This window comes from Lepisosteus platostomus, chromosome 3 (genome assembly GCF_059453375.1).
Source record: "Lepisosteus platostomus isolate fLepPlt1 chromosome 3, fLepPlt1.hap1, whole genome shotgun sequence".
In the NCBI taxonomy this organism is placed as follows: domain Eukaryota; kingdom Metazoa; phylum Chordata; class Actinopteri; order Semionotiformes; family Lepisosteidae; genus Lepisosteus; species Lepisosteus platostomus.
Genome location: NC_142613.1, coordinates 46,576,622 through 47,494,314, shown reverse-complemented (window position 1 = coordinate 47,494,314; position 917,693 = coordinate 46,576,622). Strand labels below are relative to the sequence as shown.

At 38.7% G+C, this 917,693-nt stretch overlaps 19 protein-coding genes and 1 long non-coding RNA gene across 60 annotated transcripts; 10 read left to right on the top strand and 10 right to left on the bottom strand.

The window, feature by feature from the left end:
* Nucleotides 1-25,589: 25,589 nt before the first annotated feature.
* Nucleotides 25,590-33,154, bottom strand: gpr6 (G protein-coupled receptor 6). The gene is made up of 2 exons (XM_088625806.1): nucleotides 27,608-33,154; nucleotides 25,590-26,976 (listed from the first exon to the last, which is right to left on the bottom strand). Exon 2 carries the CDS (start codon nucleotides 26,954-26,956, stop codon nucleotides 25,973-25,975), a length of 984 nt encoding a protein of 327 aa, XP_088481932.1. The 5' UTR covers nucleotides 26,957-26,976; nucleotides 27,608-33,154; the 3' UTR covers nucleotides 25,590-25,972.
* Nucleotides 33,155-33,306: 152 nt separating this feature from the next.
* Nucleotides 33,307-121,241, bottom strand: fig4a (FIG4 phosphoinositide 5-phosphatase a). 5 transcript variants are annotated; one of them, XM_088625801.1, is made up of 24 exons: nucleotides 121,136-121,241; nucleotides 120,205-120,325; nucleotides 115,625-115,723; nucleotides 114,511-114,634; nucleotides 109,022-109,178; nucleotides 107,092-107,142; nucleotides 105,599-105,744; nucleotides 105,324-105,452; nucleotides 100,308-100,408; nucleotides 99,951-100,113; nucleotides 92,993-93,090; nucleotides 88,739-88,872; nucleotides 87,701-87,817; nucleotides 86,713-86,758; nucleotides 86,261-86,409; nucleotides 84,887-85,053; nucleotides 69,581-69,719; nucleotides 67,722-67,780; nucleotides 66,058-66,205; nucleotides 65,009-65,092; nucleotides 62,873-63,068; nucleotides 57,993-58,078; nucleotides 54,831-54,917; nucleotides 33,307-34,084 (listed from the first exon to the last, which is right to left on the bottom strand). In XM_088625801.1, the coding sequence occupies exons 2-24, from the start codon at nucleotides 120,265-120,267 to the stop codon at nucleotides 33,907-33,909; spliced, it is 2,721 nt and encodes a 906-aa protein (XP_088481927.1). In that variant the 5' UTR covers nucleotides 120,268-120,325; nucleotides 121,136-121,241; the 3' UTR covers nucleotides 33,307-33,906. The 5 variants fall into 5 exon arrangements, with proteins under 5 accessions (XP_088481927.1, XP_088481928.1, XP_088481930.1 ...); XM_088625802.1 differs by lacking the exon at nucleotides 121,136-121,241 and adding an exon at nucleotides 120,990-121,122; XM_088625804.1 differs by lacking the exon at nucleotides 121,136-121,241 and adding an exon at nucleotides 121,049-121,109.
* A 545-nt stretch (nucleotides 121,242-121,786) lies between these two features.
* ak9 (adenylate kinase 9) lies at nucleotides 121,787-154,433 on the top strand. Of its 3 annotated transcripts, none has more exons than XM_088625799.1 (39): nucleotides 121,787-121,891; nucleotides 123,102-123,230; nucleotides 123,646-123,709; nucleotides 124,351-124,403; nucleotides 126,018-126,114; nucleotides 127,280-127,392; nucleotides 128,288-128,476; nucleotides 128,802-128,924; nucleotides 129,387-129,461; nucleotides 129,801-129,902; nucleotides 130,855-130,994; nucleotides 131,924-132,104; nucleotides 132,576-132,717; nucleotides 133,416-133,517; nucleotides 134,365-134,469; nucleotides 135,556-135,686; nucleotides 136,443-136,584; nucleotides 137,772-137,877; nucleotides 138,392-138,462; nucleotides 138,807-138,935; nucleotides 139,839-140,036; nucleotides 141,238-141,359; nucleotides 141,518-141,724; nucleotides 142,366-142,656; nucleotides 143,706-143,821; nucleotides 144,279-144,498; nucleotides 144,617-144,685; nucleotides 145,547-145,756; nucleotides 145,961-146,179; nucleotides 146,369-146,582; nucleotides 147,269-147,470; nucleotides 149,562-149,708; nucleotides 150,193-150,410; nucleotides 151,141-151,337; nucleotides 151,446-151,615; nucleotides 152,439-152,537; nucleotides 152,635-152,737; nucleotides 153,175-153,289; nucleotides 154,077-154,433. In XM_088625799.1, exons 2-39 carry the CDS (start codon nucleotides 123,105-123,107, stop codon nucleotides 154,286-154,288), a joined length of 5,520 nt encoding a protein of 1,839 aa, XP_088481925.1. In that variant the 5' UTR covers nucleotides 121,787-121,891; nucleotides 123,102-123,104; the 3' UTR covers nucleotides 154,289-154,433. The 3 variants fall into 3 exon arrangements, with proteins under 3 accessions (XP_088481925.1, XP_088481926.1, XP_088481924.1); XM_088625800.1 differs by having other exon boundaries at nucleotides 134,362-134,469; nucleotides 138,810-138,935; XM_088625798.1 differs by having other exon boundaries at nucleotides 134,362-134,469.
* A 1,714-nt stretch (nucleotides 154,434-156,147) lies between these two features.
* On the top strand, nucleotides 156,148-165,807 carry zbtb24 (zinc finger and BTB domain containing 24). Of its 2 annotated transcripts, XM_088625794.1 has the most exons (7): nucleotides 156,148-156,208; nucleotides 158,372-159,315; nucleotides 159,845-160,012; nucleotides 160,540-160,623; nucleotides 161,442-161,525; nucleotides 162,416-162,497; nucleotides 163,239-165,807. In XM_088625794.1, the coding sequence occupies exons 2-7, from the start codon at nucleotides 158,406-158,408 to the stop codon at nucleotides 164,122-164,124; spliced, it is 2,214 nt and encodes a 737-aa protein (XP_088481920.1). In that variant the 5' UTR covers nucleotides 156,148-156,208; nucleotides 158,372-158,405; the 3' UTR covers nucleotides 164,125-165,807. The 2 variants fall into 2 exon arrangements, with proteins under 2 accessions (XP_088481920.1, XP_088481919.1); XM_088625793.1 differs by lacking the exon at nucleotides 156,148-156,208 and having other exon boundaries at nucleotides 156,235-159,315.
* A 246-nt stretch (nucleotides 165,808-166,053) lies between these two features.
* ppil6 (peptidylprolyl isomerase (cyclophilin)-like 6) lies at nucleotides 166,054-171,076 on the top strand. Its single transcript, XM_088625796.1, has 8 exons — nucleotides 166,054-166,520; nucleotides 166,791-166,886; nucleotides 167,062-167,250; nucleotides 168,174-168,236; nucleotides 168,318-168,465; nucleotides 168,873-168,932; nucleotides 169,325-169,460; nucleotides 169,981-171,076. The coding sequence occupies exons 1-8, from the start codon at nucleotides 166,443-166,445 to the stop codon at nucleotides 170,090-170,092; spliced, it is 882 nt and encodes a 293-aa protein (XP_088481922.1). The 5' UTR covers nucleotides 166,054-166,442; the 3' UTR covers nucleotides 170,093-171,076.
* Nucleotides 171,077-175,038: 3,962 nt separating this feature from the next.
* LOC148674966 (uncharacterized) lies at nucleotides 175,039-185,588 on the bottom strand. Its single transcript, XR_015935423.1, has 3 exons — nucleotides 185,299-185,588; nucleotides 184,434-184,561; nucleotides 175,039-175,185 (listed from the first exon to the last, which is right to left on the bottom strand). It is a non-coding gene; the product is annotated as an uncharacterized LOC148674966 (long non-coding RNA).
* Nucleotides 175,205-210,224, top strand: cd164 (CD164 molecule, sialomucin). Of its 2 annotated transcripts, none has more exons than XM_088625792.1 (6): nucleotides 175,205-175,398; nucleotides 177,594-177,680; nucleotides 203,017-203,106; nucleotides 204,594-204,680; nucleotides 204,844-204,915; nucleotides 206,873-210,224. In XM_088625792.1, exons 1-6 carry the CDS (start codon nucleotides 175,335-175,337, stop codon nucleotides 207,037-207,039), a joined length of 567 nt encoding a protein of 188 aa, XP_088481918.1. In that variant the 5' UTR covers nucleotides 175,205-175,334; the 3' UTR covers nucleotides 207,040-210,224. The 2 variants fall into 2 exon arrangements, with proteins under 2 accessions (XP_088481918.1, XP_088481917.1); XM_088625791.1 differs by having other exon boundaries at nucleotides 175,207-175,404.
* Nucleotides 210,225-211,268: 1,044 nt separating this feature from the next.
* On the bottom strand, nucleotides 211,269-261,741 carry ccdc162 (coiled-coil domain containing 162). Of its 3 annotated transcripts, none has more exons than XM_088625788.1 (48): nucleotides 261,599-261,741; nucleotides 259,212-259,350; nucleotides 258,255-258,327; nucleotides 256,684-256,794; nucleotides 254,941-255,054; nucleotides 249,670-249,864; nucleotides 248,676-248,829; nucleotides 247,584-247,670; nucleotides 246,914-247,065; nucleotides 246,220-246,372; nucleotides 245,733-245,834; nucleotides 244,383-244,541; nucleotides 244,029-244,129; nucleotides 241,977-242,112; nucleotides 241,254-241,457; nucleotides 240,259-240,451; nucleotides 239,638-239,756; nucleotides 238,920-239,120; nucleotides 238,063-238,184; nucleotides 237,556-237,784; nucleotides 236,988-237,190; nucleotides 236,592-236,747; nucleotides 235,354-235,447; nucleotides 234,161-234,298; nucleotides 233,000-233,215; nucleotides 232,468-232,517; nucleotides 231,684-231,860; nucleotides 230,917-231,034; nucleotides 229,682-229,838; nucleotides 228,818-228,956; nucleotides 227,698-227,851; nucleotides 227,496-227,591; nucleotides 226,211-226,375; nucleotides 224,776-224,981; nucleotides 223,986-224,124; nucleotides 222,961-223,081; nucleotides 222,403-222,515; nucleotides 221,948-222,097; nucleotides 221,592-221,645; nucleotides 219,545-219,712; nucleotides 218,916-219,068; nucleotides 218,645-218,779; nucleotides 217,871-218,023; nucleotides 217,035-217,244; nucleotides 216,306-216,426; nucleotides 215,759-215,824; nucleotides 211,921-212,066; nucleotides 211,269-211,752 (listed from the first exon to the last, which is right to left on the bottom strand). In XM_088625788.1, exons 2-48 carry the CDS (start codon nucleotides 259,346-259,348, stop codon nucleotides 211,639-211,641), a joined length of 6,654 nt encoding a protein of 2,217 aa, XP_088481914.1. In that variant the 5' UTR covers nucleotides 259,349-259,350; nucleotides 261,599-261,741; the 3' UTR covers nucleotides 211,269-211,638. The 3 variants fall into 3 exon arrangements, with proteins under 3 accessions (XP_088481914.1, XP_088481915.1, XP_088481916.1); XM_088625789.1 differs by having other exon boundaries at nucleotides 224,776-224,978; XM_088625790.1 differs by having other exon boundaries at nucleotides 233,000-233,212.
* Nucleotides 261,742-262,722: 981 nt separating this feature from the next.
* cep57l1 (centrosomal protein 57, like 1) lies at nucleotides 262,723-276,077 on the bottom strand. Its single transcript, XM_088625787.1, has 11 exons — nucleotides 275,810-276,077; nucleotides 274,965-275,148; nucleotides 273,351-273,527; nucleotides 272,967-273,088; nucleotides 272,300-272,416; nucleotides 271,062-271,139; nucleotides 269,326-269,415; nucleotides 268,746-268,826; nucleotides 267,993-268,246; nucleotides 264,057-264,201; nucleotides 262,723-263,274 (listed from the first exon to the last, which is right to left on the bottom strand). The coding sequence occupies exons 1-11, from the start codon at nucleotides 275,828-275,830 to the stop codon at nucleotides 263,059-263,061; spliced, it is 1,485 nt and encodes a 494-aa protein (XP_088481913.1). The 5' UTR covers nucleotides 275,831-276,077; the 3' UTR covers nucleotides 262,723-263,058.
* A 940-nt stretch (nucleotides 276,078-277,017) lies between these two features.
* On the top strand, nucleotides 277,018-353,173 carry sesn1 (sestrin 1). 7 transcript variants are annotated; one of them, XM_088625779.1, is made up of 11 exons: nucleotides 277,018-277,128; nucleotides 277,413-278,424; nucleotides 346,108-346,173; nucleotides 347,306-347,506; nucleotides 348,201-348,383; nucleotides 349,233-349,469; nucleotides 349,686-349,833; nucleotides 350,148-350,263; nucleotides 350,377-350,567; nucleotides 350,724-350,868; nucleotides 351,084-353,173. In XM_088625779.1, exons 2-11 carry the CDS (start codon nucleotides 278,149-278,151, stop codon nucleotides 351,168-351,170), a joined length of 1,650 nt encoding a protein of 549 aa, XP_088481905.1. In that variant the 5' UTR covers nucleotides 277,018-277,128; nucleotides 277,413-278,148; the 3' UTR covers nucleotides 351,171-353,173. The 7 variants fall into 7 exon arrangements, with proteins under 7 accessions (XP_088481905.1, XP_088481907.1, XP_088481906.1 ...); XM_088625781.1 differs by having other exon boundaries at nucleotides 277,021-277,128; nucleotides 349,233-349,463; XM_088625780.1 differs by having other exon boundaries at nucleotides 277,021-277,128; nucleotides 350,151-350,263.
* Nucleotides 317,481-427,576, bottom strand: armc2 (armadillo repeat containing 2). 6 transcript variants are annotated; one of them, XR_015935421.1, is made up of 20 exons: nucleotides 411,242-411,343; nucleotides 407,547-407,799; nucleotides 406,491-406,563; nucleotides 403,296-403,461; nucleotides 399,881-400,070; nucleotides 389,269-389,345; nucleotides 387,326-387,430; nucleotides 384,254-384,429; nucleotides 382,407-382,509; nucleotides 377,954-378,177; nucleotides 373,585-373,730; nucleotides 372,841-372,940; nucleotides 361,000-361,312; nucleotides 359,592-359,714; nucleotides 358,514-358,627; nucleotides 357,653-357,782; nucleotides 357,125-357,279; nucleotides 355,304-355,462; nucleotides 353,202-354,088; nucleotides 317,481-317,495 (listed from the first exon to the last, which is right to left on the bottom strand). XR_015935421.1 is itself a non-coding variant. In XM_088625777.1 (19 exons), exons 2-18 carry the CDS (start codon nucleotides 407,759-407,761, stop codon nucleotides 355,308-355,310), a joined length of 2,565 nt encoding a protein of 854 aa, XP_088481903.1. In that variant the 5' UTR covers nucleotides 407,762-407,799; nucleotides 427,556-427,576; the 3' UTR covers nucleotides 353,048-354,088; nucleotides 355,304-355,307. The 6 variants fall into 6 exon arrangements, 5 of the variants coding, with proteins under 5 accessions (XP_088481903.1, XP_088481901.1, XP_088481902.1 ...); XM_088625777.1 differs by lacking the exons at nucleotides 317,481-317,495; nucleotides 411,242-411,343 and adding an exon at nucleotides 427,556-427,576 and having other exon boundaries at nucleotides 353,048-354,088; XM_088625775.1 differs by lacking the exons at nucleotides 317,481-317,495; nucleotides 411,242-411,343 and adding an exon at nucleotides 411,612-411,756 and having other exon boundaries at nucleotides 353,048-354,088.
* Nucleotides 427,577-442,578: 15,002 nt separating this feature from the next.
* foxo3b (forkhead box O3b) lies at nucleotides 442,579-521,654 on the bottom strand. The gene is made up of 3 exons (XM_088625771.1): nucleotides 520,040-521,654; nucleotides 452,105-453,600; nucleotides 442,579-445,708 (listed from the first exon to the last, which is right to left on the bottom strand). Exons 1-2 carry the CDS (start codon nucleotides 520,613-520,615, stop codon nucleotides 452,146-452,148), a joined length of 2,031 nt encoding a protein of 676 aa, XP_088481897.1. The 5' UTR covers nucleotides 520,616-521,654; the 3' UTR covers nucleotides 442,579-445,708; nucleotides 452,105-452,145.
* Nucleotides 521,655-540,333: 18,679 nt separating this feature from the next.
* afg1lb (AFG1 like ATPase b) lies at nucleotides 540,334-589,003 on the bottom strand. The gene is made up of 13 exons (XM_088625772.1): nucleotides 588,853-589,003; nucleotides 587,810-588,033; nucleotides 581,157-581,208; nucleotides 580,086-580,187; nucleotides 579,131-579,261; nucleotides 570,866-570,965; nucleotides 563,485-563,543; nucleotides 555,904-555,986; nucleotides 553,111-553,181; nucleotides 552,733-552,833; nucleotides 545,793-545,933; nucleotides 544,876-544,989; nucleotides 540,334-540,891 (listed from the first exon to the last, which is right to left on the bottom strand). The coding sequence occupies exons 1-13, from the start codon at nucleotides 588,965-588,967 to the stop codon at nucleotides 540,742-540,744; spliced, it is 1,443 nt and encodes a 480-aa protein (XP_088481898.1). The 5' UTR covers nucleotides 588,968-589,003; the 3' UTR covers nucleotides 540,334-540,741.
* Nucleotides 589,004-589,614: 611 nt separating this feature from the next.
* On the top strand, nucleotides 589,615-616,120 carry snx3 (sorting nexin 3). The gene is made up of 4 exons (XM_088625797.1): nucleotides 589,615-589,855; nucleotides 609,299-609,394; nucleotides 613,013-613,137; nucleotides 615,408-616,120. The coding sequence occupies exons 1-4, from the start codon at nucleotides 589,694-589,696 to the stop codon at nucleotides 615,511-615,513; spliced, it is 489 nt and encodes a 162-aa protein (XP_088481923.1). The 5' UTR covers nucleotides 589,615-589,693; the 3' UTR covers nucleotides 615,514-616,120.
* A 7,214-nt stretch (nucleotides 616,121-623,334) lies between these two features.
* On the bottom strand, nucleotides 623,335-633,851 carry nr2e1 (nuclear receptor subfamily 2, group E, member 1). The gene is made up of 9 exons (XM_088625770.1): nucleotides 633,632-633,851; nucleotides 629,701-629,846; nucleotides 628,668-628,755; nucleotides 627,257-627,492; nucleotides 626,743-626,889; nucleotides 626,164-626,260; nucleotides 625,635-625,784; nucleotides 624,935-625,040; nucleotides 623,335-624,462 (listed from the first exon to the last, which is right to left on the bottom strand). The coding sequence occupies exons 1-9, from the start codon at nucleotides 633,654-633,656 to the stop codon at nucleotides 624,300-624,302; spliced, it is 1,158 nt and encodes a 385-aa protein (XP_088481896.1). The 5' UTR covers nucleotides 633,657-633,851; the 3' UTR covers nucleotides 623,335-624,299.
* A 30,613-nt stretch (nucleotides 633,852-664,464) lies between these two features.
* Nucleotides 664,465-674,611, top strand: ostm1 (osteoclastogenesis associated transmembrane protein 1). 2 transcript variants are annotated; one of them, XM_088625769.1, is made up of 7 exons: nucleotides 664,465-664,937; nucleotides 665,929-666,043; nucleotides 666,559-666,656; nucleotides 667,429-667,542; nucleotides 670,259-670,424; nucleotides 671,282-671,377; nucleotides 671,552-674,611. In XM_088625769.1, the coding sequence occupies exons 1-6, from the start codon at nucleotides 664,551-664,553 to the stop codon at nucleotides 671,335-671,337; spliced, it is 936 nt and encodes a 311-aa protein (XP_088481895.1). In that variant the 5' UTR covers nucleotides 664,465-664,550; the 3' UTR covers nucleotides 671,338-671,377; nucleotides 671,552-674,611. The 2 variants fall into 2 exon arrangements, with proteins under 2 accessions (XP_088481895.1, XP_088481894.1); XM_088625768.1 differs by having other exon boundaries at nucleotides 671,282-674,611.
* A 10,598-nt stretch (nucleotides 674,612-685,209) lies between these two features.
* Nucleotides 685,210-688,530, top strand: LOC148674955 (uncharacterized). The gene is made up of 3 exons (XM_088625767.1): nucleotides 685,210-685,573; nucleotides 686,176-686,275; nucleotides 687,449-688,530. The coding sequence occupies exons 1-3, from the start codon at nucleotides 685,332-685,334 to the stop codon at nucleotides 688,367-688,369; spliced, it is 1,263 nt and encodes a 420-aa protein (XP_088481893.1). The 5' UTR covers nucleotides 685,210-685,331; the 3' UTR covers nucleotides 688,370-688,530.
* A 5,102-nt stretch (nucleotides 688,531-693,632) lies between these two features.
* Nucleotides 693,633-731,543, top strand: sec63 (SEC63 homolog, protein translocation regulator). Its single transcript, XM_088625766.1, has 21 exons — nucleotides 693,633-693,879; nucleotides 706,561-706,660; nucleotides 707,861-707,975; nucleotides 710,259-710,371; nucleotides 710,467-710,528; nucleotides 711,184-711,242; nucleotides 712,328-712,378; nucleotides 714,068-714,176; nucleotides 714,352-714,446; nucleotides 714,540-714,672; nucleotides 716,144-716,236; nucleotides 716,468-716,613; nucleotides 718,628-718,775; nucleotides 719,199-719,281; nucleotides 720,057-720,119; nucleotides 720,370-720,537; nucleotides 721,745-721,900; nucleotides 722,213-722,314; nucleotides 722,419-722,517; nucleotides 727,782-727,886; nucleotides 728,381-731,543. Exons 1-21 carry the CDS (start codon nucleotides 693,756-693,758, stop codon nucleotides 728,516-728,518), a joined length of 2,262 nt encoding a protein of 753 aa, XP_088481892.1. The 5' UTR covers nucleotides 693,633-693,755; the 3' UTR covers nucleotides 728,519-731,543.
* A 3,890-nt stretch (nucleotides 731,544-735,433) lies between these two features.
* On the top strand, nucleotides 735,434-804,431 carry scml4 (Scm polycomb group protein like 4). Of its 13 annotated transcripts, none has more exons than XM_088625752.1 (12): nucleotides 735,434-735,863; nucleotides 744,462-744,567; nucleotides 753,071-753,296; nucleotides 773,742-773,974; nucleotides 775,215-775,344; nucleotides 777,960-778,052; nucleotides 784,614-784,814; nucleotides 786,309-786,497; nucleotides 797,358-797,564; nucleotides 798,065-798,210; nucleotides 799,064-799,232; nucleotides 799,611-804,431. In XM_088625752.1, exons 3-11 carry the CDS (start codon nucleotides 753,107-753,109, stop codon nucleotides 799,187-799,189), a joined length of 1,515 nt encoding a protein of 504 aa, XP_088481878.1. In that variant the 5' UTR covers nucleotides 735,434-735,863; nucleotides 744,462-744,567; nucleotides 753,071-753,106; the 3' UTR covers nucleotides 799,190-799,232; nucleotides 799,611-804,431. The 13 variants fall into 13 exon arrangements, with proteins under 13 accessions (XP_088481878.1, XP_088481877.1, XP_088481882.1 ...); XM_088625764.1 differs by lacking the exons at nucleotides 735,434-735,863; nucleotides 744,462-744,567; nucleotides 753,071-753,296 and adding exons at nucleotides 756,158-756,172; nucleotides 759,521-759,638; nucleotides 761,468-761,757; nucleotides 761,854-761,945 and having other exon boundaries at nucleotides 799,064-804,431; XM_088625751.1 differs by having other exon boundaries at nucleotides 735,435-735,800; nucleotides 799,064-804,431.
* A 2,418-nt stretch (nucleotides 804,432-806,849) lies between these two features.
* On the bottom strand, nucleotides 806,850-905,445 carry sobpa (sine oculis binding protein homolog (Drosophila) a). 7 transcript variants are annotated; one of them, XM_088625746.1, is made up of 9 exons: nucleotides 905,032-905,445; nucleotides 891,963-892,098; nucleotides 883,282-883,482; nucleotides 873,769-873,920; nucleotides 842,185-842,280; nucleotides 835,420-835,518; nucleotides 823,814-824,822; nucleotides 822,788-823,720; nucleotides 806,850-813,735 (listed from the first exon to the last, which is right to left on the bottom strand). In XM_088625746.1, exons 1-8 carry the CDS (start codon nucleotides 905,125-905,127, stop codon nucleotides 822,798-822,800), a joined length of 2,712 nt encoding a protein of 903 aa, XP_088481872.1. In that variant the 5' UTR covers nucleotides 905,128-905,445; the 3' UTR covers nucleotides 806,850-813,735; nucleotides 822,788-822,797. The 7 variants fall into 7 exon arrangements, with proteins under 7 accessions (XP_088481872.1, XP_088481876.1, XP_088481870.1 ...); XM_088625750.1 differs by having other exon boundaries at nucleotides 823,061-824,822; nucleotides 905,032-905,444; XM_088625744.1 differs by having other exon boundaries at nucleotides 822,788-824,822; nucleotides 905,032-905,443.
* Between the last annotated feature and the right edge of the window lie 12,248 nt (nucleotides 905,446-917,693).

The following is a 917,693-nucleotide window of genomic DNA, read 5'->3' as shown; positions in this document are numbered from 1 at the left end:
CCACTTTGGAAGCACCTGTGCCACTGCAGAACAAGGACATATGGTGAATTTGTCTCGGGATGGCCATTGAACTTTTCAGTTGGAGCGTTATTTTCTCACGATGGTGGAATGCACCTTTGGGAAGAATGCATGAAATAATGATTTAAGTCATGTGTGTACCCATTCTTCATCCAACACAGGCTTGCTTTGTCTTTATAGACACAGCAATGGTGAACTCTTACAGCTCTCTGGATATTTCTAATTAGGCATCATAAATCAAGTGTAAGGGCTTTTTGTGCTGTATATTAAAGTAATTTTTCTTGGAACTTCCTAGTCCAATCTAAAGCAGCTATGGCAAATGAAATAAGAGCTCAAACCTGATCAATTCCATAGATGTGCTCAGAAAGCAAGGAACAGCACAACACAAACCGGCTGTAAATTGCTGTAATAGGTCTCTTGGAATGACTGGGGAGCTGATTGAAAATAACAGGGCTGCTGTATTATACACGTTATAGCTGGAAAATATTGTAATTGGATTTACGTGGGAAATGGGTTGTGCTTTATAGAAGTATCACAAATCTTTCTTCGTATGCCAACCGCGTTTTCAGCTCTTCGGAAAGAATAGCCATAAAAGAAAAGGGAGGAACAATTCACAATATATTTAATCTTCACAACGTATTGTCATTCTGATAGAATGTGTTACCGACAGCTTTTACCATTAATGAGCACTTACTGTACCTGCACTGCAACAAGAGATACATTTTGTTTGAATTGATTCAGTCTGAAACTCTGCATTAACGATAGAGTCCTTGTTTGACTCCTATGTACTGGGTTCACTTAGCCTTTTGAATCGCAGTTCTGTATCTGATATCGGGTCTCTGCGTAAAGTAAGGCTGTAGGTTGTGAGACACTTAGTTTTCTTCGCTATTAAATTTCAAGTTCTTTTGACAATGTTCTTGCTCCTTTCCATTATACAACTGGAGCAATAACATTTCCAGATGAGCAACATACAGTAGTTCATAACTTACAGTTCAAATGTAGCTTCTGTTCCCTGTAGCTATATCCCAGACATCCTCTTTAAAGCCCCCAAAGGGCCAAACAAGGGTGATTTTTAACACAAAATCACAGCATCAATATATAGTTAAAAATAAAATCCTAGCCTTCAGTATGGAGATTACACAAAAGACAATAAAAACTGACCAAAACGTACATCAAAAGTGTTAAAATGTGTCTGTCTACTATGGGCGTTACCTAAATTTAGGCGTTCATAATATACAGTTCCCATTATCCCATTGTATCTTCTGCTGTCCAAAGATCTGTGATGCAGCGTGTCACATTGGCAGCATGTACATAACTGTGACTGGGGGTGTCCCCAGCCACCCTTCAGAAGGAGAGAGTTTCTCCCCTCCACCTGTACCCTGTGATGATCTTCCTCCCATTCACCTGATAACCAGTGTGGCAGAGCTAGGAGGCACATCATAGCTGAACATCATTCTAGTGAAACAGTGATCATATTTTTTAGTTTATGTTTTTCTAATTTAATTGAAGTTATTTTTTTCCCAATTAAAATAATTTAGGTCATATTTGTACTGGGCTTAAGACTTTTCTGCAATGTGGGGGTGGAGGGGAAGCCTCACCTATATTACTTGATTCTCACCACAAAAATGTCGGGGAAAAACAATATCCCAGTAAAGGAATATGTTCTTTATTGTGTTGTTGATGATAATTCCTGCTTTTATAGTCTTACTTTTCTTACACTTGTGGGTTAAGATTAGGGAATATTTTCATTCAGAGGGCTGCAACATACTGTGGATGATATTCTTGTGCTTTGTCTTGACCTGTTGCCAGTCTTCCCACTGTGGTCCTGCTACTGTAAATGCATGAATTATCTGCTGCATGAAAACAATATTGTACAACTATATAATGGCTTAAGGAGGAGCTCTGCTTCAATGCCTTAATGTAAGTGAAGTTAGCCAACACATACATGCATATTTATGTGAAGTATGAAGTAAGCCAACTATACATTTATAGTTTTCTTATCTTGAGATATTTCATGGGATTTCATAATTAACTTCCACATTAAATTTGGCAATTCTCTGCCAGGTGTATTCTCTGGCTTTTGCAGTGTGTACAATATAGTTTCTCGCTGTTCAAACAGATTTCATTCTCATAGTTTTCCACAGGGGATCGTAATTCATGTTCACTGGATTAGGATGCACATTCTTCCTCTGTGATTTTGCTGGCACAGATATTTGATGCTCAACCCTCCTTGCCTACTGAAGTGCAGCACGAACACATAATCAGATTGCTAAAGCCTGAATCGTTTTAACCAGATAACTTAATCCAGAGCTTGCCTTTGTGAAACTGGAGTAATTCTGAAGTCAGTTATCAGTTTAATTCAACCTGACTATTGAATAAAAAATAGGAAGCTATAGAATTAGGTAAACCTGCTTTGTGAAACAGCCCCAGGAGAACAGTGTTTGTCTAAACCAATGCACAAAAAATAACTCCTTTTCTAGCTCTTCACAATATAGTTCCTTATTGTCACACAATGGCCTGAGGAAGGCCAAAGTAGGTCCGATTTATAAGAGAATGGCACTGCCGCAAAAACACTCAAGTAAAATAAGTGCAGTTTATTTACAGTGCTCCCAGTCTCCCAAACCAGAAAACAAAATCCCAAAAAGAAACAAAACTAATTCTTCAAATGAAGATAAATCCTCCTTATTACTATCTCTGTTTTCAATCACACTACCTGACATACCAACCACCAACAACCAACAACCAACTCCCTCTTAGGCTGAGGAGCCATCTTAAATAGCTTGTAAGCCCCCCCCCCCTCTGGAACAAACCATTTCTCCAATCCAATGCATGGTTTTTCCCATCTCCTTAAATCAGCCTTGAGAAGTGGGGTTAGGTTTGGCCTTCTGAGGCCACCTTAGGCTGACCGACCCTGGAAGTACTGACACCAAACTTACAGTGAGTATCATCCATTTTGAGAGCGCTCTCCATTCACACCACAGTACTCACTCATGCCTGTGTTTAAGTATGTGAATGTATATGAAATTAATTAATAGCAGTTACTAGTCAAGCTCTGAGTGTGCACCCTCAGGAACTTATCTAGCAGCTGCTCAACGGAAGGTGTATGAATATGTATTTCCCGTGCTATCTGTACCTCATGATAGGCTCCTCTGTCACACTTATACATCCCAAAAATAGTCATAATATATAATTTTTTAAATTATATAGTCTAAATGATCTTATAATGAGTTGTATTCAATCAGGCTACTGTTCAAATTGCATGTGCTGAGAATAGGCATTTGGAAAAACTGATTTGAAAGTAAAAATAAAACTTGGTCATCATTAAAGTCGCAATCTGTGAATGTGAAACAGCAATCAAAATGTCCCAATTGCTGTGGTGTTTTTTGCTGGCCTTTTTTAGGTATTTGTCCAAAATAGGTTTTAAAAGTATTCAAATGTGAACTGGAATCGTTGTTCGTTAACATTGCTGTTCTAAGAATGGAAGCAGGGTTACATTGTTGGTTATGGTTAGTGTTGCATTAAGGAGCAACGATTAAGTTGGGCTTAGAGGTGCAGTCTGAGCTCTGGTTTGGGCTTGATGGGAGCTAAGGTAATTTTTGCAACATGAGGAAAATTAGGGGTTAAAATGAAACATGGAGTTGGAGCTCTGGAAGCAGTACAGTAGGGCTAGAGCTTACAAATGAGGCGGCAGTATGGCCCCTGTAGCTTGTTTCTTTGCTAGTAGGAGGTTAAGATGGAAATTAGGTGAGAGCTGGATTTGGAGGTAGGGTTATGGTCTGATCTAGAGTTATGTTAAATGTTAGGGTTGCATTTTCATTCTGAACAGTATATCTTAAGAAAGAATAAGCTGATTGACAGCAACCAAGCCAGGATGAACTCAGAATCCTCTGGTTTTGTGTTGAGAGCCATGTATATCTCATTTTACATACTCCCTGTCCCACATAATGGTAAAGGGGTATGAATTATAGAATGCAATATTTAATCTATACTATTCATTTTGATATTAATCCTAAATTATCTAACAAGGCTTTTTACCATTTTTGTTATGCTTCCATTCTGGCATTAAGTCCCTCCCCTTAGGAGAACATTCATAGTTTTCCTGTGTTAATGTCCTGCTGGTTGTAGCCCTTTCCTTAAGATATAAGAAAAAGGAGGGATTAACCAATTGAAATAGGAATTGAGAGTTAACCATTGAGTCTTTAAATAACACATGTCAATTCATAAGGTAAATCAGGAGTTAGAATTAACCATTAAATCTTCATAACCAAATATTCCTACTTCTAACTTCCATTAAAATAGAACAGCTCTTTCTTATCTCCAAAATACAGTTCTCAGCATCAAAGTAGCTATACTTTTAATAGTTAAAAAAATAATGATAAAACCACTATCCAACAGCTTCTGTGACTTGTGGAGCACGCTGGAGGAACTCTGGTGATGTGAATGTTTTTAATTTACTAAAATAAATTAGAGATTGGAACAGTAAATTGCAAGAGTGCTTTGATGACTGTTAGGATTCAATCAAACACAATAACAAGCAAGCGCACATATGAATTTTAAATATGCAATTCACAACCTATTAATACAACACCAAAAAAGAGTTGTAATCCATCACTAACCAATAAGAGCAATAATATACAGTGTATTCAAAACATCTGCTTTGATACAAATGGTTGATTGTTCACTGAAAGATTACAAATGTAATATTTAATCACATTAGGTTTAATATATATTGATTATAATATTTATTGTCCATCTTGCAAGTTATACAAGTCCCATTCTCAAGCACATGTATATTCTTAAAGACAAGTATACTGTATATTGATTTACTTAATGTGTTTAAAATAACAGTTCAACTCTCAGGATGGTAACGTGAAGATTATGTATATAGTGTTAATATTATACAGAATATATCTTATATAGTATGAGTTATATAACTTATATAGGATACGTTTTATACTCCAACCAAGACTGCTACCCTAGCGTTTCAGGATGTTTTGAATTTGCCACTGAAGATGGACCTGGCCTGAGCATCCAGCTGGCTGGCTCAGTACCAGGGATGACATAGAGACAGCTTTGCTTAGCTGGCTGCTGAAGACATCTCTGAGAAACTAGCAGTCTGCTAATCTTAAATTCTTAGAACAGACTGTGCACAGTGTCTGACTCTAGTCCAGCTGCAAAGTGAGACCAGAGTGGAGAGCTCAATTCGTCCCAGCTACAGCATTGTCACTGAATATGCTGTGATATTTAGGATGTTGACAGAAAGGTCCAACTGTATTATTTTTGTTGATCAAGCAAACTAACAATTGGCTCATGAAACACAAGATTTCTTCTGCTGCATTCTGCTTACATACGGACTTACTCTCTCAGCCTGGCATCTCGAATTACAAATTGAAGTCCTCAGACTCCAATGGCAATGGCTGCAGTTATGTGGTTGGTGATCTTCTCAGGTTGCCAGGTTTAATGGCAAAATAGAAGAGGAGCGAGTAAGAAAGTGAATCTGTTGGTGATTGGTGATGAAATCATTCGGTGTAGTATTTCTGTTCACCTTGCAAGTTACCCATCGGCTGGTAAGCCTTTAATTGAATGATCGTGACTTCTGACCTTTGGTCTCCCTTCATGGGCATTAGATTAAGAGGAGCCATATTGGACCATTTGTCATTAGGAAGATTGGAAAAAGGTTTGCATCCTGGATTGTTAGAGAAATAACATGGAGAAACAGACGAAGAGAGGCTGACCACATCACGTCACCAAATAGATTTGCCCCACCCCAAGACCTAGAATCAGATTTGCCAGCTCAATCCCAGAATACCTCCATTGTTGACCAGAAATCTCAATTACTGAATCCAAAAAGAGAAGTGGTGGTTGCTGGATACTCCATTCTCTGTAACTGAGGTTTGCCCCAGAGACCGTTAGACAATTTACTGTCTCACTGGAGCCAAGGTGACTGATATCATCCCTAGCGTTGATAGACCCTTACCTAGGGCAGGTGACAACCCAGCTGCTGGTGTCTCCAAACCTGACACCGGAATTAATACCACACTTCCAAACCAGAAAAAGTCAGGACTAGATCAGCTGCCCCGCAATTCTTGGGACCTCAGTGAACTGTGATTATAATATAACATGCTGTGACTAATACTTTGAAACTGTACAGGCTGAGGCCAGATCAAAGGTTTTAAATTCACAGGAAGCGGACTTTGAAGAAATGAGACAGTTTAACAAAAGTAAAATGGTTATGTTTGGGGTTAAAATTACAACTAGACTTGGAGTTAAAGCTGGAGGACGAGTTAGGATGTCTCTAGGGTGAAACCTACTGTAGCAAACCTTGTCCTGGAGGGCCGGTGTGTCTGCAGGTTTTTTAGATGTCTTCAAAGAACCAGCACCAGAAATGCTGGGGAAGGCTGTTAAAATGTTCCTGCTGTCCAATAATGAGCTGATTTCGGTCATTCCGAACTGGAATAAGAACCCCCAGACACATGAGCCCTGCTCATGAAGGGAAGAACTTTAGTGACTTCATAGCTAAGGGGGTGATGTCATCCCCTCACAGAAAACATTCAGAAAACAGAAAATCATTTAGGAGAAACTGCAGGACTCCCCCTTAGGTGGCTAGGAACCCCCCTGGACCTCACCACTTAGCACTACGAAATTGGGCATGTCCTGTCATGTTCTCATTTAAAATAAATTGCAATTCATAACCCTGAAAAAAGCAAACCCTTCTTTCAGTTTGCTTAATTCCAAGATAGTGTGGTTAAGGAAAAGGCACATGAATCAGCTGACCTTGTATCAAACACATTTAAATCACACCATTCAAATTCTGTTGACTGTTGCCCCCTGGTGTTCATCCTGCACCTTACAAGGAATTCTATGTACACATTTTCACATAATAATTGCTTACACTTATATAGCGCTTTACAGGTAATGGGGACTTACCTCCACCACCACCAATGTACAGCACCCAGGTGTAGTGCCAGAACGCTCACCAAACATCAGCTACTAGTGGAGAGGAGAGCAGAGTAATGAAGCCAATTCATAGACGGGGATTATTAGGAGGCCATGATTGGTAAGAGGCAATGGGAAATTTGGACAGGATTTGGACACCCCTACTTTTTTTGAGAAACACCCTGGAATTTATAATGACCACAGAGAGTCAGGACCTCTATTTTACATCTCATCCGAAGGACGGCACCTGTTTACAGTATAGTGTCCCCATCACAACACTGGGGCATTAGGACACACATGGACCACAGGGTGAGCGCCCCCTGCTGGCCCCACTAACACCTCTTCCAGCAGCAGCCTTAATTTTTTCCAGGAGGTCTCTCATCCAGGTACTGACCAGGCTCACACCTGCTGAGCTTTAGTGGGTTGCCAGTTGTGAGTTGCAGAGTGATATGGCTGCTGACATTAATCGTAAAAAAATATTGAAGAAAATGTTGAAAGATTCAAAAACTTTCAGGTGGATCACAAATATAACATGAGTGTGTTATTTGAGTAAAAGCTATGAGAAAAATATTAATGACATGTAATTGTTAAAAATTTACAACAGTCATTTCATGTTGCCTTTTCTTGAACATGACATTGAAGAGAAAATAACTTTGTTAAATAAATTAATTTATATTGTTTTCATTTCAAAACCAAGATGCAATACTCGCTTTCCAGTAGAAATGGAGAAATAACATAAAAAACGCAGAAGTGTGAATGGCATCCCTGCTGATAAGTAGCCCATTGGTAAGTAGAGAAAAATCACCTGGAAGGACTACTTACAGACAGATGTTTTGTTGGGAAATGAGAGAAGATGAAAAAATTCCTCAATTAAAAATCACAGAAGCAAATTTTGAATCAGTGAACTGTAACTGGCTAAACCAGAGAGTCATTCTTACACTTCCATTAAATTGCTGGTCTTTGCTGCAGCTAATCCTTAAAGTGGCCTGAGGTGATTAAACAGTGAAGAATAAATCCAGTTGTTAATTTATTGGAAGGTTCAAAGTCACGTGGTGTCATGGAATAGAGATGCCAGGCTTGATTAGCCCCCATCTAACAGTATGCTATTAATGTGAAAAACAAAATATACAGTAGATAGCAGAATGATCCAAATCTGCAGGGTACATTGTAGCTGACTAGGCCAACTTCTAAGAGTTTTTTTTAAGAGTGCTAAGACCCTTTTTCCTCTTAAACATGTCCTCCCAGAACCACCAGACCAGCACAAGAGTTGATTAGTACTATATAATTCCTCTTTTATTCCTCACAATCACTCACAGAAATACATGAACCCTCATGGATGCCAGTTACTCAAAACCAAATGTTCCAAATGAGAAGTCACGCATGGCTATTCTCCTGAAACTGCTCTGTCTAGCATGTACCCTAGCACGCCTCCTTCCGGTCCCAGGGTAGGAATTCTGTGTGGTCTTTTCAGTTCCAGGTGACCCAGACTATGTGTTCCCTTTTGCTCCCCCCTAACCTGCTAATCTGTTGTCTCCAAGTTCAATGTTGGGTAGAGGAATGAAGACGATGCTGGAGTCTTCCTCTACTGCTCACTGTAGAGTCCGCTTCTGGTGCCTGAGTCCTCTGCTGTCTCCTGTGGTACAATCAGGGTTTCCCTCAAGTCTTCTGTGTCAATCCTCCTGCTGTGTGCTATATGATGCTAACTGCTCAGGGCTGATTAACGAGCTGACAGTATGCAAATGGCCAAGTGGAAGGGAGCTCTGTCTCTCTTTTGTTTCCTTCCTGCCCCCCTTCTGCACAAGGTCCGGTCCACAGTGGCTCAACCCCACCACACACCTCAACACGCCACTCCTTACTGTGTAGTAATCATGTGGTGTCTGAGAAAACAACGTGCCCTTCAGTCCTTGGCAATTGGACTAGACTAGAATTCCTCTGACTTGGATTAGAGGGAGGAAATGGACACTAAAATTCTGGCCAATATATGCAGACCTAAGTCATTTTTAGTCTCCAGCGCCTGTTGCCCCACATCTGCTTTTGTCACTCTGTGACTTGCTCTCTAGCTGTTCTGTTAAATATATGTTCAGTTTTATTTGTGAGATTTTGTAGTGTGAAACAGAAAATATAAAACATTTTCTCTTTGCAAAACTTAAAATTATGGACAACAGTTCGAACCTTTAGCTTAAGGGTAGTCAAAACCGATCTTCAAGGACACCAGCTTAACCGGCTGATCTATTTAAACACAAAAGATGAGAAATTAGCTTGATTAAGCCTCATTAGAGAAGAGCTCAGATGGAGCACCAGGATTGGGAAAGACTAGAGCAAGGTACAGTATTGACATTTTACCCTATATGAAAACTCCCTCTGTAGAGACTTTATCTTCTACAATCTCACCAGCAGATGGCAGCATATACCCATAACTGGAAATTCTAAAAAAAAAATCCTATTTCACTTTTAAAAGTATTTAAAGTAAAACCAAAAGTTAACAAAGGGAGGGGAACAATAACCCAAATAAAAACAATGGATTAGAGTCCAGTAGAAGATACAAAGAGCAAACGCAGACATCAATTAAATGAAAGCTTTTCTGCAGAAGAAGGTTTTGAATCTGGATTTGAAAGCACTCAGGAAAGCTGGCTCTCTGATATCCTTGGGATAGAACTCCAGAGCTTTGGGACACAGCAGAAAAAGACCCTGTCACCTATTGTATAGTATGTAGACAAGCTTGGCATGAACATGAGACTAGAATCAGAAAAACGAAGGTTGTGAGGTTCGGAGTAGGAAGACAGTAAGTCAGATAGGTACCAAGGTGCCTAGCCATGAAGAGCCTTAAAGGTGAGCAAGAGGATTTTGAAGTCGACATGAAACCTGATAGGAAGCCAGTAGAAGGACTCCAGGACAGGAGTAATGTGATCACTTGCACGTGACCTGGTCATGATTCTGGCAAATTCTGGACATACTGAAGGATTTTAGACACCCCAGCAAGTAGGGCGCTGCAGTAAGTAATTCTAGAAAAGTCTAATTTGTTGACCAGCTTTTCTGCTACAGTCAGAGACAAAATTAAAAATAGTATGGTGATATTTCTGAGACAGAAGAATGATTTTATAATATTTGTCAGATTTGGATCAAACGTCAAGCCTGGATCAAATATTGCCCTTCAATTCTGCAATTTAGATTCAAGTACAGTGCCAGCCACAGACAGGGTTACTACATTGGCTTTACATAGTTGGTAGGTGCAGAGAAGCATGACTTCAGTCTTGTCAAAGTTTAATTGGAGGAAATTTTTAACTGTTAAAACTCTTGAAATTCAGCTTTTAAAAATTAATTAGTGTGAAGGCTGGACAGCAAGGTACAATCTGTGAAAAAATGTCAGTAAAGTTGAGGTTCCACTTTTGACCCGGGAATTAACACATTATTATCACATTAACATAGGTAATTACATTTGTCATGATAACTTTCACAATGGAACTGAAGAGAAGTAACACATTTTGAACTTTTGTTTTTGTAGGATATACTGTAGCACTATTAGTCTCCAAAATACGTGAACCAAGTTTTTTGTGGTTTTAAAATGATGGACATTTGGTTTTAGTACATTAAAGAATAACTTAAAAATAAAACAAGATGCCATTAAAAGGGTACAAAATTAATAAATAGTTATCACAGAAACAAAGCAGATAAAACATTAAACAATAATGTGATTAAAATGTGATTAATTTGATTGAATTATTACAACCCTTTCCAGAAAATCAATGAATAGGTCATACTAGACAGGCTACAGTTTTTAATCATCACACCATCTTGTCACTTTAAAAGACCTTCATATCTTCTCAAACCGTTTGACTGAATTGCTTAGAATAAATTAGTGGTGACGTTTTTAGTCTTGGAACAGATTGAACTTCTCAACTCATCCACCACTTCAAACCATTTAGTTTCTTTGAAAAATTCCAGTTGGATTTTCGTTAAGGTTTGAGGCTCCTTTTATTCTCATGGCTAATAGTCTACTGATAGCCGGTGAAAATTAAAGTTTGACGTTTTTTTTTTTATTTTACCATATCTTTCAGTGGCCCTTGACACTGATCACAAGACATTTTGACTGTTTGGAAACACTGAATGCGTCTGACACTGCTTCTATGTGGTTTAAGTAAGTTATCTCTCTGGGAGGAAAATGTATATTAATGGCAAAGGATCTAAGATGACTCTAAAAAACCTCTGATGTTATACAGGATTCAGTTTATTATATATGTAATTAAAATGTGTTCTCTGTGAGAACTTGTCTTCAGGCTTAGTTTTAATTTACACTTTCATGTGGCTGACAACCAGCTGTGCTCTGGGTTCAAAGGTCAGGCAACAGATTTTTCTGTGTGGAGCAACAACTTGTTTAGAAGACATTAAAGTCTGTACACATTCTAGCTTCCTTTTAGTGAACTATGATGAAAGAAGTTAGTTGTTTGTTAAAAAAATCTTCCTTCAATGACCCGTTTAGACTACATCTCTGTTGATAACTGTGAAACATTTTTGAAGCCAGATGTTGGAAAACTTTTGATTTTTACTAACTGAACTGAAATGTGACTATCATGTCACAGATGTTTGTAAAACATTCAATTTCCATGTTAGAGCAATTAATAACCATTGACCTAGACTTGATGACAAGTCAGTATTGACTTTTTTCCATGGATCACAAAGTACTGTACTACCTACTGCATGAAAGCCTTGGTCTGGAACAAAGCTGACAAAACAGAAAGCCTGGTAGAAAAAAATGATTTGATCATGGGGTTTCCTTGAAAAACACTTTGACTCCTTAATAGAATAGTACATCCATTGAATAATAAGTTTAAAATCAAATACAATGTCATACAGTAAATATCAAAGTATAATCTCCTGTCAAGTAGCCCCATGCTGAATATTAAGTAATATACTAAAATTAATGGATATGGACATGAATGAAATGAATAGTTTTTCTCAGAATAAAAGATGTAAAATGTTATGCGCTCGCAGTGTGTGGTAATTACTTCAGATGGTGGCATGTTCAGGCAGGAAGGAACCTTACCATGTTTAGATGCTCAAGGATATTTATTTGAAAGGAAAACCATGGCTGGGTAGCTTGTTCCAGACCAAGCAAAAGAAGTGCTTCCTGTTCTCCCTGGCGTTTTGGAAAGGCATTGCGTGGAATGGCCAGGAGGGCAAAACAGGGTGTTAACCTGGTGCTTGGCGGGTCTCAAGACATCCGATTCCTCAATGCTGAGTCAGGAGGAAAGGGTGAACTGGAAATACATAGCCCCACACAAAGACACACCGGAAGGACATGCAAAGCACAGGGAAGCTAGGAACAGGACTGAGTAGGAGCGCCCTCTAGCTGTAGAGTGCGTGACATGTCCTCTGGTTCATGTTTCACTGTTGATTCTGAAGATGTCAACTGAAGAGTTGATTTTGTCAGTGCCTCTGAAGATTCTGAATACTTGTATCAGGTCCATTTATAGTGACATGTCCTCTGGTTCATGTTTCACTGTTGATTCTGAAGATGTCAACTGAAGAGTTGATTTTGTCAGTGCCTCTAAAGATTCTGAATACTTGTATCAGGTCCATTTATAGTCTTCTTTTTTCAAGACAAAAAAGGTTCGTCCTGTCAGTCCTGTAGGACCTTCCATTGTTACTTTTCTCTGCACTGATTCCAGAGCAGCAATATCTATTTTTTTATCTTGGTGACTATAATTGTGCACATTATTCTAAATGAGGCCTTGTAAAGGCATTGTATGTCTTCATCATAACATCTCTTAAGTTAGTGTGGCATTACTGCCTCTCAGTGCTGGGGTCCTGGTTTTCCCGTGTCATATCCGCATGGAGTTTGAATGCTCCCCCCATGCTCGAGTGGCTTTCTTCTGGGTGCTGTGGTTTCCTCCCAGAGGCCATACTGGTAGGTTAATTGGCTTCTGTAAAAGCTGGCCCTGGTCTGAGTGTGTGTGTTTTTCTGTCTGTGTGCCCTGCGATCCTGCCCTGGGTGTATCCCATCTTGCACCCAATGCTTCCTCGGATAGGCTCTGGGCCACTGAGGCCCTTAATTGGATAAGTGATTATTAAGATGTCGTGATGTGATAATGATCCCTTAAAGGGGACTGTTATTTTTATATTTGGGGTTAGAAAGATACAGTAGATGAGTGTACACAAATAAATGAGTGTCTGTTCAATGTAATCTCTTTCAGGAAAGAAAAGTTTAGTTGTTTTTTTTTTAGATGTTTTTTGGGGACCATTTTTTTATCAGAGGAGAAAAGGGAATCAAATTAATGAAGCAATATTTAAGACAACACTAGTTCTCTTACTTGAAACCTAATTATTTTTTGCTGTGCTGTTTTTAAACCACCATTCTTTTATTTACGAAAAGAAACAAGTCATGATTTACTCCATACTTCAGACTCTGAACAAAAATGAATTCTTCTTCCTGAGAGCTACTCTTTTATGCTAGTGTACAATATCCAGGGCACCTGTATTTTATTTGATCTCGCACTCAACTGATCTATTTCTAATTCATCACATGTGTTAGCTTTGAAGCCCTCTGGTGACATTAGATGGCTTGACAGCTTACTGTTTTGCAGTTGCCTTGTCACACATGTGGTGGACCGGCTTCCCCTCAAGCCTACAGTATATCTTGCCTAGTGCTTATTGACTGCTACAGTATGTTATGCTCTCTCTGGCTGCAACCCTGTACTAGATTTAGCCATTACTGAAAATAGATGGCTGTATACTTTGCTTTTGCTACCTGCATGCAAAAATTTGCCTTTGTTTACATGAAGTTACATCTACCTAATGTTTGCCCGATCCAGAAAAAAATGTCTTTATAAGTTGTCTTTTACAATGTTTTTTCATCCTCGTATTTTGAGATCATCTGTAAACCTGACTAGTTTGCTAACTATACCTAATTAAGATCATTATTAAAAATCAAGAAGAGCAATGGACCTAATACAGATCCCAGTAGTACTCCACAAATTACCTCATTTCAATTTGTATTATAGTGTATTGGTCTATAATTACCTGATTTTGTTTTGTCACCATTTTTACAGGTGGACACCTCATTAGCAATTTTCTAGTCAATTCATATTACCAGTCTTGAGTAACTGATGGAAGAATTTAGAGAATAACCTGACAACAACCTCTCTTGTTGTTTTTTTTACCATAAACATGAATATCTACAAAACATGTCTTTTAAGAATTAACACATGCATTAATTAACAGTTAGCTTTGTTAAAATATGTGCTGTATTCATAGAATAAAATAATTCATTTTAAGCTGGGATGTTAAACTCAGTTCCTAGAAGGCTTAGAGTCTTATGGTTTTTCTTCCATCTTTGCTCTCAGTTATATACAGTCGTTCATTATGCATGTCAACTGCATGATAACTCCTAATGATATTTCAGTGTGACTAATAGGTAACTGCACCTTTAAATATACAAATATTTTGAATAATGAACAGTAAGGCCAGAGGAAAAATTGTACAGTGTATACAACTAAGAAAATAATTAAATCAATAGTTTAACTGACTGCTCGGGTTGGAACAAAAGCCAGAAGACACTAGACCCTCCAGGACCTAAATTTGATCTAAATTTACAGCAGTTTTTTTTATGAAACCACTTGATTTCTTGATGTTCAGAATGTTTTATACATAATGTTTTCTTCTTCTTTATTTTCAAACGTGTATGAAATGCCTGGATGAAGACTGATTTAAAGGGTTGTAAAAACTTTAGGTGAAGAGGCTGTTTCATGTTAGCTGGTCATATGGACTGAGATCCATGTGTCATATTCTGCAAAATGTGAGGAATCTGAAAATTGTTGTTCTATGAAACCAGACGCAATAGTAGTAGAGATTTGAAACTTGATGGGCTGTGTTAAGACATGTTCATGACAAGGTGTTTGGCCACCATAAGGGATATTTACAGAAAATATACAGAGAACTGGATAAGCAGATAACAATACAATAATCACCCAACTTCTCATCCATTACGTACAGTATACACATGATGGGAAATATGGTGTTGTAACATTCCCTACTGTGAAATTGTATATTAAAAATTGTAACAGGATAGTGAATTATGAATGTTTAATCGGGACACAAGAAAACTGAGCTTATGCTTTTTTGTTGGACATTCATTGCAAATGAACATTCTGGACTAATTTGCATACCATGAATTATAGCATTTGACAAGTTAGTATCAAATCATTCTGTCATCCACAGAAGTTTACAACTTAAAATAACTGCAGAATTATTATGCAACGTGGGATTTGGGGTACAATCACATTGACTATTCAGATTTTAAAAAACAAATGAAATGAAATTGTTCTTCCTGTAACATGAATACAAATTGTAATTGCTGTTAAAAATGAATCAGGATGACTTTTAACAGCTGTTATGACAGAGTTCTCAGACTAAAAAATTATATGCATATGTAGTTTCTATTTTGAACTTGGTTGACAGCTGAATACAATGGTCTTGGTGGAGAGTAAAATAAGTTAGGGATTCCTCTAAATGAAAGAGAATGTCAATTCTCTGACAATTCACTACTGTGTCCACAGGCTCACACTATTTAAGAAAAATGTATAATAATCTACTCAATTTAATTACTGTAACTTAATTATGACTGATGTTCTAAGGGTTTTGAAGATCTGTTCCTTACTTAAGAAGTGCCTTCAAGCTTTCTTGCTATCTAGGTAGGAAAATAGCAAGCTGGTATGATATTGTACAATATTGTCTAGTTTGATCAAAGCTTGCATCCTCTAATGATCTCTGCTGTCGTCTCCCTCTGTGACCAATTTGTATGCAGATCTCTTTGAAGACACTGTCAGCTCAGTCTTTATCCCTCCAAAGGCTCTGCTTTGGTCTGCTAATGTATTTTTCATCGTTTTATACCAGGTTCATGTTCTGACAGTGGTCTTAACTTTGTTTTAGCTTGGGAGCATGTAATACTTTCTTCTTTCTCTTTTTTGAAACAGTTTACCTGTTAACTTTCAGGTTTCAAAGATAATTTATATAATAAAGTCTGATTCATAAAATTAATTTTTCAGAAAATGTAGAAAGTCAACCTTTGATAACTAATGGGCATGCCCAATGAGTCACTACCTTGTTTTACAATTTTATTTCAAGATTAAAAATCAATCGATTGACTTACAGAATGTTTTTAGTGCACTTCTCTTTGCACAGGTGCTAAACGTTGCAAGTACAAATCGTTTAACAGAAATTGTACAAAAAATGATATCAAGCAATGGGCTATAGACTAAAGCACATTGTGTATAACCAGCATTTCTTTGCAGTATGACAATCTCTTTTTGTAAGTCTAAATATGTGTCAGGTATCTCCTACAAATGGTAATAGCTTTTTTCAGTTAAATGCAAAATAATCCTTTGGGTAAACAACCAGAAAATTACTATGACTCATGTACTGTAAACACTCTGGAACAACTTTCAGAGCTGCAGTTTCTTCGTTATATTGAATAGCAATTTTCTAGGCTTGTTTACAACATTCTCTGTTTCATCAGCTACTTTATTTCCTCTTAAGATATTTGAAATTGCAAAAGACATAAAAACAACTGTTAATAAAATTTCTGTATTTGTTTAACTTGTCAGAGGCCAGGATTTTGGCAAATATATTGTGCCATAAAGTGTAAGAAATGATGGAGAGGCAAAAGAAGAGTGTAAGAATGGAGAAGGAATAGGATACTGCTACTGTACATGCAAATCCATCATGCTCACAGGACTTCTGGGTAGCTCAGCATAAAGGCACTGACTAGCATACAGTGTGATCTATATGATCCAGGTGTTGCTAGTTCAAGCCTGTGGGATTCTCCAAAGGTACTGCAGTATTAATCAAATGATTTCCTTTGCTCCTAGCTGCCAGTTAGTGCAGATTTGTAGTATCACAGTCCCTTGCAGAAGTATTCAGACACTTTCTGTGAAATTACAAAATGATGCACACACATTTTTAAACTTAGTGTTGTATTCAAAACCTGAATGCTCAAACTGGAGGCTTCTAAAGATGAGAAAGGCAACAATAAAGCTTAGCAAAAACTAAAGTAAATAAAAAAATGTTGATTGTGTAAGAATTCAGACCGATGATCTCAATATTTGGTGGAAAGCACCTTTTGTAGTAATTACAGCTGCATATCTTTCTGGATGCCTCTGCCAATTTTGCTCAACAGGTTGGTGCAATTTCTGCCCATTCTTCTTGGCATGTTTGGGCTCCATTAAGTAGTTTGGGGATCTCTTTTGGACAACAATTTTAAAGTCTTTCCGCAGATTCTCTACGGAATTAATATAAGAGTTTTGATTGGGCCAGTGGAGGACATTCATTTTTCTTTGCCTTGAGCCAGTCTAGTGTAGCTTTGGCCTTCTGCTTCTGATCATTGTTCTGCTGGAAAGGTGAATCTTTGTCCCAGTTTTGGATCTGTAGGTTTTCTATAAGGTTTGCCAGCACATTGCTCCGCCTATGTTCCCAACAGTCTTGACAAACTTTCCATTGGCTGCTGATGAGAAGCAGAACTACAATATAAGGATGCCAATACCATGCTTAACAATGGAGATGGTGTTGACTGAGTGCTGCACTATGGTGGCTCCCCGTTAGAACCTAAATATTGAATTTTGTTTTGTCAGACCACAAACCCTTTTGTTAGATGTATGCAGGATCACTTAAATGTGGGATTTTAGATAAATGTTCCACTCTGACATATATCTGTAAGTCAAAGTTTTGTAGAGTGAGTGGGCTGTTGTTGACCGAAGCAGATTTTCTTCCATCTCGGCCATTGAACTCTGTAGCTCTTTCAAAATCAGTGGTGCCCTCACAGTTGCATCTCTAACCAGTTCCCTCTTTGACATAGCATTATATGAAGATAAAAAATACCATCTTTAAAGCATTAAATTGGTATTTATAATTTATCCTTCTGTAAGGTATCTATGTTTAGTGCTTATATTGCTAAAATGGCACTTGCTGTAACGTATTGGCATTAGTTTGACTACATCTACGCTTGTTCGAATTTATTTTTAACTTTAATTTTTTATACCTAAGCAAAGAAATGAGCTCATTTATTTTTGTTGTGTCATATCCACCTATAGTAACATCATTCTTTTTTGCAATGATATTTTCAGTGCAAAGTATGAAAACATCTGTATCTACATTATATTTGGAACAGAACATGTCATTGTTTGTCATTTATTGGGGATCTACAAACAAAGCTTAATAATAATTATAATAATAATAATTGCTTACACTTATATAGTGCTTTTCTGGACACTCCACTCAAAGCGCTTTACAGGTAATGGGGACTCCCCTCCACCACCACCAATGTGCAGCATCCACCTGGATGATGCGATGGCAGCCATAGTGCGCCAGAACGCTCACCACTCATCAGCTATCAGTGGGGAGGAGAGCAGAGAGTAATGAAGCCAGTTCATAGATGGGGATTATTAGGAGGCCATGATTGGTAAGGGCCAATGGGAAATTTGGCCAGGACGCCGGGGTTACACCCCTACTCTTTTCGAGAAACGCCCTGGGATTTTTAATGACCACAGAGAGTCAGGACCTCGGTTTTACGTCTCATCCGAAGGACGGCGGCTGTTTTACAGTATAGTGTCCCCGTCACTATACTGGGGCATTAGGACCCACATGGACCGCAGGGTGAACGCCCCCTGCTGGCCCCACTAACACCTCTTCCAGCAGCAACCTTAGTTTTTTCCCAGGAGGTCTCTCATCCAGGTACTGACCAGGCTCACACCTGCTTAGCTTCAGTGGGTTGCCAGTTGTGAGTTGCAGGGTGATATGGCTGCTGGCCATATTACCCTGGTGATAGCATAGTAGTCTATCTCTAAGTGTGGCTTAGCAGAATATGTTAAAATAACAGGCAATAATAAGACAGTGTGCTCGGTCTCAAATCTACACATCCCTGCCACTGAAGAACAAACGCTTAAAAACACTGTGGAATTGTACTTTCCCCCAGCATTAACCATAGATGTGCACAATGTAACTGTCAGCATCTGCATCTCACCCAGCAGGATGCACCTGTACAAGCTTCCTGATCCTGTGTCTTTGTCAGCTCTGATTTATGTTTAATAATCCCTCATACTGTACATGTTACCCATCAATCATGTACGTAAGTGATGGGACCCAAAATAAAACTAAATTAATAGTTTACTTCTTAGGAATTGACACGTTCTTAATCTCTTGGAGATTTCAAGGTTTTTAAGCATCATTTGTCTCTTTGGAGCATTAAAGCAACTGAAAAGGCTTAATTATGAGGTTCAGGTTTTTATCACGAGCTCCTAGGCATGAGACGTCTTCACAGGCAGTGTTAAAAACACCTACTGTAGATTCCTTCTGTTTGCTTCTTCTGCCATAAAAGGGCAAAGCCATAGGATTCCCTATGACTTTCACATCATGAACATCATAAACTAATGCAGAAGTCTGTACTGTATTTATTAGAGGGACACAGGTCTTCACTGAAGCTTTTTTCATGCTGAGTTCCAGGAACAGGGAAGTCAGAGATAAATGGCAGAGAAACTTCACATCTTGCCCTGCAAGCCAATTTATCTGAAAAAAAGAAAGAGAGAGAGCAGCACTCTGAATAAAACATCATAACAGTGGGACTAGGATGGCTACAAAATGAGCCACAGCAAATTAAATTTTAAATTTAGAAAATGCCTGTAATATAAATTATGAGTACCTTTGGGGGAAGGAGAATTCTTTAAAATGAGGACTTTAAATGAATCTCTATTATTGTCTTTCTGCACCAACACTTCAAAACTAAATTCAAATCTAGTTTTCTTTTTTTTTCCACTGATGACACAAAGAAAAAAATGAAACAATTATAATAATCTTTTCATTAGATGGTGAGTAAATGTTTGATTAGAAATATTTTAAGATAATTTGTGTGGTACAATAAAGAATTGCTTTTCTTGCATTGTTTTTCAAGGGACACAATTTTGATGATCGTGTAAAAAACATCCCGTGTACAGTACACCACTGGTATCTCTCATGGGTATACAGTTTAAGTGAGAAGGAAAAACCTGGGAGACTTTAGGCACAGGATTTACACAGCAGTTTGGGAGATTGGGAATACAGATTGATGTGGTCTTTGTCCAAACAAGCTCTGCTTTATTAACTCCTGTATTATTTTTTCTTATACTGGTCTTTCCCCAGGATGCTTAATACCAACAGGTCAACCCCAGTCTACACCAGACCTCCTGGGGAGTATCACAACATATCTATTCTTTTTTCTGGTTAATTCTAGTAATTCGATCAAAAAGAGGGACAAAACATTACCGTTCTTGCTAGCTGTTCTTTGTTCTCTCACTTATATCTTCATGGTCATTTCAAACACTTTAAAGCACCACATACCCTTTCTCTGTATTATTCATTATGGTGCAGTGCTTGATCACGTGAGACGCCATCAGCTCATAGTTTCCTTTGGAGGTCTGTAGAGCAGACCCACAGTGGTGTGTGATCACTTCCACCTTACCTTGGAACAGGCAACCCTACTCCCCTTATGAGATTGGCAGAATAAAAAAATCTGTTATCTAAACAGATTGAAGTGCATAGCCTCTGAAAAGAGGAGGGAATATTGCTCAATGGTATGTCAACATGAAATCAAAGAATGAAATCAATTTTCCTAATTACTGCAATATGTTCATGTAATCCTCTTATCATTTCTATCTGCTATACATACAACCCAACGGCATGACATGAAGGAGTTGTTGAGACAAATCTATAGTTGTTGTGGTTCCCCATTGGACGTAGCATCCACAGGTCCAGCTTAAAAGATTTTGTTTCATTTAAAGGAAAATAAATGATGCATGTTGAAGACTTATTTAATCGTTGCAAGGAATCACCATACACATTTTATGCTGCTGAAGACCTTTTACCAGGACACACAGGGGGGAGTTCCCAAGGGGAATAACATTCCTCTTCATTTATTAAACGCAAGTAAAACAAATGTTATTTCAGTAGTCTGGCTAGATCATAATAAAGGCAACAGAGACTAGATATGCAGAGCAGATATACTCTGATATACCTCAGCCTGGCTCAGGTACTGTAAATGGTAGCACTACCACAAGGATGAGGCTTGGTATGCAGAATATATTTAGTGTGGCTTGACTGGGTGAGGAAATTTTGGCCTCCTCGCCATCACGATGAGGCTGCCCAGACCCAGCAAAAGAATCCCCAAGAACACACGATGCAGAATTCAAGTTGCTGAACTAAGAGTAAGTAAGGTCAGCTGCGGAATCGCTGAAACTGATTTTTTAGCTGAAGTGCACACATGTAACAAGCGACAGATCCAGTAAGATGCAAGCTTGCACAAGTATGAGCACTTGCGTGGGTTTGAGAAGTATATAGGCTGTGGTTGCCGGATCATAAGTCAGTGAACAGTGAAATAGGGACCACTTGCTGATGCTTGCAGATGAGTAAGATGTTATTTTCTTCAGTTTCCTGTTTCCAGCTATGCCATATTTACAATGTTACAACAATGATGTCATTGTATTTGTGTCGGTTGCCATTGAGACGTGGAAGTACCCGTGTGGAGGTACAGTAGGTGACGAGGAAGTGGCAAACAGCACAAGATGCTGAGAGCCAGAAGAGTAGCTTGATGGGAAGTAGGAGGTACTAGTTTGAGATTGGTATTCTGTAGCTACAGCGGAAGATGCTGTCGACCTGAAGAGCTACTGACCCGGAACAGCTGCCAGATGCAGAGCACAGAAGAGAGATGCTGCTCGCAGACGTTTTCTGGATAGGATTGAATTTTGAACTAAATCCCCAAAAAGGGAGTAATGTTAGCAACGTTTAATAATACTTACACTCATATAGCGCTTTTCTACACACTCCACTCAAAGTGCTTACAGATAATGGAGACTCCCCTCCACCACCACCAATCTGTAGCCCCACCTGGATGATGCAACGGCAGCCATAGTGCACCAGTATGCTCACCACACACCAGCTATCAGTGAGGAGGGGAACTGAGTAATATAGCCAATTCATAGATAGCAAGTATTATGAGGTCTACTGCTGCGGGGGCAGCTACTGAGAAAGTCTGAGGGTTTGATGACATCAGGAGACCTGAAAGAAAATGTCGAAGGTATGAAGAGTGCAGAGCTGCTATCATTAAGTGAAGCACTGAGGCTGAAGAGGCGAAAGGGACTCCGATCTTTGATAAGTGCAATAAAGGTAAGGTCTAGGAAACGCCAAATGCGAGACATTTTTGAATGCGATGGTGTGTGTCAGAAAGTCCAGAGTGTGAGACTTATATAAGCAGGCAAACGGAAGTGCAAAATTAGTATGGTAACCTTTCTCCTGTTTCTGTATAACTTTGTTAAAATTTCGAAGATAGGTTATACGGTCTCCTCAACCTTTATTCATACTATGTTACACTGCAGGTACACCGCAAGTATTGCTGTGGCAGGCTGGCAGTCAGAGATCAAGTGCAGGGCTTTGTGTCTCCGTGAAGCAAACCAAGTGGAGCAGAAGAAGGAAAGGTAGGCAAGTGGACAGGACCAGAGTCGTGGGTCTGTCTTGAAAGCACCGTGATTAATTGGCTGGAAGAGGGCTTCTAGGAGTTAGTGCCATAGAGCAAAGCAGCTGTGAATAAAGATACTTACTGTAGGAGTAGAGCTGATTGGAATTAGAGCCAGATAACTGGCTGGAGCATAGCAGCTGAGAGAGATGTCTAATCCAGTGGGAAAAGACTGCCAGGAAGCATAGCCTTAGGTCTGGCTGGAGGGAAGCTATCGTGAGAAAAACCACATGTCATCATGTCTCTCTCCCTATGGTATAATGTTATAATGGCCATTGTGCCATTAGGGAGAGAGACATGTTGTCATCTAGCTGGCTTCCTGATGCGAGCCACTCCCAGCCAGGGTGTGATAGACCCCGATGAAACAGGAGCAAGAAACATCAAATAAAGACAAGACCGGATATAGATTGGATAATGTTCCTTGCTCAAAACATGTTATAAAGTAACATTAATAACTTTTCACAGAGCAAAGTCATTATGAAGGTTTTAAATCATTAAGTCCAAAATACATGACACTCAGGAGGTTTTGCTTCAGAGACGAAGAATTTGATCATTCCTCCATGTAGAATTGCTCAAAGTCCTTGAGGCCCTTCAGTTTCCATTTGTGACCTTTCATCTGGAGTTAGAATCTTAAATATTCTGCTGATTTAACATCAAGAGATTGAGAGATTGTGTGAAAAAAAATCTGTGTGCAATTAACCATTCCTGTGTTGATATGAATGCATGCTTTGGATCATTGTTAAGTTGGAACAGCTATTAGGGACCAAACCTGAGCTTCCTCACAGAAAAAGCAGGAGCCTGGCTAAAATGCCCAGATTCATGTTGGAGTTTATTATCTCCTTATCTTGACAGGGAGTCCAGGATATGTAGATGCAGAAGAACCCCAAAGTATTAAAAAAAAACTCCACAAGATTTTACATTGGGCTTTTCTCACCAGCTTCAGCTTTTTTTGCCAAACAAAACATTAATGACCACGTTCAAGAAGCTCAATTTTCATTTAATCTGACCATGAGATATCTTTGAAATGAGACAAAAGATTTTTTGGCAAGTTTGAGTATCCTCTTTTCATGATTTGACCTTAGAAGATGCTTTATACTTGCAACCAGCAATGAATGTCACATCGTGCAGGTGACTTTGAATGACAGTGTTCAATACTTTGTATCCTAAAAGTACCAGTGTGTATTGAAGATTTATAATTATTAATAATGGACACTACAGTGGAAAGTGGTGGATTCAGCTTTTTGTAAATTCTTTTATAGACATCCCTTAGTTTTATTTAGCTGTCTGTACAGTTGTTGTGTCGCACTGTTTTATCCTTGTTTTGTTCCATTTTTTTACTTACTTTTTTTACGACTGCTTGCCTGTAGTCGTCAACTTGATGGTACATACTATTGACGTGCGTTACCACTATTCTGTGTGTTACCACCTTTTATACCCCAGGGAGACAGTACACCTACAGAGACCTTTTTACTGTACATTTCCAGAGGCTTTGTTACTCTTCCAAAGGCTAGAATTTCATTGTATATTTGTTTTTATTGAGTTTTACTTAAAGGGATACTTAAGGGCTCTTGTTGTGTGGCATTCAATTATGTTTAACAGATACAACTTTCTTCCGTGTGATGTTAATATGAGTACAGTATAGCATTGTGTGAATTTTATAAATCACACACATTTTCCAATCCATAACCCTTTCTGATGTTTTGTTCCTATTTTAGTACTCATAATACATGGCAGCCACCCAGAATGGGGTTATGTATGATGGCTTGTCACCCATAATGTTACGAACAATTCCCTTGGATCTATTAATAACCACAAGTGGTTGGGGTCCCTCTTTAATGTCTCCTCCAAAGGACTGAGTTGGGGCAATTCAGTGAAAATTCTGGTCCCGAGAGAATAGGGCCACCTACAGGTCCACCATCACCACTTGCAGCTGTCCCCTGTCATTACATGAAGTTGGTTTCTACCCTTCGTACACTAAGAAGACACCACTTGGTGATACTGGAGGTACTGATATTTAAGGCCACAGTGGCTCAAATGAATGGAAGGATATAGTGTACAGGAACTGAAAAGGTCCAGTGCCCACTGTGGCAGTCCATAGACATACGTTCCCATTTATATGTGGACCAGCTTGTTTTGATTCAGGCTCCACTGTCATCTGAATCAGCCAACTGACTTTGTAAACACATACCACTTTTATTTAGCTGTCTGCACAACTGTTGTGTTGCACGGCTCTGTCCTTACTTTGTTCTGTTTAGGACAGACTTAAACTCATCAAGATCAGGAGGTTCACAAAAACAGAAATTTGCAAGTTCCGTAAATCGAGCTTCAATGAGAATATCTGATTGAATTCATTTCGTCAAAAAACATTTTTTTCTTTTTTTTTCTTTTGTAGTTGTATCTGACTACAATACCCCCTAACGGCGTGTAGCATTCAGGTGTTAGGTATTCCGTTCAGGTTTCCCTGCAGATCACACACTGCTTTCAAATGAGAGGCAGCGTTCTCCAGCTCTGCTGACGTCAGTTATACACTCCTCAACAGATTAAAACGTCTGTACTTACAACTATCGATAAAATTGGCCAACAGAAATGAAGACAAACTAACCGCTCTTTTTTCTTATTTCTTAAATCAAGGAGCACAACTGAATTCAATATATTGGCGTGGTTATTTTGATATACTGTAGTACGGGTGACTTTGATGCGCTTTCATTCATCCAGAACTGGACCTAATATTTTTAAAGCGAATGCATAAATATTCAGCTAAACATTCCTGTCATATTCCTTACACATACAAAGAAATATAAACGTGTACACTAGTGTATGTACTGGGCATCCTCTGACGTCTAATGTTGATGGATCGAAAACATAGGTATTTGCGTGCAATCTGTGATAAAACCTTCTTTCCTGCAGTAAATTCGGCACACGCACGGTACTGGGGTTAAAATAAAATATCAACAAAAAAGAACAGACAGCCGTGATGACACCTGTTTAAGATCTTGTTGAGCTACACAGCGATATTTATTGGCTTCCAAATGTTCAGATGGTTAAGGGTAATTAAAATTCAAACGAAGGTTTCAGCATTTAAAGAGTAAATTACACACTCGAGGCAAAGGAATTTCAGCCTTTTGCTTTTATTTCCGTTTCGTATAAAATATACATATATTGGCAATTTTACAAAATGCAAAACGGACCATCAGTATTGGCAAGTACGAAGTACGACGTTTTACAGGTATTCAACACTGTTTTGGCAGTTAAGAAAATAAAGTGCTTCCTTTTTTAGTAGTATTTAGAATACATTCACATCGCAAATGTACGATTCAAGAAAACTACTTCGTTCACAGTAATTTTGACCTTTCTCTGCCCTCAGAAGTACACTAAGGTAAAGTGCCAATGCGATACACCTCTTTACACGTTTCGTCTTAAACTCTAGCAGGCACAATGAATCGAAAAGCAGATTGTCGCTGTGCAACACAGTTACAAGCCAACACAGGTCACTTAGACTTCACTTGGAGATCTTGAACGATAAGACACATTAGTTTGAAAACAACCACAGAAGAGAACGAAGATTGATCTTTGGATCTCCTGGTTCCTGTAAGCATAAATTATAGGATTGATCATGGAGTTGTAAGTAGCTGGTAAAAGAGTAGCGTAAGTGTATACAGGTGGATAGTCGCGTTCGCCAACGAGACAGTAAATGGCAAAAGGGAGCCAGCTCGCTCCAAAAGTCCCTAAAATAATGGCAAGAGTCGAGACGCCTTTTTTTGTGGCCACATAGTGCGAAGCAGTGAAGAAGTGCTGTTGGAGAGCAATCTGGTGGGCGTGCCTGCACACTATTTTGCAGATCTTGAAGTACAGATGTAGCATGATCATAAATATAACAAAGAATAAGATTGCCAACAAAGTCACGTTGCTTTTGGTCAAAGGTTTGACAATACTGCAGGACAGTGGCTCGTCCAGACAGTTCCATCCCAGAATGGGCAGGAGGCCCAGACACAAGGATACGCCCCAGGTAATGACTAGCATCATGTGGATGTAGAGTACTGTCCTTTCCGAGAAGTAAGTCAGCGCGTTGTAAAGAGAGAAGTAGCGGTCAACCGTAATAGCCAGTAGGCTGCTGATCGAGGCAGTGAAAGAGGCCACTAGAAACCCTACTGTGATGAGGCTGATAGTTTCGGAGGGAATTAAATACTGGAATACGAAGTTCAATATCAATCCCATTCCTGCCAAGAGATCTGCAGTCGCAAGACTCCCGATTAGCACAAACATGGGTGTTCTTAATGTCGGCGTATAAAATATTATGGCAACAACAATCGCATTTTCGCAGGCAATCACAGTTCCTGATATGCACAGCATGATGTCCCAGGGGTTAATGGCGAAGTCCAGCAGCTCAGAAGAAAGCTCCAAGGTGCTGTTGCCATCGGTAGCTTCTATCCACGGGGCTGGCGCTGCCGTTTCATTTGACGCCAGGCTTCCATTCATCTCTTCAAAGTAAGCCGATCCTAGAGAAAGAAATAAAAACCAAGAAACAAGGTTACTTTCTAAATTCAGTTCACCAGGGGCGTGCCAAAGTTGAGATGACCATGTTTCGAGAAACTGGTCATTATAAACAAACACTGCCAATGTTAAGACTTTGAAACAAAGTGGCAATGACCGTTTTGAACTGTTTAAAGGTAAAAGTTACGGCAGAGTCGACAGAATGCTTCAAACCTGTTCAGTAGATGATAATGCAGTCATAGTAAAATGTAAACACTAATAGTAAATACTCGTTTCTCTAGATTTTGCTTTCCTAAAGTATTATGAACTATGTAGTATTAGTAAACAAAGTAGATGTAAAGATTTTTAATTTTATTTTTAACTTAAAGAGGAAGCAGGAAAACAAAAACAAAACAATGCTTTCTATTAATGCGTGGAATTGCATAAAGGCGTCAAAACCAACTAAACACCAACAGCGCTAGCCATGGTGCTGAAACTGTTCAGCCAGGGCTCCAGCATTTTATAAATCAAAGGTCTCATTAGCAATCGAAACATTATAAGCAATGTAGTTATAAGCAGTTATTTTAATAAGATAAAAATACATCGCAAATGCATTTGTTCTACACACTTGAACAATATAACGGATTCATTTCTTACCTGGTTTTGCACATGTAAACGTAGAATTTCATAAAGTTCTTTGATGCTTCAAGTAACAGCGGATTTTTTTCATGAACTGCCGTAGAGTCTGTTTTTGAGTAATGGAGGCATCCCGCATTCAAAATACTGTAACCATGCATGAGAGAAGGGGAGTGCGAAGAGTGGGACTGCAGACTCTTCACCGAGTGGAAAGGAGAATGGAGTGTTACTGATGTTGGTGTCTGTGCTCAGACTGCTAATAAACCCTAATGACGTCAAATGCAATGCACGGAGAGAATCTGGAAAGCGCCTTGCGATCACATGGTCGTTAAGAAAAATAGCTATAAGAAGATGGGAAAAACACGATGAAGATTGATTCTCTAGGGAATTAATTTCGGTGCTGCAGCTGCGGTATTCACATTTTCTAAGAATTTAATTTAGGATTTAGAACACACCCATCACTTTAAGTGATTATTGTTATCAAAGTCGGCAAATTTGCACAGGAGAAGTCCACGTGATGTAAATACACAAATGGCTGTGTTAATAAATTCAGGCTTCGTTACAGTTGAAGTATATGGCAAAACGCATTACACATTTGGCGTTGCTGGCTTCCCTTAGGACACGTTTCAAGACTGACAGTGAACTAATGTTCAGAATAGCGCATTTCTAAGTGTTTTTATAATATCTTGGCTATTGAAAATAAGCAAATGCATTGCGGTATTAACTGAATAAAGCTGCTCGATTTGGGCAACTTAAATGCGGTACAAGAGGCTGAAATATTCAGAAATAAAGAAAACCTATAATAACAGATCAAGAAAGATGACAGTATTTCAATAGAAACAGGACTTTACTTTTCAAACTTACGCTTATCTACTCCAGTGTTTTAACAGAGTGAGGTACCCAGTGCCCCCTGTTCCCCATACAGTTTAAACAATCGGTTTGGAACTGAAAAGCTGGGTTATTATCAGCTACATGAAGAAGGAGGAAAGCCCTTTCCGTCGCTCTGCAAAGAGCATATGACTCTCCAGGCAAGCGACTGTGGGACTGAAAATTCTGTGGGGTACAGAAGGCTAATATTGATTCATCAAATGACACCTCCTACTCCTTAAACCAATCTAAGTTGCCTGTGTCATCTGTATTTAAAGTTCGGATAGTTGGACATAGTGCGCTATCCTTCACCAGTATCAGTCCTTTTTAGTGTTTCACTTTGCTGGGGATAGCTTCAAAATCCTTACACACGGGGTCTAAAAATGATGTGGCAGAAAAGCAGTAATGACTTTAAATCTTATTCCTATACCCCCACAGGATTCTCTTTGTTGTGTGTCTCTTCTGCTCTAACATCTTTTGTACTTTGCTTCTTGGTCACCAAATCCTGTGTGTTTCAGCTGAGCCTCTGCTTCCTGTTCCTGCTCTCTGCACTCCAGTTGCCTTTTCCTGTGTACCTGGCATTAACCTCACGCACATCCTGAAAGATTGCTGTTCCTTCTCTGAGACATTCTCACTACAGTTGTTTAGTAGGCGGGCAGCTCTTGCCAGAATGAACAGGATGTTACCCAGACAACAGTGAACCATCCTCAGTTTTACTTCTGGGCTATGAACACTGACTACACAGCAATGGAGGTATTGAGTTATGTTACAATGTGAGGACAAGAGTTAGTTTTGCCTTAGCTGGTGGTAGTGGACAGCTTAGGTAAGAAATAAGAACAGTACTGTACTTAATGTATGTATAGTACAGTATTCCTGAATGGCTCACGAAGAAATGATTCCGTTCCATGCAAGAAAACTCTACTGTATTTCTTAAGTTGGAATACAGAATAAGACCAGGAATCATGTTGAGTTGGTCTGATTGTGATTGGATAACTCAGTCTTATGTCCCCAAATTGTCTTTTAGTTCTATGAGGCATCTGAAAAAGTGAAGTAGGGAGTGGAGTTGGAAAACAAAGTAATGGTAATGTATAACTTCATTAATAAGGAGCAGGGTGTGTGATACAGCAGGGGAAATGCATGGACCAAGTGCAAATCTCAAATCCACACCCACCAGGAAAAAAACCCCACAAGACCTACAGTAATTTAGTCAAAGACCTCTTACTTTAGAAGTCACACATGTAGAACTGTAGTCAATATTCTTTTTGTTTTAAAAGAACTGTAGAGAATGAGAATAATTTATTGTTAAGACATGAATATATAAAATTCTAAAAACCAGAGTGCCAATCACTTCCACTTTTATTTTGGTTACACTGCATCATGTTATAGTGATGATCAAAATTAATAATAAAAAAGTAATTTCTAAATACACTGTCTCACTGATCACATCTTTTTTGTGGATACTATCAGGCCTTTTAATATGTCTAGAGTTTCAGTTTCAATATTGTTTCAACAATATATTCTGATGTAATGCAGCAAAAAAAAATCAGTTCAGAATTCAGATGTATTAGGGCTGCTGGGAGCAAACTGCATATAAGCTTTGCTGAAAAATTAAAACTCTGTACACACTCTGGATGACCTGCAGTGTCATCAAGTTTTATATGAAAACATTATAAGTGCAAGGGAAACAAATGTGATGAACAGGTAAGTACAATAAAATAAACTGACATTAATGCAAGCATGGAGTTGACAACTGCAATGCAAGTGCAACAAATGCCTTCTCAAAAAACATCAAGCATACAGTATATACATATGTATTGTAGGAAGTGTAAATTCAAAATAGTAACAGGCACTCTGTTGGTATGTGCTCCATACTTATGAAGAATAAGAAATCATACTATCAATATTAGAACTAAAAACATTAAAGCAACCCAGTATAAGAGACAGCGAAGGATGTAGTTGAGAGGTGACTGGTTAGAGCTGTTGTCTAAACAGGTGGGTCTTAGACTCATCAGGTAACAAAGGTGTTCAAGGACTGAGCCGTCCCCATTTCCGAGGGTAATTCTGAGGTCTGTGGCTACCTCACTCCACTGAGGGGGGATGGTGGAGAATGAACAGGCTTTGGAAGTGGGGAAAATGGAGAGGGGGTAGAGAAAGAATGGTACGACAGGAGGGAGAGAGAGAGAGACTGAAACAAGGTACAGTAGGGGCAGGGGTTGGTGACTAGAGACTGGATGACAGATGGAAAATAGGAAAGTGTGGCAGAGGTGAGTTCTGACAAGAAGGATATGAGAAAATTGAGATGGAGGACCAAGGCAGATACAGTACCAATTTAGAGCTCCTCCATTTCTGTTAATTTGAATACTGCTTAGCTCTGGCTGAGTGGAGCTCAGGAACAGGCGAGGACGTGAAAGGACGAAGATGAGTTGAGGAAATGGTGAAATAAGGACTGCGAAAAAGGTGTAGGTAGCAGAGTCTGCAACACAATTTCATCAAGAGTTCTTTTACTTCAAAATGTTGTCTGCCTGTTCTTGTTGGCAGTGATCTGCAATGCTTGTAAAAAGTAACAATGACATACAGTCTCATATGAATCAAGTGTAAATTAGTCAGGATAATTTCTACCTCATTTGAAGGATTATATATTATTTTACATAAAATAATATGCTACTGCTTTTTCACAATAGGTGCTAGTGATTTGTTGACTTATTTCTATATTCACATAATTTTCTTGTTGTTTAGTTGTAATTTACAGTTTTGAAACAAACCTAAGCTTCTATCTCGGTATTAGAATTGTTGCTAATGTTTGTTTTAGTACAATACCTCAACCCTGTAATATTCTAGTCACTGTTTCAGATAGCCTCCTGGTATCCTAGCAACCCTGGTTGCTTCTTGTATGTCCTCTGGAGAAAGGAATTTTCAATATAACTTCAACAGTAGATGTAAATATTCATTTTCATTTCTCAGACACAGACAACGGAAACATGATTTAGAGGTCTTTTGCAAAAATATCTTTTGCTTTGGACTGTTAATGTGCTATATTCATATTTCTGCATTTTACACTGAACACCGCAATTTGCTTTACTTTCAACATTACCTTTTCAACTCACAAACCCTGCCATGCATAGGGCAGCTCCTGTTTTCAGATCTGTAAATAATCTCCAAATAACAGTTATTCCTTTTCAACGAACATGTCACAATGACACAAGGCCGGTGCAGAATGCAGTTAAAAACCAAATACAAACAGTACATCCCAACCAAAAACAGACCGGCTACTGACAATGTTTCACTGCTGGACATAAAAACGGATATGGCTGTAACCAGTCCAGCATTTATGATCTCTAACATTTACACTGCACATCTCCCACGATGGCTTTGATGTACGTGCTCATTTCAGTCCTGTCTTTCATTTTAGCTTCAGCAGGAGGAAAGGAGAGGGGCGAGAATTAGATAAGCTTGTTAGAACAAGATTGACATGTGCAGCACTTGACCACGCTCTTTCTTGCCTCGATGTGGTCAAGGTGGTAAACAAGTCATTGCTAATATCGAACACCTGATAAAATCACTTTTTATAAAGCCTCGTATCGAAACTCTGGCTAGGACTGAGTGGGTTTCTAAGCGGTCTGGGAGCAATGAAATACAGGAAATGGACATAGGTATAATGCAATTGCTTAGCTATACTTTCAGATTAACATGACTTGCAAAAAATAGGATTTGTTTTCTTTCTACAGGCTATTGCAATATTTCAGACTCAATAATGTTTTCTTCAGTGGGAATGAAGTCTTTGAACAGCACAACATTTCATGGGGGATAAATGTTTGTACGGTTTTAGCACACTTGAGATATAAGGGTAAAGAATATGCCTTTATGGCACAAAAAAAAAATCTCTTTTGAAAAATTGAGCAAACTACAGTCTTTTTTTGTGTGAATCCTTCTGTTTATCATCATTTTCTCTCTGAAACAATTAAGTTAAAAAATGAAATGCCCTGTAGACCCAACGCTCCTCCCACTATGCTAGAACTCTTACCCTGCCCTTTCATGTAATTCCACAGAAAGTGATCCTTCTGTATCTGTCTCCTTGGCAGCTGCTGCAGCATCACCTACACTTGAGATGAAAGTGGCCATCCATCAACTGCATTTACTAAGATGTGCTTCAGCAGTTCATTCATTAAAAAAGCTGTGCTTTCAAACAGAAGAGTGAGGACCTCTAGGAGCCTGTTTGATCCTCACAGCTCACGAGGCAGGGTGCAATGACTCCTTTGGTGAGGACAACGCAGCGAATTACTGTTAGCAGCATGATTGTGGAAAGTCATCTCCTCACATTGGCTTACACCTGCTCTCCACAGCTTGCCAGCCAAGCATGAGTTTTGCAAGCCCTCTGAAAGAGGTTCAGAACAGAAACCTGGATGACCTTTCAAAAGTGTCTTTCTCAGCAGTGCTATGCTTGCAGAATAAGTCATTTCAGGGCTAGGAGCAAAGCCTTTTTTTTTTGTTTGTTTGCTAGCTCTATAAAACATACCAAGTACAAAACCTTAATTCAAAGACGCCTTCATGTAAATCGGGTAAATGCTTTCCCAACTGAAGTTTTATTTAATCTTCAACGCTAAATAGTCACAAAGAGACACAAAATAGACAAAAAAAAAGCACAAATTAGTAGATTTGTAGATGCCAAAATCAAATTAAAATAATACAATGGAAGTCTGTTTGTGGAGAACATCCCCACATCTGATAACACTCAAAGTGAAGACATTGAAAAAAATCATCGGAAGCCAGAGGAGTTTGTGATATGGGTACATGCAAATAAATAGCTAAACAAACATGGTATATACAATACACACACTCATACACTGCATAAGCACTTTTCAATTTTAGTCTTAAAGAATGAACTTTTATTGACATTCCATTTAACTTATAGATATACATACAGTTAAGTGAAATAAATCTTCTTTGGCAGTTTTTTGATACATTTACATTTGTGACCTGTAAAGAAATTATTTACTGCCATTCACAGTGTACATAAGCAATCATTCTTTACCCTGGCTCCAACACTCTACTGACTGCCGAGATTCAAATCACCACTTTCAAAAGGTCCCATCCCCCTGCTGTTTAAACAACATAAAAGCAGCCAAAATTATAGCAATTACATAATTAAAGTGCTACAACACAGATTAGCAGTTTCTCATCCAAAGTGATTGCTGAATGAATACTGATCTGATGTGCTTGCACTGGGATGAATTACTGCCAGACTCTTCTGTACACACCCGTGTGTGGCTTATGATGACCTTCTGTCTAGAATCCAGACATGGGGCATATAAAAACATCCATGGTGTTTAATGTCAAAATAGACGGCGTGCTGGGCTGAAGATTCTTAGCTGAGCATGCACACACAAATCAGCAGCCTTATGCCAATAAGATGCAAATCGAATGAGCTCGATCTGTTTCTACTCATGGTCCTGTTGCTACATGTATCTGTTCTTGATATACTCCCTGTACATCAGAACATCTTCCCTGCACAGTGTCTGTATCAGGCCTCGACCCACCCGGATGTGGTTCTCAAAGATCTCTCGGGACTCTTTGTCCACTTTAGGGAGCTGAACTTCATATAAACTGTCCTGGGAGAAAAAAGAAACAGGGTGCCTGCAAAAAAAGAGAGTAAAAAAAAAAGTTTTCATTATAGAATGGAAAAATACATTGAAAAAAGCAGGATCTGTTCTCTTAAATATTGTGAGCACAACTTTTAGAATTTCATCAAAAGCACATATACTCCCATTAAAAGGAAAATCATATACTGTACGTGGATAAACAAAAAAGTCAAACTATCATAGGATTCACTGTTCCTTTGTTGATGGTCTCTTATAAATCTGAAAATAACAAAAACACGCAAATAATGCTCTTTCCTAGGGATTTACTGCTTCTGCTTTATAATACATTTGCACTGAAAGGCCAGGCTATGAAAAAAACTGACCATTACCTTTCTGTTGTGAAAGAAAGGTAGAAAAAGAGAACCAAAATTACACAGAATAAACAGAACAGAATAAGTCAAGGTCCCTCTGGATAAATAGCTTCTGAGAGAATATTTAGGGAATGCGAAGGCTTAAACCATGAAACACAGAACCGAACCAACAGTTAAATGCTTCTCCATGTATTAACATATAGAATAACAAATTAACTATCAGCAAACTACAAAATAAAAATAAAGTCATGAATGGAATTGGTGGCACCACAAAGATACACAATCTATTCTCAGGCTAAGCATGAAAAGTTTAAGTTTTATATAACACAATTACAGTCCAGTAGGGAAGTACAACAAAACACTGCTACAAGCTCATCTTTTTTCTACAAACTGTATCATATATTCTGTTTTATGCCATTCCTTCCAAAAATCCATATCTCAGTCAACTGCTCTGCTGGCCATAATGATGACAGTGCAGGCGTCAGCAGGTAGTGCACAACACCACTCACACCAGGTCTTCTCACAGTCTGCATCTCCTGACTCCCCAGATTCTTGTTATGGTGTATTAACAGAATAAGAGCCCTTGTATTCTGGGAGGATAACAGATCTCTACCCTAGATCTCCTGTTTTGCAGGCATTGGGTCCTGTAGCTTCCCGAATTGGACATAAAACCTTCCGTAACATCCATTTCACTTTGCAGCGTTGTGTCTTTTTTCCTCCCCTGTAAGGTTGCGGTTCTCATTCTGTTCCTTCCTGGAGATCAGACTGGAGATTGGCGGGTATTCAATGGGCTTCCCTCATGATTTGTCTGCTTCCTACCTCCTGTTGTAAAGAGGGCACTCTTGCTACCTGCCTCTCTCTCACTCGGTGGCTGAGCTGGCATCTCCTTTTCTTCAACTGAAGATCTATCAGAGACCCAAGAACTAGACTAGTCTCTTCCTTCATTCCCAAACTGCTTGTGAGTTTAGGGGAAGGAAAAAGAATCTACCTCTCTGTCCGCTCTTTAAACTTTACTGCAGATTTCCTCACATTGTCCCCTCTTCTGCCCCAGATATATCTGCCATCGGGAGGAAAGCAGTTCCGCTCCTTAACCAAGAGCGTCTCCGTCCACAGCTACTGTTTCCTGGCTCGCCTGATGTCATGGTCAGACAAGGCAAAGAACACTCCTTTTCCACACATCTGTCCAGTGCCAACCATGTGGTACTCTTGTGCAGAAATGCATCTTTGCACAAAACTGCCATCTCCTTTCAACGGTATGCTGGCTTGGATCAGGTGCCCCTGCCCGAGGTTTGGCCGCTCTCTTTCCTGAATGGCGTCTTTATGCACATCCTGCGTGGTTGTGCAGCTGGGGCCAATTCCACTTCAGTATTCAATGAAGTGTATATTCTCAAATGACAAGCCACGGTGCAACGCAAGTGTCCTGCTCCTCAGGGAGGTACCGTTGGCCTTGAATGGCCCCTCCTGGGAACACTGCTCTGGCTGCAGGGCCATCCTGCCACAGCATGTTTAATCTCACTGCTAAAGGTTTGTGCCTGTCAATCAGATGTAAGAATGGATTCTCTACAGTCAGACAGAAGGTCTTGCATAGCTGCCACAGGGATTTAGCTCTCATTAGTAACATCAGTCTACACTGTCACTACCTAATATAAGATCAACGAATAGATGGAAAACCAATTTATGAAACAAAAGTCAGTTCGGGAATATACCACACTTGCCCATCTGTATAAAAGGAATAACTAGCCTACTTACTGCCAACAGCAAGGCTATGCCAAGAGCCACTGGTTTCATAGCTAAATAGCTAGGTGTCTTACACTTATTGTGATTGTAAAGAAGTTTATTTTTCACTTGCAAATTGTGTCTCAAAGACTTTTAGAGGAAGATAATCTATTTCATATATCCTGGGAACAGTTAGCCAAGAGAACAGATGCAGAAGCAAAATCCCACAGAATAAACGGGTTTTCTGTATGTGATTTTTAAAGATAATTAAATAAAAGAGAAACCTCAAAAGGTGTTATTTAACAATGCTAAGAGAAAACCAATCATTTGGACATCACTGTGGTATAGACTTACATTTTTGTATCATTATATACATCTATTGCAAAATATTGTGTTTTTCAATGAAGACAGGGGCTTGGTGTTCTATATCAGTTGTCGATATAAAGCCTAATGCTATTTTTCACACTCTTCTTGTTTAACTTTAAAACATAATTTGACCATGTCACTTTGACTTTGTGAAAAGCACTTTAAAACAAGGTTTCGCAGGGTAGGGTTAATTGAGCTGAACGCACTCAGCCTTAAGAAGTATATTTGTTGAAGTAAAAATTATTTTATAATTTTCCTTCTATATGTAGTTGCCACTCTATCCTTAATTAATACGTAATGCAACTGATTTTGACAAATCAGGAAATGTGTACATCCTTAAGAAATGACACATAATATATAAAATCAAGCAGTTAAAATAATACATTTGCAAAATTAGTTCAGTCTGCATTTTTTAATTAATTTTCCCTTTACCTTTCATAGACAGTAATTTATTCATACTCTCAATACAGTGCAACTTAAAGTTGGTTGTAGCAAACAAAAATTAAAGTGTACATTAGAAATTAATATAATGAAAAAATACAGGCAACTGCATGTCAGTCGTCTTCTCTGATATTTCATTTGAACTGTTTGTAAATTATGGCACAACGAACAATGTCTTGTTCTCGGAGGTACTGTATTTATATAGTTTACCTATTGCACTAGTTTGTCAAATAGCCACTTATAAACGGAAGCTGCCATGCTACCCAAATTGTGTTGTTATTGGTTTCAAGCACGACCAACTGCTTCCCTATTTTTAAAATGCCAGCTTTTTAAAAAGAAAGCTTTCACATTTCAGTGATATTAGCAATAAATAAATCACCCGAAGAAGGCTCCAGAGCCAAAACGTTGTGTTTTCTTTCTTCTCTTTTCAGCATGGAATTAACCTATTATTTGTTCCTTTGCAGCTTACACATGCTGACACAGCTACCCACCTGAATAAATAAATCATACAGGCATGTGTATCTCTATACACTGCAGATCAGGACAAGGTAACAAAGTCCCATTTCTTTCAAACAAACATACAAAATCAAAATGACTGAGACAACATTATCTTTTTCTCTATTAAAAGTAAATGCTTTGATACCCACTGATGCTCTAAGTTACACTGCAGCCAAGGCAACTGCTGAAGTAAGTTCCAGTATCTATCTCTATAAAGCAACTTTTTTTAGAAGGTCAAAACCAGTCTATGCATGTTTGGCACAAAACGTAATGAGCACAATCGATGTTTTATTACAAAGACAATTTATTGGGATGCACCTCACTGGCTCACAAGAAACACTCGATTGTAAAAACGCTTGCAGTTATTTACAGTTTGCAAGTACGCACAGATAGGCAAATAATCTGTCTTGATCACAATCTATGAAGCAATGTCATTCCTTCACAAAGATATATCAGAAATGTTCCCCGTGATCTGAAGACCAACACTTCTTCACATGCAGCTCTTGGCACAGCCCCATCTGTTCACTGGACTCTGAGCCCAAGATACACAAGAACCCAAACTCATTCTGCAAATGGTCAACAGATTTCAAGTCTCACCAGTAGGGCCTCCAAGGCATAAATGTCACATTTTTATCTCATGTGAAAGCTGTTGTTACACAAGTTTTATCAAGATGTGTGCTGCCCTGCTGGGATTCAGTCTGAGGTCAGTCTGTAGGATGGGCAGCAAATGAGGTGTCAAAGCTTGACCAATGTAGCACTGTGATTGCACAGTGCCATCCATCACTACAAATGGAGCTCTGCAGTTACACACCACTAGACACTCCTGACCACACCATCAAACTAGGACCTCCCTATCAATGTGCTTAATAGTTGCACAACTGCAGGGCATCTCCCTTTTCACCCAAAACTACAGTATAAAGTTTACTACTCTTCTTAAAGGTATTCAGTTTAATCACATTCAACCATTAATGGTAGTTTGTATTGTATTGTATTTGGATTTTTAAAAATACTCATTTTTAATACTCATTTCAACCAAAAGGTATCTCTTTAACAGTCAAGTCATAAAATGAGATCTAAAGAGTAGTCAGGTAGTACTATCCTTATGTGAAGCAAGCTTTCATAAAATATATTGTACAAAAAAGAAATCTGACAGGTAGTTGAACAAGGTAAATGGAACTAAAACGATGTTATTATTAAGTATCAGGCATGATGTCCTTGTACTATATCATACTGTAATGCTTGCAGTGTTGATGTATGTGGGATGCTCCTCCACTCTTCCTATACAGTTGTGGACACATGGTGAATTCTGGCCAGTGGCAGTTATTGCCTGTTAATGTCATTAGTAAGTTGGTACCATAGAGGACTTGTGAGGAGTTAAGTGAGAAGACTATTTTTTGTCGTTGTGTCATTGCATTGTCTAGCTTGAAATTTGAAATGTCTGAGTTTGGATGGCTGAAACTGTAAAAGAAGTAAAACTGCCCATGATCCACACTAAAAGTGACCTTGTCTTAATGTAGACTCGTCCCAACATCATCACATTCCCAGTGCTTGATAAGCTGAACAACACAAAATGCAAATGTTAGCACAGAACTCATCATGATGTCTCCACAGGTTGTCATTCATTGGTGAAAAAAACATCTCATCAACCTCTGAGCATTTTCACTGGACAGTAGTCCCTGTGGAGTAGACATTGCAGCCTGAAAACAATTAATCTGACAGATGTGAAGGTCTTGGGCCACCATGATGACCCTCTATCTTCCAGAACATGATAAAGAGGCGGGTTACTGGTTTCCCTGGACTGCTGACTGAAAATGGTTCTTTTATTGCTGAAGCACAGCATCTCCTCCTAGCAAGCTCTCACACAGTCAAGGCCCCCTTCAGTCATGTTGAAAGCAATGCCTAAGGCAATATGTATTACAAGTGGAGCATCTTCATCAAACATCTTTCACTGTTCTTGCATTAATTAAAATGGCATTTTTAAAAAAAGATTCTTCTTCATCTCTCATTGTGCATCAGTATATTACTGTTTGCAACAGAAGAAATCACCTTCTGTTACAATCAAGGCTGCAAATCTAAGCTTTTATGTTTTCAGAATTACATATTTTTATGTAGTGCAATGTTTAAAAACTAGAACAATATTGAAGGCAGATACCCATGCTACTCTAGCTGACACTTACGCATCCAGTCATTATGGGTCAGAATTGAGCTAACATGTCCTATTTTCTTCAAATAGGAATGATGGTGTAAAATAAAAACCATTCTCAACAGGTTCATTATATGGTAACCTTGGAATGCAGCCAAAATTGGTCAGTAATACACATTAATTATGACTGTAAGCAGAGGCATTAGCAACAGTTATAAATGGAAGCACAGTAGTGCAATTTAATTAACCCTCTCCTTAACTGAGAAGCCTCAGGGAGAAAGAACAAAATCAAATGCCTGAAGTAAAGGCTAAACTTGTTTTTACTGCAAGACATTACAGAACTGCACTATATCACACAAAAAAATTAAAATGAATGCATGCGATTGATTAACGTGCAGCTTATTCATAGCTGGGATTTGGTCTTCAGCGTCTTGAGCCCCTCCCAGTCTCACAGCCCTTTGAAGCCATGCTGGAAAAATACATCTGCTGAGCTTAAGGTTCGTTTATCTGACCTAAGGAAGTTTGCAATGACTTTCAGGCTCCAGAGGGTGATGACACCACAGCAGGCTCCTACTGAACAAACCCTGTTACACAACCTACGTGACAGTGCAAATATGGCCTACAGAGTATTTCTAGAATAAAAAGAAATAGTCCCACACTAGGTGTATTTATAAATGTCCTAATTAATCAGAGAAATCATTACATTTTACTGGGGCATGGGCATGTCTGCAGCAGTTACCCATCAAAACTCCCACTGGCATTCTGACTAGAGTTTTAGGACATTTCAGTGGCAGGTTAGGTTTTGACTTTAAAACTTTTGCTTGTGAGCTAAACAGTCACACGATGAAAATCAAGTCAGTTAAGCTGGTGCAGCAAAACAACAGCTACCTGAAAAACGTAATTATCATGGGCTTCAAATTCTCTCAACACAGTCTTTATACAAGGGAGGGCTTTTAGCAATTTCAGAAACATTAGCAGACACTAAACGTACTCTCTTTTGAAGCATGAGTTTTGTTTCCTCAGAGACAGCGCTTTACAGGTCCCAGTGGGGATGTGTCTAAGAAGAAATGTGTTTAATTAAGGAATAAATAAAATATTCATTAGAACTTTTTAAATTTTAATTAAGAACTTAGCTTGGAGGCCAAAGGCTTCAAATAAATTAACAAGTATTTGTTTCAAACTCATACAGAAGTCTCCAAAATGTAGAGTCCCAAGTTTAATTTCAACCCTGTTTGTCTGCAACCCTTGCAGATCATAAACCTTTGATTTCCGTTAAAGCATGCATGGTACAGATGATTAAACAAGACCTCACACCCGACAATACCTAACCTTGGTGTCATTGTCAAATTTCCCCCTTGCCACTAATCCCCAGTTATGAATTGGCTCTCTGCTCTGCTCCCCACTGATAGCTGCTGTGTGGTGAGCGTACTGGTGCATTATGGCTGCCGTCGCATCATCCAGGTGGGGCTGCACATTGGTGAAGCAGGAGGGGAGTTCCTGTTACCTGTAAAGCGCTTTGAGTGGTGCGTCAAGAAAATTGCTATAATAATAATAGCTAATAAGGATTATTGTAATAATAATATTAAAATAATAAAACATTAGTAGTAGTATTTACTATTTTTTAAGAGTTTGCCTTTTGCCATCAATAAGACAAGGTGACTTTGTAGTTCTTTCTGAAGATCCTTCCTCTTCTGAATTTCTTTTCAGGAACATGCCCCTGAATTCTAGTGCTTTCTGTCTGAGTGACCATGCACTCATGTGAACTTGTAATCTGAGTCACAGCTGGTTCTAGTCACAGACATGTTGCAAGGTAATGTGCTTATCAACACCACCAGACATTCCCAGTATGCTCTTGTCACTTTGTCAGCTGCGTGAAGAATTAACTGAAATGCTTTCGTTTCAGTCTTAAAGGAAAATAAGGGCAGAGTGGAACTGATTCGATTCTCGAAAGGTACAAGTTTCTTCTGAGTTTTTCAGAACTAGGGTTTGTAGAGTAAATGGTGTATTTCTCAAGGTGTTTCCATCTTTCTCTTTTACTGTTGATTATGGAAAGTATACAATGGAAATTCAAAAAAGCATAAAGCCTCATTAATGTTTCAGACTGTAACAAGTACAGTATTTCATGGTTTCCGTTCCCTGTTTGATCTCATTTTAAATCCATAAAGTGGAATCAAAACACTGAATGTCCCTATACTGAAAATAAGACTTCAAATCAAGTTAAAGGGGGCATCAATGTGATCTTCTCTTGATAAATTGATTGAATAAATTATAAACAAATAACAGTACCAAAAGAAACAAAGCTGTATGGAATCACTGATACTGGACTAGGAGATGATAAGGTGTGAGTTATGAAGACCTTTCTTGAAAAATAGTGCTCACATCGAAACATGGAAACCTAACTTTGACTTCTTAGAATTTTAAACCAAATGTATTTTAAGAACTATTCACTTCTTTTATTTTGCACTTGATTCATATCATATTTTTGCGATTGCCTCTATATTTCAGAACTGTGGTTTATTTTCTGGCTGAAATCAAAAAGAGGGATAATCAAGCAGATAAAAGAACAAGTGGATGCATCTAATCCCTCTCTACTCCTATGAAATCAGCCTGGATTTAGAAGTGCAATTCCAACCTTTAGTTTGGAGGACACAAAGAATGAGAGATCAAGTTTTAACAAGCTTCAACATTGCCATTTCCTCATGGGTTTCCTGTTCAGGTTTGTATACATTTGCAACTTTTCTCACATTAACAGCAAACTTCTGATTTCACAAGACACGGTGTGAATTGCATGTTGGCACATAGGCTGTGGAGCTTGAAGCTTGGAGTTTTTTAGCATCAGCTGGGAAACAGAGTGGTGCGACAAGTGCACCCACACAGAGCCAACACCTCTTGTTACCTAACTTTCCCTGGAGCTCCTCCTACTGAGTCCAGAGAGATTCAAACAACACTGGCTTTCCAAAGACTGACCAAGATCTTATTGCTGCAAGATAAAACCAGCAGCAGCCATATCACTCTGCAACTCACAACTAGCAACCCCACTGAAGCTAAGCAGGTGTGAGCCTGGTCAGTACCTGGATAGGAGACCTCCTTGGAAAAACTAAGGTTGCTGCTGGAAGAGGTGTTAGTGGGGCCAGCAGGGGGCGCTCACCCTGCGGTCCATGTGGGTCCTAATGCCCCAGTATAGTGACGGGGACACGATACTGTACACAAATGCCGTCCTTCGGATGAGACGTAAAACTGAGGTCCTGACTGAAAGAGTAGAGGTGTAATCCCGGCGTCCTGGCCAAATTTCCCATTGGCCTTTACCAAAAATGGCCTCCTAATAATCCCCATCTATGAACTGGCTTCATCACTCTGCTCTCCTCCCCACTGAGAGCGGGTGTGAGGTGGGTGTTCTGGCTGCCGTCGCATCATCCAGGTGGATGCTGCACATTGGTGGTGGTGGAGGGGAGTCCCTATTACTTGTAAAGCGCTTTGAGTGGAGTGTCCAGAAAAGCGCTATATAAGTGTTAGCAATTATTATTATTATAAAATAGGTAAGGCCAGAGCATACTTCCTAAAATCAGGGTCACAGACAGGCTTTGACTAGACATTTAGTGTAAGCCTTTTTATTTTAAAAGGGCTATTTTGTGTGCTATGGATGCTATACATTTCCCTGTTGTAATGCTTACATCCCATAAATATGAGGCACAACAGCAAATATGAACCATTCCCTTGAAGCAACTTGTAAACAAAAAACGTCCTTGTCTTTTTACCTACGTCTTAGTATAACATACTGTACAAAAGCCAATATACAAGCACAGAGATTTTCTCTCCATCAAAACAGTACCAATTCAATTGTTAATAATTGTCCCAAATGATGCTTATAATTCATTGCAGACAAGTTCAACACTGCCTTAATTTTTTGGACTGACAGCTATTTGCCCTTGCTGTTCATTTTCCATTCCCAACTAGTCACTCAACACATGCACTGCCTGAACCCTGGAACCTGGTGTTACTTTAATCAGAAACCAGCTCAGACAATCAAAGGCAAAAGTCACAGCTTAACACCCTGGAATCACGAGCCATGTGTCCTGTGGTAAGAGATTCACTGTAAGTAACTGGAGTACTGGAAAGCAGTTTTCAGTGACTGCTGTAAGCATGAACCTGGCTCTCATTCACCTATAATCAATGTCATTTTCTCGAAGAATAACCAAATGTGTTGTGCTACATTTTTTTCTGCCAATCTGCTGTTAGTATTAAAAGGAAGCACAACACACTGAGAGCCATACAGTACAACCCTTTGTAAATCTGCTATATCCCATCCAGAATCTTACTATTTCACTTCTTTCATTTCTAATTATTTCACATTACCCTGTTAGAGAGCCATTACTTTCTCCATCTGCTTTAATATCTGGGCCATAAAAACGACACATTGTTCACTTCACACTGCAAAAATCTGCTTGACAAGAAAAAAAAGATGCCTTTTATCAGAGTATGTTATCATCTGGCCAATCATACTATTATGTAATCATTGTCAATAACTCACACCAATGCTAGTTGATGCAACTCCCCCGATGAAAGAGGATTTTAGTTGTGTATGAAACAGTACGATTGACAACAATGAAGACAACGGCAACAATAATATCTAGACACTACCACTGAGAAAACCACTATATTAACATTTCAGAAAGATGGCCTTACAAACATCGGACCTCAGTCTAAGGGCTATCCCCATTCAAACAGTTTGAGCTGCTGAAGTGTTGGGATATAAATGCCCCTCTGCCTTCCAAGGAGGCAACAAGATATCAGGCCTGAACTGTTTGCTCGGGTAGGATTATCATGGAGCTATACCTTTGTGGATACATACCTTTGACAGAATTTGATGTAACATCAAATCCATCCATAAATTAATTTTAACCGCTTCATCCTATCCATCCAGAGTCAAGGGGGAGCAGGAGCCTATCCTGCCAGCAAGGGGCAGGGGCAAGTCAGGATGCACCCTGGATGGGATGCCTGTCCCCTGCAATTCACTCAGTTCAGGGTCGCAGGGGAGCCGAAGCCTATCTGAGCAAGCAACAGGCGTAAGGCAGGATACACCCTGGATGGGACTGCTGTACGCCAGTCCATCGACACAAACATGTACAAACACACACCAGGGCCAGTTTACACACCATTTACAGAATGAAGTTAACCTACCACTACATCTTTAGACTGTAGGAAAAAAAACGGAGCACCCATAAGAAACCAATGCAAACACAGGAAGACCATACAAACTCCATGCATATAACACCCCAGGAATTGAGCCCAAGGCCCACGTACTGTGAAGCTGCAATGCTACCCACTGTGCCACTCGTATTCATAGTACACTTTAAATTATAGTGTAATTTCAATTGCCACCTTCTCATATTTCCAGTTACACATTAAATGAGAATTAAAACCTCTCCAGATACAAACTATACTGTACATAATCCTTCCAAATGCAAAAGAATATGCCTGTCCATTCTAAAATCAACAGCAAAAACAGTATTAGCACACATATGCTAGTTTTCAGAAATACATACTGTATCAGTTGAAGAATTTTATATGCATGAAAAATCATCTGTGCAACTACAAAATGTATTGTCATTCCTTCTGTTATTAGGCATATTTTACAGTTTGGTTCTAAATTATAAAACTAACCTAACCCCACAAGAAAAATAAAATCAAGAATGTATGAGCGGAGCAGATTTTATTATTCCTGTGACACATATTTCTGGGCAACGCAAGAGATTGCTTTGATAACACTTATACTGTAGCATGATGAAATGTAATGAAAAACACAGATTTGTTAACCAGAATGACTATTCTAAACTTTATTAAACAGAATTTAATGGAATTGTATTGCATTGAATCCATTACCATAGCACCATCACTAAACACAGCTGTTACCATAGAAACTTGGTGCTCCATCCAGGGTTGTGAGATAAATGTAAGAGGTGTGTTTTAGTAGGAATACAGCATATGCCAACAACACTAAAATATCAGAGTAAACGTGAAAGTTTTATTTGCTTCACTAGATAAAAATCTTAAAATGCTTTCAAGTGCATTTGTATTACAAATGCATTACATTTACAATAACATCATCGCAGTACTGTACAAATAGATTTGACAAAAATGGCAAACGTTTTCTGGCAAAAACAAAATATTTTTTGTTGTTTCATAACAAAACAATTTCTAGCTTACTGTAACACTGCAGAAGTTACTATTTCTGATTTATCTATTGATTTAAAGGAATAATAAATAAGAATTTGGATGATCATGAACAGTCATTGTTTAATTGATAGCTCATTGACAAGCCGAGGCCCCTCTGACCTTACCCCAAGGGTTTAAAATGCGAAGCCCCCAGGATCACTGATATTCTCTGGAGTAAGGACATCTTAAAACACCCCAGGGTGCCCATAAAAACAAGGGATCCAGCCATCCAGTCGTCAATCCTATTCACGCGTTGTGAGTTCCTGCACATTTTTCCATGGTTGATTGCAATGAATATTAAATTTTAGCACTTTTTCTTTATAAAGGCAGAAGAGCAGGCAAGGTGAGGTTTCAAGGTACATTACTGACCAAATGAAAAGCAGTATTTTTTATATTTGCCTCAGCTTTGAACAGAAGCAATAACTGAATAAGAAATAAGAGCATCTCATTTATTTCCAAGGACCTCTGTGACTATTAGTGGCATACATATACTGAGCAGGAGCTGTCCTTGCCAGGTGCTGTGAAAGGCAGCAACTCAACACGAAACGCTGCACTTGAGCAAAAGAGTGTTGCGGAAAAACTATTTTATCCATCCTGCTGTGGAAGACAATCTAAACTTTTTGAAGCACCTGAGGATAACAAGAAGGTAACTTTCATAATCCAATGCCAAAAGCAAAACTGCAGCCCCAAATACAAACACATCATTAAATAGATTTAGAGAAACAGTTATAAATTAAGCCGAGAGGTCCAGGTAAGCTCTAATTTAGTCCTGTGGGACATATCTAACACAGATACCCAATTGCTCTTTGGGGAGCAGAGGTCATTCCCAAAGGTATCCAGAGGGCTTGATGAGGAGCTGTTCTCTCCATCACCTTTCAAGATGTTCGTTTTTTTTCAGTTCAGTCTCTACTGTTCTTCTCCATCTGTTTCTTGGTCTTCATGTTTCCTTTTCCCCTGTGGGTTCCAAGTGAGGGCTTGCCTGGTGGTGTTAGTTACTGTTTTTTTCATTGTGTGCCTGATCCAGCCCCATTTTCAACATTTAATTTGTGTTTCAGTTTTTTCTTGGTTTGTGACCTTCCATATGTAAGCATTACTTATTATGTTTTTCCAGAGTACACTATGTATAGGATTTTTACTCTATATACAAATATTGTTTTTTGAAGTCTATTGCTTGAGTTTCTTCTTGTCGTCCATGTCTCTGCACTATAAAGTAAAACTGACTTGACACTGGAGTTAAATATTCATATTTTGGTCTTTGTTGATATCTGTTTGGAGTGCCTTATTTGTTGTAGCATTACGTAGCTAGTTAGTTACGTAGCATTTGCCACCATATCCATTGCTGCCTCAAGAATTTTTATGTTTTTCTGACAGACTATGTTGCACTATAAAGTTTAATTAAAAGACAAAAGGTTCTGGTGCCACATTGCCTTGCTGATCTTTTACCTTTCTTCTAGGAGATTTTCCTGTTTTGTTTTTGGAATCTTTCATGAGCATATCAAGTAAACATACAGTATATTCAGAAAATCATGCACAGTACATGCATTGAGACATTTAGATTAAAAGCTCTTGATAAAACCTACTCAATCCACAACTAGAACTGTAAAAATTAAATAATCATGCACAGTACATGCATTGAGACATTTAGATTAAAAGCGCTTGATAAAACCTACTCAATCCACAACTTGAACTGTAAAAATTAAATAGTCCCACTTATAGATCACAGCTGTGGTTATCTGGGACCACAGGTATTAATCAATACATGCATGGCCCAGCATGGTTATTTCAATGGACGGATGAAATCTAACTTTTAATTCATAGAAATGGTAGCAAATCAAAGTATCAGTTTTGAGTGCGGTTGAGTCAAAGCACTTATGATATCTTCACTGATTTCTCATTTTGATTGGTCATTACATGTAAATACAATTAGCTGCTGTACGTTTCTTGAAATAGGGTATTAATTTCTCACCATAGCAAAGAAATTGGAGAAACGTCTGTAACTTATCTCTCTGCATGTGAAACCTGGAGTAGCTTCTCAAGGAATTTCAAGCCATGCCAGCTCAATTACCAGTTCCCATGGTGTAAGTGTTCACAGCACTGGTCTCTACAGGACATACTACTATCATAGTATTCCCCACTTAAAATTGTAAGTACTATAGATGTGTTTACAGTTGTTTTAAATTGGCAAAAAAATCTGTCATAGTCTGTCAGAAAAACATCATAAATTGTGAGGCAGGAATGGATATAGTGGCAAATGCTACGTAACTAACTAGCTATAATGCCATAATAAATAAGGCACTTTCAAACAGATCTTAACAAAGACCAAAATATGAATTGAGTTTTACTTTATAATGCATAAACATGACTTAAGTATGACAAAATGTAAAATATGAAATTTCTCAAAACTTTCAGTTGTTCCCTGATACTTTTATTTAGCTGATGTGCATGAAATAATCTGTTGGTAGACCTTGTCATCAGAGCACCTTTAAAACCCTATAGAAATTAACAAGGGAAATGTTCTCTGGAAATCCTGAGGATTTAGGAAATTTGGAAAACAGATGACGTGCATGGGAGAGCCTTGGATCCAGTACACAAGTATAAAAGTGCAGCTCCAAGGAAGGAAAGTTAGTCTTCATTCTGTCTCGGAAGGACGGATCAGCTGCTGAACTGTTTTCCTTTGTTCAGTTAAAGAATTAACAGTGGCTTAAAAGCAGCTCTGTAATTTTTTTTCCTCAAGGTATTACAGACATTGGAGGCTTCCATTCATTAAGAACTATCTGACCTTAAAGCCACCTTCATAAAAAAGCTTGTAAAAAAACACCTTTGAAATAAACCACAAAGGGCGACTATAGTGAACCTTTAGAGGCAAGATGGCATCTGCTATCCAGGACAAGACATCATGTCACCAATTTTGAATACTTCTATCAACTGCCCTTGTAATCCTCTCTGTTGAGAACTGAAATAATTCAGCTCCTTTAAACTACTGTATCTGTATATGACTTGTCATTGAGACCTGAAATGATTCTATACTAATACACTGTACAATCTTACATTACTTCACTTGACTACAATAACCACTATGTTCTTTACATTTTGTTTTGTTTTTGATTTTTTAACTGCTACTCCATATTGTTTAGATTTGAAGAGTAACAATAAAAAGAAAAAAGTTATTTTTATAAGTTATCTCTAGTTCACGGTCTTTCATCAATACTTATAGAGTACATATTTACTACATTTAATTCACCACGTACGTCTGCCAAATTGTTTAGGTCTTTTTGTATTTCCTCAGTTACATCAGAATCTACAAGACTGATATGAATTACGAAAAGCAGAGGTCCTAATACAGATCTCAGTGATACACCACTAATTATATCATTCTAATAAGAGGTTTATTCTTTTATCACTACTGTCTTCCATGAATAAACAAGTACTTCTTTTACTTGGCTTCTCTGAGTCAAGACAACAGAAGAATCCTTTATTTTCCCATCTCTGCCAAACTGCTCTTCATGAAACTGAAGAAAGATTTTTTTTTTCAAGGTTGTGTCTCTTTTCTTTTGCTTTCAGCATGAAATAAACTTGTACCTGTTCCTTTCCCATTCACTTTGTAGCATCCAGATTTATATAGAGAGAATTGCTAATGGTAATATTCTGTGGGTTTAGAAGGCAACTTTATCTCTCTTGTTGGCTTGTGCAGGTATTGTAAAATATATTAATACTTGGTAGCAGTTGTTCTGGGTGGTCAAGACGTAGGCCTAGAACGCCTTGTTTTGTAAGTTGGTAAATGGTTTAACTTACCAGTATATGTTGTATGCTTATTCCATGCTGAAAAAAAGAATATTTTTTTCTCTTCCTTTTTTCAGCATGGAATAAACCTATTACTTGTTCCTTTGCAGCCTACGCATGGTGACGCAGCTACCCACCTGAACTACTATGTTGTACTGTATGCTTATGTTATGTGTTGTTCATTGTGTATATCCTCATTTTAATTCTTAATAAATATTTGTTTAAGCCAGTGTGCCTGGATTAAGACTCTTTTCATTAAAGCTGCGCCATAGCACAAAGAACAAAATTGTTTACAAGTTGGCAGTTATGAGTGATTTACTTATTGTCTTAACTTCTTGGCCTATTTCTGATATTTTCTAGGTTTGTAACCCATATTTGTAATAATATATCAATACACCTATGCAAGACTAATACCAAGCTAGAAGAAAAGCATACGCAGAAAGTGGGTCAAGTGTACATTAAGATAAGTGGTTTGAAGAGTAAAATATGATAACTTCCTGTTTTTAGCCCATTAAGAATTACTGCCATTTAAAGTCATATAAACCATTAACCATTTAAACTTTAGCATCAGCAACTATAGTGCCCTATAAAGGCACTGGACAGCAAAGTTATGTTCGCTTTGCAATCAAGAAATTTGTATTGGTGATCATAAGATTAATATAAGTACAATTTACATTTCTGCAATTCAAGCATACATTTGATCACATCTGGCCAAAGTTCAAGGTATATTCATTTTCAGTTAATTATAGAATGTGAAAGTAGTGAGCATTTGATTTCATATTCCTTTCAGGCAATAACTGTATGACGTCTGTGACACTGTTCATCAAACTTTATTGTATAATTATTTTAGATACTTTGCTAGGCCTTTGTTATAGCCAGTTAGTGTTGATCTATTCTTTGAGTGTTCCGACATAATTTGTTTTTTCTTCAGCATGTAAAATACCAGATTGATTGGATTGCCACTTTGTTCTCTGTAATATCACAAAGCAGTCTCCATGCTCATTGCCAATGTTAGACCGTACAGGCGCAGACTGCATGAATACTGAAGTGGGAGATGTATATATCTCATTAATCCAGCATCGCAATATCACCACTTAAGCACATTGTGAGAGGTGTTGCTGGGGTCTGTTAATTTAGACTTCAACAAAAGTTACGCTAAGATGTCATAAATCTGACTTGCTTTAGCAGCCCCAGTGACTTAACGCCGCGTAATAACAGACAGGAACATTACCCACAAACAGGATAAAGCAGATCAATGTCTGCTTCATATCAAAGGACAGAACCTAGAGCAAGACAGAGCAGGACAAGAAGTTAATTACATATCAAAGAACAGGACAAGCACTCAGATTGTGAAACAGACTTCTGAGTGTATATACAGTAAGAGCTGGGAAACCCTTGCAGTTTGTCTGTTCTGAGGGGCAGACCCAGCGCGCGTTGTTGTCATTATTGAGCTCAATAAAACGGAATCTGCACAAATCTGTGTCCTGCTCCTCTGATGAAGAATTTCCCACAACAATACATTTGCCACACGTCCACTGTCCATTATGCATCTTACAGGACTGCCATGGGAAGGCAGTGGGCCATCAAGACCCCCTTCGTGCTGTAATGCAGTATCTGCACATTAGCATGACAGTGTCACACGAACTAACGACAACACGTGTGCCGACAACATTCTTGTGATAAACTCCTTGGCTGCATTGGTCTATGTATTGAGTCAGTGTCAAGCTACATAGTGAAGTATCTCCTCATAAGTATGGAAGCATTTTCATCTACATAACCAGACAACATATTACTGTAAAATTCAGATTTAATTCTGTTGCTGCCATCATTAGTTACCTCACCAACCAAAAACAGCTCCAAGAGTCAGTTCCAAAGACTTCTATGCATACCCAGGTCATGACAATTTCTCCACCATGCATGACAGATGATGTGGTGTTCTTTGGAGAACCTGCAATTCCTTTCTTTCTCCATACTTTCCAACCTTTCCATTACTATTGCATACGTTCATCTTGGCCTCTTCTGTCCATTAAACACTAGCCGAACTCATCTGACTTAAGGTTTTGGTGCTGATGAGAGGTTTACATTTTGCAGAGCAGCCTTTGTACTTTAATTCTGATCTTGTCTCAGTCTTCCATGAATTGTGGATTTTGATATCCATGCAGATGTTTTAGAATATTCCTCACATGTCTGATCATTTCTGTCATCAGCTGGTATCTGGTAACTGTCTCATCAACCTTTCCTGGTAGTTTTCGACTAGTACTGCACGTATACTTGTCCTTTATGAGCCTAATTACTCAACAACAAACACCTGACCAACAAGGGACACCTCTGAGCCAATTTTCCCTACACTTTGGCTACCCTCAAAATATAGAGGTTCAACATTGTAAATCTGTATTTTTGTCAATCTAAAATTGTAAATCTAAGGGGTAGAACTTTCATGTTTTTTTCACAATATGTTATTATAAGAATTCATAGTGAAGTTTAGAATTCCCAGTACTTTTGGAGGCCTCAATGTACACTGTGTACATTGTTCATGCCAATCCACAAATGTGTGAAGTCTTCATTGAGGGAACATCATATCTGCATGGCTTTTAAATCACATATACAGTTTGCAGGTTAACAGATAAAACAAATCACCTTGGAAGCTTTCTTAAATAAGAAATGCATATGTTAAAACTTTAAAACTTCCCAAAGATGTCAAGTTTCTTCTTAAAGATGAAGACATTCCATTATTATGAGCTTGGTTACATACTTTTTTTGGGCCATATTTCATTAGACCCGACAATAGCACCTTGGTAAAAATCCAGACATCTCTTTACTATAGTGATTAACATCCATTTTTATGATACTCTACAAATGTCATTTGAAGGGGTAACCAAAAATAAAAAGGAAGATCTCTTTATTTTGGTTTTATTTGTTTTATGTATTTCTGACACAATGTACTTTGAGGATTTGTTTCCTTTTAGTCTCTCTTTAGTCTTTTTTCATTTTACTATAAATTTGGAATGGGGAATTATTTTGTTATAAACCCTCCATTTTTAGAATAGCTAAATGTGTGTTTACCAAGGATTTGGCACACAGATACAAACCTTGTAACCTCACTCAAGGGAGAAGGAGTAGGCAGACTCCTCTGAACAGCCCATGTTTGAATTGCTCATCTTTGAACACGTCACTGGTCAGGCAGGTTCGTGCTGGTGGCTCAGTGCACGCTGGAGGAGAGGCACATCTTTCACAGACGAGCTCAAAGGAGGGACCTGTGCTGCTTGGAGACAGCCCTGCCAGCTAAAAGCAACCCTACTCTTGGTGGCAATCTGCCAACTGTGCGCCACTGCTTGGGGAATCCTGGTCGCAGTTCATCGGTTGGATGACCCAAGCTCGAACCCACAGCACCTAGGTCAGAGACCTCAATCTCTGCTCACACAAACACCTTTGTCAGCTCAGCTACTCAGAAATCCTCCCCAAGAGCCTTAAAAGAAAGCAAGGTTGCAACTAAGTCTCTTTTTTTTTCACTCTCCCTAAATCGATTTGACCTATCTGATCTATCACTACAAACAGTGCCCTTTTTAGGTTTATGTACTGTACATACACATACAGTAGGTATAGAAAGTCACCTTTCAAAATGTGTACCTTATGTTGAATGACACCCCGAAAATAAAAACAAATAAAAATAGGCTTATTCCATTTTTATTTACATACAGTAACCCGTATTAGCCACGTGAAAATAAAGTTCTAAAACATTCTGAAAATTAATTAATATTACAAAAGTAAAAAACCCTTATTTGGATAAGTGAACACCCCCCACCCCCTTACAATTGTATTTGTAAACTTGCTCAGGCATAACCAATCACCTTACAAATTGCACAACCAACTAATTGGCTCCCACCTGTGAACAACTGTGGTGATTTTGATTAGTTCAGAATAAAAGCAGCTGTTTCTAGAGGATTCCACTGCTTGGAAGTGCATTTCAAAACAAATAATCCACTATGGGCAGAAGGGTACTTTCAAAAGAACTTTCAGATAAAGTTGTGGAAAGAAACAAGTGAGGAGATGGGTATAAAAAGATTTCAAAGGCTTTAAGTATCCCATTGAGCACAGTCAAGATCATCAATAAGAAGTGGAAGGCATATGACACCACCTAGATCTTGCCTAGATCAGGCCGTCCCTCCAAACTGGATGACCGAGAAAGAAGGAGACTGATCAAAGAGGCTACCAAGAGGCCAATGGCAACTTTGAAAGAGCTACAGGCCTTTATGACAAAGACTAGTCATTGTGTGCATGCGACAACAAGATCACAAGCGCTCCACAAATCTGGCCTGTATGGGAGGGTGGCAAGGAAAAAAACACTCCTTAAAGCCACGTCAAGTCTCGTTTATGTTTTGCTAAAAGAAACCTTAAGGATTCTGTGGCCAAGTGGCAAAAAGTGCTGTGGTCAGATGAGACCAAAATCGAATTTTTGGGCCAGAATGCAAAACGCAATGTCTGGTGAAAACCCAATACATCTTGGCATCCAAAGAACACCATGCCTACAGTAAAGCACAGTGGTGGCAGCATCCTGTTGTGGGGGTGTTTCTCCTCAGCTGGGACTGGGGCACTTGTCAGGACAGAAGGGAAGATGGATGGTGCAAAATACAGGTAAATTCTTGAAAAAAACCTGCAGCCCTCAGCCAGGATGTTGAAAATGGGAAGATGGTTCACCTTTTAACATGACAGTGAACCGAAGCACACCGCCAAAGCAAATGTACAGTGGCTAAGGATAGGAAGGTGAATGTCCTTGACTGGCCTAGTCAGAGCCCCGACCTAAATCCCATTGAAAATCTTTGGAATGACTTGAAGAGGGAAGTCCATCAACGGTCACCACGCAGCTTGACTGAGCTTGAACAATTCTGTAAGGAGGAATTGACAAATATTCCTCCCTCTAGGTGTGCAAAGGTGCTAGAGATGTATTCAAACAGACTCAAGGCTGTGATTCAAGCAAAATGTGTTTCAACCAAGTATTAATTCAGGGGGGTGTTCTCTTATCCAACCCAATGATTCTACTTTTTGTTCAGAAATTTAGCTTTCTTTTTTCACTTGGATGTTGCAAGGTACAATTTGTAAATAAAACTGGAAAAGGTCTGATTTTATTTGTCTTCTTTTTGGGCTTTAGGGCACCAAAAGGTGAACCCGTTGAAAGGGGGTGGTGACTTTCTATACCCACTGTACATACCACTAGACATTTGCCTTACAGCTTATAATGTAACGGCAAACAAAACAAGTGAGGAAGCAGCACTCACAGATTAATGAAATTCTCCGATTGTCTGGAATCAGTCATCGGTCTGCTTCTCTCCACTTTATGCTGGTTTTGACCAAGATGAACAAACCTGCAAAAGAGTAAACAAAGACACACAGGCACAACAATCATAATAAATCACTCAGCTTAACCGGTTTACTTTCAATAAAAATGTCTAAAATATATATGTTTTACAACGAGGAAAAAGAAAAAGAATTAAGGCAAAGCCATAAAATATACACTCCACTTTCTCATTACTTGCAAATTGACAAGGCTTTCAAAACACTTCATGGGGACACAAAGAGGCTGAAAAAAGGTCACAGGAATTCCAGATGAATTTGTTTCTACATGAAGGAGCACTGAGGCTGGTTTGTACCAGAAAGTCAACTATGTCAAAGCAATTTTTATGGAATATTCACTAGTTCTTCAAATGCAAACTAGCAATCTGACATTCTTTTCAAAATTAAAACCTTAAAGAAACACTAAATGGGTATCTCTTATCAAAATAATCCTTTTTGCTCTAATATCATTATTTAAGGCAATAAAAAGCAATTGCTTTTAAAAATCATGGGGTTCATTAACAGTGATGACTTTTTGCATCTGTTTTACTTACACTTGTAAAACACAGGGATGCATTAATTTAAGTACTTCATCTACATTTATTTCCAAGATTGCTTTTTTAAACCTAATAATGCATAAGGTTTATTCCTGTAACAGTGTCCGCATGATACCAGTATGCTTCCAAAGCAACATAAAAGAAACACAAAAGATTATTTCAAAAGATGAAGAAAAAACATAATAGATAAGACAATCTTTAATAAAATATTCCAAAAGTAATTTCAAAGCCCTTCTATCAGTGTTACTATATATTTCCCTCAAGAGAACTCAACGATCAAAAAAACAGATGGTATTTTTTTCTTTGCCAGCATTGTACCTAATCCTTAAACATCAAAGAGGTATCTTGAAATATGAAATACACACATGTACAAGAGGAGTTCATTTACGAAGATAAATGAGGAAACCCCACATTACCTTTAACACCAATTCAAAGCAGTACTTGACTTCAAAACCAATTTCCTCTTGGAGAGTTACACTGTACTTAAGGAAAATAACTGAAAATATACACATGCTTTATAGTGGTTTTATGAATATTCAAACATTTTAAATTTTGCCAAATGTATAAATACTAAATATTTAGCCACTTTTAGTATTTATTTCCAAAGTGCAACTTAAATGGTTGTCAGGGAGATTTCAACATGATGTTCATATAAGGATGATAGTATTTTTCTTAAAATGTATTTTGAGACCAAAAGACAAAAGATGAAGCCATATCTGGTAATATTCTTAGAACTACTAATTTACTAATATCATTCATTTTTTAGGCAAACGTTCTTAAATATGAGGTTTACTCAATATAATTAAAAAAAACGTTCATTTAGTCAACTACTGCCATTCACAATCATTAAAAAATAATGTGATACATTTGAAGGAACCTATATCTTGTTATGAATTATCAATTAATAGCTTTATTGTTTTGCAACATGAAGGGAACAGGGGTATTGGTTTGTTGCCAACGCTGACCTGAGCTAACTGCCTGACTCTCTGACCTGGCTTACACCTTATAAGGCAACAAACTGTTACTGACAAATCATACAAATGTATATTTTCGTATGAAAGTTTTGCTCACCATGAAGAATAAAAGACTGTTGTTCTGTTTGAAAACATGAGCGGGAGACGAGGTTAACCTGTTAATTTAATCTGTGCTCCTTTATTGCAATCAAATGATTTGATTCGTCAGAGCCGTGTATGGTTTTCTTTGTGGAGTCTATCACATTAAAATGTTAAAGCGTTTAAGTCCTTGAATTAAGAGATTACAAGGTTTGACATGGAATAATTTTTCCCCAAGTTACATTGATCATACACAGAATGTTAAATTCCCGTTTTAGTTTTACAGAATTCAAAGTACTATATGTGGTATATCTGGTTTCAGAAATACTGTGGTCACCAGGACAAAGGCAAACCTGGCAGTAAGAGATACAGACTGGCAGATAAGGAATGGATGGAAAGTTAAATGGACTGATGGATATCCACCCACTTACACACTAGATTCTCAGGGTAAGACACAAGCCCATTTACTGTACATCTGATTTCTGATAAAGCATGGAACTGCTCTTGATGGCCACAACTGAAGAAGAAATTAACACAGATATAACAAATCCAAAGACCTGTCTATTTATCTCCTAGCTTTAATATTAATGATAAATTGTGTGGAGTGCAGGCTCTTCCAATCACCCCCTTCACAATATTAAGAAACATTATCATGTGTGTCAGTGTAACTGCACTTCAGACTTTAATCTATTCTCATAACATTAAACATATAGAAGAGTGCATTAGAGTGGTTTTATTTTAAGCTTGTTTGCTCTTACTAGTTTGCTGTACACGCACAAGTGATACATGCGAGTCCACAAGTGTTATTTACATTTCAATAGAGCTGTTCAACTTCAAGTGCCTCATTTCAAGGTTCCTTAATTTGAATTAACAGAGGGAGCAGAGGGGTGGAACAGCAGGTTCAAGGTCTGGGTTACAAACTCATTCTGATAATTACATTACAATTAATCATGGGGGTTTATGAAGATGGAGCTTCAGTGCGACAACATTTTTTTCTGCTTGTTATCCCATTCTTAAATTATACAATTTTTACACTGCACCTTTCCAATATCCCTAACATACGTTTCAGAAACACATTTTTTAAGATTCTAATTTTGATAATGCCCATATGTTCAAAGTCCCTAAAGCGCACAATAGATACCTTCACGACTGAAGAGCTCCCCAGAAATTGTGCCATTTTCCAATTCACACTTCAGAAAAAAAAGACTCCTACTGTATATGTTATACTGGAAATAAACTGGTAGCATTTCCAAGGGTGCCTCTAGCATCCCTGGCTATGCAGAACGAGAGGCTCGTGGAAAGGACAAGGCCATTGTGAGGAAGACACATTACAAAATAAACATGTACTATAGTGCCACAGGCTTTACTACACTCCTCATTTCACATTCAATCAGGATATAAGGAATTAATCATACTGCCTTTTTAACCACACCCGCTGAAGTAAAATGTTTCCCATTCCCCCATGCAACCAAGCAACTTTCTGGATATGCATTATTACCTGTGATAGATGAGCATATCTTTTTCTTCTGGAAAATCACAGAGGTTGAGTCCATATGTTTCCTTCATGGGGTGCTGGAGAAAATCCTGCATGAAAACATAAGATTTATACATTTACAGTATATAGCAGGGCATTTACTGAAACAATTTGAGAAAAGTATCATATTATCACAACAGCACCATCCCACTCAGGATCTGAACATATGAATTAACATGACTGTTTTGAGCACTTGGGGTAGGTCTGCTTCATAGCATTCACTGGTTGAGATTAAAAACGTTCCAAAAGACTTCCATTTAGCCTGTACCTGTCTGGTTGCTCTGGTCTGGACTGATTCCAGAGCAGAAATATCATCTTTTTTTTTCGTAACAAGGTGACCACAATATGCTAAACATGGTCTTAACTAGTGCATTGTTTTGACATAATATCCTTTCATTTAAGAGACACATTTAGCTCCTCTTTTCATAAACAGATTCTTCCAGCACAGTGTTTTCTCCCTCTTCTATTTATAATACATGTTTCTGTTACTTGCATGAGATACTCTATGCTCTACTTCCACCCTGATGGAAGGGTTTTTTTTCCCTGACAATTGCAATATGAGATTCCGTCAGCAGTGGGCGGTGTGGTGGCTCTGTGGCTAAGGATCTGTGCCTGTGGCTGGAAGGTTGCTGGTTCGTATCCTGCAGCCAGCAGAGGAATGCTCCACTGGCCCCTGAGCAAGCCCCTTAAACCCAACTGCTCCAGGGGCGCCGTATAAATGGCTGACCCTGCGCTCTGACCCCAAGCTTCTCTCCCTGTCTCGTGTCTGTGTGTCTCATGGCGTCACGTTGGGGCATGCGAAAAGACAAAGTCCTAATAAAAGAAATTGTATATGGCTAATAAAGTGACTTAACTTCTCTCTCTCTTATGGTGTCCCCTGGAAGAAGGGTTGTCTATACACCCAATGCATAACCAGTCTGAATTGAGCTCAGGTGCAAAACAGCACTATTTCGATTTCAGTTGCAGATAAGGCGATTCATTTAAAATTCCTTCCGAGGGTGTGCCTGACCTACTGTATTATAAACAGCAAAGGAACAAGTAAAGGTTAATTCCATGCTGAAAAGAGAAGAAAAGAAACACAACGTTTCAGCTGTGGAGCCTTCTTCAGGTGTGCCATTTGTTCCTTTGCAGCCTACGCATGCTGACGCAGCCCCCTACTTGAACTAATATTATCACCAGGATCACCCGAAGCTACAGTGCCTGTAGAAATTCTACACACACTGTCCAGATTAACACATCATATGGCCTAATAGCCTGAAATGAAGATACATTTAATAATTTATTATACATTTATTTACACATTGTAACACACAACGTTTATTCTACAATTTCCTCAAAGAAAAACCCTGCTCTGGGCGAAATGAAAAGACCCCAGAATGATTTGTTTATTTACTGGATGTCCAGGACGTGGCACCAGACATGACAGACAAAAGGGAACCGGCTGCATTTGAGATTCTGCTATTTGGTTCAGCAGAAAAGACAACAGAAATACATAAGAATGCCAGTTGTTACTTTCCCAAATCATCTGTCCTCATTTTAGTAAACACCAGTAAAATAAATGTAGTTTACATTGTTGAGTCCTACCCCTTTTTTTCCATTTAGATTTAATTCCAAGAAAATTACAAACCACTTTCATGTAATCAGCAAATGATCTTCTTGACAATCCTACAGAATAGTAAAGCCTTCAAAATATGTTTTATACTAACTATACAATTGCCTATACACTACAACTTCAATCATCAAAACATTTTTCTTGTTGCAACAAGAATTTAACATCCTTATTCTAATTAGGTGTTTTGAAGCGTGTGATTCACGCTTTAAGCGACAAAACTTATGGCTACCAAAATGTGTTCTGGATAGCTTAAGCACTCCGAAGATTGCTCCCCATCCCCAAACAAACCAGTAAAACCAATGAGTAAGAGTTTTGTAGTATGTGCAGGTCATGTACATAAGCGTTTAAAAATATTTACAAGTTTAAATATACCAAATAACTTACCAGAAAGCAACATTCAACCTCAAAGCATTTTTAAGTTAAGACCACAATCTGAATCAAATCAGTTACTTAAACGTGGACCAAATCAAACACAAAACTTCATGGTGGCTTCAGTTTGCAAGAGGCCTTCTCTACTGTATATACCCCTCATATTTGAACGCCATTAAGGCGTAGATTTGTGTTTTGGGATTAGTGGGTGCAGTGAATTCGGATTTGGCTCAGACTAAATCTACAACATCTTCTGCTTATAGCATCTGTAGAAATCTCTCCAAGTAAACCACTTTTACTTAAATGTGTATAAATGTGGTTTATATTTTCATTGCATCAAACTTTACAATGCAGTGAAATCCAGCTATTTTCCCGTTACATGTAGAGCTCATTCGATGAAGTATGAGCGGAGTCTTACAAATTAAGAATATTATATAATATTACAAGCTATTAGGCAACTTCAGAATCAATATTGAGACACATCACAGCACCCAGCATATACTGAAACAACGTATTTGTTTTGCATCATTCACCTATAAAACCCCCTCCAAACCCTATCTTTCCAAATGCTCGTCAGTAATCAAAAACATGATTATGCCTTTGACTGAAATACAGTGGAAATTTTCACGGTTACTGAGGATTGTTCAGCTCTCTAACCCATTAGCCAGCATATCCCAGTATGTGTTCTATTCTATTACCATTGTTCATTTTCATCAGATCATACAAGACTTACCCACCATCAACAACTGCAATTGAGAAGAGGTAAGCCATGAATTGGCTTGGATTTACGTTACATCAAAACTAATGTATAACTTTGGGTAGATTTTCTTCACAATACATATTTATTAACATGCTGTACATCTACACACTCCTTTTCCGACATCTCATTATAAAAAAAAACTGCTCATTCCTGGTAATGGCCACATCAACCTAAAGTCTCTCCTGGGGCATGAAGCAGGAGGGGAGGGGACACCAGTCCATTTCAGGGCTTGCACAGACACTTCTTTGAGTGTGTGCAGAAATACGAGTGTCACCTTTCTTAAGTCTTGTATAAATTTATAGTAATGATTCAACATTGAGATTAAAAATAACAATTGACATCAGTAGGTCCTCATGCTTGCTATCTATTCCATGGGACAAATTGTATGTTATCACAAATGCCAAGCGTTCAACTTATTACTCATCAGATCCTGCTTTAGACACATGTACTAATTTGAGGTTAAAGGAGTATGGGAACAAGCTACTGATCATGCACTAATGTTACTAGTACAGTACACCTAAGGATTGTCACAACCAGGGTGCCTTCAAGCAGAAAATAGTGAGCATAGTCAGGTACTGTACCTGCACAGCAAGAAACACAGCCTGATACTTATATATCTGCAAGCCTTTCCTGGATAATTATTGAATGCAATGATTACATATACATTTCAAATATAAACACCCACAAATTCTAAGGTTCTGTATCTAACTGCTTCAAAAATGATGCACTACATGCCATCATTTTGATTAACTGATAATTCATGAAGGACCATGATATACAGTTGATATCAAAAGTCTACACACCCTTATTGACATATCATGTCAGATTATCATGACAGACATGTCAATAAGGGTGATTAGACTTTTGATATCCACTGTATCTGAATTACTTTTAAGATTAAATCACCTCATTAGGAAGACAGTTGATATTAACACAGCCAGCAGAAATGGAAACTAAATGGAAGTGCACTTAAATCTGAAAACAGGAGGCACCCTCTCTACACAAAGGATTGTGGGATTATGGAACAAGCTACCATGCCATATTGTGAAGCCACATTAATTAGATTGAATACCACGTGATTCATCAATATTACTCAGGTTTATATCTGCAGGTGATTAGGTGTGAATAAAAATATGCCTCGCATGTTTTCTGAAAATCAAATATTTCCAATAAGATAAGTATGGTTTTGCTCTATGCAATGCTACACAAAACATGGAAAAGGGGACAAAGCTACTGAAAATTAAAAATGTATTGTGATGGGTATGCCTCTAAGACAAACCAGTGAAGTTAAATTTCCCAACCATTTCATATATATTACCTTTTAAATTTGAAATAAAGAGGATTTTGTGTAGGCGTTTAGTATTTAAAAGAGAACCCGTTAAGACTACTACATTTTTCTGAAGTCCACGATAAACTGAAAGGTTCTCTTTTACTGCAGCTAATTGAACGGAATGAATTTCCATTGCAGAGTTTCCATGTAATTTCCGGTCTAAAAGAGAATCAAAGACAACTCTTGCAATTACTGCTAGAGCAATAAGCAAAAGCACAACCCTTTGAAATGGATATTCCTGCTCTTGCTCTTCTGCAGGCTGCCTGTGCTGTGAACCAAAAGCCCTTGGTTCGCAGGTTATTGTGACACCAGTGCAGCTAATTTGGCCATCGCAAGGATCTTGTTACAAGCCGTTAATAAACCAAGAGACCCACAACAAAATGGCTACCGAAAGATCCCAAAGAAGGAGCAGCCTCAAGTTTCAAGTTTTCTAGAGCAATTTCAATTTTTATTCATGCTCTCCGGCCCTGTATTTTCCAGTTTCCTGAAGTCTGGTCCTGCTGAATTCCGAACAGATTCTTCACGTTGCCTGTATCAACTAATCGGAGTAATCAGCACCATTGTCCGTGATGTTTTTGAAATGATTCTTCATGCACATGATATAAAAAAGCAAAAGCCTCAGAGGAGGAAGTTAACACAACAGTTACGAAAGGGCAGTCCCCATTCACTGAACCATCAGAGCATGCCTGGAGATGTAACCTGGTGCTGATAATGACAGATGTGATGCATAACACTTCCAAAGGATCTGAAATCTGCGGGAAGTAACTGCATACCTCCTGGCCCCGGGTGCTGTCTCCAGAGTCGGCGAACTTGACAGGCGTGGAGCGCTGGGACACTGCCCCCTCCTCTTCCTTGTCTGTGCCAGAGTCATCCTCGGAGCTGCTGGAGATGGCCTCTTCACTAGGTGGAGGAGGGGCGCTAGCAGCTGTCTTCCGCTGCAGGACTGCTTCTTCTTTGCTGCTCTTGTTGCTGAAACAGTGGAAAGTATGCTTTTTACATATGGGATGTACACTGTCAGGTTAGAAGGAGTGGATTGTTGTGAAAATCGATCTACTCCTAACCTAGTATTACCAGGTCTTAATTAGCCCTCTCTGTAATTCCATTTATCACAACTACTGTAAATTGCTGAGATTTAATATTGTTGACTTTACTATATTGAAAAGCAAAACTAGAAATGTCATCAAATGGGAACATTTGGAATTGTAAATTGGCTACAAGAGAAAGATCAAATATGGACTGCTCTTGGGTGCAAAATTTACTTTATGCTTTCAGATTTAACATGATATACAGTAGTAGCAACATCCATCTTCTAAGCCACTCTTTACTATCGTTTACTACTGAGTGCTAACTTTGAGAGCACCAACACTGTTACACTTCAGAGGTGCAGGTATCATGGATCACACAGTGAGCAGAGGCACGAAAAAGCAATCGTGCAGCTGCTCTGAAGTTTCAGTTGTGCTCTGTAATGACAATACCACGGTAAAGCAACCTTTTTGAGAAGGTCTGCTTCAAAGCTCAAAATACAAAGACCAGCTACTAGATATGACATTGACCTTTCTCTTTACTAGCCTAAATTGTTCACAATGCTACAATAAGAATACAGAAAATGGTGGTTAATTTAGGTTCCTATAACAACTTGCATTGAAAAGGGAATAAGAACTTATATTACTTATATTCATTTCTAGAAACAGTCACAGATTATGATTAGCACACTCTGCAAAACTATTTGAATCACAACTGTGTGAATCTTAGTTTAATAACCATAGAGCTTGTTTTGTTAATTTAAAGTTAATATAGTGTGCATATTCATATTAGTATTTACCATATTTATGAATGTATTATTTACAAGGTATTAAAGCATGTGAAATATCAGGAGTCCTTTTTAATTAATTCTACATTTACACATCACAGACACAAGTGGATGCCAAAGTATTACAATAACTCAATAAAGAAAAAAGTAAAGACCAATTCTATCATACAACCATTTCACAGTAAAAGAGCGTTTAAGAAGACTAAGTAAAAACTACTTACTTTAAGTCTAAATGTAGCTATTGACATTAAGTCAAATCTGAACTTCAATTCTAAAAATCTAAACTTTAATTATAAACTTTATTCCATTTATTTAAACTTTATTTCTCTTTATTTTATTTGGAATTGTAAACTGATTTTTAAACAAGTCTTTTTAAGGAAAAACAAACACAAATCAACTTTAAAATATGTACAATGTGGTCAGGTAAGGGTTTCTGATGTTTCTAAATAATGTGACTCTATATATTATTACCTACAAAGGTAATTACTGGTTAAACTGTGGGAGTCACATAACTACAAGGTTGTGAGTCAAAAGGATCTGACAAAAAGTCAAATTAATAAATTAATGAGTCTTCATAAAACAGGAAGCGTTGCCTGACTTGTACGAGTAATTGATCACAAAAGGGTCTTGACTAGCTCTAGGAAAAACAAACTGCCCAGGTCTTTTAGGATCAATAAAAAAGAAAAGTAACACCTGCTAAAAGGACACAAGGTGATGCAAATTCACATTTTCATTAGTAGGCAAAGCCGACACATGACACTGAATGTTTCATGACCAATGGCTCACATCTGTGGGGACAAAAATATTGTGTTGGGCAACGGAAATATATCTATCTGTGAAATATTCATCTTGCAGATAACATGAGAATATTAAAAAGAAAAAGGAACTCAACCCATAGCTACTGCATGGCTTCCCCACTGAAAAGCTATCCACGTGTTTGCTGTCCATGTGACTCTCCAAGCAAGGAGAACTGAGTGAGCTGGCATGCGTGGAGCACTGGGAACATGACAGATACAAACAACCCTGTGTTGCTCCACAACGCCTGAGCCGCGAGTATGGGCAGCAGCACCACACGAGGAAAGTAAGACAGAGGCTTTACCCTAAGACCGACTTCCCAGTCTCCTCCGGCTTGCGAACGGTGAAGGGGCTCGGATCAATTCCAACGGTCTTTGGCATAAACTCCCTGGAAAAATATTTTTAATTCACCAGGTAAAATACTCAAAAGTTGGAGTTCTTCTCATAGAAATCTCTGCACAAGATTTTCTTTTAAAAGAACATTGATTTAATTTGAATGAAGGTTTATCGACCATTTCTCACCACAGTATCAAGATTATTTTTGTGCTGGAATTTTCATGTAATTATGCCCTCTTTTTAGCAACTGCATTTTCATGTACTGTAAAACTTGTCATGCAAATATATGACTATCCACACAATCTGAATCATTTCCCAGGTCATACAGCCACAGACATAAGCATAGGTGCCCTGCATCTATGCAACCAAATTGTTCACTTATTTATCAGATGTTGCTGGTATATTTCTAGTGAATTCACTCATTTCAGACACAGAAGGTGAACATTAACATCCGTAACTTTACAGTCAAGCTTGCAGTGTTGTCAGAGAGGACTGCGTGGCTCCACCAGTCAGTACTAACTGAATTTTAACAAGATTCCTGTTAAATCATTAAACAGGTTATCTTAGCTGTGTTGAACATGTGCATGCATTAGACATTCACGATTTGGTGTTATGTTCTGACACTTAATGCATGAACATGTAACTTGTGTTGAAAACGCTTCCCTCACAATCTTTACACAGCTGCCATCAATTCTTTACATTGTGACTGCACTGCATTTTGGCAGCTCATTTCAATTGAAAAAAGTACATTTTGAGTCAGTGGCATCCAATGTGAGGCCTTTCTAAATGACTCCTACTGTACCTTAACACAGCAACTGAGAAGAGATAACCAGCATGCTAACCCAAAATAAAAAAAGAACAGAACAAAAGAGCAGTATTAAAAAAGGCAGTAGGAAGGGTGAAAATGTTGTGTATGAAGCAGTGATGCAAGTCTTTTCAGATTGCAATTCACCTGTGCTATGGATGGAATAGTTCTCAGTGGTATAAGAGGCTGAAATACCAAAGTAAACAACATACCGTGCTGAGTTCGTCATTGCCAGGCAGAAGGTATCGTCAAAACAGCTCAGCTCATAGGGCTTGAAGAACTCAGTATAGGTGTCGATGCTTTCATCGTATCTGTTGAGCCTCTTCACCATTACCTTCTCTCGGTTTTCATCACACGGGACTACGCATTTTGGGAATGAGAGGGAACCCAAGAGAAAAACCACACATCATGCAATGACAGGAGGTGCAGGTCTTTTAACACATCTCATTTAGTGTGGGCTTGAGAAACTGTGTGAGCTTGATCCTTTCAAAGTCAGTTATGTTCCCAGCAAAGAGGAAACCAAAAACTCCAGATTCAGAATGTATTACAGCTTGTCCAAAGAAGGTTTGTAATCACATAGAGCATAGCTGGAATATCTTGATGTAGTCCAGATTTCTATAATAATTTGTAAAATAAAAAGTCATCAGGATTTTGACTTTGAAGGATTGAAGGATTTGTGCTGTGAAACTACTTGTGTGTGCACTTCAGCTCTCTCTCCTTGGAATTATTGTCTTCAAAAATTCATCTTTGGAGACCTCAGGGAGTAAGAATGTGGCAGATTAGTCTGTGGCTGTGTTGGCCATTCTCTTCAAGAAAATCACATTTTAATATCGAACACTAAACAGAGAAATACTGTAGTGCTTAGTTGAAAGTGTTTTTGGTCTGTACATCTGGACTGTTTCACACAGTGGAGGAGCACCTTTTACGTGCTGCATGCGGCTTCAGGGGCATAATCAAGCTGTTTTGAAATGGTAAGAAATCCCCTGAGAAATATTTCAAACTACAGGATAAATTTGTGGAAATGCTAACCCCCCGAGCCACAATCCAGATTACAATTGGCTGCTCAGTCTCAAAAAGGCATCCATCACTGCAGGATTAGTCAAGAGGTCTTAAGTTCCTCTTTTCCTTTGAAACTACTCTAGACTCCTCTATTGCCCCAGAGGAGCCAGGACAGACCAATTCTTCTCAAACTACTCTTAATTCTCCATCTTTCCTTCTCACAAATTCTAAACTCTTTTTCATTCCCCAGAATTCCTGGCACACTCAGCTGGGCTCTCGCATCCATGACAAGTCTTCCCTTCACTGGAGGATACAGGTTCCCTGTCTCATCGGAGACCTACTTGTACGCCTTACTCGGCTTAACCACCGGTGCGGTTTCCAACTATAAACAGTAATCTATTACTGTACAAAAAACTATGGAGAACACCAGGAAAAGAGTTACACACTAGAAAACCAAATGCTAAATTCTCTCCGGATTCAGCTTTTCTTAATCCAAATTATGACAGAATCTCTTCAAACCTAAAACTGCCATTAGGACTGCCAGCTGGTTGTGGATATTGAAAACACAAAAGCTGGATGCTGTAAACATTCCTGTGTTATCTAAAGTTCCAACACGTTAGGATGCCACTAACACTCTTGCCCCCCCAATGCAGCCCCCCGCCCTCTGTACCTGACTGCTCCTATACTGACTTCTGCTGCACCTGAGGAATGTCCAGCTGCGCACAGGACCAACCAGATGAATCCTTGTCTGCCTGTGGAATTCCATTCCATTACAATGGAGGCCGATCAGTCAGTGAAGCCAGGTGTTCCATCCCTAGAAGGACTGCTCCATCACCAAATTACATTTGCAAGTCAACCAACAAAACCACATGCTTACCTTCATCATATGGTAAAGGCAGATAGGACAGAATTCCTTCAGTCCACCAGAATGTATAGCTATGGAGAAGAGGTAAACAAAAAAAGGTACTATTATCATGTTTTAACTTGTCCAATATAGTCAACTGCATCAGAAAGAGGTGGCAATTTAACACTGAAAGCAGCGCAGTGCGAAAGTTACCTCTGTTGGTGGCAGTCTTCGATTAAAAAAAAAAAATTATAATAAAAAAAACGTCTTAAGCAACAGCAGTCAGTACAAACATTCATTAAGAAAAAACATCATCTTTGGAAATAATTAACAGAATGGAGCAGGCAGACACACAGAGGTTTTCCTGGCAACCCCTTATCCATGTGCTTTCTCTTGCACACGCTACCAACATAAAAGTTGAGTAGGAAGACGAGTGCTCATTACTTGAGATCTTGAGCCTCTTGAACCTTCAAATCTGCCATATTTACTGCACTTTAGAGAACAGATGTTATTGCGTCAGATTCTAACTTTAATTTTTGTCTAAAAATCCATTTTTACTTGTGACATTGACTGGATTTGGATTCTCGGCCCCTGTGGATAAAGACTATACGAAGTTGGTCACAAAACCTACTTTCTCGGAGCCGACACACAGAGCGGGGTTCAACTATACCCTCTATTAGTTAAAAAAGTAGAAGACTTTCAAATCAAAGGTTGGTCTAGTACTTATGTGTTAAGTACTTCTGTGAAATTCAGCTTACAATATCCATAAATATCTTTTGTATTTACATAAAAGTCTTATTCTGGTTTCTCATCTTTTCTCATATTCATTTTCTTTATTATTCAAAAAGCTGGACATTCCATTATGTGCCCTTGACAGTCAATTTGAAATAATCTTTTTTATGCAATTTCTTGCAATTGTGTTTCTCATTATGCAAGCAATTACGCAGTTGATTTGGCTTATTGAACATGCATGTAAAATATAGGTCAGAAGACCAGACTCCTTTTACTATCAGTTCTTATTTATCATACCTGTTCTTTAACAATTTTCATAATAAAGATAAAAACAAAATATACAAAGGGGAAAACACTGCCATCACATGAAAAAATAAACAAAAAGAGACAGGACAAATGACTCATACAAAGAAAGTTAAGGAAATAGGTCACAGCTGTCCATGGTATTAGATAGAGAAGCAATGGAAAGCATATGTGTTTTACATCATGACATGACCAAACCCGACAGGAAGTGTAAGACCCTGGATGACTAAAAGCTTTAAAGGGGTCATCTGTGCTTCTCAGTCAGACAAGGCTAGACTGTGGTCAGGTGGAGTGATGGCTGTCGTATGGCCATGGGTACCTTGGAATACTTACAAGTTAACAATGTAGATCAAAACAAACAGCATAACATCAAGCCTCTTGAGTACTGTATCCTGTCTGCACTGAAACCTGGGAACCTACACTTCATGCATGAAACCAAACTCATTCAGTGACATTTTGAATGTTTTTGATTAAAATTATAATACAGTACCTCAGCAGATTTCACGTCTCCAGACAAATGAACTAACATAAGAAAATGCTGTAATTATAAAATATCACACTGCTGAGTACTATTTATTATTTTAGATGTGCCTCTTCTCATAAAGGGAGACCAGAAATGTCACAGTCAGATCTACTAATAAAAGACAATTCAAATATATCTTCTATTTGAACCAGAAAACATGGGCTCAAACAACAGAAGCAAGGAAATGACTTGCTCATTAAACGATTGCTCAGGTTATCTCCCTTAAACCTGGAAATGAGAAGCTCAGGCTTCGTTAAGGTACTGTCACGTCAGGTTAGACAAAGGGTATCAAGGTTGAGCTGTTGCCACAATTGTAGAACAAAGGTTCACACACCTGCGTCTTTCCTGAGGAAGCATCATGGTGTTCTTCTGATGCAGGTAGAAATCCGTGGGGAGCTCCCATAGATGTGGCTTCAATTCTGAAGGCTGAAACACCTGCAGGAAAAGGTTTATGGCATCCTGCCTGTCGGCATCTGTTTCAAGAAAGGGATGCACTAATTACGATGCTGAAATGTAGCTTTCTGATAAATATGTATTAATACAAAAATAGATCACTACAGGTATCCCAGTTATTCAACTAATATTAAGAATCAATAAACATTAATTTTGAGTGAGAGCTTTCAAAAGAATCACGTTGGTGATGGACATAGTTTTATCAGCTCTATTGAGGCAAAGACACATTAGGAAACTAAGAAAAAAAGTATAAGGGTCTCTGGCCACAGCACTCTATACACAAAAAGCCTAGCTGCTAGCTTAAAACGTGCAGAATTAGTTAAAGAAGATGAATAGTGGTTCACTGCATAATAATATAAAGAAAGGTTTACAGAGGGATGTTGGAAAAACAGGGATGTTTTTGACATGTGACAGATGTTTTATCAGATCGCCTACAGACTTTCTCATAAGGATCATTAAACTTTCTGCTTTCTCAGTGAGCCTCTTCACACCTCTCATGCCACTAGTTGTTGGTCACGTGTTCATTTATTCAGCACTATGTATATTTATCGCCGATAACAAAAGCACATAATTATTGAGTAAATAAAGAGAACATAATTACCTTCTTTGTGACGAACATTCAGTAATGTGTCAAAGTAATTCAAGCTTTGATTTCTTGAATAAACCAGCGCACTAATGCAGACAGACACTGGCACTCAGAAATCACTCACAGGCACACGTGACTTATTTAAAACCCAAAGAACGAATTTAGCTAAGACTCTAAACAACCTTAAAAATTAGTCAAAGCAAGGATCAAACAAGTTTTTTGGGAGAAAACAGAAGCACACGTTATTGTATCCCACTCTAGCTCAATAACGTGAATTAATCTACAGCTCTTGGTCATACATTAGGAACGGTGGATGTTGTTTAATTATCTTGAGGGGCTTTTTGTAGGTCTGCAGAATTGCATGTGGTCTAATCTGCACGCGAACCCAGAACACACTTTAAAAATCCTTATAAAAATGTTTAATTGAAACACAGCAGAGGGAGGTGCTGTGCACAGGGAGGTGCCTATTACTGCTGCCTCACAGCTCTTAGGTTCAGAATTGCAGCCTCTTCTGTGTGGAGCTAAGAATATTTACCCGCTGTGGATTTGGGAAAAGATCAGTGGAGCAGCGATGCTCGCCAGGAGTAAGCAGCTTCCCTAATACATACCGATGAACTGCGACTTTTACAGAGCACTCGAAAAGTGTTACACTGTTATCTAAACAAGGATTTTCCCCCTGAACTGTACTAATCATTTCGCATGACAAAAAACAGGAAAAAAAGATAAGTATAACTCGTAAATATTTTATGTTTAAAAAAGTGAATTCAGTTCTACCCACATGGGTCAATCTTAAACAATTTTCATTGTGTGGAACCTCTCCATTTCAAACACATACAGTAGAAGTGTGAGAACAATGGGCTGAAAGGTGTTTGTGGTTGAAAATGTTTGTTATTATGGGGTGCTTCAACGCACAGCATGACAATGACCCAAAAAAACACAACTAAGAAATTAATCAGAACCAAAACGGTTAAATCTCAGACTGACTATGTTTCGATCACATTCATATTTGAATCCAACCGAGCAAGCATTTTACATGCAGATGAAAGAGATTAAGTTGGAACGCCCACAGAATGTGGAACAACTCAACGGAGATAAAGTAAAGGTTTGGAAAAGCATCTAAATATAAATGATAATACAAAAGGTTTGGTAAGCCCAACGGGTGATAGACTTCATGCAGTTATTGTCTTAATGGTATAAGCTTTAACTCTCTGGAAAGTAAATAAAGAGAATGTGCTCCATTACTCATGATCACGTGAAAACATTGGCTTGAACATGAATATGGTTTTGTTCTAAGGTGATTAGAATAGATAAGACTTTATTGACCCTGAAGGGAAATTGAGATAAATAAAGCATTATTTATTTATTAAATGCATGCATAGAATTACTCAAAAATGATATATGTATATGTATCACTCATATTAAGCTCATGATCACATATACAAATTGCTTGAATGGAAAGCAATAATATTGGACAAACATTTGGAGGGCACAGCACATAAGAGAAGAGAAAATGATTCATCATTCGACATCTGGACAGCTAACTGAACGGATCACCTCAACAATGAAATGGAAAATTAAGAATTTCGGTTTAGGGCTGAGAGCAAGAAATACTGCTTTACACAAATCTCAGAGGGTATCTGGAATAAACTGCCCACGCATACTGAAGGGAATCACTTGAGTTCTTTTACGAAATGGCAAGATGTGATCCTTAAAACCATGAACTAAAATCAAACAAGCAAGTGAAAAGATCTAAACGGCCTCCTCTCATTGCTAATCTTTTTTTAAGTTCTTAATAAATCATGGCAACCACATTATAAAAATATTTGCTTTCACAATTCTGATATGTTCTAAAATGCCATAGATTCACAGCAGCAGATTCAGGATGTCAGACTCTTGCGAGGATCAATATCCCTCTACCTCATCCCACCCACTTGTAGAGCCACACCAGTTGACTGTCTCACTAAAAGCAGTTCGCAATGGAGCAAATCTGCACTTTGAATGATTGTCACTGTCCATCTATATATTATTGATAACAATTTTTCCCGGAACAATATTTACAGATGCTGTACTAACCTGAAGAGAAACTACATGTGGCCAATGTGTACAGGTGTTTAAAAGTACATGTGCCACACAGTAGAAAGCAATTTCCATGAATAATGTTCTTTTTTACATTGGACAATACATGTTTTTTTTAGAAAAATAAAGCTTTTATCAGCTAAGTAAAGATAGCAACAACAAATGAATCACCTTGGATGAATGAATCACCTTCCCTTTGGTTACTCACACACTGCTTGTGGATTCAACAAAGAGCCCATCATACTGCTTTATTTATTGGGGTCTGATGCAGTGGTGCACAATATTTCCACAGACACAGAAATAAGGCATTCAAGAATTCCAATAATATGATATGCACTGAATTTCAGAATGCTAATTTTAATGTTAATTTAATATTTAATGTTATTTTTTAAAGCATTATTACTACACAAATTCTATAGCACAATCATACTTTTTTAGAAAATTATTTTTTATAAATTGTATTTGATTATTAGGACTGATATCAGTTCAAATTACATACAAATCATTGCTTTTCATTTACGATCATTCAGATATTCTGTGACCAGTCTGGTCCAGTAATTTAAATTATTATTGGAGATGAATAATCATCCAAAAATGAATACAAAATTATCTTAAAGGAAAGACCAATGTCACTGTAATCCTGACTCTGGTGGCCAACACATATTTGTTTCTATGTAGAAATTTTAATGTTGTATATTATACATGAGTATAATCAGCTTTTTTGTTTTTCTTGGCACAGTTCACCACTGATGAACTGCATGTTCTTTACATCGTCTATGATATGCACAACATTTTGTACACCAGCAGCTCCTTCAGCAATCTGAAATCAAAGCTAAATAACTTTTAGAGTTATTAAAAAGGGACCCACATTATGAAGACAAAGTTAGAGTGCTGTTATCAGCTAAATTTTGTAGGGAATGGCATATACCGTACATCAATTTCCACATCAGATCTCTTTCTGTACATTTATTTAAAGTGCAAAAAGAATTATTACATTTTAGTTTTAGCTACAACCCATTATGCCCATCCCCCAAGTCCATACAACCGAAAGGAAACAAAAAAGTAAAAGACCTGTGCTTCTTTCAACAAGAAGATCCAGGAGATCACAAAGAAAGGAAAGATAAGTCTCCATTGTAAAGGAAAAAAAGGTCAAATGTGATGTTTCCACTCATAGGCTTTCTTCTTTATTTACTTTATATACAGACGAAGAAAGACTTTCAGATGGGAGACATCTCCCAGGAACTTTATGTCAACAGTTCAAGCAATGTTTTCCTCCTGCAGTTTGTATTATGACCTCCCCTTTACACAGATTTTCCTTCACTTATTTCCATGCTAGCTCTTCCACTCAGCTCCAAAAACCTGCATGTTACAATACCTTCTTTTAAAAGATCAAAGCTTTAAATAAAAAATAGCCATTGAAAGCATTGATGTGAAACAAGTAAATTAGTTAGATTTTTTTAAATTGACTTAAACCTAAAACAAAAACACAACAACAATATGTTTTTGACTAAATTTACCACCTTATCTATTAATAAAAAAATGATCACTTCTTCTTTCACAGATCAATCTTCAATAAAAGATCTGCAACAATTCTAAGAGGATGTTTATAACAAAGCTTGTGGTTAAGGTTGACTGAAAAGTTAACTGTTCTTTTTACTTCAGAGGTGTTGACAAACATGTCATTCTTAAGAGAAGCAACTGAAAATTATATTTACATACCATCTCATCGCCTCACGTCCCTGTCCTGCAATCAAAGTTTCACTGGAGTCAATACCACCTTATCGCGAAAGTTCTTTGACGGCACATTTTTCTGATGCATAACTTACCACAATTTTCCAATGAACTTCCTGGGGTCTTTAATCAAGCTGATAATTATGAATATTTTCTTAATCGGTGATTAATTTATGATGATCAGACACAGGCAGGAATGACAAGGTATCCAACATACCCCATGTCACAAAGTCTCTCTTTTTTCCTTCAGCAAAAGTCCAATTGGATACATTTCAATCAGCATATCTGAATGAGAGACTTTCTGAAACTCAGGAACTGGCAGAGGGTCCAGTCAAATTATAACTCACATATAAGTTTTGCAAAACGCTGAATTAAAGTCTAAAACACACTTAAATAAGAAAACTGAATCGATTTGCAAGTGGTTGAAAACTCAGCAGGAGCCGAACCTTAAGGAGACAATGGTGTCCCGGAACCAGGATGGGGGACCACTGTTCTGTGGGTTTTCTAGGTCTCTGTAGCATCTGAAACTGGGAAAAACGGTCCAATCAAGCCAGTAAGTCTGATTTAGCTCGTTAACAGCAGAGTGGAGGTGAGACAAAACAACACCTACTATACAAAAGAACAACCTCTTGGCTATATAAATAAGAGAAATGTTTTGTTGCAGTGTCTGCAGTGTTGGAGACTTTCATTTAGTTCCAGCAATGGATAAAACTGTACATGCCAGTATAATTTTTTGCATCTTTAGACTTAGAAGACAACAATATCTACAGCTTAAAACTGACACATCTAAAGAGACTGGCAAAAGCCCTGGTACCACAGACAGGAAAGGTATATTACACCGACAACTTTAATCCAAGAATGTAAGGTCTAGTCTAGATCTAGTCTAGGAGGTGAAAAAACATCATAATACTAAAATAGGGAAATTAGAGTTAAGGGAATTAAAACTGGGTTGGCCCGATCTAAACCCTGTTGCCACTTCCTGTATATACAGTATATAGTACCTATAGTATATATAGTACATGGTAAGACAGTAAGTGTATATACTGTAGGTCTTCTAAAATACATGACCTGATCGAAGATCTCCTATTGTATAAAACAAAGATATCGACTTAATTTTGATTTCACATTGGAATTCTGCAGGAACAATTTCCTCATATGGTCTATACATCAAACAAAACATGTTCATTCAGTCTTGTGTTACTACTTGTTCATAGGCAAAATATTGTAGCTGGAATATAAGTAAAGATACAGAAATACAAGGGGTTGACGTACACCCATTTGGCCCTGTTAACCTGTGTAAAGCCATATAGCACAATAGTTCCTAGCAAATATTCTCTTGTCTGCAGCCTGAAATTCTGGTGTCTAAAGAATACTACTGAAACCTTAATGTTAATGAAGTCTGAGCTCGCTTTACAGCTTAATTGTGTCCTAGTAAAAGTGCCATATTCCGCTAGTTTCTTTTCTCATAAAATTCAATTTATGTGGAAAATCCTAATCTGTGCAGAGTAACAGAGACAACGGTACACAAAAAGAAATGAAGCACTAAGAACTCAGAAACATAATGTCCTCTATCATAAAATTATACTTGTCACCCCCATTTTAAACTTCGGACGGCTGCCAAGATTAGCATTGCATTAAGTCTGCAACGCCATATAAATGACCTAGAAATTTCTGAAAATAGTCAGAGGACACGCTGACAGCAGACAGTCAGACAGAGATTTCCAGATCACAATTTATTTTCTTTTGTTGTTTGTTCTTGTGAAGGGGGGGGGGGGGGGGGGGGTCAAGTGTCAAATCATCCCTAGGAGCCTGTACATTCAGCTTCCTACTCCTTCTGTCTCATCCGGCCTTGCAAGGACACCTCTCATCTTCCTTTCAAGCAGCTGCTTCAGGTGAAGGCATGGTAAGATAAGCACGTGGAGCTGGACCAGCAAAAAAAAAAAAAAAAGAAAGCTTCCTGGACTACCTTCAACTTCTGGACAAACACATCAAGCAAATATAGGACTGCAACTCACTCACACTTTAAATGATGGTTTCTAATTAACTGGAAATCCTAAACGCTCAAACTAAATTACTGGGAATGCCCATGAAACTTCTCGGCTGCCACTATAGCCCCGGTCCAGTAGGTAACCTTTAAGTCATCTCTTTCTAAAGACCTGGAACAACGTAACCGTGATCAATTAAATAGGGGGTTTGTTTAGTTAAATATAAATAATAAATTTCAGCCCTCAAGGACCAAACCTCCCTTAGTTAAACAGGTTACTTGGTTCATGGTTCAACAGCTTACAAGTGTTCATAAGCGTTAATTTTAAAAAGGTGATTTAGGGAGATATGTAACACTAACTGGACAGTGATCTCCAGAACCAGAGACCCCTCTGCTAAACAATAACTGACAGCTTGTACTGGAAATCATGCAGCATGTTCTACCTGTTATTAACTACTGGAAGCTGTAATAATATTATTTAACAATAATAACAAAAACAAAGCTCCCTTCCCTTCCCATTTCCTTCCAGAAGCACTGCTAGAACAAATTATAGCCACTATTGCACATTGCTTAAATCTGACATACTGTAAAACAAATCAAATAAAAAGCATACCAACATGCAGTACAAATACATTTCTAACTACTGTAGGTCTGTGATTCTAAAAATACAAAGGTAACTAATTTTGGTAAAAATGTTGTTAGAATCAAATGTAAAGTCATTATTATGCCTAACCCATTCGTCTATGAACGACAAGCAGTAAATAATTTTATAGTAGCTAATATGAACATTTCCTTTATAATTAATTTCACTGAGAATCACACTGCGTTCTGTTTTGAGTGCTGCATAATTTGGATGCAGACCCCGTGATTAATCTTAATTGCTTCAAGGACCTATATATTATTCCCAGGCCTCACCAATTATGCCCAACATCAATTAAATTCCTTTGGAACACATTTGTAAGCTTAATATTGCATTCTTTTACATCACTGTGAGTCCTATTCAGAATGTCTGAGGTAATGAGGTGATGAATATTCCATCTAAATTGGCAATCAAAAAGGGAGCAACACACATTATGGGCTGTAAAATTAAACATCATTTCCACATCCGTCAGAATTAAAGGTTTTATGGCTCTTTCCGTGAAAAAAAAAACATTTATCCCCTTTGGCAAAAAAGAATAAACTGAAAATATTTGACAGGAATTACAATAAGACAGCTCTTTATAAAATACTTATTTCTATATAAAAACAATCAGGCGCCATTAAGCAAATTACATTATATGAAGTAGAACAGACAAGAAGAATCTGTAACACTTTACAATAACTGTATTTTTAATACAGTTGGAATCAAATGTATTTTTAATATAATTATATTTGAAGAAATAAGCAGACTCACATTTTACAAGGTAGTTAGGTTCCTGACATAGCATGTATACCCAAAATCACATATAATCAGAACACCCACCTCCATTAAACAATTAAAAACAATTGTAAGTGTATTAGTATGTCTATATGTGTATCTTAAAATAGTAATACAGCAAACACAAACAGTAATACAGCAAATACAGTATACAAAATAAATATCAATTTTAATAATAATAATACAATTTTAATACTGTAATAATAATAAAATGCAGAGAACACAGCCGATGGATAGCTCTCACAAATAGCCTTCTTTCTGTCCTAAATTGCACTAATAAATGATTTCACTCTTAACATACATGGGTGCCATCATCCCACCCTTTAACTTCTTCAAAATCTCGATTTTAAGTCCAAAACAGGCACTTTTTTTTATTTGCCTTTCTCTTTGCACTTGGTTCTTTCACCTCCATACTGGTTTTCGGTTTATAAGCCAAATTGAGGGTGATGCAACACGACGAAGGACGCATCAGTACAGAAAGCTATACAGTAGGCTCCATAACTAGTTCCCAAAGCACAGCTCAGGTGTCAGCCGCACCAGACTTGAATTTTCGAAAATTTTAAATTTTTGAAATTCCCTCATTATTTGATTTTTCATTTATTTTTTGTCACAGACTGCGTTTACAAAAATTCAGGTAAAAATATTTTGTGTAAAGCACGAGTCTACTGTAGTTTGCCATAATAACCTGTGAGTTCTGTTTTTTCAGAAGTGTAACTCGAGTTAACACCTGTCAGTTTTTGATTTCCGCCTCCGCATTCCCCATTAATAAATGGATTTCATACCTTAATTAAGAGAGAAATAGTAATTGCATCTTGAATTTAAGTCTTTTTTTTAACCTACCAAACAGAGAAAGTGATTCATGTCATCCTCCACTTCACAGCAGATTAGACAGAGACGTGAGCAATTACTTCATCTGTTGAAATATGGAGGAACGTCTAGGCTAGATTTTTTCAAGCCCAAATCAGAATCTTGTTGGGGAAAATAAAAGCACAATGCATAAACATTACATGGGAAACTAAATTAGCCAAATAAAAAAAACAAAATGAAAGTAAAAAAGAAATTCTATTTTGCAATCTAGTCCCTTCTCTCTCTTAAATGTGCTTATAAATCCTCCACAATTTTAAATTAAATTTGGGAATTTTCTCTATGAATTCAAAAACACTGATGTCTAACCAAGCCATTGAATAATGCTGTAATTGAAGTTGTGTCTTAAAACCAAGAAAAACGTACATACAGTATACAGTAAGACACAGAACTGTATAACAGCAGTCATATCACCCTGCAACTCACAACTGGCTATCCACTGAAGCTAAGCAGGTGTGAGCCTGGCCAGTACCTGGATGGGAGACCTCCTGGGAAAAACTAAGGTTGCTGCTGGAAGAGGTGTTAGGGGGGCCAGCAGGAGGCACTCACCCTGCGGTTCATGTCGGTCCTAATGCCCCAGTATAATGACGGGGACACTATACTGTAAACAGGTGCTGTCCTTCGGATGAGACATAAAACCGAGGTCCTGACTCTCTGTGGTCATTAAAAATCCCAGGGCGTTTCTCGAAAAGAGTAGGGGTGTAACCCCGGCGTCCTGGCCAAATTTCCCAATGGCCCTTACCAATCATGGCCTCCTAATAATCCCCATCTATGAATTGGCTTCATTACTCTGCTCTCCTCCCCACTGATAGCTGGTGTGTGGTGAGCGTTCTGGCGCACTTTGGCTGCCGTTGCATCATCCAGGTGGTGCTGCACATTGGGGTGGTGGAGGGGAGTCCCCATTACCTGTAAAGCGCTTTGAGTCCAGAAAAGCGCTATATAAGTGTAAGCAATTATTAATTATTATTATAACCTTAATGTGCAGTGATTTCAGATGTGCTTTTTATTATTTTAGAAAACAAATTGTAACCTACATCACAAATGTTAAACTTCAACTGGAAACCATATAGTTGCCTTGGGTTTCCACCCCTTTTCCACCATAAAAACCATAAAAACCCCACCCCTTTTCCACCATAAAAAAGGAAGCTTATTTAAGGCATCTACATAAAACTGTTAATAAATCACAGTCTACCCCATTAGTCATCCATGTACAGTTTTATGCAAAAGTTCGGGCACCCCTGGCCAAATTACATGTTTTGTTGATTTTTTAAGTGAAAAGAAGTTAACAACCTCTGCAGCAAATAAACTTAAAACTGACATATTTCTGCAAATATTAATGCACAGTTACTATTTAGTTGCTAAATTGAACAGATTGAAAAAATAAAACAGTAAATGTGGCTTGCGAAAAAGTTTGATCCATCCACTAGTGTTATTTTTTGTAAGGTCTCAGAACTTAATTGACCCATTAGGCCTTAATCTAAGTCAGGTGATGACAAGTCCAGAGCTTAATAAATTCTCTGAGTCTTCGAACCTCTCAGGGTGTTGTGCTTACACTCCACAACCATGGGCTCCTCTTAGCAGCTGACTGAGGATCAGAAAATAAAGATTGACTCATACAAAGCAGGGAAAGGCTATAAAAAGATATCCAAACGCTTCCTGCTTGCAGTTTCCACTCTCTGAAATGTCATTAAGAAATGGATGTTAAGGGGAACTGTTGAATTCAAGACGATCTGGAAAACAAGGAAAAATCTCAGACAGAACGTCTCGTAGACTGGACAGGAATACAAAGCAAAACCCCCATATCACTGCAAAGGACCTGCAGGAAGGTTTAGCTGGCACAGGGGTAGCGGTGCACCAGTCCACTGTGCAGCATTGCTCGCACAAACATGATCTGCATTGAAGAGTCATCAGAAGGAAACCTTACCTGCGATCTCATCACAAAAGCCAACATCTGAAGCATGCAACAAAACACTTAGCCAGATACAGATAAGCCAGAGTCATTTTGGAATTAAGTGCTGTGGTCTGATGAAGTAAAAATCGAACTTTTTGGCTACAATCATCAAAGGTACTTTTGGAGAAAAAAAAGAGAAGCATTTGAAGAAAAGAACACCTTGCCAAGTGTTAAGCATGGGGATGGATCTATTATGCTTTGGGTCTGTGTGGCAGCCAGTGGCACAGGACATATTGTGCAGGTAGAGGGAAGAATGGATTCTACTAAGTATGAACAAATCCTGGAAGCTAATGTCCTACTGTCAGTGAAGAAACTGAAGCTGAAAAGAGGTTAGACATTACATCAAGACAATGATCCAAAACATACCTCAAAATTAACCATGAACTACTTCAAGAAACAAAAGATTAAGGTTTTGGAATGGCCTTCACAGTCCCCAGACTTGAATATTATTGAAAATCTGTGGGTAGATTTCAAATATGCAGTGCATGCAAGACCACCTAAGAATATTTCTGAACTAGAAGTGTTCTGCAAGGAAGAGTGGGAAAAAATTCCTAAAGCATGAATAGAAAGACTGTTAGCTGGCTACAAGAAATGTTTGGAGGCTGTGATTTCTGCCAAAGAGGGTGTTACTAAGTACTGACTGATAGAGTGCCCAAACCTTTGCACATGCCACATTTACTTTTTTTTTAATCTGTTACATTCAGCAAATAAATAGCAACCGTGCATTAAAATTTGCAGAAATACTTTATGTCAAGTTTGTTTAAGTTTGTTTGCTGCAGAGGTTGTGTTACCTTCTTTTCACTTAGAAAATCAACAAAACATGCAATTTGCCCAGGGGTGCCCAAACTTTTGCATATACAGTAACTGTAGATATTCAATATTCAGTACAGGAACATGCATCTGTACTGTACTCTATCTGTGCAAATAATTCACAGCACACAGAATCACTATACAGCCAAGTAACAGCTAGGTATTGCTTTGAACTCGCATTGTATGTCTAAGCAACTGTTTAAGTGACCTAGTTATAAGTTTTCTAATATATTTAAGTGTTCGTATTAAGAGTACGATCCTACAGTATTTACCTCTTCATCACTGAACAGAAGAAAAAAATACTCTCCTAACATGGATAGAGATATTTTAGGTAAACCCAAGTACAAAATCTAATCTTTAATAAAAACATCATGGAAATAAGTTTTATTTTTCAAAAATAAAGTAAAAGGGTATGATCACATACGTTTCAAACAAAAACATTGAGGATGTCACCGGAAATCCTGCAAAAACAAGACAATGCATTCCGATCTTGAGAAGAGACAAACAAAAAGAACGAAACTAAAACTGAAGGTTTAATTTTGTATGTCCCAGATTTTAGCATTTAGATCACACTGAATTCTAAAATGGCAGACAGTGCCATTACCCAACACCCCTCATCCACAGACACCACAGGTGACCTCAGAGAGTGAGAAAACGGTCTCGGGACAGTAAGAACCCTCTATGTCTCACCATTATTTACAGGGGGAGGAGATGTATCCCAGCCTCTCCTAAGAGAAGTACATTCAAACAACATCATTACATAACATGCATGTTGCACTTGGAAAGTGTACAGGTTTATTCCTTACGGAAAAGCAAAAGGAAAGAAGAAAAAAAGTACTTTCAGATTTGAGACTGCCTTCAGGTGTGAAGAATTGTTACCCTTCCGAATGGAACTCTATTTGTTCTTCAGCAGTTTTCTAACACAGATCCCTACTCTAACCAAATTGTAACCGAGTATGGCAACCATGACTAATTTGTGAAAACTTTACGTTTTCTTCCCACGACACTTCATGTCCCTTGCAGCAAAAGCAGAACGGATGTTGCAAAATGCTAAAGTTTACAGAGCAACCAAAACCTCTACACATACCCAAAGATACCCCTCATGATTCCCCTTAAAATTTCAATAACCTGTAATGCCAGAACTTAACAGAGAATCATAATTCTCCCTTCAATTACTTAATTTAGGAGCAGATTTGCAGATTCTTGGTAATAAAATTTCGAAAGATTCTTTTTTTCCAGCATAGACTTTATATTATTTTACATAATTGGATATTTATTATTTAATTAGGTTTCAAATTTCTTAATTAGGAAAGTAATGCCAAACAAGAATACCATTTGTTTCATGGGTTTCATGCTGCTGTACATCACTATCTAACTCGCAACTCTCCACCTTTAAAAACACTGCAGTAAGAAGACTGCCGAAACAAGTCATTCTGCTATTATTATTTATGAGCATGAAAAAAAGAGTGCAGACGCTTTAGGTCTGAACACATGAAACGGTCTGTGGAGACTGTAAACGAAACTGTAATGTGAATCCAGTTCATCTGGCCTTTTGCCACTCACTGTGCTGTGGACAGGACACAAGCCCTTATTTAATGCACTTCATCCGTACTGCTGTTTCCATAGCAAACCAATAATGCTTGGAATATCTGGAAAATGTTGTCCAATGATATTGTCATAAATAAGAAATACAAACTCAATTTATTTTCAGAGCTATTTGTCTATGACCTTCTCAGTTCCTCCTAGACTTACATCTCCATTGAATAGGGCAAAGTTAGTAATATTAAGAAATAGTGAAAATCAATCCACACTGTATTATATATAACATATATGTGCATACATATATATTGACTTATAATGCATATACACATTTAAATATATTAAACATATAGACTTAAAAAAATGCTCACAAATATTTCAATTTTAATGGTAAAAGCACAGACAGAAATATATTTCAGAAGTATCAGGGACAGGGGCTAATAAACTTTCATGTTTAATCTAAGTAGAAGATATGTACTGGGTTCTTAAAATAATGCCATTCCTACTGTAATTGCTTGTTAAAATGCTTTTGAGGGCTTCAGTCATTTTAGTAAGAATGACTAATAAAGATCAATGTAAGCATTTAAATTAGTATACCAAATATTAAATCATGATAAATCATGAGGTCCTGACTCTCTGTGGTCATTAAAAATCCCAGGGTGTTTCTCAAAAAGAGAAGGGGTGTAACCCCGGCGTCCTGGCCAAATTTCCCATTGTCCCTTACCAATCATGGCATCCTAATAATCCCCATCTATGAATTGGCTACATTACTCTGCTCTCCTCCCCACTGGTAGCTGATGTGTGGTGAGCGTTCTGGCGCACTATGGCTGCCGTCGCATCATCCAGGTGGATGCTGCACATTGGTGATGGTGGAGGGGAGTCCCCATTACCTATAAAGCACTTTGAGTGGAGTGTTCATAAAAGCGCTATATAAGTGTAAGCAATTGTTAATGAATTATTATTATGATCATTATAGTAATTATTAATTTGTTTGACTGATACCATTATCCAAAGGAACTTCTATTTGCAACCTGCTGTTTGTACAGCTGGGCATTTTACTGAAGTACAATAATTTGAACTCACAAACCCAGAGACCTAACCAGTACTCCACATTGCTAGCCAATGAGAAAAGATTTAAAGCAGGAGATGAATCAGGGTTTCCCCACAGGAAAAAGCTTAGGCCAACAGCTAACAGCTAGATTACTGTACTAGCTTGTGAGCTACAGTAACTAGCTATCTTATAATTGTAACTGAGCATTATTGTCCTAAACAAGATGTTATCTGAGCATAACAACTATCTTGATTTCATAGGATTCATCAAAGACATAGTTTACTCATGATGCTCCCCTAGAAAGAGTTTTCTGCTTGAAACTTGTTGCAATTTGTAGGCATCTAGACAAATTGTGTTCTTGTTGCTATTGAGTGGCTGTTTATTATTTTGTGCTTATTGAGGCAATAAGTCTTTTTTCACTTTGAAAATTAATTGGCAAGTGACAGTACGTCTGTCACCCAACGATTCAGCTGCGAGAAAGCCCTGTGCTGTTTTTTCTTTGTCAATTACTAACAGAGCTCTCAAGGGTCGAAAACCCTTAATTTGTGAGATTTTTAATAAAAAATAGTGATGGCATACAATTTGAATCGATATGTTCTTCCACTGATATGCAAAAAAAACACTGGTCAATTGCTTAACAGAACTGCGAGTCTCTACAACATCTAAAAATCTTATGTGCCATACTTCATTATTTTAATCAACCTAAACTCGATCCAAATATGTGAAATTTGGTTCCAATGCATGAGACCTGAGAGCTATAGGATTACTTACTAGTTGCTGCTGCTGCTGGCTTGCAAATGACCTTTCAGTGTATTACTACAAAACACTATTTCAGTATAGATTCTGGTATACATTTTGTAATCATTCATGCATTTGTTTGGCCAGGCGCTGCCGATTTTTGACCAGTAGGCTCAACTGGCCTGTATACAACTGTTACAAACCCTGTAAACACTGATATTTTCTTATACTGTATGTTGCAGAGCTATTATGTGTACATAGTATGCAAGCAAACGGCATCATTCCTACCCAACGGAAATTCCATTTCATGATGCTTCAATTTGGAGTTGTTATCCATTTGTTCATTTTACTTTTCACCTCTATACATTTCATCCACTAAACAACATAGAGAGCAAAAGCTCTGTTCTGGGGGTCATTCTGTGACATGACAGTCTTCTTACCTGAGAAAGCATTACTGTAGTATCTGGAAAGGGTCTGCATGATGTCCTTGGAGTGCTGTGTCCAGGGAGCAATCTTTCTGTAGGTCTTCACCCTGTGAACAAGCTGAGAGCCCCCATACTGCAGAGACAGAGTGTCCCCATGGTCTTCATAGAGCTCCTCAAACAATCTAAACAAGCACACATCACACAAGCTTTCAGTACATTGTAAGAAACTTCATTTTTTAAATTCTTATTAAAAAATAGCTCAGCACAAATTCCTTTTCCTGGGTGGCCTCTATGAACTTGAACAGCATTCTTGCTTATTTAAACAGATTACTGGACACATTCCATAATAATGTGTGACTTTGCAAAATCAGCTTTTGAACCTACACACTTTATCAAATTTCTGTTTAAACGACTGTTGTATTTAACATCTAAGTGCCTTTGATGTTTTAATAGATAGATAACTTATTTATAAAGTACAAATATGTATATCTACACATACTTAAGTTAAAATAAAATTAATATTTATATTTAACTTTACTGTAACACATATATTTTCCATTATTTATATAAATTCTGATACTTGTCAGTGATTCTTTGGATGGTATGTACTATATTCCTTCATAGCACATTATTTTGATCTTTATAGCATGGCTATGGTAACTTTACTTAAAATGAATAACTAATTTGATTTAACACTGACCATTTTGTAACTGACAATTATTTCTTCACAGCTTGGCTAAAGGCAGCAGCTCCTGCCCTGCTCCTCTGACCCCTCTGCTCACATACCACAGACTACCAACTCCACAGCGCCTTACAGGAGAGCGTCTGTCACTTGTGTTCCTGCGAGCGCCCGCCAGCACATGGCCGGAGTCCCCGTTGAGCTGAGAGAGCCCTGGTGGGTTGGCCGCAACCCTACACCCAGGGGTGCTTTGCTCATTGAGCACACATGGGAAGCCTGGTCACAGTCAGCCAGAGAGACTGACCCAGGCGTGAACACGCACCCTTTGCAAAGACAGCTTTCTGAAGGACAGACATATAAACCTCATGCAAAAAGAAAAAGCCAGTGTGACTAAATAAACAATCAATATTTCCTTAACCTAACACTTCGCACTGGGAGTCTGGACTCTTCAAATTCCCATACAGAAGTTCTTCAGGTATAAACCAATTGAGGCCAAAGACTAATCTTAGAGTCAGGATTGCTGCAACTGCTTGTGGAGTACTGGGTCCACTAAGAATTGTTTCTTTCTCTTGTTTTTGCAATTATAAAACTTAATTACTTGCTTTATTTTTCTCCACATTTCCACATGAAGCCTGAAATATGTACAGATAATCCAACAGCGTAGGAATTTGGCAAAATAAACTTCTGTTGCCTAGGTTTTAAAGAATTACCTGACACAGTCCGTATCAAACTGTAATTTAGGCTTGTCAATCATGCCTAAAGCATACAGCTGATAGGCCAAAGCACACTTCCCAACCATGAACTGGGCTGTGTTTGTACGGTCCAAACAGTCCACACAGTTGGTCCGTAAGACGCCAGTCTGTTCCAAAGATCAGAGAAGGGAGAAGAAAGGTTTATTATTCCAAATACCATAAGACAGAGATAACCCATTAACTTGACAAAACAGAAAGAAAAAACACTAAACAACAAGATGGTAATTAATGTATTATTTAAAATTAGAACTTAAGTTTGATTAAAAATATGAATTTTAAGTGAATCTGATTAAAAGAGGATTTGTAAATAAAATGCTCATTCTTGCTTGTCTAACTGGCTTAAATTCAGTTTTACAAAAAAATGCATAAATGGTACAGTATATGAGCACTGACAAATTGTTTTACTGTACCTGCATGCACCCACTGGCTGTGACATATCCTCCCAGATCACCCCACCTAATCAAAAAGAAGATCTTTACCCAACGCAACCAGTTATGTGTTTCAGTAAGAGTCTTATTTCAAGCATTCATTTTCAAAACTAAATCAAAAGAGCTACTGTAAATACAAATTTCAGTCACCCTCCACAACACAGATAAAGCAACAATATCTTTTACCAGAAACACCTTACTTTTGTGTATTTCTGAATACATTCTGAATACATACATTCAATATTTCTGAATAGATCAACTCAATACCAACAAAGGCTGGGAATGCAAATCATATGAATGCGAATTACACAAAAGAGATTCACAAATTATTTCATAATATTCACATTCAATATAGGCCAATTGATGACCAAAGGACATGCGTATCCATGTCAAATATGCATAATTATATTTGTGCATTAACACAAGTAATTCAACAAGTTTAAAAATATTTTTCTGAAGTCACAGAAGTTGTATTGGTTTGTTCTGAGATGTTAATGGAGTAATACTAATTTTCCCAATTATGCATGGCACAGAACCCAGAGCAAACATTTAGCCTAACATGTACAGTTAACTGGACAGAATTCATTTATCAGTCCATCATTCCTTTTCTTTACTTTTTATTTAACAATGAAAGGATTTACAGATAGAACATATACAACATAAAATAATTTTCTACTTCCATATTTCATTTTACAATTATGTTTTTTATATATTTAACTATTTACATTATACCAGCATACATGGGAGTTATCTTATAGAAATAAAGTCAGCAAAAACATATCAAACAACCAACAATCCAGAAGAGAGATTACTTCATCTTCTTTCACAGAACAAAATCAGGTCTCAATGGGGTCACAATCCCAATCCAGGCTGAAAAGTTGATCTTTTCTGTTATATAAATATCCTTTACAACTTTGATCCATTGTTCTGGTGTTGGGGGTTAGGTCTATCAATCTTTGAAACACCTTACCTTTCATCAGGCCTCAGGGTATGGCAGTAGAAGTCTGGGCGATTCACAAAGAACCCCGTTCTTTTGACAACATTTTCTGCGATCAAGCTGAGCCGGTCCAAAACATTACATAGTTTGCTAATGAAAAAGGGGACATTTTAGCAATGCTGTAAAGCTGGAAAAAAACATTTATTGAGCTGTCCTACTGATGGTGTCTATTTTAACATGTGGAAAGAACTGTCCAGCTTTCATTATTTAAACATTTTACTAAGTCAATTTTATTTTTTTGCACTATTATTTCAATATTGTAAGAATAAGTGATGCTTCACTGGGCAATGTCACTCTGATTTTATGGGTATAATGAAATTGACTTGGTAGCTCACACACACATCCCACTTCTCTTAATCAGCTGTAAGCCAATGGACCCAACTCGTGACAGTCACCAAGACAGATGGCCAGAAACAAGGACTTCAAATTAAATTTAATAAATCCTTTAACTCACTAAAAATCAAAGTAGCACGATCTTCTTCAGGCAATCCAAAGATGTTAATATTTCTTTCACACACAGGACTACTTACTGTACAATTATGGATTGTTCAGAACCTAAATCTTATTCAGTGGGGTTTCAGAGACATTTTTCAAACTAATGCTTCATCTTAAGAATATGGCCTAATACACATCCTCTTGAAAATATGTTTTGTAAGATAATGTCATGGAGATAATTCAGTGTCAAAGCTGTTTCTCTATTCTACAGACTCAAATGAAGAAGAAAACTTCCTGGTCCTCATATAATAGTGGTATTTCTCACACTTTCTCAAGTTTGATAGTGACTATTCACTTAGTCACTACTGAAAATACAAAACAAGAATTTAGAAAGTGCAACAGAAATAGTGCAATAAGCAATTTCATATATTGAAATATTTAAATATAAATTACCTGATTAATAAAATAAAGCATTAAATAATTGTAATAATGTAACAATTATTAATACATAAAGCAATATTAATACATAAAGCAATAAAAAAATTATCTATGGGAACTGTGACGCCAGGTGCCTACCTCTTGGTGTACCTCGCCATGTCCCAGGCAATGTAATCAATGCAGTGCTCAGGGGGAAGGAACTGGTTGAGGTTCAGGATGGCTGGATAGAGCTCCTCGCTCAGAATCTTTTCATGCTTCCTCTTCTCCCGCTTCTAAATCGCACACGCAGACATTATCGATCACTTGTAATCAGCTAGTTCATAGCAATCAGGAAACGATCTGCCACTGGGTTTTCATGAAAGCTTTTCGGCTGCAGTGCTGGAAACATTGTTCCGTGGTTGTCCCAACACTGGCATTCACGAGATCACATCAACTGAATTTTTAAGGGGAACATAAACTAGACCCTCCAACAATGGTATTTTTGACAATTTCAAGTTAAGAATATAGTAGAATACTGAAATAATTATTGACCTAACTAAAGAATAACTTGACATTATAAGGGCAGAACCAACTGAAAAGGAACGATGGCACAAACTGTAATACTCATGATGCATCCTTTCTCGAGCGTGGTACCCGTACAGCATTGCCAAGGCTAACCTCACAAACCCTGTTAAGAGCTAACTTTCCAAGAATACAACTTTTGTTTTTGTAAAATATAAAGGTTTTGCATGATAAATTTATTAGATATGTAGCTGAAATATACAGTAACTGGAGATTTTGGACCTGGGCTTTTCTTTACGTGGGGAAGATGAAAGTTTCTGCTTTTCAACAAGGAGTGGTCTGCATTACAATGCATAGAGTTTTCTAGAGATAAAGCCTGTTTGATTTGCTCAATGATTTTAACCAAGGCGACTTACGTTTGTACCCATTTATACAACTGGGGATTTTACTGGAGCAATGCACAACAGTATAACGTACTGTACAGAGCTCTGTACTGTAAAAGTATCCAGAGACATGCACAGTTTTCACATGTTGTTACTATGAAGCTTGCACTCATTACACTCTGACATAGCAATTAATATTTGTTATATACACACAACGTTAACTTTGCTCAAGGGTACAACAGCAGAGTCCCAAATGGTATTTGAACCCTCAACCTTGCAGTTACAAGTACTGTATATGTTACCTTGTCTGCTAAATTAATAAACTTGGACTAAAACAGATCGTCCTTGAAGTGTGCGTCTCTCTCTCTAAAATTCCTTTTCAAGATGAAAGACAAGCACTTCAAAGTCCTCCACGTTCCATTCCATACTTCACAATAACAATACAATTCTGCTTATTACCCACACACAAAAAAGAAAAGAACCTATTAAACCTTTCAGTCAAAAGCAAAGCTGTTTACTTCCAATTCGCATTTAGTTGTCTGACATTTAATGTGCAGGTCTGGACATCAATCCCATGTGTCACACAGCTGCTGCTGCAGTGCATGGAGTTGTGAAGTGTTTGAAAGTCTGCAGTTTCAAAAGTTACACACCTGACACGTGCCTGAGGGTTAGCACTGTCTTTATTAAGGAATGCCTCCCACATTAGCACGAGCCATGAGCACAGGAAGCCCCACGGCCATGAAGGAGTAAAAAGCTTGCAATTAATATTTTAATCAGCACTCAGAGAAAATTATCGCTGATAAATTACACCGTCCTTCACAGCTAGAGAAAAGAAGATGGGCATCTACACTTTTAACAAAGCAATTTCCACACAATAGCATCCTGTGGGAATATCATTTTTGTGTATGCCAAGCCATGTGAAGCTTTTCTGCTGCTTTGTCACAAATGGTCTATTACTATACTATTTACTATACCCCATTACTTTGCTTTTTCAAAAAGGTCTCACACATACCAGCTTGATACCGTTTTCTATTTAAAACACTAGTGTCTCTGCTGTGTGTGGCCAACAGGTAAAGGCAGCTTTGTGAACAAGAAGTAATTATTGTTTTACAAGTATTTTATTTCTCCACGCAACTAGTCGTCAACAGGAGCCCCCACCCCAGCCCCGAGTCACATGGCTGGGCCTTGTGAATCAGCAGAATCCACTGAATAGCCATCGCGTTTCACACCTTGTGAGCGTCCACGTGAGCACATTCACCAGAACTCCAAAATGTCACACTGCAGCATTTGCAACAGCATGTGAATATTGACAAGCTAAATCTGTGTATGTTTTGCTTTGGATCTCTTTCAAGATGACTGATAGCAATCTCTGAAATCAGAATATTCCACTTCTTGTTCAGTCTGCTATAGCTACCATTTTTTTACAAAAAAAGTTGGGATTTACAAAGGTGGCTTGTGATTAAAGTTACATTTTATATTAATTTTAGAATGTTTTTCTACATGTCTTATAGGCATAGTAAGCAATGGAATCCATTCTTTTTCACGGGATAAATGCAATACTGTATATCAATATGTGAAATATTCAGCTGAATATACAACTTATGAATTTAAATATGAACTTCAAACATAATGAACAAAACTAACAATAACAACTGAAACACATATTTAATGCACATAGAGGTTCAAAACGTATAAGAATCATTAGAAGTGAACTGAGCATAAATTAAACTGCAGTGTATGTTTTTTTTATGAGTGAGATTTTTTTAAAAACAAGGCCTGTTTTAAGAAAACTTTACGGTTTGAATCATGGAAGGTAAGAAAGGGAAAAACCTATTTGCCAACAAAAAGTCTGGAAAATCACAAATACCTCGATGAGAATGGAGCAATCAGACTCATGCAGAGTGCGTGATGAACTGCTTCCTTAGGCCCTACTACACCTCAGGAGAGCATGTACGTACACAGACTACACTGCATTTGCACTGGTAGTGATAGTTCTGGAGATACTGTATCTGGAATACACTGAATAAACTGAGAATCATCATTATATACTGATATAAATGCAAATTGATTAATAAATATTTTTGTCCAACAAAAACAGAAAAGGTGAGGTGATTGCAAGCATTTTTCATTAACATTGCCCAACATGTAACAGCAATAAAAAATACTGTAAATATGCCCTAAGCATCCTGTTTACCACCATTAGTGGTGTGTCACTATCTTTGTCCCATTCAGCCTTAATCATGTCCATTTACATTTACATTTATGCAGTATTTGATAGTAACTTTCTTTTTCTTACACCTCTATTCATCACTCCCCATAACATTTTCAAGTTCAGCCAGCTGGGGACATTAATTTTACTGCGCGCTGTGTTGTTCATCTTTCTAATTTAAGTAATTTAGGTTTAGTCAGGCTGTGTGATTTTGTTCATTATCTTGTAAAAAAACAAAAACTTCAACCAATCTCACCTTTCTGGTAGTGTTGCTTAATGCTGAAGAACAAAATTATATTTTTCTTCTTCTACACATATTTTGTATACCTTTCATTTGCATAAGGTTATCAATGCCAAATGCGTTTTTATATATATAATTAACAAATACCAAAGATCTCCATGTTCAAATAATACTCTGGCAAACTTTCATGTTTTCCTTTACATTGTATTTCCTCTTCAGGCTGAAAACATTAAACAAGTTAAATGTGTCAATAATATTCTTCTTAACTATTGACATCCTCTATGGTTTAATGCCCATTCTAGGCATTGCTGATGACATTCTCTTTTTAGGAAAAGGAAAAAAGATTTTCACAGTAAAACTTTACACATCAAATTAGCCTCTTGAAGATTTTTCCTTTTTATATACAGTATGAACCTTCTTTCGACCTTATTTATAATACCATGTAGTTGCTATGCCCTGGTGAGCCAGAGCTCGCAGATCTCAGTCTCCTCGGAAAGAGGGCGCATTTTCCAAACACCTCCCAGGGCTGTTTGGACTCGTTCAGGCCAACTGTCCCAACAACCTTCCTCCCATTAACCGGTGCTTATCCCATCAAGTTCAGGATAAAGACCTGCTCTGCCACCAATCTGGGGGTAGTGCTCTCAGCATTACTAACCAGGTGGATGCTGCACATTGGTGGTGGTGGAGGGAAGTCCCCATTATCTGTAAAGCGCTTTGAGTGGAGTGTCCAGAAAAGCGCTATATAAGTGTAAGTAATTTATTATTATTATTATTATTATTATTATTATTAACCTGCGCCTCACAAGGACACTCAGCTCAAATCTTCTGTCTGTCAGAGTTTTACTTGTCTCAGCTGGTTCAGGTTCTCAAGGTGGTTTCACATTCTAGCATGGAAAGAACCCTAAATGAACATGTTCACATCCGTGCAAATTGGCACTCTTTACTTACCAGCCTTTACAAAATAAAGATTTCCAAATTCTAACCGAGACACAGGCATATTTTATACAAGCAATAGAAGACATCTGCGTGGGACAGAAAGGCAACACTGAGTACAATACCTTAACGAGATTGAGAATGATGATAGGAGAGCCAAACCTCTGGAGCATCTGATCAAAGTGAAGAGCTGCTACATGTGCATAGGGGTCTGCCTGGTCCACTGGAAGACGAGAAGAAATAATAGGTGACCTGAGCACGACACAACAAACAAATCCAGCCCCTACTAAGACTACAGAAAACTCGCCCTGCTCTCTAAATCCTTAAGTCAACTAAAGGAAGAAGGTTCACAAGTGAGGACTTTCAAAGCCAACAGAGGGAGTTGGTGTCGCAACTCGGCCACTGTTTTGCAAAGTCTTTCCCTAGCCCTGGCCATTCAGTCCAAACTCCTAACCACTGGAGCGATGAGTAACACTTCGCCAGCACTTGGGGAAGTCTTAAGTACTTTTAAAGGGGAACTGGGGAACTGCAGTGCCGATTTCTCAGACCCGTTATGAAAGCTCAGGAACAAAATAAATCCATTGATGGGACAGACGCATTTTACAAATTTCAAGTTAAGCTCAAAATCACTAAATGTGTGAAAGTACTGTAAGTCGCCATGTCGTCGAAAACTCCTGGTCTTGCCACGCGTTAGAGCGAGAGTTTGCGAGAATTGGAAGTTTTGTTGCCTTGTTTTGAACTGCAGTATATATCGCTGCATGTACCTGGAAATTATGTCTATTTTTTTTTTAACAGTGGAAGTTTTACAAGTCACCGTGTACTGTACATTTTATTTTCATTGTGGTTTGAAATGCACTCATCAATGCTGATTCTTTCTAACCCCGAAATATAAAAATAGCCTTGCAGTTCCCCTTTAAATGAAAGAACAATCTGAACAGATATATATATTTAACCATTAATGTCTAAAAATCTATTTATCCTATTTTTAAATCCATTTTTTCTTTCCCAATTTTGATTTAAAATTTCACATTTTTTAGGACACATTTTTGGTCCAAGATTTTTTTATTCAACAAAGAAAACACAAATTTTCAAGAAGCACCAATTTTCTTTACTGATGATCTCAGAAGTAAATGGTCTAAGAAATGTAGGGCATTGGGCATAAAAAGCTGCTTGCCAATTTTCAAGCATACCAATTGTTAGTCATTTCAATGGCACATCGATTTGGCTATTCAGGTAAATAATAATGATCTCCAGTATTCTTAACTATATTTCAAGAACAACCTGATTACCTTTTTGTATTAAATGTATGAGTCTCCAATTAGGGAAATCAGATGTACAGTATTTCTTTTTTGACATACAACAATGCAGTCACCTATTTTTTCCCATTTAAAGCCCACTTATTTTCAAAATCGTCTTGCATAACGTATTATTACTAAGGAATATGAACTTCTGATCCTAGAAGATTACTTAAAGCAATATAAACCAGATTCTTAAAGAAAGATTGACCTACTTTTTTAATTAAAACTCATTAGTTGTCAGACCTCACATAAGAGCCATATAAATATACTGATAACCATTGCATATTTAATACATGATGGGCCGAGAGTGAGAGCTGATAATTAATTTCTAGGAGAGACGGGCATACTAGATTCTACAGAAAGAGTCGAAATACATCTCAAGACAGCCTCTGTAAACAATCATAATAAACTTTATTTTATATAAGGCCTTTAAAGGTGGCTTCTCAAAGCGCTTTACAGAATGAGAACAAAAATAAATAAAAAGAATACACAAGATAAAACACAATTACAATATACTGTACAGAGGAGACCGTGGATGGTAGTACTAGGAAAAGCAGAGGGGTAAAGAATGGAACCAGTTAAGTAAAGGCTCTTCTAAAGAAGAAGGTTTTGAGTCTGGATTTGAAGGAGTTTTGAAAAGGTGACTCTATGATATCCTTGGACAGAGAGTTACAGAGCTTGGGGGCATAACAGGAGAAGGTCCTGCCACCCATACAATGTAGACATACAGTTAGGAGACCAGAATTAGAAGAGCGAAGGTTGCGAGGTGGGGAGTAAGGTGATAATAGTTCAGACAGGTACTGAGGTGCCAAACCATGCAGAGCCTTATAGGTGAGCATGAGGATTTTAAAGTCTACACGGAATTTGACTGGAAGCCAGTGCAAGGACTCCAGGACAGGGGTAATGTGATCACTTGCACTAGACCTTGTCATGATCCTGGCTGCTGAATTGTGAACATACTGCAGTTTGTTCAAAGTAGATTTAGATACCCCAGCGAGTAGAGCATTACAGTGCTCTACAGCATTACAAATGTTGCTGGTTTTGAGGTTAATGTTAATTGTTAACTAAATGTTTAGCTAACCTGAACTTACCCAATATTTAATCAAACTACAAAAAAAAAACTACAGGTTATACGCAAGAGCAATCAGTGATTATCTGCAAAATGAAAATGAACGAAATGTGCAATTATAGGGGCTGAGGCTGATTGCATGGGGAATAAACTTACAGGTTCTGGTAAGTTGTGTGATTCTTGTATGAGCAGTGTGTAATGATTATATACAGTATGTGTTGGTGTTTTTTATGTTAAGTTACATTTATTTTTAAAGTCATGCTTACTTGTAAGAGAGATAAGATCACTTTATTGGCCATATACAGTACTGTACAATTTCTTGTATTAGGAATTTTAATTTTTTCGCATAACCCAACTTATTCTCAGAGGGGTCAGAGCGCAGGGTCAGCCATTTATACGGCGCTCCTGGAGCAGTTGGGGTTAAGGGCGTTCCTCAGGGGCCCAACGGAGTAGGATTCCTCTGCCGGCCGCTGGATACGAGACGGCAACCTTCCAGCCACAGGCGCAGATCCTTACCCACAGAGCCATCCCACCACCAGTGCGGTTGAAACAGTTTTGTAAGTTTTTGTGTGTATAAAACATACTGTAGCTGCTTGGATACAAAACAAATTTCTGAGAAATCAAAGTACTGTTACAGCTGTACAGTAGGTGACTAGAAAGTGTCTTTAAGAGTTTAGATAATGTGTGTAACACCAATCTGTGTAAACATTTCCAGCTTCAAAGCAGAGGGGATTTTTGCTGTAAGGGGGCCCAGATTCTCAGATCAAAGCATTCATAAAGTTTACCTTGGTTTACCTTAATTAATTAAGTTCTGGGTAAAAGATTCCAGAAATACTCCATATAAGATCAGATCAAGACAGAGAAAGGAAAAAGTCATTCCATGCAAGACAGAGTACATAGGAGGAGACGTTGAAGCTTTTGCCAAGTTCTTTGTTCCCAGTTAGACGAAAGGACCCATCTGGAGCTAAGTATTTGAATCTTGCTTAGAGAGCTTGCAATTCTGTAGTTTTTAGGGAACGTGAAGCATTATTGAAGAGTTGAATGCTTAGTAACAGCCTGGGGTTTTCCCTGGTGCTCTGAAACGCCTTCTCTACAAACATGTAATGTACATAAGGAAACTTGTGTATTGTACGTTTACGTAGTGTGTGTAGCGTAGTGTTTGTATTGTCACTGTTAATAATTATTTGATTAACCAAGTGTGTCTGAATTTTTACTCTTTTCACCAATGCTGTGCAAGAGAATAAAGCCTACACAAGCCTCTCATTACTACAGCTCGGGTATATTCTTGGAGTAGGAGAAATCCTGGTAGTTATGATTAATCATTTTACTTATTGACTAAGCAGGTTTGTCAATTTGTGTTAGTCACCATTTTTGTAATGCCTCATTTGTAACAGTATTACAAAAGGGTATCGAACTACCCTATTCTGTACATTTAGAACAATGGGCATCCTCTGAATGTGCCAACAGCTGACACTTATCTGATCATCTCCCTTGAGGCAGTCATAAATGTCAAAGATCTAGGTGGTACAACTACCAAGCTGTATCACCACAGCCTTCAAAGGAATCAACCAAAGCATAAATACAGGAACAGACATACAGAGAGAAGAGTAAGAACAGAATGAGAAAGGAGGAAGTATAGACGTCATTGTCCATCATCCTCATCTTCATCAAAAGCTACTACAGAGAGATAGCTCCTCTTTCCAACTGGACTTGAAACCAGATTCTGTCCACGCAATCTGAACACTGAAAGGGACAGACGTTGAGCTTCTAACTAAAGAGAGCTTGCTGTCTTATTTTAATAGGAAATTCTGGTTTACTTTGGTGAGACATCTGCAGGTTAGAACAGTCTCTTCTATTTTTAGAGATGACTTTGTTTAGTATAGGGGAATTGGCATCTGTCTAAAGATGAAGATTTAGTCCTGGTTATAATCCATTTTGTTTATTTGGATGCCATATCTTTCTATGGTCTGTTAAAGTGGTTGGTATAATAATATCATGAGGAAAGAATGTCTATAGAAGGTAGGGATCCATATCTCACTGAATTATATACACAACTGTTACACTATGAATGTTGTGTTGTACAGTGTTAATAAATATGTTTGGCCTAGCTTTTGGTCTTTTTACTCTTGTATTATTAATTTGTGCCAGAGAATAAACGATCCACATACTTGGTAATATCTGACTTTAGGGGGTGAAATTATTAATATTTATATTTGCTTATATAGCAAGCTACTGTCAGGACCTGATTCCTATAATGATTTATAAAACTCCTTATATTATGATTTTCTCAACCCCAATTTGTAACAATGTGTTTACATTGTTTCTAAAAATAATAGATACATTGTGAGTTTCCTTACATTACCGCATTTTAAAAATAGAGCACATGCATTATAGTGCAACAAGTATGTTTAATCTCCAAATAGAGGAGAAACACAGTCAAGGAGGCACCATAATTACAAGGAAGCAGATGAGGTAAGATGTTAATATACTAAATTACTTTATAATAAGAAGGCTTTTGGGTGGGAATTATTATAGTAAAAGGGCAAATCTCTGTGTAATGGAGTCCAGAACAAAACTGTCAGATACAAAAATCATGGAAGCTGAGCAAATGGAAGCTCCTTTGACAGAAGCTGGAAATAATTAAAAGTCAAGATGGATGGAGTATGTGAAAGATCCAGGTTAACTGTTGTCCAACCAGCACTCAGCAGACAGGTACAATAATTTCACCCATAATAAATATCACATATGATGGGAAGCATGTGAGTTAAAAATTCTAGTACAGGCATTACACTATTAAGATTTATCAAAACACAAATGAAATAATGCCTGAATTTTTCATCTGAACGCTAGAGATTTTGTCCAGTAAAGCATGAAAGTAATAAAGTGAAGATTCTATGAAATCATGTATTAATAACCATTTTAACAGCACAATTCCAGTAATAACTATAAATACAATAGCAGACAAAACCTAATTATTTTAGTAAGACATCTAACAAATTGCAAAACTAATGTACTGTAACTGTTCCACACTGAAACTATGTAGGATGAGCCTTACAGGGCAGTGGAAATGAATGAATTAGAAATAACATACATACTGTGGAAGATCACCATCAATGCGTGGACAATACTATTTGCCAACAGAGACAATTCAACTTCTGCAAAAATGTGAATGCAAAGCTCCCCTTATGAGCTCGGAGAGAAAGAGTTTAAATCATGTTTAAACTAAAATGACAGCAAAACACATTTCCATTCCCAGTAAGCTTACATATATATTTATGTTTATAAATATATATGAAAGCTTACTGGGAATGTTTATGTATTACATCAGCAGCTCATTGTGTATATAATTTTACTGAGAATTTTTTTAAAATACCAAGTAAATAGGTATGCTGACTGTTTGAGTACCTTTATGCTTTAGGATAACACCATACTGAGGTCAACTCATGTGATTTCGTAAAAATGTCAGGTGTGCAATGTTTTGTATATTAGGAGAGTTAAAAATGCCTAAATGAGTTTAAGACATGATTTTAAGCATCAATGATGTATGGGTTGTGTTAATGTTTAGGGAAGTCATATCCAATACTAATTTTGTAATGTTTTTATTCTGACACTGTGTCACATTTCAAAGTAAAAACTTATCATGATTCTGTGATTTTCATGTTGACATTTTCTGTGATATTGATTGATGTCCATGTGGATGAAAATCATTAGGCCTCAGTACTGCTTTGCTTGCGTACCAGTATAAATGGCATCCTCGTGCACAATCTAACCTCTTTGTTGTATAATAAACTAATGGCTTGTCCAGGTGACGTCACAGATTTTACTGCCAATGACAGTGACGTTTTTGTGAAAATTCTTCCTTTCTTGTTTACATTTCAGAAAGAGTTCCAGGCTTCTTCCAAGCATCAGTATTTTAAAAACGTGGTACAGCATGGCTTGTGCAAAATATTCAGCTGTGATGAGCGATAAAAAGCTCCCTACTGAGTGGTTTCTAGCAGTATGAGATAACATGAAGAACGTGGCAATTAACACTGAGTACTTGTATGTAGATCCAGGCCTTAGGGACAGCAGCATTCAGCTCTGGATACAAAAAGTGTGAAATGGAGTCTGGAATCTCTTAACTTCAGGGACAAAAAAGCTAGTTGAACTTTCTCTATGACCTGATCTTTGTTTATTTCGAAAGAAGTTACTTCTAAAAGGTTATTGATCTCTGTATTATCTGCAGTGCTCTCAAAAGCTCAACAAATATGTACACCATAGAAAACAGATGATATGGACTTGATAATGGAAAGTCATTATCAAACAGAACTATGGAATAGAAAACCAGCGACACTGCAATGATCACAGTATTATGAAAAAACCTGGTGTCCAAATGCAAACCTTGGTTTTGGCCAAACCTTGGCCAAATGCAAAAAATGGTTTTGCTTTGAATGTTTGTAATCTGGTAATCTGACAATTGATAGAGGGCTATCAGTTCTGCTCGAGAAGATGGTGTTGGATCTGGCCATTGTCGAGAAGTTACTGTAAATGTCGGCTTACAACACTTCCATATTGTTCACTGTAGCACACTAAGCTAGATTCACAAGACAAACCTATAAAATATGCAATAACTATGAGCTTTTTAGCTCTAGTTAGGAATGGTTCAATAGAGATACTTCAAACCTACTGTATGTAAACCTCTCTTATTTTAGCTCTTCTGTAAAATTGATAACTCACATCGAATGGGTGGTTTGGGCATCATTGTAGAGATGTCCTGAGACCAGTAGAGAGGAACCGAACCTCTGACTTGTACATATGAGGAGTAACTTCCAGCCGTAAAAGACATGACTGAGGCATCGTGGATTATCTGCTCCGTTTCCACTTCATTAGCTACATCTCCCTGTTAAAAAGGAAAAAAAGATACACTCTGATAAAAGATACTAAATGAAAATAAAATCCATGAATGTGTCCTAGATTTGAAAGCATAAAGTAACATAAAAGGAAGAGTTGTAGATACAACATCAGCCACTGCAACAGCAAATCAATGAAACACCTGAGAAGTGATGAAGCCGACTAAAATGAAAAGCCCAATACCTCACAGTTCGCTCCCCTCTTCAGGAAGCGTGTTCCAGCAAATTTACTTGATCTTCTGGCAATCAAGGTGACATAAACCGGTCTTCCGTAGATCAGGAGCTCTTGAGTATTAAGGTTAGGGAAAGGAAACAATCTGACACCTGGGATGAATCACTAGGCATCCTCACAGAAAACAAGGCAAAAATCACTTCCAAGAATTTCACTGCAGAACTCTAATAGACATCCTGTTGTGAATGTACCATTTCTAGTAAACAATGTAATGATTCTATTCTATTTCTTCTTTTTAAGAAAGACCACTGTAGGATGAGAAGAGATTCACAATTACAAGTAGATATCTACAGAATTTATTCTGAAAGTAACACACACTATGGCATGAAAAAAGAAACTGTTGGCACGATCACTTGATATTCTTAGTTGTATTTGTAAATGTCAATGTTCTCTAAAACTGCAATACAGAAAACTGTGTTATTAATCCATCTATCCACCCATTTTCGAAAGTCTTTATCCAATTAACCTACAGTAACAGCATGTCTTTGGACTGTGGGAGGAAACCGGAGCACCTGGAGGAAACCCACGCAAACAGGGGGAGAACGTTTTAATATTAATATTAAATGGGAATTTAAAATAATATGTGTACTCCCATGTGTATATTGCTGAGAATTAAACTTTTAAGTTTTTGTAGAATATTTTTTCTAGGTGCTGCTTTTCTGTAATGCAGAATCAGTCTCCTTCATTCTCTGTATGTATTTGGTGGTGTTTTTCTTCATTCATAATAATATCAATTTTCTTCCTCAGAAACACTGTGAGACAGCTTGGAGGTATCATACTCCAATTACATGACACATGAGAAATACCAATAAGGACTATTTTAAAACTTCATTACAATTAACATGAGGTATTAATAGCTACTGTCTGACAAATGTACTGAACTTCCTCAGGAGGGATGGTGATTTCATTTTTTTTATTCTGTTTTTTTTTCCAAGTTTACTTACACAAAGACTCTTACGTGGACAATCCTGGTCATTCACACAACACATCCAGTACACGAGGCATATACTCAGGTTTAAAAAATCATCCTAGCCTCTTGTGGAAAAAAAACCCAAAGGTAATATGTTTCTATTGAACAGACACTAAAGCAACACAGTATTTAAGTTTGCAGAGTAAGATTTTCTTTAAAAATATACAGTAATAATGTTTGTGGATATGGAGCATATCATAGAAATCTAATTATTAGTTCCTAAGTCTTCAGGATGGAAAAGCTGAACCATGGAATTCAAAACAGAAATTTGCTGTATTAGTGCCATAACCCAGTGAACCTGAACTGAAACATAACGTGTCTTTTAAGAGAAATAGCTATGCTAATTAAAAAGTAGCACAGTCTTTCACTGTTCATCTGCATAATGTTTCTGTTTTTAATCATTTCACCATGTATTCCAAAGAACTAGTGTTTTGCTAAATTTGCTTGAACGCTCTTCTATTTGTCCAGTTGATTCAGGAAGAATATTTACAAAAGGTGATACAGAAAACAGCCAGCAGGTAAACCACACTGCTTAGTATTATCTTGTCCTTTCAGGGGATTTTCATATTTGCAAGTAAATACTTCAGTTGTGCATTGCTATTCTGAATTTCTGAAAAAAATTGGAATTTATGCTCCCTACTGAAAGGAAATAAATGAATGTTCTAATACAGGCCTCTTCTTAGTTTCTATACCTTATTAGCCCTGATAGTCTGCATCACTTGTCATAAATAAGGCCCTTATACAGGGAGAAAAACATATGAATTTGAGTATTCTGCTTTTAAAACGTGCAGCAAATTATGTATTTCATACTGGAAATTCTGCTGTTTCTGCATTGCCTTTTCAGAGATTCAAATCCCTCATAAACAATCCATCTATCTTTCAAAAGCAAGCATGAAAAAATTAACAAATTAAAATTGATTACAGCATCACATATCCAAAGCATTTATTCTCGAGTCACGGGAACTTTAACCTGTTTCATTTTTAATTCCTTAAAGCAATGTGCTGTTAATGGCTACAAAAACAGCAGAGCTGGCAACCAACAAGACTGACCTGCTACAAATCATTAAAGTTCCAGGAAAGATCATTTATCTCCAAGTAACAGATGGCTGTATTATGAAAGTGATTCACATATGACTCACTGTTTATACACTAGATTATACACATTATCATTTCATAATTGCAGTGCACGTGATGTATAAAGAAGAACAACAAAAAGTTCGGAAATGCAGATGAAGAATACAATGTTATTTTACATGTCAAGGAGCAAGCGAAATTTTTAAAGCAGTCAAAGTGCCTCTTTTAGCTTGTCATCCACACGCCATTCATTCCAAACGAGTTTATACACCAATGGGGGGAACTTTCTCCAATCCCATGTGCCTTACTGCAAACAGATGCAAAAATGCTCTGGATAAAATATAATGAGAATTCCTCATTGAAGTGTAGGAAACAGCAGGTAAAAACTCTACATTAACATCTATCAGGGGTAGAAAATTGCTAGTGTAGTACAACTCTACAGTATGTAGTGATCAAACCTCTATTACATGGAATGTTATGGAAACAATTAGAACTATGAGGATCATTCATACAGAAATAAGATTACAAAGCACAGCCAATATGGATTCAAAAATCTAGGTCTTGCTAAATCAACTTAAGAGTTCTTTGTGCAAACAACAAGAATAATGGACACACACGGAGCATATGATGTGGTGTATTTAGACTTACAGAAAGCATTTGATAAATTTCCTCATAAAATATTAATTTTCTAATTACAGGTGGCAGGTATTCTGGGAATACAAAATAGAGGGTTAATACAAAATAGAGGGTAATTAATTTATAATACTAAATAAATTTAGCCAGCAGCCATATCACCCTGCAACTCACAACTGGCAACCCACTGAAGCTAAACAGGTGTGAGCCTGGTCAGTACCTGGATGGGAGACCTCCTGGGAAAAACTAAGGCTGCTGCTGGAAGAGGTGTTAGTGGGGCCAGCAGGGGGCACCCATCCTGCGGTTCATGTCGGTCCTAATGCCCCAGTATAATGACGGCGACACTATACTGTAAGCAGGTGCTGTCCTTTGGATGAGACGTAAAACCGAGGTCCTGACTCTCTGTGGTCATTAAAAATCCCAGGGCGTTTCTTGAAAAGAGTAGGGGTGTAACCCCGGCGTCCTGGCCAAATTTCCCATTGGCCCTTACCAATCATGGCCTCCTAATAATCCCCATCTATGAACTGGCTTCATTACTCTGCTCTTCACCCCACTGATAGCTGGTGTGTGGTGAGCGTTCTGGCGCACTATGGCGCATCATCCAGGTGGTGCTGCACACTGAGGTGGTGGAGGGGAGTTCCCATTACCTGTTAAGCACTTTGAGTGGAGTGTCCAGAAAAGCGCTATATAAGTGTAAGCAATTATTATTAATTAATTATTATTATTATAGAGGGTACAGATAAGGGGAGAATGCAGAATGCTCACATTTGGGTGGTACAATAAGAGGACTACCATAGAAATCTGTACAATGACAACTGCTTTTCCTCATTTATATGAATCATCTACATTCCAGTATAGTTAGTACACTAGATGTGTGCAGATGATATGAAAATGGGTACATCAGCAAACACTTCAAAAACAGCTAAAGATTAAACAAAATGCAGAACTGGGCAAACACCTGGCAGGTGATTTTTAATGCAGACTAGTGCAGAGAATCACACGCAGGTACCATTTAGCAGATGTGGGGAAACAATAAAAAAGGTAAATAAAATGTTCGGGTCTATAGTTCAAAATAAAACCTTTAAATCAAAGGATATTATGTTAAATTTGAGAAGCACATTACTAAGACCTCATTTAGAATACTATGCACTATGTACTAATATTGGTCACTGTGCTTTAGAAATAAAATTGCTGCTCTGTAATCAGTCCAGTGAAGAGAAATCGTATGACTGCCCTACACTGAGAGGCTGAAAGAACTGAACCTTTTTAGTTTTGAAGAAAGAAGACTGCAACAGGACTTCATCCAAGTATTCACAATCCTCAAAGTCGACCTAGTGGATGTCTTCAGAATTGAAAAACACAAGCTTGGAAATACAAGTGAAAACTACATGGCAGTTTATTACTAAGAAATTAAAACCATGATGCAATACTTTACACAAAGATGTGTGGTGAGTGGAACAATCTACCCAGCCATGTTGAAGCTGACACTGGTAATTAGCTACCAACTACCATATGGGCAGAATGGCCTCCTTGTTTCAAATCTTTTTACATATTTTTGTCAAGTCACAGTGGTATACAGAAATAGCTCAAGCTATGTCAGCATGCGTAGGCTGCAAAGGAACAAGTAAGGGTTTATTACATGCTGAAAAGAGAAGAAAAGAAACAACGTTTCGGCTGTGGAGCCTTCACGCACACTTTTCTTCTCTTTTCAGCACGATATACAGAAATGTTTTCTACAAATTTTAACATTAAAATGCACTGCAAGATAACACAATATGTGTTCTAAACCATTACTAAATCATTAAATTCTGACTGATTTTATAACACATAGTATACAAATTATCTGATCTTCTGTCAATCAACCATTTTTGAGCTTTACATTATATCACAAAATCTTACCTTTCAGCAATTCTAAGTTTTTCAGTGCATTAAGTTCTCAACATTAAGCAACAATTTTCCTTTATCCTTTATTTCTATTGCTAAAACTTTTTCAAACCAATTTGCCTACAAAATGCCCTTGGGAGAACCACAAAACACATGCCTGGTCTAGTCTACCATGTGGCCTGTCAACACTCTGATGCTGCAAGAGAAAGCATTACGTTTTTCTAACTGGAGATCAGACACAGCTTCCACAAATACATCCAAATCCCACAGGCACCAGGCAAACACTGGTGGGTTTACAAAACTACAGAAAACCTGCAGGGGAGAAAAGGAGAGAAAAGCGGTACAAGTATAAAACACTTTTTCATTTTGTTCAATCATTTCTGAATGGCAAGGGGTGAAAAGGATACTCGACTGGCCACAGAATCCATGGATGATGTACATTAGCCAGTCCGGATGCACTGTTTCCTTGATCTTCTCCAGAAGCTTTACATTCCACACGTATTTTGCGTAGGGTTCATTTTTAATCCCATAAACAACTGCAGACGCCGACAAAAACAAATGTTTGGATGTCCGTCACATAATTCGACTCCACGGAAGATAACAGAGGACCTCTGGTCAAGCCTTATGGTTGGCTTTCTTAAGTGTAACTTTTATTTGTGTAAAAACCCAAAATGAGACCTACCTTGCGTAGGCAAACCTTCATCCTCGAAGATATCAAAGCTGTCTTGCCGGTTGTGTGTGAAGACCTCCTCAGTCTTCACTAGATCACATGTTGTCCTCAGAAGAGTGAGGTTGTACTGAAGAGAGTGGCTCAGGTCATAGCTGTAGCTGCAATAAGAGTTTGATAGGATAACAGTTTAAAATGAGGTCAGTATACTTTTAACATATGTCTAAAAACAGAAAACATAACAAGTAAGGTATTTTATTACTTATTACAGAAAACCTACTACAGTACTATATTGGTGAAAAACACTGTGACCTCCTTAAAAATATGAAACAGAGAACACATGGGGTAAAGTTAATTGGTCAAATTAAGAATAAAAAGCTTACACCTCGAAAAATTCTATCATTACTTTATGCAACAAATTTCTAATAAAAAGACCAGGATTTGAGTTGTAAGAGCATAACCTGCAAATTAATTTAACTATTATTGCTTGAATTTAAATTAGAAGGTCCCTTATTTTCTTTTTACATTGACAAGAGATAATAAATTAAATTACACATTTAATAGGCGGTGGAACAGAAAGCTCTGTATTAAGGCATTTTAAATTTCATGTCAAGCAAGTTTTTGTCACAATGACATTGGCTTATGTACTCACAGGAGAACATTCATAGGATAAACAATTTTGCTAAAATAAGAGCAGTTCGTTATCAGAGCATGGAAATAAAGCACATCAAACCTCTCGTGTTCTTTAGGTGGAAATAACCAGTTGTTAAAAAAGTGTCGTTATTAACCATAAAAAATATCACGATTTCTTACTACACTGGTAGGATGGAGACAAAAGTGCTACAGCCTGCTACAAGTGCTATAACCTAGAATGCAAGAAAGATAAAATTATAGCCAAATTCACAGCAGTTTGTCAGAGAACATTTAGATATACAGTTAAGGTGACAAGTTCATACAATGAACTAGGAGTGAGTTGATTGAATACATCATGGAAGAATGGCGCCATCCTTCCTGCAGAATTCCAGACACTGGGAGACTCTGTCATGGTGCACATAGGCTGTACTGGCTGCACATGGTGGCCCAATGCCCTAATAAGCAACACTACATTTGTTTTTCCATTTTTGTCCACGACCTGTATCTTTTCATGAGTAGCTGACTTTACATGTTGTCTGTCAGACGACCATCTGGATTTAAGGGCATTCACCAAAAAAGTTAATATAGCTGCTCTAAATGAACAAATACTACAACCACCACAAAATTTCCACAACCACCACATTCAGTAGGCTCACTTAAGAACGTGTGTACATTATGTTGGTTGAATTAAGGTCACTAACATCAAATGCCTAAATAAATGCACCATAGTAATTTCAAATAATAACCATGAGCTTTCACCAACACGCATTATAAATGTACAAGTTAACACAGCATACAGTAAACAAGTACATATGATCATTGAATTTAACAGACAACACTAAATCATCAAAAGAAAAAAGAATTAAAAAAATTACCTGAAGTAAAAATTGCTGGACAGATCCACATTTTGGAAAATCCTCACATACCTAGAAAGAGAGAGAAAAGATGAACTTGAGAAAATGTAATAATTATTTTATGATACTGGGGGCAGTAAAAAAAACAATGACATGGTCTTATGGGAAATGTTGCAGTAAAGGTTCAGATCACTCCTCTCACCAATCAGAATCCAAAGTAAATGCTTAGGGCATGATTTGGCACGTATGAAGACTGTCAGCTATGCCAATGAGAGAGTAGTGTGCGCTGTAAACGTGGTATGGGAATGAACATATGATGCTTATCGTAGCCACTAGAGGGCAATAAACACACAATTAGCGACAACACCCCTTTAATTTAGAGGAATTCTACATGTCTTTACAAAAGGAGCATCGCGCAACCTAGTAATCAAATGGGTTGCATGATGTTCCTGCCTAGGCTTATTTAAACAATACAGAAAGAGACAGGAGCATAAGTTTACTCTGGATATCAGTCATCTCCAGAATGCTTTAAACTTCAAAAGCTCCTTAGCACTAAAAGCTTCAAAACAGCAAAGACCCATCATCAGAACTCTGGTCTATAGAGTAAGACACCACCAAATTGCTCTAATATTTAAATAAGATTTTCTCAGACCTCCTCCAACACACTGGCTTGACCTAAATGGGAGAGAAATTCCAAAAGAACAAGTGACACTGAGGTACAGTAATCTGAATACATTTCATCTAGATTTCGCATTGAAGCAATTTAGAATTACTGTATGGCCACCATGAACTGGAAGAAGATAGACTTAACTGTACACTTGGAGAATGTGTTCAAGAGCTGCTTCCTGAACTACATACTGTCACAGAGCTGTTGCAGACCCTGCACCATCACAGGACATCACTTACACAAACACCCGTGGAAGACGTTTATGTCAGAAAATGTTTTGTAGACCTCAGACATGCGCTAAAACACAATGTGATCACAACAACTATTAGGAATCCCAGACAACTGAAGACTGGAAATCTCCAAAGCAAAAACATCTAAGAGTCCAAAGTTGCATAACTTAATGTCTCACAGTTAGTCATCAGCCTCCTGAGTTCTCAAGTTTTATTAATCCAAAACCATTTATTTACTCCACATTGCAGCCAAACTGTATGCCAAGCCAACCAAGATAATCTGTCATCATACTGGCAAATTCACTACTGACCACCATAAAAGAAACAAATATGGGTCTTTTCCGGTATAACTGAGTCAGCTCACAGAAACCATTGATAGGCTTGGTGGAACACCCCATCACATTGTGTAAAAAAGAGCTGTTACCTTCTATGAATCCTTTATATTTCAGAATGCCTAAAATGCAGAGGCAAACCATAGCATACAGTCACACAGTAAGGAATCAGAATGTACACTGTCATTATAATAAAAGTAAAACCCTAAATATAGTATCAAAACACTTCAAAAGAAGTCAATGTAAAAATACTGTGCAGAAATTAAATTCTATGAGCAAATTCGAACTGCAAACCTAATCTAAACACAATTCCAAACAGTGCTGATACCTACAAAGCTGGTGCCATTGCATGTAAACTCTGTTTAAAAAATCAGTGAGTCTATCAACACATTGTTTATCTTTAGAAACAATTTAATCAACAGTGACAATCTGATTTTCAACTTGGTCAGTTTGATTTCTCAAAAAGAGCTTTTGGTTATCAATTCTGTTAAATTATTCTATGTAATTTACTTATTCATTCACCGAGATTCATTTGGAAAATATTTGGAAAATGTCATAAACATTCCCCTGAGAACGCAAACTTCACATTGTAAACATGTCAAATACCCAAGAGTGACATGTGGATAAAAAAGCAAATGTAATGTGCGCTTTCACCAGAAACCAGAGAATCAGCCTGGTGTCATTACTTACATTTCCGCAAACAACATTAAGCATCGGGTTACCTGGCTTCATCAGGATGGGCTATCCGGACAGAGTCATTTGGAATGTATATCATGTTTGTGTCTTCTATTTTATATATTGAGTGTCCACCAATGTCAGCCATCTTTCTTCGCTTTGTGATCAGAATTATGTAATACCCTTCCAAAAATCGTACAAAACCTGTACAACGACAAAAAAACAATTATAGTCATTTCAAATTTCACTAAACAGAATATGTGTCACCATTTGCAAACTAAAGCATCAATACATTGCTTCACTGTAAAATCAAACCTTTTGGTCAGAACACTTAGGAATGCATGGACTGTGTTTATATTACAGTTTCCCACACTGAATTTATGCTGTAGGAAAAATACATGATTAAAATATCTCTGTTCTGGTTTTAAGTGTTAAATAAGCACTTTCATCAATAAAACGTTTAAAAAAAATTAATAAATTTACAGAGATGGAAAATGTCCTGTCCATTTAAGGATGTTAATGAATATCATGTTCTCACTAAATTATTTATTTTAAACCCATATGTTCATTTTTTTAGAATATTTTAATGAGTTTATGCCTAATTTGTGACATCAGAATAAGCAAGATTTCTCAGGATGTACCAGATCATACAACATGCAGCACCCAGTGGAAATTTCTGTTTACTCTGCGAAGTGTTGTAAATATACATATTGTGTATTGTGAGTGCCACGTGGCTTCTGTTACCTCATGATGTGGAAGATTAAGAAGCAAGACAGTTTAAAACAAACATTTGTGGGTGCTCTTCAAAGAGTTTGGGAGAGATCCATTGTGGGTCCCTGTGCTCTTCATGTGCATTTTTATTAATCTAAGTTAATAAAAAGGTGTCAGAGTTTGTGGGGGTAACATATACATAAGTTTGGGAGAAACCATTGGCAGGGCTTCTTTAAGCAGTTGAATTATAGTTGGAGAGACACCAGCTTCTTGTGTTTAATTAATATTTTAATCATTTTTACTTGGTGCTTGGCTCCAATTTCTCTCCCACATGCCCAGACAAAATCTGAGCTGGGTACTGTTATCTCTATCAAATGTGTAGCATGTGAGTCAAACAGTTCTTTAACCTCCTTTTGTACAAAAACAAAAGGATATAAAAGTGTTTGACAAATGAAATGAAATATGAAAAAAAAAGCATAACAATTTTGACTCTTGAGAGACAAAAATTAAGTCTGCAAGTAAGCAGGAAATCTGAATCAACACTGGTGTTCAGTAAGAAATGAAAAAGGCTTCTATGACAGTGGTTAAATGACTAAGGATTGTATTTTGAAAGTTTAATAATAATAAAAATAATTAATAATTGCTTACACTTATATAGCGCTTTTCTGGACACTCCACTCAAAGCGCTTTACATGTAATGGGGACTCCCCTCCACCACCACCAGTGTGCAGCCCCGCCTGAATGATGCAACGGCAACCATACTGCACCAGAACGCTCACCACACATCAGTTTTAGTTTAAGCCTTTAAAAGCACAATATGTTTTCAAAATATTTTCCTTAGTAATGTCGTTTTTAACATAAAAAATATTACTAATAACTTTATCCTGGGATTGATTTGTGCGACATCCTGCAGCTCCCACACTATTCTAAAAGTTCAAATGCTAGGTTTAACCAAGGACATATCTGACTTGCAGACAACAGTTCCACTTTCTTTTAAATTGCCTGAGCTCAGGCTGAGCTCTGTGATGAAGGTTTGGCCCTTGATTAGGTCACTAGCCCAATGCGACTGTGATTCTCCAAGTAGAGACGAACAATTAGCAGAAGACCATGGAGGGGATGAGGAATTAGCCCCAGCCAGGGTCCTCTCAGCTCTCAGTGACAGCTCCTGGTGCTGTCAGTGAAGGACACTTCTCCGATCGGTGAACCCCTGATACGGGGCTGCGGTGTCAGTGACATGTTAAGAGACAAGTGGCCCCAACTTTGGCCAAGTCAGAGGACTCTGCCTACACTCCCTCCATTCTCCCTTTGCGTGAGGTCGCAGGGATTTATGCAGATTATCTGTTTTAGTGCCTTTTTACTAGGTTACTTTCTATTTTGCCTCATTTTAGAGACAAAAATGGGTGCTCTTAGACCTGCGGCACTACCACTGCAAAGAGAACTAAAAGCGGGGCAAATGTGCAACGCAAGTGATGCCCCCCGCAGTCAGGAGCACAAATCCAACGCACTTCCCCTGGCCATTTCCTCTACTGCAGCCTTCAGGGATCTCTGCGCCTCCACGCTCCATTAAAATCACAGACAGTTGAAGCAAAAACAACAACAGGGAATCAGACACAGAATACAAAAACTGTCATAAACAGGATTACAGGAAACCGCAGGCGATACGCCCTACCTCTTTAAAAGCGTACACGCCATGATGGATGTTACATAAATGGCCTGAGTTTAAATGTGATTAATAAAATAACTCAGGCAGTGCCTGCTTATTTCCAATGTCAAAACAAAGACAAAACACCCCTCTCAATCGCTATGTAACATGATAGTAAAAGGTGAAGCTACTTGAGGCCAGTTAAACCCAAAAAGAAAGCCACCCACCTCAGTGTCAGAGAAAGGTGCAGACAGATGTCTTTGTCTTGAAGCCGTTTTTCCCAATGATTACTCTTCCTTTCACCATTCACTCTGACCTATATATCCTGCCATTTCTGCGTGCTTATTAAGCTTTTTCGAAACAAGATGATGCAAATTTAAAAAGGACAGAGGACTCAATTTTCTTCTCTTACATCAAAAAGAAAAAGGAAATGGCCAACATAAATACAGTCAATACACTGTATATGCCAATAAGTATTGGGTCATAAAAGAAGATAATCACATAACCAAAATAACTGCTTCTCAGGTAGAGTAAGAATTAGGTGAAGTCCATCCACCTAATTTGAACCTGCTTGTGCTGATGAGTTCACGAAGTAAATGATAAAAATATCATTTAATAATAATAATAGTCTTCAATCCCAATCCTGTCATTTAGAGAACAGAATTTACTTATTGAAGGTCAATGTGTCTCCCGGTCAAAAGCTCCAAACATGTTGTTCCCTGAGGAGGTTATTATGCTTTCCCATTTCTAATTCATCGCAACTACAATGTTTTTAACCATTTTGTTATCATTTTAAGGAATAATTAAAAAATAAATTAAACTGAAAATATATGGAAAAAAGACCTTAGATCACCAGTGCAAATTACTGGGAAGTACATTTATTCATTATGAAGCAAAGACAATGGGCTAAAGGCAGCACGACTCCTCTACACAGCTTTTAGGACACCTAAAGAAACATTCAAAGAAGCAAAAGAGGTTATATGAGCTCCTTTTGTTGGCAATCCTTCTTTTGTGCTCACATTCTTGCTTAGTTATACGTAACCTTCCTTTTAAATAAGATGTAGTTAATTAGGTCACATATCTGAAGCATGTGTTTGAGTACATTTATTACATTTATTCAGGGATTCCAGCCTAGAATAAATGTAGGGTAAAAACAAAGAATGGTACAGATCATTAGCACAGTCTGGGGTGCATCCTCATCATTTACTGACAGCTCATGGAGCTTTGCAATGACTATCTGCCTACTTTCATGTACGTATTTGTCCTGTGATCCATCAATTTACTAGTCTTGTTAGCAAAGCATAGGGTAGAGAGTGGATTGTATTTGTGTTAGCCGCATTAGACGTTTACTGAAGACAAAAGATGAATTAGAAAATCATGCTTAAGGCTGGACCAACTTATTAAATATTTATAAAGTTTAAGCACTATTAGACAGTATGTATTAGGGAGATTTAAGATGCTCGTTATTTTCTAGCAGTAAATTCACAAATAGGAAACGTTTCTTTTTTTTCATGCTAATTTGGTATCTTGTGGTGAAAGATTTTTTTATTATAGAAGAAGAGATATGAAGAAGTAGATTGATGTTACAAAGAAAAGAGTTGTCATTTCTTATTTCTTTGTGGATTTCCCAAGCCTGTCATTGGATGGTAAACTGCTTTTATCTCATCATTGCACATACTGTATACTAGTGGGGCAAGGTTGTTTGTAAAGGATTTAACTAGATTTTGTTTGGTCATTTTATTTATTTTGTTTGGGTTGTTTACTAAGTCTTCTACTTCATGGAAAACAGCTGTTAGCCCATGTCATTCTACTTTTACTGAGCACTTCACAGGACATGCTTTCACCTATGGGCTAGACTACGTGCCAAATGGAGTAAAGGATTTAAAGATTAATTTTAAGATCTCAGACATACTGTACAAATTCTTGCTCTTTTGCTTTAGCTTTCCTGCTTAAAGGAAGCAGGTGTCATTCCAGCTTTACATTACATCTTCACCATTTTTTTAACATATTTTTTAACCATCTGACAGCCATTTTAGGTGTTTGTGGTATCACATAGACAAAAATAAAGAATGAAATCTGCCAGAAGATTTGTTCTCTGGTTTAGACAGACATATTTAAAAAAGCACCGTAAGGACATGTCAGATTTTCATGTTTTTATTTTTTAGTTTGATTTTTGTTAATTAAAAAAAGATGAAAAAAATATGGTTCTCATTTGTCTACATTTCAACAATTACTGTAAACTTTACAGCGAATGAACAGTATTGTTTTTGAAGGATGCAGCAATAATCTGTTGGCTTCTATAAGAAAAAAAAATTAAGACTATAACCTACTACACCACATGGTTGGATCAAAGGTAATAATTGGTAATTACAATATTTGGACAGCTAACACAAATCAGCACCTGTAGTTCTTGAATATATAACTCCATTATCTTTATCTCCCTATTATCCTTCAAGAACCATGTGTCAAATTACTGATGAAAATGTGACAAATCTTCCTTAGGCAACAAGATACTGCTATCCTGCCTACAGAGAAAACAATAGGGATAGGTATTCCAACCATCATCTGCCAGCCTTAGTGATCCAGAGACCAGCGCTCTCCCTAATGATTTATTTTCAAGTACAATTTGGGAATGAGTACAACTTTAGATGGAAAGACTGTATTAAATATAACTAGAAATCCTTTCTAGTTTTCCATTATCTTTCATTGCTTGCTGAGTTAGGCTCCAGCTCCCCTGTACTGTACAAAGCAGTTAGAAAATGGATGGACAGTTAGCACAAAAATACCGTCTTTTCTACCCACCAGTACAATCAAAAATAATGTAAAAAGCCTTTTCTTAAAATTCTTTATTTTTAGCACTTGAAGCTTCAAGTAAGCGACTCAAAAGAGATAGATCAAGATTAAACGAAAATTAAAATTTTACAAATGGTTATTTTGCACTCCCTTTTGCCATTTCATCGTAAAGCATGACACAATGTTATTATATACAGTACTATTATATTACTATACTATTATTATATAAGTGACTGACAGAGCTCCTGTACTTTTCAACATAACTAAGATATATAAAGCATACCAGGTCTAATAATTGTCCTTTGTCTGGGATCTGAAGAAGTCAAATGAGCCCTGGTATGACTTCAGGGCACGGTAAGAGGTGACAGGAAAGTTTCTAGAGGTTCTTACCCACAATACCATAAGCTGATACCGCTTTTGATAAACCTGATGAGCCTTTCTGTCCAATTTTAGTCCTGTTCCCCAAATCCAAGCGCCCCAAAAGCTCCCTGACTTCTTGTTGACTGTAAACGTGCTGTAGAGTAAACATAAAAAGGCAAAAACAGGCAAGAGTGTTATGAAATATCTCATTATTACAGACAGTACAATAGTTTGAAGCCCCATGTTCACAAAACCTTGGTGTCCAAATAATTACCTGTCCAGCTCACATATACATTACCGTACATTTACTGGCAGGATGCTGCATTAACAGGAACTCAAGAAAAATCCACTCAAAGCTTACCCCCTGTAAAAGGTCTGCTACAACTGTAATGATATGTCATTTTTAAATGTTTAAAATCTCTATTGCTTCATCCGACACCTTCTAACAAATTAATGTGGTACATGTGCAGTATCCTGATATCAGAATGAGACAGGATTCCAATAAGGATGTGTAAACACTCCTATTCAAGGGAAAAATACTAAAAGACTCTGAAGGAGAATATACACATTGTGAGGACACTCACAATTAGATACTTATGACAATGACTAAGGTTTTTCATTTGACAAAAAAAGACTTCAATAAAATTATCACAAAGCAGCTGGTGTGCTTCTTGGTCAACTTATACTGTAACAGCAATGTGAACAGCCTGTTTGAAAAGATTTAAAAAGCAACACATTACACCATTGTACTATGGAGACTAGTACACATGCTTGACATAAGAAGGTACTTCAAGATTTGATTTGAAATCAATGAGGAATTGCTTTCTCATAGTTAACAATCAAGAAACATTGCACTGGACACAGGCATTCTTTTCAAAGACTAGGAACTGCTGAGGTCTAGAACGCAGCCTCACAGGTAAGAGAGTGGGTTACATAATCTCAGCGAGAATGAGAAAAATCAAAAACAATGTCATCTTTCAGGTCCAGAAATTTGCATAATTGGAATTCAAGACTCAACAGCGCTGGCAAAGTGTACTGCAAACAATTTATATTCAGGCCATGAAGAAATATTGCACAATATTTTGTGAACCAAATAACATTAGGCCTCTTATCACTTAGCATGTAGCAGCCACTGTGTACCTACCTTATCATCAATAATAACCAAGTCCTTCGGCTCTGTGCGATCAATTTTCAAAACACGGTGTTTGGTTTGTGCATGATTACTTCCAACAAGAAAATACCTCTGAAAAAAAAGGGATAGCTCCATGTTTTAGGTCATTTCATCCCTGCTTAATCTGCATGATAAAAACATGTTCTCCTATTTATAAACCGAAGAAAGCACAATATGGATAACAACAAAACAAAGTATCAAAACAATAAGAAAGAGCAGTCAACAGGAAATGTGCAGAATTAAACAAATTAGTAGAAAACATTATTAAATATTATTACATTACTAAAATAATAATTACATTATTAAAACATAATTAAATAAGGTATCCTTAGAGAATTATTCCTGTTAAGATAAAAAGACAGTCCCTTCAGAAAGTATTCACCCCCATTGATTATTTCTTGTTCCATTGTTGCAAAGTCAAATTAAAGAATATTTAAAAAGGATTTTTTCTACTCCCGCAGAAGTAATTTTCTATAATGTTAAAATGAAATAAAGTATTTAGATGTCTTTAAAATTATATTAAAAATAAAAATCTGAAAATTACTTAATTGATAAGTATTCACCCCCTTTGTTTTAACAACCTAAATCGGGTGAGGTATTCAATTATCTTGAGAGATCACACTAAATATGTTAACAAGGTACACCTGTGTTCCTTTCGAAACCACCTGTGTTCAATTGCTTGATTGCACAATAAATATCACTGACTTTGTGAGGTCTCACAACTAAAACAGCAGATCAGATAAGTCCTGCTGTTATGAAGACTAAGGAGCTGCCCATGGAACTTCGAGATGAAGTTGTCAGGAGGAAAAAAGCTGCAGAAGGTTATAAAAAGATTGGCAAACCTTTGAACCTTCCTTGGAGCACCGTGAAGTCCATTGTAACAAAATGGAAAAAACATGGCACAACCCAGACACTACTAAGATCAGGCCATCCTACCAAATTGAGCAACCGGATAAGAAGGGCAATTGTCAGAAAAGTGACCAAGAGGCCAGCTACAACACTGACAGAATTGCAGAGCTCTTTGGCTGAAATGGGAGAAAAAGACATCAACAATCTCTTCAGCAGTTCACATATTCGGCCTCTTTGGCAAAGTCACTAGAAGGAAGCCACTTCTGAGAAAGGCCAACATTAAGTCACGCCTGGAGTTTGCTAGAAGCCATGTGACAAAACCTAAAACCTTTCGAAAGAACACTTTGCGGTATGATGAGACTGAAGTTGAGCTATTTTGCCTGAAAGCAAAGCGCTATGTTTGGCGCAAAACAAATACAGCCCAACACTCAGGTAACACCATCCCTACCGTCAAGCATGGTGGTGGTAGCATCATGCTCTGGGGTTGCTTTTCAGCAGGAGGAACTGGAAAGCTTGTTGCCATCAAGGGCAACATGGGTGGAGCCAAATACAGGCAAGTCCTTGAGGAGAACCTGTTCAGTCAGCCCGAGATCTGCATTTAGGGCGAAGATTCATTTTCCAGCAGGACAACGACCCAAAGCACATGGCAAAAACTCACGGCTGTAATTGCTACTAAAGGACTACGTACAAAGTACTGACTCAGGGGGGCAGGGTGAATACTTTTGTAAATGAGAAATGTAAGTCTTTCATTCTGGAGAAACTAAAGTTCTTGAATAAAAAATATTTTTTGATTCATAAATGTGTTGAATTTATTGTGTTATCCAAGGAAGAAAAAAATATTTCAATGTGTTAAACTTTGGAAGTGTACAGGAACAAAATGCAAAAAAAAGTCAAGGGGGTTAATACTTTCTGAAGGCACTGTAGGTTGCAGGCTATTTAAAACATGTTTTAAATAACCTTGTAAACTCTTTGACTACCATTACCACTAGTACTACTAATTATAATAATTCATTGCTTTTTATCCCAAAGTGTTCTACAGATAGGCAGGACTCATTTAATCTACCACTGAAGTGCAACCCCCACCTGGAGACATGCAGCAGCTATCATGCATAACTAAAGTACAGAATGAGAACAATTTAACACCTGTTACTCTTTTTAACATAACTTGCATTTTCAGTATTATATATACACTATCAGAACAAATTAGTTCTTTTTTCGACCAATGCTTTTGATATTGTAGTTTAATCAGCATTTGGTTTTGATACAAATGATTTTCATTATTTTTTTCTTTACACTGCTTATTCTCTTCAAAAAAGCCCAACTGACAAGGCAAAGGTACAGTACGTTCAAAGTGGTACCTATGATTTCTCCTAAATTTGCTTCTGAACAAGAGATAAGTATGCACTATTCCATTCATGGGTTCTGTAAGAAAATTTGAAACATTGCTCATTCTAAAAAATACTAAACTAGACCAAAGGCATTTTGACTGTTCTTTAATCCCTTTAACCCCAGCCTCAATACTAACATGAGACTTTTTGGTAGATTATACTGTAGCTCTTAGTTAAAGCAATTCTGTAATGTAATCTGAAAATAAATGATGAGCATTTCAGACAAGCATCTCCATCATAGAAGTGATCATGTGGCTGATTGAACAGGTAATCGTAAAGCAAATCTTGTTATAATGTATAGATTGATAAAGGTGTACTTAACCTGTTTCGCACAATACTTTTCCAAGCCTACTCTGTGCTTTGGTCCAGTACTTTTATTTGCTGCCACCTAGTGCTTTTTCATTGAACTACAGAATTAAGATTCATGCGCCCGATGATATGCACAGGCAAATCAAGGATACTCGGTGGAAAAAAGTATACATTTGAATTTAAAAAAAGTATATTAATAATGTTGATGTTACAACAGTAGGTAAGAAAGAAACATGCAAATGGCATAGTTTGTGTTTGCTTTCAAACTTTACAAGGGTAGTTATCAGACTTAAAATATGAAATGCAACTGCACGGCTTGAATGTGAAGGCATACCTATAATTGGAATACTTATGCATGGGCCATGAGGTCATTGACCTTCAAAATGTTAAATCCTGGTGGAAATAAAGACTTAAAAAGAACAAACGTGTCCCATTTATCGAGAGAGCAATGCCGGCACGTGGGAGGCTTCAATAGTCACCTCAGGTGGAACTGCCAGCAGATGTCCCAAGTCGTCTTTAGTGAAGAATCAGGGCTTATGCAGAACAACCTGACGGACATCAGCCAATGTGGCATAGACATGCACGAACAATATGCTAACGGTTGTCTACAACTGACCAATCAGTGAAGAGGTACAAGTATCATGGTCTGAGCTGGAATGTCTAGTCACTGGAGAACTACTCGTAGTGACTGATGTCAGTCTGACTTCACTGCATGACACTGATCAGCTGTGTGGACCTTGCTTGCTATGGGCTCACCTTCATATGACAGCGTTACAGCAAGACCAAAATTATTCTGGTTCTGCAGCGATGTTTTGCTTTTTCCATAAGACAAGAAGACACATTTACAAAGACAGTTATACCCTAGAGGCTCTTCCCTCTGGACCTGGGCCGTTTTGAACACTTGTGGGGTGGCATGAGGCATCCAAGACTCATAGACCACTGTATAGACACATTCTTAACCAGGCTCCGAGAGAGGAAAGGACAGGAACACAGAAGATAACATCGCATATACACTGCTTGAACTGCTTCCAGCACTGCCCCCACAGGCCACTAACCTGGGCCTTTCAAAAGGGCAACCCCTAATTATGACAAATGTTCACCAGCATAACACATTTAGCTATGACACGTCTAATTGTCAAATATTTTCTGATGTCTTTTCAAAAGATTTTCTAAACTTCTACTCCAGTGAAAAAGTCTAGCTATTTCATCCTGAGACACATGATTTAAACGCTTAAAAAAATTATATACAACATATGCATAAAAACAACATCTACTTAAGAGTCTGACATCAAATATCTTTGGCTGTCTTTTCAGGACACGTTGGTCACAAACAGCTTCAAGGCCTGCCTTACCAAACACATATATACAATACCACATAGAATCAATATTTTGCAATGTATTGCTCAAAGAAACTGGATAAGGTCTAGTTTTTTAAACAATATTCAATTGAATATCACATGGATGCAAATGGGAAGTACTGTACCTATAGAATGAAAATGCTCATTTGCGCCCACTAGTGAAAGAAATAGTCCCATCGTGAATGTGCCTAAACACAACAAATTAAATTATACCTGGGATGACCATCTACAGTAAGTAACCAAGTTCAAATCACTCTTATTTCTGTGTTTTGATGGGTTTTGCCATTTGCTAAACATTCTCTTATATCTTAAAAGTATATAAGCCCTATCTGCCAAACACATGGGACAAAGGCACAGAAGGAAAAATTATGTACCTTTAAATTCCAAGCAACAGGTGTATGAACCCACTTTTGCAAATAACATACAAAGGTATCAGGAGGTAGTTAATAGAAAATGTGGCTCTCTTCATAGAACTGTAAATTACTCTTAAAAATGTCCTCACTTTTAACATTTATGGAGCATTAATCCTTATTAAATTACAATTCATATTTTATTTCTTTCAAAATCTACTGTCTTGGGGCTTATTGTGATAACCTTCACTTAAACAAGATAAACATTTCTTCCAATAAACAGGTTAACCGTTACTTACAGCTCTTGTTTCATACAGAACGAGCTTCTGCACACAGCTGATGACTGGAGCTGACAGAGGCATGATGATGGAGGCGTTGTGAAAATACCTCTAAACTCCTGAGAACTGTACTTTTCAAAGGCTGTAACCACCAGAAAAGAGGAGACATGTACTATTGTCAAACCAGCGTAATGAAAAACAGCTTACACATTAATTCTGCAAGATATGTTTATATAATGATCCAAATGTCTGGTGGACTAAATCAAGACGTTTTCCAAGTTGTTGTTTTTTTCCCAAGTTGTAAATTTCCTCAAGTAAGTAACTCAAAAACTATAAACATTCACATAATTCCCAAAGTTACAGATTTTACTTATAGACACTGATTTTTTCTGCATTGGGTTTAACTAGAAAAATTAGCCATTTTCATGTATTTGTAGATAGAGGCTTTTTTATGCATAATATTCGTAACCCCATATGGACTACTGTAAATTTAAGTCGGTGTTGTACGCTATCAAATGTACATCTTTTTACAGGTTTGAATCCAAATACGAAAAGAAAACATTTATATTGTCAATACGAATAACTAATGAATAAACCATTATTTGGTTTCCTGAAAGCTATTCTCACCCATTTTGGAATGTAAAGTAAAGGGATATATGCTAAGCCAAAGCGTGACAGGCCCGTAATTATTAACAAATAATTTCAAGGTTTAAAACGTAACCAAACGATTCCTTCTGCATTATCATCCAAAACTATCGGAACAGTACAAGAAGCAAGGAGAGATTCCGGTTGCACTGCTGTATTACCTACGCTATCATTCTGTAACCATTAACATACACACTGTTGACAAACACGGGTCACTAACTTTAATGCAAAATAAAAAAGCTCAGATTTCAGACGTATATGAAGAAATACCGAAAATGACTAGCTTAAACGGAATAAAATGAAATACCTCGTAATTAATGCGATCATGTGATTGTCATGGTGCCTCTCACCTGAGACGGCGTGTCGCTCATCCAAACAGAACGCGTTTGAAGAAAGCGATTTCGAAACAGTATCTGCCCAGGGGGTGACCTAGCGTTAGGTACCTAAAGTGCCCAGAATCACCGGGAAAAAGTGTTATAATTGAATTCATTGTTCAATGCTGTTGCATAATATCAAATAAGTATGATAAATACGATATTCTGACTTTGGATTAGAACTGTGTTGAAATTTATTGGATCTGTTAATGGCATATCAACCAACAATAAAGCACTACGAAAAGCCCTACATTTTTCTTCAAATAATCGTTGTGTTTTCAATATTGTAGTGAATTTTGTTTGCGGACTGATTCTTTCTATAAGCCTACACACAATCCACTGTGATTTTCTTGAGTTCTCATTTTAAGAAAAATAATTTCTTGTGTCTTGTGTCTGTTGTCTTCTTCGTATAAGAACGGTTTATTTAGCTACAATGTTCAAAGGCAATACAGATTTCCAGATGCACTTTTGTAAAACGCTCATGTTATTCTATAAAATTTGAATATTTACTCGTTATTATTAAGAACATTGTGAAACTACAATTGAGCAGTTAGACTACAATTCCCAGACCTAATAATACAAAAAGCAGTGCATTTCTGGAACCCATTTCCGGTATCGCCATGGTTACGGATGTACACAAATCTGTATCAAAGAAGGGAAATGAAGTTGAGTGGGCATAGTTAAGAGAAGTAAGTAAATTTGTGAATGCAAAATTCTAGTTTCATTTCAGTTTCCTTTTTTGGCTAAAGTTTACATTTGTTCGACGTGGATATTCTAAATAGTTAACAACTGTTTTCTTATATAATCGCCAGGAAAATGAAACACAGCTAATTTCATTTTATGGATAGAGATAGCTGATGTATATAAAATGTTATCATAACTTAGATACAATGAAGAGTAATTGTAAGCTATTTCTCAAGTGCAGGAAAACGCATATGCTGTTGGCTACAGTAACACAATCTTACTCTTTCGTATCTAATCATAATCTCCAGTTATTCTGAATTCTGTATACTCACAATATTCAGTACTGTACGGCTTCTAATTGTTGCAGGTACTGTATTTAATGGGTACCTGCAATGATCCTTTCGTATCAGATATCTTTCAGAGCTCCTCTCCGTTACAGTGTTACAGTTCTCAATAAGACATCAACTGTACCTTCTATCGGATCGCCAAACTCTTTAAACTTAGTAGCTTTTTATAGGCCATAACCTTTATTTGCTGTATTTTCGCTTTTAATTGAAATAGCAAAGGAAGCTTAAACTTTGCACATATAGTAAGGACTGTACTTCTTATTATAGTTTCTCAGCACTAGACTGGACAAGACTCTTGTTTCTCTTTTCTTATTGTTGTTACATCAGAACAAAATAATTGTTTCAGATGAGAAGTGGCATCAAGTTCATCCAGCCTATTTGGTTGCTAGTAGCTAATTGATACAAGGGTCGTGTACAGGCATTTCGTGAAAAAAACTCATTATAGCTTGTTCCAGACATAATTCTTTCTTTGTTCTCCCAGCTTTTATCTTCTAATATGCTTCAGTTTCCACAATCAGCTTTGCAGATTACCTTGCCACCTCTTCCCTGAAGTGAAATTTGAATTGCACTTACTGCTGTTGTAAAGAAAGAAGACAGAATATTCAACTTTGTGAAATGTCACTCTCAGAGCCCATATTGTGACCAGGGTGCAGCACAAATACAATACTAGTTGAACCATGTAAGAGTTCATTCAGTGCCTGGAATACTACTTACTGTACAATGAAAACCTTACTGCATGTAAAGACAGTAGTGATTAGCACGTAGTGTTAATATGCTTAGCAGCTTTCAAGTTGCTGAATTGTCACTTTAAAACTGTATGTCTTTTAATTTATACAAAGTGAAAATATTTTTTTTTATTTCTTTCTAGAAAATGGAACCAACAGAGCCTACAGAAGTCTCAGAATCAAATCCCCTTGTTGACTGTCTTAATGAAGATGAGTCTGAGAGAGAGTTTCTGCAAGCAAAACCCACTTGTTTTATAATTATTGGAAAACCAGTAAGTTTTCAGTATCTGATGTGCAGCTTTCTCTCATTAGATGTAATTTTACCAATAGGAGAAAATCACTGACTGACTTACCTATCCTGAATTTTTTAATCACTTCGAATATGTTATACTGTAGGTCAATCTACTGTATTTTCCCTTAAGGCTAAACTTGCCAATAACCAACTGTGCAGATATAACATTTCTTCAGTGTATCAGTCTGACAGTAAATCCCAAAACGTGTGTTCTGATTATGCATTATTACAAAGAGAAATGTGATGCAATAAAAATAAGAAAACCCCTCCTGAAGACAATGAAATAGACCATGTCAATTATTTTGAATTCACAAAAATTGAATTTGTTTTAAAGCTCCTTTTGGTTTGATAATAACATTTAGTTACACATGTTTAATAAATTCTCTGTTTTTCAGGGTGTAGGAAAATCTACACTTGCTAGAAGATTATCGCAGACCTGGAAGTCCATTCTCATTGATGGTAATTAACTCCTGAATATTTATGACAAAGGCATTTATCATGCATTTGTTTATATAGTATGTATTTTAACATCCATTTTAGTAGCTATATCACCTTCAACTCACCACTGGCAGCCCACTGAAGCTTAGCAGGTGTGAGCCTGGCCAGTACCTGAATGGGAGACCTGGGAAAAACTAAGGTTGCTGCTGGAAGAGGTGTTAGTAGGGCCAGCAGGGGGCGCTCACCCTGTGGTCTATGTGGGCCCTAATGCACAAGTATAGTTCGGGGTCCTAAAAAATCCCAGGGTGTTTCTCAAAAAGAATAGGGGTGCTACCCTGGTGTCCTGGCCAAATTCCCATTGGTCTTTACCAATCATGGCCTCCTAGTAAACCCCATCTATGAATCGGCTTCATCATTCGGTTCTGCTCTCCACTGATGTGTGGTGAGTGTACTGGCACACTGTGGCTGTCATCGCATCATCCAGGTGGTGCTGTACATTGGTGGTGGTGGAGGGGAGTTTCCATTACCTCTAAAGTGCTTTGAGTGGAGTGTCCAGAAAATCACTATATAACTGTAAGAAAGTATTATTATTATTATTATTATTATTATTATTATTATTATTATTATTATTATTATTATTAACATTAATATGTTGCTTTCAGACACAGAACTGATCAATCATCACATTACAACACAGACAGACCATGGCCTCAAGGTAAATGTTTAAAGTTATACATTTCCAATGCCATAATCTAACCATATACCGTAGAGTTTTTTTGCATAAAAAAATAGATTACATACAATGCCCATCTGTCCTTCATAAACCATTCTGCAAAGAATAGAAAGTAAGTGTAAAGCTAGAAAAAACATTTTGACATTACAGAAGCAGCCTCCCATAACATAATTCTGCTACCACCATCTTTTAGAGCGGGGGTTCTTAACCTGGGCAAGGGAGTCCAGTATGTGCAGGAGTAACATCGAATTCATTGTGATGCTTTGCAATTGCAATTGTAATAATACTTACCCAATATGCTTCAAACGTGCCGTCAAGATGATCAAACACCAGACTACTCCTCATCACCCATCGACATAGTGTTAAAATTTCTACTCATTTTGCTTCTGTTCTTTCATGTTCGCAGATCTTTCTATTGCCAGTGTTGGTACACTTGTTAACAGTTGCTATATAATGTACTCAACACTTACAATTTGCCATAAAATAAATATAGAAAATGTTTCTTTTAGAAAATGTTGCCTTCTAAATGTAATTTGTAATGTTTGATTTGACATATTATATATTTTCAATCCATTACACTATCTAAAAGCACAATCATAACTGATAACGACTATTTTTTTGGTGGGGGTGCAGGGTTACCATGTGTTGCTGTAGGGAGTGTGGGGCCTCTAAAGGTTATGAACCCCTGCTTTCAAAGTGCCTCATAGTGGCATCTGTAACCAATTTGAATGAGGAACTTCCTTCGATTTTCCAGCATGGAATTAACCTTTACTTCGCCCTGAACAGTTCTTCTTCTTTGCTGGCTGCTCAGGTTTGGACAGGGACAGCCTGATCTCTACATTATTTAGATGATACAATACATTGTGCATTTCTTAATGATCGACTTCAACACAATGGATATTCAGTGTCTTGAAAGCTCCTCATCTGGACCCTCGAACAACTTGAGCTCTGAGTTGCCCTGATAGCTCTTTGGTCTTCATTGTTGAATTCTTCCATTTTCTAATTGTTTTCATCCGAATCAGGGTCACAGGAGAGCCGGAGCTTATCCCAGCAAGCAAGCAGTGGGTGCAAGGCAGGATATATCGCAGGGCAGGCACAGACACACATACTCACACCACGGCCAAGTTTACCAGAAGCCAATTAACATATCAGTATGTCCTTAGACTGTGGGAAGAAGCCAGAGAACCCAGAGCAACCCAGAATGGGGAAAACATACAAACTCCACACAGATAGCATCCCAGGTCCAGAATTGAGTCCAGGGCCCCAGCACTGCACCACTGTGCCACCCTCATCCTTGCTTGAAATTCAGTTTCCGACAGAGGGATCTTACATAGATGTATACTCTGAAATCATAAGAACCACTGTGAATGCACATGTCCATTCAACAAATTGTGGGACTTGTCAAAATAATTTGTGCACTCTAACTAAGTTAGGTTTGCAATATAATTAGGTACATACCCTCATATTTACACAACAGATTTTAGTTTTTTGAGATGATTAGATTAATTTTTTTGTTTCTTTGTTTTCTTACATAATTCATAAAAGTGTTCAGTTTAAGAAATCAAGTTTTACCTTATTCTTGCATTCTTTTTCAAGTTTCTAGAGATTCTTCATGGAGGGAAAAGCATTCCTGAAGAAATGGTGACCGAGATCATTTTAGAAAAGCTCAAATCACCAGAGGTGGAACATTATGGTACTGAATGCATACTGTACTATGGTTGTTGTTTTTTTCAGAAATACTATAATTTCCTTCTAGATTAGCTTGTTTTTGCTACATTTCCTACAATAAATCTTAATTAAAAACGTTAATGAATCTCTTGTGTACTTTCATATGCAGCTTGTTTCTGTTATCATTGATGGCTCAAATCTTATTAGCTATTAGATGTAACAGTGGCAATGTCCACTAAGACTAAAATCCTACAGCTCAGAAATACCATAATGAAACCCTTAAATTAAGTTCAGTTTTTGATGCTGTTTGGGAGGGGAGCCAAATAAATTAAGCTGTTTACATTGAAAGTAAACATTTATATTTTTGTTCATAACTTTTTCTAAATATACAAGTTGATTAAGTATATTGTGAGGCACCACAATTATATGATTAGCTGACTTGGGAAAGAATGATGCTGTTATTAAATAGATTAAGTTGGAATAACATACAGTATATGATAATCATAAATCTTCAAAACTACTTGTGAGAAAGAGGCAATATATCCTAGTTATTTGCTTCAGATCTGCTTCACCTAATAAATCATCCTTTATCCAGATCGAATTTAAAATGAAATGAAAATCCTTCAAGTAAGGATGTAAATTAGGAGCAGTAGTCACAATGTGTTACAGGTAACAGTTCCATTTCCTGTAATGTGGTGATCGTACAAGAGCTGATTAATTTTCATACTTATAATGAAGAAGTGTGTTCAAAATAACATACAGTATCAGCCATATCGGGTAAAATAAGCTGTATCATGCTGATCCCCTCTATAATGATAATAAAGCCATTTGATGCTAAATTTGAGTGAGTTTGAGTGCACAACAAGAAATCATAAAACAAAATAAACATAAAATCATTAGTATTAATACCCCTAATTATTTTTTAAAGCACAGAATTAAGAATAACAACAAGTATGTAAGTAAGAAATTCAGTAAGAAATAAGAAGGGTTACAAACACCAACAGGCTATTTGGCCCATCTAATGTGTCTTTTAATTAGTAGCTAATGGATCTAATATTTTCAAAAATAATGCAGAAAGTTTTCTTTTAGATATTCTTAACTCTTTGCTGGAAAAAGACATTTAAAAAAATGTATGTACTGTATGTTGTGTGTTTTGTTCTATATAAAGTAACAAGAACATTGTGTCACAGGTTATGTTCTAAGTAGCCTCCCCTCTACGTCAGAGGAGTATCTGAAGATTCCAGAGCAAATAGAGATGATAAAGAACCTGAATCTGGTACCGGATTTCATCATAAACATCAAGGTGCAATTCTTTCATTTGTTTTATCTTTTCACTTTGCAAGTACCTCAGCCTAGAATAATATACAGTTATCTATTCAGCCATTGTCAAACATAACTGTAAAAAATATGTTTAGTAGTTCTTTACTGGAAAAAGACATTTTAAAAATTTATAAACAGAACAGATTTATAGACAGAACTAATTCTCTTGAATATGGGGTTCCAAATCTCTTTAATTTTACTTTGCATAAAAATAACATCTTGATTCATATTGAGCACCCTTTCATCAGTTTTGGATAAACAGATCATTTCTGTCCATAAAAGAGGGGACCCAAATTTTCAGCATGTTCTTAATAGATAATATTCTTTTCAGAAAGCTATGGTAAATTTGTATTAGGTTTGCTCTATTAATATTGCAATTTTCCAGTTTTCTTCTACTTGGGGCATGTTTTTGTGCTGCTGATGAGTTTAACCATGCTATCACTGACCTTGTCTGTATTTGGCTGTATTATGATTTGTCATTGTCTAGTCTAGTAGCATTAAGTCATGCAATGGTGATAAATAGTATTCTAAACCCATGGTAAAATACACAATTAATATTTTTGTAATTTTTCTAACTTATCACCAATTTGAAAAGTATATATAAACATTATTAACAATTGAATTCTTCTTTACTGTAGGCCATCAGGTAGGAGAACTGCAAAATACCCTTGCGATTGAAAGCTGCTAACTACAATCTGAATTAAAAACGATTTTAAAAAAGAAAGTTATGTCACATCTTGTTTTCTCTCATAAGTATGGAAGCCCGTACCATATGGTATGCATGTGATATTTTTAATTTAATTTTTCCAGTCTTGGATTTGGCATGAGTGGAGATGGTCTAGTATTATTAATGTCTACCTATGCCTCCTGTGCACCAGTGTCCAGATTACGACCTAAGCCGCCGGCTCTCTGGACAGCGGCAACATCCTGAAACGGGAAAGGTGTACCAGAAGGAACAGTGGGACCCTGTGAAAAAAGACAGAAAGAGAAGAAAAATAGTTGGGGAGGAAGAAGGAGAGGAGGAGGAGGAAGAAGAGGAAGAGGAGAACATGCAGGCAGCAGAAGAGGTCCGATGTCCTTTTTTAAGACCAACCTCACTGGGAGGTTTTCAGAATATACTTAGTTTTTGTCTGAGAAGGGAGATATCAGCAATGTCGGTGCACTTACACTTTCCTGACAGAAGTTATTTCAGATCATTTGTAAAGAGGTGTCAGATAGATGTATTTTGTATTTTCTGCAAACCGTTTAGTGATTTATTTTGTTTTCCTGTTTTATTTATTGATTGATTTATCTACAACCTAACTGACACTGAATGACACCTTTACTCAGACAAGATAACCCCATTCAATTCAGTGCTATTTCAAGTGAATGTTAATGGGACGTTCTTTTTAGGGAGAGGAAGGACAGTTCCAGAAAGACATGCATTCTCAGCTTGTGACACGGCCTGAAGATTTCCCAGATAACACCCTGAAAAGAATAGCACTCTACAAAGACACCATGCTTAGACCTTTAGAGGTAGGTAACATTCCAAATTTTTTAAAATTTCAAATTTAGTTGCTTTTCCTAATGTGTCTTTCTTTCCTAAAAATGTTTAATCTACCCATCTTTTTACAAACTGAAGTTTTGATTTACTCTATTGGGAATTTGAATGATAATGGCTGCCAGATTGTGAGTTATAGTAGGCAGCAATTGTTATTTTGCACATCTAATTTTAGATTAACATCTTTGGCAATATTTACCTGTTTTTAGAAAGTTCTGCACCTTATTGATCATTGTTAAGTACATGGGGTTTGGTCAAAATGCAGTGCAGTATTAGTTTTTAGTTTTAGTTTTTCCTATAATAAAGTAATAGCCCTATCGCAAGACTCACTATTGCCTGCTCCATTGATTATACTTTTCTTAATTGTGGCTGAAGAAATGCAATGGATGCATTAAAAAATATACAAGACCTTTACTTATGGATTTGTGCCTTTTCAGGATTATATGGCCGATCATGATCTTCAGTACCTGTTTGAGCTTGATGGAAACAAGAGCCCAAGTGAGCTGTATGTGGTGAGTGATGATCGCTGTCACTTACTTTCTGTGCTGCATTTCCACTACTCTTTGTCCACATCCTAGTGATTGTATTTGTTTTGATTGATTATTTTGTATTTTGAATGATTAAGGAATCTATCTTTCAATTAAATAATTTTAATTAAACTTTTTTAATTCACTCCATTATGCTGTGCGAAAAATTATGAGAAAAAAAGAAATCCGTGTAAACAAATGTCCATTAAATTGATAGACGGGCAGTTAAGTTTCATGGCACTTTTAAAGTGCTGTTATAAATCTACATATTTATCTTGAATGGTAAACTGTGACTAAAGCGACCCTATTCCACATGCCGGGCAGTCGGTGATGTCTCGCCTGGAGACAATGGCGGTTAGGAGTGCCGCCGTACCCATCAGGCTGCTGCAGCTGGAGGAAGAGGAGCTGCCAGAGGAGATCGACAATGTGAGTGGAATTTCACACCCTTCCGGTTTTATCAGAGTTCCCGAAACTCTGCCATTGTCCATCTGAGCCTTAATTCTATAACGTAAAGGCAGTTAAATAAAGATAGAAAACTACTAATGGTAACTAATTGCTTTATGAATTAAATGTATGCGTATTCATTTTTATATTTACTTTTATTTGAGACTTTTTTCCTTGTTCATGCTTAATATTAAAATAGTAAGTTATTGCTAAACCTTTTTTGCTATGATATTCTTATACTGACTTTTAGGGGATGTGAAACATGTCATTCCTTTTAACCAGGAAACAGACCAATTACTTCTTTTACTAAACAAGAATGGCAACAGTCAAGCTGTGAGTGCCATCTGACAGCATAATACAGCCTTCACTTAAACAGCCCTTCCCACTGTCCTGTCTCCTACATTAACTGATACAAAAAGACAAGAAGAGAAAAAATGACAAATATACAGCCTGTTTATGTCACACAACCAAAACTGACACCAACCAGGCAATTCTGCTCTGAGTTGTGGTCACAGCTTGGAACTGCAATAATGTCACTGTCGATCTCAGAATCCTTTTATTTGAGTAATTACTTAACAAACCCCTCCAGAGACCTAACTTTTTTTTTCAATCCATATATTGGTCTGTATCTTTTTCATTTCCATGCGTCAAAACCCAGACAAACAAATCATGCTTCAATGACAACACATCTCTTCTGAAAGAATGATATTTAATAATTTAGTTCAGCAATTTAGCCTGGTAGAAGAAAGTAAGGTGAAGTCTTAGATTTTCCCAGACAAAGCAAGTGCCTCTCAGTTACTAGGACTGGTTCATACTGTAGGCATGCAAAACCTGCTTATAAGGAACTTTAAAATGGGGTTTCATGCAGCCTGCATGCCAATGTTGGGTATAAAAAGCTTGCAGCTCCTGTCCATGTGTGCGGTTCTTTGTGCAGGAGGAGTTGCTGCGCACCTTGTCATCCAGTAAAATGGTGGCTCCCGGGTACAGGTGGAGAAGGAGCCGCTGGGGTCGTGCCTGCCCCGTGGCTCTGAAACAAGGCAACGTGATCATGGGAAAGCCCGAGTTCTCCGTTGGGTGAGAGGCCTTTGTCTTTGCATGTTTCAAGATGATTTATTTCCTTTCCCACTCACAGAGGAGGAGAAGAAGGACCAGTCTTTATTTTATGGAAATTGTCAGTCCCAAGTATTTTGAGAGCTTTCAAAACTATTATTTTTTGCTTTGCAGTCAAGAACCTGCATCTCAAATAATTAAATAAGTATGATGATCTCAATTGTATTGCCTCAAAGGATATGCAACCAAGTAACTTATAAATTTCTTTAAAACACAGTCTTTGTCTAGGGAAAATAGCCACTTGAAATCACTATGATAACAAAGTACGTGTTTGTTACAGGTTACAGGTTTTGTGACAGGTTACAGCTCTTCTTTCTTCACATCAGACACAAGATGATAAATGGGCAAAAGTCTTGCAAAGATCTAATCAAGCACTAAGAGCTTCAACTAGAGCCTGACATCATTTCAAGGAAACTAATAAAGCTAGATGTATTAAGACATATACTGCATAATTAATATTGTTACCTAAGTATCTTAATTTAATCAATTCAATTTAGATTAAATTTGTCTTTTGGAAAATAGCCTGCAATATGAAATTAATCACAATTCCTTATTTATTTTGTGAGCAATAGATGCTATATTTTAGATCTCAGTATGAAAACAGTCTCCTTTATACAGTACATGCTGTGTGTTTCAATACTAATGCTACTAGCACAGCTCATATACAAACTTATAAATGAGTAGTGAACTATGTGTTCCCAAGGATGCTTTTCTTGGTGTGTTTTTTTTTACTGATAATGAAAGTTACAGACCAAGGAGCTACTATCAAGAATCATTAAAACCCCCTACCCCTAAAAATATTGGTTTGTATTCTGAAGTATCTGTTGGTGGGCAAAATCACATTTTGAACAATAAGTCTTTGAAACTAACACTTCTTGTCCTTTTTTTTCTAGATTCCTGGATAAGATCTATGTTCTTTCATCACAAGAAGCTCTACAGAGCTTCATGGTAAACCCACGTCCATACCTGCTTCCACCTATGCCCAGAGCTCCCTGCAAAGTAGCAGTGATTGGACCCCCGTCTTCAGGGAAAACCACTCTTTGCAGGTTGCTTGCAGGAAAATACAGTGCTAAGGTAGAGTTTAACATTTTAACCACTTCCTTGTCCTGCTTTTAGCATTTTGGTCCATTTAACATTACCCACATGAAATTTATTACACCAGGGTTGAAAATATGTTAAATTAATAAGTGCATTAAATAATAATTATAATTATTATTTAAAGTCCTAAATAAAATATAACATTCAGTTTCAGCTCATTAAAAGTTGTTTAAATTTGAAGAAAACCATTTATAGCTGCTATAAAAGAGAATAATTTAAAGAATGGAAAAGAGACATTTTGGAGTTCAAGTATAATTTTAATCAAATAAATGTTTGTTTATAAAATCAGGAGCATTTTGTTTTTTTTCCCACAAAACATTGCAAACAGCATATATTTGAAATGCTAGAAAATACTTACTTTGAATTTTTATTGCAATTTAAAATTGAAATGGACTTTCCTGTCATTAAGAGAGAAATCACAGTTTGCTCTCCATGTTGCTGTTTAAGGTGATAGACATGGAGACACTTGTCCAACCTGTGGTTGCTGAGGAGCGAAAGTTAATCCTGGCGAAAGTCCGGGAAGAAGCAGTGGCTTCTGCAATAGAATATGTGAAAATAAGGGTCCAGCAAGAAGTCCTTAACAGAGATGGTGAGAAATTATCAAGATCTTACCTTAGAAATTACCTTATCATTTGTGGGCTATGGAAAATGTACTGCAATCTTACGGATAAGAAGTTTAGTAAGGACTGTGTGAAAACATCCTTTGGCACCAATAGTTAATTTCCTGATGGAATACATCCTAATTTTTCTAGTTTTAAATTTTCAAATTCTTTTGGGATACATATACAGTAGTCTCTTTAATATAAATTGGCTGTTCACTGTAAGAAAGTACTCTAGGTTTTCAAAAAAGACTTTCTTCACCAGAACAATAACAAATAAAGTGACTCATATTTTTTCTGGTGAAGCACAAGTCCTTTCTACAAAGGGGTGCATACTGTATGTTAAGGGGAACGCACAATAAAACATTTTTAGACAGACCAAGGAAACAAGCCTGAGCCCACACCACTACAAATAGGTGTACTATAAAAGGCAAATCTATGCAGGGCTTTAAAATTGCCAGACACACTTAAAATAATCTCTCTGCCTGTTCTCTGGTTATAAAGCCATCACTAAAATTTCCATTTTCTTTCAAGGAGGTTATTGATCTACTGAAGGTCCATGGCCTAGTGGCTTATAGCAATAAACCCTGCTTCTAAACTTAATTGCTGGAAATAACAAAATGGGATTACTAGGCTTTAGCAGAGCAGTAAACCTGTAAGGAAAAAATTCCCTCTAACCTTCATGCAGGGGAAGATACTACTAAGGCAGCCCCAGATGAGGAGCGTGAGTTTAATGGCAATGGGTTTGAACCCGGCCTCCCAGCCTCACCTACTGAAAAGAATATGGAAGGTGAGTTTCATCTGATCCAACTCTGTGAAATATATTTTTGAGACCCGTTTACACTAGTCAGGTATCTAGCTGGAAATGTGAGATCTGATTGCACTGATGAAAATCCTGCTTAAAAGCCTGTTTTCAGTCCCAGGTGAAGTCCTAACTTTGAAATGAATACTCTTGCAAATAAATTACCCTTGTGTTGCAGTTTATCATATGTAACTTATTTGAGTAAAGATACATGCTATAAAAATGGTATCTGCCTAAACGAGCAAGCAGCTGACAAGTAAGAATTTGCCATTCTCTTACATGTCACAAGAGTACAGGTACATGTAGTTACTGCTTTGAACCTATACTATGAACCACATTAATTAAAGTATATTTCTACATTACTAGAGTCATTGAGTTTGTTTCTATTTTGTGCTTATTTACAAGTCTATTATAAATTATTTTGCTAATACAATTACTTGAAAAATAAGAGTAACCTACTACAGTTAACTTCAATTCTCAATATATTTTGAATAAGAAATCTTTGTGATAATGATGCACAGAAAAATATGTTAACAAAGTAATTGTTTCTGCTTTTAAACAAAAACATTTGTACAGCTGATCTATGCAGGATTGTCTTCTGATCCTCCAGTTTAGGAACTCTTTATCTTCATTCCTATAAGTATAAGTATAAGTATAAGTATAAGTATAAGTATAAGTATAAGTATAAGTATAAGTATAAGTATAAGTATAGTGGGTGATGATATAGTGGTTGTGCTAACTTTAAGAATGATGGAACATGCCACATGGTGGCAGTCAAAGAGCACATGGGTAGGTCTTAACATTTGTTTAAATAATCATCCTTCTGCTGAAGTAGACAGTGCATCACTTCCAGTGGAGGTGGAAGAGGCAGCTCCTGTCATGTCTGAGGGGCAACCAGAAACAACTACAGCTTCCTCAAGTGAAAAGGGTGCAAATGAAGGTGAGCTTTTACATTCATTTTTAAAACTTTGTTTTACAGTAAAACATTTTTTTTTTCCAGAAAGAGAGGAGTTTTGCCAGCTAAGCCTGGAAAATGAAATTGTGCATCCATCCATTTTCCAAGCCACTTTATCCAATATAGGGTCGTGGGGAATGCCAGAACCAAACCTGGCAAGCAACAGGCACAAGGTGGGATACACATTCAGTGGGACGCCACTCCATCACCGGGCACACACAAGCACAAACTGCGCACACTCACACTAGGGCCAAGTTGTCCAGAATTAACCTACCAGTATGTGTTTGGACTGTGGGAAGAAACCGGAGCACCTGGAGGAAACCCACACAAAAACAGGGAGAACGTACAAACACCATGCAGAAAGCACCCCAAGAACGGAAGCAATGTACGAGGCAGCAATGCTAAAAACTACACCACTGTGCCACCCATATGAGCTTATATATACCATAATAAATCTATTTGAGACTAAAGCTATCCCACTTTTTAAATATAACCTTCCAGTGTAAGCTAATAATTATTACTTTTATTCGTTGATATGATATAGTTTATTTAAAATGAGTTATACATTTACACAGAAATGCATGTGATAAGAGAATATAATCAACTTTACTTTAGTTTCATTCCTTAACAGCTTTTGTTAAAAGGGATCAAAAGCTGTCCAAAATAAGGTTGATATTAATAATTTAAGATATATTATTTTAATTTCATTAATAACTATTTGTTTAGGTATGAAAAGATTTTATTAAATCAATATGCTTGAGGGAATATTTAATAATATAGTTTTATATATATCTTTGGTTCTCTTTGTTTCCTATGCTGTGTTGTTTACAAGAAGAAAATGTCTTACTGACCTTTGTTGGTACAGTACATCAAGGGTGTAACTGAAATGAAATAGATACCTTAAAAACACAATCTATTCTACCCAGTTAATAGACCCAGGGACCTTTTAGGTGTACATGAAAAGTATTTTTAATTTTTAAATACACTGAAAACTACACTCTCAAGAAATGTTTTAAAAAACTAAAATTGCAGTGGTGTTACAAAAAAGGTGAGGTTCTCCTGTCATTGTAGTGCTAGAGGTGACAGCTGAACACCCTGAAGTCCAGGCTCTTGTAAGTGAAGCTGTTAAGAAATCAGAGCAGAACCCTATCACACTCTCTCCAGAAGTGTATGTGGACATACTGGAGAAACACATCAAGCAGGTATGTAGAGAAATGTTTCTCAAAGAAAAGTGTTATATCAATATCAATAAATGTACATTCCATATGTTCAAAAATGTTTGTCCTTATAATAGAAGTTCCTTATGGCTCTTGCATGGAGCATAGATTGAGCTCTATGGCCCAGATATCACTGTTTCAAAGCTGGGGCATGTCTCTAGCTATCTGTAAGTACAGTTCTCCAAGAAACTGTGCAGTGTTGGATTACTGCCTGATGGTGTTGGGGATTAGTCTGATTAAATTAGATTAGACAATTCTGAACAATAGTAACTCCTGCGACTTGCTGGGTTCCTGCATGCTTGCGGTTAAATCAGTGAAAAACAAACAACTCCTCCAATCAGCACCAAATCTCCAGGCGGTTGCTGTGGAGCTTGTAACGTGAAATGATAAACATCTCTGCTGGTGAATGTGTTAGAGGAGCTTCTCCATACGTTCCATTCTGTCCCAATTAAGCACAGTAATCATTGCCAGAGAGCCGAGTCTTAAACGTTAGTAAATCCAAATTGGGTAGGTTTGTAATAAACAATTATTGGTGCTTCCAAATCTAGAAAAAATAAAAATGCCATTTCATAATTAATACATGACAGTGGTTGAGTACTTCAAAGAGATAGTCTTCCAAATGATTTTGTTAATTGGTTCCTAGAACTGCTGTAGATGATTATTGACAGTGAAAGTTTTATTAACTTGGGTGTCTAACTGATGTGACTGTAAGCTATTAGCAGACATATTTATCTTTTGCAGAGACAACTGGATACTGAAAATCAGACTGCAAGAGGATGGGTGTTGGATAACTTCCCAAGAAACAGAGATCAATTGATATTCATGCAAGAAAGGGAAATAATTCCAGATATGTTTATCTGCATAAGAGACAGTGTAGAAGATGGTAGGAAGATCTAATTTAGATATACTGTACTTGTAGGTTTCACAAGCAAGGGATGAATGCCCTGATCATGAGTATTCAGTACTGACATTGCTTGTAATTGCTATTACATCGGGATAATATGTCTTTACTTAGGAATCTCACAAAAGTCTAGAGGCAGTTTTCATTTATCAGCTTTGCATGTGGCACCTGCTAATTGACTTCATTGAGTGAGTGAAGGTATGAATGAGTACCTGCAGTGTTTCGTCCTTGAGTAAAAGAACTGCTTAAAACATGGTTATGGCAGCTAACATGAAGCTTTGTCACATAGGAGATGACAGGTCTCATAGTGTAAACTGTTGTGATTATATTACCCAGGAGTAATCAGATCTTTAGAGGAGTAAGGTTTTGGAGTAAAGACCTTTTGGTGTGCCTTTGCCAGGACTATGCAGGTTGAGGTAACTCTAAAAGACAGCTGTTCCAGTCCAGAGTCTGGACCATACACACTAGGTCATGTAACAAGAATAGCTACTGAAGCTGTGAGATATCTATAAGCAGAGTGTACTCACATTTTGTCATATACAGTATGAAGATGTAAATAAAACTAAAGACATGTAAATATACTGAAGATTCACAATAGCAAGGAAACAGGTGTTGATTAATGTTCCCCTAAAGTTGTTTTCCAAAATAACATATTAGAAAAATATTTATTTTGGATGTTGAAATGCAACTGTATTTCCAGATTATTACACTAATGTTTGAGTAATGATGGATTATGGATTTTGAATATAGATTAAATATTTTTTACCTGATGTTTGTTTAAATGCACATTGGTGATGGTGGAGGGGAGTCCCCATTACCTGTAAAGCACTTTGAGTGGAGTGTCCAGAAAAGCGCTATATAAGTGTAAGAAATTATTATTATTATTATTATTATTATTATTATTATTATTATTATTAATATTAAATAAATTAATTAAAAACAAATTAATTCCCCCTTCACCAATTAAAAAGGAAAGCAATATAAGCTGAAAGAGGCATGGCCGCTGTTTAGGAGTTTGGAGACGTGTACTGTATCTATGTGGACTTCCTTTCTTTGCTTTCTGAAAGAAATATTTATCAAGAAAAAGGTGAAGAAATATTATAAGTTAATAGAGTTGATATTTTACTGACGAATATTAATATAATTATATTGGTATGTTCTTTTTCCAGGTAAACATCTACTTACTAGAATCTATGAGAGTCACAAAGAAGAAATAAACTCTGCTGTACTAGAAAGATTTCAGAAAGAGCAACGATTGAAAGAACGTAAAGCACTGTGGGTATTTTCATTTTCTCAAGAAACAATTGATATATAATAACTTTAACTTTAATGTTTTAAAAAATTTAGAATCCGAATACAGTATTAAGCACCAGAGGTAATAGTGTACCAACTAGAAACTACAAGTCCAAGAACTGTCAACATGGCTATCCAACATCTTCATTAATAAAAGGAGATGTAACAAAGTCAGTCAGCAATGTGGATGAAGAACACAGTGCGTGATCAGCAGATCTTCTCACAGTGAAAAATGGAGAAGATGTCAAATCTTACTAGTGTCAGGATGCAGCTCTGCTTCGTGCCACAGTCAGTGATAACTCTGGATGATGTTTGATTGTAGTACTGTATGATTGTCTTCATTCCCACTCAATCCCATGGATTGCCTTCGATAAGGAAAGCACTTTTGGGTATGCAATCTCATAGATGTCACTTCTTTAAACAATTCTGACAAATGTGTGATTTTCATGAATGCTTTCTTTTGGTGTTGTCTGGCTTGCTGTGGTGTCCCCTGCAGGCAGGAGCTGCAGGAGTCAGGAGTGGAGCTTGAGCAGCCCAGACTGGAGGCTGTAATGGAAGAGCCTGAAGGTGTGGATCTCTGGAGCAATTTAAATACGTCTTTATGTGCATCACTTTTATGTTACATTTGTGTGATGAAAACAACAGTTATGACAATTCAAAGGAGAAATACCTGCCTATTGTAGACAGTCTTAATAACACATTAACACTGTTTGCTTCTTTTTGTAAAAATGATTAGGTTTTAAAGTTCACCACTTCATATTATGCAAAACTACACTTATTGGGACTAATCTGTACTTCACAAATAATTATGTGCACATAACTGTGTAAGAAAGTGTGGGTCCTGATCAACTAATAATCTGTCATATGTTTTTTAGCTTTTGAATATTATATTGCCTAGTTTTCTTCTGCAGCAGCTGAAACACCAGACAATTCCCAGCTTGATACTTTTCAAAACACACAAGACACACAGTCACAGATGGAAGAAGACACCCTTCACACAAGCTCCGAGCAAACTCCTAAGGTTATCCAGGAAATGAAAGGTGAGGCTGAGCCATAGTGACTTCCCTGTACTTCAATGCTTAGCTCTTAGGAAACAGCTCTGTGTATGTCTGGTCTGTATACGATGTAAACGTGTGTGTGCCATGATAACAGATTTACCACCTTGTTGCTGAATCTTCTCAGATCTTAGAACCTAAACAAAACTAGGACATGTCCGTACTGGAATCGGTGACCTCTAAGGAAAACCCAGTTGTTGCATTAAGTGATGTTAAGTGATGTTAATTTTTGCATTAAGTGATGGACTATAAGGTTAGACTTTCTTTTCTTCACCACAGTATCGAAACCAATGTGCCACCCAAAACAAAGTGAGCCCTGCCACCATATTTTGGATGAGACGTCAAACTGAGATCTTGGTCATTAAAGATTCCAGGGAATAGTTCATATCAGGAGTGTTAACCCTGGTGCTCTGGTTATATTCCACTAGGGGGCTTAAGTTTCCTTTAATTCAGTTAATGAAGTAATTCTCGACCAGTTCAGTTGTATAGTCTGGTGTGCCCTGGTGTGCCCTGTTACAGTCCCCTAGTTGGGTGCTGCTCCCAGAGGATACACAGGTGCTTCTTACTATATACAGTATTCTATATATTGGGATCCTTTTGGATGAAAATTTCTGTGCAAATTAGTAAATCAGTTAAATGATTATGAACAAATGTAATCCTGAATTTCATGGTAGGAAAATAATCTAAAAACTTAGATCTTATCTAGAGTACTCTAGCAGCTGGTCCAAAATTGATATATTTGGTAGATCTACAGTATGTTATGGACTGATACATGATATCTTCTACATATACTGTACTTGTTCCCCAATTGTTTTCATGTTTAGATTTAACCTCTCGAGAGGTTCACTCACAGGTGGCATTTTATATTCTTCTCTGTGAAATGCTTAGGTATAACATTGCCTTCGGTTTGGGAGAAAGGATTTCCAGAAGGCCCAGAGATGGAGCTTTTCAGAGAGCAGATGAAACTCTTTGTGCAGGACTGGGAAGCTATGGAAACATCCATCACCCCATCTTCTATCTGTCTCCTGGAGATTGCTGGGAAAACCCCAGAGAGTCTGCTGAGTGAAGCAGTCTATGACATGGAGAGTAAGTAGCTTTTCTTTGGAGTGACATAGCAATTTGACAAAGCTCATCCTACAAAAATTGCCCTACTCCCTGTGTTTCATTTTTCCATAAAAACACTTGTACAAAACAGCTCAGAATAATTTTACTGATTCCATCACAGTGTCTAATTTATCATAACATATTTCTGTATTCTAATTATTTTTATAAGGTATTTTAATAACGTAATTCAAGGATAGGAGTTAGTTAAAGATAATCTACTAAATGTATGAGATATTCACACAAACATAAAATCACAAAACACACGAAACTCATCTTTTAATGTCCAGGAGGTTTCCTGTCCATTATTTAATGATTAAAATGTTTTCACTTTGATACAATAGTTTAAGTTAAACTAGTTTTCTTCAAAATAATAATTATCATCTAATATTACAAGCTAAAGAGTTCCAACATTCACACTCCCTGTACGCTCCCTGCCCCAGCAATTATTTTTCTTCATTCAATGGCACACCCTTACAGATTGTACACAGAACAGCTATGGGACCATGTATATGAAGATAATTTAAATTATACACCCAAGTGAACAATATTATATGTCTTTGAATCCAGGAAATGACAGCCCTTCCATGGGACAACCTGGTACATAAACCTCACTAGTGGTATCACTGTATGGTACAGCAGTACAAACGGTTGTGGCAATGGCACAGAGGATTATAGGATGTGATTAACCATCAATCAAAGTGAGATTCACACCTGTTGCAATAAAGTCCAATCCATCATACAGGATCACAACCATCCTGGACTCAAACTGTTCTTCCCCCTGCACTCTGGCAAGCAGTACCGTACTATTAAAGTACGGGCTACTGGGCTTAAGAACAGCTTCTCCATCATAAACAGCTAACTGTGCAATGCCGCAGACCTCTATGCACCTCTGTACTATGCACTTTTGACTTGAACTACCATGTTTTTTTCACTACCGCATATTTATTGTTCTCTAACACGTATTTATTGTTCTGGTTGTTACTATTTATTCTGTAGTATTTTGTGATGTACAGTCTACATTGTTATGTGTTGTCTATTGTACTGTGTCATCTGCTGTACTGTGCATGTCCTGAGAGATCGGAGCGAATTAGAATTCCATTGTACATGTACATATAGCAATAAACTCCTCTACCTCTAATCCAAATTACTCTGCATGAAATCAGAATTAAATGTACCTTAACAGAGCCTTTCAAGTACATTGCCTGGGAGTTGTCTGGGGTGGACCTGGATGAGGAGGAGGAGGATGCTCAGGGAGTTGCTGAAACAGAAGAGGCAGAGGAGTTAGGAGAGGAAGAGGAGGGAGAGGTGAGTTCAGCAGTTCACTGTTTCATAAGTAAAGGTTTTTTACTTCTACTGTTCCCTTTAATTACTTTACAGATGACAAGCCTGTTTGTCCTTTGCTGGCAGTTATATCAGTTCTTATTATATGGATTTTTCAATGCATTTCATTGTTGTCTTTGAAGGAAGAAACTCGCTTGCCTAAGAGGCAGCTAGGAGACACTAAACACTTCTGCGCAGTGTCTCTAAAGGAGAAAAATGTACTGATTCCATGCACTGATGAATGTGCTGCCAAGTATCGGGAAAAAGCATACTACTTCTCCAGCCCAGAGGCCCGGGAAAAATTCCTGCTAAGACCAGAGATGTATGTTTCCCACACCAAGCTATTGCAAGTAAGAAATCTTGCTAAAGTATTTAGGAAAAATGATCATATTTTCACAGATACAAATTTATTATACTAAATGATATATTTGTCAAAGTCTATCGTACAATTCAGGCAAATGCATCTGTTTTTAACTCTGGCTGTAACCAGTTTAGTTGTTCCACTAAATGACTATGATTTTCTCTGACATTAAAATGAGTATTCTGTGACTGATGCAATACCATGTATGAGTGTATAACCTTTTACTTACTAAACTTAAACATGTTTTGTCTGTGTCTTGATATCTATAGCATCGTAGGAGGTAGGCTGGGGCTATACCTTGATTCTAAAATACCTTTTCAAAACTTCAAAACTTCACTGAGCTGCCCTGTGATTTATTGCATTCTTACACATTCATTTAGAGACCACAACGACTTTACAACCCATAAAAAAGTTTGCTTTTTGGATTTATTTTAAAGCAGTTAATCATTTTTCATAGTCTCAAGAGTCAACAATAATTGTGTTTATAGATTAAAAGAAGTGGGATATAATTTGTGATGTGATGTCATGCCAAATGCAAGTCTTTCTCAGTCAAAATGTCAAATAATATTTTGAAACATTCCATAAGACCCTGCCATACCGATGGAAAACTAATTAAATGTACTCTCCCAGGCTCCTCCTCTGAGGGTATTTCTGCTGGGTGCCCGTGGCTCTGGCAAGACAACACAAGGAAGATGGTTGGCCAGTAAACTGGGCATCTTTCACATCCAGTTCAGAGAGCAGCTGCAAGAGATGATCATTAAAAAAACCCAGAAAAGAATTCTTTTTGCCGACGAGGTGGAGCCGGAGGAGGAAACTCCTGAAGATGTGGAGGCCCTGCTGGCTGCGGAGGGCCAGAGTGAGCTTCCTGAGACTCAGACTGCGGGCAGTGGAGAGGAGAGCCCTGTGGGCATGCCTGTAGAGGTACGAGCTCCTCAGATCTCTCTTATGTGCATACTGTTTCATTGGAATGAAACAGGCTCATCCTTTTGTTTCTTGAAGTCTGAAGTTTTCAGTTGATAGTTTTACATTTTAAGATATTTAGGATATTTATTCACTTGAAAGATTTATTAGTATACATAGATTACACTATGTGGCACTATGGGGTTATGTCTTTGAAACTAATTGAATAATTGTAACCTAATGTATTCTGCTTTTCACCTTTGTTTCACTCTTTAATCAGTTTCCACCATAGAATGTGTAGTACTTGATTTTCATTGTGATCTATAGCATGCCTTGGGGTACATTCATCTACAATTCAGAGCTGCAGAAACTTTGAAGTGATTGTCTACTGTACCTCACATTTTAAACTTCATTATACATGGTGTGGAGTGGCATGGAGCTTTCGATTTGTAGATTTGATTCTTGAATATTTGGGACAGCAAATTTGTTTGGGAGTTAGAGCTTCTACCATACAGCTCCTTACAGCTGACTGTATGTGTGGAGTCTGCATGGTATCCCCATGTTTGTGTGAGTGTTCACTGGATGCTCCAGTTTCCTCCCTGGTATTCATGTTACTAGTAACTTAATGAAATGCAGATTACAAAAAGAACTATTAATGTATTTGTATGACAAAGTTTTGTGCTTCTCTGAAATCATTTTTTTACTTTTTCTTGCATTTCTTTGGTTTTGCTGTGTTTTGTGAGGTAGAAAATTCACAAAATTTGTTGGAATAGCAAATTAACTTTCTAAAATGCACAAAAGGGACAAGCAATATTCTAATATTCATTTGATTCTATGAGTATGTTTATTTTATGATACCACCAATGAAATGAAAATCTCCATTATCACTGTGGTAATATAAAAAATATTCACAGCACTAAAACAGCTTTGGGCTATAAAAAAGTAAAAGTAAAATTAAAGAAATCCACAAACACAGTGGGAAAATATGTTTCCTCCCACAAGAGCGTGCTTTGACTCATATTGTCCTCCTATTTCCTGTAAATTCTGTGCTATCTGCATCTCTAAACAAGGTCACACTCACTGATGAAGAAGAAGCAATCAAATCATACCTCTCTGATGGCAACCCCTTACCACAAGAGATACTGGACATGATACTTCCACAGTGGTGGGAGGAGGAACCTTTCAGGTAGCAGCAGATATCTTCAATAACGTGCAGCTTAAATTCTATCGCTCTTGCCTAACAATTCCTTCTGGTATAAATGCCTATTAGTGTTGGCAAGATTGTGAGCTAATATGTCCAACTGCCCTTCTTTTGATTATTATATAGCTTAATTACCGGATATTTCTTCACAGTGCCTTCATTGTAAACAGCAATTTAAATGTATTGTATTAAAATAAGCAAACTACTCACTTGTGAATTCCTTTAATTCAATCTAATACAGCACTGCTACCACCATGCAGACAACAGATGTTTATCTGCCACATTTTATTACTTACTAGTAGTTAATTTGCTGTCAGGGGAGATACTGTATGTCTCTGAGAATGACTACTTGCTAGATTAAATAAGTTTTCAGGTAAATTTTTTGGTTTATGGGGATTCTTTCCCAAATGTGTGATTGTATTTCATGTTTTTTTCTTTACAGATCCACAGGGTTTATATTAGAAGGATTTCCACAGAACCCGGAGGAGGTCCAGTACCTGGCCGAGCAGAGCTTCTTCTCCGATGCCGCAGTGATCATGACTCTGGAGGTCACTGATATAGTGCAACGTCTGCTGCCCCCTCGCTTGGCCAGGTGGAGAGAGAAGCGAGACAGGAAAATGGAGCTACAGAGAAGAGTCAGAGAAATAAAGAACAAAATGAGGGTAGAGTAATGTGCACGTCTTTGATGAAGATTAAAAAACGAAACTAGGATCATTTGCATGGATACAGTACATATTATGTAAGTGGTTACCAAGTGTGTTTCACTTGTTTTCTGTATAGGAAGAAGGGATTGCTAAAAGAAGAGCTGAACTTTTAGCTGAACAAGCAGAAAAACAGGCTGCAAAAAGAGTAAGACAACTTTTTCTTAATGATATTTAAATCATTGTATATTTGATCCACTACAGCTTCTAAACTCTGTGTGTCCTATTTTGAAATGTTCATTGCACAAAAATGATTTGTACAGTTTTTACTTACATTGTACATTACAACTTTTGTTTTAGCATTTTTCTTTTAGAATTGAACAGCTAGGTTTTAGCAACTACGTTGATCAAGATTAAACATTATTAAAAAAATACAAATGGTATGTACCGTAAATATTTCGTTAAAACTTTAAGTACAACAAGAAGATTATGATATAATGTCCCATTCATAATGGATAATCTATGGATTTCTATTATACATATAACTATATTGTTGTTTATGTTGTATTTCAGCCAATCATGAGTTTAAAGCTTTTAAACTCCTAAATTAGAGTGGAAAAAAAGTTTGTGTGTATACAAACAGAAGTTACAAACTTATGCTGGCACTTCCTGTCTGAACTTAGTAAATTACTACAGTACTTCTCACTCATCAATAATCTTAATTTTATAAGTGATAAACATATAAAGCTCAAATGACAAAAAGTACCTAAATGAAAATATTAACATGTTTCAAATGAAGGTGCCGGGTCTTTTGTATCCAGCTAGTGTATTACCTGTATCTAGGTGGTTGCAGGACTCACTTAGAAGAGCTTTGTGCCAGTAATTCAAAGATTTGGGTTTTGATCACTGGCCCCAACCCACTTAGCATGCTGAGTCATTGAGAAAATGCAGTACCAATAAAAATAGGTTGACATTTATAGTACAAATGCTTTCTTGGCTAGTTTCTTGTGGACCTTTAGATTCTTGATAAGACATTATGTCACCTGTCTTCTGTGTTCTTATTGTGCAGGCTAAACAGGATGAAGAGGGGGGCAGTGAAGGTGAGATGGAGGAGGAGGAAGAAGAGGAGGAGGGAATTGAGGCCTTGCTTCTGGAGGAGTTCCCTCAGGAAGATGAGGAAGAGGCAGAGGAAGAGCAGGAGGTCAATGCTGTAGAGAGACTGGAAGTGGAAATAGGAGAAAGATTTGAAACAGACACCACCAACCTCCAAAAATTGCAGGTATAGAACACTAACCACTATGTACATTTACATTCACCATTCTGTTCCAATGTATACTCTCCCAACATTGTGAGGTATTTTTGTGGCTTTCTGTGTAGTAAATACACTTATACTTATGGATAAACAAAATGTACCAATAACTCAAAAACGCAATAAAACTGACTACAATGTGTCATTTTTTAAAATCTATTTTCTCTTTTTTAGGATCTGTTAAGTGATCTTCATATACCACAGATCTCCATCAATGCTGGGCGGAAATCTCGTATTGTCCATTTCCAGCTGTATGAAAGACTGAAATCACTGGTGGAGAACAGGGAAGGACTGTTTGAGAAATGTTATCCTCTGAGTTTTACCCAAGCTCGCAAACTGCTGCGTCTGTCTTATACATTCAGCAGTGCTTTTGGGTGCTGGGACCCTGTCAGGGTAAGGTTTGAGCTCTCCTTTTTTTCACAATACTATGGTTTTAAAATGTTGTTTTTTCAGTAAGAAAGTCAGAATTCATGTTTCAGAAATTCCATCACCAATAACTTAAAAAGTGCTGTTTTTTTTTAAATAACCCATTTTACTGCTGCTCTCCTCTCTGTGATTTTTGAATATTTCTTTCTTTGACAGCTTGGTGAAGGAGATGTGATTCAGCCGATTCAAGGCCCCAATAACCCAACTTATCCTGTGCTCTACCGTCAGTTTGTTTATTTTTTTGCATCCAAAGACAGCCGCAACAAATTCATGCTGAATCCTATTAAATATCTTCGGCAACCGAAGCCTAAGCCTTCTTTGCCAATCAAAATTGCGGTGGTTGGTCCACCTAAATCTGGAAAAAGTACTGGTAAGATAATACTAAACCTATTTTCTTCTATGAATTCCCTCAGAGTGTGATGGCTTATTGTGATAAACTTCTAAGAATTTGTCTTAGAATTTGATTGTTCTTACTTAACAAAAGGAAACATTATATATAGTAGCTTTATCTCTTTATGTATCTTTGGGAAAAATGTCATTATCCTCATTGGTCCTCTAAATTTGATGTTGTTTTTATTTTACTGTGGTAATGAAATTAAAATATTATATTCTAGAAGAGACATTCTAGTCATGAAAACAGCTGTATTTTAGAGTAAGAACCTCAGCTTCTGAATACATAGTATGCAACAGTCTTTCCATATTATGCTTATATAAAACCATTTCCTTAATTAGCAAAGTTTTACTAAATGTTACTGATGATGTTGTATCTACCCATTTTTCAGTCTGTTTATCCAGTATTATGGATGGTGTTTTATAATAATTAAAAACCATTAATTTATATTTTGACTGAATGTGAAAGTTGAATCCACTTACATAATTGGGATAATCCTTAATGAAATGTCCTTGAAACATTTGATATAATTACTGTGCTGTACATCAATTAAAGTTAGATAAAAAGAAAGTGCTATTTTTACGAAATCCTCAGATTTAAAGCTCTGGAGTCTGAGAGCACTAAGAAGCGATTTTTATAACTTTTTGCCCTTTTATAAACTTCAGTGGCGAAGATGTTTGCGAACAAATATGGCCTACAGCAGCTGTCAGTAGGAGAAGCCATGCGTTTGGTGTTGTCCAGCCAGAAGCAAACAGAACTGGCATTTCAGATGAATAAATATCTAACCAAAGGCCAGACTGTTCCTGATGAACTTGCAATTCCATGTGTGGAAGTAGCTCTAATGGACCTTGTGTGCAGTACCAGAGGGTATGGTTTGTTTAAGATTCAAATGATTCCCTCCTGTCCCTTGTCTTTTTGTGATCAGACTTTAGTGTGGTTTACGTGCAGATTGTCAATGGATTGTTATGGTTATAGTTTTTGATTGTGTGAGTGTCACTTTTGTATTTGTACATTTAGTCAATGTTCTCCAGATTCATTCATATACCAAATTAAATAAGAACATAACAGAAATATTCTAATTGGATAAAGTGTCTTTCACAAAATGTTGTACTGCAGTCTTAAAAGCATTGTGCAAAGGAAAGTTATAATTGATGTAAATTTAAGTCCAGAAAACACAAGGATCGTTTTTATTCTCAACCACTTAATTAGTGTTAGCAATTACTAAATCCTCCTCTGACATGATTAGACTAACAAGACACCTCCTGTAATGTGTTATGGAGGACTGGCACTTCTGAGAGGGAGATATGTGACCAGTCTTTCATTAGGTCCTTCAGACACTTTGGTTTCCATGTGTGAAATGTTTCTTGAGTTTAAAAACAAATATTCAATGAGGTCAATGCAAACTGAGAACATTTACTTGTGGCAGCTACAGTAACCCATTCTTTGTCAATTAGGTTGCGTGCATTTGATCATTCTTGTTAGAATGCCCATATTCAGCCAAACTTAAGCTACTCTGCAGGGGGAACTAGATGTCTTACCAACATGTGCTGTACATGGTACCTGTTGGAATACATGATTTTCCCTATCTTTACTAGGATTTCAGGACCTATAGTTTTGCAACTGTAAACCCACCTCCCACAAAATTCCACGGTGGGCATGAGTGTTTTCTTAATGCTGTACCTTTTTAATCCCAAAAATAACATTGATAAGCAAGTTGAAAAACTCAATTTTCATTTCACCTGACCATTGCACGTGATATCCGCTGTAAATGTCAACCACCATTTGGTCAGGTGATTGAGAACAGTTACCCTGGAATTAGTGTCCTAGTTTTCCATGTATTTGAATATACTTTCTCATCTCCCCCTAGCCCTTTTTCACATTCTCTTTTATTTATTTTTTGATTGTATGCTTCCCTACCCATTTTGGAAAAGGCAGTTGCATGTACTTGATGCTTCAACTCACATTTGTAAACCCCATGTCTACATACAGGGGAGAATGAGGACGTGTATGCAGACTCCACCAAATCACTCACCTTCAAGCCATTTGTTATGTAATACATCACAAGCAACATAAATCCCTTACTGTTGTTTTGGTGCAATTTGGAGGAGAGACACATAGGGGTTACTTTGTCATGGAGAACCAAGACAATGAATGGATGAACAATGAATCCCTACCATAGGCAACACTCAGTCAATTGTATGCCGACACTTGACTGATCAAGTGACAGTCACAGTCACAGTCAGCTAGTGACATGACCAAGGCTTGAGCCCATGATCATAGATCTCAACCAGCACTTGAGAGCCTTTTTTTTGTTGTCCTGTATCCTCATTTTCCAGCTCTGTTCCTCACACTTTTCACCATGGCATTAACCTCTGCCTGTTCTGGCATGGTATTTTTATCCAGATTTTGTTAAATAATGTCACTTTCTCACCTTAAGAAAACTGGACAATTAACATTTTAAGAAAATGTTCCCTGTACCATATTTTCAAGTTAAACATGCATGTTCCCTTTATAAAAGTATGCAGGAATCCTCTCAAAAATGTTTGATGCTCTCATGATACTTGTATGTGGCAGCTTAATACACATAGTAAACAAACCATGTTAAGGGCATTTTTTTGTACAAAATGTTTAACATCAGACACTTAGGAACTTTTCAAAACCTTCTCAAATTAAATTAAATTGGTCAACATTTATTTTTTATACCAATACTTTAAGATCAAAATTAAAAACAAGCTGAAGTGAAAATACCAGTATTACTGTATTTCGTTATTGCTACCTTATAGTGTTGGATATCACTGTGAATGGGTTTCATAGATGATAATGATCTGTTCAAAATATTGAGTGCTGTTCCTATATACAGTGCTTAGAGTACTATCCACCACTGTTTTAAAGCATTAATACTGGTAATGTAGCACATAATAATGACTGTATGCTATGTATATACATCTGCGTTTGCAGATTTGTTCTTGATGGGTACCCTATGACAAAGAAGCAGGCAGATCTTATGGAAGCCCGGAGTATAATCCCTGTCAGAGTGCTGGAGCTGCAGGTGGACACAAAGGAGGTTTTAAGGAGAGGATTGATGGATAAAATAAACACAGTAAGGTAAAATCCAGAGTTTATCTTATCAGATTTCTCATTCATTGTTTGTTAAAGGTATAATTATATTTTTTGTGGTCACCACTACCCAACATATCCCTGCAATTATAGTTTTAATTTATTGTTATTAATTATTTGCTGAAACATAAACATTCCACTTCATGCTGCTTTGCATTCAGTTCCAATTGCAAAACATTTGAAATATACAGTAACCTGAGTATCCTAATTAAAAGATAATATTACTGTGGGCTGCTTTTAAGTTGTCAGGAAATGTCAGGGATTACAAAACAAAAAAAGATCAGTAGCAGATGGGAATGAATAATAGATAAGAGCATTTAAGGTAGGAGATACCATTTACATTGAGTTAGCCTGTGTTAACAAAGAATATCTCATTAGAGTCACACATACTCTGTAACGCAGTTGGTCAAAGATTGAAACATGACATGCAATATAACTCACTTTACATAACTATATTGCATTTCCCTGGCAGGTCCTACCCACTTCATGACAGTCCACAGATTCTCACCATCCGCAACTCCATCTACAAACGCGAAGTGGAAGCTGTGAGACAGTACTATCAGCAGCACTACCAGAACTGGGTGGTAATCGATGGTCACCGCAGCAAGTGGTGGGTGTGGAATAAAATGCTTGAAGAGTCCAGAATGAGTGTGAAGCATATTCAGAACTATCTGGAGAGGATCCGACAAGGTATGATAAGGGAACTTATCATGTCTCTTAAAATGGGTCTCATACTATATTTTGTTTTATTTGTACATTAATAGGGTGGCACAGCATTGCTGCCTCATAGTGCTGGGGCTCTGGGTTCAGTTCCTGGAGTGCTGTCTACCTGATGTTTATATGTTCTACTTGTATTTACATGAGTTTTCCTCCCACTGTCCAAAGATATACTGGTAGGTTAACTGGCTTTTGGGAAAACTGTCCCTGGTTATAAGTGTGTCCGTGTTTGTGGCTGTGTGTCTGCCCTGTGATGTGCCCTGCCTTGCGTCATTTGCTTGTCAGGATTCTCTAAATGTAAATGTACAGTATATGTTGTACTCTAAATAAAAAGGCAAATATTTAACATGCTATGGGTTTTTAAACATATCATACTATGTTCCTTAAACGCCTGTTCTTTGGAAATAACAGATTGGTGCTACATTAAATGTACATACTGTATGAGGCATGACTACAAAAAAAAACATGCAAACTAAACGTGAGTGAAAAACCTTCAAACACTAAAGAAGGAGATGTTTATTTTCACATTATTCTTCTTAATTCAGACTTGTCTTTCTACAGGAAAAGCTGTTATTCTGCTGTTCGATTTGTAAATGCTTCACTAACACAAGGCCATTCTCATAATTATTACTACTACCAACAACTGTGGGAAACCCTGTTTTATTTTGGCTGTGTTTTCATCCTCATTCTGTTGTCTGAGCAGGAAAGGCAGCCAGAATCGACCGGCTGTGCATCACGCCCCAGGAACTCCAATCCCGTCTGGGAGAGTTCGGACGCTACTGTCCTGTGAGCCTGGCCCTGCACAGGGAGCTCGTGGACTGCGCTGTCTCAGCTTCACTGGAATTTGCAGCAGAGTTCCGTGGCCACTATTACAAGATGGCTTCCAAGGAGTGTCTGGAGGTAAGAAAGGACAATAAGTATGTGTTTAAATATCAAACAAACTGGCCTGATGTTATGAATATTTTTCTAATACTATCACATATTTATACATTATTCTTTTTTCCCAAGATGTTCCTTGAAACACCGGAGCAGTTTGTCATCCCGTTAGCTCCACATCCTCTTCCTCCTCCCCACATGTTGCCCAAGAAGCTCACAGCAGCAGAGGTTAAGGCCAAGTTTCCCAGACAAGCTGAAATGAAGGGATACTGCCCAGTATCCTATCTTGATGGGAAACAAAGGTAAAGCTTTACTGCACAAACAGGCTCCATCTGTACAACAAAACTCTAAAAAAGACCAAATTGTAGTTTTTGTTTTAGGTTTTATATGTATTACTGAATTGTTCTTCATTTTCACAGTTTGCCATGAAGGAGATTTAACAAAATTATTAGCCTGTGTGCAGCTCCTTTCAATCTTTTAATTCTAACACTTGTCTCATATACTGTAGTGCCACCCAACCCTGATCATGAATGAACACTGTGCTTATTGTTATTGTTCTAGCTGAGTTTGTAGAATGGGTTAATTGTCAATTGAGGCATATTTTCAACTTGTTTTCAGCTCTTAAAAAGTTTAATTGCATTTGTAATTTTATCAAACTTCTGCCAAATCCTGAATTTCAGAACTACCCTATTTTCTGAAATGTTACCAACTGGACCTCTGCAGAGGAGAAAATGCTTATTATCAGAGTATAAGAGATCCCATGTGATTCCCTACCTCTTTGTTTTTATTATAAATTGATCATAATTTTGACCCTGCATGCCAGGTCTACATGAAAGCAAAAGTTTATACAAGCATATAAATAAATTGATTGATTAATTGATTAATTGATTGATTGATTGATTGATTGATTAACCCAGAGGTTAACAGCTCATTTGGAATGAAAACCAGTAGAAAGAGAGGAACCCCAAGACTGGGATTTGGAGCCACTGAAACTTTTACCAACACTAATTACTGAATTTCATTTGGGCTGTGTTATCAAAGCACATTGGAGTAGGCGGCGTTAAAATAGCTCTTTGAAGTAGCAGGATGCTGTGTGAAATTGCTGACTTCATTTTCTTCTTCTAGGTACGAAGCTCTTGTACCTGGAAACATTGAGCATTCTGTTGAGTACAGGGGAAAGATTTTTATTTTTGAAGATGAGGAAAAGTTACAGAAGTTCATGAGGTAACAATCTACAGTACCATCTGTCTTAACTTCTCAAAAGGGGAAGTCATACAATTTAAAAGCTGATTTCATCTCATCTGTATATACTCTTTACCAGGTTGCCTGAAACATACTGGAATCAAACACTCCCTAATAAACTTCCTCCAAAAAAAGAGCCAGTGCTGTTGACCTCTCTGCCCTTGCTTGGTTACCTTGAACAAGTAAGATACTTTTATTGTGCCACAGATTTAATAATATGCTTAGTTTGAATATTAAACAATAAAAAGGTAAATGGTAGTTTCAGACCAAGACTGTAATCATGAAGAGTGAGCTTCATACTGCCTGTATTTTTCTCATGAGCAGAACATTTGAATGAAGAATGAAAAATATCGATTATATATTATATAATTAGATTATTATTATTATTATTATTATTATTATTATTATTATTATTATTATTATTATTATTATTATATAGCAACCAATGAACAAGTTCTGTTTGACTCTGCAATCCTTAACATTCTATCTGATATACAGAGAGAATATTAATGAATATTACATTCCATTTTAAAAGTATTTTTGAAAGTATGAAGAAATATTAAATTTGAAGTTGATACGGGTGTAATTATTTTTAAAGTCTGAACTTTATTTTCAACAGGGAACTGCAACTACAGTAATAAAAGCTCTGACAGCTGTTGGTTGTCTGAAGCCGAAATATCCATTTCTTAGCGTGAGGAAATCAGCTCTTCTTTATGTTGCATGTCATTTAAAAGGTTTGTAAACAGTGCAAATACATTGAAAAGTTAACTACTGATAAAACTATGAGCTACGATTCTTAGAGTAACTGTGGGCAAGTTTTTGAAGGCCTGACACATGCAAAAACATCTTAGTTGAGTTATTTCTACTTTGTCAATAAAAAAAAATGATCGTGACATTGCAGCGCCATAATCATCTATATAGTTACTTGCTGTTTTTGCATGATCATTTTCACTTACATTTTTATCAGGGTCTTTATTTTAATGTATTTGGTTGGTTCTCTAACAAGATCTATGAGATATACACTGCAATTTGATTGATTTTGACACTTCAGATTTAAGATTCTGTTTAATTCAAACATCACAGAAACTGTGTAGAAAAGCTATACTGTATGTAAATCCCATTCATTTCTGGTGAGCTGATTATTAATTAATTAATTAGGGATGCTTGAACCGTAAGAGTTTTTAAGCTTAGGTTTTAACTATGTTTAGGTTCAGTTAATGTGTAGCTTATTCTGTGTGCCTGCTGGACAATATTTCTTTGTTGTGATAGAAGACTATATTACTCTACGTGTCTTGCACTTCGTAGATTTAAGTTACATATGAAATTACGATACTTTATTTTACCAACTAGATACAAGTTTTCTAATATAAATTATAATCAAGTCCAATGTACTTCATTGAAACCTGAGACAAAATATTATATATTATTATCTAGAAAAATATGCTTGTGAAATTTGAGATTGATTCTGATGGATTGGGGAGTTAACAATCCAGAAATTCAAAACATTTGATCTTTTTCCAGCATACAATCCCAGAAATTCAGACTACATTCGCAAGAAATATAAAAAGAAGCTGGAGAAATTTGAGGAGAGCTGTGAACTGATACCATACCTGGGATCACAAATGACTCAGAGATACAAAGAACCTCAAGAGCGTCCCATTGACTTTGATCACAAACTTCACACATTCCTGGCTCTTAAAGGCACTGAGCCTACTTCCACCTGGATTTTGTAACTTAATTCCCATCCAATTTAAAATTGGATGCCCTGTTGCTTTTACACAAAGGAAAATCTAAATACTTGTCTGTATAAGACTGTAATTCATATTTCTTATTTTCAAAGCCTAAATAAAACTTTTCCTGCATCGTATTCTTTTGAAATTTGCATTTCCAAGACTTTATGTTTCTTCTTGCATTATTAAAGGTTTTATTCATTAAATCATTAATGAAGAACTAATTCACAAATCTTTAAGCCTTCAGACTTAGGCACAAAAAATTTACTCTGCAGAGCTGAAACATGATTACGGCCAGGAAATGACTAAATGTAGTGAAAATTCTTTGTGAATATACAGTACAGTATGTGTCATTTTCATATACAGTATATATACACCCTTTATTGACCCACTATAAAAGCCCTGTACTGTAGCTCTATTATAACAAGCTGAATTCAAGTGTGGGTGTGAATCTGTTAAAAAGGCCCTGAGTACCAAACACCATGATTCCTAACAAATTTTTATAGCTTCTCCCATTTTGATACCTTAATAATAGCAGATTATCCCATCATGAAAACTTTGATAGATGATAGCTTTCAAGTGCAATTTTATCATCATGGTATTATGTCATGTGTATAGTAGCTAGGTCTGTAGTAGAAGAGTTGTCTCATTAATAGCTGTCACTGGTCCAGAGAATCACAAGTTCGGAGTAAGGTATATATTTACTACACAGACCCTTAGACCAAAATCTGCAAAATCCCAGATCTTTAAATTCTGTACTTAGATGCCAATGTTTGCAATTTTCAGTCACGATTCAAAAAAGGTAAGGAGAATGTAGGACACAAGTTCCTTATTGTTCAAAAAGCCATTCACCTGACTTCAATCAGTAGAATCAGTGGCCAGATCTGGCCTCAAACGGTTAGAGATGATAAGTCTTTAAGCATTAAAGTCCTAGATGCCTGGAGTACTGGAAATACAGATAAGTTCTCTTTTGCTAGTGTAAACTTTTTTTCTTTTAAGAAAAAGTGGGACACATGCATTGAAGTCAGGAGAAAGTAGTCTGAAAAGTGATGTTAAGTTCCTGGTTCTGTGCACTTGTAGGCCCATCTTTGTATGATCTGACTTGTAGACATGAGAAATACCAACATACATAATTATCCATACCCCCAGATTAAATAGGAACAAAAACATCAATAGAATAAAATGTCTCATTTTAAAAAGCTAATAATGGTATACTGTAATCATAATTGCATTGCACACAGCAGAGGCATATCTCTAATAAGTTACCCAAATTTCAGAAAAAAAGAGATCACACTTCTAATTATTACTTTGCATAAAATTCACACTGCAATTCATCATTTGCAGCTTCTTTGTTGACTGCATATCCATTAAAGGACAAAATTCATTTTTGTTATTTTGAGGGGGTTTACAAAATTAGGATAGGTCGTGTTGAGGTTCCAATAGGTGGTACGTTACTCTCTGAACAGAATGTAAACACCAACACCAACCTGGGGCACTGCCATTCTTCAGATGAAACATTCAATTTAGGTCCTACAACATGGTTAATGAAAGTCCTATAATAAAATCATTGTTATTAATTTTCGTTAGAGTAGGGCTGTTAATATCGAAAACAATACTTGCAAGGTAGGGGAAAAGGGAAATTTATGCTATGGTTACCATGAAATGATGGTGGAAGGTTGTCTTTCAAAAGTCAAACTTTAGAACTTGGGACTGGTTATGACTTGTATTTCTAAAAAAAGTTTATAATGTTTCTGTAATACAGTACAGAGAGTGCGTTCCAGTGCAACACAACTGCCTGAACGAAAACCTTTTAGTAATATGGTAATAAAAAAAACTCCCCGCCTCAAAAAATGTCGTCACACCGCAAACTCTCATCGCATGAAATCTCGCGATGTTTCTTCTGCCTGTGGCCATTTTAATAAGGTAAGGTCCTGGAAGCTTTGTATTTCCTTATTCAAAAGCATATGAAAAAAAGGTTATGAATACCCCGAGTTTGTCAGATTTGAGGGAAAATGGGAAAGAGAAATAAGGAAGCAAAATTTCAAATGGTATTCTGGAAGTATTCAACGCAAAAAGCAACGAAAAAAGGAGACCACTGTGTGCTGGAAAACGACACTGGCATGGCGCTCGGTTTAAACCGAAATGAGTGTTGCCGCTAACGATTTAACCTTTTGTTAGTAAAGAAGCACGACAGTGTTTAACAGATTTTCCTGTTAAATTCGTGTTTTACGGACTTACGAGCGGCTTGGTCATGTGTCCAGTACAACCATAGTTGCAACGTGTTTTCTAAATGCACTGTACTTAAAGTCTATAGTCTATGTTGTTCAATTCATACTGTTTCTAAATATATTGTAATGCAGATAAATGTAGCAACTTAATCAGTATGGTTTTGTAGTACATTTCCAGTTTATGAAATTTAGAAAAGACCTTCACTGCCCTTATTGTAAAAGATTCGCGAAGTCGAATTATTTAATGCACAAAAGAAATAACGTACTTGGAAAGGGTAGTTTTTTAGAATATTTTTATGGATTTTGCGTCTAAAAAACAAACCTTAACTTGATGCCAAAAAATTCTAATCCACTAAATTCTACAAATTACGCCACTAAATCGTGTGTTCCTCTCAACTAGAGGTATCAGACAAGCAATTTGTACTACTTTGGGTTTAAGAGCTTAAGATTTTGGTCTCATACTGTACCTACATGGTTAGGCAGCTAGCATCTGTCTTACATCTCTTGGGTCCTGTGTAGTTTGTATGGTCTTCCAGTACAAGAGAAGTTTCTTGCTCTTGTCCTTCCGACTCACAGAGATAGCTAGATTAATTGGTGCATCTAAATGGTCCCTATGTGCCTGTGTGTACTGTATGTGTCTGCCCTGCAAGGGACTGGTGTCCTACATGGTGTGTTGTCACTTTGGGCTCTGTTCTTCCAGATAAGGCTCAAGGTTATCACAGATAACAGGCAGAAATGTTTTTGTTATGATTGATTATCCCTAGATTTCACAGAGAAAAAATAAATTGTTAAAAATGTTAATTAATCATAAACCTATTAGTTTGGGGGCTATCCAGAACAAGGGTTCCTATTAACTAATTGATCCAACAATCTAATCTCTTTGTTTCTTGAAACAAGGCAGTGTATGGGCTTCAACAACCTGGTTGAATAGCTTCTCCCAGAACCAACTGTTTGAGTAAAGAAGTTCCTCCTTTTCATAGTTTTAAGTGGATTTCCATTGTTGATTCTGCAGTATTCTAAGAGGTTGGCTTTGCCAGTGGATTTGAAGATTTTGAAAACTTTTATCAGGTCCCCGCATCCATCCATCTTCTAACTGCCTCTTCTGGGTTACAGGGGAGCCAGAACCTATTTTGCAAGAAATGGGCACAAATGAAATAACATTTTCTTATTAATTTTGTCCTGAAATGTAATATTTCTTTCTCTGTCTTGGTCTTTCTGCTATATTTTTTACTATATTTTTTGCTTGCTATTTTATTCTTTTACTAGATTCTGTTCTCTTTAAATCATTTTAGAAAGCGCTTTTTTCTCCTTAGTCTTTTCCGAATAGATTTACTAAACCATTTGACACAGTGCTTTCTTACCTAGCATGTATGCATGGTTGGCATTAATCTGTTCTAACCTTCAAGGAGAATCTATTGCTTTCAAGTCTCCACTGTTTCCATTCTGTTCCATTGTACTTCTCTTACTTTCTTATTTATTCATAGTCTATTTTCCGTAAATTGTAAACATAATTTGGACTCTACCTGTACAGCTTCAAAGTAGTGCAGTACTTCAATGCATATCATTTTTTTGTATGATAACAATACTAAGATCAGAATCCAAGTTGTAGCAAGTTTATGATGTGAACTCCTTTTATATAATGTCACCAATGATTTTGTGGTTAACAACATTGTGATTAAAATTGAAGTGTAAAAATCTCACAATAATGTCTCTCTGCTGGTCATATAAAAAATACATTCCCATTCAAATAATAACTGCTTTGATCTGTGAAAGCCAGTCTTCCATCACTGCATCGGATAAGCTGAAATAGTCACAGATACTTGTTTCTGAGCTGTTTTCTCATCTTCATGACTTGTAGGTACGTTAAGACCCATCATTTTCTACATTGAAGGATGTCGGAATCTCTGCAAAACCCACCAACCTCTATTTTTGTCCTTTCCTCAAAAGCCTACAAGGAGACAATCTTAAACAGGTTTGAGGCGCTCAGGAAGAAGGATTTACTGTGTGACATCACTCTGATTGTGGAGGATGTGCAGTTTAAGGCCCACAAGGCCTTACTGGCTGCCAGCAGTGAGTATTTCTCCCACATGTTCACTGCTGAGGGCCAAGTGGGCCAGTCTGTCTACATGCTGGATGGGATGGCAGCAGGCTCTTTCAGAGCAGTGCTGGAGTTCATCTACACTGGCCATGTGTCAGTGGAGGAGAACACGAGAGAGCAGCTCCTGGCCATGGCCCAGTTCCTGAAAGTGACTGACCTAGTGAAAGCGCACACAGAGTGTCAGCACTCCCGTCTGGCCAGCGAGGAAAACAAAGGAGACTCGCAGGCAGGGCAAAATACTGAGGAGCCCACGAAGCCCAAAAGAAAAAGAGGCCGTCCAAGAAAAACTGAGGTAATTGCAGACGTCTCTGCAGTTGCATCTCCTGACTCAAGCAAGGCAACAGAAACCACAGGACTCGGAGCTCAAGTGACTGACAGGACAGCAGCACCGCAGGTTTCAGCAGAGGTCATGGAGGGTGAAGAAACAGCTGATTCAGACGTCCACGTAGATTTATCCAATGATACGGACGTGGACTATGACCCTAAAAAAGAAAAGCTGCAGCACAGCCGCTACAGCAAGCGTAAGATAAAGCCACCTCTCAAATTAAATGGTTTCCGGTTAGGAGAAGAGGTCTCTGACCAGGGACAGACCGGGAAACGAGGGAGGAAGAGGAAATACCCAAACACAGAGGCGCGTTGTGAGCAATGTGGAAAGGTCTTCAAAAACCATTTGTTTTTAACCATCCACCAAAGAACTCATACTGGTGAGCATAAGCAAAATGTTATGTTTCCTGTCAGATGCTAAAAAATACATTCAGCAACTACAAAGCTTGCACCCCGTAATGTCTTAATGAAACCTCTTTTAATTGTATTTAACTGTTCAGTACAAGAGGCAAAGAGTCATACAGGACAGGACACACAGAGTGTCTGAAATCTTGAGCTAAAATGAGCTCAGCCTTGTTTCACTGGAGAATAATGTGCATGTTAACTTTAATGCTAGGAGGATTTGCACAAAATAAGAGATTTTGTAGCTGTAACATGATAGTTTTTATTTTATTTTCTGCCTGCATTCGTTGCTCTCATTTTGATACCATAAATTGTGATGCCAAATAAGGTAGTCTGTTAAAAATCGTTACCTTGACCAAAATTGTATGAATTTGGAACAGAAGGACTGAGTTAAAATTGGCTTTCTCAAGACTTTGTGTTCATATTTTGTTTAACTGATTTGTTTGTGTGGGATAAAGCAAGTGCAATGGAGTTTCCCATGTCCTCTTGTTGTCTTTGTGTCTGCAGGGGAAAAGCCTTACAGATGCTTCGAGTGTGGGAAAAGCTTCACTCAGAAGCACAGTCTGCTGGTGCACCAGCGCATGCACACAGGGGAGAGGCCCTACATCTGTACAGTGTGTTCCAAGGCCCTGTCCACCAAGCACTCTCTGCTCGAGCACATGAGCCTGCACACAGGTGCCTTTCCCTGCAACATACTGTACTCACTGTGGTATTGGCAACTCTGAAGAATGTCACTGCGATTTGTTAATAAATTAATGAGAGTTGGGACACCTAATCCTGGTCTTATAGGGCTAGCATGTCTTCAGAGTTTATAAATCTCTAGAGCAGCAGCACCTGAAGAGCTGGGAGAAACAGTTAAACTCCAGTTGAGAGAGTAATGATCTGATTCTGGTAGCCTCCAGACACACCAGCCCTCCAATACTGGGACTGGAGACATTTGCCCATTACAAAAGGAAACTGGTATTACTTAGGATTCATTTATATATACTTTAATTGTATATAAAAGGAGCAAGCATTAACATTAAAATAATTTACTGTAAAATCAACTTCCTTAATCAAATATATACCTGACACGTTGAAATGTGCAACTTACAAATAGAGTTGTGAAATGTCTTCTTTCCTGTTTCGTTGAAGGTATATTAACTGTAAAGAATAAAAACTTTAGCTGAGCCTAAGATGTCATGTTGCTTTTGCTGTTTCAGAGCAGAAATTGTTTAGCTGCGATCAGTGTGGACGGACCTTCAGTCAGAAGAGGCAGCTGAAGAGTCATTATAGATTACACACAGGTAATGCCTAATTCTCCACAAGAGGTACCTTTCTGTAAATATAAATATATATGTAGTTAAATTTTCATTCCAACTCTGGCAAATTGTTTTATAGAAATTATGTGGTTAATCTTGCAAGTTTAAATATTTGTAGTAATTTATGAGGTTTGCTCTACTATCATGTAACATCAAAAATTGTGTACTGAAGCTTGTTTCTGGAAAATAAGTGCAGTCTGTGGCTTAAAACTGACCTACTTTTCACGTGTTGATGAGTGCATTTCTGAAGTAAACTATTTTTGTGCTTTTAGAAAAATCTATATTAGTGAAGCAGAGTGAAATGATGGAGTGGAGTGCTGAACTTTGCTACATGTGTATTTGTATTCCATGGCTCTGTCAGTTTTCTGAAAATTCACTCCCTCTCCCAGAAACCTAAAGACATGTGGTGCCTTTAGTATATAACCTGGGGGTTTGGTAGACCTATGGACATCGCATGATTCCACACTGATTTCTGATACTAATGTGCCTTGCTTTACGTCTGGACAAAATTATTATTTTAGACTGGTTATGTTTCTTTCATGCATAGAGTAGCTTATTTGTTTGATATATAGAGGTCTTATCTTAAAACACTGACAAAAATGTAAAGGATTAAAAAACTTCATATCTTTGTGAAATAAAAAAGTGACTAATTTGATCCCTGTTCAGTGTGAATACATGCTTTAACTGTGAGAGTAATGTTACTATGTACTTTTTTTGCACTTTCTTTTTAGCATTTTTAGATAATATCTTTTTATGTAAAGTAAGCATTTACTAAACTGATAAATTTCTTATGATGCCTATAGGAAAACCTTTACCTGAGTGTGCACAATGTAACCGCAGATTCATGGACGCTGCTCAGCTTAAGAAGCATCTGAGAACACACACAGGTAATATGAGTCTTACATTCACACTTTCCTGAAAGGCACAAGATTAAATACACATTAAATGAGTTTTTCATTATTTCACTTCTACATATTAAATGTTTAACTTAAACTTGATCACAAGTAACTGTGTGATTAAGAGATGTTCTTTGTGAAATATGTTTAAATTATGTGATGCGCCAAGAGCTCTCTGTAGAAAACCTGTTGGACAAAACATAGTGTTTTAGGAATTTCAATAGACACTTTCAAAACATGATTGAATATAGCCAAAAATGTGATTTTGAAGTGACAATTTGTAACAATGATTAATTGAGCAAGATTCAGAAGAGATTTAAAAACTTACTGTTTAATAATGATTTACATACTAATTTGTCCTATTTTACTTTGATTAATAAAATATTATAGGCTTAACAATGCTCAGATGAAAAGGAAATTACCCTTACGGTGTTCATTATGACAGATGTATCAATTGTGTAGGAGACAGGCACATATGTTGATTTCAGTTTTTATAATTTAATCAGCCTGTGCATGTGTCTTCATGCGCTCTTTACTAGCTTCCTATGTACCTTCTATCAAACCACCCTGAAGCCCCATAGTTAATGTGCTACATTTGTGATACATTTCTTACTAACAGCTACACTAGACTTTGCCATTTGAGTTCAAATCTCAGGTCAAACTTTTGGCATCTTTAGGTCTAGATCACAATGTTTCCACATAAACAGCAAAAAAAAAAATCTCTAATAAAGTGTCTGGGCACAGGAAAATTGTGACATTGCCTTTAATTCTCCTAAATTAAGGACCTTGAAAAAGGTTATCATTTCTTATGTGTAGTAAATTGCAGTTGCAGTTGTTAATTCTGCGCTCGAATCCTGAACTGTTTTTCAACCTTGTCACAGGGGAGAAGCCGTTCACCTGTGAGATCTGTGGGAAGTGCTTCACAGCCAAGAGCACGCTGCAGACTCACATCAGAATTCACAGGTGAGAGGCACAGTGGGCACAGGCTGAGACATACATCACACTGTTCAAACGTGCAGCTGGTCCGTTTCTGCTTTCTTGCCTCAGAAAAACTGCATGGCATAAAGGCTTATTAACTTATTTGCTTTTTTAAGTAAACTAGAAAAGGTATTGTCTATAAATGACTCAGCAGCTGCTGTTTTTACATTTAGAATGGCCTTTGTTTTATCATATACCCATCTAGAACTGTAAAACAAACATGTTAGCTCACAGCGGTGACCCCTGTGCTCTGAACTGCCTATGTATGCAGTCATTCATGTTGTGACACCATGTCAGCCCTGCAGCGATGTACAGGAGGTTCAGCTCTTATTGGAGGGAAGGCACATCCTTCACTGACATCACTATAGCCTTTAAGTAGGTTGCAAGGCTAACTCAGAGGTTGCAGTCCCAGATCTGTCCCAGCCCTGCTCCTGGCAGTGCTGAGGCAATTGTACGCCATTGCTTGGGAATTCCTGCTTACAACAGGCTGGTGACATGATCCAGACTCCAACTCATTAAAACTAGATTGTAATGCTCAATCTCTTTTCCTGATTGGGACACTCAAGAGCCCCCACAATTTACTTGAACCTATGAATGCTGCTTCTTTTGCCTTTTAACTTCATGAAATGACTTTTGGCAAGCTTTTGATTTTTCTTTTTCTCAACGAATCTGTTTAAACACGATCAGTTGCTGAATATGTCCCCACTTCCATGTGTTCTTGTACAGAGGAGAAAAGCCATACGTGTGTAGTGTCTGCAGCAAGTCCTTCTCGGACCCCAGTGCCAGGCGACGCCATGTGGCTTCCCACACAGGAAAGAAGCCGTTCACCTGCTCATTCTGTAGCCTCTCCTTCGCACGTCTAGACAACCTGAAAGCTCACACCAAGACGCACAACAAGGAGAGGCCCACAGACGCTCCCCGACAAGTCACCTCTTCAGAGAGCGATATGGGGGTGGAAGAGGTGCGCAGCATTCTGCAGCTGCAACAGTACCAGCTCCCCACATCGGGGGAGCAGGAGATTCAGCTGGTCGTCACTGGGGAGGTGGACAACATCAACTTCGTGCCGGGGCAGGAGCAGGGAATAAGCATCATCACTGCAGACGACACGGAGAATCTGACACCAGAGCAGGCGTCGGGTCTGACCCTGCTGACTCAGCCTTCGCCGCACGTGCAGAACCTGGCGCTGGTCACCCAGGGGGAGCAGCCCGAGCAGATCCAGGCTATCAGTGTCATGGAGAGTCAGGTCACCTCGGGGCAGCCCGAGCAGATGCATGTCATCACTCTCACCAAGGAGGCCATGGAACATCTCCAGGCCCACCACGGGACGCCTCAGCAAGTGCACATCACCCAGCGGTCCACACAGCCTCTTCACCTACTGCGGGAGCCCACTCAGCAGATCCCCCTTACCCAAGAGCCTCAGGCTCAGCAGCTCCAGATCAGCCGAGAGCAGCAGGGACAAGCTATACACATCAGCAGCCAGACAACGCAGCCCATTTCCATCAGCCAGCCGACACAGCAGATCCCCAGTCACCAGATACAAGGGCAGACGTTCCAAATCCAGGCAGGAACTGTCTCCTACCTTTACACCACCAGCATAACCCCACAAAACTGAAGGGTGAAAGGATTGATCTAATCCTTAGGGATTCCGTAAAAAAACAGACTTGTTTCAGTAATGGAAGGGCAGTAAATTCCCCATTGTTTGTAACTTGTGACTTTTACCAGCTTTTTATTTTTAAATGTTAGCTTGATAGCTGCCTTATCTTTTATTCTACAAACACTTTTCTAGTATCCACTTTTACATTTGAAGAAAATTTCAAGATCTATGTTGAAGATATAAAAGAAACAATTGAAGACTTAACTTTTTTGTCAGTGGGTAAATTTAACAGTTGCGATTTCATTAAACATTTTTTCATGAAATGATTAAAAATGTTCAATGGAATTTCATGGTTGGATTACTTCTTATGCAAAATGAAAACTGACAGATGACACGGATACCCCAGATTTTTAACGCAGGGAATGGATTGCAAAAAAAGAAGCTGAGGAAAAGGGAGCACAATCAATTAATTATTCTGTAAATCTCTGCTTCAGAGTGGCTGAACCCCAGAGCTTGTACAGCATGTTCAGAGCTATTGAACGCCTGTTGCCAGCTGTGTTCAAGAGCCATGATGCTCCTGTGCTACTGCTGAGTGCGTTTTGATGAAAGTTGAGGGCTTGTGCTGCAGAGGAGAAATACTGTATATCCTTTTTCATTTTCTGTCCTAAAAGCTTGTCTTCTTCTGGCCAGTTAGGAAGATTAATTTTTACTCTTCAGCATTTGCTTTAAATGTAAATGATCTTGGATAAAAAGCAGCATGTGTGATACTGCTGCTCAGGAATAAGCTGAAAGATGGGCAGCAATGTTAATTTGTGGCCTAAAGGCGTGTCTTATATGGTTTAAAGTAACGTAAATTCTTTTTAATAGCAAAGAGGAGACCATCTAGGACTTGATCATCAAATTTAAAATCACTAAAACATTTTCACAAAGCCAACCTGAAGGACTACATTAGCACCAGTTGAAACCAAGTCGAATTGTATGTAGCATTGAAATCTGGAAGCACTACTGTACACAAAGGGTTGTGGTGGTCTGGAACAAACTGCAGAGTCATGTTGTGGGGATCCATCAAGATAATGGATGAGACTGGATCCTTGGATCAGTAAGCTGCTACCATACAAACAACTGAGATGGGGTGACCAGCCTCCTCTCATTCGTAACTGTTCTTATGTAGTACAAACCAAATTAAAGTGTGCAATATTTGTTTTCAGTTATCCCAAAAAGGTTTGTGAATGCAGTAATCACAAGCTCGACGATGTGCATGAAAAAGAATGGAGCGTAGAATTAAAAATAAGATTGGTACAAAAATAAAATCATAAAATCACTGTCTTGTAAAATACATTTAAATGCAAATGTTCTTGAATTTTATAGTGGAAATAACTGTATATTTATTGGTTGGTGGAAAGTATTGTACAGTTCATTAAAGGTATTTGAAAACTTTTTGCAGACAAAAAACCTGCATGGTATACTTATCCATCTTTTTTAGTGCTATAATTATCAAAACTGTTCATTTTATAATAATTAAAAGTGTCCGTATTTAAATTGGAAATATTCAGACAATATAATTTTAACATTTTGCATTACTGTTTTGTAATGGCAATACTTTGTAATTCATATCCAAGTTATATCGAGGTAAACATTTTCTACTGTAAACAGTTCTTAAACACTGTATTAATAAATCTAATCTTACAGATGAAAATGAAATGTTTTATCACGAATATGGTCTACTGAGTTTATTTTTAACTTCATCTTAAAAAAACAAAATATTCAATTTTAATCTATAATAATTCCTTACACTTACATACTGTAGCACTTTTCTGGACACTCCACTGAAAGCGCTTTACAGGTAATGCAGACTCCCCTCCACCATCACCACCCCAATTGTGCAGAACCCACCGATTTCATCGCGTATTTCACGTCTATATTGTATTAAGTAAACCTTTTCAGTTAAATTCTGGATTTTGTGAATTGTAAATCCTTTGAAAAAAAATGTACGCACAACATGAATTCATTTTTCTCCTTTTGCTGTTTAATGTACTGTTCAACGTAGCTACAGTAGGACGTAAACTGATGGAGCAAAGCTTTTAATTTAAAAGGAAATCGAGTGGTGGTTTCTTCGTTGACTGGAAAGCCGGGACATTAAAATCTTTCGTTACCACTTCAACGGTTTTCGTAGTGTAAATCTCCGGAGCTCCGTGTCTGCAGCAGTGACCTGAAAGCCGTGGCTGAACTTCAGAAGCGTCTTCAGACTCCGGGACTCAACTGAAGAGGCTCCGCAGTTGCTTGGAGACGCCGGGTTTGTTGACAGCGGTGCCAGGCTGTGCGCTGCAAAGCCAGCCATGGCTTCCGAGGTGCAGGTGGAAATTGTGGGTCTGATGAAAGAGCCTAGTTTTCAGATCGCCAAGTGCATAGCAGAGGTAATTCTTAGCTGAACAGTTAAACCGGTGCTAACTAGGCGAACCGGCGCTGTTGGAGCAACCGTGCCCCCAAAACTACTACACACCGCGGGGAGATTTTCTGTAAAGTGAATTTTTCGAGGCTGCTCGAAATAAAATGCTAATTGTGACATTTTAATCAAATAAGAAAAAATGTCAATGGCTATGCACAGCGGTTGTAATTTTATGTTTTTTAAGATGCCTTATTTTCAAGTTAATGAAGCGGTTAACTAATGACTGCGTTATGAACAGGGTCTGAAGCAGAAGTTTCCCTCTTCGTTCTCCGAACCCGTGCTTCGTCCATTACTGGAGTGTGCCTGGTATGAATATTTAAATAATAAGAAAAAGGTAAGTTTGTGTCTCTTTTAAGAGGGTGAAGGTGGAGATGTTACGATTATATACTGATATACTGTATGTTGTGTCCCCCCAATGTCGAAAATAGATTTGGTTATTAAATTAAATTCCGTTTTAACGTCAATTATTAGTGTGCATACGAAAATGTTTTTTTATTTTATTTCAAAAGCAACTTAAAGGGGAGGTGTGGCAGTTTTCGTCCAGTCTGATGTGCTTCCTGAACGGCACGCTTCTCGGAGATGAGAAAGATCTGAAAAGCTGGGCAGAAGAACAGTGGGATTTCAGCTTCGTCCGGCCGCGGGCTCTGTACCTCGCTCTGACAGAAGACTTCTATTCCAAACACCTGATTAACACGAAGGCAAGGACGCGGCTTTTTCTCAAGCAGCCTTACAGATTCCAAGCCCTGTGTTTAGTCTGTAGTCCTTGAATGATTATTTTGCACATGTGTTTTTGAAGGAAAATAAAAGCAACAATGACAAAACCAATGCACAAACAAAGCTAAATAATAATAAGAATATTTAATTTACGTAAAAAAGCTAAGGATGATAACTGTCATCCGTTTGCATTTTGTGTCAACTGTGCACAATGGATTTCATTGTGCTGTGTGAGGGTGGTATGGTGGCATGCACTTCTGCCTCACAGTTCTGGGGTCCTGGGTTTGATTTGGGGCAGCGGATCCTTCTGTGTGAAGTTTGCATGTTCTCCCATGTCTGTGTTGGTTTTCCCGAGGTGCTTCAGTTACCTCCCACCTCACAAGGACGTGCTGGTCAGGTTAATTGTTGTCTCTATATTTGTCCCTGTCTGTGCCCACCATGCACTGGAGTCCAGGATAAGGTCTCACCTTGCAAACTAAGCCACCAGGCTAGACTAAAGGTTACTGTGACCCTCATCAGGAATCATTGTCTTTGCTCATTCTGAAAGTAGAAGTGCATTTAAAACTGAGAAGAGGAGGCACTTCTTTACCCTAAAGGTTGTGGGCATGTGGAACAAGCTACTCAGCAGACGTTGAAGCCGATACCCTGCTTTCTTTCAAGATCCTTAAACCAATTGACTACTCACTACCAAATGGGTTAGATGGGCCCAGTGGCCTGCTCTCATTTGTGACCGATCTAACGTTCATATGTATGTTTATATGGTTGTCTGTTTTGAATGTAAGATGCCTAAGATAAAGTTGTTAGCGAAATAAAGTTTAAATGATATTAATGGTGTCCCAAGACGGTGCAGGTAAGAGGTTCTTTAACTTTGAGATGCTCAATGTCTTTTCTTGTTCTTCATTTGCAGCACACATTTGTATTCATGGACATTGCAATCGAAGGAAACGCTGTAGGGAGGTTATTATTTGAGGTACGTAAATTTAACTTACGAAGCAAAAGTGGTTGATTTGAAAATGTACCAGCAACAGTGAATGACAGTCGTTATCCTTAGCTTTTTTCAGATCTGTGTCCAAAGACTAGCAAGAATTTTAAAGAGCTTTGTACAGGAGGGGCAGGTTTATCTCCAAGAAATGTCCAGTTAACTTACAAGGGATCTATATTCCATCGAGTGGTCTCCAATGGCTGGATTCAAGGTGGAGGTGAGGTTGCACTCTGGCTTTACTATATATAACAGTTTAACTTTGGAAAAAGTTAACTTTGGAAAAGGCTAGCTTTGAAAAAAGTTCAACTTAACTTGCAACATTTTAACCTCTTGAGTTAAAAAGAATGAATAAAAAATGAATTATCTTTGAGTTATGTTGAGTTTTGAAACTGATTCTTTGTATTATTTATTTATATTTATTCCTTATTATTAATTATTGATTAAAAGAAGTACATAAAATATTTCACTTTAACACATAATGCAAATTCAGAAGTTTACTTTTTATCATTCAATATTGTTCCACAATGAATAATGAATAATATATTTCTTTTGATAATCAGGTCCAGCTGTTGTAGATTTATAAATAGTAATAGATTTTGCTTTGTTAAAATTCTTGTGTTACAGACATTTCACCAGGTAGTAAAGGAAATGGTGGACAGTCCATTTATGGGCCAACCTTTGAAGGTACAGAACATCATCTTTTTAAACTGCTCCTTGAACTACTGGGCTTTTACCAGCAGATGATGCTATTCAATTTCTATCGACCATTCATTAACAATTTTCAAAGTCCTTAAGATCTGTGGATGACTTAAAAAACGTTTAGAAATGTATGTTCATACCGCTTTACATTGCAAAGTAATTAGTTGCATTATCTTTCTATGATTTTAACAGGACACGTAGTCTTTATTTTATAAATTGGAAGCAATCCTGATCATACTCCTGACAGACTGACAGTGCACCACTATCACTCTAGGCAAGCAAAAACTGTATCTGCTGTATGCTAATTGCAGGATTTAGTATTCTAAGAGTTGGGTCTGCCTCCAAAGTATATGGCTGTCTGTTCTCTGTTTTTAAAGATGAAAGCTTTGCGGTCTCTCACAGTAAAAGAGGGATACTGGGGATGGCCAACAAAGGACCCCACACAAACGGGTCTCAGTTCTTTATTACACTGCAGCCAGCCACCTGGATGGACAGAAAATATGTTGCTTTTGGGTATGTTTATCTTCTACTTTGTTCTTATTTTGTGTGGGTAATGCTAGATTTAATCTTTTGGACATCCTTTATTTCTACATTTGAGTCTGCATCTGTGGAAAACCGGCAGTTATAGGAGATTTGACTTTAAAACGTAGCTTAACGATTTATCCTAATTAGCACAACAAGATACTAGCATCACAATTTTCCTTTAGTTTGTTTGTAAGCACAGAGCCTTCAGGAACTGTACATGCTGTGTGTAAAGGGAACATTAATTGAAATGCAGCTTTATAACATGAGACTTGGACAGTTATTCTATTTTAAAAAGACTTTTATGCACATTTGACAGTCAAAACTATAACAGTAAGATAACTTTTGTGTTAGAATGTTTAGCACTTTGTAATTAAACAAAGACTCAATCCATGACACCCTATTATTTATGTCATTCATGGAGGAAACTGATAAGAAGACAAATTACTGTATGATGTAAAAAACATAAAGTATAGCACAAAAACATGAGAACTCTCTCTCCTTTTAATAGGCAGGTGATTGAGGGCACAGAGGTCCTGGAAAAGCTAGAAGCTGTCCCCACCTTCAATGAGAGACCCAAGCAGGAGTGTAAAGTAGTGGATTGTGGTGTATTTCTACCTTGATGTAAATCTTGTATGTCATTTTATTTTATTGAGTAACTGGGCATCATTTGCAGGATTTCTAATTTACATTTTTCATTCTTTGTTCATAATTGCCATAATTGCATACACAGGAAATAAAGACATTTTGATAAGACCACTTGCCATTGCTCAAACATCAAACAGGGAACGGTGTTAAAGTGTCCGAGACATGTCCTATCCATGTCTTGCATCATTCTAAACTTGAGGAAATCACAGGAAGAGAAAATAAAGAACACAAGGACCCTTTGTTTTCTACCTTGGGAGTAGAAACCACATATAGTGAGAACATTTTTAAGAAATGCACTTTAGTTGCATTTATAGTTGGAAATTAATCCAAAAAATCTTACTACTGATACTATTAGACAACACAGCCCTCCATCCATTTTCCAACCTTTTTTTTCCACTTGGTGCAAGGCAGGATATACTGTACCCTGGACAGGACTCCAGTCAATCACAGGGTAGACACAAAGACACAAACATGCACACACTCTCACTTGGGGCCACTTTTTGGCTTTGGACTGTGGGAGGAAACTGGATCACCCAAAGGAATCCCATGCAAACACATACTGAACATACAGTACAAACTCCACACAGGAATTGAACCCAGGGAAATATTCATTTCCATCCTAGAAAGTAGGAGTTAAGATGTCCTAGTGAATTAAATCGACAAATAGCATAAATCTGCTGCTCTGTAAACATTATGGATAAAAGTTTGCAGAAATGTATTATACTATATTGTATTATCAAAAAAAGCAAACTTCCAATGTACTTCTGTCAACAGATCTTATTTTCCTGTGATAGAAAACAATGGAATGGCATATCAAATATGTACATCATTATCTACAAAAAATGTTGTTTCTTTGGAAACTCTTCTGCTGTGCTGGTTTTAACACTGAAGCATGTCATATAAAAGCATGTCATGTTTTCTTTTTTCGTACAAGGTTAATAAATTCATGCTTGGTTTTATTGAAATGTGTATCCCTGAAGAAAGCGCTCTTAATGACTACTTGCAATAATAGGTTTGCAGAAACAATGTGAAGGTAAACATTCAGACTTGTTTAAACATGGTAAACACAGCAAGGGATGAAAACTGCTATGTTAGTGCTGTAGTATTTGTGTTACAAATGTGGACTAAAGTTTGCTGAATTATTGCTGATGGCGTTCTTTAGCACCATGATTTAACCCAAGAGACTCACCGTTCTCATAAATGAATAATCCTTTGTATTTCATTTTAGTTGCTGTTTTGTTAAACAGTAACTGTACATCCACTTTTAAGTTTCTGTTTTACAGTAGATTCGCACATTTTTAGAGAATATCAGTTTCACCAACAGGTATTAAAATATTTCTTGACCTTACTCTGTATTTATGGAATCCTCCATACCATTAAAATTGATGTAGTAAATACATTTACTGAGCACAAGTTATGATTTGTTACGACTTGTACTAGAAATAGCAGTAAGTCAGACACATACTATAGCAAGATGAGTGGATCTTTGTTGGAAGAACTGAACTGGGTCAAAAAAAATGTGTCTGCTTAAAAGGCCAGATGACATCACAGAGGGGTTGGAGGATCATGCTAGGCTAGGGAAGTGGAGAGGCTTAAATCTCATCAATCAATGTCTAGAAAGAAACTGACATTTACCCTGTGCCTTGCAAAACTATTCATACCCCTGCCAAGATTCCACATTGCTACTTTTAGAGCTTGAAATCAAGACACTTCAAAACATGATTGTGTCAATTCTAAATCCACTCCAGAATAAAGCTTATACTGTATAATTCTGATAATATGCAAATGAATTCCATTTTTAAAGAAAATCAGAAGATTCTCAATTGCATGAGTATTCAACCCCTTTTCTATAGCAACACGAAATCTTACAATGTGCAAATATATAATTTCAAAGATCACATCATTACTAATGGTTTCTGTGTGTAATCAAAATGGTTTCACTTGACTTCAGATGAATTGTATCTGTCGCTATAAATTCCCTCTCACAGATATTTAATTACAAGCCAAACTCACATAGTGATAGGAGACATCAACCATGAAGAACAAGGCTTTCCAAACAATTTAGAGATAGATGGTAGAGGAGCACAGATCAGGAGAAGGAGAGAACAGTGACGTCCATCATTGAGAAGTGATGCATCATGCCATATGCATCATGCCATCCAGACACTACCTTGACCAGGTCACCATTCCAAACTGAACTGCCTGATTACTAGAGGTTACTGCAAAACCAACAGTGACTTAAGAGGTTTTGCAAAGTTCTGTGTCTATGATGCAAGCAACTGTTCATACTTTGACAATATCCTGGTCCCTATTCAAAACTGGCTGACTACATGAGTAGAAAGAAAAAAAAGCTTTCACTGAAACTCATCATATAACTTGGGTAAGATATACTGCAGGCATGTGACAGAAAGAATTATGGTCAGACTACAGAATAATATATTTTTTTGGTTCCAATGCAAAGTATTAGGTTCACAAAAAAAGGTGTGTTTGTAAGATTATTAATAGTGTATTGTCAAGTTTTCTCAGATGCAGTAAGAGCTGTATGATTGGTGTTCTTGGCAAATAATTAAGCTATTTGATTGCTTTTGAGAGCAGGGTTGAGAGTATTTATTTTCTGAAAAGGAGAGCATATCTGACAACACCAATTCTCTGAGTGTAGATGAAACTAGGTCATTAGAAACTAAACCCAGTCCAAAAGCTACAGCTAACTCAAAGCCCAGCAGCAAAGTAATAAAAAGTATATTATTAACACTTGTTCTGTAAAAAAGCAAGGGGTTTTCTGCAGCACTTCTTTCTTGCCAGAGGATGCTTTCATGTCCAGCAGCTTACCTCCACACATTGCACACCATACTTTCCATACTGCTACCAGGAGATTTAGAGGTGGCTCAAGTACAAGTCCAGAGTTGTTTTCTCAGTACGTCTGAGCAATTGGCTCTTGAAGGGCAGAATGAGTTCACTTCCTTGTCATCTAGAACAACAGGCAAAGTGTCAGATATCAACAACACCACAGTTTTGCACCGTTGAAAAGACATTGGATTGAGAGGGATTCTAGAAAAGATGGGGGCTGAGTGCCTTGTTTCCTTTTAATTTCTGTAGGAGTGCTTCTAGAAAATATAGTTAGAAACCATTAAACAGTCTTGCAGTTTAGAAGGATGGCTCTGAATGGTGTTTATATAACAATTCACATAATGGGATCAAATAAACAGATTATCACAGATGTATTCTTTTTTTGCAGACAGAGCAAAGTGCCACCCTTAATGCCAATGACTTCTATATATTCGTAGATCACAGATAAGTCGCAAATGAGTCTTTTTAAACTAAACTATTGAAAGGAAACAGGAAAAAACAGAAGCAATAGAACACCAGAGAATGTTTTTGAACACATTGTGAAGTTAGAATAATGCAGCTGTGTACAGTACATACAAACTGGTTATATAAATACATTTACCAGTATATGTACTGTAGATGTATGTATGTGTAAACTGTGGGGATCTTTGTTTTGAATGTGGACTCACTTGCATCTTTTAAGAAAATAAGAAAGTGAGTCTCTCAGAGAATATCCTTGTGTCAGGCATGCTGCTCTACTTTCTGACTTTTGTTAATTAATCTGCTTTTGGAACAAATTCCAAATATTTTGTATTTTATAGTTCCTCTTTGTTGGTCATTTGTGTGGATCAAGCTTCATTTGAAACTCAAGATGTGCTTTCTCCATGCTTGAGAATGTCTAATCTCTTTAATGGGAGCCCCAGAGCATTCCAAAGTCTACTTCAATATGAACTGCAGCACAGCTGTGAAAACATACATACCTCTTTGTTTCTAAGAGTGTTGGGCTATGATTGCTACAGCCTGAAATGTGCAGTCTCTCAAAAGGATTCAAGCTGTGAGGCCATAACCAATGGTCTTTGTTTATCACACACATGAGTTCCTCTGGTGGATCTGTTTAAACACGGCACTTCTGACAAAGGGGAGAACGGTACCTTCTGAATCATGGAAAAGATGTATTTAATTGAGCCAAACGAAACTAAGGGCAAAAAAGGTAAATTTACAACAATTTGTTCCGGTGTTACCTTATTTGAAAACTTTGTTTTCACGTGTCTGTATGTAGTCTCTGTCTTTGGAAAGGGGATGTACAGTATCTAGTCAGTTGTCTTATTCAAACAACTGCATCAGGAAAATCATGTAGTGCACAGAAGCAGGATTTGCTACACATTCCATAGGGACCATAGGGTCCACTTTCTGATGGAAAAAGTCAATGGGAACATCTGGAAGCACCGTTTCGCCATGTCCTGATTTTACAGCACAGTTCTTCGAACATTTCATCAATTACCTGTGCACTCTTCAGACATTTGATCCCTTTCTGTCATATCCGATGGATGAGAGGCCTACAGATCCTATAATAGCTGAGGAGCTTCATAGTGAGCTTTTAGTGAGTCAGAAATAATGCATTTGAGTCTCAGCAGAGAGAAACATAAAAGCCTTTAATGAATATACATGAGATTTTTTTGGCTCGAATCAGATATCAAAAATGTTTAGCTTAGACCACTTATAAAGCTCTAGAAGGAAAATATAGCACCACTAGAACTTACTTTTTTTTTCGTTTGTGGCGTTACTGTAAAGCTCATTACCATATTTATGTAAAGGCAAAATTGCACAAGGGCCGAAACAAACTGAAATAACAGTTAATAGTAAATGTCTCATGTGTGTGGTTTCTCCCGAAGGATCCTAGAACATTGGTTTGAAAACTATGAGCCAGTGGGAAGAGCGCCACCTACTGGTCCATCAACACTACGTCCTGCAGAAGCTGCAGGAGCCCGGTGTTCCTAAAACTCTCCCACTCCAGTACTGCCCAGGCCTAGCCTCGCTTGTCTTCTCAGATCTAGCTACAGGGCGGCAATTCTATAATGAAATAAAGAATTATGTATTCTCTTTTAAAATAATCGCAAATTAAATACCCACTATGTATTTTACGCTTCTGTTGAATCCTCCAGCAAACGACGCAACAGCTCCATCACGCTCCTGGTACGGAACAGGTTAAAGGCACTGCAGGCTCAATGCTCGTCTCCTCCCTCTGCAATGAGTCAGTAAAAAGTGCCACATGACCTGCAAGCAGGAAGTATAGCCACAGAAACCCGTATACAGCAGAAACAGAAATCAACGTCTCACTTTTTAAACATTATATTCAGGTTTTCTGTCCAGTCACTGTAAGATAACGCAAAAATGCACAGAAGATTACTGTCCATCGCATTATCTCTTGTCCTGTTGGGAATTACAGGAGCTTCAGCACTAGGTAAAGTATTGAGTTACATTTTTCGCAAGTAGTAACTTGGTGTATCTAAGGTAGAAAAGTAGACTGTAGATACACCGACAGACTGGTAAGTTTATATTCTCATTTCATATATAAGAACTTCGTCTTATTATAGTCAGTGGTTTAAAAAAGAGTTGAGTTGTTGCTTGAAAAAGGGCGACGTACTAGAATGATTGGTCTGTGACTTAAACTTAAACGTTTGTTTGCTTTTTTGATAACCAATTTAAAATTAAATGTTACTGCTTGTAGTCCTCTAAATGGGGTGTATATCTGGCAAGTAGACTCCGATTAGCAAGTAAAGCAGAGGTACGTGTCAGTTCACGGTACATCTTCGGATGATAATAATGTCCTGTCTTGCGTTAGAAACCTCTTTAAATTAAGTTTGCGCTGCGCGCGTGGCCGGCGCTAATTCTTTCCGCGGCCGGAGCGAGACGGAGTGACGCAGACGAGCGCACTGCGCGCAGCCCGAGCTGGCAGCAGGACCAGGGTAGCGCAGGGTGACCGATTTCTCTCGCTCAGCCGAGAAACTGCGAGGGCAGGGTTGGCAGGAAGATTCGGCTTGCCTGCGGCCGCGGGTCGCCTCTGTCTACTCGTAACATGTCCCCTTTTACCGCTGAAAGAAAAGCGGCAATGCAGAGTTTAGCTTTTGAATTGCACGTATCAAATCTTCGAAATGACACACTTTCTATTCCCGCATGTCTGCCCATCACGTTGAACGTGTCTCAGTGGTAAAGTTACTAAACAACGATTTATTAATTTCCACCACTAGCGGTAACATATGAAAATTTTACTCTGAAGGGCAAGGTATGAGTTTTGTCGTGATTACTTAGCGTTTTCTGAGGTAGCGGCGTGACATTATATCAGTGGCATTAAATCATCAAAGTCATAAGAATTGTGCCTCCTGCTGAAGAGAATCAACATGATCTTTTAATTGTCCATTACCAGTCCATAAAAAGGTCTGGTACAGAGGCCTGCATTTTGAGCTGCTGTTTCTGGGGAACAGCCGATGTTCTTCAAGTCTCCAGCTGTAGCGAAAGACATTCCTGAGATTATTAAAATAGTAAAAATATCACAAATTCAGTGACTTAAATGATGTTTTGTGACTGCAGCATTTGTTTCAATGTTTTTCTGAAACAATGTTTGTTTGATTGTCTTAGTTTGGAGCGTTTCTCCCATTTTGAACGTTTCCCGAAAATGTTTTGTTTCTTTAAGGTGGATGAGCCAGTGGAAACAATGCTTAAACCTCAGTTGATATGCGTGTGCTGTTCCCATGATTGTGTCTAATGAGATTGTAGACTGCGAACAAATGATTAGAATAAAGAGTCCTTTGTCTGAGTTGGCCTTGTGTTGAGAAAAGATTGCAAAGCGTTCTGGTTGTTTTTGTGTGTGGAAATCATGATGTGTAATGATATTCAAGTTGCATATCAAGTGTAACTAAAGTCCATCGTTTGTAGTCCTTGTGCCGTTTTAAAAACAAAAAGTGTTCTCTCCTGTCATAGTCACAAAAGGTGCTCTTGAAGTCTGAACACAAACCATTTATTATTTAGCCTAATATATTCAGAAGTCAAGGCTTCCTTTTCAAAGTCCACGCAAGGTAACCTTTGAGACAGGACAAGCGTGTTCACCCTTGACTACAGTGTATATTGTGAAGGGTTGGTGCACTTGTCAGGAGTGGTCTTATTTCCCACAGATAAAGAGAGCCTGTTGACCTAGGAAGAGCACAGGTTTACACGATGTGCCGGCCATGAAGGTTGTAGCCTGGGTTTTAGAGCATAACACTCTGGCTTAAATAAAAATTCGCTTGTGCAACTGTGAAAATGTTACATTTACACAAATTACAGTCTCACAAAGCTTTACCTACAGTAAAGGAGAGGATCCACTTTAACCACCTCTGAAGTGAAATACCCACCGTTGCACACAGCACCGCAGCCGTGATGCAGCAGCAGTCCCACTGCTCAGCAGATCAGGTGAAGAAGTGAGAATGTGCTTCACTGGTTTTAAAGGGGACATGTAGAAGACCAGATTGAATCATTCTATAGCTGACTTAACCCCAGTGTCCTGGCTAAACACCTCGACACTTTTTGTACTAGACGTTTTCTTAAATATTTCACCCGCACTAAATCAAGACAGTTCTTTGTGGACAAAATGTCTTATTGTTTGCTTTCTTTCAGGTATTTGCTCAAATCAAACTACCTGTGATGAATGTGTACAACAGAAGATTGAAAATACATCGCTGTGCCATTGGATGATATGCTCTTGTAAGTAAATCTTTAAAAACAAAACATTTTTTAAAATGTGACTGGAGTTTTTTTAGCCCGTATTGCACTCCATGTTGGAATTCAGTTGTGCAAAATGAAACATTAAACTGAGGTAGTCCTGATTTCTCAATCCACTAAAGGCACAGATTCACTTTTCGCTCTTTTGTTATCAGAAACACGCTGACAGAGAATGTATTTCCAAACTCAAAAACTGCGTTCTCTTCACTTTGACGAGGTTCTCTGTGTAACAGGCTGAATGAGTTCAGAGAAAAGGCAGAACAGCTGTCTTCCTGTCGAGTAACAGACGTTTGTTTTATGGCTTCACTGACCTGAATAACACGGAGCTTCTGCGAGAAAAAAATAATCTCCCCATATATACAGTTGCTAACTGTGCGGCCGTCTTATTTTCTTCCTGCTTTTCAGTGTGATAACCCCTTCACCATGGAGTGTGAAATGAGCTTTATCAACAGTTTTGAGCAGCATCTGCTATACAAGACCATATATGAAAACTAAGGCTAAGATACTAAAGCAGTGCCTCTCGTCAGCCCCAATATCAGAGGAGAAAACCCTGTAGTTTATTGTCACTGGGGGAGCCCTGATTGTCTCTCCTTAGACAGTTGAGATAGGGAAGGCTGCAGAGAGCTGTTTCTGAATTTAATAAATCTGGGTCTTGTATATAATGGAAACCCTTTCGTCTAAGCAAAAGCAGTTTTTCATTTGCTTTCGTGATGTGATGGCTGGCAGATGACCTTTAGCAGTTTATTAAATCATGACGCTCACAAACGCTCCTCCAGAAGTGCGGGTGGGTGTGTGCATTGGGAGTGTGGGATGAACAAACGTGAAAACCTTTGCATGCAGTGGTTTGCTGGCAGACAAGAGGCGGTCGAACAGTCAGATATTCTTTTTTGGGTCACTTAAATATTTTGACCTCTTTCGAAACCGATTTCTCCCAGTCCTGGGTTCGATCGTGGTGACGTTCTGTGACATTCTCTCTGCATGTTGTTTGCATGTTTCCTGTGCATTTCCATAGATCTCTAGTTGGCTCCTGACAGCACAGATGCAGGATGTTGTGCTCTCAAAGAGCTCAGAACAGGCTGCCATGTGCAGAGTCCCTGATCAGGATATGTAGCTCAATGATAATGGATGGATAAATGAATGTCATTTAGAGTTAAAAAATCTTCAAATTGGCCTATGCAAATATTGCAGTACTGACAGTGTTTAGTAAATTCTTTTTTTTTCCTACAGTTCGTTCAGTAGTATTGAAATCCTTTAATTTGTAAACTTCGGAAATTAAATGAGCTGCAGTGATGTTTTTATCTGCTCAAAAAAAACTAAAAGGCTTTAATTACTATAAGTAGATTGAGTGAACAAATATAAATGCATTGTATTAAGTAAATATTATATATAATCTTAAAATGTCTTTGAGGGCTCCAGACTTAATTGAGTACCCAATAAAAGACCCAGTAAGTGACTTATACTTGCACTTTAATGTATACTTTGGGGCATGCTGGTTTTGCTTTGCATGGGTTAGAATTACAGTTTATTTTTCATTAATGTATTGGTAGAGTTTTGTTTTCTTAAATCAGCATGTACTTGTAGCCCGTATCTTCGTGGACATGTACTGTGCAGAGTTTGGACATATGGCAGAAGACCATTGTGAAGTACAGTGTGGTGAAGATCACAAAGCCTTTGTGAGGAACACAGAAGGTTATTGAAAATCTGTTGGCAAGTTGCAAGGAGCTTGGATAGGACAAACCCAGACAAGTTACTGGTGAGAAACAAGACTATTAGTCCTCGTGAGACTGGGGTAACAATCAGTAACAACTCAGATAACAATCCTGTGCTTAGTGTGATAACATGTAAAGGCATGTTTTAACAAGACAGGTTGCTGCTTACAGTAAGTCCAGGTGCACCTGACATATTTACAGTATGATGGACAGGTGTAGGCTGTTTATGCAAATATTCAGTTTCTCAGTAGTTTACCAACGAAAGCTTTTTTTGGGGCAAAAGGCAAGTAAGGGTTGATGACTTTGCATTTTGTAGATCCCAAATGGAAATAAAAAATCTTATCATCTCTGATTAATGTTTGTCCAAATGTGTTTAAAGCTCACAGAGGTATCTTTTTTCATTTGTCCAGAGACGTTGTGAGGTTTACATTAATGTTTGTAGGAATGAATATTGATTGACCTAGCAATTTCTAAACGCTTAATTAACGATTCAAACAATTTGCAATGCATATAAATTGAATGTGTAGAACACACTACTACTGACTGGGATGTCGAAGGTGTTATGTAATTTACACATCGCTAGAGCGGTTATATGAGAGAGTAGGCATGTCTGAACATTTTGTTGCATATTATTATGTGGTTAATAATACCTGTAGCACATAGATTGACATTGCAAATGTCATCTACAAACCTTCAGCAGTTGGAGCAGGCCACACAGAACATTGACTCTCAAAATGAAGTGCCTGATTGGAGTTTCCAAGTCTTGAGTGTCACACATTTAATTGTTAAACGAAAGGCACAGGGTGATTCTTTCGAAGATATGGTGGACTTTAGAATTTATTGTAACAGTCTTCTATAGTTAAATTGTTGAATGAGATTTATCATACTAGGTGCCTGTTCATGTCAAACACTGTATATAGTATTTGCATATTAATAATTTGTGATAAAGAATGGATCTTTTTCTATTTAGTGTTGCTTATTAATTGTATTAGATATTGTCCTTTATTTGATTAATTTAAAAGTCAAGTTTAATTATGTACTCTAGAGCCTTATTTTGTCAAAGTGAATAGTGACTAGGGAAGATTAAGAACTGGATGACAGTTAAATTGATGCTCTAGTTCCTAGTAATAATGAAGACAAAGAGTGAAGACTTGATGAGTAGATGTACAGTAGAGTGTGTCATACTCACTCTCATACAAATGCTACTTAGCACACCTGATCAAGCCCCTTCTCAATCAGTCAGATCATCAGTTGTCGTAACAACAAGATGGGGTCAAAAGTCACTACCACCTGCATGTAGTTCAATATTGTACTAACCTGTTGCCATTACAGTACCTAAGATCAGCCTCTCCATGTAGTCTAAGTGCTTGTCATGAGTCATGGCTTCCTTTACATGCTTGTTCAGATCTCCTGGTTTCAGTTGACTTGTTTCTCTGACTTTGTTCTCGGATTACTCCTGTAAGATCTCCTGTGTTTCGCACCCTGTGTTTCTCTTTGGTGCCTCAGCAGCGCATCTTCTCGGCTTGAACTTGGTTTGATACCGTTATGACTGCAGACAGTGCTTCACTGAAACTCTGCCTGTCTTCTCCCCCTGTTACCTGCTTGTCTCCTCTTGCTCCTGGATTCACTCACTAGACTGCTGTGTTCAGTCTGGTAAGTGCAGCGTGCTTACAGTGTGACAAGCATTTGCAGTATTTAGTGTCTAATGAAGATGGACAACGAAGAGTCAGAGGTTTAATGAGTTTTATGAGTAGAGCCAAGTGAAGAGCAACGAGGAAGCAAGAGAACTGTGCAGTTTTCTTCCCTGAGAGAGGAAACTTGAAAGAGAACTAGGGTCCAAAGACCAAAACAGGCCACTTAAGGAGACAAACTAGCAAGACTGAGATTATGGTGTTTTTTTTTTAAATTGAGATGCATTTATTGCAAAATTCCAGCAGGCAGTACTAAGTTAGTCAGAATTTTCAAACTTTAAAATATAATTTCTGGTTTTGTTGTTCCAAATGAGGACTATTGGGGTTAACAAATTTAAAGCAGTTTTTATGATGGGGTGATTAAGACAATCTGCTGGTCTGTGTTTGCTAAAAATGAGCATGCCTTTTTTGGAAACACCTGATTTAGCTGTGGCAGGTAGTTTACTATTTATGTAAAACGTCTTTTTCAGAATTCATTTTAAATGCTTGTATATAGTCTTTGTAAAGGTTTGTGCCAATTTTATTTTGATATGGAAAGCTGCCTTTCTCTTTGAGTTAATAAGAAAATTGATTTATAAGAGCTTGAAATGAGTGTGTGTTCCGTGATCATGTTAAGGAGATGAAAAGGTAGAAAGTGGACTGGCTGTACTGTGTGCATTTTTTGTGTTGCTCTTCCTGTGCAGCATTTAGGCTATTAAACTAGTATTACAAATGAGACAATTAGAGATTTTAATTTAAACAAGTTTGAATCCACCTTTTGTGTGGGTTGTTTTATTTTACATAATTGGAGTGGGAGATAAAAGAGAAAAAAGATAAAAAGAAGTTCAGCCGTTTCATTTTTGAACAGAAAAACTTTGTGCGTGGGAGCGTTTTTTTTTTGTTCTTGAACTTCCGTGCTCTGATAAAAGCGTCTCAAGAAAAGTTTACGAAGTACGAGATTGTTTTTTAGAGTGGAAGGCCTGCCTTGTCATGATGGCATGAACCCGGGTGGAGTAATTCGTAAGCTCCTAGGAGTGTTCTGTAAAAATTTCAGTTGAGTAAAACCAGCAACTCGTGAGGAGGTTTTCTGGGAGCCTCGGCAGGACTTGACAACTGTAATATTCGATCCTCTCTCTGGGGCAGACAGTTTAAATTCTGGACTCATCCTAAGTTGTGCGGTGTTCCAGAACTCCAGGAGTGGTGAAGGCGATGGCTCTTGATTAAAGCATGACACAGGGGTGGGAAGTCAATGAAAAGCCAGAAACATTCTAGATGCAGGTAAAGATTAGGCAGGAAGCTAAATTGCATGAAAACAACAACATCCCAAAACTGTTATGTAAGGACAGCAGGAGTGAGGAGATACGCAACAGTGTTTTTCCTGTTGGGATAGTTCCAGCTGGGAGAGGGAAGTTGGTATCCTCACACTAACCTCTCCTCGTCTAAAAGGGGTTGTGATGACTGGAGAAAAACAATCTGAACAGGATGTGGCTGAATGCAGTGAGGATTTCTCTTAGTTCCTCCGACTTACATTTGATCTCAGTTATTTTCTGATTCAAATTTCATATGAATGCTTATTAATGATTTGCCATTTTTCTGTTTCTGAAATTGTCAAGCAGTCTTAAGGCTGTACTTTCACCACGCTGCAGTTTAAGGCAAACAACCTGACCGGTTAGCACACCACACCATCCCACCATTTTGTTCTTTTGTGTGTCAAGCTGCAAGCTGCAGCTTGGAAGGATAGTTAAAAGGCAAGGCTCTGTCTATTTGTCTTCCATGCACAGCAGGAATGCCATTGCCTAGATGTGACATGTTACGTCCTCCGCCTCTACTCTTCAACATACTGCACAGTGGTCTTAGTTAGCTTAGTGCATTCTGAGCACAGTGACTCATCTCTTTCTCAGTGGCTCTCTAATTAAATTTACACCTTGATGGCTACAATTTGAAGTGAGAAGTAAGAGGTTCTCCATCTTCCTCCTCTTTTGATATACTACAGCACCTCCAGTGCCAGCATGCACATTTATTACTGCTCAAAACAGCCACTACTGTGGGTCAATGCTTTTATGCTTGAAAAATCTTAAACCTTTTAAGACTGTAGAGAAGAAGACCACTCCTCCTTCCACCTTACTTCAGCCCCTGTAATGTTGTCTGTTTCAGGAACTTAATACTAACTCTAGCTTTCCACTGGATATGCATCAATTCTTGTGATATTGTTGGCAATTTTTCCTCCTTAGTTAACCCTTCATTATTTTAAATTGAGGTCTTCCAAGGCTCCTCTCTGAATCTTTCTTCTCTGGGTATTTCTAAACCAGATCTGAACTACTTAACATTGCAGGAATCTCTTTTCTCCTAGGCAGCTTTCATTTTTATGGTAATTTATTACCTGTCTTTAGTACTGTAACGCAACGGGGGCTCTGGCGGGCGCCCTTGCCGCATCTGGTCGGCCCCATCCCGACTGGAGGCTCGAACCCGGGACTTCCGCGTCTCTCTGCAGCGACCTAGCCCCGTGAGCCAAAGAGAGATCTCTCTACAGCCCAGTAGCTGTGGTCCTGCTATCACAGGGAAGGGCGGTGACGTCACCCGCTCTGGTACGCCGGCTCTTACACAGCGCCCTGTCGGCCGTAAGCGTTACACTCTCCCCCGCTTAAATCGCCGTCCCCGGCGAAGGGCTATCCCGCCCCGCTTCTGACACCAATGTAACGCAACGGGGGCTCAGGCGGGCGCCCTTGCCGCATCTGGTCGGCCCCTGCACCCTCGGGGGCTCGGGCGGGCGCCCTTGCCGCATCTGGTCGGCCCCTGCACCCTCGGGGGCTCGAACCCGGGACTTCCGCGTCTCTCTGCAGGGACCTAGCCCCGTGAGCCAAAGAGAGATCTCTCTACAGCCCAGTAGCTGTGGTCCTGCTATCACAGGGAAGGGCGGTGACGTCACCCGCTCTGGTACGCCGGCTCTTACACAGCGCCCTGTCGGCCGTAAGCGTTACACTCTCCCCCGCTTAAATCGCCGTCCCCGGCGAAGGGCTATCCCATCCCACTTCTGACACCAATGTAACGCAACGGGGGCTCTGGCGGGCGCCCTTGCCGCATCTGGTCGGCCCCATCCCGACTGGAGGCTCGAACCCGGGACTTCCGCGTCTCTCTGCAGCGACCTAGCCCCGTGAGCCAAAGAGAGATCTCTCTACAGCCCAGTAGCTGTGGTCCTGCTATCACAGGGAAGGGCGGTGACGTCACCCGCTCTGGTACGCCGGCTCTTACACAGCGCCCTGTCGGCCGTAAGCGTTACAGTACTATAGACCTTTTATATGTTGGAGATCTAGATATCTTTTAAAAAACAGCATTGCTGAGCCAAATAACACACTAACCTTAGAGTGCAGGTACAGAAGTCTTTTGGAGGCTCATCAAGAAGGAACCCATCATAGCTGATTTTCTTTCTTTGCCTGTTTTTCACCTTGAACCTGTTCCATCGTGCTTTCACTGGTATACTGTGGTACTGAAAATCATAAGGTTACATTTTCCAGAGAAAAGTACAGTACTCCTGTCTTACTTGGATAACTTTGTTTCGATACATCAGAGAAGTAAGAATGAGCTGTTTAAGTGCAATTGTAAATTAAGGGGTCTAATTAGTGCTACTGAACTGTTTTTACTTCTACTTTGAGAGTTCAGGTGAAAATCTGTTCAAGATATCTAGGCCACTCAATTGCAACTGGAAATTGGTTTAATGTTTGCAGTATCACAACTAAATTGATTTGCAAAAAACAAACAAACCTTACTTTTTTGTTTCATAGACCCCAAAAATGGATGCTGATAACATTTAAAAAATAATCTTAACATCATTGACCACAAACAATGTGTTTTAATTGGTGTCTAGAGTTAAACATTTAGAACCATGTTGCATATTAAAAACTGCAGTCTCATCATATGGTTTTGCATACTTCTCTCTTAAGTAAGATAATTAGGCTTGACCGTTATGAAAAGATGATTTAATGATTACACGGCAAAAAAACCTGCAGGCTTAACCAGTTTCACAGTTAAACAGTTTTTCTCTTTGAGCTGAAGTAATCCGTCCAAAAAACAGAGACGGCAAAACCCCAGGGGATGCCTCAGGTATAATACAGGTTTCACAGATAAAAGGAATGTCAGAATGTTTAAGAAAGCACAGCATTTCCAACACTAAAGTTGTACAAGAGCCTTTGGAGTAACGCTTCATATTGAATTGTATTTTCTGACCTGGGTCAGGTGTTGCTCTTCGCAATACTCTGTGATGTGAACAGAGCTGTTCCAGCTTCTGACTTTTGCTCAGGCATGGCCGGCAGTCTTACTGTAGCTTCCTGCCTTGTAATGCAACTGGTTCCCTCTCTCTTTGTTGAGTTGGTTACAGGCAAAAGCTGCTTATCAGCTGCTCTTTATTCTGGTTCTTCATTATAGGCTGTGTGTCTTAGGTTGAAATATGATCCCAGAAGGTTCAGCATTTGAAGGAAGTGACCTTTTACCTAATAGGTGGCCAAGCCGGAGAGGGTGGAGTCTGTGGGGTGCTTTTATCACTCGGGCTGGACAGCGAATTTAGTTACCAATTGTTTATTCCCAACATTGTTGTCATTATTCCCAATGTTGTATTGCAATATTATTTTGTAAACAAGTAATACTTTAAGAGCTAGGAAAAGCTCCGATTACAGTAATCCCTGATTTTTTTTTCTTGTCACTTGTCAGGGGATTTTTGAGTCCTCTGCGAGCAGTGTTTTTATATTACTTTGTGTTATTTTTCTGTTTGACATTTAACCGGTTTAGGTGTGTTTTCAGTTTACTGTAAATCATGCTGTAATTCTGTAATTTCATGCATTACTTTGGCTGCAGGTCTTTCCTACAGTTTGTTGAGGGTTTTAGTTTTTGACCTTGTTCACTTCTGTACTTTGTTTACTCTTAAGGTTTTTGATTGATGTCTGTATGAGATATTGTGGAAAATACTCATTATCAGATATAAAACATCAATTAAACTTAGTTTAATAACGAATGAAATATTAGTTAACTAATATTTCATATTTAGTGCTTCAGTACCAGATGTTAAATGTGGATTCCAATACTGTAGGATAAATATTTACATTTTGTGAAATAAATAAAAATAAAAAGAATAAAAGCAACACTGAAGTAAGACCTGTGTTAGACATTTATAAGGAAATAATAGGTGTCCTGCAATGTCTTTATTGAATTTTGCGTCTGAATTAGAAGGCCGGAGCATACACAATTCAAACCGTATAATTTCCTGTTCAGAATTTACAGCATCTACTGTACCTCATTCAGATACCATGAGCTGTATATTGTTGTCCTGTTTAAACACAGCTTGCCTGTTGCTCCATTTGTAAAGAGGGCAGAGGCAGCACACACAGGTGTGGCTCCACACATCTTTTTAGAGAGATTAAGCAGCGCCGGAGATTGGGATGTGTTGTGTCACACAGGAGACAGTGTTCTGAGTAGAGCACTGTACACTCTTGAGTAGGCGTAATCATCACCACCCTTCAAGGGCTGCCCGGCCTTCTTTGTTCTTTTTCCACCTGAGCTGCTGTTTCACCTGTTGCAGTTCACTTCTTTCTCAACTTCCTGGGCTGCGAGTGGGGAAGTTAAAAGCGACCTCCCAAAACCTTGTCCACTCTGGGCTTTGACCGCTGTGACCAGAGACGAGGACGCCTGTTGTAAGATTCCCAGCCTGTTAACATTGCACAAGTATGCTTGGATCACGAGTGGGGAAACTTGTGCCAGGTCATGGGCATGCTACTGGAGATTGCTGTGCTCAGCAGACTGGATACATTTTCCTAGCAGAGAAGGGTACAGACCTTGGGTGTTATTGCTATTCAGCACTAAGCCAGTGCAATGTTGTTTTGGAAAAATGATTACTTATCTGTCTCTAGTATTGACAGTCGGGCGTGTTAGTAAGAGAGCTGTCTTATTGCTCTGCTCTGTTTTACTTAGTGATTTTTTTGTTTTGTTTTGCTAACTTTTCTTGACTTTCTGTGCCATGTTTAAATAATATAAGAACAGGTTACATTAACAGTATTACTTCCTTTATTGTAATTTGCAGCTTGAAAATGTATAGACTACTATTACTGGCTTTGCCTGCTAACGATATTTATACAGTGACAAAAATGCATTCGATTTGTAATTTGTAGTAAAATTATGGGTTTCCTGATGGTACTGTTTGGTTTTAGTGCTGACCTATGATTAAATGTGCCAAAATGTGCTTTGCTCTGTTGATTACTACCAGCTGCACAGAGTACTGTGGAAGTTCAGTAAGACTCAGGAGACTTTTTTATGTGAATTAATCTGAACACCGGTGATGATTCAAAGTCCATGGGGGTCCAGACTTTATATAAAGTTGGTATAATAAAGAAAAGGAACATACTGTTGTCCTGATGAAATACAGTACTGCACATATGAAAATAAACCTAGGTAGAGTAGCAACCAGGAGTTGTGGTACCTTTACTTTACAGTTTGCAGTTCTACATACTGGAAACAAAACTGAGCTGTCTGCTAATTCAACACTCCACTGCTAGCTAATCTAAAAATTGGAACATCGTTACAAACGAGAGGAGGACATTCAGCCCATCTAGATCATTCAGTTTCTACTAGCTAGGCGATCCAAGGATCTCATCCTGCTGTTTCTTGAAAGACACCTGGGTATCTGTTTCAACAACAAGGCTGGGCAGCTTGTTCCACACTCCCACATCCCCTGGAGTAAAAATGTGCCTCCTGTTCTCAGTTTTAAATGCACATATTATCCATCTGTGTTCTCGGGTTCATGATTCACTCCTTTCGATGAAGTCCATTGCCAGACTTTACCAGTGCTTTTATACTTATGAATATGCAATCTGGGGCCCTTGTAATCTTGCTTCGATAAAACAAACATTCACATGAGCTTATGAAAAGTCAGGCAACCCATTTTATAATAAATAACTTTCCTTCTAAATGGAATTGTTTAATAGAACCGTACAGTTTTATAAGGCAATATTATTAAATGAGATGTTTATTATTAAGCAAAAGGATTTGAGCTTTTTTGATAAGTTAAGAAATAAAGTACAATACTCCTACTTATGACAGTTGCTGGTAAAATGGGTGAGGACAAGGCTTCAGATGTGCTGTTAGCTGGTATGTTATCTTGTCTTTGATGGTTAGAAGAAAAGGAATTTGCTAACTGTAGATGCTTCTTACAGAATCTATTTATAATAAATATGCTTTACCTTTACATTGCAAATCCATAAATCTCAGGAGTCAGCCTTGTGGAATCTAGATGTAATGTGAAGAAGCTGATCAAACCATTTTTCTTTTCCCCTGAAGTGCCTCTATTATCACAGTAAATCACAGATTGTTGTCAAATATATGTTGTTACAAAGTAACAGAGAGCTGCTGTTTGTCTCTTCTGGAAATGGAAATTAAATCAAATTGTGCCAAATGGTGAAGGGCCATATGAAAATAAGTTGGGGATTTTAAGACAAATGCTAATTTAATCAATGAAATCGCTGCAGGTGGCCCACACATAAATATGGAAATTTCATATTCATATTCCTTCGTTTTTAGTGTTGTTTTCCCCATTATTGCCTATTAAACCAGACTTTATTAAACAATGCTAGGTGCTTTTCAATTAAAAATCAGCACAGATGAATTGTTGCCTCATCACTTTCTTAAATAGAAGCATAAGTTACAGTTTATTAACTGATATATTCATATGTGCATATGTTGCATTAAAGGATGTATTAATATGTGCATATATTGCATTATTATGAGCAGCTCTTCAGACATCCAGTGATATTCTTCTTAAGAGAACAGAAATGTTTTTATTAAAACACTATTTGTAAATATGTTTTGAAAATAATTATGGTTAATAATGATGAACATCTTTTACTGAGAGCATAATGAATAGATTTCTCAATAGTGAGGTGTAGTGTAGACATGATAACGAGTTGTAAATGTGCTTTGAAAGCATGAATGGTGTTGCAAAATGAACACTTAAAGTACAGAGCATTACACACATGATATTTTGTGGGGTACGGTGACTACCATATCAGTAGTCAAACTCCAAAAGCAGCACTTTCAAATGTTGTGGGAAATTCTTCATCAGCTATTATTGTGTTGTATGATGTTCTGGTATGTTTTTGCTCTGTCCTTTGAATATGCAACAGAAGTTGACTTGTTTGCCCTTTTTATGGTATGTATTCGTGAGTGTTATTCTGGGAGGAAATTGTTTGCAATAGCTGCTACTCCAGTACCTTCCACAGTCAGGTTTAGTAGTAATATTGAAGAGATCCTTATGAGCAGCATTTATATGTCCCGCGTCAATGGTGTTCCCACGACATTTGTCTCTGTTTCCTCATTTCCACATGGAATGAGAGGAAACCAATAGCACACTTCTGGGTTTTGAGTTTCATGCAGCCATTTCCCTGTGTCTCCAGTTCTCTTCTTGGAAAGACGTAGTCCTCTACCATGTGTTCAGAGACCTTGTGGCACCCAGGTACCAGGCTTCTACAGCACCCGGATTCATTCTCACAAGAGCATCACACAAATATGAAGTGTACATTGTTTAGTTTCAAGACTTCCCCAAAATTTTCTCCTTCTTTCGGCCAGGCCGAAGTTCAGCATCAGGCCATTTTTCGGCAATAGCATTGACCCAAAGCTAAAATTCATACGAACAGTTGTTGCATCAGTAAGTCGTGGTCAGATGGTTCTTGAATATTGTAGCACCTCTTGGGTTAAATTAATGGTGTTCTTTACAACACCAGAGGTGATTAGTAACCATGAATGTCATGATCGTATTTAAGAATTCTAATGTAAAATAATCACTGTTCCTGTTTTACATCTTATGCCTTTTTAGTGTTTATTTCTTTGTTGCATAGCAATTGACTGGGACCTTTTGTGTTTTTAATCTCAGAGGACTGTTGCCTGTTTAAAAGCCCTTTGAAGACAGAAAGTTATCTCCTTTTTTTCAAAAGTCACATTCCTATAAAAATTGTTTTATTATCTTGTGAAAGTGCCAGATACTATGCATCTTCCAGGTTATGAAACAGTTCCTCAGCTGAACTTCAGTAACAGTTGGTGTGTTGTATATTGAAAACACAAATGCTGGCACATTTTACAAAGAAAGCAATATGCACAATATATTCAAATGAAATGTGTATTAAACAGATTTATCTTATATATTTAAATAGTAATCACATATTTTGATTATTAAGGCTAAGAAACAGATGACGTATAGCTGTTACTATATAATTTGGAAATACTTAATAGTTGATATCTAGAACCAACAGCAGATGGTTGAAAACAGATTTTTAGTGTTTTTCTACTAGTGGTATGAGAAATGTATTGGTATGTATGGTATTTAGACTGAAAGCAGTGTAAAATGCAGTCAACTTAGTTTTAAAACGAATGGAAAAAAATTGTAGTTTTAGATTTTACATAAAGTAGTACATTTGATGCTGCAAATACATAAAACACTCAGTAGAAGATTTAATCAAACATTTTAAATGTATACCTATCGAAGAAAATGTAAACATAAATACAGGGAAAGTTACAGAATCGTGATATATTTGGTATGAACATTGTCATCCTGTCAAAATGGTAATATCACTAAGTGTACTGGATATAAGCTCTCTGAAGATTGACTCAGTCCTGGCACTGCTGATAAACAGACCTGATCAGCCTATGGACAGAGTGCTGGGGGATGATTTGGTGGGTTACAATGTGTTGCTGTTACATTTTCACTCCTGGATGGGCTCGTAACAAGGGAAGACTGTTTTCTAAAGAAAGTTTTTCAGTGTTATGGCGAGGAGAGAGGTTGCACCAAAGACATGCTTGTGTTAAAGTACATTTCTGGCCACATCATCACACTTCCACCACAACGGTTGGCGTGAACAACATAGTACCCATCATGATGTACCTTCAGGTCTTTCCAAGGCAAGACAGTATTCATTTGTGAATGCCACCAACTCTGATGTTCTGTGGCTGACAAAAGACAGATCTCAGCTGAGCACGCGGTCCTTGAATGGCCTCCAAGTGTGTTGATCATGTTCATGCAGAGTTGAGCTACGTTCCTTCAGAATTGAGTAGCAGTTCAAAGTTTTCTTGTTTCTCCAAGGTCATTCTTCACTTTTGACCTTAGCAGTCAACATCCTAGATGTATTATCAGCTTGTAGGTAAGAAAATTAATTTGATAATGCTGCTGCCCTACATTTTGCAGATTAATTTCTGAATTGTAAGACACTGAAAGTTAAGGATGGAGCCACAATAATAATGTAAAATGATTCATACATACCCTTATTAAATTTTTAAAACCTAGTTGTTAATTTATGCAGTACTACTATTTAATTAAAAAAGCAGGGCATGGTCCTCTGTTCCTCTTGCATGGAGCTTAAACATCATGGGAGCTTACACTTTGAAAGACTGTTGGGCCGATTGCTTCTTTTTATTTTTAAAATGTACGTGATATTATTCATATTGTCATTCCCCTTTTTCAGGGATTTTGTGTACTTTCACTGAGGGATGAAATGACATTTCTCTCTGCTTTAACATGACTAACATATTTTGTTAGTTTTCCGCACAAGAAAGATCAAGGAGTTTTGTACATTGCATCCTAGATTGTGGATGAATATTGCAATCCAGCCCTCACCTAAAGAGCTGCCTTACCATTTAAAGGGAAGATTTTGGTAGCCTTTGAGTCTCCTTTGTGCTTTTCAGCTCCATTGCTGTTTTGTAGCTCTACAGTGCCAAGATCACTGCTCCTCAAACTGACTTTGTTAAAAGCCAAAAGTGCTGACAGTGCAGAATGTCAAAGGAAACATATTTAAAGGGACTTTTGGGACCATCCTGAATCAACGTCTCAGTTAATGGAGCATACAATGTCTCTGAAGATGAATTTTTCACAGTTAAGACAGCATGGATATGGCCTAAGGACTGGATTTATCTGTGTTAGTTTTTATGACGTATCGCAGTGAATTGCTATTAAACAGCGACAGTGCCGTGGCACATCATCAGTTACCTCGTGTCATACAGTTCTACAGAACATTTTTTTGCTTGCTGTGGTAGATCGATCAAGGGTTTATGAACAAGCGGCTTCAGCAGGAAATGACAGACCTACTTTCTGCACATTAGTGTTCCCAAAACTGTCCCTTACAGACAATTTAACATTAATTTTTCATTCAGATTTTTATTGGGTTCAGTTTATCCCAGATGAAGAAAAACAAATTTGTTTTGTTCTCTGATTTAACATTTGAAGTAATTATCCTAAGCAGTGTTCCTGTATCACAGTGTAGTGATTTAGTGAAATGATGATCTTGACATTGCTGCAGCCTTGTTACATAGCAGGAGCTAAGCACACTTTGAAGGGTTGCACTATTGCCCTCTTAAGTAGCTCTCTTCTGATTAAGCATACTTGTCCTAAGTCCTACAACTGGGACAAAAGTCCTCCTTTTAGAAGTACATTGTCCCAGAGCACAAGGCCAGAGTCACACCGGAGTGCCTTAAGAAGAAGAAAGTCAGTGTCCTTGAGTGGGCCAGTCAAACTCCTGACACGCGTATTTGAGCTATCAAGATAAATCTTAAAGGAAGGGATGATGTAGTGTACCAATATACCTAACATAAGCAATCGTGTGACTGCTCTGCTGCGCTAGAATAGCGAGTTGTAAGTTACGTTTCGGTTCAATATTCAATATTGTTCAATAGTGAGTTTTATGAAAAAGTGTACTGTCTCTGTATCCCAGTGGAACGTTTTCCACTGGAGTGTTACATTTGCTTGCCGATATGTGACTGACCTTCCCACGCTTTCTGGAGGAGCTGGTTGTCCAGCTGTGTCGAATGTGAGAAAATAACCTCTGACTGGTGCACCCACTTGAGCAGAAAAAAGACAAACTTTTGACTCGAACAAAAATGACACGATAACTCAATAAATCTAACTCAGCAGAACAAACTAAGGTTGTTTCACTTATTTATACAGTCTGTAAATGCAACATCTTTAAAATTGTATTCTCTGCGTCTTTAACTTTTAATATTCTCAGTAACCGTTGGGAGATCTTGAATTGCATACAGTATATGAGGTCAGCCATTCTTGTTTTCTCTGTTGTGCATTTACTGTATAACATAAAACTAAGGCAGAACTATACTTTTTTGCAACACATAGGCCTGTGTTACAGTGCCTTGTAAAAGTATTCACATCCTTTCACATTTTATTTCTTCAAAGTTTGCAGTCATGAAACTTTGAAGCAATAATAAATATTTGAAACATAACCAAATCCACACAAAAAAAAACTGAAATAAAGAGATCATATGGAAGACAAATGAAAAATTCATAATTCCATAAGTATTCAATCCCTTTTCTTTGGCAAACCAAAATTAGTTTAGGTACACAAAATGACCTTAGTGAGACATAATTGTGTGACTGCTGTGTGCAGTTATAGTGATCAGGTAATACATTTCATGCAAAGACTTAACCAGAAGTCTAGGGAGCTTAGAAAGCAAGTCAGTGATAAGTTTGTTCAAAAACTCCCAAAACAGAATGGAAAAGAACATCGAAGGCTCTGAATGTCACTCTTAAGCACAGTCTACTCAATCTTCAAGAAAAGCTCCTTCATCTCCCAGACACTCAGTAGATCAAGTTGGTCCTTAACACTGAGCAGCTGGACAGGGATGTGAATGTGAGACCTGTGGCAGATCCATGAGTCTGCAGTATCCTGGTCACGCAAGACAGCAGACCTGTCAATGAACTGTATCATATCTTGCCCTTAAAGATATTCAGTTTGAGCATTCGAGTTTTGAGTAAATATTAAGTTTAAAGAAACACGTAAGCCTCATTTGCGAAGGGTTTGAATACTTTTACAAGGTACCGTTTGTGAAAATACAATAAAAAGAGACAATGTATATACAAGCAGTATATTTTGTTGACACCACCAATATCCAAGACAAAATCCTTGAATCTGCAAAGGTTCTCAAAGGTTATAGTATGTGTTATCTATTTTCATTGTCTGCAAAGCATTGCTACTGTAAGATGATATAATTGTGGATGCCGGTAAAAGATTTCCCATCCAGGGTGTGCCCGTTGCTTGCCAGGATAGGCTCCGGCTCCTCAGCAACCTGGATGAAGTGGTGAAGAGGTGTTGGGCTTCCAATGTCCAGCTCAGATTTTAAATCTGCACATTTTGTTTCCCGCCTCTTACTGATGTGTTTGGTGTGGTATCATGGGTTCTGAACCCCCGCTAGTGACGCATGGCCTTTGCTAATTGTAGTTAACTGAGTATTTGAGCAATAGGTTAATTTAACCTTAACCTGCTGTTTTTGTTAGAAACGTAAATAAATGTGAACAATGGAATTAAACATGCTGTACTGGAACAAAATGACACTGGCACCTATCCCTGTCCCTTCTCTCTCCAGTGTTGATACATAGCTCTTAAGCTTATCAGGTTTTCACAGTACAGCTTGTTATTCATAGCTCATATGTTCTCTTCATTCAGCAGCTGAGATACAGTAACCAAAGCCTTGTCTGATCTACTGTGTAATATTTGATAAATGTATTCTCTGTCTATAAACTCTCCTAAATACAGGTAATAAAAGGCTTCTATGAAAAATAGTCTCTGGGAAGCATACTGTATTTTATGACAATTATATTGCTGTCATGTGTAATAAGCTTGAATTAGATCATTGTAAAAACTGAAATGTAAAATGTGTAGACAACTTTGATCAATTTAGGTGTATTAAGTCTTAAATGTGAAGCATTTAACACAGTTTGCAGATCTTAAGGGAACTGTGATGAGACCACAATTTGACATTCCTTCTTGGTTTTTGATGTGAGAGCAGGTGATATTCCTTGCTTTTACAGTACATCAGATACAGTATGTGCCTCTCTACATCTCTGTCTATTAAGCATCAAAAGAAACTTCTCTCTTAACAACCTCATATTCACAAAGATATTGTTGGGAAAATGACAGTTTGTAGCAAGTGCACTTCTAGCATATTTTGAACAGCCATGGTGAAGGTACATCCATTAAGATGATTAACATTAATCGTCAGCAGAGCTGATCAACAGGAGGTCTGCCAGTCTCGAACAGGCAGCCACCATTGGGGATTAGGCCAGCGGTGAGGTTCATGTCTGGTGGTTAAGGCGCCCGTGGCAGAACTATCACATTCCGGCGAACCGGCTGTTGTTCCATGAGCGTGCAGACGTTGCCTTGTCCTGCTGCCGTCTTGTCGCATCAGGATGAGCCTGCAGGAAGGGCAGCAGGCGCGGTCCCAGGACTTGAGCGACATATTCTGCAGCCCAGTCCTCCTCACCTGGGCTCCTGGGCTCCTCATTCAAGTAACAGACCGTGTGGTAGTGTGTTGCCGGGTTAGAGACTGCCGGCTGTGAGCAACAGTGCACTGGCTTAGTCCAGTCTCCGGTATACCCATGACAATAAAACCTCCTGTTGATAAGCAGTGCTTTTCTACATGTTACCAAGCTTAACATTCAAGAGGATAAATCACCTTGTCACCTGTGCCCAAGCAACTCTCTTGCTGTTAAGATGACTTAATGCTCATGCAAGTCACTTGGGGGCATCACAGCCAGCCATGTATGATCAGACTATCGAAAAGACACCAAAACCATTTTATCCAAAGCTGTGTACAGTAAACGCTCTGTTTTGCTGACTAACAGGAGGGAAGAGGTGTCCGTTATTGCCAAATGTCTGTTAAAGCAGTACAAAACCAGTATTATATATCTGGTTTCTAGATATTTTAACTTATTTTTTAACCAGTGCAATCAACACAGTCAATTACAGTTGTTCCTCTGCTATTTTAAACATATGTTGTATTTATTTCTATCTTGTTTTACTCTTTGTGCAAAGTCCGGTATTACTGATTTTACAGACAAACCCCTCTTCAGCAGATTTTGTCCATGGACTCCAAGGTCCATTAAAGCAGTCTGTTAAACCAAGAGTTTCTGGTAGTTAACTTATCTGAAAATCTGTGTGTGTAATGTAAGTGCTGTGATAAGTTTCTTTGTACGCTCACTGTATATTTCCTTCATTTAAACATACTGCATTTTTAAATTTTTTATCATATTGATCTATTTTCCTGCAGAAAACATGACAGACAGCAAAAAATCTAGCTGTTTTGTTTCAGTTTTATTTTTTATGCCTGAACATAATAAACTGACAGTCTATTATTGACATTACTATCAAAGTATTTTATTTAGTGATGTTTAAAAAACTCAATGACTGCCACTAAACGTAACTCAATTGACTTTTGCTCATTTTTATAGACAATATCTGGTGCTTTTATTCACAAATGAAACAGCAATAATTTGTTTGTTTTTTTCAAGCTTTATCCACATCAGATTTTGCTGTAATGTTTAATATTGCATTTTTCATCGAAGGCTCTTTACAAATAGAAGGGGACCCCCTTCATCCCCCACTGAAGTGCGTAATCCATCTGTCATTAGGGCATCAACAGCCTCACTTCTGTCAGGGAGGTTAGAACGAGCTTCCCTGATTATATGAAAGGGAAACTTGAGGAAAAGCGTATTGTACTGTACATCCCCAGAGTGGAATTTAGCTAGAACACCAGGGCTAATACCCTCTGCCTTTGTGTTTGATGATGTACAGTATGTCTACCGTCGGTTTTCTGGTGGCAGGACTTTATTTAATTATCACGTGTGGTTGTGATTTATGTTCTTGGCAAAGATATGTGGTGTTTTATTTTCCTGTAAAAAGGCTAGGAATTGTTTTGAATATATTGGATGACAAAGTTCTGGGAAAAAATCCAAGGACAACTTATGTGCAAAAGATACTTTCTAGTAAAGCTAAAAGTAGACATTAGATTCTGATTCATACATTTCAAAGACCATGAAATGATCACTGTGAAAATTTGTTTCATTTATCAAAGGAGAAAAAAGAAAAACATTACTTCAGTACCACGTTGTAATGTTCACCTGTGTATTCCTGCATGAAAGAGAAGTCCCATTTTTAACAAAGAAATTGAACTGCATTTCTAGAACTTTTTAAATCCCTTTTCAAATGTAAGTCTAAAGTTCTGAGAAAAATAAGATGATGGCAGGTTCTCTTCAATGCCCAAGTTTGCCATTTTGTAAACATTCTATAAATGCCTAAACTTTAATTTTCTACAGTAAATGTCACATTTCCCTATGCAAATTGCTGGCTAAACACTCAGTAAAGTGCCTTTCCTGTGACATTGTGTGTGCTGGACTGCTGATAACCTCTCATCTTCTCATTGTTCTCTGTGGTGTTACCAGTGGCTAAGGAAATATAATTTTATCTATCTCCAGCATTACCTTATACATCATGGACACAAATATAGGAGAAACACCAATGCATTGAAAGGATTTTATTAAATAACCTTCTTAAAAGGATAGATAATAAAATAGACAGCCTGGGAGTAAAACATTTTATAACTAAACATTTTCTATGCTTTTGTGGTGTCACTGAGAGCTACTGAATGTGGTAGACCAGGGATCAGGTAGCAGCATTTAGTGTTTTATGTAAAATGGTTATGTACTGTATGTAAAATGGAAGAATTAATTTAATTTGTAAGTGAATACTGATTAAAAAAAGAATGCTTTCTCTCCAGTATTCCTCATTTCTGTTGTATATATTTTCATATTTTTAAAATCGCATATACTATACAATAGTAATAAACTTAAAATATTTTATAGTAATGTTATAGTATGTTATTTGGCAATTGGCTTGTGCAGGCAGGGCAAGGAGACTTGTGTTCATTGACCCACTACTGGACAGTACAGTAATTGTTCTTCCAATTTGGTGCTGCTGAGAATCTAGCCCACAGTGCTTGTTTTTCAGTGCAGAGACACTTTTTTTTGTACCCTCTCTGTTGCTGCCTCATGATTCCTTATGGTGTGGGCTTTAGAAAGCCTCTTTGTGAGAACAGATGTGGGCACATGTTACATTTGGATGGACTCTTCCGATTTTTGACATTTTTCAGGATGCTCAACAACTCAGATCACCAATAGAAAGTGAATAAGTGCTGGAATGGACTCACATAGTATAGTACTCTGTTATTGATGTTTGTGTTGTATTTCTCTAGAAGGACACTAGGATACTACTCTCTTGTGAGGAACACTAACAGCTAAAAGATTTCTCAGCTCCTTACAGAAATATATCTGCGCTTTCTGGGACTTGAGCCACTTTTTTTTAAGTGACCTGCCAGTATTTATTGAAACCTAGAAAAAGTCTAGAGCATTTCAATTCTTCCAAACCTCTAATTTGTCAGCTGAAACTTATGTTGGACGAGAGCATTATGTATTTCCCAAAAAATAAACCCTTTTTTTTAGCATACTGTAGATGTATTTAATTTATTTCATTACATGGAATGAATAACTTCTCCAAATGTTTATCTCCATATTTGCAAAAGGTATGCAATATAGTACACTTGTACAAAAAGAGAAACTGGAATTCTGTTACAAACCTGACAGCACTGTACAATACTTCCGGGCAGTTTATGCCTTTGCTCCTGAGAGAAGTTACTTTTTTACACCAATGATGAACTGTATTGTGTTGTATCAAAATCATAGTTTAGTATAAGCAAAGCTACAAAGCAGGAAACGCAAAGTACAATAGTTTCTTCCACTTTCTGTACACCTTTAAAAGAACCTTTTAATAGAATGTTTCAGGGACATTGATTTATTTTTTGTTTTCTCTCTCTGTCAGAAAGACATTTAAGTTAAGGAGATGTGGCTCATCTGACTTGAACAGCACCGTAAAGCACGGTTAGGCATTGTAGTTTTGAAAAAGCATAGTGTACTCAAATTACTTCAGTATAATTTAAGAGTTTATTTTAATTTATATCACAGCAACCACTGTATTATTGCCTTTGTGGCATAGTACTAAGTATAGTCTGTAAATTGCTGAAATATTTTATAAAAGTGCTTTTGTATTTTGGCTGATTTCAAGTGAAACATCTAATGATGTGAGATCCAACACATATGTCAACAGAACAAGGATCATTGCAAATGTTTTCTAAAAGACAGAAACATTTGACTGTCAATTACTGATATTTTAGCTAGTGCAGATCTCAAAAATGACTCCTAGCATGATGCCACAAACAGTAGTCTTTAATGACTACTTTAAGTCATCTGTTAAGATTTGTAAATTGGATACACATGGAATTCACATTTGTTTAATCCATGCCAGAGTAATAGTGTAAAACTTATTGCTAATAGTGCTGGTTTCAAAACAGCTAGCCGGATTTGAAAATGACCGCAGGTCATGAACCAAATGTATTGCTGCAGTTGTGATTCTATAGTCTGTATCTGTGTAATTGGCTGACATTGTGGCTTTAGAACAGTGCAGAAATACATTTTTTTCTCCCACTTGTCTGTTTCTATTTCTTCTGTCGTATAATTAGACTAAAAGGCTGTCACGAGGAGCACCTGCCCCTTGTTTCACTTTCTCCATCTCCAGCTCATTTTCACTTCTAAGATGTGAGCACTGCCCACGCACACCACACTTCAGGTTTCAGAAATATGTTGGGCGATGTTTTTCAAGCCACAGGTTTGAAAAACCTGTCCCGTAAACCACAGAAAACACCTCATGAGCTCAGAATGGGTTTTGCGCTTACAGAAATTTCCTGGGTTTTGTTTGTTTACCACACGTAGAAAACCCAGCTCTAAAATAATAATAATAACATCACTTTATTAACCCTTTACAATTTCTTGCATTAGGAATTGTCTTTCGCATACCCCAGCTTGCTCTCCATGAGACACACTGACACACAGACAGGGAGAGAGCCTGGGGTCAGAGCGCAGGGTCTGCCATTGTACGGCGCCCCTGGAGCAGTTGGGGTTAAGGGCCTTGCTCAGGGGCCCAACGGAGTAGGATTCCTCTGCCAGCTGCGGGATTTGAACCGGCAACCTTCCAGCCACAGGCGCAGATCCTTAGCCACAGAGCCACCGCTCCGCCCCATATGCAATGCTTCCAGATTTATATTGCTGTTATCCTCGTCTTCGCCCTGTAAGGCTCTTTTCAAATTATACACTGGGCTGTTCACCTCAGGCCTGTGAATTTGGATATTTAAACCAAATCCCCATAGAAAAGACATGCAGAGGTATGCAGCCTTAAAACAGAGAGGTTAACTAAGTAGTAAGTCAGCAGTCTCTTGTGCCTTTGTGCCTTTCCTTTGTCCAGTTTATTGTACAAACCACTCTTAAACAAGGGCTTAAGTCATATAGACCATAGTGGAGCTCAGGTGCTTGAAGCAGTGTGCCCTGCAGTTGAATAGCAGGTCAGGATAGTAGTACATGTTCAAGGATGAGTGCCATGTCCCGTAAGCCACAGAAAAGCAAAAGACTGGTTTAGCTCACACAAGACTCCTTTAGTTGTGCAGTTACTTTTTTTTTTGGTTACTGGTGAGCACTCCCAAGCAACCCCTATGCAGAAATCACTCCTCATCACACGCAACCAGTCTCTGAGGTGTGCTTGGCCATTTGACCAGCAGGAAATCAGCAACCTGTAAATGATGAGAATGATCAGAATCATAATGTTCAGTGAAATTGTATTTTATTTTTATGTTTGAGGACCTATTCTGAATCCAACTCTCCCAGATGGCTTAAGTAACGATGCAGATATACAGTGTTCCAAAGGAAGAATGTAAAAGTCCAAGAGATGCCTATCGCAGCGATGTGAGTAATGGGTACGAGTGTAGTAGTGTGAGGACAGTGAACTGAAATGTTTTTTCCTGGTTTCTTTTTTCCTCATCAGCTTGAAGCGCTGGCTTCAGACACCACTGTAGTATTGCCGCTCACGCAGGGGAGCTGGGAGGGCGCGGTGCCAGGGAGCTTCCTCTGATCACCTTATTTGGCCTAATCCTGTTCGCGCAATGACCCTACCCGGGGGAATATGCCCATGGCACTTACTGCTATAGACAGGCCTCAGTACAGCAGGCTGGACTAGGGGATAGGCCTTACAGCTCTTTCACTCACTCTCTCCAATGCAAGTAGCAAAGAGCGGGTCATTTTGCATGTCAACCCCTTTTTCAGCCAATAGCAGACGTCAGACTGAGGCTCTGAGGCAGTGACCTCCCCATCACAATTTCTCCTTCTGCTTTCCACAGTGAGACATTTTCCATCTTGAAAACGCCCGCGCTGGGCATTTTAGTACTTGCACTGCTCTGTGCAATGACAGCACTTTGAGGGAGCGCTGGAAATGAAAAGCTGTAATTGTTTCTGCGCACACTTATCTAAAAACTTGCTGCACGACTGTGATGTTTATTGTAGGAGTTCGGTATAGAGTTGGCCCAGTCTTCCTGCAATTATTTTGTGATCTGGTTCTTTAATAGAAGTGACCTCAGCCTTGTTGGATGGCCTTCTCAGATGCAGTCTGGAAAGCCTCTAGGCGTTACAGATGAACTCTGCAGTTGTCTTTTTTCAGCCAGCCAGCCTTCCTTGAATCCTGTAGCCGAGGTACTGCTGAGACTGTTATCGGGATGTCATGAAGCTCTCTGTAAGGGCAGCCAGTAAATAAGCCCTGTTGATAATACTGTTTATACAGTATACAGTGTGTAGGTCTTGGAAGTTATAAGTAAACCGTAGTCTCTGATCATTTAGAAAATGTCCGTGTGGGCAGGTGAATTATAAGAGAATAGTGGATTAGGAGCAACATTAATGTGTGAATTCTAACACTAAAATATAGGGGGAGGGGGTTACTTATCTCCAGTAATTAAAAAAGGATTGTGATGCAGAAACTTTAACAATAGCGTGCCGGAAGCTGAAGTCTCAGGAAACCGAGCTTGAACTCGAGGTTGTGTTTTTTTTGTCCTTAGCAGTGAACTAAAAATACTAGTTTGTCTAGGAAGGAATGTGCTGTGTAGGAGGCCAGCAAGATATTTGTATTTGACATTTCAGTGGCAACCCCATTTTGTATATTTGATTTACATAGTGAGGTGACATTCATAGAAATATGTATTTCTGAGCAACAGAGCAAATACACTTAAAAGAAACATTTGCCACACTCCAGTTTAAAAAAACTAGTTCCCTCTTTTTGGGCTGCAAACCAAACAGTATTGATCAATAAAGATCCTTCTGATGTTTTTAAAGAGTATTTTCTATTACCATTTTTGATAAATTTGTTAAGTAGTACAGCAAATATAGTACAAGCAATGGTCATTTTTCTTCTTATGGCTGGTTGAGAATCATCTAGTGTAACCATGACAGGATAAAGATAATGCATTTATTTTCTTATAATCAGTGTATTTCATTCACTACATTTCTTACAAGCTCTGGAAAACATACAGTATATATAATTACTTTTACATACAGTGTATATATAATGACTTTTATACTGCAGATTTCACTGCCCTTGAAATCTGGACTTTGATCTTTGCCACTGAAGACTGTGGAATAGCTGAATACTAATACTAATACTGGTGACTGAACTGCTTTAAGACAGCTGAGATGAAGGTGGCTCAGGTCAGAGTTTTATCTGCAGGGGAATCAAAGTATTTAGTCTAGCACGAACACTAGAGGTAAAGTGTTCAAGAATGATGTTAGTCGGAAGAAATGTCAGATATGACATTTGTGAAATGTCAGATCTCTGAGGAACATTAAGTCATTGTAAAATCTGAAAATATAAATACATTTTATATAAATCTATCCAATCCATCATCAGGAAACTGGTAAGGGTCATGTCCTGCCTTGCACTCTTGTCGTTACCTGGCCCACCGGAGGGTCAATTCAGAGAAAGGAGTTAAGCTAACCAGTGAGTTTTTGAAAGCTGGGAGCTCCTGCAGAAATAAACAGAAGAAGATCATACAAGATCTACACCTGATTCGGAAGGCTCTTCTGCCTGGAATCTAATCCAGTACCCAGGAGCCTGAGGCAGCCACGCCACTGCTCCTCCTGCTACAGAAATGCTGTGGTGAATTTAACATTCACCCTAGATATTGATGAATGTGTTCTGCTTCTTTTTCTTTCAGCTCCTAACACCACTGCCTCCAATGGGTCTTGTCAGAATGGCACAGATGCCCCTGGAACAGGCTGTAAGGTCCTGAATGAATCGTGTGCAGGTAAGCATGATATGAAATGTAATGTATGTATAGTATGTCAGTGTGCACTATTTGTAATATAATGTTAATAATACTTCAGAAGAACTGCTTCTCGCAAGTTGACTTGCAGAGATTTGTGTATTACCTGTTCTGTGTACATAATATCACATCTTTGAAAGGAATTACTTTTTTTCTAATCAGAATTGCTTTTTCTATGACCATAAACTAGAAGCTGCCTTCTACGATAAATCAGCATCTAATGTGGTGATCACACACAATTTTCCTGTGATTATTCCTTTCTGATTACATGCACACAATGATTACAAATCTTACATTTTATATAATGCCGGACAGCACAAAGCAGGTGGCTCACTTTGACATTGGGGATCTTGTTCCAGTATTTACTAACCATTACTCCATAACACTCTTTTTCATCTGCACTTCACATTATTGCCTGCTATTGTACTCTATCATTAGTGATTCAAGATTGTTTCACTACAGTATGAAGCAGGTTCTCTTATTTCTATTTTGGCTCCAGAAATTTGACTGACTACAGCATGTGCATAGTGCAAGCAGCCTTTTAAAACTGCAAGTAATCGTGCTCATTTATACTGAGCAGATTTGTACACTAGCAGGTAAGCAGAGCACTAACTGCTTTAGTAAATGCCAAGTGCAAACCCACTCTGAACAACACAGACTGCTTTTTATTCCTATTGAGCTCTCAATTACTTAGATGAATGAGTTTCTGAATTAGTTTAAATGAATAAGGTCCCCTGTTATCTGGAGAATAGAGGCTGTCCAAGCCCAGGGTGACATGTTCTTAGAACATGTAGACTCACGTTTGTACTACCTAAGAGGGATTTCTCAGGGTAGAAGGAGCATGAGGGTGTCAGCGTGAGCAGAATGAGCTGATAAAGCTTCCAGTTAATACTGTGCTTTTATTCCAGTTCCCTCCCCGCTTTGTCTTCCTAAAGCAGGGGAGCAAAGCTCCAGTGCTGGAGGGAGGCTGTGTCTGCAGGATTGCTTTCCACCCAGGCTAATAGCTACTGGTTCAGTGTAGTTATTAGCTTTAATGAACCAAGTCCATTCCCAGATACAAAGTATCCTCTAAGACCTGCTGAGTTGAACCCCTCTAAGAATGGAGTTCCATGCCCTACGACATGGGCTATAAAGATAGTGAAAGTGGACTTGGCTTTTCACTTTTTAAATCAGAACTATTAAGCTCTGTTTTTGGGTTGTGACAAACGGGACGCCCGCCTGCTTGTTAAGACTGCTTGTCCAGCGCTCAGAGCAGACAAGGAAATGAGCAGCCACATTGTTGTGGCAATATCAGTAGAGGGAAAGACTTCATCTCACAAGGCACTGAGGAAAAAAAATTCTCAGTCTCAATGGAAGTGTTGCAGAGTTTTGCTACTGTTTTAACCTTGCGAGCTGGATATTTTGTGCATATTTTAGTTGGACCTTTTCGACTGGTGTTGTAAGGTGAAGTTACTTTTCTCATTCTGCAGTCACTCCCAATGCCACTGTTACTCCAACTTCCATTCCGCCGACGACTTCGACGACGGTCAGGACCACCCCGACACCAGTGACTTCAGGTAAGGGGCTGGAGTTGGCTCTTTCCCCCCCACCAGAGTTTGCGAAATATAACCTTGAATTTTGCCCGAGGTCCATGCCATTAATTTTTTTCCATGTTTTAAAACTTACACCACAGAGTCTTGGGAGAATAAAAACGTTTATATTCTTTTGTATTTTTCATAGTTCCTATAAATTCATCGACCACGGAAAGTCCCACTACATCATGTCATGTCACCGCTACCACAGCTCCAGCAAGTAAGTACAGCCCCTGAGCCCGTCGCTGTCAGATCCGTCTCTTGTCGGGTCTGACTGTCTGGGCTGACTTTTTCAGTGCCTTTGAGTATTTTGCAGAATTGAATCGGGTCCCATAGTCTTCTCTGTTTTGGTCCAAAAAGCTTCACTTCTTTCATTATAGGGCAGTCTTTTAAGCCCAGAAATGTATCAGGTTTTCTCTCAACTGTATCTAGATCCCTGGTGCCAGTACCATTTCTGTTACATGCTGAACAAAACTGAGCACAGTATTGTAAAAGGGATGTACAATATTACCATAACATCTACCAGAATTTTAACAAAACATATGTACAGTTTTTTACAATATTACCATAACATCTCTTTACTTAAACTCTACACTTTTAGCTATAAAATCTATTTTTTCCCTTAATGCTTATCTGTGGTATGAAAATAATGCATCATCAAAGACATCCGAGTATTTCCTATCAGTATGATTTTGAAGCTTCTGTTTTTGATCTTTATCATTTGTTTCTGCTACCCAATAATAACATTAACATTTCAACATTGTCAACATTAAATGTCATCTGCCATGTCATCATGTTTATCCAGTCCTTCCTTTTAAGTTACTTTGATTTTTTTTTCCATCTTGTATAGCATTATCTAATCCTCCCCTTTTGGCGTCATATTCAGTCTTGACTAGTTTACTACTGTATCTGCACCACAACCTAGATCATTGATAAAAGTCAGGAAGAGTAGTGATCCCAGTACAGATCCTTGTGGTACTTCACCGATGACAGTCCATCATTCTGAGTTCATTCCTTTTCTGTGCTTGGTGTTCTATCCATTAAGCACTTCTCAATCCAGCTCTCAACATTTTCCCAAATGCCTAATGCATTTTAATGTGAAAATTCCTTACATTTTGTTCCATTAATGCTATTGCTTGTTCAAAAAACTCTGGCAAGTTGGTTCAGCAGGACCTACCTTTTTTAAATTCATATGACCTATCCCCTAGATACTGTATGGAGGATGCTTTAGCATAGTTAAGTGTATGCTCCTACTATATGGTATTCTAATTATATCATTATTAGGTTTAAGTCTAATTATAGTTTACATAAACATATAAGCAATAGAAGATGCATTTATCTTTAATTACTTAGTTTGGTTTTGTCACCCTTTTTATGGATGGGCACTTCATTAAGTTTTCTAGTTTTTTGTTTTACTAAAACAATATTGGACCAGCTGATTACAGTTAATTGCATATTAACAGTGGTGCTAGAGATCAGTAAAGGAAATTACTACACCCTTTCTTGTTTATATGCCAGATTAGTTTTAACTTGCCCTAGTTTTAATTAGCCCTGGAGAAGTATGATACAGTAAGTACATGCAGAGAAAAGAGTCCTTGTTCTTTAAATGTGGACATGTGGTTATTAGTACAGCCAGATAGATAATTTTATCATTTCACTAAGGCTTTTGAGTGTCAAAACCTGTGTCCAAATGAACAGTATTTGTATCCCTTTTAAACTGCCTAGCCTAATTGAAACCGAATGCTTTCATGAGTATAACATTTGAAGAATCAGTAAAAGTGAATCAGAGTTACTCAGAATAGACCATAATTTTGAAAAGGTATTTGTTTCTCTTTGTGTTAGAAGCTTTTCCAGGCAGTTAGTCTAATTTCTTCCAGGGGTAATCAACCTAGGTCTAAAGGGACTGCACACTTGCATGGTTTGTATGTATCATTCAGCATGAGCCTGAGTCTAACCTATGGAAAAACAAATTCAGCAAATAATAAGATTAGTTAAGTAATTCAAATTAAGCTGTGAATGAAACCCCAGGGTTATCACTGCCTCGGTGGGGCACAGAGTTCTTACTTGCATTATAAGACGTTCATGTGCCCCTCTGGGCAGATTCCTGTCCTCTAATCGAACGAAAAAGAAGGGGATGCCCTCCCATTCCCACTCCCTCCTCCTGCTCTTCCCTGCAGACTCCACCAAGACGACGGCCATGCCCACCCCAGCGCCCCGCAAGAGGGCCACCTTCGACGCGGCCAGCTTCATCGGCGGCATCGTGCTGGTGCTGGGGCTGCAGGCGGTCATCTTCTTCCTCTACAAGTTCTGCAAGTCCAAGGACCGCAACTACCACACCCTCTAAGAGCTCGTGGCGCCAGCAGTGCTCTCGTCCCCAGGGCTGACCAGGCGATTTCAAACAGCGTTTCCAGGCGGTTCGGGGTTGTTTTTGTCCTCTCTAACTTGGCGTGCGCGGTGTGCAGATCCTGTGTGACCACAGCGGTAGGTCAGGACGTGGACGCCCTTACCGCCCCGACAGCTGGAGCCCGCTGCCTTCAGGGTCGAGCGTTTCCACACCTGTACCACCGAGGGTAATGCAGAAGCAGCACTTATCCATTGCCTTCTCTTATGTTGCTCACGGAAATGTTGTTTGAAACCGTCCGATTTGTCGATTTCGTTTTGTTCAGCTCCCCCTTTTGAAACTTCTCTGAATACAGAAGATGCAGCATTGCTTTTCAGATCTTGCAGATTAATATGCAGCTTGCAGGGAGGGGGTTCCACCTGCAGACTGAAAAATTATACCTGCCAGGTGAGAAGCAATACTTTATCTTCACTGCCACTATAAGAGAGAGAGAGCCTGTGCCCATTAAAATCAAGTCATAAAAAACTACAATCTACAACTACTATCTCTTTATGCCAACACAAGAAGGCTAGTTGAAGGATGGAGAGATATTTGCTGGCTTAGAAGAAGCTAACATTCCAAATGAAATAATTGAAGCTGATTCGTGCAGGGCAGATTAGCTCTGGACATTTGCACACATCCCATTTACCCGACAGAGAGAGGTGAATTTTGCAAGTTGAGCAGAGCAGTCTTGTGGGGGGAAACGTTGATGGTTTGTCCCTGCGGTGTTTTCCTCTATGTGTAGAACAGCCCTGCCGGCCCGATTCCTCTGCTCCACAGCTCCGCGGTGAAGTTCCAAAGGCTTCCCAGAACGAAGGAGCTGAAGCCTCAAATAGCTTAACAGCTGCTTGTTGTTAATTAACTTCTGTGATGAGTATATTTATGGGCTTTCTGCGAAAACACACCAAGCGCCTGAATTTCAGCCCACTTGATCAGTATGTCGGATGGGATTAAGAAGACATCTAAGCGCAGACAATAAATAGAGAAAAGTGCCTTACGAAAGTGTTAGTCAGGCTAGTGAGAAATAAAGGTCTCTGACTGCCGCAAAAGCTGGGAATAGGTTATTATTACCATTATTACACAGTGAAGCTGCCAGCTGGACTGATTTTTTTTTTATATATATACGTTATAATTGGATTTTTTTATTAGTGCCCTTGGATTTGGAAAACCAGAGGGATTTTCCCCTTGAACTGCCCACTTACATTTTGGCTTTTTGAATGAACCAGGAACAGGACTGAGTTCACTTTATTTTCTTCGGTTTGAGAAATTAACTGGACATGAAAGTGCAGTTTGTGCAGTCGTTCTGTCAGGTTCAAACATATCCCAGCATGGAGAGCGTTCAACATTTTCTACTGTCTAACATTTTGGCAAATACAGAACATGTTTTCCTTTTCTCCAAATATCGAAGGTGTTTATTTTGAATTTGAGTTCTAAAATGAATGTAGGGGATCCCTTCCTCAAACTTTGGCTTCTAATCTTTTAAAATAAAAAGCCTGTTGCAGAAAATCGCTTTTAGTTTGTAGAGCTGCTCACGGAAATGAATGTTGACTACACAATACAATCCTGATAAATGTAGAATGGTTAGAGGCAGATGTTTGATAGTTAAATGTCTTTCTGTTGACTAGCTAGCTGCTATTGTGGTTTATTTGTTTTCCTAGTCTTTCAGACAATCTTTGAGTTTTAATTGTTCATGTTAAATTGTTAATTTGATGAAGGATCTTTTGAATGGGATGTTAATAGTTTGCTTCTATGCACTCCTTATAGTATTGAGAAAATTTGCTCAGGTTTTTTGCAAAAGAGCATTTTTGAAATTGAACAATGTGAGCTTTTGGGTGTGGGTGTTTCTTGGGCTCCTACATACACAGCTAGTGAACCACTTTGTTAAAAATGTAAGTGGCCAAGCATGAGTTGTGATGCATTACACTGACTGAGCTTTGCATTTTTTTAATTAATTTTGATGCCAAAATTTGTAACCTGAAGCCAAAAAAAGATGGACAAATAATGCCATGCTGATTTAGTTGCCACCTCATGAAAATTGATGTTGAAAAATATTAAAGATCCTTATGAAAATAAAGAATGCATGGTCTCTTTATGCCAATACTTATAAATATGTATTGTTAAATATGATTACATGCCCTTTGCTTACTAAAAACTTTCAAAACGTATATTTTGTTATTTGAGAGCTCCATTAGGCTACATCCAAAGATCTTGAATTTTAAGGCAATATGCCACAGCACATAGTGTGATAAATGAAAGTGTTCTCTTAGGTGTCCTTATCTCCATCAGTAGTACTCAGTGGGTCTGTTGTCACTCTGAAAATAGTTTTTATTGTGGTCGGCTTTCAGAGATGTATCTACAGTATATCACAATACCAAGTGCATTGTTATTACCTGTTACCATTGCTATTGTTAGTGGTTTCCATTAACCACTGCTTCACAAGCTACAGAAAGCGATTTAAAATTGATCAGATCTAGACATGCTACTGTCATGTTACTTGATATGTTATTGTCACATATTGGAGAGTCATTTCTAAATGGTAATGACAAATTTTAAGAACCACATCATTTACTGTAAGGATGCTGACTGAGATAAGCCCTGTGGTTTGGAGGGTTACACAGATTTCTTCAGCAGCTCTAAGAAAATGAAGAGACCATTTCTGCAGAACTGAAGTGCTATGTGGTGCCAAGATGATTTGCCCACGTAAACTTAGGACAGAATGTCTCATTGCGTGAAACAAAGCCCTTATTATAGCCAAGTGCCTTAATTGGTTGTACAGCCTTTAATTTAACCTGGCAAAAATAAAGGCAGAAAAACATAAAAGGGATTTCATCATTGACAATATTTCTCAAGTTGTATATTTGCACGGGATCTGTTTTTTCAGTGTTCCCAAGAGCTCACTAGGGATGAAAGCTGGGCGAGACATTCACAGAAGTCCCAGAGTTTTGAAACACGCTTTCTAGCATTGTTCCACCTCACTGTTGCGTGTGTGTGTAATTTTCCCGCCTTTACTGTTGCTTATTCATAAAAGGGAAGGGAGTTAGTGGGTTTATTGTATCCTAAACCCCAGCCTTGTGCCGATTTAAACACTTTTTGTTGCATATGTAGTCACAAAGCCTGCTTTAATAAAGTCTGATGCTTTTTTAAGTGTACCTTTTCATGCGTCTTGTTTTTCCATTTCTCTCGCATTAGAAATGTGTCGGAAACGGGAATAAAATTTTAAGATTGTCCAAACTGCTGTTCTTTTTTCCATTATTTAACGTACAGTATGCCACCCAAATATCCCTCTTTGTCATCAGTACCCACAGTTTACCTGTGGCTTTTACCTGGTTCTGTCTCAGAACTATACTGTAAATATTAACATTAGTAACAGAACAAACAGCCCTGGAGCCACTACAGAGGATAACTGAAATCATACATACATACACCATTATGAAACCAAGCTTTCACCATTATGATTAAGTAAGGTGTAATTTTGAAATCTAGGCAATGAAAATCACAAGTCATCTTTTTTTCAGTTAGTAGTTTTTTCAGTTGCCACCCGAAGAAGTCTCCTTGTTTCTTCTCTTTTCAGCACGGAATAAACCTTTACTTGTTCCGTTTTTCAGCTATTTGTGAAATCACCATGTATAATGCAGTTTCCAAAGGAAGTTGGTTGTAAGGAGAAAACTAAAACGTTTGTCTAGATTGGGTGCCGTGCTGGAAAAATAAACACACTCCAGTTTGTGCCCTCTTGAAAGTATGAGGAAAGGGACCTCGTCAACTAACTAATGACAAATGATTAACCCCATCACACAACAATATTTAAACAAACTGAATAAAGGTTGAGTGCAATCTTATTCCACAGAGTCTGTTTTTTATTCAATTCCAAAAAATTTCATTTTGCGGGTTGTCGCAAGATGTTTTTGTGAGTAAATTGAATTTTTTCCTTTTTTCTGAAGCATATTAATACCTTGATGTCTGTGAGATTTATACATGTAAATCTATGATTTTTACTGCACTCTATGTACTGCATATGGTACTTATTTGTGGAGGTTCAGCAGGAAGTAAGAACAACAATTATAGTGTGTAAACTGTGCATATAATTAGCACATAAGTATATATATATTGTGCATATAACAAAATATTTAAAGTACATATAATTAGAAAAGGCATTTTTTTAACGTCTTGGAAAATGTAATAAATGACTGCAGAAACAAAACCCATTCTAATTTATTTTTAGCACAGTTATCCATCTACAATACACTATCTGTTCTAGCCTATGGAAGACGTCCATTTGTTTTTCCATTCCTCTATTTTGGGGAAAACAAATTGAGGTTACAGTGTCAGACTATTTAACAGTGATTCTGTTGGAGAAATCTGTGAATTAAGAAATGCATTATGCATTTAAACTGCAAAAGTAAACAGCCTCAACCCAGAGCAGTAGTGGCGATTCGAGCAATGGCTGGATTGCGAGACGTTCTGGAAGATGAAGTGACAGGCGCCACTTCTAGCAATAGAACATTAATGCTGACTGGGGGGGCATGAGGTCCTGCTCAGTGTCACACAACTTCTTTTCTTCTCGTCTTATTTCTGGTCTCGTCTCAGCTCCCGCATCTTTATAAGGAGACTGTGAGGACCTCCTTCACCAAGATCAGGTAACAGGGACCCTGTAACCTGGCTCCTGATCCGACTGGGACCCTGAAAGTGAGGAACACCGCAGAGCTGTATCAGTATAGTGTACCAGTAGTTTCCACCCCACCCTCAGATGGCTTTTTCTCGTAGAGATTATAATCTGAAGCTCCAACACAATTTATTTCATTATAAAAAGTTCTAGCACAGCTGTTTGCAATACAGCATTTGACTCACAGTTTTTGGTCTCTGGAGCCGAGTGTCTGTGCCATTTCTGCAGACATCATCTCCTGTCCTGTTCTCGGGTGAGCGCCAGTCCTTACTGGGGTCTTGCAGGAGGGCAGAGGCTGAGTGAGATGCCAGCAGATTCCACTTTGCAGAGCCTGACAGTCAAATACATCCTTTACACAGCCGTTCATTTTACCTTCACAAAAGTACATCACATTCGCTCCCCTAGATGCACGTTCCTAGAATTTTCAGCACACTAGAAAAATTTGCCACTTTGTACTGAAGTGTTTGCCTTCACAAACGTCTGGTCAAAAGTTTCCTCCCTAAATTTTTGTAAACTTTTTGTACTGGTTTTTAAACTTTAGTGTAGTTATAGCTATTTGGCTCTAGTAAGCACAGTAATTGTCACACTACTACTCGCATGCATTGAGAATTCAGACCATATTGTTTCTGGTGGTTTTAGTGTGGGCAGTTTGTAAGTTTCTATAAGTGGGCAATCTCTAGGTGCTTTACAAGCTGTTTTTGGAACTAAACAACTAAAATCAAGATGTCTGTTGAATGGGTTACCACAAAAGTTTAGTTACCACTAAAACAAGTGTTGGTTTTTTTCACCCTCTTTTAACCTAAAAACATAAAACGCTAATAAAGTATTTTACTCAAAAACACCATGAGGCATTGCTGTTTGTGCTCCAGTTTGTGTTATCTGAGGATTTGTCCACAAATAACACATCCTTGTCAAATACCTGGAGATCAGAGCTCATGAGCTGGTGGCTGAACTTGCTGACATTTGCTGTCTTTAAGACGTGGAGCAATTGGTTAGCCTTTTAGAGACGTGGTGTGCATTCCAAAAGCTGGGAGAAGACTCCAAAGCAGGCTGGTGTACAATTAGCACTGGATCACAATAAGACACAACTGCACACAGAATTAAGAGACTGAAATATAAACTGCATTCGAATTACTAGATACAGAATAGGATGCTCACTGCACAAAGCTAAACAGATGAGCCCTATGGCAATACAGAACAGGGAAATAATGATTAATTTATAAAACATAGGAATGATTTGACATCTGCATGGAGCTCTGGTAGATCTTTCAAAACTAGAGGGTGGATTCCTTGCTAAAATTGGAACGCAAATCAGTTGTCAAAGTCCACATGGCCAGTGGCAAACAATATTGGATTTTATGGCTTACTAGAGTGGAGCAGAAGAGTAAGTGAAAGCAGGTTTCCTTTTGCATTATTTCAGAAACCTAAATAATAGTGTGCCTTTGCAGATAACAGCTGTTTGATATTGATCTGGTATTATCAATTGGGCAATTTAATCTGTATCTGTAATTTCATTTGTGGTGGGAGCTGTGTTTTGGGTGACAGATTTAAATTGAATAGTTCTGCTATTTTAGGGATTTAGAAGACAACTGATTGGCATTTTACTGGCATGGAGAGGTGCTGATTGTCATATATTGAAGAAGGTATCACACAGCTTTGCTGTATATCCCACCCTACAGCAAGAAGAGCTGGTACTTCATGATCATCTTAACCAAACCTGACTGGAGCTAAGTATCTGAGCCTTGCTAGGAAGAGCTTGTTTTTCTGTGTTTGTAGGGAACTTGGGTTTTCTGGGTAAAAGATAACCTTGGTTAGAGACGTCTTTCTTGCTTAGGGTGCATTTTTATGGATAGGGATATAGGATCCCATTTATTTTGTGGCATCTAAGGTGCAAAGAGAGAGAGATTGCAGGTTGTATTGCATTTTTTTTTAAAGGCAGTTTATCTTTTACTGGAAGTGGCCTCTGTAGGCATTATGAGTTTAAAAGGAACAAACAATAGGTTTATTCCATGCTGAAAAAAGAAGAAAACACAAAGTTTTGGCCATGGAGCCTTCTTCAGGTGTTCACACCTTCACACTTGAAGCTGAAGTTCACGCCTGAAGAAGGCTCCACGGCCGAAATGTTGTGTTTTCTTTCTTCTTTTTTTCAGCATGGAATAAACCTATTACTTGTTCCTTTGCAGCGTATGCATGCTGACACAGCTACCCACCTGAACTATTATGAGTTTAATGCTTAATAGCAGTCTGGGGTTTTCTGCGTGACCAGAATGTTAGGCCTCTAAAATGCCTTGTCTGTAAATACTGTATACATAGAGTAACTTGTATGTTGTTGTTGTCTGAAGCGTAGTGTCTTGTCCTTGTTAATAAATATTTGTGTAACCAAGTGTGCCTGGATTATTACTCTTTTCACCAAAGCTGTGCCAGAGAACAAATAATTCACAGGCCTCTAATTATACCAACTGCTCGGGTATATTCTGGAGACATCACTTACAAGTGGGGGGTTATGAATATTTATTTTATTTATTGACAAACTGCTCGGTCATTTCCTGATTTCCACCAGTTTCATAACCCTCCATTTGTAACGATACATTTCAAAATAATTGGACAAGAATTCGTAGTGGCTTTACTGGCTGTACTCTCTTCCAGATTCTTCTGTATGCTAGTAAATGGCCTAATTATATAACTATAGATACAAGAACATGATTCATTTCAATGGGCTGTAGTATAATAATAGTATAATAATACTGTCTTTATTCTCATTGTGCCTCACAATGTACCTAAAGAGAAGTAATATCTTAAAGCACATGTCCAGGGGCTGTATTCCTGTAGCTGACTGAAGTCTGAGACTGGGAAATGTGCTTATGTACCCGTTATAGACTAAGTTATCCAACTAGTGTTTTGTGACCTTAAGGCTTTTTCATAACTCAGGTTTTCTTTATTTCTCAAGAGGTTCTGCCAAGTGTGATCAATAGAGAACCTCATTTTCATACTCCTAAATCTCCTCCAGATGGACATTGTCTCTCTGTTTTACACTAGTCTACTCTCAGACACAGTGGCTTAATCCTACAATTTAGCTTAAAGCTCTGGTATCTCTTATATTTTAAAGAGAACACAGGTCTATGGAAAGCTATATAATAAAGTCCTCACCCCAGCTCTTTTCAATGTCATTTTCTGTCTTGAAAATCCAGTTCATATGTAACACACAGCAGGTCATTAAGACAGACCTCAGCTAAATACTTAAGGCATGTATGTCATTAAAACTATCTTTGGATTCTTATGCCACAATAAAAAGCCATTTCTCATTTTCTTGGTTGTTAAATGATTTTACTTGTTTCTTTCTGATGAGAATGATTGCAAGACAAAAGTGTACTTCATGTGTAGTGATGTGTTGATTTTCAGCTTTAATTATAAGGACAGTGCCAAGATTTCCCATTAATCAAGTATTGCAGTTGTTGGTGTCTTATACACTAAGCTCTCTGTGTCCTGTCTGGCACAAGTATATTAGAAGAATTTGTGAACTATGCTGACAAAGGTGAGGCTATTTCACAACACAGGTTTTCTCTGTTTCACAAGAGATGCTTCCAAACTTCATCATAGAGAAACTCATTTTTATACTCCTAAATCTGCTCCAAAACACATTTGAGGTTTACTGGCTTGACAGAACATCCAAACTAGAAATGAAAACCCATGTATTTACTGTATATTTTGGGAGCTGTGTCAGGAAGACAAATTAGTCATACAGTATGTCCTTTAAGAAGATCAAGGGCTGGGAGATGTCATCTACACACTGACTGGATACAAATGCCCTTTGTCTCCAGGATAGTAGACAGTAACTGAACAGCACAACAGAGGTAATTTGCTAACTTACACTTGCACTCTCTCTGTTTCACACAGTTTTGCCAATACCATAACAAGCCTTTGAACTTGGGAAGTTCAGTAGACTTCTTTATCCTCCATCATTGGAGACTAATACAAATGCAGCATAGAGCATTACATATACAGTATACTGTATATAGAACATACCTGCTAATGTGCTTCTTATGGTGCCAGCACTCCTGGACAAAACAGAGGCCGACCTCTTGTTCTGGCCTTTGAAAAGAAAAGGCAGACTTCACTGACTGATATGTAATAAATAATTTAATTTAAAAAAATTAGCATGTTTGAGTTTGGCTTTCCCATATAGACTTTACTGGACTAAACACAGAATCAATTCTCCTGAATAAGGTTGCAAGAGACACGTTAGCTAGTGCTTATTATAAGATTGTCTCTGTAATAGTGGTTATTACACTGAAGTTCATTTAAATCCTCATGGGGAAAGAAGTAATCTTTTGAATGGTGTCCCACATGTGGAAAGTGATGTGTTAATACTTGCTTAGTGTGTTCTAATTTACAATTGACGATATAAAACTTAATTAAAATAAAAATAAAATAAACCTCGAGAGCAAACCCTTGCACAAGTGAAGTTATGCAGCCCTGAATCGGTCAGGCCTGTGTCTTGGCTCAGAAGGTGCACACTGTTCTCCCTCTGGTGAGCAGGGAGACATGTAAGATGGCCCAGAGCCTGTCACACCTGTCGAGGAGCTGCTTCGGGACAGGGCGCCCTGAATGTCATACACTTGGCTCTGCAGCTCATCCACACGCTGGAAAGCTTCAAGTTTCAGGCTTCGCTCCAAGGAAAGCTGGCTTCTGACCTGCCAGCGGGAGAGAGCACGGGAAGCTTTGTTTTTCAGGTCGATGGCTTTAATGTCGACACAAACATTTCTGTATGGATACGTTTAAAAAGAGACTAATGTGATGTGTTAAGAGGTTGACACTTACCGTGTAAACTTAAATTGCAATATTTAATGTCAAATGCTCCTACAGACAGCTCAGTCAGATTGCCAGTGTTAGTGAAAGACAACACATTGAAGAATACTATAACCACTGTATTTGGACACACAGTTTGAATATCTCTTCCTCGAGACAATCTCCTTCACAAATTTATTTTAACTGATTCTAGAAGGAAAGATCTGTGCACACAAGAAAGCAGTTGAAACATTGACATTCACAGAATTTTTTTAAATCATATTGTTATCTGTGGCTGTAATAACATTAATTTGAAAATATTGCCCATTTGTAGAATGCCCCCACTTTAGTATTTGGGGTTATGGTTTAGATAAATGCAAAGCATTACATCCAAAAGTAGGAGTGCTTAAAGGGAAGACATCTCTGATTTTTTCATTCTTAATTAAGCTCACAAAGGCAGTAGGTGGCAGTAGGAATATTCTCGGAAACAAGAGGAGCAAGCGTGGCTGTCCACCTGTCGGATCTCCTTGTCTGTCCTCTGCTGGTGGAGCTGGCTCATCTTGGTGCTGCACTCCAGCTGCTCCCCCAGCGCCTGCAGCTGCTGCTCCTTCTCCCCCACGTCCTCCTGCAGCCGCTCCAGGTTGGCTGCCTTCATGCTGTCCAGGTGCAGCCTGCTGCGCGCCTCCTGGGCGGCGCAGTGCTCCGACTCCCTCAGCAGCTGCCTCTGAGGGAGAACTCACAGTCACCAGCAGTGCCACGGGGGAGGGATTGAGCCCCTAGTCACACATACTGGAGATCCCGAAATCTCTCGACCGGGGCTAGGGCAGATGCAAGAACAGCCTCTCTCAATCTAATGAATATGTAAGCTATCTTAAATGAACTGCAGCTGCAAGGTGCATCAGATACTCTGACTTAGTAAGGGCTGTACTTCATGCTGATAGTCATGGTTAAAGACTTACAGACTTTGGACTTTTCCGAATAAGAATACCGTTTAAATGGGGTGATGTTATCAGCTGATTGAAGAAAAATGAAGATGAGATTTACTTTTTATAGCATGAAAAAATTGACAAAAATTTCAACAGATTCCTACAGATTTGCTGCCACATTCATTTAATCCAAGGCGTAGGAAGAAATATGTGTCGATACAATTATTTGAAAGGGATATAAAAAGGTCTTGTGATCCCAAGTAAGGTTCTATGACTTAAAGGGTCTGAATTTCTTCTTAACCAAATATTATGCTGCAGTCAGACCTCTGAGACAGAATTTCTAGATCTGCAGGTGATCTGTATCTCTTCTGATCTGAATGGTGTCTGTGCAGCTGTGACGCTGCTGTGCTGGGCGGCGAGTCACCTGCTTGTCCAGCTGTTTGCTGACAGTCGTGTACTCGGCCTGGCACGTGGACAGCGCTCTCCTGGCGGCCTCGAGCTGCTGCCTCAGCAGGGTGGCCTCCTCCTCCACCAGCAGCCGCAGCCGCAGGCTCTCCTTCTTCTGCTGCGTCGCCTCCTGTGGGGGGTCACAGAGCACAAGCCGCGGGGAAGACAGTGGCGCCAACAGCTGTGCTGTTACACAGGTGAGAGTGTGTGTGTGTGTGTGTGTGAACCAGCCTCCGTACAGAAGAATACATTCACTACTGCAGCCGTGGCTGGGGAGCGTCTAACTGTAAACTTCAAAAGGAGAAAGTGTTTCTGTGGCACACTGCTCACTTTCTGATCGACCCTTCAGTTCATTTGAGTTGCTACATACAGTACTGCAGAGAATGCTAAACTGTTCCTAAAAATAAGTCAACAAGTGCTAGAGGCAACTTACAGCTGTTTCGCCACTTACTTATCTGTGGGCTGTTCATGGGACACAACAGGAGGTAATGGGTTAGAAATAAGGAAATAATGCTTTCAATTATTTCGCACACAACAGGATACTAATATTACGTACATTAACATAAACTGAAAGTTTCCAAAATACGCAGATTCAAATGTAAGATGAATGAATCTAGCCACCAGTGAAGCATCAAGAAAACCCACTGGACAGGTACCGCTGGGCTTGTTGTTTTTGAAATGTGTGTGCTGGGCCTCACTGGCTGATGTTTCCGGGCGTTGGACCTGCCTCTTCTCAGGCACACAGCCCTACCTGCCTGTGGCAAAGCAGCTGGTGGCGGAGCTGGCCCTGGCTCACAGTGTGTCTCCAGAGCCCCAGGGCCTTCATCTTGCACAGTAGGGTGTCCAGCTGGCTGCTCTCCCTCCGCAGCTCCTGCAGCTTTTCTTGCTGAAACGCAGAATGCAACAGTTACATCCCAACATCTTTCAGTCTTTCTGCATCTTTTTTTTGTATAAAATAAATACTATTATGTTTTTGCAGAAAACCCCACAACATTCTGCTACGTCTCCAGAAACCACCCTACCATCAATAATGTTCCCTGAAGGGCCTCGTCGTCTTTGGTGGAGCCAAACTTCTTCTTCAGCTTGATCATGTTGTCCACCCCTTCCCTGCGCACCTGGCTGACTAGTTCAGTTACATCCTGGTCCATTCTCATGTGATATTCATCCAGTTTGGCCTGGATCCAGCAGTTAAAGACATCAATGGGAAATACATATTATTTTAACTGGCTTTACATCAGTAATCTATTACATAATATCTGTAGCCCCAGTGAAGTGATTAAAGTGCCGGTATATATCTCCAGACATTGCACTAATGGGTCTAAAGTACTTGAAATGATTATAATTATCAATAATCCAGTTGAGACAATATAATATATCCATGCACAATGAACTCCAGTGCACATTCATAAGCAATGGACCTGTCTCACACTATATCACTTTCCTGCTAATGACAAGATCTTTTAAATATAAAGAGAATAAGTGTAAATTGTGACTTCACAGAAAAATATTTTTATTTGTACTTAGTATGGCACATACCGTAAAATGCAGTAATAGTTCAGATTTTGATAAATTAATGTAATATAACCAAGGATATGCACACGTTCTGTCAGTGAGATTGTGGTGTGCTAAGCCAATATTACAGTATGCAGACCTTTAAGCTGAGGCAGGCAGTGAAGAGGTTTCGGACCAGCGCCTCGTACTCCAGCTGGACCTGCGAGCGGGCTTGGTGCTGCAGACTCTGCCTCTCCTCCTCCATGTGTGCCACCTGGGCTCGCAGCGCGGTGATCTCCACCACCATCTCCTGACACAGATCGGCCACCTGTCGCACAGGAGCGCCGACTCACACACCCACAGCGCAGACACCTTCCCCACTACAGTATCAACTCCACGGCCAGAAAGCAGAAGCCCAGGAAAACGATTATAACGAAGGAAAGTAGAAGAGCCATGCAAATGATAGAAAACTAGAAAAAGATTCCAGTTCTGCGTCAGATAGATTTTCTTTTCATTATTACAAGAGCGAAATAACTATAAAGGATGAAGTTACATCCCTCAGAGATAAAACCTGGAACATTTTAGGTGATGAAAGGGAACTGATGATGTATGAAGCAAATGCACTGCAGGTGCGTTTATCCAGGAAGAAACGAACAACATGCCTCAATCTAAGGCTAAAAAAAGTAATATATTAAACAGAATTAGCATAAAAGGACCAATTCAGTGTTACAGCGCCTTGAATAACAAGATAAATACATCTCCAGGACCTGATAGTTTGTCCAGATGTGTCATTCACAGAACATAAACTGAACTCTTCCAACAGTCGCTGAAAATGAACAACATCCATTGACTGGACAACTGCTTATTGATATTCCTAATGAGCCTTCCTCGCAGAAAAAAATAGTAACAATACCAAACCATGTAATTATAGACCAATAATTCATTCATTACTAATATTATTCATTGTTCATTTCTGGAAAAAATAATTTGAACTAGAACTAGTAGCAGATGTTGTTCTTTGTGGCAACTGGATTCTAAGTGATAGTCAATGGGTACAGTGCTCTGCAAGAAGATCCACTCCCTTCTGATGATGTTGCATTTTGTTAAAATGCTGCCATTTAACTAATTTCACCCATAAAGTGTTCACTTTTCTTTTTTATTTAAAAAATATGACAAATTTGAAGGCTGAATACTTTTGCAATGAACTCTAGATCTCACTTAACTAAAGTGATGCAGGTCTATGAACAAGCCAGAGGTGTGCTGGATAGAAACAACGTACTCACAACGGGCAACCCACTGAAGCTAAGCAGGTGTGAGCCTGGTCAGTACCTGGATGAGAGACCTCCTGGGAAAAACCAAGGTTGCTGCTGGAAGAGGTGTTAATGGGGCCAGCAGGGGGCTGTGTGGGTCCTAATGCCCCAGTATAGTGACGGGGACACTATACTGTAAACAGGCCCCGTCCTTCGGATGAGATGTAAAACCGAGGTCCTGACTCTCTGTGGTCATTAAAAATCCCAGGGCGCTTCTCGAAAAGAGTAGGGGTGTAACCCTGGCGTCCTGGCCAACTTTCCCATTGGCCCTTACCAATCATGGCCTCCTAATAATCCCCCTCTATGAATTGGCTACATTACTCTGCTCTCCTCCCCACTGATAGCTGATGTGTGGTGAGCGTTCTGGTGCACTATGCCTGCCGTCGCATCATCCAGGTGGATGCTGCACATTGGTTGGTGGTGGAGGGGAGTCCCCATTACCTGTAAAGTGCTTTGAGTGGAGTGTCCAGAAAAGCGCTATATAAGTGTAAGCAATTATTATTATTATTATTATGAACTGTTTCACATTAGGGTGTTCTGTCTTCTTCCTTCGTCTCTCATTTTCTTTTTGTCCCTCTAATTGAGGGCTGGAATCTTCCTGCGCTGCCAATCCACACACCTCCTAAAGATCCTCCTAAAGTTCTGGCATTTTTATAGCTTTTTCTAGCCTGATTTGGGCAGATGAAGATCAATTGAAAACTGCTTTATCTGGAGCTTCCTATAAACTTTAGAAATCTTTGTATAAAAAGGTGACATGCTGGCAGTCTGACAAATTTTCATAACTCTTAATAGTTTTTAGGAAGCAGATATGTACTGTAAGTGATATACTTTTTTGGATGGTATGCAAAGTGCAATAGCATTATTTGTGTGTTTTTTCTTTATTTGGGTAAAACAAACCTGGGCATCAGGCCCTTCACCCCAGGTCTGGGAGTCCTCCAGTGCCTTCAGATCCTAAAAGCAAAAGGGGCATAATCTCAGGCACAAGTGTCAGTGTGTCACAAACAATTGTAGTTTGAGACTTTTCTTTCTAGCAGGTATATTTAGCTCAATCTAAGACGTGCAGGTGCCTGAACTTCTTAAAGGGCATTCTTTTTCAATTAACAGTTTTACATGCTTTCAGTTAAGGGAGAATGCTGGAAAGTCGAAAGAATGTTGGAATACACACTCGCTGTCATGATGTCCAGACGTCTGTGGCAGCTTCAAGGGGAAGAGAGAGAGAGCTGTGCTCCACTGGGGAGGAACCTTGTACCTACCTGCTCCCTCTGGTACAGCACGTGGGTCTCCTGCTGCAGGATGTTCTCGTAGAACATGGAGTAGGAGTCGAAGTTCCTGCGCTCTCTCTCCATCACCGAACACGCCAGGGATGTAAGGCATGACTGCAAATGGGCTCTGGAGAAAGTCAGCTGAAAACAATCGGCAGGGGACATGATGTTTAAAGATTTTTAAATGCTTTGGCTAACAGGTACAGATACATTTCTTCAGAACATTAAAAAGGTTTCATAAATTGGCAAACAGGCCAAATAATGACTTCAAAGGATTAAATGACTCAAAGGATTAAATGACTCCAGCAGTGAAAGCTAATTCAAAACAACTGATATAAAAAGTAATGGAATAATATAATGAATGTAAAAACCAATGTAAATGAATATTAACAATAAATACGCACTGTATCTACCAAAAATGGTAGATGAAGACAAATCAACCTCACCCTCTCGTCATCAGTTTCCTCACTCTGCGCCATCAGCTGCTGCACAAAATTTTCAACTATATGTGGTCGCTCAGGTGAAAAACCTTGCCTCATCGCTGGGTACTTCCACAGTTCTAATCATAAACAACACAATCTTATTGGTAAACCACAGTTTGCAGAGCAAGGGTAGAAATGCTCATACCACCAGTGAAACCATAATATTTCCATCTTGCATTAAAAAAGAGAAAATATGGGACATCAATTTGCAATGAGGATTTGTAAGAATGTAAGTATGATCTAGGACGATATTTAAGTGAATTATCTACAATGTTTCACCAGCATGTGCATCTAGTTTCTTAGTTGTACAGTGTATCTTACAGTAGGACTATTTGACAAATTTACAGTAAAACTTTTAAACTTTTACAGTAAAAGTTTTTAAACTTTCAGATTAAAATAAAAACATCTGCAATTACTTTTTTTATCAAATACTGCAATAACATAAAAGAATATCAAGTACTGGGAGGCTCTGAGATGCAGTTTACATGGAATCAAGGCCCACTGTCTCAGTGCCAAGCATACCGGTGGGCAGGCCTGTGTCCTGCCTCGCTCGTTCAGAAATCACCATGGTCAGTTCCCTCGTGATCTTCTTCTGCACGTCGCATACCATTTCAATCTCAAGGCTTTCCAGCAGCTTTTGAACCTGGAGGCACACAAGCAGTTTGTGTTTCACTATTGATTCCCAGGAGGCTCATGGGCTGACCCTGTCATTGACAAGTGACCAATGAAAATAGTAGTTTTCTTCTGTTCAAGATCTGTTCAAGCTCAGTTCTTTCAGCCAGTCACTGTAGGATGTTCTTTCCGGTCTAGGAAGCATCTGGTTTCTATTCTTTCACCTAATATTACAGCAGCAATACTCTTATAATTTATAAATTGTAAATCCACACAATATTCATGTTTGTATATTGTCTTGATGCACTGTCTGCACTTTGTGTTTTTACACTTGTTTTAACAATCGAGAGACTTTCTGTAAGTAAGAATTCCATTGTACCAGTACATGTACCGGTTACATATGGCAATAAAGTTCAAGTTCAAGTTCAAGTTCTAAATGAAGTATTACTATCTTCTATTCTAACAATTCCAGAATATATATAATTTCTGCTATATTATGACTGATTAGTGATTTTTATTAATTAGGAAAATCAGGAATTTCTGGAGTCTTTTTTCATATAATTACGTACAGTATAATTGCCTGGTTCAGTTTTGCCACCCTTTTTATGGATGGGCACCCTATTAGAATGGGTATTGGCCACTTGACTTTGTGTGGGAAGAGTGCTGTTAACTGTCCATGAATCACACATCATGAGTCTTCAGGAACAAGTGTTAGAATACTATCAGGCCCTTGTTTATCTCTAGTGTTTCTAGCATCTATACACTTCTAAGCTACTACCATTTAATTTAGACATTTGTCTTTCCTCACTTTAGGGCAAACTGTTAATTGCGTCTCTGGTAAATGCCTCAGTAAAATATTCCTGTATTCCCCCTGTCATTCCCCTTCCAAGTTTCAGCTCTACACAGCTATTGAAACAGGAGTGCTGTCTGTGTACCTGGTGCTTTTTGATGTCCACTTCTGAAGCTCCCACAGGAGGGAGGACGGGCTGGGAGTCAGAGACCAGCCCCTCATATTCCTCCTCTTTCCCCAGCTGTCGAGCAAGGGCTCTCATGGTGGGGTACAGGATTTCCACTCTGTAACAAAGAGCCCAGCACAGTAAACCCAGGGCTGGGGAAGCAGCAAAAGAGGCTACAAGAGCCCGATTCCTACAAAGCTCTAACACTAGAGCATTGCATTCCAATGAATCCATAATTGTGTGCCCACATCTTCTTGCTCAATTACACAAGTACACCTCTGTTTCTAAATAACTATTACTGTACTTTTGCTGTACGTGTGCCTACCAGAAAGCATAAAAGACCACAATAGCCAAAGGATTTCAAACAGGAATATAATTTTGACATGTTTTGGTTCAAGGAATAAGTGATTGTTTTTTAGATCTGTCCCTTTCACAAAAAATAGAACTGAACCTTGTTGTCTTAGTTCAAGTATATTAACTTGAATGTTCAATGCGTCATATTGTGTTCACCTCAGCTTTCTGTATGACAAGCCATTGCACAATAGTCAGATATTTTACCTCACCTTCTAGAAGAAATTCAGAACACACCCAAACAATAAAGAAGCTCCCAGGACACAGGGAGAGCCGTCTACAGACAAACAGGCACAGTCACACACCCTACTGTTCCTGCTCTGTCACATTTTAGCTTGTTCTCATCCTCGAGGCCTTTGGAAGCTGCCAGAAACACGAAAGGCAAGTGAGAGCTCGCTGTGAAGACAAGGAGGCTGACCTGTACACCCTGGAGAACTGCTTGTAGAGTGAAAGAGTGTTGACCTGTTGGACTCCCAGCCGCTGTCGTCCCCAAGCCTCCTTCAGCACCTCCAGCTGCTTCCACAGCAGCAGGAAGGACTTCAGCACCGAGTACATCTCCACTGGGTCCTGTCCCACCGCCTGAGCTGCTGCTCCTCCATCTACTCCAGCAGCTTTCGCAATCTGCTAGGATTGCAAAAAGCCATCAACTCCATAAAAGACTTTTTTTAACAAAAAAAAAACAGGAACTGTAAATCTGACTTTGATCTGAGCTGGACTCAGAAAGTATCCTGCAGCAGACCATGAGACAAATGTAAAAGGGAAATAATTTCCAGTAGTGGTGGCTTTAAGCATGTTCACATCCATTAGACACTCTGTGTGACTGTGAACATTTTTAGAAAAATGCCTACATCTAATCATTTTACTGTAGCTCTTAATGTCTGATTTTGTTTTACTCTTGCTTTTGTTTTGTCTGTTTACTGTGTGACTCTTTTTTCTTTATTATCTTCTCATAATATTTTTCTGTGTCCAATTGCACAATGCTTTGAGTCTTTGAAAGAGAGCTTATGTATAAAACATACTATTATTTCCAAGATGCCACTCAGGTGAAATACTGTAAATGAAACAAAAATCAAAAGAAGTTAATATTCTTTTCTGGACATCATAATAACTGGATTGAATAGTATACTCCAAATGAGATTTAATTTTTTTCCATGGTCAAAAATGTAAGTAAAAATTCAGATTTTGGTTAGTAAAAAAAAAAGTTAAAGCTTTTATTTCTTGACAACTCACAGACTGGGTATGAATTTACTGTGAAAACATATTTCTTGATGCTGATTAATACTACAGTACAGTAGATATACATTGCTATGCTAAGTATTGACCGGGAATGACAAGCCTCAGAGATGACCTCGAAGAGGCTATGAGGAAGCTACTAAACCGGATACAGGGCCGACCTGGATGTGTGTAATGGAAGTGTTGATAAGGGTGGTGTGTTACTGCTGGGTTCCTCTAGAAACAGCAAACATTTTGAAACTTACTCTTAAAATGTTAACATTAAAACTGCCTCAGGAACTTAATGTTAGCCAATGACAGGGTAAGAACTGCTTCATCTTTTGAAACATATCGCTTCATTTGTGATAATAAAAGATCATCCTCTAAATTGTTTTAAAATTTTTGGTTTCTAGATATTTTACATGCAGTATTACTTACATTTTTTCAAACAATTCTCCATACTGTTTGACTGAATGAGAATGAAAAGTGCTTTGGATAAAAGCATGTGGTACATGGATACCTGTTAATGTATGTTACAATGTTTTTATACATTTTGTGTCAGAGGTATGGTATGTACAGTAAGTCTCTCATTGCCTTACAGAGGAAATATGTTGAGCAATGAAATGAAATATGAGGCACACCTGTGCTTCACCAGCTTGGCAGGTTTTGTCACCTTCCCAGCCCTGCAGACTAACAAAGGTTACTTCCCGGCTGCTTTGCAGGACATCCTCCATCAGCAAAGAGACTCCCAGGATCTCCCCATTGGCCACCTTCCGACTGCGGTCACTGAGACCACTGAGGCACAGCTGGAGAGACAGGCACACCCAGGACAGTCTGTACTGCAGGAGTACTCAAAGAGAGTGTGGCCTTAATCACCCTCATCAAACATCAAAGTTCAAACGCTGTGCAAAAGGCAAATTACTAATAGACAGGCAACCAAAGACATCCAAAGATGTTATTCTGGTCATCCTGGTTACATGATTGCCCACTTTGAGACAAAGATTACTATTGAACTACACTCAGACATACATGCATTTTAACCATACTGTCATTTCTAAATCAAGACTATTGAAAAACAGAGCAGGTATCATTTGCATCTTTTGATCAAAGATTGCTTTTTCATTTTTTTCTTTTGCTCTTTACAAAACTACTTAATTATGACCAGTTTAGACACAATCACATTCTCTGAAATCAATCCAGAGAAGAGTGGCCAGATACATTCTAGGGCTTTAGGGAACGTATTACACTGACAGGTTGAAACAACTGAACCTTTGTGGTCTTGAACAGAGACGATTACAAAGAGACATGATACAAGTATTCACAATTCTCAAAGGCACTGATTGAGTTGAGCCAGAAGCTTTCTTCAGAATGAACAGTGAAACAGAAACTAGAAGATACAAGTGGAAGCTCCACAAACGTGCACTTAAGCAGGAGGCACTTTTTTACCCAAAGGGTTGCAAGAGTATCGAACAAATTATTCAGCATTGCTGTTGAAGCTGACAGCCTGGCTGTCGAGAAGATCCATGGATCAATTAACTACTAACTACCAAATTGGACAGATGGTCCGAATAGCTCCTTTCCTTTGTAACCTTTATCTTTATAAATCTACATTTAAGACAAAAATTAATCTCTTATAGTACAAGGATCTTTTTGGTAGGGGAATAAAACATAAAAAATACATTATTTGCACTGTTTATCATTTTAGTACTGTGTGGCGGGCCAGCAAGTCAATGATGTGAAAGATATCTCTGAACTCCTTAATCATAGGTGCAGAAAGAGGTTTCTGTATGGCTTGTATATAAAAGCGTATTATTTAAGAAAGGAACCCAAAATCAAATAATGCTGTCGGAAAAATTAACTTCAAAATGACAAGTGCCAACGGATCAAGAAGACTGATTTACAACCGTGGAAGTGAAGAGTCCTCACCTGCACGTTGTACTCAATGGGCAGAATGCTGCAGATAGCAAAGGGGAATGATCCGGACTGTGCAAGAAAACTTCTCCATGGATACATATCTTGCGCCTGTCTCCAGAAAACACATAATCAACAACTTGGAATTGTATATCTAAGTACTATGATCTTTTAGATGAGAAAGACAGCAGGTAGGGCCATGAAATGTTTTACTGACTTTGTGGCTAATCTGCTCCAGTGGCTCAGGCACTGTGATCTGGGAGCTGTACAGGTTGTGGCTCACACAGTTGCTCAGCACAGGCAAGGCGTGGCTCATGTTGTCAGTCACTGTCTGATAGGCTGCGCTGTTTCCCACTGAAAGGAAGGCTTCCCTAAAGGCAAACAGATTAAAGACATGAACATAGCTCCCAGTGTGAGACATTACTTCACATTTACAAATGTGCACTAAACACTCTGTTGCTGTTTAGAAACAAGATCATATGTTACACAATTTGTGTTTGTTTTGTTTTGGAGTGTGTTGTGAATGAAATAAATATAGTGCATCACAATTTTTTTGAGATACCACATATTTAAACTAGCAAAGGAACCTTTTCTGATTATACCCTTTGTTAAAATGATTGCTCTGATATATAAAACAATGTATTTTATCTGTTTGATTCCACATTAGTGTAAGTGTTTCCATGACTATAAGCATAGTAGTAATTCAGTTTACTAGATACTGTAATACTACATGATAGAATTGTTACCATCATGTAGCCCAATCTCATCAGATCTCAGAATTTAAAAAAAAGCTGGACCTGGTCAGTACTGGGATGAGTAGTGGATATGCAGTAGTGGTGTTGGTGAACCAAAAGGTGGCACCTCTGGACTGGACTGACTAAACCTGCGCCACTGTAAAGCGACTGGAGACACTGGGCAGGAAGATCTTCCATCCTTCAGATGAAATGTTAAACTGAGATCCTGGAAACATGGTCATTAAAATTCCAACGGCACTTGTATAAAGAGTAGGACCATTAATCCTGGTATCATGGCTAACGTCCACTCTGCACTTGTGAGATCTGTTATTCGCAAAGGTCTCCCTTTATCCAGTTGGTAAAGCAATTTCTCACATCTGCTCCTCATCTGCTGTGCAGCAGGGCTTCTGGTAAATAATAGCTGCTGCACGTCACTCAGGTGTGCCCTGCAGTTCACAGCTGGTTGAGGTGGGTGGCTCTATGTGAAGGCTGCTTTGGAATACTTTGAGATGAAAAATGCAGTGTAAATGTATGGAATTCATCTTATTAATTATAATGAGAGCCATTTTAGGCTCTTTTGCTGTCCAGTAGCTGCTTTATCACCTGATCAGATGGCGCACAGCCGCATCAAACTGCAGGAACATGACCTCCCTGCGGAGGAGCAGGAGTTGGCCTACTTCCTGTGGACTAGTTGGATCATGGAGTTTGTCAATCTGTTTCTGGATCTCTCGCAGCTCAGCACCTTGGAGCAAGCAAAAAATGCGAGCAAGATGTTTTTAAATCCTATATTTTGCTCATAGAACAGTACGCACATTTTAAATATCAGGACCATTCTTCAAAAAGCAGAATCATACATGCAGTATTCCTAAAGATCAGAGGTTTTCACAGGAATGGGATTTTCTTGTCCATTTTATTAGACGTTAATTGACTGATAAATTGTATGACGTATTAGAGACTTAGGGGTAACAAAGTTCTGTCCTAGTGTAGGAGATCAAGTACCTGGGTAACCTCTCCGTAGAAGTATCCAACTTGTAAAAGATGTGAGGGGTTAGCCTCCCAGAAAACTGCAGGAGCTTCTGTGACTTCAGACAGCCACAAGAGACTCTGTTTTCAGCTCTCCTTATTTCATATCATGCACTGATTTGCAGACGACACCTCAAGACTGATGAGATGAAAAGCGTAATATTTTCTACTGAAAAGTCATTTTTCCACACAAGCTACAAAAATTGGTTTTCCCGGCAGGAGGCAAATGAATGAGTGCAGTATTATCAGGAACTCAGCTAAATGCCCAAATCATTTTCAACACCTCTGCCTAGTCAATATATCCATCACAACATGCATACAAGCAGTATATAATGTGCACATTTTTTTAAAACTGATGGATTGCATTTCTGGATAATAAGTGAAAGTACTGTAAGTCACTAAACATAATGTTTATACTGTATTGTATTGTTCTGTTTTCTTTACCAATGCCTTCAGTCCCTCCCCAGTCGGCTGTAAACTGTGTGTGCCTTCTGAAGAAAGCGGAGACATTTCCCAGGCGAGCAAAGCTGACCAGATAATGGACGATGTCGTGGAATGCTGCCACGATCTGTAAGGTCTGCTGTAGAGCTCTGTGGCAGGCCTGGCACAATAGGTTAAACAAGACATCAGATAATTTCTGCACTGACTTCATCGTTGTCAGCATGTGTTATGATACCTGCTCAGTAAAATCCCTGGTGAGACTTTCAAATTCCAAGTTCACATTAAAGGGAAGAATTAACTACGTCATATTTGTGATGTAAGAAACCATGTGCCTCCTCTAACCTACGACTCTCCTGTAGTTGCCGTGCGACTTGCTGCAGAAAAACAAACCAAACAATAGATGTCTGTTATAAATGCACACCATTATGTAGAACAGCTTGCTTGATCCTCATTGTGTGTTGGTATGAAGGCTGTAGGGTTGGGTTGCAAAGATAACTTGACTAAGTCAAAGGGATATAAAGAAAAAAAGTGGTGAACATTGAGTGCTATTAAGCTGTCTCAAAAATTGTTCATTTGGTTTTGATTAACCTCATCCTTAAATATGTTGTACCAAGACAATACTGGTTGGTGGACAAAAAAAATACAGGTTTTATGACAAAGAACACTTTTCAACAGCCTATCAAGACCCAACACACTCTAATAATATACAGTAAATGTCCTTTAGTTCAAGTAGGCAGCTTCGCCAGCATGCATAAGTTGCAAAGGAACAAGTAAAGTTTATTCCATGCTGAAAAGAGAAGAAGAGCAACACAACTTTTTGTCTGTGTGACACACCTGAAGAAGGCTCCACAGCCAAAACGTGGAATAAACCTTTGGAATAAACCTTTACTTGTTCCTTAAAGTCCTTTATACTGTATACACAAACATTCTGCAAGTTGCTCACCATACAAGAATGTGGAATGCAAGCTTTAAACCCCTCAACATTTTATTAACTACTTAATTAATTTATCATCACCAAGTGTATCTATTTACAATAATTAATGGCCTGTAGTGGCAGGTTATCTGACAATTGAATAAAAACCTCTACAAAGCCTGGGTATAACAGGGGCATTGAAGGCTTAGTATAAAAAGATAATTATCTTAAAAGAAGTTGATATGGAATTTAATTTTTACCCTTATCGTATTTTCAGGAGCACTGTTAAGGAAAATGGCAGGAAAGAACCATAGAAGCTACTCACCGATTCATCAAGAGATTTGAACATCATTAAGACCTCCGAAAAGTGTGGGATGAACCACAGGTTGAGAAAAGTCTTCCCGTCTGCAGAGAATAAACATCGGGGCCGAGGCTGAAAACTCCTAATCATGAAAACAAGAGAGGTAGTGAGGCCCAGGGCTGCAGAACACCAGCAGGACATATGTCTGAGATAAATCGACTTCTCACTACAGACACTTAAAAACATGGGTATATCAGACATACACCATCCTGACACAAGTGTGTCTTTACGTTACACTTGGGTTTAAACTTACGTTTAATTAAGAGACGCCACAAGGAATCAGACTGAGAACTTAATATATTAAATCACCGCAGTATAAGATATAAAGGAAAATCTAAATATAAACTGCATTTAAAAAGCTGATTCATATATAATGACAAATATAATGAAAATGATGTAATTAAAAAAATGACTTTAATAAAGATGTTTAAGGCTGTCTGTCCAAAGCTAAGGGAGAGTTACAGCTCCGAAGCAAATTCAAGGCCTAAGAGGGAGATTTAAGGCCTAAGATTTTTTTTCTCAGTTCCTTTCTCCCTTGGTTTCCAGGTTTCACCTTTTAGTGATGACTCACAGACATTCACAGACAGTCTTGAGGGGATTTCAGATTTCATTTCTCTATTTAACTGCTAAAACAGAATAATTGCAGTTATATTACCAGCCTTATCTATGCGCAAGGAGAAAAGATGGGGTACAGACATAAACAATGACGACTCGCACACGGATGAACGCACCTGGGGTCTGAAATGAGGCCACGCTCACAGTCCCTCTCCCCTTTCCTCTCGTGTGGTTGTCCGACCATGAAGAACGAATCCCGAATGGAAGGGATGTCTTCCAGTAGTGCCGCCAGGTTGGTGTAATACTCAACAATCTGACCACGCAGAGAGTACTGGGACATCCGCAGACTAAACCTAAAATACATTAGCAGAGACAGGGGCAGGTGTCAGGGCCATCAATGCATCTTCACTTCCTGAGACAGTGCTGTGTCCAGTCCTCAGATCTCAGCTGGCATGACCTGCAAACACTTCAGCTCCAATGCCTGCACAGGAATAACTGTATATTCTGCTCCTGTAAATCTCTATCGAACAGTGCAGAACCTAGGGGTAGAGGAAGTTTTTTGTTTCACAGTTTATCTTAGTTAATATAACGTTAATAAAACTGCAAGATAATTAAAACAAGCTGCGCAAGTCTCTAAGGGATGCCCTGAAGATCTGTGTTACAAAGTCACACTCCTCTGCTTTTTCTGTCAAGTGAGGATGATCGATGACAAAAAGGGATTATCCACAATACTGCCTAACTGTTTTTGTACATTCCAGTCTTGAAATGGTGAAGTATTTGCGTGCCAACACTTTTACAACAGAGGAGTCCAGGGTTTAGGGTTCACATAGTCTTCTCTCTAGTGTGTAAAACTAAGATTTCACTATCTACACAGCCACTGATAATGTAATGTAAAACAATATCTAATTTATTTTGAAAATGTGGATTACATTCAGTTATTGTGATATTCAAAAAACTTACTTTTGACAGAATTCCAAAATTAAGCCTCTCTTGACCTTCTCTGTTTCTTCCTGTAGATATAAAAACATGGACCATTAGCCTGCACACATACTGTAATTTGATATCACAGGATTTGGAAATGAACCTCAATGTTATTCATAAACTCTGTAATAGTTCAATTTCTAAGCTTTGTATGTACGAAATGAAATAAATTTGTCTTTAAAAAATGTTTGAAAAAAACGTGTTGCTCTTCTTATTAAGGTGCACTGTGAGAGGAGCAGCTGCTGGAGTACAACGCATGATTACAATAAACAGAAATGTGAGAGGGCAGTGACTCTCATCTGGATCCCATTTCCCAGAATGCAACAGGGAGTGAGCAGCTGCCCTTAGTCACCTGATTAACTGGCGCAAGACAATTCGCCACGTGACAATTTAAAAGCGCAGGAAGCTCAAGCCTTCAGGGTCAGTCATTATCTACCAGGACTGAGGATGGGGGAAGATCCTCTGCCATGCAAGCTGCATCAGAAGCTTAATGTCTGGTAAAACTACTTACAGGATTCTTCATTATTGTACCCATGGCTTGTTTTCTTTTTAGAAATGTGTTGAGCATCTCATCGCGGAGACCCAGCTTTTCCAACTGAACAGATACGAAAGCTTCCTGCTCCCCTGGCACGGGGAGCTGGCTCTCGGGATCTTCACCGGCTCTGGACTCGCTCCTGCTTGTCCAGCCTCCTTCGGCCCGGGAGCTGGGCTGGCCTGTGGGCAGCTGCTGGTGTGAGAGACCCACAAGAACACACAGCAGAATTCATGTCAATCAGCCAAACTACGCAGCCAAACATGCATCCTCAGAGACTTCTCAGCAAAATATGAGATGCTAAATTATCTTTGATACAGTAGTGTAGTCGATGAGAGAACAACCTGTATGAAGGTTTGAGAGAAATAGTTGACTTACTCTGAGGATCCAAAGTCAGGGTTTGTTTAATTTATTTTGTAACTTATAGAAAATTATAATGCAGAATAATTATTGTAGTACCTCTTTTCGACAATGTGGCTCCAAACTATCAAATCTGAGAAATAACTTTTTAGTATTGCGTTTTAGCAACCCTAACCTTAACCCATAACCCCTAACCCACTTCAGAAAGGACCTGAACTTTTACTGTCACTGAAAACATTTTGTGTCCTGTTGATTTAAGGAAATTGTACCATTTTATTACAATCCAACATGGAATAAACAGTTCCTGTTTGAAGACTCAGCTCTCTGACAACAACTCCTTGCTGCGCAGGTGAGAGTGAGACACACAGCCATGCTTCTCTAACATGCTCACCTGCAGGACCATTCATTTTTCATGCACTGCAAGTTCCAAATCTGCCCACATTGGTGCAGATTGGAGGGCCGGTGTATCTCTCAGTGATGCTGCTTTAAACGTGCAGGTACCTGGTAGGTTATAGGAACCACTGTTGTACCAAGGAACCTAAACAGCCAACAACCTAAACCATCTCTGATAACTTTCATCCAATTGCGCACTGCTGTTGGGGGAAACTCAGTCACAGTGTGCTTGTGACATGGCCAAGGCTTATATACATGCCTAATATGGCCCAAGACAGCACTGAGTGTGTGCCTTTATCACTCATCTGCTCAACTTTTTTGTTTTAAGATCACCTCTATTCGACTACAGCTCCCTTGGCAAGTCCTGAAAAGACCATTATACAGTACCTTTTCCTGTAGAGACACTGGGGAATGTGGCCAGTAGCAGAAACATGCCTGCTTGACAGCACTCAACAGCGCATTCTTCTGAGTCACCTGACAAGCCAGCGTGACCTGGAGGTTCTGTATTCCAGACATACTCATCAGCTGTGGAGAATAATAGAGATAATAAGCACTGGGGGGAAGAATTATTCAGAACAGCAGTATGTCTTGAGGTCATCATCAGGAAAATGTCCCTTCATCCTTATCAAATATCTTAGGATATATTATATATTTGGGTTCTTATACACAGCAAAAGGGTACGTACATACCTGTTAGTGACACAGTATAACTGATAATAAACCAAAGAAGTGCCCATATCTTTAACACCAAAGGCAACATTAATTCAGCAAATAAAGTAATAGGATAAATTTCAGTAGGAATGACAACGCCCAAGATCAAAGCGTAATTAACTATTATGGAGCGGATATTTAGCTTAACCCGCTTGGCTGAGGGCCGACCTCCTGGCCATAGGACGAGGAGGCCAGGACCCCCACTCAGGGTAACCAAGGAGTCTGCAGAGGTGGAGTTGGGGTGGAGGTGGGATGCAAAAGCTGCAAGCGAGGGAGAGAGATATTGCATTGGTATTTATAGTGTTTGGTGGAGGAAGGATGAAGGGAGTGATTGCTAATTCCTGACGGCTGGGTATGATTGAGCGTGGTTGTTGTCATCCCTCCCGAACTTTTGTTATATAAACTCCATTTAAGACAGAATGAGATTCAGAAATAGCTGTGCCCCTGTAATAACTGTGAAACAAAAGTGCAGACAGCAAGAGTTTAAAACCACTTTAGAGATGATGTGTTGCTTTCAATATTTTTTTATTATTAGAACGAATAGCCTTGTAAACATGTCATGTGGTTGGGAAAAGTGTTTAACTATGGAGTTATTGAAGGTTGAAATGTTCAAATCATGTCAACAGTGAATATACTGTTGCTAACCGGTGAGGATGGGCAGCATTTCTCTACACCACTAGCAGGCAGGTGCAAACATATGGCTATTTGTGTGATGCTTTTGAAAGGACAAGTTTATTTAAGCCAGCTCAAAAAGAAATTTGCTATGCAAACTCTAGGACTGGGAATCATACTATTTTATTTACTGGGCATTTCAAAAGATGGTGAAGGGAGAGCAAACATTGAATTCATGTAAGTATTTTTCCAGATTACTTGTACAACAGCTTCTTCAGTCCGAAAGCTGAACTTCCCGATCTGTTTCTCATCAAGCTCCTGGATCCCCAGGAGCAGAGTGGATGGAGAATACCTGCAAGAGTTCAGGCAAGAAGCAACTTGTTTCTGTAAAAGAGGTCTGGATGATTTATACTTTTCAAAATATTTATACAGCCAGAAATCAGCACCTTCAACCCTACTAAGACACCTAAATTTGGCTCTGCAGATGTACATAGCAACAACAATGTCATTACATTGCAATAAAATACTGTATAATCACATATTTTAATATACTGTATAAAATGTCATTACACAGTTGTTGGTCTTACATTTCCACAACAGGCATCTGAAGAAAGAAAATGGAAATGTCCAAGGACAAGTAATTCTGTTTTTTTTTACCACAAATGTGTAAAGACCAAAGCATTTGACCATTGAGAATGGTACATTTATGACTGATTTTTTAAATTTGGAATTTTATCTTGTATATCGCACATTATAAAGAAATAATATAAATATTGTTTTCCACTATTTGACGTTAATCTCAAATTTGTCCAAAAAAAGCAAATAAGCAAAAAAAAAACATAAGGTATGTACTGTATTAAGTTATTATCAAAACATCTTTTGATGTTTTAATAAAAAGCTTTTATTATAAAATAAATGTATTAAAACTTTTTTTAATACAAAATAACCCTAATCCAAAACTACAGAATCTATCTGGATTTTGCATGTACTCCTTGAGGTTGACATGGTGGCACAGCAGCTACAGTAGCTTTGCTGCCTTACAGCAGAGGGGCCCTGGGTTCAAATCTGGGTTTGTGTGTTCTCCCTGTGTTCATGTGGGTTTTCACCAGGTCCTCATATTTTCTTGTTCAACTGGTTTACTGAGAAAACTGGCTCTGGTGTGAGTGTGTGTCTCTCTTTTGTCTGTGTGTGCCCTGCGATGGATTGGTGTCCCATCCAGAGTATATCTTACATTGCACCCGATGCTTGCTGGGCCAGGCTCTGGTACAGTAAATCCTGTACTGGATCAAGTGGTAACAAAAAAGGTTTTCTCCAGGTGCTCTGGTTTCCACCCCCCTCTCAGACATTGTGTACTGTCTATGTCATGTCATGTCTGTAATTTGTCTGTGTGTGTGCGCTATGCATTGGGCTTCCCATCCAGGGTGCAGTTCAGCCTTGTGCCCTTCAGTGCAATGCGAAGAATGCACCTCCACCCCTCCTCCTGTGATGTCAGATACCTGTCTACACTGCTGTCATCCTGCAACAGAGCCGTGATGAAGAGTGGGGGTGGCTGCTCGGCCTTCTCCTTCAGCACTGCAAACTCAAACTGCACCGGCCGCAGGTACAAGTGGAACTCCCCAAAACCCATCTCTTCAGCGAAGCTCCTGTACAGCCTAGGGAGTCAAAGGCAATGGTGTCAAAGGTGTTATGAAACATCTTTTACATTGCAAATTTCTGACGTTTAGAAATCATTAAAAGGTTTTGAAGACCATTGTAATAACAGTAACATTAAGGGAAACCTCTGCTGGCTAAACTTTATCTCAGAATTTAGATTCCCTGACAAAGCCCTTTCCAAAGCTCTTATAACTTCCTTTGGCAAAGCACATGGTACTGAACATGGAAACCATCTCAACTGGGAAAGCTGTGCAGTCTCTGAGGCGGACTCCATTAAGCGATGGCGGATTGTGACCAACTCCAACAGTCTACAAAATGTCTCCACAACAAACGCCTGTCTCTCTTTGCCCTGTTTCTTCTCTTCCTCCTGAGCCGTCTGGATCACTGAGAAACCAATGTCTCGAACAAAGAATGGATCTTCAAAACACACATCTGAAAATAACTGGAAAGAGAAAAAGGAATGAGGTTTTGACTGGTCGAACCATGACCACAAGCTAAATTAAAAGGAATATTATAGAATTAAAATTCACAGCAAAAACAGGTAAAAACAGAAGAGTTAACATTATATTTTCCTGGTACATCAAAAAAGGCTGCATTGAAATAATTGACATATTTGAAATAGATTGATGAAATTGATTTATTTTTTTTACTGTTTTCCAATTCACAATAAAGAGACTCCACAATATAAGAAAAAATCGACAAAATACATCCTCTAAAAATGATTTGAAAGTGAAAACCACAATTCTAAAACTCGCTTGTGGTTTTCCTGCAATATTATATGTTTAGTGTTTATAGAAAAGAACCCACATCTTTCTGGATCTGTGAACTGTAGCAGCTCCCAGGAGATTCCAGGGCTTGCCATTTCTCTAGGGCCTGCTGTAAGAGTCTCTGCTCCAAGGCCACACTCTGACCAACAGTACTGGGCCTGTATAGCTGGCACATCTCTGTGTAGGCCTGGCTCACGGCCTGGTGAACTTCAGAGGCCAGACTAAGGGATGGGTGGAACTCCAGCAAAAAAACATTCTTCAGGGCTGGGCTTCAACACAAAACACATAGAAGTTACACAGCAGGTTTTACTTAAATGGATGCCAGCTCTGTACATTGTATTATTAATGCATTATAATGTAAAATCAACAAACATCTATTAAATGGAAATAGGGAGCAGAGAAATAAGGTTTACAACCATATGCACATTATTAGTGCAGTGTACATTCAGAAAAACATAAGGAATCATGTTGATCCATGTTAGCCTTTTAAATACTGATTTTGCAGAAACTTCTACTTGAACTTTATCACGTAGGACTCTTGACTTACCAGCTATTATTGATTGAAACCAGCTGCTTGGGGATGTAGTTTGGTGGCAGTCCATACTCATTTGCAGTTCCTTTCTGCCCGTCTCTCCAAATTCTCTGCAGATACTGACGTTGTTCATCTATCTGAAATTTCAAATATACAGCAAGATGAAGAGTTTGAAACATTCTTGAATTTGTTTGGAATGTCTAGAAAATAAGCAGTAATTTGTCAAATTTACATAACTGCAATGTGATAGCTAATCACGAAAAGTGCTGATAATCTGTAATAACAGACAAAGAACACTGAATTGAGAAGAAGGACAACTTTGTTGACAACATGAGTCCCTCCTATGCGTTCAGCCTGCACTTTCTCTCTGCACACCTGCTGCAATGTCAGAGAGCCTGTAAAGTCATCTCTCCCCACGCTGCTGACACAGAACCTGGAGTGCCTGTTACGATATAAAGACAAGGCCACATTGAGATGCACTTGAGTGGGCACTTGAGGAGGGGGCTGGGAGAGGCTCACTCACTAGCTACAGTGTAGATTTTTTTTAATGATTCCAATCTGTTGTGCAGCTAATCTAAAAGTTGCAGTTAACAATCTATAGCTGGGTTTCATCCCTCTCTGCTCTTCTTCCAAACAAGGCCCCATGAATAAGCGAATCTGCACATGTTATACGTACTCACAGATGTCGAGACTCGGCTGTAGGGTAACGTTGAATTAGACTAATTTTCCTCTGCAGGACAGGTCTTTATCATAAGCAAGCCATACATAAAAGAGCTAAAATCTGCACTTAAAACGTTTGTCATAAGACGGAATTTTATGATTCAAGTAAGATTTAGAGAGAAAGTTACCACACATCATGAAGAAGAGCCTACCTGTTTGCTGAGTATCTGCCTAATGAGCTGCTGTCGACTCTGCAGGCAGATAAGCTCCTCCTTGTAGGAAGAGACGAAGTATTCAGCCTCCAGATCGAGCCGTGGCTGCTGGTGCAAGATGTCTGTTATAACCTGAGCCACTGCAAACCGCTCTCCAGCCTCCATCACGTGCTGGTAGGCCTCAAAATAGCAGTCAAGAAGCTACAGAAGGAGAACGGGCACATAAATAATCTAGAATAGATGCACAAATCACACCACCACTTGTAAGAGAATGTTAATGGAATATTTACTTACAAGTGAGAAACAAAACATGGAATATGATGGAGTACAACATTATAATACTACAAGCAGTTACATAAACAATAGGCAAATACTGGATAATTTTACTAAAAGAATCATTGCTCTTTGCTGTGGATGTATCCAAACTCAATTTGTTTTAGGGCAACCTAGGTGCTTTGTCCAAGTTCTTCATTACTTAACTGGGAAAATCTGTTTCCAGGAACTAAGCACCTGACAAATAATAAGCTCAGGAGTGTCGACGCTGAAAAGTGGACTTCAGCTCCCCATCCTATTAAAATCCTTCATTAAAGGCTATCAGCAAAGAAGAACCAAATTGAGGGCAGCCTCAGCTAAAATTTTAATGGGGCAAATTATACATTAGAACATCACCTCAGACCTGGTATTATCTGCATACTGAAATCCACTGATATATATTTACCTGCTGTTTGCTTTTCAGAAAGGTCGCTTCACACGTCCACAGGTCAAGCAAGACTTCAAAGCGATCCACATCCACCCGTGCCAAGCACCGTAGGTCTGTTCCTGCAGACTGGGGCCTCCCTGATGGAAATATTTTTTGAAACGTCTCGTTTCTTTGTAGACACACAAAAGCAGGTATCTTTAAAAAACGTAACCTAAGAGCCCTTCTGTGCTTCTTGTGGGATTAGCACCACAAAGTTCACACAGAATTAGGCAAGAGCATGTGTTACTGTACGTCTGTGTTTAGAATTGGAGTCAACACTAAGAAAAACATGGTACCTTGGATGCAATTTCAAGTCCTGCTTTCAAGTGAATACATAAAATTGTTACAAATTAAAACACAACTTGGCTGCAAATGCAAGCTTTAAAAGTGAAAACAATGCCTTGCCGTTTGCAACAGCTCATTGACAGCCTCATCCTGTGTTTTTACCATATGGGGAGATCAAGTTATCAGTGCAACCAGGTAACGCTGTCAGACAATCAGCCATTGAACAGTACTGATTTAATCAGACCAGTTTGAAGAGAGCTATCCAAGCTGACAAGGATTGCAGTAAATACAAATATTTTGAAGGTTTTGCCTCACCTCTGTCTTTCTCAATGTAGTGAGAAGCCACAAGGAGCAGTGTGTTCTCCAGTTCATTCAGGTCTTTCAGAGCCACATCGTACATTACATACAACCCCCGGTGGTCCTGTGTGTGAATGGAGTCATCTTCTGTGCTGTAGAAATCATTGTAATTTTCAACATCTGGAAACTCCATGAACTGTGCACAGTGTACCTGCAGACAAAGTAAAGCACAATGGGTGTTTTCAAAGGCATTTTCTGAAAACTATCAAAAAAAAATCCTGGTAACTGAAATTCAAGGACTCTTTTCTTCTCTTTTTTGAGTCACTGAAGATTATAACACTCGTTATAGTCAAACTATATTGATAGGAGTCCTCAAGAGATAACACTCAAACGGCCACCAGCCACTGGGAAGGAGATGGATTTCATCGGGTAGAGCAATGATCACCGGCTGCACTGCTCTTGTAATCCAAACTGTTACTTATGCAGAGTGAGGGTGAGAAAAATACCAGATGACTTGAGAAGGGAAAGCTTTTCAAGGAAAAGGTGTGCAGGCTTCCTACTCTTCTTGCTGATGTGGTAGTTTTAGTTTAGGTAAAACCAAGCTGATTAACTTAAAAAAAAGAAGAAAAAAAAAATCAGTAACAGAGCCACACCGGTATTATATGTGTATAGAGCTGTTTAGTTCGGAAAAAATAGAGATAGAGAGTACCTGCGGTTGTACTCCACTTTGTCGGCTCACAAGATATGCATTTTTTAAATTGCAAACCACACAGAATACTGGTAAGAGATATTTTTGTCCTTGCATGTATGACTGAGACAGTAAATTGTCAATGCTTTAGAAAGGCTCTTAGTGGGTTTTTCCTGTCAGACATTTCAGTTCCTATGCCTTTCACGTACATTTTCTTTTATGCATTATTAAACATACAGTCATATGTGACAGCCAACACATGGTCTCTACCTAGTTGATTGATCATACTTGCATTAGTGAAAGAAACAGAATAGTGACTTGTCACCTTGTAGTCAGCAGGACTGCTGTGGGCGCAGTAGTGACTGCCCAGTCTATCTGGGGAGCCAATACCCCCTCTGGCAGCACTCATCCAGCTTGATTCCTCCGCACTGCTGCTCAGCTTCTCCCCATCCAGGCTGAGGCCTGCTGTGTCAAAGGCTAAGGTCCTCTCCACAGAGCGCATGTAGTTCAGGACCCCCAGGCACGTGCGCTGAAACAGGGCCAATCAGCAAGACATAAAACTCACCCAACACACCAAGGCTGAATCTGCTGTTCACTGAACCATCCAAGTACTACCTTTTTGTCCAAATATTTTTTAAAAAACAGATCTCCAAATATAGTAGGTAGACTGCTAATGTAAACTAATGATGAGGGCTGAAAGATGAAGTCGATGCTAAATTTATGTGCACCCTTAAAATATAACTGAAAGTTGGTTTAAGCAAAAAATATGAAGAGTATATTAATTATTGGTTGTATAAATAAATTAAAACATGCCAAAAGTGAAGACTAGCAGTGTTGGAATTGCCAAAAACAAATCTGTCCAAAATGATTGCAAAATGTCCTCATTTGGAGCCAACTTCATGGACATAAAACAAAACAGCCTGTATTCTTCCAGTAAAATAAAAAAGGCTTAATTAAATTGCCAAATGTTATAATTTGTGCGACTGGGAGTCACCTCTGACACATACTGTTCTGTTGACTTGAGAGATACACAAGAACACTGTTTCACCTGTAGCTCTCTGATCCTCAGGTGGCGCAGGTAGAGGAAGGACAGGTATGCTCCCCTTATCATGACTGGGTCTTTACCACTTTCCTCCTGGCCATCATCCAGCCCTAGCAGCTGCATGGTCTCCATGTAGCTATAGCTGGCAAATTGCAAAATGACATCAGCGAAATATAAATCATTGCAGAGTTCTTTATCTTTGCAATGTTGTGGATAATCACACTGCTTTTACAAAAATAAGGTGTAATATTTAAGAGGCTTTTCAAGATTTAAATAATCTTGTAGAAATAACCACCAGTTAAAAATTGGAATTCCTAATAGTTTCATGAAAATGGAAAATAAGACCTGACACAAAATGTCCTGTCAGTGACTCTAAATAGCTGGATGTCTGACTTAGGTCCAGTAGGAATTTACAATCACTTAAAACTGAGAAATGTATTAGATTGGTCAAAACCAAAAAAAATAATTCAGAGCTATGGTGTCACAGTGGTTATCATTGCTTTCCCCCTAGTACTGGGGTCCCAGGTTCAATTCCCAAGGTCCTATATCTGTGTAGGGTTTGTATGTTCTCCCCATGTTGGTTCCTCCAGGTGCTCAGGTTTCCTCCCACCGTCCAAAAACATACTGGCAGGTTGCCTGACTTTTGGGAAAACTAGTTCTGGTGTTAGTACAGTATGTGCATGTTTGTGTCTGTGTGTGTCCTGTGATGGACTGGCGTCCCATCCAGGGTGTATCCTGCCTTGTACCCATTTCTTGCCAGAAAAGGCTCCAGCTTCCCTTCAACCCTAAATTGGATAAAGATGTTAAAATAAGAAAATGTATCAGATTTCTTCTAATCTAATTACTTGAAATCGTAACTGATCACTTGTAATCCAGTTGCTTGTAACTGTAACAGATTACTCGTCATAGATGTCTTGCAACAGATTTTAGATTCCTTGCAACAGTTTTCAATTTTGTCGTGACAGGAAAGGATTGCTTGCTTTGTAATACTGTATGTAGTACTTATAACAGTAATTTATTGAAAGTTACTTCTAACTGTAATCAATTAAATGAAAATGAATTAAAAGTTACTTGTACTGTAACTTTAAAGATTGCCTGTAATCTGACTATTGCTACAAAAGAATAGCAATAGTCAGATTACTTAATACTGTACATTTACAAATTACAAGTAACTTGTAACTTAAACATATTATTTGGAATCTGATTTCTAACTGACAATGTATAATCCAATCAATTGTCAATGTAATTGGATTCCTTGCAATGGATTCTTTGAAACAGTTTGTAGTGGATTACAAGTAATGTGTAACAGTAACAGATTATTTGTATCTGTAATGGGTTAACAGAATATTGTATTATATTGATTAGTGTAATGCATACTGTGCATAATCTGTACTCCGGGTAATTTGTAGCAGATGAAAAATTACTTATAATGCTAACAGATTGCTTGAAATTCAGATGAATTATTTTAAAACCAGATTTTCATGTAAACTAGCTCACTACCACTCAGGTGTTCTCTAAAGAAGAAGGCAATAACATGCTTCAACTGGATTGCTTGTGACCCACTTACTTGTGACCAGACTACTTTTAACTGTAATGGATTACTTGTAATCTGAATATTTGCAATGGATTATTTACTAATTTACGGTAATGAATTCCTTGTAACAGATTCTTTGTAGTGGCAATGAAATACAAATCGATGGATTACACATTTCTTCTACCTTCTGCAGTCTGTAACAAATTGCTTGTAAGCCGAATTACTATTACTCAGATGATCAATAAGGAAGATGTCAACAACATGACTCAGGCAGCAATGGGAAAAGGCTCCATATTAAATTCTATGAAAAGAAACAGTATTGGTAGATAGGATGCTTAATTTCTATTAACCAATACACTGTTCTACCCTCAATAGGCCAAAAATACTAATTCCCCAACGGGGATATGCCCTTGACATGGCATTTGCTGTAAGGAAAATTGTAGAAAACATTGATACAGTGTGATTTCGGTGCTATGAGTATCGCTTTTGCTTTAAGTATTAGGTTCAAATCGCTTAAATCTTACTTCTCATTTTTCTTCTTGTGAGAGCCAGGTCTTTTGTTCAGATTAGGTTTCTCCGATTCCCTACCATCTGTAGATGAACTTTTTTCTTCAGGGTTTGGCTCCTGTTATGAAATGTTGATGAAACTTTATTTTCATAGAGAACTGGAAACTTCAGGGAGATACAGTACGAGTTGGGCTCCCTAGTGATACTATAGTAAAAATCTATAATAATTCCTACTGCCACTAATATGAATAAACATTTAGTAATAATCAAAGATTATAATGGGGGATAACATCCTGGCTATAGCATTGCTATTTTCTCAATCAGATCTTTTTGTGCAATTGGTTTGTAAAAGAAGAATGAGGTTGCTTTACCTGAAACAAATTTGAGGTGCTATATATCCTCTCCCATATTTGATCGGTATTTTGTCCAAATGGATGTGATGTCACTGAGATGGGTTGTATTGGCTCTGGATCAGAAATACAGGCTGCGTGTTCCTTTAGGGAGTCCATGACCCGGTTTGGATCTGAAACCTTATTTCCAAAAATGCAAGTTACTTTGGGTTTAAAAACATAATTTTTATCTATGTATGATTTATTACGAAGTTGTTATCCTCTGAAGGTGACATGTCGTTTTGATTTTTGATTTTCTAGTTCTACATTTGTTTTTAACATTTACTTCCAGTTAATTTTCTTGTACACATCTGTGTCGACTAATGTGAAAAGACCAAATGCATGTTTGTCAAGTGTCATTTCACTGTTATAAACCACCCTGCAACCTCACAAAGGGAGAATGAGGAAGTGTAGGCAAACTCCTCCAACTTGTTCACCTTCTTCTTCTAAGATGTCAGAGGTAATACAGTCCTATAGTGGAGATTCAGCTCCAGGTGGATGAGAGGCATGTCTCTAACTAACTGCACCACAATCTACAAGTGTGCCAGCACCCAGGAACTCGCCAGGGTCACTGTGCTGCCAAGACCCGAGACTGTGTATCCTGGCTAATCCCTCAACTGTACCCCGCTATTACACTAGGATGTTATGTCATTTGCGTCCCACCCCAGACTCATTGCCCTCAATCAACCCCTTCACATTCCAGTGCAGTCTCTAATTAAATCATCAGACACACACTCTCCCACCTGGCACACCACACCACCAGCCTGGCACACCACTCCTTGCTCAGTATTAGGTTTTTCCTAGCCAGAGCTACATCGTTTCTGTGCTTCTCTGCAAGACCTCCTAGTTTTACGGATTCCTGTTGTTGGCTTGTTTTCTGACTACGTCTCTTGATTCTTGATTTGATTGTTGTGGATTTTTCTGCCTTTTGACCCTGGCCTGGAGTTTGGACTCACGAATTTGGATTTGCGTCTACAAGAAAATGTATGTTCGTAGGATTCTGCATAGGGTCCTTAGACACGAAATCGTTACATAGAAGAGTCGTGTTCAGACTCACGATCGCAGAGCTCAACCTTCACTTGGGCGAGTATGTTCACCATTTGGGAAAGACCAGTTCCCTACATTTCACATTGCCATAGATTTTGTAATATATTGGGGTAATTACTTTTGATGTGTTTATACAATTAATTCTTGGCTTCATAAATCTTTAGCACACAATCCAAATGTGAATATGTTTGGATGGTAATATGTATAACAGTGCAATAAATACACAGCAGGGTAAGGCAGTGAGAGCTGTATGAGGGAGGATGTAGCCTTGTGCTGATTTCTTACCTGTAAAAATCTGCAATGCATTCTGAGGAGCTCATCGAGAGATCTGTGTTGCTTTAGTTTTGCAGCCTGTTTTTGTTGCCATGGATCTTGTTTGGGTTTAACCTGTTGCAGAATATTAAATACAATCATAGTGACAAACAATCTGGACACTACTGGTAGGTGAAGTAGCCTGGACATATGCAAGGGAATTCAGACCAATTATTGGTGGAAAATAAACTACACCTTGGGAAAAAGTTCCACATGTGGAGTCATTCAGTATTTAGCTGTGGGGGATTATAATAGCACAGGTGGAAAATTATAGTAACACAAAGACAAGAATTAAAAGCATCTGGATGGGGTATACAGCATTTATATCTAGCTATCAAATTACAAAAGTTGTGTGTACAGGGAACTGCCTTGTATTCAATCCTTTTTCAAAACAAATTTTCCAATTTTTAGATCCTAGACACATTTCCTAAACAGCAGGAGAAATGATCGGAATATTTACCCGAATGAATGGAATCCAGGTGGCCTCCTTCTTCAGAGCCATGCTTGGCTTCTTCTTTCCCCAATGCTCTGTTCCTGTATCTGTGGAATCGTACACTGGAAAAGTCTTCATTGTCTCTTGCATTTTGAATACAGTCCGGAATTCACGGGAGACCTAAGGAGATAAAAAAAATAACATCAGTGATTAACAAATACCAGACACCTTTCTGACATATTTTCATGACACTACAGTTTAATGTCCAGACAGAAAGACACAACTTTCTTTGAAAGTCTGCGAGATCTTTGATCTTTGAAGGAGATGCTTTCTGCGGAGAGTCATTCCAGCAGGTAGACACCTAGTTAATTAGGGATATTCTATATAACACTGTCTCTTGTCAAATATGGCCAAACAGTACCTAATGTCTGCTATTGGACAATGTCTAACTTAAATGTTTAACTGGATCACTCAAGAGATTTTTCTGATTGAGCACTGACATGATTTATAGTCGATTTGTGGTAGACAAATTTGTGGTGCCTTGTGAATCTTTTTTCTTCATGGTGGAAACAGCACTGGCAGCTGTAATGTTTAGAATACTAACTACATTTAATTTGGAAAATATTCAGACTTGTTAAGGTTGGTAAGATATCAGACTTCTTTTCTAGTGTGTTCTGAGGTTTTCAAAACATAGGTAGCACCTGTGGAGGCTATGAATTACCATTGAAAACAATTCCATCTCATTTGCAGTGTTTTTGATGTCCTTTGTGTTGTAGTCAATGTTGAAGTGGGATATCATTTGCTGAAGCTGTGATTCAAACTCTTCCAATCTTTTTCTGTGGGTGGGGAGCTCCATGTGCTCACTGAAAAATCCTACACAAACCACAATCACTGCTTAGTTCAACTGTCCCCCACCGCCCACTTCCGTTGCACATATGCATTTGACACACTTAAATAAATCTACTGAGCTTATTTGACATCAATAAACTGAAGAGGCCTATGCAACACATCGATAAAAGATAAGATTTATTAATAGTGATCGTGCTAAGGAATCATTTAATTTAATTAAGAAAAGTCCATATTTTATTTGAAAGGTCTTTTTTAAAAGCTGATAGATGAAATAATTAAAGATTTCTAAAATGCAATATAAAAACCATAACCTTTGAATAATATAAAGTATTGTGACTTCATACCTTGTTCAGCCTTTAAATAACTTCAGCAATGTCAATAAGTTATGGAGAAAGTAACATTTATAGCACCTAATAAAAGTAAATGAACTTCACTAATCATTTCAGACTCAGAGTAACAAAAAGGTTATAAAATGTAGAACTTGCAGTATAAATGCAACCAGGAACAAATTACAAAGAACAGAATTTACAGAAGTATCCTACCTTCTGAACTTGTTCCAGTAGCAGGCATACTAACGAAAGACATCAAGAGAGACCCATTGGGATATGACGGGGGAGATGGAGATTTCCCTAGCAAACAACATTTAATTTCCCTTTAACAGTCAGGTTGGAAACATGCAATTTCACAATCATGACTACAAACAGAGAGCGCAGTGGTTAGCATTGTCGTCTCGCAACAATGTGGCCGTGGGTGCTATTCCCTGACCTGTGGTACTATCTGCATGGCGGTTTGCATGTTCTCACTGTGCTAGCATGTTTTTTCTCCAGGTGCTCCTTCTACAATCTAAAAACGCTGGTAGGTAAACTAGCTGTAGTCATGTGTCTGTGTCTATCTGCTCTTCAATGGCCTGGTGTCCCACCCAGGGTGAATCCTGCCTTGCTCCCAATGCTTGCTGGGATAGGCTCTGGCTGCCCTGCAACCCTGAATTGGATGGAGCAGTTATGAAGACAATAAGCTGTGGTTTGTACAGTTATGTGGGGAGATAGCGAAATGGATGGATTACAAATCAATACACAAAGTGAATCTTATTGTAAGGTACAGGAATACGTTGGTAAGAGTGGCACTTTGGTTAGAAGAGTATCTTAGAAAAGCAACTCTCTGTCATTAATGTTTATCCTTGGATAGTAAGAGTATAATTTCCTGTAATGGTTACATAACTTTGTAACACAGCAAAGACTGTAAGAAAACTGACATTAGAATCTGGTTGCAATCTCCCTGAATAATGTCTTTAACGCCTATTATAACCATCGTAATAAAAATAGTTTATCATTTTTTTTAGTTGGTTAATTCATTTAAATAATCCGGTGGTTATAACTAACCAAATTAACCTCTTAGTTCACCAAAGACCACTTATGATCACAAAAACATCCAATAAGCATGCTATACTGTAGGTGTAACTCATAATGCAGAGGACCTCTGAATGTTGCAGGTATAGTGAATACTGCGTGAATCCTGACAAACAAGACAATCCAATAGTTAGGATGACAAAAAACTGTGACAGATATAGAACAGCACCTGTTACAATTTAACACAGTGCACTGATGCTTTTGAAGGTATGAATTAGCTGATGTTACCTGCAGAGGTGCAGTGCCTAGACTGAGCTGTGTTTGGCCGAGCTGACAGTCTTGAGAAAGACGACATGGGATCACGGAGGCTGGCGGTGTCTACAGGAACAACCCCCCTCTGTGTATCCCTCTCCCTCTCAGACACAGGCACATACTGCAGCACCTAAGATTTTTAACCACGCAACATTAATTTATTCCAGGGGAAAAAGAAAAGCTTTGTTGGAGACGAATAGTACCTTCTTAACAGAGTGACTGTGAAAGCACCACAGTACATATAGTTTTACAAAATCTAACAAAGAAATGTGAAATAACATAACCTAGGCTGTGGTGTACTTCAATCAAAAATAACACTAGCCAGAAGACAGGTTGAGCCCTATAGAGCAGCTGTCATTAGCTCAATAAACTTGACTGTGACTCATACCGCACAAGATGAAATCAGTGGATCAATTATCTACTGAAAAAAACAAATAGGCCAAATGGCTCTCCTCTTATTTTGAACCATTCTGATGTTTAGCAGTATCTTTGACCTACTGGGCAAGTGTGAGACTGCAGTGTTATCAATAAAGCCTTATCAATTGGAAAAACACTATGGTCTGCTGTGATTAATGTGAATAATGCTACTGACTCAAACATTTAGGAGGACAAGATGGGTAATCACGTTCCCTCCTCTCCAGTTCGAGAAGTTGAAAGCAGTTATGAAATTAATAAACAATGCAAAATCTGATTAAATATGCTGGAGTATCTAAGATTTTTATAAAAGCAGTAAGTCTGATGCAATTGTTTGCCATTATAGTGTCAGTCATTATAGGCCAGTGTTTTGGAATAACATAGTGTTTCGGAACTGAAAGCTATAGTTTAACTAGATTCCTACCTTAGACATGGCTTCTCCATAGGTTATAACAACTATACATGAGATGCTAGGATTGAAAGCTTTATTCCAAATAGGGAGAGGCTAAGATAATATTGTCCCAAAGTCAGACTTGGGCAAGCAGTGCCTTCTTACCTGGAGGTAACTGTGAATGGTCTTGAGTGAGTGGAGGTGACACACCAGCCACTGCAGGTAGATAATTATGTCTTCCGGAGTGACAGCATTGATGGGATTTCCACTGCCTGTCAAAACTCGCTCCCTGGATACAGACAGTCTCCGGGCCCTCTGCACAGCATCCTCATACTCGCCTATCAAACGACTTACCTGTTTCTGGGAATAACACATTGAACCAACCATCACTCAAAATAAAAATGAGACTTACTGAAGGAGCAGGTGCACCCTCACATCTGATCTAAGCAAAAGTGTCTGTTTCTGTTTATATTATAGAGAACTAATCATATGATCAACTGTATGAGCCAGGAGAGAAGACAATAACCCAGCGCATTCATGCCGAGGGCATTTAAGCAACATTATCCCTACTTTGTACAATTAGCATTTTGGTAACTGGAATGCTACCTTGGGAAGACATTACTAAGCGTTCAAACACCATCTATCCATGATTGGCTATGTTCAATGGATTCAGCTCTGTACAGCAAATGCTTTGAAAACCACAAGACATGTCTCCTCACCAAGTTAAAGGTGAAGCTCCAACTCTGTGATCATTTTTGCCCATCCAGAATACACTTAATCAGAAAACAACAGGATGCAAAAACACATACTGTAGATCAGCAGTCCAACTGTCAGGCAGGGGCTAAACACGCATCGTTTATAGGCCACACAGAAACACAGGGTCCAATGCACATAAAATGTCACAGATGTACTGGATTGAAAATAATTTTAACTGGTACTTGACATGATTCTGACTAATTGGGAGTCATATTTTTACTTCTGAGAACACAGATTTTTGAAGCAGGGATTTGGAAATTTCTTCCAAAAGTGTCCGAGGTAGGGTTAGGGTTAGTGTTGCAACAACACTCAGACATTTTCTAATGCATGTGCCATGCTTTAGGATGTATTTGCAGTGCAGGAAAGGTGTTGTTTTGTTGTTTCCTCGAAAAGCAAATTTCGACCAATTTTCACGTTTTTGCTAAGCCGCGCGGCTGTCAAAAATGACGGAAAATCCAAATTCTGAAACCACACTTTCTACATCCTAAACGTCATCGTTTCTGTGTTTAAAACTATAGGAAATAACAAGTTTAGCCAAACTTTACTGGTATTTGTCATGCTCACATGAAAACTAGTCAATAATTGCATATTTTATTCGTCATTTCAAAAGCAGGTTGAAAAAAAGCAATGCCACAAAATTGAAACCCATTCAAACTAGATGCATTGAAAATACCTGTTAACTGGTACATGACGTGATTCTGACTGACTGGGAGTCTTTGTGGACTTGTTTGAACACAGTTCTCTAAAGCACGGATTTGGAAATTTCTTCCAAAAGTGTCCGAGGTAGGGTTAGGGTTAGTGTTGCAACAACACTCAGACATTTTCTAATGCATCTGCCATGCTTTAGGATGTATTTGCAGTGCAGGAAAGGTGTTGTTTTGTTGTTTCCTCGAAAAGCAAATTTCGACCAATTTTCACGTTTTTGCTAAGCCGCGCGGCTGTCAAAAATGACGGAAAATCCAAATTCTGAAACCACACTTTCTACATGCTAAACTTAATCGTTTCTGTGTTTAAAACTCAAGGAAATAACAAGTTTAGCCAAACATTACTGGTAATTGTCATACTCACATGAAAACTAGTCAATAATTGCATATTTTATACGTCATTTCAAAAGCAGGTTGAATAAAAGCAATGCCACAAAATTGAAACCTATTCACACTAGATGCATTGAAACTACCTGTTAACTGGTACATGACGTGATTCTGACTGATTGGGAGTCATTTTTTTACTTCTGAGAACACAGATTTTTAAAGCAGGGATTTGGAAATATGTTCGAAAAAGTGTCCAAGGTAGGGTTAGGGTTAGTGTTGCAACAACACTCAGACCTTTTCTAATGCATCTGCCATGCCTTAGGATGTATTTGCAGTGCAGGAAAGGTGTTTTGTTGTTTCCTCGAAAAGCAAATTTCGATCAATTTTCACGTTTTTGCTAAGCCGCGCGGCTGTCAAAAATGACGGAAAATCCAAATTCTGAAACCACACTTTCTACATGCTAAACGTCATCGTTTCTGTGTTTAAAACTAAAGGAAATAACAAGTTCAGCCAAACTTTACTGGTAATTGTCATGCTCAAATGAAAACTAGTCAAGAATTGCATATTGTATACGTCAATTCAAAAGCAGGTTGAAAAGAAGCAATGCCACAAAATTGAAACCCATTCACACTAGATGCATTGAAAATACCTGTTAACTGGTACAGTACATGATGTGATTCTGACTGACTGGGAGTCTTTTGTGGACTTGTTTGAACACAGTTCTCTAAAGCAGGGATTTGGAAATTTCTTCCAAAAGAGTCCGAGGTAGGGTTAGGGTTAGTGTTGCAACAACACTCAGACATTTTCTAATGCATCTGCCATGCTTTAGGATGTATTTGCAGTGCAGGAAAGGTGTTGTTTTGTTGTTTCCTCGAAAAGCAAATTTCGACCAATTTTCACGTTTTTGCTGTAAAAAATGACGGAAAATCCAAATTCTGAAACCACACTTTCTACATCCTAAACGTCATTGTTTCTGTGTTTAAAACTAAAGGAAATAACAAGTTTAGCCAAACTTTACTGGTAATTGTCATGCTCACATGAAAACTAGTCAATAATTGCATATTTTATACGTCATTTCAAAAGCAGGTTGAATAAAAGCAATGCCACAAAATTGAAACCTATTCACACTAGATGCATTGAAAATACCTGTTAACTGGTACATGACGTGATTCTGACTAATTGGGAGTCATTTTTTTACTTCTGAGAACACAGATTTTTGTGGCATTGCTGTTTTTCAACCTGCTTTTAAAATGACGTATAAAATATGCAATTATTGACTAGTTTTCATGTGAGCATGACAATTACCAGTAAAGTTTGGCTAAACTTGTTATTTCCTTTAGTTTTAAACACAGAAACGATGACGTTTAGGATGTAGAAAGTGTGGTTTCAGAATTTGGATTTTCCGTCATTTTTGACAGCCGCGCGGCTTAGCAAAAACGTGAAAATTGGTCGAAATTTGCTTTTCGAGGAAACAACAAAACAACACCTTTCCTGCACTGCAAATACATCCTAAAGCATGGCAGATGCATTAGAAAATGTCTGAGTGTTGTTGCAACACTAACCCTAACCCTACCTCGGACACTTTTGGAAGAAATTTCCAAATCCCTGCTTTAGAGAACTGTGTTCAAACAAGTCCACAAAAGATTCCCAGTCAGTCAGAATCACGTCATGTACCAGTTAACAGGTATTTTCAATGCATCTAGTGTGAATGGGTTTCAATTTTGTGGTATTGCTTTTTTTCAACCTGCTTTTGAAATGACATATAAAATATGCAATTATTGACTAGTTTTCATGTGAGCATGACAATTACCAGTAAAGTTTGGCTAAACTTGTTATTTCCTATAGTTTTAAACACAGAAACAAAGAAGTTTAGCATGTAGAAAGTGTGGTTTCAGAATTTGGATTTTCCATCATTTTTGACAGCTTAGCTTAGCAAAAACGTGAAAATTGGTTGAAATTTGCTTTTCGAGGAAACAACAAAACAACACCTTTCCTGCACTGCAAATACATCCTAAAGCATGGCAGATGCATTAGAAAATGTCTGAGTGTTGTTGCAACACTAACCCTAACCCTACCTCGGACACTTTTGGAAGAAATTTCAAAATCCCTGCTTTAGAGAACTGTGTTCAAACAAGTCCACAAAAGACTCCCAGTCAGTCAGAATCACATCATGTACCAGTTAACAGGTATTTTCAATGCATCTAGTGTGAATGGGTTTCAATTTTGTGGCATTGCTTTTTTTCAACCTGCTTTTGAAATGATGTATAAAATATGCAATTATTGACTAGTTTTCACGTGAGCATGACAAATACCAGTAAAGTTTGGCTAAACTTGTTATTTCCTGTAGTTTTAAACAAAGAAATGAAGAAGTTTAGCATGTAGAAAGTGTGGTTTCAGAATTTGGATTTTCCGTCATTTTTGACAGCTTAGCTTAGCATAAACATGAAAAGTGGTTGAAATTTGCTTTTCAAGGAATCAACAAAACAACACCTTTCCTGCACAGATTATCTGGTTTTATAGCCCAGGTCTCTCTTCTCAGCATTCAGGAGTGTTTACCCACTACAGAACTTTCTGTTGCAATGATCGATGGCACCCCATCTGCACAATGCCAAATTCATCATGTCATGGAATTTGACTTGCTGTCCCACTTATGGGCTCATCCAGATGTGGCTACATTGCAGCAGGACAACACACGTGCTTGTACTACATACTGATGTAACAGCGGCTTTCTTACAAGCTGAGAATGCAACACTTATGCCATGGATGCCCTGTTCTCCAGGTTTGAGCCCCATTTAATATGTTGTGTTTTAATGAATGATTCTTACAAGCCTCTTCTATCAAGACTCTCAGCTCTGCACTCATGTATTATTTAACTTTTTGAATCTGAAGATTTGTAAGCATTTCAAGGCATTTACACAGCTGAAGTCAATGAACACTTCCAAATCCAGTAGCACAATTAACATTTACTCCAGTCTGTTTACCTCTGTATTAGATGGCGGACCAATTGCTTTTGCAACTAATTACTGAACACTAGTGCTAACACCAGTATTTAACCAGTACTTGGTAAGTCTTTAATCTAACCATGGTATTGTGTCACGGTCTCCTCCTTGCAGAGTTTAGAGGCGTAGATAGAAGATAATAATAATGATGGCACAGGCCAATAGCAGGCCAGCAATTTCATTTGCTAAATGCTTCATTATAAATCATCCTCGTTAAAAAAAGAATTAAACTTTCTACTTAGACATCATGGCAATATGGAAATAAGATGTTATATACTGTATATATGGATTGGAATACAAGTCCCCACAATATGTGCTTTTTGATGCTGATAGAGAACATTTCTATATATGAGGGGAGCATAATACTCAAAGAAGAAATGTAGTTATAATTTTCTTTTCTTAAAAACAAATCTCAAGGACAATCCCCATCTTTTCTCATAATTACTTCTTCCCACTCTAAAAACTTTATGCATTTATGTATACTATTATAGTTCCTGATGGTAGATAGCAATACACGTCCATGTTATTGAGATTTGTTGTGTTGCAAAGAAAAAACGTCTAAAGACCTTGTTTTGTGTAGATGTGTTAGTAAAGCTTCTAGGTAAGAAACTGTCTCCATGTGTAAAAAAAAGAACCTCTTTCAAGCCCACCTTATACAGAGGATACAGTTGTTCAATGATGCTGGAGTGTCGACAGAACCTCCTCCATCGCAGCATGTACTGGTATTTACACTGTGCGAGCTGGTAGCTGCGGTCTGTGTAAAACTAAAAATATGATCATATTTTTAGACAATGAGAAAACAATGACCAGTCCCCCACTTACTGATACACATATGTAAAATGCATTAATAGCAGGTTCAGGTTTGGTCATCTAAAATTACCTTGTCAGCTTTAGCCAGCAATGGCACAAATTCAACACCCACAAATCAGGAGTCAATAGATTATGATGATTACACATCAAGACTATGTTCACTAGCTTTGCCTTGCATTTGGAATTAATGCACAGATATTGTGATCTTGAAGGATGCAGTTCCACAGTGGGAAACAGTTCCACAGTGGGCAAAGGATCCACTATTGCTGTTTGCCAATTATATTTTTCCTTTTGGATCTCCATACTGATATCACCTTAGACACCTCTGCTCACAAAACATCAGCATGTTGAGCTGTCTTGGTCACGAAGCACCTGCCAAAAGTATCACTGTAATCACCCCTCTTTCAAGATCACTGAGGTCTCTTCCTTCAATCATTCTAGCCATAAATATAGACATTAGATCTATCCAGCATTTTTAAGTATATAATGTAAATGTTGACCTTGGACTCCTAGAGGTTTTTTTTCTCCTTACTAAGGAGTTTTTGGTTCCTCTCCTCAGTTGTCTTTTGGTATTTTCTGCTCTGTATTCACAAAATGTATGGTTTCTTGCATCGTTAAGCACCTTTTGAACAAGCAACCTTGTTGTGAAAGGCGCTATATAAAAATAAATTGAATTGACTTAAAGCTTGAGATACACCTGTGAGGAAGCCTTTGCTTCAACAAACTTGGGGTTCATCATTTAGACAGGTGTTACAATTGTTGTCCACTCCCTGTATGTAAAAGGTGTAGACTTATACATTATGTCCACTATGGTGGCAATTAGAATTTTTTGCAATTGCTTTTAAAGTTTTAAGCCAGGATTGACAAACAGCACCATCTACTGGAGGAAAAAATGTTTTTCTATACTATTTAGTGTATTATACCTTATGCAGTCCATTAATATCTTAAGAAAATCTTCCATCAAAGGATGTCAATGGAAGCCAGCAGACAACATGAATCCAATGAGCAAATCAGACTCAGTACCAAGGGGAAGGTTTGGAGTGTATGGGCTTTGAAAGCATATCCTTGGTGTCCTGCAAAGCCGCGGGGATCAACAGGCCACAAAAGTGTACATGCATCTCCCCAAATCAAGCTGAAGGTACAGCAGTGAATAACCAATATTTCATAGTGGTTGTATTGGCTACTTGGTCATGAAAAGATCCCACGGCATGTTCCTAGAAGTAGGGGTGTTTACCCTGGTGTCCTACCTAAACTTCACTCTAGGTTCGGCCTACAGATAGTTCCCCCTTAAATCAAATTGCTGAACTAAAGAGCAATTATTGAATCAATATCTCTCCTCACCACTCCGTTTCCTATATTTCGGGTAAGCTGTACATCAAGCAGGGGCTTCAATGTTAGATGAAGTGGGGTTTCTCCCAGATGCAAATACTTTGGGATCCCCTGGGATGAATTCAAGGATGATTAATTGAATAAAAGGGCAGAAATCAGTGACGATCTGGGATGTATTTCAGGGTGAAAGGTATAGGAACACTTCTGAGCTCAGTGCGGGTTGTTTCCGTCTGCACTCAGTGGGCTCTGGGTACCTGGTGCAGCAGCAAGGGAAGGCTCTCTGGAGTGTACTCCCGGCTCAGGCAGCTCTCCAGCTCCCTCTGCATTGCATCCGCCTGCGCCAAGACAGGTCTGGCGGCCGCAACCTGCAACACCCACCTTGTGCCCTTAGTGGATAAGCACGGTGAATACACACCTGCATTGCTTAATTTCATGGTAGCTCCTTTCGAAAGAACATTGGAAAACATCAGCAATGATTTAACTTTTGAATTGACATAATTCTTCTAATAGCACATCAGATTTAGCTGGGGAAATTGGATGTCAAAATATTTACAGCCCTGCTTTCAGCTGTGTGTCAATAATAATTTGAAGTTACAGTACATCTTAAGTAACTGCAACTACGTTACATCGTTGCAGCAAGTAATAAAGATAATTCTTTAAAAAATAAAGCCTTGATTTGTTTATTTTCCATTATGTGAGCCACTTATATACATTCTTTAGGACTGTTTGTGTTCCCAGCTCATATAACAACTACCAGCTGTTGGTAATACAAGGTTGGCAAGACTGAATTTACCTTAGGTGACCAATGAACGGCTGGTCATTCCATCTCATTTGTGTTTCTGACAAATGATGTTGTGTGATTATTGCCGAACCTCATACATGTCAATCTCATTTTATTCTTGACCCATTTTCCTCATTTTTGATAATTCATTGTTGTTTTTTTGTTTGATTAGTAATTTGGCAAGGAATGTCCTGACACATTTTTTTACAGTCTACAAGAGAGATGTTAAGTTAAAATCCCATATCAGGAGCATGAATGAAAGCTTATCTCCTCACTAGGATCCATACAGGATTAAAATACTTCAGTTATCTTTTGTAAGGAGCTTTTGAGCTGGAAGACAAAAATGAAACTACCTAATCACAACCATTGAAATTGAAAACATATTATAAGAGGTAGTCAATGAATAATATGCTGAAGAAGAGATTTTATTCAATAAAAAAGAAAAATAGTCTAAAAAAGAGTTTTAACACTTCACATTACAAAACTGAAATCAAGTGTTGATGTTGTCATCTTGTAAGTATGTGATATCTTGTAAGTACAATATGTGATACAAGAAGGTGATGACAAGAAATGTTGTGTTGATAACAAATTTTAAATTTCAAGGCAGACAGGGTGTAGGAGTAAAAAAAAGATGAAAAGACAGCAGAAGAAAAAAATGTTATATGTGTGAAGGGACCATGAGAAGAAATAATAATAAGGGAATCTGGAAAGTGGGCATAGAGATAAAAGAAGTGACCCAAATGCCAAGCACTGGTTAACTCCAGAAAGGATTAAATTAAGACCACAACCTGATGTCTAATACTTCAGCATATCTAATACTGGAATGTGCTCTTTAATTCAACTCAAGTGCTCCTCCCCTGATCCAGAAGGAAACCAGACCAGTGTGGGTAAAGGTTCACACTTCATGGCTGGGCTTGTGAACTGCTAGATGAACTGATGTTAAGACTTCAAAGAGACTACTGTGTTAAAAATGTCCTCTCCTGTCGACTTTGGCCTTGTACAGTAGGTTAATGTGTTTTTCACGTTCCTCATTTCACTCATTACCTGTAAGGCTCGTCTCAGCACCAGCTCTCTCTCTTGTCTGAAGTAGGACATGTCCTTTGGAATGGGCACAGAGCTGACACAGAAAAGGAGGGTGTTAGAAATTGATCATTTTTGCTCTCCTACATTTCTGACCTCAATCAGAAACCTACAGTTTTACCTTCAGTAAACCCTTTCTCAGCCCACCTGCATTTAACAAGATACAACATGACATAATGACAGCCGTTTGTATTGCTAATTACAATGACTCATACAGCTCTACTTCAAATTCTCTTAAAATGTTGCATACAATTCTTATTTGGGTCAATATATCACAACAAGAAGAGCGTAACAAAAACTATTCAAAAGATTCTAGTGACACCCACAGGTTTACTGATACTATTTCACAAAACCTAATAACAGTTACTGGAAAATACATCACAGTGCATTTGTTTCCTCTACTAGAAAAAAAATAGGAAAACCCTTTTACAGTAGTACTCTCTAGCTGAATAAGAAGTACTTGACTAACTTAAATGCTACTCGTTAAATTAAGGAGGAAATACAGCTAACATACAAGAATGTTTGTTTTCCTCTTATTTGCAACACTGCGTGTCATCACTAATGTTTACAGCCTCCACCAAGGACACAGTGCACCATGAAGTAGCATGTTAAAGACAAGAATCAAAACGTAGAAAAGAAGAATGCATTCTTAGGCATTTTATTTAAATGAAACACTCTGCAATTAATTGCAAGGAACAAAAACAAGAATTTACTGAACTAAAACTCAGAGCATAAAATATCTACCCTTTAATAAAATTCAATGCCAAGTTAAATATACAAAGATAAAAAAATATATACTACAATTGGTAAGTACTTACACTGTATTTAAAGAATGCAATCTATAAAGATAAGACAAAATATCTTTATGAGGTTTTCCATGTACGGTACAGCTATACTGATCACTGTTCATCCCTGTGTTACCTGTATGACTTTGCTGGTGTCCCTTGTAAAACCCCATTCTCTTCTATCTCTGTTTTCAGAGCGGACAGCTGAGATGACAGCTCTCGATCCATCAGCTGCAATCTCTCTGTTGAGGAGACTTTATAAACCACTGCCATGTCTGTTAACCAAGCAGACAGAGTAAAGAAGGTGGAGGTCAGTTCAGAGGAATGATTAGAGGTTACAAATGAGAGGATGCCATTGGGTTGTGGATAGATTTCTCATTGGGCAATCTCATCCTGCTGCTTCTTCAATGATTACATGGAATCTGTAAGAACATGGCTCGGGAGCTTGTTCCAGTCACACACAAACCATTGTGTACAAAAATGCTTCCTGTTTTCAGTCTTAAATGCACATCTAAATGATTTCCACTCATTGTGTTTGTTTTACATAATCCCTGCATTACACCTCCTGGTTGATGTTACTATTACCTCTTGGGATTCTAAACACACATACATTACATTGTACCAGAAATTTGACTGTGTTTGATAACACAGCAGCATTACAATAGTACTAACCTATACAGAGAACTGCGTGCAGTTCTATTCCCTGTGTTACAACTGCAATCTTGGAAAGATTTTAAAATACAGTGACCAGAAGATTTCAGCCTCTGAAGAACTACCTGTATACTATAATACTGCTACTACCAGGGGATAGTGATGAATAATTGACCCACTATGCTGGGTTTGTGCCAGAGCAAAAACAAAGTTCCAGTTTTGTCTTATTTGACCACAAAAGCTTTTTGTCACTTGTTTGCAGTATCACTTGGGTACTTTGATGCAAACTTCACTTCCCCATGCAGGGTTTCATATGTTTTGTTTTCTTTCTATACAAGATTCCTTTGTGGAGTGACAGGGATGTAGCTGCCTCATGGGCATTTTCTCCCATCTCAGCCACTGAACTCTTTAAAACTCTTTAAAAGTTGCCATTGGCCTCCTGGTGGCATGCCTAACCAGTTTCCTGCTCACCTAACTACTCACTTAGAAGAGACAGGCTTGTCCAGGCAGTGTCTGGGTACCTCTCAGTTATAAACACTCAAATTTACCACACTCAAACTGTGCAAAGGTTTGAAAAATTCTGGAAAGCATTGTACATGAATCATAACATATTTATAAATATTGTTAACCTACTGTATACTTGGATATTGGATATTCAAATGAAATACTTTTCTGGGTAAAATAAGTTTAGATACAAAAAATAATTTTGATTGCATACTGTATGTACAGTATTCACCTTGAGTTAAAATTTGGTGGAAGCACATAGTTTTGCTACGCACTGTATGTTCTAGTATTTTCTAAAATATTTGGTATAATGAATGCCTTTATACAGTGTTGTAATTTTTACATGTAATCTCTTGAACCTTCTGAGCTGAGTGAGCATCTAAAGAGTGGCGAGATAAATTAAAGTATGTAAGTGCAGCTCGGGGTATTTAGGCTAGTTCATCTGTGTGTTAATTTACTTTTCATCTCAACCATGTAGCAAAATATCCAAAAAAATGTACTACAAAAAACTTTTACTTGTGCTTTGAAATATAGGAGAGTTAGTCTGACGACTGATTCTGCTCTGTTTACTATCCTGCAGAAATGTAACTGTTAATTATAATGTGAAACATCTAACGAAATTAATCACTGTAAGTAAAATCTTTAAAATCTTATTTTTCATTGAGGTTAAAGATTGGGGGGTCTGAAATAGCTTTCTAAGTCCTCTTTATTCGATTCAGCGTGTGATTTGTAATGTAACAGTTTCAAATGGACCCTATTTGATCCTCCAACACAATGTTCCTAACGCAATGGACACTCGAGCGGTCGAACACAGTACAGCACGGCCATCGCTGACTTACAGTTACAGTGGTCCACAGCTTGGCTCTTAAGGCAATAAACTAGACTTGTGACAGCACAGCAGCGGGTCTGTGCCAATTCCCCCTTCTATACGAATGTCAAAGCAAATAATTACTAGCATCACAGCACTGACGTATTGTGCATTTCGTTGAAATGTGCACATTGTAAGAAGCTTTAGGAAGACGCAGACAGTTTCCAGACTAACCACTTTTCTGGAATTCAATCGGTTTATAACCTGGCAAGATTTGATCAGTGCCCTTTCCTAGTTTTTTTTTTTTTGTCGTACATCTTGAACGTGTTTACGGAAAAAGAACAATTATGAAACCGCACAGGACAAAATAGCCAAAAGAACCTGAGAAAAGGGGTATTATCTACCATAAAAGGTATTTATGCAACGCATACCTGGGAATTGGCACTAAATAGAGCTATATTAAATCAATAAAAAAACAGGTTTGACTTGAGCTGTTTCAATAAGTTTAGTTAAAATGTAACCCAAACATTAAAACACAATATAGCGTATAGCAAGCATACCTGTGAACTTCTGCGTCTGTGTTTTAACTCGTTGTCGCTGACTCCCCTTGGTTTCCTTTCAAGTGCAGGCGCGGATTTACCCCGCGAAAGTAACTATGGAGACTGGACACAACAGCAGGAGAACCCTTAGCATTTATGCTAATCATTGATCACCCAACTACGCTTTTATAGGTGGACAGCCATGTGCGAGAGTCGAAGGGTGTGATAAGGTATCGTTTCTATTCTAAGAACAATGAAAACGAGGACATGAAATGCAAGCTAAATTACAGACAGTGCAGTGTAGGAAAGAAGCAGACATTTCTTTATTCAAACTAACGGGCCATCTCATGACAAGCGTCTCATGGTGTTAAGGCGACCGTTTGGACCCTGACCGAGACAACCAGAGGACAGACGGCCAAGAAAGACAAAGCCCCCTCTTACTCTGTGATCCAAGTGTTCGGTGTTAACGAAGAAGTGTTTAAGCATGAATTTTATCATCTCATCTCCTCCTAAAATAGTAAACATTACATACGGTTTGTATTGGTAAATCTGCACATCGTCGGTGGATTCGTGTTTTTTGTTGCATTCAAACGGGTTGAAGGCTTTTAGAAAACTTTATCTTCCCCATGACTTATGGCTGGGCTTTAAGAAAATATATAAAAAATATATTAATTTAAAAAACTAACTGAGGCAGCACCATGGTACACTGCTTAGCATTGCTGCCTCACAGCTTCAGTTCCCAGGGTACCATTAGCACGGAGTTTGTATGTTCATCCCACAGTCCAAAAGCCATGCAGGAACGTTAATGGCTTTTGGGAAACTGGCCCTAGTGTGTATGCCCCGTGATGGACTGGTGTCCCCATCCAGGATGTGCCCTGCTTTGCGCTCATTGCTTGCCAGGATAAGCTCCTGCTCCCCCGTAACCCTGAAGTGGACAATCTTGTTTAAAAATTAGTGAATGGCAAAACTGGGGGTTAACCCTCTCCCCCTCCCTCCTCCACACTGAATATCATAGTGAGTTGGACTAGGAGCCTATTTTGGGTTTACTGAACTCTTGGATTCGCTCGTCTTGAAATCAAAAACCTCATGCTTGTCTCTTGAAGCACAGCAAGAACATCAATACAGCCAATCGTGTAAGACGAAAAGGCAATCAAAATATTAAATTTTATTGTAAAAATTAAAATACAGAGCAAAACAGATTACAAGGTGTCCTGCACATTTACATCCATCCAAAAATATATTAATTATGAAAAAGAAAACTTTTAAAAGCAGGAGCCAGGAACACAAAAGGAGCTCTTAAAATAATCATTTTCCAATGCATTTTCACTCCTAGGAAAAGATGAAGCGATGTCTCTGTGCCTTTGATGTGCTGTATCGGCAGAGAGATCCCACGCTCCGGTGAGGAAAGATGAAAACGGGGGTAATGTAATGACCCCGTTCTCTTGCCCCCGTCCCACAGGAGTCCTCCGCCGTCCAGGCACCTACTGCTCCCACGTGATGTCGTCCTTCTTCAGGTGCAGCTGCAGCTTCTGGACTTTCTTCAGGAGCTGCAGGCTATCCTGACTCCTCAGTCCTTGAGCGCTCTTACAGGGGCTAGAGCGTCGTGCGGACTCCACTCTGCTTGCTCCTCCTGTCTTCGGCTGAGCCTTGGGCACCTGCCTCTTTGCCATCTTGGACTTCTGCTTCAATGTCTCTACCTGCGGACAGAGGAATAACCCAAGCTGCATTTGAGGGAAGAGGACAACAGGTGTGTTCACTTGTCCATCCCACCCAAATATGGCTACTCACAGTAGTCAGTTAAGTGTTACATGTCGCATTGTACTAAATATAATCACATTTTCCTCACTTTCCCTTTTGAAATACCCATTACATTGTTTAATGGAGAAAAATGAAGCACTATAGGGCAGACTAAGAATAATAATTAAATCACACGTACCTACAATGATTCTGTTAGAGTATCAATATACTTCAGGAGTAAAAATTTAAAAAAAAACAGGGAAAGGTTCGTTCCATGATAAAAAGGTCAAGAAAAAAGCTACGTTTCGGCTATGGAGCCATTCTTCAGGCATGGAATAAATACACCCGACATTTGAAGAAGGGCTCCATAGCCGAAACGTAGCTTTCTATTCAAATGTTAAAAAGCCTCAATATGAAGAACACTGAAAATAAAAGCAGGACAGATTAATAGGCTATGTTTAAACTGCAGCTAATATTTGAAAATTAATTATTTTAGCAGCCTGAGCATTTTGAGCATGTAGAGTCAATCTGCAGATCTACTGTAAACACAGGTACACATACTATTACCAAAAAATGGTTGTTTCTGGCAGGTGAACAGGAAATCTGGATGAAACTAAAGGTAATGGCTCACATCCCACAGACATTAATTGAAGTGCTCAGGCCTTTCTTGATCAAGTTGTACCAAGTAAATTATAACATTGATGTGGATCGTGACTAGAAAACGGCTTCTCTTCCAACTCACAGCCTTCTGGTGTTTCTTCAGCTTGGAGATCTGGTCCCCTTTCACCTCCATGCGCTTCACCAGGGAGTCCAGCTCTCGCTCCAGGTCTTCCCTCACCTCCGGCCTCTCCGTCTCTTGGATCTGTGTCACCAGCTCCTGGTGCTCACTGAAACAACACCCAGGTCATCCAGCTCTGTGGGGCTCTCCCTGCCTACCCAACACGAGCCCATATTCGCCCAGCTGCTAAAAGCATTCCACTTCCAAATATACAAATGGACGGTCCCTGCACAGCTGAAACCACATTTAAGGACAGGAAACCCTCACCTTAGCAGATTTCACTTTAACAGACTTTGGATGTAAAGGAGAAACGCTGGTAAAGAGGGATTTTGTTTGTAGTGGGAAGTTTATGGTGTTGAATTGCGATCTGAAACCAATACACTGGCCAAACACATGAAATTATTTCAGACGCGGATGGCTTTCGACGATTTTGTGAACATCATGGTATGGTGAATAACAGAACCTACGGTGAAGCTTTGAGTGTGCCCTCTGAAGAGACAGAGCCAATCTGCAAAACACTGAATAAATTAATCCAAGATGAAGGCATTACATTATCCCAACTGTACAATGCCAACGGGACAGGTCTCGTCAGCCTTCAGTAAATACCCAAGCAAAGAAGCACGGGACATCTACACCCGTAAAATCATCAAGGAAAGGATTATAGCATTACTGGTGCAAATGCTGGTGGTTTACACAGATTGACACCTGCAGTTTCCTGCACATCACTTAGACTGGGAGTCCTCAAGGATATAATGAATGAGCTTCCAGTAGCATTTTACCATTCTAGAAAACCTTTAGTTTACTACTGACAATTTTTTCCTCATATATACGACAATTATTTAATTAAGCCTGAGATATCTCATTAGTAAGTTAATGGACCTCAGGCAATACTGGACACCCCTTCCACCCTATTAGTCCAGTAGACCTCCAGAAGGGACCCAGAAAACCATCATGGACCTATTCTAAAAGATTTTACTAAATGGTGTAACGAGTTCTTTTTGCAGTAAAATGCTTTAGAAACAAAGGAGCTGGTCATTGATTTTAGGAAAAATGCAACACACCGCCCAACCTACCTACTCTTTCAAACGATGTAGTGTAACTATCTTCTCCCTAATCTTGCTGTAACTCTGTTCCACTGACTTCTTGATTGGTAAACGTTGTGATTGTGTTATGTTGGGAGTGTGCTGTAAAACAAAATTCCCCAAATGGGACAATAAAACTTGAATTGAATTTAATTAAATTGGATAGAAAGACGTCCCTTCTATCCTATTAATCCAGGAAACAGGTTAATCAACAGAAAATCAAAAATGTAATATTGACTAGAATGAACAGTCAAATTTCCTGTATCTGAAAATACCATTTAAAAGTATGAGCGAAATGCAAGTTTGTTTTTGTTTCACTAACATTTTTCTTCTTTGGCCCTGCAAAACCACATTTGTAAAAATATGTGGAGGCATGTCTAAAAAGAGAAGTTTCTGCAGAGCTGTTGGTCTATGAAACAAACAGTCAAGCCACACGAGGATTTATGAATCGCTGGAAGCATTTCAAGGTTGGATTATAAAGCAACCAAAACCAGTCAAAACCATGGGGATATTTGTCAGTGTTTTAATATTGTAACCTTTTTTTTAATACATCTTAATATTTGATCAATTATCCGTCACAATATATCCGAAAGTGGATATTTTGTTATAATTCACTTAAGAGAAAGGGTAAGACTTGATACTGAAAAATATTTCTGTTTGTCTAACTAGATTACACCAGCTGAAAACGTTTGGCATCTCAAACAACTTAATACAGTTTTCCAGACTCATTCTGACTGCCTCTATAACTAGCTTGGCAGTACGTCTGCCTGCTCCAAAGGCAAACTGCAGTGTGGTGTACTCTCTGTGGAGAGGGTTATTGGCATCTTTCCTCAATTGATGATTTGTACAATTCCAGAGCATAGTAATGCACAGGAAAAATTGCTGATGACCCCTCTGACCCAGGTCACCACCCATTTAAAAAAACATCCCTCTATAAGAAGCTACTGGTCTATTAAAACTAGAATCAGCTGGTATCTGAACAGCTTCTTTCCTAGGGCTGTCATTTTGCTTAAACAAACAAAATAACTAGCTACTCTATATGTGTCCTGTCTTAATGAGGTCTATTGTCTTGTTTGTGTATGGCAGTGGTTCTCAAACTATGGTACAGAGCGGCCGCCAGCTGGTACGCCATACGACCCTGGAACTCTGTTGTGTGCGCTGAAAAATCAGGACGGGTTTTCATATTTCCCATTTTAATACATTTCGCATACGCAGCCCACGTACGATACAGCGCGCACTAATACTTGAGTGGACACAAGAGCTACAATGTAATTCTATTCCATTCTATATGACACAAGTGACCAATTGTATTTTAAAAAAAGGTATCTCCAGCACATAGGGAGGTAGGAGAATGTGCGTGATTTTGGAACACCGCCAAGCTTGTAAGCACAGGAAAGCATAGAAATGTATACTACGAACGCTGGCAATCTTGTGAGCACAGGAAAGCATGATAGATAACAGAAAAATATTTAAGAGCTGTTCTAGGTTAATTTGAGAAAAATACACCGAGCGTCTCCGTTTCGCTCCCATGCACATTAAATAATTTCTTTTAACTTCTGAGACAGACTACTGAAATGGAAACGGGGAAAATTGCAAGCTTGCGGATTGCTAAAGCGGGTAAGCCCCACTATTTTTGAAGAACCTTATTTACCATTGCCAAAAGAGCTGACACATATTATGTGTGGATTAAAAGCTGCTAAGCAACTCAACCTGCTGCCCCCTCTGAAAGACACAGTCACTCACAGAATTATTGATATGGCGGATGATATCAAAAGTACGCTGACAGAGCACGTTAAGATGAGCAGATGCTTTCTCTGCAATTAAATGAGTCTGTAGATGTTGTTGATTTTACCAATTTGCTCATTTACGTTAGAGACGAGTTTGAGGGCATGTCCCATGAGGACTTTCTGTTCTGTAAGCCACTACCAACAGGAACTACAGGAGAGCATATTAATTTCATATAATTTCATTCATATAATTCATATAATAATTTCATATTTCAGTTTCCGAATGAATTTATCAAAATGAATGGACACATTGCAGCATCCACTGCAAGATTTTTGCCATCAAGAAAATGCCTGACGATTTAAAATCTGTTAGACTCTGTTGTGAATTGTTTCAAGGCTCGAAAAATGAATTCACATCTGCTTTGCTCGACTAAACCGGAATGGTGCTTTTTTATTGTTTTTATTGTTTATTTTTAATTGTTATTGTTCCCGTTGTCATTCTGTAAAGCGCTTTGAGAAGCCACATTTAAAGGCGTTATATCAAATAAAGTTTTTATTATTATTATATTTATTATATGTGTGTGAGTGTGTGTGCACGTGCGCTCATGTCAGTCATAGAGAATTTCTTGGGTTCCTATGAGAAGATGCTTTTTTTGGATGCTTTGGTTTGATCAGGGGTGGTACTTTGTCCAAAAAGTTTGAGAACCACTGGCGTATGGTATATGTAGAATGTTCCTGTAACACCAGGTACACCAGACTAAATTCCTTGAACATGAAATGTACTTGTTGTCAAAAAGATTATTCTGATTCCTATTACATTATTTCTGATCTGCACAAAATCATTTCTGGTTATAGAATACTCAGACGCTATTCAATATATTTAAATAAGCATAACTAGAAAACATGCAAGACTGTAGTAGTAGACTTGGTCTCCATTATGATATAATATAGGAATGTAATATATTCCAGTCAATATTTTCTTCAATTCAATTCCTGTTTGCTGTGAATGAAAGTCTTCATATAACTGGCATGTAATGTTAAATCCTCAGAAAGCAGTGCGTACACACTTAATTGCACAGCAGAATACTCACAAGCTCATTTGTCCCAGCTCGTCTTGCAAAGCTAGGAGCAGATCTGATAGGCTGCCTCCCGAGGAGGGTGCAGAGCTGGAAGAGACGGACCCTCGCAGGCCCCTCCCGTTTTCAGGCCGGGAATTCCTTAGGGTTTTCTGCGGAGAGCGGATGTGGAGGTCCTGGCTTCCGTCGCACAGCTGATGGCTATGGTGCTTCATTATGTGCAGGACATTCTGCACATTCGCTCTCACCGAGTGACTTGGACTGGTGGACTAGGTTAACAAGATCATCTCAGTTATTAGTAAATCACTTCCAACTATGCATTACAGGCAATCCACCAAGCTCTTATTCGAAGCAATGAAAGTAACAACAGACCCAAGAGTTATGTTCCATGCTTATGTGAAAATGGTAGAACAATAGACATTTTTGAGCTAACACGGTACGAGCTGAACACTGTACTGTCTCTTTGACAGGAGAGACAACTGAATCTGCACTACTTTAACACCTCAATCAGATAAAAGGTCAGCTGAAAGTAAGTTTAATTCGATATAAAGGAGATTGTAACACTCAAGTTGTTTTCCCAGAAATTTAAAATCAAAGCAGCAACTGTTGAAAGATTTAACTGCAATAAATAGGGTTAACATACTATTTAGCAAGATGACCAAAAGAGGCACAACTCAGCATACAATGCTCCAAATGCATTAAAAATAAGGCAGGGACCAAATATTTCGGAGAGCAACGCTGTGCTTATAAAGAAATGTCAATACACACCGTTCCAGCCACAAAGGGAAGCTGCTTTGCCTTTGGAAAAAATACAGGCTTTGGAACATCGTTCTTTGTCGTCGATATTTTCTGAGGAAAAAAAAACTTGAATCTGAACACGAAGAGAATATGGTTTCTTGGATTAGAACTACTGCTAAGTATTTTAGATTTCTAGACACAGGTCTGAAATTTTTCAGTTACAGAGTACAATCATCTTGCATGTACTGTATCAATCAGTTAGCAGGATTCTTAAATTTCCTTAACTTGATAATATTCTTCTATGAAACTTACAAGTATATTTAACATAAGTTTTCAGATGAGCCCTGTCATGACTGTGTATATTTTCAAAAAATAAACATGTATGTTTACTGTGCTGTTTAATCCAATAAAATGTAATTATTTCAATAATTTAATAGGAAGCTGAGACAAGCTGTAATTGTGATTGTTTCCAATTAGGTTTCCTAATCAATATGTTCAAATGAATAATACCTTATTAAGATGCTGCACAAAGAACTTGTCATGAGACTACAGTCATTACATTTACAACTGGTCCTAGTGGATCTGGTGAAGCATCAAACCTGACCCTTACTGCTTTCTTCTTCTTCACGGCTTTCCTTGGTTTGCTTTCTGATGAAACTGCAGAATGCAGAATCCGGTTCATCTCCAGTCCTGTTTGAAGCTAGAAAGTTGGTTTTTAGTTTGTTCCATATAGCAGACAACGTTTCGCCAGAACAGATTGAACAGGATAAAGGTTAAGCTTTCACAGCAAAAGCAGGGACAGAGACTACAGTATTACACACAGGATGCCATAACCTTTCTGGAATCAGTCCAGAAAATAACAAAAAAATGCATTCCTGGGAATAAAAGAATATCCTACTCTGACTGTCTCAAAGAACTGAAGCTTTATGATCTATTGATGACAACAAGGGGACCTCATACAAGGACGTGTCCCAGTATGCAGATTTGCAGTCTTGTGTCTTTCATATGTGCATTACCACTCAGGTCTGCAAGTGTTGAGGGTGAGCATTTCTAATTTGTGTTTCACAAGCGCCCACAATGTGCCCCATATATGCCCTTCTCTGAAGTCCGCATCGATGCATACTGCGCTGAGGGGAATGAAACCCCAAATTCCATGTGGAATGATTACGTTTCATCTTCTAGCCTATCAAAGTAGAAGGAAGTTGCCATGGTGAACAACATATTCATGAGTTAGTAAAAAGTAACTCTTTTTTAGTTTTCAAACTCATTCTATTTTATGTAAAATAATTCAATTAGGGTACTTTAGATTCATATGTATTCTAGGTATGAAGTGTTGACATAAAGCTTTTATTTTGTCAATCTATTTCGACTGAATGTTCGTTAACCATTGGTGCACCTCTACTTTGTACTGATTAAATAGTACAAAGCTTTGACATAAGCTTTACCTTATTTGCTTTGGCCACTTTAAATCATCCTATTCAACATGAACGAACGCATTATGGGACAGACAAGATTAAATGTATTTAATAGCACAAAGTTTTCAATAAACTGGAAGCGGTATTGCTAGCTTTTCCTTAGATTACTTTGCCCGTTTTGAGTTGAGCCTACTCAAATTGAATGAACACATCACTACTATGTCACTACTCGTGTGAGGGACAGACAAGGCGACAATAAATTTCATCAAACTGCTAGCGGAGAAGGAAAAATTAGTTTAAATGATTCTCTGCAGACGTGCACGTAGCCACTGCAAAAGAAGCATCAACAACAGAAAGCACTTTGACAATGAATCGTGTAACCCAGGAGTGACATCATACGAATGTTTCCCAAAACCCTTTTTATAACGATGCGCCCTTGAACACTCATGTGTTTTAAGTCCACACTTGCTCTGTCACAGAAGTGCAGACTTGGGGAAAGGGCATTTAGTGTGACTTTCAGGACATGGCCCAAGCATTCAAAATTCTCACAAAAATTTTGAAAGGGTTTGACACAGTCAGCCCAAAAAAAACAACTCATAATTTAGAAAAAGCAGTGAACCAGAAACTAGAGGACACAAGTAGAAACTATGTGGAACTGCATTTAAAATGCAGAACAGCAGGGTAGTGGGAGCATGGAACCAGCTACTGAGCCACACAGTTGAAGCCGATATCCTGGCTCTCTGGATTGATCTGGACTCACCTGGAGAAACCTCTGGACCATTAAGCTACTAACTACCAAATGGGCTAGAATGATTTCCCCTCTCTCTTCACTTTAATTACCATTCTTGATATCTATTCTAAGACAAGATGAAAGAAAGTCACTGAACTCTCCATATTCCTCCGAAGTCAAGTGCAGACATGTGAAACCTACCTGAGCTGCCTTTTCCTGGATAAGCTTCCGCTGGTGCTCTTCTTCAAGGAGCTTATGCTCCAGCTGCTGAATCTTCTTCTAAAACAGACATGAAGGAGAAGGCGATCAGATTTCAAGATCCCTAAATTATTAACAACTCTGGATGAAAGACTAAGACCCTAAGGTCACGTGGATAAACACAAGGACTAGATGTTCTTTCACAGCATTCCAAAATGTATAGTTTGCTCATCTGTATGATATAATGATATATTCTAAGAGACAAAGCAGTAATACCTTCTCAAAATTAAATGAATTCACTCAAAATACTGCATGAAACTATGAGAAAACTTTGTGCTTGACAAAGTCACAAATTGATTTTTTAAACAAGTCCCTATTTTTCATTTGCAAATTTACAAATAGACAAGTCTTGTAAACTGAAATTATAATATTCTTAACTATATGTATTGCACATTAATTCTACATTACACTGATCCTGACCTTACATCAACTCTTGCTCTAATAAAGCTAAGAGAAATCTTATTATTTTAAAATGTTATGACTATATTTGCTATTTGGATATTCAAGAAGAACTGGATATATCTTAAAAAGGTAACAGCCTGCAGATTAAATATTCTCTTCATAATGAAAACACAAAGCAAGTCACACAGTGTTCAAAGATAAAGAGCAGAAGATAAGGCTTGCATTGACAAAAAAATAGACTTGCATTAGGAGGCTACTGAGGCAGCTGTTTCCCTTGCAGATAAATTTGCAAAACAAATGTATAAACAAAAATGACAAAGTAAGACATTTATAATTCTGAAATTATAATATTATAATTTAAACTATCCGTGATCACACTTTTTTTCAGCATCTCATTAGTAAACAGATTGTTAAATGTTTCAATAATCTGGTACTACATTTATTGTACAAGAATTTTAAAATTTATCTTCACTTACTCTACAGTGTAAACTTTAAGCTATATGTAAATGTAATGTTCTTAAAAACCACCCACTTATCTTGATAAAAGCTCATTAAAATTGAAATCATTCATAAGACCTACAGAAAAAAAGTTATTATTTTCCAACAGTTCATTTCTTAAGAATAAAATAATCTAGTTGCCACTATTAGAAAAACTGCCTCGGTGCAGAAAATGAAGAGTCTTACTAAACTAAGAATCAAAAAAACTGCAAGAAACAGGCCATTTTTTTTCCAGAAACTACTCTGCATTTCACTCTGTGGAAGCACTGAAGCATGCCTACCTCTGCCATAGACTGAGTGCTGGTAAGTCTAAGACACTCTTGTTCCAGCATCTCGAGCTTTTCTAATTTACCATGAACTTGCTCTTGGTCTTTTAACTTTTCTTTTTGAAGTGAGACCTGAAAGGCAAGAATTTTACAAAACAATATTTTTAATAAAACCAAAACATTTAAACAAGACTCAATGTACACATTTAATACACTTTAGATGCTTTTCAGAGACTTAATAGTTTGCCCTTTAGGATTATGCATTCAACATTAAACAAATCATATTTACAGCTAATCATATTTGCAGTAAAAACTCCATTACAAGAGCAGAACAAAACAAAGCATGGTTTCACAAATACTAATTAAAAGAGACTTGGATACATTACTTAATATGTTCATTTAATCTCAAGATTAATCCTGCATAAGATAAACCAAACAACTGCTCTTCTGAAAGTATGTTGCTGTAACATCTGTCTTCATAAGGCAACTTACAAATGAATTTATCAATTCAAAGGCAATAATAATTTAAGCAAAGCGTGCAAGAGTATATTTTCACTTGGTCATCCTGTTAAATCCACAGAATTCTGTAATGTTTCAAGAGAGCTAAATGGGTTTCACTATTCTCTGGGTCTTTAAATAAGGCAGCTGACATTATCAATGGCATTATACACTTGAAAAGCACCTGTTTTTCTAGGATGGCATTCTTGTCACGTTCTGCATTTTCTACCATTTTCCTCATGTAATCCAACTGCTTCTCCAGAAGGCAACAGCGGGACTCTGCAGAGCACAGCTGAGCAACGAGCTCTATGAAAAGATTAAAACAATAAGGTGTCCCGCAAAGGGCACAGAAGAAAAGCTTGCCGAGCTGGTCACCAATGAAAAACCTGCCGTTTATTTGTGAAACTCAAAGCGTTGAACTGGAAAAGCCCACAATCCTTTGCACAGCCATCTTTTCATATTCTACCATTATTATTTTTTTTAAAAAGATCCTCCTATAGAAATCAACTTGTACGTGAAATACGTTTTTTAAAAATCAACTCTGACGCTTTAGGAAAGCGCAAAGTACCTGTATCTTGCGTAGCTCCCTTTTGCATGTTGAGATTTGAGGTCTTTGGCTGCTCAGGTTCCCCTCTATACCACTGGGCCTTCTCGGAGAGCTGCCTCATGCTGCTCTCTGCCTGAGCTCTCTCCAGCTCTAAGCGCTGAATCTTCGCCTGCAGCGTCTTCAGGGCTGCGATCACAGCTGTCAGAAACAATAAAGGCACATCCAGCCCACACTAAAGGAAGCACCCAGGTTTTCCACACAAATGGGCTATAACTACTGTATATAATGGAAGAAGCTTATCTATTAGCCTTAAACATCATGGATATTTTTAAAATAGAAAAATTGTGTTTCCTATAAGACACATACATATTGTCAAGTATTAAACCAATATATTCCACATGAATCTCTTCTACACCACAACTTCATTTTCAGTTAACTACACATTCTGTAACATGACATCTTAGCTCGGTTTCATAAACAAAAAAATAACCAATAATAACCTTAATGAAATGAAATACAGTAAGTCTAAGTTTTAATATTGCATAAATGTGTACACAAGTCTCGTAACCTGCTTTGAAAACAGTAACTTGCATACAACATTGTTGATATCCAACAGTAGGAAGTGAAGGAAAAGGAGAATTATCCTAACAGTGGCAACTGATACTCTTTGAAAGGTCAAGTTAGCACCACAACACAATGGCTTCTTTAAATCCATAATTCTTTAAAACAAACTCAACCATCAACAATTAAGCAAAAACCATTTCATACAGAGTAACATATTAATAGAAATGACTACACTAAAGAACAAATAGAACTTAAAATCTGTTTAATCAAATATACGTAAAACTTTATAATACCTCGGTGGGTTAGTTGGACCCTCCTGCCTTGTTAAAAGATTAGACATATCAGGCCCGACTAACACCAAAGGCCTGACTAACACAATTTCATCAAAACAGGGATGTAAATAAAGGATTATATTTACAATCCTTTAACCTGTTTATGTTGATCCTGTATAATATAGGGGACAATTACTGTTCAATGAAAATTTCCAAAAGAGAGAGATTTCTTTAGAAAACAAGAGCAAAAAAAGTTTATACCGTGTACTTTTAGGACATTACAATTAAGTGAATTTAAAGGATATGCAGTAGCACTATTTGCAATTAGACAAACATATTTAATACAGTTTTGAAAGCTCTGGAATCCCATTCAGTATCAAACACTACAGTGTAGATTTTCCATCAATGCACACGAATTGTTAAATTATGCACCTCTTCATCATTTACATTAAAACAGTAAAATCTTAAGGAGGACTACAAGAATACTACAACGAATAAGCTAAACTCGAGATATTTCACTGCTTTGTCAAAACGTCAACACGCACAACTAGAACGACACTTATTTTGCTACCCACAATGCCATTCTCTAACGTCGAATATTTTCGAGGATGCCTATCACGCAATTCTTCGCTTTGTATTCTTTGCAAAAAACACAGAAATATAAATGTATTATCTGTATAATCATTCAAGGGCGCAACAGTAAAAATGATCTCCTGAGAAAACTTGATTTAAGTAATCTTTCCTTGCCATTGTTCAGCCCTCTGACCTGTCGTTAGGCGTCGTGTACGGTCCTTCTTACCTGCACTGCTGGCTTCAGGTTTTCCTCCATGAGTTTCAACATTGAGTCTCTGGGCGCCGTCAGAGCTTGTTGTGGGGGCTAGAGGCTGCTTAAAGCGAGTCAGCCAAGGAGCTGACACTTTCTCGGGAGGTAGATAAAAACTTCCGAAAAAGCTGAGTTTAGATGGAGATCCCACAGTTGTAGACTGGAAAAAAAATCCATATGTATAGGCGAATTAAATGCGGTTTAACGAAACACCAAATAACCCGTAAACATTTACAGTACATCCCCCATGTTCATGGCACTTTATCGTGTTTCATCCTTACTTGTTTTCTCGTTACAAATTACAGGTTGCAGCTGAGGAGTTTTAAAATGAATTTGTTCATACCTGCAACTTCAAAACGTGCGTTACAACAGCATCCTTATGTGGATACATACATTCCTGTCTAAACTGTAACGCTAAACTCGCGATTTTCCGTGCTTTATAAAACGCAAACCTTTTAAGCAAGACATCCTCTAAGAACATTAAACCAAATGCGTGAGAATTAAAACAAAACGTGTTGTCAATATGCCTGTGCATACGAACCGGATATCTAACTAGGCACTAAAACAACAAAAACAGCCAAATGCAGTGAAGACGGGTACATAAGCAAAGTAGATTTCCACTGGCTTAACACTATAAAACACTAAAATGATACCGATTTTTTTCTCTTTACTAACGGGACAAGAGACAATACAATTAACTTAACTCATAACAAAACAAACAAGTTTCGCTAATTCAGTTAGCTGTGGGTGGAGAACCGGTCTAAATCCAGAGCGATATGAAACTGGATATTTTTTTAAACTAGAAGCTGCTCGGTTGCTACCTGATCCCGGACCGGCTCCATGAGCGGCTCTCCACTGGTCTGACCGGGAGCTCGTCCAGCAACTTCACCCTCGCCTGTCCTCCCGGCCCCAGCCGGCTTGGTTTGAATTTCCCTCCTGCTTTGCCGCTGGTCCCGCAGGTTCCGCCTACAACTGGGGCCTCTGGGGGGATGAGTGCAGACAGCCGCTTGGTGTAGAAGGAAAGCCAGTCAACGTCACCTACTCAACTTGTTTGTTTGTTTTTTAAACTACTGTTATTCAGTCACTCTTTGTTATTCAGCACTCCCATTTCAACAGGATAAATATTGTATAATGCGATTGTGTTTAGTACTGAGTTCATGTTTTTTTTTTCTGGTAATTAAAAAAGTCTGCCCATGCCATAAAGCCGATCATCACATTTTTTTTAACTCAAAGGGGTTGTCACACTGTTGACTATAGCAGTGCAAATAAACGGGTGAATTTGTCTAAAATCGTTATATAAATTTAGGATTATACACTTAAATACTAACGTTTGAAGATGTTATATTGCGTCAGAAAGATCTTCAGGAGCAACTGGCCACACTGCCAGGTTACTGATATGTGATATCACTCTCTTACTGAAGTGCCAGGAGTGATGGCACTTATCTGGTCATGAAGATTTATTGTTCAAGTATGTTATTTCAGATGACCAAGCACATCTTAAATTTTATCGACTTATCAAAAAGTAAATAACTTATGGTGTCTTTCTGACATGAGAATACAGTACATAAGTGTAGTCCAAATGCAAAACAGGGAAACAACAATGAAGGTTAATCTTCACATAGTTCTTTCATCGTCACGTTGGTTGAACTAAGCTTTCTGTGTGTATCGAAACTGGATGTCTTTCCGTGTTAACCAGAACTGACTCACACTTTTCCGAATGATAATCGGGTGAGGACGGGCGTACACCCCACAAATTAGTTTTCGTTTTGTTTGATAAACAAGCGAAAGCCCGTCCAAGTCATCGATAACCGAACGCTGCGCAAGAATTATCGGGAGATGTAGTTTCAGAGCGGTTGATAAATGAGTTCGGGCAATTTCAAAATGACAAATGAGGAACTCAAAGTCCCAGAAACCGCAGTGACACATGCGACGACCATGATAATGATGAAGCTTGGAACGCCCTCTGGTGTTGTCTATTGGAGCAGTGATCGAGAGCACCCGCCTCTACTTTGCATTCATGAAATTCAATTGAGTAAGTGAACCGTCATTAATACCAAGCCTTCGGCTTGGTAGTGAGGAGTTTCGTAGTGGTCAGTGCTGAAACGGGAGCAATCGCTGCAGGACTTTTGGACATGGGCATGTAGGTTTGAGCAATGTATTTAATACGCCGTGCTCTTATTTCATGTTTAGCATAGAAATACTTAAGTGCCGGACTGTACTGTATGCTCCACTTACAGAGCAAAGCTAACGGATGACTGTCCATTTTATTGGGTATTTTAATCTAATGTCAATGTGTTTTAGTGAATGAGATATACAGTATGTATGGTTTGGCTTTTGTAATGTAAGTGCAATTTAAATGTTTGGATGAAAATGTTTACATAACTTCAGTGATATTTTCTTGCATTTTACTTTTTTCCTCTGCAGGTAAAACAACAAACGACGTAAAACAACTGGGTAACCCATGTGAAGTGTAACAGTTTTAAAAAGTACAGAAATAATTTTTAATCACAACAAAAACGAATCCCCTATGATGCCCAAATGGGTAAATATGTCATTCATCCCAGTATTTAAAGGGAAAGCTGTCAGACTTGCCTTTACTAATAAAAAATAAGGAGTTTTACAGCTGCCCACAGCTAGAGTTCTGAATTTTTCAGCGCAAGCTTCGAACAGAAAAGTTGAATATTATTTCGTTTAGTTTGCATGTGAAAACGTGTTATTTTGATTTCCTTGTAGTTTTAACACACTGACAAGCTAATGTTCGGCAGGTTTTATCGAATGAAGCCTTCAGCACGCCAGCTGCAGTTACGTTTATTGTAGATTTTATCAGAAGATCAGCGCACTATACTGGAAGTGCAAAGCTAAAAAAAAAACATTTTTTAATGTTAATGTTGTTTTATGTTGAACAATATTCTAAGAAGTACTAACGGAATGAAACTAAACCGGAGATTTAGTTTTAGAATGATTTTACGGTTTTCTCGAGTTCTGATTTAAAATAATAGTAGTTGCTCAATTAGGAGAGTAAACAAACCCTGACGTAGCAAGGACTGAAAAAATAATGTACGTATTTTAAAAATCCAAGTATTCGCCTGGTCGCAGAAAGTAAACACAGCTCCCAAAAGTGTAGTACGTGAAGTAGAAACTTGAAGCCAAGCGCTGGAAGATGGAGGGTATTGTTCGGTTGGCTGCAGGGAGGTGGGATGGGCTGGGTAGCAGAGATGCCAACTCCAGAGAAGCGGCCATGGAAAACATCAGACAGGACGTGATGAGCAGAGCGGAAAAGATCGGCCGCGTCTGCGGGGTGCCCCGGACCCCCGGCTCACCTGCCCGCTCCCCGGAAGACTTGAACGACATGCTGGCTCGCCTGCTCATGCTCTCCAGAAGATGTCCACACGCTGATGTCAGAGAGAGGTCCGACTGCGTGCTCAGGAGTGTGCAGGTAGGAAAGAGAGGTTTCTTGGTGCTGAACGTGCAGCGCCAGCATTGATTAATACTTGTGTAAACCCGTTGTAAGACTTCCACTTCAGTTATTCATGCTGTGTAGCTGTTGGCTTTTGGTCCTCGTTTTTCTCAGTGGTTTGCCAGAGGCTTTTGTTACAGTTCGTTTGGATTATTTTCTGTTAATCCCGAGAAAGATCCCAAAAGAATGTACACAATGATGTCTCTATGACTGCTTTCTATGGCGAGATCCACCACGTCAAACATGTTAAATCGATATTGTACGTTTCTCAGCTTCCAAGGTTTCAATGAGTTTGATTCATTGGTACTACAGTAATTCGCATCTGGAAACCAGAAACCCTGTCAGGAAATGTTGTGCAACGGTGTGCTGCTGTTCTGCAACAGTGCACCTGTGCACAGGTTTATCATTCCTGAACCATCTGTGAATTTGACTTTGAGCAGTTGTATCACCATCCATCTACCAGTTCAGAGCTGTTGATTTGTCTTTCAGTCTTCCAGTCCGATGATGCAGTAATGCATCTATGTCCATAGGCTACAAATCCTGATCAACGTGTTTTTAAGTGAATTTGTGAAGATGTTGGTTATAGTTGACTCATTTGAAATGGCATGCACATGGCTATCCCAAGACAGTTGGCATGACATGAGATACGTTCAGTTAATTAACATGAGCTTACAGCTCCTTTCAACAGGTAAAGCTTGCCAGAATCCATGATTTCACGCCACTTTGCGAAACTCTCCGATGTGTTGGTCAGAAACACATCGAACTTAATAATCAATCAATCAATCAATCAAAATGTACCACCATAAGTTTATACGAAAGGTTACAAATAAGAGAAGGCCGATCTACTCCATTTGGTTGCTAGCAGTCAGTTGATTCAAGGATCCCATCCAGACAGTTCTTTTATGTAAATTCTGGATTTATATTTATAATACACTCCTTATGACACTTAGCTGTTGTCTTTTGTGACTGTACAGGTATCATTTTTATTATTTTAGTTGAGCAAATGCACTGATGATTGATGTATTACTTTATAGCTTCTTATGGTTTTTAAAACCTCCTACTGTACTTGCATCCACTTGCAAAGCAATTGAATCATTTGAATTAGTGCAGAGATACATCTTCAGGTGTGGGGCGGTGCGGTGGCTCTGTGGCTTAGGATCTGCCCCTGTGGCTGGAAGGTTGCTGGTCTGTATCCTGTGGCTGGCAGAGGAATCCTACTCCACTGGGCCCCTGAGCAAGGCCCTTAACCCCAACTGCTCCAGGGGCGCCAGCTGACCCTGCGCTCTGACCCCAAGCCTCTCTCCCTGTCTGTGTGTCTCATGGAGAGCAAGTTGGGGTATGCGAAAAGACAAATTCCTAAGACAAGAAATTGTACATGGCCAATAAAGTGATCTTATCTTAAAAAAAAGAAAGTTGCTTACAGTTGTAAATGAGCTGCACAGGTGGTGTTGTCCACAGACAGGCATTCGTGAATTGTTCATCTGTGGGTCTTGAAGGCTTGCCATGTCTGTGAGCAGACAGTTGTGTTTGAACAGAACACATAGTGCATTATGTCTTATACTAAAATCCACGAAAGGTGATTGCCTGGCGAGTCCTATATATACCCTTTAATAAAGAGCAGCCTTGCTCCTAGAAAGGTGACATTTGAACATTGATGAAACTAATTTTTAACACAAAGCATTTGCTGTGAAGCAGACTTGTTGTAGGGGAATTTTCTGTCACGGCACTCTTTTGTGATCTAAATTGCATATGCTATGATGTGTAAATTTGTCATTTTATTTATTTAAAAACTGTCATTGCACCCAAGGTCTACTTAATATTTCTTTGAAGACAAAGTTGGGTCCCAAGTGGATTCCCTGAAAAAAGACATAAATTAACAGTTGAGTTGATCATTTTATTGTTCTTTTTGACAAACACCATTTTTGTGTGACTGTTTTATCCAAAACATTAGGATGAATGTAACAATTTACTGCGGATAAAAAATGTGAATGTATTAAAGAAATCAGAGAGGAAAGAGAAGGCTACTCCTCCTTAAAGGATTGTTCTACTCCACTCCTTTCTTGGATGAGCTTTTAGAATTGTTAAGGAAACGGTTTTTCCCTTGGCTGCATTTATGGACACTTAGGGACACTCAGCTGGTGTTCTTTTAACAATTCTTGCAGAACTACTGCTTCTTTCATAGACAAGTGTCAACAAAAAGACTAGCTTATGCCATGGTGCAAAATGATGATCAGTATTATATTACTAGTGTCAGTATTGTTATACCAATATAGTAGCACAATACCCACCCCATTGCTTTGGAAATACAGATATTCTGATATAGATGGTGTTACTCTTCCATCATTCTACTTTGTAGCTGGAATGCATTTGGTAGAGCTGTTAAACAAACTTGTATGGAAACAAAAACATTATTTTTGAAGAGAATCTGCCTTCAAGATAAGAGAATATCTTAATTTTTCATGGCAGTTAAAGCAGATACTGTATGCAACATTTTTTCATTCTGTCTTCTAGTGCTTTGTTGGCTGTATGCAATGTTGCTGGAACACATATATTTTCAGTTTTGAGTGATTTTATACCATCTGCAGTTGTAGCTGTATGTAGCTGATCACCTTCATTCAGTAGTCCGAGGTGAAAGTGTTAGCTTTTTTATCTCAGACCATTGAATGGAGTGTGTTTAAGATACGACAACAGAGGTCAGAAAATACTGTCATCTTGAACATTCGTTATGAGTGTATAATTTACCTGGACAGCTTTTAATTCTGAGTTGTGCCACAGGTTTTATTTTCTTAGGACCAGAGCAAATTTATCACTGAGGTATCAAACTGTCTCTTAACTGCAGAGGACAGTGGTGAGAAGAAAACCATTTTCAAGGTCCTACAGAGATTCTAGAAGAGATTGTTCGGTTTTGAGAAAGTAGGAGTGTGTTGTTGTGATAAAATTTCTTTGAGTTTTATTAACTGAAAAGTATTCCGTTTTCTTCTGTGAAAGCTTATTGATCCTTGTTTGTCATCATTCTATTTTTTTGTTAAACAAACCTCCATCCTATGAATCATCAGAAATTGAAGCATGATTTCCTGACCTTCTCATTTTCCTAAAGCAGGTTAGAGTCTATTACAGTGGTAAATGCTGCTATTGAAAGATTAATCTCTGTTACAGTACAGTTCAGTTTCACTTAAGTTTATTGTCCTATGCACAAGTGCAATGAAATGCTTATTTGCATGTATGCTCTAATACAAAGACATCAATGAAGCACCAAAACATAAACAGAGCAGCAGCAGCAGCAGCAGCAGCAACAACAATGTTAAATAATATACACCTTAAATACAAGTTAGACAAGCATGTGTGAGAAGAAGAAAAAACATCAGTGTGATTCAGTGTTAGGGGTAGAATTCAATAATCTGACAGCTTGTGGGAAGAAGCTGTCTCTGAATCTGGAAGTTTGTGCCTTTATGCTCTTATAACGCTTACCAGAGGGCAGGGGAGAGAAAAGTGAGAAACCAGGATGATTGGATTCTCACTGTACAGTGCATGCTGGTGTATTCCCTTATTGTATTTAATTGCACACTATCATAAACACCATTCATATTGCTTGCTCTGCCACCCTGGCTAATTTTATTGGTGTGTTAAAAGTTTTATTGTTTTTTGAAATTATAAATAACACACTCCACTCAGATTTATTTGTAAGGTGTTCCATGATACCTAGAAATCTTTATCACTTGGTTTGTGAGGATTTGCATTTTTTAAAATAACTCAGGGGTATCATTAAAAAAAAACAGTGGTTGTTACTGGCACTCTGTGCTTTTGCAAGTAAGACGTCCTCTATATAATGCGGTGTGAGATCACACGGTAAGCTAGGCACACAAATACTACATAGTTCGGTATATGTTGCACACATAAACACATCTTTTGTTTGTGACCAATATCAGCTAGATGTGGAATAGGAGCATCTCGTAAAAAAATGTTTGTTTTATAGAAAAAATATCCCATGGGAACTACTGGGTTTCTTCCTAAACTCCAGCCAGTCGTGAGTCTGAGGAAAAAGTAGGTCAACTGTGTTTGAGGATTTGAGGAAGAACCCCTAGTGCAGTATAATTAATTCAATCAGATTAATTTCACATTCTGTGAGTAAGAATCTTGGTAGAAGTAGAAAAGGAGGGTTGTTTAAGGCAAACGTAAATGATAATTTTCAATTTTGTCCTATAGAGAGTGGATCTTAGAGTATTTGGACATTAGTATACAGTTTTTGGTTTCCTGAGAGTTCTGTAAAACTTAGACGTTTGGTCAATAATGTGTTTAATTTTGGAATTGAACATTCTTTTCATTTTGCAGCAGTTTTATAAGGGACTTTGAATATAACATCCATGCCAAGAGACAGGGAAACTGGGAGCTGGCATGTTTTCTTCCATAATTACAAATGAGAGCGTGTTTATGCTGATCACAAGTGGTTGGCTTCTCACAGGGGTCACTGCTGGCACGATTGGCATCACTGTGTTATAGGAGCAGTTAATTGATACATCATTATAATTGTAACATGAAAAAGCCTATGGACATAACATAATTATAACAAGCTCTTAATTTTAACCTTTCTCTAAGGTGGCATTCCTCCCTAAGTATTACATATAAATTGTGCTTTATCTTGTTACTGTCTTGAAAGCAGAGTTTGAAAAACAACTGAAAATGAAAAAGAACAATAAATTGTGATCATACTCAAGTTGTTAAACAATACCTTAATATCATTATATTCACGATCAAGTGATCAGTCTGGTAGTGAATTTCAAACAAGGATTCAATATTTCAGTGGAGACAAAGGAGCGTTCAAACTCGGAAATAGAAATGTAGATCAGGAGAAAGGTTCCATAACAATAACACTGGACACTATGAAGGTGATCATGAGGAAGTGTAGTGTCGATCAGGCCCCACAGACACAGACTAGATCAGACTGTCCCTCCAAACTATGTAGCCAGACAGAAGTCGAGAGCTGGGATGGGAGAAAATGTGTATGAGCTACTAATACTCCACAAAGAAGGGTTGTATGGAACTGAAAAAACCCATCTCAGGACTTGCAACAGTGCACATAAGTGACAATGGAAACACATTTTATGGTCAGACAAGACAGAATTTGAATTTTTTGGTTTAGTTGCAAAGCATTACATCTAATGCAAACCCAGCAATGAGAAACCGTCAGTCACTGCTGTTGTCAAGCATGGTGGTAGCAGCATTATTCTATAGATCTGCTTCTTATCAACAGGGACTGGGAAGCCTATTAAGACTAAAGGGAAGACAGAAAGAAAAAAAGTACTGGTAAATCTTAGAGAAAAACATACTTCAGACCTAAACCTGGGAGCAAAATTAACTTTTTGTTATCCAGCAGCTAAATAGCCCAGCAGCTCACAATTGATAACCCACTGAAGCCTGGTCAGTAGCTGGATGGATGGGAGACCTCCTGGGAAAGCTAGGGTTGCTGCTGGAAGAGGTGTTAGTGGGGCCAGCAGCTTATCAGGTGCTCACACTGTGGTCTGTATTTTGTTCCAATGCCCCTGTATAGAGACGGGGACCCTATACAGTAAAAACGGCGCTGTCCATTGGATAAAATGTAAAACTGAGGTCCTGACTCTCCGCTCTCATTAATAATCCGAGGGCATCTCTCAAAAAGAGCAGGGGTGTTCAAGCCGGTGTCCTGGCCAAATTTCCCCCTGGACTTTGCCTGTCATAAACAAAGTAGTAAAATCTGCGAAAAAGATGAGATGTACCCAAAAAGACAGATGTAATTACTTTGCTGCCAAAGTTGATTTAACCAAATTTCGATTTCACAAATCTGAATACATATGAAACTACTCTGCATATTTCTGTTTGTGCTACAAGTGTGATTTATTTTATCTTTAGAAGTCTGAGCATTAAGGTTCTAAATAAATGTATTACATTTTAATAAATGGGTATACGTCGCTCTGTAATTTCACAGAAAGTAACATAATAGGAAGAGTTTGTATGAAGGGTCAAAGCACTGTATGTGGTATGACAAAGATAAAAACATTCAGGCTTGTTTTTTTATAAATATGAAGATCCAGAGTGGAGCAGAGTCTTACTTTACTAAACAGGTAGCCAATGCAAAATGAACTTTAAAAGAATTGATGATGTGAGTTAAGTATTTTACCCAGAGCATATTTCTTCATCTTTTTAAACATACAAATGTATTTGGCAATCCCAGTTTTATTGGAGGTTCTGAGGTAATTCATTAACATACTGTCTAAGCACATACAAAATGGAAGGAAGGCTTATGGAACACGAAGCCCATTTAGTAGTAAGTGGTTAATTGATCCAAGGATCTCATCCAGATGTTTGTTGAAAGAAGCCAAGGTACGGGCTTCAACACCATGACAGGACAGCGTATTCCCTACTCCCACAACCCAAAAGTGCCCCTTGTTCCGAACTTTATAATTGCTTTCATATAGCTTCCCCTGGTGTAATCGTAGTCCCCTGCTCATTCTGAAGAAATCTGCTAAGTTGACTTTGCCATTGGCTTTGAGCATTTCGCGTCCCTCATAATCATCTCTGTTCAAGACCAAACAATTCTGTTCCGTCCGCCCGTCGGTGATTTTCTCAGAATGATTGCTCTTCCCTGGACTTATTCCAAAGAAGCAATATGTTTGCTATACCATGATGGCCACAACTGTACACAATATTCTAAATGAGGTCTTACTAGTGACAAATTGTTGGCTACAACAGATTCTTACCCAAGTAGAAAATGGATTTCACGTGACTTGGTTTTTCCAGACTAAATAAACAGTTTATTTTATATTTACATGTATGTATTTATCTATATATGTTCTAATGACGTGTTCACGGAGACAGCACAACTGCAATTCTGCGAGTGGAGCCATTTTCTAAGTCTGTGGTTGATATGGCTGATTCAGTTGGTTCAGTTTTTCAGTGTAGATAGTGCTACTACGGATTGGCTGTGCTCATGTCATGTCATGAGCACATGCAGGGACACTGATGCCTAGAAACAGGTGTCCTGCCCCCCCCCCCCCCCCCCTCCCCTTTTGCCCTGACGCATGACTGAAATTGTCAAGACATCAGCCAACACAGATGTCTCAGAGGTGGGAGAGCTGTTCTATTATGATGCAAGACTTGCGAGAACTTGACAGTGATCTGTGGTTGAAGACGTTCTTGAATAAGATGAGCCAAAACAGTCTCAAAGGAATGTCTGTCTAGCCCTTGACTGTTATGGTGATAATTACTGTCATGTTTTAAAATTAACTTTCCTGCAGATGTCACTAACAGTGGAAAGACTGAGTACAAGAATTATCCATTTGGCTCTGGGCAGTGAGATATGAGCAATAATTCACTTCACATCATCTCTCCTCCTGCACCAGAGCCTGCAGTCAGCAAAGCTTAGCTTAAACCATGATTCATCACAAAAAAGTTATATCTTGCCATCTTTGGTAACTAGAGTTGCCCCTGTTTGCTTCAAAATGTTGATGTGTAAAAGCACTTCTTTCACTAATCGAGTCTAGATGCTGCATTTGCTGTATGTGGGCTATTTGATGCTGTTTTTTTAAGGCAATGATGAAGAATGTTCCGGGTATGTCTTGTAATGGTGACACATGGGACTGCATGTCTGGGATAATGACTAATGTCACTGTGCATACACGCATTGTCTATCAGGCTTCAAATGGTTGCTAGGTAGACATTAAAATACCACTGCTACATTCTGGCATCTATCCCACATTCTGCAATTACTGGCCAAGGCATATTGAAGATGAATGGTACTGTAGAACCTGTTAATGTGTTGTATTAATATCTTTCGAGCCATCTGTATGTGGCTGTATGCTTTTAACATACACAGCTCCCAGTACCCTGGTTTCCCAAGGACATTGCACCCAGTGTTACAGTGAAACTGCCAGTAATGCAACATATGCTGGTAACTGTTGGAGTCACCCAGTGGGAAATCTGGGCCAAATCCAGTGTGGACTCTGACAAACAGTTGTGAAACACATTCAGTTGTCAACGAAAACTGGAAGAAATTACTCAATCTTTCTGTTTTTGTACAACATTTTGTGTGTAACATGCTTCGCAAGTGGGTAAGACTCTTAATTTTCCACATCCTCACACATTTGGTCACAACTTTGCACATCCATACAAGGGTTCCAGGACAACTCACAGAACAGATGATGGCCTCATAACCGAACTATGTTGGCTGGTCCCAGGGCTGAATCTGTGCTGAACCTCCTTTTCACCACTTGTGGTGAATTTGTGACCTTGGAGAGGTTAATTTTTGAGCCAGTTCCAGACTCCAGGGTGTGTGTTTTTCTGTATGGCTGGTTTCTGTTCAGTTTGCACTAAGTGCTGACTGTGTTTCACTTATTACTGTGTCACAATATGCATTGACACAGATGGAAAGAACACCCTTCCCGTTTGAGGTTCTTGCCATTGTCTGTTTCCTGACTTCGGGATATGAAATTCATTGGTGCTGGTGTCAGTTTTCAGAATTTTAGCTTTGGGTATCTGAGTTCTGCATTCAAGTGAAATGAGAACCTCTTGGCTATGCTCTTGAAAAAGTGTGCTGCACTAAAATTCATGAATGTCTCAGGTCGTGAATGTTATTACAGAAACAGCATTGGTGGAGTTGGAAAGTAAATTGGAACGAGGAAGAGACAGAAATGTGTTTCTAATTGCAGAACAGGAGAGGTGGGAGTGTTAGAGAAGAGTGTAAATGAGTGAAAAGAGAAAAGGAGCTGTGTGATTTCCTTCCATAAATAATTCATTGACACAGCATTAATTACTTAGAGTTCTTCACCACAATGGGCAATAAATATCTGGGTACTGTACAGCAGTGTCAATTTGTGGCTCTTCTGAGTGAGAAAACAATTTTTATCTGTAATCAATGTGCTTTGAAGTTAGGAATAGAATAACTAATATTAATAACAATATTCTTGCCTTTTTTCTTGTTCCCTTCTCTTTTCCTGTTATGATAATTAAGCACCAAGTGTTAAACCTATTAATTAATTACTTAGTGTTCTTCACCACAATGGGCAATAAATATCTGGGTACTGTACAGCAGTGTCAATTTGTGGCTCTTCTGAGTGAGAAAACAATTTTTATCTGTAATCAACGTGCTTTGAAGTTAGGAATAGAATAACTAATATTAATAACAATATTCTTGCCTTTTTTCTTGTTCCCTTCTCTTTTCCTGTTATGATAATTAAGCACCAAGTGTTAAACCTATTAATTATCACTCTTTAATAACATTCAGAACATTACAACATAGGTTTTCATGGAGATTAACCATGCATTACAGGTGTTCACTCGCTTTTGTGCTGGATATTATCGTTTTATTCAGTTCAACAGACAAAGATAACAGGAAATTATAGAGCACAGTTTGAGTAAGGTAAGATTTCAAACTGCTTTCCACATGCTGCTTACTGTATGTTTTGTGTCACTGTCATAGTGAAGTTGAAAGCTCATGCATTGTCAAACTATTGACAATAATCGTATTGTAAATATAATAACACAAGTCTGTATTTTTGTTGGGAAATATATTTTCAGTTGTCTATCCAAATTAAGATCAGGAAACATTGTGCCAGGAACAAAGAAGCTAAGCTCGACATTCCCTGACTAGTTTGCTTGATAGGAAAGTTGGCATAAGGAGAAAAAATTGATTTACAAATTGATTTAACTACGGTGTGGGTAAACACCATCAAATTAAAGTTTTATTCTAGCTTTTTTTTTTGCTGTACATTTTCAATCTGTCTTTTAGATTACCACACTTTTTTCTTTATTTAGCTACTGTAGCTGTATGGTTATCCGGAGTGAAGTTGTCCTCTGTAAAACTTTCCACACAGTTTACGAACAGTCGCCATGACAGCACTGGCATAGGTTTCACCCTGGTGCTACTGTAGCGCTGGCGTTCTGTGCTTATTTTTGGACTGTGCGTTTGCTGAATGACACAACACTTCTCTCTTGTCAAATCAGTCCCAGTGGAAAACTACCCCACACCCTCTCATCCCTCTTTTAGCCCTGTTTTCAGCAGGAATATAAGGAAAAAACATCCAAATGTGTAGGCGGACAAAGAGTTTTAAGAAGTAATAGTGTTGATAGTCGCAATCCGCCTACGAGAACATTGAAGGTAACAATGCACTGCGGTGATGTCTGTATCGTGTCACAGATTGTTTGTGATCATCTCCTAATAAAACTGCAACAAGAAGGGGAAGAAGAATGGAAGCCATTCAGTGCATGAGACAAAAAGATATAAACACAAGGTTGGGCCAATGAAAACTACTGGCTGAGATTAACAAAAATGAGCTGACAAGGTATTCTGCCACCAACACCCTCCCTCTCCCCCCACCTCCACTTCACACAGAACATGTGCCAGGAGCTGTATCATTTACGAATTGCATCCCTGGCTAGTTTGGGGCCCATTTATCTCATCACGGGTTGTTTTGGCAAAAACTGAGCATTTATCTCTGCTGGTGTTAAATTGGAAGGACACCAGAATTCATTGAAAGTACAGTAGATTATGGTAATGAGACCATGCTTCAGGTTCCAGTGTCAGTGTAAGAAACAGCTTGAACATTTTTAAAGTACTGTACATTGTTTTCTGAGAGACAACTGGACATTTGGTCATATGAACCAATGATACTGTCAGTTTAAGGTTAGGAGGTACAGTATATGCCATATCTGACCTTAAAGTCACCATATTATTTGTCAGAATAGAAATGTTTTGTTTTAGGTATTAATGGGGGAAATGATATAAAACCATCGACAATACCTGGTTTTGTGCTGATATGATTATAAATATTATGGGCCATGTTCATAAAACAGCTCTTTGTTTTTGCAGTTTTACACTTTGAGTGAGGAAGAAATCCTTTCTACAAGAATATCTCCTCTACCTGTCGGGACTGTAGGAAATTAAAACTCTTAAAGTATTTATATACAAATTTTAACATTATGATTTTTTTGTTCTTGTAGAAAAAAAAACAGGTATAAAAGACTTCATCCTAAGTTCTAAAATTTGTATATCATATGACGATATCTATAGACCTATTTCTGAAATGGAAGTTTTGTCAAAATGCTGTTAACTGGTTTTGTATTTCTGGGCTGTACTGACAGGTTGTGGTCTTCTGTGATGGCTTACGTGCGGCCCCCAGAGTGACTTGGAAGCTAATGAAATGATTGTCTGTCTTTTAAAGGGAACATTTCAAGGATTTAAAAACAAAGTAACATGAAAGAGATCCCCTTCAGGGTATTAAATGGATTTACACCACATCAGTACACCTGGATCATACCATGACCGCAGTAGTACACCTGAATCATACAATTACTAGTAATGACAAATTGGGGGGGTTGCATTGACGTTGGGAAATGCCATTGTTTCTTCGCCTGTAGGAATAAGGCGCTCTCTTGCATTTAGAGTTACTTTACTGCTGTGATTCTGTGATCAGTAACTTTAAAGATGTTACACACTTGCATCAAAATCGTACCGCTGTATTTCAAAAGGGCTTTGTGTGACCCCCTTAACTTCTCTGTTTCTCCTCTACACCTGTTGTCTGAAGACACCTAGCTCCTGTCGCAGTCTATCCTGGAGTGTCTCCTCAGAACATGGAGATGTGGGGGTGCTGGGGTAACATCTCCAGACCAGTTTGGAATATTAGTGCCCTTAAGAACATACAACTATTTACAAAGTTGGGTATATTTGGCCATTTTTCATGGTATTTTAATTTTGTTGTTGTTCATATCATCCTTCTTAACAAGTCTGTGTTTAAAGGATAATAAATTCAGGACTATCTGAGAGTCGGAGCAGCACCTGTCCCTGACATATTGCTATGGTCTTTTCTGTGTGAACTCTTATATATTGTAAAAATGTATTGGAAACATTTATTTGCTGTAAATGTTTTGGGAGTAAACCTCCAGAATTTGAAAAGATTTTTGGATGCCTTGATAAAAATTGTTTCAATAGGTCTAGTGCTCGTTCAGCCAAGAGACATTTTTTTTAATCGTAAACTGGGCTGCAAGCATGTTGTCTGAACAGACATTCTATAGAATATTAATTAGTACTGGCAGCCCTCAGTTGTTTGTTTAGTCTGCATGCTCTTGGCTTGTTTGTCAGAGGTCTAGATTATAAAAAGAACTAGTAGAGGTTAGTTCTACACTGGAAAGGAGAAAGAAAGGAATAACGCAACATTTAAGTTGTTGATCTTTTAAGAGAGAGGCCAGCGTGTTTTTTTTTTTTTCCGTTTTACCTCTACTTGTTCCTCTACTTGTTCCTTTGCTGCCTGCAAGCTGACACAGGTCCCCACTCGATTCTCTTCAGAATATACAGTACATGCCAGCTCCTGCCCTGGGGCCTCAGTACAAAGACATTGTGCTGGTTGAACTAGTTCTCTATGAAGTACTGTAAATACGTTTATGCTGCTCTGTTGTCACCAGTAGACTGCATTTTTATGCAAACATATACTGTATATAGTTCAAGTAGGTAGCTGCGTCAGCATGTGTAGGCTGCAAAGGAACAAGTAATAGGTTTATTCCATGCAGAAAAGAGAAGAAAGGCTCCGCAGCCGAAACCTTGTTTCCTTACTTCTCTTTTTCACATGGAATAAACCTATTACTTGTTCCTATGCTGTATACATACTGTATGAATACTTCAGAAAGTATTTACCTCCCTTGGGGTTGCTTTTCAGTGGCAAGGACTGGGGCACTTAAGCCAGGGTCACACGACACGACTTCTAGTCGGAGAGCGTGTCAAATGTAACGACTGCAGTTGCTGAATCTCACTGCCTTTTCTGTCCAAGTGGGTGTCAACTTATATGACTAGGAATCACAGGGGGTGACTAATTAATTACAAGAGTTCCTCCCGACTTTTTGTCACTGTTCCAAATCTCTTATTGTACCGCGAAAGTACCGCAGTCACCTCATTTTGGCAGCTAATCAATGTGGAGCACACCGGAATGAGAGGAGGAGCACAGCACGGAAATAAACAAACAACATGGAGAACAAGCATGTAAACATCTTGAAAGATGTAACACGGGCATTGTTTTCCACAAATAAACATCTTCAAAAATATAATTCTTCTTTATAAATGTAGAACAAATTTACAAAAATAAAACGGTTAAAAATATAAAACCCCTTTAAAACAAATATTGTAAACGAATTAGTATTGTGCTATAATGTGTAATATAATGGGCACATTATCTCACAAGTACACATCTGGCTCACTGCCCACCACTACGGCTTGAGTCGCTGGGGGAGTCGCTGTGATTTTCTTATCATTATGTAAATGAAGGCTACGACTAGAAAATCCTAGGAAAAGTCGTGGTGTGACGCCAGCCTTAGACATAGGACAGAGGGAACAATGAATAGAGCCAAATACAGGCAAACCCACGAGGACAAACTGCTTCAGACAACAACCCCACACAAACAGCCAAAGTGACGCTGGAGTGCCTTAAAAAAAAAAGGAAGGTGAATTTGTGGCCCAGCCAAAGTTGAGACAGGAATCCCCTTGAGAATGTTTGGAAGGACTTGACGATTATGGTTCACTGATGCTCAGCACCCAACTTGACAGAGCTTTAGAAAGTCTGTATCCCAAAATACAGATGTGCAAAGGCGATACCAACATACCCAAGAAAACTCAAAGCTGTAACTGCTTCAAAAGGTGCCTCTACAAATTATTGACTCAGGTGACAAATACTTCAGTAAATGGAATCATTCCATTTTCATAAATATTTGCTACACAATAAAAAAAATATGTTTTTGTCCCATTAAATTGTTGTGCATGTTTTGTGGGGGAAAAAGGGAACAATATTTCAGTGCATTAAAAACTCTGGTCATAACACAACAATATTTGCACATCGGGAGGGTATATACTATGCAGAGTATGTTGCACCTATTCTCCCTTGTGTGTGGTCACAGGGTGTATAGCTGCAAGTTCAGATTTGAAATGCCCAAACTGATTTTTTGTATTAGGTAGGAATAACAATACCACCTAGATAATTCTGAGTTTGATTTATATCGGCATCCTAATGCATTTCTGCCTGTTTTGAAATGTTTGATCCTGGATTCTCTGACATATTTTCCTCAAGGCTGGGAAAACTGAAGAAGCAGTTCAGTCTCGGCTAGACTTGGCTAGGTTTTCAGGATCAGTTTTCTTCAGGGAACAGAAGGAAATTGCAGAAGGCCATGAAAGTGGGGGAAATTGGTGCATCAGTTGTACTGTAACCCTGTACTTTGATGCCTCAGAGATGTGACTCTCTTGCCAGCACGTGAGACTTTAGCCTCAAGGCAATGTGAGTTCAGTCCAGATAGTGAAGAGGAGGCAGGTTCGTATTCTGTGTCTTTCAGTTCACAGTTCTGCATTCCAGTTTGTTTTCAACAGCGCTTTGTCAGTGCTTAAACATAACAACCTTTTGAAGGTGCATTCTTGGTCCTTTAAAATGATTTTCATAATTTAACTTTTAGCACCACTGATTGATACCATTCAGATTCCTTCCTCTAGTCTTCTTTAAATAAACCATTTCCCTGTAACACCTATAAATAGAGAGCCTGCATCCTGGGTTTTCGCATGCTGAAAAAGATGGGAAGTAGCTGTTTGTCACAGCCTTTATTTGTTAGTTAAATGAATATTGTGACTGGTTATGAAGGAGATGCAGAAAAGTCTGTTAAATTACACTTGTATTAGTTCAGTCTCATGAATTGTTTTGAAAACATATGCAATCAGCCTGAGTTCTTCTCTTAAAGGTAATTAGGCCTACATTGTGTGATTGCATACAGCAGTCGCGATTATTTGAAGGACACACACTGAGTTGACTTAATAGCTCGAAAACAGCTGCAGCACTTTGTGGGAATAAATAATAGAAATTGGTTTCCCTGCCAAGAAGAGAAGACAATCCTTCATACATGCTTGAGATTTCAAGATTGTTTTATTGGCCCTAGTTGCAAAACTTGTTTAAAAACAATACTGTATTTGTTTTCAGTTGATTGCATAATCAGAATTCTAAGGCACCTGTACACGGGTGCACCCATACATAAACTATGCCTATAATTGTTCTGTGCCACTGTGGTAGGATGATTGCCTGATCTATAAAGAGCATACATGTAGGAATGGTCTGTAGATTCCCTAATCCAAGTCTCCCCAATTAAAACAAAGCTTCAGTGCTTTCCAGCTGAAACTGGAGCGTCCTGAGTGTTATTGTGTGGAACTTCCTGTTTGGAATTGTTACAGGGAAGTAAGTGAAAGGTACTTGGCTGCTGCAGCTGTTTTTTTTTTTTTTGGACTTTGGAGGTGTATTTGATAAATCAGTTAAAATAGTGCAAAAGAAAGATGTAGGGCATTAATGTAAGAAACATCTTGAGTATTGATGAGCACCGTGGAGCTGAAAGATGAAAACCCCTAAAAGACGGGTTTGTTTTTCCAAAGTGGCTATTCAAACCCGCAGAGGTTAGATTCAACATCAGATGTTAATGATTTCAGTGGGATTTTAATACTGATGTTTTCCAGAATCTGGCATTCTGGGTAGAGTCACAGCAGTTATTAATAAGATGAGGGAAGTCACTATGCACACCTAAATATTATAATATTATATTATTCTCTCATTTATAACATAATAAAACATGAGCTTTATTTTATGTTGTGTCTATCATGATACTTCATTTTAAAGTGCTTTGCAATAAAATGTCAACCAAAGACACAGGTTCACAATTAATACAGTGAACAAAACATTTAAATAGCATAGTACCAAAATATGTTTTTAAGACCAGATTTGAAGATATTGGTTGACTTGCCAGATCAGATATGAGTTGGGAAGATCATTCCACAGCCTAAGAGCACACTGAACCAGTGACGTTTTGTCAGTGGGTGTTGAAGTCGGGTGTTAAGGACGAACTTAAAAAATGCCCTTCAAGTTCTCAAGGAAATGTGGCAGAGATTATTAGAACGCTGTGTGGTGCCTGCAGTAGCATCTGAAATTTCAGGAGTGGTTTACTTGTATAAACTAGACATTATATTTGGAAAGCAATGTGCCCACTTTTCTGTGTCATTAGTACTTTCAGGAAGGCACGTTGTGGGTGTAACACTTGTTTTTTAGCTTTATAATGATCTCCGCTCACAGTGGGAAGAAAGAAGAAACAGACTTTGATCATAAAAATGAATAAGGGGCTTTAAACATAATTCACTGTCCCCTCCAGTCTCCTTGCCATAGAACTTTCTGCGATGTTGAGGAGAGGAGAGAAAGATGTGTATAAGATGGAGGAGGTGGGTTTGAGATCTGGTGAAACTGTGCATGTTGTGTGATAGTGTGTTTCCATGTGTGCTGCTGTGACTGAAAACAAGGAGGATATTTTGATGAGAATGAAGTCCTAGCAAAACCTAGTCTGAATTGTTTTATTGTGGTAAGGCTGATATACTGTAAATACCTCAAAGATTGTATGCTAATTTTTAGTTGTTTCAGTTATAAATTATTGTTTTCCAGCTCATATAAGAACATGAGGAGTTCCATTATTTCTTTAATACATTTCGTACAACAGGATATTCACAATTTAATTTTTAGAAATAAGGATTCTGGCCCAAAGCCCTGTCATGTTTACACTAGGCAGAAAACAGCACACATATAGAAAGACAGCAGTATCTGGTACCTTGTCAGGGTTTGCTCTTGTTCATGGTGTGAGGGTATGAGTCAGATGATCATGCGGGAGGTCTATATTTAAACTGTGAAACTAGTGTGGGTGCTCTGAACAATGTGTTTACCTGAGACCATCTTTTAATCACATTAGCATAGAATCAGGGTTAGGGCTCTAGACCTGAAAGGCCATAGGTTAAAATCCTAGGACTGTTGCTGGTTTTATACCTGTGAGCAAGGTACATCACTCAGATTGCCTTAGTACAATATCCCGCTCTATAGGTGGTCTGTCCCTGTGTCACCATTTGTTCACAATTGCCTCACTTCTTGAAGTGGTCACCAGAGGGCACCACAGTTGTGTGTGTGAATTCCGTGTCTTTCTCCAATCATCTAATTATGTCTGGAATTTTTCATTCAATAGCTCATGTACTGGTAAACTGTCTTCATATTTTAGTCGGCAGCTTACCAGTGTGCACATATTCCTTAATTGCCCAGGTGAAACGGGAACACAGCAGATCAAATTGCAGAACAATTGTATTTTAACCTCGGATCTGTCTCGTTAAAGGAAACTTCCTGTATCTGTGAGCGACATGCAGAGCCTGGGCAGGAGAAACAGGCTGTGATTATAAGTACACAGCAAGGGACAGATGTGTCAGTACCTCGGCTGTTCAGGTCATCGGTTTCGATTAGAAATGGTATGGCTTTGTGTTTAGGAAATCAATACACACACACACAACACACACACCTTCCTTGACTGTATACACAATGTGGCTCAAATGAGTCAAACCATGTACTGTATGACTTTGTGCTTCACAAAAGAAGATTGAAATCGCCTTTCACATTCCCACAAATTACTGTGGAAAGCTTTGAGGTTAATTTCCATTTCTTTATCTGAGAGATTGATTTCCAATAGTGGTCTCTGTAGACCAAGTTCTCCATTGTCAGCCTCAGACCTTGGAAACCACACCTCACGTTCAGTGATTTTGTGCTTGTTTCAGTTCTTGAGTTGGGCTTATTATCTGCAGTATATCATCAGCTGCTCATATCATTACTGAGATCTGAAATCTATTGATTCAGCTAGTAAATTAGTCTAAGTTTACCTTCAAAGTGTTGAAGAAGATTTTTGAAACAAGTATGCACCAGCTTTCTTACAGTTTCTGTTCAATGTTAACAGTACAAAATTATATATTCCACTCCTGCAACCATATTTTTTCATTTTTCTTTGTACTGGTATGGGCCAGTTAATGCACTTCTCTACCACTGTGGCCATTTTAACGATTCTGGGCTTCCGACCGGAAGGTTGTGGGTTCAAATTCCAGCTGAGCGCTGCTGCAACCTTCAGCAAGGTACATTCTGACCATTCTTGGTCAATGGTTGACCATTCTTTTACAAAAATAATTGTGGTAATTGTGGTTTGGTTGTGCAACATACAGTCAAATAAACAAATAATAAGATGGCCAAACTCTGGACGGCAGACGCCCACTAACCTGGAAGAAGACAAAACAATGATTTTGATGACCGCAAACATTTATATCTTTATTACATTTCTTAATATAGCAGTTTTAATAATCTCATGAATTATTTTTTAATTCTCCATATTATCTATAAATGTGATGGTTGGCCAGGAGCATTATAAATCAAGCTGCTGTCTGTAGTAAGTTATATTTTGCTATTAAATCTTGGTTAGTGAGACTCAAGTGCTTTGCAGTTTTGGTCGTAGGATAATTTTTTGGAATAAGTACAGGGGAGCTGATGTGACAGCCAGGCAAGCAAGGGGTTGTGGGAGTATAGAAAAACTGATACTTTGGCTAACTTCAACAAGTCTCGATGAGATGCTTGGATTGATCAACTACTAAGTAGCTTGCCTGCAGATTGTCTCCCTTATTAGTGGACTGAATGCACTCTGATCTAATGTGACAGCAGCATGGAGAAACCTCCATACTTTAAAACCACCATTTAAAGAGGGGTATGGACATGATTCACTAAAACAGCCCACGTTTTTCAGGGTATTTTGCAGTTGTTAGTAAAATTGCGAATCTCATGCGATTTGAATGAATGTTATGAAAAGCAGATGTGTATAAGTAATTGTTTTGTGTATTTTTGCCATGCCTTCTTATGTAACAGTCATCTGACTCTCATGATAAAAGATAGGGTTGGCCATGGACTGCGATCTTCAGTGTGATGCTTGAAGTAAAAACCGTGGTACAGTGGAAAATATGGAAAAGCTCCCATCCATTGGACTGATGACTGGACGTGTGGTGAGCTGAAGGATGGTGTTTTTGCTGTAATACTCCTGTGGCACAAGCCTTGGGTTTAACCCTTGGAAAGAAGTCAAAGGATTGTGGACAGATGCAGTCAATTCCCGTGACCTCTGACTATATTAACACTCTCACCTGGCGCTACAGCTGTACATGTTCAGATGTTTGCTCCTCACAGGGGTTAAAATACTAGTCTGAAGAAGGAACAGGCAAAATAAATTATATATTGTTAACTGCTATTCTTATTTGCAGGTCAGGTACAGAGACATTTTAAAGATTACTAGTCCAAGTGTTTTAAAGAAGGTTATTTGTACAGTACTAATGTATAGATCAGGAATTCATGTTATTTATTTCTAATCTATTTATTATTATTTTCTAATCTAGTAATAACTTCACTTTTGTCAGATTGAACAGATTGTCGTGTTCTTTAAACATTTCAGACTAACAAGTCATGGTTTTACATTTTGTGTGTACTGTAGTTCTAGAGTGAAAAGCAGGGATTGGAATGTAATCTTTACATCTCTGCACCTTTCTTTCTGATTTCAGAGGAGCTGACTGTAGGGATACCTGTAACAACATGCCTAATACAACAGCATATTGCTTGGGATCCATACAGAAATTGTCCTCTCAGTCGCTATTGTTGGTCTTTAAGAGCAGTTGTCATGAATAATGATGTTCCAAAAATCATCATGTGAAGAGCCTGTTTAACTGCAGTTTTAAGGAAATCAAATCACTCAGTTGAAGAGTAGAAGTCAGGAGTGAGTCATTCATATAGAATTAAAACCAGAGAAAGACAGTGCTGTTCAGTAAATCTTTTTCTAGACTGTTACATGATAAAACCTGGAAGAAAAAAAAATCATTTTGAGTGTAAGTGTGGAGTTAAAATTCTAAAAGGATTCCAGCAGTACATTTTTAGAAAGTTTTTTTTTTCCCATTTATTTTTGTTTAATTCCTCTTGTGGTTTGTCCTACCAGTTTTTCAGTTCAGGAGGACATTGCAAGCATGTCATTAAATGTTTGTTCATACTGGGATTTATGGCCATGACCACATCTTTATAGCAAAGAAAGACACCCAGTGAAGAGATCTATTTACAATGTGGTAAAACACTGCCTCATTGTCTAGTGTTGAAACTAGTTACAGATTACATAATGTTACCTCACAGTAACAGAACATAAGTGTGTTTTTAGGCTCTGTAGAGTTTGAATTCTGGGTTAAATTGTACAAATATAACATAATGTTTCTTAACCTTGTTCTAAGTGGCAATGAATGCAGTCCTTTAGGAATCCTCATCTCATCACCTGGAATGTTCTGATTTTCACAGAAGCCTAGCACATGTGTTTGGTAAACACTAAAAGCCTTCTCTCTTGGACTCTGTGACACTGATTTGAGAAGCTGAGGAGTGAGATTGTAGTGGAATTTAAAGATGAAAAAAGGCATACATACATAAAAGTCAATTATGTCAGGAATTTGCTACCATATTTAATGTTTTAGATTATTTTTTGCCTAATGGATTTATTGCTACATGGGCTACAGAGCTTTTTGTTAAAACAAGCATTGCTCAAGGTTTTGCAGAAAACAGAAGGGTAAAAAGGATTTTAGTGGTGAATATTTGATAAAGTTTTTTCTACCCAAATTCACTGTTAAAAAGGACATAAACTAAGATAATGGAATCCTTTGCCTTTCTGAATCCGTTCCAAGACAGACTTATTCTCTGCATACTTAAGCAATGGCAGCTCCAAAATGTCCTTTGTCAATTGTGGTTTTCTTGATTTGGATAGTAAATGATATTCACTAAGTCAATCCATTGTGCATTTAGACAGATTAATAGATTTCATAACAAGGTAGATACCTTGTCTTTCAGTAGTCCTTCATGAGATAATAACCTTAACTGACACCTCCTTACTGTTCGTGATGCAGTAATTGCCGCCTGTGTTCTTGCCTGTTTGTTGTTTATTACATAAAGCCTAACTTAATTATGTAGCCAGTTAGGATAGAGATACCTCACAACCCATTGTAGTCTTCACTTATGGCCAGCAGCCATATCACCCTGCAACTCACAACTGGCAGCCCACTGAACCTCAGCAGGTGTGAGCCTGGTCAGTACCTGGATGGGAGACCTCCTGAGAAAAACTAAGGTTGCTGCTGGAAGAGGTGTTAGTTCGGCCAGCAGTGGGCACTCACCCTGTGGTCTATGTGGGTCTTAATGCCCTAGTATAGTGACGGGGACACGATACTGTGAAATGGCCCTCTAATAATCCCCATCTATGAATTGGCTTCAGTACTCTGCTCTCCTCCCCACTGATAGCTGATGTGTGGTGAGCGTTCTGGCACTACAGCTGGGTGCTGTACATTGGTGGTGGTGGTTGGTCCCCATTACCTGTAAAGCGCTTTGAGTGGATTATCCAGAAAAGCGCTATATAAGTGTAAGCAATTATTATTATTATTATTATTATTATTATTATTCACTACTTCAGAAAGAGCTATCATATGCGTCTATGGTCCCAAACAGACTTGAGAATCATGTAAACTCTTTATATGTGCTCTGATGTTAAAACACTTGTCTTATTCTGGAATAAATTCAGTATAATTCTTTGTTCAAGAAAGTTGCAATTAGAGTTTTTTATTTGGCAATTAAAAGTTGGCAGTGTGGTGGAGTGGCATGGGCTCTGAACTTGTAACTGATGTACCCCTGGGCAAGGTACTTCACCCTTGCTTCAGAAAAATGCCCAGCTGTATAAATGAGCGACAAATTTGTTGTTTCCATTAAATGTCCAGCAAAATGCATTATTAATCAACACATGCCGTAGCATACTGTTACTGTCACTATTTATTAATTTCTGTTTTATAATGTGCATTCTACATTGTGTTGTCTGCTGTACTGTACCCTGGGAGAACAGCACAAGTAAGAATCCCAATGTGCATGTACATATGTCAGATAAACTCCTCTATCTTTTATAGGCTACATAGATATTTAATAAAAAATCCCACTATTTTACAGGTAGTCTGTATAATTCAAATTGTAGTTGTAGTTGTAGTTTGTTATATATATGTATGCTGTATATATATAGTTTTATATTCAGGTGGGTAGCTGCGTCAGCATCCGTAGGCTGCAAAGGAACAAGTAATAGGTTTATTCCATGCTGAAAAAAAGAAGAAAGAGAACACAACGTTTCGGCCGTGGAGCCTTCTTCAGGTGTGAGGCTCTCTCACACCTGAAGAAGGCTGCACGGCCGAAACGTTGTGTTCTCTTTCTTCTTTTTTTCAGCATGGAATAAACCTATTGTTCCTTTATAGTTATATATATATACTGTATCCTCTCTCCTTTCAAAAACACTTCCATTTGTGGGAGGGTATTTCTGGGAGGCAGAATGACTTGACAGTTTCATGAAGATACATATCTTTTGTCTACCTGGCCAGCCAGTGGAGCTGCTTTTCTCTTCCAGACCTGTCCTGCGGGCCCTGTCCATCTTGTGTTGGTAGCTCTGTTAAATGGCAAGATGATGATGTAAAGAGCGGCTTTGTGCTTTTTTTGGCAATTGCCTCTAAAGCAGCAAGATTAAACAGCTGTCCCAGGACAGGAACTTTCTTGTGCTGCATTGAAACAATGCTTGGGAGGCTCCAGCAAGCCCAGTTAATCTCCTTTATCCACATTGTTGACACTTGTTATATCTGTTATTTCATGAATGTGTTTTGTCATTCAGGATCCAGGTTTGGAGAAATCTGGTGGTTCGAGAGCTGTGTCTCTACTTTACTGTACTTGGATTATGCAGTGGTAATGGTAGAATAAAAAAATTGGATTTTAAAGATCAAATTGGTTATAGACGTTGTGCCACCACTATGTTTGTGCTGAGAGGTATTGAAACACCATATATTCAATGGATTCCGATATTTGTCCAGTTTTAATGCCATTCAGTATATAAACATAAGCACTCTTTCTGCAAAACAGTGACCTTGACGCTATATAAGCGTTGATTGAAATTATTGTTCATTTTTCCTGCTGTGCAGAATAGTAAAATAAAGCGCTGCTGTGAATAGCGGTAAATCAGAAACAGCAGAGTGACTGGGTAGCTCAGTTGGTTTGATTTTTTGCCTCAAATGAAGAGGCTCCAGCCCTGTCTGGTTGCAATGAGGAAGAAAGCTGGTCTGGTCTGATTATGGGACTTCATGTACAGAACAGAAGCTTTTTTTTTTTAGCAAAGTTTCACAGTGCTATAGGGGTACTGTTTTAAATACCCCACGTGGAAATTTGATGGACTCACTATAGAATGTTCTTACCTGCTTCTGTTCCACTGTCTTCTACAAGTGCAGTGTCAAAACTGTGGGCTCACGCTTTCTTGCTTGGCCAGACACTGACCGCTTTAGGAGGACATTTAATAAAGGCAACAAATGTTCCTTCAGTCTTAGGGAGGGAAGAGCTCCTTTTGAAATCTCTTCATTGCGTTTTTAAGTACTCCTTTATTCTTTTTTTCTCTGTTTTTGTTGAAGAGAAAAACAAACAAAGGTTGTACCTGTCGGGTTTGTTTCTTGTAAGATTTTGGTACTTGTACATTTTAGATAACATTATTTTTCCTGCTGCCATAAAACCTTTATGCTTTAGGTACCATAAAAGAACTTGTTGGCAGTGTATTGCAAAGAGGCATGTTAATGTTGCATATCCAGAAAGAACACACTGTTTTCTGACATATTCCAAGAGTACAAGGTAGTGCAAATGTCACAGTGCTTGAGTGGCTGTTTGCTGCAGAGTCAGCTGCCGTGTTCTAGGCATATTTATTGACTTGGGTTGGTGTTTTCATAGTTGTGTTACGGGTAGGACATTGAGTTATGAATGATCCCCCTCGGTTACTAAACAACTTGTGTAACTCAACTCCACATCTGCGAAGCATTGGGAAGGAATCCAAAAAGCTATTAACTTCGGTCCTGACCTCTCCTTCATAACAGCCATCAGTCATCGGAGAGCTGTGCAAGAAAGAAGCAAAACAACAAGTCCTGCTTTTTCTGTGCCTTCCTCTTCCCTGCTCCTATTGGAGCAGAGGCACAGAGGGGGTCAGGCTGCTGCTCTGTGATAGGCCCAGGGGATACACACCCCTCGAATCTGTTTGTGTTCTCAGCCATGTACTTCATGAAAAGAACATTTCTTGAAGGCTGATGAGGGGTGGAGTGTTTTCTGGGGAGAGGGGAAGGAGACAGACTGGAAGGGTGCTTCAGAAAACATCCATTGGAAGTATTTAGAGGCTTCTAGGAAATTTTGGTGTCTGCTTACTTTGTTCCTCTGAGACAAAAATGGGCTGACCTAATTATGTCACCGTTATTTATGGAGGTTTGTTTTGCAAAGAGGTTTTTTTATTTCCCTGGGATAGGAAAGAAAGATGGGCCTTACGTTCTGGGACTTGATTTCAGTTTATATCCTAACTTCTTATGATGCATCATATCTGCAGAAAAACGAAAACGAAAACAGTTGTAGAGCCTCGATAGGTTGTGCCCTTTTTTAGCTGTTTTTGAAGATCTGCTTTTTTCTTTCCCTTTTCTTGTTTGGATGAGGTTGAGTCTGTTATAGAGTAACAGTCCAGGTCTTTCATAGCCTTTTGTTGGAATCAAACCGATCACGTTCTGACATTATAAAGTGAGCTAAAAAGGCAGATATAATGTACCAAATGGTGTGGCTGTTATGCTAGCCTCTGTTCATTTAGTTCTCGTACTAAACGGTACCGAATCAGCTCCCAAACCATACAAATCAGGACTGCAATTAATGATCTTTGCAAATTATTATGCTGCCTCTCCAGCTTGCATGGCAGTTATGCGGCTGACATTTACAATTAACTCTGAAAGATGTGCTTTCTGTTGAGTGTACTGTACCTACTACAAGTCTACATGATTGTAAATGAGCATGATTAACCATAGTAAACAGCATGACATCTGCTCATGCTGGTAATGTAACACCAAGTAGGCACTGATTACAGTTCCCTTTGTGACCCACAGCTGGCACTAAGTGCAGCACTTCATGATCACTTAACCCATGTATACTGGTTCAAAACTGCCTCTGCAGTCAGCCATTTCAATTGGTTTTGGTAATTAAACATTTTGTCAATTTAAATTGCGTGCCTGATTGGGAGAAGCGCAGCTTGGTGTAAATAATAATAATAATAAAAAACTTTATTTTATATAGCGCCTTTAAAGTGGCTTCTCAAAGCGCTTTACAGAATGACAACAACGAACAAAGAATACACAAGATAAAACACAATTACAATATACAGAGGAGACTAACAAAAGTAATGCTGTTGTATTTGCTTTTTTTATGAACAAACCGTGTTTCCCACATAAGATAGCTGCGACCTCACTTCTCCCTTCACTATTTAAATTAATTATCTTTTTCCCGAATTCCCAATATCGAGCAAAAGCTATCTGACTCAAGGGGTCAAGTACTCATCTGATGCAGACCATTCTTTTACTTGTACAGGCCTTGACAGTAATATTGCCAGCTCAAATAAACCTGATGTTCAGGTTCAGCAGAAAGGAATGGGTACAGAGAGCTACTATAGCAAGTCAATTTGACAGCATATATTGCCTGCATACAAGCATCTCCTACTGTACTTTGTTCTTCTAACAGGTGGTAACTCGCTCCCTTGAAGACATTATTGTCCTCAGTTCAGCAGTCAGTCTAATATCCTGTATCCAGTCTCAGTGGTAACATAGTGTACAGTAGCTATGTGGAAATACTGATAACCATGCATAGCTCTGAGCGCTTAAAAAGCTCTTGCGTCCTTTTAAAGTTCTTGCTTTGGATGCAAAATACATTTGTATATACCATCCACAGTCCTGAGTTATTCTAGATATTTTGATTCTGAATAATTACAGTGGACAATTGTAGAGACAACACTGTATGTTAAAATACAACGTTGCATTATATTAACATTGTCTACTTTCTGTACACCAGCAGTGTATTTCCTTCTCTGCCCAAAGGACAACGTTGTGAAAGAAAGCTCTGCATGGTTGAAGTTATCTGCGTTGCACAGTATCTGCAGTGATGTGCAGGAATTCATGTTGTTTTCTTTTCATCATTACCAAAGACACTTCACATTAGCATGTGAATGTTTAACATGTGACGACCGCTTGGTGTCCTGATCAAGCAGGATGGTCTGTCATGGAGGAGGGGTAGATAAGCAGAGGACCATGGCACGAGGAGCATTTCTGCAGTGGACTTGCTCAAGAAATGAGCGAGGAAAAGTAAACTGTGCGGGCAAAACGTTTGGAGACCGAAATCAATCCCCATATTGCCCCACATTTAGGATTTTAATCTAAAAAAAATCAAATCAATCCTTTACAAGCTCTGATAGTGTTGTTCTAATATTATACTAATACAAGGTGTAAGATTGATCCATGATAGCAGTACTGCCATAATGTCCAATATTGTGCAAGAAAACAAAAAACGTGGGTGATAAATAAAACTAGCTGGAAATGGATATCTTGATCTAAACCTAAATAGACCAAATACCCTCAGTGCCCAATCTCTGAATAAAGTACAGTTCAACCTTTTTGTACTTTTTTGTTTTTGTTAAACTTGATATATGTCCCAGTAAATATAGTTTTTCAGTGTTATATCTATACTGTGGTTTAGTTACATCAACAGATTATCGGTGTGATTAGCCAGATTCAGGAAGTTCACTGTAGAGATTTATAGAAAAGTGTCCAAAATATTATGCTGGGCATTCTGTTGTTACCATTGAATGGTGACTGTATTTGATCTGGGTATACAGTGAAAAGCTGCAAACAAACTGGCACATGCAGCTGTGTAATGAATTGAAGCTGTGTGTGGTTACAGCCACCGCAGATCTGGATCAAACTGGCAAATGTAGGAATTTCGTTTTAACAACCAAAGTACATTTTACTGAAAAGCTGCTCCTGCAATTATTCAAGTCATAATGTGTATAAATTGCTTAACCCAGAATTATTGCTGCTTTTGTTGTTTTCAGACTTTCCGAGAGCTCTTGGTAGGCATGTAATCAGTTTGCAATGTTTCACCACTCCCAAACTTAAGTCATTAAAGTGTTATCTTGGATATAGTACAGCACGTGCAAGAAGTGGTGCCTTATTCTTGCATTGAAACAGCACTGTATGCTGTAGTGAATTATTTGTATCCTTGTGACCAGAGTGGAGGCTAGTCAAGTATGTAAAGTGGACGTATTTTGTGTATAAAGTGTGTAAAACGTAACTGCAAAAGTGGGATTTTCACTCTTGAGTTCTTATCTGAATATAGATTCTTCTAGTTAATGTAACACATGGCAGCCAATGTTCCTGGTCTCTAGTCTTGTATACACACAGAGCCATTGATGGCAGCTTGACTTAGCATTAAAGCAGGGGTCCTTAGAGTTTTCTGGGTGGGGACCCCTTTTTCAAGCAAAGTTGACCACTGATTTAGAGTGTTTATACAATAATAGAGGAAAAGTCTTAGGTTTTACCAGGGACTGCTTATACAGCCTCTGAGGACACTTCAGTCATTCATTTACTGGAAGGTTCTAAGTCCTGCAGTGGCTTGAAGGAGGTTGTTGAAGAGGTCCCTACTCAACTGTGATCTTGGCAGATATTACAAGTGAATGTACTTGTAATATCTACATGACTACATGGTATGAAAGATGACATGGGCACTCTTTGTAAAAGTAGGAGTATTATCCGAGTGTTTCCACGTAAATCGTACACACCCGGCTTAGTTTAATGGATGAAGAAACTTTTCATTCAGATTGATAAAAGAGCTGTAAGATCTCAGTGACCAAAAGCTGTTATTATATGTTCTCTTTCAGGCATTTGAAAGAAGCAGCACTTGTAACTATGGGGTGCATTCTTTGTAAATCAGTGCAGCATCATGTGCTGTGTATTTGCGTAAATGGAGAAGAAAGGGACCTTTTTAGCTTTGTTTATAGGAAAACTATCAAGCCTATCTGCAGTCCTGATGCCAGGAGCATTTCAGAGTAATAATAATTCATTACACTTACATAGCGCTTTTCTGAACACTCCACTCAAAGCGCTTTACAGGTAATGAGGACTCCCCTCCACCATCACCACTGTGCAGCTCCACCTGGATGATAGGATGGCAGCTATAGTGTGCACAGTACGGTCACCACACACCAGCTATCAGTGGGTAGGAGAGCAGAGTAATGAAGCCAATTCATAGATGTGGATTATTAGGAAGTAAATTTGGCCAAGACAAAGGGTTAACACCCCTACTCTTTTAGGGGAATGCCCCACTAACACATCTTACAGCAGCAACCTTAGCTTTCTCAGGAGGTCTCCCATCCAGGAACTGACCAGGCTCATACCTGCTGAGCTTCAGTGGGTTGCCAGTTACGAGTTGCAGGGTGATATGGCTGCTTGCCGGAAGCTAAACAAGGCGGGTGTCATCAGTACCAGAATGCGAGGCCTCTAAGGAAAACCAGGTCGCTGATGTGAGTTGTGTTGGTGAACCAGTAGGTGCTGCTGATCCTTCTTCCTTCTGGACCTGAACTTCCAAAAAAACAATTCCCCAGTATAGTGACTGGGAGACTTTTCATCCTCTGGATCAGATGTTAAACTGAGGTCCTGACTACTTGGTCATCAATGATTCCATGGTATTGTTTGAAAGAGAAAGAGTGTAATTCCAGCATCCTGGATAAATTCCCGGTTTGCACAGTCTGTCTGGTTGATTTAATGTGTATAGCCAATGGAAACACATAGGAAAATTATGCATTAAAATATTCACTTGTTCTTCTCTTCTCCAGGCAGATTGGCATTGTCCTGTCATAAAAAAACATTTACACTCACCGGCTGTAACCAGTGTCCCAATCTTTAAAAATATTTTTGCATGACTGCTTTAAGAAATCCCAAACTGCGTGGCAGTTTCCAGGGACATGTAGCCTTAAAAAATACAAATTCTTACATGTTTGTACTTCACCTTCTTTGGTACAGTTTGGAGTATGAAGAACTCCAAATAACCCACATTTAAGCAGAAATTTTTGGTGGTTTTTACTTTTGTATTTTATTGTTAATGCATCTTATGCATATGGTTTAATGTAAAAAACTTAATGATTGTTTGGCTTGTCCTTAATTTCATATTTTAAAAAATGCATGAGCAATTGATTCTAATGTAATGCTAATAAAGAGCTTCACCTAAAGGTTGTAGCCATTCTGAAATACATTTATAGTCATTGTGATATTAAAATTGAATCCATCTTTTTAAAACGAATCCAAAGCTGCCAGTGCTCAGTGTTTTAAAACATTTAGTAGCTTAGTACAGTAACCTCCCTCTTTTCTTTAAGAAACAGGAGGAACGGGCTCAGGGCACAAGGACTGTTCGGAGAGACGAGATTGAAGCAAACTGATACTCAGTGACATCCAGCCTAAAGCAAAATGATTAGGACAATGTCACAATGTTGAAAAACTGAAATTAAGTCCTGTATATAATGTAAATATGGAAAAACAAAACAAATTATGGTACTCACTATCCTCTCGTGAAGCTTCAATGATGTACTGTACTGGGCACTTAAAAAACAATCCTTAACATACAGTAACAGTCCTTAACAGTCCTGAGTTTTTGCACATTTATACTAAAGCACACTCAGGTTCCTCAGTAAAAAATGACATTGGGTACAGATTCAAACTTACTCTGTCATCGGGAATTCGGCAGTGACCTGCTTGTCTAAGGAAAGTTTGATGGCTGTAAAGACAAGCCTACTGGAATCAGCCTGGTAGCCAAGGAAATGCAGTAATGCTGAAGATGAGCAGGAGGTTACCCCTGATTTAAAATGTCTGTTGTAAAATACATTAAACACAAATGAGCAAAGTTTCGGCCTTTTGTGTTGCTCAGTGAAAAACGACTTTGGGTCTTTTTTGTGTTGGGGATTTCTTGTGCAGTGCAGAAAATGTTCTGTTCCGTCCTGCAATAATGAACGGGGTGGTGTTCACTGTGGACTGTCAGTAACTGGTTGGATACAAGAGCAGCCGACGTAAATGAGTTAAAAGATACTTTGTGTAGGTGGAGTAAGATGTAAGACATTTTATTTTGTGCTAGTACCAGAAGAGAATATTGTCAGTGCTTAGGGGAGGGAGATGTTGAGGCAGACAATGTTCTACAAAATCTTTTCCCATGGAAGGGCCAGAACTCCCAGCTGGAAAAAGAGGGCCCTAGTAAAAAGGGTGGAGGGACAAACCTTAGTCCACATTTTTTCTCAAGTATTCACTAATGTTCTGAACAATAACACGAGGACAAAATGGTAAAAGCCAGAAACATATTTTTTTCTTTCTAAAAGAAAGAACACAAAGATAAAAAAACAAAGGCAGAATTTTCAGGATAAACAATATTAGATAAATAGGTAAACCCATCCATCCATTTCCTAACTGCTTCTTCCAATTCAATGGGTGCAAGGCAGGATACACCTTGGACTGGACACCTGTCAGATAGACACAAATATGCACACACATCAGAGCCAATTTTCCCAAAGCCATTAAACCTACCGCTATGTCTTTAGACTGTGGGAGGAAACGGGAGCACCTGGAGGAAACCCGTGAGAATAGGGAGAGAACATACTGTACAGACTCTTTACAGAAAGCACCCCAGACTACCTAAGACTAAAGTAAACTTAATTACAGTACCTTCTTGGGTAACTTCAACACTCTCTCAAAGTTTACTCACTCCACTTTTTATTTTGAGTAAATTTAGGTTATATTGGTTTAACCCCCCAAAAATGCATATTCTCCCATGATCTATACAGTATATGTGAATGCTTCAAATCTTCTTTCATTACTCATATATCTACCATACAGTGTCTTGTGCCATTAGCTGTAATTCTCTTATTCCTTCAACACTACGGAAATGGTTGTGTCTTTATGTGACCGGTGCCCCTACTGGGATCGAATTCCAGGCGCTCGCAGGCTCCAATCACACACAAGTGCTGCATCCTGACAATGGGTAACAGCTCTACGCTTGAAGATTAGATCTTCTGCCGTGGCTCTGCACTGTGTGAATTGCAGTTAGGGGGTGACATCACTTCTGTAACTGGCTCAGTGCACTGACCTCTCTTACATTGAGACTAACATTTCTGATCATGGCCAGGAACATTATTTTTGTATTTATACTCATATTTCTGAATAAAATACCTGATAATATTTGAAATTGTTACGTTCTGCTTTTTTTTTACCTTCCCTCCCGTGCTGGGGTCCATTTTTGGAGGTGGGTGTGTCCCTAAATTGGGTCTCTCTCTGGATTGGTTGAAGAGTTTTAAATGCTGGTACGGGACGTCCGGAGAGTTGTGTGGAAGAGAGGTGGAAACGCAAGACATATTGGATTTGATTCTTGACTGTGGTGTAGGGTTGGGATTGTTGTGGCATCTGTGTTTCTTTTTTAGTTTTCCGTTAAAGCTCAGTTTAGATACAGGAGACGGATCGCTTGCGGAAGACTTTGCTTTGGCTTTGCCACCCCTTCCTCGGGAGACAGGTTTAGAGCGTATTGAGTTGTAGAATAGTGTAATTAGTGTTTTTTTTTAGTTTGTATATTTCCATCTGTTAAACCCTGGCTCATGTGTTAGTCCCCATTCGCCCCTAGACGGAGCCATATTGGGGACATAACAGAAATGTACATGTTTGTTTCAAATTTGTTTTATCTTGACTTCAGTGGGGCATTTATAACTGCAGAACAACCTATGCAAACTGAAGATAACTCAACCTTGCTGCTGTTAGAGGTGTTGGGAAATAAAGTCTCATTCCAAAGTCCCAAGTTCCTGGCTCCATGACAGGATTTGTTGCCTTACGTACATTGCATTTTTCGTTTGAGCGACTAGCTTTATTTTGGGCTAAAGGAGCCAAGAAAGAGGCAAAAATCAAACTCAACTTTTTCATTGCAACATAGCACAGTGTTTGACAGTTGAACAACATGTTCGATTGCCACAAGTCTGAAATTAAAGTGCAAAGATTAACCTTTTTGTCTGCGATTTTTTCCCGTGAACTCAGGGTCTTGGCTCTGGCCTGTATATTGAGAAAAATGTCTGGAAGGGGACAGCGGAGGTCTGTGGCGTGGATAGGTTGTCATAGTCTTTAGTATTTAGAGTTGCCATTTAGAGTCGCATCCTTTCTCTTTGAACTACAGTATACGTGTTCACTTTTAAAGTGCAATGTTTACATCAAGAAAACCTTCCACTAGTTTATGCTCCAATGGGTGAGTTCTGTTATTGTGATGTCACATCCTGTGATGGGCCCGAAGGCTGGGCTGGCAGGGAAATGTTCTACAATGCTGCCATCAATACAGTAGTTGCTGTGCCCTAATGCATCTGGGAAGTTAATTCTTTTCAGTATAATCTCTATGAGATGAGCGTTTGATCCTATCCAGTAGCGTTTTCTGAGCAGAATTGACAGGATGTAGAGACGCTAACAGATTTGACTCAGGAGAGTGTGCAGTCTCATCCACAGGCCACGTGAAAATGATCATCAGGCAATGCAGACCAGTCGGTAACATTATCATATTGCTGCTATGATTACGATGTTCCACAAAGCACTTCTTTCTTAGCTTAGTGTTAATTGATACTGCTACACAGACAGTATTAGACAGTAAGATACACCGAAACTTAGTAAGGTAAATTATTTCTCACCCTGTTTATTTTTTTTCCCAAACATCTTGCCACCATCACCAAAGATATTTTCGAATGATGGCACGTAATCTGATCTTTGACATTTGTTCCACACTGGAGGGAGAGAAACCCTCCAGATGCAGCAGAGTGGTTACTAAGGGCCAGAATCTTGGGGACACAGGCTGTTGCACATACCTGTCAGCCCATCTGTCCAAATTATCGATGCATCAGTGACATCTGGGATACTCTTGTCCCCCAGATCCCTGGATGGAGGTCGATGCCTCCGAAGTATAGCATTTTAACACATAGCAAAACATTGATTTCTCTTCTTTTTAGTGGAAAAAAGTAGTTCTCCAGTCTGTATTTCCCTCACACAGCTTCATTCTGTGGCTGTTTCTGATTGGTATAGTGACAGAGCCACACAGCTCCAGGGTCTTGGGTCTGTTTCAAACCTGGGGCATCTGTGGTTGTGGAGTTTGTTCGTCCTACGCTTGTTTTGGGGTTCACTGAAGCCACCTCTGGTTTCGGTGAAGTTTGAACAATCATTTTACTGGAGTTGGGGGGGATTGGGGGGCTCAAGGTTAAAAAAGAATGTCATATATGAGGGATTTGTTATCTGTGCTGCTTCTAGGACTGTAGCAAAACAGAGTCCAATAGGACTGCCAGGCCAAATGGCCTCCTTTCCTTTCTGGCCTTTCTGATGTTCTGATATATAAACGCCTTGGTTCCTAAGAGAGGATGTTTATAATTAGCTTAGTTGTTGTTTTTCTTGGTAAGCGAGCTACCATTCCCAAATTCAGGGCTATGAATAAGAATTTTAGAAGACAGGAGGATATTTACTCTCACAGACAACCTTTGAAGAGTGAAAGGAGACACCATGGTACACTGATCAAATCAGTGAGGCTAGTTTTAGTTGCACAGCACTTTGTAGTTGCAATGAGAAAATAATATTACTGTTAACAGGAAGCTAGAAATTGTGGGCAAGAGGTTGCCGAGACCCTCAGGGGAAGTCCCGTACTCATACAGACACACAGTGACACAATCGTATACAACCCCTCCCCCACTGGCGCTCAAACACAGTCACACACACACAAACACTCCCACATGCACACCTACTGTAAAAGAGCTGTTTGAGAGATGGAGTTCTCTTTGTTATTGTGGGCAGCTGTTTTCTGCCTTTCCTGAAAAACACTGAGAAATGCTGAGCCGGCAGAGCTCTAGGGCTGTGGTCACCACATAACTGCCCTGTACTGGTTTTTCAAAGAGGGAAATAAGGGGAGTCTTTACGACCAGAGTTAACGGAGGCTGTTTTAGCATTGTGTGTACCTTTCTCCCAGTAAAGGGATGTAACCAGGCTGATACATACAGATCCTGTAGACACCCTGACAGCTGCTGGTTTATGGGTCATTTGGGTACAAGTTACTGTGTCCCTCCCAAGCATTGACATCTTGTTTGCTTTGTGCTTCGCAATTTCAGAACAGAGCAGTACATAAAAAAACCCTCACAGGTGAAGGGACCAATAGTAATTGGTCAGCTAACTGAAGGTAACTTTCCAATATCATTTCACAAGCTAGTTATAGCTTGCATTGTAAAATTCTGTAATAATAACTTTCCAGTACCATTTCACAAGCTAGTTATGACTTGCATTGTAAAATTCTGTGATGAATTGTTTGCTGTGAGCAGCCTAGACCGAAAGATAATAAAAAAAGTGTAATGTAACTGTTCTTACCACAAACCAGAAGGGGTTTCACCTTCAATTTTATACTCACAGTATTGTGAGCTGTGGATCAGTTAGGTATTTTAGCACGTTCATAGTTATTTTGCAGGCTTCTTATACTGTATCTTGGTTTACATTAGAAAATTGATACTGTATTTTGGCAGCTGTTTTTGTTTTTCTTCACTGCAAAACTGACTTTACAGTCCAACAGGCTAATTATTCTAACTGTCATTTAACGATCAAAGCTTGGCGTTCTCTCTCCTCCTTTGACAAACAGGCTGCACCTCTTTCCACCAGTTTTCCTGACTGCTTCCACTGCGCATGTGAAGATGTAGTCGAAGATGAAGTACATTGATTTACGAAATGAGGCACAGGTCAGAACAGTTTGTTTTCTTCATAAAATGGGGGCAACTTCCTCCTCTTTTTAAAGTATCCTCAAAAAAGCAGAAAAACAAGCATGCATGCCATTCACTGTTGCCAATCATGGTGGGGTTATTTGCATAAGATGGGTGTGAATAACAAGCACATAGTTGGAATGCCAGTGCTGGTTCAAATAAATTCATCAACAGTTTGGTTTACATTCCCTCCGTTAAGCTCCGTTCAAGTGAGGCTTAGTCCTTTCCTCACTGTACCCAGGACTAAATCTCAGACTTTGGGTGGCCGTGATTTTTCTGTCCCTGCTCCATTGGTGTGGAATGCCCTTCCTCCAACTCCTCGAGAGACAGATGCTTCGGCTCACCTTTTTACCAGGGCCTATGTCTGATTGCCTTACAGTTTTATCCTATATGTTGTCATTTCCTTTGATTGACTTATTATTGCATTTTTTTCTCGTTTTCTTACTTATCGTTATGTACGGTGTCCTTGAGTTTGGAAAGGCACTTAATAAATAAAAGTTATTGTTACGGAGTGCTGGGTTGTGCTATTTTTTGTGTCATTGTTAGCTAATCAGCAGACATTTTAAGGGCAATTATTATTGTGAGGCGATGTCACATTAAGATCCCTGTTCTCTCTAAAATCAGAGGAAGCACAAAAGAGCCACACAATCCTTGTAGATGTGTGGAAGGAATACGGGGGACTTCTTTTGTAATCAGTTTTACTGTTTAGTGGCGAGTTTAACTGCAGTTACAAAGACAAGAAGTTTGGAACAATTCTGACTGCAGGCTGGTTCTGTCATTGTCGAAATTTCAACTTTTCTTGATCTTCATTCTTTGTGTTGTGCCATAGGCTGTCGACAGCTAAAATCACAGCCTGCTCCATTTTGTGTGATTGAGAAAATAAAAGGCAACTTTGCTGCCAATCCTGATGTTGCTTAGTCGGGGAGTGAAAAAGGGAGGATGTTGGCACTGTGTAAAACACAGCTGCAGATTTGTTCCTGTGCTGTCAAAGGCCAGGATATGGGTGCTTCCACCACTGGTGGCTCAAAGCGTTATTTATGTCAGGCAGAAAAAAAATGGTTTCTATATACCTTTAACCCTTTCAGCAATGGTGACATCTTTTTAATTTCATATTGTTTATACTGTTTCTACAGTTGTTTCTTAATTGGATGTGAATTATTGGGATATTTAACATAAGGCGTTGCATTTTTCAATGGACACAAGACATACATTTGCACTCTGGCAGCTTTTTTGTTGAACTGGGTTTTGAGTTTTGTTCCATGCCTGGTCCGAGGTCTGTGCTTGCATGGTGTGAGCAGAATGCTGCAACAGCGGTGAAGCTCTGAGCTAAACAAGCGGTTTATTTCTGGGCTCTAACCTCTGCCTTCAGTACTGATTGTGTTGTATTCTGTGTGTGGGAGCTGGGGGAATCGTCATTGGAATATCTGTGCAGGCAAGACGGGCAGGTGCTAACAGACATGGGTGGAGGTGATGCTCTCAGCAATGTGTGCTGTTTTGCTCCGTTCAGCAGCCCAGATGAATGCCGCACTGTTCAGACAGAGGTGGCAGGAAGGTGACAAACCTGAAGCCAGTGACAAGGCTGTGGGGTGAAAAGTTCAGTGGAGAGGCAGGACTGAATATAGAACACTGTGTTCTCTCGGGAAGAGGGTATATGCTTTCCATAAGGAGCTAATTACCTGAATGTTTTATGTGGCATGTATGCAAAAGGCCCAATACCAAAATCGTCCCATTGTGTTCTAAACATTCAACCACCAAGGGATTAGCTAACAGTTTATCAGCACTTTATCACAGGAAACCACTCTCATTTTTTCCTTATTGATCTGCCAAATCGTTCATAGACTCTTTAGAAGCAAGCAGTTGGATTACCTGTAAAACTTCACAGCAGGGAGGCTTCTCTGCCTGGTTGAAATTGCCCAGACACAGGAGCCCCCGGGGGTAGCTGCAGCTGCCACCCTCACTGTAACTACCCTCACACCGCACTGGAGCATTGACTAAGTTTCCTTCGTGACAAGAAATTAGATCTTGTTGACAAGGATTTTTAATTTGGCATTGCTTTTACGTGACAATAATGAAGAGTCATCAGATGGTTTCCCTTTGAAAATGTCAATATCAAATTGAACACACAGTTGATCACAATGCAGCTGGACGATCCCAGTAAGATTAAGATGATCACACCACAGTACGGTACATGAAGGGTTATCAGTGCTTGTTCCCCTGGGAAAGAAAGAGAAAAAAGAAGAGTTACACACCGATATGAAATTGATTTTTTTAAAACCTTGGAAATGCTCACATGAGCTCCCCAGGTCTGTCCCTGGTCTAATATTGATGACACCCCAGAGTTTTTTCACTCTTGATTCTCTACTTCCTGTTCGGAACCACGGTACACTTCTCTTCCTTCCTGACCTGGATTACTGTCGGTATCACCCAATCTTCATTTCATTGTTGTTTCGTTTTCTGATATAAAAAACAGCTTTTGAAATGTGCAACACAGAGGTGCTTTCTCTGAAAAGGACTTTCCTGAAGGCAGGGTATCCTGCCGCAGTACAGAAGAAGCCCTTCCTGTACAGTAGCTTCTTCCCCCACTGTTTGCCTTTTCAGAGTTTTGTGTCAGGGTTAACTTAGATGAAATGGTTTACGAAACCTCTGGCTCGATATTTTCTGATGAATATCTTCAAGCCAGGATAAGAAAAGCTCAGTTCTAACAAGTGCAAGCGGATGTTTTATAAATGATTCTGTTTATATTTATATGTTAGGTTACTGGAAATAGTGAGCATTCTTTAACTGTGACACTGCACTATCACAGTTTGCTGTAGGAACTAACTCCAGGTTTCCAAAGAAAAAATAAATAATGCAAGCTGGCAAATATCTGTTTTTACTATTGATCACCACTGAGTCACAGCAAATGCAGGGACGCAGCTGTATTTGCATAATGATAGTCAGCAGTTTCAAAACAACAAGATAGCTGTTCCTTTTAGTTTGAGGAACGTATGAAGATTTGCCAAGCCAGAAGTTTACGTTGCCGAATCATAATGCAAAACGCAGCTTCATGTCATGTCTATGGTAAGGCCACCAGCACTGAGGCAGAACGAGGTCAAGGATGTTAGTGACGTTCTTTCATGTGGGCTTGAGTGTCTGTGGCCTTGAGCCAGATTTCATCATCTTGCAGAAATAAAGAAAGGCAGAGCCTGGACATTCACCTGGATTGAAGGAAGACAGGGATGTTTAAGGAAGTGATTTCTGATCTCCTGCTGAGTGGCATTTTTCATATGAAGAGAGCCCTGCCATGGCGTCAGCACAGATAACAGACGAAGTATTTAAAAATTCTGCTCTTCAATCAAAACAGAGTGTATTAGAATGCATGCAGAAATATGTTTTTTTCTAACGTTGTTCAATTTTACTTCAGTTGTTCAGGGTTGTACTTCAGTTCCTTTTGGGTTTTGGAAGATTGGCATCATTGTATTCCTTTTCATATTTCACTTCAGAAGTCAGGATAATGTGAACAACAACAAGCAGCTAAACCATGTAAAACAATGTTTCAAGCAATGCAGAAGATATTCTGTTTAGAAAACAGGTGCCACACCATATACAGTAACAGGGTTTTTAATGGCCTATAATTACAGCAGTAATGTTAAATTTCTGTTCAGCACTGCCTAATATTTACAAATAAATATTTTTTTTCACTTATGACTGCATCTTGTTTTGTATTTTGTTACAAATATATAGAAATACAGATCCCATATTTCCACGAATTCTCCTCTACAGAATACCTGGGAACGTCTCCATATGCCTGCGTCTCAACCCCCTGCACAGCCTTTCCTCTATTAGCCCATTAATAAACATTTTAAATCTGTCACACAGATGGTTAGGCCAGGTGCCAAAGGAAACAGAATATAACATCCAGTTAGCTGGCTAGAGCGCCTTAAAGAGCACTCGCTGCAGTCAAACACCTCAAAAATGTCAAGTTACTTCAAACAGGGTCAAAACAAGCTGATGTAGTTGGGGGTCAAAGCCTGATTTACCAAATGGAATAGTGTTGGGAAAAGATTACCACTGTCCTTTAATCTGCCATCTTGCTTCCGGAGGATCGTCTGAAGGAAGATTCCCTCATACTTCCCCGTTCGTGTGGAATTCCTGTTAAAGGATGTTTTAGGGAAGCAGGAGGGGGGACACTTTTCAGGGGAACATAGCCACTAAAAGAAAGAAAAAAACAGTGGGCTATTGAACCTCCTTCAGGTGTGAGGGAGAGAGAGAAGCACTGCTGCGATGCTAGGTCATAGGTCAGCATGGTTTTAACCTTTACTTGCTCCTTTGGAGCTCGAACCTTAACCGCAATTCATGCCTTTGCTCTAGCCATACACATTGCCAGAAAGCCTGACAAAAAAGCCTTTAAAAAAAATGACCATTTCCTTACTCACTTGTAGATGTACTGTATGTATATAGAAATTTTACCTGGATATGGGGAACATTGTTTAGGTCCTCACCATTGCCATCTTCCTTTTGGTTTTCAGCTTTTCCTGAAATATCTGAGGGATGTAGTTTGGAGTTCAAGGCAAAAAAACAAACAAACAAATAATTTAAAGAGTAGATTAACATTGTCAATGATCAGAATTCTTTCCTGAAGACCTGTTATTAATCTGGTCAGGTTGTAGAATGTTTTGGTTATCAGATATCTAACTAGCCTATTAAGTTTTGTTTAGTGTTTTTATGTTAGATGATAAGATAATTGTGCTTTTGTTCCTATTCAGGGTAAATGTGACACATTAATTAGGCTCAGATTTTGGGGGTTACTGTACCATCAGATTGAGTGTGAACTCATTGTTGCTAAGGCAGCCTGGTGGGTAGGACTGAGCATGATGAAGAGAATGGGGAGTCCTCTTGTTCTGTGACAGCCCCCATGATGGGGGTGAACAAATCCCCGTTTTCTGTCTTTATACTTTTACCAGGGGTGAGTCCCTCTTCTCAGACCTGTTCTATAGTAGTGGGGCTACTGTACCTTTTCCTTTTTTACTTTTACATAGTTGTGTTACAGTGAGATACTTGAAAACCAGACTTGCATTGTAATTTTGATACTGGAGAGTTAATAAGTGTTTTTAGCTTGGGGGTATGTGCTAGTTTTAACACTCATAGTTTTTTCTCATGTCTTTTTTGTCTCTTTAGGTTTCTTGCAACAGTGGTCTTCTTTGCTGTTTCTTTCATGCTTTGGTCATAGTCACAGTCATTGCACATTATCTGGTAAATATGTGACCACATTCAAACAACAGTCCTCTGATCTTTCCATATCAACAGCTACTGTACATGTCTTTGCCTTTTCATTGTAGAGTATAATCTTAATAATGAAAAATATTACATTTCTACATCGATCAGCAACTAAAGCCAAACGAGATAGGTATGCCAAATGGCCCCCTTTCATTTAATTTATTATATTCTTGCACAGAATCCGTAGTTTATGAACTTCACATATCAGCTGCATTTAGTAACGCTGTCATGCATTTTAAATAATGACCAAAGTTGGAGTGGATTAAAATTGAGACTGGAAATCTTATTTTCTTCAAAGGTTTCTTCCAAGTACCAACAGTTCTTATACTACAGGCCTAGACTAGGAGAAGAAAAGCAATATTACAGGTAACTTTGTAACCTTACTTTTTATGTCCTGAGCTATAACATTGAATGACTTTTACAAAGCATCCTGTAATTACCTTATGGAGAAAAGCTAATAGACATTTGCACTTGAAAAGTGCTATTGCATATTCCTAATTACTTCAAAATGGCCAATGAGAACAGTGTTTAGCAAATAAAATGCAAGATGTTGAATACTGAATACTTGAAAATATTATTTTTTCCACCCAGATAGCTATTGACCTTTGTTGTGAGTACCTTGGTTTGTTTAATAATACTGTTTAACTAGTGTTTAATGATACTATTCACATTTTGATGGTTCATCGTTTACAACTTCACCTATTGTAACTACTATCCTGTTTTTATACATTGGAAGTGTGCTGAATATTGTTGAAAGTAGTGTCAATGTGGTCTCTTCTACTGTACCTCCTGTCTTAGGATGGTTTTAATTTGTTTGTAAATGTGCAGGACTTTCACAGGAGCCTCGTGTATTCAGTGTTACCCCCCCCAGTGTCTTATAATGACCCAAAAGGTCCGTTCATAAGGCAGTTGGTTAAGCGTAAGGAATCTTCCTATATCTGGATGACCTCTCTGTAGTTCCTGATCATCACCGGACTCAACACAGGCATACTATAGTTGTTTATCTGTAAGTTTCAATGAGGGTTTTCACAATAGCACGTTCCAGATAATATCTGGCCGAACATTCTTCTCCTTGTTTAACATTCTCTACATAATTCATTTTTTTCTTAGAAGTATTTGAAGCAGTTTTCCTGCCAGAAATAAATATGATTGAACCTTTTGTGATATACTTGTGCAACTAGGTGGTGCAGACTAAATGAACACGCACCATATCTCTGGGGGAGATATTTCCATGAAATATTCGCAAGGCTCTCCGTCACAAAAAAACCCAACAACTTCACTGTTAATTATTGGACCTTGGTTACAATGTAGAAAAATGTTTCTTCAGCTCTTGATGGCTTCCTCCTGTTGGTGTGCCATCCTGGGGAACTAAATAACAGCCTTGATTGAGCTTTTTCCTGAAGGCACAGAGGACTGAATGCATGAACAAAACAGTTAATTTGCAACAGCACACTACAGACTTCTCTCCAGGAAATGTTGCTAAAAGCTGTTTACTCATAATAACTCAACTAAGATGCTAATGGAGGTCTGTTTATTAAATAGATTTAGGTGGCCTATTAATTCACAGTAATCATTCTTCAAAATACAGTCTGTGATATTACTGGAGTAGCCAAATCCTCTAGGTATCACACATGGCTCTACTAAATGGTTATGTACAGAGTCATTGGTAAAAAAAATCCTTTTTTTTTGCTATTGCTTTTGTCCTAAGTAAAAAATAAATGAGCTAGGTTTTTACACGTGAGATGCTTTTCTCATACTGAGTCCACAGTTCATAATCTTTGCTGCCGTTGTTTTCATTGCAATTTGTTGGTGTAACCCTCTGTTTCAACCTGGGCTCTTTCCTGAATGGTGGTGCATCATTGTCTTGAGGGCAAGACACTTGTCACTGTTTGCATCTGACTGAAATGAAGGCTTTCTCTTGTACAGTACCAACTCTAAGAGTAACCCAGGAAGGGGATACTGACTTACTGTATTGGCATAACACGAATGTAACAGTGTGTGTGTCCTTTGGAAAGAGTATTGAGCTTATAGCTTGTAGATTTTACGCAGCAACAAGCAAGTGCTACTTTAAGACTTGGAAAATCTGGCTTTAGACCCAATGAAAAATGCCTTACTGGGACACTAGTATATAGGACGAGAAGGTTGTGAGATTATGTAGTAACTAATGCTTTGACCTTTCTTGTTAATTGTCTTGTGTCTTGTCCAAAGTGCCTTTATATGAATCTTACAGTGATCTACAGTATTTATGTTTCAACAGAAAACACAACCCACACATTTCACTACACCACAATGAACAGAGGAAGCTCTGATGAATGTACTTGCAATGGCTTCATATTCAGCTTTGTGACCTGCAATGTCCACATTTGTATGTTAAAATATATCCCTTAATCCACCTCTCACTGGGAGAAATGGGTTATGTATTTGCATTATTTTTCACTTTGATGTTTCAATATAATGATAGTGCCTGGAGTCTGTTGGATTGCTCTGTATAAAGGCAGGAATGCCATGCCAGACTAATTGGCAGGCTTTCAAGGTGTATTTGCTTACATAATGGCTGACACAAAGTTTTTTTTTGTTATTAATCTCTCTAACTTTGCACTGTTCTGTACTTGATGTTTGTGTTAGTTACTAAAATAAATCTTCCAATATGAGTGGTAGATTTAATATAAACACAAAACAAACTAAAAAAACAGAAAAAGAAAACAGTAAGGCAAAATTAGCCTTTTGGCAGGAGCTGCAATATCAATCCTTCCTTTCACCAACTTGCAGGTTTATAATAAAGTTCAGTTGGTCTTATCCATCCAGTTTGCTTTCTGAGAATATTAATGTGAAGTTGGGAGTCAATGTATAGTTTAATTTTGCTTATAGATAGGATTAGATAGGATAGCAAATGATCAATAGCCTCTTACAGTACATGCTTCAAAATACAGGATTTGTAAGAATTAGCCGGAGAGATTCTGATGGTAGAATTTCCTTTTGTGGTTCAGTAGACATTGAAAAACAGGTTTCTGGCGATACCATCTCCAGCAGGAGGTTAAAGAATATTGTTTTGTACAGTATGTGTTCTGTCAGGGCAGCACAGTGACGCAGTGGTTAGCAAAATTAGCCCTGGTGTGAATGAGTGTGTCCATGGACTGGACTGGTGTCCTGTCCATGGACTGGACTGGTGTCCTGTCCAGGGTGTATCCCGCCTTGCGCCCATTGTGCTCCAGTTCCCCCATGACCCTGGAAGAAGGGCTTAGAAAAATGCTGGATGTGCTCAAAGATCAGCATGTCAAACTTTATTAGATTAAGTAAAAAAATGACTTTTCTCCCAGAATTGTCAGTATGCCTTTTTTGCCAAAGCTGAGTCTGTTTTAATGGCAAAATTGATCAAACTGGTTGTCATAGGACGTGTATCTGCTTGGTTTCAGACAATACTAAAAATGATAAGGCTGGTACAGGAAACTTAACAGAGAAATGAAAACTCAGATGGAGCAAATACAAAATAAAAAAATCTAAGATTTTCCACTTTCCACTTTCCATTCTAAACAATTTAGTGACTTGTAGAAATATCCAAGAGAAGATATTCATTTCTGTGGCTGTTAAGTGGTTAAATTTGACCAAGGCTTGTTAGTAAGCATAAAGATTCTGTAATCAACATAATGTGTTAATTTAACCAGCAATGGTGAAGAAACTATGAAATTTTATTCTTAGGAATTTGTTTTGCCACAATAGAAGTCAACAATAAATCCTAATATTCAAAATGCCATGCAGTGTTATTAAGTAGTGTGATTGTGGTGAACCTAATCTGTATTATAAAACTACATAACACTGGAGTTTCCAAAAGTTTTGTCTTGTTTTTGTCTTTTTTTTTCTTCACCACAGGTTGATCATAGCTGAGAAGTGTTCACTTCTGCCTGTCCCACCAATACTGAATAATTACACCCCGCAGGCATTTTTTACATAATCACATAAAGACTCTTAACTCAATTATAAAGACAAAACAAACCACAATGCACAGCTCGGCGTAAACTGATTCACTCTGTACAAGATTTATACTGTATGTTATGCTGGTGGTATGGAAGATGGATTCCAGCACATTTTGTTATGGGAGAAACAATTGCAAATGTTGACTACAGAGTAAAGCATTGTACTCACATTGAGCTTAAAGACCACAAATAGATTATTTGAATGCTTGCTGGGCCGTCATACTAGATGAACTGTGTGTGTGTTCTGCTTGAATTATGATTCAGTATTGCTGCTGTCTAATGTATGTAACCTCATTCCCTGCACAGCTGCGTTTCGATGAATAAACTGCAGGAACGAAGCAGGTAGAGTGCTTGAAAGAGAAACAACAGAGCACTTGTGGTGCTCAAACCATACCATTGCTCACTTGAAACTGACATGCAATGAGTGCACCTTTGACAGATTCCAGAGAGGCCTACTCTCCATCGAGTGCAGCAGATGGGGAGCTAAGTTATCTGCCAACTGGGCTGGCTGCTTTGTAGGCATAAGCAAATAATAAGAAGTAAAATAGACAGAGACCTAAATTCAGATTGTATTATAGTTCCAAAACAGCTCCAACATTTGCAGTACATGTGTATGTAAAAAAACTGCTAAAATATGGAAGGTAAGCAAAGGAAATTGGTTTTAAAGACCCATAATTAACCTTAATCATGGGTCAGAATTTCTTCGAATGCCATCATTATCTGACAGACCAGGATGTTGTGGGACTGTTACCCGGTGTGAAATATGAATTTTAGTTCTATACTTTCAGAAAGTGCAGTTATTTTCCCTTTTAACACCTCAAAATGTGGAATACTCTGCAGTAAATCAACAATCACATTACAGAATGATGCATGAAAGCAACACACGTACTGTACGTCTCCAGGAACACATGGATCGTGGAGACATTGCACTCTGAGTGTGCATTCACCAGAAGAGACATTGCCAGCCCACGCAATACAACAAAGTAAGCTCCCGTCTGTACTAGCTGCAGGTTTACTTCAAAACTATTAGTGGAAACGTCATAGCTGAAGACACGAAGAGCAACAGCAATGCCATGTTGCCATGCAGTAGAAATCCAGTTACATTGCAAGTGTCATTGTTGTTTGAAAATATTAAGGACCTTCAGAGGTCCTCTGGGAATGTGTCACTAAATATATACTGGATAGGAAAGCTGTTTTAGATGTGAATGTGTAAAAATGTCGATGGCAAATCATGAAGGTCAAAGCCCTTTCATTGAAAAGAAGTGGTTAAAGTAGTTAAAGCCCTGAGGGTGTAACTGGATAAGTAGTATTAAAGTGAAAAGAATCAGATGAATGAAAGCTGATCCTACCTGATCTCAGAGGATTGTTCCCAGTGGGATCTTTAGTGTGTTTATGTCGGCTATGCTGTGCCTCTGGCTTCATCCATACAGAAAGGAGGAGTTGTGGGATTCTGTTATTGGAATCTACGTTTTGAAAGGGGTATATCATTGTTAGGCTGAACAGATGTTTGCTAATTTCTGAGGCTAAACTTCTGGGAGTTTGCTATTTATTTACTGTAGATCAGCTGCCTTTTTTTAAACTTCTTTTTTCAGCTAAACTCTGCTGTTGAGTCCGAAATGGAAAACTACTTGTTTTGCAAAGCAGCTACAACAGAGTTGTCACTTATTTGACCAAATGTTGGAAAACGAATCTGGGCATTTATAGGAATGTTGCTGATTGACTTAAACAAAAGCTGCACAACCAGTCACCGTGCTAGAAAGCAAGTTATACCAAAGCTGTCCCACACTGCTTTCTCTGAGGTTCTGACAGGTTCCAGGTTTAGATGCTTGATGCTAGGTTTTAAGAATTCAAACTGTTAAGCACTTTCATTCATGGAAATCTTTTATTTTTCTCTTCTGAATCGTGCAAATGAAAGGATTCTGTTCGGCCCATTTTGCTTGTTTGGTAGCTACAGTAGTAGCTAATCAATTCAAAGATCTCATTCTGCTGATTCCTGAAAGAAACCAGGTATCAGCTTCAACAACATTGCTGGATTGCTTGTAAATACACCTTGTAGATGCATTGCTTCTGCAAAACTATTCTCATTTTGCCCCAAAGCATCTGTCTAGAAGCACTTTTCTCAGTATTTAAGAATTGCTGCGGACAACAGTAATTGCTGTTTGTATACAGGAAAGGGGGGATTACTGGAATAATCATATTACAGAACTCCCCACAGTGCAATGAAAACAGTTTTTTATAATGTTGTTTTTCTTCACAGCAACTGATACTAGATGAAAGTGAGGTCTTGTTTACTAATGTCCTGAGCTCCAACTTTGGTGTTTAAATTTTCCTCTGACTTACAGTACAGTACCCCATGTGCAAGACCCCAACAACAGCACACAATAGTGAAGCAATTGATTTACTGACTGCCCCTGGAGTGAAAGACATTTGTATGATACTGTGTTCTAGGGTTCCCATTTGATCGAAATGGGTCAAGTTTGTCTTGATATTGCTCAGGTTTTGTCCAGTTTCATCCATCCAGGAAAGAGTTACTTTATCATGTGAGTGAGATGCTGCTAAACTTTCTACAAATGTCAGGGGGCTTGTACAGATTGCAAAGGTAGTCCAGGTATGTCCTCGTATAGTACGTGAACTGTTAAAACATCTTTGCTTTGAAGTTCTCACATGGTTTCCTGACTTGTAGTTTTCATTTTTACACTCCAATACCCAGTAGTATCAAAAAAGGCTATATCCCTCCTCTCCATCAGTAAAATTAAGAGAAAAACCACTTTTGAATCTGATTTTAATAAGAACTGTTTGTCTTTCTGTATATGATACCTGCAAACTGTTGGATCAGACTTGTCAGTGCTCTTATGAGGAGACAAGCATAAAAACCGTTAACGTCATTACTGCAGCAACAGCTTTTGTTCAGCCTGATATCACTGAGTTTGTTGACACTTGCTTTGTCTGTAGTTAGTAATTAGGTTAACTTAATAACATATTTTGGAGTTTTTCTTATTCCCCTACTTTGTTGTCTTCCATGTATTCTTTAGTAGGTTTTAATTACATGTGTGGTAAAGGGTAGTTTCATTTATTTTAACAATACAGATTCAAAATTCATATGGATGTGGTTCTCAGTTCTTCCTTGTAGGTGCTGTACAGTCTGTATAGGAACAAAAGACAACACATTTGTTTATATATCTTGGACATGAATTTCTTCCCATGTCTGTTCTGTTGTACTGTGCCTGCTACCTGTAACTGTGCAAAACATCCTATACCTACACAGCTGAGTTAACACATAAGAGAGTTTTGACTGAATATGATCACAGGTCTCCACAATATACAGTAAAAAAACAAAGATCTAAACTCTTTTAAACTCATAATCTATTCAGTGTACTTATTTCCAGCACATTTACAGTTGATGTTAATAATACTTCTGTATAATCCCATATGGGACTGCGATATTAGTATGAACTTTAGCTGGCAAGAAAACTGTCGACTTTGCAGAATAGTAGCTGCCTTCTCCCCTTTTGTCTTTTCTGAAATTGTTATTTTGTTATTTGAAGAATAAAAGTTTGTTTATTGCAAATACGGTGGTAGAGTGGATTTACTCTTTCGGAGAACTGGGGTGCTGTGAAAAGTAATGATGGGAAATATCTAAAACAGGAACAAACCAAGTTGAAATCAGCCCTGTGGGTATTGTTTAACTATGAGTAGAGTCTGTGGTCTTAAGAAGTAAGCAAATTATACAGCACAAATCCATAATATAATGTCAAATAAACAGCTAGAAGATAACACATGGCTGAGTGAAACAGTACTACTCTAAGTACTGTTTTACGAAGTAAAAGAATTGCACTCTGGTAGCAGTTTTGTTAACGCGCAGAAGGGAGGCTGCTCATTCCGAGGCGCTCTGTGTTTCTAGCCTGCCTGTGGTGAGCCAGGAGCAGCTGCTGTGTACTCTCTCTATCTCTGTTTGTGCTGTAATGTGTAACTGCGCTCTGTCAGTGTGTCCTGCAGTAGATCACGTAGACGGCTGCCTTTATTCTCCAGCCTTGCAACATTGGTGGTGCTCGCTGCCTGGAGATAAGCAAGAGATGGACACAAACAATATACAAGAGCCAACAGGAACTTTGATTGCTGCTTGTCTTGTTTTCTGCAGTTTCATGTTGCACGCCTGAAGTTAGCCTTTTTTGTTTTGCCTGCATTGTTAGGACAGCTATAAGCTCTCTTAACAACATCCTTTGGCACTTCGGCTTACTTACCTGTGGAAAGATAGATGCACACAGTTGATAAAAGCATCGTACAAGTTACCAACATGCTCCTAAAAGTTACAAGTAGTATTAATTGGCTGCAAAGAAACCTCCGTTTTCTTGGGCCTCGTCTCCCTATTTGTCCTTTCTATTGAACTACCAAAAGAGCAAGTCGCCTTCCTTTTGTGCCCGAACACTTGTTCTACGCCTTAGCTGTTTGAATGGATGTAGACAGCACGTCACATTTATTATAGAACAAGGAAAGGTTAATTCCATGCTGAAAAACACAATGTTTCAGCTGTTGATCCCTTCTTCAGGTATGCACGTTAGTTTTATTATGTTGAATATTATAGAAGGAAACAGTTTTCAGTCAAACAGTATTTTATGTATGCTTGTACAGCGTCTTGACGCGTTTAGAGATTCAGGCTGATTGATTGTTCTGGCGGCCAGTCAGTCAATGAATTAATCTGAACTGCTTACCTACTGCTTACCTTACCTACTGAGCAGCATGCCTCTGTAGCCAAACCTTTTTTAGTTGAGAGCCTGTGAATATTTATGGATTTTAATCTGGGTACCTAACTGGTCAGTTTTAAACTAGAGCGATTTCATGTGTGTGGATTACAGTACTGTATGTACTATTGATTGGAAAAAGAAAGTAATTGGAACAGTTACCAAAATAATTGGTAAAATTGATTGAATAAAATCAGCAAATTACAGAGCTTAAGAAGAAAACAGTTTGGCATGTCCAGGTTTTACCAGTTAACTTTTTAATAATAACAGTTGATAACAGTGATGGAGTTTGCTGACAAAATGGTTAGTGTTACGTGTGGGCTAAATGACCTTCTTTCATATGCAGGTGTCTTTCTTAAGATTTTTTCTTAATTGTTTTTTTAAAGTAAAATGAATTAGTAAAAAAGATTGATTGATCGGTGAATCATTATATTTGAATGTTTTTTATTCATGTTAGTAACTGTTTTTTCTTTTACTGTGCTCTGTGGACTGAACAGCAGGCTAGGTGGAGTTTTCATGCCAAGAAGTGAAATAAACTGCTTTTATTACATAAAATATTCTACAAAATAACTGAATTCCTACATAGCTGCTGATATGCTTTTGTATTATAGTGTAATGAGAGAAAGATGAAAAGATCATAAATTCACCCATTTTTTGTGTAAAATTGGGAAAGTTGTTGACTTATTTACATATATTTTTACAGTATTTATTTATAGTACATGTTTTACACTAATTTTAGGTAAGATACAGGGGGTTCTCTGTCTGAGCATTTTGTTCTGGTTTAATGTCTGGTGAATTTCTAGGCTGTATTCATAACCCAGTCGTGTCTGAAATAACACAGTTTTAATGCAATTAAAACACATGAACTGTGAGACCATTTTGCACTTTGATATGTTGGATGTTCATATTGACATCCCCTTGTAGTTATGAAGCGTTAACAAAACAAAACCGAGAAAGCAATTTCTGCCAAGATAGCTTATAATGATATTTCTGTCTCTGTGTGTTAATTTATTGTGAGTGATTTTCACTTGGTGTGATCACACTATCTCAGTTGAGTAGGAAGTCTATGAATGTGCTAGTTTAGTACAGGGTGCAAAGCCATAAGCCTTTACATGAAATGCTTTAAACATACAGTAGGATGTTTTGAGAAGTGGGCAGTACTGTGACACAGTGGTTAGCATTGCTGCCTCGCAGCACTGGGGCCCAGGGTTCAATTTCAGACCTGGGGTGCTGTCTGCGTGGAGTTTGTATGCTCTCACTTTGTTTGTGTGGGTTTCCTCAGGGTACTCTGGTTTCCTCCCACAGTCACAAAGCATGCCGGTAGGTTAGTTGGCTTCTGGGAAAATTGGCCCTGGCGTGAATGTGTGCTTGTCTGTGTTTGTGTTTGTATGTGCCCTGTCATCCTGTCCAGGGTGAACCCTGCCTTGCGCCCAGGATGGGCTCCAGCTTTGCAACCTTCAATTAGAAGAACCCCTGAGAAAATGGATGGATTAGGAGAAGCACTGCAGGTGGTGAATATTAGGAATGATATTGATAAAGTGAACCCAGGGTGATTACCGAGTGTGCAACAGGGATACATTTGTAAGTTGGGAGGACATGCTTTTAATAATACTTCTTTACACAAAGGGTGGTTAATGTCTGGCGCAAGCTGCCCAGCTTATTTCAACAGACACTAGGAATTAAAAGAACATGAAGGATTGAATTTCATCTACTTGATGAAATTGATGCTACTGTATGACATAATGACTTACTTATGTTCTTAAGAAACATTGCAGGATTAGCAATGGTTTACTTTTACAGGAAGCTCCAGTGAAAAAAAGGGTAATTTGGCTTGCACTGTGTTCATAAAAATAAGAATGGATTGCATAACACTGTGGTGTAAGCCTGTATCCTACATCCTAAATTTGACTTTTGTTCTTGAGGTCAGAAAGTATTGTTATAATTTTTTTTAGCAATTTACAGAACTGCATAAGAATCCCACTTTTCTTTTTGCTCTGCAGAAAAAGTACAGTACGTCTGCATTCTGTGTATGGTGATGGCTAAATCAGCCTTACTTCAGGACTGTTTATTAATGATTTGTAGGTCTCACCAGCTAGTAGACACATTCCTTTGTGCTCTCTTAGGCTTATTTATTTTGCACTGTAAGCTTTGAAATTAATTTAAACTCTTCATAAAAGTTTAATGTCTCATTTTTATTGCTACTGCTGTTTAAGACACCATGATTGTGTTGTGATGTCTTATTGTTTGGGGTGCAGTTTTTTAAAAGTATTAATAATGTTTATGTCTGGTGTTTTGGGGGAGGGGTGTCATATTTCTCACAACAGTTCCTGGGGCATCGAAATCGATCTAGGGTACAGCACATATAAGATTTGTTTTTGTGTCTGAAGTATTTCGGAAGCAAAGTGATGAGAAGGAATAAACAGCAGTAAAATTCGCACATGGTGATTAAAAAAAACTTTCCTAGCATTGATGTGGTAAATTTCCTCTCTAGTTACCCTTCTCTGAAATAAGTAAACTTGACTGTGAGGAGCAGGGGGAAAAACACAAAGCTCACAATCACTACCAACACTATCGCTATACAGTACATGTTTATATTCCTAATCGGTTTTGTTTTAGTGCGCTTTGTGGATTGACTGTTCAAATGAATTACTTCACTTGTTATGAAGGTAAGAGTTTATCAGCACACTAGTCCAGGCTGTAGCTGAACAAAAAAAAAGAAGGCAGGCCTGTTGGTCTGTTATTCTGCTTTCTGATTGGCTAGAGCCTGTTGCTAGGCTTATGTCATTGTTTTTTTTAGTTTCAGAAGTTAAAAAGTCAAGTTTCAGCTGGTTGAGACAGCCATGTCAAGAGACTTCTGTGACTTGTCGAACACCCACATTCTGTGGTTTTAGGTTTTTTTTAGGGTGTAAGGAAAGAGTTTAGCTTTTTAAAATCAAAACAGAGTTCCTGCTTCATGTATTAACAATGCTTTCATTAAAAAAAAAAACAGATCACAAATTATTTGCAATGCCTAGACCCCTGATTTTTAACCTGGGGTGCACACATCCACTGGGGGTGCCCTTTCTGGGGGTGCTACACAGGACAGTTTTTTTTCTGAGGTAAATCATCAAAAATACAAACTACCTGAATGATTTTTGATAAGGGGTGTGGTAAGGGGGGTTTGAGAATCAAAGGGTTGCAGGCTACAGTAAATGTTAAGACCCACTGGCCTTGAGGAGCACTGCAATGCTCAGCTCCTGCTGCAAATTACTATAAGGCTTTTTTTTTTTTAATCCTTCTCTGTGCGGTGTGAATATTGATATATTCTTTAGTATGTATTGGCACAGTAGCTCAACACCAGGCTGTGAGGATCAGAGTAAGAGTAGCAATTGATCTGGTAGTTTTGGCCAGCGATTCTTCTTTAAAGAACTGGGTATTTCCAAGAAAGAAGAGATGGGGCGTTTCTTCTTTTACTGGTCATGTATGGTAATGACATCTTCTTTCCCAAATTTATCAAGTAGTCTGTGCAAATCTATAGACATTTTATAAGAGTTACTCATCTAGCAGTCTGATAAGATGTGTAAGTTTATACACAACAGAAAATGATCAGAAACAACATCACAAATTTTGAAGAAGGGAGGCTATAAATAAGCTAGAGGACAAAATGTTGATGAAAACTTTATTTTTCCTGTGTTCATCATTCACAAAATTTTCATCGTGGTTTGCTATTGAATAGTTTCTTCAATTAGATGCTTCCCTTTTTGAAGTACTGTAATGAAGTATTGTTGCACTAAAATCGGCACCATAATGTACTTATCTTTCAGAGTCTGGACGTTACAGTCTGGTTCATTCTGTGAACTTAATCAAGTGCAGAGGATATAGGCCAGTCAAATGTTGTTTTTTTAACTAGGATATCCCCTCAATGAGTTCAATCAGTTTCTTCAGCCAGGGTATGAGGCAGTTCTCTTCAGTTAATGGTATTTCTGGTAGTGCGAATCAATATTTCACTAGTGCTGAACTGGCATTTCTCTTTTCGTGCAAGGAGTAGTCAATACTATTAAAACATTGTTAAAATAAGTCAAAAGAACATTTTGCAGCAGTGTTGGAACAGCCAGATTTATTATCTTTGTTTTACAGAGTCAATTATCACTCCAAATAATTAATCTCACTGGTCATCAACCTCTTCTCTAAGAATATTAAGTTCTTAGAATAATAAGTCAGATGAAGAACTTCAGCTTTTTTGGAACTATAAATTGCCACAGCATATACAGTACTTTACTTTTTACTTTATGTCTGCCTAAGGGACTGTTGCATTTGCATGCATGTGGTGGTACTTTTCCAAGACCGAGGGCATGCCAGTACCACCGCATTGTGACTTTGAGTGTCCTGTTGCTAGTTTATCAATAAGGGTAAAGAATTCTGGAAATGCCATCTGTGTTCATGGATAACTTTCAGAATGTGTGAACTCTTTGGCACAGTTTCAAGTCTAGAGTCTGTTTTGGTCACTGGCTTGTCAAGAGATTTTAGCAGACCAAGTCATGATTTCTGTGTCAGGCCCTGATGTCCTTCTCTTCATCGTCACACTGCGTTTTCTTTGCTTTAACCAATTCCTGTGCCTCCTGTGCATGTTCTTTCCTTGTATAATTCAGTCTGGAAATTGATCCTCAGTAAAGAAAGCCTTTTGAAAAACTGAAGAGGTTTGTATTCTTTGCCGTTATTTCTTTCTTTAAGATATATAAAAGGTTTATTAGCTAAGGTGTTCCTTTTAAGTGCTGGTTATCTCCAAAGATACCATTACAGTCATGATGGCACAAGTTGCAAGTCTGAGCGCAGCAGAATGAAGGTTACTTAATCTGTAATTATCTTGTTCAATTCAGTCCTCCTGCTTCTGAAAGTGCCATATTTTCACATTTAACATCCCCTGGGACCAATCCTTTTTTGTCTTTTTCTAAGTTGGAAACGTTTTTTTTTAGTAGCTTATGTAAGGTGTCCATCGTTAGGGGGTTGACTTTGTATTAACCATCAGGAGTGGTTAGGCCCAGGTTCACACTTCAGCTTCAGCTATGCTTGCCCTTCAGCTTCTTAGAGACCAGTGTTCCAGCCATCTGCCCGGAAAAGGAATGCTTTTTCCTCACACCTGACTGCTGGCACAGCACAGATGGAGAAGGTCTGTATTAAACCAGTTAAGGGCAGCCTTCCACAAATAGAATGCTTCTGTATTACCCTGGCTACTGCAGTGCCAGCAGATCTCAGCTGGTACACTGCTCTCTTCATACCAGCTTCTGCCAAAGACAGGGTGTCGCCACTGCCAAAGGCAGTCAGAACCAGCTCCCTGCCTCATAAAAAGTGAGATCACCACTCTCTGCGCTTAACTTCCTTAAACACTCATTCTCACTGTATTCTCTAAATTTAGCATTGGCAAGTTGTCAGCTTCACGCTGGTTGCAAAATGTCTTTAATACACAGTAAAGGGCCAGAAGGGCTTTTGGTCAAAAGCTTCTGCTTTTAATTATCATACCACTAGGCCTGCGTGTGTGTGTGTGCTTGCAGATCCTAGACCATAAAAAAGGTCGCTAATGAGAGGAGGCCCGTATAGCTCGTTTGGTAGGTAATTGATCCAAGGATCTCATCCGGCTGTTTCTTGAAAGAAGCCCGGGTATCGGCTTCAACAACATGGCTGGCTGGCTCGTTCCACACTTGTACAACCCTTTGATAAACAAGTGCCGGGGTCTTGGTTTGAAATACACTTCTACATAGTTCCCACTTGCGCCATCTTCATGTAGCCGTGCACTTTAATGGGTCACTCTGGGCTCAATGAGTTGTGAGCCCCATTTAATATTCTTTTATTTAAAAAGAGTTCCTTATTTAGGATTGAGTAAAATCGCAGACAAAGGTTTATTTAAAGACGGTACCAAGGCTGAAATACAACTTATCACAAAGAGATAGTTTAGATGGATGTGTAAAGTAATGCTGGTAGAGTTTTTTTTTTTCTCAGAAGATGGAGCTGCTATAAGTTTTCTCACTGAGGCATGAAAAAGCTTCCTCCAGGTGACAGTGCTGTGATTTCAATCAATGTGTCAGACTGAATTACTCAGCGTGCAGCCCTTCACTCTGTTATCAGAGCCAGCTCCTTCGCTGATTCATTGATTGATCTGGTCCATTGTCAATTGTGTGGCTGAGGAACTTCGTTGTAGCTGAAATACTGTGCAGTTCACATTGCCCTGTGTTTAGGGTGTTGTTTTCCGTTACTGATTGCAGTTATTGAAGTGTTTACTGATGCAGAGAAAAATATACTCTAGTTGCTAACAAATGCATCTAAAAGGGTGGCAATCATTTTTGTTTGTGTAATTGTGAATTGCAATTGTAATGGGTTACCTAACATTTATGTTAAGGCTATAACGTGAATCATTGTTTGTATCGTTGTTTTACAGCACTTAGCAATCTAAAATATGGATAGTTTATTCTGTTAGTTATTTCAAACCTAATTTGGTTGGCAGAGTTAAGAAAAAAAAAGATAATATAATAGCCTTAGGTTTACAAGTCAGGTCACTGGACTAATTGCATTTGAATCTTTTAATATCAGTGTAGATTCCAGCTGCAACAAAGGCCTCATTCTGACTTTTAAGATAAAAACACATTTCCGGAAGAAGACTAGAATCTTTAAGTAAGCAGCAAATTGACATTGACAACTTGTTAAACTGAACATCCTGACACATGGCAGTTAATCCAAATACAAAAACAACAAATTACACATACGTATAATGTATGAATATAATTTAGATGGAATAATGACCATAATTATCATTTAAGGAAAATTAAAAGCACCTTTTTTTAATACACTTGTAATTAAGGGTGATGTCTGTATTCAGTTTACATCAGCAGCCAACATTCCCTGTTTTATTTCACTAATAGTCAACAGTTTGCTTTTTCCATTGATCATCACCTGTTACTTCAGCTAATGTAATATATGATATGATTTGTTGGGTATGGTATGATTGTTTAATTATTTAAAAGCAAGTTCAATCAGTATTGACAATCACAGATGCTTCTACCATGTACGCCTCTTGAAGACAATGCAGATGATATACTCATAAGGGGTTAAGTGAGTTAATATAAGGCTTTATGGATTCCTAAAACTTTCCATGCCAGGTGGAGTCTCTAAGTCAATGCAGGCATTCCATTTCATAGGTGCCTCGAAATATTTGATACTAAAGCAATTGTTAATGATAAAAACTGTATCCACTATTTGGGTTTCAGTTGCTGATGTTCCCAGTGATATTTTCTCATCTTTGTGACGAAACATTACATTTCCCATGATAAACACTTCTTTCTTTTCACCTACATTGATTTAATGATGATATGCAGAGTAGTTTCTAATTTACCATTTCTTTCTCCGATTTTAGGCCATGTGGTTGCATGTTGGTTCCTCTATGGGTGAAGGGCTCTGAGGCTGTGGTGTAAAAATAGATGTGGTCCTCGGTATTGAGCAGCTTACCGCAGTGCTCATTGTTTTGTGAGACAAGGACAATAGAGCCTATGAGGATTGCTGCTCCATAATTGCTTGACATGGGAATAATAGAGCTTTGGCCCAGCTCTGACCGGACCTTCCTTGGTCTGCTGAGCCATATAGCTTGCAGCTGTACTGCTGTATAATGCTGACCATGGCTCCAGCCCTGTTTACGCAGTTTGGGCAGTTCGGACAATGAACTTGCTGAATGGCGAGTATCTGGCTTGCAGCTCTTGCCAATTTCACAGGCTCTTACTGCACGTTGCTCTCTGCGCCCCAGCTGAGAGCTCTGTTTCTTTTCAGCCGATTTACTGTAACGGTTGTATTGACTTTTCTGGTCTCAGTTTATTTCTGCCTATAGAAGTAGCTACCTACTGTATATCATTACCCATAATTACTTACTTTTATATAGTATTGAGGAAGTCACTGTTGCAAGTTGTGGCTTTGATACTCCCAGTCAAAACTGTAAATGCAATTAAATGAGGAAATAAAAACCTTGTTTTCTTTTCAGATGTTTTTTTTTAATTAGTAACAATGAGAACAACCACGTGTATATATATTCTTATTTGATCTGCTTATTTAAACATTGGTGTACCTGACCACCATTAAAACAGCAGTTTTCAGGTCCAGGGCTGAATCTAGAATTAATGACAGGAAGCAGGAGACCTCATCACTTTCTTTTCTTATTCCAACACTTGTGTAATCCAACAAAAGACAAAACTGACAATGTGCTATGAATTAAAATGATTATTTTTCTTATTGGTAAAACTTGATGTATGGTTTTAAATAAATACAAAGATCATACAAGAATAGGACAAGCATTGAACTAGAATGTTAATCTAATTACATTTTATTAAAAATAAAAACCCTCAATACCATGACATACTGTAAGAAATCTGACTTATCTTGTTCATTAAAATTGTGATTTTGTGATAACCATTGTTACAGTTTCAAGAAACAATTCTAAACTTCACTATCCCATGAAGTAGTAAACCAAGGATAGACCCTGGATGGGACACCAGTCCATCACAGGGCACATGTAAGCACAAACATGCACACATGTATACCAGCACCAGTTTTCAGAAGCCAGTTAACCTACAGTACCAGCGTGTCTTTGGACTGTGGGGAAGAAAAACAGACCACCTGGAGGAAACCCAGAAGAACAGCGGAGCATGCAAACTCCCCCAGAAATGCTAACTACTGTGCTACATCCTGCCCCAATTCTAAACTTTAAGAGAAACCAAGGAAAGATGAGATGTATATGCAGTGTTATATGCTATAGAACCTGTCTGTATTTTTAAAGCATTATCAACAAGGAACTGTCAACATTGCAGTGGGTGATAAGAACACCCTTAATCTTCATTTTCCTGACTCGTGGATGTGTTTTTCTGCTGCTGGTAATGATGGGCGTTTCCATTGCATGGATGTCTGTTTATGCATCAGCTCCAACTGACAAACAGGCCTTTTGTCTGTGGTGATTATACATGAAAGGATTAAACTGCGTTCTGCTGCATAGAAGAGAAAGAGTACTGAACAGCATAAGTGTGTTTGTATTCATCAGTCTGCATTTTTGACGTCATTGAGCAAAAACCTGATAACTTCTCACTGTTTCCTAACCCTTGGATAGGGTTACATATTCCCACTAGGTGATGTATGTAAAATGAATAGAAATCAAATTTATCACAGTAAGAATGCACTGCATTCATGCAATGGTGTGAAACCTGTCATTTTCTCGGGAATTTTAGATGTAAATCTCCAAACCTGACTGCAGCGTGGATTGCTAGTTAGGGCTCTGGTGTCAGACCTGGAAAGTTGTGGGTTCAAATTTCAGATGGGGTGCTGGAAGAAAGTGATGCGGTTTCTTGCTGCCAAAATTTGAGCCTAGTATTTCAGTCCAAGTGCCTCAGTAAAATGCCCAACTGTATAAATGGGTACAAATGTAATTTGATGTGGATTAAAGAATCTGGCAATAAAATGATAAGGTTCAGCTCAACGCTGCCTATCAATCAAGGGTAATTTTTTTTTGTCAAGGACAACTACAGTAATAGTTCAGGTGGGTAGCTGCGTCAGCATGCATAGGCTGCAACTGCAACATTATTCCATGATGAAACAAAACATCTGAAACACAGCTGAAACAAAACATTTCAGCTGTGGCACCTTCTTCGTGTGAGAGCAATTATGGCTCTGATACTCCCAGTCTGATACTTCCACCCTCACACCCGAAGAAGGTTCCACTGCCGAAACGTGTTTCCTTTCTTCTCTTTTCAGCATGGAATACATCTATTGCTTGTTCCTCAGCTACAGTAACGACAGCTTGGCATGACCCCCAGACCACACTGGGCCCCAGCCTCACTCTCTGACATGGACACCTTCCCATGTCGAATATCTAAACAGAGTACTTGCATGAACTTGGAAACACTGCTCCTATTTCCACAGTATCAGAGTTCCCACAGCCGAGCACTGCTGAGACTCGGGGCTGAGATAAACGGAGGAGCTGCAGGACTGCAACCAGAAGACAGAAAGGTGATAAGGGTGTTGTCAGTCTGTTAGCAGTGCACAGTCTGCCCTCCAGTATAGGGCTACTCTGTGTTTCAGTTGGCATTATTGTGTGCACAGTGATTTGCTCTTTACTTTCAATGTGAAATTTGCCTGTGTGTGCTACAGATTTTCAATTACAGTTATAATTTACTTTTCCAATATGTTGTTGCATTGCCTGCTATAGACGTGTCCTTGAGTGTGATAACAAAAAGTTCTGAGGAAGTCACTTTCCTGCTGATTCAGTAATGCCAACAGAAGGCCGGTCATGTGCCTGTGTGTGCACTGCTGAACATTAGCACAGCAACAAAAAAGCCTTAAATTTTGGTCTTAGAGTAGGCTTCCAGATCAACATTAGTAGTCTTCTTTTTTTGTGGATGGTTAGTTATTGCATACAAATATCAAATGCATTATAATTTTGCTCAGCATTAGACACACTGATGCCTTTACTGTGCACAGTGTGGAGCACCAGAAGACTATTGATCATCTGACCGAAAAGATGTAGCTCATGTTAGGAAAGGAAGTCAACATGCAGATCAGACTGCTGTTGGAGAAGATGGAGTTTGTTCTGTTCAGCTACTCTTCCTGGGGAGAATGGGAAACATTTCAATACATTTTTTCTGTGTTTATGCGTGGATGGATACACATTTAAGCATAAGGGAAGGTGTGTACTAGTGTGAGGATGTTTCTGCGGGCACCACCTTAATCTGGATTTTTGCTACTTGTGTCGGATGTGAACCCATTTGGCTTTGATTCGAATTGCATTAATCAGGATACCAGAAAACTCGGTAAAATGAAACGATCTCCGTCTTGAGTTCTTGAGGTGGTTCTCAGTGCCAGTCCCAGTGGTAACCTGTCCAGCCTTTCTAACCCCACCTGGGTCAAGGAAAGTTCACCTCACTTGTCCTACTAAGCAGGGGTCTGCTTCCCCTGAGCCCTTTAGATTTCTATTGCTGGCACAGTTAAAGTTAAATTCCAACAGATAGTCGGCTGGCATTGCTGCTTTTACAGTTGTGACTCATTAATATGACAGTTTGTACATTAGTGGTGGAACACTTCCTATATTTTTAAAAAGTATTCTTCTCATCACTGTTGCAGGGCAGAAAATAGTCCACGCTCCTCCTCCTTCACAGAATTGCATGTACTGGCCTGTATTCCCTTACCAAACAACCTTGCACTTGCTCTTTTATCACTGAATATTAAAGCTGTACCTAGAAACCAAAAATGTCACTTTGAAACCAGTGTTTTTATTGCTTTTCAATGGCACATGCCTATGTAACACAAAACCTGGGCTTCGTAGAGGGAAAAAAACAGATCATGTCCTTCATTTCAGCAAATTGACAAGTTTGCTTTCTGCATAAACACTGTTGTTCAGAATAGGACTTTAAACAAGCTGGCAGGCCTACATTCAAGAAACCATTATAAATATACTGTAAGTACAGTCACGCACACTATATACAAACCGGTGTATTAAATGACCAGTATACTGTAAATAGACCTAAATATGATTAAAAATTAAAAATGCAGCAAATCCATAGAACATAATGGATTGATTGTGACGTAGTAGATGTCACTCAATAATGCCTAGTAACGGGTGTCTTGACACACGGCTGAAGTCGGAAACATCAACTGGTATAGACAACTCGCAACTTGTTCAATAATCTTGCTACAACTCTGTTGCCCTGTGTTTCTGAGGATGTGGCTATGGAACACAATGACTCAGCTCTTTCCACACATATTCTGTTGGGTTTATATTGGGCGATCTGGAAGGCCAGTCCAGCTGCTTAACTGGAACATTGTGTGTAAGAAGGAATTCCTGTCTAACCCTGGTGCTGTGGGGGGCGAGCTGCGAAATGAGCTATCTGTATCTGCCAGGCTACAGTGGAAGGAAGACTGAGTACAAGATGTCCATATATCGCTGGGCAGTGAGATTATTTTGATGTGGATGAGTGATTTGGATATGATAAGGTCTACAGCGCTGCAAACCATAGTTTGCCGGATATCTTTGGACTCTTCTGTCACCAGTTCTCCTGTTTCAAGCCCAGGTGATTGTATTTGTGCTCTGACTGATAATGTTTAATGTCTCGCTCCTGTCTTGCTGTGCTGATACACTGGTGAGGATGCACTACCAGGTGTCCTAATGGTAATGGTTTGAAAAGTGAGAAGTGGCTGCTGGGAGCACATTAGGGTGATGTGCACTCAGCTGCTTGACCTCCCAGCATTCACCATTCCATGTGCCATTCAAGGAGGATACTTTCTAGAGATCCAAATGGACAAATCCGTCAATCCTGTACAGTGCTGATAAACATGAGTGCACAAAGAAAGATTTATTCCCAATACAAAACCTCCACATTTTGAGTAAAAAAATCAAGTAAATTACCAAGTTATTAATATGTATGAGACAACAAGTGCCTTAAATCGACCTTTGAATATTTGCATTTGCACATTTACATAACCCAGCACCAGAAGGCAGTGGGATCTGGGTGTTGTGAGCCGGCTCTGTGCCTAGCTGATGAAAACAGGAAGGCAGAGTCTTTCACAAAGACGCCATGTATTAAAACGCGTTGGTCTGCTGCTCGTCCACTAGAGTCTTTTATGATTTTTACTTAATGGGACAGGAGGGCACTATTGCTAAATATTTTTACCAAAATCACTTTTCTTGTAAAGGATTGTTTTAGTGCTACTAAATGCTACTGATGCTAGTAATATGTGCTAAATACGTTAGTTATAATATAACTATTATTCTGTTCAATGTGTTATTATGGTTAAAAAACATCAACATATATTTAGCTAGAACACACCAGAAAAAGTCATTCCTGACATATTTTAATTATTTTTCAGTTAAATTCACTGACAGTTCAGCTAAACTAAAGGTATTGGTACCAGTATAGCATTGATTTTCTTTCCACTGTATATATTTCCTACCTTGTGCTCAACATGTGATGAGGTTTTCTTAACTTATTAAAGCTTGTTTCCAAAGTGTGGAAAGAAAGCAAATGTTTTATGATGTACAACATCTTTCTACAGTTTATTGAAATTTACAAGTGCCATAGGGTCTGAAATGTTTTAGTGGAAAGTTTGACCTAGAACAATGTTTCCACTAGTGTCTCTTGTAAAGGCTGGACAAGCTTGTGTCTCTTCACTACTCCCTGAACAAATGTTCATTCGGGCTCCTGTCTGAGTGTGGGCATCCATGACACATTCTCACCTCGCAAGAAAGCCATTGTCACACCAGCGACACGAGGATCATGCTGCCCTGTTGGAATGCTGTCACATCAGGATGAGCCTACAGGAAGGAAAGCAGGTGAGGTCCCAGGACTTCATCAATACAAGCCATGCAGTCAGGATTCCATCATTCGATACACATCCTGTAGAGTCCTGCAGCAACTAGACACTCCTACACAGACCAGCACATTGGATTTCCCAATTGATCGGTCTGTTGTACATTACAATTAGAGTGCAATTCTGCAAGTGTGTGTCACACTCATTGTCCTCCATCAGGGTGGTCTATACAAACCCTTGATTCATTGCTAAAGAGGACTTGGCTACACTGCTCATTAGTCCACTTGGTGTTGCTCCAATACACCCACAGAATGGAGGCATTATTTTCTTCATAAGTGAGCCTCACTGGTGTGTCTTTGTTAATTTTCACCAGGCTTGGAATTCAACAGGTCAAATATCCTGCACTCATTATTGATTTGTTTTGTCTGACCACAAAATCTTTTTCCACATGTTTGCAGTATCACTTAGATGTTTTGTTGCAGACCCAGTGCAGAATTAGAGCTGCTTTGCTTTCAGTTCCTTACAAGCCTCCTTTGTGTAGTTCTCAGTATATTGTTGACTCGTGAACATTTTCTTCCATCTTAGCCACAAAAGTCTGTAACTCTTTCAGTGTCATGGTTGGCCTCACAGTGGTACTGTATCCCTAACCAGTTTCCTCCTTGCGCAGCTGCTCAGTGTGGATGGTCAGCCTAATTTAGTCATTGTCTTTGAACAATTTAGTCAAGAGTCTTTGACATGGTTTTCTACCCATCTCTTCCTAATTCGTCTCCTTTATACAACTGGATCTGACACACTGGACTGAACTGGTTGTTCTGAAAACTCCCTGGTTTTGATGGCTGAAAATCAAATTGTATTTATTCTGAGATCATATGAAACAGACAGAGGCTACTCAACTAATTGTGTGGCTTAATAAGCTAATCTTGTAAACCTAAATTGATTTAGCTTTTTCCCAGCAAAAGGTTTTGAATACCTATGCAATAGTGATTTGTCTGTTTTTCATTTATAATAATTACTTCTTTCATTTTTTAATGTGTGATGTAGGTTATATATTAATTTCTATGTCCAAGTGTTCGGACTGCAAGCTTTCAAGCAAAAAATGTAAAACAGTGCAGGTGTCTGAATAATCGGCAAGTCACTGTGTATCTTTTGTGGCTTTTCAATCTCCTTTTATGGCTCTTTAAAATACCAAGAAAAATACAGCAGCCTGCAGAGAGTGAGTTTTACTCTTGGGAACTGGAGATAATCATTTTTCTACATACAAACCAGGAAAACTGTTGCTTATCACAGTCAGTGGCTTTACCCGGATGCATGAATTAAGTCATGCTGATAATTTGTGAGTCATTAATCTTTTTATTTGACCAAACACTACAGAAATAAGCTGTACCTTACAATGTGATCATTATGATTAATCATATATTGGCCATTACATAAAAATGTATATTATAGTGATATTTAGATCTCTGACAATTAGAGGGGCTGATCCTATGCAGAAAATAAAGCCTGCATGTGGACAAGAAGGCTTTGGCAGGTGCTATTGAACTTGCACAACCAAAAATACCTAGAAGCAGAATGCTGGATTCCCTGCAGTATTACATAGGCTTAATCCATGCAAACTTTAGTAACTTGTTTTCCTTAACATTTACACCACCGTCACAAACACTTGATTTGATTATGTTTGCAACACGTTCCAACAATAAAGCTGGGTACACAAAACATGTTTTGAACTATTTAATAGCTTGTGTTTCCAACAAGCTATTAAATGCTTAAATGTAAATAAATTACTTGCATTTATTTACAGATTTGCACTCCAAAGCATGTATGTATAGAATGGCACTCACTTTATCCTATAACGAAGTGCAGCAGCCAGGATGTGCCAGAGATCCCATTGCACAGCAGTTCAAGAAGCAAGAATGCAAGAGTCTATAAACCCAGAACTGAACTTGACTCACTGTAACTAGGACACCAGGGTTAACACCCCTGCTCTTCCAAAAAGAGCAACAAGATCAATAATGGCCAAGTAGTCAGAAACTTGGTTTAATATCTTATTCCAAAGTATGACACTTCCTACAGCACAGTGTCCCCAGTCACCAGACTGGCCTCCTACTGGTCCCCAACACCACTGCAAGCAGCCACCTGGGTTTTCTTAGAGGTCTCTCATCCCAGTACCGACCTGGCTCAGGCTTGATTACCTTTTGCAGTCAGGCAGACCAGCCTACAGCTTTTAAAGCTGCTGCCTAATAACAGCTGTCAAGAGTCTGCCGCCCTGTTCCAATTAATAGCCAAAATAAGGAAATTCTGACATTATCGTATGTTGCTACACTGCTTCATAAATTGCCAAGGTATGATTTTGAGTGCACTGAAATATATACACATAATATACAAAATACGTAACAGTTAACAAGTTAGGTTAATTTATTGTTAATTACATTATTCTAAATATATATTTTCTTTCACGTTGTAGCTCTAGAATAGAAACATCGTTGAAGCAATAAATTATATCCCTTTGGGCTGTTCTGCTCCAAGTTATCTTTTTAAGTGTGTTTGAGATTACATTTTGGTGCAGGTTGTTAAATTTGACGAGGTATTTTAAGATGACCGCTATCAAATGTGCCTGTCACTGCAGTGGAACCACTTGACGACGTAATAAAAACTGACGTTACATAGTTATTCAAAGAATACTGTTTAATTAATGAACTGTTACATAAAAATCCCGTTTTGTTTATGTCTGTGTGTCTTGTGTTAAACACCACCACTTTTATGCTTTTCCCAGTGTAGCCCTGGTTATCTAACGTACGTCGTGGCGCAGTTAAATTATCTTTGCAGTTAACAGTTTTGAAAGGCGTGTATAATGAAATTCAAGAAAACATTGGAGGTGGTTCTCCTTAACTCAACACCTCTTTAGCGCACTGTCATCCGTACTGTGGATGCTATTTTTTAGTGAGCTCACATTGACTTGATGGCGTTTTATGTGTAAAGAAGAATTACGAATAAAAGATTTTAAAAAGTCTGATCCCAGGGCTTGTACCATTACCCACGTCCCTTCCTTTTAAATTGTAACTTTTTATCATTTTTATTCTCTTTTGGGAGATAGAGCTGTGATTTAACCAAGTCCGCACAAGACCCCAGCCTTTCATTGCGTTGGAGCAATGTGTGATTGGACAAACGCATCGCGGCCGCCTCAGTCATGAATGGCTGTAGGGGGTGCCGGTCACGTCCTGTAGATATGAACTGCAGTTCAGAGGCTGTTTACTTCGTATCCTCAAGAACCTTCATTGGTTGCTGCCGTGTGACGTCATAGTAGGCCGAGCGATTTATTTGCCCAGACCAAGAACGCTTGTTTATTCTGCTGGGGAGCAGCACAGAGGCAGGTTAGGTTATATCTGTGTTGAAGGGAACAGCCTCCAGGAATTACAGTGTGATAAGCTTGAACAAAACACAACCTCAAGGCACGATCTTCACGACAGGATGAGGCACGCAGTAAAAGGAAGTAAATCCGTGGAAACCGCGTCCCTCGGTTTCTTTAAAATGTGCTCTCATTGTGAACGGCTAAGTAAAAAGGTAAGGAGAAGTGGAAAACGCGTGCAGCAGGAGCGTACGGTCACCTGTGCTCCAGAACTCAATTGCTGTATGTCTAGTTCAATCCGTTGCTAGCTCGTATTGCTTTGTGGTGTAGTATGCATTAACAGTTTGGGCTCAGAGGACCGCTGAAGCCAAACATTCTCGCAGCCCGAAGCCCTGTCATCCTGACGAGCAGTGAAGAAAAGCGCTTGACGCCTCATAACTTCGCTGCAGCGAGCAGAAGGACTGGGTGTTAATACTGGGATCCAATTGAAAGTAGTCTGCAGCGATCACAAGCGTGTTTGGTCTTTACACTAAAGGTATTTCTAATTGGCGCCTTTTAAAGGATTTGCTATGCATCACTTAAAAACAGTCTTCTGTGCAGGACTAACAGTGCAGCAGGGTTTTATGATTTTAAGGAACGGTTTCCGTGCTTCAGTAATGTTGGCAGATTTTAATTCCAAAAATCTTGATCAGATGGATCCCGTTTGAGAGATATCGCCTTTTCGATAACTGCTAATACCTGATGATTTTAGCAGTTCAAATATATTGCAGGAGAGCCCTGCTGCTGCCCTTGTTATTCGCTTAAACCTTGTACTGATGATTGGAAAGAGATTAGCACTTTAACTGATGAGTGCAAGTAGTTCAAATGACAGCTTTGTTTCGCTGTAAATACTGTTTTTTTTTAAGTGGCTTAGGTAGTATCCTCACACCTTGGAACACTGTTGCTCAATTATTTACATTTCAGGTGCAGGTTGTGCTCATTTAAATAACCTGTATTTGGTATCTTGCTGGTGTTCGTTTCGCTGCCTTACGACCGATACGGGTTCTGTTATATTTTACGTATTTTTAAGTTTCTATTAACTTGTGCTCCTAAAAATGTGTTAATGCATCCTGCAGATTAGGATTGAATAGCAAAACCTGTTATTTACCTGTACACTTAGAACACTGGTCGCCTTATTGTTTTGGGTGTTCGGATTCCAGAATTTTCTCCTTTGTCTCAGGACCGTTCATGAAGAAACTAGGGGAGCAGCAACTGCGCTTAGCTGTATACCTGTTTTCAGCAGGTCTATTAAAAACGATGCGCCGCGTGTCGATCCAAAGCATTAATGTTGTTTTTTTCTGCATTTAGTTGCATAGTATAAGAAACGAAAGGCGTCCTGTATATCGATTGAGGGCGACAGCATCTTTAACTGTGCATATGAACCCCCGTTTCATTTTTTATAGCTTTGGCAATACATTCAGCCGAATTTTAAAAATGGGGTAATTTTTAAAATTAATGTATACTCTTCTACATTGACCCAGAATGCCTGCTGTCTTGAAACTTGCTTGAGCCTGGATTTAAACTTTGCAAGAATCTCTCATTCATTTGCTAAGCACCTTCGTTTGAACGCGGAAGGATCGGTGACGGTAGGGGCTGTTGGTGTAAACTGATCCATCAAGTCTGTCACACTTTGGTACAAAACGGCAATGACGCTGGAGACGGTGTACGCTTTCACAGAGGTCAATATGAATATGGGGATCGCTGGACCCGTATCTCATGAACGCTCACAGGAAAGGTGACTTCAAGATGTTTGGGCTGGGGCGTTGTGACTTCCACCTCGCGTGTGATATGCCGTGGACCTTAAAACCGCTCTGTCGAAAGCACTGGTCAGTGACTCCTGACGCTGCGCCGGCGATTGTGCCGCGTTCCTCCGGAGGCTCATCTCGAACGTTTTCTTTCCTGCCATTAATTGCCTTCGAATAAGACAAACCCCAGAAACGACAGCTCCCTCGGAGGTGTCGCACTGTACAGCCAATGCCAGTGTCTTGTTTTAGTTTTCTGGGCTTGAGCGCTTCACCTGACCGTGACTGTGAGGGCTGCAGGAGCCGCGGTCTGGCTGTTTTACGGTGGCGCGTGTTCTCCAGCAGATCCGTGCGTTGCGTGTTGCGCTCCGCAGTCCCGAAGTAGGGAAACAACACGCCGTTGAGTGCGAGATCTCTCACGCAGAGGAGATGAGCTCTGTGCTGCATGTTCTGGGCACCCAGCCAAGTGGTTACTGACTGTACGTAGGTTTCTTGGTGTTTTTTTTTCATCACAGAAGGTGATCGTTTTCACGCAGAGGTTTCACTCCATTGATCTTGTCATAGAAAATGTCAGTATATAGGTCAGAATACCACTTTCACTTTAACAGCTGCTTCTCATGAACGCTAGCTGCTGTTAACGGAGAATCGCCCTGTAGTATCTCAGATGAAACAGTGTACAGTATATAACTGTTTTTTTCCTCCTACTCTAGGAAATGGGAGTAAGAATTCCAAGACCCCTGGGACATGGACCAAGCAGATACATCCCTGAGAAAGAGGTGCTGTAGATGTCTACTACTTCAAATCTATGCATTTACTATAGGTTGTGATACTAAATGTGTGATGTTTATAAAAAAACTTTCCTAACAGATGAACACTAATTGAACCTCACGTCTAAAAATGTGACTGCTTTTAATGCTTGCACAGGAAGGTATGTTTTTCCCTCCCTCTAATAGAGGTCCCCTGCTTGCATTGTCCTCTACATGTAACATTCACAGTTCTGCAGGAGCAAATGAGAAAAACAGGGGATTGTGTAGATTTTGTGCCATGTTTACTATTGGCTGGGGTGTGGGAAAGCAAAGAGAGAAGCACGTGCAATAAGATTCTGGGCTGTTTTGCTGAAGGGTATTATTCTGCATAGAGTCAATAATGTGCTTTGACCTGGTTTTGTTAATATTTAAGCCACTGCTTAATGCTGTTTGCAAAAAAAATGACAGCCGTTTTAATATTCCTATTCTTCCTCCAGTGGTGAAGCAGGGCAGTGCATACATTGCCAACCCTACTGATTTGAAGCAGTAGCTTCCAGTTTCTGACACTTTTAATGGGCTCCCAGTATTTTAAAGAAATATTGTTCTCTTTCAGCAATTATCAACTGATATGTGTATTTACATAAAAGAACAAGAAGAGTTCAATTCCACGCCAAAAGGTAGAAATGAGCTGCAAAGAAACAGCTCTTGAGCAAAGAAACAGCTCTTCTTCAGAAGTTACCTCTAGGTTCCTTTCAATTCAATTTAACTTTATTTGTCATTATTCTTTTGTATGATGACACAACTCCAGGATCAGACCTCTTTATATAAAAGTTATGAGTTTCAGTCTGGCTTCGCTTACTTGAGGGAGCCATAACTGACAATCCAAACACACCCCAAAAATGAGACGTTTTCAGTCCTCTCATGGAGAGACTCTTCAGCTCCTCCACTAGTAGGAGATTTCCTTCAGCCTACCTCTTTGACAATTCAGAATGTTGGTATTACTGGTGATGACTGCCTGTGAGTTTACAGAGCGCAATGACCCTTGCGCTAGAACATATCCTAAAAAATGGTGCTTGTTCAGTCCTTGTTATGTGGTGGCTGAATGATTTAAAGATGTCTGCGCGTGCTTGGTTTTAACGTGCAGCTCTTTGTCTTCCACTAGATACTAGAGGTTGGTAAAGTTGATGCACGGACGCGGGCAATATTTGAAGACGCCTTTGCCGCCTTGGGGCGCCTTGACAACATCTCCTTGGTGATGGGGTTTCATCCTCAGTATCTCGAGAGCTTCTTGAGGACACAGCACTACCTTCTGCAGATGGACGGCCCTCTTTCACTCCACTACCGCCACTACATTGGGATCATGGTGAGTTACTGGCAACTGTGCATGAAGTGAAAAGCAGTGCATCTCGTAAGACTGTAAGGGAATGTACATTCAGACCTTTGAAAGCTCGGAACATACAGTAATTATGATGAAAGGATTGAATCTGTCTAATGATCTGTAGTCTTTAGAGGTGCTGATTGTTAGTATGTTTATAAGTTTAGACATCTTGTTACCTTTTAGGTAATTCATAGAAATGGAACAAAAAGCTTCCTAAATTTAACACTAAAAATACATTTGTTGATAAGCACAGGGTACTTGAGAGGCACCAAAATGCATTTCATACAGACATGGGGTATCTTTAACAAAGTATGATTCATCTTGATATATCTCTGTATCTTTCACACTATACCTGAAACGACACTTTTGAGAAAACTGGTTTGTGGGATGTTGACAATATTGGTACATCCCGGAGGGCACAATCTTAAGTTCAGCATAGCCCTCTTTTGTCTATGCCTTTTATCTATAGCATCAAAGATTCAGAGGTAATAGCTGTTTCACGAGAGCAAGGGCTGATATTTAAAATGTGTTCCATGTTTGCATAAAACCCCTGTAACACCCTTATAAATTTCCACTCAAGTTACCCAATGTTCTGTACAGCTGCAAGAATACAGAGGAGCCGTCTGAATTCCTGTGAGCACCCTTCTGATTAGCGGGGTCCTTTATTGTGTATTTTCAGGCTGCAGCCAGGCATCAGTGTTCCCATTTGGTGAACTTGCACGTGAATGATTTCCTTCAAGTGGGAGGCAACCCTAAATGGTTGAAGGGTCTGGAGGAGGCTCCGCCCAAGCTACAACATCTGGGAGAGCTGAACAAGATTCTCGCCCACAGGCCCTGGCTAATCACAAAGGCACACATCGAGGTACGCCTTCAGAGGAGCGTATTCAGTTGTCACCTGGGCCATTTGTCAGTCAAAGGTGACACCTTCTGATATTACTTGAAAGCCTAGCTTTTCATGAGAATCCAACTCTCAACTTTCTGAGCATTATAGGTTTGTTTTGATATAAATAATCCTTTTGTTTTACGAGGGTGATTCATGAAAGTCATTGTTACTCTTGTAACAATGACTTTCAAAGCTGGTTTAAGAGGATCTATGGTAACCCGTTGCAAATAGACTGAATAGTAAAGATTAGTTTTGGGCCGTATAAATTTTCTCATGGGTGGCACTGTGATAAGCAGCCTTGAAGCACTGGGGTCCAGGGTTCAGTTTCTATATTGTCGCTGTGTTCACGCAAGTCTCTTTAAGGTGCTCTAGTTTCCTCCCATAGTCCACAGATGTGAGTGAGCAGTTAAAAATGGATGGATTTATTTGTTCGTGCGTTCATTGTCAAACTGCTTTTATCAAATGTACAGTTGGGGGGGGGACACTGCAGCCTATATTGTAGCAAACAGTGGGCCCAAGGCAATACATCTTGGACAGAATGCAAATCCAGCGTAGGGCACGCTCATGACACCCACACACTCGCACGAGGGCCAGTTTTCCCAGACATTAGTTAGCCCTTAAGTACGTCTGTGGAGGAGTCCCATACAAACTCCACACGGAAAGCACCCCAGGTCCGGAACTGAATTCAGGGTCCCAGCGTTGTCAGGCCGCACTGCTAACTACTGCACCACCGTGCCACCTGACAGATACATTTCCTCCTCAGTCCAGAATTCCTGTTTTTTTTAACACTTGCGCAAGAAATTAGGTTTGTATCCTGTGTCTTTGTAGCAACTGCTGAAGGCCGAGGAGTACAGCTGGTCCCTAGCAGAGCTCATCCACGCGGTGGTGCTGCTGACTCACTACCATTCCCTGGCCTCCTTCACCTTCGGCTGCGGGATCAACCCTGAGATCCACTGCGAGGGAGGGCACACCTTCCGACCGCCTTCTGTCAGCAGCTACTGTGTGTGCGACATTGCCAATGGGAACGGAGTGCTGGAGGAGATCCTGGGCAACCATTCAGTGAGTGTACGGGCTGTTCCCCTGCTGCCTCTTCCCGATCGTCTCCATTCACCAACACCGGGGCTCCAATACAGTCTATAATTTAGCTTTATTTGCGTAACTTTTACAGAGTGTAGCAGACGTTAGTTATTTTTGCAGTTTTTCGGTGCCGCTCGATCGCCCCCGAGCTGCGATGTTTTCTCCAGAGCTCAACGGGCACTCTCTGGCCTCTCTGTGCTGCAGGTTGCGGAGGCCTCCTGCGAAGTGGAAGCCCTCATGGAGAAGATGAAGCAGCTGCAGGAGTGCAGGGACGAGGAGGAGGCCAGCCAGGAGGAGATGGCCACCCGCTTTGAGAGAGAGAAGACCGAGAGCATGCTGGTGGTGTCCACAGGTGGGTCTGCTGTCCCGCTGCCTTCCAGCATCTCCAGGGCGTGGATGAGCACCTCAGAATTGGTTCCAGTCTTAATTATCTGGAATGTCTTATGAGAAAACTGTAATGAGCTTGGGCGTGGGAGGGAATACAATGGATTTCTGCCCTTGAAGACTGCAGTCGTAATCTATGAGATAAGTCGCTGTTGTAAAGTGATCTGAAGGCAGATTTTTGTAGGGTTTAGGCATTTAAGCAGACAAGGAATCGTGTAATGTTAAATAAAAGCAGCCAAGCATTAAAGCAAAGCTTGAACTGACCTGCTGTGTTTCTACCAGCAGAGGAGGATGAGACCGTGACGACTCGAGATGTCTCTCGGCACTTCGAGGACCCCAGTTATGGATACAAGGACTTCTCTAGGCGTGGAGAACACGTGCCTACTTTCCGAGCCCAGGTTGGATATGCTTTTCTGATGAATTACTGCGGTTAAGAAATGCAGTGAAATCGCATAAAATTAAGTGCTGTTTGTACATGGACTAAAAGTTCTGTGCATGTTTCTTGTTTTAGGACTATAGTTGGGAAGACCATGGCTACTCTTTAGTCAATCGCCTTTATCCAGACGTTGGGCAGCTCCTTGATGAGAAGTTCCAGATCGCTTACAACCTGACGTACAACACCATGGCCATGCACAAGGACGTGGATACATCAATGCTGAGGCGTGCAATCTGGAACTACATCCACTGCATGTTTGGAATAAGGTGAGCGATTTTTAAAACCAAAGATTAAAGTGGGTGACGAAACCCAAGCTGGTGCCTTTCCCTGATACTGTCTGGATATGTCCATTGCATTCTGGTGGCAGATTGTGACCCATCTAGAGCTTATGTTGTTTTTGTTCTTTTTTTTTCTTGTTCCAGATATGATGATTATGACTATGGAGAAATTAACCAGCTGCTAGACCGCAGCTTCAAAGTGTATATTAAGACTGTGGTCTGCGGTCCGGAGAAGACCACTAAGAGAATGTATGACAGCTTTTGGAGACAGTTCCAACATTCCGAGAAGGTACGGGTTACGTTACGTTGGAAAACTAAAGTGCTGTGAATTTAAATTGTTTTTGGTGTTTTTCAAAAGAAATGGCTGCTTTTCTAAAAACTGACCTTCCACAGTCCATCATAGATTGGGAAAGGACATAGATAAGATGTTCAAATAAATCTCTCTTGTTTGTTAATACCTCTGGTAGAATTTGTCAGAATGATTTTGCTGGTTTGTTCTTCCAGGTACACGTTAATTTGCTTCTTATGGAAGCTCGCATGCAAGCAGAACTGCTCTATGCTTTAAGAGCCATCACGCACTACATGACATGAAGTGCCCATTTCTCTTCTGTGGACATATCAAAGGATGTTGCATAAACCTTCATGAAGGATGCTGAAAGTCATCTGGACTGAGCGCTGGCTGGCAGTCTGCTGGGGATGACATTGTATCATTACGCGCTGCAGCTACATCTGGGCTGATTCTCCGCTGAAAGGAGTAGCAGAAGACTGCGAAGATGACGCTTAACTTCAGTATTCCATTGCGCCTCGAAAACGCCATGAATCTTTTCACAGCTTTAATGGCAGTGCACTGAGCTGCACTGGAGTATTTAGATTTCATTGTTTGTTTGTTTTTTATGAAAGCTGAGGTTGAAAAACCTGGCGTTGGAAAGCATTGCTCAATAAGCTGTAGGGGCTGGGTAGCGTGTAGATGTTGTACAGTGGTGGTGCCGCTCTGCACACCAGCAAAAGACTCCAAAAGGATACTTCTTTATTTAAGCTAGGTAAAGGGTGAAAGTAACACTGCACCTGTCTGAGCCGCCCTTTGGTTTACTGTAAGAAATTATCCTATTTTTACACGTGCATAGTGAATTATTTCAATTCCCCTACCACATGGGGTTTGAACATTTTGTAAGCAAGACACTTTGGAGAATGGGACTTTATTGCTGTATAATTTCTTTAAAAACATTTTCTCATAGGTGACTTACATTTTCCAAGTCAGTGTAAAGGTCTTCCCCCAGGAAGTGCACCTGTGTTTTATATCCCATCATGTCTTCCGCGGAAGGTCACCTAGCATTGACAGTTTTACATTTGAATTTGAATACCTCTATAAGTGCTCTTCCTGAGCAGAATTTTGCACCTCGTCTCCTTTTGTTCTACTCTTCTTTTTTTTTGTAGGTGGCAGAGCTGAAGGAGAGGTTAATTTTGACTGCACTGCTACGGTCACCAAGTTAAACGGTTCATACTGTTATTTGACCCTGACCGTTAAGAAGCTTGTGAAGTTGGAAATCCTGTTTTGTTTAATCAGTTGCCACCACAATTCTTGATCTGAAAGGAGAATTAAAAGTTGTTGGATGCTAATCTCAGGACACACTTTGTGTAAGAAGGGGGGGAAGGGTTCTCCTTAAAAAAAATTAAATAGGTGTTCATAAGAGAAAGGTTTCAAAAATTGTTGGGACTAGAGTTAACAGTGTTATGAGCATTAAAATGGGGGAAAAAAATTAAAGGGTCTTTTCACTTTCAAGAAGCAAATGGGTTTTGTAGAATGGATTTTTAATTTATAATCACTTGTATCAATGCTTACTTTTTTCATTACATATAAAATTGAATTGTGAAGAAAGTTTATTACAAAACAGTATTCCTAGAGACATTCTTAAATACTATGAAATTATTACTATGAAATTTTGGAAATGAAAAGAACTTTTGATTCAGGGGTTGTGTTCTGTTTTGTCAACATCATGAAAGAACGCTTGCTTCCATGTGTGCAGTGTGTGTAAACAGTTAATATATTAAAAGGACCAGGCTGGAGGCTGGTTACTGGACATGAACCTCAGTCGAGACTGAGTTGAGTGTGGTACCAGTGAACTGACTGGGACTCCACACTGCAGTTTTTTTGCCTGGATTGCTGATCTCGTACATTAAACATTTAAGAGTGTAACTGCCTTCCAGAAGGGTGATATCCTAAAAAAAAAACAATCTCTTGCCCCACTGCAACTGTAGTTGCACGTAAACATGTTTCTAACAAGCCATTTACTCTGCTCTAGGTTCTGTAAATACATTATTGATACAAGTCAGCTGTGATCAATACATTTGTTTTAGTATTTTTATCCTGCTATTTTTGATGGCTGTTTTGTTTTCATTAATTCCAAAATGAAAGGTCAAAAACTGAAGAACAGTTCTGTATTTGTGCAGCCAAAAAAGCAGGACAGCTGTTGTTTTGTGGGTTTTTATTTGATAAACAGACACATAAGCTCAATACAGTGTTATTGTATCTCCTATTACTGTGTTATTCAAATAAACACAATGTTGAAAAAATAAAATGACATACTATAAAGTAATTTAATGCACTTCATGTTTCATTTTCACAGTACTGTATGTTTGAGATGGCAACTTATATCCAAGTAGAACTTGGATAGCTCTATATAAACACAGGTCCTTTTCTTATGAACTGTATCATTTCAAATATGTATTAGAAATGCACAAGCATACTATGAATGGCCAAACACAGAAGTGTTTACTCTCCTGGATTGATAGTATATTATGTAATGTGCAAATATAGAGTATAGAAGAGAGATATAGAATAATGAAGAACCAAATATGTTTAAGTGCACCATAAAAGTAATTTTACATATTTTAACCTTGTTTTCACAAAGCTAAACTCTGTACAAAGTAGGTTGACGTGCCAATCACTTATTAGGCTGTCATTTAAGTAGTGAAAAATAATAGGTTTCTCATTAATAACTGCAATGCCTTAAAAATCCCAGTGTGTGGGGGGGGCTAGTAAATTTTCATGCACAACTGCACTGTCCTCAGTATTCTATGATCACAGACATTTTTTCCTACTACTTTGTCTCCTAAAATGAATGCAGTATGACTCAGATGATCTGTAGGAGAGGCACTTCAATCAGGTTCAGAAAATGTTTAGAGCCCAGCTGCTGTCCCACTTGTGACTCTCCTTGCACTGTAACTCAAAACTGGAAAACTTGTATATTAACTTCAAATTACACATCCTAATGCATCTTGTAACAAAGACTACAAGCAACAGTGTGAGAATTAAAATCACTTCTTGTGAAGCAAGCATAAATGTTTCTCTACAGATACATGAAGATGAAATGGAAAAAATCATAAGATGCCAAGATCATAGCACTTCAAACTGTGGAAATTAGTTTGTTTCACCCTCCTTTTTCAGATTAAAAAAATAAAGCACTCCTCCAAGCTTGCAGAAAAATTAAAATGGAAGATTCACGTGATGCCTGAAAGGACAACAGCAAATGGGTCATAAGACAAAAACACAACTATCCTTATTTGTAGAGTTCATGTTTTTATTCAGTCTAGTTTTAAGCACATAGTGTGTCATCTTGAAATGCAAAGTGTAAAATAACAAATTCCTCTTAAATCTTATATAGCTGATTATCTGCTGTTCTCACTTAATGTTTTAACATTAGAAGTAAACACTTTTTGTAGCCAACTACAGTATGCCCTCTAACTAAAACTCCAGTAACATTACTGCATCCAATCACATAGTCCTTGTTATTGGCAGCAATAGCTTAATCAGAGAACAGTAATAAGACAGTCAATATTGTGTTATGAAATAACACTTCAAGTATAATTTTGTTTATTACTAGTGTTTCAAAAAACTTTTAACAGGGGATCTGGTTAGTGATATATCACAAATCAGTGTCATGTTTGTTCAATAATGGAATATTATTTCAATTATTAAATTATATCATGTTGTCTAATCTAGCGACAGGTATTTGATTACAATTTGGTGGCTGATCAGGAATAATTGTAAAGTCGTAGGTATCCCTAACACTTTGAATTAGGGGTTACAAGAGCCATTGCCAACATTTTTATTAATGGAATAGAAAAGTATTAATAATGTGAAAATTGAAATAAACTAATGTTGATTAGCTGCATGCTAGTCACAAAACAATCTATGTTTTAAATCTGTATAGAATATTATCAATAGCATGTTAATAGAGTGCTTAGAGATGATTATAATGGAGAAGTGAAATGTTACCAATCACCTAACACAACTACACTTCTCCCACCATGCATTTGATGACTCACTAAACAGTACATCTTCTGCTCTTAAAGGTTTTGTGCTGATATCACACCATGCCAGTAAAAAATTACTACCACTTGTCTATGAATGCATTATTGCACTTTATAACAAACTAGTAAAACCACCAGTCAGGTCTATCTCAACACATTTTCCTTATTAAATACACATTATCTTCACATAATAAACTGTATATTTACAATTATGTTAAAGAATGTGCAGCATTGACTGTTCACACTTACTGCAATTTATGTTTTTGATTTTCCTTAAGACTGAAGAAGAGTTTCATTTATAAATGTTCTTACTGTATATGCCATCCAATGTGAAAACCACATAAGAGATATTAAAGTGCATAAAGGCTAACACAGTGTGAAGGGCTCTTAATGCCCTGTCTACGGAAACTGACTTTGCTATGACGGAGTCCCAAGTGGCTCCAGGACAGAGTACTGGTTCTGGATCCTGTTCATCAGCTTTTGAGCCACTGGGACAAACTCCGTTTCCCAGCATGCCTTGTGGAACTCTTTGAAGTCTTCGCTCAAGTTCCAGTGGGTTGCTATGTTTTCATCTGTAAAAAACAAATTGTGAGATACAATATTTCTAAAAATGCCTAAACATCCCCAGCAAAGGTAAAATCACAGGAGGACTGAAATTACTTGACCTATTTGGGTTTTAGTCCGAATCTTAAAATGTCCAATTAATCAAGGTAATTAATATAAAACTAAATTAATAATCAAAGTTCTCCACCAGCTCATTACTGACATCAAGGTAAAGCTTAACTACAGGAAATTGGCTGATGATATACATTCACAAAAAAACACAATGAAACTGCCTTTTACAAAGAAAAGTCTGAATTTGCCTGGTAATGTCAATATTGGCTCTCACTATATGTAGAAAGAAAACCATTCCCTGCCTGACTCAGGCCATGTTTTCAGTCTGAAAACTTGCAATTAACCATGTGAGATCACATTTTCACATACTGTACATATCACAATAAGAAGGGGAATTCTTGATTCCAAAACAGAAGTTCATGATGACAAACAGAATAAGATGTACATGTACAGTCAGGTCTTTGCTCCAGCTGAGATGTTAAGTAGCGGTAGTATTTGATCTACATGCATGTTTAGACTTGTGTTTGCCTGTTTCGGCACACAGTCTTTGTTTCAAGAGCATTGTTCCAACAACTTACACATAGAATCCCCTCAAATTATTTTTTAAGACTGTCTTCCTCGCCTGTCCAAACAGCTCTTACTACTTGAGCAACTGACAATGAACAGATGGAAACAACCAAGTATGAGGGACTCCTACATTTTTTTTCCTTCTGCAGGGGTTGTATCAGTTACATTTCAAATGTAACCTGAACAAGGTACAAGCTCCAAGCCTGATCCTGGGGGACCCCTGTGCCTGATGTGTTCTTATTCACAGAGTAAAGACTTTCAGCTGTCTGCGCAGAATATATTTCTCTTTGTATTTTCTCTAAGGTACAGTTATGCAGTAGTAATGATTGTTCATCATAGTGTATTGTTTTTAGTTTTTCATTTTTGCTTCTTAATTTCAATTCAAGGATTATAGTTATAGTTATTTTAAAATAAAACTCAAGTAATAAGTAGTACACAGCTATGTAATCTGAAGACATGGTGCACGACTGATTTGAGAGAAGACTGAAAAGGGGGATCTTTTGAAATTAATAATCACAACAACTAAATGTCCCCAGAAAAAATTGCAAATATCTCTAAAAGATTCAGATTCAGCATTTTTTAAGGGAAGTTTGGATTGCACAGAACAATTGCGTCATATTTGGAATTACTTCAATACAAAACTTCCTCAAGTATAATGTAGTTCTTCATAAGCACCTTCTTTTAAACACAAAAAACAGTTTTTTAAAGAGCTTCTCACCAATACTGTAAAGACTATCAAAAAGGTAACATCTTAAGAAGTTAACAAATACATTAGTATTTACAAACTACCACAGATTATGAAAATTAATATTTTAGCCTTTGGATCCTAAAAACCAAACTTGTTTATTGTTAATAACCTGATGCAAGTGTCTTATTGATTCTGTTAAAGAATTCTTTGTAATTTTTATTTTTTTTGTTCTTTCCCTGAATCCCACTTAAATAACACAACTATAAAATGTGAAGACATTCTGATTTGCTTTAAACTGACTTGAAGAAATAACGATAATACACCACTCTTTGAAAGAAAAAGAAAAACACAAACGCCTTACTACCTAAAAAGACAGAAAGAAGCTGAAGCAGTGATTTTGTCTCCTCTTCTCCAAAGCTGAAAGCTGCACTTTCCTCACTGTAGTTCCACAGGGTCTTACATACAAGACCCGCCAACTGCCAGTCCACTGGTCCAAAGTCTCTCAGGCAATCGATCAACCTGCAAGTCAGTCGAATAACAGTGGAGTTACATTCAGTGTTAATTACAGGGACATTTCACCTGTTGGTATATACATAATAGAAATGTCTATTAGTGAAAGGCAATCCTACATTGACGGAAATGGCTTTTTAACCACGTGACATTCAGGGTGACTCAGCTAGTAATGGCACTCACTCCCAGCACATGCTGTTCAACTTCAATAAGCTGTATGTCAGTCCTGGCTTTTGTCAGTCTCTTTCAGCTGGTACAAGCTAGACTGACGAAGATCTAGACATTTACACTGACCCGTTGCACCAGAAAAAACAGAAAACAACATGTCTGTTGGGATACTGGGGTGTCTAGATTTTTTGACACCAGATCCTTAAAAACTTACTTCTGGATTCCTCCTTCTCTCAGTATCGTTCTGCTGGTCTTGTCTGCTGTGAGGTTGATAAGCACTCCGCAAGCAGAGAAGCAAACATCCTGATTCTTTGAATCCAGCAGCACAGTCATGAATTTGTAAACTGGGTAAATAAATATGTACAGATATAACATTTTCCTATACTGATGGGCTTTAAAAAAGAAACAAATGCTGGAACCAACAGTACTGACTGATTTCTCAATCAAATATTTAAAGGATTAACATTATGAGATAAAAATATTCCTATACAGTATATCAGAAAACCGTAGCAGGAAAAAAAGAGTGACTATATAAAAAAAACATAAAACATTATCAGGAAATATCCAGCCCTCCAAGCGGATGAATTCTCTGAAGTGACTGAATATTATGTCATCCAAAGCAGCCCAACTAGATGAAAAATGAAACATATCATTGCTTTTTTATTAACAAGCTATTTATACCAAACACAGACAACTACACTACGCTGTAAAGCAAGAAACAAAATGATACAAAATAATCTTGAAGCACTGACAAACTTTAAGAACACTTGTGCTACTGAGATGGAATCAAAGCAACACTTATTTAAACTGACACAAAAACTATTTAATGGAACACCTTTTCAAGGATCTATGTTGTCTTAGCCTGATGAATGTTCATAGGAAACAGTTCACTGACAAGTTACATTACTATTTCATAAATACATCTTCTTTGGGTTGAAATTTGAAGGAAATGTCATGGTACAGCTTTTCTCTTCTATCTTCAGCCAGCTTTTTTATAAGGTGGTATTGGTGCCTTACTGTGGATATTTAAGATATTTAATTCCACATGTTCTTGAACATTTGACACAAAGCTTACCATGCTTTTGCAGAATAAAGTCCCGGATTTCCTTAGTTTGTGAGAAATTTCCAAACACACGAGTTGCCTCCAGCACTGCCTCCATATTATTACTCAGCAGCAACCTTAGGAGTACTGTGAGTTTTCAACAGAAAAACAAATGTGTTGTTAATATAAATACAATTTGGTCATTTTCATTAAAAACCATCCCTCCGAAAGGAATCCATTAGTAACAGGGATGTTTTGAAACACACTCCACAATTAAGCTGGGACTTTCATATGGAAGGGGGCATTCATACAGTACATCAACTAAACCAACTTCAGGCAGGACTTTGAGATGATTATTTACAGTATAAACGTTCATGCAAATCAACACAAACATACTTTTCCAGAATTACATGATTCTATAATTTAAAAAATATATACTTAAATAAGGAATGAGAGATGGTGTAATTCTTTAAAATATTTTTCAAGAAAAACATCAATCACATTACTTTAAAAACAATTCTAAAATAAAAAGGCCTTATTTCTTATTATCACAGAACATAGCTGTACATCACATTTTATTGGCCTTATTTTTTAAAAAATATTGTGACACTTTTAATAATCCTTTTTTATATTTAGGGACTGTGGGAACCAGGCTGATGTGTGGCAGCCCTTAAGAATTCAAGATTCAAGTATAGGATTTAAATCTAGAGAACAGGCTGTAAACAGAGATCAGTTGCAGCATGCCGACAGCCCGTCTATGTGAGGCTACAGAAGTTTCTAGGCTATAAGCAATCACCTTTGCCTTGGCTACAGCATGTCATAAGTGTATATTTATAAATCACTAATCCTGTTAAACAGCAATAAGACCTTTTAAACCTTTGATAAGAATTACTTTAAATTTGCTATTCACACTTCTCAGATTATGATTCTCTATATGTAAAGCTCATAAAACCAATGCTTACATACAGGAAATAAGTCTGACATTGTAAACAGAACAATGCTGACATTGCTGAAACAAAACCTTCAGTGTGTTTTTAAGTAAGAAAGATTCATTCCTGACATTTACAGACATTCTGCTCCTTAATGTGGATCCAATGAGTGACTGGCTTACACTCGGCAATATGAAGCTGTTTGGCCCTCACCACAGAGTTTTCAGCTGGGTAATATGATAGATTGTTGATGGTGGCTGCAGCATTGATCACAAGCTCCTCACATTCATCAATCGATTTGTACTCTGGTTAAGAAACAATATACAAAAACAGAATGACTTAGTGTGCCCCTTAGAGATGCAACAGTGACATTTATCATCACTCAGGAGACTGGCATCTAGCATGATAAAGTACTAATGAGATGCAGCATTGTAGATCACATTTGCTCTGATAAGACTGAAAGCAGAAACTTTCACATAGCCTTAATTAGACAACAACTCAGCATTAACTGATTGGATCTAAGCAATGTGACAAAGCAAGCTTTTCTTATCAACTTCTCTAAACCACCCAAGCATTAAAACATTAGCTCAGCATAATTTTATTGAAATAAAATAATGTTTCCTTACCATTTTATATAATAAATTAAGTGGAAGCATTTTTATAAAATGGAGCCAAATATTGTTTTTATGTAACAAATATTGCTACATGACTGTAGAATACACCTGAAGTTATAAAACATGGAAAGAAGTAACAAGAACAGTTATAGTTTATTTTTCTTGTTAATCCAGAACTATTTAAGTGCGAATTCTGTAATAAATATAAGAGACTAAAACTTGCCTTTTGTGTCTGTATGTGAAACAGAAAAACCATACAACTGATCAGGCTTTCAGTAACCAAATGAGTCACATTTTTTAATTCATACTGTAACTGGAAATGTCCTTTATTGTGGTATAGCATTTCCAAACCAAGTACTGTGTTTGCTGCCTAAACCTTTCAGTAAGTGATTACTGACGCTACAGTTGTGCAAAACAGGATGTCACTTTGCAGGGTGACACTGTACAGGAGCTGCGAAGAATAATAAGTATGTGCAGAATAACATGCAGACTTCCTTTCTAAATACAAAAAACGCAGTTAAAGAGGTAAAACCTCAATATTGATAAATTGAGTTACTGAAAGAGTTTTGAAAGCTTCATTCTAACTCAAATTCAAAGTGAAACCTTCAACATTTGATTTATGGAAAACAAAAGTACCATTGCTATATGAAATAAATACAAACTATATTAAATGTTAAAGCTAGTAGATAAGGTGGGTAGCTGCGTCAGCATGCGTAGGCTGCAAAGGGACAAGTAATAGGTTTATTCCATGCTGAAAAAAAAGAAGAAAGAAAACATTTTGTTTCGGCCGTGGAGCCTTCATGAAGGTCTTGACACACCTGAAGAAGGCTCCACAGCCGAAACATTGTGTTTACTTTCTTCTTTTTTTAAGCATGGAATAAACCTATTACTTATATGTAGATAAGTCTAGTTGAAGTTAATGTATTAAGAAAGATTTTTCATTCATTGTATTTTAAAAAAAAAATTGATAACCTACCGAGTACTTTAACAAGTAGATCAATACACTCTTGGTTAGAAGCAAGTGCTGTGCCGACAGTGGGGTGAATTGATAAATTTGCAAGAACTCTAATCAACTTGATAAGAACATCCTCCACCTCTGAGGGACGTCTTTGATTATTCTGTCTGCAATCTTTGGAGCAGTCTTCTGGCGTGAAACCCATCTCCAGGTAAGTGTGGAAAAGCCCCAGAAGCGTGTCAACGCTTCCTTTTTCTGTGAAGAATTGTTCTCGAGCCTCGTTGTTCTTTGCTGTCAGGTTTCCAAGAGTGAAAACAATACGAACCACCAAGTCCTGGAAATAAAATCAACACGAGAATAAAAGCACCATAGCTGCTTTAGGTTATTCTAAACGGAACACTTAAGTTTAACATGATGCTGAATAGACTTTATCTTTATGTTTTAATTCCATTTGGGAAGACATACTGATTTGCAGAACACTATCAGTCAAGTTTGCCATAATTTGTACACATGCAATAAAGGGCAGAAAGTAAGAAAAAAAAAAACAGTGTCATACCAATGTATAAAAATGTGTGTTTTTGTGTGTAATTAAAAAATAATCCTGTAAACTATTCACCTGCCAGTAACAGACAAAATCAACACTGATAGAAGAAGGCAACCAAATTGTCAAAATAACACACATTAGTTAGTCTTAAGATGTGAATGTAAGACAAATACAGCTGTCTATCCCTTCACTATCACCTAACGCCCACAAGACAGGTTTGCTCCACTCTGAGACCTGGAAAGAAACAGTCAAGACTTGGAAGCTCAAAGTAGCAGCTCTTTAGTTACCTCCATTACAGATACTGATATTTAGATATGATCAGTATGTACGTTTAATCACACAGCAGTCACTTAAACAAAATAGTTACTGCTGAAGACTGTATTCTTAGGAAAACTGGACCCTGCAGCCAAGGGGGCTAACCTATTCCAAAGAGTAGCTAAGGCAGGTGAAGACTCAGTTCCTCATGTGGGGACAAAAGACATTGGTTTTAGCAACAGCTAACTTTCCATAACAAAATAAATTAAAACCCGGGGAAGAAAATTAAGAGTGGGATGAAATCAGTTTTCTGAAGGGTCCTCACTATAGCATGCAATGATGAAAAACTGTTGATGTTAATCGAAAAGAAAACACAAAACATGGTGTGCTAAAGAAGGCTTCAGCCACTAGAATCCTTTTAATGGCAAAGACTATTTCAGTTGTACACGGAGAAATTGAAGCTACTGCATTAGAATCTAACTGTGATGCAACTGGATTAGTGGCTACACAGCTGAGATGGGATGAGACTGGGGTGTATCACTGTACACCAAGAGCATCCAGGTCCAGGAACTTGGAACAGATGAATCAAATAAGCCACACGTGAAAAACGTATATAGGAGTTAGTGTTAGAAGTACTGTATGTCATAGGGCACTGAATTCAGTTATTGAGTAAAATGTGTGTAATAAAATCAAGACCTTATCAGAATGTCGGAAGAATCAGTTATTTGGGGAGATGCAAAATTTTCATCAAATTTGAAAAAAGATCAAGGACATCAGCAAATTAAACTAATTCAATTCAAGCTTTGTTGGCCCCTGGGGGAAATTTTTTTTACGGCACAGTCAAACACAACACAATGACAAATAAACATCATCAAAAGGAACGAGAATACAGTATTGTTACAGGAGAAAAGAAACAAGAGACAACGTAGTCACTTTGCATTGTTTAAGAGTGTCATTGCAGTGGGAATGAAAGATTTCCTGAGTCTGTTGGTTTTACACCTGGGGACACAGAGGCGTCTCCCAGATGGAAGAAGTGTGAATTTGCAATGGAGGGGGTGAGACACACACTCCATGATGCTTTTGGCTTTCTTAGTCACCCTCTGTTTGTAAAGGATACTCAAGTTGATTTGATTATTCCAGATTATTTTGCCATTTATATTCACTAATTTACCCAGCCTATTACAATTACCGGTACTTATGTTAATAATAATTGCTTACACTTATATAGCGCTTTTCTGGACAGTCCACTCAAAGCGCTTTACAGGTAATGGGAACTCCCCTCCACCACCACCAATGTGCAGCATCCACCTGGATGATGAGACGGCAGCCATAGTGCGCCAGAACGCTCACCACACATCAGCTATCAGTGGGGAGGAGAGCAGAGTAATGAAACCAATTCATAGATGGGGATTATTAGGAGGCCATGATTGGTTAAGGCCAATGGGAAATTTGGCCAGGACGCCGGGGTTACACCCCTACTCTTTACGAGAAACGCCCTGGGATTTTTAATGACCACAGAGAGTCAGGACCTCGGTTTTACGTCTCATCCGAAGGACGGCGCCTGTTTACAGTATAGTGTCCCCGTCACTATACTGGGGCATTAGGACCCACATGGACCGCAGGGTGAGCCAAACCATCAAGTGAAGCAGTATGTTAAGACACTTTCAATGAATGATTTGTAGAAAAGTGGAAGAACAGTTTTATCTACCTTAAAGTAGCTGAGTTTCCTAAGAAAGAAGAGTCTCTGTTCTTTCTGTTTTGACTGTTTTTGTCAATGACCAGTCCCAAGTACTTGTAGTCATCGACAATTTCAACAGGATGACCACCAATTATAGTGGGTTGAGGGGGTGTTGTATTTTCCCTAAAATCAATAACCAGTTTCTTTGTTTTTGAAACATTTAAATTTAGGGGGAGCTCGTTGCACCAGTTAGTAAAATCATTTAGAATGGGCCCATGATGGTATTCTGTGTCTTTAAATAAACTGTCTATCTGTGTGTTTGCTTATGCAATCATTATTGTACAAAATGTACAGCAGCCCTGTGGTGTTCCAACTGATGTGTAGCGAATGTCAGATAAGCACTTCCCCAATTTGACCTGTTGAGACCTGTTAATTAGGAAGTCTAGCACCCATCTTATCAGGTTGTCATTCAGATTGAAGTACTTTGAGAGTTTCTGTGCAAGCAATAGTGGTTGTATTGTATTGAAAGCAGAGGAGAAATCAACAAATAAAATCCTTACAAAGGTCCCTGGTTGGTCCAGCTGTTGATAGACTAGATTTAACAATGTGTGTATTGCATCATCAACCACCTCCTTTCCCTGTATGCAAACTGCAGGGGGTCGATGAGGGCTTGTGTGCTCTTTGTAATGTGTTTCTTCTGAACTATTCTCTCAAGTGTTTTCATTGGGAAAGATGAGAGGTAACCGACCTGTAGCTGTTAAGGCCACTAGGCTTGGCAGTTTTAGGAATAGGAATAATGATGGATTTCTTCCACAGAGAGGGAATGATCTGTAAGTTTAAGGACATCTGGAAGAGAAAACTAAAAAATATTGCAAAGCTCATTTGCACAAGATTGTAGGACCCTACCACACACATTATCTGGACCCGCACGTTTCCGTATATTGATTTTCCTAAAAAGCCTACATACCTCTGCTGTGTCAATATTAAAAAACTCTCCAGATACAGGGTGAATATCCTATGAGCTGAGGTGGTTGTAGATTTCAATTCAAAGCGAATATATAACACATTCAGATCATTGGCCTGCTGTTGCCCGTCCATACCATTTAACAGAGGTACAGTGCTGCCACTATGCTTCTGAGGGATATTGACCATGATTTTAATGCCCTGCCATGCCATCCTGGTGTCACCTGTTGTCATGGTGTTCTTTATTTTCCCCCTAAACTGTTCCTTAGCTTTCCTGGTCTCCCTTTTCACCTCTCTCTGCACTTCCTTCCTGAGCTGGGTGTCTCCTTGAGCAAAAGCCAGTTTCTTTTTTAGGAAAACATGATAAAGGCTTTTTGTTACCCAGGGTTTGTTATTGGAAAAAGCCTTCAAGCTTTTGGTAGGGATGATAGAGTCGACGCAGAAAGAAATATAATTGATACCACAACAGCGAGTTTGTGAATGTCCTCCAATGTGTAATTAAACACGTCCCATCGCGTGCAGTCAAAGCAATCCTGAAGCCGTTCAGTGCTCGCCGTGTCCCAGGCTTTTACTGTACTTTTCTCCTGTTTGATCCTCTTGAACAGCAGCTGCTAGATCGGCCTGAGAAGCACAGCGTTGTGGCCGGAGTTGCCCAGTGTAGGTCTTGAGAGGGACAAGTAGGCATTAGGAACTGTCCCGTAGCAATGATCGATTATTGTATTCAACAGTGTGGGGCAGGTCACGTATTGGTTATACGTTGAAAGATAAATAAATTTAGGAGCATCTGGGGATATAGCGTCCAGTTTCTGGTTAACATCAAAAAATTATATTGGATGCCTTTACCGCATTCACCTTAAGGTGGATATAGATGAGAGTAATAAATTGAAGCTGAGGAAATTGAAGGGGTGCAGAGAGACACTGAGCAGTCTGATGTCAGGCGGGCACATGCTTTCATGGACGGTGATGTTCTGACGCCAGCGGTTGTTTATCATCAAGCAGACCCCTCCGCCGTGATGTTTACCTGTGCTTTCAGGATCCCTGTCCAGCCGGTATAGAGAAAACCCCTCAGGCTTGACAACATCGTCCTTCACGGTCTCGTCCAGCCAAGTTTCCGTAAAAGCTAGAATGCAGGCATCCTGAAACCCGTGCAGGAACCGCACGCCGGCATGCAGCTTGTCTAGGGTGCTCCTCAGTGAGCGCACGTTCAATAGAATGACGGTGGGCAGCCAGAGCTTATTTCTCCTCTGCCGGAGCCTCTGTCGCAGTCCTCTCCTCTTGCCATGTTTGCGCTTAGTTATCTGATTAAAGTTCGTATTTTTTGTAGAACACAATGTCTTGCGGAAGATTGGCAAACAGTGTATCTGAGGGTTGAAAATCTTTGGATCTTAAAGTTAAATGGAATTCTCAGCTATATTTCAAGCCAACGATGCCTGCATCACGCGCGCCCCAGCCATGGACTGGTGGAGCCGGTTGTTGGTGAGACGAGATGTACGTAATAAAATACAGAAAAATGAAAATAAAATAAACAAAACATAGAACATAAAAATAAAATAAGATAAAAAGTGGAGAGGACAAAGACGTGCCCCTAGTCACTACAGAGCAACGCTCCTACTATCTTCTAAAAGAGTAGAAATAACTAAAAAACAATGTTCTCAAATAGTTTGTCAGTTTTAACTACTGGAGATGTGTGTATTGATCTAGCCTTTTCAAACAAAGAAAGAGTGAGGAAAACAGATGACAGAACAAACAGAGAAGTGCAATCATAATATGGTTATGTTTTGAAGTAGGATTTGAATCTCTACACGTGGAATCCAAAGCAAAGGTTAACAATTTCAGGAAAGCAAACTATAAAGAAATGCGAGTTTAAAAAAAGAAGAATCGAAGAGGATCAATTTGGAGTCAGCAGATAATAGATGGCAACATTTTAAAGTGAAATTGCTTGAAACACTGAATAACAGTGTTCAAAGAGTAAGAAAATCAAAGGTTAGAAACCAACTGCCCAAATCAATTACGATAAAATGATTACGAATGAACTGTATCTTGTTAAAGCAATGGAGTTCAACAAATTAGTGCAACAGTGCACTGCACTACAGAAGCTTCAAAGGAAATTCAAAAAGACCAAATTTAGGTCAAGGAAAACACCTGACAGATAACATGTAATGAAGACAAGTACAGGATGTTATGTGCTTGCAGAAGTAATATACACTGCAATTAATAGATGGGAAAAAATGAGGATAGAAATACATGTTGACGTAACTGTGGTCTTCTAGACAATATGGGAAACCAATACAAAAAACAGAAACAGAATAGTAGGATGGTTAAAAGCATATAATTTAAATCAAGGAATGATATGCTAATATTGTACAATATACAAGTAAGACTTCATTTAGATTATAACCAGTTTTGGTTACAAAAAAATATATTGAGGATCTTGAATCAGTCCTACTCTGATAAGCTTAAAAACATAACCTTTTTAGTCTTGAAGATGGAGATCTATTAGGGGAACCAATTCAATTAAAAAGCCAATTCAATTAATAATTTAAAACATTTAATGCCTTGATATCTCCCTGTTCATATTCATCTCCACTTTAATTAGAGACGCTTTAAAAGGATAAATGAGATTGTAATAGATACTAATCAGTTTTATTACTGTATTAATCAGTACAGTAATGTTTGTATTTTGTGTCTTCACTGAAATGAATTGGTAAATGTTTTGTTTAGAATTGTACATCAATGGAAAGAAAACATTTTTTGCCTACATGAAATGCAATCGGGTTTCCTAGTGAACACCTACAAGAAAAAAAAACTTCAAGGTGAATTTAAACACTATAGTATTAGTGTCCATGTGCTCTCTTCTGCAATTTTGGTTCTTTGTTGCTGTTAATCCTATTTAAATACAGTGCCCTCTAGATTTATGCATAAATGAATTATGGCTTAGATAATGCCTTTATGAAAGAATTTTAAAAATAATATATTCTAATTGTAATAGCACCTCATACTAATAGCAAAGTCATATTTAATGTTATAAAATTCTAATTTAAGTAATTTAATATATTTATTCAAGAAAATACAATTAACGGATCCTTTCAAATGGAATACAAAAAACCCAACAATCTACAGTATGTAACATTCTGCTAATTGGAAGTGCAATGGAAGCCTCTAACTATACAGGGGCCTCTGAAGAATTTCTGTTTTCCTGGGGTTTAGAAGGAGTTAAACACAAGGTCCCAGGCCTGAATGAGAATGGCAGGGCAGAAGAACAAGTAACAATAACATGCACAAGCATTTTTTTTAGTAAATACCAATAAATCTAGTTAAAATACCAAATCATGATACTGTATTTTGCCACCACCACATTGCCTGCCTCATTGCAACTTTGCAACACATTCTTAGATTTCTTTAGTTCTAAGATTGACAACATCCGGCATCACATTCTCTCTACTACGCATATCATTTCCATACCTCCTCACTCCTCATCCAACTTCTCTGGTTCCCTTCTCTCTTCTTGACTCAGCATCCCTCAATAAACTAGTTACACGCATGAAACCCACCACATCTATTTAAGATCCCATTCCCACCACTTTATTTCAGTCCTGTTTCTCTTCTCTCTGTCCTATTGTCCTCAATATTATAAATTAATCCATGAGCACTGGCATTGTACCAATGGTCCTCAAAACTGCTGCCATTACCCCAGTGACAAAAAAGCCTAACATGGCTCTCGACAATCTTAACAATTTTTGCCCCATCTCCAACTTTCTTGCAAAAATTCTAGCACGTGCTGTCACACTTCAGTTACATAACCACCTCATGACAAACAACCTTTTCGAACACCTTCAATCTGGCTTCTGTCAAGCACAGAAACTGCCCTGGTCAAAGTCACTAACGATCTTCTAATAGCTTCTGATTCTGGTTCCCTTTCTATACTCATCCTTGTTCTCAGTGCTGCTTTTGACACTGTTGACCATAACATCCTACTTTCCTACGTGTTTGGAGTTTCTGACACTGCCCTCAAATGGTTCAAATCTTACCACTCTGATCGCTGTCACTTTGTCTCTCTTAATGGGTACAGGTCTGAAATTGGTCTTATTAAGTCTGGTGTTCCTCAGGGCTCATTACTTGGCCCCTTGCTCTTCAGCTCTTTACATGTTTCCACTTGGTCAGCTTTTAAGATCACATGGCCTCAGCTTTCATTTCTACGCTGACGATACTCAAATATACATCCATACCAAACCTGACACTGATGTGGCTCTCTCTGTTATATTTAACTGCATCTCTGACATAAAAATTTGGATGACTCAAAACTTCCTTCATCTTAACTGCGACAAGACTGAAGTCATGCTTATAGGCATCCCCCCCATCAACTTCGTAAAGCCAGTCCTATAACCCTATCTGTAGATGGCTCTGTACTTGAGCTTCAGTCTAAATGGAAAAACCTTGGCGTTATTTTCGATTCTGGCTTAACATTCGACCCACATGTGCAGCATACTGTCAAAACATATTTTTTTCACCTCAGAAATAATCACTAGACTACACCCTATGCTATCACTAACTGTGGCTGAAAAGCTAATCAACACATCTGTGTTCTCTCGAATTGACTACTGTAATGCTCTACTCGCTGGGGTATCTAAATCTACTTTGAACAAACTGCAGTATGTCCAAAATTCAGCAGCCAGAATCCTGACCAGGTCTAGTGCAAATGATCACATTACTCCTATCCTGGAGTCCTTGCACTGGCCTCCGGTCAAATTCCATGTAGATTTTAAAATCCTCATGCTCACCTATAAGGCTCTGCATGGCTTGGCACCTCAGTACCTGTCTGAACTATTAACGCCCTACTCCCCACCTCGCAACCTTCGCTCTTCTAATTCTAGTCTCCTTACTGTCCCCCAAGCCCGTCTACATTGTATGGGTGACAGGGTCTTCTCCTGTTATGCCCCCAAGCTCTTTAACTCTCTCCCCAAGCATATCAGAGAGTCACCTTCTCTAAACTCCTTCAAATCCAGACTCAAAACCCTCTTCTTTAGAAAAGCCTTTACTTAACTGGTTCCATTCTTCACCCCTCTGCTTTTCTTAGTACTACAGTCCACGGTCTCCTCTATATATTGTAATTGTTTTATCTTGTGCATTCTTTTTATTTATTGTTGTTGTCATTCTGTAAAGCGCTTTGAGAAGCCACCTTTAAAGGCACTATATAAAATAAAGTTTATTACTATTATTTGGCCTTCTCAATTTTTCAAACAGTCCCACTCTGATGGACTCGTTGTTCGTGGGGCTTCAGAATCGGAGTTCATGACTTACTAATTGTGCTCACACACCCACAGTGAAAGTCCAGTGAAAATGTTACAGAAGTGACGTCACCCCCTTGAGATTTACTGTAGAATTCAGCCATGGCAGAAGAGTCTTTTGGGCCAGTGGAGTTCACAGCTATAGCTATTTTGGACATGGTGCCGTGTCTGCTCTGAACCCACTTTGCGTATACAGTATTGCCCATGAGAAACCATTTTGAAAAAAACATTTTAAGGATAAAATTCTTGACCTTTTCATTATTTTCATAAAGCAATAATTCAAACACATTTGTGGTCTCAAAAAAAGTTCAGCTCAGTTATGTAACTATTAAGACAATTCTGTAGCCTCAAGTAGATTTTAGGATCTTTAATGAACAATTTCCCCCTCATTTTTGATAATACCTATTGTTAAAAATTTGAACATATCACACTGGTATGCACAATTTTTAGCTTTTATTAAAATATGAAACGCGGCTTAACTGAGTAGAGCCTTTTACACGACCATTTTCCCCAAGGGCTCTTCTCTCATGCTTCATTTTCAACATGTTATGCAGCCAGGATTCATTTTCTCCATAATTACGCATGTGTGTCTGGTTTCATGACATTCAAACTTGTCACTAAATGGTCAGTAATTCAAGTTTGATTACCCAGATTTATATTCTCTTCACCTGATGCAATTCCTGATCATTTTGAACAACCATTCTTTTAGCCAGAGCGTCATCATTATTCACAACCATGTCAATACACACCTGCCTCCTGCTCTGACTTTGTTTTTAGTTTGTTTAGACACAGGTTCAGACTCATTGAAAGTTGTTCACGCAGGTTTACTGAAAAAAACCCAATATATATATATACACGTTTTTACACAAATGGTATTGAAATTTCAATTACAATTTCCACAAGAGGTGTTTTAAAAGCGTTTAGTTCTCCTTGTCCAAAGTCTGTCTGTATTTTAAAACTATCTTTAAAAAGTGTAAATGCATATGTTCATTTTTTCATGTCACAAGGAGGTCACAAAGCATTGAAAAATCTAAGGCTGAGACGAATTAAGCAAATATATGGTATTTGCCCACACCGGGGGGCACCTGCGGCTGGAAGGTTGCTGGTTCGAATCCCGCCGCCGGCAGAGGAATCATACCCGTTGGGCCCCTGAGCTCCAGCTGCTCCAGGGGCGCTGTATAAATGGCTGACCCTGCGCTCTGACCCCAAGCTTCTCTCCCTGTCTGTGTGTCTGTGTGTCTCATGGAGAGCAAGTTGGGGTATGCAAAAAAACAAATTCCTAATACAAGGAAACTGTATATGGCCAATAAAGTGATCTTATCTTATATACACAGAAGACATTCAGCAGCAGCAGTAGCATGCACCAGCATGGTTAAGGTCAGAGACTTCTGTGAAGACAGTAGGCAAGCAGGGGATTGCTGTGAAACAATCTACAAGATGCGCAATCTTCTACTCTCCAGCGTAGAGTCCATTATCATTAAGACATTTAAGTTCACTGGTATAATGGCCACCCTGCCAGGAAAAGGATGCAAGTGTATCTTGCCAGTACAAGCCGTGAGACAATCAGTTTTAAGACGCAGTTGAAGATGTTGTATCAATCTGGTATCTTCAGGATACAAAATGTCCAAAAAACTAATATTCAATACTGCCTGCATAAATGTGGCTTTCAATGATTAAGCATCTCCTGAGGGTAAACCATAGTATACAAGGACAAGTAGAAAGACATAGCTACTGGTTTATTTCAGTATTATAACTATTAAGCAGAACACCTCCTAAAAAACTAATATATCCTTAAGTCAAGGCAGAATACCTACATTACTGAAATATGTAAAAAGTCCAATATATTTGTTCAGTTGTGCATATTATATACTGTATACTGAATTTAAACAATTTATTAAACAGAATCCTCACTGAATTATCATTAGGAGTGTTAATTCTGCCTAAAGTTTTCCCAACACCTTACTGTGCCTTCTCCTGAAGAAGAGTCCCAGGAGCTTGGCAGCTATCCAGTTAGATTTCAGGATATTACAAATACGATGGACTATTGATAAATGCAATTCACTTCTACACATTCGCTTGCAGCATGCACAATGAAAAGTGTTGCCAACTTACTTGACATGAAATGCATAGGGAACAGGCTTGTATGATGAGTACTGAGTTTTACCATCAGAAAAAAAGCACAGTAGTATTTTTAGAACACGAAGTGATATCATGTGACTAGAAAAACATTGTGTGATACAGTAGGACATGATTGCAATTATACCTCAGTTTTTTTCATGAAACAATCCAAAGTGTTTTTTTTATTTTTACATTTTTAAAAAAAAGACAATCCCAGTACAGAGCTATATAACAAAATAGCACCCAACACCCTCCATACAAACCCTTGGTAGCAGTCCCTTTGCATTCAAGTACTCAGCCCCTTCCAATGATGTCCCATTTGGTTGAAATACAAATAATACATTTGTACATTTTAAGTGAATATTTGTAATCAAGAACGGAACATTCAAAATAAACACTTTCACATGGTTGACCTAAAATATGTTGATTGCATATGCATAAGTATTTCCAAAGTCAATACTTGGTAGAAGCACCTTTGGCAACAATCACAGCTGCAAATCTTTTAGGATAAGTCTTTACCAACTAGGAGGGTGCAACTTGCTCAGGCTCTGTCAGGTTGATTAGGGAATGCTTAATGGCAGAATTTTCAAGCATTGGAAGAGGCTCTTTCCACAGTGACTCTTGGAAGGTACTGTATTAATGGAAGACATCTCCTGTGACAACATTCAAGGTCGATTCACCTGAAATACCTTCTCATAACTACTGTATGTATAACCCCTCATGAATGCCATCAAGTGAAACTAGCTCTTCGCCCCTTGTAAACCAGGATTTTTGGAGGTATAATTTAATTTGAATTTAAATAATTTCTAGAAAGATCTTCTTACGAGTGTTAGATCATCTTATAATCTAAGAAGGCTTCAAAGGCACTTTGAAATGTTCTCTTACATTCTACTATTTCCAAAACGTTTTCCAAGTGCTCCTGTAAGACATATTTGTGTCTGATACACGCTGAAGGGAGTCATGAGGGAATACTGTGAAGAAATAAAGTGTGATAACTGCAAAGCGTTCACTACACATACCTTCTTTCTCTGGTGCTTGTTGAGCAGTATCAAGAATAACCGGTAGCAGCCTGCATAGCTGGCCAGTGCTGCACAACATTCAGTGTAAGAAGAGAGTTTACTGGAAAAACAAACAAACATATGCTTATATCTATAAACTGTGATACGCTCAAACATGGAACAAATTTATTTCTGAAAATTCTAAAAATGTGCAGTACTGAAAATAGGACTGTACATATTAATCCCTGCAGGGCAAACACACCCACTCCCACACCCATATGGGACAGACTGGAGGCACCAAGTGACATGGAGAGTATGTCTAGGTGGTGGAGGAGGAGGGAAAGGAGGAAACCGAAGCACCTGGGAAAACTTAGGCAGCCATAGGGAGAACATGCAAACCCCACACAGAAGGTATCCCTGGCCACGAAAGAGCCCAGAAAGCAAAGCTGTGATGTAGTAATGTCAAGTGTGATCCTATCCCAACATAATATAGACAGTAACATATATATATATTTAAAAAAACATTTTATCATCACAAGATAAATCCATACAGCAAACTACAAACACTCGTAAAGTTTAATCTTTACATATGGCAATATTTAATTTGGAACATTTTCTAACACTTTATCTATAAGTGATTGCAAAAATATCTAGATCCAGACCCAGGTGTGATCATAAGAAACATTTTTGATTAAGTGTTAAGCTTGGACAAAACAAAATACCATCTTAATCATTGCTGAAGTTAATCAAAGCTTAGTAAAGTACCTCAATACTCTGGCTACGTTCATGCAGATATCCTTGTCATTGCTGTGTTGCTCCAATATTACACAGAGTTCTGGAAATCCACTGTTAGAAAGGAATTCCAGTCGGGACTGGGGAAGGTCAGCCAAATTTCTTAGGGTAGCTGTCAGCTAAAAGGACATATGAAAGTAAGAAAATATCACAAATGAAGCGAAAAGGGTAAATGAAAGGGATATAGTGTATGCATAACCTTTTAGTAGCTTGTAAATGAATTGACACCAAATATAGCATCCCTCCATGTCAATTAACAATAGCAAATAGGCTCTTATTGTTAAAAAATACCACAATAATAATATCATAATTATGTTTAAAATATCTTGTCTAAAATTATTTCTGATTGGCATTCCAACTAACATATTTTACTGTATGTTACCTCTGTACTCTAATCTAAAGTATTCAATAATACCTGTATTTTTACAACTTTCCAGGACAAAGTTCTAAATTTAAAATAAATGAAGAATATTTGTCACCAGATCTGTGGTTCAAATAGGGAAGAAAACAACAAAGATAAGTCAGTAATATGAAGGGGAAACTGGATAAGTAGAATAATGAAAAATGTCATTAAGGCTCTGAGCTCAGCAATTACTGACACAGCTGATACCATTGTTTCCAAATTAACAGAGCACATTCAAAAGGTTATCAAAATAAATGCCTAAAACTGGACACTATAATTATTGGCATAGCAAAGGACCCTTGAGAATCCCTGTATATCTAATGACAAATATGCTGATAATGAATAGTCAGTCTTTCTTATTGTCATATTTAATTAAAAACTAAATCAATTAAACAAATAACACAAAATACGATTCATTTATCCTTAAATAATGCAAGATTTAATAATCAAGTGACACCCCCATGAGCACCAATGACTCCAAATTAAATATTTCCTGTAACCATTAAGCAGTCTCTCACAATGGTTTTCTGGCCCAATTCCTCCTCACAGAACTGCTTCAGCTCTGAAACATTTGAGGGTTACATTGCATGGACAGTTTGCTTCAGGTCCTGCCACAACATTTCATGGGCGTTTAGGTCCAGACTTTCACAAGGCCCTTAAAAACACGGAATTTTTCCTTCTGCTGCCACTCCTTTGTAGATCTGCTTGTGTGTTTAGGATCAGTGTCTTACTTCAAGACCTACTGCTGGTTCAGCTTCAGGTCACAGGTCGATAGCCTGATATTCTCTTCTGATCTCATACAGAATTCATGGCTGTGTCAATGATGACAAGCTGTTCAGGTCCTGAGGCACATTAAAGTACCCCCAAACTATCTTACTCCCACTGCCACGCATGAAGGCTGGAATGAGGTTCTTCTATTCAAAAGTAGCATTTGTTCTCACCAAACATAATGCTTCTCATTAAGTCCAAAGAGTTCTACCTTTGGTTCGTCTATCCTGAGAACACCATTCAAGAATCCAGTTGTTTTCTGATAGCCGAGTCATGAGCTTTATATTTGTTTAATTTATACATTATTTTGTTTCAAGAGACATGGAACAGGTTACTATTAACCCTACTGGATTTTCACACAATGACTAGTTTTGATCCAAGAAAGCTATCATGGTGAGACTACAAAATATCTACATTTATCTTTGAGGTTCAAAAACTTTCTCAGCACTGTACACGCAGTTAATGCATGTAAAGCAATTAGCTTGACCCATTCTATTAAAATAAAATCATGTAAACTGATCACAGGAACAGAAACATACACAGATAACTGTGGACTGTTCCAATATTTCAGCCACATATTTAACCAGGCAACATCTTTCGCAACAGAACTGGCAGCCTGTCTATCTGTTGACTGTTTAGTATGAAATGATAAGGTTCTGGGAAAGAAGAACCTCTGCTTATTCGGTTTTAATCCAAAATAAAATACACTCTGCTAGAGACAGCAGGTTTTTTTAGTTCCCTAGTTATAATCCATATTCCGTTCTTCTTATAACATACTTCATACTTCTAAAATATATTTTATCATATAATTTATGTTACATTTAAAAAAGACACTTTTAAAACAACAGTTTTTTCCAATGCATTGCTGTATGAGCATTTCTCAAATTTTAATCTAATCTACCCCCTTTCTTGCAACCCCTACAACAAAATCCTTATACCACAAAGATCTATATATTATTTACATACTTAATCAAACAAATGACTTTGCAACTCTAATCTAGGAAACACACATTTTATGTTTACTGAGCAAATGGCGAGCACTACGTTGACACAAAACAGGGTGTGTGGTGCTTTTTTTGTATGCGGCTGGTCTAAGGCAGCATCATGTAACAACAGCAGCTCTGAACAAAGGTCTGTTGAATCCGTTATCACAAAGCCACGCTAAAGACTTTAAGAACATACTGTTCTGTCACACTTAAAAAGAACACCACAAACCGACCTACCACAGTACATATTGTAAAGTGATTTAACTAAGGTCACTAAACTCACTAATGCACCACCTACAGTACAAGGAAAAACACTCACCAGCTCACTACAGGGTTTTCTTTACCACTTCAGTAGCTCTTTTAGAACCATTTAATACTCCGACAAGATGCAGCTGAGGTTATTACATAATCGCAGAGTTTACAACATTTAAAGAAACAAAATGAGGAGATATGGAGCTAGAAAGTCAATGATACACCATTTGATAATCAGAGGGTTACACAAGATTTATTTGAGCAGAAATGAGAACAATGCAAGACAATAAAAAGCCAGTAAAACATTTAGACTACAGTACCCCAGTAGCTTCCATTTCATTACACGAACCTATAAACATTGAAACAAAGGCCCCTAGACATTGTAAGGTCAGCATTCATTAACAATTTTGTTTTGGAAAGAAATTGTTAAACCCTGGAAGGCTGTAACATCTGTGAGCAATTTCTAATGTCTGCAGTAAGAAATAGAAACAGGCCAGTGAACAGGAGGTCTTGTGCCTCTCAAGGTTGTAATGCAAGATTTTTGTCTGCCTACTTATTGGTATCTAACTAACGCAATTCAAAGAACAGCTGTCTGAATAATTTCTTTGGTGTAGAAAACAAAATATTTTACAATGTTAATAGCTTATAGGGTACTTAAGGTGGTTCATTAAGTCATATACTGTAGTTAGTTTTATTCAATAGAGAAGTTTAAGTACCCTGACGCCACACCAGCACTAATTTACAAAGCAGAAAAATCAGTAGGCTATCCATGTAGCCTAATAATAATCATAATTTCAGTAGAAGCAGGAAGTGAAACAGTTAACCAGACTGCACCATTACAGCATAGTGTTTCAGCTCTCTTTTTTTCCTAAATGTTCTTTTTTTATAAAAGAATGTAGAAGCTACAATGAAAAAAACAATTAACTAGTGGACTAAGGGATTCAGCTCTTTACACCTGACTTTGTTACAAACTCCAGGGCTGGCAAGTCACTCTTGCCAACCACCTTTAGTAAGAATAGATCATACAGCGAACATGTCAATTTCAATTTTGTTGTAGGACTGTCCCTTGAGCTATCTTATTTCAGAACTAAGTCCATGAGGGTGTCTGCCACAGGGCATCACAAGAAGAAACTACATTATCTCATACCTTCATATCCATATCAAGTTCTCTGATCACTGTCTTACTAGTACTATAAATGTATCTGGGCTCATGACACACAGTGCTGTTCTGCTCTCTACTGGTTCCGTATCAGTGCTGCTCTTATCATTTAAATAATTATTAAAAGCAGATTTCTAACATGGGCCTTTTTCAGTGTGGAATGGTGTTAGCTTCTATTCACAGGTAATATCCTTTATTTCTATACTTTGTCAAATTTTGCTATAGTTAAAACGTTTAACTATATTTTAAAGGTTTGCACGATATGCATCTGATTGAATGTACAGTTTTTTTGTCCCATGATAACACTACAGAGTATCTCTACACTTTATGACAATTTCTAACATTTTTAAATTAAAATAAGTATATTTGTTATTTTATGAGACTATGTTTCCTCCGATAAAATAAAAAAAATGCATTTTAAGTAGTTTTTGTTAGAATTGAAAACCTGTAGTAAAGTACACAGGTATTCTCAGATATACATGCTCTAGGATTTTCTTTGGGAAGTACTCAGTATACTGCAACAGTCTGGATCATAAAACCAACATTGAGTTGTTCAAAAAGATCATATTAATCATTTGAAAAGGAAATAAAACTCTGAAAACATTAATTCTAATGAACACCCAATGACCATCTTGCAATACAACAGCAATAAACAGCAGTTAATCAATCAATCCCCGTGCCATTTTTTATGAAATATGAGAAACAAAATGAAATAAAAATCAATTTATATATACAGTACATATTGTGTATGTTATATGTTGTGATATACAGTACCTGAACCAGAATGTGTCCTGAGATGGTGAAGTTTGTTTTGTCCAGCCTGTTTGCATCATTGAGCTTCTTGGTCAGCTGCAGCAAAATGCTGACAGCACCTTTGTTCTGGAGGAGCTTGAGGAGCGAGCTGTTTCCGGAGAGGAATTTCAAAGTGCCCATGCAGTACAGGAGGGCCTCGGCAATAGAGAAGATGTTTTCAGAGCAGAGGACCGATAGCAAAGAATCTATGAAAGAGGATCACAGACAAACGCATCCACTTGAACACAGGCTTTGCAGGTATATAGCAAAAATAAGATAAAACACAAAGGCGAGATTTTTTTGTGAAAGTACTAATGAGAGAATTTAATCAACAGCTTTCATTTTCCAATGTAATCTTTTTGAGTAAAAAGTAAAGATAGAGTTAGTCAATCACACATCAATTCTACACATCATGCCTAAGGTAACATGGGTGTTTATGGACTTACTTGACCGCGCACAAGAACATTAAGGTGACTAAAGATAGGAAGACATGCGACCCACCTTGTCACTTTTCTACTCAGACACTGTGCACTTAACTGGTCTTAACCCTTTACACCCTGTCTTACACCTGCACTTCAATCAGTACTAATCATCCTTCATAATGAGACACTGGAGTCTTATAAACAAAATACTGGAAAAGTTTACCCAAAGCAATGAGCTATAGATCACTCTGGATCTTTCTTTCAGAAATCATCAGAAATCCGTAATCTAAATTCTTCTTTCACACTCTCTCTCCTATTAGACCCTTTCTGACACAAAAGACTGCACATTTGTCTTCTGTTGGAACGGCACAGGAGCCACAAAAACTACACCTGTGGGAACTACACTGTTTACATTCAAATCTGAGCTCTCACTCTCTCCCATTCCTGCAAGAGCTTAGGCACAGACTTTAGCCTTTGTCCTAACCAGCGACCCACAGAGCCAATCATATCCTGTATAGTCTTTTCCACCTGTGGAATTATATTCACACTGGATGCCAATTTATCAATTAAGCCAGGTGAATCTAATTTTCACTCCAGTAGGTGGCTTTAAACTAAGCCTCTACATTCACTATCACAGAGACCAACCTGCTGGGAGCAATAATCTATAGAGAGGTCTAGAAGCATTTATACCAGAATGGAGGCAGATAATCCAGCAAAGCCACATCTGGGAAATCAAATATAATGAGAAACAGCTCTTCAAGTAAAACCACCATTAAATGTTTATACCTAAATGCTAGCAGCTCTTAAACCAAATGACAGAACTAGCAGCCTTGACGCTAACAGATAATTATGTTTTTTTAGGGGGTTCTAACACTAGATAATTTATGAATTTAGTAATGAATATAATATTAGTGGGTACAGTCTTATCTAAACAGACAGCAAGAGAAAAGAGCTGGCAGTGTAGCACTGTACTGTATATCTGAAATGATCTGCAGGCACATTAACATAGACCAGAAGAATCAAATGTTTCAGAATCTGTATATACAGAATAAGAGATAAAAATCTGAAATCTTTAATAATAGAGAGCAAACTACAGAGCACAATACACAGCCACAGAATAACTGCTTCATTATACAGTGGACTACAGTAAATAAAGAATGACAGAAGGGAACAGGTGTTCTTATGGGGATCTCCCTTGTACAGACTTCAAATGGCAAAAGTGGTTAATGACCATACTCAGGACCCTGGGTATTTCTCTACCCAGTTTATTAGAGAACAGACAAGGGGAAGTGGTTCTGATGCAATTTTCTTTTTATATTTAATTTTATATTTAGGAAGGGGAACTTTGATCACAACATAGTTCAATTTAAATTTAAGAAACCCCACCTCTACGGTCTAACAACTTACAATTTTAAGCTAAATACAAAAGAATAAACCTTATGTTCACTCATACAGTGTCTATTAAAAGTATTCAGCCCCATTGGACTTTTCACATTTAACTGTGTTACAATATAAAATCACAATGTATTTGGGATTTTTTTGCCATTGATCAACACAACATACTCTATAATGTGAAACTGATAAAATTATACAGATCTTCCTAAATCAATTATTATTATGAAACAGAAAATAAGTGATAACATAAGTATTCAACCCCTTTTACTATGACATACTGTACCTAAATAGGCTCCGGTGTAGCCAAATGTTTGTTGACTGAAGTCCACCTGTGTGCAACTAGAGTGTTTCTCATGAGTTCAGGATACATATAATAATAATTATAATTGCTTACACTTATATAGCGCTTTTCTGGACACTCCACTCAAAGCGCTTTACAGGTAATGGGGACTCCCCTTCACCACCACCACCACCAATGTGCAGCCCACCTGGATGATGCGACGGCAGCCATAGTGCGCCAGAACGCTCACCACACATCAGCTATTAGTAGGGAGGAGAGCAGAGTAATGAAGCCAACTCATAGACGCGGATTATTAGGAGGCCATGATTGGTTAAGGCCAATGGGAAATTTGGCCAGGACGCCGGGGTTACACCCCTACTCTTTTCGAGAAACGCCCTGGGATTTTTAATGACCACAGAGAGTCAGGACCTCGGTATTACATCTCATCCAAAGGACGGCGCCTGATAACTGTATAGTGTCCCCATCCCACATGGACTGCAGGGTGAGCGCCCCCTGCTGGACCCACTAACCCCTCTTCCAGCAGCAACCTTAGTTTTTCCCCGGAGGTCTCCCATCCAGGTACTGACATATACTGTTCCTATCCCTGGGAGGTCCCACAGTTAACTAGGAACAGGGTGTCCTCACAAACTGAGTATCCAGGCAAGAAGAGCAGAGAGGGAGGAAGGCTGCCCAGAGACTTGTGACCTCTCTAAAGCAATTACACCCTTCCATGGCTGCAATGGGAGAACCTGTGCATATGATAATTGCCTGGGTGCTTCGCAAAATTGGGCTTCATTGGAGAGCGACAAAAAACACACATCAAAACACGACTATACTTTGTCAGAAGGCATGTGGAAGACTCTTGAGACCAAGCTGAAGAACATTCTATTGTCTGATGAGACCACGATTGACCTTTTTAGCCTCAATGATAAGTGTTAGCTTTGGTGCAAGCATAACAGTGAACATAATCCTGAGAACACCATCCTTGCGGTGAAGCACAGTGGTGGGAGTATCAGTATCATGAAATCTTGGAGGAAAACCTGCTGCAATCTGCAAGAGACATGGGACTTGGGAAAGATTCACCTTCCAGTAGGATAATGACCCAAAACTAAAGCTAAAGACACACTGTAATGGTTTAAAAAGAAAAAGTAAATGTTCAGGAGCCAATTAAGATCAATCTTATATTATGTGGCATAAATAGTGCCAGAAAAATAAGACAGTGAAAATATAAATCATAAGAAAGCGCACATAAGATCAAAATAAGAAGCACATTTGACAATTTTAAATGGAAAAAATGCAAAGGCAAAATAGGAAACACCAAAGTTTCAGCATAATAAAACCACAGCATACAGTATATTCTAAATAAATTCCAATATCTAACTATTTTTATGTAATTCAGCAAATGTATTTAGCAAGTTAAACAGCAAAGTTTGTTGAACCATGCTGCTTAAAATATTTGTTTCTAGTGTGTTTGCAGTTGTGAAAAAGTGATAGTACTTAGAATTTCAAAGGTCTTTCATTTCACTGTTTTTACACAAACATGAGAAGAAAGGCAGGCTAGATATGTCACTACAATTTCAAGAAGCTAGCTCAAATTATCCAATAAAACATCCAGTTTCAGTTTTCATTCCACTTCAACACCTGTGCCCAACTGACTCTCTCACTAATGAAGCGATTTAATGCTTATGCAACAGTTACTCAAGTGTATCGCTGTCATGAGTCATGAAAGGACATTAATCAAAAGGATGCCAAAACATGCTATCAATACTCAAAATCTGTATATGTTATTTTCTAAAAATATACATGTATGATCAGTATATTTGTAAGATATACTGTACTGATGTAGCAGGTAGGTTAAAGGTGAATCCTTTCATCTTATATGAATAAATATGGGAGTATATCTTGTAAAATAAACTCCCATCTTGCAAAATACGAGTCATATTTTGGAGCCATGACTTTGACATGTAGTTTATTCTAGAATCCAACACATTTAATGGCACACACTTACAGAGGGGATATCACAAATAATAGCCAAATAAATCAGTTTGTGTGATGTGGTTTTAAATAAACTGATTACCATCTAAATCTCAGATACACTCAATCTACAACACTGAAAAGGTTATATCAGAAGGAAAGGGAAACTAAAGAAAGTTGGGCTGTACAGTTACTCAGACTGGGGCCCTGTTAGGTAAGTTGGTCCCAGAACTATTATAGTAGATAAAAAACAATGAAACTATAATATGAACGTGGTTACAAAAATGAAAGAGATCAAAGCTTCTATTATAAGCAAAAACATGTCCTTTAAAGATCTGTTACAGACCACAAACTAAGCTCTTACCTATTATAGAACTGTTTTGGAAAAGACTGTCATTGTTCTCACTCCTGCTGATTTTAAATATAAGTTTGCAAACATTCAGGAGATTATTTCCAGTGACACTGAGCTGAAAATGAAAAAAAATATATCTCCAGTTAGTTCCCATGTACACTGTACACTGAAATACAGTGCTTTTCCATTGCATTCACACCATCCTATGAAACAGGATACAAAAACACAATATAACACAAGGAGTTACAGACTGGATAATATGTCTTAAAAATATAATTAAAATAAGTTGTCATATGTCAAAGTTAATTTATCCGTCTTTCATCCATCCATTTTCTAACTTCTTTATTCAAAACACACCTGTCAATCACAAGCTGAATATCATTCCATCTTGTGTAAAGTTACTATTTAAAAAAAAATGTGCAGTACAGTATATTTACTGTGTAAGCTTTATTAAGCATTTATATTAAAGGAATTTCATCTAATACATAATCACTTGAAAGTGCAGAATGAAATTGGATATTTTGATTTCCTTCAATGAGGTATAATCAAAATGACAATACCTTCAGATATATAGAAACGAAACAGTATTCTGTTTCCAATACTATTACATAAAACATCCAATCTGTTACAGGTTCAGAGTCCCATGTCACTGTAAAGTTTAGCTCACGAAGAATGTTGTCACTAGCTCATGCTTCCCACTTGTTACTCATTTAATGCAGAATAAGAGGAAGACACACTGCTGCAATACAAAGAAAATAATCTTCAAGCCCGAAAAATACAGCCATTTCTTCCATTCTTTCTATTTGTTTCTACCACCATTCGGTCTATTAACCTACTGTACTAGCATGTCTTTGGTCTGTGGGAGGAAAGTTGAGTTACACTGGGAGAACCTACAAACTCCACGCAGAGAGCAGCCCAGGAATTGAACCCAGGATTCGAACACTCCGAGGCAGCAATCCTAACTACAGCACCACTATGCCACCCTATTTGTCATACATAACTGAATTCTAGAAAACAATAGGGTCATATTTATACAAATCTCTAAGTATCCCTTTAAATAAACTCAATGGAAAAAAAAACTTCAATAGCATTTTGCTCTCTGGATGTGTAAAGGAAGCCTCCAGAAGAATTAAAAGGCCTCCAAATGTTTCCTGTTTTCCTTGGGTAAAGGAGAAAACACACAGAGCAAGCATTCAGTTGTAGCTTGCATCATCATGTAACTGAACATTGTAGCTAACCTTCTGGTTTAAAGAAGCTTAAACCTGGTTGAAAATGTACAAACCAAAAGGTCTAAAATCTCCCTGCAGAAGTGCCACAATCTCACAGCACACTATAGGATCCCTGCCATAGGAGCATTTACAACATACTGTACTAATTACAAGGGGTGTGAATAATAGCATTCAAATTGAAATGATTCAAGTACTTGTCTGGAAAATACTACCTGCAGGAGTGTATATAATGTGATTTCATTTTTTTTGGTCTTAAATTATTTATGACAAACATGGGTTTTCTCTGAGAAAAACGATTACGATTTCAGTATACAATTTGTTATCAAGATCCATCAATCATTCTGTTATATGATGATTTTTATTCCTATTTCATCAGGACTATGAACAAATGTTGCTGGTATAGTATATTTTCAAAAAATAAAAGGTTAAAAAAATTGCAGCTTTTTAAAGATCGAATCCTTAGATCTACTGCGGAGAACTTGTATTGCAGTTTGGGAAGATGTTTTTAAACATCTAAAAAATTATAAGAGTACTGGTATTAATGCCAATTTATGTGTCATACCGAATATTTTAATTCCCCAACAAACTCTCCATCATATTGTGTACTATAATCAAGGAAACAAGACTTACAGCCAGAATCAGTTTGGTAAGCTGTAGATTAAGCTGGTCTGAGCCCATATCAATCAATTTAAACAGAGTTTTCAGCAAAATTGCTCTTCTACTGCACTTTCTGCCCAGCAGGTTGCTCTCATCCAGAATACGGTGTAGTCTATCACAGGCATCACACAGCTGCTCCAAACTATTGCCTAAATAGAAAACAACATTCTTATTAAGAAGATATACAATATAAAATTACAGATCACACACAACTACACATGTAAAGATAAAACAATCAGTTGTAAAAACCGGGAATAAAAAAATCTTAACATTCCTGTTTTTTCTGGAGGTTTCTGGAATTAATTACAATACTTGCATTTTTTCATAATTAACTTTGTTACAGTTCAATTTCTTATGGACATTATATACTGTACTTACTTGTATTGTACTTGTATACTTGAGAATATGTTGTCTAAATACTATTTAGATTATACTGCTGCTGAATCGCTACTAATACAGTATGGTAAAAAGTGTAATGAAGTTTATTAAGATTACTAATGAAACTGTTTTGTTATTCTAGAAGGAACAACATATTACCAGTGCTGAACAGTTTATTTGGTATGAAGGGCAGTCATGAATTGTAAAACTCAGAAGAGTTTGACTATGATCCAGGTCATCTAGAGCAATAGATGCAATAAAATCTAATAAAATCCTCTTGAAAGAAATGATGCAACAAATCCTTTGTCAACAATTTATACAGTATATGTATAGGAATATATACGTATACGTATAATATATGTATAGGACACTTTTAATGATGGTGCAGGTTGTTAATATTATCTAATTAAAAATAATGAATTCTGATCAGAACATATACACCCAGTCCACCTTATTCACTGATAACAAAAAACACATTTACCTGTATGAATATAATATATTTATATGTACTGCAAAGTTTTCTATTATCAAAAGAAATATTACAAAAATGAACATAAAGCTTGAACTTTTACAGTTACTGAGTGCAGTAATCTTCAGCAAGATGTGCTGAAGCGAGAGAGAAGTGGTGTGTTAACATCCACAAGTTCAAATTTTAAATTGAGACAATCGGAGGAGCTTTGGACATTGAGAGAGTTCTTGGAGCCTCGAGAACTCTTCTCACACCAGGCACGATCTGACACTGCTAATACGTGAAACCGAGGATAAGGAGGAAGGCTAGTGAGCAGACAGTTCATTTTCCAATATAAGACTGGTCACCTCCACAGAGCATTTCTGTGTTACACAGGCGCTCCTTTGACAAGATGCTGACCTTCTGGCCTTCCGAGGATCCAACATAACACTTGTGGGATTAATTGAGTAATGTCTGACATCAATCATGTGTTCACTCATACTGTACATCATCTATCAGTTGTTACAGGCCTTGCTGCATTACTGCGTAGCTCTTCTACTTCTCAGACAATTGAGCAGGTCAGTGCCTTGTAGACTTCATTCATGGTTCAGGGCAGAAGACAGTCATTCTTTGGAAATTGTTTTTGAAAATTGATTACCACATGCCTTGTGTGCAGCTGTTTCATTTCAATCTACAGTTCAAAAGGCCAAACTTGCACAGCCCACCATTTGCCACTGTACAAAGTTTGAACATCCCACCACTTTTGATACATCTGACTGGATGTATCTCAACTCCCCTTATAATAATATTTGGGTTTTTATTTTTGAGCACACTAAAGGTTCGGAACCAAAAACTTTTAGTGGTGAAAATGAGCAAAACAGTAGAAATTCTGCACACTGTATTCAAGGGAATGCCTTTATTTTCTTTTGTCAAATTCCATTATAGAAAGGAATCCACTGGGAAACCTACTTTTTCCACCACTTAATCAAAATCTGACTACATACAGTAAAGGAACTGGCAACTAAGTTTTCTAGTGGTAATATGCACAGTCATTAATGCATGAGCTCTGTGTCAACATCAAAAGTAATTTCACAAAGATAAATATTTAATTTATCTTATTTCCATTCAAGTTTAAACTGACTTAAAAATTCACAACCATCACATTCTGTTTTCCGACACTAACCTCCCCCCTGAACACATCTGAGCAGTGACCTAGATTTATGAAATCTTTTAAAAATATATTTAATTTAATAGTAAGTAAACACAGGCAGTACAAGGCTGAAAGGCATCTCACGAGAATTTTAAAGGTTACAATTTTTCTATGCACACTCTTATCGAAAAATGCTTCCAGATCCATCAGCTATGGGTGCCCCACAGCAGAATTAATATTGTTTAAAAAATTGATGCCTCTTTCTCTGAAAGAAGCACAAATGGATTGGTTCCTAACAAGTCTTTGGGGTTGCTGCTGCACTGAAAGCTGACAGTTTCTGCAGTTGTAGGCCCAGGCACTCAGCCTGACACTTCCTGCTGCTTGTAGAATCCCAGTGACTCAATGACACAACTCCAATCACGAAATGACAGTGCTTGGACTAAAGGGCCTAAAGCATATGCCAAATGAGAGTATCTGTTGCTTGAGCCCTATTAGTCTATTTTTAGTATTCTTATTTTTTACTCTTTTCCACCCACAACCTTCTCTATTAATACACTTTCATTCCTGTTCTAAAAATGTGGAACTTAAACTCATTATTAAAATCTGTGAACACACATTAAAATTAATTACTATGGGAAATATGACACAATTGACTTATTGGGGTTTATTGTATGGTAACAAAAATAGGTATGGGCACAGTTTGTATGTGCTTTGGATGTCTCAAAGAGCCAAATTTAAACTTCTCTTATTTAATTCTGGGTATTAAAAAACATATTTCTACACAAATAATAACCTAGACAGTAAAGACACAAAACACCAACATGGAAGCAGAATGACATAGCAGCACATTTAAAACTCCACAGAAGAAACGCCAAGGTAGTACAGTATATCTAAAACGACACCCGAGGAAAGTCAATTATAACTTCAATACAAAATCTACAGCATGTACAGCATCTACAGAAACATACTACCAAAGATGAATACAGAATACTGTTCAAAAAGAATAGCTTTTTGCACTTTTTAACTTTTTTTGTTTCCCTCTTACACTAATTTTCAGAAAAATACATACCATGGGTAGGTGATTCAAGCTCCTGGAGAACAGGGATGATCCTAGATTTCCAAACGAAGCTTTCCTCAGATTCATCTTCAGTTGTTCTAGGTCCATTATTTGATTCTAAGTTTTAATGCAATTACGAAAGAACAGATTAACATCTGATCATGCACTGTTGCATTCAAAACTCAACAATGGAGACTGAGCCAGCATACACTATTTGTACTTATTTTCTTAGCAAACACGCTAGAGGCTCTCAGAGGCACATACACTCCAATATTGAAGATTTACTTGATTAAGTGTCAGCACAAGTAACAATTGTGTAGGTACGGTAAGGTAAAATGATAATGAAACTAGCCCAAACAGGATAAGCAACATAAGGAACATGCAAAAACAAAAGAGTTAAAACAGTATACAAATATCGTGGTTACAAAGAAGCAATGTAAACACATGTGTGTATATCTTTCTATAGTCAGTACAATTAGCAAGTTACATTACCATTGATTTAGAATAGTAAACTGTGCAATTTACTAGAGCTACTGAAAGGTGTTGCTACAAGCTGAGAGCTATTTCAATGTTGTCTTAAACACATGAATAGTGAAGAGGTGCCTAAAGGTGACTGCGGAATGATTTGTGTAGGTAGTCAATCCCGAGGGGGAGGGTGGAGAATGAACGGGCTCTGGATCAGGAGAATGAAGACCTCTGGCAGAGAAGAAGTGAAGAGGTCGGGGCATTTAGAAGATGATGATGAGAGACGAGAGAAGTAAAAGACAGGCACAGAATGGTTGAAATAATGGCAGACGAGAACTAAAATTCTGAATCGGCTACAAAAGGCCAGTAGAGGAACTAGAATAATGGAGTCAAATGAGAAAACAAAGGAAGAAAAATGACGAGCCGAACTACACAATTCTGGATGAGCTGGAATGGGCAGATGGTGCTGGCAAGGAATCTAATGTAAAAAGAAAGGAAGGGATGGATTCCTCAGGCACTGCTCAAGGAGAAGCAGCAGGAATGTGCCTGAGATGTAATGTCATTTTTAAAACAGGAAAAAAACAGGATAACCCACCTCAAAAATATCTACCCTCCAAAAACACCATACACAAGATTATAACAAGAATCCTCTTTCAAAATATTGTAAGGTCATTCAAACACACACAGCATAAAAATGCCTGCCTTTCAAATTTTCCAAAGTTTACAGTTCAGAAGTTCATTTTCTTAAAATAATCTGCTGTAGAGGAAGTTTAATTTCAGAATAAAAGGTCACCTAACACATCTGTCTCCGATTGGTTGTTTTCTGCATATACAAAATTAAGTATTTGCATATCTGCCTAGTAGTTGCAGGAAAAAGTTGGTGGCGTACAGTTTCATTTATTGGCTGCTACTTTTAGCAGGTAAGTTTGAAACACATAGCAACAGCTCAGTGGTTTGAGTTGCAAATAGCTTACTGTTGAACAAAAATAAAAATCCAATAACACCATTTATGACCAAAAAACAGTTCTGAAGAGAACAGGCTAAGCATTACTTGGCTTCAATCTTCGATCATGTGCCCTTAAAGTGCTGGATAGGTCTTATTTATTCAAATTGTTACTACAGCAGACTGAATTTATATCTTGAGTAAAATAGCTACGTGATAAAGACATAAGTGAAACTGAATTTCCATAATCACTTTTAGACAGTTAATTTCTAGTCAATGACAAGGAAAGTATTCATTTGGAAAACATTAGCATTAGCAAGAAAAAAAAGAGACAGCACTGTCTCTAAATCTTTTAATTGAATAATATAATGAAATAATCCAACCCTTTGAGGTGCAGCCTCAAATGTCAAGGCCAAATACTGTAGATTCTACAGCTTTAAAAACATGATCATTCCCCTCACCCATCACCACAATCCCAATTCAGAACAAGGCCTTTGGGAGCCACAGGAACAACAGGAAGGGGGGTTATTGCTTTCGTGCACAATACCTGTCCTTCCTCCCACTGCCTGGCTGTCCACGCTGCACGGACGAGAAGACGTGTCGCTGGGGGATCTAGTGGGGCCACTGCAAAGGGAAGAAGGAGGACAGATATGTCAAAAGCTCTTTTATCTACAGCCATGCCAAAGAGGTATGCCATTGACATCTATATTTCTAGGGCTATCCAAAAAGCTTTCCTTCTAGATGACACACTGCAAATACAAAACAGGAGTTCAACGACCAGGTGTCATCTGGTGTCATCTTATTATTAGGCTTAGAAGGCATAACATAAGCATATAATTTCATAGGATAAACTCTGAAAAGAGATTTACTCCCTTAACACTAAATACAATTACATGAAAATTATTTTCATTATTTATTATTATTTATTTCATTATTTTCATAATTATTTTTTACAGGCAAAATTTCTTCCCCATCTTCCGAAAGTATATATAAATGCCTAAGGTACAAATCGTGCAACAAGTAATACAGATATTCAAAATACAAAAAGATTTGATTTTGCATTTTATTTGGCTGTTGCTAAGGTAGGAGAAGAGTAAATTCTGCACTGGAAAATACTTGAGAGGACATTTCACTCATCTGCATTTTTTGCAACATTCAAGAAGATTAATCTAAAAATGTTTTTCTGGCAGAGAAGGTTATTTTAAAAAATACCACATTTTTAGGAATTCATACATTAAGCTTGCATCTCTGGCCTTTTGGAATGAAATAAGATTAGTTCATTTTTGGGTGGCATGGTGATGCAGTGGGTAGCCAGGAATGGAATTGTGGGTTCGATTCCTGGGGGGCTATCGTCATAGAGTTTGTATTTTCTCCCTGTTTTCACGTGGGTTTCCTTCAGGTGCTATAGTTTCCTCCCACTGTCCCATGACATGCCGGTAAGTTAATTGGCTTCTGAGAAGCTGGACTGCTGAGTGTGTCGTGTGTGTGTGTCTGTGTGTGCCCTGTGATGGACTGGCATCCCATTCAAGGTGTACGCAGAATTGTGCCTGCTGCTGCTCCCCTGTGACCCTGTATTGGATAAACTAGTTAAAAAATGTATGGATGGAATTCATTTTTGTCTCACTAGATGTCACTGTTGCAATCTGTAATTCACAATCAGCATATATGTTCTTTTAATAAAGTACACTGCCAGCAGGGTGTATCATTATTTAAAACATGAGGCAAAACAAATGTATACAGTATGTGCCTTATGTTAACAGTTATTTATGGATTATCCCTATACAACATACATTGATTGCAACTATGTGAGAAGCTACTCTTCTGTTTTCTTGATCACCTTAACAAGTCTTTAATAAATTAATAAAAACTTAAGATTGCAACATGTATATTTGGAAATACATGTATCATACATATATTGTTTAGCCATTTTCTAAATGGTTTATCTAATACAGGGTCACGTAGAAGCCAGCAAGCAATGGGAGCAAGTCTGGAGACACCCTGAACGGGGTACAAGTCCATTGGAGGGTACACACAGACATAAACACACACATACTAACACCAGAACCAATTCATCCAGAAGCTAATTAACCTTCCAATATTCTTTTGGATTGAAGGAGGAAACCAGAGCACCTAGAGCAAAGCCACATGAATGCAAGGAGAATGTATCATCAGCACTGACCTTTTAATAATTTAAAATAACTTTTGTAGGTCCTCTATATGTAACAAATGAGCACTTGCACATTTGTAAAATGATCTCACAAGAACACAGAGTGTTCAAACTGAGCTTATTTAAAGAACTGCTGGGATGTTATTTATAGAATTATTACAGATGATCGAATGTAAGTGTGTGACTTCTACAAAACCTGTAATTGGATTGACTCAATCTGGCAGAAATCTGATTGAGCCACCCTGGGGAGTACAAAGCAATCCTTGGACAGTTTCCTCACCAACTGGGCAGCCCAGAGAACATCAGAACAGATGGCAGTCTTTTTTTTTCTTGCTTTTTGTAAAAAAAAGGTGAGATCATATTTTTTCTGTGCTCATATGTGCCACCTGACATCAACCTAAACCTCAGTCATAAAGGAAAACATCTAGCTGATGATAGCTGAAGTAGCATATTCTGCTATCATTCTCTTATCATATGAAACTCACATCCACCATCATGCATGTAGGAGATGGTGCCTCAAAATCCATATAGCAATCCCACATTCATGGATTGACACCACACTGCTAATAAATCTTTACTTTTGGTTGTTGTGTGGTATGAATTTTATTTACATAAATATTTCACTAAAATGCAGTCATGGAATGTTATGGTATGAATGTACAATGGGCTAGTATGACTACATTGAGAATTCTGTGTACGATTCTGGTCACTATATTATAAAAAGGGTATTAATGCTCTTGAACAATCCAGAGAAGAGCAAACAATGTATTCTCAGGCTGAAAGGAATGTCCTATAAGGACAGGCTAGACGAAATGAACCTTTTTAGTCTTGATCAAAGACAAGCAGACCCGATCCAAGCATTCAAAATCCTCAAAGACTATATTAATATGTATAGGTTGTATTTATACAAAAAATATAAATATATCAGGAGGACAGTATACATAAAAAAGAAGGTAACAAAAATATCTACAAGTTGGTCAAATCAACAATTAACATTTTCAGTTAAATCACATACAAAGAAATATACTTGAAAATAGAGTAAGCTGATCTTTCACCGAGTCGTGTATGTTTTCTTCCTAGCATTGGGATCCCAAGTGGTAAATATACATTTTGGATTACTGACAAAAAACAATGGTTTTCAAAGCTTTTTTTTTCCACAGGAATATTCACTTTTCCGAAAGTAAGGAAACTTTAATGCTTGATTTTTTTTTCAGGTCATTTAGTCATTATTTTGGAAAAACAGCAGGAGTTTGCTAAGATGTAGAAAATGGATTGTGTGTTTTTGGAAGTAGGTTTTGACAGCTGACCTTTCCTACAATACAAATAAAACACATAGATAATTCTCACTTATGGCTGAATATTAAGTACACTTCAGATTTAATAGTTTTTCAGTCAATAAAATACAAGCAACGTTCCAAACTACCCCATTTTCTTTATTTTCTTTAGTATTTCGTTGTCTTATGCACATCATTTTGAATACAAAGAAAGCACAGAAATGTTGTTATTCGAATTTCAGATGATGAAATGACAGACTGTTAATCCCACTAAGTTTGCCTTCATCAAAAATACTTATTAGAAGTACTTTTGACAATAAAATACAGAATTGCGCCGTAAGCAATACCACAGGTATCACTCTGATTGGTTACAGGAAGTGGACAAAAATGAAAAGATGAGAGAAACCAATTAATTATATTGAAAATCCAACGGTTTCTACATAGGTGTGGCTCATGCATGAATTAAGCAAACAGTATCCCAGAATTATTTGCGGCATGTTTAAAAATGATGGACGGGCCTGATTGTCTGTATTTCTGGCTAGCGTGGCTGCTGTCTCAGTAACTTTGAAAGGAGAGTGACCATTATGGCACATTTGGCAGAAGCTTCAGTGACCATACAGTAGTACCTCAACTAGAAGATGTTTCAGCAACAGTGCTATGTATGGTGATGTCAGCATGGAATTCGGGGGGAAAGACATCATCAGCAAAGTGCAACAGAAGATGAAAGCACATTTTCCAGCATTGTGATATCCTGTGATAATTCCAAGTGCAAGGCAAAACAGGTGAGCATCTGCAGAAAAACTGACTGCCAATTTCAACCTGGGGTGTCAGCAGCCAGTTTTACCAAAACTGCTCGTCACACCAGGCAATGCACCCCATATCTGCCCAGTGGACTTGTTTATACCACAAAAGTACTTTGAAATATTTATATCTGGTAAACATATATAGAAAATATATTTATATGTAAAATATAAAATATGTAACATATTAATGTTTGCAAGTAGACAATGTAGGCAATGAACTACAGAACAGTGGAGAAATGTGATCTAGTCAGATGTATCTTCAGGTACAGTAACCACCCAAACAGAAGATCTCCGAATGTGTTCCCAAGCTGGCTACACAAATAATTGCAATAGAAAAGGATTCTCTCCTATACCATAGAACAGAAACCTCTGCAGACGACTACACACCGGCACACCGCACAAAAGAAAGAAAGCGCTCTGCTGGTGCTCAGGCAGCACCCTATCCTATCCGACACTGTCATGCAGTATTGTTAGAACACATTTAGAACAAGAGATGGCAGCAGTAAAATACTGTTTCTTGTTCACAGGACCATGTCTTCCGTAGCCCACTGACAACTTCTTGAGTTCCAACTAGCAATGTTTGATTTATTACACACCGGTATCGTCAAGATTTGAAGTACTGGAAAATCACATAATGGGATTGGAATTATGTTTATTTTGGACACAACTAAATATTTCTTTGTCACATTTGAGTCTTTGTCCTCCCCTAGAAGTGGCATCTTCCAAGCAACCCTGTTACTTTAATGAAAGTTTCTGATACTTTGTATCCTGAAGATGCCAGTTTTTTTAGATCTCCAGCTGTTGCCTTTGAAGTTACAGTTGCCTTCGCTTGCATATTCCGTGGTGACAAGATCCACTTTCTTTTACTTCCTGCCAGGGTTGCCATTATACATTAATGATGGGCTTGTTTTTTTTAATGGACACTACAATGGAAAGAGTTAGATTCAGTGTTTTACTGCTTATTTTATAACCATTTCCAAACTTAAGGAGATATGTGTGCATACAGTCTTCAGAGCCCTCACTATCCTTCCATACGTTACCTGCTTCTATACCCCAGGGAAACGGGAAACGTTACAGAGCTTCTGTATCATTCTGAAGTCTTCCACCACACTTACAAAAAGCCAGGATGTCATTGTAGATTTATATTTGTTAGATTTCATTTAAAGAAATACTTAGAACTGTAAATACATTTGATGATCTTGCTTTCTGGAATTCATTTATGGCACATGTGTCTTTATTCTGTGCCAGTATAATTCTGTTTACAGTAAACATTTCCAAAATTATTTTAGGTAAGACAAATAAGCTTGATGCGTAACTCATTCTGTAATATGATTTTTGTTCCTATCACATCTTTCATCAGGTGAAAGACTAAATCTGGAGCACACTATATATGCCATAGTGATACTGACATACAGGTTAATGTTAATAACATTACATTATTTAATGCTTCTCAGTACAGAATTGCTCAGTGCCAATTTAACTGAGCTCAGTGCACTCACTGACAAGAGACCGGGTTATCTACTGTCCAGGATGTAGAGCTACAGTATGCGTGATCAGGATCACCTCCTGCTAGGAACAGAGAGAGCTGCATTCGTCACATTGGTGCCATGACTGATTTCTCAGGCTGATATCAGTCACTGAGGCTGCTGCAAAAAGGAGGAGGAATTTAAAGGATGAAGTGCACCAAGCTATATAAAAGTGGCATCTCTCCACTTTGAAATACAGACAGTGTAGAGCTCGGCTGCAGCAGAAAACTTCGTCTTTTTGTGTGGTGGAGTTATCCGCTACCTATAAAGAGATGCTGTGCTTAACAGGAGCTCACATGAGACTGGGACTGAATCCCACATGGGGAAGGACGAACTGAGCTTTTCACACCAAGCAATTCAGAACTGGCAATTATTTTATTTCACACACTCACTCAATTTTGTATTTTTCACGTCTGGGTTTAAAGCTACCTACCCTGCAATTGCACACTTTGGAAAATGAGGAAGAATAATATGACTCCTCTGAAAAAAATAAGGATTCAACAGGTAAGAAGACATTTGCCAAGCAAAATGGAAATATAAAATATAGTACAGTATATTATCTGAAAACTACTTCACACAAATACCTAAATAGTGTCTATATTATAAAATATGTTATATCTACAACCTCTTACGATGCATTAATAATGCAAACATTCAACATTTAAAAATACTTTGAAAGTCATCAATTCAGAAAGAAAAAAAAACTGGACCTAGCCTCTAAGGTTTCATTAGGAGAGACTCTTGATGGTGAAATTGCCACAAATACTACTTGTACCTGGTACCGGGGCAAAAATATTCACTCTCCCCAGACTTTCATATTTTATTGTGCTACAATATGGAATCACAATGTATTTACTTAGGATTTTGTGCCATTGATCCAAACAAAACACTATCACTATCATGTCAAAGTGAAAACAAAATTCCAAAGATTATCCTAAATGAATAAGAAATACAAAACATAAAATAACTGATTAAATAAGTATTAAGCCCCTTTTCTATGCCACACATACTGTAGTTAGGCTCTGGTGCATCCATTTTCCTTATAAAGTCATATAATTGAATGGAATTAAGGTATTTCACATGAATTCAGGTTAAATACAGCTGATTAGTACAGCTCCCAAAAAACAATGTCATGAAGACAAATGAACATTCAAAGCAAATATGGGATAGAGTTGTTGAAAAGCTCTAATCAGGGGAAGAGTGTAAGATAATTTCCAAGGCACGGAATATTCCCCAAAGCACAATTAAGTATATTATAAGAAAATCCTTAAAAACTGATTATCCGGGCGAGAAGGGCACTGGTCAAGTAGGCCACCAAGTGGCCTATGAGAATTCTAAAGGAATTACAGTCTTCCCTGGCTGAGATGGGAGAAACTGTGTATATGACAATAACTTCCCAAGTGCCTTATGAGGTTGGGCTTCATGGGGCAGAGGTAAATAATCTCACATAATCCCTTGTTCAAAAAAATCTCACATAAAGTCTCAACAACACTTTGCCAGAAGGCATGTCTAGACTGAGAAAAAAGTGAAAGAAGTTTCTATGGTCTGACGAGACCTAAATTGACCTTTTTGGCCTCAATGCCAATTGCTATGTTTGGTGCAAGCTGAACACCGCACATCATCCTGAGAACACCATCCCTACCATGAAGCGTGGTGGTGGAGCATCATGCTATGGGGAAACTGATGACAGAAGGCAAAATAGATGCGGCAAACTACAGAGAAATCCTGGAGGAAAGCCTTCTGCAGTCTGCAAGAGACAGGGGACTTCATAGAAGATTTATCTTCCAGCAGTACAATGACCCAACACATACAGCTTGAGTCTAACACTGGAGTGGCTTAAAAACAAAAAAGTCAATGTTTTCGTCAAAGCCTGAATCTCAATCCAATTAAGAGTCTGTGGCAGGATTGGAAATTGCAGTTCAATGGTCCTCATCTAACTTGAGGTAACCTGAGCAGTTTTGTAAAGAAGCATCAAAAACAGCAGTGTCCAGATGTGCAAAGCTAGTAGAGACTTATCCAATTAGACTCAGGGCTGTGAATCCTGCCAAATGGTACCTGTACCATAAATTCAAAGGGGAAAACACTTTGGCAATCAGTTATTTTCTTCTTTATATTTACAGTACCAGCAGCCACATCACTCTGCAACTCACAACTGGCAACCCACTGAAGCAAAGCAGGTGAGAGCCTGGTCAGTACCTGGATGGGAGACCTCTTGGGAACTAAGGTTGCTGCTGGAAGAGGTGTTAGTGGGGCCAGCAGGGGGTGCTCACCCTGTGGTCTATGTGGGTCCTAATGCCCCAGTATAGTGACAGAGACACTATACTGTAAACAGGCGCCGTCCTTCGGATGAGACGTAAAACCGAGGTAAAACCGACCACTCTCTGTGGGCATTAAAAATCCCAGGGCGTTTCTCGAAAGAGTAGGGGTGTAACCCCGGCGTCCTGGTCAAATTTCCCATTGGCTCTTACCAATCATGGCCTCCTAATACTCCCCATCTATGAATTGGCTTCATTACTCCGCTCTCCTCCCCACTGATAGCTGATGTGTGGTGAGTGTTTTGGCACACTATGGCAGCCGTCAAATCATCCAGGTGGGCTGCACATTGGTGGTGGTGGTGGAGGGGAGTCCCCATTACCTGTAAAGCGCTTTGAGTGGAGTGTCCAGAAAAGCGCAATATAAGTGTAAGCAATTATTATTATTATTATAATTAATTTAGGAGAATGTGTATAATTTTATTTTCATTTTCACATTATAGTGTTTTGTGTTGATCAATAGCAAAAAATCGCAATTTAATACAGTATAAATAAAATATGAAAAAGTCCAAGTGGGGTGAATATTTTTTATAGCTACTATAGATACCTGTACTACATGTTTAATCATAATTAATGCCAGTTTTGTTATTCAATCATTTGTTGTTTATTTAATAAAATAAAATATGGTACAAGAGTTAAAAAATGCTTGCTGCTTCAAATCCAAGAACAAATGGTCAAAAGAAGCACTTCAACATTGCAGCTATGAGGCATCTGTCTCAGTTTATCGATACTGGCTGTGTGATTTCTTATTTGAGCATTTTATCATTGATTGGATTACAGTCCTATAATCCTGTGTGCTTTAACTAAAGATTCACAGACATTAGCTCATCTTTGTCTTAAGGCAGGCTCAAATGGCAGTCAAAACAAATGGCTGCAAAGCAGACCACAGAACATTATTTAAATCTAATAGAAGCCCATCTTGAGCAAAGCCCAGTTAGTCTGCAAAAAGCAAAAACCTTAACTTAATATTACTGAGATGGATCAACTCTTTTTTTTGCCCTTAATTACAGTACATTGCTTTCCCACATTTAAAGATCATTTACAAGCACAGTGGATTTGTCAAGTTCCTCTCAACACTTCCAAACTTGTCTATAAGTATCAGTCTTATGTATGACGTCATTACATATATCAAGCCCTGCATTTCACTCATGCCCAAGCTGCAGTTGTACCTAGTCTCTGATTGGTTCAGTGTCACCTGTATGCTTGAAGGTATTCATAAAACTTACTACTGCATATATTGGCAATAAACCACGTCATTGTGTTTTTTTCATAAGCAGGGTTTATCAGTTTACAGTAATGATAGTTGCATTACTGTGGCAAAAGATAACTATGTCAAAAAAAAATTTTGTACTAAATTGCATTCAATGACAACGATTGATGAAAAAAAAAAATCACCGTGGTATATGGCATTTACTGGCACATAAAATATTTATCCTCAGCAGCTAAGTACATCATAGGCATTTATCAAGGGCAAAAGTTTAACTTTTATTCTATTTATGTTGCAACTTAACGTGTTAGTGGAGAGATGATGTGGCAGGTGACGCATGTGGCCACACAGCTCTTGAGTCCTGGGTTTAAATCTGTCCAGAATGTGGAGTTTGCATGTGTTCCATATGTCCACTTGGGCTTTCTCCACATTGTTCAGTTTCTTTGTACTTCATACATACATACTGTCCAGGTTAAAGGGGAACTGCATCACTATGTTTAGATTTCGGGGTTAGAAAGAATCAACATTGATGAGTCCTTTTTCAAACCACAATAAAAGTAAAATGTACAAAGCAACTTGTAAAATGTCCATTTCTAAGTATGTGCAGCACCAAATTCTGCTATTCAGAATGAGGCAATAAAACATCCATGAAGCAGCCTTATTATATTGTAAACAAGCAGGCTTGTGAATACGTCTTTTAATTCAATAGAAATATTGCCCTCGACTTCAAGATGGTTTTGTCAACAAATACTACTTATTTGTTAACCCTGCCTGCAGATCACATTGGAACATTCCTGCAGTGAAATGTCTGCTGCACATCCTTACCTATCACACTACATTAGTCACTGCAGTGACTTGTGAGCACGAGGGGCCGCATCACTATTCGTGGAAAATCGCCCTTGGCGAGAACAGTGGTTTGCAACAACATGGCAGTTTTCAGTACTTTCACAAAGTTTACTATTTTGTGCTTAATTCAAAATTTGTTAAATTGTTCTATACTGTCAAATTATTTTGTTAATGAGATTTGATAACCAGTCCTAGAAATTGGGATTGCAGTTCCTCTTTCACTGCCATCTCTCAATTGGCCCACATGTGCTTGTGTGCACATGTGCTCTGCAATGGCCCGGTGTCCTGTCCAGGGCGCTGTCCCGCCTTTGTGAGCCAGCTCACCTTTACCCCCCAAGGACAAAGCGCCTACTGAAAATGGATGAACGGAGGATGCACTGCTGTCTGCACAATCATTTTATCAATAATAATTCATTGCATACAAGTGGTGCTTGGCTCCAAAAGCCTGAAGTGAAATCTAAGAGCAACTTCCATTTCCACCCGGAATGTTTTCTCTCTTCATAGGTGTTTCATAACCATTTTTCAACAATATCCTGCTCTTTTGCGTAATTGAAGTAGTAAATTATAAATCTTAATTGGAACATTATAATAAAAATAGAATTGACTGTTTACTCTTGGTCTCAAAGTCCTTTTATGAAGAGGCCACATGATTTCTGTGTTAAAAGGATTGTCGTAGTTTGCCTGCCTTCGAAGCACCAGCTGTATGGTTTCAGTTAAAGTGTACAACATTTGATTTCTTTTCTGTATTCTTTACCAGTGGAAATAAACAATAATGAGATTACATAGAAAAAAATAACACTATGATATATGAACCTACTTTGTGTTAAAGAAGAACCACAGTTTCTGCAAGCATTGCATACAACAAGGTGCAATTAAACCAAAAGGTACAAACTGTTTAAAAAACTAAGCTGTATGGAAGAAAAGAAGTAATAAATTAGCCACACACTGGCTTCACGGTAACCCTTAAGCATGCATTTGAATTCCAAGTATTGTAAGCCTGTTGTCTGGCGCACGAGAGACATACCTCCCACTCCCGGGTCTGGATGATACAATTTTCTCACACTTGACATGGGAAAGACCTCCTGTTTCATTGTCTTCATCTTCAGAGGGCTTGATCTGTAGGAGGGTCCTGTCTCCTTTTGAAAGTCCTTCTTCAATAGCCAATGAAGTATCAGGTTTGGCAAGAGAAGGTTCAGAATTCAGCCTCTTCAGAACTACAGGTAAAAACAACACCAGTCAGAACTAATAGAAACAGTACACTTCTTTAGGTTGAAATTAAAAATACCATATACAACCCATCGTCTAGGACCACTGATGATAATAACACTTACTGTATGTCTATATGGAGAACACTTCCTTATACCTGCATAAAAGTAATTGGATTCTGAATTTGGATAAACAAAGAACCGCCCTACGATTGCATTCAAAATTCAAACAAAACAATCAAACAGGTTTTTATATCTCTGAACATATCCTAAATATTCTCAATATCCTAACTAATGTCTGTATGTTTAAAAGATTCCACCTTATAGGGAGAAAGGTCATTTTATTATAAAGACATACACCAAATGGCACTGTACAGTATACTAGCAAGAGGTTTAAAATACAACATTATATTCATAATAACTGGAGTGTGTTTTTAGATGCCACTCTGATGTGCTTTCTTTCTGTTATGATTAATGGCACTTACCTATTCTGTTAACTAAAGTTTATCAGTAATGTATATAAACCTGTGAGTTTGTGAATTAAAAACAACAAAAATAATTCCTACCACAAATATTTAGGGTTAATTTTATTTAGCAAAGATGTTCACTGAGTTTTACATTATGTGATCAGTAGGATGGATGACCCTGTGTTACAATGTACACTCAGCAAATGTACAGCTGTTGCTCTTAGAATAACAGACGTTAATTATAATTTGAGTAACACAGTATTGAAAGAGAAATCAGTAAAGGAGGACATAGAAGTAGTTTCACCTTTACAGTTTCCAAGTTTTCTGTAACCACTGCTTACACCAAACGTAATTGGGATAAAGCAGAAACAGTTACACTGCTAACTGTGGCTTCAATATATTGACTTTAATGTCACAGACTTTGAAAAGTAACATAAAAAATACTTTCAATCAAAATGTGCTAAAGTCCCTTAAAGTTATTCCTCTGCTGTATCAGGAATGTGTGTTTATAATTTATGGCATGAGAAACTTTTGTGCTGTACCAACTGTCACATACTGTACAGTACCTGTTGAACTGACATCCAGTATTACCCTGGATTATATCTGGAACACGAATTACGTCATGAAGGAAAATCACCTATCACACAGATTGGCAGAACAGCAACAGCAGCTTTGTTAATTAGTAATTAAAAGATAGGGATATATATGGAAAATATAAAAATAAGTGTAACATGGAATAGTCAATTATGAATGTTTAGGATAAAAGAAAAATCGATTAATTTTAATTAGCTGTAACAAAATAAGGACCAGCTGAAGAGGCTTAATTCTGCTTTGCTAATATTCAGTCAAGGCAGGAAACCACACACCGTTGTTTCTCCAGTAATAGTGCTAATCCTCATGGGTGAGAAGGGCTGCTTAACCAGATACATACTGTACAGTGCAGCTCACAAAGGGGTTTTATACAGCACCACATCTACTCGCTGACGGATAAGCAAATACAGTACCCTTTCTCACACTGGCTCGTTCTAACTGTACACATCACGGGTCATAACCAACAGCACAGCAATGTATAAAGTGAATACTGGATATTATTATTATTATTATTATTATTATTATTATTATTATTATTATTATATTTCCATGCTGAAAAATAGAAAGGAGAAACAAATCTGTTTGGCTGCTGAGCCTTCTTCATGTGTTCTTTAGGAACCGTTTCAGAGACTTTCTGTGAGCATGAGAGAATTTGGCTTGCCTTGGAATCACCTTTATGTAGTCTGAAACCATCTTTTTGAAGACAGAGTTATGTAAGCAAGAAAATCTAAATAGAACACAGCAAATTTACAGACACCAAAAATGTAAAATATCCTCCTTTAAAATTAGATATGAACATATCCACTTTGTTCAGACCACGTAAGGGTGCTCTCAGGAACACCATATGTGATCCAGTCACATAAAACGGTTGCGTGGCATAGAAGTACCTTGACCAGAGAAATAAATTTAATATGGTTAAAAAAACTCAACTGAAAGCTAGACAAACATTGTACCCATTACACAAATTGGAAACACCAAGGCTCAAGAAGTAAACAATACCGCTCATTTTTTTCCTTGTAATCCTGAAAGAAAACAATTTCCTCTTTTGTAATAAGTGTATTACAGACACAATGGCAGGCTGATGTGTCCTCCTTGTCCTCAGAAAGCCACAGAACTCAGCAGCCCTATCCGAGTTGCCTCATAAATCAATCCAATATCCTGGAAAATTAAACATGTTGGTTTCACTGAACATTCTTATCTCTGTACTCCAATTATTGTAAACATCTAAAAACAGCAAGCAGAGACTGGGGTTATATTGGAAATTTGTCTTCACTCTGATCCTTGGAGAAAGAACATCTTTGAACACTCTAACAGCTGTCTCCAATTTAAAAATGTATTAGAGAAACTGATGGAGAAATTGTTTCTACTAGGAAATGCATTACAACAAACCATAACATAGTACATATCCGAAACCTTTCACAAAAGAAACAAAGCAATACACACATCATGTCAACTCACAGCTTCTACAATAAAAGAATGACATATTGGGCTGTCATCACTCTTGGACATCTGCATATTAAAATATGCTGTTCAGTTCAGCATATTACAGAACATAGGAATAAGTAATACTCATTACTGAACATGGGGATCAGTGAAAAAGAAAAAGTTTGTTCTATACCACAGCTGGTGTGTACATAATGTTTTAAAAAAAAAACATTTTTCATTTTTTTTACATCCCAGTTTTATGTTTTTAAAGTTTTTTGGCTATTTGAAAGCAATAGCAAGATGTTTTGCTTAACTAACTTTTACCACTATCATTTTTTGCACTGAAAGTGATAGTGCTGGAACTTCATCCTCTCTTCGGTAAATATGAGAGACACCTCGCTGTGGCACTATTGCACTCAATGGTCCTCCATATCCTAGATTCTCTCTAGAATATCGGTTTGTGTTTCATCATATGAGCAAATAACCATGATGCAAACTATCCTGACATAGGTCCAGCAAAACTCTGATCCTGGAAGGTCACTGTGTCCTCCAGTTTTCTAGGTCTTTTAAAAGCTGAATCCCTTGATTTAGTCCATCTAAATCTGTAACTAGTTTCACCTGGTTAAGGGGCTAGGATGGAATGAAAACCTTCTGCAGACATACCAATCCCCCTGGGCCAGGACCAGACTGTCCTGACATAGACAGATAATTTCACAGCATGGGACTGTGTATTAAAAAGCACAAATCTTACGTTCTTCTGGCTGCATCATGGGGGGAAGCATTCCCAGGGAGCCAGCTTTGAATAAGCGAGCCCGAGCTGTGCTTGTTCTGTTGAGCTCCAGAGGATCAGCCGGAGGTTTGGGGAGAGGTGGAGAGGTGTCAAGATCAGGATCCGGACAAATAGGCAGTTTGGGTTTCTGTTAAAAAGAAATGCACGCAGAAATACATCATTGAAACTCAAGACTGCCATGTCCAGAGTTAACTGCAGTGAAGAAAACCAGTATACTAAATATAATACTACAGATCTTCCAATAAAAACCTCTGTCTAGAATGCAGATCTTACACCACAGCCACAGTACCACAGATTGTAGGGTTGATTTCAGGCTGTCATTCAAAGTCCTAACTGGTGGTGCAAAAAGGAGTTTGTTGGAAGACTTAGCTGGATGATCCTTGATTTGCTCCATGAGAGTGAATCATGCCAATAGGCAGATGCCGGCACCACTGTGTGCTGTGTCTTTCCTGAAGCTGATGCAATCGAGCTCAAGGGATAAGCGTTTGTGGAGTGCGAGTTTTGGAAGGCACCTATTGCAACCGATATGTCCGGACAACACTTGGGAAAATATCCACACAAAGACAATAACTCCTGACAAACAATGTGGAAACATCTCACAATGCATAGGTTTTTTTTTAAGAAACCAGATGCCATCTTCTTGAAGTGCTATGACTGTTTGTTTCAGGCCTGTTTTCACTGCATGTGGAGTTTCATTTGGGTGGGGAATAGAGCAGTAAAACAAAAAGAAAAAAAGTTAAAGTGATTTCCCCATGAAGACAAAAATATAAACATACATATCGGTCTCTGGGTCTCCTAAAGTTAGCAGAGAAATGAAAAGGGAATTAACTAAAATGGGAAATTAATTGCCGAAACTAGAAAAGCATAAAATAAAAGATAAATATAAACCATCTGATTACACCAATAAGAGTATTAATATCAAATTACAAGTCTATATTGGCTTAACTTTAAATATATACAGTACATATTAGTTTCTAAATAAATGTTTAGTTCATAACAATTCAATAGGAGTACAAAAAAAACAATTGTATAATAGTATACATATTCACATTCACAAGATTGTGTTGTCAGTTGTACTATGTTTTGATTAATTTTATTATTGTTATTAATTTCATTCTGGTTTTAGAAGCTTGCTCTATTTCCCATGGCATGGGGCATTTTTAAGCAGTCCAAGAAATAAAAGAACTCATTATAGATTTAAAAAAACAGATGTGAAGTCTGGTTATCTTTCAAATCCTCCCCAAATTAATTTCGTATAGTCCAGTTCTGTAGCTTGATCTAATACTGACAGATACAATATTTCTGCTAATCAAATTTTCATAACTTCAAGAAAAGTCTACATCATAGATGGTGCTACCTAAAATGTTATGGCAGCTGCTAACAGTATATTGCCACACTAAAATTTAAAAGCAGCCCTTGTGGGTACACTAAAAGAAACCCATTTCACTCAATTATGTATGTTAAGTATAAGTGGCTAGTTACAGGTCCTGAGAAACTCAATCAAAATTACACTCAATATTAAAACTCAAGTCCTTTGAGGACTGACCCTCCAAGTTAAAAGTGCAGATCCAGGCAGTATGAAATGTACAGTAGATGAAGAAAAAAACGCTTTACATACTAAAATATACAGCACCGACCTAAAGTCATTCTATTCAGCTAATATTCTACTCGAAACACCCTTACCATCTGATTAGTAAATTAATTAGAAGCTTAAAAGCTTTAAAGGAGAGAGAATAACACAATTGCCAACAATATTTAACAACCTTCTTTTATATTATGTTAATACCTTCTTTTCCAATGAAGGTGCTTCCCTTCTGATCTTGCTTCCTTTGTGATTTTTATTATTGAATATTCTTCTTATTTAAAACACGAGATCTACAAACCATGTGGCCAGTGCTTTACGTTTTGTGAAAGCAAATAACATACTGTACATTAAGGAAACCATTCCCCATAGCTGTAACACTTTAATTTATACAGGACTGACAAAGATGAGCGGTCTTTTGCATTGTGCATATGTTCTGTATTTCACAATTTTCAGATATTTTATTTATGTTGTTAACCACTATACAGTAGTAAGTTAAATGGGCTAAATCCTGAGGGATACCTAATGGAACCCTATATGAAATCCTAAAGGCTATAGATCAATTCAAGGGACTATTTCACAATACGTAGTGGAACAAGAACACAGGCTCACAGGTAGAACCAAAAAGGGAAATAAATTAAAATTTATTAACCGAAAATATGAAATACTTTTTTTGTACAGGGTTGTGTATATCTGGAAGTAACTTCCCAGCTATGAGGTTGAGCCCCAAACCCTGGGATCTTTTCAGATGGAAGAAATCTTAAATTCACTGAACTACTGATGTAGCAGTAAAAGGAGGGGTAGTATTACAAACATCTGCTTATTTATGTTCTTATTTTGACAATCCAGTCTCTTGGACACTAAGTTATATTGACTGATTTCTATATTTCTGCAAAGAATCAGAAGAGAACTACTGTTAAGAAATGAGGATTAATTTTCCTTAAGTCACCATTTGCATTGTCCACAGTTTCTGTGATCTTTTAAAAAATCAGTGGAGCATTCATGCTCATTATATGAAAAACATTCCTTTTTAACAAGAGACATTCAGAACATCAAAACTGCTTTACGTACACTAACCATTGATAAAAACGTTTAGGTGTACAATAAGGTGTCATTAATTTTAGATAAATAGAGCTGAGTGTGAAGAATAAGCCAGCTTTCTTTTTTTCTTCTTTTTAGAAATAGAAGGCTACAATCAGGGTAGCCTTATGATTGATATTCTGTAAAAGTTAAAGGGGAACTGCAATTCCATTTTTATATTTCTGGGGTTAAAAAGAATCGGCACTGATCAGTACACTTCAAACCACAATGAAAGTAAAATGTGCACAGTAATGTGTAAAACACCCAATTTACATCACAAAATAGATTCAATTTCCAGATATGCGCAGCATCATATTCTGCCTCACAGAATGAGGCAACAAAAGCCCGCTTCACGTCACCGGAAGTTATTACATTGTACTTCTGTATAGCACTATGAAATCTTCTATAATAATAATAATATAATATCAAGGGCCAAGATGAAACACATCTGCTCTAGTTTCTACATTTGCTAAAAAAGGGAACTTCAAACTTACATGTTCCAGGGGCGAAAGACGTTTACCTGAACCGGGTCTTGAGTCAGGTGTTTCGAAATGACGAGCATGAAGACTAAAAAAAAGAAAAGATTAATCTGTAGTTCACTGGGTCTAACAACACCAAATGATTATTAATCATAATTATTCCTTGCACTTATATAGTGCTTTTCTGGACATGCCAGCCAAAGTGCTTACAGGTAATGGGGTCTCCCCTCCACCACCCCAATGTGCAGCCCCACCTGGATGATGCAACGGCAGCCATAGTGCGCCAGAACGCTCACCACACACCAGCTATCAGTGGGGAGGAGGGCAGAGTAATGAAGCCAATTCATAGATGGGGATTATAAGGAGGCCATAATTGGTAAAGGTCAGGGCCAAATTTGGCCAGGACACTTGGGTTACTACAACCCTTCTGTTTTCGAGAAGCAAGCTGGGAATTTTAATGACCACGTAGAGTCAGAACCTCAGTTTTACTTCTCATCGAAAGAACAGCGCCTTTTTTACAAGTAGGGCATTACGACCCACACAGACAGCAGGGTGAGTGCTCCCTAAGAATTAAGCATGTTAAAAGGTTTATAGAGCGTTTTAGTCACAGTAAATTCGGCTCAACCTGCTTAGCAGAGGGCTAACCTCCCACCCATATGACCCCCATGCAGAGTGAGTGACCAAGGGACAACTGCACATGTGGAGGTGAGATGCAAAAAGGCATACAGTATGTGAGGGAGAGAAGAGGATTATGTACAGTGTATCATTTACAATGTTTAGGTGAGGAAATGATGTCAGCATTGATTACTAACTACTGCCAACCATGGTTGTTTGAAGTGACTGTTGTCATCCCTCCTGAACTTTCTTCAGAAACTCCATTTGACTGGGTGCTAAATTCATGAACAGATGGCTAATTTTAAATTAAATTATGTTTTGTAATACTCCAAAACAAAGATCTGCAGATTTGCAGATAACCACTGCAAAGCAAGAGGGGTACCAGACTCCTCTCTAGCATTTTTTGATGGCACACATCACAGTACGATAAACTCGACTACCTTTTTCTTACAGTACCTGAAAGACGAAGGGGGTCGGTCCGCAGAAGTTCGACAGGAGGTCGGTCCAAACAGCTGCCTCTCCTCATACCTGGGTGTGAAGGGCCTTTGCGTCTTGACTGTCCGGAGAGACCTCCGGGCCTCACTGATGATCTCAGCACTTGTCTTCCTCCTTGGTGAGGGGCTCAAGTAAAAAGGCTCATATTTCTGAAACTTCTTTTCCGCCGAAGACATATTTGAGCTTTGGTAGTCTACTGATTCCAAAGCAAGACCTAGGGACAGAACAGGAAATTCATCTTTGAATTTTGCAACTTACTTTATTAAAGGTTTCCAGCAAAGGTCAGAAGTACCATTAAAAGTGGTTCATACTAATACTACTACTACTCGCAACATTTGATTTGTTGTCTAATGCATGCAGGCATTCCTGTATTACTTTCCAGCCTAATTAAAAGAGTTTTCTTTTCAAGTGACATGCATGTTAAGGTGATACAATAATATTTCATTGATAGTTCACATGAAATGAATCTGGCATTTAATGCTAATGCAGCAAATATGTAACTTACTGTACAGAAATAAAATGATGATTTTTGTACAGTTTCCTTTGTTAGAATAAACATGCCATCCTGTAATTAGCATATACTTGCACAGTTGTTAGGTGATATTAATGCAATTTATAAGCTGAACCCAAGGGTTGGGTAGTTTCCAACTATATGAACTGTCAAAGAGCTCATATACATTTCTGAATATAGGCTGGAACTTTGGATACTTAATCTCTCATACTGTACATTTCTACCAGTGTGTCTGATTGGGGAACTGTGTAAAAAATAATAAATATAAAGAAATTAAACTCAATCCATTTAGAAAGAAATCAGGCAACAATAGTCACTGGAAATGAAATCTCTGTAAATCGTACATTTTAAATGAAATTTTAACATATTGTGTATGTTTATGTAGCTATACGCAATTGAGGCTGCTTACAGTAGCAAAAATACAAAAGAGGTGTAGAAGCTTAGTTTTGTGACCAAGGGAAATAAGGAATGAGCAACGAAAATCCTGTGCAGCTCTGGAACTACGAAATCTAGCTGTCAAGGAGTCGCAGTGTTGACAATACTGACGCAGTTTCTAAAGCACATATTACATAAGGCCTTGGCACTGATCAACGTCCATTGTTTTCTGTGAGACCACATTAACTCTGTCGAGGCATGTCAACAGGCACTCGATACTACACTGTTACTGTTGAAGCAAGAAAAAAAGTTTGAAATGTGGATAGTGAAGGTACAGTAAGTACTGACAAGAAAAACTCTGTTTCTTCAACGGAATGGAAAACATCATTTAAAAAAGTAGCCTCTTTTAACTGTCCACTACCAGAGTCAAGTATTGCAATGATGAAACTGAATCCATCCGAAATGCCTGTGCATTACTCTTCCTCTCACTGCAGAGATGATGTAATGGAGGTAAAGTAATAATGGCATGTCATGATGAGACACTGCACATTAAGGCGTTGGACGGCCTTCAGCTGTCAAGCCAGATATGCAGCAACCAAGATAACTCACTAGGAAAAGATATGCTTGTGCGTTAAGAATTACGAATTTTAATTATGCACTCTCTTTTAAGGACTGAGGTACAGTAATTTATTCTGAAAAAAGAAATTAGTTTCTCCCATCACACACAAACTTTTAATAATGCTTTAGGAAAGAGGTTGTTACAAGTCAAATATACTGGGGAAATCTGAGACACAGGCTCAAATAATTCAACACTGAATTCCATTAAAAAAACAGCGACCTTCTGCAGTAATATATTTCTCAGTGTCAAAACTGTTTTTAAATGAATGAAGTCCACCAATAATTAGCTGTCAGCACGATAGGTGTATAATTGAAATTCAGTTAGTTGAGATCTATTGGTAATGAGATATTTAACATTATTATGGCTGGCAATTCAAATAGTTACTAAATTAATAATGTTTTTAAGCAATCGATATCTAGAATCAATCAAAAATACCAACAATTTAGCATACTCCTGTATACCATCACAAGTCAAGACATGGCCTTCAGTGAGTGTTAAAATATTTGGTTACAGTATATTAGAACAGAAGACTTGTTTATCAAGAACAAGGCTTTAATATTATTATTCCTAACTATTACATATTTCGTTAGATGACTTCGTAAGTGTTCACTCGATATATTAACCCATGAAACCGTCTTGTTCCAAAGAAGGTAGAAGGAATGATGAAACAGAATTTGGGTCCTATTTCTGCTATAGCAAATGCAGAATGTGAGCAAATATGTCAAAAAGGGATCTTCACTTTAGGTGATGTTACAGCAAATCAGCAAAGCATTTCATTAAAAGGTTTAATGTAGATCCTAGATTATTAAGTACTGTCCTTAAAAATTAATGAGCCTTTCATTTAATATAAATGAAATGACCTAATTTTAATGAAAGCTGTATGAACGCAGTCTGAGTTTTGAATATACAAGAAAAAAATTGAAATGTTATATATTTATAGCAAGTGACTACATTTAACAATGTAATAAACCTAAGATTCTACAGTGAAACAGTTAAGGTGATTGAAAGGTGATTGATGCCTTATGTCTTCTGTATGTTTGGGTTTTTTTTTTTGCAACAACTAGAAAAATCAGTTAAACAATTAAACAAATTACTTAAGCATATACAGAAAGTTTCTTAAGGTAATGTACAGTGGGTTCTTCTAAACACTTCACTTCATTTAAAAGTAAAATAAGGATTAAATACCCCAGAGCCTGATTTGGAAATATTAAAACTGTGCAGTTAAATAGCCCAACACCCGAATGGAACTGAAGGGAACAAAATCCAAACCCAAGCTTTCTGACATTCCTAGTTTAGATTCTAGTGTATTAAAAACAGGTTCCATAAACAGAACCTGCAGCTACAACATGAATGTTTAAATTGGAAAGGTTAAACGTGGGATGTAGGAGTTGAACGATATCTGACTTTATAGCACACTATCAACCAAATACAAACTAAAACCTGTTCCTACGGCAATGTGATCACTTTAAAAGCTTGCAATGCGTTATAATTAGCAGAATAACATTATGACATGCCCTTTTGGTCAATTATGATTACTCAGAGTTTTTTAATTCTGCACAATACATGTGTGATACAGCAAGCGTTTTAGTAGCTTTCCTTTATAGGACGATGCAGGTGTTTCACCATTCAACACTAATTGATATTAAAATATATTAAAAAAAAACAACATTTTAAGAGCTCCCCTCAACTGTTTGTGGCCTAGTAGACCTCAAATTAACACAATTTCCATACTGGATACATCAGTTGTACAATATATCCTCCGATAAGAATGCTTACCTGAATATTTCTATCATCAAAGATACAAAACGTATTATTTGCAGTAAGCAAATCAGACTCCGCGTTTCTAGAATAAAGATTTAGATTAAAAATGCATTTTTTTAAACAAATAAGCTACTTAAATAATTCACTAAAATTTTATTGCAATCACAACGGTGGGTTTACATCCACAGGGCTATGAATAATTACTGCTATACAGTACGTCGCACCCTAACTCAGCGGAAGGCAGTAATCAAGTTACTGTACAGTACATCACTGGGTTGTAGAGTAACTGACCTGAGCCCAAACAGCACGTCATGTAAATACCTATAGCGTCTTTACTTTTTCTGACGTGTATAACATTTCTTTTTCAACTTGGTGGCAAACAATAATCACCTGAGTCACTGTGGGAAGTCATTTTGAGATTGAAAAAGCGGTCAGAACGGCGCTCACCTCCTCAAAACCTCTGCAGATCCCCCCACGAATGCACCGCGCGCAGGCTGCGTCGCCATAGCAACAGCAACGCAGTCACAGCCGCTGCGACAGCGCAGCCAAGTCAACTCGCGAAATATGTTTGGAAGCTATTTAAATAGGTTGCGTCTACATCTAAAATATACCCGTAGGAGTCATCATACAGCTCGTCTATTGCTTAACTCTCAAATAGCGGTTTTTAGAATTACGTGACAAAACGTAGAAGTACTTCTGCAAAATTCCTGATAATAGAGAGATTCCACATAAATGCAGAAAAATAGTCAAACGCACTTACCACCATTTAAAAAAATATGTTGTTGTCGTTCACCAGCGTTTGTTTAAAAAACACTGAATTGTCTTTTAACAAAGCGTTGATCTAAGAGTGGAAAGCTGTTGCCTGGATCCCAGCTGACCATGTGATAGACAACCGGGTGACGTCATAGTTAGCGAGACGTTTACTTTTGTTGCTTAGGCAATCAGGTGAAGTTGCAGCCGTTATTGATTTTCTGATATTAAACTTGAAAAACATATTTTAGACTTTAAACCCGATATCGGTGACCACTGCGAATCACATTCAAGTGTCAATAAAACCTAATTTTAATCTTCTTGATAAATCTAGCGTACCACACTATATAAATTTATATGTGCATATTTTATATACTTTTGAAATGTAAATCAGTGTTGAAAGGGGACACCGGTTAAAAGCAAATATTTAGGTTAAGATATTGTAGCACTTTCTACCACCTCAGTTCCCTTGAAACATGACAGTTGTCTTCAGCAAATCTAACGAGTAAACCGGAATCAGTCTAAATTGGGAATATTTAATATATTCACTCATGTATATTTCACCCATTTTGTATTATGGAACATTAATTTGAAATAGTACTAATGTTGCTATAATTTGGAATTCAGGGTTAAATAAAATAAGTCCTGATGGAGATCTATAATTCGTAACGAAAGCAATGTCTTCTAACATCAGTGGCATTTGAACATCCAATGTGATTCACCAGCATCTGTGGAATACTATGCATCTCAATGAATCAGAGATATGATTAAAAAAAGAATGTGTTTTCAGGAATTAATACAACAATATTGTTGAAGGAATGTATGTTTGAAATTACTGTACTAATCTGTAGTTAAAGTGATACACATTCAGCAGTCTAAAACAGAAAAGGTCTTCTGTTCAAGTCCCTGTGTGTGGCCACCAGTATGTTAAAATAAACAGCCTTGAAGTACAAAAGGTCTGGTTCTCCTACAACTCCCGTCCTGGAAAATAAGATGAGTTTCCTGTCCTGATAGGAATTTCACTAAGTGGTTAGGAGCTGCTGGCAGAGCTCAGTCCCCTGTATGTGACCCACACTGGGGGCCATCATTGAGAAAATTGGTAGAGGGACAGCACATGTGTGGTTGACTGAAAATACAAGTTCACTTTCATGATGCAGAGAGAGGTAATCGGTTTGATAACTTTGTCTCACAGTCAAGTAGTGCTTGGCTTGAGGTTTAAATTGAAAGATGTCTTGACAATTTGAAATGTGCAGACACCTGACATACAGTATGTAAATAGACATGCTATGAGATTTAAATAATTTATGATATGAAAAGCACAAGACAGAGCTGCCAATAGAGGCAGTGGTTACAGAGTAACTACCAGTTTGCAGAGCATGTGGAATTGTTTTTTACAAGAAGGTTTATCCATGTCCTCAACTGTTTTTTTTTTTACCTTTTGAAAGAGATATCAGATGCAGTGGATCTCAAAAGATTTCTTCTTTGAGACTAAGAGAGCACGTTTTTGCTTCTTGTCCATCCCAAACAACTCAATGGTATAAATAGTAATAAACACTAAAATACTCCAGATACAGTACTTAGTCATGCAAGGGAAGGAGACCTTAATGACTGAAATAATGACTTCTGTCGCTTATTTCCTCCCAATGTGAAAAGAAGTTGCTTTCTTTGATTAATTCTATCATAAATTGTCATAAATCTCCATTTATTATTTTCCGATTACAATACACAGTGCAACTGTGTTTCTTATCATTCCTCATATTTGAACTTTTTTGTTCATCATTTTTGACTTTATGGCATAGAATTTGCCGCAGTCCAGGGAGTGCACCTGTGTTGTGAGCCCACATGCGAATGTGATCAAATTCTGGCAGGGGCAGAGCAGAGCTGCACTCTCTGAAGTAATACTGTTACACATAAGGGAAAAAGAGAAATACAAGAGAAAAAAGGTAATAACAAAAATGCAAAGCAGGATAATCAATAATTAAATAAAATAATCCTTATCCCCAAATTGTAAAACATATGAAAGGAATATACATGTACCTGAGAGGCTGAGAGGGAGTTTGAAGCACTTGAGATCTTTGTTCTCACGACCAGCAGTTTTCAAGGTTTTCCACAAATTCTTAATAAGACTCAAGTCAGAAGTTTGACGTGACAACTCAAGGATATTCACTTTCTTATTCTAAAACCGCTCCAGAATAGCTTTGTCCTTCTGCTCTGGATAATTGTCCTGCTGGAAGGTGAATTTTTATTCCCACTTTAGGTCTGAAGCAGGTTTTCCCGTAAGATTTGGCACACTGTGCTGGTTTTGTGTCTGATGTAACACTTATCATTTAGAGACCAAAAGGTTCGTTGTGTTACTGTTGTATGTTGTATTATCACTTAGGTGTTTTGTTGGGATTTGAGATGTTTTGCTGTAGTTTCCTTACAAATCTCCTCTGTGGGGTGACCAGTACTGTATATCGATGACTCGTGGACATTTTCTCCCATCTCAGCCACTGAACTCGAACACTTTCAAAGTCACCACTGGCCTCACTCTGGCATCATTAACCAGTTTCCTCCTTGCCTGCCTGTTCAGTTTGCATGCCATCACCATGCTCAAAGCGGTGTTAAGGATCTTTGAGATGTTTCTATACTCTTCTGAAATAAGGGAAGGGTATAAATATTACAGATATGCAGTACTGGTGACAGTAAAATATACTCTATTCACTTCCCCTTAGAAAATACATCCCTCTTTTCCCAGATTTCTACAATATTTCTACAATACATCACTTAACAAAAAAAATATTCTGGTTGGGCAATTCAGAAGCTGATGCACCTTTTAAGAAACTGCTTTAGACCCAAAACATCTTGGGCTTTGTTATTTTATATACTTTGTTGCTGGACACTGCTGATGAAAGAAAGAGAGTGGCCTGGCTTAATGGTTATACAGTAGCTCAGTGCAGAGATTAAAAATCAGCATTAGTTTATGGCTTTCATAAATCATTTGTCCCCATTTCATGCCAGTGCATAAAACTGCTGATTCCTTAGCTCATAATTAAGTCCTAAACGCGCAGTGCAGCTTTTCAAAAATGAAAGCCTTGGATTAGTCACCAAGCTTCATAAAAAGAGTATTACAATAAAATTAGTTTGATCTAATCAGAGGCTGCTCATGGATTAATTGTGCAATCAGTATTCATTTCAAGAACAAAATTAGGGCTCAAACGACTTCTTCACAAAAGGTCCTTTTCTAAAAATAAAAATCATTGTTCATGACATGATGCCTCCTGTTGCCTGGTTTCCCTCTTACATGGATTCTCCTCTCTCAAAACAGAAAAGAAAGACTTAATATATATAATGTAGGCTATATGGTCAATCACCGTGATTAGCATGGCTGCCTTGCAATGCTGAGGCACGGGGGTTCAATTCCTGGGGTACTGTCTGTGTGGAGTTTGTATTTTCTCCCCCTCCAAAGACATGCTGGCAGGTCGGTTGACTTCTGGGAAGACTGGCCCTGGTTTGTGTGTGTGTGCGTGCGCACGCCCTGCGATGGACTGGTGTCCCATCCAGTCCAGATATTAAGTGTCCTGCCTTGTGCCTGTTGCTTTCTGGGACAGGCTGTGGCTCCCCCTGCAACCCTGTTGTTATGTCGCGCACAGCGTCCATTTGGAGTTTACGGCGCTGCTGCGCTTTGGGTTTTGGGAGTTACCACTTAACGGTACTTAGGTGCCTTGGCGGGTTTATGCCATTCTGTGTCAGTTAAGAGTTATGCACAATAAAGAGCAGACATCTGTAAAACCCGTCCGCCTCAGTCCCTGGTTTTCTGTTGTGTAACACCCGTATTGTACAAAGTGTTTTAGAAAATACTGCAGATAGGTAAATGGATGGCTGAGACAGCAGCTTCTATACTTTTGCGTCATGTACTGTGATACAAATTTCATGAGTATGAAAATGCTTACAGCCACTATTAGGGTTTGCTAAGGTCATGGAGTTAGGATTGGGTTTCAGCTATTTCAGTATCATTTAGTTTAGAGAAAATGTAAGGTAAGGTTTAACATGAATGAGGGCTATTTGTTTGTGATAGGACATGGGTGATGGCTTGGGCAAATATCAGAGGTTGTGCTTTTTGTTAAGATCAGGTCAAAGGTTTGGGTTCCAGTTAACTTTGTACTAATGCTATGGTGATGTTTAAAGATATGATTGCAGATAAGAAATAGTGCTGAATTCAGGAAAGGATCTGTGTTTGGGTTCCAAGACATGTTTGGATAGAATTAATTTGATTATTATGACTAAAGTTAGGTATCACTAGTTAAGGAAAGGAATAAGTTATGGTTAACTGTACCTATTTATACACAGAATCTTAATTTTCTATGAAAAGTGGTCAGGGACTTTTGGAATGGCTGTGCTGTGTTATTTTCCCTGAACACATCGAGTTTTCTTTCTTATTGTAGAATCTTGAATATTTACCTCACAGCTTTTATATGATCAATTTGCAATGTTTTCCCAGTAAGGTGTGAAGTAACCACTGTTGGGTGTTTAAAATAAATGTATTCTATAAAATACTGTTCTTAATTTACAAAATAAATATGACATTTATATTGGAACAATGCATTATGGTAAAGACTATTATTTACTTACTTTATAAATACATACAAAAAAAAGGTTTCCCTTATCTCTTAAAAATCAATCACAGTTAAAATTTGGGAAAAATGGGTTATCTTATTTTAAAGTGCATGACACTCAATGGATCACCAAAACTATATATGTGATATTTCTGTGCTGCCCATATTCAGAAGGTTCCTCAATGACTTGTATTTGAGTTGAGAGCTTCTGACTGGCTAGTGAAGGTTAGATACAAGGTTACACATTTTACTGCCCTGTATTCCATCCTGCCACAATCAGTCATGTAGTCATTGAAGTCCTTTTAAATCAATTTCTGTTCATGTTTGGTTTCTTCACAACAGCATTCAACTGATAGCTGAAGACTTTGAACGATGGAAGAATATTAGGATTGATCCCAATTATTTTCTTTTCGTTTTGCCTTCCGCTGATTGCCATTCTCTGTCCTTCCAAAGTGTCACATAAACTCATTTTTTTCCTTTCTGATTAATGAACGCAATGCAGTAAAAGGCAAATATAGAATGATTTTGACTATTGTTCAGTATATGTCACCTTCACATTTGCATTAAACCTTATCATTCTCAAAGCTGACCTTTTACATTAGTATCTAGTGTGACATCTGAACCAATGCCATTGCCAGCCTTCTTGAAAAAAGGTGAATGCACAACCATAGCACAGCATCAACACAAAACAAATATCAAGAATACCTTAGAAGTGGTGCCATAGGTACCTTATTTATCTGTAAAACAGAAACCACAGTACCATCTCTGGAAATCGTTATCATAAAACTATCATTTTCCCTGTTAAGGAAATTTTCTTTTAAGATATTTAAACAGCATACACAACAAAATAACCTGGTGACTCATTATCGTAAACCAAATTGTTGCTTTTGCTTGGCATTTTTACAACAAATAGTATTAAAAGCATTTCATTTCCCAGGATGGCTTTTGCTATAATTATTAGTGCTGTGGGGTCTACAAAATGCCCTGACTCAATGCTCTGGATGTTAACGATAACAGATATTAATGAATTCATGGGTTCGATTTACAGGAAGCAGGCTACATCTATACAGTCACCCGACTCTGAAGTTCCTTTGTCTTGCATTTAATGGAAAAGCTTCTATTATCTAAATAGTTGAAAATCGTCTGTCTTCCCCCCTTCATTGTAACAGGATTAAATCCCTGAAGTCATTCATCACTCAGGATGTTTTTAATAATGAGTGCAACCACATTATAGTAAATATAGTTAGTATTATAAGTGTAATAATAATAATAATAATAATAATAATAATAATAATAATAATAATAAATTCCAATTTAATAATTATAAATTTATAATAGGAGATCAGGTAGAGAAAAGTAATAATAATAATAATAATAATTGCTTACACTTATATAGCGCTTTTCTGGACACTCCACTCAAAGCGCTTTACAGGTAATGGGGACTCCCCTCCACCACCACCAATGTGTAGCATCCACCTGGATGATGCGACGGCAGCCATAGTGCGCCAGAACGCTCACCACACATCAGCTATCAGTGGGGAGGAGAGCAGAGTAATGTAGCCAATTCATAGAGGGGGAGTATTAGGAGGCCATGATTGGTAAGGGCCAATGGGGAATTTGGCCAGGACACCGGGGTTACACCCCTACTCTTTTCGAGAAGCACCCTGGGATTTTTAATGACCACAGAGAGTCAGGACCTCGGTTTTACGTCTCATCCGAAGGACGGCGCCTGTTTACAGTATAGTGTCCCCATCACTATACTGGGGCATTAGGACCCACATGGACCACAGGGTGAGCGCCCCCTGCTGGCCCCACTAACACCTCTTCCAGCAGCAACCTTAGTTTTTCCCAGGAGGCCTCCCATCCAGGTACTGACCAGGCTCACACCTGCTTAGCTTCAGTGGGTTGCCAGTTGTGAGTTGCAGGGTGAAATATTTCTCTAAGTCATTTTTATGTGAGATTTGCTTCTTTTAAATTTTTAGAAATAATTTCAGTAAAAAGCACTGCCGACTTTGTCCTGAAACAAGAACTTTGAAAATCACCATAATAGTGTCCATTCTACCTGCCCTGATCTTGGTTTCCTTTGCAAAGCTGTTAGGATCATTATCATTCAAGAACCTCCTAAAAATACTGGAGGACCACAAATAGGACACAGAAATATACTGAGTTGCAAGTCGTCTCTGTAAAAGCAGGCAGATTATGGTTAGAAAATCATGAAAAGGAAGATTTTGGTCCCTAGTGTGACTAGAAATATGATCTATAATAATAAAAATAAGATATAATACAGTACAGTAATTGAATAAAAGAATAGTTTGCTGTTATAAAATGTGTATTTAAAAAGGGTAAAAAGAAGAAAGAAAATGAAATAGACTATGGTAGTTCTAAATATGTTGTGACTGTGACAATCACAATGCAGCAAGAATTAAATATAAAGAGTATATGTATAAAAAGGGCTGCACATCTTCTTTCTGCACTATAGTTCTCTACAATTCATAGATTTTGGAAACGCTCAGACAGCCCTGATTCTTACTCTCCAGACAATTTCTCTGTCAGTGTTCAGTCTTACAAGTAAATGGGTACAATATTTCATATGGCCTATATTACAGTTGCTTTCCAAGTAATATTTACAAATTACAGCACAGTTGGAAAGAGAGTTCACAGATGCTTTACACATACAGTAGTTAGGAAGTTGTGTTTAATTATTTGAATGTTGCTTTGTAGTAAATCTGTTTGACAAGATATATCTTTCAGGTTGTCTGAATAGTAACCTTTCAGCTTTTTTTAAAATATATGACAATGTGCATATAAGCAATCATGCTCTTTTTCTGGCTGGATTTAAATAGCTCTACATGCTTCATTCTCTTGGATACAGAGAATGTAATTGGGCTACGACAGCTATTGGCCATACCCAATCAGAAGCCATCACCAAGATGATTTCCACCAATGACAGCACAAGTATGGTTGCTGTAATTTCATTGTCACTAAGGGAGGGAAAAACATAGTCACAACAGTTGGCTCCTACAAATTGCAGTGTGCTCATTTAAAGCTGCAGAGCTATTTTATTTCAATGTAAACAGATTTGCATAAAAAAACAGGGAATATGAAAAGGCAACTGGGAGTAGAGCTGTCTTTTAACTCTATGCTTCATTTTTAAAAATAAATGCAGGTTATATACAATTTTGAACCAGTCTCATTCAGATGTGCAAGGCTTCTCTGTCTCTGACAGCAACCTCTTTCAGGGTGGTGTGTCTCCCTGGCAACCATTTCCTTGTGGGCAGTGGACGGACATAAGCCCTCTGATGAAGAGAATATCACTGACATATGGGGTTATGAGGAGTTTGCTTGATTTTTATACCAGGGCCATGGCAAAAGCAACACAAAATTACAGATAAAATTAGGTACAGTATTTGTCTTTGTTTTATCTCAGTTTGGGTTTCTGATAAAGGGAAGACCTACAATTATGCGATGTTAAAGTTTGAAACAAACTCTTATCCTCATTGGAAACTGTATTATAAATTCACACAGCAGTTTCAAAGCTGTCCATAGCCAATAGCTACTGCTATACAGTATCTTAACAGTTCTGGATCTAGAAGACTGTGTGCCACAAGACACCACAGATACCAGATTAACATATGCAGTAGTGCACACTTTCTAACTTTTAGGTGACAGTATACAGTATATCAGATATAATATATTATAACAAATGTACAATTTAAAACATCTTTATCCCAGAGTAATGTTATACTCAATAAAAATGGACAAGACAAGGGTTTTGTCACTCCTGTGAGGCATGGGGTAATATCACATTATCAATAGCTGGCAACATTAATGGTCTGTAAAATAATGGCACAATACAAATGACTAATTTTACATGTGCAATACATGAATTACAGTTAACTAAAATAAGGTGAGTGATGTAAGGACTGTATTTTTGTTATTTAAGTTCTTTAACAAGATAAGGGGAAATCTATTTGAATGAAAATGGCAGAATACAGTACCTAAAGGAAAACTTACCAGATGAAGACCATTTTGTTTGGCTACAAAATTGATAAGGTAGCAGTCATTTTGACCAGTAATTTACCTTAATTGTTTCCAAAGAAGAAAACTGAAATTGCGTTGTAAGAGGTGTGTGTTTAAGTCAGACACTTTGACATCCGTTAGTAACTAATTTGCAAATCAAAGTGTCATAAGAGGAGCTGATGATGTGATAATTGTATGCAGGAAGTTCAGAACAGATGAAAAGGTATATTGAAACAGAGGCTAAAATAAATAAAATGTTCTTTCAGTAATATATCAGAACAATAACCATAAAGGATGGAGTACCACATACAGTACTTAATTACTGTACATGTATATACAATACAATGTATTTACAGTATATTGGACAATAATGGGTGACTTCCAAACAACAAAATGTAAATGGTTGATGTACTAAATAAATATTTCACCCCACTTTTCAGTAAAGTAGAAAACAACAACAACATGCATAAAGCATTAAAAAGATAAAGTTCTGCATTAAAAAATGTTAGAACTGAAGACACAGGTGTGCTCCAGAAGGCACTAGAAGCCCTCAAGATTGATAGCTTTCCTGGACTTTATGATATGCTACTCAAGGAAAAGAGATATATTAGTCAGAAGCCATTGACGCAACTCAATATGTCAGGATAGGGGTGGTAACCTTGGATTTTAGAATTGTTAATGTAGGAGTTCTACTTCTTCTTCCACTTCACGTAAGGTCATGGAAACAATTTTTAGAAGTAATCTAGAGGATTGCCCACATGGAAATAAGATCCTAGAGATAATTAATATGGATTTAGAAAGGTAGATGGCTCAGTTGACTTGCTAGAGCACTTTCAACAAGAAACAACAACAATAAATACACATACAATATTCTGTATTTAGACTTTGGATTATCAAGGACTATGATAAAGTTCCTCATAAAATCCCAAATTTTCCTCCAAGATTGTGCCACGTGAGAGGACTTTTTCTGATTAATCTTTGAGAGCAGATTCTGGCTAAATAATTTGAACCTTGCTATAGTGAACTTGCTGTCCTATATGCTTTAAGAAATTCTGGTTTTACTTTATTGTGGAATCCTCAGTCTAAAAACATTCACTCCAAGTGGAAATGCATCCTTTGCATAGAATAGATTTCCTTTCACATTTGGGCATCATTGTAGGAAGGGAGATTTAGGCTTCGTCATATTCTTTTAATTGGCCTATCAAGACATTACATAGGATTTCAAATTACAGGGCTAGAATTCTGTACAGCTTGTTTTGTATATAGTGTAATGTTTAATATCGTATGTTGTAGAAATTGTGTAGTTGTTTTTGTTAATAAATATATGTGAGTCCATGTTGTGCCTCTGATTTTATTACACTTTTATCAGAACTGTGGCAAGTATAAAAAACTCATGTTCCTCAAATTAACTACTGCATAGGTTTATTTAATTTTAATTTTAATTATTTTAATACTGCACTCCCTATTATGAACATAAAACCCTGTTTCCATCCAGGCTGAGGAGGGGTGAGAGGGGTTGCAGTCCTACAAGTACTTAGGGGTACACCTGGATGATAAGCTGGAGTGGTCTGGTAACACTGACACCCTGCACAAGAAAGGTCAGAGCCGACTCTATTTTCTTGTGAGGCTCAGGTCCTTTGGTGTGTGGGGGACACTACTACACATTTTTTATGAATCAGTTGTGGCAGCGGCCATCTTCCACGCTGTTGTGTGCTGGGGCAGCAGCATCATGACTAGAGATGCAAATAGGCTCAATAAACTTATCAAGAAGGCTGGCTCTGTGCTGGGGATGAGCCTTGACCCCCTGGCGGTGGTGGCTGAGAGGAGAATGCTGACCAAGCTCACAACCATCATGAACAACACCTCTCATCCGCTTCATGGGACTGTTACTGGGCAGCGGAGCACTTTTAGCAACAGTCTGCTCCATCTACGGTGATCAAGGGAACATTTCCGCAGGTCTTTCCTCCCAGGGCTGTCAGGGTGTATAACGCTGCCCTAGGCTTCATTTGCTCGTCTATGGACAGCATGTTGCTCCATTGTACTTTTTGGACACTCAATCTGTATATACCTATGCACATTTTGCACATATTTTATTGTTTTTTACAGTGACTATGATCATATTTTGCATACACCTATGTATTTATTTTTATTTATTTACTGTATTTTATACTTATTTTGTATTACTGTACATATTTTAATTTTTCGTCTATTCTGATGTCTGTTTTTTGCTTGTCTTGGGCTGGACTTCTGTAACACATCAATTTCCCTTTGGGATCAATAAAATCTTATCTATCTTATCTATCTATCTAAAATATGAAACACTGGGCTTGAAAAGTGTGATTATCTTCACAGATTATCTTGCACATTGTGGGAAGGCAATTAAATAGACAAAATGTTAGGATATATAGTTAAAAGCAATTGTTTTGTTAAAATTGCATAGTGCACAAGTGAGAACGAATTCAGGAGCACACAGATAAATTCTGGAGCTTAAGGGAGTTTAAGGGAATGTCCTACAGTAACAGCCTGGAAGAAACAAATCTTTTTAGTCTTTAACAAAGAAGGTTATGAGAATACCTGATACAAGCATTCAAAATCCTCAAAGGCACTGACAAAGTCAACCCAGCCACGTTCTTCAGAGTGATCAGTGAAATATAAACCTTTCCAAAACTGGAAACTACAGGTAAAGCATGTGAAATTTAAAACTGAGAACAGGATACACCTCTTTCCCCAAAGGCTTGAGGCCTCTTTCAAGCAACCTCTGCATGAGATCCTTGGATCAGTTTGCCACTAACTACCGATTTGGCTAGATGTGCCTCTCTTACCTTCTTAAACTCATCTTATATTCCAGATCATGATACAGTGGTTCAGCCAAATGCTCATAAAGCCCGAGTAAGAGACGTGATTTAATAAGTTCAGGTGGGAAGCTTTGTAAGCATGCACAGGCTGTAAAGGAACAAGTAAAGAAAACACTGTGCTTTCTTTCTTCTCTTTTCACCATGGAATAAACCTATTGATGATCTGAATAGGGTTGTTTCACCGACAGAAATCAACTGACTGAGAGAATGGCAACCATTCTGTATGGATGAGAGGATCAGAACCCCCCCCCCCCTCCCCTTTAAAGGAGCCAGGGAGCTACTGCAAGGGTGAGGTGAGGGGTGTGAAATAATGTGCAAATGTGCAGCAGGATGCACTAGAAATAGTGACACAAATGCACAAGAGAGTGGAAAGTGGGCAAGGTTAGGGTTTGACCTTTTCCTGAACTTTCATTCAAAACTCCTTTTTGTGTGACAAGGGAACTGAGAATTGCAAACTTTAAACAGAAGTGCATAGTATTCATAGCTGTTGTAATAGCTACTCCATTATATTCAACAATGAGATTGTCATTGACTCATTCTCAGGTGTGCTGTGTCATAAACAGCACTTGTTTTCTCCTCACACTCATCAAGCTAACGGCTACTTTGCAGAACAACAAAATTACACATCTCTTATCAGGATTAACAGTTTGTATAAAACAAATTGGCCCTCCCCAACACTTTAAATTAGCACAAGAGCAGAGGTGTATTCTGAAATAAACAAAAAAAATGGCACAAGCAACTTGTAACAGATATGATTATATAATATGTTTTTTTATTCTAGCTGGAGATTTTGTGATTCAGCCATTTCCATTCATATTTGTTAACCTGGCGAAAAGGATGATAACATTCACAAGTTTGTCCTCCAAACTCTGAAGAGCACAAATTCTAGGTTAGTTGTGAGTAAATGTCACCTTTTCTTGCTCCCTGTAGATTTGCACACTGACTCAACCTGAAAACAGGCATGGTGGATATAATTCTGACCGGGAAAGTATTTTATGGTGATGACAAGCACAGACAAATGCAATATTTGTTATCAGTATTCCTCTTTGTAAGTATATGTCTGAACTCAGTAGGCTACTGTCAGTCTAGAAGCAAAGAGAATTTAAGCGGGTTTTAAGTCAGTCTACAATGCACAATGCACATGGATTTAGGGGCACTCAAATATCAGTCTTGCTCAGTCACATGATGCTGCCATTTTACACGCTTTGCTGCTTCCTGTTCCAGAATAGGCCAGTAAGATGCTTTTACATGAAGAGAAGAGTGTGAAATAATGTGAGGGAGGTTATTCTAAAACAATAAAATGCACTACTAGTAAGTCCTCATTTAGACTCTTTTTCTGTAGTTGTGACTACCCTATCACATAAAATATATTTCTTCTCTGGAAGAGAAGCTGAGAGAAAGCTCAGAGCTCAGAGAAAGCTCAGAGAAAGGCCACTACATTAATTCCTGTCCTCGAGGGAATGTCATACATAGACAGGCTAAAATAACTGGTTCTATTTAGTCTAAAATCATTCTCCTAATCCTCAAAGTCAACTCAAGGGATTACATGAAGCTCAACAATGAAACCTGGACACAGGGTCAGAAATGAGAAGGAGATGAATTTAGGCCTGAAAGTGTAGCTGCTTCTTTTCTGAAAGAAGCATGGTGCTTTGGAAAAAAAAAAACTGTTATAATCCTTCAAAAGTGGCTGGATGAGATTCCAGGATCAATTAACTACAAGCAATCCAGAGGACAAGAGGAGTTTAATGATTTCTCCCAATCATTAACCCTTCTCGTGTTCCAAAATTCTGAGATATTGAATGATATGAAAGACAAGTTTCCCACCTGTGGAGAGAGAGTAATGTAATCCACAGAGAAAATAAACAATAAAAGGTGGAGCACAAAGTATGTGTTATTTACCATTACCTGGAATTGGAAAAATATATACGGTATCTATCCATTCATTTCTAACTCCTTTATCCAATTTAGGGTCACAGGGGGTCACAGAGTAACAGTGATACATCCTGGACAGAATGCCAGTCCATCACATGTTACAAACACACAAACTCGCACCAGGGTCAATTTCCCCAGAAGCCAACTAATATACCAGCATGTCTTTAGACTGTGGGAAGAAACCAGAGCACCTGGACAAACCCACACAAACATGGGGAGAACAAGCAACAATCCTTTTCCACGTAGGTGTATTTTCTAGCAAATTATCCTCAGCACATAACAAAGCTGGGCCTCTCATTGCTTTTCAAGAGCATCAGCTGAGACAAAAGAGCTAGGCTCTAGCATACTAGATGGAGCAGCTGGGCCATTACATCACTGTCTTTAACGTCATATAGAATGGAATGAGGGGAATTGAACCTGCACTGTCTGCTCAGAAGGCAGACACAGTGTCTGTAGAATTAAGAGTTCTAAGACTCACTTGTTCTAAGAGCCAAGTGACAAACATGTCAATACAGTAGACACAAGTCAATACAAGTGAGTTCATTACAACTTCCTACCTTCCAATGAAGAATAACTGTCCTAAATACCCGGTGGCGAGTTTTTATTTTTTTTCAAGTACTCCATGGCTTCATTCAACAAAATGCTTCCAATATTTATTAAAAAAAACTACAATGTAGAATGAAAGTGAAAGAAGCGTATAATCCAAGGTTTTCATTACTGGGTATGACAGTGCTTAATCAATTCATGGCACCTACTATATAAGGCACTATGTGCACCAACATCTGCAAACTAATCTTATTTCAGGTGACTTTATTTTGGTTTAAAATTGAAAAAAAAACAGTACTTATAACACAGGTTTTCTGCATACTAATCTTCCATTTTTGTTAAGCAGGACTGCTCAAGGTTACTGTCAGGTGAGCTATATTTGGCATCTCTCAGCTCATTATTCAGTAGTATTGCATTAAGCAGTTACATAAAACTAAGTAAACTGTTTAAGTGGTTGCTCAATGACTGTCATTTAAGTTTATTCTTTTAGTAAAGAGCTCTGTAACTGAACATCATGTCTTTGGACAGTAGATCAGATACATTTCTGTACAGGCCTAATGAGTAGTTTCGAAGAGTTTTGCATTGTGCATGTCTACCATCTTTGTAATGGAAACATTGTGGAACTGGTCTGATGTTCTGTTTGATTAATGAAATCCTTAAATATGATTCTAGCTCCGGAGAGCCAAAATGTGGCCTAGTTCTAATTTTATTTAGGTGCTATTTCAATGGCTTTAGAACATGGGCAAACAAATGCTCCCGAAAAGTAGTGGACTCTTACAGCACTGAGAAAAAGTAAGTTTGTAAACCCCCTTGTTTGGTCCAGATTCTTGAATATTTTAGACAGAGAACAGTATTAGATCTTCACGAAAATAAATGATTAATATGGTCTGATTACATATAAAACACAAAAATAAAATGTATTGAATTTGGATTATTTAATTTAGAGAATATCTTTGTGTTAACAGAGTCAGTAACTTGCGGCAGCTAAAGGTCTCCTGTGTTCATCAGTCTCATGCATCAGTTTTTGGGAATTTTGGCCTATTCTTCCTTACTGAACTGTTTCATGTCAATATAATTTAAGGATTTTCGTGCAAGTACAGCTGCTTTCAGGTTCTCCTACAACAATTCAATCGGGTTTAGATCTGGACTTTGACAATCCACAATGTGAAATTTCACACAATTTCACCAGATGATATTACACCCTGTGCTAAAAGAACAAAGGGTTCAATTATTATTTCGCTTGCTCAGATTCTTAATAATTTTTTTGGTATCATACAGCTTTGAAATGTATGTTTTAAAAGCATTGGATTTATGCCCTTTTGGTGTCACGAATCGCACTCGCGCATGCAAGCGCTCCTGCATTCCCACAAGCTCTTCTCTCCCCAAACGTTCACACACCAATCTTCTCAGCACTATTTAAACCCTCACCAGTCTTCCTTTCCTTGCTCACGATTGAGATCTCCTCCCTGAGCTCCATACTTGTAGATATGTTCCCAATCCACATTTACAAGTGTTTGATTCCCGGCAATTCGACTCTACGCTTCTCTCCGACAATGCCTTCGCCTCTCGATTTGGTACCGACGCACCCTAGACGCCTTCCCGGATTTTGGACCCTGCTTTTCTACTCGACCACGTCTTAGCATCCCATCTCTACCCCAAACCTTCCTTTCTGTAGAGCCTCGCATAGGATCCCAATTCTGAAGTCCGGACCTCCGTGACAGAATCGTGAGCCAAAAGATGGATCCCGCGGGCTCAGTTAATCCCTTGGCTCTGCTCTGGTTCCCGTACCAGGCGAGTCCGGGACCTGGAAGTGCCTGGCCCCGTCAAGGTTTTAGTTTCTGTTTCTGTTTCTGTTTCTGTTTCTGTTTCTGTTTCTGTTTCTGTTTCTGTTCCTGTTCCCGTTCCCGTGCCGGTCCCAACCCGGTTCTTGTTTTTATCTAGTCTGTCTTGGGTGGATCGCCTGGCTTTGGACTCTGGTCTGTCTTGGATTCCTCTTTTGGACTCACCTCTGGATTGTTTGCCTCAGCCACACCTCCCCCAAACAGCAGCGCACCATGGACATGCCCCCTGTTTTCCTTCCAGGCCCTTCGCATGCTTTTCCCCCCGTGTTTTCCTCACTTTAACCCGGATTGTGTCGTCTGCATAGGGTCCGGAAAGAATGCTTTAGTTACATTTGGATATTTAAGAAAATATTGGTTTTGATTTAACAACAGTATCATGGTAAAAAAAATTGTAATTCCTATAATTATATTCAGGGTTTATAAAAATTATTTTCTTGGCACTGAACAGTATATGTAACCTAAAAATAGCAGTATACTGTACTTAAAAGACAGATGTTATTAATGATTTTCAGCTTTTTGTAAGTTTGGGTGCCATGAGCAAATCAAAACAACTATCTCTGGCTAGCAAGAATAACTCTGAATGCATCCTTTCACTAAATCAGTATTAATTGCTTGTAGTGCCACTATAAAGTGCTTCCATTTGGGATTTTAAAATAGCTCATAAACTCCCCAAGATAATAGATAGTAGATAAAATTGATTTTAGTTTGGGTGACATGACATATTCATCAATAATTTATGGTAAGGCAACAGTTTTAACAGATAAGGGCCTGTGAGAGATCAGACAGTAACAGTACACAACAGTAACAACACAATCTCTTGTTGTGCCATGTTTTATCTTACCTCCACATTTTAAACTATTCATTAAACATGTTCATACTTTTATGCACTCTGAACATTTCCTACTTGTCTGCTTAGGGTCTGCAAACTGCTCGCATCCTTTGAGAACAGAGGAAGGCCATCTAAAGTGAATTGCACAGTCTGAGAGTTCTTTAAGGAAAATCTAAAGGATGGGTGTCAAACAATTCTTATAACCCTGGCATATGCTTATTTTTTTAGTTTTTCTGTAAGCATTAAAATATGACCTTTTTAATGGATTCCAATTGTCAGATCTTTTTAATACTAAATGTCTGACTGTTGTACGGAATTTGGGGTTAGACCAAATAGCACGACAGGGATACATGCACAGGAGATACCTTCAACAACCTTCCCTGATGTATAGAGACAGGTGTGATTCTGAACATTCACAGCTATCATTCCTGCACACCAAAAATCACTTTTTGGATGTTTGTCTTTCTTTTATACATGGATAGGACTTTAATCATGCATATGATTTAAATTCACTGTTTTCCCATAAAACAAGATTTATTTGTTATAAAAATGATAGATTTCCCATTATGGTTTTTTTCATCTCACCAGTGCTTACAGCTCGTTTCTGTTCCTTGAATTCAGAAAACCTCTTGTAGTGCTACTGAGCAGCAAAAATTACAGAATGTCCTCATACTGATCTAGACTGATTTTTTATTTGTCTAATGTTCATGTCTGTGAAATTCTGTGTTTTACCCAATATTCCCACTATAGTATTCTTACTATTATTATTCTGTTTTTTAATTAATTATTTCCCATCACTTCGCGGTTCAGCTTATCCCTTACGGAAAATTTGAGACACCTACTGTAGAAATATTGTAAACTGAGTATCAGATCAGCCAGTCAAAGGTCTTTACAACTACTGTATGTAATAAAAAAACGTGTTTTCTCCTGATCTGTCAGATTTCATTACATATCAGTACTATAGGATCTTGGAGGAACTCAGAGCTTTTTTTGTCACCATACACTTTGTGGCACATTGGCTGTAAGCAAGACAGTCACTCTTTCATATACCATTTACAACAGCATTTTATCGCTTATGAGGCAAAGTAAATACCAGCCTCAGGATAAGAGATCAATTTGTCCAAAAGAAATTGCATATCGTAAATCGCTCGCCTATTGAATATTAACCTAATTTGTTACTTGCACAAGTTGACACAAGCTAGCATATGTTCCTACCTCAAATTAAGGACAGACATACTTGAATTAGACCTATTGAAATAAGTATTGCCCCATTCTTATGCAATGTTAGTCATATAAAACTGTGTAAAGAACTCTATCACTGGAACATGAAAAGAGGATTAGATTACTGGAATGGTTGTTTAATTTCCCATTTACTTCAAAATGAAACTAAAAAGATAGCATGCCTGTGAATGTCAATGGTTGTCATTTTGGGATAAAACTGCAGATTCTTGAAGTATAATTTTGCATTACTTGCCTTTAAAGTCTTTTAATTCGCACGTCATGGTTCAAAGAGCAGGGCATTTTCTGGAAGCAGTTTTAGAGCAAAGGTCAGTTACCGTAGCAACTGCAATGTGCTAAGCAGCACCAGGGACAGTTCTCACTCTGGTCACTTACTGTTTGACCAGAGACCTGAGCACTTTCTTCCATGAAGAAACCCCCATAACCTCTTGCCTCCATAGTGTCCAGTAATTCCAGGGTCTGGGAGCCCACAGTAGTCCACAGTAGTGAACTACTTGTCTGGCACTTACAGTGCAGGATACTGAACACAGAGAATGCAGAAAATCCAACTCTTTCTGCAAAGTCCCACCCAAAGAATCATTGTTAAAGCCATAGATGTTACAATATCTTCCCTTTAGTGTGTTCCATTTTACTAAATCATAGATTTCTTCTTTACCTTTGGCAATCCAGGATAAGACAGACAAGATACTTAAATTGGGCTATTTAGAATTAAAGCCCTCTAAACTTTCTTCTGTCACATTGCAGCTAGTGGTTACTGACTAGATGGAATTCAATTACAGGGACTCAGTGATCTTTGGTGGTTGGCAAGAAAAGCCGATGTTGAAGGCGCTTGGGACTCATCAAAGACAGCTGAGGATGAACGGGGATGGAGTTGAATTATGGCAGACAAAGTGAAAGAACTGTGGAACATGCAGACTGATGGGCGGTTCTGGGAAGACACCACTGGATCAATGCTAGGTGTCAGGGTTGCAGGCAGGTTTTGGGTTTCAGGTTCCAAAGGCTTTTGGGCTGACGCATCTCTCAGAACAGAGAGGAATGCAGCATTTCCTGAGATAACTCAATGTAAGAGAACCGTTCCTGTGGAGTAACACGTTTTTAAATATGGAGAATTAAATTGCATGATTACTTGGCTGATTGATAGGGTGAGGGGCCTACTGACAAAAGGCCTGAGGGTGTAGTGATGGCCCTGGGCCGAACACGATCACACCTGGGAATGTTACGGGTTCCCAGGGCAACAGAAGACTGAGAGTTGCTGGCAGCCTGGGCATGACATGTTCTTGATGAGACAATGTGAGGTTAACCAGAGCTGTTGAGAATATGACTGAAATGAAATATACAGAAATAAAAGGTAATTAAGATACAGCAATTAGACATTTCCATGAAGAAGTCCGTAGGTGTGAGATAACCACTTGTATATACTACTTATAGAAAGTCTCCACAGCCTTTCCAAAGCAGCACATTTTGTGGTCTAACAGCCTGAAATCAAGGCACAATAAATCAGAATTTCTTTTATTTTTCCACACGTTGTAATACATAAACTCCAAGTGAAAAACACATACTCAAGCATTCTGAAAAGTCATTAAAAATTAAAACCTAGGAAAATGGGTGGGATTCATTACTCACCCCTTGCAAATTAATTGAAAGATCCTACAATCCTATTGGTTCTGGTGTAACAAATACATTCTGATTTCATGTGTCTTGATTTCAGGCTCTTAGGCCACAAAATGTGCTACTTTGGGAAGGGTGTGTAGGCTTTGTAAAGGCACTGCATGTACTTATACGTACTAATAAAAACAAAACTACTGTACTGTACAGTGTAATACTGTGTTTAATACACTGTTTGCACTTGACACACACACCTATTCACATAAAATAGCCCCATTAACCATAACTTATAACATTGTATATGACTAAAGTCAACACACTAAGGCAGCGGCTGTTGGAGGTGTCTATAAAGATTACTAATGCATCAGTTTTTAAGAATAATTAATTGGCCTCTGTTCTTGTCCCTTATCATCTCAATAATGGTTTCAGACACTCTGAGAAGCTGCTGACTGCTTGTTATCCTCCGGTGACGTAATGTTATCTTTCATCTCTAGCAAGGAGTTTCGAAAGCCAGCTCATTTCATCGACAGCTCTGAGAACAACACAAAAAGCTCATTTTTGACCACTGCCCATGCTATTTCAAACAAACGGAACCCTTCGAAGCTTTACTTACAGAAAGGTTTTGATTTCAGTAGACAAATGAGTCGATAACAATTTGAATTGATGTGTTGGATGGGATCATCTAGTTTTGATTTTCGACGTCTCCTCTCACTGTAGTACTTTGGGGGCAGCTGGGAAATAAGCTGCAGGCACTTAGCAGCTGAAGAGGAATCCATAATGACTACTGTGGCATTCTAGGACACTCACAGCTGTGGAGCGAATGATTTTCACTTGTTTTCTAACATTACTGTACTCTTTGAGTTAATGTCAGAGCCACAGTTTATTACAGCTACATAAGCTTACCTGAAGCAAAAAGCTTTATACCGTACATGTTGAATACTTTGGCGTCAGTATTTGACATAGAATTATTACTTTAAAAGGCAGGATTGGGAAATGGAAATGATGGACAATGCACTGCAGAATAAAGATTTTAGGCAACACTTCAATGCAGTATGGTCTATTTTAGTGGTGGAACTATCCAAAACTGCTAATATATTGAATGCTTTAATTTTTTAATATAAAAATATGATTGTGGTATTAGGTTAGTACATAGTTTGTTTCTGTAAAATATGATCTTCATCCTGTCTTTTGCAAAATGGCTGAACAGTGTGAAAAGAGCTCAAAAATACCGAATTCACAATGGTGGCATGGGCAGTTTAATTTGTTTGTGTGGATAACAGCAAGACAGCAGACACTGTAAGGATCACTCTTCCCAAAAAAGAGAAACATATGAGGCTCATCTGGCAGTTTTATAGAATGATTAAGTCATCAAAAAAAGTTTAAAAGGAATAAATATTCTTATGCCATTGAAAAAATAAACCAGTACATTCCAACATTCTGCTTCTAATATAATTTTATTCCTCTTATGCTTACACACACAGACACACACTCTCACACCAGGCCTTTTTTCCCTAAAGTTAATTAACCTACTTGCATGTTTTTGGATTGTGGGAGGAAACTGATGCACCTGGACTAAACAAACGTGAACAATGGGAGAACATACAAACTCCAAGCAGACAGCACCCCAGATCCATAACTAATCCCCAGACCCCTGCATGAATATACAATATGACCACCAGGTATTTTGTGTGCAGCCCAAAGCTGGGGTTTCCAAACAAGAATTTTGAGTGCTTCTATGACATTGTGTTAGAACTCATCAGTGCAAATCTTTCGGGTTTAAGGGAATTACTGAGAACATTAATTGTAATATTATGTCATTTTATAAATAGGGTCATTGTATGTTCCATTTTAACACGACAGGTAAACAGTAAAATGTCAAAATATGACAAAACTGACAAAAACTGGATAGGTCTGTGAGTGTAGCCTACTGAAAATAGATAAATATATACCATTCAGCTTCAGGGATATTGCTTTAGTCACACTTGTTCATTACTCTCCTTTGTGATTCTTGTCAACAGTGCAGGGTGAAGTGTTATTGAGTCACTGTGACTCATTGTCTACAGACGGACAAAAGAGAAGCCCAACAGGTTTAAGACTGGTCAAGTAAGAGCATAATGCTGACAGACACTTCATCACAAGCAGTTAATGCAAACAGTGTGAGGGGAAAAAATTCCCCTGTGCACCACAGAGTTTCAGTGTAAATACAAACACCTGCAGGACAATTTACTGTCGCCATCCAGATCAACACCGGGACACTGAGTCTTGGAACAAATTAAATCCGAATGTTATGAAGTACAGGTATAGCAAAGTGTCAAACCCTGCTCATAACTAAAATAATAGAAAATAGCAGCTCATTGAACGTAGGTTCTTTTCACTGCAAAAATCCAAAGCACACAAGTGAGCAAACCTTTTCTGCCGATGAGGAAAAGGACTGACTTGCCTGATTGGTTGTCACATTGCAGCTGCCCGCGAAGTCACACATCCTGACATCAAAGAATGAGGGCAAGTGGTAACATCTAATCCAGTTACAGCAGTGTTTGTGTACTGAATCAGAAGCCAAAGTAGGATATACTAGGTAGTACCTTAGGGGGAGCAAATACTTTAATTTAATAGTGTGTGTTGTTCTGTCATTAAATTACTGCCCTTTCTATTTAGAGTGTACACATGAATGCAGTTTTCACTATTTTTAAAAGACAAAACAAACACGCTGCTGACCAAACTTAGCCCAACAAACATTTTAGATATATTGTGTGTTTTCCATATATAAATACTACAAATGTCACAAAAGACAATTAATACTACTTGATACTGATGTACAAAAATGTGGAACAGTGGAAAGTGCCCAAATCAGTCTCCAGGTTTAAACCCAACGGAGCTGGCAATTACATGTTGAAGAACGATGGAGATCAGAACATTGCAAGAACAGACAAGGACTGTCAGTGGCTCCAGCAAAGCTCAGGCAGAGCAACTCCAATGGCTGCCACTCTACATGCATAGTGGGTCGCAGACTTCATGCAGTTATTGCCTCAAAGGGATGTACAACCAAATACTTTTACACTCTGAAATGTACTTACAGTGAATGTGTTTAAGGATGCGTGTTCACTTGTAATCACTGAGTTGAGCATTTTTTTTCCAAATACAATTCACAGTATGCATGCAACTACCCAAAAATAAAACATGTATTATAGTGCACATGTAATTCATGTTAATCTCATGATCAAAAATACAAATTCACTGGGAGGCAAAAAATAATGTTTGGAGGGCACTTTATAGCACAGTAAGACTTTTTAAAAATCCATAAATAATTCAGCAAATAAGTGCAAACCCCTGTTTTGTGTTTTTACAGTAACACATACTGTATAATTACACACAAGGTATTGTGGGCTTATAAAAGCACATAATGTATATACCTATTAATTAATTTCTGTGCAAGGAATCTTGAATGTAATGAAGTCTAGTGTCCCAATTAAGCATATAAAAATGTACCATTATCTTCATTACTGAGACATATATGACAAGAAGGGGTTCTGCAGTTCATGAAATGTATTGTTTATTTATGTATTATTAATCTCGCACTGCATCTCTTCAAACATGCATGTCTAAATTTAAATTTAACCATTGGGGGAAAGTTTTAATTATAAATATGATGCATTATGAAGATTCCACACATATTAAAACCTTTTTTTTTCTGCTGCTGTAGTAAACACCAGTGTATATCCAGCTGGTTCACAGAAAGAGACTTTTGGTGAGAGCCAGAGATGTGATTTATGATTTAAGGGACACAGCTGACAGAATGAGAGGTCTCGTGTTGCAGTCCTGTGGGAGTATAACTTACTGTTGCTTCTCGGCTTCTCTATGAGGACTCAGGCTTTTCTCCCTAATATTCCAGGCTAATGGCATTCCCAGCTTTGGAAACCTTGGAACTGCCTCTGAATCAAATAAAAATTATTTTCTTTTAACAGATGTGGTAACTAGCAATGATGCCGTTTGGTTTTTTTATGTTCTCCTCTTTATTGTGCTGGACTTGAGTAATGTCATTTTGACACCTTATTAGGGTATTAGCCAAGGAATTCCCTGTACAGGTTGGTGTGTTGAAACCATGCAGACAAAAACAATAATGTGGTCTCTTGAATGCCCTTTCCCTTAGTAAGACAAACCACACTGTTTAGAAACTGAACTTCAGAGGAGACAGTGTGAAGTGCACTCATCAGGCTCTCTGAACTCCACCCCAGGTGTGTGCTCCTGGGATACACAGCTGTGGCTCATTCCTTAGAACAGAACCAGGTGACATCACAATGTGGTTATTACACACGAAGAGACTCTGCAGTTGACAGGAGTTGCTTCTCAAATCACAGACTGCCACTCGCCTTTATCTGGAATAATGGGCAGTTTGAATAACGAGGGACAAATGTATCACCTGCTGAGCGAGACCAAAACAGATATTAAATGCTTAAAGCACGCAACACTAAATTCACGTTGTAAAAAGAAGATGCAATACCAGTAGTTGTTACAGGGCTACTATAACTCACAGCAACAGACTGGTTATTTGTGAAATGCAAGGCATAATTGTGTGTTTGAGGAAATGATATAAGCGGACTCTAGTAGCTGTTACGACATTCAATTTCATTCTTCTGTAATGCTATACACTAAGGTAGGATTGTCCCACTTTTAGCAATCCTTAAACTTCAGTAATTTAATTATTTATGGATGGGAAATAACAAGAGCTTCTTTCCAACAATAACATTTGGAAATATTTGATGAAACACTCCGGAGTCATGCCCACACACATTTCATAACTAATTGATTGTGGTGCCCACAGGAGTAAACCCTGCAGACACTTTAAACACGACAAAATATCAGAATGAAAATTCTGGAAGGACAAATGGCAGAGGCTGAACTTTATAGAATCATTATTTATTTAGGTATGAGAAGAAGGCTCAGTAGCCGAAAAGCTGTCGGCCCCCAACTGAAGAAGGCTCAGCAGTTGAAAGGCTGTGTTTCTCCATTCTAATTTGCAGCGTAGAATTGAGCTCAACCCGTTCCTTTGCAGCCTTCTGTAACGCAAGACACTCTGCATGTGGAAACCATTCTTCACAGCTGTGGTCCCACGCACAGAGGCTGCACTGGTGAACAAGCGGCTGTATTGCAGTATCTGGCTATAAGAACCAGGCGATGCTGGGTTTCAGCATCAACAGAAGTGGCAGCATCCTGCTTGTGAAGAACATGACCTCCAGGGAGAGAAGGCAGCATCACCTTCCGGAAAAAAGGCCGGGACAGTTTGTCTCTTCCAGTTCTGACCTCTATCTGCTGGCACGACAAGGTTCTTGGTTGACATCATGTTGCACGCAATCAGAAGGCATGTATCAGAACTGTTAAACACACTGAGCTTCAATATCCACTGGACAAGGAAATGTCCTTAAGTTACAGGTCTGATGTGCTTTGAAACAGGAAGAGATCAAAAAGGTCGACCAAGCATCTCAAGTCACCCTGCATAAATGAGTGTGACCAAAATGACCCATTGGAGAGGCCTTGAGTGATTCAAGGCAAAAAAAAAACCTAACCTCTAGGTCTTTGCAGGTTTTTTATTTTTGGATAATATGCACAGGAAAGTACATATTCATTTTCAATAACCACCATTATGGGGTTGTGATGAACTGGAGCCTAACTTGACAGAAAACACATGCAAGCCAGGATACGCCCTGCTCGAGACACTAGTTCATCGCAGGAGACATGACAATAACTGTAAGAACTAAAATGAAATTTCCTCTGGAAAAAAAAAAACCAATATTACCCTTTAATCTCTTTAACTGCTACTCTGCTTTATTGGTTTCAAGTAAACAAAGAAAACCAGGAGCAAAACAGCTTGCAGGGATGGTATGTAAAATGCACATTTTATTAAGGACATTAAGGACTAGGGCACAGGAGGAGAAGAAAAACTCTTTGCAAACTCTTGGATAGATTGTAAATCTAACATACTACTGTATATGGGGAATCTTACATTAGTTTATTAATTGCCATTACTGGTAAGATCTTTCCATAACTGCCCTTTTCAAACAGAAAAGTCCAGTTTTAACTGCTGGTTACTGGCTTAAATGGACCAATTTAAGAGCCTTTTCCAGGTCTTTAGGTTCTGCTGTTTTAAATCGACCTCAAAAGCCTACAGACATACCAGCTCTCCAGGAACAGGATTAGAAACCACTACCCATCACTAAACAGGCATTTTAAACACACTGTTATACCTCTAAAATCTGACTTCCTCTAAGCCATGATCTTTCACCTCATGAGTGATGCTCTTTTTCATTTTGCTTTTTAATTTATTTCTTATCACTTCTTTTGTCAGTGGTTTCTATATTGAAATGCAATGCCTTTACTTAGTAACAACACTTCTACACAGGGCAATAACTACATGTGCATTTTATGTAACTTACCAACAATCTAAGCAGGAACCTGGTATTAAATGGCTGCTGCTTTATGTTGATCCTTCTCCTGCGTGAAGTTTGGGGAAACAACGTGTATCCATGCAGAATCTGTGCCATCATCCAATTAAACAAACACAATAGATATCAGAGCCTGCTATCGTCGGAGACTGGAGACAGTAGCCTTTAGAGTAGACTTATACAGTCTTTTCCCAACTTGCATCTCTGGGTGGGCACAGAGAGAACAGGTGAAAACCCATTGACTTCCTGGCTTTTGTCTCAGTGCTTGCATATGCTTTCCAGATAAGGTTCCTCTATTCTACTACAACACTGCAATATTGTTATTCATCAAATTACTTGAGACAATAGCTGGCATCAGATCAATGCATCATTCACAGTTCAATGTACTGAAAGTGTGTGAGATACTGTACTGTATATCCATAACACATTACAGATTAAAGGCTAAAAGCTGGGTGTGGATCTGTTGAACAAAAAAGTAACTTGTGCTATAACAGTCTTTTACAATAATAGGCTAATGTAGTGTCTCCAAATACCCCTGTTTCCATTTCCTCATTTTTACTTTCTTGCTGTCTTTTAGAAGCCAAATCTAAACATGACTTGAAGCAATGTCTGGTTGTTCTATACATTGTTTTATAAGGGATAAGTGGTGTTGACGGTTTGCCAGGAAGGCGATCAATATAATTCCAATGCCAATGTACTTTGCTCCCTAAAGGCCCTCCCTTCTGTTAGAGGCATGAATCCTGTCTGTAGTACTTGTGCTTTCAGTTCATTCTCAGGTTATGCCCTTTGGCTTTCGGGTCTGTGGTGAACTGCGGTGAGCTGCTGGCTCCCGCAATGTTTTTCAGTATGATGGAGACCTCAATTTGTCTGCCTGAAAGTTTGGTTTACAATGTTAAATTTGAATGTAAAACTGAAAGGATTTTTCCTTTCAATTTTCCAAAGACATCGCCTTGAAGGAAATTCAACTAGGTCAGCCAGGGCTGAAAAGAACAATCTGAGTTTTAAAAAGCAAAAATATGCTGTGAACACGATTCAACTTTTCCTTGACTAACTAATTTACTTAATGCCCTTGCACAAACCTAGCAAGTAGTCATTTTGTCTGGGCTTAGTACTTGTGGTTTAGATCAAAAATTCAAAAAATGTTATTCCAAGAACTTCAAAGTTTCAAAGAGAATGTGTTCAATTTATCCTTTTAAAGTTTTAATTAACAGAAACTTTTGACTTTCCACCTAACTCCCTTAAACGGGATACAAGATTCAAGATACAATTCTTTTTGTTGTCATGTCAACAAAGGTCATTGGAAATTGTGCAAGTGCAGCCCAAATTAAATAAAAGAAAAACAACTAAATTTTCACTTACTACACTTACACATACTTTACACATTATTCAGTCTTAGACTTAAAATTTAAAAATCAAAAAGGTCTATTCCACTTATAGTACAGTATGTGTATATTCACTCCCATATGATGCTTACATCAACAAAGATCTGCATACTGAGGCGATACAGAGACCTCTAGATAGGTGCTATTTCAGAACCGAGCAGGACTGCATTTGATACTTTGAAACCTCCTCCCCAAAGTGAGAAGTTTAAAAAGGGAGCTGGCAGGGTGAAAGGGGCCTGTAGACACCATCGTATCTCTCCACTTGATGCGACTGTAACGAACAGAGGCAACAAAGGGAAGATTGTGCTCAGTGATCTTGGATGCTGGCTGCAACACTCTTTCCAGCTGTTTCCTCCCCTGGACAGTTGTATTCCTGTACGACACTGTTGTCAAGAAGGTGGCCACCTTCCCAATCACAGTTCTATAGACGTGTGTTCTTTTTTCAATAAAGTATAAAAAAGTCAAACGGGATCTATTTAAATCCTCATGAAAACAGTTACTGATGTATATATGACCCGTATTAAAATATCATCATTGAAAAACAAAGTATTGCATTTATACAGGAAGACAATTCAATCCATGTCCTAATCTCCTCTAAAAATGATTTATAAGCCAAAACCATGGTTTCCAGCAATTTATTAGCACTGTAGTCACTGAGACAAAGTGTTCTTTTCTCTCTGTTTAAACTTTTGTCAGCTATTTTTAAAACTTTGAACTTTTTCGGTCAAACGTTTTGCAATTGTTTTATTTTCAAATAGTGCTTTCTTGTTTTTGCAAAGACAGTTTGTGTCTTGCTCCTGTACATAATTTCCCTTTCATTCTCATCACCAGAAGCAAAGTTAATGAAGTGGATATGTGATACTCTTATTGATAACAACTGATAATACTTTAGTTTAATAGCTGTAATTGACTCTTTACAAATGCACGATGAGGACTTCAAAAGAGTGAGTTCAGTGGCTGAAATGGGAGAAAATGTCCATGAGTCGACAAGATCCTGTCACTCCACGAAAGGGACTTGTATTGGACTGACAGCTAAACATCTCTCATTCAGCAGGGGGCTTGCAACAATACTGCGAAAGGCAAAAGGCTTTTTGGTCAAACAAAATTGGAACTTTCAAGTCTAAACGTCACACCTGATGCAAACCCAACACAATGCAACAGTCAACAGGGACTAGGAAGCTTGTAAAGGTTAATGGGAACATACGGTAGATGGAGCAAAGTACTGGCAAATCTTAGAGAAAAACCTACTTTACATCGGACTTAAAACTGGGACAAAAATTCATCTTTCAGCCAGACAACAACCCAAAGCACAAAACCAGAGATATACTGGGGTGGCCTAAAAATGTGAAAGTGAATGTTCATGAGAAGTCCTGTCAAAGTCCTGACTTCAATCATATTGAGACTCTGTGCAAAGGCCTATAAAGCGCTGTCCAAAACAACCTGTGAGAGCCCGAGCAAATCTGCCACCAAGAAAGGGCAATAACTGCACCATGTGAATGTGGAGAGGAGGCAGAAACTTACCCCAACAGACTGGGAGCTGTCAATGCTGCCAAAGACACTTCAACCACACATTAGGTTCATGGGTCTGAATGTATTCAACATATTTCAGTTTTTCCTCTTTAGTTTTTGCTGTCATTTAGTGCAATTTATCTTACCCTTCAAAGTCTTCAGTTGAAACATTCAGGTTTTGAAGAAACTGTTATGTTTCAAAAAGGTGGATGCAACATTTTATAATTTCACAGAATGAGACACCGTGGGAAGGGTCTGAATATTTTTTAAGGCACTGTATATAAATACACGAACACGTCCTTAGATAAACATCAAGGCTGCTTGTAAGCTATGTAAGACACTTGACCTTTCAGCAGTAGTTGGCATTTATATTCCAGACCTGTGGCACATGCCAAGCACCAATGGCAGAGTCACGTACAGTGAGACAGACCTCAGCTTGCTGTTCCAAGAAGGAGGTGTCGCTGCCACCAAAAGCTCAAATACTGAAAAAATAATGACAAAATAGGTGGCTTTGATGCATTAAATATTGAAAAATTGAACTTTACTGTGCTTTGCCCTTGATTACTTTATTTTACCTTTCAGACAATTCAACCTACCTTTTTGGGTCGTGTACAGTGGTTCATGCTCATTGGAATACAGTCATAGCACTAGAACTATAGAAAGGGAGATTTTGAAAAGGATACAATGTTTTTTCTAGTGACTAGTTTCTCCTGTCAGAAATGCCACTCTTTCATTCTGGTACTTGCAATGAACTATCGAAACTCAAAGATAATCAAATTTGATTTTCTTATTTTTAATTAAAACAATCTTGACAAAAAACTGCCAATCTTGACAAAAGCACTGATACCTTTTCTGCTTAACTGCAAAACTCTGGATGTATTAATTCTGCTTTAGGTAGTAATTATTTCTGGTAATACTTAATACTTGGATAAAGCAGTTGGAAAATGGATGGATGGATGTTTAATACTTGATAATTCTTGATAATTCTGAGGCCACAATTAAATTCTTTGCAATTTCTTGCATTGCCTTAATAAGTACACATGATATACAGTAATTGTTCCACAGGTGGTGTTATCAAATGTCCTTCTTCATTGACAGTACAGAAGCCCCTGTTCCAGACACTAATATACACTGTATACAGAAATATCATAGCAATATATTTATGACCAAATGTACTGCTCATTTTAGCAAGTTAAATAATAATAATTGAACATTGTGAAATATTACTGCATTTTACATGTGAAATCTAATGTTAAGTCAACAGAATAATAAATCTTGCCAGTTAAGTACAGATTTTGAAATCTACAAAATTCAAATAAAGATACACAAATGCAATTGTCTCAAAAACAGACTTATATAACATATAACCGAAAACAGTAACCAGAAAAATTAAAACTAGAAAACCTAAAAAGGTTTTAAAAAGTGTGTAATCCCAGGAGAAAATGTATTAAACTTGCTTAACTTCCTTCATTGTATCATATTAATAGAATCTGGTTGTATTATCTACTGTAAATGAAACAAAAAATAATTTTCCATTTGTCTCCATTTCAGACAATTACACCTGCTTTGTCAATGAAGATATAAAGACTTATTCACAGGTACAAGTACAGAGAAACCTTTTTTAGAAAAAACAAAAGCATTTTAACACCGGAAATATACTGTATTAAGAGCAGTTGCATACTGTGTTTTGTTCTGCTTACAAGAGCAATTTGCTCTATTAAACATTTTGCTGATCACACAAAAAAACCTGAAGAGGGAAAGAAATTTTCCTTCCCAAGCAAGTGCTGGCTCGACCCAGCAAGGGAGTTATTCCCCCACACAACTTATTTCTTTATAAACTGTTAACTGAATAAGTAACAGAGTTTCATTATGCAGCCCTCTTTATTTTGCCTGCATGTGCTCAGTTCTGACACTGAAGATTCCTCTGTGGACAAGAAAATGCAGCTTTGGTGGGGATTGCTTATTGATACATTGAGCAATTTTCCCATTCAAGGATTTTGAAATGACTGGAGAATAAAACAAAAAAGTGGAAACCAATCTCATTTAAGGAAGGAGAAAGCCATGAACACTTCTTCATATGAATGCAATAGAATTGCAACTTCTAAATCATTCAGAGTCAATGTTCAAGTGCATTGTTGTTAATTACATGAAGATGCTGGTGAGAAAACACAAAGATAACACTTCCAGTGAGAAACTGTAGAGCTTCACCGAGCTTTATTTACATGCTCACCATTTCTTGTACAAACTAGATTACAATTCAAAATGGAATACACAGGGAAATATCCACTAACATCAAGTAGAAGCGCTTTACTACTGGAGATCAAAGGGAGAAAGGTTAAGTTCGATGGGTTATCCACTATTAAGGTAGTATGTTCTCATTTTCTTGTGATTACAAAATCTCTCACATTAAAAAAAAAACTACAGCTCAGGACTTCCCCACCCCCAAATAAAAAGAAAGATACTTAGCCACTCGTTGAAAGTGTGAGGGTTACCTAAAATAGCCTGTTCAAACACATATTGCATTAGTTTACATTTTCTTTTTGGCAAAGGAGAAACACAGAGACAAAAGAGAGGGGGGAAAAGGAGAGGTGGTGAAGGTGGAGGAAGGAATTTAACCCTTCTTGAACTTTGTAAACAGAAATGTTATGAGGAAAATGCGAACCTGCTGTGGAATCTTTACTGGCGAGCCAATGAAACCCATCTTGGACTCCATTATCTTCCGTCACATGCACATGGAAATTCTACTTCCTCCAAACCAGCTCCTTTGCATTTTTATAAGCACCCGGAGGTTTAGACCAGACCAGAGCCTGATGTTTCAGTGCATCGCTTTGTCCAATCTGTACCCTACTTCTGTCAGAATTCATGATTAACACAGGCGAAGAATTTCTGATTACACAGACTGCTAAATTAGTGGACGTGTTTCAGACAGGACCAAACAGTGCTTATTCCAAACCCAACTTTCCCTTTTTTTCCCTCTTGGCTTCCTGATTGTCCCACAGCCTTCCCTGTCATACTACCTTAATAAGTGCCGCGGATGAAAATGTCTCAAAAGAAAGGAATGAGAAAAATCACTAATTTGCAGAAACTGCCGATATGCTATTATCCTACTCACGTCATCACAGAAAGTACACGTTCAGTGAACGGCAATGCGAGAACACTGAGGAGCAGTACAGGAGGGGGTGGGGACTGGCAGGGCTGCTATATAAAATGGGACAGGTGTTCAAAGTTACGATATTGTCTAAGGAAGATCCATCATACTGATCGGTGTCACTGCAAAGCTACTTTTCTTGGGGTGTGGAGAAGGTGGAGGTGGAGGTCAGTTTTTCATGTGCTGGGGGGTCACGCAGGACTGGGGGTGTCAGTGACACATGGGTAATCTGTGTGAAGGATGGTCATGCACTAAACTTCGGGCTGCACTGCTAATGCAATAACCTACCAGCCATGCATAATGATCTGCCCCGGCTTCATATTAAAATATATTAGGCATTACAATATCCTATAAAACAAGAAACCTCCACAGTCTACTCCAAAGAAATAGGCTTGAAACTACTCAAATAGTGAGCTGCACCAGAAATCAAGTTCACTTTTTTTTAGCTTCCCTGGCAGCCTGTGTTCACGTAGTTTTCTCTTATTCTTACCCTACCTTCAGAGCTCTCTCTTTATATTTGTACTTCTACTATTCACTTTTCCTGGTTTTAGTAGAAAATTAACGGTAGCTATGCACATATATTAACACATATATATATATGTATCACACACAGTGTGTAGTGTGTATGCATAAATAGATATATATATATGTACTGTATAACAAGTAGGATAAGTAGAATGTTTTTAAAAATGCATTAAGAGGAAATGAAAGTTTAACTGTGGCATTTCTATGAATGCTTCAGTTTTGCGTATGAAGTAAAGAAAGGCAGTTATTTTGTGTAAAAAAGAATGCAAAAGCTGATTATGTTTTTTGACTCCTTTTTCTAGAAGAAAAAGATTACACATCATTATTATTTTAAGAATCTGTTTCTTACAAAGAAAAATAAAAAGCTGAGAACCATTTAACTAGACCCATGTCTGATGTTGTCTATACCCTAAACGTCATAAGCACTGGGGCTGTTGCATATATGAAAGTCCCTAATTCACACAGAGAAACATTCTGAATTAAAACTTTTGTATCGTTTTTTTTTTTTTTTGCTTTTTTGGCTGCCAGCATCTTCTACATGTTCAAGTAATTTTGGCAATATACAAGATAGCTTATCACTTCCTCAATAAAATGGCTTCCAAATGGATATTTAACTCTAACACTGCCATGTGATGCCAAACAGGCTTTCTTCTTAGTTATCACTACCTCTTCCTTTGTCAGCTGGAAATTAAAAAGCCCATTTAGACAGGCTGAACACTGTTTAGCACCCAATAGGGCATAGCAACGTACACAATGCTAGAACAGGTTTTGGCTTCATACTGTATTATATCGGACTGAGTCACCACAGCCCTGTTAAAGGCTATCCCATTTCCTAAGTACTGCAGTATACCAGACAGAATCTTGACAGATTCTATAGTTACAGACACATAAACATTTATTATCCGTCTTAAATCACTGCTTCCGAATCATGTATAATTAGGGGTTAAGGTATTACAGAAAATAATGGAAAACCCCCCAAAAAACAACCAAAAAAAAACCCAAAACAAATGACGTGCACCAGTTTATAAAAGTAAAGCCTTCCTGTGTCTTGCCTTTTTCCTTTATAATAATGATCAACAAGGTAGATATCTGAGTGTGATGGAAACAATGTTGCCAAAATGATTATTTCCCTGATTTTTTGTTACTTTCTCTTTAATTATTTCAACTGGATACATACTTCTAAAATGGACACCATGGAAAGGTAATCATTAGAAAAATGAACATAAACTTTAAACATTAAAAACTTAAAAAAAAAACAAGAAGAAATTAAAACTAAAACATCCCCATAAACCACTTTATAGGATAATAATACCACATAACATTTTTACAGAAACTACTGTAAAAGGCTACATTATACTTGCAAGTTCACTTTTAAAACAATATATCTCTCTGGAGTCGGTGCATGTTTTTGTTACAGGTTTTTCAGAAAAGATTGCATAATTTTTTTAATTAGTTTTTCTTTTTTTGCCGGGAACTTCATTAAAGCTGAAGCAAGTATCTTCTGTTGACTGAATGTCTTCATTTTGTGGGAACAATGGTAAAATTCTCAAGTGGCTGTGTTCTGAAAACAGACTACTATCCGCATCGTGCTGACGGCTGGTTTGGCAAAGGATATTGTGTTGGGTCTTGCATCACATTAAGGATCTGAAAGCAAAACAAAACAAAACAAAACAGATGAATTTGCAATTCCTTCACTCCAGCAGCCTTTGCATTATGACATCTCAATTTTCTAACAAGATTATGTCACATCACAACTCTGCATACTACTGTTCACCTGGGCGAATTGTACAGTATACTTTTCTTAATGGCTTTTATATACATTTGTATTGACCTTTACAGAACAAATACATTTGTTCACTACTTTATGTTGCTATCACAGCATGATGAATGTGTTCTCATCCTGGGTACCGAGCTTCCAGTTAATACATTGTACTGTCACTCTCACACTGGTTTGGATTTTTGTTTTAATTGCTAAATGTGAAATGTCATTTTTCAACTCAATGTGAAATATCATGGGAGTGATGGAGTCTGAAGGGTGATTGTTCTTTGACCTTTTCTCACTGTTAATTTAGTCAGCTGTTGAGGTACTGATTCCTGGACCTACAAATTCAACCCAAGCAATTGCTGTCATCAGCTGCCGGTTCTGTGCTGGAGTAACTTTACAACTCTCCAGTTCCTGGAACCTACAGTATGTTAAGAACAATTATAGCCAGGTCGCCGCTCTGAAGGCTTCTGAAAATCACCATATTAAAACTAATGTTGCACATGTGTTTCAGGAGACAGAAAACAAAAATAAACCACTAAATTCAGGCACGACATGCTGTGGGTTCCTCTTCACACCTGCCTCCTGTTTTACCAAGCAATAAAGGTTGCTGCAGTCATGTTTTTTCCGATTCGTAAAAAGGGTTTACTTGCATTGTGGTTGTATTAGAACAAAAAGCAAATTACACAGTTTTTCTCTCATTTGTATACACTGAGTGTGATCAATGAGAAATCTGATGACAGAAAATGGCTTTTACGGAGTCGGAAAACAACAGGTACAGTAGTTACGCCCTAGTAACTACTAGAGAGAATAGTATAGGATTATGAAAAGTTATTAAACTGACAAGTTTAATGTTGTTTTACTCCAATTTTGTGTGATTGATATCGTTATCTGATGCTGATGTTGATTATCAATGTTAATTTATACAGTACAATATACTGTACAGCACAGCATGTGTTGCTGTGTCCATGAAGCACTGTAGCTCACCATGGTCATATCGCAAAGTAGAAGTCTGACATACTGCCTTCTATTTAACAAACTTGTACACACATTTGCAAACTGTTCTTTTGCGTGCCTTATTTTAAGACATAAGAAAAAGTCTTGCCCCTTCCAGACGCCACTTCTCCGGAGAGAGGAGTGTTGGGGATAAGAAAGCAAACCTTGATGCCTTATACTGCAGTCAGAATTAGCTCCTACACTTCTTGAACATGATTTCTCTTCCCTCCGGTTGTCCACTACTTCCAAAGAATCCTACGCATTATTAAACCAGCACTCCTGCTCTCTCTCATCCCAGCGTTAATCCCGCATCAGCAGGATCCGCTTCTCGGCACGTGGAAATTTGGCCAGGACGCCAGGGTTACACCCCTGCTCTTTTCGAGAAACACCCTGGGATTTTTAATGACCACAGAGAGTCATTTTACGTCTCATCCGAAAGACGTCGCTTGTTTTACAGTATAGTGTCCCCGTCACTATACTGGGGCAGTAGGACCCACATGGACCACAGGGTGAGCGCCCCCTGCTGGCCCCACTAACACCTCTTTCCAGCAGCTACCTTAGTTTTTCCCAGGAGGTCTCCCATCCAGGTACTGACCAGGCTCACACCTGCTGAGCTCCAGTGGGTTGCCAGTTGTAAGTTGCAGGGTGACATGGCTGCTGGCAAAACCAGCACTCCCGCTAATGCCTGTTTCTTAAAGAATTACTGCAGGCTTACACTGACTTAATATAGTGTATTAAACCACTTATTTTAAGTGTTTATCACAAACACACATAGATTTTATATGGATGTATATTTTAGGTATATTTTAATTGAATTGAATGAAACCCTTCTAAACAAACTTCCTGTAAGTTTATTTCACCATGCCGTCTTCACAATGTTAAATCTAAAATTCTGCTTGTTGCCTATGGCAACACTGTTTTTTCAGTATAGAACAGAACCCCAATATTTATCTCCAGCATCCTTAACCCTTGCCTTGAAAGGGTCAAGGTTACGGTCTAAATGTACACATAAATCCCATTTATCACACAAATCTTTTCAATGCTTCTTAACGTGGGTGGAGGTTTAGAACATTAATAAAACACCCTTTTTTTTCTAAATCCCCCACCGTAGCAACTGTACGCAAGAAACAAGAAATACAGCAATACAGCAAGAAACAAAAAACACAAGCTGCTCACCCCCTATGGCAATAGAGCCTTTCCGTGACATTTTCAGGTTTAGGGTTTGTACAAGGATGGTTCAAATGACTCTGTGCCTAATGTATGCAAAGCAAGCACACAAATTAAGAACACACATCTTTGAAAGTGATTTGTTAACCGATCATTCCTGCAGTTCTTAATTTCCCTCCTGAATGAGCATTTCTTCCACCTCATTCGGGGGCCTCAGCCTGTTTCAGCTCATTGTTTCCAATCCACTTTGAACACAGATCACTTTAGGAAACAGGTGAGTGTTGTTTGCTCTTCCATCTGTACATCTCTACTCCACCCAGTACACCCTCATAATGTCATACTCTTGAATTTGAGACACAGGACAAGTAATACATATGCTCCCATAACTGCTGCTGCACTCCCCCTTGAATGTACCAGAGTTACTGTGCGATGATTCCCCTCTCAGGTTTCTTCAAACCCTACAGGATCACATGGATCACACAGTGGCAAGACCTTCCTTCTCATCCCATATGATTCCTAAAAGTATCATGTACATTAATACACTAATGTTCCAAAACCAAGCTGCTTTCCTCATTAACCTCAGTGGCACCCTGACCTAGTGCCATCCACAAGACTCTTGGCACAATTAAACTTGGCACAGTTTGGACATACACTGAGAATATGCTTGTGTATGTAATATAAGACAATAGTAAACATGCAGTATGAAACAAAGCCATTTAGGTTTTAGTGAGGTGTCCGCATATAAAGGAGAACTGTTTTAATTACTTTCATGTAAAAGCACATGTCCTGTGGTGACTTCTAGCTTCTAAACATCGCAAAAGTGAACAGATCAATGGAATTAGCTGTAAATATAACTGTTCAATGATCGTTTAAGCTTTCCCGGTCTGGAATCCTCCAAGCAGGCATACTGCCAATCACAAACGCACAAATATGCTGTATGTAACTAGAATCATCATTGTGTCGCTACTTGAGTATTTCAGTGAAGCAGCACTTACACCTCGCTTTTTATTGGCCAAATGAATAAAATGTGTGTAAAATCAGGTGTGATGCATTTATTCACTTCAATACTGAAGTACTATCCGGAGGTATCAGCTTTCAACTTAACAGCTCACCTCCTCGGAGGTGCAAACATAGCAAATATAGAAATCATGCCAGGTCTCAAGGAAACGGTTTTGGGTTTTAAATTCTCAGAATAATGAGGATTTCTTAAGGAAATCTAAAAGTTAATTAAATTTAATTAAGCAAAAATGTGTATTGCTTAATAAACAAATGAATAAGAATCACTTTATTGCATAAAACCACTTCAGGAATGATACATTATGAGTTCAACTAACTTAAAATATCTGTACATAAACTGAACCACATTCAGTTTTAGTACAGATATCAAAGTTTTAAACAACATTTGTTCAGAGAGCAGTGCAAGCCATTTAGTTCAACCACTAAGGTATGTATTGTTTAGTAAAATGCATTCAGGTTCAAGAGATGAAAAGGGAAGCTTTAGTAATGTAACAGAAGTCAAGGGCTCCACTTCATAATTAAGACACAATTCTTTCTACATGCATTAGAAATTAGAACAGTTACAAACCAGAGGACGGTCTATCTAGCCCATTTGGCAGTAGCTAATTGATTTAAAGATATCATCCAGACGTTTCTTAAAAGAAGCCCAGGTGTCAGATTAACTACAGTAGATAGCTTTTCCCATATTCCCACAACTATTTGGGTAAAGAAGTGTCTCCTGTTCTCAGTTTTAAATATACTTCCATTACCTCCCTGTAGTTTTCCCTGTAAGCACTGCTTGTTTGACATTGCCAGTGCCTTTCAGGATTGTAGTCTTTTCAGCTCAAGACTAAAAAGGTTTAGTTCCTTTAGTCTGTCAACGTAGGACATCCCTTGAGCCCAGTAAATGTATCTGGTTGCTCATCTCTGGACCGATTCCAGAGCACCAATATCTTTTCTATCACATGGTGACCAACATTGTACACAGAATGTTAATGAGGCCTTTCTAGTGCAATGAACAATCTTACTATATCAACCCTATTTTAGCAAACTGTAACATGCCTTTAACCTCTATTACAAAAACAATCCTCTTAAAGTAACTTTCATTTCATCCCACTTCCTCTTCAAAGAGTTGCAGGAGCTTTCACAGGTCTTAAAACAGCATTTTTGTTATCCACAGGTCTGTCTCATCTTAGTGTAAACTAAATACACCAGTTTGAGTTTAATTATCTTTGCTTATCCTCACAGTATGGCATATGAAAGGCACATAGGTGTAAAATACACATCTGTTACTGTATAAATTAAGGATTCAATTTAATATGTGAAAGTACAGTTGCTTGGTTGTTAGATTGTTTGGTTCAGGAGGTGTTGTTTACATGCAGCTGGAGGAAAGAGCTTATTATCTTTTCAAAGAACTATTATTTTGGCATGCCTGTCAGATTTGGTGTATTTTTAAGGAAATTAACAGATGCTCACTGCATGAACATATATACATAACAAATAAGAAGCTTCTGTGGAATATGTTTCTTTTCTCAAGACATAACTGTCATTTGAAAAGAACAAGAAAAACCATCAATAATCAGTCATTATTTTATCATTTGTATTATTACACTGCTTCATGTTCCAAAATGTATGTTTGACCAAGTGTTTACTATATCACACTAGCAATAGACCAATAGGATCCAAGGGATCCCAGGGCTGCTCAGTAGTAGATATCAGTCCAACAGCTGCTCAATTTACAGTCAGTATTGCTAGGTAGCTGGATATGTATTTTTCCAGCAAGTGTAAGAATGCTACCAAGAAATCAAAATTACAGTGATGTTATTATGAACCTATTTATTTCTTACTGTGCCCCATTATATTACCTTAATCAATACAATGCAATAATTAACACTGTTCTTCAACACTGCACACTCTGCCTTTCTGTCGTTAGGATATGTTATAATTTGATGAATGTAGAACCAGCGTGTGTAGATTTTACATGTGAGTGTGACAAGGATAATAATAATAATAATAATAATAATAATAATAATAATAATAAAAAACTTTATTTTATAAAGCGCCTTTAAAGGTGGCTTCTCAAAGCTCTTTACAGGATGACAACAACAATAAATAAGAAGAATACACAAGATAAAACACAATTACAATATATAGAGAACAATGTGGATTGTGGTACTAAGAAAAGCAGAGGGGTGAAGAGTGGAACCAGTTAAGTAAAGGCTTTTCTAAAAAAGAGGGTTTTGAGTCTGGATTTGAAGGAGTTTAGAGAAGGTGACTCTCTGATATCCTTGGGGAGAGAGTTCCAGAGCTTGGGGACATAACAGGAGAAGGCCCTGTCACCCATACAATGTAGACGGACTTGGGGGACAGTAAGGAGAGCAGAATTAGAAGAGCGAAGGTTGCGAGGTGGGGAGTAGGGCGTTAATAGTTCAGACAGGTACTGAGGTGCCAAGCCATGCAGAGCCTTATAGGTGAGCATGAGGATTTTAAAGTCTACATGGAATTTGACCGGAAGCCAGTGCAAGGACACCAGGATAGGAGTAATGTGAACACCTGCACTAGACATGGTCAGGATTTGGGCTGCTGAATTTTGGACATACTGCAGTTTGTTCAGAGTAGATTTAGATACCCCAGCGAGTAGAGTCTCTCTATAGTCTCTACCCAGCCCTGCCGGGACAGAATGCTGGCTGCTTGTGGGCTCCGATCACACAGAGTGCCACTGCCTAGACAGCGTAACTCCACCATGGCCAAAGACCAGGTCTTCTTCCACATCAGTATCCTACACCATTTCACAGGGAGTCATGTCACTTCTGTAACTCACTCAGTGCACTCAGCAGTCACCCGGTAAAGGGGTCACTAGTATGCAGCACTCTTACAGGCTACATGTTCACCCTGGCAGTTTTTCGCTTATCTGGGCACCCCAGTCACATATGACCATTGATCTGTATGCAATTGCCAGCTGCCAGTCCTGTAATACTTGATTACTAATTCTTTATTATTATTGTTCTTATTCCTCTCTTACAGAGAAAGAAGATTTACAACACTTTATGATTAATTCATTCTTGTCAGCTGAGAGACTTTTTAAACTGTTAAAGGTATTTGCTTTGAAGTGAGCTTACCTGCTCTGCCCATCTCTAGTCCTGTAAAAGAGAGTGGATTTTCAACCAGGCACCCAGCTCTGGGAGGAGGTCTGTTTAGCACCAGTGAAGTTCCCCACATTAAGGTTGACAACATTCTGAGCGGAGATGAGCGAATCGAAGTTGAAGTCCAAACCATCAGCATCCATGAGCTCACTGCGGATAATGGAGTCCATATCACACTCCAGGCTGCCATTAAACATGTCCAGGTCAAGGTCACTAGGGAACTTGTCCTGATTCATGGACGGAAGGGTGATGCCACTTTCGCTGAGACTGGAGTATAAGGAAGAGTCAGAGCTACAGATTTGCATAGATTGGTTACTGCCACTGGGAGACTGGAGCTGGTGCTTGGCAGAAACCAGGCTGTTGGTCTCATTGGCCAGGCCGATGCCCCCGTTGACCAGGCTGGACAACCCAGCCCGGCTTCCCCCCAGCGAGTTCTGAGACTGGGGCTGAGGGTGCAGCAGGCTCCCATGGTTCACAGGGCTTCCCTGGTTCGACTGGGAGGCGGTGAAGGACATCATCGGGTCACTGCGCAACATGATGTTCCGGCGGGAGCTCTGCGAGGAGACGGAGGTGCTGGCCTGCGACATGAGAGGATCCGACTGAGTCATCATGACGTCACTGTGGCTGTGCGAGTCTGAGCTGAGCAGATCCTGCAGGGTTTGGTTGCCAAAGTGGGAGATGCAGGAGAAAGTGGCCTGCTTGTTCTCCTGGATGGTCTGCATGGGCGACTGGCGTAGGCCAGTGAGGGACGGGGTGCCGAAGATGGAGTTGGGGTAGCTGCCAGAAGGGGAACCCAGGCCCGTGCCTTTGGAGCCGTAGGTGAAGCTGGAGCTCCTCTGCATGATCCCGCCACCCCCATTGCTGCCGTTGACACTCCCTGGAGACTGTTGCTGGGAAGGGGTCAGGTTGATGTTGTCAAGAAGGTCATCCATCAGGTTGTCCGAGAGCCCTTCATTGAGATTCATAGTACCGGCCAAGTCTGCCAGCCGGGGGAGCTCTGTGGAGCAGGGTTTGCTGACCGAAGGGGACAGACTGGTGGGGCTGGAGTACAGCATGGGGGACAGCGGTGCGTCGTCGTCTGGCACCTCGTCCAGTTCGGGGTTGGCTAAGATTGGCGAGAGGCGTCCGCTGATGGTGCTCGCATTGGAGTTGGTGCGCGAGCGGAAGTCGGTCCAGGGGTCCATCTCATCGCTGCTGCGAGAGGTGGGGCTCCCCGGCCACTTGTTGAGCTGGCTGGAGGGACTCTCCGCACCCCCCTCTTGCCCTGCTTGCAAAGCTGCCTTCTTCTTGGCTGCGCGCCCCCGGCTCTTGCTGTACTTGTTGCTGTTGTCCATGGAAACGGCCCGTCGGCGCGGGGCCTTGCCACCCTTCCCACCATCCGGATTGATCATCCACCAAGAGCTCTTCCCAGTGCCCTCGTTCTGCACCCGAATAAAACGACTGTGCAGCGACAAGTTGTGTCGGATGGAATTCTGGGAAACAGGAAGTGAAAGGAAGAATCAATTAACTGGTATTCTATGTTTTCACAACATAAGAATAAGTGTGGATATTTTCTACATTGAGGACAAAAGATTAATTATTGAACAAATTATTAGATGGAATAATTCCAGATTTGTATCAATTATTATTATTTGTACACCTAGAAGTAAATTAAATTTGACCAAATGCTTTGAAATTTATCAGTTAATAAGATTAGTATTTCTGGCATTGTTGTTCATATAAGATGGCAATATAGCTAAAAAAAACTACAAACTATCTTCTGAAACCTGGCAACATCTTCTGTTGATTCTTCTAAAAGAACTGTTGGTGTCAAGTACTTCTAAACCAGTTTGTTGATAAAATGGCTTCCAGCAATTACATTACATATCTTTTAGGAAATATCCTTTTACCGTATTAAATTGTAACTGTTCTGTACTATATCTGTTTACTATACTCCACTGTACAGTTTACTATTGTAACAAAAAAAGAACAACCTATGGAAAAGGCAACCCTCTTTTTTATGTTGGAAACTAGAAACATTTCTGCATTAGTAAAACAGAAAATCAATGTTTTTTTTTACTAATTTTGGAGAACAAAAAGACACCCACCATGATGTTGCACAATTAAATTTCTAAAGAAATAATTGGTTGAATCTCTTCCATACTGTATGTCCATCATTCTGTTATACTGTTTTATATTAAGCTTCAAACAAGTTACTTCTAATATCCATAATTACAAACTGTTTCTTTTTTAATAATATATATATATATTTAATTATACATTTTAAAAGAGTGTAGTTTCAATCCCTAACCATTTTATTATTTTTAGGTTACAAATACAGATAACAACAGCATTTGCTTAACATAAAAATAAGTGAAGTAAAAGTCCTGGTTGGTCTTTGTGGCAAGAATTTATGACCACAGATGTGTGGAAAAAGGACTGTGTTACATTAGAGGCGAATAAGCCAAAAATAACAAAAAGTACAATAATGATGCAACAGCCAGGATATATCTGGAAGATCACAATTTTGTTTGCTGTGCGGCCTCTTTGAACAACAGAAAAGGTCATGGTGGATAGATTTATTGGGGGACAACATGAAAAGACCAGATGTGTTTATATTTAAAAAGGCCCTGTGAACATTCTGAGTCAAGCTGAAATATGTTTTTCCTACCAGCTCATACATTTTTGAAAAGGCACATGATGATAATTTTACATTACAGAAAGTCTAAGACTCCCAATGCAAAGTTTTTTTTTTTAATTATCAATTTAGCCTTTGCTCAAGGTCCTAAACAGTGGGACAGTTATAAGTTCATGTGCCTTAATTAGCAATGACAAATTTCCCAAGAAGGCACTTTGGGGAAAAAAGTCTATATCTAAGCTCAACATTGGCACTCTGTCACAATATTTCAATATGTTGCCAATGTCTGCTTGCAGACACTTAAAATGCCTAAAAAACCCCACTGAAACACCCTTTTACTAAGGCACAAAAGCCATCTCTGAGTTCAGCTCAGTTATGCAGCTACAAATGACCACCTTCTGTCAGGACGCAGATCAAGAAAAGGCCTCTCTAGCCAAATTGGCTTTCAACCCCTGACCTCACATTCTCTGCCATGCTCAAAGGAAAAGCCAAGGACAGTTTTTCCAGTATACCTCAATGACCAAATCACAATAAAACTCACTCCCCCTACACACAGCATTTCATCTGAGCCTGTTATCAGGAGGGTATTAACTGCATTTAGACCTGTTTGATTTTTATTAGTACTATGTGTCTTTATGAACAGGAGGGTTGTGTTCATACTCTCATTCATACAGTTATGCAGTGTAACAAGCCGAGCCTTTATTTCTGTTGCCAGCGTATTCTTATCTTTTGATCTTTCAAGTGGACTGTCTTTTCTCTACAGCTCAGTTTGGAAGTCCTTCGAGATCCTTGGTCTCTTACATAGCTGCTCTTCCAGTGAGGACTGATTGAGCTGCGTCCATCTCCAGGTCTTTGCGGGTCTCTTCTTACACACAGCTTCTGTCTCATCACACTCTCCTGATCCTCTGTTCATCTCATTAACTATGTGTATGTTAAATCTACCTCACTCCACAGCATCCAGCTCTCTCTTCAATAACTCTCGACCGTTCACAAGGCAATTTTTATTCAAATTGCTCTTTGACTTCCATCTCTCTTTGTCTCTCTTACTTGACATTAGATGTAGACTTACTCGGCAGCTCCCAGTTAAACAGCTAACTGACTGTTTCTGTGTCAGGGATGTCAAGGTTTGTTATAGAGAGTTGTCCCTGGCCAAACAGGATCAGTCAGAGTAAGAGCAGTGAGGTGTAAGAGGCAGAGAAAAACTACAAAAGCATGTGGTATGATGCAGTGACAAAAGAGAGTAAAGAAAATAATTATCTTTCACTCTCTTTCTGAAACCACTTGCCTGTCTGTCTGAAGCTCTTGTAACACTGGGTGCACTTGTGACTCAACTGGTGCTGTCTAGACTCACCCTGGCAACCATCCAGAAGCTTTGATGCACCTCAGTACGGTCTATTTCAAGGTAGAACCCCTGTCTGTGGAGGTCTCATTATCTCTCCTTCTCAGTTCAAAGTCATACACAGACTAAATCCCTTGCTTCCCACCTAGTTTAGACTCTTATCAGGGCAACTTTACCTCATTCAGCAGGACTTTCCAATTACCAGGTGGCCATCTTGGCTGAAGGCCCCATCAACACAATCCACAAACCTAAGCCTTCATATTTCATATATTCATATTCATATTCAATACCAAGGAAAAAGGGTACTTCTTAAGAACTGTATGATTTTTATGCAGTTTATTAACTGCCATAAAATGAATTTGTTTAACTCCAAGCTGAAACTAAAGAAAGAGAGGGGGTATATGTTCAGAGATCACTTTAAACTTTTATCTTTCACTATCAGTATCTCTGCCTAAAAATTGTTAGGTGTAATAATTGATTAAATAAACACTACATTTAGTAGTGAGGCTATGAAAGGTATAAAAAGAAAATTTAAAAAGAGAATACTTACAACTTGAATAATTTGCCTTTTTGTTGTTTAACCTTTCTGTTTGCTATTATGTAGTCAGTACTCTTGTTAAGTCATTATAATAAGCTGAAATAATGCTTTTTTCATTTACTACTGGAACTCTTATGTATCAGATGCTTATTTATTCTGAAAAACACAAACTATCTTAGTAGGCATGAGCAGCAAATAAGAGAAAAGATTTGCAAAGGGCCAATCACGAACTGGAGCTGTTCAGATACAGATGCAAGAGAGAGAAGGCTTTCTTTTGATGAGAAGCGTTTAGCGACTGTGCCACATCAGGAGCAGTCAGGTCTTCGAAATACAAATGCTTCTCGGCAGTTTTAAACCCTTCCAGCAGCTGCTTCAGATAACCCCTTTCCAAGTTCATCTAACTCCTTTCAGATTTTCCACACGTCTGGACACACTATGTGTTAAACTCGGCTCTCTAATCTCTTAAAGGATCTCACAGGAGTCAGATAAAAAGGTTTATTGCAGTACTCTTGTTTAAACCAAAGAGGTGTTTTTTTTACAAGGAACCTAATATTTGTGGGTGGTGTAATTGACAGAACAAATATTTGAAAACAGCTGAACAAGAGTAATCAATAACCCACTCTGCCACCCTACTTTTACTCATTTGTCATGTACTGTATACCTGCACTGGCAATAAAAAAACTAGTGCAACTACTACATTACAAACAAAACAATTAGAATTCATTCTGAGACGTTTCTGAAGTGTCAGAGGTAACAGTGCACAACGGTTCTTTGGAATAATGCAATGTAAATTATTGAGTGATTTTAGTTTTTACAAATGCAATGTATTGTTTTGGGGGCTGGCTTTAGTTTCAGTTTTTTCTGTCATTGTTCCACTAGCAGAATAAGCACCACAGGCACTTTCTCAATCAGGTTCTAAGTTTGTTTAATCACGTGTCTCAGTTTCTCAGTCACAATCACTTTTTTTTCTAAATGATGAAATACTTAGTTGTGTCACTGTTCTGTCTAGAAATTGTAACCAGTAACTAGTTGGCTCTAAGAATGTCTGATCTCTCAGTCTTGGCATTTCAGGAAAGTGCCAACAATTCAGTTAGAAAGGAAGGCCAATCAGTCTGTTGATGTTGGTTTCCTGCAGTTTCTGGTACAAATCTGATAATCTGATAAGAGAAAAACTTTAATCAGCTGTCCAGATCCATTTTTATAGAATTTGGCTTAAAAGTAAGAACATTACGCTGCAATCATTTCCATTAACAAACCTATTAATCTGTGAAAGAAACTACAATACAGCTGTAAATCCAGCCATTCATTTTCTTACTGCTTCTTCCAATTTAGGGTTGTGGAGAAGCAGGAGTAGCCTACTCTGGCAAGCAACGAGCAACAAAGCAGGAGACACCCTGGACAGGATGCTAGCCCATCGCAGGGCACACACGCACACACTCACACCAGGGCCAATTGTCCCATTGTCCCAGAAGTCAATTAATCTAACAGCATGGCTTTGGACTGTGGAAGGTGTGGAAGCACCCGGAGCAAAACTCACATGAACACACAAACCCCAAGCAGACAGGACCCCAGGCAAGAACTGAACCCAGGGCCCCAGCACTGTGAGGCAGCAATGCAAACCACTGTACCACATCAGCATAAAATGCATTTCCAGAACATTACAATGAACAACGGAGCTGAAACTCTGTTGTTAAACTGGATGTGGTTCAATATCAGCATTTTTATCAAATGTTACATTTAAACCATGCTTTATTATTACATTTAGACATTTCTTTGTGGTACTACATGTGTATTTGTTTATTTTTATCTATGTGTTTAAAAGCAAATTTAATAGGGTCCTATAGATTTAGACATACCTCTTTACATATACAGTACATCCAGTGTATTTTGATTATTGAAATTATTAGCATGCTTTCACTTGATAAACTTGTTCAAACTGTTTTCTTTACACCTGTTTTAGACTAAGTGTTTGCTCAGCAAGGTGCAGATGTTTGAATGAAGGGGAATGCTCAGAAATGTGGACTTGGAACACTACTGCTCCTGAACGGATCTCTGTCTCATGTCCTACTGCTTCCAAAGATTTATCACACTGCAGCATACAGTACATTCAAGCAATAAGGATAGGATTTGCACTGCTTTACCTACAACGTGTTCACTAGACAGCACTGTCACAGGGAATCTCCACCTGTGTCACACACGACTGCATGTCATAACCTTTGGTGACTTCGTACAAAAAGGACACCAGTAAGGACATATCTGCCCTTGCTCATTGCTCATTGCATTTTTTGGATTTTGATTTGAAATACTAGGTAAGAAATACCAATTAATAACTACACCACACCACAGTATTCTCAACATTACTTACCCTTAAAAATGCCAGCTATATTAAGCTAAAGTGCTCTAGTTTACCTTTTAAGGGTAAAGTGCTCATTAAAAAAACACCTTTCATTATTGTATTACCTATCGTTATTGAATACAGTACATTTGGCTGAAATAATATAATCCTATTTAACACACTCTTGGAACTGAGGGAGACGTTTGTATCCACCTCCTGGGGACGTCTGCCAAATTAGTCTTCAGCTTGTAGTCTTAATGGAGTTTAGCCACTGACAAGGTAAAGAGCTTGAACACTTGAAGGCTATGTGGCTGTTTTTTTTCTGCGCAATGTGTTTATCGAAACCCAGCTTGACAAAATGACCATTGTGTTTCCAAATCTATCTCGAAACACTATATTGTAAAATCTGTCACACTCGTTAGTCAAGTCTCAATTTCAACATCTTAACTGGCCAGTCTAAGTTTATTTCCAGTCATCTGTTTAATCCAATGCATATGATATCCATAACTTCAATCCTAAGGAGTTATTTCTTCTTCTGAAACAGCAGGAGTGATTGATACTGCAGTGGAACTGACGGAACATATTCCAGTAACCCTTAGTCCCACCGTACAAAACATGACCTTTGGAGAGAGTTGCCCATGTGTGGATTATGCTGCATGTTCTAGAGTAGGTATTTCAAGAAAGTCACTTGTAAAAATGAAAAAAAAAAATGTTTCAGAAATGGCACCAGTGGAACCTGGCCCTTTGTTCAACCGTTGTCATCATTAGCACAATAATATCTCCTTTAGTAGATACAAAATCCAAACTGAATTGCAGTTACTCCTGGGTGAACTACACACCATCAGCTACTGCTGCAGAGTTTCATCAAACGAAGGCCCTAGCAGGGTCCACCTGAAAGTCGCAAGTGATGAAAATGACAATGATTTTTGTCCTGCTCTGACATACCTCAACACACATACAATTCAGCATCATAAGCCACTCATTTGTTCAAGATATCCTACTTATAGCCCCTTCTATAGTCAGAGTACCAAGTCTGTCATAATGGTAAACAGCACAGACTTTCAAAATGAAATAATAACAGCACCCAAATCATTTTGTAAGTTGGAAAACTGCGGGAATTAATTTAAAATCCTAAAAAAATCACACAACTTACTGACCCTGAGATTACTTCCTCTCCAGCATTGCACAATTGTTTAGAGTAAATCCAATTGCTGGTGCTTGGCCTACTGGCATTCTGGAGCAGACATCTGTGTCTACCACTGCACTACAAATATACACCACAGCCCTGATACACTGACATCACGGAACTGATCTCCAGTTCGGTCTCAAAGACAATATTTGGAACACAACCAAAACCCACTGATTACATGGAAAACCACATGCCACACTTGTAAGATTTGTCTGTGACTCTCATGACCTACAGTATAAGCACATGCAATATTCCAATCAAACAAAACAAGTAAAGGAAATGGCTATTAACATATGAGCTTTTGAAAAATGTGTATTTTAAATAACATGAAGAATAAAATCAAGCATGAAATGCATCAGTGATCTAAACTGCTGCTGGATATTTTTTAAAAAGAGAATACTGTATTCTCAATTCCTTTTCACAAAGAGCCTGGTTGAACAAAAGGAGAAACATGACATAAAAATGAACAATTGAAGATAGGCAAACTGATCAGGGACTTACACATGGGATAAAGTTTCAGGAGTCAATACCAGCCATTGGAACCACTGAATCTATTTCTGATGCAGTGAGCCACATCCCTGTCCAACACCCAGGCAAGATTTCACATCCATCAGCACTGTTTCACTGGAAGCAAATCCTGCTTTTAGTCTGTAATGAACTACAGCGGGCAGCGTGACTGGAGTGTGTTTACAGCACTTGCTCATCTTGGGCTTTCCCCAAAACCATTAAGAAAAACAGCTAACAGAGCCAGGAGCTCAGTAATTCAGAAACTCTCTTTTTTTTGTGCCGCAGCTGAGTCTCCAAAACACTTGAAGGAAGCTTGTTCTCAGGGACGACAAAAAATCTTCTTTTTCACTCCGCTTCAAGTTAATGTGTAACGGATAGATTCCCGAGCCCAGCAGGTTTTTTTTTTAATCCACTTTGCCTGTTTTGGGTCTCTTCCAAACCAAGGTTACCTTGCAGGGTCGGACCATCAACTCAAGACACCAGCTGCAAGGACTTCCACTAGAATACAGAGGTCTTTTTGTCTGGGATCAACATGTGGTATCAATTTATCACTGTCAGCAGTGCAACTAAAAATCCACTCTTTTCTTCAGAGGAGGATTGTGTAACTGCAGGCCTCAGTCCCTGGCCTGTGGCAGAGGTTTTGTAAGATGAGGCACAGCTGCCCCTTTCTGGGTACATTATAGTCACTAATATAAAGGGAACTGCATTCACATCTCTCCTTTTGACAGCAACCTTAAATCAAACATTCATGTTCAATCCTGAGAAAATATTCCTTTTCTTAGATCGCTACGGGTAAGCCTTTTGTGTAAAAGAACCTAAAAGAGTCCAAACTCAAGAATGTAGCAGTTCTAGTATGGGGTTTAAAACAAATAAAGGCAGAAAGAGTGCTGATGAAGTGAAAGGGAGTTCAGTGGGTTAGGCACAAATGGAACACCGGAACTCGTCTTAAATAACCTCAGCTGAAAGTATCACTTCTTTGAAAAATTGTATCGACACGACAGAAAATGAAAGGTCAGGATAGCAACGAGGACCAAAAAATTTGCTAACAATGCAAGTGACACCATACACAAGCTGAGCCGATAAGAACTGAGCCCTGTAAAAAAAAAGCAGTTTGACACTCTCAGTCATGCAAAAAAAAACTTAATATCACCCTCTATTTTTTACACCACGTCGCTTTGAACTCTATACAGTATGCAGACAACACAATGCTCCTTTTTCATTTTGTTTGCTTTGTAGCACTTACTTGGCACTCATTTGATTGAATGACATGATCTGTGCATTTTGAAACGTGCTGGCCCTTTAAAAGCTGTCATATTTTGAAATGCTTCTCCCATCTAATATGCCAGTTCTCTAACTTTAACTCCCTGGCTTCCCTCGACTGGAGAGGGGGGAAAAAAAGTGTCACCAGCACACAAATATTTAGGAAGATCATGAAGGTAAATGTTTTACATGAAGGTCCCAGAAACTACAGACACTTTCATCACATAAAGGTTTGGAGAAAGACCTTTCTATACAACAGGCATGAGTGATGCCAGTCAGACAGCAGTTCTGAGGTTACCTGCTGTCTGACTGGCACCTGGTCTAAACTGCAGCTTGAATGGAGATCACATCTTCAAAGTGAGTGTGGCATTTTATAAACATAAAATGTACATATGAGAGTAAAAAGTCTGGATATGACCTATTATAAGACCATAGGCCTGTGACACAGCTCAGGAAATACGCAAAGGATGCTCTTTGAGATAAAGTGAAGAATTAAAATTAGAATCAACCCAAAACATACAGTATTAAAAAGAATTCCACATATTACAAAGACCAGCATGTTTTGATGTCTCATGTGTTTAAAGTTACAAGTGCTACATGTTTACACAAAATCAGCTACATTCTAACGTGGCTTTAATAAAACACGGAGAGCACTTGGCTTACATTTCTACCACTGTCGCCCAGTTCGGTACAATTTGTGGAATACAAAAAGCAATAAATATGACTCAGTGAAGCACAGACCAAATAATCTTCTCTGGCTTCTTAATTTAGCACTCAGTGTATTCCTGTTTCTCCAGCTGCTCTGAGAATCTGCTTGCAGCTCTCAGTGTTGACTTTGACAGATGCAAAAATCAGCATTTTCTGGGAGAGCAGATCACTGTAAGCCAGCCAGCACTCGGTTATGCAACTGTAAACACAGGTGCCTCTTTCTTGAACGAAGGGGTTGGGACAAGGAGCACTTCCAACTCGGAAAGCTTAAAAACATCTAGACCACTGAGGGAGAGAGGTCAAAGCTCTTTTAAGGAACAGGTGAAAGGAATGCTGAAAGAAAAAGAAAAGATACATGGTACTTCTGCTCTGGAGCCAAAATACCACAGCCAAAATGCTGTGTCCTTTTTCTTTTCATTTCAGCATGGAATACACCTTTACCTGTTTCTTTGCAGCCTACGCATGCTGATGCAGCTCCCTACTTAAAGCTCTTTTAAGGCTTCCTTTCCTTGCCTAACAGGCATCTGATTCCAGTTTCGACTGTCTTCTTACTCACTTTTTTCCAGTTGGGGCTGACTGGATTTTGAAATTCTGCAGTGGTTATGGCTCTGAATGTGAAGGCTCTGGGTTCAGTTCCGTTCAGGTGAGACACTGCTGTTGTATCCTTGAGCAAAGTCCTTCGCCTGAATTGCTTCAGTGAAATCCCCAGCTGTATAAATGGGTGTAATCGTAAGTCATTCTGGATAAAAGAGTCAGCCAAATAAGTTAATGATTAGTTTTGCATGCAGACCATTTCAACTATTATGGTCATGCCTTCGTGAAAGGTTACGTTTTTACAATAGATTCTTGAGAAGTGTTACATTCTACAGTGACTGCGTAAGAAATTAATCTGATCTCCCGTGTTGTGAAGTCCCATGAAAGTACTGTGAAACAGGCCCTTTTGGCATTTTTCCATAGCAATAAAAAACTTACAGGATAAAAGGTGAAAAAATAACCTCAGATGATCCTTTCATTTAACATGATTTTTTTTAATGAGTATCCAGAACAGTAGAACAGTACAGGCTTTTAAAATACTTAGAAACTGCTTCCAAAATAATTATTTGTGTGTTGTTAAAAAGCCATTGAACACTGTTTTCCAAATTGCTCCCAAGCAACAACTTGGGAACAAACTGGAAAACACTGGAACAGCTGTGCTCCTGGTTTTAAGTTTCACTACAGTCAACCTGACTAAATTCTATATTATCAAAGAGTGATGAATAAGTGATGAATTGTAACACATGCTTACTGTACTGAATGTAGTACATGGATAGATGCAGATTTCAAAGTAATTCTAACAGCAATATTGATAGATAGGAACACATAAAGCCTTCCTGGCTATTATTCCCTTAAAGGTAAAGGAATTACTGTATTTACAAAAGACACGTATTTTGCAATCAGCCCAGGAAAAAAAATCAGTGGTATTCATCATGTTGTAACCTAGGAGCATGTGGTGCTATAGGCTTTAATTTTATGACCACAGTAAATTGAAGCATTTCTGGAACTTCCAGGAGTCACCAGAATTCACAGTTTCTACACGCCCATGAGAGGCCTGTGAAACAGGGGTACCACAAAGGGGAGGAACTGCTCTATAATAAGTAACACACTTGATGAGTTTTATTGGGCCACTTTGCACATGAGAGTGTGACTTCAGCACAAAACTTTAATGTTTCGCACACAAGATTTAAAAAAGGGCTTATAGTGAATACAGTCCCATACATACAGTGCAGAAAATGCAGCTCACAGGCACTTATGCGGTACACATACTGTAAGTGCTCTGCATTGCCGGCACCTTAACTTCTAGGTTATAAATAAACCAGTGAGGTTGTGATATGGCTGAAGAAAAGTTATTTTTACAGCGACCCTACACACTAGCCTCATTCCCAGCTGTTGTGATTTTTGGAGCGCGAGAGAGAACATTCCATTCCATGCAGCCCAACGTGCCTTTCCGGCCCAGTGCTGGCTGTCTCTGCGTTATTGCACGAGGCCAGAGGACTAACGGCAACTCCCTGCCAGTCACTAGATCTCCGCTCTTGGGAGTTCTTCTGTAGGTCAAACCCCTTGCCACAGCGCTGATGGTGAGGCAGCCACAGCAGAAGATCTTCCTTCCTCCTAGACGCCCCTCCCCCCCTCTTAATACACAGACAGAACAGAGTCACAGGGTTTACCAAGTCAAAAACCTCGAACAGGCTTACGAACCTGAGGACACAAGTGGAGACTATGTGGACATGGATTTAAAACCAAGAACAGGAGGCACTTCTGTACCCTAATGGTAGAGGGAGTGTGGTAACAGCTGTGAAGCCAAATATCCTGGCTTCTTTCAAGAAATGGCTGGAGGAGATCCTTGGATCAATTACCCACCGAGCATCCATTCATCCATTTTGTAACTGTTTCATCCAAAATAGGGTTGCAGGGGAGCAGGAGCCTATCCCAGCAAGCAATTGGCACAAGGTGGGGTACACCCTGGGTGGGATACCAGTCCATTGCAGGCACATACAGACACGCACACACTTACACCAGGACCAATTTTCCCAGAAGCCACCTGAACCTACTAGCATGTCTCTGGGCTGTGAGAGGAAACCGGAGCACCTGGAGAGAACATACCAACTCCACACAGAGAGCACCCCAGGTCTGGAAAAAAACCCAGGGCCCCAGCACTGCGAGGCAGCAATGCTAGCCACTGTGCCAACCCCTTTCTTATATTCTTTTCTTCTCATACACATATGTGAGATATGAGCAAACAGATTCTGGAAACGTCTATTATTTTAATTGCCTTGATCATTTATATTGACAGCATGACAGTTAGTTTACCACTGGTATATGTAAAAAGCTCCTTGATAATGAAATGCAGAAGCATCCTTCTACCTGAATTAGCTCCAAAAATAATGTAATGACTGCATGTAACAGTGACCTGGACTGAATCCCAACAGGGGCACTACTTTATATGAGTGGAGGGGCAAAAGAGAAGGCTGACACTGTTGCTAGAAGACCTCTAAATTACAGGGACAAAAAGTACATTGTGAAATATTCTGTCTCAATTCCTTTCTGGTTTTTGAAACACATTTGTCCTAAAAACTCATCTTTGCACTGATCTTCATTATTTTTTTATTTATTGGACCCCGTGATATACAAGCAAGGAAATACTCGTTCATAGCAAAGCCCGGGGAGAGTGATTTACTTACATGGCATGCAGTATTACCATAAAAAAACAGAGGGATGGAAAATGAAGTACTGGGAGCTCACTTGCTGCCTTAGGCTCATCCTGACGACATTCTGGGCTCATGTGTCAACGGCTTTCTTGCAGGATGAGAAAGCGACAGTGAGCCCCGATGAATATTTGTGGGATAAACTGGGACAACATGTGCCATGTAGGGCTCAGAGACATGTGCATGTGTCCAGGCTCTACGAGAGGAATCTGTACCTGGTGCAAATGTACAGTTTGTATTGCTACCAACAGCAGTCTCAACAACACTGCTCACCTGTGACTTTCACAGTAGATCGACACTCAGTCAGCCTTGTTAATGACAAATGTTAATGAGAGTAATGAATGTATGTCATATCAGTTCGATAAAATGTCAGTGCACGCGGTACAATATGGCCACACTGCATAGTGGGCTAGCTTTTGGACTCACAATTAGCCAGTTGTGGGTTTATACAGTAGCTTGTCGCCCCTTGAATGAGGTACTCTACCCCAGGTGCTCCAGTGGCAACCAGGATTGCCGGGGGCTAATGTCTGCGAAGGACGAATGTCTGGTCGAGGGGGGGATGGGTCTCGAGCTGTCTAGTCAACTCAACACTACAGTAACCATGATGAGCCCCAGCCTGTTGCTGTGGCTCTGGTGTGTAATTCACCCCTTTTTTCCAGCTGCAAAAAAAATGATCCTTCATTTATTTCACAATAACTTTGACTGACACATATCGGAGTCACACCTTGTTTAAAAAAAGAAATGCATATTCTTATACGTGGTGAACCATTGTGTTTAATCATGGTTGAATGTAGAAGTGATCTAAATTTAGTAACCTAATCTAATCATCTCCCTCCTAAATAATGATCTAGCAGAAGGCATTGTCTAACATTCCTAAGGTAGATGACAGCAATCTGCACGATGAGTCACTTCAGAGGAACAAACAGGCAAGAAGAGGGCTTGCGTGCTTCTGAACAGAAACAAAGTCTACGGGCCACTGAAACTGGCTGGTTGTAACAGGCGTAGTCAAATTTCAGAATCTAATGGGCCGCTCTGCCCTGCGCTGCAAAATAGCTTCTCGGCCTGAGGCCCTTTGTTCTCGTGTATGGAATGAAAGATCAAGTCGCACGTCAAAGTTTTGATTAATGTATTCAAAAAGTGCCTTATTTTCCTTTCCCTTCCAGGAAATTGTCGAGAATGGGTGCAGCTGTCATTCAGGGAGAAAGGAACAAAACTATTCATTTTGTCCCCCTCCAAGTGAAAGCTTTGTGCATAAGAAGCCCTGCTGTTGAGAACGTCATTATTCTTATGTCTTCAAAATGCACAGAGTCTTTAAGTGATGAGCCTCAGTAGGTCCATGGGCGTCAATGTGAAAAAAAACAATTAAAGAACACATACTGTACCTACACAGTTCATGGGTTTCCCACAGCTGTATACAGGCCAGGCGGGCCAATAACCAACACTGTCCGGCCATCAAATGTGTGAAGGCTGACAAAATTGTTCACAATATGATTCCATATTGAAATACTGTTTCATACAGTAATACACGGCAAGGTCATTTTCCAGTCAGCAGCAGCAATGTTATGTAATCACATTACATTCACAAGTCTCATGCAATGAGTCTCATGCCCGAGTCTGAAAATCTCACGCATTTGCATCAAGTCTAGGTTGATTTAAAAAATGAAGTAATGGACGTAAACTTTTGAGAACAATGCAGAGACTTACGATTCCACTAATTAGCCAATGGGTTTATTGTATTGTACATGAATAAAAGAAACCATCAATACAAATTGCATGCAATTACAATTTTCAACAGGAGATCTTACGCATTAGGGTTTTGGACTCTTGAGAGCTGTGTTTGTAATCAAGGTAGAAAAAAATCACTGGGTTTACCCAGTGAGAAAAAAGTTGGTGAGAACCCATTTCTAAAGAATATTAAAGGGAGCAGAAGCCATTTAGCCCCTTCTAAAAGAAGATGTCTTCGGTTAAAAAAAAAATCACTATATATATAGTATAGTTACTATACACTGTTGTGACATCACAGCATCTCTCAGAAGTTTCTGTGCTTGTGGGGAATTTTGTCAGATGTTCCCCAAAACTGATGATCACAGCTGCTAGCACTCGTACAGAGCCTGAAGAGTTCTCGTTTGTGAAGTTGCAAGTAGCTTTTCCATGCCACACAGCTGTGCTCTGTTGTATTAGCTGTGTGTCTACGGACACATCATGCCCCTTCAGTGTGAGACAAAGACCAGGCTCACCTAACAGTACAACACTGGACAAGCTGACATCTAGCCAACATGACCTCCTCAGACACGACTGCCAAAGCTACAGATAAACACAGTTAACTGTAGAGAGGAGTTTATTTGCCATATGTACAAGTATATTGGGATTCTTATTCGCCCTGTTCTCTCAGAACGTGTACTGTACAATAGACAACATTTTCACACAATGTACAGATTGCAAAACAGAAAATAATAATAAAGACCTTATAACAAAGCCCAATAAGATACAGTACGGTACAATAATACAATACAGGCAGAACAACATGCACACAGGACTACATGGTAGTCAAGTAAAAACTGCTACATATAAACAGATTTCTATCACTGTAGCCTGGGAGGCAGTTCTTTTTTAAACTCAGTTTTGAAATTTCACAGGCTCTGCATTTCACAATCAAAAGTACGTTCTGTACAGGACAGTTTCATCTTGGATTCGTACTTCTTGTTAATGTTGCCACTGAATAAAAGAACAACGTTAATCAGCAACCCATCCACTGAGAAGATGCTATCACTCCCCAAGCAGTTTAAAAGCCTGAATCTTGCATAAAAAAACAAGGCCAAAAATATCATTTCATATGCAATGTATAGTACCTGGTTGGTTTTACATGTTATTAACTTTTGTTATGAATTGTTAATTGATTAATTTAAAAGACCTAAAAGAATTGAACTGGGCTATGTTAAATTATAAAATATGAGATCTATTAAATAAGTTTAGAGATTATTTTTAACACAAATAAGAATAACTGTTAGCCTTTACAACCAGAGCTCCCTTGATTGAACACATTACTTACGGCACTGATCAATAACTTAAAAAGATTTCTAAATCTTTAGAAAGCAGGAGATTCGGGGTGACCAATAAGGTCCAGGGTGGACTGGAATCTCCAGCACCAGGATTGGAGACTCCTGTTTGAATCACACCGGAGGAAGCTGGGCCACTTACACTTAGACTCACAAAGGCCAAACGTGCTTCACCTAGACAAACCGGACATGGAAATGGAATCAGCCCAATGTGAACGGGAGGCAAGCACTCAGTGAATGTACCAATTTCTGCCTTTACAAAGTAGATTTACATTTTCACATACTCGGTCTAAAACTAGTCAATTCGTTGAAGATTATAACTACCATGTGCTAGATTGAATCAGCATGCAATTACCTTAAAAGAGATCATCTCTGTCAAAAACATATAGCCCAAAATAACGTCATCAAACAACAACAAATCAGAGAATGATGCTGTGTGAGACAGTGGGTGCCAAGTTAGACTGTATGTCTGTGATTATATCCCAGTTCAGTTTCTGGTTTTCTATTTAAAAGTGTATTCAACTGAAGAGCTTTAAAATCTTAAATTTGTTTTCAGGTTCATGAACTAAATGCAGTCTGGAGTTTTTTGCAAGTAACTGTGCAGATAAAAAAGGAACACCTTTTCCTACAGGTTATTTGCAGAACTGAGCACTGTAAAAGCATTTTGCTCACTTACAACAGCTTGTTAAAATGAACAAAAACTAGCATGGAGAACACCCCAGTCTCACAGAGCAAGATGGCAACACAAGGAATTCACACCAGTGTCTCATGAGTGTGGTCTACTGCAGAACTACACAAGAAGGGTCAAATTAAGTTTTATGTATTACAATGGCCTACATTCCAACATCTAAATTATTTCTCACTTAGGTCAATATTTTCCATTCATCTGCTCTGGCACACTTTGGCTTGGAAAAAAAAAAGGACATCAAACCACAAGAAAAGGTTTAATAACTTTAAGAAAGACTTTCCTCTACAATCCCGTGTTTCAAATGAAGTAAGAATACAAAAGAAAATGTTATTTTATAGAGACATTTCTTGGCAATTCACATTAACCTAGGCATTAAGGAACAAACAACTTAATCCATAAAATTTAATCAATAAAAAGTTATAATGGTGAACATATATACAGTACTACCCATAAAGAGAGAATGAAAGAAAACTTGGATTTTTGTCAAAGATACTACCTTTTATGTTGCAAAAATTCAGAATTATTCAAAATTAGGATCTGAGTAGGCTTACAGGTTGCTGACAGGAGTACACTTAATGTAAATGTAACTGAGCAGAAGAATTGACTAGATTACAGGACATACTCAAAGTCAGTGCATGGGCTGTAAAACCCTTTTGTGTACTGGATATTAAAAGCCAAAAAGATTTAGGTTTTTAAAACTGAGCAATTAATGATAGACCCCTTTTACAAACCAACTATTTAAAATTCAGGTTAAAAACTCCAAGGAAATTACCTGTCTGCAAGACATTTTTGTGGAAAAGCAAACAAATAGGTTTTCTATGCAACAGAGTGAGAAGCACACAAGAACCACACAAAGGTAAAAAAACAGCCAATATCCCTGGTTTATCTACTGTAAACTGAATGGCACTATCAACAAATGCCATTGGTTGCAACACTAAGGGAGAAAATGTAAGTTTAGAAAATGAAGGATGAATTTATAAAAAAAAATATTTGTAAGGCACACGTTTCATGAAAATGATCTGAAGACGATGGTGTTATAATTCTTTTCATGAGGTGAACAAAATCTCAGAACACACTGTAAAAGGAAACTTACGCAGAACTTCCAGACCTACTGTAGTGATGACTAGTGATGATCCTGCAATGCTACAGAGGTTACAGGAACAAATTCATTAATCACATTTTTAAACACATCCTGCATCGGAATTAACATGAGGGAAAAAGACACAGTTAACTTTTGTACCCTGAAATAGTTGTACCTGGTATATGCAAAAGTATACACAAACAAAAAGTAAACCTCTTATTAACCTCTCTGTAATTTGCTTTTTTCTCGAAAATGCATTCTTCTATTTATTTCTTCCATCACTGCCTTACTACCTGAAATGTCCAAAATGTTCTTTCTCATATCCATTTTCAAACAAATGTAATGTTTAAAGGAATGTATTATTGTATACTGTCAGTATTTGTATGTTATGGAAGGAACATCCAGAAATACAGTAAACCTATAGTACTTTAGGGTGGAATAATGGAGCCAGAAAACACAGTTTTAACAAAACATGCTTAAGTTAAAGTTCCTAACATGAGAACAGACAGGACTCCCGTATAAAAGAAGGAGCTGACTTAGTTAAATAAACTCTAGCTTGTTTAATAAGTGTTAAGTTCACACCCATACATTAAAATATAGAAAAACACTGTCACAAAAATGCCTCCCAGGCCAAATCTACATTTTATAGAAAGAAATGTTTAAGATTTATTACTTCACTAAAGACATATCCATTCATTCAGTAGAAGATAGAGCCATTCAGCCTTCAGACAAATCAGACACCTAAACTGCTAAATTTTCATAAAGAATGATAAAGAGAAAGAAATCTAACTATTTAGTGGACGCTTTTGGAAGATTTACCTGAGATCTTGAGTGAAACAAACAAAAAAATCTGTAGCTAAAATGGCTTTCCTCCCAAAAGCCAAAACATAAAATGTTAGTATGGTGAGAAACAGATCTCTTTCATCTCTTCACACTCAGTTCATTGACTATACTGCATCACGTCATGTGACAATGCTGGTGACACGCTCCATGCTCCAGTTTAAACTGCAAGCAATCCCATTTTGACCCCAGGTACTTGTGGAGTGAGGGTTTTCACGGGGGATATACAAACGCATCATTTCACGTTCCCTGATCTTTTCATATCTCTGAATTTTAATGGCGCTAAAAAGTGGCTGTTATGCCGTCAGGAGTCAGGCGGGTCCTCACGTCAGGGTGTAAGCTGCTCATCAATATGATGCCTTGTATCTTGAGATCAAGGCAGGTTTAATCCCAGATAAAGGCAGTACATAAATAAATACAAGTACCAAACACACCCACACAGACAAACACACAGCCTTCTCTCCGAAGGGAAAGAATGATTTTCGACAGTGTAAATTAAAATTTTCCAATGTATCATTGTGCTGTGCCCAGTGAATCATCCTTGATTTTTTAACCATTACCCTGAAGAATTCTAGAGAGAAAGGAGTTTGCTGCTGAGACATTCAGCTATACCCGTTCTGGGGCCCATGTGATCAGACGTCTGTAACTGTGGAGGCCTGGGGTCTAGATGGAATTGAGATGAGAAGATCTGAGGGAATGCAGGAGCCAGGTAGAAGCACCAGACAGTGCATTCCAAGACACGGTGCTGAGCGGCGCCATTTTTTCAGGTTAACCCTCATCATGCTATGGCTCCACAAGATCTTTTAAAAAGGCACGTAGTCCCAGTTTGAGGCTCACATCTCATTAAGGCTTTTACCATAATTTGAGCAGCTATAGTCTTGCCGACCACAATTCAATCTCAGCTCGCAATGTGCTGTGTTCTCTTTTCTGCCCTTCATTCCGTACAGTACTGTATGACCCGCTCTGCTTCCAAATGGCACTCCACTCCAAAGGGCACAGCTTTCACTTAACATTGGACATCTGCAGACTTGCAACATGTAATGAAAGGCCCTGTGTTTAACGCAGCATTTAAAGTGCGAAATACCCCAGGAGGAAGAATGCATTGTAGAGGCCTGGCTTCAGTGAAGCAGAATCTGACAGTCATTCACACTGCACGTGGGCACTGTAGTAAACAAACACTGTGACTATGAAAACTGAAACCAATGCAACCGAGCAAGATTGTCTACTTCAGCTGATTATTCCATTTTGTATTTGAAGGTAAAACCTTCAACAGTTATTACACAAATAAGAATTATTCTCTTATCTTTTTCAATATATAGCGAATCACATGTACCATATAAGTAGACACTTGAGACACTTACATTATTGAAATTGTAAAATTAAACACCGTTGACTTCTACCATTGCAGAACTTTATGATATTACTTTATGAAGTCAACTTGTTAGACCCCTTAACCTTTTTTAGACTTTCAATTAAATTATGCTCCATTTTAAGTGAAGCGATCATTCTTTACTATGTGTTACCTTGGATAAAAATGTGTTGATACCATTATTCATAGTAAAAACACCAATAATTTCATACATGTATTCACATTATTTGTTCACACATTTAGGTTAACTACCAATAACCACCAATTAATACCAATATTAACAGTAAAAACAATAATAGTTTCATACACTTATTTACATGCATTATCCTACATTCCAAAGTGACATGAACAGAATCATTCCTGACACTGTTTGTTTTGATTCACCAGGTGATTCTGCCTGATGTGCGGCAGCAATTTCTGAATTCTAGAGGGCTAGTGCTTCTAAAAAAATCCTGATTTTGTGTTTAGTGTGCAGCACGGTATCCTTGCTTCCTTGCAGCTCTGGATTAATGGAGTATCACAATCGACCGCGCATTGACGGTACTCACAGGACACCCTCAGAGGCAGTACATCTCAATGGGCTTGGTTTGATTACTTAAATAAGTAAATAATGAATAACAGCATCCTGGGCAGAGACTGCAAGAAAATTCAAACAATATGAGCAAATGCGTAAATTGACATTTACTTCTATTTCCAGAATATCAGGGTAATGTTTTCTGCAAAAGTTTGGTCTTTGGTCTCGGCACACTGTAACAACCCAATCACCTAATGGATCTCTGATACAGAACAAGGGGACACTCGTTATGCAGGATTGAAATGCCTCCCTCCCACAAGGCTCGGTCCCATTAAATCCTTCAATATTAAGAGCCAGACTGCTGACATTTGTCCCTGGCCTTGCCTACCCCCCACCCACCACCACGAGCATGCCTGGGGTCTGAGGATAAACAAATTGCTTCACTCCAGCAGGGGTTCTGCCAAATAGAGGCTGCTGTCCACTACATCAAACAAAGGAGGCAGTATTTTTAACTTGCATTTGGAACATAATGTCCTGGGTGGGTACTTAGAGTTGAAGAAAAAAAAAAAGAAAGGGGGTTCAAGCCTAGCAGGAAGATAAACAGCTCTGTCTTTATCATGAGGCCCAGGAACACTTTCAAAGGCCTTCTCTTCTTTCAGATTTAAAGCGACAGAGTCCTCTTTTAAGACCGGAAAAATGATCACCACATTACTGACGTGTCAGTTGTAAAATTAAGTTGGACAGCAACTACTCCTCAGTTTCAGTGGATCTCCTCCTTCAAAATTGTCCGAAATGCCTGTTATGCTTAAAGTATAACTTCTTTCTGCTATCTACGACAAATGGTTTCTTTTTACGTGCTTTTGACCCTTTAAACAGAAGTTTCAGTTCCACCCTGGGGGCACTTCTAAATGCTTACGTACTGTACATTCCCTGTGTTTGTATTTTGTTAGCGAAAGTTTTAAAATATATACCAAGCACTGGAGCACAAACAGAAGCTACCAATAGTGGAGACGAATCCTTTTCATACTGTTGCTGAATGAATGGGCAGAAGCCAAAACAAGAACAGCAGGGCTCTTCACATGGAGTTTCTTTTATTTCATCCCATTAAGATGCACAGCGCGCTATTTGGAATCTGGGCTTGGCAAACGTAACGATGTAGGAATGAAATACGCAACACTGCATAATCACTGAGAGGGTCATCTTTCTTACTCCCGGTTTCGGCTGAATTATTCGAAGGTCACCAACTCCAAAGGTTCGACTGCATCGTTATAGGACAATTTATGAATTTCTACATTACAATATATGAGGAGCACTAATGAAGATCATTGTGGCCTAAAGGCTCCTGTTTTTTTTTTTCAGGACTGTTCTTTATAAACCTATAAAGAATGAATATCTCAAATGCTTGATCAGCAGAATTTCCTGATACAGCTACACCATTTCTAGAAAGAGGCTACCATGTGAGTACTGCTAAACAAACATATCATCCAGCAGCCATATCACTCTGCAACTCACAACTGGCAACCCACTGAAGCTCAGCAGGTGTGAGCCTGGTCAGTACCTGGATGGGAGACCTCCTGGGAAAAACTAAGGTTGCTGCTGGAAGGGGTGTTAGTGGGGCCAGCAGGGGGTGCTCACCCTGCAGTCCATGTGGGTCCTAATGCTCCAGTATAGTGACGGGGACACTATACTGTAAACAGGCGCCGTCCTTCGGATGAGATGTAAAACTGAGGTCCTGACTCTCTGCGGTCATTAAAAATCCTAGGGCATTTCTCAAAAAGAGAAGGGGTGTTACTGGCAAAATTTCCCATTGGCCCTTACCAATCACGGCTTCCTAATAATCCCCCATCTATGAATTGGCTTCTTTATGCTGCTTTCCTCCCCACTGATAGCTGGTGTGTGGTGAGCGTTCTGGCGCACTATGGCGCACCAGGTGCATGCTGGACATTGGTGGTGATGGAGGGGAGTCCCCATTACCTGTAAAGCGCTTTGAGTGGAGTGTCCAGAAAAGTGCTATATACGTGTAAGCAATTATATTCCATATCAAGATATCTTCTTTACAAAAATATTTCAATTAATCGCTCAGTAAACCCAAAGTCCTATTTTCACAAAGCTAATTCAAAATCGCTCTCCTGTACCAGTCCCTTTTTGTGTTTGCCTTAATTTCACTGAAATGATTGATGGTTTTAATTGGACAGGGTGAGATACACCCTGGATGAGACACCATTCCATCACAGGGCACATACAGACACAGACACACACACAAGTCACACCAGGGTGTCACGCAGGGCCCCAGCGCTGAGAGGCAACAATGCTAACCACTGTCCCACCATGCTGCCCTAATTACCTATAAGATAGCCACGAATTACTGCACTCTTTATTTAATGTTTTAAATTAATTTCTTACACTTACATACTGTAGTGCTTTTCTGGACACTCCACTCATAGCACTTTACAGGTAATGGGGACTGCCCTCCATCACCACCAATGTGCAGCATCCACCTGCATGATGCGATGGCAACCATAGTGCGCCAGAACGCTCACCACACACCAGCTATCAGTGGGGAGGAGAACAGAGTGATGAAGTCAATTCATAGATGGGTATTATTAGGAGGCCATGATTGGTAAAAGCCAGTGAGAAATGTATCCAGGACGTCTTTACTCATTTCTCAAATTAAATTCAAACACGTGTTAAAGTGTATTTGAAACCATTATTTCCTCAGTGAACCTTTCTGCCCTCTTTGCTAACTAATCCATCAGGTAGTTCTGCTTGCATTATGCTAGGAAATAGCCACTCACTTTGGTACCAATTAATGACTCTTCAGAGCAGACTGTGAAACAATGTCACAGCAAGAGACAACACACAAGAATACTTCAAGTCTGAGGACATGTTAATTCGCTTTTCATCACTTGATTTCTGTGACTCAGCGATAGTCCTTTACATTGTAACTGAAGGAAAAATTGATTGAAATTTTGAGGGAGTGGAATATGTTGCTACTTTTCTTAACATAGGATTAATATGTAAAAGTGTGGTTAACGAACAACTATAATGGCCATTTTGTAGTGTATGATAGACACACTAGGTGATTCTCCTGAGGTTACAGCCAATATGATGTTTTTCAAACAGTTTTGATGACACCAGCTCCACACTAGAGATTCAGCTTATCTTTCAGATCGTCTTAGGAAAGGCTACTGGCTTGTCTTTTCCCCATTCAATGTCAATGTAGACAATCAACCTAAGACATCTGCATTGAGCAGGTGTGCGTCATATACCCAGCGGATCAAACAACCACAGCTCTTCATTTATACTGGCAACAGCATTGCCTCGCTGCACTTAGCTTAAATGCACATATAAACATTAAAAATGTGTTGAAAAATTACAAAAACAAAACAAATTACAAACAAATCTATCAGCTTTGTACCACTGAAAACATGTAGGAAAAACAAAGCTTCACAGGACCCTCATTGCAGAAATCTATATTAAATAGCCATATCACCCTGCAACTCACAGCTGGCGACTCATTGAAGCGCTGTCCTTTGGATGAGATGTAAAACCGAGGTCCTGACTCTCTGTGGTCATTAAAAATCCCAGGACGTTTCTTGAAAAGAGTAGGGGTGTAACGCCAGCATCCTGGCCAAATTTCCCATTGGCCCTTACCAATCATGGCCTCCTAATAGTCCCCCTCTATGAATTGGCTTCATTACTCTGCTCTCCTCCCCACTGAGAGCTGGTATGTGGTGAGCATTCTGGCGCACTATGGCTGCCGTCATATCTTCCAGGTAGGGCTACACATTGGTGGTGTTGGAGGGGAGTCCAATTACCTGTAAAGCCCTTTGAGTGGAGTGTCCAGAAAAGGTGCAATTATTTTTTTAAATCAATGCATTTATAACATTTTGTTTCACTTACCAAATTTATGTGTGATATTCTTCCATTACACCAATTTTTAGTTTTGTTTAAAAACAAACAAGCTACTGTAAGTACAGAGCCTCTCACTTTTCTGAAAATAGGGAAAGTCACAAACAAGTGGAGGGCATTCTAGTTTTTAGCAAGAAGATCAGTAAAACTCTCTGTACGGCCATCTTGTTTGTTTAGTTTTTAGCAGCTAACTGATCGAAGGATCACACTTAGTCGTTTCATGAAAGACGTAATGCATTTGGTAACATGACGGGAGAGGCCATCCGGGCTCTCACAACTCTTCCTGGGCTGACTGCTGCAGTATTACTATTGTGTTTTGTATTGCTCTCCCACACTGTGTGGAAAGTAAAAGTCATGTGTCAACAGAAACATCTCAATCCTTTTTGTAGGTACAGTGTCCCACAACATCCCAATGTGCTGAACAGACATTTTTTAAAAGAACTGTACTACTTACATATAACAGTCTGCATTTAAATGTATTTTAATTAAGTCTACATTAAATAACACCTACCAGATGTTTGCTCAGACTAGAATTATATATATTTTTTAAAAAATTGTAGATGTTAGAGTGTGTTAATCCTATTTTACTATAATCTGTGAATTTGACTAGTTTAAGGATGATACAAGAATCTGGATCATTCATATAAATTTAGGCAGGATTCTGGTCCTTGTGGTACTCCACTAATTTCAGCACTCCAATCTAAGTATCAACATCTTAACCATACCTGTTACTTCTTAGTTGTTCTGGGTCCTACTGTCTTATGTTTCCTGTCCAATTTGCATTTTAATAATCTTTTATGAGAAACTTCATCCAAAGCCTCCTAAAAATCTAAAAACACCATACCATGTGCTCTGTGTCCATTACTACTGTTGTATTTCCTAATCATTCTAATAAGTCAGTTCTGCTAGATTTACCTTTTCTAAAAACATTTTACCTACAGTATATCCCAGAATCCTATAAGCCATATGGATCATTGAGTTTAAATTACCTCCAGTCTAATTCCGTAACAGTAAACAAATTAGAAATAAGACTTACTGTTCTATAATGAGTCGGTTTAGTTTTGACATCCTTTTCATGGATGTTATGACAGTTGCTATCAGTTGCTATTAAGTGCAATCAGTAGAATACCATCAGGTCCTGGAGATTTGTTGTATTTTAAGTTCTTGAATACTTGAAACCTGAATCTGCATCTTACTGTATATACTAATAATCTTTGGTATAGAACTCTGTCCTTCTACAGGCTGAGGCATGTTGTTGCTTTATCCCTTGGTGAACAGCTGAGTGAAACTGTCACTTAATACATCAGCTATTTCCCTCTCATCGTCTAAAGGTTCCCCTTCGGATACTGATCATCCACTGTGGAAATGCTTGGTACATTTTTGGATGTCGAAAAAAGGATATGACCTATTTAAAAACAGAAAAAGTTGTGCGCAAGGAATTTAAACCAACCACTGCATGCTGAAAAAACTGAAAGTAAATAAGCACTGAAGAGAACTTCTGGTGCCATCTATCAGCTCTCCCAGTAGCACCGTTCTGCTGGCAGGCGTACTCCATTACCTTTCTTTTTAGACCGTTTAAATCACTCTGGGAGAGCTTTTCATCTCCTTTGTCATCAGCCCTGTAATAAACCTCTCTGGCGTCTGAATGCCAAGCCACAGGCCCTGACCACTGGTTGTCTGCAGACTTCTCTCACAAGTCTGTCTGCTGACTTCCCACATCTTCTGCGTGATGAATTGAGTCAAAACTAACCTATAGCTGCAGCTACTACTGATCGCTCAGTCTCCTACACTTTGATCTGTCTAAACATTGCATTCTTCAGACGCACAAGCATGCCGTTTCACTGACATTCAGCAATTTTGTAAAGATTGCTGTATCTTTGGTGATGACACAATCGACCACATTTATGTATGTCTTTGTACTATGAAGCATTCTCATTTGTCTTATTAGTTAATTAGACTTTTGTATCTAGCACATCAAAGTTACTGTAAATCCTTTATAGCGTGAGGGTAGTTTTTGCAAGATTCCATAGCACATCTGACATATTCAACACACAAAGGACCAGAGCTGAAATAATTCCAGATAACATCTTGTACATTCCAAATCCTAAAGGGCACTGACAGCCCAATAGGCTTCTTCAGAACCAAACAGTGAAAGAGGAAGTAGAGGACACAACTACAGGGAAAGCACATTTAAAACTGAGGACAGGAGGCACTTCTTTGCAAAAAACGGTAGTAGGAGTATGGAACAAGCTGCCCAGCTATGTTGTGAAGACAATAACATTTTTAAAAAACGTCAGGAAGAGATCCTCACGCTTAGCACCTAGCAACCAAACAATTAGCACCTAGCAACCAAACAAGTTAGATGAACCGAATGGCCTCCTCTCATTCGAGACTTTTCTTACGTTCTTTCTTCTACTTTGAACCAATGATACTAATTTCATGTTGATCATACAAACTATTCCATTAATGTGCCTATTGTTTGACAAAATGCATCCACAAAATGTACGAGCTCAAAAGCGGCATTTCATTTTGCAATGGGGGTGCTAGGAAAATGACAACGACAGCTATGAAAGCTCCACTATGAAAATCAGAATGGCTTAATTTTGCATTCTCAGCTTCACCCTCCAGGTTATTTACTGAGGAGTCTTACATGGTAACCTCATTTTCCAAATTTGACCACAAGCACTGCTCTCTGTAATTACCCCGGAGACTTCTTACTGTAAGTATCTATTCCAGTAAGTCTCCAGCAGGGAGCTCAGAAAACAGCAGCTCTTTCCAACAAACACAGGCTTTTCTCTCCGAGTGTAGCTAAACTGTCCAAATACAAGAATCAAATTATACAACAAACAGGTACAAGAGAAAAACTCCACACAGTGAACGCCAAAGCAACAAATTTGCTGATTTAAATAAAACAGGCCTGTGGGATAATACATTGTCATTACACTGGAAGAGTTCAGAAACTTCCATCCATTTTTTAAACTGCTTTATCCAGTACAGGGTCAGGGGGGAGTTGGACCCTTAAGCTCGCAAGCAACAAGCACAAAGCAGGATACATCCTGGATGGGACACTAGTCTACTGCAGGGCAAACACAGCCACAAACACATATACAGTACTGTACACTTACACCAGGGTCAATTGTGCAGAAGCCAATTAATCTACCAGTGTCTTTGGACTGTAGGAGGAAACCAGAGCTCTTGGAGAAAACCCATATGAACACAGGGTAAACATACAAACTGCACGCAGATAGCACCCCAGGAATTGGGCCCCAGCACTGCAAGGCAGCAGTGCTATAACCACTGTATCACTGTGCTGCATCGAGTTCAGAAAATGTTACTTCACTTTTCTGAAAGTATCTGCAAAAGCCCAGGAAATTAAAAAAAAATCTAGCAAGACACAACATGCATAAAAGAAAGAGAAATAATGAATATAATGAAAACAGAAATTACCTTTTTTTCCCCTAACATTTTTTGAAAATCAGCTGGAGATTAGTTAGGTAAAATGGTTTAACAATTATAATCAAACACTCCAGTGGAGAGGGTTGTCTGGAGATTCACAATTGTTTATTTCACAAATACAAAATGCCTTTCAAATATGATAACCAGTTAAAGAGGGAAAAATCTTTTGTCACATGCCTCTTCTAAATTCCTAAATCTGCTCAGGCTCTTGTTTGTTAAGAAAGACATTTAGATTTTTCCTTGAGATTAATCATGTTTTATAAAAGCTGGCTTCAGGGCAGAATGTTTATTGCTCTGCATTTAAGACAAGTTATGTTTCGGCCATCATGTTTACTTCCTTTTGCATTCCAGCAAGCCTCGGAGAACATCTGGGACAGTTTAGTCAGGGGGCCCTTTTTGAAATATTTTTTTGCATATCTCTAAAAATAAATATAAAATATTCTACTTTGCCAGTATTTAGTCTGTGAAATATTGAAATATGTCAAGCATATCAGTGATGGTACACAACAGACCTGTAGCGGCAGTGATCCCCAAAGAATACAGCGTGATAAACTGTGGTTGCTTCTGGTAACATTTTTGTGGTGTCAGAAATCAAAGACAACCCCTGCTTCAGCAGCAGTGGTGTACCTGCTTTACGCGTTATAATTTGTTCCGACAGTAGAGAGCTATGCGAGATTTTCATTGTTCTTACAATACCGCTTCCCTGTTCTTTACTATAATGGATGGCCATGTGCATCAGCAAAAAACTGGGTTGCCAAATCTAACCGGAGGGCACCGAGCCCTGATTAGAACACGCACACAAAAAAAGGAAATTCCTTAGAAAGCTGCAGACTCAGCTACATTTTTAAAACTCTCGTGTAAATCCAGTGCAGTAATCAGATCAGATATGTCAGAGTATAATAAGATGTTGCCTCACTTCACCTGAGCTTTTTAAACAGAAAGAATGAAAGACTGAATAGTTCTTTACCAAACAAAAGCCACTCATTGATTCCACCGGTATTCATTTTCCAGAAAGAATGACCGTAGCCTTCTTGCAGTACTATCACTATCCCCAGCCACTGAATGGATGGAAAATGTGGAAAACAGATTTTCTGGAAACCATCTGCATTGAGTTTTCTGTGACGGCTACAGCCGAACAGATGCAATATGTAATTTATTTGGAGAATTTCGTAAGCCGTATGTAAACCATTACTACTGTTTACCAAACACTATGACCATCTTTTATTAAGGTGGAAAACCCGAAAGCAATTATCTGAAATGTGGTTTTTTTTTCTGAGGAGGACTTGTTTGGATGGTCAGTAAGCCAAAAGGATTAGATAATCGAGTGAAGATGTGTTCATTTCTGACGCTGTTAGTATCTCAGGAAAGAGGCCGCAAAATCTTAAAGAATAATTTAAAGCTACACTGCTAGCAACAGAAAAGGGTAACTCAAGATGAATTACGTAAAATTTTTCCCACAGTGAACAAAGGACAACTAAAAGAAACAAAATGAAATGGAATTTGGTTTCCCAAGAAATAAAGAGGGATATTTGGGAGAGTATGAAATTGCTTTAAGAGTAGTATTTGAGAGTATTATAGCATGAATCTGAGCATTCATGAACATACAGTACCCCTGCTCAACATGTTTAGTCTCAGGATTTTTTCTGATCTCCCACAGGAAGGAACCCTCACTGGAAGCCAAGAGTCACAGCCAGGCAAACTCCAATTTCTAGCACGAGCTCGTACGCTATGTACTATAGACTTTTTTACAGCAGGGTGGGACTGAGGCACTGGAAGGTCAAATGTAGGAAATGTCTTGCCAGGGGACATTGTGGTACAGAATGGATTCCTGGCCAGCCGGGCTCATTGTTTTTTGTTGTGCTTGAAACCACTAAACTTCACCACCACTTTAAACAGCATCCTTTAGGAAAAGATGTTACTGTATCTCTCTCTCCCCTGGGTTTTGCTGCAGCAATTCTAAAGCACGGAAGAAGTACTTTGTGATCTTAGCTGTGCCCCCCTCAAAAGAGCAAACTTTTATTAGATGTCACATGAAGTTATTATATGGTATATGTGGCCTCAGCAAGGCCAAAACCTGTTAAACATATTAACGGGTACGCTCAGCTCACGACAGCATGAACCCATCAGGAGACAATATCTTCAGTACAAGAATTCAGTCTGATCACAAAACAACCCAGCCACATTCACAAGACCAACTCACGGGTGATTTCACACCACAAGATCAGGGACACTTCAATCCAGTCATAATCTCACACATGGTCGATTTGTACCACCAGCTCCTCAGCCAAGCACGGGTGCTGCAGGTCTAGACCTGTGGTTCCTCCTGTACCAAACAGGCCTGCAACTGCACCAGGGCAATCAGCCGTGTTAAGAAGGAGACATGTGCTACTGTGATTCCTGCTAGTGTCACTTTCTTCTTTGTTTCCAGGCAGTTCTCTTGCACCTGCCTGGTTCAGCCGTGATACTCCATATTGTTTCGGCATTGGGCACACCTCAGACACGCGTCAGAGGGTTATTTTGGTTCACTTGCTGTGCTTGTCTGGCTGGGCAGCACTCTAGGAAGACGTTTACCTCTGACAGGCGCAACACATTTGGTAAAACTCAAAACCCTGAAGAGAAACTACATAATGTCTTATTTGGATTAAACAAGCAGCTCCACACATAACCCTAGTTTTATTGTAGTTTTGGTAGCTCTTCTTAGTAAACACAGGAGGACTATAATCGGCTTCGGTGTAGTACATTCCACTTTCAAAATGAAAGCTTTCCTTGCTATTTATTACCCACTGGCATGCTTCTGCTTCTGTGACCCATTTTTCTGTTGCTCTGAAAGGTATGAAGGATTCCCATGAGATGCTCTTTAGCCTTGCACAGATTGAAAGGGCTTGTCTACACTGAAGCTCAACTGATCTACTAGGCTACAGGAGATGAAAAAAGGGGAAAAGCCATCTGATTCTCAGCATTAAAAGCCCCCTTGATGGAATACGAAAAATGAATTTAATAAACAGGAAAGGCCCTTGTTGCAGAGTGGCACGTGCACGATTACAGACTGTGGGTCAGCTTCAGAAAGTGTTTATCTAAACTCATGCTTTTTATTTTTTCTCTTCAGGAAAAACCCTTTAAACCGAAAAAAAGAGACTCCTTTGAATGTAAGAGCCCTGGATAAAACCCCCCGAGGCACTGAAAAGGCGATGTAACACAACATTTTTTGTATTTGATTTAGATTTCTTCTGATTTAAAATGAGCTTTCTGAGCAGGTTTCAAGAAAGTTTAATGCTTTTCAAATCTGCCCGTTTTGGCAAAAAAAAAAACAATCACGGGTGGATAAAATGCCATATCCAATCTTTCTCAAGATTCACATGTACCCACACACATTTACAGATCTGCCTGTGCCAGCTTCCATTAGTTTTTTTTAAAATCCCTTTTTCTCATTAGGATTTGAAATCTACCTCGAAAGCAACTTATGGCTTACCAAAACCAAACGCCTTAAGACCATTAATCACATCCACATGATTCCAGAGAAGGTGACGTGCTGCAGGCAAACGCCAGGTCTTGCGTATATACAGTATGCTCCACTGCAGTGGTGAGAGCAGTAGGCAGTACTCTGGGCGCCTGGTGAGCGAGAGAGCGCACCGCCACGTGTGCTGTTTCTCTCTCAGCTGCCTCCTGTGCTTTGAGAAACACACAAAGACTCCTCTGCTCTTCTTCTTCTTCTGAACAGTGTGTACAGTGTGTGTTCATGTACAGTATGTGTAGCTGAAAGAGAAGTAGAAGCCCCTAGTGCAGAACCTACAGCCTTTTGAACTCCCACGCTTTGCAGGCGGTCTGTTTGAACATTGTGGGTGAGTGTCTATGATACAAAAGGTTTTGGAAGTGTCAAAAGAAGTCAAACATCTAGAGGGAGGGCCACCCTCCTCAGAACTGGCTGGTCTAAGCACGGCTCGCGATTACATGCTCAGATTTATGAGCCAGCCTGGTTAGTGACCGTAAGAGATCCGCAAGGACGCACAAACAAGAGATCTCTTCTCCTGGAGCACTTCCAGATCATAAAGACAAACCCAAACCCCTGCAGTACGACAGAAGCAAAACCATGAACCAACGCTGCTTCTTTTCTTCCCAAAAAAGCAAACCAAAAGCATCTGTAGAATTTTGTTCTCTGAGTAACCCTTTAGAATGCTGTGAATCAATGAGGACAATGCAGTCCTCTGAGTTCAGCATTAACAGGCAATTCCAAGACGTTTGTGAGATTCATACAGCTGAAAAGCAGCGTACTTCAATCTCCTGTGAACACAGGTCTTTACAGTAAAAGCCAAGGAAGAAAATGTTATTTAAATCAATAGGACTTCAGTCCTGTGACATATGCAGGATGGATATGTATTCCAGAAAAGGCTGAAGAGGAACATTAGTTACGGCACAACTACATATAAATCAAAACAGTGATATTCAAAAAATCCAAATGTATCATGACACCAGTGCGGAGGAAATCTCAAAAAGGTTTTATCTTCATTTTCTTTTTGTTTTTCACGGTGAACTGAAGACCGTATGTTCAGACATAGTATACTCTTCATGGCACTGTTGGTGGCACAATTAAAATCTATAAAACACATTACTTATGAATGCACATAAGAACATAAGAATGTTTACAAATGAGTGAAGCCTGTCTAGCCGGTTTTTGTTGGTAGTTAACTGATCCAAGAATCTCCATCCAGCTGTTTTTTGAGGGAAGCCAGGGTATCGGCTTTAACAACATTGCCGGGCAGCTTGTTCCAGACTCCCACAGCCCTTGACAATGTCACATGCTGTCATCTGCCTACATTCACCAGGCCCAATGCACAGCTGCCGCAATCTGATGCTTAACCAGTTATTATGAAATCTCTCAATCTCTCTGATCGCACATGACAAGCCAGGCCTTCCTCCTGAGTGAGCCACTAGCTTTAACAGTAAGACGCAGCCTCCTTGGTTACCTTTGCTTCATGTTCAAAAAAGGTACTGCACTTGAGGACTATGATGTATTACCAGACAGACAGCGCTCTGTGTTACCCAGGGACCTTCAAAGAAGCACCAGAAGTACCATGAACAAATTCAAATACTGTACACATATGCACGCACAGCAAGCCCTGAGCACTTTCGAAGTCAGGCCTCAGGGATTGAGATCAAACACAGTTACAATCTGGCTGTGCTCACCCTAACCCCATGCCAGATCTTTTCAATCTGACAGATTACAGCTGTTTTAAACAGAGTTATGTCTAACCCTTTTGGACATGCTCTGGCTGTGCAAGGCACCACACTTTACCAGCTCTTTTCTTGGCTGACACTTCAGCTTGAAATCAATTAGAGTCGATAACACTTGCCTACATCATTAACTAGGCTTTCTTATCCGGAGCACGGCTGTACAACTGTCCAGTCCAGTCTTAGGAGCTGTCAAGAGTTCTTTTCCAGCCATTCCTTCCAGGTTGTGACCATTGTGACTAAAGGTCGCAATGCCGTCTTGACTGGACATCCAGGTCTTATGACATAAAAGATAAGAGCAATGTGTATAAAGACCTCTTCCTTTCAAGACCAAACTGAAGCTCAGGAAATGTCACTGAAGGTAAAAACAGCACTTTGCAGAAAATGACAGCTTAGTCTCACATTAAGTCAAGGCCCTCCATTGTCTACATCCCCTTAAGCATTCAGAAAAATGCACTTAGTGCTGCTGCATGCTCGTGCTTTATTCCACAACTTGAGCACCCCAGGAAACGGAGGCTGGTTCTGCTTTTACAGCTAGTGACGCCCTTCCAGACATTTCTCGAAATCGGCCACGGACGTTCGGACCCCCCTCAACACAGAATGAGCGGGGCCCGCGGGGACTCTTCATCCGGAAGATGCCGAAGCGCACTTCAGGAAGACGCTCACAATAGCAACGCTTACAGCTAATCTGTTAACTGGACTAACCTGAGCAGGAATCGCTGAGCTGCGCACCGCAAGTTCCAGAACGCCTCCAGTCACCCCACCCCTCTGCCCCCCCGGCTGCGGCGCTGCCACAGTCACACCAGAGAGCTGCTGCTAACCTCCAGCGCAAGTCCATTATGGGATTAAAGCTATCAAGTGTATTTTTAGGAGTCTAGGGAGACCTTGTCTTGTCTAATGCTGCTTAATCTTTTAAGGAAAAAAAGTAAAGTGTTCTGAATTGTCCGTGCTGCTTCAGAGCCTTGATTGGTTGTCAAATACAGCATAGAGATATGCCATCCACATCACATATGTCATTATTATTCTAAATAATAACAAAACATAATGTGGATTTTTCATTCCTACCATATATTTTCAGCTTTTCTTAGATTCACGCCATTTTATTTAGATTATGTTATTTTATTTATATGTATTTATTTATAACCAGATAAGTCAACTAAGAGCATCACTCCACCGAGGAGTGAAGTCCTTGCTCTAGTAGTACTGCACACCTGAAGCTATACTGCGTTTCTCACTGCCATTCTGTCTTTTGTACTCATTGTGTTGAGACCCTTTTCTCTTGTACTGGATATAAACATCTCAGAAAGAAACGGGTGCAAGACAGTGTACACCCTGGATGGGACGCCTGAACACCGCAGAAAACAAGGAGCAAAAAGGATAATAACGCCCTTGTGGATGTCCAATCATGTGTGCAAACATGAAGGGTACAAACGCGTACTGATATGACAACAGAGGAGACTGGTTGCATAAATTGGCAGATACTAATCTATGTATGTGGCATTTGTACATCAAGGAAAACACACGTGTATATTCACTATGTGTATACCATGGAGGCTATTGAAGACAAGAATCTTCAGAAAGATTCAAGGTTACTTAAAAATGGTTTAGTGACCGTGCCTCAGTTTTTGTTACTCAGACACTTAGTCTACAGCACATCTGCATTAAAGTTGCTGTGAGTCATAACATACATACGTGCAACACTAATACCCGTTTTCACGGTGGTGTGACAGTTAGCTCTGCTGTCTCAGAGCTCTTGGGTCCCAAGTTCAGTTCTGGACGAGGGTGTCTTCTGTGTGGAGCTTGCATGGTCTGTCCACATTTATGTGGCCATTGACGGAGTGCCCCAGATTTCTTTCCACCGTTTTGTCTCTGAAGTGCCCCCCATCCCACCACAAATGCTTGGACAAGAGAAAGCTGTGGTGTGTACAGTGTGTCTGATGATGGCCTATGATGGACTGGCATCACGTCCAGGCTACAGTCCTGTCTTGCACCTTGTGCCTGCTAGGTTAGGCTTCGGCAAAGCCAGTTCTAGTGCAGCAAATGGACAGATACTGTAGATATACAATACTGGCATTCACTGATCAGAACACCAATCCTAGCTCTTCTCAAAAGGTAACGAACTTAGTTTTCTGACCCAATCTACAATTGGCTAGCAGTGGCTAGCAGTGCTCTGATCACTTTAGTATCAGAAACACCGGAGCATGTTGCAGTCTTGACTTTCTAATTTCCAGAAGAATTGTATTTTCAAAGCAATTTACAGTTCTGTACCTAATTTGTCCCTGTGAACCCCAGCCTTGCTCTTAATGCAAGACACCTCAAAGGATGTCCAAACATTAAGGCCAGTGTTCTCAGTTTTTTTGTCATTATCCTTCAAAATGTGGACAGGAACAGTCTCTCTGATAAAGCTGCTTCTTCAGTAGGAGGCACTTAGATGATAATCTTGAAGATCCTACAGCACAGCTATGAGTGAGTTCATATCATCTGGAGATTTCAATAGCATAAAACCAGACTGCCTAATCTAAATCTACCACTTAAATGGGTATGCAGTTGAGTTTAATCTGGGATTCATTCGAGGCATCAAATGTTTTCATTACAGTGGTTTCAAACACAGACAGTGGGGTTAGGCATGGCGAACATTTCTAAACAGAGACAACAGCAAAATAAAGATGACTTATCTGATTTTGCCTTTATGCAAGGCTCCACATTTAGTTTGACATTTTTTTGGAGAAGGTAGAAATCAAGATTTCACCTTCTTTTGTCTGTTTACATTACATACTATGAAAAGTGGGATTTTGGAAGCCTGGGTTTTAGTAATATTGGTACATTAAAAAACTGGGAACCAATGTGAAAAATTCAGAAGGTATGTTGTTAGCTGATCTACATGATAGAAAGTAGAGATAAGGCAGTGTAATGTTTTTAAAGTTTTATAATTTTTGGGCATTCTTTAGAAGAGCATTACGCATTATTCTGGTCAGTTTAGATTTTATCCAAAAGCAACATAAATAATCAACGAAATAACAAATTAATAGTGTAAAAACCACATGATATAAAAATGCATAATGCCAAAACAGAATATTCAGATTTGCAACAGCAATTGAAAGCTAGTTGACACTGCACTAAGGTCAAGAAACTACCAACAAATCGTAATGTTGAACGTATACCAACACCTTCCTGGTCATCTCTTCTTGGGTACATATCCACTTTTTAGACATCCCATGATATTTTTATATTTTTGCTCGATCTTACATTTGCACATTTATATCTGCACAAATCTCTTTACAACCAAATCCATTTTGTTTTAAATACTGGCAACATTTAAGCATATAATAAGTTCAAAATGTTATCACAAATAAAAAACATACACATTTATGACAGATATACTGTACAGTAGAAATTTATGTCATAGCAGGTTGTACTGAGAACCATTCTGAAGAAATAATCAAACATCTGTCAAACCTACAGGACTGTGGCCCACTAGAAGGAGTGTTCTAGACTCATGATTTATCTATAATAGTAAAAACTCAAGTATTTTAACTCAACAAAAGAACGTCTTTGTTCATACAATAAAACTTCATATTATTTAGGGTTTTAAATACTAAGCTTGCTGGATGGAAACATTACTCTGATGGACATCTAAACTCTCCACTGACTTGCAGATATAAAGACTGCAATCAAAACAGGAAATTTACTGCTTCAAAAGTTTTCATCCTCAGTCACCTATACTGTAAATGTTTCCTTTAAGCAGTGATAATATTCTAAGGCTGCAGCTTACTACTACCGTATAAAACAGTTACTTAATATCTTACTTTTATGAATATGCCTCCTTTACATTTTAGTTCTAAATTTTGTAAGGTCCAGAACTTTCAGTATACAGTACATTTGAGTAATCCTTAATGTGGACAGCATGCACATCAGGGGAACAATGCACCAAGAAATGGGTTACAAATCTCTCCTGACAACTGCATATAAAAAGCCAACTATGGTGGGATCATTTGTCACCCCCTATAACCGAATTAACAAACCCTGCCTCACCATCCTTCTCTCTTGTGTACAGTATGTGCTCATGCACCTTGTGAGTCAGACATATTGAGCAGATCACGGCGTTGCTAGTGCCTGTCTATAGAGGTGGCACAAGCCAAACATAAAAAGCCATTCTGTCTTGTCATTGCATTGCCTAACCTTGGCAGCTGTACAGAATTCATCCCATCACCTCTCACCTGTCCCATGGCATTTGTACATCAACTTTAGTCAGAGATCCTGAGAATCACTACTTAGGCACTGTAATTACACTGTCTTTGGCAAACTAAAGCACAATACTGATTATTATGCAGTCAATTTCATGTGTCACTTAGGAGATCTAAAATGTCAAAGAGTCGGAGAATACCATATACTACAAGCTAAGAAAAACCCATCCCATGAATGCAGAACACCTAAATGAATAGAATTACATTTTGCACTAGACTACAGATTGAGAATTCCACTTTTGGTTTGATGTACTAATAAGGACTCTTTTATATAGGAAGAGAAAGTTTAAAACCTTTTAAAATGAGCATTTTTAAAAATGCAAATTTCTGAACCATATATCAAACAGAATGAACAGAACACTGACCAGCAACGCCATCTGCAAACAAACATGACAAATGATAATTAAGGAATACAACAAACTGTTTGATATGTCAAAGATATTTTGAGAGACAACTTAAAAACAGGGCACTACTGTGGAGAGCTTTACAGTTAGGGTCGATTGCTTCCCCACTGCTTTCAGGGCTCAGGTATAGTCAGGATTCTGAGAGCTATACTCGATCCTCTCGAGGCTTTAGAACGCCACATGAAAAATGTGACTAAGACCTCTTGGAAATATTGCCCACATTAGGCAATTTCTGTCAATGCCCGGTGTTGAGTGCTTGAGCCGTTCATTTGTGTCACCAAGGCTTAATCTCTGCAACTTTTTGCTCTATGACCTCCCTGGCACTCCTGTCGGTAAATTGTAACGTGTCCAAAAACCCGCAGCTAGATGTCTAACTCTTGCTTGACTGCCAGCATATCACTCCTGCATTGCCATCTCTACATTGGTTGCCTATAAAGTCACGTATGCAACGTAAGATCTTGTTACTGACTTTTAAGGCTTTTACTAATCTGGCTCCATCATACATCTCTGAACTCCTCCGTGTTTACACTTGCTCTCGGAAGCTCGGCTGGGTGAGGCTGGTCCTTCGCTCACTTTAATCCAGGACTAAATCGCGGACTTTCATGCCTTTACTGTCGTTGCTGCACTGTTATGGAATGCCCATCCATTGACTGTTTGAGAAACAAACTCTTTAACTTCAAATCTAAACTTGTATTTTTTTCTCTTTTTTGTTTCTTCATCAGCATATACAGTTACCTTGGGATTAGAAAGGGTCTTTATTAATAAAAGTTATTAGTAGTAGTAGCAATAGTAGTACTGTCAACTGTAATGATGTAGAGTATATTGTGCTACAAATCTAGGGATCTGATTAATCTAATTTATGTAATTTTTTATAAGCAGCAATCAGTGCAAAAAGACATCTTATTTAATTCTTGAGCAGCCAGAGTTTTCTACTAACTTATAGCTAGGCACACCTGAAAGGTCAACCCAATCACAGAGAAAACCACAGTGACCCGCCTCAAGTTTCTCACTACAGGCAAAGAAGTATCATGACACCTGTGAGATCTAGGATTCTTGAGCACTATGTAATGTCAGAGTTTAAACTAAGGAATCGTTAAAGACTTTTGTGAACATTGCAACTGTCCAATTTTCAATGAAGGCTCTTTTACATGTGCATATGCTGGTAAGACAAGTACAGAATCAGATGTAATTAAAAGTATGTTGACAGAGTAGTTTGTTTTTTTACTAGGAAACATTAATAATCTGTATCCACATTTCCATCACTTAATTTAAACATCGCCTTACAGTAAAGTAAATTCTATACTGAAGGTCTGATACACCTTACTTAATCACTTTAATTTTCAGTTACGTCAAAATTGATTAAATTACTATTGAAGTAGGACATGTATACATCTCACTTTTCCAGCATCGCAATATCACCACTTAAGCACATTGTGAGAGGTGTTGCTGGGGTCTGTTAATTTAGCCTTCAACAAAAGTTACGCTAAGATGTCATAAAGCTGACTTGCTTTAGCAGCCCCAGTGACTTAACGCCGCGTAATAACAGACAGGAACATTACCCACAAACAGGATAAAGCAGATCAATGTCTGCACACCAAAGGACAGAACCTAGAGCAAGACAGAGTAGGACAAGCACTAATTACATATCAAAGAACAGGACAAGCACTCAGATTGTGAAACAGACTTTCTTCTGACTGTATATAAGAGCTGGGAAACCCTTGCAGTTTGTCTGTTCTGAGGGGCAGACCCAGCGCGCGTTGTTGGACTTATTGAGCTCAATAGAACTGAATCTGCACAAGACTGTGTCCTGCTCCTCTGATGAAGAATTTCCCACAGCACTATGTCCAACCCCCAAAACCAAAATCATTACAGATTAACTTCATATGCTGTACATACTTGTATGTTACCTCAGAAAGAGGTATTAAGAATATGAGAATATCTTTAAATATATCTGTAGAATCAAATGATGTTTATTTCCAACTACTGAAGTTAGCAGTGCTGACAGGCAAGGGAACTTAAGACACCTGGGAACACCTGAAGAAGCCTTAACAAAAAACACGTTGTGTCTTTTCTTACTTTCTACTTTTCAGTGTGGAATTAATCTCTGCTTGTTGCTTTGCAGCAAACACTGCAACTGATGTAGCTCTCTACTCAAACCAAAGACCTATTTAGCATATTCTTAAATGGGGCCCCATCAATACTTGTTCAGTCTGGGGAAAAAGAAGAGGTTCTTTCAATCCTTCAGATTTTAACAACCATTTAGCTTTTCCAATATTTTCAGAATGGTTTAGTTTAAAATACTGCTTGATAAGTTTAGATTCAGATATAATTTGAAGGAGGTCACTTACTAAGTTGCACAGTGTAAGTGTAGTTAATGGAGTGTTTACTATGCAAATGGATCTTCTGTGTCAGTGCAGATTGAGTGCAAATACTTTAGCAGTTAGGACCATTAAGATAAAGCAAAAATAAATACTTGGGAAGTGATGAGACTCTAGAAGAGACTTTCACATATTAAATACAGTAAATACAAAATACAGTAGCTCATTTCTCAGTCATGCCCAAGCACCAGGGCTTTTCTATTTGAAAAAAATGAACAATTTGACCTCATGTATAGTTTATTATTTTCTTTGAATATTCCTTTTCTTCAGAGACATTACACTATATTTGGAGTGTTTTATGGCAGAGCACGTGTATTTGGAGGAATATTCAATTACTTTCTAACCACTTCTTCCAGTATTTTTTTGTTGGGGGGGGTGGGCCTAGCCAGTGCCTATTCTGGTAAGCAAGGGGCACAAGGTAGGGTACACCGTGGACAGGACACCAGTCTACTGCAGTCTACTGCAATACTGCAACATATAGGATATTGGACAAACTACACTATAAAGTATAAAAATATTTATCTGAAAATTGTAACTCACCGATTAACACACTGCGTATTTAACGAGTCCTCTTGTCTCGTGCAGCCCACAGGGCCAGAGGACAAGCTAACCCAGCCTATTCAAAACACTCCACAAACAGACATGATGTTGTTCTTCACGAGCCCGTGATGGCTTGCGTGCAAGCAGACAATTACTTCTGGAGACACGGCAGGATCTGTTAAGAGCACCAGCCGGGGAATCGTCTACATTCCACGTCAAGTGGTGCTGAACAGGCTGAACATGCTGCATAGAAGTTTGGCGACACGTTAGTTTCCCCTACGACCTCTGCAGCACAGGGGACTGAGGCTTGATTTCTAGGGTGGGGTACTCTATCACCCTTTATTTATTAATACTTTACTTCCTATTGTGTCTACAGCTTTTAATGTGTAATTTAATCTTCCACTTGGTTTCACTAATTGCTTAACGTCACTATGTTTCTCCCACTCTTTTTCTTACCTTGCGCATTGTGTGCGCTGTTGCACAACGCTTTCATTTTTTTTTTTAAAGGCTCATAAAAAATGGTATTGTTGTAATTTGCAATTTGGTATTATTCTAACTACTGTTTCTGTTACTCCTGCTTATAGCAAGAATAAAATACATCCCAAAGCAAAATGTGCTAATTGTGAGGCTTTTCCTGCACATTATATCATATAGCTGCCCTGGTTTGAAGTATCTTTTTCCTTGCCCCTGCTGCACATTTCTGATGTTGTGAACTTGAATCTCCCTGGCAATCTTACATTTAAACTCCGCTGTGATTAGAACACACTGAAGGAAGAAGGGTTTCTGTCATCATACAAATGTGTGAAATACATTTTTGTATCCTTATTTCTGCCTTTATCACCTTTATCTTTCGGTGCAAGTGACCGATAACAATCCCGCAATTTCACGGTAACTCCAAGCCCAAAAAGAGGCAATCTTTACTTTATGTTATCTGTACGCACACATCAAAGCCTGTTAAACTGGTACTGCTGGCTGTATTTTATTTTCACTCCATGACAAGCAAAGTGTAAGAATGGAGTAATGATTCAGAACATGACACATCACAACACAGGCTGTGTTGATTTTTCCATACTTCCTTCAGCCATAACATGGACATTTTGAATCCTTCAAGTACAATACACCCACCACATAAATACACACTTAAATATACATTGAGAATGTCTGTATCTCCTCTGTGTCTAACTTCCTGGTCTGTGAGCATGCAATTGATTTTGCATTGCAAAGACCTGAGCTCCTGACAAACAAAATAAAGTTATATTTGACATTTCACATCCGAATGTACTTCGGAAGATGATAACTGCAGATTTCTTCGTTTCCAAGTAAGCCCTGACAGCTACATTGTATGCAGAAAGAACAATGTCCTTGCACTGTGTGTGACATTACAAAAAAGGAGATTTCCAGCCAACTCCTTCGAGTGGCAAACAGTGAAATTATAGTGATCGGAGTCAGCTGGGATTTACAAAATTTATTTTATTCGCTCTTCTGTTAAGTTCATTCACAGTTTAAATTGGCCATATTTGTAAACTGCTGTACCAGCAAAAGGTGAAACAAGAGATTTGTATCTTGGTGATGCCACTACAATGCAAAACTTATGTTCTTGATAAAGGGTAATTAATTATTTGAATAATACATGAGATTGCATGGTTTTTAGCATATCTCAATTTCTGCTGCAGACCTGCTCCCAATAAAGCTGAGGGAAGAGCAGGCACAGTTGTTATCTTAGGAGCTCGGCCAAACACTAGAAAGACACTTTTAGATAGCTGACAGTGTGGCTCTGGTCAGTATTCACTAAAATAAACAAATTGTTCATTTTGCATTGCTTCCAACCTAATGTATAACCATAGTGAAATCTTTGACCATTTGTCCTTAATAGAAGGTCAAGCTCTGGCCTTCGTTTTAATCAGAATTTCCAAATGAACCAATGGGGCTTTGTGCAAACATGTACAATCTGTTAGCAAAATATGAAACAGACTAAAAAAACAAACGGAGCAAGTGCTGACTTAAATGATGTGGCAAGTTCTTTGTCTGAGATCAAGATGCACCGTCAGGGAAATAAAGATTTTATCACAGTCAGCGGCTGGCCATGAACTCTAGCTCTGTAGTGCGGCGTATCTGCAGGCAATTTGAAAAAGCCCTGCAGAGGAAAGTAAACTCGTCGTTCTGTGGGGAGCTATTGTTTTCTCCCAACGTTCAGTGTTGCACGTGCCTTAAAAACAGATTGTTTTCAAAAGAAACCTTCAAAAAGCGTTCATTTTCAATGAGTTGCTCCACTTTTTGCTGGAGAGTTCAACAACCACTTTGTGTCTAGCACACAAACAAATTAACTTTTTTACTTTAGGACCATCCTGCAGTTGATCTAAATTCATAATGATTGATAAGGAGATGAACTGCAGTTGGTCAGTTGCCAAGATCACAAAACCAGTACTTCTGGGCTGAGAAGGAAGCACATCGTTTACAGCAGTACTGCACGTCACCATAGGGTTTTTCTGACAGGAATAACTACCTGATGAAAGATTTTTTTTAAATGAGGTTATAATTTATAATTATTTTTTTAGGCAGACAAATCAAATGAAGATACAATCTTACATGTAAAACAGGCTAGTTTTGATGCGTTATGTGTTAGGCCAGGTGTATTTTTTGCAGGAAGTTGTGATCCTTTTGTGCTCACCCACTGCCATTTAGGATTACCCTTGTAACATTGCAGTGTTCATGTAATGTGATTTTTAATATCTACAGTATGTTAAGCATATGGACAAGAGAGGGCAATAAAATCACAGCTCAATCTCTGTATGGGAGTCATTCACCAAACCAGCCATGAGCAATTCTCTCATACAAGCTAGTACTTCAAAAGAGACATTTAGATAGAGAAGTTTATTGCCATATTCACATGTACGATGGGATTCTTACTCAGACTGTTCTCTCAGGACATGCACAGTTCAGCAGACGACAGTACAACAGACAACACCACACAATGTAGACTGCACATTACAAAACAGTAAATAATAAAAAGTGACAATAAACAAACAGAACAATAAATGAATTCTGAAATAATTTCGGGGGGGTTCAAAATAAAAAAAGTTACCGTCCTTTTGGAAGATTCACACACATTGTAAAATAATAATTTAAAAATTGAGATAGGGATAAAAAAAAAATAATATAGAGACACTGCTGTGGTCTTTTTTTTAAATAAAAAATACAGGAGATAAAAACACCTCATTTGTAAGATGTACTGTAATAATGTGTTGTGCCCAGAGGGAAAATGAGGTGTCAATGCTATAAGTTCTTCCAGAATTCAATCTTTAATGAACAGAAATGAAAGGAAACGACTCTGAGCCCGATTTGACTTGTACAAACCATTAACCTCTGAAGAAGAGCAACTGTTCAGAACGATCCAGTGTTCTGAAAGTTACTTATCGACAGTGCATGACAGTGTACCTTTAATACAGTGAGCACAACCTCCAGGCGGACAGAAAACTTTGCCCTCCCCTCCCCATTCCAGTCACGTTGCAGCTTCTCCTGGAGTAGTTAACAGGAGCTGGATTGCTGCCAGTTTACACAAAGCCAGTTCAGGGAGTAAGAACAGCCAGGCACTTTCACATTGCTACACACTGACCTACATAAGCTTCCAGTCAGCTGATTGATTCTCCTGCTCAAGTCAGCGGCCAATCAGCTGTAGGGGAGGAGATCTTGGCAGCCAATGGCAGCAGCCGTAATGAAGTCAAGCTCACGGTTTCTATACAGTTTTCAATAATCGCTAGGCGCACTCAAATAAGTACAAATGCTACATAGCTTAGGCAGGGGCTAATCTAAATTGATAGTTCCCTTTACCTTAAACCACACTGCTGGAAAGGGACTGCTAAATACTGCTGCCTTCCAGGAGGATTAAAAGGCAATTTCAGTCCTAGCCACTTGTGTGTTACTGCTCTTACTGTCCCTTTGTACAAAGGTAGAACTGGACCCTTCCTCTGCTACAATCCTGCTCATTTGATAAAGTCCTTCTTTGCTTCTTTTCTTCAGATTTTACTGTTCAGATAATTGTATATTGTAATTTGGTTTTCAGAGGGAAAAACTGAAAATGACCTCTGTATAAATTGCCAAGACTGCTGTTTTACATAGTTTTTGTGGTGCAGCAGCAAATAAAATATTCACTACGAAATGATTAATCAATGTATTCTCACAGCAGTGCCCACATTCGCGCATCCAATAGTAGACAAAAACTATTAAAACTAAAAAGGCAATTGCCAACTAAACGTTTACCAATTAAAGTTGTGCAAATAAAAAATACATTAACAACAGAGAGAAGCACCAGTTTTGGCCTATTTTCTTGAAACTTTTATGAGTTAATCAAATTCACATGTGTTCCATCAAATCCTGAAAAGTTCATTTCTTTTTTTTTTTAAATCTCTAGCCAATTTCAGAAAACCATCCAAAAGATCTTTAGCTTCAATTTCCACTGGCCAGCTCTATCTTACCTCTGTCACCTCTTGGGCCACAGGTGCTCTTCCTGTGAACCCCCAATGTAACTACAGGAATGACACTTTCTTACAAGAATTAGTGCACATGAAACAGTAAGTGAACCTCTAGTTTACGTGTCCTAATGAAGGAGGTAATTAGAATCAGGTGGTTAAATATAAGGTAATAAGTACACAAGGACTGAGTTTGGGTAGCCCTGTCCTTTATAATGATCAGAATCCTTGTGTGTTTGGCGATCATCCTACAGATATGCCATGCCACAATCAGAGAACCTTAGACAAAAGACCAGTTGATGCTCATCAGTCTGGAGAGGGTTACAGAATTATTTTTAAACATTCAGTGCCCCATCCATCCACTCTCTACAAATGGAAAATATTCAAGGTCATAGTCACTCCACCCAGGAACAGTCGACCTGCCAAGATCTCCCAAGAGTTACCCAGAAAATCATCCAGGAAGTCACAAAGACCCCCCGAGTAACATCTAAGGATCTGCAGGCCTGTCCTGCTGCAGCTCATGTCAGTGTTCATGCCTCAGCCATCAGTAAACCACTAAACAGGAACGGCTTTCATGGGTGGACGAGCAGAAAGAAAGCATTCCTCTCTAAAAAGAACATTGTCATTTTTATCATAGACCACCTTGTTGGATGATCTACAAAAATGATGGAAAAGTGTTCTTGGGCAAATGAGTCAAAAGTTAAACTTTTGGATACAATTAGAAACATTTAATAAATGGCAGACCAACCGTTCAGCAGCTGAAGTTGAGCCAAAAGTAGAACAATGATCCTGAACAAACAAGCGGATCTACAACAGAATGGCTGAAGAAGAAATTCTGCAGTTTGCATTGGCCAAGTCAAAGCCCGGACTTAACCACACTGAAAAGGTGTGGCACAGCCTGTCGAGCTGTTCGTGTGAGGACACTGACTTGAAGCAGTTCTGTAAGGAAGAAAGGGACACATTTTCTAAAAGCTGGTGAGAGACACTGAAAAATGGTTACTGGAAACAAAGTCACTGCTACTGAAGGAGGGGCCACCAGGTGTTGAATCTAAGCATTAACATACATATTCACACAAGGATATTCCTGTTGGATCACTTTCTTAATAGAATAATTCAAATATAGCTTAGGTCTTTTATTAAGATTTTCATGTAGATCTAATTAAGTTTCAGGTTTAATATATAAAATATGGATCAACCTAAGGGGTTCACAAGCTATTTCTTCTATTAACAAACACATGATGTACAGGGGAAGTGTTATGCTATGGGCTTCATGTACAGAGTGCAGTGGGCCAGGGCGAGTGGAATATTGCTCAACTGAAGAAAGCTGTAACAATATTAAAGAAGGGAAGACAAACTTTTGATTGGTATTATTCCCCAGGTCTGCCAGATTACAGCTTTCAGTTAACATTAACAGGGACCCCTTCTACAGGAGCCACTTTGCTGAAAGGGCTTTTCAGATGTCTTTTTTTTTTCCCCCAATCCCACCGCAAATGTCAGATTCTGCCAAAAGGCCCAGATAATAGCCAGCAAAAGCAAGGGTTGAAGTTATTAAACTAAAGCCTCCTCTGTCCATCTGCTCACAACGTGTTTGTGTTTGCAATGGTGACAGTTGGTGCTGTGACAGGCAGTGCTCAGGGAAGCTTAAAATGGCAACACTCTTAGAACAGGGGCTTTAAAACAACACACGTAGTGCATTCTGGACTCCAAAAAACATTCTTCCCTTCTGCATCAAACCTATCAGTATATTACCGTCAGCGATACCTCTGAAGTTAATCCATTGAAAAATACTGTTAATTGTAAAGTAGGTATGTGTCATCACTGTGTAAGGATACTTAACCCCCTTGCCATTTCCATAAACAAAAATAACCTCCGGGTTTCTATAGAGAATTAGGACATTTCTATAGAAACATATAAGTTTCCTGCACATTATTTTCCTAAGGGTTCAGATTTACTCATCTTATACCTACAACACAGGCAGCACAGTGGCACAGTGGTTAGCATTGCTGCCTTTCAGCACTGGGACCCCGAGTTCAATTCAAGACCTGGGCTGCTGTCTGTATGTTTTCCATATGTTCATGTGGGTTTCCTCTGGGTGCTCCGATGGGTGCACAATCCAAAAACATACTGGTAGGTTAATTGGCTTCTGGGAAAATTGGTCCTAGATGTGAGTACAATATGTGTGTGTTTGTGCCTGCCATGGATGTACCCTGTTCCTGTTGCTTGCCGGGATAGGCTCAACCCTGAATTGGAAGATGCATTTAGAAAATGGATGGATGGGATATCTACAACACCTTATGTTCTGTAGGATGCGGAAAGGGCTTTATAGCCAGCAGCCATATCACCCTGCAACTCACAACTGGCAACCCAGTGAAGCTAAGCAGGTGTGACCCTGGTCAGTACCTGGATGGGAGGCCTCCTGGGAAAAACTAAGGTTGCTGCTGGAAGAGGTGTTAGTGGGGCCAGCAGGGGGCGCTCACCCTGCAGTTTATGTGGGTCCTAATGCCCCAGTATACTGACGGGGACACTATACTGTAAAAAGGCACAGAGATTAGATGTAAAACCGAGGTCCTGACTCTCTGTGGTCATTAAAAATCCCAGGACGTTTCTTGAAAAGAGTAGGGGTGTAACACCAGCATCCTTGCCAAATTTCCCATTGGCCCTTACCAATCATGGCCATGAATTGGCTTCATTACTCTGTTCTCCTCCCCAGTGAGAGCTGATGTGTGGTGAGTGTTCTGGCGCACTATGGCTGCCATCATATCTTCCAGGTAGGGCTACACATTGGTGGTGGTGGAGGGGAGTCCCCATTACCTGGAAAGCCCTTTGAGTGGAGTGTCCAGAAAAGCGCTATATAAGAATAAGCAATTATTATTATTATATTTTCTTACTTCACTGCCCAATAAATGAATTCACAGGCAATCTTGGGGGTATATGATGCATTGTCTCTGGACCTTATTTTCTCTATGATTTCAGCAGAAAGATTTTTTTCCATGTCACTTTTTTTTATAATGCAAAGGATATCATCTAATTTTCCATGCTTCTCAGTACCAGTTTTTCTGCACAATTACAAAAACAATTAAGAGACTACCCAGTGATGTTTTCAGAACCAAATCACAGCCATTCTCTTCCAAGAGCCTAATGTTTCTATATAAAATCTGCTGTTGCAAGACAGATAAACTATGTACTCCTAAGCCAACCTGTGCAAAACTAACTGTGAAATGGGATGACCATTTAAACATATTACATTTTGATGCATCATTTTATGTCTTTCCAAGTAACAATCTACTGTAAATATAGAAGGGACTCACACAATGATAACAGGTTTTCCAGCTCCAGCAACATTTCTTCAAAGACAAGGAAAGTAAAAAACTTCAAATGCCATATTTCATTATTTAGAATCCCTACTGACTTCTAAAAGAGCTTTTAATTTATTCCTATTTAATGTAACACATTTAATGTAAACATAATGTAACACATTCTTAACAAACTCCACAAATCTGTCCTGATAAGGATGTTGCCATAGTAAACCTGAAGGATGAGAAAAAACTGATTAACTTAGTAAGCACATGTACTGTACCTACACCCTCACTTTTAATACCCCAAACCTGGAGCTCTGGGAGTAAAGGAGATTGAAAGGTGCTGAAGGTGTCGAAGTTAGTCGATGCACAGTAAGTTTGTATGACTCTCATATACTGTGGGTCCTTGTTATTTATAAAAGATGTGGACCATACCATGTAACACCAGAAAACAAGAATATAGTTCTCAGTTTAAAATAAATTATTCCATAGACACAAAATTAAAACAAAATTCAATGTAATACATGTAGATAATAGAATAGAGCTTATTAATCAGTTCTGGACTTGCTAAAAATGAACTGCCGGAAATGCAAAGCCTACCCCTCAAAACTACTAATGACTGCTCTTTTCCTAACTCTCCCTAGTTGTACACACAGGGCTGTGCTGCCACCCTATATAGCCTAATCCCCCTCTTGTTTTGCCACAAGAGCCATCTGTCTTACTCATCAAATTAATACAGGGGATTCTCTACATATTTTGTATGTTGCAAGTTCCCCTATTTAGGTCTCATTAAAAGCAGTGATCTAGATACTGCTGCTGTGGTAAGACTCCGGCCAGTAAGGTACTGAGATAGTCCCCTCCAGCCAAGTGGAAGCAAAAAAGAGGGACATCTAAGAATTGTTTAGTAGGAACAACCTGCCTATTTCTTTCGGTAACCCTGCAGATATTCATGCCCTGAAAAAAAAAGCAGAACACAGACTCAAAACGAAAAGTTAGTAAACCAATGCAATATTCATTACTTGCTCGTATGGAGACCTGCACAGTAAAGTTGCAACACGAAGCTCATTTCCACCCGTCTCTCACTGTAAGATCACAGCACGGTGAGGCCAAACTGACCCCACAAGACACGACTAATCCCACACTGGTCACTATAGCTCTTCAGCAAAGAAAATCCAGTGTCTGGCTGTTATAAACAGTACAATATAATGGATTTGGGAATTCATGCCAGCTCTGAAATGAACTCTCCAAAGCTTCTTGTTTCTTGAGTGTCTTCACTGTGTACAGTGGCACATTGAATTTCCGACAACAAGAGCGCACAGCAAAATGTAATGTGGTGTGATAATGTTTAACAACACTAGCCTCTAACTACTGGCCAGTTCCTTTATTTGAAACCAATCGGTGGTAACTAAAAAACCTTCTTATTTCTTTACGTTTCCTTAATGCTTTATAAAATGAAATTATTAAACCCTTCAATATTTTAAAAATATTTCAAAATACAATCTGAATACTAATTAGACAACAACTGTAACAGTAAATGTTGCCAAATGTTTGTCCTAAAATACAAGGCCCACTAACCTACATTTAAGTTCATGGATGTAAATTAAAATTGTCTGTGAAGTAGGAATAGTTTAAAAGGCTAACACTGAAGACTATATTTTTTAAAAAGCAGAAGCTATATAAAGTCACCTCTTGTATTTGAGGCTCCTCTGTGTTTCTTCATGCTCTACTCGAATTAATGAGCCTAAAAGCATTTCGGTGTTTTGGTGATGTAATGCTGTGTGATAATCAACAATCCAGCCTCCATGGGACTGACGTTCTCTCTCTTTCTACTGGGTATCAATCGCTCGCTCAATCTGGCAGGAGAGTGTGTGTGAGGTGGGGGAGGCAGTCCTGAATTATGCATTAGTTTGCTGAAATGATCAATATGTACTTCTGACTGATATTGACATACGTCCTGAACCCGTAACGCTGGCTTCACTGATACTTTACCTACTGAATTCAAAGCTTGGTGTTGGGACACTGTTTCTGATTTTCTGGTCAGGGTTCTTTGTGTCACAAAGGAAGACTCATTTCTCACTTTCCTTTTCTTCCTTCCACAAGTCGCAGTCACTTGGCATGTGTCAGGAAACATGTGGCCCTTACCGCGGTCATGAACACGACTCCGCTGATACAGCAAGGCACTGGTTATGCATTAGCGGAAGTCAGACACATACCCCATCCTCCACCAAAAAAAATCTCTTCCCCAGTCCAGACACCTGTTGACTGCTCCGTTACAAACATGTCCAGACACAACTTCACAAGCCAATTTAAGTTTTACTTTCTACTCCTGAACTGTAACAGCACATCTGCTCACTGAGACCAGCCTGGCCTCCTGAAAACCCAGTGAGAAATCTTACTCTTCTCTACCCTAATGCTTTGTATTACCAGAGTGTGGAAGCCCACAGGTCATCATTACTATCAATTTGAGAAACAAGTCAAGATTAATGCCACGCATTCTTTAGACTACTTCTGTTCTCTTTGTTTGCTATTACAGCCTTTTGTGTGTTTCTTTTTCTGGATTTTGTTTGTTTTGGCATCACAGGACACAACCGATGAGAAAATCCTACCCCGAATGCCCACGCCACCTCTTACTCGAACAGTTAAAGGGGATTAAAAACCTATTTACAGAGTTTCAGATTTTCCCTCCAAAGCCCAGGCTTTCATTAGAAGGGGCTCGCCGGCAGATAAATTGGTTTTCCAAGCCAAACTAATCCCCCGGCTGCAGTGTTCGAAAATCCTAGCACGGTAAAGGGCTGCGCTCTGCTCTGACGCGTGTGCTGCTGAAGACATACACCACCCACCGCGACCCAACACAGGCTGCGAACAGCTCGAGGAAGACAAAGAGCACAGCCACACAGAACACCTCCGTCTGGGGGCTGTGCCAGAAATGAAGCAACTGTAGTGATCATATCACTGCCATTACTGCTCACTGAGGAACATTTCGCAGAACTAGGGGTGCCTATTTTGAAGGACCTACTGATTCTGCTCTGGAAGAGCCAAGCAGCGCAGATCCTGTGTCCCACTCTACAGTAAAAGAAGCGAACGGGTGCCAGCATCGGCCCACGAAGACAACTAACAGCAACGCACAACCTGCATGAAGCTTCATGTTCTGCATTTTGAATCAACTTTCAGTCAAAAGGCCGTGGTTCGTAATGCCGACTTTGCCCAATGACCTTTCACAGATGACTGTCTGCATGGTGTGAGACAGCCTAAAGAGCTTACAGTTTTCCTAACCAGAAAAAAAAAACCTCTCCAAACGCTGCTTTTGGATTTTACTATGACCCACTAGGCACTCCGTAAAGACCAGGTTCACATCTACAGAGCCTGTTTGCCCCAGAGAGAACTGCAGTGTTGTTTTCACCCTCTGTAAGGGGGCCCCAGCTTTCTGTCACTGCTTGTCACCCAGACGCGTGTTAAACAAACACTGCAGGATTTCCCTCTAAGAAACAAGCAGTAACACACCCAGCCTCCACCGTGGCCCACCCCTTTCCATTCCACGCTTGCGGGCCTCTTTCTGTTCAAGATCCAAAACTTGTCAGAGGACAGGCTTTGAGCTTTCACAAATCAGGAAAGCTGCTCCTTAACAAGTCCCAGCTCTCACACGTGCAGTTCAGATGGATCCACTCTGGTCTCACAATCTACATCAGAGTATTTTGTAATAAAACTCCCCGATCAACATTATCCCTACATTTCGGTCCAACTATGCAATTGTTCTTTTTGAACGTTTCAGACAAACCATTACCGCCACTGGACTGTGTGGTTTGTTTTTTCTACGCCTCTCACAATGCCAAAAGGCACATTTGCCACTTATTTAAACAGAAATAATGCAAGAATATTACACTGGTTGTAACTGTTTGTGGTGCAAGAATATTACACGGGTTTTAAATGTGTTGACTTATTAAAACATCTGTTTGCTTTATATCCCATAAGAATTCAATGCATCAGAGTTGTGCTATGGCCCTGGCGCTCAAGATACATGAACCCTTGGCTGATCTGTGCACAAGCATCCCAGTAAACCAATTTCCTAAATCCACCAACAAACCTGACTGATCAGCTGCTGAACTTGGAAGCATGCAACCAGATCACGTATATATGAACATTCCTGCAATCAGGAGCGAGCTGTCAGTGTGGACGTTCAATCTGTTTTTTTTTTCTGAAAATAACAAGCAGCTTACAAAAAAAAACAGATTAAAAACCCAGTAAGTAGCAGTGAGCTAGGGGGAAAATTACAGAAAAACAAGCAGAGACATACTCTGGCAACAAATGATCACACTGGGAGACAGCACAGAGCTTCCCTTGCCAATAAACATGGAGATACTATAACAATCAAGCCCTCAATGTTTAAATGGGTGTTATCTGCTTAAAGGCAACGCATTGTGATAAAGCAATCATCTGACGGAAATCTTGAAATTATAGGGATACTGTACATAATAATATATTATGAGTATTTTTGTTGGTGCACGTGGGTTTAGAGAATCCCAATGTTGCTATCAAGCAAAATACAGAACAAATAAAAGTAACAGCTATCAGGGATGAGGCAGTTGCAAAAAAAATAAATAACTTCAAACACCCGAGGGCTGCTGCTCACCCAACTGCTCAGGTGCAGAGAAAGTGGAGACACACAACTAAGAGTGGCGCACAACTGCTGGCTTAGGCCTGGGTGCAGCTTAAGGAGTCATTAACAAAAACTGTCATAAATAGAAAGCAATCATGCGAGCTCACTCACAAACTTTAGAAGTGCGGGGGTGCCTTGAATTATGCTGTGTCACCATAAAATACTGGCTTGTGATATAACAAGCTCATATACACTGTAACAGAAAAGAAAACAAACAGGCCATCTACAGTATCTGGCTTTCTCCAGATGCACTGGATACCCCCAATACAGACCTGTTTACCTTTCTACTACTGCTCATTCTTGCCATAGTTTATTGCTGTTTCAGAATGTTTAAAGCCAAGCATTTTCTCTACTCTCCAACTGCTTTCAAAAGATCCTACGACATCTCTCCCCTTTCACCACCGTGTACTCGTGTAGAGCAACAGCAGCAGAGATTCGACATCCAGCTCCAGGAAAGGTGAGCAGCCGCGCCAGAATGACAAAGTCCTGTTTTCGCGGGATGAAGAGTTAAGGGCGTCAAACAGACCCATCCATTTTATGGGCTGAGCCGGGACGTACAGTGAGCCCCCTCTCCCGAGGTAGCACATGTTCCGGGGGGGCTTGGCAGGGACAGGTGCACGTGGGACACAGGGCGGACTTGGGCGACTTAGCGTCTCCGGTCATCTCAGGCGGCGCACAGCATTTGGCACCGCAGCTTCGACTGCCGATGCAAAACAATATTAAAAAGGGGTTTCCTAAGCAACTTTCCTGCCAAGCTTCGCCAATCCTGCAAAGCCCCTTTGAGCTGTTGCGCAGTTCTGTCCCGCGCCCTCAAAACAAAAAGGAAGGATATGGGGGGAAAAGTGCTGGCGTCATAACTTCAGCACTGAACTAGAAAAGAGGCTTCTTTGTGTCGGGCAACATTAGTCACACACACAGGACAGGCGTTTTTGTTGTTTTCTGCTGTGCTCAGTGGAATGTAAACCACTCCACTGGCAATAGCAAACTCTAGGAACATTGACTACGGTGCAGCTTTGCTGTCAGGCTTTAGTTCACCCACCAGTACAGAAGATGTGGACCAGCTTAGGTCGGTGTGAGGGTGATGCACACAGCTTTGCCAGCAGAGAACGCAGAAGCCTCGCTCTTTGAGTGGAGTGTCCAGAAAAGCCCTATATAAGTGTAAGCAATTATTATGATAATTATTATTATGATTAAACAGGAAAATCCACACAATGCTACGCTAGACCCAAACCATACCCACCTTTTGTACGGGGAGTTCAATTATTTGGTCTAACGAAAAAAGCCGTCTTTTTCAAAGGAAGCCTTTAAACTCGGCAGTAATTTAATGCTCCCCTAAGCGCTGAACACTATACAACCACACTTGTAATGTAGGTGATTCCAATAGCTGGTGCCGAAGACCTAGGAAACGATCAAATGGAGACCGCTGCGTGATGGTCAAATCCTCAGTTTGGGAAAAAAAAGATGTGACGCAATTCATTGTGTCATTGTAAATGGGGGGATGAATAAGAACAAAAAAAAAAGTTTTGCTTGATAAACCCACATATACTTCTGCGACGACGCAGTGGAGGCCCAAGGTTAGCGTGACAGAATGCACTTTAAAGCCGTAAATCAAAACCGAGACCCTGATTTCGCTCGGTTTTTAAAACGAAAGCGAAACGCGCAACAAGAAGTGCAACCGAATCTGATCAGAAAAGGTTTCCCAGATAAAAGAGAATGCTTTTATCCTGTGCTTTAGTGAGGACATTCCCTCACCTGGATATATTAAAAGATGCTGAATCAAGAACAAAATATCAGTTACTGGTTGCTACAGTAGAAAAGGCGGTTTTACCCAAATGCAGAACGCAGAAAGAAATTTACTAGATAAAATCACAAGCTGAAAGATTGGTTATGTAAACTTAGATACTGCAAGTCAGATTCTGAGCTAAGTTAGGAAACAAAAAGGATAAGTTCTGCACTAGAATACATACCTCCAGTTTGGATACAAGAGAATTAGAAAAAATGTTTTAACAATAAAGAACATCACATTAAAGCCACCCAAATAAAGAATTCCTTATATTTGGCAGTAAACAAAAAAAGGAAGCAACGTGACAAAAAGGATAGCAGAGATGACAAGATAAATAGAACAGAAAATAATAGGTTTGATATTTTGCTCATAAGCACCTGACATTTTTTCAGTCAAATGACACAGAATTTACAGTTTAATATCATACAGTAGGGGAGGCCTGACATTTTACTGGAAATGAAGAATTGTTTGATTTTGTTTTGAAACTCTTTGAGAGTTTGTCTGGCTCCTGCTTCATTTGTTCTGTCCAGCACACCAGTAAATGGTTAAATAAGTTCAACTGCAAACAGAAACATTTAAAGAAATATTTGGGGTCAATAATTTTCAGTTTGAATGACAAACTTGTGCTTCTTTAATCATCACTGAGGCTTCTTATGGACCTACACATTTTCATATCCCAGTTAAATTATTTTTCTTTGGAAAAGTACAGTATACTCAAACAAAGATCTATTTTAACCTGCCAAAGTAGTAGTAGTCAGTATACTATTACCACTTAAAGAAGCAGTACTGGCAGTGAAAGTCAGGTTTCTCTCTAAAGAAATGATGCCAAGAAACATCTTTTGTGATGGAGTCCTGAGAGTAACAGACCTTTGTACAGAAAATACCGACACACTGCGGTCAAGCCATCATTAGCAAGGAAGTGTGAGTATTAAACTCCCTTTACTAATAATAAATGCTGAAAGAAGCTAAAAAATATATTTTCCTTCAGCATCCTCTGCAAAGCATGAATAGTAAGTTTCTGTTTCAACATGCTTGTCTTTTTTCTGAAATTAGTGCTTATAGTTGCTGTTATACAGCTGTCAGGAAAGTGCAGTTCAGCTAAAAATACCATATAGTATTTTATAAAATATGTTTAACTCAACGAGTTAAATAGATTAAATGGATTAATTTTCTTTCTAACCTTTCTTACTCTTTGATGTACTGTATGTATTTAATTTGAAAAGCAACTACAATTTACTAAGATGAAGAAATCTAGCAATTATCCAATGGTTCGAAACAGCATAAGACAAATTTTAAAAAGAGAATTTTTTTTACAATTCAGTATAGCCAAGTAAATACCGCATAATGGGAGCAAGGCATAGTAATTAATTCATTTTCTCCTTAGAATTCCTTAGAATTGCCCCAAACTGTAGCAATTAGAAAAGAGACAAGCAACGTGGAAAACTAGTCATATTTTCACTGCTTCTTTGAAGAGTAAATCATACACACTAAACCTCACATTGCTTTTTAAGTTGTCTTCACCCTTGTAAATACAAACATTGGCAACTAACACAATGAACAACAGTATTTTAACATAAAGACATTTATATTGTAAGGCAGGGATGTACAGTGTTCCCTTGAATAAAAAAAGTACCTTCTGTTTCGAAGGCTTGTCATCTTAAATTACCAATTTCTTGTGGTCCAATTCAGTGACACAGAAAGCTATAAAGGTACTCAATTAAATTTTAATCAAGAACAATTTAACTTCCCACACTGGTGAAGAGAGCTGAGGAAAAAGGCACAATTGGAAGAGACAGCCTTCTCACAAAACAATTTAAAGTTCAAGTCCAGGGCAAAGAGCCATGACATCACCCAAAACTTTCCAAAGGGGAGAGAAAAAAAAAGGCCAAGAGTCTCAGTGACCTTTTTGACAAGCCCGCAATACTTTTTTAACGCACCAACAACAACCACAAAAAAAGGCATCCCTTGGGAAGACCTTAAATGTCCAGTTTATTTTCTAATTGAAATCATCCGCAGAATACACTTAATTTAAGAAACTCTGGCACTCCTGTGGCAGCTCTGAATTTGAGCGAATCAAGGGCATCTTTCAGAACAGCCCGGTTATCTGACGCAGCACCAGTGCTGTCATGTTATCTGAGACAAGGAGCTCCCAGCTAGCCAGCCAGCTCAGGCCTTGGTTCCCCAGGACAGGCGTTATCAGACAGCACCCATGCGGCACTCACCCCTGCTGCTCATCAATTATACAGACCTTCTCTCAGATAGCCGGAGGACACTCAGCCTGCACGCACGCAACCGTCGCCGCACTTCAAGGTGTAACCACGGCAGACACAAGGTGGTAAAGAGTCTGGCCCGCCCCTTCATCTTGTGACACAAACACTACACCCTGGTAAATGTTGCACAATGGCTTATTATGACACATTTAAACCACTGGCATGGCACCACAGCCATTGAGTCACACAGTGATACAATACAGGGGGAGCCTTCCCATGTGGCCTCAAGGCAAAGGCTGAAATTTCAGACAAGACCGCAGAGAACGGCTGCCGAAAAGGCACCAATTTCACACCGATCAGGAAAACTTTGAAATCCCTGCCAACCTGCAATTCCAAAACAGGCTCCCACCTTTCCTGAATCCATCGTGTAGAAAAACAGTGCAAGAGCTGGTCTCAATACCTCATACTAAGAAGGAGGTGAGCAGCAATTTAAATTTAATTTGGCAAAAAACCAAGGAAAATGGCACTTTTCTGTCACAAAAAAATCATTTTGAGACTTATTTAAGAGATGTGCAGCTCGACAAGATACTAGCGAAACAAATTTCACCGTAACTCTCTGAGGAAGGATAAAAAAAACAGGAATTGGGTTGCGACTATATTTAGCAGGGTGCAGAGACCATAACTTCCAGTATGTAAATAACATATTATAGTTATTTACATGATAAATATCTTGAAGTACAGTAAAGAGTATCCTAGAAAAATTACCATAATGATGTCTCCTTGGGGATCCGAAATTGCCCTTCGAAAGTGGTTGTGTCAACAGGATTTGTTTATCTGTACACATATTACTGTACACACACACACTTTTGATTTATATAATTAGGTAAATTACAGGGTTTAAAACAAACAGGAGGGATGATGGACAATATGCTTCGGAAAAAGTAGTTGTTAACTCTCTTGCTTCTAAAGACTGTCACCAGTGCCTGGCAGACAAGACTGTTCAACTGTATAAATAATGGCAAAAGAAAACAATGCATTTTACTCAAGTTGAAAGCATTGCTAGATTTTTTTTTTTCCTAAACACGCATGAAAACTCACTTCAAGATTCCTGCAGTTCTCACCCCTGGACCTGGGGCCCCTAAATCTAATGGTTTGTGTTCCACCTTTGCTTTCAGGTACACAGTTGCACACTTAACTGACCTAAAAACAGGATTCATTTTAACACTACTGTATAATCCTTGGGAGTCTTAAGAATGCTGGAGTTCTGTCCGTTAACTACTGCATTTCAACAGCAACTTCAGATCTTTCAAGTAAAAACAAAATCAACTTGAAAAGGCTCCAATCAAGCAACATGGTACTGTACCTCTAATTAAGGATTTGATTAAGTAAAGAGCTGGAGGGGTTTCAAGAGTCCTAGGACATGGTTAGGGCTTAATATGTAAAAAAATAGAGTGACAATACAGGTTAACCATGCACATATCTACTGCCACACAATCACTGTCCTGTTTCATAGAAAAGCTTACTTTTACAAAACTACTGTCTTACTCTAAGCCTTCTCCAAAAGTCTCAGTTTCTTCAATATATTAGAAAGAGGCCTGAACACTAGAGTTCTGGAAGGTAATTTGAAGCAATAGAATAAGATTTTTTCCTGTGTATAAAGTGCCAATGTTTTAGTGATGACAACTGAAGAGCCTAATGAAATTCAAGGAATTGTGTTTGCACACCTCTGTTTAATGTCAGTCACAGCCATGAGCAAATGTTTATCATCAACAATTACAGGAGGTGAGCTGAACAGATTCATGGTCAGGTTCAAAAGACTTGCTTGCCAAAGTGGTCAGTAAATTCAAATAGATATTTTTGCTACATTATACACCTATTAAATCAATCATTAAAAAGTTAGTTGAACCAACTACACACAAACACACATGGAATAAATTGCAAACTTTATTTAAAACTGACATTTAAATTTAAAACAATGCAGTTACTTTCTAACAGGCACTGTAGAGTAATGGCCAGAACTGTGGACTCTTAACCGACAGTTGTAGGCTCAATTCTCCGCTACAGTACATACTGTACACTATTGATATCCTTGATCAGAAACCAGGACCAGCTGTTAAGTGTTCGGCTTCAATGCAGACTTTAGTTTCTGACACTACTGTCTTTCAATAACAACCTTCTTGTTGTTAACATCTCATGCAACTAATGTCAATTATGAATTCTTAGAGTTAAGCATTCGCCAAGAGGGCCTAAACTTGATTAGTTATTCTAGAACTTTAAGAACCACTCATTTACAATGTGCAACATTGCTTGAGCCCTGCCTGATTTCCTTTAATACAGTAGAAAAACATAAATGTATGACATTTCTCATTGGAATGCAAGCTGTGAGTCACTGCTGTCCTCTTTAGCTGCAGCTCTCTATAGAATAATCCCCCTACGCCACTGTATCACTCAATATGCCTCATTAAAGAGTAGAAAGCACAGGAATGGCATTTTGATGAATTCAATGTGACCTTTCCACAATGTTAACAATCTTTCCCGTGTTTCCCCATTTTTACCCCTTTCAGTATTGGTATCTAATGAGCGGTTGTCGCTTTGTGGTCAGTCATTTTGGGCCTGTCCTTCTCTCCATGATTAAGAACTACCTGACTGCTGAACAGAAGCCCATCAGAAAGGTCAGAAACAAATGATGAGAAGGGCTTTCGGGTGTTGTGAATCATTCCAGAAAGGAAGCAATACGAATGCTTCAGAAACATGCGTTATTTTTATTAACCATTTTGATACAGCAAATACACCAAAGCCGTAGACAGGGTCTAAATTTTGATATAACACTGTAGAAATCCACCTAGCTACAGGAAAAATGAAGGCTAGCTCTGTGATACATTTATTAGTACAGAAAGCCTAATAAATGAACTAATTAAATAACAATTTTCTAGGAAACTAAGGCTTTCTACCATTTTCTCCCTCAAAAAACAGATTATCCTTTCCGACAAAAAAAGGCTTACTGCCCTGTCTTTCTCACACCTGAAGAAGGCTCTGTGACTGAAACGTTGTGTTTTCTTTCTTCTCTTTTCAGCATGGAATAAACCTATTACTTTTTCTGAATCAAATAATGTAAATTTGTATAAATGGCTTTATTCCACTGCAAAAATTCACTGGAACAAAATTTAAAATAATATGAAGTGTGTGAAGGGAAGAACATTAGATTGTACTGAGGCATTCCTATAATTCCCTAGATTATGATTCATTGCTATTGGATTGTTCTTTGTTGCTAATTTTCATCCATTATCTTAAAGGATCTTCTCCACTTTTTCATCTGTCTCTGATAAATCTTCAATGTTCCAGCCTGCTGCGGCCAGGGCTCCAGTAGAAAATGAACTCCTATAATTATGTCCTCTTAGAACTAATGGCATTTATCTCATGATCTTGGGGAATACGCATCTGTAAACCTGATTGGTTCAGAAGGGAAGGCAACTTTAGAATGGGTCCTGGTCCACAATGGGCTCCGTCTCGGCTACATTTTCATCCATCCATCCATCCATTTTCTAACCGTTTTATCCAATACGGGATCGCGGAGGAGCCGCAAGCAACAGGCGCAAGGCAGGATACATCCTGGATGGGACACCAGTCCATCATAGGCCACGCACAGACACACCACGGCTAGTTTTCCAGAAGCCAACCAGCACGTCTTTGGACTGTGGGAGAAAACCCACACTATCACGGGGAATACTTACAAAACGCCACACAGAAAGCACCCCTGGAATTGAACCCAGAGCCCCAGCGCTGCAAGGCAGCTAGGCTAACCGGTGTGCCATCATCCCACTCTCTTTTTTACTCACTTTAAAGTTTATTTCGTATGCCACACATGTCACAACGCAAAGACATTTCAGTGTCTAAAAGTATGCCCTAAGCTGCAAGAAAACTAGAGGGAATCCAACACAATGAACACTACCTATGAAACACTGTCACTGTAGGAATATCTGTCAGAGAGTTGGGCCCACCATTTTATGGGATAGCCTTCATAATACCTGTGCACTGCCAGGCATGTATGGTGCAATCAGAATACCATCAGCCTTAAAGGTCTACAAATTCAACTCCGGTCTATGTCTGCAAACAGTATATAGATGGTTGCACTTTTACTCTGAACATGCAGTTCCATTTTTCGAAACCAGGCACCCTTGCAAATTTCAAATGTCGCAACCATTTGGAAACACCGCAAGGACTGGACCTCACTGAGGTACTGACTGCTGATCCACGGGGAATTTCACATGGTCGCATTCCTTCGTCTTCAGCAGAGTGTACCCCCCCCCTACAATAAGGCCAACAGAGGAGTTAATGGGGAGAAGCACATTCACCCACAGGCTTTTCAGAGTCGAGCGATTAACTAAAACGGCTGAAGGGCCCCTCCTCTAAAGCGCAAGGCAGCGGTGAAGAGGCAGTAGCACTGAAGGGGAGATCGAGGCACACCTGAGTCGGCAGTTTGATGGGATTCTAGTTCCCCAAAAAAAAGACTTGCCCAATGACGTTCTTACTATTTTAACTTGGCTGCTCACACCCGCATTTTAAGGCATGACTGAGCTAAAAATGAAAAAGTAGGCCAAGGAAACAGATGGTTAAAGGTTAGGCTTTTGGATTCCGGGCACATCACAAAAACAGTACAAAGAAGACTGATGTGCTTAGCATTACAATAATGAGACAAGGCACTTGCAGATGCTCCAGAAAGTGTCCTTTATGATGGCATGTATCACGCACCTTCTAAGAACAGGAACCCAGCACCCAGCTCTCTATATCAATTAGCCAGCTTTAGTGTGAGTGTGTGAGTGTGGGCAGCATGATGCCGCAGTGGTTAGCACTATCTGGGTTCAATTCCTGGGATGCTATCTGTGTGGAGTTTGCACGTTCTCCTTGTATTCTTATAGCTTTCCTCCAGGCGCTCTGTTTTTCCCCCCCCCCCCACAGTTCAAAGACATACTGGTAGGTTAACTGGCTTTTGGGAAAAATGACCCTGGTGTGAGTGTGTGCATGTTTGTGTCCATGTGTCTGCCTTGTGATCCTGCCTTGGCGCCCGTTACTTTCCGGGATAGGCTCCTGCTTCCTCACAAACCTGAATGGGATAAAGAGGTTATAAAATAGATGGATGGATAGTATGAGTGTCCTTAGAGATGAGTACCTTGGTATTGTAATGGCTGAACATTTGTGAAAGCACCTTTGGATACCAGTTAAAGACATTATTAAACATTCGCTAATGCAAAATAATCTAATGGTCCCAAAATAAGATGCATTAATATGTACATCCATTGGGTGAAATATCTAAATAGCACTGATACCTACTGATCACAGTCAAACGATTTTGATACAAATCAACAAAACATCAGGTTGTGATCTGAACTGGGCTTTTCACAGACTTGCTCTTCAGAAAAACAATGTCAGGTATAATTCAGATATTTTCCCCGCCGACGTTTTACTTGTGGGAAATAACAATTGATTTTTCTCTTCAATCAATAACTTTATAGCTTTCATGTTCACAACCTGGAGGTAAAATCCACTTCAGACATGGTATAATTCACTGGTCTAGATATGCACTTGGGCCAGGTAAACGTTCACAAAATCTCCTGTTCTTCCAGTAAAAACACCACAGTAAGCTACAAGAATTACAGAGGTACAAAACTCCACATTCATTTCTACACCTTGTGCGAATTAGTGGTAATTTTCATTGACCACTTGAGGACATTCATATCATTAAAATATGAGAAGAAAATGTTTTTTCCCCAACTCCCAGGGAGCTAGATATTGACCCGAGCTGACATTTAATTTATAATGCACTGTGAATAAAACTTGGGGTCTCCCATTTGATAGTCTTCCATAACGCTTATTGACAGTAGACCTCTTGCTGATCTTTTCACCTGCCTGCCCCACTGATGACTTCAATTTTAACCATCTGAAAAAATGGAATAAAGAAATAGCATGGAGGTGACATGCATGCCTGACATCAGTCCCAAGATCATTATTTCCAGTGTTATTCATCAATAAAAAAATCTCCTTCCTACCCCCATCGCTTTTGAGCTATGTGCACATTTTTAAGAAACAAATGCATATCCATGAGTTTTTAACACTAAAGCAGACTCTTCATCATTCACTCTAGGTAGCTACGGTATAACTCTTTAGCCTGTGCTGCTGTGAATCCGAGACATTACACCCACTCTGTGATATTCTGTTCATCCTGAGCCTTGTACAAAAACCAGATAAGTTTGTAAAATATAAAATGGTAGAAAAATATCCTGCTGATGCTAATAATACCATAAATTGTAGCATATGAAATTAACACAAAATTCCCTTCATCCTAACAAAGGAGATAATTTAAAAACAAAAACATAAGCCACATTCATGAATTCCTCCACACTTCACCTTCTACACACAGAGTTAGAAACCCAACAGGACTTAATGTTGCAGTTTGCATGTATTCTCCTGGGCACACTTCAGCTGAAAAAAAACAGCCTCTTTCAATTTCTCACAGCACTGCAAATTTGAAAAACATGAATGCAGTCACCCACACACTTATTATGTCAGTCAAGAGTTAGCCTTGCTACTTTCAACAAAACTGCTATTAGGTTCCTTACTCTCTATATACAGTTAATATAATAACTTTAGTTACATAAGTTCAGGAACAGAGTTGGGTACAATTACTTTTAAAAAGAGAAGCAAGAGGGATTACTATTTTTCAAACTGATATGAAAATAAAAATAATTTAAGAGATGATGGGGTACTTTGCTTATACATTATACATGTATTACATAAAAGTAGTCGACAAAAAATGGAAATACTGATGTAAAATCAATTAAAAGGCATTGGACCACCATGTGTGACCAGTGCAGCCTGTCTGCTCTATGACACAAAGGCTACCAGCATTAGGAATTCGACAGGAGGTCAATCAAATCAGGCTTGTTGATTGAGGTTCTGAATTCTGTCCCAGGCGACTTTCCAGAATTACCCATAAATGCTGGATTGTCTTCAGATCTGGTGACTGAGAAGATCATGACATGTGGTTAACATCAGTGTCATGCTCATCAAACCACTGGACAACCACATGTGCTCATTGGCATCCTGGAAGACACCCCTCCTGGCAGAAAAGAAACACTGCAGCGTGAGGTGAAGATGATCACTCAGTACCATTAATTAGAAATTGACCTTGACTTCTGAGGGATTGAGAGCACCCAAACTATGTCAGAAAAATGCATCCTACAACATTACAGAAACCACCAGAACCCTTCAGTGTTAGAACCTCTGCACCACTGCCAAGTATGATAAATGTTTTTTTTTTCTGAAGGAGATCCATGTAATTTCAAAAGTGCAACCTGATTGTTGTATCCCGCTCTCTGGAGTTCTTGGTGGACTGCTTCTGCTGAAACTGGCTGCTGGCACCCAGTGTTGAAATTTGCAGTTAGTTGTGCCGCAGTTCAAATCAAGGTGCAGATACCACAGTCCACACACTTTCATCCACTGCTGCCCTAAGCTGTGGATGTCCTTCCCTCGGACATCAATGTCGACATCACCTTAGGCGCTGCTACATGTCCTCAAATTGACATCACCGAAGCTCCAGCCAAACACACCCCAATAGCCACCACTCCTTCAAAGTCTATGAGCTCTCCTCTTGCTATCATGCTGGCCAGAATTAGAGACAACCAGGTTTGTCAAGCATTTTATACAGGACACTAAAATCCCTGGGATATTTACTTAACACTGGAGTCACGCCTGAATGGAAGCCCTTGCTTTCAATAAACTCGGTGTCCCTCGATTTACTAGACGTTTCCATTTTTTGACCAACTGACTACTTTTCAAAATTACCCCCCCCCCCCAACTTGCAATTCATCCATTACAAAAGCAATTTGAAACTGGAATGTTTTAATTTTTGTACTGTTATTCTGATATCTGTCAACTTATTTGATTTTTTATAGTAATTTATATTCTTTTTAGTTTTGAGGTCAGACTCATCTAAATGACACTAATGTATGTTTACACAGTTTAAATCTGTGGTGAAAGTACACTCGAATGAGTGCAACTCATTTTGGGATGCCATGAGGAATTCACCATGCACTGTAATCCATCCTTTTCTCCTGCTGTTATTTCTTTATTGTGGACAGTCCTACATGATACGCAACTTTTCCCATGGCCAGTAACATGCTACCGTTCACCAAAAGAATTTCTGGTTTTGGCAAATTCAGTAAAATATAACTTTTACAAAACGGATTAAGAAAAACATTGGACAGTGGTCTCGATTAAGAAACGACGTACAACGGATACCTGGTGCAGCAGCATGGAAACTGCATGGTTCTCCACGAGAATTTCAAGAACTACAGGAAACTCTGGATGCTAATAAAATCACAAAACTGACATTTCAAGCCAAAAAAATGACATGAACATCTAGTGATGTTTAAAATTAATATGCCTTAGCCACAGCTTTTGAAAAAACATTTGAACAATTCATATTTCTAATCACTTTCCATACTCCCATGACACTTTAGATAAAGAGGGGCGTCCTGTTCTCGGTGTTAAATCCACTTCCACATACATGCCATTTGTGTCTTCTGGTTCTGTGAAGTACAGGAATTCAGGAAGACATGTGGAGTCCCTGTTTTAAGGAAAGGAAAGCCCCGGGAGATTAATCCTAATTCTGCCCTTAGTGCTGCTCTGCCAGTTGCACACAGCATCTCGGGGAATCTTGTCACAGTCATTTAGTTTATTCTTGTAAAATCTGGAAGGATATTAGTAAATGAGGCGAAGGGGTGCAAGACACCAGTGACAAAATCACATACCTTCTCTCCCACTATAAAAGGACATACTGTAAGAACAGAAGAACAGTAACATGAACAGTAACATGAGAGAAGGCCTTTTCGTCCGTCTAGCCTGTTTGGTAGTTAGTAGCTAACTGATTCAAGGATCTCATCCAGACGTTTCTTTAATGAAACCAACATACTGTATCGGCTTCAATCACACTGCTGGGTGGCTTGTTCATGCTCCCACTAGCTTTTGTGTAAAGCAGTGACTCTTATTCTTGCTTTTAAATGCACTTCCACAAAGGCTGAAAGGCCTCCACTCATTTTCAGCCTGGATAGCACATTTGGATTTTACAAGTTAAATGATACCTATACTGTATAAGCTTTTCCATGGAAGTTTAAAAGCGTGTACCGTAGGCCGAGAAGCAAGTCTTTGGTATTTAAATTACAGTACAAAAATACACATGCAAAAAAGGTTTCTTTGGCCCTGCCTAAACCCTAGTTTAACCAGCACAGCAAAACAGAATCATGAACTGAACTTTCTTGCAGACAGTTGTAGTGACAGTGCATGCTGCACAAATCAGGTCTCCAGCAGATAGTTTCCCTTGCTGCCAGATTGGATTACTCTCTCGCCCTGATAATTTATTATGCTTTCAACCAATGCAATAATTCAGGAGCCCTCCTCCCACGCTACATGCTGACAGTCTTAACCTTTCACCCCCCAACCTTCTGATGAGGCTGAAGTGCCCGGTCAATGTTGAATGTCTACAAGGTTAACAACTTTCACTTAGGAGGACATTTTAACCCCTCATCTGTCAGGCAGCCAGCAGGTCCTCAAATCATTCTGTCACCAGAAAGCCCAGCTGTGTAGTACAAATTCCACAACATAGTCTTGCAAACGTCAGCTTTTTAAAAAATTTCCCTCAAACCTTCAAAAAACTTACCGAACATGCCAACATTACATAAACAGAAAAAAACAAAGTATACGTCAACTTTTCTCAAGGAATATGAAACAAGTTCAGAATCAGAGGCAATTATTTCTAGAATTAATTTAAAGTTGTTGTTTTTTTCTAGCAAACAAGGAATACAGTGGTTAAAGCTGGGTTAAAACCTAGCTCGTTTTTGAACGGGTCCCATCAGCTGCAGCTGTTGCTATGAAACTCAAATAAGGCGTGCGGCTTGTGAGCACTGTGACAGAACCGCACGCACACCAACGGAAACGAGTCAGAGACCCAAAGCCATGTGTTTGTTGTTTTTATTTTGGTGATCAGCACTGCGGGCTCGTTCTTACCTTCCACCCGGCCGAGCTGTTGCTGTCGCCTTTATCCTTAAAGTACGGGACACACCTGACCATCCAGTCGTAGATCTGGGACAAGGTGAGCCTCTTGTCCGGCGTGCTCTCTATGGCTTTGGTTATCAGGTCTGCGTACGACAGGTTGCCCCAGGCGTTCCGGCGTGAGGAGGACTTCCTCGGCTGCTGGGACCCCAGGCTGCCGCTGGAGCCGCTTCCAGCCGTGCCCGGGGACTGAGAAGAGAGCGGGGACCCTGCGTTCTCCTGGCCAGTCGCCGCTGCACCTATCGCGTCCACTAAGAGGGCGCTTGGACTGTTTTGGTCTTCCCTTGTCGTGCTGGTGTTGCTCAGGGTGCCATTGGCATTGATGGTCATAGAATTGGCAGTGTCGTCCTCATCGTCCTCTTCCTCCGGGATAATGTCCGTGTCAGTGGCTTCGGGCTTCTCCACATTGGACTGCAGGTCAGGTCGGGGTAAAGGCCAGGTGCAGGACCTTGGCCTCTTCTGTGGCTCGAAATCAGGGTCTATCTCAACGTCCAGCGGGGAAAGAGGGTCAGGGGGAGGTGCTTCTGCCATCTTTTCTTGCTCTCTCGTTAGTCCCTGCCACAAAACGATCACTCAACAAATCACCACAGGATGCCTGTCAAAGTCGCATTCCATGAATGCGTTTCACATATTAGAAGTTGCGTTCACGGGGAAAGTAAACGTAAATTTAAAGCCTAACTAAATGCAAGTTCTAAATAAAAAAAACTCGGTTGTGAATAATAAAAAGAGGCGATTTGTTTTAAAAACTGCAAATTGGATAAAGCAAAATATTTTTTTTCCCAGTAAGTTTCTTCCAGCTTGAGGCGTTCTTCATCACCATACCCACATCCAATGTTAAATCCCATATGCTTAGTGTGGTGTAATTGCAGTACGGCTGCAAACCACAGGTATATCCCAGGATGATCTCGAGTTATTCCGCTAGTTATTCGCTGTGCAATTTAATATTTACAGGCCAGACACTGTAGTTCTCTGGATCCAATGAGTACTACGGCGTATACCACCAAAGAGTCAGTCCTCGTAGTAAAGCAAAGAAGGATCCAACGTCGTACCAATGCGATTTAACTACAAATCGTCTCCGCACCTCAGCACCGTACAGAAAACAAATATGTAATGTACATTTAAAAAATAAATTACAATTGCGTCTGTCTTTGCTGGTCCGTATTTATTCAAAGATCCATTCTTCAGGCTCCAGGTAGACTGCAACGCTGAAAATCGCTTTGGGAAAAAATAACAGTAAAAACCCCAAGATTACTGCCAGCACATTCCTATTCCTCCTACCGCTGCCATCTTGACAATTTCCCCTTCACTCAAGTCCTTTTTAATAACTAGACAGGAGAAGGACACCCGCTTCCCTGACAGTTTTGCATTTAAAAAACGAATATAAAAAAAAATGCAAACATCTCCTCTTCTCGCATTTCGGAGGACGTCAACCACAGCTTCATACACAGATGCGAATTCACAGTGGCAGTACACTGCACCCCCTACCACTTACGTACATCATTATCCTACTCCACATTCCGTCTCCTGACAGCCTGCTGCAAAATCTAACTTATACAGCACAGATAGTGAGACTCAGCCTAACCCCAGCACTAAAAAGACCTGCCCCCTGGATTCCACGGAAGGCATCGCCTTTTAAAGAGACAAGGTGCCAAATGTACAGTACGGGCTGATTACAGAACAAGTTGGGACATGCGCAGATTCTCCACATGCTTCGGTGGTCGCTTGTCTTTCACGGTCAAGTCAACGTGTCACAAGGATTGTTATTTCTTTTTAGATTTTCCAGGCAAGCCTGTAGTTAAGTCTTATGCGTGAATGTCAAAGGAAACAGTTTCAATGCGGGATGTTTCGTGGATGTGACGTTATTTTCATGATGCAGTCATACATGAACATATTTTAGAGACATAAAATACTTCCACTTTTTAAGAGTTTTGCTTATTGAGAGGAAAACAAAGAAATCCAATTTGTTTTTGGTGTTTAGGGTGTAGGATCACTAAAGGATTTAGATTGTTTAAATAACTAATTGTGAATGTACAAGTGCAATGTTGAAAATGTAGTTGCTGTGGCACAGTTCCTTACCAAGACAGATACACTTACAGGAAATCAAAGTGGAAGTGTGGTTAGGGCTCTAGATCGGATGGTTTAGTCGTATCATGGATTGTAATAACCTTGAACACATTCAGATTGCTGCAGCCCATGCTCTGCTCTACAAATGTGTCTTCAGGTTAAAAAATGAAAGTTAAGTAAATGTAAAATTTGTCAAAAGCAAATGAGAATTTGTTCTTAATTGATTCTCCAGAATAGTACGTCGTCACAAATTACAAATGGAGTCTAACTGTGTAAAAAGTAGCATATTCTGTTCATTTTAAGATCATTTTGGAGAGTGTTTCCTAGACAAAAATAGATATACGCATCACAGTGATGGGCAGTGCAAACCAAGCTCACCTCTCACCACATTCTTGACAGATTCAAGTATAGATTCAGATTTCTAATCCTATAAATAATGTAGGTCTGAAGAGGCAACACACCAGTTAGTTGTAAGTAGGAAAAAAGAAAAGGTAAATTAATTAAAAAATTAAAGTCTTTAACCTAGTCAAGGCAGGGCACTCAACTAAATAAAGAAAATCAACAATCACAGATACCAGACAGTGTAACCATTGCAGTACAATGGGAGTTTATCAGAAAAGGGATCAGATAAGTATGTATGCCTAGATTATTTTGTCAAACTTTGATCAAAGCTAGTTGCATATTGTGTTAAATAGTGTCAGAATAAAATGAACCGTGGGTAGTGTCTAAGTCTGGCACAGATGAAATCTGCATGTGTTTAAATTGCATACATGTTCTTATTTTGCCACTTCTGTTTGCTTTTCTGCCTGTCCCTAACAATGCTCCCTTCACCTTCTTCTTGTCTGAGCCTCTTATGATAGTGTCAAATGTGAACTCTGAAATGTCGAGTTTTTGCCTGCGGCCTGTGTGCTACTCCACACGGCTGTCGTATAAGAGGTGAGATGCTTGATGAGATGCATTGAGGTTGCATGTTCCCAGGCATCAAGAAAAAAATGCCCACCTTGCAAATAAATGTTTCCCCTTAACAAAAGCCATTCCAGACTGGCTTGCATAGCAATCTTGAGTTATCGATCAGCAATATATAGACTGTACATCATGATACCGGAGATCAATGCTGAAGCTATCTGCAGTCCATGTGATAAATGTGTCAGTGTAAGACCACACTGAAGAAAAAGAAAGATTTACAGATACATTGGGAATGGGTTTCTAAGCATCAAATGCATTGTGACCTGAAGAAATACATACATAGATAACGTAGCATTAGAGAAAAACATAAGGACCAGGGTTTAAAACCCAATTGTCACAGAAATAGTACCACATAAATACAAACACATGTCAAGACAACACTAATAATAATCGTGGATCAAATGAGGGAAGGTCAAATGAACACAAAGACTGAAGAGTAATTAACGGCACCCAAATCTGGAAAAACAATGTTTGTTCTGGAAACATCGGCAGCTCTGGCTAATGGTGAGCAGGGTTCTTAGTCCACAGTGCCACTGTTTGTGTCATGCAAGGCAGCAGCTGGCCTGCACATGGTCTGCAGAGCTGCAGCCTATTAGTGGCACAGTTTGGCCTTTTGTGTTTCACTGCTCGGCCATGGGCTGGCTTTTCCCCGGATAATACCCTCACGGAACAGGTGCTGGGTAGCCTTGACCCGTCCCTGAGAAAGCATGCCATTTTCAGGAATCCTTCACACAGATCACACAGGGATTGCTGAAACTGGCCACACAGTGGGTTAAGTACTGAACTTCTCTTCGTAGAACAAGGCAAAAACAAAAGTAGCACCGCTTAAGCTTTTCAAAATAAGCAGTCTAGAGCAGTCTTCTTCTGTAAAGACATGTGCTGTTGAAGACGAAAAGCCTACTCCTTTAAGACTGCAAACCGCGCTTGCCCTTCGAGTTTCGCTTGTGGTTGTCAATCCTCGTCATTGCAGACAGGACACGCCCCCTTCAAGCTTGTTTGACTTCCTCAAACACATGACGTCATTCTATTTCTAATCAAAGAGCCCAGAGCGAGATCCTCCGCGACCGAGAGTTGGCTGGCTTGACAGTCCAATCGTGTCAGTGACGCTGTCTCCGTCCCTGCCCCCCCACCTGGTCTGAAACACACCACTGCAACGCTTTTGTTTTTCGTTCGCTCGAAGAGAGAGAAGTTGCTGTCTGTGAAGTGTGAAGCGGATGTGTGCTCGTGTTTTGTGCAACGGAATGCGCCGCTGAATCCTCCAGATAAATTACCGTGGCGTGGGGTTTTGATTTAAGGATGCAGACATAGCAGAACCTCAGAAAGTTACTTTATCGCTATACATTATTTAAATTGTTCCGCTCGCATGGTTATAATGACTTGAATGCGTACTGTATCGACTGCACTAAAACAGCTGTCAGTCATGATAATAATAATAGTAGTAATAAACCCTTATTCGGTATGGATGTCAGACAAAGAGCCCAAAGCACTCCTGAATATTTATCTAAATTTGCATATTTTATATTTCGAGCCCACGTTACCCGTAGACACGTGCTAGTTAATGTTGTTAGGCGACTCAACAGAAGGTGAAGGAAAAGATAGTGTTTCTAGTCCATACTCGACATCGGTCTTTGCTGTTCGTACGGGGAATCGAGTTAAATAGTAAGAAGAAAACGTTCTTTATAATCTCCAGAATTATTTTTTTACACCAGTGTCTTTCTCACTGCAGAAAAAAAAACATCGGCCGCGTTATCCGTTAACAGTTCTAGACTATTTTTATCGATCGACCTTAGTTCTTTGCGTGATTAATTTATGAACGATTTGTTTAAATTTTGCACGAGTGCTTAACACATACAACTAATAATACATACAACGTTACGAAATCCATCACGGAAACAGGGTTTTCATTACCTGGGACATCAGTTTAGGTGCAAAAGAAAAATTTGAAAGGTGACAGAAGTAGTCTCTGTCCGTGTGTAATTAAAGTGCTTTAACTTGTCTCCGGAGTAAATGGCTCTGTCTCCCCATGCCCCCTCAGACAGATATTAAATTTCAAGCTACAGTTCTCGTAGTGATATAACAAATCAACCATGAGGAGAAAGGAGCTTTTCGAGACATGTCAGGGATGAAGTGGTAGAGAAGAACAGATCAGGAGAAGGTGATTTGTCCCTTTGAGTGCAGTGACATGCATCATTATGAACTGGAATATGGACCATTCCTGCAGGGCACTACCTAGAGCAGGCCACCCTTATAATAGTAATATAATTGCTTACACTTTCTGGACACTCTACTCAAAGTGCTCTACAGGTAATGGGGACTCCCCTCCACTACCACCAATGTGCAGCCCCACCTGGATGATGCGACTGCAGCCATAGTGTGCCAGAACGCTCCCCACACATCAGCTATCAGTGGGGAGGAAAAAAGAGAAATGAAGCCAATTCATAGATGGGGAGTATTAGAGGGCCGTGATGGATAAAGGCCAATGGGAAATTTGGCCAGGAGGCCACTCTTCCAAACTGAGAAGGCAGGCAAGCAGACATTTTGTCACAGATGCCACTGTGCTGCCAACAGTGACCTTGAAAGATCTGACTGGGATGGTATCCACTGCTTATACAGTATATCAACAACATCTTGGTCTCAACAGCAAGCTGGCCTATATAGATGTGTGGCAAGTAATAAGCCTTTACTGAAAAAGACTCGTCTTAAATCTAGAATGAAGCAAACAGCAGATTCATGGCAGAATGGGGTGGCAAGGTGGTGAAGTGGTTAGCATTGCTGCCTCACAGTGCTGGGGCCCTGGGCTCATGTCCAGCCCTGGTGTACTACAGTATCTGTGTGGAGTTTGTCTGTTCTTCCCGTATTCATGAGGGTTTTCTCCTGATGCTCTGGTTTCCTCCCACTGTCTAAAGACATACTGGTAGCGTGACTGTCGCGGTTCCGCACGGGCTCATGCCCTCCGCCGCTCCACCCCGCCCGTTTCGTCCCGCAACACCTGGAACGCGAACCCGGGTCCCCGGCGTAACGCAACAGGGAACCAGCCGCCTGAGCTAAAGGAGACCTCCCTCAGCCCAGGCGGCTGAGGTCCCTGCTACTCGCAGGGAAGGCGATGACGTCACCGTGTCCAAACTAGCTCCGCTACAGTAGGTTGATTGCCTTGGAAAATAGTCCCTGGTGTGAGTGTCTGTGCATGTCTGTGTCTATGTGTACCCTTCGATGGACTGGCATCCCACCCAGGGTGTGTTCCCCTTATCCATACAGGGTTGTGGGTGAGCTGGAGCCTGTCCTTGCAAGCAGTGGACACAAGGCAGGATACACCCTGGATGGGGTTCCAGTCCATTGCTGGGCAGACCCAGGAACCAACACAAACGTGCACAGTCTCACAGCAGGGCCAGTATGGCAGTAATCTATCTTTTTATCCCAAAGGATCCCAAAGCACATCATCTGTAGGAGAGGACCCTTTCATCTACCACTGAAGAGCCTGACCCACCAGAAACCCCTTTACACCGCAGATGAGGTAAAGTGAGAAACTAGTTGAATTAAAGAGGAACTTTGTGAAGGCCAGATTGAGCAAGCCAGAGAAATGTAACCAGGACACTGGGGTTAATATCCCTACTCTTACAAACAGTGCCATGGGATCTCTAATGACCAAAGAGTCAGAACCCACAGCTGATTAAGTCCGACCAGTTTGGAAAATTACTATAATTTCTCTGTCTAATAGAATAAAAAGATCTTAAATGAGCAGAGATGGTGACTCATGCTGCTGCAGGTAAATTAAAGATCAGGCATTTTATTGGATATTGACATTTGCTGGAGGGGGAATTCATTCCCATCCTGACTGTGACTATGTTTCTACACGCTTAGAACTCCAAGCCTCAAGGTTAAGGTTGAATAAAATTGAGAACTGGTAAGTGAACAGAAAACTGATAATTTACTAAAAATATGATGTCTTTGCCATGTCTTGCAGAAAGGAGTGTAATACTGAATAGCCAATTTTTCACCACAGAATGTTTATCAAACACAATACATTTAATAATTAGCCAATCTAAGACAGTTTGGAGTTAGAAAGGATGTATCAATTTCAGTGCCAGTGCCCTGTTTCAAGACTGATAAAAGAGTTCTAGAAAAAATATTGATTTCAGACAAGACATAACAGAAGCTGGTGCAGTCAGCTGCCGAGCACGTGACTTCAACACACTCTGTAGTGTGATCATACGATAGGAAATTCTGCAAATTCATTATGTATAGACTCTAAAAATGTCAGCAAGCACATTTTCAGAACTGTATGTGGTATCAATAAGAACCAGTTTGTCAGTCACAAAGGGCAAAGATCAGTTCCACATTGTCAAATGTGAAGTATCCAGCCAGAGGCAGATCCACTAATATATATTTGTGAGATATAATGAAGACACTCAAGACACTATCCACTCAAGGAAGAAACAGACATCCACCCACCATAAGGTTAAAATATAGTGACTTTAATGTAGATATAGAAAATTAGGGGATGAAGAGACCTGGATTTCTTACAATAACTGATTTACAAAATAGACAAATCACAAAACTGCTGCGTGCTAGACCAGAAATGTATACCGATGGAAAAAAGGAAACACAACATTTTCTGGAACGAGAATACTATAGTTATGGCTTATGTACTTCCACAAAAATGTATCAGTTTGTTTTAAGCCCTCTGACCAGCAATACAGCTTGTGCAGTGAGGCATTGCAACTTGCCAATCACACGAAAGCTCATTAGGTGCACTTTTACCCAACGAGGTCCAGGTGGAACAATGCCTGATCAGGTCACCTTTAAAAAGGCCTTAATTCAAAGCTTAGGTCACTGCAAGAAAAAGGCCACACTTAGTTTTCTGTGCATTCTGTAATGCCTCGAATATCACCAGAAGCAAGAGAGGGGACATTGGCATGCTGCAGGCAGGCATGTCATGTGCCAGCGTTGCCAGACACAATGGAGTAAGCCACTCCACTGTGTCCCGACTGCAGAGACCCAGTTGCCCCCGAGTGACCACACCAGAGCAGGACCGACACATCAGACTGGTCCATCTGAGAGATCATTTCAGATCTTCCACCCGTATTGGTGCTGAAACTGCCAGCAGACACAATGCCCGCATCTGTGACAGGACAGTGAGGCTCCGTGCTGCTGGCCTTAGAGCAAGGCGACCTGTCAGAGGCCCTCTGCTCACACCTCCTAGACGTCACACCAAACTGGCTTGGGAGATAGAGGCTGCGATGGACTGGTCAGCAGTGGCATCAGGTCCTCTTCACGGATGAGTCACTCTTCAGCCTGTTCCATGCAGATGGGAGGGCCAGAGTGTGGGGGAGGAGGTATTGTGTTTCTTTTTTCCATCAGTATATTTCTAACTCGAAAAGAATTTTTTAGTACTCTTGGGGCTAGAGCATTACTCAACATATTATTAATAATTTTGTAGACTTTCATCATTTAAAAAAAAATGAGGCTGTGTCTCATCATCACATATTGCATTCCCTTTCACATCTTTGTGGAATATACAGTACAGTACTTGTACAGCTGTATATGCTGTATAAAAACACCTGTGAATCAACCATGCAATTGGAATTCTGAAACATAAAATGATTAGTAAAGAGTAAATGTTCTGGCATTAACAAAATACAATGCATACCAGTACACAGACACAATTAGAAAGATGTCAAAGTTATCAATTTTCACAGTGAGTGCAAAATATCATGGCTCAGTTGTCCCCAATGATAACTTTGATAACATTCTGTAAAAGGTTGTTTGTGTCTTCAGTACTGATGGTATTTCTGCTCTGTTGATTTTGTTTTGAAATTGGAATTATCTCTTTTTAGGGCAACATTACTATGAAGTTTTGTAGAACTTGTCAGCCTGTTAATGTGTAGAGTGGGAAAGAATATTTTTCTCTCATCCTGTATTCTGTGTTCCTGGTCTTAACATATTAAGCATCCGCAAACGTTGTGCAATATATACCCTTACAAACAGAGTGTCTGACAATAAACGTTTTTTTTTCCTAACGGGGAAAAGAATGAAATCCTATTATGATTTGCATGAGACATGATTTTGTCATTCATTCTTGGTTTTAGAACATTACAAAAATCACATCTGTATTTGGAGAGCTGCAAAGAAAATTCAAGTAACAGAGCTACAAAATCTGAAATGTGTTATGATTCTGATATAAGGACAACTGCACATTCTACTGAAACCCGTGAGATACACAATCCATATTTCTTTCATCCATCTATCCCTTTTCTAACTGCTTTATCCAATAGAGGGCCACAGGGAAGCCAAAGTCTATCCTGGCAAACACTTGGGGCAGAGCAGGGAACACTCTGGACGGGACGCCAGTCCATCGCAGGGCAGACACGGATATGCACACACTCACACCAGAGCCAGATTTCCCACAGGCCAATTCATCTACCTGTATGTCTTTGGATTGTGGGAGGAAATTGGAGCACCGGGAGGAAACCAGTGTGAGCGTGGGGAGAACATACAAACTCCACACAGATAGTACCCCAGGTCTAGAATCGAACCCAGGGCTGCAAGACAGCAATGCTAACAACCAAACAACTGCACCAGCTGCCGCCCTCCTTACCTCATCCCTGTCTCTGAACTGTGCAGTTCAAGCTGCTTAACCTGTTTGTGTGTGTAATTATGAGAGACTGAAGAAAACTGCTAGAGCTCTTGTCCCCTTTCTTGCACACATCATTAGCTCCTGAGCACAAATGACAAAAGGTGTGACAGAACACACATATATGGTAAAAAATGTGTACCTGCAAGTTTTCTTTGGCAAAGGTAATATTAGTGCTCATAAAATACCAAGCCCACAGCTTCATTAGTGTCAATTGCACAGCAATGCCAGAGCTAAGTGAACAAACAATGGAAAATGATCTAGGAATGTTGTGATATTAAGCCTCTAAAGAAGTCAGGGCCTATTGGTAACTTGCCACAGAGAGGAAGCCTGACCCAGCCCCAGAAGACAACATGTTCTGACCTACTGTAGGAAGGACGATCTGAGCTTTCACCTCTGCACAGCAACACCTGAGAGATTAGAGTGCAAATGCAACTGGGCATCAGAGATGATTTTTGTGTGTTTTCCGTTTCTCTCTTGATGATGGAACGTCATTTAATATTTCAACATGAATATGCTCATCCCCGTACAGTAGGAGTCACTACTTCAGTCTGAGGTCAACGTCATGTAGTATAGAGACTTTATCACTAGCTCTTCACCCAGCTTAGCATTAGATAACATCTCTGGTCTGGGAGCTACTTTACTCATGGAGCCCTGAGTTCTGGGTGTTGTAGTTGGAAAAAAATGACGCACTTTTCACATCCTGATCACTTGCAAAGAGTTAACTGGCCTGAATGTGCCCTTTGATTAATGCAACATGTCGCTACCTTGGTCATAAAAATGTTTATAAGGTGTGAAGGGATGCCATTGCACCATGACAAAAATATAGAGAATAAGCATTAGTTTGTTCCATCTGAAGATTATTGTGAAACTAGGGATGTGTTTCTATAGTATTTTAGAATACTTATCTTATTAAACTAAAGGGGGTCGCTTACTATTGTACATGGTTGTATTCGTGAGCATTGTGTAATTTTTTAGAAAGGCCAGGCATTCCAGCACAATCCTGTGACGGTCAGTAACTGACCATGAGCATGAGGCTGCTGTGTGCCTGAGAGATGGGCTCAGCTGTCTCGTCTGAACGTGATGCAAACACTCAGACGTGGACGCACTCTGGTCTTTTAAGCCATCTATCTGACAGTGTTGTGTTTCATTTTGTTTTTTTTATTTAACTAACATCACTCTTCATTTCAAAGTGACTGAGCAGACAGTTAATTCCTGATCACCTAATACAGCAGAGGTTTGGTCGCCAGTCACACTCCAATGACTCTCAAAGTGACCTGGCCTGGACAAACCGACGGAGATCAGTGAGCAGGATTCAGTCCTGCCCTGGACAACCTGACGGAGATCAGTGAGCAGGTGAGATCAGTGAGCAGGACTCGGTCCTACCCTGGACAACCTGACGGAGATCAGTGAGCAGGTGAGATCAGTGAGCAGGACTCGGTCCTACCCTGGACAACCTGACAGATCAGTGAGCAGGTGAGATCAGTGAGCAGGACTCGGTCCTACCCTGGACAACCTGACAGATCAGTGAGCAGGTGAGATCAGTGAGCAGGACTTGGTCCTGCCCTGGACAACCCGACAGCGATCAGTGAGCAGAACTCGGTCCTGCCCTGGCCAACCTGATGGAGATCAGTGAGCAGGTGAGATCAGTGAGCAGGACTTGGTCCTGCCCTGGACAACCCGACAGATCAGTGAGCAGGACTTGGTTCTGCCCTGGACAACCCGACAGTGATCAGTGAGCAGGACTCAGTCCTGCCCTGGACAACCTGACGGAGATCAGTGAGCAGGTGAGATCAGTGAGCAGGACTCAGTCCTGCCCTGGACAACCTGACGGAGATCAGTGAGCAGGTGAGATCAGTGAGCAGGACTCAGTCCTGCCCTGGACAACCTGACGGAGATCAGTGAGCAGGTGAGATCAGTGAGCAGGACTCAGTCCTGCCCTGGACAACCTGACGGAGATCAGTGAGCAGGTGAGATCAGTGAGCAGGACTCAGTCCTGCCCTGGACAACCTGACGGAGATCAGTGAGCAGGTGAGATCAGTGAGCAGGACTCAGTCCTGCCCTGGACAACCTGACGGAGATCAGTGAGCAGGTGAGATCAGTGAGCAGGACTTGGTCCTGCCCTGGACAACCCGACAGATCAGTGAGCAGGACTTGGTTCTGCCCTGGACAACCCGACAGTGATCAGTGAGCAGGACTCAGTCCTGCCCTGGACAACCTGACGGAGATCAGTGAGCAGGTGAGATCAGTGAGCAGGACTCAGTCCTGCCCTGGACAACCTGACGGAGATCAGTGAGCAGGTGAGATCAGTGAGCAGGACTCAGTCCTGCCCTGGACAACCTGACGGAGATCAGTGAGCAGGTGAGATCAGTGAGCAGGACTCAGTCCTGCCCTGGACAACCTGACGGAGATCAGTGAGCAGGTGAGATCAGTGAGCAGGACTCAGTCCTGCCCTGGACAACCTGACGGAGATCAGTGAGCAGGTGAGATCAGTGAGCAGGACTCAGTCCTGCCCTGGACAACCTGACGGAGATCAGTGAGCAGGTGAGATCAGTGAGCAGGACTCAGTCCTGCCCTGTCTTCCAATGGTTTTATTTTGCTCACGCCAGACCTTTACTTGGCATTCCCTTCCGTGGCACACTGTTCTCTGTGCCTGGGCATGAAGGGAGCTATGTCAACGACATGGCCACTAGAGGCCGCCAAGGAAGACATGAAAAGATTTTTTTCATGGCTGGTAGATCTGAGAGATGGTGGCTACAATGGCTGTGTAGTTTGGGGTTGTGTTTGAGCCCAGTACAATAAAAATCAGGAGCCCTCTTGGACTGGTCTTGCTTAGTGTGTTCATCTTTGAAGTTTCCCAGTGGCTTCTCATCTGTACATAGGCCTTCCCATAACTTGTATCAATTTTTAAACTATCGATGTTGCTGATTACATTATACCACAATGCACCTCACTGTTGGCAGATGAACTGACCAGGAAAAAAAATCAAATACACTAATATAAGGATCTGTTTCCACAGTAAAAAGCAAAATGCCCAGCTCAGATTTTCATATTGCCTTTTTGTATCTCAGGTATGAGCAAAATGCATTGGTGACTGTTTGCCTGATTTAATCAATGAATACAGAAGTCGCTTGGCTCTGCTGAATTGTGTTGAACTTTGGCAGAGTCCTGTGAATTTTCCTCCTCAGCCCATGCAGTGACTTTTGCAGCTTACAAAATTGCAAGTAAATCTGTAACTACACTGCAATAGATGTTTATAAAAACAGCTTGATTGCCTGCTCCTCTGGCATTTGGGAATGTTGCTTTTGAGTTTGATGTAAGAGTCTACTGTATAAAGGATTATTCAGTATAGGTATGTCCTCCAAAGTTCAATATCAAGTAAAATGAAATAAGGACCAAAAGCTTAGTACAACTGAATCATTTTTTTCTGTATGTTTGGCACATGATGACCAATTTGTAATTAAGAATAATATCAGTAAGACTGTACACATTAGAGAAAGGTATTTGGAGGCATACTGTATTTTTTTATATGCTAAGTGAAAATTGAAGCCCGAACCCGGCCCGTACCCGAGACCCTGAGACCCGGCCCGACCAAGCCCGAATGGTACTGCCAAATTTGAAACCCGAACCCTCTCTTTTCCTCTCAGAGCGAGTAGACAGTAGACACACCTGCACACACGGAGACGGATTTTCGCAGACTTTACAATGCTTTGCTTGGGTGCTATGCGCTTGAGTTGATAGAAAAATGCAGTGCGCTGAGAAAAACTGAATCATTGAAATGAAAATGAAAAAACATTTGAAAGCTGGGACCGTCTGATGACTGCAATAGGCCTACTAAAAAAGCTAACGCTATAAGCAAAATGAATATGCGCGCAGGCATGACAGGTTTAGCTACTGTACCTTCGCAAGTCGCAAGTCAAAATAGCATTGCAAGCCCTACACTGTACTGACCAGTGAGCTTTTTATCTGTTACCACGGGGTCATGTTTCCATAACGAAGCCGTTCCCGACTCATTTGGCATTTTGAATAGTTCTCCGTTTGTGAGTTTTCGTTTTATTTAATCCTTTGCGAACAGTTAACTACAGTAAGTACTGTAGGCTCTGTTACACACAGGAGAGAGAGAGCGAGCGAGCGCGCAAAATGAGTTACGAATTTCTTCTAATAAAAATAAATTTAAAACATAAAATAATAATCATTAATCTTCACTTGTTAGAAAACAAACCCCAACCTGGCCCGAGCCAAGAAGGTGTACGTGAAAAACCGACCCGAACCTACCTGGGTAATGTACTAAGCTTTTGACATGACATTACCCATCTTTGATTCCCTGAATACAGAAGAACAGCTCAGCATGCCTTTCATTTCCTACCACACCTGTTCCGTCTGAGAGATGTGCTCACTGGTAAATTCATTATGGCCTTTTATAAATGCACAGTATATTGATTTCTTGCAACAGATCAGTGTTTCGCGAACGCATAATTTGCCCTGTCAGTGCAGTAGTACAAACAGTAAAATATAAGAGGTAGGACAGTATTGTGATTTAATTTATACTCAACAGACACTCAAAGAAGAAAAGCCGCAACTCCACTCCTTCAGAAGTAAGGCAAGGCTGTCTGGTTTAGCCTCTAAAATTAAAACAGGTAAATTACACAAATGATTGTTGAGTACCGAGAATTCCCCTGGTTTCTGTGTAACTGGTTCCTGGAATGACGCCGCTGATGAAGCCACATCAGGTAATATTTGCATCCCTCTCTCTTTGTCATGGTGACCAGCCATGCACTTGACATTCCAGAGAAGACGTCATCAGTTCAAGGCACCAGCTGTTTCAGAGAGTGTCATCTTCGCTGCTCTTTCATGTGTACAAAACAGAATGTACACAAGAATATTGTAGTCAGAAAAAAAGCAGAGGTTAACCACAGGTTGAAAAAGAGAGAGCAGGAACGTTCTTTGCTTAGCTGTGAAAGGGTTTTCAGGGTGGACTGAACCTCTGCAGATCAATAAAATGATAACAGAAAGCAGCACAACTCTCATCTTTTCGGAAAAGTGTCCTTCACGTATTCACAAATTCGATATAATATTGTCCGAGAGGCACACTAGTTTGTTACTCTTTTAAAACGTGTCAAGATATCTAAAAATTAAAATTCCTGACTCTCCCCGGTGAATTTGTTTTTTATGTAAACCCAAAGCAAGGATTTGCATTGATTTTGCAACACATGCAGCATACAGTATCTACAGTATTAGAACTGAAGATATTCCCCAGTCTGTAGTAGTTTTTCCGGGTATGAGTGCTGTCTACAGGAGCTGGAAAGTGAAGGTCAAAGGTCCATTGGTAAACTGGGGGAACAAAGGGGGCTCTTGTCTACATGCATGTCCACTTCTCCGATTGAAGCAGAATTTGATTATCTTTTCCCAGCCGTTCTCCAATCGCATGCTCTCCCGACACACACCCCCTGAAGAAGCCCCACCCACACAAGGCTGCTTGCTCCAGCTCAGTTTTTATTGGCGGGAAGGAAATTGATTTGAAACAGCTGATCTGTTGTTTACACACAACACCCATGTGCTTCTGAATGGTGATCAGCTGAAAACCTTGACGCTCAGCGTCGCTCAGGTGAACTCTACTGCCACCTTGTGGTTTTTCAGGCGACTTGTCCAGAACTTGCAAACCTACTGATGGGCACAGCATAGCAGAGCTATTCCTCATTGATATTACCATGACTTTAGTCATTTCTGGATACGGAGACAGGAACAACTGAATTGGTCATATTTTTAACTTGGCTTTAAAGACACTAACGATTAAATTATCATCTCTTAAATACATTATGAACTGAAATCTTCAAATGCATCTAAGCATCAAAATCTGTACAGTTGCCTTGTTATGTTAGCCAATGTACTGGCTGCTCACTGACAGCATTGTCTGATACTGGCATCTGTTACATGTGTTCTTTCCAGCTAGTTTTTCAAGACTAGTCGCATAGTGCCAAGCTGACTTTACTGTAAGTTCCAGTGTATGGACAGCATCAATTATGCACATCCCGTCCCAATAATTATTTTGCAGTATTATATCAATTTACAAAACAAGTGATAAACAGTGACATCTCACTTGTGGAAAAAATGTGAAGATCAGATCTACACGTACACATTTGTCGCTGATCTCTCTTCTAATACACACAAACCAATCGTTTCTTTTACCACTGTTTTTTATGTGATATGGGCTAGGAATTTAACTACGTTTTTATTGTTCAGTGCTGAGGTTAAGGGACAGAGCATAAAAATCTACGAGCGCCCTAGATTGCATGAGCATTGCTTGGGGACAACAACCTCAGTAGAAGGCATAGAGTAAGTGTGATAGTAAGAACATGCAGCAGATGTTCTTAGTCAGTAGGACTGTTCATCTAATATTTTGAAGAGACTCTGCAGATGTGCATTGTTTTGCTTTTCTTGCAAAGTCACCATGTTGATTCGATTCAGAAGTGTTACCTTGACAACCTGTGAGGTTAGCTTGGGTGACGTCTACAATACCATTTGCCTCGACAGAGTCTCTGGCCTTTACAGTGCTCTTACCCTGCTTAGGCCTTGCATTGGATTTGGTCTCAGTGTACTGCTACAAGAGTCATCAGCTCTACTTATCATCCAGGTGGATGCTGCACTTTTGTGGTGGTGGAGAGGAGTCCCTATTACCTGTTAAGCGCTTTGAGTGTCCAGAAAAAGCTCTATATAAATGTAAGCCAATTCATAGATGGAAGGTAATAATTAGTATTAGTATTCATAGATGGGAATTATTAGTAGGAGTAACATCCCTACTCTTTTCAAGAATACTACAGAAAGTCAGGACCTCAGTGTCCCCGTTACTATACTGGGGAATTAAGACCCACATAGGCCGCAGGGTGAGTGCCCCCTGTTGGCCCCACTAACACCTCTTCCAGCAGCAATCCTAGTTTTTCCCAGGGGGTCTCCAATCCAGGTACTGACCAGACTCACACCTGCTGAGCTTCAGTGGGCTGCCAGTTGTGAGTTGCAGGGTGATATGGCTGCTGGCTATAATATTCATCATATTTTTACTTATTCACAATAATTTGCTCATTATTGTTGTCAAATATATTATTAAATATTAAAGCTGACCAAAATTACATGATTCAGTCCTTGTGTTTTTAGTGTTTCATAGCTCTGTTTGTAAATCTTACTGTATTTTGTGTTGTGCCAGGTTACCATGCAGTGACACTGGTCAAGAGGAAAGAATGCCATCTACTGGTCTCACCACACCTCTTGCAGCAACAACCTGGCTTTTCCTAGAGGTCACTTGGCCCAATACTAAGCCCAGCCTTGCTGAACTTCTGCCAAGATGAAGGTACATGATGGAAATACTGCTTTACTCACTGATAACTCAGGTTTACATAAAATCAGACTTAGACTTCCTGAGAATTACAGTTTTGTTTTAGTTTTAGTTGTAGGTCTGCTTTAATGTGAAATTTAGGTAGAAGCAGAGACGAGGGTTCTGGCTGCCTGTCTGGCTGATAGGTCAAACAATGGAACAGGGGAAGGGTTGGTAAAGGTTTAGAGCTCAGTTAAGAGTCTGATAAGCTGTACAGTGGGTATTGGTCCATTGCCTTAGCTTAACCTTCATCCTGACCTTCTGAACATTAACACCAAAGACACCTTAACCTCAACACTTTCATAATGCTAGTTAATCACTTTCAGTTCAAAACCTAAACCTTGAACATCTGATCAACCCCTGTCCTTAAGTCACTATTTGTCTTATTATTTCAGCAATGCCTTCATCTAAGGCAGCTTACCAACAAGACAAATTGTCAAGCAATAAAAAAACACAGCAAAAATAAAATAAAGGGCATATGAACAGAAATCATTCAAAAACAAAACAAGGTACAGAAATTATGCCAATGCTATATTTGAAGAAAAAGCAACAACACAAGCTACAAAAGTCACATCCATACAGGATCTAAAGAAATAGTTTGAATAGCTGAGTCTTCGGGAGGCTTCTTAAGGTAGTCTACAGACAGGCCTGTTTGGTTTCTATAGCTAAATGATCCAAGGTTCACATCAAGTTGTTTCTTGAAAGAAGTTAAAGTATCTGTATTTCACAACATTACTGGACAACGTGTTCCATACTCCCACCACCCTTTGGGTACAGAAGTGCCTGTTGATCTTGGTTTTAAATGAATACACTTCACCATCCTGTAGTTTTCTCCTGTCCTCTGGTACGTTTCAGTGTTCATTCTGACTAAATGCACTGGGCTGACTTTGCCAGTGCCTGTTAGGATTCGGAGTGCTTGTACCAGGTCCCCTCATAATCTTTTCTTCTCAAAGCAAAAAGATTTCAGTTCCTTCAGCCTGTCAGTGTGTAACAGCGCTTCCCTTCATTGGTCCTGAAGGAACACTCTCTTCTCTTTTTTGCCCCCGCCCAATTATTTATCACAGGGAATTGATTTAAGTTTTTGGGCTACATTTGTAAATTTGCTCTCTTAATGGGTCAAAAGGGATTTGTAACTGACATGTACCCTGCGCCCCTATCTGAGTTTCAGAACATCCCTCATTCAGGTGTGCTCAAACACTAACAGCATTACCTCTGAATTCAGCCCATCTACAATCCTGACAGAAACTCTGCTAAATATAAACTCACAATGAAGTTATAATCTAAATTCAACCCAGCCTAATTCAATACGCATTTCCAATTCTCACTGTTCTCAGTGTAACATGAAATGGTAGCATTACCTCCCCATCTTTGTTAGACCAAACCTTTAATTTATTGTCAGGGCTTTATAAGGCTCTAGATCAGAATCAAGGCTGGTTATTGTCAGAATAATCTATTTATAATAACACTACGCAAATAACATTTCAGATATTGAATAAACTCAAGAATTAGTCACACAATAATACTATTATTTCTATCAGTGAATATTTTACAAGTAAATGTTTTAGATTTTGGCAAATACAATCATCTTGGTAACCATCATGTACAATACAGAAAAAGTATTAGAATATGTTTCCATTGTCCCCTTTGTTTTCCACCCAGGCAAGCAGAGCATGAGTATTCAGGTTTTCATATTCCTGTGATGATGCTCCAGACACATCAGCCAGGTACTAACATTAATTTGTTGGCTGGTAAGTGACTTACATCTGCACCCACTTATACAGCTCAAGGATACAACAGCCGTGTCTCAGCTGGGATTAAAACCCAGAAGTCCAGAAACCTAACAACTGCACATCTCACTTTAAAAAGCAGAACCCTTTCTGCTGGAACAACAAAACCTTGACATGCTAAAATGCGTGGCTATTACTTGTGGAGAATACGTAAAGCAACAGTTTGGACAATTCATCAGCAAAAGCACAGAAAAATCACCTGTTCAGGCTGTCCTTTGTATTACAGTTCTGGTTTGAAAACTGCCCCTTTTAACAGGCAACAGCTGTGTGCATAAACCTCAGCTATTCCAGTAGATGGCAGTAGTTTGTTTCTGAACCAGCCCAAACTTCTGGTTATCTTCAACCAGCCTGATGTTGGAATAATCTGCCACAACCATATTGAAAATAAATATTTAACTACTAATCACGAAAACCTGTTAGTTGAACAACAGACTGATTTAATAGATACTATAAAGTTAAGGAAATCCCGAAAATGTAATAATAATAATAATAATAATAATAATAATAATAATAATAATAATACTAATAATAAACTTTATTTTATATAGCGCCTTTAAAGGTGGGTTCTCAAAGCACTTTACAGGATGACAATAACAATAAATAAGAAGACTACAACAATAAATAAGAAGATTTCACAAGATAGGACACAATTATAATTACAACAATACAACAATAACAATAGAGGAGACCGTGGAAGGTGGTATTAAGAAGAGCAGAGGGGTGAAGAATGGAACCAGTTAAGTAAAGGCTTTTCTGAAGAAGAAGGTTTTGAGTCTGGATTTGAAGGAGTTTAGAGAAGGTGACTCTCTAATATCCTTGGGCAAAGAGTTCCAGAGCTTGGGGGCATAGCAGGAGAAGGCCCTGTTGCCCATACAATGTAGACGGGCTTGGGGGACAGTAAGGAGGGCAGAATTTGAAGAGCGGAGGTTGCGAGGTGGGGAGTAGGGCAATAAAAGTTCAGACAGGTATTGAGGTGCCAAGCCATGTAAAGCCTTATAGGTGAGCATGAGGAATTTGACCGGAAGCCAGTCCAAGGACTCCAGGATAGGAGTAATGTGAACATTTGCACTAGACCTGGTTAGGATTCTGGGTGCTGAATTTTGGACATACTGCAGCTTGTTCAGAGTAGATTTAGATACCCCAGGGAGTAGAGCATTGCAGTAGTCAATTCGAGAGAATACAAATATGTTGATCAGCTTTTCAGCCAAAGTTAATGATAGCATAAGGTTAATGATAGCAAATGTAAACCTTTGACACAGTTTTAATGGCTCACCATCTGATATCTCCGGATCAAAACAAAGATGTTTAAGATCTATCTGTATAAAGGATTTTATATGGAAAAGGAAAATTAGACAAAAAATTAACTTTTCGGTTCAATTTGATTTGAAGTACTGACACTATTTATCAAATGGAAAAATGCTCACAAACACAGAAGTTATGATTTCAAAGATAATTTACTTGGGTGTTCACCAGTCAGTGACAAGTCTTACAGATTTAAGGCAGTTTTTCATTTGTGACAAACGAACAATGGGAAATTCTTATAAATTCCATGTTTAAATACCACACCTTTCCCTCATCTAAAATGTCATCAAGGAATATCAGGTTTAAACATCTGTGCCTGATGTCTAAACAATTTCATTATTAGAATATTCAGAATATTTTTAGAACATAAAACATTATTCACTGTACATCTGGAAGATACATTTTGGACACTGGTAATTGTAACTTTAAGGTAGGACATTATGAAGTTTTCATTATGATAATAAATAAATTGCACTGCTTCCTTCCTTGGCTGTATTTAAAAACATCTGTGCTTTCCCAGTGCATGCTGGGAGCTGATCAGCTAAGAGCCCTCACAGGGAGACTCTTGTTTGCTCCTGTCACCTTCAATCCAGTACTGCTCTGTCTGCATCTCAGTCAGACGGGACACCGTTCTCTGGAATGCAAAGATCTCCTCCTCACCGCTGAAAATAGACAGTTCATGTGCCGAATCCTAGATAACACAAAAAAGGATCCTTTTAGGACAGTGACGATCATCATCAAATCTGTTCTTTAAAAAGTGTGGAGGTGGCTCTTAACATTCAGAAGTTGAAATGCTTGAAATCGTTCAGGATTTAGGCAAGAAAGAACTAAATGGGTAAGAGGATCAGTAACTCATGAAGAGTATAGCTGGTTCTATTCATATGTAAAAATGTTATTGGGTATTTAGGGTAAATTTATTTCTTATTTCAAGAGCTAAGCAGGAATTTGAAGTGCTGACAGGTAAGTCTAGTGGGAATCCTTGTTTGAAGCCACAGTACTGTAGGTCTACTCCAGGGCACCCCTCCAGTAACCGCTGGGTACCTGAGAGCACTGGTTACAAGGAGCTGCTAACACCAGCAGTGGAAAGGAAAACAAAACCTAAGTAAGAAACATTTTTTTCATGAGGAAATAACCTCGAAGGGAAGAAACACTGTCTCCCATCCTATATTTGTTCCTATATTTTCACACGTCTTGGAGAAAGAAATAACAAACAAGAAACTGAGATGCTACCACCCCAGACAAGGGCTTTTTCCTCCTCCTCGGAAAACGTGTGGCAACCATGGGCTCTGCCACTTCCTGTTCTCCCTGAGCCTCGCTCCTCTGCACCCAGCAGCTCTCCAGCCTACTGGGTTATTCTCCACTGGTGCCGAGACACAGACAAAGAGAGATACAGGACACTGTCCTGCCGCTGACATCTCTAAATAACTGCAGCTGTTGGCAAACTAACCGAGACTACTGAAGTCAGATCTATAAGGACACAGGAATCTAAATATTTCTGTTTAATTCAAATCTAGTTTCATTTCATTTGCCCTTCATGTTCAAGAATGTAAGGTATATGGTACAGTTTGTCTATTTTATGGTATATTCACCGTTTGACTTACATTTTGCGTAGCCTTGAAACACAAAACCGAAAAAGAAAGAGGTCATACTAGCTTGGGGATTGTAGCTGTTGTGATCATGTTGCTGGAAGAGTTTAGTACAGGCCTCAAATCACAGACTGACTCTGGGAGGATAATCTTAGAGGGACAGGACATTCACTTACAAGGACAGTCTTAAATCTATCCTGAATACTAATAATTGTCCTGTTCTCTGGTCTTTATTCTTGTCTGTGTAAGCTGAGTGCTTGATTTTATAGATACTGTATGATACCTTTTATCAACATCGAGCGCACGATCAAAGTATCTATCAAAACTAAGGGGTACAAACAGCCATGAACTTGCTATGTGTACATTTCAATATAACAAATACTGCACACCTATATACCCATACCTATAATTATTCATTCATGTGCAGATGTTTTTTTTCAAATTGACTTCACCCTTGCATGTCATTGATCATGTCTAGTTTGCTTTTAAAATGAACATTAGTTAATTAAGAGATGTGTCACACTAATTACCTGCGATGTGAAAAGCTTTTCGGTTTAGATAATATTACAGTAATTATTATAAGCCTGGAATGTAAAGGAGGAAGAGTTAAAGTGAATGGCCATACACTCATACAGGTATAAAACAGAATGGCAAAATGGAATCATCAGAACAGAGTACTTCAATAGCCATGCAAACGTACATGGAAGCACAGTAACTGAATAAATGTATCTGGAGGTGAAGAAGTAAATAGATTTATGTATTGAAAGAAGAATGCAGCTGTCAGGAGTTTTTACATTTTTCTAACTATGTCATTGCATACGCCTCCGAAACAAGTGCTGTATTCGCCCCGGTATATAGGATGGAACTGTGCAAAGAATATCTTTATGTTTAACTGTTGTTATACTTGCATACAGTAGGCATCAGCTGGCATGTTCAAACCAAATTGTTCTTTTCAGGTTGTCAATGTTTCTTCGCCATCCTCTTTAAAGCATGACAAAAGTCACAAAGAGAAAAGGAAAGGCTTCAGACTCACAGATAGGCAAGCACTTCTGATGGCCAGAGGAAAGGGCAGTGAGAGGAAAATTGCTCACATGGCTGTTGGGGAAGGACATTTCAAGTGTGCAGACAAGACCCCAAAATCTCTTTGCGAGTGCTGAGATAATTCATGATAAACAAACATTTGAGATAAATAGCAGTACTTCCCTTTAAACTCCCCTTGGTCTGGTTCTCTTCCTTAGTGTTTCCATATCTCAAGTGATTTATGTGTACATGCTTGAACATGTATTTTCACCAGCTGTTGAACGATATGTGTCAATAATTATTTTTTCAGGTTTATGGAGATATAATCAGTGTATAATAATATTAACTACAATATCGTAAAAACCTTTTATAATGATAAAATAACAGTTAAAAAATGTACAAAACTGGATGTTGTGAAGATGAAAGAAATGCTAATTGACTTTCAAAGTGAGGTATGGCATTATAAAATAAACGTTGAAAACACTGAATGCATTCATGCTGGTAATTTGGTACTAAATGTAAGGAAAAAATGCTGAATACAGAAAATACTTCCAGAAGTACAAATAAAGCTTACAGTCCAAAACGTAGGCCAAGTTACAAGACAGGAAACTACCACTAATTTATCTTATTTTGCTTGTTTGGCTGTGAGGTGTTTTTGATCCAAGAATCTCTGTGGTAAACAGTTAAAATGACAATTCCTCATGACTTAAGACATTCAGTTCCTGTAAACTGTGCGAGATACCCTTCAGATAGAATATTATTCTACGTGCTCTCTTCAGTGTAGCTATTTGTGCATCGTTGATGTAAACTGCTGACCAAGAACTGTAGATAGAATTCTGGGTAAGACTATCCAGATATGTGTCTCATATACTTTTTTTACTTTGCATCTTAAAATTTCCTTATTGCTTCCCCAGATTATCTGGATGAAAACAAAGAAGTAAACAGAGCCACCTACTGTAAGTCCTTTCTATACAGTATGTAGCACATTCACATTCAGCACCACCCATATATTTACTTTATAGATTCATGCTACCCTTGTGTAATACCGTGCCCTTATTACCATTAGAATTCATAGAACATGAGCCCATCTACAAATTAAGAAAATCAAATGTATTTACTGTAGCTATTTTTTATTTTGGAATCAGCAGTTAACCACTGTAAGAGGCACACCCAAGTGGGGTGTCCCTGCTCCCATCCAAATCACCAGCTGATTCTTTACTGTACTGACATTCACTTCTTGGCCTGGAAGATCACGGTTTCTTCTGCTTTTTATTCCACCCTGATGTCTTAATGACTCTGAATCAGATGTTCACTTAAACTCATGCGATTTATTACCACTGCTTCCATGTCTTTTGACATTGGATGAAAGGATGATCAAAAATGTGATGGACTGCCGCCCACCAGGAGCAGCAGATAGGATCAGTGGCTCCTGTACCCACTCAGCCAGACTGAGGAAGGGCAAGTAGGTTTCAATGGACTCACCCCTCTAAACCATTGATCTATTTCTTTTTACACACCGCAAGGTCTGCAGCACCTGACAGGAAAGGAGCGTCCTGTGCCTCACTGACGTCACTAGAAGTCCACAGGCCTAGGTAAGTCACAAGTGGGCTGTTGTGCCGGGTGCCGAAAAAACGCTAGCCAACTCTGGCAGAATCGTGCTAATTATGTGCTCTGCCGCTTGGGGAATCAGGGTTGCAGTCAGCAAGACCAAGGCTTGAACTTGTGATATCTGGAGTATTGATCTATTTTCCAACAGAACATCTCATGCACAGAATTTGTCATTGTTCATCTCACAGGAAAAAGGACTATTACCTTAGGATCCTACAATTTGATTATCCATTTGATTATTAATGCTTCTAGCTCCAAACTAGAAATGCGTGAACCATTGGGTACAACAGAGCCTGAAACGAAACACTAAAGGATATTTCCTATGCAGCCCTAGACATAATGGCAGCAAATGTTCTCTGCATGACTTGGGGCATTAAGTGGACATGGGTCCCTTTTGTTTGTGGTTAAAATGTGCTGATGAACATTGGTGATCAGTAAACTGAAGAAGAGTCCCTGTTTACCCTGCTGAGCCCAAGGTCATCCATGAGTATCCTGTGGGCCTCGTCGTCACTGCCTCGGTGGTCATGAAGAAAAATGCTCTCCAGCGGCGCGTTGGCTAGACACACAACCCGCACCTGGAAAAGGCAAGGACACCGCTGAGCTTCGCAACCGCTTCTGATTCCAGTGGGATTTACTTGATGCTGAAGTCACTACATTTCCCTCTCTCCTTTCCACCAGTTCTTCATGAAGCTGAGCTTCAGGACCCGGGACACACATTACTCCAAATTGTTGCAATGGGGTGAAAAGGCAACACCACAGAAACCAGGGTAAGAAGTGAGTTTCTAGAAAAGACTACATGGAATAAGAGCAAACAGAATACATATCTGACAGAAAGATAGGTCGATACCGAGAAACAATACAAACCTTTTAAAATGCAAAGCCAGGAGAGAGGATTACTAATGTATTGCTGAAGTCCTTGTACGACTGACAAACCCTACACGTAAAACATATTGTAACAGAGAAACATTGTACAAATAAATACAGAAAACCAATGTTTGTTAGTTTTCTGAAAAATATTGATACAAGTAACTAATAATTTAGCTTTAAACTATAAGCAGCAAATAAAACCATTTCATTGTAGGAATATTTATTGAGGAGGCATAAAGACACTTTATGAACCTGCTTAGCTGAGGGTCAACCACTTGGCTGAAGGAGTAGGAAGTTAGGACCCCCAAGCAAAGTAAGGAGTTAACCAGGGATGCAGAAGAGAGAGAATTTGACCATATTATTTATCATTTTTCTAGAAATTGACATCATGAAGAATGAGGAGTCAGAGTAGCAGAGCTGAAGGACATGTTGGCTGCTGTCACACCTTTCCAACTGTTGTTACAGACTCCATTAAGAAGAAAAGACATTATGGTGAAATAAAGCCCTTTACTTTGTGCTCGTAGAAGGCATCGATGAGGGTGATGAAGCGCCTGGCTTGTGTCTTCTTGGCCAGAGTCAAGAGGGGTATGTTTCGGATAAACACTGTGTCAAAGTGCCTGCACATCTCCAAATAGTCACTGGCACCCAGAGGCTGCAATGCAAAGGTTTATAGTTTTAACAAAAAGGTCCAGAAAAATATACAAAACCTCTTCATAATGAAATGTCTAGAAATAAAACCAAGTGAATCTTTGAAAACAGAGTAAGTTGCGAATAGACCAAGGAGATTTTATTTTTGAACCTTATGAGGGTCAGTATTTTGTCTCTCAGTTCTTAGCCCTGTAAAAAGCTTAAGGTTTAATAGCACAAAAGGACTGAAAGCTTCTTTATCTTTGATCAATTCTGATCCTGAGTCTCAAAATTGCTGAGTGAAGGCAGCTATTCACAAAAACCTCACCACCACACACAACTCTTCTCTGAAACTAAACATACCTCAGCTACTTTCTGCTACCTACAACCATTACTATACATTACTGGTGCTAAATAACGTATGTGTCCCATAAAGGAAAACAATGAGATGAATATATTTTTGCTAAGCACATGCCTGTAATTCTACCAATTTGTTCTAATCCAATAGAAAAGTGAGTATACTGAGTAATGGGCAGTGTGGTGGCTCTGTGGCTAAGGATCTGCACCTGTGGCTGGAAGGTTGCTGGTTCGTATCCCGAGACTGGCAGAGGAATCCTACTCCGTTGGGCCCCTGAGCAAAGCCCTTAACCCCAAGGGCTCCAGGGGCACCATATAAATGGCTGACCCTGCACTCTGACCCCAAGCCTCTCTCGCTGTCTGTGTGTCTCATGGAGAGCAAGTTGGGGTATGCGGGGGAAAAAAAAATCTAATACAAGAAATTGTATATGGCCAATAAAGTTATCTTATCTTAAGTAGCCTGTGTGTTTTTTACTCTTTTATTATCTGATAAAATAGTTAGGCGGTCTAACTAATATGCACATTATGTCTGGAATGGCAAAATCTAGACAGTTCATAGAGCACAATGCATAGAGCAGCACTCTATCCATTTACCCTCTCTTATCAGTGAAAGGCGCATGAAGGAATCACACCCTAAACAGGACACTAGAGCATCTCAGGGCACACAAACAAGCACAATGGGACGATTCGGACACTGACTGACTTAGGCAGCTTGTCTGGAACAAGGAAAGTTTTATGAGCACAGAAAAAGATATCCATAAAACCTGAATCATGTAATAACACATTAAATGTTGTACTGTATGGAAAATACATGTTCCTAAATGCAGTAATGAAAGTATCTTTGGTCCAGCAAAAATGTTATTACTTTGGAAATTACTCTACAAAGTTGCTCTTTCTCAACAAAATTCTTTTAAAACATTAAATTATTTCAATATCTGAAATGGGTAATTATGCTTTTTGTTGTGTACAGTACATTATTTCAGTAATGCCTGAGAACATTTAGGAATTTTTGGAAGTGATCCTGAATGTCATTGGGTTTTCAAGGAAGCCGAACACACAAGCAAAACACTCATTATCACATCATCTTTGGTATGGACAGGGAATTGTCTGAAGAGCTCTTGTAAATGATTATCAATTTCAACTGTTTTGTGGACAACAAAGTGACAACAGTTATGCCTACCAACAAAAAGTTCAATGCATAAGTCTGGCACTCCAAGAAACAGTTAAATGGCAATTAACTGCTGGACAGTTAATTGGGAAATTGAGAATGATGGAATAAAAATGTGGAACTCACTTCATTCTCTTACCAATTGGTAACAACACAAAGAAAATCTGGTTAAAATTACTCTAGTAAACTGTCAGTTGTTGTGCTTTTGAGGAAATAAATCTCCAAAGTCTTATACATACCAATGGGTGGAACATGAAGTTGGGCTGCAACCTGTCAATAGGTGTTGCTTTCAACGTTAGTCCCTTTTTACAACCACTAAGGGGTCGCAGCAATCCTACAATCCTGTACTCCACAATTAAGAAAAATATTAAACCTGCTAATAAGTTTGCAGTTCCTGCCTCTACTGAAAAATGCAACACATCCAAATGATTCTTTCACAACCTATTATTTACTATCAATAACCAGTTGTTGACACCACCTTGTGCTATCATGACAAGCCCACCCTCTCCAGCTTTCACACTTATGGGTTTTACTGCAGTTGATACCTACCTACGTGACTGATTTGGAAGCTAATGAGACCAACTGGACCACCTGTGCTACCTGTACTTGGCTTCTTTGCTCTTTGTCCATATGTTACTAACCTCATCATTGAGTCCTTGAAATCTGGACCTCTGTAGGCTTAAACTCTGCTGCTACCACACCTGAGTAGAAACAAAAAATACCATACACCCCCACATACTTCACAATTTACAATATTGTCCTGTTTCTAACATGCCCTTCTTTGAAAAAAGTCTTGAGTGGACAGAAGAAGCAAAATTACAATTTAATTTAGCATTTAATGAGGCATCTGAAATGTTTCAGTGAGGTTTCAACCCTTGTAGAGGTAGTTAATTGTGCTGATGGCTTCTGACTCTGGGTTGCTTAAGATTCTTCTGCTTCTGGATTTAAAGGAGAACTCTAGTCCAGATTTTTTCAGACTGGTTATTAAATCTCAGTAACAAAATAAATTAACTGATGGTATTGGAATATTTTACAAATTCTGAATTAAAGAGAAACTGCGGTCCCAATTTCTCAGACAAGTTATTAAATATTGGTAACAACATAAATTAATTGATGGTATCCCAGAATTTTACAAAATCGTGAACTTCGTAAAAGTACTGTGTGGTTGTCATGTTGTCTCACCATGGGGAAGAGCAAGGGCTTGTGAGAATTATATACATAAAACTAGCTCGTTCTGCTCACTAGTCACTGTAATGACTAATGTAATGTGATGTACAAGCAAATAAGTGCTGCAGACATTTCACTGAAAAAATGTTTCAATATGATCTGCAGGCAGAGTTAACAAGTAAGCATTATTTGTTGGCAAAACCATCTCAAAGTCGGTATGTTGAATTCAATTCAATTGCACTCATTCAAATCGGCAGTCTAGTTAAAGTATCTAAAAAATGTATATATAAATTAATATAGTAGCAAAATTTGCTTTGGTCTAAAGCATGTGCTTTATTGAAACTGACAATATTTGAAATACAATCTTTTTCTATTTGGGACTGTGTATTGCAATTTTCTCTGCTTTGAAGTTTACATGATTATGAAGCCTGACAATTCGTAATATGAAATATATTTTCATTTCAGACACTGAAACAAAACGTGCCCAATCCAGGTGCCAATCCTACCATTTTGTCCATAAAAAGCAACCAATGAAAAAAGAACACAGTGAAAGAGTGATATCAGTGCTTCATACTGTATAAAAACAGAAGAAAATCTACAGTATCTTCACAATTTAAGTAACCTTTTTTCTCATAATTATGATTAAGACAAGACCCAAATTAAGATCTGTTGAATGATATTCTGATAATTTGTTTTATGACTAAGAGCAATATTTCTATTGGATTAAAGGAGATGTATTCACAAGTGTGCTTGTTTACAATGAAATAGGACTGCTTCATGACACCGGAAGTTTTCTTGCCTCGTTCTGAATCACAGACAATTACGGCAACATACCTGGAAATGTTGTCTATTTTGTGATGTAAATTGGGGGTTTTACACGTTACTGTGTAAATTGTACTTTCACTGTGGTTTCAAATGAACTCATCATTACCGATTCTTTATAACCCCAATATAAAGAACTGTTGCAGTTCCCCTTTAAGGGGAGCTTGTTATATGGTCAAACATGCCATCCTATTAGAAAGCATGGAAAATTATCTAAGGATCACAAATCCTTTCCATGACTGCTTTAGCTCCTATCACCCAGGAAGAGATGTGTAATTATTGGCTGTTTTAAACCTGATGCTGTCCCACTTACTGTGGGTGTTCCTTGGGGTTCTGTGTGGGACCTTTATACTGTAGATTAGGATTTGCAAATTGACACTGGTAATTCAGATGAGTCATGTTGATTACTGAGACTTACATGCTGACCTAATCAGATACTACTACTGTGGTTTCTCAAACTTTATACAAAACCACCTTTGCAAAACTGGATGACTTGTTAAAATTGTGTATTTGTTAAATTTGCTAATCTCAAATACTTAATGGAAGTTAAAAAACTTTAATAATACTATTATCCTATCACTTGAAGTGTGAGTTAGAAATATTCAGAAGGTATTGTTCTTCCACCTTTGCAACACTGTGTATGACCCTAGGTCTGCCCATCTGATGGTGAAATATGATACATTTACTGTATCAAGAATGCACTAATTAAATGTCTTATTTACTGAATCTTCTCAGATATGAATAATGCTTCTGGATGTCTAAAAGTCTGCAACTTGTGTGCTAACTAAAAGTACTCTACATCAGGGTAATATAACTCCTGGTCCTTAAGACCCCCAGTCCAGCAGATGCTATAGGTACTGTATAGTACCTTCAAATGATCAATTTCCTAAGGTCTGGAAGAAATTAGCTATGATCAATTAAACATGTGGTGTGCTCAATTAACTAATTCAGAGATAATTGAGAATAAAAATCAGAATATCATTCAGCACTCAAGGACCATAATTCCCTTAATTAAAACACTGCTTGCTTACTTGCTTAATTGATTAATGACCAATAAGAATGATTGGATTGTGTTATGGAACAGATCTCCAGAACCAGGGTTGGACAGCTCTCCTATACTTCAATACTGTATATAACTCCAGTTTAATGCAAAACTCCCTGGAAAACGGAGAATGGACTTTAAGTCACTGAATGGTCCAGCTTCAGGTTATTTTAAGATTTTAGAGTTTCACTGCAACTCTTAATCCACACTGTGTGGATTCAGGCCTTCTTACTCTACCAAAGACTCCGCCAAAGCTTCCCACATTGGGGGATAAAGCCTTCTCCCCAACACCTCATCTGTAAAAGCAAATGCCCAAACTATTCCAGACTCTGAGACTACTAGCATGTTTATGCCTTAATTAATTAGGTTTTTACATAAGCTTTAAATGGATAATTTAGTTTTACTAGGTAAATTATTATGCTTGCCTTTTTTACATTTAACTTCTGTGATATGTATTATGTATGTGCTATTGCTCAGTGCAACGGGTTTCGTGAAGGGAGTTCATAGAAAATTTATTATTATCCATCTGTCTATCTGAGGTTGGCAAACACTTTATTTTCAACCCCCTCACAGTTACCTAAGTCAGTTTATGGTAACCTGTCACACTGGCACAGGGCATGAAGGTAAGGCAAACACACCCTCTAAAATATGCCCTGTCTGGGCATTAACGTTCTTTTCACACTGTGAGCCCACTGTGGTCAGGGCTATAGGACAGGTGAAAGAAAATCTATCTGTCTTCAAGCCCATCCAGCTCCACTGGAGCTGAGACAACTATAACCCTCAGCTGATGACATGTGTCCTTGCGATTTACAAATGGGCTTTAGCGTACTCCTGATTGTGAAGGTGAATGTGTCACAAGTGACTGGACGGAATTTGGAGGATAGCTGTGTCAGCATGCAGCCTGCAAAAGAAAAACTAAAGACAACTTCCACAATGGGAGGAAATAGAAAGAGAGCAGCTGAAATGTTCTGTACTTCACTCTCCTTCATCTATCTGTCGGGGTGAAATTCCAGTACTTGTATTTTGATGGGATTCAGTCTACAATCTCTCCATCCATTGGGTTACAGCAGCATTGATAAAAAGAGTTTACCAATACAACAGTATCCTACTTTCTTAGGAATAGAAGCAACAAGTCAGTTTTACACTTCATTGAATTTGGAGAAGCCTTTCCTTACTATCTTTCTAAGGACAATTCTGAAAAATTCAAAAATGAGACAAGAATGCACACACAATGTAATTGACGTGCTGTCTAAAGAAAATTCTTCAAATAAAAAAACAGCAGGATGCACACTCTTTACTCCATTATAACTTATAGTATTTTACATTGTCAAGATCAGGACATGCACATTTGGCTCAACTTAGATCTTATATCATCTAACATGAATTATCTGAAAAACATACCATGTTAAAGGAAGCCTTTTTTCCCAATTAAATAAAGTGGAGAGTTAATCAATTACTGCATAAATATACATCAGATAGCCTATTGAGATATACACATTAGGACATTAAAACAGTCAATAAGTGTACAATGCCTGAAATAAAAATAATAATTAGATGTACAGTAGATATAGTTGTATGTGAGAATATATGGAGATATAAACACATACAGTATTTGCATTTAATAAAATATTTAGGCTCTCACACAGCTTCAGATTCTGTATTACATCTAAGGTGAATTAAGATCATGATGTAAAGGTCTCAGTTCCAGTCCTACGGTACCCCTGAGCCTATTATTCTTTCTCTTCCAGGTGAACTGTCACTTACTTCACTGAACACTGAATTCAACATATATCAGCCTTGATCTTCAGCGACCAGAGATACGGTAGCCCAGTTAAGTACTCAATAAGAAACTGAAAGCATAACTGGAATGAAGACAAAATAACTACGATTATTTTGACCAAGACTGGTAGACTTGGACCACTGGACCAGTGCTTTTGCGTTTCTCTATTTCTTCATGGACAGAAGTAAAGCACAGCGTATGCTCCATTGATTACATACAGGCAGCTGTCATGAAAGAAACAGTCCAGCAGAATTTATCAGCATGGGCCATGTCACCATAACAGTGGCCTGCTGTCCTTACAACAAGCCTAGCCACTATTTTTGAATTGACTAATTTGTTGTCTCTATAAGAAACACAATATAAAATAACACTACAAGAGTTTCTAGTTGAGTCTAAGCAAAGAAGAGGAGACAAAAAGTGCTGAAATGTGTCCCTTTTTGTGAAGAGTGTCTTAATGTCCAGGCACAGTGCGGGAGACATTTACTCACTCTGTCACACAGCTCCTCAAATGTGCAGTCGGCTACAGTCCCACAAGCTTTACTCAGTCTCAGCTTTCTGCCTTGCACTTTCAGAATCCTTGGCCGGGTAACTATGGGAACACGAACAAAGGCTATGTCTTGCCTGGGTAATTACAACAACAATAAAAAAGAGGAAAAAAAAACATCTCTCAGCACTAGGAAATGCACGGCCTGATGAATAATAGCACATGATTCAACTAATAAATAAGACAAAATACTGATACAATGGCAGCCACTTGAGTGTGCGGCATCAACCCATGTTCACCAATGGAACTTACTAATTGGTCAGCGGAGATTGGGCATTGTGTTCTAAATGTATGCTCTTTCAAGAGAAATTAACTTACGTACTATCATTTTGTTTTTGAGCCAGCTCATCAAACAGCTTATCCATGACAGCCTCCACATCAGCTTCACTTGTGCTACAGTGAAAAGAAGAATAGAATATGAAATTAATAACACTTGAAGCCAACATCAAACAGCTGCTGGGGCCCGCTTAGCTTTTTGCCCATCAAAAAAAGAACAGGATGTTATACTCTAAATACAAACATTAGATTTAGAATACACATTAAAAGCAGGGAATAGTAACTCTCAGGTAGATGATTCTGCCTTATTTGCATACACTGAAAGACGTCCACACTTGAAAGCTGAAGCCAGTAATGAGGCAATAGAGGCAAAGCAAATCCATTAATGCTATGTGTACACAATGAGAAGAAAGGCCGCTGCTTTTCTCCTGCATGCAAAATAAGAGCAAATAGGCAAAACAGTCAAGCATCCGAAGCAGCCACCTTTGAAATCTGCTCTGAAATGGTGTGCGAGTGTGCGTCCGCGCTTTGTGAGAGTAACAACGGAACTCACCCGCTTTTCAAATGAAAGTTACTCGCCTCAGAAGTTACATATTCATGGTTTCGCCTTTTTAAGCATGATTCACCAACCAATCTCCTTTAAAGGCCAATAAAAAACCTCGCATTTTAGTAACATTAAAGTGACAAATTAGAAGAAAAAAACCCGACAATCACACCTCGGGCCGAGGTGTGAACACTCTGAATACGGCAATGCTCTCTGTTGAACTGGGGTGCTTTCTGCCAATCCGATCTGGAAGGTGCTTTTAAAATTAATGTGCGAAAGACCGAAGGTTCAATTGTGCCAAATGACTGATCGGGACAACTGCTGGTTTTTCTGGATATATCTACAGCGACTGGGCACCATGAGAATCGGTTGTGTTCAAAGCATCAGCTCTGTGTTCTGTCGTGACCCCATGAAGTTATGGGTAGAGGGCTAATAACCCTCCCATGAAGGTTTATATCTTCTGGCTTAACAGAGGGAGGAGCTCAAGGGCTTAAATGAAAGCTATTGACTAGTGTCGCCTAAAGCGTTACCCCACACAGAGTTCTCTGAAAGTAGACTGAGAAAGAAACTAATTGATACTGATGCCTAAGAGTTAATCATTCGTTTTCCATTGAGCAATTAAATAATATCAAATCTACTTGAAAATTAATCGTCAATTTAAAGCAATGCTCTTGTGGGGCGTGTTGTAATTAACATTATTACAAAGGTTCTTATAGAGAGTTTGTTTCATTTCACTTTTTTAGTGACAAAAATATTTGAATTGTGTTCATCGTAAACACAGCACAAGTCTGAAACTTTTCTTTTTTGTTTTAAGAGTCACCTCAATGATTATATTGGGAGTGATAAGAGTTTGGGTATTCACCAGAAAAAAAAATCTGTCTATAAATACTTTCCCTGAAAGTGTTGGGTTTTAATTGTCTTGCACAACAAGCCGACTTTCAAAGAATGAACAGCAGCTCGTGGAGGACAGAAGATCTCAGCTTGAGTCTGGTTTTCATATTATCTTTTTCTCCTCATTTTTTTTTCCTTCATTTTGAATGTGGTCCTCTATTTAAGACCAATCATCTAAGACAGGACTATCACTGCTGTGAAAGCTGTGCAAATTTGTTAGAAACAGGTTATATACCCAAGAACTGTACATATAAAAATAAGGAATTATTTCATTTACCTGTTTGTGCAGATAATCTGGGCAAATTAGTCTAAGAATTGCGTAATGTGCGTAAGGTTTAATGTGTGTTGTGTGCTCAAAAATGGAAAAACACTTTGCCTTTCTTACTTTTGACGGGCAACTGAAATCACCTGATATGCACTATTTAAGGTGCAGTGCCACTTCAGTGGAAATTACAGACATCTTCAGGCATTTATTGAGAGTCTTTCATTTAGTGTAGGCGATTTGTTTTCCTGTTTCTCAGCTGGGCCCTTTTGACAGCCCTATAATACATGAGCTGCAATATAAGAACATTTATGGACACTTAAAAAAAAAAAAAGACCTGACTAAACTTAAAGAAATCCTAAAGAATGATGGTATAAATGGGATATTCATGGTATGGTAAAGTTTTTCTTTAAAACAAAACTGAAATGCTCAGACTGCTGATTTTAAAAAGGCAGAGAACAAGTGCATAAGCCTACACTGTCATCCAAGGAAAAGCCTTCATGAACATGGGGCACTTTTCTTCCCTTACCTCACACACAACACACAGGGCCAGCTCATTTTGCAGGAAGGACACCTTGAAGGAAATCTAGGTTGCCACTGTCCATGGTGTTGGTGCACCAGTAGGGGGCGATCTTCCCTCTGTACCAGAATTGTCAATAAAATCTGAATCTCAATCTAAAGTTCCCTCTAAATTAATCCAACTGATCAAGCAATTTCTCACTTCTGTCCCTGTGCTGCTGCGTAGCAGGACTGCTGCCAAGCAGTAGCTTACCCTGCTCTTTGGGGCGGAGCGGTGGCACTGTGGCTATGTATTTGCGCCTGTGGCTGGAAGGTTGCCGGTTCAAATCCCACATCTGGAAGAGGAATCCTACTCCGTTGGGCCTCTGAGCAAGGCCCTTAACCCCAGCTGCTCCAGGGGCACTGTACAATGGCTGACCTGCGCTCTGACCCCAAGCTTCTCTCTCCCTGCCTGTGTGTCTGTGTCTCATGGAGAGCAAGCTGGGGTATGTGAAAAGACAATTCCTAATGCAAGAAATTGTATACGGCTAATGAAGTGATCTCTCTATGTGAAGTGTGAAGTGCTTTGGTAGCATGAGAACACAGAGTTATTAAAAATATCAACATATATATGTACAACTCACAGGTAGTATAGCTTTCCTGCGGTGGGCATGTGTCTTTTCCGGTAGTCTATTCCAGAGTCCAGCTGCAGTGTTCGGCAGTGCTCCTTGATATTAAAAGAAGAAAGTGAGTGGTGAATACAGTGCGTGTTGGTAGTGGAGACAGGGTCTAGACAGATCTCAAGTTCAAGAGATTTTACAGAGAAGTCACTTAAAGTTAACCATTTTTAGCAATGCTGTCAGTCACACTGAATTAGACAGCATTTTCCCTTTTAGCCTTTGCGCCTCTTGTGAATTGTCGCCTGTCTTTGAAGAAAAAATCCTGAGAAGTTAACCCCATTAAAAAAAAACTATTTTATAACAAGTTAATGGGACAGACAAAATATGTTTCATATGACAGGAAAACTAGTGCACATCGCAACTACCAAATGTGAATCAGTATTCAACAACAGTACTGGCAAATTATGGAATCAGTGAATTTCTGCTATCATCCTCCTTGATCTGAGAATAATTAGTAATCACTACAAAGCTAGAGGACCGAAATATTCTATTCTCCTGTGCTGTCAACTTTTACCTTGATCTATGCTTAAATGAACAGAGTTCTCTTTCTGAGGCAATTTGTTGAATCAGGCATAATTACAACCTGACATGCTCTGAATTGCAACACAAAAGGAAATGTCATTTCATCAACCTCTGCAACCTTGCACCATTCTGGGATGTAAATAGTTTTAACGCCACATCGCAATATCAGGTCATGTACATTCTCTTTTGTTTCACGGACTATATAGCTTGACACAAAATGCATTACTTCACGGCCTATGGAAGAAGCAACACAATCAGTCATAATTTCATCTGTTATTTATAATCAGATGTGCTCCACAGAGTCTTCATGCATCATTACTTGATTGTAATTTTATTGGGTTCATTAAAACTTTATACCCCTTGCTGATTTATTTTTTTCCCTGCCTTTTGCACATGACCTAACACAAGAAATGAACCCTTTTTAAAACAGTTCTAATCGTGCTTAGTGCAGTCTAAAACGTAGTAAAACAAAAGCGGTCCAGGGCGTCCAGCCTTCTGATGAGAGGGATGCCCGTCCTGCTATACTGACATTAGTATGAACAGAGGACGGTTCTGAAGTTGCATGAGAACACAGGTCAAAGAAACATCTTCAGATTACGTTTCAGTCAGATTTGAGACACTATGGGAAGCTCACAGGCTCCTTCTGTCAGTACTGATGCAGTGGTTACCAGATTACACCAGTGCAAGCAACACTCGCTCCTTACAACAACAAAAAATCCAAGCAATCTGACATAATGGCAAAACATTTTAAAATGCAACCTTGCTGTTTGCGATATTAGTAATTAATTTAGTAATTTCAGACAGAATTCAGTTAGGTTTAATATAGGCTCACATAGCGTATTCAGGTCAGGTAGCACTACTCAGGTGATCAACATTTAGTATGTCCTCTACTAGTCACCAGAACACACACAGTGCGCCATAGACTGGCAGAGACACTTCTAAAGTATCTGAACCAGAACAATTTTCTAATTTGTCTGTAAAACAACTTTGAGATTACCAACATTATCTGAATGCATTTGCTTCTCTTTGACATTAAGTGTCTATCCAACTCATTCCACAGGGAAATGAAAAGGTGACGATCTGGTGGCACAGAGGACCTGTGGATAAAGTTGATGTCCCCTCTGTGTGGAAACACATTATTGTGTTGAAAGATTAAAGGATGCATTGATGTTGTTGCTGTAACAACAGGTAGAGCGGCAATATAAAAATGTCATCCTAATGCTTTGTGAAGAGAAAAGTTGTCTTTTAAAAGTTGGCATTAATGGACCCCCACACCATTACACTGCTTCCACCAAAGCAATACGATTGCCTATGTATGGGTTTATATACAGTATACAGTATAGCTAGATAAGACACAGAAAAATGATTCATCTGAGATTTTTTTACCAGAAATCAAGTGAGCTGCCATCCATACTGAAGGACAAAACGCACAAGGACAAGTCACACAGCTCTGAGACTCTGCGTCATGATGTCCGTTTGTCTTTCTATATTCTGGAGGTAGCAAGGATCACAGAAATGATGCAGGGCTGCTAACACAGTGCACATATATCACTACATCTCATTGTATCACATTCAATTGGGTTAATTAGTTAGACTTGCAAAATTCATAATTAGGACTAAAAATGTTAAAATGTTTCTAAAATGGGTCAATGTGTACATATAGTGAGAAGACGAATACTGAGAGAAAAGATTCACAGATTAACAGATTTTTATCAAATCTCCAAAAAGAGACAATGGGAAATATCTATTGAATCAAAGTGATTAATTTAAATTTGACAAATTTTACAAATCTACAACTAAGCTTCACAACCAGCAATACAATAACACTCATTTATGTTAAAAAAATAACCAATGCTGTGTATAAAACCATGTAAAGTCAGGCTTTTTGAGGTTTTTACCAGTTTCACTGGGTTTTACTGAGAAGGCAGTGTTTTGCAGGATACACACACACACATCAGCAAAACTTCCCTAAGGCACTGGCAGTAACAATCTGGCCCTGGTCAGTTTCCTTAACTTCACCATATTGAGCCATTGACCAAACAAATCCACACCAGCCCGGCAAAACCTAATATAATCAAACTCTGAGCCGATGCCATTGCCTAGAAAAGAGCAGACCTGGCTGGACTGTCCGACAGGGGCATACAGAAGCTATTGTTGTTTACTTTTGCAAACACGCTGAAAACAGTAGTGAGGTAAAGTTGGAAGCAGGGATTTCCAAACTAAGACCGAAGAGAGAAAACCAGAAATAAACAAAATACAGTTTCGCACTGCACACAGACGCAATGCTTTAAGGATACAAGATGAATCTTTCAATTCAGAAATCTTAAAGGAATCCAAATGCTAATAAAAACACAGCCAAAATCATGAGAACAAGTCTTTAAAAGTCAGCTTAATGCACATTTTTCAACTTACGGCGCTCCTGATTGTCCGGACTTTCTGAACTGCAATTAAACGTAATAATGAGCCTTTTTTTTCTTCTTAAAGTAAGATGCTTTCGAGTTTGGAAGAAAAAGAGCCATTGAGCTCCAACAAAAGCTAAGGATAGCTAACTATTTTGCTCTGATGAGGTCCACTGCCTCATTACTAACAGCAGAAAACATTTGATGCTTTTTTTGTTTGGGAGAGAATTGACTAGCCTCAAAGAACTTGGGGTGGGAAGCTGTAAAAGAGAAGGGGGAGTGAGAGGGAGAGAGGGGAGGTTGTAGTCCATTCACCAGTTTGTGTCTTACAGCCACTGTGAAGGGGAAAGAAAGGAAAAGAAAGCTTAAAACACTGCCTTTATGCTGCCAATCCAGGACGACTCCTCTTACATCAAAGTGTTTTCACTACCATGGCCTTCTCTGCTAAATGTATTCAGTCCAGGGACAGGGAAGCAACAATGCATACACACTAATTATGCCTAATTATCTATTCCCTTTAAGTGTGACCAGCTTCGGCCAGGCCTGTTTGTTATATGGGTTTCTCACAACCTCCCCCCTGCCCTGTCCGGTGCTCTTAAAGAAACATCTTTTGAAAGCTGTTACTGCCTTTAGTCAACCACCCCCGGCCCCCCTGACCTCCTCACTCCTCAGTGTCTCTCCACTCCTGGATGAGCTTCACCTGTGTTAAAAGGCTGACTGTTCTATTATTAGCAGCAACTGAGATGCATGTAAAATATAAGGACTTCCTTGTTAATTTGGCAATTCCCAACTGTGCTGCCAGCACAGGAGCCTCTGAAAAACAACCCGTCCTGTGGGTCTTGTCCTCTTGCTTTCTTTTCATGATCTAAATGAGACGTTTATTGGATTAAAGTTCTTCTCTGCGGAGCTCCAAGGTGGCCTGGGACAAAAAGCTTAAAATCTCACTGGCTATACTAATTGCCTTGGGACTTCTAAGCAAAAAAAAATGATTTCACATTACATCAGAAGCTGAGCTCATGGCACTTTAATAGGATTTGTAATCGGTTTCCTTTCCTGTTTTCACTCTCGAGAGGTGAAATTTCAGAATGGCACCGTTAACGCACAGAATATCACATGCAATCAAATGCTGTGGCATGAAAACTAATATAAACAGAAAAAAGCAACAACAGAAAAGCCCATCAGTAAGAAACATAGTAATGCAGTTTCAGCATGTGACTTGCGCAGTGCTAATCTTTTTTTCCTTTTTTGTGCTGAACCTTTAAAGTTTCACTCACTTAACATTGATTTGTGGAAAAGAAGACCTTCAAAGACAAGCAAACATCAATTTTGTGCTTTTCGCTTTCTCATTACAGACCGAGTTTAACTTGATTCTTGCTTTCTTCAAGCAAGCTGACGCAGCAATTAATACTCACAAAAGAGAAAAGAACAAATGAAAGAAAGAGCCCACAGATACTTGAACTGAAGTACGGTTATCATATTTCCGACATAATAACATAATATTGTAGACTACCGCCCATCAAAAGGTAAAATAAAAAAGTCAATTCTTTACTTGGGTTTGGAATACAAAACATGACCCTGAGCAGTCAAATGGAATAAACAGAGGTCTTTAGAAAAAGAAGAAAAAAATACCCAATGAGATTTAATAACATGTTCGAGTTCTAAAAATGCATGTGTCTGAAACTACCAACTTTAAGTCCCACTGACAGACGCTTCACGTAGCATACAGCATTCCAAATATGAACGCTTGCCGAAACAGTATGCGTAAAGCACCAACTAGGATGAAGAAACACTAGATGAGCACAGAACGATGCCTAGACTTGCATGCACTCCTGTAATTGCTCTCTGAGTATTTCAAACACCCGGCACATGCAAGCCTTCTTCAGGACTAACACTTATTGACAAGTCTTACTTTAAATAAGGACCCTAAACAATATTAACATTTTATTATCTTTTTTAGCACCGATCAGCTAATGTACAGACACCAGGATTATATCTTCATGCAAAAGTCTTAATTAGCTGGCGAACAATAGGAGAAAGTTAGGAGGATGTGTCTTCTTTTTTTTGTATGTCTCCTTAACACAGCACCAGTTCAAACAAAAGCCCATAAGCCCATGCTTTTTACTGTACATCTCTTTGTTTGACAGAACAAAAGTGATTAAACAGCTGCAAATGTTTACACTAACATTTAACACTTGTTTAACTCCAAATGAACTTAGGTTCATTTAACTGTACGCCACAATTATTTAAATCCACATTTTCAAAGATCAAAAAGACAAAGACATCTTCAAATGTTTCAGAAATACATTTGCTCTGTTTAATGTTTTTAACTCCTGGTACAGATAGTCGTATTCTTCCAAATACCATTTTTTTCACTGAAGATGTACTGTAGGTCCTCCACCACTAATTATATAAAAGGAATGTCTCCTGTCATAATGAATAACATACTACAAAGGATATGTGTTTTTGAATACAAAAAAGAAAGCAAATAAAGAAATGTACAATATTGATTCTAACTAAGTAATCTTTAAATTGATCACACTTACTGTAAGTTAAGTACAAGGATCTTATTAACTTCAGCAACAATTTATTACTGGTTTAAAACCACAAATCTATCAACAAAAAATCGATCCTGGATTCTGAAACAAGGTATGACATAGTGCTGTTGATAATTTCAAATTAACGATCATTTTAAAGATAACTAATAACTAAAACACGATAAAGGTGCATTTTCACAACACATTAATGTCAGTAAAGAGATGTGCAGAAAATGAAATGTTCATAAAATATGGTGAGATGTTCAGATTTTACCAGTGCTACATGTGCAGAACTGCTGAAGATCCGTGTTTTAATTTGTATTAATAACTCCTAGCGGTATAATCCGGGATTAACAGAGAACAAAGGGCACATCATTTCCACAGGAACAAGTGACACAGAGATACGGATTCAGGCTCTTTCTGCCCAACATATCAATGGTTAAACAGATCAAGGCCCCTCAGCCTCACTTTACTCCAGGTTGATTTCCCATTAGCCTCTCTACTTCTCTCCTAACCACTAATCATGGTGATTTACCACAAGACTACTTCATTGTGACTGAAATCATTTTCTGCCCAGTGGGAACTCCTCCTCCACACACCTCTTTAGAACAAGCCCTCTGCGGCAGCAGCATTGTGAGGCTCTAGAGTGGACGGCGGTCCTGCTGTTCCTCCTGCAATTCTGGTAATAAAAAGTCAATTGATAAGTAAAGACATCACTAGGGGGATTAACCCTGGCACTCCAGCTCAGGTGACAGCTGAGCAAAGGTCAGGGGGGTCCCGGCACTGACCTCGGGGCCTGGCCCATGCCTATTCACGCCATAGAAATGCTGCTGCATTTTCGGGGTGTTACGAAGCCGCAGCCTGACAGCTCTAATTTTATCAATTAAAGTACACCGCTGAGCAAAATGGCCGCTTTCCACTACAATTGGCACTGCTAGAATAACCCTGTGTTACTAAAACAGATGGCACGACAAAGGGAACATGGAAACATGACGGGGCTTTAAAATGAAGTAAAATAAAAACAGAATGAAAAGCATTAATTATTTCAATCAACGTGGATTAAAAGACACTCTAAAAATGACTTCTCCAGGCAATCAGATTTATATACCGAGTTATCAAAGAAATAAACTCCCAGTGTGCTTTTCAAAATTCTGTAATTAAATCTTGCTAGGAATCTGCATTTGCCCTGCATTGTCGAGAAAATCAAAACTGCCTGTAATTTCTTCAGAAGCAGCTCATAATTAAGGGCCATTTAACAGTGATTTAGACATATGTTGAGACATTTGGTGCCACAATTTGTTTCTTTTCATAATTCTGTACAAAAGGTAGCTCACTTTGAAAAAGGACATGGAAGCACAATTGATTCAGCTTTTATGCCGCATTTTACTTCGCCTGGCCAAGAGCTCTAAGTGAAACACTTGTATATCTATTACCAGGGGTACAAAATGTGCTAACAAATTACACCATTGTATCATAAAAGTTTTAAAAGCTAAAACAATCAATGGCTCTTTTATTTCTCCAAGATGTGCAGTTATCTAATTTCAATTCTTAAATTTTGTATTTTCTTAAAAATCTTTATTTAGAGCTGGCCACCAACAACACAGAAAGAGATTTTTATATATATAACGTGACATGTTTTGATGAGATCAAAATGGTCAAGCAATTAGAGAAAACTTGGCATGTGAAAGAAAACAATAAAAATATCTCTTCTAAATGTGGAAAAATGTTTTATTTGTGAAAATTCATACTACTCAAGCATAAAACCGTGATTTATCTACTAAGCAATGATGTGTAATGATGTGTAGAAGCAACAAGCCATATAAAGATAATAAAAGCTTAAATTAATATAATTAAATTGCAAAGCTCTGGATCACATTGCTACACCTTCTGCAGCTCACATGCTCTCTAACTTTGAAATGCAAGCAGGCTAATAATTTCCCAGACTAGCCAGCTCTTTACAGGTGCTACTTATTTCCTGTTTTAATTACTAGCTGGATTGTAATATTAGTATCCCAGGGAAGATCAAAGAAATCCTGCAAACCAATATTATAGTCAGATGGAAAATGCATAAAAACATGACTTTTCATTACCTTCAGCACTGCAATGAATGGCACAAAGTTAGCCCTCTGAAGCCCATTTTTATACAGGTCTGAAAGAGAAAATTTGTATTAGCCTTGCTGTTTAGCCTTAATAATGTCATTTTTCCCTCACAGATTGGCAAACAAAGCCTCTATTGAGAAAAAAACATGAAGAGAAAACAAAGGAGATGAGGAAGAGTAGAAATCGATTTCTCTACTGGCAACACATGAAATTCATTTCATTCGCAAACAATGATTGAGAAAGAAAGGCTTTGCTGAACACACAGCATCTAAAGGCCGAATGAAAGGGGAACTCAATTAGCTCTGTAAAATGCACTGCATTTGAAATGCAGTACCACAAATACAAAACATCATCAAGCTGCTTTCTACAAATACTAGCTGTTGGTGCTTGTTCGAGTCAAAAAAGTTGCTTAAACAAGGGAGTTTTATGAATTAAATAAGGGTATTTTTTTATAATATATAAAATTCCACATTGATCCTAAAAGTCAGTGACAATTTGGCTAATTGTATCATTGTAAATTGAAATTGTATCATATTCATTTCATTCTGCTTATATTTCCATACTGGTAAATAGATGAGATTGACTCGATAAGGAATTTCCAAAATCTGCAAAAATATTTTATGTGAAGGATGTCGCAAACATTAATCTCAATTTACGCTAAAGCTAAATTGGATTTCTGAACTTGACACAAACTGCAGCGTGCATACTGATGTCTGCAACAAACAAAAGCATTTATTCATTCACTGATATCTTAATATTTGAATAATGGCCACTCTGCTCTTTAATAAACTATAGTATTCACTCAGTAATGAAACAGATATAATGTAAGTTGACTATATTTTCTTTATGTTTAAATGTATTCATCTAAATATTAATCATGGACTGATTACTACTTAAATGGTTTTAATTCCTAATACAATTTTGTTTCAAAAAATATTTTTTTGCTACAGTGTATCTATGAATCTATATAAACAGTGCTCAGAATGTACAGGTGTACCTAGACATCTCTCAGAAGGATAAATGATTTTGGTTTCCCTTTGTAAGGAAGGTTATTAATCTTAATTGTGGAGTTATCCACTGAATAAAGCTTAAAGACATACTATGCTATGTAGCAACAACAAAAACAGCACAAAAGATTTCCACCCCTCTCTCATGACTGTCTGGCACAAAGCACACCTGACGTTCTGTGCAGAGCAGTCTGCTAGAGTTGATCCAATATTGACAACACGCATAATAGTATTTTCTATGCTTTGCAAAAATCCCACACAAGTTGTTGGGCACTTCTATTTTGTGTTAATGTGTACCATTTCAGTTTCTGAGGTTTTAATACTCAGTGTGAAGTTAATTCATGCTGACCCTAAAAAAATAGTCAGCACCAAAAATTAAATAGAAGAGCTAAATGTTTGACATTTTAAAGCACATGTGAAAAATAATGCGCTTTGTTGTTTTAAATACATTTGTTAATTTCGCCATTAGTTTGTTTGGTGGTAGATGACACCCTTAGTACTTTCAGTAACTATAAATGGAGATGGTTTGAAGTCTATTCTGGTTTGAAATGTGGTCTGCACTTTAACTTTCTATCTCATTGTGGGGACGGAAGATATAGCTATCACAGCAACAAATTTTGTGAAAGCGATATTTAAATCTGTTTGTGCAAAGGTCTAAAACACCTATTTCAACCAGTCTGAGCCAGAGGTTGAAAGTATTAACAGATTGAGACTATGACACAATGGCATGGAGACCAAGACAACTGGAGGTTCTATTCTGGTGCAGGCTTCATTCGCCTGAACAGCTGTTGAGATATTGAGATACTTCTGGTGGTTCATCATTTTTAAACTGTTCTGCCATGGAGGACTCGGTTGCCCCTGTTTGCTGGGAATGGAGGACACAGGAAACCTAGCAGGCCTTCATGGTAACTGAAGTGGCTCCGAGGCTGAAGGAGTTTCTTCTCCATAACCCTGTTAAAACAACCCCACAGTACTTATTATCCAGGTTCCACAGCGGGGACAAGGGGATTTACTTTGGAATCTACACAACACCAACAACAAAAAATCGCCTAAAAAAGTTGCCTAATTTGTTAATGATAAATATATTCTGACCTGAATTTCAAAGGCCAATAAAACTCATTTCAAAACTGGTTTTCTGTAACAGCAAACTAGCGTGCCTCTCTAAATTACAACTACCAGACTTGTAGGAAACGCTGGCTAAGAAACTCATCTGTGGTGTTAACTCTCAAAAAACATTATCTTTTTTCTCTTGAAAAGCTCCGTTTGTGATCAGATCTGTGTTGAAGCACCTGAAATCCATAACTGTCTTTTGTAATTATGCTTAAGAGTACGTTAACCAATAAATCACCTACTTTAGAGCCATGGTTCAACCCTAAGGTATAGATATCACAGGTTTTCATCTACATGTAGGCTATCTTGTTAACTGGCCATGACCTGGATCTCCAAGTGGTGGAGCATAACTGTCCACATTAACTGTCCAAATCGTCCACTTCACTAGGGCCCTGAGTTAAGTCAGTATGCATTTCCACAGGGTGCCATGCAGCAACGACACCTGTGGATTGCCTCACATACATGGTCTGGAAGTACCATCAGAGAGACCTGCATCAGGCTCTCTTCAAGGCTAACTCTACAGTGGGTGATGCGGACCTTGCAGCATGAGCAATGGAAGGAGGTGACCTTCTACTTCTACATGGTGCTCATTCCTCTTGTGTTGACATGCGCGAAGTGACAGGCAGCCAAGCCCACTGATATGGATTCCAGAAATATAAAACCGATTCCAGAAGTATACAAATACATATATGTTACAAATCCAAAATGTAAACAATACATACAGTTGGAGGTATACTGTCTTGTGGATGATGGTCTTTAAAAAAAAAAGTCCAAATGATAAGCAACACATTTTATTTAATTTGGATTTGATAATATGGTTGCTGCGATGTAATCACTGCTAGAGTCAATATTTATTCAGTGACGATATACTACCACCCCCCAGAGATAAAAATTCAGAAAGTAATATGTCAGCTCAGCATTTTAACTTGCACAGCTGTCTAGGATGTTAAATAAGTGTGCAGTCAAAACTAAAGAGAAGGCAACATCTGATTATGATGTCAACATTTTTTGTGGGCACTACTGTCATGTTACCTAGAAATCCTGTACTTACACTTTTATATTTGGCTGATGCTTTCATCCAAAGAGACTTACTTTTGCACCTGGATATTTTACCTGAACAATCAGAGTGAAGTACTTTGCTCAAGTGTACAACAGTAGCATCTGACATGGGACTGAACGCCTTCATATATGATGATGTTACTCTGTTTCTAATGCCACTCCTGCTTGCCTGCAATTTATTTAGTAAATAGTTGTAAACTGTAATATGGTTTATATTAATAAGTCAATACCACATGTAACCTTATTCATTTTTGCTTCTCATCCAGTTTCATTTACATACTTTATACAACTTACAGTACTGCTTTGAATGTTCAAAAATATTAAAATATAAAAAAGTATAATAATAAAAGCTCTGAAGGCACTGATAGCATTTTCTAAAATTAAAATTTTAGAACACAAATTTTAAAAAGTAAAACACAGTAGCCTTCTGAAAACAAGCAAATCTCCACGGTCTGATGGTATTCTAACAAAAATACTGAAGAAAAACAGACACTTTTCATAGGCCATTAATAAAATTCTTCCAACAGTCACTCAAGACAAATTTAAAATACACAGACTGGAAAACGTTTAATGTGGAATTCATCCACAAAAAAAGGCAATTAAACCAAATGAATTACAGACAAATATTGTAAATCTTATTTTTACATTTCAATTTATGGAAAGAGTATCATGAATACAAAAGAGGATCTTCTGTATGACAATAGGATCCCAGGGGATCGTGAACATGGATTTAGAAAAGATAGGTTTTGCTCAACTAAGTTTCTCATACTTTGAACAAGGCAATAACGGATACAACCAGAGCTTAGGATGTGGTGCATTTAGATCTTCAGAAGGGTTTTGATAAGTTTCCATATAAAATATTAATTATAAAATTCAAAGCAACAGCTAGATAAGGATTTTGGATGGAGGTACTGGTTAATTGTTAGAAAACAGAGTACAGATTAGAGTGAATGATGAGATTGGCGTGATTTAATTAGCAGAGTGCCACAGGTACAGCATCTGTATTAGGAGTACTCCTTTCTAGTTTAATCTTCCTAATTTAATCCTTAGTCATTAAGGACCCCATGGCACTTTATAAAAGAGTAGAGGTGTTAACCCTAATGTCTCATCGCAATTCCACTCTATGCCTTTACAGTCTGGCAATCCTAAAATTCCCCTTAATTCAACTGAAGAAGCAGTTTCTTATAACTCAACCTAATCTGTGGAGTGGTGGTGCTGCATATACAATAGCTGATGTGTGTCACCCAGGTGAAAGCTGCACTTTAGTGTAGGATGTGAATCTCCAACTACAACTGCTACTAATACTATTACTACTACAGGGGTTGTGGTACAATGGAACAAATTACCCACTGGATGAGATCCTTGGCAAATGAACTTCTAGAGACCAAACAACCTAGATGGGCCAAATGGCCCCCTCTCATCTACAGTCTTTTCTTGTGATCTTATGTTGCATTTTCTTTAGGCATAAAAATACAGAGTGTATGGGGTTTGCAGTAGTGCTTAGGTAGCTGAGCGTAACCCTCCCCTTGCAAAAACATTAGAAATCTGAAGTGTCCACAAGACTAATTTGGTGAGGCTCAGCTGTTGACATGATTAAAGATATAAGCCAGTAGTAAAGGCTGCTGGTCTTGTGGCTGTTGTAATGTGGTTTGCTGAAGGGGTGACATGTAACCTTAAGGCACCTGTGTTATTCAAACGGTATTCCCCAGACTGTTGGGAGAGACAGGGATTTGACACAGATTAAAGCCTAAACACTGCTGAAAGCAGTGAGAGGTGCAAACAGATTCATAGCTGACATTTTGGTTTTTTCGAAATGCCAGGTATTAGAATTAAATCAGCTTTGTATGTAAATTGGGAGAGTTGATGATCAACTATGTCTACTTCAAGCAATGCACAATTTAAAAACTCGATATAAGCTTTGAAAAAAAAACAGCCAAAAGAGTACTTGGGATAGAAGGACCAACTAAGGACTTCTCAAAGTTCAAGTGCAACCACATAATCCACTTATATGTCCTGATATCACCTTGCAAATACACGTGCAGATGGAATTTCTAAGCCTTTCATATAATGTATACCTTACTATGAAGTGGTTATGTATTTTTTCATGGTTTACCTAATTAATTATAAAAGCTCTTTATTAAGTTCTTATGGTTCACTTCTTTTTTTCTTATTATTAAGTGATGTCAGGAAAACTTCTCTGCATAAAACACTGTATAAGAGGCAGGGCACTTGAATGTCAGAATATTAGCATCCTCTAAGAAGATGTAAGAACATTATTCTACTGCCTCTCTTAAATATGCATAACAGCGTTCACCCTGGACAAACAGATATGTTAATTAGACTTGCCCAGGTTTTCAACTGTGACACTTGAGGTAAGCTTTGAAAGGGAATATTCAGGCTGGCACATCTGCAGAAACCTTCATTTTAAAAGGGATAGCTTAAATAAACAATCACTTTTTTTCGGACGGGGTGGAGAGGCAACAGTAAAGAAGTATGCTGAGATGCTGATGTTTGAAATTCAAAGCCTTTACTACGTCACATTTTCATTTTAGTTTTTTTTTCTATACTTCAACGGAGTGAACACCAATTCATTCTTGTTTTCAAAAACTCATTACTTTCTGTTAAATTAAAGTTGAACAATAACAGGGCCTGGTCAGTACTTGGATATGAAACTTGGGTATTGAAACCTAGGTTCTATTTTAGAGCTATAATGTGACAGAAGTAAAAGATATTTTTTTTATATTTAGGATAATATTATCATCAAATAGCATAAATTAACAATATGGTTAAATGATACATATATAAAGTGTATTACGTACTTCAGTGAACACAAAATCATACCTTGGTCATTTATAAACTAGGGCAGCAACAGTTTATAATACAAGAACATCCGTCTTCTTTTGGCTATTAGTTGGAACAGCGTGGCTGTATCTGACAGCTTTTGTTAGGTAGCAGCCTTAAAACTTGTAAGCTGATCTGGCCTCACTGAAGTGGCAATGTGGCTAAGGATCTGCACCTGTGGCTGGAAGGTTGCCAGTTTGTATCCTGCAGCTGGCAGAGGAATCCTACTCCATTGGGCCCCTGAGCAAGGCCCTTAACCCCAACTGCTCCAGGGGCGCCATAAAAATGTCTGACCCTGCACTCTGACCCCAAGCTTCTCTCTCCCTGTCTGTATGCCTGTGTGCCTAATTGAGAGCAAGCTGGGGTAAGCGAAAAGACAAATTCCTAATGCAAGAAATTGTATATGGCTAATAAAGTGATCTTATCTTATCATAAAAAGGTCATTAAGGCTGAGTCTGGTCAGTACTGAGATGGGAGACCTCTGACACCCAAGCTGTGTTGGTTAACCAGAGGGTGGCTTTCTTCCCCCTGGGCCAGAATTTCCAAACCAGCACCTCGTTATGGTGTGCTGTGCTGTGCCTGTGCTGTAACAGGCGTTGTACTTTGGATAAAATATTAAAACAAGGTCCTTGCAACCTGACCGGTAGAGATATTAACCCTTATGTCAGTGGTGAATGAAGTGGATCTTCTCTCATGTGTAAAGTAATACGGGATCATTTGGGATATAAAGCACTATGTAAAAGCAAAAAATTAATATAATATTTTTATTAAAATATTACTGCTTTTAAAAATACAGACGGGCAGGTACTATTCTGTTTTTTATGTTGCACCTTGAGAGAGAATACCCAATTGAAAAGAGGTGATCTTAGAAACTTTCTATCGGACAAGACAATCCTGCCTCTGAAGGAAAAGGTAAAACTATTACTACTAAAAACACGAAATCTGCAATCTAATTCTCTCATGGTATGATTTTAATTCATCCAAATTAAAGTAACAAAGTTACGCTGGCCTGAAAACAGAATTAATAATCTGCTTTCAAATGGTTAATAACAAAGATGAAAAGAAAATAAAGGATTTTTTAAGGAAAAAAACATTATACATTTTCAAACAAAAGAAGTGCCACAGTATACTGAGAAGTACTGTATACTTACACCCCTTATAGAAAGTACACCTTTACTGCTCCAGCCCACTTACCTGTATGGACAGCTACCCATAATTATTACAAATACATTCGCATTCAAGATATGGGGGGGGGGCATTATTTCAAAGCCTCACCTTCAGAGTCCAAAACAGAAGAGAGTGATGCAGAGATCATGAGAAATCACCCTTGCAGCTGACGAAGATAGAAGCTCACCTTCTGCAGGCCGGTTGGTTGTTGCCACAACAACCACCCCATTCTGGAAGAGGTTTTCGAAGAGCTGCTTTAAAATCATGGCATCTGCGATGTCGGTGACCTGTGAGAAGAAGAATACTGAAAAAATATTCTCTTTACCCGATGTGTGTTTTTTTTTTCTTTTTGCTTCTGTCACAGGTAGAGCACTGTGCCTTCTAATTATCATTAGGGAGAAAAAAAAGGCAGAAGAATGGTCAGGAGAGAAGGTATGACACCATCTTTTGAACTCACACATTTTCTTTACGAAACCTGTTATTTCCTTAAGAGTAGTTAAATGACTCAATCTTAACTTCCATTATGAGGTTACAGGTGGGCGCTGTAGAGAACACACCACCATTTCCTTGAGCTAATTAATGAGATCCAACATGAAGAACAAAATACCAGGTATTTTACATTTCTATAACCCTTTTCTGGCCAAGGCCCTTTCCCCCGAGCTGACTGTAAATGGTCACGAAGCTGCTTTCTGTCGAAATGAGGACAAGTAGCTGATGTATGGGAGCTGAGATAATCAACTGCTGTTGAAAATGGACTGATATGAAATAGAAACTATTACACAATGGCAGACAAAACAACTCCACAGATGGCCTAACACAAAAATAAGCAGCTTCATTGTCTTTTAAGTGCCTCACATTACTGTCTATGAATAATCACAGGCGGAGTGGTTTTTTTTTATTTTTGCCTCCTGTAGGTGAATAAGAACTGAAACCTGTAAAAAATACCAATAAAAACACAAATGATTTCACCATCAAACATGTATGTGGCTCCACTTTAGCTTTATAATATAAAATTAAAAAATTGTATACACAAATACACAAACTGAAAAAAAGGAAAGAGACAAAAATAGACAGAGGTTCTTTTTCCCCCTTAATACCTTAGAATAATAACCCTTAAGACCGTAACTCTGTAGAGCTACATACTGTATGACTCAATAATGTCTACTGACAAAATCAAGGGCAGATCCATTTCTGACACATTGTGCAGTTTTGGGAAAAACAGAGTCATCTATGATGTGTCAGCTAGCTGATAGACAGATGGACGTGAAACCACTCTTGTGCACCCTGGTTGAAACAGATCTGAAACAGACGGTGCTGAATAGAGCTCACATGGCCCCATACTCACATAACCACACCTTGAATGGAGGAAGATGTGATCTGCCATTAAAAATTCTCTTCCTGAAAGAGCTCAGTCTTGCTTGCGGTGTTGCTTTCCAAAACTGCTCAAGTAATAACTCCAACTTGAGCAGCATTTCAATTTTCAATGCAAGCAGCACAGGGCAGAATATGCACACACAGTGGCCCCCGCCAATATCTGTACAAGCTGGAGTCCCTGTACACATAGACCATACAGAAGAGTGTACTTTGCTGAGTGAAACTCAATTCAGTATTCAGTAGATTCCCTACAAGGACTGGGATCTAACGCACCTTGTTTTTATCACTTTCTGTCATCAGAAATGGGTATAACCACAAGGTGTCAACCACACTCATATCCTATTGATGCAATGTACTTCAAACCTTATATCCATTTACTTAAGCTTTAAATCAATACATATTATGTACATATACTTACATTAGCAAAGCTTTGTTTAAAGACTTTCAAGCTTAAAGTGCTACAGTATGTATATGGAAAAATTGGAAATAATACTAAACTTTATTTTAAATAGTGCCCTTAAAAGAAGTAGTGGAAAACAGTAGGAAAGCAAAAGGGAAGTAACAGAACCACTTAAATAAAAGCCCTTCTAAACAGGTTTTGACTCTTGATTTGAAAGTGCACAGGGAAGGTGACTCTCTGATATCCAAATGGATAAAACTCCAGAGCTTTGGGGCATAGCAGGAGAAGGCCCCGTCACCCACAGTATGTACAGTAGGGGTAAAGACAGGAGACCAGCATTAGATGAATGAAGTTTGTGAGGTGGGGAGTAGGACTATAGTAAGTCAGACAGACGTCAAGCCATGTAGAGCCTTATAAGAGAGCATGAGGATTTTGAAGTCAACACGAGCCCTGATAGGAAGCCAATGCAAGGACTCCAGGATAGGAGCAATATGATCACTTGCATAAGACCTGGCCAGGATTCTGGCTGCCGAATTCTGTACATAATGAAGCTTGATTTATTTGAGAGAAGAAGTGTTCAACAGCTTTCTTAGCAACCGTTAGCGAGAATATAGGATGTAGTCCTTCAATATTTCTAAGGTTGAAGAATGATGTTTTTACAATTCGGTGCAGAAGTGGATCAAACCTCAAGCCTGGATCAAATATCACCCCCAAGTTATTCATTTTAGATGAAAAAATTTAGATGAAAAGCTAGGGCTTTCCCTAGCTGAAGGGAGGTGCCGAGAAATAGGACTTTATTCTTGTCATAGTTCAAATGAAGGAAATGCAAAAAAATACATCTGTTCTAAACTAAACAACAATGCCTTTCCAATGTACTCATATCCCTGACAACACAGAACGATAAACTAGAAATAACAGCAAGATTTTCAGAATGGATGTTTCTTGCTTTCTCCAATTTAATTATTTATGACAAATATGACTGTGCTCTTTGCTATGCTATTATGATTCATACGGTTATGGGTATGCTAGTATTTGTAAAATGTATTAAGTGTTACGCAATCCATAACTAATTCTGCTTTATATAATATATATTGAATTAAAAACATAACTATTAAAAGAGATTAATGCAACAAAACAACATGATTAAGCTACAGTATATATCCTTAAATTTAAAAAATGCAGCTGAAAGTATATTTCTAACAGAAGGTGGTTAAAGAGTCAATAATCTCAGGGTATAACAACAGAACTCATATCCTTATTCTAGCTGACCTTTGTACAGCAGGTAAAGTCTTATTCAGGTTAATTTAGGTTGCTAAGAAGGTAAAGTTTAGTTTAAAGCCAAGTGCTGTACATGTGGTGTTTCTTACCCTAGTAAGAACCCCTGCTGTTGTACTCTGCACAAGCTGTAATATTGAAAAGGCATAGCATGTAAGATGGAAAAGTAAAGCACTGCAACTGTCCAGTCTAGATTAAATAAAATAAAATAAGGAAGTAATTTATCAGTCAAAGAAAGAAAATCTCCAATTCTATCAACATTTCAAAATTGATAAAAACAGTAATATCGGACAGATTTTTAATGTTTCTCAAAATGTAAATGTAAATCAGAATCACATAAAACTCCCACGTTCTTCAACTCAAAGTTTAACTTAGTGGTCAGACTACATGACTTAACAGACTAGTCTATTTCTGTTAGTAACACAACATGTGTTGTCTGAGGATTGAGAATGGCAAAAATAAAAAAAAACACTGGAAACACTGGACTTTCAGCATCACCATTTTTGTAATTACTTTGAAACTCTAAGCATCTGCAGCACATCTGCATCAATACTTATTTAAGACACTGTACATGTTAAATAATTACTCTTTGACAAAACATGAGTCCAAAAGAAATACACAGCAATGTGAGTTCTTAGATTTAAAAGGAAAATGTGCTCGGATGTGAGACGAGGATGCGTAATCTGAGAATGAAATATGAGATGTCTTACTATCTTTCCCTGTATTTGTTTGGAAAACCTTAACCTTTCAGAAGGAGCAAGTATCTTACTTGACTAAAAAAAAAAACACACTTTTCACCCTGGAAAAAGGGTGTCTGCAAATAAATAAATAATCATCTTTGGCAATAATTAAAAGCTTTAGAGAGTATATGGTACTTTTACAAAACAACAATAATATTTAAATCAGCATCCAATTACTAAAGCAAGAGTCACTTTGTGTACTGTATACGGGTGCCAAATTAGGATCTTTTGATCTTACAACCTTACTTACACAGCACTAGAGAAGAGTAATTTCACAGTCTAACTAAGCACAAGACAATAGCCGAAGCATTTTCTTATCCTGAGCTCTTTCAATACCTAGCATTCATTACAAATGGGGACAAAGGAGAAGGCTACAAATTACTGATAATGGTAGTCTGCTAATGAAGAGAATGGAGAAATTTCATTAGCATTTAAGAGAAAAGATTTTTATGACCTACAGTTGCTTTCCATTACGACTCACTTTAGAAAGAAAGAGAAAAAAATCTAATACTTCATTTACATGAGTGAGTGCCTGGGGCTCAGTCATCTGTTGATTGGTATGGACTCTTGTAATGCATTACAAACATAAGCATGTGTTTTCACTAACAGTATTAGCACCAACAAAAAGGAGCTTGGCTGTAATTTAGACTTTTAAATCACGGCAATCTTGGAGGATGAAAAACAAGCCTGCAGGGGAAAGTTTCAGAGCACTTGCACAAAGATACCTTTGATAATCCCTAAGAAAAACTGATATTGGGCTGTAGCTTGAACAGAAGGAGATAATCAGGGCCAATTAGATTTATCAGCACCAAGGTAGTAGAGAATCCATAAATATTAGCCACCGATCTTTTCTGGTGGAGGGAAAATAGCAGGGATGGTAACAGCAGAACATAAGATCGGGATTCTAATTCAAGAGGGCCACTTTCTTAGGGAATGATTTCTAAGGGGCCATAAGTGGTCCTAAAGGCAGCTAATGAGGACCTCTGAAGTACCATACGTTGACAGAAAGGTTGAAATGCAGCTCCTAAAAAAGTAAGAAAAGGGGGAATATAAATGAGCAGGCGATGTAAAATATCAAAAACACAGAAAGGATGAGGAACTGGAAAAAATGAATGTTTGAGTGCTAATGCCATTTATCTTTTGGTACATACAGTACAACAAGCATGCAAACATATGCCTCTCTGCGTGCCTTTCTGTTTTCTACATTCATCTGCGAAAAATCATTTCTGTTGTAAGAATCCTAATTTTAATAGATGAACAAGACATCCCTGAAGATAAATGCACTCTCGTCTCAGAACACCAGAAACCACTAGAGGGCTCCAGGTTTATTGGATTTACAGGCAATCCATTCTAGTTGTGTTTACAGCATAATCTGGTTTCTCCATTTTACGTCAAGTTAAAATTATGTTGGCCCAATTTTTTCTTGTAACCTTTTCTCATTATTTTGTACAACTTAGAAAATTCAGGGGTACATTAAGCATTTCAAAAGCTGTTGTTACACTAGTATTTCAAAATTGATCTTTGATCGGTTAGACAAAATGTATCAAGGCAATCAAATCAGATCTAAATATGAACTAACTCCTATAGTTTGCTACATTTGGCCACTAAAAAGAATTAATCATCATTACAACAGGGAGTCTCAAAATTGTCACCACCAGATCAAAGCACTAACTTGAAATCTCACTTTTTCTCTTCCTTCTCCTCTGTTGATCATGCATGCAACAAATCCGACCACTGAATTTCAAAATTGTGATTAACACAACAGTCAAAATAGCAAGTAAAAGCACTCAGAACATGGGTTGTGAGCCTTTAGATCACCTGTTAGAGTCAACTAATGCCACCACACGTGCTTTCTGCTTTCATTAACTTCAGAATTAAAACCACAGAGCAGATGACATCTGTTTTTACGTTACTATATTTAAAAGCATTTAAGTTGAAAGTAGATCATCCTGTGCCTGCATTGCGTTTATTTTCTTCTGTCAGTCAAATGTTACAAATCAAGTAGAACTGTTTCTAAACATCTTTGGATTCTGTTATTTACAGACCGTGATGGGAAAACATGTTTTACAGTTGCAAATTACATGCATAAGAGATTACTTCTGAAAATAATAGAGAGGAAATACATTTAAAAAGGAATCAGTCACAGTGATCTATTTAGTGTGTGGATAGTCACTTATATCCCTTATATGTAACTTGTAACAGTAATATACTGTGTTTCTTTCACTGACATACTGTAGTCTATTCGTTTTAAAAGACAACTTAAATGAAAGTGACTAAATTGTATAGTTTAATAATTTGACTCATGGACACTGCAAATCATATCAGGAACAAAAATGTCAATACTCGTTACAAAGCAAAACACAATTAATGTGATCTCTAACTTTTCAAACTCAACAACTGTATCAGAAAAACAGAACACTGTCCTACTGTACATATAAAAGAGCACTGGACTCAAGAAGAAACCTGAACTAACAGCTGTTGATAGTTTTACGATGGGGGATTCTAGCCCTGGTCCTGGGGCACTCTGTATTTTGTGGTTTTTGTTCCAGCAGGCTTATAATTCCCAATCGCATCAAAAACTATATTTCAGTTTTCTATCTGGGGTATGTTTGTAAATTTGCTTCCAGTGTCTACAAGATCAAATGGGATATGTAATTGGTATCAACCCCTTTCCCAGTTTCTGATTTGTCTCAGAACTGCCCTCCCTTCTGGTGTGTCAACTGACATACTTGAATAACTGTACCCCTGTACAAGAAAAACACTGAGGGACTGTCTGATACATTGTCTTTTCTACAATGCCTGTTCATCATCAACTGAACTGTTTTTTAGACCTGTAAAATTGAAAAAAGAGAGAAAACTCTTATAAAACACACCAATGACAGGCATTCTTTATTTTGACACTGCTGGAACGGTACACTTGAAAAAACCTATTCTAAAAACCGAGTGCAGAAGAGGACAAGTAAAAGACCAAACAAGCTAGCAGAAGAATTAAAGGCGGCAGTCAGAATCAGGGGTTAACAGCTCCCTTGCAATGAAATCCAGCCTCCAGATACAAGGTTGGGAAAGACAACTGCAAATTTGGAGTTACCATCTCTGTGAAAAAGATGCAATGTTTCTACCAGGGCCAAGGTGGCACTAACATACTTTGTCACTTTTAATGCTGGTAGATTTCTTGGATTAGTGAACAAGATCAATAGTCACAGCTTCTGTATTCCATAGTTCCCCTCTTGAAGAGATTGATTTACCAGAGTCAATGTGACGTGCGATTTACTGCTCATGAACTCATTGCTGCTAACGGTAAAAGCACACAAACAATATTTCAGGTGGGTAGCTGCATCAGCATGCGTAGTCTGCAAAGGAACAAGTAATAGGTTTATTCCATGCTGAAAAGAGAAGGAAACAAGCACACAACATTTCAGCTGTGGACCTTCTTCGGGTGAAGAAGGCGGCTCCACAGCCAAAACGTTGTGTTTTCTGACACATGTGAAAGTTCTATTTTAGACAAGCTCTACAAGCTCATCAAAAAGCTGAAGGCTGAGTGGTCAATTCTGGAATTTCAAGTTTGATTCCAAAGCCCAAAATGTTTCACTTTAATGGTCACACCATGGAAAACTCTCATGAGGTCCTGTGTTAATGTGTCCATCTTATCATCAGGACAAGCTGTGTGTTAACAAACATCAACAAACTCTCTAAGTACTTTCGTAATTTTATTATATGTGCATATTTAAACCCCCTCAATTACTGCAATGCCGATAGCATTACAAACTCTTTATGCATTCCAACTTAAAGTGCACAATACGTGACGTACAGTATTTAAAATACTCCCACATGAGATGGTTCGGTCTACTTCAAAAAACCCAACAGCTGCACTTCAGCACTTCACATCAGCACACCAGTGGGCACTAAGTAATAAAAGTGGAATTTAATGTATAAAGTGCTTTGTTATACATTATTCACGTATATTAATGAAACATGCAAGAAAGAGAAAAATCTCTCCACACGTGTGCTAGCATTTACAGTATAGAGAAAAGTTTAAACTTTTACATAGAAGTAATATGTGATGTTCACAAACCTTAAAACATCTCAGTATGAGCACCAACTCCCCTGACCATAATATGTGACGTAAAATTTCAAGTTTGCTCTTTGCAACACAAAGTACTGCTCAAACTACATCAACTGTTTCTGCTGATTCCTGTATTTGCTCGTTGGAAATTGAACGAGGATGAAGACACCAACTGATTTGACAGTCAGAATGTGATCAATTACCAAATTGCTTATTTTTTCATATACAGTATACTGCATGATGACAGGATTTGACAAAACAAGCTAAGAATCATATATCATTTGACACGATTGTGTGGTGTATTCTTATCTTTAGAGATGACAAAAAAAAACTTTGAATTGACATTGCACAGCATGTCTCATTTTTGTGGTGTCAATCTAGGACAGAAGCAGTAAGACACCTCATACTGTAAATATTTTTAACACAAAGTTCTTTTCGCATGTGTATATCTAGAAATACTAGGCAGGCAAACGAGCAATCCGCGTTAATTATTTATAAATAATAAAATCCAGTTTTGACCAAATGAGATGTTCATTCTTGATCTGTCAGGATCTCAAAATAGGGACTTCACTGATTAGAAATATCTCTTTGTGTCCTCACCTGAAATTCATCAAAGCACAACAAGCAGGCTTCCTCACTGATCTCTAAAGCTACTGGTGCGATGGGGTCATAAGACTTGGCCATTAATCCAGGCTTCCTCTTTGGCAGAGTTTGTTTAAGGCGATGGATTCCTATGAAATGACAAAGACAGCTCATCAATTGGTTATATCTTCACAGTCATAATTACACAAAAACACGCTAAAAGGAATTCTGCAGATTCCTGCATTACAAATAAGAATACAATTTACTGCAAGCGCAATTTACTACAAATCAATGAAGTAGAACTGTAACTGTGAAAGAAATACATCTCAACACTGTATGAAACAAAAGGTCTTAGCTTCCAATATTTACTAATTATGACACCACTCGCCTGCGCAAGACTAGGATTTATGTGAAGCATATTTAATTACTGTTGTGTTCACTTCAGATTTATAAAAACAGTTAATAAGGAATAATGAACTTGGAAAACTTCAACACATTGATGTAGGAGAAGATGATATAAATGAGTAATCCTGTTCAAGGAATGATATTCTTATCTTTTAAAATACAATCAGCTAGAGTTAAATCAGCACGTGTTTTATTCAAACTTTACAGTGAATGCACTGAATTTCTGAATAGTATTTTCTATCTGCAGGTAAACCCCTTCTTAAATGAAATTACAGTAAGACCCATTCAAAATTTAGAAGAATGTTTTCTAGAAAAATTAAGTATGCCTGTTTGTATCAGTAATAGCTCTGCTCTCAAGGCAATCTTACTTGTCTAAATTTGGTGTATACTGTAACAGTAATTTTACAATCAACTTATAATGAAGTAAACTGGAACAACTACAGTACGGTGGAAACTAGCACTAGCCTAGGTTATGTGATCAGATATGAAATCCTGATTTAGCTTATCCCTGACTTTTTTCAGGTACAATCCAGCTCTGTGGTATGATAAAAAAGTTGAGAAAACTCACTTTTATGGACGTCTAACATAAAACCATGAAAATGGACCCTCTTTTTCTTGTCAACCGCAGCATGAGAATAAAACATGTCCATTACCATAGTTTTCCCTGTACCTGGAACACAAACATTGCATAATGAATTACGCAGAAAGGCATTAATAAATTTATGTAATTATAATTATAATTTTTTATGTATGATATTTTAAAATATATATATACAATACTTCACAATGACAGTATTTGTACAACAGTATAAAATGTTGAGAGATAAAACTGTTCCCTCCTGGGTTATAGCACTGTCAGGTGGTATCAAGCAATACAATCAAGCACTTTTTCTGTGAAAAATGTGTGACAATCTCTTTATTTATTCAGATTTAAACAAGTAAGAAGTAATGGCACAAGAAAAAGCACCTTCATGAATATATAATTTAGGACTAAACCAAAACAAAACCTTAGTTTCTCATTCAGATACCCAAGAAACAAACTCGTGATCTTCTGTTCAGTCTTGTGAAAGTTACAAACAGGCTTGGACATTCTGTGTGCACACATAAATGTCGACATCGCTAATTGCCTATTTGCCAGCGAGGAATAGCCTTATTGCAAAGCACTTTTGCAAGTAAAGAAAGCAAAATGAAAGCACTGACATCCTAACTTGCTCTCAGTAGCTGTTGTTACACCTGGTCAATTCAGTGTAGCAGTCGCACCCATTCGTGAGGTTCTTTCCCAAGGAAATAAACATTGTCAGATAATTTTGGGACCGCCTATCTGCCACTGACTTGCCTTTGTCTTCTTGGATAAAGCGTCTATATATTGTGATCTCAAGCATCCCATCAATCTCCCTTTATTGAGAGGCTATTTTCCACTTTTGAAGCAAACAGCCTTGGAGGTTTTGCTTAAGTGGCTGCAATTAGAGTCACTTTTTTAGGAACAGACCCCCTTCTGGTGTTCAGCATCAGAAAAGGAGAAAAAGAGGAAACTTAAAAGCTGGTGCTGACTCAATGAATAGGTGGAGCTCCGGGGCAAATACTGAACAGTATCCTGAGAAACTACTGCGCAATGATCTTCCATTCCTACTTAACTTACCCACATCGCCATAGATATAGAAGCCTTTCGGAGGCTGAGGTTTTGTGAAAAGCTGAAAAACAGAAAAGACAGATGAAACTAAAAATCTTTCCTTGTGATTTAACATAAATATAGTTCAATACCACATTTTATTTCTTTGAATTTATCATTCCAGAGGCTGATGGGTGTTGTCGCTTAAGTGCGATCCAATATTATTGCATTGTCTTCATGTCTAAAGCAAAAAACATCCCTTTTCTCAGTATTCCTCCCGTGTCAGTTGAGGAACAATAATAATAAATGTCTGTCATGTGTAATCAATAGCTTATATCAGGCTTTTTATGCATGAAACACTAACAATGAACAGAAAGACACAATATTCACACTCCTGATTAGACATTTTAACAGAACCAAAAGAAATGTAGTCTAATGCCAAACCTTTCACAGGCTACAGTTATATTAACTGAAACAAAGTGATTAAAAGGAGTTAAGAGGAGTAAATTTAAATTAGTCAAATTTAAAACTAATTGAGGCAGTTAAAAATGGTAAAAAGACATCAGCAATCAGCTATCTGGATTGTGTTCCGGAAACTGTGGCACCCCAAAACAACAACTAAGTGGAAGAACTACTGGACTCACTTTGCTATAAAAACTATAAAAAGACAAAAACATCTTAAAAAACGAATAAGTTATTGCCAGTCCGAAAGGCTATGATACAAAACCGAAGAGGAAATGATCTCATGGCACCACTTACAGTGCATTTTGATTCAGATAATCACTCGTGCTGTATTTACATTTTCTGAGCTTTAATACGGTTGTAAATTGAAAAGTGGACATATCTCTCCGTAGCAAAAATGTAGTAGGATCTGCACCAGAACAATACTACAATGCTTTGAAGTTCCCATGTGGCTCTGTGCCAATAGTCCAAAGCAAGAAAGAGGTTCTGAAGAGGGATATGGTTGAAATGTTTCCGACAATCATTTTAAATAAGACGAACTGGGAGGGTGAAATATCATGAAAAATAACATTAAAGTACCCATGACGTTCCAGGAATATCAGCTGGGGAAGTCACACAAAAAAAGTGTTCTGTGATGTGCATGAAGTTGACAGAAATTAAATGTAGGCTTTTTAAACTATTGCATGAGCTTCCCATCAATGCGTTAGTTGGTTCATTTAAGAAATCATTATCTTGGATGCTGAAAGTCATTCCCTTCGGGGGGGATTCTAACCAGAACATGTTTAATGAGGTCCATTTGTTTTTATGAACTCTTCCATGACCAGCTGGCGGCTGTGAAGGACAACAATGAGCAATAACGAATCTCTAAAGTCACTCAAAGTCGCACATGTTCATGCTTGGTTGTATAACGCGTTGTTCTATCACCGATTCACTTCTGAATTCTTGTTTATTTGCTATGTACCCCAAAGGATCCTTTTTACTTGTCCTTTTAATGCAAAGTAACTTTTGCGCAGACTCTGAACACTTAATCAAAAATGGATATTTGTTATGATCTCTTTCTTCAGCTCATTCTGCTACTCATTACTGTATCATAGCTGCCTCATTTTTACTAGTAGGAGAACAGATTTGATGCAGTGCATTTGGTACTAATAATGTCTAATTAGGGGATAAATACAAACATGCTACCTACTCCTACATTAGAAATGCACAATGACAATTTGGTCAATATTTTAAGCAAGTGCATTGCTGTTCTCCAGAGTACAAAAGCTGAGCTGCAGAAGTGGAGAGCAAATTAAAATGGCAGCAGCATGACCTAATTCAAACCAGTGTAATTGCTGAAGAACTAGAGTTGGAAGCATAATTCCAAAGTATCGTTCAGCATTTAAAAGCAACGTCCAAACAATAAAACCCTCTCATTATAACTGAAAGACACAATAAAATTAAAAAAAAAACAGCAGGAGGTCATTTTCAAAATCTGAAGTCCTCATCTTGAGTACTATCTGCAACAAGCTTGCTACTAAAAGGTCTCATCTTACATATAATACTCATCTAAAGACATACACCGTATTTCTGGTCAATTCTTTTTTTTTAGGTAGAATTAACGACATATACACTTTGTTGGATTGCAGAGACAAAGGTTCCTGCATTCTCAAAAATGTCTTAATTACAAAGTCTTCCATTTAATTTACAATTAGTGTCCCCTTTGTCAAAAAGCTTTACATCTCCTAAATGCAACTCAGTAAAATGCATTATGTATTTTTTTAGGTATTGGACATGTACTGTTTTTAAAATAAATAACTACAACTATTACGGCAATATTACTTTTCTTGTTATTATATGGTATGATCCATAATAATAAAGAATCGTGAAAAGTAAATTTAATTTCAGCAAGCAGAACACCTGGTGATGCTTTTAGAGTATCAGGTTTGAAGTGGAGTTACTCTTCAGCAAGCACAGAGGCTGGACACTGCTGGAAAAACCCGCCTTCAATTAGGCAAGAGAACACAGCCAAACAAAAGACAGTCCTTGTGAAAAGAAAAATCACTTTGACCAAAAGGTAGACGGCAGCTAAACACAGTAAAACAAGCTGCATTTCAGGAGTCATATTCAGTTTTAAGCATGAGCCATTAGATGTTTGTTTATTACATTATGAACGGCATGTTCAAGCCCAATTCCAGCTGGTACAAAGGAATGATCTTAAAAAAGTTATTTCCATTTTTATTTTGTGTAAACATAATTAAAGGAACACTATTTTCTTACAGCCTTCTCAACTCTTAACTCCGAGATATGCCATTATATTTCTCTAACACACTGACTTTGCTAACGGCGCACATTTGTTTACACATCTGTAATAATTTTCAATAGTTTTTTATTTGTTTACATTTCTGATGTAATATAAACATAAATTGAAAATTATTTGTCTACTTTATGATATCAGTTGGTTTGCTCAAAATGTGTACATTAAATACAAAGGCTTCCAACAATCTTTCCTTTTTCTTAGCCGAAGAGTTTTTAATCCACCCTCTATGTGGTACGCTGAGTATCCAAAGTGTCCATAACAGTTTCGAAAAACATACAGCTTTGCCAGGAAACAAACTATTATAATCCCGACTTGCATGAGTAAGTGCCGAAGTGCACTTCATAGGCACAGACTTTTTCTAATATTCTGCCTCTGTGCCTCAAGAGCTCTACCTATCAAATCACTGTGCCTCATGGAATGGATGAGAAACCTTTAGCTGCTGTCTGACCAAGACATTCTAGATTTTAGAGCTGATGATGCGAGATGTTTAACTCCTTCTCCACCTCTCATGACGTCCTTTCTGCCCTTCCCTAAATGTCGGGATCCTCCCCAGAATCGCCTCTCCTGCTCCTGTGGATGGACCAAAGCCTGTTGAGATCCCTCTGGCTTGTCTCAGTGACTGTGTTACTGAGACAGCTCTCACAGACTACATTCTCTTCTGCAGTAAGATCGGCAAGTGAGTTTTCCCTCCACTTGTCCCTGACCTTCTTTCCTGTTGCTCAGCCACACTGCCCCTGATACAAAGCGAAACACAAAACCAAGGGGCCCCTCGGGAACAGCAATCCAAAATACCGTTCTTCTTTCAAAATATTTTGATAGCATAAAATATGGCTCCACGATCACAAGCACATATTGTAGAATAAAAAATATATGGAGCAGATGCTTTATTCTTCAGAAAAACAAAAAATAACAAATCCATGACACGAGGCAGCACTCTCTCCTGTTGCTGCTCCAGCAACACCTCCATTAGCAACCTCGAATGTCCTGTAGATCCATCTGTCCCTTCTTTCTTTGACAACCCTCCACAGCCTACTTGACAAAGGCTCATCTCCAACCTTTCCTCTTCATCAGTGTCCTGCCAGATCATTACTGAAATGAACCTACAGTATGCAGGACACAGGACTCGAAGCCAGCAGTGGTCACTGGTCAGCATCCCTTTAATCATTTCTGTCAACACTGTTATTTCTCAATTTCTCCTTTAAAATGATTGTCGCTGACAGAAGTCACCTTCTTAGGATTTGTTCGATACAAGATGAGATCTGTCGACGTTGAATTCAGCTACTTTTTCTGGCTAAGTTATTTAATGATCAGTTCTGAAGCTGCTGAGCAGTTTGCAACAATAAAGCATATAGCATATTTATTTTTTGTTCAGTTTTAAGCTACAGCCTGCTTAAGAAATCAGTCATATCTTTCAGAATAAATAAATGTGCATTTATTAGCTTTTCATAAATGTGCATGTACACATTATAGTGCACCAAAATGATTATATTGATGACTAATCAGAATCACTTCAACTGATGCTAGGTAAAGGCAAATTACCTTTCTACATGATTTGGAATGTGATTGGTTAAATTGATCACAGTTACAATCCCCTTTATAAAAGGTGTCTACACTTATGCAACAAAGGCAGTGAAAGTTTTTTATTTTTAATTATTTTTCCTAAACATTACGCATTTGTTTTTCACTCAAATATTGTTGGTTACAAGATCTTATTAAATGTGAAAAAAAGGTTTGACATGATTTGTCTTGATTTCAGCCTTTACATCAGCAAAAGTTGAAATTTCAATAAAGGTGTGTAGACTTTTGATATCCACTGCAGGTGGCTTTAAACAAAATTAGACTATAATTACTTTATCTAAATGTCAACCAATAAGCTCATTTTATATCAATCAGGCATCAAACACTGTAAAAGAGAAATCTGATAACAATACTGTGGTTTAAATAAAATGTGGTGAACACCAACTGCTAATGCCAAGCCCTGCATATGATGTCACACTTTCAGCCTCACTCTACAGCTTTTGTTCTCCTAATCACAAATATCCAGGTTGTAAAGTCTAGTAAAAGACACTCTATAGATAAGAGTAGTACAACTTTAAGCTATCAATCTTTTATCATTATCCTAGATTCCCCTGAGTGGTATACTGTATTTGTCTCCTTGGTATAGAACATACTTTCATAGTTGATAATGTATGTGTTTTACCTAACAAGTACAGTTTTGACACAAGTACTAACCATACTGCAAGTGTAATCTCATTTCTTTCTTTCACATTGACTAATATCAATGTGTGCTAGGTTCATATCACCCAATCACCTCAACTTCACCCTACAGTAATGCTAACACCATATGGATCTCATGTAACTCTTGTTTTTAATGGTTATATGATTTTATTCACTGCAGACTTGGAGTGTGTACCAGCATCGTGTCTATATTACTGCATTGTAACAGCACTGCCAGTACACGCTGCTATTTAGTACTTATTTTTTTTGTTCTTGTTTTAGTGAGGAACTTATTACACTTTCAACATTTTTGAACTCACCTTATTATAACTTTGCTATTTTTATTTTACTACACTTGCTTACAATATTTGCTCCCTTTACACTTAAACCTGATGCTGTGTAATGCTGTTTAAGTTGCACTGAACAGGAGCATATGTTGAGCAAATAACTTATAGCATCCTGTGGCCAGTAAAAAGCAGACTGCCCAAAAATCTGTCTTATATTAAGCGGAATGAACACAATTCCCCATTCCAGAAACATTGACACAGTCCACCATTCTGTATCAAACTCTGGTCTATTCTTCTGAACTTCCCAGCCCACTGTAGCGTTGATCCAGGTTGGCATTGAGATGCGGCGATACCTGTGTCACACATGGCACTTAAAGTCACATGATTCTGAGATGATATATTCAGAACTGGGCTATTGTTGCTTGACTGTGACTGCCTCAGTCTGCAAATCTCTGCTGGTCCCTCACCTTTACTGGTTTTCCAACCTAAAATGTTCATACAGTAAGTCTGCTTGCACAACTGTCATTATGTTGCTGGGGTTTAAGTTCTTCAAGCCGTTCCCTTTTTTCCTAAAAGTTTAGTTCGTCGTACATTGAGTTTGTTGTACATTGGGTCTCGTACACTGATTGCTTTTTTGACTACTACTCGCTAGCTTCAAATAATCTATTTTCACCAATGTTTTTCTTGATATTTTACTTTCTGCAAAAAGTCTAACTCTTCTGTGCTTTTAGACATGACTCACCTGAAGAGCTAGGAGACTAAAAAAATGCATAGAATATATTTTAAATGTCTCCCACTTTCTTAACCAGAATAAACACTTCCCCCTGCTGCAACACATTTCCTATAGTGAAGACCAGTTGTGATCAATCATTAAATCGGTTCCTATTCCAGACATTACCTTGCAATTCACAACCGGCAACCCACTGAAGCTTAGCAGGAGTAAGCCTTTGTGGGCCATAATGCCCCAGTATTATGACGGGGACACTATACTGTAAAAAGGCACTGCACTTCAGATGAGATGTAAAAATAAGGTCCTGACTCTCCATGGTCATTAAAAATCCCGAAGCATTTCTTGAGAAGAGTAGGGATATAACCCCTGTGTCCTGGCCAAATTTCCCCATAGCCTTTACCAGTCAGGGCCTCCTAACAATAATCTAAGAAGTGGCTTCATCACTCTGTTCTCCTCCCCACTGATAGCTGATGTGTGGTGAGCGTACTGGCGCAATATGGCTGCCGTCGCATCATCCAGGTGGGGCTGCACATTAGTGGTGGAGGGGAGTCTCCATTACCTGTATAGTGCTATGAGTGGAGTTTCCAGAAAAGCACTATACTGTATATGTGTTAGGATTATTTATTATTTATATCTTACCTAGGTAGATTTTCTAGATTGCTGAATGTGTGCTGCCCTCAGTTCTCACCTTTGACAGGAAGCTCAGGGGAGTGTTGCTGTATCCTTTCAGGGCCTTGTGCAGCTGATCTAGATGCTGAAGAGCAACTCTCTGCTGCTGATCTTCTCTCAGTGCACCTGCTTGGATAAGGCGATTGTAATGCTCCAGTGGGCCACTGAAGCTTGAAGAATCACCAAGAGGCCAGCTTTCAATGGTCTGTGTAGCTGCAGTGTTTGCAACATGGACTGCATGGTCTACAATAAAGAAAATGCACAAACACTTTAATTATGGCATTTTAGCCCAGTATTAGCTTGAAACATGCATGCTTCTAAAGTTAACTCAATAGGTTGTGCTGGCATCTTAAAAATGTGGAGGTCCCCACTACTAAAAAATAATAATCTTTGTGTGTGCATATACAAATGCTCCAGTTTTTCATTTTTGACATAATGCAAGAAATTAAAAAAAAAACTTTTGTAAAGTAAAGAAAAAACTTGTGGGCAGCTGTTTTCCTGCTGGGATTCGCCGGACACACAGAGGATAACTTTACTGTGCGAAAGACTAGGGTGCTACGAAACTAGAGTCGAAGATGGTGTCGTCACGTTCTGTTAAAGGTTCAGTACCACTATGTTCTACTACTTGGTCAGGTGGTTTAATGCGTTTTTAAAAACACGTTACTGGAATCTGCTGTCTGAAATATTGTAGTGGGTGCATAACGTCTCGTACAAAAATATTTCAAACTTGTCGTTACGCTTAAACTTTCATTGAGTAAGGCAATATTCCTTTATTTGTTCAGTGGCATTCCAAAGGACTTTTCCTTAATGAATATCTGTTTTGAAAGGACGATTTGCCAAGGATCATATTAAGAACTTGTCGACTGACATTTCAGTATTTTAGTTATTTTAAAGCCTGGAATATTTTATATACGGTTTGCTACACCGCTGCCATCAACCCGCAAGTTTTATTCCATTTTAATCCGTACGCTAAAAAAAACAGTTCTGTCAGGTGACAGCAGCACTTTTAGAAAATAGAACGTTTTGTTTGAACAAACATCCAGAAAGAAAATAGGTGCTCACCACTTAAGGAATTCCGTGATGTACAGAAGAATTTCTTTTGAACTAAAATGTTTTCTTTATTTAAAAATCGAATGAAACATCTTACTGTAGCCAAGGGTAACAAGGGCGCAGCCATTTTCTTTCAAATGATTTCAAACTTTATTAAGAAACAGCACAGGGCAGAGTACATCAGAAAATGTGTTTGTTCAGCAATTTCTGTAATTTTGTATTTGTAGATTTTTTGTTCAAACGTTACATTTTAAGAAAGGGTTAGTGTATTCTGTTTTTCGTTCACGATAATATACGTCATAAGGACCAATTATGTTGCTTATTTCTAAATGATTCTAGATGTTTCTAACTGATAATATAACGTTATTTGTAACACAATAACATATAACAAAAACATCAAGCAGATTCAGAAATAGCCAAATAATGGTGAAAGTCTTATATGTAGTGACAAAGCTTTACCTACTTAATATAGGAGCTATTTGCCCAGAATCACTTAATAATAATAAACTTTACACTAAGTCTTGCTTGTTAATCTCTTTCCCCAACATGTTTAACACAAGGCATGTGATTTTATTTGACATAGTTTTATATTTTCAAAAATAATACTAAAGCTTTTTCACTAAATTATTTGTGAATGTGTTTTCATGGGGTTCATTTATCGGCTGATTTCATTGGCTACAGAAAGCGCCGACAGATCAGCAAGCGTTCCTCAGGCTAAAACTACATTTCCCATCGGACCTTGCGATGCGAGCCCTTTCGTAGCCTGCAGTTTGTGCCAGTCAGCTGCGCCTCAGCTGATCGGAAACAGAAAACGGATCCTTCAGGAGGTTACAGGGAGATCTGTGTGTGAGCAATGGCTGAGGCCATAGCCGATACCAGGAGGTTGTTGTCCAGGCCACAGAACTTGAACGACGCCTATGGACCCCCTAGTAACTTTCTAGAGATTGACGTGAGTAACCCACAGACGGTCGGAGTAGGCAGAGGCAGGTTTACCACCTATGAGATCAGACTGAAGGTGAGTAAGACAGACCTGGCCTTCTGTGGGCAGACTGGGCAGACTGGGGCTGGAGAGAAAAGCAATCAGATACCTAAAAGAGACTGCGTGATATTGCTGTTTATTCCTTCTTTTTCTTCATCTACTGTAAGAACACCGACATGATATTGAAGTAAATGCACGAATGTCAGCTTTTTACTGGTGTTGGGAATTTTTTGGTTTATCTTCCATGAGCAACATTTCTTGTGACAGTTCTATATTAATGTTGTATTTCTATGTTATAATACGCTATGTAACCTAAAATAATTATGTAAAATTCGAATAATTCTTAATATTAATACTTTTAGTATTAATCATAGTAAACAGTTATTTAGTTTAGCTGAGGTGGGTATTGGAGTCCCCCATTATCTAACTAAAACAAGTAGAAAAGGAGAAAACCTAATGCAGAATTGTTTTGTTAATCAACACTTAAGGGAGATATTAGCACTTGTCTCCTGATGTTACACTAAATCCTCTCTAGTTTATTTGTAGCCACACCCAGTTCATTCATAATATGACTAAATCGATTTGTGGACAAAGCCTTTATATCCCTAAACTACAACTGTCACTCACTGTGACATGTTGAGAGAAACAGTCCTGCAATCAATCAGCAATGATATGCTTTAAGAGGGATAATTAACAGAATTTCAGCAAATAATCATCTAGGTCACTTGTCATAAACTACTAGTGATTAAGACTACCAGTTCATAAGTACAAAATAAACTTGTTTAAAAAATGTTTTTTCCTTGATACGAAAACTCAGGTTTTACCAAAGACTGGAAAGGCATTGAAAAAATGCTTTGACATTTGTCGAGAGAAATGTCTTGTGTGCACAAATGAACCTATAACTATCTGTTGAAGTGTATATATATATAGCCTTTACATCTAGTGCACATCCCTGAAATCTGTCAGACAAAATGTCCAAGTTTTTGCTTATTGTCAGAAGTTGCAAGAAAATAACTAATAATGCAAATGATAATTAATGATAATAATAGAACTAGTACAAGTGTATCATACCAGTGTATTATACGAATGTATCACTGTATATATATTTAATTTACATGTATGTATGTGCATGTACCTGTATGTGTACTGTATATGATTACGTATAAGAACATACAGTATATGCATACTTGTCAGGTACAAGTAAGCTGAAAAGCACAGGATAGGTCCAGAGACCAGCTCACTCTTGTCACATTTTAGAGCGAAAAGGACTTGGATCAAATGTTCCTGCACCCACAGTTTGGGGAAATAGAGCTGACAAATTAAATTTTTTACACCCTTGATCAGAATGCAAAAACTGAGTCGGAAAGGATGATAAGGGAATTTAGACATTAGTGTGCGTCACTCAAAGGTCCTGATTTGAATACAGTGGAACACTTGAGCAAGTTTTACAATTTTACAGAGAAAACCCAAGTCTGAGGTAAATTCTGCTCGATGAGCATGGAGTAGTTTTGACTTTCTTTCAGAACTGACTTGACTTGTACCCCAAGGAGTTCAAACGTAAAAAAAAAAAAAACATATAGGCTTATTAGTATGATTCGCTATATAGTTTTATTTAGTTGTGAATGCAGTTGACCTTGATCAATGTTTTATAAGTGGCTAAAGTTATCATTTAGTAAATCATTAACAGGCCTCTCAAAAGCAGTAAGCACACTTTAGACAATGGAATGTCAGTCTTACAGCAAATGTAATACCAGAAATATGATCAAGGTTTTGCCATGAAGGATAGGGTAGAGTTCTTGTAAAGCTCTGTGAGGCATGTTATCAATTAAGATTTTACGAATTCCAAAGACTTCAAGCACAGTATGCACCATGGCGTCCACTATAATGAAGGTCACATTTCAAACATCTAAATGGAATAACCTTTTCTAACCAACACTTTAAAATATGATAGATAATAATTTACTAGGAAGACTTGCATTGCAGCATTTACACATAGGAGAATACAAATTCTTGGCCTTTGCACCAGAGTAAAAAAAAAAAAAAAAAAAAGCCAAACCACTCATGCAGAGTATGAGTGACTACAGCAGTCAGGATGTTTTCACAGGATGTCTTAACAGGAAGTAGTATTCCCCTCCCACTCATTTCCTTCCTTCTCTGTGGAAATTGGAAGGGGAGCTCTGAAACAAGTGCTGGTTCCATCATTGATAGGTCAAGGTTCAGGTGAGTAGGTTAATACTGACGACACATCCCCAAAGCAGATGAGACACAGCACCAGGGTGATTATTTGCGGGATAATGGTGCATTTGTGCAATGTACAAGCTAAATAAACCGTAATATTTTCATATTTCATATCATGCAGTATCCCCTAGGGGAAAGTTATTTTACAACATAAAAACATCATCCACAAAGAGTCCAGGACACCTGTTACAGATGAGAAAGTAATTGTTTTATATTATTCAAGAGTGAGATTGCATGGGGCTGAATGATATCCTAAGTCTATTTCTTTCATGCCAGGGGACACAGAGGCATTCCCCACATGGCAGGAATATAAATAGACAGAGGAGGGCGTGAGCCACACACTTCATAACACTGTTGTAATGCTCAGACTTTGCACCAGGTGAAATCAAAACTTCATCCCAGCTGCATATACTGTACATTGAGACGCCTCAATCAACAAAACGCTACCCTCCAGTAACTTACAGGGGTTTAATACTGGTGCAGAGTGGTCAAAAGTCTGATTTGGTCCTATAAGACAGTCTTGATACAGAAAAATACACAAATGAAAAAAACTAAATAAAGACTGCTAACAAGAACAGGTTAATTACACTGAACGATTGCAGGTGTCAGTGTAGCAGGGTGGTGAATCTTTTAAAACAATTTATATGCTACATCATTTCTGATTATATCACTTCTGCGGCTGCCAAAACAGAGACAAACTACTTCCGACTTGTCGTTTCCATTCTTTGTATTGGAAGGCGAATAATAGTTTTACTTCTCAATGAACGTTTTGGTGCACGTTGGTTTTTCTGTTTTGCACATTTATATGGTAGTGACAGATTTGAGCCTGTGTCATTAAGGGGAAAAAAGTTGGTGCTTAGGAACTGGTCTCTAATCTCTTGTAAAAAAGAAAAAGAGATTCTGCTACTGCAGCTGCTTCATTAGTACAGGATGAACATCGTCACGGCTGCATGGACAAAAATATAACGGGGACTAACATAAAATGCAAATGACTGCATTCAGTTTTGTTGTTTTTTAAAGGACCTGTCATTGTGGCAGATTTGTCAGGAAGATTTGTTTTCTGGTCAAATCTTATACAGAAGCGCTCAGACAGGTTTAGATCTGGTTACGGCGATGAGGTGACTGAACACGCCTACAGTTCTCACACCAAGGAGTGTTTGAAATGCTGCCCTCGAGCTGCCCTTCTGTTTTCCCGTGTACGTGTGAGCGATATCAGCCCGCATTGTAAAGAATGAAGTGAACCTTGGAAGCTTATGTTACCTCAATTGATAGCAGAGTCTCAAAATTGCAGATTAGGTTGTTGACTTTGTACATGAAAAGGCTAGTGCGTGAAATCTCAAGCTTTGTGGTAAAGTGCCTTTTTGGGGCGGCGCAGTGGCGCAGTGGTTAGCTGGGGGCCCTGGCTTCAGTTTCTACAGTCCTACTTGCCTGCGGTCTGTGTGTGCTCTTCTTTTTTACATGGGTTTCCTCCGGGTGCTCCAGTTTGCTCCCACAATCCAAAGACACGCTGGCAGGTTAATTGGCTTCTGGGAGAATCGGTGCTGGTGTGAGTGTGTGCGTGTTTGTGTCTAGACTCCAGCCCAGAGTTTCCACTGCCTTGCGCCCGTCGCCGGCCAGGATAGGCCCCTGTGACACTGCATTGGCTCAAGCTGTTAGAAAATGGATGGATATAAACTGCATGTTGGAATATCAGGCTTTCTCGCCATGCAGTTCAGATCTCAGTTCATCATCCATTTGCTGAAACTGTGAGGGGCTCCTCTTTTTCTGTGTGTCAGAGATGTATTTAGTTCCAGCCTGAGCGTTCTGCAGTTCTTGGTGGCAGTATTTACAAAAGAAGCTCAAGCAGGGAGCTGGAAAGGTGTGTGACTTGAAGAAGACTCCACTGCTGAAACATTTTTTCTTTTCCTTTCAGTGTGGAGTGAACTTTTACCTATATTTCCAACGGGCAGAGGTCCTTTGTTGCTCACGGAGACTTACAGTTTTCCCCCTTTTCTTTGATAACCTGTAGCCATTTGTAAAGGTTCAGATCTAAAAATTAAATCTAAAAAGTAGCCCTCAAAATTGCTATGCACTAAACTGTTAATGGAAATATGCAAATTGTTTGCTGTTTTGCATTATTACAATTCTATCAAATTCAGAGTTTGTGCTCTCAATAATCATGAAGTTCCTGTCTGTGGGGAAAAAAATAAGTACAATAAGGAAAGACTGACAGTTTTGACTAAATAGCTGTTACATAGTTCCGGTTGGGTGAGAATTTACAACCCCTTTGCAAAAGTATTTGATTAATAAATTTATTTCACATGTTCCGCTGCTCAAATAATGTCACTTGCAGCTGCAGAGAAGCCCTAATGCTCAGTTTATCAAGTCTTTCAGCTGTCCTTGACTTCTAGGCCTGTTCCTTTTCATTAAAACCAAAAACTGAGCTGTATTCATGCAGGCAGGGATACCATTGTCTTCTGGATTCAGTTGTGTTTGGAGGATTTGTATTACAAATGTTTATGCTATCTGACTATGCGGGAAGCATAAATTAAAAGATAATAAACTCGATATGTTCTTTTTAAATTTGTTTCAGAGAACAGCTTGGAAGTGGCAAAATGTGCTTGCATCATGCCCAGATATTTTAACTTTACTTTAAAAGTAATACTAATTTAAGCTCAAAGTAACCTTAATGAAGGTTACGTGATAATGCGTAAGATTGTGTGCTTTGCAGGACTATGCTTTATTTTAAACTAGGAGTTGTTTCGTTTGGCACCTTTGGTCTTCTGAGCGAGAGGGCACAGAAAAAATAATGGGTATTATGAGCTTCTGTGCCAGAGAACGTTAGTGCCACTACGTTTTACATTTGAAAAGGCAGAACTTTGTAAAAAGGTAGTAAAAAAAAATAAAAGTCTGGTCTGTCTCTGAAAATATTCTGTTGTCTGGTGTGGTACCATCAGTGTTAACGGTGTTTTCCATAGTGGGAATCTGCAAATTCCTTCTCATACAGAGTGTGCTGTGCTCCCAGGAAAGCCGTGACTGATGCCAGACGTCCTTGCATAAAATGTTGGTGTCCTGCTTCTGGTTTTATGTGTGTGACGTTGGCATCTTTTGGCAGCCGAATTTTGTGAAGGGGTCATTTTGTGTCTGGAGATGTCTCCCATTTTCATTCCTTTTGTGCCGTCTTCCCAGTTTCCCAGTTCCCAGTGCCTAGTCCAAGGTTAATGGTGAACAAAAGAATGTTTCTGAAATAGCTAATCAGTTTTGGTTGCCAAAAAGGTGTTTTTTTTCCCCCCACTTTTAACAGAAAGAAAGGTGTACCTGTAAGTGTTTATGAGGCTTACATAGTATTTGTTGAACCTTCAGCTGCAAAGTACATAACACCAAGGTATGAGTTAAGCTTTGAAACCGTTTAATTTGAAAACTGATAGAACTCTAATATATTCTTATTTAATCAATTATATATATATATCCAGTTTCAGTTCGATCTACAGGATTTCTCTTGCTATATAGCCAAAAGGTAATTTGCTTATAAAGACCATATTCAGAGAGCTCTGGCAGTGATTAGGTTAAATATAAAAGTACTGTACTGATTTGGGTGTAATAATTAGCATACGCGTGTAATCAGCATTATTGTGCGGAATGAAACCTCCTGTGACCCTGCTTTACATATGACTACAAGAAAAAAGGGAGCATCTCCCACAAGTAACTTAACTTTCCAGTTACTTGCCTCAATTCTAACTTTGAATTTTTGCATTTTATTTTTCAATTGCAGTATCTGCTCATTTCAAAGCAATACGGACACCGCAAGCTCAGCGTTTAGTTCAGAGCCTCAGCAAGTAGCAATTCTGTGTCACCCAAACTTGGTAGTCTGTCTCTTTTCTCTTTTTTTTTTTACATGAACTCAAGACCGCTGGACTAAAACAGCTACTTTAATCCTCTCATTCAGGCGGGAGAATAATGAACTAGGGGAGAGATTTCCTTCCCCCTCCATCAAGGCACAAAAAAAAGCCTCCCCACTGAAACCACAGCTGTTTACAGTCACAGCCTGGCCAAGAGGCATTGCAAATTGGCTCTGTAGCCCTCGGCACTGTTGCTAAAGATTCATACCTGCCTAGCGATGTGCCTCATTACTCCTTTAAATGAATGTGAGGTCAGCGCCTCAACATGCATAATAAAATCATACAAGTACAGTAAAACTGTAGACCCTAGGAGACATTCAGAGCAAAGGAAAAGCCACTCTAGAGTAAACTCTTGCTTAACCTTAACCTTAAGGTGTGCCTCTGACCTTAAAACGCCACATGATACAATACGACAAGACGAAGAAATGGTGTATAGCTTACCGCACCCACTGAAATTCGGTTGTAGTGGACAAGGTCTGACTGACCTGGGTACAGTTGCAAAATTTGTGCATGGTGATGAGCTGGCAGTAAAGTGACTGAAGGAAGATGCATATGGGCTCCTGGGTTGTTTGCACAACATAGCGACTGTTTCTCCGACATAAATAGACTTGTGACATGTCTGTTACTGTGTAAATAAGATGCCAGTCTTTATTAGCTGTGCTTAATGGTGTGTATTGTAAAGAACACATACAGTATTTACATCCACAGATGCTTCCCCCTAAGGAACAAAAACCAGCTAAACAATCTGCTGCAGTTGCATTTTAAACGGCTACTATAAATAATCTCTCTTGTTTTGCTCTTAAGTTGCTTATTATTGCTTAAATGACATGTAGCTCCATCGGTTTGATTATTGTGTTACTGTTACTTGTTGGGATTCCATTAGTACTTGAGCACCTGTTTTTCCAGGCAGTGTCTGGGGAGCAGTGTGGGTTAATTATCTTTATAAGTTCTATAAATTAATCTAAAGTTTATTTTATATGTGCAAGCGAAGGCAGCTCTAAAGAGTATAAATACAATTTGAATGACTTTAGAATGGTTTCCTGACAATTATCCTCATTTTGCTTTTTGTTCTCAGAACACATAGAAGAATTCTCTATATGCAAGAACAATGAGGTAAATCATTAAATAAATACTAAAAGGCTCAATATTAAAAAGACATCTGCTGCAGAATCCAAAATAATTTGCAATCCCATTTCTAACATGCTGGTTATATCCGTCTTACTATGCCATTTTTTTTTATCTCTTACAATATATTTGAGCTATTCTAATATATGCAGTACTTCAACAAAAATGTCCTTGTTTGGTTTAATAATCATATAATTATAATATCAGTGCCTGTATCAGTTTATAATTATATATCAGTGCCTGTAATATTCTTTGTCACCAATTTTGTTTGGGTTTTTAAGAAAAAAATCAGTATGTTACTTTCCACCCCAGGCATAATGTGAATGTGAAGAATCAGGACTTATTTTTGTTAACTGGTAGCAGTCATTAGAATTCATGTTAATCACGAGTTACCAACAGCTTTTGTAGATTATAAGTATAAGTATAATTACAACAAAATATAAGTAGATTACAACACTTTCTTCAGTGCAGTTAGAATTGCATTCAGACTCATTTGAGTCCACACTTTATTAAGATTACTCCATCCTCGCATTACACTGACAGTGCGAAATGGATGAAAACTTCAGAATTTTACTTTATGGAGCGGAACATAAAAAAAATGCTTCTCTGTTGCAGCTTTTCCTTTGTTGTTGTTTTGTTGTGACCTCTGTTCATTAATAAAAATGGGCAGCCTGTCAACCACAGTCAAGTGTAATCCGAACTATACAGCATCCTTTCAGGCAACTATTTTAATGGAAATGTGGAGCATATTGTATCAAGGCTACCATATCCTACTTGAAATGACAGTATTAAAAGTAGAAGTTGATACTATGGTAACAAAGCAGCTTTCTGCAGCAGAATCGAACTCTGTTAGGCCCAGGAGAGTGCGCCGAGAGGCGGAGACGTTCTTCATTGTTCTTTTCTTTGGAATATGATGCGATGAGATGGCATTGTGCTCTGCCTGGCTTCCATTTTTTAATACTTGTATTTAGAGGGGACTCTTTAACTTGACTTGATCCATCCTGCTAAAAGCTAATGCATAGCCAGCCTTGAACTGTTCACAGATAAGTGGTGCAACCTCTCTGCTTTTTAATGAGTGATGGCATTGTTTCTAACACATGCATACATTTGAATGCCGGCTTCAAACCCCCATGTAAGCAATGTGGGAGCTTTTAACAGATCAGTAGGGGCTAGATGTTGAAGAAGTGAACTAAGTAGATCTTGGACAATGGCTATTTTTGTCATAGAGACGGAACTAAAGCTGGTCTGGGCTGTATTTCTCAGGCTGTCTTTATTAAATATCATTGTATTGTCAAAGCTATATCAGTTGGTATGTCAAGTGTGGCTGTGAAAGCTGCAGCTATGTAATCATATTATTCGAGCAGCCCATTTTTATAAAACATCACTATTTGTTTTCAGCTTTCTGTTTCTTAGCATTTTGGCATGTGCTCCTTCTGTGCTCCTCTCGGTTTCTCTTTATAGACAAGGGGAATGTCGTTTCTTGGTCTTTTTGCCGACTGTGGTAATTGCCATCTTTCAGGTGCAGGGGAAGAATTTGGAAGCTTTCTTTTTTGTAAGGAGAGCTTTCTTTCTTATTTCTTTCTGTTTTGTGTCCTGCTACTCCCTCTCCCCTATTTCGACTGGCGTCGGCTTTCTGAAGTGGAATGCAGGCACACTGAAGAAAAAATAAAATAAAAAACGAACCGAACGATGATGGACACTGGAAGCATGTGATGTTTCTTGCTTGTAAAAGTGCCCTGTGTAGTTTCTGGATGCTGTTAGATTTTGATTAAATATGCCTTTATGCAAATGGAGAATGGAATTGTAACTCTATGGAAAGTCGCTACACAAATATCGACAGCGTGAAGCAGTTATAGAGTTGACTCCTAGCAGAATGAGTTAGGAAACACTTTTATAACTACTTGTTTATGATGGTCTTGTACAATTTCATACTTAAATGTAGGTCATTCTGCATTTGTCACAGGCTGCATTCGGCGTTTGCTTGTTGCTGTGTCGTACAGATAGTGTAACGGATAGAAATAGAAATTCCACCTTCACTAGCAGAATGTTGCAGGAGAAATGTGGAAGTACTTCCAGTTGGCCACAAGCAACAGTTGATCTTGTTCACTGTTAAAAACTGTGGAAGGACTCGTGCAGAATTGTAAGAACTGCTGTATATGTTCTCTGAAGCTGATCTTGTAATGTCAGGCTGCCTCAGAGCAGACTCAAATCAACACTCATTGAACAAATACACACTTGAGTATAATATAACAGCAAACACTGTTTCTGCAGGGACCACATTGTGTTTTAAAATCAAGTACCAATTTGTTTTTATTACTGTCATCGGTAAAATTGATCTGATGAAGATTTAGTGTGCTGATTGTAAAGTGATGGAGTTGCCACTGTATGGATGCGTCCCATTATTGTGGCATTAGTGTTGTTCAGATAAGCAATCAGGCAACATATCATAATATATCTGCATAAAGGGCTTCTATCTGCAGTGGTCTGAGTCCTGAACGCGGAGAGGGCAGCACAGAGACAGACCTGCACTCTACCTAACTGAGTGTTAACAACGGTGTTACATTACAGAGTGAAATCATGGATTCCAGACTGATTTTATGATTACACTGGGGAGCCTTATGGAGTATTAGTGGGGTATTTCCAGCTGGAAAATGTAAAACGCCCCTGGTCCACAGAATTCAGCTGGCCCCATGGTGCTTTACTGCAGACATCTGTGTCCTGGGCATCACCTCAGCCCTGTCTGGTGAAAAGAGCTTGTGCTTCATCAGTCTGTCACTGTTTAACGATGGGTTGAATCTCGGGGTCACTGCAGCCGTGTTTCAGCTCTTAGTAGAGCTTGTTAAAGCAGGCAAGGACCTATCAGAAATGTATCTGCCCATCTGTACTCCTGTTGAGGATTTCATTTTAAACTCAGAATGCACTGACATGTGAAACGTGTTCGGGATCCATTATTCACTGTGCACATCTTCCCACACAGGATTGGCCATTCTGTTGTTCTCTGGTGCATTATCGGCTGTAATCCACCTACACATGAATGACAGCATTTCATTCTCTTTGCCTTCCGTGTTCTTATTTTTAGATTTCTGTATATTTTATTTTGTTGCCTGGAAGATGAAAATGACAACAAACAATTGGAGGAAATACTTTTTCTGAGTTCTTAAAACCTTGAAGTATGGGTCCTTCAGTCAATGCTTAGCAAAAGGTGATTTTTAGAGCTGTCTGTTTAGTGTGGTGTAAGTGTGAGAAGGGATATTAGACTGCCCTTTTTGACATGTTGTCATAACATTCATTATATTTCCGTGCTTTGAAATAACGCTTTTAATCCCTGAAGACCTCAAAACTCTTTCCACGGAGGAGGAGACCCACTGCAAACCCCACTGAAGAGCAGGATCTACCTGGGCAGAGCATACCGGTGTTGTGCCAGCAGTCCCAATACACAACAGTTCAGCAAGAGGAGTAGAAGAAATTGCTTCCCCAGTTGAGCACAGGCAGAACTTTAGGATGGCCATATCACATTGTGGAAACCAGGACTGAAATTACACGTCTACTCTTTCAAACAGTTCCACAAAATCTTTGATGACTCAGTCGTCAGGACCTCGATTGATGGTCTCACTGGGAGGATAGCAGCTCCTCCAGCTTAGCGTCCCTGAGCACAAATCTGTGACATTGATTAGCTGTGCAGGAATCATACATGTCCTATTCTCCTAGCACTGGTGAAAGAATCTTAATTTTTCTGACCTCCGTGTGCACCTGTACGTGGTCCATTTCGTGCCTCAAGAGTAAATTAGTTTGTTTGCAGCAGTTGCCTGTAAATAAGAAATCGGGCTCACAAGAATGATCAAATAAAGCATTACATTAAGTGAGGGCATTAAGTGAACTTCAGAAAGTGGATTAATCTGGGTGCTAATCACCCCTCTGCACTCTGCTACTCTCTATTCCTCATAACTCCTTCAAGAATTTGACTGCCGCATGTTAATCACCCTGTTGGGCCTCAGTGCATAATTGCCATAGCAGTGCTCAGTATGAGAAACAATGTGCCTCATACATATTCTAAAATAATGCTGAAATGAAAACAATTAGTACTGTATGAAACACTTAAAGCTTTTTTTTTCTACCAGCGGTTGCCATCAGTGAGAAGATTCCCTTCAGATTTTAAAGGTACGCTTTTTCAACAGGGAGTGGATTTGTGTCAAAAACCATAAATACTACGTAAATATTTGTAGTTCATCAGTAAGTAACTGAAACAGTAATAATCAGTTTCAACATCATTTGCTCTATATACAGTACTTCAAACCAAATAATTCTCAATAACATAATATACAGTCCGTTCTGCACAGTTTTTCAGTATCTAAGGCAGATTTCTATAATCTTGCACTGGCAAAAACAATATGTTTGCCCTTTTAGCTGTTTTGTATGTATTGTACCTTTTATCAGATGTTGTTATTGCTGTTCTTTCTGTAGTTGTCTGCTGTGACCCTCACAAGGTGTACAAGTTACCTGATTTTGGTTCAACAGCTTTAAATTAATAAAGCCATCCCAATAAATATACATTCAGGGCTTTCTATGGTCACTAAAGCTCAGTATGACTCTGTAATCATGCTTTAAACATGACTTCAAAAAATGAAAGTAAGTATAAGCAAATGTCACTGTTTATAGAGAGACAAATATAAGTGTCTGACTCGAATCGGTATTGAAATGGAGAAGTGGAAGTGGCTACACTGCTAGAGTTCAGAGATTTCAGCGTCCAAACGGGAACATCTGGCACTGAACCTCCTGAGAATAGACAAGCAGTCGGGTTGAGATTTGTTTATCTTTTCTTAAAGGAAAGAGATAAACACCTAAACAGCCATGCTGGATGCGATGTTGCTTTTTTTATGTACAAGAAGGAAAAATCCAACAGCGCAGCTGACAGACCGGTAGAGCACACCCGTCTTTGTGTTAACATCCCCACGTTTATGGTTTATTTGAATTTTGGCACATCTCTTGGGTATGGGGAGGCAGTGACACTTTGCGTGAATATCTGATGAGAAACCTGGTCTGCTGCTAGTTTTTAAACTTTGTTGGTGCAACTACACTCATTAGGTTACATTTCAGGGACAAATGAACAATCGCCACTTCCAGTGTGATGAAGTGCAGTGTGGTCTCTGCTGTGTTGTGGTAAGAGGAGTCTGGCTGCAGGACGGGTGACCTTGTTCCAGGGAACAGACTGGAGCCCACTGCCTCCTGCTTTTCCATGTGCTTTTACAGAAGGGCGCTGTACATCGTAATTGGTTCATGATCACAATACTCTCTACACCGTGCTTTGTTAGTCTTTGGTTGACCTTGTCTGGGTAAAGTTCTGTTCCCTTCGCCACTGTCAGCACCCTCCTGTTGGGGCTCTCTGCCTTGCTTTTTCTTTTTGAAAACGATTGGAGTTTTGTTTGAAGGGGGGCCACTAAATATAAAATATTTCTTTCTCTTCTTTTCTTCAGTCTAGTAAGAAATGCTAATTAAAATCCCCAGTGGATTTAATAAGGACATAGGGGACTCAGTTCCTGCTGTACATGTTGGAATCAGATTCCCCTTCTGGGGATATTTTTGGATTTTCCAGGATTTGTGTTGCTTTAATACTCTAAGAAAAAGAATGGGATGACAAAATAGAAGTGAATAATCAACGTAAAGCGTACCTGGCACATTTTACTGTATTTTCAGTTATTTACAGAACTTTGAGAAAGACTTCATGAAAGACTTTCAAAACATCAGTTATACGTGTGCACATTTTAAAGTGTTAAACTAACAAACCCTGTTTAATGAATAATTTTCAATTTTAAAAAATGTAGTCTGAAATGTTTGTTAATGGTATATGAGTGTGAGCATCTGAAATTTTTTAAGCAGAAAAGACTACATTACGTTGCTCTGTCTGAAGACTTTGGGGAAATCTTTGGGCAAAGTGTTTAAGACATGTTCAGTAAGGAATGAGCCCTTGGCTAAGGACAGCATCTGTGTAGTGAACCAAGCAGTTTATAGCTGATGACGTTTCACAGAAATTGTGTTAAATGGCTCAATCATGTGCTGAACCCCTCATTGTGTAGGTATAGTATAGTGAATGGAACTGTGGTGCACTGCCACTAGATTGAAAACTGGGGGGAAAAAATACTGTTTTGTGCAAACTCTAATTAGGTAATGTAACACAAGTAATTTGTCTCCTAGTGAACCAAGGAAACTCTCTGTTGTAAAGAGGTGTCTAAACTGCTTTTCATCGAGTGAACCAGTAAGAATTTCATCTCACTGTAGTGTTTTTATCAGCTTAGTGCCACAATTAAAATAAAGAAACTAAATCTTTTTTTTCTTTCTTAATAACAAACACCTGGTAGTTTTGTCCTCTGTGAAGATGTGAAAAACCACAGTAGACCCAGTGGTAGTCAACACTGAGATCAGCGGGAGGGATGAAGTGATCGGAAGAGACACAGTTTGTCTGGATGTGACAGAGCCTTGGCATTTTGTTTGTCTGGCGGAGCCATTTTTGCAGACTGCTTTCGCTTCCTTGCTCATATAGCAGATTACCATTAGCTCAGACTAAGGAAGTGAGAAAGTGTGTGAAAGATAAAACACAAGGTGTTTGTTACTTTTGTGTGTCTTTAGAGTTTCATGTCACTGGAATGTACCAAGATATCTTGTCTTCAAGAGGCTTTCTGGTTCTCTTTGATACTTTTCAGATTTTCCAGTCAATTATAGATATAAGGTCAGCCTCGACATTCACAAGGGTTTTGTGCAAAGAACCATCACAAATAGCCAGATTTGCATGTAACCAAGTCCACCCTCTGTTATCGCTACCGTATAGTATATATGGTTAAAAGACATAATTAACCTTCCCTTATTTGACAATTAAAGTACTAATGCATTGATAAACCGGAGCAAACAATAGTAATTGTTAAAGGAAACAACATAAATCTGTCCCTCTCGTCCAGCAGATATCTGCACTTTCTCTCTGTGCCTCCATGATGAGCCCCACTGGTAATGAAAAGGGCAATAAGACTCTCAGTGTAGAAAGTCGTCTCCAGCCTGTCATTCCCCACACTGCTGACGCAGAACCTGGAGTGTTCGTTACAATAGAAAAACAGGACCACACTGAGATGCTGGGTAGTGGATAGTGGGTAGGGGGCGGGGAGAGGCTCACTTGCCAGCTAGATTTGTCTCGCGATCCTAGTCTGCTGCACAGCTAATGTGAAAGTTCGGTTTCGGTTCGGTTTCATACTGCTCTCTTCTTCTTCCTCCTCCTCCTCCATACATCCTGAATTCTGTGAAAGTCCTGTGTCGTTGCCATTGTTGTCGAAAACCTCTGGTCTCGCCATGGGCGAGAGTCAGAGTTTGCGCAAATTAAAACGTCAAGCAGCCCTTCCTGCTCTCTAGGCGCTGTACTGACTAATGTACGAGCAAATAACTACAGTTTATACAGCAAATATTCCACTGCGCAAATGTTCCAACGTGATCTGCATACATTGTTGTCAAGTAAGTTGCAGTGCTCAGCATCGCCATCTCGCAATCAAGAGCAATATTTCAATTGGATTTAAAGAGATGTTTTCACAAGCCTGCTTGTTTGCAGTGTAATAGGGCGGCTTCACATCATCGGACGTTTTGTTGGCTCATCCTGAATCGCAGGACATGGCGTTGCACAAACCTGGAAATGTAGTCTATTTTGTGATGGAAATTGGAGATTTTACAATTTACTGTGCACCTTTTACTTTTATTGGTTTGAAATGCACTCATCAAAGGCTGATTCTTTCTGACCCCAAAATATAAAAATAGCATTGCAGTTCCCCTTTCATTTTTCTAAACGTTTCGAGCTTTTTTCGCTGTATTCAAGATTACGTTTTTGTCCAAGTCCTTCAGTGTTTTTGTCAGGTTAGATCTTTCAGTAAAGATTTAAATGACGTATACGTGTGTTTACAGTCATTGCATGTCACTCAATATTCCATTGAGCATCCAGTTTAGAAACCGGATTCTTTTATTATTTGCGTCATTGTTTATTTTGTCTGACATTTTTGGAAGACACCTTGACAGATTCGCAAAGCGGAAAATGCAGTTTTATAATGGCGAAAAGGAAATGCGATGGCAGCAGTCGGTAGGTTTGAGGGTGGAGGAGACCTTAGGATTTGTGCAGTGCAGACTGACTTAAAAACATTTTTCCATTGGAAAAGAGTCGATGTTCCATTCTCAAGTTGGAAGGTTTTCAGAAGCCTAAGTAATTGAGCAAAGAGAAGGAAGTCTGGGATGGTTAACTTGATCTTTTGAATGGGGAACGAGGAGGACAGCAGGGGAAGCACCATGCAGAAGAAAATAGGTGACGAAGAATGATGAAGGGAGTGCAAGGCGAATTGCTCCCTGAGCTACACGCTGGTGTATACTGTATATTGTATATTGCATGCCATGCTGCCATTTCAATGCATTGTCAAGGAATGCCAAGTTATAAAGAAGACACTCCTAAACATCTAGGATGGAAATTAAACCAAAAGGGTGTGTTAAAGAGTTGTGCAGACACATGAGAAATAGTGCTTAATTGAACTTTCCAGGTCTAGGAGGACCCAGTATGAGACGTGAGTGACAAGGGAAGAGTTGATGAAATGCCTGCTAGTGCCCATTGCTGAACGAGGCCATGGTATTGTGATGGTGTAGAGGTTGTATTGCCAGAGTAAAAAAACTGAGGAAGAAATATGGGCCTTAGGTGTGCTTGCTGGGAGGCCAGCAGCCATGTCACCCTGCAACTTACAACTGGCAGCCCACTGAAGCTAAGCAGGTGTGAGCCTGGTCAGGACCTGGATGGTAGACCTCCTGGGAAAAACTAAGGTTGCTGCTGGAAGAGTTGTTAGTGGGGCCAGCAGGGGGCGCTCACCCTGTGGTCCATGTGGGTCCTAATGCCCCAGTATAGTGACGGGGACACTATACTGCAAAACAAGCACCGTCTTTCGGATGAGATGTAAAACAGAGGTCCTGACTCACAGTGGTCATTAAAAATCCCAGGGTGTTTCTCGAAAAGAGCAGGGGTGTAACCCCGGCGTCCTGGCCAAATTTCCCATGCCTCCTAATAATCCCCCTCTATGAATTGGCTACATTACTGTGTTCTCCTCCCCCCGCCCCCCCCACTCCGACGGCAGGCGGAGCGACGCGCCGGTTGGAGTATTCTCGGTCGCATTTAATGGCAACGTCAGATCAAAGATTTGGTTCAAACCACCAAATGGAGACAAGCGGACCCCGCTGATGCGGGATTAGCGCTAGGGTGAGAGAGAGAGAGAGGTGTGCTTGCTGGGAAAAAGCACCCTTCCCTTTCGTGCTGTACCCTCTGAAAAGTGAGGGTAAGGTGAGGTTTGTTTTCAGTCTGACCTTACCTTACCTCAGTGGGAAAGTTTTTGAAAGTGAAGGACTTGCTTCCTGGATGGATGCCTGACCGTAGACCTGCATTTCCTGGAGTGCTCTTGGTGCGAGCATTTGTGCTCACCGCATACGCCTCACTTGTGAAGTGGGAAACCTTGAGGACTTCATTTCCGAAGTGAAATTTTTATACGTTTGAAAGATGTGTGTGGCAGACTGTAAAAAACAAAAACTAATGAGTTTCTTTTCATCAGTTGGGATTATTTTGATTTAAACCATAATTACAAGACCCGTCAGCCAAGCAGTCCCGTAGTAAGCGGCTCTTCTGAGACAGATGAACAGTTAGTACAGTACTTTATATATGTGCAACAAGTCATAAACAATTGTAAGAAACAGCATTCAGAGTGTCAGCCATATCAGTATAGGACATTTCGTCATAGCCAGGAATGTATCTGGTTGATCCCTTCTGATATTATACTTCTGAGCAGCAACATCTTTTTTGTAATGTTGTGACCAAAATGATACAAAGTATTGTAAATGTGGTTTTCTTCGTGAGTGAGCTTGTGAACCACGACACAGGTTATCTTAAATCTTGGTGGGTTAACTCACACCCAGGCCTGCTTCAGGCTTGTACCTCAAAGCCTCCAGTGATACTTTATACACCCACAGCAGGTCACGACAAAGTTTGGTGAAACGAGCCATGCTGAGCTAGTTGGTCTTCTTCATCAAAAGTCCTCTCACTCCAGATTTGGAAGGAATCACTCAAGAGGCGGTGCAAAAATGTAGTAAAACAGAGCTCCTACATAAAGAAGGGTGGCAGCCTGACCTCTGTTATGTTCTCTCGTTGATATGCGTCATGTAAGACAAACCGCTGCTGTTTGGCCCATTAATTCCAGTCATGGTATGCGTCATAGTCCATTCAGTATAGTTCACTTACATCAGTATGAGGCTGTTGCTTAAACCAAGATGGCTACTTAACTGCAGTTTAGCTTTCAACATTCAAATTGTCTTGGTTTCATCACGCCAAGACCTCTTCAGAACTGCACCTACAGGTTGCAGCACTGCTTTAGACAGTCGCGCTGAACCATCCCAGTGCACCCTGTAATGCCACTCTCCTCTTGTTAAAAAATTGGTTGGCCAGTGAGCCCCAGATGCGGTGAGGTTTGTTCTAGCTTCCCCTTAGTTCACTCACGGCTCTCCCACGCTGGTAAGGTAAAAGCGGACCCGTGGCAGTCCCCTTTCAACCTCTGCCAAGCATTTCGAGCTTTCTTGCTCATGCAGGGTTTCATGTTGCACTTCATGGGTATTGACTTGTTTAAAAGGAGAAACTGCCTGCAGTTTTCTAGTCAGATATGTCCTTTTTTTTACTTTAGGTGCGACTGGTGTATAGACTAGGATTTCCAGTTCTATCCTGCATTGAATCAAACCCGGGCATAGAATAAACCCTTTACCGTGGGTAGCTAAAAGCTAGATTGTTGTACCATTTCCATTTTTATCTAAATACCATAGTTTTGTGTGAAAAGACCTTCCAGTGTAGTTGCTGGGGTAGTGTCACGGGGGTGTGAGAGGGAATTTCTGGACACCCTGAAGTGGATTAGTGCCTCTTCAGTGGCCTATTACCTGTAACCATGATATATTGTTTCAGGGATTAACTTTATAAACTTCCGTGCTGAGGTAACAGAACTCTGAGTGAAAGCCATTCACAAGCCTGATCCTAACACACCGGACAAAGAGAGCGCACTAATCTGCGTCTCCTGTTACTGCAGAGGAGAGAATTACACATGCAGCGTCTCACCTGAACAAAAAAAGATCAGCACTGTACCTGTTTATTAACGCCGCTGTGGGTTCACAAAGACACAGAGATATTTAAAGCCAGGGAGGGCAAGCTCAGGTAAAAAGCTAATAGATGAAATAAAAGAGTAATCCAAAGCTTAGCTCCAGAGCGTTCTAATCTTTCTCTCCGGGGGAGTTTTCCTTTAAAGTCTTTCCTCAGAATCCTGCTGCAAAGTGAAAAAAAAGTTCCCCCCCCCCCCGACAGACCTGACTTTAAGGTAATTGGTTGTTCAGTGAAATTGTATTTCAGTTATGAATTCAGGCAAAGAATTTATGTGCCTTACCGCTAAAATGCATTTTAAATTGAGTTTGGGCAAGAGCAAAGCACAATGTTCTTTACAACAAACAGAAATGAGGCTGCCAAGGAAACACTTCAAGGGCAATATACTAACTTATTATATTAGACATAAGTATGACCCACTGCGGCCCTTGTAGAACCACTTGAGTCAGAAGTCATACAGGCTTTTCTGATGCCAGACAATCTTCATAATGATTTTGTTTACTGCACTAATTTATTTATTTTATTTTTGCACAAGGCCATGAGCAGTAGCTGAATGCGGATGGTCTTGGCAAAGTGGTTTTCTAGAATTTTGGCTCTCGTGGGTATCGCAAAAATCCTGTTCGAGCTGCAGGTGTGTCCATAAACACGGATTATTAGCTTCTTTTTCTTATGAGTAAGAGATTGCCTCCGCCAAGTATGTTTTGCTTTTTAATTTGGTAGTGCTCTGTTAATTTCTGAAATCAAAGATGCATTTTCCCCTTTATTCTTTTGAAAAAATAAGGTGACTTGGGCCATAAAGCAAAACAGAGTAAGAGAAAAGGAAAAGGAGGACAGTGGGGGGAGATTGATGCAGAAAAACTCCCGTTGGCAAGAGGTACATGTGTACCTGGTATGGGTGTTGCGTACACGGTGTGTCCTCAGTCGCTTTGCAGTTCTCCCATGATTTCACATTTTAGTTCTATTCCTGTACCTCAAACTGCTGTTCCAGACGCTGTTCCAGTCGGCTCTTTCCTTTTGCACTTTCCCAAATGAAAACCTTGTTTTCGGTCTCTTTTACAGACCAATCTTCCCATTTTCAAGCTGAAGGAGTCCCGGGTGAGAAGAAGGTACAGTGACTTTGAATGGCTAAGGAATGAACTGGAAAGAGAAAGCAAGGTAAGCTATTCGAATTTCCCGCATTTCTCATATCATTAAATGCAAAGGTGTTTATATAAAGAAGGTCATCTTTCCTGTAATTAATTCCACTTTAATTGGCTGCAATCCCAGGGGCTTATTAGTAATGATTGTGATTACTTGCATATACAGTATGTGGTGCTTTTCATCGCTAAGGATCCAAACGCTTTATACTGTATATATTTGAAAGGACTGGCTCATCCTGTCCCAGAGTGCAGCACACAGCAGATCGGGGAAAGGCAGAACTTTAGGAAGGCCTTATTGTACAAGCATCTGTACAAAAAATCCTCATTCCTTAAAGAATCTTTAATGACTCAGTCGTCAGGACCTCGATTTATGACCTCATTGGAAGGATGACGGCTTCTCCAGCCCAGTGTCCCTGGGCACAGCACTGTGGCGTTAGTTATGCATGTTTGCTGTGTGGTGATCACTGTGTGGGAACTGTACATGTTCTATTCCTAGCGCTGGTGCAAGAATCCTGCTTTTCTAACCTCCATATGCACCTATACATGGTCTGTTTGGTGTCCGAGAGTAAATCCTACATTTAATGGTTTCCCAGGCTTTCCTTCATACTGCATTGTTTTAATCTGTTGTGTAGCGTGACCGCCCGCGTACTGTAGTTTCTTTGTAGTTTTGACATGTGTTGAGGGGGAATTATGTTTTTATTAAAACGTACACTGGGATTGACATCCCTACTTTAACATCTGGATGTCGCCTCATACAGCACAATGTCTTATTAACCACCATATTCTGGTCCTGATGTAAGAGCGCCACCTACTGGTCCACCAGTACCACTTACAATAGGATCCTATTTTCCCTTCAAGGTCTCCCATGCGAGTACTGACCAGGCCCAGCCTTGCTTTGCTCCTGAGATCTGACAGCATAGTTTGATACCATACTACAGTACATTCACTGTTGTATGCCATCATGTGGGAAAGGCAGGAATCCAGTATTCTTAATAATGCTTGCTTGGGACACTGCACTTACATTTGCTTGGTCAATCATTCAATACGTCTAAATTGAAACAACTATTTTTGCGTATTCCCCCCTCTTGAAGGTTAAATCTGCAATAATTCAAGATTTGCTCCCAGTCAGCAATGAACAAGAATGATTTGAACATTCGAAATTTTTCAAAATGGAGGGGCCCATTCAGTCAAACCAGTTGGTTTTGTTTTCAGTGGCTAGGTTACTCAATGATTTCCATATTTTGAAAGGAGTGATGTTATCACTTTTAACACGTCACTAGCTCGTTTGTCCTGGTTGCCTGCAGCTGTTTGTGTGAAGAAGTGCCTCCTATGGTCAGTTTTAATTCACTTCCCCATAGTTACCATTTTTGTCCTCCGGTTCATGTTTCACTGTTGATTATGAAAACGTCAGTATGGTTAGCTTTTTGAATATTTGAATCCTGTTCCCAATAGTTTTCTCTGTTAAAACAAAAAAAAGATTTTGATCTTTCAGCCTGTTAAGAGGTTCATAATATTGTTTTCATAAAAATGTTCTGCCTCCCTGGACTGGTTCAAGGGTAACAGTATCTTACAGTAACATTTTTGTATCTTAGTGACAACAATTGTACACAGTATTCTTAAGGAGGTCTGTACTAGAGCATTGCACAATTTTAACATCCCTTAGTTTAAATTTTGTGTGGTTGATAACAGTCTGTAGTGTGTATACTATACACTATATAGTGTCAAGAATATGAATGTGTATACTTTAACATAAGTATTTTTCATAGATTGTTTTGAGCTGAGTGTTTCCCATTTCTTCTTTATAGTGTATGATTTGCTGCTTTTTGGCACTGTATTGAAAGTTTTCTAAACCTGTTTGAATTTTCTCTGTTGCTTCTACAGTCATCAGATTTTCTTCCTATGTTGGTATTTGGAAATTTCTCTGCTTCACTATCTTAAAATCTACATTGGTCATAGAAATTAATGCAGATCACTGTGGTACTCCATTAATTATATCACCCCAGTTTACTGCGTCTTGGTATTTCTTGGCCTGTCAGGACAGCATTTTGTGTTTGGAGTAGATGTCCACCTTAACGCTTGTTTGGCAGTTCTGCAGTTTTCCAATCTCATAATATGATCAAACCAAATCAGTCTTCACTTCTGCTAGATTGTTTTGAGAAGTAGCTGGCTGTTGGGCTTGTCCTGCCATTTGGTAAGTAAGATGGGATGGGCATGGAGAGAGTTGTAGCAGTCCGTTTTGACAAGCTGTTTTTTTGTTATTTCCCAGCTCTCTGCCCCATATGGTAGAACAGGTATAACTGTACAACAGACATATAGCTATGGGCATAGACACGACTTGAGCTTGCCGAGATCTTTCTGTTGTTCGCTGCGTTGTGCGGTCCGTTCAAGGTTGCTGCTGCTCTGCCAGTCCGCACCTTGATTTCAGCTTCAGTGTGATTGTCGTCCATGATGAGGCTGCCTGAGCAGGAGAAATTGGTTGGAATTTCAAAATCTTGGCTGCTTAGATATATATGTGGAAGTTGTGCAGGCATGTTGATAATCATGGTTTTGAATTTGTTTCGCTGATGTCACAAGGGCTATCTGTCGACTAAGTTGAGCTAATCTGGCCATGTTCTTCTGCAAGTCACTGGCTGAGCTGCCGAGCAGAGTTATGTCATCAGCAAAATCTATGTCTTCTGGTTACCACTCAACCGAGTGATTCCTGTGGGTTTTCCATTTGATGTCTGTTGCACCAGCCAGATTATAGCCATGCCATACAGTACTGGCGACAGCACACATCCCTGTTTGACTCCTCTTGTCACCTTGTGCTCAGAGTGGACAACAACTGTACAAACTGGTTTAAGACTGCAATGACTCTGACCAACTTGTGACAGCTGACAGCTGTATCTTATCGTAGTCTTACCAGGAATGAGTGATAACAATTTGATCATGGATGGATGGGTTTCAGTTTCCTAACAGTATTTCACTTCCCTTGTGTATTTCCAAAATATATATTTATGTATGTTGTTTGGCAATATGTCTAGAAATAGAGAAACACAGTGGGTTGTCCCACATCTGGCAAATTGTGTCAGAGTGCCACAGAGTGACAGTGTTTGTGATAGCAGCTTGTGGAACAGATCTTCTGGTAAGGGAAAATATTAGAGTGAATACTGTGCTGTTCTTGGGTTTCTTTGCAATCTAGGAAGACACACCCAGTGGCCTCTGTGTTTTTGTGTACTTGTGATACCATGAAATGTGCCTGAGACACATTGGGCTCATTGACTTGAAATACCATGAACCAAAAGATACAAGCTGCTCTGAATGTCATTCCCCTGTTATACTTTTTCTGAGATATGGCCCTTCATAAATTTGAGCTACAGCCTCCAAAGCAGGGCAATAATCATTTTGTAGTCTAGGTAAAGCTTGGTCCAATACTGCTTACTAAACCAATTTTGATCCCATATTGCTGGCCTGTCCGATGGTCAAATGAAATCAAAGCGCATTATATCGTGAACCCAATTTTTATATGGTCTCTACCTAAGCTTAACTTGTCTTCCAAGTTTTCACAAAGGATGTTTCTGATGGGTTCAGACTGCAACTTCATCACTGCGACTTTGCTTCCCTCACACTGTGTGTTATCTCCTTCCTCCTTCAGGTTGTAGTCCCTCCTTTACCTGGGAAAGCTTTGTTCCGTCAGCTGCCATTCAGAGGAGATGATGGGATATTTGACGACTCCTTCATAGAAGAGAGAAGGCAAGGGCTGGAGCAGTTTCTAAACAAGTAAGTCAGGGGAAACTCCATTGTGGTGTGATTTCTGCCATTTTTTTTCTTTCCCATGTCCCAGTTTACCTTAAATTAAAGATTGTTTTATAAAGGTCAGTTTATAGCTTTTTCCGAGATTGGTTTTAATTTAGAATTGCCAGCTTTCCGTTGTCATACCCAGCCGATTTGAGATCTCTAATTGAGCGATTTTACATCCCATGCTCGTGCCTGTAAACTCCACAGCAGCACACGGGGAAGAAAATGGAAGTGTAGGTGGACTCCTCTTCCCCAACCACTTTCAAGTCAAGCTTCTTTTAAACGCCTTGCGTCAACACTACCCCGTACAGCAGGTTCTGTGTCTCGGGCGCTTCACCTACTCTTCCAGTGCCCAGGAGGCCCCAGGGACTCCGAAAGCAAAGAGAGCCCAGGCTAGAGAAGTGCCAATCACAGTCGGCTAGAGACCTGACCCAGGCTCGAAAACCCCGATCAGAGAGCTCCACCTGCAACCAGGCAAGAGCTTTCACTGCTTGAGCCAAGGCTCGAATCCTTTCCCAGAGAAGCCAGATCAAATCAGTTTTAAAAGTGCACTGTGCATGCAAAATCAAATGTGTTGACCCAGCTTTATTTCATCTGATTTTCTGCCATCTGGATAGATAGTGGAGTTGAATGAAAATGTACGGATTTCTGCAACTACTTATGTAACTTTTTTCAGTTGTTTCGAAAGGACAAACAAACATTTGTTTGACTATATCCTGATGAGCCTCCATGTTGCAGAAAAGGGGACTTTTCAAGTTTTCCAAATGAAATTGCTTGCAGTTAACAAACAAATGCATATATCATTCATGTCATGTAGAATGTATCTTTTTATAATTACCTTGAGAATGATTAAAATTGAGGAAAGGGCACAAGTGCATTCTACCTGAGTTTTAAATTTGTTTTATTTTCCATACGTAATTTATGCTAATTACTACTGAAATTACAGTACCTAATTCTTTGAAGAATGTTGTATGCACCCCAGCTTATTTTTGATCCAAGGGTGTTGTTCCTTTTTTTGCATGAACAATAAAAGTTATATTGTAATTGTAATTATTTGCTGTGATTACAGACATTGCTATTATCTTTGTTTCATGTGCAAATGTGGCAAAGCTACCCATTTGAATTTTAATCTGTAAAACTTGGTAAATTGGCAGACAGAACTGTAGAAATGTTTAGTAATTTAAGAAAAAAAAAATGGGAATTAAAAGGTATTGTTGATCATGTAATTGTTCAGACTTAATAGCAGAGAAGTCTATGACAGTCTATAACCATTTGCAATTTTCTAAAGGTACCATTAAATGTTTTGTAAAGGTACAGTTTAACATTACAGCTTAATATTGTCTTCCGCTTCAAGGCCATCATTTTAAGCACTGCATTCAGTGTCTCGCTCATTTGGAATGATGATAAAAGTGAGAACGAAGATGAATTTCATACTATAGTTTATGTTAAGGGGAAGAAAATAGATTAAACGAAAGAGAATGACAACAATTGTCCTAATTGCTGGTGTTGTGTTTGTGTTCTGTATTGTGTCCTGATGAAACACTAAGGGATTATTTAGGGAGTATCGCTTGCTCTTGAGCCATGATCTCTGTCAATGATGCAGTCCAGTATCTGTGAATGGCCATCTTGATAAACAGCTGAATGGATGGAAGAAGGCAGAATAAAGCATTTTAACACTTCAGGGGACTGACCGAGGTTGGTGAAAAAGAAGACAAGGTGTAATTTGATATTTCAGTTTTGGGAGGACGCATGTGCACTGACATAATGCTCAGATCTGCTAGGCTTCAGGGTATAAACGGCCTCCTCAAAAGACCATGTGCCAGTTTTTTCAGATTTCTGATCAAGGAAGTAATTTAAAGATCATTCAGAACGCAATTCATTTGGATTCATGTCTTCTTCAGGCCTAGAGGACCAGAGTTCCCTTAGCTAAAAAGATTACTGGCTTAATTCATCAGTATCCTACAAGTATTCCCAATCTTTGGACTGGAATGTTTTGATAAAATGTTTTATTCTAAGATTTGGCGCAAAACATATACCTATCAATCAATAGTAATATTAATATTACAGTCTACTGTACATTTATGTGGCATGCATTCTGTGTTTCATTGGTTTTATTTTAAAAAGTGTATACATATGCTGTATTTTTGTAGTTATATATTGTAGGGTTTTTTTGGTTTTGTCAGCCGGTGTATTGTGCAGAGCTGAATTGTAGATTTTAGACACTAATTGTGTAAAATCTGTTTGTCTTTCAGAGTGGCTGGACACCCCCTGGCCCAAAACGAACGCTGTCTTCACATGTTTTTGCAGGATGAGACCGTGGACAAAAATTACACACCTTCCAAAATCAGACAAGCCTGAGAGACACAGGGATGGATGCACACCAATAGTATCTGATTTTTTTTTCCTTCGCAGAGTTCAGATGTTATGGCTAATTTTATGGTTCAGAAAATGAATTAATAAAAAAACGTCACCGATCTGATTTAATTCCTCACAGATCGCCTCAACGATGCTTATGTTTTCACTCTGTCAGCCTGAACTCTTGAGACAGTTATGCATAGTCATCTATCGGAAATCTTTTCACTTTAAATTCCACTAACTGCTTCTCATAATTTTCACTAACACTCACGCGCGAACAAAACTGAACTCAGTAAAAGTATCACATCGTTAGAAAAGAAACTCATCTGCTGTGCCCGTGTTTAAACAAGCTGCACATTTCACTTGTCTTTGGTTTTCAGTTTCATATTGATTTTGTGTTAATTACTAGTTAATACCTTCCACTAACTGAAATACTGTATGTGCATCAACCAACACTTCCTTGAAGCCTATAAATGATTTTCTACTGCAGAAACAGTGAGGAAATAACAGCATTTATATTCTGTACATTTAAATTTGTATACTGCTATGCCATTTTGTTTACATTGAAATTTTCCAATAAAAAAAGGTCAAACTTGTATGCATGACACAATGTTCGTGTCAAGATTTTCTTTGTAGCGCTTCTCAATTCAGCTTTACTAGTCTTGTGTCCACTAGCATTTTTAGTTGTCTGATGTTTGCTCTTACAATCTACAACAAAGTCGTACAGACTTCCAGTTGAGCACAATTGGGGGAAAAAAAGCTGGAATCTCAGATGCCGAGAAGGTGGAATAAATGAAGATGCCGCAAGTGGTTCTGAAACATAAAACTCAATCAGCTTTTTATTTTTTAAACAATTATGTTATCGCACCTATTTCTGAAACAGTTTTCAAACTATTAACTGCTACCACATCACCAGAACTGCTTCATAGTAAAAGGAAGTTGGTTAATGTTAAGCAAAAAAGATGAGTGTGTTCATAAGGCTCAGAAGATTCAATTATTGAAAATAATAAACAAGGGGTATTCTATATTGCATGACATCAGAATCTATTCATGCTATTTTGGCATTTTTTGAATAATACCAAATATTTAAATAATACAAAAAAATATATTATTTGTGTTTATTTCCTGTTTTTGTCAATATATACAGCGCCCGACAGATCATACCCCCAATTAAATAGATTGAGGTTAAAAAAAAGAATGTCTCTTGCATAGTAAAAAATATTTAAAAAAAACATTGCAGCCGTGCTTTGCACAGAGATTCATTTGATTCAGGATTCATTGAGATTCATTTGTCAGGATTCATTGAATTCCAGAAAACAAAAGTCACATTTATTTGCACCTTAAAAATAAATCCATCAAAGTCACATCTCCATAGCATCCATCTCTCTTTATGTGCAATGGAAGCCTGAAACTATGCGGTATATTGAGGCCTCCAAAGGTTTCTAGGAGGAGACACAGAACTGATTCAGCAGCAGTGTGCATCATCATGGTTAAGCCGGAGACCTCATTGAAGACTGCAGGCGAATGGCCAATGACCTTGACAAGTTGAAAGGGGGCTAAAGAAGTCGTCAATAAGCTGAATCTGGCACTTTCCTCTGTAGTGTTCGTTATTAAGACATTTAAGGCTATTGGCAAAGTGGCCACCCTGCTAGGAAGAGAACTCAAGTTTATCTTGCCACCTCAGGCTGTGAAAGAAGTGGTTTGGGTGGCATCTCTCCATCCAAAGGCAAACGTTGTCTGAAATGCACACCACCATCTTCCAAAGTACAAAGTGTGTAAAATACAAAATCACAAAACAGGACTCCTGTTTGCCAAACTATATCAGAATTCCAGCAGGAAACCATGTCTTATGGCCAGATCAAATTAAGCTTTTTGAAAAGACTCACCAGTGTTGTGAATATGAAAATGGTTAAGATAAGTTTAGGACACCTTCATGCCCAAAATGTGAAAAGAGAGCAGAGTCTATTGTGTTTAAGACAGCATTTGCATCTATTGGTCCTAATGCTTTAAGATGTACCAGGACATTTGGGTGAAACACCCAGTTCCATCTTCCAGGAAACTCAGTAGCTAAAAAATGGACAGTCCAGCTTGATCCAAAGTATACACCCAAATCGATAAAATACAAATTTACTGCACAATCAACACAATCAATAAATGTTCATGATGTAGTCTCCACACCTCAATCCAAGTGACCATTTGTGATTCTAACTCAAAATGGCAGCTCACTAATGGAAAGTGAAGTGGGACAAATAAATATTGCACATACCTAGCTATTCAATATGGCTACTTCAAATCATATGGCTACTCAAAATATTAAACCAGCCACTGCGGCAACTCATTTCTTTCCCAGGACTTACACTGACAAACACATACCATAAAACAGGACAAACAAGTCAACTTCTGTTGCATATCAAAGGACAGAGCAAACAGGACAAGACCTCAAAGACCTGCAGGCAACAAGACAAGCAAAACATCTTATCTTCTGTTATATATCAAAGGAAAGAACAAGAAGTCATTTCATATCAAACAACAGGAGAAGCACTCAGGCTGTGAAACAGACTCCTTTCCCAGCCTGAATAAGAGTCGGGGACCCCTTGCGGTGTGTCTGTTGTGTTTGGGCAGACCCAACGCGCGTTGCTGTATAAAAACTATATCTGCTCAATCAAAACTATATCTGTACAAGACTGTGTCCTGCTCCTCCAATGAAGAATTTCCCACAACAGAAAACAAAGGGTTTGAAGGACGTGGAGCAATTCTCTTTGGAGGAATGGTCAAACGGCTCCCCCTCTGAAGTGTCACAACCACACAGCACTTTACAGGAGGCATCGTGTCAGTTTAATCCCTGCCAGAAGAGGATTTACAAAACACTTATTACAGAGGTGTGAATAAATGTGAGCCTCATTTTATTGGACTTGACGATTTATGACAAATATGACATGGTTCAAAGCTTTTGATGTCAGTTTTGAAGTTGCTCTCTTCAATGCTATTGATGTTACGGTTCTGAGCTTACCTCATTCTTAGCATTTTGTAGTAAAACTATCCAATCCATAAATTGTTCTAGGATGTTTTTTAACTTGTTCAAGGAGATTGTGTAGCCTTTATGTGTTTACTACAGGAATACCGTATTGATTTATGTACACAGGCATTTAAATTTAAGTGTGATAAAATCCTTTAAAAAATCTGCATTTATTATTTAACATAGATGATAGGCTTCATGGGATCTGTAATAATTTTGTCCTACACACATAATACATAGTGAATGAAGCCCTTCATTGATATGCAGAGCTAGTCTATGAGAAAAGATGATATCATCAAAATGTAAGAACACTCTATGAAGGGTTTTTGCTACAGTCTTGCGCTTGGACAGTATTTTTAGTTCACATGCTCATAATGTCATAATGAAGCACAAGTGAGCTAAATGTGAGGTTTTTTTGTGAAAAATAATTAAAAAGCAGAAAGCATGTTTCTCAGAAGTAGCTGGGCGCTGCTTTCTGGTGAGAACAATATTTCTCAGCATGCTTGTCTGCTGTCCTCTTTCCTCTTTTGTGTTCACAATGGGAACTGTGTTGACCTAACTGGGGAGTGAATGTGAAACTCCATTGGTTGTTGAAATGAAGTGGGGCTTTGATTTCTTCACTGGTTTTAAGTTGCTGTGAATCAGCCCAATATTAATCATGCTGGATTTTCCAAGCTTTTTACTTTTAGATGCAATATTAATTATTCTTTAGGAAAGGCCATAGTATTTGAAATGGTAAGATATGATGTTTTTAGTGACCGTATTGTATATCTTATAGTCCTATCTAGTTGCCTGTTTCATTCCATGTTAAGCTATTTTAATACCTTTTTACAGATGCATCTAAGTGAAAATATTTAGATCAACTTCAAATCATATGAAAAGATATAGATGTGAACAAACTTGTTTTTCATATTTATTTCTATAGTATTTTAACCATTTTCATTACATTTTTATTGGATTTGTATTCTAATGTTTTTTCAAGTTAAATATAAGGTATTTATATATTAATTGTGCTCCGACACAAATATTTTCCCAATGGGAATTTTGTGCTGTCATTTATGTGGTATTTTTCTTTTTTTCATTCTTACACTTTTTAAGCTGACCCCTCAAAGGAACAGAGAGAAATCAGTTCATCTCACTCATCTGGTCGATTGGACCACGTTGCTCAAAGGCATTCACAGTGCCTTGTCTTGAATGCCTGGCTGTTTATTCCATATGGCCGAAATTCTAAGAATAAACAAGTTCTTCCTTTACGCCATGCTCAGCCTTTACATTCACACTCTGGAGATGCAACTCCACAGTTTAACACATTAAATGGAGGTAGGGGGACTTTTTATGTCCTTTTTATGCTGCCGTGATTGTGAAAGTGTTGTTTTATTTTCTTGGTATTAGCACCACTTTTGAAAAGTAATTCTGAACAGATGTTTTGTTGGGTTCTGTTAGGTAACATCCAAGTCAGAATAGTCAAATGATTTTAAATGGACAATTATTGTCATCATCAACATCATCATTTCCTAATGGCTTACCCCTTGTGAGAGTCGCAATGGTCACAGGCTGAGCAGAACAGACCAGACTTTCTGTTCCCCAGCAACAGTCTCCGGCTCCTTCTGGGGGACTCCCAGGTGCTCCCAGGCCAGCTGAGAGATATAATCCCTCCAGTCTGTCCTGGATCTGCCCCTAACGCTAACCCTAACCCTCTTCCCAGTGGGTCGTGCCCAGTGCACCTCCAGCGGGATGCTCCCATCCTCGCCAGATGCTCGAACCACATCAGCCGGCTCCCCTCAATCCAGAGGAGCAGCTTCTCTACTCCAGGGTCTTCCCAGATAGCCGAGCTCCTCACCCTGTCATGGAGAGTAAACCCAGCAGCCCTGCAGAGAAACCTCGCGTTCTCCTTGAGGACAGGGATTTTTTTTTTTGTTCTGTCGATAAAACTAGAAGTATAATGATACTGGATAAAGTTGTCATTTTCATTATAGTAAGAAAACTTAAGTAATTGTTGTGTGAAAGCTAAGTAAATTATCATTTCACAGAGCATTGTACTGTACATAGAACATTTTAATTAGCATTAAATTTGTAGACTTGTATTCCAATTATATAAAACAAGCCACTTTTTATTAGATTATATAGATGTTCCAAACACAACACGCTTCCAGCTGTGCATGTGGCCTTATTTATGAATATTACATTAGAAAACCCCTCCTTGTGAACATTCGGTTGTGTTGACCCTAGTGAAGATTAAGACAGCCATCAGATTTGATAGTTAAGTTTATTGTGGAGATTTTTGTCTGTGAAATCATTCCATCATTTGTAAACTCATTTCTGGCAAACTCATATGTAGTGTGTGTCACATGGTCCATTCAGGGCACCTCTTCCTACCAACATTATCAATAACAGGTACAGTACATCTTTAACTTGAAAGCAAAGTGTTGTACGGATTGGCAGAGGCAATAATAATACTTTTCTGTTCACTAGTGTCAGTATTTCTTGAGGTTAGACTACGCTTTGACACTTCAGCAGAGCAGAGAGGGAAATTGGTCCCAGAATGAAGCAGAAAAGTTTCAGTAAGCATTGCCTTGCGGGGACAAGCTTTATTGTGTTTGAAAGAGTCAGGGATTACACTGACATTGTTGCTTTAAGAACAGAACTACTGATGTAAACATGTGGTCAGCAGAGAACTGTGTAATGTAGCTCTAGGACTGCCATTGGTGCCAGGTCATACTGCACATTGCACTACCATTACCTAAAGAAGTGCCCTTCTTTTAGTCCAATCTCAGTGAAACATTTGTGTTCCTGCACTGTGATAGAATGAGTAAATTGGGAATCATGTGAGAGCTCTTTGCCAGTACTAGAGGGTTGTAGTCCATGTTGTTGTTTGCAGCCAAGTAACAGCTCATTATGCCTGTAAATGGATCTCTGTGATGCCCAATTGTGTTAGCAACCACAGTTGTTAACTACCCTAAACTGTTCCTTAGTCACTCCAAGATTGCTAGAAATGGTTGATCAGTTGTGGATCCATCAAACCCCTGTGTTTCCTGGAGTTTAGTGGTCAAACATGAATGCCCCAGTGACATTGAGTTACAATATTCCTGCTAGCAATATTCCCAGCAGAATAAAAGCAGTGTCCCTGTCTTCCTGATGTGTGTAAGCATCAGGCCTTTGCAAATGTAACCTCATCAAGAACAGATATCATACCGCATTTAACAATTTTTTGGCATTTTGCATAGAAGAAATAAGAGCACAAATATGGGTGCTTAAACATTATTACCGTACATTGTAGAGCACTACCTCTTTATAACCAAAAGGGTTGGCATTGCACAAATGTAATATCTGTGGCTCTGTTTGCTTTCTGAAGTGTTTCAGGCCCAAGAACTTAATTTTATCTGTATCCCCAGCTCATGCGTTTTGTTTGAAGGTTAAGACAAGGTAGTGTGGGTTAATAGCTTACAGGACTTTTCAGATTTCGATCACATCGACCTCCAAAATAAAGGTCCCTCCCCAGTCAAAAATCAAAACCAAAAGCTAGGAGCTGGGAGGTAGCATATCTATTCACTACGTACTGTCTGGGGAATTAACATGTATCAGTTATGTTTCGTTGTTACTGGTTTGGTGAAGATTCCTATCACGCTAATTAGATAGAATGTGTTTTATTCAGTTTGTCCAGCCAATAAATCCCATAACAGGGTCCTAGTGGATGTTTGTAGGTATCAGTCAAAAACTTTTCTTTTTTTTTTGCTGGAGGTGTACAGTTGAATAGATTGAAAGTTAGTGGGAAATTGTCACTATACTGCCAATGCACAGATCTTGTGAAAATGAAACAGAGGATTATTTGAAACTATCTTATCTCTTGTAACTTTAAAAAAGAGAACATTTCTTTGTATGACAAATGATATACAACAAGTGTTCTGTGCTCCCAAGTAAGGTTCACAAAGGCTCATGCAAAGGAAAACACCATAATTTAAATACATTGTCCTTCTTTAGGAATTTTTAAAATGTGGCGACAATTTATTTCCTTCCCTGGACTGGTCGTACATTGTGGTCAATAATATTTTTTTTCCAAAATCTGAATATTTTAAGTAAGAAATTCTGTACTTTACTATGAGTTGTATTTGGATTCCTGAAGCACAATTTGACAACGTAATCTAAGCACAATACATACAGTATAACAAGGTACAAGCACGTATGAAGTTAAATGTTCTATATTTTGCCTATATTTTATTGCTCCTGTGGCCTAAATGTTGCGGTACTTATTAGACTACTTAAATGTGATTTGGATTACATATTGTACCTCTTTTCACTTTTGTATAATTTTTGAAGAGGAGAAGAAAATAGATACACTGAAACTTTCGGGTTAATTAGCCATTTGAAATGTACAATTAATTTTGCTGTGCCTTTTGATGTAGCTGTTTTATTCGCTGTATTATCTATTATCATCTTTCTTCAGTTCATCCTTCATTTTGAAGCCCTTGATTCTGTTAAAAAACTCTCAAAGGCTTGGGAAGTGGTTTGTTGAATAAGTTCCTTCATGGTTTTGAGCACTGTACTGTGCTACAGAAAGTACCCATTTATAAACAGGTAGCTCCCACGACTTGCACAGTTTCAGACACATCCCGTATAATATCTCATTTTAAATCTAACTGTCCTTATCTTGATTCGTTTCAAACCTAGCCTCCTCTAGACTTAAATTGTGAAAACACGAACTTATAGGTAAAAATAATTGTATTTAAATATTTTTAAATATGGTCATTTCTTTTCGAAAATATTTTAAATAATTGAAGAACACAAACAAAAAGTAATTATATCACGGTACATCCAATTGAATATTATTTATTCTAATAATATATATCAGTACAACTTTCACAAAATTAAAACTTCACTTTTTACAACAGGAAAAATTATACATTCTATAAAAAATCCAAGTGCTGAATGTTTCGATGTTAGTGTCTACTTTACAGAACAAGAGTTTCAACGCCGCCAGAACAGAACGAGAAGGCGGTAATTCCGCGGTCCTTTAGAAAACAAGTTCTTACTTTCACCAGCAGCAGCCTTATCGGCCGAGTTTATACACTCAAATTCTGCACACGCAAGGACAGAAAAGAGCGAGAGCTCCGAAGTCAAGCCTGTCCTCAAAATATCTGTATAAATCCCTGCGCGCCGAGAAGCAGGTCTCCGTGGGGTCAGCCCGCGCCCTCAAGGTGTCGTGGCCTTTGGTTTCAGCACTGTGTCAGGGACAGCGACAACCAGTCTCGACCACTTTCTCATCCGTTTGGTTTCTTCTGCGAATTACAGACTGCACACTGCAAACATACACTGATCGTAAAGCTCACGTCTTTGAGACGCAACATCCTACTACAAACAGCTAATGATTACACACCTCCGATTAGAGTAACCCCGCAGGCTACTTGAAAGTATAAACCTTTACATCCGCAGATACTCGAAGACTAAACGTAAACCGTAAAAGCGCAGTTACAATCAAGATCCTTGAATTATCTTTTAAGTCGAAGCAAGATGCTTTTAGAAAGTAGACGTCATAAAATCATGTCCTGTTTTGATTCTGTTTTGTCCGACAGAACCCCTTCCCCAGTTTCTGCTTCAGGACGGATATGCGGTGCTTGGCTGGAGAGGTGTTTTTCAAATTCTGGCAGCAGTTTTTTAACGTGCTCTAACATTGTTCCTTGGTGGTTCAGCATTCTCTTTAAATAGTGCCGAGCGAAAAGAGATATCACGATTCAAACGGTTATCGGGAGACATGATCCCCCCCGTAAAAAGTTCGCATTTAGATGTCACTGGATTTGTACATGTCGGAAAGAAGTCGTGTTATCGGCACATTTCCAATAGTTTTCTTAAAAAACACTTCTTCGATCGTTGAAGGACTCACTGATCGCAAAGCAGGCAGAAGTAAGAGTAGTTTTCCGAAACGACATGGCTGGGTGGGATACCTAAAACATAAACACACAAACAAAAGTTTCTGGTTTGTTGTAAAGACAAAGGATGTGAAGTTGTGAATTTTAATATGGAGAACAGGCTCAACAGTCTCGCTGGATAAGTTAATGGTTACAAAACTGATACAACCAGTATCCATATCTACACCCTTTCTCCTCCCCCGACACAAACATACAGAGAAAACGTAACGCAACATTGTCGTTTCGTTTTTCTCACTTTCCATTACATGAAGGGTTCTTATGCAGTAAAGTGGACAGTGCCAGTGAGGCGGATGGGATTTTTTGTTGTTGTCATTTTTTGTTGTATGTTGGTTTCAAAATAAAAAACAATCACAAAAATAAAGAGTACAATTTTTTTTACCTGGAGAACCCGTCATACATACGACCCATCTTCTCCCCATCTCACACAAAACCCCTGACGAACACATGCCGTTTTTTCCCAGAGGGAAAATGATTTGTTTTTATTTACCTGGTGTGGATGTAACTGTTGAGTGTCAGTTGCGCTTCGTCCTGCAGGGCTGCAATCGCCGCAGCGTTGCGGAAACTCCTCAGTTCTGAACCGCTGTGAGTGGGCACTGCAACACCACACAGCGCAACAGGTTAGAGAGCGGCCTCGACTGTTTTCTCAACTCGCACAAAACTTAGTAAATCCTGACAAACACACGCCGTTTTCCCAGAGGGGAAATGTTTGGGTTTTTTTTTTTCATCTAGGACTGCCAAAAATATTGGTTCTGGGTCAATTCTTACCCTCATTATGAGCTTCACTTGAGTCGAGTTTGTAGGAATAAATAAAAACATAATGAGAACGAACCCACAGATACGGGGGAAACAAGGTTGGATTAAAGTGAAGGGGCACGGCCACGCAACACGAGTTGTGAATGGGTTTTCATAGAAGAAGTTAATTAGAAGAAAAAGTCGAGAATAATATTGTAATTGATATTCACTTGTCTTTTTCATTAGCTATGGTAAAATATTCAAAGAATTTATTCATTTCATTCTGTAACTATATTTTTCTGTGGCTATAAAGAAACTTATGTTTAAAAAAATAAATTAAAAATGCAATATTGTTCAAAATCTCTTTTAAACAATATCGGGAAATACACCAAATGGGCTGTCGGGACATTCAGCTTTCCCCTTGCGAAAACCTCTCAGCCATATTGTATACTCACCAGCTTTAAAAGTGACAATGCACTTCAAACAGGCAAATTCAGTTGCATCTAGTCGCAGCTGTCGGAACCTGGCGACAACTTCTTGAAGAGCTTGTATTTCTGAAATAATTTTATTTAATCTCTGGGATTCTGTGTTTTCTGTGTTCATGCCTTAGAATAAAGCAACAACAAAGAGGATCAATCATCTCTCATTTTAAACCAATTTTAAAATTTTCATTTAAAAACTGCATTGCATCCATATTTTTAAAGGAAATCCACACACTCAACAACGCTCCACAATAAAAAAAAAACGTTACTGCCACTGCGTTGGCTATTTGCATTTAAATAACAATTAAAAAGCTGTAATGAATGCAACAAAATAACGTTATTTGCATTTAAATGTGGTTTTATAAATGACAGGTACATTCCATTGTTCATTAGGAATGTGCAATTCTTTGTTTGTTTCCTTTTTAACAAAACATTTTAATGCTAATTATTTACACAAAAATATAAAAGTATGATTTTTATTGGAGTCTTTGACAGTACGTACCAGAAACGGCTAAGAGAGTGTTCGAATCAACTGGAATCGCCCACTGCGCTATGCCTAGAACAAACAGTTCTCTCCAGGCATCTTCTAATAAAATTAACTGCAAGGCAAATGATAATTCACAATCATATACGGAGCTCACAAAATTATATACAAACGCAATGTCGCTATGCAAAGGTGAAATGATTTCCGTACGTAAGAATAATATCCGAAATATTCAGATGTAAAATGTCGTCACTTGAAAAAGTACGCTTTCCTATTGCTTCCTATTGCTGAAAATTAATAACACATTATTTTTTCTGCTGCGGCTAAATGGTTTCTTAGAAGTAAATTATACTGCTATGTTTGATGTGAAAACAAAGTTAACCATCTTTGCCGTCGTTCCCAACGCATATTTTCAATAAAAACATTGTTTACGGCTTATTGTTACGACGGGTATATATCACTACTCCTACGAGTTGCATGGCATGTTATTTATATTAAACTGTAAATAATTTAAATCACCAAAAAGCAGTAATCCTTCAAACAAAGCTGTGTTTCTTGTTTACGACCAGGTAACTGTAGATCCACTTGAAATCCCACCTGGTCTTGCAAGGGCAATGTGGAGAATGCTGGGACACTTTTCGCCCATTTGATGCTCATGAACAGAAGTCGTGCAGCTGATTCGCAGACAGATTCCGTGGCCACCTCGTAAAGGTACATTGGTGTCCCATTGACTTCGTGTGGATACTAAAATGAAAAACATAGTAGCATATAGAGGCTGCACATTGCAATTGGCCAGCTCACCAACTTTTTAACGAGTAACGAGTAACAGAATCACTTTATATAATATCCCTCGTATCACTACCAGTTACCTCGTAACTATTGAGACAAATGTATTTTTCTCAGTTTTTTTAAATCTATCCATGATTATTGAATCCTGCAGTATACACTCTTCCGGAGCGCAGGAAAACAACTTACCGCTATTTCTGAAAGTTAATACATTTTTCAATAGTTGTGGACAATGGGCTTACATGTCTATACACATATGGGCTAACTTCCACAGGTTCACTAAAAAATAGTTTGTTAAAACACAATGGCCGGACATTTCATTCACCTTTGGGGTGGGCTGAGCAAGTCCCACGATAGCCTGCCGTTCTGGGGTGGAGGAAACAGTGCCCAACTCGAGATTATGCGGCTCCAGTTGTGTAACCGCCGTGAAGAAAGCTGGCCCCGGGATGGACGAGGCGGGAAAGTGGGTAGACGCTCCATTCACCTCCTTGTGTCCTCTGAAATACAGAGCTACTTGTTTCCGGATGGTGGACGTCCTGGGTCCCCGTTCGTGTTGCACGGCTGAGAGTTAAAACAGATTAACGAGTAAAAAAAAAACTTCAAAAAAAAAGATTACACAAAAAAAAAGTGCGATACACTGAAAACGTTGTGAAATCAATTTGCTTCTCGTTTAAGATACAACGATGTATTTGGTATACGCAAGAATCCGTCCAAAAAACTCTGCTTTTAATATAGCAGTGTTGAAGATATGTTCCTTTGCTGTTCGAAATAACGATTTAAACCCAGAGATTGTAGCTGAACTTCCTTGTTAAAATGCTTAAAATTGTATGTAATTACATGCAATCACATTCATACAGTATGTACAGTACCGTTATATTCATGGTATGTACAGTCATATTACAATAAATTACAATACAAGGTTTTTTTTAGAATTAATGGTAGAGATGGTACAAAATACTGAAGAGAAAATGTTAACGGTAAAGCGCAGTTACTGTATGTTGTACACATTTAAACGTTTTTACATTTTTTGCTCTGCACAGAAGTTTATTCATTGCCAAAAAGAGGTTTTGCTCTTGCAGTGCCATATTGGAGTTTTCCTTTCCGTCGACGGTCTTCTAGATTCCTGACGTGATTTCTAAATGACAAATATCGATCCATTTTCCGCAGTTACTCCAGCTAAAATATAACCCTTACAGGTTTGTATCAAAATGTTGTGATGTAAATAAAATATTTCTGTGTTTTTGAGCCAATTTTGGTATCACATAGGTAGGGTTATTCGAAGTAGATGAGCGCCAAGGCTCTCCGGTTGGGACTCACAGCAGGCCATCGATTAACTATCCATTGATACGATACGATACAGCCGTGAGAAAGGTCGTTGCTATTTGAGAATTCATTTTATTTCCCAGCAATGAAAGACGACCAAGCTCTTGTCCGGGAAATGTGAGTATGCATAAGACTAAATATATGTATTCCACGCAATACCTCAGTTCGGAAATAGGTACTTCAATTGAAATATCGTGGAGCGTATCTTTGGCACAACTAAAGTTGTTTTCTTCTAAGGGATTAAATGCCTCTGTCTCAGATACACGTGGGTCTAAAAAAGCAATCCGTAAATTGCAGCTTTTGATCAGACTAAACGCTTTCTGTAAATATTTGGGATTAATTATATTTGCCCTAACTTGGTATCAATAAAACCGCAGAAAGAACGGATGCTGGTTTAATGAAGCTTCATTTACCGTCTTTGTTCATGTTTACTTCAAGGCACTTTTTCAATCGGCAGGCTCTGCATTGATTTCTGTGCGTTTTATCCACAGGGCAGCCTCCCTACGACAGGGGAAACAGGTCATTATAATTACATTAACGCAAAGGCTGTGTTAGAAAATTTGTTACAAACAAGCATTATTAAAGTTAATTTTTTTAACTTTATCCTGAATGGATTATCTTTAATTTATCCCATTAAAACCAGATTATATGATCAATTAGATCAAAATAAAAGATTAATCGCAGGATTTTTTTTTATTTCGTTATATTTAATTTTCTGTGATGGTCTTACCGTCCATAAATGAGAACAAATCTGTGCGCTGTAAGACAACACTTTGATAATTATTTTTTTAACTCCCAAGAATTTCAATCCCCTGAGAAGTTGCGTGAGATCCCATTGGCCAATTTACTTAGCGTTACAAAGACGATATCAAGAGCCAAACTGTAGACAGCTGGTGTTATTTCAATGCTTTATGACCTTAAAACGAAATATGCTCATCGAACGAAGACAAGGGTGCTTTGTATATTAATGTTAAAAAAACAAAAGAAGTTTCAAAAGGCATGATCATCATTAAAAGGGCGAGCTGGATACGCTTTTAACAGAGTGATTCAGCACCTAAGACAGCGCCACCTTCTTGTCCGCAGCCTGCATCGGCTGAGTTTTGAGAGTACTCTGTATTCCAAGCACTAAGAACAGCTTCCCTCACAAAGGCTTAATATTGTACTTAAACGTGAATTCATACCGATTTAACAACAGCACCTAAATGCGTAAACACCTTCAATAAAATGAAGGAAGGAATGCCTTTGTTGGGCTTTGGTTAATGTAATTTAAGATTTTATAGTTCTAAGCAATACACTGTACTCATGCCTTTGTTAGTCCCCTTAAACAAATACCTGTTACATGGGTACATGAGGTTAGAAATTGTATAACTTATATGTTGACCCGCAATACCTGCGATTATATGTTGGCCCCAAGCGATTTAATTAAATTAAATTAAGAAAGAATACCTGATTGCCGGATTTGCAGACATAGGTTCTGTTCCTGCGGATGCTTCGCTTGAAAAATCCGGAACAGCCATCACAAGCATAAACGCCATAATGTTTGCCCGAACTCCTGTCTCCGCATACTTTACACGGAATGTCCAGAATACGACCTTACAAAAATAATACAGAAAAATATTTAAGAATAGAAAAGGCTATTTGCTTGTTTACTATACCGCATCTTTTAAATTAAAGCCGTAATTTTAGCGAAGAATTTTACACATCAAAGTTAAACACTCTATGCATTTTCTTCAAAACTGTTTAAACAATCTTGTAAATCTGCGTTTACAATGTAAATTAGCTGCTTAATGTTAAAGCTCACTTTGAAATATTAAAGAAAATCGATTTTTAATGCAGTCTTTGGTAGAACGTGTTTCCTAGGAAGGTTAAACTTGATATATTTAAGATGACGATCTCATACTGTATAATGACAAAAGCCGTTCATGTAATTTAGAGTTTACGGAGATGAGTGTGGTAAACTTTAACGTCTTAAAACGCGCTATTAAAACTAAAAAAAAATGTTTACATGTATAGGTTATATGCAGGCAGACAAATAAAAAATATCGAGTGTGAAAGTTTCAACGTCATCTTTCTAACCCCTTAAAAAACAAAATTATAATAATTTGAATGATGTTCCTCACTTAACGTTCTGTCCATGGGAATGTCTCGAATTGTCGTTTGTATGGTAGCTAGCGTCATATTCCGGGACTCTAAAACAATGTTTCAGGGCAGACAATGGAGACATTAGAGAAAGTGTTAACTTAATGATTTTCCCATTGAAGCTCGTCTGACTGCCTGCATCTCGACAAGCTGCCAGCTCGCTTTATAATGAAACTCGACAGCTGCCTTATACAACAGGTCTATAGGCTTGGGGATTAGAGAGTGACATAGCAATCGGAATAATAGAAACGATTTCTGTTCACAAACTAAAAGGAGGCAAAATTGCGTATGCATATGAAGTAGGATAGATCATGAAGTTTTTTTTACTTAACGATGTTCACTGGTATGATGACTAACGTTGCTCAAGAATAATAATAATTTTAGCAATAATAACATTTTGGCGACTATGTAATTACAATGACATATTGCCACCTGCCTATTGATTTACCAGTGACCCGTCAAAAAGGGTAGCATGGGAATTCGGATATGGCCTGATCAAGACAGGGAAAAGCAATCGACTTTAGCTTGTGAGCTTTGCGGTTATCTGCCTGTAGTTTTGAACTTATTCCTGGCTAGCTGCACGTTACTTGTGCTTTGACTCACAACAGAAGTGACCGTTCTTGATAATAAACATGTGGCATAATTAAACAGCGTTTGCTCTGTATATGCTTTCTAAAGAGCATACGTACGCATATCAAAAACGTAAATACAAAAATGACAAGGAGGTTACACTGGTAGGGTTGTAGGCAATCCTTTGTTGTAAAATTTCTCTCCGGATTCCAGAACCATTATTTGCTAAAAAAAATAACACTTGTTGGACCCAGAAAGGGAAACACATTTTTTGTATGTGTCAATTTTGCTCAGGAAAAGAATTAATTCCATCTAAGCTAATGAACAACCTAAATAAACATTTGTAGTAATTGTATTTATGTTAAATAATATATTCGTATACTTTATTTAAAATTGAAAAATATTCTAAGATATGTTTATTACTGACAAACTAATAAACTAGTTACGTTACCAAACGACTCCTTAATACATACTGGTGCATCTGAAAATAAATTATATGTTAATTAGATATTCTTGAATTCTTTGCAGAAATGACCATTTTACCACAGCTATTTGTGTTTCCAACACTTTCTTTTTCTGCGTTTATTCATACAGTACGTAAAAGACTGCTTGAGCACATCTAATTGTTTACAATTTAGCTTAATTTTAAAAAGATAAAAACTGGAATCGACTGATTTCGTCTAGAGAAGACTAAAGTGAAATAAACCACAATTTTATTCAGCGAGGGAAAGCGTCTTTAACTTCTCTCTGCAGGGAGTCCCAAGCCACTCATTGTGTGTCATAATTGCTTAAAGATATATGGCATATTCTATTACTGTAATTACCATCAACCTCAGAGGCTGTTGAAAGACGTTAGCTTGAATTTGAGAGGCTGTGAGGAACGGTTTTTACCACCCAAGCAGAAAGTGTATAAACCAAGATACTGCTGTACTTTTTTCCTGAAAAATAAAGTAACCTATACTTGTTGTAGTGGAATTAATAATTGCATCTATATTAATGGTAGCATTTTGTTTTTCTGAAAAACGCTATTCTCTGAATATAAGTAAGGTTTAGTTTACATACATATGCCATTGTACTGAAAAGACAATTTGTATGAAATTAAAACAGATTTGGATGTTATTATTAATTTTGATGTTGATGATACATAACCAAATGAAAATATTTAGGCCTGTAGACGTGCTCTATTGTTTGGTTACAAAAGAAAGAGATTAATTTTAAAAAAGTTTCATTAACTTCACCCTCAGTACTAAAGCAATTTGGATTACGTGATAAATGTAAAGTTAAAGTAGATACACATTTCTGCTTAGATATGGATTGATCTTAAAATTCCAATCATGACAAATGTCAAGTAGAGCAAACATCTAGAGGAAGACAGTTAAAAAAATGTTATTTGTGAAAGTAAAACTTTCAATACTTAAAATAAAGTATTTTCATACGCAAATCACCTTAGAAGAAAGTATCCCACAATGATGAAAAGATTTTGTTATTTTTAAAATCTATTTGACTTTTACATTTTCTAAACCGTTCAGCCCTATATCTGATGTTAATAATTACAGTGCAATATGTAATCATAAACACGCCAACAGTTATTTCAGGGAGTACAAATATGAACTCCATATAAAGAAAGTGTTGGAGTTTGAAGTGTTCATCAACTATCTAATTGCATTCCTACAACTGTTAAATAGTTAAAATCTGCAAATGTAGACTTTTCCTGTATTCTACAAACTGTATATCTTTACTTTTATTTTTTATTTTTATTCAGTGTATTTTGTTATTATAATTGCATTGTTTAAAAATGTTCCCTCTCCTGGGGGATGTAAGTTGTTACTTAAAATGGAAAAGTTGTTTTTAATCAATTTTTATCACGACATTCTGCTTTGCAAAAATGCTTTTCGATATTACGGGAGATAAAATGTCGATGAAAAAAGACGGATGACTTCATGACGAGAGTGAAACGAGTCGGCTGTCTACTCAGAACGTATCACCTGTTGCTAGAATTGGGGTCTCAACAAAGACAACAGCTGTATTGCATATTTTTAAAAATCCCATAAAGATATTAAGCTGTTCGGAATGACGTTTTATCGATTTATGTAGTGTACAAAAAAAAGTTTTGAGAGCATGGGGATAAATGCAATCCTCTCAGCGGTGGGTTGCTACACCTCTGATGTAACCCGTGCTCTGAATTTTTTTCAGATTTTTCAGATGTCTAAGTTTGAACTCAAGGTAATGTACACAATGAAAGAAGTAAATTCTGAGCGAATCGTACAGTATGTGTATTTTTGCTTTTCTGTACAAATACAATGTCCTTGTATCGCCATTTCCCATTAAGCTATTTTACGGTACCTTCGTAAAGGATAACCATGGTGTATTTCCCCCATTTAAATATCTTAATTATGTTTCTGTTACTTTATATAACTTCATAAAAAATGAGTTTTTTACTGCTACCTGCTATCTGCAATCACACTGACAAGTGAATGCATATGCACATGTCTGATTATGAAATTAATTACCCGAAGTTAAAACTACCGTCAGCTTGTGCGGTTTAACTAAGTGAAATGTCTTTAAGTACCATCAACACTAATTACAGCTTGAATAATGTTAATAATGTTAAATATTAATCAACACATCGCTTAGTAAAACATCAGTTAGAAAATAAATAAAAACCCACTTGTTGATCCGGCCGGTTTGCTCATCGCGATTCGTCTCCTGAGCCGTCTTTTTTGTTTTTAAATCCGACGTCGTTGTTAGAATGACAGTTGTTTACGCGAAATATTATTGCCTGAAAATTAATCCTTAATTTCCCCGGAAACGTCTTTCTCGTTCACTTCTCTGTCGTTGGATCTGTTTTTGATGTCGCTGTTTCTCTCTTTTTTTTTCTTAGAAAAGCACAATCCCAGCCTTCAGCCCAGACAGGAGTTTTGAAATGTAACTCCTGAAGTTAAAAATGCTGCTCAAGTCTGAAGAAGAGTGCAACCGCCGAGCTGATGCTCTGAACATTACACCGCCGCTCAAAGTTGGGAAAACTGCAGGAGTGGCGCACAAAATCAGGTTGCCAGCAGGTTCTAGGTGGACGTGTTACAATGAATTAAAACAATCATAAATTATTTTTCATGTCTCGTGGCCTTCGTGAGTTAGTGCTTTGAGCTGTCAGCCTAAAGCTTGGTATTTTTTACGAGAAGAGCTGAGAACGAGGAGGGGAGGAGAACTGGACTTCCTTGCCCACTTAGCTTTTCTCTGCTTTTTTCCCTTAACTCCTGTTTGGGTATGACGTCACCAGTCTTCGGGTTTTTAGATGCTAATGCCATTTGTGAAGCTCACAGAAACTCTTTACAGGAAGTACAGAGAGACAGGTTTGATGGATTAATTTTATAGTTATTGCATGGCTGGCATAGTAAAAAAAAACAAACAACAACACATTTGGACGAGACTTTTACAATAACTGATAGAATAGAATAAAGCCTAGATTTACGTATGTGTATTCTGTCTCTGAATATGTCGACGCTGCGCTCTTCGCCATACAATAAGACTGCGATATCGGCGTTTCATGAAATCTTGTCATTAAAAAAAATCGGGTTCAAAACCCACAGTGGGAGCTCCGCGAGCTCGTAGAGATTTGCAAGATAGGCACACGTACCGTTTCCCAACAGCTAGTTAGTCCTGTTGAGGAATCAAATAAAACGAGGATGTCTAAATTAGATTGCCGTCTGGTGATTGAAGGGTGACTTAATTCTAATATTTCACCTTAGCGTTCACGTTGGGCAAAAGGCTTGTTAACTTTTTTTGGAAATCATTCTTTCGGTTAAGTTCCGCTACCTTGTCTGTGCGGGGGCTAGCAATGATTGCTTCGAGTCCCAGAGACTTAAACACATTGTTCTTGTTCGCTCGTCGCTGTCTGTTTTAGCTTGGGGCGCCACGTATCTCAGTGAGTATCAGCACGTTTAATTAAATCTGCTATTCCTAACGACATAACGAGTGAGACTCTGTGCCCTCGCCTCCCCGCACAACATTTGTCATGGTGTACTTATTCCCAGGATTTCAGAGCAAATCCTCTCTTTCGAAAGGACTCGTATGGTCTGCAATCAAACCATAGGCGATCCAGGTTATCTGATATCTCTGCTCTATAGCACAAGCAATGTAGCGGTCGCTTTTACACCCTTTCAGCAATTTAGGATCGTTGTATGTAATCCATTACGATGCCATGTTACAGGTTATCCCGTATAATCTCGGATGAAATTAACAATTCTTTCTCTTTATTGAGCCAACCAGTCAAGTAGGGTTCTTCGTTTAATCCACTGTGCAAACATGTATTGTCATCTATTCCACCGATTGACACAAGTGTTCATTTTGTTTCATTAACTGATAAAAAACTCACTTGCTCCATTTTAATATCCTGAAAAAAACACACGAATTAAATCATATAAGAAAGCGTAATATTTTGATGAAGGCGTTATAAAACGCATCATTGTACCTCTGCGATATATATTAATATCGGTTGGTAAACGCCTGTGCTTGGGCTCTTAACTTGAAAAGGAAAAGTGAAACTCGTATAGTATTTGTTTTTTGAAGGTGATTGCCCCGTGAACCATTTTTCAGAGTGGGTACAAACAACGACAAGGCGGTTTGAAACAATACTTTTGAGCGAGAGGCAAATCCTTCATCGTTTTACGCGCCTTCTATGAATACGTGGACGTTATGTAGGGATTTTCAGTTGTCTTTGTTAACTTGTGGAGGTCCAGAGCCAGACAACAATTTGGATCAGCGCACTAAAATTCTCCTCGCTTCCATCTGCCCACTGAGGTGGAAATTTGTCTGGTAAGGACCGCACCCGAAGTCTGAACACTGACACTGTGACCTTGACAGCCTGCTGCATTTTCGCTGGCAACTCCAGAAATCCATATTTTGTTTTTAATTGTGTGCATTCCCACGGAACCCAGAACCATATGGATATGAACACTTTGGATATAGGGTAATATATTACGTGTAGGCGAATTCGGATGTTTGATCTTTAAGCACTTAATTCACTAGTCTGACAACGTTTCTATTATTTGTGTACTGCAAAGGGTGAAAGCATTACCGTATTAAAGCAAATCTGAAAACATTGCTAAAAATTAGATTTAAACAGCTGTCTTTTATCGTTTGTTGCACGTTTATACTTATCTGCTGAAACATAATTTTGAAAATCCTTTGCATTATTGTCCTGATATAAAATAAACGTCTATATAATCTGCGTTATAATTATAATTCAACATCATACATGGGGAGTAACATGTCCTCTGTATTTCTTATCGGAGTACTGCCGAAATAGTGATTTTAAATTTTATTGAAGAGCTGTCGTGGTGCTATAATCTTTTCGTTTCTTTCGTTGACTGCATCGTTTAGGAAAATAGATAATTTAATAACAAAGGTTCTAGTAAAGTCTAACTCAAACAGTTACACGATACACATGAAATATTTAATTTCACAATCCACGTGTTTTCAAGTATATTTTTTATATATTCAAATTATATTTTTTTACAATAATAAAAAAAACCCTAGTGGCATTCAATAAATACATCAATTAAAGCACCACACATTCGCAGCTTTACAAGTAGAAAAGACTTATCCATCCACACAAGACCTTTATTTTGAAAACATAGTTTATTCCAATTAGTCGCGCAAAACCCAACATTTAAAATAACCATTCAAAAATAACACAATAATAACCACACCCCCAGACATCCAAAACTCCACCCTAGATCAGATTCATTCATACAAGCTATTACGTGTAACTTGTGCTAGTTTTTGGTAACTTAAACATCGCCGACGATTATCATCTCTATAAGCCCCATATACAAGCATTACACTTTCAGCGTTCCACTCCTTAGAGAACATCCTCACTGCTGTTATGAATTGCGCACAAAATGTAATTGATTGGATCTGTGTTATTCAGAGTCTGCAGTCAATATGTTTTAGTCTATCTGGAGATGCTTATTTTTAAATGCTAGTTTATTCCATGAGTGGAAGAATAAATATACGTTACAAGGTGCTAGTTCTATTGAAAAAGTCGAGTGCTTTTGAACTACAAGCACACGTTTATTTCCGTTTGCGTTACCAACATTGTAAGCATTTTACCCGTGTTTTAATTGAGCAGGTAATAATAAAAGGACCATAAAATGGAATAATTTGATAACCTATTTGCCAGAGATGGAAATGTATACCAAAAAGCCACAGTATAGTTTGAGGTCTAAGGATACACCCTTGGGAGGCATGAAAGCGTATGCTTTATCAACGTACAGGACGTTTTCCTTCAGAAAAGCTAAAGTATTACTCAAAAAACAGTACACCTGTAGTTCGAAAAACATGGTTTCGTGCGTGTTAAAACGTGGCTTAGCTTTGATAAAGTTGTGAGTCAGTGTTGGATAAAATTACAGTATATATGTCCTTATTCATAATTAGAGGATATAACTGCAGGAAAGTGTACGACCAAAATGTTACGTGACCGCAAATCGCTGCAGTTACAATGATACAACTCTAATTAAATTACACTAGGGGACATAAGACGTAAAATGCGAAAAGATTTGTCGATACTAATAGGTTGCAGCACTACAACACAGCAAAGCAACCTAGTGATTTCTAGGCAATATCCACCCATGTAGGGCTGAATAATAATGACCAAAATCTAATGTTTTTGAAAAATTAATATTGACGTACATGTAGTACGGCACCGTTATTTGCACGCAATGAACAGATGGGCAAATTCCGACATTGCCTGTGTGGAACCTCTGAACAGGTGAGCCAAAATCGAATATATTTGTTTTAGACAAATGTATGTCTACCTTTTTATTATTATGAAATTGGGGTGAAGAATTGGAAACACTGATTCTTCAAATCTGAATCGTCTGTGAATGCGTCAATTTAAATCTACTGTATTAAGAAGGTACGCTCAAAAGGAAAGTTTTTGTATTTAGTTTTTTTGTATTTAGTACAAAATGAACCGTTGAATAACTACGGTATTTAAACTCTTGATCAAATCTATTGATTTTTTGTTAAGCAATATATCAAAAATATACTGTGCAGTTATCACAAAAGAGACTAAGAACGCAGTACTCCGATTATCTTCAAGCCTGCTTTTGCGTGGAAATCAATAAATTACTATTCGCCATCATTCACGCCAATTACTTTCAAGAGAAGAAAGCAAGTATAACTCTTACTTTATTTGTTTTAGTAACGTCATATAGTACATCGTAGTTTCAGTTTCTACCTTGGTTTTCCTAATGCTATTCATGTAAAAATCTTGATTGGACAGCGTTTAGTCTTCTGGGCCTCTCTAAGGATAAACTGAGGCTAACAAGTTCTTTCTACTTCCCTTTCTCTATCATACATTAAAACGTTCTGTTTTGTGTATTCATGGCGAGTACGCAAAGCTTAAAAGAAGATGGGCAAGACACCGGCAAAGCTCTTGTCCGGGCATTTTCTCCGTGCGGTACTTTGAAGCTACTTTGATTAAAAAATCCACAACTGTCCATGTGACCATTTAAAATAAAAATCAACCGTCGTTCATTTAACGTTTCATTTTTGCTTTAGTACGTTACAATGTTTTTTTTTTTTTGGTGATAAAATCACAAAAGTGCAGTGGTGATTCAGCTCATAACCGTTGTCTGTACAGGCGCAGACTGGTACATACTGTAACAGGAAGTGTTCTTAATAATTTCAATGGGTGACCCTGAAAATGGGAACTTGATATGGAACATTAAACCCTAGATGTCTATTAAAAACACACAAAGCTTTATAATTGATCTGCATTGTACTGACAATGCAGGAGATCTTTGAACAGACTTCTGTGACAGTTTGAAAATCCTATGAATTGTCCAACAGGTTTTGCCAGTTGAGGTTGAGGATCTGTCCTAACCATTACAGAAGTTTGTAGGAACCCAACACATTACCTCTCATTTGTGTGATTTGACTGTTCTTCTTAGCAGCACTGATATTCAATTTCTTCTCCTGAGACAATGCCAAGAACTCCAAAGTCACTTAATGCTGCGGTCTATAGAGTTATTCAAAATTACTATTTGCATTCTTCTCTTGAGTGGGGTTTACAGTGACATCAACCAAAACAAATAACCTTTAGAATAATAATTAAATTCAGTATATATTAATCATCAATGTGTGAGCATAAATGAACTAAACTGATTTACCAAGCAAAGGGCTATCCAATCCTGGTTCTGGATGGCTGGTGTCTTCACAGATTTTCTAGGATTTTCAAGGTTTAAAGAACAACACCTCAAGGGGTGAGGAAGTAGTTCACCCTCACGTTCAGTAAACGCTTATCCAATTCAGGGTTGCGAGGAAGCCGGACCCTATCTGGACTGAACCAAGGCAGATACACCCTGGATGGGATGCTATTCCATCGCAAGCCACACACAAACACACACACACACACACACACACACACACACACACACACACACACACACACACACACACACAAAAGGTCAATTTTCCCAGAAGCCGATTAACTTACCAGTAGGTGTTTGGACTGTGGGAAGAATTTGGAGCACCTGGAGGAAACTGACACAGACACAGGGAGAACATACAAACTCCACACAGACAGCACCCCAGGAGCTGAACCCAGAGCCCCAGTGCTAAGCACTGTGCCCCGTATGATTAAGCGAATGATAAGCCGATTTGAATCATCAAACATCAAGATGGAATGAAGACTAGAAGGGAAAGGCTTCACAAACACTGATCCTGTGAGATGTTAATGGTGGACTCCAATCAAGTACTGTACAAAGCTTTCAAGAATACCAAAGGTTATTGTCACTTTTGCACTCAAAACAGATTTTTGATTGATGAAAGGAATACCCTCGCAACTAACCTAAAAATAATCAAAGGAACAAGTAAAGATTAATTCCACACTGCAAAGAAGAGAGAAAAAACCCAGCCAGCTGTTGAGCTTCTTCAGGAGTCAGCTGTAAGATACAGCGCATTTGGAATGTGTGGACAATGGACAGAAAACAGTCTTCTTGAAGTACGGTACAGATTTATTCTGAGAGCGAGGACCTGAAAAGCTAACATCGGTATCCCAGATGGTTCAATCAAGCAATTAAGTCAAATATGAAGGAAAAGAAAGCACTTTATCCAATGATCAGAAAATGGGATCTATTTAAAGATGAGTACAAGGAATTGCAAGCAAGGGTAGCAAAAGATATTACCAAGGCCAAGAGAAAGCTAGAAGGAATTTTGTAAAGGAGGCAAAAGTTTTTCTTTTCAGTACTGCAACAGCAAAACAGCCATAAAGGATGAAGTAAAATGTATTCATGTAATAATAAAAAATGTACTGAAAATGAAAGGCAAATGGATGAGTATTTCAGGTGTTCAGAAGAAAGAAGTCAACAACATACAGGCAGGAGGCATTTGGGGAAATGCTTTGGTTGAGAATTGTTTATTAGAAAACAGAAAGTACAGCTAAGAGGCGAATGCTCAAATTGTGGAGATGTAATTAGTGGTGTACTGCAGGGCTGTAGGACCACTGCTCTTCCTAACTAACTGGTACCATTAGTAAACTTGTCAAGTTTGCAGAGAATACCAATAATAGCAGAATCAGCAAACACCGCAAAGGCAGCCAATGAAATTCAAGATGGGGAAAATACCTGGCAGCTGACATTTAATGTTGGCATGTGCAGAGTATTGCATAAACTATAAACCCAAAATGAAAAATTACAGAAAAGGTATTGCCGCTCTTGTATGAGTCCAGAGAAGGGTGAGCAGATTGAATCCTGTTGTGGAGCACACAAGAAGAGGAGGCACTTTAATTACAGCAAGGGTGGTGGGAGTTGGGAGCGTGCTACTCAACCATGTTGATGAAGCTGATACCCTGCCTTCTTTCCAAACACAGCTGCATGAGATCCTCAGATCAATTAGATGCTAACTTCCAAACAGGCTAGATGGGCAAAATAGTTCAAGTACATAGCTGGGTCAGCATGCGCAGGATGTAGAGGAACAAGTAAAGGTTTACTCCACGCTGAAAAGAGAATAAAAGAAAAACAACATTTCGGTCCGAAACTCTTCTCTTTTCAGCATGGAATAAACATTTACTTGTTCCTTTGCAGCCTACGCATGCTGACACAGCTATGTACTTGAATTACGTTCAGAATAATTTACACTGTTTTTTTCATTCAAAAAGTAAAACATTCTAATAATCTAAAGTGACTGTCTTCTTGTCTTGAGTCAACGTTTTTTTTTTTCATGTCGGCTGTAATAAGCTTTTGCAAGAAACTTTCTAGTGATATCTGGATAAGTCGCATACACTGAATTTTAATTTAAAGGTATGGATTAGTATGAAACTTTCTTCATAAACAGCTGTTTCTTTTCTTCTCTTTTCAGCATGGAATAAACCTTTACATGTTCCTAGACGGGCAAAATGGCAACCAGGAATCAAATGTGCACTAAAACTGCATACTGCCATTTAAAACATTTTTGCATACCATACAAAATTGTGGTACAATTGTACTTTTTTATGCTCAGTTGAAAGTGCTAGATTTTCATTATTTTAAGCAAGAGACTTAACACTAAAGACTCTTTCAGGGCCCAGATTGCAGAACGTCTTGGTGACATACAAAGAGTTAAGTCCTTGAAAGGATTTAGGCTCTCCAAACCTCATATACTTACAGCAAATTAGAGATCCTCCTGTAGGTTTGATGGTGTCAGGACCTCCTTAACACGTAGAAGGTAAAATATGTGCAAATCCTTACGGGTGTCCTGCTTCTTCTCAACTTTAATATTCAATATGACTTCAATTTGACCTATTTCCAATTCCGCTTTCATCAGACTTAAATATGGATACCTTTTCTCCACTCTCCATGTGAGATGAAAAAAAAAAGATCTGACCTTGAAGGAAACCTTGATGCAGAATGTGAAATTTGTTTGAAATCTGTGTGGCTTTTCTGGGGAAAGAAGACTGATATTTACCTCAACCCTGATATGATCTTCCCCATACAATTCTGACTTCATTGTGGTGATATGGACTATGTTCCGGCATTCTGTGTTCTAGGATGTGTATTAAATATATATATATATGTGTGAGGGGAGTAAGACAGAAGCAACCTTCCAGTCTTCTAATCTTTCCAATTTTCTACGCTTTTCTATGGAGATCTTGCCTTCACTAGTGCCGTGTTACTAGTGTGGTTTCTGGGACATTTTGCCAAATTGAGGTGAGGCTGTGCACCTTTGCAGACAAGTTGCAGGTCTTCAGAACACATAAGATTGAGTATGAATGAGTATGTCTTGTGAGTCTTTTTCTTTCAGTCCATTCCCTAAACCTGTTCCCTGCACGAGAACTTTGCTTCTGCTGCTTGTAAATAAAGAAACCACTCCTTCAACTCTCGTAGTTATAACCAACAAATAAAGACAAAAAAAGGAGACATGCTTATTCAGGGGGCTCAATCAGTTTTCATGCATTGGCTTTAATAAAACTTTGTTCAGTTTCTAAATAGTTAAAGCTCAGATTTAATTTATCAAACACTAGCAGTGCTGAAAAAAGGACGTGATACGCATTAACTTGTTTTGCAAAAGATAGAAATACCATACCAGCATTTTCAGTTTTTAGAGCTCCTGTGAATGTCATGCCACTATGGGAGTATGTGAATATACAGAATGAGTCTGGCTCCTGATAAAGACTTCCTGGAGGACTCCAGTTTTTGGTTCGTGTTGTGCGCCACATAGAATACTCCCATTCTCACACAGAACACTTGGGAATCTCCCTTCACCAATTGGATATGCCTAACCACAGTCACCTAAACCCCGGGATTTTACCTGCACTCATGTAACAGAAAGCTTCAACTTCAGGTTGACACTGACAAATCTATTTGGGGCAAATTGTCAGTGAGAAACTTCCGCTCGAACTATTTTGGACAAAACTGGCTGTTGGAAAGAGTAAATCCCGTTGCATGAAGGTCTGAACAATGGCCAAATGTGTTGATGTGCTGCTGGTGGTTTGGGGTTGACAAAGAGAGGATTAATTGGTGCCTTGGCTGACTGATTTGAGATGGCTCCACTCAGCCAGCTCTGTGGGGAGTCCCATTGTCCAGCCCCTGACTCCCCCTTTTCACAAACTCGAAACAAAAGTCAATTTCTTTTTTAAAGGGAAAAATATCAGCCCATGTTTTAGCTCTGGAAAGTGACTCGAACTTTAAGGACGACTAACTTTCTCCTTTAGGTTTTTGTCCTTAATGGGTGTTAGTGAGTAAAAAAAAAGAAGCCTTTCAAGACAGACTGAGGCGATAGCACCTGTTGGAAGCTGAGGCCAGCTTTACTGATGTGCCCATTAATATTAAAATATACAGGAATGCCATCATTCAGAGGTCTGAAATCAGTCTGATGTAGCCACCGGTTCCCTGGGACGGGCCTTCAGCATTCAGCCATTTATGAAGAAAGTTTCATACTAATCCATACCTTTAAACTAAAATTCAGTGTATGTGATTTATCTGGATATCACTTCAAAGGTTCTTGCAAAAGCTTAACAAATTATTACAGCCGACATGAAAAAAAACGTTCACTCAAGACAAGAAGACAGTCAGTTTAGATTATTAGAATATTTTACAAAAGACAATGTCAATTATTCAGAATGTACTGTAGTTCAAGTAGGTACTGTAGCTTTGTCAGCAAGCGTAGGCTGCAAAGGAACAAGTAAAGGTTTATTCCATGCTGAAAAGAGAAGAGGTTCGGGCCGAAACGTTGTTTCTTTTCTTCTCTTTTCAGCATGGAATAAACCTTTTCTTGCTCCTTATTCTTAATGTTCTCTGTTCCTGTTCTTCTGAAAGCTGTTCTTAAAGCTGGATTCCTGAGTTTTCATGGGAGGGAACAGCCAGTTTGTAATCAGTTACAGCAATAACTTTAAATTCTAGTTTAGATTTTTCTTGATTGTGCTCAGATCTGTGAATCTGTGCCGTTTTAAACACACAAGGTTTTTGGAATCCAATTTCTTGTAAAAACATATCAGATTAAGTTGAGGCAGCAAGTATGGAATGATTTAATACTAAGAGAAAGAAACCTTTCAGCTCAGTGGCCTGTACTTAAATTATCTTTGGCTGTTTGCAACAGTACTTTTTCTTGTGGCAATATACAGCATAACAATTATCTTGGATACTAATCCATACCTTTAAGTTAAAGTTCAGTGTATGCCACTTATCCAGATATCACTACTTGCAGTTTGTATGCTCGTCTTTCACAAGCACTCATGTCTGTGTTGTGCAGGTCCTGGTTATTGTGGGAGTTGAATGAATGTAATAAGAAAGGTTACAAACAAGAGGAGACCATTTGGCCCACATAGCTCTTTCGGTTGCTAGTAGCTAATTGATCCTAGGATCTCATGGAGCTGTGTGAAGGCATGCCTTGTGCCCACGTCTTGCTGAATCGTAGACCCATCACTGGGAACTTTCCCTCCAAGAACGCTGCTTGCTAAGGGCAGATCAGTTCGAGCTCAATTTGTAATGGCTTGATGCTTGAAGGCAGGGAGGTTTAAAAGTTGAAATCTGACGAAGAGGATGAGGAGCCTAGCCTGATGTAATAACAGCTGTTAGTAATGTTATAATATCAAAAAGTGCAGCCCTGTTTAAATATTCACTGAATTAATGAAGGGCGGCATGGTGGCTCAGTAATTAGCACTGCTGTCTCGCAGTTCTGGGGCCTTGGGTTCACCTCTGGACCTGGAGTGCTGTCTGTGAGGAGTTTGTATGTTCTCCCCATATGCATGTGGATCTCCTCCCACAGTCTAAAGACATACTAACACGTTAATTGTCTTCTGGGAAAATTGGCCCTGGTGTGTCTGCCTTGTAATGGACTCGCGTCCTATCCAGAGCGTATCCTGCCTTGCTACCGTTGATAGCCAGGATAGGCTCCAGCTCCCCTGTGACCCAGAATTGGATGAAGCTCTTAGAAAATGCATTGATTAATTCATCAGTCTTTACTAATGCAAACTGAATTTCCCACATGGTTACCAATAAGAAGATCAATATTCCTTTCATCCCTTTCTAAATTTTCAAAAACATTTCGATTTGATGATAACATTTCAATTCTTAACTGAATTGTGCAACTAAAAAAACAGAAAGTGGAATTAAAAGAAATCAGAAACTCAGGACCTCCACACCGAAATGACATGAAGTGAAGGATTAATTTCACTAATTAATATTCATACGTACATACCCACGGGAATTATTTCGCTTGAACTCTTTTAATTTTTTAGCTTTGGTAACCTTGACTTACAATGCTTCAGAATTGAAAACAAAGTAGAAAGGTTTAGCATTTTTCTCCAGCATCATTATTGGTTAAACTAATTCACAACATTCTGATGCTTTTTTCTTCTACCACCATATTAAGTAAATAAACTTCTGGGTCCTATTCACTCTGTTCCCATTATTAGTATTACTCCTAATGTCAAAAACAAAATGCCTGTCTTCTATTGTTTATTATTCCTCTTTCTGATTATTATGTCATTCGTAACATTCAACTTGTTCATTCAGTAACATTCAGTTTTGGAAAGTTTACCTGTACTGAGAATGAACACTGAACGTTCCCAGAAAGAAAGGCTCTGTTGAGCAATGTGTAGGCCTCTTTATCTCTCTTTAGTTTGGTGTAGGGATTGGGCGAGTTTGAGATGTGAGGATAATTTGTTTCTTTCACTTTGTCCATTTCATCTGAACCTTCTTTATACATAATCCTAAAAACAGTGCCCCTAAAAGGGTGGACATCTTGTTTGACAGGAATATACTGTGAAATAATTTCCAAAGCCACCAAAAAGTACTTCTTGGACTTGTCTCCATTATCCTTGGCCTTTAGAATACAATTTTCTAGTGCAATAAGGACTCTTTCTCTGCTGGTTTGCAGTAGTAATTGCAATGAACAGCATTCCACTGTACCTAGTTCTACGTGCTCTGGGCACAGAAATAATGCCTCGTCTTGCTCACTGTGCCAAAAAACCAACATCATCACTATCACAGTGGGTCAGTTAGTAGATATGTGACCGCTGTAACCAATTTAATCTTTAACATATCCATGGTATACCAGTATATACTGTATCATTGGTTGTTTAATTAGTATTTGGTTTTAGGTAAATGCTCATGAGTTTTCTGCACATGCTGTGCTAAACTAGTGCATTTACTTGGCAGATGCTTTCCCAGTGAATGTTTACCTGCCCCTTGTTTGATTTGTATTCCTTCGCAGTTTGCATGACAATGCGTAAATGTAAAGGGACGAGGCTGTCATTAGTCAGGACAAAGTAGCTTACCAAAGCCTTGTGTATTGAGACCCTTAGGAAGGATCTTAACTGTGTAACAAACACATGAGGCATGAGTGCAGCACTCAATGTTTCACAAAAATACGCAGAAGTTCAAAATACACTGCTTCCCTGTGCTGTTCCCAGTGTACTTGAATACATTTTAACATTCACACTTAAATAGGTATAAGGATAATATACAATCAGATAATGCATTTATTAACTATGTACAGTATTATAGCAATGTGTCCTGTTGTCATTCTTTTACAAACATAACTGGAGTCAATGCTAGAGTCTCCAATATTAAACATAGTTTGAAAGATTGCTGCTATGAACTGCTTAAACATCGGATTGTCCTGCTCCTCTGATTTGAAAGCGCAAAGGGGCAAAGGGCTCACCAGCGCGACTGTCCCCAGGAGCTTTAAGAACAGAGTCCAGAAGGGATTGGCTTCACACGACAGGCCTCAGATCCCTGTGCGCCACTGATTGTGCAATCTTAGCAGCAGTTAATGACATAGTTCGGAACGGAAGAGGCGCAGGTGGGACTAGAGGGGACTTTCCACCTGTGATCCAAACACTCTCCATATCTTAGACAGTCAGCTGCCTTGGAGATATGTATTTTAAAGGTACAGTATTTATTTGAGTGCAATGTGATCCGAAAATCCAGAAAATGAAAAGCACTAACACAGACGTGTTAGTCTGTGGGCTTGTGCTGTTTCCCTATCTGTCACAGTTACGTTCCAGAGTGCTCCCTCCTTTGACCAGCATACTCTATCACTCAGAAGCTGGTGATTCATTTTATTTGTGTACAAATTGCCTCTGCACGGCAGTTGGCAGCTCCCTTGATTGGAAATACTTTTCCAGCTTCTTTATAACGAGTAAACGATCTGAAAAGATGTTACCTCTACCTCCATTTGCTAACACTGCAATTCTTTGATACAACAGTAGCAGTCAGCCATCTTTTCATAGTGCAGCTTTCCACTTTATCAGCAAAGATGAAAAAAGTTACGCTATCCTTTCTGCCTTTTTTTAAAATCCATTATAATTCATAACCATTTTCATGTTGCCGCTAGAAAAGAGGGACATAAATGCTTATTTAGAAGCATTCCATTCCTGGAACATGTGTGCCCAGTTCTGCCACAAAAGCTTTAAATAGGATATTTTCTGTTCCTATAGTCGCTTTCCCTTTTAAGTACCGAGGCAAAAAAGTAAGTTTACAACTCCTAGCACAAAGGCCCTCTTCACTTTAAGGTTGCGGAGACCTGGGTGACCTACGAAAGTTAATTAGGAGGTTAACAAAGAACAAGTTGAAGCAAAATACCTCGCCTCTCCTCCAGCCAAAGATGTCATCCATTAATTAGGAAAATCTTTAAGGTGGCCTTATTGAATTTACAGAAAGCCTGTGGTTGGCGGGCGACAGTTTTGATCAGGACCCTCCCAACAATGCCTCACTAAAAGGAGTGGATTTGAGGAAACGTATGGGTTTCAGCAACGTACAGTTTAATGAAATAGCCGCCAATTGTGACAGCTCTGATTCTCAGGGTATATGGCATACTTTCAACATGATGTAATGTGCAGGCAACCTGGGGGCTCAGAGGGAGAGAGGCACACCGTGCTAAAGCTACAGGAGCCATTCAAAGTTAACATTACTCAATCTGGGCCAAATCCTCCCAGCCCCTTTCTTTTGGAGAGAGCTTTCCAACAACCGGTTTACAAATCAGCCCTCTTTTAAAACTGTAACTTTGCCTTTGTGTGCAATTTGTTCACAATTGCCTCCAGACAAATAATTTGGGGTAGACAAACATTGCTTTGCTTTTCTCTTAGGATACAATGGTCACAAAAAGAGATCCCAATTATATTCGGCTTCCTATATCGTTCTTGACATAAAATGTGTTGATCATGGAAAAGTGTTAGATGTAATGAAAAGACAATGCAGGGGTTAGATAATAAGCTGTTACTTTGTTTTGCAAATGAGGCACCGCAAACTAATATTTAAAAGTCTATTACGAATGGCTGTCAGCATCTTAGTTTTGTTTTTATGTTCCTTTTCTGTCGAGCAAGGGCAAGAGGCTCATAAGAGAGCAGGGCTGTTCTCAACACTGCGATAGGACTTTCTGTTTTCAATTCACTAAGTGTTGGTTGCACACAACATTCGAGCCCTGCGTTGCTTTGGCCAAAACAGTGATGCATTCCTAGAAGGTGTAGCAGGAAATTAATTTAGATAATTATTACCAGAAGCAGAACACAGCTGCAGTTTTTCCAGTGTCTTGTTCTGGTGAAGGTCCGCGTCACACATTTCAGCTCATCCAGCTCCTAAGTTCTTTCTGAACTGATGGCACTGTTAAAACTTATTTATTAATCCAAAAGCACTTTTAATCAAATGCCTTGATACAAGAGGAACTGTGCACAATTTATTATGATTGAAACTACACTCGTGGCCTGGCTTCACTTGTTATCTGATTAACTGTGAGAGTTGCTTCACCCTCATACGATTAATTTAACCCCTTAAAGCCACAGAAACCGGAGGAGGCCTTTCCTCCAGAACATTTTTGAAATATTGGCTCTAATTATTCCTTGCACGCAAGAACTCAAGAAGCTAAAGATTCTGTAAAATCTTTTCCCCTGATATTTTAATCATAACGAGCATACCACTTTCATTTTATTCTATCCTGCCTTTTTTCACTGTATAGGAAATTGATCAATCAATAAGACACATTAGAAGAAGTTACAAAATATAATTTTATTTAGAGTTCCATTCTACCTGCAGCTCACCTCATTGAACTGAACACCATCACAGAAACCCTTTTGTTGCCTACACATAATGTTATTAATTTTTATGTACGCATGCACTGTTTTAAAATTCTGGCAGCACATTTATTAAACGTGTGAATACAAAATGCTGCTTTTGCAAACTATGTATATGTGTAAATCTTTAGCAAGTACTCAAATGATATTTTGTACCAGTCTTATGAATGCAAAAATTTGTACAAGTCAAATACATGAAGGCACATGATGAGCAGTGTAAGTGTTAAAACAGGAAGAAAAAATCTAACTTACAAAACTACTGGATTTTATTGACTATGAATTGATGCTGGTTTTGTTTCTCATGGAAAGGCAGTAATAAAGCCTTTAGCTCCTTCCCAGACAAAACTTTGTTACTTCATACCTTGAAGTGTTTTCGCTTTGCTGATGTGAATAATAGAGAAGCCTCTCACATTGGACAAATGACCAAAAAACTCACTTCAGCATTGCACTGAACCACATTACCTATGGCTTCTGAAACACAAAGCAATATAGAGTTTGGAAAGCTTTGGTCAAGTAGCATGTATGTTAATGAAGTGATACTTCAAAAATCATATGTGTGTATCCAAGTACAACAGTTCTTTTTTCTGTTCTGTGGTTTCAACATTCATTAGTACAGAAAGGACAGAGATGCAATCTACAGTTGTTTTGTTTCACTCTTGAGATGTAAGTGAAAACAGTGTGATTACCTCCTATTACATATTCACTGGTGTTGAAGAAGTGAATAGCATATCAATCTAGTTTAGTGAAACACTTTAAAAAATGTAGTAGTTTTTGAATACACCTTTAAACACATCCTAAAACTGTTAGATTCTTATGAGCTGAACAATAAATACAAGATGGACATACTCTGGGGAAAATACTATGACAGGTCGATATTAAAAAAGCATGATGTGATTTTTAAAGGCATCTCTTTCACAATTATATAACATATGTAAGTATGTTTGAGTTTCTCTACAAGCATTCATGTACAATTTACAATGTTATTTTTTGAATAGGTTAGTAATAATCTGTTTTGACGAACAGTGCCACGTGCATTCACAATTCTTGGAATAAATATTTAGAACAAGCCAAACCACAACAGAACTATACAACAAGACTCAATGTATAGCACCATAAACAATTGACACTGCACAGTTTGTACGTGAACAGTTAAAAAATATCTTGACTCGCTCTTACGATATTTATTGCCAAAAAGTGGCAATAGCTCTCGGTTTCCTGGGTTTCTGCAACAAAAACAAAAGGCATGCCAAAAATAATCTTACTGAAAGTGAAGTTTGGAAACTGTAAAAAATAATTCGTAAAAATTTGGAATTTCTTTTGTGCAGTACATTGCAAATATGTTGAAAACACTATCATTAGCAAAACATATCAGAATAATGGTGACTTCATGTGTCAATGTAGGTCTAGATAACATATTTCTTAGTTATATTAAAAGTTGTATTCTATGTGTTATCTGTGTTAACATAAATGTATTCACTTGTGACTTTAAAATTCACATTATGTTTTTTTTTTATTTTGACCTGTCATTGCATTCTGTCTGAAGTAAATCTATTTTAGCATCTTCTATTTAGAATCCAGCTCAATATATTCTACAACAGTTCTCACCTACTGTATATGAATGCAGCTCTGATTCATGTATGGGATTATCTTGGACTTGTGCGTGCTTTTAAAGTTCATTTGAATTAATTGGGTTGCACAGCAATACAAACTATTTTTATTTGCACAGATGTGTTTTTGTTTTGAATGGTTTTTGTGCTGTTGATGCTGGACTACCTCATATGATTTGTGACTGCACTTTTTCATGAATATAAGCAAGGAAAGTATTTTTTTGGTGCGCAGTAATCTACTGTATATCATCTTAGCATCAAACACGGAGGGGCCTTATATCTGTTTTTCCCAATGACATTGCTAGGCCGATAGTGCCTTCCCTTCTGTTAAAAACTGCGTGTCCCCCTTTTCAGAAAGAGACCTTTCTTTTCACACACTACCAGAATTACAGTTCATGAACCATTCAGTCAACTGACCAGGGTGAACCTCTCCTTCAGCAGCCTAATCTAAGGGGTGGATCTATGTGTTTTGTTGCTTGTCAAAAACAATCACTCCTCGGGCCATTACATTTACAGCACGTCGTCCTTTAATTGGTGTAACACACTGGGAAATGAAAAGAAGAAAGTCCCACAAAAGAAACCGAGTGAATGAGCCCTGACTCACACAAAACTGCTCTTCAAAAAGTTCAGAGCTGGCCACTAACAAGGGGGTATAGGAGTATTTTAAAAGGGATACCACATTGAAGGCAGTCCCAACAAGACCAACAAAGCTAAATTCTCTGCTACTAAGTCTTAAGCGTTGTATGAAGATATCAGCACTACTTCTTAGCAAACAACTCTTCCACACATCCTGAGAGCCTTAACACACATTGAAGGAAAGTTAGGTTCAGGGAGAAACAAATACCTGCACACCAGTTCAGCTGCAGGCTGTATTAACTGTATTTCAGGTTTAGAAATAAAGCATGGAATACTGTAGGTAGGGCTTTTAGCTCAGTGTAGAACAGTCAGCATAGCTGATTCACTGTGAGAGTCAGAGACCGCATGTGACTGTGAGAGCTGAAATACTGAGGCAGCTTCCAGTCCAGACAGACAACCCATTTGGAAGAACATGAAAAAAAAAGAAATGTGTGTTTTTCAAAGTAGTTTACCTTGTTTAATTCACCATGATAGCAACAATAATCAATGATAAAAATGCAAACTTATCAAATTAAAATGATCATTTCTGAATGATTATCTGGACTGAAGATGCAATCGAACCAAACAAGGATGCAAAAGAGGAAAAAGAAAAGACTTTGTCTCTTTTTTCTGACACTTTTGATTATTTTGATTTGCCTGGACAACACGAGGAACTTTCAGCGGCTGACTTCGGCACATTGTGTTGCAGGGAACAACTTTATTTTCCGCTCTCGCCCCAGCAATGCCACACACACCCACCCTGGTTCTGTTTGTGCGATGAAGGTTGTCAGCAAGGTTTTATTTTCAGTTCAGTAGAGCTGAAAGAAGTCAGCTTCGAGTCTTGTTATGAAACAAGACGTCTCTGGCTCTTGTTTGAGGAGCAGTGAGAAGTGATCGACGCAAGCTGGGCCAGCGGTATCTGCGCTGTGCCATCTCTGGAGGCGACCAGCAGTGAGGAAGTCAAAGCCGCCTTTGTGTTGCTTCTGCTGGCTGCGTGTTTGTTAATTATCCCGTCTGTGTTCATAGTCTCAGCTCGTAAGAGCCAACCGGTTTACAGAGTGCGCAACATACTATCAACAAAGATTAACTTCTCAGGGAGGCACTGAAATGTCTGACTGTAGGCTACTGTAAAAAAACAAACTTAGACCGTGCAAGTTCATTGTTTTCTGGTTATAATATTAAAGATAATGTATGATTTAAAATGTTTATCTAATTGTATATCTAGAATTACTTTGGTGACTAATTAGTAGTAGTATTTAGACGAACAGAATGTTTTCGAACTGGTTGCAAACGAATCTGTGCAGAAGGGAAACTTAATGTAATTTTGTTGACACCCCCCCCCCAGAAAAAAAAAAGATTAGTAATCCGTTAAAAAGCCATTCATTTGTAAGGAGTTATTCTCCCCCCACCCTACCTTTTTACCGATAAAGGCTATTGGGGAGCATCCACTTTAAGTGAATGCGGGTTTCTTCTCCCCAAAAGCCTTTATTATTCCTCAGCTTGATGAGTTTCTCTGGCACAGATCAGTTCTAAGGCGCAGAATGGCAATCCCTTGATCCTCATCAATTGTCATCCAGAGTTTGGGCCACTTTGACCGCCAGTAGTGGCGAAGTCAGAGCTAATCCTCTGGAGGAATCACGGGAAAAGAAAAGCAACAATAACCAAGTCAAGCGTAAAAAATGAAAGAGAAATCTCTATTATCACTCACTACATTTCCCAGCTATGTACTGAGAAATCAGCTAGTTTGTCATTCGAGTCAGACACCAGGAGAAGAATATGGGGTCGTGGTGGGTTGGTAGACTCACACGACGTAAAGAGCAATATTTCAGTGCAAAAGGCCTCGCATTTGCAAAATCCCCCTCACATCCCGACATAACCATTAAATACAGACTGACTTTATTTTGTATAGAAAGCAAAAAACAAGAAAAGAGGCACAGTTCTAGCATAAAAGAATGAGGTTTTCGGGGATTAGGGCTGGCCTAGGGGATGAAGAATAACTTCTGCATAACTTTACAGCTATTTTCTTCAGCTCGCCTGAATGGGCCGCATTTATGCTAAACCAGAAAGGTTTTAAGTTATGCTAAGGGAATAACCCCATAAGATACACAAAATTGAAGCCCCTGTGCTTTTTGGTATTCGAATTTAATATAACGTTAACTGCCGCTACATGTGGGGGTTTATTCTGACCTTTGGCAATTGTTGAGGTCTAGAATTCAATTCAACAAAAGCTTTCTGAAGTGACAAATGCAATGCAAATTTGAGGATTAACTTTCATCGTCTGCTTTATAGACTACGGTAGACTATAAGCATTGCTGCAAAATATTCTGCCAATGCATTGATCCAATTGTTTTCAACAATATAGCAAATAAATGTTATCAAGCCAGTCTGTTTTCTCTTCTGGACTAAGAAGCCTTTTTCTTTTTTCTGGCATGTGTACACAGCATTTCTTTTAGTTCCCAGTCCTTCTATCCTTGACTTTTTCACCAGCGCATTACTAATGCAGAGACACTCTGCCTGGCTGTGTCCTGGCATAACCCACACTTTATTGTAACATTTAGGGAATCTCCCGAGAGAAAACACTGAATTGGGCCATTTCACAACTCAGTTAAGTAGAATTAATCTTTTATCTATTGATTAATGTTGGCGTAAACAATAAGGTGTGCAAAAGATGACTCTACCAATAAGTCAGAAAACTTCACTTACAATTAAAACTGGCAGCTGTTATGAAAAATAAGAATTGCAATTAAATACACAGTTCATACACTGTCATTTAATGCTGGCTAGAGATGATTTTAGGTTGCTTGGTTAATGGGGCTATTATTTAATAAATATAGCCCATACTGTCTCCTTTCTCTTTAAATGTATCACTCCTAAAGACATAGGAAGTTAATCAATTAAAAAATCAATGTCTGCCTCTCGGAGAAGTAGAAAAACCTAATATTCTGGTTGTCATTTTATTAATATAATCACTCCTTTTGGAACATTTTGAATTGTTATGCCCTTCCCTGGATTTACATTAAAGTGGGGTCTCTGCATCATCACTTCTCTCAAAGGGTGCTTGAAGCGAATGGAGACACTCCGCAATCCTAATTAGTGATTTTTGTCCTCTTGTTACTGGGCCTAGCATCTCATGCAAATGAACTCTTCACTGCTACCACCATTACCACTGCAACGAAATTAACTGACTGTTATCTTTAATGATATGCTGAACTTCTCTTAACCTAGCTATCTTTTTATCTTGATTACTCTAATCAATAAAAAAATGATGTAGCTACATTCATTCAAAACTCGTGGCTTTTTTTTTTAAAAAGCTGCCGACCAAAAAAAAAATCCTGAAAGCTTTTTTTTTTCCCATCTGATTATTTATTAGAATGGTCTTCAGATCAAACTGAAGTATTTTCACATGCAGGGACAGGCTGGTGAAAAGCAAGTTGGACAAGAGGGCTTTTAAAGACTTCAGTCACTTTTATCTTTTCTGTTTCCGGTCCCAATTCTGTGTTTAAATTAGCAGCGTTAAGGCACAATTGTTTCTAAGTCTTTTAAAAAAATGAAATGCAAAATCATTTTAATTTTAGGTTGCTTTACCTTCAATACACAAATTATTCAAAAGCGGAATATTCTCCTTCTTTTAATGACCTGTTTTAAATGTTCTGAAGGTTACCTAACAACAAAGAAATAGCCTTTTTCATTAATTTGCTTTTTACCCTGAAATAATGTGCAATTAGACTTTTTGGTCTACTTTCATATGACTTGAATCCACATGTTAACAAGCAGAAATATAGGGTTTATGAATATGCTAGATTGATTTTAATGTTTTTTTTATCAATGTATTCACATTTTTTTTACTCATTCTGTTGAGTAATACATTACTAAATGCTTTGCTGCTAATTACTGTACTTCATGACATGTTTGTGGATCTTAATGAATTTGCCTAAAGCTATTCTCACCATAAGCAGAAGCAGAGAGTTAGAGGACAGAAAGGGGAAAAAGATACTTTGTGCAAATATATAGAGGCTACTACTATAGGACAAGGCATCTGGGCAGAATTTTAGAAGAGGCATTCTGAATATATTAAGTTATTCACTTAAAAATCCATGCAGCTAAAAAGCATTATAATAAGCCTGAAGTAATGCATTCAAGTCCTTTTACTTTTCATTAGGCTTGATGACTGCAGAATTGCTGCGGACTGTAAGTTATCAAGAGCCACTAATTTCACATTAAAGACCATTGACTGCAATGGGTTGATTCAAGGGTTTTTGACAATTAACACAATCAGAATTTGAGCCCAGATCATTTACCTCGACTCTGTAATTATTTTACTCATCCGCACATTTGAAAATTGCATGGTGTCAACGAGCGGTAAATATGAGAGGGAACTGGCACAGAAAAGTCCAGATGATTCCTTACATGCACTGCACTTATAGACTCATTCTTAAGTATTTCAGTGCAGTAATTACTGAGTAGCTTTTCATCAAAGCCCAATGTGACCATAAGCTGTGTAATTTATTTTGTTCATTTTCTTTTTCATCCAGAACAGGAAAAGTCAAAAAGTCATATCTCGACAAATCAGTTTAAATCAGTAGATATTTTGTAAAGAAGTATGTTTTGGTAATCGGATATTGATATTTTAAAGAAAGTTATGCTTAATACATAATTTTATCAGTAATAATGATTACTGGAACAAAATAAAAATATAACATCTATCTTTCAGTTAACGTCAGTAGTGTATTTGTAACATCTATAAAATCAAGAAAGAAGTTAATTGAGTCTTGATTTTTTTACTGATGAGTCTCATAATTAAATTCAAAATGTTTTTGCCTTTGATTATAGACTTGTTATATCCATGGTAAAAAAGCATTTAGATTCTAGGTAACCTATTTTTAAAGGAGTGACTTCACTTAAGAAATGTAAGTGAATCAGTTTAGGGGGGGCATTCAGATTCTATAGTTGAGCCGTGAATGAGGGCATTTGATCAAAATTAATCATAAAAACATTACAGAGGCATAAATGTACGCATGCATATTTAAAACAGTCAAAGACCTTCAATATCATGTGATTACATAGTATATCATAGTTTTCCCACTCAATGTCAGGTTATTCAGAACCACTTTAAAATTGCATCAACGTGTCAACGAGCGGTCCAGATGATTCCTTACATCCACTGCACTTTTGGGCTCATTCTTAAGTAATATCAGTGGTTAAAAAATCTTAAACAGCTTTAATTTTTATGACATTCAAATATACAATTTGAACTTGAATTTACCAATATGTTTAAAAAATCTAAGAAATGTTGTAGATTTAGGGGCAGTGATCAGAAATCTCAAATATTAGTAAAAACAATTTAAATTATGATGTCAGCAACACTCAGCCTTGCTCTCAAGCTGGCTAAAACACAAGGTGAGTTGAAATGACTTTACAAAAAAAAAACAAAATAAGAGAAGGAAGCATTCAGGTTTGTTATCAGTTTGGTGCTTGTACCAATTACAGATCAAAATGTATTCACCTACATTGAACCAAAATAATAAAAATCCAGTTCTACAGAACTGTTAGCATTATTTGCATCCTGTTTGGGTTTTCACAAACCAAGAACTTTGCTTAATTGATTATTATCATTAGTTCAGGTGGGGAGCTGCGTCAGCATGCGTTGGATGCAAAGGAACAAGTAATAGGTTTATTCCATGTTGAAAAGAGAAGAAAGAAAACACACTAGAAGGCTCCACTGCCGAAATGTTGTGTTTTCTTTCTTCTCTTTTCAGCATGGAATAAACCTTTACTTGTTCCTTTGCATCATTATCATTATTATTTAAAGTTAAATTAATACAACTCTAATAGAGCATCTACAGTATAGTAGGTCCAAAGGCTGCTTTGGCTGGTCTGAAGACAGTTTGATTGTTTCACCAACATATTATAGAATTCAAATGTCTCAGACTGAGTGACTGAAGATCTATTATTCTGTCTCAAGATTACCGAGTCTGTGATCCCTCCCTTCGCTGCTTTAGGTTAAGTTTTGAGTTGCACTGATATACATATACAGTATACTGGACAGGTCTATTTGTAATTGACTCTATATTTATAACTCAGACTGTGATATACTGTAAATGCTATCTTGTCCAATCTGTTTCAGCTCCATCTCCCTAAAACTGTATCATGTCCTATCTGTGAATCTAAACTCTCTTTAATAAGGTTTGCTACTAAATTTGCTCTCTTTAATTCCGATTCATAAAATAACAACATTCTGATTCTGAAAGAGTTATTACTGATGAAAAAGTGAATTTTTTATTGTCTAACTGAAATCTGACAACTCTCCTGCAATCCTGCAACTCTGGTAAGTGCTGATAGTTCAGCACTAATTCACTTAGTAGAGTCTGGTCTAGCTATTATTCTTCTGTGGTATGTAACAAGCTTTAAATTCTTTATTTTTAACTCTAAGCATTTAGGTTTACTATCTCCATGAACTTTGTACCAGGTTTCCACCTGCATTTTCAAAGTTAATTTGGCTTTGCCTAACCTATGCAACTATTTTACTTCTCAGCCATTTCAGTAGACATGCGGGTTCTCTTAACTGCTCAGACACTACCTGTTTTCTGCATGCATGCGATTCTTTCAGATTTACTTACAACCTGGACTTTCTCATGCCTAAGTGCAGCTTACAACTGTTTGAACTGGACCTCCATGGTCACAGGGCTCTCTTGGTGGATATGACAGGAGGACCTCCACCTCCCACTGCAGAGTGAGCAGACTGTGGTGGCGAAGATCACAGAGTCTCCACTCAGTGTAGTTCAGTCTGCTTTGCTTGAGAGTTCGGATTCTTTTTACAGTAAGTCCTTAACACCAGTTATTTGACGGCTTGCTAAAATGTATGGCTCTGATGAAAACTCGTCTTGTTTGTTTTGCTTCTGAGGTCACTCTAACCCATTGGGTAGTTAATAGCTTATTGATCAAAGGATCTCATCCAACTGTTTCTTGAAAGAAGTCAGGGTGTCAGCCGCAAAAGCATAGCTGAGATGCTTGTTGCAATCCTTTGCATAAAAATGTGCCTCCTGATCCTAGTTTTAAATGCACCCACATATTTCCACACGTGTGCTCCAGTTTGCGTTTAAGATGTCGCTCAGTTTACTTTGTCAATATCTCTGAGGATTTTGAATATTTCTATCGGGTTCCCTAAAAAAACAGAAATCCTTTTCTTCCCTGAGCAGAAATTCCACGGAGAAGAAAATGTCAAATCCTAACTACCTGGACACCCAGGGAGTCAAATGGTTGTGGAGCAAGGCAGAGCCGTGTTCATCCGCTCTCTTAAGGAAAACATCATCCAGGCTTGTGGAGATGACCTCAAGGATTCAGAAGCTCATTTTTGAGAGGGGTCATAGTGAACTTACAGTGCTTTTCTCCACTATCACTTAAAACCTCAAACCAGATAATTCCTTAAGTCTGCCCTTTTACTCCCTTTTCTAATCAATGCACCACATTCAACTAATTCTTCCACAACAAATTGCTCATTAACCAGTTGCTCACCTCACCCCCTGCAGTCAAAGCCTCTCCTGCTTTCATAGTTTTGGGTTTCTCATTTTGCCACTTTTGATGCTGCCTAAGTGGTTGGTTACTAAAGTGGAAATGAAGCTCAATGGTGACTCAGACTAGGAATCAGAGAAGAAGAGCAAGGAAGAAATGAAAGACCCCAAACCAGAAAATAAGGACGCAGAGAAAGATGAATTGACTCTTTTTATTTCTTCCAATTTTACTTTAAAAAGATTTTCAAATAATGCCCAAAGGTTGCTAAAATGAGGCCTATTACCAGTGCTTGGGCATCTATTCCTACACCCCAATCCAAGATAGCTTCTCTGTGTTACTAAAACTCATCGTCTTCCAAAATCTCTTTGTCCTGTATAATGTGTTATGTAGGATCAGAATTGACAGGATGAAGTACAGAAGGATTCCTTTAGTCCTACAGCTGCTTTGGCCTGTTAGGATTCCTGCAGCCTCTTCAACTACTTTAATGTCAGCAGACAGGACTCTGGCAATGACATCCGCAATGGCAGAACACACGGAAGAAGATATCGAGCAGCAAGATGCGGGTTGTAGAGATTGGTGGTCGTGACATCAAGCCTCAACCAAGAACAGAAGAAAAGAATTTGTATCACTTTGGAAAACTTGAAGACAACTACCAACAATGCCTACACAGTGACATTTGGCTCTTATGTCAGCAAACAGGACTGGCTTGATGGAAATGACCAGGTGATCAATGAATTGTGATCACAAGTGCAGGGCTTTCTTTGCAAGACAGGGTAGCCATAACAGTCCCCTTGATAACTAAGGATCCTGAACAAGGCAGTAAATGCTGTGACAGGATGCTGAGTCTACTGGAACAGGTCCTTTAAATTAGGGGCTCCACTGTAGAGTAAAGAGAACTAAGTAGGTAAAATTATTTATGAAATGAACAAGCCTTCCGCAGGAGAATAGTAGTTGCTGTGGTAATTGTGTATGAAATCAAAAGAAAATGCTGAATTAAAAATGGTTTCTTATTGCAAATTCTGTGCATTTACTTGAGCACATTTTGACAAAAAGGAAATGGGAAATATATTATATAACATACAATACAATATATAATAGCAAATACTGTATATGGGCCATCTGGCTAATTCACAAATTACATCTGCTAGTAATGCCGACAAATTAACAGGTTGTTTACATTTTTGGCAATATTACGATAATTTGTTGTGTTGAAGTGCTGTTTGTGAAAGTTACTCAACAACATTTTACCAGCCACATTTGATCTATCACCATAGGAAACCACAAAGAACTATTGTCCAAATATATGACTCCTCATTCCGTTTATTTCGTTACACTGTACAGCATTCATCATTGTATTCATTGTTGCTCTGTGAATTAGTCACGACTGTGTTGTCCATTTTCATTATTTACACAGGCCTAGTGCATTAGTGATGGGTGAGAATAGCTGTAAGATTTGGAATTTAAATTCTGCTAGTGTTTTAAATCTGATTTAGCATTTACCTCTCAGCAAGGATTAAAGCCTCCCTTTTTAGGCCTTTATCTGCCTACTAATCCTGCTGGCTAGGGAAGATTCATCATAGGGTATTATTACTTGGGACAGGAAAATATGAACTCCACAGACAGAAAGGTGGTGTGGCAGCTAGCGCCACTCTCTCTCACAGCTCTTGAATTTGATTCCACACTGGGGAATCACACTTTCTGTGTGGAGTCTGCATGGTTTTCCCAGTGCTTTGTGAGTTGCTGCGTTCACTGACCATTTTCATAAATAAGTAGATTCCTGATAATGCATGAATAGAAAATGTGAATTATTTACTTCCTCGGCTCTTCCTTTTTTGTTGTGTAAACATTTTACTTTCTTTACGTTTGAGGGATTTAATGTCTGTAGATTTTATCTGTGACTAACTGGATTGAACCTCTCTAGGGGTATGCCTGGTATATGCCCAATCCAGCACAGCTCCTTCAAGGCTGAGCAGACCCAAATCTGATTTTAAGTGTACAGTACATATTGCTTCTTCATGGAAAATGTACCAGAATAAACCCACCGGGAAAGGCAGAAAATATTTTGTTAAGAGTGTCCAATAACTGAACAATTTCCATATTTTCTTAGTCATTAACAGAGAGGTGTCACAGTGGTGTGGTGGCTAGCATGGCTTCCACACAACTCTCGAGTCCTGGTTTGATTCTGGACTGGGGTACCTTCTGTGTGGATTTTGCATGTTCTCCTCTGGTCTCTGTGCATTTCTTCCATGGGCTCCAGATACTGTACCTCCCACCTTCCAAAAGAATTCTGTGTAAGGTAATGGATGTCTCACCATTAATGCTGGACGTTTTTGCTCATATGTATGGCCTGAAATGGGCCAGTGTCCCAATCACAGTGTAGTCTTTCCATGAATGTTTCTTTCCAGGAATAAATGAATAGCTAAACTAAAATAAGATTATTCGACAGTGGTTCTCATGGTGAAGTGACATTGTTTTTGTTTTTCTTTTATATCATTACATGACGATATAACTAGATTATTGATATATTTTTTCTTTATTTTTTATTATGTCATGTGTACACTTACGGATGAATATCCTAATTAGAAGCCTTTTGTTGTCAGTGCATACAGTCAACAGGCATGTGGAGCGTGTACAGTATATGTGAGGCATGCAGGGATTGAGCTTCTCAGAACTAATATTCTCAGCCTCACGACTTCTATAAGCAGTCTTTCACAATGTGTTTCTCCAGGATGCATGGCAAAGTGTGTGCTTTAAAGAGACCACGTGCACCAGCCATCCTGACCCTTAGAGGGTGTAGCTAGGAAACAAGCCAGCGAGGTTTGGTATTTTATGACTAATCTTCATGGGATATGGTAAAGCCATTTTGATTTCTACAGCTCTCAAGGCATTTGGATTGTCGCCTTTCTGAAGAGCACTTGTCTGTAAAGTACCATGCGATTAAAACAAATTGTACTCCCTCGGTCTAATACAGCTACCTGGATTTAACCAGTTTACACTGGAGGTTCCCCCTTCTTTTTAGCCAGTGTAGTGTTTTTTCCCCAAGTTAGTTCCCTATCCTTCCATTAAAGCTTTTTAATGTTAAACGTATAATTATTTTTTGGAGAGACCGTTTTCTCCACTATGCAAGCAGAAACCCTGCTGAGTCAAATGGCCTCTCGTTGTTTTTTTGTAGTGTTCTAGTGTGAATGTGTTTTGCGAAAAGTCTAAATCTGTGTGCTTAAATATCACCTGTTCCACCGCTTTTTACAAAGCACAGATAAGATTTATTTTTCAGTTCAACTCAGTCTATACAATGATAATGTTAGTATTAAGTTTAACCGAATAAGTAGGATTAAAGAAAGAATAGAATAACAATTAGTCTTTACTGTATACAGGGGCACTTTCAAATGTTTGAGAGTTTCAGGTCATTATATTTCATTATGAAGAGAGTGTATCCATTCGCTCACATAACTGTCTTAATATTATACTTTGAAAATCCTCTATCTGCATCTAAATCCTGGTGACTATTATGAACTGTTCACACCAAGTAACCAGTGGCAACCTTATCTCCGTGTGTTCTTTGACGGTGCTATAAATCGAGACGCTGAAAGAGAGCTTTCTGACTGATATTAAGACTCAAAACCCTGCTCCGTTTTGACCTCAGATGTTGACACAGCAAGCAACAGCACTGTGACACCGATGAAAGACAGATTGCTGAGACATCACAATCGACAGCATTGGAGTTCAGCCAGAGAAGCTCCTTGTAAAGGCTTTGCATCACTGGTTTTAAATGGGCACTTAAACTCTTGAAAGTGGTGCCATTCTGAGCTTTGGTGGCTTCAGTTAACAGTGATTAAAATGTACTTTCCTCCGTCGCATAAAGTGTAAAAAAATAAATGTACTAAAATGCCTGTAGCCGAAAACATTTCCAAAAACATCTTGTATGTTCTTTTTCAAATTCTTTTTAATCTGCTGTATTTAATCATGTAACTTTAACTTGGTATTTACTTTACCTTAACAATTACCAATGAGGTATGTACACTTTTCTAAAGCGTGATGTCATCCCAATTTTAGGTCCAGCAGACTAAAAAGAGGTTTTCCTCTAAGATCTGTCATTACTTTGCTCCATCTGTGAGACATATTTAATTTTTGTTAGCAGATTCAGTATTTTCCATTTTATGTTCTTTTTCAGGTTTAGTTTTTCTGTGGTCATGTTCTTAGTGTGAGAGATGTTTTATTTGATCTCTGACCTGAGGGAACGTGTGGTGTGGATGGTTGAGGGGAGAACATGCGTGTCTGTTTCTTTATTTTGGTCCCAAATAAGGTTTGATAATCAGCCAGTGAAAGTTCTGTTTTCTCTCATACGAATGCCTACGACCTTAAAACATGGAGGGAGGGTGTTGTCTAAGTGATCCGCTGTGTTGTGTTTGCGCCAGATGTGACGCTTTGCATTCAGACCAAAAAGTTCCAGTTTTGTCTTGTCGCTTTAATGCTTAGTTAAAATCTCCATGCAGGACTTGGGTTAGCAACAGATGGGTTAGCCCCTGTGTCATATAGGCCAGCTCTGTGAAGTGACCAGTATGTCATTGATTCATGGACATTTTCTCCCTTCACATCCATTGACTCTTTTTCAGCCTGTAACTCTTTCCTCACCAGTTTCCTCCTTGCCTGCCTGCTCAGTTTGAAGAGACATCCCTCTCTAGGTGTACATCCGCTTCTTAATGATCGACTTCTTCTGATCTGCGGCTTTCTACAGCTTTATCCCCGAGTTGAGTTGAAAGATCATCAAAAGCAATTAAAGCACCAGCAATTTAATTGACAATTTTGATATTGAAAATATCAAAAGTAGCTTACTGCATTTCATTTAACTCGCCATTCAATACCAGTTCACTTTTATTGTAATCTGAACATTTTGAATTGAGTTTCATCATTCTTTAGTCATAGAGTGGGCTTCTACAGAATCAACAGTGAAACCACAGACTAGATGGACACAAGTGGAACTGCTGTATTTGGAAAGGCATTTAAAATGACAACAGGAGGAGACTTAACACAAAAAGTTGTAGGAGTTTGGAACAAGCTATCCAGCCGTGTTGTTGAAACCCATACTCTGTATGTTTCAAGAAACAGCTGGATGGGGTTCTTGGATAAATGTGCTACAACCATATTTCAACATTGTGGACTAACTTTTCTCTTATCAACAACATATCAAAACGTCAGTCAGCAGGGTTGGTAGCATTAAGTCTCAAGTCTTGATTTCTATGGGAGAGTCTTTGCACATTGGCGTGGAGTATATTATTAAAATATGGCAATTAGCCACATATAAAACAATAAAAAATGTAAAATAATTATTATTAGTTTTATTTAAATTAAACCTCGAAGACATTCAACCAGTAGCAAAAAAAAATACAAAAAGTTTACGGTTATCTTCAGAAGACTGTCGTGTTTAAAAACTTTTTGAAGTAATCGAGTTAAAAACAGTTGCCACTCCTTAACTGTGACTATCTGTCGAGTACCCATTTATACAGCACTACATTAATTAGAGAAATCCAAATGAAGTGTTTTTTTGTACAATTGTATAAGAGCAGCAGCATCACATGTGGGATTTAAACACGCAACCCTCCGGTCCAGGGCACTAACGCAGCTCTCAACAATACATCTATTTACCGTCCCAGAACGCGCGGGGTTGCACATGACACAGTCACGTGAGTCTTTGGAGAGGGAGGGGCCGGCCATGCGTGCGACTGTCACATGACCATGCCGGAAAACAGGAAGTAAGCACGTTGAGCCGTGAGTGCGGGGCTGCCGCTGCTTTTCTAAAAAAAAACATGATTTCATCCATAGTTATTGGGTGTGCAGTAGGTTTGATCTTGTTAGAAGGGGGTCAGGCTAGTTCTTTTGGAATAAACGCAACGGTGATGGATGTACAGTGGAGCAGAGACGATGTTTTCCGGAGAATGTCTGGTATGGAAGAGAGTTCCCTGTTTACCTCGCTATCTCCCGTACTCGGATTCCACTTCTTGCTCGGTCTGTCCTCGTCTTTCCCCGACGACCTGGAGGTCAACCAGCAGTGCCGGGAACTTCTTCACATCTTCGCCCAGAGATGTATCTCCTACGTGGATTGCCTCCTGCAGTTTGCTCGACCTGTCAGGATCTGCCAGAACTGTTACAGCGAGATTGAGAGCCTGAATAATACTTATACAAATATCTCAAAGGTACATGACGATTCAGTAAATCTGTTAATCTACTAGAGGTTTCATTGATATACCTGGTCGAGTTTCTTTCTAGTGTAGGGAGCTACACGATTTTGGGTTCAACACATCGTTTGGACCTATTTCTGAAAGCGACATCATAAAAAGTACACACAATTATTAGTCGTTTTGTTCCGAAAACTGCCTTTCAGGGGTCAGATGATGTCTTGTGATGATGCGCGGTACACTTCCGCTTTCCCAATGAGTTTTGTGGACTTAACTACAGTTGCGCAGTGCTGCCGGTCTGCATATTGCTACTAATCAGGACTTTTTTTAGTAAAACAAAAGCGAAGCATAATCACAAAATCCACGTACCGTAGAGGAAATGAATAAGATAAGCGAAAAAAAGGAAAATCTGAATAGTTTTTGCGTACATGTACAGTATGTCGACCTCTCTATTTTATGCTCCATTGTTGCCTTGGAGCTTGAAATACCGATTAAACTTTTTCCTTGTGCTAAGGACTAACATGAGCTAAACATGAAACTGTTCATCTCATGTTTAAGAATTGAGATTAGAATTCAGGAGTGACAAGTTAGCTCAATTATTTCTGAAAACTGTTCCAAGTGAAGAAAGCGTACATTTAAGTGACCTGTTTTTGAAGACATACCACCTTATTTGGTAAAGATGGACTCTGATCTCTTATAAATGGATCACACCTTTTCACAGTTTCATAGTTTCAGGTCAAGGTTTATTCCATGCTAAAGAAAAAGAAAAGAGACACTCTTTCTCCTTCTTCCACAGCCTAAACATTGTGTCTCTTTTCTTTTCCTTTAACATGGAATAAATCTTTGCTTGTTCCTTTGAAGCCTATGCATGCTGACACAGCGACCTGCTCGAACAATTTTTATTGATTCTATATTATGGTTTTTATTAAGTCCAAATGGGCACCAAGCACAGTTAAAGTCTTCCAGATATTGTTGTTGAATATTGTTATTGGCGTATCTTGTCTTCCAGGATAATACAGGGAATGTGAGCTGTAGAAACGTCTTGCTAAGGTCTGACAGACTGCAGCTGGTTTCTGTGCTTCATCGCGATATGAATGTCATCTGGGACACGGCGGACTGTGAAAGTAAGCACTGTACCAGAGGAGAGCAAAACCGGAGTGCAAAATAAAAGAAAAGGGAACACGTTAACTAATTTAAAGTTTCTTAGACATGATGAAAATAGCATTAGTGGCATTACTCTTTTGCCCCCCAAAAGAAAATTAATTCCAAAGGTAAATTGCAGCCCTTCCCAGTCTGATCCATTCCAGAAGTCTGATACAAACCAGCTTCTCTTGGTGGTTATCAGTAACACAAGGAGATGCTTGTAGCAAAGTCCTGGATTGGAGCAGATTAGAAGTCGGATAAGTTGAATAGCCCACTTTAGGGTTTTGGTCCCATGTGCAAAAGCCTGCATTCTGTAATGGATATTGTACCACACAAAATAGAACATCGTCTAGTGAAACATGAAAATCTTATTAAAACTCACACACTTTATTTTTGCATTTAGTGCAAGTTTTGGGTTATAAGCAGTCTTAATGTTTTATTTTGTTATAGTGTCTGGATGTCTCCCGGTTTGAGAGTTTTTCCTCTTTTTTTGCAGAATGCTTGACTTTTCCTCTTGGCAGCTTCTCGAATGATAGCCTATACTTCATGGCATCTCTGAATCAAACGCTTAGCTGTTTTGACAAATATGACCAGGTAAATCACAGCAAAGGATCGGGAGGGGTTCATATAAATAATACTCAGCCTAACTGGTTATGATTAACTGGGAGAAATTTTATTCTGTTCATAATTAAAATAGTATTCATTGATATCATATTACAAAGGTCATCTGTACTTTAATTTTTTATGTATTTTTCTTAGACATTGACCATGTCAATAAATTAACATTAACCTGGTAAAAAAACAGCAATTAAGAGGTTACTTACTTTAAAAATAATATTTTTTTAACTAAAATAAGTTTGTCTTTTGCTCACCTTTTTTAAAATACTTTTTTATTGTTCCTCAAAATCAATAAAAGACACTACAGAAATGAAAATAGTAGTTCCCCACCCCTCACAAAACCGACTTGCCCTTTCTCTTAAGTAGTTTTCTGCTCTGTGTTTCTACCTGCGGACACTTAAAATATGGCCAAACAGCTACAGTTGAACCTCCGTGCAACAAGACATTGTGTCAACAGCACCTCCGCTGTGCCCCCTTCTCTTGATTACACATATGGAAGAGATTGAACAAATTATTTCTCAAGAAATTTAATTGTGCAACATCGTGGTGGAAGTCACATATGTTATGAATAGGAGTAAAAGGAGACCTCTTTTATTACTGTTCTACAAGTCTGATGTAGCTTACTTTATTTATCCATGATTTTGTTACTGTGGTTTGTTTAATGATATTTACATGCTGTTCGATTACCAGCTGTGCCTCAGTGTTCTAATGAGTTTAATGAGACTGTCTTTTGCATTGTGTTCTTCAGCAAGGAAACCAGTCTGTAGTCTGCAAGGAATGCAAAACAACCTACAGAGGCCTGAATGATCTCTACAATAGGATGGAGAAGAACAAAACTGTTTGCTTTGATATTGAAGACGCGGTGAGAATTGATTTGATCAGTTGAAGAAGTGGTAGAGCTTTTGTTTGTTTTAATCTGACACTGCATAGCTGCTTATTTAACCATTGTGGTCATCTTTCCATTAAGGTCCATGGGGAAAAAAAACAAAACAAAATAATGGAAATGTGTTTACAAAGTATGCCAGACTGGGGGGAAAAAAAGTATTTCAAAAAAAATGTTCAAAACAGGTTCTGCGTTTTTACACTACAACCGAAACTCACACACTGTATTAGAAGTAGGCCTCTGCAGTCATTGTATTTAGTGGATTTGTTTTACGTTGTAGATGTTTGTAGAGTTAGCAAGCATGTCCTAATAGTTTTTTTCATCCCAGCTGCAGATAGAGACAGAGCTGGTGGTTCAAGCTGACTCAGTAAGAAACAAGGGGTAATAACAAAGAAAGTGAAACCAATTTTTTTTTTTTCATCTGCCACAGCTTAGAGACCAAGTCCTGCTGTTCCAAATTAGCCTAGCCTGTGTGTTCCTTCTTACTGAACCTGTGACTGGGTTATTAGCCGGTTTGTTTTCACTGTCCCTTTTAATTAAACAGCATTCCTTTAATGCAAATGTGAAGTCATGTCAGACAGATGTTTCTTTGTTCATTAAGTATATATTACATGCTAACAAGTATATCACACTTGTATGAATAATAAAAATGGAAATTTGAGCAGTGAACTTTTTCACTGCAGTGTGCTTTCAGGCCCAGGCACCAATCTCGATTTCTAATACAAGAGTTGCTAAGTGGGTCTTAAGCGAATCCTTTGTCAATGTGGACTATTACTTTTTTGTACTTCATTTCAGTGAGTATTCATTTTGTTCTGAATTCCCAAAACTATTAATGATACCAAAAAGCTGTCAGTGTTAAGATAATTACTTTTTTTCTGGTTTTGAGTGCTTTGAATAATTTTAAGAACTGGTCCACCTCATAATTAGAGAGAGGTGCAGATGTTAAACCCTTTTTCACCAAGAACATCTGTGGTTTGTCTTAAGCATATAGGCCTATTCTCAATAGGGAAAAATACGCTGTAGTATTATAGTGATTTTCTTGTAGTCTTAGAGTATACGTTAATACTTCCCTCTCTTTAGTAGGTATAATATTCATAGTTACAAATCATTGCAACATCAGCGATCACCAAGAAATTTTCCCATGACCAAGAATCAGTAGTTCTAATGATAGCAAGTTTGAGCTGTACAGCCAACATCTATTTTTAAACTTTACATTCAAACAAGGAGGCGATATTTGATTTCACAACTGTTTGGTGGCTTGATCAAAAAGGATTTGAAAGTTCCTCTCCTGTTAGAAGTCTCATTCTTTCCGCCGACAAGGCATATACTCCGAAAAGATCAGTGCAGTGTCACTTGTTGTGATCTGTTGTGAGACAGAATTTTCCATTAAAATCCTTTAGTACAGTTCCTCTGCAGTAAGGGATACGAGACATAGGGGACAGGTTGTAATACGCTTCTGTATGGTACACTTAAATTTGGATTTTAGAAAAAGTCCTTTTTTTGCTTTGTATGAGTATTTTCATTCCGCGTCTAAAATGAAAATTGATTTGTTTTCTCATTTTGAAGTTTAAAAAGGAAGGATATACACAGACTGAGCATTAGAAACAGGTCCTTGGGAAACTGGGTCGTTCATATCTCTCCTGAAAACCCATGTCCTCATGACCCCCAGGGACTACTGGGTTTTGTTCTGATAACAATATCTCAGTATTGTCGGAGAATTATCAATTTTTTTCTTTTTAGCAGGTATTCATGTTAAGATTTCCTGCTTTACTGTAAAATGTAAAATCTAAAAGCTGACCAAGTCTGCCTAGATTATAAACTGTTGTTTTAAGTCTTATCCATGTAGATGAAATATTCGTCAGATATCCGTGCTTTGGCCTTTCTAGTGAAGAAGTTGACTCATAACTGCAAACTATGCAATTCCAACTTCTGTAAAAGCTTCAGTGTAAAATAGAAAACACTACATAAAAATAAGTAATGTAGATCAAACACACACAGTTCTAGTTGTGGTTTGTGGGGCAAATGGGTGTTTTTGGAAACCGCTCACTCAACGGGAGGCTCTGTGGACTGTTTGGGTCTTTCTTAATGTGTGAATGTTATAGAACAGCTCCCCTTAGAGGCCATGACAAGACAGCTCTCTGTGCCGAAACAGTGCAGAAGTATCTGACGGAAAACAAAGAGATCACCTGTATCCAGCTATTTGTTTTCACCTGTTGGTATTCATTGAAATCTCTCCTTTTGTACATTCGTATGGAAACCCTTAGGTAGCTTAACACGCGTAATGGTAGATGCGGAATTAAAGGAGTTACTTGGGTTTTTTTCAGCCCTTCTCCAATACCAGTTGTCGTTTTTTTTTTCTTTGTGCTTTTTTCTCCAGAGAAAATAAGTAGGAAACATGAGTCACAGGCACCTGTTTTCACTCCAGTCCAGATCTCAGATGAGAGACTGCTTGTCTACAGGCAGCACTAGACACGCTCCTAGAATCTGGGCTGTCTTGTTGTTTTGCAAACATGGAAGCCATAAACTTTCCTTCGTTATTTCTTGTTGCAGACTTTGCTTTCAGATGAGTAGGCGGTTTCTTCGAGCTCCAGAATGGTTTGGCTTATGCCAAATTAAGTGCACACTGCTGACTGGGCCTTTGGAAAGAGAGCGCTCTTTGTTGTTTTCATTAGATCTTGTTTTTGAACTGTTTCAGATGAATATAACCCGCAGACTGTGGAGCAAGAATTTCAATTGTTCGTTCCCCCGGGAAGAGATCGTCCCCGTCATCGCCGTGTCCAGCTTCATGCTCTTTCTGCCCATCATCTTCTACTTGAGCAGCTTCCTGCACTCCGAACAAAAGAAGCGCAGGCTCATACTCCGTGAGTAACCAGCTTAATGCGCCCATTGTTGCAGACTTTTAACTGGCAGAGCTTTGCTGGGATGCCACAGGTTGTTTTGTATGGGGAAGTACAGTACAAGTTGAAAATTCTGCAATGCAGTTTTCATGCGCAGAGACATTCCTATGAATTTTCTGATAATTCAAGTGTATGTGGGGAAACTATAATGGCTGCAGACCTTCATGGGAGCTTTTAGTATACAAGGGAAACATATTCAAAGCCGGTCTTATGTGAAATTACAGTAGACTTTTACAGAAATGGGACCAAGCATTATAAAATTTGAAGGGGACAAACTGCAGTGCGGATATACTTTGAGTTAGCAGTGAAACCTAATGAGATTAGACTTTAAAGTCTAACCCGGTAAGAGCTTTTAAATACAAGATTGGTTAGGAAAACGTTTAAGCATTTTAAACCTAATTGAATGCAACAATTTTTAAATTGTATTCTGTGTGCAAATTTTGATTACAGAGTAAAGCACAATAGAACATTAAGAAGACCTAAAGAATATTCTGTTGCGTAAAAGAGACTCATCGTCCTGCGGATTTGCTGTAGCTGTTTACATTCAGACACTAATGCTTGGCATGCAGTGACTTTGGTTATTTTCAGTCCTCTAAGAGCACACCGGAATTCACTAGAAATTCATACCTTAGGTATGGAAAATATCATATATGGAGAAAGGCATTAGGAACAAGATTATAACCATCCACCCCTGACATTTACGGATTATCCAGTTGAAATTGTTTCTCACTGGTCTGTGCTTTGTTATGAATAGAGAAAAAGGCAGTGCTCCCATTTCAGGAATAGGCAGTCTCATCTTCCTGTGTTGTTTTTGTTTTTAGCGAAGCGTGCGAAATCAAGCACCAGCGTGATGAACATTCAAGACAGACACAGCTGAGTGCCCAACGCAGCAGACCTGTGGCAAAGCTGGGAAGAAAACAGTGGAGATGCTTGGCTTTTCAGGAGCCCAAGATAATGGAGTATAGTATGGTGAATAACGCTGCCAACAGGGGTGAACGGACCTCAGTGTTAATAAGACTGTCTTTGTTTTTGTTTGTTTCTGCTTTTCTTTTTTGGTTGTAGGGAGAGGGCAAGGTGTATGACAGGGCCAAGCATGAAGTTGCTGGAGCCCTAATGTTGTTGTTAGGATTGTTATTATTCTGCCGGGGCTTCAGAAGAAATTCATAAAATATACACTTTTTCATTACAAATTCATGAAACTTCACAGGATTGTAGAGGCCTATGGTAAGATGTTGGAGTGGAAACGAGGCTGAGTTGTCATATGACTTCTTGGCCATTTTGGGGATTTTTGATATAAATTAAGAACTTTTTTGAAAAACATCTCAGAAACCAGTAATGGTAGAGATCTAATGTCTGAGGTCTAGACTTGCTGTTGTCAGATCGATTGGTCACATGGGTTTTCTGCCATATTGGATTTGTCAAAAACCAATCAAATAATCTTTACTGTTAACACAGGTTGCTATAGTAACGAAAACAGCTGCCATGCATCACTTAAATATTAGATATGCTTAATATCCAAGTTACCAAATAAGTAATTATTACTCCTTATGTATATTGCTTTGGATCCCACAGTGTCCCACAGCAGTTTACATATAAGAGAAAACCCACAGTTCACCACTGAAGTGTAGTTGGTACCATTATGTGCTGCGGTCTCACTATACAGCAGATCAGTTAAGGGAGGATATTTAGGCAGAGGCCACAGTATGTAAGTCCATGGAAGAATTGAGAGGTGTTGACCCCATTGTCCAGATTACTCTTCTGACCGGTGGCATGGGATCTTTATTGACCAGCATGTCAGGATGCCAGTTTGACGTTTCTTACAAAGGGCAACATCCCCTACAGCTCCTTCCACCGCACTGGGACTGGAAATGTTGTGCTGTGAAAATGTGGCAGCAACAGCTCCATCAGAAATCTGAGTGTCATTTGAGGTCTCCTGTCCCAGAACTGACCCTGCCTAGCCTTGTATAGTTTGTGAGATCTGAGGAGATCAGGCTACAGGGTGTCGAAGTTGCTCTCCAATGTTTATCTACTTTAATACATATATCTACAGCAACATTTGTAGGCATTTGAATCCTCACAGAGGAATTGTAACAGCAGCCACTGGTTCCCAATCCAGGTCCTAAGGGACCACTGTATCTTCTGTGTTTTATTCCAGCTAACATCTTAAGCACAGGCTAATTGATTTCAGTTTGCTATTTGACACGCATTTTAATTTGCTATCGAGAGACTGTAGGCTCTCTTAAAAGATCTAGTGAAATTTGTGCTTTGTATCAGCCCATCTCTAATCTCAGTTTCAGAAGTGCTGTAATGCAGGTGAGCTGTATCAGAGTGTAACCAGATGGGTCTCCCCAGAAGGGAAATACATACACTAGTACTTTTTCCATTTTTTGCATTTATTTATAGTATTAAGGACATACTACTACATAACTACATAGACCATGGGATTTTTTTGTAAAGGTGTCTTGCAGTTGATTGCTCAGAAATACTCACACCAACTAGTGACTGAGAGCCTGAAAGAAACAAAAACTAGACTACACAAAGAAAACATATAGGAACCTTTGAATCTTCTGTCGGGTCGCTCCTTAAGGTCAAATGCAAAACTTGCATAAAATTTCAGAGTGCATACTGTGCAGCGTCATAGTTACTATGGAACAAATCTGGTAATCCTGGCTTCTGCCCTCTTCTTACAGTGAAACTGTGTTGGCTTGGTCCTCTGTGATTGCTGCTTGCAGCTGTATTTATGACTTAGGCTTCCAAGCAACATCATTGCCAGAGGAAGCCTGTTATTATTGTTGTTTGGAACATTAGATTTCCAAGCAGGAGGCCTGTTATTATTATTTGAATAATTAAGGGGACAAGCAAAAAAAAAGCTGCTGGACTCCTCTTAAAATTGGCCTCATAATTATGTTTTTCCGCACCAGAATCTTGAGATTCCTGAAGAGTCCAAGAGCCTGGATGAAAACTACCGATGTGAGGAAAGATTGTAAAAGCCTATGGTATATGAGCTGTGAAAAAGAGGCTTATAGGCCACTGGATATTTCACAATTCTGAGACATTTTAATAACATTGTTTGAAAACAGTGATAATATAGACCTAATACTTGGTGTACAGTATACCCCCCAGGCCACAATTTGGTTTTGTTCAGGACAGGTCGATTAACCGGTACAGTATATGGTTTGGCTGCCATATTGGGTTTTTCAAAAAACGTTCATGTGAAACATCTCTGAAACTGTTTGGCTGACTGGATCAAAATGTGATGTATGGGACGTGAAATAGGACAAGTCCTCTCTCTAGAGTTCTAAATAACTTGCTACTAGAAAAAACTTAGTCACTTTAAGCCAACCAAATTTGTGCTTCCTATGAATATATTTGTGCTGCAACATGCTGTGTGCCTATACTAGGATGTTGTAGGCTCGTAAATACAGATGAATAGTATACGTCTATCTGTATAGTCTATGGAATTGTAGTCCACATTGGAATCAATCTGATTTGTTGACTGCCATCTTCTGCCTCTGATCTTCTGGTCAAATGCAAAATTATCTTATTAACTCCATAAGGAGTAGAGACTAGGTCATAGTTACCATGGTTCACCAATTCTAGAAAAAGTTTCTTATGTCAGTATTTAATTCAAGAATAATGTGTGGCTTCTCTACTTATTTAATCTTTTTTTTTCCCATTTCTCTACCGATACTCTGTATTGCAGTCAGACATGCTGGTTTCGAATGATATATTTTTTCTCAATGTTTTAAAAACATACATCAGTGTTGCAATTAAAATGAGTGTACATTAGCAAAATAACCTATCAACTTCTTTTTCAATCTTCTCAAATGTTTTTCTGAAGTTCTTTAATACTTGTCACTTTTGTGGAGGGTACAGAGATACTAAATATTCTTGTAAAAAATCTGAATATGAACACATATGGCAAATGAATTACTTTGCACTTTAATGAAAAGGTGTCCTGTTACATTTAAGAATAATTTTGTTTTCAGTAAAATTGAATTTTGAAATGTTGATAATCATGATGCAATTTGTACTTCATTTATTACATTGTTTCAGATGTGAAGTATGTTTGGTCCAAAAAGCTCTCTTGTATGAAGATAAAAAACACATAAAAATAAAACATACAAACAGTTGACTTAACACGGAACTCAGCTTTTGGCAGCCAGAATGGTTCATGTGACAGTCCTGTGACTCATTATTCTCCAATCACAGAAGAACAGAATAAGCCACCTTCGTTTCGGTTTGATTTCATTGCATACTAATTGGGTATCCTGTTATATGTGTTCTGTATGACTTTGATAATTATCAAAGCAGTCTCTACTATATAAAAAAGACTATGACTTTGTAAAATCACTATATGTTTACTAAGATAAATACATCTATGAATAAATTCCTAAAAGCTTGAAATCTCTTCCCAAGATAAACTGGTAGTAACCTGTGGAGATATTTGATCAACAGTAAATACAGTGTTTCATTTTTTATGGTTTTGGGGGGTTTTCCACAATCAAATTGGAACATTGTTTACGGATATAATAGGTCATAGGTGTTCCCAGTAAAGAGAAAAATATGAAAACATTAAAAGTAATTCTGGACCGAATTAGCATGAAAATAAGCATTTTTCATGTATAGGGACTTATTCAGAGGTACACGTCTTTCAAGGTGAAAAGTAATGACGTGCACACAATGCTACAAAATGGGATGAAGTGTTTGGGCGTCTTCAGTTATTGTTTAAAACTTTCAACTGCAAGTGGTTCAAATCAGGTATTCTAATATTCAATTTGAGGTACTCTTTTTCAACCGTTCATTCCGTGCTTTTTTCTCTCTCGTTTTCCTATTAGAATAGAACATTTTTTTTCCAGTAACAAAAAGTATCCTGTTCCCCTTTTTAGTAAGCAGTTAATCTCAATGTAGGATAAAGTTACTTGGCTGAAGAATCATAACACATCGGTTTAAACCCTGTTGGCTTTTTGGTCTTATTAAACATAGAAATTGCCTATCACACTGGCTCTAATAGCATTATCTTGATGTGCTGAATCATATGATTGCAAGCTGCGCAAAACAATCTTTCATTCATGCTGGCAGATTGGCCTGTGCTTTGTGGAGTTCAGGAACAACAGCTCTGATTCCATAATCTGTGGCTTTCTGAGCACACTCCCGGTAAGTAGGGCTGAAAGTCATTACATTGACTCAGGGTGCTTTAGCACACTGCTCTTTTCTTCTGTCCTGCAAAGTCTATCTTGCTGCCTTGTGATTTTTAACAATAAAACAACTGGAAAGGGAAAGCGCACAGACAAATTAAGTGTGGCTTTTACCGGGGGAAATACCATAGGAATGCTTCAACACCATGAAAACATCAAGTCGTGATTTACATGTATCCTTAATTACTTTGAAAGTCATAATGAAATTGTGGTCTCTCACATTACAGAGTTAGTGTACCTATGCAGGTACAGCTCGGTTTTGACATCAATACTCTGTGGGATTTGGGCCCACTTCTGGAAGCAAGGGTTTAAATGTTTAAATGTGTCCCAGGTCCCGTACAAAAACGATCCTTGCACATTAGTGTGGATCAATGAAGCTATCACACAAACTTCCACATCACACACTTTGGGGGGAAGCATAAAGATTTTGCTTATCCCTCAAAACCAGGTAATTTCTAGACAAAGAATGGAAACCTTTTAGGATGCTTGCTCTGACCGATCTTTAGCAAAGATTCAGATTCTCATACAGTTAGCAAATGCGCTCAATTTGCAGATGATGGAAATAGAGGAAGCATTCAACAGAAATTGCAGGGGCAATGGACTGGCAGAATGACTTGGAAGAAATGCAGAGTTGGCAGGTGCAAAGTGATGCATTCATGAAGTGGAAACGGTATGGATTGGTGATTCTGAGCTGTAGGAAGCTACACGTGAAAGGGATTTGGGTTTATGGGGATTTTAAGGCCTGAACAGGACAACAAAAGGAAATTTAAAAAAAAGAGAATGCTTGTTTATATAGCACAAAGTGCGGACTGTAAGTGAAGAAAAGCTTACTAAACTTTAGTAATACCTAATGTATTATAGTGTTCAGTTTCATACCACAAAAAGGTTTATTATTACAACCTTAGAAGAGCAACTAGAATGATTCCTGGTCTTGGGTGATAATCATGTAACTCTCTCCAGTCCAAAGGCGTGTCAAAGGAGATTGAGAGATTTGATCCAATCATATAAAACTGCAAGGTTGTAACAGTAAGAAAATTGGAAATGAAAAAGGACAGAACATAGCACTCAAAAAAGGGTTGCAGATGTCTGGAACAGGTTATTATGCCAGTCAGTTGAGGTCCAGATGCCAGGCTTCTTCAAGAAGCAATAATACAGTGCCTTGCGAAAGTATTCGGCCCCCTTGAACTTTTCAACCTTTTGCCACATTTCAGGCTTCAAACATAAAGATATAAATTTTTTATTTTATGTGAAGAATCACCAACAAGTGGGACACAATTGTGAAGTGGAACGAAATCTATTGGATTTTTGAAACTTTTTTAACTAATAAAAAAATGAAAAGTGGGGCGTGCAAAATTATTCGGCCCCCTTGCGTTAATACTTTGTAGAGCCACCTTTTGCTGCGATTACAGCTGCAAGTCGCTTGGGGTATGTCTCTATCAGTTTTGCACATCGAGAGACTGAAATTCTTGCCCATTCTTCCTTGCAAAACAGCTCGAGCTCAGTGAGGTTGGATGGAGAGCGTTTGTGAACAGCAGTTTTCAGCTCTTTCCACAGATTCTCGATTGGATTCAGGTCTGGACTTTGACTTGGCCATTCAAACACCTGGATACGTTTATTTGTGAACCATTCCTTTGTAGATTTTGCTGTATGTTTGGGATCATTGTCTTGTTGGAAGATAAATCTCCGTCCCAGTTTCAGGTCTTTTGCAGACTCCAACAGGTTTTCATCCAAAATGGTCCTGTATTTGGCTGCATCCATCTTCCCCTCAATTTTAACCATCTTCCCTGTCCCTGCTGAAGAAAAGCAGGCCCAAACCATGATGCTGCCACCACCATGTTTGACAGTGGGGATGGTGTGTTGAGGGTGATGAGCTGTGTTGCTTTTACGCCAAACATATCGTTTTGCATTGTGGCCAAAAAGTTCGATTTTGGTTTCATCTGACCAGAGCACCTTCTTCCACATGTTTGGGGTGTCTCCCAGGTGGCTTGTGGCAAACTTTAGACGAGACTTTTTATGGATATCTTTGAGAAATGGCTTTCTTCTTGCCACTCTTCCATAAAGGCCAGATTTGTGCAGTGTAAGACTGATTGTTGTCCTATGGACAGACTCTCCCACCTCAGCTGTAGTTGTCTGCAGTTCATCCAGAGTGATCATGGGCCTCTTGGCTGCATCTCTGATCAGTCTTCTCCTTGTCTGAGCTGAAAGTTTAGAGGGACGGCCAGGTCTTGGTAGATTTGCAGTGGTCTGATACTCCTTCCATTTCAAGATGATCGCTTGCACAGTGCTCCTTGGGATGTTTGAAGCTTGGGAAATCTTTTTGTATCCAAATCCGGCTTTAAACTTCTCCACAACAGTATTACGGACCTGCCTGGTGTGTTCCTTGGTCTTCATGATGCTCTCTGCGCTTTCAACAGAACCTTGAGACTATCACAGAGCAGGTGCATTTATACAGAGACTTGATTACACACAGGTGGATTCTATTTATCACCATCAGTCATTTAGGACAACATTGGATCATTCAGAGATCCTCGCTGAACTTCTGGAGTGAGTTTGCTGCACTGAAAGTAAAGGGGCCGAATAATTTTGCACGCCCCACTTTTCATTTTTTTATTAGTTAAAAAAGTTTCAAAAATCCAATAGATTTCGTTCCACTTCACAATTGTGTCCCACTTGTTGGTGATTCTTCACATAAAATAAAAAATGTATATCTTTATGTTTGAAGCCTGAAATGTGGCAAAAGGTTGAAAAGTTCAAGGGGGCCGAATACTTTCGCAAGGCACTGTATATGCCATTGAAAGGTCAGCGCATGTACATTCTTAGAAATCTTTTAGAAACCTGGAAAAATTGTATTGGATGAAGGTTAGTAGGATTATTTCTCAATTCTGTGTTTGCAAATAAAAAGAAACAGGCTGGTAACAGAAGTAGTAGGTAAAATTGTTAATCAATTGTTTGTCCTAAATTAAAATATAGCATCCGTAAGTTAACAATACTTAACAATATTGTGTGGAGTTTCAAGCAAATACTATTTCTCCCATCTTCGTCATACCAAAACATTGAATAAAACATTACTAAAACCATTCAAGACATTCAACTATTAAGCCCTGGATGTTTTGTTTAATCTAGTTCAAAACGTATTTAAAAATATTTCTCCTTCATTTAGTTTGAAAAAAGCAGACATGAGAAATACATTTCTGAGATCCGATGACTAATTATTGCGAGAGCAAGCTGTTTCCAAGATTTGCCAGCACAATGGATAACAGTGGTTGATGCAATTTAAAATCAGCACATTAAGTTATTCATAATGCCCCTTCTGGGCAGGTTTCCCATTCACCTAATCTCCACGAAAAGAGCTTTGATAGGACTTGACTGTGGAATAATGCTGTGCTAAGTGACTATTTATTTGAAAAATTAATAACAATCTGTAAACTGACTCAATATGTTGCTTCCAATTATTCTCAAACCTGTTTAGATTTAATCATACTGTAAATGTCACAGGGAGGTCAGTGTCAGTCAAAATGAAGCAAAAGCAGAGGTTTTTGGCTGTTCCCCTCATAGAAAAGAAAGACCCCAGCAGTCTTGAAGACGGGTGCAGGGTTTTGGACTGAGGGGTTGTGGGTTCAAAATCCGGGTGGGACGGTGGTGTTGTAACCTAGGCATTTTGTTTGAGAAAATGCATAACTGTGTAAAAATGGGTTGTTTCCAGGTTGTTGTTCTAAAAGATGGTTTGTTCCCAGTTGACCTTCCTGGTAAAATAATGACATAGTGCTGGAAAGCAGAGTGGAAAATGCATAGCTTGCCCATTTGAAGCATGTGCTTTAAATTGATTTAAAGTATTTTTCTTACAGTTTTGAAAGCCCTTACATAGTTTGTGAATGCAAAAAAAGCTCTAAAGTTTGTTTTCTAAATGTGTTTGTTTTACTGTAGCATGTTGTGTGCTCTAAGATTGGGAACATCCAGAACTCAAGGGCAATTTGCTTCAGGCTTTCTAGCAGCCCAATGAACATGAAAACCCAGAATAAGGTGAATACAGCTCAGAATGGAAAGATGTACTGATTCGACTGCTGACATTACTCAGACTGTGACTGAAAATAACCATGTGCTCCCGTTAACAGAGGGTGCTATTCCTTTATGGTCGGGCGGTGTGGTGACTCTGTGGCTAAGGATCTGCTCCTGTGGTGGGAGGGTTGCTGGTTTGAATCCTGCGGCTGGCAGTTCAAACCATGAGACACACGGACAGGGAGAGACGCTTGGGGTCAGAGCGCAGTTGGGGTTAAGGGCCTTGCTTACCGGCCCAACTGCGCTCTGACCCCAAGCTTCTCTCCCTGTCCGTGTGTCTCATGGAGAGCAAGTTGGGGTATGCGAAAAGACAAATTCCTAATACAAGGAAATTTTATATGGCCAATAAAGTGATCTCATCTTATATTTTACAGAGTGTTCAAAAAGTGATCATAGTAATATAGAACATTACCCTGAGATGGTCCAGTCCTGTAAAGAGATTTCCTGTACTTTCATGACATCTCCTGCAAAAACTGAGGTAAAGAAACCTAGAAGCTCAAGTATCTACATGTGACACAATAAGTCAGGCTTTTTCCTTCACTAAGCGCTGTCCCTTTTCACTCTTCAATAGAAGGAGTGATGCAGCAATGGTACTCCAATATTATTAGCACGTAAGCTGATATTTTAGAAACCTTTGAAGTGAAATGCAATTCTGTTGAAACAAAAAAGGATTTTCTGTTAGCGTGCAAAAGACCACTTATGAGGCAACGATGCAATTAAAATATTGGTTCAGCGTTCTCCAAGATATGTGTGCACCAAAGCAGGTGCCTGCAGAAGAGCTGAACATTAGAATACAATACCATTACTCAAAGGGGTGAGATTCATCTTTGCAGAGTCTTGTTTTCTCAATCTGAATGAACTACAAAGTATAAAAGAGGACGAGCTAACTCTCAAGTGCCGTGTTTTTGGGGACTGATAATTTCTCTTGCCTCAGGAGTCAATGGAGAGAGCTGTGTTCGGCTCTGCAGAGCTCCCGGCAGTGGAAGCCATCAGCTGGAGGGCTGAATCTCTCCCGTTTGTCTGAACTTCTGATTCTCATCGCCGGGCGTGAATGTTTCTTAGCGCCATGCTTTGCTAAAACACTGAGCTCAACTGCGCTTTTGCACTGAAAGGTCAGCTGGTGTTTAGACACTAATTCTTTAAATCTGTGGTCATTTTCCATTTCCCTGTTTGCTGGCATTCGTTAGGCATTATACCTTAAGATGCAGCCAAGGTTTTCTTCTTTATGCCAATATTAAGAAACTGTTAGTTAAAGCTTATGTTGTTATGCAAACCCCTTAAGCTGTCAATTAGTTAACTGGCTAAGGGAGATAAGCTACCCCAGAAGCTTGCAGTTAATGAATATAGTGCTTTGTTTCAGAGAAAAACATATGCCTGGGATATATAATTAGAAGAAAGCCCCCCAAAGAGAGAGCATGTGCAGTTGAATAAAGGGGGTTATTATACCTGTAAGGGGTCAAAGTCTGTAGATCTGTAGCTTATGGTATTATGATAGATTACAGAATCACTCTATTATGTTAGTCATTCAGTATGTAAGCAGGCCCTCACAGGAAGCAGAGCACAAGAAGCTTTTGAAAACAAGGTTCCCGGTAGCTTTCTTCTGAAGCCCTTATGACAGATCAGCTGTTAGTGACATCTCTACTGTTAGATCATATGTCACAACCTTAGGTGTCTGACTTTTGTCTTGTTGTTGCTGAGCCTCTTAGACCAAGGCTGGCTAAGGCAGGGATCTGCAGGGTTGAATGGTAGCTCAGCAGGCAAGCAAGAGCTCAGGCTCTTTCAGACAAGACCCCAGGCAATTACAGGCTATCTGAGCTCTCCCGGGGTCTAACTCTCCCATACTCTGGGACCGGAGGAGCCATCAGCTGGAGTGGACGGTTTTCAAGCCTGTCTTGCAAATAGAAAACAAGAAAAAAAAAAACAACAGCACAAAGAAACGCGTGCCCTCTTGAATCATCACCTACTTTGCCATGAATTTTCAAACAAACCCTTTTAAGGCAATGTAACTATTATCACAGCAGTGCTATCCCATGAAACACAACAATGTCTGCCAGGTAGGTCGTTGCTTCTGTATTTTAGTCAATCAGTTCTGTTGTGTCTTCCATGAGCACATAACTGAAGAGTCAGAGCTTCGGCTATAGTATGCATACTATACTTAGCTTACAACATAGACATAAAGTAAAAACAGCTTGGTTTCCCTTAACTTTTGAATGCCATTGTTCGTTTCCAATTTAAATATTTTACACAAGGCGTGCATCTTCAAACACAGTTCTCCATTTTAATTTGCTAGTGTTATTCATCGCTCTAGGACAGTCGCATACATCACGTGTTTCAGAGCTCTGCACTGTTACACTGCACCCCTGTGTGACCCACTGTGCTCAATTTATGAACATGCCGGCCATCGACTCAATCAGAGCTTAACGCAGAGCACGACCATTGTACAGGAGCACTATAAACTGATGACACAAAGACCTGTGCTTAAGAATCACTCTTCTTCATTTTGAATTTTTAGTGTTAAGATGAACACACGTTAAAAAGAAGACGTTGAATTTAACAGCATTCTCTTAGTTTCCTTTGAAAAGATGTAACGTATTCATTTAAAACTACTTGTGGTTTTAAAAACTTCCACATTTCTGTCAATATTTTATGTTTATACTTTTACATTTTTCATGTGGCATGTATTTCTATATACTGTTGCAAACTTCTGGTTTAGGTGCAGAATAAACCTACGCAACTGTTATTTCTAAACTGGATTGTCTTTTTCCTAAAAAGCAGCGGTAGATCTTGCAACGTTGGCTTTGTAATTTTTTAAAAATAATTTCAAATAATAAAAAACAATACTAAAGACACGACTACTCATAAATGTACTATATAAATTATACACTGAAATAAACCTGTTTTTCTTCCTCGGACGATAGTTTACGTGCAATTTAGTCTTTCATGCTCAGTGAGCTCCATCTGCCGGTACATTGCAAAATAACAGCCACAGTGAGCATCACAGTTTTTTGCCAATCTACAGTATATCCACTTGTCTATCTTCTAACCGCTTTTACCAATACTAGCCGGAACCCATCCTTGCAAGCAGCGTGTGCAAGGCAGGATACATGGCAGGGCAGCACACAGACACAATTTTCCCAGAAGCCAACTAACCGTGGAGTATGTTTTTGGGACTGTGTGAGGACACCCAGTCGAACACGGGGACAACATACAAACTCCTCGCAGATAGCCATCCTCAGGATTTGAACCCACGGGCCCAGTGCAGTGACCAAAGCTGAGTACCGCGCTACTGTACGGCAGTGAATGTATTTTAATCATATTCAGATAGTGAAACCGGCCTGCAGGTTCTTGTTTTTAATAAATTTTTGCATCAAATATAAATCATGTCTGCATATTAGTAGCGCTTTTCATCCCAGAGGGTCTCATAGAGCTTTAGAGAGGACCCTCGAAATACAACCCAAAACTGTGCCACCCGCTGCTCACACACAATCTCCACTATACACTACAGGTTAGATGGGCAAGAATAGTAATGACTTCTCCAGTTTAATTGAAGTAGAAAATACTTTAATGGCAATTGAATCCTTAAGTTTTTGGATTTTAAGTCATTTGACTTTGTAGGATCTAGCGTTGATCGTTTAAGGAAACACTCAAAGGCTTGGTACCATAGGGCAGCCTGGATACAGACACTGAATTTCTCGCCTAGATAAAAAGTGAGATGCTGAGATGTATAGGTATAGAGAGACATTATTTGAAAGGTGCTGAAATAAGTTGATACATCATCTAAAGGTGTTTACAGTGGCTTTTCAGCAAAGAGGTTTCTTTAAAAGCATGTCTTGTATTTAATGTACATGAAGAGCAATAAGACTAGAAACTGTCCTCAATAACACATAAGTGTATGAGGAAATATTGCAGGTTAAATATTTTATACATAGGAGCGTTCTGTACAAATGTATTGTGGGGTCATCATGGCACGAGTACCACTCTACAGCACATGGGTTTAAATGGGTAATTGATCTATCAATATCAATTTGCTATGCTTCCGCTATATTAAAACAATGTTTTAATATAGCGGACCAACTGGGTTCAGTGCTACAGTACATCTTCAACCTCAGCCTGAGATTAGAAAAGGTTCTGATGCTCTGGAAGGCATCTAGCCTGGTGCCAATACCCCAAAAGGGGGCACCCTAAAGTCTTGAATGACTACAGACCAGTGGCACTTACATCACACCTAATGAAAACTCTGGAAAGGCTTGTACTGGACCACCTCAGAACTCTGGTGAGTACAGCACTGGACCCCCTGCACTTCGCCTACCGGTCACACTTGGGAGTGGAGGATGCAGTCCTCTATCTGCCACACAGAGCTAACTCTCACCTGGAGAAGACGGGGAGCATTGTGAGAGTTATGTTCTTTGACTTCTCCAGTGCCTTTAACACTATCCATCCACCTTTACTGAGAGATAAGCTAAGGGCGGCGCAGGTGGACACTCCCCTGCTGTCCTGGATTATAGACTATCTGACCTGCAGGCCACAGTATGTACGGCTACAGAGCTGTGTGTCCGAACAGATTGTTAGCAGTACTGGGGCTCCACTGGGGACTGTCCTTGCTCCATTCCTGTTCACCTTTTACACCTCTGACTTCAGGTACAACTCTGAGACATGTCATCTGCAGAAGTTTTCAGATGACTCTGCAATTGTGGGGTGTATTAGAGAGGGGAGGGAGGAGGAATATAGGAGCTTGATTACCAATTTTGTGGAGTGGTGTCATCTTAACCATCTCCAGCTTAACACCAGCAAGACCAAAGAAATGATCTTCGACTTTCGAATTAATAAGTCTCCGCTGAACCCTGTTTCCATCCAGGGTGAGGACATAGAGGGCGTACATTCCTACAAGTACTTAGGGGTACACCTGGATGAAAGGTCAGAGCCAACTCTATTTTCTTAGGAGACTCAGGTCCTTTGGTGTGTGTGGAACACTGCTGAATCAGTGGTGGCGGCGGCCATCTTCTATGCTGTTGTGTGCTGGGGCAGCAGCATCATGACAAAAGATGCAAATAGGCTCAATAAACTTATCAAGAAGGCTGGCTCTGTGCTGGGGATGAGCCTTGACCCCCTGGAGGTGGTGGCTGAGAGGAGAATGCTGACCAAGCTCACAGCCATCATGGACAACACCTCTCATCCGCTTCATGGGACTGTTACTGGGCAGCGGAGCACTTTTAGCAACAGTCTGCTCCAGCTACGGTGTTCAAGGGAACGTTTCCGCAGGTCTTTCCTCCCGGCAGCTGTCAGGGTGTATGACGCTGCCCTAGGCTAGGACTGTTAGCCCTTCATTTGCTTGTCTATGGACAGCATTTTTACTCCATTGTACTTTTTGGACAATCAGTCTGTATAAACCTATGCACATTTTGCACATATTTTATTGTTTTTACAGTGACTATGATCAGCACATTTTGCACACACCTATGTATTTATTTATTTTAACTTTGTTGTCTTTTGTTTTATAACTATTCTGATATCTGTTTTGCTTGTCTTGGGCTGGACTGCTGTAACACATCAATTTCCCTACAGGATTAATAAAGTATTATCTATCTAAGCGCCGTCTTGACGTCACAGTGTGAGACGGATGTGGAAGTCAGGGTGGGCGGTTCGTACACGGGATTGCTGTGTTGTGTGTTTCACATTGATGTTTCTGCTGGGTGATCTTGTACTCAGCAGTGGCGCATCAGTGGTTAGTTGCCGATTTTATTCAGGGCAAACAAAAATGTCATTAATGACAGGATTTGCGTTTTTGTTCGCCGAAGAATTAGATGCAAGCGATAATATACCTTTTGTTACTGATGCACTTCGACATCTTCAAGGAAACAGGTTAGTTTGACGTTATCCGACATTTATTGATGTACATTTATTAATGTAGATAAACGCGCTTTTTGGTTTGCTAAGCGTTTCATCAAAAAGTGTTCATGTTTTCTCGCGAAATTGAATAAGTAGTTGTGAGGACGATAACAACACCTTTGCGATTTTAACTTTTACACTGTCGGAAAGTGCCAATGATTAATTTCAAATCACCAGTGAACGTAATTTGTTTTAACAAAATAAAATAAAACGTAAGAAAATGGGAAAGAAACGGGTGTCACTGCAGATTGTCTTAGTGAAAAGATGGGTCCTTAAGCACGTCGGCAGGTTTATAGTCTTTTGGTCTGGGCAGTGAGTTCCACAGACGTGGGTCGCCTATTTATAATAGTGAGGCGCCTTGTTCTAGGCAGAGCTGAGTAAGAAGGTATGAATTAAAATTAAGCTCATGTAGTTAATTCTTGAAATATTCTAAATCTAGAGCATTCAGGGCTTTATGCATTTACTGTGGGTTAAATGATGCACCAACTGCCATCTAGCCCAGTTCAACTGTTCCTGTTCTGCCTTCTGTCACTTCAAAACGGATTGATTCCTTGACTTATTATTTTGTATCGCAGGGATGAAACAAAAGTGAAGAACTACATAAATGCAGTGATACCTCATTACAGTATCAGTGAGTTCCAGACCCATTTTCAGCTAACTCCAACCCAGGTGGAGGTAGGTTGTGATTTTTACATTTTCATCGGTCACATTGCGGGGTGTGTTAAAGGATGTATTGTGTGACAATAAGGGGGGTAGATGGAGGCCGCTTGTTTTTAATGCAGTTGGATTCATTGTATCATGTGTCTGTTGTCAGAAACAGGTCCTTGGACATACTAGTCTGAGTATTGTGCTTAATAGGCCCTGGTAAGAAAAAAGAGAGTGTTTCGTCTTATTCTTTGTCTGTTGAGCGGATGGTCATAATACATTAAAGGCTCTTCAAGTACCTTTGGGGTTAAAAATTTAAAATTTAAGTTCTCTCATCTGGTTTTCAAAGAGAGTACAGAGGCCCAGGTCAGAATAAGCAAATGAGTAGTTCCAACAATTAATTCCAGAAATATTACAAATATTAAGTACATGTAGTTTATATCTTATGACGTGACGGACACACTGAATGTAATCTGCTCAAACAACTTGAAAAAAAACCCATCAGTGTGAGCCAGTGGTAGGGGTCGAGTTTCTTCCCACAAGCTGTCAGATTACTGAACTGGCTCACACTGATGTTTTCTGTTAAGTTGTATGTTATTTAACTTGTTGTTGCAGCTGCTGCTGTTCTGTGTTTATGTTCTATGTTCTATGTTATTTCCTTAATGTCTTTGTATTGGAGCATACACGCACATAAGCATTTCATTGCACTTGTGCAGGTGACAAATAAACTGACTGGAACAAACAAACGAGTGGGGCACAGAAGAGACATGACAGGAAAAGGAAAATTGCTCTAGCTAAAAATCTTATAGTGCTGGAGTTATGAACCAGCTCACTGTCCCATCAGAACTACGGCAGACCTGAAATAACATAACAGAACATCACTTTACTAGCCCTATACAATTTCTTGCATTAGGAATTTGTCTTTTTGCATACCCCAACTTGCTCTCCATGAGACACACAGACAGGGAGAGAAGCCTGGGGTCAGAGTGCAGGGTCAGCTATTGTACAGCACCCCTGGAGCATCTGGGGTTAAGGGCCTTGCTCAGGACCCCAGTGCTGTGGGATTTGAACCGGCAACCTTCCAGCCACAGGCGCAGATCCTTAGCCACAGAGCCACCGCTCCGGGGCAGGGTACACACGGGAAAGGATTTTCTATTCTGTGCAGGGAAGAGCAGCTCTTAATGCCTCTCCGTCCTTCCCCAGGGGCTGATTGCCGAGCTGGAGCCCTTCTACTCGAACCTCATGGGCAGGAAGTGGCCTCTCAGGAACGTGGTGCTGGCCAGCCTCTGGACGCTGGCGACCCTCGAGTCGTACCGAGATGTGGCCGACAGGTTCGAGACCAGCAAATCGGTCATCTGCGGCCACTTGCACGAGTTCTGCGCCTTGGTGGCGGAGCACCTCTCCGGTACTCTCCGCTGGCCCGCCGGGGAGGCTGCCGAGGCCTCGGTGAGGGGCTTCGCGGCGGCCGGTTTTCCCGGCACGCTGTGCGCGGTGGGCGCCTGCCACATCCCTGTGGAGAAACCCCAGGGAGTACCAGATCCCGAGGAGTACTTCAACAGCAAACACTTCTACTCCATCAACCTGACCGCCTGCTGTGACCATGCTGGACGCTTTGTTCACGTGAGTTCTGAGCACCCGGGGAGCTGGCACAACTCCCGTGTACTTCGGGTGACGGACATAGGCAAGGCTCTGGAGAGAGACCCGCAGTCCCTGCTCTCCGGGTTTCATATAGTGGGCGACGCATCCTATCCGCTCTCTGAGAACCTTCTCACCCCTTTCCCCGACAGCGGACCCCTCCTCCCGAGAATGGGGCGCTATAATTGGAAGCTGCACACAGTCCTGAAGATATTAGACGGCTCTTTCTTTGCTCTGAAGTGCAGGTTCCGGAGGTTGAAATCCCTACAGATGCATTCGGTCGCCAAGACCAGTGCTGCCGTCAAGACCTGCTGCATTCTTTACAATCTGTGTTTGGAAACGAGCGGCTCTCTGCAGATTGAAGATATAGACTGTGAAATTGTGCCTCAGGAGCCTTTTCACTTGCTTCCTGATGGACACTGTGGTAATCCAGCTGGCACTGCCAAGAGGAAAGCCATTGCCGCATCCCTAGCAAACCTGGGCTCTTGACAGATCTTGGACTCAATGTATATTTCCTTACAGACTCAGACGGTTTTCTGTCATGAACTATTAGACTTGCACATACTGGCTCGTGTGGACTTCATACAGCATCATCCGTGTTTCACGTTTGTGGTGTTTATTCTACAGCAATAAACTCCTTTTAAAGAGTATTGGCAGCTTTTGCTTTTTCTCTTCGTCTCCCTTTAACAATAACATACTCCTGACCTCTGGGTACAGAAGGTTTCTTTCTTCACTGTTAACCATAGTGTTTTGAATAGGGTTGTTGTGATTTTTACACATAATATTTCACATGCAGATATTTCCAGCCTACTAAAGGGACGTTTGTTGTTGCATCTCATTCACAAACTGGTGAAAAATACCTGCATAACATGCTGCAGAACTGAAACGAGTTACTCAGACTCTGGGACTCGTGATGACCATCACCATTATGTTTGAGAGGTTAATCTGACAAGATACTCATCTGAGATTTGAAGGAATAATAATAATTAATAATTGCTTACACTTATATAGCGCTTTTCTGGACACTCCACTCAAAGCGCTTTACAGGTAATGGGGACTCCCCTCCACCACCACCAATGTGCAGCATCATCCACCTGGATGATGCGACGGAAGCCATAGTGCGCCAGAACGCTCACCACACACCAGCTATCAGTGAAGTGAAAGCTGCTCCCATTTTCAGAATTAAAAGATTGTTCATTTTTAGCGAGGCTTAAGGGCTAGAAGAAGAAGTCATAAGATAGCGAGAAAGAAATAAAACGGAAGACGCTTTTAATTTTTTTTTTTGGCGAAAATAAAAACTGCGTGCAAGCAGCTGCGTGCGCGTCTTTCAGAGCTGTCCTGCCGAGCGGCGCAGCTGCTGGTCGCCTCGTCAGGGCAGAATTCCCCGGCGGCTGTGAGAGCACTGCGGTCCTTGTCCCTCCTGTGCGCTCTAGTGGCGACTAGCGGACAGTCAGGTGAAAAGGGAACAAGACCGCTGTGCCAGAAAAAACTAATGCAGAAAGGAGATGCGGTTGTGAAACTATATGAATCTTTTTTTGTTTTTTTCTGGAACAGAATTTGCAGTGTCTTTGTGTGGGGCCCTTAATATTACTCAATGGCCAGACCAACCGGAATTGGTTGCGGCTATTAGCGGGTTAGATGACTCGAGAGCTGCCTCGAGATAGTGCTGAGCTCTTGGAAGTGCAATGGGAAAGTTCTCGGTGTCATCAGAGCGATTCTTATTTTTGATACAGTCAACTCCGCATCTGTCTGGGCTGTTGCAGGCCAGCTATGATCCTTGTCCTCCAATTAGTACTTCCTCTCGGCAGAGTCCGTTCCGTTTCAGATCATTACGAAAAAAGGCAAATACCTTGAGGGAGTCTGTTTTGGGTAAACTGTGTATAAACAGGAATTACCTAAACAGTTTTTAAATCAGTTAGTTGTATATTTTACAAGATAGAAATCGATAAGATGCTGGAAAAATAAAATTGACAGCAAACTTCACATCCACGTTTTAAAAAATGACACTTTTAAAAAAAAAGAACACTATTTTTGTTCTTGGACAAAAAAATGCTGAATCATATCTGAATGATTCACTTTAGGTGAAAGACTCAAATGTGGGCAAAGAGATGACTTATACAAGCTGTCAGACAGTTATCAGTACAGATTGATCTACAATGTATCCTAATAAGATGGCAACTGGAAGAGCACAGATGTGTCTTCTTTTAGAACGAATGCAGCAGTCCAGTTTCCACAGTGTGATGAATAGGCACAAGCTGGTTCACTCCATTAAGATGACTCGCCTCTCACTAGACATTACTGACTTAGACGTAGGTCCTTATGTTCTGTGAGCTGAAGCCACCCACAGTGTAGTCTGAATACAGAAAAGATCAGAATTGAATTTGAAATGCCAAACTGTGAATGAGCAGTGCTTGTGCAGGGAAGTGACGTTTGAGAATGTCCTATAAGCTTACTCCTATGATGGTAGAAATGAGAGGAAATCTTTTGGGAAAGAAAATGAAGAAGTGGAAGGAATTTCACCTTCAAACTTTCTTGCATCCTGTGCGTTGTTTGCTTTCTTCAAATTGAAATAATGTGTATTTAAGGTTTTGGATCAAATCTGAATTTTCCAATTAAGGGAAAGAAGATTGGGACCCTACAAATGGTGTCTTGTTTTGTGATATTACAAAATGATGCATACACATTTTTAATTTATTTTAGATAAAACCTGAATGCTCAGACTGAGGACTTCTGAAGGCTTTGAGTAGAGGTGTTGGTAAAAGGTGACAGAAGTGGGAGGTTCAATCTTTTCAGCTGTGCTCAGGCAGTTTAAGAACTCCGGTCTAATAGGATTTAAAGAGACAACAGCTTTCTGAGAGATATCATCCTAGCAACATTGGGTTGCGTGCTAGATTATATAACAGAATGAGTTGTTAAGGAGTAAAGGAGTAGCAGACTTGGTTGCTGAGAGGTCAGGTTTGTCGGTAAGGTAACAAAGACAGTAGATCTGTCCTGTCTGAACAGGATCAACCACTAGGGATATAATGCTATTACAGGACAGGATCATGTTCTTTCCCTATTACCCCACAGGGGGTAATATTTGGTTACAAATCCCAGAGGGCATTTGTGATACCCCACAATGGGGTGCACTAACAACAGATGGGTTATAAACCTTGGGGGGATTTACCCCTAAAGGGACAAAGTAACTTGGGTTGGTTACAGGGTAAAATCAACGGGGGGATTTACAAGTTTCTTGGTAGGGGATGCATAGATCAAGGTTTTCCGGCTGGAGGACATTAAGGTTATAGGTTATCAAACTCTAGAGGGAGTCTGAGTAAGAGAGAAGTAATTGGGTATAGGTCTCATATAATATGCTCGGGTTGAGCAAGGTAATAGGTTTTTAGTTATAGAGGTGGACTGACAGGATAAGGGGAGATCCAGGAAGGTGAACTGAGTAGCTCAGTGGCTCTGGAAGAAGGTAGGACTGGTAGGTGGCAGAGCCAATGTTAGATCTCCCCAAGAGTACAAGGGTTAGAAGCCCCAGTTCTGCCAAAGGAGGTCACACGGTCAATGTCACATGGTTACTGACAGTACTGTAACCCTGGTTACTCAGCAGATTGCTGAATGTTTCTAAGAAGGGATCTGGAAGTCATCAAATTATCCTCAGACGAGGTCAAGGTTAGTCAGGAATAAGCAGCTATGGAGAAAGGCTCAAGAGGTTGAAACTACCATACGCCATGATTTGGCGAGAAAGAGTGAAGCCTAAATCAAGGAATTTGAGAGTGAAGGGCTTAGTAAACATCCTGAGTATCGCGCTCATTGGGAACAAGATATGGTTCAGTTACAGATATATTCCCAGATGGCGATTTTACTACTCCTGACCTCAGCAGTTAAGATGAGAGTTCTATGCAGGAGAAATCTAAACACCTGATAATCTTGAATTCAGGCAGGTTCTCATGTAAGGTTTACACACTAAGGTTTGCTGAAGCAGAGCTTCAGGTCCTGGAGGGTGAATGCTCTTTGAAAAGGCTAGAGATTTTAGGTTACAGGCTCTGCAAAGGTGCATGAGGACAGGACCATCAAAAAGAGACCCTACTACAGGCCACAGAAACTGCACAGTGTCACACAAATTAGTGTCAGAGGGCTGCAAATCTCTGGTCAAATGATGTGAGAAACTGTGGTGTCTGGGAGACAAGCTGTCACTCCTTAATACAAGGTAAGGAAAAACTATATTCTATTATGTTGTTTTTTATTCCTTGTGAAGTTTAAAAGTTCAAAATTAGAAGTCTGCAGGTATTTTTAAATTCTAATCACATTGTGTTCTCCATAAATATTCCTCAATTTGTTAAATCGTTTGGAAAACTGTTTTGTAAAAGAAGGAAATTAGAAATAAAATTAGAAATCTCTGTAAATTGTGGGGATTTTAGAAATAAGATTTTAAGCAATACTTCAGTTTCGGGAACTGAAATGCCCGGCTAGCACTATTTAATTTCTCCACTGTAGGGTGGAGACAGTCCCCCTGTGAAATACAGCATCCGTCAGGCAGTGAGGGGTGGGAGGTGATGCCGACAGGGAACCAAAGCAAAGACCTCTATCCCATCAGCAGCTAAGTCAGTGGGGCTCCCCCTCTTTCCCACAGACCTAAACAGAACTGGGAATACACCTCCAAGAATCTAGTCCTGCAATAAAGCTGGAATATCAGATTTAAAGTGACTTAGGAACCCCTCAAATAAAGTGAAAATAAATATCCAAACCGCAGTAAACAACACAGATTTAATCAATACATCTACATTTACAAAGATAACTAAGGGAGTGTTAAATTAGAATATGAATGTCACCATCCTTCTTATTAGTATTTTGTGAATATATTCACATCTAAACCATCAGCACCAGACAGTTGTTTATTATCACAAGCAGAAAGTATATTTTTAATGAAGGATTATCCAGTGTGATTCCAGAAACAGTTTTTATACCCCTGCATATAAAGTTAACGGGCTGTGGTCAGTTTTGTTTCATTATTGAAGGCATTCCACCAAACCCCTTGTTAACCTGCAATTTTGAGTTACATTTTTTGTTTAAAGATTATTCAGATTTTTTCTTGAACAGTGGGCCAAGCCAAAACAACGAAGAAACACTGCTTTTTATGTGTTTGCAAAAATAAATCTTATTATTTAAAGTGTATACAAATTGATTGAGGCATTCAATGAAGTCACTGGACTTTAGTTTCTATGGGCCTTTCGTGGTGTGAAAACACTCCTTTCTGGCTCCAAAGTCTTTCAGTATTTACATGTGCTATTTACATTTCATCAGTTCAATGGCTGGGAGACTCAGTTGTACCTATTTTCCTCCGGCCTTCCACCCTTCCGTGGTTGGACTGCGAGAGCCGGCGGCAGGATTTGCCTTAGTCCCAGACCGTCTCCCGAGCCATGATTGGCCGATATTCAACTACGCTCTCAAGCTTCTGCTCAATGTTGCCCATCAGACGCTAATCAAATTCGAATAGCACTTGTCCATTGTTTATATTCCTCTTTGGGGTAGTGAACGAAAAATGGAGACACATAAATGGAGGAAGGTTCCATTTCATCCTAAAACCTATAAAGATACTGAAGATACTTTGCAAAGAAAAGTCTCTATAGCCTATCAGTTTGGCTAATCATTCTTGAATTACGTCAGGGTCAGCCAATCAGCACTGGGTGACGGTCGGTGACCCACGTTTTAGTCCCGCCCACTCCCCCGCTCGCTGAGAGAAGGCTACCGAGCCGCTCTCTCTACGCATGCGTAGGCCACGTACTCCAGGTCCCGCGGCGTGTCGCGCAGTTTACCCGTGTGCGTCTCCGTGCACAAGTCCGGGAGGTTCCGCGGCGGAGAGGAAGGGGGTCTCAATAGCCTCTCCGCAATGGCAGGGCAGCAGTTCCAATACGATGACAGCGGCAACACTTTCTTCTATTTCCTCACCTCGTTCGTCGGGCTCATTGTCATCCCAGCTACCTACTACCTCTGGCCCCGGGATCAGAACGCGGGTGAGGCCCCGGACAGGGGAGCCGACGGTGGGATCCGAGGGGGTGATGAAGCGGGCAGGAGGGACACTGTTGCCTGGCTGTGGGCGCAGACCTGTAGAGGCCTGCATCACTGTTTCCGAAACGTTGGTTCAGAGCGAGGTTCCCTTCCCCGAGGCTGCGAGAAGGTAGTGTACGCGGTCGCAGCCGGACCGGGACTGAACAGCCGAAGGAGGATTTGCTCGGAGTAGGACGAGATCTAAACAACGGAGGGTTGAGATCACTTGTTAGAAAGTGGCAGTTCCTCGTGGGGAAAATCGTGGTGGACGGGGACTAAAGTTTTACCCCTTGCAGGCTGCTTGCGGTGGCTTTGTTTACGCGTTCAGCCTGCTCACAGACGAGGATTGAGAGTAAGGTCAGAATGCAACACTTCCAGTGCAAGATGAACATCGCTGTCTACTGCTAGTGCAGATGGCTCTTCCACAGCGCAGTGGAACCACCCTCACTTTACCCAGAATGAAAGGCATTTCAAGTCATAATTGACTGACGGTCCAGGATCGTGCTAAGCTTGCCCGGTAATATCGTCAGCTGCACGCTGTAGCCCCCTGCTTTACAGAACCCGGTCCCCGGTGCGATATAATTCAGTAGCCGGCTCTTTTCGCGTCCCGAGGGCAGCAGCTGCAGATCTGTTTGTAGGGGCTCTAAAGTAGTGGTTTAAGGTCGTTTGCAGCTTGTCTAATTAAGCCAATACTTCGTTTAGATATGCGAAAGCTCTGCCCCTGCTCAGACAATTCACCCACATGCCCCTGAGTTCTGAGTGGACAACTCCATACCTGTTCTGCGTGTGAAGCTGACCGTTTGCTTGCTTTGTCGTCAGTTATACCCATTTAAGTTGCCCTTGGGGAATATTGTCTTTTATTATTAACCACGCTGTTTTCTGAATTTGAGATGGAAGTGCGCGACGGAGTCATGAACTCCCAGTACATTTTTTAAACTGCCCTTCCTGAAGAATGACACCTTAGTTTGCGGCTAACGTCACCTGACTCCACCAGCAAATGTCTCCACGTCTTTCTTCCTTGAGAGAGTCTACAATAGATGGAAACAGCCCACACTGTAATTCCAGAGCTTTAAGACTTGGACTTAGAATAGAAGCCTACACAGCAGCATGTCTCCAGAGCTCGCGGTCCAGTCTGCCTCTTCTTGCTAAGCATTTTGGGGGTTACCTATACTTTGTTGACAAAAGGGGATGATAATGGCTAAGAGGATATGCATGTTTGGTTATGCATTACTATAAGTTTTTCTGCATCTGCAGTAGATGTCTGACAGAAAGTGCTTTGCCCTTTGCTGAGTTTGCTTGTAATCTGCGAGATACATCTCATCTTAAGAAAAGCTTGGGATGCTTAGGCGTCGATGACTGATTTCACTTAAAGGTAATACACGGTTTACTAATTTTTAAGAGAAAACCCTTCATCTAATTGGCTAAATGGAGCGAGTTTTGAAGGCTTTATTTTCAGTAAGTAATGTTACACTTCGAGCTCTGTTCATTCCATGTTGACTGCCCCAGTATCTACATGTAGAAAAAATGTTTTAGTGAGTGTGTTGTAGGTGTGAATTAGATTGCATTGGGCTTTAAGTGGCACAGTGTACATCAGCAGTGTGATGCATTGTGCAGAAGATCCTAAGGCTGGATGCAAGCGCGGCAGAAGCCAGACATACTGCAGATTTGGAGAGCAAGTCTCATGTGTATATTTTACCCAGCTCAGTGTCGTTCTCCTTGCCATCAAGGCCAAGTGTCAGACAACCATGCTAGAGAAAATGTTGGGGTTCTCTCTTTCAGTGCTCTATACTATAAAAATATACGTTCAGAAGTTAATGCCCTAATTACGTTAGATTTCAAACTGAAAGTGAGAATATCGTGTAACTGGCCCGTTGTTAGATGTGTTTTCCCCCAGATTAGCTTGGCATTCTGCTGCATGTACAGTTTTTTTTTTTACCCCTGTACAGTGTGTTGAGTAGCACTTGCAATGAAAACAGCAACAGCAACATGGTGGTTCGGTTCAGGTTTAAACTAGAACATTCCACCTGTGGTTGTCGAGTGGTCCAGACTGCTGTTTTTATTAAAGTAATAAGGTTTTCTTCACAGCGTTTCCTAGGGTATGAGTGTTGGTGTGAATTACTGTCTTCTGAAAGCTATCAGGTGTGACAGAAATGAGCTTGATAAGCAGCATTAATGTGAACTCTTGAAAGCCTGGTTTATCAGCAGCTGTTGTCAGAGGCCTGATACTGACTGTAAAAGTTTTGCTTTGGTTGAACAACACTACTTAATTCAGTTATGAGTATTTAAATACCTTGGGAACACGGATGACTCAGGGCTGTCTTGTCCTTTGTTACAGCAAGCAGGAGTCATATAGATACTGTGAGTAACACTGATATCAAGCAAGTCCTTTACTTTTCCTAGGATACATTCATCTGGTCTTATTTTTCACTTCTCTTTGGCCTTTGTGCTATTTTCCCATTTTCATAAAGTCAAAGCAAGCATCTGTGTTTGGAGGAGTTTCTGTGGTCTACCTTGTTCACATAGCTTTGGACTTCCACGGATTCCTGCTACATTGTGATGGCCAGAATTGCAACCTGGAATGTGCATAGGAATATATGGGTTATTGGAGTACAAAAGGAGAATTCTGTTTCTATTGACTTTGGAAATCCAGGTCTCGCTTCTGTCTTTCGGCAGCTGATATTTTGTCCGCTTGGCTCAATGGGATTCGCTTCAGTGCCTTGCTGTCTGAAAATAATTTAATGAGGATCTGTATTCTGTTGCTTCCTAAGAAGTTTGCCAGATGCAGTAGCGCACACCTGCCATATCTTTGATCTGTCAATAGCTCAACATATGCATACTGTGCGATAGGCTTGTCATCATGAATGAGGATGCACATACTTGTTTATATTGCACAAGGCTGAATATTTAAGCGCGTCTCGATTTCTGTGTTGAATGCACAACCCTAAAGGCACCGTTGGCTGCTCATCATGTGGCACGTTGTGAAACTCACTGTTGCTGAAATGAATGGGGCGGGGGGTGTTATGGAGCATGTGGCTGAGGATGCTCTAGCCAGCTTCGGCCCACAGGACCCCCGGCAGTGCTCAGTTGCTCGAGTCCTGCTGCTGGAGTCCCCATCACCGACCACGAGAGAGCTCATACCTGAGCAGGTGGCCCTTCTCTGCTCTGATTCCAGGGCAGCAACATCGTTTCTGTAACATGGTGTCCTCTATTATCCACAGTCTTCTAAATCAGGCCCTTGAGTGTGCCGTTCAGTTTTAACATACACACTTTTTATAATAATAATAATAATAATAATAAACTTTATTTTATATAGCGCCTTTAAAGATGGCTTCTCAAAGCGCTTTACAGGATGACAATAACAATAAATAAGAAGATTTCACAAGATAAGACACAATTATAATTACAACAATAACAATAGAGGAGACCGTGGAAGGTGGTATTAAGAAGAGCAGAGGGGTGAAGAATGGAACCAGTTAAGTAAAGGCTTTTCTGAAGAAGAAGATTTTGAGTCTGGATGTGAAGGAGTTTAGAGAAGGTGACTCTCTAATATCCTTGGGCAAAGAGTTCCAGAGCTTGGGGGCATAGCAGGAGAAGGCCCTGTCGCCCATACAATGTAGACGGGCTTGGGGGACAGTAAGGAGGGCAGACTTTGAAGAGCGGAGGTTGCGAGGTGGGGAGTAGGGCGATAAAAGTTCAGACAGGTATTGAGGTGCCAAGCCATGTAAAGCCTTATAGGTGAGAATGAGGATTTTAAAGTCTACGCGGAATTCGACCGGAAGCCAGTGCAAGGACTCCAGGATAGGAGTACTGTGAACACTTGCACTAGTCCTGGTCAGGATTCTGGCTGCTGAATTTTGGACATACTGCAGTTTGTTCAGAGTAGATTTAGATACCCCAGGGAGTAGAGCATTGCGGTAGTCAATTCGAGAGAATACAAATATGTTGATCAGCTTTTCAGCCACAGTTTACTGTGTGTCTGTGCATTTTCTGTGGGTTTTTCTTGCTTCCCCACGTTCTCTAGCAGACATAAATAATGTGTCTATTGTAACACCTAACATCGACATATTAGGTCTTATGTTGACCAAGTCTTTTCAAAATACTGCACTCTGCTTTCAACGTCATCTGGTATGTGTTTGCGCTTTTTGGAATTTTGTGTCAGTCTTTTTGAATTGCATGTGCTGTTCCTGCAGTGTTTGCTTTGACCTTACAGTACAGTTTGCTCAGGCTCGAAAACCTACCAGTGTTTCTGAATGAAAGCAGTTCTGCGAGCAAGAGTGGGCTAAAATTCCTCCACAGCGATGTGAAAGACTGATATTGAATTATAGGAAGCGTTGGGTTGCAGTCATTGCAGCTGAAGGTGGCGCAACCAGTTAATAAGTATAAGCAGGGAAATTAGTTTTACAATTACCTCACAGGGGATATGGGTGTTGGATAACTTTATGAAATTTATTAAATAAATGAAATAATAAGTTATTTGTTCAATCAGGTTCCCTTAGATCTAAAAACATCCAGTGTGACAAATATACTTTTTTACAGCACTGTACGTTTGGTGTCGGATGCAAACATGACAGGTTTACTAACTATACTAGAATCTAGATCATTTATATTGATTAGTAAGAGAAAAGGTCCTAGTACAGATTTTTGTGGTACTCCAAAAATTACTCTTTCTGCTATCTGTACTCTCTATTAACCAATTCACAATTCAGACATGTTTCCCTTTAATGAAATTCTAAATATATCCAAGAGTTCTCGAATTAGCATAGGCAGAAGTGGCACAAATTTGATGCAAATATTGGACATCATTTAACTTGCTTATCTTCTTCTCTTCCTGTGCTCCTTTTGTGCTCACTGTGCTCTGATAATCTCATATAGATCCCTGTCTTATCCTGTGCTTCACTGTCTGGAGTCGGAACTCAACTGAAGTTTGAGGGTCAATCTGTATTGTCAGCTTCCACATAAATGTACTTTAGGGCATAGAGGCGGAGCCTGATTTTGTTTTTTGCATCGATTAGGGAGAACCCTGGCTCACAAGCAGCACTTGCAGCAGCAGACTGAGGGACAGCCGCACAAGCTTGCTTCTGTTCACAATGCTTAACCGTCAAACATGTTCTGATATTAAATCAAATGCAAATTCCCAACAACAGGAGTGAAAAATAAGCACATTTTGTGGTACCCATTTGTATGTTATTGAAATCTACGGTCCCCACCTTACACATTTCAACTGCATCCGTTTGTCGGTATTCCAATAATGTGAATGTAACGAACAGTTCTTTCCGGACCCTATGCGGACGACACAATCAGACGAAGTGGGGAAACACCGGGGAAACGTCATGCAGGAATACGGGGCAGAAGACAGGGGGGCCGAGGCGAACAATCCGAGAGAGTAGTCCTTTGGGAATATCCAAAACACAAGGGTAAGTCCAAAACCAGAAGATCCATCAGAACAAGGAATTAAAAACACGAAGGCCGGGTCGGAACCGGCGGAGAGGGAACAGGAACGGGAACAGAGATTAAAACCTTAACGGGACCAGGCGCTTCCAGGTCCCGGACTCGCACGATACGGAAATCAGATGCAGAGCCCGGATGAGCGTCAGCGCCTGGCTTTTAAGGTGGGCTGGGAATGGGAAACAGGTGCACAGAATAAAGTCTTGAGTGAAAGGGCTGGAGCACCCTTAAGGAGGGGGAACTATAATCGTGACAGTGAATCCCTGACATATAATATTCTCCGTGTGTATCTGTGAGTTGTTTCTAGTTCAAAGAACTGAAACAAGTTCTGGGTCTAAGAAAGATTTATGTGTTGTAAATCCATTTGGACTAATCCGTAAGATCTCATTTCCATCTAAGTGATCCTCTAGTTCATTTCTAATAATGAACAAGTAAAGGTTTATTCTGTGCTGGAAAGGAAACAACATTTCGGCTGTGGAGCCTTCTCCTGGTGTCTGTATACTCAATGGTCTATAATGACTGTGGGTCTTATGGATGGGACTATTATGGACTATGTTAGCAGTTCTCCAGTCCCCGGGTACTTCCCCTGTCTTATGAGACTGGTGGAAAAGTGGAGTCACTGGCTTCCGAATATCTTGTTTCCTTGCATACAATTGATAAGATGCCATCGGACTCCGTGTTAACCTTGCATTCTCCTAGTACCCAAAGCTCTTTTCCTTTTCAGTGCTGACACTGTTAAATACAGGACTTTGTCCTTATGCTGTCTGAGGCATGTCGGTGACTTTTCTTATGAACACCTGAGTGGAATACTCATTTAGTACTTCAGCGGTTTTCCTTGCATTGTTTCCCACTTTTGCCCTAAATATTTTTGACTTCATCTTTAATGGTCATTTTATTTTTGTAGCATTGAAATGTATTTTAGCCTCCATTGCAATATCCCTTTCCTTTTCGTCTCTCTTGGCCTTTTAAATATCCTTTTTCACCTGTGCTTGTACTTCATTTTACTTGCTTGCTTTAACTGGCTCACGATCAGCTCTCTTTTCCATATTTAGCCTAACTGATTTGATGTGATGCAGTTATTTTGCTTTTGATTTAGTCTTGGGATAAAAGTGTTCTGTGCTTCAATAAGACTTGGTGTAAGCCATTAATATTCGTTCTCAACTGTTAGCGTGCATCTTACTTCTCTCAAACTCTCCCATACGTTCACATTTTGCTGTTCTGACAATGTGTAAGCTTTTGATTTTGACTCTAGTTTCATAACATACCATATTAAGATCACCATTCCCTTAATCGTTCTTTCACCCATGTTTGCCACTGTCTGTATACCACATGTTGAGTGGTAGTTCTGCTGAGAATTTTGTTGTAGCGGAAACAGTTTTCCTTTTGCAAATTTCTGTTGTGATATGTTCAAATATTTCATATCGGATCAGAGCCATTAAGTAATCTGAAGGCGTGCTGTTTCATAACAAAAGGGCAGAACAAGTGTTTGAGTGTAACTGAAATCAAAATGCAAACGATTTTGTTTTGTGACATTTTTAGATGTTTTGCAAAAATAAAGCTTCATGTACTGGACAGTTTTCGGTTTTCTGAGAGTGAAGATCATGTGCAGTGGTCGCAGCAGACTGCTATGGTTCAGGTGCTGATTATAGAACAGATGAATGATTATGAATATCATTAGAGTAATAATAATCGCAGTAAGTATACAGCAGCTGATCATACTGACTTCTGGATGCAACTCTGTCTTAAACGGGGAAAAGCAGGTTTTTCAGTTGAGATAAATGTAATAAAATAAGGAGAATCATCCATCATATTGATCGTGTAGCTATCAAACAGAGATATGTTCTAAAATACTGACCAACTGAAGCTCGGTATCAGTATCTGAGTCAAATGTTGTGATGTTGGTGGAGCTGCACCTTATGTACTGCAGCCTTCTTCTCAATGTCCTGAGCAGGGGAGCACAATTTCTCCAAAACTACACCCTAAAATCTCAAAAGCAGTTTTGTTGGTGCCCCTTTCTACTTCCTGGATACCGTGGGAGGTTGACTGAAAGAATATTTCTGAAAGCCTGTGTGGGAGGGGATTGGATTTTGACGACTGATTTCAGTGTTGCTGTTCTGGTACCCAGGAGAATCCCAGCCTTGGTTTTAGAAAATAAAGTCCCGAAATGCAGTCTGCAGATTGGTCCCCGTGAGGGCTGGTCTGACAAGAATGTTGACATGACAGTTGTGGGCAGTCTATTTCCCAGAGGATTGTGTAAATTTCTTTATCAGTATTAAACATTCAGCTTAGAAGCTTTGCCTCGAAATTCGAATGCTTGGGTTTCAGTGTACTTTCATAGTTCCAAGCACACTGTGCACTCTTTGGCTATTGCAGTTGTCATCTTTTTTTCCCCCCGTTTATTATTAAATAAAGTCAGGCGTGAAGAATTTAACACTTTGAAACGTTAGCTCAAATCAAAATCGTAGCTCTGTAGCAATTTATTTTGGGGAAAATACAATCTTGCCTTTACCTTTTTATGTCTTTTTTTTATCAGGTTACTTGAGTTAGCATAAATCTGTAGCCGTCAGTAATTACGAGCCAGCTAGAGTTCACAGGCATCTCATGAATAAATTCAACCCGGCTTTTATCGGGTGGTGGGGGGAATTAGATGCCACAAAACCAGATTTCTTTGCATGTTCTAGTTTCAGCTAGAATTCTGTACGTTTGACTGATGCTTCAGGACAGCTAAAAAAAAACAAAACAAGAAAGGTAACAGAGGAGGAACTTGGGTTTAGTAAACTACTGATTATAGTTATTGGGCTGTTGAAAATATTACAGTTGAGGTAGGGGTCAGTATTGATAACGGAATAGATGGCCTCCCTCAGACCCTTCCCGGTTCAGTGCAGTGGCGGAGTTTGTTATTTTGTAGTCTTATCAAATGATAAAGGAGAAAGTTGGAAGAGAATCCCAGTGGGCTGGAAGTGGGCGAACCACGTTTTTCAGTAGAATTATGAGCTTCTCGAGTTGCTTGACTGGTCACTGAGCTGTGCAGTAGGTGAATGTGGAGGATAGATGTCTCGACATGTTTTCCGCTGGAAAGAGTTTGAGCTTGAAATACCTGTACTTTTAAGAGTAAAAAAAGTGCATTCTTTTCAGCTGTACATGGAGTGATTAATGCTGCACTATGAATAGTTTTGTTCTCTGACACATTCCTATTGCATTTACCTTGACACAGCTGCTCATGGGAGCCTCCCTGCGAGATGTCATCCTGCGGCCTGTGTGGGTGTGTGTCTGCTGCTTATTTCTGCTCGGCGCATTGCTCCTGGCATGTTAACACCCAGTGAGGTGCCCTGGAAGGTTGTGTTTTCTGAGTGAAGCGTTTAGTAACGAGGTGTTCTGCTTCTCGCTTGAAGAATCTGAGTCTTATTGCCAGGCTGTAAATGAAGATACTCCTGGTGGAATCAGTGCAGCTCTTCCAAACAGATGGGGACCAACCGTGTGCTTTTGATGGGCATAACCAACTTTGTTTACACAGAATTGTACTTAATACATCAAGGACTTGAATGTTATTCTGCTTTCTGGAAAATTTTCTACCTAATTTTCAATAAACTTCACAGAAAACTAGACATTTGTCATAATTAGTGGACATCAGATGAGAGGCATGAAACGTGACTCAGTGTTTTTTCAAATTTAATTTTGTGACATTTTAATTATTTAATAAGCAGCAATGTTGAAATGAGTCTTGCTCTATTGAAACAAGATCGCACTAATCACACTCGGTTTCTACTTATTCATATCAATCCTCAATAAATATAGTAGGCTTAATAGTCGTCCGTTTTGTATTTTATATAGAAGTTAATAATCTAACAGTCAGTAGAATTAGTCTGTATGTAGGACTTCAGATCCCCAAAGAAGATGGAAAGGTTAGAGAGTGGAAATTAGTCTTGGATAATGACAGAATATGGTGCTGCGCGTACCTGGATATTTTGTCTATTTTGTGATGTAAATCGGAGGTTTTACAAGTTACTGTGCACATTTTACTTTTATTGTGGTTTGAAATGCACTCATCAAGGCTGATTCTCTCCAACCCCGAAAATTGAAAATAGCCGTGCAGTTCCCCTTTGAAGTCAAAGCCAGCCTTTTTCCCAAAACAGCCAAGGTTTCTTGATGTCCTGGAGTCTCGGGTCTGGTGTTTTTTTTACTTTAATCTGCGTGCGAGTTCTGAAAGGCAGAACACAAACTAAAACAAAAACAGGGAGTGCTGCGTAGCATCTGCTCGGCTCTCGCATGATGAATTGGGAAAGTGCCAAGTTTACACACTCCCCCGTCTTTACGGCAAAGTTTGTGCAGTTTCAGGGTGTATATAAAGTTGAGCTAGCAGTTTCCACAAAGTTAAATTAATCTAGTCGTAGCTTCTGGTCTTGATCCCCTGTTGCCTGGAGAAGATGCTTCCCCACTGTTTCCTGTCAGCCCCTAGAGAAGATTGAAGTGCCTCTTTCTGCATGGAATTGCTATGATTCTGTTTGGTTCTGTGAGTGTGCAGTTATTGGAGTTATCCCCATCTTGGCACGTGACGTCTCTCATGGACCAATCGTTTATGGGGGCATGATGCCTAAAACCTGCACCCGTGAGAAATGGGAACATGTTGGCTTTTCCAGAGTTGGATTTGGGCCTGATGCCTTTGTTGAATATATTTGTTTTGTATAAATATGGAATTGCCAGTTATTTGTGTTATACCCACCCGGTTTTCAATGGCCAGTTGTGTGCGTTTCCTATCTCAGCTTGCGACTATGAACCCCACAGCCACACAGAGGCCAGAATATAGAATATAGAATGAGGATGTGGAAGTGTAGACAGACTCCTCCGAGCCACTCACCTTCAAGAAACTCATGAATATGCCCCACGCTGCACCAATACTGTTGAAGGCTCAGCACTGACCCAGCGCCCAGAAGGCCACAGGGGTTGCCTGATGTCCCACCATCCTCGGCAGCGTTCGGCCACTTATTTGCCGCTACTTGAGGAACCACAGTCGCAGTCGGCTAGTGACCAGACCCAAGCTCGAACCCAGGATCATGAAGCCCGGCCCTTAAATATTGAGCCAAATGGGAGGCCCGAAAATGTGTATAATTTTGCTTTGTGTGTCTGGAAAGTACGTTGAAAGTAGTGGGCCATATAAAAATAAAATGTTGTCTGTCTTAAATGCGCCTGCATTTGTCATCTGTGACCTATACTCATCCAGTGTGATTAGCTGCAGCATGTGAACAGTTTTGTTCGCCATGCCTCCAGTTGCCATTAGTTATTCAGTTTCAGTCCCGTAAGGGCAAATACAAACTCTTACCTGCTGTTGCATGACTTGTGGCGTGATGTCTAATCTTGTTGAAATAGAACTTCCTATGGCAAGAAATTAATCGCGCACAGTTCTCATTTGATATTTGTAGACAGCTCATTACACATAAAAGACCAGACAGTGTTAATTGCTGCTGCCGTATTTGGCAGTTGAGACCGAGTTGTCAGGGTGGAAAGTCTCTTCAGCTTTCCTCCTTAAAGATTTCTCCTTTGTGTCAATTGCCTTTTAGATCACTGATTTCATTGTTGGGAGCTAAATGATCAGAGGATCTCATCCAATTTCTTGACAGAAGCCAGGGTATCGGCTTCAGCAACATTGCTGTGTTGCCTGTCCCACCCTCCCACAACCCAAGGGCTCCATGGAGCAATTAACTATTAGAAGACAGCAGCAACTGTTGTACCATAATCAGAATTTGTGAATGCAGCCTTTCAGTACTGTGATGTATTATCATTTTAACAATGAGCTCTTAGCAATAATTAGACTAGATGGAATCACTTTAGAATATCAGAACTTAGTTTCCTGTTAAAATACCCTTCATGATGTTTTCAGTGGTCTCTGTCTATAGTGTTACTCAACTGACAAAAGTTCAGTAACTGCCTACATTTCCTTTTCCATGGTATGCTCCTGGGATGTTTTTTAAGGATCAGTCAAGGACAGGCGGCAAAGTGGATGCAAAGTTCATTTCCAGTTATTTCCAGACCACAGCGATGTTGCAGGGTTGCGATGCGTGAAATAGAGGGTCATTTTATTTAAAAAATACAGCCTTCAGCAAGATGGCATCTGGCGCCGGCTGTTGTTCAAAGAATCCTATTGTTTCAGGCGGAAACTTTCATTTCTTTCTCAAACCACAAGCTCTGACCCTCGTTTGTCATATTAAAATTGTATGTTGCAGAAGAATGTGGAGGGCCTCCAGATGAAATGTCTGTGTTCTCTTCTTCTGTTGTGTACAGAAATGTAATCTGCTGGTATCTATTGGAATTTGATCTAAACTCTCTTTCTATTATTTTTCCTTACACTTCAATAGTGCTTTTCTGGGCCCTCCACTCAAAGCGCTATACAGGTAATGGGGAGAATGTTCAGCTCCCACCTGAATGATGATACAGCAGCCATAGTGCGCCAGTACACTCACCACACATCACATAGCAGCCATATCACCCTGCAGCTCGCAAGTGGCAGCCCACTAAAGCTCAGCAGGTGTGAGCCTGGTCAGTACCTGGATGGGAGACCTCCTGGGTAAAACTTAAGGTTGCTGCTGGAAGAGGTGCTAGTGGGGCCAGCAGGGGGGGCGCTCACCCTGTGGTCTATGTGGGTCCTAATGCCCCAGTATAGTGACGGGGACACTATAATGTAAAAGGGCTCTGTCCTTTGGATGAGACATTAAACTGAGGTCCCGATTCTCTGTGGTCATTAGCGGGGCATTTCTCAAAAAGAGTAGGGGTGCTAACCTGGCCAAATATCCCGTTAGCCTTTACCAGACATGGTCTCCTAAAAATCCCCATTAGTGTCCCTGTCACTATACTGGGGCATTATGACCCCCTACTGGCACCTCTAACACCACTTCCAGCAGTATCTTTAGTTTTCCCAAGAGGTTTTCCATCCAGGTACTGACCAGAATGTAAATATTTTATTAGTACATTTTTAAACTGCTAAGCTAGGCATGCTGATGCAGCAACCTACTTGAACTATTTTAAATGTGTCTAAAGAAAACAATAGTTACGTTTTTAAACTGCTAAGCATTGGGAAACGTCAGACTATGGGTAGAGAAGGATGTCGGGTTATCTGCAGTCGTGTTCTCCTGGATTTGCTGTGCTTCATCTCTTCTTTCTCTGCTTTTGTTCTGATTCTTTCTACATTTTCCTTTGTCGTGTCTCACCAGAGCAACTTCGGTTAAAGGCTTTGCGGAAAGTCCACGGAAGATGTTTGTGGTACCGGCTGCGATTGATGAAGTCCCAACGAAGTATTATTCCAACACTAAAGTACGTAATGTTTTTGTTCATTCGCAGTTGATGGGTTTCAATGTCGATCATGCGCTGAAGAGTATTTCCTTAGACTTAAGCCAGCATTGTTGTTTAAAGGAATCTAGATTTATCCCAGAAAACCATTACCACACGTCCTCAAGAGAGGATGAAACTGAAACATCTGCTTTATTCAACAAGCAAAATTCTTTCTTGGATAGCAGAAGCTGGTGTTGTTACAAATGTGTTGATAAGTGTCTGAAAACCAAAATGTAGTGCAAGAGTGGAAGTTAGGGGGTGGAGCTGACAGAAATTTCCTGCTGTCAAATAAGCCTCAACACCAGCCATTTTTTAACAATCCTGACAATAGTTGCTCATTAGACCTATAACAGTTATCTTAAGTGTTGCAGTGTCTAAGTTAGATTTAGAAATATTCATTTGTGCAGATGATAAAATTGCAGATCTTCGTCTAAGGACACATTTCACAGAAACAAAAGGATGTGTGCTGATCTGCATTGTCTGTGGAATTAGGTTAGCTGCTTGCTGTGGATATAATGTCTTCATTTGTTTTTGGTGTCCTGATTAAAGTTCTGCATTCCTCTCAATTGCTACAATACTACAGTAGAGCCTTGTGTCAACTCCTTCATTTTTCAAAAAACTTCCCATGGTTTCAGGATTGGAAGAATTTGTCTTGTTCTCAGCAAAAAGCTCATACCTGTCTTTCCTACTGCAGTACAGTGACTGGGGAATGGCTGACCTCATTTTACTTCATCCGTCCTGAAGATCTCTAAAACTGTTCTAGTTTAATTGTCCAGCAACAACATTAAGTGAAACAATTTTGAAACCGGTGATTTCTTTTCTCTTGGGGTCTGTTCGACTGTTTGAATTCCCATCTTTAGGTCACTTTTCATTTGCTGAAAAGATGGCTCTCCACTCAGCTGGGTTACTCAGTCACAGAGTAGCTGACTGTAGTAAGCAGTGTTCATTAAACATTTAAAAGACCTGAATTTGGAACGATGATATTGTGTAAATATAGTGTAAAATCTCTGAACATGACTGGATTAAGAAGGTTTTCTGCATTGCCCCTTGCCTTGGTCATCCGTGTTCAAAATCTGTTTCATCGGTATGAAAATGTCATTATTTTCTGTGTGGCATTTGCCTTGTTTTAACATGACCTTCCTCGGGAACATTCATGTTTTACCTTTTCATTTTCTCTTACAGAAAAGTAGCCCTGTTGTTTGGATGGGCTGTGTTTTTGTTGCTTGCCTACAAAGTTTCAAAACTAGAAAGAGAATATCAAGAATACAACCCATACGAGGTCTTAAACCTTGAACCGGTAAGTCTTTTTTTTCCCCCGCAAGCTTTCTTCCTGCAATGATTCGCACGTGCACGAGTCGGTGAGATGTCTGTGCCTTCGTCTCCATGCATACAGGCAGAGAACGATTCTAAGAGGGTAGCTGGGTAAGAGGAGACATGGTGCGAAAGCTTCATAGACTCTTGGACATCTTCCAGAAGAACAAATAAGCTGATTTTCTACTTGTTGTTTGCTTGTGTACAACCTTTCATTGCTTGTTTTCCCAGCTTGTGGATAAACACCCATTACGATGCATGAAATCACTGCTTTTGTAACCATTTAGGAGATTTGTTTTTGTTGTTTTGTGGGGATTGCTGTACTTTGCAGCAGCTGTCTTTGTGGTTGAGTGGTTTTCTGCAGTATGTGTAATGTTATTGTTTTCATACTGTGTAAATGCTTGGTCTGAATTTGATGCTTATCAACAAGAAGCACCAGGACCTTTGAGCTGTACTGCTTGTAAAAGGCTGGGGATGAGGGGACTCCAGCCCTGGTCCAGGAGAGCCCTGATCCAGTGACTCCTATAGGTCACACTACAGCACCTGTTTAGCAACACTTCCTTAAGCAAGTGATCAATTAAGCTGGTAGTGTTTCTGTGAAGGAAATGCTGTTCCTTGAGGGCTGCAGGATATTCTGATTTATGTTCCAAGTGATCTTTATGTTGCATAATTGAAGTTGCCACATGTTTAATTGATCATAGACTGTAATTAATCACAGCATAGCTGATCGAAGCCTGGCCTTTAGTATGTGTTAAAAGTACTGCTGTGGCTCTGCGGGACCAGGGCTAGAGACCCCTATGCTACGCTAGGTGGATTTCTGGAATGACTCGTGTTGTGAAAGCAGGTTTTAGGAACAGCAGGCATGGAAGAAAAGCGCACACATGCGGTAGAGCACGAGGGGTGTTAAGGCTATGTGTGGTGGATAACTTTTAAGCAGAAGAATGGGAAAACAAGTGCAATTCTTTGAACACTGATGTTTATTTACATTTGACTCTACTGACTTAATTTTACATAAATAATGATAAATCACTGTTCTGCAGGTATAACAGTAAACCTGTCTATTTGAAACTCATGATGGTTTTTAATACTCAGTCAAAATAAGATGTATAGTATTTGTATTAAAATATACTTATTAGGGAGAAGAAGTGACCTCGATTTATACCTCGGGTTTTATAGCGAAGACATGAACACTAGTATATCACCTTGCTAAATGACCAAGGCTGTCTTGCATAGTTTCTGTGCGTTTTCATCTCTGTTCATTTGGAGACACAATTCTGAGCAGGTGGCTCAGTGGGCTCATTAAACGGTCCTCTCAGTTTGTTTGCACTGGTGGTCTGGGCTTAGATCCAGTTTCCTTTCATCTGAAATTGCAGTGTGCAGTTCATAACTTTGGCCAAAATCAACTTAGTCTCCACCATTACAATATACGTTTTATATCTTGTCTCTCAGCAAGTATTTTTTAGAATGAAGACATGTGCAATGTGTGAATTGAGACTGAAACATCCTGTTGTATAATTTAATTGACTATTTATGGTCTTTTGAAAATTTAAGTATCCATCCCTTAACTATGAGACAACATCACTTTAAAGATGACAATCACTTTGGCCTGTCTAGTTTGATTGTTTGTTAGCAGTTAATATATCCGTGGTTCTTGACCAGCTATTGGCGTATAGAATATTTATCTTATCTTATTTGGCTTGGACAACATGACTGCTTGCTGCCTGTTCTTATATTTAAATGCACTTCCCTCTAGTTTTTACTGTCTTCTGGATTCTGTTTCAAGTCAATTTGTTATCAATATTTTATTAAATATTATAACTGGATCCTCTCACGCCCTTCTTTGTTCTTAGTCAGTTTTTTCAGCCTGTCAGAGTAGGACATTTATTTAAGCCTGAGAAGCCACCCAGTGGCTCTTGTGGATTTATTCCAGAGTAACAATTTTGTTTCTGTAGTGTGGAGATCTCTCAGAATGCTGTATTTTGTAATGAAGTAGACACTTTGAAGTGCATTGTACCATTTTAACATTGCTTCCCTTAATTTAAATTCTACAGTTTTAGGTATAGATTCGACCATTTTTTATTGCTTTGCCACATTGTCTTGTAGATCTTATCTTCTTTGGGAAGTGTCTTTAAGCTTCAGTATTTCCCATTTTTGCATGGCATCCACACTGCAGTGTCAGAAACATGGTGTAGAAGAATATATGAAATAATAGTGATTCATTTTATAAAGTTGTTCCACAATAAGGCTCCTCTACCCGTGTGTTTTCTAGGGTGCATCTATCTCGGAGATCAAAAGACAGTATCGGTTACTCTCGTTGAAGTACCATCCTGACAAGAAGGGAGATGAGGTGATGTTTGTGAAGATTGCTAAAGCCTACCAAGCGTAAGTGTCTTTTTTTTAATGAAGGTGCTCCCTCCTTGTTTTTGCACCTAAAAGGCAGCTTCTGACTTTCTCCCATATCCTGACTGTTTCAACAGTTTAACAAATGAAGAGTCCCGTCTTAACTGGGAGATGTATGGAAACCCAGATGGTCAACAAGGTGCGTGTACATATTTTAAATTATTTTAATGTATTCCATGTGTGGCTTTTTGTTATTTATCCAGCTTGTCCCGCTGTTTTGAAACTTTCTGCTGTATCTGTACAGCAGGGTGCAAATGTTTGAGTGATTTTTTTAATTTTAGCTGTTTACTGTAAATAGAACACCAGGGTCACAATTTTGGACCTGGTGAAAAGGTAACTGGAAAGGAAACAAGCTGATATTCTAATAGTGCTCAAATGGCCATTCCAAAAGCTGTCCTATGAACCCAATTTGGAACCTTTTGGTTCTTTTGTGACAAATTATGGAAATACTAGGAGTCATAAATGGAGTCTGGATCCTTGATGTAAGTACATCAAATATATCGTACATATAGGCGATGTAGGAATGTAGTATCATAATAAGTAAAGAAACTCAAAGTAAAAGGCAGACTACAATTCAAAGTACTGAGCTAAACTGTTTTATACCTCTTATTAATCAGTAAGATCAATAATGTGTGTTACTGGTTAAATCAGGTTTAACATGGGATGCCTTGATAACGGTTTTACTGTTTTGTGTTTTCAGTGAAATAATCTAAACCTTTGCACAGTCCTGTGAGTAATGTGTGTTCCCGGTAAAGAAACAGCATACTAACTGGCGTTTCTTCCTAATTCTCCAGTTGCAAGTTTTGGTATTGCTTTGCCTGCCTGGATTGTGGACCAGAAAAACTCCATGCTTGTAAGTTTTATTTGTACCTGGATCCTAGCTAATGTTCGTCTCTTTTCTCTGTTGAAATTCACTGTAAAGTCAATATTCAGTGTGTCCTGCGTGAGCATGTGGTGGCCTTTTGAATTGGGTCAAGCAGATTCCGGTCATGACCACAGCAACATGATATCAGCCTAAGAAGACGAAAAGCTGCATGTGGTTCTGTGACTCTCGCTTAATAGACTCATTAGACCAAGTGGTCATTGTTGACTTTGACCTCATCCACAGATAAGGCTTACCCTGCATAATGAGATGTGAATTTTTCATATTTTGAGGATGCTTGTATAGTTCCTGTTGTGCAAAAAGAAAATGAACAGTGTAAACTGCATATTAAAATGATGCCTTCAGTTAACATTTAACAAATGAACAGATTCATTGAACATTTTGGAAGTCGAACCAGAAGAAATAACTGCAATTGTCTTATTAAACTTCCTACTTGTTTGTGTCTGAATAGGATCATATTAATTGTTGGGTCTACGTCTGTATGAAGGACAGAGTTCACGATAGAGATGTTGCAATATGAAAACAAACTAGAATGATCATGTTTCACACTGTTGACATGCCTTTTTTGAAAACCATCTGCATTTTAAACATTGTCACTGCAGCATCATTCAGTGTGAAATTAATATTCACTTCCATGTTATTTTAAAGGCAAAAAATTGACACAGAAGAAAGCTACGCTGATTCTCTTTAAAAAAGTGAAATAACCTTGTGGAATTGGCACAAACTGCTGTGTTAATGTTCCGCTTAACCGCAATGCTAAAACATGGCTGTTTTCAGCAGCAATTTGCCACATTTGTCAGCACTACTGGCGGCTCAAAAGGAATGTAGTTTAGAGGTGAAGTCCAAGGAGCTTTCACTGCTGCCAAAGAGAAAGTCTGAGGCCTTCTTAAGGTGCAACTATTGGTGACATTTCTTAGGTAATCCCCTTTTTCTTCTGGAAGAAATTGCAGTGTGGTTTAGGTTTGTAAAAGGAAGGTTATCTCTGAAGTCATGAAGATGGTGATAAATATAACTACAGTAATATGGAGAAAGCAATCTACCTTTTAATTTTGCAGGTTCTGCTGGTTTACGGTCTTGCCTTCATGGTTATTCTTCCTGTTGTTGTGGTAAGTATAAGCAAACTTCACCGTATTATTTAAACCAGACTGGTATTTTATTTTTTACGACGGTTCGGTTTGCTGTTTGATTCTTCTGATTTTCTTCTTGGTTTAGCGTTTCATTCGGTCCCTGCAAATTACGAGGGCTCATATTCTCAAAGGGGGCTCAAGCCTGAGATGAATAATTACAGTAACATCCTTTTACAAAGTTCAAAACCAAGTTTAAAGGGGGTTCTTAACCTAGAGCAGTGTTGTTCTTGTTTTTTAATCATGTGATTAAACGCAGGATATTCCATCTTTAAGAGCCTTTTGCTGTCAATATCGCTGTAATTGCATTCACAGCACTTTGGCATGCTTTGTTGATATAGCAGGATTTGAATGGGCATTTTCACAGGTGTGTCATTTTTGGTTTGATTACAGTGTTGTAATTGAGTACATTAAGTTCAGTAAATAAAGCATGTCGTTAGCATAGAAAAACTGGCAGTGATTTACAAAGACAAAAACATTTCCTTTAATTAGGTGTGTATCCCAGTGCTGTGATTTCAATAAATAAAACGGTTAACAATACTTATACCATGAAACAGTATTTAAACAGTGCTCTGTATGGAAAAAATGTGTCTTTATTTGGACTGTTACTAGCCCACCGTCTTCATTTCCCTAAGCAAGGGCACTCACTTGGCAGAACGCCACCAGCGGTGTGGCCGAGGAGTAGTTGGTCTCTGTTTTTCGGGGAGCAGTGGGTCCTGTAATTTACTGGAAGCCTGCGGGTTGCTGTGATGTCAGTGATAGATGCTCCGTTCCTCCAGTCAGTGCTGTCTCTGGTGTGGAGCACTGTGGTGGAACCTGAAGCAACATTTCAAATGATGTGGACATGTGTCCACATGTCTCATACTCTGTGCTGAGTGGGTTCTGCCTTTAGATTGCTGGAAAGTTAATTGAAACAACCTAATTGTGTTGGCATTTAAGTGTTTTTACCTTTACCAGCAATTGCCATAAAACCACACATGAAAACCAAACTCTTTCTGAACTAGTCAGTAGATAATCACCTTTTTTCACATTAAGCTACATTTACAACTTGCAATGAAAGGGGTATTCTTAAGGTAAAACCATCATATCGGTATTGCATAGTACTTCCAAATTGTCTGTGTATCTGCTTTTCATTAACCTTAAACTAACCCTTGCCTTTTTATCCTTTGGTAATTTCTACCAAAAATATAGTTACTGTTCAGCAGCAGGCTAAAGACTCCTGTAGTTTCATCCCAACACCTTGTGAAAAAAAGGCCACTGAGATTCATTTGTGAATACGACTGAAATTCCAGTTTTGAATTTTTGATTAGTCTCAGGCTTAAGTCAGCTTTGTGAAAAGTGACCGCATGTGACAGTCTGGGGATCTGTCTGACATGACAAAATGTCTTCTGAACTTCTCTGTCAAGGATCACCTGCCTTTGAATTACTTAGAGAGGAGCAGATCTTATCTGGGAAAGTTAGCTTGAGGTTTCAGGTGGCCTTTAAAATTTAAGGTGCGGTGTGACTGCCAGGTTTTCTCAGCTATTCCATAGCACCTTGGGGTTCATTACAAGAGTCCAGTGTGAAGTTCCTTGTGTGTGCTCTGCAGAGATCAGCTAGCTCTCCTACTAATGACAAGCCCCCACGATTTAGTTTACACAGACATTTTAATTTGTTTTTCTTTGTCTTTAGGGTACTTGGTGGTATCGGTCCATACGATACAGTGGCGATCAAATTCTTATCAACACAACACAGCTCTTTATGCATTTTATGTATAAAACTCCCAATATGAATATGAAACGTAAGTATGGTCTGTTTAATTGGTTCTGGGAGTACCGTGTGATTGCTGAATATCATTTTTGGTCTTATGATAGATTTTGAATATGTTACCTGTAACCACATTAGACTTAATGTTATCTAAAAAATATTTTCGGAATGTGTGAAGAGAATTGTTTTCATTTTGGTTCTCCTTGTAGGTCTAATAATGGTTCTGACGGCAGCATTTGAATTCGACCCACGTAGTAACAAGGAAGCAACAATTAGACCCACAGATAACATTGAAGTACCCCAGGTAATGAAGTCCTTTGTTGTATGCAAAGGAGTGATTTATTACAGCCCATCTAGCGCTTGGCAGGAGTTTACTCTTGATTTATTACTGTTGCAGCTCATCCGGGAGCTGGGCAACATCAATGTGAAGAAGAAAGAACCTCCCTTCTGCTACCCTTACAGTCTGAAGGCCAGAGTTTTGTTGCTCGCGCATCTCGCCAGGATGGACCTGTCTGAAAATATCGAAGAAGGTACATCTCGGCCCGTTTCCCATTGAGCAGTTTTCTGTTCAAGATGGGCAGTTTTCTGTCCTTTCCCAATGCTTAGCAGTTTAAAAATGTAATTATTGTTTTCGTTAGACAAAAATTTAAAATAGTTCAAGTAGGTCACTGCATCAGCATGCGTAGGCTGCAAAGGACCGGGAAAGGCTTATTCCATGCTGAAGAAGCATTCCACAGCCGGAACGTTGTCTCTTTTCTCTTCAGCATGGAACAAACCCTTACTTGTTCCCTCATATATCCAGTGGTTGACAAAAGTATTGCACAAGGCTTATAAGGATTAAAACAGTTAGGTTTTGCATGTCAAAGACTGAGAGACATCAGGAGCAGGTGGCAAGTGCCACAGGGTTCCAGAAAATGTGAATGGTACACCTAGATCATAAAGAGTATATTAAAGCCAGCAATCACATACTATACTGTACATTTTAATCAGTGTCTTCAACATGACAGAGGACTGGTCAAATAGACCCCTGATAAGTACCTTTACTTTGGGTTGAATTTGAAAGTTCCATTCTGTGTTGGGTTAATTTTCTTGATATTTAGCATGGAATTGACATGGGTGACAGTTCTTTATTTCGGATACTGCTGAAGATAATCCAGCATACTATCATTATTTTATTTTAGAAAAGTTAGAAATGCACACTATTACCTGCAATTTAGTTTTAAAGTTACATTTATACAGAAAGCACTTAAGGTGCCTATGCTGAATGTGAAATCATTAAAGGTATTAAATTGTGATTGAAACCTGATGAATGTATTTTTTAAGACAAGTATAAGTCCTATGCAGGTGTAAGCAGTTGAACCTGTACTTTTAAAAAATTATGTGCTTTATAAGTTCTGCTGGTGGTATGTAAGCTTTACATAACTTAAGTAACATTAGAAATTGTCTGTAGTAAGTGCAGCTGAAGTTATTGGATTAGTGTAACAGTAGTGCAGTCTGGGCAGAGCAAGATATGCATGTATATTGTATGTATTGTTGCATGTCTAGACTATTGTTTTTTTATGTGTATTTTATATTGGGTGTTATTCGTTTTTTGTAGTTTTTTATGGTGATGACAGACCAATTTCCACCTTTTTGGATGGACAATACAGTTATATCTTATAAACATCCACATGTTAACTAAATGGTATACTAAGTAAGGTCAGCAACTGAAGAATGAGCTGGCTTGTAATTGTTACAAATTTACTCATTAACTATTAGATGTTTAATGTGTTTCATACCTAAACGTAAAAAACTAGTTCATACCCTTTATAGTGTGTCTTAGTGAATTTAATAAAACTTGAATTATTTTCTTGTACGCGTTATTTCTTGTTTAGCACGTATTAATTTTTACTTTAAGAGCTTGATAAGGTTAAGCACTGAGGTCTGCCTCTCTAGTTTTGAAGATCACAGTTGGTAAAACGAAGATGCAATGTCCATTCCGTTTCCTTTGGTGAATTTCAGATCAAAGGTTTGTGGTGCGGAAGAGTCCAGCATTACTTCAGGAAGTGGTCAACGTTGGCTGTCAGCTCACTATGATGGCCAACAGCCGGGGAGGTAAGTGAAACACTGACTCCTCAGCCACGGGCGGAACAAAGAAGGAAGTGGAACTGTGTTCCAGTTTTCAGGGATAGCCGCAGTTCGCTCATGGAGCATTTCAGTATGTGAAATTGATCTTGGAGCTAATGTCACATATTCTATTCCTTAACCTTTCGTGATCAGAGAGAAAGAAACCGCTTTTCAAGGGCAAACATTTTTTATGTTGTTGTTTGGTCGTTTTTACCTTAGGGTTTCATGCTCCTCGTTTGGTGTCCATTGAGAATTGCATGAAGCTCTCTCAGATGATAGTGCAAGGACTGCAGGAGTCCAAATCTCCTTTGCTGCAGCTCCCGCACTTTGAAGAGGAACACCTGAGATACTGCGTTTCCAAAAAAGTAAGTGCGATCAGCTTGGCTGCCGGAACGTCATGAAGAAAAAAAAAAGATATTTCATTATTTGCTATTTATTTCTATTATTATATCCTCCAATCAAAAGGGTGAAGAGAATTCCCTGGAAAGGTGGAAAGCTGGAAAGAGGTCACTAGAATAAGCAGATTCACAAAAGCTGCATTTAGCATGGTTTGATATTCTTCCTGCCAGCTATACTGGGGATGTGCCTGTAGATTTTCCTTTGAGCATATCATTGATTTACTGCAGAAAAGGATGAATAGATTTTGAGAGGTTGTGATTCATGGCTGTAATTCTGAACTCCTCTTTTGGCAGACTACTCCATTTTTTCCCCCACCAACAGAAGATTTATTTTTCTAGGCACTTAAGATACATATGAATTTGTTCGCGGAGTCTTAACTAATTTATCAACATGTTTTGTTTCTGAATATGTTCGAAACAAAAGGAGGCCCATCTTTCTTGTTCAGTTGGTAGTAAGATAGAAATCCAGGAAAATCGCCTGGTTGTTTTTTAACATGAAACCACAAATAATAAATGAGCAACATAAGAAGGGAGTTTTACACCCCAAACCTTAAAAATTCTTTATAAAATGTTGTCTCCTCATTTGTGACTTAAATTTTACTAATCTTGCTTTTTTGGGGTCCCTGATGGTTTCATCCGTGTTTCCCCTGGACTGACTCCACCTGCAGGATTTTGAGTGCTCAAGTCAAGTCTTCCTGTAATCTTATGTGTTACAAGCTAAACAAGTCTGCTTTATTAATCTATTACTCCTTTCTGGTTTGGTTGCTGTTACAGGCTGGTAAACAGGGAAAAAAAAATGACAGCACTAGTTATGGTTTTAAAATAATGGCAAGGCAGCGTTTTTATTTTCCTGTGCAGAAGTCAACACAACAAAACCAAGTCTTCTTGGATCGTTCATCTTTGATGTTTAGTCAGTCTTTCCCAGTTACTGGGGGTCTCCTGTTGAGAAATGTGGCGTTTCTGGCCTTTTCCTGGCTACCTCACACACCTCTGCTGAAGGGAGCACATGTTTATGTTGAACTCTCAACTATCATGACAGTAACTACCAGTAGCCGCCCTCCCCCTCAGACAGCTATGAGCTGAGAGCCTCATCAAAGTTTCTCTCCTTTGCTCTTCTCCAACGAAATCTTTCAAATAAGATCTAAATCGTGCATTGCATTTTTAAAACAATACTTCTCTTGATTTGTTTTACATCTTTTACTATATCCAAGCATTTGGTTGGCATTTTGTACTGTTTCTCAACACTGTTTAGATGAGGAAATAGACAAACTATATATTTCTTGTACTGCTCTGTTGGTTTTGTTTGAAAAATGTTTAGGTTTAAAATGTTAATCATGTCTCCTGCATGTGATACCTTGCATTTGAACTTGTTAGGTTTCATTTGCCAGCATATCTCCCAGGATCTGATTAGGATTTAAATTTTTATTTCTTACTGAATACACAATGCGGCTGCGCTTTTTTTTGTTTCCTCTGCAAATCTGGTGCGTTAACAATGCCATCATCAGTACTGTTAATGTGTCTCAGAGCAGCAGTTCCATACTGACATCGGTGGGACCTGTTTCCTCCATTCCAACCAGTTTCTAATCCATGTATTACTTTGGAGCACACATTTTGTCAATTAGTCTGTCATATGGGCTGTGATCTCTCTGAAACTCCCATTCTATATGTAGTATACCCTTTAATGTAAGTGTTGTTTTTGCCTGTGCTCACTGCTAAGTTCTTTGTATTCATTGTATGATGGGTGGCACACAGGGTTAAATCCTTGCCTCTGCTACTGTAATAGTGAGAATGTCGGAGAAAATACAGGCTTGAAAATGCTTTGAAAATAATTAGTAGTACATTTTTTGAAAGAAAGACCTTGCAGAATGTGTGCTGGAAGGATTTTCTTTTCCACTTTTTGTTTAAAACTGCATTTTAAAAATGTACGTTGTGGAGTGTAAGAAGGTAAGTGTCTCTAAACTGTCATCGTCTGCTTCCACAGTACAAAGTGAGGAGCATTCAGGACCTGGTCAGCCTGAAGGACTCGGACAGGCGCAATATGCTACGTTTCCTCGGGGAAGAGAAGTATGAGGAAGTCATGGCTGTACTCGGAAGTTTTCCTTACATTATCGTGGATCTCAAGCTTCAGGGTACTGTGCACTTCTGTGAAAGACTTCTAAAAATGAAAAACATTCATCCGTGTCCAAAATTAGACCATTCGTATTTTTGCTAAAAGGGAAATATTTGCATTACTTGGATCATTTTGATTGGTGCAAAAACAAATCAAACCAACCAACTGAGCTTTGTGTTTCATAGTTTCACGTATGCAAAGGAAACGAGGAGAATTTGGAAAAACTAAAATTCTGGGAAAATTATAATAAACAAATCATAGGGTGCATAGTCGGGGTTAGGTTTGTATCATTTACAAAACAGTATGCGTCATTTCAGGTAAAAAGTTTTTGATTCGTTTATCAGCTTTTATTTTTTTTCCCAATTGTATCTTGGGAATTTCTTGCTGGAGAAAAGTAAGAAAAAGCAGATGAAGTTTCACTGGTGTCTTCTGTCATTTGCAGTGCTAGACGACGAGGATAGCACTAACATCACTGCAGGATCCATTGTAACCGTCACTGTGACGCTAACGAGAAAGAGAATGGTGGTAAGTTATTCTTTTGTTCTTTTCCTTTTGTCGGTGAGTCTCAGTAAGCTGACTTTCCAGGTTTGCTAAGTGGGTGTAAAAAGTAGTAGTTCCTCCCGGTCTGCAGCTCCCCATTTCTGGTTTCAAGCTGGAGTCCAGAGCCTGCGGTTTTCTTTAACTGACTCTGTCGTCGCTCATGCGTCGCACCCATTGAGGTGTTAGCTTGAACTCCAGCTAAGAGTGCTGGGGTTCAGCATAGTGCGACGGGCTGCACCTGAAGTCTGCCTTTTCTTGCCTTCGGTGCGTGTTGCTTTATGTGCACATGTGGGGGCAGCTGCATGTAAGTCCCCAGACGACCACTGGGTGGCATCTTCTCTTTGCAGATTACAGCTAAACATGGTTTATGTCTCACTTAAACATGCTTCCCTTCCCCTGGAATTTCGGTCTTGATTGAACCTCTCATGTTCCCGTATAAACAGCAGGTGAATGTGTCCGGCACACTGGGAGGTAAGGCTGTTCCAATGGCAAGAATTGACTGTTCTTCTAAACATCAAATTTAAACATAAAAAAACGTCCTTAACACCTCTGGAATGTTGTCAGTGGTCCCTGCATGTGCACTTAACGTGTCTTTTTTTCTCCTGAGAAAGTATTTTCTGGTGCCTTTTTCACCCATTGGCATTGGAAAGTTTGTGACTGAACAAAGAGGCTGGGCAGAGTGTTAGAAGTCTAGACTGGGCATGTGATAGTAAACAGAATGACCCCAAAACCATTTTTTAATTTCTTCTCTTTCTTAAAGGATTTCTTTGAGGCAGAGCAGGATCAACTCCGTGTTGTAGAAGACCAAAATACAGAGGAGGGGGTAGGTCAAATTTAAAGTTTTCAGTGGCATTAAAAAATGTAATGCAATGATCGGTCCAATTATTTATTTCGATGTTAAGAATTTCTTAGCCTTGACATGGTGTTTTACGAGTTTGAAAGCATGTTGAGTTTCACATACAGAGGGATGCAGTGTTTCTTACATCGATGACTTTGTAACTTTTAACAACTGTTTTCAACTACAGAACTGAAAAGTCTTAGAAAATCTTAGAAAATGTTTTTTGTTGTTTCAGCAAGGAGAAGCCAGCAGAAACAAAATCAAAGTGTGGCAGAACAAGAATAAAGGAGCTAAGAAGGTGTCAAAGACAAAGAAAAAAAAGTTAACCAAGAAGAAAACAATTTCTCAACAACAGCAGAAAATTGACAAGCAGAAACAAGCCAATGGGACTGTTTCTTCAAATGTAAGAAGTTTAGGAATCTCTTTCAAGTTACTGCGTATTGTAGGACAAGATCAAGTGAGAACTAAAGACACATCCTTTGCTTATATTAAGATATTTGTGTATTTTAGCACAAAAGGAAATAGTGCTCCCCAAGTATAACATAATATCATAATGGAACAAGTAAAGTTTTATTCCATGCTGAAAAAAGAAGAAAATAAACACAACATTTCAGTTGTGGAGCCTTCTTCAGGTGTGAACTACTATAATATAATGTACATGATCAGATACCCGAAATGAAGATCTGTGATTTCAAGGGGTATTACATCTGTACACAATGCTTCATCCTGGCAGGACGTTTGTTGTAGGTCTTGCAGAATTAAGAAAGGGTAGCATCTGATGTGTACAGCGTTATATGTATTTGCTGCCATGTACTTGGTGCCAATCTAATGGCTGCTGGTACGTGGAATCCCAGTTGATTTATTACTGAAAAACAGATTCTTTGACAACCTTCAAATGTTAAATTAATCATTTTATGTATACTTATAAGTATATGCATATATTATAGATATACTGTATAATGTTTTTATTTCTGTGATGCCCTTTTAATCTTTTAGTTTTGCTCGAGTTGACTGAACTTTTCAGTCTTCCATTTACCAGTGCCGCATTAATAAAAGGCCGCTCATCACACAGCCCCAGCAGATTGTAAGACCTTATGGTTAAAAGACTGATAAGCCTTCCCGCACAAAGTTACAGGTTGTATCTGTACTTCGGATCATACTTACCTGCTCAGTCTCAATTATCATACTTACCTGCTCAATTTAAAGCAAAACCAACGGTTTCTCTTTGCACCCCTCAGAGCCGTCCCCAGGCTGTGGTGATGGTTCCCATGATATTTGTGCTTTATCAGTGATATAAATGTTTAATAGTCTGTGTTCATTGTGTTTATTATGGTTTTATCAATTGAACGATCAAGTAAAGCACTCTAGCAAGCGAGCAAAGCTCAAAATTGGTTCTGATTGTTATGGATAAATATTGGAATGGCTGAAGGATCCTCCAGTTACTTTGCTTCAGTTGACATCATGACACGTGAACCGCTTTGAATCTCTGGGGGAAATTTGCCTTGTGAGGTGTGGCGCGGTGAGCTCCATACGCCTGTATAGAATGAGAGAGCGGGCTGTTCTAAACTGCAGCCAGGTTTTCTGAAACGGGTTCCTGGTTCTCCGGGCAGGAGGTGGTCCCTTCGAAGGAGGAGGACGAGGAGCTCTCCGACAAGGGCAGCGACTCGGACGAGGGGGAGGCCAACAAGGACTCCCCCAGCGAGAGGGACGAGGAGAGCGACAAGCAGAGTGACGGGGAGGTGCAGGAGATGGGCGACGACGAGGAGGTGAGCGGCTGTGGAGCCTGGTGCGGCCCAGCAGGGGGCGACATCTGGACTCTAGGCTGATGCTTTTATTGTTTTTTGTTTTACGCCTCCAATGCTGAGCGACACCTCATCCAGTGTAAAGCACTGATATTCCGCTGAGCGTCTGCTTACAGATTTTCTGTTTCTTTGAAGAAAACTGAAGCATTTGAAGGGCCAAGGGCAAAAACACTTTATTGTCATTATTGCTCACCTGTGGTGCGGTTTGGTCCGTACTGTAGCAGTCGAATGGACTCGGTTTGTCTGTCTGGCCAATTCCTCTCTCTTTCTCTTCAGGAATGGGAAGCACTGCAACAGAGTATCCAGCGAAGAGAAAGAGCTCTTTTGGAGACCAAATCAAAGATCACACATCCTGTCTATAGCTTGTACTTCCCAGAGGTGGGATAATTTGTTTTATATGTACTCTACTTCCGATCAAGCATCTTGACACTCGTTCAAAGAGGTCATAAGAATGACGACATTTGTTATTTCGCCTTTTACAGGAAAAGCAGGAGTGGTGGTGGCTGTACATAGCAGACAGGAGAGAACAGACTTTGGTATCAATGCCCTATCACGTCTGTACGCTTAAGGATACAGAAGAGGTTAGTAGCTAAAAAAAGGAACAAAGAGTTTGTCTGGCTCCTTCGTTTACGTGGGCTGGGTTGGGTTAAGTGGCTGGGATTGATTTTCCTTTCCAGGCAGCGCTGATGTCGGTACAGCAAGTGCCCAACAGGACACAAATGAGAGGAGTGGACCTGAGCACAGCCCTGCAGGCCCAACCAGTGCTGATCTGATTAATTGGAGTGATAAATGTTCTGGAAAAGTAAAAATGAGCGGAGGGCACTTACTGATAGCCTCACAAAGCTTTAAATACAGTGCCATTTTATCCTAACTGATTAAGGTTTCCTATAAAGATAAAGTTGCACATGCATTTAAAGTCTCCAGTGAGCTCTGATTAGCAAGCCGGTATATGTACGCAGTTGTACATATTAGTATGGCCTAAGCACAAGACATGCAAGTCATTTGTGGATTTCTGCTTGTTGGGAATTTGAAATTGGTGTGTAAATGAAGTCTGAAGACTGAATCTCTCAGCCCCTCCTCCCTGTCAGCCTTCCACAATTAGTTGCCAGGCAACCGTAGTACAGTAGTGTCAGATTCTTAAAGGGGCAGAGCGCAGTCTTGATAAGGTTTGTTTTGACTGTAGCTTCAGATGTGGCCTGGAACTGTACAGAGGTATAAGGGCAGTCATTTTTATTCACGCCTGATCTTCCTGGGCAATTTTTTATATTCAGGCAATGGTTTTGAACAAGAAACATTGGGGAAAACCACTCAAAGAATGATAGGCTGCTTTTTGTTTTTGGTGTAAATTTGGTCCGTTTCTTTTTAATATATTTAGTATAAAACCATTACAGGGAGCAAAATATTTCAGATGTCTCCAGCAGGACCTGTATTATGGAGAGCTGTTTTTGGAGTGCCAGTGTAGACGGGTGAGAGGGTGATGAAAGTTTTAGCTGTTCGTGTACAACAAACCCTGCACTTCTCACAGCAAGCAGTTGGGCAAGAGACTTCAGCTGTTCGGGGCCCAGTGGTTTTGAATGTGCAGTTAGTCTGTACAACCAAGAACATTTTACAAGCCTCTGCCTGACCGTGTTCCCCTCTTCTTCCCTTGACCTCTCCCTGCCAAGAAACAGTACACTGTCATTGAATTAGGCACTAAAGTTTCCGATAGTCAAATCCAAACATACATCTGGAAACCGATACATAAATAACCGTTTTATTTATTTTGTTAGGTAGGTCAAAAGATGCTAACAGATTATAGATGTTCAGTTTTCTAGTTAAAAATTCTCAGAAACATAATCATATTTTGGAGCTCATTACCAATTCTTGTTAGTATACTAACTATTTGTGCTGTAGATATCTAATTATATCATACACAAAAATAATTCTGTATATTTATATATGGAGTTAAGTGAAGGCAACATTGTGAAGATAAAGAATCTGGAGGTTTTTATTATTTAAACCTTTTTATTTAACAAAATTAAAACAATTGAAATTTAGGGGAAAGGATCTGCACCTGTGGCTGGAAGGTTGCTGGTTCAAATCCTGCAGCCAGCAGAGGAATCCTACTCCATTGGGCCCCTGATCAAGGCCCTTATGACTACACCCTTTACCAAGTAACCTAACAGCCTGAAATCAAAACGCATTAAATCGGAATCTATTTTAGCTTTATATATTGTACCTGGCAGCATGCAAGTGAAAAATGAAGGCTCAAACATTCTGAAAAGTAATTACAATGAAACCACCACCAAACCAAACCTGCAATAATATTTAAAATTAGAGTTAATAATACTAAAAACCATCCCATACTCGGAAGTAATGAGAACATTTAGCTAAATCGGCATCTAGTGAAGATTCAGTGACTGCCAACTGAATTTTAAAGGCAAGATTTTTGTTGTAGAATGAACAGCAAAAATGCAAAACAGCACAAATAAATAATACTATGGTGGATATAAAAAGTCTACACACCCTTATTGAAAATGCAGGTTTTTGTGATGTAAAGCTAAAGATAAATCATGTCAGACATTTATCCATCTTTAATGTGACCTTCCGATCAACAAAATTCAAGAGAAAAACAAATAGATAATTATTAGGAAAAATAATTGAAATTAAAAAACCTTCAACACCCTGGTTGCATAAGTGTGCACACCCTTTTATAATGGGGGCTGTAGCTGTGTTCAGAGTTAACCAGTCATATTCAAAATCATGTCCAAAGCCTTTTTATAGCCACTGTATGTACTGGTTGTGGGGAATAAATATCTGTATGGTCCACTTGAAGTAGAATTAAATCAAATTGGTCCCACCACCACAAATGAGTGTGACATTCTTGGTCTAGACTGTTTGGCCCCGATTGTGTCAGACTAAACTGCATTTCCTCTAGTCTCTAATCATTAGCAGTTCTGACCCACTTGCTGCCCTCTGTCCCTGCCTGTCAGGATGGTTGATTCCCTTTGTATCTTCCTCTATCAGACAGCCTGACTCCTCCTTCACCGTAACTAAATCCTCTTCTGATTCTCCCATATCCACATCCACAGCGTTTCCCCCTCCCGGTATTCCAGCTCACTCCCTCGTCCTCCTAAAATCCTTCAAAATTCCCATCAACATCTCAACACACACCTGTGCTCTAAGCTTTTATCTCCACCTGTTTTTATAATCCACTAGTGGAGCGCTTGGGATGTTGCATACATGATACGATACTATCTGCAATAAAAAAAATGAAACTTAATGCTGAGGCCCTTTTCAATAATTGTGGAGCCTTGTACCTAGCAACATTAGTTTGATTGGACTGAAAAGGTGATATCTGAATTTATTTTGCCAACCACAGGCAGTGTTGAACACCGAGCTGGTTTTGTGACAGTTGGTGGGAAGGGTTCTATTCAGAACTATTATAGTATGCACTGTATGTACTGTAGCTGGCGCAACCACTAAATTTACTAGACTTTATCAACCAATCATGAATGGTATTAAATTATGACCTGTATTCATCCGTTCATCATCCCTTTAGGAAAATTAATAATGGAAGAGCAAGGTTGTTATCTTGCAGATCAGTGAATCTACTCTGTGAAATCCTGTATCTTCTTAATTGTAGCCTTTGTGACTTTGAACAGTTTCCTCTTTGATTATTGAAATAAATGTATGCTCATCTGACCTTTATTTTTTTCCATTGGTAAGTCTTTAAAGATAAATTGCACTAAGAAGATCAATCTGTTTTTAAGGCTTCTAGTCTTCTAGAAATCAGCCTGTAAAACACTGCGGCAGTTTAAGTTTTGGGTAACTAAAAGAGCAAAAGGACGGGCAGGTGATTCTCTTGCTTTGTGCAGAAACCCCATTTTGTTGTACTGCAACTGCATTATGTTTGGGGTTAATCAACCAAACACTTATGCAAGACTGTGTTACAGGTCACCCTTTCACCTAGAATGTGATGGGGAGTCAGTATAGGCACTAAAGTATTGCTGCACCCTGTGAGGCGCAGGTCTGGAGCACGTTCAGGTATTTGTGAAACCCGTCAACTCTGAAGTAGGTTGCTTTATCAGCATGTGTAGGCTGCAAAGGAACCGGTGAACTCCATGCTGGAATAAACCTTTACCTGTTCCTCATCTCAGTAATGCCACTGGAAAAAAATGGTGGTCAAGTGTCCATCTTGGTTGACACACAAACACAATTTTCACTTAACATCCTCTTGGCTTTAGAATTGTATGTATAAAGTTTGGAGTATATTGGCTTAATACTTCCACAGCAGGTGCTGTTTGTGCTGCAGGCCATTTTTCTCAAAATGGTTTGCGACCTTTTGTAAAAATAATGGTAGCAACCCACATCTTGGTTGATGGAGGACTCCAGAGTTTGCCACAGATTGCAAGGCTTATCTGTACCAGTATACTTGCCTAGTAGGATGCTGTTGAGCTGCCCATTCTTCAAGATTGACCAGTTTTCAAATTAAGAAAAAACATCTTTGCAATCAATTTCACTGCTAGAAAGGCAAATTTCAAGAGTAGCAACAGAAAAAGTTCATAAGAAGCCAGAATGATCCCTTGATTAAAGGACTTGAAAGGTTAAAAAAAACTGTCCCTCTTCAACACAGCAGCCATATCACCCTGCAACTCACAACTGACAGCCCACTGGAGATCAGCAGGTGTGTGGCTGGTCAGTACCTGGATGGGAGACCTCCTGGGTAAAACTTAAGGTTGCTGCTGGAAGAGGTGTTAGTGGGGCCAGCAGGGGGCGCTCACCCTGTGGTCCATGTGGGTCCTAATGCCCCAGTATAGTGATGGGGCGCAGTTATTTGGATGAAACGTAAAACCAAGGTCCTGACTCTCTGTGGTCATTAAAAATCCCAGGGCGTTTTGCGAAAAAGGGTGGGGGGGTGTAACCTCGGTTTCCTGGCCAAATTTCCCATTAGCCCTTACCAATCATGGCCTCCTAATAATCCCCATCTATGATTTGGCTTCATTACTCTGGTCTCCTTCCCACTGATAGCTGATATGTTGTGGTGCACACGTGTTCTGGTGTACTATTGCTGTGTGATATCATCCAGGTGGGTGTTGGAGGGGAGTCCCCATTACCTGTAAAGCGCTTTGAGTGGAGTGTCCAGAAAAGCGCTATACAAGTGTAAGCAATTATTATTCATTATTATAATACTTTAGTTTTGAGAAGAAAAGACTTTGTGGAGACATGATCCAAATCTCTGAAAGTATATTTTCAAGGTCAATTTTAACTGTTAATTTGAGCTCCAAACATTCATGGCCATGAGAAATTAAGAATGGGTGTATTTGTAACTAGGACTAAGAGGCATTTCTGTACTTACTGTAGCTGTGAATGTGTGGAAACCCAAAAATTACCTGTTAGTTCATTGCAGTCTTTAAGAGAAGGACTGATGCATGGCTTGATGTGTTTTTGTAACCTTTTGTTAATCTAAAGCAGTGCTGTATTTTGTAGAAACTTTACGAATATGATTTAAAATGTTGGTACACTTTTTTTGAAAAAGCTCCATTCTTTCTTGTTTTAAATATTAATGACTAATGTCAGAATTTCCACTTGCCTTTGTCATGTTCAGAAGATCAGACTGTTGTTGAGAACCTTTCCGTGAGGGTTATGCTACACAAGTTTAATTTTAATGGATATATGTAGAAGTAATAAAAAGTAAGAAACATTTGATTGTGCTATGCTTTGAGTTGTTTTTAAGTTATCTTTTTCAAAGTGTTGATATTTTATATACTTATAGTTTTATAACCATATTATGTTTAAATAATATATTATCAAATAAGACTGTTTTTTTCCCTCCAGCATTAACTGTGTCTTTGCTTCTTTAAAGGTTGAATTGAAATTCCCTGCACCATCAAAAACTGGAAACTATCAGTATTCTGTGATTCTGAGATCCGATTCCTACATGGGTTTAGATCAGATAAAGCCATTAAAGGTGAGTGCCTTGTCAGTTCTTTGGATGTAGGTTTTGGAAGTGAAGAGCCATTTTCTCTCAAGTAGAATAAAAAAAAATGCAAAATATCCTGTGTAGAACTGAATAATCAGTCTAGTTATTGCTATTGTCACAGATCAGAACGCTCTAAATGTCCTGCATATACCTTGTTTTATTTGTGTGACAGGACTCGGTGGCCATCAGTAATTATTGTATTTAGAGTAATAAGTACTCAGCAACGGCACTCGGCACATATATATTAGTCTGCGTGACGGTCTATATAACACAGAGAAGAAATGTTACCCTTTGATTGTGGTTTGAATTTGCTAAAAATGATTTGGCAGAGTGAGCTCACGGCTACAACAGGTCCTTAATAGATGAGCGTACTTGCAGGGTTTGATTTGGTGAAAATGTCAAGAAATTGGGATTTAGGCTGTGTTCAGCTGAGTGAGGCCTCTCCTGTGGCCACGTGTCTGACCCTCTGTCTGGTGCTGTAGCTGGAGGTCCACGAGGCCAAACAGATGCTGGACAACCACCCACAGTGGGACATCCCCGAGACGGAGGAGGAAGAGGAGGACCAGGAGGACAGCGACGGCATCGAGGAGAGCGAGGAAGACGAGGAAGACAATGACTAGCCCAGCTGCCCCGGCACAGACTGCTTCCTCTGGTTAATGCCAGCCAAACCGATCGGGGAAAATCGAATGATTTTTTTGCACACAGGTCAATACAGGCCTCCTGGTTTCTCTCTTCCTTTTTTTTGAATTAAAAAAAGAAAGTGGAACAGACGCGCTGACTCTGAGCTGGTCTGACATTTCAGCTGGTAGTTGTGTGTGTAATGGTGTTGAATACAGCTCATGTTAAAAAGGACCAGGGAGTTCTTGTCTTTCACTGCTTGGGAGATGCTCCTGGCCACCTACTGCAAAGACTAAACTGGCAATTACAGTCACCGTGTTTCTAGTGTGGAACTGGGGGCAGGGGAGGCGAGGAGCTTTTTCTTGTTGGAATAAAAATAATGAAATAAAACAATAATTGGCCTGGAAATTGGGGCTCCTTACTACTTATATTGTACTTTATTTTGTAGTTTGTGTGTACAGTAACTCACAGTTGTGCTTGAGAATTCCGCAGGCTTTCTTCTGAAAGTGTAGAAATAAATGTATGTTTAAAATAACACCTACAGGTCTCCGGTTTAAGGTTTTAATTGCTTTTGTAATGCAGCACATTTTAAAAAAAAATAATTTGTACGGTTTAATAAATGGGAAGCCCTGGCTAATGGGGTTTAGCAAAGTGTTTTTTTTTCCTCAGCTCCGTGCTAGCACTCGCCATACAGCAGACCTTAGATCTGTTTAAGTCATTTTATCCAGAAGACATTATCGGACAGTAATGATGGGACAACAGGCTTAGTTTTTTTTTCCAGATTTAGTCCACTAAGAGTCATTGTAGCTTTGATCATCTGGCTCCGTCTTTTATAATAAGGGGTTCCAGGTCTTCTCGCCTGAATGCTAAGAAACTGCAACACTATTGGTCCCCCTTGCTTTGGAATCCTTACAGTTTTGAATATTTTGAAACTGAAAAGTGTGATTCCCATTCTACCACAGTCAGCCTCACACTCACACTGTCTTTGTTTGCTTTACTGAAATTATAATTTCAGTATAAGATGACAGAAAAAATAAACAGTGGGACTGCTGTTGAAAGCCAAGTTAGATGGCCTCAGATTCAGCATTGTATACAATGCTTTTGATCTTCTGTTTTAATCTCTGTAAAGTTATAAAACAAGGGCACGTTGCAGGGTTTTGAGCAAAGGTTAATGTGTTTCTGATGTGCAATAAAATTGTACAGGTTGTTTTTTTAGGGCATCTTTACTCAACATAATGTACAAAGATAAAAACAAAGGGCTTTGAAGATGTGTTTTAAATGCACGGAGGTCAGTGTGGCATATTTACATGGTACATTCCAGTTGGTCCCTGTATCTCGAAAGCCTTATTTTGTAACAGGGTTGAAATGCTTTAAATTTTGTAAATCAATTGTAGAATGCAGTATCTCGGGGGGGAAAAAAATAGAAGTATTTTTATTTTGAGGTGAGAAATTATTTGGATCCAGTTTAACATTTTTCATTTTTCAGGAATCCATTTTGTTGTGGACTTTCCGCTTAGTAGTGACAATATTCGATAAGATTGGTTACGGGTACTGTGAGGTTACACAATAAACACAGCGACAAGGGGAGGTCAAGGCTTACATCTGACTAGAGAATTAAAAATGAGAAACTGCACTTATTATTTTCAGAATTTCAGAAAGTATTCTGTTGAATTATTCTAACGTGTCTGAGAAAGGCTTCTATTTCAAGGTGGAAGAAAGTCTAGAAGAAGGAGGGTCTCATATAAATTAGTAGAAGGAGTGAGATGGGGAAAAAGACAGCTCTGTTTGCTAATGTACTGTTCCAACAATATTCTGTTTTTCAGATACGGCAGTTGTTCTGGCCAAAATGTTTTGAGCTCTTTAGGATGGACCTGTCAAATGCCCCCTTGATTTGGTACCCTGAAGCAGATGTCTAATTGAAATAGTTCACATATCTTTTGAACAACACTGTCCTCCCAGCTCTTAAGCTCTTGAACCATGGTTAGGTGAATAAAATCTGTACTTAACTGATCAGTAAGTTTTACGTGTCCTCAGGCTAAATGGGTGAAGTAGGGGGGTTTATAAGACTTACTGGATATGGGCTTTGGTGAGAACCGGTCTGGAGATCTCCTGCCCTAAAGGTTAATACATACCTTCTTTGAAATGATCACTGAACTGAAACCTAAAAAAAGTCCTAATAGAAAAGCAAAAGCATGTGGACTAGATCTCCAGAAAAACGGACAGAACCGTGTATGCCCTGTTCAGTCTTCGGGCAGCTCTCCAGTTCACTTCATTGACAGTGTAATGAAATCAGACCAGCGAGGAGTGAGAGAGCAATTAAAGGAGTACAGTAATGTATAAAAAATAAGAAAATCAGGGCCCTGGCAGTTGTAAGCAACTTCTTGTGGTTCCCTGTGATTAATAGCACACTCGCTTTCAGACTGATTGGATTTTGAGTGCCTAACCTTGAAATTACACCCATCTAAATTTACAAGTGCGCTCATGAAAATCCTGCTTTTGTGTGTGATTACTTTAAACCACTTTCAGTTGTTTTTGTTCGTTACTTATTATATTAGCTCTTGCAGACATCAATGGATGACTGATCTGTGTATTTAGTAGTTCTCTGGTGGGCATAAATAAACAGTTATTTTTAGCATAGATTGTTTTTTTAACCAGTATAACCATTGTGTCCTGTACGAGGAAAAAGGTTTAAAATAGGGCTGCATGTTAAGTTATAAAAACACCAAACTTTACATCAACTAAGTTTCCATCAAAACTAAGACCTAGAAGAGAATTACTGTGTTTAAGTATTAATCTGCAAGAATGTAGCATTAGTTAACATGCTGTGTTAAAACTGCAGTGAATTCAATAAATCAGCTACATACTGTCCTTTTATTCTTAATCATTACAGGCCAAATTATTACCCAATGTTAAACTATCAGCCAATTTTTGTTTACAAAAAATGTCATTGTAAATGGAAAATATAGCATATATTCTTTGTATTTAAATCATTGCAAATAAAATGGTAAGACTTTTTAAAATGTGAAATGTTTTTTTTATTATTGTTTCCGTGTAAGATTCTTTAGTTCACATTAAAACTGCCTCAGAGGCTTCACGTAGTCCTGATGTCACAGAAATTCAACTTCATTGTGGATTTACATTTTTACAAATGTTTTGTTTTCTAATTTATACTTGACAGTTGCCAAATTGGGTCCCTAGGCCCTACGCCGTGTTGTGATTCTATGAAGTCATATAGCCCTAGTTTGTGCAGTACTTATATCACATTTGACTATTTTTTTCCCAGAAAGTTATTTTTGTTTTAATGAATTATTGTTATTTTTTGTTAATAAATCGAAACACAAATTCGAAATGTTTAGTACCGGCATCTAATAACAGGCTTGAACTTGTAGAACAGTCTGAGGAGAAGAGAAGCCCAGGTGAATATTATGACGTCATATGGAGGTAGGAAGAGTGCGTCATTATCCGAGTTTTACTATAATGGAATAAATGGAGAAACGGTGATTTTCTGTTCTAAACCTGTACAGAATCGATATGCAAATTCAACCAGACAACAGCTGAAGAGCAATTACACGATGCAGGTGTCAGTCAGGTCTATAGTTCTAGACAGAAAAGTTTAATGTATTTTCTGAAGGTTCAAATATAAGGAGTGGTAGTTAGTCGTTTTCTTGGAATGTTTAACGAAGGAAATACATTACAATACAGACATCACCCTAGATTATTCCACAATGTCAACCACAGCATTGTAAATCCTAGAATACAGGAAGGGTATGCTTCATCGTAGACGCGTTTGACTGCCACTTTCAGTGCGAAAACGATCTGTAGCGCTAAACCATGACACGGAATCACAAATTAGGGGTGAAAACTTGTAATTAAGATGATGCAGGACAGCTTAGTGATACGTCAGGGTTGCTGTTATTTCCCGGGTGTCAGTGCGCACTCGGTTCCTCAGTGACTTTCTCACAATGTCTCTTGAAGATGGACGAAATGTGTCAGAAGAAGGTTACGCTTCATGTGTGACATAGCAGGATTCTCGGATGTTTGCTGGTCTTTGCTGATACATCATTCATCGGTTATAAAAAGGCCTTTGGCGTTACGAAAATGAAGATGTTGACATGATATTTTCTAAAGAAAGGTATATTTATATTAATAGTTATGCGTTAAAATGTCCATGAAGTCATGGTACACATTCTAAATAACTTTTATAAGCGTCCCTGCTTGGTTTAATATGTCACATGTAATATTAAGGAATCGAAATAAGACGTTTAAATATATTTGCTAATTGAGTTTCTATGAACGTTTTTTTCATATTGCAGTTTTTTTATCTAAATTATTTAACATTACTCACAATGAGATTAAAATGTTATTAAAATACGGGGAGATCCTTATAAAAATAAAACGTTTTTGACGTTTCCGCCAGAAACGTTAACAACATTGTTAGTAAATAAATGGACCACGAAATAGCTATAATTATGTAGTATCTTAAAACATTGATATAAAAACTAAACCAAATTGCATATAATGAGAATATATTTTTACTCTAATAGTTGTTTTCTGTTTCGTTTCAGAACAAAAGTCGGTGAAATGTGCTTAATACAGTAAGCTACAAAGCAACAGAGTTCGCCGTGCTTGCCGAATCGTGCGGTTTAGGCCTATGTGACAAATGTAGCTATGTTTGAACAGTCTCCAGCCACACGCTTGGGCGTAGCTTTTCTTTAAGACCTTTGAAAATGTTCTCAAATACTGTGCATCCATTACTATTTAGATTAATTAATTTAATTAATTAATTACAGTCAGATTTCCGCCATCACCGGTGATATCAAAGTCGAACATCGTCCTTAAGAAAAGAAAGTTGTAATCCTGGAAATGTTCGGAGGGCCATTTAAAATATAATTGCCAGTCATGGCAATTGAGAAATATAAATGATTTCTGTACATTCAATTGTCCGTCTGTAAAACGCTGTTGGGATTTTTTCTATGGTATCTTCTACCTATTGTTCTTTTGAGTGTAGGCCTGTAGAGCCCACAGATCTTTTAACAACCAAAAGCAAACAAAAGCAGTTCTCTAACAAGTGCCAGAGGGACAGTAAAGAGAGTCTGTCCCTGTCTGAAGAAAGAGCCCTGTGGTACTGCTTGCTTGTATTGTGCTGTGTTTATGTTAGCTGTACTTTTTAAGGATTTAGAGAAGAAATTAAGTCCTTTATCACAACACAACATTGCATGCAGTTTCAGCAATAAATAATATTTGGCAAGGTTTTGACTGTTTTTCAAGTAAGAGTGAACTACTGTATTATAAAAGTTGTTGCACAGAAAAGGCCAATGCCTTTAAATTCTCAGAGTCTAATGTCAGTTCTCAGGGCAGTTTTCTGCAGAGGGTGTACACTATAATTTTTACACTAACACTATTACCAAAGCTCGCACCCCTGGGCATCTCCAGAGATTACTCATTATAACCATAACCTTGGAAATTAAAGCATACAAGGTCTTCCTCTTTCCCCTGGTGGGGGTGGGGGGAGTCTGTGATGAATTTGGAATGGGGAGACCTTGCAGAACTGATCCTTGGCTTCTTGACTAAACAAGTAGATAATAACAAGACTGCATACAGAATTCTTTAATTAATCGAGGTTTTCATCATGACAGACCTAAGTCCAATTACGAAAATTCAGGAAATCAGGGCAAAGGAATTGGATGTACTCATGGTACAAAATCATTTCTTTACTGAAGTAGAAAGTGCTTGGTGAGGATGCTCGAGTCTCATTCAGCTAGCTGTCGATAAAATGTAGGGATTGTAGTATTGTAACGAATGGGCTATAAACAGTGCTGAAATGTAGCAGGTACTTTGTCAGTTATGTTTAATAATAATGTTTAATCCTTTGTGGAATAAAAGGGGATTTTTTAAATAACCGATTTGAAAAATCAAAGAAACAAATATTTTCCTGGAACCTCAAGACTCCAGTGTAAAGTTCATATGTGACGATTCTGTCGGTAAAAAGATGGCTATGCGAAAACTGCATATTAACGAGTGACGGGAGTGATTTATCACATTTTCTATTAACTATAATATCTATCTGTATATATGCTTTATGTATAATTTCTGGTAACACTATACATATTTTATTATGTAAATACAATACAGTATGTATGTATATTATAACATATTCACACAACAAGTCGAACATTGTCAATGTTTCAAAACATAACTTTTTTTTTTAGGATATAATTTTCCTACCGCAGGAAAGTTCACTGCGTTCAATACAAACAAGTGAATAAATGGACGTTGTTTTACTTTCTTATGGACAGAAATTCACATTATTATAATTTGGAAGGGATATAAAAGACGCGTAAGTCTTAAACTGAGAATAAAACTAATTTGAAATAGAATCGTAAATCTATGATATTTTTACTACATTAATACATTATGTATTTATTATCTGAGCGATTTCCACCTGAAAAAAAGACTTTGAAAAATAATATTATTCTTTTAAACAATGCTTTAATGTTTAATTGCAGTGCACGTACTGCGTGTTTATGCTTTTATTGCCTATCTATAATTTAAAAATACTACTACAAGAGGTTTTGCCGTGTTTATGAGACTCCTTCGTCCAGATGTTTGGGCCCAAGCTGCTGTAAGTCTACGTGTGTGCATGATAAAATCTACAGGAGTGAGGATTTAACAATGATCTATTTCTGTTTTCGTGAGCTGTACTTTGTAAAAATTGTGTGCTCGGGTTTTTAATATACAAATAATTGCAAGCGTAAATTTTAATATTAAGCGTAAATAATTTAAAGTAGATTTAAATTCTAAACATCACTTTTATACGCGGTGTGCAGAGGAGCGTTTTAGTTTTCTACACACCCACACGCAGAATGCACTATTCTAAGCGAATGGGTTGAGCTGCAGAAGCGGACTGTATTATATTTAATGATAATTCTGACCCACTGCTGTCGTAGGCTAGCCTTCCCTTTCCCCCTTTTGCAGAAGCTCCTTCGGCCCCTGCAGGTGGCTTGGAAATAGTTCTACAACCAGCCAGGAATCCGCTATGAGTACTTTTGCAAAAGGGATCTGCATGTCCATCCACAGTGGTGTCGTACTTCTCAGAGCAGTTCAGTTTAATTAGCTCCCCGGAGTGTAAGGCAACTTAGCAACATTTCTTGCCTTTATTGCCGCTGAACTGGGCTGTCCTAGCCGGGCCACGGTGTTCGCTGTTGCATCTGCATCTGTGGGATACAGGCAAAATCGAGCCCGGAGTCTCCTACACTACAGCTGCATGGGAGACGAGCTCTGCAGGTTAACGCCACCCCGACACAGAAATGAAGGGATCACCTTTCGTGTAATATGCAACTCGCACAGGTAAACAGTCATAGCTTTTGGGTGTCTTTCATAAGCCCATGGCTTGAATTTTGTGCGGATATTCAAAGTATATATATGAAATGTGAACACTGCATTGCGAGTCTCACTAGAGGTGGCCATATCGCGGTTTACGGCGTAATATTTATTAAGTTACAGGTCCTAAGTAAGCTGTCTCTTTCTTCTGCAGGTCACTAACAATCGTCTCATTTACGGGTCGTGTTAGGGACGTGGCGATTCATGGAAAATTAAATGTAGAAATAAAATACGAAAGCGATAAAGAGCGTGAACCTCCATGTCTGCATTCATTTTGCATAGCGAGCTCAAGTTTGGAATTTTAAGCCAGCTAAAATGTCTGCATTCCGCTCTCAGCCGCAGGAAAAAGAAAAAAAATCTGATCGTTTTCGGGTAGTTAATAAAATAGAGCGCTGGTAGCTGGAACAACTAAATCATGAAACTAAAATGAACTTATGTTATGTGTAATCTCGTGTTTTAGTTATGGGTTTTCACTTATAAGACTGGTTTAGCACATTTATTTATATACAATATATATCCCAAGAAGTAAAGCATAAAATCTAGGGCATGGCAGGTAACTTCAGCAGATTACCTGATTTTAATAGGCAGCATTTGGGTTGAACCGTAAAAAATAGCAAACAATTTAAGACATATGTTTTGCCGAAAAGGCCTTATGTGTTCAGTAAATCTATTTAAAAAACGGATTGTTTGTTTCGTACGGTGCGTTAAGGTGCTTTTCGGTACACGAAATAAAAGGTCTTGTTTTTTTTGTTCATAAATAATACCATTACCTTGGGACCCCCGAGAGCCCGGCAGTAACACCTGCAGCTTTATTGAGCACCTGAGGTCTTTCCAGATATCTTCCATTTCGGTTTATTCAATAGTTAACAAAACCTGCAGGGAAAACGTGGGGAAACTCCATGCTGAATTTGTCTTGACATTCAGGTAAATATTTTTCGTTTTATTTTTAGCATGGAGGAATAACACCTGACAGGTTATGAAATATAAACTATTTTAGTTCTAATAATGTAGCTTTAACGTTAACTATTAAATATTTTATATTTCTCAAATATTTACACCTTGAAGATGTCCGAATTGATCCATGCACATTATATGCATAACCACAGAACCAACGTTGTGAATATATCGCAATTTGTGTTAAATAAACAGTAGCTTCCTGTAAACTAACCTTCATTTTTAATTTCTGATTTGTAGAAATATATCACCACATATTTAAAAATGTTTTTAAGTTTATTATGTTCATGAAGAATGTTTCACTGTGTTGCTAAGTTGATAGCCTTTCCTTAATTTAACTGATTTTACACGGGTTATCATCAAATTTTAATCCTGGGTTTCACCAGTGTACGTTTCTGAACTGCTTTTGTGAAAGGTATTCCATCTCAGGTGAACCAAGTGCTAACAGTTTTAGTCTGTGAGCTTTAGATCTCTGCTTTTTACAAGAACTAGTAACCACTTTACATCTTTACACTAATAATAATTAAAATGAAATACCTTAATGTCGATCTGTTAGAAAAAGGCCTGACCTGTCAATGTGCTTTCAAAGAAATAAAGAAGAACATCTACTTCATGTATGAAACTGCTTCATGAAATTATTTTGATTGACCTGTTAAGAGAGGTTCATTGGTAGCACTGGTCAATCACAGGTAGCAGCGATTGAGCACTGTACAGTATATAAATAATTTGTAAATACTTTTTTTTATTGATTACCTAATAGAATAAATACTTAAGAGGAAATATCTGAAAAACCTCTGCAGCACTAACCTACAACTACTGTGTTATTTTTTAGTTAAAATAATTATATAAACCTTGGCCAAACTTGTGTTTCACATCACATTCTTTTATTTTAAATGAAATATTTTAGGAATTTGCTCCATTAGCACACACACTTCATCTGTCCCAATTGGAACAATCAGATAATTCATTGTTGCTGTTAAAGAGGAGTTTAATTGTGTCAGGCAAAAAGAATGAGAAAGATTCCCCATCTTTGTCAAATAACGGGAACATTTATAACCCTCTGGGGAAATCAGTTTATGTGATTCCTCAAGAATCACATCTGATTGCGATTAAGGACTGCTGTTCTTTTTCCTTGAGAGAATTCCATATGTTTCACTTGTATTTGATATTGACTATTGATTATATAAGAATCATAAAAAAGTAGAGACATTTTCTTACATTTAACTTCAGTTTTTTCTCTTTCTTTGGGCTTATGAAATCCTGTTTTGCAACTTTCTGCACAAAACATTAATGCACAACATCTTGCTGTAATTTCTTTAACTTAACCAAACAGTGATACCTTTTAGATATAAAATTCAACTCTTACTCGCGTTTCTAGTGCAGAACGTATTTTGATAAGAGCTTTCTCAGGGTTCAATTTTTTTTTTCGGTTCGGGTACAGTTCTTATACACCGATAGCCTGAAGAAAAGAGAATGCACCTGTCATATTTGTTAAAGGTTTTTGAGTTTTACTGTACACCTAATACATTTCAGTCTGCACACTGGAATGGATTCAAGTAAAAACACAAGTCAAAAATGGTAAAATTATCTTTTTTTTTACCCTGTAAATACTGTTCAGTATGGCTGGTAATTTGCAATAACTCTCTAATTGGACCTAATGCATTTTGTTGCACAAAGGCGATGCAGCTGCTGACATCCATGACTTCAGGTTCTTAATTAGTCATGTCAGCCTGAACAAGTCTGCGAGTCCTCCGGCAGACTTGTACAGCAAGAAGCATCTCGACTTGCTGTGCCTTACTGGCTTACTGTGACCTCTGCATGGCTCCATGTGTCTGTGAGGTCTTCCGCCTTACACTTGTAATAATAACAATAATGCATTTAATTTATATAGCATATTTCCACACAGTCGATCTCAATGTACTTCACAAGACAAAAGCTAAAAGAGAAGTCAAGGAACTTAAAAATTCTTACACTAGACTACGGCGGATGAGTTGTTACTTAAACTTAACATATGGATTTAAAGATGGAAGGATTTCAAACCTAGCATCAGAAATTTGATTGTGGCACAGCTCTTGTTTTTTATTTGTTTTCCCTCACTAGTAAATAAAAAAAAAATAGTTTTGCAGATAGACCAATCCCATCTATCTGCAAAACACAGTTTTACTTCATACAGGAAGTACTTTATATATACGTAGACGTATATTCTCAGAGGCAGTGTACTCATTCTATTGTGTTAATTGGCAATTTTACAAAGTTTTTTTTTTAATGTAGCTATAAACTATATGAAACCCTAGCTGAATTACACGCTTTGTAATCTCTTGTGGCTAACGACACAATCACTTCAGTTTTTGTTCAATATTAATCACTCAGACCAGACAGTTTAACACCTTGCCTCTCGGGGCTGCTCCCTCTCCTTTTCATTACAGTCACTAGAATCCAGACAAGCACAGGGGAGCAAATGGAAATGGACATTAGGATTGACTCTGCAGTTTGAATTCCTTGTGGTATTTGTGTACTGTTTTGAGTTCTACAGTTGTATTCTGTACAACAATGTTCTGCAGTCTGAAGTATCATTAACGCCTTAGAAAATATGTATCCTGGTATAATAATAATAACAATAATCATAATAATAATTTACACTTATATAGCACTTTTCTGGACACTCCACTCACAGCACTTCACAGGTAATGGGGACTCCCCTCCACCACCACCAATATGTAATAGCTCCCACCTGGAAGAACACTTTTATGTGGACTTTTATTTTGGGAAATCCCAGCGTGGTGTCGGTGAATTCCTAAATTGATTTGGTTATGGTTCCTGAGACAGGCGGTTGTACTGGCAGAAAAGTTGTGGACAATCCCGATGAATGCTCAGCTCAAGGCAGATGATGCAACTGTGTAAAATTATCACGACAGTTTTCAAGAATGGGCCCCTTCTTTGTCTCTGTTACTGAAGAAGGAATTTAGCTCGTTTGAATGGCTTGCTTTTCACTGTATGTACAGTACAGTACTTGATTTATAGTCCACGTTCTTGATTTGTTTCAGAGATGTGGGGCTTTGGCATTGTGGGAAGGGAATGGGATAGTGTTGAAAGTCTCCCCTGAATCCCATCACACATTTAACCAATTTGTATGTGCAGCCCTTACCCTGCCGCAGCCTCTGTGATCCTGTAAATGAACAGTATGAAGGTATTTACAGGCATGTCCTCAGGGCGCGTGCCACGGTGAATCAGTGGATATCCAGAACTGTTATTATCATTCTGACGGGCTGCTGGGGACCGCTCTCTTCTGAAAAGGTTACCAACTTATTGCCCGTTGGTATCCATGGAGCACAGTGATCTCGGCTTCTTAGATCTCGGTGGTAAATCTTATACATAATTAATGTTTTTTTTTTTTTAAATCGGCATATTCAAATTGTGAATGCTGAGGAAATGAAATCCATCACCAACATTTTGAAGTAGCCTAGCTACTCTTATTAAAGATCTGCATTTGGAAAAGAGAGACGTACAGAGAAACGCTGGCATTTGTGCCCATTTTTTAATCATAAGGGGATGGAACATTTTTATAGTCCTGTTTAGCATTTTAAATGAGCTTTTTATTACCTAACAGACGTGGTTGAAGTCTGTTAATTTCCTGTCATAATCATTTAACATTTTTGTATCAAACTCTATAAACCTGATGAAGCCATCTCCCTCTACTTTTCCTTTGTTCTTCGCCATACTGATCAGGTTGAAGTGCTGCGCTTTGTTTTCACCTTTCTTGGAATTAGTAAGCACAGGTGAAACTTTCAGAGGAGTCTTTAATGTGCCTGAACACATGCCCAAGCACATTGTGAATCTCCTTTCAGTGATGTCTGTTCACATATTCGAGAGGAATTCATTTCTGACGCCCTCCTTTACCACACCACCAAGTCATTTTCCTAGCTTTTGTCATGTGTAAAATGCCCGAAGTATGATGTATAAAATGACATTAAGCATTTGATGGCTGACATCTGTGATCAGCAGTTTGTTCTTGACTTGCAAAATCAGTTCAAGGCATTCAGTTAAGAATATAAACCAGAACTTTAAATTGATCAGAGCTTTGAACTGATTTTTGCGTCAACTTTCATTTAGCTTTCACCACTACCTAATGATTTTATGGCAAATAGAGATCCCGTGTCACTTTGTGAGAACTTGTCTGTGATAATTTTGAAATAATATGCAAATCAAGCTTGAACACATGGACTAGATCATCCCACATATATGGGGTTTAAAATAGTATCTTATACATTATTCAGTACGATAAAGTCCTGAACTCCGTGTGGAATTTTCTTACTGAAGTATAACTTACTAGTTTTAATGTGTTCAACACCAGATCTTCTCCTGAAGCTATTAATAAAACAGTAAATGTATCAATAGACTTTAAAAAACAAACATTGCCTTAATGTATGGTAAATTCAGTATGGGTCAGTTTAAAGGTTAAGCTCTTGTACTGTGCCAGCATTATCTTGGGATTTTAACGAGGATAATTATCTTCAGTTTTGAAATAGATTAGAAAATATCGAATGGATTAACCTTGAGCTGCTCAATCTGAAGCCTACGTGGTGGTCAATGAGTATCATTAATAAAACGCCTGTGGAGGATTCAGTCTGTGTCCATTCTTCACTGTCAGCCTGTTCCAATCTAATTTACTCCTTCTTTGGCCACCAGTCATCTGTGATCTACACTGAGGACGTTTTCCCATTTCTCTTTTATTAACCAATTTTTTTCCTATAATGCTGCAAAAAAGGCTGGGTTCACATAGGCAAGTTTTTGCCTAAAAACACACGAAGGTCTAGTGCGCGTGCTATGGCCCATAGCTTTCACTCTCCTTTCCTGTTGTTCGATGCTTTTTTTTTAAATGCCTTAGACGGTCAGGTTTAACTTGGTGTTTTTGAAAGAGACCTGCAGTACATTTCAGGTCTCTTCACACTAACATTCTTAAAGTTCATCATTGTGTCTTGTGGTCATTTCCAGTTTTATTTAAAGGAGAGCGATAATGCTTTCAGCATTTGCATGTTTCTTAGACAGCTTTTCTCTCGTGTGAAATCTAGATGGCAGCTCTTCTTCGAATGTTGCTTTAACTTAGCTGCCTCTGTGCTCTCTGCAGGATAATTGGTCGGCATTCTTTGTTCTTTACTGTTGTTTCTTTCTCTTTGTATTGCTTCCTCCCACATTCTTTACATCGCTCATTCTCCACCAGCACATGTACTACCTCTGAGCCTGGAAATTGTGTTGGAACTCCACCCCCCAGTGTGAGCCAAGTATGATTAAGGTATAAAATTGGAATTCAAAACAAGTCTGCTACACATAATCCATCAGTTCAGGCTTAAAACATTTATTTAAAGAACGTCTGATGCAGCACATGGAAATATTAATAAGACGCAGCAATTTCCTTCACTTATCTTTAGACAGAGACAGTCAACTAGTAGGGCAGCTCAAAGAATGTCCACCAGGCCCCCCTTTTGAAATTTTAACTTGCTCTTCATTTATTAACTCCACTTGAGCAGCACTCTTCTGAACTAGGCTAAATCAGCAGAATTTCTTTTGAAGGAAACATGTTTATTGCACTGTGAAATAACAGTTAACAGGGGTGATGTTTTATTGATCACCATGTTATTTTAATATTTTGATATTTGGCTGAGACCCGTGTGTGTGTTGATTTGAACTTATTATTTTTGTATAAAATAATTATATTAATTAAATTGAGTAATGAACTAAAGAACTGATCGAAGATTGTTGTTTTCAGAAAGTAATCATGCAACTTTTTCCATTCAAAAGTAGCCAACGAGTGAGAAAAATCACCTCCTGTTTATGCAAAGTACATCCAATAAAATATTTACATATTTAAAGATGGAATGGGTTGTTACAAGCCATTTAATTTAAATCTCAGCAGTGGTTTTGGGTTGAAATTAGGCACAGTTGCACAGTGGTTAGCATTACCCCCCTGCAGCACTGGGGCACCAGTTCAGTTCTGGACTTGGAGTGCTATCAGTTTGGAGTTTGTATGTTCTCCTCATGGCTCTCTTGGGTTTCCTCCAGGTGCTCTGGTTTCATCCCACAGTCCAAAAACATGCTGGTAGGTTAATTGGCTTAACTGGGTAAAACTGGCCCTGCTGTGTGCGTGTTCATGTCTGCATCTGTATGCCCTGTGATGGACTGGAGTCCTGTCCAGGGTGTACCCTGCCTGTGCCCGTTGCTTGCTGGGATAGGCTCTGGCTCGTCTGCGGCCCTGAATTGGAAGAAGAGGTCAGAAAATGGATGGATGGACTTCCTGAAGGTTATGTTGTGTAATTTTCTTATTGGAGCTGGATTGTGAAATTGTCCATTTTCTAATGCTTCATCCAATACAGGGAAAACAATAGGTGTTTGAATAAGCTGGGCAGGTTGTCCCAGACATACACTACCCTTTGTGTAAGTAAGTGCTATTAAAAGCACTTACTTACAAATGTGTCACTGTAATCACTCTGAGTTCACTTTAACAATATAATTCCTAATATTCACCACCTGAATCACTTCTCCTAACATCCATCCGTTTTCTAATGGGTTCTCCTAATTCAGGATCGCGGGGGGGCCACAGCCCATCCCAGCAAGCAACAGGTGCGAGGTGGGATAAAAATTAAATATGATGTTTGTACTTTCTTTGGCTACTGATAATTCGTCATTCTTACTGTGTGATCTTTTGGATTGCAATGCACAGATTAACCTATCGATTTATCAACTGAAGTTCACGAATCAAACAATCAAATATTTTAATGGAATAGCGGGTGGATGCTGCACATTGGTGGCGGTTGGTAGATAAACACTTTTTCAAAGCACTCAAGGAAAATCAACTGCATTTTGTTATCTTTATCATATCCATCCATATCCATCCATATCATATCCATCCATAAAGTAAAGTGCTTTGAGTGGAGTGTCCAGAAAAGCACTATATAAGTTTAAGCAAATACTAATTATTATTATTATTATTAATATTTAAATCTGTGTCTATCACATTCAACCCAATGAACACTCAACATGCGTGGTCTTTAAAATTTAGTGGGCTCTTTAGAGACTGATCTTTAGGGAAATCTGAAATGTGCGGATTTACTAATTCATGTTGGTCCTGGACAGTCTAATTGGTGTTTGAGCAGTCGGAGCACACGCTCTGGTAGTCCAAATTCACTCCTGGCTGACAAACCCACCATTCTGTTTTAATGAATTATTGGAGAAGAGATTAACACCTTGTACCATGTTCAGAAAGTGTCCATATCTCAATCCTTGTGATAGTGTGTTATGAAAGTGGTGTGAGATGGTTTGTGTTTCTCTTTGTATAATGACAGCCTTTTAGACTGGTTCCACTGTAGTGATACTTGTCCTGTAGCTTGAACACTGCGTAATGGTGGCACGACATGAGGAAATTTATCTTTGCTATTCTGTGTGTCCAAAGGGACATCCAACTGTTTTGCAAGATCAAACATAGCCCCTTACCAAGGGTAAGGGTAAACAAGGATCCTGTGTCATTCCAGTTTGTTTTTTTGGGGGGTCCTGAATAAGCATTAGGTAGCTAGGATGCATTCAGGTTCTTGAATTGTGGTTCTGCATTTTTCATTGCAGGAAAGAGAAGGTATTTCAGCCTGATTCCCCTTCTGTGACAACTACTTCAGGAAACAAGACGGAATGACATTTTCTACTAAGGGACTTCCCAAAAGCAGCACAGAAGGTATTCTGCATATATTAAAAAAAAAAAAGCTTTGCAATTCGATCCACCGAAATTGATGGGGGAGAAAAAAAATCAATAATTTGTTCTCACAGCCTGTGTTCACTTGTGTGCAATAATGCCATAGATGTCTGTCAGGGAAGTGATCACTACAGGAGGCTCTGACAAATGTACATGGGCACTCCAGTGTGTTTAGATGTCTCATTGTATCAGCCTTCGGGGGGGGCATTTTCCATCGTGGTTTCCACAATGACAACCTACAGAGAAAGGAAAAGGGATAAAAAAAACTCTTGACAAGATGCTGAGTGACAGTGTTTTTAGGAGCGTCAGGATAAATAATGACCTTGGGGCTCCAGACAGCACTGAAGTCAAGGGGCAGTAGTCCCTCAGCCTGGGGACTCCTGCCCTTTATTCACTTCTATCTGCACAAGGGAAAGTGCCGATTCTCCGAGCAGGGACCACGGCTTCACATGAAAGTACCCCCAAACGAGGACCTCTTTGTTATTCTTTTGAAAAGAATTTGAGCATATTCAGATTTCTCAAAACATACCCTGCAGCAAAATAAAAAATAAATAAATCGTAGCCTGAAAGCATAAAAGGCTTTTTTCACAATTCCATGCCATTACACCCCCACCCCCCCCCCATCTTTTGTTGAAACTCTAGAGACATTTCCATTTTCCAGACACTGAAATTGCAAATTAGATTTTCTTGATGTGTGTTTTTTTTTGTGCTCAGGAAGTAAAGCTGTTGTTTGGCTCCAGTGTTTTTTTTTTTTAAACAATATTAGCAGGTGCATTAACAAAAAAAATCCTAAACTGCACTCTTTGTCCATGTGGTGCCCTTGTATGTTGTGGAAATCCTGGTTCAGCAGAGACTGCTGATGTGGAAGTGGGCTGAGATCTGATCTGGGTTATTTGGCACTATAAGAAGGGAAGAACAAAAAATAATTTCTTCTTTTGACAGCTGTTAAATTATAAATTAGTAAAGCATTTTGCTTATATTCAGACCTTCAGGTTGATTCATGAACTCTTGACTATTACAATGATTATTTTAATGCCACTTTAATTTTTTTTTTTCTTCTGTTGTTCCCTCATTAATGAAAGTTGACTTTTCTAACCTGTCCTTTTGTGCAACTAATTCTGCATCCAGCCTTTTTTTCTGATCGGGTAATTATGGAAGAGCTTATTATTCAGCTCCGCAGCTTAACATTAGAGTTCACCTTTTTTTTTTACTTTGCATTTCAAAAAAGAAACAGAACAAAAAGCAGGTGCAGACCTGTAAAGGCGGAGTTGAATCACAGTGCCATGATTATGAATTAAGGAGGAAACAGATCAAATCAAATCAAAGTGTATTTCTCAAATGCACAACAATACAGCGTGCAGCAGTAGTTGCTGGCAATGAAATGTCTGTTCTGCGAGCTCACAAAAATCACAAAAATCACAAGAATCACAAAAACACAAAAATCACAAAATTAAGGTTACGAAAATAAGGTTACATAAAAAGAGATGTAATAGAAATTAAATAAAACTCATTATGAATAGGGCTGCTATGTGTCCATGGTGTGTGCAATATATACAAGTAGTGCAGTATGCTGAATACAATGAAAACTGTATGTCTATGACAGTTCCAGAATTGTGACTTTATACATTTTATAAAGTATACAGGACCTTTTGTTTAAAAGATTAGCTTCTGCATAGACGTAGAGATCATTCTTGCAGCGAGAAAAGGAAATTAAATATAATCATTGAGGTCTTGTCCGTTTTTCTGCTCAGAAAGGTTGACTGCACTAGGAAAACACCGATGTGGTTTCAGCGCGTGTTGTGGTGGTGGATGTGACCGGGTCAGCGCCGCATGCTGTGGTCACATGATGTTTGGAATCTTGCCTGTGGAGTTGTAGGGAACACTAGGCTAGTGCTGTCACTCCCACCAGAGAGAAAGGGAGGATAATCTTGTTTTGATTTGCTTAACCGCAGTGACTCCCCAAGCCTGCAGTTGAATAGCTAGCACAGCGTAACAGCTTAGGGGAATGTTACATATTTTGATTAAGAGAACATAGGAGCCTGCTATAAGGACATAAGAATGTTTCCGGAATTCATTTGGCCTGTCTAGCCCATTTAGTAGTTTTTAGCTAACTGATCCAGCCGTTTTCTGAAAGAAGCCAAGGAATTGGCTTCAATATCTAGTATGGGTGACAATTTAATGAAGAGCTAACTGTTGCTGAGGGATTCAAAGAATATGAGGCATAATTTTATGTACATGAGTATGTAAAGTGAATGCATCTTGTAATATTTTTTTAGAAAAGAAAATGCTCATAAATGGATTAAAATAAATTATGTGAATGCTAATTCTGGGAAAGGATAATTACAGATGAACTTGTGTGCCTTAAGAATAGACATGGAGATACTATAAGTGATTAAACTTCAATGTAATGTTTGTTTTATTATGGACCTGTAGTTTGACATTAGATAAAGTATGAAGATGTCTAGTTCCTGTTGTGCATTATTGAATAACCTGAAAGCTTATGGTTAAAGTTACTTGTCGTTCTTGTAAACAGTTTAAATAAACCATTAATTTACCTTAGTGAGAAGCCATGGTCATACAGGTGAGATATTTTAATGATTTTAGCTAAGTTTAGCTGCATTGTGCGTCTTTTCCTATGATCGCAAAATGTAAAACTTACATTCTTCAGTGTTTTCATTTTCACCTTAAATGCAATGAGAACAGATGGTGGCACATAAAGTAAAACAAAAATATAAGTCTGAAACGCAAGATAGAAAAGTGTTGGTGTAACAGAATAGTTTAATGCCACTTCTTGATGAGGTTGTAGGTTTTTGTACAAGTTTTGTATGTGCTAGAATACAGTGACCCAGGTAATTTTAACATATATTGCCCAATTAAAGTGAATGTATTCTCAGAGCTGCTAAAACTAAAGGAAAATCCCTTTTTCTGACCAAAGTTACTTTGTAAAGTGGAGCCCTGTATCAGTGCTTGTAAGAAGTAGTTATCTCCAGATTTTAATTGCAACACATGTACATCAAAATTATTTTTAATGAAAAGATGACTAATTTGGTGGTCTCTTTGAATCTAGTTGTACAGCATGTGCTTTAATGTTAAAGGCAAAAGACTGCTGCTAACACAAGGTTTCTCTAGTGTGCTGCATTATATAATGATAGTTTCTTTTGCCTTGTGCCTTGCCTTTGTGAGCGCAGAATAGCCTCTTCAGGGATTGGATTATGTTGCATGTTCCAAGTTTGAAGTACGTTCTCATGCCTTCCTTAGTTTAAGGTGCCATAGGGAATGTATGTACAGTGCCTTGCGAAAGTATTCGGCCCCCTTGAACTTTTCAACCTTTTGCCACATTTCAGGCTTCAGACATAAAGATATAATTTTTTTATTTTATGTGAAGAATCACCAACAAGTGGGACACAATTGTGAAGTGGAACGAAATCTATTGGATTTTTGAAACTTTTTTAACTAATAAAAAAATGAAAAGTGGGGCGTGCAAAATTATGTTGCAGTTAAGCTAATTTTGTGCACCTAAAATAATCAGGGTTTGATTCCTAGTACAATCAGGAATTTTTCCATTTTCTTTGACCAGATTCAAACATTCAAAATTCTCAAGGTGTAGACAAATTCAGCCCAATGTGTTTCATGTCATCCGTTTACTATCCTGGGATGGGCAGGGGTTTTGTCCAGGCCTCGTGTCTGTTGCTTGCTGGGGTAGACCCTGGCGCCACCCTGATCCTGTATTGGTCAGAAGTGGTTAGAAAATGGATGGATGATCTGTTTACTTCTTTTTGTTTTCTGTTTAAAAGTGGAAAGTATGTTGTGAATGTCACATTAATTCCTACTTCAAATATTCATGAATGCAAGTTTAAAGCAACAGAATATGGAAACTGTGCAAGGGTCTGAATGCTTTTCAATGCACTGTATCTACATATTTATGGCCTCTTCAAGCCATTTCATAATCACGTAGAGGGTATCATATTGTAGGAATGTAACAAACCGCCCAGTTATGTTGTTGCAGTTTGATTACCGTGCTAAAGAAAAGATATTGGTGCTTGGAATCGATCCAAAGAAGATCAATCAAATACATTCTAGCGAATGTTCTGCACTGACTGGCTAAAGGAACTGAACTTGTCTAGTCTTAAAAAAAAGACTACTACAAGGGGGACCAGATTCAAACATTCAAAATTCTCAAAGGCATTGACAAATTCAGCCCAATGTGCTTCATGTCAAAAGTCAACTCAGCTATGTTTTTTTAAATCCAGCTTTCAAGACCAGTTTGATGAGTTCCTGGGATCTGCTAAAACCCTGCTAAACTGCTAAAACCCAAGAAGTCTTGTTGACCCGAATGGGCTTCTCTTGTTTGTAGTCTTTCTTATGTTCTTGTGTTTGTCTATAAATGTCATATACCGCCATCTCTTCGGACCAACTTTCTCTCCTCCTAATTTCCGTTCTGTTTCGTTCTCTTTTCTTGCTCTCATATTCTTGTTTCCTCCCTCATTCCCCTGCACACCTGAAATAGACTTCACAGCCTGAACATTGTTTTCTCCCTTTCTCCTTAATGTTCAGTGTGGATTTTACCTCCCCTTGTTCCTTTGGAGCTCACACGCTGACATCGCTTCAAAAAGATAAGAGTTGGTATAACAAGAAAGTTTTGGTTTTATTGTTTAATGCCACTTTTAGTGAGGTCATAGGTTTTGCTACAGTTTTTGTATTTGCTAGAATGGTGCTCAGCTCATTCAAACATGCTGCCCAATTTAAGTGTATTCTCAGCATTGTTAAAAACTACAGGGGGGTCTCCCTTTCCGTATCACTTTTTCCTTTTAAAGTGGAGCCCTGCATCAGTGCTTTTAAGAAACATGTTATCTCCACATTTTAAAAGCAACACATGCACATCAAAATCATTTTTAATTATTTGTGCTTTTCATAGAAAGTCCCCACATGTCGACATCAGCAGTACATAGCCTGATGTTCGATTTGCATTGCAGTTTCTGAGATACAACTTTTTTTGGTTTATATGAAAGTGATAATTACACACTCTTGCGCAGAAACAGTAGAAATGGCTACCTAATAAAACAGAAAATCCTACACACTTTTCACTCTTGCCACAGTAGACACATTGTATATTGTGTAATGTGGCAAAGAAACTCGCTGACAAACCAGTTTCCATCCTCTTGGAAAACTCTTAGCTCCTCTTGCACCTCTTTTATTGCTCTCAGTATCTCCGCCCCTTCGCTACAATGAACATCTCACACTCAAGGATTCTTATCAGTCCTTGAGCACCTTTGATCAGTGGTCTCAAGGGTCCTTTTCTCCTTTCAGAGAAGCATGTCTTTGCCTCAGCCCATACTTGCATATTGGTAACAACAAAAGTTTTTTGGGGGTAAAATGGTTCTAGGCTGGCATCTACGCCTGTACTGTTTCAGATCTCCATTATGATTATCCATTGCCTCAACTTGCAACACTTCAAAGTAAATTTCTGATAGATAATGGCCAGTACTTTAATTTTCTGAGCTAAAAAAAGACTGTGGATAGTAGTTCATAAAAGAAAAATGAGGAAACTTTGTTTTAGCCCACTCATATAACTAAAAAGACTTCTGAAGGCTCCTTTAAGCCCAATAGTTCTGAAAACACTTCTCAAAACCCCCAGTGTGCATTAGCTGGCAACCAATCTGCATCGTCTCAACCTGCAAATCTACCTCCTCTGTTTTTATTTTGCACATGGCTGTCGAAACACCTTTTAGGTGATTTAGAACCAGGCAGTCAGATGGCAAAACAGCAACCACCATTTGACCACTTAGCTGCATACACCCTAGGTCTACATTAACAGGACTCAGTTTAGACTTCACCAGAAAATGTCTTCCAAAAACACTGGTATATTTCCACAACTGGTGTTCCTACTAATATAATACAGGTTCTAAACAAGAGCCAATTTGGCCAGTTTTGCAGACAGTAGTTAACTGATCCTAGGATTTCATCCAGGTTTTTTGTGAAAGAGTGTAGGTTTCAATTACATGGGTGGGTAGGTTATTTCATACCCCCTCAAGCCTTTTGGAAAATACTTGCCTTCTGCTCTTGGTTCAGAGGTACTTCCATGCCTCTTTTACCCTCTGTTTTGCTGTTCATTCTGAAGTAATGCGCTAGAATGGTCTGTCAGTGCCTTTGAGGATTTTGTATCTTAGTCTGTTTGGGATGCAGCTCTACAGCTCCATCACTCAACACCAAGCCAGATTGGGGAAAAAAAAGATAATTCATGTGGTCTCAGTCTCCATGTTATCCAGTTGAAAATGTTTTCCTTGCTCAACTTCTTTGAATGGTTCAGAACAGAGTGCTTGCTATGATGTGAGTGGATTACAACCAAGAAGAACAATATTTTCATCATAATTGTGAAATGTTAGCCTTACTGTGCTATAGAAAGGGATTACAGAATTATTAACAGCATTATCAACAGGCAGGAACATGGACAGTATTTTAACAAGAGACTTTCATGTAACACTTTTGCAATATCTTCACCCCTGCTCCCCAATTTCAAATGATATATTTTTTTTCTGTTGATATGTGCTAGATAGATAAAAAGTATTTGAACATAAAAAAGAAAAGGCTTTTTAACTTATCTTTCAATTTTAATTATTGTTTTTAAAGATGGTGGTTAAGAAACTCTTGGATTTACCAATTGGAATAGTAATCTCTTAAGAGAATTCTTTAAAAATATTGATGTAAAGTGGCCTGCAACCATCTGTTGGATTAAGCGGTTAGAAAATGGGTGGACAATGTGAAATGGCTTTCCTTGTTCCCCTGAGTTTGGGCTGCTACTTTTTCTATTTAAGTCTAGCTGTTTGACCAGGTGCTGACCAGGAATCTTTCAGCAGGCCTCTGATCTGTTAGTTGTCTGAATGTCTATTGCCATAGCAAATGCTATTGTTGATGGGTAAATATTCTCAATTTAGGCTTTTGCATAAATATAGAAATACATTCCAGACCCCAGATTTTCAAAATAGTTGTGGATTAACAGCCTTGAGATGGCTTCGTTAGCTGACTATGAAGAGGTCAGAACCACTCAATACATCTACCTTGACCTTGAAACTGTCATTCAATTAGGAAGCACCTCTTCTGTCTCAAAACCTTGTCTTTCTTATTAAACATGTAGATCGATTTGCATGTGAAGCATCAGAGTTAAGTTCCCTTTGAAGTTATAATGAGACATTACATAAAAGAATGGATGTTGAAAAATGTCTGTCATTGTTATTTAATGGAATGTGACGACGATGTTGGTTAGTATTATTTCGAAAATGGTACTTTTGTACTGCAGCTCCTCCTCCCTGGTCCTGGGGAACAGGGTTTTTGGGAGTGTTTTGGGGGGTCTCCATGCCATTAGTGTTCTGTATCACATTCGAGTTTTCTGGTCTGGGCGAACTTAAGGCCTATATCATTATTTTCTGAACTTTTGAACCCTGAGCCACTGTGGTTCTCTTCAGTAACACATCTACAAAGGAGAGAAAATTCTTTTAGAAATGTTTTTATTTTTCACAGTAATTTGTTTTTATCGACCTTGACATAAGCCTCGTCTCAGTGTGTTTTGTCATGTTACTTATTGCAATTAAACTTTATAAATGGGGTAAATCTGACTTTGCAGAAGTGTAACAAATCTGCTGTTTTGTTTGTGTGAATGACAAGACAAGTTTCAGGGCTACAATTATCTTTTTTTACTTATTTTCCCCAAAAAAGCATTGTAATGCTTTACTGTTTCTTTAAGTAAATAAATTCACATTTGTTGGAATAGTGTTGACCTGGCTTTTTATCTTAAGAATTATGGACCCACATACTGTACATAAGAAACAATCTTAAATTGGGCTTTGAGCTCATTCAGTATTTGTTCCAGTTTTTGTAAATTCTCTAATGGATTAACATTCACATCCTATTTATGTCATTTTTTAGCAGAAAACAGATGAATCCCTGGGGCTTTGTTAGTGATGCATGATTTTTTATAGTACGGCAGAATTCCTTGAGTATCTATGTCACAAATAACTTTTTGTTATTTGTTTTGTAAGGAACCATAGAACAGTTGTTAAATGATAAAATACAAAAATAAAGCAAACTACATTCGATTATTCTTTTCTTGTTGTGCTTTTTAAAGCCGGCCATAATGAAGTGTGCCTTCTTTTAAAGTATGCCTTGCAAAGGAATTGTTTTTGGCAGCTCCTGAAATAAACAAAAACAGATCGTAGGGTTTTATATGTGCACTGAATGGTCAAATAATTATTATGCTGTTTGGAGTTAATATCTCCTTGCACTGTTTATGGGAGATCATAGGTAATAAATGAAGCTCAATTACACAAATGAAAAATCATGCCCAGTACAATAAGATTAATTCCTGTATTCCTGGCAGCTATGAATGGGTTAGTTAAATGTCTCCTAATGACTCCCAGTCAGCCGTCCCGTACATGTTTCCCTGGAGTGTAGAAGGGCCCCACGTGTGAACCGTCCCTCTCCTGCGTTGCAGTGTGGTGCTGTGCCCCTCCCAGAGCGTGAGGCTGGAATGAGACTCCGAGGGAGGGATCTGCAAGATTCTGCTGTTCCGTGGATCTCCAGCATTCCAGGAGTGCAGTGCGTCAGGCTGCGGCTCAGACTGGATCGCCGTGACAACAAGGGCAAGGGCTGCTGGCAGTTGGTTGATGTGAGCAGTGGCACCGAGGGCAACTGTCGAAAACTCAGAGCTTCTTCGCAGAGTAAGACAGCCCAGGTCCCCTCAGACCACTGCTTGGTGCCGGGTGTTTTTCCCATTCTCTTTGGGTGGGGGGGGGGAAGAGAAACTATCCTGACATCTTTCCATATGGGGCGTAAATGGTTCTGTTAGCTGTGTTTTGGTTTGCTTTTGGTTGGATTAAAAATCTTAATCCATTAGAAATGAGAACAATAGTATTTGCCACTGGTAATCCAGTCTCTAATATAACTTGCTCTTAAGCTAAAGGCTGCTTAAAATAAATTCTCTTTGTAAGGGTATGTTTAGCAGCTGAATGAGAGTTAACACAGCCTATGTCTTATACTCTGTACATGACTTCAATGTCATAATTTATATATAATGTGCTGGCAAAACAGGCTATTAAGCCATCATGAGCACTGTCGAAGATGAATTGCCACACAGGGCTTTGTTTTTTTTTTACAGAACACAGTATATCTTTCCACTTTGATGTTGCCCCTTAAAGGAGACTGTTATTACAGTACATTGAGTATTTTCTCTTGATTCTCATCCAGAGACCATGGCTGGTAATAAAGGTCGTAAGTACTTCCTGAGATTGCTATTGAACTTGAATCCTACAATATTGAAATCAGCTCTGATCAAATATTGGGTCTTTTTGGTCTCTTAACCATGTTTCTGTTGCTGCACCTGTCTTTGTCTAGCAGAGCAGTATTAAAGAAAGTCCATGTAGTGTATATTAGCAGTTAGGCCTGAGTGGCTGACTGTCAGGGGATCTGCAGGATTTTATCACACCGCAGATGTGTGAGTGACAGCTGTATTTTGATATATGTGGACATGCAGTCATTATGTTGCCTCTTCAAGTTTGTTCTGGATGAGGCCTCGGATATTAAGTATAAAGCCAACAATTTAGAAAATAAGGCTTCCCTTTGACTAGTGACACTTTTAGATATACTGTAAGTTTCTTGATGGATGTGTCGATGTAGCTTGCATTATTTGTGTTTTTATTGAGAAGTGTCAAGGAACTGCCTTTTATCTGAGTGCAAGTGAGCTGGTTCTGAAAAACTGTCATTTCAGAGCCAAAGAACACAATATATTAGGCTATATCACTGGGATATGTACTGGGTATGACTGTGAAGTTTGTCCAGTAAGGGTGGAGCAGATCTTTCCATACTGCTTTAATTATTGGCAATCACTCTTAGACAATGACATGCTGTTCGAACACATATGCATGTTTTATTTATAAAGAACATGTTCAGTTTGTTTCGTCAGGATTGCAAGAAATGTGGATTAAAGTCCTGTGACGCATTTTGGGCAATTGTTAGCTTGAGCTGCTTGTTTGTGGTGGTGGAGATGAAAGTCTGAGACTGTTCTTTACCTTTTTGGAGTCTGAGGCTCAGTTAATGAAACATGCAGGACTCCAGCGCTTAGAAAACAAGATAACAATTTTCTAATAGTTTTCACAGGTACCATTACACTCATTTAAATGGGCAGTCAGAGATCCCAGGGTTAACATTAGTTTTTATTTTGAAATAAAAGAAGTGTAGAGATCTGAAAACAAAATTTCGGATCCCAGCATGGCCCGTTAAACATTTCAACCTGGTTTGGAATATTAAAAAATATTCCTGAGACTAAACTTTATTTTGTCATTCGCCATACAATGTGTCTTATTATGTAAAAACATAAGGAAGGCTATAAATCAGCAAAAGCCATTTGTCACATCAAACCTGTTAGGTAGTTAGCAGTTAATTGATCCAAGAATCTCATCCAGCTGGTCTTTAAGGAAGCTGGGGTATCGGTTTCAGCAACATGATTGGGTTGGCTTTTGATATGAAGCACTTTGGGTTGAAATTGTCATTACCTTTGAAACGTTCGGATTCTTGAAACTCGTCTTTTTTATAGTGCTAAAAGGGTTCAGTTCCTTCATCCTGTCAGTGTAGGAGTGTATCTAGCTGCTCTAGACTGATTCCAGCACAGCAATATTTTTTCTGTAAGGTTGTGACCAGAATTGTGACAGTACACAGTATTCTAAATGAGGCCTTGCTACTGTGTTACACAATTGTCATGTATGTTCCCTGATTTAAATTCTACATTATTAACAGTACTGTATATTCTAACATTTGCTTTTTAAATTCTTTATCTATATTGCCTGGAAGATTTAAATGGTGTCAACATAAACATCTGTATCTTTTTCAGAAGTAACCTTTTCTATCACACAGCTGCCCGTTTTTTAATTTATGTTTTTGCTACCAGGATGCAAAACCATGAACTTCTGTACATAAAGCCATCTGTCAGAAACAAGTGTGGTTTTTTAAAATTTCTTTTGCATCTTCTCCAGTCTTTGCTAATTCTCTGATTTTGGTATCATCTGCCAACTTGACTAATTTATTAACTAGGCTATCCCAGAATCTAGATCATTGATATAGATTAAGAAGGGTAGTGGTCCTACTAAATATCTCTACATTGCTTCATGCTGCCCCATTTTGAAAATTTCTCTCTTATATGTACTTTTTTCTACTTATTAACCAAATCTCAATCCAAACACTGGTTTCTCTGAATCTATATCCACCTATAATTTGAGAATGAATGAAAGTACATTGAATATGTATCCGTTACTCTTGTTACAGCAAGAAGAACAGCAAGAAGTTGGCTAGACAAGACCTATCTTTTCTAAATCCATGCTGGCTATTCCCTATTACCTCTTTGTCCATTTTAAAACTATCTGAGCAAACAGTGGGCACAAGGCAGGGTACAGCCTGGATGGGATGCCTGTCTGTTGCAGGGCATGAACAGATACAAACACACTCACACCAGGGCCAGTTTTCCCAGAAGCCAATTAACCTACCAGTATGTCTTTGGACTATGGGAGGAAACTGGAGTACCTGGAGGAAACCCCACACGAACATGGTGAGAACATGCTAATTCTGCTAAGTTCTGTAATTATTAGAAAAGTTCACTGTCTTTTGGACTAATACTATCCAATACAGAACTTTGTCCTTCTGCTTCTTGAGACATGTTGTTGGTGAACACCTGAGTGAAAAACCTTTGGTACATTAGCCATTTCTGTTTCATTATCTAGACGTTTCCAGATTTTGTCCTGGATATGTCTTACTTCATCTTTACTGGTTATTTTGCTGTTTCAGGATTGAAAGAGTTTTTATTTCAGCTGCCATTGCAATATTCCTTTCCTTCTCTCCCTTGGCCTTTCTAAAATCCTTTTTTTTTACCCATGCTTTTTTACCTGGGTCATATTATTTTTAAATTTATTTATTTTAGAATTTCACTTTTATTTTCTGTATATTTTCCTTTATAACTTTTGATTTACTCACTTTTGGGATAAAATTTATTTATGCTGTATGTCAAGCAAAATCTGTTTAATCTGTTGCCATCCAACTCCCGGCTGCAATAACTGCTGACAAATTAACTTCACTTCTAAATGAACTCCTGGCTTGGTTCTTCTCCCACTAAGTCCTCCTCTAAGTCTTCTAGATCATCTTGTTACAGTAGATCAGATTGTCTTTTCTTCTCTGGCCTAAATAAATACACAACAAATTCAGAAATTTTAGCAAACTGATACCCCTGACAAAAATCTACCTTTTCAATTTCAAAGTCACTCCTACAGTTGGGAGTCAGAGAAACAGATTCACAATTTTTTTGTTTTGCAAAACAAATACTGTATGTTTATAACTGGTATACTAGGTATACTTTGTAATGTAGAGAGTGAACACAAATGACTAATTTTCTACCAAAGTAATTTTTATGTGTTATTAAGTAGGTTTAATCAGAGGTTGGGAGGTTACTAATCTTATATTATCTTTTCATTTCCAGATTCTACAGTTTTCTTTCTTGGTGAGCGTTTTGTACACCTACAAATGACCCTGAGCTAGTCCTTAGTAGTCACTTTGTTTTGCGGACATGCAGGAATTTGAAAAGTTATTTTTTACAATGGATAGTGAAGGTAAATTTCCAAGCTATGGTGTAAATACACTTCACAAACAACATTTGGTTTTGTTATCTCTTATGTCTGTAGGGCTAACGGTGCCTTTTTTTCACAATCATACTGTACATGTTCAGACACCTGATCTGCAAAGATCCACCACTTTAATTGCTATGAACCTGTTAATCTGCAGTTTCAGTTGACCTACTTTAGTCGAGTGCCCTGTAAACTGTATTGTGCTTACCTGAAGCAGTTTGTTAGTGACATAACTCCTTGATTTCCCTGTTTTGCAGGGGTTTGCAAGGCAATAATGGAAACAATAATTGTTTAATAAGTTTCTGTTATTAATTACAGTTAGACGCTTTTAGCTGTCAGTAGATGTTTTCCATGGCAATTCAAAATTCGTAATTCATAATTATGAACTCATAGGATCCCTGAATATTTACTCTTAAAAATTAAAACCATCACCTAGATTATGATTTGATTAGGTGTAATACATTTGATAAAGAGCTTTCCCAGAAGTCCCCCGTATTTCTAAAAACATTACCTATATGCTCAAAAAACTGAAAATACTTAGAAGGTTAAACATTGTGACATACTGTACAGTATTTTTTGGATCAGTACAGCTGCAAAAAATTCTGATTCAGATTATATATAGTAATAGTGAAATTTAAGATACTGTAGTACTGCTGTGGTAATTATCACAGAACCTTGAGCTCATTGTATTTCCGTTAAACAGACCTGATCTTTTCATGGTACTGTAGCTGCCATTGATCATTACATGTCAAACACTGATTCACTGCTCAGTACAATACAAATATTAGACTACTGTGTTTGCTATTAAATGATTTCTACAGTACTATCTTTTGTTTTAAATCTTTTGGAAAAACACCGATTCATTTTAATAATGTGTATGTGCATTGATTAATGATCACATACTGTATGTGTTGCATATGATGATAATATGGGCAGCACAATGGTACTGGTTAGCATTGTTTCCTTGCAGCACTGGGTCCTGTGTTTAATTACGGACTTGGGGTGCTATCTGTGTGGAGTTTGTATGTTCTCTTCGTGTTCATTTGGGTTTCCTCCCTTGGTCTATGGACATGCTGGTAGGCTAGTTGGCTTCTGGGAAAATTGGCCTTGATGTAACTGTGGACAGGTCTGTGGTGTGTGCCCTGCAATGGACGGATGTCCCATTCAGGGTGTATCCTCTTGCATTACTTGCTAGCTGGGAGAGGCTCCGGCTCCCCCACTACCTGGAATTGGATGAAGTGGATGGATAATGATGATGATGATATTGATATTCTAACCTTCAGTTTTAGTATTGTAGCATCTGGGGCACAGAGACATTGGTGCTGGACAGTTTGTATGGGTGCTGACATGTGCAGGGTGGTTCATGTGGTGCCTCCTTTAGCAAGTAAAGGCTTGGGCTCACATGGCGGGAGTCTTGTCCTGCCAGAAAAGCACCCCTCACTGTCTTTCTCCACAGACCCATCCAGTAGACCTAGAAATGGGGGTTCCTTGTGTAGGTATTTGGTGAGAGTATCGCTAGGATGACTTCAAGCACCTATTATTCACTGGGTTATTTTCTCACTGGGTCTAGAGCTCATCCTAAGCACGCACTGAAACTTCTAGGTTTATCCCAATATCTTGGGACCAGAGTGGTGTTTTTGTCCTTACTTAAACTTGGAGCATGAAACAAGAGAGGCGCATAATATTCCCACACTTCTGAGAAAGAAACTGAAGCCAGCGCTCTGCGGGAGTCACTGGCTCTCCCGCGTATATTCATCTGCATGGGGTTGCCTTCCATGGCATTCACTGTGAAATTACTATTTTTTGTTAGAGGCTTTTTGTGTGACGGATTGCAACAAGCATAGCTGCACTCTGGAAGAAGAGCAGTACTGAACAGGCAAACACAGAAACAACACCCTGCTAAGCACTGATAGTGTGCAATGATTGATGTTTACATTAAAAAGTAAAAACATATAAATCTGTAGTGATCAGCAGATATCACACAAATGATTTCAACTGCACGATTATAAAACCAGATCACATTTCATGTGAAGCTTTTAAGCTGAAGTTCTGTGGCAAATTTGCCTTTTTGGAAAACATGCTGCTATAATAACTTTGCTTTCTCCAGTTACAGCTTTTTGTTTGGATTAAGGACAAAAGGCAAATATACAAGAAGAAAAAAATAGAAAAAAGTGATTCCTAGGGGGTAATGGGACTTCTAATGTTCAAACGGTTGAAGTGCTTTTTTCCCTCTCTTCTTCTAGAACTGCCAGTTTATTTTTTTATGCTTGCACTCAATTTAGAATTGTCAGCTGTGTGTTTTTCCTGACTCGGCTGTTGGCTCCGATCCCTGTGCCTGCACACGGGAGAATGAGGATGCGCAGGCAGGCTCCTCCGACAGCCCTCCTTCAAGCCACACAGGTCTGGACCCCTTCAGCGCCGACTTCGGGGGGCCCTGGGTCACAGGGAGCCGAGAGAGGTCTCTAATCCCACCCTCCGGGATTTTGCTCTCCACTGCTTGGGGATTGCGGGTCATGATCCCTTCGTGATATGTCCCATGCTCGAACCCGTGCTCCCAGCCTGCACTTGGACAACTGCCTTTAGTGGCCCAGCCACTCAGTAGGCCCTGTGTGTTCCTTTTATTTCTTTTTAAGGAGATATCATTGTGCATATGCCTTTTGTAAGGTTTATTAATTAAAGTAAGCAGATGTGACTGAGGGCGGCGTGGTGGTGCAGTGGTCAGCATTGCGGGCAAACGCTTGGATCCTGGGTTCATTTCAGGACCTGCTATCCGCATGGAGTTTGTGTTCTCCCTGTTTTTTGTGGGTTTTCTCCTGCAGTCCAAAGACATACTGGTAGGTTAATTGGCCTCTGGAAAAACTGGCCCTGGTGTGTGTGTGTGTGCGTACCCTGAGATGGACATGCATCTTACCCAAGGTGTATCCTGCCTTGCGCCCGGTGCTTGCTGGGATAGGCTCATGACCCTGAAGTGGAAGAAGCAGTTAGAAAATTAATGTGTGGATGGAAGTGTGACCGAGTGTTTTCAAAACACGGACCCAAACTCTGAAGGACTTTTCTCTGAAGTAAAACTCGCTTTGTATTTAATTAAGCTGTTAATAAGTTAATAAGGGAAAGTTTAAAGGTGATTTTTAAAATTAAATACAATACTTACAGTACTCCTACAGATTCAAGTTTCTAAGGTTTAAAAATATATTAATATAAAAATACGTTAATATAAAATATAGGCTACGTGCTCATCTAGAGCCTAAAGTGTGTTAATGCTCTTACTTTATTAAAACTCAGAAAATCAAATGTGAAAGGTTTTAGACAGTATAATGAAATCTTAAATTACTTAGATAAAGGAAATGAAGGTTTTTATGATATGTGAGCATACACTTATTTGCTACACACGGTCATGTGATATTGTTGGAGTATCAGATTCCCTGTCTGTTGCCATGGTGACATTTCTTCTGTTGTAAATATCCACTCATTGTTGATTGGAATGTTATATAGATAAGAATATTCTTTTCCTGCAGCTTCAAGCTGCAGCTCAGAGAATAAAGAAGAATGTTATTCTTTGGTAGTGCATATTGACTGGCCAATCTTTGATTTACCTTTAGAAAAATAGAAAGATCATCTAGGATTTAACACCATTCCCAATATCTTAATGTGAGTTTACCAATGACAGGTGTTACAATATAGTTTGAGTCTTAAACTCTTTATTCTCTTCATTAAGAACTGAGCAGCTGTGTAAGAATGTATAGCTTTTGCAGAAGTGCCATGACTTTAATTTGTCATTAAATCACTATTAGTTCTACTTGCATATTGCAAGCTTCTAGGAAGGTGTTCCAGAATGGTAGTCAAATGCATTGGATGAAACTTAAATTCTTGCAGAAGAGATTTATAGAAAGATTGACAATTTGTTGAAGCAAAGGGGTCTACACTAAAAATAAGAAGCCAGTTAAGTCTGAAGACTTATCATGCAGCATGTTTATGATGCAGTTCCCAAATCCATTATATTGTTTGTATTAGCCAGACACTGTTTTTTCTTTGCCTAAGAGCTTGTTTAGAGTCCACTATGGTGCTCAGTGTGGGATTAGTCATGTCTTGTGGGGTCAGTCTGGAGGAGTGGCCTCACCGTGCTGTGATCTTACAGTGAGAGACAGGTGGAAATGTGCTTTGTGTTGCAATTTTACTGTGCTGGTCTCCATACGAGTAAGTAATGAGTTTTTTGCATTATTTTTTTCCAGGGAAGGAATAGCTGCAGGCTCAAGCTTGTCACAGCTTTTGAGCTGGTCCCTCCAAAGTGACTTTTGCCTTTTGATGCGTTTAAAGGTTCTGTTAAAGAGTGAATTATAACAATGAACCTGGACACAAACAGAAACAATATTTTTCTCTTAAACATGATTTGGGGAATCAAAGTGGGCCCTATTTTGCCAGAGAAAAAATACTACAATTTGCAGAGTGAAGAAAGCACTTTGAAAGCACTCCTTTGTGCTCGGAAGGCAGGAGAGGAAACATTATAGCTATCAGCTATACGGTAAATGTTTGCTTTAAATGTTGTTTTAATTGCCTTACAAATCTCCACTTTGTCTTCCTATAGCTTGTTGATGTTTGTGTCCCTAATCTTTTGAAGGCCTTCTTAGGAGTCACTTGGCCAGTAGGTGAGAAGTGGTAGGAGGCATAGAAACAATGGATGTTTCTCCAGCTAACCAATCAATGCATCAGGTAAACTTGACCTAACTGATCACCCTTTGCATTGAATAAAAAACCACATCATTTGAGTCATTACAGTGAAGCTGCAGATAACAGAAAAACACTAAGTGGAGGCATTTTTGTACAAAAGAGTCGTGGGAATATTATAATAATAATAATAATTGCTTACACTTATATAGCGCTTTTCTGGACAGTCCACTCAAAGCGCTTTACAGGTAATGGGGACTCCCCTCCACCACCACCAATGTGCAGCATCCACCTGGATGATGCGACGGCAGCCATAGTGCGCCAGAACGCTCACCACACATCATATATCAGTGGGGAGGAGAGCAGAGTAATGTAGCCAATTCATATTGAACTTATTACCCAGCCACATGTCTGAAACTGATACCCTACATCCTGTCTTCACTACTAGTGCTACTAAGACTGATGAGGCTCAGTTAAACAGTTGGTGCAGAACATTAGTTATAATGTGGGGTTCAAAATAAGGATCAGGGTCAAAGTTGTCACCAATATTACTTATCTGTGCATTGTAACAACAGTGTAGGAACGGATTTATTGCGTCGATTTGTTTTGACGACATTTAGTTATTAATCTCAGGGACATGGGTAGTAAGAATTGCAGATGTGGAATCACATGGGATTATCCAAAGGAAGCATTGATCGGAAAACAAGATTGGACCGCAGGATTCTGCCCTGTCCTGTCCTGTTCCTGACTGCTCGGTGTGGATTGACTTGCACTGTGATCATAATCTCAGAAAGTGATTTTGCTGCATTTTAAAAGTGGGATTGAAAGTTTCTTGTAACTAAACTGTACACCTCCACCCTTTGCACTCCATGGGGGAAGCGAAGATCAGGGCCAGGAGCCTTTGATGTGCCAGATTGTGTGTGCCATTCATGTTAGTAATGCGCTGCAATCTCCAGAGTACTTGATAGGAGAGTTAGCACTCACTAGAGCTCCTGTCCCTATGTCTACTGGCAGATGCCAGAGAAGTCACTGACCTCAGTCACCGTTTCATCGAACGCCAGGAGGATCCTTGCCAACTAATTCCCATACACCCTTGGCAGCACTCTTTTTGGGAGGGGATGGGAGTCCATTATCATAGGCTACTTGAGACACAACCCAGCAAGCAACGTCCGGGCTACAAGGCACACTCTGCTCTCACACTGACAGCCTCTACTGATTGAGCTCTTTTATTTTGTTCTTTTTTTATATGCAACACACATAATTAGCAAGATTTGTATTATTGTCATTGCATAGAAAAAACTTAGGTTCCAATATTACACAATCCAGTGAGGACTCCTCAATGTGGTAATTCCACATGCTTATTTCCTTCCATTTACTTCCATATTTAGGCCCAGTGTTAATAATAATAATAATAATAATAATAATAATAATTGCTTACACTTATATAGCGCTTTTCTGGACACTCCACTCAAAGCGCTTTACAGGTAATGGGGACTCCCCTCCACCACCACCAATGTGCAGCATCCACCTGGATGATGCGACGGCAGCCATAGTGCGCCAGAACGCTCACCACACATCAGCTACACAGTGTTAAAACAAATGTGTTGAAATGTGGTGCTGGCTGCATGGATCAGCCTGGGTGGGGCTATCCTGGCACACTGCGACTGGACAGCTGTCTGGACTTAGCTGGGCAGGGCAGATCAAGGGGTAATTAAAGGGTAACTTTCATCAGCAGTATTCTGTCAGATAGCCCACGTCACATCAGGGAAACCCTTCTGTCCTCCAGCCATCTCCATCCTGTTAACTACACTCCTTACATGACCTAGAAATCCTTTTACAACAAGGACTATAATATAGAATTTTCATTCTGTGTAGTTAATGGATTATTTAACATTGAATATTTCTTCATTTAATGTTTTAGTTCATTCTGCATAATACAAGTGAAGTATGAATCTATAAATAATAAATTAAGATAAAATGATGATGTATTGTTTGAAATGCGTACCTAACTTTCCTAATTTCTACCTAATCCTGTTTTGGCATATTTCCCAGAAATCATACTGTTCTGGCTGTGGTGGGACAACTGGATGTGTTTGTGAATCTCTGTAGATTATTTAGCCAGACAGGTAGGACACACTCCAGGGCTGCACTGGAATAGGGCACAAGGTTGCAACTGGAAACTGGGTGGAAGTAAATTTAACAGGGAACTGCTGTGCTATTTTTTATGTTTTGGAGTTAGAGAGAATCAGCATTGATGAGTACATTTCAAACCACAATAAAAGTAAAATGTACACAGTAACTTGTGAAACCCTGATCAAAATAGGCAAAATTTCCAGGTATTCAAAGTGCCAAATTCTGCGATTCAGAATGAGGCAACAAGACATCCAGTGATGTGTTGCGGGCTTACTAAATCGTAAACAAGAAAGCTTGTGAATACATCTCTTTTAATCCAGTAGTAATATTGTTCTCGACTTTGAGATTTAGACAACAGGTACTACACACTTGTTAACTCCGCGTGCAGATCATGTTGGAACATGTTTGCGGTGAAATGTCTGCTGCCACAACATGAACTTATTTGCTTGTACATCACATAACATTAGTTATTACAGTGACTAGTGAGCAGGAAGGGCCGCGTCACACAGCAATTCATGGGAACACAAATGCAAGGTTGCGACAACATGGCAACATACAGTACTTTCACAAAGTTGACGATGTTGTGCTTAATTTGAAATTTGTAAAATTTTTCTATAATGCCAATGAATTACTTTTGTTACCAAGATGTAATAATGATGCCAGTCTGAGATGCCGGTCTGAGAAATTGGGACTGCAGTTCCCCTTAAAAACTGTGAACAGAAGATATTCTTTACACAAAAGGTTGTGGGAGTGTGGAACAAGATACCCAGCCATGTTGTTTGAAGTCAACTTAATAATTAATAATTCTAAAAGGTAGAGATTTCTACAACACAGAGATTACACCCAATATTGTTTTCCTGATGAGGCCTACTTACAAAACGAAAACTGGAGTCCCCACAGCCCTGACACGAGTGAAACCCGACTTCATCACCAGTGTATGTTCTGGGATTTCTGCAGTATCGAATAGACATCCATCAGTACAGTATCTATGTTACTGCATGTCTCGTCCTCACTGAGAAGCCTGTAATGGCTGTGACTGCTGGAGCCTGTAGATTAATATGTCTGCTTATTTCAAAGGAAATGAAATTACTATTGGATCTGTCCCATCTTTCATAATTGAGTTGGTTACATTTTTATATTTGCTGTAAGTGTGGTTGCAGTATAATTAAGCTTTACGATTTAGAGAACCACTAGAACCTTATTAAAGTGTGCAATGTGCTTTAAAAGCATTTTAAAAAGAGATTGTTGTTCTGGGGAAAAGAAAATATTTCCATCTTACAGTATTTGTTTGAAAAGTTATCAGTCTGGATGTGTTTATTTCAAATTTTTCACGTAAAAATAAGAAGGTCTTGGGATCCCATAGCTTGCTAGGATAGGCTGCGGCTCCCCCATGACCCTGAATTTGGTGAAATGGTTGGAAAATGGATGGATAGATCCTGAGATGCGGTGTTGCCATCCTTTCTTTAAAAGCTAAGCAAGCCCTGTCCAGTACTGGGATGGGTGACATGTAAGGAAAGCCAAGGTACTGTCTAAATGGTGTTGGAGGACCAATAGGAGACACTCTCCCCCTGGACCAGAATTTCCAATCTAAAGCCAAATTGTGGTGACTAGGGGCACTTTGCGGCAGTGACAGGGGACAGGTGACACAGTTCTCTAGTGACGGGACAGGGGACAGTGCTGCAGTGACAGGGGGCAGGTGACACAGTTCTCTAGTGACAGGTGGAAGGGGACACAGTTCTCTAGTGACGGGGCAGGGGGGACAGTGCTCCAGTGACAAGTGACAGTGCTTCAGTGACGGGGGCAGTGACACAGTTCTCTACTGACAGTTCTCTAGTGACGGGACAGGGGACAGTGCTGCAGTGACAGAGGGTAGGTGACACAGTTCTCTAGTGACAGGTGGCAGGGGACAGGTGACTGGGGACGCAGTGCTACAGTGACAGGGGGCAGGTGACACAGTTCTCTAGTGACAGGTGGCAGGGGACAGGTGACACAGTTCTCTAGTGACAGGACACAGGGGACACAGTGCTGCAGTAACAGGACACAGGGGACACTGTTCTCTATTGACAGGGGACAGAGGACAGGTGACACAGTGCTGCAGTGACACGTGACAATGCGTAGGAGGTGCTGTAATTGAAAATGCATGCTGTTTTTCTTCCATGTATTGCTAAATACCAACTGCTGATTCTTATTACATCGTGAAGAATAATTCCTTCTATATTGCTTGATCTTTTATCCTACTTGTCATGGTATAACGTTCTCATGACTGTTTAAAGTAATTATTATGATGAGTTGATTAGTTGTTTCACAGCAAACTGCATTTTTATTTTCATTTTTGGTATGGAGATGGACATCCACTAAAATTTTTTAGTGGATTTGCATATGCACTTAATTTCTGTATTGTTTGCAAGTTCCTAACAGGTTGAGAATATAACCTATTTCTCCAATTGAATATATAAGACGAATCTCAAAGCTTTACTTTTTTTATTATTAGTCAGCTAAATGTATACAGTAGGTCATGAATTTCAGTTTGTGATTAATATTGTTTTGCCATGTCTGAAGATTAATGGCATTGTACTTTCATCTGTTATCATTTGTTTGTATAAATAAACCACCTTTCCTTGAGTGGGGAATTTCTTTTAATTTTCAAGATGAATTTTCAAACCTTGTCTGTGCCCACTCTCACCCCAGACTATCATTCTCCTGTTGGGGGATAATGATGAGTAAAACCTTTTTTGTCTTGTAGACATAAAGTTTGATCCGCTTTGGCATGAGATCTAGATGTAAAGATGTGAAATGCTGTTTTCTTTTATTTATATGTTTGTCAGAAACAGTAGCATTTAAAATCACAGATCTTGAGCAGGAAATAGGACTTTTGCAGCTTTCTGACTTGAATCTGAAGCTGTGATGACAGTATTTAGAGCACAGCCTGATAGGAGATGAGAAAAACATTAGTGTACTGAAAGTGAAAAACGGAAGCACCACAGGGAAGGCAAACAATGGAAAAAGACATTCTGGGCTGTGTGGGGTAGAGTAGTAATGTACATTTCAAGCATTACACTAAGAAGCTGGAATATTAGTCCTTTATTAACACCAAACACACGAAATGGGTCAGGTTTCGTAGAAATCATGATGACAGGCCTCCCGAGTTTCATATTTAATATTTCTGTAATAACACTCGCTCGTGTGGATCTATAGCACTGCCTCGTTTTTTAACTACAGCCTGCTCACGGCTTAGGCAGTGTGTCCTGCCCGTGACTGTGTGGTTGGGGAAGAAGCCAGCAAGTTGTATTTAATCAGGAGCTTCACAAAACCAGCCTGGGCCTTCTGCCAAGAATCTGATGAGTACTACTGTCCGGTTCATTTCCTGATATGATTATAATCCAGCAGTATGACGAGAAGTAGGTGAGAGATCTTTGAGCAGCCTCCTCTAAGACAAGCCCATCCAGGATCTGGAGTGTTTACGAGTCCAAAAGCCAAGGATGTAATGAGAATTAAAAACTACTATTATTAATTCTGTAATTCTGCTTTTGGTAGCCCATGTGAATGCAAATTGGTGGTTTATTGGTCTGGGTGAATCAAAATGTAGGAATTTGCTGAATTAGCTGTGTAGCAGTGCATCATTAGTGGAATGAAGATTTTTATTTATACTGTATAGCCAGTTCAAAATGAAACAGTTTTTTAAAATACGATTAGTGCAACTAATGACACATGAAATCCAAGTATTTAAAAAAAAAATCCAAATTTCCAAATGTAGATTTAAATCTAAATAAAAAACTGGAAATGCAAAAGAACAATATTCAACTTGCAGAATGTGACTGAAAGAGCAAAAAAAAAATGTCAATAGGAACCAAGTAGCTAATTTCTGCCAGAATGCACATAAGCATTTTGATATATATTTCTTTGATAATGTAAAAAAAACACTTTTTCTTAATTACATTTTGATTAATATTTTTGTCTGTTTTTGGTTTGCTGCTTCAGTGACTCTCTGCTTTACTGGTGTATTAGTTATTTAGGTTTTGAAATGGTTTCTTTCCTCCAAACTGACATTTCATTCTGAGGAAGTACAGTATGTGTGTTGTATTTCTGTAAGAGTATTTTAGTTGTTTGCTCTTTTTAATTTTAATGTGTACTTTAGTGTGGTTACTAGTAAGCATCTCATTGTGAAGAGAAACCTTACACCTACAGTAGCTTGTTTTGGTATTAGTAGCTAATTGGTTATTATTATTGTTGTTATTGTCCAGATATACATAGATTCTTAATCTGAAATACAAAAATTGTTTTCTGGGATCAAGCACCTCTCCCTTTACTGCTGGCCTAATCTCTAGTGAATTAGTAAGAAATATGGGAGAGTTTGAAGACGTGGAATCTCGTGTGGATCACAAGCACAGAAATGTAAACCGGGGTAAAGGCAGTAGGCAAAAATAATTCACTTGTTAATAATAATTGTTTTGTTCCTGAAAGGCTGTGCATTTTAATTGTAGAAGGCATTGAAAATACCTCATTAAAGATGAAGTCTTTAACATAACAGTTATGGTTTCAGCATTACACATTCATTTTACTTCTCACGTTTAGTAACATAAATGCCTAAAACAGTAAGTACAGTAATACTTAGGGGGCATTATGTGAGTGGCTGATTATCCTCCAGTACCCCCCACTACACAGCAGATCAGGGGTAGGAGGGAGAATATTTCACCACATTACTTAAAAAAACCCATATTGAGCAAGCTTGAAGTCGAATTTAGCCAGGAGACTGGGATTAACACGCCTTCTCAATTTAATATCTCATCTGAAGGATGACAACTTCCATACAAAACTGTCCCTGGTCACCAAACCAAGACTATGTACTGGAAGTTCTCATCCAAAAGCAAGAGTGCCACCTACTGGTCCCCCAACACCATTTACAGCTACAGCCTGGTTTTCCTTAGAGATCTCCCTTTCCAGAACTGACTAGGCTCAGCCTTGCTTAACTTCTGAGATCTGACTACAAAGTGGTGTCGCTGCTGTGGTAATGAGCAATAGACGGCACTTCCTGTCAAGTGTATAGTTCCCGTTGATCTTCAGGCACTTAATCCACAGAGAAACAAAACAGTCATCAAAGTGAAATGCTTTTTTATACCAGTCTTGAGGTCTGTAACGAATTAGAAACGTTGACTTAGATACTGGCTTTTCTGGGGCGCAGCGACACGAAAGCCGCACGGCTCTGGGTCTGGCCTGCGGTGTAATTTTGTAGGCTGTTGCTTTCCTGCCTGCGCACTGCATGGTTGAATACAGCCATGGAAGGAAAAGGACGTGTAATGGAATGTTTGCTGATGGGCATTTTGTGCAAATTTTTCTGCTTCCATGTAGACGTTGTCAATGACAGCAATGATGGGCTGTAGGTAGGGGGTTAAGTATATTTCCTGCCAATGCCAGAAGATTAGTGCCATGATCTTTAACAGTGAGGCCATTGCCTTGAACGGCTTGAGCTGCAGGGAGGATGAGTGATGTCACCACACTGTGGTGACTGGTTTTGGGGTATTCACATAAGAAATATGGATTCATTTTTCTTTCTATGTGACTGGTTTTTAAAGGAATGCTTAATCCTATCTCTGTCCTAGTGTTGCACCTGCAGATTGACGTGCCAGATCCATTTTTTTTAGGGTATCAGGGCATGCTTGTTTTTGCATGACAATCTGAGTGATCAGGTTTTCTGATCATGGCTTTGACATCATCAAAGCCCTTTTCTTGTTTTGTGGGGCCTGTCATGCAGCATTCCTCTAATACAACTGCTAATTCTGACGTGCTCTGGATAATACCACTTTCTACTGCAATAGTCCACAAAGTGCAGAAGCCTTTAATGAATGGTTGCCTGATTGGGTGTTATTCCCCTGTGTTGACACGGTGCTTCCTGCCGTCAAGACAGCCAGAGGTGAACTTTCCTTCACTGTGTGTTTTGGCTGCTTCCCAGCAGCAGTGTGTAGTGGGATGGGGTTTCCACGGCCCTTTAGAGCCACCTTGTCATCCGCAGATTTATTGAATCTGACTAGAGCAAATGCCATGACAGGCCGCAGAGTAAGCGGTATGGGCTTAGCAATCCGCTACTAGTGAACGATTCCCACGATAGTCTTGACTTGCTCATCTTTTGTGCAAACACTTGACTTCGTTTATAAATAGCCGACAGCTTGCAAGCCAACGTACATGCCTTATTTTGGGGTCTGTTTTTTGTGCGCATGTTATTTTGAATGATTTGTTGGTCGTTTGTGTAACTAAAGTTCTAAGACCCGGGTTCGCTAGGTAGTTGCTCTCTGACCAAGTGAATTAAGGGCTCAGTGCAAGGCTGAGAGAAAGCCTGGTGCTGGCCGGAGCCTCTGAAAGGGGGGTGGCTCTTGAGAGGTCTGGTGAAGACAGCGGCTGTTGCTTAGAAGCCTAGGGTGCTTACAAATTACATTGAAACACTGAGGAAGAAGCTGCTGTCCTGTATGCAGTTCTGAATTTTCTTAAAGTTTTGTTTCTAAGAAAGGTAGTTGTTTCTTGGAACACAGGTAAATTAGTAAGAAAGAAGGGATAGATAATAGGCATTTTATTAGGTATGTTTTATAAATGAATTGCATAAAGACTGCCTGGCTTGGGCATTAGCTTCTTGTTTAGGAAAAGAACAAAAGGATGCTTGAAGTGGAACTGTGATTGACAGCAGTTTCAAAATTGTTGCTGTGGCCATTTGACGACAGAAGATAATAACTGATTGTGACAGGGTCATGTAGCACTTAAATCTTGTCGTAAAATCTTGGACCTCACTTTACAAATCAGAAAACTGGGGGTCTTATCAGAGGTGCAGTGTCTTCACAGCTAAGTTGATTGACTTTGGACAATTCGTCTTGCAATTTCCTTCTTGCAAGGTGACAAAAAAACTGCTTCCATTGCTGTTGTGTCTCTGTATAACAGGCCAGAAAAACTACACAACAGACGCTTCACATTTATTGTTTGGAATAATAATACTAGGTCATATTTTAATATTTGATTTTTCATAAATCAATCCTTTTGCAGCGTTTCTGCGTTTTTGTCTGTAGACTTTTATTAATAGATTCTAAGAGGTAGATAGTGAGGAAGCTAATGTTAGATGGGCAGCAAAAGTTGCCACACAGAGCAGAATCAAAATACAAAAAACAAAAAGCGTGATGCTTGTCTGATATTAAAAGAAAGTTCGCTTGTCATACGTGGAGCCCTGAAATATCAGCGTATTTTTGTTATTTACTTTCTAGCTGGGAAGATAGTCACATCCAACTAGAATCACATAATTAGCATGGAAAGAATGACATTTTGATTATTAGTGCATAGTTGAGTAAAGTGTGCTTCTCACATCTCATAAATAATTAGACAGATAAATGGATGGGTTCTATGAAAGTAAGTGTTCATCTATCCATGGAAGAAAGATTTTCATATTAACCGGCTTATAAGAATTCCCTTCCCAGTACCGTTTTTGTAAGAATAATAATGCTCAAATCATATTATTTAACGCATCATGTTTTAGCTTGTGAGATGTTGAATGATCTTTGAATGTTACAAGTTGCGCTTCTTTTCTAGAGGATGAAAAATAGTGTGGTATGTTTGAAACCTCCCTTTTTTCTCCAAAAGGAGTGTCTTGTCACTGCATGGAGAAACTGCCAATAAGTCAATAAAACGAGCTGAAATAAATCTGCTAAAATCTCTCCGGTTTATGTTTAGCTCAGGTACTGTATAGGTTTTATATTAGCAGCTTAAAAATCTTGCCCAATTCCTTAGGTACCAACTTGAAGTCACAATAATTATTCAAGATTGACACAATTGTGTTCTCAATCCTTAGTATTGCACAAGGGGATTCATGCGATGAAGAAAAGCAGCTGATCTTAAGTAATACGTAGAACATTTCAATCAGAATTACCGTATCTGTTCAGGCACTATACTTTTATGTATTCCTCAGCTCCCACTGTTGCCACCCTGCAGTCGCAATAATTCTTCCAACATTGTGTTCGTCATTATAAAAATAAAATGCAGTGGTAGTTTTTGATCTGTTTGATTTTCTGTATTGTGCCTTCTCTGCGGTGGTATTGTGTGAATGGCAATTCCCCAGTTCCTGTATTATAGCAGACGGCCCGGTGAAGGTTTTACTGAGAGACAGATGAATGCTTATGGATTTTCCAGGAGCTGTAACAATTATATATAATAACCCTATATTCCAGCTGGCTGTAAATAATGCCCTCCTCCCCCCCCCCCCTGCCCTGTTGAAGCCCAAACCCAAATCCATTAACAAAAACTGCCACATAGCATCCAGTTTTAAACAAACACTTCCTTCTCTGTGCATTTGTATTAGCTGCCTGCGGACCTGCTCACAGCTTAATAATTATTTCCCTAGTACTGTGTGCAAATTGCGCATGAGACCACACTGTAGAATGAGACAGGCAGTGGTAGGATGTTACCGGCTTGTTGCCATGACAACAGATGAGGGACAGTTAGCAGAGCTTTTACAACAGTGACAGTAGAAACTGCCTGCAAGAGACTCTACAGGACAGAGCTGAGGCCGGGAAAGGAACATTATAAGCACACCGCCGATTATCAGGAGAGTCAGTGGACAGGAGTTGAAGCATTATTTTCTCCTTGGGGTCATTTTTAAATGGTATGTTTTTTTAATGTTTTTGTTTGTATCTGTCGTACAGTTTTTTTTTTGCTGCATGATTTAACAGAGGAAGGAAGATGCATCACGCTGTACTACACCACACAAATAAGCGCTCACACACACACACTCTCACAGAGGCCTCATTTTCTACGTGTAGTGTGCGTTTATTCTTTGAAAGCCAGCGGTTGGCTGGTTTTCCGGACATGATGTGGTTGAAGCTGTCATCGTAATGGAAATTCATTGCTGTAGCTATGGTAAATCGAGTTTTCTGCCCTGGACTGAATGCATTAGTCTAATGAGATGTTTGCAGCTGGAGCTCTGAGCTGCAGGACTGAGGAGAAGAGCGTAGAGGCAGGCAGAGAGAAGATGGCTTTTGCAGCTCTCTGAGTGGCTGTATTGAGAACCTACAGCAAAAGGACTGGAATTAAAGACACAGGGTTCGGTTCATTAGTGCAGTAAATAGGTAAGCCAAACGGAGCTGTGCTTGTGTGGAATCTGCGTGGAATTCTTGCCTGACAGGTAGTATTATTGCTTGAAGTTGGTGGGGGAGGTGTTGTAGCAATACAAAAATGCTGTACATTGTGAAATTTCAGCAGCTGGCTTCTGTTCTTATTGGGTTTGTCCTCTCACCATCATTTTAGCTCTTCGTATGTGTTTCTCAGTTCTGTTCCATCTTTCCCCACTGTTCACTAAGGTAGCGTCTGTATTTTTTTGTGTGTTTTCATTTGTTGTGGTCTCGGTATCTAGCAGTGCTTCTGCACAGTTGAACAGGGAAAGGAAGAGAAAACATCCTTGTGCAAAAAAAATGTTTTTTGTTTTGTGTGGGTAACACGCTGTTTTGGGCAGCTTTTCAGAAAGAGTGTCAGCAACTTGTGCAGGATGCCACTTATAGCTGGACACTTAAGTTGGCAGGACATGAAATGACTCATTTGGACTGTGGAAATGTACTTGAATTAGCATCAGCAGAAGGCTGCTTCAGTTTCTTAGATTCTGTGCTCGGGATACAGGAGTGATTTGGCGTCACATCTCCCTCCCTTGCTGTATTTCTGGTTGTTCTGAAGGCTTGTTTTCTTTTTCAGGTCCAATGAGTATTCCCGCGGCATCAGCACAGAAAGCAGACAACAGTGAGATGCAATCGCCTGCCATGAGCCCTTCATTCATTCCCGGGCAGCGAGGGAAGATCCCAGGCAGAAAGCGAGGCAGACCCCCGATTCGCTCCACTGTCTCCAAAATGGATTTTCAGAACCGCTACTCAGAGTCCCTCTCTCCCCTCAAAGTGCCCAAAAAAAGGGGGCGAAAACCTGGATTTAAGGTCAGTGTCTGCGGGGGGGGGGGTTGGTTGCGCTCCGGGCTCAGATTCTGGAGACACAGATCACTGTAGACAGCTCAGTCCCTCCTTCCTCCTTGAGGCTGTCTCTGCAAGCCAAGCTGGAGAAGTGGGTTAATGCTGGATGTACCGACTGTATCCACTGACTTGACGTTAGATGGGGAATTTGTTTATGATGAGTGTTGTTGGAGCAGCTAGCACATAATGAGCATATGGAAGTACTATGTGTTGTTTTTGTTTCATTTTCTTTTTTTAAAACACTCACTTCCCGTTTGAGAAAAAAAAACCCACCGCTTTTAGAACCTGGCTCGATACAGTAATTGCAAGTACAAATGGCATTGTGGATTACCACACATTAGGAGAGCTGTTTGTTTCTGCTTATTTATATAGATTGTTTTATGCTGCACATTTCGGCTGGCATCAATGTGTGGACATTATTGTTCTCGGTTTTATGGCATGAGCTGCTGTTGTAGCCATGAATGAACATCTGTGCATAGTGCTGGATTAATTCCTGCTTTATGCAGGGCTGTAGATAGAACCATTTATTAAATCCAATAAAATGGTGTGGCTGTACAGTTGTCCTCAGGCAGAAAAGACAAGGCTAAAGGAGCTTAGGCCAATGTGGCTCCTGTCTGAAAATCAATTTTACTGAGCTACTGTACTGCTTTAGGAAGTCATTTTCATTGTGCTATCATGTAAAAATGTAATTGTATGCACTGTGTTTGTGCAGAGACACAAAGAACAAAGAGGTTTTATATTGTAAAAGAAATATGTTGATTTCTATTGTGACAGGCCAGACCCTAACAATGCATTAGCAACAGTACGTAAAATGGCATTTATGGAAATTTTACTCTTCACTCCAGTACTGTACAGTAAATGGGGAAAGACGTAATAAAAGATCATTTCTGTGCACTATTAGATCAGATTGTCGTTTGTGATGAAAGGTTAACACTCTGCCTTAAAGACCAAGATTACCAACCCCCACTCCACAATCTCACTTGTGCATCTCCAGACCTTCGCTGTGAGTTAATTACCCTCTGAGTGGCAGTTGTCGATCAGAGATGGGAAAGTAATCAAATGCAGCTCGCCTTTATCTTTAACGCGCCCCTATTTGAAATGAGGACATACTGCAAACTGGGGCTTCAACAACGTCTGGTTGTGTGCTGTAGTGAGGCATGGTGTGGGACTGAAGCAGTGATATCGCGGGCTGTCACTTGTCTCGCAGCTCAAGTCTCGGATCGTGATGACTCCTCTGGCCATCTCCCCTCCTAGCAGCACGCCAGAGCCGGACATGAGCTCTATCCCTCAGGATGCCGCCACCGTTCCACACTCCGCAACTCCACAAGTGCTCACAGGTAGGACTTCGTTGCTGGGCAGTTGGACTCTCGGCCTAATCCAGTACCTCGCCATTTTTAAGCCAGACTCTGAGCGGGAATTCACTGGCTTTTCTAGCATTACATGAGAAAATCTGTTTTGACACTTGGGCAAAACAGTGCTGACGATGTCGGGATGCATCTTTTAATCAAAGCAAGGATGTATTTTCTGTTGCTGAAGTAAGAAAGAGGCATGTGTGAGACATGGAGTTAAAGCCTTGCCCAAGGTTTTAATTGGCTAGTCTTGATTTGAAAAAACAAATACCAAAGTTAGTCCAATCCTGGCTGTTATCTTTTAAGTAATTAAAACGTAATGTTTAGCATTTCAGAAAGGTGTGTCAGAGAAGAGAAGTCATGGTAAGTTAACTTTAGTTACCATGACATTTAGAGTCCTTTGTTTCCATCAAAAACATCCCTTTGTTTGTCATTGGAATCATTCATACTCTGCAAAAGTAATAAGAAATTAAACTGATTCTGGATGTGGTATCCAGAATAAACTGAAAGTTCAAAACCTTTTCCCGTGAGAGTTTCTATGGTGAAACTTTACTGATAGTAGAACACAATATGGTCTTCTCCAAATGGTTTTTCACTGTCTGCCAAAAGGTACTACTGGATAGTTTTGATTTGATTTATGGGTTGCTTTAATGCATCAGGTGCTGTTAAAAATGCGAGGAGAGATAGAACGTGCGTTGATTGATAATGGTGGCTGTTCTTTTCATTATTTTGCTTTTTAACACATTCTAGGTAGCAGGGCTTTTATTCTGTGTATGCTGAAACCATTAGTGAACAGTATGTATACAAAATAGCTGTGCTTCAATCATTGTCTTTGGTGCAAAATACAATTAGAGCAATTGTTTTCATTTTGTAGTCATTCTATAGAAAATTTCTTCTAGCAACCAGCCAGGCAAAACTCAAAGCAATGTCTCTGTTTCTATATCTAATTATAATGCTGTTCCAAAGTCCATTTTACTCAATGAATCCTTTAGTGTGCACACTCCTTTGTGGGGAATTTTAAATTAAGCAGAGATCCATAAATTATTCATGTATTATTCAATATTAAATTTAGCCTCATTAAGGCTTACTTTAAAGCGAATCTAAAGATGACACTTTTTAAAATTACTTCAGAAATAATGCATGTAAAAGAATATTCCACATCTTATACATTCTTTTTCCACAATGTATATAATTTATGCCTGCATTGCCTTACTTATTATCTCAAGTCTCAGTACTGTAATGTGCATATCATGACAGAAAAACATGCATTAGGTGTAAAATAATAAATTTATCATGATAAAAATAGCAGACACAGTTTGTGTACAGATAACAATGTTACTGCCTCATATGTTTAATATGTTCTGTTGAAATTACGCATTTCTGCCCTCACTAATGTTGACACTAGTTCACTGCTTCATACCTCACTCTTCAAATTGAGTTCAACTGTAAGTTTTTTAAATATATGTGCTGAACTATTATTCTCGTGGAAGGATGTAACCTTGAATTTCTCCTTTTTTGGTGTATTTTGGTTAGATCAGCTTTGGTATGCAGAACGCATTAGCAGCTGTTTGATTAAACAGACACCAGTGAACATATGGGCTTTCACCCAAGGTTAGGCAAGGTCTTGTTCATTTCACAGAGAAAACGACAAGTCAGACTTCTGCTGCACTTTGAGGTGTGTTACAAAATAATTTAGATTATTTCCTATTTGGACTGTACTTGTTATTCTTATTTTTTCAGTGTATTATTAAGTGTTATCATACCTTTGAATGTGAATCCATTTTTTTAACCCAGATTAAGGGAGAATATGATGCTTATTGCTATGAGAAATTCTATAGTATATGGAACTAGAAAGTAAAAAATAGAAGAGTTTCCCCTCACACAATCTGATCACAACTATCCTTCAGTTTGGTAGCTGGTGAGCAGACCTTGTCAAGAAATACAATTCAGGACCACTAAACAGTGATCTAACATTTAAAATGTAACTATGCCTTAACTGAAATGTTAAAGGAACGAGAGATTATCTGCTACATGATATTTAAGTTTTGAATAAAACAAGCTGTTCTTGAGTCGATACAACGCATTTTCTTTCTGAAGTATGATGCTCAGTCAGTTCGATTCCCCTCGCAAACTTGGCGAGTCTGTTTATTTTATTAGCTGTCAAAGTCTGCTTGGGTTTGGCTGGCTGTTGTTTGCATTGGCTTGACGTTAAGGGTCACTTATCCAACAAAAGTACTATTATATAGTAGCCGGAGAACAAAAACCAAAACTACTCCTAGACTATTGTGGGTTTGCATTGCGGGCTTGTGAATCCAAACTTCCTAACGTTTACATTTCTTTTCCTGCCAGTTACACAAGTTCTTCTACTATTTTCAGAAATAATTTGGCTCTACCCGTTGTGAAGGCAGATAACCATAAATTCCCCTCCCCCCATCCCCTTGATTCAAACCCACAGACTCTCAACCCACTCCCCACCCCCCACCCACACAAGCAGAAGTGAGCCTCCCTACCCTTGCTGACAGGGGCACTTCTGCCCTGGTCTTCCTCTGTGTTGCTTTGCAGACCCCTGCAGCCAAGACGCAAACTTTCAGTCTTTGTTTTAGGTGCGTTTCCCTGCACGACAGCTGACATCTCAGCGTGCTGCGTGTTTGGTCTCTCGGGGGCAGTGGTTGGCTGTGCCTTCTGGGGTGAATCTGGTAAGGCAGTGACTGCAGGACTGGATAAAAGGAACTGTGTTGTGGTGGTAAGAATAGGAGTCAGGTGCCGTTTGAAACAGCTGGGGGAAGACGCAGGCTGAAGAAACCAAGCAGGGATTGCATTTTTAGATCGGTTTTCTTCTTCACTTTGAAGGGAGACTCCTGGCAGAGTAGGGGGATGGGTGTTGACTTTTCATTTTTTTGTCGTGCCTGTTGTTTCTTAGCACAGGGACTACGTTGGATGCTGGGTACAGTGACGTACAGGCAAGTGGCGAAAAAAACAGCTGTGGAAGGTTTTGTTGTCTCGGGGGTCACTTGTTTCAGCGGGGAGCTTAAACTGTGTTAATAATTTAACTTGATCGTGGGTATTGAGTGCAGCGGCAATTTTCTGTCTTCCTCGGTACCTGGAGAGCCTAGTTTCTGGTCTTACATCACACAGTGTAATTTGCAGAAATAACAGCAGTAGCGTCAGTGGGAAATCTCTGCAAGAAAATGTGGAAAATAGTTACAAAAAAGCATGGCATTCACCATTGTTTTCTTACATGAAAGGTAAAACAATGAAATGGATATCTTTCCAAAGACATTTGACTTAGGTTTCAGTAAATCATTTACTAAGAGTTTTAGGCAAAAATTGGACAGCAGCAACGAAACCGTTTTTCTAGTATTCATTTTCATTTAAATGTGGTAGTGCCACTTTAACACGAGGTTGTGATGCAACACCCACTTTCAGTCATGCCATAGAAATAAATCCAAGAAAATAAGGCATTGTCTTAGACTGTGAACAGGAAGTCAGAATTCAGTGATAATGTCATTCCACTTTTTGGCTGCTTTTTCAGTAAAGCTGTGGAACTAGAGAATCTCTCTTTTCCCATTTCACTGAGTCTCAGCATTCATTTAGGCACTATATTATTAGATTGAACTGCATGGTTTTGCTACACTTTGTTTTTTTTTAGCATTTTAAAATATAACGTTAATCTTTTTCCTTTAAAAACTACACATTTTGCGTTTTCCTGTCCACATGTCTTTGGAGAAACATTGAAGAATTATGTAGTGCTCGAGGTATTTTTTGGAAATTTCAGCACATGGGACAGGATCCAATTAGTTTTCGAATGGGTTTCTTTGAAAATTGCCATTTCATCAAAAGGAATTAAAAAGGAGAATTTTAATCATCAAGACTTAAAGCTGAATGTATTAATCTATGCAATTAAATTACCAAGATCTATGGGGGCATGCTGCTGACTGAACAATCATATAACTTTGAATCGACAGTCACCTTCAGCCAATCACGGTGAAAGAATGTGATGGGCAAGAGATCGTCACATGGGCAGACGAGCACCGACTGATCCCTGTCCACCAGGTTAAAAACAAAATCATTCAGATTAGCTTTTAAATGCATCAATTCTCAGTGTTGCTGCAGTGCCCAATTTATAGCAGGTGTTAAGTGTTTTATTTGATTTGCTGTTTTCCCTGTGGGCACTACATTTTCTTGCAAGGGCAATTTCTTTCTTCTGCATCGATCATAAGTACCTCTAAGCGAAATGCCTATATGTTAAACTTTATTATGAATGCACTGCTGTATTTCTTGGTGTGAACCACATCCCTGCTGTGCCTTCAGATTTTGGCCGTGGCGGTAATGTCTTTCACTGCTAAATATACCACAGTGTATTTGAAACATTTCCCCCACTCTCCCTGCCCCTGTTTTTGGCTAATGGGCAGTCCTACACCATGGGCCACTGGCTCTGCAGAATCTCATGTACTAATACAGTACAACTAATCTATTAAACTGGTATACTGCATGTTTCCAAGTGTACCATTCATTACTAAAAGGCATACTTTCTTTCCTTTATGCTATTAATAGTTTCCATAATTAATGCGCAGTAAATAGCTTTGTGTTCTCTCTAAGGATCATTGCATTTTTGCAAACACTCAAGTTACATATCTGTTATTTTACTTTTTAATAACTGTGATTTGTCTTTGCTATGATCCAGTGAATAAGGTTTTGTCAAAACGACATTTAGGTTGGGTGCTTGAACCTAGATCATTAACTATGAAGCAAAATTAATTTTTTTTAAGGGATTGTCATAAATATGGTATTCCTTCCATTTTGGCTGTTGTAGATGAAATATTTTACAGCAGCAGAGTGTAAGGTAGTGTTCTGTTACAATGCATGGAATACATACAGTACCATATAAAAGAAAAATACAAAGCAGGAAAATGTGCAGAAAGCAAACTAGAGGAAGGTCTTTTTTCAGTAGACAAGTATTGTTGTTTCTGTAAAAGTCATACTGTCATATTGAACTGTATTTTTCACTCTAACACATTACTGTGTATGTTCCAAGATAGATTTTAAAGGCAAAATGTGCAAAAATTACATGCATTGTCACAGAACATTTTTTTTTCTTCAACGTGTGTTTTCATTTGCTTTTACTTACCCATTGAGTATAGGGCATCGAAATGGAATTTATTATACCCTTTCACATGTTTGAAATTCATTTTGGCATGTTTGAAAATGAATTCCAAATATTTGAACATCTCTTACAAATATTTGAAGCAGGAATTGAATTATAAGTATTAGCAAGGGAATTTCAAATATTTGAAAATTAATTAGGAGACTTTTAAAATATCTAATACATTCCCTTTGGGCACCTAATGCCGCAGTGTGGTCTTAAATAAAATAGTTTTGACATGAAGTGGTGAAACCGTAGAGGGATCAGGTAGATAAGAGCACCCAGTAGTTTTTGTGGTAGTGTTTGTATATATTTCTAAATCCAAACACTTTGTGATGCTGGTTTTTCTAAAACAGGGCTGTAAGAAGACCAAAGGCTTGTCATGTAAAGCTTTGATGATCTCCTAGTACAGTATAAATAGTTATTCTATAAATAGTTGGATGTTTGGATGAAGCTGAGGAAATGGTCTCGACATTTTTTCTTTTGTGGGTATGCTTGAAAAGGACTCATATACTGTATGTAGTGCTTTGAGTAAAGTGTACTACAATTGTACCATACTCCAATGTATTGTACTAGAAGAGCACCTTGTATAATTTTATTGATATGAATCCTGAGGACGTACTTTGTAGAGTTTGGTGAGGGAGATTATCAGCCTTGGATCTTGTTTTCCATTTGTGATTCATTTTAATTGTCAGTATTATACAGTATTATGCCACGTATAGAGATACCTCAGTCACCACCTGCAGGGTACTGTATATACAGTACTACCTATAGAGAGACCCCTTACTGTACTGTAGGTCATAAACATAATTTAGATTATGAATGCTGTAATGTCATTGGATAGACCTAAAGGAAGGTGTGGTGTTAAAGAACAATAGAAATTAGGGAAGAACGTATCCTAAATACAAAAATAACAACCATAAAAATTTAGAATATGATATTAGTAAATGATCAGGTTTTAACTAGTCTCAACCCAAAGAAAGAGCAGATCTTGATAGTAGAAAGTGAAAAATTACATTGTAAATGTATGATATGTTTATTCAATACTGCTCCTGTGTCTCATTACATGTTGGCCTAAAACATGAGAAAATAATGTATTGGTTATTTTAAAAATGCTTTGTAAAAGCTTAAACTATAAAAATATAATGAGCAATATTCAGGCAATATATGCAAACTCCTCTAGTCTTGTTTTAAAGTTCTTCATGTGCCTTTAACTCCTAGATAGCATTCCTTTATTTTAATTCTTGTTCAGTGCACAGTGTGTGTACAAGGGGTTTGCTTCACTGAATATGTAGTTCAGAATAACTGCAGTTTTCTTGATTAGAACCTATGGATCACATGTATATGTGAACAATAGCTTGTCACGGTTACAGTAGTATTTGCAACAATCTGATAAAATTGAAAGTTGTAGAATATTGTGAAAGGATTTAACAATGAATGGTGAAATCATCCATTTCAGAGTGAAAACTAAAATAAAGCTGTCTGATTAGAAATTTTAACATACCCTATTCCCACTCTGTTCAAATGTTGTGTTGTTGTTGGAGTATATCATTGTAGTGGAGAAGATAACTTCCAGGAATATCTGAAATCTTCATCTTTAGTTGCTGCAGCTCTTGTAGAGGCCATTGAAATGACTTTCACTCCCCAGGCTTCACTTGGAGTGGTAACTACCCAGCAAGCTGCCTTCAAACTTGACAGCTTTACAACACATTGGAGCTACCACAGCACAATAGCTACAGGAAAGAGCATATTATCAGCGGTTTATATATATATATATTTCTTGTTTACCTGAAATCTTGCTAAAGCTATATTTCTTAAAGTGGCTAAGGGGATGAGGCCCATATTTTGGGAATCTTCCATCTTCTCTGACCTGACCACTGACCTTGTCTGGCCCATGTTTTGACACACGGGGATGTCTGTTGTATCACTCTTTATCTCACAGCACTCCTTCATTCTTTCTCTGACAAGCTATAGCTTTTATACCACATAGTTCAGTTTAACCCCCTTCCTTCTGCTCTTAGTTCTATGTTTTGAGTGAAGACTTTGATGTACATTCTTACATGATCATGCTGTTCATGTCCTTTTCCCAGTCCCATTCCTAGCAATGACAATGAGCATTTTTAACTTCTAGCTTGGTTCTGCTTAACTCATGAAAGAAGTTAAGTTCATACTGGAAAGCAGTGCTACTAGAAATCTTGAATGTTGTTTGGTGCGTAGTTACTCCAGATACCTTTAAGACATCTTAAATACCTTTAAGTACTCATGTTCTTATTTCTCAGAATAAGATTTCACATTGTTGTACTTTTAGGTATTTGTTATCTTTTGTGAAGTCTAGGGAATTGTTTTGAACTTTACGGCATTAAAAATTACGTCTAAAATACTTCTTGCTGTCTAGCACACTTTTTCTTCTTGTTCTTTATCACCCTTCTTAGTTGAAGCTGAATTTGACAATCAAAAGTATTTTACTTCCTTGCTTCTCAAATACTTCATGGGAGAGCGGTTTCTTGTGCAGGTTCTAAATTATTGAATTAATCATTCTGAAAGTTAAGAGAGTTAACCGCTTAATTGTCTGAAGAATTACAACAAGGTATCACTTTCCCATTCATGGTCAGGTCATGACACTATTCCATCACATGATGTACAGTAAATTCTCTAATCAGATAGATGGTGACTGTTCTGGTAGTATGAGGTGACGACTCATTAGCTCATTATTTGAATGTAATAAATGGAAAGAAGACTGTGTGCATAAATTGTTGTTTCAGTGTATTTTTAAACAATTTATTTTAATGATTTCCGTTCTTCTAGGTCGATATGTCACCAAATAAAATGTCACAATATGCCAAAATATTGCTGCTTCTTGAGTTTGCATTGTTTGAGGACAAAATAAAGTCTGCTTATTTGTTTTGCTTGCTAGTTTTTTACCTAGTGTAGCTAAATGTAACAGGAATAGTATGCTAATGTCAGACTGAGTATTCTCTTACAACAACTGATATGAAATAAGGCACCTTAAGTATGCGTGTGCATTTTTAGCAACTTAGGTTGGGACAGAAATGTCATATAACATCAGTCTTGTGTAAGTGATAGAAGATAGAACTGTATGTTCTATGTATGTATATAGCTATAAATGAAAGAGCACTAAACCATATATTGTGCAACCAGTTTGCCACCTTGAATTGTTGAAAAATATAATATCAGTCACCATAGTCATAGTGTACGAGCACTCACATTTTTACCAGAAGTTTTCACTAACCATGCAGTTCTTCTAAGCATGGCATTTTAATAAGCTTATTAACCACCATCTATGTTCAATGTTACTTGTTCACATACATAACGTATAGTTATCTAATGGGAAATGTAGTCCATATACAGTTGACTGCCTTTCTGTCTTTAACAGAATGATGCTTTCATTTTGAGAGCTGTAGTGCATCACAAAGCACTCTGGAGCACACAGGTTTTGCAACTGAAGTTTATTTTTATCAAGTTAAAGAAATATTCCAGTTTTTCCCCTCTTCTACAAATGCTTAATTTGCTATGCTTGTCATACTTTTCCATGGAACAGAGTGGCATTGAAGGATTTTTACCACGCTTGGCATGATTGCACTTGCTTGTCTTATCAATCCTGTTTTTCTAAATCCTCCTAATATGTATCAAACAGCATTTTGCAGTGTGCTGGAATTCTGAAACTAATTGGATAGCAGTTGCTTTGCTCTTCATTACAAATTAACATAGCGCACTGCATTTTTTGAACACTAGATGACAATTCCAGAGCAGTTTACTGCTATTGGCTTCCTCAGAACCTGTTTGTTTTGCCACATTTGCTTGTTTTAGAATGGAAGCAAAGTACAGAATAATCTGGATTTTTTCTTAAAGCAGACCATCCATTCCATAATAGTCATGCAGATCTGTAATGCAAGGGTGTTTTTCCATTAGGTGATATTAATATGTTTCTTCAAAAAGATGTGTTTTAGCAGTTTGCATGCAACACATTTTAATGGTTCTGTAACATTAACATTTGTGTCATTTGCTTTGATAAAAATAACTCTATCGGTATGGCCAATGAAGAATGTCTGGTTTCTAATATCTCTGCATTTTCTCCTTCCTGTATTGTTTACAGTTTGCATTTATATAAACAAGCAAGCCAACACAGGTCCTAATCTTGACAGGAAAAAAGTGCAACAGCTTCCAGATCATTTTGGGCCCGACAGACCGTCTGTTGTGTTGCAGCAAGCAGTCCAAGCCTGCATTGACTGTGCTTTCCAGCAGAAAGCTGTATTCTCACTGCTCACTCAAGGTTATGGCGGTGAGAAAATATCGGGTAAGAATCCACAGAACTTCCTTTATTACCTGTGCTGGGGCCTCTTTGTGTTCCTGTGTGTTTTCTTTCTTTTGTTTTTTTAATTGTTTGCCACATGTTTAGCAGTGCTGATTGTCAATATTGGAAATCTGGATCTGTGTATGTATCCATGGACACAGTGACATTATTATATTATAGTTGTGATGGCTGTGAAACTATCCATTTACCTGAGCTAGATTATTTCAGTTCCCTCCTAAATGTCTAGTGCTTTTTATTACTTACCCATATGTCCTAGATTAACAGCTGATACAGTGACACCTCACGATCCCTTGTGGCCTGTTAGAATGGCTGGGGTCTCCTTCGGAAAAATACAACTCAGAACTGACTGTTATTGTTTGTTAATTAATGTTGCTAGTTCCTTTATCCATGGTGGCTTATAGCCTGAAAATATGTTGGGTGGAGTTGGAGCCCAGTAAAATCAAGTTAAAAATCAAAACTGTTGTAGTTAGCCACAAAAGTTCACATGTACAGTATTTCTGAGTTTCCTCAAGGCGTTCTCTTCAGGATGTTGGCCAGGAGTAGTTTTGAGGAACAGTACATTGCCTCGGACGTTTCAGAAAACGTGAGAAATGCTATGATGATGTCTTGCCTCTATTTTAGAGGGGCAAGGTGTTTGACAGATGTTGGTTATTAACATTGGATTTCAGAAAGATGACAAAAAGTACCATCTGGAAATTCATAGCCGGTGCATTTTCAATCACCAGGATGCTCTTTTAAATGACAAAAAAAAGGAATTGGTGCATTTTTAAAGTGTTCCATTAACTTACTCTTTTTTTTCTGCCTGATGAGTAATTGTTAATTTTTCTGAACAATTGGAATGCAGACCAGGCGTTTTGTGAATGAGCCAGTATAAGCTGTTTTATAATGTATCTCCTTAGGAAGCTGATTGCACAATGTGAACCGAAATCTGCATGTGAATACGCTTGCGATTGACAGGTGACATGCAGGGGGTCTGATAACAATCGCCCCCTTCGCTCTTATTTGTATTGCTCGTCAAGAGCCATTAATCAGTCATTGCAAATATTCTCTGCATTTTAATGTACACCTGTGTCTGGCCTCACCAATAAACCTAGAACTGAATGTCAGAACTCTTTTTTTGTATCACCTGGTATTGTGATAGTCGAACTTTGCGGTTCTGGATATGGAATCAGTGCAGATAAGAATCCCATGGCTCAGTTTGTTCAGGCTATCGGTTTAATTGCATGGCAGATCTGTTCCTAGGTTTGTCTCCTGTTCTCTAATGACTGGCACAATAATCTGTTTTGGTTTGCTAGTCATAACTGAGCTTGTGTTTAACATGTCTCTTTTTTTATTCCAACAGTGCTATTCAAAGAGTGCCCCACTGTGTTTATGATTTTTTTTTCCCTCTTTGGTTTCTTTCTGAAAATGGCCTTTTTGAAGTAGTTTGTTATTTCTGACCGGCTCATTCAAACTCTTTTGTCATTTTGTTTTCAGCCACATTTGATGGGAAGCAGCACCTTCTGAGTCTGCCTGTAGTGAACAGTATTGGCTATGTGCTGCGGTTCCTAAAGAAGTTGTGCCGCAGTTTGCACTGCGAAAATCTCTTCAGCGATCAGCCTTTCATACAGCACAATGCCGCCTCCTACCACTCTGAGAAGTACTTTGAGGGAAATTCGCACTCCAGTATGTACATTATTAGTCTAATGTTTTTTTTTTTGCTTTTTCCATCTTTCCTAGTAGTGTTTATTAAATAATAAAAAACAGCTGCATGCTTGAAAAAAGAATTTTAACTGATTAAAGAGATCCATTATTTTAATTCTGATTCTGCTCTGAAACTGAAAATATGCTCCAGCGCTTGCTCTGGCTTCTGTTTCGCTCCAGTGTTAATTGAAATTTGACACTACAATGAACGCGTCTTTTTTCATGATCACTGGACCTTTGTTTTTCATATCCTTTTTATGCCCCAGTCCGGAAGTTAGATTGTAAATCTGCAATCAAAACTTCTCAACTCTCCAAAAGGTTCTAATTCTCTTCACTCTGTGATGGTTTTGAATTTTACTGGTGTGCTTCCATTTGAAGGATTCTGCTGGCTTTGAGCTGGTAAACACCTGAATTTGGACTGAATTTCAGCAATTAGGTGGTTATGAATGGTTAAAGCTAAATTGTGTGGTAAGAATGATCTTTTCACTATTCTGCCATTTACTGTAGGATCCAGACTGGGGATTTCATCCTTTTCTTGTTGCCATGGGGCTCTTAACATGCAGAGGCCAGTGGGAATTACTGTCTGACAGCCCAAAGGCGTTCTCGCTGTTCCCTCACAGGGGCATGTTTCACTACGTCTTTGTGATTTCAAAAACAACTCTCGCCACCGCGTGCGAAAAGAAAGCGGAGGCTGGACTTGTCCACACGGTTTGCGAGCTTTCGTGATTTAACAGCGACTCCGACAGAAATGATGGATGTGGGCTGGACAGTGAATTGTTCTAATTGCGCCTTAACTGTTTCCACCTTGTTGGTACCACATGGGGGCCTCCGCTTGCTGACAACAGCTGGCACGCATCTGGGCTGTCACAGAGACAGCGAGAGCCGGCTGTTGCTGCAAGAGAATTGCTCAGGCCCGTTCCCTTCACGCAGCTGTCACTGCGCCTGAAGGCACCCTTCCTCGAGTCCGCAGCCACAGCTCACGCAGCCAAAAGCTTGTTGATTCAAAAGAAGCCGAAAGATCAGACACTACCCTGAGATTGTTCATCAAGATGGAAACTCTGAACAAAAAGTAATAACTGCAGTATTTCTAGGGTTCTACAATGAGAGCAATATTTCTGTCTCTGTGATTGCCGTAAACAAATATTAAAAATGTTTTTTTCTGTTAAGCATCCTGAACATTATGCAGGAGTACTGGCTGTAATGTCCTTGCAGTACGATCTGACATAGACAGAAAGAAGTATAGAAATGCTAGCTGACTAGTGTCGATCAGACACTAACAGAGTTGTAAGTGGCTCAGTGTAGTGTACAATGCTTGACTTTCATTTTCATTGAATCAGGAGGAGAAATCAGATATTCTGGTCAGCTGTGTATGAGGATGATTTAATTTCATTTAAAGATTGTTCAAAAGCTGCAGGAAGAAGTGAAAAGGTGCAGATTTGGTATTTGCGTTTGGTATTTTTGTGCTTACAGTTTCTTGTTCTCCTTACACGTAACAATCATAGTAAAAACACATTTAAGGCTTTGAGCATAATATGTTTAGGCAACCTGTGTTCGATCATGTTTTATAAAGAATATGTACTGTAGTAAGGCGCTATTTAGAAAAATAAAAAGGCAATCACATTACTGATTGAATGGAATCCTGTGTGTATAAACTGTAGCTGCTCTTTTCACCAAGCAAAACCAAAAAGGCACACATAATATATAAGTGGTAAATAAGGTTTTCTTGAGTTGCCTATTCTGTCTGTGAATAATCCACTTTTAAGACCTTGAGGTCTGTGGATATAGATTTTTTGTTACTCTTTCATGAATTTAACAGCCACTTATTAAGGACGGGGTTACCAGGGCAAGGAACATGAGGTTTTTGAACTGCTGCACCATTTATTTTAGTTAAGGGCGTCGATTCGCTTAAACCCGTAGTTGAGTTGGGGGTGGGGGATTTCACAAAGATCACAAGTTTAGAAGGGGATCACTCAAACATTCTTTTGTCTTGCTTCTTTGCAAAATGACTTTAATGCTTCAACTATTCATTTTTGTTTCAAATATGATTCTTGTTTATGAGCTATGTATATGTGAATCATTAAGTTTTTTTTCTTATGTTTTTGTATTGTTTTTTAACATACAAAGGTAACCAGAAAAAAAAGAGTTGCCAGTCAGCTCGAGTATTACAAATATAAATGAGTTTAAATTAGTCTGTTATGTATCATACTTTTGCATCTTTACAGAGGGTATAATGCATAAAGTTATTCTCTCCCAGTATCTCTCAAAAATGTCCTTCTGGAGTCTTAACTGAAAGGTTAGTTTTTCCATTTCATAAATCTCTGAAACAATAACAATCCAGTTTTCTTTGGTTGAGGGGTCTCTTTGTAACCATTTACGAGTTATAGCTTTCTTACTTTCTGCCAAGAATACTTTTAGCAAGTATTTATCTCATCCCACAACTTCATCAGGCAGATTACCCAGATACAGAACTGAACAAGACTTTGGATTTATGGACATTGCCAAAGCATGTGGGAATGTCCTATGTCTCTATTATCACAATCTCTCCAACAGGGTTGTGGCAAACCAAGTCGAGATGATTGTATTTTTGGGGTTATGAAGAATCGAGTTAAATTCTTCCAGCAAAATTCCTGCCATCTTTTGGAGTTTGTGGAAGTGCATTGTGTTTTACACATATTCTCCCATACCTCGCTAGTGATGGCAATATTTTTAATAATAATTAATAATTGCTTACACTTATATAGCGCTTTTCTGGACACTCCACTCCCAGCGCTTTACAGGTAATGGGGACTCCCCTCCACCACCACTAATGTGCAACATCCACCTGGATGATACGTCTGCAGCCATAGTGCGCCAGAACGCTCACCACAGCTATCAGTGAGGAGGAGAGCAGAGTAATGAAGCCAATTCATAGATGGGGATTATTAGGAGGTCATGATTGGTTAGGGCTAATGGGAAATTTGGCCAGGACGCTGGGGTTACACCCCTACTCTTTTCGAGAAACGCCCTGGGATTTTTAATGACCACAGAGAGTCAGGACCTCGGTTTAACGTCTCATCCGAAGGATGAGAACTAATATTTACTTATTCTTCCCATTTTGTCTTAATATTATCTGTCTTTTCTTTTCTAGAGCTCCTTATACCCTGATACAGTGTTGATACCATTTTACTAGTGCCTTTATTGCAAGCCTGGATATTGATCTGTATGACTTGATTTAGTTGAGCATTTGAATCATGTTCCTTGATCTCTTTTAAAAAGTACTGACGCATCTGTTAAGCATCGGAAAAAGTCCTGGTTTGCCAAACCCTATTTATCTTTAAGAGTCTGAAAACTGAATAGATTTCCCTTTTTCATTATTGTACAGAATGAGGAAATTGCTCTATGAGCCCACTGTTTAAATCTTTAATCAAGTATACCTGGCACAAATGCTGAATCATAAGCAAACCACCTCAATACCCTTATCTGTTTTTTTAATTTTAATTTTTTAACAACTTTTAAACCATATTTTTAATGTAAATGCAGTAAAGGAATCTAATCGATCATGTTGAAATCTAGTTCGATCATCAATAATAGCTTGGACTGGGTTATTTTTTTATCTAGTCTCTATGTCTTTCCACTTGGCTATCATTTTATCATCACACCAATAGACCAGGGGCTTGCCATTGTGCTGCATAATAATAGTCTTTGAGATTCTATCTATCTTTATTTTGCTGTGATGTAGCATATCTTGTTCTTGGCTTCTTTCCATTCCAAATGAAACGGGAAATATGCTTATCCCATTCTATAAATTGTTTTTTTTGGGGGGGATATCAACAGGTAACGATTGAAATAAATATAATAATACTGGAACTGAATCATTAAGGTTAAACAGATTGTGTGATTGGTTGTTTTTTGCATCTGGTTGTCAGTACTTGACCACTTCTTGCATCCATTCTTGACAAAGCTAGACAACACATTAAGCATTATCTGTCACTGTTGGTTCAATATCATTAATAAAGCAACTGTCATTAAATGACTTGTTTTCTGGTCAGTTATGGTGGCAGCAGTAGATCAGAGAGCACTGAACCACTGTGAGGTTTTCTGGAAAAGTATGCTAAAAAACAACAGTAATTTTCAGAAGTTAGAAATGGTGTTGATGCAGTGAAAGATGAAGTATTTACAACTACTAAGGATAGTTTTTTTGGTCAAAATGGAAGTTTATTTTAAAGTAATTGACATTCTCTTGGCTTTTGCCTCTGTATCTTTAAACTAAAGCAAGAACACTTTAGCAAGAGCTGAGTCGTACTGCAGTTCCTTTGTTTGCGTCGTTAAACGTTTCTGGCTTTGAAACACCAACATTTATTTTAGAACTTTTATTTTCAGAATGGCTTTGTAAATGGCCCTTGAGAATCGGGGTTGTTTCTACCCTGGCAGCAGTGCCGAAGCCGTGTGTAGGAGTGCCATAGCAGAAGTGATAGATCAGATGTTTATCATGTTGCTTTTCCTGTAAGAGGTGTGACTTCCCTGAGATTGGTACCTCTACCTTTCACTTGCCGCACTAGAGGAAAAAGGATGTGGTACTTCCAAAAACAGGGCATTGCAAGAGTATTCGGGACCCCTCCTGTGGTGTCCCATATTGTAAAATTACAAAGTGATGCACGTTTTTAAACATTTTAAACTTAAGATGTTATTTAAACCCTTAGTGTGCAAGCTGAAAAATAAGGGTAAGATAAGATTCAGTAAATGTCAGCAAAAATGTTGTACGTTGAGTACCAGACACACTAAATTCAAACCCTACAGTGAGCTCAATATTTTGTGAAGGCACCTTTGGCCTCAATTAGGGCTGCAAGTCTTTTTAGCTGAGTCTTTACAAACTTTGCACCCGTGCTTGGTGCAGTTTTTGCCTACTCTTCTTGGCAGATTTGCTCAAGTACTCTCAAGGGGATCTCTCAGGAACAGCAAGTTTTAAGAGTTTCCAAAGATTCTCAATATGATTCAAGTCAGGACTTTGGCTTGGCCACAAGGACTTACACTTCTTATTCTAAAGCTACACCAGTGTTGTTTTGGCCTTGTGCTTTGGATCACTGCCCTGCAGAAAGGTGAATTTTTGTTCCATTTTTTGGTCTGAAACAGGTTTTTAGCTAAGACTTGCCAGTACTTTGCTCCATCTATGTTCTAACTAGTCTTTATAAGCTTCCCAGTCCCTGTTGATGAGAAGCAGAATTGTAACATAATGCTGCTTCCACGATTTCTGGCAGTAGGCATGAATATGCTTGAATATAGGGATGCTGTGGAATGGGAGATGTGTTGTTTTTGGTCTAACGTAACTCTTTGGCATGGCATTTAGACCAACAAGTTCGAGTTTGGACTTTTACCACATTCTTGCAGGATCGCTCAGGTGGAGTTTGTTGCAAATGCCATGGTAGAGTCATTGCTGACCTCAAAGTGGCTTCTAATACCAGTTTCCTCTTTGCCCAGCTGCTCAGTTTGGAGGGACAGTCTGATCTAAGAAGTGTCTGGGTGGTACAGTGCTTCTTCAAATTCTTGATGATTATGAAGACTGTGGGACTGATAGGGATATTCAGAGACTTAGATGTTTTTTTACCCTTCTCCTGGTCTGTCCCGGACTTGACTTGAGAGCTCCTTAGTCTTCATGGTCTTTGCTTGAAATTGTCTCCCAGAGAGACAAGCATTTTTATTTTGAGATCATGTGAACCACTATTATTGCATACGGACAGTCGCCAGTCAGCTAATTATGTGGTTCATTAAGGTACTGTAATTTTGTGTTCCTAAACAAATCTAGGTTTGCTTCAGCAAAGGGTTCTGAAAACTATTCTTTCACGTTAACTATTTTTGTTTCTGGATTTGAATGTGTGGAGTAGGTTATGTATTTAACAAATATTAATTGCTAATCAAGGTCTTATAATACTTAGAGCAACAAAACGTGAAAGCTGTGCAAGGGTGTGAATACTTTAGCAAGACACTATATAAAAGCGTTTCTTTTTTTGGTGGAGAAGAAAAAATTCAGAAAAAATAGATTTTTGTTTTCAATCTTTAATTGGGTGGAAAGACAAAAATGTAGCTGTAAGGTAGAAAGCCTGCCTTATTTGTTATGGGTGAGGAAATAATCAAAATCACAAAATAAAGGCTGAAGCACTGCTTTTACTAACTGGACATCTTTCAGTCCCTCACTGTACACACCAGGCAACTAAGCTGCTTACCAGCTTCCCTGTCACAGTCTCTCTCTATCACGATTCTTATCTCAAAACTATTTCCAAAAGACTACTCTGTCACAATGACTCACAGTTCCCCTCAACATCCTTCCACAGCTCATTCATGGGCTCCTTCTCCCACTGCTGCAATCCTCTACAGTGGATCACCAGGTGGCAGATGCAGAGTGACCACTGAAAGCCACTGTTTCCTCGTTTGTAAATCACCTGACCAATCATCTTCCCCCAACTGGTCAGGTGACTGAGGGCAGCAGGTCATTCGTCACAACCTCCTGGGAATGCAAGTGAGACAGGAACTGTCATCCCCAAACAGTATAACCCACCACAGCCAATGCATTCACTACATCATCCATAGTCCTATTGACACTTTTTAAAAGGATTTAGAACTTTATTTAGAAATCAATTCATTTCCTTCTTAAATGTCATGTTAATTCAAAACATTAGTCACGCTTAAAATGACTAGCATGTATGCATACTTTGAGAGAACGCGAATTATTTAACTTTTCAATTAGGCAGCAATGCATAATGCTGTGACCTAATGACTACTTGTATTTACTGACATTTAAATTGAATGTAAAATGGAAGAATATCATTTCTTTAATTACTGTCGTGCTATATTCAGAGTTATTCAGTCACTTCTTGGTAGAAGAAATTGATTAAGAGGTACCATATCCTGAGAATATTATGACTTTTTTTAACTTTATCTTCTATCTTCTGACCTCTCTTCTGCCTCATTCTGACTCTGAGTCCCTGCTCTCAGGCCCAGGCGTTTAAAATATTCACTCATTCTACCAAATTGATTCACACCCTATTATTTCTGTTTCGGAAAGCTTTTGGAAAACGTGAGATGATATTCTTTAGATGATTGTCCTTATTCTATAAAAAAAAACTTTTTGCTCTGCTTGAAATAGAAGAAATAAAAACAAGTGACTCACCTGTTTACTGCCACACTTTTGTATCAAATAAGGGGTTATTGTAACTTTTTTTTCAGTGACTCGCAGAATAAAACATAATAGCAAGGAACAATTCATTTCCCAATTTATTAATAGAAGACAACAATGGATTTTCCTGCCAATGTCTGCTTGACTGATCATTGTGAAACCAATACTTAATCTTCACTTTCATCAAAAAGAATCGTGTTAAACAATAGGAACCTCATGTTGTGCACTGCAGTAGATTACTGTTCTATTCATATGCAGCTGTTATTTTATTCTACTTGTTGTCATTATACTGTATATAGCACAACTCGAGTAATACTGGTTGGGGAATAATTAAGTGTCACTAAAACAGAAAATGCCAAACTTTCCTCATCACATTGCTCGCAATATAGACAATGCTTATTCAGACATATTCATAATTTCATTGTATTTTAAAGGATGAATTCTCCACTCAGGGTGATAGAAGTACTGGAGAGCCATAGAGATCTGTGCAAGGTCCATTGTTTTCTCTAATTTATATCAATGATCTGGACTCTGGTATTAAGTCTGCATATTATGCCAGAAAAGGAGAATTGGCAAACGCTGTAGAATCTGAAAATGAAAACTCGAGAAAACTTCATTTTTAAATTCTAGACTGGGCAAACACCTTGCCGATAATGTATGTAATGTAGACAAATGCAGCATCGTATCCTGTGGCTTTGATTGTCTCCAAAAACAGGTTTTACTCCCTGAAGCCAGGAGAGGAAAGGGTGACATTGGTTGGAAGCAAGTTACCAACAAAATTGAAAAAGGTCGTTATAGTTCATTAATACTTAATCTGAAGCTCAGGAAGAAGAAACATTGAAATACGGAAAAATAACAGAAGTTAGTTTGACAAGACATGGCAGCCGCATTTCTGACTTTGTTTGCTACAGTAAAACTGTGCAGTAGATGTAGTCTGTGTGTTTCCAGTCTCCCTGCACACAGTATGTGCCATGTTAGTGGTGTGAGCAATTTGCAGCTGAGCTCAGAGGACAGGGTGCTGCCAGATGATGCTTCAAGGTATTCAGACGCCCCAGCGTCTGGTTGCTGTGGTGATCTAGTCACACGCAAGTAAACTTCCTGTGCACATGAGCCCCGCAGTGATCTCCCTGGAGTACACACTGAAACCACCCCACTCTGGGCAGGATCAGGTCTGAGAGGCACACTGCTTTTGTGGCTTGTCGTAGACAAGGTATTATCACCACCTTTTTATTTTATATTGGGGTTTAAAAGGCTTGGGTAGCTGATACTGGGGAACATGTCGAATGCATACAGCTTAAGGCACACAGAAATGAGTGTTTGCCTTTTGTGACGTTGATAGGGCTTCATTTTATGTCCTTTTTAGTTACTGCAGCACCCATAGCTCTCTGAAAAAGAGGAGGGAATTAATGACATTTGAGTTTTAGATTTGCTTGACCCTTCTCTCTATGTTTACTTTTTTGCAATCAAGTTAGGTCTTTCAGTTGGATCGTTTTAATCTTCTGTGTTTTTAGACTGCTTTTGAAATTGGTTGTATATGCCGTGTATGATCACCTTTCTTTGCAGATAAACATTCTGGGTGAAGCATACCAAAAAGGTCTTCTGATTGCCTATATTTTGGGCAACTTGGGGATATTGTAATAAGGACCCACTAATAAAAAAAGTCCATTACATTTATTTCCCAAAGGTGGATAACAATTACATTTTTACAGTTTCTTATAACAGGTTTCTGAAAATTCTATATAAATCCTACACTTCTTATAAAATGATTTGTTATTAAAAAAATGATCATTAATAAATATCTGCCAGTATTCTCTTATGAGATTCCATAAAGGAAATCTGCTCCAACAAATGGCATAATCAAAAAAGATGCATTTTTGTCAGTACAGTGATAGAAGTTCCAGTTTCTTCTGGTACACCAGCATATTAATGAGATATGCTTCTGAATTATGTCTATTTGAAAATTCCATTACAAATGGCTCTATAATTTTGCTCTGCCTCGAATATTCACTGATAGGTACTATATATCCAGACCAGTGCACATTGTCTGCTTACTAACAGTCTTTTGAGCAGCAGAGAAGGTATTTACGGGCTTTTAGCATTTATATATCAGAAATAGGAATGCACCCAAATGTTATGAAATATTAATAAAGCTTTAATGAAAAGATGGATTAAAATGACACTTCGTTAAGACTTGCAGTGGCATGGGCATTAACAGTACTGAAATGCCAGCATTGTGGTAGCTAATGCCGCCTTGCTCTGTGGCCGATTATGCCTGTTCAGTGATTAATAATCTCACAACATCATACACGTTATTGGTTTGCTTTATGGGGCCCATAAAAAGTGCTTTGTCTTGTTGGAGACAAGAAGGCGGCGTCTAGCATCAATGGTTTAGATGCGTTGGTAATTGCCTCTGGATCTTCGTATCTATGATTTGATTTGGCAGTATTTCTGAAGAGAACAGCAGTTTTTCATTTTACAAGCTGTTTGCATTTACAGTAAGTTTGGACCCTGATCTTTCTGCTTGCATAAAAACATCTGTTGAGGACAATTAGATCCCAATTGCTTACTCGCTCCTCTGAAATTACCTTTGTAATTCATGTAATCTCATGGAAAAGTGGGGAAGTGGTTCTTTAAGTTTGGCTAGACCTTACCACAAAAGATCAATTTTATAATCTTTAATATGTGTTGCAAAAAATGACTTTTTTCCATGTCTTTTACAGCACAAATGCACTTCCAGTGTAGTTGTCTGTGGGGAAATTGAAATCCCTGTCTACGCTTACAGAGAGATTTACCCCTTAGGAGCAGGACCAATATCTACTGATTGTTGTTTTCTGTTTTCCATTAAAACATTTGTTCATCACAAATTAAAGAAAACTAAATCAGGTTTCTCAGACAAAGGTCTCACTTCTTGTATGCTGTGTGCAGAGAGGGGAGAAAACAAAATTGCTTACAGTCTTAGTCTTAATTTAGACAGTTCGAGAAAATGATTATTGCTCATTTAATAGCATTCACAGGCTTTATGAATACAGTTTTCCTTATTGTCCTAGAAAATGTGTTATAACAATATTCAGTATTCACAATATTCAACATTCTTGACCTAGAGCATTTCTTTGTTGTGTAACTCTTTCTGTGATCTAGTAGTGCTGTTATTTTTTTAACATTGTTATTTTTGCTTTACAAATATGCCCCTGAAAAGATCCTTAAGAAAGGTTCTTTAAAAAATCAAGCTAATGTTAAATGAAGCTTTTAAATTGTATTATTGGCTGCATTTAATATATAGCCTTTGTAGCCAAGGGTTCTTTATGCACGGCACTCTTGCATGGCACCAAATTTCATGTGTTTATTAGAGAATTTCCACCTGTAAGTAAATGATATAAGATCTGAGGCAGCCCAAAACAATTACCCTAGTTTGGTCCATGACACGTTATACCCAGGATGTGTTCTTCTGACTATGAGGGTGTTTTACTTAACTCGATTCCTGTCAGCTGGCAGCACAGCTTTCCAGTCCTAAGTAAATAAATAACTGGAAGTTCTTCACACTCCAAAAGGCATCGCAAGGTCAGCCTTCCAGATTTTGTCTGCTGGAGAAATTGTCTGATGGGTTTTGAGGCAAACCTGCAATTTATTATCTCTGCTGGAGCCGATCTCTGTTAACATTCAGAGCCTTGTTATTTTTTCTTTCTGTTCCCAAACAGCCGAGACTTCAATGCCCGAAGATTACCTAGTTGACCCCATAGATTCAAAGCGGTACTCGGTGGACCCCAGCGACTCTGCGTTTAACTCCATGAGCTCTCCTTATCCGCCCAAGCCCTCCTATGGCTATCGCTCCTGCCAGCAGTTTTCCGGAGGCCCGTGCAGGCAGACGTCCAGCCCCAGCACCTTCCAGGAAGGAAACAGAAGTGGTAATAATGGAACCGGCACAGGCACTGTTGTAGAACAGTCACTGCAAGTGTCGTCTTCATCAAGACCAACAAAATGAATCGCAAACGTTTAATAAATCAGTATCACCAAAATCGATTAAATCAGCATTCTCTGGCTTGGAGGAGCACTCTACTTAAAAAGAAAGGAAACCTTCAATGCAACTTACTTCAGATTATGTAGATTACTTGACATATGAAGTCTCAGTTGTGCTGACAGATGTTTTCTGTTATGAAGCAGCCATGTAAAAGCCTGTTTTATGCCGTTTGTATGTGATTTTGTAGGATATGAGTCTGGTCACAGCTCATTCTGAATGTAATGTTTCTTAACCTAAGGTTTGAGATTTAAAAGTCATTCGATCTTTCCGTCTTTACTGTTCGTACTGCTTGTGTTACATATGTAATATTTTAATACAATGCAACCTTATCCCATACCCTGTTAAATCGTGTGAGGGTGAGACTCAGGCCCCCTTGTCTTTGCTCAGCCTACAGTCCGTCTCCAGAGACGCAGGAGTCCAAGCCCCCGCCCAGCAAGGACCCCTCCACCTGGACCGTGGACGACGTGGTGTGGTTTGTGAAGGACGCAGACCCTCACGCTCTGGGGCCGCATGTAGAAGTCTTCAGGAAACACGTAGGTTGGCCCGAGCTCAACTTTCAAAGTGGTGATGGAGTCATACTCTTTCAGGACAGGATTGTACTCCACTTTCCCATTGTGTGACAGCCTTCGCTCTCCAGCCAGCCCTGGGGATCACATTCCTGAAAAATCTGTGGGGGGGAAATACTCATGGATAGGGGAAACTGGGAGTTCGCGTCCCATTAACTGTATTCTACTCCTTATCGTCTCATATAGCTTGTAGCTTTCGCCTTAGAAATTACAGACACTGTATACAACAACCTGACCTCTAACTTACCTCGTGAAAGTTATTTACCTGGCTGGCGAGGGAAGCCTGTGTTCTCTACAGATGTTATTGATATTGCTTTTTTTAAAGCCTTTTTATTTGTTATATAATTGTTTTTCTTTTTGGTAAATTATTGATTTTTGTATTTCATTAATTGAACATTAATTGATTGAGTTGCTTTGAATGACACATTATCAATTTATGGTGCATTTTATAACAGTGAAGTGCAGTCACTGATTTTATACAGAAGCCCCTAAACTGTCAAAAACTAAAATAGCTCTCACAGTTTTCACTTAGCTGACTGGAAGTATGCATTCCCTCCCTTAAGCAGATAGTGAATCTGTCTTTATCCGTTTTGGAGCTTTGTCTGTGCAGCTCTGCAAGACTGAAAGCTTCTTCCTGCATCATTAGTCTTTTTAAGGACTTGTTTCAAAAGGGAGACATTCGGGGAGCTTTTCATACCAATGTTAGATTCTTTTTTTTTAGAAAGTTTTTGTGTTTATTCTAAAGTATCGTTCCTTAAAGAACTAAAAACTGCTGTGTTAGACTCTTACTCAGGGGCTGTGTTTGCCTGTTTTGTTACAGGAGATAGATGGTTACGCTCTGCTCCTTCTGAAGAGTGACATGATAATGAAATACCTGGGACTGAAGCTGGGGCCAGCCTTGAAGCTCTGTTACCACATAGATAAACTAAAACAGGCCAAATTCTGAAGGCTCCTCACCAAACCTCTAGCTGATTGCATTAAACAACGGGGTAATGCAATTTTACAGTATTTCTGTTAAAAAAACAGTTTTACTATAATTTGTAGAAAGCGTTACGTTTTTTTTCATTCGGGAACTGTTGTAGCCACCTAAAGAGGCACAGGCTTGTGAAAGTATTTGCCTGTGGGTCACTAACTGGCCTGCGAGGATGAGTCAGTTCTGTGTGCTACGCTACGCTCCTGTACAGCTGATACCTTATTTCTTTAAGTAGGACAGTGTGTTAAAGTTCAAGCAGGTGCCATTGGTGAAAATGCCTTTCCATGAAATCACAGAAGCATAATTGGTTAATGACAAAAGACGGGATTAAATGGAAATGAAACAGTTGGAGAAAATGTCATTGCTCGCCAAATAAACCGCCTTTCTTTCCCAGTTCAAGAAGATTAATGTGGAATTGACGTACAGTATGAGCTTTGCCAACTGTAGGTCTTCTTTCTGCCTGCTGGAGCTAAAAAACAGACTGAGGTGCCCTGCTGTGCATGGGAATTCAAGGGTGACTTGGTCCATCATCTACCCAGTAATGAATGGAGAAATGGAGTTGCAACAACCAGGTACAACTTTCCTGCAATTCAAGGGAAACCCTCAAGCTGCCTGTCTCTAGGTCACCAGCAAAGATCAGAAACGTGGTGCCTCTACACTTCAAATGACTCCTCTGATCACATATTTCACCATGAATGGTGTACACTGTCATTTGATCCAGTTAATTTCCAGAAGACATGTCCTGAGGCGTAACGAAGATGAACGAAAATATAATACCCTTGACACCTGCTGAAGATAACAATTCTAATCTCACACAGACATATTTTTTTATTATACAAATCATCCAGGTACTGTATGTTTCCATGTACCTGTTTCACGCTGACCAGGTAATGCTGGGATTTTTAATCTACATTGGTAACAGATTTTGTATATGTAACAAGCTTTTGGTGAGCCAAACTTAATTAATAATTATAGCACATACTTTGGCTCTGGCCTGATGACACTGATGATACGGAAGTACAATTCCAGAGATAAGAAATATTAAGGTTCATTCTCTGGCCTGAATAAAATTCAGAACACCTCTGTAGCTTGTTGACTGATGACTTTTCAAATTTCACAAATTGTGTACAGTTAAAACCTATCACCCAACATGAGGCAAATAGTGATCCTGTAATTAAATGCATATTATGTTTTTTAGTTTGATTTGTAGGTAGGGCATATAGATTTGCGTTTTATTGTTTTTGTACCATAGACAGATTTTTAGGATTTACAATCAAACAGTAGAAGATGAACTCATTCAGGAAAATTTGCAATTTTTAAATTAATTTTCCCTACCACAATCAAACTCCTTCCTTTTTTGCATTTAAATTGTGATGGGGAACAGCATTTTATAAGCCGGTTTTTTTAGCTATATACAGTATATATGAGCTTGATGTTTTATATGTATCTGAGTAAATTGCAATTGTAAATAATGTCATTTTAAATGAAGTTAGTAATGTATGTTAAAATATAAGACATGGTACTGTCACAAACGTTTTGGCCGATGTTACCTGATTTTGTTATTTTTTAAACATCAGTATATTTAGAAATTACAGTAAAATGTGAGCAATCAAAAAAAAAAAAGTTGTAAACGGCTGTTAATTGCTTTGCTGTCATAAACGTTCCAGCTTGAGTCATTGTGGCTACTTCTACCTGTCTCCTGTAGTGTTCTGAAGATCTCACTTATGCATTTGAGAGGAAGCCTTTGCTTTGGCTTCCTTTAACACTATCATTTCAGTAATATGGCCATCGATAAGGCAGAGTTTCATCTCAATGCTGAAACCATTACCACTTCCAGCTAGCTTTTAAAGCAGAGGCACTTAGTGCCAGACACTTGAGTAAAGAAAACTCTTCAGCATCTTTTTTTTAAATACCACTGTCACAATACTTGATTTGAAATGGCCTTTTCATACAAATGTCAGTCTGAAAACATTCAGCTTTGATTGTGTGTGTGTATTGCATTTATGTATTTTTTTAATAATACGTGTATCTGAATGCTGCTTTTATGATACTAGATATAACCCAAGTCACAAGTTATCAAACAGAAGTTTATTATTGCGATTCTGAGAAGCTCTGGTGCAAACAAAATGTACCAGGATGGCTGCTACTGGATCATTTCATGTTGGTGCTAACTTCAAATACTTTTAGTTTGCATTGGTGTTGTGAAAATCGGTGATTTAAAGCAAGAACATAAGTCCTGCTTCGCTTTGGCGAGACTTAAACTGACAGAGCATTAGATCTGATGAATGAAGCATTACACTTTATCTTGACACTTCAACCTTGTTTTGGACACAATCAAGAAGCACTTCTTTCTGCATTCAACAAGTTAAGCAGACAGATTACCTTTGACTTGATTTATGTATCAGACAAGGACGCACAGTGTTCGACAGGGTGCAAAACCTGGAATAAAACAATTTTCCAAGACAACGATAAATCAAAGAGATTCCTTTTTACTTCTTCGGTTTTCTTGATTGTAGCCCGTCATTCGAACACTGAGGTCCTAATGGTAAAGATTTATTAAATTATCAGCATTATTATTATTATTGCTGCTGTTACTACTATTATGTACCTTTTCCTGCCTCAGCTGTGATCAGAGCCGTATTATTAAGATAGATTGACTGGGTTAGGCCTTCCAGACAGTGATGTATTTACTGAATTTGTCTATTAATCTGCTCTGACATGTTACATTGACTAACACAAGTGTTTTAAGCCCAGCTATTGATCTGCCTTCAAAACTCATTCTTGATTTAATTTATTAGCCTGTGAGTTGATAAGGTTTAAAATAACCAGGTATAATGGCTATTTTTTCACGCTTAGGGTTTAGGTTTTGTTCACAGTGATTTTGTGATTTGGTACCCACATAAAGTTAACATGGTTTTATCGTGTGGTGTTTCTTGGACTCCTGCTGAAAGGTGTTGCCTTGCTGGTTTCCACGAGTAGCTACTGAAGAGAGCAAATGTACTGCTTGCAAACTGAGTGCAGACTGGACTGTTGCAGTATAAAGGTGATGTACAATACATAGAAATAAAAACATGATTGCCTTCAGTAGAATGATATTTTGTTGTAGATAATGTATAATTGTTGATAATTGCCTTTGGAGGAAAGATTTCATGTTATTTATTTTTTAATTGACACCAGTTAGAGATACAGATTTGTATTTCACAGTATTCCAAAACAGAACTTTCTGACAACTTTTCTTTACTGCCCAAAACATGAATCTGTCTTTCGCATTCTGAAGTGCTTTTACTGAAGTGACTGTCCTACACTGATAAAGATAAAATCATTTGGACAGTATTATTAAAAAACTCTTAATGAACAACTGTAATAATTCAGGTGGGTAGCTGTGTCATCATGCATAGTCTGCAGAGGAACAAGTAATAGGTTTATTCCATCCTGAAAAGAGAAGAGAGAAAACACAACTTTTAAGGTGTGAGCTTGTTAGCCAAGTGGTCTTTCCTACATTTGTGTGGCCTGTTAATGCTTCATTTTAAAACCACAAGGTCCTATAGTTGTTAGAAATTAAAATATAAAAACTGACGAAAGAGTTCATATATTTTTGCAAATTAGAACTTGAAACTTGCGCCTTGGATACACTCAGGTGTGATTTGGAGTTTGGAATGTAAAAGTTGAAAGTAAAAATTGTGAAAGTAAATTACTTGAAATATTAACATTTATTTTTAATGTTAATTATATGTTTGTGATTATCAGAGGCAGCTTAGGAGTAACACACCTGGGCCACAAGAAAAAAGCCTTTTATTGAACAGCTTAATTGTTAGCTTTTTTCATTAAAGAATTTTGTGAATTTTTAAAAAGAGGGCAGTTTAATCTTACCCTAGTCAATAGGGAAATGGGTTATTGTAAGAAAAATGAGGTTATCTGTATTAAATCCAGCTAAAGATATTTTGAGAAAACTTTGATTTTATACATTGATATCAGAAGCTTTGGGTGTACAATTGAGGAAATCTGGGCAAATGTACAGTATTCCAGAAAAAAAACAGGAGAAGCTCTCCTCCAAGAGGGGTGGTGGGATCCAATTTTGTTGAGACAGGCGTGGTTGATGTGCCGTCGTCAGAAGATCAGTGCTTTTGTTTTCAGGCCAAGGCTTGGACATACTCTTAAACTGTTCTATATAAAGCACTCCTGCGAGCACAGCAGACTATTAACTTGACAGATAAGAGTAAACTGACATTCCAAATTAAAATTATTAACATTTGTATTAGAACAGTGCTGCAGTGTGCTACTGTATATAGAGTAAATATGATACAGTACTGCTGCAGTTGAAGCTGTTATTAGTGAATTTATGTAACTTTGGAAATAGTTTATTTTTAAATCTATTTGATTTAAATAGAATCCAGACGTACACAACAGTCTGCCTGCAGTTACAAGTTTTATGGTTTGGATTCCTTCCAACAAAATGAGAAATAATCACACTCACATGACTGAAATTCTGCCATCTTTTTCTACTCAATTTATTCACCCTGGATCCTTTTTTTTTCTCTTTGCCAGTAATTATTGTGTTTATTTATTGGAAGACAGACATTTATTGGCTGGTTTCAGAGTTTTGTGTATTGTAATCGTCTCATAATATTTTCATCTGACTAAAAATGGTAAACTGTAGTGGCTTGAATCATATTGTGGCCTCAACTGGCTAATTCTATCCCTTATCATTAAGTGAATACCAACATAAAATCCAGTTTATGAATAAATTTTGAAATTTCCCTTTGGTTGAACAAAGAGAAGGTCATTATTAGGTGTTTTTAATAAAACGTTTCTGTTACCTCTCATTACCCATTCATATAAGAAAAGACCACATGACCTACAGTTGTGTCATTAATGCAAAGTGTAGTTACACTGGATTCTCCTGCCCATTCCCAGTGAAATGACACAGAGGTCTGCAATCAGTAGTTAAGATCAGTGCGTAAAGGGCAGATCTAAAAAATATGCCAGGTAGTTGAATATTTTTGTCTTTGAGAGCAGTATTTTTATTTTTTTTTACCAGGTGAAGTGATTGGCTTTTTATTGGCTGCTTGAGGCTCTGATTTTGTAACCATTTTTCCCCACCATGATTTTTCTCTTCATTTCCGAAGCACATTGTTCTGTAAAGTGGTGTTTGGTGACGTATGTTTCAAAGGTTGCACAACATGTAAACTGCTTCAATAAAAAGAATCTTACTGTATATGAACGTTTTGTAGTCTTCACTTCACATCCTCAACACACAAGGTGAAAGCTGGAAAAAGCACTGGATATCACAGTATTTTGTGAATCAGTGTTACACAACATTGTCTTCAAAAGCCTCTTTCCAAATGGAAACAAGGTTCCAGATAGAATCTACCAATGTTTTCTCATGTTAAATCATATACAGTACTTTAGAGACTGTGCACAAGAATGTCAAAGGCTTGGCAAGATACACAAACCCTTGTGATGCTTAGAATAAGTGTCAGGTGTATGCTGGAATTATTTTTGCTACCATCTGCCATACTTTTAGGGAAGTGTTTTATCTTGCCAGAGTACAATTATACAGGAATGCTGTATGAATCCTAACCTTGCAGTGCAAAGTACTGTATATAAATCTGAACTAGACTATAGTGTACGTCATCATAGTTCAGGAATAAATGTGGAGATTCAGTATATTTTTAATTATCTCTGTGTACTGTAATTCCAATGGAAAAACTGAAGTTAGATTGAAGGGCTGCTTTCAAGTGTGTTCATTCTGATAACCTTCCCTTGCACCCTTTTAAACTATTATTTATTTGGCTGGTGCTTTTATGCATTGCACCTTACAGTTCTACCTGCTTATTCAGCTGGAAGTTGTACTTTAGCAATGTTATTGTACCTTGCTCCAGGTATTAACAGGAGCTCACCTGGATTTGAGCCCAAAGCCATGCAGTTAGGAGTCAGAGCCCCATCCACTCCTCCACACCGCTGCCCTCTTCTGTTCAGTCAACAGTACTGGCGTTTAGAATAATGCAGAGAATCGGACGACCAGATTCACAAAATCAGAAGTCAAACACACAAAACAATAAAGCCTCCTAAAAACTGTGATTCTTTTTGAAATTGGTGTGATTCTGTGATTCTTTTTGAAAAAGAAAGTTTTTCTTTCTTATTTTTGCCTGCTAGATGGTCATTATCAAAACAAATTAATTTGCAAATAAGGACATTTGTTATTTGCTTCAGCCTTTGATTTCTATGCAATGGCCCCCTTTAAAGAACATCTACAGAAATTCTTTAAAACTATTGACTAATTTTGCCATTCTTGTTTTTGATTTTTTTTTGCTTTTCTTTCCTTTTTTGTTTTACCTGTATATTAATCCAGCAGGCAGGCTCCCACAATGGATATCCTTGTGTTTCGTGCAGTTAATAAAAAAATGCAGTTCTTTTATTCCAGAGGCATGCCAAGCACTTTGCATATACTGTAAATGGAGATCCACTTCATCTCTGGAAGTATAACAATTGTGCCGGCAGGTATAAAAATGAGAAAATGTTTAACCACTTGAAGTAAAAGGGAGGTTCAGGAGACCTGTCCTCTCGTAGAAGACCTTTCCAGTGTGTATAGTTCTGCAAGGTCGCAAGATCTGAATTCTGAATTCCATTAAGTGATTGGGACGGCTGAAGACAGCAATTCTTTTCCAGTGCTGGGGAAAAAAAAACGGTTACAACGGTTATCATTATTGTGATAACTGTCATTACCCCTTTCTACAAATTGGCAAAACAACTGTAATATCATATTTACCGTACCTGGGTAGAAATGACAGAATGAATTCATTCTTCGTGGAGCACTCCTCCTTGCTGTAGAGGAATAGTGCCGGAGAACGCCTGTCATCTGCTGGCAGAAACCCTGAACTGCAGGTAAGGATTCACAATCTCGCAATTCAGCAGTTCGTGCCACAAAGCGGATTTCATCGTTGGTTGAAGTTTTGCTTTTGGAAAGCATTTATAGATGAGGTTAAGATCCTCATTTTTGGGGGGAGGCAGTGCCTTAGTCTTTTTGGTTAAAACAAACACAAGTTCCATCTGTGATTTCTTTCAATGATCGGAAGTCCCACTCTTAACAGATTTGATGTGTGGGTGAGTGGGTTGGAAGGAGCTCTGCAATCTATGAGGATTCCCTTATACAGACCAGCAACCAGCTCCAGCAGTGTTCTGTCGGACCAGTGGGAAGTAAAGGGCCTATTAAAATGTCACCACATCTGGGAGGAGATGCAGGTGATAATGCTCACTTGCACATAAGCTTTTTTAAAAAAGTTTTTTTTTGCTTTGGGAATTGCTACTTGGGAGCTACTGTCTCTTGGTATTACAGTATTAAATAATAAGACTATGAAGAATATTATTTTGTTACACATGATGTTAATAATTACCACACAATATGAAAATCCTCTTTTGAAAGCCTTGATCTCTGGCACAGGCTTGGTAGTGTGTGAAAGCTTTGCTTTCAGCAATAAGCCATTGATGGATCACATGAGCATTATTAAACACTGAAGTGTAATATGGAAAATGTCCTATAGCTGGGTCCCCATATTCATCACACACATTTGATAGATTGATACTTTATCACGGGTAAGAAGCAATAATGAAACCAGAAGTGAAAAAAGAAAAGTAATGTGTGGCTCTATTTTATTGTGTTCATATGCAATTCACTGGGTAAAACAAATACTGTTACAACACAAAAATGATACTTTTAAAGCAGAATTTGTGACAAGTCAAAGTAACATTTTAATAAAAGAATGAGGGGTTCTGTCCTTTTTTATTTTTGTGAGAACAGCATGTCATTCTTCTCACAATACTTGTGCAACTATGTTGCAAATGCTGAGCCCATGAACGTTTTATTTTATTGATTTGCAAATGCAAACACTTGTCAATAATAAATAATACTATAAAATGTTCTGCAAGTACACAAAAAAGGTATAGAAACCACCACAAGGTCAAATTTACATGTAAGTGGGGGTGGGCATGGGTGAACCTGTAGCAAAATTTCTGGGTCATACAAGTCACAGAACAGCTGAGAATCTATACATCAACACTAGCAAGATACCAAATCAGTTTGTTTTTTTTTACAAAGTGGGTTTTAAACAAGAAGAAGCGAGCATTATCAGAACAGTAGAATACACAAGCGATAAATTAAGGCAGCATTTCAGTTCACCTTTGAAAAGTAACAATAAAAAAAGTTTTTAAACTTCTCGTTTTTTTTTAACGTCACAGACTTCACTGGACTGGGAAGGTACTTGTTGCATAATACAGGCTGTTAACCACCTTCAGAATGATTTGAACCTACCTGACTGTAACACGATGTGTACTGCCGTTTAAGGGAGGAATTCCTTTCATTTTGTTTTTACCTCCAAATACTGTACAGATTTGCCTTCTAGAACTCGCAAGTTCACATGTAATGTGGTAAACGCTTAGAATGATATTCCAGAAGCCACACTGCTCACTCGTTGACGGGGTTTATGAAAGATACAGTTGGGGAAGGATAAGGCAAAGATCCAGTATGACACACACACGGGCTCAAACATTCCTGTTATTAGCGGGAAGAACTTGTTTTATAAGGCTCGTGCATCAATTTAAAATAATCAGCCATTGATGATTTGTTAGTTATCAAAGCAGCTAGAGCTAGACTGCACAAGATTGAGAGGTCCTAGCAGATCCTTTAAAATATATTTGAAAAGCAGAATACAAAGCCGGTTTTGGCAAAGGTCTCCAAACCGTGATACTGTATGAAAAAAAACACTGGGATGCTTGAACAGTACTAACCACATGGAACATTCAGAATCACTGGATTAAACTGGTTTAATCCAGTGACAAGAGGGGCCAATATTCAAAATGCTTGGGTGACCAATCTTATCCATGCGTGACATTTCAAAGCCATCAGTGCCCATTCACCTCAAACAATAACGAGATCCTTTAGAGACTCTTAATAAAACCTAATAACGTCATAAAATACCAATCTGAATTTGTGTTAAAATGTTCCATAAAAAACCCTTGCTTTTCTAGCAGGTTTCTTAATAAAACTGAACAGGTCACTGATACCAATACTGACACCATGTGGTTATTTAAGTTAAGGAGCTGCAGCTATCAGGCCTAGTAAAGTAAGTTTATAAATAATTCACATTTTAAGGAACTTAATTGTATACAATGCTAAGACATGTATTAATTTTAACATTTTGAAACATTAATGATATTTTCTACATTTCACTTGACAGGTGATTATGGTCAATTGTCATTTAAAAAAAATCCTTGTTATCATACAGATTTCCAGAAATTAAAAAAAAATGGCGTAATGTGTCTGTGTACATACAATAAACCCTTGTTCCGTTTTGCCATGCAGTCACTCTAAATGAAAACCAGGTCTCTTCCCAACATCTTTATTTTAAACCTCAGAACAGCTGGAAACTACTAATCTCATATGTGCCCTGCTGTGAAGTTATCATTCTTAAAATAAAGACACATGTAGTTTTCATTCTACAATATGTACATTTCCTCTGTGTAGCATGTAAGACACTTTCCGACACCAGCTGGGATTTGCCATGGAAATCATGTTCATGTACAGCAAAGATTATCCTAAACATTGGCATTGATATTTCACGAGAACCTAATTTAAGATAATACTGTATACATCCATGTAAATTTCCGTGATTTAGTGACTAAAAAAGGAGAGATCGATATTTGGATCACTTCCATCTAAAACAGTATTATGAAACGAAGGACAATCTTCCTCAGCTGTTAAGTACAAGTCTACAATAATCACTTTTCAAGGATTGATCCTTTACCTCAACTTGATGAGGAAGGTCATGCACACATTGAAAAAATAGAGAAAGCACAGCTTGCAAACTCTTGTTTCATCTTTACACTTAAAAAGAGACTGGGTACAAATATTTGAAAAATGTTGGTAATCAACATCTATTTGTCTATCAAAGCTACGGTAGGTTCCACAGCAAAGTAGAAATCTAACAATTCTTCCAAAATCACAATTCAGTGTTTTAACACTTCATGAATTGTTATGAACAGAGAGGTCTCTGAAAAGCATTTTGTGATGTGGCAAGCAGAAGGAAATGGGTGTATTTGAATTGTTGTGTTCCACCTCGGTGCAAAGCAGTGTTGATGACCTTAGTCCTAAACAGCACTGTGGATAGACGGGGACTATTCTGTGAACTGGGCATCGGCAACTATATGAAGCAGCAAAACGCTTTTATAAGAAAGAACGAGGCGAATAAGCAGGACTTGCTGTTGGCACGTGAAACCACAGGGTGATTGGTGAGTTGCAGTTGGAGTGACGTCAAGCTCGTTTGTTGCCGAAGCCTGGTCTCCGGCCTCTGTGTGGGCCTGTGTGTACTGTCACTAGCCTGATGACTGCTTGAACGAATGGCTGAAGACCCACCCAGGTCTTCAGCAGGCCTGTGATGGTGGGGAGCAGCAGCCTGACAGCTGGCAGTGTGACAAATGTCACAGGAGAGTGGGGATGACACAGGGATGGTGGGGAATCCTCACTTTCTCACTGACAGAAAGGCATTTTCCTTTCATTTTTTTCAAAAGAAGGCTCTGGCCTAGTGTAATCAACAGTGATGGGGAATGGCATTTTTTAAAGGCTTCTATACTGCTTGATTTAAATAAAATCCCACCTCCAAACAATTAAAAACCAAAGCACTAAAAGCTGGAGGTTTGCTTTTCGTTTCTTACTAATTCTCCTACCCTCCCCAAAAATCCAAATTTTAATACTGTAACATTCTAGAATTCTACAATAAAGATTTTAAACACAGGACTGAATTCACGTGCTATTTCAAACATGTGAAACTGAGAGATTGGAGGAAACACCCTTTTGCTAAAACCTTGGCTGAAACAGAAGGAATTATGAGGCAGAAAAATACAGAAAAGTAGAAGCAATAATTAGTGTGACATCGAATCCCCGTCTTGGCATAAGAGAACTCTCTCCTAAATGCCTCACCATCAACATAGACAGGTTTGGGTTTCACCACTGATCTGACTCAACGATCTCTAATCTGGACACTGAGCTCTGGTTACACAGGCTGGCATTTAACAGGGCAGGGGAAAAAAAACAGCAAAAACAGAAAGAAAAAAAAATCCTTTGTTTAGCAATGTCACATCTGCCTGTCCTGTGCACACAAACCTTGTATCCACTACGAGTAGCACCTCTCCAACTCTGAACAACTGCCTGCCAGCACCAAGCTGCTGTGTGACTTCAGAACAGTCTGTGCTGCCCAGCTCTTAGACTGGGAGCTCTTTTCATCGCACTGACACCTGAAACCGTGGCGCAGGCAGGCTGCTGTGAGTTGCTATGCAGATATACAATTTCTGAAAAGTTATACCATGAAAAATAAGAGCAACTGACGGACCAGAGTTTTAAAAGGAGAAAGGCTGAAACGTGTAACAATTAGACCGAAAAGCTAAAAAACCCAATTAAACCCACATGAAACCGAATTCCTAAAGAAAGAAAAATCAATGCGCACGAACGGATTAGGTTGCGTTCACTGCCTTGGCTTCGAAGGGTACAGAAATCCCCCGTTTGTAGAAAGAAAGACAAGAAGGCAGAGGTGGAGAAATGAGTCAGTCCTGGGTTCAAGTCTTTAGCATGTCTGTGATTCTGGTTGACATGAACAGGTTTGTTGGGGTATGCTGCATGCAGCAAAGGAAAGAAACAAAATGTTAAGTGTAATGATGTATCTTAATAACGAACCTTAAGATGCACAGGCCTTTGCTTGAGGCAGAAAGGCATGGGTTTGCCTCCTATAATTATGACAGGAACTGACAAGATACAAATGAGAAATTTAACTTATTAGCAGAAGCACCTTCAAATATATGCACTAATGACATATTGCTTACAAAATCACACTTATATCAGATTTCCCCACTAAAATGACATTGTGATAACAAAATTCCACTATTTAGAGCACATTTTTTGACAGTCCTTCAAATAGAGATTATAAGATATCTGCTTCAAATGAACATGCAATAGTTAAGCCATCAGTAAATTCTATTTATAAAGTACTGCAAATATTAAAATATGCTGAATTTGGCTCAATTTTTTTTATTGTTATAAACATATATCAGGAGCAAAACTCTATCAATAACTTCCATAAGAGAAGAGTTGCTAAGGTAAGGAGTCACATAAAATTTTGTTTACTATGCAGTTTAGACTCAGTACTTAGTGTTCTTTATATTCTTATCTTTGGATAACTTACTGTCAGAAAATACTGAATTGGTATTGTTTTTAACTGGGGAAACCCTCTTAGTATAGCTTTTCATAGTCTTTCTCACTTTTGAAACGATAAACAAGTGAAACAAACTTTAAGAGCAGAATGTGTTAATGTGTTCAATGCGTTAGTGTGACTGAAAACCTGAGTTACAAATAAGAGAGGGTCGTTCGGCCTACCCAGCTAGTTTTGATGCCAGTAACATTAATCAAGGGATTTCATCCAGCTGTTTCTTGAAGGATGCCAGGATTTCTATTTTGACCACATGCCTGGGTTGCTTGTTTAAAACTCCTATAACCCTTTGCGTAACAAAAGTGCCTCCTGTTCTCAGTTTTAAATGCTTTTTTATTGTAGTTGCCCTGTGTGCCTTGTGGTTTGTGTTTCACTGAACAAATCCATTGGATTGATTTTGTGAATGTCTTTTAAAGAATCAGGCAGATGGACATTATTGAAAAATGAAAGATCTCATCCAGCACACAGCACGAGAATGCTCAGTGCACAACACACTATATAACTAAGTTTTTTGACTTGGGGATCTTTACCTCAAACAATAATGTTTGTCTTATATTGCACATTTCATAATTCATGTAATCGATCAATAATCTTCAACCATATACGTATATATATATAAAACATACAAGCATCCTAAACAGTTCCTACAACAGAAAGATGCATTAATGACAAATAAAATATGTCCAGGTGTGATACTTCTTTAAACAAAACACACACACCACTATGCAGTTTTCTTTTTTTCACTAAGTCAAAGGATGTAACATGACCCCTGTCTAAACCAACACTTTAGTTGTAACATCCTGTCTAGAAGGTGCTTTTCAAAGCCATTTGAAGTGTCATACTGGATCTTTTAATACTGGATCTTTTACAAAATTGGGATTTTAGTAATGACTAGAAACAGTGACTAACTTACAATACAGCAGGAGAATTACTCTAGTGCATCACTCTGCTCAAATCCTACTGCAGGTCCAGTGACACAACGTTGTCCATCGAGCTTTGCTACTCCAGATTTATACAAAAAAAAATGGCCTTCTCTTTCCAGTGGAGCTCATGCATGCTCTATTGTACTTTTGGACTTGCTGGCTACATCTGTACAAGTGCACACAAGTTCCATTCTACCCTGTTATCCTCCACCCAGTGAATGAGGATTCAATTGCACATTCTCTCTTTACCATGACAGCAAGAAAAGTAAACAGTGAAAGGGGACTATGGGGGTTCCTTCTCACTTTCTCCCCCTCTTATTTTCATTGGTTTGTCCGTACCATTCTAATTATCATGAAAGGCTTTTGCATACGGAGAGATGGATTCCCTGACTTCCTGGATCACTGAAAGCCATCAAGGTTGAAATTTCATCACAGTTCCTTTTTTTTTCCTCCATGACGCCCAGCAAATATTCCCCTCGGATTGTTTTACACCTTCGGGGAGTTTTTGGTCTTCGGTTCCAAACAATCACTCAGTTCCCAGTGGGTGGGGGTGGTGGTGGGGAGTGGGGATCGGCGGGGGGGAATAGAGAAAGCTGAGAAGAACAAACATTTACCAAGTTCTCTTGGCACCCAGTCAAACGCGAAACACAGAAACACAAATTCTACACAGTTCTTCTTGGTTTGGTCAGACTAACAAAATGTAACAATGGCGATACAGCATCGAATAAATGAGAACAATATAGGCCTTTGTAATGGGAGAAGAGAAAACGTATTACTTTTCAAGATAATAGATAATGTTTAGGCTTCATTGCAAAGTGCATCAAAGGTAGTCTATACCCCTGTGATCCCAATATTTAACATTTATCTTAAGGTAGGTAATCCGATAAGGATAGCATGGATTAGTTCAGAACCTCCAGCCCCTGACTCTAATTATCATGAGCTTCTAAAGTACCAGAGAGAAATAGTACCTTTATTGGTCCAAAAGTAAAATTCAAACAGGAGACAAGTACAGGGCTCAGAGAACAGGCAAGACAGAAGACAAGGGCAGCAGTAGGAACGTCCCAAGGGGCATAATGGTGACTTCCACAAGTATCCGAGTACTCTTGTCCTGGGCAGAAGATGCAGACATGCTGTACTTGCTGCTGCTGGGCTGGAGTCACAGAAACACCTCTGGGTGGGTATGGGTGGCACTGAGCAGTGCCCTGTCCATTCAGAGATAACGTGGGGTGGCCTGACTGCTGGTTGACTGGGAGAGGAGAGAGAGGAAGGAGGGCAGCTGGTGTCTGCAGTGAGATGTGGCACCTCTTCACTTATCCTTTCAGTGGGACACTGCCTTTCATCAGAGCTGAAAGCAGAAGCAAAGGGAGTGGTCACTTGTTTTGTTTTAGTAGAAAAAGAGATGAAACTGCACTTGATGTAAAATAGTCAGAAGCAATTATATTTCAGACAGTCAGAAACAGAGCAGGCAGTTTTGATGCAAGAGCCCTACAAATGTATTGGTTGTAAAATCCCCAGCAGGAGCAGTCACAGTGAAACATCTGTTTGTACACATTATCTTATTATCTTATTCCCTTCACGTTGTATACCACAAAGATAAGGGTTAACACCTATCCACAACACCTTAGCACCACCAGCTAATCAGCTCCTACACTAGATCTTAATAATATAGGTGAGTCAAGTGGTCAACTCACAATGGGACAGTGAGTTTCATTCACTTGCAACTTCTGTGCCTTTAACAAAAAGACCTTTCTCTGTGTCACTTTAACATTATTTATGAATATCCAACTGTTTCTCCACAATCCACTCAATTAATTTTCCCCTTGATTCTATCACCTTATACCTCCTCTGGCAGAGAGCTTGAGTCACCCTTTATCCCAATCTCACCCATTTTTAGCACCTGTCCTAGGTAGCACCTTACTGATGTCTTCGACATACTGATTGTATTTCTTACTAGCTGTACTGAGCTGCTGGTTTTAGCTCTAGTTCTGTTGACACTGCTCTATTGACACAAATCAGGCCCAACTTTGAAACTAAATTCAAAACTGCTCTCCAATACAGCAAATGCCATCCTTTACCACACCACTCTGTCTCTAACTTCCCTGCTCTTTCATCTACACTGAAGCTCTTAGCAACATGTTAATGAACCATTCTTCAATAGCTTGTACAGTATTTACAGATAACATATTGCTAAGATTCACAGTAGCAGCAGTTCACAGATGAAAACTACCAAATCGTACTCATAAAGACTCAAGACTTCTAGTTTCTAAGACCTGATACCTAGTTTCTAATACCCTTAGGTCAAAAATTACCATGTGGCCTAAGGTATTTACTGTATATTACCATATTGCCACATAGCCCTCAATATTACATAAACCTTCTCCAGCTTTAAAATAAAAATACATACAGTAAATGATCACAACCCTGAGTATTTGAAGGCTTCCAACTCATTTCAAATAAACATTTCATACATTGTATTAGGTATTTTTAAATGTAAATCTTATTTTTATTTCAGTAGTCGTGAATTTAAAATTTAGGCATTGCAACCAATTTCAAGTTTAAAATTGTGAACAACAGCAATACTGTATGTATGTTTCACAGATTGTAAATCAGATACCATATAATAATGTCTTCACAGAACCACAGTTTATAACATAGTTGCAAAGTTTCTACAGGAGAGTGAATCCTTAATTTTATTTCCTACATGATATACATTATTTAATAGATATGCGATTTCCAATTCAATGTTTAACTTGCTGTGACTTACATTCCTCTTTTATTTTAAGCAAGATAAACACTGTGATAACTGCAATACTTGCTTACTATTTTTTAAAGTTTAAAATAGCTAAAAAGCAGTTGCAGGGGAGCCAGATCCTATTCCAGGAAGCAAGGTAGGTACACCCTGGATGGGATCCCAGTTCATTTTCAAGGTAGATACAGACACAAACAGACATGCATACACATACTGGGGCCAATCTTCCCAGAAGCCAATAAACCTATGGACTGTAGGAAGAAATCAGATCATCAGAAAAAACCCACATACGCAGATGCAGAGAGCACCCCAGGCCAGGAATTGAAACCAAGCACTGCAAGGCACCAGTGCTGACCACTGCACCATTGCAATGCCTTCTTGGTTTGGTATTGTATATTTGGAATAAGTACTTATGTTTTTACTTTTCGACGGTCAGTCTCCTCTGACCCGTCTGACCACCAGGCCACAGTGCGATCACAGCATGTGTAGTCATACAAGAGACATCCAGAGTCCAGACAAGGGAATCTTCTACATTGACAGGCCGAAGGAACGGAACCTTTTCACTCTCGAACAGAGAAAGCTAAGAGTGGACCTGATGCAGGTATTCGCAGTTCTCAAAGGTATTGACTAAATGGACTAGCAGGTCTGGAAGGATTCTCCTCTTTTGTAACATTTCTTCTGCTACAAATTCTGCAATGATTTACAGGAGCGGTTAGAGCGGTTGTCCCTCACTGATGTCATCACACCCGCACGGGCATTAATCTGAGCTCCACCCTTGATGGTGATGGTTCAATTATGCGGCTTCTTAGGGAAGTTGGCTGGTGACATGACTTGGTATCACACTTGTGATGTTCTCAGTTAATCCCTTTGGCTAGTTGGGTTTCATCCAACTACAGATGCCCAAATATCATTTTTACTTTTTACTGCCTGGAGGTTGTCCCATCCAGAGGACTACAGGCCCTCGAGTCTTGATTCTTTCAGAGAACACACGTAAATCATTGCTACGACAGTAAAAGACACAAAGAAAGCTGCATTTTTGTGAATTAGTGTTACCGTGTGTAATTTTAATGTTCATTCATTTAATTGTTCTTTCTTTTTTAACATATTGCAATAATATCTTTAAAAAAACTATATATTTTTTAAAATCTATGCATTTTGTAAATCATTGTCTTTCAGGTCTCAAGACAATTGCCTAAGGACAAATGACACTGATTCCCATACTTGATGGCTGAATAGTTAACACAAACTAGTCTGGCATGTTGATTGCTGACACGAGCAAGACCAAAGCAAACACTTCAGAGAGACAAAAATAATGCAGTTATTACTTTTGAGAAAGTGGACTACAGTACTGCCTAAATAGAGAGAGGGGTGTTATAGTGTCGATGGATGCCATTTTAAGGGTTATGGGTCTATGGAACACTGGTTTCTTTCAAGAAACAACTGAAGGAGATCTTTCAGATCCGTTAACTACTCACTACCAAACAGGCAAGATGGGACATATGACCTTCTCTTATTTGTACCATTCTTATGTTCTTACAGTATGAGTAGTAGTTAGGGCTTAGGATTCCTAACCGGAGGGTTGATATTTGAAGACACTGCTGTTGTGTTTTTAAGCAAGGTACTGTACCTCACCCTGACTGCTTAAGTCCACTCTGCTACGTAATGGGGAGCTCAGGACTCCATCCAGTGGGGAGTCATGAGCCCTCAGTCTGCTTAACACTACAGAAGCCAGGACAAGCTCTAGCCTTGTAAGTCTCTAGGCTCAAGTACATACTATGTTCGTCTGCCCAACAGTTTTGACAGCAAAGAGAATGTTACAGAATCCACAGCCCCAACAGAGATTGTCCTTTTTTTATGTGATCTGGGGACATGTACATCAATTGTATACTAGACAGCCCCATATTTATCTGAAGAGATATTCAGTGTGAGGGGATTGCAGCGACTTATTAAAGTGTCATACACTACAGTGCTACGGGCATGTGTGAAGCAACAATGACAAACAGGTCAGCTACTAAATATAGTACCTTTCTACCTTAAGGAACTGACATGTCATGAAATCGCACTTCTTGTTTTCAAAAAAAAATGTTCAAAGCATCAGTGTGTTGCTTTCCCCACACCTGAACATCATCAAACATAAAGTAACATATTTCGTATGTCTTTGTCATGAGAACCTTTTTAAGAGACCACCGAAGGAATGAGATGAAGGTCTCTTAAAACAAAGCTTGTTATTCTTCACCTTCTGTGTTCTGCAGCAGCTTTCTACCATCTGTTGCAAGCAATACTTACCTAATGCCTTTCTCTCTTCACATATTACCTTTTATTTCTAATATCTCTGAAAACAAATTAGTTTTTTTGAGGAATCCGACAGTCGTGCTCAGCAAACAAAATCGCATCTTAGCTGGTATGCACCATGTGTTACAGCTGTTTATGTTTAAAAGAAGAGGGGAGATAAGGTTTCTGTGGTGAAAAATAGCTTTGTGGTGAATCCACACAAGAAAAGTGAAATAGGGCAGAACTAGTGGAAGTGTGACAGATGATACTGGAGAGTAGATGCCATTTTAGACTGTTTAAGGGCTGTTAATTAAGATGTTGAATTTCCAAGTCTACAAACATCATTTAGGAGCACAATTCTTTTTGTTTGTGTTTGCAGTCAACTACAATTATTAGTGATCACATTTTGTGGGTTTGTCCTGTGCAAGGAAAAGACAGAATATATCAAGTGCAATGACGATAGATTCTCATGAGCTGAACTACACTGGAGGTGACACATTACCCTTTCTACGGCTGAAAAAAGGAATTCAGAAAGAAAGACATTGTGTAAGAAATTCACATAGAATCAGAAACTAGGTGTCCTGACAGCAATGCAAAACTGACTGCATGCAGTTCTCTTCAGTTCCCAAAGAATGCATTGCCGTGTTAAAATAAAATAAAATTAATACATTTGTCAGGATAGAAGAGAAAGATTACTCCAATCTCAGTGTGACAGATGATGACACTTGCTGTGTAAAAGGGTGTCTGCTGTGAATACAGTACCTTAGTGTCTTTTAGCAACATCTTAAAGCTCACAAGTCATGCACAGACTGGCTTTTTCCATTGTTTCATTTCTTAAATTGTAACCAGTGATGTGAACAAGGTCAGTCACTCGCTCCGGGCAGAAATTGGCGCTGGAGTCAGTTGAATCTGAGTGAGAGGACATTTATGTTTTTAGGTCCGGTGCTGTTTAGTGTATTAAAGCACAATCTGCTGGCACTGTAGGAGGTATCTTACCCTCACAGCCAAAATATCAAAACAAGAGATTTTTTGGGGGTGGGTCAGGCAAGTAATATTGCTTTGGTTTTTCCAGAGTGGCATTTGTTTTGAGGATATGGCCTTTCTGATTCCAGAGAGGATTTTATGATACAGCATTAGTCAGCAGAGGTGTTATCTCACTAACACCTCACTAAGGGTCAGACCTCTCAAGGCTTAAACAAGGAAACCTAGTGCAAAAAACCCCCAGAAATTAATACAATATTCCATCATCAAAGACCCCACACACCCCAGCTACAGACTGTATGACCCTCTACCATCTGGAAAACGGTACTGGAGCATTCAGGCCCGGACTACCAGACTCAGAGACAGTTTTTACCCCCGCACTATCAAACTATTAAACTCCCAGCCTCTCTGACTCTCACCTCACCTCTCACCTATGATCTGAACCTCACAGTGTCTTCTTTCTTACCAAAAACTCAAACACACATTGAAATCTACCTCTGCCTTACATGTCAAAAAGCTCACTCCCCATAATTTCTATCCCTTTATTTCATTCTGTTGATGCATGTTTTTGCACATCTGATGTTGTTTTTGCACATTACCTGTTACCTTTTTGTTGTTTTGCGCATTGCCAGTTGTTATTTTTGCACACTGTTGTCTATGTCTTTCTTTTGTTATACAATTGTATTGTTGTTTTTTTTTCTTTGTACTACTTATCGTCCGAGAGCTAGCTAAATAGTATTTCGTTATACCATATACCTGTATATGAGTATAATGACAATAAACTTGAACTTGAACTTGATGTTTCATCCACAAGCTTGTTTGTAGAGTATTAGGAAATATTTGAAAGACAGCATGCAGAAGTCTCTCAGTTCATATGCAGTTTTTACACTGAATATGTAAATATTGTAACACTGCACTTTGTACAGGAAAAAAAAAAGTTTTTTGCAAGTATACTACCTGATCAAAAGATCCAAGCAAAGTTGAACTGCATGAAATGAGCTACTTTAAACACTGCAGGTACCTTTTTCAATATCCCAATTTCAAAATTCTGAAATGTCTCTGTGGGCTCATTACAAGTTTTTGCATGGTATTATCTGCATTGCCATACAAACTGATCTGCATCACCAAATGTACTCGACTTGCGAAAATCTAAAAGTTCTTGAAGGTCTTGTTGCTGAGGACTGTTCACTTGAAATAAATGTCTTCTCTGTACAACACACACAAGTACTGCAGATTCAGGTACTGTGCAAACTAACAAAGGTGGCTTTACAACAGGCCACAAGAAGAGGTGGCCTTCCCACAGTTTCTGTTGCACATTTTGTCATAATCAATGCTACAATGTTTGAATAAGACCACAGATAATTATTAAAGATGTCAAACTATGTTGTCAACTGAAGCCCAGCAGTTCTGCAACAAGAAACAAAATTTGAAACACAGCAAACACAGCACAGATAAATCCTTAAATAAGACAAAGGTCTGTATGGAAGGCAGAGTGAGATTCAGTAATACTGAGGTGGGGCCAGTGACTCATTTTAACACAGGCATGATGCATGTTTTTGAGTTCAGTAAATTGTTCTGCCAGTCCATTCTGAAAGCCATTGCATTCTCAAAACATTTCAATGCAAGGATGAATACGATAAGAAAATAGGCTTATCTGTTATCTGTTAAGTGGAAATGTACTGAAGTGGTTTTTTTAATATAGTGCATACATGGTTTAAAATTTCAGGAGTCTCCAACAGGATGAAGAGCTTGGCAAAGACTTGGTATTCTTTCACACTGCACACCAAATCTGCATTCGTTTAAACGGCATGTACCCACATAGATAGTGTTACACCTATTGCAATAAAAAGTGCAAAACAAGAACAGAGAAAATGAGACAAAGTTTAAGTGTTTCCTGACACGAAATTCCTGACTTGGCTGCTGTTGCCTAATTTCAGGGCTTATTTAAAGACTTTAACTGCAAAGACTTATGACGCTGTTAAAAAACACTGTTATACATTCACTACGAGAAGCAAACGAATCTTTTAAAGGGCCTCTTAAGTCAAACCTTCCGATCAAATTACAAGAACAAAATGCTTCCTGTGGTTATTATTGGCAATATGCTGTGATTTCATGTGCTGTGGTTGCTAAGGGATACTAAAAGAGCTAAAATGACCAAAGAAATATCATTCTGCGGCCCCTGTAGGAAGTTCATCACATATGTCGCTACAGACCATTAAAGAAATTCAGTAGGTGGAGGAGTTTGTAATAATGCACTGCTGAAGCCTGGGCTGTCAGTGTTGTGCGGGTCAGAAGTTATTCTGCTGGAATAAAGTCACATCTAGGAGGACAGCAGTCAACAATAAGGAACCGTTTCCAAATCTGACATTAACTGTGAGTCAGCGGGAGGGAGGTGTCTCCACTCTGAGTTCATCTGGGAAGGGCACCCATGGGGAAGTTCATATTAAAAACGAGGTTCTTTTTTCTAGCAGTTAAAATGGGAACATTGTTAAATCACCTAAATCTGGCAGTTGGTTTTTAATCAGATACGTGTGTATAAAAAAACAAGTAATCTTTTAAGGCAGATCATGTAATCAAATGGTTGTTTGGCCACTAAGTGTGGTGTGCAGTTCTGTAATATTATTCTATCACCATGTTTCTACATTACCCCACCTAAAAACAATGCATTATAAACATTTATATACACAACACACCAGTCCACCGTGTTAACTATGTTAAAAGTCTTTTTTTTTGTGCACCTGTTTCCACAGGAGCTTGTTTTGCAAGAAAACATCTCTTATATTAATTTTGTTTTAAGAAAGGAAGCAAAAATCCAGTTGCTGTTGCTGCTTATTCTAACGGTGTTCACAAAGCATGGTGATAACGTGATTGTGCAGCAGACAATCGAAATTTCAGGTAAAACAGTTGTTTCACAAAGCAGGTCTGTTTAAGTGTTGATTTGTTCGAGCTACTTTTTGAAAGGAGCAAGTAAAGACTTATAAATAAAATTAGTATAAAACTTAGTGCTAAACATTTTAAACTAACTACCATACCTTAACATGGGCCTGTAGTAAAATGAAACTAGACAAAAGGCAGTTTCTGTATTTTATGTCTTTTTTGTAACCTTAGAAGGAACCTTGCTATTTGTAGCTAATTTGCATATTGTCACTTTAGCTTCTGAGCTATGCAGCATTCGCTTTTCATGGGATTCAGTACCTCCTTTCATGTTTCATTGTTTCCTCACAATAACTCCCTGGCTACATGCTTTCCATAAGTACAGCAATGCTTTCAATCCATGCAACAAATGTCTACCACACAAAAGGCATTGTGTGTTAGCAAAGGGCTTAATAACCCTCTTCTGCAAATAACATCCGGATTCCCTTGTTCTGTGACTGCACAATGTCAAGGTTCTGTCAGCTCAAGCCTCCAGTCATCTGTGATTTAAAAGGTATGGAATTCAAATCCAACCAATAACAATCTGGCAAGAACCTGCAGGAGGTACATATTCATCAGCCACCTCGGAGACTTCTAGACAACTGGATATTAAGAATGAAGAGATGTTTGCACCTTGAATTTGTGGGAAGTGGCCTTTCAGACCTTCAAGAACATACATTTTGATAAGCACACAGAGCAAAACGTTTTGTAAGCTTTCCAGGGTTATTTATTAAGTTATCTACAACATACTGTTCTACATATTTCTGCCATCCTTCAAAGAATGGCTGAGCATGTAGCTTTGTGGAATAACATCATTTGTCCACTTACAGGGTGCCACAGTTGCTTGAATGTGACACCCTACAATTTCCAAACCCCAAATTGTACATACTGTACTCCACATCTTTCAAAAAATCTCTTTTAAATTTCCTCAAACAGACAGTACAAGGTTTCATATTTATTTGATTAATGTCAGTTAAAGGGATGCCTTTTACTTACAAATGCAAAACTATGTAAATGAAGTTCCTTCAAAAAGGGGGAGGAAAAGCAGTTCTGAACTACCACAAACAAGCCTGAAAAACACACCAGGTACTATTCAGATGGAAACACTAGAAAACAACTGCAACAGCAAGTTCATAACAAGTCTAACATTTGTAGAGGTAAATTTCCACTACTGACACCATTTGCAGGACATCTAAATGTACTGTACGTGCCACAAGCAACATTTGGCACATGATAAATATTGTAAAAAGTAGCATATAAACAGAAAAGTTACTAATATAAAAACTCTATTTCTTACAATCGAAATATTTACCATTATTAAGGATAAAATATCCCAGTGACGTTTGTGGGTAGGCAGCTGGTAAATGAACCGAATGCTGGGTTAAAACCTCCCCTTAACTGAGTGCAGGAAGTGTTGAAATACACCACTGCACCAGCATAGAGATGCCCTGCGTGGAAACTGTAGGTATGCAATGAGACCAACCTTTTTTACTTTATTTGTTCTGATTGCGAATTCGTAGGCACCTCCTCTTTAGTGGTGGCTCAATGTCCTCAGGTCCTGTGCTGAGCAGGGGTGCGGAGATGATGCAGGGTGTGATGGCAGTCTTTTCTGTGGGCTTTGGCACAGGCTGAATGACACAGCCGGCCTTGGGCAACATGCGCAGGGCGTAGGCGTGGTCCTCGTCAGCTGGGTTGTTCAGGTTGGGGTCCTGTTTGTCCCCACTGCCCAACGGCTCCTCTGATGAAACCTTCTTACCTGTGTCCAGCTCCATCTGGAAGCCGCCAGCCCCCGTGCAGTTGTTCTCCTTCACTGACTCGAGTTCGCTCACCGCCGGCTCTTCCGGCGGGAGCTGCTGGGCCGTTTTCCTGGGCTCTGGACGCTGCTCCGAGGAGGCGCTCTTGCTGGTTGAGTCCGGGGTCTTTGTGCCATTCACGATGACATTGCACACGGCAGCCGGGCTGGGCTCTGGCCCTGAGCTGCTTGACATCAGAGTGTGCTGCTGCTGCGGCGGCGGCGGCGGCGGCGGCGGCGGCACGGCTGGAGGGGCCCCGCAGTGAGCCGGGTCGCTACAGGGCAAAGCTAAAGGGTCGACAGGGCTGCAGCTGTCTCTGCTCTCGTCATCCAGTCCACTGCAGTTCCTCTTGTCCTCACTCAAGAAAGTCAGATTCAGGACACTGTGTGGTGGTTCGTGTTCGACTTTCACCTGAGTGCTTGGCACTGCCCTTTGAATGACATGCTGAAGCCTGGACCGGCGGCCCACTGTTAAGTCTATGACACCATCTTGTGGCAAAGCAGGCAAGTTTGTGAGGGACAACCTGGACTTGACCGCGCTCTCAGCTTTCACAGTCAAATCGACCACTTCAGTCCTTCCTCCTTGTTCAGGGGGGGATGGGTTCAACAGGTGGCCTGAAAACCCTGGGGAAAGTTCGGTGGCATTAGAAGAATTGTGTTTGGTGTTTGCCTCTCCTCGCGAGCCAGGAGAGAAAAGCCGGGTTTCCTTGGACTCACCTGCCTCAGAGGATGTGCTTGGAATGATGTTCTCACTGTTGTTACGGAGACCAGCTGAGGCCTTTGAGTTGAAGGGGATGGGGACAGGGATGGGGATGGGCACTGGGAGAGGAACAATGACCGGGTATGGCACCAACAAAGTTGGGGGTGGCACCAGGGGGGCAAGCGATGGCACACCAAAGTTCATCATTTGTGGCATAGGCATGTGGCCATTTGGCATCATGTTGACTGGCGGGAAGGGCAAGCCTGGCATGGGGGCACCAGGATGGGGAGGCATCAACCCTGGAGGGTTACCAGGCATTGTGGGGGTTGTGGGTGGGTGTATGTGTGGGGACAGCATGGGCCTATGCATGGGGCTGGATGTTGGGCCAAGGTTCCTGGGGGGCGGGGGGGGACCGATGCCAGGGATTATTGGGTTTGGCAGGGGACTGTTCGGGCTGGGAGTGTGAGGTGCACGGAGGAATGGGGAACGAATCTGCGGTAACATCGGGTGATCCATGAAGAAGGGCAAGGGGATGGGCCCACGATGGGTCATCACCATGGGTGGACTTCCAGACGGGACACCCATGGGCGGGGCGGGGATAGGGACAGGAGGGGGGAGAGTAGGGCTCTCATGGGGCTTAGGGCCTGGAGTGGGGATTTTGGCAGAGGAACAGATGGCAGTCGCTTCAGAGGGGGAAGCTGAGGCCGAGCCCGAAGGCCCGGGTGCTTGGTTGTGGCCGGCCATGGACGCGCCAGGAGACGGAGCCTTCCGCCGCAGGTCCCCCAGGGGAGTGTTCCAGGAATCTGGAGTCAGCAGCTGCAAATTGCTGCTTTCGGGCTTGCTCTCCATTGGCGGGTGCCCTGGGTTACAGAGGCCTGCTGGCAGGTTGGCCTGAGTCTCCTTATAGAAAATGTCCATCTTGTACTGGTTGAGACATTTTGCACTGCAGAACTGAAGCCTTCTCTCTCCAGCTCCAAAGTCCAGATATTCCTTCGTATGTCGTATGTGCTTGCACCAATCACATACCTGGAAAATACGACACAGGAAGAAATTACGCAAATGATTACTCACAAAGTCTTAAATGGAAATATTCATTCTACAAGGATTCATACAGAATCACCTTTTTAATCTCCTTGTTGCCTTACAGTACATACTGTATATCTGTCCCATTAGCCTAACTCTCATCTTCATGAGGGTTAACACAACCACATTTAAGCAAGGGAATGTCTTTTTAATGCTGCCTGAAAAAAACAGTAGTTAAGGATATCATAACTATTAACTTTTACTGTATTGTTTAATTAGTTGTTAATAATATTAGTGAGTATGAGTCTAACTAATATGAGTCTAACTAATCTTTTCTTACTGTACTTAATTTGTGACATTACAACTGCACCACCAGAAAATATTGCTGAATGTTTTCAGTCTTACCCAACATTTTCTTATATGATGGCCCTCGAAGTTATGACTGCTACAAATGTGACTTATCCTGTCATACTATAAAGCATAAAAAACAACATTGACACTAAACTCAGTACCATGCTTAAAACAATTTGTTCATTAAATCACTCCAAAACCAGTTAAAATCACTCCAAAACCAGGGAAATAAACAATATTCGTCATTCAGCACTGTCACTATAATCAGTCTGTTTACAAAGACCCTCCCTAAAGGATAAACTTTAATGCTAAGAGGATTTGGGAGATAACATATGCCAGAATCATCTTAGGGCATAGCTTCAGGGACAAGTATGTTTAGGGGCAGTAAAAAGCTTTTATTCAACAATAGGGCAATTTGCAAGTGTAAGGCTATAGGCAGGCAGATAAATGAATAACATTTGCTAGGGCAATGTGCTGTTCGTATGGCACGCTGGGAGTTACCAAGCAGAATGACATCAAATAGGAATAACTGTATTCTTGTTAAAAAAAAAAATTAAGATTTGTTTAGAATTTCAACAAAGGTTTGCACTATTCCTTTTCAGCACAAACATTCTTTTGGGAACTGCATCATGAACATTCTCCCAGTTAAATGCATTCTGACTACAGTAAATTTAGGAACTGGTATTCCTTTGAATGACAGGACAGTTTATTAACATCCACAGGTTAGAGGGGGGAATTAGAAAGGGAATTCTTTCATGGCGCCATGCTCTTTCTTACACAGACAGCATTCTGATCTCACTTGGTGTGACATTAGCGGGCGCAGTGTGGGTAAACTGGGGTGGGATGAGGGTGTAGCGTTATTACCATGACTTAGCTTAAAAAGGCTTTTCATAGTTTGTTTACCTAAATCAGTCAGTCAGAACCATGATGATAAACCTAAACATCTTTCTTAACGTCACGTAACTGTTTACCTAAAAGGCAGTTTTATAAAGAGCTGTGCTGTGCATTATTACACACATATATGAATATGGACTGCTGTGTATCCTTTAAGCTTCCGTTTGCCTTTGCAGACCAAGAGAGGCGCGATAAAAAGGATGTGTACAAAGAAAGGTGTACATACACATATTAATCCCTGACTTAACTGTTACAAAGAGATCATTTCTCAATCATCACGGAAAACAGAAAAACGTAGCACGAAAAGATTAAGCCAAAACATAGTGTCTTATCTTCGAAATGCTCAGGTGAATAGGTTACTGAAAAGAGTGGGCTGGGATTACTGCATTGACCTGTTTTCCACCAGTGGTTTCCAATGTCACCTCGCACTAAATAAATACCTTCTCTTCCTGTAAAACACTTGCACTCCTCTCTCGGACACCCTCTGCTGATTTCTACATTTCATCAAGTTACAGCAGAGGTGAAAGGGAGAGTGCAAGCGATGCCTGGATACTGTGTACTATGGAAGAACGCATATGTGTAAAAGGAAAGGAAAATCTTACAGGAAGTTCAGGAAGTTATTTACCTACAGAACAGGTGTGACTTAAGCACCCTATGATGCAATCTGTGTTGGTAGCTGGATTCTGTCTTACGGTAACCACGGAAATATACTGCAGGTCTTAGGTCTTGTGTTCTGTGTGACCTCACTGAAAAACACTTCAATTAAAACTTGCAGTATTGCAAAATGTATGAAAATGCTAAAAGCAACACGCAAAACTGATAGAGAGGAATACACTGTATCAACATCTCAGAAGAATTGAACAGTCATAAAGGAAAAAACAATACATGGAACAAAATGAACATTTCCTTACTACCCGTCAGTCTCTGTACTCCATGGCGTGGTGCCAGCATGCTACTTTTAGGCTCAGCGAGCGGTATCATTCATTTATTTTCTTGGGAAATGCGCAGCAGCCTACACCGCTAGACCATTTAAGAGGCACTGCGTCAGAAGCCACTGAAAAAAGAAATATACTCCATCTGATACAGAAAGAAATAAAGCAGGCCTGTGGGAGTCTGGTCACTTCTCAGAGCTTATGTTTCACACATAAAAAAAAACCAACTCCGACTGGCAGCTGAGCTGCAGTTTTGATGGCCAAAGTCAAACATGGAGCTCAGACGGTATTGTGAGGTTACCCACATCAGCAGTGCATTCAGTCTCTCAGCTTTAAGGGGAAGTGGCAGTGACTCATGAGAGTTAATTAAGGCATTAATCAGCTGTCAAAGCCCCCAACGCTGTTCATCTATCATCCATCCCCGTAATTCCCCACTGAACGCTGATGTGTGATGCAGTTCGATTATTACTGGTCTGAACCACGGTCCTTCTTCAGCTGTGCCGAGATACAAAAAAAATTCTCTCCAGTGTCTAACTTGCACCAGAGAAAAGGCACCAGCTAGAAAACCGTTCCTTTTCTGCAAGGTCAGACTTCAAGCTGACCTTCGTTTCTCTTGGTAACACACACACCTCCTGGGGGGAATCATTATCTATCACAACAATTGCCTATTTCACAGGCAAAGTCTTACACAACGCAGCAAAAAACCTAACAACTGCTGAATTTAGTTTTTAGAAGCTTTTCATTAAAATGGTCCTAATAGAATTCTCATCATTTAAAACTACTGTACACAATTTCATTTTCCAGGTCATGTAAAATTCCTAAACCAGGCCTTACACATTGAATAAAAACTGATGTGTGTAATTGGCAAGGCATGACTGTGTTCTTTGTTTTTGCTGTGAACTGGCAAGATCTCAAGCATGATATTTATTAAATTCCCAAACATGAGAACATAGCAACAAATTTGCACATAAACTCTTCTACGTTTAATGAAAATATTAAGAGACGAAACCCTGGGGCTCAGATGCCTAGCTTGGTGGCTATATTAAGTGCTGAGGCAGGAATTTTAAAACAGATTTCCAAACTGCAAACTGTTGTCATTGCTTGTAGCTGAAGTCCCAGTGTGTGGAAGGGAGCTAGCCTGCACATATCTCTAAATTCTCCACTACAGATGACAGAAGAACGTGCTTCACTTAATGTTCAGATGTATGTCATGTTTTAGTTTTTAGTCTGGTTAACTGAATGTGGGAAACTGAATGGGGGAACTTCCATCAGCTGCTTTTTCACCTTCCCAATGCTTTGTGGCTAAGGAAATCTCCACTTGATGTGCCATGTTTCACATTTTTCCTCTTCTTTCTGCCTCCCCAAATCTTTGCCCTGCCTTAAGGGGTCTTTCCTCATCTGGGTCTCCAGGATTCAGACCCTCACACTTAGTGACCAGACATGCACTATAATTTGAGACTGTCTGTATACTGTAGAAACCCCTTTTTCCACATTATAATAAGCCTGTCCCAATCTCATGAGCAGACATACAGTAAATGCAGAATATTTCTGGTTCAATAGCTGCCATTTAATGCTGTCAAAGAAACACCGGAGCTGTATCCCTGAGGTAGAAAAGTATTTTACTTCGAGAGAAACTGTCAGACTCCTACATTATTAAGAAACAGCAGTATCTGCTTTAGAATAATGTGAGCAGTGTCAAAGGAAAAAATAACAGAACTCACACAGTGACTGGAATGCTGCCTTAACCGGTATTCAACAACGGCCATTGCTCAGTTCATCCACAGTAAATGGACAGGGAGCCCACTACTGTAACTTGTTATAATCATCCATTTTCACTTGCACGCTCCAAAAACTATTAAAATTAATCCTTCAATTCACCCGTAACCACAGGCATTCCTAGGGTATTTACACAAAAAATTGTGTGACTTCTTGTGCACAAGATGTGACCTCTCCTGTTGCCAGGGGAGAACGTTGGGTTATTTCAAGTTCTACTCCAAGCACTGCACATGGGCTCTATTTTTCAGCCTGAATTTCCCTCCTGTCATATCTGGCTCTGTATGTCCATTCTTCTGTTCTTCTTCATTCTTCAGGATGCAGTATGAACTGGAGTAAACTGGAGTTTTTTTCTATCTAGACAGGTATAAAACCTCTTCATTTCCATTATTTTATTTAGGTTGGTTTCAATTCTTCATTTTTGTACAGAGCAAAAGTAAAATAGAGCAATGCTCCCATGTGGCCATACAGTATAAGTGAAAAGTGAATGTTAAGTCATCACCTGTATAACAAAAGTTTGAATATATAAAGTAGGGGTTGTTTATGTTGGCTAATAAGGCTATATACTGTAGAAGACATGTGTTTCTTCTGCAGAAATGGGGTAACATATCTATACAGCTGTTACAAGCCAAAACAGAAAATTGCAAGGGTACTGCTAAACAATTAACCCAAAACCAAGAGCTCTGAGCCTTCTAAGGAGCAACTGCGGGCATCAGGCACTGTTTATATTACATTACAGTATTTGTTGATTCCATTTTTTGTTTTAGAAGAGTGACTTCAGTCCTTAACCAGTTGTGCAACAATTTATGGTGGCACTCTTGAACATTTTTTAATTATAAATGTGCTTTAATTTACTACTGAAAAGACAGATGGGAAGCACTTTCCTAGTCAGAACACTGTGGGCAAATTTCACTGAGCATTAGCGTACACGCTAATGGAGCTTTTTTCTTTTTTTGAAACAGATGTGTGCTGTTGAAAGTAATTACTGTCATTTGTTTCATCGCGCCCCCCACCCTGTGCCTTTCCATTCACCAGCAGTGTAACCCTGACACTTCAGAATGATTAAAACATCAAACAGCGGTACAACTAATGGAATATCTCTTTGCAAAATTGATATGTCCAGTTTCTTCTTCACTCTGTTTTTATTGGCCTCTGAAATTTTGAACACCAAATTCGGACTTCATCTGCAAAAGAGTTTTTGACTTTTTTTAAGTTGACCAGGTCTGGGTTCCCAGCACGCCAACACACTCTGAATGCAGAGTTGCTCTTTAAACCCCTTTGGATGGTGCTAACCTCAGTTTAGAGTGCCTAAGGCATTTTCACGGTTAAAAGGCTAAAAACCTCCTTTAAATCTTTGTTACACACAGTTCAGGTAAAGTCCTAGTCTCACCCCAGCAAATCAAACCAATGTGTGTTCTACATCAGCATTCAGGCCCTTCAATTTTCTCTCCTACACCTTCTGGTTTCCAGCAGGTAACAGGTACAAGATAGAATACACCCTGGACTGGATACCAGTCCATTGCATGGCACACACAGACACGAACACAACAATAACATTTTAAAAAGTCAGCTGGAGCTTTGACTTCTTGAATCCCAATAGACAAAGCATTCTTTTTTTTACATCACTGTATGTCATTCTTATCAGTCAATTTAAAATATATATGTTGATATTACAGATGAAAATGACATTGGAACTTAATCCCATAGGAACTTGTTTCTGGCATTTACAATCTGGAAGTGTAAACTGACAAAGATAAGCCTGACATTCAAGAGAGAAAAAAGGAGATGCTTCTTGATATGGAGAGTCATGAGGATTGGAGCCACATCCTAAGCTGTGTTGTTGAAGCTGATTCCATAGGGGTTCTTTAAGAGCTTGATGGGATTCTTGGATCATTACACTCATAGAGACCAACCAAGCAAGATGGGCTAGAGAGCCTTTCTCTCATTTGTTACATTTTTATGTTCTTGCCTTAAAATTTACCACCTGAGAATACAATTAGGCCACTTTACTTTTTCTTTGCTAATAATACGAATTATAAGTCTAGAAAAAGGAATCTAATATTCTAAAGGCCAGGTTATGAAACCTGTTGATGTATAATAACCTTGCTTCTTTGCTTTCAGTTGAAAACAGAATGCAAACACATCAGTGATCTTTGCTTTGACTAGGGGCCAAAACTTCCATCACTTCCTGAGAATCAGACTTCAGGAGGTGCACAATATCTCTTTCATCTGTATCTGTGTTATTTTTTTAAAGGGGGTGAAGGGGGGTGGGGGAGTTTAGGGAAATGACAATAAAATAATGAATATGCAAGCTTTCCTGTTATATATTTAGTTTAATATATGAGCTATAAACTAAAGAATCAAATATTAAAACATGAAGGCACCAATTAAGTAAAGGTAACAATAAACACAAGTCTCCGATGTTACAAACAAGCATGACATTTAGGTTTTATTTATTTCATTAAGTTTTTGTTCTGAATAAAACCCACATCCACTCCTTTCAATACACAAGGTCTCTACACAAAGGGCCAGTCCTCCACCTCACCCCTGTCCAGCACCATCACAGGGAAGCTGGCACTTGTCCTTGCTGTCTAGAAAACCTGATCTGTCAGTCAGACACAAGAGTCCCAAATGAGTACGAGGGGAAACAGGCTGGCCGGAGTGTGATGCTGACCTCATCACCTCCACCTCCAGTATCAGATGGCCCTTGCCCCCATTCCGCCATGGGTCTTTATGGCCTGAAAAGGGGACGTAACCTACCTACATATATATATACTTTGGCTCCCGAAGTTCCCTTATCACATCTCTCTTGCACCTCCTCCCGCCACCCCATCTACATCCTTGCAGCAGCTTCCTGGCTCATTCCTTGCGAGAGTGAGGGAAGGAGGTGTCTGTCAGTCTCATGTTTACAGTCAGGCTGCCATTCCCTCAGCAAGGTTAGTCACAAGGTGCTGTAAGTTACATCAATCTTCTCGTACTTTACATCCCTATCGTCCCAATTAAATTCTACTTATCTTCAGTTCTGACCTACTTCATCCACCGCTTAGGTGCAGCAACCACCTAGGCGACATGCAGCAGCAGAGTGCACTAACAGATCAGGTGGCTGCACTAGCTCAATTAAAACTTTAGGGAGGTCAGGTTACACATACCTGCAGTGGAATTTAGCAAAAACACCAGAGCTAATACCCCTACTCTTATAGACAGTGACATAGGGCTTTTAATGAACAAATAATCAGGATCTTGATTTAAAACTTGCCAGTTTAGACAAAGGAAGAGAGAAACACCTTGTGTTTTAATCTTATCATAAAACTCTGGCCATATTTCTTTAAAACCCTGAGGATTTTTAGGATTTTTAAACACCTATTGTTAATTAATCCCAAGAAAAGTCATGATAAAATCTACTTATGTGGAACCACCTACAGGGTTTACTCAAAGCTGTGCAAGTCATTACAGCAATGTGTTTAGATTTATATCCAGATTAAAGTATGGGGATGTCAATGGGTATGTTATTTTTATTTTGAGAGAATGGAGGCATTTACAATCAAATAAACACAATAGTATCCATCTGAGAGTTTGGTTCAAGCTTTTAAACTACAGTATTTTAGATGTGGATGCTACTACCTGTTTTGAGTTAAACTGCTGATGAGTGTAGTGCTAAGTTGAGAAGCACTTATATTTTGTTTCAAAATACGTTCACAGTTGCCAGTTGCTTGTCAGTCTGTACAGAAAGCAATGAAAGTCTGATTGGAAAAGTGGTATGTTGTTAACCTGGCCTTATGCAAATTATAGGCCAATTAATTTTAATTGGTAGGCATTTACTAATCTAATATATTTTGGGGTCAGACAGAAATTTTAAAGAGAATCACTTTCTACCAAACCACACTTACACAGTAACTAATTAGTATACTAATATTATTTCTAATAATAGGAAATCTTAACTTTTTTGAAGAGATAAGGCTTTTAAGTCTACCAATAAGGAACTTTTAAACTTGAATTCAATAACTATATTGCAGATAAAGAACTATATACAGTATACTGCTATTAATTCTTTCAAACAGTCAGCCAAAGAATGTAAAACGTTATCTTGGAACATTATAATACCAAAACCTATGTAATAACTAATTCCCCATTTCTTTTAATATCCTCTGTTATTTTAAAATAATGTCCATTCTGAAGTGTAACTTTTATTGTCTTGTGTGGTACTCTTTTGGTACCTGGTTAAATCTCTTATTACTTGCCTATTGCATCTCTCTTCTAGGTGACTTGTCTGTATCAGCAGCCTGTCTTATCCAAATCTCCTAAATCTCTGCAGTTTGCTTGGCCTTTTCCCTACCTCACTTCTCCCATGCAGCTGGAAATCTCTCACCCCTCACATCCAATTTAAGGTCCCCTGGCTCCATCTCAACAACATCTGAGCAACGAAAGCAGCTCTGCTGTGCCCCAGCAGGGATCACAGTGGCTCGCGGGCTCAGAGAGCTTGCAGTGCCGTTCCTCTCACTGTGGCAAGCCACTCTATGCCACAAGAAGGGTCTTCTGCAACACGCTCAGCGCCACAGAGTCCTGTTACACTCTGACCCTCCAAACTCCTCTTGAAATCTGGGCCCTGGCACCAAAAGGGCCAAAAAGCAGCTCTGCTCTGCCCTGCCCCCGCAGGGATTCGATCAACGTCAATCATGGGCTCAGAGCCACACAGCTCCCCTCGCTAAGCCGTGGCATAATCCTCTCTGCCAAAGGGGCTGAGTCTTCTGCAGGGGGACAACGCTACATTGTCTAGGTTTCCAGGAGGTAACATCACTGCCACCTCGAGACCCACTTCTACAAACTGCACCTTTAGACCCTATGACTCAGCCCTGAATTTGTAGAACGTATCTCGTGCTGATTTATTTTTGTCTACACCATGCTTTGTAACACTACATCATTTTCACAGCTCAGTAATAGCAGGCTTAAATACAGGTGAGAGCTAATAAACTGGCATTAAGAACAAATATGTCTGCTTGTGACATTTATTCACCCAGGGGGAAGCTGTTATTGCAACTTGTTCCTTTTATTTAGAACATATTTTGCACACAGGGCTTTATATCATATTCACATCTACATATCCGAACATCTGTATTAGAAATTATTACGGCTATCTTGATGTCAAGACTCAATGCCAACTGTCACATTGCCAAATCTGTGCCTCCAGATTAGTAATGTAAAAGAAGAAACCAGAAGTCAGAACGTACAGTAAAAGGTGTTGAGGATAAGAAGGGAGTTAGTGGGGGTTGGGACCTAACAGTACCAGCGCCATCTCAGTCTGGCCACTTACAGTCTTGCTGTTCAGGCTTTCACCACTCTATGAAATGCTTCCTTCCCTTTCATCCTCCACTGCTTTCTGACAGCTTGAACAATACGGACAGAAAGTGTCGTCTCTCTCTCTCAAGTAAGCATGCAACGCAAGAAGGAGGAACTGTCAAAAACAGTCTGGGAGCCTTTGAGAGTTGAAAAGTGACACTGTCAGAATACTTGAACAATGACACAGATAAAAACCTCCAGCCGGGGCTGTTCAGAAGATACGAGGAACCTTCTATTTGTGAAAACGCAGCAAATTAACTACAGTGTTCTTCAGTGAATTGAAGCAAAAAATCACAGATTTTTGTACTCTGACTAAAGGGTGAGAATATCCCATTTCTAGTAGATCTTACAGATCTTTTAAAACCAAGTTCAAATACAGTAATGCATTCTGGTTAACTTCATAACAAAATGTCTTATGCTATTTTCCATTCACCACCAACCTTAGCTCAAAATGAGGGCCGAATTCACCAAAGCCATCTCTCATGGTAAACAAAACAAGTTATCTCTGCCTTTGCCAAGCAACCAAAATGCACACACATTTTAAGAACAATCTTATTCAATTCACTATGTCATTTATGACACAAAATCAATACATTTTTTCAGACAATTTAGGGACACATGACAGAAACAAAAACAGTGAGCTTTGTAAGGCCATTAAAAAAGAAAGGAAATAATCTGTATCCCAACCACCAAAATAGAGAGTGGAAGACTGCATAATAATCCTTAAACTATCGGACTGTAATTTTGATACTTGTTTTCATTTCTGAAATGATAGATTAAATAACATGTATTTAGACAACAGCAAATATTAGGCACCATCATTGATTGACATTCTAGAAGAGAGGCTTTTATTCCTACAGTACAGTAGTTGTGTCTGCCGTCTAATCTCTTTACATATCTCACCACTTCACAAAAATTCCCTCCACTGTTGAAAATCAACCCTGAATCTAATTTTGATGTCAGTTGATACCTTTTGCATTGTACTAGTTAATTCTAACAACAAAGCAGTGTTTCTACTATTAAATGGAACTACATAAGGCAAATAAAACATTGAGTTTGGGATTTGAAGTAGGAGGAAACCCTTGATTCTAAAAATGCGTCAACAGAACACTGTCTTCTATAAAGAACAGAACTCAGGTTAATTAGTTTTTGGCCACATTTCGGCATTTATTTGATATTTGGTTACTTTTTTAACGCCGTAATATCTAGATTAGAAACACACTCAACATAATGTCTAAAACAAATCTAGCGGAAACTAGGACACTGTGCCTTATACTCTTCTCAGAATGTGAATAACACACCCTCTTATGCCTTACTTCTTCAATTAACTCCACACTGATATCCTTGGAGGGCCGGGTCTTGTCTGAGCCCCTCAGTTGTCTTATGATATGATCGTACCTATCCAATTGCACCTGCTGAGGAAGACATCATTACTTTAGAAGGTCAAAAGGCAGCTTTGCAAACAGGCGCAGCCAGTTCTGCTCTCAGAGAGCACCTCCTCTGTCACTCTAACTCAATAGTTTCATCATCGGCTTTAACCTCTTCAATAAACCACAGGGTTCTAAATGAAAATGTAAACTTTGGACCTTATTCCCACATGATTGACAGCTTCATATTACATTTTCTGTGTATGTTGGATTCATTTTTATTTGTGGAAACATAATTCAGTTTAGTAGCATCAGTAGAAAACATTAGAAAAAATACTTATTGAATACTGAATGATATAATTACTTAATTGTCAAGGTCTTACATTTTATAATCCACGCATTGACACATTCTAGCTGAACTCATAGGTAAACCTCATCATCAGAATTACAAGTGAATGCAGCCCTTTTAACTCTGTGCACTTGCATATTAGTATTTGAGTATTTGGTTAAAATTTCTATATTCATTTTAATTTTAATTATTTTTTTCATGTGATTAGTACCATGATGTGTGCTGTTACCTAGATTTTAAATCTAAAGTGACCCTAAAATACACAAACCTTCTGCTTGTGGACCCCAAGTCCCCACTCTACCCTCTCCCCATAGAAAACAGAAGCTGCATGATTTCTATAAACTTCATTTAAAAAAATGTCACTGCAGCTGGTCATTGTAAAATTATACAAATCAGTATTCTGAGCTTTAGATACAGTATACTGTACAGTCATGCCACAACTGACAGAAAAAAAAAACATGTACAGTATGTAATGTAAAGAGAATGAATGCCAAGAATTCTCTGTGATTTTATATTCACTGTTAAATATTTGTTAAAATGTATGCTCCTTTTTTTTTAAAAAAAGGATTTTGACACGTAACTGGCTTATTAAATGTTTATGCTGTGGTGATTCTTCGAAAGCGATGAGTTGCAATACTGGAACGTTTAAGAGGCAAGAACTTTAAAGAACTTAAAAATCTTCTTTACACTCAATATATTCTCTTATTCTCATGTAGCAAAGAGCTTGGCTTCAGAAATAAATGTTGTTGAGGGCACAGATCCGTGAGGCATCCCTGTTGCTCACTGTGGGGTGCTGGAGGTTCGCTGTGAGGCTCATTACACACACTTCCCAGATTTCAAAACGCTTGTGCTCACTGTTAGCTCTCACTAATAGAGTGGCAAATGTATAAGCTGAATGGAGACAAAAAGACATTTGGAAATATTTATGTCACTATAGGACTATCAGGCTTCTGGAAATCAAAACTTTTCAGCTTGTGCTCAGATTCCCCCTGTCTATTGTGATTAATATATGGTGCTCTATTTCTGTTTTTAAGTTTATTTTTTGCATGTATTGACTGCAAAAAAAAGTAAGTACAAATGAACCATTGACACACTACTGTATTTCTCTCTCGCCTAAGATGTGACTGAAGCATTCATGTTAATTGCTTCTATCTCCGTCTCGCAGCAAGAGAGAAATGGAAGTAATTTTCCAAAGTGAAAGGAAGTCATTACAGGTGTGTTATATTAGTGTCTTCACGAGTCTCTCGAGACAAACCTGCTAAGATCTCCAATAACCACCCTGATGTGTAATTATACAGTGATGGACCTTAATTGATAAATTGTTAAAGAATTGGGGGTGTATCAGGTCACTGATTCTTACAACAGATTAAATAAAGATGTACTCACTTCAGTGTAATGCATTAAAACCAGAGAGCTCGGGAACAATTTAGCAGATCATTTTTTAAGTTAATTAACAGTCACAATTTCTAAATGTGTTAAATAAAAATGGGTCAAAAATGTAAAAAGAAAATTTGAACAGAGTTACAGATGATAAACCTTAAATGCGTATGGCCTTACAAAATTCAGAATCATCTGACTTAACCTTGTTTCAGTCTTAAATATTAGGATACTTAGCCATTTCAGCTAAACATATCTAAAGTATAACTGAACTAAATACACATAAACACAAGAGGATCTGTTTAAAATACAGGTTAATGAGAATATATGCAGCCATTTGCAAGATGTGTTGATGCATTTCGTGGTACAGATTTGCTACAATAGACCAATATTTAATCGCACACGAAACAAAAACGAATGCCACAGTGGAGCAATTTCATCTCTCTCGTATGAATGAATAAAAAACAGAGCAGAGAAAAACAGATCTAAATTCCTGATACTGTATTTCCTTAGAAAAAACAACTGAGAAATCCCACAGCTTATCTAGAAATAAGGGGTAAGTCGAATGTTTAAATGCTTTCCTAGTTAATGTGTTAAAAGTTTAACGATGTGGTCTAGCTACACAGATAGGATTTGCTATGATATCCGTCAAAGTTTATTTTCTGTACACTTGACATTGTGCAGCTGGCCCACTATGGATGCACAGTACGCAGGTTTTGCTTTATCAAACTGAAATAAAGTGTAAATGAGCTGTGGGCCAGATTAAGCTGTAATGTTATTCATATAAATAATTTACTGAATTAATGGTAATAAACAAGTATTAAACAGAAGAAAAAGAGTGACTCACTATAGAACTCAAATGAATAAAATCTTTATTTCTGAGCAACTTTGGTACCTGAAAGTTTATTTGATTATATATACAGTATATCTCCATCCAGCCTTCCATTTTCAGTAATATAGCTGAAAACATACACGTAGGAGGCAATTTACAGATGTTAAGCCATCTGGACAGCTTTGGACTGTGGGAGGAAACCAGAGCTTATATACACAAATTTTTTCAAATCTACACCAAAACAGGCGAATACCTCTGTCATATGGAAACAACTGCTTTTTGGGCTTTGTTTTCTCTGCCATTCATTTACGAGAGAAAATATCACATTGCTTTAGTCTCTTTTATGTGCGTAATATCAAATCAAAGGTTGCTATTTCATTGGAGAGGCGGGATTGGTACTGGATATTTAATGTTTGGATTGAAAACCAGGCCAGTCAGGTTTTAATTAACTGGTAAATTTTATAGAACCTTCCTCAAGAGACATCAAAGCTTCAAGTCCTCAGAAATTATTAAATGTCGGCACAAGGAAGAAGAGAAAATAAACCTGTACCCGACCTTCCATTTTTTTCATTTTTTTGTGTGTTTTAATTCTGACTATGTACACTGACCACAGTTAAATGACACTAACTTATCTAGTTCATATAAGCAGCATCTACTGTGGCTAATCCTGACATAAATGTAGCATTCTGTTCCCGCGTGGTGCTCATCTAGAATTTAAAATGTACAAATGAAAACTACTGGGTAATCGGACCACTTCCCAGGGGACCAGGGAGATTAAGACCTAAATGCAACATTAATGATGTTTAAAAGCCTCTCCATGGTATATTGCTCTGGACATGTATTGGTAGGTTTTACATTTTTAATTAAATGAAATATGTTTTAAGCGGTTCTTCCCTGCATTCGTGCGGTACTCTGTCTTCACACTATCTTAACTAATATTTCTAAGTAAAGCAGATAGGGAGGCCAAAGAGAGAAGCACTACTGTAACTGGCTAGCAGAGGCTGTGTTATGATAAATGTGGAAAGCCGCATACTGTGTGACCAACGTAATTTTAAAGGCTTACCTTTTATTATTGCAGAATCAGATATGCTAAAATATTGCTGCTGCTATAAAATTGTGCATTGAAATATTGCTCCTGCGTCTATCAGCAAGGTCTTGCAGACTTAATTTCTCTGCGGTTAGTCCCTAATCAGACTCTTATGTGCTCTTTCCTTGATTGACCATGTGACCATGTACAGAACCAAAAGAGCGACACTAGCCTAGGGGGAATTAAAAGGGTCTAGATTCTGGGAGAACTGTTAAAAACAGCAAGCCTTAACTCGAATCCAATTTAGATATATACTGTATGTCGCAATATATTTCAATGCAATATAACGGTGTACAGGACATTCCCAACTGTATTGCATGCATTCAACTCCGGCTTCTCCTCAAAAGATATTCTCTGGGGGGTGTTTTCAGCTCCCCAAGTCCTCTTTATGTCATGTTCAATAAACGCTAACACAGCTGACTGTGGGATGGCAAATTAGCCTCAATTGCACATTTGTCTGGAACTGAGATAGCACTTCGGAAGCCAATTGTCCCAGAAGAGGGAGTCTAGTAACTGCTGGCTGGGGCCGAGAGGGTGAAGTGGGAGGCGTCCCAATATGACAGACAAAGAAATGAACACGTCAGTTTGCTAAACGAGGTGATGTGTGTTTTTGTGTTTTGAGAGTATTTTGATCATAACCTATGCAATCTGTCGCAGGGTGTTAATATGAGCAAAATACCTCTGAAACACTGACAATAAAATGAAACTAATTTCCGACAACAAATTCAATGCAATGAATTAAAATAAGGTGAGTAAAATGACTATAATGTCTTCAGTGCGAATGAATATGCTTGATATGTGCTTGATGCATTTCCCACGTAGCAGAGTCTTGCTGTTTCAATCTAAAATCTTGTCATGTCCTGTACAGTACATTACATTGGTAAACTAATGACACGTACAAATTGAGGGTACAGGCATTTCAAAGCACGAAATTAATTTTAGAATGTAAATGTTTTTTTTTTAATAATCAGATCTTTAAAACTGCCACTGAAATGGGAAAATGCTTAGACAATTTTCATTTGTGTACTGTAGGTCTTGACACTGATAGAATTTCTTACAATACATATTATTACAAATTAATGCAATAAGGACAAATGTGACTCAATTACTCTTTGGATGTAATTCAATTCTACTGACTATAAATTACATTAAACAAAGAATAAGTAGGATGCCAGGCTCTATTTTCGTCCTGGTACTAACAATCTGGCCACAAGCCAGGGAACCCAAATGATCTTTAATCAGTTAAAATTATTTAATAGGGGCTTTTTAAACAAGATGTCATCCGAGATAGTTCAGTTTGGAACTTTCACTTTCAATGGTGTAAAAATAAAACAAGAGATATCTCCATTCACATTATACAAACTGGTTCAATGAAAACATAAGATGATATAACGAAGAGTGAAAAGCCTTGAGCAAGACACTAAAACATCACAAGGCAAGGCCAAACAGAAAAAAATGCTGATGAAACCTACAGTTAGAATGCTTAAGTCCTTTTTTTACAAGAGAAAGACCACAACTAATCATTCAGCATATGCTGGACAGGGTAAGAATTTGTAAGAGACCTACCTGGTCAATATTTTTTTTGGAAAAGTGGTCTCTTAATGCTTTTACTGGATAATTTTGCAAATAATACTGAAACAAGATTAAAAACAAAAGTGCATTCCAGACATGAAAATATAATCTGAACATATCAATAATACGAACAGCCACCAAAGTAACCTTTTAGCAAGGGGTTTAAGCAAGCAAACCACCGAAAGACTTGCTGTAAAGCGAGGCTGTGCTGGAGACAGTTAACTACTGGAGAGAAGGGACCTCTATCCTCTCTATCCCCTCCAGGACATTAATATTCCTAGCATGTCCTCCTGCTCTTTAGGGAGAAAGGGCTAGCAGGGAGAAGCCGTCAGTGGCTGATCCCCTAGATCCATTCTGGCAGCTAGCTGCAAACACATGCAGCTGCCCGATAAAGCAAAGTCTGGATGCACTCTCTCTTGCGCACTGCTGGAAATGGCAGCTGACCCCTGGAGCTAGGAAAGCTGTACAGCCCCAACAGCCTGCAGGTTTCACAACACCGACAGAAAACAAGAACAGAACCGTCCTTCCCTCAGCCAGTAAACAAGCTATCAGTGTCCCCAGCTTCCACAGCCACAAAGGATCCAAGTGCAATCAGTCGACAGAACACCTTAAACTGATGTCTTAAATTGTACAGAGCTCTGGGAGGAAGGTGAGATTCTGCTGTCTTAAAACTATGCCTCCACACTCTGAACCTTTGTTTTTTCACAAAGCTCAACCTCAGTCACAAGGGCAATAGAAGCCGTCAGTCTTTCTTCTACATAAAAGTTAAATTAAATGCTCAATATGTTCTAATGTGTCATTAATGAGTCTGTATGGTTAGCCCACAGTCACGTAGATCTGTTCAGTGCATTCTGATGTTAGAAAAACAGCTTTTCAAAATCTGTTTCAGCTACTTCCACAAAAACCCTTTGCCTCTTTGGAAAATAACCAGTTTGTGACTGTATAAGCTGTCAGAAGCAAGCTGTCAGAAGCCATTTCTCAAAAGCAGGAACATTTTAAGGCTGTGGGCCATAAGTGTGGCTTGGGGTCAGTCATTAAAGGACAATAATGTCAAGCTTCATCAGAGAGGTCTGAGGAGGAAGAAAGAGATCGGGTTCTTTCTGTGCTCCCTGGCATACACCCATGCAGTTAAGAAGATGCAATGTTACTAATGTGAATGTGTATACATGTTACAATTTTGCTATACATTATTCCAATACATGGTATATTTTTTAAATCAATACAATTCACTTTTTACTTGTCTATAGATTTGTGTCTGGAAGCCTAAACTCTTTTACACATTATTTCTGTAACACACCATCCATATAGTGTAAAATGGAAAAAGGAAAAGTGAAGAAAATGAAGAAGGTGTGCATTTATGAAACTGGCAAGACAACACTCCCTAGCATCACACAAATAAAAGAACAAACATTTATCAGGCTATCCCAATGCATACAGTGTTCAAATTCATTATCTCTTACACGTAAACTCTGTCTTTTTTAAATGTGTTATTCTTACAAGCACATCGTTGTTAATCTTGAAGACAAGCCTTGGCGTTTCCTTAGAAAAGTGCTGCTGGGGAAATTTGTCACCATGTCCATCTTCGTCTCTAGCCTGAGGGGAGAAATAATGGCCTATTTACGGACTTACAAAAAAAGGAACTAAGCAGCAAAACAAAATACTGAGATGTTGCAGACAAAAAGAAATAAAGAAAATAATACTGAAACAAATACTGAGCATGCACTGTACAAAATAATAGTAATGATAAGGAAATAAAAGAAAATGCACCCTTTGGGTCTTCCTCTTCATAAAATTGGTAAAAATACTCAAGTGAAAAATCTCCATATGTCAATAGGTTTACAAACACAACTATTTCATTTTAATAAAGCTCATGCTAATAAAGGGGGGGGGGGTAGAGTTCAGTTTTATAATGAGCATCTGTTCACCAATTTTCAATTTAGCAGACGTGCCATTTAGCAGAAACAAATTGCTATTCAGTTTCTCTCAGTTTGTTATGGAGGTGCAATTTCCTGCTCCTTTAACATGAGATCTGTGAGCCCTGGGCAAGATTGTCCTTGTCCCCTCGATCTTTTCCTCCACTGCTGTCTGCTACAGCCTGACCTCACCCTGCCTGTCTGGCTCAGCCACTGCCTCCTCGTTTTACATCAACATCTTCCTAGGTTTTGTTGTTTTTATGTGGCTTAATTCTGATCCATTCTTTGGTGTACAGTATGTGTGACCGAAAGATACCGAGCTTCTCACAGATGTCAGTTGCAGTGAATACTAGTTGCAGTTGCAGTTGCAGTGAACTAAACTGAAGCTAAAAACTGTAACTTGGATTGTACTGGTTAATAGATATATTTCCATTAATTGCATAAAATTTAAAGATCAGCCTAGGAATTTCATCGTTACCCTAGAAGATACACCTATAAATGCAAGGCAAAGAATTTAGGAATAGTACAAGTGAGAGTCTTTAATGTAAGAATTACATGATAGGTATGATATTTAATTTAAAATACATTTTTTTCTAATATCTTGCAATTATTATTGGAAGTGTAGTGAGTATTAATTATCATAATTATGTAAAACAGGGCAAAAGAGACTTAGACATTATTTTGCATTTATTAATCACTCTTATTAAATTAGAAATCCAGAATAATATAGCTTTGTGGTTTTTTGTAATGCTACAGATGTAGTTCAGGTTGGTAGCTGGGTCAGTATGCATGGGCTGCAAAGGAACAAGTAATAGGTTTATTCCATGCTAAAAAGAGATGTAAGAAAACACAATGTTTTGGCTGTGGAGTCTTCTTTGGGTGCCACTCCCGAAGAAGGCTCCTCAGCCGAAACGTTGTGTTTTCTTTCTTCTCTTTTCAGTATACTGCCGATGTGTCTACTTCAGTGCTGCCTTACCAATAGAGTCTTTCAGCTTTACTTATTCTTGCAAATATTTCAGCTTGGAAAGAAGAGTTAGTAGACACATGCAATAAATCTTGCATGCTGTGAACCTTAGGTTAAACAGCATACACCGCGCTAAAATGTAAAGCTAGAAAAGAAAGCTGAGATCAAGGGCGAAAAGGGTAGAAGGAAAGGAGGAAGACAGCAGATAAGCTAGTTCATTTCAACAGTGTGGAGTTATGGGAAGGGCTCTGGCTTTAGAAATCGGTGTCTGTGGGTTAAGATCCAACCTGCCCTTGAACCCTTCAGTAAGGTGCTTCACTCAGACTGTTCTAAATACATACAGTAAATAGGTGCAGATGTGAGTTACACTGAGTAAAAGCATCATCCAAATAAATTAATTATATTTCCCTGAATCCAGACCTTTTGGTCTGCATTTCCCGTCTACACCTGTCCTGAACATTTCAGTGGCAAACTCTAAATAATGTGGAATGCAAACTTTTTTTGCCAAAGTGACAATGGGCGATATTTTTTTCCCATTCCCCTCCCTCTTTTAAGGTCAGTAGCTTCCAGATTGTTTGGTTTCACTAACATTTATCTACCTCTATGTATTTCCTTTGAAGACACACCATGGGAAGCCAGTATAGACTCCACCATGAGGGGCAGACAGCTTCATTTTTAAAATCAAACAAAAGAATTCAACAAGGGAGTGAACAGACGTCTGAATGACTTCCAACCTTAGATCTTTTGAGCAATGCTACAGGAAAACCCAAATAACAGTATTGACATTGTCATTCTTATCTCATCTTATTCCTCTTTTGAAAGGCAACTGTGAGAATACACTATGAAGTGCTTCATAAACCTAAGTGAGCTCCTGAAAAGAATGATTCAATGTAGTGGTACAACTGAAACTAGGAGCTTTCACACCAGAAAGATTAACCCAAAATATAAAATAGATACTTAAATTTAAGCATGGAAAAGGTCTCAATGCAGAAATATATTTCTGATGGGTTTTAGAAACAGACATGATGCAATGTGGCAATCAAGACACAGAATTAGCTGGTGTGATATTTTCTTTGGTGAAGTGATTTTCTGCAGGTTATTAGGGATAATGGCTTACATTTTACATCAGGATTTTAAGCTTTGGGATAAATGACCTGACATTTATCCTCTAAATTGGCGTGACTCTCAAGATGTGAGACCGCACATCAAATCTAAAGCAGATGCAGGGAAGTACATGGACTAAATGTGGTCAACACTTAAGTGCATACAGTATGTGTTGTATTTCTGCTTCAGGCATTTAGTTAGAAAATTCTCTAGCTGCTAATTTCCATTTCTAGATTGTTCTGACAGAAATACTGTAGCACAAGCATTTCACTACAATGTGTAAATATATATACTGTATTCACTATAAATTTAAGGAAACTAAGAAATATGTTGCATAAAGACATACTGCATTCAAAAGTGAATATGAAAGACAAATCTGGAGAATGTATTGTAGTGGATGTTTTGCCAATTTAATACTGTAATTTCAAGCTTACAGTACCAACAACCAAGATGAATTAAATCATGACAGACAGAACAATGCTTAGTACTGGTGGAAACTGTCAGTGAATGACAATGTTTCTAATGGCCTCCCCTCTTGATGAATCAGGTTCAATTGTGACAGTTGCCAACGTTTTGTGTGCAGTAGAGGACACGCCAAGAACAATCTCAAATCTTCCTTTATCTAGCTAAGGCAAATGGAAAATTACACCGGGCGTTGATTTATATATAGTTTTCCATCTGATAACGGTGATGTCTTGGAGTGCCTGCCTTTCTTGAACACATCCACGAGCTTCAGTGAATCGCCTCCATGAACTAGAAAATGCAGTGTGTCAACATGACCACCAATTATAACCCCAGTTTACTGCAAAGCAATACAAAACTAGGAAACATCCGGCTTGCTCTGCAGCAAGATGAGCTTCCTGAGAATCGACTGCACACAATATGTCAGCAGTCAAAAAGGAAAGCAATTAGTAATTAGTGTAAGCAATTAGTAATAGGGGAAGACAAAATGTCATTAATCAAGTTGCCCATTTAAGATGTAAAACGTTATAATACAATCACACCTATGTTACTGGGTTTGTTTCATTAACATTCAGTGATTGTGCACCATTAATACAAGAAATGGTCCTCTTCATTGACCAACAAATGAAAGAAATGATGTTCAACATTGTTTCTATATGAAAAATGCTAATGAAAAAAACTACATTTTTAACTCATGCTAGCTGCTAAAATATTAATCTAATACTCAGTCAGCAAATATTTTAGCATGTATAATTTTTATGTGTCCCTTTTTGCCAGCCTTAACCACCACTAATTAATTCAATTAGCATTTAAATGCTGATGATGTATGTGCCTTAGACTCAATTGAAGGTCACACTGACTGGTCTTTTTGCTTGCTGTTTCCAAGCTCTGGTGCCCATGGGAGACACATATGGTGGCAAAAATGTAGCAGGTTGAGCTTACACCATGTAACTTCAGTAGAGGTAGAGTTTGTTTTAATCTGTGTCTGCATCAATCCCTAAACACAGGCAGAGCTCTTTGTTTCTTCTGTGACATAAGCCGTAGTCACAGAATGTACTGTATGTCCTGCATCTAATTTCTAATACACTCACAGCCAGCTTGGTCACAAATTCCAACAACGGAAGAAAGTCTAAAATGCCTATTATAATAGGAAATGTCACCAAAAAATTAACCAGTCACATACTCTAATGGCTGATCTTACAGACCAAGATTAATGAGAGTGCAATAAACCTAAAGCAACATTAGGAAGTACAAGATTAGTACTAATCAGGGTCTGTGAAACCACCGGTAAGTGAATAGTTACAAAATACTTAGTCATACAGTAATTGCACATTTCTTCACAACACTCCCAACGGTAAGAAATGGCTATGATTACAGATGCTGCCACTGCTGTAGTCAATTGCTAATTTGTTACCAAGAGCACTCGCTGCAGTGTATACGATGATAGAAACACCAACTGAGTGTGTCCCTCTGGCAGATTTATGTGCAGTGTCAGTGCAGTAGGAAACATGAAGTGAAGGAGGGAGTGTACCTCTATACTGTACATGACTATGGACATTTACTGTACATACACTCATTATATACTGTATATATGATCAAATATATCTGGTGTATACAGATGATTTGTGTTTCTACCAACATATCTTTAGTATTTTCTATTTCATTCATTCAGTTTTGTAATGTTCAACAGTTTTACAGATAAATTACTGACTCCTGTGATTTCTAGCAACAATATAAAAAGCACCACTCTTCTGTATTTAAAGATTTTCAGGAGCACCTTCTCCATGGAAGAAATATTAAATTGACACACATTGGGTAATTATATTTTTAACAATAATTTAAACATATTAAGTGCTTACTTAAACTTGTAACTGTCCTAGACACCACATACAGCATTAGAACTAATCTTTAATTCACTGCAAAATGTCTGTTGAATAAACTGTATACACATGCAAAGCCTGTTTTTGGAATGATTTGAAACTACTTTTCGTTTTCCCCTGAGTAAGTTCAACTATCCTATTTTGGTTTCTCAAATTAACACAATGGACTGATAACTAGCAAACTTCAACAGATATATTCAAAAGGAGGGTGTAAAAAAAGATGATTACACCCCCAAATTATGGTGTGGTTTAATAAAGACAATTAAAAAAGGCATAAATACTGTATATTAGTGGCATGTATGTTTGCCATGTTAGTGAAAGAATCTTACCAATCAACACATCTTCGACCCCTTCCAAACTTTCCAAAATGAAGGCATTAATGTCCTTGATTTTTGAAACACTGTTTCGTATAATGGAATTCAAAACTCTGTACAGGCACCTACCATGTTCCCAGTTTACTGAGGTAAGCGTTTAGCCTATGTGATGTCCTATACACCAGTACAAATTGCTTCCCAAACATTTTAAAGGATTGCCAAATTCAGAATTGCCCTTAGCCACAACATACTGTAGGTGTTTTCTCAACTCACCATCATGTGTTACCCGATAGGAACAAGTCAGGATGAGTCAAATGACTTAAACACACCGAAATGGGAAAACACACCCTAAATTCCATGTGAATTAAAATGGGTAAATTTTAAGGAAGTGAGCTAATGAATTAGTGAGCCTTGGAGCCTGTACAGCGAAGAGAGACTGAGAGATTCAGTGTGGCAGAAAGGAGCCCATTAGAGCTCTGGCAGTGGTGTCACACCCACCCGGAGCCCTGCTTTACGAGCCTGATTACTGGCTCGAGCAGCAAAGAGGCAAGAAGGTGACAGGAGGAGTGCCAGAAACATGCTCATTACAATGTTGTTGCAGTTGACATTTTGGTCTCTGTTCCATTCTTCTCTCGCATAATTCCTGCTCCCCCTTCCTGGCGCCCTCCAGCCCCCCACCTCCAGACCCTTATACTTCCCCCCTCCCCACGCACACGTCCCCTAGATTCATGCCGAAGCTGTCTCTCTCACATATGGGCTCACGTGTTATTATGCAGATTCCATTTTGTGCTGCATTCAAATGATGAGCTTCTGGACGCTTGCCAGCTCATTTGCATTGAGCGGTAATGAGGAGACGGCATGATAACGCTGGGCCAGCAGGCATCTCTGCGGCCCGCTCAGACAGAAGGCATGGCCGCAGTCCTGGAGGGAAGGCGGCTCTTTGGACAGTAACTTGATGGCATGGAGGTACTGTATGGTCTAAGGGGAATCAGCCTGGTTTTAACTTGGTTTGCATTCAGCCGATCTTTGTGTGCAGTCCAAGAGTGGCTTTTCTCTAGTTAAGACCGCCAGGACCTTAGCACCAGTCTGTATTGCTCATGTCCTGTCCCTCTATTGGCCCTGGTAGAAATAATGATGGTAACCTTGTCAGAACAAGAACTGGTGTGTCACCTTCACGCACTGTGTGCACTGAAAATCAGCACCGCTTCCTACCTGGGGCACAGTTTGCAATCCATTCTTGCCGCTCGGCGAAGGAACGTATAGATTTTATATTAAAATGCACTCCTCTGAGACATGCCATCTCATTTTTAATGAGATCCCAAGGGCAGGAAGAATGTTTGTGTTACATTTCAAACACAGATCTACAACCCTTGCCATGAAGAGCAATCTGGTTTCTGTCTCATCTGAACGCTGCATGACTCAGTTCAAGTCAGCAGCTCCCAAACGGAGCTGGCTTCCAGTCCACTGTTTTGTTAAAAAAAAAAACTGTCTTCCTTTGTGTTTCACTTCCTTTTCACTCACGTTTGTAATCACTGCTTCGGATGTGACCTCACCAGCATAACCCTTACTGAACGGAAAAGGCCTAATAGTCTACAGTAGCTTCTGAACATTGTGTATGTGTTGATTGAAGCACATCAGTGAACTGTTACTCTCTACTGCAGGGAAGGGGAAAGCATTCAGGTCAGTCAGTTTCTGCTCAGGCTAGCCAACACGAACACCTGCTTAGACAGAGGCCATTGGCACACACACCCTTAAGCTCCTCCATGTACCGTACCTACAGTCATGTACTCTAAGATACTCATGGGATGTGACACTCTCTTGGACCTTAGCTAGGAACACATTTCCTCTTGTGAAATGACTATGTGAGCCATTGGGGAACAACATGATTCGTCTGAAATACAAAATATTCCTTCTCAAAGATGGGCCTCAGATGATTTGGATATCTACTAAAATATCTTTGGTACTTTTAATTTTATTCTTTCTGTTTCTTTCCCAGATAATTACAGTAAGTGACTCCTGTCATTTCTAATGACAAAATCAAAGGCACCGTTGTATTTAGAGGTTTTCAGTCACAAATCCTCTTTAAATGCAGTTTACTATCCCACATAAGCAGAAAGACCTACTGTACAACACTGTATGTTGATACACAACATATCTATGATATACAGGCAGACAGTTTGATACAAATGTTCTGTTAATAAAATGCACACATACATATGTACAGTACATACAAATCAAGGCTGTAACTCAAGATCCGCTGAGCAACACTTGATCTATATGGCAGTAAAATGATTTAATCATCACTGAGCTGAAATCAACAGTACGCTGATGAAGAGCGCTTGAATGCTTGATGTCTTTGAGCGCACTCTGGCAGACGAATGGTCTTTCAACACGCTCAGGACAATTCTAGCATTTTTTGTGCAATAAACTTGCTGTTCATGTCAACCCATAGAGGCTTAGTTTAAATATAACCCTGAGAGCACAAATGAGCAGGAATGATATTTATAGAGTGCCTTGCAAATGTTTTAAGAGCCTTACAATGGTGTCCATTTTGGAAAATTACAAAATGGTACATAAACATATTTAAACTCATTTTTTTCAAATCCTGACTTATCAAATTGATTAATCCTTAGGGTAAAATAAGTCAGTTATTAATAAGTCAGATATTAATAAGTCAGTTAATATCAACAAAAACTAAGGGGAAGAAAGATCTGTAGATTGCATACATATTCAATGTTTGCTGGTAGCACCTTTGGCAACAATTACAGTTGCACGTCTGTTTGGGTAAGTCTACCAACTTTGCAGATCAGCTTGGTGCACTGTTTGCCCATTCTTTTTTGGCAGATTTGCAAAACTGCTAGTTTCTCGAGGATAACATATGGACAGCAGTTTTCAATCCACAGATTCTCAATAGGATTCAGATCAGGATGTTCACTCTTTTATTCTTAAACCACTCTAGTGCAGCTTTGGCCTTATCATTATCCAGCAGAAAGGTGAATTGTTGCCCTAGTTTTAAGTCTTTAGCAGACAGAAACATACTTTCCTCATTTGTGCAGAATCAGTCAGGTGCTTTGTTGCAGACTCCTTGTGATATTGAGATACCTTCATTTTAGAAACAACTTCCTTCGTGCCACCCTGCCATACAGCCTAGATTTGTGAAGTCTTCTTGGTATTGCTCATATTTTCCACTCTGTCCACCGCTGAACTCTTCCTGTAGCTCTCTCAAAGTTGTCATCTGCCTCATAGTAGTATCCCTCACCAGTTTCCTCCAGATCTAAGCAGCATGTGGACAGTAGGGTGCTCCTTCCATTTCTTGATGACTGAGCAGACTGTGCTCACAGAGATATTCAGAGTCTTTGACACATACCCTTCTCCAGATCTCCAGACTGGCTTTGTCCTCATCTTTGCTTGAAATTCAATACCTGACCAAGGAACCTCACAGAGACAGGTGTTTTTATTCTGAAATTGTCTGCACCGTAAATTAATTTAGGTTTACCAAAGTAAAGGATTGCTTTGCTTTAGATTTCGATGGGTTGCTTTGGATAACTTTTCATGCCTTTCCCATTTTTCTTTCATATTATTGACTTCTTTTTGGTTTTTTCCTTTGAATGTGTGGAGCAAGTTGGTAGGTAACATATCAATCATCATGACTGCAGGATTAAAAGCAACAAAATGCAAAAAGAGTTCTGAACAGTTTTGCAAAGCAGTGTACATGAAACCAAAATGTTGACCGAGTTACAAGGTGGTCCAGAGAACTGCGAAAACATCTTGTATTAGAATCAGGTTTAGAATTCTAATTTCATGACTGGGACATAATTAAGAAGAAACATTAGGACACAAATAGAACAACAGTGACTAGGATCATCAAAGTACAGGACTGCAATTCCTGTACACATCTTGTGCTCCTCTAAACCTCTTAGCTGTTAAAAAAGCAGCAGGACAACCCAATACCAGCCTTTCTGATGCATGAATCAATGATCTTGGGTTAAAAGAACATTACAGACAAGGCTGCATCTCTTTCGTTGAACTCAGCCTTGATTGGTCATAATGAAAGTGTCTTAAAAGTCTATTTTTTATGGACTTGGGCCTTTATTTAAGGCAAATGCTGATTAAATCAATTGTAGTCTAATTGCAGGACTGCCTGAACATATTCCTCTGCCCAGTGGTATTTTTCACACTGCCACCCTCCAGGTTCCCTGACAATAAAGCTTCCTCTGGATAGCTCATCATACTGACAGCTCACTGCTCAATATCTAATTAAGGAGCATAGAATATAATCAATGGTGAAGATTAAATTTGGAAAAAATGCAGTGTTCCCTTATTTCTGATCTAGTGTTGGGTATGATAATTTTACCATGCTGTAGTGGGAATACCCAAGTATCTGCTTCACAAATCTGATTAGTTAATATGTTCATCAATTGCTAACTGTTGTGCAAGGCATAAATTCTCAAGTTTATGAAAGAAACATGACATGCTACCACTAATATAGTGGAAGTGACCACAGAATTGTATGCTATGTACTTAACAATATATTACCCAAAATTAAAAGATACTATTTCTTGTTGGAAATTAAGAACTCCTACCTATCAATTAGCTAAATATAACTAACTCTACTTTCAAAACCAACCTAGTTTTCCTTAGAGGTATTCCATCTCAGTAATGACCACGCCCGACCACACTTACTGTATCTTCTAAAATATACAGTATGTGAGTTCCAAATGACAATTTACTTGTGTCTTTAGGAAACAGGTGAAAACCATGTAATTCTACAAAGCATAACTCAATATTGCGCAATATCTTAAACTTGTATAATTATTATGTGATAAGGTTAAATGATCAAGTTCACATGACTGGCTACCTTAGCAACGGCATTTTGTGTCTCCTAGTAAGTTCATTTTAAAATCCATTCTGTAACCAAGAAGAAGAAAGCTGGATATAAGCCTAGTACTGTATTTGAATTGAGAATCAGTGAACACATTTAATCTAAAATACAATTACAACAGTACACACCTCAAGTAAGCACAAAACTGCAGCCTGAAATATTATAATACTTAGCTTTTGTGTATGAGAAATGTAGAGTTTACACTGTATTCTTGTCAAACTGAATAACATGGCTTTTTTTAACTTTCTTTCAGTGCAACAATCTGATACAGGAGCAGACCAAGATGACACAGCTTAGTTTGTGTCCAATATACAGATACTTAAAGTGCACATTTTACCTTCAGCTAATTTTTGTACCTAAACTGAGGCATTTCTCACACGCATCACAGATTGAACTGCAGTGCAAATTCTGCACTGTTCATTGCACGTTTTTGTCACTGTGATCATATGACATTTTGGACTGTTCTGCTCTCTCTTGCCCTGAGGAAGCTTTGGGAAAAAGGAGCTAAGACTATCTGACTTTCCTGAGAGGATTCCAGAGGAAGAAGAAAACACAATGGAATAAAGAGAAGACACAAAAACCATTCATACATGAGTGTTCTACATTTCTCCTTATATAAGAAATCAAAATAAAAATGACTGCAAAATACAAACGGCAAGATAAATACTCGCAACTCATTTGATGTGCACATGGGAAACTGTTGTTTTAAACACCATAATTTCTGATGTTTAGTGGCGTGAAAATGGATCTCTCTGATGATTGAGCTTTGTTCTTTTCCTCTGTTCATGTGATTACCAGGGTAAAATAAGTCAGCAACTTCAAAAATAATGAATACTGTAATCCTCTGTACAGCTTGTCTCAAAAAACAATTGCACACTTTATCAGTACTTCCAAACACTCAAACATAATTCTATAAAACAACCCAAGGCTCTTATCACGTTATTATTAGTATACAGCCATGTAATGGAAAAGCATGCCAGTCATTTTTTGCTGGTTGCCTACTCCTAAAATGTACTGATTTTAGAAGACTGTACCACAGCATCTCAAAAGGCTTTCCTGGACATGCTGCGATCTGTATGTCTCAACAGCTTGCCAGTCTGATGATGTGGACGTAAGTCTGGCAGCTGCCCAAACTCACAGGCTGCTCAGGTGCACAGCGACTCCAGCAGGAGAGAAGACAGGCTCACAAGGAGTTTCTCTGAGGGTGAAATTAAGGCAGAGCAGAAGGTTCTCTTCAGTCTGAACGCAACAATTTGAACCTGTGCCAAATACATTTCAATGTCCTGCTTTAATAGATGAGAGAGATTTTTTAATACAGTGCAGCCTGTTAAGCACTTTGGATACCTTTTCATAACTGTTTTTCACCCTGAACAAATACAATATTTCCAACTTCCTCATTTAAATGTTCTTTTATACAAAGCAATGACTCTGTTCAAGCTCTGACAGAACACTCAAAATAACTGTGCCTCTATAAATATATTCACAAAGTTTAGAATCACATTATAGTACCAAATTTCACAGTAACTGGGGAAAATAAGTACAGGGTCTTCAAATACATGGATTTTCCACCCCATACCGTATTCTGTGGGGTCAGCTAGAGTGGTGAGTAAACCTCTAGACTCATAACTGTTGGTACTACACCCCGAATTCTCCAGTCCACCCAGCTGTATGAATGGAGACCTGCATTGCAGGGCATAATCCCTGTGATGGTGAGCTTGCTTCACATGTTGTGTGTGTGGATTAAATGTAATTAACTACCTACCCTATTCTCAAAGTGGTTACACAGTAGTCTTTGAAGTAATTAACATGGCCAAATGGTGGTATGAATTGTTAACTAGGCTAACCATCAAGTCTGCCTCAGAACATCAATATTTAACAATGAACCAATCATTCTGAGCGAGGTCATTAAGCCAGCCTTTATGGAGACAGGTCATAATCAAAGCAGGCCTCCAGTCAGGATAAATTAGACACACAATAAACAGAGGATATAGTAAGAGGAAAGAGAAGAGGAATGAAGACTAGAGAAGAAGTATCCGAGCCACAAGAGACACGTCCTTCTTGCATATGAAGAAACCAGGATCTGACCAGGTAACCTGAGCGGAAGAAGAACCGTACTCTAAAGTAAAGGAACTTGTGGTCCAATCTTGTTGGAAATACTAATTTCCTATATGTGGAATCCACAGGCTAAAAGACTCTTTTCTTTGTTTAGTGATGCATTATTCAGGATGGGGAAATACAGTGTTGGTTCTCATTCATTAGCATCCGGCTTAGAGAGTAGATTTAGTCCTGGGTAGGATCCTTGTTTCATTGTACACAGATTCCATCTTTAACCTTTTAAGGCATTTACATCTGATTTTCAGAGAGGGCTCTGTTGTGCCTAGTGTTGCAAATAATAGTTGTTAAAATCTTGTGCATTGTGTTTGGTTGTAGAAAAAAGTATTTTTCTGTTATTTTACAAACATTCCCACACCCGTACTTGAAATTAACACACTCACAGCACACACTGTAAAATGTCACTAGCAAATTTAAATATATGATACAAATGATGCAAAACCAATCACTTCATGCAATGAAATTCTAGTCCATTACATAAATACTGTATGGCAGATTACATGTAATGTAATGGATCTTTGTTTCTGGTAGCATGCCTCAGACATTTTACTTCCACAAGCATGTAAAATGAATTTGGGATTTATTCTTTATACTTTCAGAAAAAAAGAAAACAAGAACACAAAAGCCTAGCTCTGTCGAAGCTCTAGCTAAACTGCTTCAGACTCCTCACTGTAAATACCACTGAGCAGCTAAGCTGGTTACTGGCTCCAAAACAGAAATCTCTCTTTGAGACCAAAACAAGTCCACAGGCTTGCTGATTGGTTGCTTCCTTATCCTTTTGGGGCAAACAGAGCTCTTCTAACCAGCAGAGTTTAATGGTCCCTTCAAAGCCTCAGCTTCCTATATTTAAATGTCACCTTACCAACTGTCTTCTACCAACTAAAGATGCTACAAGATGCTTCTACCAACTAAGATGTCTATCCATACACTATACTATTGAGTGTAAAACAATTTTGGGATTTTATGCGAAAAGGCCTTCTTGAGTTACCTCTTGTAACTCAATTTACCTCCATAACACGAATCACAAATAGATTATGATATAAAGGGCTTAAGATTTAATTTGCATGAAAAGGGAATGGGAAAAAAATCAAATGGGATGTTGAAATGCTATGAACAAAGTATGTTTAACACAGTGTCCCTAATGAAGGTTACTGAAGTTCTCACTGAGAAATTCAAGTTTGAAATCCTTCGTGGAGCCAAGAACTGGAATCAGGACTAGAATGTTGGGGTGAAAAGTTCCCACTTCCACTGGTTTACAAAGAAGAAGATTTAAGTACAAATTAACAGCATTATGAAACCCTTCCAATCTGTAGTGTGTAATGTAATCAGTCTCCATATCTTGCCTTAATGTTTCTTCAGATGTGGAAGTCTATAATCGGGTTTTTAATGTGTTTCATACAGTTAAGCAGACTTGTCCTCAGCTTATTGCTGCTTTGAGATAAAAAAGGGTGTTTAAGGCTGGAATGAGTTCTGGCAAGATTAAATTCAAGCAATTTTTAAAACTTTAAATTATTACAGACATAATGGAAGATTGAAAAGATCTCAGTCTAATACACAAGTTACTTTTTAACATCTTGGACTCCTTTGCATTATCCAGTTTAAAACAGAATAGTTACCAAAGAGGAGAGACCATCTGTACCATCTGTAGTCTACCTGGCCACTACAGAAGATTTTATTTTGTTAAATATTTGTCACGATTGTAGTCCCTCCTCCTTAAGGGCGCTCTGGCTCTTTCACTTTGGATTTGATTCTGTGCACCTGACCTCTGTTCCCAGCCTACCTTAAAAGCCAGGCGCTCATGTTCATCCTGGCTCTGGATCTGGTTTCTGCACCATGTGAGTCCGGGACCTGGAAGCACCTGGTCCCGTTAAGGTTTTAACCTCTGTTCCCGTTCCCTGTCCGCCGGTTCTGACCCGGTTCACGTTTTAATTCCTGGTTTGGATGGATCACCTGGCTATGGACTTATTCTTGCGTTTTTGGATTCCCTCTATGGATTACTTTTTGGATTGTTTGCCTCGGCCACACCTTCCCCGTGCACCAGCGCACTTTGGACATGCCCCCTTGTTTTCATCCCCGTATTCCTGCATGACTTTTCCCCAGTGTTTCCTCACTTCTTCGGATTGTGTCGTCTGCATAGGGTCCGGAAAGAACTGATCGTTACAATATTCTATCCAACCAGGGAAGTCAACTGAGAAAAAATATTCACTCCCAGTAACACATTTCGTTCACACATAGTTACTGTAAATACAATAGCAGCACCCATAACCCTCCAGAGCTCTAACCACTAATTTACATGGCATTGCTTTTACCCTTTCAAAGTTCTGAGTGTAATGTACAAGAAAACACCAAAAGTAACTGCAGTTAAGGCTTATTTTTCACAAAGAACACAGATTCCAGGTCATCCAAAATGGATGTTCAGTTTTAATAGAGTATATATATCTCTGAAACCATGCTTTTATTGTAAGAGTGGCATGGTCGTACAGTGCTTAGCACTGGTTCGAACAAAGCAGTTAGAAAATGGACGGCTGTTTTTATTTCACTTTTTTCACTAGCAATGTATTTTGACCTGTTTTTGTAAAATTCCTTTGATATCATTTGCATCTACAAAGAAGGTTATATTCCAGTCAATTGAACAATGTTCAGTGCCTGCTTAATAAATGATAAAATCTCCTGAGACTATAAGAAGTGACCTGCAATGGCATCTAAGCATGTATTTGAGTGTGTGTGTGGATATTCTCAAGGTTCTTCCCTCTCCTCTCGCCAGCGATGGCTTGCAGGTTAGGTCTGGCTGGCTACTCGTACAGTAACTGCTGTTCCTTTCCCAGAAATGGTGTGTGTATTTTTGGGGTTATTCTTGAGGAGTTTGTTTCCACTGCAACCAAGACGTATTATATGACTGTAGAGAAAAAGAACCATGAACCACACAAAACCTTTCTGATGTTCCGATAAGGAAATCTGGAAGGATCACAATTTCCTGACAAAATCCCGACATCAAAATGAATCTTAAAACATCTTACATATCAGTCTGCTTTACATTGTGCTGCGCTTCCAGCATATTATTTTGGTATTCTTTCTGACTCCAGAAAACAGAAATCGCATGGCAATATAATAATTGAACAGGGGGTAGCTGCTGGACATTAGAATTTCAAATCAGAATAAACTAGAAGAACACTTTAAGACCATATGTTCACAGTCTAAGAAGCATTTAAAAAATCCTGAGCAATATCTGGGCTGACTGGGTGTTAGTGAAAAAGATATTTCTTGGACATGCACTGTGGGTTTTGTTGCTAGGAAAACCTTACACAGAATTACAAAGGAAAACAAAGTATCTGGTGTGATCTTTTTATTTTTAACTCAGAACTGTTAAAAATACAGATTTTTTTTTTTTTAAATGAGTCATTTGAGAACACATTCAGTGTGCAAGTTTCAGAAATTGGCTCATTCTGGAAATATCTAATTGCTTTTGATGTGTTACACAACAGCCAGCTGACACTTTTCAGAAAACGAACTGATTGTTTGTATCCAAAAACCCCAAACAAACCCTTTTGAAATGCTAACAGATGTAAAATGAGAACACATACAATAATTGGAAGTATCCATAAAGCAGACTGGGCACTCTGCATAACGTACTGCATATTGATCCTGGTTATGACAAAATGTGAAACCTGTGTAAATGTGAACTGTTCCCAATGGAATAAAACTAAAAAGAATTCGATCAAATTCTCACTAGGTATAGCTCAAGCATGCACTTCCATAAAAAAATGTTCCTGTTTCTAGTGAGTCACTACAACCAGGATTTAATGAAATGCAAAGCTCAGCACATGGTTTACAATAACATGTTTTTTTCCTTTTGTTGCTTAATATTAATTTCTGCCTCAAGGAAACATAATACTGAGTTGTTTGGGTATGGATCTAGCACTCCTTGAATACATATTTTTATTCTGTTTAGGTAAAACATGAACATTTACAAAGGGACAGAAGATTTAAATAAAATAGTGGTTAAGTTTCCTAGAACAGCCAATTAAATCAAACCGAAGTTACTGCTTACTTTACAGAATACAATAATTCACTAAAGCATGAAAGTGCTTTGTGATTAACCAATTACAGCCATGTACCAACTAAACAAAATCGAAATTCTTAGCCTCAAAACACTTTCAAGGATTAATAACTGAGATGTGATGCCTTTGAAGTCTACTTAACTTGCAGCACACAAAAACAATGATGTTACAAATGCTTAGTAGTGTCAATTTTAAAAGTTTACACAATTAAATTCACCTTAACTAAAATGTACACTATATAACAAAGCTGGAGAAATGTTATCATATCAATACGAACATTCTAAGAAATAATTTAGATCTCTTAATTTAAAAATAAATTAACCTAAAAAGAAAATGTAGTTAGATCTGGCAGGTTTTTTTAGAAACAGCTTTCTTTCACCTTGGTCTACAGTAACTCTATCACACTTGCAGTCTGTGTGCCCATCACAGCTGTAGTGAGGATGAAGTAGCATGCAATCTGCTCTTGACTGCTTTACATCAAATAAGACCACATTCCAGTTTTACTTCTGTAAGGAGAAGTCTGTATGGGTAGGGTGCTGGAGTCAATCACACTAACACCAGTCCTGCTGCAACACAGGTTTTTAATCATTTAAACATGTATCAGCATTCACCACCAGGCAACGCACTGTAGACACAAGCCACAAATCAAATGTTTGGAGTTTAATCTGCAGGATCTCAGGCTCTCTAGAGAACGGACTGAGTAACATTTTTAACAGCATATCAGTTCGTATACTACTTGACTGTTCCAGACAAATCCCTGTAGAAGACTATTTTAAATAGAGTTTAGAAGGTTATACAAAACCAAGTAAATGGAAACATCATGGAGATAAACGAAGGCAAGTGTAAACTGAACAACCTCTTCTTTTCTCTTTTGTTGGATTCTCTGGCAAGCCTGTCTTCACTTCAGACAACATGAATCTTTTCACTTGCATGACATGTGAGTTGTCTTTGAAGACCTGAGTAGACACTAATAGTGAATCATCTTCAGCAAAGGAACTGCTCGCAATGCCTTCTGAATTAATCCCTTTAAGGGCTCAGAAAATGTTAACTGTTTCTTTCGTATCCATAGCAACTATACATCATGGTGTGGAGTGGAATGGACAGTGTGAGATTATCAGACCAAAACAAAGCACTGCACAGAGAGAAAGAGCCCAAAGATTACACATTTCAGAATTTGAATCTTTTTTCATGATGTTGCTATTGTTTTCCACTGAAAGGCCATGAGAATCAAATGGACAATAAGTTACATAAATTGGAAAGATTTCATTAAGAGGTTAAACAAAAGAACATAAGGTGATCACCTAACTTGTATCTTCACTGAAAGAGCAGGCTTATCAACTCCAAAACTGTGTATTTTAATTTAAAGTTGGGTTTTTTCTTCAGTAGATAGTCATACGATTTGGAATCACCTGTTTTGCCTTTACTCTTCACAACACCAAGCCCTGTATCCACACAGACAGGATACTCTACCATGTCTACCCATCAAGTCCCCACTTTGGCATGCAGGAGGCTCGTTGCTGACCACATCACTGATGTGACTGCTGGCATCTGGGATGTCACAGGGGGTCACTGTTTCATTGGAGGGTCTAGAGTGTCCTGGACTAATCCTGAACTTAGTCTCCAAGGGTGCTGAGCCAAGTGAGTGTCACCCGATGGAGAATCCTGGTCATAACTAGCTAGTGTATTTACTGGCTCTCAAGAGAAAATATCTATATTATTTGTCCCTTTGCACACCTTGAATTCACTTAGCAATATAACCCTTCACAAACAACAAACATTTTTACAATTTAGTTAAATGTATTGTTCCCATTTTTTCTACATTTCCCTAAATATTACATCAAATAAGAAGACCACATGTTCTTATTTGTGCATTCTTATTACAATATTAATGTATTGCTACATTAGCCCTTCCTGGTTCATAATTTACAGAAGAGTTACACAAGAGTTCTTTTTAAACTTTATGAAAATGACAAAAACAAAATTAAAACACAGGCTTTTGGGTCTAAGACATTTTTTCAAATCTAATTCGAGAGTTGTTTCTGCATTAGCCCGGTTTCTTTCTAGATTTCTGTTGCTTCCACTAAACATTCATTTTTGATCTTTATCTTAACTTAAAATGTTTAATCTCTCTCAGATTTAAGCTGATTTTGCTCAATATAATAACTCCATCTGTAGTCAATTTGCTCACACTTGAGCTCTTAAACGCAAAGACAGCAAGTCATAAAAATACCACGTAGCAGAACTGATCCCTTTCCGAGCACAGTAAGCTTTCAACATTCATGGATTCAACATTCGTTTCTTCGATTATTTGCAAGCATAGATCACCTATATCCCTACTGTATATCCCTTCTCATCGATGAGCTCCTTGGGTTGCTCAGGAAACGACTCTGCGGCCTCCTGATCAGCCGCCGCCGCCGCCCCTGTGTCAACTTGGAGTCACTGAGCAATTCTTAAATTCTCTTTCATTGTGACAAATGTGAAATGACATTTATTTGGAAGTGTTACATAGGTTTATTGGTATTTGCCCCCCCCATTTAGTTAAATCCCTATGGGATATCAAAATTTGAAAGCCATTTGAAATGCCTACTGTAACTCTCCTGAATGTTGAGACTCTACTGTAGATTTCATGTACATTGTTTTGTAAGTGATACATGCAAAACAACCCAAAGTTGAAACAATACCTCAGAAACTGGAAGAATCTCCCTTAACAAATCCTATGAAGGGAGTATTGCACAATATTGAAATAAATATGACACAGATTCCAAAAAAGTCACAGTGGATTTTTCTGACAACCTGAGCTAAGCAGATAAAACCTATTCTTTGTGGACTTTCATGAGAACCAATCCTTTTGTCTTTTGCTACAGTATGAGGATTGGTGAGGTTTATTAACTTTTACACCGTTGCACATTTAATAAACACAATTCACTGAAGGACCACTCCAACCCCTATTTATACCATGTGTTTTTTTCACATATGTGAGAATAAAGACCTCTGCCGAATTGCATATTAAAATATTCCAGGCTTCCCTGTTCCCAAGAACCTCCATTTGTTTACTTTAGGTTTAGTGAATATGAGGATGAAGAACATTACACAAGAATTCTAATGTCAAACAATCCAACAAAACCGGGCATACAATACTGTACATCTCCACAACATTCTTTTAATGATTTGTACAAAAAGAGAAAATTAGCTAGAGTCACAAACTCTGTCAAGCACATAATTTAAACCCCACTCTCATTTTAGCTGTACCAAGTACATGTATAATTAGTGCGAGTATGAAAATTTCTGGAGAAACAATGCATTTAACAAGGAAAGAGTCATTGTGTTGGTCTTGTTAATGGAGTAGTAATTTTTTATTGAGCTGTGTTTATGCCTCCAATTAAAACAGTGATTTTCTATTTAATTCTTAAATTGCTATTAAAAAAGTTTAGGAGCTGCTGTGGGATTTAAGTGCAAAGCTGTGAGTCAAAGCAATATTCCATCATTTTCAGTACAAACAGGGCTCGTCTATCTGTATTCGTCACGTGTTTCCATCCCAAGCAAGACAGACTCACCAAGCACAATAACTCTTGTTATTCAGTCAATCAGTCAGAGGTATCCTAACATTATTCACATTTAATCTGGGAGATGAGCCTAAAGCCAGTCATCAAATTAAAATCCCTCTCTTTTTATTTAGCACAATGTTCTGAAGATACTGCAGAACTGCCCAGAATGAACAAGATGCTGGACTACAGATGCCCAGAGTTTATTGCAATTAATTTAATCATGTGACTAATTGGTCTCTTCTGGGTATCTGTAGAAACTGCTTCTTGGTGCTAATGGGCGATTGTGTTAAATGTAGCTTGGAAAATGCACACAGTCTGCACTTCCTCCTCAGTAGTGCGAAGACACCACACAGCAGGGCTGAGCGGCTACAGAGCTCCCTGAAACTCACTGCCTCTGTGCTGGGGACCATGTTTGTGATGTAAGCTATTATAGAATAAAGGAACAAGTAATAGGTTAATTCCATGCTGAAAAAAAGAAGAAAGAGAACACAACGTTCCGGCCGTGGAGCCTTCTTCAGGTGACACCTGAAGAAGGCTCCACGGCCGAAACGTGTTCTCTTTCTTCTTTTTTTCATCATGGAATTAACCTATTACTTGTTCCTTTGCAGCCTACGCATGCTGACGCAGCTACCCACCTGAACTATTATAGAATAAGACATTAAGGAAACCTTCAGTAAACACTACTAAGACAACACCTGCTTAGGACATGATGGAATTTAAAATGGTTCAATGTTTGACACTTTTGTACAAATTTATATTTTCCTCTCTTCGAAAGTATATTATCAAGTACATAATTATGTTTCATATTTACAGTACACAAAGAAGGATGAGGATACAAGAGAAATTTAAAGAATTAACTTACAGTGAGGAGATGGTTAGCCCCCAAAACACCTTATTAAAACAACAAACTCACTGTGATCTATGCTCATAAAGACTGTTAGCCCTTCATTTTCTCGTCTATGGACAGCATGTTTGCTCCATTGTACTTTTTGGACAATCAGTCTGTATAAACCTATGCACATTTTGCACGTATTTTTTTGTTTTTACAGTGACTATGGTCATCACATTTTACACACACCTATGTATTTATTTTTTATTTATTTATTTTGTTGTCTTTTGATTTATAACTATTCTGATGTCTGTTTTTGCTTGACTTGGGCTGGACTACTGTAACACATCAATTTCCCTACGGGATTAATAAAGTATTATCTATCTATCTAAAGAATCTGCTCAGCATCTAAGGTGGTTTCTCATCCATTAAGTTTGCTCTGGGATGAAGGGTGGTTAATATTAACATTAATACTACAGAAGCCTTGAATAAACTTGAGAAAGGAAGAGAATAGTCCATCCGGGACACTGAGCCATTTACCCCTGAGCAGTTCATGGACAGATACAGGACAGATCAGATGGGCATATGATTCACTTTGACTGTACAGGAAACCAGCAGGGTATAGGGGATTCTTGCCCTCTTTTCAACTTATTAAAAGCTGCAAACAGGTCTTTTAATTAGTTACCCAATCAGCCTTTTTTCTTACTTAATGTTATGCAATGAGTGCACGTTTAGCTATTAGCATCCAAATTAATTAGTGTTAACTGCTCAGCCACTGCTTTTTAAAAAAAATGAAATCATGCCAAAAGTTTTTGTTATTCCAAGCACTCAGTTTGCCAGATGAAGCACATTTCGACAATTTGATAGTAACACAGCAATGAATTAACACAACCGACAATTTGAATCATGCTCAAATGTATTTTATGAATAAACCTATATGTGGTACATATAGGTATTCATACTGCCAATGTAGAGTAATGATCAAGGCTCTTAACTCCTGCCTATGAGGGTGTAGGCTCAAATCCTATGGGAAACTACAACTCTAATCTCAAACCCCAGCTTGATTGCTGCAGTAAAGTGGTACCAGAACTTGCACACAAAAAAATCAGTCATTTTAAGTTACTTTGGGTTAAATTCTCTGTACCCTCAGCATCAATTTGATAATGCTCAACATTGTTTCTTAGCACAAAATACAGGGCTAACATGTTTGTTACATGCATTCTTCCTCATAATCACCTGTGACTTAAGTCCTAGTTGCCAAAACATTGGAGTAACAGGAGGGTGATATGTGTTTGCTCCTTCCTGACTTATATAAAAATGTGACTACTGGCAATCTAATATTCAACCCCAAAAGCAAGCTCACAGAAGGTGGGATTTACTAAGAGTTTTGCTCTGAATTGGTGTTTCATCCAGCCTTTCTGGAAAGGAATAAAGACTTTCAGTAACTTAAACCCCACTGTGAACTGCAGGTGTTGAAGCACGCAGCAGTTTGTAGGCTGATATTGTACTGTAAGTGTCAGTATAGTCTTTTTCTACTGGTCACTTGGGATCAGTACCTTTAATGGGGCCACTTCTGACCCAGTTTTTTCTCCTTGAAGGTGGCATGGCACTCTAGTGAATACTAGTCTTATAATATTCAGTTTACAAAATGTGTCAAAAGAAAAGACTCCCACAAGGCAAGTGAACACCTGGCAGCAGAGATCCATCCTGCCAGATTCTCTTACAAACCATCTTTCACACGGATCACAGAAAAAGAAGAGAAACGCAAAGATTTATATTAGGATTTTTAATCTCATTAAAGCTCTTTTACCATGTACTCAAACAATAATAAATAATAACAAGCTCCCGAGACCTAAGATGTACATCTGCCCTTGTGAATAACACTTTTCACTGAACATTTCCAAAAGGCTTTGCGTACCAGGAGACAAACACAGTTAATCTTTGTTAAAGTTTGAGAATATTGTTATTTTCTACTGAACATAGTGAGAAAGTATGTCAAAGAAGTGAATGCTGGACAACTCCTTACTAAGTGATGGAGGATTTGTCCTCTCGTGCCAACCAGACCTTTCCCTCTGTTTTTTCCCAGAGATCTCTGTGTGCAGTGTGACAGCTGCTCATACCAGCAGGTACTACTCTGCTTGCTGGCCTGTGTGTTTATGCAGACGCAAGCTTCACATTAAGTAGTACACGTGGCTCCTGGAAGCCCTATTTTCTTTTTCTGCTTTTGCAAGGAAGAGGTTTCTGAACACAAACACCATTTAATATACCAGAAAAAAAACATGACCAGACACTGATCATTTTTCCAGGTTTGGGGCTTGTATGGATCCATTACTGTAAGCAGAGCCTAGCTACCTTTTACAGAATCACATTAGACAAATCACCAATCACCATGCGGTTTGAATAATACAAGGGGCTACAAGGAGTTCAGACAATCAGACAATCTACTTCAATGCCAAGACCTGAGAGTTGACAAAATGCTCTATATTTCTAAATCCAAACAGCTGGTCTAGCCCACTTCCTTTTCAGTACTCCTGATGTACACTTCCTCTGTAGATTTAAGCTTTTGTATCCCTAGAAATACAGTAGTTGTAAGGGTGCAGGTGGGGCATACTACAAATTAAAAATTTCACTATGTAGCAGCAACACACCACAATGTAAGCATACGCATATAGAAAAATAAAATATTTAAACCAGAAAATTTATTGCAAGTGACCCAACATGCGCTTTGGCTGCAGAATTAAGCAACAGATAATCCCTTAACCTGCGTTACTATCATGCCAATACCTGAGTTTACAAAGTTAATAAAAATGGCATCTTTTCAAGACAACATAATAGCTCTGATGTAGAAAATGTCTAACACCTTTTCTTAATGAAGAAGTGAAACTTTTATCAAAATTAAGGTGAGAAATAATAGAAATGAATAATAAGGCGTAGACATGGGTGTGTTCAGTTCAGAAGCCAAGGCAATTAAGTTATTGTTACCCCTTCAAAGGAGCCTCTGAAAAATACCAACCGCGTGATGATAGCTGGCTGCATACCTGTAAGCTCTGAACATAATTACCATGTGTTTATTTCTCTTAAGAGTGACTATTTGATCAGACAACACAGCTCTTTTAATTATGGTGGTGTGTGTGTGCTCTTCAAAAGCAGAGGTCTCAGGCAATAGGTTGAGGCAATCCATCTGTCAAATCTGTTTTTCTCATGGCCTCCCAGCTTGCCAAGCATCTCCCAGTGAGCACTTGAGAAAACAAAGGTGGCAAGGAGAGAATTTTTAAATCCCCCCACCCCACCCAAAGTCTGACCTGTTTTCTGAAGTAAATTAAGTAACATCTACTACTCATTCTGTGTATTTTTTAACATTTTTACCCTCAAATCAGTAAAGAAATGCCATACATATTATTATTATTATCATCATTAATAATAATAACAACAACAACAACAACAACAACAACAACAATAATAATAATAATAATAATAATAATAATAATAATAATAATAATAATGGCTGCAGTTACATTGCCATAATGTACATTGCCAAACTCACAAACACAAGGCCAGGAAACTGAGTGAGTCCTAGAAAACCAACAACAATGGTAATCTTAAGTGCTTTTAATCAGCTTCACTCAAAATTAGTTCAGACCAGATCTAACATCTAAGAGGAAAAACATTTATGATCAATGATTAAAAGTCATATGTGACTAAAATTAAATAAAATTACTCAAATCTTTCTCTGGCACTCTTTCCATGTCCCCTTTTCCAGTCTTACTCTTTCTTTCCTTGCATAGTCCTTCCTTGTATAGTCTTTACATTAAATACAATTATGGAAAAAAAAATGATCAAAGAATCAACACGCACTACCTGCTAGCTAGGTAGACCTGCCAGGTCTGAACATTGATTTTTATTATGCAACCAGAATAAACAAAATGGTTTTATTCACATTGTGAACACATTGTGAGTGCGAAGGGGGAAACAATCAACATCAATTTAAAGCATTCCACTACCAGCCTGTTTGAAGACCCTTTGACACACCAGGAACACCCTTCCGGGCATTTCTTGCAGGCATTGAGCACCGTACTGTTCTGCAGTAGGTTTTCTTATCAGACACCTTATTTCAGATTTTTAATGATTTCATACAGCTGCCAAAGGAAATACAGGCTCTCCAATACAATGACCACAAAGCTATATCAGATGGCAAAAACCTGATACGGCAGCTGCAGATATTTACAGTAACACAACACCACATTGAAGTCACTGCCGCAATCTTTTAAACAAGTATGCACAAGACAAATGCAGCAACTGTATTTCAGCCTTTGGAAAAGCAGTACGTTTTTGTGGTGTATCTTATTCTATATAAAGAAGTATATTAATAATACCATAAAACTGTAACCCACAAACAAGCCATCTCAGAAAGAAGAGCTATTTGAAAAGACATCCATGTTTTTCATGTTGGCATATAAACACTTGCACAAATATCATTTATATCTTGTTAGACTGCTGAACTCTTCACAATGGTTATTTTTGTTGTTTACTTGTAGACCTAAGCAACATGATAACTGTTTCTCACTCCATTAGCAAGTAACTGATACTCTAGCAATTCTCTGAATGATGAATCCCCAAACTGCCCTCTGAGTTTCATCCCCCTATACAGTTTGTTGTTTTAAGCACAGGGAAGATGGGTAGTGGTGTGTTTATGTGTGCATGTTTATGGATATAAAAATAGAATGCTTGGCCATACAGCAAAAAGTGTGGAATTTAAATCCAGGGATGTTGTGCTCAAGCTCTACAACACTAGGAAGCCACATCTAGAATATTGTGTTCAGTTCTGGTGACCATACCACAAAAAGGATATTATAGCCTTAGAGACATCTCAAAGAACAACGGGACTGATTCCTGGTGTCAGGGGGTTGCTGTATACAATACATCCAGGGTGAAAGAGAGCAAATTCTCTCAGGTCTCAAACACGTGTCCCCAGTTCTTGGCAGGACTGCCCCAGTCCTGTCCATTCATAAGGCTCATCCTGAATCAAGTGTGGATGGAAGATCACAAACTCTTTTAAGTGAAAATTAAGCACCCCACTTGCTCTCTTCTTTGAATTATCCCAAATTATCCCTCAACAGATTAAGTTCACATAACCTGTTTAACTGATCATAGTTAAATTGTTACAGGATTTTAGAAATGGCTGATTACCTACTGTATGAACCTAGGTACCTATTACCTAGACAGGGATCTCTTGGGTAAAACAAAGGGGACTTAGAGGACTGAAAGGAAACAGATACAAGTATCATATAAAATTTTACAGGGTTTATAGGGGGTCAACCCAGTGTACTATATGTATGTTACTGTCATGATACAGTAACGAAGCAAGGACATAGGACCACAGTTAAGACCACAAACTAAAAGGAAATCTATTTAGAAGAAATAATCTTCTTAAAACAGAAGATCTGGAATAGGCTATCTTACCTAGTGGTCGAAGCTTAAACTCTGGACTCAAGACATGATGAGACAAACTTTTCTATTTGCTCAGCTACTGAATAAGTAAAATTAGCAAAATGGCTGCTCTTGTTTGCAACATTTCCAATGTTCTTCTTTAGTAAAAGAAAGATATTGGAATAGAGATTCTTTATTCCCTCTATCTGTTTTAGCTATCAATTACTTACCAATTACTACTGGAATTACCAGTTACCATTTTACTCCACAATGTGCAGAATGTAGATATTCCCAATCAGCAGAGGTCATTTATTGTGTTACACAATCCACCCAAAAGATTAGTTTAGTGTCTAACACATTTTCCTACATAACCTGTAGTGCAAATGAGACTGACACTATGGGTCAAGTTTAGAGAACAACAGATACATTCTTTGCTGCGGCAAAAGAAACCTTTTTTTAGTTTGTTCCTTACTGAATTCCTCTCATGCATTCAAAGTTCTCATTCCTTCACAAAACATCTGAATTTAGACGAAGGTGTCAGATATCCCTGTGACGCAGCCTGCAGAAACAGTTGCTGTAACTCTGAAAGTATCTGTCAACGCATTTTTAAAAGGAAAACTTAAAAAGTTGAAGACCGAGAGCCAATTCACTATTTTAAATAAATATAAATGCAAGAAAACTTGGTGTCTTCTACAGATGTTTCCAGCAGTTTTTACTAAGCTAATACAGTATATACAGTACTTTGATAAAAGTATATGCCAATGTCACTGCCCTAAATGTATGAAGTTAAAGCTTACTGGTCATATGAAAAGGTAGGCAGTCTATATCTGAATGTGGGTTTATTACAAAAATGATTTAGTCCATATAAAGAGAAAAATCTTTCCTAAAGAACGGGACTAAGGAGAGCGTGTACACAATATCTTTTAAACTTCACATATTTTGCTATTTTATTTGATACAACACAAAATTGTTTGTGAATGTTTTTCTTGTTTGTTGATAGAAGCTTAATAATATTAAGGTTAATATTAATGCTCTTTCAATATATCGCTTTCAAAATAGAAAATATAAATTTTTACAGAAAAAGCCAACACGTGTAGCAGTGTTCCTGTGATGTGGTTTCCATCTTAGTATTTTATAAAACTAAAGTACATTTATGTACGTTTAGCAACCAACTAAACTGATCATCAAAATGAAAAACGATAACATTGCCTAAAGCTGCACATTGTTGTTGAGCAGTACAAAGCATACCTGCACTGGAAATAACTAGCTTTATTTAAGTCTGGTTTTGCCACCCCAGTCAAAATACACGCATCCGAGAGGAAATCTTTAAAATCTGAATTAACTTATAATTAATTTATCAGTGCTCAGCTATTTTTTTATCTAGTCAATAACAAACTCATCCCATAAACACTGCAGTATTTTAGTGTTTTAGTCAATAAGTAAACTAGATGACACAGATAAGCTGTATTATATGCATTGTGTTTAACAGACAGCATAATGGTGCCATTTGTTTAAATACATTTAAATACATACTGTACCATACACTGTTAAGGAACAGTTATTGGTACTGTACTTTTGGACTTTTAGTACACCATTGAAAACAGTGTGTTTTTAAGAAGTTGTAACTACTAAAATTCCTTTGCAGTATCATATTCTCTTCCTTCTTTGGTTTCAGGGCAAACCCAGATGCATTTTTTCACTTTTTCACTTTACAGTGTCTGTAAAGCCTTTTGCTCTTAAAGAGTGTATTGCCGTGGCTGAAAGCCTTTAGGCTTTCGCATCAATGTGCACCCTGTCTAAATTTGCCTTTGAGAATTCAGCCATGCAGATTACATATGTGTTTCTACATTGTTTTCATACAGTTTACCGATAACAAAAATAGATACAAAGCACTCGGGCCTTCGTTACTTTTCTTGGTGACCATGCTGACACCAGATACAGTGTGGATACCTCTTATGATGGGAGCTACATCACTGAGAGAATGTGTCAGCATGTGAACATTTTCAAGAAGACATTAACAGTTGGCACAGTCATAAGGTCAGCTTCTCTCAGCACCGTGCATCTGAGGTGAGGGAGTCATCCCCTGCTCAGCCAATTGGAAACGCAAAGCACACTGCAGTGCTGGAGGAGGCACCGCGAGCACACCAGAGAAGGTGGGCTAAGGGGGTGGGGGGTTGTACTGCAGTGAATTTGCCTCCAGCCTTGGGGAAGTGGGGGGGGGGCAACACATGCGATCGAATTTTGGAAAACTTTCCTTTCCCCAACGTAATAGAACATGGTATTTTCAGTATTAAATCCATCACCAAGGAACAAGCAAAAAAATCTAGGGATGTAATCTTCCACCCTCCATCTCATAGCACCCAAGAGGTTAATGACTGGCTTTTTCAAAATATGGCTGTTTTGATTATGAGAAAGAACGGAATGCCTTTCCCTGATATGAGCTTGCACAGCAGCATGGCGAGTTGTCTGGCATGCAGCCATCTCAATAGCCATTAACGTCTTCTGACTTGGCAACTTCTTTTAAGTGACTAAAGAGGACAAAGAACAGGGCGTCACAGCTTTTCAGGAATAAACAATTCATTTCAAGATGCGGTGTTCATTGGTGCTGAGGTAACGAGAGTGCGGTAGCACAGACTTTTAAGTTTTACGTGGCACTTTGGTCTTGTGCTTGAACAGGATCTCACAAGCCCACCTCGATGCTTAAGAACATCAGCCCTTCAGCATTGCGCGGCATTAGCATGTTTGATTTTTAAAGCAATGAAAAATCATAACAACGTCACTGCTGCTCCTACAGTTTTCAGTGTGGCTCATTTATTTAGATCAGCAAGCTGTGCACAAGGGCATTTCCGCACCAGTGCCAAGGCTTAATGAGTATATATTGGTAGCAGGAAGCATTGTGATAGCAGGCCTCTGAACATATACAGTAGATGAAAAAATGTTTTTCTCATGAGGTCAACTTGTAAATAGACTTGGCAACACTTTAGTTTGAACAACGTGTTTTTTAGTTTAAACTAAATAAGTTAACTATGCTACTAACATTTTAAATGATGGGCAAAGTGTATTAGACGGGACAAGCAATGTTCTGCAAATAACTCTAGCGTCAGGGTTAGTGATATGGCTCAGGCTATGGTCTGAATTAAGCCTGGTTAGTACTGGGTTGGGAGATCGGTGTGCTGAAAGGTCCTGAAAGGTCCCATTTTAGAGCTCGCATGCAGTTAACCTACAGCAGATGTTGGTTCTTATCATGTTTGTGCTGCTATATTAATATTTTATTGATATACTCAGTTTATAAATGCTTAAAAATAGCATATACAACCCCTAACATAAAGTATTGCCAAAACATTTAACCAAACTAGTTGGAAGTGAACATCATCATGGGAGTCCACTCTGCATGTACTGTACGATATGGTCTCACTGGGATCAACTGAAATCACAGTAGAGATGGCATACAAATCACCTTTCCATCAGCCTACATTTGAGTTTTAAGATTTATGTGTACTTTGTTTTTTCTATGATAAGCCACGGCACACAATGAATATATAGTACATGAAAATCATTTAACTGGTTTTAGATATTGAATTAGAATTTGGCTCATTGACTTGGAAATTGCTGTAATAGTTTTGTAATTCCTTTTCGTTTTCTCAAAACACTTGTTTTTTTACCAAGTTAAATATTTTAAACACATAAACAGATACAACACTGGGCTCCTTCAGACAGCACATGAATGCCTTGATTATTGAGAAACCTATTGTTTTTAGCCATAAAGGGAGATTAAAAAAATACCCTGATATTATCAGGCTATGTTCCAAAGCAAACAAAAAATTCTCAGAATCTCACTTTATATTATAGGTAATCAATTGACCACTAGAGAGACACACCGACGTTCATCCCGTCTCATTGATGAAAAGGAATAATGGGTTGTTAGTCACTGGTGAACATAAGGCAATGACCCAGGGTTAAAAATATAACAAGATCAGAAAGGAGGAGAGTACAGAGCGAGGAGAGAGACGCAAAATGAGAATGGCACCATCTATCAAGCATGAGACAAGATAGCCAGTTGTTACTTTTGAATTGATTTGCTTTGTCTTTATTTCATGTGATTGGTGTGAGAAATCGATTGCATACAGCCTATGACAAACACTGGGGGCTCAAGGATGCCTCTTTATGACCATATAAATGATACACTAACGCAGCATAACACAGCAGAACAGATTAATTAAATATCAGGCATTAAATATCTTCTTTTGTGGAAAGAATATACACTATATGTTATGGTCATATGTGGTACACATGTAGTGCTACCATTCATATTACAGGACTACAGGTTTCACTGATTTGTTTTCCCAAAACCAAATTCTAAAGGGGTAAATTTTATATATTTATTTATTACTTTGTATTTAGCTGCCAAAGACCTGTGTTAAAACACATAAGTGATGAAAAATTTAGACAACACCTCTTCTTTAAAAAGAGTGGGTGCTAGGGTCAAAAACAAAAAGATGCAATGAGATTAACGGACTGCTTACAAACCTAGGGAACCTTGAACCTTGTACTTTTTAAATATGCACGCGATTAAGGAAAGCCTATATGCCACAAAACTGTACAATAACAGGAATGTTTCAACAATACATGCTATCTTTGAGAGTTTTTTTAATTAGAGGTTTTCTGATTTGTTTTTATGTCATGCCAGAGTCATGGGAGTCTCACAGCACAGAAGAAATGAATTGCCTAGTGACAGAGTTTTGGAAAGCACGATAATGTAAATGCATGAAAGCATTATTATGAGATCACAATATCAGGCCTTTATGATCGAGATGTGGATTTACTACAAATCATCAGAAACCAGCTGGTGCCTCCTGTAAATCTCCCATGGATCCAGGGACTTTGACATCCTGTAAAAAGCTGTTGGTTGTTTTTAAGGATGCAAATCAGAAAAGAAACCTAAAAGCCAATGGCTTAAAGGACATCTATTGCTTAGCCTCTTTATTAGGACTTTCTATACTGGGTTTCTGGGATTAGTTTTGTCCTGATTCACAAAGAGACTTGAGGAATTCTTATACTGTAGGCTCAATTAAACACAGATATGCAAAGATTCCATATTTTACTCAGGCATATCTGCAGACCAGATCCACCTGAAGATCTAATAACATAGATCCAACACTCGAAACATGTGCTTTAGAGAACTTGGAAGGAACCTTCCACAGTCACAATAATGTACCGATCTCAAAATTACAGAGCAACTTTGAGATGATCTCAAATAGCATATGTTTTTCTCCTACTCTGCCTTTCTGCAACTGTTTTGTGGAATATCTATGGACTAATATGACCTGAGACACTGCAGCACATTTTGGAATATTGCGCTAAGACTTTAAAGAGTGGAAATACTGCTTTATTCCAATATTAAGAACTGAAAGTGTAACAGAAGTGAAAGTTTGAGCCTTTTTTTGTAAAATGACAAATGAATTTAATTAACTTAAGTGAGTTCTGTGAAAACGCTCTTTCACATAAAAGAGGAAGTCTTTTCAATCGCAACTTTCAAATGGTTTCAGCTGGCCCTGACAGAATGATTTATTTTTAAAAAAGGCGTGCCTTACCTTGTTGCGTTTGAAGTAGGCTCTCCGGCAGGCAGCAAAACACTTCTCACTGCAAAAGCTTTTCAGCTCACTGCCCATACTCAGGGAGTAGCGCTTGATTCCAACTTTCTGGCACCATGCGCACATGATCTGGACATTGGACACATCCTCCTCTGACAAAAAAAAAACAACAAATCATACAATGAGAAGGAAAATAAGGGCCTGTTGGCTCTCTGTGTCTAACTCTCCTGTCATCTTCTGGATAATAAACACCAGCAGGAGGATCTTGGAACTGTTAACTGTAAAAAACATGGCGCCAACTTTGATCCCCTGTGTTCTGTTTTATTCTTTCTTGCAGATTAGAAAGAAGCAGATTTGGCGATTACTCATTGGTTTGTCAATGTGCGCTTTATTATCCAATATGTTCACAATGTTGCTTTAGCCGGAACATCCTTGTAAAACTCTCACTTGAGAATATTAGGTTAAATAACCATTACCTATGCACCTCAATACAAGGCCACAACTTAGACAAATCTGTGGTCCAACTGACAATTAAAAGTATATCCCCACAACATCCAGTGTTAACGAGCAATAAATGTGTGTTGTCAATTTTAGGAAGTTCACTATTGGCAGAAGAACTGGTCCCTCTATTGCAGGGGTTCCCAACCTTTTTTGTCAGCTGAACCCCTTCAACCAAAATTATTTGCCTCAAGTACCCCCTTGAGATTTTAACTAAATCAAACCTTTCAATAAATGTAGATAAATGCTACAGAAACTCTCTTAACATGCTTCTTTTCACTTGGTAAAATATGAATATTACTACTGTTGTTTTTCTTATTCTTATTATTACCTTGTTATTTATTAATAGGACTATTTAATTTGACATTGACGTTTCCATCACAATCTCACGAACCCCCTGCAGTACTGTTGGGAACCCCTGCTCAATTGGAATGTGTACATACAGTACCTGTAAATAGGCAATTATCACGTGTAGGAAGAAATTTCCAAATCGTAGAAAATCTTTAAGACAACTCAGAAACAAAATTAAACTGAATGAAAAACATGTCAACTAAGATGTGTAATCGAGTTACTTCTCCAATTACATTAACAATCATCCATGCTGCAATTAACCACTCTTGGAATGTAAAGCAGTTATAAGAATTAACTACTGTATATCCAAATGCAGAATTATATTCGAAATGAGTCATGTTCTGATGACACTTTTTCAATAAACAAACAATACATTCCTTGTATCCTGAAGACCAGTTTTGTTTTCTTCTCGAAATGTAAGCTGCAGAGCGCTCTCTGTTGAAAAAGGCTACTTTCCAAGGGTCTTGGACCCATCAACAATCAAGTCCTTCCCCAGCAGAATGTTAGCTGAGTAACACTGAGCTTCCAGCAGCCAAGACGAGAGTTGTTAAAAGTGTTTCCATAGCTATAAACACATGTGCTGTGACTGCTGTGGAGAGCCAGAGAGAAATGAGTTTAAAATCAATAAATTCACTGGGGAAAGTGGAGGCTGGGGCAGCTCTGATGAGAAACTTCCTGACTGCCGGCAGTGAGAAAGAAGACCTACTTCTTTGAGCTCACTCACTACCACAGGTGACATGGACTAAAACTGGAGTCCCACTACATGGTCAGAGACCAGGAATTGTGTGAACATGAAACTGAGATACAACAGTGAACCTCGGAAACATACAAGCTCTCAACTCTCTTTTTAGCCTTTATTCAACATCCCATTCTCATGTCCCGATTCAGTCAGATGAGCTAGGAAGCAAGAGACAGAGATATCATCTCCATTCTCCACCTCCAAAAAAAGGGGGCGGTACGGTGGCTCTGTGGCTAAGGATCTGCGCCTATGGCTGGAAGGTTACTGGTTCAAATCCCGCGGCCGGCAAAAGAATCCTGCTCTGTTCGGCCCCTGAGCAAGGCCCTTAACCCCAACTGCTCCAGAGGCGCCGTATAAATGGCTGACCCTGTGCTCTGAACCCAAGCTTCTCTCTCCCTGTCTGTGTGTCTCATGGAGAGCAAGCTGGAGTATGCGAAAAGACAAATTCCTAATACAAGAAATTGTATATGGCCAATAAAGTGATCTTATTCTCTCAGAACCAGATTCTGGATATCACCAGGCTTGTGTAGCTTACACCTCCAGACTAGCAGGTCAAGTCTCCCAAGGAAGAAAAGCAGTGGTACTGTAGCTCATCTGCTCTCTAAACTGGTGTCCATTAATATGAAAAATGAAAAATCACCACAATAAACTACTTCACTTCTCCGAGAACCCAGGCCTCGTTGAATGTAATTCAACTTCGAATAAAGCATGATAAAAGCAAAGAACCTGAGGTTTTTCCTTTCAATACAAGATAGAGAATGTTATTATGACATATACCAAATAAAATCATTTAATATAAACTCTGTGGCTATCCTGTCTCCTACTAATAAGAAGGGATTTGACATCTACAGATCACGTCTTGCAGTTGTGGCAGGCTGTCTTCACCTGAATCTAAATGACGTAAAAAAACAGGGTGATGAACAGAGACAGTTGGCCTCCAAGAGGCAACTCTAAATGGTTGCTTTTGCCAAAGGGGGTTTTGTTGCGGTTGGATAGGGAAGCTGTAAAAGGATTTTGTAAAAAGAGGATTTAAGCAAGAATATCTACTGGGAAATGTGCTGAAGAACCACTTTTTTTCTTTTTTTTTTCCAAGGTAAAGTCACTCAGGATAGAATATATTTTGTTTTAAAGACACAGTCACTCAGCAAACATCTGTTCCACTATTATTTTAGTTTTAATTAGCAAATTTATTTTAGAGCTGTGGGAAAATTCAGTATGTAAATATAATTTAAATAAGAAAACCAAGATTTGTGTTCCCCATGTACTATTTTCAAAGGACACAATTTATTCCATTGATAGGAATTATCTCCATCAGAACTAGATATTCAGTCATAACAAAAGATAATGAAAACTGGATGCTTGTATGCAAATTTGTGTCTAAGGTGCTACGTTTTCTCTTCTGAACCTTGAAAAAAATGCCACGGATTTTAATTATGGCAAGTTTTCCATAGCATAATGTATTCCTCAGAATTCTTAATTTCATTAACTATGAAGTTACACATTCCTGCTTGCTTCAAAGGGCATTAACATCAGATACTGCAGACAGATACTTCTGACAATTTCATAAAATGAAGAGCCCTCCCTAACCAATCACAATTATTAATTTGTTACATCAAGCATCAGGTTGCTTTTTCCAGTACATAACATACTTAACTTCATCTTGGAACTGGACACTTTTTTACGATTCATTTTAAGGATATATTTAATAAATTAAATAAGCAGTACTGGTAACTGGCCTTGCTGGTCCACAGTTAACTTGGTTGTTGGTGGTATTTTTGCTGCATTCATTGGAGTCACACCTGAGTCAACCTTTCAGACTACAATTCTGGGCAACATTTCCAGTGGTTCTAACTAAGCGTGCTTATATAGGGTTGTTGACCAAAGTCAGAAAAAAATGAGATGGAAAATAATACCTCTGAGCAACCAGCTGTAGCCTACAGCTGTAGTACCACAGATGGAAACAATACTGGACCATCACAATCAGTCTGGGTTGTGTACAAGACTGGGATATTGTAGCCATTCCGTTAAAATCAATTCTCTCAATGTCCTGTTTCCAAATCTCACCTTCAAGACATGGTATGGCAATGGGCTTTAATTCAGAGAGAACAACTTGGGAGTGTATTGTGATTAACATTTCAGCTGGTTTGTTTTGCCTTTTGGGACTTAACTAAAACATTTTCTATTGACCTTGGAATGAGCATGTATCCTTTTGTGATATTATAAAAACATGTAAGGACCTCCTGAGGATGCTTACGTCTTGAAATGCCACTTTCGTAAGTCAACTGACTGGTAGCTCCAAAAAACCGAATGTTCTATAATAAATGAGATATCTGTTATCACTAACTATAGAAGAGTTACAGAAATAAACACCATCCGTGAGTAGCCAATTTCTCTGCACGCCTCTAGTAACCACTATATCTGTAGGAATCATCCATCCATCCATTTCCAAACCTCTTTATCCAATACAGGGCTGCAGGTGAGCTGGAACCTGTCCATCACAGGGCAAAGACGGACACAAACACACACACTTTCAAACAAGGGCCAGTTTTCCCAGAAGCCAATTGACCTCCCAGTATACAGTAGCTTTGGACTGAAAGGAAACCGGAGCACCTGGAGGAAACCCATACAAACACAAGGAGAAATAACACACAGAAATGACCCAGGACTTGAACACAGGACCCCTGCATTGCAAGGCAGCAATGATAACCACCGCAAAACCCTGCTGCCCCTGTAGGAATCATAAAGGACTTATTTGTCTATCTTAAGATATGCCTTTCGAATAATTAAAAAGATGCAGGCTATGCCAGCACTTTGCTCTCTAAAGTTAAGAAAGTTTTCCTTGAGGAAGAATTCTGCACCAATGTTATCACGTTCTAATAATTAAATATGCATTAGAGTCAAATGCTTCAGTTTATCTATAATATCTTGCCCGACCCCTTGGTTAGTTACACTGAGAAGATTTCTTTAAGTTTGCTTTGTTTCAGCTTAATGCAGCTTAACAGAATTCTGCTTTAAAGACTAGACACATTTGCAATTAAAGAACCTAATTCTCTTGAGGGAGATGATCATAGCACATTCAAGACTGTTATTATAGCTCCTTTATTATCTCTTCATGCTTGCTTTCAAGTTAAAGTATTAAAAGATAAAATCTAGTGCTTCATGTTCACTGTTTTCCACTGTTTTGGTAAAAGCCAAAAACTTAAGAATTTGATTTCTTTTATTACTTCATTACTTCAGTATTGTTTTTACACTTGCAGATGCCCAGTTGTAACATCTTTCGGATTTCTGAAACATCATTCTAAACAGTACTGAGAAAAAGTCTGTGAACCTCCCACAGAACCTTCCTTACCATATGATGATACCCTGTTTGATCGAAACTGATCTTGCCCTAAATAACCAAATGGGTTTATATTTATGAATTAAATGAAATGTTAAGAAAACCCCTAGACTACTAAGCACAATTAAGAGGGCAATTAGGATCAGGTGGTTAAGTAATTGCATAAACAGTATATAATGATCAGAAATTTAGTGATTTTGGTTTTCACCATACAGGTCAGCAGAAATACACCATGCCACAATCAAAAGACCTCAGAGGACCAGGGAAAAAGGACAAATGATGCTCATCAATTTGAAGAGGGATTCCAAAGTCTTTTCTAAACAACTGGAGGTGGGTCCATCTGCTGTCAGTCAAATGAAAAATATTCAAGACCACAACTCTACCGAGATCCACAGTGCCAAGATCTCCCAAGGAGTAACCTGGAAAATCATTCAGGAAGTCACACTAAACCCAGGGAAACATCTACGGACATGTGGGCCTCGACTAAAATCTCACCGCGGCTAAAATCAGCATTTATGCCTCAACAATCAGGAAGAGACTGGAGGGGAATGGTTTTCATATGAAGACAGCCAGGAAAAAATTCTCCAAAGAGCATCTGGATGATGATGGAGACTACTTGAAAAACAGACGAGTCAAAAATTTGAACATTTTGGCCACAATGCAAAATGTTTTGTGTGGCATAAACTCAAACTGCCTACCAAAAGAAGGACATAATTAAGACTGTCAAGCATGGTGGTGGGATGAGCATGTTTTGGGGCTGCTTTGCTGCCTCGGGATCTGAGATGGCTTGCTGTCATGGAGAGAGCCATGAAATTGGAGTTGTATCCCCAAGTTCTGGAAGAGAATTTCAGGCCAGCCATTATCAGCTGAAGCTGAGATAAAAATGGAACACGTACAGTGGCAAGACAATCCTAAACTTCCAAAACATCCAAGCAAATCCACAACAGAATAGCTGGAGAAGAAAAAAGTTTGCACTTTGGATTGGCCAAAGACTGGATCTAAACCTCACTGAATCGTAATGGCAGGATATGAAGCGAGCTGTTCTTGCAAGGAGACCATCAAATGTAACCAACGTTAAGCAGTTCTGTAAAAAAGCTAATATTTTAAAAACCTGAAGCTGATACACACAGGAAACCTCTAGTTTAAGTCATTGTTGCTCAAAGAGGTACACATGCCTATTCACTTGAGTATATTTGCTGATGGATAATGTTTTAAATTACAGTAAATATTCCAAATATTATGCTATAGTGTTATATCAGGTTACATATTCATATACAACCATATTTGCATATTTTAAATCCTATTTTATAATGACTTTCATGAAGATCTAATTATATTGTGTGCACAAAATATATGAGAATATGGACCCACTTAGGGTGTTCCCAAATGTTTTTTCAGCACTGTAGGTAAAAATACATTCTACTTCCGTAGAATGTATTTTTAGGAACGGGGACTGATGATGGTAGAAAAAGCCTGGTTTACAGCTTTGAATTCCAAACAGGAAACCCATTCACACAACCACAAAATCATGACGTTTACAAGAGTAACATATAAAAACACTCTTGAAAGACTAAGATAATATACCAAAAGATAATAGCTTGAGACTGACACCTCTCTTCTACCTACTGTAATATAATCAATATTGTTAACTTCTGCTGCCGGCCAGCAGCCATATCACCCTGCAACTCACAACTGGCAACCCACTGAAGCTAAGCAGGTGTGAGCCTGGTCAGTACCTGGATGGGAGACCTCCTGGGAAAAAACTAAGGTTGCTGCTGGAAGAGGTGTTAGTGGGGCCAGCAGGGGGTGCTCACCCTGCCACCCAGGTGGGTCCTAATGCCCCAGTATAGTGACGGGGACACTATACTGTAAATAAGCACCGTCCTTCGGATGAGATGTAAAACCGAGGTCCTGACTCTCTGTGGTCATTAAAAATCCCAGGGTGTTTTTCGAAAAGAGTAGGGGTGTAACCCCGGCATCCTAGCCAAATTTCCCATTGGCCCTTACCAATCATGGCCTCCTAATAATCCCAATCTATGAATTGGCTACATTATTTTGTTCTCCTCCCCCCCCTTTCCCACTCCGGCTCCAGGCGGAGCGACGTGCCGGCTGGAGTATTTCTCGGTCACAGTTAATGGCAACGTCAGCTCAAAGATTTGGTTCAAACCACCAAATGGAGACTGGTGTGCTGACAAGCGGACCCTGCTGATGCGGGATTAACGCATCACTTCTGCTGCTGGAGGTTTTTATTATGTAGTAACTCTGAAAGTATAAAACAGAAAGGGAGCAGGATTACAGAAAAAAATGGTATTGCATATGTTAGGTCTGTTGCTTACTAGATATTCTACTATTTCTTCATAAACTTTAAATGTATGAAAACAGATGGCATATTCTGTTCGTTTTGATAATCACTTTATTCATCTTAACACATGAGTTGCATTTGAAATCAATCCTCAGCCAGCTACAAATTTGGAAAATTAAATCTTCCAGCCAAACAGCGAATACCTGCTTCTGCAGATCAAACCTCGAGTTCAAAAGCTCCTCTGAACTCTGCCAGCTCTTCCTGTCAAAGGAAACATGAATTCCGACTCAGAACTCAGCCGTTCCAAACGCAAGCTCCTTGCCTCAAACTATTAATTTAAATGAGCTGCTGAATAATTTAAAATGAACAAAGGGAATTGGCTTATTTGTTAAAAATGCTGTGTCCGCTAGCACAGTCCACCATCTGTTTTGTGCTCTACAGTGTTGTCTTACCAAGCACGCGGTACAAACTAACTAGGACATGATTCAGATAATGCCAACCTGCAAGAGCAGACTGATAAGATGTTTGGTCTTACAAGTTTATTCAGGCTCTTGAAGGATGAAGTTCAACCACCAGAAGAGGTCTAAACTGCTACTTAAATAGTTTCTTAAAGTCAATCCTGCACCAAATTAACTGATTAAAGATTAGGAGCACTGTTCTAAATCTTAATTGTGTTAATTATCTAAAACCCATATGAACAGCAATGTTCATTTTTATCATTACATAATGCAGTCACAGGGCTTGTGTTTGGTTTATTCTCTGTGAATATCTGAATCAAATAGTATCACTATTCCCTGCAAAACTATCTTCCACACCATGTATCTTATATGGTTAACACTTTGAATTAATTTAATTGACCTGCTGCGTTCCAATTCTACTCAAAACAGTTTGGGTTTCTGATTTTCCCTCTGTCCCATCACATTTTCAGACTTGTGAAGTGTCAGCGTTTCAACCAGAGAAAGCATATTAATTTGTCAAAGAAAGCTGAGGAAGGATGACTGAGGAGTTTCAGCAGGGAGTGGCCTCTGCAAAGGCATCAATGCTGAGGTGGTATTAGTACAACTCCCTTAGGAGCAAAAATACAAGGTTACATGATGTGCCCTGCATGACCTGCCTTGACCGGTGTTTTATGGAGTTTATAACAGCGTTTCATGAGGAGGTTAGATCCTTATCTCAACTACTTCTGTTCTCCTAATGTACATATATACATACACATCTCACCTTCTGGACTCTCCTTTTTCTTGCACCCCTCATCTACACCCTTGCTGCAGCTCCCTGGCTCATTCCTCACTGAAGAGGGTTCAGTCAGCCTCATGCTAGACGAGTTGCACCAAATAAGCTCTATTACATCTGTTCCTGTATCCCATTCATTAGGAATCTAACCGAACTACTGAAATAATGGTTTATGAAAGTAAGGGTATGCTACGCCCTTTTGCTAATATTTGAGTGGCACAAATTATTTGTCATTCTTGCTGTTAATAATTAGTACATATTTGCAATGGGAGCAAAAGTGCACAGTAACTGATAATTCTGTTGAATATAATAATGCTGGAACTAGGAAATAAAGCACAGAGCACAGTGTGGTGTAGCTGGAGGAAAGCTTATTTCACCAAGCATAGCTCCGAAGATTACAAAATTGATTATGAAAAAGTACACAATTCCATCCATCCATCCATCCATCCATCCATCCATCAGAAAGCCGCTTATTCCTGGCAAAGGTCACAGCAACCAGAGAGCCTCTTTCAGAAACACAGGGCGCAAGGCAGGACTACACCCTTGCCCATCACTGCAGGACACTCACACAGAGGCAAAGAGGGACAATTTAGAGCCACAGATTAACCTAGCCAGCATGTCTGAGGGAGCCTGAAGGAAACTGGAGCCCCAAGAGAAAACCCGTGTATGAACGGTCAGCAATCACGAGGAGACACTGAACTCACAGGAGCAATTAAGCGACAAAGAAGAAACTGTAACATAAGACGTTGCAGGAGAGAAACAGAAAGCACAGCAATGTAAAGATTTAGAAAAGCACTTCAAATGTTTGCCTTTCACAAGTTTTCACTTTATAATTACACAGAGCCCGTCTTTTTCCGTACTGAAATTATAACATTCATCTGCCCAAAACATAAAACATCCTACTGGCAGCTCATCAGATAGACTTCCACAGAATTTACTTTTTTTTTTTAACTGAACACAGGAGAGGAGTCCACATTCCTTGCACACTGTAAAGGTAGGCAATGTGTATCCTACTGCACCCGTTTTCGAAAGGTAAGATATGCAATGTTTTACCTGCTGGTGGCTTAATGAATGGCGGCGGAATCAAAGGAACTATTATGGGAACGTTCCCGTGATCCTTGGAACTAGAGGCGGATGAGGATGATGAGGACTCAGCCATTCTGTTCCCTGGCGTCGGGCCTGAGTTAGTGCTGTTTGCATTGGTTGGTGAGTTAATGCTGTCGTCTAATGCTTTCGATTTTGGCAAGGAGTTCTCTGGAAGAGATTAACGATGCAGAGTTAGACTTACAGATATACTGCACAGTTTTAAAAAATTAATGCAGTGAGTGGGATCTCCATCAAGATGTACAGACTCATGTTTACATCTAAATTCATCTTAGTATCTTTGGGTTTTACTCTAGTATTGCCTGACATTGCTTTTGGCTTCCTGTAGTTCTAACATTCACTATGCTTTCCTTAACTAGGCCATGACATGAAAACACTTGTTTCCAAGGATCATTTACTGTAGTTCAACATGGTTATCTCATAGCATTACAACTTTCAGTTTGGCAGACTAAAAGAAAAACAATTAGAAAACTGAGAACATTTGTTTCTGCTGTGCGGAACTATCCGAAGCGAGCATTTTCTCTGGAAGCGAATCCAGAAAGGATGAAATTTTTGCTGTCAAAAAATGAAAAACTGCTTCTTGTTCCTGTTAGTTGTCATCTGCTGATGCAGAGGTGAGATAATATTCATTGCTACAATTTCATTAGTAATTACTAGTTAATCCCACTTGTCAGCATTCAATATCAGTCGGGATCTCCTGTATGTCAGGAAAAAGATCAGCTACTGTATTTATCAACTTAATCAATCAATGAGAACAGAAGGTCCCTGTGCAAGTGATCAAAAAGCTGCATATGAAAGTGATTTCCAGAAAATCACACATCTTGCATGTTTTAAATGGATTCTCAGAGAAAAAGAGATTATGTAAAGAAATCCAGACTATGTCCCCTATGTCAATAGGGGGCAACTGGAGCTAATCTGTAAAAATGCTGCTCTTAGGAATTATTCCAGTTGTGACACCATTAACATTTTAAAGAACTGTCCCAGCTGAAAAGCATGAGCTGTAATAACGCAGTGTGCGCTTTCAGAATATATGTATTCCTGATGGAAACTAAGTGACAGAAGCTGCAATACAACCAGTAAACCACAAAGAAAATAACAACATGAGACAGAAATAAAAACCCAAGGATTCACTTAAGCCACTGATAATATATACTGCAATTCACACTGCCTTTCAAAAGCAGCCACAGAACACTTGTTTACATGCTGCTTCAGCATCATAAAGATTTTACTGAGGTTTTTTTTTGCATTAAATCAATCAATAAACAAAAGATTGATGATGATTCTACGTGAAGAAATACTAGACTCCATGAGCCCAATGACCTTTGTTACCCATGCCCCAAGAAGAGGAGGACTATTTCCTGTTTTTAAACATTTTATAACCACATATCCCAATTATTGAGGAAGAGTGTAGGGCGAGGTCAAAATCGGACCATTTTTGGATCTCTGGACTCCTCTTCTTGCACTGACAGCAAAACCACACAATGTGGTTGTTTCATTTTTCCCATCAGTTAAAAGACAGGATCTAATCTGAGTTTAGGAAAATGAGACAATAATGAAAGGGGATAGTACACACTTCTGATACTTAAATAAGAAATGGCTACAGCATAAGTTACATACTTTATAGAAACCTTACCAGTAATTAGAATGTTGAAAGGCAGGTTTTTAACAATTCTCCAAGAATGAAAAGGCATCTAAAGACATTCCAGACAGTGCTGTATGGATTTCCAGCGAAGACAATAATTTTTGGCCAGATTGCATATTGTTGCACTCAAGAGTTTTCTATACGTCTTACAGATTTAGCATTAATTTGATTTTTTACACACACCTGTTACTTCTAAACATGCAGAGGTCATTATGCAGCTCATATTCATTATAAACATATGTGGCTTTATAATTTGAAAACAAGAAAAAAAAGTTGAAAAAAGTATTTACAGTTTTTTCACTGTATACACACTGTACAGTATACTTCACACATCCAAAGTAAAAAACAAAAATAAGTTAATAATATGAAAGGACAATGTATGATTGATGATCAAAATCTTTGCTGTAGCAAACCTTATTAAGCAACACAATTAGTTGAATGACCTCTGTCTTTGTACAGTAATAGTGGTTTACATTATTTATATTGTATGAAACTGGAAGAGAAATTCACCTTTCAGGAGGAGAAAGACTCAAAGCACAAGGCTAGACCTATACTGAAGTAACTTAAGAATAAGAAAGTGAAGGCCCTTGAGTGGCCCAGTCAAAATGCTGAGAAACTGCAGAAAGGCTTGAAAATGGCTGTTCATCAGTGATCCTCAAGCTTAAAAAATGTGTATGCATTATTTTGTAATTTCACAAAATCGGACACCATGTGAAGTGTCTGAATACTTTTGCAATGCACTATCTTATCAGGAACTTGACGGAATCTTACTACTTTTCAAATAATGAAGTGGTGCATCTATCAAAATGCAACCTGGCTTCTAGTAGAAAAGTAGGAATAAACACAAGATGAGGAGAAAAATACAAAGTAAATTTAATGACATTCATCAAGCTATTATTGCTATATATTGATTTATATCAAAAGTCACTTTACTGACCTGTTACTAATAAAACTAAGATTACAATTGAACGTGTACTCATGCAAAACTAAATATGTTGTATGTTTTAGCTGTATGATAACAAACATCTTTGAATATTTCAAATAAATCAACACTGCAAAAGAATCTCAGATACATTTACAGTACATACCATATAAAATTGCAAACAACTACGAGTTACAGAATGTACATACTTGGCATATTGAATAGTACTCTACATGATATTGTATCATTAAATTGACGTTTAAAATTAAAATCATTAAGAAATGTCAATGTTATACTCTTGTGGTTTGAGGATAACCAAATATTTGGAGTTTCCAAGAAAAGCATCCCATTCGAAAAACATGATACAATGGCCACTGCTTTAGTGTTTAAGGAGCTGCCCTTGATCCTTAAGGGAGTAAATGTGGTCAAATACCATTATGAATTGTTAATTTGGTTAGGTCATTGAGTCGGCCACCTTCCACCATCAATATGTAGCCATGACTTGCTCATTCAGAGGGAGGTCGTTACGCCAGCCATTAGAATGGGATAAAGGACAAAACAGGCCTCAAACAGGATAAAGAAAAATAGGAAAGATCATTTCAGATGAGAGAGGAAACACTTTAGGAAAAGCGACCGGGTTTTGAGAGAGTTTTTCTTCATCAGCAATGATACCAGAATCTGGTAATCCTGGTATTCAGGTCATCTGAGCACTGGGAGAGTATCGGACACTTAAGTTAATGGACCTGCTGTGTCATACTGTACTGTTGGAAATACTAGTTTCCTATTTGTGGAATCCAAAAGCTAAAATAATTTTCTCCTTGCCTAGTGATGCATTGGTTGGATTTGGGAAATTGGTTTTCATTTATTTAACATCCATTTAGGAGAGCGATTTATTCCCGGACAGGATTCTGGAACACAGATTGCCTCTTGGCCCTTTAAAAGAGTTTAGTCTCTTGATTCAGGTAAAATTTCTATGTCTGTTGAAGGCAGGGCTCTGGTAACTCAATGAATTGTAACTAACTATACTGTATATACAGTAGCCATAATAATAAAGTAGCCTAATAATGGATACAAAGCTGCTGACAAATTGTGATTCAAAAAGCCCTTCAGACATTCTAGTCTGCGGGATGACATTCATTCACAGAAAACACAGGGCACCTAGCTGTATTTCTCTCTCTCAACAGCTTCAAGGTTTTGTGGCAATCCTGCCTTCTCAAAGTGACCTGAATATCAAAACAGACTGTGGAGCTAAAGGTCAACAGATTAGTCTCTGTGAGTGATCATGTGAATGAGGAGGGAGTTCATATTGTCTCATTTAAAGTTGTTAAAGGCAAAACATTTGAGAAATGGACCGGAGAGCAGTGTTTACTTTGTTTTAGTATACATTCTTCATTTTCATTTACACAATTTGGTCCAGACATGAAATCTGAAAGAATTGCCTTCTGTGGGTCTCCCGTTACATTAGAAGAGTAGAAGAAGAGAAATAAGTGGCTGAAAGATAGAAAACCTATTCAAGAAGATCTGAAGTGAGCACAGTATTCATCATCCCTCCATACATTTGTTTTTCTGAAGAAATAAGCAAGAAAGCCAAATCAAGTCCTGCTGAAGTTATTTTTTAACCATCCATTACACACAACTTGATTTATTCTTTGCCTCTTCAGTGCAGGGGTTTGCCTTGGAGCCAGTGGATGTTATAGCAGCATCTGGGCAGAACTCTTAAAACTGTCTGAGTTCATTCCTTGATTTTTTTTAAATTAATGTAAGCTTGATTGCTTTCTTAAAGACATTGTTGGCTTCGGAAAACAGAGATTAGGAGAGGGGTTCATAATACGCTGCTATAGCCCCTAAAAAGGAATGCTGGCACCTGCATTCTCGAACCCGTGCTTTACGAAGCAAATTCAGCACAGCTCAGGGGCATGCCAGCTGGCGACGGACCATAATTTTTAAGAGGCTTCCATCTATTCAGTACCAGATGTGCACTGTTAATTGCGATCTTCATCACATCGATGGGTGAAGGGATGCACAGTATGTGAATAGGACATATTACCTAAGGACATACTGCTAGACTGTTCAGACAACAGGTCTGAACGGTGACTCCTCAAGATCAACAGCAACAGGCTTTTGTGCCTTATTAGTTTATAAGCCAAGTAGAACATCCTTGATTTTTTACTGCACAGACATCTACCTCATATAATGACTTACAGCGACAATAATGGATTCTGTACACAGTTCCTAATCTGACTTAAAGGGGAACTGCTGTGCTATTTTTGTATTTCGGGATTAGAAAGAATCAGCATTAATAAGTGCATTTCAAACAACACTGAAAGAAAAGTGTACACCTCCAATTTACATCACAAAATAAACAATTTCTGCGATTTGTAATGAGGCAACAAACCTCCCAATGACGTGATGCAGCCTTATTGCACTGTAAATAAGCAGGCTTGTTAATAAATCTCTTTTAATCCAATAAAATTATTGCTTTAGATTTCGAGATGGATTTGCCGACGAATACTACTCGTTAACTCTGCAGATCACGCTGGAACATTTCTGCGGTGAAATGTCTGCTGCACAACCTGTATGTATTCGCTTTTATATTGCATTAGTCATTACAGGGACTAGTGAGCAGGAAGGGCCGCAGTACGTCACAATTCGTGGGAACTCAAATTGCGCTTAATTTGAAATTTGTAAAATGTTTCTATGACATCAATACATTTATTTTGTTACCAAGATTTAATAACCAGTCTGACAAACTGGGACTGCAGTTCTCCATTAATTTCTGCTAGCTCAAAAGATGAGAGGATTTCTTCCACACAACTCTCAAAAACCTTCAGATGATTTATCGCCAGGGTCTGGTACTTAAATACGAAAGGTAATGCCTGTTATTTTTCCACTTTCATGAAAGATTATTTACAGTATTTACAGATGTTATTGGATATACTGGTTACTTGAACACTCTGGTTTGGCTTAGCCCTGCTTTCTAATATTGCATGCAACAATTCCGCTGTATTGAATGTCACTTATCACACACGCACACACACACACACAAGGATTGCAAATCGAAGAAATGTTTTTGTAGGCGGATCTGTGAGCTCACACATACAGTGCACTGCTCAGTGTCTATTTAAAATTGTCTTTGCAAACCTTTGGGGCAAGTCATTTAATTAAACCCTGGCTAAGGTTTATATTCTTTTTCCTTTGGCTTTGTTACCTTTGAATCTCCAAATGCAGCAATGATGCAAGAACTTAAACAATTTTGTCGATTATTGTTTCTATTTAAAACTCTGCTTTTCTAACTATTCACATGGACGTGGAGAAAATGAATTACTTAATTAGGTTTCATTGTTTTCCACCTAATCTAGCTATTTGCAGGGATCCCAACAGACAAAGAGCATTATAATTTCTTCATGTGTTTTGTTTTAAGCAGAATGTAATTACATGCTAAATACAGTCCATCTGCCATGCATTTAAATATCATCAGAATACCACGTCATTTTTGGTATTGGCAACTTTCTATGTTAGTGAATGTTAGTATCAAATTGAACCTCATTTTGTGGCAGATCATATCCATGGAAACTGGACAAATAATGCAGAATGAAATGAGGTACAAGAACAAGCTTAAATATAGCAAATTAAAGTTGATATATATAAAACACTGCATACTCAGCTCTTAGCAGAAGGTACAAACTCAAACATCTTAAATAACAGATTTTTATATAACATTTCAGAAAATATTTATTTTTTGGTCGTTTCTTTTTATGCATTCTGAGATGGAACTGATTCTTAAAAATACAGAAAAGCAGCCACAAAACAACATAATACATTTTAAGCAGTTGACAAAACACCCTAATTTTAAAATAACTTTAAACAGTTCATGTTAAAATAATCAGTTATTTTATGCAAGACGTTTTGTGTTAGTAATAATAATGATGTACATGGATGAGATTTATACTGACCTCACAATGATGGAGTGAATTTCACTTTATTATTCTAGAGCACTCCAAAGTGAATATACATCACAGTTCCTCAATCTGAAACGTCTGGCAATAAGTTCATCTGTTTTTTAGCAGTCAGAAGTTACATCAAAAAGATGTTAGAAAGTTTTGTGGCTACATATCTATTTTTTGAATCAGTTCCTTTCTGAATCTCTTTTCTTAATCAGCTATCAAGAAATTCTAAATTATTTCATTTTCTAAGGGAGATTCTGACATTCTATACATTTAATCAAATAGAAGGTGTATCATTATTTACCATTTTGCAATGTTTAGCCCTTTTATTTGAATTATAAGACACCTTCTCAATGAACAGTAAGACATGAATGCCTTCTTATTTAGGTCAACTTCAGAGTGTTTTAAAAAAGCAGGTAATGCTTTTACATTTCTACACTGAAAACTATGGAAACACAAACCCAGATTCAAGATAAACACTAAACAGAATGGAGTTAGGCTGACTGTATTAGTTCTGGGTGCGAATTCATTTGATCACTTTTCTACCAAGCTTGCTTGATTGGGATGGTCTTCAGTAGTATGGCAGGCCAGTGCATGGAAAGGATAGTGGGATGGATATTATTGTAAGACAAGATTAAGAGATTTATGTTGACGTTTGTGTTGCCATTATAACAGCTGGAAAAACCACAACCAATCCCCTAAAGATGACATTAACTGCCCTCCACTTCTTGGTGCCTCCTACTAAATTAGACACAAAATACTTTGCTCTCTTTCACAGACCTCACCAAATATTTTGTGGTTTCTCTTGCTGGCCCAGTGCTACCCAGTGCTGTTTATCAGTGCTGATACAGTATGTAGTTGTGCTGCCCTGTCAAGGCGAGTCATGATGTTACCATTGTAAGGATGCCCGATGACTCTTAATTGTGTTTCTTGGTCTTCCATGACGCCAAACTGCATGAGCAGCCGCAAACTGCAAACTGCAGTTCCCAGCAAACTGGACAAACTACCACTGGGTCAGGGTCATCATAGTACTTCCTGTTTGCTGGTAGCTCTACTGGAGCTTCAGTCACACACGGTGGTGGGTGGATAGACCCAAAGTTTCCTAAAAACTTCAGTTTACAATGTGCTTACTAATACCTCTTCCAGGGCATGTTTCTCTTCATTAAGCCATGACGATTTGGAAGAATGATTTAACCGGGAGAACCCCTTGTCATTGAAATGGACATGCCAGCTCAAGAATGGACACCTCTCGTCACGCATGTGTTGTCATATTTTTTCAGAATTCAAATGGAAAGGGTGTAAAAAGTGTACATGATGAGCTATAAAAGAAATGTTCATCTATATAAGAAATCTATCTAAGAAATGTTCATGACCTTATACAGTACTTGGACATGTTCACGTACACAGATAACAATTTATAACTAGAAGCAAAGAGATAAATACAGGTTTTGCTTTTTATAGTGTTCCAGGTTGCAACCTAACAATATTAGAAGTGTGCTTTGAAATAGTGTGGGACTCTTTTTGTCTATTTTTAATCCAATTTTACTCTCTAAAATTTTATGTGGATTTTTTATCATGTATTTTAGTGGACCAAGCTGTTGACACATGTATTATTATTAAAAACACTATTTTATTACTAATAATAGTTCATTTTGAGACCTTGTTCCTAAGCATTTTGCTTTTCTTGTGTACTTTATTGCATACCAAAGGGTTCATACATGAATTTACCTTTGTACATTGGAATTATACGAATACATTGTCTGTCTATATCTAGAACTGGCTGGCCAAGGTTTTATTCAGACTGATTTTCATTTTTTTGCATTTACAAACTCCAACAGGGAACAAGATTTTAAATTCTGAACTTCTACTGTATATTATACTATTATTCTACTGCATATTTACAGCAGTGAGACTGTAAATATAAATTTAAGGAGAGAGACCACCAGCATCCAGCACTTAGCGTCCAGTGTCTCTTCTGTGAAGATGTGGTCAGATCTCTCAGCTGATGGAGACAGCTTCAGTCACACGCTACAGGAGAACAGCCCTGCCTCTTGGCCCAGCTGTGCTCCTGCCCAACCCTAAAGTGCCCAAAGCACTACAGTATGTTAATGCTCGCTCTTACCTTTTAAGACAGAGATGTGCTGCCTGCTCTCACCATCAGGGTAGTTCTTTATCTCAATATCTTCCCCATCTTTCAGTTCCACTTTGTCATAGCCATACCAGCCAAGGAGTTCATTCATGGTGTTCTCTGCGAAACTCTGCAAGACAGGAGCCGCCAATTTATTACCCCAATTAATAACCATTTGCAAAGAGAGAGATTAATGCCTTGAATCGAACTCTCTTTGCCCTGAAGCATGAATCGCCAGCCCTGCTCCTCCTCCCCAAGGCAAACATTCATCTTCCAAGTCACGTAGAGCAAATTTAATGCTTTTAAATCTCTGGACAACACCAGCAATTAAAAGACCCTTCTATACCTTGGCACAGAGGAAGGAAGAGAAAGCACAGATGTTTATGTTGCTTCGAAATGATTCCAGCATTTTCAAAATAACTAGATTCTTTAGAATATTTCCTGTTAACAATGAAGAACCATGATTTTCTGTTCTTTCATTGGCTTTTATACTTGTTTCCTTCTTAAATAAGCTGGATCTCAGTTGTCCCAGTTGTCTTTCTTCATAATAATTCAATGTGTTTTCAGATGAACGCCTTTCTTTTTAATATTTGTCACAAGCTGAACTTCAATTGATATTTTACTGAAAGATATGGCATCATCTGGGAAAAACAAGTTAAGTCAAGGATAACATGAAAGGACTTCTCCGTATCCATACCTGGGTGCATTTTATCATACAGAAGGAACGATATCATGGTTGGCTAGTTATATGTTTTTTTATGTACACTTTGTCTTTCTCAGCCACATAAATATCTTCTTTTTTTCTAGCTTTTTTGCAAAGAGAATGTTGATCCAAATATTCAGGTGAAATTAATTCATAATAGCTGGACACAGTCCAGGGTGAAAAGGATAAGATTTTACACCTGGGAAAAAACACCAAAAAACAAATCAAGGAAGAGACAAGCCACCTAGAGGTTCTGGGTCCAGTAAATTAGTTAACAATGGGTTACTTAATTATTGATGGAGGACAGTCTTGCATGAGAAGTAATTAATCACTAGGTAATTCAGCAGCTCACCGACTGTGCGATGTGCACTATTTGGCCATCATGTATTTGAAGAAATAGGAGAACTATTGTATGTGACATGTAAACAATTAAAAGTAAGAGAAGACCAGGGGGATGACATTAATTGTTAACACATCTTATGGGTCTTAGGAGTCCCGTGTACAGTAAATAAAATTCAAACATTTCTCATTGAACAACATTGGAAAACATATGCTATTATATGCTATGCCCTTAAAACTGGAAATAACAAGAACCAATCTGCTAAAAAAATAACGTGTCAGGTAATTTTGTAGTCAATGCCTTGTGTTTAACACAAAAAAGAATGATCAGTGCCCATACTGTATGTCTAAAGGCCATGTTCAGAAACTACTCTATGACCTAAATGTCACTCCTCTGAAATACTTAATGATTCACTAAATACTAGCAATAACTAAAAGAAAGGATAATACATTTCCTTTTTATCTACCACTTTCTATTGTGTCCGAGAAATGTATAGAAGTTCCAACAAATCTTAATAATTTTAAATAAATTATCTCTGGAACCAAATGAAAATGTCCTGGCTCCTGTGAAATACAAATCACTGTACCTTTTATAATCGACAAAAGTCAATTTCAAATACCATGCATTTACTACATACTCGTGTAAACTTTACTTTCAGAGGGGTAATATTGGGAAAATTCTGCCAATATACAAGATTTTGTCTTATTTTTAAGATGGTCAGATGGTCAAGGCTGAGATATAGTGGTGTGGTTTAGGCTCTTGTATTGATTATATGGATAAATAAATACAGATTTCCACAAGACAGGTTCATTATTTAACAGCTGTGAGGGATCTCTTATAGCACCACAAAGTTCCATCTTTTCTCATGCTACAGTACGTCACCCGACCAAGAAGTTGGCATATTCTCAGCCTGTTCCTTAATGCTGTCTTCAACTTTAATAACAGGACGGCTAATATAAAAATGGAATATTCTGCATCTTGTACTGATCTTTTAATTATCCAACAATTCATTGTAAAGTAAGGATTAGGAAACAAGGGCTACATTCTGTTGAATTTTAAGGCCGTTGATGCAGCTGCTATTACAGCATTGAACACACATGCCGTCACTATATGCCAACAGCAGAAGTCCCAGGATAATTAAAGGACCATCAACAGACCTTATTTGAGTACCAGCTCTTGTCAAGGGTTGCTGGGAATAAATGTGTTGTCAATCCGAATCTACAAAGCTGAATCGAATCAAAGTCAATAGATTAACTGAATCAAACACATCGCTCCACCATAGTTTCAGAAATCTGCTGAACTGGTGCCGGGAGATCACCTTTTCATTGCCTAGATTAGTAAGTCTGCAGCAGCCCAAAGACATCAACTGCTATTCATGTAGAGCTTGGTGTTAGTTGTTACAGCATAGCTAGATAAATAAGAAAGGAGATTCTCAAAATACCTGGATATAAATCAGAACGCTTTTGTTCTCGTAACATTACTCTTTTAATTCAGCATTACATGACAAAACACTGGATGGCACAACACTTTCAAGGTGAATTCATTCCTTGACAGAAGGACCAACAGTAAACGAGGGAACAGTCAAAGGTCAGCGCAAACAAGCCAGCTCACATTTGGGCTCTGATTTAATGTCTCAGCTTCCCGCTCGTCTTATCTGACAGGGACTGACGGGTCAGACAAGTTGGCGAAGGTGATCAAAACTTGTAAGGGACCTGTGGTAAAGAAAGCTTAAGAAGTCTCAGGAGTGACCTCAAATGGCTCTTAAATAGTTTCCTGTAATGTAACACTCGCTTCGTTCCTGACAAAGAGCTCCAGGGCATTTGCCAATAAAAAGTACACAATAACCTTCATCACACTCCATATACATTTCATCACCATATGGAGTGCCTGAGAAAGGAGAGTGTTCTCCTCTCTTGTCACTGTGCGATCAGGGTGAGACATGGCTGATTTGATTCATTACAATCAGAAACTCAGCTGACGGTAATTACAATGGAATTTACTCTCCTGTTTCTCTCTTCATTTGAATCTGCAACGACTGCCCACTGAAGTGCACGTTATTAGTCCAAAAAAAGGTCATTTCCATTATGGCAATCAAAGGAAAAGTTTGTGATTGAATGGGCTAGAAAAACAGAGTTGTGAGCAATAAATGATTAAAAACTGTTGGGGTAATAATTTCAAATAAATGTGCATCTGTCTGATACGCGATGCTTGTTCTAAGGCGACATGAGTTCTGTGAATGACAACATTTGAAATACAGATAGAAATGCCAAACCTTTGCTGCAGTTCTTGTTTTTGACACTTCTTGAAGACATACACACATGAAGTTTTCGTTATGTTGCTTATTTTCATTAAAAGCACAATGCTTAAAAACACAAAACTGTAATGTTTCTTCTACCAGTTAATACAACTAAGGCAACAATTAATGCTAAGTATTCAATCATTTGTAATTAACATGTATAAATATCAATGCAAATGTATTACATGATGATATTATAGTTAGATTTCTGTGTAAATTATGGCTATAACATAACTAGCGACATGTCACAGTATGAATTTAATAATGGCATGAAGGAGACACTGAAAAATATAACAACAACAACAACAACAACAATAATAATAATAATAATAATAATAATAATAATAATGCAAATTGGTAGATACAAACTCAAAAACCTAACTGGTAAAGGCAAGGGGGGGCAAGATATTTTGGAGACACAGCTAAAAGTCTTACAGAATGTGGCTCTGTTTGCCTGCCAAACACTTCCTGTTCCACAAGAGCTGGTCTAATGCATTTCTCTGACAGCAGTGTCAGGACATCCTGTCTGTTGGAAGTGAAAGTCACTATATAAACAGGTCTCTGGCGGTGTTCAAAGCAATTCTACAGCTCAGCCACTTGATGTCACTACGAGTACTGAGTGCAACATCTTTATTAAAAGAAAACAAAGAACAAACATATCCCAGTCCCAGGAACTCTTTTATATAAACGTAATTGTGGGAAAGGGAGTAAAAATTATTTATTTAATTTATATTTAATTATTAATTCATGAGGCCAGTCACAGAGTTAAGTTAAAAACACGAGATTTTACTAAGAGATAAATGATGTGATGGACAGAGAAGACAATGTATAATAATCAGGAAATGCTAATTGATACAGTATTCAGCCTTCTTTCCTCCTTATCATATCAAAGGATGTTTGTTTGGTGAAAAGCAGAAGCCACAAAAATCTGTGACATGTCATTATAGAAAAAAGTTTTTTTTACTGGATCAAACACAATTGCATATTTACCGTATGTTCTGTCTACATTTCAGTTGCATCATTCCAGGTTGAGAAATGCATCATGTTTAAAGGACTGGATTTCAGCAAAATTTCACAGCTACCTAAAGGAAAGATTTTCACATGGTAGACTTTAGGAATTGTTAAAAAACAAGTGGAATTTCACTATAAACAAACATTACAAATCCAGGCCATTATTAACGGCACGCCTGACAGTGAAGTGAAATACACAAATGTTAACTGCAGCCCACCAATCACCACCACCAAACCTAAAACATGGTACTGACTGGTACTGACCAAGAGTCTGAGATGGGAATGATATCGCATTTATTTTTCATTTCTTCAGGAAATGGAAGGCTGTGTCAGCCAACTGTTTCAATAATGTATTTGATTTATTTATAAAGCAGATGTTATCTCTTCACAGATGCCAAGTTATAAGCCAAAGAATAATTAGAGTACAGAAGCACAAGCTTTTTCCCCACTCTCAGTCGCTGTGTGGATCATCTTTGGATTTCAAAGGTTTCGAGGCTTGCCTGTGTTGCTTGTGTTCCTTACATACCTTACAGGAACCTGTTTAAAGAGGTGCAGCTGTCAGTCAATGCAGTGGTCCAGTTGAAATTATTGGAATGTTGCACATTTCTCAACCCATTGTTTTTTTTCAGGCCTCCAAATATTCAGAAAATTAAAACATCTAAAATACTGAACTGGCCATTCTCAATTTTGATCTGGTTCTATAGTACTAAAACCTATAGCCCTCACATGCTATGATTCCTAGACTCCAATATTTCTGCAGATATTCAGCCCTCAGTATGTGATGCTGTCTGACAGGGTAATACAGATCTGTCTTGTAGTGCAAAGTGTCAAGGAATCAGTGGTAAGATATACATATACTACGGGGCACATTAGTACAATTTTCATCATTGGACATCGGAAGCCAAACAAAACTGCGTCAAGGTATTACTGAAAACGCAGACTTCTAAGGTCTAAACCTAGAACATCGAAACCTTCTAAGAAAGGTCTAAAATCAGGTTGATGCTGTAAGTTGGGTTGGTAGACCAGTAGGTGGTACTCTTCCCTTGGAACCCAAAGTTTCAATTCAGTACTCCAAATAGTTTTTCTATTTAGGATGACATAAACTGGAACATTCAGTTTAGCACTTCCTAATCCTGTAAACACTAAAGTGTTCTAAGGATATTCATTTTGGCGAACCACAAAAAGTTTGAAAAAAACATAAAGCCATAATTCTTTAATCTGTATTACAATTTATAATCAGCATAATCGTCTGTACACTTGAATTCATTGAAAGATACGAACAGGCTCGCAGCCAACGCATACACGAGTACCTCTCGTTTCAGAACAGCAAAAGCAAAAGTGCACAGGCTCAGTGTAAAAGGCCACCGCTTGTTCCCGCTTTGTTTTCATAACTCACATAACCATACAACAACATTTTTGTTTCTATTTCTTCAAATGCGTAAAACAACTTTTAAAAGAAAACGCATGCCAGAGAACCAACCGTCCTCTTGTGAAACTACAGAACCTCCAGTTTTGAGTGTGCATCTTTATCAGTGTGTCAGGCGTGACAGGCATGTCCAGTGAAGCCCGATCTTCACCGATCATAGGCGCTCACCTTAGCCGTAGGTCAGCAGCTTGCTTCCCGTGACAAAGATGATGGTTTGGCTAGTGTCGAGACAAGGTGTATTCATCATGCTGCACAACTAACAGGGTCACAACCCCCTTTACATTTTACACCGTGCACAAAGAACAGATAGAATGGAGTGAGGAAACCTTGGACAATAGCTGGAACACAATCTATATTAATGTCCATCCGCAGATATCGCAACTGGAAGAGATCTATGCAAAGAGGCCGATGATACAGAGCTGCTTGTACCAAAAGGACACCGTTGAAGGATACGTCACTCATATCACAGAGACTGACTTAGAAATACACTACCGAAAGCTCACTTTGGGATTTTGGCAATAGTCAGGAAGATGTTAGCCCTGCGGTATGACAAGGTGAAGGGGAACTCTACTGGCACCGAACAGCAGTGAAATGTCCCTGCTGTCAGCAGAGACAGCAGGGGCAGAGCTTAGCAGAGCTTTAGCAAAGTGAAACCACCCTTGTGCATTAGGGAAACACCAAAGAGCAACTCCCAATCTGTCTCCCTCTTCAGGCTGCGGCTCCCTTTGCCATACCGGAGAAAAACTCGCAAATCCGTCAGAGCACACAACTGTGTAGAAAGGCTCAGCTCTGGCGGCTCTTTTAATTTACAGATAGTGCCTTTAAACCATGTTACGTGGCCCAGCCATTAATACTGTACATATGAAGTGGATTAAAGTAAACAGGATTTTTTACTTCATGTCATGAGCCAATAAATTGTATTACTTATGATTTAATCTTAACCATTCCTCTTCATTCAGCAATTCTATAAATCAAAAATACTTTTCCTTCTTTACATTTGGCAAACTCTGTTTTACGTTTAGAGAATCGTGTACAGTCATTGTAATGAAAATCACAGATACCAGCTGCCTGTCCATCCATACATTTTCTAACTGCTTCTCCCAGGTCAGGGTTGTGGGGGAGTCAGAGCAAAGGCGCCTGGCGAGATACACCCTGGACAGGATGCTGGTCCATCGCCGGGCACAATCATGCACAAACACATACGCACTCACACCAAGGCTGATTTTTCCCCAAAGTCAATTTGCCAACTGGTAGCTCTTTGGACTGAGGGAGGTATCCTGAGCGCCTGGGGGAAACTCGCGTGAACACAGGGCGAGGTAGAACATGCAAACTCCACACAGATAGCGATGTTCTCTGGAACTGAACACAGGGCCCCAGCGTTGTCAGGTAGCAGTGCTAACCAGTGCGCTACCATGCGGCCCCCAGCTGTGTGTATTTATTTTCTTTTGAAAAACGTCCGTTTTAATGAGCGGGATATGTTTTGTATTTAAATGGAAATGTATGCAACTGGTTGAATCACAGATTTTTTTATTTCTGTATAACTACGTAATCACAGACAATTTCACAGTCATTTTACAATAATCAAATACTAATATACCTGCAATGCCTCCTTACAAAATCTTGCAAAAGACAGACTAGCAACAGCGCTTTTGGAGAATTTAGGACAATTAGGAACCTTTGCCTTTATGAAGCATACATTTATTTCAACACAGTCATTAAAAAAAAAGCTCACTGTGAATCTGTTATCTTATGGACTATCGATCCATCATCAGAAATCTGCTTGTCCTGAATCACAAGCACTCTAAGTGCCCAGCCTAGCTGGCACTGAGAGAACAATTACCACTCTTGCCCTGAATGAGATGCCAGTCCATGACAGGGCCTCAGAGAAAGAAACAAATTTGAATAGCCAATCGAATCATGTCTTTGAGAGGTGGGAAGCAACTAGATTGCTCAGCGAAAGCCATACAAACACAGGGAGCCCATGACTGGATTTGAACCCGGGATCCAGGAGCTTTCAGAGTGCAGTACTACTGCGATGCCACCACACCATCCACTTACTCAATTATATTCTGCAAAATTATTTTGTCAAATGCCAAATAGGGCTGGGTTAGATGACAGCGGAGCACCACAAGCAGGTGACATACAGTATCAAAGCTTTAAAACAGAAAGGATTCAGTTTGACAAATAAAGCTGTTGTCAGGAATTACAGGAACAAAGTATTCATACCGGAACTCACCGAAAAAAAAGTAAAACTATAAGATTCAGAAAATCCTGGGCTTCAGAACAGAAATAGATTAAATAAGTGTGTCAAAAAATTGTCTGGCTGACAGCTATGTGCTACCACGGACTGATTCGATGTTTCCAAGACAATGCAGTGATTCAGCACCTAAGGTATGTGCATGTGGATAAACAGGGAGTCCCAAAGGGATCTTTACTGTAAACCCAAAGAACACACACATGTACAGCTTGCACACCAGGCAATATATACTGCAAGAGCAACTGATGTGCGTTTTTCTCTGCAGCACTGAAGAGCACAAAATGTAAAAAGCAATGGGGAGGTGAAGTAAAACAAACTCTCAGTATTAATACAGTATTAATACAGAAATTAATACAGTAAATTGTACACCCCAGATTATTTCTAGCACTGCATTCTCAAAACACAACTCTTCAACTCTGGTACTTTCCTCCTCTCATCTGAGCAACAGCACAGCACTGTGTCCAATTTAAATTTGGTCCACTGTCACTTACATAAAACAGGACTTGGGGAGAAAAGGACAAATGATGATCTGGGCAATACAAACAGAAAGCAGTATCAGCTCTTAACTATGCAGACTAATAGGTCCACAACAACTGCGCCAATGTAACATCGCAAACCACACATACCAACAGATCGGCTCTTGTGCTCTCAATATTGAATAAGTATGTGTTTTGTTTCTTTTTTTATCGCACAGCTAAGCCAAAACAGGAAAGCCCACTTGGTAATGCAATTTTATGGTCCATTCAAGACAAGAAAGGAGAAACGCAAACGCCATGTTTGAGACGGAAAACTTAATACTTATGAAGATTTCAGAATAAGGATGGCCTTTTTATTACCCTTAGTGGAAAAAAAAAAGACGAAATCACTCCGGCAATCACTTTCTTTCGGCAAGCAGAGAAAAAGCAATCTGATCCAATGTGGGCAGAAATCTGAGTAGGTCACTGTACACCATGATAAAATTCCCTAATCCTTAGCCAAGTTTCCCTGAGGGGGCCCTCCTCCTACTCCCAACACTTTCCAAGCCGACTTTTCCATTCCCCCTCACCCTCCCCTGCATCTCTTTCATTTCCCCTACCTTACAGCCTTGATATCTGATCCCCTACTGGTGCTCAGGTTTCAGTTTTTACAGCTTAGGCTGCCTATTGCTGTATACATTCCTTTCTCTCTGCTTTACCCTGATTACTTACCATGGCTTATTTTACACTGGTCCAGATGAAAGCAGTTCAGATGAAGGAAACATAGTCAGACTGTTTAGCTTTTCTAGGTATGATCCCTCACAAGGGCACATTGTGTTCTTTTTTTTTTTCAAATAAGGAAAAGAAAAAAAATCATAACTGTTTCAATCCTTTTTTTATATATATATATTTTGCTGCTGTCTGGGACTTTGTAGCTATGTGCGGAGCCTGAAACAATGCAGAGCTATTTGATAATGGCACAGATTCATTTCATCCCTGATCTTCCCTGCCCCTGGACTGTTTGCGTCTGTGGAGCTGCGGCACGCAGGCTGTGTCTCTTTAGGGAGAACACTGAATCCAGACTCAGATGATGCACACAGGACAGTCTTCTAACATAATGCACTGAATCAGGCTCTCTATTGCCTCTGTGGAAATCAGTCTTTGTCATATCACTGCTTTTTCCAAAACCAAGACATGCTCAGGATAGGCTACAATGGCAAATTTTCCAAAAGTCTCTCTCAGTTATTCTCCTGTTAGCTGCCAGTCAGTGAACACATTTGTTCTTTTATTTCAGTAAGGTTTTAAGTAAGAGTGATGACATTGCGCCGTTGCTTTCCTTTAACACGCTATCTTATTACAAAACAAAAGACTGGTCAGGCTACTCTTCCCATTATTGAAGTGGAGTAGCCAAGCCTTGGAATGTCCAGAGAATGCACATACAGTAACTGGACTGAACTACAAGCAGACAGCTGGATTCGTCAGTTAAAAATGTTTCTATTGATTCGAAATAACCATGTCCAATGAATCTTTAATCAATAAAGAGCCCTGCAAATGTGGAGGGAATTTTGTCCCTCAAGTGTTTCAAGATGCACTTATAGCTGGTGACATGTCTATGAATAATGCCTAGGAGCCAGAAGTTAATGCATTTAAGCCCTTCCCTCTTGTCAACTGCTGGAGTTTTCCCCTGGTAGCTTTTCAGCGAGATGCTTATTCACTATGAATAAAGCGTTAATTATGACTTGCAACTGCTGCACAAATCTGACAAGAGTGATACCTCTTGAATCTTTTGTTTTTCCTCTAAAGCAGGTGTCCTGATCTATCTTTAAAAAAAAAAAACACTTTTCCAAACGTTGCCTGCTGGAGAAAGACAACCCCGCTCTAATTACACATGAAAAAGGTGACATTGGTATAGAGACTGGGAAATAAAGAACCCATATCCAACCTATTAAAATACCGTAAATACTGTTCACAGCCCAATGGCTACACATTGTACAATGCAGTAACCCACACTGATGTTGTCGAACAACATCCACAGAAATACATATGTGCATTGCAAAACCACACGGGAACATCCCTTAACCTAAAGGATGAAGGTGGTACAGTACATACAGTACTAATGCTTCCCTCAGCATACCAAATATATCGAGACCTACACGGTAGTACTAATTATAATCCATAAACTTACAAGAATATATGTTCCAAAGTCTGCATATACAACAAAGTCCTACTGTACCTCACTAAGATAGTCTTAATGTTCGGTAATACTGGACACATCAAATCGAACACGTACACTATACAATGTACAGTAGATGAGAAATTAGAAATATAAAACAGAAAAGTGGTCAAATTGTAATTGCTTACTTTTATCGACTGCACTACAGGTATGTAAAATAAATATTTTATCTGAGTTCATGGCATTGTTGCTTGAACGCATTCATAAAAGATTACCTCGTGTATAGTTACGGTACTCCACACAAGTTTTCGTGCTGCCTGCTAAACCGTTGAGATGAGGTTTGAGACTTTGGAATCACTAAGGTATTCATAAAAAGTAAGACCGCTTTCCAGGCTTAATTCCATGTCTTTTTAATTACTATTATCGCATTAGTAAAAGATTGTGTAATTTTTCCCTTTCACACAATGTTGTTTTTGTTTCTTCTCGGCAGTTCAGACAAACATCTGTTATAGAAGAACAACTATCTCCCAAACCGCCGAGTGCGCCTGCGGCCAAAGTAAACAAAACAAACCCAGCAGAACCAGCACAGTCAGCCTTTATATCAAGCAAGGATAACATTTCACATGTTTTGATTAAAATTAGTTAATTTGTAATTCTAAACCCCGTGGATACCAAAAGCTGCAATCCATATAGTTTACACACAACCCACATTTCCTCACATAAGGGAGTGCACAGGGGCTGTCTTATAAAACACTCGTCCACTCGTCTTTTTTTTTACTACTGTACTACTATGACGTTTAAAAGCATTATTTGTAATATACATGTTTATGAATCTGTTGTCTTTGTTGTCTGTATGCTTCACGGTGTTTCGTTCTTCTAAACCGAGACCCTAACACACCAAACTGACGGCGATTCAGCACCCGAAGGAAACAGTAATTAATTAATAATGGATTTTCGGCTTGTTTTCAACATCCATTGCAAAATGCAAAGTCAACAAATGCCACTAAAATAACGCAAAAATCGACTCGAGGTTATTCCTGTTCAGATGACTACATGGAACATCTACCGCTCACAGAGTTTATGCGTCGATGTAAGTAGAAGGCTTGAGGCTAAGATTTGCCTTCAAGAGGAATTTCGACATGCTATTAGACCATTCAACGTAGATAAACCATTCTAGTGGCTAGTGTTGGCAGGTGTCTTAAAATATCCAATAAAACACGTGAAGATGTTAAACGGTGAATACCTTGGAGTGTGGCATCACGATCCTCTATTGCAAACGTGCACCGGAGATTCGTCGCTCTTTAATTTCTATTTCAGTAACACGTTTATTGGGTTGCATTTTATTCAATCCAGCTCTTTTAACAATCGGCTTCATCATCTGCATTGCACACAAGTTTCTTTGAATGAGAATCTCCCTGAAAATAGACCGACGTTACGAATAAATGCTTCGATAATCGTCTTGGAAAAAAAATACACTCCACCCTTGAAACGTCTTGCAACAGTATGTACACAAATAATTAGCACATGAACAACAGCACAAAGACGCTATATTTTACTGCCAAAACCCGAGGAAAATGTTTAGCTATGTTTCAAATATACAAAGGATCCATGTCGTTGGCACATGTATACGTTTTACACTCCTAAGAAACAAAGTGCTGTTGTGCGGCGCGTGCACTCTACAAGGCACATCTGGAATGCCAGCCTACAGCACTTCTGGTCGAGCACAGCTGGGCTGGCATCGCTTACTCACCGTGCACAGCAGCTCTTCAGCTATGTCGGTGCCGCCGCGCTTAAAACAGAATATCGAAGAATGTTTGACATAGTAATCCCAGGCTTTTTTCTATTATGAGAGTATTTTTATACTTACGCCTGACCTACCACTGGATTTTCCACAAAAAAAGTGAAAAATGCTTTGAAAACATGTGGCTCTTATATATAGTTTTCGTATGTACATATTCTGAATTTTTCATTAGAATTAATTACCAAAACGCTCTTTTTTTTAGGAAAAGGAGCCAGAGCGTGTTGTGCCGTACAGTAAGGGAAAATGCCTCACCATTCAACTTATACGTTGGCTACATGAAGGTACTTCAGTGGCGAGCGAACCTCGTGAAAGGCATGTTGAACAGGAAAAACGAAAAATATTGGACTTTCATAAAGAAAGTACACAGGTGTAAGTGCCGACGAAACTGAAATAATAAGAAATCACATCGATGTATATATGAAAAATCAAAGTTCGTCAATTTTCCGAATTGCAGACTGAATTCGTGTCTGTTTTCATCCCTGGAGGCGGAGCTGAGTCGCGCTAAGTGCATCCACGAAAATGACAAGCGAGCCTTTTCAGAATTCCGTTTGTTTCTACGCAAATTAAAAAGCGAGCGCTAGGGCAGTAAACCTGAACCTACCTTCATTTCCTCGTTTATTTCTCGTTTCACTGGGTGAGCCGGTTTTCTGCTTCTTTTATTTTCTGGTGGTCTGCCTTCTTTCTCCATCTCTGCCATTTTTTTTGTTATTTCTGTCAATATTTGCGATAGGGGCTGCCCGAATGGGCGACAGGCGGGGGTGTTCTAAAGGTAAAGAAGAGCCGCTGTCATTCGCGAGGATAGCCTGGGTGAAGCTGGTGATGCCAGTGAAGGTTCCTGATGCCCAGCTGAGTCAGCCATCTTCTGTCTCTTTTTTCCCAGTCTGTATGTGAGTTGGTGTGAGCTCCTTGTGTGCAGCAGCCGAGGGGTTTAGAACAAACCCAGACAGAGGGGAGGGGCTTCTGCTGTAACCCTATATGAGGCGCTGATACCAGGAAGGCTATTTCCTCCCAATTCTCCACAGATACATTTTCATTTTGACACCATGTGCTCTGAAGACTGCCGCTCACTTTGTGTGAATGGAACTAATCCCTGAATCCAATTAACTCGGTTCCATCTCTGTCGCATCAGCTTGGCCACAGCGAAATGTCTCTTTCTTGATGCAGAAAAAAAAGATTCATGTGTTTTTTTTCCTGAGGTACCCTACATCCCAGTGATGCCCACCATGAAAAATACCACCTGTGCTTCACTAGTGCATCTGCGTGTTTCATTTTGATTGAAGCACATTCTTATTTTTTTAATGTTCTTGTTTCTTAACAGTGCTTCATGTTTGTTTAAAAAAAGGTTTTCTGAACCATTCATTCAGCAAATCCGACTGAGGTTCTCATTACCACCTGCGTCTCTGGAATGTAATCGGAAAAGCTAAAATAATTCTCAGGTCTTGGTTTGTCTTCGTCCACTGAAATTATTTAGTTTTTCACTCATAAAAGATATGTTCAGAAATAATCTTACTGTACAGCTGTGGTACAAAAAGCAAAACTGACATTTTTTAAGATTTGTTTAGCAAATACTGTATATCACCCTGCAACTCACAACTTGCAACCCACAGAAGCTCAGCAGGTGTGACAGTACCTGCACAGGAGACCTGTTGTGAAAGGTATGGTTGCTGCTGGAAGAGGTGTTAGTGGGGCCAGTAGGAGGTACTCACCGTACAGTCTGTGTGGATCCTAATGCCCCAGTATAGTGACGGGGACACTATACTATAGAAAGGTGCCGTCCTTCAGATGAGATGTAAAACTGTGGTCCTGATTCTTCATGGCCATTAAAAATCCCAGGGTGTTTCTCAAAAAGAAAAAAAAAGAGGTGTTAACTCCAGTGTCCTAGCTAAATTTCACTCCTGGTCTTTATCAATTATGACCTCCTAATAATCCCCATCTATAAATTGGCTTCATTACTCTGCTCTCCTCCCCACTGATAGCTGGTGTGTGGTGATCGTTCTGGCACACTTTGGCTGCCGTTGCATCATCCAGGTGGGAGCTACACATTCTCCCCATTACCTGCAAAGTGCTGTGAGTGGAGTGTCTAGAAAAGCGCTATATAAGTGTAAGCAATTAATAATATTTTATTCATAGTCTTTGACTGCCATTGGAAGAATGAGACCCAAAGGAGAGGGAGCACACAGTGGGTTGTAGTAAGCTTTAAAAACAGGAATATTGCTTCACATAGGTTGCAGTGTAAAGCAAAAGTTCTCACACTAGGAGTCAGGACCCAAAGTGATCATAAAATTGAGCAAAGTGTAGTGGAATCATAGGAATCTACAGAAAATCCATGATCAAACCCAGTACATTTTAAAACAGACAAAAATAAAGCATGAGGTGCAAAGGAAATAAGCAGAAACCCTTAAAAATGCAGGATGCACATTGACAAGTGCAGCTCAGCCTGCCAGGATTCGATCCCTGTCTCTTGTATGCTTTGATTGTGTCTATTAATCTACTAATCACCACTGCCACTCCCTAGACAGTGGTTAGCTCCACCACTACAAAAGTCTGGGCCCTTCAGTGCAGGATAAGTGTATAGTATATTGTACCAGTGTCAAGTACAGCACTTCTCTGACCCTGCCAGGGTTCGATCACTGTGCCTAGCAGGTCCAGAGCCACACAGCACCACTATCCAATTTGGCAAAAAATTCTACTGTGCCATAAGTCCAGCACCTCTGCTGAAGTTTTACACTTCCAGAGGGGTGAAGCCACTCTCTAACTGGCTCACTGCACCCTTACATACACTCTTGAATCTGATTTATTTGACTGTCAGCATTTTGGCACAGAAGAGCCTTCATCAGGTCCTTCTTTTTGATTGCTTCATGCCACTGTAAAACCATGGCACAAGTGTGAAAATCTTAAGAGAGAGATATATATATACTGTACACAAAAGTCAACAATCAAAGCAGTCAAATATTTTCTTCCAGTCACCCATATAATATATTTTATTTTCTAACTGCTTCTTCCAATTTAGGCTCTTCGGGGAGCTGAAGCCTATTCTGGCAAAGCAGGGTATGCCCTGAGCAGGATGCCAGTCCACTGCAGGGCGAACAAATAAAATACAGACATGCACACACTCACACTAGAGCCAGCTTTCCCAAAATCCAATGAACCTCCCGGTATGTTTTTGGACTACAGGAGAAAACCCCCACAAATTCAGGGAGAACATACACTACAAATTCCACACTAATAGCACCCCAGGTCAGGAACTGAACTCAGGGTTCCAATGCTGCAAGACACCAATGCTAACCACTGCACCACTGTGCCACCCAGATTTACTGAAATGTCATGTTTCCTTGTACTGTTTGTACAGTAAGTCACATGTGTGTGTAACACATAGCTGCAAGACATATTTCTGGGAACTCTGACAATAAAGTACAGTATTATCACATCATATATATTGCCCTGATTGGACATTCCCATTGCTTTAATATGACAACAAAATAAATTGATATTATAACACCCATTAAGCACTTTTAATTCTATATCATCTGGAGCGTGAGGAGAAGGAGTCAGTTAATCACATCATTACTCGGCAACTTCATTTTATAGCCACTGGCCCTCGCTGGCAACCTATAACAACCTCAGGTACCTTGTCTTCAAGCACTCTCCCAGTCACATTTTTAGACATGGCATAAGTGAGCGAAATATGGAAAGCAGTACAATATCTGTTGGGAATATACAGTATATAAAGGTTAATATAAAAGTAGGCATACTGCCTTTCCCCCTAAGGTTTACAGATGCCAGTTTGTTACACTTTTGCAAACACACAAAGCAGTATTAACAGCTGGGGAAATGCAATACAGTGATACAATTTTTCTTTGCTCTGTGATGACCCAAAATCTGAAGAAACAAAACACTGTGCACTTAAAATCTAAACAATAAACTTTTACTTTATTATATAAGTTAAAAGAATTATGTTTATGAAATCAGTAGCTTTAGTGCATTAATGACTAACTTATGATCTTATGAACGTATGCACTTATGATGGGAAAACAAGGCCCTTTCATTATGTGCTTTACCGTGATACATACTGTATGTATAGCTTTGTAGTGTCACACTGGTTTTCAGCTCTCAAAATGTGTGGAGAAAATGTTTGAGAAACTGACTCATTTTTAGTGTAACTTAAGTCATAGTGTAACTTAACACATAGCTGGAAATATAGCTTGCTTTGTTTTATGTGTTCACTGTATATAATATTATTTTACAGAAATTAATTTACTTTTGAAAGTTGTAGAAAATGAAAGGGGAAAATGGCTGATGTCCATATGAATATTGCATTATATTACTGAAAAAAATGAAAATTCTATCCTTACCAAGGAAGTCCTGAAAGTAAACTACATATCTCAGACTGAGCAAAGACAAAGTTCTGTGTTAAGTAATATTAGCACATAACTGATAGAAGTAGTTAAATAAACAAATCTCCAGGGCTTGATGATATTCTGCCAACTGCAGACTTTAGGAGACAAGAAATGTTATTCACAAACTGTTAATAACACTCCTCTAATAGTCACTCAATCCAGAGGTGATATCCAATGACTTGAACATTGGTCATGTAGTGCTCACCAATTAAAGGGATGACTATACAAACCAAGTAACTCTAGACAAGTAAGTCTTAATTCTATTACATGCAAGATTATGGAAACAATAATAAGAATGTATGGCAATATGATTCTTAGGGATAGTCATGAAGGGTACGTCTTGCTTAACTATGTTTTTAGTTATGTGACTACATTACAGCGATAATAAATTCAAAGCAGTGTCAGATTTTCTGACAATCAGAAAGCAATTCATCATTTGTGTTCGATAAAGTTCCCCAAAAAAGATTAATTCTTAAAGAACAGGTGGTAGGCAATGAGGAAATGTATTCATTTGGAATTGGTTATTGGACAGAAAACAAATAGTTAAAGGGTGATTGCTCAAATAGGTATGAAGACGTTAGTGAAGTACCATAGTTATAAGTACAGTAAAAAGGCCGCTGCTCTTCCTAATTTCTAATAATGATTTAGATTCTGGTCTAGTTGGTAAACTAGTAAGGTTTGAAGACGATACAAAACAGGAGGTTAACGAAACACAGTAGAAGTTGCAAGAAAAATTCAAAATGACTTTCGATTCTGGGAGAATACCTAGCACATGACATTTAATACAGACATTAAGTGCAGATGTCTGCATGGTGGCACAGTGGCTAGCATTGCTGCCTTGCAGCTCTGTGGCCCTACCTTCAATTCCTGAGGTTATTTCTGCATGGAGGTTGTATGTTCTCCCCATTTTTGCATGGGTTACCTGCGGGTGCTTCAATTTCCTCTGACAGTTCTAAAACACACTGGAAGGTTAATTGGCTTCTGGGAAGATTGGCCCTGGTGTGAGTGTGCACTTGTCTGTGTGTGCCCTGTGATGGACTGGAGTCCAGTCCAGGGTGTATCCTGCCTTGTGCTTGTTGCTTGCCAGGACAGGCTTCAGCTCCCCTGTAATCACATATTGGCTAAAACATTAGGAATGGATTAAATACAGAGTTTTTACACACAGATAAGAAAAACATTTACAATAGATACAAATAAGAAACACAGCCTAAAGAAAATATTTATAGTGACATATCATTACTTTCTTCTAGACAACATGGAGATTCAAATATAATGTTTGGGTTTAGTATGTAAAAAGCATAGCGTTTAACTTAAATCGAGGGATGTTATGTTAAAATTGTACAATTCATTAGCTAGACCTCATTTAGAATACAATTTGATCACCACATTACAAAAAAAAATGATACTGCTGCTTTGGAATCTGTCCAGAGAAGAGCAATGAGATACATTCCCAGGCTCAAAGGGGTGTCCTACACTGACAGGATAAAAGAACTAAATCTTTTTACTCTTGAACATAGAAGACTACAAGGGGACAGAGTATATCAAGTATTCAAAATCTTCAAAGGCATTGACAAAGTCAACCCAGTGGACTCCTTCAGATTCAATAATGAAACATAAACCAGACTGCACAAATGGAAACTATGGGAAAGCACATTTAAATCTGGGAGCAAGAGGCACTTTCGGACTCAAAGGGTCGTAGGGGTCTTAAACAAGCTACCTGTTGTCGAAGCCCAAACCCTAGCTTTTTTCAAGAAACAGCTGGATGAGATCTTCTTATCGGTTAGCTACTAGCAACAAAATGATAGATAGGCTCATTTTTTTCTTCTTCAAAGTAATACAAGTAAGCAGTATTTGGAAGCTTTTTTAAAATGATTTTAAGATTAAGATTTAACAAATCGGAACAGTTTTGGAGAAAATAAGAAAAGTGAAAAATGTCGCTTTCGTTCCATACCATTATACAAGCAACATTACTTTAGAGAATGGTCTGAAAATGTGTTAAGAGCTTATCAGAATCAAACATGAGGCACTCATCAGCACAGTAATATACACTGAAGTGCAGAGACTCACCTACATACAGTACATTGGTGATTCAGAAGATGTGCTTGTAATAGATCAAACGACAGATGCTGTGGCTGGCAAGCAGTGGTGTTTGGTTTTCCAACAGCAGTCGCCTTCAGTGACAAAACATAAAAGTTTACAAGTGGCACTGAACCTCTAAAAATATTACAGCTGTCCATGTCAAGATGACCATCTACAATTTCAGTGCTTGGATATCAATGGGATGGATGAGCTTGAATTGCACTTCATGCTAAGCAGATAGAAGGACAGATGCTGTAAAGTCGTGGATCCCCTTCAAATGTACAATGATCCTGTAAACAAACAGGGCCCAATTTTCTTTGACTTTCCTGCAACGGAACATTTTTTCCAGCTCTAAAGATGTTAATCTTATTGGTTCAGATCCCAAGCGCACTCAAGCAGTCTCTTCTAATAAGATTTTTGAACACTAGATACTTCCAAATCTCTGACGAGGGCTTTGTAAATGACATTCTAAAAGTGAATAAACAATAAATGTTTTGTTTTTCCTTGTGCCACTGTTGAATCTGTTTGTGTGTGTTCGGGGCAGGGGTGCTGTGCTGAGTGGCCAACAGCTATTCAGGGTAAGAACAGAAGATTGTGACTTGTGCTGTTGAGGATTCAAAGTAGGTAGAGTCGAGCTCAAGGTCATGTGGATGATCATTGATGGCTTTAAGCCCTTGAGTCACTCAGTGTGCTTTGCTAAATCTTTACACCAGTGATCTTGGAAATTTAGATTCCCACTGCTGATCAAAAAATCTACTACAGAGGAAAAACAAAACAGCTGTGGATTTTTGGATTCAGGTACTAAATGAGAAAGATGCTGCAGGAGAATAGTATTTCACAAATTAGGCTGGCTGTGCACTAACATTTCCATCTGTACTGTTGAGTAATGCATCCATAGAATTAGCAGTTTTCCAGTTGATTGTGGCAAAATTGGAAATAAAATTACTGACCCAATAAACTCTTGCAAGCATTCTGTCTATTCGCTCTGGATTACGATGACTGGCAATATACCGTAAAGACTTTATCCTCGCTAATGACATGCTCTTTGTGACAGCTCTTTAAATCCGACATTTAACATAACAATGCCATTCAGCCCGAGGAGAGAGCCCAGGCTGAAAAAACACTTGACGTGACTGGATAACTGATCTAAAAACTAAAAAAGTGAAAGGTAAGCTTCAGAAACAGTTACTTAATTACAGATTTATTGTTTTCATTCCTTAATGTGCTGCATGTTGCACAGTAACGATATTTGTCACAGCAGAAATACATGATATTGAATTTAGAGAGTGTACTGTAACATTTACGTGACCAGAAAGAAAACACAGGGAAGACTGAGCTGGTTTTGTTTTTTTCACCATCCAGACACCCTTTTACTAATGTGAATCCAGTGACATTGGTCCTCTTTTTTCCATTTGGGTTACAGGGGTTGAAGGTATAAGCCCAACTGAGAGGATTTAAGACAAAAAAAACATTCAAAACGGCAGAAATTAAGAAGTTAAATAAGGCTGGGCTTGGTCAGTAGACATTGGAGACCACTGATGAAAACCAGATTGCTGCTGCAAATGGATATTAAATAGACATTTGGGATGAAGGTTAAATCTTAAACTCGTTCAGTTCCATCTTCCTACATGTACAGTATGTACAGTACATAATATATATACACACAGTACATGGCCCTCTGAACTTCCCTTCATACTGTACACCTCTCTCGTATTCCTCTCGTCACCCCATCTACAGCCTTGCAACAGCTTCCTGGCTCTTTCCTGACAATACTGAGGAGGGGGTCGGGTTAACTCATCGTCATGAATAGGTTGCCATTCCCACAGATAGGTGAGCAACACCAAACAACCTTCATCAAAATTCGTCCCTCTGTTGCATTCACTGGGATCTCACCAGACTGCTGAAATGTTGTTGATAGACCAGAATTGGGCCCCTTTTCCCCCTCTAGAGCACGATAATGAATCAAGTACTCCTAATAGGGTGACTAGCAATACTCTGGTGTAGGAGGTGCTGTCCTTCAGATGGTTCAGATGTCCTGGTTCTTGAATCAGAAGGGATTAGATGTTTTCTTAATTTTCTTATGTCTGTTTCTGTCCTGTTAAAGTGGGAGATAGTGTTTTTTTTGTGTCTTCACCCTACCCATTTGTGTTTTGTTTTGGAGCTGGAAATAAACAGGGTTGAACTTATCTGGCACCTCTGGGTCTTATTAGTTATGTTGTTATTTCCCCCTAGACTTTAGTTACTTCAGTAAGTAGCAAGTGGGTCATAACAGGTACAATTATGGGGTCACCCTATTCAAATAAAACTAGAAGCATAAACATAATAAAAAATGAAAATAATTTAAATGACGTTCTCCAAAGCATAAACATAATAAAATATGATAATAATTTTAATGACATTAACTGTCGCAAAAGAAAACAAATTGTGCTATAAAAGTCTCTCATCAAACAATCTCTTGTCCTATAGGATGGCACGCCACATTTTAGCCCTTACACTCAAAGGCAAAGTTTTGTTTTTCTCATTTAAATGTAAATTCCCAACTCCAGAGAGCATGACTATGAAAAATGAAATGATTACAAAGGTGACTTCTGTTTTTATAGTGTAGAAAATGCTGTACGAGGAAAACAAGTGCCGGTTTTTGATTGTGACACAACTGTAGGTGTTATGATTTCCATGCAATGCTGTAAACGCTATTCCAAGAGACAGGTGGGTTATATACATCCAACGAGACACGTTTTGATGATCATGTATGCAAAATTTGACTTACCTTTTAATTATTAATGGTAATGGAAATGCCAGTGAATAACCAATAATAATTGGTACCCCCCATCAACTTCGTAAAGCCAGTCCTGTAACCCTGTCTGTAGATGGCTCTATACTTGATATAAATTGAAAAACCTTGGGGTTATATTCGATTCTGGCTTAACATTCGACCCACATGTACAGCATACTGTCAAAACATCTTTTTTTCACCTTAGAAATATCGCAAGACTACGCCCTATGCTATCATTAACTGTGGCTGAAAAGCTGATCAACATATTTGTATTCTCTCGAATTGACTACTGCAATGCTCTACTCCCTGGGGTATCTAAATCTACTCTGAACAAGCTTTAGTATGTCCAAAATTCAGCAGCCAGAATCCTGACCAGGTCTAGTGCAAGTGTTCACATTACTCCTATCCTGGAGTCCTTGCACTGGCTTCCGGTCAAATTCCACGTAGACTTTAAAATCCTCATGCTCACCTACAAGGCTTTACATGGCTTGGCACCTCAATACCTGTCTGAACTTTTATCTCCCTACTCCCCACCTCGCAACCTCCGCTCTTCAAATTCTGCCCTCCTTACTGTCCCCCAAGCCCGTCTACATTGTATGGGCGACAGGGCCTTCTCCTGCTATGCCCCCAAGCTCTGGAACTCTTTGCCCAAGGATATTAGAGAGTCACCTTCTCTAAACTCCTTCAAATCCAGACTCAAAATCTTCTTCTTCAGAAAAGCCTTTACTTAACTGGTTCCATTCTTCACCCCTCTGCTCTTCTTAATACCATATTCCACGGTCTCCTCTATTGTTATTGTTGTATTGTTGTAATTATAATTGTGTCCTATCTTGTGAAATTTTCTTATTTATTGTTGTAGTCTTCTTATTTATTGTTATTGTCATCCTGTAAAGCGCTTTGAGAAGGCACCTTTAAAGGCGCTATATAAAATAAAGTTTATTATTATTATTATTATTATTATTATAACCTACTATTTCTGCTGGAAACTATACATTGATCTGAGAATAGTGTAACATTGTGTATGAACAGAAATGAAATAAGTATTGAAGACAGCACAGTCGCACACAGTAACCGTTGGCTCTTGGGTTCAATTCAAGACTGAGGTGCCTTTCTTTGTGTGGAGTTTGCATGTTCTCCTGTGTTTGTGTGGGCTTTCAATGTTGGCTTTGACTTCCTGTTACCTCCCAAGTCATGCTGACTGAGTTATGTGGTATTCTGTTCCCTGTGATGGTCTGGCATCCCATCTACTGTAGATGTTGTCCCACCTTGTCCCCAATGATTCTGGGTTGGGCTGCAGGCTACCTTAATCGTTACTAGGAAGAAGCAACTTTCTGAAAATATTTGAATGGATAGATGTATAGGATAAAGCACACCAACTATAGGGTCAATATAGGGTTACTGACTAGTCCATAGATGCTTGTGCATGTTTGGATGGATAGATTTACTAAATCCAGAGAAACAGCTGCTATGTAATAGGAAATAGTAATAAGAATGCAATAGGAAATCCTATTAATTGCGGAAACATCCACTGCTCAGTGCTAAAACCCCCATGCCATGTATTTTCACATCTGAGCATTTTTTACACTCAAGTTCATCTCAGCTACTTACAAATTCTTGAATCATAAATACTTAAAAATACTATTGAAAAATTATCTCTTTAAGTAGGATGAATTCTATTTACAAAAAATAGTTTTTGCACACAGACAGACTTCCAGAATATGAAAATATTTTTAATTAGTAATTAATTCTGAGCATTAATTGATCATTATAGCAATTAGTCCTTAATACCTATTTCTTTAATACAGGAGTCTACAACACCTGAGTCCTCAAACATGAGGTTATGACAATAATTATTTCAGCTGTCTATTGACAGATTAATATTAAATTTAATTTGTCTATAGCAAATAATAAAGAACATGGTTTTCCATGTTGAAAGAGAAACTATGTTCAACAGTCACTCTGAGGTCTTGACCTCACCCTTTGCAATTCAAATGCAATTCAAACTGTATTTCTCAAAAAATAAAACATAACAGATTTGTGTTGCTAGTCAATTTTAGCTGTTATGTAGCTGATGAAATAAAACTACCTTTCTGGCAACAAAAAGTCTGGCTTCTACATACATTGTTGTAGCAAATTTTCCACCACTTTCAATTCTACAAAGAATGAGAATCTCACATTACTTCAGCGCAGAATAAAAGCGTCTCCATTATGCCAACACCATTTGAGTTCTATCATGCCAGTGAGAGAATGTAAACAGGAAAAGTTTACAAGTTTATGTGTTGAATTTAGCTGGAAACTGCCTTTAGGTGGAGAAAGATGTTAAGGATTACATAACAGTGTTTTTTTTTTTATAAATGTACTTTTCTTTGATTAATTCCTTTAAATATCCAGGAAACTGCACAATGATGTCATAATTCTAAATCATATAATTAGAAACGGTTGTGTGACAGATAGCAGATTTTTCCAATTAATTAAGCTTTCTTGGTTTGGAAAGCAAAAGGAAATTCAGAAGGAATGGTGTGCATGCGACTCTGTGTATACCACCTGAATTTACTTCCATCTGCTGAAAGATAATTAATATTCTAGAGCTCCAATCTGTATTTGTTTGATCATCAGTTTCACATGAATAGAAAAAATGTTAATGATAAAAACTTTATGCCATTCATCTTTACACAGGCTCCCCTGTGACCCTGTACTTGATAAAGCAGTTATAAAATAGACACATAAACATAATTATGGAATCAAATCATTAATAATAGGAAGAATATGGATTAAGATAAAAGAAAACTAGAAAAAGTAAGATTGACTCTTCTAGTTAAAATCCTGGGGCATTGGGGTTCTGAAGACAGCTTTTACTTAACTTCCTATTCTCCGATTATTCTGGGGTTAGAGACAAGATTTATTACAAAGACATGATATGGTTATTCTGGATCTAGCAAACTGAGTAGCACCTCATGAACCTGTCATAAGACTGCAGTTTCTCTCAAAGTTGTAACAGCAACTAACCATCCAGTTTCAGTGGAGAAGACAGGATCACACTACCAACTACTGTATAAACAACAATAAACAATACTGGCATGATCAATAATGTTGTCACATTAACTGGGTATGACCCCATCAACACGTCAAGCCTGTATGTCCTACTGGAACGAAAAATGTGCTTCTGTGTGTAAAACATTATTAATTTGAACCATTTTTGTTTTGTCTATGTCTATGAATGGTAACTAAAAGGACAAAAAGGATAATATGCTTCTGAACCTTCCTGTTAAGCCTCATAGCTCTTAATGACTATGTGTAAAAATGTTATTTGAGATTAATGACATAAAGCTGCAATTTAATTTAAGGACTTGACTAAACAAAAGTAAACACATGACATAACTAACATAATACCGTACTATCAATGCATTATTGTAGAGAAAGATGCTAGCGTGCTGAAGATTAACCTTTTAGTGGCAACAAACACATTTAAGCTTCTGCATCCCTCAAGTATTATCACCAGCCTTAAACTCCTTAACCGTGCCGGATAAATTTAAAAATAATTTATTTATAATATACAGTATAACAATGTCTTAATGGCTAATGTTTTAATGTCTGGTGTCGTATGTGTGCTTCTTAAAGCGTTTCTGCAGATGGAGTTTGAGTATTTCGGAATCTTTTACTGATGTGCCCCACTGCACAATGTTGTGTGCAAAGGTAGAGTGTCAATCAGTAAAATGAACTGATAGGTTTGGCTGATTTAAAGGGGAAGTGGACTATTTTACTGAGTCCATTCTACCATTATAGTAAAATGTCTGCTTTGTCATTGTTACATTACTCTATTGTGTCCTTATGGTGACTAAGAGAAAAATGTAGATCATTTGATTAAAGCATATACAATATTTCACATGAATGAAAACAGCACAAACATTTCCATTCGGAAATTCAACTTGTTTGTGGGACGTCCTATAGAGAATACAGCTCTCTTAGTGAGTGGGATAGTCCAATAAAGCTACAGTACAAGGTACTTTGGCTCAA

Bases quoted from the DNA above. Each gene is read 5' to 3' on its own strand.
- gpr6 (XM_088625806.1), bottom strand. From the start codon at position 26,956: ATGAATGGAAGCCTGGCGTCAAATGAAACGGCAGCGCCAGCCCCGTGG.
- fig4a (XM_088625801.1), bottom strand. From the start codon at position 120,267: ATGCCTCTGTCAGCTCCAGTCATCAGCTGTGTGCAGAAGCTCGTTCTG. The intron at 115,724-120,204 runs GTAAGTAACGGT...CTTTTTTTTCAG, and splicing joins TTCTGTATGAAACAAGAGCT to AGGTATTTTCTTGTTGGAAG. The intron at 86,759-87,700 runs GTAAGGTGTTTC...CTTTTTGATTAG, and splicing joins ACCCTGAGGCCTGATGAAAG to GTGGGGTGATCTGGGAGGAT.
- ak9 (XM_088625798.1), top strand. From the start codon at position 123,105: ATGGAACCAACAGAGCCTACAGAAGTCTCAGAATCAAATCCCCTTGTT. The intron at 128,477-128,801 runs GTCCGATGTCCT...CGTTCTTTTTAG, and splicing joins ACATGCAGGCAGCAGAAGAG to GGAGAGGAAGGACAGTTCCA. The intron at 145,757-145,960 runs GTATAGAACACT...TCTCTTTTTTAG, and splicing joins CCAACCTCCAAAAATTGCAG to GATCTGTTAAGTGATCTTCA.
- zbtb24 (XM_088625794.1), top strand. From the start codon at position 158,406: ATGTCGGAATCTCTGCAAAACCCACCAACCTCTATTTTTGTCCTTTCC. The intron at 160,624-161,441 runs GTAATGCCTAAT...TGATGCCTATAG, and splicing joins TCATTATAGATTACACACAG to GAAAACCTTTACCTGAGTGT. The intron at 162,498-163,238 runs GTGAGAGGCACA...GTTCTTGTACAG, and splicing joins ACTCACATCAGAATTCACAG to AGGAGAAAAGCCATACGTGT.
- ppil6 (XM_088625796.1), top strand. From the start codon at position 166,443: ATGGCTTCCGAGGTGCAGGTGGAAATTGTGGGTCTGATGAAAGAGCCT. The intron at 166,521-166,790 runs GTAATTCTTAGC...CGTTATGAACAG, and splicing joins TCGCCAAGTGCATAGCAGAG to GGTCTGAAGCAGAAGTTTCC. The intron at 169,461-169,980 runs GTATGTTTATCT...TCCTTTTAATAG, and splicing joins AGAAAATATGTTGCTTTTGG to GCAGGTGATTGAGGGCACAG.
- cd164 (XM_088625791.1), top strand. From the start codon at position 175,335: ATGCACAGAAGATTACTGTCCATCGCATTATCTCTTGTCCTGTTGGGA. The intron at 177,681-203,016 runs GTAAGTAAATCT...TTTTTCTTTCAG, and splicing joins CCATTGGATGATATGCTCTT to CTCCTAACACCACTGCCTCC. The intron at 204,681-204,843 runs GTAAGGGGCTGG...TATTTTTCATAG, and splicing joins CCCGACACCAGTGACTTCAG to TTCCTATAAATTCATCGACC.
- ccdc162 (XM_088625788.1), bottom strand. From the start codon at position 259,348: ATGGCAGTGGTTTATAAAGTCTCCTCAACAGAGAGATTGCAGCTGATG. The intron at 247,671-248,675 runs GTAACATCAGCT...GTTGTTTGCTAG, and splicing joins TAGGCACTGCACCTCTGCAG to GGAAATCTCCATCTCCCCCG. The intron at 218,024-218,644 runs GTAGGGCTGTGT...GACCCCCCACAG, and splicing joins AGCTGCTTTGCCACAGGCAG to GAGGCGACGCAGCAGAAGAA.
- cep57l1 (XM_088625787.1), bottom strand. From the start codon at position 275,830: ATGGAGCCGGTCCGGGATCAG. The intron at 269,416-271,061 runs GTAGGTTTCACA...CCAACTTTCTAG, and splicing joins TCCAGGAAAAGGCAGCTCAG to CTTCAAACAGGACTGGAGAT. The intron at 264,202-267,992 runs GTGAGTATTCTG...GTGTTGTTTCAG, and splicing joins GAGCTGGGACAAATGAGCTT to TGAGCACCAGGAGCTGGTGA.
- sesn1 (XM_088625779.1), top strand. From the start codon at position 278,149: ATGGAGGGTATTGTTCGGTTGGCTGCAGGGAGGTGGGATGGGCTGGGT. The intron at 278,425-346,107 runs GTAGGAAAGAGA...CTCCTACTCTAG, and splicing joins GCGTGCTCAGGAGTGTGCAG to GAAATGGGAGTAAGAATTCC. The intron at 350,568-350,723 runs GTGAGCGATTTT...TTCTTGTTCCAG, and splicing joins CACTGCATGTTTGGAATAAG to ATATGATGATTATGACTATG.
- armc2 (XM_088625774.1), bottom strand. From the start codon at position 411,263: ATGACTTCCCACAGTGACTCAG. The intron at 400,071-403,295 runs GTAAGATTTGTG...TTTTACCTGTAG, and splicing joins CATGATGCAGCCAGAAGAAC to TTCTGAAGAGGCTGAATTCT. The intron at 382,510-384,253 runs GTAAGTCTTGTT...TTTCATTTTCAG, and splicing joins TTACCAAACTGATTCTGGCT to CTCAGTGTCACTGGAAATAA.
- foxo3b (XM_088625771.1), bottom strand. From the start codon at position 520,615: ATGGCAGAAGCACCTCCCCCTGACCCTCTTTCCCCGCTGGACGTTGAG. The intron at 453,601-520,039 runs GTAAGAACGAGC...CCTGTTTCCCAG, and splicing joins ACAGCTCGGCCGGGTGGAAG to AATTCCATCCGACACAACTT.
- afg1lb (XM_088625772.1), bottom strand. From the start codon at position 588,967: ATGGCTGCGCCCTTGTTACCCTTGGCTACAGTAAGATGTTTCATTCGA. The intron at 580,188-581,156 runs GTAAGTTAAGTA...TTTGTGTTCCAG, and splicing joins CTATATCTATGGCGATGTGG to GTACAGGGAAAACTATGGTA. The intron at 563,544-570,865 runs GTGAGCTTCTAT...TTTCTCTTTCAG, and splicing joins AACCAACCGGCCTGCAGAAG to ACCTGTATAAAAATGGGCTT.
- snx3 (XM_088625797.1), top strand. From the start codon at position 589,694: ATGGCTGAGGCCATAGCCGATACCAGGAGGTTGTTGTCCAGGCCACAG. The intron at 589,856-609,298 runs GTGAGTAAGACA...TCTCTTTTACAG, and splicing joins CCTATGAGATCAGACTGAAG to ACCAATCTTCCCATTTTCAA. The intron at 613,138-615,407 runs GTAAGTCAGGGG...TTTGTCTTTCAG, and splicing joins CTGGAGCAGTTTCTAAACAA to AGTGGCTGGACACCCCCTGG.
- nr2e1 (XM_088625770.1), bottom strand. From the start codon at position 633,656: ATGAGCAAACCGGCCGGATCAACAA. The intron at 628,756-629,700 runs GTATTCTTTCTT...CCCCTGTCGTAG, and splicing joins TCTGCAAATCCGGCAATCAG to GGAGGCTGCCCTGTGGATAA. The intron at 626,890-627,256 runs GTGAATGAAATG...TTTTCATTTTAG, and splicing joins TTGCTCAGCCCACCCCAAAG to TATCCACACGAAGTCAATGG.
- ostm1 (XM_088625769.1), top strand. From the start codon at position 664,551: ATGATTTCATCCATAGTTATTGGGTGTGCAGTAGGTTTGATCTTGTTA. The intron at 664,938-665,928 runs GTACATGACGAT...CTTGTCTTCCAG, and splicing joins CTTATACAAATATCTCAAAG to GATAATACAGGGAATGTGAG. The intron at 670,425-671,281 runs GTGAGTAACCAG...TTTTGTTTTTAG, and splicing joins GAAGCGCAGGCTCATACTCC to CGAAGCGTGCGAAATCAAGC.
- LOC148674955 (XM_088625767.1), top strand. From the start codon at position 685,332: ATGTGGAAGTCAGGGTGGGCGGTTCGTACACGGGATTGCTGTGTTGTG. The intron at 685,574-686,175 runs GTTAGTTTGACG...TTTGTATCGCAG, and splicing joins CGACATCTTCAAGGAAACAG to GGATGAAACAAAAGTGAAGA. The intron at 686,276-687,448 runs GTAGGTTGTGAT...GTCCTTCCCCAG, and splicing joins TAACTCCAACCCAGGTGGAG to GGGCTGATTGCCGAGCTGGA.
- sec63 (XM_088625766.1), top strand. From the start codon at position 693,756: ATGGCAGGGCAGCAGTTCCAATACGATGACAGCGGCAACACTTTCTTC. The intron at 710,529-711,183 runs GTGCGTGTACAT...CTAATTCTCCAG, and splicing joins AAACCCAGATGGTCAACAAG to TTGCAAGTTTTGGTATTGCT. The intron at 716,237-716,467 runs GTAAGTGAAACA...TTTTTACCTTAG, and splicing joins GATGGCCAACAGCCGGGGAG to GGTTTCATGCTCCTCGTTTG.
- scml4 (XM_088625752.1), top strand. From the start codon at position 753,107: ATGAGACTCCGAGGGAGGGATCTGCAAGATTCTGCTGTTCCGTGGATC. The intron at 753,297-773,741 runs GTAAGACAGCCC...TTTCTTTTTCAG, and splicing joins ACTCAGAGCTTCTTCGCAGA to GTCCAATGAGTATTCCCGCG. The intron at 798,211-799,063 runs GTAGGTTGGCCC...GTTTTGTTACAG, and splicing joins TAGAAGTCTTCAGGAAACAC to GAGATAGATGGTTACGCTCT.
- sobpa (XM_088625744.1), bottom strand. From the start codon at position 905,127: ATGGCAGAGATGGAGAAAGAAGGCAGACCACCAGAAAATAAAAGAAGC. The intron at 892,099-905,031 runs GTAGGTTCAGGT...CCTGTCTTGCAG, and splicing joins AAATAAACGAGGAAATGAAG to AGTTTCGCAGAGAACACCAT. The intron at 842,281-873,768 runs GTAAGGCACGCC...TTCTCCCCTCAG, and splicing joins CCTACTTCAAACGCAACAAG to GCTAGAGACGAAGATGGACA.